Source organism: Lissotriton vulgaris, chromosome 6, assembly GCF_964263255.1.
Source record: "Lissotriton vulgaris chromosome 6, aLisVul1.2, whole genome shotgun sequence".
Lineage (NCBI taxonomy): Eukaryota > Metazoa > Chordata > Amphibia > Caudata > Salamandridae > Lissotriton > Lissotriton vulgaris.
Window position 1 is genome coordinate 1028034476 of NC_141694.1, and position 1153433 is coordinate 1029187908.

Genomic DNA, 1153433 nt, shown 5'->3' on the forward strand with positions numbered 1-1153433 from the left:
TAGAGGTTAGAACAGATACGGATTTGTACTTTAAGGAAAATGTGGGCTCTGTACCGTCCGCAGTAACATTTTAGGAGGCATATAAATCAGTCTTGCGAGACAGGGCACCGAACATAATTGCACACAAAAAGAGAAGAGAGAAAGAAGAGATGGAAGAAATAGAAACAAAACTCCTCCAAATTAAAAGTCAAATGTCAGCACCTGAAGATGCCTCACAACTGCAGACAATGCTAGTCCTCCGTAAGGAATATCAAGCGATAGGTCAACGAGAGGCGCAGGCGGCAATTCAGGCCATGTGCTGGCGTCTATATGACACCGGAGACAAAGCAGGCAGACTGTTGGTGTGGCTAAGCAAAGAGCAAACAAAAGCATGCTGTGTAACACAAATAGCTTCAGAGAGGGGACATCAGTATAACGTACCCACCGACATAGCCAATGATTTTGCCTGATATTATGAGACTTTCTATGCAGAGCGCCCACTAGCAAAGGCTCTACAAACAGAAAGCTATCTCGGAGATCAACACACGTACCTTAGATAAGACAGATGCCCAAACACTAGAACAGGAAATCACAATAGCGGAAATAAGTGAAGCAATAGGCTTTCTGAAACCTGGGACCTCAGGCCCCAATGGCATACCTGTGTAACTTTTTAAACAGAATGCCAATCTGCTGGGCCCCCACCTATCCAGCGTATTCCAGGAAGTCAGAGAAACTGGCACCCTCCCGCATGATTTCAGAAGTGCTACAATAGTAGTAATCCACAAGTTGGTTAGGACACCCACGATCTGTAGCTCATAATGGCCCATATCGCTATTAAACAGGGAAACAAAAATACTGGCTCTTACTTTAGCCTGTAGATTAACAAAGGTCATATCCAACCTAGTACACCATGACCAGTCCGGTTTTATGCCCAAAAGGTCAACCAGACTAAATCTACTCTGACTACATAACTGGCTAGAAGTGGCCAACAATAGGAGAGACCCGCACTTGATACTGTGTTGTTGGATGTTGAAAAAGCTTTCGACGTGGTACACTGGCCCTTCCTGAAGCTAACCCCACAGAAATTTGGTTTCGGACCTAAAATTTGGGAATGGATAGATTTCCTATATGAAAACCCAGTCGCCCGAGTGCGAGTGAATGGAACAGTGTCAAGAGAGTTCCCTATAGGTCGAGGTACCAGACCTATCCCTGCTGCTATTTGCACTATATTAGCCTCTGGCATGTGTAATATTGGCACACCCTGGGATAGCTGGCTTTCGAGAATACCTACATGGGGCAAAAGACGAACGTATATCATTCTATGTGGACAATGTCCTCCTTTACATTACCAACCCTAGTGACACTCTCCCATTCATTTTTGACATATTTAAGTGATACTGGGAGCATGCAGGATAAAAAATTAATTGGGAAAATCCTGTTTATACCTGGCAAATTTAAGTTTTAACCCAAGTGCCACTTTTGGGCAACTTAAGATGGAAAAGGACGGGATAAAATACTTGGGTATGTATGTATCTGCAAATAAAATAGAAAGCCTTGAGGCACTGGCAAGCCCGCGAGGGGCAGCAATATCCACACGCCTACGACAGGTACATTTCAAATACCTACATCGTGTATATTTCACTAGAGTGCGACTGTTGAGGGCAGGAATGATCGGCTCCCCTGAGTGTCTCCGCTGTGGGACAGACGAGGGAACACTTATACATACAGTCTGGGGTTGCCTTGCGCTGCATAGATTTTGGAGGGGGGTGTTCTCCTGTCTGTCAGAGGTGTTGGCATGGGAGCTTCCACGCACGCCACGATTGGCCTTGCTTCTTGGGATGGAGGGTATTGGGGACATAGCTAGGGCATGGAGGGCGCCCTGGGCTCTGCCATTGGCTGCTTGAAGGAATGGGATGAACTTTTGTATGGGGCTCGAGCTGACGATCTTTATTGCTAGGGGTTGCCCCCGTAAACATTTTAAGATTTGGAAAAGATGGGCGGATTACATTACCGGGGGCTGGAGCTTGACCCGCCGCCGGAGGGGGTCGCTCTCGTGCCAGTCTGATAGGGGGATGGAGTCGGGGATTTGCAGTGTGTTGGATGGACTCAGTGTGCTGTTTCGGAAATGCAATCATTTGTGTGTGGTGGCATAAACGCAATCGGGGTTGGCGGGAGGGGGTTTGTTTTGTTATATAAAAAGTCAACAGCATTATGGTTGATCCATTGATGTGTGCAGCAGTCTCCAGGTTGCGGAGCTATGCAATATATGTGACCTGTGACAAATAAAATCTTTTAAAAAAAATAAAATCGAAAGCCTTAACCATAACATATATAGAGTCATTTACGAATTTAATGAAGATGTCGAGAGATGGAAAGCTCTACCTCTAACACTCCTCAGGAAAGCAGCGATGTATAAAATGATAATATAGCTGTAGGTATTATATGTACTATAAAGTACATACTACCCTCTCCCTGAAGAAGTTTTCTCTAAGATGGACTGGACACTTAGAATGTTCCTATGGAACGGCAAAACTCCAAGAGTGGCACTCAATACCCTGCAGTGAAACCAATATAATGATGGCATATCCCTTCCAGACATTAGGGACGACTATTTGGCGGCACATTTAATTGTCACCAATGACTGGGAACACATGCCGGGAGATCACCCCACATATGCGCTAGAACTAACTCAATTCGATACACGTTCATACACCCACTACCTATATGGAGGTAAAGGCGTTAAACAATGGCTAGCGTCCACACAAGTGACGATAAATGCATGGAGGAAGGCAGAAAGACAGATGAGATGAAATGATCGTGTAATAAAAGAAACACCAATGTGGGAAGGGGCAAAAGTGTGAGAATTTGCCAAATTAAGTGGTGGAAGATGTTGGGCATCTCAAAAGTAGGGGTATTAGAGGGAAAGGAACTTATTACTTCCTCCACACTGCAGAAGGAATATGTGCTACACCAGGACCAATACTACAAATATCTACAGGTGGCCCATGCCTGGAGAACCCAAGGGGTTGACACAGAATACCCCGGAGTATCCTCCTCTAGAAGGGAGATTTCTCAAGGGAGAAATCAGTGAAAAGGCTGTCTCGTGGACTTACAAAACTCTCATAAATAATAAGCCGGACACTCTGATAATACCAAGGGCAAAGTGGGATTTGGAAATAGAACCCATGAATGACCTTGAATGGGAGGCTGCACAGGTATATACGCATGAGGTTGCCATCAAATCTGGCCTACACCTAATACAATTTAAAATACTACATAGGATAGATTGGGATAAGGCCCGTTTACACAAAATGGTGAAAGCAGACATTCCAGAATGCGGCTGATGTAAAAACGAGGGCAGAACATTTGTACATACACTATGGGAGTGCCCAGTGATACTGGACTACTGGACCACCATAACTAAAGAACCTAGCGCAATACTGGGTAAAACGGTACCTATGGACCCCAAATTCGTAGTACTGGAAGTAACCACGGAAATAGACTGTCAGTAATCCAACGATTTTCCACAGGAGCGAAGATGAAAGTTCCACACACTTCCAACAAACAGCACCAGGAGAACCAGAGTACGTGCTCACTAGTGTTTGTTCACTAAAAGTGTGGGGAATAAACCAAAGAGTGACCACCACTCTTCCCCAGATAATGTAGTCAGGTATTCAGTCGCAGCAGCTTGAAGGTGTAGGAAACTGTAAGAACGTAAAGAAGCGTGAGAATATACAATAGATTCACTAGATCAGAGACCACTATAAACATTGACACACGACAGTAGGTTTTCACTCACCCCAAAACTGTGTTGGAATCACTCTGTATATCTTCTTCCATTAAAGTTGATAATTGGCAGGAAGAAGCAAGAGAGTCAAAGTGCAAACAGGGCAACCATAAAGCTGACTAAAAATATCTATAGGAAGATATGGCGAAATGAAAGTAACACCTCACTTTGTTCGGCTCTAAAAGAAATGAGCGGAACACACAAGAGAGTGCGGGTAAACAAAACAAGTTCAAGACTCGCTGTCCGGCTCGGGGAGAGGAGCGGAACACCCGAGCACTGGAGGTAGAACAAAACAATGTCAAGACTTGTTGTCCATCTCTGGGGGAGGAGCGGAACACACGGGCACTTGCGGGAGAGACTCGTTGTCCGGCTCCTCCCCCGGAGCGGAACACACAAGCACTTGCGGGAGATACTCGTCCGGCTCTGGGGGAGGAGCGGAACACACGAGCACTTGCAGGGCAGGACAGGTACTTGAGACGGCAGAGCGCCTTGAAGAGGGAAGCTCCGAAGAAGGGAAACGCGGAGCTCCCTAAAAGCCACTTTGTAAGAAGGGAAGTCCAAAAACGGCTCGCCGCTCTACATAGAATGAAGGAGGAAACAGAGCGTACAACACGTACCGGGAAAGGGGCCACCAGAAGCGGAGAGGGGTAATCGTTCTGATAATATCGAGCAACCGATCGAACAGGAGCGAAGGTTCTCAAAGACAAACAGGAACTGGAGTTAGGGGTGAGGTCACGACTAGGAAGCAGTAAGCCAAGCAAGGCGTTACTGTAGAGTCGGGCTCTTAAGGGCTCCAGGGACCGTCTCACAATTCAGGGTTTTGTCAGAAAGGGAGTAACATACCGATGTACGTTTGTCAATGTGGGTCTCTGGCCTCTACCTAAATTCTTCTCCTAACAGTTCTCCCCCCTAAAGGCCTCCTCCTTGGCCTAGGTTTTGTAGGGTGTAAGGCATGAAATCTACGGACTAGTCTAGGAGCATGAATGTTGTCTGCTGGTTCCCATGATCTGTCTTCCGGGGAATAACCCACCCAGTCAATGAGATATTGAAGTTTACCTCGATGTCTGGGGGAATCAAGGATTTTATTCACTTCATATTCTTCTTCGCCTTCAATGATAATTGGAGGAGGATTTTCAGGTACTAAGGGAGGTGTATACTTCTTGAGCAGTGAACAGTGAAATACAGGGTGTATTTTCATATTCGCAGGTAATTGTAAGTGTAAGGTTACTGGAGAAAGTACTTTTTTCATTACATATTGACCAAGGAAACAAGGTTGTAGCTTTCTGGATCCTTCTAATCTCAGATTTCGTGTAGATAACCATACTTTCTCTCCTCACGGTACTCAGGCTCAGGTCTCCAATGTTTATCTGCTTGTTGTCTCATTAATTCTTTTGTTTTAGCTAACTCATTGGATGCTTCTTGCCATATGAGTCTAAGGTGTTGATGATGTTCCTGCAAAGCCGGTATTCTATTCATTTCTGTAGGGAGGGTAATAGGTAGAAACCTAGGATGGTGGGCAAAAGCAAAGAAAAGGGGAGAGACACCAGTAGAGGAGTGGACACGGTTATTGTAAGCGAATTCTGCCAGAGGAAGTGCTTGCACCCAAGTACCTGCAATCGTGGTTAACAAACATCGGAGGTATGTTTCTAAAGTTTGATTTGTGCATTCTGTTTGTCCATCAGTTTGCGGATGGTATGCAGTGGACAGTCTATGATCTATACCAAGTGTCTTACACATACCTTGCCAAAATCGGGAAACAAACTGGGCACCCCTATCTGAGATGATAATAGATGGTAAGCCATGTAACCGCACAATGTTTTCTATAAAGATCTGTACGAGTTCTTTAGAAGATGGTAATTTCTTTAAAGGGATGAAGTGGGCCATCTTTGTTAAAATGTCTACTATAACATATATGGTAGTGAACCCTTGACAATTAGGGAGATCAGTGATAAAATCCATACTGATACAATGCCATGGTGCAGGGGGTACTTCAGTGGGTTTTAATAGACCAGTGGGAGCGCAGTGAGAAGCTTTCTGTCTGGCACAAGTGGTACACGAATTTACAAACAAGGAGATTTCTTTAGACATATCTTTCCACCAGAACCATCGTTGGCATGCTTTCAGCATCTTGTGGCTTTCCGGATGCCCTGCCATGGTGTTATTGTGGCACCATTGTATAAGTTGTTGTTGTAGCTTTGCCGTAGGTATGTAAAGCTTTGCATCATGATAATATAGATCATCTTTGATGGTATTTAAAGGTTCATTAGTCCACTCAAGACTTGGAATGTTAGCGTATTGCATCTTAAGTTGGTCAATGAAATCAGAGGTTGTTTCATCACCATGTTCCTCCACCCCTATGATCCTGTGATCAGGAATGATGGAGGGGTAGGGCTCACAAGTGTCAACTGAATAAGGTCCTGAACTAAATAAAGCATCTGCTTTAACCTGTAATGATCCAGGACGGTATGTGATGATGAAATCATATTCACTAAAGAAATTAACCCATCTTATTTGTCTAGAGGTGAGAGCTTTTGCAGATTAAAAAAATTGGAGGTTTCTATGATCAGTAAGGATGGTTAGCACATGTGGCGACCCCAATAAGTAATTGAATTCCTGAAAGGCTAACTTTATAGCCAGTAGTTCTCTCTCCCCTACTGTGTAATTTTGCTCCACTGGTGCCATGGTCTTGGAAAAATACGCAACTGGATGCAAATGACCCGTATTTTTATCTCTCGGAGACAGTACTCCTCCTACTGCATATTGCGAGGCATCGACTTCCACGAAATAAGGTTGCGTATTGTCGGCATGTTTGATTATGGGCGCTGTAGTGAACTTGTTTTTTAGGGTCTCAAAGGCCATTTCGGCCTCTTTGGTCCACTTAAACTGAACCCCTTTTTTGGGAAGACGAGTAATAAGAGAAATCAATTCAGAAAAATGGTCAATGAATCGCCTATAAAAGTTGGCGAAACCTATAAAGGATTGTATCTCTTTAACAGAGGTAGGACTGGGCCAATCGACTATGGACTTGATTTTATGAGGGTCCATCTTTATCCCATCGGATGAGATTACAAAGCCCAAGAAATCTACTTGAGTCGTGTGGAACGTGCTTTTGTCTAATTTGGCATAGAGTTGATTTTCTTGCAATTTGTTCACGATTTTTCTAACATGGACAACATGTTCTTGTTCTGTCTGGGAATAGATCAATATATCATCTATGTAAATGATGACAAAAAGATTGAGATACTCTCTGAAAATATAATTGACAAAGTATTGAAACGCCGCAGGGGCATTACAAAGCCCAAAGGGCATTACACAATATTCGAATAGGCCAAATTTGGTATGGAAGGCCGTTTTCCATTTATCTCCAGCTTTGATGCGAATGAGATGATAAGCACCTCGCAAGTCAATCTTAGTGAATATCTTTTCTCCTTGTATTTGGTCTAATAATACGGAGATTAAAGGAAGAGGATATTTGTTCTTAATAGTGCTTTTATTCAAGGAACGATAGTCCAAGCATGCCCTTAAACCACCCTCACTCTTAGGTATAAAAAATGAGGAGATGACACAGGAGAGGTGGACGGACGTATGAAACCTTTCTCAAACATCTCATCCAAATACTGCTTAAGATATTCAGTCTCAGGAACGGTGAGGGCATACACCCGACTTATAGGTAACTGCGCCCCTGGGATCAGATCTATCCGGCAATCGTAGCTACGATGTGGAGGTAGTTTAGTGGCTTCTTTGGCATCATACATGGCTTGAAACTCTTTGTAAATTTCTGGTAACTGAGAAATGTTTTCTTCTCGTGATTGTATAGCACAACATAAAGGCGGGATATTGTCACTTGCCTCTTGGTAACATTGCAGAAGACAGTATGAGGATTTTAAAGTGACTGTCCTGGCCTTCTAATCAATATGCGGGTTGTGGACTTGTAACCACAGCACCCCTAAGATGGCACAAAAATGAGGTGCATCGATGAAGTCAAAAGTAAGAGACTCAGAGTGCCTGTTACCACAAACCATGACTATCATAGGCATTTGATAAGTAAGTAAGTAACCCAGAAGACAACTCGGTGCCATCCACAGCTCTTACAGGCTCTGGATGTGTCTTTGGCACAAGAACGATACCAAGATTCTTAGCGAGTTGTAGATCTAGAAAATTGCCGGTTGCCCCAGAGTCTAGGAGAATATCAAGGTTTTTTCATGGTTTGTGAAAACACTATAAGGGTAACAGACATTGTAAAGTGTTTTGGAATCATAGGCACATAGGTTTTAGTAGGTGGGACCTGAATGACGCTCATACTTGAAGAAGCGATCTCTTCCTTCTTCAAGTGTTTTAGTTTTCCTCTACGTAGGATGTAATATGACTGCTAGCCACATTCTTAACAGGAACTCGAGGACGCACAGGACATTCTTTGGCGAAATGACCTCCTTTTCCGCAATATAAACAAAGGTTATTTTTTCTTCTCTTGTCTTTTTCCTCAGCGGATAGGGGTCCTCTTACTCCTCCTATTTGCATAGGCTCCGGGGCATCTTTGGTTTCTTTCTTTTCGGTACGCATCATTACATAACGAGGAGAACTACTGTGAGTCTTTTCTCCTTTGCGTTCATGTATCCTGTGATCCAACTTCACAGTCAGGTCTATGAACTCTGAGCACTCTTCTGGGGGATTCACAATTTGAGCCAAGAGATCTTTTAATTCGTCATTCAATCCTCGATAAAACAAGGAGGTTCTCTTGTCCTCAGGCCAATGTGTTTCTGCTATCAACCCATTGAAGGTGGTAATATAAGAAAGAAGATCCTTTGATCCTTGTTTAAGACTGAGCAAAGCATTGTCACTGGCCTGCATGAACGAGTGCTTTGAGAAAAGACTCTTAATTTTTTTCTTGAAATTCAAGGAAGTTGTACAACAAGGGGTCATTGATTTCCACTAACGGCACTGCCCATTCTGCTGCATTACCCGCTAAATAGGAAATACCAAAAGCTACCTTAGCGGCGTCATCAGGGAATGCGGCTGCTTTACAAAGAAACTGCAGTTGGCATTGGTTCATAAAGACGCTAAATTTGGAGCTGTCACCATGAAACCTCTCGGGCATTGCTAAAGGGACAGGACTAGGGGTATGTACTGTAACCTGAACTGGAGGTAGGCCTTCTCCTCTAGAGGAGGTAGGGGTCTGTGGAGGGACCGTAAAGCGCGCTGGTTGGATATAATTTGATCTACTCTTCGGGATTGTATCATGGTTCCTAAGTTGCATAACTTCAGTCTGTAATCGGTTCTCAGACCTTAATCTCCCTACTTCTGATTGAAGGTCTACCAAGGCATTAGCTAATTCTTCTAATGAAGGACTCTGTAAAGTGTTATGTAGGACAGGATCTAAGGGAGCACTAGCTCCTTCAAGATCCATCTTCGCTTGGGTGGAATGAATTTGTGGGCTTGGCTTTCTGTCCAACAATTTCCACAGGAGCGAAGATGAAAGTTCCACACACTTACAACAAACAGCTCCAGGAGAACCAGAGTATGTGCTCACTAGTGTTTGTTCACTAAAAGTGTGGGGAATAAACCAAAGAGTGACCACCACTCTTCCCCAGATGATGTAGTCCGGTATTCAGTTGCAGCAGCTTGAAGGTGTAGGAAACTGTAAGAACATAAAGAAGCGTGACAATATACAATAGATACACTAGATCAGAGACCACTATAAACATTGACACACGACAGTAGGTTTTCACTCACCCCAAAACTGTGTTGGAATCACTCTGTATATCTTCTTCCATTAAAGTTGATAATTGGCAGGAAGAAGCAAGAGAGTCAAAGTGCAAACAGGGCAACCATAAAGTGACTAAAAATATCTATAGGAAGATATGGCGAAATGACAGTAACACCAATTCCCGCCTCGGCGGCTCTTGGACTCAATTTCCCCGGACCTGATAATTCTCGCCTCGGTGCCTAGTCTAATCATGGGTCCCACTCTGTGACTCTGGGCAATAGTTTGCTTAATCTCCACAACGGCCCCAGCAGCGCTGTGGATGCCTGGCTTCACCTTGGGGGTGCACAGGAGTGGACATTTCACAGAAAGCCAGGATGGGTTCCACAGCGGTATGAATACAGCGCTACGAGGCCTCCGGGTAGAAGTGCGCTATATAAATACTCTACATTTACATTTACATTTGTTCGGCTCTAAAATAATGAGCGGAACACACGAGAGAACGCGGGTAAACAAAAAAAGATCAAGACTCGTTGTCCGGCTCGGAAAGAGGAGCGGAACACACGAGCACTGGAGGAAGAACAAAACAATGTCAAGAATTGTTGTCCGTCTCTGGGGGAGGAGCGGAACACACAAGCACTTGTGGGAGATACTCGTTGACCGGCTCTGGGGGAGGAGCAGAACACGAGCACTTGCGGGGCAGGACAGGTACGTGAGACGTCAGAGCGCCTTGAAGAGGGAAGCTCCGAAAAAGGGAAATGCGGAGCTCCCTAAAAGCTGCTTTGTAAGAAGGGAAGTCCAAAAACAGCTCGGCGCTCAACACAGAATGAAGGGGGAAACAGAGCGTACAACACGTACCGGGAAAGGGGCCACCAGAAGCGGAGAGGGGTAATCGTTCTGATAATATCGAGCAACCGCTCGAACAGGAGCGAAGGTTCTCAAAGACAAACAGGAACTGGAGTTAGGGGGCGTGGTCACGACTAGGAAGCAGTAAGCCAAGCAAGGCGTTAAGGTAGAGGCGGGCTCTTAAGGGCTCCAGGGACCGTCGGAAAGGGAGTAAGATACTGATGTACGTTTGTCAATGTGGGTCTCTGACCTCTGCCTAAATTCTTCTCCTAACAGTGACCTTCCCAGAGCTAAGCTATTCTTAGCAAATATGGGATTGGTAGTGGCCAAACGAGAAGTAGCACAACATTGGGGGACACCTGAATCACCCACACTGCGTGATTAGAGAAGAGGGATGGACTTGTATATGACAGGGGTAAAAAACGACATATAAAGCCTGTGGATGCCCGAAGAAATAAAAGAAAATGGGGTCCTTGGACGCTATACTACGGACTCCCAGAGGGAGTGGAGCAGGGGACAACACAAGCGGAGGCATAAGATAATGCAGAGAGGGCAGGGGACCAAGACAGAGTAGGAGGAGGATGGGGTATTTACACTACCATGTTGGATATATGCAAAAAAATTTAATAATGCCATCTTTTGATTGCGCTATGAGATACTTCCAAATAAAATTCAATGTGTATGCTGTGACTGTAACTAAAAATAATAAAAACTGTTTAAAAAAAGCCTGAGTGTTATGAAGGTCTCTCTTTTACAGGTTGTTTAGTATTTCAGTGCTGTAGTGATATGTATGGTATTTACATTTCAGGCTGAACAATAAGCATACAACACAGTTTTCAGAGGGAAGTACTGGACATAATCTTGATGTGGTATACCACGGCAAGGATTAGGGTGATTTCCAGTAGCATGTAGTGCTAGTGTCCCGCTTATCTGTGGGGTACGTGATAGCTTGCTGTTGCAAAACACACTCTAATTGCCACTTTATTCTTGTTCAGCAGACCAGGATAGACGAGATTTCAGTTTCCACGTACATCCACATATAGACCTTATGTCTAACAGAGTAGTCTCCGTGCCACATTGGGATTGGACAGTGGTGGTTTGTGACAGTTTGAAAGTGGTGGGGCGTAAATGTTGGCAATGAGCCTGACCGCCATAAGGGGGGTATGGGAGTGTTCTTCCCTTATGATTTTTTTTTTTTTAAGATTGAGCAAATGGTGCATTTTAAAGCAAATATGAGAAAGCTAGAAGGTATATAAAGCAATTGAGAACGTATAGACTTGAAATATTTAAACACAGTAAAAAAGCTCTACATTTTACTGAATTAAAATTATTCAACAATTGCTATAGTGTTCAAATTGTACACTGGGACAAACAGGTTTTAAATTATCTTATTTGTACACAGGGTTGTCTCTGCACTGTGTCTTGTTGATAAAACTGAAAATCTTCATGCCATATTGATTATAACAAACTAGGGTATTCCAAAATTAAACTGTAAATTATGTTTTGATCAAAAATGGTAACGTACTTAATTGAGCAACTACATGTACATTACATGGTGGAAGCATCTGTTCTCTTAATGAAAACCTGTCTAGTTCGGACTTAAATAAAGACATTTGATATGATAATGACGTAGCTGCTCTGTTCTGTAAGCAGAGAACTTCATAAATGACTTTGAGACAACAATGCTTAGTACCGCACAGATTTCTGTATTTATTGAAATACCTTTACAAAGGAAATCTACTAAGGAAATATACGTTATTGTGATTTGTCAGATAGGACAAAATGGGACAGCAAGTCATAAACCTTAAAGGGCACCCTACAAGGCACTACGGGTCTTAGTCAGGTGATGAAGAAATATGATCACATCACCTCCTTTCTGATGGATCTTCATTTACTCTACTTGCTGGCCTAATACATCATCAAAACAAGCTTCATCTTTATACAACATTGTAAATGATACAGCTGGTTTGATGATGTAAAGGGCCCGTATTTGCTACAGGGGAAGGCAGAAGCCTACAACCCCAAGCCCTTCCTGCAGTTGCCTGCCGCCAGCGATACCACCACGTCACCTGCGCACTCAGAGGTTCTACTTCAGCTGCTCAGGGGTCCCGCAGTGCGAGACCCCGTCTTTGCTACATGGGGAGGCAGGAGCCTACAATCCCCAAACCTCTGCGATCTGGGGCCTCTCCTAAGGTACTGAGCATAGTTATTTTTACTGTTTGATTTTTCACTGTAATTTTGTTAGCTGTTAACGCCTACATGGTACAAGACCATGGGGAGGTCTCTCCAAGCCCCATAACCTATTTGACAAGTCAGGTCCCCTAAGCTAATTGAAACCTATGGATTGAAAACGTGCTGTAAAATTCCTTGAAGCTCGGTGGTTTAAAAGTAATGGGAAAGCGGAAGTACAGCATGGGCTTGCCAGGAGGGGGAGCACAGTAACTACTTTAGACTCTTTCTTAGCCAGGGCGGCAATGTCTTGTCAAGTGAAATTGCCCTGACTGAAATGAGACTTTTGCTGGAAATAATTAATCTTCCTCAGATTTCATTGCCCCCTGTTGACTCTTTGCAAATGGAAGACCAAGATGAGATGGTACCCACTACGATTACTGATACTGCTATCGATTTGCCTGACGGAGCGGATGGTTACCAAGATAAATATGAATTCACATCTCTGTCCGAGCCCCCAGTTAAAAGGAAGAGGGGAGGAGGAAAAAAAACTGTGCAGATACCTAAGAAGGCTGCTGGTTGTCGTCATAGACCAGGCCGACTCAAGTCAGATTGTGTCTAACTTGTTACCTAGAATTGAAGATATGGTAAAGTTTTTGGCACCCATTAATTTACAGCTGACTAAGATAGAAGCCTTGCTCCATCAGTCCACTGAGTTGCAGTCTCGTTACATATTAACAACCAGGAGCCTACGACTGAGAGGTGACTGGGGATGCTGGCCCAACACAGTGGGCTGGACTGGCACCCTCAGCCCTCTCAACAAGTGGTTGTAACCCCTTGAATGTCAGAGGTAGCTTGCAGTCAGCACAAGGAAGTATAAGTCCACCACAAAGGGGTACACGACCACACAGGAGCATGGAAATATGTAAATGTAAATGTAAATGTATAGCCATTTATATAGCGCACTACTTACCCGGAGGGTCCCAAGGCGCTTCGACCGCTGCGAAACCCTTCCTGGCTTCCCTGAGAGATGGTCCCTTAATGGGTATCTCCAGGGTGAGACCAGGCATCCCGGGCGGTCTGGTGGGGCCGTTAGTGAAGATGAGGCAAGCTAATGCCCAGAGTTGCCGAGTGTGATCGCTGATCAGAGTGGGCACCGAGGCGAGAGAATTATCGAGTCCGCTGACCCTGGTCCAGAAACCTGCCGCGCCGGGAATCGAACCCTGGTCCCGGGCCATCCTCTGCTCTCGGGTCTGCCGCCTCTAACCAGTGAGCCACACTACTATCACAAAATAGACAGGAGGAGGTGTGGACGTAGTTCCACAAAGACTGCCAGGCATCCACCAGATGTCCATAAGATTGATTCACAGAGCCCTAACCCCTCCTTAGTCCCTCAAAAGATAGAAGGGATATTTTACATCTGCCCCCAGATTCAACCCTATTGGTGGCCGTTTTGACCGATGTCCTACCGGTTAAGCAGGGTACCATGGAGTCTACGATAGATCTGCTGCATAAAGTAATCATGGATAGAAGAGTGGGATGGGTTGGTTCCACCATAAAGAAAGATGGGGGGGGCTGATTGTATTGTGGGTAATTTAACACACCCAATGTATACAAAAGCCATGATTCATAGTTATTGTAAACAAGTCTCCAAAACCAGAATTAATGTTGTCCCGCTTCACTCTTTCTATCCTACAGGGGTACCGCGTCAAAGGATCCAGAGTACAATCTTGGGTCCCCCATCGCCCAGGTTACTACAATGCCCAAATGTGAACATAGCTATTGCCCTAGATTTGTCTGATTGAGGGATTTAGACAGTATTGATTTACAACTGGCCCCAATGGAGGGTAGGGTAACATTATCTACAGAGATTATAAATACCCCCTTAAAACCTGTCCCCAACCAACCTGGTTAGTTGAACCTGAAATCCATATCCTGGAGTATCGCAGAACTAAGGGCTAAAAATGGTTAAATGCCGTGGCTTGCAACTATAAGGTACCGTCATATCGTTACTTTACAAGAAACATGGGATACATCTGATTCCTTTATTTTGGACCGTTATACCCCTTTTTATAAAGCTACTTCCCCATCAACTGTAGGACTTGCAAAGGGATGCTTGCTTACTCTGATATCACTTCAATTAGCTTGCATGATAAGGTTGTTGCTCTGTCCCTTCCCTCATTTGTTAGCAGTGGAACTAACCTTTTCTAAGCGACCTACTGGTAATTAACTTTTATAATTCTTTTTGCAGGGAAAACAATAGTTAGCACATTGACACACTTGAGGGCTTTTGGGAGCATTAGGGAGAAGAGAGTTGCTCCTACTCAGAGGTTATCATAATGGGAGATTTTAATGAACATCTTTGTCTTTCAAATTGCATTTTAGGTACAGGACCTTGGGATACCTTGGTTCCTTCTGTTCATTTGGAACATTCTGCCCTATGCTGTCGGTTGGAGAGCTTACTTGCTTTAAACAATCTACTTTGTCTTGAACATACATGTGAGATAGAGTCAGTTCAATCTTTTATTGGCAGGGGGTGTTCCTCAACTAAAGATTGTATTATCATATCTGCTCCTTTGTTCCCCAAAAAATTAAACTTAAACCCCATTTGGAGTTGTTATAGTGATCATAACCCGTTAATTTTAGAAATGATGGGGGAGCTGGTCTTTCATGGGGCTGAGAGAAGGAGCCTGTCAAACAGGGACTTCAAACCAACTGATCAGGCCCGTAAGATCAGGTGGGGAAGATAATGCCAGTGGCCTTTTTAGATATGTTATACTAGGAGGGTGCAGAAGATATTAAATTGTGTCTTGATAACCATGCTGAGGCCAGTGTGGTAATAATGGCTTTTGGTAACCTTGCAAAATGGATTGCATAAAATCTAACAATGAGAGGAAGGTTTGGGGATTCTAAGGGGGAAATGGTTTGACGCAGACTGCTCTAAATCGCATAAGGCTCTTTATGAGTTCCCTAAAGTACAAACCCAAGTATGAAGAAAAGATTAAGGCATGCAGGAAAGCCTATAAATTGACAAATAAACTATGGAAAGACAAGATACGGGAATAGGCATGGCACAATCTGAGTCAGGTTAGTGTACTGTCTAATAGCTCAAAATTCTGGAAAATTCTAAACAGTCCTTTTTTTCCTAGATCAACACTCTGTGAGAACAGTGTGTGTCATCCCTGCTGATATATGGGTTAGTGATTTTGAGCAGATCGCCGCCCTCATGGTCTACAGTGTTATGTTACCCATTTTTAAAAAGGGCGCTAGGAATGAGCCTGCATGTTACCGCCTGATCTCATTATTAGAATCGGCCGCAAAAATCATGGGGCAGGTGATCCTCGATCACTTAACAACATAGTTAGACGCAAGCAATGTAATCTCAGACTTACAATACGGTTTTAGAAAAGGTATGGGGACAGTGAACCAATGCATAAGTCTACTTATGATCATCGTCAAATATACACTCGCTAAAAAAAGGGACGTATGTACATGGCTTTCATGGACGTAACGTCTGCTTTTGACCAAGTGAATAGGTCAAAATTATGGCCTTTACTTCTAGAGATGGGATTGGATGCAGATCTGATGGCTTTTCTGCACTGGTCTCACTTAAACTTGACCTCCTTTGCCAGGTACAACGCTAACGGTGCCCTTACAGAATCCTGGGATTTTAAGCAAGGGATGAGACAGGGATGTATCTTGGCCCCTGTTTTGTTGACTTTATATATTAACAATCTGGAGGCTGCACTGCCTTCGGCTAGCAAAGACATCCCTAGAGCATTGTCTAAACTCATCCCTCCTCTTTTATAAGCAGACAATGCAGTTATACTTCCATTGGACACAATTGGGGTTGCAATAAACACTTTTATTTATTTTATGGTTTCACTTGATTTATCCATTAATTTCTCAAAGTCCCATATAATGTCATCTGGTAATATAAAGCGTGACAGGGGTACGCTTCTATGCAAAGGTGGAGAACTGACAAATGTTGCTACATTTTCATATTTGTGTATTTTGTTTAAAGAAAAAGGGTCTTGGTTTGCTCAACTAACACCTAAAGAAAACATTCTGTCTAGATGGGCAGGAGCAACCATTGATTTTGCCAGGAGATTAGGAAGTAAACCATTACAGCCACTAATGAAGGTTTATAATGACAAATGTATACCAATGGACATGTATGGTAGGGCGGTATGGGGCTATAAAGAGGTTGGCGATTTGCAGGTGGTCAAAAATACATACCTGCGGATACTTTTATCTGTACCCCTAATCACCCCATCTTTTATGGTGCACGAAGAACTAGGGCAGGGTTACATCTCAGATCGCTTAGCAGTGCAAAAAGAACAATTGATGGACAGAATGCAGAACAATGTCATACATTCACCCTGGTACAGAGATCTGGGCCTAAATCCATCGTTTTTTTACTCACCATGCAATTCCAGTTCAGACCCAGCCATATGCAAATCAGTCTTGACCCTGCGCCCAATGGGAACAGTCCAGCCGGAACTACCAGGCCAGGTCCTCCCTGGACTGGAAAGAAGCATCCTAGGACCGGTCTCGGACTTTCAGCCCTATAAGCCAGGATAGCTTGACTCCAGTGGCATGGAGAGCACTGGACCCACATCTGGGCATACCCGTCCCACTCGGGGTGACAAATGCAAAAAGAACAATAGATGGACAGAATGCAGAATAATGTCATACATTCACTCCAGTACACAGTTTTGGGCCTAAATCCATTGTTTTTTTGCTCACCATGCCTTCCACTTTGGAACAAGCCAAATACAAATCAGTCTTGACCCTGTGCCCAACGGGAACAGTCCAGCCTGAACTGCCAGGCCAGGTCCTCCCTGGACTGGAAACAAACATTCTAGGACCGGTTTCGGGCTTTTAGTCCTCATCAGCCAGGATAGCTTAACACTACTAGCATGGAGATCACGGAACCCACGTCTGGGCATTCTCGTCCTACTCGGGGTGACAAATACAGAAAGAACAATTAATGGAGAGAAAGCAGAACAATGTCATACATTCACCCCAGGAAAGGGATCTGGGCCTAAATCCATCGTATGTTTGCTCACCGTGCCATTGCAGTTTGGACCCAGCCATATGGAAATCAGTTTTGACTCTGCGCCCAATGGTAACAGTCCAGCCCGAACTGAAAGGCCAGGTCCTCCCTGGACTGGAAACAAGCATCCTAGGACCGGTTTCTTGCTTTCAGCCCTCATCAGCCTGGATAGCTTAACTCCATTGGCATGGAGAGCACGGTACCAACATCTAGGGATGCCCGTCCCACTCGGGGTGACAAATGCAAAAAGAACAATTGATGGACAGAATGCAGAACAATGTCATACATTCACCTAAGTACAGAGATCTGGGCCTAAATCCATAGTTTTTTTGCTCACCATGCCATTCCAGTTTGGATCCAGCCATATGCAAATCAGGCGTGCCCCTGTGCCCAATGGGAACAGTCCAGCCCGAACTGCCAGACCTGGTCTCCCTGAACTGGAAACAAGCATCCTAGGACCGATTTTGGGGTTTCAGCCCTCATCGGCCAGGATAGCTTGACTCCAGTGGCATGGAGAGCATGGAACCCACGTCCGGGCATACCCGTCCCACTCGGAGTGACAAATGCAAAAAGAACAATTGATGTACAGAATGCAGAACAATGTCATACATTCACCACAGTACAGATAGCTGGGCCTAATTCCATTGTTTTTTTGCTCACCAGCCATTCCAGTTTTTACCCAGCCGTATGCAAATCGGTCTGGACTCTGCGCCCAATGGGAACAGTCCAGCCGGAACTGAAATGCCAGGTCTTCCCTGGACTGGAAACAAGCATTCTAGGATTGGTTTCGGGCTTTCAACCCTCATCAGGGCAACTCGGGGTGACAAATGCAAAAAGAACAATTGATGGACAGAATGCAGAACAATGTCATACATTCACCCCAGTACAGAGATATGGGCCTAAATACATAGTTTTTATTTGCTCACCATGCCAGTCCAGTTTCACCCTAGTACAGAGATCTGGGCCTAAATCCATTGTTTTTTGCTCACCATGCCATTCCAGTTTGGACCAAGCCATATGCAAATCTGTCTTGACCCTGCGCCCAGTGGGAACAGTCCAGCCCGAAGTGACAGGCCAGGTCCTCCCTGAACTGGAAACAAGCATCCTAGGACTAGTTTTGGGCTTTCAGTTCTCATCAGCAAGAGTATCTTGACTCCAGTGGCATTGAGAGCATTGGACCCACGTCTGGGCATACCCTTCCCACTCGGGGTGACAAATGCAAAAAGAACAATAGATGGACAGAATGCAGAATAATGTCATACATTCACTCCAGTACACAGATGTGGGCCTAAATCCATTGTTTTTTGCTCACCATGCCATTCCACCTTGAAACAAGCCATATGCAAATCAGTCTTGACCCTGCCCTCAACGGGAACGGTCCAGCCTAAACTGCCAGGCCCGGTCCTCCCTGGAATGGAAACGAGCATTCTAGGACCGGTTTCGGGCTTTTAATACTCATCAGCCAGTATAGCTTAACACCACTGGCATGGAGATCACGGGACCCACGTCTGGGCATACCCGTCCTACTCGGGGTGACAAATACTGAAAGAACAATTAATGGAGAGAACGCAGAACAATGTCATACATTCACCCCAGGAAAGCGAACTGGACCTAAATCCATCGTATTTTTGCTCACCGTGCCATTCCAGTTTGGCCCCAGCCATATTCAAATCAGTCTTGACTCTGCGCCCAATGGGAACAGTCCAGCCCGAACTGAAAGGCCAGGTCCTCCCAGGACTGGAAACAAGCGTCCTAGGACTGGTTTCGGGCTTTCAGCCCTCATCAGTTTGGATAGCTTAACTCCATTGGCATGGAGAGCACGGTACCGACATCTAGGGATACATACACCACAGTACAGAGATCTGGGCCTAAATCCATAGTTTTTATTTGCTCACCATGCCAGTCCAGTTTCGCCCCAGTACAGAGATCTGGGCCTAAATCCATTGTTTTTTTCCTCACCATGCCATTCCAGTTTGGACCAAGCCATATGCAAATCAGTCTTCACCCTGCGCCCAGTGGGAACAGTCCAGCCCGAAGTGCCAGCCAAGGTCCTCCCTGAACTGGAAACAAGCATCCTAGGACTGGTTTCGGGCTTTCATCCCTCATCAGCCAGGATAGCTTGACTCCAGTGGCATGGAGAGTACGAGACCCACGTCTGGGCATACCCGTCCCACTCGGGGTGACAAATACAGAAAGAACAATTAATGGAGAGAACGCAGAACAATGTCAGACATTCACCCCAGTACAGAGATCTGGGCCTATATCCATCGTTTTTATTTGCTCACCATGCCAGTCCAGTTTGGACTCAGCCTTATGCAAATCAGTCTTGACCCTGCACCCAATAGGAACAGTCCAGCCTGAACTGAAAGACCAGGTCCTCCCTGGATTGGAAACAAGCATTCTAGGACCGGTGTCGGGCTTTCACAACTCATCAGCTAGGATAGCTTAACTGCAGTGGCATTGAGTGCAAGGGACCAACATCTGGGAATACCCGTCCCTCTCGGGGTGACACATGCAAAAAGAACAATTGATGGACAGAATGCAGGTCAATGTCATACATTCGACCAAGCACAGAGTCTGGGCCTAATTCTATTGTAATTTTTGCTAAGTATGCCATTCCAGTTTGGAGCCAGCCATAAGCAAATCAGTCTTAAACCTGCGCCCAATGGGAACAATCCAGCCTGAACTGCCAGGCCAATTCATCCCTGGAATGGAAACAAGCAACCTAGTACCGATTTTGGGTTTTTGCTCTCATCAGCCAGAATAGCTTGACTCCAGTGGCATGGAGAGCACGGACCCACATATGGGCATACCCATCCCACTCGGGGTGACAAATGTAAAAAGAACAATTGATGGACAGAATGCAGAACAATGTCCTACATTCACCCCAGTACAGAGATTCGGGACTAAATCCATCATTTATTTCCTCACCGTGCCATTCCAGTTTGGACCCAGCCGTATGCAAATCAGTCTTTACCCTGCACCCAATGGGAACAGTCCAGCCCGAACTGCCAGGCCAGGTCCTCCCTGGACTGGAAACAAGCATCCTAGGACCGGTTTCGGGCTTTCAGCCCTCATCAGCCAGGATAGCTTGCCTCCACTGGCATGGAGAGCACTGGACCCACCTATGGGCATACCCTTCCCACCCGGGGTGACAAATGCAAAAATAACAATTGATGAACAGAATGCAAAACAATGTCATACATTTGGCCCAACACAGAGATTTGGACCTAAAACCATCGTTTTTTTGCTCACCATGCCATTCCAGTTTGGACTCAGCCATATGCAAATCAGTCTTGACCCTGCACCCAAAGGGAACAGTCCAGCCCTAAGTGCCAGGCCAGTTACTCCCTAGGCTGCAAACAAGCATCCTAGGACCGGTTTCGGACTTTTAGGCCTCATCAGCCAAGATAGCTTAACACCACTGGCATGGAGAGCACGGGACCCACGTCTGGGCATACCCGTCCCACTCGGGGTGACAAATACAGAAAGAACAATTAATGGAGAGAACGCAGAACAATGTCATACATTCTCCCCAGGAAAGCGATCTGGGCCTAAATCCATCGTATTTTTGCTCCCGTGCCATTCCAGTTTGGACCCAGCCATATGCAAATCAGTCTTGAATCTGCACTCAATGGGAACAGTCCAGTCCGCCTGCCAGGCCTGGTCTCCCTGGACTGGAAACAAGCATCCTAGGACCGGTTTCGGGGTTTCAGCCCTCATCAGCCAGGATAGCTTGAATTCAGTGGCCTGGAGAGCACCAGACCCACGTCAGGGCATACCCGTACCACTCGGAGTGACAAATGCAAAAACATCAATTGATGTACAGAATGCAGAACAATGTCATACATTCACCACCGTACATAGAGCTGTGCCTAATTACATCGTTATTTTGCTCACAATGCCATTCCAGTTTGGACCCAGCCGTATGCAAATCAGTCTTGACCCTGCACCCAATGGGAACAGTCCAGCCCGAACTGCCAGGCCAGGTCTTCCCTAGACTGGAAACAAGCATCCTAAGACCGGTATCGGGCTTTCAGCCCTCATCAGCCAGGATAGCTTGCCTCCACTGGCATGGAGAGCACTGGACCCACGTATGGGCATACCCGTCTCACTCGGGGTGAAAAATGCAAAAAGAACAATTGATTGACAAAATACAGGACATTGTCATACATTCACCCCAGTATATTGATCTGGGCCCAAATCCATCGTTTTGTTGCTCACCATGCCCTTCCAGTTTGGACCCAGCCGTATGCAAATCACTCTTGACCCTGCGCCCAATGGGAACAGTCCAGCCCGAACTGCCAGGCCAGGTCCTGCCTGCACTCTAAACAAGCATTGTGTTACCAGTTACGGGCTTTCAGCCCTCATCAGCCAGGATACCTTGACTCCAGTGGCATGGAGAGCATGGGAACCACGACTGGCAATAATCGTGCCACTCGGGGTGACTAATGCAAAAAGAACAATTGATGGACAGAATGTAGAACAATGTCATACATTCACCACAGTACAGAGATCTGGGCATCCTAGGACCGGTTTCGGGCTTTCAGCACTCATCAGCCAGAATAGCTTGACGCCAGTGTTATGGGAAAAGTCCAGCCCGAAGTTCCAGGTCAGGTCCTCCCTGGACTGGAAACAAGCATCCTAGGACCGGTTTCGGGCTTTCAGCCCTCATCAGCCAGGATAGCTTGACTCCAGTGGCATGGAGAGCACAGGACCCACGTCTGGGCGTACCCGTCCCACTCAGAGTGACTGATGCAAAAAGAACAATTGATGGACAGAATGCAGAACAATGTCATACATTCACCCCTGTACAAAGATCTGGGCCTAAATCCATAGTTTTTTTGCGCACAATGCCATTCCAGTTTGGACCCAGCCATATGCAAATCAGCCTTGACCCTGCGCCCAATGGGAACAGTCCAGCCCAAACTGCTAGGCCAGGTCCTCCCTGGACTGGAAACAAGCATCCTAGGACCGGTTTCAGGCTTTCAGCCCTCATCAGCCAGGATAGCTTGCCTCCACTGGAATGGAGAGCACAGGACCCACGTATGGGCATACCCATCTCACTCGGGGTGACAAATGCAAAAAGAACAATTGATGGACAGAATGCAGAACAATGTCATACATTCACCCCAGTACAGAGATCTGGGTCTAAAGCCATTTTTTTTTTGCTCACCATGCCATTCCAGTTTGGACCAAGCCATATGCAAATCAGTCTTGACCCTGCGCCCATTGGGAACAGTCCAGCTCGAAGTGCCAGGCCAGGTCCTCCCTGAACTGGAAACAAGCATCCTAAGACTGGTTTCGGGCTTTCAGTCCTGATCAGCAAGGGTATCTTGACTCCTGTGGCATGGAGAGCATGGGACCCACGTCTGGGCATACCCGTCTCACTCGGGGTGACAAATGCAAACAGAACAATAGATGGACAGAATGCAGAATAATGTCATACATTCACCCCAGTACACAGATTTGGGCCTAAATCCATTGTTTTATTGCTCACCTTGCCATTCCACTTTGGAACAAGGCATATGCAAACAGTCTTGACCCTGCCCTCAATGGGAACAATCCAGCCCGAACTGCCAGGCCCGGTCCTCCCTAGACTGGAAACAAGCATTCTAGGACCGGTTTCGGGCTTTTAGTCCTCATCAGCCAGTATAGCTTAACACCACTGGCATGGGGATCACGGGACCCACGTCTGGGCATACCTGTTCTACTCGGGGTGACAAATACAGAAAGAACAATTAATGGCGAGAAAGCAGAACAATGTCATACATTCACCCCAGGAAAGCGATCTAGACCTAAAACCGTCATATTTTTGCTCACCGTGCCATTCCAGTTTGGACCCAGCCATATTCAAATCAGTCTTGACTCTGCGCCCAATGGGAACAGTCCAGCCCGAACTGAAAGGCCAAGTCCTCCCTGGACTGGAAACAAGCATCCCAGGATTGGTTTCGGGCTATCAGCCCTCATCAGCTCTGATAGCTTAACTCCATTGGCATGGAGAGCACAGTACCGACATCTAGGGATGCCCATCCCACTCGGGGTCACAAATGCAAAAAGAAAAATTGATGGACAGAATGCAGAACAATGTCATACATACACCACAGTACAGAGATCTGGGCCTAAATCCGTAGTTTTTATTTGCTCACCGTGCCAGTCCAATTTGGACCAAGCCATATGCAAATCAGTCTTCACCCTGCGCCCAGTGGGAACAGTCCAGCCCGAAGTGCCAGGCCAGGTCCTCACTGAACTGGAAACAAGCATCCTAGGACTGGGTTCGGGCTTTAAGCCCTCATCAGCCTGGATAGATTGACTCCAGTGGCATGGAGAGCACGGACCCACGTCTGGGCATACCCGTCCCACTCAGAGTGACTGATGCAAAAAGAACAATTGATGGACAGAATGCAGAACAATGTCAGACATTCACCCCAGTACAGAGATCTGGGCCTAAATCCATAGTTTTTATTTGCTCACCATGCCAGTCCAGTTTGGAATCAGCCTTATGCAAATCAGTGTTGACCCTGCACCCAATGGTAACAGTACAGCCCGATCTGGCAGGCCAGGTCCTCCCTGGACTGGAAACAAGCATCCTAGGACCGGTTTCAGGCTTTCAGCCCTCATCAGCAAGGATAGCTTGATTCCCTTGTCATGGAGAGCACGGGGCCCACGTCTGGGCATACCCGTCCCACTCAGAGTGACAAATGCTAAAAGAACAATTGATGGACAGAATGCAGAACAATGTCATACATTCACCAAGGTACAGAGAGCTGGGCCTAATTCCATCGTTGTTTTGCTCACTGTGCCATTCCAGTTTGGACCCAGCCGTATGCAAATCAGTCTTGACCCTGCGCCCAATGGGAACAGTCCAGCCTGAACTGAAAGGCCAGGTCCTCCCTGGATTGGAAAGAAGCATTCTAGGACAGGTGTCGGGCTTTCACAACTCATCAGCCAGGATAGCTTAACTCCAGTGGCATTGAGTGCACGGGACCGACATCTGGGAATACCCGTCCCACTCGGGGTGACAAATGCAAAAAGAACAATTGATGAACAGAATGCAGAACAATGTCATACATTCGACCAAGTACAGAGTCTGGGCCGAATTCCATTGTATTTTTTGCTAAGTATGCCATTCCAGTGTGGAGCCAGCCCTAAGCAAATCAGTCTTAAACCTGCGCCCAATGGGAACAGTCCAGCATGAACTGCCAGGCCAATTGATCCCTGGAATGGAAACAAGCATCCTAGTACCGATTTTGGGTTTTAGCTCTCATCTGCCAGAATGTCAAGTCAAGTCATAGAATTTATATAGCGCACTACATACCCAGAGGGTTTCAAGGCGCTTAGGAAGGGGAGGAGGATTACTTGTCAAATATCCATGTTTTAAGTTGCTTTCTGAATGCTAGGTGGTTCTGGGTAAGGCGAAGGTAAGCGGGGAGTGAGTTCCATGTTTTAGCGGCCAGGTATGAAAAGGATCTGCCTCCCATGGTGGTCTTGTTGATGCGAGGTACAGTGGCGAGGGCTTGGCTGGAAGAACGTAGTTGGCGGGAGGGGGTGTAAAAGGACAGTCGTGAGTTGAGGCATTCTGGTCCGATGTCGTAGAGTGATTTGTGTGCGTGGGTAAGCAGTCGGAAAGTGATCCTCTTATTGACGGGTAGCCAGTGGAGGTCTTTAAGGTGACCAGAGATGTGTTCGTTGCGTGGGATGTCTAATATGAGCCTGGCTGAGGCGTTTTGGATTCGTTGGAGTTTCTTCTGGAGTTTTGCGGTAGTACCGGCGCCGGGAAACCCATTGCGGGTAGCTGTGCGCAATACAAGTTCAATAAATAAAATACCTGCGTAGAGGGTGTTTCCGTAGTCCAGTCGGCTCGTGACCAGAGCGTGGGTGACTGTTTTCCTTGTTTCGGAGGGGATCCAGCGAAATGTTTTTCTGAGCATGCGAAGAATGTTGAAGCAGGAAGAGGATACGGCGCTGACTTGTCTGTTCATTGAGAGTGAAGAATCCAGGATGACGCCTAGGTTCCGTGCGTGGTCTGTCGGGATGGGTGCTTTTCCGAGGGCTTCCGGCCACCAGGAGTCGTCCCATGCAGAGGGGGATGTACCTAAGATGAGGACTTCTGTTTTGTCTGAGTTCAGTTTCAGACGGCTTTGTTTCATCCATTCGGCAACTTCTTTCATTCCTTCGTGTAGGTTAGTCTTGGCGGTGCTGGGGTCATTGGTGAGGGAAAGGATCAGTTGAGTGTCATCCGCGTAAGAGATGATGTTGAGGTTGTGTTGGCGTGCGATGGCCGCGAGGGGGCTCATGTATACGTTGAAGAGGGTGGGACTGAGTGAGGATCCTTGTGGTACGCCGCATATGACTTCAGAGGCCTCGGACTTGAAAGGTGGAAGGCGGACTCTCTGGGTTCTTCCGGTGAGGAACGAGGTGATCCATTCAAGTGCTTTTCCTTGGATTCCGATGTTATTGAGGCGTTGTAAAAGGGTGCTGTGGCAGACTGTGTCGAATGCTGCAGAGAGGTCAAGGAGGATGAGGGCGACTGTGTCTCCATTGTCCAGTAGAGTTCGGATGTCGTCTGTTGCTGCGATGAGGGCGGTCTCAGTGCTGTGTTTTGCTCGGAAGCCAGATTGTGAGGGGTCGAGGGATTTGTTGGCTTCAAGGAAGGCGGCGAGCTGGTTGTTGACAGCTTTCTCGATGACTTTGGCCGGGAAAGGAAGAAGCGAGATGGGGCGGTAATTTTTGAGTTCGGTGGGGTCCGCTGTGGGCTTTTTCAGAAGGGCGGTGAGTTCAGCGTGTTTCCAGTCTTCCGGGAAGGTGGCGGAGTTGAAGGAGCAGTTGATGACGTCTCGGAGGTGCGGTGCTATGACGGAGTCTGCTTTGTTGAAGATGTGGTGAGGACATGGGTCTGTGGGGGATCCTGAGTGGATGGAATTCATCAGGCGGATGGTGTCCTCAGTGGAGATTGGGTTCCAGTCGTTAAGGGTGTTCACGGGGGGAAGATGATCAGCAAATGGTAGGGTGGGTTGGTTTCCAGGTTGGTTGTCAAAGCTGTTGTGGATGTCTGCAATCTTGTTGTGGAAAAATGAGGCTAGGGAGTCGCAGAGGGTTTGAGAGGGGGTGATGTCGTTGGAGTTGGCCGAGGGATTGGAAAATTCCTTGACGATGTTGAAAAGTTCCTTGCTGTTGTGGGCGTTGTTGTCAAGTCGATCCTTGAAAGCTGTTTTCTTGGCTTTTCGGATTAGTTGGTGGTGAGTGCGGGTGGCGTTTTTGAAGGCGTCCTTGGTGCTAGTGGTTGGGTCTTTTTTCCAGGCCTTTTCAAGGGAGCGGCAGAGTTTCTTGGACTTCTTGAGATCATCGTTGAACCATGAGGCCTTCTTGCTGCCAGGTTTGCTTTGACGTTTTTTCAGTGGTGCTAAGGTGTCGGCGGTGCTGGATAACCAAAGGGTGAGGTTGGCGGCGGCTTCGTTGGCGTTAGAAGAGAGGGCTGGGGTGTTTCGAAGGAGCGATGTGGAGATTTGGTCCGTGGTGATTTTGTTCCAGTTTCTTTGCAGGGTAGGGTGGAGGTGGATGCTGGGTTTTGGTTTGTTGTAGTTGAAGTGAACGCAGCTGTGGTCAGTCCAGAGGAGGTCCGTGGTGTGGCTGAAGGAGACATGATTGCTGGATGTGAAGATGGGGTCGAGTGTGTGACCTGCGATGTGGGTGGGGGAAGTGACTAGTTGTTTAAGTCCGAGGTTGGCGAGGTTGTCCACGAGGGTGGTGGTGTTGCGGTCGTTGATCTTTTCAAGGTGAAAGTTGAGGTCTCCCAGAAGGATGTAGTCTTTGGAGGGGAGCGCGTGTGGGGTGATGAAGTCCGTGATATCTTCACTGAATTTTGCGCGGGGTCCTGGTGGTCTGTAGAGGAGGGTGCCTCTGAGAGTGGTTTTGGGGTCGATGTGGATCTGGAAGTGAAGGTGTTCGGAGTTAGCGAGGTTGGCGTCAGAGCTGGTTGAGATGCGGATTGATTTCTTATGGACGATAGCGATTCCTCCTCCTGTGTGGCTGGTTCGGTCTTTGCGAGTGATCTTATAGTCTTCAGGGATGGCAATGGTGATGTCTGGTGCGGAGGAAGCATTCATCCATGTTTCCGTAAGGAAGGCGATGTCCGGAGAAATGGTGTCTAGTAGATTCCATAGGTCAATGGCGTGTCTGTGGACTGATCGGGTGTTGAGAAGGATGCATTGTAGGTGGTTGGGGTCGGGAATCTGTGGTGTGGTCGTAGCGGAGATGTTGTCGGTGCCGCTGAATTTGCAGGAGAAGCAGGAGAAAGGTCCATGGGTTTGTCCAGGAGCGGCTTGGACGCAGTTGGGGGCGCGACCGGGGTTAAGGGCTAGGAGGGTGGCGGCATCGTAGGTAATGCGGGAGGGCTGGGCAGCGCGAGGGGCAGGGGGTCTGGCGCTGGGCGCGGGCCAGGCGCGGACGGGCGTAGACGGGCTTACCTTTGGCGCACCTTCGGCGCGGATTGGGCGCGGTCGCTGCGCGTGAACGCTGCACGCGGGAGGAACTGTCATATATGGATAGTGGAGGGGGAGGGGCGAGGGCGGCTGAGCTGGGAGGCGGGTCGGGCACACGAGGACGACAACAAACAAACAAAATGGAGGCGGGGGGAGGAGCAGAGCGGAGCGCTATTGGTAAATGCGCAAACAATGTAAAGAAATGACTAAATTGTAAGCTAGAGCGCTGATTACACAAAGCGCTAAACAAAGCACACAGCAGGTGAAATACTACAGCAACTTTGAAAGCTTGACTCCAGTGGCATGGAGAGCACGGACCCACATCTGGGCATAGCCGTCCCACTCGGGGTGACAAATGCAAATAGAACAATTGATGGGCAGAATGCAGAACAATGTCCTACATTCACCCCAGTACAGAGATTCAGGACTAAATCCATCATTTATTTCCTCACCGTGCCATTCCAGTTTGGACCCAGCCCTATGCAAATCAGTCTTGACCCTGCACCCAATGGGAACAGTCCAACCCGAACTGCCAGGCCTGGTCCACCCTGGACTGGAAACAAGCATCCTATGACCGGTTTCGGGCTTTCAGCCCTCATCAGCCAGGATAGCTTGCCTCCAGTGGCATGGAGAGCCCTGGACACACGTATGGGCATACCCATCCCACTGGGGGTGGCAAATGCAAAAAGAACAATTGATGGACAGAATGCAGAACAATGTCATACGTTCACCCCAGGAAAGCGATCTGAGCCTAAATCCATCGTATTTTTGCTCCCCGTGCCATTCCAGTTTGGACCCAGCCATATGCAAGTCAGTCTTGAATCTGCACCCAATGGGAACAGTCCAGCCCGAACTGAAAGGCCAAGTCCTCCCTGGACTGCAAACAAGCATCCTAGGACCGGTTTCTGGCTTTCAGCCCTCATCAGCCTGGATAGCCTAACTCCATTGGCATGGAGAGCACGGTACCAACATCCAGGGATGCCCGTCCCACTCGGGGTGACAAATGCAAAAAGAACAATTTATGGACAGAATGCAGAACAATGTTATACATTCACCCCAGTACAGAGATCTGGGCCTCAATCCATATTTTTTTTGCTCACCATGCCATTCCAGTTTGGATCCAGCCAGATGCAAATCAGGCTTGACCCTGCGCCCAATGGGAACAGTCCAGTCCGCCTGCCAGGCCTGGTCTCCCTGGACTGGAAACAAGCATCCTAGGACCGGTTTCGGGGTTTCAGCCCTCATCAGCCAGGATAGCTTGACTCCGGTGGCATGGAAAGCACGGGACCCACGTCTGGGCATACCCGTCCCACTCGGGGTGACAAATGCAAAAAGAACAATAGATGGACAGAATGCAGAATAATGTCATACATTCACCCCAGTACAGAGATCTGGGCCTAAATCCATTGTTTTTTTTGCTCATTATGCCATTCCAGTGTGGACCCAGCCATATGAAAATCGGTCTTGACCCTGCTCCCAATGGGAACAGTCCAGCCCGGACTGCCAGGCTAGGTCCTCCCTGGACTGGAAACAAGCGTCCTAGGACCGGTTTCGGGCTTTTAGCCCGCATCAGTCAGGATAGCTTTACTCCAGTGGCATGGAAAGCACGGGACCCACGTCCGGGCATACTCATCCAAATTGGAGTGACAAATGCAAAAAGAACAATTGATGAACAGAATGCAGAACAATGTCATATATTCACCCCAGTACAGAGAGCTGGGCCTAAATGCTTGCTTTTTTTGCTCACTGTGCTATTCCAGTTTGGACCCAGCTGTATGCAAATCAGTGTTGACCCTGCGCACAATGGGAACAGTACAGCCCGAACTGAAAGGCCAGGTCCTCCCTGGACTGGAAACAAGAATCCTAGGACCGGTTTCAGGCTTTCAGCCCTCGTCTGCCAGGATAGCTTGACTCCAGTGGCATGGAGAGCTCGGGACCCACGTCTGTGCATACCCGTCCCACTCAGGGTGACTAATTCAAAAAGAACAATCGATGGACAGAATGCAGAACAATGTCATACATTTACCCCAGGACAGAGATTTGGAGCCGAATCCATCTGTTCTTTGGTCAACATGCCATTCCAAATTGGAACCAGCCTTATGCAAATCAGTCTTGACCCTGCGCCCAATGGGAACAGTCCAGCCTGAACTGCCAGTCCAGGTCCTCCCTGGACTGGAAACAAGCATACTAGGACCGGTTTTAGGCTTTCGCCCTCATGAGCGAGGACAGCTTGCCTCGAGTGTCATGGAGAGCACCCGACCAATGTCTAGGCATACTATTCCCACTCGGAGTGACAAATGCAAAAAGAACAGTTGATGGACAGAATGCAGATCAATGTCATACATTCACCCCAGTACAGAGTGCTGGGCCTAAATCCTTCCTTTTTTTGCTCACTGTGCCATTCCAGTTTGGACCCAGCCGTATGCAAATCAGTCTTAACCCTGCACCCAATGGGAACAGTCCAGCCCGAACTGTAAGGCCAGGTCCTCCCTAGACTAGAAACAAGCATCCTAGGACCGGTTTTAGGCTTTCAGTCCTCATCAGCCAGGATAGCTTGGCACCAGTTGCATGAAGAGCACGGGAACCACTTCTGGGCCTACCCATCATACTCTGGGTGACTAATGCAAAAAGAACAATTGATGGACAGAATGCAGAACAATGTCATACATTCACCCCAGTACGGAGAACTGGGCCAAAATCTATTGTTCTTTTTTCTCACAATGCCATTCCTGTTAGGACCCAGCCATATGCAAATCTGTCTTAACCCTGCGCCCAATGGGAACAGTTTATCCTGAACTGTCAGGCCAGGTCCTCCCTAGACTAGAAACAAGCATCCTAGGACCGGTTTCAGGCTTTCAGTCCTCATCAAAAAACCACTACTGGGTCTGGGCTTTGAACAGCAAGGCTGAGCCACAAATCACAATTGAACAAGAAAGTGCCAGTACTGTCTCAATTTTTTGATACTAAATCCTGAGGACCATACGAGTTATACAATATGGTGCCATGACAGAATTATGTCTGAATCAATCTTTTATTTTATTTTTAGATTTTCTCTCGACAAAAATACGTTTGTTTGTTAATTCACCAATTCTTTGTACATATCAAGACCTCCTATATACAATATATCATTTTATACAATATTTACAAACAGATATTTATACAATTACAAAAATATACATTTCTTATATTCAAAAACAATCATACTCTCATACACGCACAGCCATTCATCATTCGATATACATACACACTGGAATTGAAATATTCACAGTAAGCCATATAAAACACATTCCTATCAATAAAGTTTTGTTGAAAAAAGTTTTTGTTTTACTCCTTTTACTTAGATGGCATAGATTGTCTACGCGTTTCGAACTCACACGACTGGGGGAGTTCTCATCAGGACAACAAAGCTGTAAAAAGACGAAAGAGCAAAAACCTTTCTTTTAGGCACATAACTATAAATATAGTCGCCTAGCTCCAACCAACATCACTCAAGCTTGCTTCTCTTACCTATGACAGCTTTAAAGCTAGTAGTGGGTTATGTAATAGCCCGACGGGACAATGAATGAATCACCAAAACAGCGGACCTGTGTGGAAAAAGACCCCAATCAGTGTCAGATGTAATGTATACATGTAAAGCTAGGATTTGGTCAGAAACTCAGGAACTTACTTGTGGTAACGGAGGACTATGTGGCATATATGCAGCCTGTCCTGAAAAAAGGTAAGGGGTTGTTGGTCACTGCCTGATTCAAAACAAAAATGCAGTGAAGTGAGTTTCGCTCTCTGTACTCACCTCTCCTTTACAATTTTCTCACGACTACACACCCGCTGTTTCAACCAATCCCAGCGCGGCTCTCAGTGACGTCAGTGCAGCACCCGCGACTGACTCCTCCTTTGCAAGGTAATACGACAACTTAATTTCTCTTCAATTTAAATGCACTTTTGAATTAATTAACAACATAAAAACATTCGCTACTGTGCCTGATTGACTAAATTCAAAGAAAAGTCAATTCTTTTACAGTGAGTAGAACTTTTCCGTTTACCCTTCACAAACTACGATTAAAACCTCTTCCGCTTCCTCTTCACGCAAGCAAAAAAAAAACCCTGCTACTCCTTCAGACTTACCCTTTCTATGTGATATAAGACCAAAGTTTCACCAGCGAAGTTCTTTGCTATCGGTCACTCTCACGTTTATACGAGAAAATAATCCCTAACTAGTGCTTCAAGTTTTACCTAACTTTCCACACTTCATCAGGCCAGTAACCTCACTGTAGTGTGGCTTCCATATACCACCCGCTATTCAATATCCCCGGGGAATTCCAGACAACAAATCACAATACAAACGGGTTTTAGTTAACACATAAAATCAATAAAAAATCAATACACAACTAACTACCTATCTTAACTAAACCCTAACCATCTATCTGCTACCAAAAAATACTGATGGCGCGGGATTACCAGTCCAGTTAATCTTACTCACCTGGGCCCATAAGCATTCACACTTTGAACCGGTAATCCATCTTAACTTATGCCTATCAGAATTTTATTTCACCTTAGGACTCACGCATGTACATCATGACTTACCAAATCCTTGTCACTTGTGCTTTAAGTCCTAAATCTAAGGATCAGGGAGTTAGAATAATAGGTAGCGATTTGACATTTACCTTCATAGAAAATGACCACAAACTCGGGAGAAGTTTTAAACACTTTATCTATGCAATATTTTATGAGTCAAGGGCCACAACAGTGTGATCAGGAACTTTGCAAGTAAGAAAACAACTATTAAAACATAAATCTTGCAGGACTTTAAGAAAATGCTTTTAAACATTGGTACCTGGGAAGGGTGAAAAAGGAAAACGGTACGAGGACATACCACACAGATTATGTTTACCTAGAATAGTGCGAGGACCAACCCTGGCCACAGGTTGGGACAAGAATAAAGCTCCCAACTAATCAGAAGCCAACAGGACAGGACAGGTGCAGGACAGGCAATCTCCGCTTAGTGCAACGCCAGCGTCATACCCCTCTCTACGGCTACTCTCGGACCCCGACTGGGTAGATCGATTCTTCTCCCTCAGCAAAACTCCCAATTCTTCTGTCAAAGTGCTCGACCAGCACTCTGCTCTCGATTCTCCTTCAGCATACGTTGAGTCAGTGACAGGTCTGTGACAAGTCGGACAATCTAACTGGCTAAGCCTACCTTAGTTATACCATTTCAGTGTGTGTACCATCCCCTAAATGTTGCAAATTCTATGTGTTTCCTCCATTTGATTGGTCAGAAAGACAAGGAGAGGTCATCACACCATACTAAGATGAGATCCTTTCAATTTGATATAGTTGATCAATGTTCCCGCCCATAATTTACTTTCCCATGATTTTATTCCACCTAACAATATTTTTTCATTTTAATATAAAATGTTTCACAATTTTGCAAGTTGTCTTCCTTTTCCCAGGTTATGGGGTGTGGTTCTCAGGCACATCGCGGGAAAGACAGTCTTTGGCAAGGTTTCAATGCCACTACTCGAGGTCTCTCAGTGCTCCCAGCACATGCGCAGAGGGATTTCAATATGGCGATTCAAGCCACCCTTCTGGCCCAAATACGAGCTATCAAAGAAGTCAAAGAGAGACACATTAGAATACAAATATAAATGAATGCACTGTATACCATGTATTTCTACTCTAACCCCATTACTTTATTTTAACTATAGCATTAATAGTTAAGCAGAACACACAAGTTTTAGTTCGAGCAGGAGCATGTGCATTAGTATGTAAAGCATGAAGCGGCCATCTTGGCACTAGTGCGCAGCTGCAAGAAATTCCCACCAAAAGCATAGATACGTCACATCACGTAGAAGTGGCAGACGCATGCGCAGAAATGTCCCCTCGTTTTCGACGGCCATATTAGGACACTGGGGTTACTGTTAGTAAAAGCACATATACAAGCTTCCCATACTTACTAGAAATGTCGTGTTGTGCGATTTTAGTAGTCACAAAACATGTTGGTTAGTTTGTTATGTGTTATTTCGAGAGGATTGAATACAAGCAAGTTTCTGTACTTATGAAACCTTGCTCCATCATTCCTTATTCGTGTTTTATCCATTACACAGGGGGTATCATCTTCTTACTGTTTATGGTCTGTTCACCCCCTGGGAAAGTCTCTGGACCATTATAAAACGGTAGGTGAAGAATGCATGTAGTATCTCATTCAAGAATAGAAAGTACTTCAGTTACCATATGTACTGTACTTAGTCTGTTCTGTTGTTTCTTCCAGCCGCAAAACGTCCAGGTCAAGCAGAGTAAATGTTGTCCAGGAGCCAAAACTAGATTATCCCTTGCTGTTATTTTTATTTACAGGTATTACATTGAGGAACCCAGTAGTAATACTATGCTGTGGTGTTCCCTCTAGACAAGAAGGTAATTGTTGTTCATTATATCTACAGATCTCCCTCCCTGCTGTACCCTTCCTTTCCTTCCATCACCTGATCCATTCATCAGTCTATGCTATCATAGCTGTCAGACTTTGAAGTTGTCGGGAGGTGGACCTACTATAGCATCACTCCGATTCCGAGGATAACCAACGCCTGACAACTACTCTGGAAGAATCTACCTTCATAATATGACCTGAGTGGAATAGGAAATTACGACTGATCGGACATTGGTGCAGATTTTATTTTTTACATAAAAACTGGTGAACTTTTTCGCATCAGTTGTTTGTTAAATTGCTATGAAACTGTCCCTCTGTACTGTAACTTGCTCTTTTGCGAGTTTGCTATGTAACTGTCTTCATTTAAACCTCTTGTTTGATACTGGTAATTGTTCACCCATTTAGGTCATGTTTGCATTATATAAAACTGCACAATATATAAATACGTGTTCCCAGTTGCCCTAAACTTTATGTACCAGTTGTGATGCTGTATGCATACACCAAAATCAAGTCATTTTGAATGTTGACTTTTGAGTGGAGGAATGGAAGCATGGCGGGCTAATACAATCTCATCCATGCGTGGTACCACGAATCAGAAGAACTAAGATTAGGGAAGAGGTGTTTGCTGAAATTTAAGTAAACTGTGAATAAAAAATAGGGGAGGGTAGAGTAAGATGTCATCAATGTACGAGATAGTGGATAAGGATCGTAGTTTCAAGTAGGAGTACCTAGAGGTTGGTCAGGATCGAAGGTGAGGTACAGACAGAGTGGAGAATCGAGATAAATAAATAGATAAATAGAAAGTCAGAAGAGAAGGTGAGGGTAACAGCACTCGGGCCATATAAGATGCAAGTCCAAAATGAAATTTATGAAGTCACACAAGGCCAACTTGTGTGGCTTTGAGTGGCTTCAGAAATCTGGAGTAATGCATTGCAGAGCAAATTGCTGTGTTGTGTTATTCTGCCCTGGGAAGGCATTCCATGGGCTTTTGATTTGGTGTTCCCATGCAACTCCCATGTTTTTGGATAAATTACCCCGTCTGCCTTGGAGACCCAGGTTGGGTCCTGCCTGCGTCGTGACGGACTGATGCACTGTGGGCGCCAAACCGTCCTGTTGCATTGGGGATCCCGATGTGCAGCCTCCATCTTGGCTGCTCAGGGCCCACTGTCCAGCCAGAGCTTCCTGCCAGGCCTGACTGATGTAGGGGCCCGTCAAAGTAATTTGGACCCTAGAGGTAAGACTTCCGTCTGCCGTTCATCATGCAGCAGCCCTCCATTGAGGTGAGGACCTGCCATGTTTGCGTGTACAGTGGCGGTGAATGGGCTGCAGGGCACTACACCTCCTACCAGCACTGTGTTCTCTAGCTCCCAACCCTCTGCACTCATCTGCTAGATCTAGTGAACTACAATAGTTGGCCCTGACACTGTTGTTGCTGGGGCCTGTGAAGAGGCTTGCCTTCCCATTGCTCTCTTACCTGCTTGGTAGGTTGAAATGTATTCCTGGCTAAACTGTGGGTGTGAGCTAGCTAAGGTGCCTGATTATGTGCCTGGTGATGTAGACTGACCCTGCGATTTTCTGCTCTATTGTATTCAGCTTTGTGGAGTGAGCCGTATTGTGCTATCTGCACCATCTTTCCACGCTAAATTTGGATACTCTGCTTGTTACTGAACTAGACACCAACCAGTGACATTGGTTAGAGCTCTTTTTCGTGCCAGCACTGCATCTGCCGCCTAGCTATTTTACTCTACATAATTGCGCCTGCTGCTAAGGCTGGTTCCGGCTTTCACTCATTGGCAGCAACATCGTACATATTACAATGACATGTGGTGACCCCAGGCAGAAGCAGCTTACTTTCGAACCAGCTAGGACCCCGCACCGTCAACACCTGATTCCACTAGTGCCTTGGAACATACAATGGCTGACCCTCGATGACACAGCCTCAATTATGGCTGAGCTTCGAGCCGATTTTAAGTCCATTGACCCTCGATATGACACCGTAACATGAGGTTTCGATGCAATGTCTGAACGACTCGATCAACATAATCTGAGGCTCGATGGTGCAGAGAGCAGGATATCAGAGATCGAGGACGGCAGTGCCGACACAATGAAGCGCCTTGAGCAAGTGGAGCAAATCCTCAAGAATACTGTAGCCAAGATCGAGGACATGGAGGTGAGATCTCCATGTAATAATATTTGTATAGCTGGCATATTGGAATCCACAAACATAGGGCGAATGGGTGTCTTTGCGAAACACCTTTCAGCAGAGCATTTTGACAGGAAGTCCTTCACGGATACTTTGGTGGTCATAAGAGTGCACCAAACACTAAGTCCCCGGCCAGTCCCAGGGGCACCATCCAGACACATTTTTGTCAGGCTCCTCAATTTTAGAGATCATGACACCATGCTGCAACTGGCTCAGGACAAGAGGTCGCTGCACTACCAGGGAGCTACAATTGCGCTATATCCAGACTATACTCCATTAGTTCAGGAGGCCAGTCACAAATTTACTGACTATAAACGCACTCTCCAAAAGATGGCACTTCAATATGGGATGCTCTATCCTGCATGTCTCTGAGTGGAACTGAATGGCCTACACCACATTTTCAACACCCCTGAGGATGTTGAAGGATTCTGCAAAAAGCACCCCACTGGCGAATCCCCACCTAGCACTACTGGTGCTGCGACTGCTGTGGAACTGACGCCTGCCTCCCCTTGGACACATTCATCGTAACCTGCTCTATGCATGCTGTTACTCTATGAATATGGTCAGCTTCCTGTTGGCATCTATTGTGTGGGGCTGCTGCTGGCCCATGCCGTTTGATTCTACAGAAAATTGTATTGTCCCATGTTATCCCTTCTCATATTGCTCACTTGTTCAATTAATTTTACCAATTTTCAATTATTGTCCCTTCAGGGCTCTGCTTATCTGGGCGTTGTCACCCCCTATGGTGTACACCAGTAGGTTTGCATTTTTTCTTTCTTTTTGGGCTATTTGAGTTCTCCAGCATTTATTTTGATTAGAATAAGAGGGGGGTTACAGTGTTTGTATTAGTTCTTGTTGAAGCCAGAGTAAGTACTAGGGCTACCCTTACAAGCTTTAATCATGTGTAATACTGTCTTTTTTACCAGTATGCCCACAGCCACTAGTGGAGACATGGTCTTCTCACTTTCCTGCATGACATGGAATATCAGAGGTTTAAACAATCCCCAAAAGGGGAAACAGGTCCTCGCTTATTTACGTCACCACAGGGTCCAGGTGGCCTTCCTTCAAGAGATGAATTTAGCTCCCAGACTAGACTGTGGGTTCGCCTCCTCCTGGAGTACGCATCACTATTTCTCTCACTATAGTTCCCACTCACATGGGGTGTGCATCTTAATACATAACAGTGTCCCCTTTCAGTTGATGTAGACTTCCTCAGATCCTGCTGGTCGATACTTTTTTGTAATGGGAAAGTTGGCTGGTTGAACAGTGTTACTAGTTAACCCAACACCAACTCCCCTGATTTCTTTGCCGGCCTATCCTCCCAAATCAGGCAATACAAGACTGACTATATTAGGCTAGGCTGCGACCTAATTTTTACTCGGCAACCAGAGCTTGATTCCACGGTCTCTAAAGATATTTCCAAACTAATTCTTTGCAGGGCTTCTCTGACCTTCTTGATACATTTTATCTGACAGACGCATAGTGTCATAAATTTCTGAGGCAGCGTGAGTATACTTTTTACTCTGCCCCACACAACGTGTGGACTCGCATTGACCATTTGTGCATGCCCTCAGGCTCTCTTCTATGATTACACACTGATGCACCCTTCACCCCCAACCTGTAGGATCATGCTCCTGTGTGACTCACAAAGTACATACCCGTACAGGTTCCTGTGGTCAGACAATGGCTTTTTTCTTCTAATGCTCTAAATGAAATGGTTTTTCGCTCGGAAGCTCAAGAAGCTACTGTTGAATTTTTTTTCATTAATATTGGCTCTGTCAAGAGCCCCTATATTTTGTGGGAGGCCTTTAATACCTATGCGAGAGCGGTGTGTATCTCAAAGCGTGTAGGGGTGCTTTGTAGTATTTAGAAGAGGCACAGTCCAAGTCTCCACCCTGTAGTCCAGCGTGGTATGTAATGAAGAAAAAAAGGGTCTCCAGGGAGGCCTATTTCTAAAACAGTGTTGTGATTATACTAAAGACAATCCAGATTTACAATGGGCAGAAATGGGATCATTTGACAAAGTGAAGTTGAATTATTTGAAACTATGTTTAATGGATAGGGAAGACAGGGAAAGATTTGATAATTGCAGTATGACAGCTTACATTGTTGGGATGAATATGCATGGCCCAGAAATTAGAGTCTCCTGAGAGAGAACAGAAAGGGGAAAAGCCCCAGCTTGCAAAAAGAAAAAGAATGAAGAAAAACTGTTAGAGATAGGATGAGAAGCAGAAATATGGGCTCATAAAGCTTTTGTTCATACACCCACAGATTATACATCAGTTGTCCCCTCAGCCCTCAGCGATGACGAGGACCCCCCTGATAGAACATATACTAACTAATAGCCCCCAGACTCCTCCTCTTACCCCTGCAGGATCAGTGCAGCAGCAAAAGCAACATCCTTCTCATACTGCCCGGCCCTAGAAACTGTACCCACTGATCACCGATTATTGGAGGTAGAAGGGGATGATGATGAAACAAGAAGATTTAGATCAGACGCTAAAATGACCAAAGAAAAACAGGAAAAGTTAGAACACATGTAACATACCATAATGAAAGAGCGTTAAAAGGCCTATGGTAATAGATTCCCCACCAATTTTAACTTTAGAATGAAGCACCACCTACTGCGAATGGTCTTGGACGAAATATATTGAATGTGTAAGTATTGGTTAACAACTTACCCCTCAAGTCAGGGCTATCAGCAATTATCCCCAGTCCAAGATGCTAAAGACACTAAAGTACGATAGAAAGATACTCATTTACCCCTCTCGGTCCAGACGGGCTATTTATCGACATTTACCAAATTGGTGAGATAAGATCAAATAGATTAATTTGAGCGCCATGCCCAGGCGTTGCAACAACAAAAGGATAAGGAATAATTGTCCTCCCAAGATAATGTTGAGCAGACACCAACACCCTCATGCATTATGCGTGGTAACGCCCTGCCACTGAGAGAAGTGCCAGGCTTGGAGGTAGCAAACCGAACTATGGGCCATATTATCAAACAAGCATTTACAATGCAATGGTCTCGGCATTATTAAAGGTAGAGCTATTGGCATTGCTCATGACATTTTTTTCTTTTTTTTTTAACACATAAATAAATGGTATTGTCATTTATAATGGCAATAGGTGAGCATTAGAGAGTAGTAAAGCGTATTCGCGGACACAGAGCCACACACACACAGACAGAGCCCCACACGCACACACAGAGCCCCACACACAGAGACACACACACACAGACACACACACACAGAGCCTCACACACACACACAGAGCCTCACACACACACACACAGAGCCTCACACACACACACACACACAGAGCCTCACACACACACAGAGCCCCACACACACACAGAGCGGTCGCGACTAGGACAACGCAGGCGCCTGTCACAAATCAGAACCAGATAACAGAAAGCAAATGGCATTGGTTGGTTAGAAGCACAAGTTCAAATTCAAAGGTCGGAGCCTAAAGGGTAAAAACATAGGTCAAAGATCAGGACAAATGAACATAAACTTATACCACAGATGAAATAGAACGTGGGAGGCCCAAACAGAAAGAATCAAAATCCAAAATTTTTCCCAAACAAAGGTGACTGCTGAAACATTGGTAAAGGCAGCGAGTGTGGTGGGAAAGACATGGGAGGGGCGAGTCTGGGAGCCCGGGAGCCCGGGAGGGGCTGGCATAGCGCTGATGCTGGCGCTCTGGAAACCCGAGGCTGGGCGGGAGCCCAGATGTGCGAGGGAGGGTCTGAGACCTGTGCGTGGGGTTGTGATGAGGAGAAGGGAGGGGGCAGGGGCCGAGCCGGGGGCCAGGATGCGGGAGGGTCACTCTGTGAGGGGAAAAAGAGACCACGATAGAGAGAGCGGAGGGCCACGGGGAATGACCAGGCACCCGGCCAAGACACCTGCTGCGAAGAGAGCCACCCATCAGGAAAGTGCGGCAAAGCGGGTTAGGTGCAAGGTGAATAGGGGCGAGGGGGGCAGAGGAAATTATATTACATTTATGAGAACATTACTTGTGCAGCTGTGGCACCGGGGCCCAGGGGCGTTGAGAGGGGCCCTCTTAACTCCAGCTGGGGGAGGCAGGCCCATTTCACGTCCTTGCGCCCTTGCTGGATGGGTAGGGGGCGGCTAATGGGTGAGCCCGGGTCAGAAATACATCTATACTGCGAGGGAGACGGGCCGACGGGGAGAGGCAAGGAAAGCAGCAACTTTTTGGGTTAAAGGGACGGGCTGTTCAAAGAGAGGGCAAGGCCGAAAGAGGGGAGACGGTGCTGGTGACGGGAAAAAGGGGGAGCCGGGCTAGCGAGACAGGAGTATAGAAAGGCGAGCAGAGACTAGTGAGAGGGGGCGCTGATATAGTGGAATGAGGGCAGGGATAGTAAGGGAGAGGGAGCAGGCGGCCGAAAAGATAAGCAGATCATAGTGAGGGGGATGGAGGCGAATGAATATGAGAGAGAAGGGACGAGTGCACGGAGGGAGGACAGGCTGCCGAAAGCAAAACGCGACCCAGTGAGAGGAGCAGGAGACAGATTGGCAGAAAAAGAGAGAGCGGGGACTAGGGAGAGGGGACCAGCGGAGGAGAAAGAGAGGAGGGACAAACGAGGGACAGAGATAATGGACTGGTGTGAAAGAGAGCAGTGTGCAGGCACTGGTGAGAGCGAGGGACAGACGGACAGATATTAACGAGGGAGAGAGGACAGAAGAGGACCAGTGAGTGGAGCGGGACGGCCTGCTGAAAGAAGTGCAGGAGGCAGTGTGGGAGCGGGGACAGAGGGATGAAATGGAGAGCGGATAGCAACGAGGGAGAGGCAGGACAGACGGATGCAGGGGAAAGCAGGGGGCCGGGGGGGGGGTCGAATGGTGAATGGATACAAAATACTAGCGTGGGGAGAGTGGCAGACGGGGGAATGGTTCACGGGAGCTAGTGCGCAGGAGAGGGCACGGTGAAGAAGAGGAGCGCGGGGAGAGTAGATATGCGGATGAAAGGAGGAGCGAGCAGTGGACTGATAAAAAGGACAGCAGGAAGAGATATGGAAGTGAGAATACAGGTGAAATGGGGAGCAGCTACCAATGAGGGAAAGGGGACGGGCGAAGAGGAACGGACAGGAGTAAAGGACAGCAGGGGCTGATGAGGAAAGACTGAGGACAGGGAGAGGGCGAACTCATGAGAAAAGAAAGGTGAAAGGTGTCTGGGAGTAGAAACGGTGGTCTTCCCTGACGTGCCCGCTTCTGTGCCGAGGTGTTTCTGCAGACCTGTGAAGGGCCGAGCCCCATGCGGACACTCGTCGACCGGACCTCGGCCAGATTTGCTCGGTGGCAGCGCTGTCCGCCCTCCCCATGGCCGGCGTGCGGGTGTTGCTGCCGATAGCAGTGCTGCTGAGGGCTGCTGCCGGGAGCCGGCTCATCTGCTGGTATTCGCTGCTGCAGTCCATCACACGCTGAAATGGCGGCGCTGCAGTGCTAGTGCTTCTCGCCATGCATGCTCTCGGGAGGGAGGGCACACTCGAGCCGCAGAGGTAAATGCAGAAGGGAACTTGGAAGGGGGATCGCGGGGGACTGACGTGAGCCAGGGGCGCAGAAATATGACCCCGAACTGCACCGGAGCCCAGACTGACAGGGGAGGGAAGGAAAGCAGAGATGCAGACTCCTCAACAGGGGAACCAAAATGGCGGCCGCAAAGCTCCGAACATTTTCGGATTCGGGGGTGTGTTTTGTCGTACCGAGTGACGTGTGACGTCACAGTCGAAAGAACGCAAAAAAACACGCCCCCGAATCCGAAAGAGACGGGGCTTTATTGGAGTGATGCCTGTCTCCTCCAATGGCTGGCCTCCGTTTAGGAAGCCACCCAATGGAGGAGAGAGGAGGAGAGAGGCGGGCTCAAGCCCCCATACTCCAAATCATTAAATCTCCTACCGGAGACTGCGCAAGCGCAGCCTTTGGTCCTCGACCTAAAAAGGGTGATACATTATGGCCGCTTTTATCGGTAGGAAACTGCCGCTAAAGCGGTGATAATGGGCTTGATAATATGCCCTTGTGAATTCCCATAGAAGCCCAGGTTAACACCAGGGTTTTTTTAATCTCTTTTGCTGCTTCCATCAGCAGGGTCAGTGCCGTGATGTTAGTTGTGGTCCCTTGACCCCTGCAGAACCCTGTTTGGTTGATCGGAATTACTGAGTTTTCAGATACCCATGACGTTAACTCCTCCAGTATGGTACCTGCGAAATACTTAGCCTCCACGTCTATGAGGGCAATAAGCCAATAATTGTTTGGATGTTTCTTGTTGCCATGTTTAAAAATTGGGCTGATAACTGACCCATGCCATGATTCAGGCAGAGTCTGGGTGTTCTTTATGCTGTTAAATATTGGCATTAGCGCTGCGCTCCAAAACTCTGCATCTGATTTATATAGCATTGGTGAAATGCCGTTTGGCCCGGGGGCTCCTGTCGATCTACCCCTCACTATTTGCCTTTTGACGTCGGCTGGCACAGTGGCCAGTTGTCCAAACTCGGTGTGGAAAGAAGAACTTGGTTCAGGCATTAATTTATCCGTTCGAGGTGGGAGCAGGAACCCATTCGAGCGTGTTTCTTCGGTCCTAGTCGCTGTATGGTTATTGTCTGGTTTTTCCCTCAGAGCTTCTTTACTGAGCTTTTTTGTCACCACCTCTTCAAAGCTGTCCTCATTCTTAAAGTGCTTGAATAGATATTTTGTCCATACTGCCTCCGATATGTTTGAGTTTAGGCCGAGTGATCTGGGTTCTTTATTCTTTTTATCATTTGCCAGAACCTTGAGCTATTTTTCCATTTTACTTCCTAAAGAAGTTTCGCCCATAGATCGTCATTTTTTTGTTTCTGTTTTTCCCATTTCTTCTGTTTTAACAGTTTTTTCGCTTTCCATAGGACTGTTTTCAAGTCACGATTTGTTGGATCCTTTCGCATCTGTCTCAGTGTTCGGTTTATTACCCGTTTTTGCGTTTTCATTTCTGGGGTAGATTGTAATTTGTTTGAAGTTCCCTTTCCTTGGCGTAACCTATTTGACGGACTTTTTAATAATTTCACACTGATGTTTTGAATGAAGTTTTGTGGGGATTACACCGGAGCCGCCTTAGATTTGAAGTCACTTCAATGTCAATACCTATGTGTGGGTCAATTTCCGGTAGTGAGTTGACTTTTATTGTGACTTCTTGGGGCATTTGATCACTAAGGTTGCTCATTCCTATTTTGAACACTGTTACCCAGCCAAACATATTTAGAGAAGTAAACGTGTAGTCCAGGCGGGAGGATTGTTTATTAGAATAAAAAGTTGCGACTGGTGGATCGTCTTCAGCATAGCGCCCGTTCAAGGCTCTTAAATTAAGATGTTCTAGTTGTCGAAGTAAATTCTTTGAACACTTCGTTGGTCTATTAATTTTTGCGGAGCCTTGTCTTGGCACTCCCCATGCAGCGCTAAGTTCTTGGTTAAGATCGTCATCTGGATCTGAACTGAAGAGAAACATGTTGAAGTCTCCTGCCAGGATGATTAAATCGGAGTCCTCTTCTTCCATTATTTTTACCAAGGATTTTATCAGTTCATTGGCCGCTTGTCGTTTCTGTTAAGGGTGGATGTAAGTATTGATTATTATCACACCTTGAGGCTGTTTATGTAACCGGAGTGAAATCTTTGCCACCTGTATTGCGCTAGGAGGAGCTATGTGAGATTCTATTATCATAATCTCACCTATTGTTGCTATTGAGGCAAAAATCATTAGGCCCCCCGATCTGCGACCAAAGGTGGAATTTTTATTTGCTGGAAGGCAACAAGATGTAAACCCTTGCAGCTCAAATGCCTTTTCCTCCCAGATTTCTTGGAGCAGTAGCAGGTCAAATGAGTTTAGATATTGTAGAAACTCTGGGTCGTTGCTTTTGCTGGCTAGGCCCTTATTATTCCAAGTGCATGCGCTGATTTCCCTTGTCTTTTCTAAGGGATTATCAAAGTTATTTCCCCTTTGTCAATTTGTATGGTTAGTTATGTTGATTGTTCGTTGAATTGCCTTCCGATTGAGGAGGGTGACTGGTGAAACATGACCACAATGCCTTGGTTCTTGTCCAGAAGAAAGTGTTTTTGTATCTTGAGAGTGCACCCTTGGAGAATTGCTCCTAGCTCCTTTTAGTACTGAGAAGGGTTTTTTTCGCGCCGGTGACCTGATAAGCTGTAAAAATGGTGTCGGATAGCGAGGTTGCTTTTCAAGTCTCAGATTAATCCCCCATTGTTGGAACGTTGCTTCTTCTTCCAAAATTTTCTTAGCTATCTTGTTGGAGTTCCAGGTTGCTTTTGTTGTTTCTGAGCGTTGTGAATCGTTGCTTATTAGAAACTCTATTTGAAGAAGGTCAAATGAGCTGATGTTTTCTAGGCTTGCAAACGAGTGTAAAAGTCTTAATATGTTTCCTCTGTTCAGTATATCGTCCCTACCTCTGGACGTGTATTCAGGAGTGAAGAGGATGATTGTCGGACTGTCCTGATGATGCACTGTTGTTGGCTTTGTTGGTGGTCCCTCACGGCCATGATGACCGGACTGGGTGGAATGGCTTGAGCTGCCAATGAGTAAGGAATTTGGTTGCTCACTTTGATGGTTATCTGTCCTCAGTTCTCTTATGTTGCTATTCGATCTTCGTATTGGTTGCTAGGATGGCTCTGTATTGTTAGTCTTAGCATTGCCCTGAATATCTATTGTTAGAATGTGTTCAGGCGTTGTTGGACCAATGTTATGTGCTGGTTGAGTTGTTTTTGCTTGGGAAGGTTGCTTGCTTTTGCTAGGTCGAGATTTCTGGATGGCGCTGTCAGTTGATTTTGTCAAAGCTGCTGGAGGGATGACAGTGGGCGATGGTGGAGGACTCTCTAAATCCTCGTGCAAGGGTAAGAGTAGAAGTTGTTCCATGTCTTTGGCTTTTCTGCTACCAGTTGTTACTGCTAAGGATGAATTTAGTAACATTTCTGTGCAGGACCTTGCGTCAGTTAGGAACCTATTTCTTCCTTTCCTTTTTTTCTTTCTACAAGTCTTGCGGGGGGCTTGAGCGTTGACTGGTACCGATTCAACTGGAGTTGTGGTGTGGTTCGTAAGTTCACTTTCCATGTCCCCTGACGAAGATGGTAAAGCTTCTCTACCCTCTAGGGGTGGATTGGTAGTTGCAGTCTGTTCGGATGGCGGCTCGATCACTAACGTTGCTTGTGTTGCTGGGTATTCTGTGCTAAGATCTGAAGTTTGTGGGACTGCTGATTTTAGGTCGCATATCAGGTCCCCTAACATAGATGGTAGAGTTGATAATTTATCTAAGATCGATTCACAGGGGCATGGTGGTGGTATCATTTGAACCATGTACGCCGCATCTTGGCCCCTCTTTATGAGACCATTTCATTCTGAAATCTTCCAGTCAATTCCTGAAATAGAATCAGCCATTGTCTGTAGGACGGAGAGCTGCAAGTCCATTTTATGTGATTGAAATTCTAGAGCTGTGGCTGAATCTTGCAAGGTATTTAGGATTGTAGTCCATACAGATTCAGGGAATGAATTTCCAATATTATTGCTTTTCTCCAATCTTGGGGGATTGTTTGCTTCGTTAGGTGAATTAACGTGGACTGGTTTAAAGTTGTAAGAAGCAACTAGTTTTTCCCATTTCTGTGTGGCTATAAAAGTTATATAATTGTTTATGGAATTGTTCATGGAATGGGAGTCAATGTATGGTAATAAGGTGTGGCACACTGAGGACTTGTGCGCTGCTGGTCTGCTATGTGTTGCTATTTGTTCCCAGGTGCCAGCTGGAATTGTTTGAGGTGTCTCAGTTTGGGTGGGTAGGCTATTGGTCGATTGGGAGAATTGCTTTTTTTCTTCCCTGCATTCCTGCTCTTTAGTCATTGTTGATTGTTCTGTCTGTATTACTAGGATTGTCTTAATTAAATTTGGGGAACTACTATACAGTCGGGGAAGAAGTGAATCTTGTCCTTTTCCGCCATCGTGAATCTGAGCCTCAATTTTGACTGATGAGTCTCGTTTTTCTGAGTGCGATATTCTTGCTTGGCTTGGGTGTGGCTCAACCTGACTGGCTGAATTTGAATGAATCACTATCTCGACAGACTCAACCGTCTTCGGTGGACTCCGTGAGCGGTCGCTAGCGATCTTTTTTCTGGAGCGTACCATATCCCAGTTATCCCTGCTTTGGCTGTTATGGTTATTAGCTCCTTGACCTGTTGAGTAGGTGGATTCAGCCACTCTTCTGGTTCCGGGTGATGTTAGTTTTACAGATGTTACCTCAGTGATGGGATGATTATGACTCCCGGCGAGCCATGTTGAATCAGCTAGATTGCTGTGGGTACAGCTGCAATCGGGTTTGGTTGATGGAAGCAGTGTTTGCGTTCCTTTTATGTTCCCTGTCTTGGAGTAAATGGCTGTTCCAGGGTCCTTTAAGAAGGAAAACTTTGTATATATCTTTGGTTGATGGGTGCATATCTTTTTCCTCACTTGCATTCCTTCAATAGTTATGAGGTCATTTGGGTCCTTTGATGGTGGCTTTGATGTAGAGAGTGATGAGAGCTGTGGGAATAGCTGTGATATCTTAGGTGCGGTCAATGGTCTCAACGGCTGCTGATGAGCCATAATTGGACTTGAAGTGGAGGGGTTGGCCGTCGGTGGTACAATGTCCTTTTTGTTTTCGTTTTCATTTAACGTTGAAAATGAAGTTAAAGTTAAAGTTGCAGTTGCAGTTGGAATTGAGGTTGCCATAATGGGTCCGTCTTGGTCTATGTTATTGACATTGGGATTTGCTTCTTGAAGGTTGGCTGGGTGTGATGACATTTTTGGCTCGAGTTTCCTTTTCCTCGAATTGGGCTTAGAGCTGGGTTTGAGTAGGGGTTGCCTAACTCTACCGGATCTCATAGCTCCTATGTATTGTTTTAGTTAACTTTTTTTTGTTTGTTTTAGTCAAGTTAATTGTGTTTAGTTTGGTTTGGCGCTTGAGATGCCTCCCCTTTGCTAGACCCCCCCTTGACAAGGTCTGGCTCGGGGCTTCTCACTTAACCCGGATCTTTGGGCCTTTAGTATTGGACCTTAAGTATCAGTAGTGTAACTGATTTTGGTGCTTGCAATGTATTTGTCGTTGGAGCCTCAATGCTTTAACTTGGTGCTTCGTTTGAAGTACGTTAAGGTCCTGAACTCATCCTGATCGGCTCTCGTGGAGAGGTTACTGAGGCGAAAGAAAATAATTTGAAGGGGTTAAAAGACCGAGGGTAGTATTTATAACTGACCTCCCCAGTCTGACTAGGCAAAAACAAAGTATCAGCCCCAATCTCAGTCCGGGGGCGCTAGAAGGCGCTAAGAGGCGCTGGCAGGCTCAGAAAGCTCCATGAGCGCTGGAGGGGAGTTGGGGGGCACTGGGAGGGCAGCAACAGTGGGCAATGTGGCAACTGAGCTGGTTTAAGAGGGCAAAGGCGGGAGGCTAAGCGCACAGCCGTGCTCAGCTGGCCCTAGCTATCGCACTCCCCCGCCCCTCTTACCTCCAGTTCCCGCTTCGACGTGTGCTGGTATTCAGTGCTCGCTCCAGTGCTTACTCCAATGCTCTGCAGTCCGTAGGCAACCCACACCACCTCAGTGCCACTCCAGCTCCCCAGCTGTCCACTACAGCAATGCCTTTGGTGGAGCTTTTTGGGGGTTGGGGGGTTGCTTTCACACGCTTTCACTATAGTCTTCTGTCTCTTTGGCCAGTCACACTCTGCTCTCTGCCTCTTGTGCGTTTCACACGGGACGCGCTTCCTCAATTGTTTCTCGCAGACATGCAGGCAGCTGGCAGGCAGGCGAGAGGAGGGGGGAGCGCCTGTCACCGCAGGGCCAAACCATAGGTAAGTATTACTCAGGCGAAAGAATGAGGAACAAGAGGGGGGCGGGGCACGAGTCTTGATAACCCCCAGCCCAGCTTACGGCAATGCTGGATGGCCCTGCAGGCGTTCTCCGCGCTCAGCCTCTGCCTGGTCCACTGGTGGGGATGGCCGAAGCTGTACAAGCTGAACAAGCTTCCCCAAAGACCAGGACCGGTGGAGGGCCAACAGAGTCCTGCAGACTCAGGCGGGTGGGGTGGGGTGAGCCTTGCTGCAGATCGCTGCAGGCCCCTGCTGCTCTGCAGACCCCTCCGCCAAATCCGCTGGAAAATCGAAGGGAGCCGAAGGGAGCTCCGAGAGCCACCGGACCCCCTGGCAGGCGCTACCCCCTCTCTCGGAGGTTGCTGGAGTTACCGGCGGGTCCTGGCATTTTCCAAAAACTCTGCGGCAAAAAACTCTGCGGCTCACCGCTGCGGCCGCCGCTCAGATAGCTTTCGTGGCACTGCTGCTGCTTTCTGCGGCTCTCTGCTGACCAAACCTTGAAGAAACTAGGAAACTAGGACAGACTGGACGTTCAGGTGGCGCTCCTGCATAAAACTCATCTTACGCAGCACTCGGAGAAAAATGTTAGTTCCCACTGGGTGGGGCTGAGAGTAGCTTCCTCATATTATTCTTATGCTCGGGGAGTGATGATATTGGTGAAGAAAGGGGTCCCATTCACTGTGCTTCATACAGAGACAGATACTCAGAGCAGGGTAGCGCTGGTTCATGGTCATCTTGGCAGCACGGTGTACTTCTGGTGAATGTCTACGGCCCAAATGTCGACGATCCTTCCTTCTTCGTGGATGTTTGGCACCGTATCTCGAAATTCCCTCCGGCTGAGTTGATCTGGATTGGGGACTTGAATGCCTGCATAGATGAGCACTTAGATAGACAGGGCAGCGGGACGACCCATCATAGTCAGGCCTCTGAGGCGTTATTGGGATATCTGGAGGCAGGAGCTGTAAGAAACGTTTGGCTAAAGCGACACCCCAGTACTCGTGAAAGTACATTAATTTCCATTGTGCATGGCACATGGTCCCGCTTGGACTATTGGCTTCTTTCGGAGCATGCATGCACTTGGGTTCTTGACGTACACCATCTTGCTAAAACATTGTCAGACACCTCCCCCGTGCTGCTAGAGATACAGGCTCCGGCATGCGAGCGCTCCCCATTTCAATGGAGATTGCAACCCTCCTCCCTCTCAGACCAGGTGTTAAGGTGCACAATAGGCGCGGCTATTAGTAACTTTTTAAAGAAACACTGGCTCAGTGGAGAGTGCAGCGATCTTGTGGGAGGCGCTTTAAGTAACCATCAGGGGCGTCTGCATGGGGGCGTAGGCCGGGGTTTTGAAGGACCTGCGCCAGCATATAACTAAACTGTCAGATAAAATCTCTGCGCTGGAGCACGAGTATGCCCAAAACCCAACTTCACACATTCTAGCTACTATCCAGGAGCGGGTCACGGAACATAATGATACCGTGGACCAGGAACTGGCACATAGGTCACGATGCCACACTGCTCTGTACTACGTGGAGGGGGGTCGCACTAGTCGCTCGCTCGCTCAGAAACTGGCTGCGCCTCATAGCCAAGACATTATTACAGAAATGCTAGACCCAGAGGGGCTGTAACACTACACTTCCCCTGAAATCAGCGAGGCGGTGCTAGGCTTCTACTCTAATCTCTATGGGGAACGAGCGCAGGTGCCAGCGGACAATGTACATACTTATTTAGATGATGTTGCATTGAGGTGGCTGTCCCTTAACCAATGTGAGTACCTCTCACAGCCCTTTGACGTGGAAGATGTAAAACTGGCTATTATGTCCCTGCCCACGTGTAAGGCCGCAGGCTTGGATGGACTCTCTAGGGTATGCTCAGACGTGAGTCCCTTGCTCACTTTGCCACTGGTTTCAAGCAAGCCTGGCTGAAGACGGCTGTAATGCCAGAAATCGGTCCTAGGATGCTGAATCCAGTCCAGGGAAGGCATGGCTTGGCAGTTCGGGCTGGACTGTTCCCATGAGGCACAGGGTCAGACTGATTTGCATATGGCCATGTCTGAACTGGGGTGGCAGAGTGGGCTAAAGAACGGTGATGGATTAAACCCAGATCTGCTGACTGGGTGTGAGTGTTTGATTGGTTCAAATGCTCCGTCCATCACCACCCCCTTTTGTACCGCTTTGTTCGCCATAAGTTGGCAGGGTATGCTCAGACGTGAGTCCCTTGCTCACTTTGCCACTGGATTCAAGGAAGCCTGGCTGAAGACGGCTGTAATGCCAGAAACCGGTCCTAGGAAGCTTGAATCCGGTCCAGGATTCTATGTCTGAACTGGGTTGGCAGAGTGGGCTAAAGAACGGTGATGGATTAAACCCAGATCTGCTGACTGGGTGTGAGTGTTTGATTGGTTCAGATGCTCCATCCATCACCACTCTCTTTTGTACCGCTTTGTTCGCCATAAGTTGCCAGGGTATGCTCAGACGTGAGTCCCTTGCTCACTTTGCCACTGGATTCAAGCAAGCCTGGCTGAAGACGACTGTAATGCCAGAAACCGGTCCTAAGAAGCTTGAATCCGGTCCAGGGAAGGCATGGCTTGGCAGTTCGGGCTGGACTGTTCCCATGAGGCACAGGGTCAGACTGATTTGCATTTGACCATGTCTGAACTGGGGTGGCAGAGTTGGCTAAAGAACGGTGATGGATTAAACCCAGATCTGCTGACTGGGTGTGAGTGTTTGATTGGTTCAGATGCTTCGTCCATCACCACCCCCTTTTGTATCGCTTTGTTCGCCATAAGTTGCAGGGTATGCTCAGACGTGAGTCCCTTGCTCACTTTGCCCCTGGATTCAAGCAAGCCTGGCTGAAGACGGCTGTAATGCCAGAAACCTGTCCCAGGAAGCTTGAATCCGGTCCAGGGAAGGCATGGCTTGGCAGTTCGGGCTGGAGTGCTCCCATGAGGCACAGGTTCAGACTGATTTGCATATGGCCATGTCTGAACTGGGGTGGCAGAGTGGGCTAAAGAACGGTGATGGATTAAACCCAGATCTGCTGACTGGGTGTGAGTGTTTGATTGGTTCAGATGCTCCGTCCATCACCACCCCCTTTTGTACCGCTTTGTTTGCCATAAATTGGCAGGGTATGCTCAGACGTGAGTCCCTGCTCACTTTGCCACTGGATTCAAGCAAGCCTGGTTGAAGACGGCTGTAATGGCTGAAGACGGCTGTAATGCCAGAAACCAGTCCTAGGAAGCTTGAATTCGGTCCAGGGAAGGCATGGCATGGCAGTTCGGGCTGGACTGTTCCCATGAGGCACAGCGTCAGACTGATTTGCATATGGCCATGTCTGAACTGGGGTGGCCACTGGGGTGGCAGAGTGGGCTAAAGAACGGTGATGGATTAAACCCAGATCTACTGACTGGGTATGAGTGTTTGATTGGTTCAGATGCTCCGTCCATCACCACCCCCTTTTGTACCGCTTTGTTTGCCATAGGTTGGTAGACGTGAGTCCCTTGCTCACTTTGCCACTGGATTCAAGCAAGCCTGGCTGAAGACGGCTGTAATGCCAGAAACCAGTCCTAGGAAGCTTGAATTCGGTCCAGGGAAGGCATGGCATGGCAGTTCGGGCTGGACTGTTCCCATGAGGCACAGGGTCAGACTGATTTGCATATGGCCATGTCTGAACTGGGGTGGCAGAGTGGGCTAAAGAACAGGGATGGATTAAACCCAGATCTGCAGACTGGGTGTGAGTGTTTGATTGGTTCAGATGCTCGGGTCCATCACCACCCACTTTTGAGGCATTTGATAGCGGCACTCTCCCCCTGACGTTCAAATAGGCCCTCCTGGTTATGCTTCTTAAGCCTGCTAATCAGTGTGATTCCTACCGTCCCTTCTCCATAATAAATATAGATGCCAAAATACTGGAGAAAATGATCGCCACTAAGCTCCAGCCCCTGATCCTCAACCTGGTCCTTCCGGACCAGTTGGAATTCGTCCCGCCCATTCTAGGGCGCACAATTTATGAACGGTTTTCTCCACTCTGCATTACTTTGAGGCTGACTTTCAAGCGGTTGCTGTGGTGCTTGATGCAGCAAAAGCATTTGATTCCCTGCAATGGCAGTTTATGTTCACAGTCGTACTCTGAAAAGGACTACCCCCTTTTTTCTGAAGTGGATACATCTGCTGTATGAGGTGCCTGCTGCGCGTGTTAGGGTCAATGGTTGGCTTTCGACTGCGTTTCCTATCAGGCGGGGTACGCAACAGGGCTGCCCTCTGTCGCCGATGCTCTTCGCGCTGGCGCTGGAGCCACTGGCCTGTAAACTTTGCCAATGTCAACCGTATGCAGTGTTAAGGTTTAGACCGCGTCCATTGATGGTCTCTATGTACGCAGATGATATGCTTCTATATGTCCAAGAACCTGAAACGTTTCTCCCAGGCTTGCTCCGTGAGTATATCAAATTCGAACGCTTTTCGGGGCTGGGCATGAACTGGGCAAAATCGACGGTATTCCCGCTCACTGCGGGTACGCAGCAAAAGGAGCTAGACTTCCCTTTAGCATGGTCATCTGACCCAGTCAAATATTTATGGGTATGGCTGCATAGAGACCCTGAGGTGGTTATCTCTGAGAATTATGACCGCGCCTTCACCCACATCATTGATCATGCAGTACGATGGGCCAGACTCCAGCTTTCTCTAGCAGACCGCATTGCGGTGGTTAAAGTGACATTCTTGCCCAAACTACTCTATTTGTTCATCCATATTCCCATTCACCTCAATCTTGTAGTGTTCCAATCACTTCAGTCAGCGCAGCTGTCCTTCGTGTGGGGAGGCAAGAAGCCCCGATGTAGCTGGTAGGTGCTGGTGTTGCCGTTTGAGCGGGGAGGTTTTGAGGCTCCCGATGTGCGCTTGTACTATCTCTGTGCACAGGCCCAGCTTGCTCATTATTGGTACTTCCCACAATGGTTCCAACCACACGTGGCTATTAAGGCTGATGCTGTGCTTCTGCTGGCCCTGGCTGCAACTGCCCTAACTGGCGGTGGTGGTGGACCCAGGTCTGAAAGTAATCCGGCACTTTGCACCACATGGCCGTGGAAGATGATCGCAGCGCACGCTCGATTGCATATCTCTATGCTCCAACTCCACTGCTTGCCGCGCACCCAGGTATTTCTGCTGCACAAGAGCCGGCTTCACTCACAGCCCTGGGTGCGGTGGGAATAACACACTTAGGTTACCTTTATAAACACGGCTGGTTCAGATCGCTCTCTGATATACAAGGTGGCAAAAACCGTGGGTTGATGCTTGGATTCACTTATGTGCATGTACAGCAGGCAATAAGATCCATCTATCCCGACTACCTGGAAGAGCCCAAGCCGGTGCTGGCGGTGCTGGGCGGGGTGGATCGCGCAGGCCTGATAACGAAATTGTATAATGCATCCCTTAGGGAAAGAGATCAGTGTGACTCCCCTTCATGTAACAAATGGGCGGCGTTACTGAGTACTTCGCTGTCGCTGGATGTGTGGAAGTCCTGCTGCGCCCTGAAAGGCAGACTAACGGCAAACTGTAACCTCTGCATTATCCATTTTAAAGACCTGCACCAGTTATACTATACCCTGTTACAACTGATGCGCTTTGGTCTGCGGGAGAGCGCCTGTTGTGTTTGTTGTGGTCAGGGGGATGCAGATTTCTTGCATCTTGCATGAAATTGTAAGGGTATATTCTGTTTCTGGGATAAGATAACGAATCTGCTCATGAAAGTGGTGTTGGAACCGGTGCCATGCTCACCGGAGGGTTGCTTATTGGGCTGGGTAAAATCTCTTAAGCCCTGTAACCGTAGACTTGTGGCTTTTTCTACCTTGCTAGCCAAGAGAGCGGTGGCACAGTGTTGGTGCTCTAAACTCATCCCAACACTGAAGAAGTGGGTCCGAGATTTGCTTTACTGCAAGGAGCAACTGGAGATCTATGCTGTGGAATTGCTGGAAACTTCACGACCTAAAGACTTTTGGGCACCGCTCTCTGTGTACCTTCTGGGTAACCCTGATTTATTATAATTGATGTATTCCGAGGCTCTTGATTTGGCTCTCTTGGGACTGCCAATTGTTGAAACACTGCTTAATGTGCTGGGATGGTTGTATGGGGGTCACTGTAGCTGTCTTTTAGTGCCATCGGGACCGGGGGTGAGGGTGGTGGTAATGTTCTGAGTGTTGTTCTTTGTCTTTTGGGGAACAAAAAACACTAAAGACTTGTGCTGTTGGTAATCCTTTTTGTTCGCTATGACCCCATATAGGGGACTTACTGTGTATTCTATCAGCTGTTCAATAAACAGATTTAAAAAAAAAAACTTTTGCTATAAGGCCAGACCACAGTGCCCGCGATACCCCGCTGGACTATCTGAACTGGGGTGGTGGAGAGATGATGGATTAAACCCAGATCATTTGACTAGGGGCGAGTGTTAGATTTGCTCAAGCGCTTCCTCCATCATCCCCTTTGGTATCGCTTTGTTTGCCCTAAGTTGGCAGGGTATGCCCAGATGTGGGTCCCTTGCTCACTTTGCCACTAGATTCAAGATAGCCTGGCTGATGAGGAGTATGAACCCGAAACCGGTCCCAGGATGCTTGTTTCCGGTCCAGGGAAGACACGGCTTGGCAGTTCGGGCTGGACTGTTCCCATGAGGCAAAGGGTCAGACTGATTTGCATATGGACATGTCTGAACTGGGGTGGTGGAGTGAGCTAAAGAATGATGATTGATTAAACCTAGATCACTTGACTGGGGGTGAGTGCTCTGTCCATCATCCCCTTTGGTATCGGACTATACAGCTCCGCTAGGCCATTCATGTGGATAGGCGACCAGGAAGTCCTAAACAGTCTTTGTGACGGAGTCACACAGCATAGCGTCCATGTAATTTACATAATCAATGAGTGTTCACCACCCCCACAAATCTCTGTACCTCTCATTGAACCAGGTGCTGCATCTATAGGTTTTGACGTCCAACACCCATCCACCCGCCAAGATCTTACTCGTAGTGTCCTCGGCGGCGTGTGTCCCACATCAGGAACCTTCCTCCATGAGCTTAACCCTCCTGGCACTGCATTATTCTGGGGTTTCATCTGCCTGCAATTGAGTTTCTTGCAGCAGACAGAGGGGGAAAATAAATTCTGGAGCTGTATGGTTGCCGATTCTGTCCGTAGGGTGCCATCTTTGTCGACCAGGATTCTACCCGACCGGGAGGCTCCTGGGAAGGGGTTCTCTGTTCTGCTCCCTCTTGACATGACAGCTGTCCCGCCAACCTTGGTTCTGGTCCGGCCTCTCCAGGTATATCGATTGCATCCAGTCTATCACGTCCCGTGGTGTCTCATAAAAAGAGACCTTGTCTCTGTACTGGATTCGGAGTTTTGCAGGGAATAGGAGGCTGTATTTGATGTTGTACTCCCGTAGGCGTCGTTTGATCCCCAGGTACTCATTGCGCAGTTCTTGGACTATGCTGGTGGAGTCAGGGAATATTTGGATCATCCTGACCTCATATTTTAGTGGTCCGTGAAGACGAATGTATTGAAGAATAACGTCCCTGTCTCTGTGGTTGAACAGGCGGGCTATCAATGCTCTAGGTGGAGACCCCGGGCTCGGCGGGGGCCCAAGGGCGCAATGGACTCTTTCTATGGCGAAGAATTTATAAAGTCTGATATTGACCAGGGCTGGGGTGAGCCAACCTTCCAAAAAGAGGTCCGCCGCCGGCAGGCCTTCTGCTTTTTCGTGAAAACCCATTAACTCATAGGTTATTCCTCTGCGAGCTTACATCTGCATCTTCTACTCTATCTTCTGTGCGGCTGCCCTGGTTCTGTAGCATGGGAACGGCTGTACGAAGTCGCTGGACCTCCGTCCGCAGTGATACCACCTCCTCCTCGGTGTTGGTGACTGTTTCTGCCACTTTTCGGAGATTCAGGCGTAGATAGTTAATGTCCATTGCCATTGTATCCATCTTCGTTTCTAGGGCCTATCGGGAGTCTTTGATGGCTGTTAATATATCCATTTTGTCTTGCGCCGCTGTAACGTGGCTAGTCGCATCTTCTGTGTCCCATCTGGGATTCTCCACCGGCCCCGGTCCAGTCACTGTATACTGCACAATTTTATTAGACTGCCCTTCCTAGTGTTGGCTTGTCTTTGCCCATATTGAGGCCACGTCTCGCTGTCATGGGGGGGTGAGGCACGCATAGCTAGTGAAGCCACTCCTTGAGCCAGGCTCCGTTGGCTCTGTCTCAGCCGATCGTTTCTTCCCCCCCCTTTACCTGTGGCTGCGAGGGCAGGAGTATGTTTTCCTGCCTCTGGTTCCCTTGCCCTTCGTCTCTGGGGCGCTGGGACGAGACCGCTGGATTAGGGCGATCCGCGGTCAGTTATGTACTTTGCGTATTCCACCTGGGTGTCGATGTTATGGTGAATCGCTGTTGGGGCCCGCCACAACTGCCATACCCAGAGCACACTCCTGGAGCAGGGGGGTACCCCTGCAGTCCTCACTTCAAAAAATGATGTCTTCTTCATTGGCCCAGGCTTGGCCCCACCACCTGTGGCCAAACCCAGGTCACCTTGGATCCTTCCCTTGGCAGGGTCCCACCAGCCCTCCTCAAAGTGGGCCCCTAGAACTGCTGCAACATTTAAAGACCGTCTCTGCGGGCCCCTCCAGAGTTGTAGGCATTGACCCAACAGTTGCCTTCTGTGGGCCCAGTCCCAGGCCGTTCTACGTTGTCGTCGGCAGGGGGGGTTTGGGGGTGAGGGGGAGGAGGCAAACTCAAGGGGAGTTCACAGCTACCTCCGGGGTCCCACACTATGCGTCCTCTGTCCCTCAGAGCCTCCTACTTCCAGCGCGATCACCCGCGGCCCCAGAGTCAGGCACACCACCATTACTGGGTCAGGCTCCCATGCAGTATCAGAGCCTCGCGGGTCCGGAGTTTGCGGTTCACCGGCAGCTCCTCGACATGGCACCAAGTTTCTTGTGGTCCCAGGGGGCAGTGGCAACTTTTCCCGTCGCCCGACCGAGGGCTCCGTCAGGCTTATGGCAGGGTTTCAGCTCGCAGGGGACAGAGCTCAGCTCAGGCGCAACTACTCCCCCACCTTGGCTGGCCCTGCCTCCCCTACATTTACGATTCTTATATAATATTATTATTACTAAAGCTACTCCAGCTACTGAAATGATTGGCATTATTTCTCCTAATAAGCTACATCCAAAGGTAGAACACCATTTACTTACAGAAGAGAAACTCTTACCAAGTCTCTCCCAGACACCGTCAACCTCCAGTTGGGTCAAATCTTCATGCCATTTTGTAATATTCTTATTATATCCCTCAATACCTTTACTGTTGTCAGAGATATAAGTGTAGCAGTGTTTAATTTTCAACATGCCACAGAATCCACCCGCTTTTGCCAATAAGATATCAAGAGCAAGTCGATTTTGCAAAACCATTGATCTGATTGCAACCATTTCAGTGTCAATCATCAAGAACCCACCAGCAGTATCTGGTGATAACCGATCAACCACTGTGGACAATGTTTTAATTTTGTGTGAATTCAGAGCGACTCCAACTGATGGTATCAGTGCATCAAAAATATCACCTATTATTTCTGTTTATTTATTACGTGTTAGCCCTTGTTTTATTTCATTGATTCCGTTGTTTTCTCGGTCTACATAATAGACATAATAGCCCGAACTACCAGGCCAGGTCCTCCCTGGACTGGAAACAAGCATCCTAGAACCGGTTTCGGGGTTTCACCCCTCTTCAGCCAGGATAGCTTGACTCTAGTGGCATGGAGAGCAGGGGACACACGTCTGGTCAATTGTTTCTTTTGCATATGTCGCCTTAAGTGGGAAGGGTATACCCAGACGTGGGCCCCATGCTCACTACATTACTGGTTTCAAGCTAGCCTGGCTGATGAAGGGTGATGCCCTGAAACCGGTCCCAGGATGCTTGTTACCGGTACAGGGAGGACCTGGCTTGGCAGTTCAGGCTGGACTGTTCCCATAAGGAACAGGGTCAAGACCGATTTGCATATGGCGGGTTCAAACTAGGGTGGTGTGGTGAGCAAAAGAATGATGGATTAAACCCAGATGCTTGTGACTGGAGGTGAATGTTTGCATAGTCCAGCATTCCGTCCCTCAATTGTTTCTTTTGCATTTGTCGCCCTAAGTGGAAAGGTTATGCCCAAAGGTGTGTCCCGTGCTCACTACACCACTGGATTCAAGCTAGCCTGGCTGATGTAGGGTGAAGTCCTGAAACCTGTCCCAGGATACTTGTTTCCGGTCCAGGGAGGAACCTGGCTTGGCAGTTCGGGTTGGACTGTTCCCATAAGGAACAGGATCAAGACTGATTTGCATATGGCTGGGTCCAAATTGTGGTGGTGAGCAAAAGAATGATGGATTAAACGCAGATCCTTGTAACTGGAGTTGAATATTTGCATTGTCCAGCATTCCATCCATCAATTGTTTCTTTTGCATATGTTGCCCTAAGTGGGAAAGGTATGCCCAGACGTGGGTCCCGTGCTCACTACACCACTGGATTCAAGCTAGCCTGGCTGACAAAGGGCGATGCCCTGAAAGCGGTCCCAGGATGCTTGTTTCCGGTCCAGGGAGGACCTGACTTGGCAGTTCGGGCTGAACTGTTCCCATAAGGAACAGGGTCAAGACTGATTTGCATATGGCTGGGTCCAAAATGGGGTGGTGTGGTCAGCAAAAGAATGATGAATTAAGCCCAGATCCTTGTGACTTGAGGTGAATGTTTGCATTGTCCAGCATTCCGTCCATCAATTGTTTCTTTTGCATTTGTCACCCTAAGTGGGAAGGTTATGCCCAGAGGTGGGTCGTGTGCTCACTACACTACTGGATTCAAGCTAGCCTGGCTGATGAAGGTAAATGCCCTGAAACCGGTCCCAGGATACTTGTTTCCAGTCCAGGGAGGATCTGGCTTGGCAGTTCGGGCTGGACTGTTCCCATAAGGAACAGGGTCAAGACTGATTTGCATATGGCTGGGTCCAAACTGGGGTGGTGTGGTGAGCAAAAGAATGATGGATTAAACCCAGATCCTTGCGACTGGAGGTGAATGTTTGCATTGTCCAGCATTCAGTCCATAAATTGTTTCTTTTGCTTTGGCCATTTTTGTATTCTGCTAAAAATTTAAAAATCTAAATGTAAAAACTCTAAACTTACTCAAAACATTTCTGAGAAATAGTGTAATACTACACTTCTAGGCTTTCTTCTTTACCCCTTTCTTTTACTTCTTTTCTTTAAGTCTTCTGAGTCATTCAATTTGTTTCGTCTAGCAAGGTTGCCCCATACATTTTTCACAGTTCTTTTAAGGTGGTTTCAATTTGGTTTCATCAATTTGCTCAGTGTCACTACCATCTTTTTCTTCACTTGGATCGGAGCTTTCAATTTCTTCCAAGATAATGTACGTTCATTCTGGTGCTGTGTATTTCTTGCTTGGAATCCTTACTCTCCTGAGTCTTCTCCTGACTCTTCTTGTTCTGTTTGACTTGTGACCTCATGAATTTGCTCTGGTCTTTTCTTTGCCTTTCTCCTTACAAGAGTGTATTTCAGTCTTTTCACTCCACTTGGCCAATTGTTAGCTGTTCTTGGTCTTTTTGTTTGTACTACTTGTTCACCTTCTATTTCTGTTTCACAGGTTCTTTTACTTGGCCTTTCTTATATTCGTTCTTCTTCTTGACTTTAAATAATTTCTCTTTCTTCTGATTCAACTGTAATCTCTTTCTTCTGGTTCAACAGCAGCCTCACTTTCTTCTTGTTCAACTGCAGACTCACGAGACCCAGTAGCTGGTGCCCACTCTACTTGACTTGTGCTTGGCTGTTCATCATCAGTTTGTTCTTCGGAATCTGTCACTCTAGATTCTTCAGCTTCACACACTTCAGCCTCTGGTCTTTGTCTTCGGTTTACCAGTTGCTGGTCTTCTTGTTTTTCAAGTGGACTTGGGACTCGTCTGGTATGGCTCGCATGAGGCAAACCACCACACTTCACTGCTATTGTCGTCACCAGAATTACCTGGTAAGGCCTGTTCCACCTGGGTTCTAAACATGATTTCCTCACATGTTTCTGACGAGAACCCACTCTCCAGGACTCAGATTATGAGCTTGATTTGGCAGTGTTGTTGTGGCATTTTCTCCAACCTGGTGAGACACAGAACTCACCAGATCAGCCAATCCTCTGCAATAAGCGAGCACTAGATCATCAGATATATTCATCAGTTTGTTCGCTGGTACAAATGCTTGTCTCATTGCTCTTCCCATCAGGATTTCCTATGGGCTCAATCATCTTGTCTTTTTGTCTGGAATTCTTCTAAGACTCATTAATACAAGGGGTAAAGCGTCAGCCCATCTCAGTGTGGTGGATGCACACACCTTTCCTAACCTAGATTTTATTGTGCCAATGATCTGCTGAACCACTTCAGATGCTTCGGTCGATAGGCACAATGCAGCTTCTGTTAAATTTGCAATGCTGCACAAATCAGCCAAATTATCTCATTATTGAATTGGTTCCCTCTATCTTGTTTCTAAAGTGACTGAAAATCTGAATCTCTGTACCAGTTCTCCTAGAAGCAGCTTTGCAACAGTTAGACTGTCATTCCTTCTAGTTGGATAGGCTTCCCCCCAGCGAGAGAGCAAACAAACGACAACCAAAACATATTTCAACCCATTGCACTGGGGAAGCTCAGTGAAATCCAATTGGAGTTGTGTGAATGGACCTGCTGCTTTTCCAATTCCTCCTGTACTAACAACTGTCTTCCTGCCTGGATTCTGCTGCTAAAAGCGGCGGCTTGCTTGAATCCAGTGGCAAAGTGAGCAAGGGACTCACGTCTGAGCATACCCTGCCACACTTATGGCGGCCAAAAGCGGGATTCTGCTGCTGGCAGGTGACGCACCTTTGGCAAAGACTCTCTGCAGTGTACCTGAACTTTGGGTTATACCATGACTGCTTGAAGAGCCGGATCATTACATCTCTTCCAACATGTGGAATTCCATAGTATACCCTTGCCATATGGTACAGTAAACTATCTGGCATGACTGGGCTGTCGTCTAAATAGACCCACACTTTGTCCTCTGCTCTCTTTCTGCAGCCTGAATTTTTCCAGGTTTCTTGCTTCCTCCTGTAACTGTCTAATCTCATCACAAGTTTCAAATGAAGAAAACATAAGATGGCAATTGGTATTTTCTCTGTCCCATCCCTTTGTTTGGAGCTACTTAATTTCGTGCACAGAAACGCGCTACTTGATCGCGTATCTGTTGCCCTTTGACAATTAATCATCTCCTGATTTGTGTGTGGAACATTTGACCACTGCAATCTTTTTGGGCAATTGTAAAGCATCCAATAAATCTTTTACAGTTTTGTTGTTCCTTATAGGGGAACCTGAATTCAGAAATCCATTTTGCATCCATAGCTGAACAAAATCGTGGACAACCCCAAAACCATATTGACTATCAGTAAATATGGTTACCCTAAGGCTTTTGGAAATTTTGCACGCTCTAATCAGAGCTATCAATTCAGCAATTTGGACAGAGTTTACCCCTTTGAGACAGGATGCTTCTAGAATTCCCGCTATGGTGCAAACAGCATAGGCAGTACACAGTTCACCTTTCTCATGGCTTAAACATGATCCATCAACCAACATCACACAGTCTGATTCATCTAAAGGGATGTCCTCAATATCAGGCCTAGGTTTTGTGCACAAATATGTTACATCCAAACAATCATGATCCGCCTCCTCTCTCACTTCCTCACAATATGGATTTGGAAATAGGGTGGCCAGATTTACAGTTGTGCACCTCACCAGTCACATTTTCAGCACCCAAAATCACTCTTTTGTACCTAGTCAGCTGACTATAGGTCATATATAATGCATGCTGGTGTGTGTCAAAATTATCTCAACTGAATGTAGCACATACACCTTGACTGGATGTCCCATCACAATCACTTCACTCTGTTCCAGACTCACACAAGTAGCAGCGAATGCTTTCAAACAGCCTGGCAATGCTGCGGCTACAGAATCCAAAGTAGCAGAAAAATATGCTACTGGACATCGTGCGATTCCATGTTTTTGAGTTAAAACTGAAAGTGCACACCCATCTCTTTCACAACAGTATAGTGCAAAATGCTTTGCATAATCTGGCATTCCCAACACAGGTGCTCGACAAAGACTGTTTCGCAGTTTAGTAAAAGCTTCCATGCTTTCATCATCCAACACAATCGGATCTTTCACATCTTTTCTTGTCAACCTCTGTAGAGTTTTTGTAATCAGTGAGAAACCACTGATCCACTGCCTACAGTATCCAACCATTCCCAAAACCATTTGGACTTCTTTCTGAGTGGTAGGTGGGCTCATTTGTTTAATCACACTAATTCTTTCTCGTGTCACCTTTCTGACTAATTTTTCTATTTTGTTTCCTAGTTACTGGACTTCCTGTTTACAAAACTGCAATTTTGCTGGTGACACCTTCTGCCAAATGGTTCAGTAAGGCAATAGTATCTGTTACACATGCCTCTCGTGTCTTTGATGCCACTAATAGGTCATCAATGTACTGAACCAAGATTGAGTTTTGTGGCATGACTTAAGTCTCAAGACACCTTTTCAGAATCTGTTTAAAAATTGAAGGACTCTCTGGGGCATATTACCAAGGCAGGCGAAATGAAATTATCGCTGCTTTTGCGGCGATAATTTAATTGCCCTATTAGCAAGCTGTCACTAACATCAGTTAGCGACAGCTTTCTGGGGATAGCGAGCGGTTTGGGGCCCGCTTTGCATGTCAGCGATATTTATCGCTAATGATATGCAAAGTGGGCGTACCCAACCTGTTAGCGACTGAAAGCAGTCGCTAACATCGCTATCGCCTATTATCAATGCAGGCGTAGCGATAGAATAATTTGCGCTAAGCGCGAATAACGCTGAAAACGAACGCCTGCTCAGACCAGTTCTTAACCTGTATATCCAATGGGAGGTGGATTTTCAGGTTAAGAACCTATTGGCGTTAATGCCTGAATATCGCTGGATTTCCAACGATATTCACACATTAAGCCGCTGTCGCCGGACATTTTATCGCATTTGAGATAAACGTTGCTAATAGCACGTTATCTCTGCGATAAAATCTAGCGATGCACGGGGATAGAAAACATTTCGCTAAGCTTATTTAGCGATAAATATCGCTAGTTGTTGATAATATGCCCCTCTGTGTATCCTTGAGGAACTCTGCACCATGCCAAAACACGGTCTACGAACCGGAAAGCAAAAAGGATACTGGCTTTCTGGATGTAAAGGAATCGAGAAACATGCTTGGCACCAATCAATCACTGTGTACCATTCGACATCACAGGGAATCTGATACACGATCACTTCTGGATTTGGCATTACTAGAAAACAGGGTACAACAATTTTATTTATTCTCCTTTACTAATCTGTATTTTCTACTATGCTTCTTAATACCTATAATATGCGAATTACAAGGACTGCTCAATATTTCTTTCAGAATTTCTTGTTCAATCATTAGGTCAATCACAGGAGTGCCTCCTGCAATTACTTCTGGACTCATTTTGTACTGAGGTGTGTTTGGATATATGAATGAATGAATGAATGACTACCCATTTGTATAGCGCATGGTTACCCGGAGGCATCCCAGCGCTTCAGTGGTCCATTCATCCCCGATGATTTATGCAAATAGGAAGGTTTTCAGCATATTTCTAAACCTAAGATGGTTCTCCTCCAGCCGAATAGAGTCGGGCAGGCTGTTCCAAAGTTTTGCCGACTGTACAGCAAAGCGCCTGCCTCCCATACGGCTTCTCCTTATCCCAGGAACTGCCAGTAAGTTCTTATTACTGGATCTAAGGGTCCTATTGGTTTGATAGGGGCAGAACAAAGGTTGAATGAGATCAGGTCCTGTCTTAGTTAGGGCTTTGTGGACGATGGTCATAGCCTTAAATTCAATCCTTTGTTGTACTGGCAGCCAATGTAGTTGCCGGAGCGCTGGTTTGGCTGAGGGTCTTCGTGTGATCTGTAAAAGCATCCGGGCTGCACAGTTCTGTACAGTCTGTAAGACCCTAAGTGTCCCCTGTGGGGCCCCTAGGTAGACTGCATTGGAGTAGTCAAGGCGAGTTAGAATCATGACAATCTCAAGGGGTAGAGGGGGAAGGGAATAGGTAAGGCAGCCCCCCACTCAAACAGTATTCAAACAATTGAGGCCTCACCTATATGCAACCGCATCCATATATAGGACCAAGAGACAGGGACTGCTTGTCAGTATCACTCCCCAGGATATGTCTAATAACATAAATCCTTAGGTCAAGATGCGTATTTCTTCAATATAAAATCACACATGACCACCTACAATTCACCCAGGAAAAGGTGTGAAGAATAGAGAGAGTACCTCACGGTAGAACAACCCGAGGGGGTTCACGGTTAACAATTGCCGGTATACCCACTTCTCATCATTGGCCACTCTCTCTATGTGAAAAGACAAAAGTGCACTAGATAAAGTAGTCGTGCAAACGTGAGAATAGTGGTGAAAAACACAAATAGTGACAAACGTATAAACACTGACACCAAATTGTTGAGTACATAAACAAACAAATAGACCCCTAACCAACCACAAAAAGATGTTTGTGTAGCAGGGCTTTGCTTGCTTTTCGTTTTTTATTCTGTCGCAGCAAACCCCACCAGTTAAAAATGGTTACTCGTATACCATGGTGATTTATATCCTCAAGCCGACATGTTTCATCGCTCCAAGTTTCAGCGATTTCATCAGGGCATATGAGGGGTTATCTATTCTCAGTCTTTTCAGAAGAGTCTGGACCTTGAGGGTGCTAAGTCAGCGTATACCGGCACCACTCTGTAAGACACCGTGTCAAATTTTCACGTGTCTCAAAAATGACTGGAAATTGTCACAGCCACTGTTTCCGAGTCCCTCCGGCGCTTCCGACGGTCCTATTGAAGAAATACGCATCTTGACCTAAGGATTTATGTTATTAGACATATCCTGGGGAGTGATACTGACAAGCAGTCCCTGTCTCTTGGTCCTATATATGGATGCGGTTGCATATAGGTGAGGCCTCAATTGTTTGAGTTAGAATCAGGGCCTGTACTAATATCCGCCTCGCTTCAAACGGAAGCAGCCCAATGATTTTCCTGAGTGATCTCATCAGGGCGTAGCAAATAGCTGCTACCTTCTGAGCTTGCACCAAAAAATTAAGCGATGGGTCCAGCCATACTCCCAAACTCTTAATTCTCTCCTTTGGGGAGGGGGGCTGGCCCAAAGTATTTGCCCACCATCCATCCACCGAGGAGGGTGCATTATGTCCCAGCATCATGATCTCAGTCTTTGCTCCATTGAGTTTCAGGAAAGAATCATCCATCCACTCACTGACTCTACTGAGGCAGGAGGAAAGCTTGTCATAGGTCGACATCTGCCCAGAAAGAGTGATGATAAGCTGAGTATTATCAGCATAAGTCACTAATTGCACCCCCCAAGGTAACACCACCTCAGCCAATGGTCTCATGTATATATTAAATAAGGTTGGGCTGAGGGATGAACCCTGGGGAACGCCACAGTGTAGATGCATAGGAGGGGAAGAGATGTCATCCTCAAATACCGAAAAAGTCCGCTCGGAGAGGAAGGATTGTAGCCATCTCAGTGCGGTCCCAGTGATACCAATATTACTCATCCTTTGGATCAAAATAGAATGGTTAACAGTATCAAAGGCCGCACTGAGGTCTAATAATAGTATGGCTGCGCAACTACCTCCATCAACAATCTTCCTTGCTTCCTCAGCTATTGCAATAAGGGCAGTCTCAGTGCCCTGTTTGCTCCTGAACCCGGTCTGAGTTGGGTGTAGTAGATTGTTAGTTTCTATAAAGCTGGATATCAGGGAGTTTACATATTTTTCGGCAAGCTTACTGATCGTAGGCAATAACGAGATAGGGCGATAGTTGGCCCATTCATCAGAATTGAGGTTGGGTTTCTTCAGTCGCGCCTTTACTCTTGCCTGTTTCCAAGAAAGAGGGACTACCCCTGCTGCCAAGGAGGTATTAATCACCTCCTGAATCACCGGGGCTACAGTATCGGAGACCAAATTCAGAACGGTTGGTGGAACTACATCAACCGGTGAGCCTGATTTCAAGTTGTCCAAAAGCAACTGAACCTTCAGACAGTCGAGAGGGGGGAAAGTCTCAAAGAGGGTCAAATCTGGGCCCGGAGAAAGAAGTGGAGACACAGGGGACCCCAAGAATGTTGAATAGATATCTACTATCTTCGAAGCAAAGAAATTTGCTAACTCCCTGCAACGTGTGTGGGCCAGAAGAGGGTCAATGGTGGGGGTCGGAGGGGTAACTAAGGACTTGAATATTTTGAAGATTTCCCTGGAAGAGCTAGAGGCAGAAGTAATCTTTTCCTGATAATAGATGGACTGGGTAGCTTTAATAGCCCGTTTGTAACTACGTAGCACAGTCCTGTAGCTATTTTTACTGGCTTCGAGGTAGTCTTTCCTCCACATCCTCTCTTTCTGCTTACAAAGCTGTTTAAGGGTTCTAAGCTCTGGAGTATACCAAGCTTTTTTGTTCGCCCCACTACGATGGGAAAGTTCAGTCTTTGGTAAGGCCAAGTCCAGTGATGCCTCCAGCCAATGATTATAGCAATCATTTGCTTCTGAGGGGTCATTACTAGATTCAGGAAGAGTTTCTATAAGGTTGATGGTCCATTTATCCTTTATATGGCACCCTCTTTTACTGTAATCTGAATCGGACCTATATTTGTCATTAGGCCAATTCCTTTCCTGTAAAATCCCATACATCCGACCTTACTGTGCTTTTTAATTCTTCGGGCAAATTCTCTTCTGTGAGAAGTGAATACAACTCATCCACTTCTGTCCCTTGCTTCGTAACATCATTTTAAATGCAACATCCTCATCAGGCGTCTGGTGTACAATAGAGGGTACAAATCATTTTGCACAATAATTCTCTTCCCAAGAGATTTACTGGACTTGAGTCACATACCACGAAACAATGCATGTCTCTGAAACTCCCAATATGAACTTCTATTGGATTTGTGACTGGTGTTCTAATATGCTTATTCAAGACTCCTACATAGTTACTCACAAGAGGAGTGGGTTCGGAATTTCTGCTGCTCTCACAGTAGAACGGGTAGCAGTGTCCACTAGCAATGTAATATCATTAACTTCCCCTTTTATGTCAACAAATGCACCTGACTGATCTACCGCTAAAGATGCGCCAAGTACGCACTCTTCCTCCCCCCTCAGGCACCATCATTAAGAGGAGTCTGAATCACTCTCATTGCACTACAACCAGTATTGCGGAACCATTTGCACATTTTGATTCTTACCAACTTGAATACCTCAGTGAAATTCAGTGTTCGCACTGTACCTCTGCACTTGAGCATTTACATTATTTGGAGTAAATTTTTATTTACCCCATTATTCTTTTGAGCGGATCTATACTTGTTCTTCCAATATCCGAACTTTCCGCACGCATGACAAGGACATTTCTTCCTAGCCTCCTCTTTACCCATTTTACCTCTACCTCTACCTCAACTGGGTACCTGACAATTTTGGTTCTGATCATTCATCTGATAACCTATTTGAGTACTACTGTTTCCTTCTTGCTGTTCTGCTACCTTCACTTGCGCCCACATCATTTTCTCTTTCAACGTGTTATGCCTCGATTCAATATTGTCACTACAATACTTTTGCATACCTCAAAATTTCATAGATTTGTTTGCCCTGCCAACAAATCAAATGCTGCTGAATGTTACTAATTTTTGGTTTCAATAAAAACACAAAACGATACACAAAATGTCCCACATCTTTGTCTCCAATATTCTCAAACATGCTGTACAGCTTAAATAGCTGCAACAACCTTTCATAGTAGGCATGTACTGACTCTTTTGGCTCTTGGGTGGTTCTGTCAATCTTAACTCAATTTGTTTCCTTAGGGGAAATTTCCCCTTTCAAAAAGGTGATTACCTGATTATACTTTTTCATTACCTCATCTGATCGTGCACCTGTTTTAGGATCTCTAGGATATTCCTCTTTAGGGTAATCAACAGTGATCTTACACTCTGTCCATAAATCAGCTGGGATGACAATCTCATAAAAACCATCTAAATATTTTAACAAAATCTTTGAAACTTTCACAAACCTCTCTACCTGTTTATACCACTCAAATGGTTTCTCTCTTAACCTGGGAAAATCATTCGTAAAGGATAATATATCCTGTCTCATCCAAGGAACGTGTACATGTCCTCCACCTGGAACTTCTCTCATTGGACACACCCTTTCAGCTTGCTCTGTCTCTCTCAACGGAAACATTGATGCTCCCTTCCCAGTTGCCTCTTCTTTCTTTTTTATCCATCTTCCTTTCGACCGTTCTACATCTCCCCATTTTTTCAAAATATTCATCAACTCCTTTATTTGTAATATTTTTCCAGAGGCCTTCAAACTCTCCAAATCTTTTTCAGTAAAAGCTAATCTGTATGATTTCTGAAACACCTTTGACTTCTCTATGTCTATTCCGTATTTACTAGCAGCCTCTGCTATTTTCTCATAAAGATTTCTCGCTCTCCAAGTAATACTTCTTCACAAAAACAACTGCTCTGCATCTCGGAAAGTCCCTCGTCTGTCTGGATTTATTGTACCAATAATCATCTCCTCCAAATCTACTTTCAATTGGCTCACATTTATATTCTATGGTTGCGGTTTTCGCTTTTCCATTCCCTTTATTCAATCATTTAATTCTTCTGGTGAAGTTATTGCTGAACTTCCTATAGCTGGAATGACATTCGGCCCTATTCTCCTTGGATCTATTAGTATACTTCTTCTAAGGGTTTCTGTTATCAACTCACAAACCGGAAGATCTAACAATGTAGTATTCATGTCAGCCTGTCTATCCTCATCCGCTACTGTCACGATTCCACTCCTAACACTACTCTTTGGAACTGCCAAAGTATGTACTTTTGATATATTCTGTTTTTCTCCATACAATGGAACTACGGGACCAATTGTTACCGGTACCGTCAACGCTTCCGCATTTAGACTTAACTAATTTAATTTCTGGATCTGCTCTACTCTTGCCTTATTTAATATGTCCATTTCCTTTTCTCTCACTACTCCAGCTATTTTCGTAACTTGTGGATTAAATAGAGTTCCCATTTGTGGTGCATTCGGAGTCATTTCACCTGAATTTTATTGATATAGAGGAGATCTTTTAGTTATAATGTCCCCTAACAACTCATCATCAGAATCGTTTAGATCATATTTTAAACTTGAAATCTTTATATTTTAATTTTTCTCATTACATTTGCCTTTTGTCTGATCTTTTAGTTATAATGTCCCCTAACAACTCATCATCAGAATCGTTTAGATCATATTTTAAACTTGAAATCTTTATATTTTTATTTTTCTCATTGTATTTGCCTTTTGTCTGATCTTCTATACAAGAAAAAATGGTATGAAGGAAAAAATACAAAACAGTTGATGAGTAGAGCACATTTAATTGCCCTCTCCAAAATTGTTATTCTTAATGAATGTATCACAATATATTTTAATAACACACATAAATAATGGCATCTGATCAATGAAGAAAACAGAAAGTAACATATATCACAACATTATCTACATCAACAAAAACCACAATAATACATTGCACAGTAACCCTAAAATATTATTTACACTAGTGTCCCCTCAAAAAATTCTGGCCGAACCACTCAGAGGTAGTCAAGGTGAAACACCTAAGGCTTATAGACTAATTATCCTAGCTCTAGTGTGACACCACATAATTCCAAAGATCACTATAGTTCCAATGACTCCTCCTTAGAAGTGACGACGTGACTAAGTTTCATCCTTTTCTTCTTAGGCCTCCTCAGGACAAGGGTTATACATTACTAAACAGAAATAAACACAACATTACTCCCACATTCTAATGCGTGTAGAGCAAGCTGTCTGATAATAGTGACTGCCCATTCTCCCAAACAAGAGAATCCACACCAGTGCTGCCAAAGTCAAGCATGCGCATGGACTACCACGTAATAGTGTGTGTAAAAAGGTGACACACAGGGAAAGAAATTTAATCAAAAACCACTGCACCAACAATAGTCTTGATATAGAAAAACTAGTGCCACAACCCACAGTAAAGGGTGACCAAGGCAAAGCACAAAAATATGCTAAGGAACCAAATCAATTACTTACATCTTCCAACGAACCGGGATACAAGGTTAGAGGCGCCGAAATAACATCTCAGCACTCGGGGTACAATTACCTTAAAGGGACAATATAAGCGCACTATGTATAAAAGTGCCAGAGCCATCGCCAAAATAAATTCAGTCAAAGACCAGCTAACCACCACCCTCGCCCGGATCCCACCCACAGACACGTCCGATTCTTACCAACTTGAACACCTCAGTGAAATCCAGTGTTCGCACTGTACCTCTGCACTTGAGCATTTACATTATTTGGGGTACATTTTTATTTACCCCATTATTCTTTTGAACGGATCTCCACTCGTTCTTCCAATATCCAAACTTTCCGCACGCATGACAAGGGAATTTCTTCTTAGCCTCCTCTTTACCCATTTTGTAATAGTAATAGTAATAGTAATAGGGGCATTTATATAGCGCTGGGTTTTTACGCGCACCGGCGTGTCCCCGCGCTTCGACCGCTGTGAAACCCTTCCTGGCTTCCCTGAGAGATGGTCCCTTAATGGGTATCTCCAGGGTGAGACCAGGCATCCCCCGCGGTCTGATGGGGCCGTTAGTGAAGATGAGGCAAGCTAGTGCCCAGAGTTGCCGAGTGTGATCGCTGATCAGAGTGGGCACCGAGGCGATAGAATTATCGAGTCCGCTGACCCTGGTCCAGAAACCTGCCGCGTCGGGAATCGAACCCTGGTCCCGGGCCGTCCTCTGCTCTCGGGTCTGCCGCCTCTAACCAGTGAGCCACACTACTTCACCATTTTGGTTCTGATCATTCCTCTGATAACCTATTTGAGTACTGCTGTTTCCTTGTTGCTGCTCTGCTACCTTCACTTGCGCCCACATAATTTTCTCTTTCAACTTTTTATGTCTCGATTCAATATCGTCACTACAATACTTTGCATACCGCAACATTTCGTAGATTTTTTTGCTCTGCCAACAAATCAAATGCTGCTGAATGTTACTAATTTCTGGTTTCAATCAAAACACAAAACCATACACAAAATGTCCCATATCTTTGTCTCCAAAATTCTCAAACATGCTATACTGCTTAAATAGCTGCAACAACCTTTCATAGTAGATATGTACTGACTCTTTTGGCTCTTGGGTGGTTCTGCCAATCTTTACTCAATCTGTTTCCTTAGGGGAAATTTTCTCTTTCAATAAGGGGATTACTTATTATACTTTTACATTACCCAGTCTGATCGTGCACCTGTTTTAGGATCTCTAGGATGTACCTCTTTTGGCTAATCAACAGTGATCTTACACTCTGTCCATAAATCAGCTGGGACGACAATCTCAAACAAACCATCTAAATATTTTAACAAAATCTTTGAAACTTTCACAAACCTCTCTACCTGTTTATACCACTCAACTGGTTTCTCTCTTAACCTGGGAAAATCATTCGTAAAGGATAATTTATCCTGTTTCGTCCAAGGAACGTGTACATGTCCTCCACCTGGAACTTCTCTCATCGGACACACCCTTTCAGCTTGCTCTGTCCCTCCCAACGGAAACATTGATGCTCCCTTTCGAGTTGTCTCTTCTTTCTTTTTCATCCATCTTCCTTTCCGCCGTTCTACAGCTCCCCATTTTTTCAAAATATTCATCAACTCCTTTATTTGTAATCTTTTTCCTGAGGCATTCAAACTCTCCAAATCTTTTTCAGTAAAAGCTAATCTGTATGATTTCTGCAACACCTTGGACTTCTCTATGTCTATTCCGTATTCAATAGCAGCCTCTGCTATTTTCTCATAAAGATTTCTCGCTCTCCAAGTAATACTTCTACATAAAAACAACTGCTCTTCATCTCGTAAAGTCCCTAGTCTGTCTGGATTTATTGTACCAATAATCATCTATTCCAAATCTACTTTCAATTGGCTCACATTTATATTCTATGGTTGCGGTTTTCGCTTTTCCATTCCCTTCATCCAATCATTTAATTCTTCTGGTGAAGTTACTGCTGAACTTCCTATTGCTGAAATGACATTCGGCCCTATTATCCTTGAATCTATTTGTATACTTCTTCTAGGGGTTTCTGTTATCATCTCACAAACCAGAAGATCTAACAATGTAGTATTCATGTCAGCCTGTCCATCCTCATCCGCTACTGTCACGATTCCACTCCTAACACTACTCTTTGGAACTGCCAAATTATGTACTTTTGATATATTCTGTTTTTCGCCATACAATGGAACTACGGGACCAATTGTTACCGGTACCGTCAATGCTTCCGCATTTATACTTAACTAATTTAATTTCTGGATCTGCTCTACTCTTGCCTCATTTAATATTTCCATTTCCTTTTCTCTTACTACTCTAGCTATTTTCATAACTTATGGAGTAAACAGAGTTCCCATTTGTGGTGCATTCGGAGTCATTTCACCTGAATTTTCTTGATATGGTGGAGGTCTTTTAGTTATAATGTCCTCTAACAACTCATCAACAGAATCGTTTGAATCATATTTTAAACTTGAAGTCTTTATATTTTTATTTTTCTCTTTACATTTGCCTTTTGTCTGATCTTCTCTACAAGAAAAAATGGTATGAAGGAACAAATCCAAACCAGTTGATGAGTAGAGCACATTTAATTGCCCTCTCCAAAATTGTTGTTATTCTTAATGAATGTATCACAATGTATTTTTACAACACACATAAACAATGGCATCTGATCAATGAAGAAAACAGAAAGTAACACATATCACAACATTATCTACATCAACAAAAAATACAATAATACATTGCACAGTAAGCCTAAAATATTATTTACACTAGTGTCCCCTCAAAAAATTCTGGGCGAACCACTCAGAGGTAGTCACGGTGAAACACCTAAGGCTTATAGACTAATTATCCTAGCTCTGGTGTGACACCACATAATTCCAAAGATCACTATAGTTCCAATGACTCCTCCTTAGAAGCGTCCACGTGACTACGTTTCAGCCTTTTCTTCTTAGGCCTCCTCAGGACAAGAGTTATACATTACTAAACAGAAATAAACACAACAAACACAACATTACTCCCACATTCTAATGCATGTAGAGCAAGCTGGCTGATAATAGTGACTGCCCATTCTCCCAAACAAGAGAATCCACACCAGTGCTGCCAAAGTCAAGCATGCGCATGGACTACCACGTAATAGTGTGTGTAAAAAGGTGATACCCAGGAAAAGAAATGTAATCAAAAAACACTGCACCAACAATAGTCTTGATATAGAAGAAGCATTTGCAATGCAATAGGTCTCGCATTAGGAAAGTGTGAGCTATTGGTATTGTAAATGACACATTTTTTAAATATGTGTTGGCTTTGAAAATATGTAAATTAATAGCATCGTTATTCACAAAGCCAATAGCTTACACTTTCCTAATGCGAGTCCTATTGGCTATGGCAATGCTTGTTGGTAGCAAGCAAGGACAGTGCTGTTGTGGTGGTGTCCCTGAGTGATGTGGTGGTGTCCCCGAGTGATGGAGGGTGGAGTTGGAGGGTGGAGTTGGAGGGTGTGAGGGTATGTGAGGGGGTGAGGGTGAGGGGAGGTGAGGGGGTGTGAGGTTGTGTGAAGGAGTGTGAGGGTGAGGGGGTGTGAGGGGGAGTGATGGTGAGAGGGTGTGTGAGGGGTGTGTGGGTGAGAGAGTATGTGAGGGGGTGTGATGGTGAGTGAGGGTGAGGGGGTGAGGGGTGTGAGGGTGAGTGAGGGTGTGTGAGGATGAGGGAGTGTGAGGGTGAGGGGGTGTGTGAGGGTGGGTGAGGGAGGGTGTGAGGGTGTGTGAGGGTGAGTGAGGGTGGGTGAGGGTTTGAGGGTGTGTGAGGGTGAGGTAGGGTGTGTGAGGGTGTGAGGGGGTGAGAGGGTGTGAGGGGGTGTGAGGGTGTGTGAGGGTGTGAGGGTGTGAGGGTGAGTGAGGGTGGGTGAGGGTGTGAGGGTGTGTGAGGATGTGTGAGGGTGTGTGAGGGTGAGTGAGGGTGTGTGAGGGTGTGTGAGGGTGAGTGAGGGTGTGTGAGGATGTGTGAGGGTGAGTGAGGGTGTGTGAGGGTGAGTGAGGGTGTGTGAGGGTGTGTGAGGGTGAGGGGGTGAGAGGGTGAGGGGGTGTGAGAGGTGAAGGTGAGTGAGGGTGAGAGGGGGTGAGGGTTGTGAGGGTGTGAGGGTGAGGGAGGGTGTGTGAGGGTGAAGATGTGAGGGTGAGTGAGGGTGTGTGAGGATGAAGGGGTGAGGGTGTGAGGGTGAGGGGGTGTGAAGGTGAGTGAGGGTGTGTGAGGGTGGGTGAGGGTGTGTGGGGTGAGGGGGTGTGAAGGTGAGTGAGGGTAAGGGTGTGATGATGTGAAGGTGTGTGATGGTGAGGAGGTGTAAGGGTGAGTGAGGATGGGTGATGGTGTGTGAGGGTGTGTGAGGGTGGGTGAGGGTGGGTGAGGATGAGAGGGTGTGAGGATGTGTGAGGGTGGATGAGGGTGAGAGAGGGTGAGAGAGGGTGGGTGAGGGTGAGTGAGGGTGAGTGAGGGTGGGTGAGGGTGAGTGAGGGTGTGTGAGGGTGTGTGAGGGTGAGTGAGGGTGTGTGAGGGTGAGGGGGTGAGGGTTTGAGGGTGTGTGGGGGTGAGTGAGGGTGTATGGGGATGAGAGGGTGTGTGAGGGTGAGAGGGTGGGTGAGAGGGTGTGCGAGGGGGTGTGATGGTGTGTGAGAGGGTGTGATGAGTGAGGGTGAGGGTGGTGAGGGTGTGTGTGGATGAGGGCGTTAGGGTGTGAGGGGGTGTGAAGGGGTGTGAGGGGGTGTGAAGGTGGGTGAGGAGGTGTGAAGGCGAGTGAGGGTGGGTATGAGGATGGGTGAGGGTGTGAGTGAGGATGTGAGGGTGTGTGATGGTGAGGAGGTGTGAGGGTGAGTGAGGGTGGGTGAGGGTGAGTGAGGGTGAGAGGGTGGGTGAGGGTGTGAGGATGAGTGAGGGTGTGTGAGGGTGTGTGAGGGTGAGTGAGGGTGCGTGAGGGTGAGGGTGGGTGAAGGTGTGAGGGTGATTCAAGGTGTGTGAGGGTGAGTGAATGTGTGTGAGGGTAAGGGGGTGGGTGTGTGAGGGGTGAAGGTGAGTGACGGTGTGAGGGTGAGTGAGGGTGTGTGAGGGGGTGAGAGGGTTTGAGGGTGTGTGAGGGTGAGGACGTGTGAGGATACGAAGTAAATAGTGGCAGGGCATACATCATTAGAGAGAGAAACACTAATGTTAAGATAACAGTGCTCAAAGGGGTTGTGAGAAGGTGCATGCTGAAGTCGGACAATGAATCCTATACATGGAACCCATTTCTAGAAACCACAGATGGGGCCTTTGCTGTGTTAGAGGGGGCAAGGGTTCCTGCTAAGCCTGACATCCTTGTGAAGACTTAACCCAACATGAAAAAATTGATAAAACGGTGCACCCGTAAACAAATTTATAGAGCGAGTCTAAATTAAGTTATTGTCAGATTGATGTGTGAGACTACTGCAAGAATGTCAAACACAATATAGTATGTAGAGAGATGGACTCAATTGGATTTAAAGATGCACCGGCCTACCCATTAAAATCTCGTTAAAAAAATGCTTGTGGCTAAAGTAAAATATTTTGTTTGCGCATTTATTTGCCGAATGCTTATTTCTGTATTTATGAGGTTCAAATCACTTTAAATTGCTTAGGCGAAGTCCTCAGTGACTCGGGTGTGTCGGTGGGTCCAGATTCTAATAACGACTCAATGGGGATTTCCAGTAATAATTAAGTGGGGGTCACGAGAAGTCAAACAGCAAGAACCGCTGCAATAAAGCGATCGCTCTTAGCCGTGCATTCACCGTGTGAGATATCGAAAAAGAACAATTTACTCAGTTTATTGTGTGCTCTCCTGCCATCTAGTGTTTCTCTAGCAATGCAACTTATTTCCTTGGGGTCTTTGTGGCTTTGAGCGTGCAGTAAGAAGACCTCTGAGCACATCACCCGACAACTACAAGAAAAGGGACGCAGACACCCCCCCAACATTATTTCCGTATTCCACTAACGCAGCGGCTGGTAGAAATGAATAGAAGGTGAAGCAAAGTCAGTCATTAAACCGTCTGAGGGGTTTCTCTGCTAGCTTGCACATCGGAGAAATGTCTTATGAATAATATGGCCAACAACAAGCTCTCGGCATTGCTGTGGGGGGGAGGGGTGGGCAGGGAGCAGCAGCCTTTGATGTGCGAGCGAGTGGGAGGGAACGACCATATGGGGTGTGAATGAGAAGTGAGGCCAAGCGCCCGCTGGGGAAGCGTCGCGCTTGAGTACCTCACATGCATTGGGGACAATCCTCGCTGGTTCAAGAGTTTGTTATGCCTACATAGATCTCGACATCTGCAATACGCAAGCGCATTGGCAGAGGTCGAGACCTAAAAACTAATGCCAGAACCCACAGTAAAGGGTGATCAAGGCAAGCACAAAAACATGCTAAGGAACCAAATCAATTACTTACATCTTCCAACGAACCGGGATACAAGGTTAGAGGCGCCGAAATAACAACTCAGCGCTCGGGGTACAATTACCTTAAAGGGACAATATAAGCGCACTAAGTATAAAAGTGCCTGAGCCATCGCCAAAATAAATTCAGTCGAAGACCAGCTAACCACCACCCTCGCCCAGAGCCAACCCACAGACACTTCCAATTCTTGCCAACTTGAACACCTCAGTGAAATCCAGTGTTTGCACTGTACCTCTGCACTTGAGCATTTACATTATTTGGGGTACATTTTTATTTACCCCATTATTCTTTTGAATGGATATATACTCGTTCTTCCAATATCCAAACTTTCCGCACGCATGACAAGGAAATTTCTTCTTAGCCTCCTCTTTACCCATTTTACTTCTACCTCCCCATTTTGGTTCTGATCATTCATCTGATAACCTATTTGAGTACTACTGTTTCCTTCTTGCTGCTCTGCTACCTTCACTTGCGCCCACATAATTTTCTCTTTCAACTTTTTATGCCTCGATTCAATATCGTCACTGCAATACTTTGAAAATTCGTAGATTTTTTTGCTCTGCCAACAAATCAAATGCTGCTGAATGTTACTTATTTCCGGTTTCAAAAAGAAAGACTCCACAGCGGACCAAGCAATAAGCACCTCAACTTCGACAGTCCCAAACAGTTCAATGTCATGTGCTGATAAACCTCCAAGACCTGCTGTGGATTGGTCTCACTGGAAATCCCAGATGAAAGCTTAGAAGAACGTAAAGGCAGCACCAAGTGTGAAGTAATTTGCAGAGGCAAAATATTCTGAGAAAATATTCTTCTTTTTATTGATCTTTTTTTGTTAAAAAGTGCACAGGACAGCCAACGCGTTTCGCTCCCCACCTTGGGAGCTTCGTCAGGGCTGAAAGCAACGTGAAACATATATATACATTAATACACAAATATATACAATAAACAACACAAACTAACAGTGAAAACATCATCAAGAGACACAGCTCAATTGTACAAAAGGATTCCAGGGGATGGCACTTTGGAAATTCAATAAAGACACAACAAGCACAATAACAAAGGGACACTAACAAAGGGATAAAAACTACAATTACACAAACAAATTGAACAGATTTGCGTAGGTGTGTAATCATTACAGATGTTCAATACATATATCCTTTTCAGGGGAGCATAATTGTTATATTCTATTTTCGGGACTTTGTAGTGGGCAAAGGCAGGGGGAACAGGTATAATAGGCATGTAGCTAAAGAGGAAGTCATTGGCTCTGGGGAACCACAAACTAAATCACAATAAGTTCCAGAGTGAGCAAGAAAATACAAAGCAGAATCTCACCAAAGTCAGGAACGTTTTTTTCACAAGTAGAAGTATACAGGTCCAAGTCTGGCAGGCAATGTAAAGCTCAGTTAGAGTCCAGATAAACAAATGATAAGTTTTCAATCTTAAGAAAAAAGAGAAAATGAAAAAGAAAAATGTATAGGTCTACATTCAGAGAGTATCATTTCTTAAAAGGTCAAGACACAAAAAGCGAGAAGATGTAAAATCTCACCAAAATAAAGAATTGCAAAGACTAATAATAAAGACAAGTGGGATGGTAGTCAGATGTAAACCAACAATAAGACGATCATAGCTAATCATAAGAAAGGAGCATTTGAATATTCAGTTACGTGGTCAGATACGACCCGATTGGAAAATAAGTGGTGTATAGATATTCCACCTAAGATAAAGTTAGTTGGGAGTAAGAATCGAGCACGCAAAAAAAAACCCCAAAAAAACATACGTAAATCTCATTTCACCCTATGAGGCATATGTGGTGTCATATATTCATCTAGGGCCATGCAATGAAACATCTAAGTCAAAGACAGCCATTAAAGAATTGAGGCAATATTGGTAAAGAAATATACGTTTCTATAGGAGGGCCACACCATGGTAAAAAAGTTATAACAAAAAGCGTATTGCTAGGACAATGTATATATATCTAATATCAATAAAAACAGGTAACACAGTATCTAAAGTATGTATAACGGTGACTCACATGAATATAATCTTCTGCGATAATATGTAAAGGTAAGGTCTTTCTTGGAGGTTAGGCAGGCCTTGATAAGCTGCCCGACCGGCTTGTTCTGAAATGAAATAGACCAGCGATTGGCTCCAACGGAGTAAAACATATGTAAAAATTCTTCAGGAACATCAGCATAAGAATAACCAACAGCATAAGCTCGGAATATGTCTGAACTGAACCTTTACTTGCGGGCGGGATACCAAGCATGCTGCGGTACAGTCACCCTTTCCCAAGGGTCACAAAAAGTAAAAACAAATTACGTTCATGAAACCGGGCAAATTGTAACTTGGCACGTTTTATAGATCAAACTGGTACAATCGCGTTGAGGGAGCAATTGACCCGATAGGTCCAAGGTTGGAAAAATAAGGCCACCCCCACATGGATGATACATGTATATCCCCATTGGTAAGGGAAAACATGTCGGGAAGAGGCACGAGACCCAGGTCTTCAAAGGGAAGCTATTAGTCTAAAGTTAAAGCATGCAGGGGCTGGGTGACCCAAGGCGTAATACATAGTCCCCATGGCGACTGGGGCGCTACCCTCTGCACCAATGCGGGTAAGTGATGGCCTAAGATACAATCACTGCTTTATACAAACAAACCAAGGTAGGCCAATTGCGTTACAAAGAACACGTGTCTATACATTGGGGAATGGCGTTGTTGGGCACGAAGGTATATCTGAATGCACCGCCACCCCCACACAACAAAAATATACGCTATCCCTTCCGGAAAAGAAAAACGATAATCGCCTCAATCGTGGAAAATAAGGTGATGGCAAAGTATACGGCTTACCTCAAAACCGTGTCTCGTGATCAGGAAGACCCCCGTGCAAGACGCCAACGCCATCTTGGACTAAGGCTGTATCTTTTCAACCGGAGGCACAGTCACGTGTCGGAGTCACCTGACAGCCACCTGGTTCCCGCCTCCTAATCGCAGAGGCAGTATACACGCGGAAATAGGGACGATCAGCAGGCGCCATGTTAGACTGCCCGAAATGCAAATCCCAACCCACAATAGCGGGGGCGCACAATAATAAGCCATATTTTAAGAAATGTAAAACCTCGAATATTATCACAAATTTATAGTGAGACACATAATTAAAATATCAATTATTAAATCACTCGTCGTGTGCGCCGAACATGAAAGACGCCCAATCCATTACCAGAAAACAAGGGCGCCATCTTAGACGTCCCACGTCAACCAGACATGACGAGGTGAAATCGTATGGATTTATCAAGTTTGAAAAGGCAGAATCTAGGACGAGCACCTTATTTGGTACTGGCACCATAATAGAGTTCACAGGGTGCATGGCCATTCTGCTAAGATGACAAGTAAGAGAGAATTATTGAACCTCAAGTGAGAAGTGGCTGAAACTTATAATTTAAAGAAGAGCCACAGTATATCCAAGTGGTAAACCCGAGTATCTCCAGTGAGAAGTGGCTAAGACTCGTAATATGAAAAAGAGCCACACTATATCCAAGTGGTAAACCCGAGTGGTTGTGTCTAACAACTACTTGCAGCATAATCCAACCGTATGTAAGTTACATAAAGGTGAGCAGGTAGGTTTCAACGAACGTATGAACCAAAAGGTCAATCCAAATTCCAAGGGGAGATAATGGGTAAGATAAGAGGAAGATAAGTAAGGCAGTAGAAACATTGGAAGACATTGTGCACAACTAGCTAATCTTCTCAAGGACATCCAAAAGAGTAATACTTATACATCAAGAAGGCATCTTAATCATGGGACGATAATACAGAATTATGTGCAGTAAACATCACAAGTCTATAGGGAACCATGAAACTGAGGGATAAGCTTGTTCAAAGGAAGTGGTGCATTTCATTGTCAGAGTTGTGTCCACAATCGATCGCCCGAAGGCGACAAATCCACCTCACTTCCTCCCTCCTTAAAGTTAGCTCCCTGTTGCCGCCTCTCTTATTGGTGGGTATATGCTGGATCGCATGAAACCAGAAGGTGTTATCATTTTGGTGTTAAGAGTTATAATGGTCAGTGAGTGGGTATCTCATATCTCTATTTATGATCGCCCTGCGATGCTCTTGTATACGTAATTTTAAAGGTCGTATACTACTTCCAACATATATACGGTCGCATGGGCAATAAAGACAATATTGGATGGATAAAGAGAAAGTTCTGATTTCCATTTGTTCTAATTCTAGAAAAGAATATCATGAGAAAGTTGCCATACAAATGATGAATGCCTATCACACAGAATTAAATGTATCATTATTTTGCTGAACGTACATTATGGGTTCACATTCCTTCACTGTTTGGTACATAGGGTTGTGCTTTACTGAAGATCATATTGATTATCGTCAATAAAATATTGATAGTCTGCCTGTGCATGAATATGCTTCCTGTTTGTGTACCACCACCCAAAGCAACATTCATGTTTCGAGTACTATGATTCAGTGAGACCAAGAGGTAATGGAATTAATGCATATAGATATTGATTGATTCTGATATCAGTGTTGAACATTTGTTCAGAGGGCGGATTGTGCATCCATTTTATAAGTTGTGCGCCATTTCGCAGTTCATGTTATTGCATGCCTCTTTGTCTGTGGAGAGGCTGAGACTGTGTACATGCTCTTGATGGTGAGCAAACCAGCTGCAGGATGTTTTCAGCTTGTGGGTTTTCTTGGAATGTGCTTGCAAGCAGTTTTGGTGCACCCTGGGTGTCCTTTCTGAATCACCCTCCTGAATATCGCCTTACCACAATGGTTTGTGTGTCAACTGTCTTCAGTGTAATGTTCTCCTATGTGGCTCGAAATGTAAAAAATGCTGCTGATTTGTAACCCCCAGCAGAAAACAGCAGTTTGTCACTGGCTGTTCTCGCTCGAGCTAAAGCAAGTGAACTTTGCTTCCTGACTGCTTACATCTGTGTTTGTCCATGCTTTATTTAGAATGGAAGCTTGCTTTCATAAAACCACAAAGCCAATAATAGGCAATGAGCGGAATGCACTCCTAGGTCAGCTTTCTGAATGTCTACAGTATGTCTTTAGCAAACCTAGGTTTCGACCTAAAAAAAGCGGGCAAAGCAGATGTTTGAAAAGTTAGAGAATAGAATTTTGCTCTGGACCATTCTATCATTTAGGTAATGCTTCAACGGAAATGCTTTTAGTTTTCTTCTGAAGATCATTATTCGGATTATTGCTGGCAAAAACATCCAGAGCAAAATTGTAGCACCACAAACATTGTGTACGGTGCTTTCAGGTTGTTGAGTTTAATACCTTTTGATATTGTATTTTGTGTCCCTCACGTACCAATAAAAAATACAAAAATGTGTGATTCATATCAGTTAAGGAGGATTAAAGTTAATAAGAAGGTAAATAAAATGTGTTTCCTATCAATTAAGGTACCGCAGCACTTTGCACATTTCTGGTGCAAACTCGAGTACAATCATTTAAATAATGTGAAGCACATTTAGCCCCACAAAGATGACAAAGAGCATTAGATTACAAAACCATGAAGGTTTATTAAAAGTGGCATAGTTACAAATTCTTATCATAGAATTAGTTGCAATTCAGCGGTCAATACATGAATGTAGTCATCAATATAAATCAAAGTAATTCAGAATCATAAATGCAAAGGCGAACTATTATAAAGTTGTCAAGTTCAAGAAGTCTTTATTCGATTAATTCATCATAAAAGACATAAATACACAATACACATAAAACATATAAAACCAGTATTAAATCATCGACATCGAATTGACTTCATACAGAACTATACAAAAGTTTAAAAAGGTGTCGAGCACAACCATACTACAACGGTGTATACAAGAGTTTAGACAATCTCCACTAGATTGTTTTTAATAAACCTACATCTGATCACCCAAGCCCACACAAGAAACTTAGCAACCCCCACAACAATAAGCGGATCCAGATTAGTTTTTAACAGTCTCAGGGCTTCAGCAGCCGATCTGGTGCCTAGTTGACTACATACTGGTTTGAGTCACTTGGTTCTGGGGGCTGAATATAGCGGGCACACATACAAGAAGTGAGTCAGACTTTCCCCTGTGCCGTGACAGTTAACGCAAAACCCCGATCTATCAGTTCCCCACTTTTTGGTAAAATCCCCTATGGGAAGTGAACCACATCTAAATTGGAAAAAGAGTTTGCGGTCCAAAGGTTTAGTAATTATTTCCCAGTACCCTTCTAACATGGGAGAATCTTTATGAACCATAAATAGTCCTGAAAGACTGCTCGTACTCGTTTTTAAGAAAATGTTGTGCGACACCCATTCCCAGTAACATTTTTTAAGCTCATTTTTTGATGGGAATTTGGCTGTCTCGGGCGAAGACCACAACTCACTAAGGCCCAGAGATAGTAAGGTGGCCCTAAGATCTCTAAGCCATCCGATTTTAGTGGCTCCAGGACTATTTTTTACCTCCAGACAAGCTTCTGCATAGTGGTGTAGTTCTGGCGTCGTCCACAGGCGTCGCCAGAATGATAAAGGTCGAAATTTAGCATGGTCGACCACTGAGTGGCACCCTAGATCATATAATAGGGGGATTAGTGGTGTTGACTGAGGCAGACCTGTTGCCATCCTTAAAAACTTGTTTTGGGCATGTTTCAAGGTCTCCAGATTACTTCCACCCCATAGCTCTGCACCATATAACACCGCAGACAAAACCTTTCCTCCATAGATCTTCATCAGCGGTGACATAGGCTTCGTAAATGACCCTTTGTGTTCCTTAATCAAGGCTCCGCCCAACTGTTGATGCTTCAGGGTCATGAGCTCAATCTGGTGGGTCCAGCTCAAGGTGTCACTGAAGGTAACTCCCAGGTAGGTGAAGTGCTTTGTCTGTTCCAGGGGAGTATCCCCCATGGTAACCCTAGCCTTAACCTGTTTATGCCCCCTCAAAACCATAAATTTAGTTTTGGCCACGTTCACCTCCAGCTCATGCTCGCTGCAGAAACACTCAAACCTCGACAGTGCAAGCTGTAGGCCCTGTCTAGTTCGTGAAATCAAGAGAGTGTCGTCAGCGAACATGAGCAGGGGGATTTTCATGCCAGCCAAACTTGGAGCATCAGTGGGAAATCCGTCAAAGTACTTGGTAACTCTATTAATATATAGAGAAAACAAGGTGGGTGCCAAAACACATCCCTGTATGACACCTTTCGACACAGGGAAGTTCTTAGTCACCTCTCCGGGTTTGCCCCATCTTACAAAGGCATAGGTCTCTGCGTGGAGGTTAACTATAAGGCGGACCAGAATGGGAGGCATACCCATTTCTAGTAGGCAATTCCAAAGCCCAGCCCTCGGGACAAGGTCAAACGCAGACCTAAGGTCTACGAATGCCGCAAATAGATTTCCTTTACCCAGGGTAACCGTCTTCCAGTGCAGGAGCATAAAACGAAAAGCCTGATCCAGGGTACTAACATGTGGTCTGAACCCTGCTTGGAGAGGGGTGAGAACGTTATATTCCTCGATCCAAGCCTGGACCCTAGAAAGAACAAGTCGAGATACTATCTTCTGTACCGCATCAATAAGACTGATCGGCCGGTAGTTGGATGGTACCGACCGATCGCCCTTTTTGAAGATGGGCAAGATCTCGGCACCAGCCCATGAATCAGGAACCTTGGCGCCCCTAGCCAGCGTGTTTGCCAGATGCAATAGATACGGTACCCATAAGTCTTGGTCCTGCTGGAAAATATCTGCTGGGATACAGTCCGGACCGGGCGCTTTGCCCCTGGGGATGGCATTCAAGACATTTTCAACCTCTTTGGCTGAAAACACAAGGGTATCAAAGGTTAATGGCCAACTAATGGGAGCTTCCCCATCCCTAAGACACCTAAACTGCTCCTCAAAGTGGGACACCCATTTTAATTGATCAACAGAAGTGGGGCTGGGACGATCATCCTGGGACTGTCCCCATCTGAGGAGATGCCAAAATTGCTGGAGGTTCCTGGAGCCGCAGGCTTCAGCTAGGAGAGCCCAGCGCTCATCATCCCATGCGGCTTTTGCCCGCCGTTTAACTTCATTATAAGCCTTCCTGCTGATTTTAATTAGGGCTGGGTTCTTAGATTTTAAAGCTTTGAACAGGATTGCATGGGACTTGCCGCACTCTTCATTGAACCAATTAGCAGGTTTCCTCGCCTTTCCTAAGCCCTTATTGGCAACATATTTAACAAATAGTGTCTTTAGGGATAGAAACAGGCTGGCATGAATGTCTGAAATGTTAGGGGTTTTCCGATTCAAGTTGTCACACTTATCAAGTTCCCTTAGAGAATTAGAAACCAGAGATCTTATTTTACTGCGTGCATTCACATCTACGGCTACCTTTGGCCAACGAACCATCCTCATATCATTAGTTAATACCATGGCCTCTTGAACAGGATTAGAATGTCGCACAATCGGCCCGGCAAAACTAAAGTCTTTCAGTTCTGCTATGAGTGGTTCGTGATCACTTTCCGGGCGTGGCCTAATTGTCATATCCGATACTATGGGCCATAGGGTTATGTCGACTAGGATATAATCAATGCGACTACTGTGCCTGCCATTGAAGAATGTTGGGTTGCCCAACCTATCCGATCTTGTACGGCCGTTTAGGGCACGCAGTCCCCAATTCAGACATATACCTTTGATGAAAGTGGCGCATTGGGACCACTTAGGGATCGGAGGAAGCTCGAGTTGTGGGATACCCCACATCATGTCCTCTGCCTCAGTTAACAACCCATCCTCCCTGCTTAGAGGTTCAAAACAAGTATTAAAATCACCATTACAACCACATGACCCACTGGTTGGGTAGAGCCAAGGAATTCATCTAAACATGTTAAGGTGGATGATACACGACCACCCGGAATACCTCTGGCATATACATTAAACAACGGAATGTCAAGCCCACTATTAGATTTCATGCTAACTATTAAGATATCAGGGCAGTCAATATAAATTTCCTTCACGGAGACCCCTACAGTTTGACGAACCCAAATGGTGAGGCCCCCCATAGCCCTGCCTCTTTGGCCTCTGACTGCGGGTTTATTAAAACTCAGGAAACCTGGAAGAAAAAAAACTGGAAGGGTTTACCATGTCTCCTGAAAAGACCAAACATCACCTTGACGGATGAAGTCGGCCCAGTCAGGTATACATATACAGGATTCTATACCAGCCACATTCCAACATCCCAAAGTAGTACCCTTAACACAAGCTTGAGCACACGGGACTATTATGTCTATAGGAGGGGGTTCACAGGGTTGAAAGGAAGATTCTTCAGTTGGAAGTGCCTCTATGAACAACCCTTCCCTTGTCAAGCTTATTGACCCAGCCTGAGCTGCTTGCACAGGAGATGTGCCTGTGGGAGAAACAACCTTAGATTGGAATGTGCCAAGAATCGGTGTTAATATGACTAACTCCCTTGGGTAAACTAGACTTCCCTCCTCACGGCACTGGTGTGAGTCTTTAGAACTTACGACATTACATGGAAGAATGCTCGTGTCGTCTCCCACACACTGTCGTCATCACTTTTCTCTAGTGCTTGTCAATCCAAGGACGACAGCCCTGAGAGTGGGTCATATAAGTTTCTCAGGGGAATGTTCCAAAGGTCTTTGGGGTGGATGGGCCTGTTGGTGTAAAGATTTGCTGGAAAAAAGCTGGAAGGCTGCTGTAACTGTGTAAAGGCTGGTGTTGAGGGAGCCATAGGATATAGGGGCTTGTTTGAGAATGGCAAATCCAATAGGGCTGGAGGCCCAGTGGGCTGGGTGTATGACTTAGCCCAGCCCGGCGTTTGTACTGGGCAGTTGTAAGTAGATTGGATATAGGAGCGATACAGCGCCTCTGGGTTGAAATGGGGTACATGGAAACTTGGCGTGAAATTGGACCATTTAAGGAGGCTTTTGGTGTTTTTGTTAATTCTACCAGGGGGTCGGTCGTTTGAATTGATCAAGGGCTCGGGGTAGAAATAACTTAGATTCCTTGTGGAAATCCCTCCCTCGCTGTGTCCCACATACCAATCTGTAAGGTGAGACACAACTCTGTGGTCCCTGAAGTTTATAATCACTATGTCCCCCTCTATGTCCTTAGGGCGCACCCCAACCCACTGACATCTTCTGACCGTAACAATGTCCCCATTAAGGTTGGGGGGAAGGGGTCTATTTGTTTTCAGCCAAAAGATGACTTTATTTTTTAAACTTTCGTCATTTTCTCTATCCCCTTCCTGAACTGGTGGCACACCTGTCATAACAATAACAAATTTTAGTGAGTCTGGGGGCAAGTCTACATTTCTCTTCAATGGTAAGGGTTTGTTGTTTTTACCATTTGCGCCGGCAGGTTTACCCATCCCTTTCTTTGTCTGAGGTGCTGCTCCCTTAGCCAGTGGTTTGTTGACTACCACACTGGGGTTTGCTTTCGCGGGGGGTAATTTTGAAGTGGGTTTCGCAACCACCGTCGGTGCTTTGTTTGAAATAGTGACTGCTTTAGTAGTATTGATAGTGAGTTGGCTGGTAGTGCTGGGTGGTTTGCCAGCAGCAAGAGATAATCCGGCTGGTTTATTGGATGGGCCCTTGTTCTTATCCGAGCCAGTGCTATGTGAAGACTCAATGGTTGCCACAAGGCGGTCCAGTTTTTCTCCCATAGTCCTCACACGTTCTAGCAGGGGAAGCATGTATGATTTAATAAGCTTCTCCAAAATACCAAGGGACACCTCATTTACCCCTACGGTAACTAGCTCTGGAGATACATGTTCACGTGTATCTGAGGGAAGTGGCTCTACTATGGGTGGGGGACCTGGCTCACTAAATGGGTTGGGTAGGGGTGGTGATGGAGTCTGGCCGCTACACCCTTTCCTTTTTACCCCTCCCTTTTTCCTTTTCTTCCTTGGTGGGGAGTGAACAACCCTTATAGTCTTGTCAGACGTGGTTCTTGACTTTGATCCACTCGTTTCAGGAATGATCTCGCCTGGGTCAATACAAACCAGAGACATGTTGGGCAGCATAGGGGATGGTACTAATTCCCTGAAAGAGGTCTCGGGGATGTTTGTTTCAATTATGCTTGAGTGATCGATAGGGAGGCAAACAAGCTGACCTCCGCAGGTGGCACTACTACAGGGCGGGGCAATAGCAGGAAACCTAAATATACTAGGGGTAAGGTTAAGATCAGTAGCATCGGCCTCAATAACGCTCAAACCTTGGGCGGCAAGTTCATGTGTGTTATTTGAAACTGGCAGTGGATTTTTTTTAACTGCTCAATTGAGCGTCGGCGCTCTGCTCTTCTTTCAGCAAGAAGTAGGTCCATATCTACCTCCTTTGCGGATTTATCAAGGGGACCCAGAACAGAGATACTAACACCGGGCGGAGCAGAGTGACTCATGTTAAAGGAGGATTGACTAGATTATGGGCGCTTGGTATAGTAACTATAAACCACTGCTATCTATACACAGTGCATAGATACTAAGACACAGCATACAACAAGCAAGATGTAAATGTAAATGACCTAGCCCAGCCCGGCCTCCTGCGGCCCCGGACGGCCACAGACGGTCCCGCCCTTGTCCCGGGCTTCTCCCGGCGCCCTTCCGCGCGCTCCCGCGCAGCGGGGATGATAGCTCCTCTTTGTAGCTTTGCAAAGGTCACCAAGGGGGCGGGGCCGGCAGGGAGAGGAGCCCAGCTGGAAACGGGCGCCCGGGGACTCCTGGTCCGTGGAGTCCACCCGCTCTACCCTCGCAGCCCTGCCGGTCAACAGGAGAAGTCCCTTGAGGATGATTGACAGCCGCTGTGAGACCGCGAAGCGGGACCCGCGGAGCAGGTCCGGCTCACAGCAGCGGCTCACAGCAGGCTGAGTCCAGAAAACACAGAGGTCAGCGTGGCGTGGCGTCAAAGTAAGGAATCCGCCGTAGATGGGTTAGGCAGCCCCTTAGTACTTGCTGTGATGGGGGCGGGGCCGGCAGGGAGAGGAGCCCAGCTGGAAACGGGCGCGCGGGGACTCCTGGTCCGTGGAGTCCACCCGCTCTACCCTCGCAGCCCTGCCGGTCAACAGGTGAAGTCCCTTGAGGATGATTGACAGCCGCTGTGAGACCGCGAAGCAGGACCCGCGGAGCGGGTCCGGCGAGCAGCAGCGGGTCACAGCAGGCTGAGTCCAGAAAACACAGAGGTCAGCGTGGCGTGGCGTCAAAGTAAGGAATCCGCCGTAGATGGGTTAGGCAGCCCCTTAGTACTTGCTGTGATGGGGGCGGGGCCGGCAGGGAGAGGAGCCCAGCTGGAAACGGGCGCGCAGGGACTCCTGGTCCGTGGAGTCCACCCGCTCTACCCTCGCAGCCCTGCCGGTCAACAGGTGAAGTCCCTTGAGGATGATTGACAGCCGCTGTGAGTTCGCGAAGCGGGACCCGCGGAGCGGGTCCGGCGAGCAGCAGCGGCTCACAGCAGGCTGAGTCCAGAAAACACAGAGGTCAGCGTGGCGTGGCGTCAAAGTAAGGAATCCGCCGTAGATGGGTTAGGCAGCCCCTTAGTACTTGCTGTGATGGGGGCGGGGCCGGCAGGGAGAGGAGCCCAGCTGGAAACGGGCGCGCGGGGACTCCTGGTCCGTGGAGTCCACCCGCTCTACCCTCGCAGCCCTGCCGGTCAACAGGTGAAGTCCCTTGAGGATGATTGACAGCCGCTGTGAGACCGCGAAGCGGGACCCGCGGAGCGGGTCCGGCTCACAGCAGCGGCTCACAGCAGGCTGAGTCCAGAAAACACAGAGGTCAGCGTGGCGTGGCGTCAAAGTAAGGAATCCGCCGTAGATGGGTTAGGCAGCCCCTTAGTACTTGCTGTGATGGGGGCGGGGCCACCAGGGAGAGGAGCCCAGCTGGAAACGGGCGCGCGGGGACTCCTGGTCCGTGGAGTCCACCCGCTCTACCCTCGCAGCCCTGCCGGTCAACAGGTGAAGTCCCTTGAGGATGATTGACAGCCGCTGTGAGACCGCGAAGCGGGACCCGCGGAGCGGGTATGGCGAGCAGCAGCGGCTCACAGCAGGCTGAGTCCAGAAAACACAGAGGTCAGCGTGGCGTGGCGTCAAAGTAAGGAATCCGCCGTAGATGGGTTAGGCAGCCCCTTAGTACTTGCTGTGATGGGGGCGGGCCGGCAGGGAGAGGAGCCCAGCTGGAAACGGGCGCGCGGGGACTCCTGGTCCGTGGAGTCCACCCGCTCTACCCTTGCAGCCCTGCCGGTCAACAGGTGAAGTCCCTTGAGGATGATTGACAGCCGCTGTGAGACCGCGAAGCGGGAACCGCGGAGCGGGTCCGGCTCACAGCAGCGGCTCACAGCAGGCTGAGTCCAGAAAACACAGAGGTCAGCGTGGCGTGGCGTCAAAGTAAGGAATCCGCCGTAGATGGGTTAGGCAGCCCCTTAGTACTTGCTGTGATGGGGGCGGGGCCGGCAGGGAGAGGAGCCCAGCTGGAAACGGGCGCGCGGGGACTCCTGGTCCGTGGAGTCCACCCGCTCTACCCTCGCAGCCCTGCCGGTCAACAGGTGAAGTCCCTTGAGGATGATTGACAGCCGCTGTGAGACCGCAAAGCGGGACCCGCGGAGCGGGTCCGGCGAGCAGCAGCGGCTCACAGCAGGCTGAGTCCAGAAAACACAGAGGTCAGCGTGGCGTGGCGTCAAAGTGAGGAATCCGCCGTAGATGGGTTAGGCAGCCCCTTAGTACTTGCTGTGATGGGGGCGGGGCCGGCAGGGAGAGGAGCCCAGCTGGAAACGGGCGCGCGGGGACTCCTGGTCCGTGGAGTCCACCCGCTCTACCCTCGCAGCCCTGCCGGTCAACAGGTGAAGTCCCTTGAGGATGATTGACAGCCGCTGTGAGACCGCGAAGCGGGACCCGCGGAGCGGGTCCGGCTCACAGCAGCGGCTCACAGCAGGCTGAGTCCAGAAAACACAGAGGTCAGCGTGGCGTGGCGTCAAAGTAAGGAATAAAGTTGTCTCAAAATAAATAAAAGCAGACTCAGTTTTAATGACTGACTGACTCAGCTCCCCATGAAGGGAAAACACTACTCAGCTTAACTAGGGAAAAGTTGTGAAAGGTGCCAGGAGTCCCAAGTCCTCCTAGTCCCATTCAAAATCATCGGGACACTCAGGTAAGAGGCATAAGAAACACAAGAAGTTGGGTGACACAATAAAGGAGCCTTAGCATTCCTGGCCTCATTCTAAAGAACGTGTGCCTGGGTCGGCTCCGCGCCTCCCCAATTTTCTAGGAGCTGCAGCGACCCTGTCTAACTAAAATAATTTTATAAGGCCAAGCGCCTCAATTTTAGGCGGCCCTACCTCTCCTGAGCACCTTCATGCCCCGTGGGTCAGAGGGGGCTCCATTGGGTTCTCTGCTGGTGACTCTGGCACCGGTGCTGATGCCCCTCCCCAAGGATCCAGACCAGCGTTGGTAGTGCCACTGCGACCTTTCCCAATGCAGATGCTCCTGATGCTGCCCATGCCCACCGACAATGTCTGCCCCATTCTGATCTCCAATGACCTAGTGCCAGTACGGTGTGGCCTGAAGTGGAATTCAGTGCCACAGGACCTATAGGTCCTAGGTTATTTCCTGAGCCCTTTTCTGAAGGGCTAGGAGCAAAAGAAGATTGGGAAGGCCAGCCTAATTAGAGATGGTGGTATGAGGAATTGGGTGAGGCCTGTTGACTGGATACTTCTCAAGATAGTGGCATGCTTTTTCCCTCTACCGTGGCTACGGAGGAGAGAGCGTCTTAGGCTATGTTGGAGCGAAGGGCAGCTGAGGTCCCTGGCCTTCAGCTGCCGTCAGTGGCAGTCAAGACAAAGATCTTCACAGAGGTGCTACAGCCGGGAGTTTCCTCTTATGAACCTTTACTCGCGAATAAGGAAGCCCTCAGGGACGTCCTACTAGGAACCTGATCCAAGCCCAGCATAGGGGCTCCTGTGAATAGGACAAATGGCCGTTGCCACCACCACCCTGCTCCAGGCGACCCCATTTTCCTCACTGCCCTACTCTACCCCAGAGAGCTTGGTAGTCTAGGAATCTACGTCCCAAGGCTTGTTCCCTTGTGCTCCTCTGGATGGGGAATCCAAGATAGGGGCAGTTGGGGCAAGACATTTTTTTTCTTCCGACAGCCTTGCATTGCATTGCAGTTGGTGAACACCACATGCTTGGGCTGTTATTCCCACACTTTGTGAGAAACTGTTGTGCAGGTGCTGCCACAGGTTCCAGTGGAGATTTGGGCCATCCTTTCCCTGGCAATATCAGATGGGAGGGATGCAGCAAAGTTCGCTGTTCGATGTAATCTAGACTCGACCGACTCGCTGGGCAGAACAATTTCATGAACGGTAACAGTCAGGTGCCATGCCTGGCTGAGAAGATTTGGCTTTTTGGGGGATTTCCAGGCCTCGCTCATGGACATACCTTTTAGTGGGACTCGTCTCTTTGGAGACAAGGCCGACATGGCACTGGAGGGCCTTAAGGACTAACAGGCTACGGCCAAACCCTTGGACCTCTCAGTGGCCGCACATCCCCAGTCTGTCTTTCACCCATTTTGTAGCTACGAAGGGGCTTACAGCCGTGCCAGCCATACCTCAGCCAATGAGCTGCGCAAGTTCAGCAACCCCTGGACAGCCAAGGTTCGGTCTGGCCATGTGGCTTGGGCAGCCAGTGGTCAGTTCAGTCCACCAACCCCCCAGCAGCTTCAGCCTCCAAACCCTCCTAGTCTTACAATCCAGACCATAGGCTTCCAGCTGGTGGCAAGATCAGCCATCACCTCCACCATGGTCAGACCATCCGTTGGACAGGTAAGTCCTCCAAATAGTCTGAAGGGGCTACTCCCTCCCCTCCAAGACCACCCCTCCCTCCATGTCCCCATCCTACGACCGGCTGATGGATGATCTTTTCATTTTGCTCTGGGAGAAAGTCATGACTCTCTTGGCCAAGGGAGCCCTGGAAGCAGGAGATTGGATTGTAGCATTGGACTTGCAGGATACCTATTTACATATTCCAGTCCTGCCTGCCCATTGGCGTTTCCTGCAATACATGATAGGCCACAAGCATTTTCACTTCACTGTGCTCCCAATTGGCCTTACCAGTGACCCTTGAGTGTTCGCCAAGGGGATGGCGGAAGTTGCAGCTCATCTGCACCTATCAAGAGTACGAGTCTCCCCCTATCTTGAAGACTGCCTGCTGAAGTCTGGCTTGCCCCATGCTGTTGTCTCCCACCTTCCAACTACGGTGAACCTTCTTTATTCGCTGGGGGGGGGGTCACTACCAATGTGACAAAGGCACACCTGACTCCCTCTCAGACGCTTCCTTCCATCAGAGCCGTTCTGGATACAGTGCAGTTTCTGGCTTGTCCTCCCGAACAGCGAGTTCAGGATATTCAGGCTATGATACCGATATTTCAGCACCTAACCTGGATTTCAGTGAGAATGACTCCTAGGCTGCTGGGCCTCATGGTTTCCTGCATTCTGCTTATGACAAATGCCAGATGGCATATGCAGGCTTTGCAGAGGAACCTGAAGTTCCAGTGGGTACAGCATTAGGGGAATCTCCGACATGGTGCAGATCTCGGAGGGAACAGCATGAGACCTGCAGGGGTGGTTGACGAACCGCAATTAGGTCAGTGGCAGACTCCTCTACCTTCTCCAACCAGATCTCATAGTAGTGACACATGTGTCACTTCTGGGATGGGGCGGCCATCTGGGAGAGTACTCTGGTCTCTGGCAGAAACAGGACTCCTTTTAGACATGCTGGATCTCCCTGTGATCCGTCTGGCATTGAAAGCATTTCTACCCTTAATCAAAGGAAGGCTAGTTTGAGTGTTCACAAACAACACAATCACCATGAGGTACTATAACAAAGTGGGCGGTGTGGGGTCGTTGACTCTTTGTCAAGAGGCTCTGCACTTCGGGACATGGCTGGAACAGCAGGGCTGATCACTGGTGGTTCAACACCTGGCAGGTTCCCTGAATGCCAGGGTGGACATACTCGCCGTCGATGCCTTGCAGATCACGAGTGGCATCTCCATCCAGAGGTGACGCAAGGTCTCTTTCAGCAGAGGGGGTTAGAGAAGTTTGGTTAGATCTCTGTGCCTCTGCAGAAAACGCACAATGTCAGCAGTTTTGCGCAAGGTAGTTTCCAGGGAGGCTCTTGCTGGGAGATGCTTTTCTTCCCAAGTATAGCTCAGGTCTTCTGTACGCTTTTGTCCCCATACCACTCCTGTCCAGAGTTCTCAAGATCAGGAACGACGGGGCCCAAGTCATCCTTATGGCTCTGGACTGGGCTAGAAGAGTATGGTATCTCAAGCTTCTACAGATGAGAATCAAACCTCCAATCAGGCTGCCCCTTCTGGAGGATCTTCTGTAGCAGCAGCAGGAGGGTGGGGGTCCTCAATCATAACCTGTCAAGTCTTCGCCTTCTTGCGTGGAGATTCAGTAGTGGCAGTTGATAGCTTTTGACCTTCCTCCCGAAGTCTTCAATGTTATTCTGACAGCCAAACATCCCTCCACTAAGATGGTATTTACCTGCGAGTGGAACAAATTTGTAATATATTTCACAGAAAAGTCGATTGGTCATCTTTCTGCTTCCCTTTCTGATATTTTGTTTTTAGGTCTCGCCTAGGCAGTGCGCTGCCTAGGAGGGCCTTTAGCCATCGGTCTTCACTTTTCAAGCACTCGTGCTTGTGGCGGCATCCACCTTGCGGTAGCGAGCAGCAGCGGGGCCACGTCAATCACAAACATATGGCTGCTGCTCGCTCCCGCAAGGTGGATGCCTCCACAAGCATGAGTGCGAGTGCTTGAAAAGTGAAGACAGTGAAGACCGCATGTTTACGTTGTGTAGCACTTCCACCCGTCACTGCCTCTCTTACGTCACTGCTTTTTCAGTCTTATTAAACCAGAGCAACAGCTGCACTTGCTAAGCCGAATAGTGAACAATGGCAGCCGTGCTCTTTTCTTTGCTTCAGCACTTGTTTGTTTCTAATATTTGGCCTCTTTCTGCTATCCCACCACCACCACGTCCACCACCACCACCACGTTCACCACCACGCCCCCACCACGCCCCCCACCACCACATCTACAACCGCCACTATCACTTCCACCACCACCACTACCCCCACCACCATCACCATGTCCAACACCATCACCATGTCCAACACCACCACCATGTCCAACACCACATCCACCACCACCACGTCCACCACAATGACGTCTACCAACACCACGTCCACTACCACCATGTCCACCACATCCACCACCATGTCCACCCCCACGTCACCACAACCACGTCCACCTCCACCACCACCACAACATCCACCACCACATCCACCACCACCACATCCACCACCACCACGTCAACCACCACCATGTCCTCCACCACCACGTCCACCACCACCACGTCCACCATCACCACGTCCACCATCACCACGTCCACCATCACCACATCCACCACCACCAAGTCCACCAACACCACATCCACCATGTCCACCACCACCAAGTTGACACCCCCATGTCCACCACCACCAAGTTGACCCCCATGTCCACCACCACCAAGTCCACCACCCCCACGTCCACCACGACTAGCACCACCACGCCCACCATCACGTCCACCACCACCAGGTCTACCATCACCACCACCATGTCTACCACCACCACCACATCCACCACGTCTACCACTACCACCACGTCCACCACTACCACATCCACCACCAACACCACCACGTCCACCACCACCATGTCCACCACCACTTCCACCACCACCACCACCACGTCCACCCTCACCACGTCCACCATTACCACCATGTCCACCACCACGTCCACCACCACCACGTCCGCCACCATGCCCACCACCACCACCACATCCAACACCACGTCCACCACCACCATGTCCACCACATCCACCACCACAACCACCACCACCATGTCCACCACCACGTCCACCACAACCACGTCCTCCACCACCACATCCCCCACCACCACTACCACCACCATGTCCACCACCACTACCACCACCATGTCCACCACAACCACGTCCTCCACCACCACATCCTCCACCACCACCACATCCACCATCACCACGTCCACTACCACCACCATGTCCACCACCACTACCACATCCACCATGTCCACCACGTCTACCACCACCACCACATCCACCACCACGTCCACCACCACTATGTCCACCACCAACACCACGCCCACCACCACAATGTCCCACACCACGTCCACCACCACGTCCACCAGGACATTATCTCAGAGTGTGCAGTAACCACCAACTGTGAATTTAATTTCAGAAAAGTACAGCAAGAATCATGCACTATGTTAGAATTACCATTTGGAAAATATTATAGAAACTGATGACTAAATCCAGATCATCCTAAGGCAATCTTTATAAATATCTGCACTCAGTAAAAAGAGGTAAGCACAAAGCAGTTCATTCTTACTCCATATCATTCTTATTTCTGAGTGAGCAACTTGAGATTGTTGGTTGTGTGAATGTCACAAAACAAACTCATAGGTGAATTTAGAGAATAACTATTCTATTTATTGAAGAACAAATATGAAAACATTTCACAGACACATATACATCAGGTTCCGACACACACTAATTTCAAGGGGTGTTGTGTGTATTGGCTTTCAAAACCACAACTGTAATCAAATACAAACAAAAACAAAACGCTAATAGGGAACTCAAGAGTTACAATGGGAATACTTAAATCAGAACATATTTCCCACAGACCCCACTATTCTTTGCTACTATATTGCCTACCTATGTGGTTCCTCAATGCTTTATTATTGAATTATATGCTACAAACTTGTCCTCACTGGCATGCATGTTCTCCTGGTTTCAAAGCAGACGGTTTAGCAGAGAGAGCAGTGCATCGCAATACCTGAAAGATGACGCCTGTGCACCTGTAGAATCCATGTCGCCAGCATAAATACATGACCTCTAAGTGGGTAATCCTTCACACACCTACTTTCTCTAATATTGTACACCATTCAATTGTGTGACAGTGCAACGCTTATATGCTTACTGAACAACCTGGACGGTACATGCATCTTTCACCACAGCACAATGAAGACCAGTGCAGTTACGCTGATCTTTTTACCTTAACATATAGTCGAATTCCTACTTATCCCAGTCCCTAGGATCATTGCTTTATGTACTCTCCTTACACCATTCCTAAAACATGATTCAGTAACATGCAGCACAACTCAGGCTCTTTGAGATCAGGCATTACCACTATGCACATCATCTTTGCTACAGTATTGTGGCCCAATGTGTGAGGGTATTCCATTTCATGATATGTGGATCCCTGCAGGATTGGAAAATTAACTTCACAGAAACATCCTTATTTCTGGTCTCTTCAGATTGACAGGCACCTTACCTGCCAACACGTAAGTACTGGAAGTCATGATGGGATCCCATTTAGTTTTAAGTAAAATTCAGATAAGCTACTTTCCAGGGGCATTAATTGCTCCTGAAAGCTGCAAAGCAGTATGGTGTTAAAAGGTGCTTCACTGCATAGGCAAAAGTATTCCACACACTCTATTTCCATGTTGTAGAACATGCTTGAAAGGAGACAACACTACAACACTGCAGAGAAGGACTGCATCAGGATCTTCTAACCATTATTGGTGATGACAGTAGTCTGGGAAGTAGGTTAATAGGAAAACGACTGCTGTGGAGAACCAGTCTCTGCCTCTCAGAATGCTAGAAAGGAATATAACTGTGCTCCCTGGATACACGTGTGTTGAGTTTTATCCAGGTTTTCTATCTTAAGTTGCACACTAACGGACAATCAATAGGTCTCTTATTGCTGAAGTGCAAAAGAGAAAACAAGCCCCAGAGATTCCTAGGAAGGGACGCGTGTCGAATCCTTCATTATCTTTGCCACCCAGGATTGCAGACGACATAGCGTCTCATTGAAATTGTGGTTAAAAAACATTTCTCAACACAAGATTCCTGAGCCACTATGCTTGATCCCTTGACATAAAATGCTTTCAGATAACATACCTTTATTTCTCTAGGTCTACCTCCACACTCACTCACTTAGCACAAAATTATTTTCAAGGAACGAAACGAGCTAGGAAAGAGATTGGTGGGAGATTATTCTCTATACTATACCATCTCCTGGGATTTAATGAGGATTTTCCAAAGTTACTGAGGGTTGTGTCCTTGGTGCCTAGTCTAGGAGGTCGCATGACTGGTTACAGAAAATGCCTCATCCACAAACCCAATGAATACAAAATATGGAGAAATCTTTGAAGACAGCGTATTTTTCTGCTATCTAACCCCCTCTCAGCCACCGCTCTGAAATGTTTAGGGTAAAGGGCGTACTCCAAGGCTGAAAACGATGCAGAAACAGCTACAACTAGTATTGGACACTGCATCTAGTGGCAGGGGTTGTCTAATGCAGCATTGGAGGTTGCTGCCAGGACACCACATTGGCAACACTTATGGGAAGGGGCTATGGCACATAATGTGGAGCTCTTAAACCTACAATGTCTGGGGCAAAAATTGTTGGGCAAAGTTTGGGGAAGCAGAGCAGCGAGAAGCAGGGACTATTCAGTTAACTTGGCATGTTTGTTGAAAGTTTCTAGCATCAGGATGCATAAGTCTGCTCCGGCAGTCGAAGGCCTGTCTCAGGTGCTTCTCTGCTCTGCCTACCAATTATCAGAAGAAGGGAGAGACCTAGAGGCTGACTGGAAGAGGAAGTGTCTCTACCACTCCAGTCAAATCACAATCAGGTCTATGCTCGATACTTTCTGCTGGACCCAGTCAGCTATCCAGATAAGTCATTCTTTCTTCACTTCATCCTCGCAAGTATAGAACTTAAGATACCACAAGGTCAGTTTGCTTGGCAGCTGGCATCTCCTAACAGGATATGGTTTGGCACCCTTTAAAGCCTCCTGCACATAAAGCCAATAATACCTTTTTGCTGAAATGTAAGTCCTTCAAAGTTTCTCTTTACCAACTCTAATAAGGCATCATGATCACAAGAGGACAAAGGGACAAACAATTTATTTTCGTGAGCATGTCAACTGATGTGAATTGAGCTGAGTCTCAGTCCCAAAGGTAAACCAACAGAGACTGCCTCCCTCACGGAGTAGGGAAATCAGGCCAAATCTATATATAGTATTGCCTTTTCACCTTACAAGTGGTATTTGCCGGGTCTAGGATAGGTAACAGAAGTTGTGAGTTTTTTTAAGTAGATACACAAGGGCAGTGTGCCACTAGGAAAGCAAGCAATTACATTGTGTTGTGATCAAGTGGATTGAGTGCATCATAGGAAATGTAGATGGAGTGCTTGATCGAAAATTATTACATGGGAGGATCTATCTATCCCACAGTCAGGGCCAGCTCCAGTGACATCAAAGCATGGGAAAGCAGAAGCAACTTTTCCCTAGCTCAACATTTCAACCGGGAAATCCTCTTCAACAAGTTTCTAATCAGTATTTTAGTCTGCAGTTTTGCAACCTAACTTGTCCCAACAGCTTTATTCCCCCCACACTGAAAAAACAGCAGCACAGATATATGTGCAACTGGGGTACAACCTTCCTTGCAAAATTCCAGAACAAGTCTTAATATTAGTAGCAAACTGGAGGAACAAATGCTCAGCAGCAATTACGTGCAGAATCAGGGGAAAAGTGGGGAAAAGGATGATAGGATGTATTTTCTTAGTTGTTTCCCTGTTGCAAATTGTGTGTACAACAGCATGACACCCTGGAATGATTAGCAGCGCTGGTGTGATTTAACCTTCCCTCAGCTTGTTGTTGATTTGGCGGGCACGGCAGCGTATTGCTGCACTTCATCACGGGGATAAACGCTGATCTTTAGACGCGAGTGAGTAACCCCACGTGACCTTCCACCCAATAATGGCAGGGCTTATTAACACTCCCTCGCCAGCTGTCGGTACCTCCCCAGATGGCCAGGACGCCGGCCAGGAGTACCGACGGTTAGGTAAGGCGAACCCTCGCGCTATTGCTAGCATATTCACAACAGGGCTATCTACTCACGCTGAGCTCGCCCTTTAAGAAATTCCATTTGATAATTTCTTAAAAAATTCTGTTAAAAATTCAATTACCCTGATAGGTCTAGATGACCATGTATTTTCTGTTATGGGTAGCCACAGGAGCTGTGTTTCTACCACGTGCAATTTATGTGTTAATGTGTGTCCTACATGTTTTCTAGAGCGGTGCTTCATTTTTCCCCATAGCCACTGCCAGGTGGGGTGAGGCCATCTGACCTTACATGTTAAGGTAAGAGTTTATTAGCATTTGGTATTTTAAACTTTTTAACCAAATGTATCTAAATCATGTCTGCATTCAGGTAGTGCTTTTTCTTAATAACACATGGTTGTGTTCCAGTCCAAAGCATATTTGTTGGTTGGACCATATGGCCCATTTATTATTTGAAAGCTTTTCTCCTCACCTTCTTCCCACAGTGTTTTGCACAGACTGTAAGGACACCCAGAACGTACAGGTGACTGTATGCACTTGTTGTGTGTTTCTAGGGTGTAACTTTGTTCACTTGGTGTAGTAGCTTTTATTTTTAGTTCTTGGTCCTGAAGAAAGCAATGACAAAATCAGTCCTTTAATTGCTGAAACTAGTCGACCATATTGTCCTGAGGCTGTCCACATAATTAGACAGTCAGCGGGCGCACTGTTTTTAACATTGGTATGGTAAGCACAGCTGTAATAAATCTCTGCCTGGTGCTTATTCCTAACCAATTTTAAACCCACTTACTTTGGTTTTCTTTTTTTCCTTCACACTTTCTTTTTGCACTGCACACCCCAGTCCCATCTTTTCTACCACTCACCTACATCGAGTGGTATACCACACTGTCGTCTCATTACTCTAGTGAGGATACCCCCTACCACCAGGTTGACCTACTAGGAGAGTACCAATAATCTCTGACGGGTGGTACGGATAAAATCCCAAATGATGAAGGGCGGATCCGAATGGTGACTGATGGGTATTTGTCCTCATCCACGGAGAGCTCTCTGTGACATAACCAGGTTGTAAGGGTGAGTTCTTGTCTGGTTTTCTTTTGTTTATGGGCACATTTACCTGAGACCCTCTGGTACCTTTGTTGTTTATTGACCCTGGAATGATCGACTTTTTACTGAGTGGCAGCAGATGAACTGCATTTGCGATGCCGACACAGTCTCCACGCACATTTCTTTAAGGTGCATTTGAAGCAAATACTTGCCACGTCCAATTATGGATATAATACAGTTGCAGAATTCCAAGAGTGCCACAAGTGGATGAGTGATCATCTAAAGCAGAGCTTCAGATGGTTCTGCGCTTCATGTACCAAAGGAGGAATAAGTAATGGCCACTGGAGGGACTGTGTCAAACTGAAATGAGTTTTGGGGTTGTAAACCTGAGGCCACCTGTTGTGCTCTTACAAGTTTAGGGGAACTGAAATGAGAGTTTCAAAAGGACCCTCTTCACTGTTGTGGATCACTGACTATTGCTGAAATGAATGACCTACTTGGCAGCTGCAATTTCATTTCAGTAAAGTGTCTCGGAAGATCAAGGGACATTCTAAAGTCAGAAGTTGTGTGAAAATGTTTCTTCTGCCTTAATAATGCATAGGATTACAAACATTTCCGCTGCTGAAGGTCCCTTGCTATTTTACCCAAGAACGTACCAAAATGTCACTGCTTCAAAAAGAGATTCAGAATTTTCTGATTTACAAACTGCCAAAATCATTGTGACCATCGCATTCCTAGAACAAGCCTTTTTTATATGTAAACATTCATAGTAATAGATATGGAAACAATCAAATTATATCAAATCTGTTATTTGGTTGTAATGCCATGGTGAGGGACTCTTCAAAGGCTCAACATAGGAAATACCCAAAAGTATATTCGATATAATTGCTGTCAAGTCCTGTCACTTAAAATTTCTTCGAGTAATTTTCGCCTACTTGTAGAGTATGGGTAGACAGGCTGATAAACTAATGTAAAGTCAACTCTTGTGAATACTGACAGACGTCACTCTACTTACATCATGATGGAATTACATTACGAAATGCATACATTCTGGATTTAAAATACATATTATTTATGAAATGAAAGGAAAAGGATTTATTAAGCACATGCTCCTGCCCGAGGGCGTTTTATCACTGTGAGAAGAGCTTGTAGCAAAACAATTGACGAATACACACATGCTTTTTAGTTACCATGTAGACATCTAAATAATATTAGGATTTTAAATAAATGCAAAAAATATTGTCAATGCAAAGATTTAAAAAAATGTGCAGTGAGAAATACCCCCAATAAAATATTATGTGTTTGTTGGGTTTATTAACGAAGTTCATTACTTGTGGTTTAATTTAAAAACTACAATATTATGGGTATGTTGTTTAAGCATTATATGTGAATACATATGGTATTATACAAATTAATACGTTTTGATAATTAACATATTGCTTTGTCGGTACAGCCACATGAGAGGCAACATTTGACATATAACAGAATTATATGTAGCACGTGCTTCATTTTGGTGATTATGCAACAATTTATAAATTATGTAAAATCAAGTGACTAAGTCCAGAAACTTATGCAAATCTTTATAAACGTTCTCGAAGGCTTGAACCCAAGAATGAATATCAGAGAAAATATTGCTGAAATGATGAACAGAGTCTTAGGGTTTGAACTGCTTAAAGAATTTGATCTGTTTAATACATTCAAGCTCTGGGGGTATTAGCTCCTCTGAAGCACTTCTATGAAAAGACTTCTGGAGATGTACAAGCACTGCTCTTTACAGAACTATAGTTGTAGACTCCGGTAGTAATGCCAGTATGTCAGTGGGAAGAACAGGCAGCAACCATCGAAGATCACTGAGTACCTCATGCTTTCAGCTAAACCTGAAGGCATTTAACGATGTGTGTAGGCTCAATTGTTAAGATTTTTAATGCAAGGTTTGATATTTGCTGCCACAGGGATGTATTTAATAATTTTCCCTAACATATTAACAGGATTTGCAATAACATGCTACTGGTTAGATTCACAAAGAAGTGGTAGTGTGTTTGGCTTACTGGTAAGATGTTATGCCCACTGTGGGGGCTCCAAAATCCCATATCAAGGTGGTTAAGTAAAAGTCCAGTGAGGACAAAAACGTGCGGTCAAATACAGTAGCAGACAACTACATCGCTGGACTAATGCATGCATGCTAATCGTGTCCTGTAGACTTCGTTTGGCTAAATTCTATTTAAAGAATGGTCAAATAATAATATTTCTACATTTTTGTTTTTATATATTTATGGGATTCTTATTGATTCGCTGTTTACGTTACATTTTTGCCTTTATTTACCCGACTCTGCTGATAACATCTGCTTTATAATGGACGCTGGCTAGGGGTTGATTTATCGAACTCTAAATGAACACGAGGTGTGAGTTGGGGCGTTTAACTAGGATGTTTTTTCTTCAGTACCCAATCTGTGCCAAGGATAGTCCCTCTCCATTGTTTTTAAGGCACACTTTCCGAAGGTAGTTTTCACAGGTAAGCAATTCAGTCCATCTTTCAGAAATGCTGCACATGAGCTGACAGAGTTATGTTCAAAAATTGATTTCCTTCTGACTACCTCGACACATAATTCAAAATAATCAACCAGACCTTTAATTATTATTATTATTGAACTACTGATTTTATGGAGATCAACATTTTCATAGGCTTCTCTTCCACTCCTGTACTCTGTTGCGGGAAACTATTTTTCTATTAGTGGTGTTTAGTCTATACCAAGCAATCCCAAATTGGCTGCTGTCTCCAAGTATGCTTTACTCGTGGTCAAATGTCTCTTTGGCATCAATTTAGTGCAGAGAAATGCCAGTGTTCAAGTTTTTGAATGCAGTTTTGCTATTTTATACTTCTGTTGCTTATTTCTGTATCTTCAGACATCCTTAGCAAAAACCTTTTCTACGTTTAATGGAAGATAGTTGAGTGTCTATCTTTTTGTTCTATTCTGTGCATATTAACATGTAACAATGGAGTATCCTTCTTCTTTGGCATGACAATGGATTTCATTGTGCCTAGGCAAAGTCATGATTCCGATAAAACCAAGATGACTTATAGCTGGTACTTTGTTCGAATCCTTTACAGAGTTTTTCGTACAGATTCTTACACCTCTCCTTGCATTTTGCTCTCTTATAAAGGTTTTGCTCTTATCTGTGTCTTGGACTTTGTAGCTTTAATCCTTTTCTAGTTTATGTGCACAGTACTGGGAGGATATTTGCAATAAGCTTCTCTGTCTTGGCAAATCGTACTTTCATACACTTTTAAAACCAAAAAAGTCAACGGTGAAGCAAAACTGGATTTTTTTTAAATCACGAGCTGTAAATTGAGATTGCCGACCGGTATCATAAACTGTTTGGATCTTTTCAAATAAACGAGATGAGATGGTCTCTCGATATCCACTTCTAAACTGAAAAATAATAGTTGGGGCAAATAATGGAATTCCTCTGATTACTACTGGGGGCCTTTTGATGTTCTGTGAAACCCCATTTGCCACCACTGTTTCATGTGTTATTTGAAAATACCGTATCCCAATTTAGAATGTGGAAGGTGTGTGGCAGCCTTTTTGAATATCTATTAATAACTTAATCTGGCAGACTTGCAACTTCGCTTGTGCTCCCCGAATGTAGCAGTTCAATAATATAATGTCTTTAATCTGAGACTGAGCTTTCTGTCAACTCGTTGTCGAATTTGAATCTGCTTAATTTGGTCCTTAGTTTCAACCCATTTATACAAATGAGAAAACCTTTCATCTTTTGCCGCCATATCTGACCTGTATAATCTCATAATCACGATCTGTAGGTAGTGGGTGGACAGAGGCGTTAGAGTGTCTGTATCAAAAAAAACTATCAGTGTTAGCAGACGGCTGTGTTGAGGGTTTATCATTTTTCAGGTATTTACGCAAGTGGCCAATTGTCTGGAGGCCTCTGGTGAGTTTATAGTTGTTCCCGAAGCAAACGCAGCTCCATAATCTCACCCAAAATTAATGCATCAGTTTTTAATATCTGTGGCTAAATCATATTTTGTTCTTTTGCCCATAATACGCACAGAACGTTCTTGGAATTTTTCTACCTAATCGGTTATTTCCTTTACCAGGGTCTTCATGTCTTTTTAACAGCTGCTGCAGAAATTGATGTGTTTTATTGGTGGCAATGAGAAAATGGTATTCTAGTAACCATGAGCTTGGATTGCTTAATGACCTCAATCTTTTCTACAAATTATGATATTTGTATTCACTCGTTGTGGTTTTGGAGTTTAACATTTTCCACCTTTAGGTTCATCATTGTATTTACAATGTTGCATTTCCAAGGAGAAGAGCTTTCATTCTTCCTTCTCTTTTTTTGAGTTTGACTATGTTAAAGAACCTTTCTCACAAAGCCATAGGATGACTAATTCCAGAACCTCTTTAATCATGGCTTGTTATAAAGGTGAGAACATGTTACTTACTGCCGTATTTCCAAATCTGATGGGTTTAAGAGCCACAATGTGTGAAAGAACAATCCCAAGATAAACAGAAGTGTACCCTAGCACTTCCGAAAGGACAATATTGATTTTACTATGAAAATTAAGATATTCTTACTCACTCACCCAGCCTCCGTTTATTTAAATGGATAGATAGCAAAGACCCAAGCATAAGAAGCGTGCAACAATTGGAGCGGTCCTCCGTAATGGTGCTTCCTACCGAAGGTTGGTGGAAGTGATCTCTTAAATCAGAGCATAATAAGTAATGCCCAGCCCAGCATTACATAGTAATTTATTACAGTTCTGTTTTTGAAATGCCGATAAAAATTACCAGGTTCAAGTGTCCATGAAAACTACCCACAATAGGGACCACAGATTAGCCTAGCATTCTTTTATGCGGCAAATCATTATTTCTCAACTGGGTTCTTGATCAACTGTTTCTAGGGTTAGGGTTGCCAGTGGTGTTCTGAACCCCAGTATAGGTGTGAAAGGCCTTTATGCAATTCAGATCAAATTTCAAAACTCTTCCAATATCTAGGTTCAGGAAGCATCCTTTTGCCCTCTTAAATAAGAACATAATAAGGCGCTTATGACTGAACAGCTTTGTCCTTGAAGAGAAACATACACCTTTGTAATATTTCTCTAAAGGGGTGGGTATGTGCTGAGGTCTTTGGAGGCCAATACCACAGGAATCTTCTTCCCCTAACTGTCAATGAGTGGAGAGCGAATTAGGAAAGGTTCTGACTGATGACACAAGACTGTAACTAGGAATGTACTTCGTGAAGGGGACCATAGTGCAACTGAAGTCATGTTAGCCTGCTAGGTCTGTAGCCTAGGAAAGAAACTGGACTACTTCCCCAAGCTTCTTCGAAGCTCTCGCTAATTAATCAAAAGATACTCTTTTCACAATGGCATTTTTGGGACCCTTTTACTAGAACTGACTGATTGCATGGCGAACTGAAGTATGAATATGGTGACAGTAAGGTACAGTCTCTTGTATTTTCTTTCAGAGAAGGAATCGGGCTGCAGAACATAAAGATTCCTCTGGGGAAGAAGACAAAGCGCTATTAAGTAAACCCACATTGCCTCATAAAAATGAGTTCCTAGTATTTTCTGTGTGCTGGGTCCGTGAACCAAGTCTTCTCAAGGTGAAGAGGTATGGTGACATAGGTGTGAAAGGGATACACAAAGCAGGTGTAGGTGAAGTGAGGGATGCCCAAACAGGGGAGGGGGTACTTTGACAAAAGTGACATACATCTCTGTCCCACAAGGCCTTCACATTTGTGCTATAAAATAGGGTGTTTGATGAGTACGGGAATTTGATCTACTGCGCATCGAAGAAAAGCCCATGAAAAGTATTACTCTGGGCACTTAGGGTGTGTTTTTGAAAACATAATGCCCTTTGAAAATGGCTGTACAAGCAGAGAAAACGGGTAGCAGGAAGTATATGGGTTTAGGGCTTACCAACAGAGGGTAAATCTAGCCCGACATTTGGGTTATTATTTTTTAAACACCACTTTACTGGGCTCTGTTTCCATCTACGTGGCGATGGACATCACACACTATGAAGAATAATGATGGGTAGGCCTAAGAGTACCTCCAGCAAGTAAACCATTTATTAATCTGTTACTAATTGGCATGGGTACTTCCGATTTTAACAGAAATTCGTACTCGGTGATCTACAAGAACCTTTCCACTTTAAGAGAATTATGTCCTCTGTGATATGTTCCTACTCAAAGATTTGATTTTTAATATAAAACGTATTTTTTCAGTTGGGAATCTGTATCCTACTGTCTATGCAAAATCAAAGGTCATATTTTTGATAGTACATAATTACTATGGAATGCCTGTTCAGCTAAATCTTTCTGCTGACAAGCTATACAGGAATGTAATACATATTTGTTTCTCTTTGTGATGGAATTATTTACACCTGCGGTAAACCAGGTATAAAATCAATTCAACTGGGCAAGCAAGCGGTTGACTGTGCTAATTCTAGGGTAATGTTATGCGATGTGCGTTAGTGCCACTTCCCTATGGTTGTTAGGTTTGTTCCCTGTTATAGTCTTGTTTGCTACTCAGTCAAAATTCAGAGATTGCAGTACGTCTTGTTAGTATTGTTTACAATTTTTTTCATGTATGATCCAGGTTTTCGTTGCAAGCATACATCCTCTCCGAGTTAGTGTCTTCTTTTCCGATGTTGATTCAGATCACTTTTTGAAGTGAAGTTTTTTTCACATTCCACACACGTGTACGGTTTTTCTCCAGTATGAATTCTTATGTGTCCATTAAGATTATCTTTCCGATTAAATCTTTTAGGGCAGAAAGGACATGGATATGGTTTTTCACCAGTATGTGTTCTATAGTGTGTGATCAAATGGCCCTTTCGAAAGAAGCTTTTATCACAAACAGTACATGCATAGGGTCTCGCTGCTGAACGTGCTCCCGCATGTCTACTGAAGTCCTTCTCCAGAATGTAACTTCTCTCAAACTGATCATCTGTGCACAATGCGTGATTTTGCTGAGCGTCTTGAATACCATTAAGAAAAGCTGAATTCCTTAAGTTATCTTCATATTCATTATATTTTTTTGATATCTTTATTCTCGATCGTCCCTGCTGTAAACCGTAATGCTCTGCGTTATTGAAACCATGTTCACTTTGAATAGGTTTCTTTCCACTCATTTCTTGATAGCGTTCCGGCCATTGTTGACTTCTAGAATTCGTCACCCTAAGAGAGCTATGGAACATCCTAGAATTTGGTTTTTCTGATGAGGTTTTATAGGGTGCTGTAGAGTTCCTGGTGCATTGTTTTGACTCTCCAGCTTTTTTTTGCCTGTTCGTGCTTCCATCACCTGTAGGATTGAAAGAAGAGTCAGTCATGCCCCCAAAAAATATGCTTACAAGAAAGAAACAGCACTTAATCCCGCAATATTACTTCAAGGTAAAAGACCTGAGCCTCTGAAAACTGTCAGTCAGTCAGTCAATCACTTTTATTCGATTAATAAAAATCAAAAAAAGACAAGATACAGAATACAATAATCACAATCAATACAATAAAATACAATAATTACAATCAATTAGAGATAAAAATATGAGCATATCAAGTTTAAAATGAACATATCTCATGTGTTCACTAAAACAATTAAAAAATATATATCTTTTCATTTAAAAAATTTCCATTTGACAATCAGCTTCAAGGTATTAAAAGGCACCAGCACTATTAAGAAGATTCAATTGTAATTGGTCTGAGCCGTAAGTTAAAATGCTTCTTATTAATGCGAACACCTGCCACTAGGAAACTTGCTACGTGAAATGCAACATGTGCACTAGGTAAAAGTTGTAAAAACAGGAGTGCTGGCCTGACCTGTAAAAAGCCTGCCTCCCGCAAAATGGATTACAGATATTTTTTCCTAATCTGGGCATAATGTTCACAAAACATAATAAAATGGAGTGTGTCCTGTGCAGAGAACTGGTCGCAATCGCACGGATTTGCGTTTAAAGGCGTATCCCAAGTAGGATAAGAACCCAACATAAAATATATCAGATTTAAACAAACTCTTGTTAAGAGGAAGCGATGAAACGGTCTAGTTACAAAACCAAGATAAGGTTCAGGACCTGGTACAGATATAAGTGCGTAGTTCCTTCTGACAAGCGGTTTTCTCATCTCTGTCTCCTCCCTCTCTGCCGTGAACAGGTTTACCAGAGTAGATTTAATCTCCATGAGATCCTCTTTTTTGATGCGTTCTGGGAAATGAAAAAGCTCAATGCGCCCCACGTTCTTGAGCATTCCTTTGACATATGCCAACCATGGGATTCTGTAAACTCTGTCCAGGGCAAGGCAATCTTTGAGTATCAAATGATTTGGAGATTTCATGGTTAAGCCAAGTTTTTAACCAGCAAATTACAGGTGCAGATTTTATTAAGTCTGTTATAAATACCCTGTGCCTAGCTCTGAGTGTAAAGGTGGGGGTGGACTGGGGAACAGAAAGCATGGATCTAAAAAATGTATTCTCGACCTTCTGGATGTTATCAGGATTTGTGTAACCCCAAATGGCAGAACCGTAGGTGGCTATAGCCAAACATTTGGCTTTATATACCTTGAGAATAGCCTCTATCGGTCGCGCCCCCATCCTTTTGGCAAAACTCAACAGGGCTGCAGTCGATCTTGCTACTGCGTTACCTTTTGACTTGTGTTGAGGACCCCAGGTTCCTCTGTCATCGAAGACGACCTCCAGATAAGTGAAAATTGGGACCCTCTTTACTTCTTTATCTGTGCAAGAAAATGTCATTGATTTCTTTTTCCTGCAGGTCCGTCCAACAATCATGACCTGGGATTTTTGGGTATTGATTTTCAGGTCTAGTGAGGTCATGAAGTCTCCGAAAGAGGCCAATAGTCTGTTGAGGGCCACACCTGTACGTGCCAGCAAAACAGCATCGTCCGCGTACAAGAGGACTGAAATCTTGGTCTCCCCTGCATGCGGGACGTCCACCGTTGAAGCAGCCAGAGCTGGCTTGAGGGCATTTATATATAATGTGAAGAGGAGGGGGGCAAGGATGCACCCTTGCCGCACCCCCCTCTCCGAGTTAAAATAGCTGGTACACCTTCCCTCGCGAGTGACTCTAACGGAAGCCTGTAATCCGCTGTGAAGGTCAGCCAAAAAACCAACCAGCGGGGGGGTCGATGCCCATGTCCAAAAGGACCCTCCACAGCCTCGACCTGTTGACCAAATCGAACGCTGAGGAGAGGTCCATAAAGGCCATGTACAAGGACCCCTCCTTCACGATTGTGTATTTGCTAATGAGCAATTGGAGGTTAAGGCATTGATCCAGTGTGCTCCTATTAGCCCTAAAGCCATACTGGGCGTTTGACAAGGTTCCTCTGCCTTCAAGCTATGATGTTAGTCTACCTAGAATGACTCTGCCCAAAATTTTAACGGCAGAGTCTATTAGGGAAATAGGCCTGTAACAGGCAGGATCACCCCTTTGGCCTTTTTTAAAGATTGGAATTATAATGGACCTTGCCCAGGACTCGGGAAAATTGTTTTCCCTTGAGGCATTAAAAACGTTGGTCAATATCTTGGCCCAAAATTTCGGTGCACACTTGTATAGGTCCGCCGGAACCCCGTCCGGGCCTGGGGCCTTATTTTTAAGTGTCTCATTTATAGCTTTTTCCACATCTTCCACCCCAAAGGCCAAAACTGACCCAACAAAATCAAGAGATGAAGACTCCTGTGTGGGTCAAGGGTTTGGCTGGCTATAAATGCTTCCAAAGTGGGCGAGCCACTGCTCATCTGGAATGATACAATCCACGCCCTGGTTTTCCACCCCCGAGAAATAGGGCTGATTAATGACCGACCAAAATTTAGAGCTATCCCGCAGAACTTCATCTGATTGCAGATCACTCCATGCCTGTTCCTTGATCTGGGTTTTACGAGCCCGAGTGGCCTGCTTATATTGCTTCCTAAGGGATACTATATGGGTTCTATTCCTAGGTGTTTCCTTGAGTGCTTTTAGGAGAGCGGAGTGTGCCTTGGTGCAGTTTGAATCGAACCATCTTTTTCCTCTTAGCCCCCCTGGTTTGGTTTTAACCGTTAGGTCTGTGTTCACTTGTTGACATATTGTGTTAAAAGCATTAATTATCCTAATATTAGGGCCAACATGATCTAGGCAAATGCCGACCTCCTCTTCAACCTTTGCCAAAAGATCTCGTAAAAAGGTGATCGGGGTCACCTTAAGCCATTTCAGCCTCCTGCCCTGATCTCTAGGTATCAGATCCGTAACACATGACACCTGAGTGGCCTTAAAATTCAATAACCCCCCAGGATCAACCTCTAGTGTCACAGAGTTATGGTCGCTAAAAATAGCGTCTACTACCCTATAGGTTAAAACCATAGACAAAACAATAGAAGATAGAAAAATATAATCAATAACTGAACCTGTGTCTTTTCCTTTAAAGGTGGGGGGTCTAGGCCCATCTGTGCAGCAGCCTGATTCATACAGATTGAAGGAGGCCAGGAGGCTCTCTAGAGCCTCCCCTTGTTTCGTGTGTTCGAAGTGCGTGGGCAATGAGTAAGGAGGCCCCCCATTATCTTCCATAGTGCACTCCAATCTACATGGATGGGTATTGAAGTCACCCATAAGGATGACCTCAAAACTATTGTGTGAGGCTCTGTACATATCTAAAAAATCTCCAAAAAATTCTAAGTGGTGATTTGGACTGACAGTATCTGCTGAGTTATAAAAATTAATAAGTAAAACAGTGGGGGAATTCGCGATCAACAGTTCTACTACTAGACAGTGTTGAGAGCCTAACTCTAACTGTTTTGCTGTACCTTTCATATTCAAAGAAATTAGTAGGGCTAGTCCTCCTTTCGCCCTCCCCGCCAAACTGGGTTCGGCGGGAATGCTAAAATGGACATACCCATCCAAAAAGAGGCTATTTGCTGTGCCCCAAGTTTCTTGGAGTGCTATTATGTCGTAGCGTGTCACGAAACCCACCCAATTCTCATCATGGCTTTTCTGTCTAATACCTGCGATATTCCAACGGAGGATTCTACAAGTGTTCCTGTCACATGAATTAAAAACAGTCAAGTTATTTGAGCCACATGGGTTATGTAGTCAATCAGAACTCTCTAACTGGAGCAGGGGTGAGAAGCGGTTTGACAAGGGCAAACCCCCACACTGTGTATCCTCTAGGGTCTGCGAGGCTATGGGAAGTGAGGGAGGATGCTGCGATGGATTGACAGTGACGCCACTCTCGGAGTACCTAGCGAAGTCACATGGTCCAACGGTGGGTGTATCTCTATTTAATGTTAATCTTTGGGTTGGGAAACGTATACTGTGACTACCCCGTGGAGGATAGAAATAACCAAGAGGTAATGGTCTGATTCCAGTGTTAGTGAGCCCAGACCCATCCCACAGCAATCTTTCAGCACCATTTGGCCCACTAAAATTAACAATACAGTCCCCTGTGATGTTCTTAGCTCCATGTCCTACCCACCCCACCCTTCTGGCCATGATGATGGAGGGGGATATGTCGCTCTCCCCGCTTGAGTATTGTCTGCACCATTCCCTGGATTTCCCTAAGAGGTCCTCAGTATTCTCTCTCCCATTCTGTTCTAAGGGAGGAACCTTCCTTAACACTGCCACAAAGGGGGCAGCGTCCGGCGGGAGGTGCAACCTGGGGCTACTAAAATTAGTTATATTGTTGATAATATTGGGATATAATGCTTGATTTTTGTGAGTAGTCATTTTGGCTGGAACAACTCTTGAATATGTCAAAGGGATTCCAGTGCCAGAGCTTGCAACATCCCGTTTATTAGGTGGTGACAAAGATTTGTGCGACACATGAGGGCGCGGGCTCCCTGGAAGGACACCTAACCCAGAGCATACCATAGGTTCTATATCTAAATTCTCAGCAGTATTCTGCTCAATAGCCGAGTGACGCTCTAGGGTGCGAAATTCTTTTATAAAAGTGTCAATTCTTTCACACCTCTTAAGTAGACCAGCTACACATGTGTTCATACAGTCAATAATGTCTTTACCTATGCCCACCAACAGAGGCTCTATTCGTGCGTTAAACAGTTCCTCCACCTTATCCCCCAGATTTGAAAGGATGACATGGTCCTGTTCGTGATGCAGATGATTACCTTTGCAAGAGCATTTTTTTTACTTTGATCTGTCCGAAGTTAGGGGTTCAGTGGAGCTGGGACCCTCTACAGATCCTAACAGGGAGGTGTGCAGCGCAGAATCCTGACTGTTCGGTGCCTCAACGCATATACGCTCAGACTAAACCTCTTTGGATACAAGTGGTGGACCTGGGGTAGTTGAGTCAGTCGCACTTTCAAGTTCAAGCTCTTTTTCAGCATTAGCGATTTTTTGATTTATAGCGCCAACTGCAGACGTTAGGTAGGAAATAATGGTATCGGCTTTACATGGAACTTTTGCATTTTTGGCCCATTGTCCCTCATTACCCAGATGTTTGCGCTTACCCATGACTGTGATTTAGGGGGGTGGCCCGGCCCGGCCTCCTCTGGCCCCTGATGGCCACAGATGGCCCGCCCTCTGCCCGGGCTCAGCCCGGCGCCGCCCGCGCACGTCTGCGACGTGGAGGGAGCCTCCTGTGCTTAAGCGCCTCCGGGCGCGAAACTGCCGGGAAGTGGGCGTGGACGCCGCCAAGCGTGCTGGGTGCTGTAGTTCTCCTTTAGCCCCTGAAGCACGGGCCGCGAGCTGGAAGTCCCGCTGCCCGCCGCCGTGGTCAGGTAGGGCCAGTAGCCGTTGCATGTTCACCCGCTCCACCGAGGGAGCCTCCTGCGCTTAAGCGCCTCCGGGCGCGAAACTGCCGGGAAGTGGGCGTGGACGCCGCCAAGCGTGCTGGGTGCTGTAGTTCTCCTTTAGCCCCTGAAGCACGGGCCGCGAGCTGGAAGTCCCGCTGCCCGCCGCCGTGGTCAGGTAGGGCCAGTAGCCGTTGCGTGTTCCCCCGCTCCACCGAGGGAGCCTCCTGTGCTTAAGCGCCTCCGGGCGTGAAACTGCCGGGAAGTGGGCGTGGACGCCGCCAAGCGTGCTGGGTGCTGTAGTTCTCCTTTAGCCCCTGAAGCACGGGCCGCGAGCTGGAAGTCCCGCTGCCCGCCGCCGTGGTCAGGTAGGGCCAGTAGCCGTTGCGTGTTCCCCCTCTGAAAACTGAAAGGCTTGCTGTGTCAATCTCCTCTGAAAATAAATTATTTTAGATTACACAATTTGAAATAGATGTCTTAGCTGACCGGACACAATCTATCCCCCCCACCATGGTTCACTGTTAGAGATTCTTAAGATATTCTGAACTTGATTCAGCCACAGGGATACACATTAGGCAAATTAAGTAGGCCTATTAAAGCACCACAGATTGCAATTGGTAATTGAGCAGATATCTGTGTGAATCTTATTGTTGTCCGAATGTGTTAGACCTGTCAGCCCTTTGGGTGGTCCCTCCCATTATTTATTTATTTTTGTCCCCTTTCTGCCTCACAATTCCTTTCATTTTTATGTCCACGGAATTTTTTTTAGGTGTTGTCCTGGGGGTTAGGTACTCCTTGACCCATTAGTTTTTTTAGGCCTAGGTGACTCTTAAAAATGGTGGAAACTCCGTCACACAAAATGGTGGCTAGTAACTGCCATAACTGTTTACCTCAGGGAATGGACCCATAGAACAATACAGGAAAACTCCAGAACCTTCTAGCAGGTTCCGGAAGCCTGGGGTTAACCTATAAAAGGGTCAGTACCAGGGCGGCCATTTTAGAGGTGCCATTCAGTAAGGGTCAGCTGGAGTGCAGGCTGTGGCGCTAGGTGGGGTAGGACAATCAGAGGGTGGACTTCTTTTTAAGGGTTGCCTCCTTACTGGATTCACCACCCCCCGCCCTTTCCCCGCAGACCTAACCCAGTTGGACTACAGACCTGTTGAGCTTGGACAGGAAGTCTGCTTGAGTAAAAAGGTCCGTCCCCAGGATTGGGGTGGGTTTGAGAGACTTAGAGGAGGGGAGTGGAAGTCAGCCCCGCGGACCAGCCTTGGAGAACTGGCCAAATTCCTGAGAGATACTGCAAGGCTATCGGAAGGATCGAGGGAGTTATCTGTCCCTTCTGCCCCCTCCCTTCCTCCTTGCGTCCACCTGCTGCCTGTGCCAGGCCCACCGGGAACCCTTACCAGCACACAGAAGCGTCGCGGGGAAATCCCTGCTCTGCTCGGGGGGATCCTGTTGGGGAGGTTCGCGACTGCTGGTGTGCGGCTCCCTTATCTCCATCCGGGTTTGGCTGTGGGAAAAGATGCCGTTGTGGGTGGCTGAGGTAGCGTGACGGAGCAGGAGCCAGCTTGAGGCTGAGGTGGCGCGACTCCGCGCAGGCTCAGTGCGGTGTTCCTTCGTCTGGAAGAAGGGGCCGAGTATTAGCTGGGATTGTCTGCCGGCGCGCAGGACTGGAGGTGTGTTGTTGATCGCCTGTGGAGAGGGTCGGCAACCGTTTGGGGCCACTGCTTCCCCGCGCCTGCCCAGTGGCGCGATCTGCTGGGGGGTTGAGGAAGACGACGTGAGTGAGAGCTCGACGGAGGAGAAACCGGCGGCGCCACTAATTCAGGGCGGCCTCCCCACAGTGCCGGCTTGGCTGACATTCGGCCTGGCCATTGAGGGAGGCGCCGCTGGGTGAGAGAGTCCTGTGGCGAGTACCGGGTAGCTGCAATTGCGCAGTGACGGTGAAAGTAACTGAAATCCTGTTGGTACAAGTAAGGAGGGAGTCTGGGATTGCTGTGGGTCCGGGGATTGACATCCGAGGGACCTGGAGGGGAGACCCTCCCCCTTTTTGTACTGGAAGCACGGAGTTGGTGGAACCGGGTAGATTGGGCCCAGGAAGTTATCAGGACTCGGGCTATAAGGGGTCAAGAAAAGCAAAAGGGGGTTGACAAAGCAAAAGAAGCCAATGGAACACTTTTAATGCCAATGTTGACTGGGTTTGTTGCTTAACCTTTTCTTTTACAGAGGTGGAAGGGGAAGAATACTCTGAGTTCTTAGTGTCAATAACTTGATGTACTTTGGCGAATCAGATTGTAGTATTTAACTTAACAACTGGATCCCTGTGGATAATCTTGTCATTACTTCCCGTTGTAGGTGACAGACTCTGCTTCATATCATACCAACACAGTTAACCAAAGGAAGGTTTTATAGAAACCTTAATGCTGTACTGAACCCCTTGAGTTGAGAAACAATGTATAGCTGAAAGTCAGTAGAAAAAGAAAAATGTTTAATGTGAAAAGTGTCAAAACAATCCGATGAGATAAGTAAGAGTAAACAGAATTATTTTTATAAAACAGCCCATATTTTCCTAAAACTGGTGTAGCGTTGTTTTTGAATGGACGGACGCTGAGTTACTGTAGGGTGTGATGCAAGTTTTACACTTTTACCTTTTGGTTTGACCTTCCTATTCTGTGCCAAGCTACCCTATGTGATCTGGAGACCCCAGGTCCAACATAATTGGTGTCCAGCGGTGGGATGAGAACTGTGCTTGCGTCCACTCAATAGTAACGTAGTGTACTCCAAAGACCTACACCTGGAGTTTTCTCCTAGCGGACTCCCTTATTATATTTTTGTTTTTCCAAATTTACTCCTGGTGGTGGGTGGAGGTAGCTTCTAATCACCCTCTAAACTAATTCCTTCCAAGTGGCTGTCCCGAACTCTCATTGGCAAAATGGAATTTGCTCTGGAAGAATTAGAGACCTATACTGTGGCTCAACTCCGAGAATTTTGTCAAAATATGGGAGTGTTCTTCAAGCGTGGTGCTAAAAAGGGGGAACTCCAAACCAGCTTGAGGGCGTGGGTGGCAGCTCACCCAGATGGGAAGGAGGAGGAGGAGGAGGCAGACCAGGACACGGTCATCGGGGTAGATGTGTTGTACCAACCTGAGAGGGAGAACCTACTGACAGGTCCCAGAACACTCTCAAGGGAGGGCAGCCGTGTTTCCGTGAGAAGTTTGACTGAAGCCAAAGTAGCGGACAGGAGGGAGGAGAGACAGTTAAAATGGGAGTTGGCGAAATTAGAGAAGGTAAGGGAGGAGAGTAGGCTAGCTCATGAGTTGAGTCTCAGAGAATTAAACTTTAAGGCCCTGCAAGTAGGGACTTCCAGTTCTCCAAATGGTGGCAGCGAATCTAAGGACTTGACCAGGGAACCCAGACCCTATTTACCAAAGGACGTAGTCGTCAGCTACAGCGCAGGGGATGACATCGCCAAGTGGCTGGCTGCCTATGAGGTCTCCTTAAGAGCCCATGGGATACTGGAGAAACACTGGTGGGGGTGGCTTGTATAAATACATGCCTCCTGCAGGAAGGGATACACTTTTGGCCCTAGAGCAGGGAGAACAGACCCACTACCCCACCATGAAAGTGGCGCTGATCAAGAAGTTTGGACTAACCCCAGAGAAGTATCGGCAGAAGTTTAGGGGTAGTCACAAACTAGGCACACAGAATTGGGTGGATTTCTTGGACTACGCAAACAAGGCATTAGAGGGTTGGGTACAAGGCAGGTAGGTGAGGGACTATGAGGGGTTGTATGACCTTACTCTCAAGGAGCACCTACTCGAGAAATGTTTTCCCGAGCTGCGACAACACCTGGTGGACAGCAAGCTGACCAGCCCCCAGAAGCTTGCTGAGGAGGCGGACATCTGGGCTAGTACCCAGGTGTCCTCAAAGGGGACTGGAGGGGATTCCCAAAGGACCGGACAGGGCGCCCCCCAGAAGAAAGAGGGGGGAGATAAAAAGAGGGAGTTCTCAAAAGGCCCCCAAAACAGTTTCCAGGGAAAGGGAACAGGATTCACCCCTAAGGTCAACCCGCCCAGAAACCTTCATCCTGGCCAAAGTCAGCAGCCAAGGGTTGTCCACTGCTTTGAGTGTGGTGGCGTTGGACACTATAAGGGAGTTATCAAGTGCTCAAAGAGACCACCCCCTCCCACTGGAGGAAAGGCCCCGGGAGTAGCTAGTGTAGTGCTCGGGAGGAGTTGCCCTTAGATAAGGGGGGGGGATGGGGCGGGTGTCACCTTAGTGTCCCTGGGAGATCGGGAGATGGTTCCTAAGATCCAGGTGCCCTCAAATACTACAAAGTATGGGCAGTGGGTCACCATCAATGCCCAAAGAGGGGAGGCTCTGAGAGACACAGGAGCCAGTATGACTATGGTAAGGAGGCAACTGGTGTCTCCAGAGCAGGTGATTCCACATGTACTCCACCCCGCCGCGGTGGCTGACAGCAGATTGGGCCACTACCCTGTGGCCGAGGTTCCATTTGAGTGGGAAGGGGTTGCAGGTTCACTTCGAGTTGCCGTAAGCCCTGCCGTGCAAGTCGATTGTCTGTTGGGGAATGATATGGAGCACAATGCTTGGAAGGAGGTGGAATACCGGACTCATTCTGAGATGCTGGGTACACCTGACTGGGCCTGTGCTAGCACAAGGTCCGCGACTACCCGGAGGGGGAGTTCGCTTGGGCTGGAGCCTGGAACAAGGGCCCAGCCAGCTGCCAAAAAGGGAAAGAACAGAGGACAGGAGAAGCCTGCCTCTGCTTCCACACCTCATGAGACAGATAGGCCACCTGCGGTGGAGGACCAGGAGTCCGTGGAGGGGGAAGTTGTCTCCCTGGAGAACTTACCTATCCCTGCTGAGTGGCATGTGGAAGGAGGGCTTACCAGGGAGGAGTTTTGTAAGGGCCAGAAGGAGTGCCCTACCCTTGAGGGACTGAGGCGACAGGCCGAAGCCCAGGTAGCAGGGAACGTTACTGGGAGTTACCATATTTACTGGGAGGATGGATTCCTCTACAGTGTACCTAAGGCACCCGTGCACTGTTCATCACGGGCCTTGGTTGTCCCTCAACGTTACAGAGCCTTTCTTTTAGAATTGGCTCATGAGATACCCTTGGCAGGACACTTAGGACAGGACAAGACCTTTGCCCGGCTTGTCCCCCACTTTTATTGGCCTCAGATGAGGGTGGCATCCGACACATACTGTCGGACATGTGTATCTTGCCAAGCCAGTGGGAAAACAGGGGTGAAGCTGAAAGCTCCCCTGGAACCACTTCCCGTCGTTAGCACCCCCTTTGAAAGGGTGGGCATCGACATTGTGGGGCCATTGGATCCACCAACTACAGCTCGTCACAGGTTTATCCTGGTTCTGGTGGATCACGCCACACGGTACCCAGAGGCAATTCCTCTGAGGACCATTACTGCACCTGCAGTGGCTAGGGCCCTGATGGGGATCTTTACCCGAGTGGGTTTCCCCAATGAGGTTGTGTCCGACAGGGGGACCAACTTCATGTCATCATACATGCGGGCTATGTGGAAGGAGAGTGGAGTTACCTACCGGTTTACCACTCCTTATCACCCACAGACGAATGGTCTGGTGGAAAGGTTCAACAAGACCTTGAAAGGCATGATAAGAAGTCTGCCTGAGAGCCTGCGGAGGAAATGGGACATCCTCCTACCCTGTCTGTTGTTTTCCTACAGGGAAGTTCCACAGAAGGGAGTGGGCTTCAGCCCCTTCGAGCTTCTGTATGGGCACCCTGTGCGTGGACCTCTCAGCCTGGTGAAAGACGGATGGGAAAAGTCTCCCAGGAAGCTTCCCCAGGATGTGGTGAGCTACATGCTGGCCTTCCGGAGCCAAATGGCTAAGTTGTGGAAGCAAGCTTCTGACAACTTGGAAGCCAGCCAAGCAGTGATGAAGGAGTGGTATGACTACAACGCTCAACCTGTGGAGTTGGAGCCTGGCCAGAAAGTGTGGGTGATGGAACCTGGAGAGCTTACTGCCCTCCAGGATCGCTGGACAGGCCCCTTTGAGGTGATGGAGAAGAAGGGTAAGGCTACTTACCTGGTGGATCTTAAGACCCCTCGACAGCCCCTACGGGTGCTGCATGCCAATCGTCTCAAACCCCACCATGAGAGGCCCGAGGTCATTTTAATGATGGTGACTGATGGAGCAGAGGAAGTGGAAAGCGAGCCTCTCCCTGATCTCTTTGCGTCTCAGGAAAAGGATGGGTCGGTGGAGGGAGTGATTCTCTCACCATCCCTAACTCCTGAGCAATGAGAAGACTGCCGCCAGGTCCTGGAGCAGTACTCCTCGTTGTTCTCCCTTGTCCCGGGAAGAACCCACCTGTGTACCCATGATGTGGACACAGGAGACAGCCCACCTGTGAAGTCTAAGATCTACCGGCTGTCAAGACAAGGTGAAGGCCAGCATCCACAGTGAGGTCACAAAGATGCTGGAGCTAGGAGTAATTGAACCTTCTAGTAGCCCCTGGTCCAGTCCGGTGGTTCTGGTACCAAAAGCTGCCCCACCGGGCACCACTCCAGAACTAAGGTTCTGTGTGGATTACCGGGGACTGAATTCGGTGACCAAGACTGATGCACATCCGATCCCTAGGGCGGATGAACTTATTGACCGGCTGGGAGCTGCCCAATACTTGAGTACCTTTGACCTCACTACAGGGTACTGGCAGATCTCCCTTACAGATGGAGCAAAGGAAAGGTCAGCCTTCTCCACGCCTGAGGGCCACTACCAGTTCTGTGTAATGCCCTTTGGGCTCAAGAACGCCCCTGCCACCTTTCAGCGACTGCTGAACCAGGTCCTCTCTGGGATGGAGGCTTTCTCCGCTGCTTATCTGGATGACAGTGCTGTCTTCAGTAGCAGTTGGGAGGATCATTTGTGTCATCTACAAGCTGTTCTCCAAGCCTGAAACAAGCTGGCTTGACGATCAAGGCCAGTAAATGTCAGATCGGGCAGGGGTCGGTTGTGTACCTAGGCAACTTGGTGGGCAGGGGAGCGGTGCAGCCCCTCCAGGCAAAGATTGAGGCAATCATGGCCTGGGAGCACCCCAAGACCCAAACAGAGGTCCGAGCTTTCCTGGGCCTCACAGGTTACTACTGTCGCTTTGTGAAGGGGTATGGCACTATTGTGGTCCCCCTAACTGAGCTCACATCCAAGAAGCAACCTCGAAGGGTAGTCTGGACAGAGGCTTGTCAGCAAGCCTTTGAAAAATTGAAACAAGCAATGTGTGCTGCTCCAGTTCTAAGGGCCCCAAATTTTTCCAAGGAATTCATTGTCCAGACAGACGCATCAGAGCATGGCATTGGGGCAGTGTTATCGCAACTCAATGAAGAGGGTCTGGATCAGCCTGTTGTCTTCCTGTCTAGGAGACTGCTTCCCCGGGAACAGAAGTGGAGTGCAATTGAGCGGGAAGCCTTTGCAGTGGTATGGGCTCTGAAGAAGGTGCGGCCATACCTGTTTGGCTCGCACTTCCTGGTTCAGACCGACCATCGACCCCTTCGTTGGCTGATGCAAATGAAGGGGGAGAATCCCAAGCTGTTGAGATGGTCCATCTCCCTACAGGGAATGGACTTCCGGGTGGAACATCGACCAGGAGTGGACCACGCCAATGCAGACGGTCTCTCCAGGTATTTCCGCCTCAGTGATGAGGACTCCCAAGGGGTTGGGTAGCTCTCCCCACTTTCAGCAGGGGGACGCGTGTTAGACCTGTCAGCCCTTTGGGTGGTCCCTCCCATTATTTATTTATTTTTGTCCCCTTTCTACCTCACAATTCCTTTCATTTTTATGTCCACTGAATTTCTTTAGGTGTTGTCCTGGGGGTTAGGTACTCCTTGACCCTATACTTTTTTTAGGCCTAGGCGACTCTTAAAAATGGTGGAAACTCCATCACACAAAATGGTGGCTAGTAACTGCCATAACTGTTTACCTCAGGGAATGGACTCATAGAACAATACAGGAAAACTCCAGAACCTTCTAGCAGGTTCCGGAAGCCTGGGGTTAACCTATAAAAGGGTCAGTACCAGGGCGGCCATTTTAGAGGTGCCATTCAGTAAGGGTCAGCAGAGTGCAGGCTGTGCGCTAGGTGGGGTAGGACAGTCAGAGGGTGGACTTCTTTTTAAGGGTTGCCTCCTTACTGGATTCACCACCCCCCCTTTCCCTGCAGACCTAACCCAGTTGGACTACAGACCTGTTGAGCTTGGACAGGAAGTCTGCTTGAGTAAAAAAGTCTGACCCCAAGATTGGGGTGGGTTTGAGAGACTTTGAGGAGGGGAGTGGAAGTCAGCCCCGCGGACCAGCCTTGGAGAACTGGCCAAATTCCTGAGAGATACTGCAAGGCTATCGGAAGGATCGAGGGAGGTATCTGTCCCTTCTACCCCCTCCCTTCCTCCTTGCGTCCACCTGCTGCCTGTGCCAGTCCCACCTGGAACCCTTACCGGCACACAGAAGCGTCGCAGGGAAATCCCTTCTCTGCTCGGGGGGATCCTGTTGGGGAGGTTCGCGGACTGCTGGTGTGCGGCTCCCTTATCTCCATCCGGGTTTGGCTGTGGGAGAAGGTGCCATTGGGGGCGGCTGAGGTAGCGTGACGGAGCAGGAGCCAGCTTGAGGCTGAGGTGGCGCGACTCCGCGCAGGCTCAGTGTGGTGTTCCTTCGTCTGGAAGAAGGGGCGGAGTATTGGCTGGGAGGTGTCTGCCGGTGCGCAGGACTGGAGGTGTGTTGCTGATCGCCTGTGGAGAGGGGGCGGCAACCGTTTGGGGCCACTGCTTCCCCACGCCTGCCCAGTGGCGCGATCTGCTGGGGGGTTGAGGAAGACGACGTGAGTGAGAGCTCGACGGAGGAGAAACCGGCGGCGCCACTAATCCAGGGCGGCCTCCCCTCAGTGCGGGCTTGGCTGACATTCGGCCTGGCCATCGAGGGAGGCGCCGCTGGGTGAGAGAGTCCTGTGGCGAGTGCCGGGTAGCTGCAATTGCGCAGTGACGGTGAAAGTAACTGAAACCCTGTTGGTACAAGTAAGGAGGGAGTCGGGGATTGCTGTGGGTCCGGGGATTGACATCCGAGGGACCTGGAGGGGAGACCCACCCCCCTTTTTGTACTGGAAGCACGGAGTTGGCGGAACCGGGTAGATTGGACCCAGGAAGTCACCAGGACTCGGGCTATAAGGGGTCAAGAAAAGCAAAAGGGGGTTGACAAAGCAAAAGAAGCCAATGGAACACTTTTAATGCCAATGTTGACTGGGTTTGTTGCTTAACCTTTTCTTTTACAGAGGTGGAAGGGGAAGAATACTCTGAGTTCTTAGTGTCAATAACTTGATGTACTTTGGTGAATCAGATTGTAGTATTTAACTTAACAACTGGATCCCTGTGGATAATCTTGTCATTACTTCCCTTTGTAGGTGACAGACTCTGCTTCATATCATACCAAGTCAGTTAACCAAAGGAAGGTTTTATAGAAACCTTAATGCTGTACTGAACCCCTTGAGTTGAGAAACAATGTATAGCTGAAAGTCATTAGAAAAAGAAAAATGTTTAATGTGAAAAGTGTCAAAGCAATCCGATGAGATAAGTAAGAGTAAACAGAATTATTTTTATAAAACAACCCATATTTTCCTAAAACTGGTGTAGCGTTGTTTTTGAATGGACGGACGCTGAGTTACTGTAGGGTGTGATGCAAGTTTTACACTTTTGCCTTTTGGTTTGACCTTCCTATTCTGTGCCAAGCTACCCTATGTGATCTGGAGACCCCAGGTTCAACTGAATGTCACTATCGGGGAGGTCTCAAGTCTCATCAAGGAAGCTCAAATAGTGGAAATAACCTAAAGATACTTGGATCTCTTCTCTTGCCTTCATCGGCTGCTTGAAGCACAGCCGCATGACTATTTAAGTGAACGGTAACTAATAATTCGGAATAACAATTTGATATTGGTATTTCAAACCAAATAAAATATTTTATGATGATGCTTCAAACTTACCAGGAGAAGGGACCAATAAATTTGAGCTTCTGTAGAAAATGTTGACTCCTGAGTATGTTGTATAACAAACATAATTTATATTGTGGTGGTTTTAATTAACTCATAAAACTAGTCTAGAACAATGCAGTAGGGAGAGCTGACCAGCAAGTTAAGCATGCAGACCAGATGAGAAGAGCAATGCACGGTTTGAGTTGCAACTTAAACACAAAAGGAGTCGTTTTAATTCAGTCTAACTCATTCCACCTCAAGCGCGCAGTGCTTGAGGTGCCCGGTATGGACACTTTGATTGGCAAGAGGTATTAATAAATTATTTATATAAAAAGTTTAACATTTCTTCGTTCTTGTCAGCCCAGTGTGAATAGATCTCTAGATACAACTGTGGGGCCACAACTAACAAGCTTCCTATTATAACAATACACCGCCTCAAACACACATCGAGCATTTAGATGCCTAGTCACAAAAGTAGTCTAAGATATGCTGATACTAATTTCCTATGGATTTCAGAGAAGGAGAGTTCTCCTCTTAACCCAGCAGATTTGAATGGCATTTCTTCTGCAGCTGGTCCAGACTGCGCAAATCAAATTCCAATTAGGAGCCTATTCAAAAACATATTTCTCCAAAATAAAGAAACATATGAAGTCCTCTTTAAGCATGTATGTGTGACTTTGCTCAATGACAGGTGAGGTTTGCATACCCAACTCAAAACTACTAAAGGCTTTCAAACAGTGAGGCATGCGCACGAGGAATGCCCATCAAACTGTGACCAGGGCACGTCCAAGCTGAGCATGCTTAGCATAGCATAGCAGGGCAAAGCAAAGTACTAGAGAGGGCAATTCTCAAAGGCTGGCACAGATGATGCAACAAGGAATACAGAGATAACTGCAGAGTGCCACTGATCTTGGATCTGGAAGAGGGTAAAAGGGACCAGAGAGACACAGATGCAGGATAATCACAAAGGAATGGCACGCTTTACGCTTCAGAAGGTGACCTAGTATCCAACAATACGCAATGCAGAATCTAATATTACACAATGCATTAAAAAGCAGAAGTGCAGATGGTCCTGATCGTGCATCCATAGCCTACAAAAGTAAGGCAGCACTCTGCCTTTCAATTATAACACAAAATAAATTCTAGTTTCTAAAAGTCATACTACGGGAAGCTTGACTTATTTGATATTTGTCACACACATGAATCTAAACAAAAGATACTTACTGCTTGTAGTAAAGTTTACCTCCCCGACCTGGGGGAAGAGCTCTGCATCTGGGATGACCTGTAGCACCCCCACAGTATGAACACCAGGATCCAGAGCCACAGAGCTTTCGTCTACTGTAACATCACTAGCTCCTGTGATCTGATTGGTTGGAGGTCCCCCTATGGAAGCCTCAAAATCTGAAGGGATGTCATCCAGGCAATCTGCATTTGGCGGAAATCCGAGTGTGTAAGTAAATGCTGAAGTGCCACTGTTACTGTGTTACTAGGTGTATTACTTGCTGTATAGTTTTTAAATATAGGTATGTGAGTGGTAGAAGAGTGGGTCTATAACTGGAGAGATGGGTCTGCAAGTGCACATCTAAGTGACTGAGACTTGAAACAACATCTGATCTTTAAACCACATCATTTCCCTTCCATGGCCTACCTGCAATGTAACCTCAGGGGTGAATTATATGTAGTAAAAGAGGAGTTTAAGGCTTTAGAACATGTTATGACAATAAACTCGGCCTTGCAGAAAAACTGCATCCACAAACTCTACTGTACCAGACCTGAAACATGTTTAGAGGCCCACTTGTCTGAATGAGTGACTTAAAAGTGCCAGTTCTTCAGTACATACCTAACTGACTGCCGAAGTGGCCGTGATTCCATATGTAAGTAAATATATTAATATAAGTGTTCATCTCTTAGTGACTCTATGGGACTCATAACGTCTTTCAAAAGAGCTGCATGGATTGCTTGTTGGCTGTAGTAGAGACTACTGGAATATTTAATTGTGTGTCCAAATGCCTACATACATGCAAGATACATAAAATATGTATGTGTTAAGTGGATGTTTAAGTGACTCTCTCACTTTGTGACTGGGTGCATTAGTGGATCTATCCTTTTACTCACAGACATTTGAGTTCTAGTAAAGATTGGATCTATAATTGCACATATGGCTCTGCTTGTGTGCATGTAATGCAATCAAACTTGGAAGAACTTGTCTTTTTTTTGGAAGCTCATAACTCCGTGCCCTATGGCCTACCTAGAGCCTAAGTCAGCAGTGGCTTATATGGAGTAGAAAAAGAGTCAACTTGGTTGACTCTGGAAACTGCTTACATTTACGTTACTTTTTTTCCTAAAAAAACATTAGGAGTCACACACCCTTCACGCTGGGTATGCGACTCAGGGGTAGTTTTGGTAGAATTAAACATATTTATTGAGGCTTTCAAGGTTTAGTTTAAGGTAAAAGATTTGCTAATATGATATGGAAAGAAGTATAACAAATAATGTAAACATTTTCATGGTCGTTTTAATAGTTTTTGGGGAGCTGCCACATCATTGTGCACTGTAGCACCATGTATTCCCGGAGTCGCGCTAGGGACACAACTCTGGCGCTTTTTAGCAGTAGTAAAACACAAATCTAGACAGTTTATGACAGATTCACTAATATTGTGAAGAAAATAGTATAATTAGAGAGAAAATTCATTTTAAATGCCATTTGAATACATTTTACGGAGTCGCGATGGAACCACACTAGAATCGCGCATCTCATGTGACACAGAAACAAATTGATTTGATAGGATAAACACCTTTCTATGACTAATACCAGAAGATCCCATCGCTTTCCTCCATCTTTTAGGAGTATGTGTGAGTTTTCACAGTTTCTATTGGCATTGACTATTTTGTATTTTGCCTTGGTGGTTTATTTAATTCTGTTCAACCACTTCAAGATGGCATCTCCTGCAGAAGATCTTGAGGAGCAACAAGACAATGCTTTACTGAAAAAAGAACAGGTTTCAAAGAGAAATAAAAGCATTGTTTGGCAGTTTTTTAGAATTCCAGAAGGAGAAAAAAAAGCGAACACTCCAAAAGTAACGTGAACTCTACAAGAAGGTTCTATCATTGAGTATGTACAAACCTCTCTGCAGTATGCATGAAATCCATCTGGCAAGAGCCGAAATGGAAAAGGTGAAGAGCCAGGAAAGAAATTCCGCTGGTGCAAAAGGAGCATCAAGTACATCATCTGGTGTTGAAGTAATTTGGGGTATTCCAAATACCAGTCTAAAATTTGGCCAAAGTGCAGTAAAATTCTTACTGTCCGCAAACAAGCTGTGTCTATTCTGATGCAGATTATAAACGGACACCGTCGTTAATTATTTGTGAAGTACTAGAACAGCTTCTGTTTTTCTGTACTTGTTGCAAAGGACGTTTTTTAGGAAGAAACAAAAAAAAACACAAAAAATACAATATTGTTTGAAAATCTGAAAAAAGTAAAAAATGTTTTTCAAATACGGTTCTGCTTAGAACCACCCATTCCAGTTTACGAAAGAAAATGTATATTAAATGTGTGTTTGTAACAGTACGAACGTGTCTTGGTATGCATATTAGTATGTTAGTGAGTGTTTAAATGAGTTTATGGTTGTGAAAGTAATTAAAGGTGTGAATGAGTGCATGTACGAGTGGCTGTATGCATGAGTGAGCACATCAGAAAATGATTATATACATGAGTGAATGGATGTGTGAATTACTGTATGGGTGAGTCACTGTTTATGTGAGAGGCTGTATAAATGAGTGTGTCTGTGCATAGCTGTATAGGTAAGTAAGTGAATATATGGGTGAGTGACTATGTATGAGTGAGTGTGTGTGTGTGTGTGCGTGTGTGTGTGTGTGTGTATCAGGTGCATGTACGGTTCAGAGAGTGGCTGTGTGAGTGGCTACGTGGGTGAGTGACAGGCTCCATGAGTGCTGTATGAGTGAGTGAATGGTTGTTGATTAGCTGTATGGGTGAGTGAGTGGGTGTGTGATTGTGTGGGTGAGTGAAAGGTTGCATTAGTGGCTGTATGGGTGAGTGACTGGGTATCTGAGTGCCTGTATGTCTGAGTGTCTGTGATAGAGACATTGTATAATTGTGAGTGTCAGTTCTTGTACAAGTGAGTGAAAGGGTGTACAAGTGCTTGTATGTCTCAGTGAGCGGGTGTGAGAGTGATTGTGTGGGTGAGTGTGAGGGTGCATTAGTGTCTGCACGGGTAATTGATTGGGATTTAAGTGCCTGTATTGTTGTGAATGTATCTAGGACCCTAATTAGATATTCCCGATTTATGCCCTTATGTGGTTATAACAAATCATATCCTTATAAAGGCATAAGAATCATATCCATATTAAGTCATAGCCAATGCAGTCCAAATACAGCAAGGCTACTCCCATAGACTCCTAGGAAGTACAACGCGTTCTTTAAACAAACCAAGCCTCCAGCAGCCCGGGAATTCCCCCTGCTTCTGTTTTGATTTGTCCTAGAACTCCTGAGAGTCCTGAAAGAACTGCCAGTTCTTAGGGACGTCTTATGTCCAACCTTACGTCAAACTCTGCACCTTCCAGGTATAGATATACCAACATCTGCCTTAAGCAACACAGGGTGGTTTGGAGCAGATCGGCTATCTATTTGCCCGACGCCCTGCTGATACGAGTGCCGAAGGAAGCCGACCCTCCCTGCTGACGCACTGAGAGAGACACTGTCTTTTCTCCTGCCGAGAAATCCAGCTCCAGTGTTTTCCGGTCACCCTTGCGGGTTTCTGGGAGATCGAGTCCTGAGAGAGAGATACAAGACCTTCTTCATTCCATACCTAAGGTACGGAGCTGATTAGACCCACAGAGAATTCTTGATTCAGATTCTTGGCAAAAAACGGTAACTCATCTACTCCTTCCCACGTACTAGGCTTAGGTTAGGTACACTGGGTTAGGCGTATCTTAGAAACACCAGTTGAGTACGTTTAGTCATTATTTTATCATTGTATGTATTTTATCCATTTTAAGTATCTTATGGCTCAGAAACCATAAAAATGCTTTTACAGTATTATTTCATAATACTACTTTTACTGTACGCATTTTACTTTATGACAAGTATTGCAATTGTGGCAATTCATTTCTCTTGCATGAGAAAGAAGACTGCTCAATAAATAACCCTTTTATTGAAAACGCCTGTCTCTCTATTTCGCTGCATTTCTGGTGAAACTAAGCATGCACGACTGACTGAGTAAAATAGCTATCTATTGTTTCGGCGACTCTGGAGATATTCCTTATTGCAGGGGGAACAAAGTTGTCATGTGATATGGTTGTCAGAAGCTAATCCCTTCTTGTCTATTCAGGAAAGTTAATACCTTCTTGTTTATTCAAGAACGTTTCTAGTGACCTCTGAGCTAGCTGGCACACACAATTAAGTCTAACATTCAATAGAGACCTAGTCGACCTCAATCCTACGTCTAAACTATCGTTTATGTTATTCCAATGCGCAGAGCCTATTGGGAATATAGGAACTACACTACATGGCGCCCAACGTTTGGTAAGGCGATAATTTAACGCTAGATACTAGAGTAACTCAGTCGTGCTTTTCACACAGACCCCTTTTCCCGTAAAAACTCCAATAGACGTCTGGAGTGGGTAAAAGGTTAATATCCGCCAAAACTTAGTAGGAAGAGATTCCTATGTATTAGTTTTTGGTTTAGTCAACGTTGAAGGATACAGTGTTCCAAAATATTGTGCACCTAATCTTTGTTTCCTTGAAACTTGATCTGCAAACTTTCTGTCAGCAAAAATGCCGGAAAGTGACGAAGAAAGAGATGCTTTGGCAGCTCAACTTTTAGCAGAAGACACAAGTCTCCAACAAAATGACCCGGATGCAATACTCATCCCGGTAAATGTAAGGAAAACCTTAAATATAAAACTTATAGAAAATGGAGTATCATCAAGAGGTGGTACAGTCATATTTGTTGTCGAGGCACATGAATATCGGCAGACAGAGGTATTCTATTCATGGATAACTTTTCCAGCAGCAAATGCTGTGACATGGGAGTTCCACTACTACAAAATAGAGGAACCTCCAGAGGAATACACTCCTTTCGAGGAAGTTGAAATTCCAATAACTTACCAGGAGCATGAGCTCTGGTTTAATGGCGCCCTAAAACATCAAAATCACATTACCAGAGAACTTTTAGTTCAACTAAAACAATTAATTAAAATACATAGACAATTGGTACAATATGTCATGCGGACTTTAACAGTCCAACCAGCAAAAAAATTCCACAGCACACCCCTCACCAGGGGAACACAACTAAAATCACACCACAGACTATTCAATCAGTCATTGGTAAAATACCCGCAAAACTGGAACAAATTCCGTTCTGGTTAGCTCAAAAAATTACTCAGATAGAGGCAGTATTTCCTGATACTACCCCTCACGAAAAACACAGAATTCTGACAATCTGCCTACCAATAGGGATTGCACCACATGTGGAGGACTGTGACACTTGGGGAACAGTCTATGCTTCAATCTACACAAAAACACATGGTGTTCCGTCTATGGCGGTTATACCAGATGTACTAAGAGAGATTCAAAATAAATATGGTTCAGAACCTGCTTTAACTCTAGGTATTAAATTACTTAAAGACTTTAAGCAAGTCTCGGCTATACTACTAGCCAACATAAAAGGATAAGCAGCATCCGTGGCGATCCGCCAAAAACTAAAAGAAACAGACATAGCAGACCAACCTTTTGAACTTGCCAGAATAATTGAAAAATCCTATGAAGAATTAGGTAGAGATAGTTTGGGTGGGAAACCACTAAAACCCCAACTAACTGAAAATCCTGAAAAGACTTTCATTAAAAATAATCTCAATTCTCAAAAGAAGAAGTGGGAGGGTAATAAACAAACTACTCCCAGAGAAAAACATTTCCAGTCCAGAGGAAAGTCGCCCCAACGGAGAGATAGATCTCCAGAAGGAGGGGGCAAGTCTCCATAACGGGAGCCCTCTGAAAAAAGATATAACCTTAGAAATAGGGATAATTTGAGAAAACCTGACAGATATCAAGATATTGATACACGTCCCTCTCGATCTTTTCAACCTTCCTCACAGAAATTGGAAAGAAGAGGACGGTCAGAACATAAAGAAGAGCGCATCAAGTCTAAAGACAAAGAACCTGCTCATCAAAGTAAAAAATTAAAATTTCCCAAAAAGAAGGTAGCCAGTATTAAAGTAAAACATGCCGAGGATCCTGAGGACACAACTCAAGAACGGAGAGTGGGCCCAAACAATGCTAGACAGCACAGCAGAAGTGACCATAGCTCGCAAGATCCTGATGAATCTTCTGGAGACAGTAGACACGAATGAATACATTCAGGTGGAAACTGCAGACACCAGAGTTAGCGTGCCCCATAAACTATATGAAATAACATTACGTATAGAGGGGGACAAAACTAGGAAAATAAAAGGTCTCTTTTGGGAGAAGCTATCTAAAGGCTATGATATCCTGCTAGCAGAGAAAGACTGGCCACCAGAGTTTGTTAGGGAGTGCCCACATGACGAAGAAATGATTATGCCTGCCTTCTCAAATCAAATTCCAATTCATAAAAAATACACATATGCAAGAAAATGGGCAGTGGCCCAAGCCCCTGCATTATATAAAAATCATGTAGGATGGGATGAGGATTCTCCTCACCATAAAATCCAGTTAAAAAAATCAACCTACTGCACAAAGGCAGTATCCTGTTAAGCAAGAAGCTAAAAAACAAGTCAGAGACATCTTAGATCAACTTGAATATCAGGGGGTGATTGAAACATGCACCTCACAAATGAACAATCCTTTGTTTCCTGTCTCCAAACCAGACAATTCATATCGTCTAGTATTGGACTACAGACACTTAAACACTTGTTGCAAAACATTTGCAGTACAAAACTCATACAGTGCAGCACTAATGAATAATATTGTGCGCAAAAAATATAAAACGACATTAGATATTTCAAATGGTTTTTTCTGTCAAAACATTGCACCAGAAAGCAGGTATTTAACCGCTTTCTCCAGCATGGGGGCCCAAAAGCAATTTTGTCATCTCCCACAGGGATTCAAGAACAGCCCAGGATTAGTTTCAGCCAGGGTAACAGAGGTACTACAAATATATGATGATGAGGCATTATCTTATGTCGATGACATCTATCTTACAGACAATGACCTGGAGACACACTTGAAAAGAGTGAACACCATCATACTTGGGTTCGCATCTGAAGGGTATAAATTTAACTTTAAAAAGCCACGAATTGCCCACCAGACTGTCCTATTTTTAGGATATGAATTATCACGTGAAGGCAAAAGCCTAGCAGACAACTTCTTAGAGAAGTGTGCAGTACTCCAAGCTCCAAAAACGCTGAAAAACTTACAATCAATACTAGGTTTCCTGAATTTCGGAAGAACTTACATTCTAAATTATGCAGAGAGGGTTAAACCACTCTACGAATTAATAAAACCGGATTTCAAACCAATTAATTGGACTCAAAAACACACAGAAATTTTAAGATCATTACAGACGGATATGTTAACTAAAACAAAACTGCAAACACGCGCAAACGAACGCAACCTTGTAATCAGTCATCCCAGGAAGATGCGGATTTACATACCTAACCTCTAATGAGGGAGAAACTGTACCAATAGCTAACAAATCACACTTGTACACACAAGCTCAAATGAAATTCAGTTCTACTGAAAAAATTCTAACTGCGGTTCAAACGGCTGTAGCAAAAGAAAAAGCCCTGGCTCATGGGAAGAGGATATCAGTTTTAACAGCAGTATCAGCCCTTGAAGCAGTAACAAGACCGAGCATTAGAAATGCTATGGCATTAGATCCAAAATGGATACAATGGGTTAATTCTCTTGATACAACTGACGTGATACACGCATTTGATCCCAAAATGAAAAAGCTAGAACATCTAGAATACGAAAAAGAATGTCCTCTGTCGATCGAAATTCTACCTCTGGAAAAGTACACCTGTGTAATCTACACAGACAGATTTGCCCAACACTACGTTGTGGATAGAAAAGTTTACAATGCTGCGTGTGCGATTGTTAAAGGTCACTGGCGCTTAGGTAAATTCAGACTGATGGTCACTAAAACTGAATCAATCAGAAAATGTACAGCTCAGCGAGCTGAACTACTAACTTTGAAGATGGAGCTTGAAAATGCCGATCGCGAATTCCCACTAATAGTGTGCGATTCGCATTACTGCGTCGAATCTTACAATATTTCCATGCAGACCTGGATTGAAAACGGTTAGAAAGATGAGACAGGTGGCACAATAAAATATAATAAACTATGGGAACAAGTAGTTCTTTTACAGAAAGAACTACGAAAGACTCACGTGATACATACGCAGAGTCTTCAACGTGATGGCGTTCACGTTGCAGGGAATTCATTGGCTAACAGAGCCACAGAGGCAGCTGGTCAACCGGCTTCCGTAGCTACAAAAAAGCGTTCTAAAAAACAAATAGATCGAAAAACGCTACTAGCAGTAAGAGCCTCAATGGAAGGCAATTATGCAGCGTTACCTTTAAACTATCCACTCGGAAATACATACATAATTAATGCGAACTCCGTTCCGTTTGCTCAAATCCCTGGAGTGGGGGATAGAGTAATTCCAAACACGAACCGGAGGGCTTACTTGATTCAAAAAGCACACATGGTAATGGGTCTAAGGCACCAAGAGATCCTGAAATCTCTAATAGAATTGCAATCAGAATACTGGTGGCCGGGAATGAGCGTGCAAGTTTATAACGTTGCAATGGATTGTCAGGACTGCAATAGAGATCGCAGTTATGAACCGGACCAGATATCTGACCATAGCACAGTAAAACCAGCCCAGACACCTCTTTTAGACCGCATTAGACTATCTACACGCAGGTGTCCGACCGGACAAATGCAATCCCATAAATATTAAGACGAGATACATTTGGATGTGGCCCCAGCGCTCGGCTGACGCCAGAACTGTTATAAAAGATTTGCGATTCTTTATCGGCACATACGCAATTGGCATGCTACATTCTGACCAGGGTCCTGCGTTTAGCTCTCAAGCTTACAAGGAGGCCATGGCCAGCATGGGCATTGCATTGTGGTACTCTAGTCCATTCCATCCTGAGGGAAAATGCGGTAGTGGAGAGAAAAAAATGTGACATAAAGCAATCTATAACAGCAAGGGTATTCGGTTCGGGTGATGGGTGGGTCAAACATCTAATAAGTGTCCAAGGTAGTCTTAACAATCTGCCAAGAAATTCTCTGGGGGAATCACTTCGTATGAACTTTTGTTTGGTACAAAAATGATAATCGAAGATCTCGATTGTCAGACTTCAGTGGTGAAACAAAAAGCTTTTGAAATCAAAGATCGTTTGGCTGTTTTACAGGACTTAAATGAAACAAGAAAAAGTCTAAGTAACACAAAGCTAAAGCCAACGGCCACTGAAGAAAAACAACCTGTCCCAGCAAGACCTGTCTGGATTCCAAAGATTGGGGATCTGGTCAGAGAAAAGATCGCGGTGAAGAAGGAATTTGGGCCTTCTTACAGAAAAGCAGTACCTGTCTTAGCTATCAGCGGAACAAGATCAGTCGTACTACCGCCCCTTGCTGGTAAAAAGGAGAACCAAGTTGTATCAATCGACCTGGTAAAACCACAACCATGTGGCCAATAATAAGTAGTAGGCCCAGTGGACTCCCAAGATGTAGCAGAAGACCAAACCTTGCTACAATCCAAAAGGTTCAAACTGAGAGACTAATCACATTTGATAAGCCTGCAGTGAATAAAAAAGGACTATGCAACAAAGCCATGAAACTTGTGCCTCTTGAAACCCAAATTGCAACAGTTCGTCCAGAAACACCTGTCTACAATGATGTAGCCTCTGACTATACTAATATGACAAAGGAAGAAGCAAACCCAAAGATTATTGCGAATCCGGAAGCAATTCCAACAATTGACAGAACTGCATCTGGCTATTTTATCAATTTCGATGACTTTTCTGATGATCCAAGTGAACATGGAGACAAGCCAGCAAACAAAACTTTCAAAGACCAAATTACAGAACTCTTTCATCAACTTGGAGGAACATATCTGATTTCACCTTGGATTGAACTGTGGATTGTGTTAGGTGTACTTTTCCTCCTGCTCTGGCTCATCTTAGTTTTAAGCTTGGTAAGAATGATTGAGGGAATATATAGTACAATGGACACAGCAAGTCAGAACATCAACTTGGTTCTAAAACCTCACAGATCCTCTCACATTTAAAAAAGAGAACTATCATCAGTGAACATCACAGCCATTCCTATACCTGGTGGTGTAGCTTGGGACAAAACTGATTACGAAATCTATGGCCCGGTTGAGCTCTTGAAATATCCACATCAGTTCAAGATTTCTTTAGGTGACTTTTTATCACCTAGTACTTTCTCTGATGATTGGGACTTTGAAAATATTAATAATATGATGTCAGATTTAGAAATGTCAGCAACATTTACAGAACATGATTATTTACAGGGTTCATCGAATTATGAAGAAATGTATTGCTTCAATCATTTTGTGCATCATTATTTGCATAAATCTGCTAATCCTAGAAATGCTTTCAGTTATAATCAGTGGGAATATTGTGCAACTCCGCCAAAAGGCAGTTCAAAAACATTTTATGAGAAATTCCCATACTTCTCAGGGTTTAATGTCACTGATCCAGAAACGTTTTATTTTAAAATTATGAATAAGACAGGAATGAAAAACCTGTTGACAAATACTAAACTGATTTATTCTGAAAAGTTTTATGAAAAAATGTCTACATTTGGTTTGGAATTTTGGAAAAACAACATTGAGACAAAAACTGTCTGGGGTACAAAAGAATGGCAGGTACAAGGTTTAGAATCATTATTCAGAGCCTGCATGATCCCAGAACAAATAATGTTCCTGAATGACACCATTCAACAAACAACCTGTCTTGGCCTAGCCAAGATAAAAGATTTAAACAACCCGTCTATACCAAAGCCTATGCCTGATAGAAATAACTCTACAGATGAGGGGTTAGATGTGTCCAATATTTTAAAACAAAACAGAACAAATCCTGATTGGAGAAAATGGTTGATCTGGCCCACAGACACTAATAACTGTCAAGATAGATTCCTGAACAAAATACAGGGGTTCAAACAGAATAGGCCAGACCCAAGATATTCCCAGAGACGACAACCAGGGATAATTACAACATACAGTGTAGGAAAACTATGCCTCGAATGGCTACAGAAATCCACACTACCCGAAATTAAGCAACACTTGACTTTACTTAAAGAAGGTGCTGACTTGCTAAGATTTCTTACTGGGACCTCGCAAACAGCGTCAAAAACGTTTCATATACGCCGGTATATACGCAGCTTACAACGAAATTTGGAAAGTAACACAAATTGAAACTACTGAAAAAATACGAGAAATTGATCGTATTAATTTGGAAAAATCAGTCTGTAGTGGACAATGGGTTAACGACTCTGTCCTCCAGAATTTATTCACTGGACAGCATTGTATCATCTGCTATTGATATAATAGAACAGGATATGCTAATGTTACAACATGGCCAGTCCCAATTACGTTCTATTGTACAGTTAGGCTGGACGTTACAAAATTTGCGTTTAGGCAACGTGCCATGGCGTCTAATCAACACAACGTCATTATTTTCAATCTTTAACCTTACTGATAAACAAATCTCTTTGGCACAAAGAGGAGCAGACTATACGGTGCTGAGCATTGAAAAACTAGAAAGATTAATATTGACAATGTCAGAAAGACCGGTCATTGAATGGATAATACATGGTACAATTACAATCCCGATAACAATTTTTCAGTTTCAATACTGCCAAAAGTATATACCAGCAGGCCTGTATGAAAGGTTGGGTAAAGGATACATCAAGTCAACCTGGAATTTGCCTTATACACATAGATGTTGGAGTGGGGGAAATAAAGATGCATTTCTTAGTGGTAACAACTGTAAAAAAATCACTAAGCAGTACACTTCTGTGTCAAGGAATTAACTTGCATGGAGCCTGCGAAGGTTCATCAAATAACCTTTCATGTCACCTGCACGGCACCCCTGCTACACAGATAGAGCCTTTTTTCAGACAGCTTTCCAACGGCAGCTACGTTCTAATGAGTGACCACAGCTGTTGTGGCATGGTGCCAGGAAAAGCCTATCTCGTGAGCGTTACTTCCATGGTCACTTGTATGCAAGCATTGTATCCAAACAGCAATCCAGACATGGAGGCGGCAATATGGCCTTCTTTGAATATCTGTTCTATTCGAATTGATACTTAAAGCAGAATGAAGTCTATTCTTTTACAACCAACTGTGCCTTTAACCTCGTCTAGAGAAACGTATGATCTGCAAGTTGCAAGGACAGCAGCAGAGATACATGCATTATTAACAAATTGCCCCGTACATTTCATAGAAATGTTAAGTCAAATCTTAAACATGTCAGATAACAGTGGCATTGCACATGTATTTAAGACAATTTTTTCGGAACTGTTAGCACCCTTCGAAGCAGTTCTTGGCATCTTTCCGAATTTTGTGCATTCTGTGTTCGGCGGCCTGCCTCTGATCTTGGGACTCGTAGCAGGAATCTTATTTTTGTTCCTTCTGCTCCGATATGGCAAGTCAAGTCACAGACAAAACTCAGGCTACAATGGAAGACACGATCCTAGCTATGCAGTACCGAGAGCGGATTACTATAGTCCTCGGCTTGGCTCGGCTAAGAGATCTGAATAAGACTTGGTTTCTTTCATTCAGACCAATCTGGCAAGATTGCATCTTACCTGTTCTACGATGCTTGCTTTGCGGAGAAGAATGCGTGTTAGACGTCTGTCTCACACTCCCATCAGCAGTACCTATGGATGTCGATACTTTGCTTGGTTCGGGAACGGCTCATGCAACGTGTTGTCCCCAGCGGCTACCCATTCTGATGACGGCATTCGTTGAGACCTCACCATTACGATTAGGTGGCGGTGAGGTACGAGATGAAAGCAGCACACAGGTACAACCTTCCGTGACCATTGCTGATCTAAACACCGATGATGGCAATGCTACGCACATATGCACTATTTCTACCTTTTCGGACCTGGTCCAACTTTCACCTACAGTTGTAGACGAATTTTTTACCAGCCTATCTGAGTTAATGTTCTCTCCTAACAATGAGAATAATTTTTGAAATAGCGAGCACACAGCGATCCTGAACTTTGAATTCGGCCTTCAGCTTTGATAAACAGAACTTCTAAAAAAACTATGGAACAATTTTTTTCCCCTGAAAGCGAAATTATTTTTTCTACAGTTCCCAAAATATTTACCCTTTTTTTTTTGGCACATGATACTCTGCTTAAAGTAGAACCGTTCTTAGAGAACAAGATTTCTATTTTTAAAAATATCTAGAGACAATATTTTGACTTAGCCTCTAGCACATGTACAGTCTTGTATAAATATGTGATGAAATGGTCTCGACCTTCTCTTCTGTATTAAGAGCCATTTCATAAATGTAAATTTCGTGATTCATTCAGTCAAACATTCTAAATGTACAAGATATGCATTATCTGAATGACACCACTGCTTACAAAAACGTACCGTATTATACTAATTTTTCGTGTATATACCATTTCAAATGCTTACATGTATTTTGGAGTGGGCTGAAAAACACGTGCATCGTTATATGTTTAGTAATGCTGAAGTCCAGTCAGCTATCAAAAGCATAACCCGTGGGAAGGCTGCAGGCCCAGATGGGCTGCCAGGCGATCTAATTCTTCATGACCCCATACTATGGGCCAACCTTATCCTTCATTTGATGAATTTATTGTTGAAGGGCTACCCAGTCCCAGATTCATGGAAGGGAGCAGAGGTGGTCGCAATTCATAAGAAGGGGACGAAAGAGGACCCTGCCAACTACAGACCAATAAGTCTAATTGATGTCATCCAAAAGGTGGTTGGCAGGGTTCTTATCTCCAGAATGGGGGTCTGGCTTGAAGAGGGGGACATTTTAACACACTTACAAGCGGGTTTTAGACAAAACATAGGTACAATGAACCAAGTATTTAGATTCACAGCGACCTATTGGAAGACCGTTTCTATTGGCAAAGGGTCGCTATACCTGGCCTTCATTGACCTCAAAACCACATTTGATTTGGTCCCCCGGGTCAAATTGTGGCAGGTACTGCACGAAATGGGCATTCCACGCTACCTCTTGGAACTAATCAAAAGATTGCATGAGGGTACATATGCGAGAATCAGATGGGGGAACGAAGGTCAGCTGACAGAGAGAATACCCGTGCAGAGGGGGGTCCGCCAGGGGTGTGTGATGGCTCCGACTTTGTTCTCCCTCTTCATAAATGGGGTGGCAGACCATTTGAGGGAGGACCCAGTGGATGCACCCACCCTGGCTGGGGAAAAACACCTACCCTCCTCTTTGCTGATGACACTCTCCTCATGTCTAAAACCCCCTCTGGTCTCCAGAAACTTCTAGACAGGTTCAGTGGCTTTTGCAAAGATCGTGGCCTTACAATTAACACCACCAAAACCAAGCTGATGGTTTTGTCTAGGAATAAAAAGCTGAAGAAAATCCACATTGCGTTGGATGGTACTTTACTGGAGGAGGTTGATGCATTTGATTACCTTGGGGTCAGAATAAATCGCAAGATGAACTGGGATGCTCACATTTCCAAGATGCTGCTTAACTTTAAAAGGGTGACAGGAGCTATTGCCAGAGACCATCGTTTGACATCCAGCAAACCCATTAGTCCTGTCCTAGCAGTGTACAAGGGCAAGGCGCTGTCTGCTGCAACCTATGGCTCCGAAATTTGGGGGTCTGAAAGAGTTACTGATTTAGCTACAGCTGAGCATAAATTTATGAGAGAGCTAGTGGGTCTCCCGGTCTCCACCCCTATTAAACCATTACTCCATGACTTAGGACGCCGCTCAATCAAAGACATTGTGGGTCTCCGACGTTTATTATTATGGGTCCGCCTAAGAAGGACGCCGGATCTCCGCCATTACGCTGCAGTCCTTGATGAACTTATTGAGTTGGATGGTTTTGGGGTGATCCCGTGGCTGAAAAATTTAAGGGACTTGGTGCTTAACATGGGTCTTAAAGAACAATGGCTATCACAGCAGCCCCCGCCGAAAGACATTGTTAAGAAGTTGTATTGGGAGAGGATCCAAGACAGGGACTTGGTAAAACCAAAGTGGGGTGCTCTAACCGACCAATTTCTATTACACAAACCTATGCCGAGGCTGGAGCCATTCCTTGATTTTATTACCTCACCCAGAGACAGATCTTTGTTCCTTAAAATGAGGCATGGCACTTTACCCCTCAATATCTTTACCAGCAGGTGGAAAAATGTTAAACATCACCAAATGGCATATCCGGGGTGCCCAAATGCCACTGAAACGCTTGGGCACTTTCTGTTTGCCTGTAGGGCATACAAGGGGGCAAGGAAAAGATGGCTAAGCCCAGTGTGTAGAGAACTGGGGACACGACAGTGCTCAGTGGCACTTCGCATCCTGCCAACGGACACTTCCTCCACGATGATAATTGCCGGGGTTGCAAAATTTCTGGGGAGTGCGTGGCAAATACGATCCAAGCTGGTGCGATTGAGTACGGGGTAGACGTTTAAATTCTGATAAACTGTTTGAATTAGCACTTTACTTACTAGCACCTTCTCTTGCTGTGACATACCCATTTGGTCTCTTGTCCTTTTTACTAACTATGAATTTTTAGAAAAACCTCTTTCTAAACAAGATTTTTATATGAATACTTTTTTAGCAACTTTTATTCTTTTTATGATGTAACTGTATTTTAAATTCCATTTATGATGTATTTACTTTTATGATACCTTGCTATCGAATAAAGTATTACAACAACTATTGCTTAGTATTTAGTAATGATGGACATTATACCTGGAGTGGGTGTTGTGAATGTATCTAGGACCCTAATTAGATATTCCCGATTTATGCCCTTATGTGGTTATAACAAATCATATCCTTATAAAGGCATAAGAATCATATCCATATTAAGTCATAGCCAATGCAGTCCAAATACGGCAAGACTACTCCCATAGACTCCTAGAAAGTACAACGTGTTCTTTAAACAAACCAAGCCTCCAGCAGCCCGGGAATTCTCCCTGCTTCTGTTTTGATTTGTCCTAGAACTCCTGAGAGTCCTGATAGAACTGCCAGTTCTTAGTGACGTCTAATGTCCAACCTTACGTCAAACTCGGCACCTTCCAGGTATAAATATACCAACATCTGCCTTAAGCAACACACGGTGGTTTGGAGCAGATCGGCTATCTACTTGCCCGACGCCCTCCTGATACGAGTGCCGAAGGAAGCCGACCCTCCCTGCTGACGCACTGAGAGAGACGCTGTCCTTTCTCCTGCCGAGAAATCCAGCTCCAGTGTTTTCCGGTCACCCTTGCGAGTTTCTGGGAGATCGAGTCCTGAGAGAGAGATACAAGACCTCCTTCATTCTATACCTAAGGTACGGAGCTGATTAGACCCACAGAGAATTCTTGATTCAGATTCTTGGCAAAAAACTGTAACTCATCTACTCCTTCCCACGTACTAGGCTTAGGTTAGGTACACTGGGGTAGGCGTATCTTAGAAACACCAGTTGAGTACGTTTAGTCATTATTTTATCATTGTATGTATTTTATCCATTTTAAGTATCTTATGGCTCAGAAACCATATAAATGCTTTTACAGTATTATTTCATAATACTACTTTTACTGTACGCATTTTACTTTATGACAAGTATTGCAATTGTGGCAATTCATTTCTTTTGCATGAGAAAGAAGACTGCTCAATAAATAACCCTTTTATTGAAAACGCCTGTCTCTCTATTTCTCTGCATTTCTGGTGAAACGAAGCATGCACGATTGACTGAGTAAAATAGCTATCTATTGTTTCCGCGACTCTGGAGATATTCCTTATTGCAGGGGGAACAAAGTTGTCATGTGATATGGTTGCCAGAAGCTAATCCCTTCTTGTCTATTCAGGAAAGTTAATACCTTCTTGTTTATTCGAGAACGTTTCTAGTGACCTCTGAGCTAGCTGGCACACACAATTAAGTCTAACATATTCAATAGAGACCTAGTCGACCTCAGTCCTACGTCTAAACTATTGTTGAGGTTATTCCAATGCGCAGAGCCTATTGGTAATATAGGAACTACACTACAGCATGGATGACTGAATGGGTGTCTTAGTGATTTATGAATCTGTGAGTATCTGTGTGAGTAACTATGAGTGAGGGTGTGGCTGTGTGAGTTGGCATATATGTGAGTTAGTGGCTGTGTGGCTGGTATATGGATGAGTGAGATGATGTATTAGTGTCTGTATGGGTGACTGACTGCATGTGTCAGTGGTTGTGTAGGTGAGTGACTGCCTGTGTGAGTGGTTGTATGGGTGAGTTAGTGGCTGTTTAAGTGGTTGTATGGGTCTGTAAATAGATATAGGTCTGGCACAATTGGTCAGTAAGTGACTGTCTGCATTGGCGAGTGAGTGGCTGTCAGTGTGTGTATGGCTTAGTGAGTGGGTGGGTGTGAGATTGACTGCATATGTGAGAGAGCCTGCATGATCCCAGTGCTCTCTCTGTGCTACTGATACAGTGCGTGAGGCACTGTATCAGTAACTATGAGTGTGTATGAGTACAATATGGGTCAGTGAATGGGTGTCAATAAGTGTTTGAGTGAAAGAGGGAGGGTATAATCCATTCTATGAATGAAATGGAGGGTATGTGAGTGGCTGTCTGAATCATTGAGTGATTTATGTGACTGAGTGTAATTCTGCTGTATTATACAGAAAGTTTCACTTACAAAAGAGGCAAAAGAAACTTATGAGAAGTTAAGGCAGGAGTACTTAATGTTTAAAAGCACTCTCCATTTGGATCTCTTAGCCATATGACTGTGGTAGAAAAAGTGTTTTAAGACATCTACTAACGGGGACGTGGCTTGAGGCGTCAAGATGGCGGTCGCACTCTAAGAGTGCTCTGGACCCCCTCCGTCATCCGCCTCGCATCCGCCCGCTTGCAGCTAACATCGGCTCCTATCTCATACCTGTTTTGACTTCCCGGCCCCAGGCTCACCCCCGGTTCCATTTGGGGGTGATCCGATGCTTCTCTCGCCCCGTTGGGCCTCCTCCCTCCTGAGGCCTTCCGACTTCTAAAATGGCGGCCTCCCTGCCGGTCCGTCTCCGGGCTTGATGTCCCTGCACTGACGGTCCGGCGATTTCCCCCCGCGGCGGCAGCCTCGAAGGTTGGCTGGCTGAGGCGTCTGGCGGCCCGGTGCCGAAGTGTGGAGCTCCCTCCCTGCGTGGACGAGCAATGCGGAGGGTGAGCGGTGGACGCGGCTGTTCACGCTGCTCGCATCGCTGGAGGTGTGGCGCTGCTGGAGGCCTTTGAGCGAGGAGGTGGGAGAGATCTGGCATTCCACGGCAGCGGCAACCCGGTGAGTGCGGCCCACCGGTTTAGAGCGCTGCGGCCAGACGAGAGCAAGTGAAATCGAGGCCCCCCCGGCCCTGTGTGTGGAGCTCCCCGACCCTCTGCTACGGAGGGAGAGACTGACTGGCGCGGGGTGCCAGCTCTGAGACGCTGCGGCTGCCGGCCCCTGGGGGTTGAAGCCTCCCCCCCGATTATCAAGGAGCCTTGTGGAGTAGGTCTGCCTGCCCCAGCCTGCTCCGGGCCTTCTGCCCCCCTTTCTCCATGGCGGGCACTAGACCCCGTTCCCCCCTCTATAGCTGCTGGTTTCCGGGGCGGCGAGAGATCTACCGGCTGCCCTCGCCATTGTGCATGGTGAGGGGTTGGATGCCGCCGGGTGCCCCATCCTCTGTTGCCTGACGTGCGGCCGGCTCGCCCCCGGGAGCGCTACTGGGGTGCCCTGCTTGATTCTCTGGACTGTTCTGTTGGAGGTGGCACCAGGGCCCGTGGGGGGAGCGCATCGGTTGCCATACCGGGTGGCGCGCACGGGTGCCCCGAACCCCCCCACCCTCCTGAGTGCCCAAAGATCTTGCCGCTGTTGCTGGGGCTGCCGGGGAGGCTCCTGGGTCTTGGGGCTCACTGCGGTTGCAGGAGGACTGCCACTGAGGCGAATTGTGTGTTCCACAGGGGATCGCCTCCGTGACTGCCCGAGGCCCATTGCTTGACCCTGCTACCAGCCTACTCCCCGGACACTCCTCCCCAGTGGACCAGGGGGAGGACCCGAACTCGCCCTGCTAGGGGTCCCTGTCTCCCTGGTTGCTGCCCTGGACGTCTCGAATGAGGTGTCCCCCCTCTACTGCTTGATCTGCCTCGGAGACCTCGCGGGCCGATGGCCCTGCGGACAGGAAAGTGCCCCCCGTTGGGGATGGCCTGTACGGGCTAAAGCTGCCCGTGGCCCTCCCGATGCCGTACCACCGATGCGACTTGGAGGAGAGGTGAGGGGACATGAGTGTGACCGAGGTGAGGAGGAAACTTGGCCTTCTTTGGACTGAGTCCTGGTGGAGGGCGGCTTCCATTCTTCAGAGTCGGTGAGTGGGGGTGAGGGTCGGCAACTACGTCGAGTGGCGGAGGTCTTGACGGCGGTCCTGGCCCATTTTTCTTCCCCCCCTCTAAGCACCTTGGCCCGTCTTCTCCAAGGGCATGGGCAGAACCCGCACCACCCAGACCCCCATTCCTCCTACCCAAACGAAGATGGACCAATTTACTACATCAGACCGAGACCCGGGTTGGGGGGGCCCGGCTGCATCTGGAATCATCGGGGGAGACCTCTCTCTACCATCCTGCAGGCGATAAGTGCATCACAAGCGTCTGTGGAGAGCAGGATAGGAGAGGTGTGGTGGATGTGGCCCTCATTCGCCAGGATCTGCGAAACGCAACGGCACGCATTACGGAGACGGAATCCCGGAACTCCATTGTGGAGGATGATGTGGGTACCCTCAAGTCCCAGGTGGCCCGTCTCCAGACTCAGACTGCCGAGTTACATCGTAGGGCCGAAGACGCCGAAAACCGGGTGCGAAGAAACAATCTGCGCCTCCTGGGATTTCCGGAGGGAGTGGAGGATGGGCATACTGACACTTTTATAGAAACCTGGGTCTGCTCCTGGATGCCCAAGGAGAAGCTCTCCCCTGGTTTGCAGTGGAGCGAGCTCACAGATCTCTTGCCCCCTGACCTCTTCCTGGCGCCCCTGCTCAGCCCATTATTCTCCGGATCTTCAACTTTCGAGACCGGGATGAGATTCTGGGGGCGGCTAGGGAGCTGGGGCCTCTGCAGTTCCAGAACTCCAGAATTATGGTCTTTCCGGACTACTCCAGGGAGGTGCAGACTCAGTGTCGATCCTATGACTAGGTGAAACAAAAACTCACGGCGCTGGGCCTTTGCTATGGCCTCCTCTTCCCTGCCCGGCTTAAGGTGATCTTCCAAAATAAGACATTCTTCTTTGATACCCCCCAGGCGGCATGGACCTGGCTTACGGAGGAGCGGCCCCTCCTGCCTGGGGCGACCCTCTCTTCTGTTCAGGGGGCCCAGACACAGCCGAAATAGGATGCGCCCAAGTCCCAGCGACGCCGCACTGGGTCCCGGAGGAGGGGAGGCCGACGGGGGAGGCATCCCGATCACCAGCTGAGCAGCCCCAGTGCTCTCTGGCATGCCTTCCACGTCAAGGATCCGCCTCCCCCAGCTTGGCTACTTCTTTGATTGATATGGGCAGCCTCCCTGGGCCCAGTGTAAATTTGCGACAGGCAATGTCGGACTCAGACCTGTCCGGCAGCCCTGTGATCCGGGGATCAGGTGAGGAGGACGGGGTGTGACTGTCACCATGCGATGAACACTCCACAGTACACCCCTTGGGATCCCTTGCAATGTGACTGTTTCTGACCCTGTGGGCTGGGGCAGATCCGGCGTGCCTGCATGGTTCCATAGGGATCCGGAGACTCATTGGAGTCCCAGGACTAATGCCCTTTAAGGATTATAAACCTATCATCTCATGTTGTGTGTTTTTTTTCTTTCAGCTGTAAGCAGGCCTTCCGAATACATGGAGGGGGGGTCCAGCTCAACCATGTCCTTAATTGATTGTTCGCTAACCGTTTTAGATTAGTGGTTCCCCTTAGTGTTGGGTAGTTGATGGTTGGGGTTTCTTCAGGGCGACAGATGCTTCCACTCCAGAAGTGTAGGGTGAGGGGAGTTGGGAGGCGAGGGGAGGGGAGACCTTTGTCTCCCATTAGTTTGTTGTGTTTCGCCGCCTACGGCCCGCTGTGTTCTGTTCTCATTGGTAGCCGGGCGTTCCTAGATGTACCCACTGACAAGCAGGTCACCATAACCCTTGCCTTTATCGCAGGGTCCCGGGCCTTGGTGGGTGAGTTCCCTTGGGTTGAGTACAGCCCAGCGCATTCCTGCGTCCTTCCACATATCCCTCCCCTAGATGTCCTATACCCTTCATAGACCTCCCACGTCCTCTCCTGGAATGTAAATGGCTTCCTCGACCGCATCAAGCACGCTGCTGTCCTCCGCACTGCCCATCGCCATTCACCCGACATTCTGTTTCTTCAAGAGACACACCTTCTGGGCTCACAATGCAATTTCCTGGCCCGCTACGGGTTCGACAGGGTCTGGCACTCTGGTTTTGCGCAGGGATCCCGAGGGGTGTCCATTTTACTCAGGAAGGTGCTCCCCTTTACCCGGACTAGAGCTGATACTGATACACAAGGCCTTTATGTGGCCCTGTCGGGAATGTTTGAAGGGCACCCCCTAAACCTCCTGTGCACTTATGTCCCACCGCGCTCCTGCCCTCCACCCTCCGCCGCCTCACGCTGGTGATCTCCTCCTTTCCACAGGGTCTGACTGTTGTTGGGGGGACTTCAATGCCGTCCTGCAGCCCTCACGTGACGCGACGGGCACTCCGTCTGCGCACCGTCCTACCTCCGCGCAGAGTCTCGCGGGTTGGTCGTCGGCCCTGGGCCTTTGTGATGTCTGGAGGGTGTGGAACCTCCACAAGGAACAATACACCCACACCTCAGCAGCTCATCATACCCACTCCCGCATATATCTAATCTTGATGCCCGCAACAGACTGTCAGCTGCTGTCTGGGGCTACTATATTGCCCAGTGTTGGCCCACGCACGACTTGGCGGTTAAACGTGTGGTTCCTGCATGACTCCGCGTTGGTGGAGTCCTTTGGACAGGAACTGCGTCACTACTTCTCAACCAATACGGGCTCTGTTCCCTCGCCAGGGACACTGTGGAAGGCCGGCAAGGCGGTCGTGAGGGGTGTGGCCAGAGGGCTGGTTCACACGAAACGTGCGGAGCAGTCCGCCCAGCTTGTGCAGCTGGAGGCACAGGCGGCGCAATTGGAAAGACTCCAAGGGTCCGACGGTAACGATGGTTCCGCATGCCTGCTTGCAGTGGTCCGCCAAGCGATTCGTCGGATCTCGGAGTCAGCTAAAATGCTCTGGCGCTCTTCAGTGGCGTGTATTTATGGATGGGGAGATAAAAACGGCAAGCTTCTCTATAACCTAGTGTCCTATCCCAAAGTCAACTGCATTATCCCCGAGATTTAGATGGACGAAGGGGCTCGCCAGGTGACATCCGCTGCCATTGCACAGACTTTAGCGGACTACTATGCGGCCCTGTATGGGGCTCGCCCTCCGGGTGCCTCCTTGTCGGACTTGCTGAGGGAGACCGGAACTCGGTTGCCGTGTCTCCCACAGGAGATTGCGGATCCCTTGGATCACCCCTTTAGCCCGGAAGAAATACACGGGCGATCTATCTCCATGTTACATTCGGGCAAGACGCCTGGACCGGATGGCTACCCCCAGGAGTACTACGCGGCCTTCCGCAATGATTTAGTTCCCCAGTTAGTGGAACTTTTTACTCATGTGGTGGAAGAAGGGTCCTTCCCGCCTAAAACCGATGTGTCCACCATCGTGGTCATCCCCAAAACGCAACCGCCCTCCCGATCTCATTGATCAATACGGAGGTAAAGATTTATGCCACCGCAATAGCCCAGTGGCTCCGCCTGCTCCTACAAGACTTAGTCCATCCTGATCAATGTGGGTTTATGCCCGCCTGGGGTACCTGTCACTGCGTTCATCGCCTCCATTTGGCTCTAGCTCACAGTCACCATCTGACCCCGTATCTGGCGCTCCTATTCATCGACTTTTGGAAAAGCCTTTGATACCTTGGATTGGAGCTACCTTGGAGATGTGCATGAGCTGATGGGATTTGGTCCTCCCTTCTGTAACCTGATCAAAGTCCTCTACAGCAAACCCAGGGCCCGGGTCCGCATCAACGGCGAGCTTTCTGAGGCATTCGCAATCCGGAGGGGTTCCCGCCAGGGGTGCCCACTCTCCCCGCTCTTGTTCGCGCTGGCGATGGAGCCCCTGGCGGCGCTCATCCACCAGGTCCCTCTCATCCGAGGCTGGGCCTGGGACCGGAGTTAGATTGATAAGATTGCCCTCTACGCGGACGATGTTCTGCTTTTTGCGGCTGACCCAGACCGCTCTGGACCCAGGTGCCTAGAGGCCCTTTCTGCCTTCGGACGGGTTTCCGGGCTGCGACTCAACCCTGGTCCCCTTGCACCCTACTCGCGCATGCTTTAGCTGGCAGGCAACTATTCCCCCCAGGAGGCAATCCTTCAGATACCTGGGTGTGCGGGTCACCCTACTGCCAGAGCTCGAGTGGGCCCTGAATATTGCACCTTTGGTCACTAGGATGAAGGCAGACCATAAGAAATGGCAGGCCCTACCCCTCAACCCCCTAGGCAGGAGTGCGCTCTTCAAAATGATGATCCTGCCCCGCTTTCTTTACATTCTACAAAATGTCACCATCCATCTCCGGGTAGCTGGTTTTGGGAACTAGATGGCGCTCTTACCCGGTTCTTGTGGGGAGGAAGAAGACCGCGAATGTCCCTGGCACACTGTCGTATTCCCCCCTTTGATGAGGGCATTGGGTGACCAATTTCCACCTCCATTACCTGGCCACGAAACTCATTGTGATCCACGACTGGTTTGTGGGCGGTTGGTCCGACCCTGCATACCAGGTGGAACTAAGGGCAATGTACTTTTCACAGATCCAGGCATTTCTTTATGGTAGCCCGATACCACAGGCGCTTACCCCTGTCACCAGGACGGTGTTCGTGGCCTGGCGTACAGCCCTTCGTCATGTGCAATGGGACCGGAAGCTTACTAGGAAAACGCAGCTGTGGAGTGGGGCTTGGTTGCGGGAGGTCTTGTCCTTGCAGGATTTCCATCGATGGGATTTGGTTGGGATCTCGCTACTGGGAGACGTGTGGGTGGGAGACTAAGTTCGGTCCTTTGAGGATTTACAGCAATGCCACGCCCTTCTTCCTTCCCAATTCTACAAGTACCTCCAACTCAGGCACGCCCTACACACTCGCATTCCATCCCCCGTCTCTCTCCCGGAATTCAGCCCCTTGGAGGCCCAGGTGATGATGGGGAACTTCGGGAGGGGTGGGGTCTCCCGCTTATACAGGGCGCTGGTGAACAATGGTCCTGCGTCCCTAGACCGGCTCCATGATCGCTGGGAGGGCTGGGTGGGTCCTTTGGAGGAGGTGGACTGGCGCAATGCCCTTATGGCACCCAAAACATTGACAACATCCTCCAAGTTACGCCTTGTCCAACTTTACTTCCTCCATGCAGCATACCTCTCTCCGGCACGCCTTTTCCGGGCCCAAATGCGACCCTCACCAGCCTGTACGCGCTGAGAGTCTGCCACAGCAGATTTCTGTCACATGGTATGGCAGTGCCCGGCCCTGGCGCTGTTCTGGAGGGGGTGGAACTCGAACTTACTCAGGCCCTAGGATAGGAGGTCCCCCACGACCCGAAGCGCTTGCTGCTGGGAGTGTTTGATGGCTCCAGTGCTGACAAGAGATTCCTGGCGACAGCAGTGGCGGTGGCAAAGAGGGATATAGCCGCGCTCTGGGCCCAGGCTAAGGCCCCAACTGTGTAGAGGTGGAGGAAGGGAGTGGACTGGTGTGGAGCGCAAGAAGAGACTCTCTTTAAGGCCCGGGGGTGTCCTGAATTATTTGAGAAGGTATGGGGTGAATGGTTCAATATGTTGCCTGTATGAAGATCAGACTGCACTCGTGCTCTTATAGAGCTATGGGATGGTCGCACTCAATTCAAATGGCCCGTCTGTGCTTGTTGTCAATTGTATTTGCTCAACTTTCCTTAATTGTAACGCCTGATCTGCTACCGATGAATGTATTTGTTTTTAAAAAAATCAATAAAGTTGATTACCAGAAAAAAGTCCTCTACCAACGTTCAACTGCATCCGCTATTGAAAAAGAACAAATATATGTTACTACTTAAGTTTCAGATTTACAGAAAGATAATTTCCGTTTTTTACTGCTCTCAGCTTTAATATTTCTCAACCATAAAAAATGTTATGTATGAAGCATCACCCTTGTGATGAACAATCAATCAAATGATTTGTTAAAAAAAACAATGATGCACAGTAGATTACAAATATGTGACACTATTTATTGTACTCATTATAATTCATTAACCAGTGGCTTTTTCTGAAGTTACTACAGTACTCTAAACAAAACTATGTAAGAAATATACCTTAAACTATTTTATCTGGTACAATATTACAAATGAATATAAAGCACTATTCCATTTTGGAAATCCTTGAAAAAATATTACTCCTCGTAGGCCAAATGATGTTTAGAAGCGATGATCCATATAGACAAGATCCCGTAGAGTAGTTATTTCCACAAATATAGTACCTTGGAAGTTCTTGAAACAAAATCTGTCTTTTTTTTTTTTTAAGTTTTGAATGCAGTTTTGCTCCCAACTTAAAGCTGCTGTAATGGAAGTATGTCCTGTTAGTATGGGTTTTAGATAGATATTGTAGTATTTAGATGTGGTATTTACTCCTTTGTATAGGATAAAAGTACAGTTGAATTTTGAAGACGTTTTTACAGACATTACTCCCAACGGGCCGAATGTCTAGAAGAAGAAGAAGAAATACCGTAGATCACTTTTTATCGAGAATTTTTATATAAGTAGTTAGAACTTTGGTTGAAGAAGGAAAAAATAAGAGTGTGGAAAGGAAGTTTTGTTTTGAATTTTAGGTTGATGTCATTACATTCCGTCCATCCAGTTTGACTCTTAATAGACAGTGTAATGTTCAAAGGTTGTATTACTTCGTTTGTAAAAGATGATAGCTGTAGTAGTAAAAGTTTTTCCCCAAATAGATATTTGTCCAGTTTTTAAATTTGTGATTTGAGTTTCCAATTTAGAACCATCTTCTCTACATCACTGTAGAAATACTATAAGATATTTCCCGGGTGTTCCTAGAATCAACGAAGACATAACATCAGATCCACTGTTTGGGTAGGTAATAATTTGGTTATCCTTCTTCAACAATTTCTTAAAAGGCACGGTTTTGGAATCTGGTAATGTTAAACAGAGAAAACGCTCAGAATTTATTTGAGTGGTAGATGAATAATGACAATCTTCACACTCATGGTTCCATGTGCAACTGAGTCTGAATAATTAATCAATAGTTACATCTTCTTCTAAAACGCCAAACAGAACCATAATAAATTGGTAACCTACAATATCTCCATCATTTTCTACTTTTCTCTTCTTAACAGCTTGTAGATTCTGATTGTGTTTTTTCTTTTCTTCAGCATGTATAACTCTTTTGTAATCTTCCACTTTGGACAGATTGTCTGATTCTCTAAACCGGGTATTAGCCTAAGTGAGGGGTGTACACACTTCTCAACAGATTGTACCATCTTACACAGCTTGCATCAGCATTCATTTTTTATCTTCAAAATCCATTCAAAACAAACCGGACAATGTTCTAGCTCGTGACAATGCTACATATGTCATTCCTTCTTTAAATACAATACTTCCCTTATTAACAAAAGTAGCATCTACATTTAAACCTCATGATTTATGAATGGTTACAGCATATGCAATTAAAAATGGGAACTGTTGGCACCGCACATATAAATAAAAATTTACAACACATTGCCCAATCTGCTTGACACCATCACTCTGATCAAATTTTATGGCCACGTATTCAACCTTATCTCCGTTTAAGAAATTAATTAAATTAATAACCTTATCCATTGCACTATTTACTAATTCTTCCTCAACATTTAAATTATGGTGCAAAATTACTCTGCAGTTTTTGCTGACACGTAAACACTTTTCTAATCTGGCAGTTTTCGAAACACACTTCTCGAAAGCATTCAATTTTGCTAGTAGTTTGTGAGTAGTATTGTGACCAGTGTTCCCTGTAACGTGTGCGCGCACCTTGCTGACCCCGAGCGCGCAGAGTCCAGAGGGAAGCGCGCACACATCCTGTGAGTGCTTTCGCGCCGCCGCTTTTAAAACGCGAGCGGCACGAAAACGGCAATTCCGTCTTTGGGGGAACATTGATTGAAGTGGCTCCTGCACTAATGAGCTGTGGCTGCGGGCTGTTTGTGGTCCTTTGTGAAAACCTTTGTTAATTGCAGCACCGTCATGCGCTGCAATTAAACATTTTCACAATGGCTCACAATCAGCCCCCAACCTCGTTCCCTTTAAGAGAAGACATTTAGCAAGTCCAAAAGCACATAACGTCGTGCTTTTGGACTTGTTAAATGTCTTTCTCCTAAGGGAGCGCGGTTGGGGGCTGATTGTGAGCCATTGTGAAAATGTTTGTTAATTGCATCGCATGACGTTGCTGCAATTAACAAATGTTTTCACAAAGGGCCACAAACAGACCGCAGCCACAGCCCATTATGAAACAAGTGCAGCAAAAGAAAAAATGTGATTAGGCGGTGTCTCCCGCCTCTATTTTGCTGCCACTTTAATCATGTCACCAGCCCCTCCTCACTGGCGGTACAGGTCTCGTTTGTAGCTGGCTCGGGCAGATGCATGTGCGCTCTGCTCAGCTGACAGCTGGGTGAGACAGAGCCATAGCTGCCAAGGTTTCAGATTGCTATGGGTGACATTTTTATCATTTCTATATAATCTTGAGTGACATTTCAATAAATGAGAGTGACACTTTCTTTAAAGAAAATCAAGCAATGAAGATGAGGGAAACATAAATATGAGACATTACACCCCTCAGATAGCTGTAATTTCTTTTATTTATAGGTTTTTCCTCTTTTACATAGCTGGATTTTTCTTGCCAGAAAGTGTCACTCATAGTTGCTGAAATGTCAATCATAATTACACTGTAATTATGAAAATGTCACACACAAGCAATCTGAAACCTTGGCAGCTATGTGTAAAGCACACATCATGCTTTAGGGCTTGCTGCAGCCAAGCCTCCTAAAAGTTATACACAGCAGTAGTTGGCTGCCAGATTGTGAGCTGTGCATGGAGATAGACGAAGGCCGTTGCCAGGCTTTGCTGCATGCAGCTGACTATACATATAATGAGGGTTTTGTCCTCGTGTGAAGAGTTGGATGTCGTGCATGTTCCTGGCCTCCAGCAATGTTCAGGCATCAATTAAAATGTCTAGATAACTCTGGTGATTAATCGTCTTGCTGGAAAGAGACAAGAGGTTTATCTAGTGGAAGTTTTGACTCATCCAAAGGTCGCACAGTGGGTTAAAATGCCTCTTGCTAAGAACATGTACCATGCAGATAACAAAGTGAATAAATGTAAATAGGTCAGTGGGTTACTGCTTCTGTAAGAGAGCTCATTTTGTTACTTGTGGTTTGTAAATCAAAATCCTAATATAGAGCATTGAGCTATTAACGGGTGGGGGAATCATATCGCCCGACGCCCGAACCATGTTGTTTTTATCATCGGGCAAGAATATTTAATCTCTATTTTGTCCGACGGACAAGTAGACATTAAATCACGGAAATAAAACAGGCTGTGGGCACTCTGGGGCTCACAGCCAGTCATAAAAGCTGAGAGCCTTTGGAGACTTTGGAGGCCTCTGATTGGCTAGAAGCCCATGACTTCACTGGGCTCTAGCCAGTGATTGGCTGGGGAGTGAAACGTCACTCAGTCTCAGCAAGCCTTTGAACTTCGGGACCGCCGCGAGCGAGGCAATTATAGATTCAGGTAAAATAAGCACTATGGTGCCCGCCATAGCACTGCTAGAGTGTAATTTTGCTGAGCTTGCGTGCAGATTGCTCTGAAATATTGAAATAGAACTTGTCTGCCTGCTGACGGACCGTGTCTAATGTGGCGTCAGTGTGGCTGCAGAAAGCGCAGACTTTTATCACTGCTAATTGCTAACTGCGCACGTTTCCATTGGTGTGCAGAGTGGATTAAAACTCCCTTTCACACCAGACGTGTGACACAGATTGGGCAATTTCCCTCACAAAAGGGCGATATCTTTCCCATTCGTGTGAGAAAATGCTCAATTGGCCAGTGCCTATTTGTAGGGCTTAATTTAGCCCAATGTGCGCATTTTCTTTTAAGCTGCAGCGGCGCCTCAGGAGAACTGTTCCCTTAAAGGTTCATTGCGGGCGGCATGGGCACGGCACATATCTTGCACCACATCAGTGCCAGGACTTCAGACTGATCTGAATGTGGGGTTAAAAATACATGTGTTTTTGAAAAGCAAATGTAAATGTAAATTGATACTTGTATAGCGCACTACTCACCCGCAAGGGTCTCAAGGCGCTTGTACGAATACCGCTGTGGAACCCGTCCTGGCTTTTCCCTGTGAGGCGTCCACTCCTGGGCACCCCCAGGATGAAGGCCAGGCATCCTTAGCATTGTTGGGGCCGTTGTGGAGATTAAGCAAGCTATTGCCCAGAGTTGCAGATGATGGTCAAAAAAGGTTCGCCAATTCCACCACCAAGGAGGCATCTCTAGGGGTGGTTGTGTTTTGGCAGCAATCAGCTTTGTATGTACCGGCGCAATAAAGTGAGGCAGCGCTGCACTGAAGGGAGAAGGAAGAGCGCATACAGTAGCTGTTTAAAAACCTCAGACATAGAAAGCGAAGGTGGAGGTGCAAGGTAAGGAAAGCGCATGTAGTGAAATCCTGTGATCGACATTGGCATAAAGTTAACTGCGGGCTTGTGCTTATGTGGTACGGAAGGGCGCTGCCTAACAGAGTACAAAGAGCACTGTCACAGTGAGCCACATATTGTGTTACTTTGCAACTTCAGCCGCGCCGCGCTCCGAGCATAACAGAGAATGCCTAAGGCGGGTGACGGGGTCACAGGGAGGCACCAGATTTACCTCTAGCAGAAACCTTGGTTTTCATTCTGAAAACTACAATGATCGCCTTATTATTGTATTGGCACCTGCCAGAATAATGTCCCCTTTGCAGGCTCTGCATAAGTTAACATATCATGTAATATGATTTCTCGTGCAGCTGCAAATAAGTGCAACAGTTAGAAATAAATAAACGTGTCCAAGTTGTGTAATGTAACTGGCGCTCATGCACAGCGCTCTAATACGTTCAGGTCGAGTTCGCGATATTAAACTGCAAACATTTTTTAATTCTTTGACTATGAATGCACTCTCAGTCTCAAGGTCATATGCAAGTGTAGTCAAGTGTTAAAATAACTCGGGCTAGGATATTTAGAAACAACTGTAATCGGGAGGTGGTGAGGAAGATTTGAAGGGTACTACCATTAAAAAAAAGAGACAATGCTGATTTCACTTGGCGCTATAGAAACACTGGTTAACCCAATAAGTCGCTGGGACCTGGGTGAGTTAATGATGCAAACAAAGTGGTCCCAGATACAGAAACAAATAAGCTAAGATTGAATAATATCTCAACTAAATACAAGGAAACTATGACAACATTGTTTTTAATCACAACGTGTACAAAATTTCAATAAAAACGCTGTTCATAAATTACATCAATATTTGATCATAAATGGTGCCCCTAACAGAAGGGAAAGGGAGGGGTAGTGATGTGGAAGGTGTGGGGAAACTAAACAAGTGACAAGACAGTGGTCGATTTGACCTCAATGTAAAATTACTAACAATGGATTAACAAAGGCTAATGATCAAAATTCATGAATTGATATAACAAACTCATGCCTAAAAAAACAAATCCACAAATGGTATATGGGGAAGAAGGCTGAGGATGGAGAAAGTGTCAACGTTTCGACCCAATTTGATGCAGGCGTAGGATAGGGCCTTGCTAGAGGGTCTTCATCAGGACAGGGATGCAGGAGGGGCAATGGATCTGCACGAAAAATTAATAATTTTAATTGTGGTCAGAATGATCCATTTCACTCATAAAATGTACACTATTGCTGGTCACCAAATTAGAAAGACTACAGAGTAAACAAAGGACATTACGTTAATCACTGCCTTATACTACATCCAATAATGTAAGTGACCATTGTAATATATCTGTCGGTTGTTTGGGATAACTTGGGAGATGGCTTTGTTCGAACGTAATGTCCTTTGTTTACTCTGCAGTCTTTCTAATTTGGTGATTTTTATCATACGAGTATCCTCACATTACCTTGGTCTCAACTCTTGTGTCTCCCTGGTAATGTTTTCCCTCTTCGACCAGCAATAGTGTACATTTTATGAGTGAAATGGATCATTCTGACCGCAATTAAAATTATTAATTTTTCGTGCAGATCCATTGCCCCTCCTGCATCCCTGTCCTGATGAAGGAACTCAGGGACCTGGAAGAAAATGCCCCTCGTACACACGCGATTGCCATACAGAGGAGGGTATACGACCAGTGCATTAAGGCAAACAAACTAATTGATTGGCTTGAGAGATGGGATAGAAGCCAAAACTGGCTTTCTGAAATTCGGGGGTGCAAAGTGTAACTGGGGCAGAGCTCGCAAAAGTATTCACAGAATATTATGAAAACATCTATCAGTCACAGCCCAAATGGAAAAAATAAGAGTGTGGAAAGGAAGTTTTGTTCTGAATTTTAGGTTGATGTCATTACATTCCGTCCATCCAGTTTGACTCTTAATAGACAGTGTAATGTTCAAAGGTTGTATTACTTCGTTTGTAAAAGATGATAGCTGTAGTAGTAAAAGTTTTTCCCCAAATAGATATTTGTCCAGTTTTTAAATTTGTGATTTGAGTTTCCAATTTAGAACCATCTTCTCTACATCACTGTAGAAATACTATAAGATATTTCCCGGGTGTTCCTAGAATCAACGAAGACATAACATCAGATCCACTGTTTGGGTAGGTAATAATTTGGTTATCCTTCTTCAACAATTTCTTAAAAGGCACAGTTTTGGAATCTGGTAATGTTAAACAGAGAAAACGCTCAGAATTTATTTGAGTGGTAGATGAATAATGACAATCTTCACACTCATGGTTCCATGTGCAACTGAGTCTGAATAATTAATCAATAGTTACATCTTCTTCTAAAACGCCAAACAGAACCATAATAAATTGGTAACCTACAATATCTCCATCATTTTCTACTTTTCTCTTCTTAACAGCTTGTAGATTCTGATTGTGTTTTTTCTTTTCTTCAGCATGTATAACTCTTTTGTAATCTTCCACTTTGGACAGATTGTCTGATTCTCTAAACCGGGTATTAGCCTAAGTGAGGGGTGTACACACTTCTCAACAGATTGTACCATCATACACAGCTTGCATCAGCATTCATTTTTTATCTTCAAAATCCATTCAAAACAAACCGGACAATGTTCTAGCTCGTGACAATGCTACATATGTCATTCCTTCTTTAAATACAATACTTCCCTTATTAACAAAAGTAGCATCTACATTTAAACCTCATGATTTATGAATGGTTACAGCATATGCAATTAAAAATGGGAACTGTTGGCACCGCACATATAAATAAAAATTTACAACACATTGCCCAATCTGCTTGACACCATCACTCTGATCAAATTTTATGGCCACGTATTCAACCTTATCTCCGTTTAAGAAATTAATTAAATTAATAACCTTATCCATTGCACTGTTTACTAATTCTTCCTCAACATTTAAATTATGGTGCAAAATTACTCTGCAGTTTTTGCTGACACGTAAACACTTTTCTAATCTGGCAGTTTTCGAAACACACTTCTCGAAAGCATTCAATTTTGCTAGTAATTTGTGAGTAGTATTGTGACCAGTGTTCCCTGTAACGTGTGCGCACACCTTGCTGACCCCGAGCGCGCAGAGTCCAGAGGGAAGCGCGCACACATCCTGTGAGTGCTTTCGCGCCGCCGCTTTTAAAACTCGAGCGGCGCGAAAACGGCAATTCCGTCTTTGGGGGAACATTGATTGAAGTGGCTCCTGCACTAATGAGCTGTGGCTGCGGGCTGTTTGTGGTCCTTTGTGAAAACATTTGTTAATTGCAGCACCGTCATGCGCTGCAATTAAACATTTTCACAATGGCTCACAATCAGCCCCCAACCTCGTTCCCTTTAAGAGAAGACATTTAGCAAGTCCAAAAGCACATAACGTCGTGCTTTTGGACTTGTTAAATGTCTTTCTCCTAAGGGAGCGTAGTTGGGGGCTGATTGTGAGCCATTGTGAAAATGTTTGTTAATTGCATCGCATGACGTTGCTGCAATTAACAAATGTTTTCACAAAGGGCCACAAACAGACCGCAGCCACAGCCCATTATGAAACAAGTGCAGCAAAAGAAAAGATGTGATTAGGCGGTGTCTCCCGCCTCTATTTTGCTGCCACTTTAATCATGTCACCAGCCCCTCCTCACTGGCGGTACAGGTCTCTGTTGTGGCTGGCTCGGGCAGATGCATGTGCGCTCTGCTCAGCTGACAGCTGGGTGAGACAGAGCCATAGCTGCCAAGGTTTCAGATTGCTATGGGTGACATTTTTATCATTTCTATATAATCTTGAGTGACATTTCAATAAATGAGAGTGACACTTTCTTTAAAGAAAATCAAGCAATCGGATCTTGCAATACTCCGAAGTAAAACTCACCGACTTGGTCGTCCAGTGTACAAGCGGCTCATGTTTCTGTAGCCAGGGGAGCCCTAGGATGACCCCGTAATGAGGAGCCTGGATGATGTTGAAGGACAGAGACTCGCTGTGTGTACCACCATGAGTTAGTTCATATTGAGGAGTGTGATACTTGATAGGACCGGCTTCGAGTTCTTTTCCGTCCACAGCATACACCGTTTCGGGGAATTCCTTAGTTAAGAGTTGTACTCCCAGACGTTTAGCGTCTGCGAAGTCCATAAAGCATCCGGTCGCGCCAGAATCTAACATAGCACGTATAGGTTTTTCTTCATGATCAATAACCAAAGACATGGTAAGAAACAAGTGGTTTCTTTCTTGCGTGCAGTCTGGCAGTATGGAAGGGATTATAAGGCTGCCTGATGGTTTCCCTTCACCCACCATCAAACTCTGGAGTTTTCCTGCCCCTGATCTGCGACACCCGCAGCAGTCTGGCCAGACCTAAACCTTCCCGGTTTGGGTTTGGGTTTCACAGGGCAATCACGTAAGTAATGTCCTTTTTTGCCGCAATAGAGACAAAGGCCTTGTTTCCGGCGATGGTCCTTTTCACTTAAAGTCAGCGATGCTTTTACTGCTCCGATGCTTACTGCTCCGATGTCCATGGGTTCTGGCGTGGTGGCGGGTTTTTCGCCCTGGCTGCCTCGGTCAAATGGTGTGACTCCCCTTTCTTTTTTCATGTGAACGCCTTTCCGTTCTTTCATCCGGTGATCCAGGCGTAGAGCGAGTTCTATAAGAGCTGAACAGGTGCGCGGTTGGGGATCGATCTGGGCTAGTACATCCTTTAATTCGTCGTTTAGCCCTTGGTAGCATACAGCCGATTGTTTTGCTTCAGGCCAATTGGTCTCGGCCACTAGACGACGGAAGATGTTTAGATAAGTTACCAGTTCCGTATTCCCTTGCTTGAGTTCGAATAGTTCCCTATTGGCAGTAAATGTCTCAGCCCGGCAGTCAAATGTCTTCTCGAACTCTGCTCGGAACTCATCCCAATCCTAGAGTAAAGGGTCATCACGTCTCACCACAGGAACAGACCACTGCGCTGCTTCACCCCCTAGATACGAAATCAAAAAGGCTACTCTGGCTTGATTGGTGGCAAACATATTTGGCTTACACATAAAGTGTAACAACACCTGAGTCATAAAGACTTGTTCTTTTTTATTGTCACCATAGAATCTCTCGGGGGGCGCTAGGGGAATTTGGGCAGGTATTTCTACTACTACTGAGGTGGACGGAGTTCCACCCCCCCAGCATCAAACGGGTTAGCCTGTATCCTATCCATTCTAGCCCTTAACTGCGCCGTTTCTGCTCTAGATACTGCTACCTCCCTATTTGAAGCAGCTAGTTCAGTTTGAACCAGCGCCAGTGCCGCTATTACGTCGTCCAAGGTAGCCATAATCTATGTGTTCAGCACTATCAAGAAGAACGAAAGTAATCGTGGGGCGATTATTCTGTCAGGCTCCGTCTTATCAAGCTCTTCAGGGCTGTGCTGAATGACCTATAACCTCCCCTACACGACTCTCCCAGAGCCTGAAGTTTAAACACAGGCGACTAGGATCGTCCCGCAGGGGAGGGAAAGGAAGGGGACAGCAGGGAGGGAGATCTGAAATGAGAACGACATCCAGTTAGAATGAGTCCCCCCCCACTCCCTCTTACATGCACATGAACCACCTTCTTTCTTCTTATTTATAGAACAGTATCACCCCTACCTGTAAAGGAAAATACGTTGGACCTGTAATCTAGGAGAAGAGACTCGGGCGATGCCAGGGTGTTGTAACCAACTGCTAAGGAAGACACAATTAATGGTTTAAACCTTCACAGTCGTAGCTGGGTGGAATTTACATGCACACACATTCCCAGTTTTTGCCGGGCAGTATTCACATACACACTATTTCTTATTGCATACCAAACACTGTATGTGTTCATTCCTGTAGGCTCAATACCCCGTCTGGCGTGAACCCCCTATCTCGTTTTCTCCTGTGTAAGGATGAAATAAGGCATAAAACAAGGTGAAGGCTTCTCGAACTCTTTCAGAAGCCAAAGGTTAATCGGTTCAAGTGAATCGTAAAGTTCCAGGGTCCCCGGAAGTCTAATACCACTTAGACATCCATGCAATAGTACATAATAGAAATGAGGCAAACGTACTCAGAGCCCCAACTTCTAGACCCTAAAGTTCGATGCTCCGAAGTCCTTGGTTCAGGTCACTCCCTGCAATGAGACGAAAATACTACGTCTCCTCCAACAGGGAGACAGCAAGAAAGAAGGTAAACTGGATTCTACCCCAAAGTTCGTTAGCACTTTTACCCCCCTGAGGCTAACACGGACAATAGTGACAAAAGTACCTAATCCAGAGCGGGGCTTTGTCGGTTTCCTGGAATTGCGCAGAGAAGTAGTCTTACCGGCACTGCTCCTTACCGACCCTCTGCGTCTCCTCCGCAAACGAATAATTGGCGAGGTCTGCTTCTCTCGGCCCGCTATTTACTTCTGTGTCGTGCGTGACAGCCGTCACACCGCCGTCACACACGCAACGTGCTCCCAAGCATGCCGGGAATTGTAGTCCGGTGAGACACTGCTGCCGTTTTCGGGTCTCAAAGTGTCAACGCGACTTGCGGTGATTCGCGGATGCCATAAACATGACACAGCCGTTGGTGGTTTTCCTTCTATCTAAAGATGACACGAAAGGGGGGACCCCAGGACTATGGGGCATTCTTTTTTCTGAGGAAGGTCATCACCGGACAGAACTGCTACCTCTTCTGGAGTGTTACGGCAGAGAGACCCTGGGATAGCTGCAATGTGTCTCTGGTCAGTCTCTGGCTTTGCATAGTATCAGTTCTTTTAAGGGAAAATCGTGTACACACGTCAAAATATCATTTGTGCAAGGGAGTTCCCAGCCACGGGAGACCCACCCTTTGGACTCTATCCAGAAGTATGTCCAAGGCCTTTGCGTCTCCTAAGTTTTGACTGAAGAGGGCCGTCCCTCAAAAAAAACCTGGGTCTCCTCCAGAGTGCCTGAGTCAACGAACAGTTGCCAGAGGGTGGTTGCTGAACTGTCAATAGGTTCTTGGACACAGCTCACTCAAGTCAGTCAACCCCGGGGGATTCCACCTTCTGCTCCCCCCTCAGCGGGAAAGAGCGAAGTCCTGCTTGTAAACTGCAAAGTAGGGCCAGTGTAAGTCATTATCAGAGTCCAACTCTAGAGTGTTGAAACTATAGATGGTGCAGCCCAGGGGGCCCCTCTAGGTCGCAGTCTAACTCCAGTTATCTATAGGTGCAGAAGGCACTACGGGGTCCATGGCCATGGTGACCTCCGGGTTCTCTTCCCACAGTAGGCTGCTTCAGGAGTGGCAGGCAAGGTAAAAAGTGCGCCTCGGCTTAAGCCAGCTTCTCCCAGCCAATTCCAAACTGTGCAGCTACTGTCGGATCTCAGGCCCCAGCACCACCCAGGAACCCTGCAGAATAAGATGTCCATTTAGCATTGGGGTACAGAAGTCCGCAAAGCACTGTAGGAGTCCCCGGAAGAGCAGCGGTGCCAACCACCACACGAGACCATCCAGCCAGTGCCCGACCCAGCCCCACGTGAGGCTCCCCATGGCCAGGCCCGGTCACACTGCCGCCTTGGCAGAGCACCACCACTCATCGCATTCCCAGGTCAGACAGCAGGCTTCACAGGCAGCTGGGGGATGGGGAAAAAAGGCTGCTGGGTGTGTTCAAGCGGCACTCACACAGTCCTGGGCAAATCTGAAGAGCTCATGGGCGTTCAAGGGGTGAGGATATCGAGGTTGTGGTTTGTTTTCACTAGCAGGGAATCTGCTGGCCATGTTTCTCCCTCCTCACCGTGAACTCGTTCGAAGACACTGCCATCATAGTTTCCAGCTCGGTCTGGCTTCACAGGGCTCCTCCGTGGGCCTGGGTAGTACTGACATCGCTTCTCAGCCCCGCCCAGACAGTATAGGTGGGATGCTCCAATAATTCACAGGTCTCTGGCCCCCGTGGAATTCGCTCCACTCACCATACAGTCTCTGCTCCCGCCCTGCAGCCAGCCTCAGCACTGGCGAAGGGGCAGGGACCAAGACCGTCCTGTGCCTTTCTTTCGGTGGAGTGGGGGGGCCCTTAACCCCAAGGAACCCGCCAGGGCTCCACCAGCAGGGAATGCTGGGGGTTAAAGTGGGTCTGCCTGAGGCAAGGCACGTTCTACTAGCTCGCGATCGTGGCCACACACCGCCTCTGTATGCATATTTAAGGAAGTATGTTAGTATATGGCTGCCTCTCTTACCGACTTAATGGCTCTGTAAACGTGTATGGAGAGAGCTGCATGGATTGGTTGTTGGATAAAAATATTCCCTTAACCACCAACAAAGTTTTCACTCGCCTAAATCCAAGTACACGATTCACTACATAACTATTTCTGTTACTGACTGTTTCATTATCCAAATGCCTCCATGTGACAATCTTTACATGTATATATCAGTTACTGTTTTCATAGCTTACTAGTTCCATATCGACGTCACTATCTCTATAATCAAATATTTAAAGCCCTTTACATGTATGTTATATAAAAAATTATGTAAATTTAGTACATTAAACTGACACTTAAAACTGATTATAATTACACATATATAAATCATCAGTGTCCTCATTAGTAACATACCTTCTAGTTACTTTGTTGATCCTCAAATATTATCACTCTTACACTTCAAATTTCTTCTCACAGAAAGTGAATAGTACCTCTCTCTCTGTAAGAAAGAACCAGTAAAGGCAAATGTTCCCTCTCTTTTTCCATTGATACTGATGTACTTAGCAAATCAAAATGTTCCCTTAATTTTTCCCTTTTCTTACTCCACTTTAAATTTGTCCTTTTTTTAACCCTTTATTATCCCCATGTGTAACTTTGCAACGGAATCGCGACTCCATATGGAAATTTGTTAAAGCATTTTCTATAGTACTCTTTGTTTTTTCAACTACGTTTAAAATACAATGACAATACTGAATTAGACTATCTAAAAACTACTATGCTTTGCAGATTTAAAGTACAGTACATTTGGAACCCTTCCCCCACACCGCTTTGGCACAGTTGCCATAGCAACTAGATTTCAAACACTCTACTATACCAGTAAGTCTAAAGTTCATACACTTTCTAACAGTAGCATACCAGCTTCAAGTTCAACTGTAGCAGGTATGGTTGACTGCTTGAAAATGTAAGCATATCCACAATAGTGTTATGTTTATAAGATTCATGCACAGCCAATCATAAATATACTTACTTTACTAATTAAATCACTACCTATTATTAAATATCATGTTATTTACAACACCCAATCACATGCGTTGTTTTGTTGAAGCAGGTTCACTCCTTCATTTTAACTGCCTTTCATTTCACCAACTGTCACATTCAGCTGCAGCCTTATCAAGTGTGCTAATGCTCCTGCCTTCAAAATGCCTAGAGTTTGGATTGTGGTTAGCAGATATATCTTCTGGGCTAGAGAGTCTGCTAGAAAGAGGCATTAACAGGGACTTGGGTTTGCCTAATATGGACATTAAATCGATTGACCAGAGAGAGTTATAGTGTCACCAATTGCTGCCTTTGATTAAAAGCATTGAAGACTCAAAAATCCCTGACCCCATATTTGTGCACTGTGGTGGCAATGAGCTAGGCACTCTTACTAGGATTGGCAATCCCAATGAAGGAAATCTTTGCACAATCAATTAATGACACTTTTCCCTCACACTATCTTGGTGTACTAATTCGGTCCACGGATTGAGAAAGCCAGAAAACATGTTAATAACGCTTTCTGCATTCCTCAGAGACCATAACATGGCTCTATCTACAACACCAAACTGCATTTCAACCTGCATATAATCTATGTGTATCATATAATCTATGTGTCTAGGGAGCACATGTATGTTTTGCCAAGAAGCTCACTCCTGGATGATCTAACCCCATTACTTGATGGGTAAGATTCCGTCTTGGTTACAAACTGGACACCCCTCACAGAGTCAGTCAGCTCCTGGGTGAAAGCTTCCACAGGCAGGGAACCCTCAAAGTCAGCAGAAGTATATCCTCTGAGTACGTCAGGAGACGAAAGGTTATATATATATATATATATATATATATATATTCAATGAAAAAACCATAGGTTATAGACCATATATAGTTAGGGATTAGCATTTAAAAAACCTTATTTTATTTGCACAAAACCATTGAACTTCCATATATAGTTAGTTGCACTAACTATATATCGCAGACCCGCAATCCACTGCTAATGATGTCACATATTACATCATTCATGACATGGTCAGTGACATCACTGATGACATCTCAAATGACATCACTGATGACATCACTGATGACATCTCAAATGACATCACTGATGACATCACTGATGACAACACCCAGTGACTGTATGTTTCTGTAAAGTTAAAATATGTCTTACATATTGAAGAATGAGTGGATGTATAAGTGTCTGGATGAAGGATTTAGTAGGTGCATGACTGACTGTATGAGAGAATGATTAAATGTGTCTCACTGAGTGCATGGGTTAGTGATTAAAGTGTCTTAATTTGGCAATCATTATTTATGTTGTTCTGTAAACTGCTGCATGTTTAAATCAGTAGCTATATCAGAAACTATATGGGTTATTGAATGGTTGCCCAAGTATTTGTATGGGAGACTGAGTATGTGTGTAGGTGGCTGGGAGGTGTATAACTCTGTGCAAGATGTGTGAGCAGTTGATTCCCTAGGTGTATGGGTTCAAAAGTGCATGTAGAAACAGCTGTATGGACAGTTGACTGTGTGCATGAGTATATTGGTGAGTGAATGGATATCTCAGTGCTACATGTCAAAGTAAGTACATATGTAAAACACACTCCATGTGAGAGTTGACATATATAAATAACTGAACATAAGAGCCAGTGAATGTGAGAGTGGCTGTATGAATCATTGTGAACTTGTATCAAGGATTGTATAAGAGAGTAAATATGTGTTAGTATATGTTTGAATAAGTAAGGTGTGTATAACTGTATAGTTGAGGAAATGGAGATGTGATTGATTCTTTGCATGACTGACTAGGTGTGTGAGTAACTCCATGGATGTGTGACAGTCTGTGAGTACCTGTTTACACTGAGTGTATCTATGGTTATATTAGAGTCTGAAGATGTATTATCACATAAATGATATCATCAGTGATGTAATCAGTAATGTCAAATGAGATGTCAGTGATGTCATCAGTGATGTCATTTGAGATATCATCAGTGATGTCATCAGTGATGTCATTTGAGATGTCATCAGTGATGTCATCAGTGATGTCACTGACCATGTCATGAATGATGTAATATGTGACATCATTAGCAGTGGATTGCGGGTCCGCGATATATAGTTAGTGCAACTAACTATATATGGAATTTCAATGGTTTTGTGCAAATAAAATAAGGTTTTTTAAATGCTAATCCCTAACTATATATGGTCTATAACCTATGGTTTTTTCATTGAATTTTCAAGGTTTTGTAAATGCAAATTCCTAACTATATATGGTCTATAACCTATGGTTTTTTCTGTGAATTTCATTGGTTTTTTAAAAGCTAATATCTATAGCTGTAAAATATATTCTTTATTAAGTGACGTATCACGTAGCCCGTGAGACGCCTCATGATGCATCGCATAACCGTGACGTATCGTCTCTGCAGCGCAAACCAAACCCAAAACGTAAGCGCGCCAGAACACGCTTAAAGATATATATATTTTTTTTTAACCTTAATTAGACAAAATCCACACGTGCACATATCACAAACGTTCAAAAAACACAATATGTCGGACTCCCGTTACGCTGCCGGTTAACTGCCCTGTTAACGTACCAGGAAGCACCTTTACCGCGAAAAATCGCAATTTTTTTTTCTTTTGCCCCGCAGGGAACTTTAATAGCCCCCTCATCAATCCTAGGGGTTCAGGAGGGGTCTGCCTTACCCCTTTCATTCATTTACACCTTTTTTTTTTCCACCTCTTGTCTCTCGATCCCACAGAGAGACAAGATGGCGGCCGCTCCAGACTGTTTACAATGATAACAGCCAATCAGCTTCTCCTCAGACTCCCGTTACACTGCCGGTTAGCTGCCCGGTTAGCTGCCCGGTTCGCGTACCAAGACGCGTCTCTACGGCGAAAAAATCGGATTTTTTTTTTTTTGGCCCGCGTGGCTTTATAATATCCCCCTCATCAATCCTAGGGGGTCAGAAGGGGTCTACCTTGCCCTCTTTCCTTTATTTCCCCCTTTGTTTTGGCCTCCTCTTGTCTCTCGATCCTACCGAGAGACAAGATGGCGGCCGCTCCGGACTGTTTACAATGTTGACAGCCAATCAGCTACTCCTCAGACTCCCGTTACACTGCCGATTAGCTTCCCGGTTAGCTGCCCGGTTCGCGTACCAAGACGCGTCTCTACGGCGAAAAAATCGGATTTTTTTTTTTTTTGGGCCCCGAATGGCTCTATAATATCCCCCTCATCAATCCTAGGGGGTCAGAAGGGGTCTACCTTGCCCCCTTTCCTTCATTTCCCCGTTTGTTATAGCCTCCTCTTGTCTCTCGATCCTACCGAGAGACAAGATGGCGGCCGCTCCGGACTGTTTAGAATGTTGACAGACACCGGAGAGCCAATCAGCTTCGCATCGCAAAGTTCCGTTACGCGAAAAGTACGCGAACCGGAGCGCTGCCCGGAGCGCTGTTACAGATATATATCTTATTTTAAACGTTAATTTCTCAAAATCCACTGAAGCACATATATTGAGACCTAGCAAAGGCACATCGGGCTAACAGTCCCTACAATTTTGCCATGTTTCGTGCAAATCCATTCAGCCGTTCGAGCTAAAAGTGAGGCCAACCGCCCTATGGAAAAATGAATGGGAAAAACGCGTTTTGGGACCCCCCTTTTTTCTCGGCCCCCCCTTGACGACCCCCCCCAAATTTTCAGGGGCTGCTCAGAAACAAAATGTGCCATTTTCCTGAAAATTTCAGCCAATTCCGTCCACAAAAGCCAAAGTTATTAGACATAGAATTTTCAAAAGTCCCATAGAGAAAAAATCCTAACTATATATACCTACTGGCGACCGCCAGTAGGTAATATATATATATATATATATATATATATATATATATATATATATTACCTACTGGCGGTCGCCAGTAGGTAGTTCTAGTTAGGACCTAGCTACCATAGGAAATCCGCAACATTCTATTGGGAATAACTTTGGCGCCGGTTGAGGAATTTGCGTGTAATTTTCTAAAATTTAGGCCAGCTCCGCTCCGCTCCTTCCAAGTTCCATAGAGAAAAAATCCTAACTATATATACCTACTGGCTATCGCCAGTAGGTAATATATATATATATATACATATATATATATATATATATATATATATATAACAGAGATTGTGATCAACCTGCCACTTTTTGTGTTTCACATGCATCGCCTCATGGACGTAATAATAAACACATTTGTGTCACACACCTGAGGGTCAGCTCCCTAATGTCAAGACAGTGTGACAGTGTGCTCACGAAATGTTAAGTGTCAGCATTTTGGATTGTACAGATCCTACTACCCAGACAAAGGTCAGGGCATTCCTTGGTCTGACTGGGTACTATACAAGATTTGTTCAGAATTATGGGACCATTGTGGCTCCCCTTACCGAACCTACTTCTAAGAAGAGAACAAAGAAAGTAATGTGACCCCAGAGTGCCAGAAGGACTTAAACACTCTGAAAGATGCTATGTGTTGAGCTGGAGTACTACTGGCCCTTGACTACACAAAGGAATTCTTTTTTCAGACAGATGCTTCAGAACAAGGGATTGGGGCAGGGTTGGCACAGGTAAAGGAAGAGGGCCGTGATCAGCCAGTTACCTTCATTAGCAAGTGATTTCTCCCCATAGAACAAAAATGGAGAGCCATTGAGAGGGAAGCCTTTTCTGTGCTGAGATCATACCCGTTTGGTACTCACCATCGCGTTCAAACTGACCACAGACTCTCAGATGGCTTTTTCAGATGAGGGGGAGAATCCAAAGCTACTGATGTGACCATTACTCTATAGGAACCAGACTTCACAGTGGACACAGACCTGCAGTTGCCCATCCCAATGCACATAGACTTTCCACGTTTTTAGGTCTCCTGGCGTTTAACAGCGCGTCAGCGCTGTGTCCGCCAGGAGATCTTTTGTCAGCGACTCTCATTCCCAGGAGACAGTCCTGGCCACGCGCATCCTTCCAGGCGATTTGTAACTGGAACGCGCGCTGTGGCCAGGCGCTGTCTCCTGGGAAGCGCAAGCACCACACACGCATGCGCATACACACACACACGCGCCCATGCACGCACGCACATACATACATACAGAGACACCACCCCTGACTCATACACACACGCGCGCACACACACAAGTGCAGACACCACCCCTGACTCATACACACACGCGCGCACACACACAAGTGCACCGAGGCCCCCCCTCCCCCTCCCCCGCCGTCACCGTCGCACACATACGTACACACACACACACGAGCATACACACACACAAGTGCACCAATCGCGCTCCAGAACTTACCTTACCTCAGCATGCGGCGCCCAACCTCCTGCTGGCGCGGCCCCGGGGCTCTACACCGCTCACAGGAGCCCCGGGCCGCGAGACGCTACGACTCCGCCTGCCTCCTCTTCCGGTGTGAACGTGGCCCCGCCCCCGTCACAGGCGACCGTGCCTGACTTCCGGGGCGGCCGCGAGTTCAAAGCTGCGCTGCTGATGTCCGGTCCCAGGGGCCTGTAGCAGGTCCTTATTTCGTGCCACCACTCGCCATGCCCAACCCACTCGCGGTAGCTTGCCTCGCTTTATGGCGGGCGGGGGGGCTTTATGTTTTGGGCGGGGGGGCGACAGATGCCTCTGACTTTGGGGTGATGGGCAGTTCAAAGCTCACAGCATTGGGCTGTAGGGTGGGGAGCGGGGAGGGCGATGGTAGCATGAGGTTGGTTGACCAGAGGCATGTGAGGAAAGAGGAAAGGAAGGCAGAAGGGGCAACCGGAAAAGATCGATCAAAACAGCGAAGATGGCCTCAGTATCCACTAATCTGACCCTTAGGATTTTATCGTGAGATGTCAATGCTCTAGGCCAGACAATTAATAGGGAAATCGCGCAGAAATACTTATACTGGCTGGATCCGGACTCAATACTTCTGCATGAAACACATCTGGGGGCATTAAATGGGACTTCATAGGTAGGGGTAGGTTGAAGCTTTTGGCACATCCTGTGTTTATATCCGGCTCACGGGCATGAATTATTTTGCTCATCGATCACTTTCACTCACTGTAACACAGACATTGACGGACTCTGTGGGTTGCTATTCGAGGTGAGTGGAACAGCGAGCAGGTGATGGTGCTATCCTGGTATATCCCCATCCCCAGGGTTGTAAACTAGGGCATTATCCAAGATAGGCAAATGGATGCTACAGTCTGCTGTCTGTGCTCGTCATAGGGAGAGACTTGATTCTGACGATGAGGCCCGAGATGGACAGATTCACATCAACAATGCACCTACGGCGAACCAACAGTAGACTGCATAATTTTACACAGTCGATGGGTCTGATGGACTTCTGTCAGGAGTCGCCTCGGAAGGAACAGCACTACTATCTGCTCAGTCGGATGAGGACAATGTCCCAACTAGATTACTTTCTGGTGCCAGAGGTCCAAGGGGGCAGATTTGGGGACACACACTCCATCTCACAGGGCATATTGAACACCTCTCTTTAATGTACTACACTTGGACTATAACCAGGATCTCCATGGTCGGGTGGCAGTTGGATCCCTGGGAAATCAGAGACTGGAACAGTAAACAACATCTCTGACAAGCGACAGATCAATCTCTTACAGAAAAGGTGCAGTGGGTGAGTGCAGAGTGGTGGGTGAGTGCAGAGTGGTGGGTGAGTGCAGAGTGGTGGTGAGTGCAGAGTGGTGGTGAGGGCAGAGTGGTGGTGAGGGCAGAGTGGTGGTGAGGGCAGAGTGGTGGTGAGGGCAGAGTGGTGGTGAGGGCAGAGTGGTGGTGAGGGCAGAGTGGTGGTGAGTGCAGAGTGGTGGTGAGTGCAGAGTGGTGGTGAGTGCAGAGTGGTGGTGATGGTGGTGAGTGCAGAGTGGTGGTGAGTGCAGAGTGGTGAGGGCAGAGTTTTATTTTTGATTTAAAGAAAAAAAATGTCATGAGCAATGCCAATAGCTCTACCTTTAATGATGCCGAGACCATTGCATTGCAAATGCTTGTGTTGCTGACTATGCTTCCCGGGAGACAGCACAGGCCGCGCGCAAAGGCGATCGGCGTAGGCCACGCGCGCGCGAACACGCTCAGCTGCCGTCTCCTGGGAAGCTCCAACACCCTACATGCATGCGCATACGCAGAGACACACACACACACACGAGCGCCCATGCACGCATGCACCCCCACATAAAGAGAACTCACCCCTGCTGTCGCATACACACACACACACACGTGCACCAAGCGCCCCCCCCCCACTTACCGCTACTCCGGTCTTCAGCTGCCACCGCGGGGCTCTCTCTAGGGCATGGGCTTCTCTCCGTGGGCGGGGCTTCTCTCCGTGGGCGCGGCTTCTCTCCGTGGGCGCGTGCGCCCGCGGTTCGATCCCCGGCCGCTCCTCCTCACACGTGGGTGTCCTCCCTGACGGTTGCATGCGTCAGCACCCGCGTAGCTAGGGGGGGCGAGGGCATGGTGAGGTGCCCTCGGGGGAGGAGGAGGCCGTTGTTTTGGGTTTGCGGACAGTCGCAGAATCGAAAGCAGACTTTCAGTGAGTGTTTTTTTCATTTATTTTTTAAATCGATTGTTATGACTATGCTTTTGTCCCTGCCTGTTCAGCTTCATTACAATAGCGATTGCGAAAGCTATAAATTTCAGTGCTGCTTTTTCTTGCAGCATTTACCATCTTTATACAACAATTCAGAGTTTGATAACAAATTAATGTAACACATTGTAATATACAATGCCAATAGCTCAAACTTTAAAGCTGGGAGACCTATTGCATTGTAAATGCTTGTTTCACTTAGCTGATGAGGACTACATGGATGCAGGTTAATGACCATTCACCTTTTCATTGGGGGAGGCATGTTAGGAAGTCACCCTTTTGGCCTATTCACCCCCAATTATTTGTGCTGGCTGTTACTGGTGGTAGCTGGCTGTGACTGTGTCCTGACTCTGCTAGTTAGGCCCAGGGCCAGTGCTATGTTAAACAGTCACATATATAGAATGTAGTACACCTATAAATGGCATGACCTACCCTATAAGCCCATAGTAGATAATAGGGCGAGGGGATGAAAACTACCTATAAGTCCCAAGTATATAATAGGGCCTGGCAGTTTAGAAGCCAGCAGCCTTTTGTACACTTGCATTCATGCATGCACTGCTGAAAGCCTGAGGTAATTTTAAAAGCAGCCCTGAGTTTCAGCACTGCTTTTAAAAATATATTTCACTCTGCGATCCTTCATGGCCTCTACCCTCCAGAAGACGATCGCGGATGTCACCGAAACTGCCCGATCGTGCGAGGACCCTGACCTGCCTGGTGCCCCTGAGCTGGCTGTTATGTCTACGCTATTCCCGGTACTTACCAAACGAGACTCCCTTCATGTCGAAACCTCGCAATTATCGCCTGGAACACCATGTACTAGTGGACCTGTTGTCTCAGAGAGACGCCCGCCATTATCGGCGCATCCGTCCACTGACGTGTTTGTAGTCTTCTCTTCTCCTGAGCCTACGGCTAATACGACCCGGCGGATGCTGCGAACATCACTCAATTGTTTTGACTTTGCCCTGAGTTTGAGATCGACATGGTCGTACTTTGGCTGGAAGACGGCAAGTGTCATGGCGGCAGCGGATCATGACGGACTGAGGTGCTTGATCGGACTCCTTATGCAGGTCCACACACTGGCGGGAACTTTGATTTTTCCTGGATATGTTCTGGTGCAGTTGGCTGAACTCATTGTGAACATTCAGAGGGGTCAAGGGTGAGACTGCTGTAGATCTCGACTTTGGGGGATGCGTGAAGTTCGGGGGATCCGCCATTTTGTTGCTTACGGGTGGTGGGGCGGTGTCGGACGCCTTCCCTGGGCTTTATTTTCAATAACCTGCTTATATAATTGCTAGACTTAGGACTGGGACTGTGCGCCGCAGCGGGGGTAAGGGGACCGAGGGCGAATGTGATTTTTCTCCTCCTCCGTCTTTTTTCCTTTTCTTATTTCTTCCTTTTTCCTCTTTATATATTTCCCTTTTCTCTCTATATTTTGGGTTTTTGGACGCTGGGCGATAGGCACGCTGCTGGGGGGTAGGCCGTAGCCACTTGCAGGGGTGCAGGGTGGGGGGGGGGATGGGGTATTATTGTTTTTTTCCGTTTCTTGTTTCTATGGCCTTCTTTTTCTTCATTAGTTTAACTGGACTCTCTGTTCCTTTTCCTTCTTTCTGGGTTCTGGGATCGGTGCAGTGCATTACCTGATTTCGAATTCTCGAAGTTGCCCGTGGGTTTCGCCCATAAATGTTTTTCATTAAGCTTCTCCATGCACGGGCGATGGCCGGGTGTGCTAGTGTTTGATTGCACGCGTATATTGACTGCCCCCCCTTAAAGATACTGGTAGATATACGATCTAGATTCTGTGACTGAACCCACCTTCTTTTCTTGTTTTCTGCTCTTTTTGTTACTATATTGTAATTCATTCTTTCTAACGGTAAATATCCTGTTGTAAAATTTAAAATTAACCTCACTCATCCTGTGTAAAATTGTGTGTGCTGCAACAGTTCTGGTCTCTAATCCTGCTGCCGTGCCTCCGGGATGTTCGGCTGAATAGCTGTGTGCACCTTGTTTACAAATAAAGGTTTTCAAAAATTAAAAAAAAAAAAATGTATTTCACTGAAAACTCTACTTTGGTGGCAGGGTCACTATATATGTAATAAGCTACATTATCTTTACATATCAGGTACCCCAAGGTCCACCGTAGGTGTTCCAAAGGTGAGGGTCGGGTAACTATAAGCAGGGTCCCTATAAAAGATATTTGTATAAACCAAGGTGAGGGAAAACTGCCCATTTTATTTTTCCCGGTGTAGGAAAGCCCCTGCAAAGTCGACTTTGGTGCTGTGGGCAATGTGAAGTATTTATTCGACATCATATTTTACATATTAGGCAACCCCCATGTACCCCCTAGGTGTCCCAGTAGTGGGGGTCCTGTAATTATGAGCAGGGTCCTTAGAAAATATGTTTTTTAAACTCTAAGGAGGGAAATTGGTTCATTTTATTTCTTTTCCCATTGTAGATTTTCAGCCCATGGGCTAACATTCCAATATTTTATGCACACATAATTATTGCTAGGAAATGAATGAAATATAAGACTTTACCGATTGGTATTGATAAATCCAACAGATTGCTCTTGTTGAATTTATCATAACGTGTACAGAAAATAAGTTATGACGCTTTCTTGTCTGCAAGCCAAAATCCAGCCTTCCTGCAGTCTTCCCTGAATGGTCAATGCTAAAAGGCTTAGCAAGACTGTCTTGACTAGGTGATAAGTTGCTATCCAGGGGGAAAGCTTTCTTCTGAAGAGAGTATTCGGGCTATACAGGAATGTCAGGGCAGGGGGAGGCAAGGGGCTTTAAAGGAGGACAGGACAGGCAGGGGATGCCAGACCTACCAAGTCCCAGTCTCCAGTTCCTTGTACCACAGCCGGATAGCAAGTTTAAGGAAAGAATTTGCTGATATTAGGGGGAAGACAGCGATGGAAATGAGGTACACAGAGCTGGTTTAATAAGCTCTTACTGCCCTGCTGAAATTTCAGCCGTCATGGATTTTGTAAGGACAGTGCTTTCTGGGACGAGAAGATGCAACACTTTGGAGGAAGTGGTCGTGCGCCTTGGTGGCACCCTGCCTCTCATAGGTCAGTGGTGTCACACTCTTGAGGCCCAGAAGCTGAGAATAAATATGTGAAATGTGCACAGTATCTCAGTTCTGCTGCCTGAAGCTACAAGATGATGAGTACTTTCCTGCTGGAATCCTGACGGGAACGCAAGGGTCTGCCTGGTGAAGACTGTGCATGATGCACTCTCTGGTACTACAGCTCTGATGACTTTGCCTTACTTAAGGAGTAAGGAGTCAAATATCTGCAGCTACAGGTTAAGAGAGATTACCTAACCGTTCTCCAGCCAGAGTACCCCTCCTGGAGTGTCTCTAGTGGAGTTTTATGGGGTTGATAGTGCATTGTGGGACATGTAGTCCAGGGCTGCCAAGAAACATTTAGTAGATTCTAAACCCGTGGATTTGTGTTTGGACACTCGAAACTTACAAGAGACCTTCTGTAAGGACCTCCAGAAGTTTGGAAAAGTTTTGAGAACTTTTGGGAAAAAGCTTCATAAGGTGACTGACCCAAACGTGAGGGCCAAGCCAACCCCCTTCAACCGCGACCCAAACCGGATTCCAGGTTTGTCCCGTTGAAGGACTTCGAAGGTCTGACTTCCAGGTTTTTTTTTGGGACCCAGTAAAGTGTTGGTAGCCTTGTTACTGGTGGTAGATGGTTACTTACTACCACCAATAAACCACCTTCTAGCTAGGAGGTCATAAGAAGTGCATAGCTAGGGTCGTAAGTTATAGTTGGCTCAAATAACTATAACTGCTGAATTTCTATGGTTTTGTTTGAGTGAAATGTCAGTGAATATATATATATACACACACACACACACACACACATATACACTAAACAAATCAAGTTTGCAGTGACGGTATAGTTAGAAAATGGAATTTAAAAAAAACCTTGGAAATTCACAGAAAAAAACAAAGGTTACATTTAGGCTCATATTGCACTCGTACAAAACCAGTGACATTTAGCAGTTATAGTTACATGAGCCAACTATAACTTACGCCACCGCAATACACTGCTTATGACCTCTTATATTACTTCACTCATCAGTGACATCACCCATACAGCCAAAAACTCACTCATACAACCACTCACATACTTATAGAGCCTCAGACACCTACTCACACACAGATACACACAGCCACTCACATAAGATTCTAAACACGTGGATTTGTGTTTGGACACTCGAAACTTATAAGAGACCTTCTGGAAGGACCTCCAGAAGTTTGGAAAAGTTTCGAGAACTTTTGGGAAAAAGCTTCATAAGGTGACTGACCCAAACATGAGGGCCAAACCAACCCCCCTTCAACCGAGACCCAAACCGGATTCCAGGTTTGTCCCGTCGAAGGACTTCAAAGGTCTGACTTCCAGGTTTTTTTTTGGGACCCAGTAAAGTATTAGTAGCCTTGTTACTGGTGGGAGATGGATTCTTACCACAACCAATAAACCACCTTCTAGCAAGGAGGTCATAAGCAGTGCATTGCTGGGGTTGTAGTTGGCTCAAGTAACTATAACTGTTGAATTTCTATGGTTTTGTTTGAGTGAAATGTCAGTGTATATATATATATATATATATATGTCTCGAAGGTATTGGGGAGAGGGAGCGAACAGTGTGTTTGCTTAAAGGATTTCCCGGCAGTGATGAAAGCCGACCTGTGTTTCCCGCAACTAAAGGACCCAGATAAAGCAACATAAGCATTATCGTGTGCAAGGTTGGGTCACTGTACCTCAATCTGACTGTTTGTTTGTTCGTTGGTTCCTCATTGCGGGATGTGGTGCACTGTGTCCGTGGTTTCCCCGCAGTGAGCACAGCGGTGTTTACCAACAAAGGAACTTTCCCTGTCCGCTGTTTGTGAGAACGACTCCCAGCCAATGAAAACACTTGGATTGTATTTTAAACAGCAGCTACTTGGTAAAACTCACCTTGGCACATGCAGCTATCTAACCGGCACTGATGAGGCACACGCCGAAACGCGTCTGCCGGACGCTGATAATTGTGGACATCACGAAGCTTGAAAAATGTGCACCGGTGGAATTAAATCACTTTTGGGAAACCTGAGCATGTGTCAGACCTGTCTTTGAATTAAGCAGGATTGGAGGAGTATGTTAAGGTGGAGGTCGGCTCCACCGCATCTGACACGCCCCTCGGTTTGGAGCTCCGCATAATAACCGACAAACTTTCCTGGCTTGGAGTGCTTAGAAGGCACAATGCGTCGCCCCCCCCAACCTGGAGTGTCTCGAAGGTATTGGGGAGAGGGAGCGAACAGTGTGTTTGCTTAAAGGATTCACCGGCAGTGATGAAAGCCGACCTGTGTTTCCCGCAACTAAAGGACCCAGAAAAAGCAACATAAGCATTATCGTGTGCAAGGTTGGGTCACTGTACCTCAATCTGACTGTTTGTTCTTTGGTTCCTCATTGCGGGATGTGGTGCACTGTGTCTGTGGTTTCCCGGCAGGGAGCACAGCGGTATTTACCAACGAAGGAACTTTCCCTGTCCGCTGCTTGTGAGAACGACTCACAGCCAATGAAAACACTTGGACTGTATTTTAAACAGCAGCTACGTGGTAAAACTCACCTTGGCACATTCAGCTATCTAACCGGCACGGATGAGGCACACTCCGAAACGCGTCTGCCGGACGCTGATAATTGTGGACATCACGAAGCTTGAAAAATGTGCACCGGTTGAATTAAATCACTTTTGGGAAACCTGAGCATGTGTCAGACCGGTCTTTGAATTAAGCAGGATTGGAGGAGTATATATATATATATATATATACACACACACACACACACACACACACATATATACACTAAACAAATTAAGTTTGCAGTGATGTTATAGTTAGGAAATGGAATTTTTAAAAAACCTTAGAAATTCACAGAAAAAAACAAAGGTTACATTTAGGCTCATATTGCACTCGTACAAAACCAGTGAAATTTAGCAGTTATAGTTACATGAGCCAACTATAACTTACGCCGCCGCAATACACTGCTTATGACCTCACATATTACTTCACTCATCAGTAACATCACCCATACAGCCACTCACTCACTCATACAACCACTCACATACCCATAAAGCCTCAGACACCTACTCACACATAAATACACACAGTCACTCACATAATATGTGTTACAAATAGTATTACTCTTTAGTACTACACCCAAATACTTATTTCAGAAACCTTTAGACAAACACTAACACTTACTGGATGTTGTAATCAGTGATGCCACTGACTATGTCATGAGTGATGTAATATGTGAGGTCTCAAGCAGTGATTGCGGGGAGGTAAGTTATAGTTAGCTCAGCTAACTATAACTGCTGAATTTCATTGGTTTCGTACAAGTGAAATGTGGGCCTAATTATAACTTCCCTGCAACCTTTATTATTTTTAGTGAATTTATAAAGTTATATTAATGCTATTTCCCAACTATAACTTCCCTGTTAATTTCGGCTTTTTTGGATATATATATATATATACACACACATATATATGTGAATAAGCCCAACGAGGTGGGGGGAACATCATCCTGCTATCCAAATCTCTTCAATAAACTATAACAATAGTAATAAGTGGAGTCCGTGTTCTTGGTGAGGGGGAGTATATATATATATATATATATATATATCGCAAAAACTCAAATCCAAATCTCCAGAAATTCCTAGTATTCAAGGACACCACCGGAGCAAGAGACGAGAGCTGACCCAAGAAATGCAGGTGAGAGTTATTATTTTATTTCAATTTTCAGCAGCCTGCCAGCATAACGTTTCGGCCTACCCAGAGGCCTTGATCACACAACGCCATTAGAGGAGCAGGCAATTTTTAAAGTGCAAAATGTAAACGAATCTGTAACTTGATTGGCCGACACAGTTGCCAGATGTATGGGAATGGAAAAGATACTACTAATGGGTAAAATGTAATATTACACACCAAATAGTAATAGAAACAATGCACATGAAAGTATGCTATTTAAAAAAAGAGCGCAATTAAGACAATCCTTTAAAATGTATTAGCGTATGAAAATGTCCCAGAATAAATTCATACTAAGATATGTTTCAAATACGTGCCACATAAATGCAATTGTGCAAAACATGAAGCAATGTGCAAAGATGATAAAACCCAAGTGGTTTAATTTTCTGTCAACAGTCCTAATCCGAAGAATTAGCGACATCCAAGTCCGTAAGGCAATTTTAGTGCAATCAAGATATACAATGTGTAAAAATGTGCAAACATGAATCAAAAAATGTGAAAAAGCGAACTCTAATATAAAAAAATCCATAAAAACAGATGTATAAAAACACAGTACTGTGCAAAGAGAGTGAGCTAACACCAGAGTTATCCCCCTAGTGAAGATGTTAGAACACTGGGGAAGTTTTCCAAGAATTAATTCAGTTCACAAAGGTGCTGATAACATAGGGGGTTCTATGTACTAGAGACAGGTATGAAAATCTTTGCTAGCGTTCAGGCCTAGAGGAGCCTTAAAATCCAATTCCACAATATACCTTGTTTCAAGAGCTCGTAGAATAGCCTCCCGATTTCCTCCCCTCCTAAGGGGTGGAACTACATCTATACCAAGTATTGTAACAGCTGGCTTTTGTTATCATGACGATCCTTAAAATGGCGTGCGACTGGGTAGGCAGTGTCACTGGTGTTGATGGCCCTGATGTGCTGGAGTATCCGTTTGTGCACCTGCAACTTGGTGCTCCAAACATATTGCAGGCCACATGGACACTCCAGCACATACACTGCGAACTCAGTCTTGCATGTTAGCTGTTTGTGGATAACACAGGGATATCAGAAAAAGGTATAGTGTAATCTGTCCTGCTCACCCCGTGTTTGCAAGCTTTGCATGAAGAACATTTTCTAAATCCCTTACTGCCCTGTAACCAAGTTGTATTTAATGCGACCTCCGGACTTGATTTGACCGGATCATCGCTCATAGAGCGTGCTTTTCTAAAGGCAATTTCAGGCTTAGCTGACATCAAGTCTCCTAAAACCGGATCATTACAAACCAAATTCCAGTTTTTTAAAAGAATTTTACGAAGAGCTTGGTGCTGTCTGTTATAAGTCAGGATAAGTCTGACAGGTTGTCTGGTCATCTCGGGGTCTGCTGCCTGGGTTTTTTTTTTATAAAGCAGAGCCTCCTTTCTAGGGATAGAGTTTGCTTTTCGAATAGCAGTGTCCACTGCTATCTTTGTGTATCCTCTGGCCAAAAATCGTGTTTTGCTGGCCTCCTGCGCTAGCTTACATTGCGTTTCAGTGCTGCAAATGCGTCTGATACGCAGCATCTCCCCATAGGGGATACTTCGTATCAGATGCGCCAGATGGTGACTCTTGGCGTGCAGCACTGTATTGCCCGCTGTGGGTTTTCTATAGAGAACCGTCTCTAGTTTGTTGTTGTTAACTACAGCCTCCACATCCAAAAAACAAATGTTATCCTGGCTAATGTTGGAAGTGAAAACAAGATTGAAAGCATGGTTGTTAATCATATCAATGAAGTCAATTGCCTGATCTTTGGTTCCACGCCATATTAAAAATATATCATCAATATAGCGGAACCAATGTACCACATGTTCAACAAAAATATCATGGTATGTACCATGGAGGACCTGCTCCTTCCAGTAGCCCATATGCAAACAGGCATAACTGGGAGAAAAGCAGGCCCCCACAGCAACACCCCTGATTTGCTGAAAATACTGTTTGTTGAACATGAAAAAGTTGTTGTGTAGGCAATAAGAAATCATAGCCATCAGCATCTTATTGTGTTCCACCATCTGGATAGGTCTATTTCCCAAAACAAATTGGATAGCCCTCAACCCATCTATGTGCTGGATACTAGTATATAGGGCTGATACATCCAGTGTGATTAACCAACATTGTGAATCCCATAATACATTTTCCAATTTCCTTAAAAAATCACCTGAATCCTGTACATAGGATGGCAAACCTTTAACAAATTCTTGGAGGAAAGAGTCAATGTACACAGTAGTATTTTCCAGCAGTCCACCACGAGCAGAGATAATCGGTCTCTTTTTGAGAAATCTGAACTCGTCCTGGCTCAACAAACCCGTGCTCCTCCAACCCATCAATAACGTGTGGTACTCTGCCTGAGCTTCTCTAACAGTACATATATCACCTCGTTTATAACAGAGTACATCATTCAATTGGAGGTAAGCCTCCTCCAGAAAGAGAGAACGAGGCCAAAGAACGACATTGCTCCCTTTGTCGGATTGGCGGATGATCATAGTATTATCCGCCTATAATTTCTTGACCAAATTAGTATAGCAGTTGTTGTGTGCCAAATATTTGCGTTTCCGCACCACCACAGCATCACTCAGGGGCACCACAACATCACTATGTGCTACCACAGCATCACTGAACGCCACAGCATCACTCGTTCGCCATCACAACATCACTCCGCGCCACTACAGCATCATTCTGTGCAACCATTCAACAACACCTGGTTAAAATATGTTCTCTCAATGTTTCAAGCTTTATTACAAATGTAACAAAAAGATGTTAATATTTCACTTCTGTTCTTGGATTTTGGTCACAATAAAATACATTGAACATAATCTTCACAAAAGTTATTTACAAAACTTTAAGCTATTGCCATTATAAATTACAATAACTTTTATTTAAGTATTAATTATTGAAAAAAAATTAAAAGCCATTGTTATTTGTAATATCAATACATGAAAGTCACGTAAATACCACACATATTGCATTACAAATGCTATAGGTGTCACACTTGCGAAAGTTATAACTATTGGCATTGTAAATGACAAAGCTATTAATTTCGCTATTTTCAAAAACAAAACATAAATAAAAAATGTGTCATTTACAATACCAATAGCTCAACGTTTCCTAATGTGAGACCTATTGCATTGCAAATGCTTGTTAAATAAGTATTATAAATATAGCAGTCTGCATTGAAGACTGAGTGGATATATAAATGTCTGGATGGAGGGTTTAGTAGCACTGTGATTGACTGTCTAAGTAACTAATTTAAAGTGTCTCTCTAAATATGGGATAGTGATCAAATTGTGTGGATATCTGTTTCACTGTCTCTTGTTGTGTAAACTACTACATAAGTTGGTTACTAGGTGATTGAAAGTTTATATTAGTATGAATTAGTTAAGTGAGTATTTGTATGGGATAGTGAATGTGTGTGTGTAGTTGGGTGGGAGGTTTGTGACTGTCCAAAGATGTGTAAATAGTTGATTTAGTAGGTATATGAGGTTAAGACTGCACTTGGAAACACTTGTTTGGCTCACTAAATCTCTTTATGGTTGTGGTGATGAGAAAATATATTTCTTAATGATACATATTCAACAAAGTAGAAATATAAAAGGCACTGTATGTGACAGTTGTTTATAAATAATTATATGTAAGACGCAGTGGTTGTACGAGCGACTGTATTGAAAACTGTATAGTTGTAATAGTGATTTTATAACCCAGTAAGTATGAGTTACTATCTATATCAGTAAATAAAGCGGTGTTTGTATAAGTGTGTAGCTGAGTAAATGTAAGTATGATCAATTGTTTGCATAAGTGAGTAGGATGACTGCATAAGTGAATAGGATGTGTGCTGGTGTGTAATGTCGATGTAGGTGTATAAGTATATTTAATAGTTTTATATTGATCTTTGTTAGCATGTATGAGTGAATATACAGGTAAGTGTTTACATTTGTGTGTAGATGTAGGAATCACTGAGTGGGTTTTTAGAAACTTGTATTGGTGTGTCAATGGTTTCAAATATGGTACTCCATATTTTATAATGAGTGTTGACAGGTTATACTAGTGTATGATGAGATGTATCTGATTGTCATGTGGATGATGTCATCAGTGATGTAATTTGAGATGTCATCAGTGATGTCACTGACCATGTCATGAATGATGTAATATGCGACATCATTAGCAGTGGATTGCGGGTGCACGAGTTATAGTTAGTACAAATAACTATAACAGAGGAATTTCAATGGTTTTGTACGAGTGAAATGTCCAGCTACCTATAAGACCCCTAAACTCTATGGTTTTTTTCAGTAAATTTCAAAGGTTTTTTAAATGCTAATTCCTAACTAAAACATGTTTGAAACCTATGTTTTTTTTCAGTGAATTTCAAAGGTTTTATAAATGCTAATTCCTAACTATAACATGTCTGAAACCTATGGTTTTTTCAGTGAATTTCAAAGGTTTTGTAAATGTCAATTTTTAAATGTATTGTTATATTTTTTTCAAAATTGTTTGACTATTTTTTTTAACTCATTTTTTTAGATATCTTATTTTTCAAAGTGCATTAGACATTTAATAAAAATGTATTTAAAAAATATATATATATCGACATTTTTTATGCTCTTAAATATATTTATATTATTTTCTTTATTATTTATTTATTTTTTCAAATTTGTTTGGAGTCACGCACCCAAAGCGCACCCTTCTCGTTCACTGCGCGGAACATATCCAACATTTTTGGACTCTTGTGTAGGATCCGCGTACGGTGTGCGAAGGGTATGACTTTCCCAACGCGGACACTATGCGACTGGTACACGACTCTTAGCGCATATGCGACATGTACGGATTACGCAGCGTCATACGCTAATTAGACGCGGTGGGTGCGCTACCCCTGCAAAAAAAAAATTATGTTCAAAAACATATATATATATATATATATATATATTTAATAGAAATATTAAGACAAGACATTATCTGAACTAATGAAAATAGTATTCTTTAACTTTCAATAAAGTTACATTACTTATAAATACAATACAAGAATAAAAGAGATTTGATTGGTTCATTACACTTCCTATTGTAAGTATTGAAGGACCCCACCCATTTCAATCACTCTTGTTAGACCTTCCTGAGGAGAAGACATCTACTGGCAAGATCTGCTCTTTTTCAATTTTGCACACCTGTTTCTCAGCAAAGTTTGAGAAATGGTAACTAATAAACCATCATCTGATTCAGAACACTCTAGAAATGAAGAATTTGGGCCTGAACCTCCCCCTCCAGAGAGGTATACTTCAAATGTGTGGAAGTTTTTCACTTTTCCTTTTTCACTTTTCCTCCAGGGCAGAAAAAGGTTAATGCCACGAAAGTCACTTGCAAAATCTGCAAGGCGGTCCTGTCCAGGGGAGACCCTACAAAGAAGTACTCATGTGGAACATTGAGTATGCGAAAACATCTTCAAACTCGACACCCAGTCAACTTCTCAAAGGAGGAAATGAGAAGACTGAGAGAAAATGCTTCTCAACCACCGGCTGTTGCAAGTACATCTGGGACAACACCATCAACTTCATCATCTTCTCCTGAAATTCATCCACAATTTGCAAGAGTCAGGATGCATTGTGTTCAATGCAACCGTCTTATTTCGTATGGGGAGCAGTCGGTGGACCTTGTTTGTCGTGCCATCGACAACCACTGTTGCTAGTTTCCTTTATTTTCCTCCTCCTAGTTTTTAGTTCTGTTTCTCCTGTTCACATTTTTTCCCTCTTTAAAAAAAAACACAAAATCGTTCAAAAAATCCCCCCAAAAATATAAAACAAAAAGAAAAAAAAAGTTCTTTTCAGAACTAACTACTCTGGTTAAAGAAAGAGCTAAACTTGTATGCTAGTGTGTGAAAGTTTACATGCATGTATGTCTAGTAGATAATTGACTGAAAGAAAGCATTTGTGGTGTATGGTTAATGCATAAGTGCAGAACTATAAGGAAGTGCTGCAGCATGACACTGTAAAGTGTTTAGCTACAGCGTGCTGTGGTTCTTCCGAAGCACAGGGATGTAACATATGTACATAAATATGTTGAAAGTCTGTGCTTCCCTCTGCACAGCTGCTTAAACTGCAGCCTTGTGGTGACACAGGCACCCTTGCACCATGGTGCAAGGATGTCTGTGTTGTGTGGACATTTTCTTTGTGCAGGAAGGCACACCTTCGAACACAAAAACACCAGTAAATGCATTTTTCTCCTTCAAATATGTTGAAAGACAAAAAATAAGGAGAAGTGAAAACAATTCTCCTTGTTGTGCCTTGCTGCACCAATTGGAGGATGGTGCAGCATTCACACATGTCCAGATTTATGATTTTTGATAAAACTGGAGATGTGTCTTGTTCTAGAAGTGATCTGTTCAAACACGCACAGCAACACCTGTAATACGCCTTTTCAATTGAGATTGTATTTACATGGAAAACAAAAGGTATACAGAGTGCCTCTTCCTCACCTTGTAAATAAGAAAGAGTTAATGGATAGGCCAATTCTTTTTATAGGAGTAAATGTCTGTACTGCTAACAGAGAACAAGATAAATTTATAAGTACTTATGTTTTAGGAAACTTATAGCACATATTTATATATGACTGAAGAGAAGGGATGGGGCCTACTGTGACATGTGCAAACACACTCAGTGATGTGCTTTAAGTTAAATAGTTTTATTTCTTATACTTCTGAAATTACCAGGTCGTACAAGACCACCATATGTCCCTATTGTGTACTATACCATGTATCTTGCAGATAGGTGCTCTGAAGTTGTCTCCTATTTCATACCTGTCTGCAATGGAATTCTCTGGCACCAATCTACTCCAGCCATCTTCCTTTTTTCAACTGTGTGCAAACACACGCCATTCTGCATTTTAGGACTTACTTAAACTTACCTCAGCAGTAATATATCTAAAAAACGCTACACATTTTATTCAGTTGTTTTTTATCATGTAAATTGTGGTAAACTGCTTATTTTAGAATTTGGATCTGTGAAATAAAATAATATAAAATATAACATGTAATTATATATTTTTAACAACACAGCATAAGTTAAAAAGTTCCCAATGACACAGAAAAGGGGTAACATGCCTAGCAAATCACGTGAAATTCTGGTATATGTAGGTAATTTTCTGTTACGAGAGGAAATAATGAGCAAGGCGAAACCACAATCCAAGCGTACATATAAGGATATATTTTTTTTGCCCGGCCTGACTTCTGCCCTGCCACTGTTGAGAGGAGGTGGCGTATGAGGCAGTTGATAACTCCTTTTCAGAATGTAGGCTGTGAGGTTTATTTAATGTTTCCTGCACGCCTCAAAGTAGCTCTTAATGGACATGTCAGAGTTTTTTACTCCGAAATTATGGCTCAAGAGTACCTCACCTCTCTTAGAGAGAATAGGGAGCAGAATAGGCAGGTGGTTGCGGTGAGGGAGGTACCTCGGAAGAGGTAGTAAGGTCTAACATTACGTATTGGAAACACATTGGGTATTGGATGTAAGATATGTAAAAAACTTGCAGAGTTCGTTAGTGTATAGTATTTTTATTTTTCTCACAATAGGTTTGGGGGTCAGAGATCGAAAAGGGGTTTAAAAAAAGAAAAAAAGATGAGGTTTAAGATGGGAGAGGGGGGAGGCGAGACAACCTAGGGGTCTCGGCTGTCAGACATAGGTCCGCTGGACTAGGTGTGGGCGGAAAATCCGTTACGCTCGCGGATTTTGCGGATTTTTGGGAAATTCGCAATCCGCGAGATTTGCGAATTTCCCGCAAAATCCGCAAATTCGCACGCAGCGGATTTTTTTGGCGGCGCGCGGCGTTGGTGATACAATTTTTGCGGCGCGCGGCGTTTATCATCGTTTGCCGAGTTGTTTTTTTCGATAGTTTGCGAGTGCTGCGCCATTTTGGATCTTGCTGTGTGATCCCGCGGGAATTGGCGAGCGCGATTACGTCATCGCGGCTTGCCAGCGATAGTTTGTCAACGCGAGTACGGCGAGATCACGTCTCGCGGTACTTCGCAATTGCGAGATTTGAGATGCGGCGAGCGAAAATATAAATTTGCAATTCTGCACAAGAAATCCACCAGCAAGCAGCATAAACCTTCTAGAAATGATGATTTTTATGTGAATAACTCCTTAGTTTGACATTTGCCTGCACTTTTTTAGCGAGGAGTCCATTTTGGGGAGGGGGGCAGGGGGGTGGGAGGAAGGAAGTGCTCCACAGTCTTCAACTTCCTGTTCCTGTTCAGCAGGCTCCTCCCAGTGCTTTGTCCATCTCCTGGTCACTTTTCATTAGGATCTGGAGCTGGAAGGATTACTTTTTGTGGATGCTGCTGGATCTTTGGATTTGAGGCCTTTTTGACTTTCTTTGGATCACTGTTGGATTAGAAATTTTACAAGTAAGTTTGTTTGGGGCATTACAGTTGCTGCAACTAAAATTTTGGAATTTTCGATTTTTGGGCTGTTTTGGGGCCTTTTGCCCAGGGGTACTCAGTGGTGGGTGGACTGAGTCTTTCTGTGGGTTGTCTTGAACTTAAACATCATGGAGGCCATAGATGAATTGGGATTGTGCTGATTTTTCTGTGTTTTCCGATTTTTGACCTGTTGTTGGGGCCTTGACCAGGGGTAGTGAGTGGTGCATGGGCCTAGTCTTTCTGTGGGCTGTCTTGAACTTAAACATCATGGAGGGCATAGATGGAATGGGATTGTGCTGATTTTTCTGTGTTTTTCGATTTTTGACCTGTTGTTGGGGCCTTGACCAGGGGTAGTGAGTGGTGCATGGGCCTAGTCTTTCTGTGGGGTGTCTTGAATTTAAACATCATGGAGGGCATGGATGGAATGGGATTGTGCTGATTTTGCAGTGTTTTTCGATTTTTGGGGGTGTTCATGGGGAGGGACATGCCATGTGGCTGGTGGCCATTTTGAGTGCAGCTACAGGCACTGGCCATGTGCTGGCAGGCAAGTGGCCATTTTGAATGCAGGCTTTGTTGTTAGGCCTCCAACCATTTTGCCTACTTTTCAACCTTTATTTATGCCCAGGGGTAGTGAGTCTTGCATGGGCCTAGTCTTTCCGTGGGTTGTCTTGAATTTAAACATCATGGAGGCCATGGATGGAATGGGATTGTGCAGATTTTTCAGTGATTTTCGTTTTTTGGGCCTGTACTTGTGGCCTTTTCACCAGGGGTATTTGAGTCTAGCATGGGCCTAGTCTTTCTGTGGGCTGTCTTGAATTTAAACATCATGGAGGCCATGGATGGAATGGGATTGTGCTGATTTTGCAGTGTTTTTCGATTTTTGGGGGTGTTCATGGGGAGGGACATGCCATGTGGCTGGTGGCCATTTTGAGTGCAGCTACAGGCACTGGCCATGTGCTGGCAGGCAAGTGGCCATTTTGAATGCAGGCTTTGTTGTTAGGCCTCCAACCATTTTGCCTACTTTTCAACCTTTATTTATGCCCAGGGGTAGTGAGTCTTGCATGGGCCTAGTCTTTCTGTGGGTTGTCTTGAATTTAAACATCATGGAGGCCATGGATGGAATGGGATTGTGCTGATTTTGCAGTGTTTTTCGATTTTTGGGGGTGTTCATGGGGAGGGACATGCCATGTGGCTGGTGGCCATTTTGAGTGCAGCTACAGGCACTGGCCATGTGCTGGCAGGCAAGTGGCCATTTTGAATGCAGGCTTTGTTGTTAGGCCTCCAACCATTTTGCCTACTTTTCAACCTTTATTTATGCCCAGGGGTAGTGAGTCTTGCATGGGCCTAGTCTTTCTGTGGGTTGTCTTGAATTTAAACATCATGGAGGCCATGGATGGAATGGGATTGTGCAGATTTTCAGTGATTTTCGTTTTTTGGGCCTGTACTTGTGGCCTTTTCACCAGGGGTATTTGAGTCTAGCATGGGCCTAGTCTTTCTGTGGGGTGTCTTGAATTTAAACATCATGGAGGGCATGGATGGAATGGGATTGTGCTGATTTTGCAGTGTTTTTCGATTTTTGGGGGTGTTCATGGGGAGGGACATGCCATGTGGCTGGTGGCCATTTTGAGTGCAGCTACAGGCACTGGCCATGTGCTGGCAGGCAAGTGGCCATTTTGAATGCAGGCTTTGTTGTTAGGCCTCCAACCATTTTGCCTACTTTTCAACCTTTATTTATGCCCAGGGGTAGTGAGTCTTGCATGGGCCTAGTCTTTCTGTGGGTTGTCTTGAATTTAAACATCATGGAGGCCATGGATGGAATGGGATTGTGCTGATTTTTCAGTGATTTTCGTTTTTTGGGCCTGTACTTGTGGCCTTTTCACCAGGGGTATTTGAGTCTAGCATGGGCCTAGTCTTTCTGTGGGCTGTCTTGAATTTAAACATCATGGAGGCCATGGATGGAATGGGATTGTGCTGATTTTGCAGTGTTTTTCGATTTTTGGGGGTGTTCATGGGGAGGGACATGCCATGTGGCTGGTGGCCATTTTGAGTGCAGCTACAGGCACTGGCCATGTGCTGGCAGGCAAGTGGCCATTTTGAATGCAGGCTTTGTTGTTAGGCCTCCAACCATTTTGCCTACTTTTCAACCTTTATTTATGCCCAGGGGTAGTGAGTCTTGCATGGGCCTAGTCTTTCTGTGGGTTGTCTTGAATTTAAACATCATGGAGGCCATGGATGGAATGGGATTGTGCTGATTTTGCAGTGATTTTCGTTTTTTGGGCCTGTACTTGTGGCCTTTTCACCAGGGGTATTTGAGTCTAGCATGGGCCTAGTCTTTCTGTGGGTTGTCTTGAATTTAAACATCATGGAGGCCATGGATGGAATGGGATTGTGCTGATTTTGCAGTGTTTTTCGATTTTTGGGGGTGTTCATGGGGAGGGACATGCCATGTGGCTGGTGGCCATTTTGAGTGCAGCTACAGGCACTGGCCATGTGCTGGCAGGCAAGTGGCCATTTTGAATGCAGGCTTTGTTGTTAGGCCTCCAACCATTTTGCCTACTTTTCAACCTTTATTTATGCCCAGGGGTAGTGAGTCTTGCATGGGCCTAGTCTTTCTGTGGGTTGTCTTGAATTTAAACATTATGGAGGGCATGGATGGATTGGGATTGTGCTGATTTTGCAGTGTTTTTCGATTTTTTTGTGCTCTATAACTGAACTGATGTTCCTCTGTCTTCCATTTTTTTTAGGTGCACAAGACTCAAGAGAACCACCAGTGCCAGGAAGAAGTCCTGCAGCGGTGTGTGTGTGCAGCATAACGTCACGCGACGTCACGTCTGGCCTCAGACAACTCTACAATTCGTGCAACTGCGGCCTGCTGTCTGACCTGCTCTGAAGAAGATGGCCCCGCCCCCAAAGAAAGTTCTCCGTAGCTCATCTAGCAAGAAAGTTGCTAGTAAGGAGCAGAAGAAGCAAGTTACCAAGGAGGCTGGTGTGCCACCCGCCACTTTTTTTGGGAGCAAAAAAAAAAGTACGCCTGCAGCAGCAGGATCTGCTGGGGACCAAGCTGGGAGCAGCACCCCTGCTCCATTGGGTTCAGTGCCTCCACCACCACGCCAACTTGAGTCAAAGCCCTTGAGTGCTTCAGAGGCAGTCAGTGTACTTCTCCAATCACCATCGACCAGTGATGTTGGCTCATCGCAAGAAAGTAGCAGCAATGTCCCTGAATCAACACAGGTTGTTGTAACTCATCTGACAAGTGTTGAACAACCACAGCCGCAACAACAACACCATGTGCAAGTACACGCCCAAGTACATGTGGAAGGAGAGGCAGCAAAAGGAGATGCGCAAGCAAAGGTGCATGGAGGTTCACAAGTGCCCACAATAGTTGTTCCTCCCGAAGTAGGGGCACATTTGGAAATCGACAATGAAGCCGAGGTATCATTGGAAGCCACTCCTCCTGATGATCATTCATTGTCTTCCACATCCCTAGCAAGGAAAAGATCAAGGGGGGTGTCTACATCTTCTTCAAGCCCACCTCGTTCTGATGCAAGTGATCTGTCTTGGGAACCACAACTGCGGTCTGACAGTGAGGCACACCATGATCTGACACCGGTACCTAAGCGTAAAAGGAAGGTCGTCCAAAAACTCAAACCTATGGAGTGTGATGAGGCTCAACAAGAAGTGACAGATACTGCTGGTGATGAAGCCTCTCACGATGACGACGAGCCAGTCATCACAAAGGTCACTGCAGCCCCACCGGGCATGCAGCAAAGAGACATTTTGACCCTATCCCGAGAAGCTGCTGAGCGTGATGATGATGTCGGCGAGGAGGCAATGGAAATGGAATCATTAGATTTGGAGTTAAGTAGTACACCAAAACCTACCGCTTCCATATTTCTTCCTCGCAAGAAGGTACCCACCTCGTCCTCGACCTCAATTCGTGGTGGTGAAAGTGCAAAACGTACTGAAGTTCGGCAATCCACATCCTCCACTTCATCTGGCATTAGCAGCAGGACCACCACCACCAGTATCGCCGCCTCCTCCGGCCCCCGAAGACATTTCAAGTCTCCAGTTTGGGACTTCTTTAGTGTTTTCCCAAAAAATGAAAACGTAGCCATTTGTAGCATTTGTAAGCTTCGAGTTAGTCGTGGTAAGTTGGGTTCCAACTATGGTACCGGAGGCCAGAGAGGTCATCTTAGGAGAACGCACGATGTCCAATGGTTTGCGCACCTACACACGATCAAGGAAGCCGCAATTGCACGCAATGAAAACGTTGTTTTTTCATCTGGTGATGACGAGGAGGTAGAAGACGATTCAAACACTTCACTTACACCCAGTTCCCCTGTCAGCAGCACACCCCATGGGAGCCACACTAAGAGTGTGGGAGAGAGTGAGACATCAATGCGGAAAAGTTCATCAGCGAGCGTAACTGGGTCGAAGAGATCATCATCATCCCGTAAATCCTTGGTCCAGGGCAACATTAAAAAGATGTTGTTTACAGAAGCGCAATATGAACGCAACCACCCAATGACCCGTCTGTATAACACTAAGCTGGCTAAAATGCTAGCTCTGGACCTTCTCCCTTTTTCTTTTGTAGAAGGGGTTGGTTTTCTAGAATTAGTGACAGCGCTCTGCCCTAAATGGAAGGTTCCTAGCCGGTTCTATTTTGCCCGAGTTGCGGTTCCAGCACTACATGAAGATGTTCTGAAGGTGATTGGGGCAGCTTTGCAGAAGAGTGCTGTTCACACTATACATCTGACAACAGACATGTGGACCAGTGGCGCAGGCGCTGATTACATGTGCATCACTGCACACTGGGTCTCTTTTTCAGGGGCTAAAGCAAAGCTAAACTCAGGTGTTGACACTAACATTGTTTTTAAAGGTGCTCGGAAACATGCAACACTAGCCATGTTTGGTTTGGAGAAACGTCACACAGCAGAAAACATTTTGGATGTCTTTAACACAAAGGTCCTTAACTGTCTGTCCCCACTAAAACGCAAGGTTGGTTATGTTTCCACGGACAATGGCGCCAATATAGTTAAGGCCATGAGGGACGGTTACTATTTCAGAGTGCCGTGTTTGGCGCACTGTATAAACCTGGTTGTCCAAAAATTCTTGGGTAATAAAGGCAGTGCAGCGTACAGTGTATTGGAGACCTGCCGAAAAATGTGCAAGCATTTCAGGCATTCTTTTAAGGCCCGGAAGCAGCTGAGGAGCCTGCTATATCAACGTCAAATGCCAGTGAAAGCACTCATCCAGGAGGTGGTAACACGTTGGAACTCAACCTTCTACATGCTTGAGCGTCTGTATGAGCAGTATACGGAACTCGATCAATATTTCTTGAAAGAGGGTATAGAGGAGCTGAGGATGGGTGGGCCGCAATGGAACATAGTTGAAAGCCTGACACGCATGCTTCGTCCTTTTGAGTTCTTCACGCGTGCAGTCAGCAAGGAGGACTCTAATTTGGGAAAAGCTATCCCATTGTTGTACATGCTGGAGGACCAACTGAAGGAGGTGTGTTCTGTGTTTGGAAAAGATGACAAAAACCAAGACTCTTTGCTTCTGGCTGAGCAATTATTAGAGCTCCTACAAGGTGATGAACGTCTTAAAAAGATCCACTCAGAACAGCATTACATTTGTGCTACTATTCTGGATCCACGCTACAAAAAGGCGCTGGCAGGCCAAGCATTCTTTCCTTTTGATGATGAACATGTTCCAAAGTACAAACGTTGGCTAGCCTTGTCAGCCAAGAAGTTTGAAACAGAACGGCTGGAAATTGAAGGAAATGGCAGTACATCAGCAGGCCATCCCCAGTCAAAACAATCCACTTCTGCACCTGTGGCTGTGGCACAAGTGACCTCTCAGCCGTTAAAGACACCGGCAACCGGATCATCTGCACGAAAGACAACAGAAACATTGGAGGCTGAAGAGGATTGGCTAGCTCTGCGTGGGTTTGGTTCTCAAAAGGTCAGAGGCACAGCAAGAGCTAAGCAAAGTGGAGGAACCTTGGATGAGGACCTTGAGTCGATGGTGAAGGACTATCTGAATGACTCAACAGAGGTCTATGTTAATTCTGACCCATTGGCGTATTGGCATGGGAAAAAAGAATTGTGGCCACAGCTCACCAACCTGGCTTTAAACTACTTGTCTTGCCCACTCGCAAGCGTGTCTTCTGAATGGGTTTTCAGTGCGGCTGGTGGGATTGTAACTCCCAAACGGAGCCGCCTCTCGCCCAAAAATGTGGAGAGGTTAACAATGATCAAGATGAATCAGCACCTCATACCACCAGATTTCAGAGTACGAGAGAGCGTGCCGGATGAAGAGGAGGTGGCCAGCAACACAGATGAGGGAATTTCTCCTCTGTCAGGTGACACTGAGCTCACCCTGCCTGAATTCGCAGAGTATGATGACGAAGCCTTATTCTTATTCCTGGACCGTGATTCCGACTTCGAGCCCTGAAAATGAGACAACGAATCAATAACTTTCTTTTTCATCCTTATTCACTTTTATTCCTGTGTGTCTGTCTTTCTTTGTTGTGCACAGTTAATATAATTCAAACTTTAATCAGATAATCACAAAAACAAGCCCATCAGCAGAACTGTCTTCACTTGTTTGCTAATTTATTTGAAGGTGCCGCAGTCTGCATTCCTCAGGGTCACAAGTTCAGAAGAACATGCTCCTCTATCCTCCTCCTCCAGACTCCTATTTCCATCAAAGCAGAGGGCTGGTTTACGCCCAATGAAGAAAGACTCAGCACTTGTGGGGGTGTTGTTCTACCTCTTTGCAGGTGAGTTGACGGGTCTGGGGCCATTGCTGGGAAGCACTAAAAGTGGTTTGGACCAAATCCGAGGCGGAAATTTTTTTGTGTTTTTGATGACTTGCTTGCCTTTGAGGTGCTCTTAGGGGGGGTTCCGTCTGTTTGTGGGTGAGTTTCGTGGTCTGGGAGCATTGCTGGGACACTCTAATCTTGATTGCATTTGCTTTTCAGGAAATCCGTCGTGCCAACCCCGACTTATGGCCTAGCTTCGCAGCGCGTTTGGACCGAAGGCCCAGAAATATTGCAAGTATGAGATTTTGCTTTTGGCCTGTTTGGGGGTGTTATGCTTCTTGGCGGGTGGGTTGCCGGGTCTTGGGGCATTCCTGGGAAGGTCTAATACCGGGTAGAAGTGGTTGGGACAAAATCCAGGCCGATTATTTTTTTGGCTATTTCTGACATTTTGCTCTATGTAGCGTTTTCGGGGGCCTGTTTGGGGGGCTTCCTGGTGTTTGTGGGTGAGTTTCGTGGTCTGGGAGCACTGCTGGCTATATATACTTTACTTTGCAAGAGGTTTGAAGCAAATCCATGGTGGCAGAGGGGACTTAGGGCCTAGCTGCAGAGCGCGCGCGGAGTGATTTGGGAAATTTGTGAAAAATTGACTAAGTCCCCATTTTTGTACTTTTGCTCTTTGGCTGTTTGGGGGTCTTCTACTCGTTTTCTCCTGGGTTGACGGCTCTGGGGCCATTGCTGGGAAGCTCTAATACCGGATAAAAGTGTTTTGGACCAAATCCCAGGCGGAATTTTTTGTGTGTTTTTGATGACTTGCTTGCCTTTGAGGTGCTCTTAGGGGGGGTTCCGTCTGTTTGTGGGTGAGTTTCGTGGTCTGGGAGCATTGCTGGGACACTCTAATCTTGATTGCATTTGCTTTTCAGGAAATCCGTCGTGCCAACCCCGACTTATGGCCTAGCTACGCAGCGCGTTTGGACCGAAGGCCCAGAAATATTGCAAGTATGAGATTTTGCTTTTGGCCTGTTTGGGGGTGTTATGCTTCTTGGCGGGTGGGTTGCCGGGTCTTGGGGCATTCCTGGGAAGGTCTAATACCGGGTAGAAGTGGTTGGGACAAAATCCAGGCCGATTATTTTTTTGGCTATTTCTGACATTTTGCTCTATGTAGCGTTTTCGGGGGCCTGTTTGGGGGGCTTCCTGGTGTTTGTGGGTGAGTTTCGTGGTCTGGGAGCACTGCTGGCTATATATACTTTACTTTGCAAGAGGTTTGAAGCAAATCCATGGTGGCAGAGGGGACTTAGGGCCTAGCTGCAGAGCGCGCGCGGAGTGATTTGGGAAATTTGTGAAAAATTGACTAAGTCCCCATTTTTGTACTTTTGCTCTTTGGCTGTTTGGGGGTCTTCTACTCGTTTTCTCCTGGGTTGACGGCTCTGGGGCCATTGCTGGGAAGCTCTAATACCGGATAAAAGTGTTTTGGACCAAATCCCAGGCGGAATTTTTTTTGTGTTTTTGATGACTTGCTTGCCTTTGAGGTGCTCTTAGGGGGGGTTCCGTCTGTTTGTGGGTGAGTTTCGTGGTCTGGGAGCATTGCTGGGACACTCTAATCTTGATTGCATTTGCTTTTCAGGAAATCCGTCGTGCCAACCCCGACTTATGGCCTAGCTACGCAGCGCGTTTGGACCGAAGGCCCAGAAATATTGCAAGTATGAGATTTTGCTTTTGGCCTGTTTGGGGGTGTTATGCTTCTTGGCGGGTGGGTTGCCGGGTCTTGGGGCATTCCTGGGAAGGTCTAATACCGGGTAGAAGTGGTTGGGACAAAATCCAGGCCGATTATTTTTTTGGCTATTTCTGACATTTTGCTCTATGTAGCGTTTTCGGGGGCCTGTTTGGGGGGCTTCCTGGTGTTTGTGTGTGAGTTTCGTGGTCTGGGAGCACTGCTGGCTATATATACTTTACTTTGCAAGAGGTTTGAAGCAAATCCATGGTGGCAGAGGGGACTTAGGGCCTAGCTGCAGAGCGCGCGCGGAGTGATTTGGGAAATTTGTGAAAAATTGACTAAGTCCCCATTTTTGTACTTTTGCTCTTTGGCTGTTTGGGGGTCTTCTACTCGTTTTCTCCTGGGTTGACGGCTCTGGGGCCATTGCTGGGAAGCTCTAATACCGGATAAAAGTGTTTTGGACCAAATCCCAGGCGGAATTTTTTTTGTGTTTTTGATGACTTGCTTGCCTTTGAGGTGCTCTTAGGGGGGGTTCCGTCTGTTTGTGGGTGAGTTTCGTGGTCTGGGAGCATTGCTGGGACACTCTAATCTTGATTGCATTTGCTTTTCAGGAAATCCGTCGTGCCAACCCCGACTTATGGCCTAGCTACGCAGCGCGTTTGGACCGAAGGCCCAGAAATATTGCAAGTATGAGATTTTGCTTTTGGCCTGTTTGGGGGTGTTATGCTTCTTGGCGGGTGGGTTGCCGGGTCTTGGGGCATTCCTGGGAAGGTCTAATACCGGGTAGAAGTGGTTGGGACAAAATCCGCGCGGAAAAGCCTTTAGTTTTGGCACTTTTTAGGTCTCGCCTGTCGATGCGCATGCGCATCGAGCAAGGCGAGAGTATTGGCACTTATCCGCTCTTTATCCACACTGCAAGGAATCGTGGCGATTCCTTGCAGTGCACGATAAATTTAAGCTCAATGCGCATGCGCATTGAGCTTAAATGCGCGTGCACATGCCCCCAGCCGCCTACTCTCTCTCTCAGCCTTCCCACAACTCCGCCCCCTCACTACTTGATTGCACGGCCGCTAGGCCGTGCCTCCCCTACTCTCCTCCCCCCTCCTCCTCTCCTCCCATGCCTGCCTGCCTGCCTCAACTCTCCGCCTCCTCGATCTTCTGTAAAGAATAATTGAAGTATACTCATTAAACCAAACAAGGAACTTACACGTCTATCAAAGCTAAATTAACCCGTAAGAATAAAACACAGCGTGTCATTCGTATATTACCAATCCTTACCGAATAATGGGACCGTCTGATTTAAAGCGTCCCGAGTCGATCACATTTTTTCAATGGGCTCTACACAGTCAGCGCAACTCAAGTCACTGCTGGGTAGAAGATTAAATCCAACGGGGAAGGATCACACGGTAAGAGGATTCCCTCCCGTCAACAATCCAGAGTAAAAGTTTGCGTTTAGGCGTTTGTCTCTCGCGCCATATCAGGGCTTAGAAATAGAGGGCGGACCAACTAGACTTAAACCGGGGCACACAATCCCAACTTTAGAGCGGAAACTAAAAAAGGACTAGCGCCGCGAATACCTCTAAACTCACTCATCATGGCAGTGCTCTAAGTAAAGTAATATATCCAAGTTTATAACACGCAAATACTCGAATATGCCTCAGTTTACCCAGAATGAATTTAAAAAATCTGAATTATACCAAATATAAACACATAAAAATAAAATGTTTGTCCTAGTATCTTATTTATATACTTTCAACACAGCGAAGTGTAAATAATAGTCACCCCTTATAACCCAGTGTGTTGCCTCAACCCCTTACATTCTGCAGATTTTGTAATACATTTGTCAATTGATCAATACATAAAACGATTGATTTCAAGTACAGCAGTAGTGCAAAATATACACACAAACAGGTATATCTATATTAATATTCAAGACCCTCAACCCCTCACCCTCACCCACCTTCACTCACCCTCACCCTCACTCACCCTCACTCACCCTCACTCACACTCACCCTCACCCACCCTCAACCCCTCATCCTCACTCACCCTCAACTCCTCACCCTCAACCCCTCACCCACCCCCACTCACCCTCAACCCCTCACCCTCAACCCCTCACCCTCAACCCCTCACCCTCAACCCCTCACCCTCACTCACCCTCAACCCCTCACCCACCCTCAACCCCTCACCCTCAACCCCTCACCCTCAATCCCTCACCCACACTCACCCACACTCACCCACATTCACCCTCACTCACCTTCACCCTCACTCACCCTCAACCCCTCACCCTCACTCACCCTCAACCCCTCACCCTCACTCACCCCCAACCCCTCACCCTCACTCACCCTCACTCACCCTCAACCCCTCACCCACCCTCAACCCCTCACCCTCAACCCCTCACCCTCAATCCCTCACCCACACTCACCCACACTCACCCACACTCACCCACACTCACCCTCACTCACCTTCACCCTCACTCACCTTCAACCCCTCACCCTCACTCACCCCCACTCACCCTCAACCCCTCAACCCCTCACCCTCATTCACCCTCAACCCCTCACCCTCACTCACCCTCAACCCCTCACCCTCACTCACCCTCAACCCCTCACCCTCAATCCCTCACCCTCACCCACACTCACCCACACTCACCCCCACTCACACTCACCCCCACTCACCCACACTCACACTCACCCACCCTCACTCACCCTCACCCTCACTCACCCTCACTCACCCTCACCCTCATGCTAAAGATTTACAAAAAAACCCATTAACAATTCTAAAAGCACTAACTCTAATGCTGCGAGACCTATTGCATTTCTAATGCTTGTTGTAACTTAGGGTTCGTTAGGGTTAGCCCTAGCAGCAGGATTGCATGTGTTTCGGGGTGTTCTACATTTTTCCAACTGAGTTCTGGGGTCTTAGAGCACTCGTGAGAATGTGTAATTTTGGTTGCAAGTCATTTGAAGAAAATCCATGGTGGGAAAGGGGGGATTTGGCATAGTTAAAGAAAGCCTTTGCCACTATTCTTAACTTAGGGTTCGTTAGGGTTAGCAGTATTTCTATTGCATGTGTTTGAGTGGGGGGGATTTCGAGTCTTGGAGCGACGCTGGCTATGGCTACTTTTGCTTGGTTGCTTGCAAGTGGTTTGAATGCAATCCACGGTGGGTAATGGGTAATTAGGAAGGGGGTACTTCGGCCTACTTTTACTTTCAAAGTAAGTTTTGTCACCAGTTTTCTGCTAGGCCTCGTTTTTTGAGATTTGATTGGGGGTCTTCTACATTTTTGCAACTGGCTTTAGTAAGGGTCTGGGTGGGAGCACTGCTAGGAAGATCTAATTTTGTTCTAAAACACAGTTTACAGTACACCTAGCTTGAGGGGCAAGATCCGCTACATTAATTTGCCCATACTTATTTATCCTTCAAAAGGTGACTCAGAGTACGCACTTTCAAAAATATTGTACTGTCTACTAGGAAAATCAAATTGTGACTTTTTGCACTCCACAGCCTACATACCTTATATTTATTTATCAGTGGTGTTGTAATATTATATCACTTCCTGTTTTTCGTTGAATAATTACAGGCCGGGTTTCAGTCTCTGCAATGGGGAAAAAAGGATGGAGTCAGGCTTCACAGTAGCGAGCCACAATTCAGCATCAGGCAGGCAGTGGACAGGATGTCTTCTGGTGACCAACATCGATGGACGAAGCGTCGGCTGCAATGGAGGAGTGCCGCTAATAGGAGGATTTTTTTTCTGCAGGCAACTTACTTACCACTTCCAACAGGACCACTACAACCACATAGATACAGTATCCCTTGCCTTTTTCTCTGACTGTGACTGCATTTCTTGGCTCTCTCTCGGCTTCTACATTGATCCCTTAACACATCACTTAGTCCACTCCACTATCACATCTGCACCACACATAGTCATTTGTAAGTGCTCCTACGTAATTCGCAAGTCGCAGCACGCCCCAGGCCGTAGAGGACTGGGATGGCCCCAATGATGAAGCATGTCACCAAGGGGCAACCCTGGTGAGTGAGGGGACACCTAGAAAAAAAGCAATTTCTCCTTTTCTATCTACTATACCTTCCAGACCAGCCCCATTGAGTGTTGTTGTGAATGGATTTATAGTGACCAGCAAGGCTCTCGGGTATCTGGCTACAGAGACCTTATGTTGAATATCGTTATCAATAATTCCACACAGGCCCTGTACTGTCGCATTCTTTCTTCCACAGTTGTCGAATGTACTACTTACTTTTCACTGACATGCATGCAGTAGTGCATGCACTTTCAAAGATTGATGGATAGGTTTGTACCCAAAGAATTGTTTATGTTCAATTGTTTGTCTATGCTGTGCTTTTTTTTACAGGGTGTCTTCTGGTGACCAACATCGATGGACGAAGCGTCGGCTGCAATGGAGGAGTGCCGCTAATAGGAGGATTTTTTTTCTGCAGGCAACTTACTTACCACTTCCAACAGGACCACTACAACCACATAGATACAGTATCCCTTGCCTTTTTCTCTGACTGTGACTGCATTTCTTGGCTCTCTCTAGGCTTCTAAATTGATCCCTTAACACATCACTTAGTCCACTCCACTATCACATCTGCACCACACATAGTCATTTGTAAGTGCTCCTACGTAATTCGCAAGTCGCAGCACGCCCCAGGCCGTAGAGGACTGGGATGGCCCCAATGATGAAGCATGTCACCAAGGGGCAACCCTGGTGAGTGAGGGGACACCTAGAAAAAAAGCAATTTCTCCTTTTCTATCTACTATACCTTCTGTCAGGTTACGCAGCCCCTAAGCGCCTACCGTACTATGAAACTACATTTCCCATGAGTAGGCGGGAGACTTGCAGGAAGTTTATCTGGGGAACAGACGCGCTTCCTGTTGCGCGTTATTCTGGTTTCTGTTCTGCACCGGCATGAGAGCGGACGCTCTGCATGCTTTTCTATCGTGTCTCCTGTGGACTATCACCTTCCCCCCCCCCCCCCTGAGGCTCAGTGGGGAGCGCTTCCGTGTTCTGTCCTTGGCGGTAGACGGACTTCACGCGTCTTCAGGTAAAGCCGCTCTAAACTCTTCGGCCGCCCGTGCGGTCAGCTGATTACTGCCTGAACGGATTGTTAAGGGAGGTTCTGTGACTGTTTTCTAACAGAATTCTACCTTTGCTGAATTCCTGTTTGGTTGAATTGTGTGTGGCGGAGCACAGTGGCGGTCTATACCACGTGTTAGCGTTCACATCGGGGATCGTTTTTGTACTATTAAAACGGAGCGCGGTAGTAAGGACAACTACGCGTCTCCGTTGTATAACTGTGTATTTCAAAGGACCTCCATAACTGGGCATGTAGTGAGGTAACTACAGGCTACCCCAGTTCTCTTTGTGTAGTGCACCGTGGGGTGTGTTGTTGGCAGAATTCAGTGGTGGTCGCAACTACGTTTTTCTGTTTGACCTTCACCAAAGATTCTCTACTGGGTCATTACTTAGAGAGCGCAGTGTTGTAGTTCTTGCTTCCTACACACTACCGTTTCCCTCTTCCTTTTTGTTGGACCATACATCTTTGCTTTGACTATTTGGAACCCCCTTTGTACATTGAGTCCTCTACCATGTTTGTGGTATGTTGTGAGTAGTGGGTTTGATGTCTTAGTATAACGCGAGTGTGTTTGGTGCGACAGGAGTGTGTTCGTTAACTATATGTTTATGTGTTTCTTAGGCCTTCCTCACAGATTGTGGCAGAAGGGCTATAGTATTTCCTATCCAAGGTCATGTTTTCTTGGTGCTCAGGTACTTGTCTACTTCCTTGGTTATTTAGTGAGACTATATGAGAGTAGCCTTGTATGTTAGGACAGCACTTCACTGATGCCTGTCTTGTCTTCTGTTACAGGTATCCTTTCCCTGCTGACCCTACCTTTACCCATCCCACATTTTTTATTTTAGTTTGTTATTTTTCTCCCCCGCCTAATGGCTCGAACACCCTGTGTTTACACTTCTGGGTGTTGGTGACATTTGGAGGTGGAACCATATTTGCATCGACTGGATCACGGGGAGTAAACCTGACACCTTCCAGACCAACCCCATTGAGTGTTGTTGTGAATGGATTTATAGTGACCAGCAAGGCTCTCGGGTATCTGGCTACAGAGACCTTATGTTGAATATCGTTATCAATAATTCCACACAGGCCCTGTACTGTCGCATTCTTTCTTTCCACAGTTGTCGAATGTACTACTTACTTTTCACTGACATGCATGCAGTAGTGCATGCACTTTCAAAGATTGATGGATAGGTTTGTACCCAAAGATTTGTTTATGTTCACAATTGTTTGTCTATGCTGTGCTATTTTTTCTTGTCTCCCAAAACCTTTCCCAAAAACCCCCGTACCCATCCATTTTTCAAACCCTAACCCTCTTCCCCCGGGCTGTGTGGTTTTGATTGATGTGTGACTAAATTATTATTACAGCAATAAATCCACACACTTGCTGGGGAGGATAAGGTGATAGCAACAGGCTGGTGAAGAAATCCGAGGATATATTCTTACTCTGCTTGACAAAGAACCATTGCTAATGTGAAAGAACTTCAACCGAATTAGTAGTTATACTTTACCATTTGTTAGGCTACAATGTGGCACTGCTCTACTGTACTTCTGTCACCTGCTATACTCTCAGTTGTACCGTTGAATTGCTCAAAAGGACAAACCAGATTTCATTTTCTTTTTTTTCATAGGCATGCAACTGCCACTGTGTCACACCACTAGTACCACCGCTATGAGGAAATTTTATCCGACCAAGATTGCCAACCTTATTCGGTGTTTCCCGTGGAGCCAGCCCTGGGTCTAGCCCTACTTTCAAACACAAATTACAGGTAAGATAAGCGTTTGGTGGTTTGGGGGTATAATGGAGTATTAGTACGAGAGACGAGAGACTGAAGGTAGTACTACTAAAGTCCTAGGACTCTTGGATTCACTTCACTTAGTCTGTGAGAGGCACTTAGTGTTGAAAACATTTGGGCATTTACACTTAAAGGAAGAAAATGGAACTAAACTTTCAGGAAAACAAAGTCACTGTTAAACCCCCACCCACCAGGCAAGCAGTAAGAAACGGGTATGCTCAGATAAAGTTTGAAAAAGTATATTTATATCCCTAACAAAATAATCTCCCGCAAGACCCTCCCTAACCCCAACGATTGTCCTTCAAAAGTCCCCAAAAACCCAACTCCCAATTCCCACCCCCCAAAAGTCTCTAAAAAAGGGGCAAGGGACACTATGGGTGGATGCTGTTAACTTTTTGGGCCAGGGCATCATGCTCCTCGCGGAGCAAGGCGAGCTCCTGCTGAAGGCGGGACACCATCAGGGTAGTGCGGCGCAGGCGTGCCTTCACTGCCTTGCAGGTGCAATGCCTGTGAGAGGCAGCTGTTGGCCCTGCTGCTCGGCGGTGGCGTTTGCCTTTGGCAGCCCGGCTCAGTCTGGGTGGACCACTGTGCTGGGTGGCAGCCCGTGGGGCCACGGAGGCCGATGCAGACGACGTTGTTGTTGTTGTCGACTGCACACTTTCCTCGTCCTCCAGGGCCACCAGCCGCCGATATTCCGCAACAGTGGCCTCGATCCTCCGTTGCCGGGCCGCTCTAGCCAGCTCCTTCCTCCTTGTTCGTTTGGAAGGAGCATCTATATGAAGAAAGAAAGACATAGTCTGTAACCAATGCTCTTTAAGATTAACTCAATCATTCAGCAGAAATTTGTGTTGCAGTACAACTAGCAACTTGCAAGCGCATTACATAACTATTGAGGCCAGTATCTATCTAACCTCACACTTCTTCATCCTTGCTCTAACATTAGTGGGAGTTTAAGGAACAAATTCTACGAGCACTGTGGACTTCCATTGGAGTCGACTATGAAAGTACACCAGTCTTATTCTTCTTCTTATCTCTTGTTTTGGAAAATTGGTACGTTATTTTCTGCAAGCCGGCATAATGCCAGCGCAGTAAACTTGCACCTGAGAAAAAGAGACGCACGCCATGAGGAGTGACCTAGACTTGCGTTGCGTTACTGTACCCGTCCAGTACATGCAGGTGGTGAAGCTCTTACTTTTCTATTACGGGTGGCACTGAGAATACTCTGTTACAACTCAAGGGCTACTGCTTAATTAATTTAACTTTCACCCTACAGTGGAAATGAGTACTAGAAATGGAAAATTGAAGAAGATAAATAATCTGATTATCTATCACTTCACATGGGATGTTTTTGCTTATATATGGGATGACTTTAGGTGCTTTGCTTTTTATTGAGTGACCAGTGATACATCCACACATGAATGACTGAGTACTACTAAACTTATTAAGAGAGGTAGGGAGTGGCCACCGTAATAACCGGATCTATGCAGTGCTTGCAATACAAACTACTGCTACTATTTATGGTAGTATTTGGACAAAATTAAAAGTTCTTTTCCTTGCCTTTCCTACACTGGAACGGACGTGCGGGTGCAGTGTTACATGCTCTTCAAAGTTACACTTAGTTCATCCACTGACCGTCTACTCTCTCTAGATCATGGGTACTCACAAACTTTCTCTCAGGGGCTACATTTACAGTGTAGTTTGGGGCCGAGGGCCGCACTGGTGGGGGCGGAGTCAGAGGGGGCGGGGCTAAAGCAAAACGATAACTTGTGACCATGAGGTTGCACACAGGTCCCTGCAGCAGATGCCCTCATCCACTGAGCCACCAGACCCAGCATTTACATACATCTCTCTCCCTCCTGCTCTCCCTCCTGCCCTCCCTCCATCTCTCTCTCCCTCCTGCCCTCCCTCTCCCTCCCCCTCTGTCATCTCACTGTGTGTGTGTCTATCTGTGTCAGCCTTCAGCCCGGGTTGAGACCGCTTCCTCAACGCGCACACACAGACAACAACACCAAAGTACTTAACAGGTCTTTAAAAGACCATTAACATATTATTGAGGCTTTGTTTGTTGTAGCGCCCCTGCTTCTCCACCCTGACAATCACTGCTTGCCCGGCCCCACAGAGCAGAGGCTTTGTTCTATTTCACCTCTTTGTGGCCTTGCATCTCCACTCTGCTCTGTGGGGGCCGGGGGAGCAGTGATTGTCAGAGTGGAGATGCAGGGGCGCTAACAGGTGAAATACAAAAAAGCCTCTGCTCTGTGGGGGCCGGGGGAGCAGTGATTGTCTGCAAGGTCTGCGCACCGCCAAGGAAGGCTTGCCGGGCCACCACCGGCCCGCGGGCCGTACTATGAGTACCCCTGCTCTAGATACACATATGCTATCTAAGAGTCAGATAGTAGCATGATCCAGGTATATGGACACATACAGTTTCTGTGTCACCCACCCAGGCTGTTGTCCTTCCACCCATCATTGCTTCATCATTCACCCAGCCATGCATCTCATATTCTTGCCTTCCCAGCTAGTCTTCAATCTCAATAAGTAAGGAATATATAAGAGCTTACCTCTGGCCGCCACCACCACCGTCTCAACTCTCACAGCCGTCGCCTCCTCCCCTGAAGAATCGCCCTCCGCCTCCGTGTCGAGCACCACCACCTCCACACTGGCCCCGCCACCAGATGTTCCACCTACAAAGTACATTTAAGAATGTTAGAATAAAGCACTCACTAGTCTTTGGTCTAGGAATGAAGACATGTGAAAACAATGTAATTTGTGACTGTCTACGGTAAAGTTAAAAAAAATGTCCCTTTTTCCAGGGAAGGTTGTCTTGCTGCACTTTTTGGCACAACTGATGAAGGCTGTTTTTTTAACACGCACCATTTTTCTCCACACAGACAGAAGATGGACTTCTAACAACAAGATCAAGTTGAAACCAGGTGAGAGCTCGGCTCGACCACAAGAAATGTCTTCAATTAATCGTCAGCACTAACCACTTTTCCATTATCAGTTAAACGTTTAGTTTTATTATGACTTCATTTTAATAAATGTGTTTACTTTTAATAAAGCTTTTAAACTTAAATACAATCTGTGTTTTTTGGTCCAGACTAGAGTGACTGAGCGAAAGGTTTTGCAATTTTTGCAAGCATGAGTCCAGATAGAACACTTCAAAAGACATTATGGACAATCCCAGAGGACTGCACTAAGTTGATAGAGCTATTGCTGACTAGAATCATGGGAGTTTCGCCAACCGTGCAATCTTAGTTAGCTACACAGACAGACTAATAAGAATAATCTAGTAATACCACAGGGAGTCATAGTAGAGGCAGGATAAGAATTTAGATACAGTCTACAAGAAGAGCAAAGACAATTTTGAAAAAAGTCAAATGAGGAACGCTAGGAAAAATAGGTACTAGTCTAAAATGAAAACTTACTGGGGCCAGCAGAGGAGCCCTCGCCTGCCCGATCCTGGCCCTGTTGAACAGCATCCGCCGCCTGCTGCTCCTGTGTCCTCCTCTCGCCCCTGGGGGGAGCTGACGTACAACATGAAAGAAAGAACAGAAAACATGGATGATTGTTGCTTGTCAATGTCAACCAAATCAAACATTTCAAAAGAACAATAACAAAATATTTCCGCGAAATTATATTGATTATGGTTACTTTTCATTTATTTGCGGACCTGTGACTTCGAAAGTCACGTAACTCACTAAACAAAGTACTGAAACGTTCACCTAGGACTGGCAGGCAGCAGTCCGCAGGCAAGACGCAAAGTGACAGACAAACTCCATTGTGATTTCAGTCAGATCAGTGACAACACTAACAGTTGCCTGCTACATTACCAGTCATTTAAATAGTCAAACTATCAATCCACCGCCACTATTTTTCTTATTGTCAGGGGTACAAAGGAAGGGGCAGATTTAAGCCCTTGCGGCTCTTTTGCGCCGTTCTTGCGTGACTTTTGTGACGCAGCAGCTAAACAAAAAAGGGCGCCATGGTGCGGCGTATAATATTATAACAACGTGACGCATTTGGGAGATGCATCCCGTTATAAAGCCCTGCGCCATCAGGGGGCGTTCCGGCGCAAGGGAGGGCATTCCTGCGCTGGAACACATCCTAATAGTGGCTGAGGGAAATCTACAAAATATCAATCAGTCACCTTTAGGACAATGATGCGTCACACAAACCCTGCACCTGCTTGAAGCAGACGTACGGCTTGACCCAGCATTGGGGAGATAGGGTACCCCAGAGCATTGATGGAGCTGCGCCATCGTTGCGACGCAACTCCAGCAGTAAAGCTTCGGTGACGTTTTGGGCCCATGGTGCGCCGCATTGCAAATACGCCGCACCATGTTTGGTGGTGGTAGCGGGCCGCACAATTAATGGCGCATCCCTGCTACTTTGCAGGGATGCGACGGTAATTGCAATTCTGCCCCTTAGGGGCATACTTACTTACGCGTTCTGGCGCATCTCCAGAGATGCGCCAGATCAAATGCGTCACGCAAAACTACCCTTGCGACACGGCAGATGTGCCTTATTTACAATGCGGCGCGCCCTGGCGCAAGGGTAGGCACTTGCGTGACGCATCTCGTCACGTAAGAGCGACGCATCGCTGGAGTCACGTCGCCAACGCAATGCAACTCCAGTAATGCTCAGGGCCACCCAATACTTAACATGCTGTGTCAGTCCTTTCGCCTGCTTCGAGCAGACATAAGGAATTGAATTGACGTAGCAGCGTCGCAGAAGTGCCTGCGTTAAATCTTGTAGATTTCACGCAGGCAATTTTGCGAGGCGCACAGCCACTGGACCGCCCACCCTGCGTACTAGGAACGCACCCATTGTGGTGCAGGCCCATGGCTTTATAACGTGACGCATCTCCCTAGATGCGTCATGCTGTAAATGACTCGCAGGGATGCGGCACGTTTACGCCGCTGTTGCGTCACGCAAGGCAACGTAAACGTGGCGCAAGGGGCTTGTAAATGTAATCTGCCCCCTAGTGTCTAGCATTACGCAGTTCTGTAAAGTACACTCATACATAATAGTTACTCAGGCCAATGAGACCACGAAATAGAAAACAAATAAGCATAGTAGCAACGCCACTGAGAAGGAGAGCAGTGCACCTGAAATGCACAGAAGATTTTGAAATATAATTTAACTACAATGTAATCGTCATCAGCGGCATTATTGGCTTGCTCCATGTAAAAAACAAATATTTGCAATACAACAACACAGAGCAGGAGAAAACATCATAGTAGTGAGTGATTAAATGGCTACTACTACTCACCAAGCCCGGGGATCTCCAAGCCGAGCTGGTCCAGCAGGTCGCGCTCGCGGTCCAGGAGGTCCGTCCAGCGATGGGTGACCTGGCTGTAGGTGCGCTGGACCCTGTAGAGGTGGGATATGGCCCAGCACACCTTCTCCCACCGCTTCCGGCGCTCCCGCATGTTGTAGCCGCCGGCCGCGATCCTGCCGCCTCCCGCGATGGTCCTGGGCAGGCGGCGCTGGACGAAGTAGACCAGCGCGCCCACTTCCTCCGGGCTGAATATCTCCCGTCGCGTCACCTGCTCCCCCCTCAATCTCCCGCATGCTGTCCTGCCACTGGGTCCAGCACTACTCCCCGCCGCCGCTGCGGCCCTCAAGTGCCTGGGCAGCTTCACGGCGCCTGGCTTGACCATGGTCTGGGCAGGTAAGGTAGGAAGAAGTAGAAAATTAAGAAAGAATAGGATAGGGAAGAAGAAAAGAAAAGAGTTTAAAAAAGTAGTTTAAAAGTAAAGAAAAATAGCAGAAAAGACAAAAATATACAGCTAGGAAAAGAGAGGGATAGATAAGAAGCAAAATCGTAAAAAAAAAAAACTGAAAACAAGCAAAGGATGACAAAGATACCAAGAGGATTAAACACCATGCCCAGACACAGGAAATGAATGAAAAACAAGATGGCCGGCGCCCGTTCACGAGCGCGAAAGTAAGTTCGCGCGAGATTTTCCTCGCGATCTCGTGCGAACCTCTAGATTTCCCGCGCGATCTCGTGCGAACCTCTACTCGCAATGCGCTTACTGCGCGAGATTATACATAGCGGGCGGAAACGGAAATACGTCACGCAAACAAAATGGCCGCGCCCGTACTCGACCTTGGGGTAAATTCGCGTGTTGCGCTGCAAGCGGCTCGCGAATACTGCAAAAAAACTCGCGAAACAACAAGCCGCAAAAAAATAAAATGCTCATTCGCACGAATTGGCGGCTTCCGCGGTCGGTTTCGCACGACGCCGCGCCCCGCGAATAGCGCGAAAAAAACCGAAAAACGATTTCAGCAAAAGCAAAAGCAATGAGCAGGTGCAAAAGGTCAACCTCATGATTTGTAACGATTCTTTGTAGTGCTTCCTGAGGGGGCCCTCCAGAATTCGGTTGCCTGCTTGCAACTATTGTGTGACCCTGCTCTGACCTTAACTGTATGCCACAAAGGTACTGATTTACAGCTAAAGGAGCAGACAAGCAGGTGCCAGGCTGGAACTTTAAATTCTTTCAGTGACACATTAATTAGCCCCTAATTCATTATTGTCAGTTGGGGCAGGGCAGGTGTTGTTAATAAACTAACCCCAAATTAATTCATGTCAGTTCAAGCAGGGCAGGTGGGCTTGCTTTCCCCCCCCATCTTCTACAGTGATGATGAACCAGAGGGTGGCATTGATGTAACAGAGGGTGGCATGGGTCAAAGAGAGGGTGCCAGTGGTAAAACAGAGGGTGCTGGGAGGCTGTGATGATGAACAGACGTAGAAACAACATAGTCGCGACCGTTGCGAGCCGACAAGTAAGTTCGCAATTGCGAACTAGTACCAAATCCTCGCGAACTGGCAGAAACAATTGCGAACACACAAAAAAAAAAAAAAATCCGCAAATTCGCGGGAATTCGCGGATTTTGCGGATTGCGAGTTCGCAAATCCGCAAAATTCGCGAACGCGAGATCCGCAAAATTCGCCCATGCTTACACTGGACCTATTTGCCAGTATGGGGGGTGGGTGCTCGGGGGTGGGGTGTCTGGGGAGGGGCGGGGAGGGGAGCCGTACAGGGCACAGTATAATGGAAAAACATAAGGGTCATATAGGAGACTGTGGTGAACAGGAGAACAAGTGCTGGTTAAGAGACAGCGGTAGTATGTATCAAATTAAAACAAAGGTGGAGAGTTCAGAATCAAAATGGTTTCTAAGTTTTTGTATGGATTTATTAGCAAGGGAAAAATAGTAAAGAAATTTATGGGCACTAGATTTGTAACTTGGAATGTTTGTGGGTTGAACGACTATCAGAAGAGACAAAGGGTTTCACTTGCATTAAGACAAATGAATGTAGATTTTATATTCTTACAAGAAACGCATATCATGTCTTCACAAGTGCACCTGCTGGAGCAGTTGGGCTTTCATGTATTAGTATATTCTAGGCAAGGTATCAAAACTAGAGGAGTAGCTATAATGTCAAGGAATAAGAATGTGGTAGTCAGAAAGAAATTGGAAGATCAGTGGGGGAGGTGGGCAATGGCTGAATGTTTGATTGAGGGGGAGTGGATAACCTTGGGAGTTGTATATGGATCAACAGAGGATGACCCAGAGATTCTAGAATTCCTGGAAACGGAACTTGCTGTTTGGGCCTCTCGTATTATTATGGCCGGGGATTTCAACATTAACGGGGCGGACGGGCTAGGGGTAGACTCTTTTGGTAGATATCAAGGTAGAAAAAAAAGAGTATATCAAGCACTATCTAATTTACTAGCGAACAATGTCTTGTCAGATGTGTGGTGGAAAACCAGATCAGATAAAAAAGGATTTACTTATTACTCGGCTCCACACCGAATTTGTGTAAGGCTGGATTACTTTTTTGTATCAAATGCACTGCTTTCTAGCCTAAAGATAGATAGACTCCCACGAATCCTCAGTGATCACAACCCCCTCATCTTAACATTAAAAGCGACAGTAGGAACTAGAACTGAGAGGGCATGGACCTTTGAAAGAGGGCTCTTACAGGATGACAAGTATATACACCATATGTCAAAGTGGGTGAAAGATTTCTTTGAGAGTAATAGAGGAAGTGCGGCTGCAGGGATGGTGTGGGATGCCTTTAAGGCAGGTGTCCGCGGAGAGACCCTTAGTTTCAGTGCATTTAAGCGTAAACAGGAGCAGCTCAGGAATAGCGAATTAGTTAGGGCAGCCCTAGATGCTGAGGAGGAGTTGCATCAATGTGCATTAACAGGTACATCAGTGGAACAAGCGCTTATTAAGGTGATGTAAGCAAAAAGTGATGCAGAAGAAGAAATTGCGAACAAGGCAGCTAAGAACTTTATGGTTAAAAGGGAGAGATGCCATGAATTTAGTGAAAAGGTAGGACGTACTTTAGCTATACGTACTAGACAAATAGCAGCATCAGGAATGATAAGGGAAATCAGGGATACAACTGGCGGATTGCACACGGATTCGGAGGAAATACGAGAAGTATTTAGGAAATTCTATGAGGTGCTATACGATGACAAGCAGTCTACTGACCCTAGGGAAATAACCGACTATTTACAGGAAATCCCAATGGAAAGTCTTACAGAGGAGGGGGCAGAGGGGTTAGAAGAACCTTTGGATTTAGTAGAGATTAAAACAGCTATAGCAAATCTCCCTTCAGGGAAAGCTGCCGGTCCTGACCAGCTCCCTATGGAATTTTATAAAACGTTTTGGGAAATACTTGGAGACGATTTAGTTACAACAATACAGACAGCCCAAACAGGGGAATCTATTCCAGGCTCAAGGGGGGGAGCTGATATTGTGTTAATTTTAAAAAAGAGGAAGCCTGCCACCGAGCCGGGATCTTACAGGCCGATTACATTAATGAATACTGACACTAAAATGTATTCTAAGGCACTGGCAACAAGATTTGCTAGAACAATAGGAAACCTTGTAAGTAATAATCAACACGGGTTTATCCCTGGAAGGGGCACCACACACCATACGCGCAAGGTTATCACTTTGTTTGATGCCACGGAGGTCACAGGAGACCCGATGGCGGTTATGTTATTAGATGCTGAAAAGGCTTTTGATCGGGTCTCCTTGGACTATTTGTGGCATGTTTTAATGAGGGCAGGGGTTAAAGAGGGATATATTAAAGCATTACGGACATTATACACTGATCCAGTCGCTTCTATAAGAGTAAACGCAGGTTCTACTCGGCACTTTCGGATTAAGCGGGGCACGAGGCAGGGATGCCCGTGCTCCCCGCTCCTATTCGCAATGTATATGGACCCATTAATCCGTAGGATAGAGATGTGCGAGAGAATTACCCCTTTGTCCACACATCTGGGGCAATGCAAGATTCTTGCATATGCCGATGATGTGGCAGTGATTACACCAAACCCCACGGAGGCTATTGGGCAGATAGAGATTGAGGCACGGAGGTTTGGACGTATTTCTGGATACGCTCTAAACACATCCAAGATGCAGATAATTAAAAACTCTCACACACACTGTAACGACATTCGAGTGGTTCAAACAGCGGTGTACCTTAGAGTAAATATTACTGCTGATCTCGATACTCTAGTGGAAAAGAACATTGCCCCAATAATCGCTAAAGTAAGGAAGGAACTAGACAGACTTGACAATTTACACCTCTCAATTGTTGGGCGAACAAATATTGCAAAAATGATGGTTCTGCCAAAATTTCCGTATATATTTAGAGCGATTCCACTATTTTTTAAAACAAGTGGTTTAAGACCTGTGAACATATGATAATCGGTTCATTTGGACAAAGGGGAAAACAAGGAGAGCGCTCAGATTTATGGCACTTTCACGTGAAAGGGGAGGATGGGCGCTACCAGATATAAAGTTATATTACTGGGCAGCAGCATTACAATATATGGTGGGCCTGTTGGGAGTTGCAGAGGCAGAAGGGCAGGATGAATTTGGTACATTAGCTATTTACGGATTAGTTATGGGGGCAGAGGCAGAAAATTTACTTTTGAAATTTACAGACGCAAGTTACTTCAAAAGGACAAGATTCAAGACTATCCTAGCAGCATATAATATTTGGAAAGCATTCGCTAAGAGGTTTGGTATAGGAAAGTATAATGCTTATACAAGAATGGATGGTAACTCTACTCTCCCTAGTGAGTTTTTTTCTGGTACAGCCTTTAATGAGTGGGGGAGGCAAGGAATTCGGAAGCTTGGTGACATTCTAGGTCCACAAGGCATGATACAATTCTCAGAGCTACAGGCAAGCTATGGCTTAGATACGAGACAATTCTTCAAATATCTCCAAGTGAGAAGCTTCATTAATAAAAAAAAAGGGGGGTGTTGCGGGCTTTGCGAAGAACCCAATAATGGAGGTTATACAAACAGGTATAGACTGTACGATTAAGAGGTTCTATTTAGAATTGTCAAACTCGAAGAAGGATGACGTGGAAAAATGGGCGGATAAATGGGCAACCGGTTTAGATATAGGCCGAGATCAGTTTTCTTTATCATTAGATATGGGGCAGAAACTGCTGTGCTCAGCTTCATTACAGTCCCAGCACTACAAAGTTTTGTATCACTTATACTATACACCAGCCAAAATTGCCCAATGGGGAGCCGTAACAGGTATCAGATGCTTTAGATGTGGCAGCTTAGAGGCTGATTTAGTACATGTTTTTGCATCATGCCCCCACCTGGCAACAACCAAGAAGGATATAGAGAATTTTTTAAATAATGCATTAGGAATTGAAATTGTATTAACTCCATCAATAATACTACTAGGAGTTGATGCGGAGGGGCAGATACGGGGCGGAAGCTTTATATTCTTGGCAATGGCAGTTCTGAGATTATGCACAGCTTCGGCATGGCTTGATCCCCTCCCCCCGACGTACCATCAGTGGTTAGCTAAATTACTGTCAATTTATAAGTTAGAATCTGCTATTTATGCTAGGAAGGGGAAAAAGGGAAGAAAGCTGGGCATACAAATTTGGGAACCGATTACTCGCTGGAAAGAAGGAAATATTAGTTAATAGACATTCTGTTGGTTTTTTTTCCCTATTGTTTTCTTTTCTGTGTATTATACTGTAGCTAGATGATTATGTTCTCCAGTTAGTAGGGCTTGATTTAAGAATGTAATGTCATGTAGATAATTGCATTTATGTAATGATTGGCTTCATATATGTATTTTATATAATTTTACTCTCAATGTGCCCTGTACATGCTATAAAAAGGGGAAAAATTCAATAAAAAAAATTGAAAACAAAAAACAAACAAACAAAAAAATAAAAAAAATAATAAGTTAAACATTTTACAAAGTAATTTCTTTGCCTTTTTTGCTGTTCTCAAAATATATTGAATTTCACTAGAAACTGATAACAGCGCCAATAAGATTGTTTAAAAAAAAAACAAGAATCCATTCTCAAAAAACTACTGTATAATACAAATCGCACATATATAAAATCCGTACTGCTAAGACAATTTTATAACTTAAATTTATAAACACTGCAAATGTTGTTGTTTAAAAGTATACACCGAGACAATGTGCAAGAAAAAGTCCATAATTCAAACATGTTCCTTTCCAAGAGGTCAAATGGTATTTTTGCACTCCTTTTTATGTAAATTGTCCAATGGCAATCCTATTAAATCATAATAATAAATTCTTCAGAGGCTGAATTATCTTCCTAAAACTTTGGCTTTAAAAATATTAGGTAGGGGGGCGTGGCCAAGATGGCGGGGTGAGCGGACGCTTCCTCCCGTAGCTCCCCCGGCCCAGCTCAGCTCGAGCCCCGATTCCTGCGCTTCTCTCCCCCCGCGGCTGCACTGCGGGCGAGAGAACTGTGCCGGAGTTCTTGGAGCACAGTTTGATGCCACTTTGACTTCTGCTGCCCCGGGGGAAGTCCCCGAAAAGTTTGCTCAACGATCGCTCCGGGGAGCAGAGCCTGGGTCGCCCTGAGGAGAAGGGCCTGGAGGCGGAGCATATCGCGGCGCTGTCCGCGCGCCTCGGCTGGGCCGAGTGCTGAAAAGCTGGAGACCCCGGGGAGCGGACTAGACGGACTCCGCGGAGTGTGGAAGCTTCCTGGCCGGCGCCCCTGTGGCGAGAACCATCGCTGGACGACAGACCCCAGCCCGGCGGCGGCGATCCACCCCCCTGCCATGGGTGTCGGTGTGTGACGCCTTGCGGACCCCGAGCTTGGAAGTGAAGGACGACAGAGTCGGAGCGGGGCCCGGCCCGGGCGTGCTGGCCGGTGTTCATGGGAGGCATTGGTTTCGCTTCTTCCCGACCCATTGCTGTCTGAGGGTCGCCCATAGACTTACTGGCCTAGGCTGCCCTCCCGGGTGCCGCCCTCCCGCCATCTTGTCTTTGCGGAGCTGAAACTGGTGGCCCTCGCCCGCGCCCTTATCATACGGGCGCCTTGGTTCCTCCTGGTGCCTATACATTTGCTGTCCTCCCTGGGAGCACATAGCTGAAAGCCTCCGTTTTGAACATTGCTGACCACCCTGACTGGCTCGATGGTCGTCTCGCCCTGGCCCGGGCCGCCATTTTGTCGCCTGTGACGCACCACCCTTGTCCCCGGTGAGGCCTCCACATCTGGTGCCCTCGAGCAGTGGGGCACATCCACAGCGGCTGGCTCTAGGCCTCATCCACCGCGGAGGCCAAGATGACTGGGAGACGAGGCGCGGCACGGGGAGATCGCACTCTGCCGGAAATGCTCGGCAGGTCCCAGCAACTACGCGACAGGACGCAGCCGTCCCCGGGGTCCTCCCGGGCCTCAACGGACGCCACCGGAGGCGAACTGCCAGTCACGAGGTCCTTTATGGAGGACTTATTCAGCTCCCTCAAGGAGGAATTCCAGACACTCAAGACCGAGGTGGCCGGAGAGGTTCGTGAAGTGCGTAGGGAGGTCGAAGGCCTGGGCGAGCGGGTCGACACTGTGGAAACGGCGGCCCAGCGTCGCGACGAGGAGATAGTCCACCTCCAGCAGGACGTCCTCCGCCTACGGGAGCAGTGTGTCGAGCTCCAGGCCCACTCGGAGGACCTCGAGAACAGGTCCAGGCGGAATAATATCCGGGTGCGAGGCGTTCCGTCCGCGGATGAGGGTGCGGACCTAGTGGCCTATCTGCAAGACCTGTTCCGCGACATCTTGGAAGAAGGAGCGGACTTCCAGATCCGCATCGACAGAGCACACAGGGTGGGCCGCCAGCGCCAGTCATCGGCGCCCCCGCCTGATATCCTGGCATTCCTGCCGGATTTCCCCTTGAAGGAGCGCATCATGACGGATGCCCGCAGGAAGCAACCGCTGTCCTTCCGAGAACGACCCGTGGCGCTCTATCAAGACCTGTCTGCCATCACACTGCAGAAGCGCAGGTCTTTCCGCATCGCCACGGACTTTCTACGGGAGCATGAGACGGCCTATTCCTGGGGTCACCCCTTCCGTCTTATCTTTCGATGGAATGGGGTGCTACATCAGCTGCGCTCCCTACAGGATGTCTGTGGGGTGCTGGGACTCACAGCAACGGAGGAAGAGGGAGCTACGCCCGCATGGAGGCGCCCCGAGCGGCGAGGCCGACGGAGATCGAGGAGGCGCCAATCGTCGGCGACAGTGAGTCGTCCTGACTCTCCTACCATCAGGGCGGATATGGCGGAGGCCCTGAGGACTGCGGCCAGGAACTTGCCTGAACCTGACGGCGTGGCCCTGACGGCCTAACTTTACTCCTGGGGGAGAGATTCTTAGCTTCTATGATGCTGGGCTGGGGCTGGGGGTTGGGGGGGAGCGGTTGGAGGTGTGTGGCTGGACGTCCACTTGTCTGTTTTCTGCAGACTCGCCCTCTTGGGCTGGACTGAGACAATGGGGTGTTTTTTCTTGTTTTTGGTTTTGGCTAGTTGCCAGGGGTTGGTTTTGGGGGGGTTTGAGAACTGGTTTGGTGCTGGGGGGGTCCCGTCCGATACTGTCCGAACACTTGCGAAGCCGATCCTGGCCTCCCCTGCTCCCCTGCCCCGAGTGCCCCTCCCGCTGATCCCTCGCCTGCTGCATAGCACTTTGCTTCCCCGTGAGCGATGCCGCCCCTGAAAGTAGTGACCCTGAATGTTAAGGGTCTGAATAACCCGGTAAAGCGTAGGGCGATCCTTTCCCTGCTAGAGGGGTCGCAGGCGGATATTTGCCTCCTCCAGGAAACCCATTTACTCTCTAGAGACTGCCATAGGTTGCGCTCTGCTAAGTTTCCCACGCAACTCTTTTCCTCGGCTGCGACTAAGACTGCGGGGGTGGCCATTCTTCTAGCTAGCTCCTTCAGGGGTGAAGTGTTATATAAACATGCCGAGCAGAAGGAGAGGCTTCTAGTGTATCGCATGCGTCTGGGTGGTGTTGCCTTTACGGTTGGTTCCGTTTATAGCCCGAATGACCACCAGGATCGCTTCCTGGACTCTGTGTTAGTGGACGTTACTGCCTCGCCCGACCGCCATATTATCTTGGGGGCAGACCTGAACATGGTCTTCGACTCCAACCTGGATAGGTCTGCCCAGCGCTTTCCACAGACGGGGGAGCTTTCTAGGGCGGTGCAAGACCAGATTGCTGAGATGGATCTACATGACCTCTGGCGCACCATGCATCCCACCGGCAGGGACTACTCCTATTTTTCCCACGCACACCGCACTTATTCGCGGTTAGATTATCTCTTGGTGAGCGGCCCGCTTCGCTCGGCCGCCACGGCGGCGGACATCGGGGTCTTGTCCTTGTCCGATCATGCGCCGGTTTCCGGAGTTTTTGCTTGGCCGGCGGCCCCCCCCCTCCAGAGGGATGTGGCGGCTTCGGGACACGCTTCTCCATAAGAAACTGGTGGTGAAGCGAATAGAGGAGGTCATCCGAGAGTACCTGACCCACAATGACAACTCCGATACGTCCCTGGCGACGCAGTGGGCGGCTTTGAAAGCAGTCATCAGGGGGGAGTTTATCTCCATTTCCTCGGCGGAGAATAAGGAGCGCCAACGCAAGAGGGAGGAACTGACGGCGCAGGTCAGGGAACTTGAACAGGTTCACCGCCGGACGGGGGCTCCTCGGGATTGGAGGCAGCTGAAGGCGGCGCGGAAACTCCTCTCTGCGTTGGACCTGGACCGGGCGGAGTATGCGGCGTTACGCTTGAAGCATGCCTATTACACCGGCGGAGATAGGTGCGGTAAGCTTCTGGCCCATCGGCTCAGAGCGGCGCAGCAACGCAACGTAGTAAAAGAGCTAGTGGGAGTAGATGGGGTCCCGGTTTCCGGTGACGCGGAGGTGGCGGATTCCTTTCGTGCCTTTTACGAGGCGCTGTACGCTGCAGAGCCCTCCCCACCGGGAGAGGCTGAAGCCTATCTGGACTCCGTGACCCTCCCGACCCTGGATTCCGCCCAGGCGGACCACCTGGAGAGGGATATTCACGTGGAGGAAGTCATCTCCGCTATTGCTCGGCTCAAGCACGGCAAGGCTCCGGGCCCGGATGGCTATACGGCCTTGTTCTACAAGACCTTCTGTCCCACTGTCGCGCCTCTCCTGGCTCGCTTATTCAATTCCTTCTCCGACCCAGGAGCTATCCCGCCGGACCTTCTCTCGGCGACTGTGTCGGTTATCCCGAAACCGGGAAAGGACCGGACTCTGTGCGGCTCGTACCGGCCCATCTCGCTTTTGAATGTGGACCTCAAGCTTTACACGGGGATCTTGGCGGCCAGGCTTGGTCTGCACCTGCCAGGTTTGGTGGAAGCGGACCAGGCCGGTTTTGTACCCGGTAGGCAGACGGTCGACAACACCAAGAGGGTGACGCACGTGCTAGAAAAGGCCTCACGCGTCCCGGGGGAGCGGATGCTGCTATCGGTCGACGCGGAGAAGGCCTTTGATAGGGTTCATTGGCCGTACCTCGAGCTGGTCCTTGGGAAACTGGGGATCGGCGAGAAGTTCCGCACTATGGTCTTCAATTGTTATAGGAGACCGTCAGCATCTGTGCGTGTCAACGGACACAGCTCCAGCAGCTTCGCCATTGAACGCGGCACGAAACAGGGTTGCCCCCTTTCACCGCTCCTGTTTGCCCTCTATATGGAGCCGTTTGCCCAGAGGATTCGCGATAACCCAGACGCTATTGGGGTGAAGATGGGGCAATACACGCATACTGTCAGCTTATATGCGGATGATGTCTTGCTGACCCTGGATGACCCCAGACAGTCGCTCCCTGCCTGCATCCAGGAGCTGGACTCCTTTGCCCGCGTGGCGGGCTTTAAAATGAATATGACTAAGTCGGCTGCCCTGGACGTGTCGCTCTCTGTCGACACCAGGCGGGACCTCCAGCGTCTTTTTCCTCTGCAGTGGTCCTCCTCCACGGTGCCTTACCTGGGTATTCTGCTTGCTCCCTCCCTGCCTGCAATGGTCGCCGCTAACTATTCCTCTCTGGGCAAAAAAGTCAAGGACGAACTCGGCCGATGGAACAAAGGCCTGCTCTCGTGGCTGGGCCGTATCGCAGCGGTGAAGATGACGATACTGCCTCAGATCCTGTATCTTTTTCGCGCTCTGCCTCTCCAGCCTCCTGTAGGTTGGATACGGCAGACGCAGGCAGACATCTCCCGCTTTGTGTGGCAGGGTCGTAAGCCGCGGATGAAGCGGGTCCTCTCCATGCTTGCCCCGGAGGCGGGGGGTCTCGGGGTCCCGGACCTCCGGAAGTACTTCCAGGCGGCGCAATTTCGATACCTGGTGGAATGGAGCCGGTGGGAATCGGACAAGCATTGGCTCTTTCAAGATCAGGCAGTTGCGGGCCGTACCCTCCAGGAAGTCCCGTTCCTGCGGCGCACTCACCGCCCGCCTAATCTCTACGCCTCTTTTATCACCCGGGTTCCGCTGCGAGTGTGGGACGTGGTGGGTGAGCTTCGTGAACTCACCACCTTTCCATCGCCATTCACTCCCATTGCTGGCAATCCAGACTTCACTCCGGGCCTGGAACCGGGAGCCTTTTCCCACTGGGTGAGCGCGGGTTGCAGGGCGCTTTTCCAGATTTACGGGCCGGAGGGTGTGCTCCCCTTCCAGCAGCTCCGACAGGAGTTTGGCCTGACGGAGGGGGACAGACTGCGTTATATGCAAGTCCGCCACTGGGCTCTTCAACCCTCAGTACGCGACGTCGCTGCCCGTTCGATTACGCCCTATGAGCGATGGCTGGTAACCCGGGCCTCGGATGCCAAGCTTATCACCGACTTGTACAAGTTTCTCCAACCCCCGCCGTTTCATTACCATAACCCAGGGAGGGAGCGTTGGCACAGGGAGTTGGGCAGGACCTTGAGCCACAAGGAGTGGGACAGGATCGCGTATCGGGCGAGGCACTCTGCGTACCACACTGGGCTGACGGAGATCTTTACTAAGGTATCCACCTATTGGTATTACACCCCGGAGAGGCTTTACGAGATGCGCAAAATCGGTGATAAAGGTTGCTGGCGCGGCTGCGGACAGGAGGGCACCCTCACGCATATTCTCTGGGAGTGCCCGGTGCTGTCGGCCTATTGGAAGGAGGTCCTGGATGAGGTAGATAAGCATTTTGAGATCGAGCTCCCGCGCTTCCCCGCGTATGTTTTGCTAGGCCTCCCCAATGACCTGATGTACCCGCTGAAGTCCCGTAGGGGTAGGCAGATTGTGATTGCGCTAGGTTCCGCGGTCCAAAACATCCTTATACTCTGGCGCACCCCTACTGCCCCCTCCATCACTGGTTGGCTACACAGGCTCTGGCAGGTACTAGGCATGGAGAAGATGTCGCTCACGGTGGCTGGGAATGTTGACCAGTTTGAAGAGCTCTGGCACCCCTTTTTGGCACTGCTGTCCACGGAGTTTCGCGAACTTACATGTCCACGGTACCTGCGACTCCTTAGGCTGACACCGCCGGCGGCTACAGCGGAGTGAATGTGCGGGTTCGGGGGACTGGGGCTGGGGGTGGGGCGTGGGGTTACATGCTTTTAATGCTGATTTTCGGACGGGGATGTTGGGGTATTGTTCTTCTTTTTCCTCCTTCGCTTCTCTTTTTTCTCCTTTTCTGGGGACGGGGGGTTGGGGGGATGGTGTGCTTTCTTCTTTACTGTAATGCGGGACGTTATTCCAGCTCTGCCTTGCTTGGGGAGTGGGGGTCTCCTGGGGGGTCATTCACAATACCTTATTGCTTTATGACTTATGCCTTGTTACCCTCTGGGGCTTCCTGCCTCCCTCCTTTTCTTCTGAACCGCTGCAACGTTCCGCTTCTTATACTGTGTATTCGCTTGACCTCCTATTCCCTTCCCCATGCTCTTTTTGTACTTTAATAAAATACTTTAAACCTAAAAATATTAGGTAGGAATTTGGTAATTCGCTAGGCAAACGTCGTTTGAAAACCAACTGAGCATCATTACAAAGTGTCCAGCCTTTCTCACATTTTATATAGGCAGTTTAATGTCCAGATGTTGTGGAAGGACCATCATGTAAAATTACTGCTACAAAATCCTTCCTGATATTAATAGTTGAGTTGCTACAAAATGTTTTATTAAAAAGTGTCCAATTTTTTCCAAACAGTTGTACAACGTTGCATCATTAAAATTATATATTGTCCATATCTTTGTAAAAATAATGTCGATAACATTTCTGATTTACATTGGCTACACTCCATGCTTTGATTTGCAGCTTTAACTAATTTATTGAAAGACACTGATTTACAGTCCGGTAATGTCAAATATAGAAATCTTTCAGTGTCTACATTAGTGCTACATGTATACATACACTTTTCACAATGATATTCCTATTTATAACAAAGGCCAAAAATATTTTCTATTTCTACACCTTCATTTTCCAATACGGTAAGAATATACATTAGAAATTCCTGAGCATCTTGTTGGATATTTTGCGTAAATTGTGTAGAACCAGAACATACATCCAAAAGATTACGAACATCAGAAACACTTGGTACTTTACTTGTATCAGTTCTCAATGTTTCATAAACAGAATGCAACAAGGAACAAAATTTTTTTTCCCCGATTCTCTATAATTTGCTGTTGCAAACCTTCAAGAAAAAAACCAACATTGACCACTACATTAGCATAGAGGTTGACACCTGAACTATTCTCAAACTGATAACCAACAATCTCTTTAACAGTGTCCTTTTTCTTTTTGCTTGCAATGACAACATTATCTTGGTTTTTTCCCTTCTCTACATCTTCAGTACAGATATGCTCATACCTGCTTTTTCGACCTACTATACGTTTTTCAAATACAGAATATTGACCTAAATTGGGAGCATATGTTCTTCTTAACCTATTATGGTCTTTTACGCAGTTTGCATCTGCAGTAACCTTTGTGTCATCAAAATCAATCAAAAACAAACCAGATAATGTTCGCGACAAAGCAACATATGCCATACCCTCTTTAAACACAGTTTTTCCAATGTTCACCAAAGCACTGCCAACACTTAAACCTTGAGATTTTTGAATAGTCACTGCATATGCCAGAGAAACTGGAAACTGTTTTCTACGGACATATAAATCTTTATCAAGCAAAAAACGAACTGAACAACGACCAATTTGTTTAACTTCTTCAATTTGATCAAATTTAATTTTTAAGAATTCAATACCATCTTTATTCTGATAATTAACAAAATCCACAACTTTGCCCATTGCTCCATTAACTAAACCTTTTTCTACGTCCAAATTACGCCTTAAAATGACTCAACAGTTTCTACATGTATATAGATTCTTTTCTAAACCAGAAGTTTTAGATATTGATTTTTCTAAAGAATCCAATTTTGACTTCCAATTTTTCTATCAAAATAATAGGGATTCCTTCATGCTCTATTTTATTGATAGCTTCCATTTGTATTATTTCTTCATTTTCCAGTTTCAAAAGTTGTTTGTTGAATATAGAACACTCGCGCAGTGTTGGCATTAAGCAGATTACAGATTTGTTTTCTGCAATATTTATGTACATTTTCTCAGAAACTACATTTTCATTTGGAAACAAATTGGAAAGTAATCGACTCTGCAAAGCGTGTTTGCCAGGTTCTGTCAGTAGTCCCATTCCTATATCTTGTAGAATAGTTCCATAATTAACATCATTTCCCTGTTGCATATTTGTAATGAGTTCTTTGTATTCAAAATATGACCAAATGTTCAAGTTTTCAACACTACTCAGAGACTTTCTAGTGTCTTCATGTGCAAGTGTTTTCAATACTGGTTGTCCGTTTACAGGAGTAAGTTGCAGTAGATCTCCAAAAACTATGACGTGTTTTCCTCCAAATAACACATCATACTCTGTTTTTAGAATTTGCTGTATTCTTAAATGCACAAAAGCAAGCATTAAGCTTGACACCATGCTTACCTCATCAATAACAAGAAGTTTAATTTTCTTCAGGACTCTTGAAACTTCACAACAAGCTTCTCCAGCTAGTTTGTGGTATTCCAATTTGTTTTCATGCTCTACTGGTAGCATTAGTAAACAATGTAAAGTAATTCCTTTAATGTTGTGTGCTGCCAACCCTGTTGGAGCAGTGACAACACAAGACAAATGAGACTCAGTTGTTTTCTGTAGATAACTTGTAATTACTTTAATTAAAAAACTTTTTCCTGTTCCAGTTTGTCCACTCACGTGCATTCGGATAGGTTTAAGTGATGTGCATGAGCCCTCTTTCTTTTCATGAAGTAATCCATGGTCAATCTGTTGTCTCACATGCTGATATGTTTGTTTCTGTTTAATATTTAGTTGTTCTTCCAAGTTTGCTAAGTTTGTTACATCTTCTTGAGCTTGATGCATTGCTGTTTCCACCTCATTCATGGTGATTGCTGCTTCATTTTCAACAATTGGTTGTCCTAGTGGATCTTGACTCAGCGCAGCAGAACTTTGAATGTCTTGAGAACTGTCTCTAGCAATCCCAGCTGCAATTGTAGCTTCTTGATCAATTTCATCGTTCAACATTTTCACATAATTTGCAAAAGCACTTATGCTATCTTTACAAGCATTAAAAGAATCTTCATAGCTCTGCAAATCTCCAAGTAATTCCACTTATGAATGCCATGGTTTGAACAGTTGCAAAAGGGCTAAAAAGTAAAATTCCCTTTTATCAGCAGTGTCGCAACTCAGCTTCCTGTGATTAATCAAATTTCCTTTCGTTTGTTTCACCAAATATCCTTCGGAACCAATGACTCCATATTTTCCATCATTGATGTTCTCTGTAGTATTCTGTTTAAAAGTGTAGTTTTGCAGCACTTCATAGAGACACATGTTCTCAAGATGATGACTTCTGTTTGGGTAATATGTGTCTAACATATTCGTTTTCAAAATATCTGTACTTTCTGGATCTTTTTCTGCTAAATATTAAATTTCTTGAACAGATTTCAGTACCTGATTTTGCATTGCTGCAAAACCTAGACTCACCCAAATTATTCTTCTAGATTTGGAGTATAGACTTGCAGATGATAACCGATCTGAGCATTCATATGCTCCGATTTCTCGATGCGATATCTTCAAACTGATTTCTTACTTAGAGTCTTCTCGTAGAGAAATCTCTTCCCACATTTCTTTCAATTCCGTCTTTCTGATTTTGTAATATAGGACGTTACATATCGAGCAACAGCAATGGAATTGTCCGCAACGTACTGAATATCCATGTTAGCATTCCACATGGACAGAATAACTGGGTTGTAGTCATTTAAGTATTTTGACTCTTCATTTCTTCTTAAGTTGTAGGTATTTTTTTGGAGACTTTTTTTGTGTATATCACCTAAAACTGTTCACTCTTCCTTTGGATATTGCAGGACGTGGAAATGCAAAACGACATTTGGTGTAGAACTTATCCTTAGATTTGTACTTTCGTCCACAGTATTTTCCACATCAGTGGCTTTGGAATCGTAAGACTTGTTGTCTTAACTTGTTTTCTTCTGTGCTTTTGGGTATAGCACATGTGGCATATTCTTCAATAAAAGACAAAACAGTATCATCCAAATCTGTTCCGAATTTGGGGGCATCTTTGATCCATAACAGCATATGTATATGAGGAGCACCTCTTACTTGATACTCCTTTCTCCAAAAGAAATCCACAACTTCTCCAAGAGGAGGATTTTTTTATTGCAGATAAAAGACATAGCTTCAAATCTATGATTGAAATACCTGCATACATTAACAGGATCCAAAGAGCACAATTCCCCAGGGGTCTTGTATTCAGTATTTGTTATATTGGAATTTGCCTCTCGAAGAATTCAAGTAAATCATCCCAAGCAAACTCAGCACAGCTTAGGGTAAGGAACCATGTAGGAGTTCTTAAGTTCCGTAGCATACATTTCATTTAATTTCATTTCATTTTTATTCTTTATTTCGGCTAACAACCTTAAAAGAAACAGTTTAAAATAATACATCACATTTCTTACATACTCTAGTACAATATTTAACAATATTTGACCGCCCGAAAAAAGTTATAATTAAGGAGGAATCACTATCAGCAACAGTACCTCATAGTAAGATTAATATCCATGAATCGAGGAACAGTTTAATAAATAAAGTTAAATAATTTGATGAGTTAATACATAACTCTAAAAAAACAAAGCACCAGGGTTAAAAAGAAGCACAACACTAATCACTACTATCAGACCAGTTCCCCTTGTCGCTATCCTAAATTAGGACAGTACACTCTAAACACACTAAGGCTTTAAGAAAACAAATTCCATTTCACGCCCCACTAATAATTATCAATCTAGTTGTATTTATCATTACAAATAACACACCTATTTCAGCATACATTGCAATTGTAATAAATGGTTCAAGTACAATATAAAGTGCAAATCAAAGTGCATTTCAGTAGCTGTTCTTCATAAATACCAGCTATCTATTTACATTTGGTAGCCATTCCTCTTTCTAACTATCGCTACCGATAGGAGGAAAAGGCTCAAGCTAAATACTATTGGTCGTGAAGTGTCTCCTTTAAAGACTCTTTCACCATCTTTGATATGGCGGAGGCCCAAAAGTTGACATATTGGTTTTAGCCATTTTTTTTTGCATGTAAGTAAGCAGGGCATATAAATAGCACATGAGCCTCATCTTCCCTCAAGCCCATTTCACATAGTTCGCATAGGTCAGAGACAAAACTGCCCCCTGGGCCTTTGTTACAGTGCCATTTCGAGGTCCTATATTTTATTTGAAGGACACTGTAACGAAATTTTAGATATAATGATTTGGCCATAGGCGGGTAGATTTCATGCATAAAGCTTTCTAATTTCATATCCATTTTTAGTTCAAAAAACTTAAGTGTCAGTGTCCCCAGTTTGGAATTTTCCAATAGGGAATCTCTTTTATATTCCCAATATCTATTTGTTCTTAAGCAGTTTTTTTGAACTATGTGTAATTGAATCCGGGTCTGACCAGAAGCTACTTAACCCCAGTTGTGTGAACCATTTTCAATGTAAGCCAGCCATGCTACATACGTGGAGTTTTTTATAGACATTATCTCCTTAACGCCTCTCTGTAGTCAATTAGCTCGTCAGTAGACCACAGACTAACCCAGTATAGCAGAGGACGTAAAAGGGCATGGTCATCAGAACGGCGAAAGTTAAGGTCCCATAAAAGAGGGATAAGGGGAGTAGAGCCAGGTACACCTAAGAGCTGTCTAATAAAATTATTTTCTGGAACTAAAAAGGTGCTTTTCGAAAGGTGTCCCCACAGTTCTGCCCCATAAAGAGAAGCCGATTGCGCTTTGTACTTGAACAAACTAATTGCTGGCGAGATTGACTTAAAATGACTAGTTCTGTGTTTCCTTAAAATAGGGCCTTGATTCTGAACTAGTCTGATCTTTGAAATTTCTAATTGTGGTTTCCAAGTTGTTTTGCTATCTAAGGTGATAAGCAGGTATTTAAAACTTTGGACTTCCTCAATTTTTTCATTATTTATGGTGAAAATTTTGTTTAAACCTTTATGTGGGTTGATTGTCATTATTTTAGTTTTCAAAGAATTGATTTCAAGTTTCTTATCCTGGCAATGCAACCTAAATTTGTTAAGAAGGTTCTGAAGTCCCTTAGGGGTTTGGGAGATTAAAATCGTATCATCCGCGAATAATAATGCCGGAACGGCTTGACCACACAGCTTGGGAGAGTCGGGATGTCATTAACATAAAGAGAAAATAGGGTTGGCGCCATAACGCATCCTTGCCTAACACCTTTCACTATATCTATTTTCTCACTTAGCTCCCCATTGGGCCCCCATCTCACTCTTGCATAATTATTTTCATGTAATCTAATCAGCTGTTGAAGAATGTTCCCAGGGGCACCCATATCATTTAGCGTTTGCCATAGTTTCCCCCTGGGGACAAGACCAAAAGCAGCTTTTAGATCAACGAAGGCCACATATATGTGGGAGTTCTTTATGTTAATGTATTTCCAAAGTATACATAAAAACCTAAAAACCTGGTCCACTGTACTGATTTTCGCTCTAAAACCAGCCTGGTACTTTGTAAGAATAAAATGGTCCTCGACCCAAGCATTTTTTGCAGAACATCGATCAAGCTAATTGGTCGATAGTGTGATGGATTAGACCTATCACCTTTCTTAAAAATTGTCACGATTTCTGCACCCTTCCAGGTCTCTGGGATTGGAGCCCCCCGAGCTATTTTATTTGTAAGCAAGTTAATATAGGGTGCCCAAATAAAATCTTGTGCTTCCAGAGGTCCCCGGGTATTCTATCTGGACCTGGATCTTTGCCTGATTTCACCGCTTTGATTGCTAAGATAGTATCATTCAAACTGAATGTTAAAGGGCTACCATAAGTGGCTAGCTTAATTTGTTTAATTGCCCAATCTTCCTCATCTACTTCACAAGAGTAAAGCAGGGAGAAATGTTTAACCCAGGTACTTTCCTCAAGGAATCTATCTTTTGACTCTGTAGGCCCTTTGGTGCCTCTTGCAATGAGGCTCCAAAAGGAAGTCTGGTCATTTGACTTACAAGCCTCAAGCAGATCTGACCATATTCTTTCATCCCACTCTTTCTTAGCTAATTAGACGTTTTTTTTGTAATGAGTCCTTTTAGCTCTGACAACATCTAGTTGATTCCCCTTCACTGCTTTAATAAGATCTGTTTTAGCACTTCGGCAAGCTTTGTTATACCAGAGATTTTCCTGTGGGGGAGGATGGCGACCAGGTTCTAACTTTTTTATAGCTTTTGTTAGGATTCCACCAAGTTGGGTAATTAATTCACCATGGGTTTCTATCATAGGGGAGTTATCAGTATCTGTATCAGCTAGTGGGGTCATGTGTTTGATAAAAAGTTGGTAAATCTGTTTAATGATTCCCCCGTTGCCCAAGACTACAGGCCACCTCAGAGACCTACGATTATTTGATTCTATAGGTTCAGGTGATGGTTTGGAATCTTTGCTATCCCTAATATTAGATGAGGCAAAGAGTAAATTCTGAGCAGTCAGGGAAAGTGGAAAGTGATCGCTTTCTATACGCTTATCCACCATTATGTCCACCAGCGCTGGCCAAAAGGCCAAAGAGACTAAAATATAGTCTAGGTGGCTTGAACAGCCCCCTCTAGTGAATGTTGGCTGACTAGGACAGTCAGAGGGCAAGCGTCCATTACATGCACGTAATCCATATTCCAGTGTCATACTCAGCATTTGTAGGGCACTAGTTGTGCAGGCTACTTTGTGATTTGCATCAACATAGGGGATGTTATTAGCGCTATCCTCATCCCTGTAAATCTTTTCCAAGCCCAATATGGGCTCAAAATTCCTATTAAAATCGCCACAGAACATCAACATAGGGTTGTGGCCTAGGTCCGAAATAATTTTACATAGCTGGATTATTACTTCTGATTCCCTACATGGGTTATGCGGCCTGTTGTATATGTTGATCACATAAAGTGACCCATTTTTTGGCTTTTTCAGTTCTATGATCAGAATATCGGGGCTATTTGAATCTATTTGTTTAAAAGTAGTCCCCATTGTGATTCTGGCCCATGTCATCAGGCCCCAGAGGGTCTACCCCCATGTGTGTTTACAGCTGGGATAAAAAAGGACCTATAGCCAACTTTATGAAAGTTTTCTACCCCCCCAGGTTTCTTGGAATAAAATAAGACCCCCATTATCAAGGTATTGATGCCAAGCTGGGTCGGATAAATTATTTTTTATTCCTGCGATGTTCCATGAAATTAATTCCGCCTCCCTTATTCTGCTACAATAAATCTGTCCTGAAGCCATAGTAGCATTTCCACTGATCCCTGATGTTACTATATCTGTATTTGAAGGACGAACCACTAGGCTGGTTGGATCAATCACTCCTAAAATACGTTTGGTACCACCCTTTATTCTAGGGATATATGTTACGTCAGTGGGCGGATTACCCAGTACCTTTGAAAATTCTAGTAGTTCTTTTCCATGATAATTAAATGGATCTGGAATGTTTAAATTAGAAGGTTGATCAAAGCCATTTGCCCTTCTCAGATACCATAGACTATTACAATCGTCCATCCTATTTTTCTCATGCATGGGATTATTGCTTGTAGGGTTCATTCTCTGAACTAAAAGGTCACACATTCTAGGGGCATTATGTGGTCTGTTATATGCCGAGATTTGATCCCTCTTGAGTCAATCGCAGTCATTTAACCCTGAAAGAACACAAAACCTATTTTCTAAACTAATCCCCCAATCTTTGACAGGAGCACCTATGCCCCATCTGTTTATCATTGCATTCCACCCTGGCCTTGTAGTGTTAGGGTATGTCTTGGGATATGTCATGCTTCGCTGTTTTCCACAAAAAAATTCTAAAGTATGTGGAACGATAGTACCACTCCTACGTTGAGGGGGGAATATATTTAACAAGATGGTGGATAGACCTCTGGATCTCCTTCCTTCCATTACGAAAGAGGAACTGTCCCTGCTCATTGGGAGAGTCAAGTCTGGATCCCAGGCAGACCCTTGTCCCCCTGACGTCTTCAAACTGGCTATGCCAGGAATAGAAGAGGAGGTGCTGAATCTTTTGAACTCATCTCTAGTATCAGGAAAGGTTCCCACTGCCTTTAAGGAAGCAAGGTTGATCCCTTTGCTAAAAAAGCCTGGGGCAGACGTGAAATGGCTAAAAAAATTTAGGCCTATTTCCCAGATCCCTTTCCTGGCCAAAGTGCTGGAACAGCATGTTCTGGCCGACCTTTCTGACCATCTAGAAAGGAACGGTCTGTTGGAACCAAACCAATCGGGGTTCCGTGCAAATCACAGCACGGAACTGGTCATGCTGTCCATCATAGATGAGCTCCGAAATAGGGCAGATAAGAAGATACCTGGCGCCCTGGTGCTGTTAGACCTCTCCGCGGCGTTTGACACCGTTAGTCATAAACAACTCCTGTCGCGGATGAGGGACTTCGGCATCCAGGGCACAGCCCACGCCTGGTTTGCTTCTTTTCTACAAGGGAGGACACAAAGAGTTCAGCTGGGAGAATTGCTCTCTACTGCAACACCAATCTCCTGTGGAGTGCCACAGGGGTCGGCTTTGTCGCCCCTGTTATTCAATATATATCTTCAACCATTGATTGCACTCCTGAATCAAATGGATTGTCAGGTATACAACTATGCGGACGACACCCAAATTATTATCCAAATGGATAATACGCCTGGGGCGCCAGCAAATCTGCAAACCATCTTGAAGCATACAGCTAATTGGATGTCGCTGAACTCCCTAAAAATTAATCCGGATAAGACGGAAGTTCTACCCATTACCATCGCTGGCAATCCATGGCATGATGGATTCTGGCCGAGGGAACTTGGACCGCCTCCGGAGCCGGCAGTGGCTGTAAAAAGCCTAGGCATCTATGTAGATGACAAGCTCTCCATGCGGAAACAAGTTACCACGGTGGTAGGAACTTGTGTTGGCCTGCTTCGTCAACTTAGAAAAATTGCGCCATTACTGTCCCATTCCACACTGAGACGGGCAGTTTCCGCTATGATCCTTGCGAGATTGGATTATGGCAACTCGCTCTATTTGGGTCTACCCCAAAAACTCCTAGACAAACTTCAGATGGTGATGAATGATGCCGCTAGGCTCATTCATAAGAAACCTAGGAGCACGCATGTGTCCCCACTTATGCGTGAGTTACATTGGCTCCCAGTAAGGCAGAGGGTGCTCTTCAAAGGGTTATGCATAGCACATAAATCCCTTTACGGTAAGGCACCAAGATACATTAAGACCCGCCTGATTCCATACAAACCTGCCAGGGTGTTAAGATCTGCTGAGGCAACTCTTCTCATGCAACCTCGTTTCAGATTGGCGACAGTGGGCGGTCGTGCCATCTCGAACACCCTCCCAGGGGCTTGGAATAGTCTACCGGCGGACTTACGCAAAGAACCTAATTTGCTGTCCTTTCGGAAGAGGTTGAAGACTGTTCTTTTCCAGAAGGCCTGGGGAGGGCTATAAATTTCTGGGAAGTATCTTTCTTTTGGTTTCCTGCGGTGCTTACTGGACAAGCGCTTAGAGACCCCTGGGTTATAGAGCGCTTTACAAATCGAAATAAATAAATAAATAAATAAATGTTGGGGAGTACAGCCAAGTTGGAAAAGTTCAATACTATACAGCCTCCTTTGAACTTTTTTGGGCTGTTCCCTATCCAGGCTACCCTTCTAGCCATCTTAATCTCCCCTGCTAACTGTTGTTTCCCCCAGGGAGCCATCTGCATATTACCTGACAGCCAGTGCAAAGACTTGCTTATCAGGGATGTTGGAGATTCTGATTGGCCAGGTGCCAAAGGAGGTACATTTGCCAGTACCAACACCAAGCGTGAGGCTTCTACTATGAATTGTAAGGAGTCTTTTTCTAAACCAGGTGTGGTCGTTACAGTTGGTCTTAGTAAGGAGTCTTCTCTTAACTTTGGCTGGCTATATTCTGTTACTGGTACCTGTCAAAGGGGGATAGTTGGAGCCACGTTTTCACCTCTCTCTGTCCCACTCACGGTATGCTCTTTATTTGTGTGGGCTAGATTTGAGACTAGGGTTGTTGTATTAGCCACCTCTTCCGCTATCTTGTTCTGGGCCCCACCCAATTTCTTTACTTCAGCGGTGAGTTTGTCTATTTTTGCCACCAGCGGTTTGATGATGGCCTTGATCTTACAGTCGATCATGTCCGCTATCCTATTGAATAACTCATCATCCATGATTTGTTTGTCACTATCTTCCCCATACCCCCTACTTTTATCCCTTGTTTTCACTGGTGATGCAACCCTTTTTCTCCCTGATCGTGACCCTCCGCGATTAGACTGGATTTTTCTACATGTTCTAACCGCCCTAGTTACAGGCACAGGGATGGGAGGTTCCTCTACTATTGCGTCCACCTGTGTGGGAGGGTCTTCTACTATAGCATCGACCTGTGACTCGGGGTCAGTTTCTTGATCAGTTTCTGTGTCAACCTCTAAAAGTACACTTTGATTAAAAGTTTTGCTGTCACGAAGATCAGTGTCAGGGACTTCGCTGCCTACAGCCTGGGATGGTATATCTATCCATGGAGAATTTGGAGGTGGGCTCAAGGAATGGAGAATGGGGGATTGGCTTAATCCTAGTGACTGCCTTCTTTCACTATTCATTTTTGTTACTACCTGAACCATGTAATTATCCATAGTGTTGGACACAGCGGCAGGAATCTTTTTTGGCATACTGTCAAATATTAATTGCAGTGCGGTTTCAATACCATACAATAATAATGTATAATGTGAAAAGGTAAGACTAGATAGTGATCCTCAATAAGGTAATGATCATACACAATATGTCTTACTTTAAGGAGGTATCTTTATATCAGCACGGGCAGTATATCGTGCCCAGTCCAGTCACGGCCTGTCTCGGACTGTCTAAGACTGTCCGCCCTTTGTCCGGGCTTCGTCCCGGCCTTCGTCCCGCACACGCGTCCCGCTCACGCGTGATACGGCCACTTATAATACAGGGGACAAGCTGAAGGGGAGGAGACACGGGAAGAGGCGGCAGGTTTGCGGGATGTTGAAACGCACAGCCTGGTGGGCCTCGCAGTCCCGGTCTCCAGCGGTGTCCAAGGGTCCAATTCAGAGGTCTCCTCCTGCACGAGTACACAGGGCAACAGAGTCAGCAAAGTTCCAAACCGACTGCGAGCGGCACCATTGAACCATCAGTTCTCCATGATGACGGTACCAATATTCATTAGTCCCACGCTGACATGCCATCAGATTAATGAGCTGCGATTCTAAATGATCATCTCTCTGGTGCACTTTATCCATAAAATCTTTTGCAGATACATTTTGCAGATGTATTCCAGTTTTTAAAATGTGATTGACTGCATATGAAAGTCCAGACAAGTCACTCTCAAACAAAAGATGAAATATATAAAGAATACATTGTCGAAGTCTTGGATCTTCTGCATATAATCTTGTCCGATATTCGGATGCAGGAATCTGCACAGGACATTCATCATATCGTCCTCCTTTTCGAATTGGGATCTGTGGAAAACAACGAGCTTTCAAGCTCTCATCCCAAACACTCATGGGACTTCCTTTTGCTGTTTTCATTTGGAACAACTCAATAGGTTTCGCCATCACTTCCTTTGAATGAAGTGGATGCACACTGTAATGTTCATAGATTTCTTCACATCTTAACATGTCCACTTTTTCAATTTGTCCACTTGAAGTTTCAGTATCTTCTGCTAAAAGTATTTCTTCTTCTCTCATATAAACATTTTTATAGTATGTATTGTTTTTTATCAAATACAAAGTAGCCTTCTGTACTTTCCTAACATCCACTAACTCCTGCCAGATTTTCTTATTCTTAGTCTGCACTACATTAACAAGAATAACTAGTGGTTCACTTTCTACATTCTCTACACCAATAGTTTCAATATTTTTCTTTAAATCTAACGGTAAATACATAACTCTTCCTTTTAATCCTCTTTGTAAATCTGAAGGAGGCAATTTACCTGTTTTAGGCCCCATACGAACAATAACCTGAAACGGGTGCATACATTGAATGAGAATAGACTCATAGGTATGTAAATCTATCAATTCTGGACGAATAGCACCTAACTCTAAATTCTTATGCACACCTCTAGCGGGCATTATATTCTCATCTAATTTGTTATAAAAATATTTACAAATACGTTGATCAGAACACAAATCAAAACAATTCTCTACCAACAAATAGGTTGCAAATTACTTCCACTTATCATTTTTTTCTTTTTCACTTTTTAAATACAGAACAACACTCCTAGTCTTTTTTTAAAGTGAGTTTGCCGACAAAAAATACATGAAAAGTGTGGCCTTTCAGCTGAAATCACCTTAATCTTTGTAATTTCACTTTCAACATTTTTTGTACAACTATATTCAACATTCTCTACAACATTTTCTTCTGTTAATGTCTGAGTTTCTTCACTCTCTTGTTCAGGACCAAAGTAACAAAACTCAATATCATCACAAACCTTTTTCACATCTGATACTGACCCACGCAAAAGAGCACTGTTCAACTCATTTAACTTTAGTGCTGGACTTTTTGCATAATACAATCTTCTTACTAACTTCCACATTTGAGTATGATGTACTGCCAACATCCTGAAATGGTGAAAAACACTTTGACATACTTTCCTAGAAAGACAAGCCAAAGAATGACCTTGCAAACCAGTATTTTTTCTCACTCTGCAAGGGTCTAGTACTTGCAACACCATAATATTTTGTTTAACACTTTTTTTAGTATATGCTTGCAAGAAATTGCATAATTTATCAATAGATTCCTGTCGTACACTACAAATACTACTGCAATCCCAAGTGTACACTGGGGCTTTAGGACGTCTGCCTAGAACTGCACCAGCTATTCCTTCTTCTGCATTTCTGGGAACCATTTTCTCTCTGTCAATTGGACAACCATTTCTAACCTCATAAGCTCGACTACTGGTGTCAACTGCATGCAACAAATCATTGGTCTGAAAATAACTCTCTTCATTAAAAAAAGGTTCAGAACTTGAACTGTTAACATTCCTCTAAAAAAAAGTACAAAGATTACTTCTGTTAATTACTCTTTTCCTCTTACTTTTGGCCTTCATTAAATGGATTGGTTTATCTAGTGATCAAATTCTGTTTAATACTAAAATGAATAGTTTCCTTTTTATTTCAAAAGCCTTTTCAACAATGGATTCGATATGCATCTTCTTTTTATAAAATAGTACTCTCTTTTTATATTTCTTCGTATCTTTCAATCAAATTATGTACTACTCAGTTGTAAAATAATTTTGAGCATTTCTTTATACTGATTTGCTCTTCTTTTACCATACATCGTGTCCTTTGACTGTCCATTTGCTTTTTTTCCTTTCCTGTAATTTTGACTATTTTTTCTAGGTGAAGCATTGTCAGTAGTTTCAGCATTTGGTACATTCTGCCTGGCCCTACAAACATTTTAAATAAATTGCTTTGTGGTCTTACCAGAAGATTTTATCTTTTTAGCCACATTATGTTGGACATCCAATACTTGTGGTTGATTTATCTTTAAGTAACTGTCCCTTTTCTGTTTTTTTCGCTGTCTTATTTTGTCCGACATGATAACTTTATTTTAATGATGATTAGCAGTATCTGTAAAAAATAAGCATAAATAAATGTATATTAATAACTTTATAAAATATACTTTTCTATTACTATACAAACACATTTGATATAAATTCTGACTAAGAAATTGAAGGCCTGACGCACAAGTGTGAAGGTGGTTAGACCACTACATGCATAGTGCATAGCAGTTTGAAGCACTCCATACCCTAAAGCCTGGCTCACTGCATGAGTACATGCTTACTGACTGAATGATGGCAGTACTATAAGGAGAGACACTGGGTGAATTCATAATTGTTTGAGTTTTACTTTAGTGAATGGTTTACTACATGGTACAGAAAGAGTCACCATAGCATTACAACAGCAGTCACAGTGTGTTTGCTGGAGTGTATGGATAGTGACTGGGGAATTGTAGGCCTGAAGCACAAGTGTGAAGGTGGTTAGACCACTACATGCTTAGTGCTTAGCAGTTTGAAGCACTCCATGCCCTAAAGCCTGCCTCACGGCAGGAGTACATGCTTACTGACTGAATGATTATAGTAGTATAAGGAGAGACACTGGGTGAATTCATAATTGGTTGAGTTTTACTTTAGTGAATGGATTACTACATGGTACTGAAAGAGACTATGGGATTGCAACAGCAGTCACAGCGTGTTTGCAGCAGTGTATGGATAGTGACTGGGGAATTGTAGGCTTGAAGCACAAGTGTTAAGGTGGTTAGACCACTACATGCATAGTGCATAGCAGTTTGAAGTACTCCATGCCCTAAAGCCTGGCTCACTGCATGAGTACATGCATACTGACTGAATGATTACAATGAGACACTGGGTTAATTCATAATTGGTTGATTTTTACTTTACTGAATGGATTACTACAAGGTACAGAAAGAGTCACTATGGGATAGCAACAGCGATCACAGTGTGTTTGCTGGAGTGTGTGGATATTGACTAGGTAATTGTAGGCCTAAAGCACAAGTGTGAAGGTGCTTAGACCACTACATGCTGAGTGCTTAGCAGTTTGAAACACTCCATGCCCTAAAGTCTGGCTCACTGCATGAGTACATGCTTACTAACTGAATGATTACAGTAGTATAAAGAAAGACCCTGGATGAGTTCATAATTGTTTCAGTTTTACTTTAGTGAATGGATTACTACATGGTCCAGAAAGAGTCACTATGGGATTGCAACAGCAGCCACCGTATCTTTGCTGAAGTGTATGGATAGTGACTGGGGAATTGTACTCCTGAAGCACAAGTGTGAAGGTGGTTAGATCACTACATGCATAGTGCATAGCCGTTTGAAGCACTCCATGCCCTAAAGCCTGGCTCAATACAGGAGTACATGCATACTGACTGATCACAGTACTATAAGGAGAGACATCGGGTGAATTCATAAATGGTTGAGTTTTACTTAAGTGAATGGATTACTACATGGTACTGAAAGAGTCGCTATGGGATTGCATTAGCAATTACAGTGTGTTTGCTGGAGTGTATGGATAGTGACTGTGGAATTGTAGGCCTGAAACACAAGGGTAAAGGTGGTTAGACCACAACATGCATAGTGCATAGCAGTTTGAAGCACTCCATGCCCTAAAGCTTGTCCCACTACATAAGGTCATGCATACTGACTGAATGATTACACTACTATAAGGAGAGCCACTGGGTGAATTCATAATCGGTTTAATTTTACTTTAGTAAATGGATTACTACATGGTACTGAAAGTATCACTATGGGATTGCAACAGCAGTCACAGTGTCTTTGCTGCAGTGTATGGATAGTGAGTGGGGAATTGTAGGCCTGCAGCACAAGTGTGAAGGTGGTTAGACCACTGCATGCATAGTGCATAGCAGTTTGAAGCACTCCATGCCCTAAAGCCTGGCTCACTACAGGAGTACGTGCATACTAACTGAATGATTACAGTACTATAAGGGGAGACTTTGGGTGAATTCATAATTGGTTGAGTTTTACTTTACTAAATGGATTACAACATGGTACTGAAAGAGTCACTATAGGATTGCAACAGCAGTCACAGTGTGTTTGCTGGAGTGTATGGATAGTGACTGGGGAATTGTAGGCCTGACGCACAAGTGTAAAGGTGGTTAGACCACTACATGCATAGTGTATAACAGTTTGAAGCACTCCGTGCCCTAAAGCCTGGCTCACTGAATGAGTACATGCTTACTGACTGAAAGATTACAGTACTATAAGGAGAGGCATGCAATGAATTCATAATTGGTTGAGTTTTACTTCAGTGAATGGGTTACTACATGGTACTGAAAGACTCACTATGGGATTGCAACAACAATCAAATACCAAAATGCTTCTCTCAGAATCATTTCTAAATACACACAGATTCACATTGTGATTCTAGACAACAAACACTATACCTTGGATAATACCAAAACACATTTACTAGTCTGGAAGGGGTACTCCATATTAGTGTAGGAGCCTGACTCATTTAGCAAATTATTATATAAACAATGACTGGTTTCTAATCCTACCAAAATATGAGAACAGAACAGGTTTTTAATCAGTTATATGTCTGCAAACACATGAAATACCAAAATGATTCTATCAGAATGATTCATAAATGCACACAGACTCACTGTGTGATTCTAGACAAGCTACACTATACCTTACATTTGACAAAAATACATTTACTAGTCTACAAGACGTAAGGTGACTGCACACATTCCACAGAATTTTCTACTACACATTAGTACTAAAATGCTTCTCTCAAAATGATTCCTAAATGCACACAGACTCACTGTGTGATTCTAGACAAGCAAAACTATCCCTTACATTTTACCAAAACACATTTACTAGTGTACAAGACGTAAGGTGACTGCACACATTCCACAAAATGTTCTACTACACATTAGTATAGAGTGCTTCTCTCAGAACAATTCCTAAATGAACACAGACTCACTGTGTAATTCTAGACAAACAACACTCTCCCTTGCATTTTACAAAAATACATTTACTAGTCTAAAACACATAAGGTGACTGCACACATTCTACAACATTTTCTACTACACAATAGTACCAAACTGTTTCTCTCAGAATGATTCCTAAATGCACACAGACCACTGTGTGATTCCAGACAAACAACACTATCCCTTGCATTTTACCAAAACACATTTCATAGTCTAGAAGGAGTACTGCATTTTAGTGTAGAAACGTGACTCATTTGGCAAATACATAAACAATGACTGGTTTCTAATTCTATCAAAGCATGAGAACAGCACAGATTTGTAAATAGTTATCTCTCTGCACTTTAGCAGGAGAAACACATTAGTCTGATTAAAATCAAAATGCACCACATAAATCTCCTCTCAAATGAATAACTCACCTTTCAAATTGTTTTGTAGAGTAAGAAGTATGTAAGTCACACACCAGATTTTCTTATACAGAATCTCTGTACTGTGCACCTGTCAGCAAAACCAAAGAATGGCAAAGTTTCCTTCTCATTTTGCACACGTATACATGTAAACATCAAATCCCATTGCTTCCCACATTAATTCAAAAGCAAACACACATTTCTATTGGTTACACATTTCAACCCTTTTCAAATTACATAAATGTCAACCCTACCCCCAATCTACCTTCTGCCTGTTGCCATAGAAACAGTTCATGGAACACTTAACTGAGCACACAGGTCAAAAGTTCACCACACAATGTTGCTAATCAAAACAGCAAGAGTGCTTGACTTTTCAACATATCAGCTTATCCTATGTAATGTTCCTTTCAATCAAATTTTGTTAACAAATAATCATGCTTTTAAAAAACAGAAACAGGCACCCTAGTTTGCAGTGCAGAATGTTGTCAAACCACCAATCATTTCTTTTCTTTTTTCAAAACTGCATCTTATCCACCTTTTTAGAAAAAATCTTACTTTTCAAAATGCTATTTCATTCACAGAGACCAACTGAGTGCATCCAGACCTCCCTTTAAGATGCTTAGAGTGTGGATTGTGGAACACAGCTACATTTTCTGGAGCCAAAGGTATGCAGAAAACAAAGGTATTCACAAAGACCTAGTTTTGCCAAATGTAGATATTAAATGGATTGGACAAAGAGGGTTAAAGTGGCACCAATTGATGCCATTGGTTACATCCTTTTTGCATCTCCAACACCCTAACCTCATAATTGTGCACTGTGGTGGCAATGACTTAGGCACTTTGACTGGGGTAGGTCTGGAAATGCTTATGAAATGCTTATGAAGGACACCTTTGGAGAATTTATGTCACTTTTCCCCCAAACTGCATTTGTCTATTCTAACATATGCCAAAGGCAGAAATGGAACTGGTCCAATCAATTTTGTACACAGATTGAGAAAGCTAGGAAACGTGAATAAATCCATTTCTGTTTTTCTCTGAGACTATAGAATGGGGTCCATTTACCACAACAATCTGCGTTTCAATATGCATGGCATCTATAGGAGAGATGGTGTCCCCTTAATAATTTTGCCCCCGGGATTTGGCCCCCCAGGGGCTAATTATAAAAAAAAGCTCTGTTTCTTTATTTATTTTTTACGGCAGGATCCGCGCACCCTGCGCGCACTTTGCTGTTTAAAACAAAAAAAATAATTGGGCCCTGGGACTCCTTCTGGGACCCCCTAAGCAGGTCTAGAGGGTCAGGATATTTCTACCGTGCCCCCTTTATACCTTTTGCACACTTATTCGACTGACTTCTTCAGCCTCGCTTCTACCGAGGCACAAAATGGCGGTCAACAGTTCCTGGTTTCGAATGTTGACAACCACTTGACAGCCAATTAGCATTCAGTGCGTGATCGGAAGGGTGCGCTCAGGGTGAGCGGATCCTGAGCGGCCATAGATAATATGTACTTTTAGCTGTAATTTTCTCAGGAACTACTGAACAGATTCACACCATTTAAGAAAAAGGCACGAGTCTGAACTGACAACTACCTCTTTGCAAAATTTAGCGTAATTCTGTTCAGCAGTTCGGGCTGTAGCCGCGGCTAAAGGTCCTATGGGACATTGCATGGGAAAAACACGTTTTGGGACCCTACTTTTTTCTCGGCCCCCACTACACGAATCATCCCGAGACTTTCAGGAAAGGAGCGGAACAGAGCGGACCATTAGTTTTGAAAATTTGGCAAAGATTCATCAACCGGCGCCAAAGTTATTCCAAATAGAATGTTGCGGATTTCCTATGGAAAATAGGTCCTAACTATAACTACCTACTAGGGACCACCAGTAGGTGACATATATATATCAAAAGACATTGAGGTGAGCAAATTTAGAGTGTCGCTGGTGTTGAGAGTGCTCAATATTGGAGCTGCTTTCCACCTAAACTTGGAAACTACCCAGAGTTCTCTGCTCTTTTTAGCATAATTTATGCATCACTCTATTCCTGAAAGGGTTTTCTTTTGACTTATACTAGGTGCTCCCTTGTGTCTGAACAAAGCTATACCTCTCTGAAGAGCACTAATGAGAGCAAAACACGTGTCGGGGTTGCTTTTATTCATTTCAGGTTGGGTTGGATGGTATTTTACAAATTCAAAGCTGTAATACTGTGCCTGGAGTGGTAAAAGGCTTTGGCCATTTTCACAGCTTGGCATGGATAGACTTGTGCTAATCCTATGCTTAAAGACTTTGCTGTGGAAATGGTAAAATACTTTGTCCCTTTCTATCTCAGTCTGGATGGCACTGTGCTAATCCTACGCTTGAAGACTTTGATAGAAAAGCAGACATTTGAGGTGAGCAAATTTAGAGTGTCGCTGGTGTTGAGAGTGCTCTATATTGGAGCTGATTTCCACCTAAACTTGAGAACTACCCAGAGTTCTCTGCTTCTTTTATATATATATATATATATATATATATATATATATATATATATATATATATATATATATATTCTCCATTGTTGGTTCCATTTGCCGCTCGTGCAGCGCTCAGAACGGGTGCGGCGCCCTGCAGCTGAACCACGCAGCTAATCCATTTACCACTATTCCTCCAGGAAGGAACAAAATTGGTCGCACTCCACAGGTCAATTTTGCAGTTTTTTTTATTTTTCCATTACATTCCACAAACTAAGGCAGATGTTTCGATCTACGCGTTTCGGTATTACAAATACCTTGCTCACGATCATCATAAAGCTACTGATCAGTGATGTCATTTGAGATGTCATCAGTGATGTCACTGATCATGTCATGAATGATGTAATATGTGACATGATCAGCAGTGGATTGCGGGTGCGCGATATATAGTTAGTGCAACTAACTATATATGAAATTTCAATGGTTTTGTGTGAGTAAAATAAGGTTTTGTAAATGCTAATTCCTAACTATATATGGTCTATAACCCATGTTTTTTTCAGTGAATTTTCAAGGTTTTGTAAATGCTAATTCCTAACTATATATGGTCTATAACCTATGGTTTTTTCAGTGAATTTCAATGGTTTTTTAATAGCAAATATCAAAAGCTTTAAAATGTCAAGTACGTGGTAGGTAAAAACATTTTCGTGTTTATGCACGCTGATGTGCTTTGAACGCTGCCCCTCCCCCTCCTCTTTTCTTTTAGGAGTATTCTCTCTTTGCAGATAGTGAAGGGTAGGTAACGAAGGCCTTTGCCCCCGTTGTAATCCGTCATGCCTGCTTCCCTCTCCATTTGATTGATTGTTATCCTAGCATTTATTGTTTTGGAATTGGTTCTCTTTGGTTCATTCTCTATTTACAAACAAGCACAGAGTCGCAATACTCTGTTTAGTCTTTGCAGATAGTGAAAAATCGTTAAAAAAACAAAAGGAATCAAGCAAAATCAATAGGCCACTAACGGGATCTCTTTTTGACCTCGCTAAAATAGAAACATTATGAACAACCCCTCATGAGAAATACGAAACTAGTGAGAGGAACTGAGCTCGACACCATGATGGCTGCAAGACAGCTCGGCTCCGCCGCCCACCCCACCCAAAATAACGACAAACCCTATGCAAATATTATAAATATATACAACACACCAGCAAAGTAACAGGGTAAAACGTTTTATTAAATAACTTTTTACATGGCAGCCTGCTGCAACATCGATCCAAACAAGCCTTTGTGTTTGTGGCTCAAAATCAACCATCAATAGTAAGATTTTCATAGGTGAGTGTAGGTTCATGGTTTTCCATCCACAGACTAAAAGCCTGGAGTGGGAGTGATAGAACAATAACTAGGTAAGAAGGAAGGCAGAGGCTGTGGGAAGGACTCTGGATATGGTATGTTGCTTGGTCCCTGAGATGCTTCGATGTCACTGCCTTGCACAAATGGCATAAGTCCTGGATGTTGGGTGCCATAGTTGAGGGTTCCGAGCAGCGCTTGTAACACTGTCTGAAGCTTATTTGCACCTGCTGCAGCTTCACTATTCTCAAAGTAAGTGGGGGCTGTTTGTGGACCTGACTGCATTGGAAAACAATGTGATGCGGTGCCTCCCTGAACCGCTTGACGGAGGCCCCCGAGATAATTGCGCCTGCTCCACACCTTGTCCCACATCCGTTTGACCTGAAGACACGTCCTGCGGTGCCCTGGTCCGACCATCACATATACCTGCGCCAGGAGATGGCGTGGGGTGCACTAGAAGGGAGAGGCGGCGCGAACGAGCCTCCCCACCTTCCCAGGTGGAGGTTTCTCAGCTACACTCCAGCGCTTCACTCGGCCAGCTGAATTGCGCCTGCTCTTGCTATTACAACGTCTCACCCGCCATCCAACGGAATTGCACCCAATCTTGCGGTACAGCGACAGGCGGCTGCTACGGAGCTCACAAAATGGCGGTCGGCTCCACAGACTTGGGCCTGGCTTGCAAGGATGGCTCTGGGCAACCGTGGAACTCGGACGCTTGACTGCTAGGGCATGGGCCCCATTCCCAAAAGAGTCCCCTCAGCCTTGAAGATTCTACAACAGTCACCGGGACCCCCGACTCCCGCAGAATTCCGGTGGGGAGCGACTGCCATGATTGCTCGCGGAATGGCCACGACGTAGCCACGAGATGGTGGTGCTCTCATGCTGACGCCAGCTTCAGTCTGAAACATCCAGAAACACTGTAGACTACCAATTCGATCAGTTCCGGTGGAGCCCCAACGTGACCCGGTAGAGAAGAACTTGCCCTCCCCTCTTTGACTGATGGTTCTTGTTACCTGTCCCTTCTGTTGTCATTTAACAGAACTTTTTGGACTGCTGAAAGGGGTTGTGTTCCGACCGCTGGTTGGTGGAGACATTTTGACTATATTGTGGACCTGCGTTGTCGCGTAATGCGTCATATGACGCGCCGCGTTAGCGCACCCGGAAGTGCTCCGGTGCACGAGGCGCAGCTTCCCGGAAGCGATCCAGGGCGCGCAGCGCGTAACGTAAGCACAACAGGTCATGTGACTTGTTAATAAAACTTTTCATTGGTTCATTTTACTTTTGTTTTTCTAATGATGGAAGGCTTGGTCATATGACCTAAAAATAACACTTTTCATTGGTTTAGAACATTTTTTTTTCCCAAATGATGAAAGCCCCACCTTTTTTTTTCTCACTCTGACTTGTAAAGCAAAGGACCCAGATGCATTTACAGTTTATCACTAACAATGTTCCAGGCTAATGTATTTTCCCGGGAAATTTACAACTGTCCTGCAAGTAAAATATTCCTATTTCGAGAAAAAGGGCGTTTCTTCGTCCCATGAGGGAGCCGTTGAACAAATGAGGCTCGACCTGCTGTCTTAGTCGCTGATAGGCATGAATATCGGATTCTTATCGATCACTTTATGTTGCAGGAGTGGAAAACACAACAGCCCTTGACCATTTATCTTTACTGCTTTCCTGCGTATTATACCTTTTAACCGTCATGTAATCGGGCTGCTTTATTTCACTTGCCTTTTACTGATTCGAAAACAGTGGCTATTATTCAAAACTTTACCAATCTAGGTACTACTACCATGTTTTGTTTTAAAAACCTTTATTGTGAAAATGTCAGTATACAAATACGGGCCTATAACCACGTGGGCCGGCCACAGAGCAAACTGTAATCGTATATGATGAGGGGACATTTACACTGTAGAAGAACGTAACGGGCGGGCCATTAGGTTGCAAGAACTAAGGTGTCTAACAGTTGCGGAATCGGTGGACGTACATTTTATAATTAAAGTACGACAGGGCCAGTTACAATAAAATTATCTAGATATACATTTGCGGGCAAGTACCATGGGTGACGTTAATTCGAACTTTCAATAGTACAGTAATCAATAACACATCAGAACTTAATATCAATAGGGATGTCCAAATGTTCAATCAGTACTCATCCCCGCCCGCGATGTGCTTCAAAACTGCATACGTATCTCGTGATATCAAGGTTGAGGCAACCAGTACACAACAAGGAGTTACGAGTCCGATTTATACCGGCGCCATTTTGGGCGAGGCCGGGCATGTCCAGGATATAGTCAAAATGTCTCCACCAACCAGCGGTCGGACCAGAACCCCTTTCGGCAGTCCAAAAAGGTTCCGTTAAATGACAACAGAAGAGATAGGCAACAAGAACCATCAGTCAAAAGAGGGGAAGCTTTCGGGAATGGGGCCCATGCCCTAGCAGGCAAGCGTCCGAGTTCCAAGGTGTCCCAGGGCCATTTTAGTGAACCAGGCCCAAATCCAAAGAGCCGGGCGCCATTTTGAGAGTCCTGTTGCAGCCGCCTATTGCTGCACCGCAAGAGTGGGCGCAATTCAGCTGGATGGTGGGCGAGACGCTGTAGCCGCAAGAGCGGGCGCAACTCAGCTGGATGGCGGGTGAGGCACTGTGCCGCAAGAGCGGGCGGAACTCAGCTGGATGGCGGGTGAGGCACTGTGCCGCAAGAGCGGGCGGAACTCAGCTGGATGGAGGGTGAGGCACTGTGCCGCAAGAGCGGGCGGAACTCAGCTGGATGGCGGGTGAGGCACTGTGCCGCAAGAGCGGGCGGAACTCAGCTGGATAGCGAGTGAAACGCCAAGGGGCGCCCCACTGCAGCTGAGGAGCCTCCACCTGGGGAGGCGGGAGAGGCCTGTTCGCGCCGCCTCCCCCCCACCCCCCGGGGCACCCCACGCCGTCTTTCGGCGCAGCATTGCAGGATGGCCACACCAGTGCGGCAACTTGCTGGACACCACCTCGGTGCTATCCGGATCTCGGCGCGTTGTGCTGCCTTCGGCCTACTGTAGCAGCAAGTGCGGGCGCAACTCAGCTGGACAGCGAGTGAAACGCTAAGGGGCGCCCCACTGCAGATGAGGTGCCTCCACCTGGGGAGGCGGGAGAGGCCCGTTCGCGCCGCCTCCCCCCCCCCGCCCCCCCCGGGCACCCCACGCCGTCTTTCGGCGCAGCATTGTAGGATGGCCACACCAGTGCAGCAACTTGCTGGACACCACCTCGGTGCCATCCGGATCTCGGCGCGTTGTGCTGCCTTCGGCCTATTCGCACATCAGTCGCTACTGACGCCGCCTCACAGGCCAACGGATTTTGTAGGCTTTTTATAGCCCAAAGCCGCATAACAGGTCATGTGACTTGTTTATAAAACTTTTCATTGGTTCATTTTACTTTTGGTTTCCTAATGATGGAAGGCTTGATCATATGACCTAAAAATAACACTTTTCATTGGATTGAAACATTTTTTTTTCCCAAATGATGAAAGCCCCACCTTTTTTTTTCTCACTCGGCAGTCCAAAAAGGTTCCGTTAGATGACAACAGAGGGGACAGGCAACAAGAACCATCAGTCAAAAGAGGGGAGGGCAAGTTCTTCCCTACCGGGTCACGTTGGGGCTCCACCGGAAGTCATCGAATTGGTAGTCTACAGTGTTTCTGGATGTTTCAGACTGAAGCTGGCGTCAGCATGAGAGCACCACCATCTCGTGGCTCCGTCGTGGCCATTCCGCAAGCAATCATGGCAGCCGCTCCCCACCGGAAGCCTGCGGGAGTCGGGGGCCCCGATGACTTTTGTAGAATCTTCAAGGCTGAGGGGACGCTTTCGGGAATGGGGCCCAAGCCCTAGCAGGCAAATGTCCGAGTTCAAATGTGTCCCAGGGCCATTTTAGTGGACCAGGCCCAAATCCGAAGAGCCGGCCGCCATTTTGAGAGTCCTGTGGCAGCCGCCTATCGCTGCACCGCAAGAGTGGGCGCAATTCAACTGGATGGTGGGCGAGACGCTGTAGCCGCAAGAGCGGGCGCAACTCAGCTGAATGGCGGATGAGGCACAGTGCCGCAAGAGCGGGCGCAATTCAGCTGAATGGCGACTGAAACGCCAAGGGGTGCCCCACTGCAGCAGAGGAGCCTCCCCCTGGGGAGGCGGGGGAGGCCCGTTCAACGCCTCCCCCCCCCCCCGGGGCGCCCCACGCCGTTTTTCAGCGCAGCATTGTAGGATGGCCAGACCAGTGCGGCAACTTGCTGGACACCACCTGGGTGCCGTCCGGATCTCGGCGCGTTGTGCTGCCTTCGGCCTATTCGCACAACGGTCCGCTACTGACGCCACCTCACAGGCCAACGGATTTTGTAGGCTTTTTATAACCCAAAGCCGACTAAAAGACAGACCAAAGCAGCCCATTGTTGCTACTCCGGGGAAGGAGGGGCAAGGACAGTATCAAGCGGACGGTGAATGCTTTGAGATGGATGTTGCAGCAGGCTGCCATGTAAATAGTTGTTTAAAATGTTTTTTTTTAACGTGTTTACTTTGTTGGAGCGTTGTATATATTTATAAGTTATTAAAGTGTTATAATCCTACTACTTTGTTGGAGTGCTATATATTTTTAATGTGACACATAATTGTGAAGACTTTGATGTACAAAAAGGCATCCCTGGAATCTTCCGCTTCAGGCTCGGTCCCAAACACCCTTACAGTGAGAATCCCCTCCCCAATCACAATACAGGATCGTTATCAGATAGTAGGAACGCGTGTGGTGTGACGGATCTCATGGGGTGGGGGCCTTGATCTACTGTAACTCCTTTGAAGAGGGGTGATTCTTTACAGTTGGGGCCATAAACTACTTCCGCAGGGCTAGGTGATAGCCTGGGACAGGCCTGGACAATCGGACACAGAGCAAGAGGAGTGTCAGAGGGTGCGGTAGTGAATAGGGTGAAAGGGAGGTGTCGGGCGGGCACAGGGTGTGATTCTCAGGGAAGAGCTGCGCAGATGGGGGGAGGTTTATGGCCCATGCATGAGAGAGAGAGCGGGGGTGACCAGTGCGTGGGGGAGATGCTTGCGAGGGTGGGGAGCCATGCTGAGGATCGGCGGCGTGCAGAGAGTGGGTCTGGTCAAGGCATCTAAAATGGCTGCCGTGCACGACAAAAGTGTGGCATTGGAAAAAAGGCAAGATGGCGCAGACAATGTTTATCAACACGGATTAATTTATAACAATTATTTTTAACAATATATTTACTCGCAGTGACAAAATGGCGGTCAACACTTCCTGATTTCCTTCGAATCGAACGTTAACAGACGTCACGCAGCAAAAACAAAAAAAATGCCGCTCACGCGCAGCCGCTGGAAGACATGTATCAACATATATGAGTATCCTCAGCCACCCTCAGAAAACATAGGGGGTCAGGATACGTCTCCCGTACCCCCTTATACCCATTTCCCACATTGTTTTTCCTCCATCTTGTAATTTAATTAAAACGAAACACAAAATGGCGAATTCCCGTTTCGCTACCGGTTCGCGACCCGATTCGCGAACCGGGAAGCGCTTCTACCGTGAAAAATCTAATTTTTTTTATTTGCCCCACGGGACCCTTTAATAACCCCAACATCATTCCTAGGGGGTCAAGAGGGGTCTACCTTGCCCCCTTTCATTAAATTCCCCCTTCGTTTTTCTCCTCCTCTTGTCTCTCGATCCTACCGAGAGACAAGATGGTGGCCGTTCCGGACTGTTTAGCTGTTTAGAATGTTGACAGACACCGGAGAGCCAATCAGCTTCGCTTCGCAAAGTTCCGTTACGCGAAAAGTACGCGAACCGGAGCGCTACCGGGGACGCTGTCACAGATATATCTGTTTTTTAAAACGTTAATTTCTCAAAATCCACTGGAGCACATATATTGAGACCTAGCAAAGGCACATCGGGCTAACAGTCCCTACAATTTTGCCAAGTTTCATGCAAATCCATTCAGCCGTTCGAGCTAAAAGTGAGGCCAACCGCCCTATGGAAAAATGAATGGGAAAAACGCGTTTTGGGACCCCCCTTTTTTCTCGGCCCCCCCTTGACGAAACCCCCCCCAAATTATCAGGGGCTGCTCAGAAACAAAATGTGCCATTTTCCTGAAAATTTCAGCCGATTCCGTCCACAAACGCCAAAGTTATTAGACATAGAATTTTCAAAAGTCCCATAGAGAAAAAATCCTAACTATATATACCTACTGGCGACCGCCAGTAGGTAATATATATATATATATATATATATATATATATATTACCTACTGGCGGTCGCCAGTAGGTAGTTCTAGTTAGGACCTAGCTACCATAGGAAATCCGCAACATTCTATTGGGAATAACTTTGGCGCCGGTTGAGGAATTTGCGTGTAATTTTCTAAAATTTAGGCCAGCTCCGCTCCGCTCCTTCCCTGGAAGTTTTGGGGGGATTCGTCATTCGGGGGCCGAGAAAAAAGGGGGTCCCAAAACGTGTTTTTCCCATGTTAATTTCCATAGGATGATTAGACACGGCTACAGCCCGAACGGCTGAACGGAATTACACCAAACTTGGCAGAATTGTAGGGACTGGTACGCAGAAGTGCCTTTTCTATATTTGGTGAAAATTGCTCAAGTGGTTTTTACAAAAATTAACTTCAAAAACACATATATCTATATGCGAGCTTCGAGCGCTTACAGGTATGCGTACCGGGGAGCGCACCCGGCGCGACACGGAAGTGCGCGAGCGGAAAGCTGATTGGCTCTCGGATGTCTGTCAACATTCGAAACAGTCCAGAGAGTCCGCCATCTTGTGTCTCGGTAGAATCGAGACACAAGAGGTAAAAAAAAAAAGGGGGAAATGATTAAAAGGGGGCAGGGTAGACACTCCCTGACCCCCTAGGTTTTCTGAGGGGGGCCTAGAAGGACCACGAAAGGCAAAAAAAACATTTTTTTTTAAATCGCGGGGTAAGCGCTGGGTGCGTTTCCATGTACGCGTACCCAGAGCGTACCACATGGTAAAACAGTGAAAGAAAATAGTGTAAAATAAGAACTTGGATTGCTTAGAGGTAGAGTAGCTCTAAAAAGAGCTGATGTGTTATGTGGGTGATTTAAGTACCTACAAGTAGGTACCGATGCAAAATCTAAAATTCAATTGAAAGACTCCGTTACCCTCATCTACGAAATGTACACCGTCTCCTCTGTAGATATTTTGCATTTTGTAATGCAAGTTATTGTGGTATATAGAACTCATACCATAGTCTCTCAGGAAAGCAGAAACAGATCCTTTTGGCACCCCCTGAGAAGGTCTAGGGGGTGAGGGGCACTCTACCCTGCCCCCTTTTCATGTTCTGAACTATTACGTTTCACTCTCTTCTGTAACTACACAAAATGGCGGCGATAGGGTGCATCAGAGACAGACAGTGAGAGAAAGGAGGCAGGTGATGAAGAAGAGATGTCAAATACACATTGGAGAAAATATAGTGGGAGAAGGGAAGTAAATATGAGTAAACTTACTATGTAACATAAAAATGTTGCACTCTATACTATAAGTCTAACATTATACTACAATCACTTCGCTACTACCTCATAAATTAGAAATAAAAATGAATAATATGTCAACCAATTTTTAATTTCTAAATATTAATTTATTGTTCAGAATTTTCATAATGTAAAAGAACTTGTAGCATGTCCTCATCAGGAATTTCCTCTTCAATCATATCATCAGGAATCTCCTCATGAAAAGTCAGCAATGATGATTGTTGGAATTCTATGGTATCCAAACATTCAATAAATTCTTCGTCAAGAGATTGATCAAAAAAATCATTTATGTCATCTCCTCCTTGTGAAAAAATGTCATTATTGGTGCTGTCAATATCCGTGACATTTAGAATTTCAATAAATGTAGTTGAAAATTCAAAAGAAATTTCATTGGTCTCCTCATTCTGATCCATTTTATTTTCTAATTTCTTGCTGTAAATTGCAGAAAAAAGTAATCACTTTCATTTATCGTTTTTAGTAATACATAATATAAAACTAGCTTAATCAAGTATTTAGTTCTTTCAAATTAATTGGGCAATGTATAGTATCAGGCAGGAACTAGAAATATAAAGCATTGCCTGTGATGAAGCCTATCCTAATCCATAATTATAACAGAATGACTGTAAATAACTAAGTGAAAACATTTTTCAAATTATCTTAAAGTGTATAACATAGCTCCTCTTACAAATTAACAACTCACCTTTTTGAAAGTAGAAGAGTTAGTACTGTCTAAATCAAACACCAGAAATTGAACTCCAAAAATTCCTCACAAATGTACCTCAGACAGTAGTATCACAAAATGGCCGTGTTTTCCTCTCATTTAAGATATATACATAACCAATCAAACTTCATCACACATAAATTCAAAACCAAAGTAACATTTTAATTGGTTCTAAATTTCAACACTTTCAAATGAGTTTTTCCCATTCAATTTTCCATAGGACATTTAAACATTGCTACAGCCTGAACGGCTGAACGGAATTATACCAAACTTGGCAAAATGGTAGGGACTCGTACGTAGTAGGGCCTTTTCCATATTTGTTTAAAATTGCTCGTGGTTTTTATGAAAAGCAACTTCAAAAACACATATATATCAATTTGCGCGCTTCGAGCGCTTACCGGTACGCGTACCGGGGAGCGCACCCGGCGTGCCACGGAGGTGCGCGAGCAGAAAGTTTATTGGCTCTCAGATGTCTGTCAACATTCCAAACAGTCCGGAGAGTCCGCCATCTTGTGTCTCGGTAGAATCGAGACACAAGTGGTGTAAAAAAAAAAAGGGGGAAATGATTAAAAGGGGGCAGGGTAGACAGTCCCTGACCCCCTAGGTTTTCTGAGGGGGGCCTAGTAGGACCCTGAAGGGCAAAAAAACTATATATATATATTTTTTAATTCGCGGGGTAAGCGCTGGGTGCGTTCCCATGTACGCTTCTCTGTACGCGTACCCTGAGCGCACCACGGGGAAAAACAGTGTAAAAAATTTGAGTAAGAAAATAATTTAGAGTGCTTAGAGGTAGGGTAGCTCTGAAAAGAGCTGTTGTGTTATGTGGGTGTCTTTTGTACCTACAAGTAGGTACCGATGCAGAGTCTAAAATTCAAGAGGAAAACTCTATTCCCCTCATCTGTAAAATGTACACCATCTCTCCTATAGATGCCTTGCATGTTGTATCACAAGTTGTTGTGGTATATGGAACCCATACCATAGTCTCTGAGGAAAGCAGAAACAGATTTATTCACATGTTTCCTTGCTTTCTCAATCTGTGGACAAAATTGGTTGGACCAGTTCCATGTTTGCCTTTGGCATATATTAGAAAATACCAAGGCAGTTTTTGGAAAAAGTGACATCAATTGCCCAAAGGTGTCCTTTAAAGGCATTTCCAGACCTACCCCAGTCAAAGTGCCCAGGTCATTGCCACCACATTGCACAATTATGAGGTCAGGGTGTGGTAGATGCATAAAGGATTTTCCCAATGGTATCAATTGGTGACTTCTCAATCCTCTGTGTCAATCCACATAATATCCACATTTTGTAAATTAAGGTTGTGAATACCTCTGTTAGCTGCATATTTTTCACTCCAGTGAAAAAAGCTATGACCCACAATCCAGACTTTTGGCATCTTCAAGGTAGATGTAGTTGTATTCAGATGAGTTGTGGAAATGAAATGGCAGTTTGAAAGTAGGAGTTATGAAAAAAAAGTGGTTGAGATTCAGTGCACTTGAAAAAGCAGAAATGATTGGTGATTTCTTAAAATTCTCCACTGTAAAATAGGGTGCATGCTTTTGTTTTTAGAAAGAAGTATTTCTAATGGTTGTGAAAAAGTAATTGAAAGAAACATTGCACATGATTAGCTAGTATATTGAGAGGTCAAACACCCTTGCTGAGTTCATTTGCAACAAAGAATGATGAACTTTTCACCTGTGTGCTGAGTTAGGTGGGAGTTACCATGGTAACAGGCTGAATGAGCACTGTGGGATGGGTGATTATTATGTGAGTTTGAAAGTGTTGAAATGTAGAACCAATTTAAATGTTAGTTTGGTTTTGAAATAATTGGTTAAGTCCAGGAATATGTGTGAAGAATTACAGGGAATCAGGGCTATTTGTGGTTGCAGTGTTTGAAGTGCATTTCAGAGATTCTGCTTAAGAAAATCTGGTGTGTGTGACTGACTCTGTTCTAAATCTTCAAAAGCATTTTTAAAGGTGAGTAATGATTCTTTTAATATAGACAGAGTGCTGTATGCACTATGGGGAAGATTAAGAAGCATATTGTTTTTCTTTATTCTTGCATTGTGTGTCATGTTTTTTGTAATGCTGGTAAAAAACTTTAATGGTGCATATTGGAAAGGTATTTTGGAAATGAGTTAGGTTTCTGCCTTGTAATGTAGTGGTCATTTAAGTGGGCTGTGCTCTGTGTCAAAAACAATTTACTATGGAAAATGACAGTTTGTGTGTGTGTGAAATAAGGAATTATATTTTCACATTTTTCAATAATCTCTCCTGTGTCTGCTGACAGTTTGCCTCTCTTTGCTTAAAAGGTACTCTGTGCCTGTGTCTCATGTCACTTTGTACCTGCCCCATCTCTCTCTTTGTGTGCGTCATTTCTCTCTTTGCGTGTGACGCATATCACTCAGGTAAATGTTTTTTGGTAAAATGTCAGGCTTTGAAATTTTGGTTAAGGATCACACTGAGTGTCTGTGTGAAATAAGGAATTATATTTTCACATTTTTCAATAAAATCTCATGTGTCTGCTGACAGTTTGCCTCTCTTTGCTTAAAGGGTACTCTGTGCCTGTGTCTCATGTCACTTTGTACCTGCCCCATCTCTCTCTTTGTGTGTGTCATTTCTCTCTTTGTGTGTGCCTCATGTCACTCTGGTATATGTTTTTGGGTATAATGTCAGGCTTTAAAATTTTGGTCAAAGATCACACTGAGTGTCTGTGTGAAATAAGGAATTATATTTTCACATTTTTCAATAATGTCAGCTGTGTCTGCTGACAGTTTGCTTCTCTTTGCTTAAAGGGTACTCTGTGCCTGTGTCTCATATCACTTTGTATCTGCCCCATCTATCTCTTTGTGTGTGTCATTTCTCTCTTTGCGTGTGTCTCATGTCACTCTGGTATATGTTTTTGGGTATAATGTCAGGCTTTAAAATTTTTGTCACAGATCACACTGAGTGTGTGAAATAAGGAATTATATTTTCACATTTTTCAATAATCTCTCCTGTGTCTGCTGACAGTTTGCCTCTCTTTGCTTAAAGGGTACTCCGTGCCTGTGTCTCATGTCACTTTGTACCTGCCCCAACTCTCTCTGTGTGTGTGTCATTTCTCTCTTTGCGTGTGCCTCATGTCACTCTGGTAAATGTTTTTTGGTATAATGTCAGGCTTTAAAATTTTGGTCAAGCATCACACTGAGTGTCTGTGTGAAATAAGGAATTATATTTTCACATTTTTTAATAATCTCTCCTGTGTCTGCTGACAGTTTGCCTCTCTTTGCTTAAAGGGTACTCTGTGCCTGTGTCTCATGTCACTTTGTACCTGCCCCATCTCTCTCTTTGTGTGTGTCATTTCTCTCTTTGCGTGTGACGCATATCACTCTGGTAAATGTTTTGTGGTAAAATGTCAGGCTTTGAAATTTTGGTTAAGGATCACACTGAGTGTCTGTGTGAAATAAGGAATTATATTTTCACGTTTCTCAATAATCTCTCCTGTGTCTGCTGACAGTTTGCCTCTCTTTGCTTAAAGGGTACTCTGTGCCTATGTCTCATGTCACTTTGTACCTGCCCCATCTCTCTCTTTGTGTGTGTCATTTGTCTCCTTGCGTGTGTCCTTCACTCCCCTTCCTCTCTCTCCCCTCCACCACTTACCAGCTCTCAGTCACTCGACTTCAGTCCCCTTCCCCTTCTTTCTATCTTTTGCTCCCTCAGTAATTCCCCTTCCCTTACTCACCTTACTCCACTTCACTCACTACTTCTCTCACTCTCTCTGTCCTTTCACTTCCTCACTCCCCTTCCCTCACTCCCTCTGTCTTACCCTCACTCTCTCCATCCCCTCACTCTTTCACTCCCCCTTCACTCACCCTCACTCACCTTGCATTCCTCTGTCATCAACTCACCTTTTCTCACTCCCCTTCTATCATTTGTTCCATGAGTCACTTTCTCCCCTTCATTTAGTCATTTCATCCAAACAATTATGCAGTACACATTCATTGAAAAAAAGAACGACACAATATGTAAGGAATATAGGTATTTTTGGCGAATTGGAGGTAGTTCTGAAAAGAACTCTTTTTTCTTCTTTTTTAGTTTTTAATTTTTTTGTAAATTTTCTGAACATTTTATATATTTTTTTGTTTTTTTTACAGAACAAAAACAAAACTAGGGAATGCAAAATTGCTCAACAGGTGCAATACAAAAAGGGAAAAATTAGGGATGAGGGGCGCAGCGGTGATCCTTTTTCTTCCTAATAATTAATTCTATGCTTTGCTCCCCATAACAAAGCAATTCATCTCAGTACTTGCACACAAATTTCAGGTCTGCAAAGTCCGGCTGCACAACCGGTATTTATCTTGCAGCTTGACTTCCAGAAGGTGTTGGTCCACCAGTCGAGGTACTGCCGCCATCTCTTGGGGGATTGCGTGCCAGGTCCCTGACACTCTCCCGGGCATAGTTCTGGGGGGGGTGCCTTCTTTGTACATGTCGAATCAGAGTAACGTTGCCAAAAATTTCTTTCTTGGGTCACCACGTGATAGAATTGTGTGACATATTTTGCATTCCACCTTTGCTGCATTGACTTTTTTTCACCTTCTGGAATGGTGAAAAAACGTCCAGATGAAGTGCTCCTTAATTTTTGGCTGAGGAGGGTCCTCATGTAGAAACTCATCAGAGTCACTGCTACTTGGTGCTCTTGCAGCCATTCTTTTCAAAGAATTCAAGAGGAGAAACAGGGAACAGGTCTTGCTCTCTCCAAAGTGAAAGAGGTAGTGAAGGATATGGGTGGGGTTTTCATTAGTTGTAAAAAAACTGTTAACCAATGAAAAGTGTTATTTTAAGGTCACATGACTTGACGCGCTTACGTTACACGCTCCGGAGCGCTTCCGGGGGCACTTACGCGGCACGTACGTAGGCGCTTCCGGGGGCGCTTACGCAGCGCGTCTGAATGACGTTTTGCTAGATTTTCGGAAATGCGTTTATAGTTAAAATACGGTTATTTAAAATCAAAAATACTACTTTTATAAGTATGCCACTGAATGCTCCGAGGTAAAATGATAAAAAAAAACACAGGAAAAATACATTGAAAAATTAATTTTATAAAAATATACATTATTTAAATAATTTTATAAAAATATAATAATTAATAGCTATAAAATGGACTCACTATAACTTGCGCGCCCGCAATCCACTGCTGATGATGTCACATATTACATCATTCATGACATGGTCAGTGACATCACTGATGACATCTCAAATGACATCACTGATGACATCTCAAATGACATCACTGATGACATCATCCATATGATAATACAATGCACCTCCTCACACTCTAACCTAACCTTTGATACATCCAGGGTTAAATACATCAGTGATGTCATTTGAGATGTCATCAGTGATGTCATTAGTGATGTCACTGACCATGTCATGAATGATGTAATATGTGACATCATCAGCAGTGGATTGCGGGCGCGCGAGTTATAGTGAGTCCAACTAACTATAACGTGGGAATTTCAATGGTTTTGTAGGAGTAAAATGTTCAGCTAACTATAACTGGTGTGAAACCTATGGTTTTTTCAGTGAATACATATATATATAGATAGATAGATAGATAGATAGATATTTACAAACACAATCATTGACATGTTGGCAGATAAAAATGGATTCATCCAATGAAGATCATTTTAAAAGTCGAACTGTATTTATTATTTTACAAGTTTCGAGGCACTCAGCACTTAACATGTTATTTTAAATTATTTATTGAACATGTATATATAAAAACCTAGCGTGTGTCAAATTAAGTTCAAAATGTATATGCCTTCATGTAACGCTTTGAAATAACAGAAGGAAACATATTAGGATGTTTTCAGTGTCTTTGCACATGTGACTAGTGATGTCAAGTGTGGGATGGGGCACTATTCACTTTAAATGTAGTTGATGGTGTTTTCAACTGTGACACGTGATCAAGGGCTTACGGGCTTGAAACGGGTTGTGTTGGGTCACTTATAATAAAATCACTGCCCACTTGAAATACCTCGGAGGTCTGTGTCTCTTTCCTCGCCTGTCTGCTGCTGCGGAGTATCAGGAAGTGGTTCGAGTGTCTCCAGGTGTCAATTACGAAGGGCGGTTACCTTCGTTTCCAGACCTCCTCCCTACGAGTCGGCGGCTGAGTTTAACCGGCGAGTACATGGATCCGTGGTGGATTGTTGTCAGCTGCCGCCTACCCCGTAAAAGTTTGTAAAAGACGGAGCTACTAGAGACTGCCTGACGAGTACGCGTGGACGGCTGTTCTGCGGAAAGCGGCAGAGAACCGGTGAGTCTTATAACATTCAAGAAAAACGGGAAAACGTAGAAGGGGAGCAGCGGTATTTCACGGCAGCGCGGTGGGAAAAAGAACTACCCCTTTTTTTTCTCTGCTAGCACGCCTGGGCGTTTAAAATCCATAGTGACCCAACAATGTCGACAGAAGAAATGAGGGAGAGAGAGCTCGCGGCGGAGGAAATGTTTAGCAAACAGATCAGAACTGCTAAAGACAACGTCCCGCCCGCCAGCGCAGAAATTAACAAGGACACTGATATTGTTGCTTTGTATAAAGAACTGGAGAAAAAACGTAAACTTGAAGTTACCAAGTGGTGGGAACAGCGATCTCTATCAAAGTATGCTGAAGTAGGAAGGGTGCCAAGGGGGTTACGCATTTTACTAGCACCCAGCTTTGATAGACCTAACCCCAATATGCTGCGAGAATGGGGGGAGAGTAACCTTGCTGCCTCGATGAATTTGGTCAAAATCCTGATCAAATATGCTCACATTGATCAGGAGGAAATATTAAAAGAAATTGACGTCATTTTGGAAAAAATCAGTAAACTGGAAACAACTGAGCATAGTATCAAACTGAAGGAAACCATGTTAGAACATCTGAAAAAACATGAGGAGAAAATTAAAATAAGAAAAGCAACCAAGTTTAATCGAGACTTGGAGGACTATGAAAATGGTCAAATATTCACATTTTCTCGAAAGTTTGATCCCATAAAGCGCCAACAGTATAATGAAAAAGACAACAACGAAGGGACAAGCAGCCCATATCAAAATGATGAAAATGAGAATGTTGATAGCCTTGACACCATTTCACTCACTAGTGCGTCCAGTACAGAATCAATACCGGTAGTGAGAAGGAAAACTATCCTTAATGTGGGACAAGGGATGGATTTTTTAGTCGAGGCGAGACTGCAAACCTTAAGACCTCGGCGGAATCAAATAGTGGTAAATGTTGGCGAACCAAAAGAAGACGTGACCAACGTAAAAGAAGCAAAGAAAAACACCAACAAAAAAACAAAAGCGAAATGGAGAAAGAACAAAAAACAGTAAAGGATAACACAGTCATCAATTTATCCAATGTTGCATTATCCAAGGCAGAAGAACAACTGTTGGCCTTGGGTCTCAATTTCTGTCCTGGTGACAATTTTAACTATGCGAGAACACGCATTGACGTGTACTGTTATATCAGGAAGTTGAAATTGAAAAAGTTCTTTGCTCTAAAAACAACAAAAGACGCTGGAGGCAGCAATGATTATGATGAAAATGACTCCATGGGCAATTTAGCTGCATCGGATATCCCTAACCTACTAATGGTACATGATTTAGCAGATGATTCGGACAATATGAGAGAACAAGAACAAGAGATTGACCAGGCCACCCAGGAACGACTACGCAGAATTAACCACAAACAAGAAGGTGCTGGGCTCAGCCCCTTCAAACCGAAATCAAGTTTTGTACCAATCATGCCTAAGGACAGTATTGATGTATTTCATGACCTTGTTGTCAATGACCTCAAAAAATTAAACCATACTGTCCATAAAAACAAATGTGAAAGGAATTTGTTTTATAGAAGAAAAGCATATTTTGATTTGGTCAAAAAATTGGAGAATAATCATGAAGTGGTGGTCAAAAAATCAGACAAGGGTGGGAACCTGGTATTGTGGCCTAGAAAAGATTATATAGCGGAGGCATCTCGCCAACTTCAGGATACACAATGCTATGCAAAGTCCAACATGAAAGAGTATGAAAAGGCCAAATCAGCTCTACATAAATTGTTAGCGTCATGGAAGAGACACGGCCTCATTTCAACAGAGGAATACAAGTTTATGGTGATTGAGTTTCCGGTTTTGCCGGTGTTGTACTTAATTCCAAAAATACATAAAAATGTGGTTCCTATTCCAGGCAGGCCAATAATATCGGCTATTAACAGCCTGGGGGAACATGTGGGCCAGTATATTGATTTGTTTCTTCAGAGCCTGGTGATGTCATTACCTAGCTATGTTAAGGACACTGGCGACTTTTTACAGAAAATTGACATGCTTTCCTGGTCTGAGAATTTGCTTCTTATCACCCTAGATATAGAAGCATTATATACATCTATAGACCACACACAAGGATTAGCTTCTGTGAAATATTTTTGGGAAAAGAGGTCCAGCACCTTGTATGAACACAACAAAATTCTATTGCAACTCATCAGTTGGTGTCTGAACAATAATTACTTTTTGTTCGACAAAGATCTACACAAACAGTTGAGAGGAGTGGCGATGGGGGCCTGCTTCTCCCCCAGCTACGCATGTTTACATGTGGGCTGGTGGGAGGAGCAGGTCCTTAAAACCGCCTTTCAAGATGAGTATAATACACATATAAGGTCTTATCTGAGGTACATAGACGACGTGTTCATTCTGTGGGAGGGAAGTGAGGAGGAAGCGACTTTGTTCGTTAATAAGATCAATAACAATATGTTCAACTTAAGATTCACTTCCCACATTGAGAAAAAGGAAATTGAATTCCTTGATGTTAAGGTCTTTGTCCATGACAACAAATTTGAAAGTACCCTTCATAGAAAAGCCACCTCAGGCAACATTACCTTACATGCGACCAGCTCCCATACTAAACACCTCATTGCTAGCATCCCATATGGAGAAATCCTACGGATAAAAAGAATCTGCAGCAATGAGGAGCAATTTGATATATGCCAACAACTGGTTGCTAGATTGAGAGACAGGGGATACTCTGAAAAAATTTTAAAAGAAGCAGGGGAAAAGGCTAAAGCTAGATCTAGGACAAGCCTTTTTTCTCCCGTTGAGGAAAGCCCTAACACATCCAATTCTGCCATTCCTTTGAACACAACCAATACACCTAGACTTATTACAACCTATAATAGAGAGGAACGTCAGATAAGGGCAATAATCAATAAACATTGGCCTGTAATATTAACAGACAGCATTCTTCAAAGTAGAATTGCAGCTAAACCTGTAATCACTTTTAGAAGAAGCAGTACCATGGGCACAAGATTAGACAGAGTGTCTCCTGAAATCAAAAAGTTCACTACCTGGTTAACACCGAAGAAGGGCTTTACTAAATGTACAACATGTAGAGCATGTAATTTTGGGTGTAATATGTCATCTTACTCGACACCTTTCAGGACTACTCCTAGTTTGATAATGGGCAATTACAACTGCAAAACCGAGTATGCTGTGTATGTCCTGACGTGCACCTGTGGGCTGCGCTACGTGGGTAGCACGAAGCTACAGGTGCACGTCAGGATATTGCAGCATATCAGGGCCATTCTGCACAGTGATGCAACATATCCTGTTGCCAGACATTTTAAGAAAGTGCATGCTAACAACATCAATTGCCTTTCTTATTATGTAATTGACGCTGTGGTTAGAAAAAGGAGAGGCGGTAACAGAGAACGCCAACTCCGGCAGCTAGAAACTAAATATATTTTGGATCTAGACTGCAAATGGCCCAACGGGTTAAACACGACGGAAGATATGCGCAGCTTTCTGTAAATCAAATATGGCTGCTATATCTATGGTCTGTTTACTCACTAGTTGAGTTACCTGTAAATAAAATCATGAAATCTGTCCTTGGAACATATATTGTAAATACTATGAATGTTTAGATCTGTACATGTTTTTCCTTTCCCTCATATCAATTTCTCAAAATGTATTTTTAAATTTTATACATATTCAAATGTTTTTAGGATCTAATTTGATCGTTTTATCTGTATAAATTGATGAATGATTTAGTTTTCTGGTGTACAGATGATAGGACCTATAACATACATTTGAAGATTTGAGAAATCCACACAAATCACATTTGCACTTTAAATATTATGGTATGCACTTTTTGCACTTTTTTTGCCTCTCCATTTTTCTTGACTACACATTGTGCCAAATAAGAAATAATGTAAATATACTGGTAATATGAAGACCATTCTTCATTGCACACCATAAGTTGTATCAGTTGTTCATAAACGGATTTAACCGGTTAGATATTTACAACTACAATCGTTGACATGTTGGCAGATAAAAATGTATTCATCCAATGAAGATCGTTTTAAAAGTCGAACTGTATTTATTATTTTACAAGTTTCGAGGCACTCAGCACTTTACATGTTATTTTAAATTATTTATTGAACATGTATATATAAAAACCTAGCGTGTGTCAAATTAAGTTCAAAATGTATATGCCTTCATGTAACGCTTTGAAATAACAGAAGGAAACATATTAGGATGTTTTCAGTGTCTTTGCACATGTGACTCGTGATGTCAAGTGTGGGAGGGGCACTATTCACTTTAAATGTAGTTGATGGTGTTTTCAACTGTGACACGTGATCAAGGGCTTACGGGCTTGAAACGCGTTGTGTTGGGTCACTTATAATAAAATCACTGCCCACTTGAAATACCTCGGAGGTCTGTGTCTCTTTCCTCGCCTGTCTGCTGCTGCGGAGTATCAGGAAGTGGTTCGAGTGTCTCCAGGTATATGTGTGTATATATATATATATATATATATATATATATATATATATATATATATATATATATATTACCTACTGGCGGTCGCCAGTAGGTATATATAGTTAGGATTTTTTCTCTATGGGATTTTTGAAAATTCTATGTCTAATAACTTTGGCGTTTGTGGACGGAATTGGCTGAAATTTTCAGGAAAATGGAACATTTTGTTTCTGAGCAGCCCCTGACAATTTGGGGGGGTTTCATCAAGGGGGGGCCGAGAAAAAAGGGGGGTCCCAAAACGCGTTTTTCCCATGTTAATTTCCATAGGGCGGTTGGCCTCACTTTTAGCTCGAACGGCTGAATGGATTTGCACGAAACTTGGCAAAATTGTAGGGACTGTTAGCCCGATGTGCCTTTGCTAGGTCTCAATATATGTGCTCCAGTGGATTTTGAGTAATTTAGGTTCAAAAAAAGATATATATCTGGGCGGAGCCTAACCACACATCTGATCTGATTGGCTGTCAGCACTTCATCCAAGAAGTGTTGGCAGCCATCTTGGGACCAATATACATGATAGCACCTCATTAAAAAGCATTGTAGTTAATAGAGGGTTTTAGGACTTTAGTTACATTATAAATCATTTGTTGATGGTACCATACTCGTTTTAGGAATTGTGGTGGGTTCTAAGGTGATTTTACCATGTGAAAAAACCTTCTGCTGTGATATCATGAATATTGTTTGAAAGAAAACTAATATCTCATGATTTTCCCACAGTGGTTTGGAAGGGGATCTATAAGCTAAACTGAAAGCATATTTTCTGTAAATTCACATTATCTTTCTCAGTCATGTGAAAATGAAGTCTGACATTCTCAGTAAAACATGTACATCCAACAAGGACAGAGACTGTCAGTTGATTCCTTTGTGTTCTACTGCAGCCTCCTAGAGTGTTCTAAAGAACAACTAGAGCGCTAACAGTCCTACTTATTACAAAGGTATGGCACACCTGAAGCCATCTTGATTGGAATAAAGTGGTAACTCTTAAAACATTGAATTTAAAAAGAAACAACATGAGGGGGTATATTTTGCCATAGAAAGTATGATTAGTGCTGCAGAATGAAAAATTAGGGCACATTTTGAGTGACTTCTCAAATCCTTTTCTATTTCATTAAAACATTCTGACATGCAGTCTCCCAAAATGGCCACCAGAGACAAAAGAGCCCAAATGTAGCCCAAATATCACCCAGATGTAGCCCAAGTATAGCCCAATGACAGAATGTCCCAGAGTGTTCTAAAGAACAACTAGAGCGCTAACAGTCCTACTTATTACAAAGGTATGGCACACCTGAAGCCATCTTGATTGGAATAAAGTGGTAACTCTTAAAACATTTAATTTAAAAAGAAACAACATGAGGGGGTATATTTTGCCATAGAAAGTATGATTAGTGCTGCAGAATGAAAAATTAGGGCACATTTTGAGTGACTTCTCAAATCCTTTTCTATTTCATTAAAACATTCTGACATGCAGTCTCCCAAAATGGCCACCAGAGACAAAAGAGCCCAAATGTAGCCCAAATATCACCCAGATGTAGCCCAAGTATAGCCCAATGACAGCATGTCCCAGAGTGTTCTAAAAAACAACTAGAGCGCTAACAGTCCTACTTATTACAAAGGTATAGCACACCTGGAGCCATCGTGATGGGAATAAAGTGGTAACTCTTAAGACATTTAATTTAAAAAGGAACAAAATGAGGGGGTATATTATGCAATAGAAGGTATTATTAGTGCCGCAGAAAGAAAAATTAGGGCACATTTTGAGTGACTTTTCAAATCCTCTTCTATTTCATTAAAAAATTCTGACATGCAGTCTCCCAAAATGGCCACCAGAGACAAAAGAGCCCAAATGTAGCCCAAATATCACCCAGATGTAGCCCAAGTATAGCCCAATGACAGAATGTCCCAGAGTGTTCTAAAGAACAACTAGAGCGCTAACAGTCCTACTTATTACAAAGGTATGGCACACCTGAAGCCATCTTGATTGGAATAAAGTGGTAACTCTTAAAACATTTAATTTAAAAAGGAACAAAATGAGGGTGTATATTTTGCCATATGAATTATGATTAGTGCTGCAGAAAGAAAAATTAGGGCACATTTTGAGTGACTTCTCAAACCCTCTTCAATTTCATTAAAAAATTCTGACATACAGTCTCCCAAGATGGCCACCAGAGACAAAAGAGCCTAAATGTAGCCCAAATATCACCCAGATGTACCCCAAGTATAGCCCAATGACAGAATGTCCCAGAGTGTTCTAAAGAACAACTAGAGCGCTAACAGTCTTACTTATGACAAAAGTATGGCACACCAGAAGCCATCTTGATTGGAATGAAGTGGTAAGTCTGAAAACACTCAATTTAAAAAGGAACAACATGAGGGGGTTAATTTTGCCATAGAAAGTATGATTAGTGCTTCAGAAAGAAAAATTAGGGATCATTTTGAGTGACTTCTCAAATCCTCTTCTATTTCATTAAAAAAATTCTGACATGCAGACTGAAACATGCACTTTGAATACCAGCAGCAGACGTCCCTGGTGAGCAGTAGCTTTACTACAGTGATCTAATGTGCAACTAGAGTGCTAACATTCAGAATGTATGTCAAATGTGTGACACATCTGAATGCCTTCTTGATGGAACCAAAGTAAACAAGCATTGAAAATGCAATAGATCTCGCCCTCGTTTAAGTTAAAGCCATTCTGTTTGTAATGAGGTGGCTTTTTAGCTTTGCTTTTATTCGTGTTTTTTCAACTTTCATGTAAATAACATGCATCTGTATGCATATAAGTATATGTATGCATGCATTTATGTTTGTATTTATATAGATATACAGATGATATATGTTTATATATGTATGTATCTATATATATATATATATATATATATATATATATATATATATTCACTGAAAAAACCATAGGCTATAGACCATATATAGTTAGAAATTAGCATTTACAAAACCTTGAAAATTCACTGAAAAAACCATAGGTTATAGACCATATATAGTTAGGAATTCAAATCAAATGACATCACTGATGACATCTCAAATGACATCACTGATGACATCACTGATGACATCTCATTTGACATTACTGATCACATCACTGATGATATCATTCATGTGATAATACGATGAACCTCTTCAGACTCTAATATAACCTTAGATACAATCAGTGTAAACAGACACTCACAGACTGTCACTCATCCATGGAGTTACTCACACACCTAGTCAGTCATGCAAAGAATCAATCACACCTCCATTTCCTCAACTATACAGTTATACAAACTTTACTTATTCAAACATATACTAACACATATTTACTCTCTTATATAATCCCTGATACAAGTTCACAATGATCCATACAGCCACTCACAAATTCACTGGCTCTTATGCACAGTTATTTATATATGTCAACTCTCACATGTACTGTGTTTTACATATGTACTTACTTTGACATGTAGCACTGAGATATCCATTCACTCACCAATACACTCATGCACACAGTCAACCGCCCATACAGCTGTTTCCACATGCACTTTTGAAACCATACATCTAGTGAATCAACTGCTCACACATCTATGCACAGAGTCATACACCTCCCAGCCACCCACACACACACTCAGTCTCCCATACAAATACTTGGGCAACCAATCAATAACCCATATAGTTACTCATATAGCTACTGATCAACATATGCAGCAGTTTGTAGAACAACAGATATAATGATGCACAAATTAAAACCCAGTCACTAACCCATGCACTTAGTGAGACACATTTAATCACTCACTCATACAGTCAGTCATGCACCTACTAAATCCTTCATCCAGACACTTATACATCCACTCATTCTTCAATATGTAAGACATATTTTAACTTTACAGAAACATACAGTCACTGGATGTTGTCATCAGTGATGTCATCAGTGATGTCATTTGAGATGTCATCAGTGATGTCATCAGTGATGTCACTGACCATGTCATGAATGATGTAATATGTGACATCATCCGCAGTGGATTGCGGGTGCGCGATATATAGTTAGTGCATCCAACTATATATGGAATTTCAATGGTTTTATGCGAGTAAAATAAGGTTTTGTAAATGCAAATTCCTAACTATATATGTTCTATAACCAATGGTTTTTTCATTGAATTTTCAAGGTTTTGTAAATGCTAATTCCTAACTATATATGGACTATAACCTATGGTTTTTTCTGTGAATTTCATTGGTTTTTTAAAAGCTAACATCTGTAGCTGTAAAATGTATTCTTCTTTAAAACCCAAAATATATTTTAGAGGTTTATTGATAATTTTTATTGAAATATTTTTTTTCTTCGCTTCCGGTAAGCGAACCGGGAAGCTTTCCATTAGCTCATCTTGATGCCGCGATCTAATACGCGAACCGGTAAACGTTTCGTTAGCGGAACTGTGACGCGTCTCAGAAGCGCAACGTATCATTGTCGCGTAATGCGTCTTATGACGCGCCGCTTTAGCGCTCCCGAAAGTGCTCCGGACCGCGAACAAGAAACGATGCGGGACGCCGCGTGCACCGCGTAACGTAAACGGAACAAGTCATGTGACTTGTTTATCAAACTTTTCATTGGTTCATTTCACTTTTGGTTTCCAAATGATGTATGACTAGGTCATGTGACCTAAAAATAACACTTTTCATTGGTTCGGAACTTTTGCTTTTCCCAAATCATGTAAACCCCTTCTTCTTTCCTCACTCTGACTTTCATCTTGGTGAGAGAAAGACCATTTTCCATTTTGATTGCAATGGCTTCTATCTTTGCTTCAGCTGGTGGACCCCCACCTCAACCACCTCATGACAAGAGAGGACCACCATCACAATTCATCTCCAACAGAGAGTAGGAAGAGGACGACTTAGAAGAAGAGGACACTGATGAACCTGAATTTATTCAGGAGTTGCCCCTTGTTTCCCGAAGGAAAACAAGTTTTATTTGGCAGTTTTTCTCAATTCCTCGAGGGGAGAAGAAGGTTAATGCCAAATATGCCACCTGCCTAATTTGCAAAAAAAGATTATCTCGAGGCACAGACAAAAAGTATAGTATGGGTAACTATACTATGCATCGCCATATGGTCAGGTGGCATCCATTAAATTACAGCCGGGCAGAGTTAAGGGACCTGCAAGATAATCCCCCGACAACTCCTGTGGCCAGATCAACTTCAAATATATCTTTGACTGCAAGAGAGGCACAGGAAACTGTGCCAAACATACAGCCAAACTTCAAGCACATGAAGTTTACGTGCATACATTGTGGTGCTATGCTCTCATGTGGCAACATGAGCGTAAACTTAATCAACTTGGTGTTTGATAACCATAACTGCCCTAACCCACCCAAGCAGTAATTTTTTCTTTGCTCCTGTTGAGCCCTTTTCAATGCCTGTTTTTTTGTTGTTTCCCCTCCATGAAAAACACAAAAAAAACATAAAACTGTTCTAAAAATACAACAAAAAAACAAAAAATGTTCAGAAAAAAAATAAATAAATAAAATAACAAAAACATAAAAAAAAGTTCTTTTCAGAACTACCTCCCCTTTCAAATAAAATTGCTAGAATGTTTAGCACTCTGGCAAGCTCTATTTCTTTTGGTTAGCTTTCAGTTCGCTGCCCGGTTCGCGAACTTGAAGCGAACCAAAAAAATATTTTTTTTAAAAAAAGAAGAGTTACTATAAGCGAAGTAAACAGAGAGTAATGTAAAAAGAAAGACAGCTATAGGGAGTAAACCAGAGATACTGTTTAATAGATCTATTTATTAATTCAGGATGACGATAAGGTGTGATGTCTCCTGAGGTTTGTTTAAGGTGAGACCTACTCAGGGTTACAGATCAATTTTACACTTGTTGAAGAATACAGAGCAGATAAAGCATGTCAAGGCCTACCAATGAAGTAAATCATGTCCTCTTATTACATCATTCATGACATGGTCAGTGACATCATCAGCAGTGCATTGCGGGTTAAAAGAGTGGAAAACATTTACCTTATAATTCTTGTTACCTTTTTTAAATATTTTTTCATACTTTCAATCTGTAAAAGAGAGAACAAACATTTCCAAAAATATTACAACATGTATTTAAAAATTAGAAAAGAAAAGGGAAAAGGTTCAAGAAGAAACACTTTTTCAACAACTTTGACATTTACAGAAGCCTCTGCTTCTCTACGTCCCCTACACAATCCTAAAGATATATATTTTAAACAAACAGTATCTTCATGCTGATGAACTGATACCTATTTTGGAACATGGTACTTCTTTTGCACTGCTGATGTCTCACAATAGTGATGCAATAGCAGCGCAAAAAAGATGTAAAGCCATCATAAAATTGTGTCTAATATTTTAAATGATAGTTTCAGGATGCAAATAAGATGTGTGCTTTCAAGAGCTTTCTTTGAGGTGAGGCCTATTCCTTTTTTTAAAAAAAACAGTACCCAAAAGTACAGCACTGTAAGCATTAAAATTGACACTTACAGAAGACTCAGTTTGTCCATATCTACCTCACATTTCTAAATGTATATCATAAGTACAAACAGAAGAACATTAATTATACATGTTAAATGGTTTATTTTTGCTGTTCTCAAAATGTATCAAATTTCACTTAAATCAGTGACTTGAAGGTATTCATCATGTAACAGCGGGGAAAAAAACACAATCAAAATGACTGTGTTTAAAAAACCCATACAACCTAAGAAATCTGATTTCAAAACTCCTTAAAATTAACTTACTTTCAATGACGTCGAAGGATCTCCTATGAACAGCATCCACTCTGTTGTGCTATAAATATTTTCAGCCCGCCACTTTCTGAAAGAAAACCTCCATCGATACGAAAAATATGTTACATAGAAGAAAATACTTCTCTCATTCTATCACATGTTTCCACTAGGCCAAATCATGTTGCCGCGATTCGCAAGTCTTGTAATTCTTCCAATCAAATCCCGACATTTTCAATTTTCGCAATTTTCAAAAAGAATACATTTAAGATTATTTTCACAATCCTGGGCTACTAATATCTTACCCTTCTTTGTCACTCATGTTCTCCTTTTCCTATGACACTGATACTGCTTACTATGAAGCAGACTTACTTGCATCAGGTTTATATAGTTGGATTTTTAAATTGACATTATAATTAAAAGTTTTGGACCAATAATCTAGACAGCATTGCAGACTTACATTCCCTCTACTTCATGAACCTTTTGCAATTCTTCACAGGAAATCCCGAGATTCTTTCATTAAAATTTTGGTTTTAAAAACACCAGGTAAGAATTTTTAAGGTCAAACGGCATTTTTTTTTTTAAAGTTACAACGGAATCATTGCAGAATGACCAGCCGTTTCGAGACTTTATATAAGCTGTATAATGTCCTGATGTTGTTGAAGGACCATCGTGATAGATAATTGCTACAGTTACAAAAGTCCTTCCTGATATTGAAAGCTGAGAAGCCACAATTTTTTTTATTAAAGTTAACAATTTTGATCCATCAGGCCTACATCGTTGGATCATTAAAATGACATACTGTCCATATCTACGTATAAATAATGTTGACATCATTTCAGATTTACATTGGCTACACTCCATGTTGTGATCCGCTGCATTTACTAGCTTATTAAAGGAGACAGATTTACTGTCTGGCAAAGTTAAATATATAAATCTTTCTGAGTCTACACTAGTAGTACTTGATACCCTACAATTCTCGCAGTCATGCTGCCATTGATAAGAAAGCCCAAACAGGTGATCTACATCTACACCCTCATCTTGCAATACATCAAGCATATACATTAGAAACTCCTGACAATCTTGCTGATTATTTTCAGAGAAGTCTGTTTGACCTGAACATTCATCTAACAGATAACGAACTTCAGACACACTTTCTACTTTTGTTCGATCAGTGCTACATTTCTCGAAAACAGAATTCAACAAACAGCATAAAATTTGTTCTGAATTCAACAGAATTTGTTCTTTTAAACTCTCTAGTGAAAAGAGAACATTAACCACTACATTTGCATAGCAGTTGACACCAGAACTGTTTTCAAATTGAAAACCGACAACATCTTCAACAGAATCCACTTTCTTTCTGCTAACAATTTTCGGTTCATTGACTTTTAGTCTTTTTGCAACAACCTCCCTACTATTACTGATATTTCTACGTTTCCGGCCTACCACACGTTTCACAAACAAAGGATATTGAGGCAAATGTGGCGCATACTCTCTTCTTAACCTATTGTATTCCTTAACACAATCTAGATCCGCACAAATGTTTGTGACATCACAGTCAATCAAGTACAATCCTGATAAAGTTCTAACTCGTGACAATGCCACATATGCCATACCCTCCTTGAACACAGAACTGCCAATATTCACCAATGCACTGTCTACACTTAAACCTTGCGATTTATGAATTGTTACCGCATATGCCAAGCAAACAGGAAACTGTTTACGGCGAACATATAAGTCTTTAACAAGCAAAAACCTAGCAGAACAACGACCAATTAGCTGTACTTCCTCAATGCCATCAAATTTAATTTTTAAAAATTCTATTCCATCTCTATTTCTGTACTTCTCAAAATCAACAACATTACCCATTGATCCATTTACCAGACCTCTTTCAACATGTAAATTTCTTCTCAAAATGATTCGGCAATTTAAACACACATTCAAAGTCTTTTCAAAACCCGCTGTTTTAGATATAGTCTTCTCTAATGAATCCAATTTTGATTTCAAATTTTCTGACAAAATAATTGTTGATCCCATGTGCTCTATTTTGTCAATAGCTTCAAGTTTCACAATCTCTTGCTTTTCTAAATTCAACATTTTGTTGTTGAAGATGGCACATTCTGCAAGAGTTGGCATCAAACATATTCCGGATTTCTTCTCAGTAATTTTCTGAAAAATATTCTCAGCCACAATCTCTTGTTCGGGATATAAATTTGAAAGTAATCGTGCATTTAAAGCTTCTTTTCCATGCTCGGTCACTTTTCCAATTCTAATATCTTGTAGAATATTCTTGTAATCTTCATCTTTTGCCTGACGCATATTTTCATGCAGTTCAGCATAATTGAAGTTTAACCATATATTGACGTTGCCAATGCTCCCTAGGCACTTCCTGGTATCTTCATGCGTGAGTATTTTGAACACAGGTTCTCCTTTTACTGGTGTCAGCTGCAGAAGATCTCCGAAAACAATGATGTGTTTGCCACCAAATAACACATCATATTCAGTTTTAAGTACTTCTTGCATTCTCAAATGCACAAAGGCAAGCATGACATTGGAAACCATGCTTACTTCGTCAATGATAAGTAGTTTCATTTTTCTCAAGACTCTTGAAACTTCACAGCAAGCATCCCCAGATAACTTGTGATATTGTAATTTGTTGTCATGCTCCACCGGCAGCATCAGTAGACGATGCAAAGTAATACCTTTAATGTTATGTGCTGCAAGTCCAGTAGGAGCGGTGACAACACAAGACAGCGATGACTCAGTCCTTTCCTGCAGATAGCATGAAATTGCTTTAATGAGGAAACTTTTTCCAGTTCCTGCTTCTCCACTCACATACAGTAGGACAGGCTTCAACGATGTACATGAGCACTCTTTCTTCTCATGACTTAATCCATGCTCAATTTGCTTGGTAACTTCATCATATATTTTCCTCTGCTCAACGTTGAGTTGTTTTTCCAAGTCTTCTAAGTTAACTGAATCCTCCTGAGCATGTGCCATGGCTCTTTCCACTTCATTCATAGCAGTGGCAGCTTCATTTTCGATAATAGGTCCTCCAAGTGGATCTTGACTCAATGAAACAGAACTCTGACTGTCCTGAGAACTGTCTCTGGCAATCTCGGCTGCAATCGTTGCTTCCTGCTCAATTTCCAAAGTTAGCATTTCTTGATATTTGGAAAAAGCCGGACATTCTATGCTATCCTTAGCAGCAGTGAAAGAGTCTTCGTAACAGAGGAAATCTCCAAGCAGTTCCTCTTCTACACGCCAAGGCTTGAAAAGTTGCAAAAGTGCTAAATAGAAAAACTCCTTTTTTTCTGAAGATTCGCCAGTCAATTTTCGATGGTTTACTAATTGACATTTTCTTTGCTTGACCAGGCATCCCTCACTTCCAATTACAGCATACACTCCTTTCTCAATATCTTCTTTGATGTTCCTCTTGAATATATAATTTTGTAGAACCTCATATAGACAAACATTCTCAAGGTGACTGCTTCGATTTGGATAATATGTATCCAACATGTTGGTCTTCAAAATGTCGGTACTGTTTGGTTCCTTTTCTGCCAAATATTCAATTTCCCGGACAGGTTTTAGAACCCGATTTCGCGTTGCAGCAAGACCAAGACTCGCCCAAACAATACTCCTGGATTTGGCATAGAGACTTGCTGAAGACAATCGATCTGAACATTCGTAAGCTCCGATTTCTCGATGCGACAACATCTTCAGACTGAAACTGTACAACTTCTTGCTGAGGCTCTTTTCATGGGAAATGTCCTCCCACATATCCTTCAGTTCTGTCTTTTCTTTTTTGGCGATGTAAGATGTCACATACCGAGCCACAGCCATACAGTTGTCACCCACAAACTGTATATCCATGTTAGCATTCCACATGGATAAAATCACTGGGTTGTAGTCGTTGATGTACTTGGACTCTTCGTTCCTTTTCAAATTGTATGTATTTTTGGGTGATTTCCTCGTCACATTATGTCGCAGTGAAGACATCAAACTGTTCACTTTTCCTTTAGAAATCACCGGTCGTGGAAAGTTGAAACGACATTTGGTGTAGAACTTGTCCTTGTTTCTGAATTTACGACGACAGTACTTTCCACAACGATGGCTTTGGAAACGTAGAACTTGTTCTCTTAGGCTTTTCTTCTCCGTTGCGTTTGGAACAGCACACGTAGAATACTGTTCTATGAAATTCATCACTAAGTCATCCGGATCTGTTCCAAATTTAGGTGCATCCTTGATCCACAACAACATATGTATATGAGGAGCACCTCTTGCTTGGTACTCCTTTCTCCAGAAGAAATCCAACACCTCTCCAAGAGGTGGATTCTTCTTATTTGTGATGAAAGACATCATAGCTTCAAATCTATGATTGAAGTACCTGCATACATTCACAGGATCCAAAGAACACAGTTCTCCAGGTGTCTTGAATTCAATGTTTTCAATATTTCCATTTGCCTCTCGTAGAAATTCAAGTAAGTCTTCCCAGCCATACTCGGCACAGCTCAGAGTGAGGAACCATGTCGGAGTTCCTAAGTTCCTCAGCATACATTTTAAATCACCATGACGACGGTACCAGTACTCATTAGTACCACGCTGACACGCCATGAGATTAATTAAGTGAGAATCCAAAATACTGTCTTGGACATTGACTTTATGCATAAAGTCCCTTGCCGAGATATTTCGCATCTGTATACCACTTTTTAAGATGTGGTTCACTGCATATGACAGTCCAGACAGATCGCTTTCAAACAGGAGATGAAACAAATAGGGAATGCATTGACGAAACCTAGGATCTTCTGCATACAATCGTAAAGTCCGGTATTCAGACGCAGGAATTTGATGAGGTCGCTCATCATATCTTCCTCCTCGACCTGTGGGAAATAGCTGTGGGAAACGCCGAGCTTCCAAACTTTCCTCCCAAACACTAATGGGACTCCCTTTGGCTTGTTTCATTTGAAACAACTCAATAGCATTCCCCATGACTTCCTTGGAATGCAAAGGATGAACACTATAATGTTCATATATTTCTTCACTTTTAGAGGCCTCTACTTTCTCAATTTGGCCAGCACACAAATCGCTATCCTCTTCATCACTTACTTCCTCTTCTGCAACATATACATTCTTATAGTACTTATTATTTTTCTTCAAATACACTGTTGCCTTTTTGACTTTCCTAACATCCACTAAATCTTGCCATATTTTCTTATTCTTTGTCGGAACCCCATTAACCAAGATAACCAGAGGTTCCTCTTCCACTTTTTCTTTTCCAATTGTGTTAATGTTTTTGTTCGAATCTAGAGGCAAATAAACAACTCTTCCCTTTAATCCTCTCTGTAAATCTGCTGGAGGCAACTTCCCTGTCTTTGGCTCCATTCTTACAATAGCCTGAAAGGGATGGATACTTTGAATCAAAATAGATTCATAAGTATTTAAATCCTTCAATTCAGAAGGAATCTCAACCAATTCCAGATTATTATGAACTGCCCTAGCAGGCATCTGGTTTTGGTTTAATTTATTACAACAATACGTACACACACGTTGATCCGATCCTAAATCAAAATAATTTTCTACCATCAAGTATGTGGCAAAATCCTTCCATTCACTATTATTTTCCCTTTCACTTTTTGCATATAAATCCACTACCTTAGTCTGATTCTTATAATAAGTGCGTCGACAACATACACAAATGAAATTAGGCCTCTCACTTGATTTCATCTGAAACGTGGCAATTTCCTTCTGAAAATTATCTGTACTGGAAACCTGTACATTATCTTCAACATTACCCTCTACTTCAGGGTCAATTTGAACATTCTCATCTTTACTACTAAAGTAACAAAACTCAATTTCTTCACAAATATTCTTCACATCTATTTCAGAACCATGCAAAAGAGCAGCACATAATTGTTTAAGCATAATTGCTGGACTCTTAGCATAATACAACATTCTCACAAATTTTCTCACTTTATTATGATGCACTGCTACCATCCTGAAATGATGAAAAACACTCTGGCATACTCTCCTGGAAAGACAAGCCAGTGAATGACCACGCAAACCTGTCATTTGTCTCACTCTGCAAGGATCTAAATCTTGCAACAACTTTATTTTCTGCTTCAAACTTTTCTTATTAAATGTCAGTATAAAATCACAAAGCAAATTGATGGAAACCTGTCGCACACTGCAAATAGAACTACACTTCCAAATGTACACAGGACCCTTAGGACGTCTTCCTAAAACCTCATCACTTAGCACCTCTTCTGTCTCTGTTGTCACAAGTTTTTCTTTTTCAACTGGACAACCATCCTTCACTTCATAAGCTCGACCACTGGTGTCAACTGCAAACATCAAATCATTATCCTGAAAATAATATCCTCATTAAAAAATGCCTCAGAACTTGAACTATGCATCCATTCTCCGGAAAAAACTTCACAAAAGTTACTACGATTTACTACTCTCTTCCATCTACTGTTTGTTTTGAAATCAGAAATTACCTTGCTTAGTTTCCTAATTCTATTGATTACCAAAATAAACAACTTTCGCTTAATTTCAAAAGCATGATCAATAATTTTCTCTACATTTTTCTTCTTCTTATAAAATGCCGCTTTCTGTTGGCCTTTTTTAATATTTTTTAATAAATTAACTATTATCCTGTTACGGAACATTCGTTTTCGAATGTCCCTAAACTGTTGTTTCCTTCTACTATCATGCACAGAGTTATCTCTTCCTCTACCAGTAACATTTTTGATGGGTCTTTCCTTTCCATTTAAATTACTCTTCTTTTTCTGAACTGAAACATTTTTGCGAAAAATACTTTTTTTACTAAAAATATTTTTTAAGAATGATTTTGTGCTCTTACCCGGAGCTTTCTTGGTGTTTTCATAAGTATTTGGGGAAGAGGACTGCTGCAATAAAACATCATCCTGCTGTCTTTGACGTTTTCTAGCCTTTCTAATACGATTTTTCGTTGGCATTTTTCAAATTAAAAAAGATCTGCAGTTGAATCTGTGGAAAAATATAATAAAAATGTTATTAACCACTATTACCAAACAGTAAATGAATAACAGTCATCAAAAACTTAACGCCCTACTTATTATTTAACATAGCAAATCTTTTGCACCAGCACTGCATCACAAAAATGACACACAGTGGTACAAAACAGGCATACAACAATCATAAATCTCTCCCTAATATTTTAAATGATTAATTCAGGATGACGATAGAAGCGCTTTCCGAACACCGAACTGGGCCGCAAACTGCTGGCGAAACGGGAATACGCCATTTTGTGCTTCATTTTAATTAAATTACTAAGTATAAGGGGGTGCGGGAGACGTATCCTAATCCCTTATATTTTCTGAGGGTGGCTGAGAAGGCTCATATATGTTGATACATGTGTTCCAGCGGCTGTGCGTGAGCTTCTTTTTTTTTTTTGCTGCGTGACGTCTGTTAACGTTCGAATCGAAGGAAATCAGGAAGTGTTGACCACCAATTTGTCAGTGCGATAAAATATTTCGTTATAAATGAATCCTTATTGATAAACATTGTCTGCGCCATCTTGTCTTTTTTACAGTGCCACAATTTTGTCGTGCACGGCAGCCATTTTACATGCCAGGCCGGTCCCAGGCTATCACCTAGCCCCAGCTGTAGAGAATCCAGACATGCCAACCCTCCCGATTCAGGCGTCAGACTACTGATTTCAGTGCTACTCTCCCGCCTCCCGATTCCTGCAAACAAAAACCCGGGGGCATATTACCAACAACTAGCGATAACTTGTTTAGAGACAAAAATTATCGCCGCACATCGGCGATTTTTATCGCAGATAAACCTTGCTATTAGCAAGGTTTATCGCAAATGCGATAAAAAACGGCCGCAATGCATGAATATCGCTGAAAAGTCACCAATATTCATGCATTATCCAGCAAATGCTCTTAGCCATGGTATCCACCTCTCATTGGATAACATGGCTAAGAACTGCTCGCAAATGCGATAAGAAGCGGCCGCAATGCATGAATATCGCTGAAAAGTCAGCAATATTCATGCATTATCCAGCAAATGCTTTTAGCCATGTTATCCACCTCCCATTGGATAACATGGCTAAGAACTGCTCATGGCCCCATGAGGAACGCTTTCCATTTAAAAAGGAAAAAGTAACATCATAGAAAAGAATCGTTTTTAAACACAGCATATAAATCAATTGTATACCTGCATTCAAGAGGAAATGACTGAAAATGTCCTTGAGACACATGAAAGCGTTTTCTGGAATGCCCTAGCACCATTTTTTCGACATTATTAACATGGCAAAGTAACTCCCATAATCAAAATCTAAATTTGCCAAGCGCAGGTGGGAGCGTATTTACAAGACACTTGCCCCATGAGGAATGCTTTCCATTTGAAAAGGAAAAAATAACATCAAATACACTCAAATGCCTTATAAATATGACCCAAAACAACCTATGAAGCTCTAGCAGTACATATCCAGAAATGTGATTGATTTCAAAAATGGTTTTTAAAAACAACATATCTGTTTCAGCTTACATAAGAGACCATGGAATAGGCTTCATATACAACAATAACGTGTGTTACTGCATGCCAGAATGCTACACCGAATATGCAATTAAAATTTCTCAAAGTAACAAAATCTATTTCTATATCACTACAGACAAAGCCACAGTTTAAAAACACAGCTTTCTTTATCATTTTCTCCTTAGCAAGGTTTATCGCAAATGCGATAAAAAACGGCCGCAATGCATGAATATCGCTGAAAAGTCAGCGATATTCATGCATTATCCAGCAAATGCTCTTAGCCATGTTATCCACCTCCCATTGGATAACATGGCTAAGAACTGCTCGCAAATGCGAAAAAAAACGGCCGCAATGCATGAATATCGCTGAAAAGTCAGCGATATTCATGCATTTTCCAGCAAATGCTCTTAGCCATGTTATCCACTTCCCATTAAATAACATGGCTAAGAACTGCTCAGGGCCCCATGAGGAACGCTTTCCATTTAAAAAGGAAAAAGTAACATCATAGAAAAGAATAGTTTTTAAACACAGCATATAAATCAATTGTATACCTGCATTCAAGAGGAAATGACTGAAAATGTCCTTGAGACACATGAAAGCGTTTTCTGGAATGCCCTAGCACCATTTTTTCGACATTATTAACATGGCTATGTAACTCCCATAATCAAAATCTAAATTTGCCAAGCGCAGGTGGGAGCGTATTTACAAGACACTTGCCCCATGAGGAATGCTTTCCATTTAAAAAGGAAAAATAACATCAAAGACACTCAAATGCCTTATAAATATGACCCAAAACAACCTATGAAGCTCTAGCAGTACATATCCAGAAATGTAATTGATTTCAAAAATTATTTTTATAAACAACATATCTGTTTCAGCTTACATAAGAGACCATGGAATGGGCTTCATATACAACAATAACTTGTATAACTGCATTCCAGAATACTACACCGAATATGCAATTACAATTTGTCAAAGTAACAAAATCTATTTCTATATCACTACAAACAAAGCCACAGTTTAAAAACACAGCTTTCTTCATCATTTTCTCCTTAATTCATACTATTCTCTATCTAAAATAAATAAATCTTTTCTCACCTTAGCAAATACTTTTTGAGTTTTGAAAACAGTCTCAGAAATACACCAAATTGTCTTCAGCAGAAGAAAAAGGATGCACTCCAGAGTCTGCAGCTATTGAAAGCACAGAAATACAGATATTCATTTCACATATCTCTCATATTAGCCAATCATAACTCTTCCCTCACTTTTTTCAAATCAAAACCCTTCCCCCCACTGCCCTCTCTGCCTTTTTTCCATAGCAACGACCTCCTGGAAGACCTCTCATGTTTGCAAATTCACACAACAATGTTTCAATTGAACTCTGAACTCTCAGTGCACCTGCGTATCCAGTGCAATCTTTCATTAAAAGTTTCTTCCTTGACCATTCAAATTACATCTTTCAAAGAACACATCCATGCACCCTAACTTTCTGTTTTCAGAAATGGAAATACACCAATCACTGCTAATGAATCATTAGCTTTGGAAATCCACAGTTTTTTTTCTTTACAAACTCCTACTGTTTCAACTGCCCTTTCATTACCACACTTCATCTGACTGCAGCACAACCTTCTCCCACCATGTTTAACGTCTGGATTGTTGGACATAGTTACATCCACTGGGCTCAAAGGTATGCTGAGAACAGAAATTTACACAACCTCAATTTACAAGATGTGGAAATTAAGTGGTTGGGCCAAAGAGGATTGAGATGTCACCAATTGATACCATTGGTGAAAACCTTTATGCATTTGCAAAAACCTGACCTGTTAATAGTGCACTGTGGAGGTAATGATTTGGGCACTTTGACAGGGGTAGGTCTGGAAATGCTTTTAAAGGACACCTTTGAGCAATTAATGGCACTTTTTCCTCAAACTGCCTTGGTATATTCCAATATATGCCAAAGACAGAAATGGAGGTGGTCCAACCAATTTTGTCCACAAATTGAGAAGTCGAGGAAGCATGTAAACAAATCTGTTTCAGCTTTCATGAGAGACCATGGAATGGGCTCCCTGTACAACAATAACTTGCGTTACTACATGCAAGATATCTACAGAGGAGATGGAGTTCACTTCTCAGATGAGGGCAACAGAATTTTCATTCTGAATTTAAGACTGTGCATTGGTACCTACTTATAAGTACCTAAATGTACCATAAACCCAAAAGCTCTTCTCAGAGCTACCCTTCATCTAATCACTCACAATTATTATTTTTTTCTAACTTTTTTCACTAATTTTCCACAAATTACGCTCCCAGAGGCGCTACCCGGTTCGCTAACCGAAAGCTAACCTCGCGGAATTTTTTAAAAAAATGTTTTTTTTCCGCACATATAAGCCTCCTCAGCCACCCTCAGAAAACCTAGGGGTTCAAGATAAGTCTACCGTGCCCCCTTCTACCCATTCTGAACATTATTTGCCCTCCATCTTGTATCTTAAAGCGACCGAAACACAAAATGGTGGACTCCCGTGACGCTTAAGGTTCGCTAACCGGGCCGCTTTCCAGAAAGCGGTCCTAAAAAAAGGTGGGAAAGTAATTTACAAAAAAACGACTAGAGACACTCTCACCAAATATAGATTAGCTCATACTACATAACAATCCCTTTCATTCTCACAAATTTGATTGAAATTTCATTTAGCCATTTAGCCTGTAGACCTATCTAAATACCCTGAGGTAAATTACTTCACAAAACATCTAAAATATTGGAATTGACAACCAATGAAAACTTTACTTTCATTTACAATTTTTATTACCTGACATTTCATTGGTTATATACCTGAATATATATAAAGGAAGAGATGGAAACACAGCCATTTTCACTGCTACTTCCTGAACTACATTTCAAGAGCCTTTTCACCTCCCTGTAAAGTAAATTGATAATTTGTAAGTGGCACTTTAAATTAATTTGTAAAAACGTTTATTGATAATTATTTACTGTCCCCCTGCTATAGTTATAGATAGAGATAAGCTCCTCTCTTATATTTATTGATTGACTTACACTTCTCTGCTATAATTAAGAATTTACTTACTTTAAGTTCACTGTTAAAAAAACAGAACTACATGTCTGAACTTAAACCCAACAGTGCCCTAACTCTTCTAATATAATTATTTTTTTATGCAATTTACAGCAAAAAAATGGAAGGGGAGCACGAAAAAACCAATGTTTCCTTCGACATTACAACAGAAGACATTTTAACTGAAGAAAATGTGGATGAAGATTTTATGGATGAATCTTTTGATGAACAATTTATTGAAAGCTTACAAGACACAGAAACATCCATGTTTGACGAGATTCCAGATGATGTAATGCTGGAAGTTTTAATGAACTATGAAAATAATAAATAAATTTTTTTAAAATCAAAATAAATAAATAAATAAAAAAAAACGAACAAAAACAACAAATAATTAACATACAGTATTATAAAAGTCTATCATTCTTTTATCCTTATAGTACGCTGCCCAGAACGCTTTCCGGTTCGCGAACTTGGCGCTTATCACGCAAAAAATAAATAATTTTTTATTTTTTTGGGACCCTCCTAGGCCCTTTTAAAACCTCCACATAAAACCTAGGGGGTCAACGAGGATCTACTATGCCCCCTTATGGTAATTTCCCCCTTTGTTTTGGCCTCCTCTTGTCTCTCGATCCTACCGAGAGACAAGATGGCGGCCGCTCCGGACTGTTTAGAATGTTGACAGACACCGGAGGGCCAATCAACTTCGCATCGCAAAGTTCCGATACGCGAAAAGTTCGCTAACCGGATAGCTGCCCGGAGCGCTGTTACAGATATATATCTTGATTTAAACGTTAATTTCTCAAAATCCACTGAAGCACATATATTGAGACCTAGCAAAGGCACATCGGGCTAACAGTCCCTACAATTTTGCCAAGTTTCGTGCAAATCCATTCAGCCGTTCGAGCTAAAAGTGAGTCCAACCGCCCTATGGAAATTAACATGGGAAAAACGCGTTTTGGGACCCCCCTTTTTTCTCGGCCCCCCCTTGACGGAACCCCCCAAATTTCCAGGAGCTGCTCAGAAACAAAATGTGCCATTTTCCAGAAAATTTCAGCCAATTCCGTCCACAAACGCCAAAGTTATTAGACATAGAATTTTCAGAAATCCCATAGGGAAAAAATCCTAACTATATATACCTACTGGCGACCGCCAGTAGGTAATATATATATATATATATATATATATATATATATATATATATATATATATATATATATATATATATATATATTAATTACCTACTGGCGGTCGCCAGTAGGTATATATAGTTAGGATTTTTTTCCTATGGGATTTCTGAAAATTCTATGTCGAATAACTTTGGCGTTTGTGGACGGAATTGGCTGAAATTTTCAGGAAAATGGCACATTTTGTTTCTGAGCAGTCCCTGAAAATTTTGGGGGGGTTTCTTCAAGGGGGGGGGGCGAGAAAAAAGGGGGGTCCCAAAACTGGTTTTTCCCATTCATTTTTCCATAGGGCGGTTGGAATCACTTTTAGCTCGAACGGCTGAATGGATTTACATGAAACTTGGCAAAATTGTAGATTTGGTTTGCCCGACGTGCCTTTGCTATGTCGCAATATATGTGCTCCAGTGGATTTTGAGAAATTAACATTTTAAAAAACAGATATATCTGTGACAGCGTCCCGGTTAGCGCCCCGGTTCGCGTACCTGACGCGTAATGGAACTTCGCGAGGAGAAGCGGATTGGCTCCCCGGTGACTGTCAACATTCTAAACAGTCCGGAGCGGCCGCCATCTTGTGTCTCGGTAGGATCGAGATACAAGAGGTGGAAAAAACAAAGGTGGAAATGAGCATAAGGGGGCAGAGTACATCCTCCCTGACCCCCTAGGTTTGATGAGGGGGCTTTAAAAGGGCCCCGCGGGTCAAAAAAAAAAAATATATAATTGTTTTTTTTACGGGGGGAGCGCTCGGTACGCGCACCGGGAAGCGTAATATTGGGAAAATGGGATGAAAGAATGTTTAAATATTGTATGTTTATTGATTGTTCTTTTTTTTTTTATTTAAGTACCAAGATGTAGGTACCAATGCAGATCTAAAAATAAAAATACACAGTTTTCTTTGTAAATATCTTGCATGTTGTTTCAGAAGTTATTGTGGTATATGGAATTCATAGCGTAGTCTGTCAGGAAAGCAGAAACACCATGGAGGCAGGAGATGATAAAGAGATGTTAAATACACTTTGGAGATAATATAGTGGAAGAAAGGAAGTAAATATGAGCAAACTTACTATGTAACACAAAAAAGTTGCACAGTATATTTTAAGTCTGATTTTACATTATAATCAATTTGTTACTAGTTTACAAAATACATATAAAAATGAATAATGTCTCAAACAATTTTTGAATTATTAAATAAAAATGTATTTTTCTGATTCGTTTTCAAAATTAAAAAGAACTTCTAATAATTCATTGTCAGATTTTTTTTCATTTTCAATTAGGAAATCTACTGATTCCACGCATTGCAGAAGTTCAAAGTCCTGTGATTCATCATAGAATTCAGAGTCAATTTCTGTATCTGTGATGCTTCTTGCAACAATTTCCAAGTTAGATTTGTTCTCTCCTTCCATTTTTGTGCTGTAAAACGAATTTTTTAACAATATATCAGTATAGATAGGGCACTGTTGGGTTTAAGTACAGACAGGTAGTTTGTTTTTTTAAACAGTGATTTTATCTTTGGGCAGTGTATGGTATCAGACTGGAAGTAGAAATATAAAAAAATGTATGTGATAAAGCCTAAGCTAATTCTTAATTATACAAGACAAGCCTAACTCCATCCATAACTAAAACAGAGAAGTCTATCTTATTCTATAACTATTACAGAGGGATAGTATATAACTATCAGAAAATGTTTTCCTAATTAACTTAAAGTGCAGAACATACTTCAGTTTTTAAAATATCATCTTACCAATCAAAAAGAAGTTTAAGTTCTCAGTTGAAATGCACTTGATATGTACTTCAGGAAGTAGTAGTCAAAATGGCTGTGTTTCTCTCTCTTTCTTTATATATATTCAGGTACATAACCAATCAAATGTCATAAAATAATAGAAGATATTGAAAGTAGCATTTTGATTGGTGGTCAATTGTAACACTTCATAAGTGTTTTTGTTAGGTAATTTACCTCAGGATATTTAGTCAGGCTTACAGCATAATTTTCTCAATGGAATTCCATCAAATTTGGGTAAATGGTAGGGACTGCTATGTAGTAGGCCCTATTCTATATTTGATGAAAGTGTCTGTAGTAGTGTTTCTGTAAATTACTTTCCCACCTTTTTTTATCGAGCGCTTACCGGTGCGCTCCCCGGTACGCGAACCAGCAGCGTTACGGGAGTCCTCCATTTTGTGTATTGGTAGAATTGAGACATAAGATGGAGGAAAAACAATGTACGGAATGGGTAGAAGGGGGCACGGTAGACACTTTGTGACCCTCTAGGTTTTCTGAGGGGGGATTAGGACGCTGATATATGCAAAAATAAAAAAATTAAATTTTTGAAAATTTCGCGGGGGGACGCCCGGTACGCGCACCGGTAAGAGAACTGGGGAGCGTACTTTGGTGAAGAAATAAAATTAGAAAAAGATAAACGTTTTGAATGATCAGAGGTAGGGTAGCTCTGAAAAGAGCTATTGTGTTCTGTGGCTAATTTAGGTACCTACAAGTAGGTTCCAATGCACACTTTTAAATAAAGGACGAATATTCTATTCCCTTCATCGGAGAAGTGCACACCATCTCTTCTGTAGATGTGTTGAATGTTGGAACGCAAGTTATTGTTGTATATTAAACCCATTCCATAGTCTCTCATGTAAGCAGAAACAGATTTATTCACATGTTTCTGTGCTTTCTCAAATTGTGGAAAAAATTGATTGGACCACTTACATTTTTGTCTTTGACATATATTGGAATATACCAAAGCAGTTTGGGGAAAAAGTGTCATTTAAAAGAAGAATACATTTTACAGCTTTTGATATTTGCTATTAAAAAACCATTGAAATTCACTGAAAAAACCATAGGTTATAGACCATATATAGTTAGGAATTAGCATTTACAAAACCTTGAAAATTCACAGAAAAAACCATAGGTTATAGACCATATATAGTTAGGGATTAGCATTTACAAAACCTTATTTTACTCACACAAAACCATTGAAATTCGCTTATATAGTTAGTTGCACTAACTATATATCGCGCACCCGCAATCCACTGCTGATGATGTCACATATTACATCATTCATGACATGGTCAGTGACATCACTGATGACATCTCAAATGACATCACTGATGACATCACTGATGACATCACTGATGACATCTCAAATGACATCACTGATGACATTTCATTTGACATTACTGATCACATCACTGATGATATCATTTATGTGATAATACAATGAACCTCTTCAGACTCTAATATAACCTTAGATACAATCAGTGTAAACAGACACTTACAGACTGTCACTCATCCATGGAGTTACTCACACACCTAGTCAGTCATGCCAAGAATCAATCACACCTCCATTTCCTCAACTATACAGTTATACACACCTTACTTATTCAAACATATACTAACACATATTTACTCTCTTATACAATCCCTGATACAAGTTCACAATGATCCATACAGTCACTCACACATTTACTGGCTCTTATGCACAGTTATTAATATATGTCAACTCTCACATGTACTGTGTTTTACATATGTACTTACTTTGACATGTAGCACTGAGATATCCATTCAATCACCAATACACTCATGCACACAGTCAACCGCCCATACAGCTGTTTCCACATGCACTTTTGAACCCATACATCTAGTAAATCAACTGCTCACACATCTATGCACAGAGTCATACACCTCCCAGCCACCCATACACACACACTCAGTCTCCCATACAAATACTTGGGCAACCAATCAATAACCCATATAGTTACTCTATAGCTACTGATCAACACATGCAGCAGTTTACAGAACAACAGACATAATGATGTACAAATTAAGACAGTTTAGTCACTAACCCATGCACTCAGTGAGACACATCTAATCACTCACTCATACAATCAGTCATGCACCTACTAAATCCTTCATCCAGACACTTATACATCCACTCATTCTTCAATATGTAAGACATATTTTAACTCTACAGAAAGATACAGTCACTGGATGTTGTCATCAGTGATGTCATCAGTGATGTCACTGACCATGTCATGAATGATGTAATATGTGACATCATCAGCAGTGGATTGCGGGTGCGCGATATATAGTTAGTGCAACTAACTATATATGCGAATTTCAATGGTTTTGTGTGAGTAAAATAAGGTTTTGTAAATGCTAATCCCTAACTATATATGGTCTATAACCTATGGTTTTTTCAGTGAATTTTCAAGGTTTTGTAAATGCTAATTCCTAACTATATATGGTCTATAACCTATGTTTTTTTCAGTGAATATATATATATATATATATATATATATATATATATATATACATATATACATACATATATACATATATATATATATATATATATATACACACACACACACACACACACACATACATATACAAAAGGTTTTCAGATGCTCAACCTAGAAAAAGGAGCCCCACTCTTTGAATCCTCCCAACAAAAAGTAGCTAGTAACAGATTATGATCGCTAGAGACGTCACAAACCGTCTCGAATTTGACGAGGGAGGGGAAAAAAGACTTGCTGACAATATAAAATCAAAAGTTGTACTGTAACCTGCTACCTCTGCCCTTGAAGCTCGGTACTAAGTCAACAGAGTTAAACTTGGTCCCGGTCAATTCATTGACCAGACTGAAATGAGAAAACAGGTAGTTTAGCAACTCCCCCTGCCGTGTGTAAAGAAAGTACACCTGATCAGAGATACAGTAAAGAACATCCGTGCCCTCATCATAATTACAAATCGTGCATGGATGTGGAAGTCGAGCCAAAAGGATCAGAGCCATTTACATGCGCCTCCAGTTGCATCACAGATGGACACATTTGTTTTTTTGCCATGCACTGGGAGATTGTGATTTGACAAGAATCAAAGGATGTTTGAGCCTCCCGTCAGACTCGAACCTGGTTCCGAGCTTCAAAGTTGGCCACTCTAGCCAATAAGCCACATCAACTCATTGTAACAGAATTATATACATTTAACGTTAACAACCTTAAATTATTAGGAAAGATCAAAAGAACCCATATTATGTTAAAAGAGATGAAAGGAAACCTCTTCACGAAGATCACAAGACCCCTTCTTCGGTCTACCATGTGTCGAGGGTGTTGCATTAACAAAATAATTAGCGAAGCTGTCTAAATGTAAACTCCACTTAACATCCCAGGTCTCATATAGACAGGGAATATCATTACTTCTTAACTTCCTCACCCAATGCTCATCTAAAACGAAGTACTGTGGCCCACTACATTCCAGCTGACCACCTTCACAAACATATGAGGGAGGGAAGAATAAACTTCAACAACAATATTGGCTGGGGCAGTGAGTCAGTCCTGTTCATCAAGCAGGGCCAAGGGAGCAAATCTATTATTAAGCTGAATGCTGTGGCTAAAGTCCATAAAAAAGGATATGAGACCCCCCCCCAGCTCAAACAAGTTTAGTGACCCCCCCCCAACTGGGACCTAGCACGAGGTGGAAGATAGAAGGAACCCAGGGGGATGGACTGAGATGCTGCTTCTTGCTAACATGTTTAACTCACTATTAAGTAGATTATGCTCCAATTTTTGGGAATTCCGAAAATTAGTAACTACAATTGTCCAACTCTTGTCTACATGTGTTCACTATCCAGCTGACCCTTCGTGTCATGATAATCTCTTCAGATAATGATGATGTTAAATCAATCTGGGTCTCAAACCAGTGAATAACCATATTTTTAAGGTGAACATAGCTCACAGAGTCACCCCCAGTTAGTGGTGGAACATTATACATAATAAGAACATAGGTTGTCGAAATGGGGGCAGCTGAATGACCACCTTAGAAGGGTTATTACAGGGTAAGTGTTTCTGAGTAGCATTATGAGAATATATATAGGGAGCAGTATGAGACGAAACTTGTGGAGCAATCCCCCTCAGCAAGTCCGGAGCGTTAAGCTCTATGGGGTCTTGAACAAGAACACTAGAGGGCGGAAGGTGTTTTCTCCGCGAGAAGTTAACTGACAATTTGATCTCACATAGGCATTACAAGAAGCGATCACCGGTACTCTCTCCAGTGGGTCACCATTATGCCCTACCCTTTCACCAGGAACTGTGGGGCTCCAAGAGCCCGGTCAGTGAGTGTCTCCAGTTAATAAGTGTTGGAGGCATCAAAGGGAGCATTAGGATTCAAAACTGTGTCAAACGTCTCACTCTCAACTTTCTCTATAATTCGAAGTATATAACCCAGCGCCCCCTCCAACTTCCCCACCATTTCCTCCAAACTACTCAGCCGTACATTAAGGACCGTTACAGCTCCCAAGAGTTTTACATCCTTACCCTGTGAGCTTTCATGGCAATTACAAGATGCCAAGGATACAGTGTCCATTGAATTAGGTTTTTTGCCCTTTTCCCCTGATTTGTTTTCCAAGAGAGTCCGATTAGGGGGTCCACAGAGTCTATTCCTTAATCTACCACTTGCTTTCATGGATCTGGCCTGAGTGCTTCTGAGGAAACTGCTTGTACGTGTATAAGTCCCCTCAGAAACCACTTCTTCCACCTCTACTGAGGGCCCAATGATGCTGATTGTAGGGGCCAAACAGACGTGGCCTCTGCTGGACCAGGAGTATGATGGGGGATCAAATGGTTAAGAGACAGTTATCTTCAACAAGAGTAAGTCCCTCAGATATACCCCTCACCGCGTAGTTAAGGAAAGTCAAAATAGAGTTTTAAGCTCTTGTTATCTTGTTGACCACATTCCCAGTCATCTCTTTCCTTTTCCCCATACTAGTGAATATGGGGTAAATTAACTTTTGAAGATCAGTTACGAGTTGAGGCTAATGGGTGGGACAATACATACAATATCAAGTCACTCACCCCACAGCAGCAGGCGGCAGGGGGTTATCCTAGCCTCCAGCTGGCTCTGACAGGCGCAGAACAGGCGGGCAGTCAGGCATTGGCCGATGGGCCGGTGCCTAAGGATCACCAGTGGTCCGGTTTTGTCAACTGGCCCACAGAGCCTTAATGTCTTCCCCACCAGGCCACTGTAATGGGGGCCAACATCATAGGCAGGGAGGCTCTGAGGGAATACCTTTCAGCAGGGTCGTTAGGCCAATATTGTTCTGTCAGCTGCATACTTTATCTTGGCCTCACGTGGGACCAGCGCAGACGGCAAGAAGCAATGTCCCACTCCCCTGCTGTGGGCCATTATCCACCTCGGCTCCCATGGAGCAGCAGCAACTCTGTGCTTTTCTTCACCCCTCCCCTGCCAGGCAATCACCCTGAAGCAGGATTAAAAGTATACAAAGTCCCAAGTCGTTGGACAAAAGGGGATGCGTCCTATTTTAGTGTTGGTGATATGGGTGCAATGCTTATGAAATAATATTTGTCAAAATGGGCAAATCATGAACTCCGCGGGAAAGGCAAAAACACAATATTATGCAATTATACACAGCAGTTACGCACTATAGTATCAGGGATGATTACGGGTAATGACTTTCTATACAGTTACTTAAAACATTTTCCACAAAAATTACAAATTTCATTGAGACTTATCACCACAACTGTTTGGTAACATTTTTAAATTTTATTACACTTTATCAATACACAATTTATATTAAAAACATCATTTAAAACATTTAGCCATAGACATGTTAATCATAAAAGTTTTTTTTATAAAAAATACATGTAAAAGAAAAGAATCAAAGGTCGACGCGGCGTTTCGGCTTTCTTATGTACACCTTCCTCAGGACTGATTCTAGACAATTAAAAACACAAAGTTACCAAACAATTTTGATTGGATGCAATTTTTTCATCTGTATGTTAACACATTACATTTACCCGATTTAGTTACTCTGCTGTTTTACATCTTAGGTATACACAATTGCTCATTTTTTATCACCATAGGCAATTTCGGTGCATGATTCAAGTCATGTCTGTGTATCATATTAGCATTCCTATAATATTTACAATTATCACTTGCACATTATTAAACCCTTTATTTGCCTTTCCCTGGGGGATATATGTACTGTAAAAGGAGTCCCCATAGTACCACCACTAAAAGAAGCATGATGTCTCATACCATGCATGCGTACCTTATTGTTCCAGATGGATTTATTGCCCACGTGGAAAGAAACCGTTGCTTAAACACAGAGTCCTTTTTCAATATGGACATCTGGCAAATTACAAATTGCAGGTAGTTATGTGCAAAGTGTGTTGTCTCTAAATGAAGACATGAAAAATGTAAGTGACTTGTAGTTACTAACAGTCACATTCAATACACTAGGTGGAAGAGAATCTCAATATTACATACCTAGTATCAGAGGAGTGCCTTCAATTTCCTCTAGGGTTTGGTTGCTTTTATTTATGTATCTCTCATTGGGGACTTAATTTCCACTCTTCGTGTCTGTTGATATGAATAAATCAATCTCAGGGTTATTTTTAAATTATTGTCCAACTATTTTAGTACTCTCAGTTAAAACTCTGTGGTCAGCATTGTACCTGTATAGAGGATATGATCCTGATGTATTAAGCTGCCAGAAGGAGCCACCGTTTTATGAAGGTTTGTTGGCAATATTCTCTCTGCAGGGTTATAATTAATAATCTTGTTATTCTCTTGTGTTCTTGTATAGCGGTCTGCTTTCATTTAAAAATTGCACCACAATGTCACTCACCATGAGAGCTGGGTGAACGATTGCTGAGATCCAAAGCCTCTTTCAATTAGGTCAGCATATTCTGGACGAACGATCGACACTTTAAGGGTTGGCCTCACCGGGTTGTTGTTCCCTGTAGGGGTATTAGTCCCATTAGTTTATCTCATGTTCCTTAACAGACCGCCTCTTCCTACTGTGTGCTATTCACTCTTTCTACCATGTTACGTTAAGCTATTGGTACTAGTCATTTGTATATTTATAAGCTTCGCTCTCATTCTCTCTCTATTGATCGTTCATTGGGGACATAATTAGAGTGCATCAATATTCTAATTATAGTCCCTGACTGCCTGGCATGATGTTATCTACATATGTAGATGCTGTTTGCTCATGTTATTCCCCCGTGGGCTTTTGCTGATGGACCTAGTTGTTTATATAGTGCGCTCTACCAAGGGTACATTAAAACCATGGTAAAGGTGTCTCAATTATGTCTATACTCCTCGTTGCTCGACCTGGTCTTCTAGTTCTAATTACTGAGGAGATTTGTCTACATACTAATAACTGGCTTGCCCCTTACTACCGACCAAGTGTCTACCTAGTCTTTTACTCACCGTTTTTCTTGATTACGGCCTCCCTGCTCCTTTCTTTCTGGCAGCCTATCCACGTCTACTCTGCACGGCGTTCAGGAGAAATGCTTCTGCTACGGTACTTCCTGTTTAAATAGAAGCCGTCAGTTGATTGGGCACCTCGTTCCCGGGATTTAATTGGTCGAATTACGTGGATGCCGTTTTGGTTGCTATGGCTACCCCCGTGTTTAGAAGTCCGATCCTATTTGGTGGATTTGTCGTCCATAAATACACCTATTGGCTTAGAGCAGGGGTCTTCAAACTGTGGGGCGCGACCCCCAGGGGGGCCGTGGAGTGATGTGAAGGGGGTCGCGCATTCCCTTCACACTTCTGCCGAGGCCCATAGCTTCAGCCCCCCTCCTTCCCCGTAGTGTCTCTCAGCCCGGGCTGCTGCAGTGCAGCTCGCGCTCCTGGGGCCTCGGCTGGGAGGTGTCTGGAGTCTTATCTCCAGCCGCCTGAGCTTTTCACAGGTCTTTAAAGACCATTTGCATATTGACATGCCTATGTTAACTGGTTACCTAGGCTTTGTTTTTTTAATGGTTCCAGTACCCCCTGGGCCCCCCACTCTGCCTAATCCTTACATTTGTATTTTCACACTTACTGCTGTAGTGGGAGAATGCATTTAATGAAAAGAAATATAAAGTTAGGTAGCCATAAGAAAAATGCCTGCCATGTGTTGTTTAGAGAGCCCGCGGAGACCTGCTCTTGACACTAAATAGAGTTGTAAATAAAAAAAGTATGTATTAGATAGCTATGTGACTTTTCTGTCTTTGTTCTCTTTAATTATCAGTCATGGATCATTGAGGTAGCCCTAGAACACAATTAAAAGTGCTTTCTATTTATATTTGCTGTTCTAAGTATTCACAGATAAGTGCTAAAAATACAGCTTTAGGTGACTGCTTATTTCTGGGCCATCAAAATAATGAGCTGTATCAGCACATTATTTATTTCCTCCACCCTTGTTCCCTGATTAATGCCATTATAGCAATAGTTTAACTTGTATCTGAAACCCTACGCTTCAAGTTTCTGGGAATGCACCCTGCATTCACAGTGATCACAATGCACTCACAGTGATCACAATGCACTCACACTGATCACCATGCACTCACAACATTCACCCGCTCATCCTGCACTCAGTGATCACTCTGCACTTACAATGCGCTTGTACTGTTCACCCTTTACCTCACCCTGCAGTCACATGAGCACACTACTCACCCTGCACTCATGCGACACTTCACTCACCTGCCCCCCCATCACTGCTCAATCTGTAGCTCACTCAAACAAGGCCATCACTAACCATGCATTAATTCGTCCCACTCTGCACTTACAGCTGAACCCAAATTCATATGGTCACCTCACTCACCCTGCAGTCACTCCTTTTACCCTACTCTCACACTGTTGCATCGCTCACCGTGCAGTCACTTGGTTACTCTTGTCACCCACACAGCGTTTAGAAATTTTTGTCAGGAGGGGGTCCTTACGCCTGAAAATGTTGACAGGGGGGTCTTGGCATCCAAAAGTTTGAAGACCTCTGGCTTAGAGGATCAATGCGTTGTCATAGGGACATTTTTATGTTGTAATCTTAGAAGAATTGCATAATATTGTGTTTTTGCCTTTCCCGCGGAGTTCATGATTTGCCCATTTTGACAAATATTATTTCATAAGCATTGCACCCATATCACCAACACTAAAATAGGACGCATCCCCTTTTGTCCAACGACTTGGGACTTTGTTTACTTTTAATCCTGGTTTTCCCCACGGTCCTGTATAACTCTGTGTGGGGTCCTCCTTATTTTTCCCAAATCACCCTGAAGCTACAGTTGGTTGGGGAGAGTAAGTGAATGGCTCTGCTGAGGGCCTGTTATTGGCACCTCAGCCCCAGTGTCTTTCAGGCCTTGGTGGGTGGGAGGGGGTGGGGTGTATGTTTGCATAAACCTTGTTGTGAAGCACCTTTCCCAGAGATGTAAATTTAAGATAATGTAATGTTAGGGTCAAAGCTCCCGAATGTGCAACTATGGAAATAAGTTTGAGTCCCAGCCTTACCGCCGCATCCTGTGATTCTGGGCAAATGACAATTCCCCAAGGCCTAAATTAAAAATTAATTTGATTTTCTGTAATGTAACAGGTACACATATGATTGCTGCCCTTTGGCTGAGTTTACGCTATATCAAACTACAATAAAAAAGCAGAACCTTCTGTTTGCTCATGATTTAAGAATCTGAAAAGGATGGAACTTAATAATGAGAGAGGATTCTTTATTCAATAATAAAAAAGTATTTATTCCTTCTTAGCATGGTTTTTCTTCCTCTGTTTAGTTTGAACTATCATTAAAGAAGCTTTGAACCACATTTTAAACTGCTTTCTAATTACGTTGACTGTTTAAACTTTAAAGTACATATCGATCAAGGGAGAAAATACCACCTTTAGGTGATTTTCTTAATGTTTGTACTGGCAAGGGCATTGCAATACTGACAAAGCTGGTTAAAAAAACAGTCAGGTGGCAAACATAGCCATTTCAACAAAGCCATATCAGTAGTTGTTGCCTTTGGGCTACTTTATTTAACTTCGCCCACCAGCCAAAATTTTGTGCTTTTAGTTCTCACCAATGTTTCTGGGTCAATGAGCTTTAAAATACACAATTAATCAAACATTTCTCTAAAAATGAGCCTCATGAGACTAGCCAAATGCCGTTTAGTGAACGGGTGTGATCCGGGAATGTGGGCAACTTTTTTGCAGGTGCCCGGCAGAATTGTGATCACAATCCGATCCGGGATACCTCCCCCGTTTCTCAGGTGCGAGCACCTGATAATGGTGCAATGAATTCTGGGGCCAGGAGTCCCCTAACATACAGTAAGTCATGTCTCTGGTAGACCAACGGCGTGTTATAAAACAAGGGGGCACTTACCCCTCTCCTCAGATGTAAGCGCCTCCTGGCACTGTGGATTCTGGGGCCAGGAGTCCCCCAACAGACAGCAGGGCGAGTCTAAATTAACACTCACTCTAAAGAGAAATGATTGAGTACATATTATTAAAGTCGGGTAAAATGACCCTTTTGACACTCCTTGGTAAGTGGATTATGAAACTGCAGGTAACTTCACCGCTTCTGCCTCCTGCAGATTGAAAAAAGGGAGGAACGCAGGAGAAATGTCCTGCAAAATAAGAATTCCTCGTTTAGGACATTGAGGAATTAAAGACGCAAGAAATGTATATGCCACCGGCACTGACGGGCTAGCTACTGTAATTAAATTATTGACAGTGCTCCTCAAACGAACTTCCCCGGCAGGGGGGCTTGTGGGTGACAGCTGTCTGCAAGGAGAACCCTGAAGGCAGGTGCTGCACACAGACTTCCCTTCTGGGGAAATGTATTTGAAGTGCACCCTGAGGGGCTCAGTAATGTATTTACCTTAATGTCATTATCAGCATTCAAGTAAATACATTTCAGCCCATCAGTGCTTCAGAAACAGCTGCTTTTTGCCTGTTATCCCACCCACGGACCAGCCCTTCAGGTCTAATTCCACTATGCAGTAGGAAAAACAGACCAGACAAAATTCAAACATTTTAGATATTCAATGATAATTAATTAGCAAAGTACCCCAAACTGCCTTAGTTACAGTGAGCGATTTTAATTGATTAAAGCATACGAAAACTGATGAATCCATATAAACATGTACTGCCAATGCTACCGTATCTTTGGTGTGGCAAAAAATATTAAAATAAGGGATATTTGGATGCGGCAATGGATGTGTGTTGACGAGACCTGCCTTGTGCCTTTTCCTTATCACCCCGTATTATAGAAAACATTTTCGTTCAAATAAGCTATCTTCTCTGCAATAAAAGGCCAGCAGAGAGACAACAATGTAAATATCATGACCTCACAGATATTAACAATGATTTGTAAACAAACTACAACGCCGTCAGTAAACATTTGCTAAGTACATAATTCTAGAGGAACAATAACATCCATTAAGTTACAGGAAAACGATATTTTGGTAATCTTTGACATCGAATACTTTATTGTATGATTAAATAAAAATTTCGCAATGAAAAAAAAGTACGAAGTAATACATACCCTAAAACTGCGAGGTAATTAAAAAATGGAGAGGTAGCACAATTATTCGCATAAGTTGATGTTGTGTTCGTTGCTTCAACCAAACGTGTGCGACCACGTGTACTTTTGAGTACATAAGTACACGTTACCCACGTTGCAAGATGGAAAGTGAAAGATGTAATCTCAAATGCACGAGTGTGATCAACACCATGAATTGATTCCATCGCACGGTGGTACAAGCAAGGACAGGATAAGTGCGGGATTTGAACAGGGTTACAAATTAAAGACCGCATTACGGTCTCATGCAATGGTGCAGTGTGCATTAATGTGCTGCTGGGCCTACCCCCCCCTCCCCCTCCCACCGTGCTAACCCTTTTTTGGGATATTTGGGGTAGTAAGCGCTTAGGCCCCTGTAACTTTTTGTCCACATAAGATACCCACACCAAATTTGCGTCCTTTTCTTCCAACATCCAGAGGATTATAAAAGAACCCGGGGTTCGCGGATTACCCTGGAGGAGAGTGAGGAATTAGGCAAAAAAATTGCAAAATGTTGGTTTTGGGGGGGAAATGGGTAAAAAGTGTAGAAGTGGAGAAGTGTGGCTCAGGGGTTAGAGGCGGCAGACCCGGAAGCTGAGATCGGCCCTGGACCAGGGTTCAATTCCCCGCCTCGGCGGGTCTTGGGCTAAAAATTCCACGGACTCGATAATTCTCGCTCCGGTGCCTTCTCGACTCACGGGGTCACACACTGCGACTCTGGGCAATAGCTTGCTTAATCTCCACAACGGCCCCTCGCGGCGGGATGCCTGGCTTTCACCTTGTGGATACCCTGCCGGGGTTATCTCACAGGGGAATACCAGGACGGGTTCCCTAAGCAAGCGCCGGGACACCCACTGCGGGTAGCTGTGCGCTATATAAGCTCAAATACATTTACATTTACATTTACAAAAAGCGTTACAGAAGAAAGCGTCTGTTTTTTTACCAGGATATGGTATCAAGGTTTTGCCGGTGCTAAAATCCCCATGTTCTCTATTTTCAGGAACAGTCAGACTTTTGTCAGAAAACCAACATTTTCTACTCAGTTTGAGCCTTTTACTGTGACAGCCTATTTTTCGTGCTTTCAACCTCCTTCGAGGTAGTGGGAGAAATGAGTGTGAAATTAATATTGGATCCCGCAAAGCCATACATTTCTGAAAAGTAGACAAAATTCTGGATGCAGCAAGGGGTCATTTGTACAGATCGTTTCCTACAGAAACTAACAGTTGAAATAAAAACATAATGAAACAGAGTTGAAAAAAAACCCAGCCATTTGTGCTTACATTTTCACCTGTTACTTCTTTAAGTATGGCAGATTTTTGAAAGCAATACACTGTTATGTGTGCTGGACCCTTCTGGTTGCGGTGAGATATACGATTTGTAAGTTCACCAAGAACCCGAGGTACTCAGAGCCAATAACTGAGCTGTGCCGTGAAATGGTTTTTCATTGTGTACAGGGTATACAGCAATTCATTTGATAAAATATAGAGTGAAAAATAGGTATCAAGGAAACCTATGCATTTCCATAATGGGAACAAAATATGTAGTTTAGAAGCAGTGGTATTTACACATGTCCGAATTTGTGGGTACCCATTCTAGCATGTGAATTAGGGGACATTTTTCAAAATGACTCCTTTTTTACAAATTGTCTTACATTTGGAAGGCAGAAATGCATAGACAGTCAGTTAGCAATAGTCTCCCAATAAAAATGGCAGCTCACTTGTGTGGGTAGGCATGGTGCCCGCGACAGAAAATGGCCCAAAAAGCAACATAGACTTATCACATTTTTCCAATGAAAACAGACCCTTTTTTCGCAATGTGCCTAGTTGTGGATTTTGGAACATAGCTCAGCTTGTACCTAGGAAAACCTAGCAAACCTGTACATTTTTGGAAACTAGACAACTGGAGGAATCCAGAATGGGGTGATGTGTGTGGCTATCACCAGGTTTCATTACCAAGAATCCATTGCAAACCTCAAACTCTGTAAAAGAAAAAACTAGTTTTCTTCACATTTCTGTGATGTAAAGTTCTGGAAACTGTGGGGAGCCACAAACCTCCACCACCCAGCATTTTCCCAAGTCTCCCGATAAAAATGGTAACAACCGGACGGGCAGAGGCGCTGAGCCAATTTTTTGAGGGGAGAATGGGAGCATCGGCATGCCCATTCTGGGCAGCCCACCCCTAAACAAAGTAAAAATAGTCCCTGGTGTCTAGTGGGCTTACTGAATCCCAGGAGGGAAGATTAGTCACTGTTGCCCACATCTGCCCCTCCAGGAGTACAGAAAGACTGTGCCCATTTTCATGGAGGGGTGGGGGCAATAAGAATGCCCATTTTGGGTGAACCCCACCCCTACACTAAGAAAAGAAAATAGTCCCTGGTGCCTAGTGGGATTCTGCCCGCCGGGGGCAGATCGAGGGCTATTGCCTCCATATGTCCCTAGAGGGATAAAGACTGTGTCCATTATTTTTTTTTGGGGGGGGGGGCATTGGCATGCCCATACTGGGCAGCCCCCACTCCTCTTCTATTAAAAAAAAATCCCTGGTGTCTAGTGGGATTTCTGCCCCACCTCGGGGGGCATATCGGAAGTAATAACCCCCATCTGCCCCTCAAGGGGGCAGAAAGACTATCCTTTCTGTGTTTGGGGGGGTGGGGAGTTTTTACGCATAAAAAAATCCATAGTTCCCAGTGGGCTTTCTGCCCACCTCTTCTCCCCCGGGGAAGGGCGTAAAGACTACATTTCCCCCAAAATGTTGGGGGGGGGGGGGGGCAAAAGCCCTTGCCTAAGGGGCCACTCCCCCCTCCCTGGTGTCTAGTGGTGGATCCCTGCTTGGGAATCGCCTTCCTGCGTCAATCACCAAGCAGGGATTCACTAGGGAAGGGTACCACTGAAAAGAAGAGATTGTCCTCTTGCCAATGATACCTATCCTGTTTGCCTAGGTGCTCGAGGGGCTTAGATACCCACTCAAGCACATAGGCACATAGGCAGTGAAAGTGAAATGAGCCGATCAGCTCAATTCACTTTCACTGTAACAACAACAGCGAATCGTGTGTGCCGATCGTTATTACATTGGAAAAAAATGCCTCCAGAGGTTGGAGAAGCTCTTCCCCAGCTCCCAAGGTTCAAAAACAAAAAAGAAAATCCCTCTGCTGTAAACAGCAGAGGGATTTGGTGGTCGTGTGCAGATGACAGAATGCTTCCAGCCTTGGTACACGGGCAACTTGGCACAGGATGGAACCATTCCATCCAACACACTCAATCGGTTAAGCAGCATAAATGGGAAGACATTAACAAACAGATAGTGCCTTTCTAAAGAACTATTGAACAATGTGTGGCTGTTGGTTTGGTGAACACCTTTTCTACAACCACCTGTTCCGTATCGCTTAGTGCAAATATGAAAAAGGGAGAAAGTGCAAGGTTAGTTCTGAAATGCAGGTGTTAGGGCAGCATATCAACTTCAAAAACGAATTCTGTATCACCTAGTGCAAAATAGGAAAATAATAAAATGCACGGTTAGATCTAAAATACAAATGGAATGGTGGCATTTCAAACCAAAGTGCAGAAAGTATTCATTAAAGTAGTTCCTATCAAAATGTTCTGGCAGCAGATATAGTAGTAGCTAGCAGGTTATGTTACATTTCCTTAGCTGGTCCCCTACTATAGAATAGCTATTGCCATTCATGCTAATTCCATTTGGACATCACTTGTATAGGAATAGATGACCGCTTCCCTGTAGGTTCTTAACTCATGCTTTAGGAACAATGGTCTCAGCAAAAGTCGTCCGTCAGTTATCAACGTGGGGCAACAGATTAATAGGTAGTGCAGGGATTCAGTTACATAAATGCACAGACAACACTGCTGCAGTCCCCACTTTCAGACTTCCAATGTGCTCTGAATTCCCATAATGGTAGAGGTAGGAGACCAAGTAAAGTATATTTGTTTAGTGTAGTTCTGCCCAAGGGGGCCTTCAGGTAAGGCTGAAAAGCTACTGCCTTGTCCGAATGTGCGGTGGAGCACTTTGGGCATTTGCCTTCCATGAGTTTTTAAGATGCACTTCAACTGTTGATAAGTTGCCACAGTGTAAGCTGTAAGTCTGGAGTTCACGTTCAAGGTGTTGAGAACCTTTTGCAGGTAATTTTACCAGGGGCTTGATTCTACTTTAAAGATGGCCTGCAGTGCACTTTTTATTGAACCTTCTATGGCAGACGCGATCTGATAGTAATATTTTACACTAGCCGGTTTGCACTTGATTTTTTCGCGTTCCAGGGCAAACTCCAATTTCAGTAGGGTACGTTGTATGTATTTCGGCAGACCAAACATGTTCCTATAAGTTGCAAATTGGAACTGCTCAAGGACATTCGATAACATCCAGAGAAAGGCAAGATGCCCCTAGTTTATAGCCAGTAGAAATTATGCCCGAATCACTATGCGAATTCCTTCTGAGGTAGGACTGTGCAGATTTCGATGAAGTTTTGCCAGTGCAAATGCAGTTAGTTATATTTACTTGTTGTTATTATATTAAGCGGCCCCAGGTTCCATCTTTGTTGATGTTTTTTTTATGGTGTCCAAAGATCAGAACCTTGCTTTTGCAGCATTAGCTGTTAGACAGTTCTTGATGTTATAGGAAACAATATATTTAAAGCCCACTGCATCCCAATCCGGGTGTGGCTCAGGATGATAAGATTATCTGCTTACTGTATAATCAATAGTTTTAATGACCCAATATTTGGAGGGAACTATTGTGTAGTTCCGGAAATACATAGGATCTGCACATTTAGACAACATAAACTAAGGGAATGGTGTCCAGACTCATTCCAGACACCCCCAAAGGACAATTTAGTCTTTAGACCAGCTAGCTCACAGTGCCACCATAAGCCCCCTAACCTTACCAAGGAGCTAATAGTTTCTAGCAACTATCGAACATGACAACCCTTGATCCTTCAGGGCTCATGGAAACAGCACAGATAATCTCACAGAGTTCTTTAAAACTTCAATTACTTCGAATGGACCCAAATATTGACTCTCACCTTTTTTAACCTTCCTTGGTTTTTTAACTTTGACTAACATCCCAATCTCAACATATAGATCAAATTTTGAACCTTTCCTTTGATCAAATTTCTCTTTATTCACCGCATAAGTTTCCGTCAATTTCCTCTTCACATCATTCAAATCCAATGCAGAAGAAGTCGACGGAATTAACCATGAAGGATTAGATTTTGTCCTAAGTAGTCTCCCTCTCATGATTTCAAAAGGAGAACAGCCTGTCATTGAATTCATAGTGGTTCTGTACATCCAAACAGTGTTGTGGACCTGTAGTTCCCATTTGTCATTATCTATCCCTGCAGATTGTATGGCACCTTTATGTACCCTGTTAAACCTCTCAATGACACAGTTTCCACTTGGATTATATAAAGAAGTAGTGGCATGAGTAATGCCAACATTTTTAAAATAAGATTTAGCTTTGTTTGAAAGAAATTGTACCCCATTGTCAGTGATGAGTCTTAATGGTAAACCTTCTTCTGTGAAAATTTCATCCAAAAATAATAAAACTGAATCAGTATCAATACTCTCTACAATTTTGATAATAGGCCATTTAGAAAAAATGTCTATAGCTGCTAAAATGTACTTGGAATTGAGACCAATAGGATCCATAATGTCTATTTCAATGGTATCCCACGGATTTTCAGGAATAACATGCGTGCCCATATTAGGTCTGAGAGTAACCAGTGACTTATCAGAATTAGCACAAATAGTACAATTCCTTACAATACGTTCAATGAACATATCCATTCCAGGCCACCAGCAAAAATTCTTCACAGACTGTTTAGTTCTTACAATTCCACTGTGCCCTTCATGACTATGCAACACAATAAAGCGTCTCAAATATTTTGGAGGAATAGGTCGGTCACCTCTCCTGATAATGTTGTTATCACACAATAACTCACTCCTGATTTCCCAATAACTTCTCAGATCAGCACACATGTTCTTTTTATTTGGCCAGTTATTAGAAATGTGAAAAGCAACCTGCTTTAAAACCTCATCATTGTTGAATTCCTGACACCACAAATTATGATCAATTGACATTGCCCCTTCATCATGTACCATCGCAATGTGCAAATCATCCCATTCACTATGAAGATCCTCTTTAAAAGGTAAAGGCATTCTGGAAAGAAAATCCGCTGTTACATTTTCTTTACCAGGGACATACTCAATAGAGTAAATAAAATCCTGTAAACGCATCGACAAACGTGCAATGCGTGCTGAAGCTTTCAACATACCTTCATTGGTAAGTAAATGCACTAAGGGTTTATGGTCACTTCTAATGATACACTTTTTTCCCCACACAAAAACTCTAAAATGCTCTAAAGCCCATACGCACGCCAAAGTCTCTCTCTCTATTGTAGAGTATTTCTCTTCCGCTGGAGTAAGTGCTGTAGAAGAGTGTGCAATAATACACTCCTTTCCAGACTCATCTTTCTGAGCCAGAACAGCGCCCAAACCTTTGGAGCTGGCATCAGTGGTAATTATAGACATGAGAGAGGAATCAAAAGAAGAAAGAGCAGTTGCAGCACAAATGGCTTCTTTAACATCCTTAAATTCCTTCTCACAATCATTTGACCATGCAAATTTATTAACATTTTTAACCAGTTTTCTAATGTTGAAGGTACGACAAGAAAAATTAGGGACATATTTAGCATAGAATTCAGTCAACCCTAAAAAAGATCTGACATCATCCTTTGACAAAGGATGGGGAGGCGCTTTAATGGCTTCAACCAAATCAGATTTTGGCTTGACACCCTCTTTACACAACTCATGACCAAGATAAGTCACAGAATTTACCCCAAACGTACATTTTTCATGTTTAATCGTCAAGCCATTTTCACTAAGAGCAGACAAAAAACCCTCAAGAGCGGACAGATGCTCATCTTCACTGTTACCAAACACTAGAATGTCGTCTTGGAAACAAACTGCGTTCTTACAATTCATCAAAATATCCTGCATAACTCGCTGAAAAATTGCAGCAGCAGACGCGAGTCCAAATGGCATTCTATTATATCTGAAACAGCCAAAAGGAGTAATAAATGCTGTGAGATCTTTACTCTTATCATGTAGTTCAATTTGATAAGCCTGAGAGAGATCCACAGTAGAAAAAAATTCAGATCCGCCTACAGATGCCAACATCTCTGAAATGCGTGGTAGAGGAAATTGATCAATGATGATATTATTATTAAGATGGCGAAGATCAATGTAAAGCCTAACCTTGCTATTGGCACGTCTGGCAAATACAACGGGAGAAACCCATTCTGAAGAATCAATTCTTTCAATGATACCCTGCTTAACCAAATTTTCCAATTCAATCTTTACCTCATCACGCACAGCAAAAGGAATGTTACGTGCTTTATGTATTTTGGGACACGCATTCTCTTTCAAACGAATCTCATGCTTAAAATTGGCTAACTTCCCAATTACTGATTTAAAAACATTAGGATATTTTTTAAGCATCAAATGACCAATGCCATTCTGTTCATCAACCAACATTACTGGCTCCGGACTATTGGGATTAAGAATAATGTCCAATTTCCCTTGGTCAAACCAACTCAACATCGAAGGACCCTTCTTTGACATGTACAGTTTGGCAATGCACTTTCGATTTTTTAATCTAAATACTAAAGTTCTGTAAACAAGGATGTCAATCCTCTCCCCAGAATACCCTTCTGGATTTATATCTTTCTCTTCCAAGTGGTTCCCAATCCTGTCTACAAACTGAGATTTCCAAACTGACTCATTAATAATAGAATAAGGAGAACCAGAGTCAGCATACATATCTATTTTCACTCCCCCAATAGTCATCTTGCACAAGGGCTTTTTTTTATAATAGCATCATCAATGTTTAAAACGAGAGCATTAGACTCCCTCATATTAAGCACAAAAGAATTAAAGTTATGCTCATTAGAATCTTCATCTCCATCACTCGCATCGTTAAACTCAATACACTTGACTTTGTTACTACTTTTGTTCCTTCTATACAAAGAAGTAAAATGTCCAATTAAACCACAGTTAGAACATTTCTGATTTAAAGCAGGGCATGACTTAGAATTGGCTAAATGAGTTCTACTACTGCACCTAAAACATCTCAAATAATCTTTGTTTTCATCACTCTTACCTTTAGAATTAAAGATTTGTCTCCTTTTTGAAAAGTCATTCCCTTTACTTGCTGATTTGGAATTTATTTTGGAAACCGTATCCTTACTGACATTTAGATCATTACCTTTACAGTCATGCACTTTGACTTGTTGCGCGCTCCTACATGACAGTTCTGATTTTCTCACAAGAGCTAGAATAGTGTCTAAATTTTCATCACCATTCACCTATAACCTCTCCTTAATAGTAGAATTATTACTGTGCATCACAACCTGATCTCTAATCAATTCCTCTTGAAGATCACCAAACCTACAATCCAAAGATAAAGTTTTCAGGACAGATACTTAATTGTCAACAGTTTTATTGCTACGTTGTTTTCTTTTGAAAAACGTATACTTTGAAATACCAAAGCACACTTTAGGTAAACAAAATTTGTTAAAATCAAAAATAGCTTTGTCAAAAACATTCATGTCTCCACCACCTTCCGTCTTGGGTAATTGATTGAAAGCTTTTAGACCCTCAGGACCTAAAGAATGTAAAAAAATACCTTTCTTCTCAGCTGGCTTCATTTTTCCATTGGCATCTAATGTCTCAATGTAATTCAAAAAATAAGCTTTCCATTCAATCCAAGGCATACAAGGTGAACTACCCGCTGACCAAAAACATTGTGGAGGAGCTAAAGTATAACCCTGAGCACACATGTCTACAACTTCAACTAAATATAGACAATTTAAAAAAAATGAAAATAATTAAATAAGCCTCTGAAGATCATACAACAGAATAATAAGGAATAGCGAAGTAAAAATCCATTAATACATCACCCATGAACAAAACATCTTGACCAGTAATCATAAATCCTGAAGATAAACACACACAAAAAAATATATATAATCCACTGAAATGGAAATGTTAAACAGAATAAAAACAAATATGATGAATCTGCAAATATTAATTGAAACTGCTTCTCTGGACTTCGATAAGTTTATGTTGAAAACGCTTCTGATGAATCTGCCACACACGATGGAAACCTCTCTATTGTCCGACACAAGTTTATGTTGAAAGTGCCACTGTCAATGCCAAAGTAATCCGGAAAGTTTGTGTTGAAACTGCCAACTCCGTTGAAAAATAGATGCACCAAAATCCTCGACGAATCAGCAATTAAAGGATCGACATCGACAGCATCAAAAACGCATGTGCGTGTATTTCAAAGGAGACACGGCACAGCAAAGACGTGAATCCCAAAAAAATGCCGGTGAGTAACTGTTACACCATGCTCTTTTGAATAATCATACGATCATCGTCCCTCATGAAAGCGTGGCTCTAGGGTAGATGTAATCTGGAACAAGTCCTCATTCGACTCAAAAACCAAGGTAAATCCACTCCGTCAGAACACCACCAGTAAAGAGAGACCTTTGCGACCTTTTGTAATTTTGTAAGGAAATCCAGGAATCCGTAGTATTCGATGATAAAACAAAAAAAAATATTTATTTCCCTTCAAAAATCCGCATGCTTCTTTCAGAAGGCCCAGTCCTCGTCGCCAAATTGTTAAATACGAAAGAGGCAGGAATTGATAAATAAAGAAGATTTATTATGGAAAATAGAAGCACCGGGGAAGCAGGTCAAGCTACATAGAAAGCTTAAGTCAACTGCCCCAAGAAACAGCTACACCTCAACAGCCCGACCCGAGTGAGAATAGAACACACGGGTCGTGCCCCAAGGAGTAAATTCAAAGGACAACAAGTGTACCTTCGTGCGATGCACGCAGAGTACATTCAAGGAATAACAACAGTACAATAATGTGAGGCACGCGATAACCAAACAGTAACGCGTGCAACAAGCACGCGGAAAACATATTTGTTGCATGCGATAAACATAACATGGATGTGTATGGTATTGATCTGTGAATGGAATGAGGACGAATATCGCTTTGTAAGTCCTCGGTACCGTATGCCCTGTTGTGGCTGACTGATGTCAATTGATTATTACTGGAATTCTGGTTCAAGATAATTGTACCATTAATGGCAGTTGTCAGTTTGTTTCAAGTGCCTACTCTTTATGTATCTGTCTCACCTTCTGGTCATTTTGAGTTTTACACTTCTACATTCACTGCCTATTTGAAGTCATGATATGTATATTTCATTTATTCGACCTAAACTCAATTAGAACATTATTTGATGCTGCATTATTAATGTGTATTAAAGCTCAATAAAGTTTTTTTTTTTTAAACGTTATTGTTAGGCTTGGCATCTTTTGCCATGTTTCCCCTGAGTTTTTGCTTTCGGACCTCCACGTTTTGACAAACAAGTTACTTACCTTCATAACGATATATGTGTAAGAAACATAGGTTAGTTATAGATTCCTTACCTTAGAATTACCCCAGGCGTCAGACTGGATCCGGAGAATTTTCGTCAGCAGTACCCCAGCGCGTCGGAAGGTGGCATTGGTCGACTCCGAGTTCGTCGATGGCGTCATGGTCGCCGGGATGACGTCGCGGTAGCTACATAGACATCGCCTTGCACACCGATGTCAGTTATGCACACGACTTTCCACGCCAGCAGCGCAGAGCCATCCAAGACACTGGCCACTGGTGCACAAAACTAAGGCCCTGAAAGGAAGTCCTTTACCCTAAAAGTCAGTTCTCAGAACGGGGAGGATGGGTGGGGCAGTAAGGAATCTATAACTAACTTATGTTTCTTACAGATATATTGTTAAAGAAGGTAAATACCTTGTTCATCTGAAAGAAACAGTTAGTTATAGAGCCCTTAGATTAGAATAGATACCCCAGCACTGGGTCTGCGAACTAAGTTCACACCAGAAAGTCCTGGAGAACAGGATTGCCAAAGAAGATGTCTCTCTGGACTTGGCTGTCCAGGCAGTAGTCTTTGGTGAACTGAGGCTCCTTCTTTGCCAAAGAATAATACTAATAATAATAATATCGACATTTGTAGAGCGCGAACAGCAACCCAAAACAGAGGTTTTCCGGCGCTACAGCAATACAGTGGCAAGCAAGGAAAATGCAAGCTTTGATGCACAGAACTACCCACCTGGAGATGGTCCGTTTGTGCATGGCCCGACCTTTCTTAACTAACAAAGAAATGGTCGTCCACCTGGAATTGTTTGGTGCGATCCAAGTAGAAGGAAAGCGCACGTTTTGGATCCAGACAGTGGAGCCTCTCTTCCTCTTTTGAAGGATGCGGAGGCGGAAAGAAGGTGGGCAAAGTGATGGTTTGGCCAATGTGGAAAGAATTAACCACCTTGGGAAGGAAGGAAGGAAGGTCTAGTTCTCAGGACGACCTTGTTCGGATGGATAGCCAGAAAGGGAGGCTTGGAAGAAAGAGCTTGTAGCTCACTCAACCTGCGTGCAGAGGCGATGGCCGCCAGATCGCAGTTTTCAAAGTTCAAAGCCTGAGAGGACAGTTATGTAGAGGCTCAAAGGGAGCGCACATAAGATTTGTAAGAACCAAGTTCAAGTCCCACTGGAGCATTACAAAGGGAACAGGAGGAAAAAGAGGAGTAATGCCCTCAAGGAATCTATTGACAACAGGGGACTTGAAGGAGAAGGCTGATCAGGAAGCCTAAGGAAGGCTGAAATGGATGAGAGGTAGCCTCTTAGAGTGCCCAGAGCAGAGCCCTGCTGTGCCAAAGACAGAAGGAACAAGGGAACCTCAGAAAGAGGGGCGGAAAGGGGATCCACAGTCTTTGCTGTGCACCATGCCACAAATTTATTCCATCTGCAGGCGTATACCGTCTTAGTGGAGGGACGCCTGGCTGCCATGATAACATCGCAGACTTCAAGAGGCAGGTCAAACAACGTCAACTGCCGCCGCTCAATCTCCATGCAAGGAGGTGGAGGCTGGACAGGTTCGGGTGGAGGACAGTCCCCTGCTGCTGCAACAGAAGATTCTCCCGAAGAGGCAGTCTGATCAGAGGATCGATGGTCATGTTGAGCAGCTCGGGATACCAGACTCTTCGTGCCCAGTCTGGAGCCACAAGAATGACTTGGGCTCGGTCTCGCATGATCTTCTGCAGCACTCTGGGCAGAAGTGGTATAGGCGGAAAGGCGTTTAGAAGACTGCAACTTCACTTGCGATGAAAAGCGTTGCCTAGCGAGTGCTGCCTTGGAAATTCCAATGCGCAGAACTGCTGACATTGCACATTCTTTTCGGTGGCGAATAGATCTAACCAAGGCTCTCCCCACTGCTGAAAGAGGCCTTGCATCACCTCCGAGTGAAGAAGCCATTTGTGATTTATCATGCACCTGCGGCTGAGTTCGTCGGCCCTGGAGTTCAGGGAACCTGCCAGGTGCTGACCCACCGGGGATATGCCCTGATGTTCCAGCCATGTCTAGAGGCGGCAGGGCCTCCTGACAGAGGGTCCGCGACCCCATCCAGCCTTGTATGTTGCAGTACCACAAGGCAGCACTACTCTTCCCCGGTCAGAGGGAAGGAATGCTTTGAGTGCAAGACGAATTGCCCGAGGCACCAGAAGGTTGATGTGGAGCCCGGCTCCACCAGAGACCCGAGGCCTCTGATCTCCGCCATCCCCATGTGGCTGCCCCATCCCAGAAGTGATGCATCTGTCACCACTGTGACATCTGGTTGAGGAAGGGAGAGGGATCTGCAGTTGACCCAATACTGGTTTGTTAGCCACCACTGCAATTGATGTGCAGTGCCCTCCGAGATCTGGACACAATCGAACAGGTTCCCCTGATGTTGTGCCCACTGGAACTTAAAGTTCCACTGCAGAGCCAGCATATGCCATCTAGCAAGGTCCACCAGCAGGATGCAGGAGGCCATCAGGCTCAGTAGCCGGAAGGTCATCCTGACCGAAACCCGGGAAAGAGGCTGAAAAATCTGAATCACAGCCCGAATATCCCGGACTCGCTGTTCGGGAGGATAGACCCGAAACTGCATCGCTTACAGAACCGCTCCGATGAAGAGGAGGTCCTGAGAGGGAGTCAGGTGCGACTTTGATGGAAAACCCCCGCGAATGCAGGAGGTCGGCCGTTGTCTGGAGGTGGGAGAGGAAAGCCTGGGGCGAGCCTGCCTTCAACAGCCAGTTGTCGAGATAGGGCGAAGACTGGGACCCCTGATCTGCACAGATGAGCAGCGACCACCGCCATCACTTTGTGAACACCCGATGGGAGCTTGTGAGGCCAAAGGGAGCACGGTAAACTGAAAGTGCTAGTGGCCTACAGTGAACCGCAGGTAATGCCGTTGGGCCGGCAGGACGGGAATGTGAAAATAACCATCCTGCAAGTCCAACGCTACCATCAAGTCTCCAGGGTCTAGGGCAGACAGGACCTGAGTCAGTGTCAACATCTTGAACACCAGAAAGTAGTGGGAATAGCAACCACTACCTACTTCTTGGACAGGAACTCACTGTAGCTCAAGAGTTCTTAAAGCGCTCTAGCGCGTTGTTTGCATTGTCGCCGAATAGGTGACGGCCATCAAAGGGCATGTCCACAGGAGTGGATTGGACATCCCCTAAAAAACCAGTTGACCTCGACCAGGCGTAGCTTCGAAGGGCTACCAACGTGGATATCGTCCTGCCTAGTGAGTCGGCGGTAACCAGCCCACAGCGGATGGTAAACTTCACTTCGTCTCTTCCTTCTGCGACTGCCCGGGAGAGTACAGCCCGGGCCTCCTCCGGGTACTGAGGCAGCACTTGCACAACCATATCCCACACAGAGTGGGTGTAACGGCCCAACAGACATGCGGTGTTTACTGACCGAAGCCCCAAGATGGTTCAGCTTTTTGGATTCCCTATCTGGTGGAGAGTTAGGGAATGCACCTTTAGAGGTGGAGACTTGTACCACCAAGCTCTTAGGGGTGGGGTGTTGGGAGAGGAAAGTGGAGTTGCCCGGGGCCTGGCGGTAGAGTCGGGCAATCAACCTATCCACAGGAGCCCCTGTGTTGAGTCTGGACCAGGTGCCCAGTAGGATGTCTGTCAGGGGTTCAAAACGGCAGCAGGAGCTACGAAGCGCTTGCTGCCAGTTGAAGCACCTCGGTCAGGAGGTTAGTCCTGACCAGCACCATAGGTAGCTCAAGGCTGAGAGTCTCAGCTGCCGTACGCAACACCACTGCGTACGACACTCCCTCCTCCATAGCCACGGTAGGAGGAGACAACATGCCAAGGTCTGGTGAGGTATCCAAACCACTGGCTTCCCCCAGTTCCTCTCTCCAGTCCGGTTCATAACCTAACTGGTCTGTTAAAGGGTCTCCAGAACACTCCCAGCCCTCCTCACTCTCCTCTGGCTGCCAATCTGGTCTCAGAGAGCCAGGCTAAAACAGGGGCACAAAAGTACCAGTCGGTGCCGGATTCGGCATCAGCCGACGCCAGTCCAGCTCCGGGTCTACCTCGAGGTGGAGGCCGGGGTCGACGTCAGCTAGGGACATAGGCGACGCCGGTTGCAGATGTGGTGCTGGTGGAATTGGCGCTGGGGGAGGCGTAACAAGGTCGACCAGCACCGATCCTGATCCAGGCCTGGATCCAAGGGGACCCTGCAGTGCCCGGGTCGGAGACAACGGCGTCGAATGCCCAGGGCCCCCAGCCCAGTCCGCGGGGCCCGAAGGCACGCATACAGTGTTGGGCTGACCAAAAATGGCATACAACGCTTCGTAAAACTGACAAAGCTGGGTAGGGGTCGCTCCAGGTCCGAGTCGCGGAAAGGGCACCACCCCATCCCTCGTCGCACGGACGGGGAGAAGTCGAAGAGCGACGATGCTTCTTTGACTTCTTCTTGTGCTTTGACTCACCTGACCCAGAGTGCGAAGACTTGGATGAAGAGTAATGATGGCTCCGCGACCGGTCCCTCAACCTCCTACATGACCGGGACCTCGAACGGTGCAGATCCGACTGACGGGCCTCAAGAAGATTTCGGGACCACTCCCGCAAACACTTTGGATTCATGGTCCGGCAGTTGGAGCACAACTTGGGGCCATGGTCACGCTCCAAGCAGAAGAGACACGCGGCACGGATCCGTCACTGACATCAGTTGGCTACAGGAACCGCAAGCCTTTAAGCTGGGCATCCCTCATGCACCAGGAGATGATGGACTCGAAAAACAATGTCGACAAAAGTCAAGAAAAAGTTAGTCAAAAAGTGACTGGAGGTACCGCTCTCTTCAAATCTGCACTTGCTGGCGCGGAAAAAGAAAGAACGGACGTCAGCGCGCGAGGGCTGCGTCTATGTAGCTACCGTAACATCTTCCCGGCGACCATGATGCCAACGATGAATGCAGTGTTGACCGACACCAGCTTTCGAAACACAGGGGTACTGCTGACGAAAATTCTCTAGATCCAGTCTGACGCCTGGGGGTAATTCTAAGGTAAGGAATCTATAACTAGCTGGTTCTTTCAGATTCTGTTTTTGCTGGCTTAGTTTCTCACTGCGGATCAGTGTTAAAGTGCAAGTGCTCCTGTTGTAAATTGCGTTATGGATTAGTGTTTCCATGATTGGCATATTTGATTTATGTGTCAGTCCCTAGTAAAGTGCACTGAGTGTGCCAGGGCCTGTAAATCAAATGCTGTTAGTGGGCTGCAGCACTGGATTGTGCCATCCACACAAACAGCCTGTAAATGTAACCCTGGCCTGCCATTGCAGAGCCTGTGTGCAGTCTCGTACTGCAATGTCGACTTGGCAAGTGCACCCACTTGACAGGCCCTAACCGTACCTTTTCTTACATGTGCGTGACCCCTACGGTATGTCAAAGGCACCCCTGTGGGCAGGGTGTAGTGTATGTGAAAGGTAAGACATGCCCTGGTGTATGTGGCATGTCCTGATAGTGAATTACTGCTACATGTGTTGTTCACTATTGCAAGGCTACCTGTTCTAATAGGACTGAATGGGGAGTTTTTTTATAACATCTTGTAAACATAACTGGTCCTGGGAACTAGGAAGAGGAATGAATTTTATTATGCTTGAACTCAGAATCTAAAAATTCATCTTTTAGTGAGGTTGATTTTTACATTCTGTGTTTGAAAATACCACTTTTAGAAAGTAGGTATTTTCTTGCTCAGCCATCCAGTAGGTCTCTGCTGGGTTTGTGGATTGACTAGCTAGGTTTTGGATGACCAGGCCTGGAGAGGAGCAGTGGCTCCAGATAGTCTAGGTGGGTCAGGAAAGGGCTGAATAGACCTGGGCTGCATTTAGAGTAGGGGGAGGAGATTTCCTTTCACATGAATGGGCCTGGTCTGCCTCCGACAATGCCGTCTCCACCTCCTTCCAGATAGCCACACCAGAGAGGGCAGAACTGGTTTGGCTGGGCACAGACACTCTATGCCTTAGAGGAGAATGGATTTTGAGATATAAAAAGTGAGGCCCAACCCCCTAAACTTTAGAACTAGCTGGAATCAAGGAACCTGCCAAGAAGAAGAGCTGGAAGAGCTGCTAGGAGGAGTACTACCCCTTTGCTGTGTTGTTGCTTTAGTGGGTTGGCCTGCAGTTGCTGCTTCTGCCTTGGGAAGTGAAAGGACTGGACTGAACTTTCTTTACTTGTGCTGAGTATCTCCAAGGGTCTGAAATCGAGCTGGCCTCCTGTTCTGAAGTCTCAAGGACAGCAACAACTTCACCAACCTCTGGGTACCGCTTCTGGAACCGCTGTTTCAGTTGCCACAAAGAAGGGAACCACAACTGACTCAGTCACCGACTCCGCCGCTTGCTCTGTGTCTTGACGGCACCGTCCGCATCTCGCACCGCAACCCTGGTCTCACCGACGACGACCGACGCTGCCTCCACCCAGCCGCTGCTTGCCCTGCGACCTGTGGGCACCGCAGCCCAAACCGCCTCACTTCACCATCCTGGTCCCACCGATGCTGTCACTGCTGCTGACTCGACACCCCTGACCACATCGTTGGTGGGGGCACCGCTCAAATGTTTCAAGACACAAACACAACGGCTCGCCCCACACAGCCTTCTGGGCTGACCAACGCCAGCTCCAGCAAACCAGCTCTGTCGCCTGCACCGCAAACTGCCAGCATCCCATCAAGCACCGTCTCTCCCTGCACCGTAAGCCTTGGTCTCACCAAAGGCATCTGGACGATCAACACTGAGCCGCTGCCTGCACCACATCGAGAGGACACCGTGCCCTGCACCGCTTCCATTTTGCAGCCGCAACGGTTGCCACGACCGGCTCGCACCCCGTATAAGCCGCAACGAGAAAGGTACTGATAACCGAGTCTGTTCATGCTTTTGCTGACCCGTATTGACGCGGTCGGCTGGAACTGTTAGTCTCTGTTGTTTTCAGCATTGCAGTAGCCCCGGATGGAGCTACCGACTCGTACAAACTGCGTTTTTTAGGTATTTCTGCAGTTTAGAAGACCTCTTGGAAAGTATCCATTTTTTTCCCAAGTACTGTATTGTGGATTATTAATCATTTTTGGTCTTGCTTGGATTATATAAAAAAGTGGATACTTTTTTAAACTGGTGTGGTGTCCTTTTGTAGTGCTTTCACTGTGTTACTGTTGGTTATGTGCAAATGCTTTACACACTGCCTTTTAAGATTAGCCTGACTATTCGTGCCAAGCTACCAAGGGGGTGAGCTAGAAGGAAGTGTCCCTGTTGGACGAAGGTGCAAAACCTTGCCAACTAGAGACCCCCATTTCTAACAAATATGAACTGCATCTTCCAGAAAGCAATAAGAGATGTGTTGATTGGTGAGCAGTGTGCTCCCACCACCTCCTTGTGGTGTTCCTCTAGGATTTATGTGGATGATTGGGCACTGGGGTATGCACGTTAACCCCTTCCATGCTCATGACGGAACGGTTCCGTCATGAGCATAAGGTGGCCTGTGCTTATGACGGAACCGTTCCGTCATGGTTCCATAGGCCCAATGAAACGTTCAGCACCGGGGGAAAATTTGCGCAGCACAGAAGGGGTTAATGTCTTGAAGAGGTACTTCAGCTGCTATATTCGAAAAAGCACTTCAAACACCCACAACCTACTTTTTCCCAAAAACGAGCAAGAACTCAGGAAATACATGAACAGAAATGCAAGCATTTGCTATATAAATGCTGGTGGTAAACACACTTATACTTGTGTGCAATTCAAAAACACTGTGTACTTACACGTTGCGGGTGGGTACGACCTTATTTGGGTCCCCTTAAAGTAGTATTATGATTGGGGGATTGATGTAGTGGCAATTATTTTTCTGTCTGTTCAACACTATAAAACTAATAAAAAGATTGATAACAAAAAAGAAACACTGTGAGCTGCATCTATCAGAATGCTACTGGGGAACTGATGCAGACTTGCTGAGAATTTGCTTCTTGTCTGCTGCCCCATCCCTTATCACTTGAAGATGCACAGTAAAACTGTATAGACAGCAAAAGTAGTACTGGTCAAGTATGCATGTCACTGCTGATTGCAAGTAACTGAGCACTGGTAACTCACTTGAAATGCTGCTTTCAATTTTCCTACTTTCCTGAGAGTCAATACAATAGGTCTCTTCTTCGTCTTTTATGTTGAATGAAACAAACTCGTGCCCTGTTAGAAATAAAGAAAAACATTTAGGTATAGTATTGTTATGTGTTGCCCTCATAGAGACGCTCTATTGTTTATTTCAGTTTCTGAAAGTCATAACTCATTGCTATGACATCACAACAGTAGATAACAAAACTGGTTATCATCTGTTGTGTTGCCATGAAGGCCTTCGAGGCCAGGTGACAGGGCTCTCTGGCAGCCTGTCAGCGCAGCACCTCTTGTCTGCTTATACTGAAAGCAAAAAGCACAGCTTCAAGAGGGGGGAAGAAAGGCAGGGAAGGTAGTGAGTTTTTGTTAAGGGTAGCAGATGAGCTGGATTATGTTACTTACCCAGTAAGCGTCTGTTCTTGGCATGTAGAGCTATAGATTCACATGCTTTACATACTCCTGCCAAACTAGTGTGGGGCCCGGATGTTTGCAAGTTGTTTTTCTTCGAAGAAGCCTTTCCAGTCCACAGCAAGGTGACTCCTCCTTTCGGTGATAGTGCACATGGGCATCAACTCCATTGTTAGATTGTTTTCCCACTACAGGGTGAGAATGGAGTAAGTGAGTGTAGTAAAGAGATGTCCAAAGCAAAAAGAACAATTGATGTACAGAATGCAGAACAATGTCATACATTCACCCCAGTACAGAGATCTGGGCCTAAGTCCATCGTCTCTTTTGCTGACCTTGTTCACTGTGCCACTGGATTCAAGCTAGTCTGGCTGATGCTGGTGACATACCCTGAAACCTGTCCCAGAATGCTTGTTTCTGGTCCAGAGAGGACATGGCCTGGCAGTTTGGTCTGGACTGTTCCTATGAGGCACAGGGTCAGGACTGATTTGCAAATGGCTGGGACCAAACTAGGGTGGTGTAGTGGGCATAAAAACGATGGATTTAACCCAGATCTTTTGACTGGGGGAGAAGGTTTGCCTTGCCAGCATTCCGTCCATCATTTGTTTGCTGTAACACTTTTTGCCCTAAGTGGAATGGGTATGCCCAGACGTGGGTCCCTTGCGCATTGTGCCACTGGATTCAAGCTAGCCTGGCTGAAAGAAGAGTGACATACCCTGAAACCAGTCCCAGTATGCTTGTTTTGCAGTCCTTGGGTCTGAGGAAGTGGTTTTGTTCCATGCTCTGTAAAATTAACGGCGAAAAGAGCCTCTAATGGATGGAGACTGGAGCGCTCCCATGGATTTTGCTGCTTCTGTGTCCATGTTCATTTTCTCTAAGGACTGGTCGACTACAGGATGAAACAGGTGTTCCTTTTCAAAGGGGGTGTTCAAAAGGAGTGTTGAACTTCCGGCTTAAACTCTGAGATTCTAAGCTGCATCTAAAGCACATCTTATTGAGGAGTTAGAGATGAGTTTTCCTTCTTCAACTAACTGTTGTGCTTCAGTTTTATGTTCATCTGGGAGATATTGGAGCAGTTGTTCCATCTCATCACAGTGTGGCCCTGGTTAGCAGCTTGAACAGCTACTCTTTTTCCTGAGGCATCTAGAAGTTTAGATTCCTTGTCTGGGTGAGGTGTATCCCCAGAAGTTTTTGTTTTAGCTCTTTTACGAGCAGTGGACACTACTAAGGAGTCGAGAGGTAATTGTCCTTTAATAAATACCAGATCTGATGGTGAAGGTTTATATTTTTTATCTACTTTGAGTTAAAATGCTGGCTCGAACGGGGGCTTTAAAGATATCATCTACATGCCTCATCATGCCTTTAAGCATAGGTAGTGTATGACTTGACCTGTGTGTAGACTCGAGTGTTTCAGATAAAAATTCCCCCTCTAAAATCTCTTTCTGTAAGGTTACCTGTGATACTCTGCTGCTCTAGCAATGAGGTATTGGTAAGCCAGACGCTCGTCTGGCGGTGATGGCTTTGCTGGGCAAAGGTCTGGGTCATTGTCTACTGGAGGGTCAATGGTGTAGTCATTAACTGGGTCTACAGGCAAACGAGTATCATAATCATCATGATCTCTATCTGGATCTGTATGTGGGGGATCCCTGAGGTGTAATATGCAAGGGTCCTTCAATTACTTGCTGAGAAGATGGTGGAGGAGGAGAGGGTTGTGGTACAGGATAAACAGGGCTGGTACCATGCCCTTCTTCTTTCGAGGGATTTTGGGAGTGTCCTATAAAGGAAGCTCTTGGTTTGCTGGTGTCTTAGCAGAAATGTGTCCAGTATCAGGATTAATATGAATCTTTTTCGCTTAGGATCCAATTTGGCCTTCAGAACGTCTAACATTGGCTCCGGAGGCTTGGAGACAATGTCTTTAGATTTCAGCGTCGAAATGAACTTGTCTATAAGTTTCGGCTCGGAAGCTTGTCTTTGTTTTGGAGCTAAGGTGTTTGGCTCCGAAGCATGCTTTTGTTTCGGAGCAGAGGATTTCGGCTCCAAACTAGATTTGTCCTTGGAGTCAGATGGTTTGCAGATCTGAAGGAAGTTTCGTCGACTCGGTCCCGAGCCGGAAGGCTAGGCGGTTTGTTTTGGTGCCAAGCCGAGGGGCGGGGCATCGGAAACATTGTCTCAGTGCCGACCTTAGCCAAAAGGCAGAGGTGGTGCCGTAGCCTTATGTGTTTGGGAAGAGGATTTATGGGGAAGGGGTCTCTGGTACTCACAACACTTTGCCCCGGAGGCAGATCTTCGGCCTCAAGATCGATCTCGAGCTCGGAATCAGATTCTAGAACAGATAAGGCCTCTTCTTCCTCCACAGCGAACCATTCGATCTCCTCTTGCTCTGATTCTTACCAGAAGATATCCAGAGTGTGTTTGATGCTTTGACTTTGCATTTCCCATTGTCGAGCCCGACGATCGTGTAGATTCTTCTTGGATCGAAACGATTTACAAGTGTCGCATTCTTCCTCCTTGTGCTCCGGAGAGTGGCACGTTACAAATTTGATGTAGGTCAGTGTGAGGGTACTTGGCGTGGCACCCAGGACAGAATTGGAATGGAGTCTGTTCCATCATCAGAAGGCTGGCCTGACTTGGCTAGGCCCGACGGGCACTCACAAAGTTTTCGATCGAAAATTGGAGAGTTTGTCAAGCGATTCGATACGCGGCGAACAAGGAACGTGTATGGAAACAATACCGTTGGAGGTAGAGTGGATTGCGCACTGAGGGGAATCCGAAGAGTGGTTTCAAACCGGAGTTCAGCAATACACGTCCGAACCAGATAGCGGAAAAAACAATCCAACAATGGAGTTGATGCCCATGCGCACTATCACTGGAAGGAGGAGTCACCTTGCCTTGTGACTGGAAACACTTCTTAAAAAAAACTTGCAAACAGCCGGACCCAACACTAGATGGCAGGAGTATACAAAGCATGTGTATCTACAGCACACATACCTTAAACAATTATTTACACATTTGCATCAAGGTGGAAAGGGCATGTTATAAATAGCTCTCCCATTTTCCTCTGCCCCTACGCAGTAATTAAAGGCAGGGGTAGATGATTTTAGGGGCCATACATAACATAAAATTATAGATGGGTAAAAAGTGAATTAATGGGATGTTTTGCACCTCAAGGTTCTAAATGACATCATAGATAACTTAAGCTTTGCTCTCGGTGTTGGCACCCTTTTCCGAGCCCACAGAACACGCAAAATATCTAGGCATCACTCGCAACTGCAATCTACCAATAAAAAACAGGTGAACGCCGTCTCCTCTGCATGCATCCACATCCTCTGCATGCTGAAGAAAACAGCATAGACACCAGCAGCACAATCGCCCAGGCGCTCATCACCAGCCGCCTGGACCAAGGCAAGGCCCTTTATGTAGGGAACACCACCCAACTCTCAAAGAGGCTCCTGAGAATCCAGAACGCGGCCGCTAGGCTAGTCCTCTGCCTCCTCAGACGGACCCCCCACCTCATAGCACTGCCATTTCAATCTCCTCACCAACACTTACAAAGCCCTCCACCACGAAGGTTCAGCCTACCTCAACCAGAAAATGAACCTCCACCAGCCCGGGAGACAGCTTCGCTTCTCCTCCCTCCACCTGGCACACTACCCTTGAATCCTCAGAAGATGCGGCCCATTCTTCTACCACCTTGCCCCCAAACTCTGGAACAAATTCCCCCAACTTCTTCAATTATCACAAACACTACTGGAGCACAGAAAGAGAATGAAAACCTGGCTCTTCAACAAATAGTTCAGAGCAGAAGATCGTCCCTCCCCCTCTAGCGCCTGGAGACCCTCATGGGTGAGAAGTAGCGCTCAATAAATCCAGTTTGATTAATTGATGGTTGTTCATTTGATGTCACTCAGAACCCTACGGTGAAAAACATCCCTGTAATTCACTGTTACCAATCTATAATTCTATATGTAACATACAAAAATATACATTCTAACTTGCAAAATATAAGTGTTAATACAATCCCACAAATCTGTATTATGTAAAATACACACACCACTGGCTTACCCTGATGTAGTGCTCTGAACCAAGTCTGAATAGGGTCCATAAGAGACTCTATTCAAAGATCACATAGTGCTGGGCAGCTGCATACTTTAAAAGTATGTTGCATTGAAAGCGTGAAACGGTCAGCCAAAATGCAAGGGTATAATTCAGACCACTCAAAAAGATACAGGCGTGATTGCCCAGACTAAGGTGAGTGCAGTCCCAAATTGCAACCACTCATAAGAGTAACTTTAACATTCACACAGACAGTAGCATACATTGTATATACACAGCTCTAATACTAAAAAACAAATTTGCAGAGGGTCAAGGGGAAATAATTTACCGACCTGTCTACTCGCGCCCCTACTGTCAAGGTACAAACAACAAAATAGAGAAGACCAGGTCCATGGTGGTGTGCTGCCATAGGCAGTAACTGGGATTATACAGGTATGTGTGTGGAAGGGTGTATTGAGTCACACTGGGCTATGAAATTCCCATCAGACCACCCTTGTGGCGGAATTACATCATATGGGAGTAAGTAGTCGCTCCATTCATCCCCCTGACCATCATGTGATGGTGCGGAAGAGGATAGCGACATATTGGCCACAGTGTTGCTCAAAGAGTAGTACTAGATGGGTGCAGTGCTCTAATAGTGGTGCTAACTAAAATTGACTACCTAAACTCAAGAGTAGTTAATAAAGGGTGGTGTAGGTGTCAAGATTAAAATCACGCCTAGTAGTTAAGGAGTAAAACTACACTGTGGCGCTGTGCAGAGTGGTCAACTAGTTTCAGCTTGATGGAAAGATACCCCAGCTTTCTTCAGGACCTTATAAGTAATAAGCTACTGCAACAACCAGTGATAAGTGCAAAAGTGACAAAGTATAATTTAAATTAAGTAGATAATGTGCAGTGTACTTGAAAGGGTCATCTCTCTGCCCGGAACCTGGAGCCCCAAGTATCCACTGGAGACAGAAAGATAATCTTCTTCCTGCTTTGAAATAGCTGGATGGCGTCAGATGTTGTTGTGTGCGCCCCCGAAGCTTCTTGCCGTTTGTTTGGACATATATATATGTCCAAAACCTCCTCACAACGAAGAAGCAGAGGAATCCGAGGAAGGCCCCAGAAGCCGAAATGCATTATGCCAGATTGTCTTGAAGAAAAGTATTTCCAAACAGTCCCCCGTTGTGGCCTCTGCTTCTTCGTTGTGAGGAGGTTTTGGACATATATATATGCCCAAACAAACGGCAAGAAGCTTCGGGGGCGCACACAACAACATCTGACGCCATCCAGCTATTTCAAAGCAGGAAGAAGATTATCTTTCTGTCTCCAGTGGATACTTGGGGCTCCAGGTTCCGGGCAGAGAGATGACCCTTTCAAGTACACTGCACATTATCTACTTAATTTAAATTATACTTTGTCACTTTTGCACTTATCACTGGTTGTTGCAGTAGCTTATTACTTATAAGGTCCTGAAGAAAGCTGGGGTATCTTTCCATCAAGCTGAAACTAGTTGACCACTCTGCACAGCGCCACAGTGTAGTTTTACTCCTTAACTACTAGGCGTGATTTTAATCTTGACACCTACACCACCCTTTATTAACTACTCTTGAGTTTAGGTAGTCAATTTTAGTTAGCAGCACTATTAGAGCACTGCACCCATCTAGTACTACTCTTTGAGCAACACTGTGGCCAATATGTCGCTATCCTCTTCCGCACCATCACATGATGGTCAGGGCGATGAATGGAGCGACTACTTACTCCCATATGATGTAATTCCGCCACGAGGGTGGTCTGATGGGAATTTCATAGCCCAGTATGACTCAATACACCCTTCCAGACACATACCTGTATAATCCCAGTTACCGCCTATGGCAGCACACCACCATGGACCTGGCCTTCTCTATTTTGTTGTTTGTACCTATACACAGCTCTAGCCAGATTTGCATATGGGCTGAACAGGCCATAAACTAAAAGGTCGCTATGAGCACCTAAATTGAGTGAGTGAGAGGATGGTGGGATACCCCTCTCATAGAACAAGTAGGGTATCACCAGGGGGTCTTGATTGTTCAAGTATCTAAAATGCAAGTAAGCAAATGCCAAAAGAGAAGTCCCTCATTCACATGACACAGCACAAGTATGCATGGCACCCTCAGTAAATACATGTTTTGCGCAGGCAGAATTCTCTATACCATTTCTGCAATATGGTCCAATGGACCTAGCGAAGAATTACATAAGATTTTCACCTATTGAAGTTATTTGATCAGGGAAGAGATCACGCATTCTAAAAAATGCACCAATTAAGAAGAGGTTTAATTTGTTGAGACAGGTGAATTGCTGGACTATACCCTCAAGGTCAATATTAAAGAATAGTTTTTGCCAGCTGTAAATGGGTTTTTCACCATCGGATTCCAGAAAGGTATGGACTGAGGAAAATATGTAACATACCTACATTCGGGTCTCTGCTGCTTTCTCTCACTTCAATTCCAAGATGGTCAATGAAAATTGGACCTGCTGCCTCTTCTTTTCTCAAACCAACGTCAGTTTTGACAAACGGAAATGCTGTAAATCCAGTGTAATATTGTTATATATTTTAGATGAAAGATTTAACTATTGCAAAATAAACATCAATTTAAATGATCCTTCAAGAGGACCCACTTATAGTATAATAAATGTTCGTAGCCTAGTGATTTACAGACTTTGTGCGTACAAAGGTGAGTGGCTACAGAATCTTTGCCAAGAGTGATAATCTATTTGGAAACATGTTGCTTGAGTAATGTGAAACAGACCAACAATTTTTGCCTTGTCATATTACCTCCAGTCCCTCCCTCGCCTTCCTTCTTTACAAATAAGGCCTGCCTCCTTCTAGACCTACCCCATCCCATAAAAAACTTCACCCACCCCAACCGCCACCTGTTCTTTTTGTCTCTCTAGGTGAGACTTACCTTTGGCTTTCTCTCTGATGCAGTGTCAGGAAGTTTTCGGTTTGGTCTCTCCATCGGGGGTGCCCTCAGTAGCGTTCTCCCAGTGTGCTGTGTCTCCTCGTGGTCGAGGGGCAGAGCACTTACACAGGAAGCTGCAATGGAGTCCGGCCGTCCTCCTGCAGCTGGAGCTGTGTTTCTGGGTTGAGACTGCAGGCGGCATTTACGGTGCACATAGATTGAGACCTGGCAGGCCGGGTTTTTGACCTGTTATTTATCTATTTTGGGCATATTGGCATTTTTTACTAATCGGGGGCATTTTTTGTGGCAATTTTTTATTGGTTGCCGGCATGGTCTTTATTCAGCCATATAGTGGGGTTACTGAGGAGTGACTCCTCCAGTTTGTTGCAGTCATGGGTCGCACGAGCTTGAAGCGGAGCTTGTTTAAAAGGAACAATCTGGTGTCTTCTTCTTCGTCATCTACTGATGGGTCTCCGGGCCCCTGAAGCACCCTAGCCTAATAATCGCAGCTCATGCTACAAGAATGTAATCTTTTCAATACACATTTGAAAATGTATTCTTGTATCTTTTCTTTGTGACACCCTGGGCAGGCAAAAGTGATGAACAAAAGGGTTAGATCGGTTTCCACGAATTCCTTGGGAATCGAAGTGGTCATATGTGCGGTTACCAACCACATCTATAACACTGGAAGGTTAGGAGTTCAGATGTGGTCCCGTGAACTAGCCAAAACCAGCATTTACTGATGATATAAGTAGACTCAGTCTCTATACGGTGATCATTTTTTGGCCGAATACAGTCCTACTAAATTTGAAGGAACCGTATAAGAGTTACTATTACATCTCTAATAATATTAGTAACTCAGGAGAATTTTATGGAACATAAGTAGCTCTAATTTCAGAAATGTTTGGAGACCTCCGCCATAGCTATTACAATAAGTCCAGTTCCTAGTAAGGGTGTGGGAGTGCGAGGGGTAGAGGTGACGGGTGAGGAGGCAGAGCGGGGAAAGGAGGAGGATTAGATGAGGGGAGGGAGAGATAGGTGGGAGGAGATGGCGGCAAATAAAACATTGACAAATGGACTTCGTAAGACTAAATTACTGTTTAGTATAAGTTTTCTATGAATGAAGGAAAAGTTCCTATCCATGCATCAATAACTTAGGTGCCTGGAGTACAGAAACGCTGTTGGTTGAGGGGAAAGAACAGGTTGAATTTGTTTGGGAACTTGGTGGAGGGAATTACTCAGCTCTACGGTGAACACAGATTGTGGTGAGACAGGCGGGCTACTACACGAGACACTTTACAAAACACATCTTTCAAAAGTACTATCCCTAAACATTAAGGGAGTTAATGTTGCAGATAAAAGGCACACAATAGGTCTATACATAGTTCAACAGGACCCAGAATCTTATATCTGCAGGAGACTTATCTCCTGCAGATATAATTAGAATCCAATTACAATGCGGATATGAACAAGCCTTGCATAGGGGTTTTTATTTTCTTTCTAGAGTCCCAGCAACACAAATCCTGGTAAATAAAGGGTTAGCTTTGGACAGCCAACAATAAATAACTGCGTGTAGCTAAACTATCTTGCACAACATTTCTATTAAGACATGAGGAACCAGGAAAATAATTTACTTACATCCAGACGTGGGTCCAATAACACAGGTGGGTCATGATACATCCTGAGGACGGGCTAATCCTCGCCTCTGTGTTCTTAAGAGAATTAAAACTTTGTTACGAAAGCTAGGAAATGTTTCATTCTATGTCAGGACACCTAGGCGAGGATTAGGTTAGTTCAAAGCTTATCCACCACTAGGGCCGCAATTAAGGAGACTGATTTAAAATCAAACCTGTTGAAAGTTGAATATGAAGACTCATCTGCTGCATTTAGGATATCCGCCAAGGGAGCTCCCAGCACGAAGGCCATCAAAGACATTGCACCTCTTGTTGAGTGTGCTACAAAGATCTTCGCATCGATGTCGGCCTCCAGCATCATCCATCGGACCCATCTCACATTAGTTGGGTACGAGACAGCCCTAAAGGGTCTCCTCAAGGCAATTAGCAACTGTCTCTCACCATGGGTGCGCACATCTGTAGGCTTTGATGCATCGTACCACACAGAGTTTGGGTAGCTCTGTAAAGGCCGGATACGAAATCACCCACGACTGGCAGTTGGTACAGCGAGACACATGGAAGGTGACTCCATCAGGAGTGAAAGACTGTCCCGAGATATCGAGGGCTCTGACATCCGAGTATTGTTGGCAGGACACAAAGCACAACAACATTGCCAGCTTAGATGATAGCTATTTACGGGACAGATTTTTATTGCTTGGCTATCCTGACAGCAGATTTAAGACCTTGTTGACATCCGGGAGAACATGGGGCCACATGCATCAAACTCCCGTTTTGCGATTCCTAATTTGCGATTTTTAGGGAATCGCAAATAAGGAATCGCAAAACGGGATGCATGATTGAAAGTGCATAAAATGTGCAATTCGGTAAAAATCGCATTTTTTACCGACTCGCAAATATTATGCGAATTCCAATTTGCGATTTCGCAATTCCCATTGATTCCTATGGGCCAAAAGGCCCATAGGAATCAATGGGAATTGCGAATTCGCAAATTGGAATTCGCAAAATGTTAATGCATTCCATGGGTGCAGGGGGGGGTCCAAAGGACCCCCCCTGCACCCCTGAAATATATTTTTAAATGGATGTTTCACACACACATGTCCTAAGGACATGTGTGTCTGTAACATGACAGTGTTTAAAATGCTAATTTGAGCATTTTAAACCTTTTTCGCAAATTACCACGAGGTTCACCCTCGTGGTAATTTGCCCCCCCCTAATTGCGAATTCGCAATTTTAAAATTAATCATGCATTGCTTTTAAGGAATCACAAATTTGCGATTCCTTAAGAGCAATTGCATTTTTAGAATTCGCTAAAAATAGCGATTTTTCCAGAAATGCTTGATGCATACTAAAAACGTATTTAGGAAGTGCAAACGGCCAAATTTACCGATTCGCACCGTTTGCACTTCCTAAATAGGTTGATGCATGTGCCCCATAATGCCTCGGTTCTGGGGGAAGAGATAGCAAGATGCCATGCAACAACTTCTTCACTAATGGATGCTCTCCAACCGGTTGGTTTGCCACAATTGCAAGGCCAGCCGAAATTGCAGACCGGAAGGTACTGATTTGTCCTACAAGCCAAGCCTTCTAAAGCCAGATGGGCTAGAAAGTTTAGGATGTGGACAATGCCTGCCCCCACAGGATCCAGATTCCGTCGCAGACACCAAACCATCCAACGAGACCAGGCCGATCGGTATCGCTTGACCGTGCCATCTGCCCAGGCTCGGAAGAGGAGTTCCGCAGTGCTTCTCGAAAGGTCTGGGGCCTTCCAATAAGACCTTTAATCCTCCTCACCATGAGCGGGAGGGAGTCGTTCACTAAAAGAGGGTGAGAACTGCCTGCTGGATCGCTCAGGAGATGAGGCAGTGGGAGTAGACGGATTGGAGAAGCCCAAGAAAGTCCCATGAGAACTGAAAACCATACCTGCCATCCCCAAACCATGGTGATTACCACCAGCTCCGCCTTCTGCTAGTGCACTTGGATCGTGGTGAAGGGGGACAGGCATAACCCCGTTCCAATGCCCAATACTGTAGGAACGCATCCGTAGCTACAGCTGGTGGTCGAGGCGAGACGCAAACAGGCCGGTCGAGAACGGACCCCAAGTTTCGTGCAATGCTTGGAATACCTGGGGAAACAACACAGTGGGAGGCAGGAGTTCCACTGCCGCGAGCACCGTTGCGTAGACCCCTGTGTCGGGCACGACCTTTGTGGTGTAGAATCCTGCCACTGTCCCCTCTGCTACTGTTGGCCTCTGCCGGATGCTGTTGGGGAGGAACGGCCAGATGAGCCCCCCCAGCGCAGCCGGCCCCACTGCAAACTCGGGCATTGACAATGCTTTTCACTGTTGACTGAGCCTTGTCGAGGGAGTTGAAGATGGAGACAAATTTGCTGTTGCTCTTTCACAAGCGGGTCGCCAAAAAGCCAGCCCTGTGCCACCTGGCCTACTTTCAGTGTGGCTAGCTCACCTAGCTTGGGGTCCAGCTTGATGAGCAGCGACCTGCGTCTTTCAATGGAAATGGCACAGTTAGCTTTACCCAAGAAAATAATTGATTTTTGCATCTAACTCAAGAGGACATCTAGTATAATGGGGTGACCCAGTGCCCCGAAGAACCTGGGTGTACAAGAATGTGGAAAAAGTTAGTTTTGCCGGGTACAGAATTGATTTTGGTTTACTGAATAATAACCAATAGAAACAAACAACCATTGACCCACCAGGCAGGTTGCTCCCCCTCCGCACAGCTCCGCCTGTGTGTCCCTGCCCCAGCTATCGCTGCTGAGGAATCGTAAGTCTGTTCATCTTCCGCCTTACTGTTTTACTGTACTGCCTGTATTTCTTTGTTGTGTCTGACTGCTGTTGTCTGTCTTCCCCCGATGCCTGCACGTGGTCCTTGTCCGTTTTCTTTCCTTCTGTACCCCTCGCTGCCCCCGTGTCCCAGCCCGGTTTTCCTTTCTGTATCCCTCGCTGCCACTGTGCCTCTCTGCCCGTTTTTGCCTTCTGTTTCCCAGCTGCCCCGTATTTCTGTGTCCTCTTTGCCTTCTGTGCCACTCGTTTTTTATTGATTTCTGTGCCCTTTGCTTTCTGTGCCACTCGTTCCCCCCTCGTTTTTGTGCCCCTTTTGCCATCTGTGACCCTCGTTTTTTATTGATTTCTGTGCCCTTTGGTTTCTGTGCCACTTGTTCCCCCCTCGTTTTTGTGCCCCTTTGCCTTCTGTGACACTCGTTTTTTATTGCTTTCTGTGCCCTTTTGCCCTATTCTGTGCCCATTTTCCTTCTGTTCCCTCCGTCGTCCCTCACTGCCCACGCCGCTGTGTCCCCTGCGACCCCGCCCCCCTGACTGCCCACTGCCCATTCGCTGCCCCCGCCTTCCGCCTCCCAGCTGCTCCTCTCTCCCACCTCCCCATATATGCCAGCCGCGCCGCTGGCACGCCTAAGGCAAGCCTGTCTGCGCCTGGACCGCGCCCAGCGCCAGAACCCTGGCCCCCGCTCCCGCCACGACGACCGCCACCGCTACGATACCAGCATACTCCACGCCCTCAACCCCGGCGGGACCCACACCTGCTTCAAGGCAGCCCCAAAATGCACACACAGCCCCATCACCTGCCAGCCCCGCTCCGCCGACCTCTCACTCACCATCGTCCCGCGCATCCGAAGAACAAGCACCGGCGGGAGATCCTTCCCCTACCTAGCCGCCAAGACATGGAACACCCTCCCACTGAGCCTACGACAGACCCAAGACCTGCTGACCTTCAGGAGGATGCTCAAGACCTGGCTGTTCGATTAGTAGCCCCCCCCCCAGCTTCTTGCGGGTATGTAGTGCGCTTTACAAATGATTGATTGATTGATTGAAACAACAATAAACGACAATGCTCCCACCTTTTCAGTAATAATCAATGAAAATCGAAGAAAGGCAAACACCATGAATCAAATACACACCACAATTAAATCAATCAAAGTCTGTCTTTAAGGATAAATCCATATCTTCTTTTACATTTTATGGTGTTGAGATGACATAAGGGAGGGATTTCCTTTGAATGACCAGTTTCAGCAATTCGTTCAGCACAGTATATATTTTATTCACATTCAGCACTTTTTTCGCACTTTTTTCACTATATCACCTGCGCTGTTGGAACAAACTGTATGTTAATGTGCTTTGACAGCCCTTTTATGTCATCTCAACACCATAAAATGTAAAAGAACAAATGGATTTATCCTTAAATACAGACTTAGATTGATTTAATTTTGGAGTGTTACTTCTTTTTTCCTAATTTAGTGTATTCTTGATTCTGTCCCCAATGCCATACCAGCCTCCTTGTAGCAAATGTGGATTGTTTAAACTATCCATCTTGTGATGGTGCCCTTTGTGACTGGTGTTTCCTTGTTAGCAGGTGCAAATGATACAAAGAAGTGGTTCCCTTTCCTAAACAGTTTTTTTTCCTGCATGTTACAAATTATTTTCCACCTGACACCTAGTTTAGTGCTCTTTCTGTCGAGCTCTTTGGTTGCTGGAAGAAGGCTTGTAAAGATGTATTGTCTGGTTAACATAGACTGTTGCAGAGATTTTGTTTGGAAACAGTACTATGCTTGCGAAAATGGGATGTCAGAATGTAGGGACTGAGTCTCTCTACCACGTCAGTACCTGCAGGCCCAACTCGGACTAGTTCACAGTGCCTCATCTGCACTCCTAACCTTTCCAGAGTAGCAGGTGATTGCATAAAACCTGGAACATGAACCTCTAGTACCTAAAGGAACTGTGGCAACAGATTGTCACCTTTCGTTCTTACTTATGCATGTCCATAGTAAACAAAGAAAGACACAAAGGAAGTGTACAGTGTATTAACTGAAACAATCGTAGTCTATTTTGAAGCAAGTTTGTGGCAACTGGTCAACTAAGAAAATAAATCAACATTACTAACAGGCTGCAAACAATGAACAACCGACCATGGCAATTAATATATTTATCTAGGCCTATTCACACTCTGTGAGCACAGAGATATATTGGTGATCTCTAGGATTAGCGCCGAACCCCATACTTGGTAGGTGTGGTTACGTGACCCGCATCATAGGAGAAAAGTCAATTTACACAAGACTGCTGCCGCCGTTTCAAGACAGGTCTCTCTGTAGGAACTCTCCCCTTGACCTCGATGGGGCTGAGACAGTTTATATAATAATAACTGTTGTATTAGAAAACCGCAACTGTGCTACTGTATTATGTTTAAAGATGTTAGGGGGGCGTTGCTAACCACTGATGATAGCGTTAGCTTGAACACAGAGCTACCAGACTGGGACCTGGCAATCCCACTCTACTGCCGGTACAGGAGCTCCATCGGGGCATAAAACAATATATATTTGCCAGCTGTTGCTGAGGGGGGCAGCTACCGGCTGCTGTGGCTGACAATTTTGACAGCAAAGACATGGTGCGTCCCTGTGGATGTGTTATGGGCTGCTGCGTGGTGGGTCTGACTGTTGGTGAGACGGCCAGAGACACTACAACACCCAGCGAAGTGTGCAGCTGTCTGGGCCCGTGCCCGGGGAGAGCTATCAAATGCCTGTGCTGGTCGAGCCCGGCCTACACAGACTCTCGGGCGGGAACAACAGGGGACGATCGAGGGCCCCGGTTGCCGCCCAGAGTCGATGGTGGGCGATATTGTAGTGACGCGGCAACCACGATCTAGTGAGGTGTGGAGCATTCCGGTGCATGGGCCACCGGCTGATATCGGCGATGGCCCCATGAGGCTGTGACCAGGCGAGTGCGACCCGGTAGGAGATCCGGCATAGGCGGTGTAAGGCCCTTGGTGGCAGTGAGCAGGGGCATATCACAGCTGCACAGTTGTTGATTTACGAGAGGAGGCAAGGGCCGCACAACGCTCGAGACTGCACAAGTATAAGGCTAGAAAATTGAGCCTTATTGCCCGGGACTATACCCGTCCATTACTCAGTAACATGGTATGTTCATTAACTGATATACTAAGCTGTAACAAGACCTGAATGCACAGGCTTCACCAGTCACTTTTACCCATATCTGATATTACTTACCCATATTGAATATTACTTATTCATTCTTTTAAATGAACTTTTAAACGTATTTTAAATGACACCTTTTGATACCTTCTAAATCTTGTACTTGCAATGGTTTTTTAAATCACGCAATAAAGTTATTTGAACACTTAATGTCAAATCGGGGGCTGGGGGGAGGGGGATTGTTAACATTCAATACTGATTACCATCACATGTTTCAGGAAATACGCTGCTTATAGCTTTGTCCTATACTTGCAATATATGTATGGACGGGATGAATATGTAAAAGACATCTAGCACTAATATATGTTTCGGTCCGACATAATGTCAATGTCAATAATTTCAATGCAATCGATCTTGAAATGTGTAAAAAATAAAAAATAGTCTAAAGACTATGTTGCTGACCAGGCATAGACAAGCATTGGCATAGCCAATAGGTCTCGCCTTTGGGACCTTATAAGTATTTAGTTATGCAGCACAATATCCTTACTGCAACATCATTAACTGTTGCATGGCTAAACACATATAAGGTTCCAAAGGCGAGCCCTATTGGCTATGCCAATGCTTGTTGATACTTTAGTGTCTAATTGAAACTCAGGGACACGTGCTGTTTGGAAATATACTGGGACGTTTCACTACTATCCCCCACGATGCAAGACATAACTGACTATTCTGTGGCCTCCATTCACAGGCCAAGGTGCGTGTGATGTCACAATTAACTTCCTCAGCTGTTGACATTATGGCAGAAAACATACAAACAGCACAGACACTGTGTGATGTTAGACAAAAACAGTTTCCACTGCGAGATCTAAGGTGACTGTAAAGAAATACTGCAGCCCTGTAATATTGAAGTGAAATACCAAGCCGACCAACTGATGTTTTCAAATGAAGCACCTTCAAATAAATGTAACTGATAGTGGGAATGAAAACTCATGGATATGCGTACAATCCAATCACACCACTTAATACACATTCTTGCAACCCGCACACCACATGTACTCCGCACATCAATCACACACAGTGCAACTATCGGCAATATATGAAACGCACCAATCACACGTTAATAGCACACTCAGTAGACATACCAGACAATTAGACATGTAATGTACATATAAAAAAACTTGACAAATACACACTACACCCGCTAGGCATGTACCCAGCAAACTCACACCAACCACCACACACACAGTACAGATCACGCAAACACAAACAACTCACACGCAACACCCAACACGCATACCCATCAGTCACACAACGCGAAAACACATCATGAACATATAACAGGCTCGACGCACCCACTCTACACCCACCAGGCATGTATTGCACACACACCAACCGCACGCATCCACATAAACTACGCCACACATACACTTCAGTCACGCGGCAAACACACCATTCCCATTAAGATGCTTATCTACTGTCTGGTGACGTATACTTCTCTGCTATTTATGGCACTTGGAGTTGTTGGAGACAGCTGAGAGTGAGCGGAAATCACGAGAGACAGGATTCCAGTATGAGAGATGTGATCTAGAGGCAAATGGGAAAGATGACTTAGAACAAGAGAAAGGGATAGACGGGAGTGACAACAGGTATAGAGTGATAGAGAATGGAGAAGCAGGAAGAGGGAGGTGAGGGCGTGTTGGAAAGGCACCAGTCAGAGCTGGACAGGTAAGACCAGTGATGGAGGCGGTTGAGAGAGTGGGCAGACAGGCGGGAGAGGCGAGAATATAGTGATAGTCTGTTCAGAAAGAAGGCGAGGCAGAGGAGACCGTTGAGAGACGCGATAGATACAATAATGAGTGGGAGACAGCTCAGAGATAAGGGAAGGTTTGTATGAGACAAGCGTGATTAGGAGACAGGTTACAAAGACATATCGGAGAGTCGGGTAGGCGAGAACGCGGTCGTGAGAGAAGGGAGGCAGTTGACATAGCGGTGAGAAAGTGCCACAGTTGAGTATGATGATGGAGAGTGGTTACACGGTTTGGAGAGTAAGACACACAAACAGGTTAGAAACGACAGCTATGGGAGGCATGGAGGAGGAAAGGTGAGCGATATGTAGAGCATATTCGGACAGCTGGGAAAGGTAAGGGAGTAATACAAGTGGGAGAAAGGTGATTAAGTAAAAAAGAGACGGAATAGGTGAGAAAGCCAGATGAGGGGAGATGCGTATTATCAGGAGATCAGTTTGAAAGACGTTAAAGATAGACAGCATGGATGAGAAAGAAAGAGACAGCAACAGGTGAGAATGACAGGTCACAGAGATAATAAAAGGTTAAGACCGCTCACAAATAGCCGAGTAGGGACATTTTGGTGAATCGGCGCCATTGCACACACACTCGGGTGATGGGTGTGGCGGCATTGCCAGAACGAAAGCTTTCTCGCTACAGAGGATTTCTTTAGGGTAACTTTTCTCACGAAACCACTAGATGGCAGGATTTGCAAACTGTTCGAGTCTATAATGCTTTGATATGAAAAAACCCCGAAAAAAACGCTGTTTTCTTGAGTTGCTGATTTGAGTAGCGGTTTTATTTGAGTGCCCGTGTTGGCCGCACGGCCGTAAAAGTAACGCCGCGCGGCAATAAAAAAAACAAGCATTGGCCACGAAAGTGATCGCGATCACGATCGCTGTAAAAGCGAAAGTGATCGCGATGACGCGCTAAACCACGCAAGGAATGCGCGCGCAAGCGTGCGTACTTGTGCACTTTCTAGCAAGCTGGTCGCCGCTTTGGGAGCACTTCCCAAACCCAACGCCGCTACTAAATGTCTCTACGAGCAGTGCATGCGCGCTGACTCAGCGAGACCTAAAAAACAGTACACCATGTTGTTCGACCTAAATATTCAGACTAAATCCTAAGAAGAGTCACTGAATAACAAACAATATACACAGTGTATTTTTGTGAAATAAATAATACGTCACAAAAACAAATGTATGATGTGTGGCTGTGCGAAGCAAAGGCAGCGTAAAGCTGCTAATATGTGCAACCAATGGAGTACCAAATTAGGCCCAGAATGGGGAATTACAAGATAAGCAAAATGATCTTGGGTAGGAATTGCAAGTTAGACCTCATCACCAACCTGTCCTTGTGTATATGTAAGTATGACACCTGCATCCTGACCGCTTGAAGCTCACTTACTCTTCGGTGTGATGTGGTAGAAACTAGAAAGGCAGTTTTCACGGTCAAGGAATTTTTGTCCTGTCTGTGCAAAAAGAGTCTTCAGTACCAGTTTAAGGTTCCACACTTGGGGAGGGCAGGGTGCAGACTAGGGTTGTGCAACTCTCTTTACCCTTTGTAGGAATGTCTTGAATACTCGAAAGGTGGAGATGCTTTTGCACACAATACTCCTTGTGTATACTCCTATAGCCACCAGGTGTTCCTTAATAGATTTGCAGGTCAGTTTTTAGGTCTCGCGCCTAGCATTGCACTGCGCAGCAGTGCATCGTGCAGCGAGAGTCCTTTTGTCCGGGGTTCAGAAATGGACCCTGGAATTGTACACGCTCGTGCATGTGTTTTTTGTTCTGTCTTCCGTAATTGGGCTTTGAGTGTGAGTTTATTTTTAACAGAGCACGCAATAGGTCAAAGGCGTGCGCATTGCTCCACCCACGGCCTATTGGTGTCTGTTATGCATACCAAAGCCCATGCGGTTTCAATTATCGTGCCCAGACACAGGCGCGATAATTGAAAAAACACATGTTCGCTGTGGCGCGCGCACAACTCGCGGATGTAAAGAAAAATATATTTTTTTCTATTTCTTTACTTTTGCTATAGTAGCGGCACCCGCGCTTGACTTTTAAAATTAAAAGTCAAACGCGGGTGCCGCGATTATAGCAAAAGTAAAGAAATAGATGTTTTTTTCTATTTCTTTACTTTTGGTATCATCGCGGCACCGGCGCTTTACTTTTAACATTAAAAGTAAAGCGTCTGTGCCGTGATGCTGGTAGTGCTTTGCGGGGGAAAATAGCCCCTGCAGTTCCTGCCTGCTGTTATCCAGCACTCCTACCGGCCCGAAGAGAATAGTGAGCTGAGAAAAGGGTTTAAGCACACCAGGACAAGGTGCCCTCTCCACCTGAAGCACAACACCAGCAAAGCTAAGGTGAGCGAGGACAATGCAATGTCAATTTATGAAGCGCCAAGACTGCACTCAGCATGCTGCTGCAGCTCTGGCATAGCTAAGCTCCCCAGAAGGATCTTAAGTGACCCGGTCCTCCAACAGAAAAGCAACCCACCCCACCTCCCGCCACTATCCATCCTGGCGAAAGGAGGGGGCCCTCCCAGTGAGGCACATGCAACACCCCAGCATACCCAGCATGTAAGCCTCCTAGCAAAGCAGCTGCCACCCACCTGATATGCACCACGTGGTGCACAAGAAGATGAGTGGTGGCTGGTGAAAAGCATCCCGCTGCACAACCATGCCAACAGTCCATGTTAGGACCGCGCCATCAGGGGAGAAAGCTGAGGCAGCACCAGTTCTTCCATGCCTGTATCTGCAGCACCTGCAGAACCAGACAAGGTGCTGTGGCTGAGAGAGTGGCTACAGTGCATCCTAGCTTCGCCCGCCACACTGCTCAGAGGCCCAGAAGGTTGCAGCCAGAGCTTGTGGCCTGTGAAGGACCCGTGTAAGAAACAAACAGCCTGATGATGCCAGGAGCATGCCAGGGCGATGCAGGCTCCGATGAGATAATAGAGGATGCCCCTGATCCTGTCGGCATCTGTGTCCTGCCATGCTGATACCAAGGGTTGCCAGGACGCGACCATCCTTCAGCATGTGATGGTGAGTGCCACCTAGTGGGTTGTTTGCTTCACCAAACTTTGGCCTGACGAAGCTGACAGTTGAAGGTCAATCAAAGGTACCGGGATCTGAGATCCACGGATTGAGAAAGGAGCGGGCGCTCCACTAAACCCTAAACCCTGCGCCCTATAAGATAAACGGGGTGAGGATTAGGCGAGGCCGCACTACAAAGTGCTCCAGGTGGCTCCCTTTCTGGGGGCGAGATGCGGGGGCAGATTATGAAGCTGTAACACTGAAGGCTGCCGCCCCCCCCCCGGGGCCTGTCCGTGTGAAGGGCGCCAAAGCGAGGCTCAAGCTTGGGGTAGTTTGCACCATCTCCAGCATCTCATGGGGGGAGAACGAAACTGGATTAGCAATGGAAGCCACGAACACCTGTCTTTTAAGGAGATATAGCGATGGCGGAGGGGGGTGGAGAGGAATACCGGACATAACTGTACCCCACAGACTTTGTTTTTGTTACTAAGCTGAGTGACCTCGGTGTACAGCGCTGGGTGGGGTCAGCAATATCTCCCAAACAGCCTTGGTCCAGCCCGGGAGAGGCAACAGTGAATGTCCACTCCCGTCTCCCAAAATGCAAGGCAAGGTTATTGTGTTTTGTGGCATCTCAGTTTGGGCAAAGGATTCTGGGGAGACAGATTCGTGGATGTATGGATAGGTGAGGGACAAGTACCAGAAATTTAATTTTTGTAATTTTTTTTTACCTGAAATCTTTTCTACCCCATATATTTGTCCCCTCAATACCAGTTTCTTGTGGCGGATTCTTCAATGTAATGTGTTGTTGTGTATACCACTTGTGGCTCTTGAAGAAAGCTAATACGCAGAGCTTTAAGTGGGCCGGGTCTCACTGGGTTTGCGCACCGCCAGTTTTTTTTTAAGGGGGCCTCGAAACGGGTCTCTATCAGGCTCTGTTTTGTGCCCTGGCACAGGTAGTCCGTGTTTTTTCCGGACTGCAGAGACAGCCGGCACATTGATGTGTGCTGCTCACACTGCTCACTTCTCACTAGTGGAGAAGTTACGGCATGACGTCATGCCAGGTGAGCATTGTAGGGGAAGGGAAATCCTTTAAAGAGAGTCATTGTTTCCCTGGATTTCCCTTCTCTTTTTGAAACGCAGGTGCAGCAACATCGTCGTGTTGTCACCAGGGCTTTAAGTGGAAGCTTTTTCAATATTACATACAAGCCATAGTTGCTGCTTATTTATCTTATGCAATTAGCAACGGATTGATAAAGCCAATAATCCTGACTTGTTGTAGGTAGGATGCTACTTGTTGTATCATATATCTGGATGCAGTGACAGAAACAGTAAAATACAGCTCGGGGCACACAATGCTAAGCGCTGATTTTTTAGCTTAGGTGTTTTTAAGTCACGCCCCCAGTTACATTGGCCATGCCCCTTTGAGAGACCCCCCAGTTTTTTCATCCCACTTAAAGCCCTGCTAATACGTCAGGTGGACAGATCATGACATATCGATATGACTCACCCCTAAACAATATGTAATGCACCCAAAATCAATATCCACGGACCGCTTTGACTTGATCAATGCAAATCCAAGAAATGTAAAGATTGGAAAGTGCTTCCATACACATTATAGGAATGCACACTACACATGTTCTTTAACAGACAAGCACTATGTTGCATGTGGGTTATTTCTGGGAGTACAAGGTGAGGCAGGGTAAGGCTAGCAGCACAATGTGCTACGATCAGCTTGTGGCGTCCACGTTCGCAGTCTTCAAAACGAACAAGCATTTGCAATGCAATAGTTCTTGCATTTGCGAGAGTTTGAGCTATTGGCATTGAAAATGACAATGCTTTTTTTTCATGTGCTTCTCATAAGCAGAGACTCTAAGTACAAAGTGGTTGTTTACGCACCGCTTGCAGGTGTTCAAAACACATAAATAAAAAGCATTGTCATTTATAATGCCAATAGCTCAAACTCTTGCAAATGCGAGACCTATTGCGTTGTAAATGCTTGTTCATTTAGTGCGATAGGTATCTCGCAACAGTAGAGTCCCTTGAGCATTCTTGGGTGTTCTTCCTCATACCCCCAATGGATGTATCTCTTACATTTTGCTATATAGCATTTAGACATTGTCACCCTCCTACTCTCTTTAAATACCTCTATTAATCTTGGGGATAGGCCCATATGTCAAAATTCTAGGTACTTAGACGTCATACAGCTACGCGGAGGCAGGCTGGTTTTGAGTGGCAAACCAGCCACTCATGCATAGTTAGGAGAATCTGTTGCACAGATATTCTTAATATTCTGCCCTTCAGCAGCTACGCCAAGCCCAAAAAAAAGGTTTGTCTGGCCAACTGTGGAGCAATTAGTATCACTGTCATAGTGGCCTGCACATTTTTAACACTAGAGATAGCTGGGAAATTGGTAGAAAGGCATATGCAAATATTCTTGACCAATTTATCAACAGGGTTTTCCCATCAGACTGCTGGTGAGGGTAACCGTGACATGAACTCTGAGGCATTTTGAGTTTTCATACTGCGCATAAGTGTATGAGTGGTGTTGCCCACTATTGGAAGATTGTCTAGACTATACCTTGGTTGAGCTCCCATTCATGTGAACCTCATTCCGGTCTGCTTACCTTGCATGCCTCTACTGTGTACTGTCATCAGTGTTGTCTTTCTTTGTATCACCCACCTCCAAATCTCTTCTGCTAGTTTGGAATATATAAAGGATTTTGTTGCCCTCGCTTGTTCAGGTAATACATTATTGTCATGTTGTCTTTCTGTATTTGTACTCCTGAGATGTGTTTGTAGAAGGCTTGCAGAGCTAGAAACACGGTCTTACATTCCAGGATATTTATGTGCTTTACTGCCTCTTGAGGGTTACTGTGACTCCTTACATCCCATGTGCACACCTCATCCTGTGTGGGATACGTCTGTTGTGGGAGGAGGGGGGAATCAGCTTTCTGAAAGGTCTGCCTCCATTCGCCATTGTTATCTTCATGTGGTTCTTTGAAGGCCTCGCCTTCTTGGTATCGAATGATTGGCTGCATAACCAGATGCAGGATCCTTTTCTGTGTAGGAAGTATGGTTTCTAGGAGGAAGCATTACTTTTTCCACTATTTGTACCTTGTAGGAGTCCTCAATTCTTTAATATAAAGTCATTGTACACAGATATGTCACCCACTGGTGAGGGCTGTGTTCGGGAAGAATCTATGCTCTCATCTGGTGAGCATGTTTCTATATCTTCCTGGAACCCTTCTGCAGTGCCTTTCAACTTTACCATTTGCTTCTACTACTATAATTCTTCATAGAACTGTTATTGTTCCTCCTCTGAAAGCTACATATTGGTGGGTGGTTCCAGGTGACTTCCTTCCTCTTTCACTGTTGTGCTGGCTTGTAACTTTTTGGGAAATCTAAACTTCCTTCGGGAGTCGTCAAATTCCTACTAAGATTGTCAGTGGCATAGCTGATTTACCCTGCGGATCAATCAATCAATCATGGCATTTGTAAAGCGCACTACATACATGTGAGGGTCTCAAGGCCAATTGGGGGGGACGCTGCTACTGTTCGAAAAGCCAGGTCTTGAGGAGTCTCCTGAAGGTTAAGAAGTCTTCGGTCTGCTGTTGGCGGATGGGGAGGGTGTTCCACGTTTTGGAGGCGAGGTGGGAGAATGATCTGCCGCCGGCGGTCACTCTTCGGATGCGGGTGACGGTGGCAACGGCGCGGTCTGCAGAGCGGAGCTGGCGGGTTGGGATGTAGAGGCTGAGTCGGCTGTTGAGGTACGCTGGTTCGGTGTCGTGGAGTGCCTTGTGTGCGTGGGTGAGGAGCTTGAAGGTTATCCTCTTGTTGATGGGGAGACAGTGCAGATCTTTTAGGTGGGGTGTGATGTGGCTGCGGTGCGGCGCAGGATGTCGAGGATCAGGTGTGCGGAGGCGTTCTGGATGCGTTGGAGCCGTTTCAGGAGTTTGGCCGAGGCTCCTGCATATAGAGCGTTGCCGTAGTCCAGTCTACTGCTGACGAGGGCCTGGGTGACCGTCCTTCTAGTTGTGGTGGGGATCCACTTGAAGATCCTGCATAGCATGCGGAGGGTGTTGAAGCAGGAGGAGGAGACGGCGTTGACCTGCTTTGTCATGGAGAGTGTGGAGTAGAGGATGATCCCAGGTTTCGTGTGTGGTCGGTGGGTGTAGGGGGTGCTACTAGTGCGGTCGGCCACCCGGAGTCGTCCCAAGCTGAGGGGGTGGAACCGAGGATGAGGACCTCCGTCTTGTCCGAGTTCAGCTCTAGAAGGCTGTTCCTCATCCAGTCGGCGACGGCCTTCATTCCTTCGTGGAGGTTGGTTTTGGCAGTGTGGGGGTTCTTGGTGAGCGAGAGGATCAGCTGGGTGTCGTCAGTCTAGGAGATGATGTTTAGTTCGTGTTTTCGGGCGACGTGGGCGAGCGGTGCCATGTATACGTTGAACAACATTGGGCTGAGGGATTATCCTTGGGGTACGCTGCAGATGATCTTGGTGGTTTTTGAGCGGAAGGAGGGGGAGGCGGACGCTTTGGGTTTTCCCAGTGAGGAAGGAGGTGGTCCAGTCCAGGGCCTTTTCTTAGATTCCGGCGTCGTGTAGGCGTGTTTTTAGCGTGCAGTGGCAGACTGTGTCGAAAGCAGCTGACAGGTCCAGGAGGATGAGGACTGCGGTTTCTCCGTTGTCGAGCAGGATCCTGATGTCGTCGGTGGCGGTGGCGGTGACGAGGGCAGCTTCGGTGCTGTGGTTGCTACGGAATCTGGATTGGGATGGGTCCAGGATACTGTTCTCTTCGAGGAAGCTGGACAGTTGTTTGTGGACGGCCTTTCCGATTACCTTCGCTGGGAACGGGAGCAGGGAGATGGGTCAAAAGTTCTTTAGGTCCTTGGGATCCCCCTTGGGTTTCTTGAGTAAGGTGTCGATTTCTGGGTGTTTCCAGCTCTCCGGGAAGGTCGCTGTCTTGAAGGAGATGTTGATGGTTTTCCGGAGATTGGGTGCGATGGTGCTGCTGGCTTTATTGAAGATGTGGTGTGGGCAGGGCTCTTCTGGGGATCCAGAGTGGACGGTGTTCATGATCTTGATGGTGTCGTCGTCGTTGATGTTGGTCCATGCGAGCAGGCGGTTGGTGCAGGTGGTGGCTGTGGGGGCCGGGGTGCCAGTGGTTGCCGGGGAGATGACGGTGTCAAAGATGTCGTGGATGTCTGCGATCTTGCGATAGAAGAAGGTGGATAGTGAGTTACACAGGTCTTGTGACGGTGGGATGTCGTTGTTGTTGGAGCTGGGGTTGGAGAGTTCCTTCACGATGCCGAAGAGCTCTTTGCTGTTGTGTGCGTTGTTGTCTATGCGGTCTCAGAAAGTGGTCCTTTTGGCGGATCTGATGAGTTGGTGGTGTCGGCGGGTGGCGTTCCTGTGGGCTGTGTAGCTTTCTGGTGTTCTTTCGCAGGTCCAGTTATTTTCCAGTTTTCGGCAGGTTCGCTTGGAGGCCTGGAGGTCTTCGGTGAACCAGTTGGCTCTCTTGCTGGTCTGGGTGTTGGGGGGTTTCTTGAGCTGGGCGAGGGTGTTGGCGCAGTCATTGATCCACCGTCTGAGGTTGCAGGCGGGGGTGTCGGGGTCGGTGGGGTCTGAGGGTGGGCACTGGGTGAGGGCGGTGGTTAGCTGGTCCTTGGTGATCTTGCCCCAGCTACGGCGAGGTATTAGCTGGGTGCGGTGGTAGGTTTCCGGAAGGTGAAGTGGATGCAGAGGTGGCCGGTCCAGTGGAGTTCGGTGGTGCGGTCCAAGGAGACATGGGTGCTTGCTGAGAAGATGGGGTCCAGCGTGTGGCCGGCGGAGTGAGTGGGTGTTGTGACGAGTTGTCTGAGTCCGAGTGTTAGACTCGGCACCATTGGCGTGGGTCTCCCTTCCATTTTTGCTGTTGCCTCATGTGTTTTTTCTAGTGTTAGATGCTTTGGGCACTGTGCCACTGCTGTCCAGTGCCACAGTGCAAGTGCTCCCTATTGTAAATTGATGTATGGATTAGTGATTCCATGATTGGATGTTTGGCTTACCTGTCAGACCCTAGTACAGTGCACTGAGTGTGCCCAGGCCGTGTAATCCAAATGCTGCTGGTGGGCTTGCAGCACTGATTGTGCCACCCACATAAGCTGCCTTGTAAAGTGTGTCTAAGGTCTGCCATTGCAGAGCCTGCATGCAGTCTGGTACTGTCATGCTGACTGGGCAAGTGCACCCACTTGCCTGTCCCTAAACCTTCCCTTTTCTTCATATCAGTCACCCCTATGGTAGGTCGAAAGGCAGGGTGCATTGTAAGTATAAGGTAGGACAAGCCCTGATGTGTGTGACATGTCCTAATAGTGAATTACAGCCATTTTCGTTTTTCACTATTGCAAGGCTACCTGTTCTCCATAGGCCAGAATGGGCGGTTAGATTATTACATGTTTATAATCCTAACAGACTCAAGGAACATGGTAGAAATTCGAGTTTAGAATGCCTGGACTCAGAATAATAAAATACATATTTTAGTGAAGTTTATTTTAATATTCTGTGTTTGCAAATACCACTTTTAGAAAGTAGGTATTTGATTGTCTAACCATTCAAACCTGCCTCTGCTAGGTTGTGTATTCCTTTGTCTGGTTTTGTGAGCGACAGGGCTGGGGGATTCCAAGAGACAGGCTGAGTCACCCAGTGCTGAATAGAGAGATCTGCATCTAGATGAGAGGGAGGAGTTGCACCTGAACCTTGAATAGGGCTGTGCCTGCCTTCCACAATGCTGGCTACACCCCCTGGGGAGCGGCTGATGTCTCTGCCCTGCACACTGAAAGAAGAGAAGGAGTCCTGTAAACAAAGTGCTCCAGGACTGTACTTGCCTTCCACAATGCTGGCTACACTTCCTGTGGGGTGTCTGATGTGCCTGCCCTGTACTGTGAAAGGAAAGGAGAAGTCTGGTAAACAGTGCTTCAGAACTGGTTTGGACTGGGCAAAGGCCCCTCTCCCCTGAGAGAACAAAGGATTTTGAGGTATAAATATTGGGACCCTGATCCCATGAAATTAGATCACTTTTGGACTATAAGAAGAATCCTTTACTGAGGAGAGGAACCTGAAGAAACTGAGGAGAGACTATTCCCAAGCTGAAGTGCTGCTTGGGGGATTGGCCTGCAGTGGTTACCTTACTGCCAAAGGAAGCAGAAAGTAACTTTGTGTACTTTGCTTTCAACTTGTGAAGAATCTCCAAGGGTTTGGAAAAGAGCTTGCCTCCTGCTGAAGTCTCAGGGACAACAGACTTCACCTCCCCAGCTCCCCAGAGTTCTTGTGGAAGTGCCTGCTGCTGTTTTGGGACTTCTGAGGAACTGTATGTCGCTGGAAGCGCGACTCAAACAGAAGAAGCGTGTCGCCGTCGCTGTGCCTGCAACTCGGAAGGAGGGTGTCGCCGCTGGAACTGTCGCACTGCACCGCATCGGAGAGAAGCGTGCCGCAACGAAGAGGAAGCGTGTCACCGTCGCTGCTACTGCTGTCGCAACTCCGAAGGAGGGTGTCACCACTGTAGCTGTCGCACTGCACCGCATCAGGAGAAGAATCTTGCAACAAGGTCGGAGTGTGTTGCCATCGCTGTGCCTGCCGTCACAACTCCGAAGGAGGGTGTCGCCGCTGGAACTGTCACATTGCACCGCATCGACCAAGAGCACCTCACATCCCCGAGAAGCGCGCCGCTGACGGAGCTGCTGCCGTCTCATCTTGGATATCGCCGCTGTAGTTGTCGCATCGAGCGGAAGCTTCACGCATCGTGGGAGAAGGGCGTCGCCACTGGAGCTGTTGCCGTCGCATCATAAGGGTGTTGCCGCTGCAGTCCACGCATCGACCCGAGACCTTCTTGCATCCCCAAGAAGTGTGCCGCATCTGGAAGATCTTCACGTCTTTATTTCTTTGTATCTGAACTTTGCCGCATTTCCCATCGCTGCGACATTGCTTGTCGTGGAAGCGCAACGCAACTTAAGGTACATTGACGCAAAGTGTCGCATCTAAGAACTGAACTGAACTAAGCTTAAAACTTCCATCTTAAAGTAATCATAGTGTGTATTTTTGTCATTTATGGTCTTGTGGTAACTCTATATAAAGTCTACTTATTTTTTATATAAACCCTGTGTGGTGTCCATTTGTAGTGTTGTCAATGGGTTACTGTATGTGGTCACAACTGCTTAACTTACAACGCCTCTGAAGTAAAGCCCTTCTGCTCGTGCCAAGCTACCAAGAGGGTGAGCGGGGTTATTTTGGGTGTGTAATCTCCTTATTCTGACTAGAGGAGAGGGTCCCTATTTGTCACAAGTACCTACCTGTGCCAACTAGAGATCCCCAAATCTAACATTGGTGGTCAGCGGTGAGGATTCTGGATTTGCATTTGTGACTCATGTACAGTGACTGGTGAACACTACTTAGTGAGTGCAGACCATAACGATACAACATACTTTTTGGTAATACCTTTTTGGATTTTTTCTATTTTTGAAAGATGCCTGATTCAGTTGTAGTAGAGAGAGCAGAATCCGTAGCCCCTGTTGATCTTGAATGGGAAGAAGAGAAATTGAAAAGCTACAAAGTCTCACAGCTTAAGAACTTCTGCAAAAAGTTCAATGTTTCCACCTCTGGGTTCAGAGTGAAGGAGGAATTCTACAAGGCGCTGAGGGCCTGGGTAGTAGCAAGGAAAACTCCTGAGGTTGAGGAGGACGACATGGCAGTTGTGCAACAGGAAGGGCCAGTGGGCTCAGGAGGAAGGAGAGTACCGTCCCCCGCATGTAGCAGTGCTTCTAACAAAAGTCTGTCTCCAGAGGAGTTGGAGGACAGAGAGAGACCAAGAAGGCATGAAATGGAGATGACCAAGTTCAAGGTGAATAGGCAACTGGAATTAGAAAAATAGAAGATTAGATATTGAGGAAAAGAAAATGCAGTTTGAGCATGAAAAAGTTTTGAGGGAGTTGGAGTTTAAAACCAAAAGTTTAGAAGTTATTCCCTCTGGTGGTAGCATACCATTGGTACATACAGAAAGTAGAGCGTATATTCCCAAGGATGTGGTGAAAAAGTTTTACAACACGCATTTGAAATGCAATAGGTCTCGCATTAGGAAAGTTTGAGCTGTTGGTATTGTAAATTACCATTTTTTTATTTATGTGTTGGTTTAGAAAATAGCGAAATTAATAGCTTTGTCATTTACAATGCCAATACTTTTAACTTTTGCAAATGTGACACCTAGAGCATTTGTAATGCAACATGTTTTGTATTTACGTGACTTAGATGTATTGATATTACAAATAACAATGACTTTTAATATTTTTTAATAATGAATACTTAAATAAAAGTTATTTTAATTTATAATGGCAATAGCTTAAACTTTTGTAAATAACTTTTGTGAAGATTATGTTCATTGTATTTTATTGTGACCAAAATCCAAGAACAGAAGTGAAATATTAACATCTTTTTGTGACATTTGTAATAAAGCTTGAAACAATAAGAGAATATATTTGAAGCAGTTGTTGTTGAATGGTAGCACAGATTGATGCTGTGGTGGCGCTGAGTGATGCTGTGGCATTCAGTGATCCTGTGGTAGCGCATAGTGATGCTGTGGTGATGCTGAGTGATGCTGTGGTGATGCAATAGATAGATAGAGTGAGTGCGATAGATAGATAGAGTGAGTGCGATAGACAGAGGGAGGGCGATAGACAGAGGGATGGAGGGCGAGCGATAGATAGAGGGAGGGCGAGCGATAGATAGAGTGAGGTAGGGCGATAGATAGAGTGAGGGCGATAGATAGAGTGAGGGCGATAGATAGAGTGAGGGCGATAGAGTGAAGGCGATAGATAGATAGAGTGATGGCGAAAGATAGAATAAGATGAAGAGATAAAGAAGAAAATGCAATGACACGGCGAACAAAGGAGAGAGGGGAGCCTGTAAATGGGTGTAAAGGGACGTTAGTGAGAGAGACAGAGAACAACAGAAATGAGTGGAAGGCAGAATGTTGAGAGGAGGAGAGAAAATAGAGAAATATGATGTGTTAGTGGGAGAAGAAGGGAGGGGACAGCAAGGCAGAAAGAAGGAAAGAGGAATAAAAATGGAGCACGAGGGGGCTGAAGAGAAATCGTAAAAGGGAATGAAAAGACATAAAAATAAAAATGGGGACAGAGCATGAAAGAGGAGAGAGATAGGAGGAGGGGAAGAAAGGGGAGGGAGAAGAAAGGCGGGAGGGAGACGGTGTAAAACATGGCTCTGAGTATAACATCTGTGGATGGCGTGAAGGTCAGTAGTCTGAATAACACTATGGCCAGAACAGGCTTTTATCAAGATCAACACCCTAAAAGGATAGCAGTCAACAGTGAGAAAAAATCCTAACACAGATTAATGACTAAGTGGTAGGTCAGAAAGTACTGGCTGGAGATTGTAATGGGCAGACAGAGAAGCATAGAAAGCACAGCAAAAGTGGGCTTTGCACAGTGTAAATTAGACCGTGAGCTGTAAAGCGGCGACAAAGCATTATTAAACTGACCCGAAAGTGTGGGAGAGAAGGGATGTGAGAAGCAGGGGCACAGAACAAAGATCTCGGGAGAGAAGAGGAGGAGGAACAGAAGAGCAGAGAAGTGACAGTAGGTACAGCCTGCAGGCTGACACCAGATGTTATTGTTAGCATTTAAAAAAAATTTTTTTTAAAAGAGCGCTTACTTTACCCGGAGGTATCAGAGCACTTTACATGAGCACCAGTTACGTTAAAGACGGTCACATTCTTTTTTTTTAGGCAGAGAGTAAGTGATTTGCCCAGAATCACAGAATGTTGAGCGCCCCTGCAGAGACTCAAACCCGGTTCCTCAGCTCTGAGTTCGACAGCCCTATCCGTTAGGCCACATTCTTAGCATTAGGTTTATTAATATTTGAACATTCGATCCATAGGCGGCTCAAATGATGTTTACCAAAGTGAAGGCGAAGGCTCACAGGCACAAACCCCTTCTGTAATGAAGATAAATAAAAGATTACTGAGATGCCAATTTTAGCTTCCAAACATTTTATTTATTACCCGTCCCAGGTGGATATTCAAGGGGGAGATCAAGCCATTTTTAATATAACGCTGAGGCAGGCAGAACGAGTTTTGATATGCCAGTCTGACAGTGGGGATGTCAGCATAGGGAAAGGGTTGCATGGCAGGAATACACCCAGTGCTTCGAATAATATCAATTAACTCCGAACCACAACCTCAGTCACCCCCATGCCTCTAACTCCCCAGAACAACCTCACTGGATTACACCAACGCCTCTCCTGGCATCCATAGCCAATCCCAAACAAATGGTTACCTCAGTTTGTATGTGCCACAGGGTGTCCGCAGTCACATGGGGGGGCAGCAGCAGTGGATTTCACGAGAATGCAGTCCCGTGTGATCATGATGGGAGCTGCCATAGTCAAATGCATCATGGGGAAGCTGCGTCTAGTGGGCAGCCTCTGGTGCTCCGTCGACTGCAGCGACTAAAACAGCCCGTCTTCCCCCACCCTCCCACAACTGCGGCAATCTCAGCAATATTCCTGAGTACCAAGCCTCACCTCTGGTTGTCTGGGTGGGGCAGGGTTGGCATGTGTGCTGATGGGGGCAGCTGCTCCCGTTTTTGCATGCGGCGTGGCCCTGGTACTTCCTAAGTAGAAAGGCTAATCTCCTTGCAAAGCTAAACGCAGTTAAACTTTTTACTGCCTGTGTTTGTATGTCGGAGTTTTGAACATTATCTGTATTCATGCATCTTACTTAATGTGGAACCACAGGCCGCTCGTAAGACAATAGACATTACAATTGCTCGACAACTTGAAACTCCATCTTGTGGGTCTGAGTAGTCTAAGCCGCTGCACAAACGAGTTTAAGTACGGTTGGTTGTCACACAATAGCACTGGTAATCTCAATAGAAACAAGTGCCGGACCTTATAGAGATTCTTCACTTTACCATCTTGTAACTTGCGGCCATCAGGGTAGCACGAAGCTTTGGAGAGAAAACCATTTTTTTTGCTCCGGGAGTTAAATGCTCACTTCTCGCGGGACATGCCAACAACTTTGAACAGCTGCGAGGAGAATGTAGATGACGCAGGTATGCGTGTCCCTCTGAGCCAGGGAAGTGGCTGCTTGCCAGTGCCCTTGGAATCAGGTTGGACAGCAATGTAAGGCGTGCGCAAGCTAGAAAAACAAGCACAAAATCACTGTTGCGGGCGGGGGCGATACCAGGAAGTTAGGCATCCTTGCCCGTGACATGGGCGGGGCCTGTGACGCGGCCGGAAGAGGCAGGTGTTCCTTGTTCATGCAGGGCTCCCATTGAGGGAGGAAGAGCCCAGGGGTAGCAGTGGAAATCAAGAGAAGTCCCGGGTCCCAGGAGGGGGCCCGGGTGAAAGTAGAGAGGCGGAATGTCTTTTGGTGGTGTCGCATTGCCCAGCAGCCCGGTGAGTGGGGCGCGCCAGTGCATGGAAAGTGAAAGTGCTTTCAAGGGCTTAAAGGGAGACAGGAGATGCGCATGGCACGCGCGTCCACATATCCAGTCCGATCTGGTCTGCAGCCTGCGCGTGCCCCAGTCCGGCCTGCAGCGTGCGCGTGCCCATCTCCTGTCCCCCTTTAAGCCCTTGAAAGCAGACTCACCGACTATAGGTCTCGCTGCGACAGGGCTTCGCCCTGTGTCGCAGGTGCGAGACCTAAATATGATGATATTGGTCAGTGGTTCAGAGCCTATGAGGTAGCCATGCCTTCCCACCGGGTCCCTGAGAGAGATTGGGGAGCGGGGTTGTGGGAAGGTTCCTTAGTGAGGGGCGGGACACATTGTTAGACTTGCCTTCTGAAGTCCACAATTCATACAGCCACATGAAAGATGTATTGATGTCTAGATATGGTTTGACACCTGAGCTCTATAGGCAGAGGTTCAGGAAATGCAAAAAGTTAGAAAACAGTACTTGGGTTGAATATGTCACTTTCTTTTTCAGAGCATTAGATGGTTGGGTAAAGGGCAGCAAGGTTAATGATTTTCAAGGTCTCTGATTTGATTGCATGGGAGCACTTGTCTGATAATTGTTTTCCAGAGCTGCACCAGCATCTGATAGATAGCAAGCAGACTAACCCTAGGAAGCTTGCTGAGGAGGCGGACAGCTGGGTGAGCACCCGGGTCCACAAGGGTCACATGGGCGACTCAGCCAAAGGTGGGCAGGGTCCCCAGCAGAAGAGTGGGGGGGACAAGGGTAAACAGAAGGAGTTGCGCAAGGGGCCCCAAATTAGTCCCCAAGGGAAAGTCTCCCAGACTCCCCCTGAGAGAAAGCAAGGGGCCCGACAGGTAGCCCTGTTCCTCAGGGGCCCCTAAAGTGTTACAAGTGTGGTGACCTGGGTTATAAGGCGAATGATACCTGGTGCTGCCTGTTTGGTAAACAAGCACCCACTGGTGCTCCGCCCAGGCAGATGGCTAGTGTAGCCTTGGGGGAGGAGATTGGTGTCTTAAGTGGGTGGGGTCCCGCACAGATGACCCTAGTCTCGTTAGGAGACAGTGAGATGGTCTCAGAAGCTTAGCTGCCCAGGAACACTAAGAAATATGAGCAGCGAGTGACCATCAATGGCCAAAAGGTGGAGGCTCTTAGAGATACAAGAGCCAGTGTGACAGCTGTCAAGTGTCACCTGGTGTCTCAAGAGCAGATCATTCCACATGCATTCTGCCGAGTTGTTGCCGCTGACAACACAGAGAGTCATTGTCCAATGACTCAGGTTCACTTTGAGTGGGGTGGGGTCTCTGGTACTCTTCAGGTAGCTGTGAGGCCTGCCATGCCTGTTGACTGTTTGTTGGGGAACGATTTGGAGAGCTCCCCTTGGGAAAAGGTGAAGAAAACAACTCACTTGAAGATGGTTGGACTGCCTGACTGGGCGTGCGTGACCACCCGGTCAATGTCAGCCAGTAGGGGTTCTCAGGAGGACCAGGAGCCTGAAAGGGAGGCCCAGGAACCTGACGAACAGAGAAGTGGCGGGGGCGCGGGAAACCGGCCCGAAGTTCTCACGGCCCAGGAGGAGGTAGACCCTGAGGGGGGTGCCCTGGAGTCTACTGGTGAGCAAGAAGTTGAACTGGGGGACCTGCCTGAGCTGACCCATTGGCAGGAAGAAGGAGGCCCCTCCAGGGAAGAATTCTGCAAGGAGCAGAGAGAATTCCCTTTTCTTGTGGGCTTGCGGTAACAGTCTGCAAGCCAGGCAGCAGGTGATCAGTCAGGATCACACTTGATTTACTGGGAGAATGGTCTCCTGTATAGTGAGCCTAAGGTTGCTGAACCTGGGTCAGCCCATTTGCTGGTGGTACCTCAGAAGTTCAGAGCCTTCCTACTGGGGCTGGCTCATGATGTGCCATTAGCAGGACATTTGGGGCAGGACAAGACCTTTGAAAGGCTTGTTGCCCACTTTCATTGGCCCCAAATGTGCAAGAGTTCAGATACTCATTGCAGAACTTGTCAGACTTGCCAGGCAAGTGGAAAGAGTGGGAGGAAGCACACGGCTCCCCTTCAGCCATTCCCTGTGGTCAGTACCCCCTTTGAGCGGGTGGGGATTGACATTGTGGGGCCACTGGACCGCAAGACAGCCATGGGCAACAGGTTCATCCTGGTCTTGGTGGACCATGCCACCCGGTACCCGGAAGCCTTACCTCTGAGGACAGTGACGGCCCCCGTGGTGGGACGAGCACTGATGGGAATTTTCTCCAGAGTGGGATTACCTCGCGAGGTAGTGTCTGACCAGGGAACCAACTTCATTTCCAAGTATATGAAGTCCCTGTGGCAGGAGTGTGGTGTGACTTACAAGTTCACCTCTCCTTACCACCCCCAAGGATATGGGTTGGTTGAAAGGTTCAACCGAACCCTAAAAGGCATGATTACGGGTCTTGAGGAACCTATGAGGCATAAGTGGGACGTCCTCTTACCATGCCTGTTGTTTACATACCGTGAGGTGCCACAGAAATCTCTAGGGTTCAGTCCCTTTGAGCTTCTCTATGGACACCCAGTCAGAGGACCTCTGAGTTTGGTTAAAGAAGGATGGGAGCAATCTCCCAGGAAACCTTAAGCTACATGCTGGCCTTCAGGAACCAGACTAGGCGTTTCAGGCAACTCGCTGAGGTGAATCTGGAAGCCAGCCAGGAGGAGATGAAGCACTGGTATGACCAGAATGCCACTCTGGTAGAGCTTCAACCTGGCCAGAAAGTGTGGGTCATGGCCCCAGTGGAGCCTTGCGTGCTCCAGGATAAGTAGACCGGTCCATTTGAGGTTGTGGAGCACAAGAGTTCAGTTACTTACTTGGTGGACTTGCGGTCTCCTCGGAACCCCTTGAGGGTCCTACATGTCAACCGCCTTAAGCCCCACTTAGAGAGGTCTGAAGTGGGCATGCTCTTGGCAACAGATGCTGGGATGGAGGAGGAGACTGAGCCTCTTCCTGACCTCCTGTCAGCCTCAGAGCAAGATAAGTCAATGGATGGTGTTAACCTCTCTTCCACCCTGACCCATGAGCAACAGAATGACTGTTTTCTGATCTGTTCTCACTGGTTCCTGGTGTCACAGAGTGGTGCGTCCATGATGTGGACACAGTAGACAGCTTACCTTTGAAGCATAAAACTTACAGGGTAACTGACAGGGTGAGGACTTGCATCAAAGAGGAGGTCTCAAAGATGCAGGCGCTAGGAGTGATTGAGTCATCTAGCAGTCCTTGGGCCAGCCCAGTGGTCTTGGTCCCGAAGGCTGCAGAGCCGCCAAACACAAACTCCGGTTCTGTGTGGACTACAAAGGGCTCAATTCAGTCAAGAAGACTGACACGCACCCCATCCCCAGAGCTGATGAGCTCATTGATCGGCTAGGGGCTGCACAGTACCTCAGCACGTTTGACTTAGCGTCTGGGTACTGACAGATCGCCTTGACTGATGGGGCAAAGGAGAGTTCAGCATTCTCCACACCAGATGGGCATTTCCAGTTCCGTGTTATGCCCTTTGGGATGAAGAATGCCCCTGCCAACTTTCAGAGGTTGGTCAACCAGGTGTTGGTTGGACTGAAGGAATTCAGTGCCTCCTACCTGGATGACATTGCAGTGTTCAGTGCCAGTTGGGAGGAACATCTGCGCCACCTCTGGGAAGTGTTGATGGCGCTGCGGAAGGCAGGCCTCACGATCAAGGCGAGTAAGTGCCAGATTCCATGGTGTACTTGGGAGACGAAGTTGGGAGCGGCCAGGTGGCGCCCCTACAACCCGAGATTGAAACCATCCTGGCTTGGGAACGGCCCAAAACACAGACAGAGGTGAGAGCCTTCTTAGGTCTCACAGGGTACTACAGGAGGTTTGTCAAGGGGTGTGGCAACATTGTTGCACCATTGACAGAGCTGACTTCCAGGAAGCAGCCCAAGAAGGTGATCTGGACTGACACCTGTCAGAAAGCTTTTGATGCCCTGAAAGCTGCCATGTACACAGCGCCTGTGCTCCGGGCACCCGACTTTTCAAGTGAGTTTATTGTTCAGACAGACGCTTCAGAGCATTGTGTGGGGGCTGTTCTATCACAGGTGAATGAGGAGGGCCTAGATCAACCTGTAGCCTTTATCAGTAGAAGGTTAATTCCACAGGAACAGAGGTGGAGTGCTATTGAGCATGAAGCATTTGCTGTGGTCTGGGCACTGAAGAAGTTGAGACCATACCTGTTTGGGACTCACTTCGGGGTTCAAACAGACCACTGATCCCTCAGATGGTTGATGCAGTTGAGGGGTGAGAATCCAAAGCTGTTGAGGTGGTCTATTTCAACTACAGGGTATGGACTTTACGGTGGAACACCGCCCTGGTACAGAACACGCCATTGCTGATGGTCTGTCCAGATTTTTCCGCCTTAGTGATGAGAACTCCCAGGAGTTAGGGTAGTTCTCCCCACATTTCAGTTGGAGGGGACACGTGTTAGACCTGGCACCATTGGCGTGGGTCTCTCTTCCATTTTTGCTGTTGCCTCATGTGTTTTTGCTGGTGTTAGATGCTTTGGGCACTGTGCCACTGCTGTCCAGTGCCACAGTGCAAGCGCTCCCTATTGTAAATTGATGTATGGATTAGTGATTCCATGATTTGATGTTTGGTTTACCTGTCAGGCCCTAGTACAGTGCACTGAGTGTGCCCAGGGCGTGTAATCCAAATCGAGCTGGTGGGCTTGCAGCACTGGTTGTGCCACCCACATAAGCAGCCTTGTAAAGTGTGTCTAAGATCTGCCATTGCAGAGCCTGCGAGCAGTCTAGTACTGTCATGCTGACTGGGCAAGTGCACCCACTTGCCAGTCCCTAAACCTTCCCATTTTCTTCATATCAGTCATCCCTATGGTAGGACCAAGAGCAGGGTGCATTGTAAGGATAAGGTAGGACAAGCCCTGATGTGTGTGGCATTTCCTACTAGTGAATTACAGCCATTTTCGTTTTTCACTATTGCAAGGCTACCTGTTCTCCTTAGGCCAGAATGGGCTTTTAGATTATTACATGTTTATAATCCTAACAGACTCAGGGAACATGGTAGAAATTCGAGTTTAGTATGCCTGGATTTAGAATAATAAAATACATTTTTAGTGAAGTTTATTTTAATATTCTATGTTTGCAAATACCACTTTTAGAAAGTAGGTATTTGCTTGTCTAACCATTCAAACCGGCCTCTGCTAGGTTGTGTATTCCTTTGTCCGGTTTTGTGAGTGACAAGGCTGGGGGATTCCCAGAGATAGGCTGAGTCACCCAGTGGTGAATAGAGAGATCTGCATCTAGATGGGAGGGAGGAGTTGCACTTGAATAGGGCTGTGCCTGCCTTCCACAATGCTGGCTCCACCCCCTGGGAGCGGCTGATGTCTCTGCCCTGCACACTGAAAGAAGAGAAGGAGTCCTGTAAACAAATTGCTCCAGGACTGTACTTACTTTCCACAATGCTGGCTCCGCCTCCTGTGGGGCGTCTGATGTGCCTGCCCTGCACTGTGAAAAGAAAGGAGAAGTCTGGTAAACAGAGTGCTTCTGAACTGGTTTGGACAGGGCGGGGTCCAGGCGCGGACGGGCGCAGACGGGCTTGCCTTAGGCGCGCCCGCTTCGCGGCCTCCATATGAGGGGGAGTGGGAGGGAGGAGCAGCTGGGAGGCGGGAGCGGGAGCAGAGGGGAGCTGGGCTGCAGGGGACGCAGCGGCGGGAAAGAGCATGGGCGGGGGCGAGCGGGTCCATAGCGGGATACAGAAGGAAAAAGTAGGCACAGAGGGGTACAAAACAACAATTCTAACTACAAGTACAGAAAAAAGAACAAGCAGGCACAAACCAGTATAAGCGGCAGCAGTGGCTCAGGGCACACAGGATTGCTGTGTGGTGGCGTAGGGTGGGCAACCTGCCTGGTGACAGGGTCAAAGGTCGCTCTCCTCACCACCGCACGGCCTCCATATGAGGGGGAGTGGGAGGAAGGAGCAGCTGGGAGGCAGGAGCGGGGTGGCGAATGGGAGCAGAGGGGGGCAGGCCGCAGGGGACGCATCGGCAGGAAAGAGTGTGGGGCGAGCGGGCACACAGCGGGATACAGAAGGAAAAAGTGGGCACTGAGGGGTACAAAATGACAATTCTAACTACAAGTACAGAGAGCACAGAAAATAGAACAAGCAGACACAAACCAGTATAAGCAGCAGCAGTGGCTCAGGGCACACGGAGGGCTGTGTGGTGGCATGGGGGAACAACCTGCCTGGTGACAGGGTCGAAGGTCGCTCTCCTCACCACCGCACGGTCTTCATATGAGTGGGAGGCGGGAGCGGGGCGGCGAATGGGAGCAGAGGGGGGCGGGGCCGCAGGGGACGAAGTGGCAGTAAAGAGCGTGGGCGGGGGGCGAGCGGGCACACAGCGAGATACAGAAGGAAAAAGTGTTGATCGATCAACAGGCACTTCTTTGCATGTTCAGCCTCTTTTGATGCTTTTTTTCAGCGTCACCGCTAACTCAAATGAGATGTTGGGTCACCATCAGCATCTACATGCATAGAGTTGTCACTGGACACTGCTTCTCTCTGCCCTTAAGTGTTCTTGGGAGGAATGATTTTGCAGGGATTGCACCCTTTGAACTAGTGGTCATAGGGGAGGCAATGAATGTCCTTTTGGACATATCTGTGGTGACAGTTCAGGCAAAATCGGAAGGGGGTGTTTTTCATTTCTCGGGGCAGCAACCAACCCCAGAGTGTGCATTCTCACACAAACACGGTTGAGGGTACCTTGAGAATGCTTACGTTTTGATTTTCTCTGTGCCCTTTGGTATTTTCCTGTGGCTATTGACACTTGTCTTCAGTTCCGAAAGTGAAAAAGCCTTTTTTGATGTTTTCACATGTCCTCTCGATGTCTTTGTTGTCTTCTCTAGAGCATTGTGTCCTGCTTCTAAACCCAGCTGTGAAAAAAATATTCTGAAGATGGTGACCACATATGAGAACCTCATGGGGGTGCATTATGAGGGTGTGAATCATGAGGGCTTAAAGCACCAAATTGTTGCCGACACTCAAAAGAAAAAAAAAAAGGGATAAAAGAGAAAATTTCAGACCCAAACACTAAGTGGTGGAATAGTGCACAGCATGTGAATCCAGGAAAGATTCACACTGCAAAATTTGATGTTATGGACCTACATGGCTACATATAACCCTTCTTAAACATTTTCTGAGTCTGGACAAATAATCGTTCTTTGTGATATTCTAAAGCTTGACCCATTTTGACATTTAAGATGGTGTACATTACTTATTCTATTAGACATTTTGAGCCTTGGCAGATGAAGAGCCTGTTCTTTCTTTAAATTATAACAGTGAAGATGCACCGTACCTTCTCCTTCATCTGCACTGAGATCATCATGGCTTTCTTCTTCATCTTTATCCTGGAGGGTGCGCAGATATCGGCTTTCTTCTGTATTTATCACAAACATAGCATCAGGGTTGCTAGTTCTATTACCTGTATCATAAAAAAATAAGTAAATCATTTATTCTCAATGAGGATTAATTATTTTGCTTTTTGAACCACTATACATATTAAGCTTAACAATAAGTGGGCGAGCAATGCTGTCAAGGTATTGCCACCATTAGCAGCTGCCTCTCTGGCAGAAAAGGTCATGGCAACCCCCGCCTATCCTCTGTCAGAATCTCCAGCCTCAGCAAGTATGAGCCACTTCCTCAACATCTGTCGTTTATCACGCCTGCTCTCTAGGACTGAAAGTAGACCTGGGAGGAGCCCAAGAAGTTTCACTCCGCCGAATTCCGAACTCCGCCAAATTCCGAAGAGTTCGGCGGGCCGGCGAGTATTGCTACACATTGTGTACACATTGCCATTAAGCACAGATATTAATTTCAGTTGATACATGATGAGTAGAAACATGTACAGTGAAGATGCCACTAGACAGAGGTATAAGCTCAAATAAATTATGCTAAAATTAAAGTGAAGCATTGAAAATAAGCGGATTTTCATGCTGCTTCTAGGCCTGGGAAAATGTGAACAGAAGTAATGGATCACAGGTGAAGCTCACGCATCCTATGGTGTGGCACAAGGTCCCTAGAATGAAAATGCAGCCAACCCCATATCAGACTAGTGCCAAAGTACGACCAGAAACTTGCTGCCAGAAACTTTCAGAAGAAAGGGCCATCCCGGAACTAGAAATAAACAAGCATTTACAATGAAACGGTCTCGCCTTTGCAAAAGTTAGAGCTATTGGCATTGTAAATGACAACATTTTTATTTATGTGCTACCATCCTTGTGGGGACCTAGTCCGTAACACTATTTGTGATTGAATACAGTCGAAGGCACATGGCTAAATGTTTATTTTAGCAACAATATACACAAACAGCATTGTGTTATATTCATATATGAATTGCTGCATATATAACAAGGGTATACATTAAAGGCAGATTATCTTAATGTGCCCGAAAATATCATATGCTTAACGAAAGACACTTAAAACTGCATTTAACCTATTTATTAGTGCTTAAAATCTTAGAAGATAAGGGAACTAACACAAAGAAATTAACATGTGGAACAAAGGAATATAGTCAAGTGGAATCCAGAGCTTGAGTAGTTGCTTACATTTTTACCAAAATAGATGTTTAAGTCCCCACAGAGATACCTAAATAGTGAAGTAGTGTGTTCATTCAAAGCGTGAATCCCATTATAAAGGGTGTGAAGCTAATGATGTTCAAGTCCACTCAGAGGTTGTGTGTAATTATAGAAATGCTCAAGTCCCCACAGAGATAGTGTGTTATCATAGAGATGTTCAAGTCCCCACAGAGATGGTGTGTTATTATAGTGATGTTCAAGTCCCCACAAAGACAGTGTGTTATTATAGTGATGTTCAAGTCCCCACAAAGATAGTGTGTTATTATAGCAATGTTTAAGTCCCCACAAAGATAGTGTGTTATTATAGTGATGTTCAAGTCCCCACAGAGATAGTGCATGAAGGTGATTGTGTTTAAGTCCTCCTTAAAATAGGGCCCGATTCACAAAGGTAAACTTAGACAAAAAGTCTAACTTTACTACTTTTCAAAATTCTCAAAAACCCCATAAAGAGAATGTGAAGCTGATTATGTTCAAGTTGGAGCAAACAAAAGGAGATGATGGGCGGAGTGGTGAAACCTTTCAGTCACACAGCCCCAGTCACAGATCTGGGTTGAATCCATCATCGTTCTTTAGCTAACTTTGGCAACCCCAGTTCAGCCCCAGCTATATGCAAATCAGTCTTGGCCCTGTGCCTCATGGGAACAGTCCAGCCCCAACTGCCAAGCCAGGTCTTACCTGAATCGAAAACCTGCATCCTGGGACCGGTTCTGGGATAACACCCCCTCATCAGCCAGGCTAGCTTGAACCCAGTGACAAAATGAGCAAGGAACCCACGTCTGGGTCCCAACTTAGGGCGAACAAAACAAACACAAAGAGATGATGGACTGGGTACTGAAACATTTCAGTCACTCACCCCCAGTCACAGATCTGGATTCAATCCATAATCGGTCTTTAGCTCACTTTTGCCACGCCAGTTGAGACCCAGTTATATGTAAATACGTCTTGACCCTGTGCCTCATGGCACCCCCCTGGTGCTTCAAGTCGAAAAAGAGCTTGTGTTTAGTTACTTGAATGATCAAGTCCCCACAGAGATACTATGTTTTTATAGTGATGTTCAAGTATTATAGTTTTTTTTAAGCCCTTACAAATTCAGAGTGTTATTATAGTGATGTTTAAGTCCCCACAGAGATAGTGCACAAAGATATTTGTGTTTAAGTCCTCATTAAAATAGGGCCCGATTCACAATGGTTAACTTAGACAAAAAATCTAACTTTTGTACTTTTCAGTTTCAACAATGTAAACTTAGACCAAAAGTTTAACTTTACTACTTTTCAGTATTCACAAAGCCCCATACAGAGAATGCAAAGCTAGTGATGCTCAAGCCAAAACAGAGCTTTTGTGTAATTAAATGAATGTTCAAGTCCCCACAGAGATGGTGTGTGATTATAGACATGCCCACGTCCCCACAGAGATAGTGTGTGATTATAGACATGCCCAGGTCCCCACAGAGATAGTGTGTGATAATAGACATGCCCAGGTCCCCACAGAGATAGTGTGTGATTATAGACATGCCCAGGTCCCCACAGTGATAGTGTGTGAATTTAGAGATGTCGGGGTCCCCACAGAGATCGTGTGTGACTATAGTATTACCACGGTTGACAAAGAGAATGTGTGTGATTACAGACATGCCCAGGTCCCCACAGAAATAGAGTATGATTAAAGACATGCTCAGTTCCTCGCAGAGATAGTGTGTGTTTATAGACATGCCCAAGTCCCCACAGTGATAGTGTGTGAATTTAGAGATGTTGAGGTCCCCACAGAGATAGTGTGTGATTATAGACATGCCCAGGTCCCCACAGAAATAGTGTGTGATTATAGACATGCCCAGGTCCCCACAGAGATAGCGTGCGATTAAAGGGATGCACAGGAATAGCACACAGAGATAGTGCATGATTGTACTCATGAACAAGTCCTCCCAAATATATTTTGTGATTACAGTGACATTTCAGTCCCCACAGTGATAATGTGTGATTACCGTCATATTCAAGTCTCCACAGTGATGTGTGTGTATGTTGAAAAAGTAATGTTAGCATTGACCACACACTTCAAAAAAAAAAGGATTTTACATTTGTAAGAAATACCAAGTGTTACACCACTTTACAACCTTTTGATTTGAAATCTAGCCAGAGAGAGAACATGATCACCTATTTAAAAAAAGACCTATAGAACTTCCCTGTGACCCTATTCCATTAACTCTGCAACTTAGGTTGTCAATAGCCTTTTATTTTGCAATAAACACTCCCATCATTGATAATAAAACCCAACTTAGATCGAAAAGTCCCCAGTAATTATCGGCTCATACCATGTAATCCCAAACTGAGCTAGATCATTGAGAACCCAGTAGGATCACCACTGCAAGTGTTCTGCAACCAATACCAGTTATAAAATAATACCTCTCACTGTGGATTCCACCCAACGACTGGACAGTACTTCTGACTATTAGTGAATTTTCAGATTGATAACTGACAGAGGGGCATATGTACAAGTCCCTATTGCCACCACAATATCACTTTTTCTGACGTTGTGGTGGCGTTAGGGGCTTAGCCTTATTTACCAGGCAGGGTTAAGCCACTTTACGTGGCTTAACGCTGCCTGGTAAATAAGGGCCCATTTTATGCTATTTTTAGTGTGAAAGGTTTGGGCAGTGGATTTTGGGGCGTTCCACAGCAACACCCATTGATTTTGATGCTGCCCCCTATGTACAAGGGCAGCGTACATAGGAGGCAGCACCAAAATAATACTAGGGAAAACCTGGTCTTAACTTGGCAAAACGAGGAGAAATGCATTATTTTTCCCTCGTTTTTGCATTTTCCATGTGTGCTGCCTTGTGTAGGTCCCCCTTCCTGTACTTGAACAATCTGTAAAATAATGTCAAATATGAGGTGCTGAACAAAATAAAATGTGTGCAGCACCAGTAGTGACTATTACAGAAACAAGGATGTGATAGGAACTTGCAGAACATAAGGACAGTCACTCACGGAGATAAAGAGACTTCCTCAGATCAGCAAAATGTTTTTGTCTGGCACCGAAGGCACTGTTAAAAGCAATTGGGGCACATTTATGATAGGCTTGCATTGCGTTTGCACCACACAACATGGTACATGCAAGACACAAACTTCTAAGTCAGATTGTTGAAGCCATGGAAAGCCACATTGCATGGCCCTGAGTGGCTCCAAAAACCTGGAGTAACGCAAATTGCGAATTGCTGCATTGCGTTACTCTGTCCTGGGAAGGCGTTGCATGGATGTTCCCATGCAACTCCCATGGTGTTTGATGCATCACAAGATTTACCAAAACTGGTAAACCTGGGAATGCACCAAAACATTATGCCTTTCCAGGGGCGGCATGACAAGGGGAAATATCTCTATTAAATAGGGGAGGGGAGGGAAGCGCAGCTGGGAGGCGGGACCTGGAAAACTGGCAGGGGCCGCAGGAGCAGCAGCAGCAGGCGGGAAAACTGGGCAAGCAACCGGTATTAGTGCAACCAGCAAGCAAGGAGTGAGGCACAAAAAGTTGAAGGCACAGTTGAATAGCATTGAGTAAGTGGCATACAATCGAATAGCTTAGAGTGGAGTGGAGTGGCATAAAGCTGTGGCTTGTAAAGTGAGGTGACAGAGCACAGTGGCACAGAGTGGAGTGGAATACTGTAGAGTTGAGTGAGGTAGAGAGGAATACCAAAGAGTGCAGTGGCGTACAGTGGAGTGGTGTTGAGTGAGGTAGCGTAAAGTGGAATACTGTAGAGTGGAGTGGTGGAGGTTGGAATACAGTGAAGTGGCATACAGTGGAGTGGTGTACATTACAGGCTCAAGGAGGCAGATGCCAGGGGGGGGGGGGGCTTTAGTGTGGAGCCTGCGGGTTGGCTTTATGCATGGTAATAAAATATTACTTCGCATTGTTTTCAAACATCGAAATTCCTTGAAAAATGAAAGGTTAAAGCAACATTATAGTTAGGTGTGGGAAAAATATCTGTTTGTTTTTTTTAAACTTAGAAATTCACTGGACTAACGTTATAGTTAGGTGAATATATCAGTCACAACATTAACATTTTGAACTCAGAAAAACATAGAAACTCACCAGCTATATTTAGCAGGGCTAACTATAACTTGCGCCCCCCACCTCCCCCCCCCCACCAAGCACTGCTATGGCCTCACATATTGCATCATTCATGATATGTTCTACGTCATCATTTATGTTCCCCTATAGATTACATACTTTTAGCCCTAGTTTGTGGCACCCTGTGTCCAAAATATTTATTTAGATCCCCATTAATAGCTGAGCATGCTCACTGGCAAGAACTATCAGTCACTTCCTACAATCTGGTCTATTTATGAATGACTAATAACTGCACATATATAACGAAGCACTGATCCAATGGTCTTTTCTATAATCCAATACGCTATATACTATTCATATGCAAACTGATAAAAAGTGTTTACATTTTATTATCAGCCTTAACAAAAGACAATAGCTTTGTTTGGCATCCAAACATCAATACATTGTTGCCCACTCATGGTGTCAGGTCTGATTGCATCATCACTACCTCAAGACTACCATCGGCGTAGGATACAATGCTGAGCCCATGCAGTCCTACGATGGTGGCAAGGGGGCTATGTAGATGTGGAAGAGCTTGGGGCTGAGTGGGCTACTCCGCAGTTGATATCGATGGGTTCGGAGAGGAAGGGAGGGAGTCTGATCCGCTGGGTTCGGCCCGAAGAGAAAGGATTGGATCCAGTCGAGGGCGGCTCCTTGTATCCCTGTGTCGTGAAGTCTGGCTGCGAGGTGTGTGGTCTGAAATGGTTTCGAAGGCTGTGGAGAGGTCCAGAAGGACAAGGGCTGCATTGTGTCCCTGGTCGAGTAGTGTGAGGATGTTATCAGTGGTGGTGAGGAGGGCGGTCTCAGTACTGTGGTTGTGGCGGTATCCAGGCTGGGAGGCATCCAGGGTGGAGTTCTCTTCGATGAAGGCGGTCAGTTGGGCATTTACATGTCTCTCTGTGACTTTGGCCGAGAAGGTGAGGAGAGAGATGGGACGGTAGTTTTTCAGGTCAGTTGGGTCTGCCATCGGTTTCTTGAGGAGGGGTTTAACCTCCCCCCGCTTCCAGTCATCTGGGTAGATGCCGGACAAGAAGGAGGCGTTTACGGTCCATCCTACTTCAGGTCAGACGGCGGCGGCGGACATTTGGTATATATGCGGTGGACAGGGGTCCGTAGTGTCTCCTGAGTGGGTTTTCTTCATGGTCGTGGTGATGTGTTGAACGGTGGTGGGGTTCGAAGTCATGATGGATGGCTTATCAACGGAGTTGAGGGGGTGGTGTTCAGCATTTGTTCGCTGAAGTAGTCGTAAAGGACCTTGATCTTCAGGTGCATGTAGGCGCTGAGCTCGTCGCAGAGTTCCTGGGAAGGTGTGATGTCCGTGGCTTCGCTGGGGGGTTATGTAAACTGCTGTATGACGTTGAACAGTTCCTTGGAGTTGGTCATATTGGTCTGGATCTTGTCTCTTATGAAGGTCCGTTTGGTGTCTCTTATGCGCTGGTGATATTCCTTTAGGGCACTCCTGTGGTTGTTCTGTGCTTCCGTGGTATTCTGGTTTCGCCAAGTTTTCCCTAGGTGTCTGCAGGAGCGTCTGGCTTCTTGTAGTTCTGTGGTGAATCAGGCGGCCTTCAGAGGGCGTTGTTTGGCGGGGAGGGGTGCAAGCTTGCCAGCGCAGTGGGAGATCCAGTGGTGAAGTTCTATGGCTGCGACATTGGAGTCGATAGTGGTGATGGGCGGATCTTGGAGGAGGGTGGTGTTGAGGTGTTCCTCTGTGACCTTGCTCCAGTTTCTTTGTGGTGGGTGCGGTGCGGGCTTGGGTGCATTGGTGGTGCTGAAGGTGAAGTGGATGCAATGATGGTCCGTCCAAGGGGGCTGGGTGGTGTGGCTGAAGCGGATGTTTGTCCCTCACCCGTTGGGTCGAGGGTGTTTCTGGCTTTGTGAGTGGGCGTGTTGACCAGCTGCTTCAGACTTAGGTTGGGGAAGTTATCGAGGAGAGTGGTGGAGTCGGGTTGTCACTGTTGTCGAGTTGGAAATTCAGGTCCCCGAGTAGGATGTAGCCCATGGAGGTGATGGCGTGGGGTGCGGCGAGCTCAACTATGGTAGTTGCGGAGTGGGTGTGAGGTCCCGGCGGTCTGTAGATGAGGGTGCCACATCATGTAGTCCTGGGGAATGTTTGGATCTGGAAGTGGAGGTGTTCTGCGTTGGAGTGGGGGTCACTCGTGCTGGATGTGGAGAGTTGGAGGGCAGTCTTGCGTGCGATGGCGAGTCCTCCTCCTGGGCGGTCCTTTCTCTGGATCTTGTAGCCGTCTGGGTTGGGCGTGGCAATGTCAGGCCTGGTAGTGGCGTTTGTCCAGGTTTCCGTGAAGAAGGGGACGTTGGGCGAGAGGATGTGTATCCGGTCCCAGATCTCTATGGAGTGTCAGTGCAGGGAGCACACGTTGAGAAGAATGCATGTGAGAGTTTCGACGGTGTGTGCATTATGCAGGTCGTCGGCGTGTCTTCCGGGGTTGAGTGCATGGAGTGTGGCGGAGTTGTAACGGTGGGGTCCCGGAGATCCATTGTTCCTGGCACTGGCCTTGGTCGGGTCATGGAAAGGAGCAGACAGGCTTGCCTTAGGCGCGCCTTCGGCACCCCAGAGGCGCGCCTGCTGCTCGTGTCCTCTGCGCTTCCGCGCAGCATCCGCCATTAAGGGGAGATGGTGGGACGATCAGATGGGACGCCGGATGGGCAAAGGAGGGGGGTGGGACGTAGGTGCACAGCGGCGGGAGAAATGAAGCGGGGAGACACCTCAGCAATAAAGACACAACAATAAGCAAGCAGAAGCGAGACACAACAATAATCACAGCAGTCAAGACACAATAATAATGAAACAGCCCAGTTCGAATTAAATAATATACTTAGCGGCGGTGACGGGCATGCAGGGGTCTCGAACCCCTCTCAGGAGGATGAGAGGAGGCTTCGGTGGCAGGGAAATTGGCGCGGAGCTGCTGGGGAGAGAGTGTGTCCTCAACCAGAGTAGTCAAAATCTACCTAAACCCACAGCAAGGCTCACACCAATATTGCTCCAGCACATATTCCAGCCCACCACCATAGATGCATCTTCCATCCCTACAAATGAAAGTTCCATGATTCACGAAAACTCCACTTGGAGGCATTATCTATCCAAGCCAACAAGCTTTGAAACTTGACTCCAAATAATAATGTTTCAAAAACATATCACCTTCAAGGCTCTTAACGTTGTCTGCTCTAACGTCAGACCCTTAAGTGATAATGCACTGTCATAAAAGACATACCTACATGTATACCAGCATCTACACATTCAAAATAATATGGCCTGGGCATACCACATTGCAACTAAATTATACTATCCTAACTATTATCTTTTCCTATAGTCAGTCTGTATGGCTTGAATGCTACAATGGCTCTTCAGTGACAGTTGCATGGTTACCGTACTAGAAAACATAAAATATCTACCACAGTTAAGCTCCTCCTTTGACCTCAACTGCAGCAACTGTTTATGCTGGTCGCATTAAAAAAAATCTAAAGCTTGCAATCCCATCAGATTTTAATTCCAGTGCCAGCAGCCAATGCCTACTAGCTGTTGACTATGGGTTGCTAACAATGTGAAACTAAATATGTCAGAATCTGAGATGCTTGCCTTTGGTAAATGGCCTACCTATTACGGGTCCATCTTCTACCCAGATGAGTTTGGTGTGCCTCCTAACAAGTCACACTTAGAAAAGATAAAACGTTTAGGGGGTTTATAAAATTCAAGCAAATTAAATGCGGTTCATTGTACACAAATAGATGCTGACATAGAGGTTTCGCATAACTAGACCACCATACATTTCAATCTACTTTAGGTTATTAAAATAGTATCTCTAATTAAGCATATTGAATTATGTTCCCTTATTAATGGAAACTACTGCTGCATGTGTGTGCTCAGCAAACATTCAAGTAGCAACACAACTTTTTTCCCAAAGCTATTTTGCACCAATTGGCAGACACACAGCGATAAAATAGCTTTGCTCCAAAAGCCCTGTATAATAAGTGAAAGGGACATTACAAATATGTGACCGTGCAAACACAGCTAGGATCTAGGGAAAGTTAAAGCTTGTAAAATAGCCTAACTCGACTTTGCATCAAATCATCTGACGAAAGTAAGCCCAAACAAAAGGCCATGTGGAATATTGTGTCATATTCCAATGTGTAAAACGTATACTATTCACAAAATTATCTGACTTCAATTTGTGCAGTTGCAATTCAGTTAATATTTATGCTGGGGGGAATCTTGCATTCCAGACACAGCTGGCTGTCCTTTGAGTTGTACCATAATGATTACACTCACAATAACCAGTCTTTCTTCAGTGAGCACCCCTGATTACATCAATGGGGCATGGCTCTCTGTAGACCTGGTGCTTTAATTCTTTACCATTTAGCACAGTTCAGGATCGTGATTATTTTATACACCACTGTGCCATGCAGTAGCGGCCCATATAGGGCGTGCTGCTGGGCGCTGACATAGGGCAGGAGAGGGGCAGGGTGGGGAGTAGTAAAATTTAGAATACGGTCGATTTCAGGTTTAGCACATTTAAGTGTTTGTAATGAAAATGTTGTTACATGTGGCTCTGACATAGCATAAGCAAAGAGCATTTGGGAGCAACAATGTGGGTAATATTTGCACATGCTAGAGTGAATTAAATCAGCACTGAGAAATCATTAAAAAAAATGAGTTGATGAAGTTTCCCTATTAAGAGCGTACTTGAAGACACTAACTGTTAAAATTAAGACGATAAACTCACATGGAAAATGTAAAGAGGCACATAGGTTTCGAGGAAATGGGAGACCACAGACTGTCACGAGGTCTCAAAACACTGAGATACTCTGAGCCTTTTGAACATGGCTAAAAACGATTGGCAAAGCCAAATTACCCCCTTTAGGCCAGACCAATGCTTGTTTATAAATAGCTGATGCTTTTTGCAATTAGGGGGTTGATTAATTTTCAGAAGCGCATCCACCTCAATAAGACCCAGAGAGAAGATGGTGATGACTGAAATGTTCAAGGGAAAACTTATGATTAGCAGCCAAAATATGAATTTAAAGGGGTTTTCCTTATAAAACAAAACAAGAATTAAACTTTCCGTGCTTGTGCCGGTGAAGTCACTCTGCTGTTCTGTTTAATACATGCATTGGTACAGGGTGCTTAGCTCTCATCAACTCGTAGGTTGCCTTGACTATAATGCAAACCTGACCAAAGGGTATTACATTGATGCGCTGTTTTTTTCTTTCTACAGCCGAGTGAGAGAAAGAGATTTCCCCAGATTTTATCTAAGGTATAACTTCCAAAATCAGCTGCTCTTGCCTGCATAGGATTAATGCTGCTCTGCATTTTGCTGCACTTAAAAACGATACTTTTTTAAAGTTTAAGCTGTGAGCACAGTCCCAAACACACTTTGTGAGATCTTCATCCTTCAGCCTTTCCGGCGAGTCACACCTGCTGCTGTTTACTCCTGGCTTCCTGCTTCCTTCACCAAGGTGTGTGCATTAGGATGCAGGAGAGCCCATCCCCCTGTCTCTAACAGTGACGGCCTGGAGCTGTCATCACCAAAGCTGGCTACTTGAGCCTTGTTATGCAGATATCTGCATTTGCACTTTTTTGGCTGGCAGTGGAAATGTCCGGGCGCGCTTTTTTTTGCTTTGCACAGGATAGGAACACTAGCTAGTGCCTCAGGAATGAATCAAAAGAATCACGTAGTTTTAAACTAAATGTTAGCACAGATGAAATAACATAATATATTTAGAGGCATAGGTCAGTCGTTTGCACGAGTAATAAATGAGCTGCACAATAAGGGCCTGTTAGTTTTAAATCTTTCACAGTCTAAATTACAGTTGCTCGATAAGTGGTTTGTTTTTTCTATTGGTCTTTTACTTTTAACTATGCTTTTATTTTAAACGTGGACTGCTAGTTACATTTCTTTGTTAACAATTCAATTAATATAATTTCTGTTATTTTAACTTGTTAGAGGTCATTGTATGATAGATTTTTTATTTTGTTGTCTGCTGTAAACAGGTTGTTTGTTCATGTTTTGTGCTGGGTTTTCTTATGAAGGGGATAAGCATAGGGGGTAAAAGCTGTTGAGTGCAGAAAAGACATATGCAATGATCTCTTTTGACCCAGTTCATATGCACCTTGGAAATTGGCTGCCAGCAGAGAATCTGTAAGTGGAATTAAGTCCATCTTTGAAACCAAATCTTGGTAATTCTGCTGCTGCTTCCACAATCAGCTAGTTTTCTATAACTGTTAATTTGTCAGAGGATGTATATCTCCAAAACTGCTGAATGGAATTCCACCGGCACAACTCTTAAGAACCTCATTCAGAATGTTCAGTCATTTGACTGTGAACCTGAGTTTGCTCCCAGCTTTTAATTTTACCCTGGGTGCTACATTTCCACCAGTCCTGAGTTATATAATTGCACATGTTTTGCCAGTTGAATTCTGGCAATACTTGTGCTGGAAGAATGCAATATTCTGAATCTTGCAGATGGCAATGGGGGCAAATATGCAAAATTGCTGTGTTTTCTCCCGCTTAACTTTAGGATCGCATTCTGTTTTTAAGATATTTTCCCCGCCCCCACTGAAAACGAAGTCAATAGATATTTAGAAGCAAGTCAGCTGTTATGTGCACTCGGTAAACAATATCACAGTTTAGTAAATCAAACTCAGGAGTAGGTTTTGTAATATGTAGATCCTAAAGTGATATATTTCAAGGCCTTTTCATATGTCATAATGAAAAGAAGAGGGAAAGTGAAATAAAACAATTGATTAGAATCAGACAGTTTGGTATTGTTTGGAAGCCGGAATTAATCCCAGGTGTTCCAATTTCACATTGTTCAATTCAGCAATTAGATGTATATGACTTGTTTCCCCTACACCCACTTGGCATTAATGCAGCCCTTGGTCACATCACAGACCAAACGTTTTAGCCCCTTAAAAAACTGTTTGAGAGTACCGATACTCCAGACAACTGGAAGCATCACACATCGCCAAGGAAAACACCAGCATAGAGGCATGCAAGCCTTTCAACAAAGCAACAACTCAAAAGTAGCTGTGTGTGGTGGAGTATTATTTCCACTGTGAAGCTAAGTTTTTTATTTTTATTTATTTATTTTTTACACTTATAGAGCGCACCGATACCAGTCGGCGTCCTGGCGCTGAAGTGATAATTCCAGAGAAGCGGAAAATCTAGGTACTTATTGGGAGAAGAGCAATGTCTTTAGATCTTTCCTGAATGCCAGGAGATTTTTATTGAGTTTGAGGGAGAGAGGGAGGGAATTCCACGCCGTCGCAGCTCCCCTGACAAAACTCCTTCCACCCCAGCGTGCCCTCTTGATCCGAGTGGTTTTGACCAGCCCAAGACTGGCAGACCTCAGTTGTCTACCTGGTCTGTACCACTGAAAAAGATCTTGAAGGAACACTGGGCCAAGACCATGTAGTGCCTTAAAGACAATACAGAGGGCCTTGAACCTAATTCGCTTCCGTACCGGAAGCCAGTGCAGTTTATCCAACTCCTTGGAGACTGAGGAAAACTTGGGCAATCCCCCAATCAGGCGGGCGGCCGCATTTTGTAAAACTTGAAGCTTGTTGAGCACCCCCTGTTGTGCCTTGAGAAAAAGGCTATTACAATAGTCGATGCGTGAGAGAACGAGGGCTGTCACCACCGTCTTTCTACTGCCCTCAGGAAGGTAGGGTAGAACCTTTCTGATAATTCTCAGGGTGCAATGTACTGAGGAACTCAGCGCATTGACTTGGGGTTTGAAGGTGAGAAGGTTGTCAATAACGACCCCCAAATTCTTCACCTTTGAAACGGGGATAGGAGGAGACCCCATATCAGTGGGCCACCAGTTAGGGCTCCAAAGATTAGTACTTGGGCCAAAGATGATCACCTCAGTTTTTGATGAATTCAATTTTAAACAGCTTTTTGCCATCCAGGAGCTGACTGCAGACATGCAATCCTGAAACCTGCCTGCCACCTCCCTCTCAGTCCCCGGGAGCACCGAGACCACAATCTGGGTGTCATCGGCGTATGATGTTAACTCGAACCCGAAGGATCTGATTACTGGGGCGAGAGCGGCTACGTAGATGTTGAATAAAGTGGGGCTTACGGAGGATCCCTGCGGGACCCCCTCCGGGAGCTCGAAAGGTCTTGATTCGTACTCCCCCATGGCCACCACTTGTACCCGCTCAGTTAAAAAGGCCTCCAAGAGCTTGAGTGCTTGGCCTCGGACCCCGCAGCCCTCCAGCCGATCTAGCAACAGTGCATGGTGGACAGTATCGAAGGCCGCTGACAGGTCGAAAAGGATCAGCACTGCCTGGCCCCCTTCGTCAAGCACCTTCCGGATCTCCTCTGTGGATTTAATCAGAGCTGTCTCAGTGCTGTGACCCTCTCTGAAACCATGTTGGGCTGAGTCGAGACCTTTTGAATTACGCAAGAAGGAACAGAGTTGGGAGTTCATAATTTTCTCAACCAATTTCGCCGGCAGTGGCAGCCTGGATATTGGTCTATAGCTGTTAGGGTCCGCAATATCAAGGGAGGGTTTTTTGAGGAGCGGGCTGATTGAGGCCCGTTTCCAAATCTTAGGGAAGTTCCCTTTCTCAAACATTAAATTGAAAATCCCGGCCAGCTGGTTCGCGATAGGAACAGCCGCCAGTTTTGCAATAGAAGTGGGGCAAGGATCGTAAGGTGATCCTGATTTGGTGGCCAGCAACAGTTTTGCTACTTCCTCTGCCTCTACAGGGTTGAAGGTCGAGAGAGAAGCCCCCGTGGATCCCGCATGAGTGTTCCTATGGGGAGTTTCAAGGAGGCTCTGGGCCACCTGGGGTTCAAGAGAGGTAACTATCACCTGAACTTTATTCTGAAAGAACTTTGCTAAGGACTCACAGAGTTCTGGATTAGGCGGGACCATCACCGCCTTAGGAGAGGCCAGACTGGTGACTGTATCGAAAAGTTCTTTTGTTGAGTTTTTAGCCTTCTCAATACGGTCCGTAAAATAGACCCTCTTAGCTGGCCTGATCTCATCTTTATAGGCCCTTTGGCCGGCCTTAAGTCTCTCCTTGTCAGGCTCAGAATAGCTGGTCCTCCAAATCCGTTCTAGTTTTTTGCATGCTATTTTGGCACCTCTGAGGACGTCCGAGTACCAGGGGGCTGATGGCGCCGACCTAGTGGGCCGACATCGTTTGGGGGGTGCCAGCTTGAGGCAAGCATGATCAATCCAGTCTGTGTACTCGGAAGTAGCTGTGCTTACATCTGTCGGTCGGGCCGGGCCAGAGGCCAGAAGCAACTCCTCCAAGTCAGTTCCATTGATGTTTTTCCAAGGCCTACACATCCTGCTAGTTTGCCCCTCACCTGTCACTGTTTTAGCCTGAGAACTGAGGATGGCGAACCGCACCACCCCATGGTCTGTCCAGGGTAGTGGTTCGGCTTTTTGGAATATTAGATCTGAACTGTTAGTGAAGATTCCATCTAAAGTGTGGCCAGCCTGATGGGTTGGCCCTGCTACCGACTGGATCAAACCCACTACAGACATTACGTCTAATAAGGCCAAGGTGTCTGAGTCAGCGGGATCTTCCAAATGGAAGTTAAAATCCCCCAGAACAGTAAAGGAGTCAGCCCCAACCGCCTCCTCTAAAATACTGCCAACTGTTTCGAGAAAGCGGGACTTCGCCCCAGGGGGTCTGTAAAGCAGGCATCCCTTAAAGGAGTAATGGTTGGAGAGATCCAGCTTAAACCCCAGGGCCTCACACGCCCCGGAGGAAGCTGGAAAGAGCCAAGGACAACATCCATCTACATCTAGATCAATCACAGACATAATTTTGAAATCAACCACCTCTCAAGCATCACAACAACGAGAGCACGTCAAGGTATCTCAACTGTTTCTATTAGTAGTGTCCTGGCAAAAGAACCACAATGATAAGGGTATTACTATAGACAATCAAGAGCCCTCAGCGAAGAGTAAACTATGCGTAAGAGCTCCAACTAATGTTCAAGCTTGGGCCCTTCATCGGTCGGGGGCAATAGCGCAGAGAGAAAAAGCACAGAATGCAACAGAAATGTTCACAAAGTGAATCAGGTAGATGACCGAGAGAATGCAAAAGGCTACATAAAATAAGGAATGGTCAGCCTAGAACAGCTGCCCAACTACTTGGGCCATCAAAAAACAGCTATTCACAATATCCACTAAGAACCAGGTGTGGCAAGATAGGACAGGCATGCTCGGAACAATTTCTCTCCAAATAAATCCGGAGAAAGGCTGGACGTAGTGGGTTACTAAGGCTTACCAGACCACTTAGTTGTTGGTGACAGTCCCCCAACACCGTCAAACAGCTCACTCACCCATGGACTGCAAAAGTGGTAAAGATAGAGCTTTTCTGAACTGCAAAATGGGTTTAAGGTCTCGCAAAAAAGAGTGGGTACAAAATTAGCGTTACTACATATTTTCTATTTGCTTTGTTGTTAAGGCATTAATGGCTTGCAATTACAATGTACAGCCACTTTATGGCATTTTATTATTCTCATTCTCCTGGCCTTGTAGACATAGTGTATGATTATATTGATGTTCAAGTACCTGCAGAGATAGTGTGTGATTATTGTAATATTACAGTTATTGCATACATTGTGTGTGATGATAGTTACATTGGATCCATATGTGATAGTATGTCTTGAGAATGATGCTCAGTTTGCCCCCCATTTTAGTGTGTTATTATAGTCATGTTCAACGTCTCTAAGAGATAGTGACTTAAAGTCATGCAAAGGTCCCCACAGATAAATTGTTTGATATTAGTCATGTCCAAATCCCCTATGAAATAGAGTATTATGATAGTCATGTTAAATTCCAGGTAGAAATAGTGTGTTAGTACACTAAGTCCACACAAATATGCCATTAAGTAAAGTTACTCTCAGGTCCCACTAGAGATCGTGTGGGGTTATATTCATGATCAAGTACCCCGAGAGGTAGTATGTGATTATAATTATGTTCAAATGCCCACAGAGATGGTGTGTGATTATAGGCTGGTTCAAGTCCTCACATAGAGAGTGTTGTGCTAGTCTTATTCAAGTCCTCGTAGAGACACTGTATTAAAATAGTTAAACTCAAGTCCCTGCAGAGATACTACGTTTTTATAATGATGGCCAGATCTCAGCACAGATAGTGTGTCATTATGTTCATGCTTAGGTCCTGTAGAAATATTGTGTGATTATAGTGAAACTCAGGTTCCCATAGTGATAGTGAGGATTAGAAGGATGTCACATCCTCATAGAATTAATTATTATAGACCTCTGGAGAATTAGTGTGATGACTGTCAAATTCAAGCCTGTGTTTGGATAATCTTTTTTGAAAGACATGTTGAAGACCTTGTAGAGATGGTGCATGATGATAGCCATGCTTAAGTCCCCACAAAGATAGTGTGTGATTATATTGATGCCAAGGTCCCACAGAGATAGTGTGGGATTATAGGGATGCCCATTTCCCCACAGAGAGAGTGTGTGATTATAGGGATGCCAGGCCCCCACAGAGACAGCGATCTGATTATAGGGATATCCAGGTCCCACAAAGATGGTAGATGCAAGTTCAAACTTGCTGAACAATCTTTGGCCATCATACGGCAAATCAAACAATTGCTAATGAACATCTTCTGAAAAACATGCCATCAGAGGATGTCTAGGCAAACTTACAGCAGATCTAGTCTTATCTTGTCACATTTGCGCTGCATTCAAAGACAGAGGTCACATTTTATGTTCTGTCTTACGAGGGAGCTTGGTGTTTACTTTTCTTTTTCTGACATAAAAGTCGTAGGATTTATGTGCCAATCATGCTGGATACTAGATGTAAGAAAGTTTTGTTTAGCACACAACAACATTTAAATTAAAGTTGCAAGTATTACTGACTATTGCAGAAATAACTACATACAAATGAAGGACTTTTTATGTTAATTCTAAAGTGTTTTGGAAACAAATACTTTAATATGACCAAAACAAATCAATACACTAGGTGATGGCATTGCCACACAACATTGTTTGTGCACTGCCTAGCTCTATTTGTAAAATGTCTGTGAAAATGTAATGGAGATTTCAATTGAACTTTTGTTGTTTGTAATGGCAGGGCACTACCATACCATGCAGTCTCCATTCTGTTCTTCACCACTCCATGTCAATGCACTTTACTGTGCACCACTCCACTTCACACAACTCCATGCCTCTGCACTCTGTGCCACTGCACTCTACTCCACTTTGCACCCCTTGACTTTATGCCACTGCACTCAATGCCACTTCACTCTACGCCTCTCTACACTATTATGCACAACTGTACTCTATACAGATGCACTCAACGCCACTCTGCTCAACACCACTGCAGTCTTCACCACTGCCCTCTACACCACTCCAAGCTAGCTCACTCCAATCTACTCTTCACAGCTCCACTCTATGCCACTCCACTCTACACCACTCTGCTATAATGCACTGTGACACTGCACATAATGCTAATATACTTCATGCCAATGCACTTTACTCTGTAACACTCAACTCAACACCCTATGCACTCTACACCAGTCCACTACACTTTACGCTGCTGCACTTTACCCTGCACCACTTCACTCTATGCAACTTTACTCTGAAATAATCTATTCTATGCCACTGCACTCTAGTACTCTACTCCAGGCCACTACGCTCTATGCCACTCTACTCAAAGCCATTGCACTCTACACCACTGCACTCTTTGCCAATGCACTCCATGCTGCACCACTGTACTCTATGCCAATGCACTGTACGCCACTCTACACCACTGCACTCGGACACTACTCTGCACTACTGCACTCTATGCCAATGAACTCTATGACACTTTACTTTGCATGTCAGGAATTTACATCACTCTACTCTACGCCACTGCACTCTACGCCGCTGCACTCTGCACCACTCTATGCAACTGCACTCTCTGCCACTCTACTCTACTCTTCACCACTACATTACACTCTGCTCTGCACCACTGCACTCTACTATGCACCACTCTAATGTACGCAACTGCATTGTATGATGTTGCATTGCACTCCAGTAAATTCTATGCTGCACTCTATGCCACTGCACCGTACCCTACACAACTCCACTCTATATATCTTCAATCTGCTCTACTCGGCTGCACAATATGCCACAGCACTATACGCCACTCAACTTCACTCTGTGCCTCTACACTCTATGGCACTTCACTTTATTCTGAAACAATCTAGTCAACATCACTTTACTCTATCCCACTGCACTTTACGTCACCCTACTCCACTCTTTCCCACTGCACTCTATGCCAATGTACTCTATGTCACTGCAGTCTAAACCACTGCACTATATTCTACCTCATTGTACTCTATGCCACTCTACTCTATGCCACTCTACACCACTGCACTCTGCGACTTTCGACCCTGCACCACTCCACTCAATGTCACTTCACTCTATTCTGAAACAATCTACTCTATGCCACTGCAATCTATGCCACTTAACTCTACTCTGCACCACTATACTCTATGCCACTTCACTTTACTAAATACATCTACTCTATGCCACTGAACTCTATACCACTGCAATCTATGCCTCTTTACTCCACTCAGTGCCACTCTGCCACTGCACCACTTCACACAATGTCACTTCACTCTATTCTGAAACAAACTACTCTACGCCACTGGACTATATGCCACTGCAATCTATGCCACTTTACTCCACTCTGCACCACTATACTCTATGCCACTTAACTATACTCAAAAAACTACTCTATGCCACTGAACTCTATACCACTGCAATCTATGCCTCTTTACTCCACTCAGTGCCACTCTGCCACTGCACCACTTCACTCAATGTCACTTCACTCTATTCTGAAACAAACTACTCTACGCCACTGGACTATATGCCACTGCAAGCTATGCCACTTTACTCCACTCAGTGCCACTCTGCCACTGCACATTATGCCATTCTACTCTAAACCATTGAACTCTATGCTACTACATTCTATGCCAATGCATTCTACATCACTGTAGACTAAACCACTACACTCTACTCTGCCCCACTGTACTCTATGCCACTCTACTCTATGTCACTGCACTCTATGCAAATGCACTCAGACACTCTACACCATTGCACTCTACGGCAGTCTACTCTGCAACACTGCACTCTCTGCCACTAAACTCAACTACAATCTACTCTGCACTACTGCACAACTGCCAATGCACTCTACATTTCTCTTCTCTGCATCCCTGCATTCTGCACCACTGAACTCTGCATCACTACACTGCACAGCACTCTCTGCCACTCTACTCTGTCACTCTAATCTACACCACTGCACTCTATGCCATTGCACTCCATACCACATTGGTCCACTCCTCCATGCACCAATACATGCTTCTATGCATCAGTCTAATCTATGCCACTGCATTGCATGACACTGTATTGTATACGACTAAATTATAAACTGGTGAAGTCTACACCACTGCACGATATGTCACTGCATTCGAGGCCCCTCCACACTCCTCTGCACCACTCGGCTATGCACCACTGTGCTCTACGCCACTGCACTCTACACCACTCTACTGAACATTCTTTGCCATTGCATTCACCGCCATTCTACACCACCGCACTCTACTCCACTGAACTCTATGCCTCTCTATTCTACACTACTGCATTTTAGGCCAATGCACTATACACCACTCAATTCTAACATAACTTAATGTATATTTGTAAAGCATGTATCAAGAGGGAGAGAGAGGACCAGATAGCTAGTCCGTATCCCCAATTTATATATAGTTTAATCAAAAGGAGACTAGCTGGAGTTGGGGGGGGGGAAGATTAACAAGATTCAGTATTGAAATCTAAGTGACTCACTCTTGTTTTGTCAAGGGTGGTGAAACCTGGTAGGTGTGCTCATGAAGCCCTCACCCACCAACCTAGTTGGTGGCATGCTTCATCATCGGGCCCACCCAGTGACACCTTGCGTGTCCCGGGTGTGCTTCGACGCCTGATTACAGCGGAGCAGGTATGTCGCTGAGTGTGCGGTGAAGGGTGCTATGAATGTGGATTTAAAACGGCTTGGCGGTGGTCCCAGTACCCGAAGGTAAATTAAATTTTAATACCTGGGCCACCGTCAGCGGTTAAAAATAAGGCAGACGGACGTTAGAGGCGAGTTACGACCTCCCACGTCCTTTGATGGGTCAACATGTTTCAGCCAGTGCCTTATGAATATGCTGGCTTTCTTCAGGACAGATAAAAAGTGTGTGCAGTTAAAACTAGTGGGTGTGAAGTGGCAAGGGATTGGCCAGCATTTCTGGCCAGAGCCTGCTTTGGACCTGTAGTGCCTCCTTCGGAGAACCGGTTCTGCGAAGGAGGCACTACAGGTCCAAAGCAGGCTCTGGCCAGAAATGCTGGCCAATCCCTTGCCACTTCAAAACCTTGAAGCCAAAATTCCTAAAAACTAGCGTGTTTCTTGAGAAGGGAATCCCCCTCTCACACATAGATACACTTTAGGGCGTGTAGACACATAGTCTTAATCACACACCCACTAGTTTTAACTGCACACACTTTTTATCTGTCCTGAAGAAAGCCAGCATATTCATAAGGCACTGGCTGAAACATGTTGACCCATCAAAGGACGTGGGAGGTCGTAACTCGCCTCTAACGTCCGTCTGCCTTATTTTTAACCGCTGACGGTGGCCCAGGTATTAAAATTTAATTTACCTTCGGGTACTGGGACCACCGCCAAGCCGTTTTAAATCCACATTCATAGCACCCTTCACCGCACACTCAGCGACATACCTGCTCCGCTGTAATCAGGCGTCGAAGCACACCCGGGACACGCTAGGTGTCACTGGGTGGGCCCGATGATGAAGCATGCCACCAACTAGGTTGGTGGGTGAGGGCTTCATGAGCACACCTACCAGGTGTCACCACCCCTTGACAAAACAAGAGTGAGTCACTTAGATTTCAATACTGAATTTTGTTAATCTTCCCCCCCCCTAACTCCAGCTAGTCTCCTTTTGATTAAACTACACTATTTGTAAAGCGCACATTCACCCAGAAGGGCCTCTTGGTGCTGAATAACAGATGTTTATTGTTACCCAACTCAATGGTACTCATTTTATCGACCTAAGGATGAAAGTCTGAGAAGACCTGCAAGGATTTGAACCTGTGACCATGTGGTCAAACACAAGCCCCTACAGTAGACGCATCAGTCAGACACGGTCACTCCATTTTACTCCACTCTATGCCCCTGCACTCTGCAACACTCGACTCTACGCTACTGCACTCTATGCCACTGCACTCTACAGCCCTATATTCTACTCTGCAACACTCCACCCTGCACCACTCCACCCTGCACCACTCCGCCCTGCCCCACTCCGCCCTGCCCCACTCCGCCCTGCACCACTCCGCCCTGCACCACTCCGCCCTGCACCACTCCGCCCTGCACCACTCCAACCTGCACCACTCCAACCTGCACCACTCCAACCTGCACCACTCCAACCTGCACCACTCCAACCTGCACCACTGCATTATACTGTTCAACACTCTACTGAAAACCATGCCTCTGTACTCTACGCCACTGCACTCTATGCCACTATACCCTGCAACATTCTATACCTATGCATTCCACACCACCTCACTCTACGCTACGCCTCTAGTGTACACCACTCTATGTGACTCCACTCTGCTGCTCCGAATCATGACACTATGCCACAACCCTCTACTCCACTGTTCACCATTCCCCTCTACGACCCTTCAGTCCACTCTTTCTATATCACTAACTTTTGGCCATGATAAACATCAGCCACGCTTGTGTACAACATGGTTAAAATACATATTCAAATCCAATCACTCTTGCATAGGTAAGACCTATTGGCTTTGCTAATGCTTGGTTTGTGTTGTCTTACTTTTCCCACATATGTCTTTCCATGTCATCATTCCCTTATCTCCTCCTCATGACTCCTCATGTTTTTTCCAGGGTTTGAATGCAACTAATCAGAAAAAAGTTCTGTTGCTTTTTAGGTCGAGCGTAGCGATGGACCTCGTGTATACTTTAGTATACTTGAATATGGGGACACGAGTCGGAGGCGCGCATTTTCCGTCTCGGATTTGGCCTCGTGAGCGCGCTTTTGCTGCTGGCTGTTTGCGTGCGAGCGCGACTCTGCCATGCGCCTTGGAAAACGAAACCTAAGAGCCGCGCGACGTGAGCTGTCTACGGTAAAAGCTCACGCGCGCGGCTCTTAGGTTTCGTTTTGACTTGTTCTTTTTTGGATCCATTTCACATGGGTGCAAATAAAGGAATGGAAGAAAGAGAGGGTAAAACCAGTTTCTTGGGGTCTCGGTTTTTAGGCCTGACCCAGCGCATATGGCGATCCTCGTCATTCTCATTAAGCACATCGCGCACCTACTTGAGCGAGATCACTTTCACTTTTGCGGCCGCATTGTTTGATGGCTGTGCGGCCAATGCTTGCTTTTATCCCAGGCACGCACTTCTGTCTCCACGCTTCCGACCCACTTTTTCGCTCTATTCTTCTCCCTTTTCCCTCTCCCGCATTGCTCTCTCTCTCTCTCTCTCTCTCTCTGTCTTTTCTCTCTCTCTCTCTGCGCTCTCACTGTTAGTTTCTTCTCTTTGCTTGTCCAAGGCGGTCATCTCTTTCTTCAACAACCCCCCTCCCCTGGCAGACTCTCCCAACGCTAACTGGCGTCTTCCGATGGTTTACGGCCAAAGGTAGTTAATGCACCTGCTGCTACTGAAGTTGCGTGTAAAGCCTCTTTGACGGAATTGACTTCTTTCAGCCTTTATCATTTCGAGGTCGATACAACATCCGTAAATGTTATAATTCATCTCGATAAATATTCATCCATGTTTCATCTCTTTTTTTATTTCAACTATCATAGTCTCGCATCAGCTGGAGCTGGGCGAGCTAAGTGGTTGCAGGCTGGATGGAGAAGCGCTGTGGGAGCAGCGAGGAAATGAAGCCGCTTCACAATTAGAGCCCGTGATTGAGTGGGGGGCGCAGAGTGTCTGAGTGTGTGGGTGCGTGTGAGGAGTGGGCCACACGGGGGCTACGAGACGAAAATAAGTCCTGATGGGAGCTCTTCGATTTCTGCAAACCAGGCCCCTACTGTCACAGCTTCGTATCAAAGCAGCTAAAAACAGTATTTTGTCTGGATTTCAGGCGCTGTACTTCTTTGCAGGCTGGCAACATTTCACACGACGTTGTATCACTCATATTTTAAGTTACATGTCTGCCCGAGGAGGAAAACTTGTCAGCAAATCCCAATAGCCGACCTTTGTTTATATGCCACATAATACATTTTCAATACATTTGAGTGGCAGTTCATGACCCACAATAGAATGCTCGTGACCACCAGATATATTTATTGACCAACCACATACCACACGAGCCTACCAATTATGCGTGCAGAACCGAACATATTTGTTTGTTGTGCATATATGCTCATATATATCCCTTTGTTCCTCTTTGTACTCCAATATCTTGCCAATCACTGTTGTTTCTACGGACCTACTGGCCTACCTCTTTTGGTCCGGGAACATCTGTAGCTCTCAGATACCCGCCTGGGTCTTGTCCGCGCTACATAAAATTTTATATAAATAAAGCATCCTCGAAGAAAGTAACAAGGGAACTATTACTTGCCTCTCTGCATGTCCAACCAACTTCTAGTGTGAAAAAATAGTGCTTTGGTTTAAAGTGAGGCGATTAATCATCACCTTTGATTACAGCACCTCCTCATATTGCACACTACACAACACTCATTCAGAGTCCAAGTAAAGAATTTGGCACTCTCATGAACAGGTTGGAGCCAAGATCAACTGTGATTACCCTGAGGGCATCTGAATAAGCAAAATAAAAACTTTTAACAATTAGTTACAATACCAGAAATTTATTGATTATTCCTCTCTAATGATTTGGAGTACACAACAGACTGACACTGCCTCCTTTTAGATGCCTTACCCCATCAGTCAGTCCATGACCAATCCGCTGGCGGAGATATTGTTTTTGTGGAATCTCAAGTAAAAAAAAAAATATTTTTTTTCCTTATTTATACCCCTCTCTCTTCTTTAAACAGTGTGGAATGACACCTGCCACTCTCTTACATGCAAGAACAGCTTACCTTGTTGTTTAGGAATAACTTGGCCATAGTCCTAACCAATGTTCCCTCTAACTTGTTTCCTCTATGTGCGGCAGGGGAAGGTCTCTGTGCGCTGCAGCCAATGCTATGTGCACCAAGAACCAGACCGCGCATGTGGGTGCAGCGACAAATATCAGTGCAAAAATCCCTTTAAACGTTTTGCTTAAAAAGTGAAAATACGCTGCATTTCCAGACATAAAGCGCCACATGATGGGTTTTAAGACCGGTTTGCAATTTACATACACACACTATGACATGAATTGGTTACACAAGCAAGCTCACTTCGGCTTTAGTAAAAGCACAAGGCTCCAACGGTGGTACAAAGATAAGATTTACTAAAGATTCTCAACTAGAGCTCTGTTCATAGGGTGGGGAAATGTTGGGAGCCTATACATGATGGCATAACTGGGGATACATGCAGGGGGGCACATGTTATTCCCCCCAGTGTGCATGCACCCCTAGTTCCTGCAGGGCATGAACTGTTGACACAGCGACCTCAAATCCATTCTTTAAATGCTCTGAGAACCCTTTTGAATTCAATTTGGAAAATTCTCTTTCCAATAGAGGAAGACTAGGCGGCTCTCCCTCCTCCAGGTCACCAAATGATACATGGACATTTAAGAAACTGACACGTATGAATATATTCTACCTGTACTGAGTGAGTTGTGTTTGCCTACATACCCAGCCACCTTCCCTTTCTCTGTGTGTGTATGTATGTATGTTTATATATATATATATATACACACAAACACACCCACGCATATAATATACTTGTTTGTGCACAGACAAGAAATATTCAAGTGTATAGTAAAGAATGTTGGTATAAGTCCCAGCAGGATTGTCCAGAGGATGTCTGCAAATCAGTATTGGCTGAAACATGTCAAAACTACTAAGAGAGACTGAGAGAAACTGGGTTATTAGTTGGGAAGGATGAAAGTAATAAGTCTGCAATTGTCTTTTGACTCGGAGCCAAGTACCCTATTGTAGCACTTGGCTAGGGTAGCAAAGTTGATTAGTCCTAGGCCTATTTAGAAGAGATGGTGTGGACTAGCAATACCAATTTTCTGGCACGCAACAACAATACTCCCAAAAATATTCCAGTTAGTGCCTTTTCTTTTAAAAGGGAAAAGTACACTTATTTCACAACCATACGCAACTATTAACTGATGAATAGATACATCCGGTAGATAAAAATAACTTCGGTGGCATTCTCATATCACATTTCACCCTTAGTGGGTACTGAACCACATAATCAGAATCACCTCCACTTGTATCAGTTATAATATCACATTATAAGGTAGTATCATTATTTATAAAGCAGGATGACTGGTCTGGTCAGGTTATTACCTTTACCAAATTAATAACTGAAACCATGTAATAATGTGTAAATGCTATACATTAAAAGTAGCAAGGGATGTCAATAGGTAAGAGTCAGGCCTAAAGGTTTGTCACGATTTCACCATGTTTATAAAATAGCATTATATTGTGATTTACCCCTGTATCATAAATTAAACCAATGGAATTAATAAACATTTTGAAATGTGTTCATAAAATGTATAGGCATTTCACTGTTCATTATTAATGCTGTCAATAAAGAAATGCAATTCAGAGCAACCATTTTGTGTGGAGGGGACTTTGTTCCTTTGGCTGGGTAGCAGGGTAAATTACTTACCCCAGTTGGTTGGGGGGGTACAAATGCTTGGAATCTGATGAGGAGCAGAGTATGGTAAATAAAACAATTCATGTAGTGCCATAAGATGTGGATGTATTATGTTGAAGCCCTGTATGTTCAAACTCACTGTATGAGTTTTACAAATTTGAGATCTTGCAGGACTGTGGAAGCTTGTTTGGAGTGAAACTCACTGCAGATTTGGCCTAGATGAATACACAATGAAAACACCACAGATTTTCCAATAAGACTTACTGACCTCAGTAAGAATGCCCACTAATAATATAGGGCCTACTCCAGGTCAGCACCTATTAGTGCAGAGTACCTTCTGTGCCAGAATGGCTATGTGCAATTACAAGGCTGTGTATGACTGTAGTTTCATACGTGAAGCCCACACACATGTGTTTACATGTGTTCACATGTGTTCACGTTTAGCCAGCTTGGTGCCTCTTACACTAAAAAAGGCAGACACTCGCAGTAAACCTGCTCACTCCACTTACTATGAATTTACCATGTGTCAGACTCCAGTAGTGCGAGTCACCCGTAAAGGGTAAATAACCATGAAGTTAATTGCAATAAAAAAATTAGCGTTTAACTAAATGGCCAGAACACATGAAATACAAACAATTTAACTACGTGACCATAGCTGCCAAGGTTTCAGATTGCCATGCGTGACATATTCATAATTCTGTGAAATTATTAGTGACATTTCGAAGACTATGAGTGACACTTCTCGCGAGCAAAAAATCAAGCAATGAAGACGTGTCCAGTCGGTCGCGGCCCCACACTGGCACAGCACAGCTGCAGGCAGCTCTTCCCTTAGCTGAGCGCCCAACAGGCCTCTCAGGCGCAGCCATGATGCTGTGAGATAGTCCGTGTTGGTTCATGATGCTGCGGTCCGGGGTCCAAGGCCGGGTAATGTGCAGGCAGCACTCTCTCAAAGTTTATGCGGCGGACATCACAACTCAGTCCCGAGTCCACCACGCTGCTTTTGACTGACCTCCCTTCCTTCCTGCAGGATTTGCCTTCTGCCAGTCACGCTGGAATGGAATAGTGTCACTGCTGTGCTCTAAAAAAATATATTTTCCGAGACAGATTATGAGCCTAACTCTGCAGCAGGAAGACTTCATAAAACATTCCTAGACAACTATTCAGGGAAAGGTACTTAGGCCAGCAATAGCAGTTTAAGCAGCAAATAAAGTAATAAACAAAGACACGGTTTAACGCACTCAGTCCTTTTATTCTCTGCTACTTTTCCAAGCAATTTTTTCTTTTGTTCCTGCGACGAACCACAACAGAGTTCACTCTGTCTAAAATAGTCAGTGCAACAGCTTCGTCTGAAAAGTTGAATACTGAGTTTCCCACCTGCTTGCAAGAAAAATCTCCCAGGGCCATCTGTAGTGACTACGTTTTCTGCACATTGCGGGGATGATCGAGTTAAAACACGAATTCCTACTTTTATTGATGACCTCGTTACACACGAAGACACTGGCGGCGGGTCAAGAAGGCACAAATGATATTGCTAGCAATTACCAGCACTTCTCTATTAACAAATGAAAGGCAGCAAATCTACAAGCACGACGTGTGATGCACACGTCATGCTTGTAGACTTGCTGGCTTTCATTTGTTGATAGGACACAGCTACAGGGCAGTTGAGCGCCTTTGTTAAAGTAATTATCTTAATTGCAGCGCATGGCGGGCGCAGTGATTAACATGATTACTTTAACAAAAGGCACTCAATACGACCGTTTTCGCGCCACACGCATTTTAAAAGCGGCGGCGCACTGTCCACGGTTTCCTGTGCGCGCGTTGTATTTTAAGGTGCGCGCTCCAGGAGATATAGGTGCGCGCCAGCGCACGCGCGCACGTTAGTGGGAACAGTGGTCCTAACCCATGAAGGATGGGAGGTTTTTGTTCTAGAAAGATTTATTGCCTTGGCCTTTAAACACTAATCCAAAAGCGTTGTTGTCCCATGAACAGCACCTTACATGTGCAGTTCTTCTGGGCTTTCAGTCTCTATGCCCCAGTGTAGTAACAAGCCCCAGCCACCACAGTTGATGCTCTCAAACAAAAAGTCACACATAAATGTAGCCTGTATTTTAATAAAGACTAGAGACTCTGGGAGACCATGGTATTGAAAGACCTGGGGCGTACAGAAGGGTGGCGGTTTTGGGATCAGCTGAGTATCTACAAACTAGAACTCCGCCCTCCAACTCAAACTCCACCCTCCAACTCCAACTCCATCCTCCTACTCAAACTCCACCCTCCAACTCAAACTCCACCCTCCAACTCAAACTCCACCCTCCAACTCAAACTCCACCCTCCAAGTCCACCCTCCAACTCAAACCACCCTCCAACTCCACCCTCCAACTCCACCCACAAACTCCACCCTCCAACTCAAACTCCACCCTCCAACTCAAACTCCACCCTCCAACTCAAACTCCACCCTCCAACTCAAACTCCACCCTCCAAATCCATCTCCACCCTCCAAATCTAACTCCACCCTCCAAATCCACCCTCCAACTCCACCTCCAACTCAAACTCCACCCTTCAACTCACACTCCACCCTCCAACTCAAACTCCACCAACTCAAACTCCACCCTCCAACTCAAACTCCACCCTTCAACTCAAACTCTACCCTCCAACTCAAACTCCACCAACTCCACCAACTCAAACCCCACCCTCCAACTCAAACTCCACCCTCCAACTCAAACTCCACCCTCCAACTCCACCCTCCAACTCCACCCTCCAACTCAAACTCCACCCTCCAACTCATACTCCACTCTCCAACTCAAACTCCACCCTCCAACTCAAACTCCACCCTCCAACCTCAAATTCCAACCTCAAACTCCACCCTCCAACTCCACCCTCCAACTCAAACTCCACCCTCCAACTCCACCCAACTTTACCCTCCAACTCCACCCACCAACTCAACCCACCAACTCCACCCTCACCCTACCCCCCACCCTCTACTACTCTACTCTACTACTCTACTCTACTACTCTCTTCTACTCTCTCTACTACTCACTCTCTACTACCCACACTCTACTACTCTCTACTACTCACTATTTACTACTCACTCTCTACTACTCTCTCTACTACTCTCTACTACCCTCTACTACTCTCTACTACTCACTCTCTACTACTCAACTCTACTACTCTCTACTACTCACTCTTTACTACTCACTCTCTAATACTCACACTACTCACTCTAATACTCTACTACTTACTCTACAACTCTCTAATACTCCCTACTCACCCTACTACTCAATCTCGACTACTCTCTAATACTCACTCTACTACTCTCTACTCACTCTTTACTACTCACAATACTCACTACTACTCACTGTAGTACTCACTCAACTCTCTACTACTCACTCTATTAATAACTCTATTACTATCTAGTACTCACTCTAATACTCTACTACGCACTCTCTACTACTCACTACTACTCACTCTCTACTACTAACTCTCTACTACTCACTCTCTACTACTCACTCTTACTCACTCTACTACTCTACTACTTACTCTACAACTCTCTAATACTCCCTACTCACTCTACTACTCAATCTCGACTACTCTCTAGTACTCACTCTAATACTCTACTACGCACTCTCTACTACGCACTCTCTACTACTCACTATTACTCACTCTACTACTTCCTCTTTACTACTCACTCTTTACTACTCACTCTTTACTACTCACTTTCTACTACTCACTTTCTACTACTCTCTGCTCTACTCACACTCTACTAATCACTCTCTACTATCTACTACTCACTATCTGCAACTCTACTAACTCTATATTACTTGTTTAAATTTCTTATTGGACAGTCGGACAGTGTCCTGGTTGCGGTTGTGCCGAGCACCACCAGAGATGAACTTGTCTATAGCATATGCAGTGGTGCAGGTAGTGACGGCTTTGTAAATGATGCAGCTGGTTTTAAAGATGGTGCTGCAGACTGGCAAACGGCACCATTAGAGTTACATTAGGATAGGAGTGACGTGATGCTATTTCTTCTGGCCCTCGATGAGATGTGCTGTGGTGTTTATGATGCTCGTAAGGGCACCAATGTGGAGTTACAGGGGGCATTGATAGAGTAGGGCATTACCACCACTGAGATGCGGGGGTTTGTGGGCATGACCACCAGTTCTCAAGATGTTTTCTGGAAGAAACAGTTCGATTTTTCTTTTGATGAGAGAGCTGGTACTAGGCCTCTTGTTTTTAGGTCGAGCTCGACGTGTAATCAATGCGAAGCATTGATTGCTGTCTGCTCGACAACTATTGTCACCCGTTTCTGGAAATGTAGACACGAGTCAGACGCGCGCTTTTCCATTCTCAAGTTTTGACCGCGGGAGCGCGGTTCTGAGACGCGCTAGCGCAGACGCACACACAGCCCCTGCTTTCGCTTGGCTCGCATGCACTAACGGCGCACTCACACACAGCCAGCCCCCACCCCCCTGCACACACACACACACACAGGCGCACGCACACATACACACGCTGCCACCCCCCACCCCCCTGCACACACACACATACAGACACGCACACACACACACAGACACGCACGCATACACACGCCGCCGCCCCCTACCCCCCTGCACACACACACCCCCGCCCCCCCTTACAACTAAGCCCCACTCACCGCATCGCCGCCACTCCGGACTTCTGCAGCCACCGCGGGGCTCTCCATCAGGCATGGGAGCCCCGCGTCACCAATGCTGCTCTCTGGCACTCCGTGGATGCGGGCTTCACGCCGAAGGCGGAAGTCCCGCCCCACGACCGGCTTCACGCTGCCGAACTTCCGGTTGCTAGTTTGCCTATGCTGTAGAAGTTCGATGCATTGGGGTTCGTGCATATTGGGTTGTCTTTTGAAACCTGGTAATTTGGGATGTTGGGGTACAGGGATGCCTTGCGCTGTGGTTCGGAGTAAACAGGTGGGTGTTTTAGGATGTGTCCTGAGCTCGTGCAGGTCAGGCTGCTGGGGAACAGGTGAGCAGTGAATCGTGTGCTTGAGGCTTTAAATCAGCGCAGCATTAGCAAGAAACGCCACCACTGCGGGCCCTGGAAGCTTCCGGAATGGCGCCTCTCAATATAACCAGCACCAAGCCGCGCTTTAAGTGCAGCCTTGAAGGCGCTCCACTCACGCGTGTCCCCGCCCCCCTTCGCCAGGTGCCGCTGCCCAGGGTCGCGCCTGACATGCCTCTCACACCTATTCACCGCGTCCAATGAAAAGACCACTGCTTCCTTCGTCGCAGGCAATTATTTCCCCCCTTATTTTCAGGAACCATAGAATTGCAATCATTCCGTTACTTTTATAGCGCTGCGCTGGTACAAGCCGCATAGGGTTTTATGAATGCAGCTAAATTATATATTCCCTCCTCCCCCTCGCTCTCTCTAGCTCTCCGTCTCTCCCACGCACCCCTGCCTCCCCAGCTCTCTCTGACTCCCACTCACCCTCTCCTCTCCTCCCTGACTCTCTCTTGCTCATTCCACCGCCCACACGCGCTCACCGCCTCTCTGCCCCCAACCTGTCCACCTCCTCCAGCCCCCACTCCCACTCTTTCTCTATCATTGCGGTTTGCTCTAAACATGGCAGGAACTCAAAGCCACAAATCTTTAAACACAAATTCACCGACACACACAGACAAGTAAAATGCATGCACACACAACGACTTGTCACACACAGGCAATTATAAATACATACAGTCATACAGATGCTAACATGCAACCCACACCATGCACAGTTACCCCAATACGCACACACAAGCACAAACCCACATGTTCATGCAGTTACATTCATTACTGTTACATATATGACCGCACAAGCACTCACGCACATATGAGCTAATTCAGACATGTACAGATATAAAAAAAATAAAGCAAAGACAGGCAGATACATGTAACAATTGACATAACGTGCACACAAGCACAAAAGCACTCACGCACAGGCAACAAACGGAGCCCCAAACAGAGAAAACACAAAATACTGACATATGATTAAATAGATAAACCGCAACGGTTGCTGTTTATCTATGCTGCAACACACACATGCAACCGCAAGCAGACACGCAGCACACCTACACTACAGCACATCACAAAGTGTGTTATATTATGGCATGCTCTGAGCGTGTTTTTATAGTACATTTCCACCCCAGCATCAATCTGCGCAACCATTCAACAACAACTGGTTCGAATATGTTCTCTCAATGTTTCAAACTTTATTACAAATGTCACAAAAAGATGTTAATATTTCACTTCTGTTCTTGGATTTTCGTCATAATAAAATACACTGAACATAATCTTCACAAAAGTTATTTACAAACGTTTAAGCTATTGCCATTATAAATTAAAATCCCTTTTATTTCAGTATTCATTATTTAAAAAAATTAAAAGCCATTGTAATTTGTAATATCAATACAGCTAAGTCACGTAAATACAAAACATGTTGCATTACAAATGCTATAGGTGTCACATTTGCGAAAGTTATAACTATTGGCATTGTAAATGACAAAGCTATTAATTTAGCTATTTTCAAAACCAACACATAAATAAAAAAAATTGTCATTTACAAGACCAATAGCTCAAACTTTCCTAATGCGAGACCTATTGCATTGCAAATGCTTGTTTAAATTTGTAGTTGCATATAGCGCAAACTCTACCCGATAGCATTTAAATGCTTTGTTTGAGCACCAATTACATTACACAAAGTCACGTTCGCACAGGGAGGTTAGGTTATTTGCCCAGAATCATAAGAAGCTGAGCCGATACCAAGAGACCTCTAACATGGTTTCCCAGCTCCAAAGTCGGTAGATTTAGTCATAATAACACCACCGCCAATCTCCTTATACTTTCCTCTCCCCTTATCATGTTGCCACGTAATTATTTTGCATTTGAAGCTCGGACATATAATTCCAGAAATAGTATTAAGGTGTTTAAAGAATGATTTTATGTGATAGGGACTTGGAGAGTAGAACAGTTAAGAAGGGAGATAAAGAGACTGCGCAAAATATTGTTGTCTTGTGCTGAATGCACGAATAGAACCCATGTTTTCAGGAGCAAAAGTGTTAGCAATCTAAACGTTCCTGTCACAATTTATTAGGGCCCCCAAGTATTTTTCAATTTTAAATTAGCTAGTGTAAAATAAAAATGATGCTAGCAGCATTTTACAAGTAGCCAAAAAGGTCCTAAGCTGAGAAAGATATTTTTTGTCATGAGACAGTCTTGCCATAGTCTTTTATAAAAAGATGCACTTGATATCCTTACGTTGGTCTCCGATGTATACTTCCACATAATGAAAGATTGAGAAGTTAAAGTGATGCGTTTCAAATGTTCGTTTTTCAGAGTCAGCTTTTATGTTTTGCCCATTGAATCCACTCCTCCAGACTACAGTCTGGGAGTCAGGGTTGCCCCGGGATGTCTTGCTGCTGCTGTGCACGCCCTGGCTCAGGGTGTGAACTAGCCAGGTCGGAATGAAGCTGAGAGCGTCCCGCTCTCAGCCCTTTGTTATGCTGAACCTGGGAGCGCGCCCATTCACACCTGATCCACGGCCGTAGTCAGGACAAAGGCAGACAGAGGAGGCTCTGGCCTCTGCATCAACCTGACTGTGGGGGAGGGCTACCACGAAGGATGGGGCCCTTCAGAAGAAGGACGCGCCTCTCGTCCTCAGTCATGAATGATTCACACATTCTCTGCATGTTCTCTAGTTGGCAGAAATGACAGGGACAGAGGCACAGGAACTTTCATTCCCCGGTTCTTGAAAGCGTGCATTTGAGCCTTGATATTTTTACTTTGCAATCTATGTGTATTTTATTTTTCACATTCTGAAACTTGTAGTTTTATTTTTACCCTGACAGATATAGTATTACGACATCACAGTGACAAAAGCAGATGAGATGAGCGTTGAATGTAGAATTACTTGATAACTATATGCACGTATGTTTGTTTATGTGGATGGATGAATGTATGCATTTGTTAGTATGCATATTTCTAGCATTAATAAGGCAATACTGTACATTCTATAAGTTTCGCGCACATTTAGTTTTACACTCACAATTGGTAGAGAAATGGTGAGAGTTTGGAATCCCTTGATTTTTTTAGGGAGATTATAAGGTTTTCATGTATGTATACTTGTATGTATGTATGTATGTTTGTATATATGTAGCACAAATCGTGCCAGAGGCAACAGGGTAAAATATGAAAGGTCACATACACAGTAATGGCCGAAATGTTAGTATGATTTTAGGGCGGGCTGCTTTGCATAGGGAGTGAAAGGGGACTTTCCAAAAGCATTTTGTTGAAGTATAATCGAGTGCTGTCAAATATTTACACCTTTCTCAGTGAAGAAGAGGAAGATAGCATTGCACTTGTCTATTGAATGTGGTATTTATCTGCCTGGTATGGGTTTGGTGAAATGGTTAATTGTCTTGAAGAGCATTCTACTTTTGTTTGCTGCATATTTATTACTATTGATGCGAATGTGTGGATTTTAGCAGAGTGAGTTAATTGATAGGCCAGATTTTCAACCATTGTTTCTTGTTAATAAATGCTGATTGATGTCGATCTACGTGGAGTACCAGGGTGTTTATGATTTGGTTACATACTTATGTGCATTCATTCGTCCATGGATGTCTGCGTAGTTTTGTAGTGAAGTTTTCAAGAAGGGTCTTATTCTGGTAAGCTGAGGGCTTAGGTTTTAATGGCCCAAGAGATATGTTCAAACTGTAGCTTGACAAGAGGCACCATTACCCTGCAGGTGCTTGGTGCTGTTCAGGTAGAAGAGGAGGATTTGGACCTAGTGCCTACCATGATCCCCGGTAGAGAACAAACCAGGGAGCGATTTAAAGCAATGCCTTGCTCTGTCCAATTTACTGGAACCAGGTCAAAAGATGCAGTTTGCTGGGAATGGTGGCTGTAAGCCTAATGGAGAGCTATGGCTTTGTTAGCAGACTTTTGCAGAGTCTGATTGGTGGGAAACAATTTAAATAATGCAGGGTTTGTAGAATTTGTGGTCTTGAGCCAGAGTTGGACCGGAACGAAAAATTGGTCTGGGTAAAAAAATACAAGTGTCCCCATCAGTGAACCAGATAACCCCCACACTTGCAAATCAGGCCAGTCTGCACTTGCAAAGACATGCTGTTTGTGTATTTGGCGAAATATGGGAGACTGCATGCATTTGTGTTTGCTGCAGCCAATGCTTGCTGTGATATCAGGGAAATCAACAGTAAAAACTAGCCCAGCTGACCATAAAACAGGCTCACATACCAAATTGTCAGGCAAGTCCATAGGGCGGCATTGCCTGATTGCCATCCATAATTGAGAAGGCTATTCCACAGGAGGGGCATTACAACTGAGAAGCATCTGTCTCCTGTGAACTGCAATTGGATTTGGGAGTGTGGAGGAGGTTGAAGTTGATGAAATGCAAGGGTCTGGCTGGGGCATACTTTTGCATTATGAGCTGCTGATGAAAGGCAGCCGAACCATTTTTTCATTTGAAGGTAAGGAAACTTTCCTAAACATTTTAACGACATCTCAGGGACAGATGACTGTCGAGAGACTTTTCTCCAGAATGTATTTGAATCAATATGACTTTCTTTCTTTCTTGGAGCAGAAATAGGAGGTGGGGTGTTTATTAGTGATTGTGCTGGGTACATGGAGGACTATATTGAAGAACATAGTTGTCAAAGATAGTGCGATGGTCATACCAAGTGGCTGGGGTGATATTATGAACATGGTGAACTATGATGTCAAACAATGGCCTTTGGTTTAAAGGAATGCAGTGATTGCTATTTCTAGGCTATTGAGATAGCATTTGCCATATCACTCTTTGAAGGATGGGATAGTTTGGTCTGTGGCCTGAAGTTGAATCCTCTATGGATAGCAGGTGACTGGAAGTGAGGAATAAGTTGATTACGAAAGAAGTCTTCAAATAAGTATTGTGCAGGACCAGGTGGGTAAGAGCAAGTTCGTATTTTGATGGAAACGTTGGGAAGGTCTTTCCAAGGGTTCAAAAGAGTTTCTGTCACAGATAGTAAGCTTGAGAATTTGAATATTACTCTTATGGATAACGAGTGAGACATGCACTCTACCTTTAGTTCTGTTGGTGAGTTTGAGGGAGTCATTCTGTGGGCTAATGTGGGAAAATGTTGGAAGGGAGAAGGTAGTGACTAAGGTTTGAGTGGCAATGGGATAGTCTAAAGCCAGGCTGATAATCAAGTTGGGTTGGTGAGGTTCTAGGAATGTCTGGTGATATTTCTAGCATTAATAAGGCAATACTGTACATTCTATAAGTTCCGCGCACATTTAGTTTTACACTCACAATTGGTAGAGAAATGGTGAGAGTTTGGAATCCCTTGATTTTTTTAGGAAGATTATAAGGATTTCAGGGCTGGTGAAGCTGTAATAATAAACTGGTGCAGCTGTTCTGGCGAGTATTTCATAATCAAAGATATAGTATTCAGATATGGTAGTTGTACATATAAGTAATCAATGGACTCTATATGTCTATGGCACTGGAGAAGGGTGCTGGTTGCAGACCTTTCTAGGCCAAAACACTTAGTGGCAGGAGAAGGTAGTCATGTGACCAGCTAGGATTTGCTCTTTCCATCAGTCTGCTTAGAAACTGCTATACTTCCTTCCACCAAGCGCAGGAAAAACCCTGATTATCACCCTTGTTATGTCCAAAATTGATTATTGCAATGGCCTGCTCCTGAATGTACAGAAAAAGATCACTAACTAACTAACTACAGATGGTACAGAATGCCGCTGCGAGGTTAATTACAGGTACCCCAAGTACAAATCCATCTCCTTGGTGGTGCAAAACTTGCACTGGCTTCCAATCACAAGTCGCATAAAATTCAAGGCCCTATGCATGGTCTTCAAGGCCATTCTTAACACAGGTCCGGACTTTCTAAAGAAAGCCTTTTGCGCTCACTTACCTAGCAGAAACCTACCATCCTCAACCGCCAATCTCATCATGATCCCATGCACTAACAAGGTCTCCTGGGGAGACAAACGATTGACTGTTGCCACAGCCAGACTGTGGAACACCCTCCCTCAGCAAATTAAATCCTGTCCATCACTGCCGGCTTTCAGGAAGCTAATAAATACCTGTCCGCTTTCAGGAAGCTAATAAATACCAATGAGCAGCACACCACTTCACTACTACCTCTCCCGTCTACAGCGCCAAGACACCCACGGGTATTTGAGCGCTCTACACATTGCTTAAATAAATAAATATAAAACTTTATAAATAAATAAATGGTGAAGCAACAGAAGCCACTTCTCACATACTTCTGCTAATGCCTCATTCCCACTAGTGCTGTGCTTGTGTTACTCTACTTTGAAGCACTTTACATGAGCACCAGTTAAGTCATGTACTATTTCTTTAGGCACAGGGAAATTAAGTGATTTGACTAGAATCACAGGATGTCAAGCTAACGTCAAGAAATGAGTATGAAGTTTGCAGCTCTAGCTTTACGCCACAGCCTCTCCACCCTTCCGACTTGAAGACCTTCTCACTCATAAGGCAGGTGGTTGAGCACAGCCTATGCTACAGCAGTATGTTGTAGTTAAACTAGTATGATCTTGGAAGGTAAACTATATTTAAATGCATAGGAAGGGCAAATTGAAGTGGACATCAACATGAAGGTGCCCATTTTACTCCCCTTTTTGGCTTTTAAAACATACCCACTAATTAGGGTGAACTAGGACTCTGTGCCTCTGCACCTACTTCACTACGGTTAATATATATCAGAGTCTGCATTTTATAATTGAATAAGGCCAAGGAGGCTCTGACAACTTCTTTATATACTGTGATCACTAGTGGCAGCGTAAATGATTTTTCTTTTCCCCACCCCTCCGTTGTTAGTGTTGACCCCTCACACGCCCCCACCCTACTGGCAGCAATAAAAATAAATGTCATTATGTGGTCTGTTTTGGTTGCATCATAGTGCTTTAAAAAATGTTTTTATTTAAATGTCATCCATGAGGCAGAGCAGGCATGCTGCTGTACAACAGGGCAAAAAAACTCGGTCAGAGCCAGTAGCTGTCTCGTAGGTGATACCTGTTGGCTTTGCCAATGCTTGTTATATGACTGTTCTTCACCCCTCTATGGGAATGAAGCTGATTTAATTTGTAAAGCATTAGGAACAGTTCGAAAATTAAGCAATTCAATTAAATGTAATTTCAACTTATGGCAATATTTGAATATATTTTTTAGGAATGTCACTAATGTTCTAAGAACATGCTTTTTCTGTTAAAATTCAACTTCCCATTGCTGTGGGCATGACATTACTGCAGTTCGGCATCTGAGAGAGCATAGCTGTTAGCACAATGCAACTCTAGGCACTCACTCATCTAGCCATCATCTTAAGAACGTATTCCAAAGTGCATATTAATATGTAATCAAATTTGTAATAAACGATCAGATCAGTTTAATGCACCATCATTCTTTAATTGCAGATGAGGATCATACCACAATAGTGATGTAATCTGGGATTCAAATCGTATCCAAATTGCTTGTAACAATATTTAACAATTTTTAAACTCAAATAGTCTGAATGCAAAACTTTCATGTAAATAAAGTTTTACTTTATTAAATGGGGAAAATGTTACTTTGCATGAAAAATATGTTTTAACCCCGGGTTTTGCAGCTTTTCCTTTGAAATATCTGTGTGCTTTCTGCTGCTAACTTGTGTTCCTGGTGAACAAAGTGTGTTTAAGACTGCAGTACCGCGTCCTGTCTATGGGGGCAGAGGGAGCAAAAATATAAACACACTTTCTGAAACACAGGTCCCCACAAGACAATTTTTTTAAAAGTTGTAAAAATTGACACAGATGTTCCTGAAGCCATTTTTTATCATTTAAAGGACATTACCTTGTGGGGACCTGGGTTCAGGTCCCCACAGTGCAATCAAGTCCCCACAGCGTGAGTGTGTTATCACACCCAAGTCCCCACAAGGATAGTAACACAAACCCACAGAGCCACACACATAGCCACACACACACACACACACACACACAGAGTCACACACACACACACTGAGCCACACACACACACACACAAGAGCCACACACACACACACGAGCCACACACACACACACACGAGCCACACACACACACACGAGCCACACACACATACAAGAGCCACACACAAGAGCTACACACACACACAAGAGCCACACACACACACACACAAGAGCCACACACACACACACACACACAAGAGCCACACACACACACAAGAGCCACACCCACACACAAGAGCCACACCCACACACACAAGAGCCACACCCACAAGAGCCACACACACACACACACACACACACAAGAGCCACACACACACACACACAAGAGCCACACACACACAGCCACACACACACACACACACACACAGGCTCTGCGACGGTCACTCAGTCGGAGGAGAGGTTGGGGGTTCCGGGTGAGTGCAGGATACCCCTCTAGCTCACTCTGGTGTGAATGCTGCCGGGGTGTGTCCAGACTGTTCCTCTGGATTGGGCGCGCTCACGTGACCCCCTCAAAGGCTGATAATCTCCTCAGGTCTCTTATCTCAGCCTCTTTCATAAGTCGAGAAATATCCCATTGGTAAACCGAGGAGGGAGGCGCCCAGCCTCCTCTTAAAGGGACAGGCCGGTGAAATGCGGAGCCTTTGACAATCATCTACCTATCTAAAAACATCAGGGAGCTGCTGAAATGGGCGCTGCAGTGAGAGCGGACAATTAAACAAACAAAACTAATGAATAACTACACAAAATAAAGAAAGGCACGGACTGCCGACTGCCCAGAAACCTTGGGGTTAACAAAGAGACCACAATGGGCGTGAGATTGTCTCTGACTCCAACAGCCCCACCCCCAACCACGGGTCCCGGACGGCTTCACCACAGCCCCACCGCCCCTGTATAAAGTGGTCTAGCATGTCACTGATCCCTTCCCTGACTCTCTCTGCCCCAGCCCTGCTGGCCTTTCACAAACAAGGTAGCATATATGACTCCCCATAGCCCTACTGACCTCGCCTGTATACAGTAGCCTGGAGTGTAACTGCTCCTAATTCTCGCACTGAGTCAGCCCCAGCCCTGCAGCCCTTTCATTGAGAACTCACTGACGTGGGACAGACTCCTGCCCAGCCCTACTGGCCTTGGCGAAAAGAGACAGAAAAAACGCCTGTCTCTTCCCCCGCCCGACTCCCTTTAAGAGGCAAGCTCACAGTGCGAGCTGTCTGTGTCTACTCTGGATTGTAAACATCCAGTCACATTCCAACAGCGAGTGGACTCGTCGTGTTTTTCGGAGCCTATTGAAGTCTGTTGTGGGCTGCTGCAGAAACTTTTGCTGCCCTACCCCAGTTGTCCAGGAAACTTTAAATAATAATGCTTGTTAATGACTTGCAAAACGGCTCTAATTTTGGCAACCTAAAGAAAATCGCGCAATAACAACAATCCACACCTTATTATACTTAGCAGAAAAGGTCACTTTATTAGGACAGGCAAACAGAATAATCCTTCTTAAGGCAAAATTTGTCACGAGAGAGAAACACATACATTAGCAAAATTTCAACCACCCCAGAGGGAAAGGATAAGCCCGCTCTAGATTATCCAGACCTCCCAACAAGCGCCTAAAAACTAGAAAAACAATGAAAGGAAAAAACTGTTACCCGTCCTGAGGTGACGTGATTTTTTTTTTTTTACAAAATAAATGCAGCAAAACCATAAGGGTTGGGTGGGTGGGACAAACAAAACGCTGGCTGACGAATCTCCTCGAAGTGAGGCGTTCCCTCCCAAGAACCACCCCACATAGCCCTCACTAAATCCTGCCAGCCTGACTGCCCTCCTAGTCTATCGCGCTAGATGGATTGTTCCATCGCGCGAATCATCCCAGGGGGACACCGGCTCGCGCCAGGTTCCCCCTGGGTCCCCATCGTTAGAATTAGTCAACAAAGCTCTGATCTTGTCAGGGAAAACTGATGTGTACTGTTTGGCTTTTTAGCTCAACTGGAAAACCTTGCAGTGGAATGTATTTTATTAATGACTTTGACTATTTGCAAGAGGAGAGTTTTAAAGAAACCAACCTCAATCAAAAATCCTATACTCCATTTATCAGCACAGTACGTCACCCTGTAAACTAAAGATGGTTCATTTATTGTAGACATAGACTGCATAGCAGCAGCCTTGGGGGAAGTCTGTGGATTATATCTTGTATTAAAGAATGCTTTGCAGTCCCTGAAAGCTCGGATGTGTTAAGAGCTTGAAAAGCCTCAACCCGTTCTTCCTGAAATGGTGTCTAAGAAGACTATCCTCTACTGGCCGCGTTGAACCTTGGTGGGGACTTTTGCCAAGTTGAGGACGCTTTGTCCTTCGCATGCTCGTTGGATGAGGGCATGCGAGACGCTGGGGGAAGCCGAGAAGCGAGCGGGACTCTTATTGTGAAGCAGTGTGTGCCTGGCTCTTGGCTTTTGTTGGGGCTTCTGTTGCCGCAGACATTTTCCTACTGGGAGGGTAAAGGATTCCTCTGCCAATCATGGAACGACTCTCTCGGGCCTGAGCGAGAAGGGAGGTTTGCTTGGACAATTTAGGGGGACAAAATGGAGGTACAGATAAGTGCATAAGGTTGCTTCATGCTGCCAGCTGTGGCGTGACTGGGCTGGCTTGCCTTGCTGGGAGAGGTTAGCAGATGTCTGGGCTCAAAACCTTGAGTGTTCGTCTGCATGTGCTTCTCTGTCTGCAGTCTTAACTGATCTCTTTTCCAGCTGGATTCTCGTGACATGAGCGCATAGGAATTTTCAGTGCATAGGAGTTTATTTTATTTTGATTTACCAACCGGACCTGAAATGACTTTTGTGAATGTATCACTATAACAGCTCTTGGTCATTTTTTTTCCTCTCATTTGCTGCATTTTCTTTGTCATCAGGCCCAAAGACACGATGGTGCATGTTCTCTTTAGCATTATGATCCAGTTAAAAAGAGGTTTTGGAGGCAGGCTGCGCTGGCAAATCCTAACAAGCGCTCACATGACAGCCTTTTGTCGCTAATCCCCGTCCTTTTCAGACTGGGTGCGCCAACTTCCTGCTGGGGTAAAAGGTTCCTTATCTTCTTTATGGGGCCATCAGGACCCATAAAGAAGATAAGAAATCTTTTACCACAAACGTACGGCAAGGATCCCAGTCTGAAAGGGACGGGGCTTAGCGAGAAAGGAGAACGTCACTAGGACCTCTTCTCCAATGGCTGGCCACCGTTTAGGAGGCCAGCCAATGGAGAAGAGGGGCGGGGCTTAACCCTCGTTAGTGAAGTACTCCTAAAAACATAAAATCTCGCGAGCTCGACTGGGCATGTGCGCAGTACGCCACGCGAGACCTAAAAATATACACACACCCAGCACCAACATCAACTTGTGATAGCATACTAGGTATTTTACACCAATCAGCCAGTGACCTTGCACCACAAACTCGCACACATGTATCACCTAAACATATGCAGGCACGCATATACAATGGATCACGTTCCCTAAGACAGCTGGTACAGAAACTGTGGGGTTATTAATAACACATAATACGACGATTCAGTTATTTCGAAGCTTCCGAAGGCCAAGTATTTTTTTCATTTAGGTCCTTTCAAAGTGCCACAAAATCAAACCCTTATGGGTTGAGATTCACCACATTTATTTATTTGAAGAGTTTTATAAAGCGCGGACATGGGCCCAACGGGTATCAGAGCGCTGTACAAAGAGGTGAAAGCACGAGTAAAACCAACATAATGGCACAAATGATGTAGTTAAGTCACCACACCATCAAACAAAGGCGGGAAAACAATCAAGGTCTGGGGAGTCGGCCTGCTCAGTACATTTTCAGAAGACCATAACATGAGATCACCATTGAACAGACAGCATAAAATAAATCAAAACAACCTTGTAAAATAAGAATCAAATCTGCAGACATTGGGCTTGAGAAGGAGTACAGGTTGATGCTGTTAATGATCACATTGTAACTATCTAGCTACTACCTAATTATTATCAATATTGCTACATAAGTACATATGCGCTCATCTGATGTCATGTGCTGGTGTCCCCTGCACCTTGGCGGCACTCAACTCACGCTCTTCAGCAGCAGCCAGCGAGGCAAAGGTCTGTGCACAGTTTGGGTCCACTAGAGCACGCAGCACTTACTTCTTCAGCCACCTTTTTCCTACCCATGTAGGTTCATGTTGTCAGCATCGCTGTCTCAGGCAGAGTGCACGCCTAGACCATCATGCCGAGGTTCCCTCTCCTGGGCTGGCACGTGAAGAATGCCATGCCTTTTGTTGTGCTCCAGTTCTTCTTGATCATTCCGACGCTTTGGGGGAGCTGACTGAGGGCTCTCACCGCTTTTGCTCTCACGGAAACCCAGCCGGTACACAACAACACAGACCTTTAGAGAACCACGTGATGAAGCTTCACGCTTGATGCCACTGGTGGGCAGACAGGAGGGTGAGTAAAAAGCATTTCCTCGCCCGCTACAGTAAGAGACAGGACAAAATATTCATGGCAGGCCATGGGTGTGGGGAGGGCAGATTTTTACGCATGTGCATGCATTTGCCTCCAAGGCGAGAATCAGGTTATCTATGGGTAGAAAGGCTGTGCGATGTCACATCTTACACGCAGTCTCGCTGACTGACAAGAGAAAACAGTAGAAGCGGGAAAAATAAATTTGAGACTGCGTCACCGCTGCACAAATGTGAGCAGCTCAGCTTCTGCAGTGAGTTGGAGCTCAGTTTCATTCCTGTTTTACCAGAGTTTGAGTCATATAATTAGGTAGATGGAGAGCAATATAGTCTATCTAGGGTTGAGCGCCACTGCGCACGCCGGGTAAACTCCGCTCCGTCGGCGAATAGTTTGCAGAAGTCTATGCTGTAAACGGATTTGCAGAGTGCCAAAACTCCACAAACGTGGATTTTGCCGCCCACCCCTAACTGAAACAGTTATTGTGCCATGAACAGAATACTGAAATGCCACATTGACATCCATCTCATTATCCACGATGTAGAGGCAAAGCTTCATGAATTGACCACAAGGCAATATGTTAGACACAGGGCACAAGTCCTAAAAAAAGAAGTGGGGGGACGCGCAAAGTTAGGTGGTGTCACCGGAAGTGACGTCACAACAAGAAGTGACGTTACGAAAGGTAGTCACCTATCATTACAGGACGCGCTACACATCAATTACTAGGCATTGACATGGAAGACGGACACCCAGTCATGGCCCAGGTGTCTCTGTTGCAGCCGTGCTGCAGCCTGGTCCTCCGAACATGGCTTCTGTTCTCCTGCTGCGTTGTGCATCTGCTGTGCCTGGACTTCATGAAGGCCAAGAAGGAAGACCCTATCTTGGGAGAGCTGAGCTCCAAGAAGATCGAGTGCAGCTGCTAAGGGGAGCACTTGCAGAAGCAGGATGACTGTAAGACTGCAGTCATGCCCACGGCCCAGGATCGGCTGGTTATAATTAGCATGGTATAGCCTAAGCAATCACATTTCCTATTGCACCATAATTGAAAGTGCAGCTTTTGGGCAGGGGGGGACAGCATCCACCCAGTAAAATAAGTGGGGGGACGTCGTCCACCCGTGTGGTACCCCGACTCGAGCCCTGGTTAGATGACACTGAAAGCATCAAACATCCCTCTCAGTTTTGTGCTCCTCTATAGGCTTCCTTGGGATATTTCTCTGTCTATCTCCAATGGATACACAAAATCACCAGGTTTGTGACAAAACAATATCTTTTATGTACATTTTAAATGCATACCGAATTGCACTAGGGAAAGGGTGTACCCTCTTAATTGCACTTCTGTTTTTCACATATCAATGGCATGTAGCATTCTGCCTAGCTCATATTAATTAGGCAGGTCATTATGCACTAGCAATTCTAAGATGTACCCATGTTCTTTCCCACAACTGTACATTTGTTTCCACAACTGGCACACCTCTAGGCCACATGTAAGTTTTTTGTGAAATGCACTCCTGGTACTAAGGACTTTGTGACTGGAAAAGGGCCTCTAAAGGCTGCAGCATGTATTATTCCATCCTCAGAGAACACAAACCTTAACACCCACATACTGAGTGACTTTGCTTGAGAACTCACTGCTATCACAAGTTGATGACTCAGTCATCAACATGCTGGACCCGCAGGGGTAGAGACAGACGCAGAAATGGACATGAGCTTGGGCGTGGTCATGGGCGAAGATAGGGTGTCGTCGTGGACAAAGACATGACTTGATAAAATGTTTTCAAAGATGGAGTCATTTTAGATTTTACGGTTGACGTTTTTTTATCCCAGGCTTGTCCTTAATCCTTGTCCTTAATCGCTTTTGTTTTTACTGGGGTTGCAAGACCGCTCATGTTTCCCCCTGGTTTGCGTTGTTTACTTATTGTTCTAACTTCAGTAATAGGAGGGGAAACTCGTGGAGGTAAGACAGAATGGGTAATTACTGTATTAGATGAAAAATGGGCTGCTCTTGCTCTCAGAGAATAACTGCTTAATTTAGGGGGGGGGGGGGAGTACCCTCTTGAGTACCCTCGAGCCCCCTCAGTTCTCTCCATACAATTAAAAAGAGCTTCACCGCCCCCAACTAATGGCACACCCCCCTGAAAAAATGCCAAAAAGCTATCGCTCAAGGACCTCTCTCTGCCAGACAGGGATTCCAAACCCAATTTACCAGCCCGTAAGTCATTGATAGAAAAACTGGTGCCCTTAGGATCTTCAACAGGAGCTAGTCGCAGAGACTGAAGCCCCCCTACCTGTACACCGTCCTTGGTGATCCATTCAAACTTGCTGCCTGGATAAGCCCCCAGATTGGTGCTGACCCTTCCGCTAGAGAACCGGAGCAGCAAAGAAGCGAAGTTCTGACGCCTCCGCTCATGCACGGCTTCTACCCACCTCCAGCGCTGAGTACCGGTCTCTGCTCCACCTTCGCTGCCGCCAACACTGCGCCGAATGCCGAGAACTGCCCGAAACACCGGGTCGTCTCGCGTATGAAAAGACAAACCCCCTTGCATGTCCTGAAAAGCGAAACAGGGCGCACAGGAGGAAAACTAGGGTAAGGAAAATGGTAATACATGGTTATAAGCTCATGAGAGCTTTGGTTCTTCCCCCTACGCGGAGCCCGAGGGAGTGTGACCGCGGCCGTTAGAATGCGGTCGCCATGTTCCTCCAAAATTACCTCACTCAGCCAAATCTGGTGGGAAAGGAACTCCAAGCTCCTGTTCCCGTCAGTAAAACTGGTACAGAGTTGGTGGTCCACCCGATGATTAATCTTACTAATAGATACTAGCTCTGGGATCACAGGAAGAACCAGAGCAAGAGCAGGGTAAGAGTAGAGCGGAGCAAGAGCCTGAGCAAAAACTGGAGCCGGACTAGGGGCAGGAGTAAGTACCGGTACAAAAGGAGGACCTAGGCCATACGGGTCTCCAAAACCGCAGCAAAAGCTTAAATATTTTTACTCCCCAAAAACATATGATCTTAACGTCAAGTACACTCTCACTAGCTGATTTACTCTTGGCTATGAAAGATTAGATGGCTTGCAGATTTACTGTTTCGGAGACGAATCAAGCAGAGCTGGCTAACAGGTTCTCCGTCTCAGAAGCAAATCAGGCTGCTATCCGGTCATCATGTGAGGTATTGCCCAGAAACTGGAGGAAGTCACCCTGAGGACTGAGGCTATTGAAGGAACTAAGGGATGACCTCGAACGATTGGAAAATCATTGAAGGAAAAATAATTTGAAGTTCCTAAACATCCTGGAAGCTCTGGAGGGGGATGATATTAAGGGATTTCTGATCTCCCTACTGAAGGGCACTGTCTTAAAGAATCATCCAAACATAGATCTTAGTGGAATGGCAATATCTGTTTGCTGTCCTGTCCCGTATGGGTCTCGGCCCCAAATTCAGAGCTTGGATATGGCTACTGTACGCGAGCCCGGTGGCCCAAGTCACTGCTAACGGCCACACATCTCGTGAAATACAACTGGCAAGGGGGACACGCCAGGGGTGTCCCCTGTCACCGTTGCTATTTGCAATGGTATTAGAACCATTGGCAACGTTAATTAGGGCAACCCCGCTGTTTAAAGGAATCAGCTGGAAGGAGGGGTGGGAAGACCGTCTCTCGCTTTATGCGGATGACATGTTAATATACCGGACGGATCCAGAAAGCAGTATACCAGAACTCCTCAAAATTTGCGATACAATCGGAAGGGTCTCGGGGTACACAACAAATTGGTCGAAGTCAGTACTCTACACTTTGAAAGGCCCAGAGCCCTCATTACATGATGAATGCCCACTTGTGCGAGCAGGGGATTCCTTCAAATATTTAGGAATTCACATTACCAGGAAAGCAACGGACTTCTTTGCGAAGAATCTGGCTCCACCTCTGGAGCGGTTGAGGCGGGATGTAACGCACTGGGCATCTCTGCCCCTGACACTTCTGGGTAGGGCAGAATTGTATAAAATGATGGCATTGCCAAGATTTCTTTACGTTCTTGACAATACGCCCTACCCAGTTCCACCCAGGTATTTCAAACAAGTAGCAGCACAAGTCTCGACCCTTTTATGGGGCAACTGCCCAGCACGTATAGCGCAAATCAAGTTACATAGAGATTGGTATGACGGCGGGATAGCGCTGCCAAACCTTCAACTCTATTATTGGGCAACTTAACTTAAAACCCTCAATCACTGGATCCACGCACCTCAAAATGACCCAGCGTATAGGGCGGACAGGGCACAGTTGGATGCAGACAACATGCTAGCTGCACTCTATAACAGGACGCTAGCCTCGAAACTGGAAGGGCCCACAAAACAAACGGTCGCTTTATGGTACACAGCGCAAACGAAACTGGGTTGGAAAGGGGTTATAACGAAACTTACCCCACTCTGGGACACCAGGGCTTTGGGACTCTTGAGGTGCAGCAAGGGGTTTACGCAGTGGGATAGTATTGGCATTTCTACAGTGGGGGACTTATGGGATAAGGGGACGGTGATCCCGTTCATTCAGCTCAACAACAATATGAACTGGGCTCAACCGAACCCTACAGGTACATACAAAGCAGACATGCATTGTTAGCAGCACTCCCACCAGACAATGATGTCCCGGAGGCATCCCCACTAGAAGACCGTCTCCTTTCTGACTATATGCAAAAGCGCGCTACATCACTCACGTATCGCAAGCTAATCAACAACTTACCGGACCCTACATCCATACTAAGGGCGAAGTGGGCGGCGGACATAGGGGACATGGACGACACAGAGTGGATAGAGGCGCTGGCGTCACCCAAGGAAGTAGGAATCTCAGCCAGGCTCAGATTGGTGCAGCTTAAAATCCTACATCTTATATACTACACCAGAACCATGCTACACAAGTTGCAAAGGACACAACATCCATTTTGTCTTCGAGGGTGTGGGGAGGAAGGTACCTTCTTCCACACTATGAAGATAATGCCCGGTTATAATAGAATATTGGAGACAGGTGTTGCGTACTATATCACAGACGTTGGAAGTATCCCTTCTGCCTGAGCTGAGAAAATGTCTCTTAAATATATGGGACCCCAATGATCTTACGCGTCTAGGGCAGATGTGGGTAACGGTAGGCCTCATTATTGCTAAAAGAGATATAGCGCAGAAATGGGGTACGGCAGACCCGCCCACATTAGCAACATGGTGTAAACACATGGATCTGGCAATGATTACAGAGCGCGCAGTGTACGAAGCCAGGGGTAACCAGCGTAAATGGAACAAAATCTGGTCAGCCTGGAATGTATTTTGAGGTGAAATTTGTGAGCCGTTGTCGGAATCTAGTGCAGATAGCTCAGATGACGAAGTAGAAGAGGAAGGGGAGTCAGAATAAGTACGAGAAGTCGTGTGAAAGGAACTCAGAACATAATGTACTATTGTGGAGAATAGAAATGTATAATCAAATGTGTTTAAGTGTATGACTGCCAAATTTTTGTCTAATAATTGTCATGATTGTCAAGGCGAAGTTTGATTTAATAAAAACAATGTTCAAACATAGATCTTACTTATGAAATTCAAAGAGTCCACAGGGACCCCTTTAAGAGGAACCCAGGAAGACAGAAACCTCGGAAAATCTTGGTAATTTTTTTGTCCTACTCAGTTAAGGAGTTGATTTCGACTGCCGCTCTAAAAGAAGGGGTGATATCTTCTCCATTCTCGGATATGTCCCCTTTTTCTTTCTCCATCAGATCCGATATCGCATATAACGGCCACAAGACAGTGGGAGTTGATGGGAAGAGGTTAGCAGAGTTGAATAGTCTTGGGGCAAAGTCCCAACTGAGGTTTCCTGCCACATTACGCGTGATGTGGAACAACCACATGCACATGATTTGCACTATTTACCTATTAGTAATGGATTTAAGTATCTGGGCATAGAAATTGTTAAGGACCTCAATAAAATACCCTTTATCAACCTGGAGATGATCGAAAAGGAAATTGATTACCTCTTCGCCAGATAGTGGAATCTCCCCTGACGATCTATGGGAGGGTCAATTTGGTGAAAATGAGTATTCTACCCAAGCTGATATACCTATTCAATGCAGTCCCCTTAACCTTCCCCAATAAGAGCATTAGTAAGATCCAGGGGAAAATTGGGGGCTTTATTTGGGGACATAAAAGTGCTAGGATGTCCTGGAAAAAACTGAGAAGAAAACTCTTAAAAGGGGGGTAGGCTCTTCCGCACATCAGTTGGTATTTAACGGCCTTTCAATTTAAGGGTATCAGGATATTGCTTTCAATCCCAGACGATACAACGTGGGGCAGGCTCCTGGGTGAGATGGCAATGGGTGAGGGTGGAAGTGGAGGAAGAGGGTTTCTATACAAGTTTGGGGCCCCAAGATTTTTTGAACGTGTCCGTCTCAAGGTTCTTAAAGCCGCCTTGACGACATGGTATAAAGTGAGACGCAGATGGGGTATAGGATATTTTCCCGATTTTGCTCCCATTTGGGACTCCCCCGGGACCCCACTCTGCCTGGGAGATAGCTTGGCGGTCCCGATTAAAAGAGCTGGTGTGGTTAAATAGTCGGATCTGGTGGACATAAATGGGATTCTTCCATGGGAGGTCTTAAGAGCTAAAATAGGCCCCACATTCTTTAAGTTTAAGTATCTCCAACTTTAATCGTGGTGCGAGAGAGAAGTGGGGGAAATCTCTTGGAACTGGGAACTTGAGCAGCTACTGCAAAACATCCAGCCAAAAAAGAAAAATATCTATGTGGTACATAAGGTTCCTTGAAGCAGATGATTCGGATATGCCCCCTCAAACATAGGTCTGGAATCAATCACCCATCGCCATGATATCGAAGACTTTTTTGAGCCATCCCTTAAATTGCTTTATTAATATATCAAACCAGCTAGTTTAAAAAAGAATAATTTCTTTGTGCTGAATAGACTTTACTACACCCCGGCTAAGATAACGAAGTTTGCTCTGCTGCCTCACCCAAAATGCCCTAGATGTAAACTACCCAATGTGGACGATATTCACATCTTTTTTGAATGTCCGGAGTTAAGATCTTATTGGAAGATTGTGGGGGACTCTTTATCGCTCATTTTTTTAAATTAATGTCAAGATCAATCTTCATTTGGTGTTTTTCGGGGGAAAAGATTTTATCAACGGGGCACTACCACAGATTCTTAAGGGGCTGATGTTATACCTTATACTGCTAGCTCAGAGTGAGATCTGTATAAAATGGAAAGACCCGCTTCCCCCGAACAGAGAGGGCTGGCTCAAAGCTGCGTTTACCACGGCACGCCTGGAACAAGAAGGTAGTAAGGAAACCTCGCAAATATCTGGCACCCGCTGTTAAGCTGGGGACGGCGCCTGCGATTGATAACTTTTTAAGCGATGATCTCCTTCTTGGGTCCTATGATTACACCATGCCTCTACAACGCGAGGCAGGTCAGGACGACCTAGGCAAATGCAGTTAGCCGAGAGGCGCCCAGGTGTAAAGTAAGACGGCTTGTTAAATCTGCTAATGTCTCTTGGTGAGATGAGGACTAAAAAAAAACACCCACATACTGCCATTGTAGGCTGCGTCTTTTGGTGCAGTGCAAACTGAAGAGTCGACATGCCACACATCCCGGTGTGCTATGCCCATTAACACTTCCTGTGGCATGGCTAAGTCACCCAACTAACAGCCCTAAGGTAGGGTGCACCATGCCACAGGTAAGGGCATAGCTGCATAAGCAATATACCCCTATAGTGTCTGTGCCATACACAGACATTGCAAGTGCAGAGAAGCAATTTTGAGTACTTGGGCTGGGAGGTTGTCATTACAAACTCCATAGCTCCATGATGGCCTTACTGAAACCTGAAAAGTTTGGTACTAAACCTCTCCGCATAATGAACCCACACTGATACCAGCGTTGGATTTATTATAAATTGCACTCAGAGGGTATCTTAGAGAAGCCCCCTTAAAAACGAACAACATTTAGTGTATTGGCTGACTGGTCCCTGCCAGCCAAACCGCATCCAACAGGTTTCCGGCTTCATGGAGTGAGAGCCTTTGTACTCTTGGAGGTCAGAAACAAAGCCCGCTCTGGGTGGAGGTGCTTCACACCTCCCCCTGGTGGGAACAGCCACACTTGGCAGTGAGCCTCAAAGTCTCTCACCTTGTGATGTGCTGATCTGGGCAGCTCCAACTAGGAGAGATGCTCACTTCCCTGTCCAGGCCCCTCTTTTGGAGGCAGAACGGGCAGGAAAATTAGTAAGCAGAGTAGGAGTGTCCCCCTAAGACTGGCACACCCCTAGGGTCGCCTGGAGTTCTTAGAAATTCTCCATCTTGAATTGGTTCATTAGGCCCAATAGGGACAGAGATGTGCCCCTCTCCCCAAAGGAAGGGGGCACCCAAAGGGTGTAGTCAACCTACGGGTCAGTAGCCATTGGCTCCCGAGTTTGACCTTAGTAACACCCTTAAATTTAGTATTTAAGTGCTTCCTCATTCCTCAGATACAACGGATCAAAGAAGAAGAGGGACCAGGACTGCTGCTGGATCGGGAACTGGACCGCTGCAGACCGTAAACGACAAGAACCCAGCCGCCCGCACCTGGTTTAACCACTGCTGGTTTAACCACTGCTGGATGTCATTCCAGAATCTCTGCTTGGCCTCCAAGAAACCCCGGAGACACCGCAACCTTCGCCAAAGTGCTAAGAACCTCCCTCCGGACTAGAGGCTCTAGTCCGCTTGTACAAGGCCTACAAGAACCCCCACAGGGAGGACCGACACTTGTGTCAACGCGACTCTCTGCTACAAGAGAACTCCAAGAACTTCCAGCGGGAGCTTAGAAAGACAATACCTACCACTACACTCAATCGCTAAAACTGTCACAGTCTACCTGTACATGAAATTCAAGTGTGAAAATGTTATGCTTCACTGTATCTAAAATGTTAAAATCTAATAAAGAAATGTACACAAAAAAAATCCAAGAACTGCTGTAGTTGAGGACCGACACTCTTGTCAACATGACTGATTGCTACCCGAGACCTCCAAAGGCCACAGTGGTAGAGAACCGGCACTTGAGCTGATGTGACTGCTCTGTCAGAAACAAGCACAGCAGCCTGATGGCACCACAACTTCGAGGGATCATCCGAGACCCACAACAGTAGCTGTATATAGCCCAGTGCCCAAGAGCCTGTGCCCTCCTGCAAGTGGCCCTATTAGCCTCCTCCTGCAGCACCTACCTGACCCCCAACTGCCCCAGGACGGTCTGACGACAGAGAAAACCCATCAGATCTACAGCAACTGACCAACAGTAACTGCAAAGGTACTTATGGTGGCCGCCTGCTAAAACTTATCTGCTCATTGCCCCAGCTGATGGGGTGGGTAAATATCCTTACTGGCGCCGACTGCCTCAGTGCTGATACTGAATTCCGCATCTTTCGAGTGGTCAGAGCCCCCCACTAATGACACTACATTCAGTGGTGGCCTGTTTACAAAGTATTTTCTACTAGACTAAAATGTGTTTCATGTACATGAAAAGTATTGGTTGATGCTATACAAACCTATTGCCAAGAATATTAAAAATATTGTATAATTGGATAGTCTACTTGTCTGAAACTGGCTTCACCTGGCTCCTAAAACAAAAGTAACTAAAGTTATGTTTTTACAACCATTGGCCTGGAGTTATGTCACTGAGTGTGCGTTCCTGCCTTGTATGAGTATGTACAACAAATACATTCACACCGCCCTCTGATAAGCCCCACAGCTCAGCCCAGCTACCACTAACTTGAGAGTAAGGTATTTTCTACTTTAACCTCTGCCATACCTTTGGGGACTCACTGGACCCTGTGCACAGACTACCTCTTTTTGGTAAAGTACATACAAAGCCAGCTTCATACACAGACCAAAATGAAAAAGATCCACCGGAGGGTTCCGAAGGTACACATTTTACAAGGTATAGTAAATTAAAATGTATAACTTAGACACAGACAAGCATTGGCAAGTTCAGGAAGAGATGTATCAATGGGGATGCTTAGAGTTACTTTAGGCGGTCAACTCCGGCAGGGAGCCAGTCTGGGGAAACAGCAAGGTCCACAGAAACAGTTACCTCCTCACAACAAGCAGTCTTCAGTTCAGTTCCAATGTCAGTGGTCCCTTGCCACTGACTTCTATCTGAGTGGTCCTGGTGACAGTGATACAGGATGCTCAAGGATGCTGAAGATGCTATGCGGTTGACCAGGTTTTCCTGATGCTACTCCTCGGTCCACCGGCTTGGTGAGTATATTTTGGCCACCGCAAGCAATGTCCCTCAAATTCCTCACGAGATTGGCAGAAGTCCAGTTGCTACTGGGCTATAAGTCACCCAGAACAACGGTTTCCTTCTTTTGGTGGTAACTTGCTTTACTCTGCTTCACTCTGACTCTCCCTTGACCAGCAGACTTGGGTGCAACTGTGGAGCACTGGGTATTGGTTATTTAGGCTGCACAGTGGCAAGGAGTGACGATCCAGAGATTTTGACTACCAATACACTGGGCGGCTATCTCAGCTTTTGTGGCCATGTGCTGCGAATCGGTGCTCAGCCAAATGACCTTTGGAGTCTCTTCTTCGGCTGGATCTCGAACGACTTCTCCATGAGCAAGACACAACATGCACATCCTTTCCTTCATTAGGCCAAGGTGCAGCAGGTGGAGTCCAACTTCAGTGCAGACTTTTCTTCACAAGGTTCTTGGTGCAGCAGGGCAGTTCTTCAGTGTTATTCTCCAGTCCAACGAGATCTGAGTTCTGGGTGCCAGGGGTGTTGTTCTTATGCTCAGAAAATGCCCGCAGGTGAGGTCGCAGTCAATAGCCAATGGGCTACCAGGTTCCCTTCCTTTTGATGAATGACTACTTCATGTGAAGTGTAGCATCCAAGAAGGCTCCAATCTACCCACATCAAACATGGCAGAAGCCCTCTCTTGACATACAGAGCTCAATATTCTAACACAGAGCTGTGGTAACCGGGGCGGGGGGAAATACACAATCCTGAAAAACTAGTTTGACTATGGTTTGCTCCCCTCAGTCCCAACCAACGGTCTGTCTACCTAAAGAACAAGTTACTTACATACAGTATTGCCTGGTAGAGCCTCTAGTCAAAGATTCCTTACCTTAAAGTTATTGGCAGACATCAGACTGCATCCAGAAAGTTTTTGTGAGCAGAACTCCTGCACACTGGTGCTCTGCATGGCATCACCAGCCACGCCGAAAGTGAAGTGTGCAATGCCTATATAGGCACCACCCCAGGGCACTGACTTCAGTTTCTTTTCGTGACTTTCTATTCCAGGAGCACAGAGCAACAAAGAACACTGACCACTGGTGTGGAAAAATGAGGGCCCTGAAAGGGGACAGCCTTGACCCTAGGAATCTGGTTGGAGAGCAGGGAGGATGGGTGTGTCAGTAAAGGATCTTCAGCTAGAAAGAGTCACAACAAGATAAGTGGTATCAAAAGTAAGTAACTTGTTCATCTGAAAAAGACTTCTAGCCACAGATTCCTCACCTTAGAATAGATACCCAAGCAATATGTTCCTGGAGGTAGGTCTGCGAACATTATTTAAGCCACCAAGTCCTGCAGGACTGAACAGGAAAAGTGCCCATCCTGATGGACCTAACTGTTGAGGCAGTAGTGTTTGGTGAACATGTGCAATGAGGCCCATGTTGCTGCCAGGCAGATGTCCAGGACTGGAACTCCGCACAAAGTGGTCGCAGTCTTTGCTCTGGGAGAATGAGCACACAAACCCTCTGGGGGTTGCTTCTTGGCCAATGTGTAGCAAATTTTAATGCAGAGCACGATCTTTTGGGAGATGCTCCGTTTCTGCCTGGCTTTCCCTTTCTTGGTCTGACAAATCCCACGAAGACTTGATCATCCGTGGTCAAGGTAGAATGACAACGCTGTTTTTGGGTCTAGCCGATGGAGTCTCTCCTCTTCCTTAGACAGATGAGGTGGAGCATAAAAAACATGCAAAGGCAGGTAATGAGTTACTTCTGGTGGTACTTTGGTCCCCTCCGACCCAAATTCATAAAGGAGACCCCCCCAGAAATAGACCATAAAAACTGTAGGCAACATATGCCTTTTCTCCCATACGGAAGCAATGCTGCGTAAAGATGTATTTAAGTGAACATTTTACTAACCTGTAAAAATCAATATTTAAAAAGGTACTTACTACTCTCACGCCCGTAAATATCTCTCCCGGCTGTACACATTCTACTACAAACTTTTGAGCGGGCCTCAGGCCTCAAAATCAACCATGGTAAATCTTGGGTCCTGAACCTCACAATTCCTAAGGAGGAGATATTTACCTTGGAGAGGCTCGCACCATATCAGTGGGCTGTCGACCATATCCAATATCTAGGGCTTAAGCTAACCCCCACCCTAGATATGTGGACCCAAATCAACTGGCGGGAATGTAGGAGGGTTGAGCCGGAAGACTTACGAAGGTGGAAATTTCTGACAATGTCATGGCTGGGCAGACTCAACGCAATCAAAATGTCGGTCCTCCCTAAAACATTGTACTTATTCCAATGCCTACCCACCCCGATCCCGCATCATCAGATACAGGGTCTCCAACGCAACCTTACTACGTTCATATGGGGTGGCCGTAGACCGAGGTTCTCCCAGAAGATGCTTATGCTGCTGCACGATAGAGGAGGGTTAGCCTGTCCCAACCTTTTAGATTATTATTGGGCCTCCCTTCTCCGCATTGCGTCGGAGTGGACAACCACGGAAAGTGAAAAGGTCTGGCTCCACATGGACAGGATGTACACTGGGCTCACCATCTGGGACCTCACGTGGCTCCACCGTACAGCGCGCTCCAGAAGCGCCTATATGGCGGTACCCACTAAAACGTTATTGAACATCTGGGATAAGGTGGCGGTGCGCAGGGGTCTCACAACCTTTCCCTCTCCCCACACTCCCATAGTGGGCAACCCGCTATTTCCCCCGGCCTACTGCTCCCAGGCATTTGATAGATGGGTGCAGGGGGGATGCAGAGTGGTCTGTGACCTCTACGAGGAGGGAGGGCTTAAAACTTTGGCGCAGTGCAAAGAAGAATTTAACCTCCAATCAGGAACTGAACTACAGTACGCGCAGCTACGCACTGGGTCACCTCGGAGGAGATGCGCCACTTCCCACTTATTCTTTACTAGGGACTCACTTTGACTGCTGCATGGTAATTGTTACGTAACACCTCTGGTCTTCTGTTCCTTACAATATTGACTTGCACATGTGGGACAAGTGAGGAAAATTCATGTAAATAAAGGAAGGGAACTTGCTCTCAGGCTTAAGTGTTCCTGCCGGCATAGGAGTATTCTGATAAGCATGTTATTTTGTCATTTTCCTGTCATGCCAGATTGTACTGGTAAAACACCTCAATAAAAAAATAATTTGCAAATAAAAAAATTAAAAAACGAAGTGAAGCAAGCCGGGAAAGGTGGCAAGGAAGGGTAACAGTACTGAAAGAGGGAACGGATGAGATAAGAGTAATGTGACAAAAAGTGATAGAAAGGAGAAGACAGCACTGGCCTAGTGCAGAGGGAATCAAAACAGGAAAAGAAAAGATAGGATGAAAGGAGGCGGCTTTGGAATTGGAAATGAAGGTTCACAGGGTGTTTGCGTTTAATTGTGAGCAAATCAGCTCACAAAAGTGGGGAGTGAGCACTGGGGAGTGGGCACCGAAAAGCAGGAACATTAGTAAATGCGAGGGTGCTTACACGCTTTTGCTGGTACTCGCCAAACTTATGCAGGTTTCACCCCAGAAACTGGTGTAAATATACACCTAAAGGGCAGGAGTAAATCCGAACTCAAGGGAATGTAGAATAACCCCCACAAAGAAGCGGCGCGAGGGGGGGCAGTATATCTCCACAGATGAAAATATCCATTAGGGGGGCGTAAATTGTTACAACAACCAACCAGGCAGGTGCAATGAAGGCTGGCCGCACTTCTGAATGCACAAAGGCTGGTGCCCTTGAATACGCCTGGAAATAGCCTTTTTCGGGAATGTTTGCAGAAATTCCCGAGGGCAGTAAATGTTTACAAAACACAGCCATGGCATACGGGTGTCCATTTTTATGCAAAAAAACGAAGTTTGTGATTCGGGATATGGACATCGTCACGTATACAGGCTGAACTGAAATTACACGAACCACGGGTGGGGGGCTCCGGGGGGAGAGACTTGTCCCCCAGAGTATCGTCCTCCACAGCACAAGAAACGTCGAGAGTTTCAACAACTGACGCCAGGCGCCACTAGGAAACCCAAGTACACCCGCTCCTGGGTAGATAACCTGCTGCGTGACCCCCGACCCTGGCGAGAGAGGCCTCCATCAAAGGAGCTCCAAGCCTAGAATGTCTCTCACGACTGAACCCCCCCCCAAAGGAAAACACGACGTGAAATCATACACCGAGGTCCTCTCAGATAAAGCAGCTCGTTTTCAACCAACTTCGTGAGACTGTCAACCCAGGATTCTTCAGCGGAGGAGGAGTGGGTGGGGGCGACACCCCCTCCCTGCCACATCCTTCTCATAGGAACAGACTGCCACAGAAACCTGCCTTTGCACAATCCCAGCATCCAACAGTGGCGCGCACGGCCTCCTCCAGACACCAGAGGCGCACGGCCTCCTCCAGACACCAGAGGCGCACGGCCACCTCCAGGCACCAGGGCCGCACGGCCACGCTCCAGGCACCAGGGCAGCACGGCCACGCTCCAGGCACTAGGGCCGCACGGCCACGCTCCAGGCACTAGGGCCGCACAGCCAGCTCCAAGCACCAGGGCCGCACGGCCACGCTCCAGGCACCAGGGCCGCACGGCCACGCTCCAGGCACTAGGGCCGCACGGCCACGCTTCAGGCACCAGGGCCGCACGGCCACGCTTCAGGCACCAGGGCCGAACGGCCACGCTCCAGGGCCGCACGGCCACCCACAGGCACCAGGTCGGCAAGGCCACCTCCAGAAACCAGAGGCGCACGGCGACCTGCAGAAACCAGAGGCGCACGGCCACTTCCAGACACCAGAGGCGTACGGCCACCTCCAGACACCAGAGCGGCACAGCCACGCTTCAGGCACCAGGGCCGCACGGCCACGCTCCAGGGCCGCACGGCCACCCACAGGCACCAGGTCGGCAAGGCCACCTCCAGAAACCAGAGGCGCACGGCGACCTCCAGAAACCAGAGGCGCAGGGCGACCTCCAGACACCAGAGGCGCATGGCCACCTCCAGACACCAGAGGCGCATGGCCACCTCCAGACACCAGAGGCGCACGGCCTCCTCCAGACACTAGAGGTGCACGGCCACCTCCAGACACTAGAGCCGCACGGCCACCTCCCACACGCTGGGAGTGGGCACCAGTGCGGCATTCCCCCGCACCCCCAACAAGCACCATTGCTACATTCCCCAATAAAGCTCCACTCCACAAATGTACCCAAACACTCACTCTAGTAGACAACAGCGTTGCATCCCCCGCATTCCCAGCAGCCACCAGCTCCATTCCCACTAGGCTCTCCGCAGCCCCCACACAATGCCAGATACGAAAGACACCAACCCCACTAATGCATTCACCAGATAACTCCACGCAGACTCCGCTGCCCACTCCTAACAGAGCTGCATTCCCACTAGGAACCCAGCAGCCACCAGCTCCAATCCCACAAGGCTCCAGGACAGCCACCAGCTCCATTTCCACAAGGAACCCTCACACTTCCAGATACCAGAGCAACCAGTCCCACCAGTCACCAGATAACTCCATGCAGACTCCACTGCCCACTCCTAGCAGCCACCAGCGCTGGATTCCCACTAGGCTCCCAGCAGCCACCAGCTCCATTCCCAAAAGGCTCCCGGCAGCCACTAGAGCTGCTGCCCTCACACACTTCCAGATACCAGAGAAACCAGCTCCACTAATGCATTCATCACATAACCCCATGCAGGCATCGCTGCTCACTGCACTTCCCACTCCCAGCAGCCTCCAGCGCTGCATTCTCCACCCACTTCTAGATACCAGAGCAACCATCCCCAGCCCCACGAATGCATTCACCAGATAAACCCACCACACTCCCAGCATCTCAGCAGGCACAAGTGCAGTGCTGCCCCATGCACTCCCAGCAGCCATCAGGGCTACATTTCCCACCAGACTCCCAGCAGCCATCAGAGCTACATTTCCCACCAGACTCCTAGCAGCCATCAGAGCTACATTTCCCACCGGACTCCTAGCAGCCATCAGAGCTACATTTCTCACACATTCCAGATAGCAGTGCAACCATTCCCACAGCCCCAGGACTGCTGATGTATTCACCACATAGGCCATGTGTTCACTCCGCTGATGTATCCCCAGCACACTCCCAGCAGCCACCAGACTCTCATTCCCACACACTTCCAGATACCAGTGCAACCATGCACATACTTACTTCACTCCCCACATACTCCAGGCAGGCACAGATGCTAAGCTACCAGCAGACGCTGCATCCCCCAATACACTCCCAGCAGCCACCAGAGCTGCACCCCCGCACACACTTCCAGGAACAAATACAGCCATCCCCGCACACGTTACTATTAATGCATTCCACATACTCCTACAAGAGCCCGCATGTCAACCCCAGTAGTTCCCTTCAAACTCGTGGGCCCTGCCATGTTGCTCAGGGTCGCCCACATTTCTTACAAAAGAACATTTTAGCGGCGCCTCAACGGATTATGGCAGCCCACCTGTGGGCTTGTCCAGCGTTACAAGAAATACACATTTTGTAACGGTCCCATTGGCCCTTAACAATATTTTTTGAAGGGGGTGCTCAGTTATACACTATCCTACCCCCCTCATATATACCTTTAATCCCTCAAACACTCCTAACCCCTAAATGCTGCATTCATCACCGCCTCACTTGGGTTCTACCCCTCAAAGGCCTCACTTAACACATCTTTCATCAGAACCAGTCACCAGCGTCCTACCTGCGTCTATCATCTCATGACAAGCTCTGATGCCCGCCTTCCCCCCTCCAGGGTGCTTTTAATTAATAAACGCCATGTGTACATCTTCCTCACTTTCACTTGGACCCTTCTGTACCCCTCTCCCTCACTTAGACCCTTCTGTACCCCTCTGTCCCTCACTTACCCTTCTGTACCCCTCTCTCTCACTGCCCACAAATCTCACATCAATGCTCGCTCCCACAGTGCCCCAAATCTCTCAATCTGTCACCCGTCGTTTACCAGCACCCCTCCGTATCCAGTATGTATCCTTTCTGAAGTGCACCCCTCCGCCCCTCCCCCGCGACCATGACACCACGGTGCACTCACCTGTAGGCGGGTAGGTGCTCCCAATCTCCTCCAGGTCCTCGGGGGGGCCCTCAGAGTAGTAGTTGTTGCACAGGCCCTGGTCCAGCCGGGCCTCCAGCGCCGAGCAGAAGTAGCGCAGACCGCAGGTCCCGCAGCAGAAGGAGGTCCCGCAGCAGAAGGAGGGCTCGGGTGCGTCGTACCTCTAGGGGGAACTGGAAGCCCCTGCACCGCTCCCCCTGCGGGCCCCCGTCCGCCCAGGGGGTGGCAGTACTCCCCGGCGACGAGCCGGAGCAGGGGGAGCAGCAGCAGGAGGGTTTCCTTCATGAAGCACCCCGGAACAAAGCTCCGGGCAAAACTAAAACTTGCTAAAATCTCCCCGCTCCTCAAGTGATGGGACTAAAATAAATACTGAAAATACAGCCGGGAAACAAAAACTGTGCTAGGGGGGCACTACCAATTTAAAACTAACATAGCGCTAGGGAACAGTTTAAAAGGATAGGTGGTAACCCTAGAAGTAACTTCAACAAAAACAAAGTGTAACAAAATTCAAAGTGACTATAGAACTAACCAAAATTGACACCTACTAAAAGATTGGTTAAAAGTAAATTAGAAAAATATAAAATTAAGAAAGGTTAAATCAGAGGGCCATGCTGAAAAAATATACTAGAGCTTACTAAAAAATGCATAAGATAAGAAAACGAGTGGTGGGCGCGCGCCCATATGCTTTCAATTATTGCGCCCATGTCTGGGCACGATAATTGAAAGCATATGGCAGGAAATGCGCGTAATAGACACCAATAGGCCAGGGGCGGAGCTATGCGCCCGCCTCTGGCCTATTGTGTGCTATTCTACAAAACAACATGCAGGGAAAGGCCGATAGCAGCCCGCAACGGTAACATCACACGAACGAGCGCGTGCATTTCCCAGGTCCATTTTCAAAACCCGGACAAAAGGACTCTCTCTGCGTGAACACTGCTGCACAGTGTATCGCTAGGAACTGGACCTAAAAAGTAGGCCCTGGTTCACACTCAGAAGGGGGATTTCTGGGTGGAGCCAGAGTCATCGAAGGGCGATGCCGATCCGGCTCCATATCAGAGTCAAGTATGACAATCTGGTTGGCGCTACCATGGGATGTCGGCAGCACTGGAAACGAGGATAGTTGCGGCCTTGAAACCAGAGTTGAGCTGAGTACTTATTCAAAGGGCCCGACTTGATCTGAGGGCGAATCTGCTGGCAGAAATCCAGTAGGGCACCTGCTAAATCTGTAGGGTCCAAATGCACTCCAGAGGGGTCAGCATGTCCAGATATGAAGTGCATGGACTCATAGAACTCCTTTAACTGGGCAGGAGTTGCTCCAGCCCTGGGAAATTCTGGAGGAACGGAGCGGACGACACATGGGAGCGGGGCCTAAACCTGCGGCCTCATTACCGGACCTCGTGGGAAAATGTAGATTGGCCCTGCAAAGTCAAAGACTTCTTCAACTTCTTAGATTTCTTATCATACTTACACCACTACTTCAAGCGAGATCATTTGTGCTGGCAAATGTTCTGTTATCTAGCCTGCAACCTTTCAAGCACCCACAACCTGGACCATCACTAATCGACTGACATTGGTTAACCAACAGCGCAGGAAACGCTCCCAAACTGCCTTGGGATTCGTAGTGTGGAAAATTGGCAGCGATCAGTGTTAGCATTTAGCTGAAGCCATCTTGTTTTTGGCAGCCATTTTGTCTGCCATGTGCTCACCATGTGCTCTTTCCTTTTTCACTGTCGTTTACCCTTGTGCTCTGCTTAGAGGTCTAGCTATACTTATACTCTGCCACTCTGCACATGCGCAGAGGAATCTAACTGTTCATGCATGTTTTAGTTTGTAACTGTCAGGTTGTTTCTACCACAGTCAGCAACTGCTAGCTCCTCCTTTACTGTTGACTGTGCGTTTCTGTATGACCATCTATGTATGTAACTCTCATATGTGTGCTTGTACTGCCCTCTTTTAAACTCCTGTGTGGGTATAAAATACCCATGGTTCTTCTACTCCTTGTGCTACTTCATACACTATAGAAGGGTGCTGTGTGAATGTAGTTCCACCTTATGAGGTTTAATAAACATTTCTGTTAACCTTTCCGTTTCCGTGTCAACTTCTATTTATTGGCCTGAGGACTTGGGTGCAGAGAAGGGCGAATTACTAGCACTGGTAGGCCTGGCTGAGGCCCACTTATACAGATTGGCGCCCAACCAAAGTGGGGCTCATCAGCGACTCGGATGCCCGAAGGAGTGGTCGAAACAAAGGATTGGAATCTCGCTGCGGACGATCAATGCCCGAGGAAACCCGCGCCTTGGCACCCACAGCGTTTTTCCTCTCTTTCTGATCTGACCCTCCAGGTGGTGCCGGTCCTCGACTGAGATCTCTTCTGGTGTTCGCCATGCAGAGACCATTTGGTTGATTCAGAACTTGGCAGTTGGAATCTGGAGACTTATGTATGGTACGGTCGTTTTTTGCGACAATATGTATATGGAATATGGAAGTTGGCCAACATATGGAATGTGTGTAAATATATAAATTGCAATTTATAAAGACAGGTAATGAGGAGATTTTTCTCTAATCTATGAAGTATATGTAACTACACACTTTGCGTTAAGTGCCCCTGCTGTATAATATTGTATATTTTACAATATTCTTGGGCATGCCTGTTTTAAGCACACTTCGTAGAATGTGTTGCTTCTGTAGAGGTACCGATGTAAGTATTGAGAGGACACAGTTGGCTCCCCCCGAGGGGACGCCTAATAGGGATATGTATATTAAAAATGGTATTTCTTCTATATTGTACAGCACGTTATGGAATAAATATACTAGCAAGGATCCTGAGTTGCGCTGGCCTATGCATGGGTCATTTGATCTTAAGAAGATTCAGTATGTGGAACAATGTACGTTTAAGAGTAAGAGTCGACAAGACATGTTTGACTGTGAACGAATGTTGGAGAAAGAAGCCCGTGAACGAATGAGAAGAGAGCAAGCTTTACTAGATGATGAACACCGGAAAAGTATCCATGCGAAAACACAGGAATTGAAAGAGAAAGAAATGAAGGAGACAAAAGAAAGAGGATAGGGAGCGTTGTTTACAGGTAAATGGCCAATAACTTATCCGGTGCCCCCTCTATCCTCTCCTTAATAAACCACAGAATGATTCCATTTTGCTAGATAGTTCTCCGCCTCCATATACATTTCCCTCTGCTCCTACTCAAGATTCTGATGATGATGAGTCTCCTTCAGATCAGGATAAGTTGCGAGAGACTCACTCTATGCTGACAGCTGAACGTGCGGCTGACCTTAGATCTGCTGCCCGTAGAGCTGTTCCTAATAATATTTCTGCTTCTGATCTTTTGGTTGACGTACAACAATGGCAGGAAAGGGAGCAGTTGTATTTTGCAGAAATGTTTGCCACAGAAGTAATTGAACGGTTTAGGAAACATTCCACAGAGTTGGAGCCCGATGATATAGCAAGGGATTATAAGCAGTTGCGTGATGGTCTTTTTCTCCTCCCTCAGGTGGCTGATTTTGTTAAGACGCATAGTTAAATTGCAAGCTGATGTATTCCGTTTGCGAGAGGAGAAAAAGGTGGCTGCTGATGCAGGCCAATGCTTCAGAGACAGATAGGAATGTTGTAGTTCATGGGAAACCCATGCCGGAAGCCGCTCCTTTGTATGTCCATCCTAAGGGTACGGGAACAGATGACGATAAAAGTTCTGTGGATGCGAAGGGTTATTTTATTTATAATTGGGTTTATACTCCATGGAGTCAAGCAGATGTCATGGCTCTTAAAGTTGCTTTGCCTGAGCAGCGCAAAATTCCGGCTGCTTTTTATAAGGAAGTTGAAGGAGCTATTAGTTCTTGTACCATGACCTCATCTGATATTGACATGTTTTTTGGGCTTATTTTACCCCCTGATATGTGGAGAACTATTCGTAGAGTCGATGACCATACAACTTTTGGGGATGTTTGGAAGGAGCTGGAAAGGATTGATGAGGAAAGGGAACCTGTGCAGAAACTGCACCAAGTGATTTTAGATCTTCCAAAAGCCATTGTAGTTAAATTAAAAATACTCATTCCTCCTAAAAATATAGATTGGACTATATTAGCATCCTTCAAGCAAAAGGCAGATAAATCTGTCTCTGATTTCTTTACACGTTTTGAGGAAGCATTTCACGACTTTTGTGGCCAGTCATTGACAGATAACACAGGCAGGCATCTGTTTGTCGATAAATTTGTCGCAAACATGTTGCCAGGAATAGCTAGTCGCCTAAAGGCCAGCGAGAGTTCATGGACTAAGTCTTCCCCTGTCTCTCTTTTGACTATGGCTCAGTATTATGAACAACAGTAATTAGAAGCTAAGGGACACTAGGATAAGAAGAATAAGGAGTTGAAGAATAAGGAGTTGAAAACTAAGTTTATGATAGCTCAGGTTTGTGGCCCCTTTACGGAAATAGTGGGCGAAGCGGACGTGCAATGTATCGTTCTGGTGCACCCTCTTTTTCCCGAGCTACTTTGTCTATTGATCAGTGCGCGTACTGCAGGGAGATCGGACATTGGGCTTTTGAATGTCCTCGTTCACGCCCTCCGCAGTACCAGCATGGTCGGGGACAAATGAGGTCGCCCAGGGACCCCAGGGCATAGTGGAGGTATGGATGATCGTGCTAGAATTGAATTGAGAGTGTGGGGCGTCCTTCAAATACTTTGAATACGTTTGATAGGCGTAATCAATATCAAATATCTGACTATGTGACTTCGGATTTGACGGACTCTGCTTATGCATAGGAATGCCTAGGATGGGGTAAGGAATCAGTTGAAGTTTCAGTCGATCAGAAGGGTCCCTATGTCCAAGCACGTGTTTTGGGTTCTACTGATCGGTTTCTGGTTGATACAGGAGCTACTCGTAGCGCCTTGTCTAAACAATTGGTTCCAAGGGCTCCCCTGTCTGGCTTAACCATTACATTGATAGGTTTCGATGGGACACCTTCCCTTAGCCCACTGTCACATCTACTTGCATTCAATGTTGATAAATTCACTGCTCCGTGTCCATTTCTGCTTTCCCCTAACACACCGGACAACATTGTGGATCTTGATATGCTCAAGTATTTCAGGGCTACGATACGTTGTTCCCCAGAAGGTGTACATGTTATTTTGAATGATAACTATCCGGTGGTTGAGCAGTCCTGTCTCCTTAGGGAAGATATTGCATTGGCTTCACTCCCTAGTACTTTGTGGGCCACTTCGGACACTGATGTAGGGCAAATGGTTATTCCTCATCCTGGGCTCCTCTCCCTCCGCCTGGGACGACTCCTGGTGGCCTCCCGCCCTGGGCACTGCACCCAAACCGACAGACCATGCACGCAACCTGGGCTTCATCCTGGACTCCTCCCTCTCCATGACCAGGCAAGTCAACAACGTCTCCTCTGCGTGCTTCAACATCCTACGCATGCTACGGAAGATCTTCTGGTGGATCCCCACCGAGACCAGGAAGACCGTCACCCAGGCCCTCGTCACCAGCCGACTGGACTACGGCAACGCCCTCTACGCCGGTACCACCGCCAAGCTCCAGAAGAGACTCCAGCGGATCCAGAACGCCTCTGCCAGACTCATCCTCGACATCCCACGAACCAGCCACATCTCCGGACATCTGAGAGACCTACACTGGCTCCCCGTCAACAAAAGAATCACCTTCCGCCTCCTCACCCACGCACACAAAGCCCTACACGACCAAGGCCCGAGCTACCTCAACAACCGAATCAACTTCTACGCTCCCAAACGCCACCTCCGATCAGCCAACCACGCCCTCGCCGCCGTCCCCCGCATCCGAAGAGCAACGACAGGAGGAAGGTCCTTCTCCTACCTAGCCGCCAAGACCTGGAACTCCCTCCCGACCGACCTGCGCCTGACCCAAGACCACCTCTCCTTCAGGAAGAAGCTGAAGACCTGGCTGTTCGAGCAGTAGCGGCACCCCCCTACCCCCAGCGCCTTGAGACCCTACGGGTATGTAGTGCGCTCTATAAATGTCTTTGATTGATTGATTGATTCCACCACTGCATATTAGTGTTAAGGAGGGAGCTTCATTGCCACGATGGCCTCAATACAAAGGTTCTCGAGAAGGTGAAGAGGCACTTGTACGTATTGTTCATGATCTGGTTGAAGTGAGGGTTGTGGAAGAAGTCCCTTATAATGTTTGCAATAGCCCTGTTCTGCATATTTTAAAGAAAGACACTGATACTAAAATCTACAGGTTTATCATTGATTTACGAGAGGTTAACAAGATTGTAGTACCACACTACCCAGTGGTTTCTGATATTACGACACTTCGTACTTTGGTTCCTCAGACGGCTACTACCTTCCCCGTGATTGATTTGAAGAACGCTTTCTTTTCAATTCCTATTCATCCTGACAGCCGATATTTGTTCGGTTTCACTTTGAATAATCGATCCTATAGATTCTGTAGAGTTCCTCAGGGGTATACAGAGAGTCCTAGTATTTACAGCCAAGCATTGAAAAGACAGCTTCATTCTTTCCCTTTACCCACGGGGTGGCTCTCATACAATATGTCAATGACATTTTGTTGGCATCTGATACGCCCGAACAGTGTGAATAAGGAACACTGTCTTTGCTTTCATTCCTTGCATCACACCATCACAAAGTTTCACAGAAGAAATTGCAGTACTGTAGACCGAAGGTGACTTATTTGGGTCACCTTCTGTCTAAGGAGGGATGTGCACTTACACCAGATCGCATTCAAGCTATTTTAGACACACCCGTGCCCCATACTCAGAAAGATGTCTGTGCATTCACTGGGCTTACCTCTTTTTGTAGGCAATGGATTTTAGGCTTTTCACACATTGTTAAACCCTTGTTGGCTCTTCTGACTAAAGACACTCCAATGTCGCTTCCATGGACGACTGAATGCCAGAATGCTTTCCATCAGTTGCGTCAAGCTCTTTGTTCTGCACACGTATTAGGCACCCCAGATTACACTAAGACTTTTACACTCTATGTACACGAGAGAGATGGGTGTGCATTGTCAGTTTTAGTACAGACACACAGTGACAAGCAAAGTCCTTGTGCATATTTTTTAGCTGTTCTTGATCCAGTTGCCCGTGCATTGCCTGGGTGCTTCCGCTCTGTTGCAGAGGCAGCTGTGTCTATACATCAGAGTGAAGGGATAGTTTTGTCACACAGATTATTGGTGTTAGTACCCCATGCAGTTGATGCCCTCCTGAACCAAACCAAAAAGAAGCACTAACTAGTGCTCGTTTGACAGGATATGAATTGACACGTTTGGCTCCTCATATCACCTTGAAAAGATGTTCCACACTGAATCCAGCTACTTTGTTGCCATACCCAGCGACTCAGTCTCAGTCACAGGAGTCTCAAGATTGTATATTCCTTACTGAGGAACAGAAAAAAGGTTGTGCCGATTTGCAAGACACGCCCCTCTCAAATGTTGATGGGGAATTGTAGGTTGATGGGTCTTGTTTGAATTTACCAGATGACACGACATTAGCTGCATATGCGATTACAACACTTCAGACGGTAGTTGAGACAGCTCGTATCCCACAGAAGTCAGCTCAGGCAGCTGAGTTAATAGCTTTGACACAAGCATGTGAACGTAGTACTGACTTGTTTGTGAACATTTATACAGATAGCCGCTATGCTTTTGGAGTGGCTCATGATTCTGGAAGGAGAAGAGGCTTTCTTACATCCCACGGGATGAAAATAATGCATGGAGAGTTGGTGCATAATCTTTTGAATGCCTTGACATACCCAAAGAAAATAGCAATTGTTAAATGTAGTGCACACAAGAAAGTGACTGATAAAATAGGACAAGGCAATGCCTTTGCGGATCACACAGCTCGTGAGACTGCAATGCAGCGAAGTACTACATCTATGTATATAGTGAAGTCACAGGCCGAACGATGGCATAATGTTAGGCAGGAAGTGCTAGACATGCAGAGATCTGCTTTCGCTGAAGAACTAGAGCAATGGTCTAAGGAAGGAACATTGGATGATGAGGGCTGCTGGAGCAATAAAGAGATGACCAAGTGGAAACTGCCCACAGCCTATTTACAACTTATGATTCATAAGGAACATGTTGGAGCTTCCTCAATAACGAAATTACTCATGCAAGTTTGGGAGCATACAGAGATTGCCGGCACGGCTAAAAAGACAGCACAGTCCTGCTTGATTTGTCTCCAGTATAATCCTGGTAAAGGGACACAAACTCCTACAGGAGGGTTTGCTATACCAACTGCACCTTTTAAAGTTTTGCAAATGGATTATATTCAGCTTGAACGCTGCAATAATCTAAAATATGTCTTTGTAGTGGTATGTGCCTTCAGTAAGTGGATAGAGGCGTACCCTATGAAAGATAATACAGATCTGACCACAGCAAAGGTGCTTCTGAAAGAATTCTTCCCCAGATTCGGACCTCATTTTGATGGGCAAGTTGTTGAATATGTTTTTATATATTGTACTGTATGATGCACTTTTTATGATTATTACAAGTTAATCGAATAAAAGTATTTGAACTGAATATGTCCTGAAAGGATTAGGGATCAAGCAGAAGTTTCATGCAGTTTTTCATCCACAATCAGCAGTGCTAGTGGAGAGATATAATGCTACTTTAAAATTGAAGCTAGCGAAAATACAGGCTTCTACATCCTTGAAATGGCCAGATGCACTACCTTTGGCACTGTTGTCCATCAGATCAGTGCCACACTCACAATCTGGTCTTACGCCATATGAGGTGGTATTTGGAAGGCCTATGAATTTTTGGGGAATTCCTAAGCCACGCCCCATACATGATGTACCATGTGTATTGATGAGTGACTATCTATCACAGCTGACTGATAGTTTGATTTCTATTCATCAACAGGTTCGAGAAGCTCTTCCTGACAGGTCCACATGTGAGGCCCATGGACTCCGGCCCGGGGACCACGTGATGGTTAGATCCTTCCAGAGGTCGAGCAGCTTGGAGCCCAGGTGGCGAGGACCGGAGCAGGTGCTCCTTGCGACGAGAACTGCACTTCGAGTGACGAACAGGAAGAACTGGATACACTCAACGCATTGTAAGCTTGTGCCGTCTAGCCTGGTTAAACCTGCTGCCCTGATTGACCATCGAGAGATTTTGGATACGGAGAAAGGCCAAGTTGTATCACTTGGAGAACCTGCGGAATTCTTCCCGGACCACACAATCTCTGGGGTATCCCGATATCAACTGAGACCCCGGAAAGAAACATCATTGTTGAAAAAGACTGGTTGAGCTACCGTCCTGGGTTATTGAAAAGGATCTGATGTGGCAAGGGGGGGTTATCGGTTCTGCATAGTGGTACCCGTCTTGACCCTCAGCGAAGAAACCAGCGGCTGCCCAGGACGTTAGAGCTCTAACGATTTTTGTTATTTCAACCAGCGGGATGGATATGCCGAAGGAGAAAATGTCAACTGCTGCGAGACTTCGTGATAGAAAAACCATGTGCATTACTAGATTTGTTGTCACTGTGGTTGCTATGGCAGTGATAACTTGGGTTGTAGAGGAAGTGGCTCCTGCTCGACAATTGCTGACTGCCACTACTCCAGTACCAATTGAGCACCACTATTTTACTCTCCCATATCATGAGCAGAAGCATAGACAATCTTACTTGAACAACACGTTTATCTAGATGTTAGACCATACTCACAATGCTACGAACACTACTGAATGTTGGGTGTGTGGGATGATACCTGCTCACCAGAAGAAGGGAGGAACACCTTTCATTCCTCTTCCCTTCTCCCATAATGGTTCTTGTCAAGCCTGGTTTGCACTTCTAATCGCTTCTGAAAGAGCTAACATTACTAGTATGGCTGTAGGGGGAATAAACTATCATCTCAATAAAATGTGTTACCCAGATGAAGATGGCAATCCACAGGCGGAAGGAACTAAGTGGGAGTGGGAGGAGTACCGACCCGGAAATATTTCGACGCCTTATGTTTTCCCAAATATGCAAACTAACAAGGGTAATGGACCATTTGTAATATCTGTTACTAGAACCCGAGCAGACTTGTGTATAAGCAGTGTTGGGAGAATACCAGTAGGAAGAAGCAAATGTACTCTAGTTTTGACCAATGAAGGTGTCATTAATAGTAGTTTCATGTCTTTGGGAAACACCTACTTTGTCTGCGGTAACAAGGGATACTACCATCTACCTGTTGGATGGTCCGGAGTCTGCTACGTGTCCTTTTTGTTACCATCTGTGTTGCTGGCACCTGCATCATATCATAAGGACTATTGATTATTTAATTATATGACTAAGAACAGATACAAGAGGACGATATGTAATGATGAGGTGGACCAGACTCATCTGCACTACAGCCATAAGTTGATTTCAATCTGGAACTGTTCTTCTTTGTTGGTGCTGCCTTAAACAGTAGAAAGATCAGACATTTGACTTGTGTAGTGGAAGCTGTGACTGACCAGACAACTATGGCACTTGGGAACATTATAGAGGAACTGCAAATTGCAAGTATTGTGGCGCTCCAAAACCGTATGGTCCTAGATTATGTCTTGGCTGACCGAGGTGGTGCATGCCGTATCATCGGAAGTAGCTGCTGCGTCTATACACCCGACAATACCCCCTCAGTTTTTGATGCAAACTCTAAATTACATAAGATTGCTGCTGAAATCCACCCAGATACTGGCACATGGACTTTTGCCAGCTGGTTTTGGGGGCTAATTGTAACTTGGGGTTGGAAAGTAGTTACTATCTTATGTACATTATTCTCTGTTCTAATGACATGTTGCTTATGTATACAATGTGGTCCAATGCTTTGCTCTGCTTGTATTACTGCCTGCACTCCTGCTAAACGAAATGTTGCACAAATGAATGCCCAGAAAATATTAGATAAAGAAATTAATAATATGATGCGAATTGATATACAAGATGTATACAAGGACTATCCTAGATCATAAATGTCTTCAGCTAGTGCTAAAAGGGTCATCTGTGGAAAATTGGCAGCGATCAGTGTTAGCATTTAGCCATCTTGTTTTCGGCAGCCATTTTGTCTGCCATGTGCTCTTTCCTTCTTCACTGTCGTTTACCCTTGTGCTCTGCTTAGAGGACTAGCTATACTTAAACTCTGCCACTCTGCACATGCGCAGAGGAATCTGTAACTGTTCATACATATGTTTTAGTCTGTAACTGTCAGATTGTTTCTACCGGAGACAGCAACTGTTAGCTCCTCCTTTACTGTTGACTGTGCGTTTCTGTACGACCATCTATGTATGTAACTCTCCCATGTGTGCTTGTACCGCCCTCTTTTAAACTCCTGTGTGAGTATAAAAGACCCATGTTTCTTCTACTCCTTGTGCTACTTCATACACTACCGAAGGGTGCTATGTGAATGTAGTTCCACCTCATGAGGTTTAATAAACATTTCTTTTAACCTTTCAGTTTCCGTGCCAACTTCTATTTATTGGTCTGAGGACTTGCGTGGAGAAAAGGGCGAACCCCTAGCACTGGTAGGCCTGGCTGAGGTCCACCTCTTCAATAGCACGACAGTTGGTGCAGGCCTTGGAGACTGGCCCGGCTCCAGGCGCCAGAAGCAAACTAGGTGGAGGATCTGTCACAGACATCTGCCAGTGACAGGAGCCACAGGGTTCAAGCCACACAAGGTTTATTTGCACACTGGGAGCAAAAGCTCAAAAAGTTCAACAGATTGTCGTAAGTACAGTCCACAAATTGGATCGAGGAAGCTCGCTCTGGATCTGTGCTGACGGCACGGAAAGAAAAGAACTGGGGTCGGTGTGCTGGGGTGGCACTTATATAGGCACATCATGCGTGGTCAACGCAGACGCAGATCTGATCAACGCCACCTACCAGCCTGCAGAGGTACAGCTTAAAAATTTCCTCAGTCTGATGCCAGGAGAATTTTCCAAGGTTAGGAATCTGCAGCTGGAAGTCTCTATCAGATATAATGTGTTGGAGTAGTCAAGTTGAGAGTCAACAACTGCTTGAAGGATGCTAACATGAGCCTTCTTACAAAGAAAATAAAGAATTTTCCTTAAAAACTTCAGATAAAAAAAGTACAGTGATTAAACTTTCCTACTTGTTCTGTGAAGGAGAGTTCATCACCAAATACAACCCATATGTTTTTTATAGTCTATGTAGGGGAGGGCCAGCAACCAACTGCATCTGTCCACCACCCAGAGGACCAGGTGGAGGAAGAATCCTCGAAGAACTGCTCTTGTAACATCCTTTTTTTCCTTCCTTGCCCTCTGTTCACTTTGTTTTTACCTCCTCACATCATTGATCTACTTTCACTCACACCCCACCTGATTTATTTATGTTGGGTTTTAAATGGAGTGTACTAGATTTAAGGAATGGCAGAGTGCTTTAAAGAATTTCAAGGTAGAAAATTATGTTTGAAGTGTATCTGTGCCCTGAGCAGGGATTAGAATATGATAAAGTATGTACAGTTATCAGCAGTACATAATCTAGTGCAGTAGCAGAAGGAAAGATGAATTATTCTCTGCATAAATCCAGGGTATAGAGAACATTTATAGCACAAATACTGTGAATATGTTAGGACCTACACCAAAATATTGCAGAGAAATTTAGACTACAGAGATAAGCTCATAGTAAATGTAATTTTTTCATTGCTGTTTTAAAGGGTTAGAAGGAGAGGTTCACACTGCCGGAGGAGGTGACTGAGTTCCATAACTTGGGTGTATATCCTGAAAAGCACTGCTAAGGGGTCCTTTCTTTTTCCAGATAAGACATTTCTGGCAGAAAGGTATCCGTGATGCGAAGAAGGTGTTGTGGCCCATAGATAACACATTTGTAAGAGGTAGTTCAGAGTTTTCAGGTAAAGAGATTTGGGAATAATGCAGCCCAAATTCAGGGTACTTTCTGCTTAAGTTTAAGGAGTTTAAGACGGAGGTGATATGGCCATATTCCTGGTTCCTTTGACCAGTCTTGTTAGTAAACTGGAGGGAGGGAAATTTCAAGCGCATTACATGGAGATTAGAGATCCCAGTTAGTAAGTAGTTTCTATAGTACAATCTAGTTAGGATTAAAGACTGGACAATTTGTTTGAAATCAGGCAGGGAGAAATGGGTGAGTCAATGCAGAAGTTTAACTTGTAGTTGTGCTCCTTTTTCTAAAGTGTTTATGTGGGATTTAAGATTTAGGTTTTTGTTCATTTGGAAGTCTAGAGAATTTGCTAAGTTTAGGCTTGTGGCTGGCACAGGATGTACAGGGCATTTAGCCAAGATTGCATTGGCATGATATTGGAGAGTGTGTATTAGAATGTGGAATGTGTTATGATGCATTGGAAGATGCTGCTGGAACAGGTAGTTGTGTAATGTCCTAGGGAAAAGCTGTTCTCTTGGCATTCAGATTGAGGTTACTGACTTCTCTACTATCGTAGAGGAATAAAGAAAAGTGGAAAGCGACTTCGCATCTTATTTAATTACTACAAAATCTGGCGATAATCCGCACCCACACATGCATAGCACAATGGATTAGAATGGAAATATGAGTTGGATAAGATGGTTTGGGCTAATAGGGTAACACCTCATTCTATGACCAGCGACAAACTATTCTCCCATGTGGTAGCAAGCAAAAGATAACACATGGGTGGATCGTGAGAGCATGAGGTTGAGCGTGGCGCATTTACAGAAGAATAACAGAATTATGATAACTGGAAAGGCGTAAAGTGTGGAGATTGGGTGGCAGTAAACAAAACAGGTCAAGTGAGAAAAGGTGAGAGCAAGTATTTCCAACCAGAGAAGGTGGTAAAGGTGAACACATTAGTTGTGAGGTTAGATGATAGAAGAGGGTGGAGTCTTGGAAGCTTATATAAATTCAAACATCCAGGGGCTGTGGAATGATCATTTAATTCCTGCTCTGGGATGATTAATATCTATGTTTTCATTGCACTAAATGTTATTTCCTGTATTGATCATACTATTTATAATGTTTAATGCTTTGTAATGTTTAATGCTCAGGGGTGATTTTTTCTGTTTTTCCATTGCATTAAATGGTTTTTATTCCTATATTGAACATGGTATCATTTGTAATGTTTAATGCTTATAGTAATGCTAATATGTTTAATTAATTTTGTTGTGTATTTGAGTATATGAAAAGGGGGGAGATGTGTGGAGGTGTATTATAATGCAGAATGTGTTATGATGCATTGGATGATGCTGTTAGAATAGGGAGTTGTGTCATGTTCTAGGGAAAAAATGTCATCTTGGCATTCAGCTGGAGGTTACTGACTGGTCTACTATCTTAGCGGAATAAAGAGTTAATAGTTTATTAATCAATTAAAACCATAAACACGATTCATACATACAACTTAAACGGTTTTAAATGAATGCATGAAAAGACAAAAAATCGGTCATACATCTACTTCAGCCATTGGGCATCTTGTCATTAGACCTGCACATTTTTTAACTTCCCTTCCTAGATATAAAAGTAAAGTTGAGGAATACAGATATTAGATGGATCGAAATGACTGATCAGGGACTGGCCTATTCCGTAATGGATAAAGTGCAAATTTGCAATACGGACAGTTGTAATTCACATAAGAAAATTGTTATAGATAGTTAAAGTGCGTGTATGCAGGACCAAAGTGGGTATATGTACCATGCTAAATGGTCCATGGTTTTCCTCCTGTGAAGGTGCGGAAGTGCACAACTATGCATCATTAGAATGATAATGTGCAAAGTAAAAAGGTGCCAAGTTAAACAAGATTATTAACTAATCATAGAGGGATAGGGAACAGCTATTATAGTGGTCCCTAGCAGCCAGTCCTTGTGGTTTACCTACTCATGTCAGTTTTACCTTAAAACTGCAGTTTTATCACATCCTAAAGTTGGTTTCAAGGACCCCCTCAGGATTACACGACACTCAAATTAAATGCTAATTGATTATTTTGAAAATGATCAAAAACTGAACTAGTCTAATGTTCAGCACTGTGTTACTTGGGTCCATGGACTACCCCAGTGCAGACCTACAAGACCGAATTCCTCGGTCAAGGAACTCTTGTCTTAATAGAGTTCTTCGTTGGTTGATAAGTACTGGACAAACGCATATAATGTGGAGCAAAGCCTTGTTCTCCTGATGGCATTAACGACGGGTCCGCTATTCACTTGATCCAAAAATCCTCCATTTTGGCAAGAGGTCTAATGTGGGTTCCTTGCTAAATCTTAGGGCCAAAAATGACTGTTTAATCTTCTGGTGGAAAGGTGCTGCAAGAAGGGATGATTCTCTTAAGGTAGAATATAATTTCAGCACCAGCCATTCATGACAAAGTCTAGACAGACTTCCCTTATCTGTCATCCAGCTTTGCAAACAGGTTGATTTATTTACCTATTTCCTAAAAGTTTGCCCAGAGATATTAGAGTTCCAGAGGTCACCCAGTTCAAGCATCCTAATGCTATTCTCAAGAATCAAGTTTCTGTTTTGTAAGAAGGAAATCTAGCTGGAGCTGTGAAGGGGAGGCTAACCTGGGGAGCCTAAAGGTTTGTTTATAGGCTCTTATCAACAGTTTATCAAGCAGAGGAGCCTCGTCACCTAGCATTATCTCAGATCTGTACGTGAGAGGTTACATCAATTTGGCTTTCATAACTGATACCATAGGTTTCAGGGACCAAGCAAGGGGAGGGGGGATCTGGGAATGTTGTTGGGTACGGTTATACGAGGCACTACTTTACTATTGATGCAGGATACACCCACTGTTTGATATGAGAATGCATGTATACGTGGAGCACAATTTATCTAATCTCTCTAATGCTATAGTGTTGTTAATCAATGTTACAGTAAATATACAGGAATAATTGTGCTATGGGTGTTGATATACATGTTTTAAAATCAATAAACTTTGTTTAAAAAAACATGGGTTTCAGGTCGTGGCCTCGAATGGATCTGGCCAGTGACGAGAATCCATAATTGAGAGCCTGTGCTTTCTCCCTTATCGCCTTATTCTGGGAAGCAACGGTGCCGTTTGCATGTATTTTTACTCCTAAATACATGCAGATGTTAACCTCATCAATTCTACTTCCCTTAAGAAGCCATTTTTTTACTTTTCTTCGGGGCACGATTGCATGACATCACACTTGTTTTTGTGAAATTTACTTCAAGGGCATTCTTTTCCGTGTAAGTCCCAAGGGAATTAAGCAGCCTTTGAACGCCTATTCGAGTGTTACTAAACAGTACTAGATCATCAGCATATAGGATTTGCGACATTTGCTGTGCTCCGACGCTCGGTGCGTGAGCAATCTGACCATCAAGTTCTGTAGAGAGATCAGCCAGATATAAATTAAAAAGAAAGGGGGGGGGCTAGGACACAGCCCTGTTTTACACCAGTTTTTGTTTGCACTTTCTTTGATATGCACGTGCCATCTCCAATTTTTATCTTGACCCATGTATCAGAGTATACCAGCCTAATTGCTCGTAAGATGTTGGGTGGAATACCCCATCGCTGAAGTTTGACCTATAGCTTGTTCCGTGGGACACAGTCAAAAGCCGCCTTAAAATCAACAAAACACTTGTAAAGAGGTGTCCCAGTTGCTTTTGTTCTATTTGTAATTAGGGTCAGGGTCATGAGATTAGTTAAAGTGCCTTGGCCCCTTAGAAAGACAGTATGATTTCAGGTAAGTCTTCCATTGTCATGTGACCAAGATTCCAAATCATGCAATAACAATGTTGAAAAACATTTTAGCTCAACATCCATCAATGCTATTAGCCTGTAGTTGCTGGTTGAGGAGGACGAGCCTTTTTTGAAAATGGGGTGAAGTATTTTTTTTTTTTATATATATTTCTTTTTATTAACAATTCGACAAAAGCTTATCAAGCAATTACAAGCAGGTTACCACCTTTCAAACGGTTACATCTTATAATATTCAAATAACATTACAGACATTATTTTCAGCAAATCAAGGGGATCCAGCCGCATCTACATGAGGCTGACGACTAGGCGGGTGACAAATGTCTCCTCTGTATTGGTTCCAGGCCCCCCATACCTTCTCCCACTTCCCGGGACACCCCCAAGCTATAAAGACTGACTTCTCCCTAAACATGCACCAGTCTAAATCCTCCTTCCACTTGCACACTAGGGGCGGATGAGCAGCCCCCCACTTCTGCGCAGTGTTGCGTTTCGCTATCATATACGACAATGTGGCCCATTGTGTATTAAAGGTGTTTAGATCTGTAGGTTCCCAAACGTTCAAAATACACCTTCGAGCCTCCGGCTGCAAGTCCACCCCCAACACCGATGTCGGTGTGTGGTGTATGTCCCTCCAATAGTGTTGTATCCGCTAACAGTGCCATAGTGTGTGGATGAATATTCCCAGTTCCCCACATCCTCTTCTACACTCCCAGCTCTCCGCCCTTCCCATCCGAACCAAACCAGTACCCGTTATATAAATCCTATGTAATATTTTAAGCTGTAATAATCTCAGCCTAGCCTGGATTGCCACTATGCGTGGGGAGGAGACTGCCTCTCGCCAGTCTTCATCTTCCAGTTTTAGACCGTCCCGGTCCAGTGTCGCCTGAGGGCCTGCAACGGGTCTTCCATGTTGTTTATCAGTTTCCTATACACTAGGGATATGGTCTTTTCTGGGAGGTGCCCATCTAGTACTCAATCCTCTAGGGCAGGGGTCTCCAAACCGGTCCTGGAGGGCCGGATCCATGCCAGATTTTGTGCATATCCCCATTTAGATACATGTAGTTATTTTAAAAATCTGGCATGGATCCGGCCCTCCAAGACCGGTTTGGATAACCCTGCTCTAGGGGGAGGCCTCCGAGAGCTCCTCATCGCTGGGGACATGAGTGAGTAGGGCATGTCGGATCTGTAGATAGCGGAAGTGCTCCGCGTCCGATAAGTTATACTGACTCTTAAGTGACGCAAATGATTGTGCTGTTCCACCTCCCCAAATGTCTTTAATACAGGTAATCCCTATGAGGTCCCACTTATCAAAACCCTTAGATTTCCAGAGGTTACCCAGTTTCTCCGAGCTCCACAGTGGTGTGGCTAGGGTGAGCTTACCCTCCCAATTGAGGTGTTTAGTGACTACATGCCAAACGTGAACGGAATGTGCAGTAGGGCCAGTTAGGTGGTATCTACAGGGTTTAGCATATAACGCTCTAGTATAGTCCCCCCCCCAGGAAGTTGCCATCTGTCCATTCCATACCCGGGGTCACTTGGATGCCCGTAGATCCCGTGATTAATAGCAGCCAGTTGAGACGTCCAGTAGTACTTCTTAAGGTCTGGTAAGCTAATTCATCCGTCATACCAGTTAAGGGTCAATTTGGAGAACGCTATTTGTGGCCTCCCCATCCAGAGTAACTGTCTCTGAAGGCCCTCTATCTCTTTAAAATAGGCCGCCGGGACTGGATCCATTGTGTTTTGGAGCGCATACAAAAAACGCGGGAGGGACATCATTTTGAAAAGTGCTGCCCTGCCCAGCATGGACAGCGGGAGAGCCCTCCAGTGCACAAGGTCCCTCCTAAGTCTCTGTATAGGAGGGTTCAGATTCCAAGCGTAACGGGGCTTCGGGTCTAGTGTACCAAAAATTCCAAGATACCGGAACCCGTCAGATGCGACCTGGATCGGGCAACCTCGAGGTATAGCTGGCGGGTCCCCCGTAAGGACGTAGACGACTGATTTGAGGCAATTCACTGTGAATCCAGGGTACTTGCCAAATATGTCCAGCAAGTCAAGGAGGCAGCTCAGTGAGCCTCTGGGGTTAGTAAGGTATAGGAGAACGTCATCTGCGTATAATGATACCTTGTCCTCCCAGTCCATGGACCACCTCATCCCGCGAATAGACCGATCCTACCTAACCCAGGCCTCCAGTGGTTCCATAGCCAACGTAAATAGGAGCAGAGACAGTGAGCACACCTGACTATTGCCCCTGCCAAGTTTGAAATCAGAGGACTTACGGTTGTTCACCACAACTCGAGCCATCGGGTCGGAGTATAGGAGGCGGATCCAGCCTATGTATTCCTGTCCGAAGCCCAACTTGTCCAACACTGCAAACAGATAAGGCCACTCCACCACATCTAACGCCATGGTGGCATCTAACGATACTAACACTGCCGGCTCCTGTATAGTAGACGCGCGACTCGATACTTTGTGCAGCCGCCGTAAGTGGAGGGCAGTGTTCCGGTGCAGCATGAAGCCGGACTGATCCGGGTGGACCAGAGTGGTGATCACTTTAATCAGTTGAGTCGCTAATAATTTGGCCTGGACCTTAGGTTCCACATTCAAAAGTGAAATGGGTCGATAGGAGGTGCAATTCGACCTGCGCTTGCCTTCTTTGTGTATTACTACTATATTGGTCCCTCGTTGGCCATATGGAAGCATACCCTTCTCCCTACTCTCCATCAGCATAGCACGAAAATGAGGGGCTACCTTATTGGAGCTCAGTTTATATAGTTCGACTGGAATACTGTTGGGACCCATCGCTTTCCTCGAATTCACGCCCGAATAGCCTGCGCCACTTCATCATCAGTCAGAGGGGAGTCCAAGTATTCCCTATTTTCATCTGAGAGCTTGGGAAGTATTATATCTCTTATCATATCAGCATTTTCTTTTTCTGTATATCTGCTGGCTGTACTATATATCTTACGGTAGTGATCAGAAAAAGTGTCAGCTATAGCCTGTGGTTCAGTTATAGGACTGGAATCCTGTCCCAACACCTCGGGCACCAGTCTCGAAGTCCACTCTCGCCTATCTAGCCACGCTATCAACTTCCCAGCTTTATCCCCGAGTTCATAAACCCTACCTTGAACCTCTCTACTTGGTGCCTTGGCTCTGTCCCTGGCGATGCTCTGAAACTCATCCAGTCTCAACCGGAGAAGATGAAGGCCCTCAGGAGAGACAGCATGCGCCAGCTCCTCTTCTGACTTTATTATTTATTTTTCCGCTCTATCAAGGTCAGTCTGCTTCTCCTTCTTTTTCCGGCTATCAGGGAGAGCGTTTCACCTCGGATCACTGTTTTATACGCCTCCCAGACAATTTGTGCGGAATCTACCGAAGCTGTGTTTTCCTGGAAGTAATGATCTGCTACTTTAACAATACTACTCCGGGCGTGTGGATCTTTTAGGTGCCACGGATTAATGGGAGCCACTCTGCCCGCACTCAGACCCTCCCAATCCAGTCGCAAACACACAGGGGAGTGATCTGAAATACCCCGTCCCAAGTGACGTATTTCTCAGATGATATGAACTTGGGATGCCAGGATAAACACACAGTCTATTCTTGACAAACTGTGGTGAGCTCCTGATACATGCGTAAAGTGCTTCCTCTCTGGGTTGAATGCCCTCCAGCCATCTACAAGTCCCACCGTGTCTGCGAACTCCGGGAGCCATTTCTGAGCTGGGCTAATTATGCAAGGGGGATGTCGGTCTAAGTCCCGGACATCACTGCGTTAAAGTCCCCTCCCAACGCCATGACACCGATTGGGAAAGTGAGAAAGATTGCACCTAGGTCTTTGAATGTTTCAGACTGCAGGCCAGGATGGATATAGATTGAGACAAACGTGGCTGTCTTCCCTTCCCACTGGCCCGATACCCCTGCATATCTACCCCGTTTATCTGTCCATGTGGCCCGCAGAGTGAAAGGGAACGAATTCTTAATCAGTATACCTACCCCCCGCGACCCCGAGGTGAATCCTGCATGCGCCATCAGTTTATACCCCCACCGTGCAAGGCCATGCATTTGTTTCCTATCAAATCGTTTCTTGTAAAAGGATCACGTCCGGTGCATGCCTCCTAATGAACTGGTTGACCATCCCCTGCTTTAGTTTGTCCCCTAGCCCATTGACATTCCAGCTAATCACTTTGATCCCCAATCTGCATCCATCACCCAACATCTAGCTTTCATCGTAGACGTGGTTGGGGTGAAGTATTGAGCCACTCTAGCTGTCAGGCATAACATCATTTCCATAATGTAATTGAACATTGACACCAGAAAGCCATCCCATTGTGGTGTAAAGTGCTTAAACAATGCCTGGGGTAGCCCATTAGAGCCGGGGGGACAGTCTACCCGAGACTTTTTGATAACTTTCTCTACCTCCGTCACTGTGATTATCTGCTGTGCCACAGTGTCTTTATTGGGGCAGAGAGGGCTAGTTATGAGCGTCAAACTCGTCTTAAAATGTGACTTCAAATAATGAGCCCATTCCATCTCACTGACGTTAGCGTTATTTGCCGCTGTGTGGCCTTTCTCGCTCCTATTGATTATCCGTCAGAATCTTTTAAAATCATGTGCTTTAAAGGCATGTAGTAACTGGGCCCATAATGTTTCTCGTTTAGCTTGTTTATAGGTCCAGATCTCTTTTTTTATGCACAGTCTCTCACTGCGGAATGGTTGTAATAATTCTGGATCTCCTAGATTTTTACGCGATTGTTGGAAAAGTTTGCCTGTTTCCTTTTTATTTTCTGAATGTAGGAGGGGCATATTTGATGATTTACAGTAGTCAAGTCGAGATCCTATTGTGTGGCTATTCTTGCTATGGCTTTTGGTCATGTTATTGGCAAGAATTTCCCATGCCACTATTAGATTGAGACTCATTTAGGCTAGGTCCTCTAAGCTTGAAACTGCATCCTCTGCCATGGAGTTGACAGAACAAGAGGGCCACTTCAAGCGTTTCAGATTTTCTGAGCAAATTTCCCCAGACAATGTATGAACTGCCTAGAGTTTACACAGGGTTGCGTTCACCTTGATGACCTGAGGATTGTGGTAACTCTCAACACAATGTGATATACTGTAACTGCAAAGCTGGTTGTAATGGGGCATTGAAACAAAGGTATAATCATTGACTAAGACCGCATTGCCCCAAACTCTTGACCAGGCAAGTGAAATATCAGATAGTTTCTGACCATTCAATGCCAGCAGACCCAATAGTTTACAGACCTCTATAAGCTCTTCTCCAGATTTATTCCTCTGTATTTTCAATGGCATTGCTTGCTCAGGGTGGGGTTCAACTGTGTCAGTATGTTCCTCCAAAGGGCAGTGAAATAAGTTGAGGTTGAAGTCTCCAGTAACTAGCCAATGTGAATTATTATGACTTCAGTTGGGACAGATGGGCGACCATTCTTCTAGACAATAGCGCTTTTTGCTTTGGATTGATGTATAGGTTGATAAAGATGATCGATTCTTTGGAATTATTAGCCCAACCTCCATTTCCAATACCAGCATATTTGGGTCATCCACGTACACTTCTACTGTTTTACACGCTAGATTAGTTTTTATATAGATTGCCAGGCTGCCTTTCGCTCTTCCATAGGCGCTTCTTCTTTCTGTTGGTTTTGTATATTCTTTATAGCCAATGAGAGGGATACTGTTCTGGGCCCAGGTTTCCTGAAACATTAGAATGTTAAAGGATCCCAAAAATCTTGTGAACACTGGATCAATACATTTTGTCTGTAGACCGCTGATGTTCCAAGAACAGACTGACAGGCCACCCTGAACCATTGCTGGTGCCCCCCCTCCACTCAATCTTGATTACTCCTAGTTCGAGACGGAGCTCTAGGTAGCCAGCCCCAGGTGTTTTGATGCACATTCTTGGTTACCAGTCTTCACTGCTGGCCAAGGTATGTTTCATTGGTTACTTTAATTGTCACCTTTGTGAGGTCCGGGTTATTTTTGTGATCAGCCAGGAGTGAAGACTCCTCCTAATACTGACAGGTTGCAGGCCACTTGCTCATCTATTGGTGGCCTTGGTAGGAGCACGTGAGGGTATCTATCCCCATGATAGATGTTTACCTCAGTCTTTTAGATGCTTTCTCTTTTCCCAAATCTGCGCCAGAAGCACCAGAGATGAGAAGGTGACTAGAGTGGGATCAGTGTGCTGTCGCTCTCTTGCCGGAAGGAACTTGATTGATAGAATGTCATCAGACTTGACATAGCCCATACCCGGTAGGGCTTTGGTCAACTTTAAAACACTTGAACAGTATAAGACATCTGTGGAGCCCCTTGATTTAAATTCCGGGATCCATAACAGCTTCTGCCCAATGCTGTTTAAACCACTAAGACGATCGCCAATGCCGAAATGATCTCTTGATGTCAATAGATTGTGGCCAATTACTGCCTGCGACTGAGGTTCCGGGAGACCCTGCTCCTCTATAGGCTGAGTCGGGGTTTCTTCCTCCTTACCCTCTTTGACTTGCGGTTTCTCGGTACACAGTGTCTGGACCTGTCGGCTAGTTTCTTGCACTTCAGATATTCCTCCTGTCTGTGAGCTACACATCGCCAGGGGCATGCTGAGTGTGGTATAAGATGCCCTCAGATTTACAGGAGATGCTGATTTATTGTGCGCTATATCACATGCTGGAGCCAAGGCAGTACTGGATGGGTTCAGGTCCGTGGGAACCTTCCCAGGGCAGTTCAGATCTTCCTGTTGAGCAGTTAAAGAGGGATAAACGATCTCTAAGTTACCAGGGAGAGTTTTGATCCCTCTTTTCCTTGCTGGTTTCCTTTCCCTTTTAGTTTGTCGAGATAGCACAAGGGCGTTAGTCTTTATGCTCCCATCAACAGGAGATTCATAGTGGTGCCTGGGTTGGGTTTCAAGGTTTTGGTCATCTTATTTCCACAGAGTCTTCATAGGCCAGCCTTTTATTGGGATTTGCTTGAGCCCGTAGGGTTGCCATCTTTGGACTACATATTTCCTCTTTTAATGTTGTTCTGTGCCAAGACTCAGGCTGAGGTTATTTTTAACTTCTCCCAAGATCGCTTGCATGATTGCCGGAAGTTGCACTAATTTATCTACTAACTCCTTGCAAGAACAGATTTTAAAAGCATTAAGATAGTTTGATTGGGCCCTGGTGACTAATGTATTTAACTTTTCGAGTTTCTCGTTGATTCCCAACACAAAGATTGCCATGGTGTTAAGTAAATCCACATGGATATCCATTTTGTTAGAATGGTGAGTTAGGGCCAGTACTGTTGCTTGCATTGAGTTTAGTATGGCAGACTGTAGTATTCTCCTATTACTGTTTATCTCTTATGATAATTTGCTCCTAGCTGCTCAGCCTGTGTGAGTGTTCTGAGTGGAATGTTTGGTGTGTGGGCTGTGTGTTGAATGCTGGGTGACTGGAGCAGAACAACAGTTGGATATATGGGGCTGAGCAGCTAGCAGGCTTCTCCCGGTGGGACTGTTGAGGGACTATTGATGGAGCTTACAGAGACCTTCTTACCTGCTTTATCTACTCTTCAATAAAGCTATGTTGAATTCATCATACCTGTGTTGTCCTGATTACTACAAAGACCACAAACTAGGGAACTAGGGGGGATGTCACCAGGTACAACCATCTGCACTCTTTTTGTTAACTCATCCTCTATAGTTGCTCCCTGGATGTCCATATGGGCCCACTCCTACGGGACTGGCAGTGTAAGGTCCTCAATCAGTGTTTGGTTTAAATTCAGGAAATGCCAAAAGCTTAGGGACTCCTTCCAGTGGCTGTCCCTCTGGGACTTCTATTACTGTACTGCTGGACACCTCTTCTTCGGGGACATGACAGAATGACCAGCTAAGTAATTGAATATATGGTAGAGAAGATAAATGAGGACATGGAGAATTACAAGCTTAGATTTCCCTCTCCGGGCTAGTACCATCCGTTAACTTTTCCAGTCAAAATTTATCGTTCATACTCGGTTGTGGAGTACCGTCTTGTTTGCATATTGGCCGAACGTAAGCTGTTATTTTTAATGGGTTGAGCTGATCCAGTGATTTTTTTTATCTTCTTTATCTTGAGCTTGCAATACAGGCAGGAGTGGTTAATGCCTTGGGGCTCGCCTCTGGGTCTAGCTCTGGCTCCAAGTCATATATAGCACTACTATTCCTCAGAACAGAGAGATGACTGATATCAGCCCTGCTTTGTTTATTTTGTGGTTTCCTTTTTGTATTAGGTTTCCCTGTGTGGTCTCTCTTTCTCGCTTCCTTTTAGTAGGAGCTTGGGCCTTGCCTCACACTTTACCTTGTTATTGTCAGTTCATGTTAAGGGTCTTTCAAAGAATTGTGGCAGTCACCTAGCTATGTTAGCTCCCCAAAATAAATGCTCCAGGAGATTTACTCCACTGCCCTTTCCAGCGGATTGGCTCCAGGAGGATCGTGCCCTTTTCTCATGATAGAATTTGTCTCAAGAAATTATGTAATTATATCATGGCAGTTGCAGAATGATCCCTTTAGTCTGCATTGCCACCCGCTTTTTTTTCTCCTTCTAACTTGATTTGCATAAGTTGATATAGGTTGGGATAATAGGTGGCAGGCAGGTGAAATGACTGAAGAGTAGACCAATAAGCACCCCAATGTGATCCAATATATTGTGTTATCGCAGGGACGACCTGTAGATTCCCCACTGTAAACGAGGCGGTCCTAAGAGCAGCTGAGTGATGGACCGAGAAGCACACCCTATTCCTTTAACGTTGGCTTTAGTATTGGGCTAAGCTTGGAGCAAAACATGGACTACAACAAGGCTGTGGAAGGAGGAGTTTATTAATCCAGCGCCGATAGCAGTCGGAGGACACCAGGCACACTGGCACTAGAGGCAGCAAACGGGGAGCTAAAAGACTACCCGGCAAAACATGGCTAGGTAGTCTGGGGGTAGCTAGCGAGAGCCGGCACCATCAACAAGGTACCTTGTGACCATTCCTACTCCCAGCAGTCACGGTCACTGCTACCAGGTTTTTCTCGAGGCCAGGTGTGAAGTTGTGAAAATGCCTTATGGCGCGGGGTTGGGCTGTTTTACTACCAGAGTGGGAGCTCACCAGGGCAGTGGCGGCTGGTGACATTTGAAGGTCCTAGGGCGTAAAATGTGTGGTGGAGCGAATTGCAGCACACAAGCGTAGCGATCTAGCCAGAACGACCTAAAGAGGCTCAGGGGGGTTCCCCCTCCGAGAAAAGTTTGAAAAAATAGTGGGCAAATGGTGCATTTTCAAGCAATTTTGTGAAAGCAATGTAATGTATAAATCCTGCCAGTTCCACCAGTACTAGACACATTGTCAATTTGTTTTATCACCACACAGAGGTTGAGATGATGTGCATGTCTCATCCATGTACTAACCACACCTCACCCCATCCGCTTTTTCTCCAACTGCTGCTTATTCAAATCTATACATCTTATGTACTACGGTATTGTACTGTTGTTCTTCAAAGTTGTTTATTCACATCTCTTGGATCCGGGATCTCCAAGTCACATAGGGTAGCTTGACACTAAGCAGGAAGGCCTAACTCCAAAGTACATGTGTTAAGTTTGCGTCTCACCCACTCAGTAACTCAGTGCCCATCCATCCAAAAATGACACTACACCTTACTTTTTATAAAAGTAGAAAAGCTTTATGATCTCTTTTGTTGTTAGTTTCTTATTTTGTGTTCAGATGCTAAATCAGTACCACAGTTACAATGAATTCAGTGCATTTACGCTTTTTGTTTCTGTAAACTTCCTCACTCCCTCTATTCAGAGTTACTTCTGCATTTCTGGCTTTACATTAATACAGTTTCTAACCATTAATTCACAATACACCCTGGCTTAACACCCTGGGAACATCCAGGCAATATGAAACTGGATGGGTACCTTGGTACCCAGAGAGTGACACTTTCCCTTCAATCAGGTGAGTAACCCCAGGGTTTCAGATGACAGATTCAATGCTACAATCAGCTCATTTATAGCTAACTTAGGTGTTTAAGTAAGGCAAGGTCAGAGTTTTCTTCCCCTTCCACCTCTGAAAGAGAATACCAGATTAGACCACAATCCCCATCTTTATCAGCCACAGGGGTTCAGTTTTCTTCTTCAGCACAGTTGCTCTCCCTTGCTTCACTTATTCTTCTTTACTCTTCTAGTCTCAGTCTTCCCCAAACCTGCCAGAACTGGCCTTTCAGTTATCAAAGAAATTAGGCGGAAAGAAAGATCTCCCTTCCGGTATCACGGTTGTTTCTCAGTCATACAACAGCCCCCCTGACTCCACCTTACTTGGGGGCCAGTCGAGTACTGTGCCGTTACAGCCAACCAGCCCTTTGTCACCAGACCTCCTCTCCCGGCAGCTCCTCCCTCGTGGGCCGGGTCAAATGCTCTCCAGACCGGCACCGAGGGGAGGCCTGCCTGGGGCTAGCGGTGATATGGCCGTTCACGTCGTCTCCTCAGTTTCCCCGATGATCGCGCCACTGAGCAGGCGCGTGGAGCAGTGTCTCAGCAAGGCGCCGCCTCCCTTCCTCTTCTCCGGCAGACGGGCACTCCGCTTCTGGGCCTGCGCGCTGATCGGCGCTACCTGGCTCTCCACCAGCAGTCGGCCACGTTACCCCTGGGCCTGCGCACTGATCGGCGCTACCTCCGCAGACACTATTCCCTCCACCAGTGACTCTCCGGGCAGCACAGGACGCCTAACTCACTCCTGACTCACTCTCCTAGAAGCCTGTAAGGCGGACTAGCAGGACTTGCCACAGTCAGCAGGCAGTGTCCTTGAAGGCAGGAGAAAAAGGGGGACCCGAGGGGGCCAGCAGAAATTACAAAGCCGCTTCCCTCAGGTATCATGAACCGACGTCAGGGCTCGGTCAAGGGCTAGGGGGGGAACGTCCTCAAGAAGAGGCTGTCTACCTCACAAATAAACTAACTACTTCTTGCGCGCCCACCTCCCCACGCCACTGCCTCACTCCTCAAGCTCTCTGGACATCACAAAATGGCTACCCTGTCCCTGGCCTTATATAGGCTGACCACAAAGGGTCCAGCAGGGTCCAGAAGGTTCTGGAAAGTCCCTATTCTCACCTATGGGTCTTTCTCCTAAGGTGGCAGTTATGGCAGTTAATGTCCACCATTTTGTGGTTCTTGTAGGTTTTCAGTCAGAAAAGGCACCTAGGCCTCAGGAAAAAGGTACTATGAGGGCAAAAGAGCATCTAACCCCCAGGTCAATACCACAAAAATCCAGTGGACATAAAAAGATAACCATGTTTGAGGGGCAAAAAGGGGACAAAATAAATAATTAAATAGGAGGGACTACCCAAAAGCAGACAGGTCTAACAACATCCAACTGCAAATGTATATATCCCTAAATGTGCTAGAGTTAAACTGATGCCAAACCACAAATGTCTAAGCTCTCACTTGCTTTACTAATGTATTTAATATAGCATTTCTCTTCCACATGCATTTCTCTTCAACATGCAGATGTTGTGCAACTTCTCATTCTATGACCCTGATTGTGAACAATTCTTCCATCTTCATGTCTTGGAGCACTATATTATAACTTTAAAATAAAAAATAAAATAAAAAACAAATCCTCTGTAAATGGGCCCTGATGTACCAGTACAGAAGACATAAATCGCAATCGAACTGTTGATGGGTTTTTAGATTGCGGGGAGCTAAGGTATGATGAGGGATGACATAGTCACTCTGCCTTACCATAGCATGCTTGGATGTCTATACACAAGCTGTTTTAGAAATTGCAAGTGCAGTTGGTAATCTTTAGTACTATATCAGACACACGGGTTCTCATTACAAGTCTTATGTTCTGTCTTCTGGTAAACGCAGTCCATACACAGAGGTAGGAAGGTATGAGCTTGCAGCACTACATAACAGTCCAGTTGCCCAAGAGGGGTCTCAAATGGGTAGAAGGGCTTGGGGGCTGAGTGACAGCATTTGCATGAGAGCGATTAAGTCCCCCTTTCTGTGATCGTCCAAAAATGCAGCCACAAAGCAAGATGGCACACTACAATACTGAAATGCTTGTAAATGCTGCGCAGCTGCGCTTGTATTGCTGACGGAAAGGTTATTTCTTTAGTACTCGAGAAGGCAGGGCCTAGCATCAGAAATATTTACGAATGTCTGCAACTCTGCGTTTCCGCTATATAAACATTAACACTCTTGGAAGTGCAGAATCACTCTGCACTTCAAAGACTGTTAATGTTTATATAGCAGAAACGTGACCCGAACCGAACATATTAAGAGCTGTAGCAGCTGGCTGCCTTACATCCTGGCATGTGGATTTCGCAAAGTCGATGATCAAACATCGAAGTACGAAAATACTTTTTAATCACTTCAAAAAATCAAAATCTTAATCTCCTTACCTAACGGCCGGATCACAGGATGTTGAGCCAATGACGCCGGTAGGGCCTGATACCAACTCAAACCTGGCTGCTTTTGTTAAGGTGAACCAGGTTTTTCGAGTCTCGGCATTGATGGCTCAATATTTTATTATGCGATGTATTCTGCAGCAGGGTTTATGGCCAATGAACTCTGCTGCACGATAAAATGTGTGTTGATCCATCGGATCATGGCCGCAATGCTGGCCAGAGCAAGCACAGCTGTGTGCGAGTCCGACGTGTGCACTGTAGTAATGGCGGCGTTAGGTGCAGAGTAGACCTGACGACTTTGGAAGCACCAAAGTCGGCAGCTCTTCCCATTATATACACACACAAACAAAATAATACATACTCATTCAGAGCAAGTAGGCAGGTCAGACAATCATCCGACATTTAAGTTGCAGGCTGCCGATAAAGAAGTAGTGACGCAGACACTATAGTAGTGTGCTCGAGGCGGCTCACATGCGGTAACACTCACACCTAGTTGTCAGGTTTTCCCCATCCAAAACCAACAATATAAACCACCCACTTTATCCCGGAGTCCGGACCCGTACATCACGGCGTGTCCTCAATCATCCAGCCATCTGCTGTATGGTCTCACGTCTCGGATAGCACCTCACGCTCGCTCCTGGCTGGCAGGCAAGTACCGCCGGCGTCTCAGCCAATCCAGACGCTGCTCCAGCAGCAGCGCCAGGATTGGCTTGAGCAATAGTGTGCATGTTCTGTTTAAGGCTTAAAGATTTTTGCGACCAATCCGAACATGCGCACTAGGCTGCTCATTAGAAGAGGGCATGGAAAAACCCTCGCTCTTCTAATGAGCAGCCTAGTGCGCATGTTCGGGCTGATCGCAACATTTTTAAGCCCTAAACAGAACATGTGCACTCTTGCTGTGCGCTCCGCCGGCCACCAGATACATTCTGCACTTGCACTGAACTCTGTCATGCTGCGGCTGCCCCGCCCTCTTCTGAGCCGACTGCCTCCGGTGAGTGAGTGAGAGAGTGATGGCAGCAACGGCACGCTTGAAACTCGACTCGTGCCTCAAATGAATTAGTGGGGCAACCCCCAAGCGTCCTAATGTATGCACCGCTGCTGCAACCAGGGCCCCTGCAAGCTGCGCCCATACCTAGCTGGACCACTTCCGCAGGGACCTTCGCTCACACAGACTGCTAAATGCTGCTGTGCTTAGGATGCACTCATGCTCACTCTCCCCCACCTGCAAGTCGGCCCGACCTTGAGGTTTCCACTGCAAACGATGATAAAGGAATGAGGGCGGGTGGGAGGAGGGGGTGAGGCCTTTCTGGAGGGTAGATGCAAAGCCCCTTACTCCTCCTCATTCCAGAACCTACAGCTCGGCTCACCTCACCTCAGTTGATGGTGTCCTCAAATCCACCTGGGAGCATTAGAGCCCGACCGGGGGGGAAGGCAACTGTAGCAGCGTGACATTTTCCAAGGCTCCCGGCTCCATGCATTTTTTCCTGCTTGCTCACCGCCGCCGCTTCTCACTCCTCGCTACACGAAGCTAGTGCGATGTCACGATGTGCTTCTCAGGCTTGATCAATCCCTCGACTTATAAAGCAGACCATGTAGCGGTACAGAGAGACTTGTCAGAATTCTGTTTATAACAGTTTAGTTTGATGTGGTGGGTGGATCATGCTTTTAGCCAAAATAACAATGAGCAAAATAAGACCCATCGCTCTTCTCTGCCAACATACTTGCCCCTTTTCTCTCACATGCCCCCCTCACCTCTGTCTTTTTCTTTTCCCACCTTTGCTGTTTGACTAATTTCACAATTCTTCAATTCTCTTGTACTCCAGTTTTCCTTCCATTCTCCCTATACTTCTCCGTCTTTCTTTTATCAACATGGGTCTACATCTAAAACACATTTTTGGATCTCGTCTTTTCCCCGTTCCAATGGTCACTCACAAATTTCCCTCTTCAGTTCGGTCTCGCTTTTTAGTGATTCTCTTTTTACTTCTTAGGATGCCTCTTTTTGCCTAGTCTCTTCTTTTGGTCAGAACTTATTAGCTAACCTTTACTTATTACTAAAATCTCAAACACATTTGCCATCAGGATGTCAGTTTCCAACAGGCCTATGTGGAAGATTGATCAATGCCGGAAAAGAGTATGAGGTGGATCAATGCAGAGGATGGCTCAAGTTATGGCAACATTAACAATGTGGTGTGTGAACACAGAATATGTTTGTGACATATGGAGATTGTGTAAATGTGTACAGAAACATCTGGAAACTACAACCACGTTGGCAACTGAATGAAACCTCTGTGAAGGTTCACACCTATGACAGTACTCCACAAAATTGTACCAGTTTCAACACATATGGCCATTTGACTGATACAGAGAGTGGTTGATGTCCCAGCAAAGCATTGCACAACTCCAAGAAGCAGAAGGCTATTTAGGGAAGCACAGCCAAAGGTTGAGTGAGTCAGTGGTTGTAGGGCGGTGAATATGCACACAAAGTGTTGTAGGTTTTGGTATAACGTTTCAGGTGTATTTTCACTGTAACAGGTAGCTAAAATAATAATGCATAAAGGAAAAGTGAGCCATGACTGCACCCCGACAGGTAAGCTGGTAAAGTATTTGGTGGTAAAACTGGGAGATGTTGCGAAAAACAGCCACAGGCCTGTCCAAGATACCAGTATAGATTTTTTGTAGGGCTAGAAATTTGGGGAGAGGGATATGATTAGGGTTCCCCTTTCTCCCTCTTTTTCTCATGTGTAAACTGCTAGTTAACTAGTAGATTAGTTCTGAACATCAGCTGCCCAGGCACATAGTAGATTTTTATTAGGTCACACTCCAAACTGGACATTAGCAGACTGCTAATTCAAGAATTTGAACAATAATTTATTCGTATGTGTAGGAAGGTGGATATCTGACTATTTGGTTACCCCCACTTTTTGCCTGGTGTTTTGCTGGTTTTCGACTTAGTTGGACTGGGACCCTGCTGTTCAGGGCCCCAGTCTACCTGCTTTCTTTATAAAATTGACTCCATGTACTTTAGGTACATACCAGATTGGTTACTGGGTCACCCTTGTGAGCCCATGTATATGGTACCTTAGGTACCCAGGACATAGGTGCACCCTAGACCTATCAGGGGTTGCAGCATGTATTGTGCCACCCCTGGTTAGCCTTCCAAACTGAAACCACAGGTCTGCACTTACAGCCTGGGTAAGGTGGTGTAATCACCCCTTACTTAGATATAGTATACCTATATCTACCATATATATAGACACATAGTAACCTATAAGTCACTCCTATGGCGGGCCTTGACAATCCTGGAGGCAGAGTGCTTGGTTTTATGTGAGAGGGTGCCATAGCATGAGCTGAGCCCTTCTGCAGCTTTCGGTACCATCTCCTTATAGCTGTTCTATGATATAGCCAGACCATAAACTTTTAAGTGCATTATAAATGTAAGTGTAAATGTAGTATACTTTTAAAGCGCACAGCTGCCCCAGCAACGGGGCGTCCCGGCGCTGTACAACGCTGTGGAACCCTTCCTGGCTCTCCCTGTGAGATGCCCCTCCTGGGCACACCAAGATGAAGCCAGGCATCCCAGTGTTGTTGGGGCCGTTGTGGAGATTAAGCAAGCTATTGCCCAGAGTTGCAGCGTGAGACCCATGATTAGAGTAGGCGCCGAGGCGAGAATTATCGAGTCCACGGACATTGAGCCCAAGACCCTGCCGCGTTGGGACTTGAACCCTGGTCCCGGGCCTGATCTCTGCTTCAGAGTCTGCCGCTCTAACCAGTGAGCTACACTTCTCCTTCGTGGGACAGCTCGACTCCAGCTCCTGGTCGTCGTCGACGCCTCCTGGACCTCGTGGCTGAAGAGACAAACTTTACCTTTTCACCTGAAATCACCCAACATTGGCTGGCATCTTCCTGTTACCACCCTGGTCACTGGCTAGTGACCCAGACTCTGTCCTTTCTGCTTTCAGGTTCTTTCACATCTCCGATACACCCTTGGATCCACACGGACACTTTTCCTCTGGTCGCCTGCAGCACTTCTTCGCAGCTCTCTATTGGAATAGATGACTAAACCAGACACGAAAAGACACCTATGCACCCGGCTTCCCTGGGTGAGATAACACAAGTACTCCGGTGCTCTCTTGGGTATTGACTCTCCAAGTGTCCTAGTCTAAAAAGGTTCCATCGCAGTTCACCTCGTTGGGCTCTTAATCTTTAACCCCTTCGATGCTGATGACGGAGCGGTTCCGTCATCAGCATCGGTTGGGCTGTGCTGATGACGGAACCGCTCCGTCATCGGCACAGCCCTCGGGGGGAGTGCTGGCGCTCCACCCCCGTGGCATGGATTTTTGTTTCAGATGTAGGGGTGGCAGCGGAAGACTTTCCGCTGCCACCCCCGGGCCGCCCCACGCTTCCTGGTGACGTCAGGGCGCTCCGACGTCATCAGGAAGTGCTGGACGCGCTGGAAGCCATTTCTTTCCAGTGCGTCCAGCGAGCAGGTGAGGTTTCTGCTCTCCGGTGGGGCGGAGAGGAGGGGGCGTTTCTCGGTGCCTTGAGGCATCGGGGGGGAGGAAACTCTGTTTCCTCTCCCCTGATGTCCCAATGCAGGGCATTCCTGGTTCAGGATCGCGCACAGCGTCGCGATCCTGTACCAGGAATGCCCCCACTAGACATCAGGGATGTTTGTTTGTGAAAAAGGAAGCGACCCCTTGGGCAAGGGTCGCTTCCAGGGGCATGAAATTATTATTCAGACTTTTCTGCGTGTTTTTCCGCCGAATCTGGCCCCAGGGGGGGAGGGGGGGGGGGGGCAGAAAAGCCCACTAGACACCAGGGCTTATTGTTTTTGTGAGAAGGAAGCGACCTCTTGGGCAAGGGGCGTTTCCAGGGGGCCAAAATATTTCTTTAGACTTTTCTGGCCGAATCTGGACCCAGGGGGGTAGAAAAGCCCACTAGACACCAGGGATTGTCTTTTCTGTTGGAAAGGAAGCGACCCCTTGGGCAAGGGTCGCCTCCTGGGGCTAAACAATTTTTTTTAGACTTTTCTGCCCCCCCTGGGGGCAGATTGGGCGTTTTGTTTACCGAATCTGGACCCAGGGGGGGCATAAAAGCCTCCCCTTCAGCAAACTCATAGTCAGAAATAACTGGAACAGAGATAGGCTCTGTGCCACGTGTGGGCAGATTCCTCATAGAACTATCCCCCTGGTATAGAGTGTGGAAATGGTCTTTCCAGACCTCTGCAGCAATGTTGTGTGCTACTGCCAGCTCAGGTTCGGCCGAACCTGTAGTTATAATTTGCCAGAACTTGCGGGCATCCTTCACTGCAAGGGCTGATACTAGATTTGCCCAGTTCTCATTCCCCCCACTCAATCTTAGCATGGTAAATTAATTGGTGGTATGCTGTCCTCCTGAGCTTTATAAGTGCCCAGTCATTGTTTTGTTTCAATGCCTCAAGGAGTTCTCTTTTCGCCAGTCTACAGGCACTATTATACCAGGTAGGCTTATTACCTGCCCTGCTCCTTCTGAGATCCGGAGGGTTTAGAATTTCAGCCAGGCTAGTAAATAATGCCTTGTTAAGTTCTGCAAGCCTGTGATAACTTTCATGTGCAGATTGTTGTCCCTTTAATACACCTGCAAATTCTAGTACTGGGATAAGCCGAGCATAAAGCTCAGCCACCTGATCTGGGTGGGTGACCAGCTTGTCCCATCTTACCCTGCGTCTGTTGTTTACGAGAATGGCCCTATTAGCCGAGCCAGACTCGATTGTAGAACTGCCCTTAGTATCACTGGGAAGGGCAAAGTCAAGGATCAGTGGATTATGACCACTCTCTCCCCTGGGTGCCACTCTGAAATCTAGTACCTTATCCCAGGCACTACATTCTACTAAAATATAATCAAGGCGTGCCTCCCTCCCTGGTTTGTTGAAGGTGTTTATTGGAGGGATATCCGATTTCACCCTACCATTGCGGGACCTGATTGAGTGGTTCAGCGTCAGGGTAGTTATTTGAACTGCCAGGGGGGCCCAAGACCTTACCGATGGCCCAGCCACTTGGGGGATTTTCCAAACATCATCCTCCTTATGGTTTACACCATCCAACAGACCTGCAAGTGGCTCAAAGTGGGAGTTAAAATCTCCCCTATCACAAGGATCACTCTCTCAGGAATGTCACATAAGAAGGAGGCAAGTTCCTCGATGGCTCTGGACTCAGATGTAGCACTCACAGGTCTGGAATAAATGTTAACCAGGGCGAGTCTGGTACCATTCCGCCACTCCAAGATCACACATTGTACATCATCTGATGCAGTGTTCATGACCTTAGCAGTATAGCCCAAGTCGGCTCTTATCCAGATTGTTAACCCTCCCGATGGTCTGCCACCCCCCCCCCCCCCCCACCTCGCGGGGATTGAATATGAAGCATAGCCTATTCGAAATAGATCTTCTCGTGCCCACGTTTCCTGGAAGAGGCAAACGTCGGTCGTGTCTATGAAAGAACCCCAGTCCACACAGGCCAGTTTGTTACCGAGACCTGCCACATTCCAGGATACTATTTTTATTGTGGTCAGACCACGGGAGCTGCCTTGAGCTGGGGTGGAGAGATCATTTACACTAAAACCTATCGGGTCGTGATTAGTACATGCTTGCTGCATGACCCGAGTATCTATAGTGTCCACCCTTGACCCCTGCTGGTCTACACTGTCTAAGTCTATTTCCCAAGTGTTAGCCCGAATTGTGGGTTCAGACCCCTGATCTCTGCCCTGAGGACGTCCTTCCCAATGTAGTCAGTCTACCTGGTCGAGGCTGCTGTACCTGTTCATATGGAAATAGTCCATAGGCCTAGAAGTTTCATAGAAATTATATATACTGAACCATCACTCGCCCTCGTGCCAAATCCAACCAGTATGTGTGTGTGTTTGAGGAAATGATGGCTGTGCAGGGAACTTTTTTTTTTTAGTCTCTCTGCCAAGGTGTACATTCCGCCTATGAATAACCTGCCAAATGTAGATATTGTTAAACCCATGGGACTACATGGTGATGTCTCTCTGGTGAAATCTAACAATTAATTTTATCCACAATATCCTGCAAAACTCACAATGTCCGTCATATTTTCCTTGCAATATTGCGCCCAAATTGACACGCTGCACAAGTAAACAACTAATTTTGTCAAAACTAATTGGTTTAGCTAGGGGGGGTCACATGGGTTTTTCACTCCTTCCTCGTTTGCCATCTAGGGACACCTAGCAAACCCACACATTTTTGGGGCTTTCAAAGGGTTATGGCTTGCGTGGATCCTCCAACGTTCCTTTTCTCAGAAACCCTAGCAAACTTTAAATGTAGCTGAATTTTTTTTTTTTTTAAACATTTTTGTGTGTAAAAGTGTGGCATCACTGGGCTCCCACAAATTTCCACCCACCCAGCGTTCCCCCAGGTCTCCCGAAAAAAAATGGTACCTCACTTGCCTGAGTCTGCCTAGTGCCTGCCACAGGAAACAGCGCAAAACACAACGTGGTCGCACCTCAATTTCGCAGTGAAAACGGGCCCTTTTTTGGCAAAGAGCCTACCTTTCGTTTTTGAACCCTAGCTCTGCCGGCACCTAGGAAAACCTAGCAAACCTATACATTTTTGAAAACTAGACACCCAAGGAATTCAGGATGGGGTGACTCGACTGCCTCCCACCAGGTTCTGTTACCCAGAATCCCTTGCAAAGCTAAAAAATTCACACAAAAAATACATTTTCATCACATTTCTGTGGTGTAAAGTTCTGGAATCTGCGTGGATCAACAAATTTCCACCCACCCAGCGTTTCCCCAGGTCTCCCGAAAAAAATGGTACCTCACTTGTGTGGGTAGGCATAGGTGCTGCAACAGGAAAAGGCCCAAATCGTAAGGTGGAGACTTAAAAATAACCTATTGCAAAAGTACCTTATTTTTTGGGGAGGGGGGGGGGGGGGGGGGGGGGCGGGGGCACCTGAGTTTTTGGCCCGGGGCTCGGCGGCAAACTTTGGAAACTACCAAACCCAAACAGTTCTGACAACTAGACACCCGGGGGAGTCCAGGGAGGTATGGCATGCGTGGGTCCCCCGTCGTTTTCCAACCCAGAATTCCCTAGTTTTTATAAGAGATCACACTGTGGCGGGTCACCCGCCACAGTGTGCTCTCTTATAAAAACTAGTGATATTAATTTGTATAGGTGTACTTTGTATAATAATGTATGAAATATATGTTTTTTAATTGTTATGTTTATATCAGACGGTGATGGTTATGCCATTTACATGTATGATTTTTATCTGTTTCTATTAAAATTATGATCAATTTTAATTTACCTCTTTATGTATGAAGTTTTTGCTGTCATTTTATATTACTTGTTTGCCATTTTGTTGACTGCCTAGGGTTTTTGTTCACACATTTATGTCCCTGCCCTAGAGTTCACTGACATCAGTGTCCAGGGGGTCCTTGTTTTTCTCAATCCAAAATTACAAGAAGTTACAGGTGAAAACGTTGAGACAAAAGGCAGTTTTTTTCAACTAATTTTCAATTATTCCAATATTTAACTGATAGTTTCTATAAAGAAACCTTCATGGATTTAGACAAATGACCCAATTCTGAATTCAGACTTTTTTGTCTACTTTTCGAAAATGTATAGCTTTCCAGGATCCATTATTGCTTTCAAACACATTTCTACCATTACCTGGAAGGAGGTTGAAAGCTCTAAAAATAGCAAAAAAAGGCTATGTCCCAGAAAAATGCCAAAACTGTGTGAAAAATGTTTGTTCTCTGACAAAAGACTGTAATTTCCTAAAAGCTGAGAAAATGGAGATTTCAGCCCCACAAACCCTTTTTTGATAACATTTGCAGGGAAAAACCCAGAGGCTTTCATTTGCAGCCCGTTTTCCCATTTTTCTGAAAAAAACTAAAATTTCACTGTACTTTGCTTAATTTCTGGGACCCCTCCAAGGGAATCCACAAACCCTGGGCACCTTTAGAATCCACATGATGTTGGAAGAAAAGGACGCAAATTTGGCATGGATACCTTATGTGGTCAAAAAGGTACAGGGGCCTAAGCGCGCACTACCCCAAATCGCCCAAAAAAGGCTTAGCACAGGAGGGGAAAAGGCCTAGCAGCGAAGGGGTTAAAACTGTAACTTGCTCGTTCTCCTTAGAAAGTCAATGGAAACCCGCGGCTGTGTTTAGACACTGCACGTGTCTCCCGTGGGCCTCCTACATCCCAACCTTTGGTGGTTCTAGGCAGCCCCAGCGATTCCACAGGCCCTAGGCCAGCTTTCTATTCCTCATGTGGTTTCTTATACCACTATTTTTGTATATGGTTTATGAGGCTCCTAGGGCATAACGTATACTGTGCAACTTATCGTATGCTAATTAAGTTCCTTGTATTGTACTTTTACCTCTGACCTCAAAGAGTACAGAGGGGTTGTGTTTAGAATAAATACATATATATTTGATATATACCTTGTGTGGTGTGCTTTCATTTGGTACTCAAGAGATTATAAATGGTAAAACAACTTGCTTAACTTGTCTCCAAGTTTTAGCCTGAAGGCTGCTCTCCACGGCTACCACTAGGATAGCTTTCTATGAGGTTGACTTTATAACCTACCATCAATAAGGGTCGTTTGGACTGGTGCAAGGTGCCCACTAGAATAGTGGACATCATATACCAGGCCAACTTCTCACATTGGTGTGCAGCGGATGGGATAAGTGCTTGCACTTGTTTTACCAAATAATCTTGAGAATATCATTTAAAAATCACATTAAGGTACCAGTAGGTAGATATAAAACAAGACTTATAATACATAAGTTCTACCCTGACTACAACTCCTAGAGAGAATCTAGTAGGAAACCAAGTAGTGTAGGTAGGTGCACACACCACACCTCACTAGTCATGGCTTTAAGGGCAGGAGCTAGTGCCTCTCTGCCAGATGTCAGCCAAGTGCAGACATCTACATATGACACATTCACTTTCCAAGAATTGAGAGGATTGTGTGCCATAAGAAAAATAAAGCAAGGACAGAGTCCCACCACCCAACACCTGATAGATATCTTAGTGGCAGATGACTTAGCGAAATCATCAGATTCAGATACTCAAGAGTAAATGGGATAGGGCCATCCATCATCAGAAGAGGATCCTAGTGGGGCTCCCCGCCAGGACTCTGAGGATGATGAGGATGCAGACCAGGAAGTGGTTGATGAACCCAACCGGAAGACATAGGGCTACCTGGAGGTGGAGATGGCCACAGTGGGCCTTCCTTCATCCCCTCAAGTAGGCCTACTGGTGTACCTAGAAGACAGAGCTCTCTCTCAGGGGAATCTCACCATGCTGGTTTATCAATAGGGTCCTCTGCCTCATCTCACAGGAGGATAACTTCCCCTGAGAGAAGAGAGCATGAAGCTAGAATGAGAGAAGTCAAGCTTAGAATCAAGAGGCAAGAAGTTGCCCTTCAGAAAAAGACCCTAGCTCTTGCAAGAGAGAGAAAATTAACAGGGCTAGAGCCCTCGGGTGTCAGCAAGATCCCTAGTGGTAGGGATGTCTTGCTCTGGAAAGGGCCTGCAAAGTACAGCAGGTGCCCCCTAAGCAGTGGGCAGCAATCTTGTAGCTCTCCTTTGCAGACAAAGGTAGAGATAAGCTCCTCACTGTCAGAGAAGAGGATGCTGACAATTACAAAGTCCTGAAGAGTGCTCTAATAGATGGGTTTGGCTTAACCACTGAACAGTATAGGTTGCAGTTCAGAGACACCCAGAACACACAGACTCAGGACTGGACTGATTTTGTAGATTGTGCTACTAAGGCTCTGGAGGGCTGGTTACTGGACAGCAAAGTACACGACTTTACAGGATTGTATAATTTGATTATGAGGGAGAAGATCCTTAATCATTGTCAAAACTAGCTTTTACACCAGCACCTGGTGGACTCTGATCTGACCTCTCCCCAAGAATTGGGAAAGAAGGCAGACAAATGGGTCAGAACCAGGGTGAGGCCTAGAAATCAGTGTGGTGACCAGAAGAAAGATTCTACCAAACCACAAGAGAAAGGTGGGGATAAATCTAAAGATAAATCCACAGCAGGGCCCCAAAAATCTTCTGAGGCGGGTGGGTCCCAAACTCCTTCCTCTACGGTCAAGAAACCGTATTGCCATTTGTGTAAGACACCTGGCCACTGGAAAACTGACTGCAGTTGCCCAAAAGCAAGCAATAAGGAAAATATTCCTCCAAGTACTACTCCAATACCTCCTGTTACTACTAGTACTAATCCCCCAGATGGTGGGAGTCCCCCAAAAAATGTGGTTGGGTTTTCTTGGGGAACTCAGGTGGACTGGCCTAACCAGGTCCCCTACAACAGCAACTCTAGTCTGTGATGGTGGCATGGGGTTTGCCAACTTCACTGCTTGTCCTAATACCATGGGCAAGTACAGACAGGAGCCCCACATCAATGGTCAGACAGCTGTGGCCTATAGGGACACAGGGGCTAGTATCACCATGGTGACACAGATATTAGTCCCCTCAGAACAGCTTTTACCTGGGTTTACATACCAGGTGACCAATATTGATGAAGTCAAGTCAGATCATGCCATGGCAGTAATACATCGCTGCTGGGGAGGTGTCACTGGCACAAAGACAGTGGCAGTGTCTACAAACTTGCCTGTTGATTGTTTACTAGGCAATGATCTTGAAATCTCAATCTGGGCTGAGATAGAAAAATAAACCCATTCCAAAATGGTAGGCCTTCCTGAAAAGGTTGTTAGGGCTGTGATAGCCACAGTCCAAATCCAGACAGATTTAGTGTTGTGAAGCCTGAAACTATGGATCACTCCACTCAGACAGAGAGCATTGGGGAGGAAGAAAAGTCTCCCTCCCACCAGACTTTAGGTGAGGGTCAGCCTCCTCAGGGAACTGACCCTACCCCTTGTGAAGGAACTGCCCCAGAGGTAGTCAGGCCTGGCAGAGCACCTGAGGTCAGTGGACCCTTCCAAGGTGGCCAGTCTGGAGCAGGTAACCTGCCCCTCTCTACCCTGCCTCAGCTAGCCCAGGGCTGCAGAGGTCAGGGAGGTCAGTAGACCCCAAAGGGCCCCCTGTCCAGAAGAACCCCCCCAATAGCAGATTAGGGGCACCAGTCTAGTAAACCTAGCCAGGTGCAAATTCCTCAACACTGAGGGATCCCCCTTACCCTTGTCTAGGGACTTCCCCCGGTGGACTCTGTTGGATCAAGGCAAACCTGGGACCCAGTGGTTCCAAACCTGCCCTGTCCCTCCAGTGGTCCAACCCAAGGGATCCAACCCCCAGCTGTAGGCAGCCAGAGGTTGACCCTGAGAGCACAGTGCAACTCAGTCATGGAAAGAAAGGCATGTATGGTGGATGTATGGTGGATAGTGATTGGAGGAAGCTGAGCCCAACCTCAGTGGAGCCTCACTTCAGTACTCCATCCCAGCATCAGCCTTTTACTTTGCCAAAGCACCCGACAGGTAGTAATTCCCAATGGTGGAGACCCTCTGATACCCTTAGGGTGAGGGATTGCTTAGTGGACCATAAGACAGGGGGTAACCATGCTAGTGCAGGCACTTCCTTATATGGCCACGTAGTCAATATAGGCTCACCTGGACAAGGTTACCCTGATCTCCATAGTGCTAACCCATTTACCAAGACGGCAATTGTCCGTCACTTTCAGTATGCGGTCATCTGGCGGTAAACCTACTTGGTTACTGCGCTCAAAGCCCCGGTGATTCACCGGGGCTTCGAGCGCAGTAACCAAGTAGGTTTACCGCCAGATGACTGCATACTGAAAGTGACGGACAATTGCCGTCTTGGTAAATCTGGAGCCCATGAAGCGACATTCACCGCCCTGAGTGTTTTTTCCTGAATCCAGGATTGAACACACTCTTTTACATTTAGACCCTTTTTTGTGGTCTTCAAATTGCACGTGGGCTGGGCGCACCTTAGCGTGTGCGTACCACCCCGTGTAACTTCCATGGTCCTGACGAAAACCAGAGAATTTTTGTAATGGTTGAAACATGTAGACCTAGTTTACTTTATAATTTTGCACATAGTACACTTTGCTATTTTTAATAATTTTAAAGTATCACACTTCTCGAGACACCAAAGCCTTCCTAACTAGGCATAGGTGCCACCTTGGTTTTATAAGGGTTCAGATGCTCAAGAATAAAGTCTTGAACGGAGTAGTACTGGCCCTTTTTAATATACCCTCTCACAGTAATTGTAAGCACATATAAAAAAAGAAACAATATCCCGCTCCACTGTAGTCAGGTGTCGCAGCACACCCTATAGGCACTCGGCCTATGGGGTGGGACCCCAATGATGAAGCATGTCACCAACCAGGTTGGTGAGTGAGGGGTCTTCTCAAAGGACAAGCACTGTCCGGTAAACGGGTTGGGGCACATAGTGCTAACCCAGAAATACACGGTAGGAAATAGCTAATTGCTGTTTTCCTCTCTCTTAGGGGGTACTCCTTCTTTGTTGTTACTACTACCCCCACTTTTTGCCTGGTGTTTTGCTGGTTTTCAACTTAGTTGGACTACGACCCTGCTATTCAGGGCCCCAGTCTATCTGCTTTCTCTCTATAAAATGGACTCCATGTACTTTAGGTACTTACCAGATTGGTTACTGGGTCACCCTTGTGAGCCCCTGTATATGGTACCTTAGGTACCCAGGGCATAGGTGCACCATAGGCCTACCAGGGGCTGCAGCATGTATTGTGCCACCCCTGGTTAGCCTTCCAAACTGACACCACAGGTCTGTACTTACAGCCTGGGTAAGGTGGTGTAATCACCCCTTACTTAGATATAGCATACCTATATCTACCTTATATATAGACACATAGTAACCTATTAGTCACTCCTATGGCAGGCCTTGACAATCCTGGAGGCAGAGTGCTTGGTTTTATGTGAGAGAGTGCCCTAGCATGAGTTGAGCCCCTCTGCAGCTTTCGGAACCATCTCCTTATAGCTGTTCTATGATATAGCCATACCATATACTCTTAATGCACTATAATCCTCGCGGTTAATGCTAACTTTGGTTTGGCTTTATCAACACATGTTGTGTAAGGTGTCAAACACTTTGGAATACTACCCTCCCCGCGCCAGTCCTGGCAGCGGGGGTAGCATTCCATCTTTCTAGAGGGAGAAGACATGTAGTTACTGGTAAACTCAGTTAAGGTTAAACAGAGCCCCAGCATCACAAAATGATGCTGCTGCCACAGACACGAGTCTGCCCTCCTGCTGCTGGACGAAACTCTGGCAGGGGAGCCCTGGACAATAGGTTTCCTGTCCAGGGAGGTGCTAGCACCTCCCCAGACAGGCTTCAGTGTATTGGGGCAGTGACGGGTTGCATTCAGTGAATGCTTTTCAGACACTGCCTGGGGCACACCAGGTGCTCCATGCTTTTCCCAGTTCAAACCGGTTGCTGGCGCACTCAGCCCCAGCTCCGGCGTGAAACTGGACAAAGGGGAAGGGGTGTAACCACACCCTAGAACAAGAACAAATCCTCTCCTAGGTAACACAATGGTACATAGGTAAAATATCCTTCATTTAATGTACATCAACATTGTCCCAAAGCAAGAATTATTTGATAAACATTATCTTTTATTATAAAACAGAAAATATATATTCATTACACAATGGTATCATCCAATTGTTCATTCTATATATACACAATTCATTAATATACATATTTAATATATACAATGAGCCCAAAAACAAAAATTATCCATAGATTTCATTCATCCATCTGAGAGCACCACACATCCTCGCAAGCGTTAAGCATACTATACACAACCAAACCACAATAAAGCAAATTTGACAAGACCTCACAATGATAATGTTACAAAAAATTACACAAACAACATTACAACAGAAAAAGGCGCCGACTCGCGTTTCGGAGTAGGACCCGTGTCCACAGTTCCTTCGTCAGGGCGCAGTGGATACAATTCTATATAGGCAGAACTTTCCTTAATGGTTATGAATCAATCAAAATGGTACAGCAAAACAGGGGACTCAATCGCGATTTTCAATCAAAATGAGTATATCATCAAGTACTTCGTATTTATTTCAGAGATACAGGGCAAGTTGCCTTACAGGAATAAAGTCTCTGGCAGGCCGTGCATGGTGCACTGAGGTCACTTACATCAATAGATAGCCTGATCCTTAATAAATCATTACAGTGACGGATGTCTAATCAACAATCCCGGAATTTCTTGTGACGTTCAAACCGGCCCGGCAATGCGTAGTGCAGCAAAGTCCTAGTATATAGGAGACGACCGGCGGTGACGCGGATGTACAGTACACCGCGTTCGACTCCTGGCGGTCAACTCAGTGGAACTCCGTATGACTTCATAATGGCTGAAAACAGGTGGGACGTGTCCGCGACCTTCAGAATGTCCGCAGGTATCACAAATCACACTCCACGTCGACCCATAGGAGGGACCTTAGAGTTAGTCCAACCCCTAAACTTACTATAAGTATAGAACCCCAGTCCCTAGGACTTTAGATTACCCCGGACGAAACTCTGCAACATATATCTTGGACCTTCGACATTCCATATCGACTGGAAGACGGAAGAAATCTCCCTTGTGGTCAAGGAGTGACCACCCTGTTCAAACAGGCACCAACTGCATCTTTGCCGGTCTGCATTTTCGAGGCTCCCGCCAGATCTCGAAGAATCTGCGACTCAGAACACAGACTTCCAGACATCTCGGACGGTGACCTGCGCTCCCAGCAAAGCGGAGACCTGTGGCGGACACGAGAGACGTGGGACTGGAACTCCTGGACATCCTGCATTTTGCAAGCTGCACCTACTTCCCGAGGTATCCCGAAGTTGTGCATTGGGATGCTTGAAGCCCCAGCCCCAAGCACCCTTTGAGCCGAAGCTCAGAGGCCTACACTCCACAAGTGTATTTATACTGTGCACATGATAAGTCAACAGTTTGTTCCAGTTCAACTTTAGTAATATAGGACAGCCATGTTCGAAAATCTTCAAATAGCACCTTTATCATGAGGGATGTGTGGGTTCCGTGGCAGAATCGGTTAGATGTAGCGTGGTGGCATCTGAAGCAAAGGGCCATGAAACCAACCACTCACAGAGAGGCGGCACTTCTCTTTGGATAGGACTTCAGACACCTGATGATATAAAACTGGAGAAACTTCAAAGAACGCGAAGTTTGTGACTGGAGTCAATGACTACTCAATCTTCACAGGCTGGAAATTTTCATTTGTACTGTACAGGTCCAGGGTGCCACCATCGGCCTCTTCCCACAGAGGAACCAGATACAGAATGAAGGTTATACTAACAGTGTCTTGAATACGCAGTGTTTTTGTTGACCTTCGTGGTGCCTCCGCGATTGTGTCTTTTTTTCGCGCACGGCGCATCGAAAACTGCAGCTGCTACCGGGAAGAACGGTGCACACCTGTCACACTCCACAAGTGTCCCGTGGGCCCGCTTTGTGCATTTCAGCTCCACGCGTCTTCGCGGTTCCTAGTCCGTTGGCTAGTGAGCCCCCACGAAGACCAATCCTTGAATTACTTTGCTTTCCTGGTTGCTCCAGGCTTGCTCCAACTTCTCCCCAAAAGAGAAGTTTCTCAGACCTTGCTGGTCTGCACCGAAGCCAATCTCGACATCTTGCGTGGATTGCGTTTGCCAAGGCTTGCTGGGTCCAATCCGGATACCGACAGCGCAGTCAACTAGATCCTTCGTGGGACAGCTCGAATCCAGCTCCTGGCCATCGTCGACGCCTTCTGGACCTCGTGGCTGAAGAGACAAACTTCACCTTTTCACCTGAAATCACCCGACATCAGCTGGCATTTTCCTGTCGCCACCCTGGTCACTGGCTAGTGACACTGATTCTGTCCCTTCTGCTTTCAGGTTCTTCACATCTCCGATCCACCCTGGGATCCACCCGGACACTTTTCCTCTGGTCGCCTGCAGCACTTCGTCGCGGCTCTCCATTGGAATCGACGACGAAACCAGACACGAAAAGACACCTATGCACCCGGCTTCCCTGGGTGAGGTAACACGAGTAACTCCGGTGCTCCCGTGGGTATTGACTCTCCAAGTGTCCTAGTCTAAAAGGGTTCCATCATAGTTCACCTCCTTGTACCCTTAATCTTTAAAGTTGTAACTTGTTTGTTCTCCATAGAAAGTCAATGGTAACCTGCGGCTGTGTTTAGACACTGCACGCGTCTCCCGTGGGCCTCCTACATCCCAACCTTTGGTGGTTCTAGGCAGCCCCAGCGATTCCACTGGCCCTAGGCCTGCTTTCTATTTCTCACGTGGTTCTTATACCACTATTTTAGTATATAGTTTGTGAGGCCCCTAGGGCATAACATATACTGTGCAACTTATTGTATGCTTATTAAAGTTCTTTGTATTGTACTTCCTCAAAGAGTGCAGAGGGGTTGTGTTTAGAATAAATACATATAATATTTGATATATACCTTGTGTGGTGTGCTTTCATTTTGTACTCAAGAGATTATAAATGGTAAAACAACGTGCTTAACTCGTCTCCAAGTCTTAGCCTGAAGGCTGCTCTCCACAGCTACCACTAGGATAGCTTTCTATAAGGTTGACTTTATAACCTACCATCAATAAGGGTCCTTTGGAATGGTGCAAGGTACCCACTATAATAGTGGACATCATACACCAGGCCAACTTCTCACAGTAAATGTAAATGTAAATGTGTTTCGATTTATATAGCGCACTTTAACCCAGGGGCCTCAAGGCGCTTGCTTAGGGAACCCGTCCTGGTATTCCCCTGTGAGATACCCCGGCCGGGTATCCACAAGGTGAAAGCCAGGCATCCCGCCGCGACGGGCCGTAGTGGAGATTAAGCAAGCTATTGCCCAGAGTCGCAGAGTGTGACCCCGTGAGTTGAGTAGGCACCAGAGCGAGAATTGTCGACTCCGTGGAATATTTTGAGCCCGAGACCCGCCGAGGCGGGGAATCGAACCCTGGTCCACGGCCGATCTCAGCTTCTGGGTCTGCCACCTCTAACCACTGAGCCACTCAGAGCGTAAAACATAAGAGTACACCTAATATAGCCTTGGTGTTTATTACTGGTAGACTGTGCTTGATGATCAATTGATCACTTCAAGAAGGAAGTGGACACTAGGCCACCACATCAATATATGTCAATTAAAAGTTATGTCTATGATGAGCATGCACAAGTGGCTATGGCTGTCATGCTACTAAAATTCCAAGTGGGAGAATTCACCATAGATCTATGCTTAAAGATTTTGACTTAGTTATGCACATATAAGTGCCTGTTCCCAGAGATGAATGGTGCGCAGGCTGCAGACAGTAGGGCAATTACTGGCACATACAGTTGTAAAATCTTCACTAGAGTGCTTGGCTGTAGGTTAACCAAAATATTAATTTTAATGCTCTTCTAACTTACTTCGGGAAAGATTAATGCTGTGTTTAATTTCAGCCTCCTGGTCGTCCAAGGGGCACAGCTCCTCCTTTTCCTTAGCCCTTAATGAAAAGACTGTGGTGGCAATAAGAGGACCTAAAGCAAAGGAAAAAAAAAAGGATGAACAAACAGGCTACCAGTTTTTACAGAATGACAATGGTTATATGGCAATGAATATTCCGCACAGTCTAACGTGCATTAAGATGCGTTGGAAAGTGTCCTGGTTTTTGTGGAATCACTGCTAAGATATGTTTAGTAATAGGAATTACGAGCAAACGGATATTTAAATAGTGGTTTAGATTGCCTAAGTGACTGTTCATTTAGAACTATTAGGATTTCATATTCTGTGCAACTACCCTATGTGAAACCAGATTTAAACCAACAGCACACGCGCCAAGATTCTAAAGTGATGGTTTGGGTAAAAAATTTACTTTCCCGAGTTAACTTCAGCAACTGCCCTTTGTAGCATGCAACATTATCTAAGAGGGTAGATTATATGGTGCAATTTAACAATGTAATATTTATTAAAACAGCACTTTTACAAAGAGGGTGATGGAGCAAGGTGGAGAAACACAATTTTGTGCACCCCTTGTAAAGTCACACTTCCATAACCATAACCATAACTTGAACTAATTGAGTGATGTGTGTAATTAATCAACTTAGAATAAGAAATGCACCTACACAGACATACGTGGGAAACTAATTATGCTTATGTTGCAAATATAATTAAGTAATTATGTGATCCTGCTTTGAGATAATGGAATGCAACATAAATGTGCTTTTGTTTACGTATTTTGTGGGTGAAATATGGTTAAATGTGGCTATTTCGCTAGGTAACTACTAATAGGGAAAACCTTAGAAAGGGGGGGTAGTAAACAGAAGGGTTAAAATTCCTAACGTAACGTTCATTTGTGTTTGTTTCTATGATAGTTCCCAATTTTTGACTCGTGAGGCCTAGCAGAAAATGGAGTCACTCGATTACTGTGGCCATAAGAGAAATACACATGCGCGAATAAAGCTGAGAATGAATGCGAGCTGAATGTGCCTGAACAGTGAGGTTCAAGGCCACCATGTCCCGAGAATACAGATGACTGCCAACAAATGTGGATGTCACTATTGTATAACGTGGGAATATGTTTGGATATATCAATTTGAGAACGTGACTAGGCCGGATATTTTCTTAAACAAAGGACCTATTAGATTTTGCTGACACAACGGAAGACGAATATTAAAAAGATGAGGTTATGCTCATCCACCCCTAAATTTTTCAATCAGAACTTGAATTTGAGCTGAAAGTTACTTTTTTAGATAGATAGAGCGAATGAAAAAGGTATAAAAAAAATGCTGATTTTACTGAAGAAATATCCTTCTTTTCGATTTCCTCGAGAGATGCTGTCAGAATGCCGGTTTTTCTGTGACGTAAGACTTTGAATAATTTTCTATTTCTTCTGAATGAGATTTGAACCATAGGTTAGGTTATTAGTCAGGGAAGTTAGGGAAATAGGAGAAAATGAATTTGGGAACTATTTGTCTTTTGCTAATACTTGTATTTCTGAAATTTAAATAAAATGTCTATTTCTGAATTTTCCTAATTAAATGGAATAGGTGGAGGAGCCAGGCCGGCGACCGCGATGGCCGCTTAGGCGCCCGGCTCTGTAGACCTCTCCGCCCCGCGATAATATCCTGACCGAGATCCTGTGCCTGCATCACAGTTCTGGGACGATGAATGGTTGTGCTCACCGACCGTGTGCCTCCGGGATTTCTACCTGCCACTATGCCGGAGATATGCCCCTTCTTGACCGCGGCCTGGGATGGCGTCGGAGCCGGGGCTTTGAGTGAGGCGCTGAGCCGACCGCCGATGCAAAATGGAGGCCACCAGCTGCGAAGCCAGATCGGTCACCTGGAGCGGGAGAATAACTTGCCTTGCTCCATCGGCGGCGCCTCATCCCCGCTAGTGAAGCCGCAGAGAGGGTCTGGACCATCGCCTTATCAACTGCAGCTTATCGGACCGGATTGCTTGCTGGTGAGATAATCGGATGTCGAGTTTGCCTCTCCTGACAACTACGGGAGTCTCCCGAATTGTGTACGGGATTTTCCTTTCGTTAACGGTGAGGTACACCTGGGGGTGTCGGTGGTTCCGATTGCTGTACCCGATCTCACAGCCTCATACGTGGCGCCATGCAATCTACCTCTCCTTTGTTTGGAACCCGCTCCCGATCCTGCATGGGGCTGGATGCACCTCTGGACGGCAATACCCTGCGTCAGGTCTCCCAAGGCGATCGTGGTCTCGGAGCAGGGAGATATGCCGGAATTGGGGTGTATTGCGACGGGATGATGCTTGGTGATCTTGTTATGGCCCTCGGCGCCCTCCGCAGTGCCCTGGATTGTGACGCACGGAATCTGGGGGACAAGTTGGACGCCATTACTGCCACCCTGAGGAAGGAGACGCCAGTCGGATCTTGGGTGATTGAAACCCTGCCTGCTTTCGCATCAGTGGGCTATGCCTCTGATACCCTGCCAACAAGCGAGGCTCTGAGGGACCCAATCATTATAACTCCTGGTCGGCCGACGAGAGGTTCACATGAAGCGGGAGACATTGGACTTGTAACACCGGGGGGGGGGCGGTTGACCACACCGCGCCCTCGAATGAGCTGGCACGGCTCCGACAGTGGAATGGAACAGTGACTCTTCCCCACTTGCTAAGGGCCCCATGCTCAGTCCTATCACGTTATTTGGTGCACGTATTGGGGTGGATTGATCCCCGCAATGACTCTCCTTTAAATGGCCAATTGTTCTCGCCACTCAGGGTGCCTGAGTCCTCCGAAACGATCTTCTTTGAGGCTGACTGGCTTCTATGTGTGGGTGAGCTCGATAGGGTGGGCCAAGGTTAGGTATTGTGCCATTGCGCAGGGACTGCTAACGGGCTAATGGAGGGGGAGAGACTCGGAAACGTTCTGTGACTATGTAGCTTTGCGGGCTAACAAAGTATCTTATTCCCTTTTGCTAACTGGTTGTATCCGATCTCGCATTGTTTATTGTATTGAGGGTTTGGCGCGGGGCGGGGAAGGGCCGGGGGCTGGCCTGGAGGTCCTCCTCCGCTTTACTAGTATCTATTTCTTTTCATTTCTTATGGATTAGTTCTTTTGGTGGGGTTCTTAAAGGGCGACAGGCACACTGCTAGGGGGGGTAGGCCGTAGCCATCTACAGGAGTGCAGGGTGGGGGGTTGGGGGGATGGGTTCTTTTTAATTTTGTCCTTCTATTATTTCTATGGCCCCTTTTTTCTTTCTTTCTTTTCTCTTTTTCTTTTCTGGGATCTGGGTAGGGTATTTCTATATTTCCTGCTAGTCTATTCGACTGGGGAGGATGTTTCTACGATGTTCATGGGCGTGACGTAGGGAAGTTTTAACGGTGCTATGTGTATTGTTTTTATTGATTATCCTGTTTAAATGTGCACCGACGCCGAAATTTCGACTACAGTGATCCTATTTGTAAATATCCTGTACTATTGCGATTCCTTACTTTGTTACTGATTGAATATACTGAACCGGATCCTGTTTTCCTTTATACCTTTTAAAAGAAACCTTCCTTAATCCTGATATACATGTGTTATGCCTAGTGCTAATGTTATCTAGCTTTGACACCGGACCTGCGGCTGGCGGACTATTGTTCTTCACGAGATGCGTTATTGATTTGACTTAACCGTACTAGCGGCCGGCCATGCGGGTTGTAGGCCCATACCTGTATCTGATTAATGCAACAATAAAGGTTTACCAAAAATTAATAAAAATAAATGGAATTAACTGTTTGAAAATAAAATCCTTACTTTTTTTTTTTAAATGTCGTCTTGAATAAAGAAATAAATAAATTGAACAAACTTTAGACATGTTAAATTTGCCTTTAATAAAAATTAGATAAATGGAGAATTAAGCTGGTCTTGATTTTTCCTTCGCCTAATTTTTTACTAGCAGATCCGTCAACTTTAGTGGTGGCGTGTCTAATTAAATGTTTTATTAAATGAAAACTATGGTAAGCTCATTTAAACTGCAGGTGTAAATAGTATAAATATCTAGTTTTTAGTTTAGACACTCCAATATGATACAGCGGCTCTCCTTTGAATTTCACCGATCCATGAAGTAGGATGGAAGTGTTTTGTGAGTGACTCACAGTGTCATGGGCCCCACTGTCGAGTATATGCATGATTTTGCACTTCAGGGAAAGGTGTTAAGGTTTTAAGGTTTTAGAAATCGTTTCCAGAGTACCGCTGCATCAGTTATTAGCTTGGTAGCAGAGCATTAGTTGCTATAGAATTAGCTAAGATTATGTATAAAGTGATATAGGGTTTTATGTATGACTAACATCGTATTACGTTATATGTAGTCCTGGTAAGGCTTCCGAAGGTTGTGGTAAGCTGGTTACTCTGTCTGCAGGCAGAGGAAGTGTGGCAAGTGAAGTCGCACAGTGCCTTAGTCTGTTTCAAAGGGTAGTATTGTCGTATACTACGGTGGTATTTGCGCATATCACAAGTGGTGTCGTCGCACATCACAAGTTTAGGGATCTTAGGTGTGAAAGGATAAATGTATAGCAGAGGGCAGTCTATGAAATTTTAGCTTTCAAGTATAGGGATCATTGCGTATTCTGTTTTAAAACTTATCGCTGGGAGAGTAGTAGGACTTAACCCGAGCTTGAAAGAAGGAAAAAGTGGGTGTGCTACTTTACTAACAATAGAGAAATTCTGTGGTAGGGTAGAGGTAAGTGCTGCCAACTGGAAATACAGAATTATTGTATGAATGAATAGGGATTTCCGTATGAATGTGTGTAAAATGAAATAGCAATATGCGTTCTTGTGAAACTCTGGATTAGACTCTAAGGAGCATTGAGGTCTCTGTATGTGTCTTACTCCTAGAGAAACAGGTTCGTTATTGTTTGACAGAAGGGTAAGGTAGAGGGTTGTGCTACTTTATCGGCGAGTCTAAAATTCTGTTGTAGTTATACAGAATACCTGAACAATTGAAAATCTATCACTTTGTTTTAGCCAAACAGACAAATGGCGTTGTTTTGTGTAAGTTACTAACTGATTCAGTTGTATATCTTGTAAATACGGCTTCTTGAAAAAACCTTGTAAAGGAGGGGTCAGTAGGCGCTGCAGAAGCCGGAGCGCTGGTGACGTCAAAAGTGTCGCGCAGGGATTTGTCCACGTGACCAAGACAGAGTAAGGGCTGATTGGTGCATCATGGAAAGCAGCCAAGCTATTGGTTAAGCACTAAGGAGACGTATCTTGTTCTAATTGGTACGCTAGTGTAAACCGCACTGTGATAGGTTGGTGTTACGGAACAGCAATAAGGAAGTGCGCGATCTTTTGAAAGACATGGAATTCACAGAAAAAATGGATTACTATTACGAAGAGGAAAAGAAGAAACCTTCCTGGTTTAAGAAATTGAAAAATGTGTTTGTGAAGGATAAGGCGATAGTAACAAGAGAGGGAAATTTACTTCCTCCACCCAAAACGCCTGCTTCCTATATGTTGTCAAAATATGGTTACCATACTTGTGTTTGGCTAGAGAATTGGGTAAGGTATACCAGAAATGATGGTGTGTTAGCTTTTCCGGAAGGAGGATCTTTTGATGTAGCAGTTTTGAGAAACTTGAGAGAAAAGATGATGAATCTTGACCCAAGACCTAGACCGACTCAGTTTGAGGCTTTGGTTGAATGGGAAGATGAGATGCATGAGTTAGAGAGCGAAAGATTGAAAGGACATATCAGACCAAGAGGTAGATTTCAAAATCTATGGGGAGAGACACATGAGAGTAGAATGCGCAGATGGAGAAATGCAGACATGTGTGTTGGCATGTATCCAGTTAGACTAGTGGATGAATATGAAGGGCGGAAATGTACAGAGAAAAAGAAAAAGGTGGGAACAGGTTATGGTGATAGTGAATCAGAGGATGCTGTACTGGAAGAGATATTAAATAGGAGACCACCTCCATATCAACCAGGTTCTTTATGGACTACACCAAACGCTCCAACCGTAGATGAAAGGATTAGTGAAACCCCAAGACAATTTTCTAATTTTAGAGATGTACCAGAAAGAGTAGAAGTAAGATATAATCTGAGTACTTCAATGACAGAACCAAGACTTACCGGTACCCCCAAGCAAATTAACGAACGAGAAAGCGTAAATAGGGTAGAAAAAAAGAGTTGAAGAACAAGTCAGTACTGCTGAATATATACGGACTACAAATGCATTGACAGAAAAGATCCAAGAACTTACGAAAAATATGGAAGCAGTAACAGTTCCAGTAACGATAGGACCTGTAATTCCAGTGTTTGAGCACCAAAGAATAAAAGATCCAAGTTTAACAATCCCTTTACAGCAAAGTTTGCAAAAAGTAAAAGAAAGTATTTATCCACACCTGTCGGAAATCAGACGAGCAAGTAATGTAAATCCGCCTGACTTGACTTTTAATCAAAGTTCACCCTATAAATATGCAACTGGAGCAGAATCTGATTCTGCTACACCTGAAAAGAGTACTGAGAAAATAGACTTAACACAAACCCCGATAGGTCCGTCGGAACAAGAATTAAGTGATTGGCTTAAAACTCTGAAATTAAAAGAGAATGAACCCAAAGTATTAGATGTCGCAAGATTAAAAGTCGATATGGAAGAATTATTGATTGGAACAATTGGAACAGACAGATTAAAAGTCTACCAAGATGACAAACTGATGTTCATTTGTAAAAGTATTACTTGGAAAACAAAATCTGTACATGATCAGCTGGAAGGATGTGCCAGTTAATTAAATGTAGATTTCACAAAATGTAAAACATTGCAGAAGACGTATAGAGTAGACTTTTCAGAAAAAGACATTGAAAATATGAATACAGCTGGAAGAATAACTCAAATAAAGGAATTAATTGTGCTGCTAAGAAAATGGGGAGATGTAAATAAGTGGAGAGTGAAATGGGCAAAGAAGAAAGAAGAGACTAGTGATAAATCTACATTAGCATTCCCAGTCAGAGAAAAGGAAACAGTAAATGAATTTCCTGTGAGGGAAATACCAGGAGGAGGATATGTGCATGTTCCTTGGAGTAGACAGGATATACTATCATTTACGAATGATTTCCCCAGATTGAGAGAGAAAACAGTAGAATGGTATCAACAGGTAGACAGATTTGTAAAAGTTTCAAAAGTATTATGGGTTGATCTGGATGGATTGTTTGATATAGTTGTGCCAGCAGACTTATGGACTGAATGCAAAATATCTGTAAATTGGCAGAGGGTAGAATATCCTCGTGATAAAGTAACAGGTGCTCCATCACCTGAAGTAATGAGAAAGTACGAACAAGTGATAGTGTTTTTGAAGAATAAAATTCCGCCAAAGGAAACAGATTGGGTTAAAATAGACAGAACTACACAGGAACCGAAAGAATATGTACATTCATTTCATGAAAGACTGTTGTTAGTATTTAAGCAATACAGTGGATACGAGGAACTGAGTGAAAAAGACACGAGTCATTTTGCATACAGATTTGGGATGGGTTGAGACCAGAAGTTGGAGACATGATCAGGAACAGTATGATAGGATGGCTATCAAGTACTGTAGATGATGTTTTAAGAAAAGCCAAATATTGTAGTGAAAAAATCGATGACAAACAAAAGAAGTTAAAAGAGAAAGCTATGTGGGCACGAGTGAAAGTAGCTGAACACCAAGTAGCACAATTGGAGAATAAAAATGCAGAGAGTCAAGGAAAATGTAAAGGAAATTTCAACAAAACGAAATTGGTAGGGAATATAGAAGAGCTTAAGAAGAAACTCCCTTGTCATAATTGCGGCAGAATAAGGCATTGGAGAAAAGAGTGTAAGTATCCACCAAGAGTTAATACCGAAAATACATCATTGAATCCACAGGTGCAGCATGAGGTAATTCAACAGCAACCGCAACAGCAGCAGATAGTTACTCAGCATAGTCAGGTGCCACAACCGCCACTTCCATACAGTGTAAATCAACAGAGATACAGTGCAGAGACAGAATTCAGCGGAGGCGAGCAGGTAAATAGATCGCCTAGAGTGAATGTGAGTCCCCAGTATTGGTTACAAGAGGAAGTTGGGAGTGAGTCGGATGAAAGTTTCTGACGGTGCCTGAGAGAGGGAGAAGAGTGTGTGCTTGGAGCCACTCTTGAGGTAGATCAGTCTGGTCCATTTGTAAACGGAAAGGTGAATGATGTAGAAATAACTTTCCTAGTGGACACTGGTGCTACCTGTTCTACTGTTAGGTCAGTGGAAGTCCAAAATCTTCCTCTCTCGGGAGACCACATCCAAGTTGTAGGTGTAGCTAGTAGACAGATTAAAACATCTTTAACACAACCAGTTGAAGTAGAAATTGGAAATTTCAAAGACATGCACCGATTTGTGGTTTGTGATAGTAGCCCCGTAAATCTGTTAGGACGAGACATTTTGTGTAAAATGAACGGTGCCATATACTGTTCACCAGACGGCATAGAACTGCAAACTCCAGATGAAGATAGCTTGTATAAAATGACCCTGCTCATGATTGAGGCAGAACAAAATAAATTGTTTCCTGTGTTTGATCGAGAGAAAATACCGGATGAATTGAAAAAGGTAGTGACAGAAAAGGTGTGGGATTTCACAGGAGAAGATATTGGATTGATGAGAGATGTAGATCCTGTAAAAGTCACTATAAAAGAAGGTGCGAGTTACCCGAACATTCCCCAATACAAAATGACAGCAGAAATAATTGAAGGAATAACTCCAGTAATAAACAAAATGATTGAGCAAGGAATATTGAGAGAGATAGAGAGTAGTCCTTGTAATTCACCGATAATGGGATTGTAAAAGCCAAACGGAACATTTAGGATTGTACAAGACCTTAGAAAGGTAAATAAAATAGTTGTCCCATGTTGTCCGATTGTACCAAATCCAGCAGTGATCTTATATCAAATTCCACATGATGCAGAAAGGTACACTGTAATCGATCTGTGTAATGCGTACAGTTCCATTGCACCCAGAAAGCCAGCCAATGTTTGCGTTCAGATTCGGAGATCGTATTTTGGCATGGTGCCGAATTCCTCAAGGGTATACTGAAAGTCCATCAATCTTTAATCATTTGCTAAAGAAATCATTAGAAAGTTTGAGAATGCCTGGAGAGTCTGTATTGGTTCAATATATCAATGATCTAGTGGCATCGAAGACAAAAGATGCATGTGTAACAGATACCATTGCATTGTTGAATCATTTGGCTGAAGAGGGACATAAAGTATCTCCGTCAAAAATTACAATTTTGTCAGAAGGACGTACAGTACTTAGGTCATAAGATTGCCAAAGGAATCAGACAAGTCACTGCAGAAAGGATTAAAATGATACAAGGAATGCAGCCACCGAAAACCAAAAGACAAGTGAGGATGTTTCTAGGAATGGTGGGTTAATGTTGACAGTGGATTAGTGGATTCTCACTGATTGCCAAGCCATTGCAGAAATTAACCAGAGCAGATATTAGAGACCCTATAGTTCTGACTAAAACTGAAATGGAAGCATTTGAACAATTGAAAACGAGCTTATGTGAAGCACCAGCTTTAGGGATGCCTGACTATGAAAAAGAGTTCAAATTGTACTGCAGTGAACGAGAAGGATGTGCATTGTCAGTATTGATTCAGAGACATGGAAAACTGAGAAAACCTATTGCGTATTTCTCAGCGGTTTTGGACCCTGTTGCAAAGGCATTGCCAGGTTATCTGAAAGCAGTAGCAGCTACAAGCGTCAGTCTAGAACAAAGTGAAGGAACAGTGATGGGATTTCCTGTGAGGGTGTATGTACCTCATTCTGTGGAGATTATCCTTACTAGGAAGAAAACACAGTACCTGACTAACAATTGGATGACGAAATACAAAAAGACAATTTTGGGAGTAGAAAATGTGACAATCTCTAGATGCGTAAATGTGAATCCTTCTACATTATTGCCTGATGCAATGGAAACCGAAGTGAGAAATGAGGTTGATCACAAATGCCTAGATGTTGTTGAATACTGTACCACACCAAGACCAGACATCAGAGATGAGCCATTGCCTGATTCTGACTATGTGATGTTTGTTGATGGTTCGTGTCTGAAAACAGATGAGGGTGTTTTAAGTACAGCATACGCTGTCTGTACTGTGACAGATGTATTGGAAGCATCTTATCTGAAAGGAATTCGTTCTGCTCAAATAGCGGACTTGATTGCACCATAGTGACCGATAGTCAGTATGGTTTTGGAGTTGTCCATGATTACGGACAACTGTGGTCCCAAAGAGGTTACATGACTTCCGCAGGATCGCCAATACAGAATGCAGAGTTTGTGAGAATGTTGATAGATGCGATTCAGTTGCCTGTTGTGAAATGTGCAGCTCACAAAAAGGGGGATGATTACATCACCCGAGGTAGCAGGTATGTAGACTCAATTGCCAGATACTGTGCTAAAAATCTTGCATCTATTAATCGGGACAGGGAGAAAGAGCATGCTTCAAGTCCTTTAATGCTAACAACTGTAGTTGAAACTTGGCAGGAAGTGAGGCAAATGCAGGAAGAAGCTGATGAGGAGAAAAATGTTTGGTTAAAAGCAGGATGCAGACAAAGAGAGGAAGATGAAATTTGGGTTTACAAAGGTGAAAGACCAGTAATGCCCAATAGCATGATCTCAAATATGGCCCGAATGTACCATGGTCAAGCTCATATTGGGAGAGATGTCATGCTTCGTTTATTCAGACAGACGTGGTACAATCCCAAGTTCAGGATGATAGCTGAGAGTTTGTGCCAGAGGTGCCTGGTGTGCCAACAGTTTAATCCGAACAGAAGAACAATAGTTAGTTTGGGAACCATAGGATGGGAGGGAGGTCCATTTACACGAATGCAATTGGATTTTATTGAGCTTCCGCCATGTAACAGACTCAGATATGTTTTGTGATCATCTGTTTATTCTCCCGATGGGTAGAGGCTTTCCCCACAAGGAGAAATGATGGGCTAACTGTTGCAAAGTTACTTCTACGTGAGATCATTCCTAGATTCGGTTTCCCAGTGATGATCAAAACTGATCGTGGCCCAAATTTTCAAAATGAACTTATGCAAATGGTATGTGAAGCACTGGATATTCGTCAGAGACTGCATTGTGCTTATAGACCTGAGGCTTCAGGAGTGGTTGAGCAAGTAAATGGAACAATTAAGAACAGGATTGCAAAAATGTGCTTAGCAACAGGACTAAAGTGGCCCGATGCCTTGCCACTTGTTTTGATGACCTTAAGAAGCATACCTGACAGGAAAATTGTACTGAGTCCCCATGTGATCTTAATGGGCAGGGTGATGAGACAAGCATTTGTACCAGTTGATACATGCTTAACAATTAATGATGACATCATACTGGATTACTGCAAAAACCTGTCTGACGTGGTGACTTCGGTGTTCCATCAGGTGGGAACTGAATCAAACACGAAAGAAAAAGTCCAGCTCATGATCTAGTTCCTGGAGACTGGGTTCGCATAAAAGTACACCGCAGAAGAAACCGCTTGGTACCTCGTAGGCAGAGACCAAGACAAGTCATTTTGGTTAGCACCACTGCAGTTAAATGTGCTGGAGTAAAAAGATGGGTGCATGCAAGCCATACAATCCGTGTGCCAGAACCTGAAATTCTAAACGAAGAAGGTGAAAGCATAACTGATTCTGACTCGGCGGGTGAACCAGAGAGAAGTCCAGATACTGAAGATCGACAGGAACATTGATATCTGGAAGTATCAGATACTATCTCTGCATCTGAAGGAGAAGGAGAAATTCTTGAAGTACCGAATTCTGAAGATCAATCTGAAGATTGAGAATTGGTAAAGACTGACACCATAAAGACACTGAGCAAAGTGAAAATGAAACTGGTGAGCAAGAAAATTCTGAAGGACAGTCTGAAAACTCTGGAAGCAGGAACGAAGATCCTGAAACTGGAAAAGAAGGAAAAACTCACAATAAGGATGAGATTCCAAGTACCAGCTATGGAGATGTTTCTAACAGAGTGAACAAACTGATAAAAGAGAAAAGTGACTCTGAGAAAGAGAAAGACGTTGTAAAGTTCATCATAAATGAAAACGTCGAAGACACTTAAAGTGAGACTGACAACAGTGCAGATGAAACTCCATTGAGAAAGAGTCCGAGAAAAAGGGCTTGGAGAGTGGAACATAACACCACGGAGCCTAAAACAAAAATATTTTGTAAAGGAGATAATTGGCCTAAAAGAAATGATGGACTGAGATTCAAACTGGTTAACAAAGAAAGAAAACAAGAGGAGCAGGTTAATGAAATAACCAGTCAAAGAGAGACATTGGGAAAGAAAATAGAAGTGGTCCAAAGGCCAAAAAGAGTGAGAAGACCAAATCGGAAGTACAAATCACCTGAAGGGACATATATTGTTTTTTGTTTTTTTTGAAAACACATTTTTATTGATAGACCACATAGGAGGAAAAAGAAGTCGCAGACCCCTGTACCCCAGAGGTATCTGCAGGAAACCATAACGTAATCCATCATTTCGTTCATAATCAAGGCATCGGGATCAATGTTCACAACTCAACTTTCCCCTTCCCAACTCCCATCCCCCCCCCCCACCATCGCAGACTTCAACCCACCCGGATCCCTCCCCCCCTGCACGGTACTCAACCTGTCCTGTCCTATACACACACATAGTCCAGACCAGAGCGGACTCAAGCCTCAAGATGTAATGTAATGTAATGTAATGTAAAATGTAAAATGTAATGTAAAATGGCTTTTGTATAGCACATTCTATCACTCCAGGGAGCATCTTGGCGCTGTGAGCCACCCCAGAATAGAAAAGGGTGAGTAGGCTGGAACAACTCTCAGAGATCGATCATTACACCAAAGCCTTACAGGCCGCGTCGGTGAGCGTAAAAACCCAGGTCTTTAGGGCTTTCCTAAACAGAGATTCTGTTGAGATATGACGAAGTGCGGGAGGAAGTTTATTCCAGGCTCTGGAGCCTAACACTACGATGGATTTTCCACCTTTGGTCGCTAGTTTGAATTTTGGAACCACTAGTAGATTGAGGTGGGAAGATCTCAGATTTCGAGTTGGCAGATGTCGTTTAAAGTTGTTGGAAAGATATCTAGGTCCTTGTGCATGATAGGCTCTGAAGGTGATGATCAAGATTTTAAACAATAAGCGCTTATGGATGGGAAGCCAGTGGAGGGCACGGAGTGCGGCAGAAGCCGATGATTTCCTGGACCAGCACAGGACAAGGCGGGCGGCGGCATGCTGGACCATCTGCAACCTGTGGAGCACGGTCTTATTAGCTCCAGCATATAAACTGTTGCAGTAGTCCAGTCTTGATGTGATAAGTGCCACCGCCACTGTCTTTCTCGTGGACAAATGAAGGAGATCGAAAAACTTCCTTAGCATTCTGATGATGTGAAAGCAGGAACTTGCTACCCCAATGGCTTGTTGCTTGAATTTTTGTCGAACTTAACACCTAGATTACGGGCAGAGGAAATGGTGTTTGGGGGAGCTTCAGCGCCTTCAGGCCACCACTGCTCAGGGGAGAATAGATTTTGCGAGCCGAATGGAAGTATTTCTGTTTTTCCAGAATTACACTTCAAGTGGTTGGTCTTCATCCATTCGAATGTCGCTGTTAAGCACGTTTTGAGGTTTTCTTCAGCTTGCGGTGACTCCCTGTCGAGTACCAGAATGAGCTGCGTATCGTCAGCGTAGGAAATGGTGCTGATCTGATACGAAGAGATTAGATCAATCAGGGGTACCATATAGAGATTGAAAAGTAACAGGCTCAAAGTAGAGTCCTGTGGTTCCCCTGTTTTAATCGGTTTTTCCTCAGATCTGTATTGGCCCAGCACTGTGATTTGTCGTCTAAGGCTCAGGAAATTTTGGAACCACTCTAGCACTACTCCGCCTATCCCTGCGCTCCGGAGACGGTCAATCAGAATGGTGTGGGAGACCGTGTCGAAGGCCGCCGATAGATCGAGTAATATCAAGACGGCCTTCTTTCCTGAGTCCATAGCGGAGCGCAGGGATTCAGTGGAGAATAGGAGTGCAGATTCGGTCGAGTGTTTAGACCTGAAACCCGACTGATTCGGATGCAGGACGTTGTTATCTTCGAGATAAGTGGTGAGTTGGCTGTTGACAAATGACTCAGTCAGTTTAGATAACAGCGGCAACAGTGAGATGGGCCTTAAGTTGGAAAGAGTGGTAGGGTCGGGTAGCGGTTTCTTTTGGAGGGGTTTAACCGCGGCTAATTTCCATTCTGATGGAATCTCTGCCGTTGCCAATGATGAATTGATGATTCCATTCACTATGGGATTTACCTCATTGACCAGAGCTCTTAAGAACATGGGAGGACATGGATCAAATGGTGATCCAGACTTGCTAGACAGAATGGCCTGACGTGATTCCTCCAAAGAAATGGGAACACAAACATTAAAATGGGGTTTTGGTAGATTGTTTATTCCATTTGCTTCTATAAGTATGTTTTCAAGAGAGGTTGAAGTTAAGGTTGGAGGTGGAAAATCTTTGACGATAGCTTGAATTTTATTGTCAAAGTAATCTGCTATAGAATTGCACAGTGGTAGCGAGGGCGGAATATCTTGGGCAAGCGCCCTAGGATCAGTAAAGCTATTTATGATCTTGAATATTTCTTTCTGATCATTTCCCGAAAATGCAATGGCCTCTGAGAAGTGGCCTTTTTTTGCTGATTTAATGGCAGCATGATACTGTCTACGCGCTGCTTTGTAAATTCTATGGTCTTCTTCTGCGTATTTTCTGCGCCATCTGCGCTCTAATGATCTCACTTTGCCTAGTTCACTCTTCAGAGTGGAGGTGAACCAGGGGGCACTTCCTTTGATTTTATTGTTCATAGGGGTTATTTCCTTCAACAGATCTTGTTGGTTACTAAGAGATGTAATCCAATCACAGAAATGTTGATTGTCTATTGTGGTGTGGCCGGATAGTATCAGTTTAGTCTCTATTGCATTTAGTGTGTCTGTGAGTGTTTAGAGGTGAATTAAAAGTCACCTCAAAAGGGATAAGTTTGTGATCAGACCAATTTTGGACTACTGGGGATGTACAGGTCAGCAGGTTAAGATTTGAACAAATACAGTCCAATATGTGGACCGCGCTATGCGTGGATTCTTTGTTTAACAGGGTAAGACCAAGAACCTTAATAATATCCATGATACACATTACTCCTGGGTCGCTAGGGGAGTCGAGGTGGAAATTTAAATCCCCTAATAAAGTGAAGTGGGCAGCTCTGAGCGTGAGATTGCTCAGTACATCTCCTATGCTCTCTAGGAATTCTTGGGGTTGCCCCGGGGGGCGATATACCAAGGCTCCAGAAAATGACAGGGAATCATGAATATTTAAACAAATTCCATGGCTTCTGCTCCCTTTATACCAGATAGTTCATAAGTAGTGCAGGTCATGGTGTCGCGATGAATAATCGCCAGACCCCCTCCCCTTTGTTCTGGTCTATCAAGACGCTGGATTTGAAATCCTTCAGGGAGGGCTACCACTATGTCTGTGGTGCACCAGGATTTTAACCATGTTTCGGTTATGAAGAGCCAATCCAAATTCATCTCTGTAATCAAATCATAGATGTGCTGTGCATTTTTACACATAGATCTGGCGTTGATGAGCCCCCCTTGTAGAGTGGTGGATCGTGTTTTATTTTTGTGTGTTGACTCTGGCCAGAAAGTTTTCTTACAGTGTTGGCAATGAATAGGACCATACCATGTGTCAGGTTTAACAATTTCATGGCAATGTGGCGAGGGTTTATTCAAGGATAGAAGAAACGTTCGAGACATACCGGGATCTGTATTAATTTGGATATTCCCCGTGGCCCTAGGCGCTTCCTTAGCGCTGACGGGCGCAGACGGGCAGGACTCTGGCATGACTCCGGCGTGAGTCCGGCGTGTCCGCTACGCGGAGAGTGGATGTCCCTTTTTATAATAAACTAGAGCGCGTCACAGCGCGTCTCACCCCCAAGATGGCCACCGCGTTTCCCTTTGCCTACTCGGGACCAACTCTCAGCGTCAATGCTCAGCTGAGAGCGGCCCGAGTAGCGGAGGAGGTAGGAGAAGCTTCCAAATGAAAATACAAGTGCTCCCAATGCAAGTTAAAATACACTGCCTAGTAGATCAAGCAGGGTACAAGGTAGTAGTACTACGCTAAAAGCAAGGCAAGTAAGGTATAGTGTGAAGAACCTCCCGGCTTCCGCCTCAGGAGGGAGAAAAGTGCTCAGGCTTACAACACACGCCGAGCCCAGGACAGCCCTTTTATAATAAACTAGAGCGCGTCACAGCGCGTCTCACCCCCAAGATGGCAGCCGCGTTTCCCTTTGCCTACTCGGGACCAACTCTCAGCGTCAATGCTCAGCTGAGAAAGGTAGGAGAAGCTTCCAAATGAAAATACAAGTGCTCCCAATGCAAGTTAAAATACACTGCCTAGTAGATCAAGCAGGGTACAAGGTAGTAGTACTACGCTAAAAGCAAGGCAAGTAAGGTATAGTGTGAAGAACCTCCCGGCTTCCGCCTCAGGAGGGAGAAAAGTGCTCAGGTTTACAACACACGCCGAGCCCAGGACAGCCCTTTTATAATAAACTAGAGCGCGTCACAGCGCATCTCACCCCCAAGATGGCCGCCGCGTTTCCCTTTGCCTACTCGGGACCAACTCTCAGCGTCAATGCTCAGCTGAGAGCGGCCTGAGTAGCGGAGGAGGTAGGAGAAGCTTCCAAATGAAAATACAAGTGCTCCCAATGCAAGTTAAAATACACTGCCTAGTAGATCAAGCAGGGTACAAGGTAGTAGTACTACGCTAAAAGCAAGGCAAGTAAGGTATAGTGTGAAGAACCTCCCGGCTTGCGCCTCAGGAGGGAGAAAAGTGCTCAGGCTTACAACCTGATCAGTGTCTGGTTCCGCTGGTGGCTCCAACCAAATACCCCTATAGTCTGCCCATCTTTTCCAAATCTTGAAATGCTTGCTAGGGCAGCCTCGAGCCAGGAATATGGGTTTCTCCATCCCCATACAGAAATTTAGGCCTCTCTTCCATGCTACTAGCGATGGGGCCTGCGGGTTCTTCCAGGCCCTTGCAATCTCTCTCTTGGCCACTGTGAGGCCTAGTAAGAGCAGGTGTCTTTTGTATATGTTGCCTCCCACCCCCTCTAGCACATGCAGCAACCCCAACCGCGGTGTGCGCGGGAGCACCCAACTCAGCGCTTCGTCCTCAATGGACATATATTGTTCTACCTCCGATTGAAGAGGTAAACAGTAGTCAAGAAAAATTTGAATTGTCCATAGACAAATGGGAAAAGTGAGTAAAGGACAGAATCACAAAGATAAGTGGTAATTGATCAAAGAAATGAGGTAAAGGTAAAACTTGAAATCCTGATAAAAGGAGAAGGCATTGTAAGTGAAAAATAAAATAGATGACACAAGGTTGAAGAAAACTTGTTAGAAAAACTAAAAGCTTGAGGTGACATAAGGTCGAAGAAAACATGCTAGAAAAACTTGCTGTGTAAAAAAAAAAAAAAGGTTACTAATGAGCATAAAACGAAATGTTCTATTTTTAGAAAATGGTGTTGATCCGGTTTAATTTGTACCGGATTACTAATATTGATATGGATAATTTTAGCTATTGTCATTCCTTGCAGCTTGTATATAGGCCAGAATTACATCAAGATAGCTCTATAAGTGATTTTTCGAAAAATACATTTTCAAAATTATTGTCCGAATATGTTAGGACAATGGATGCTAGCGACTGTTATGTGTGTGTAAAGTTACCTGCATCTGTTTCTGAGGGGGTGACATATCATCTCCCACTTACATATGGAGTTACATGTAGTGTGATTGCAAGCCTGTTTTATCAAACAGGTAAACTGGAATATCATTATTCTAATTCAGATGAAGTTTTTGCAAGATTGAAGCTAGATAATGCACTGAATAAGAAAAAGCCTGCCACATTTATGGGAGAATATTTTTTTTATAAATAGACGAATTGAGCCATGATTATGCGTTTGAAAATGATCTGACATGTACAAGAGAGTGGAAGAAAAGAAATTTTTAGATATGGTTGAGGAAAGGCGAATTGCTTATAAGCGAAAAGAAAAAGTAAAGCATGAGAAATCAAAATATTGGACATTCAATGACGAGAATCTTGATAAAAGAAATGTGAATGTAGCAATAAATATAGACACTCCATTGTTAGGGAAATTTTGTATTAGGAGAGACAACACTGTATGACAATTATTTTGTGGGAGCAAGTCAATTTAAAGACACTTATAGAATTCTAGGGGGTTGGGGATTTAAAGGGGGAAATGATCCATTTTTTCCTGGTATATACTTCATTTGTGGAAACAAGGCTTATTATAGATTACCTGACCACTGGTATGGGACTTGCTACGAGGGCTTGGTCTTTCCTAAAATCTTTCATGTAGATAGAGGTACTAATGGCATCCATGAAATAGGTAAACCTTTAAGTCGTAGAAAAAGAGAGAGTGTTATAGAAATAATAGGTGATGTCTTTGGAGCACTGATACCAGCAGTGGGAATATCTTTCAATGCAAATCGAATTCGAAGATTGTCAACGATAGTAGATGGTTTGTCAACAGACACAGCAGGTGGATTCTTAATGGTAAACACTGAAATGATTGCTATGAGGACTATGGTAATGCAAATTCGTCTTGCTCTTGATATAATATTAGCAAAAGAAGGAGGAGTTTGTGGAATTTTGAAGGTACAGCATTGCTGTACCTACATTCCAGATAAAAGTCAAAACATAGAAAAGTGCATTACAAATATAACAGAGTTGCATAAATAAATTGAACCACTGGAGGTTGATTCTTGAACGACTTGGAAGAAGTTTTACAGCAGTTAAACATTGGTTTCAAGAAATAGGTAGTTCGATTATAGGTAAAATACTAATTCCAGTAACAGTAATAGAATTAGAAGTCTTAATGATAAGATTATGTTGCATATACAGAAAGAGAAGAAATGTTAGAAAGTCATTAAAGAAGATGATCCAAGAGAAACGAGAAAGAGAAAGAGAAAAAGGTGATATAGAAATGGAGGAATTTCGAGAAAAAGTGTTTAAAGAGACTAGAGAAAATGATACTAAAGTATAAATCTATACAAATCAAAATAATTTGAAACATATTCTGATAAAAATTTGCAAAATTATGGTAGATATTTGGTGATAAATCACCAAAGGGGGGAGTTGATGGAGCAAGGTGGAAAAACAAAATGTTGTGCACCCCTTGTAAAGTCACACTTCCATAACCATAACTTGAACTAATTGAGCGATGTGTGTAATTAATCAACTTAGAATAAGAAATGCACCTAAACAGACATACGTGGGAAACTAATTATGCTTATGTTGCAAATATAATTAACTAATTATGTGATCCTGTCATGTCCTAAACTAATAAGCAGCTTTGAGATAATGGAATGCAGCATAAATGTGCTTTTGTTTACGTATTTTGTGGCAAAACATGAGGATAAGTGAGTATAATATGCTTAAATGTGGCTATTTCGCTAGGTAACTACTAATAAGGAAAACCTTAGAAGGGGGGGGGAGGTAAACAGAAGGGTTAAAATTCCTAAATTAACGTTCATTTGTGTTTGTTTCTATGATAGTTCCCTATTTTTGACTCGTGAGGCCTAGCAGAAAATTGAGCCACTCGATTACTGTGGCCATAAGAGAAATACACATGTGTGAATAAAGTCGAGAATGAATGCGAGCTGAATGTGCCTGAACAGCGAGGTTCAAGGCCACCATGTCCCGAGAATACAGATGACTGCCAACAACTGTGGATGTCACTATTGTATAACGTGGAAATATGTTTGGATATATCAATTTGAGAACGTGACTAGGCCAGATATTTTCTTAAACAAAGGACCTATTAGATTTTGCTGACACAATGGAAGACGAATATTAAAAAGATGAGGTTATGCACATCCACCCCTAAATTGTCCAATCAGAACTTGAATTTAATCTGAAAGTTACTTTTTTAGATAGTTAGAGCGAGTGAAAAAGGTATAAAAAGTGCTGATTTTACTGAAGAAATATCCTTCTTTTCGATTTCCTTGAGAGATGCTGTCGGAATGCTGATTTTCCTGGGATGTAAGACTTTGAATAATTTTCTATTTCTTCTGAATGAGATTTGAACCTTAGGTTAGGTTATTAGTCAGGGAAGTTAGGGAAATAGGAGAAAATGTATTCGGGAACTATTTGTCTTTTGCTAATACTTGTATTTCTGAAATTTAAATAAAATTTCTGTTTCTGAATTTTCCTAAATAACTGTAATTAACTGTTTGAAAATAAAATCCTTATTTTCCTTTTTAAAATGTCATCTTGAATAAAGAAATAAATAAAGTGAACAAACTTTAGACATGTTAAATTTGCTTTTAATAAAAATTAGATAAATGGAGAATTAAGCTGGTCTTGAGTTTTCCTACGCCTAATTTTTTACTAGCAGATCAGTCAACCTTAGTGGTGGCGTGTCTAATTAAATGTTTTATTAAATGAAAACCATGGTAAGCTCATTTAAACTGCAGGTGTAAATAGTATAAATATCCAGTTTTTAGTTTAGACACTCCACTATGATACATCGGCTCTCCTTTGAATTTCACCGATCCATGAAGTAGGATGGAAGTGTTTTGTGAGTGACTCGCAGTGTCATGGGCCCCACTGTCGAGTATATGCATTATTTTGTACTTCAGGGAAAGGTGTTAAGGTTTTAGAAATCATTTCCAGAGTACTGCTGCATGAAGGGCAGAAAGCTCAGCGAATATAGGAAAAAGGGAATTGGTATTTCAAGTTGTTCTCTTCTGCTTGAGAAACAAACTGATGCTATTTTCCAAAACATCTGGAAAAAGTCTTAAAGAATTGAAGAACTTCCTTGAAGACAAGCAGAAATAAAAGTAAATATGTCCAGTGAGAGACAAAAAACTCATTCAAAGTGATCTTTCATCGGCTGGGAATCTGCAAATGGGAGTGTGGCTCAGACTCATTCAGAGTAAGGCTGAACTCTTCTTTTCAAGAGGGACTCTACAAAGATGGAGGTTATTGTCTGTTTAGTAGGTAGAAAAACCAATTTTTCCAAGGCTTCCCTTCTAAGGGAGGTTAGAGAGGGAAGTTTTTAGGTTGAGCCTGAGCCAGGGCACAAGCGCTGCTCTGCGAAGATCTGTGGTAGTTCACTATGGAGAGAAGCTACAACCACTCCCCCGCCCTTATATTTTAATGGCTCGTGTGTTCGTCCTTTGTAAATGCTGTCTTCGGATTCATTATGAGGCTTGTTAGTCCCGCCTTACTACAGCCATGTCGTCATTTGTATCCTCCCATGGCTACTGGCCACTTTACTTGGATGTTACACGGTTTGTGTACTTTTTGTTTATTGAGCTTGTTTGAACGTCTAGTCGCCACTCGATCTTCTCACTGACAGGGATCCTTGATATGTCCTTCTAGCAATGCCTTCAGTCCTCTGAATGGGGTTGGCCGAGTGGTTAGTGGCCGTGTCCTCGGTGCTTATGTGCAGCAGATGGGCTTGGCAGCTGTGTCTGGGTTTGTAGTGCCACGGGCGGTGGTGTTGCTGGTGCCGCGCCTAATGCAATTCGTTTAATTTCCCACCTGTTGCACTGTGGAGGAAAGCTTAGCAGTTTCTCATAAGGGATCAAAATGTTATTTCACACTATTAAAGGCTTATTTGAACACCTTGGCTATGGTGCCACGGAAGTGTGGCTGGCCGCATTACTTTCTAGCCAGAAGTCTTTCTCATAGCACAATGTACGCACGCAACGCCTCACAAAAAACTGTATTCCGGAGGGGTGTGAAGTGAAGACAGGCTTAACAACGTGACCCCAAAGCAAACCATAAAAATATCTTCAGGTAAATAGTGTGAGCAATTCATATTTTATGTATGTCAATGACGAATTTGCAAATTGAATGCACTTTTTCATCGATGTAACTTTCTGTGACGTCAGTGCACATTTTTGATATTAAATCTCCCACCCCCATTTTTTGTTTCTTACGCTACGTAGCGTTATAAAATTACAATATATTGTTACGTACAGTGTCAGTTGTTGTATTGAACGTTACTGTTACCAGTTTAATTTTTCAGCACATCGTGCCACATTTTTACTCCTTACACTGACGGAACCGCGAGGGAAAGCAGGCGGTTACACGAGACCACTTGTATTTTTAAGAAGCACAGCTTTCATATGTGACTCCAGGGCTAGTAATGCCGTGGGAGGGTGGATGGCAGCACAAGAAGTCCCTGGGGAGGGCGGTGAAGCTCGTTCACTGCTGGCATGCCATGGCGCGTGTATTTAGAGCTCTAGCACTGTATGCTCACACTTCTGTTATCTGGTCAGCCGTGAGGGTATTTCAGCCTGGTTGAAAAGACTGCAGCTTCAGGTGTCTGTCTAAGCTGGTGGAAGAGCTCGTGGGTAGAGCACAGTTCCGCGTGTAGCCTGCAGGCAGGGTTAAAAGCCTGGTGTGTCCGGTCTGCTTTTTATTCCTCCGTGTAATTTAATTACTGTGGTAGTCTGCATATAAACAGCCCTTATTTTACAGGCTAATTTTCGTTTGGTGTTCCCTAAGCACTGCCCTTTGAGATACTGTTCAGAGGTCAGTTTTTCATGCAGTGCTTCGATTGCAAGCTATATAATAATCATGCTATGTTTTTTTTTTTTTTTAGAAATGAACAGTTATTGAATGACTGTGGATACCAACCAGAGTCACTCAAAAGGAGTTTGATTTAATTACTCAATGCGTGACTAGTTGTCCCATTTTCCTGCAGTATTATATACTCATTCTATTTGTTTTGGCAAAGTTTATGGGCATTTTAAAGATAATAGTTTGTGAAGAGCAGAGATCTGTGATGAAGAGCCCCCCACCCACACCAAACTCCTCCACCCCAGAGATCAACTGGCATTTAGGTGTAAATGTGGCTAGCAGGAGTCTGACCAAACTAGCGGTCAAGGCCCAGTGGGATAGGTCTGGCCCCTCACTGGCACCTCCCTGACACCAGGCAGGCCCAGCAGCATATAGGGACTGGAGTGCGGATGGCAGGCGACCATATGTTCTGTTTGACCCCATTTATCACCATCCCAGCTCTCTGTCTCCTGTGCTTACAATACATGTTTACCCTCGCTGCATGTGATTTTAGAGTTTCCTTGCCAACTCTTGCCAGTTTCCTCTTCGCACTGGGTGTTTTCATACCATCTGTCATAAGTGTGCTTAGAACTGTAATGCTTAACCGACAAGCACAATTATGCATGCCGACCATTGTATAAATTGAAGCACAACTTGTGTAATTTTTCTCTTAGGGCATTTTATTAATATTGTGGGATTGGAATAGACTATGTGCAGCCTTGTCCCCACAGTTGCTTGCCGGGGTTTGTCCACAACTCCTTTGCAGCAGTTCCTCCTGGTCGGCCATCACAATGCGCTATCAAGGAAGTGCAGTTTTCTTTAACAATTACATTGGTGCACAATCAATGTGTGCATTTATATTCCAATGTGCATTGCTTACTAAAGGAAGCACATTTGTTATATTTTCTTGCCACGGAGGCACAGATGATATATGTTTTGAGCAGATCCGTTTATTGTTGTCAATTATGTATACATTTCCTTAATTGTGTGTTGTTTCTACAGTCATGAATCCCTGCAATGAGTTACATTATTGCTCCGGTCGCCAAAGGAACCTTGGACTTAAGTGACAGCTTATTAACCATTTTAATACTTAACTTCTTTACAACACAGCTTAAAAACATTGGCAAAGCCAATAGATCTGTCTAAACACTTCTAAGGTCCCAAAGACGAGACCTATTGGCTATGCCAATGCTTGTTTTTAGTATGCATCCAAAATATCACTTACAACAATGGAATGCAGCGCTGGAAAAAATAAACAAGTTACTTACCTGCAGTAATGCTCTTTCTAGTATAGACTATCTAGCTGCAGATACCTCACCTTTTGCCTAATCAGTGGATGTCAGACTGGATCACAAAACATTTCCGTAGTCCCTCTAAAGCCGGAAGGTGGCATGTGGCTCCACATGGATGTTGTTCTGCTCTGGAAGTGACGAGTGGAGCCAATATTGGGGAAAATGCAGTGCACTGACATCCGCTGCTTTTGAGACTATCTACACCTCTAGATGTGAAGCCTCAAAAGCAAACTGATAGACTAGTGTGCAGATTCCTAGACTATCCTATGTATGGATAGAATCCAATCACAGAACAGGAAGGATGGGAGTGCCAATGAGAAATCTGAGGTTAGATAGAGTCTTTACCAGAAAGAGAGTTACAGAAGAGAAGAAACTTCTTTTTCTGCTAGAGACTTGTAGCTGCAGATTCGTCACCTTTTGAATAGATACCAAAGCAGTACCCAAGTGGAGGTAGGTTGCAAATAGACTCAAACCAGAAATTCCTACACGACTGAGCAGGCAAAATGCCCTTATTGGCGGACCTGATCGTCCACAAAATAATGCTTCGTGAACGTATGGAGGGATGCCCACGTAGCGGCCTGGCAGCTTTCTCGGACAGGGACTGCGTATGCTAGCAGCTTTGACCTCTGGTGGAATGAGCTAGGTGTCTTTCTGGGGGATGCTTCTTCACCAGTGCATAGCAGATAATGGCGAGCATGATCCAAAGTGAGATGGTACGCTTCTGCACAGCCTTGCCTTTTTTCACTCCGTCAAATCCCACAAAGAGCTGATCGTCCACCCTGTGCTCTTTGGTTCGATCGATGTTGAAACTGAGCTCTCTTTTGGAGCTCAAGCGATGAAATCTCCCCTCTTCCTTGGGGAGGTGAGGGGGAGCATAGCATGCTGGCAGGGTGATGGTTTGACCAGCATGGAATGGCGTCACAACTTTCTGTAGAAAGGATGCCCTAGATCAGAGAACCAGCTTATCAGGGAAGATGGTGGTTGAACACACAGAGCCTGAAGCTTACTCACATGCCATGCTGATGTGATGGAAGCCAAGAGACAGTTTTGATAGTGAGAAGCCTTAAGAACAGCTGTGGAGCAGCTCGAATGCAGTACACAAAGTAAAAAAGGACATAATTGAGCTCCCATTGGGGCATCTCAAGCGGAGAAGAGGGAAACGTGTTGCAGCCCTTTCAAAAAGAGCATCACAACTGGGGATTGAAACAAAAAAGACTGATCAGCCAACCATTAGAAGGGTTAGAGGGTCGAAATATAACCCTTAACTTTCAGAGTAGAGTAAGAGACAGTACAACTTACAAATCATCAGTCAGTTTGGCCTGGAGGGGTCAATCTGGCCGACCAGTGCTGCAACAAACCACAAATTAGTCCTGACAGGAGTGTGACATTTTAAGTGAGGGACGCCTGGCTGCCAAGATGGCATTAACTACCTCTATTGGAAGGTGAATGCATTCAGCTGTCGCTGCTCAATCTCCATGCATGAAGGTGGAGGTTGTGGAGCCCGGGGTAGAGAACCCAATCTTTCTGCTGCAAAACAAGATCCACCGGAGGGTCAGCCTGATTGGAGGGAAAGCACAAGCCCAGGAGCTCTGGATACCATACTTTCCGTGCCCACTCTGAAGCCACTGGGATGACTTGGGCTCGGTCTTTCCTGATCTTCTTGAGAACTAGGGGCATGAGTGGCATCATTGGAAAAGCAGACGTGAGTCTTGAGTTCCACTCGAGGCGGAACACAACTCGGAGAGAGAGAGGCCTATTAAACTCAAAAAGCAAAAGTGCTGACATTGTGGGTTCTCGGCTGTGATCAAGCCAAGGTTCTCCCTATTCAGGGAAGAGACCTTGTGCTACCTCTGGGTGTAAATCCCACTCGTATTCCGCTAGGTGTGGACGGCTGACTTTGCCAACCGTGGTGTTTAATAGGCTGTAGTGCTAGAGGCACTCTTATGGTCTGACACAACGTGATGACTTTTGACTTATATCATTTTAATTGTCTTTTGGTATTTTACTTTACCCTAGCATTAATGTACAACATCCTGCTTATGCCTTTTTCCATTGAAGATTTAAACTTGTAGTCTTAAAATGGGACCGGTCACAGCGTAAAACAGCCTTGCCAAGAACAGAACATGTGGGATGTGCATTTGAAAGCATGAGAGAGAGGTGTGGAATTACTTTTTGGTCTCGAAGTGCACTGTTATGAGCAGTGTTGCACAAACGTGCATTTTGTTGTACATTGAGAGATGAATTACGGTCAGAAGACTACCCGCAGTGAGCATAACGCTACTAGCAAAACGCTCATTTTTCTTTTAAAGCATTTTCATTTTAGACTTTTTAACAAAATATTGCTGCTATTTGGGAATTGGGAATTGTGTATCTGACTTACTTGCTGGGAATAACCTCTCTTGCACTCACACTTTACTGACCAAGATGTGCTGGTGTACTTCCGCCTGTTAGAGCGGGTAACCGTGACGCCATCTTGGTCAGCGCTCTAGCTCTCTCCCTGATCAGCACACTCCTCCCTATTTAGGAAGGGTGATGCAAGCGCGCAGCACGCGTGCACCAGGCGCACCGTTGGCGCGCCAGAGGCAAGCCCGCCTGTGCCTGTCCGCCCACCGGACGCGCTCAGCGCCAGCCGTGCTGCCAGTTTTTCCCCCAGACACGCCAGATTCCTCTACTCAAGGGAACAACTTATACACATATGTGAGAGGGATACTAGGAGGATACATGAAGAAGATATGGTAATCAGAGGCAACACCTTCACAGTTGACCATACTTTCGACACACTGAAATGTGGCCTGATCAACACTAGATCTTTAGCTAAACACTTCCAAGAGGTATGTACTATGTTGGAGTGTCTTGATTTCGATGCGTTATTTATGACTGAAACATGGACCCGAGCCAACTCTGCAGTAAAATTAGGGTTAGCATGCCCAGTAGGCTATGATATTTAATGAAAAGTGGGATTTCACCCCCTTACACATTGATGATGTCGAGGGCATAGAATTATTAGGCTTCATACTGAAAGAGGCAAGAGGACAAGTGTTGTCAGGAATAGTGTGTTATAGGCCTCCCGGCGACAAACCCCCCAATATCAAGCTTTAATTGATACCTTTGTTAATATGTCCCTAACATACTCAAGGATGATTATAGTGGGCGACTTCTACCTTTGGGATAATGGGAATTCTGGCCCACCACTCAAGCGATTTGGTGTAAGCATGTGAGAGGCTCAATCTGCACCAATTGGTACTCCAACCGACTCATCAAGGAGGTCAAATCCTAGACCTAATATTCGCCAACCCTATGGAGGCAAAGATGTTCGAAGTATTACCTCAATGCTGGACTTACCATTTCCAAATTCATTTTGTGATCACTTTGCCCAGTTTCAATAACAATGCGAATAAGTCAGCAACCTTCCGCATAGGAAGAGAATGGGCTAAGCTACTAAAAAGTAGAAAGTCGCCGTTACTCCCAGAACAGAATATATTTGTACCCAGTAAGTCGGTGGAAGAAAACTACCAGATCCTCTGTGATCAAATAAACTATACTCTAGATCAGATTATTCCAGTAAAAAGGCTAACGAATAGAAAGAAACCCTCAGCCCCCTGGTATAGTGAAGAACTGAAAGTGATGCGAAAGAAATGCAAAGAGGCTGAAAGAAAATGGAGAAGTTCCTACGATGAATCAAATACATAAGTGCTGAAACTACAGGCCTCACATTAGGAAGCAAAAGCCGAATATTATGCCAAAACTATCTTGCAGGCACCTAATAGTACAAGAACTCTCTTTACTATTATAAAGGGCATATCTAACCCAGTGTGCGTGAGCAATAAGGTTAGAGCGACGCAAAAGCTTTGCAATGATATCGCAGTCTACTTTGATGAAAAGATCAATAAGATTGTTGGTGGTTTCAATTCAAATAATAAAAGCAGCCTGGATGCGGAAAAGGATTTATCAACAATAATAGTGACAGAGCACCAGGAATAGGCAAATAACAGTAATCAAATACCAGTCTTAGAGCGCTTTCAAATTCCCACTGAGGAAATATTTAATAAATAGGGCTCCCTCTTTTCTGGTATATATTTTTGGGCCGTTTCCGTCTGTATTTATCCATATTTATTCTTGGCCATTTTATCTGTATTTATCCATATTTATTTTGTGTTTGCGTATGAATGAAGTTGTAAAACTGTACATTTCCATATCTATTTAACTGACAGACACGCACTCAAATCAAATCAAATCATCTTTATTCGGTTTCCATTTGTGAAAGCCATAAAAGTACATAAAAAGCACAATAAATATTAAAACTGTTATTCATTCTGTACCAAGACAGTGTTTTAAAAACATTTTGTTAAAATCCATTTTAGACTCAGTCTTATTTTTATAAATTCATACGGTGCCTAATGCATAATTTTAGATACTGTGCCACAGATTTTGTCATTAAGTTATTTTCCAGAAATTGCAACGCCAGATAGGCAGGGCGACATCTACGAATGTTCATAACTTTTAGTAGTGGTAATATCCACCTCCTGCGTAGTGGCGTGTAAAATTTGCAAAAGAAAAGGAGATGAATTGTGGACTGTGGCGACATTAGGTCGCAGGGACACGCTGAAATGTTGTGAGTCCAAACGTTCTGGATGGGAAATGAAACCATGTAATGATATAAATTAAACCTGAAACGAGTGAGAAGAAGTTTTTCAAATTGTGATAAGTCATACTGCAAATACGGTTGGATGGTTGGAACCAACTGTGTTAATAGGCATTGTTGAACTGATGGCTTTCCTATTTCGCTCAGCATCCGTAGTTGAGATAGATGCGACAGACAGAGTGATTTTAGTTCTTTTTTTGATATGTCTGTTACTGACAGTGGATCTTCAAAAAATCTCGGGAAACCGATATCTGTAAGAAAAGATTTTACATAAACCAACCATTTTATCTTTGTCATGTTCTCTAATTTCATGCAGTCCTGTATTATTGTTCTTGTGAGCTGGCACTCGTCCGTTGCCCATATTCTGCGCCATAACATGATAGGCTGGGTCTTGATGATGTCAGATATATGATCTACCCCAAGTTCGAGGTGACATCCGAATGTGGTTGTGCTTTTTGGAACAGCCAGTAGGAATTTCAAAAAGGAGTTTTCAACTTTTTGTAGTTGTTCAACATTTATTGTTCCCCAGACTCCTGCTCCGAAGGTGGCTGTACTAATGCATTTTGCATTATATATCTTAATCATCTCATTCGGAGATCTTTTTCCCAGACGAAGAGAAAAGGCTTTTAAAGCGCCAACTGTTCTTATGAGGGCTAGCTTTCGGGAATTAATTGCTTCTTTCCAATTAAACGCCTCGTCAATAGTGATGCCAAGATAAGGGTACGTGTTGGTTCTTTCAAGGGGCAGGTTATCCACGTAGATTTTCTTCACTTTTTTCCCTTTGGTACCGGCGTGCATTACGTAAGTTTTCCTTATATTGACTTTTAAATTTAAACTGGTCATAAAAGTGCAGTAGTTGTTTAGAGCCCGCTGAAGCTGGACTGGTGTTCGAGCGAGAATTACCGCGTCGTCGGTGTATAATAATGCTGGAATCTGCCGACGACCGGCTTCTGGGAGATCTTTAACATTGCATCCTCAAGACCATTAGTATAGAGCGTAAATAGGACACACACTCATACTTTGATGTCTGTCATGGTTTAGCTATTTAAGCTGCCAAATATTACACAATACATACACTGGTAGATATTAGCACTATGCCATGAATATATGTTAACATATTTCATTATTCAAAGACATTTCATCCTGTTAATTTCCCATGCTGTCCATCTGCTCAGAAAAGGGGGTGGTGATGAACAGAGTGTCTGAATTAAGCAGACCACTCTTACCCAGTCCAAAGATCAGGGCTTGATCCATCACCGTTTTTTAGCTCACTGCACCATCCCAGCTCAGAACTTGGCTATATGCAAATTAGTCTGACCCTGGCCCAGTGCATCATGGGAACAGGGCAGACCAAACTACCAAGCCAATTCTTATACTGGGAAGGAAACAAGCTACCGGGGACCATCTGCTCAGCTGCTGGCCTATAATTCATGAAAGAAAGCACTCAGAGTCACTTAAAAGAAGCACACTTTTCTGTATTTATCCACTTTTAAAGATAAATGCAGACGGAAAACACATTGTTTTCTGTTTGTATTTATCTGTAAAAATCTGTAAAAACTGAAAACAGGGAGCCTTATTAATAAACCAGCTCTGAGTGTGTCCTCTGGCTCACCGCTGGATCCCCTTCCGCAGAGGATATGGAAAGAATTTCATTCAGAATTATTCCCTCGGTTGTGGCAGATCTGCCACTCAATGGAAAAAGGAACTGTTCCTGAAGGCTATAAGCAGGCAATGGTGACTCCGTTGCTCAAGAAACCCTCACTCGACCCTCATTGCGCATCAAGCTTCAGACCTATCTCCCTGCTGCTGTACCCAGTAAAAATTCTGGAGCGGGCAGTTAGCAAATCCCTGTCCCTCTATTTTGAAGAAAATCATTTGTTAGATGAGGCTCAATTTGGTTTTCGGCGAGGACACGGACCGGAAACGGCGCTAGTGACAGTACTTGAGAACCTAAGAATGCGGTCTGACAATGGCAATCCAACTGTATTAGTATTATTGGATAGGTCAGCCGCATTTGATACAGTGAATCACAGTATTCTGTTGGAAAGACTCGAGAACATTGGAGTGAAAGGACTGGCTCTGAAATTACTGCAGTCGTATTTGACGGGCAGGCAACAGGCGGTGATGATTACTCCTTTTACATCCCCTAAGACCCCTGTGCTCCACGGGGTACCACAGGGATCAGCAATAAGCCCAATTCTATTTAATATTTATCTGCGTCCTCTCATCCCTATTATCAAGTCCTTTAACATTGATTTAGTGAACTATGGAGATGACACGCAACTGGTATTCTCTCTAGAAGGAAACCAGGCAGTTTTGCTGGATAAGTTCCAGGAGTGCATGCAAAATACCACAAAATGGCTTAGAAGTAATTCCCTACAATTCAATGGAGATAAAACGGAAATAGTATACTGTTCCACAACTAAAATTGCTCGACCCTTCCCATCCGGATTCAGACTCACCCCCAAGGATAAGCCGCTGACTCCAGCTAAAACAGTGCGCAATTTGGGGGTTTTGTTGAATGACAACCTTCAGTAGGAGTCACAAGTCAATAAAATAGTTGGTATTTGTTTCTCCCTGATAAGAGCACTACGACAGATCCTCCTGATGCTGCCTGCTACTACCAGATCACAAGTAGTGAGGAACATAATACTGAGTAAGCTAGACTTTTGTAACTCACTGTATCTGGGAGCACCCAACTCAGTGTTACTGAAGCTGCAAAAGATTCAGTCAATAGAAGCCAAATTAGCTTTAAATAGGCAGCGCAGATCCTCTACTACTCTAGCTTTGAAGGACCTTCACTGGCTACCAATCAGTCAGAAAATACAATTCAAATCCCTCTGTATTGTGTTTAGAGCAGTACATGGATTGGGTCCAACATCCTTGCAGGAAAAATTCATTTGGTATACCCCCAGGAGAAACCTCCGCTCTTCAAGTGCAAATCTGGTAACCACCACGAGATTCAAGAGTAGGACGGGAGGCCGAGCATTTGGTGTAGCAGCCTCACGACTCTGGAATGATCTCCCCTTAAATATTAGACAAATCGAAACTCTGCTCCTGTTGAAGAGTTTAAAGAGTCATTCAATATTTGTGGGCAGGTCATCTAAATGCACACTGACCACAGGGTAAGTCTGAGCACCAGGATACCCGTGGGGTGACAGTTTGCGCTTTATAAGTTCAAGTTACATTACATTATATTACATACAATTATGTGATGCTACAGGCAGTGGTGCACACATGTGCATTATGTTGTACATATAGAGATGAAGTATGTGATGCAATAGGCAGTGGTGCACAAATGTGCATTGTGTTGTACATTGGGAAGTATTATGAAGTTCTTATTATTGGCTTTGACATGTCCTCATGGCATCCTGAATGCGGACTCTGCCTTGCTTGAACTTTTTTGCACGCACAGACAGGCCCACAAAGTGTTTGTAAGTGGTTGGGTTCATCACGTTCAAGGTTGTTTTGTTTTTGGAGAAGAGATTGTCTAATGTACCAAAGGCTTTCATAAGGCTTAGTTAAGATAAAGACTGGAACATGTGAGAATGTAGAGGGAATGTGGGAACTCCTTTTACCCTGGAATGCTTGCATGGAAGGTGGCCAATTCCAGTAAGTTTCCTTAGCGCATAGGGAAGGACTCTCAAGCCTTCTAGTGTGTTTTAAGACTATAAAGCTGAGGGTTGTTGACTTAGAAACTGGGATTGTTTGAGCCTGAATGATGGATGCATCTTCAGTGCAGGCATCTGGTTGCTGAGACTTATCCCCGGCTGTGAGTTCCCCAGTCTGGAGTGGGCTAAGATACAGTGTTTGTGCCAGATGAAGTGATTTGTTTCTGACTTGTGCCATTATGATGTGTGGCCAGTGGCTGTGGTCATTTGAGGTGTTTTCTTTGTGATGTGTGAGTGAGTCAGAGTCCACATCCAAAGTAATCATTTGATGTATTTAGTGTATATATCTTTCTGATTTCTTGCAGGACGTCCATTATTATCTGCTTATGCATTTTATTATTATTATTCACGAATTTAACTGTTACATTTGCCAAGTGTGTTATTATTGCTTGCATATAGATTTATATCTCTATATACATTTGAATGTTATTAATTTGACATCTGGGAAATACTTTCTGTTAGATTGCATAAATAAAACCCTAAGCCTTATTCTAAAAAGAAGAGTCTTTGATGTGTTTGGTTTTTATAAAGTAAAACCCCTTTCTACGTGCTGTTGTGATATACGACTCCTGATTCATCGTGCTTGGGCCATTGTGTGGGAGTGGAATTTTTGAGGGTGAAGCAAGACTTAGGCCCACCAGTTGGTTTGCCACCTGGCAGTCCAGCCAGCTCCAGAAGTGCAAGGTCTTGAGGTACAGGGTCTGTGACCCCACCTTGTCCTATTTGTTGCTGGACCACATGGCAGTGGTGTTGGTGTGAGCACCTGTACCAGCCTCCTCTTGATAGATGGCATGAAGACTTTCAGCGCAAAGCAAATTGCCCTGAGCTCCAGACGGCTGTTATGGAGCCAGAACTCTGCCGGAGACCTGAGGCCTCTGATCTCCACCGCGCTCAGGTGACTGCCCCAGTCCAGAAGTGACGCATCGATCACTACGGTCAACTCGGGGTGGGGAAGGGAGAAGGGTGTGCTGCAGTCCCAATTGCGGTCCACCAACTACCACAGCAGGCCTTTTGCAGTCCTTCTGAAATCTGAAAGTTGTCAGAAAGGTCCCCTTGATGTTGGAACCAATGGGACTTCAGATCCCACTGCAGAGCCTGCATATGCGGTTATGTTTCATATAGGTACCCCAATATAGGCTCAGGGAACCACCTAACCTTTCACCTATATTCTCCCCTACCATTACACGAGACCAAAGGGGAGCACAGAGAACATAAAATGCTCCTGCACCAACACAAACCTAAGGTAATGGCAATGGGCTGTCAAAATGGGCTTATGGAAATAGGCGTCCTGCAGGTCCAACGCAACCTATTCTGGAGGATGGTGTTGAAAGGAAGCAGGTCTATAATAGGCCGAAGGCCTCCATCTTTCCTGGGACCAGAAACTAGTGAGAATACCAACCACATCCTTTCTCTGACATAGGCACCCTCTTCACAGCCCCTTTGGTAAAAGGGTTTACTCTTCCTACAGAATAATGGATAGATGGTCCTCATTCAGTCGCTGCGGGGGCAATGGAAGATGCAGTGTGGAAGAGAGGAAAGGCAAATGATTTATTTGTAGAACCCACCTGACATTATTACCTGCCAATAAAGGAAGAATCTGTGGATTCTGCCTTCCACCGCATGTCTGTACTCCTGTAACGGCAAGCACAAGATGTTTGGCAGTTCAGTCTGCAGGGTTGATTGAGTGGCCCAATGACTTGGTCCTGGGGGCCACAACAGCTTTGGCTGCAAAACTGCTGAATTCCTTGTTGAGGCTGGACAGGCTGTGGTAAGGGGCACCTCTACCAAATCTGAAAACGTAGCGGTGGAACTGTTACGATTGGCAAGGTGGGTCGGACAGGCCCAGAAAGCATGCAGTAGCTCTACTATCTTTAAAACCATCTAGAGTCTGATCCTCTGTTAGACCTGGCCTTTTGTGTCGTGTTTCCCCTGTCTTTTTGCTTTCTGACCTGGTTCTGACTCTGTCTTTGCTGGTTTAGTGTCTCTGATCACTTTCTCAATGCTGTCCATTGTTAAAGTGCAAGTGTTCACACTATAAATTATGTTATGGATGGGTGGGTGTTTCCAAGATTTGCATGTTTGATTTAGTGGTAAGTCCCTAGTAAAGTGCACTGAGAGTGCCAGGGCCTGTAAATGAAATGCTACTAGTGGGCCTGCAACACTGATAGTGCCACCCACAGAAGTAGCCCTATAAAGGTACATCAGACCTGCCAATGCAGTGTCTGCATGCAGTTTTTACTGCCATGTCGACTTGGCAAGTGCACCCACTTGCCAAGCCCTAACCTTCCCTTTTATTACAAGCAAGTCACTACTAAGGTAGACACAAAGTACCCTTATGGGCAGGGTGCAGTGTAGCTGAAAGGTAGGACATACACTGATGTGTGTGACATGTCCTGATAGTGAAAAACAGCGTATTTTGTTTTTCACTACTGAAAGGCTATCTGTCCTATAGGATAGAATGGGAGATACTTTGTAACATCTTACAAGTATAACTTCCCATTGGGACAAGATAGAGAAATGGAGTTTAGTATGCCTGAACTCAAAATGTCAAAATGCATCTTTTAGTAAAGATGAGTTTTATATTGTGTAGTTGAAAATGCCACTTTTAGAAAGTATTTAAATCACAAGAGAGAACGAAGAGCTCAATATTTATAGAGGTCCTACTCCAATGCTCCGCCTAGACATAGGCTCAGTAGTAATTATTGACAGGAGTAGTTCCTCGTTGGCCAGATGGTCACCAGGGGTGGGACCACGTAGCTAGTGCTTCTGTCGCTGGGAGATCTGAAACTCAGATCTAAGTGCCCTTGCACACCTGTTAAGGTGTTATGCTTTATCATTGGGTGTTTCTCGTCTGGCTGGTGCTGCAATGCCTGATGGGCCTGGGGCTCTTTAACGGAGTTCTTTTGATCTGGTAACGCCGCAAATGTGAATGCATGAAGGGGGGGGGCTACATAAACAAAGTATTAGATGTAAAGTGAAGGATATCTAAAATAGCCTTTATTGATCCTAGAACAAGTTTAATAGTGGAGGGTAATAGGGCTAAGTAAAAACAGTGATGCTATTGTGAGGTTACAATGTATCAAGATAGCAGTTAACAGGGTGAGCTCAACATCTTTCATGCCTAAAGAGCCTGGGGATTGGGAAGCATTTCATCAGGCCCACAAAACAGTGACTAAACGCCACCTTAAGGGCAAGGGACCTCCTTCCTAATAAGGGATAGTCACTAATGTTTAATGATGCTGCACCAGAATGGTTGCAGCACAATAAAACCACCTAAAGGAGAAGGAGACAAAACATGGACAAACAGAAGCAACAGAGTGCTAACACTGTGCACCAAAAGCCACTGTGGACACATATGGTCCTGAAGAACATATGCTCTAAAGTGACAGGGTGTGCATGCATAATTCAACGTTAAGTAACACTAGTCAGAAAAAAAAATAAACAGACAAGGTCAGTAAAGCGCCCAGATACAGAACCACGTAATGAGCGCATGGGCGTACCAACCAACATTGTCAGGGACTCAGTCAGCAGACTAGATAAACATAGTTAACGTGGTATGCTCCCCAGCAAGCATACTCATCTGGTATACTGAATAGCACATTCTTGTGCAATCTTAACTTATCCTAAGGTGGGTGGAACAATGCTCCTTAGGCACAGTGGAGGTCCCTGTGCAGTTGAAGGGATACCTTAATAGGAAAGGGGAAAACATATAGGCCCAGGCCAATGGTCAAAGATCGTAAATGGGGTTTGGAATTAAGTTAGCCGTAAAGCCAGTGAAGTTCAATGACTACTACCAAATATGTCCCCTTATGTTCTCCGGTGTTGATGTGATTAAAAGAAGTAGGTATGGATTTTCTGCGGGAGGGAATCTATCTATGCGCCCTACGTAGGGCGCCCACTTCCTCTAGCAACGTACAATCGTTGGTGGGCCAGTTCCTATTGATGATGCCCCTCGCTGTATGGGAGCGAGCACAGACTGAAAAATCCTTGTGAAGAAATTTAAACAAGCATTTACAATGCAATGGTCTCGGCATCATTAAAGGTAGAGCTATTGGCATTGCTCATGACATTTCTTTTTCTTAAAAAATCATAAATAAATGGCATTGTCATTTACAATGGGCAACTGCAAGACTTTGTTTGTAATGTAAGCCATGCTTTCGCAGTACTGTTGAATTTCATTATCCTCTACTTGTGCTATTTTTTAGCCGTATATAGCGTGAGTTTGTGGAATTAAGCATGGTGTAACCTACCTTTGTGTTTTGGAACCTTTTGTAAAAACAGTTGTTAGAATGTACTTAGCCTGCTCCCTTACACCTCACTCAGACGGACAGTCTACTCCCTTACACCTCACCCTGACAACTGACAGCCTGTTCCCTTACACCTCACCCTGAGACTTACAGCCTGCTCCCTTGCACCTCACCCTGAGAACTGACAGCCGGCTCCCTTCCACCTCTCAGAAGGACTGACAGCGCAATGCCCGCCACCCCGAAACAGCACAGCGGATGACGAGCGCCCGTGCACGGCAGGTGACACGAGCGCCCCGTGCACAGCACGGCAGGTGACACGAGCGCCCGTGCACTGCACAGCAGATGACACGAGCGCCCCGTGCACAGCACGGCAGGTGACACTAGCGCCCCGTGCACAGCACAGCAGGTGACACGAGCGCCCTGTGCACAGCACGGCAGGTGACACGAGCGCCCTGTGCACTGCACAGCAGGTGACACGAGCGCCCCATACATAGCACAGCAGGTTACACAGGCGCCCCGGGCATAGCCCACAGGTGACACGAGCGCCCCATACATAGCACTGCAGGTGACACGGGCGCCCCGTGCACAGCACAGCAGATGACAAGAGAGCCCTGTGCACTGCACAGCAAGTGAGACGAGCGCCCCATACATAGCACGGCAGGTGACACGAGCGCCCCGTGCACTGCACAGCAGGTGACACGAGCGCCCCATACATAGCACAGCAGGTGACACGAGCGCCCCGTGCACTGCACAGCAGGTGACACGAGTGCCCCATACATAGCACAGCAGGTGACACAGGCGCCCTGGGCATAGTCCACAGGTGACACGAGCGCCCCGTGCACAGCACAGCAGGATGTCATGAGGACCCGGTGCACAGCACGGCAGGTGACACGAGCACTGACAAAAGAGCTGGACGCGCGGTGCCAGGCCCCGGTCCCTGCAGCAGCTGCCTCACAGCACGGCAAATGACAAGAGAGCCCTGTGCACTACTCAGCAAGTGAGAATGGGCGCCCCATACATAGCACGGCAGGTGACACGAGCGCCCCGTGCACTGCACAGTAGGTGACACGAGCGCCCCATACATAGCACAGCAGGTGACACGAGCGCCCGGTGCACTGCACAGCAGGTGACACGAGCGCCCCATACATAGCACAGCAGGTGACGCAGGCGCCCTGGGCATAGTCCACAGGTGACACGAGCACCCCGTGCACAGCACAGCAGGATGTCACGAGCACACGGTGCACAGCACGGCAGGTGACACGAGCACTGACAAAAGAGCTGGACGCGTGGTACCAGGCCCCGGTCCCTGCAGCAGCTGCCTCCGGACTCCCATCGCCCAGTGACACTGCCGAAGCTAGGGGGCCCTAGGCCCGGTGGAAGCACGGGAAAGGATCCCATGTTACAAGTTAAGCAGTGAATTACAATCACATGGAGGGTGCAGAAGCCCCCTCACACCATGGGACCCGGGGCCACTGCACCTGCTGTACTCTTGACAGCACTGGCAGACAGGTGCTTAGGCAACTCACAGGTCACTCTCAGGGGCGAGTGTGCACGCAGGGCCGTCAGTCAGTGAGTGACCAGAAGGCGCTCGCATCACCTCAGTGCCAGCCCCGGAGCAGGGAACCCCTCGCCATGCCAACCTCAGGGGCACCCGCTGTGAAGTACCAACTCGGGCTGGAGGCGAAAGTTTTGAGGACCTCGCATTGAGGAGCATCGGCCTCGGGTCTGGGGGGAGGGCGGCCTTTCTATCCATATTGAGGAGTTGTACATTAAGTAGCATTCCCGGCGAGGTTGGGGGGAGAGGCAGATATGTCACAAGCCTCAATACGGACACCCTATTGTACTAGAGGTGAGACAGGAAAACAGAGGGGGGGGGCGCTGCGGGAATAATGAAACACTTGCCTAAACCCCGACAATACTGGGGCACACTTGTTAAGCCGCCACCTACCACCACTACAGTAGAGAGCAGGAGCCCCGGGGAAGGGGTGGACATCCCCTTCTTAGCCACCCCGAAGAGAAGCAAACTCTAGGACCTGCCTGTGTACAGTGGCCATGCTGCCATTCCCCGGGCTGCCTCTCCTGCTGGTGTGCGTGTATTGGGGGGGGGGGGGCGCATCTTGCAAGGTCCCTGTATTGGGGCGGGTTGATGGAATTATCTGCCAGCCGACTACTGAAGATTAGTGGTCGTGTCCCCAAATATATAGAGTTTGAGGCAGTAACACCCCCCTCGAATTAATGTGCCGGAGTGAAGTTAAGGAATGCACCAGCCACAAACCACTTCTTAGGATCTTAAAGGAGAGCAGGCGCAGACTTCGCCTCCCCTAGAGGGAGCAGCCAGGTGCATGCCGATAATCTATAAAAAGCCGCACTGAAACAGTAACATATTGTTCACGCTCACGAGCCCCGTCCCACCCACCAGGACGCAGCCCACAAGGGGGCAGTCTGGACTCACCGAAGGCAGGTGCAGGGTGGGGGCCGCAGGGCCGGGCCGGGGGCAGCTGCAGGAGACTGACAGCTGCGGGTCAAATCCAAAATCCAGCGGTGAGGGGGCCCAGGCAGAGACCCCACCGGCAGCACACCGGGCGATCCCGGCAGCGCTCAGGGTGCAGATCCGGGGGGCGAGAAGGCAGGTCCCGGGGTAAAATGGCAGATTCTGGTTTAGCACGTGTGCTGGAACAAACGGACAGTTCAAAGGGCCGGGGCAGATGATGGGGCAGGGGTAAGAGCGCTGAGGTAAAAGGGCAGAGGAGCAGCCCTGGGTGTCTTCAGACGGAATGAAGCGGTTTCAATAAATCCACGAGTGAAAAGTCGGAGAGGAGGGAAAACAAGACCGAACCTCGGAGGGAGCTAATACGCCAAACAATGGAGGTGGAGCTATGCTTAAAAAAAAAAATGGCTGCCGCAAACGGCCGAAATTTTTTGAATCAGGGGCGTGTTTTTGGCGTTCTGAGTGATGGATGACGTCACAGAGCGAAAGTACGCCAGAAACACGCCCCCGAATCCGAAAGAGACAGGGCTTGATTGGAGTGACGCCCCTCTCCTCCAATGGCTGGCCTCCGTTTAGGAAGCCAGCCAAGGGAGGAGAGAGGCGGGTTCAAGCCCCCATACTAGAAATTTTTAAATCTCCTCCCGGAGACTGCGCAAGCGCAGCCTTCGTTTCTCGACCTAAAAAGGGCTTTAAGTTCCCCGGTTGCTCAGGAGGATTTAGGCACACAGCCCAATGCTCAATGCAATGGCTAGAGTGGTGCGCTTCCCCGGAGGAGCGGTACACCCAGCCATAGAATACGTCAGTTTGAGTAGATCCCTTAGGCGGAATATGACATTGCAATGTGGGTAGTGAATTAAGGATATTGAGACGGGAGTGACAGGGTTCATGCCTGCTTATAAGTCAAGCCCATAGACATGAGTATCAAAACTCTGTCATGACAGGTAGGGAAGAGGGGGGCAGGTAAGGGAGGTAAGAGACACTGAGGGAAACACATACTTAAAGAGTTGGGGGGACACAGCCGGCAACCTACTCACCTCTACAGACCTGGAATGCTGAACCGGTGTTGTGGACGAATCTAGGACTCTAGTTTAATATTCCTGATTTATGCCCTCATGTGGTTATATCAAATAATGTCCTTATATAGGCATAAGAATCATACCCATATTAAGACATTGCCAATGCAGTCCAAATACGGCAAGGCTACTCCCATAGACTCCTAGAAAGCACAACGTGTTCTTAGAGAAACCAAGCCTCCAGCATTCCGGGACTTATCCCTGCTTCTGTATTGATTTGTCCTATAACTCCTGGAGTCCTGAAAGAACTGCGAGTTCTTAGTGACGTCTTATGTCCAACCTTACGTCAAACTCTGCACCTTCCAAGTATAAATATACCAGCATCTGCCGTAGCAAAACACACAGTGGTTTGGAGCAGATCGACTATCTACTTGCCAGACGCCCTGCTGTAGCACGTGCCGAAGGAAGCCGATCCTCCCGCTGACGCACTGAGAGAGACACTGTCTTTTCTCTTGCCGAGAAATCCAGCTCCAGTGTTTCCCTGCTACCCTTGCGGGTTGCCGGGAGATCGAGTCCTGAGAGAGAGATACAAGACCTCCTACATTCTAAACCAGGTACGGAGCTGATTAGAGCCTTAGAGAATTCTTGGCAGAAACTATTTAACTTTAAAAAGCTTCTCCCGTACTTCTTTCCATGTACTAGGCTTAGGTTAGGTACACCGGGATAGGCGTATCTTAGAAGCACCAGTTGAGTACGTTTAGTCATTATTTTATCATTGTATGCATTTTATCCATTTTAAGTACCGTATGGCTTAGAAACCATACCATGATTTTACAGTATTATTTTATAATACTCTTTTTATTGTACGCACTTTACTTTATGACAAGTATTGCGATTGTAGCAATTCACTTCTCTTGCATGAGAAAGAAGACTGCTCAATAAATAACCTCTTTTATTGAAAACGCCCATCTCTCTGTTTCTCTGCACTTCTGGTGAAATTAAGCATGCACAAGTGACTGAGTAAAATAGCTATCTATTGTTTCCGCGACTCTGGAGATATACTCCTTATTCTTGAGGGAGCAAAGTTGTCATGTTTATGCGGTTGTCGGAAACTAATCCCTTCTTGTGAATTCTAGAAAGTTTCAAGTGACTTCTGAGCTAGCTGGCATTCATAATTAAGTCTAACATATTCAATAGAGACCTAGTCGACGCAAGTCCTACGTCTACACTGCTGTTTATGTTATTCCAATGAGCAGAGCCTATTGGGAATATAGGAACTACACTACATGGCGCCCAACGTTTGGTAAGGCGATAATTTAACGCTAAATACTAGAGTAACTCAGTCGTGCTTTTCACACAGACCCTTTCCCCGTAAAAACTCCAATATACGTATGGAGTGGGTGAAAGGTTAATATCCGCCAAAACTTAGGAGGAGGAGAATCCTATGTATTCGTGTTTGGTTTAGTCAACGTTGAAGGATACAGTGTTCCAAAATATTGTGCACCTAATCTTTGTTTCCTTGAAACTTGATCTGCAACAAAAAACTTTCTGTCAGTAAAATGCCGGAAGGTGATGAAGAAAGATGCTTTAGCGTCTCAACTGTTGTTAGATGACACAACTCTACGACAGAATGACCCAAATGCTATAATCATTCCGGTCAATGTAAGAAGAACCATAACTATTAAACTTATAGAAAATGGACTATCATCGAGAGGTGGTACAGTCATATTTGTGGTAGAGGCCCATGAATATCGGCAGACAGAGGTATTCTATTCATGGATACATTTTCCAGCAGCAAACGCTGTGACACAAGATTTCCACTATTACAAAATAGAGGAACCTCCAGAGGAATACGCTCCTTTCGAGGACGTTGAAATTCCACTAACATACCAAGAGCACCTGCTCTGGTTTAATGGCGCCCTAAAACATCAAAATCACATTACCAGGCTCGGTCCACTAGGTAGACCAGGAGCCATGTGGCCGGTTCTAGCCAGCTGCACACCACATCCCGACATTGAAAAAATGTCAGACCAGGAACTTTTAGCTCAGCTAAAACAACTAATTAAAATACATAGACAATTGGTCCAGTAGGTCATGCGGACTTCAACAGTCCAACCAGCAATAAAAATTCCACAACACACCCCTCACCAGGGGAACACAAATAAAATCACACAACAGAATATACAATCAGCAATTGGCAAAATACCCGCAAAACGGGAACAAATTCCATTCTGGTTAGCACAAAAAATCAAATAGAGGCAGTATTTCCTGATACTACACCTCATGAGAAACACAGAATCCTGACTATCCGTCTTCCAATGGGGATTGCACCACATGTGGAGGATTGTGACAGTTGGGGCACAGTCTTTGCTTCTATCTACACAAAAACACATGGTGTTCCGTCTATGGCGGTTATACCAGATGTACTAAGACAAATTCAAAATGAATACGGTCCAGAACCTGCCTTAACTCTAGGTATGAAATTATTGTAAGACTTCAAGCAGGTCTCGGCTATATTAAATGTAAATGTAAATGTAAATGTAAATTGTTACTTGTATAGCGCACTACTCACCCGCAAGGGTCTCAAGGCGCTTGTACGAATACCGCTGTGGAACCCGTCCTGGCTTTCCCTGTGAGGCGTCCACTCCTGGGCACCCCCAAGGCGGAGGCCAGGCATCCTTAGCGTTGTGGGGGCCGTTGTGGAGATTAAGCAAGCTATTGCCCAGAGTTGCAGAGTGGGGCTCCATGATTGGAATAGGCACCGAGGCGAGAATTATCAGGTCCGTGGAATTTTGAGCCCAAGACCCGCCGAGGCGGGGAATTGAACCCTGGTCCCGGGCTAGACCTCTGCATCAGGGTCTGCAGCTCTAACCATTGAGCCACACTTCTCCACATAGCCAACATAAAAGGAGAAGCAGCATCTGTGGCGATACGCCAAAAATTGAAAGAAACAGACATAGCAGAACAACCTTTTAAACTTGCCAGAATCATAGAAAAATCCTATGAAGAACTAGGTAGAAATAGTTTGGGTGGGAAACCACTAAAACCCCAATTAACTGAAAATCCTGAAAAAACCTTTATTAAAAATAATTTCAACACTCCAAAAAAAGAGTTGGGAGGGTAATAAACAATCCACTCACAGAGAAAAATGGTTTCAGTCCAGAGGAAGGTCTCCTCAACGGAGAAATAGATCTCCAGACAAAGGAAGCAAGTCTCCCCAAAGGGAACCCTCCGAAAAAAGATACAACCTTAGAGATAGGGATAAATTGAGAAAACCTGACAGATATCAAGATATTGATACACGTCCCTCTCGATCTTTTCAGACTTCCTCACAGAAATCGGAAAGACGAGGACGGTCAGAACACAAAGAAGAGCACGTCAAGTCCAAAGACAAGGAACCTGCTCATCAAAGTAAAAAATTACAATATCCAAAAAAGAAGGTAGCAAGTATTAAAATAAAACATGCCGAGGATACAGAGGACACAACTGAAAAACGGAGAGTGGGCCCAGACAATGCTAGACAGTGCAGCAGAAGTGACCATAGCTCGCAAGATCCTGATGAATCTTCTGGACACAGTAGACACGAATGAATACATTCAAGTGGAAACTGCGGACATCAGAGTTAGCAAACCCCATAAATTATATGAAATAACATTGCGTATAGAGGGGGACAAAAGTAGGAAAATAAGGGGTCTCTTTTGGGACAACCTTTCGAAAGGCTATGACCTTCTGTTAGCTGAGAAAGACTGGCCACCAGAGTTTGTCAGGGAGTGTCCGTTGGGCGAAGAAATGATTATGCCTGCCTTCTCAAATCATATTCCAATTCATAAAAAATACACATTTGCAAGAAAATGGGCAGTGGCACAAGCCCCTGCTTTATATAAAAATCATGTAGGATGGGATGAGGATTCTCCTCCCCACAAAATCCAGTTAAAAAGTCAACCTACTGCACAAAGGCAGTACCCAGTTAAACAAGAAGCTAAAAAGCAAGTCAGAGAGATCTTAGATCAACTTGAATATCAAGGGGTAATTGAAACATGGACCTCACAAATGAACAATCCTTTGTTTCCTGTCTCCAAGCCAGACGATTCATATCGTCTAGTTTTGGACTACAGACACCTAAACTCCTGCTGCAAGACATTTGCAGTACAAAACTTACACAGTGCAGCACTAATGAATAACATTGTGCGCCAAAAATATAAAACGACATTAGATATCTCTAATGGATTCTTTTGTCAAAACATTGCACCTGAAAGCAGGTATTTGACAGCTTTCTCAACAATGGGGTTGTAAAAACAATGTTGTCGACTCCCACAGGGATTCAAGAATAACCCAGGATTATTCTCAGCAAGAGTAACAGAGTTACTACAAATATATGATGATGAGGCATTATCTTATGTCGATGATATCTATCTAACAGATGACGACCTGGAGACACACTTGATAAGAGTGAACACCATAATACTTGGGTTTGCAGCTGAAGGGTATAAATTCAACTTTAAAAAGTCACGAATTGCTCACCTAACTGTCCTATTTTTAGGATATGAATTATCAAGTGAAGGCAAAAGCCTAGTAGACAACTTCTTAGAGAAGTGTGCAGTACTCCAAGCTCCAAGAACGCTGAAAAACTTACAATCAATACTAGGTTTCCTGAATTTCGGAAGAACTTACATTCTAAATTATGCAGAGAGGGTTAAACGACTCTACGAATTAATAAAACCTGATTTCAAACCAATTAATTGGACTCAGAAACACACAGAAATTTTAAGATCATTACAAACAGACATGTTAACTAAAACAAAATTACAAACACGTGCAAACGAATGCAACCTTGTAATCCGAGTCATCCCAGGAAGATGCGGATTCACATACCGGACCTCTAATGAGGGAGAAACCGTACCAATAGCATATAAATCACACTTGTACACACAAGCTGAAATGAAATTCAGTTCTACTGAAAAAATTCTGACTGCGGTTCAAACTGCTGTAGCAAAAGAAAGAGCCCTAGCACAAGGTAAACGAATAATAATCGTTACACCAATACCTGCCCTAGAAGCAGTAACAAGAGCAAGCATTCCAAATGCTAAAGCACTACATCCGAGATGAATACAGTGGGTTAATTCTCTTGATGTATCAGACGTAGTATACGAATTTGATCCTAATTTAAAAACACAAGAATTTCTCCAATATGAATATGAATGTCCTCTGCTGACCGAAATCCTGCCTCTGGAACATTACGGCTGTATAATATATACAGACGGAGCAGCACAACCTGCAGTTGGGGGTAAACAAGCATATAGTGCTGCGTACGCAATTGTTAAAGGTCGCTGGCACAAAGGAAAATTTAGACCACTGGTAACTAAAACTCAATCTCTAGGAGATTGTACAGCTCAGCGAGCTGAACTACTGGCTTTTAAGATGGCTCTTGAAAATACCGATCGCGAATTCCCCACACTAATAGTGTGCGATTCATATTTCCGCGTTCAGTCTTACAATGAATACTTGCAGAACTGGGTTCAAAACGGCTTCAAAGATGCAAAAGGTGGCACAATCAAGCATAAAACGCTTTGGGAACAAGTAGTTCTTTTACAGAAAGAAATACAAAAGACTCACGTGATACATACACCGAGTCATCAACGTGATGGCGTTCACGTTGCAGGGAATTCATTGGCTGATGAAGCAGCGAAGGCAGCTGTGCAAACGGCTTCCGTAGCTGCTATCACACGGTCAAAAACAAAAATAGACAGCGATATAATGCAAGCTGTCAGTGCTTCAGTAAAAGATGATAGAAAAACATTCCCGAAAGGCTTTCCAGTAAAGTACTCATACATTACTGATGCGAATAATGTTCCTTTTGCTCGAATCCCTGGAGTGGGGGATAGTGCAATTCCAAACATGGAACACAGGTTAGGACTAATTTTAGCGGCACACGAATGGCTCGCTTCTGCACACGCTGGTGTTTCTGCCACAGTATCATTATTGAAACAGAGATATTGGTGGCCACGCATGAGAAAACAAACTAGGAACTATGTTCTAGAATGTGAAATATGCCAAAGAATGAAAGTATCAACGGTGAAACGACCAGCACAGACGCCCCTTCTAATCTCAGATCAACCATTAGCGTGTGTTTACCTGGACCACTGTGGTCCCTACAAAGGGATGGCAACTATAAATATATCATGGTCGCAGTGGATTCCTGCACGAGATTCATTTGGATGTGGCCCCAGCGCTCGGCTGGTGCCAGAACTGTTATCAAAGATTTGCGAGTCTTTATCGGCACATACGCAATTGGCATGCTACATTTTGACCAGGGTCCTGCGTTTAGCTCTCGAGCTTACAAAGAGGCCATGACCAGCATGGGCATTGCATTGCGGTACTCTTCTCCCTTCCATCCTGAGGGAAATGCGGTAGTGGAAAGAAAAAACTGTGACATAAAGCAATCTATAACGGCGAGGGTATTAGGTTTGGGTGATGGGTGGGTCAAACATCTAACAAGTGTCCAACGTAGTCTTAACAATCTGCCAAGAAATTCTCTAAAAGGTTTCACTCCTTACAAACTATTGTTCGGTACTAGAATGAAAATCCAGGACTTAGAGTGTCAAACTTCAGTGATGAAACAAAAATATTTTGATATCAAAGATCGTTTGGCTGTTTTACAGGACTTGAATGAAACAAGGAGAAGTCTAAGTAACAAAGTTAAAGCCAACTACCACTGAAGAAAAACCACCTGCCCCAGCAAGACCTGTCTGGATTCCAAAGATTGGGGATCTCGTCAGAGAAAAGATCGCGGTGAAGAAGGAATTTGGGCCTTCTTACAGAAAAGCAGTACCTGTCTTAGCTGTCAGAGGAACAAGATCAGTAGTACTACCGCCCCTTGCTGGTAAAAAGGAGAACTGAGTTGTATCCATCGACCTGGTAAAACCACAATTATGTGGCCAATAATAAGTAGTAGGCCCAGTGGATTCCCAAGAAATAGCAGAAGACCAAATCTTGCTACAATCCAAGAGGTTCAAACTGAAAGACTAATCACTTTTGATAAACCTGCAGTGAATAAAAAAAGGACTATGCAACAAAGCCATGGAACTTGTGCCTCTTGAAACCAAAATTGCAACACTTCGTCAAGAAACACCAGTCTACAATGATGTAGCATCAGACTATGCTATTGAAACAAAGAAATATCCAAAGACTAATGAAAATCCGGAAGCAATTCCAACAATTGACAGAACTGCCGCTGGCTACTTCATCAATTTCAATGACTTTTCCGATGATCCATGTGAACATGGAGACAAGCCAGCAACTAAAACTATCAAAAAGAAAATTACAGAGCTCTTTCATCTACTCAGAGAAACATACCTAATTTCCCCTTGGATTGAACTATGGATTGTGTTAGGTGTACTTTTCCTCCTCCTCTGGCTCATCTTAGTTTTAATTTTGGGTAGATTTATTGATGGAAAACATAGTACAATGGACACAGCAAGTCAGAACATCAACTTGGTCCTGAAACCACACAGATCCTCTCACATCGAGAAAAGAGAACTATCATCAGTGAACATCACAGCAAAGCCTATACCTGGAGGTATAGCATGGGACAGAACTGACTATGAAATCTATGGCCCGGTAGAGCTCTTGAAATATCCACACCAATTCAAGATTTCTTTAAGTGACTTTGTATCACCTAGTACTTTCTCTGATGATTGGGACTTTGAAAATATTAATAATATGATGTCAGATTTAGAAATGTCAGCAAAATTTGCAGAACATGATTATTTACAGGGATCATCTAATTATGAAGAGTTATATTGCTATAATCATTTTGGTCATCACGATTTGCATAAATCTGCTCAACCTAGAAATGTTTTTACTTATAATCAATGGGAACATTGTCCAACTCCGCCAAAATGTAGCTCGAAAACATTTTATGAGAAATTCCAATACTTCTCAGGGTTTAACAACAGTGATCCAGAAACGTTTTATTTTAAAATGTTAAATAAGACAGGAATAAAAACAATGTTGACAAATACTAAATTGATTTATTCAGAAAAATTTTATGATAAAATGTCTACATTTGGTTTTGAATTTTGGAAAAACAACATTGAAACAAAAAACATCTGAGGTACAAAAGACTGGCAGGTACAAGGTTTAGAATCATTGTTTCGAGCCTGCATGATCCCAGAACAAATAATGTTCCTGAATGAACCATTCAACAAACAACCTGTCTTGGTTTGGCCAAGATAAAAGACTTAAATAAACCGTCCATTCCAAAGCCCATACCTGATAGTAATAGCACTACGGATGTGGAGATAGACGTATCCCATATTTTACACCAAAACAGAACAAATCCTGATTGGAAAAAATGGTTGATCTGGCCCAAAGACACAAATAACTGTCAAGATAGATTCCTGAACAAAATACAGGGGTTCAAACAGACCAGGCCACACCCAAGATATTCCCAGAGACAACATCCAGGGATAGTTACAACATACAGTGTAGGAAAACTATGCCTTGAGTGGCTACAAAAATCCACACTGGCTGAAATTAAGCAACACTTGACTTTACTTAAAGACGGTGCTGACTTGCGAGATTTAATACTGGGACCTCGCAAACAGCGTCAAAAAAGTTTCATATACGCCGGTATTTACGCTGCTTACAACGAAGCTTGGAAAGTAACGCAAATTGAAACTGCAGAAAAAATACGAGAAATTGATCGTATTAATTAGGAAAAATCACGTTCTGTAGTGGACAATGGGTTAACGACTGTCCTCCAGAATATATTCACTGGACAGCATTGTATCATCTGCTATTGATATAATAGAGCAGGACTTGCTAATGTTACAATATGGTCAGTCCCAATTACGTTCTATTGTACAGCTAGGCTAGACGTTACAAAACTTGCGTTCAGGCTACGTGCCATGGCGTCTAATCAACATAACGTCATTATTTTCTATCTTTAACCTTACTGATAAACAAATCAGTTTGGCACAAAAAAGAGCAGACTATACGATTCTGAGCATTGAAAAACTTGAGAGATTACCATTGACAATGTCAGAGAGACCTGTCATTGAATGGATAATACACGGAACAATTACAATTACAATAACATCTTTCCAGTTTAAGTATTGCCAAAAATATATACCAGCAGGACTGTATGAAAGGTTGGGTAAAGGATACATCAAGTCGACCTGGAATTTACCTTATACACACAAATGTTATAGTGAAGGGAAAAAAGAGGTATTTCTTAGTGGTAACAATTGTAAAAAAATCACTAAGCGGTACACTTCTGTTTCAAGGTATGCATGGAGCCTGCGAGGGTTCATCACATAACCTTTCATGTCACCTGCACGGCACTCCTGCAACACAGAGCCCTTTTTCAGACAGCTATCCAACGGCAGTTATGTTCTAATAAGTGACCACAGCTGTTGTGGCATGGTGCCAGGAAAAGCCTATCTCGTAACCGTTACTTCCAGGGTCATTTGCTGTATGCAAGTATTGTATCCAAACAGCAATCCAGACATGGAGGCGGCAATATGGCCTTATGTGAATATCTCTTCTATTCGAATTGATACTTTAAGCAGAACGAAGTCTATTCTTTTACAGGCAACTGTGCCTTTAACCTCGTCCAAAGAAACGTATGATCTGCAAGTTGCAAGGACAGCGGCAGAGATACATACCCTATTATCGACAAATTGCCCCGTGCATTTCGTAGAAATGTTAAGTCAAATCTTAAACATGTCTGATACCAGTGGCATCGCACATTTATTTAAGACAATTTTTTCGGGACTGCTAACACCCTTCGAAGCAGTTCTTGGCATCTTCCCGAATTTTGTGCATTCTCTTTTCGGTGGCCTGCCTCTTATTTTGGGACTCGTAGCAGGAATTTTATTTTTGTTCCTTCTGCTCCGATATGGCAAGCCAAGTCACAAACAAAACTCTGGCTACGATGGAAGAAACGATCCTAGCAATACGATCTAAAGAAGGTATCACTAAAGTCCTCGGATTGGCCCGGCTAAGAGATCTGAATACTACCTGGTTTCTTTCATTCAGACCAATTTGGCAAAATTGCATCTTACCTGTGCTTCGATGTCTGCTATGCGGAGAAGAAAGCGTGTTGGACGTCTGTCTTACACCACCATCAGCAGTGCCAATGGATATCGATGCTTTGCTTTGTCCGATAACGACTCATGCAACGTGTTGTCCCCAGCGGCTACCTATTCGGATGACGGCATTCGTTGAGACTTCACCATTACGATTAGGTGGCGGTGAAGTACGAGATGAAAGCGGCACCACACAGGTACAACCTTCCGTGAACATTGCTAATCCTGACATCGATGATGGCAATGCATCGCATATATGCACTATTTCCACCTTTTCGGGGTTGGCCCAACTTTCACCTACTGTTGTAGACGCATTTTTTGCCGGCCCATCTGAAGTAATGTTCTCTCCTAACAACGAGAATAATATTTAAAACAACGAGCTCACAGCGTTCCCTGAACTCTGAATTCGGCCTTCAGTTTTGATAAACACTACTGAAAACATTTGGAACTATTTTTTCCCCTGAAAGCGAAATAATTTTTTCCACTTCCAAAATATTTACCTTTTTTTTGGCACATGGTACTCTGCTTAAAGTAGAACTATTCTTAGAGAACAGAGCTTCTATTTTTAGAAACACTAGAGACAATATTTTACCTCAGCCTCTAGCACATGTACAGTATTGTATAAATATGTGATGAAATGGTCTCGACCTTTTTTTCTGTAATCAGAGCCATTTCATAAATGCAATTTTCACAATTCATTCAGCCAATATTTATATATGCATTTCCTGAATGATAACACTGCTTAAAGCGTACAGTATAATACTCATTTTCGTGTATCTATACCATTTCAAATGCATTTTTGTGTTTTGAGGTGGGCTGGAAAACACATGCATACCTATATGTTTATATATTGCTTCGTATTTAGTAATGATGGACATTATACATGGAGTGGGTGTTGTGAATGTATCTAGGACCCTATTTAAATATTCCAAATTCCTGCCCTTATGCGGTTATAACAATTCATATCCTTATAAAGGCATAAGAATCATATCCATATTAGTCATAGCCAATGCGGTCCAAATACGGCAAGGCTACTTCCCTGGACTCCTAGAAAGTACAACGCGTTCACTAAACAAACCAAACCTCCAGCGGCCCGGGAATTCCCCCTGCTTTTGTTTTGATTTGTCCTAGAACTCCTGAGAGTCCTGAAAGAACTGCCAGTTCTTAGTGACAGTTCTTAGTGACGTCTTGTGTCCAACCTTACGTCAAAACCTGGCACCTTTCAGGTATAAATATACCAACGTTGCCTTAAGCAAACACACGGTGGTTGGGAGCAGAGCGGCTATCTACTTGCCCGAAGCCCAGCTGATGCGAGAGCTGAAGGAAGCCGTCCCTCCCATTTGACGCACTGGGAAAGAAGCTGCCTTTTCTCCTGCCGAGAAATTCCAGCTCCAGTGTTTCCAGTCACCCTTGCGGGTTGCTGGGAGATCGAGTTCTGAGAGAGAGATACAAGACCTCCTTCCTTCTATAACCAAGGTACGGAGCAGATTAAAACCTTTAGAGAATTCTTGATTCAGATTCTTGGCAAAAACCAACTTAACTTAAAACTGCAACTTACTTACTCCTTCCCACGTATTAGGCTTAGGTCAGGTACACCGGGGTAGGCGTATCTTAGAAGCACCAGTTGAGTACGTTAGTCAATGTTTTATGTATGTATATGTTTTATCCATTTTAAAGTATCATATGGCTAAGAAACCATATCAATGCTTTTACAGTATTATTTCATAATACTCCTTTTACTGTACGCACTTTACTTAATGAGAAGTATTGCTATTGTGGCAACTCATTTCTCTTGCATGAGAAAGAAGACTGCTCAATAAATAACTTTTATTGAAAACGCCCGTCTCTCTATTTCTCTGCACTCTGGTGAAATTAAGCATGCACGATTGACTGAGTGAAATAGCTGTCAATTGTTTTCACACGACTATAGAGATATACTCTTTATTCTGAGGGAGCAAAGTTGTCATGTTTATGCGGTTGTCAGAAACTAATCCCTTCTTGTCTAATCAGGGAAGTTAACCCCTCCCTGTTCATTCGAGAAAGTTTCTAGTGACCTCTGAGCTAGCTGGCAAACCTAATTAAGTCTAACATAGTCAGTAGAGACCTAGATGACCTCAGTCCTACGTCTACACTGCTGTTTATGTTATTCCAATGCGCAGAGCCTATTGGGAATATAGGAACTACACTACAACACAAATAGAGCCTTTTTTCAGACAACTTTCCAACGGCAGTTATGTTATGTTAACCCCTTCCCTGCTCATGACGAGCTCAGCTCGTCATGAGGCACAGTGGAGCTGTGCTTATGACGAGCTGAGCTCGTCATGAACAATGGTAAATCTTACTCTGCAGCACAGGAGGGGAAAACCTCTAGCAGCCAAGGTGTTAAGTAACCACAGCTGTTGTGGCATGTTGCCAGGAACGGCCTATCTCGTTAGTGTTACATCCAGGGTCACTTGCTGTATGCAAGTATTGTATCCAAACAGCAAACCAGACATGGAGGCAACAATATGGCCTTCATTGAATATCTCTTCTATTCGAATTGATACTTTAAGCAGAATGAAGTCCATTCTTTTACAAAAAACTGTGCCTATGACCTCGTCTAGAGAAACGTACGATCTGCAAGTCGCAAGGACGGCAGCAGAGATACATGCATTATTATCAACAAGTTGCCCCGTGCAATTCGTAGAAATGTTAAATCAAATCTTAAACATGTTCGATACCAGTGGCATTGCATATGTATTTAAGACAATTTTTTCGGGACTGTTAGCACCCTTTGAAGCAGTCCTGAGCATCTTCCCGAATTTCGTGCACTCTGTGTTCGGCGGCCTGCCTCTCATCTTGGGACTCGTAGCAGGAATCTTATTTTTGCTCCTTCTGCTCCGATATGGCAAGTCCAGTCACAGGCAAAACTCAGGTTACAATGGAAGAAACGCTCCTTGCGATGCGGTACCGAGATAGGATTACCAAAGTCCTCGGCTTGGCTTGGCTAAGAGATCTGAATACTACCTGGTTTCTTTCATTCAGACCAATCTGGCAGGATTGCACCCTACCTGTTCTACGATGCCTGCTCTGCGGAGAAGAATGCGTGTTTGACGTCTGTCTCACACTCCCATCAGCAGTACCGAAGGATGTCGATACTTTGCTTGGTTCGGTAACGGCTCATGCAACGTGTTGTCCCCAGCGGCTACCAATTCTGCTGACGGCATTCGTTGAGACCTCACAGCTACAGGCTGGCAGTGAGGTACAAGATGAAAGCGTCACACAGGTACAACCTTCTGGGACCATTGCTGATCTAGACAACGATGACGGCAATGCATCTCACATATGTACTATTTCTACTTTTTCGGACATGGTCCAACTTTCACCTACTGTTGTAGACTAATTCTTTGCCAGCCTATCTGAGCTAATGTTCTCTCCTAACAACGAGAATAACTTTTGAAAACAGGAGCACACAGCGTTCCCGGAACTTTGAATTTGGCCTTCAGTTTTGATAAACAGAACTTCTAAAACTTTGGAAATATTTTTTCCTCAAAAGAAATTATTTTTTCCCAGTTTCCAAAACATTTATCTTTTTTTGGTACATGATGAAGTAGAACTATTCTTAGAGAACAAGATTTCTATTTCTGAAACTCTAGAGACGATATTTTCACTTAGTCTCTAGCACATGTACAGTCTTGTATAAATATGTGATGAAATGGTCTCGACCTTCTCTTCTGTATTTAGAGCATTTCATAAATGTAAATTTCGTGATTCATTCAGTCAACATTTCAATGTACAATATATGCATTATCTGAATGATACCACTGCTTACAAATACGTACAGTATAATACTCATTTTTCGTGTACATACCTTTTCAAATGCATTTAATGTATTTTGGGGTGGGATGGAAAACACATGCATAGATAGGTTTTAAATTGCTTAGTATTTAGTAATGATGGACATTATACGTGGAGTGGGTGTTGTGGACGAATCTAGGACTCTAGTTTAATATTCCTGATTTATACCCTTATGTGGTTATATCAAATCATGTCCTTATATAGGCATAAGAATCATACCCATATTAAGACATAGCCAATGCATTCCAAATACGGCAAGGCTACTCCCATAGACTCCTAGAAAGCACAACGTGTTCTTGGAGAAACCAAGCCTCCAGCAGTCCGGGACTTCCCCCTGCTTTTGTATTGATTTGTCCTAGAACTCCTGGAGTACTGAAAGAACTGCGAGTTCTTAGTGACGTCTTATGTTCAACCTTACATCAAACTCGGCACCTTCCAGGTATAAATATACCAGCATCTGCCCTAGCAAACACATGGTGTTTTGGAGCAGATAGACTATCTACTTGCCTGACGCCCTGCTGTAGCACGTGCCGAAGGAAGCCGACCCTCCCGCTGACGCACTGAGAGAGACGCTGTCTTTTCTCTTGCCAAGAAATCCAGCTCCAGTGTTTCCCTGCTACCCTTGAAGGTTGCCGGGAGATCGAGTCCTGAGAGAGAGATACAAGACCTCCTACATTCTAAACCAGGTACGGAGCTGATTAGACCCTTAGAGAATTCTTGGTTTAGATTCTTGGCAGGAACTATTTAACTTTAAACTGCTTCTCCCGTACTTCTTACCATGTACTAGGCCTAGGTTAGGTACACCGGGGTAGGCGTATCTTAGAAGCACCAGTTGAGTACGTTTAGTCATTATTTTATCATTGTATGCATTTTATCCATTCTAAGTACTGTATGGCTTAGAAACCATACCATGCTTTTACAGTATTATTTTATAATACTCTTTTTACTGTACGCACTTTACTTTATGACAAGTATTGCGATTGTAGCAATTCACTTCTCTTGCATGAGAAAGAAGACTGCTCAATAAATAACCTCTTTTATTGAAAACGCCTGTCTCTCTGTTTCTCTGCACTTCTGGTGAAACTAAGCATGCACAAGTGACTGAGTAAAATAGCTATCTATTGTTTCCGCGACTCTGGAGATATACTCCTTATTCTTGAAGAAGCAAAGTTGTCATGTTTATGCGGTTGTCAGAAACTAATCCCTTCTTGTGAATTCGAGAAAGTTTCAAGTGACCTCTGAGCTTGCTGGCATTCATAATTAAGTAACATATTCAATAGAGACCTAGTCGACCTAAGTCCTACGTCTAAACTATCGTTTGTCATTCCAATGCGCAGAGCCTATTGGGAATATAGAAACTACACTACACCGGCATGGCGCGCCCATGAAGTAGAGCTCATCACGTGATCGCAACTCGGATGCAGAGTCCGCGTCTCAATGGGTGCCGCAGCCTTATTAGACGGTCAATCGAAACCATCAAAACCCAGGGTATCGGGATAAGTAGCAAGGGACAACAACTTTGCGCAGTGATTAACTTTAGAAGTAGAGATTGTATTGATGCTTTGGGCAACATGGGTCTTGGGAATTGAGCTCTATCAAAGTCAAGTTTGGTTCAGTAAATTACTGGTCAGATCGGTAGCCATCTTGGAGGAGGTAATAAATCCAAGTCAGGACTAGGTGGGAATGGAAAGCAAAATTGTGCTAAGATTAGTCTCAAAGTGGAGACTGTATTGACAAATCAGAAAAATGGATATAGAGGATGGTGCTTTATAAAAGGTAAGGCAGGTTCATAAAATTGCTGGTCAGATTGGCGGCCATCTGGGTGAAAGTAATTGTCGAAGGCACTCATGCAGTGGCATTCAATCAATGCCAAGTGACAGAATGCTTTGGAGAAAGAGGAATGGGTACTACAAACAATAGGTGGAAGATGTCCTGGGTCTCTATACCATAGGTTTTTGAGCATAAAGATGTCCCGGTTACGGACCACCGAAGGGGTTGTGGGTGTTCTACCTAAAAATGGACTCAGTGTAATACAAGATAAATAGATTAAAGATGGAGTAATATTAATCTATATCAACAGATCAAGGGTTCTAAAGTTTGAAACCTCATGGGTGCAAGACATGGAGGAGATTTGGTGATATGGAGTAACACAGTAGGATAGTTACGTATTCAGTTTGTGCCACAGGATCTCTTGAATTAACCCTGCTCTTTGTATTGAAAGGCGGAAAATCCATTGTTGTTCCATCCCAAAGAATTTCTTCTTATGCCATGAAGGGTTAGTTCCTAGCACTGTCCAGAGTATGTCATTGGGTGTGTGGTGAAGGTCAATGAAGTGCGCAGTAATTTTGGTTGTATTTCTTTTAGACCGGATGTTGCTCCTGTGTTCAAATTATCTAGGTTTTACCAGCTCTTGTAGTCATACGGATGTATCTGAGGGAGCATGGGCATTCAAAGAGGTATATGCAATTTTTGGTGTTATAGTATGTGTGCACGTGTTAGGTCCAGGTCTGGTTCCCATTCAGCGATACTTCTCTAGATGGTTTTGTCAAAGGACACACTCCACATTAGCCACAGGGATAGTGTCCTGTCACGGTTGCCATATTCAATAGTGTTCTTTTTGGTGGTGTGCGCTTGTTTGGATGGCGTGTGTGGACCAACATATCATGGAAGTTACTTGGTTTTTTTTTTCACCATCAGTATTCCATCAGTTTTTGTACTGAAGATAAACAAAAAATAATTAACCCCTTAAGTGCTGCCTCGGTGCATTGGCCGACGGCAGCACTACCTCCCCAGTGCTGCGCACGACCATTGGACGTCCATTCAGCACTAGTTCCAATGGACAGTGCAGCACTGGGGAGGAATGTTTAATAGCATCTATGAGGTTAAGCCTCAAAATATATATACAATATAAACAAAAAATCCCAAAGTAAGACAAAAATAAGAGATATCAGAAAGAAGCAATGGCATAATACACAAGAAAAAATCCCACAAAATATTACATATCATAATTAATTTTGCCCAGCTTCCTAGCTTTCCACCTTTTCTTCTCATAAAGACCTTTTTCCAAATTATACATGGCCAAAAGTCTAGAGACCCATTGTTGGAATGTGTGTGGGGGGGGGGGGTTAGAATCTTTCCAGGCTGCGGCAACACAAATCCTAGCAATCGCCGTGACAACAAATAGAAACTCTCTGTGCAGTATTACAGCTCCCTCCCTACAAGTGCCTAAGATCATTAATTCATTAGTTAGATTTACTTTCATTTTTAGTGATTGATCTAAAAAGGACTCTATAGCTTTTTTCCATAGTTCAAGTTTTGGACAGGTTGCGAACATGTGCAGAACATCAGTCTCCAAGCTACCACAGCGTGGACAGTTGATTCCCGTTTGCCCTCCCCACTGGGCTATTTTTGCCGGAGTATAGTAAAGATTGAAAATTGTTTTAAAATGTTGGGCTTGTAGGTTTGCTACCTTCAAAACCACGCAGCCCATTTTGAGCGAGCTTACCAGTTCGCTACCATCAATACCCAGTTTCTCCCCCATTTCTCAGTAGGTTTATGTAATGGCAGGGTTTTTGGCTCTATTTAGCAGTGATATAGACTTTAATCTTGCTCACATCTAGGATAGGTATTCTTAGCTTGTGTTGGCCCTTTTAAGCCCTTTCTTCCAGACCTAGAAGAGGATAGCTGCTTAATATGATGATAGATCCCTTATTCTTGACTTTAACCTGTTTATTGCCTATTGGCTTTGACATAGTAGACACATTGGTATGGTTTATGTAGGTATTCTGGCAGAGCTAAGGGGCATTTCATCCCTTTCAGGCCTACAGGCCTAGAACTAGAGGGACTCCATCTTGATGGAGCTGAGAGGCTTCAAGGGCTGAAGGAAGCAGTCAGAAGCAGTTACTTATCAGGAGGAGGTGTGAATAGCTGGAGTCTGAAGTAATGCCTTTTAGAAGAGACGGAGGAGAGATCGTGGACTAACCTGTGGGAGCAGCTGGAGTTGATTGGACATTGGCGCATAGACAGTCAAAACAGAGTGAACAAGCTAGTGGAATGAAAAGCATCAGAGCGGCAGAAACCATTAGATTGAATCTGGAAGGTGGAGACAGTTCGTGGGGGAGAGGAGTCCAGTGCAAAGTGATCAGCGCAGAGGTGTATCCAAGAGTGCAGGAGAGAGAGAGAGTCTGAGATGAGCCAAGGCACAGACGAGAGAGGAACTCAGATGACAGCTAGAACAAGACTTCACACTAATCAGGTGATATTGATCCTGTCATATTAGTTTACTTCACACTTGCATCTTAATCTTGTCTTTATTCCCTAGGCTATTGTATTGCTAATCCTTTTCCTTGCAGCGGTGTGTTCTATCTATAGTCTTTGTCAGTTACAGATCTGTGTAGGTGTTTATATTGTTCTAATAAAGAAACCCCCAGTTTGTAGTAAACTGAAATGTGCCTTGTATTCTTGTTCAATCCAGGTAAATGTATCTCCTAGTGGTTGTTGTTTATATGAATGGATGAGTAACCCCAATCAGGTAAGTGGTGATCACATAAATAGGGAGCGAGTGGACCTTTGATGCCAAGAATAAGAGGTACATTATATTAATTGGCTAACTCCTAATATTGTAGTAGCAAGCCCTTAGTGAACAAAGAGAGAGAGACTTCCCAACATATAACTGAAGGTGTTCATAGTAATGTGGTCGTCGTTGATATACGGCGTTAGTGAGAACGCTGGGGTGGATTACCAGCGTGTATACCCACAGGATTGTGGCTTGTGTAAGTGAGAGCGCTGGGGTGGATTACCAGCGTGGAGGTTTGCCGGATTGTAAACCGTTTGGAAATAAGGGAGAGCACTGGGGCTGCAGACCCACGTGTGTAGACACGCCAGATTGTGTGTCATATCTGCCCCAGGGTAGATTAGTCTGGGTCTGAGTGGCCGCGAGACTATAAGGTATGAGTGTAGTGTAGGGCATGGATATCCTTAGTAATCAGTGAGTATTCTTAGTATCCCTATAGATTTAGTGGTGTTTCTGATAATATGAGCTTGTATATTGCGAGTTCCCCATCCTCAGGTAGGTACCCAGGTGCCTGGATAGATGGTCCTGAGGAGGGATGTGATTACGTTCTGGCTGGGTTGGAGGGGCCCCTAGGGGCTGATCCCATCTAATCAGAAAATCCAGCCATAACAGTTTAGTAAGAGCATCATTTTGGTTTTGATTTAGCTCGCCATATAGTTGGGATATGGAACAGCCTTCAGGGTTTTGGAACCTGTCCATAACTGTTTCTTTACACAAACCTGTTACACCCCCCCTCTTTTTACTTAAAGCTGAGCGTATCTGTAAGAATTTAAAAAACTCCCTTCGGTCGAGGTTGAACCGACTTTGTGCCAATTCGAACGTTATTATACCATCAGAGTCCATTATATCACCGATAGTTTTTACTCCCAGCCCATCCCACCGCTTCATTATGTTATCGTGGAATTCTCTGGGAAGGCTGGATTTCCGAATAGGGGCGTATATAAGTTCTTTCTGCCTATTCCTAATATTTTTCTGACAGAGGACCAGACTGAGATTGCTGCTCCTAGAGTCTTGAATTTCACCTTCTTGTGGTAACTGGCCTCGTGAAATTTTAAAAGCCATTTGTGTGCCTCCCCTTTTAACAGGAGCCCAAATACTTCTGGCACGGTTTCATCCTCCCTCCAGTCATCAATCACATATCCCCCCAGTAACCCTCGCGTATATTGCAGTACGGTTGCTCAATAGTAAAGTTTTAGATTGGGAACTGCCCACCCACCTCTCTCCCTCGGGAGCGTCATGAACTTATATGCTCTTCTCGTCCTTCCATGGGCCCAGATAAATCTATTAATCATTCTCTCCATCGCTAAGAACCAGCTGTTATCAAATTTTAAAGGTATTGTTCTAAAAAGATATAAAACCTTTGGGAGAAACAGCATTTTAATAATGTTGCATCTATCCACGATTGTAAGATGCAGGTTGTTCATCTTATCTAAATCCCTCCTCGAGTTCTTAATTATGGGGGAGATATTTTTTTCAACGACTTTAGTTAGATTAGATGAGATTACCACCCCTAGATATATGGCTGATTCAGTGACACGTGAGTCTACCAAACTAATATGCTCATTGATAACTATCTGATTTTTCCCCCTGTTAAGTTTGTACCCAGAGACTGACCCAAATAGATCTGCCTCTTGTTCAATTTCAATCAGAGCCTCTGCAGGATGAGGGGACATAATTGCCAGATCATCAGCATTGCCCAATATTTTTGTTTCAAATCCATTAAACTGTATTGGGGCGATGCGTCTGTTTGATACTATTCTCCTTATAAATGGATCGATGTAAAAAGCGAATAGGAGGGGTGAGCACGGACACCCCTGCCTAGTTCCTCGCTTGATATCAATAACATCACTTTGTCCTCCCATCACCCGAACCCGAATCCTAGGGTTTTTATATAGAACTTGTAATGCCCTTAAACATCCCCTACCGATGTTAGCTCTCTTCAGTACTGACCAGAGAAAACCCCACGAGACCCTATCTAACGCTTTTTCTGCGTCGAGCAGGATAAGCGCCATAGGGTCCCGCGTGAATGATGTACCATCCAGAAGGGTGAAAACTCTCCTCACATGCTCAGCAGTTCCTCTACCTGGTATAAAACCATGTTGTTGGACAGACATTACTTTTCCTATAATCAGGCTGAAGCGATTGGCCAGGATCTTCGAGTAGATTTTACAGTCGCTATTCATTAGACTTATTGGACTATAAGACCCAAGTTCGAGGGAGGGTTTACCCTTTTTTTTTAAAAACAATCATACTTGCCTCGCCCCATGATTGTGGAGGTTTGATGCCGCTCTGTACCTTTTGCAGTATACTAAATAAGAATTTATTTAACGAAGAGAAAAAGGTTTTATAAAATTCCAAGGGAATGAGATCCAGGCCAACCGCCTTCCCTGATGGTAAATCAAAAATAGCTTTCCTAATTTCCTCATCTGTAAAGTTTATTTCCGGTGCGTTTGAATCCTCTGGAGAAAAAACATCAGCCGAAATTGACTCTAAGTAACTTCTGTGATCTCCCCCTTAGAAGCTAACTGACTTGTCCTTACTGCCAACAAATGCCCTACTTGCTCACTAAATTCGTACTGTGTTTGCTTCCATGCTAGGAATTTCCCTGCTGCCTTTACTGCGATAGCTTCCCCTGCGGTCGCTTTTGCCTGCGTCAATTTACACAAGATTCCATCTATATTCGAGCCCTGTGCAATTACCTTGACCAAATCCTCCTCAAGATCCCCAATTAACCTCTGCGAAGCCTCCCGTTGACATTTTTCCAACCGGCTCCTTCTCAAGGAGTAGCTCATGGTTTCCCCCCGTATTCCTGCCTTAAGAGAGTCCCAGACAATACCAGGTTCAGCACTCCCCCAATTAATCTCCAAGAAATCCTTGAGCCAATTATTCATATGGGATACATATTCAGAATCATGTAATAAAGCTCGTTCAAATGTCCAATTAGCTATTTTTTTGACCCCCCCCCCCATTGATCTGGATATCTAAAATCAAAGGACTATGATCAGATATTAGACGCAGTAATTTCTTAATTTTGCAGGCTGAAATAATTGAAAGGGAAACTAAAAAGTAATCTAGACGTGCCACTATCCTATGAGGCGCAGAGTAATATGTACTACCAGTACCTAAGGAATTATAATGCTCCCATACATCAACAAGGCCATTATCCTCCATCGTTTGGGTTACCACCGTATGGCCCTTCTTTTTCCGACCTGTAAATTTAGTAGGATCCCCCTTCCATAGTCCATCCTTACCGTTTATATTAAGATCTCCACAGTAGATAATCGGGAGTGGCCAATTCGCCAGTTGTTGGTTAACTGAGTCAAACATCTCTGCATCATCAACCGTGGGGCCATAAACCGAGCACAGTGTGAATTTGAATCCTGACATTTGACCCTCTACAACTACCCATCGGACGTATTTATCTGAGAGACACTTTTTAAAGGTTAACCCACCACCTTTGGCCAATATCGCCACCCCCCTAGTCCTCGTTCCCTGTGAGGTACAAGCTATTAGTTGAAAGCCTAGTTGTTCCAAAAGGAACTTGCGTGACCCCTCGACATGTGTCTCTTGCAGGCATATAATATCTGCCCGTAGTGTTTTTAGATATTCGCTCACCGCTCACAGCTCTCTTTTTGACTGGGTCATTCAGGCCACAGATGTTAAGTGTAATTACTCGCATAAACGTAAAGGTTTTGTATAGTACCAGTCATAATAATCTTGGCTTTTTTGCGAATCAACTTTATCTTCTTTATTAAACTGACCATATTTCAAAACTAGATGGTGAATTCCCCCCCCCCCCTTTTCCCCCCCACACCCTCCCAGCAGAGCCCCCCACCCCACCTACATTGTGAAGCAAGCAGACCTAAGGTCTCTGTGATGAAGCCTGAGAAGCGACCCTCCTTGCTGCAGTCAAGCCTCTGTATTTCTGTGCAGACCCAACGGCCATCCCTTCATAGCTGACCCTGTTAATAACCTATATGTGCATCTAGCCTATCATTCCCTCATCATCCTACCCCTGTGTCAGGTTCCAAGCCGCCGAACGCTCATGGGCCGCCAAAAGGATCAGAAACTACAATTCCCGGCATGCCGCGCTGACGTCGCGTACCAAACGTGAGCTGCGCACGCATGCCCGGAAATAAAGGTCATTTTCAAACGGCGGTGAGACGCCGATAATTCCGTTTTGCGGTGGCGTTTCCAGAGTCCTTGTTTGGAGGCGGTAAGAGGTGTCTGGTGATTCCTAGTCCTCCAGAATCGTGAGTAATCCGAATTCGTTGGGGTGCGTGGCGTTGGTAGTTTCGATCCCAACGACGCACCCACAACCTGGTCTGTTGTTTAGAGTGGCACTCGGAGCAGTGTTACTCGGAGGCTCCGTATCTTCGTGTGCAGTTACAGACTTTAGTGGCTGCACGTTTGTTCTCAGGGAAATAGACCTGTTAATTGAGCAGAACCAAACTGAGCCTTCCATGGTATACAAAATATGTATATAGTGTAAATACGTGTAAGCCTGCACTGTGGCGATAGGACTCACCTGGAGCTTTTTCTGAGCCTCGCCTTCTCAAGCCCTCGCAGAGTGCTATCTAGCAGAACTTCCTAGGGCGCAGGCTATTGAAGACCCATTACAGAGTGAGCTTAACTCTGAGAACCACATGGGAAGTGGTTAACATACTGTTTCTTATGGAGGTGATTCTGAAGAGTGCAGTGTCCATTATTGTTTGCTTATCTCATTCTAACAGGAGACAGGAGGGGTATTGGAAAAGTCAAAAGGGAACTGTGAGGCCGCCCATTGATAGAGACTAACGCATTATTTGGGGTATGTGTAGTGATCTCTGTTTTGAACAACAACCGACAATCCAGTACTTGGAGCAGAGGGAGTTGAATCGTGTTTGTTTTGTTTTCACAGTTGGGCCCAGTTCTTCAAACCACAACAATCCCCTGTCTCCATTGGATTTGATCATTGTGTATTTTTCTTTACAGGTATTGACTGGTGAAACGTGGGGAGGTGTTGGGTTAAGAGATTATAGAGTACATTGTTGTAGTATAGGGAAATAGGGTGCTTTAATATCTTGTTCTTTGTTGTTGCAGATCTCCCTCCCCGCTGTCCCCTTCCTTTCCCGCGCCCTGCTGCACTCTCTTAGTTGTTCAGTGTTTAACTATTGGACTCTGAGGTCGTTTGGTAGGGCCGGGATCGGACTCTCATCACAGCCCCGAGGAAGTTGGAGCCGAGCCTGATAGAATTATCGGCCCAAGGATTTTGCCTCCTCTTGGCTGTGTTGAGAGTTCGCCATGACCACCTTAGAGGACGTCATGGCTGCTTTGGCCTTAGTTCAGGTGGAGCTGACAGCTGCCAATAGGGAGGTAGCGGCTTCTAGGGCTGAGAACTCACAGTTGCGAGCCAGATTGGATAGAATGCCCACCCCTACTACAACAACCGGGGCATCCAGTAGCACTTCTCCTACCACTTCTGTGGTGGTGGAAATGCCGGCACAAATCCCACTAGCACCACCAGAACGATACTATGGAGACATAAAAAAGATTCAAGTATTCATGACACAGGTACAGATGCACTTTATGTGCAAACCCAAGATGTTTTCCACACACCAAGCGAGGGTAGCTTTCCTGATTTCATACTTAGGGGGGGAAGCTGCACAGTGGGCGGTTCCAATAGTCAAAAGGGATGACCCACTCCTATACCACTGGGACAATTTCAGGGAGGAGTTTGAAAAAACATTTGATAGGAGGGCAGAGACCCTCACGGCAGACAGAGAGTTGTTGAAATTGAAACAGGGGGAGGCTGATCTGGTCACTTATCTCAACAATTTCAGGAGACTCGTGGCCGAAACAGATTGGCCTGAAGCAAAAAGAACAGCCTTGTTCTATCAAGGCCTCAACGAAGACATGAAGGACGTCTTAGCCCAGATAGACCCTCAGCCCCGTACTTGTTCTGCTTTAATAGACCTTACATTGCGCTTAGACCATCGCATGAAGGAAAGAAAAGGAGAGCATAAGAAGGATAGAGCCGTGATGCCTTATGAACAAGCCGGTAACAGTGACAAACCGGCTCCTTCTCCTGAGGCAATGGAGATAGGGGCGGTGCGAGCCTCCTTGACCGCCAGCGAAAGAGAACACAGACGCAAACAAGGATTGTGTCTCTATTGTGGGAAGAAAGGCCATTTCCTACGGGAGTGCCCAGTTAAGCCAAAAAGTAACCGGGTGCGGGGAGGACAGAGTGTAGCAGGAGTTTCCGCAAAGGAGTCGGAAAACTACACGGCTTGATGGTGAACGAAGGGAAACCCTCAAGCATACACATCATCCCTTCACTCACCCCGAATTCCGTGGACGTGAGAAACCACCTCTTTGTGAACATGACCATAACCATCAACAACAAACAACATGAGGTGCAAGTGATGGTTGATTCTGGGGCTACAGGGTGTTTTATGGATTGTTCCATGGCTCGTCGATTGGGAGTGACTCTAGTCCCCAAAGAAAGACCCAAAACAGTCTACGCTGTTGATGGACATGAACTCCAAGCAGGTCCGATTACCTATCATACGAGGGAGTACGAAATCGTTTGTGCTGATTCCCACCATGAACTTCTGATCTTCAACATTATTGAAGCCCCGCAATATGGGATCATCCTGGGTCTCCCATGGCTACAAACACACGATCCTGATATACGGTGGACTACCAAAACGATTCAGTTCCTTTCCCCCTATTGCCGCTAACACTGTTTCTCCACGAATAGGAAGCCGGCACAAACCATAGAGCCTATGCATTCAATAGCCACAGCAGCGGAAAAAGACGTAACCCTGCCTTCATGTTACGCTGAGTTTGGAACAGTTTTCAGCGATAAAGAGGCCGAGGTGCTTCCACCTCACCGCACGTATGATTGCCGCATTGACCTCATCCCTGGCTCAGAGATCCCCAATGGAAGGATTTACGCTCTTACTCTCCCCGAAACAGAGACGCTGCGAGAATATCTGGATAAATACCTGGCTTTAGGATATATCCAACCATCTAGATCTCCTGCAGCATCCCCCTTGTTCTTTATACCAAAGGCTAATGGCGAAAAAAGATGCTGCATAGACTATAGAGCTTTAAACGCCATCACCGTGAAGAATCAATACCCGCTACCTTTGATCCCGGTGCTGCTGGAACAGGTCCGGGCGGCACACATCTATACGAAACTGGATTTGCGTGGGGCCTATCACCTTGTTCGCATAAGACGGGGTGACGAGTGGAAAACGGCCTTTAAAACGCGGTACGGACTTTATGAGTATTTAGTGATGCCCTTTGGGCTCTGCAATGCCCCAGCCGCATTTCAATTTTTTCTAAACGAGGTCCTCCGCGAATACCTGGATCATTATGCGGTCGTTTATATAGACGATATTCTCATATATTCAAACTCAACAGAAGAACACATCGCACATGTAAAATCAGTGCTGCGAGCGCTCCAGAAACATCACCTCTTCTGCAAAATCACCAAGTGTGAATTCCACATCACAACGGTGGAGTTTCTGGGTGTAATGCTTACTCCATCAGGGCAAGTGATGGCAGAGAGAAAAGTCCAAGCGATTGTGGATTGGCCACGTCCCAACAACGTCAAAGACATCCAGAGCCTGTTGGGGTTCGCCAACTTCTACAGGCGATTCATAGCTGGCTTCTCAGGAATGGTGTCACCCCTCACGCAGCTTACGAAGAAAAACATCCCGTTTGTGTGGACCGACAAAGCCCAACACGCATTTGATGAGCTCAAGGCAGCGTTCTCCTCAGCACCGGTGTTGACACATGCCAATCCGGACTTCCCGTTCATAGTCGAGGCAGATGCCTCAGAAATAGCCCTAGGGGCAGTGTTGTCTCAAAAAGAAGAATCAACAGGCACCCTTCACCCGATTGCCTACATGTCCAGAAAGCTCAGTTCCGCAGAAGTAAACTACACCATCGCCGAAAAGGAGCTGCTCGCTATACGAGATGCCTTTATGGAATGGCGACACTGGTTAATGGGGGCTCGTCACCAGATCACAGTCTATACAGATCATCGAAATCTACAGTTCCTACGGGCCGCGAGACACCTGTCCCCCAGGCAATTAAGGTGGATGATGTTCTTCGAAGAGTTCCGTTTTGTGGTTGCCTTTAGGCCTGGTACCAACAACAGGAAGGCGGATGCGCTTACAAGGAGAGAGAATCTCTTAATACCAGCGGAGAAACCAGTTCGGTCAATCATTGAACCTGCAAAAGTCATAGGGGTAACTCATACCGACGACTTTTTGTCTCGTGTCAGGAGGGGAGTACAAACCTGTGTGTGGCGCACATGGCTCAGACATCATCCGGAATGGAAACCAAAACACGGCGTTCCAATGAGAGGAAAACAGGTCCTGGTGCCCACAGAAGTTTTACGCAGAACAGTGTTCTCTTGGTGCCACGAGGTTCCGTGTGCTGGTCACATGGGTTTTGTCAAGACCTTGGAGAAAACCCAGAGGCAGTTCTGGTGGCCTTCCATCAGACCTGATGTGCGCCGTTTGGTGGCAGAGTGTGTCACATGCAGTCAAATGAAAACGAACAGACAAAGACCTCAAGGAATGTTACTACCTCTGCCCACTCCGGAGAATCCGTGGGAGAGGTTCTCAGTCGACTTCATTGTGGGGCTTCCGAAAGACCAAGGCAAAACCGCCATAATCGTGGTAGTGGACTTTTTGACCAAAATGGGCCACTTCATTCCTTGTGCCCAAGTACCCACAGCAGGACAATTGGCTCAGCTACTCCTGGTGAACATAGTAAGACTGCATGGCCTTCCCCGTGACATCGTGTCCGATCGAGGGGCACAGTTCACTGCGAGATTTTGGAAAACCTGGTGTAAGGCATTACACATCACTTCGTCTGTGTCCACCAGTTTCCATCCGCAGACGGACGGACAGACGGAGAGACTGAACCAATCCTTAAAACAGTATCTACGATGCTATGTGCAAGAAAGCAGCGATTCATGGGTTGATTGGTTGTGGGTGGCAGAAATAGCCTATAACAGCACTCAACATGCATCCACTCAACACACGCCTTTCTTTTGCTCCTATGGGCACCATCCCAGGTTCACACCTATGCTGTTGCCGTCTGATAATGTGAAGCTGCCAGAGGTGAGGGAAAGGTTGTTGAGGGTGCGCAAAACTCTTTTGAGCACACGCAAGAACCTTGAGAAGGCCAAAGCCAGTTATAAACGCCAAGCCGACAAGCACCGGAGACCCAATCCAGTGTATAGAAAGGGTGATTTGGTATGGTTGTCCACCAAGCACATTAAGTTCAAGAAGCACAGCGTGTTTAACCCTCGGTTCATAGGTCCTTACCGGGTGGTGGGGCATGTGAATCCGGTAGCTGTGCGTCTGCGTTTGCCTGCGCAGCTTCGCATACATCCTGTGTTCCACGTTTCCCTCTTGAAACCCTCCAGAAGTCCAATTCGTAAGTCCCCGTTGCCTATCTGGGTGATGCAGGATAAGGAATATGAGGTGAGGTGCATCCGGGACTCTAGATGGGTGAAGGGTCGCTTGCAATACCTACTCTCCTGGAAGGGGTTTGGTCCGGAGGAGGATTCCTGGGAACCGGCGAACGCTGTTCGAGCTCCCCGGTTGGTGGCCCGGTTTCACCGTTTGTTTCCTGGAAAACCGGGGGGTGGTGGGGCCCCTTTGTGAAGGGGGGTGTACTGTCAGGTTCCAAGCCGCCGAACGCTCATGGGCCGCCAAAAGGATCAGAAACTACAATTCCTGGCATGCCGCTCTGACGTCGCGTACCAAACGTGAGCTGCGCACGCATGCCCGGAAATAAAGGTCATTTTCAAACGGCGGTGAGACGCCGATAATTCCGTTTTGCGGTGGCGTTTCCAGAGTCCTTGTTTGGAGGCGGTAAGAGGTGTCTGGTGATTCCTAGTCCTCCAGAATCGTGAGTAATCCGAATTCGTTGGGGTGCGTGGCGTTGGTAGTTTCGATCCCAACGACGCACCCACAACCTGGTCTGTTGTTTAGAGTGGCACTCGGAGCAGTGTTACTCGGAGGCTCCGTATCTTCGTGTGCAGTTACAGACTTTAGTGGCTGCACGTTTGTTCTCAGGGAAATAATCCTGTTAATTGAGCAGAACCAAACTGAGCCTTCCATGGTATACAAAATATGTATATAGTGTAAATACGTGTAAGCCTGCACTGTGGCGATAGGACTCACCTGGAGCTTTTTCTGAGCCTCGCCTTCTCAAGCCCTCGCAGAGTGCTATCTAGCAGAACTTCCTAGGGCGCAGGCTATTGAAGACCCATTACAGAGTGAGCTTAACTCTGAGAACCACATGGGAAGTGGTTAACATACTGTTTCTTACGGAGGTGATTCTGAAGAGTGCAGTGTCCATTATTGTTTGCTTATCTCATTCTAACAGGAGACAGGAGGGGTATTGGAAAAGTCAAAAGGGAACTGTGAGGCCGCCCATTGATAGAGACTAACGCATTATTTGGGGTATGTGTAGTGATCTCTGTTTTGAACAACAACCGACAATCCAGTACTTGGAGCAGAGGGAGTTGAATCGTGTTTGTTTTGTTTTCACAGTTGGGCCCAGTTCTTCAAACCACAACAATCCCGTCTCCATTGGATTTGATCATTGTGTATTTTTCTTTACAGGTATTGACTGGTGAAACGTGGGGAGGTGTTGGGTTAAGAGATTATAGAGTACATTGTTGTAGTATAGGGAAATAGGGTGCTTTAATATCTTGTTCTTTGTTGTTGCAGATCTCCCTCCCCGCTGTCCCCTTCCTTTCCCGCGCCCTGCTGCACTCTCTTAGTTGTTCAGTGTTTAACTATTGGACTCTGAGGTCGTTCGGTAGGGCCGGGATCGGACTCTCATCACAGCCCCGAGGAAGTTGGAGCCGAGCCTGATACCCTGATCCTTTCAGATTTCCCCTCCCTTGTTAAAGTAATCTACCCCATGTTTCAGCTGCCCCTAGCTTATTGACCCAATATTTATTTAAGCTCGAAGTATACAACAGGTTTTCAATCCCCCTGTACTTTCGACAATGAATCCATATAAGCCTTTGCTTGGATCTCTGAAGTAAAAAATTTAGAAGTGTTTTTATATATAATTTTTAGTTTGGCAGGATTCATCAGGAAGGCCTGCGCGCCCAGTGTTTGACAGGGTTGAATCAGTTCTCTTAACCTCCAGCGTCTTTTGACAGTTGCGTGGCAGTAGTCTGGCCTGGTGAAGAAAGATTGGTTCCTGAATGAGCGTTTAGCGTTGGGGCGTGCCTTTGCGTAGATCTCTTCTCGTAACAAAAAATTTCCAAAGTATATTAGGATTGCTCTAGGTAAAGTGGATCCCTGTTTGGTCGCATACGATGATTTCTTCAGCATCAAAGGAAAGCGATGGACACGTTGAATCTCCGCCTCCCAATTCCAATGTTGTAGCTCAGGGAAGGCACCTTTCATCAACTTCAAGATATAGGCACGGATGTCATCGCCCTCTGCGCCTTCCTCAATCCCGAGAACTCGGAGGTTATTGCGCCGTTGCCTGTTCTCAAAGTCCTCCATCTTCCATTGAAGATCAATCAGTTGTTTGTCATATGAGTCAACCTGAGTTTGGGCTTTCGCTGCGTTGTATTCTAAGGTACTTGTACGCTCTTCAATGTGTGTTATCCTTGTATTAACATCCGTGCAAGCCTTGGCCATTTTCCTCACTGCCCCTTACAGTTTTTTGGTAGCAAGTCTATTTTTCTTACCATCCATGCGCGTCTCTTCCTGCAGTTGTTTGATAGAATCGAATATCATTTTCAAGGATGGTGAGGTCTCATCTCCACCTCCTTCCGATCCCGTTTGATCTGGGTAGGTGCTCCTGGTGGCCGAGTAATCCCATCTCAAAGCTGGGTCCAGGCTGGCCCTTTTTTCTCTCTGATGAGCCTCCAGTACCGAGCCTTCTCTCTGTTTCTTTAGTAATTTCTTTCTCCTAATGACCGTGTCTCTCTGAGGTGTACCAGGGCTTGTCGTAGCGCTGAAAATTTGAGACTCACTCTCTTCCGCCTCCAAGGGGCTATATTAGATGCATCAGAGCCATCCGTCACGGAGTAAAACTTATCTCCTAAATCGAGATCAGCCAGTTCTCCCAAGACATCGGTAACTTCAACCCCATCTATTAATGCGCAAGTGTCCATTTGCGCCTCAATTGGAGGCGGTCCCCCTGAGGCCCCAAGTGCCGCAGCTGCCTCCGGGGAGCCCCCTTCCCCTGCTGGGGGGTGCGTTATATCCTGGCTTCCCAGAGGGGTTTGTAAGCTTGCTACAGGATCAGTTTGTGGGGTACGCTCATATATGTGATCAGCATGCACATTGGTGTGTATGAGAATACTAGAGCCAAGTTGAGAGGGCAGTGTTAGTATCTGCTCGGAGTGATCAAGTTCTAAAACCACCATCTGCTCCTCTCCATCGCCCCGTATTGGAGCCTGTAAGCCCTTTTTATTTTTTTTAAGGCTGATGCCGTTCCAGAGAAAACGTTTTAGATGGTATTCCCCTTCCCTGGATCCTTAAAGCCCGTTTTTGCCCCCTTGACAACTGCAGCTGCACCTACAGTGCCCTTCTCCGTGTCCTTCTCTCCCTTTTTCCTGCTTACCTCGGTGCTCTCGCCCTTAAAAGCAGTATTTGGGTAATCTTGGGGTGTTTTCATGCTGATCAGGCCTTTCCCTCCCTTAGCAGCACTTATCTTGTTTTTTTCCTGGGGTGATGGACACATCTGTATGTCTGGAACCTTCCCCCGAGTTCCACCGACCGTCTTCGGAGCCATTCTCACCGCTTGTGTTAGTTGGGAGCAATGTCCTGCCGTGAGCCACCCAGACCCTGTAGCTGGGTCCGCCCAGGCTCCTCTGCACACCGTGCACTTTCTGGCTGGATTCAAGCTGCTCCGGAGCTCCGCTAAAATCAACCGCAACGCCGCCGGGGCCGCCATCAGCAGCCCCTCAACTACGGCGAGAACGCAAAACATGACATGGGGTTGTTTAGATCGCCTGATTGTACAAATTGTTTCCGTATCATGTTCTGTATCCTGTTTGAGTTAGGGGTGAACATAGTCACACAGATGATTAGGTCTTCCTCTTCCTTGGTCTTAGGTCCCAGTAGCGCCTCTCTATTGTGGTTTCTAGCCCTATTGCAAGATTTTTGATTACAGGTGTTGGCTAGGTGCGGGCTACTTGATACTTACTCAGAAGTTCGGCTTCTTTGTCAAAGGTGGAAATCGAGTTGCAGTTCATGCGTAAACGTAGAAATTGGCCATATGAAGATTGTCCTGCGCCTTAGGGTGATGACTGTCGTAGCACAGTAAATTGTTGCAATCTGTTTTTTTAAATGTATTTTTTGAGAGACGAAAATTCATAAATCGGTGGTAAGGTCCAAGAAGTTAATCTTTTTTTTTTAACACGCTTTTATTAACATTTTCATATTTTTCATATACATATTCTCCTCATATTTTTTGCATCACGTTGGTTACGTGCATATTATATATGTCTACATCAGTTATTTACGTGTCCAATAGTTTGGTTGGAGCATTTTGTGCCTAATGCAAGGATCGTGTCTGCATGCACTACTGTTCATGTTACTGCATGTTTTGTTTTGACTTACCGTGCATGTCTTTCCTGTATAGTTTGTCACGTGTTGTCTGTGGTTTCAACTGGTGTAGGAGTTGAGTCCATTCCTGATGTTTACGTGTCCCTCTCATTCCCTCAATCAATCAATAATTCAATCAATCAGGGAATTGTAAGCACGCTACTCACCCGTGAGGGTCTTAGGACGCGGGGGGGGGGGGGGGTTAGCAAATCTGTTTAGCCGAAGAGCCAGGTCTTGAGGGTCTTTCTGAAGGTGTTCAGGGAGGGGGCCCATCTGATGTCTGCCCGTAATTCATTCCAGGTCTTAGCAGCAATGTGAGAGAAGGATCTTCCGCCTGCTCTGACTCAGTGGATGCATGAGGTTTCGGCCAGGGTGAGGTTGAAAGATCAGAGGATTCTTTTGGGTACGTGGAAGTTGATTCTGTCGTTGAGGTATTGGTGTCCTGCTGGCTGATTTCTTTTCGTTTGGGCTGCTCTTCCCTACCGGCGCACCTACAGACCTTTTCCCGAGGCCGGGCTTGGCTCCGCCCCCCCCGCACAGTGGACGACCGGCCGAGCTTGGCTACGCCGGTCCAGCTGGACACTACATGCCCCAGCATCCTTAGGGGCGCGACGACATGAGCAGGAACGCGCCAGGGGGCGCATAAAGACTGGACTGGGGCCGAGTCCCGCGAGGATGTGCGCGGGACGCGCCGGACGGAGCCCGGACCAAGGGCGGGCCTGTCTGAGCCCGTCAGAGACCGGCTGAGACTGGACTGGGCCACTCCCTTTAGGTTTCTGTATACAGTAAGACTTTGCACCATTGAATGATTTTGAGGCACACTCATAGGACCAATAGCTATGGCGTTAACAACCTCTAAAGGGAACAAAACAGTTAGTGGGGTAATTGGAGGAGGAGTCATCGGTACTATAGATGCCTTCTTCACACCAAAGCTGTCATTGTACTGGAAAAGGAAATAGCTTTAACTGAACAACGGCTATCTCTCGATCCTGTATTCTTGAAAAGATCGTCATTAGGGAGTATTGCTACTGTTCTGTCACCTGAACAACCTCATATACAAAGTACACAGAGTAGTCAAATAGCTAGCAACCAACGAGACCTTTCAACTACCCTTGACATAATTGGGATCGACGCGAGCATAGATTCCTATTTGGCCTATCCAAGTGAAGATCTGGGCAGACGCCAAAGTCAATTATCACTCAGGGAACAGCCAATTGATAGTAGCCACGTAGCACAACCTCAGGTTGCTGCTTTAAAACGTAAGCGTGGCGGAAATCAACAGAAAGGCTCCAGCATTAAAAAGATTAAAACAGTTACTTCCAAGAAAAGGGATACTGGGGTTACGTATAGGAACAAGATACCTACCCAGCTGGATAAGCTCAGCTCAGACACTACCAACCCTATTGTTGCGAAAATTGAAAGTCCGCTAATACACCCCAATAGTACTAAGTGTACGTTGGAAAATATAGAGCACCGGGTTAGGAGCCTAATTCTTCCATTGGTGGAACGGACCAGGAAGATAGGCGAACACCTAGAAACACTCAAAGGAATTGTACGTGCTAATTCGGAGATGTTAAAGAAATTAGGGGATCTAACATCGACCAGTATAAGCACCCCCGTATCACCCAAAAACAAACCGAAACCTCCTCCTAGAAAGAAGCAGGGATTAGATACAAAAGAACCATCAGAGCAAACAAGTGGGAAGTCAAAAGCTAATGATCACAAAATGGTGCCCAGGGCAGAGAGTGATAGCAACGTAGTCTCCCATAAAACAGGCTTAACTAGAGGCACTGACAAAACGACACCAGAAACAGTCAACACAGAGGCTACCTTAATTAAAAAACATAAGATGAAAGTTTGATCTTCCCCCGGATTGTCACCCCTATGTAACTGTGTTGGCGGGGGTGCCAGAATGGAAAAATAATAAGGTTGAATCTGTACACGAACTAAAAAACAAAGTTATGTACTTGCTGGGAATAAATAGACCCCTTAGACCTGATTTTGGGGGGGAAATTATCACTGTTAGGAGAGTACCCTGGTTTTTAATTTTAATGTTAATTTTATGGACCCAATAACGGTTCAGTTCATTAGTGGTTTCCCAAATTACAACAACACAGGAGGAATCCTCTCATTAGATTTGAGCTATTTTTACCCTGTGGCCTTTACTGTTCCTGGTAATTTAAATATATACAAACCATTCAATGAAGTGAGGTCCGCATATAATGGAAGTCGCTTTAATGCTCAAAGGGCACATACGATGCGTGGAGGTTTTGTGCCGACTAGCCATTATAATTATCACCATCATTTCACTGTCCCAACCTATAACAGATTTGATTGCCTGTCAGGGCTGGGAGGGGTGGATTGACCTTCATGGGACCAGGTAACTGTCACACGTGCTAAAAATTCTTATGACACGCAAGCTAAGTCACTATCGGTAATTGAAGAAAATCAAAAATTAGGATGGTGGCCGATACTTAATCCAGATGATCTCCAATTAGTAAGAAATGTTGCTCCATCTGGGGGGGACCCGTTTAGAAGTAAGGGTTCTTCAGATAGTAGTATAGGTATAGTCATCGACCCAAATCATGTCGTAACCATTAAATCAAAGGATAAATGGTCTTTCATTTCTTGGAATATAGCTGGACTTAGATCCAAACTGGATAATCCGCTCTGGTCCGATCTTGTTAAAGATCACGATGTGATTTGTCTTCAAGAAACTTGGGCTAAGGAAGCCTGCCATAATAATGGTTTTAAGACTGTTTTTACCCGAGCCAATGGCTCATTACATGGCAGATAACAATCAAAGTATAGGAGGCCCCCTTGTAAAAAGGTCCGGGACCAGGGGAATAGGATTAAAAAGTAAGGGTGTCCCTAAAGTCGAATACTCCCGTAAGAGTGGTCAATAAAGAACTTTAATGCCCACTGCACTGTTGGCCGGCACAACCACCAAAAAAACCTCTAGAGTGTTGTATCAATAAACAACATTTCATGTATCTAAGGAACCTGGACTAAGTATCAGCATACAATCCCAACATTCACTAGATGATAGTGTTATTTAGATTTTTGACAGCTTATTAAAATACTACGAGACCTACATTTTACATTAAAATTAGACATGAATTTATTACATTTCACAGGTAAAAAAGTTTTTTCACAATTATTAAGCAGTTCACACGAAATAATTACATAAAAATATACAGTATGTTGTACAATAAATTAAAAAGTGTTCTTGAGAACAAAAGTCGACGCGGCGTTTCGGTTAAAAACCTTCTTCAGGACAGTTTCTATAAAGAAACACAGAATTACTCAATGGTACTATAACAGTGCATACAATACCTATGAACATGTATGTAGTTTGTCTGACTGTCACAAATTTACATAAAAATGAATCAACATTTCATACAGAGACAATTTCTAAGCATTGCTGTTATTGTAAATCTTGTCACATCTAACAAATCATATTATGTAAACATCATACAGTAAGATGATTTTGGGGTTCCTACAGCTTAGGTGGGGTCTATTTTGTACAGGCTAATGGAATATAACAATTTAATCTTTACTCTATAAAGATGGTTGTGCCAGTAATCAAGTGGGGTTTCACACTATGAGATAAATAAATGAAGTGAAGTGAATATAGCATCTAGGAGTTAGGGAGCTCATTCGCGATTACATGAGGAATAATGCAATCAATAGGGTAAGTCTCTTACCTCAAACGAATGTTATGGATCTCTCTCAGATTTAATTTCTGAGATTGAATGTTAAAAAGGGTCCTGATGTGGGTACACCCTTAAGACAACAGCTATCCCACTTGATAAGCCTGGGTCTAGTTGTATTTGATAATGTCTATAAAATCAAGAAATAAAGAAGTATTTTAAATCAAGTCATAAACCATTTCCCTCCTATCTTGGCAATTAGTCATGGTTGGGTGGGAATATACCTTGTTATAGGGTCTGTTCATTCCGTGCTGTGTCGGCGGGGCCACCGATTATTATTAATATTGCTTTGTTCATACTAAAAAATAAGAGGAGGCTCACATGACTTTTTTTTATATCATTACTTATAGTCCTAGAGAGATTTCCTCGTTCTAGAGAACTCACCCAGGAAAGGAACCTTGTCAATCAATGTAGCCGCGTGCTAGGTGTGCCTCGTCAGCTATTTCTAGGTATCGGGAGATCCTTGCGATATCTAGAACATATATAAAAATTGTAGATGATCAATGTTTCCCTGTTGTCTCTTATTCTTTATTTAGTTTTTGTGCATTCATGGATACCGATATGTGGTGACAGATCACCTAAATATAGTTGTACACATCGTGTTGCTTTAACACCTTAGCTGCTTCGAACGTTCAGCACCCAGTGCTGAACGTTCGAAGAACGCATGCTCTCCCGTCGGCCAACGGTCGTGCGCAGCACTGGGGAGGTAGCGCTCGAGACAACCGTTGGCCGACGGCAGCGCTTAAGGTGTTAAATGAAAGAATGCTGCTAGTATCGTGTATCAGATACAAACTTGTTTTATAATCTAGATCATTTCCTAAATCCGTTTAAACTATTCCATTTGTCCGTTTACACTTAGTACTATGAGTTCTGAAGATGAACTCAGTGCCAAAGACTTCCCATTGGTTTGCCTAAAATAAAGGAAGCAGCATATTCTACGTGATTCAGTGACAAAGAAACTTCCCATTTGCTTGGCTAGAGTAAAGGACTCCATGACTACGATACCACCACCTTTATCAGCTGGTTTGATTGTTAAGTCAACATTATTCTGTAATCCTAGTGCAGCTGTCTCTTCCTTTGTGAGGCTGTGTTTAGTCCATTGTTTTTGTTTCAGCAGGTCATCTACACTCTTATCCACACTGCACTCAAAAGCTTCAATGTCCTTTGGAACCATATTGATAGTTGGAGTCCAGGATGATTTAATTTTCAGTCCAGATTTATTTGCCCTAATCTGTCTTTCTTTACCTTAGAAAAAGATTGCCAGACGGATCTTTCTAAAGAAACTCTGAAGATCTCTTTCCAGGGAGTATCTATCTATGGTAGTGGAGGCAGCAAAGCCTAGACCTTTCTCTAAGAGGGTGATTTCACTGTATGACAGAACATAGTTTGAGAGATTTATGATGGGAGCTTTATTTGAGCTTTATTTGAGATGGCTAATCCCAATTTTTCTGGCTACTCGTGTGAGGACGTCGAAGGAACTGGGGAGTTTGGTTGTAATTGCCCCTTCCCCTTCCTTTCCCCCGCTGTTGGCCAAAGTTCTGTTGGCGTGAGTCTAAAAAAGAAAACCCTTCTTTATTGGGACCTGTGGGTATCTCCTTTGTGTTTCTACCATCATCTTGACACTCTGCTTCTGAATCTGAGCTAGTGTACGAAGTATCAAAAAACCTAACCCTCTTTCGGGGATGGTTACGGGGTTGGTAACGAGGTTGGTTTTGCCACTGTCTGCGTGGTTGGTATGTATCCCTAGGTCTATCATAGAAATCTGGTTGAAGATATGGGTAAACATACTCTAATTTATAATTTTGGATGTCTTTACGTAATTTATTGGTCTTTTTATTAGTTAAATAATCGGTATAGCCAGTTACATCTTTTTGAATTTCTTCTAATTTTTGTTTGGCATCTAATAATGCCGTGTTGTCATTAAATCTGGCTTCCATATCCTCAATGTCTTTACTTTCTATGACTAAAATCTCAAATGCTGTCTCAATTATTAGACGATTCAGAAAAGGGGGTGGTGATGAACAGAGTGTCTGAATTAAGCAGACCACTCTTACCCAGTCCAAAGATCAGGGCTTAATCCATCACCGTTATTTAGCTCACTGCACCATCCCAGCTCAGAACCTGGCTATATGCAAATTAGTCTGTCCCTGGCCCAGTGCATCATGGGAACAGGGCAGACCAAACTACCAAGACAATTCTTCACCAGAAAGGAGACAAGCTTCTGGGGACCGGTTTCTGGCATTTCAGCCGTCGTCGGCCTGGCTTGCTTGAATCCTGATGGTGCAGTGAGCAAGGGACTCATGTCTGAGTATACCCTGCCACACCTATAGTGGCCAAAAACGATTCAGAAAAGGGGGTGGTGATAAACAGAGTGTCTGAATTAAGCAGACCACTCTTACCCAGTCCAAAGATCAGGGCTTGATCCATCACCGTTATTTAGCTCACTGCACCATCCCAGCTCAGAACCTGGCTATATGCAAATTAGTCTGTCCCTGGCCCAGTGCATCATGGGAACAGGGCAGACCAAACTACCAAGCCAATTCTTCACCAGAAAGGAGACAAGCTTCCGGGGACCGGTTTCTGGCATTTCAGCCATCGTCGGCCCGGCTTGTTTGAATCCTGATGGTGCAGTGAGCAAGGGACTCATGTCTGAGTATACCCTGCCACACCTATAGTGGCCAAAAATGATTCAGAAAAGGGGGTGGTGATGAACAGAGTGTCTGAATTAAGCAGACCACTCTTACCCAGTCCAAAGATCAGGGCTTGATCCATCACCGTTATTTAGCTCACTGCACCATCCCAGCTCAGAACCTGGCTATATGCAAATTAGTCTGTCCCTGGCCCAGTGCATCATGGGAACAGGGCAGACCAAACTACCAAGCCAATTCTTCACCAGAAAGGAGACAAGCTTCCGGGGACCGGTTTCTGGCATTTCAGCCGTTGTCGGCCCGGCTTGCTTGAATCCTGATGGTGCAGTGAGCAAGGGACTCATGTCTGAGTATACCCTGCCACACCTATAGTGGCCAAAAACGATTCAGAAAAGGGTGCAGTGAGCTAAAAAACGGTGATGGATCAAGCCCTGATCTGTTGACTGGGTAGGAGTATTCTGCTTAATTCAGAAACTCTGTCCATCACCACCCCCTTTTCTGAATCGTTTTGTCCACCATAAGCGTGGAAGGGTATACTCAGATGTGAGTCCCTTGCTCATTGCACCATCAGGATTCAAGCAAGCCGGGCCGATGACGGCTGTAATGCCAGAAACCGTTTTTTTTCCCGGAAGCTTGTTTCCTTCCCAGTGAAAGAATTGGCTTGGTAGTTTGGTTTGCCCTGTTCCCATGATGCACTGGGACTGGAATAGACTAATTTGCATGTAGCCAGGTTCTGAGCTGGGATGGTGCAGTGAGCTAAAAAACGGTGATGGATCAAGCCCTGATCTTTGGACTGGGTAAGAGTGGTCTGCTTAATTCAGACACTCTGTTTATCACCACCCCCTTTTCTGTCTCAATTATTAGAAGCATCCAGTCACGGCTACAGCGATTAGCAATAAGAGTCCAATTCTCAATGAATTTCCTATTTTCTATAAAGACACCTGGTTCATTTACCACTTGCAGACCCTTTGGTATTATACCTTGCTTGCAATATTGCACTAGAAAATCAGCGTGTAGTTCTGCTCGCACTACCTTCTTTTTAAGATTCCACAATGCACGCCACTGTTCTTCATCAGTTCATCAGTTGGTTGAATTTAGGAGACGATAACCTTAAGTTTACTTCCCACTATGATAGACACCAATGTGAATTTCTTGATTTAATTATTAAACAGGTCGATGGAAGTATCAACGTAGAGCTCTTTACAAAACCGACTGATAAAAATACCATGCTCCATTTCACCAGTAATCATCCCCCCTGTCAAACTAATAATATCCCTTTCGGTCAGTTTCGGAGATTAAAACATAACTGCACCACGATCCAAGATTTTGATAAACATTCGATGATTCTTAAACAAAAGTTCAGTGATAGAGGATATCCTAAACGCATGGTGAGGCACGCACACAAACGGGCAAAATACTATGACAGAGATAGCCTGCTTAAAACCAAACAGAAAACGGATACCTATCCCCAACCACTCATTTTTGTCACCAACTATAGCTCAGCAAGTAATAAAATAAAAAATATCATCAATAGAAACTGGCACCTTATTAACGACAAACAACAAAAGAATCTCCCTAAACCTATGGTTTCCTTTCGCAGAAACTGCACCATTCGTAACAGCATAGTGCACACATATAGAGACACCAGAAACTCCACACAACAGAGTATAGACAAAGCGCCTCTACCGACTGGTACCTTCCCTTGCTCGGGGTGTGCCAACTGTAAGGATATAATCAAAGGCAATACCATTAAAAACAAGAATAACTCTGTAGTAATTAAAAGCTTCAAGAATTGTCGCTCTAAAAACGTCATCTACATGATACGCGGCCCCTGTGACCTAATTTATATTGGTGAGACGTCACGTGAGGTACGCATTCGCATGAATGAGCACAAATCAGCGATAAGGACCCAAAAAAAAGGTGCTCCTCTAACTGACCATTGGCAAACAATGAGCCATAACATTAAAGAGTTCGTAACCATAAATGCCAGAGGAGGAGACTTAAATCAAAAGCGTAAAAAACTTGAGCAGTATTACATGTCTAGGTTCAACAGTGTCAGATCAGGACTCAATAGCCGAGAAGATTGGGAACGCATAATTAGTTGAATAAATATTGTCTATTGTTTATCAACAAACCCTGATGGATAATATACCAACAGTTGGTTTATTCCTTTAAAATTATGGAATGAGCAAATAGTCCCCCAAAACTGAGTATCTATGTCTCAACAGTTACAACTAATAAAGTTTTAATCTCTTAATCCTTGGGTTTTCTTTTTTGGAAAAACACTGGTTCACTAAGTAATAACTATATCCCACCAAGTAGATCTAATAAAGTTTTGTCTGCTGACATGACATAATATAGTTCTCCCATAGTTCTACTTGCCGCCATCGAGGAGCATAACTTTAGGAAGGGACAGTAATTAGAATCTGTACAGATAAGTTATACCAACGCTAAAAAAGATAACATCAACTTGGAAACCTAATAAAGATAAATGACGTTTCCCCTGTCTAATCCTCGACATACCGACACTGACGAAGATGAGGTATGGCAGAGGCAAGGTAATCAGGTGACAAACAGATCAAGATTAATCTAGCGAGTATATTTTGCAATGTGATATAAAAAACATATAAAATTAAGAATAAACCAGTAAAACCAAACAGACAAATTATGCCATAAAGCTATGCAGTTTATTACGTCTTTTAGGCACACCCTCCCACTTTTACGACTAATCTTTTCCAATAACAAAAGTTTGTCAAGACATCGCGATCACATGATCACGTATTAGCCAATAGGATGACATCTTATATTGACCAATAGGAAGGCACCTTGTATGTAAACATGAACTTGCCTAGCCACAGCGTTTTTATTGAACACAACAGAACCCCAGACGCTGTGATCGGAGGAGCAGGGAGGCCGTTCCTTTTAATTCGGGTAAGCACACGGGTTGCGGCGCGTTAGTAAGATCAACTCGAAACTTTAGAGCGCTAATGTTGTTTGGGTTACCGGAATGGATTAAATAGTTTAATGGAATGGGTTATACCTTCAAGTTTAATACCGATAGAACTCAAGATTTAAGAATGTGAAAAAGAGTAGCAGTATCCTCTGATTGGAAACAAGAAGTAGTTAACATACCGCGAAGCACGAACAATAGACTGTTTCCTTTACTCTAGCCAAGCAAATGGGAAGTTTCTTTGTCACTGAATCACGTAGAATATGCTGCTTCCTTTATTTTAGGAAAACAAATGGGAAGTCTTTGGCACTGAGTTCATCTTCAGAACTCATAGTACTAAGTGTAAACGGACAAATGGAATAGTTTAAACGGATTTAGGAAATGATCTAGATTATAAAACAAGTTTGTATCCGATACACGATACTAGCAGCATTCTTTCATTTAAAGCAACACGATGTGTACAACTATATTTAGGTGATCTGTCACCACATATCGGTATCCATAAATGCACGAACACTAAATAAAGAATAAGAGACAACAGGGAAACATTGATCATCTACAATTTTTATATAGGTTCTAGATATCGCAAGGATCTCCCGATACCTAGAAATAGCTGACGAGGCACACCTAGCACGCGGCTACAGTGATTGACAAGGTTCCTTTTCTGGGTGAGTCCTCTAGAACGAGGAAATCTCTCTAGGACTATAAGTAATGATATAAAAAAAGTCATGTGAGCCTCCTCTTATTTTTCAGTATGAACAAAGCAATATTAATAATAATCGGTGGCCCCTCTGATACAGCACGGAATGAACAGACCCTATAACAAGGTATATTCCCACCCAACCATGACTCATTAGCAAGATGGGAGGGAAATGGTTTATGACTTGATTTAAAATACTTCTTTATTTCTTGATTTTATAGACATTATCAAATACAACTAGACCCAGGCTTATCAAGTGGGATAGCTGTTGTCTTAAGGGTGTACCCACATCAGGACCCTTTTTAACATTCGATCTCAGAAATTAAATCTGAGCGAGATCCATAAAATTCGTTTGAGGTAAGAGACTCTTACCCTATTGATTGCATTATTCCTCATGTAATCGCGAATGAGCTCCCCAACTCCTGGATGCTATATTCACTTCACTTCATTTATTTATCTCATAGTGTGAAACCCCACTTGATTACTGGCACAACCATCATATATAGTAAAGATTAAATTGTTATATTCCATTAGCCTGTACAAAATAGACCCCACCTAAGCTGTAGGAACCCCAAAATCATCTTACTGTATGATGTTTACATAATATGATTCGTTACATTTGACAAGATTTACAATAATAGCAATGCTTAAAAATTGTCTCTGTATGGAATGTTGATTCATTTTTATGTAAATTTGTGACAGACAAACTACATACATGTTCATAGGTATTGTATGCACTGTTATAGTACCATTGAGTAATTCTGTGTTTCTTTATAGACACTGTCCTGAAGAAGGTTTTTAACCGAAACGCCGCGTCGACTTTTGTTCTCAAGAACACTTTTTAATTTATTGTACAACATACTGTATATTTTTATGTAATTATTTCGTGTGAACTGCTTAATAATTGTGAAAAAACTTTTTTATCTATGAAATGTAATAAATTCATGTCTAATTTTAATGTAAAATGTATGTCTCGTAGTATTTTAATAAGCTGTACAAAATAGACCCCACCTAAGCTGTAGGAACCCCAAAATCATCTTACTGTATGATGTTTACATAATATGATTCGTTACATTTGACAAGATTTACAATAATAGCAATGCTTAAAAATTGTCTCTGTATGGAATGTTGATTCATTTTTATGTAAATTTGTGACAGACAAACTACATACATGTTCATAGGTATTGTATGCACTGTTATAGTACCATTGAGTAATTCTGTGTTTCTTTATAGACACTGTCCTGAAGAAGGTTTTTAACCGAAACGCCGCGTCGACTTTTGTTCTCAAGAACACTTTTTAATTTATTGTACAACATACTGTATATTTTTATGTAATTATTTCGTGTGAACTGCTTAATAATTGTGAAAAAACTTTTTTATCTATGAAATGTAATAAATTCATGTCTAATTTTAATGTAAAATGTATGTCTCGTAGTATTTTAATAAGCTGTCAAAAATCTAAATAACACTATCATCTAGCGAATGTTGGGATTGCATGCTGATACTTAGTCCAGGTTCCTTAGATACATGAAATGTTGTTTATTGATACAACACTCTAGAGGTTTTTTTTGGTGGTTGTTCCGACCAACAGTGCAGTGGGCATTAAAGTTCTTTATTGGCCACTCTTACCGGAGTATTCGACTTTAGGGACACCCTTACTTTTTAATCATTACATGGCAGAGCCAAGGGTGGGCTCTGCACATATGTCTCGAATTATCTTAAACATAAAAACATGGAGGTTTTCCATAATATTCGCTATTTTCATATTGTTGGTTTGCACTTGAATAATGCCCTTTGCATTTTGATTGTTAATATGTACAACAATGTTCCCTCTGTTTATTTGGGTGCAGTGTTCAAAACTTTAGGCTCCGAACTTAATGCGATAATATGCAACAAACGTAAGGAGTTCATCGTCATATGCGGGGGAGATTTTAATTGCACCCTCTGTAATAGAGCTGGCAAAGGAAATTGTGGTTTAACGGTGGACAAGGAGTCCTCTCAAACACATTTTGAACATACTGGTAAGGGGGATGCTTTGAAGGAGATCCTCTTCACCAATGACCTAGATTTTGCTAATCAACTGTGTCACCCAGAAGTCCCGTTTTCAGCAACCTTTAATGGTAGAGGGTTAACTTCTCTAATTGATTATGTTCTTATCTATTCTTGTTTTAAGGATAGTGTAGTGAACTACAGTGTACTGGACGTCACCTTAAGCGATCATTTTCCAATCAGGGTTGAAATTATAGATCCTTCTACCCCTGCAGATAATATCCCTAAGATACTCTCTGAGAATATCGAAATTTCAAGGCAGAATGGCTATGCCCTAAAATGGTCCAAGGTTATACCTAAAGAGTTTATTGGTAACCTGATTAAGGAGAGAAAAAATTGTTTTTAAATATGCTTGGACATGCGGTACGATGACACTGTAGTTTTCGATACGTTTAAACTCATCATAACAAGTATTAAGGAAGGCCTTTGGGTCAACCTAAGGAATCATGGTAACAGAAAGAAAGGTTGGTTTGACCCGGCGTGCACTAAAGCACATACTAAACTTAAACGGGCCTTGAATAAACGTGATAGAGACTTGAAACAGATTAGGGAGCTTCGTAAAAATTACAAATCAGCTATTAAACAGAGAAGGGCCAAGATGAAAAATGAAGCATGGGTGGCACTTTTAGACGCCTCTGACTCAAAGGACATGACTGCATTCTGGAGGGCAGTCAACGCGCCATTTTTTAAAGATGACTCTGAGGCGCGGTTAGAGATTGCCATCTCAGAGGATGATTGGGTGAAACACTTTGAGGCACTTTATAGCCCTGTGGAACCTCTAGGAGAACCGTCGATACAGGAGGTACCTTCACTGCCAAATAATAAAAAGGGGATGAACCTCTCTTTTACGCTGGATGAGGTAATCAAAGGTATTAACTCAAGTAAGGGAGGCAAGGCACCGGGCCCAGACGGTGTCCCGGTAGATATCTTTAAGAATAATGTAATGTTACGGGCACCTCTGCTTACTAGATTTTTTAATGCTGCTTGCACAGTGGGCCTTGATAGTACCTGGTACGAATCTATTATAGTACCCATTTTTAAAAAGGGAGACAGGGCTAGTTGTACTTATTACCGCCCAATATCTCTGCTTGATTCTACAGTTAAAATTATTGGTAGGATCATTTTAGATAGGTTGCAGTCATGGGCCAATGAGCACAAGATTATTAGTGATTTGCAATATGGTTTTAGAGAGGGAGTTGGGACTATAGATCAGGGACTTAATTTATTCATACTTGTGGAAAAATATACCAAGGTTAAGGGAGGACGGTTGTTTTTAACTTTTGTGGACTTGACCTCCGCCTTTGACTGTGTTAATCACAATAAACTATGGTTAATTTTAACTCGTTTGGGTGTTGAGGATAATATTATTTGTTTTTAAGAGAGCTTTATAATGGAGCTAGGGCTATGGTTAGATATAGAACAAAAGGAGAGTGCACTAGAATGTTTAATATCACAAGGGGGTGAGACAAGGATGCATCCTTGCCCCTTTTTTATTCTCTATTTATATTAACGGACTGGAAAATATTTTACTGAGGGACTGTATTGATATGCCCACAGCATCGCAACGCCGTATCCCGGCACTTATTTATGCAGATGATGCTGTTTTGATGGCAAGAACCCCCATGTCGATGCAAACTATGATAACATTGTTTTCCACTTTCATGACTGATCTAGATTTGAAGGTGAACTGCACTAAAACCTTTTCTATGAACTGCGGCACTAATGTTAAACAGAGGAAAAGAACAATGTTCATTGACAAAAAAAATCACTGGATTATGTCTCTAATTTCCCTTACTTAGGCATACTGTTTGATTGTACAGGGAAATGGAATAGTGCTATAAAAAGTAGAAATTTATTATTTGTTAAATCTGTTACCGCCCTTAAATTGTTTAGCAAAAAGATGGGTAAGAGACCTGTAAACGAGCTTTTACGTATTTATATAGCCAGTTGTGTTGCAGTGGCAACTTATGGTGCGGGAATTTGGGGTAATTTTAATGTTTCCAACCTCCAGCTGACCGAGAACAGTTTTTTGCGATATCTTCTTACTGTTCCGGAGGGTACATCGACCCATAATTGCCACACAGAACTCGGTATGCCTTATTTGGAAGATCTTATCAGGGTGCAACCGGTTCTTTTGTGGCACAGGGTGTGGACCACAGATGAGTGTCACCTAAATCGTCTTATACTGGGGGACGCCCTGAAATTGGAGGGAGTTAACCGAGTGAAATGGTTGAGATACATTAAAACTTTTTGTGACCACGTTAATCACCCCAAATTCTACGATGATCCCAAATCAATGGCAAAAATCCCTAGGAAAGAGCTAAAGAGGTTATGTATTGCCTATCTAGCGAATTTAAGAGATCAAAATGAAATGACTAAAAAAACTGTGATTGCTCAGCAGTTGACCTTAACTTCGCAGGCAATACAACCCTATTTGATCTTAAGGATGACAACTCATGAAAGGTTTTTGCTGATAAGATTCAGATTTGGGATTGTATTTAGGTTACTAAGTTTTCCCGCTACTAATGATTGGTCTGTTGATATATGTAAATGCCCATGTGATAATGCCTCCACTCAATCAGATATCCATATTCAATTTTTTTGCAAATTTTATACCGTACTAAGGCAAAGGTGGATCATGCCCGTTTTAAAATACCTAAATTTTAGACAATGTCGACCAGCCTTCCTAGCTATACAGAAACTTGAAGATATATTTTCAGTGGCATCTGTTTCTGTATTTCTTAGAAATGTTTTTCACTCAAGACAAACGATATCTGTTTGAATACAACTCCTTTTAGCTATCAGTCTCTGTATTTTTAACTATTTTATTTATTGATTGACATATGTGAATTGATTTTGAACTGTGATTTTATGTACTTTTATGGTTGTCAAAGTTTTATAACCGAATAAAGTCTTTTTTTAATTAAATTGGGTCCGTTGTTGTGTAGGCATTTGTAGGCATCAGTGAGGATTTTGAAAGTGACTCTTTTCTCAACCGGGAGCTAGTGGAGACTTCGTAGGTGTGGGCTGATGTGTTCGTGTCGGGGGATGCCGAGGACGAGTCTGTCGGTGGTGTTCTTTATTGTCTGTAGTTGGCGGAGTAGGGACTTGTTGATGCCAGCGTCGAGTGCGATTCCATAGTCCAGTCTGCTGTTGAGGAGTGCGTGGGTGATCGTCTTCCTTGACTCAGGGGGGATCCACTTGAAGGTCTTGTGGAGGATGCAGAGGGTGTTGAAGCAGCTGGAGATGACGGTGTTGACCTGTCGGTTCATGGTGAGTGATGAGTCTAGTACGATGTCAAGGTTCTTGGCGTAGTCTGAGGGGGTAGGTGGGCTTCCAAGGGTCGTCAGCCACCAGGTGCTGTCCCATGCAGAAGGGGTGGTACCAAGGACGAGGACTTCTGTCTTCTCTGTGTTGAGCTTCATGCAGCCGTTGGTCATCCAGACTGCGACACCTTGCATTCCTTTCTGGAAGTTGAGTTTGGCAGTGGTGGGGTTTTTGGTGAAGGAGAGGATGAGCTGGGTGTTGTCAGCATAGGATACAATGTTGAGGCTGCGTTGTCGAACGAAGGCTGCGAGGGGGGCCATGTAGAGGTTGAAGAGGGTGGGGCTCAGTGATGAACCCTGTGGGACTCTGCAGGTGATTTTCGTGGGGTCGGAGGTGAAGGGTGGGAGTCTGACCCTTAGGCTTCTTCCGGTGAGGAATGATCGGATCCAGTCCAGGGCTGTTCCTTGTATGCCTACGTCATGTAGTCTGGTGGCTAGTGTGCGTTGGGAGACGGTGTCGAAGGCAGCTGACAGGTCGCTTAGGATGAGGGCTTCGGAGTGGCCTTGGTCCAGGAGGGTGCGGATGTCATCTGTGGCGGCGAGTAGAGCAGTCTCTGGGCTGTGGTTGTTTCGGAATCCGGATTGCAACGGGTCGCGAAAGGCGTTCTCTTCAATGAATCATGTAAGTTTCCTGTTGACTGTTTTCTCTGCAATTTTGGCTGCGAAGGGGAGCAGCAAGATGGGCCAATAGTTCTTGAGGTCGGTGGGGTCAGCTGTGGGCTTCTTGAGCAGGGGTCCGTCTTCTGCGCGCTTCCAGTCATCTGGGAAGGTGCCTGCTTTGAAGGTGGTGTTGATGGTGCATTGTAGTTCAGGTGAGCTGGCTGGCTGGTAGATGTGAGGGGGGCAGGGGTCGGTGGGGGCCCCCGAGTGGATGCTTTTCATGGCCGAGGAGGTGTCTTCGGCCGTGATTGGTGTCCAGTTGGAGATGGTGGGCTGGCTGGTGTTTCGAGGGGTAGGGGGCTGTCTGTGGTACCTAGTGGATGGTCGATGAAGCAGTCATAGATGTTTTTGATCTTGAGGTGGAAATAGGTTCCAAGCTTCTCGCAGAGGTCTTGGCATGGGGTGATGTCTGTGGCTTTGCTGCGTGGGTTGGTAAATTCTTGAATGACACTGTAAAGTTCCTTGGAGTTGGCCAGGATTTTGTTGTGGATGAAGTTCCTCTTGGTGGCTCTGATCTGGTTGTGGTAGTCTGTCATGGCGTCCTTGTAGGAGGTGAGGTTTTCGGTTGTCTTGGTGTTTCTCCAGTTCTTCTCCTGGCATCTGCAGGTGCGCCTGGTTTCTTGGAGAGTGGTGGTGAACCAGGAGACTTTCCTGGGGCGTTGTCTGTCCGGGTTGCGTAGCGGCCGAGCTCGTCTGTGCAGTTGGAGATCCAGGTGTGGAGTTCTCAGGCTGCGTTGTTTGCGTAGGGTGCCCAGGTGTGGTGGTCTCGGGTGAGGGTGGAGTTAAGTTGCTAATCGGTAACCTTGCTCCAGTTTCTTCCTGGTGGGCGTGGGGCTGGTTTGGGTGCCTTGGGTTTGTTGATGGCTAAGTGTACGCAATGGTGGTCGGTCCATGGAAGCTGCGTTGTGTGGCTGAATTGGATGCTGTTTTTTAAGTCCGATGCTGCCAAAGTGGTCACAAAGGATAGTGGAGTTGGGGTCGCTGGGGTTGTCGAGGTGGAAGTTCAGGACTCCAATGAGTGAGTAGTTTGTTGAGGCAATGGCGCGAGGTTCGATGAAGTCAGTGATGGTGGTGGCGAAGGGTGTTCAGGGGCCGGGGGGTCTCTAGAAGAGGAAGTGCAGGTGCTCCGCAGAGAGGAAGGTTTCGCTGGAGGTGGTGAGACAGAGGGTGCTCTTGTGGGCGATGGCGAGGCCCCCTCCTGGGTGGTTAGGGAGTCTTTCCTCTGGATCTTGTATTCTTATGGGATAGCGATGTTGATGTTGGGGGCGGAGGATGAAGGTGATGTCGGGCGAGAGAGAGCCAAGTAGGTTCCAGATTTCCATGGCGTGTTTGTGTACGAAGGGTACGTTGAGCAGGATGCATTTTAGGGTATCGCCGGTACTGGCTTCGGCGGTGTTGGAGGCCGGGGTGGGGGTGATGGTCTGGCGGCAGTGGAGGCAGGAGAACTGGCCGTGGGTCGTGTTCCGCTGTAGTGTAGTTCCTAGTTTCCCACTAGGCCCTGCGCATTGGAATAACATAAACAGTAGTATCGACGTGGAACTGCGGATATTCCAGGCCTCCACTGACTATGCTAAACTTAATTGGGTTGTGTTACCAACTAGCTTAGAGGTCACTGGAAACTTTCTTCTCTGCATAGGAAGTGATCAGCTTCCTTGGCACAGACAAGAAGGGATTCAGTTTTCCAACAACCGTGCAACATGACAACTTTGCTCCTCAGATCAAGAGTCGATCTCTAGGGTCGTGTGAAACAATAGACATGTATTTCACTCAGTCAGTCTAGTGCAGTTTACTTTCACAGTATGTAGAGAATAGAGAGACGGGCGTTTGTCAATAAAGGGTTAACATTTATTGAACAGTCTTTCTTCTCGTACAAGAGAAATGTATTGCCACAATTGCAATAATTGTTATTATAAAAAGTACGTACAGTAAGATAAGTATTGCGAAATAGAACTGTAAAAGCATTGATATGGTTTCTTAGCCATACAATGGTTTAAAAGTAATAAAACATATATACAGTCATATATACATTAGGCTAACATACTCAACTGGTGCTTCTAACTAAGCCTACCCCAGTGTGCCTGACCTAAGCCTAACACGTGAAAGGGGGAGTAAGTAAGTAGCTTAAGTTAAGTTGGTTTTGCCAAGGTTTGTTTCAAGAATTCTCGTCTAAGGGTTTAGTCAACACCATACCTCTGAATAGAATGATGGAGGATTGGTATCTCCTTCAGGGGTCTCTCTCGATATCCCAGTCACCTGCGAGGGTAAACCGGAAGCGCCGGGACTGGATTTCTCTGCACGAGAAAGGCAGCGGCTTCTCTCAGCGCGTCGAGGAAGGAGGGGTGACAGCGTCCGCGGGCAGCTGGAATCGGCTGGATGTCTTCGCAGAGGACGGCTGCTCGGCTCCTCAAGCGTACTGCACCATAGTTCGCGCTGTAGCGGCGATAATGGTAATCAGCAGCTTCACCACCACAGGATAGCAGGCTGCAGCGACAGAGTGCTAGATTTACCAACACAGGGTCATGCAGGCAGCTGGCATCAGCAACAGGCAACGAACTCACAGCTCGTATCTCTCTCATTGCTTAAGGCAACGTTGGTAATATTTATACCTGACAGGTGCCGGGTTTGACGCAAGTTTGCTGGACATAAGACGTCAATTAAAGATGTCACTAGGAAGTGACAGTTATCAGTTGCTCATTAGAGTTCCATTACTAATCAAAACATAGCAAGCGGGGATTTCCAGGTTTGCTAAGTTTTTATCTTGTTGAAGAACTCGGAGTGTTATCTAGGAATATCAGATAGTGACTGCTGCTCTGTCATTGCACTAATTGGTCGCAAAGGAAGTAGCAGAGAGTCTTGTTGGAATGTGGCTCTGTTCGTGTGAGGCCAGAGATGACTTTTCAGAAAATCGCACTTGAACGGCTATGCCAATATAGGGAATAAATGGATTTATAGCCGAATAGGGGCATAAGGTCACAGTATCGATCAGGAACCTAGATAAGCACGCAACACCCACTCCACGTTTTCATGTCCATCAAAATTACTAAAACTAAAGCAATTAGATGTATGTGTAACATTGCCCACCCCAAAATACATAAATGCATTCGAAATAGGCGTACTTGTAATACATGGAATTTAGGTACTGTACGTTTTTTAAAGCATAGTAATCATTCAAAAAATTATTGCATATGAAATCAATGAACGATTATGCAAAAGGAATTACACATGAAGTATCTCTGACAGAAGAAATGCGAGATAAATCATCACAAAAAAATGCATTGTAATAACATGTGTGCTAGAGGCTGGTGTTATGTTGTTATGTCTCTAGATGTGTTTAGAAATAGAAGTGTGAAGCTTCTGTTCTCTAAGAATAGTTTTTACGTTAAGCAAAGAATTGTTCGTGCCAAAAAGAGAGGGTCAATATTTTTTAAAAAAAATTGTCCAATTCAAAGAAAATAGATTTCCAAAGCTCCTGGCAGTTTTTGTTGATCAAAACTGAAGGCCGAATTCAGAGTTCATGGGAACGCTGTGTGTCGGAAAGCTTCTCAAAAGTTATTGTTTCTCTATGGGTGAGAACATCGTATCAGACAGGCTCGCAAAGAATTGGTCTACAAAATCAGGTGATAGTTCAACCAAATTAGATAGCGCTGTAACTTGGCAGGTGTGAGAATGATTGCTGTCATCGAAGGCAGGACCAGCAATGCTCACAGAACGTTGTACCTGGATGATGTTGCTTTTGTCACTCGCTCCACTGTTACCACTTGGCTGTAGTACAGGAGTCTCCACGAATGCCGTCATCAGGATTGGTAGCCGCTGGGGACAACACAATGCGTGAGCCGTTATTGGACTGAGCAAAGTATCGACGTCCATTGGTACTGCTGATGGAAGTGAAAGACAGATGTCCAACACGCATTCATCGCCGCAAAGCATACACCGTAGCACAGGTAAAATGCAATTTTGCCATATCGGTCTGAATGAAAGGAACCAGGTCATGTTTAGATCTCTCAGCCTGGCCAATCCGAGGACGTTAGTTATCCTGTCCCTGTAGCGCATTGCTAGGATTGTCTCTTCCATTCCCATGGGAGCTATGTCTGAGCCGAGGCTTGCCATAACGTAGCAGAAGGGTCAAAAATAGAATCCCTGCAACGAGTCCCAAAAATAGTGGAATGCCGCAAAAAATGGAGTGCACAAAATTAGGAAAGATTCCCAAAATTGCCTGGAAGGGTGTTAGCAGTCCTGTAAAGACTGTCTTAAATATGCCTGGGATGCTTGTTGCACTAGACATGTTAAGGAGTTGGCTGAACATTTCTACGAAATGCACGGGGCAATTTGTTGATAAAAGGTCATGAACTTCAGTAGCCGTCCTTGCGACTAGAAGATCACACGTCTCTTTAGATGACGTTATAGGCACGGTTGTCTGTAAAAGTACAGATTTCATTTTGCTTAATGTATCAATTCGTATAGAATAGAGATTCAGACGAGGCCAGATGGGAGTCACTATGTCTGGAGGCCCGCTCGGGAACAATGCTTGCATACAACATTTGACCATGGACGTTACTTCTATTAGATAACTTTTCCCTGGCGTGAGGCCACAACATCTGTGATCCGTTCTAAGGATGTAACTCCCGTTTGCGAGTTGCATAAAGAAGGGCTCTATCTGAGTTGCAGGTGTGACTAGCTGGTGGCATGAAAGGTTGTTTGAATTTCCATCACATGCTCCGTGTAAATTAATACCCTGACACAAAAGTATACCGCTTAGTGAGTGTTTACAGTTGTTACCACTAAGAAATACATTTTTGTCGCTGTCACTATAGCAAGAATGAGTGTATGGTAATTTCCATTCGGATTTTACATATCCTTTACCCAATTGTTCATATTGGCCAGCAGGTATGTACTCAAGGCATTTATGAAATCGGAAAGTTGTTATCGGAATTGTGATAATTCCGTGTATTATCCATTCAATGACAGGACTCTCTGACATTGTCAATGGTAATCTCTCGAGTTTCTCGATGCTCAGGATTGTATAGTCTGCTCCTTTCTGTGCCAAACTGATCTGTTTATCAGTAAGGTTTAAACTGGAAAACAATGACGTTGTGTTGATTAAACGCCAAGGGACATAGCCTGAACGAAGATTTTGCAGCGTCCAGCCTAATTCTATAATAGAGCGCAATTGAGATTGGCCATGTTGTAACATTAGCAAATCTCGGTCTATCACATCAAAGGCAGAGGATACAATATTGTCCAAAGAATATATTCTGGAAGACAGAGTCATTAACCCATTGTCTACCACAGAAAGTGATTTCTCCAAATTAATACGATCAATTTCTCGTATTTTTTCAGCAGTTTCAATTTGCTTTACTTTCCAAGCCTCGTTGTAAGCAGCATAGATACTGGTCGCTATGAAACGCTTTTGACGCTGTTTGCGTGGTCCAAGAATGAAGTCGCGCAAATCAGCACCATCTTTTAACAAAGACAAGTGTTGCTTAATTTCAGCCAGTGTGGACGAGGTTAGCCATTCAAGGCAGAGTTTCCCTACACTGTATGTTGTTATAATCCCTGGATGTTGTCTCTGGGAGTATCTAGGGTCTAATCTGGTCATTTTTAAACCCTGTGTTTTATTCAGGAACCTATCTTGACAGCTATTTGTGTCTGTAGGCCAAATTAACCACTTTTTCCAATCAGGATTTGTTCTGTTGAAATGTAAAATTTGTGATACGTCTAACTCAATATCAGCGGTTGCATTTTCAGGTATTGGCTTTGGTATAGACGGTGTTTTCATTTCTTTGATCTTAGCTAGGCCAAGACAAGATGTTTGGTGTACAGTGTCATTTAAAAATAACATTTGTTCTGGTATCATGCAGGTTCTAAATAGTGCTTCTATGCCTTGCACCTGCCAATCTTTTGTACCCCAAATTGTTTTCGTTTCAATATTATTTTTCCAATTATCAAAACCAAATGTCATCATTTTGTCATAAAATGCTTCTGAATATATCAATTTAGAATTTGTCAGCATTGTTTTCATTCCTGTTTTATCTAACAGTTTGTAATAAAACGTTTCTGCATCACTGGTGTTAAACCCTGAGAAGTATTTGAATTTCTCAAAAAATGCTTTAGAACTGCTTTTAGGTGGTGTAGCACAATGTTCCCATTGATTATACATAAAAACATTTCTAGGCTGTGCAGATTTATGCAAGTAATGATCCCCATAGTGGGTATAACAGAATAACTGCTCATAACTAGATGAACCTTGTAAATAATCATGATCTGTGAATCTAGCTGACATTACTAAATCAGACATCATGTCATTAATACTGTTAAAGTCCCAATCATCAGAGAATGTACTAGGTGTCACAAAGTCACTTAAGGAAACCTTTAGTTGATGAGGATACTTCAGGATTTCGACCGGACCATAGATCTCATAGTCTGTTTTCTCCCATACTACCCCACCAGGTATTGGAATTGCTGTGACATTTACTGTTGACAGTTCTCTTTTCTTCACGTGGGATGATCTGTGTGGTTTCAGGACTAGGTTGATGTTCTGACTTGCTGTGTCCATTGTAATATATTTTCCTTCAATGAATTTTCCCAAACAAAGTACCATGATGAGCCAAAGCAGGAGGAAAAATACACCTAGACCGAACCAGAACTCTAGCCAAGGGGAAATGAGGTAGATTTCATTCAATTGATGAAAGAGTTCCGTTGCTTTTTCTTTAAAAGACTTTTTTGTTTCTGGCATCATTTCGGGGTCGTTTAAATCTTCAGAGAAGTTGTCGAAGTTGATGAAATAACCAGAGGCAGTTCTGTCAATTGATGGGATTGTTTTTTCAATCTGTCTCTCGGTAGCACTTTCTGATGCCACATTAGTGTAGACTGGTGCTGTTTCTTGACGAACTGTTTCAATCTGTGTTTCAAGAGGCACGAGTTCCATGGCTGTATTGCATAGTCCTTCATTGTGCACTGCAGGCTGATCGAATGTGATGAGTCTTTCAGTTTGAACCTCTTGGATTGTTGCAAGTTTGGGTATTCTGTTGTTTCTTGGGAGTCCACTGGGCCTACTGTTGATTATAGGCCACATGCTTGTGGTTTTACCAGATCGATGGACACGATTCTGTTCTCCTTTTTACCAGCAAGGGGCGGTAGCACAACTGATCTTGTTCCGGTGACTGCTAAGACAGGTACTGCTTTTCTGTAAGAAGGCCCAAATTCCTTCTTAACCGCGATCTTTTCTCTGACTAGATCCCCAATCTTTGGAATCCAGACAGGCCTTGCTGGGGCTGTTGCGGGTGGTGCCTCGTCAGTGGTACTTGGCTGTTGCTTTAACTTTATGTTGCTTAATGATTTTCTTGTTTCATTCAGTTCCTGTAAAACAGCCAAACGGTCTTTTACATCAAACTGCGTTTTTTCTTCTTGTACCACTGACATCTGACTATCGAGGTCCTGAACGTTCATTCTAATTCCGAACAATAGTTCGTATGGGCTGAAACCTTTTAGAGAATTTCTTGGCATGTTGTTAAGACTAGTCTGGACACTTATTAAATGTTTGACCCACCCAGCGCCTGAACCTAATACCTTCGCTGTTATAGATTGCTTTATGTCCCGGTTTTTTCTTTCTACCACACTATTCCCTTCGGGGTGCGACGGACAAGAATACCGCAACCCAATTCCCATGCTGGCCATGGCCTCCTTATAGGCTCGAGAGCTGAAAGCAGGACCCTGGTCAGAATGGAACGTGGTAATTGCGTATGTGCCGATAAAGACTCGCAAATCTTTTATAACCGTTCTAGCGTCAGCCGAGCGCTGGGGCCACATCCATATGAACCTCGTACAGGAATCCACTGCTACCATGATATATCTATAGTTGCCGTCCCTTTGTAGGGGACCACAGTGGTCCAGGTAAACGCATGCAAATGGTTTATCCGAGATGAGAAGGGGTGTCTGCGCTGGTCGTTTCACTGTTGATACTTTTATCCTTTGGCATATGTCGCATTCTAATACATACTTTTTAGTTTGTATTCTCAAGCGAGGCCACCAATATCTCTGTTTTAATAGTGATATTGTTGCAGAAACGCCAGCGTGTGCAGAGGCAAGCCCTTCGTGTGCCGCTTTAATTAGTCCTAGTCTGTGTTCCTTGTTTGGAATTACTCTATCCCCCACTCCAGGGATTCGAGCAAAAGGAACATTATTTGTATCCGTTAAGTACAAGTACTTTTCAGGAAAGCCTTTCGGGAGTGTTTTCTTATCATTTTTTACTGACGCACTGACAGCTTGTAGAATATCGCTGTCTATTTTTGTTTGTGACCGAGTTATCGCAGCTACGGAAGCCGTTTGCACAGCTGCCTTCGCGGCTTCATCAGCCAATGAATTCCCTGCAACGTGAACGCCATCACGTTGATGACTCAGTGTATGTATCACGTGAGTCTTTTGTAGTTCTTTCTGTAAAAGAACTACCTGTTCCCAAAGCATTTTATGCTTTATTGTGCCACCTTTTGCATCTTTGAAACCATTTTCCACCCAATTCTGCAAGTATTCATTATAAGATTGTACGCAATAAAAAGAATCGCACACTATTAGTGTGGGGAATTCGCGATCGGTATTTTCTAGCGCCATCTTAAATGCTACTAATTCAGCTCGTTGAGCCGAGCAATCTCCTAGAGATTGTGTTTTAGTGACCAATGGTCTAAATTTTCCTTTGTGCCAGCGACCTTTAACAATCGCGCACGCAGCACTGTAAGCTTGCTTACCCCCAACTGCGGGTTGTGCTGATCCGTCAGTATATATAATACTTCCGTATTCTTCGAGAGGCAGGATTTCAATTGGCAGAGGACATTCATATTCATATTGTAAAAATTCCTGTGTTTTTAAGTTAGGATCAAATTCGTAAACTACGTCTGTTGCGGCAAGAGAATTAACCCACTGAATCCATCTCGGATGCAAAGCTTTAGCATTAGGAATGCTTGCTTTAGTTACCGCTTCTAAAGCCGGTATGGGTGTTACGATTATTATTCGTTTACCTTGTGCTAGGGGCCTTTCTTTCGCTACAGCAGTCTGAACCGCAGTTAGAATTTTCTCCGTTGAACTGAATTTTATTTCAGCCTTTGTGTACAAATGTGATTTGTAAGCTATTGGTACCTTTTCTCCCTCATTAGAGGTTAGGTATGTGAATCCGCATCTTCCTGGGATGACTCGGATTACAAGATCACGTGTGTTGTCACGTGTATCTAATTTTGTTTTTGCTAACATGTCTGTTTGCAGTGATCTCAAAATTTCTGTGTGTTTTTGAGTCCAATTGATTTGTTTTAAATCAGGTTTTATTAGTTCGTAGAGAGGTTTAACCCTCTCTGCGTAATTTAGTATGTAAGTTCTTCCGAAATTCAGAAAACCTAGTATTGATTGTAAATTCTTCAGCGTTTTTGGAGCTTGGAGTACAGCGCACTTCTCTAAGAAGTTGTCCGCTAGGCTTTTCCCTTCACTTGATAATTCGTACCCTAAAAACAGTACTGTCAGATGGGCAATTCGGGACTTTTTAAAGTTGAATTTGTAACCCTCTGCTGCGAACCCAAGTATAATGGTGTTCACTCTTTTCAAGTGAGTATCCAAGTCGTCGTCTGTGAGATAAATATCATCTACGTAAGACAATGCTTCATCATCATAGATTTGTAGTAACTCTGTTACCCTAGCTGAGAATAATCCTGGGCTGTTCTTGAACCCCTGTGGGAGTCGACAGAATTTTTTCTGTGACCCAAATGCGGAGAAAGCGGTCAAATATCTGCTTTCTGGTGCAATGTTTTGACAAAAGAAACCATTAGATATGTCTAATGTCGTTTTGTATTTTTTCCTAACTATGTTATTCATTAGGGCTGCACTATGCGAGTTTTGTACTGCAAAGGTTTTGCAACATGTATTAAGATGTCTGTAGTCCAAAACTAGACGATATGAATTGTCTGGCTTGGAGACAGGAAACAAAGGATTGTTCATTTGAGAGGTGCATGTTTCAATCACCCCCTGGTACTCAAGTTGATCTAAGATCTCCCTGACCTGTTTTTTAGCTTCTTGCTTTATGGGATACTGCCGTTGGGCAGTTGGTTCACTTTTTAGTTGGATTTTGTGAGGAGGAGAATCCTCATCCCATCCTACATGATTTTTATATAATGCAGGTGCCTGGGCTACTGCCCATTTTCTTGCATATGTGTATTTTTTGTGAATCGGTATGTGATTCGAGAAGGCAGGCATAATCACTTCTTCGCCACGAGGGCACTCCCTGACAAACTCCGGGGGCCAATCTTTTTCAGCTAACAGAATATCATAGCCTTTTGAGAGCTTATCCCAAAATAGACCCTTAATTTTCCTAGTCTTATCACCCTCCATACGCAATGTTATTTTGTATATTTTATGGGGCTCGCTAAGTCTGGTGTCGGCAGTTTCAACCTGAATGTACTCATTCGTGTCCACTGTCTCCAGATGACTCATCAAGATCTTGCGCGCTATACTGATCTCTGCTGCACTGTCCAACATTGTCAATGCCCACTCCCCGTTTTTCAACTGTGTCCTCAGTATTCTCGGCATGGTTGATTACTCTAATACTGGCTACCTTCTTTTTCTGAAATTGAGATTTCTTATTTTGAGCAGGTTCCTTGTCTTTGGACTTGGTGTGCTCTCCTGGGTCTGACCGTCCTCTTCTTTCCGAATTCTGTGGAAAAGATCGAGAGGGACGTGTATCAATACTTTGATATCTATCAGGTTTTTTTAGATTATCCCTATTTCTAAGGTTATATCTTTTCTCAGAGGGCTCCCGTTGGGGAGACTGGCGTTCCCGAGTCGGAGTTCTTTCCCTCCGTCGAGGAGACCTTCCTCTGGACTGGAAAACTTTTTCCTTGGGAGTGGATTGTTTATTTCCATCCCAGCTCTTTTTAGGAGTGTTTGAATTATTTTTAATAAATAATTTTTCTGGATTTTCGAGCAGTTGGGGCTTAACTGGTTTCCCACCCAAGCTGTCTCTACCTAATTCTTCATAGCATTTTTCTATGATTTTTGCAAGCTCAACAGGATCTTTTATATCGGTTTCCCTCAACTTCTGGCGAATCGCCACAGATGCTGCTTCTCCCTTTATGTTGGCTAATAATATAGCCGTGACCTGCTTGAAATCTTTCAGTAATTTCATACCTAGATTTAAAGCAGGCTCTGGACCGAATTCATTTTGAATCTGTTTTAGCACTTCTGGTATTACCGCCATAGACGGAACACCGTGTGTTTTTGTGTAAATGGAAGCAAAGACTGTACCCCAAGTGTCACAGTCCTCCACGTGTGGTGCGATTCCCATAGGAAGGCAGATGGTCAAGATTCTGTGTTTCTCAATAGGGGTAGTATCAGGAAATACTGCCTCTATTTGAGTGATTTTCTGGGCTAACCAGAAAGGAATTTGTTCCCGTTTTACGGGTGTTTTACCAAGACATGACTGTATGTTCTGTGGTGTGATTTTATTTGTGTTCCCCTGATGAGGGGTCAGCTGTGGTGTATTAACAGCTGGCTGGACTGTTGCAGTCCGCATTACATATTGGACTAATTGCCTATGTATTTTTATTAATGTGTTTAGCTGTGCTAACAGCTCTTCTCTAGACATTCTTGCAATGTCAGGATGTGGTGTGTAGCTGGCTAGAACCGGCCACGTTGCTCCTGGTCTACCTAGTGGACCGAGTCTAGTTATGTGATCATTGTGTTTTAGGGCGCCATTAAACCAGAGCAGGTGCTCTTGAAATTTAAGTGGGATTTCAATCTCCTCGAAAGGAGCGTACTCTCCCGGAGGTTCCTCTATTTTGTAATAGTGAAACTCCTGTGTTATAGCGTTTACCGCTGGAAAGTTTATCCATGAATAGAATACCTCTGTCTGCCGATACTCGTGAGCCTCTATCACGAAAATTACTGTACCACCTTGAGGTGTCAGTCCGTTTTCTATAAGTTTTAAAGTTATAGATCTTCTTAAGTGGATCGGGATGATAATAGCATCCGGGTCTGTGTATTCGGGACCTTGCTGAGTCGCATCTGCTGCGGCCCCAGTGGTTCCGTTATTTTCTACTGACATTGTATAAATGCAGGTTTTGCAGAGTAGGTCTCCAAGGAGACAAAGATTAGATGCACAATATTTTGGAACACTGTATCCTTCAACGTTGAATAAACCAGAGCTTTACATAGGAATCTCTTCCTACTAGGGTCGGGCGGATTTTAACCTTTCACCCACTCCAGACGTCTATTGGAGTATTTACGGGAGAAAGGGGTGTGAAATATGCACGACTGAGTTACTCTATAAGTCTTGCGTTAGTTTATCGCCTTACCAAACGTTTGGGCGCCATGTAGTGTAGTTCCTAGTTTCCCACTAGGCCCTGCGCATTGGAATAACATAAACAGTAGTATCGACGTGGAACTGCGGATATTCCAGGCCTCCACTGACTATGCTAAACTTAATTGGGTTGTGTTACCAACTAGCTCAGAGGTCACTGGAAACTTTCTTCTCTGCATAGGAAGTGATCAGCTTCCTTGGCACAGACAAGAAGGGATTCAGTTTTCCAACAACCGTGCAACATGACAACTTTGCTCCTCAGATCAAGAGTCGATCTCTAGGGTCGTGTGAAACAATAGACATGTATTTCACTCAGTCAGTCTAGTGCAGTTTACTTTCACAGTATGTAGAGAATAGAGAGACGGGCGTTTGTCAATAAAGGGTTAACATTTATTGAACAGTCTTTCTTCTCGTACAAGAGAAATGTATTGCCACAATTGCAATAATTGTTATTATAAAAAGTACGTACAGTAAGATAAGTATTGCGAAATAGAACTGTAAAAGCATTGATATGGTTTCTTAGCCATACAATGGTTTAAAAGTAATAAAACATATATACAGTCATATATACATTAGGCTAACATACTGAACTGGTGCTTCTAACTAAGCCTACCCCAGTGTGCCTGACCTAAGCCTAACACGTGAAAGGGGGAGTAAGTAAGTAGCTTAAGTTAAGTTGGTTTTGCCAAGGTTTGTTTCAAGAATTCTCGTCTAAGGGTTTAGTCAACACCATACCTCTGAATAGAATGATGGAGGATTGGTATCTCCTTCAGGGGTCTCTCTCGATATCCCAGTCACCTGCGAGGGTAAACCGGAAGCGCCGGGACTGGATTTCTCTGCACGAGAAAGGCAGCGGCTTCTCTCAGCGCGTCGAGGAAGGAGGGGTGACAGCGTCCGCGGGCAGCTGGAATCGGCTGGATGTCTTCGCAGAGGACGGCTGCTCGGCTCCTCAAGCGTACTGCACCATAGTTCGCGCTGTAGCGGCGATAATGGTAATCAGCAGCTTCACCACCACAGGATAGCAGGCTGCAGCGACAGAGTGCTAGATTTACCAACACAGGGTCATGCAGGCAGCTGGCATCAGCAACAGGCAACGAACTCACAGCTCGTATCTCTCTCATTGCTTAAGGCAACGTTGGTAATATTTATACCTGACAGGTGCCGGGTTTGACGCAAGTTTGCTGGACATAAGACGTCAATTAAAGATGTCACTAGGAAGTGACAGTTATCAGTTGCTCATTAGAGTTCCATTACTAATCAAAACATAGCAAGCGGGGATTTCCAGGTTTGCTAAGTTTTTATCTTGTTGAAGAACTCGGAGTGTTATCTAGGAATATCAGATAGTGACTGCTGCTCTGTCATTGCACTAATTGGTCGCAAAGGAAGTAGCAGAGAGTCATGCTGGAATGTGGCTCTGTTCGTGTGAGGCCAGAGATGACTTTTCAGAAAATCGCACTTGAACGGTTATGCCAATATAGGGAATAGATGGATTTATAGCCGAATAGGGGCATAAGGTCACAGTATCGATCAGGAACCTAGATAAGCACGCAACACCGCGAGGCCTGTTGGCATTCTCCAAGTCTTCCAGGGTCGAGTGCGTGGAGGGTGGCGGTATTGTAGCGATGGGTAATGGTAGGTCCAGGGTTCCAGGCACTGGGCGCGTCACAGACGGGCGCAGATGGGCTTGCCTTTGGCGTGCCAGTGGCCGCCATTAAGTAGAGGAGGTGGGAGGGAGGAGAGGCTAGGAGGCGGGAGCGGGGGAATTCCGGGGGGAGGGGCCGCAGGGGCAGCAGCGGCAAAAGGATCAGGCAGGTACGAGAAAATAAAAACAGTGGTGGAATTAGAGCAAGACACAGATGGGCACAATAACAGTGGCACAACGAGGAAAAATTAAGAAAAAAACGGCTGAGAAAGGTTACAGTGGTTGCAGGCAGTCTGGTCCCAGTTGGAGCGAGCAGCACTTCTAATCGCTTCCTAATCTGCAGTGCCCCATTTTTTCACTGCCCCTACCAAGGCCGCTATAGGGGTTCCTGATCGAGGTCCTCCAGTACATAGCTATTCTCTTTATGCCAACAGTAATGATAGAGATATGATGCACGTTTGTACCTTGTGTGTCTTCTGCCGTCGGAAAACTCCCAGTGCACAAGCTTCCCATATGTTTATGTATGGTAGGCCTGTGGTTTCCTGTAATGGTTCGTGTACAGAACTCCAGTATGATTGCAGTGTGGGGCAACTCCAAAACATATGTTAAAATATTAGCCTAGGGGCGCGAGAGCGAGGGCACAGGAATTGTGTGTCTGGGTAATATAGTTTGAGACGTTCTGGTGTTAAATATGCCCTATGAAGGATGTAAAACTGTATGTTTTTGAAGCAAGCATTTCTGGCTACCTTTTTGGGGTATTCTATTGCTTGTTCCCACTCTTTGTCGTGTAGAGGCCGACCTATCTCCTCTTTCCATGTATGTCTCAGTGGGTCCAGTGATTTGACTGAGTTCATGGACGGCTTTGTAGAGCCAAGTGACTAAATGACTGCCAGCACCCATGTGCAAAATAGTGTGCATTACTGGATGTGTCTTGGGTTCCCCTTCAGTTAAATTCCAAAATGGGCTATAGCTAGCAATAATTTGTCTATGTAGTAGGAATTGCCCTGGGGGGCGTTCATAGTCTTCCATTAGCTGGTTGTAGGGTTGTAATTGCCCATCCTGGAATAAGGATTCCATCTCAGTTAGAGCTTGATCTGTCCATACCTGTAAGGTTCGGGCTGAATAATATTTCTCACTCCTACGCAGTCCTATCAATGGGAGCAGTGGAGAGTAGAGGGGCTTCCCTGTGGAGATGCGATGCATCCTCTGCATACATGTACGGGATATCGTTACCTTTAGTGGGTAAGTTCGTCGTTGGTTTAGTGCCAGGTAGCAAAAGGCGGCGGATTGCTGGTAACGGTATTTGCCCTGTCTCTGAAGTGGTCTCTCCAAAGTAGCGCTCCGCCGTCCAGTATGAAAGCCACTGCAACTGTATGTATCCCTCAAAGGATGGGACCCCCAAACCTCCGAAATCAGAGGATAATTGTAATTTGGACAATGCCACCCTGTGATGGCCTGTACCACAGATCAGAGAGATAAGTAATGAGTCCAATTCCTGAAAAAAGGAGCGAGGGGGAATGACCAGAAGGTTTACAAAACGATATAGTAATCTGAGTACTATAATCATTTTAGTCAGGGCCACTCGTCCGATTGGAGCCAAGGGGAGCGTTTTCCAAAAACTCACCGCCGCTCTTATTCCTGCCAGCGCCTTACAGTAGTTTCAAACATATATATTGCTAGGGAAGTGATCTAGTCGAATACCCAAGTATCGGGGGCCAGTCTCACTCCAGGTAATGCTTAAGTTCCCTACTATAATGGTCTGGGGGGGGGGCTAGGCCCAGGATCAAGGGATAGATCGTAGATTTATCCCAGTTTACTTAAAAGATCCGACGCTTCTGCAAATTCCGTTAGTGTTGACCAGACTGAGGTCAGGTCTGCGGTGAGGTCTCCAACATACAGTAATAGATTGTCTGCATATAGCGAAACACTGTGGACCATGCCCGCTATTAGAATACCCCAGTTTACTCCTTCCAGACGTAAATGAATCGCTAGGGGCTCCAATGCAAGAGTTAACAGTATTGGGGATAGGGGACCCCCCTGCTGTGTGCCCCGCTCCACTCGAAATGTGGCTGAAATGTACCTCCCTAATCACACTTTCGCAGTGAGGTTTGTATATAATATTAGTGTGTATGCTATTAGAGTAGGGCCCAGACTTGCTCTTTGGAAAGTTGCAAACCTATACGGCCATGTGAGGGTATCAAAGGCCTGTTTCAGCTCCAGAACCATACACATGGCGCTTTGGATATTTGGTGCCCGCTATATCCTGGACATTGAACAGCCTACGTATATTCTGTGATGTATTACTTCCTGGAACAAATCAATTTTAATCCAGGTGGATCAGTTGTGGAAGTATTTGAGTACATCGGTCTGCTAGTATCTGCCCCAGAATTTTACAGTCCACTGTCAGTAGAGTAATAGGTCTGTATGAGGCCAGGAGTTTTGGGTCCCAATTCAGTTTTGGGAATGTCACCAGGATGGATTCTCTCAGTGATCCTGAGAGTTCACCTCTCTCTAATGCGTCATTGTACATCTCCGCCAGGCAGGGTACCAGTAGGGTTGAGAAGGTACTTTAATACTCCAGTGGAAAGCCGTCCATTCCACGGGCCTTGTTACGTGCCAATGCCTGGATTGCCTGGGTTACCTCTACAGGCACGACTTTGCGTCCCAGGCTTGGGGCAAAAGTGCTCCCCATGGCAGTCCCCTGGATCTGAGGGTACATGGTATTCTGGAATAGTAAGAAATTCTCTTCGCATGGATGTGGTGGCACACTCCATGATCAAGCTGACAGTAGTTTGTGAGGTTCAGTTCTCCGCTAGCAGGCTGTCTCTACAAGAACCAGAGTGCCCTTCTGAGTGTTGTTGGTGTATAGCGTCCCATGTCTAAGGTCATCAGATGCGTGATCTCAGAGCTCATGTGGCTCTCAGTGATCAAATTAAGAACGTGACTTGTGTCTTGAAGATAGGAAGGAATTTTCTTCAAGATAGGCTGCAGAAAGTAATCACAACATTTACTGAGGGGTTCCAGAAGTGATCCTGTGCCCAATAGAATAGGGTAGCCAGGTGGTAGGAGTGTCCCTTTTTGAATTTTGGGTAAGATGTAGAAATAGGGGATCCTTGGGTCTGTGTTGATAAGGAAACTTGCTTTGTTGTGGGATATCCAGCACTGAGATTCGGCCGAATCCACTAGAGACTTAATCTTAGTTGAGACTGCATCTGTAGAATCAACTGTGAGGCTATTGTAGCATCTGGTTTCAGAAAATTGGCATAGGCATTCGTTATGTAATCAGTGGCCTGGAGAATCACTACCGCTCCCCCCTTGCCAGCTGGTTTTATAATGATGGAGTCCTCATCGGTCAAAAGCTTAATGGCTTTTCTTACCTGAGAAGAGATATTCTGGTATTTATTTCTGTTATCCAGAGAATGCACGTCTTGGAGGACGGCTTTCTCGAAGGTAAAGATTTTGTGGGGTGTCATCTCCTTGTGAGGAGTAAAGGTAGAGGTGGCCCTCAGGTCTGTGTCCTCTTCCATGATCTGTTCCTTGTCTTGGAAGAATGCTCTCAGTCTCAGGGCCAGATGTATCAAGATACACTTTTGCGATTTTCAAATAGCGATTTTTAAGGAATCGCTATTTGAGAATTGCAAAATGGTATGTATGTAGAAATTCGCTATTTTTTTGCGATTTCTTAAAATTCCTTAATTGCGATTAGCAAATTGCTAATCGCAATTAAGGAATAATTTCCCATTAATTTCTATTGGCCAGGAGGCCCATAGGAATGAATGTTAAATTATTCTCAATTTGCGAATCGCAATTTGCTAATCGCAAATTGAGAATAATTTCAAGGGTTCAGGGGTGTCCAAAGGACACCCCGTTGCACCCCTGAAATAAGCATGGGTGCACATACATGCCCTAAGGGCATGTATGTGCATCACATGGCACTTTGAAAAATGCAAAAATGGGCATTTTTAAGAAATTCGCAAAAATACCATTCCTTAAGGACAATTAGCAAATTTTTTTTGCTTCATACATTGCATTTAAGAAATTGCTAATTTTGAGATTCCTTAAATGCAATCGCAAAATAAGGAATCGCAAATTTGCGATTCCTTATTTTGCACTGAAATTTGCTACATACATACCATTTTGCTCAAATGAGTTCGCAAACGCCGAAATTCGGCGAATTTCGGCGTTTGCGAACCCATTTAAGCTTCATACATCTGGCCCCCAGTTTCCTACAGAAACCGTGTAGGTCCCTTGTAAGGCAAAAGGGGTCTTTTTGGGGGGTCAGTACAAATCCAAGACCTCTTTCCAGCATTTTCATCTCAATAGGGGTCAGTAGTTTAGAGGAAAGGTTGACGACTAGCTTTGTGGGTTGTTCTTGCTCCTGAGCTCCATTTGTGGTAGCGATTGGGGATCCAGTTGGTCCTGCCACTGGACATGTTTGCTCCCTTCTCTTCTTCTGCCTCTGCCTCTGCCCCTGCCCCGGCCTCTTCCTAAAAAAGGTTGTGGGTTGTGTTGGTAAAGGGGAGTTAGGTGTGTTTGAGGCATCTGAAACATCTGGTTCTATGGTTGTTGGCGTCCAAAGAAGTGGCCCATAGGGTACCCAAACATGGGGTGTGGTGGATATCCTCTATTGTTTCTTCTGTTATTCCAGTTGTCACTGCTTGAGGAACTGCTGAATAATCCATGACGTGAGCGGCTGGTAGTCAAGGTTTCATCAGAGGAGTTGCCACCTGTTGAGCTTGGAAGTCTTCTATAATGTATGGATAGACTTTCTCTCTCTCAAACCTTTTTATATCCTTTTGTAATTTGCTGATCTTCTGTCTCATAAGGTGGTCTTTATGTTCCTCCATTTCTGAGTTGATTTCGGCACGTCTCTTCCTAAAGGTGGAAATGATACCCGCTTTCAAATTATTTTCTGAAACGGAGATCTGTATCAATAGGTTATCAGAGAGGCGTTTGGCTGTGTTGATGAGTATTAACCAGTAGTGCATAATTTCGCATGCGATCTGCAACCATTCCCATCTGAAGGCGGTATCTTACAGGAAAATGTGTGGTGCAGTCGTAGATTCACTCCCCCAGAAAATCCACACCTACTTCTTTTAATCACGAAAAACACCAGAGAACACAAGGCGGATGTATTTGGGAGTAGTCATTGAATCTGACTGGCTTTACCTCTAAATTAATTCAGAGCCCTGTTTACAATCTTTGACCAATGGGCTGGGCCTATGTGTTTTCTCTTTCCCTAAAAAGGTGTCCCTTCAACTGCACAGGACCCTCCACTGTGCCTTAGAAGCACTGTTCCTCCACCCTACTGGGGGTAGGCTAAACTTGCACAAGAACGTGCTATACGGTATACCATGTGAGTATGCTTGCTGGAGAGCATACCACATTAAATATGTTTATCTCGTTTGCTGACTGAGTCCCTGATACTTTTGGTTGATACGCCCATGCATTCATTACGTGTTTCTGTATCTGAGTGCTTTTCCGACTTTGCCTGTTTGTTTGTTTTTCTAACTAGTGTTACCTAACATTTAATTATCCAAGCGCACCCTGTCACTTTAGAACATATGTTCTTCATGACCTTATGTGTCCACAGTGGATTTTGGTGCACATTGTTAACACTCTGTTGCTTCTGTTTGTCCACCTTTTGTCTCTTCTCCTTTATGTGGGTTTATTGTGCTGCAACTGTTCTAGTGCAGCTTCATTAAACATTAGTGACTATCCCTTATTAGAAGGGAGGCCCCTTGCCCCTAAGGGGGCGTTTAGTCACTATTTTTTGGTCCTGATGAAGTGCCACTCGATCCCAGGGCACTTTAGGCACGAAACATGCTGACCTCACTTTGTTAACTGCTATCTTGGTATATTGTGACTTCACAATAGCATCACTGTTTTTACTTATCCCTATTACCCTTCCACTATTAAACCTGTTCTAAGATAAAAAGAGGCTATTTTAGATACCCTTCACTTTACACCTAATACTTTGTTTATATAGCCCCACCTTCATGCATTCACCTTCACAGCGTTACCAGATCTAAAGATCTCTGATAAAGAGCCCCCAGGCCCGTCAGGCATTGCAGTGCCAGCCAGACGAGGCGTGCCCAGTGATGAAGCATGACACTCTAACAGGTGTGTGAGGGCACTTAGATCTGAGTTTCAGATGTCCCAGCAATAGAAGCACAAGCTACATGATCCCACCCATGGTGACCATCTGGCCAACGAGGATCCTACCAATGATTACTTTTAGAAAGTAGGCATTTTCTTGCTTAACCATCCTGTGAGCCTTTGCAGGGCTGTGGATTAACTGGCTGGCTTTGGAGTGATAGGGGCTAGGGATGTGCATACACTGTAGACAGCCACGAGGGGTTGAGGGGTGTCCTGCCTTTCCTGGATGAGTCAGGGCTGGGCTGAATAGAACAGGGCTGCTTTTAGAGTAGTGGGAGATTTCCCTACACCTGCATAGGCCTGGTCTACCTTACACAATGCTGTCTCTACCTCCTGCCTGGAAGCTGGACCAGAGAGGACAGAACTGGTTTGGACTAAGCACAGAGACTCTCTGCCAAGAGAAACAAGCATTGGCATAGCCAATAGATCTTGCCTTTGGGGCCTTATAAGTGTTTAACCATGCAACAGTTAATGTTGTTGCACCAAGGATATTGTGTTGCATAACTAAATACTTATAAGGTCTCAAAAGCAAGACCTATTGGCTCTGCCAATGCTCGTTTTGTGTAGGTACTCTGCAGTGAAGCAGCTTGTTTTCCTAAGAACACCCTCAACTCAATTTCACATTGAAAGAACAGCAACACAAAGTCCAGGCCTGACCTCTCTCCTAGGTTTTACTATGGATAATTGTTAAGGTTTTAAGTGAATTCAGTGTGTATTCTTCACTGTGGCACATATTTCTCCAGTGAGTTCCTTATGCTGATCTGTCTTGCTTCTCTGCCTGCTGGGTTGTGTAGATGCTGAACTCTCCTAAAATTTCTCAGTTCACAGTGAACACTTCCAACATCTTCAAGTACCAGCACTGGCTTTCCCTGCAGTAGGTGGAGTCGTCAGTAACGTGACCGATGGAGCCATTGATAATAGAATGTGTGATGTCATTTGTGAAAGCACAAGCTTGCCTGGAGGTCAGGATTAGGGTCATGTAGTCTTCAAGAGAGGGATCCTGTTGGTCCTGTGTACTCTCAGCAGCTCTAGACAGAGGTGTAACAAGGCTGTGATAAAATAAATCAATGGAAAACTTAGACTCAGGGTTCGTGAAGGCTGTGTGTGTTCTTGCTCCAACTTCTATGGAGTTTTCTAGATGATTCTACAGAGAGACACACTTTCGTTGAGGAGATGTATTAAAAAAGCATGAACCACGGGTGTGGAAACTAGAACGACCCAACAAAAATGATAAATGGGAAAGAAAGCAGGGACAGACCCCTGAAATGAAGTGTATGAGATGCAGGTTACTATTGATATTTAAAAAGCACAAACCTATCTGTGAGTAGTCGGGAGAGTGATCTAAGTGGTGGAGTATATCAAGTGGAGATAACGCAAACACATTTTACGCATATTTAGGCGCAGGGAGATGGAGTGATTTGTCCATAATTAACGATGAGAAGTCTAGCACTGAGGGAGAGTTTCAAACCTGGGTCTCCAGGTCACATGGGTGCTAGCTCGAGCCACTTGGCCACACCTCCTCTCCTAACGTGAGAGGAAAGGGAGTGATAGCAAGGATCAGAGGAGACACGTGACACGAGCCAGATATGAGCTAAAGTGTGCAGGAGTTTGAAAGCCGAAAGATGAATCAGACACAGAGAAAATAAACAGGAGCAAGGAGTTGGGGAGAGGCGACAGAGAGCAACAGAAAGAGAAAGGTGGAGGAAAACAACGGTGCCATACAGGAGGCAGCAGGCAAGACAGACATTGAAACAAGCATTGGCCGCGGGAAGCTTGTAGTATTGTACATTTTTTTTAAAAAACACGCTAGTGATGCGCGCGCGCAGCAGCACAAAAAAGTGAACGTGATCGCGCTGGAAGGGAGGCAGATGGTGGCTGCGCGCGTGCACGTTTGCGTGAACGCAAGCGCTAGGCCACCAAAAGCTTGTGGCAGCACTTTGAAAACCCCGATACTAAATGTCTCACAGGTCAGCGCATGCGCTGGCTCGGCGAGACCTAAAAAGGAAAAGGCTGTATAAATATTGGTTCACAAACCCCAGAACTTGGGTAGAGAAAGGACTGGACAGAACTTTCTGCAACTTCTTTGTTTGAGTTTCTCCAAAGGCTTGAGGTGGAGCTTGCCCCTGTTCAAGAAGTCTCAGGAACAACAAAGATTTCCCTTTCCTCTGGGTATCGCCTCTTGACGGCGGGTCTCAGTTGCCACAGAGGATAACCGCAACCGCCACCAAGACTGCAAGTGGTTCCATGACCTGAAGGCACCGTAGATGGCACCGCCACACTTCGCACCGCAACTCTGGTCTCACCGACACTGGCGACGATGACCGCCTCTGCCACCAAGCTGCTGATTGCACCACAACCTGTGGGCACCGCACCCCGCACTGCAACGACTTGTTTCACTCCGCCTCCCTGGTCTCAACGATGAAGCATGGCCAGCTGCCATCCCCACAGTGGTCTGGGGACACCGCCATTAAGCTGCAGGAAGCACAATCCCATCCCACACTGCAGCTGCGGCCCCTGACGCGAGTCCCATTGACCGTCGATCTTCGACGGGTGACGCAGCTTGCACCGGAATGTCAACATCATCACGACCACCGCCCCTCTTCGCACCGCAGCGAAGCTGCTGTACGACCACAACTGACCGCTGCCAGCAATGAGACCCGAGGGCACCGCACCGCTTCACTTCACACTGCAACCTCGATGACCGCCGCCAGCCCACAGCGACACAGGCGGCTGGAACAAAAGGTACTTTTAACAAGTCTTCCGACACCTACGCCAATCCGCAGTGAAGCGGTCGAACCAAACTATTGGATTTGGTTGTTTTCAGCACCGCTGTAGCAAAGGCCGGAGCTACTGACTTCAAGGAACTGCATTTTTGAGGTTATTCTTGAAAAGTGCTTATTTTTAAATCAATTCAATATTTATTAAAGATTTGGAGCTCAAATGAGGTCCACATAAAAGGATACATACAAATTACTACATTAAATATAATAAAACTTACGGAAGCACATTAATGGCAGCAACGCATAGCAGCTTTGACAAATACAGTTTGGGATTAGCAGCAATAGGATTGATAACCCTAATTGTGCAAAGAGCATTTAAGTAGCAGCCAGTTTATGTGCAAAATACGATTAAAAGTCTAGCTTCAGCAGAAAGTTGAGTTTAAAATTAGCGGCCAGTTAATGTGCAAAATACAATTAAAAGTCCAAGTTCAACAGAAAGTTGAGTTTTAAAATTAGCAGCAAGAGAATGCAAATGCTACTTACCAGTATGCATCTGTTCTTGGCATGTAGGGCTGCTGACATTCATATCTGTGCATAGTCCGCCACCTAGTGTTGGGTCCGGATGATTGCACATTGTTGTCCTGGAAGAGTCTTCGAAGTATCACGAGATAGGTGGCTCCTCCCCTGGACTACAGTGCGCATGGGCATCGCCTCCATCCCCAGATTGTTTTTAGCCACTGGCAGAGATGGAGTGAAGAAAGTGAGTGATGACCATGCTATGAGCATATGTGTAAATGAATAAATACTGCAGCTGCTACAGGCGCCGGGGAGGAGGGTGGGCGATATGAATGTCAGCAGCCCTACATGCCAAGAACAGATGCATACTGGTAAGTAGCATTTGCAGTTCGAGGCATGTGGGCTGCTGAATTCATATCTGTGCATAGAATACATAGCAGTCCCTCCATTAGCGGCGGCCGCCCGTGCCAGCTGCAGCAGTTTGAAAAAGCGTTTTTAGAACAGCCTGACCAACAGCTGCCTGCTGTTTGGAATGCACGTCTACACAGTAGTGCTTAGTGAAAGTATGTGTGGTAGACCATGTGGCTGCTCTACAGATGTCTTCTAAGGGAATGTTACCTAGGAAGGCCATAGAGGCCCCCAACTTCCTAGTGGAGTGGGCCCTTGGTGGGATAGTGAGAGTGCGCTTAGCTTTAGCATAACAGATCTGAATGCACTTTACTATCCATCTAGCAATCCCCGCTTTGGAGATTGCATTTCCCTTGTGTTGTGTGGCAAAAGCAACAAAGAGTTGTTTGGTTTTGCGGAAATCTTTTGTCCTGTCCACATAGTACATCAAGGCCCTTTTCACATCAAGAGTGTGGAGCATACGCTCCGCCAGCGTCTCTGGGTTTTGGAAAAACACCGGCAATTCAATTGTTTGGTTCATGTGGAACTGTGAGACCACTTTGGGTAAGAATTTAGGGTTAGTGCGGAGCACCACCCTGTTAGCATGTACTTGGAAGAAAGGTTCTTGGATGGTGAGCGCCTGCAGCTCGCTTACCCTCCGTAGCGATGTAATTGCTACTAAGAACGCAACCTTCCAAGTCAAAAACTGGAGTTCACAAGAGTGCAGTGGCTCAAAGGGAGGACCCATCAGCCTTGTAAGAACCACATTGAGGTTCCATTCTGGAGCTGGTGGAGTCCTTGGTGGAATGACCCTTTTGAGTCCTTCCAGAAAAGCCTTGATAGCAGGGACCTTAAAGAGAGACAGGTGCTGCCTATTCTGGAGGTATGCTGCCATAGCAGACAGGTGAATGCGGATGGAAGAGTACGCTAGATTACATCGATACAGGTGAAAGAGGTAACATATGATGTTCTGAATGGAAGCATCTAGCGGGTCAATGCTGTGGTCCGCACAGTAGATGACAAACCTCTTCCATTTAGCCGCATAACAAGCTCTAGTAGTGGGCTTCCTTGCCTCCCGAATGATGTCCATGCAATCGGGAGGAAGATTGAGGTAGCCAAACTCTAGGACTTCAGGAGCCAGATCGCCAGGTTGAGCTGTTGCGGATCTGGGTGCTGAATGTCGCCATGGCTCTGCGTCAGAAGGCTGGGAGTGAGATGAAGCCTTTGATGCGGTACCACGGAGAGTTCCAGAAACGTGGTGTACCATGGTTGGCGAGCCCACGTTGGAGCAACCAGGATGAGCGTCATCGAGTGTTGCCTGAGCTTGCGTGCCACCAGCGGTATCAGAGGTGCTGGGGGAAAAGCGAACGCAAATCTGCCTGACCAGTTCATCCACATCGCATTGCCCTGTGATTGGGGGTGTGGGAACCTGGCGGCGAAGCTTTGGCATTTTGCGTTCTCCTTTGTGGCGAACAGGTCTATCTCTGGATGACCCCACTTTTGGAAGTACGGTTGGAGTACTGATGGATGTATCTCCCACTCGTGCATCTGATGGCTGTGTCTGCTGAGCAGATCCGCCATTTGATTGTCCTTGCCCGGGAGATGCTCTGCCATGAGGAAGATGTTCCTCTGAATGGCCCACTTCCACATGCTCTGAGCCAGATGAGACAGCTGTGGAGAGTGTGTACCTCCCTGCTTCTGGATGTAGTACATTGCCGTCATGTTGTCCGTCCGGATCAACACGACCTTGTTGCACAGATGTACTTTGAACGCCTTTAAGGCCATGAAGATTGCCATCAGTTCCAACACATTGATGTGCATCTTCCTTTGCTGAAGTGTCCATAGTCCCTGCACAGTGTAGTGGAGTACATGCGCTCCCCATCCCTGGAGAGAGGCGTCCGTCGTCAGGATGATCTGTGGGACAGGCTCTTGGAATGGTCGGCCCTTGCAAAGGTTTTGTGGATTCCACCAATGCAGAGAGTTGTACGCCCGACCGCTCACCAACACTAGGTCTGTCAGTTGCCCATGAGCCTGAGTCCACTGACGTGCCAGGCACTCCTGAAGCGGACGCATATGTAGTCTCGCGTGCGGGACAATGGAGATGCAGGAGGCCATCATGCCTATCAACTGCATGAACACCCTCGCTGGAAGCGAGTGTTGGGGTCTGAATCGTAGGATCAGCGCCTGGATACTGGCGATTCTCACTGAATTCGGCTGCGCGGTGGCTGCCAGAGTGTCGATCGTCGCGCCCAGATACTGTCGCACGTGGGCGGGCTGGAGATGGGACTTCGGGTAGTTCAGAGAGAATCCCAGATCGTGCAGGAGGTGAATGGTGCGTGACACGTGGTCTACGCACTGCTGTTCCGTCTTTGCCTGAATAAGCCAGTCGTCTAGGTATGGAAAGACATGGACGTGCTGGCGACGGAGATGCGCCGCCACAGTCGCTAGGCACTTTGTACATACTCTCGGTGCCGTGGTGACCCCGAACGGCAGGACTCTGAACTGGTAATGCTGGTCTAAGATCTTGAATCTGAGATACTTTCTGTGGGAAGGATGCAGGGGAATATGAAAATAGGCATCCTTCAGATCCAGCGTTGCTAGGAAGTCCCCCTGTTGAAGCAGGGGAAGCACCTGCTGCAATGTGAGCATATGGAAGTGCTCCGAGTTGATGTACCAGTTCAGGGGCCTGAGGTCCAGGATCGGTCTGAGTGATCCGTCCTTTTTGGGGATCAGAAAATACAGGGAGTAAACCCCCGTTCCCCGTTCTTGCAATGGAACGAGCTCTATTGCCCCTTTTTGCAGCATGACCAGAACTTCTTGCTGCAACAAGGTCAAGTGCTCGTCGGACATAGCACGGCTTCTTGGCGGTATGTCCGGTGGAATGGACGTAAGTGCTAGACAGTACCCGTACTGGATAAGAGACCTCACCCACCTGTCCGTGGTGATGGACCTCCACGCCGGCAGGAACTGCTGGAGTCTCCTCCCGACAGGTGTCGTGTGATCGGGGGGAAGTGACAAGGCGTCACTGCTTGTTGGTGGTGGTGGACCTGGATGCATTGTTTCCACGTCCCCTGCCTTTGATATTGTTGCCTCTGTAGCCACCCCTGCCCTTGTTGTTGTTATACGAGGAATGGGTGTTACCCTTGTAGTATTGTGTGGATTGGGATGCCTGTCCCCTCGAGGTGCCTCTTGAATTGGAGCGGCGAAAGGAACTACCCCGAAACTGCTGACTTTGTAAAGCCCCCATAGATTTGGCAGTTTAAGTATCTTTTTTCATCTTTTCTAGGGAGGCATCCACCTCAGGGCCGAACAGATGGTCAGGGTTCACTGTTTGACCCAATACTGTGGTTTGTATGTCGGGTTTGAACCCCGAAATTCGAAGCCAGGCATGACGTCTAAGTAACACACTTGTATTGATAGCCCTGGAGGCAGTGTCTGCCACATCTAGGGCACATTTGATGGATGCATTTGTAATGAGTTTACCCTCCTGAATGAGCATCTCCCCCGCCTCCTTATATTGGTCAGGCAAGTGTTGTAGGATGGCCTCTAATGTGTCATAATGGGCCCTATCATAACGTGCAAGCAGGGCTTGAGTGTTAGAGATCCTCCAGATGTTCGCTGCCTGTGCAGCAATGCGTTTGCCTGATGCCTCAAAGATCTTGGACTCTTTGTCCGGGGGAGGAGCGTCACCAGTAGTCTGCGAATTCGCCCTTTTTCGAGCGTTGGAAACCACCAGGGAGTCCAATGGCAAGTGTCCCTTAATGTACGTGGGATCCGTGGGCGCCGCTTTATATTTCCTGTCGATGCGAGGATTGACCACCCGCGCCCGGGTGGGCTCCTTGAATACCTCCTGTGCATGCTTCAGCACCCCTTTCAGCATCGGTAGTGTCTTGACTTGTTTTTCGGCTACTGAGAAGGTGTCGACCAAGAAGTCTGCATCCACGGGGTCTGAGTGCAGTTCGACGTCATGGTTCGCTGCAGCTCTCTCTATTAATGCATTGAATGCCGCCGAGTCCTCTGTCGGGGATGTCTTTGCGGCGAAAAGTTGTGTCCTGCCCCGACTGCGGGTCGTCTGTGTCGCCTCCTGCTGTCCAGGGCACCTGCTCCTCCTCCGGATCGAGTACGCAGGATAGTTGTACTCGGCCTCTTCCTCGTCCACATCAGGCACAGGGGAATGGGCCGGCGAGTGTTCCAGGGCTTGTGGAGACAGAGGTTCCATCAGAGCCGAAGAGTCCGCAGAGTACCTTTTGTTCTTGAGTGGAATCCTAAAAGGTTCCAAGGCCGGCTCCGACGTAATCTTTCGTTTGAGGAGCGACAATTTTCCGGTGTTGGCGTCGATGATCACCTCACGACGTTCCTCCACCGCAAGCGGCTGGAGCCGAAGCTTCGACACCACCAAGGCAGCCTTCGGCGTCAATACTTCCTGAGAGTGTCCGCTCTGCTTAGGCACGAAGGCCTTCGGCGCCGACTTGGGAGGAAGGGTAAAACGAATGGGCGTTTGTTCCTTGGCAGGCTTCGGCGTGGGCCTAGGCACTACAGTGTCCTGGCTGGGAACCACAGTGGACTGTTGGATCCGCTTTAAGGATTCTCCCACCTTCTTTGTAAGGGATGCCGAGGGCTGAACTGTCTCGAGCGACTCTTCGTCTCCGAGAGCCCGGTCGCCGGTAGGCCTCTTCTTCGGTGCCGACGCCCCATGGCCTGGCGCACCGTCGGCGTGACGCTTCTTCGAAGCCGTCTTCGGGTCCGCGACCCCTTTCGGTGCCGACGCAGCCGCGTCGGATGCCTTCACCTTCGGCGCCGACCCAGAGGGCTTCGGGTCGGCCATTTTGGCGCGGCTCTTCTGGTCGGCCATTTTGGCGTGGCTCTTCAAGTCGGCCATTTTGGGTTTCGTAGAAGTTGACGCCTCCAGAACCTTCTTCACCAACGCCACTTTCGGTTTCGGTTTCGCATCCGAGGGTGCGAGACCAGTTGGCTTCACTTTCGGTTTCTTCTTAGAAATGTCCGTGACCGGGCCCGGAGGCGGGGACGTAGGACTCATAGTTAGATCTTGGGTAAGGCCCGAAGGCGATCCCTCGACCTGGGCCGTATGATGGGGAGTAACCCCAGAGTATGGTTGGGGATGCTCTTCCTCCGAGCTATCACCCATCGTGGCACAAGCCAGATCGTCGTCCCCTACCTCGTCGGAGGCTTCGTCGCAGGCCTCCTCATCCGCGTCGTAGGTCTCTTCCTCGGACGCGGGGCCAGGGTCCGACCCTTGTACGTCGTCTTCTCCCTCGACCGATTCCTGGAAGATGTCATCGGGTGGGGGTGCCGAAGCCGACAATTGAGCCTGGAGCCGATTAGCCCGGCGAATCTTTAAAGTCTTCTTACTTCTAAATTTCGAACACGCCATGCAGGTGTCTTCACGGTGATCCGGTGACAAGCATGTATTGCACACGGGGTGCACGTCGAGGTGCGAATATTTAGAATGACACAGCGGACACTTCTTGAATGGAGTCCGCTCCATAGCAAAGGGTGTAGTGTAGGCCCGTCCGCGTCGAAAGCACGTGGAAGGGCAGCAAGAGATAGGAGCTGAGAGTCAGTAAGAAACCCGAACGCAACTATACCGACGCCCAGCCTAAAGACCTTTTGGTCTCAAGTAAAAAGTAGAACAACTATCGGTTCCGACAGAGGGAACCGAAACACATCCGAACCCAATGGCGGAAAAAAACAATCTGGGGATGGAGGCGATGCCCATGCGCACTGTAGTCCAGGGGAGGAGCCACCTATCTCGTGATACTTCGAAGACTCTTCCAGGACAACAATGTGCAATCATCCGGACCCAACACTAGGTGGCGGACTATGCACAGATATGAATTCAGCAGCCCACATGCCTCGAACTAGGAGTACCAACGCACACCCTAACATGTATAAAAAAAGGAATTGAGTTACAGAAGATTCATATGCATAATATAGTCCAAAAGCAAGCATCAATAGAGAATTGGGTTTTAAAATTAGCAACAAGAAACTGGACGGAAAGCAAAACATATCCCAGTTGTGCAAAGAGCAATTAAGTAGTAGCCAAAGCATGTGCAAAATACAATCAGAAGAAGGAGAGACTATTAATACTCCATAATAGGGCGAAAGGCACAGGAATAACAGCCCATTTAGAGGAATATATAAAAGATTAACAGCCTGATTCATGAAGCAAAATTGCGCTCGCAATAGCTGCGAAAATGCTATTGCGGGCGCAATTTCCCTAATCGGCATTCACCATGAAAATAGCGAAATCGCAAACACAAAATAGCGAAATCGCAAATAGATTCGCAGAATCCCGGCAGGAGAGCATTAGCGAATCGGCAAATGCGATAAACCACGTATTCTGTGAAAAAAATTGCGAAATCGCAATACAATCGCAATCGGTAATCATGAAAAATCGCAAATCGCGAAAAACCCCAAAATCGTTGTTTGCGAGGCGCAAATTAAGGACAACCCAAAGCAGGTGGTAACCATAAAAGCCACTGAAATTTTTTTTTGAAAAACCGTTGGCCAATCAGTAACAGGTGCAGGCCTGACCAAACACACATAAGGAGTATCAGCAGCAGCAGTAGGAGTCTCGCAATTCCAGGAATGTACATGGTGGTCAGGCGGCGAAGGCTACAGCGAGCAGCACAGAGGAGACGCAGAATCCAGGACAGGTTATTCCGCCAGCGGGTCACCCTGCTGGGCCAAACCCGAGAGCAAATACATGCAAAGTACCGCTTGAATGGGGAAATGATAATCCAGCTAATACAGGACCTTGATCCCCTGATGCAGCACCCAACAAGGCGGACCAATGCCGTGCCTACACATGTCCAGGTATTGTGTAGCCTGCACCTCCTAGCCTCTGGGAGCTTCCAGGGGATAGTAGCGGCTGCTGGGGGGATATCCCAGCCCACCATGTCACGCTGCCTCAGGAGTTTCGTTGACGCAATGCTGACCCAGCTACACCGACACATCAATTTTCCCACCAGCCAACAGGATTTGGACTTGACCAAGCTACAATTCTACAATGTAGCCCATTTCCCACATGTCATAGGATGCATAGACTGTACCCACATCCACATCTGCCCACCAGCTGCAACGGAGTACATGTACCGCAATCGCAAGTCCTACCACTCCCTCAACATACAGATGGTCTGCAATGCTAAGACATACATCACGGACATAGTGGCCCAGTACCCAGGGAGTACCCATGAATCATTCATATTCCGGCACAGCGGCCTCCACACACGACTGGCCAGGGGAGACTTTGGGGAAGGACACCTACTTGGTAAGTACACTTTGTCAACAATGTCACATTGCAATGAAGTAGCTGCGCAGCACAGGCACTCACCCTCTGCTCCTCTCATTCAGGTGACAGTGGCTACGCCCTCCGTGAATACCTCCTCACCCCTTACCTCAACCCTGCTACACCACAGCAACGGCGTTACAACGTAGCACACATACGCACAAGGAATTGCATTGAGAGAACTTTTGGGCTACTGAAGAGCAGATTCCGCATACTTCACAAGACAGGTGGGGCCATGTACTACAGTCCTGAAGTGTGCTGCCGCATTGTGGCTGTGTGTGCTATACTACACAACATTGCTACCAAGCGCCGGATACATGTCGACATCTCTGGCAGTGAATCGGAAGGGGACACCGGCCACCTGCACATGCGTGCCATGCACGCGGGGAGAACCCAGCTGAAGGGCACAGACGTCGCAACCACATCACAATGAACAGTTTCTAGTGCACTCTCTCCCCTCACCCAACAAATCACAATTGCATGCAAAATTTAATAATGACACAACGCCAATGTGTGATGCTAAATTAAATATTATTGTTTGAATCACAAAAAAGGTTCCAGTTGCCATCCTTCAAATGCAAACAGTATTTCAGAATACTGCTGCGTCCAATACACAGGGCAGGCTTATGTTCAGCCTGTGCCTGTACAAGTACTATTCAGTCAGGTGCGCCTCCGGCGCGAAGCACCCGCGCGCCTCTCTGGCTCCACCTCAGCCTCCGCACGTGTCCCTGCAGTGGGCCTGGTGCTGCGTCTCAGCGCCCCTACGTGTGAGGCAGAGTGGCTGCTCACACTTGATGTCCCCTCACTGGCATCATCACCCCGACAGTGGCAGGTAGAGCAGGGTGAAGTGCGGTCACGGCAGTGGTCAGGTGCTCAAGTACCCTGGCCACATCCTCGCAGCACTGAATGAGCTGCTGCTGCTGCGCCAGGGACCGGCGCGATAGCTGCGAGGTGGCATTGCCAACAACATAGTTTGACCGGGTGTAAGCCGTCAGCCGGGTCAGTAGCTGACGGTGGCGGCGGCGGGCTGTGTTGCGCTGCGAAATCATTGCAGCTGTGTTGGCCTCCATGGCTGCAGTCATGCGGGCCATCCCCTCCCCCAAACCTGCCATGGCTGCCGTCATGCGGTCCATCCGGTCCCCCACACCTGCCACATTGCGGCCAATGTTATAAAGCTGAAGCTGTATGGCCCCTTGCCGGCGTGCCTGCAGCTGGTGATTCCTGAGCATGCGACGTTCAACACTCATGCTCGGCAGCCGCTGTCCATTCCCCCTCCTGGTGCTGGGAGCATTGGTCTGCAGGCGAGACCTGCCACGCCTGCTCTGCTGGCCTGACACAGTGGGTGGCCGCTGTGTCGCCGCTGTCGCGGGACCTGATGTTGATGCGCCAGCTGATGGTGGAGTCAAGCTAGGCATTGCTGGTGCGGCAGGGGCTGGAGGCACACTGGTAGTGGACCTGGCTGCATGGGTTGTTGCTGCGGCAGGGGCTGGAGGCACACTGGTAGTGGACCTGGCTGCAGGGGTTGTTGCTGCGGCAGGGGCTGGAGGCACACTGGTAGTGGACCTGGCTGCAGGGGTTGTTGCTGCGGCAGGGGCTGGAGGCACACTGGTAGTGGACCTGGCTGCAGGGGTTGTTGCTGCGGCAGACGCAGGAGGCTGTGCATGTAACGGCACCTCCTCGTCATCCTGTGCTTCCTCATCTATGTGCAGCCTCTCGCTGTCGCTGCTGTCTGCGCCACCTGTGAGGGGAAGTGGACGTTCATTAGTTGCATGTATCTGTCACACGTGCAGTTGCTACATGCATGCTGGCTGACATTCCCTGACTGCCTATGGCTTTGCGTACTTTTGAACCTGTCTGGCTGTATTGGGGTACTTCTACATTGTGGCCACACTACATGTCCCACAATGCATTAGGGCATTACCTGATGTGCACCGATGGCATGACTATGGAACATTATGGGAGGCTATATGGTCATGGCCATACATAGGGGACAGGGTCGCAGTCGCATGCCACTTACCTTGGTTCTCTTGGGTGGGGCGGGATGAGTCCAGACGGGTGACTCCGATGCACGCCTCAGCCTCCAGCGTGTCTTCTACTCGATCCTCCATGGCGGTGTTTGGAGGGACTGTAGGTCCTCCCCCTCCAGTGCCCAGGGACTCTCCAAGCCTCTCGGCTACCTTCTCTTTGGCACGACCTCGGAGGTCGTACCACCGTTTCTTAAGTTAATCGAGTGACCTGTCGGCCACACCCACAGAGTTCACAGCGGCCGCTATCCCCACCCAGATCCTGCGCTTCTACTGCTCGGGCACCCTCCTTGAGTCCTTCCCGAACAGTTTGGAGTGGTTCTCCACCACCCCTTCAATTAAGTGCTCCAACTCCTGCTCGGAGAACTTTAGCTTTCTCTTGCGCCCGGTGGTGTTGCTGGGGCCAGGTACTGCCTCCTCAGACATAGCTGCAGTGTAGTTGGAAAGTGGTAATCAAAGGTGAATTGCAGGAGCTGTCTCTGTGGCTGCCTCGAGGTCTGCCTCACTGTGGTGAATGGGGGTAGGAACTGGCTGCTTCCTGGTTGTGATGTCATCACTGTGCTCGAAATGCGACTTCCCGTTTTCCCGATCTCGCGATTTTGCGATCTCGCAATTAGCGATATCGCTATTTGCGATATCGCAAATGCGACACGGATGTAGCCGGAAATAGCGATTTTTCTGCAATTTTCGATAATCGCAAACGGTTTTTGCGGCCGCGTGCGAATCGCTTTTTTTATCGCAAAACATCATGAATACCGTTCTGCGATTTCTCAATTGCGATTCGCAGTTAATCGCTAATTGAGAATCGCAGAATCCGGTTTTCATGAATCAGGCTGTAAAATAGATACACAAACTCCTTAAAAAAGTTGAATAATTTTACACAGACAGCTTCGTTTTTCGGATTAAAGAGAAAGTCGTGGACTGAAGCTACATCTTTAACACCATTTCATAAAAACATCGTCCGAAGTCAGTGGCGAAGACTCAAAACCAATGCTGGACAGACAAACTAGGCATGATCCAGGTTCCGAATGCTCAACTCACAAAATTAACATATTTTTCAATTTTTCATGTTCTGGGACCAGCTTACTGTCAAATTGTTTAAAGGTAAAAGATTCATGCGACTTAGGGTGAGCCAACGTCGAATTTCCTGTTCTAAATTCCAAGATAAATATTTCTGGGAGATTCTCGGGGAGCTCGTCCTAGTTATTATCTTTAATCTCTCATTTGTATTACAGAATTTGATATCTCTATTGAAGCTGAGCTTACCACTTAGGGTTTTTAAAAGGGATTTAAATTCTAATGGCGGGAGGGTAATCACTGATTCTTCTTGTACACAAAAGAGATTTAGTGCCAGAGAGAAATCACGATATAAGGAATATTTCCCCCCAAAACCGCCAAAGATTTCTTGACGCATGAGCCCTCTTAATGAGAAAGGCTCACTATTTTTTGACTGGTATCCCTAATTTAAAACCCTGAATATACCTTGGATGTAGGAGTTTATCAGGCCGAAATCCAGTCTAATAGCAGCTGGTGGGACTAGCGTGTTAAAATTGCCAATTTACATAAAATCTGGCTTCAATCCTATCTAAAAAGCTCCAGTCCTTTACAGGGATTGATTCGATAGCATAAAGCAGAGTTGGAGGGACTTTTGCTTTGAAAACCGCCAGCAGATGTAAAAAATGCCTTCTGCCCATTGCACTATAAAAGATGCACAGATCATTAGCGTAGGTTACAGCTTTACAGGAACTGTGTTCGATGTGAAGTTTATTCTTCATATTACCCGCTATTAGTTTCCCTAAGTAAAGGTATGAATCTACCACCTCCAGCTTTTCAAAACCAATTTGCCACTTAAAATTAATTGATTTTCTACTTCTGTTGCTATTCATGAATTTTGCTTTTTGATACATACATTTATCTTCAAAAAATGAGCCATGGTGTAATTCTGTAATGATATCAGCTTTTTATTCAGCCCAATAAGGGTTAGGTCCTTCACTACTATATCGTCTGCATAAACGAGACATGCAAAAGGATAGCTGCCTATCTTTGGTGCATCTCACTCTAACTGGGAAAAACAATCAGGTAAATCTGCTATATACAAAGAAAATAGTAGCAGTGCTAGTAAGCAACCTTGTTTCAGAGCATTTTCTATGGGTATTACAGAAGATAAGCCTTGGTTTCCTCCCATTAATACCTGGCACCAAGTTTGAGAATGCAATTCAATAATTAAGGATAGCAGGGGAGTTGGCAGTCCCATATTATGTCATTTTCTCCATAGTAATGGTCGGTCTACCTTATTGAAGGCCGTTGAAAAATCTATGAAGGCCGTATAAACGTTTGACCTATGAGAGACCGTGTGTTTCTCCTAAATTAGTTTTAACATGGAGATGTTATCCAGGGTGGAGTGATTTTCCCTAAAACCTGCTTGTTCTATAGGGAGTACCTTCTGCTCTATCACCCATTCCGTGAGGTGATCGGGAATACTACATGCAAATATTTTCCCTGCTGCATCTAATAAGGCTATTTGCCGATAGTTACCTGCATGGGTTCTAGGGCCCTGTTTGTGTAGAGGGATTAAAATACTACCGGACCAAGATTGCGGTGTCTTCCCCTGAGAGTAACAAAAATTAAACAATGGGGCTAGGTACGCGGCCAACAAGAATGGCTCCTTTTTTATTACCGTCATGGGGTTTCATCCGGACCCAATGCTCCTGAAGATCTCATTTTTAAAATAGATTCAACAACGTCATTCACTCATTGTGCATGAATGAATATAGGAGTTTCAAAAAAGTCAGGTGCAGCGGGGACAAAGCTAGTAGAATTAAAATTCGCAAAGTAGAGTTCTACCAGGTGGAGTTTCCAATCCTCTTCTTTAATAGGAACGGAAAGAGATTTCATTCTTGTGCCGCAGCAGTCAGCAATTATTTTCCAATACTTTTTAGGGTTATTTTTTGAGGCCGCCTCTTAACTGCACACAAACGCCATCTTCTTTTATTTGTTTTAAGGAGCTTTTTTTTCTCTGCCTTTTCCTCTTTAATAGGTTTATTAGATTACTTTGTCCGATAGAAATAGTCAAGAACTGGGCCCTTACTAATTGATTTATTTCCCTATTGAAGGTGAGCATTTGATCAAAATATGATATGACCGGCGAGTGAAATTGGCAGCATACGCAGATGACATCCTTGTGGTCACTGAACAGCCAGACTCCTCCATTGAGGGCCTCATGTCCACCATAGAATCCTATTCCCTACATTCCGGCTATAAACTAAACCGGGATAAATCTGAGGTTAAAGAGCTGAACATACTTGGTACAAGAGACATGTTGGGTAACTCGGGCCTGTACTGCAACCAGGCTTCATTAAATACCTTGGGGTTGAATTTGGAAGCACTCTTGCTGAAACCCTCCAACGTAACGAAAAAATAACCTTAAATAAAATCAAAACGCAACTAGATGGGTGGTCCCCCCGCTTCATTACTTGGTGGGGAAGAATTGAGACCATCAAAATGATGATTTCCCCTCTAGTCAACTATCTAATCAGGATGCTGCCCCTTACGCTATCCCTGGAATTCCATCACAAATTAGACGCCGTACTCACAAACTTTATGGAGAGGGAAAAATTCAAGAATTAGTTTAAAGAAACTTCGACTAGACAAGTCTGCAGGTGGAGTCAACCTAGTGGACTTCAAAAGATACCAAACTGCGTTTCTTGCCAAACAGGGCTCCTACTGGCTAGCTCCACCAGAGGGCTACTCCCCAGTGTGGCTTGAGATAGAGAAGGCCCTCCTTTGGAATGTTGCCCCAGCGACTGCCCTGTTCACTAAATTAAATTCAATCACCTGTTCGAGACCTATTTTTAGAAATACAAGAATAGCCCTTCTTAAAGTGGATAAGCTACTGGATGACTCCATCAGACGTTCACAATGGGAATCAATATGGCATAACCCCACAGTGCTCTACAAAGGCAAACTACTATCCAATCGTCTCTGGGTGGAAAAAGGCATTTATTTTCCACACCAACTTTATGAAGAGGCATACCCCCCTATCATTCAAAGACCTTCAATCCAAATTTAACCTTAGCTCAATTGAGTTCTATTCCTTCCTACACATAAAAATAGCAATCACCAAGGCGAATCTCTCTTCTAACCCTCCCTCCCTTCCGTCCTATTTTACCCGATTAAACAGGCTAGGTCACCAGGTGTCATGGATATATAAACTCCTACGGCCCCAGCATTCCAATTCCATTGCTCATATCAAACAGTTTTGGACATCATGCTCCCCTTTCCCTATCTCAGGCACGGATTGGGCCAAAACCTGGGATTCCTGCATGCGACACAAAATCAGCCCCACAATATCCCAAACTAAATTCTGGCTTCTCCATAAAGCCTTTTGGACTCTGGCGCGTCTTTTTTCCCACAACATCAGGTCTGACGCTTTCTGCTGGAACTGGAACTGTGCGGAGGGTGACCTGGATTACGTTATCCTCCAATGTGAATGTGTTGCCCCATTCTGGGATAAAGTCTTTGAATTTACTGATAAAGTCTTTACTTTCTCCCCACCCAGGGAACTACCATACCTAGTCTTTGGGTTTCTCAAAGCCAAGTCCCTCAGCGACGATGATAGGGCCTTGCTTGACCTTCTACTCACCGCTGCTATAAAGGTGGTCCTCAATAACTGGAAGGATACCCGGAAAGCTAATTATGCCTGCTGGTTAAACTGGGTACTTAGTCTCAGTGGCGCCGACAATAAGGCTCTTTTGCAATCCCCTTGGCGCCCCCCGCGCAGACGCTTATGGATCACCCTTGACAACTATTTTAGTGCCCACAAGCCTCCCTGAACCAATCCCTCGCTCCCTTGACCAACTAGTTGCCACCTTGTCCTAACATGCCACATTTCTTCCGTGGCTGGACTCGCTTACCTGCATCACTGAACATATTGCTGTTCAATTTTTTCATGACAACAAATTGTGGACCATCCATGGGTTACTGCGGCTGACTCCGTTATCCTATGTGCTGTTTCATGTAAAATCTGCTTCCTTTATTTTAGTGTTTTGTGCTGTATTATTTAGTGGTATGTTTACTTATTGGTACCTATCATCTTCCATTTCGGCTATTATCCAATTTTTACACCTCAACGGTATGTTTTAGAACCAATTGCTAACTATTGTATGTACCACATTTGTACGATTGTCATCATTCATTTTATTTTGCTGTTCTGTTTTATGTCTGAAACTACCAATAAAATTATTTTGAAATTAAAAAATATGATCTCGGTTTAGCCGGACCTGCGAAGATTTACGTAATGTAGACAAAGAAACTAACCTATATTATGGGAAAAGGCTTCAAGTATATCAAATTGAGAAGGGTCACTTGTGGCCATTACTAAATGCTACTGAACTTTTACCAAAGCTGTTAAGTTCACTTTTAAATTAGCAGTTGCTTGAGTATTCCAATCCTGGAAGCCCACGTCACCACCTGTCTCTCACAGTTTATCGAGAGCTCCAACTTTCTCGAGGCTAACCAGGCCGGCTTCAGACCCGGCCACTCTACGGAGACAGTGATCTTGGCCGTGCTGGATGCCCTGAGAGACGGTGTCGACAAGGGTACCCCCTAGGCCTTGGTATTATTAGATCTGTCAGCCGCCTTCGACACGGTGGATCATAACATCCTCCTCCACCGTGTCGAGCAGGCTGGCATCCAAGGCCTGGCGTTGGCCTGGGTCAAATCCTTTCTGACCGGCAGGTCTCAGACCCTCAGCCTGGGCACTTTTAGGGTTCCTAGGGAGCACTCGCCCTGCGGGGTCCCCCAGGGTTCTTCCTTATCCCCTCTTCTTTTCAATCTTTATCTTCGACCCCTTCTTTTTTCTCTGAGGCAGTGGGACGTCACCGTTTTTAACTACGCGGACGACCTGCAACTCATCTTTTCTCTCAACTCCCCTTCTGCTATTCCCAACTTTCAGGCAGTTATGTCCCACATTCTCCAGTGGATGGGCCAAAATCAGCTAAAATTGAACCCCGGTAAGACGGAGCTCCTCCTTCCCGGTAGGAGTGCCACCTTCTGGGGGCCACAATTCTGGCCGGCGGAACTTGGTCCCTCTCCCACTCCCGTGGCCTCGGTGAAGAGTCTGGGGGTCACAATTGACTCCGGTCTATCCCTTGGGCCGTAGGTGGGGACGGTGGTCTCGTCCTGTATCTACCAGCTGCGCAGGATCAGGAAAGTGGCATACCTCCTTACACCTGATGCCCTCCTGCAGGTCATCATGGCCCTCGTCCTCTCCCGCTTAGATTTTTCAAACGCGATCTATCACGGTCTGCCTAAAACATCGGTGGCTAGACTGCAAGCGGTTCAAAATCAAGCGGCGAGACTGGCCCTAGGGATCCCGAAGTGGCAATCCGCCAGGCCCCTCCTTGCCAAACTTCACTGGCTCCCTGTCACCTCAAGGGCGGCCTTCAAGATCGGCTGCCTCATCTTCAAGTCGTTAGCTGGGCCCTGTCCCGCCTTTGTGAAATCTCTCATCAGACCCTACTGCCCATCCGGGAACCTGAGATCCTCTCATCTTCACTTCTTGACTGTTCCCTCTTACAAGCTCTGCAGATCTGGAGGCCGGAGATTTGCATACCTGGCCCCCAAGCTTTGGAACTCTTTTCCTTTTCCTCTTAAAACCTCTAATTCTTTGACTCTCTTTCGTAAGTCCTTAAAAACCTGGCTCTTCCCCCAATCTGGTTAGTCCCTCTGTCCCCTCTACTTCCAACCAGCGCCAGGAAACCCATGGTGTCAGCGCGCTCTACAAGCACCCCTTACAATACAATACAATACAATACAATGAATTCTACCATTTGTTGCATTGAACCCTACTGTGCGGTCTTTAAAGTTCCAGGGACCTATCTTAGCACAAGTAAAATTTAATTTGGAGCAGATCAACACATGGAATACCCTTATACTGTGAAAAGAGACTATAGAATTAAAGTCTACATTTAACATTAGCAACCTGCAATCTTCCCTTTCCAAGGTAGAGGAGATTGAAACAAATAGATCTTATAGTAGGTGAAAGTTAGATGCATCAGGAGGTAAATATACATTTAGGATCAGCAGGGAATTTAAATGATCCTGGGCATCCTTGAGATCTATCTTAATCGCCTGAATTAAGTTGGAGGCGTGAAAAAATTATTTACATGACCAACTAGTTTCAGTTTAAAATTCTTTATTCGGTTTATAGTACATAACCATATAAGCAAAGCAAATACATAAACATTTTCAATCAATTAAAATATATTAAAATCACCAATTAGCCTAAGATAGATGTTTCCTTTATGTATCCTTTTGATACTACAATTCATGTGCAAAATTTCTCACAAAGTAACAAGTACAAAGATCACATTAAAGCCCTGAAGTATGTAAAACGTTGTCATTACAAATGTAATGCTTCTTCTTATAGTAAGGCATAGATATTACTGGGGACTATTCCCTAAATCTAAAGTATACATTCCGTTGGATAAAGCTTGGCCTATATAAGACTACAGATATTTGCCTAAAATAAAAACAAAAAATAAAGTTAACGGTTTATAGTTTGAATGTACAGACAGGTCAAATTTACTATGACACAGTCAGATGATATCAAATGGCTATGGATTTCTTGGCAGCTGTACATTTCAATATATATGTCGCAACAAAAAAGCAAATATCTGGGCTTTCCAAAGAACATATTAGGTTCATTGCTATTTTTGTGGAACAAACATGATTTTTTAAAAAGATAGGTTTTAGATAAAATTTCCAATATGAATAGTAAAATTTACAAAATAATAAAAAGTGGCAGCAACTCTGTCTTGGAGTATTATCACATGGGCATGCAGAGTCTGAACTAGATTTCATTTTGGGAAAAGCTACTAGATGGTGTACAATACCCAGTCTTAAACGTGTTAAAACAAACCGGTGGGAATTTCGAGTAACAATGTAAATGTAAATGTGAATGTGGGTGTACTTGTAAAGCGCACTGTGACTCCAAGGAGTATCCTGGCGCTGAAGACCGCTGGGGAACCCGTCCTGGTTTTCCCTGTGAGATGGTCCCTTTCTGGGTATCTCCAAGGTGAAACCAGGCATCCCCGGCGTCTGTGGGGGGCCGTTGTAGAGATGAGGCAAGCTTAATGCCCAGAGTTGCCAAGTGTGTTCCCTGGTTAGAGTAGGCACCGAGGCAAGAATTATCGAGTCCGTTTGACCCTGGTCCACGACCCTGCCGCGTCGGGAATTGAACCCTGCTCCCGGGCCGTTCTCTGCTTACGGGTCTGCCGCCTCTAACCAGTGAGCCACACCACTCCAGAAAGGTAGGACTGAAAGCCAGTATTTAATTGTAGATCCCGGTAAAAAGCCCCAGTCAGTAACTTTCCGGACATCTTTTCACGGTTCTCCTTTTTGTGTGTAAGAAACCTTATTTTTATTTCTTTTTTGGGGATTAAAGCTACATTCTCAGGTTCAAGAAAAATATTGCAATCAAACAAGAGATTGTACCAGTATTGGATATACTTTAGCCAAGAAATACGGGATACATGATCAAGCCTCAGGCAGTCACGGATAATCTCTTTTGTAAACTGTGTTTCAGTTTTAGCCCAAATGGAGCGCCATAGCAGCAAAGGGCGTAGTGCAGCTATGTCAGAGATATATTCGATTCCTACATCCTTATGTACTAGTTCCGTAGATGCCGAGGTAGGTACACAAAGTAACTTTTTAAGGAATTTATTTTCGTCTCCCTGGAGTGTTGAATTATGTTGGTGCCCCCATACCCCAGCACTGTACAACGCCGATGAGGTGCATCTTACTTTGTAGATGGCCATCATGTCTTTTATACTTCTGACCCCTAGTTTTGAGGAAAATCTAAAAATACTATTGGTGTTTCTGCTCATCTTTAAACTGATGTTATCAAACTCTTGTTGCCAATTTGCCATCCCCTGAGAATGTAATCCCAAGGTAACAAAAAGTTTTAACTTGTTGCATTTTGACCTTGTCAATAAAAAAACTAGAGCTTGCTGACTTAGCCTTTCTCCCACATGTCATCACAAAGGTCTTGGTTTTGTTTATCTTGAGTCTCCTGCCTTCGATAAATATCCTAAAATTGTCAATAAGTCGCTGTAGGCCAATTTGAGTACGTGATAATAAGACAGCGTCGTCCGCATATAATAATATAGGGACCGCCTTCCCTCCTATAAGTGGTGCATCCGCAGGGATCTGACTCAAAATTGAGTCAATCTGGTTAATAAATAAATAAAATAAAAAGGGTGCTAAAACACAACCCTGACGGATGCCTCTTGAAACTTTAAGAGAGGGGGTACATTCACCGCAGGATCCATAGCGTACTTTACATGACAGTTTCTCATAGAGCCTAGCTAGGAAATGTATAATTTCCTTAGGTGCACCTAGATCAATTAAAATATGCCATAAAATAGAATGATCTACAAGATCAAAGGCGCTACTCAAATACGCAAAGCAAAGAAACAATGTACCATCCTTAGCAGTGGTATATTTATTGATAAGGAGATCCAAATTAACACACTGCTCTAGAGTCCCCAAACCTTTTCTAAAGCCATATTGTACTTTAGTTAAAATTACATTTTCAGCGGCCCAGGTTTCTAACCTTTTCAACATTATCCTACTCATTGTTTTAATTGATGCATCTAGTAGGGAAATCGGACGGTAATTACACGCTTCAGATTTGACATGACCAACTAAAACTTGTACATAGCATACTAGCAATACCTCCTTTAGCATGTACTCTAGTCACAGGGAACTCAGGCCGGCCCAGCACTATATAATCTTCAGTGGACCAATCTTTTGTGATCCAAGTCTCTTGTAGACATATTATATCTGTACTCTGTTTTTTCAAAAATAAGAGTTTATTTTTAGAGGACTGTCTATATGAATCGGAAATGCCCCCGAAAATGGACCAAAATATGGACTGCATGGAATACTTACAGGGGAGACATATGCGACCCCATTCCTGAATCTGACTTTGATAGCTCAGAGGATGACTCTGGGGACGATTAAAAGGGCGGGATGGGTGGAGTATTTTTTGGATCACATTTTGATTACTGTGGGAGGGACAGGGGGCGATGAAAATCAGTGTGTCAAATACTTAATAATTAATGTGACCTTGAAACTTTTACATGCGAATTGTCTTACCGATGATTGTTATATAACCAATAAAAACATTTTTTTTAAAATAAATATGAGTTTATTTTTGTTAGTACTTAGGCCGGCTGTGTTCCAAGATATCACAGTAATATCCTGGCTAGGAAGAATTCCCGCATTTTAGGCATGAGGATCTATTTTTATTAAGAGCGCCTGTTACCTAACCCCATTTCTTATCTTCCTCATCTGCGGAAAATTCATACTGGGTCTTTTTCTCTGTGAGTAGCGAGACCCTCCTGCCTTCTTTACCAAGGGAGACCTGCAGTATACTCTCTCTCCGAGTGGGGTATGCCCCTTGTGGCAATTTCTGAATAAGTGGTAGATGCTGAATATGGACCACTTTTTTTAAGGCTAACTCCTCTTCAGGTATAAAAACGTCAATACCACAACAATGTCATTTATCACTGTGTAACTTTATCAGATGGGGGATAGCTTTAGATACAAACGTTACTCTTGCTCCCCTCGGTTTATTATATTTTTGGACCTGAACCAGAGCGAGGTCATTGCTTTGAATCATTTGAAGGCCAGTGATTTCAGAAAAGCAAACTAACAGGAAGGGCCTATTCATAAATGGTTCAAGGTAAAAAAAAAAAATAAATCCAAAGTGTAAGGGGCAAAAAACGAATGATTAATTTGAGAGGTTACCTCAGGAACATTTTCAATAGGATTATAAATTACATTATTGCCTAAGGAGGAAGCAAATAGTGAGGAATTAGGATTCGAGCGGATCTGACCAGTAGAGGGAACACTTATATCCAATATAAATGACTCTTGGGAGGATCGAGTTGGAACACTTGGGTTTGAAAAAGAACAACAAGAACCCAATAGGTTGGATTCTGATTGACCATCTTCCTTCTTCAAAACATATGAGTCGGGGACTGATGGTATATTATGGTCTAATCGTAGTCGTTTTGTCCTTTGAAGTTTTTCCCTTTTTACCTTCTTCTTACAGACGCTGTTACTTTTATTCTTGGTATCTTATCCTTTGGTGGATGAGCAACCAGCTTTTAATCCCTCCACAATGGGATGTTCAGGAGTTTTTACACCTGTTTTAGGAAAATGGAGAAAAAGTTTCGAATTGTACATACATTTTTCTTCTTTGCTTGTGGGCAAGACGTAGATACAACCCCTGGAGCTAGAGTCCCAGAATTGAAAAGCTGTTGAAGAGTGGAAGAATATAATTTATAAAGTATATCTTCATTTTCTTTCAATTTGAGTTTGTTTTTCCTACTGGTAAAAGGCTTACCAGCCTGAACACCAAAATCCCGTCCTTTAGCGTGGGGAAGAGAGCCTATTTGAATAGGATGGAGCTGGTTGATGTTATCCTCCAAAAATAAAGGAGGAGAGGACCCCTTCCCTAGGTTAGGCTTACGAGAAGGAGGTAGGCCGGCTTTACTAGGCGAATATCTTTGCTCAGAGGCTATAAACTTAGTCAGGGCCAAAAGAGAATCCAGAATATTGCCAGAGTTACTTACTGATTTCTCCATTAAGGTCAGAATAGAAGACAGCACTCTTTCCAGGCAAAGTAATCATTCCGACTTCAGCATTTTTAACTCTGGATTATGAATTGAAGGGTGAAAGTTCGGGGATAGATCAGGTGTAATCGTGCCCTGTGAATCTATTATACTTGTTCCGCTGGGTGTACTACTGAACAGGTGCATTTTAACGGGACGATTCTGAGAGGTGAAGGAAAGTGCGGTGGCAGGGATATGATTCCTGGATGACTCTAGATTAGGTGCGTGGGGCATCTTAGAAGACTGATTTAAATGAATGTTGAGGTCAGGTAGGTCAGGGAGCATCAAATCTTCCATTATGGGTTCTCCGGCTTTTGGTACTAGATGAGATACCCCTTCAAGTTGGGATATTCCATTAGAAAAGGAGTGGATGGTTAAGTTTGCCAGCAAAGAGTCAGCCTCCCTAGGTTCCAAGTGTTGGGTGTCCCTAGACCAAGTTCCTCCAGTTTCGGGAGATAGTTTAATAGAAGCTATAGGAGACGATTTCCCAGGGACTACTTTAGCCTCTCCATGAACTTCTTGAGTACATCCCTGCTGAATTTAAGCCGGTTTCTTTTTTTGGAAAAAAGGAAGGGATGGCATTGAAACTTTTCAAGTAGTTTATTTGTAGTAAAGTGTTCCTTAAAGGATTAGCTTTAGTTTTTTTGCACGCTCTAATATATAGCAATCTATTTGTGGCACAATTTATTTGTGGTCACATCTTAGTCCTTATGCAGAGAGCCCTAAGCCGGTCGGCCGGCACTACCGGAGAGGTATAGCTCCAATGCGCTGATGCACTGATGCGCCGCTCATGCAACACCGAGCGCCGAGCTTCCACACTCCAACGCACAGATTCGCTCGCAGACTCAAAGGCTTGGGCAACTACAAGAGAGTTAGTTCTGGTAATCATAGGCTATAAATTGTTGGGCAGCAGAGTTAAAACTAAAGTAGGTCCATGACAGTGGCAGTATGATAATGCAGCTGGGCAAATGATGGATAGTGATGTTTTATTGTAAGATGGTGAGGGGTGGGAGATGAGGGGCTGTAGCAGGAGCTGGAGCGAGGACTTGGGCGAGTGGGGCTCCCAATGCTCACAAAGCTCACAAGACTGTATAACAGGCCACCTCCACGCGACTCCAAGGACGTAGTCGTGCTTGTCTTCAAAAGTCTCTACAAGCACCCTCTGACTCCAGCAGACCTCCAATAGGTCCAACAGGTCATTCTCTCTTCAGGCTAGCCGGAATGAGGCTGTGGTGTAGATTCTGGAGAGCTTTTTGCGGGGGTTTTGGCGGGGTTAGGCAGGATCTTAATGGCGTGAAGCATGGAGCCAGGCACAGCTGAGCTGTGGGAAGGGGGAGAGGGGCTGCTAGCAGGTCTACTTCACTTGCGCCCGCCCGGACATGTCAGCCTCTCTCCGCTCTCTAACCTCCCCTCTGCCTCTCACCGCACAGTCTCTGCTCCGCTCACTCACCGCTCAGCCTGTCCAGCCCCCTCCGCTTGCTCTTCAGCATCAGCTTACTCAGCCGTCAGCTTACTTGCACTGCCTGAGCTCTCAGAACCACGTGACTGGATACGACGACAGGCTGTAATCTTGCACCAAGCTTATTTGATTATTGTATGTTGGATTTTTATCGTTCTGGTCTTGTTTTACCCAGATAAATATTGTATATTTTTCTAAACTGGTGTGGTGTCCTTTTGTAGTGTTTTCACTATATTATTATGTGTTATGTGCAAATGCTGTACACACTGCCTCAGAGATAAGCCTGGCTACTCGTGCCAAGCTACCAGGGGGGCGGGGGGGGCAGGGGTTATTTCAGTAGTGTAACCCCCTTATCCTGACAAGGAAGAATGATCCCTACTTGGGCAGTGTACCAACCGGCAAACTAGAGACCCCATTTCTAAAATCCCAAAGCAGGAGAGTGGGGTAGAAGGGATTGTCCATCAGGGAGGTCTGGACATTATCCGAGAACCCAGTGGAATGCAGCAATGCATGGCATTTTGGTTAGCCCAATGGAATCCGTTGTGTTTAAGCCACAACAAATTGTGAACTTGGCTGCAACACAACCAGCTTGAATTACCTGAGCCAGAACAGGTCAGAGGTATTCCGTTACATCAGGGAGGACTTGTGCCACAGAGTGCCTAAAGACATGGGAATAGCATCCCAACAAGCAGCTGGTGTTAACTGATCAAAGTGCCACACTGGAAAGGAAAAAAAAAAAAGACTTATTTACCTGTAACTTCCGTTCTCCAAAATTGGTATCTTTTATATGCTCACTTGCTTGAATCATTCACCGTTGTCAGGCTGGGAATCTCTGGAACATTAAAATAGCAGTATACAGTGTAAAAAGACTTTTAGACCGGTAAGCCAGACATTTGGCTTCCTTCTCATTTTTGCTGATCTTGTTTTTCTTTTACTTTAGGACTCTGCGCACTTTACCACAGTTAACTAGTGTTAAAGTTCTTGAGCTCTTGCCTTTAAACATGGTAAAATTGGCTTACACCCAATTGGCACATTCAATTGACTTATAAGTTCCTAGTAAAGTGGTACCACATGTACCTAGGGCCTGTAAATTAAATGCTACTAGTGGGCCTTGAACACTTATTGTGCCCCCCACTTAAGTAGCACTTTTAAACATGTCTCTTGCCTGCCACTACAGTCTGTGTGTGCAGTTTTAAAAATAAACCTTTTACCAGCCCTAAACTTTTTCTTTTTAATGGGTATAAGTCACCCCTAGGGTAGCGCCCTACATAGCCCAGAGGGCAGGGTGTGGTCTAATTAAAAGATTGGACATGTACTAAGAGATAACTTTCAATTGAGAACAGATAAACATGTCATGTGTTTGAGAAATTTTAATTAAAAATTATCTTTAAAGGTAAAGTCGGACTTTAAGTCACAATTTTGAAAATGCGACTTTTAGGAAGTAGGCATTTTTCGGCCCTAACTATTTGGCGCCTGAAACCTGTTCATTTGTCACATGACTGGGTGTAGTTGACAGTTGGACTTTGTTTATTCCTTGCAGACAGGAACACAATAGAGAGAATAGCTGTGCCTGAATGGGCCATCAACTAGCAGGATGGTGGGGTGGCCAAGCTGGGCAAGCCTGACTTGCAACTGAATAGGCTGTGCCCTACCTTCACAAAAAGGACGTGTCACCACTGCATTGTTGATGCAATCAGCTTGGAGCCCGAGGGGGCGGGGAACTTTAAAGAGTTCAAAGGAAATTCTCCAGGTATAATACAGGACCATCAGAACCAACTCTTCAGTACGCTCCTGGAACTTTGGATACTATAGAAAAATAACTGCTCTGATGCAGTGCTGCCAGAAGACTGCCACACTACTCTGCTGCCTTCTGCCCTGCTTGCTGAGAAGGACGACTGAACCTGCACCTTTCATACCAGGCAGAAGTTATCCAAAGGTCACACGGATGACCTTCTGTTGTTTTGAGATTTGGGGACATAACAAGATCCAGAGGCTCCCTGCAACTGCTTAGCTGACCTGCAAGCGGACCTTCCGAGAGCCCTGAGGGCTTCTGCTAAAGTGAGTTACTGACCCCCTAGAGGTGCTACATAGGTCCTAGACCCTTGATTGACCTCAGTTGAGCTCTGCTGGAGCTATGGGCTCATTGCGAACGGGCCTGTTCACATCAAGATCTTGCCACCCGCACCGCCTACCAACAGAATGCTCCAGAGAACCCCACTTTTTGCACCAAAGCAACCGCCAACGGTGCCTGGCAGCGAGGGATCTGCACTTTGCACTACAGCATCAACAGCTAGCGGTGAATGCCAACGTTCACCGCTAGCAGTACTAACCCGGCCCCTGTATCTGGCCACACTCAATCCCCGTCAGCCTGAACTTCTGACTTTCTGCCTGTCTCGCAGGACCAAATAACCACAAGTGACGCTTGGTGCTTTTACACACTTACCTGAATTTGTTTTTGTTGAATATCTCAGGGTCTACCGATTTTATCTTTGTAATTTTTATGTCAAATTATTTTTTACGTTTAACTTCTTTTTTTTTATTGGTGTGGGATTTTTTTGTGTGTAGTGTTTTAACTTTATTACTGTTTTAAGTACTGCATACATGCATAGGTTGCAGTTTCTGCTTGAGTCAGGTTTCACTCCTCTCAACCAGTAACCCAATTTTCAACAACGGCCATAGGCCTGAAACAACAAACATCCAAACTTCAGCCGGTGAGGTGTGAGCTTTAGCTCTACTTCTCCCCCTAGAGGCCATCATAGCTCATCTTTCAAAGCAGAAGTGTGAGAATCATATTGGATGAGGCTCTGACTGGGGAGGAGAGAGGACTGCATGGTGATATAATACCAATGTTGGAAATCAGGAGTTACAGGTGAGTAACTATTCTTTTCTCCAACATTGGATCTTTTGAATATTCACATACTTGAATCAAAATAGAAAGCAGTATACATTATAATATACAACAAAAGCGGAAAGCACGCTCACCTTTACCATAACCATAAGAGGTTTCTCAGGATTGCCTGTCGCGCTGCAGCATCAGCTTCTACGTCCATGTCTAGGCAGTAGTGATTTGTGAGCATGTGCTGACTCTTACAGGTGGCTGCATGGCAGATGTCTTTCAAGGACACCCCAGCACAGAGTGCTGCATTTTATGCCATGCTCCTAGGGGATGTGCTCTCACTCTTCCCTGTAGTGGGCAGTTGACCTTGGCATGAAAGAAGTAAATACATTCTGAGAGACAACGAGCAATCCCTTGCTTGCACAAGGGAAGACTTGCCCATGGCTGCTCAAAAGACACAAACAGCAGGTTTGATGTGCGTATGTCCTTTTGTTTTGTCTATGTAAAACCTGAGACATCTATGCAGGTCTAATAAATGTAACAATCTTTCTGCCGACGTAGATGTATTTCAGAAGAAAGATCGAAGAATGACAGATTAATTTAACTGGAAGTCAGTAGGAACCTTGGGCATACATTTGAGATTGGTTCTCAGGATTACGTTGCTATATGAAAACCTCAGGAAATGTTCCTTGATGGTGAACATTTAAATCTCTCCCACTCTCCTTGTAGATGCCAAAACCAAAAGAAGCAGCATTTTCCATGAGACAAATTTTAAGTGTGCCTTATTTATTATGTTGAAAGGAGGCAGCAACAACTGAGTGAGGACAGTATTAAGTTTCCATAAAATTGGTGGATGTCGAAGTGGTGGAAGCGCTGAGAAGAGTTCTTTTATGAATGGTTTATTCTCAAATGGATGAGGGCCATTAGTCCTGCGCCCTATACAGAAACACTTCCACTTGGCGTTGTAGGTCTTTGTGGTTGCTGGAGCTCAAGCCTGTGCCAAAATAATTCTGTATTCTTGTGACAGTTTTAAATGGCCAAACCCTAGGTAGTAAGGTACCATGCTGTCAAGTTCAGTGAATTAGGATCGTGATGTAGAATCTCTCAGTGACGCCTAGAAAGAATCCTAGGTTGCACTTTCAGATGAATGGCTAGACGGGTTGATAACTGCAGCAGTTCTCTGTAACAATATGGACGTGCCCACAACAGAGCAATGAGGATCAGTGCACAATAGTCTATTTTCAAATTCCTCAATCTGGGAAAAGGAGGAAAGGTGTAGGCAAATATCTTGGACCAACTGATCGAAAAAGGATGTCAAAATCTGCTTGCGCTTCGAGCATTACCCGTTGTTCAGAGGGGCAAATAGATCGATTGTGAGTTGACCCCATTGATCAAAAATGTAATCCACTTGCTTCTGTTTTAGTTCCCACTCTTCACAATCTAACTTTTGCCGATTCAGTACATCTGCTGATCATTCTGGCAACCTGGCAAGAGTTCCACAGTGATGTAATTCTTGAGAGAAATGGCTCAATTCCAGAGCCACTAAGCCTCTTCTGAGAGGGATTGAGATCGTATTCCTCCTTGATTGCCTATATAGAACATGGATGTTGTGTTGTCTGTTATGACTAGGAGTGACTGCCCTATTATCCCAGGAAGGAATGCTTGCAGGCCTAGATGTATGGTGCAGAATTCCAATACACTAATGTGAAATATCATTCCCACATCAGAACATAGGCCTGTTATTGAGAGTTCCAGTAGATGAGCTCTTCATTCATCCATCCATGGATACATCGGTTGTATCATCCTGTTTGACACAGGTTGTAAAGACAGTACTGCGTTCAAATCTGTTGGAAGCATCCACCACAGCAATGCCTATTTCAGCCTCTTTGTGACTTGTACTGTATCTTCCCTACACTCTTCAATTTGCTTTAATTGCAAGTCTAGCTCCTGCTGAACAGACCTCATGTGGAGTCTTCAAAAAGAAACTATGCCTATGCATGTACCATTAAGCCTAGTAGGACTTTGTACTGCCTCACTGCAGGAAGCTGGGTTTCTGTTGCAGTAATCCCCCCACTTTTTGCAAGACTACTGATGCACTTTGACTTGACGTGCCGTGGGTCCCTGCCAATCAGGTTACCAGGGCCTGTGTCCTTCCCCAAAAACTGTACCTTGTACTCCCAATTGGCACCTCTAAAGCCACATGTCAGTCCCTTGTGAAAGGTACCATGGGTACCAAGAGCGCTGTGACCAGGGAAGGACTCTAAGGGCTGCAGCACTTATTGTTCCACCCTTAGAGGCACTGTACCTTTACACACACAAACTGCCATTGCTGGCTGCGTGTTTTGGTGCAGAACAAAGTGAAAAGTCGACAGGGCACATATCACTGTGTGCCATGCCTAAACCCACTGCCCTGGCATAGGTCATCTCCTCCCCTAGCTGGGTGCACTATACCAGTGGTGAGGATACAGGGGCATGAGCCCTGTACCCTTAACGTGTCTAAGCCAATTCTTAGACATCGTAAGTGGAGTAATGCCATTAAGAGTATATGGTGCTGGGAGTTGTCATTACGAACTCCACAGCAACATAATGCCTTTACTGAAAACTGGGAAGTTTGGTATCAAACCTCTCAGCACATTAAACCCACACTGATGCCAGTGTGGGATTTAATGAAAAATGCACTTAGAGGGCATCTTAGAGATGCCCCCTGAAAAACTATAAGCCTCTGATGGGTTCCCTGACTGGTATACACCAGCCTGCCACCACAATACATGTTTCTGGACCCCTTGGTGGGAGCATTCGCTCCCTGAGCCCAGAAACAAAGTTTTTCCTGGGGGAGGTGTTCACACTTCCTCCCAGGCCAGGAAGAGCCATCTGTGGCAGGGGAGCTTTAAAGGCGTTACAGCCTTTGTAATGCGACCCCCAGCCTCTCCTGCTATCAGGAGCAGGCCCCTTCCTGTCTCCCCTCCTTTTCAGTGGCCCTGAACCAAGAAGTCAGACAAGCAATGACCAGGAAGAAAAGAAGGACCAAACAGTTGTGCCGAAGCTAAGAAGAGGAGTACGCCCACTGACTTGGCCCCAGCCCTCCCGCCCTGTCCCCATCTCGAACCTGCAGAAGTGGAACTCCAGTGTGTCCTGCAGCCAGCAACCTGAAGAACCCAGAGGACATGCCCTGCCTTCCAAAGTAAAGACATTTTCTCCTGTGAACACCGGATGTATTCACCAACAGACTCAAGCACTTGCAAAATCAGCACCACTCTGCACCCGTTGACCACGGCCCGAGTTAGAGTGGCTACCACCAGAAGGAGGTCTCCCCGGCGACCATGACCAGAGATCCAGTGATCCCGGAGCTGCCTCAAGCCACCAGCAGACACCTACAGCCTCAATCCGGAGGGTCCACCCCAACCACGACCTGGAGATGGGAAGAAGATCCGACCATAAAAGACACCCCTGCACTCGATGCACCACGGCCTTGGGTGGCCCAAACCGAGGGTGTCTAGCCAACCCCCAGCATCCCAACTTACCTCTCCAAGTGGTGGTCGCTCCCAGAAGACCTTCGGCCGGAGCCTGCAGTGTGTTTGCAAACCGGAGAATCCCATTGAAAGTAACATGGCACCCAATGCCAAAACAGTACCGTGCACCCGGCTGCCATAGTGCCGCTGAGGGTGTACCTTTGGTCCTAACTTGAACCCCCATTTTCCCTGAGCTAAAGTCCAGGAGCTTTGCTCCCACAACCTTGTGAGCTGCTCTTGAGCAGCCACCAACTGGAGGCCCCTACTCTGCACCTGGCCGCCCTAGTGCCACTGAGGGTGTTTTGAGAGTGCATCCTCGACCCTGGGAGACCCCTGAGTCAAACTACAGAAAACCAACTCCCAGAACAAAGTACTTACCTGTTAACCAATAACTCTATTTACTCCCATAGGATAACATTGACTGTTATCTATGAAAACGTTTCTACGTGTGGAGTTGGAAAATCGATAAAAGTTTATACAACTGTGTACAAATAACCAAAACGCATTTACTTGCCTTTTTACAGGAAATGTCCAAGTGCAGTATCCAGGTATACTATACTGTGTAAAAAAGTAATCTGCTAAGTACAATACATGACCTGCTATTGAAAACTCATTATAAAGTATATGTACAATATTTTAAGGTATTGCCTTTCCAGTAATTCTACTGTAACCAAACCGAAGTATATATACACAACTGCAATTCGAACTATATTGTTACTGCTAAGTATAAATCACTTACCTGTGTCAGGCTTGCTTGGTTCTAAGAAATAAATATAATTAAATAATATTTTTATACAAAGCAATTTGGTCCGAGTTCAGTCTTTGACCGTGTGCAATCATTTGCTGATTGAGTGTGTACAACAAATGCTTAACACTACCCTCTGATAAAGCATTACTGCTTACCCACACAACCACAAATCGAGAGTAAGGTGCTATCTACTTTTACCTCTGCCTACCTTTGGGGTACCACTGGACTCTGTGCACACTATACCTCATTTTGGTATAGTATATACAGAGCCAGCTTCCTACACTCACTGCTATCAACTGTTTTGTAGAGACGTTCCTTGCCACAATTTGCAACATCTTCGCCCTTTCCTATTTTGGAAAAACCTCTCCCAGTTCTAATCTAGTAATGCACCCAGAAACTGTATTTTTGTTTGTAGCTCCAATGAAGATTTTTCTCAGTTCTATGCAAGACCCAGTTTCTTGAACAGATCGCTACAGGCCATCGCAGACCTTCCTGCATCGTTCTCTGATGGTGCCTTGACAAGCCAGTAGACGAGGTATTGGAACACCTGCTTACCTTGTCTGAAAAATGCAGCTGGATCACAGCATTTGGTACAAATTGGAGTTCAAAATTAGAGGGACTGGTTTGAGTCCAAAAGGAAGCACCTTGAATCGATAATGCTGGCCCAATACCAGGAATCGTAGATATTTTGTGTCTTTGATGAATGGGTCTGTGGCAATACGCAACCTGCAGATTTAGGGATATCATGAAATCTCTTCCCTGCATTATCAAGAGGACTTCCTGTGGCTAACCATCTGGAATGATTGTTTCTTCAGAAACGTGTCTGAGATCCAGGCTTGGTCTCCACTGACTCATTTTCTTTGTGATCAGGAAAAATCTGGAGTAAAACCCCTGGTTTCTCTGTGATTTGGGGACAATCTATATAACTCCTTTGAGGAGGAGTAAGATAATTTCCTGCTGAAGATTCTTGAGATGTAGATCACGCTCTTTCTTGGGTGGTTTCACAGGGGATCTCTGAATAAACACCAATGTATGGCCTGAAAGAATAATTTGCCTCACCCATTTGTCCAATCTAATAGTCTCCTAAGCAGGATCAAACAGAGAAATTCTACACCCCCCCCCCCCCCTCCACAGCAGATGGCAAAGAGGACAAAGACAGAGAGTCAAACTATTTTCTGGCTGTCATTGGCACGTATTAGAGGAGCATGTATCTTTCTTCCTGATAAACTTCCATAGAGCTACCTTTGACTATGGTTATAGGAATATCACTGATCATATAAAGACTCCCTTTGAGGATGGTGTGACAGTTGACTTCCATATTTGTTGAATCCTCCCATAAAACGTAGTGATCTGCGAGAGGCACGAAGATGAGAAAATCCAACTCTGCGATACTGTAGGAAACTCAAAGCCTTGGCAGTATCTGTATCGTTTTAAGACCCTGAAAAGTCTCATCCACATGTCTTCTGAAAAGAGTAAGGTTTTCCATCAAAGGGCATGTCCAAAATCTTTGACTGCACCTCAGGACTGAAGGATGTGGATTTTAGCCAACCAGGCCTTCTTAACATTGTTCCTCCTCCAAGATGCCAAAAACATGTATTAGAGACATCCACCTCTGCATCAATAATGAAAGAAGAAGTGAGTTCTCAGTTCTTAAAGGTAGCTCTCACTATTTCCTTCTTATCCTCCGGGCAATGGTGTAATATCATATAACATCTAGCAACCATAACGCCCTAAAATTGCAAAAGCGTTGGTTTATTTGATAGAGGTCACTGCCAAAGATGAGATTCTTTTGCCTAAATTGTCTATACATCTACTATCTCTATCTGGAGTGCCAGAGGATGGTGTATGTGGATTCTTAGATCTTCTTTGAGCCGCTGAGGAGCTAACTGAACCCTGCTTAGTATGCCGGGTGAGGCAAGCAGTAGCATTCTCTGGAGCTATAGATTTCTTCTCCAGGCGACGTATCACCGCTGGAACCAAAGTCTTCATTAAGTGGAGACCTTCTGACCAAATGAAATCTAAATTGGTATAGGTCTTACAGGCTTCAGAGGTTGCTCTTTAAAGTGGTAAAGGAAACATTGTTGATCTGTGGACTACATTGGAAGATGAAACTTCTTTGCAGCTTTTTCCAAAAGAGAATGAAATCTGGAAGTATCATCCATTGGATTTTGAGGAACAGGCGTGTCATCCCCAGCCCTTGGGGCTCATAATATCATCTGTCATATCATCTGGTGGAAGTTCACCTTTTTTCTCACCCACATCAGAATATATAGATTGGAGTCATCGTCACCCATATCTTCAGGAGTTGGTCGGACCAGTGGTCTTTGAACAACTCTGGAAAATTCTCTTGGTGGTGGTGAAGCGGGTAGAGGCAACTGCTGTGGAGGAGGATTAACTGGTAAAGGATTAGTCTGTTGTGGATTGTTTGTTGTTGAGGCAATAACTTTTTAAAAAGTTTCTATAATTTGCTGCAATGTAGATATAAAACACATTGGTAGCTGAACTACTTCAGAAAATCCTGTTGAAAATCATAGTCTGAAAAATAGTTGTTTTCGTCTATGTTTTCGTCTAATTCTGAGACATATTTCACATTCAGTTGTATTGGGCTACAGGCAGTTTGCAAAATATAGTCCCTTGCCTCCTCTTCCTGATCAGATTGTAAAATATAACTGGTGCAATGTTGATACCTTCAATGGTGAAAGTAGAGGTCCCAAAACGATATTTGATGGTGTCATTGTCAACGTTATGGTTGATGATATTATAGTAGTTGTCATTGTCTCTAGCGTTGACTGTATTGAAATTAATGGTGCCTCATTGACAGTGTAGTGTTCGCCATCAACAGCGATGGCAAAGTCGCTGTCAACTGAGAAGTTTCCATCATTAACGGAATCCGTGTCAATATCGCTTGGTTCCCGCACTTGGCAACCGATACTGAAGCCGGAGGAGGCTTTATCACAGGCTGTACACGGCCTGAATTCGGACAATTTGAATATTTTCCGCCGTGAACCTGAATAAGATTCTGTTTACTACGGCAACCGGACAAACCGACTGGTGCCGCTAATTCTGCAAAATTAATAAACCACCCGATTAGGACCGGGTCGGAAGTATCACCGGTTCCCCTACCACCCGCCTTGATCAATCAGATCAGCCCTGAAGAGTCACAGCCACATGCTGTGATGAAACACGTGTAGGCTAAAGTGATAAACACAGTGATTCCCAAGGGGTGAACACTGTTGACAATAAAACCATTTGAAAAACTTGCGATTGGTGGATCTTTCCCTGAAGAATGAATACTTGAATACAAAAACACCATTTTGATATGTTTAGTGTGCTCTGGATCGTTGTCCAATTATAATAAAAGGGAGGTTTTGATACTTCTTCTTTTCACAGAGGTTAAGGTTTTCCTCTGTCCAAGAAGCACCTATTGTGACTACATTAAGCAAATACCATACCGTAAGCAGTTGTGCGCCATAATTTCTGAACATTCCAAAAACCTATACATAGAGCAACCATCGCTGGGTTCTGCGTCCTTGAGATTGCCGTGAGATAGTTCTTGCCGGCGATGCTAATGTCTCTTCATCAACAGTCTTGTAGACAACATAATCAATGGGAACGTCATTGATAATCAGAATTGAAATTTTGTAAATTTTTTCGTCATCATCTTCTTCAGAGGTTGACCCTCAATGTATTCTGACGTCTGTTTGTATACTGATTCCTTAGATGAACGTTTTCCTTGTTTAGTGACAGAAGATGTCGCTGCAAGCACTTTTCTGAACAAATCTATATATAGAAACTAGAATAAGTTTCCTCACACACAACGTGCAGTAGAAATTTGAACTATGATGGTCTCAGTGGTGGTGGGGTAGGAGAGCTTAAACTACCACCTCAATGGCTGAAATATGGGTGTTTTCAAATCTGGAGAATGTGCAACTAAATGCGCAAGTTGTTTCAGGCCTATAGCCTTTTTACACTGTATTCTGCTGTTTTAATGTACCATGGATTCCAAACCCGACGATGGGGAATGATCGAAGCATGTGAATATATCTAAGATCTAATGTTGGAGAACACCTGTTTCCTAAACGTTTCCACCGGTTTAGATTCCCTATCAGGAGGAATGGTAGGGAAGGTGTTGGGGTTAATCCTGCTTTTGGAGGCTTGAACCAGTAGACTCTTGGGGTAAAGGTGCAGCAATAGAAAAGCAGGGTTGCCTTCAGCAGGGTGATGGCTCCTGGCAATTTGTCTTTTTTTTTGGTCAAAACTGTGTTTTTTGGTCTTAAGGCAAGTATTCAAACAGTCCAAGTACAGTGTAACAGGCTGTCTAGTGATTACATCTTTAATACAGTTTGCTGAATGTAAGCGCCTTATTGTACATTAGTATGTCTCAGTACCTTCCCTAAATACACCATTTTACACCCCCTACCTCCCCCGCCAACCGCGTTCAACATAACTGGGGTACATGGGAACGATCTTTGACATGAATTCTAGAGTGTCCTGTGGAGATTTCTGGAACGGCGCCTAGACAGGAGGCTGTATTGCTTCTCCCCTTTCCCTTGTGTTGTTCCTTAGGTTGTTAGGAGGTAGGATTGAAACAGGTGTAATGCTCTGGTGCGTGTGGGGCCTGCAAAAAGAGGCAATACCGTGGATAGGTATCCCTCCAGGAGACCCCATATATATTCAAAATTTGTGTATGAATCTGTGGCAATATCTGCCATTCGTTCCACTGTGTCCGCCCGCCATAGTCTGGCTTGTCATTGCGTGGTGCAAGGGTGCTAAAGGGCGCTTCCACGCAGCTGACACCGCCATCTTCGCTGCCCCCAAGTACAACCACATCACTGCTCGTTTGGTAGTGAAGATTGTCGTTACGTAGCCCCAACAGAGTTCTCTTGGGGTCATTTGGTATCGGGTATCCTAATATGGTTTTCATCTGGGCGAGAATCTCTGTCATGAAGGGGAGGATGTTCAGGCAATCCCACCAGGTATGTTTAAAGTCCCCTAACAGGCCACAGCCTCTCCAGCACAGATCTGATGAGTGGGGAAAAGTTTTCTTGAGCTTAGTGGGGTATAGGTACCAGTTGTACATGAGATTATAATGTGCCTTCCTTACTACCAAGGAATGGTTATACCAAGGGATGTCTCGCCAAAGCCATGACCAATCCAGATCTGAAATAGCCCCCCCCCCACCCTCAGTGTATGGTCCAAATTGATTACAAGTTGTGATCTTGCTGTTGTTTGTGTGGAATTAACTGCGCGTATAGAAAGGAGATGCAGCCCTTGGTTCCACTGCCCCTTCTGGCAAATTGTTCCAGGGGAGCCAGATTTCTGGTGGCTGCCTCCCTTGTGTTCATCTGCGTCCCCCAGTATTTAAGCTGGGTGTATCTAAATAGTTCCCTGTCCAGAAGTTTAAAGTCGCGTTTGTATTGATCAAATGTTTTAATATCCCCATATTTAAACAAGTCTAAAATCGTCAAGCAGTCACCTGGTATGCCTCGTATGGACCCAGTCTTTGTGCCGGAGAGAACACCGGGTTGAGATGGATGGGTGTATAAAGGGAGGGAAAAGAAGTCCAACCCTTCTGTCTGTTTATGTTGTCCCAGACTCATAGTCCACCTCCCTGTCCATGTGTAACCAGTGCTTATCGATTCCCTCACAGACCTATCTGGTATCAACCAGAGCTGGGCTGCCTTATAGTAAAGGAGGAAGTCTGGTAGTGCGAGGCCCCCTGCCACCTTGAACGCTTGCAGGGCTTTAGCAGGGAGTCGGGCTCCTTGTCCCTGCCATATAAACCTCGTCACCATTGAGCGGAGGTCAGGGTAGAGTCCCCTGTCCAGTGTGAGGGGCAGACCCTGAAACAAATAGAGAAGCCTAGGTAATACTGTCCTTTGCACAGCCTGTATACGCCCTAGCCATGACAGGTATATTGGTGCCCATCTATTTAAGTCTGTTTTCAGCTGTTGTATCAGTGGGGGATAGTTAGCTTTATATAACCCCTCCGGGCGAAGAGCTATCTTTAAGCCCAAGTACGTTATGTCTTTCTTGGCCCATTGGAAAGGTGTAGTAGCCTCCAGGGCTTCCTTGTCAGCTTCGGGAAGATTTAGATTTAGTATAGAAGATTGCGTTAGGTTGATTTCAAAACCTGCCAACCTTTTATTTATTTATTTAGTGTATTTTGGTATTGTGCGCAGCTACCCCAACGGGGTGTCCCGGCGCTCCTGTGTGACTACATGCCTTTCAAATATTCGCAATTCTTCCAGCAGCGGGGCAGCGATGTTTGAGGAGAAGTCAGGGCAAGCGGGACGTCTTCCGCAAATAGAGATATTTAATGTTCCGTGGTTCCAAAGTATCTCCTGTGTGGAGTGTATCTTAGAGGTCAATTGTTCAATACGCAATGCGAGGAGAAGAGGTGATAGCAGGCATCCCTATCTGGTTCCCCTCCCCAGGGAAAAGAGATTGGAGCTCACCCATTGATAACTACTCTTGCCGTTGGTGCAACGTAGTTTGCCCAAACCATTTTTATGAATTAGTCACTGAAGCCAAACCTTTGGAGGGTGGTGAAAAGAAAGGCCCAGTCCGCCCGGTCAAAGGCTTTTTCTGTGTCTAGACCTACAAAGGTAGCTGGAACCCCTTTTTTTGTTGTTTCTCTATTAAGTGTAAGACCATCCAAATATTGTGATGGGTTTGTCGGCCTTTGATAAACCCCGTTTGGTCTGAATGTATGAGTTCGGGAAGTATGGTGTCTAGTCACGTAACCAACATTTTTGAATAAAGTTTGGCATCAAGACTTAAAAGGGCGATGGGTCTGTACGAGCTGCACTGTTTGGGTTTTTTGAATGGTTTGGGGATTACTGAGATTATTGCTTCAGTCATCGTAGGTGTCACCGCTCCTGTGGTTGCCATGTGGTTTAACAGGGCCACCAAATGGGGGATGAGCTCTGGTCCATATGCCATATAAAAGTGGTTTGTCAACCCATCTGGCCCTGAGGCATTGTGAAGTGTCAGGGCTCTCAATGCTGCCCGGACCTCTTCCTCCGTGATTGGGCTCCCTATCCGCTCATTTTGCGCTTTCGTAATTTGGGGTAGATTGATGTTTTCCAAGTACGCCAGCTGAGCTTGCGTTGTTGGATGTTCTGCAGTGTATAATGTTTCGTAAAAGTTACCAAAGATTTGCGCCTTATCCGTGTCTGAGTCTGTGGTTCCTCCTGCACTGTTCTCAATGTCCCCAATGAATTATTTTTCTCTTTTGACTCGTAGTTGTCGTGCTTAGTGTGAGCCTACTTTGTTGCCCTGGACATAGCCTATCCGCGGTCGTCTCAGGAGAGTAAGGGCTGATCGATTAGTATAGATGGCATTTAGTTTCCCCTTTAATGCTGTCACCTTACGCTTGTGGGCTAGTGTCAGGGTCTCTTTGTGTAGCTTTTCGGCCGTGGCGAGCTCAGCCTCAAGGGTCTGACTCTGAGCGGTTCTCTGTTTGTTCAGGGTAGATGCAAGGTAATGCACTGCCCTCTTATCACCGCTTTAAATACATCCTAAGTAATTGCGGGAGCTGTGTCCCCTGTGTTGTTTTGAAGGAAGTAATCTTTTATTCAATGTGTAGGTTGTCCCATAATAGTCTTGAGTCAGCAAGTTGGGGAAGAACCACTGTCTATATTTTGGAGGCGGGGGCTGCTGCCCAGTCTAGATTCAGGTCTGAGAGTGTAATGTGCCGTATGGAGGTAGTGCGTATGGCCTGTACCAGGGTGTTACAAAGGTATAGTCCATTCGTGAGTAGCTTCTGTGGGAGTACGAGAAAAAGGTATAGACCCTATCCTGTGGGTGCAGTATGCACCAGGAGTCATCCAATCCTAGCTCTTCAAACTTCTCTTTCAGTGTCTTGGAGAAGCTGCCTGTGTCGTGTCTGGTGGGGTGTGTGCTATCTAAAGTGGTTAAGGTCTCCCAAGAGGATGATTTCCCTTTTGCGTAGCCCTCCAACGTGTCTAAAAAGGACAGTGTAAAAGGGATTTGATTGGTGTTCGGACATAGACTGTGGCGAAGGTGCATAGCGTCCCTGGAGGTGGCCTTTAACTATTACCGTCCGTTCTTCCCTGTCTGCTTTATATCCAGTCGGGGAGAACTGTAATGATTTGTGAAACATTAGCGTACCCCATTATGTTTGGAGGTTGTGGATGATTTGTATATCAGAAGTAGTCTCTATGGCGCTATCTATGTTCTTCCGATTTCTTTAGGTGCGTTTTTACACAATTGAACTTCTATCCCTAGTCGGCAAATGATAAAATGATTCTGTTGACTCGGACAAGATGCGGCATAAGTTTGTTGTCCGTTAGATAAAAGTCATCAATGTACAAGAAAGCTTCTGGGTCTATGTTGTGTAACAAAGACAAAACCCGTGCCACAAATGCCCCGGGGCTATTCTTATATCCCATAGGCAAATGCAAATTTTATTTCCGATTTCCGACGGCAGTAAATGCGGTCAAGTCGCGGCTCTAAAGAGCGAGATTATGACTGTAGAAACCATTGGAAATGTCTAGTGTAGTTTTGTATTTTTCATGAACAAGATTGTTCTGCACTGCAAAAGGGCAACAGTGACTATTCAAATATTGGTCACCCAAAATATGAACCACCAGGGTTTGATACCGTAAAGAGAGGATTTTTCATCGGTGATGTACAGGATTCAAGACTCCTTGATACTCTAACTGTGTTAGAATGTCACAAACGTGAGCCTTAGCTTCACGTTTGATTGGATATTGCGGTTATGGCTGTGGCATAGATAGTAAAGGTATTTCATGAGCCGGTGAATCAACATCCCAACCCACCTGATTACGGTACACCAGCGGGGTAGGGGCCAAAGCCCCCTCAGCTACGAAAGCCTTTGCATGATCCTCAGGGTCGTAACGCGAAAAACTCGGAAGTATCACGTCCTCCCCTCTAGAAGCGGCTAACACAAAGGGTGGAGGCCAATCTGCCTCAGCTAACAAAATGTCATACGAAGAGGTTAGATTCTCCCAGAAAACCACCTTGATTAGACGCAGTATATCACCTTCAATTTGGAAAATAATCTCATAGACCCTATCAGGGGGGCAAGCCGGGTATCTGCTGTCTCCACTGTAATGAATATATTAGTTTCTGTCGCATCCAGACAGGGACGCAGACCCTTCCGCACTATGGTAACCTCCGCTGCTCTGTAGAGCAGAGTCACTTCCCATGTCCAGTCCAGGAGTCACGTTCTCACGGAGGCATATCTTGCAGTTAAAGCAGCAACTTTCTTCTTCTGAAATAGAGGTCGAAAACTAGGCAGGTCCTCTTGTTTGGCTTTAACGTCAAACTGTTAAGGTAGATCTCGTCCCTGTGGTGCAGGCTGACTTGTTGCAGGGATTCTGCTCCTACACAGAACTGTGCACAGAGACCCAGGACCTCAGTGAATTGTGGTGGACCAAAAAACTCACCTCAGTACCTAGAAACCCTAACCGACTAGCATCAGTGTCACATTAGCTCTTCGTCCTATAGCAAAGGAACCAATGATTAGACAACCCAGAACATGCGACTTAGGTTACACTCAGGAATGGTGGGAAGCAAGAACACTCTTTTGTTATACTCTCATACCAGTCCACAACAGGAGTAAAAAAGAGACACGGGAAAGGTTACAATATTTATTTTGTGTGTGAGTCTAACTTTGGAAGAGGACTTCCAAATTGATCGTTGTGTCCTTATAATCTTGATCCAAATGTCGCTCATTTGAATCAAGATTATAAGGACACAACCATCAATTTCAGTCTTTTGAATGTTACATCTTTTTGAGGGACAATGGTCCTATCTTGGTCCTCTTTGGAAATTGTGATGTTCTAAATATCTTTTTGAATTAAATAATCACTCTTTTGTGAACCTAAATCTGTGTGTTGCCAGTGATATTCTGATAGTATACAATATAGTATGTTCTGACTAATTATGAATATGAGATGTTACTTTTGAGTGCTGGGATATTTGTATGATTCCAAAACAGTGTTTCTCAGCATCGCTGGACAAGAGACCGCTGGTGTCATACTAAGAAGAATCGGCCATTCTGTGTAGTTTGACATTGTCAATGGCGATGTACCCGTTTTCCTTTCGACCAGGAAGTGGAGGTAAAATGACTGTTCTTGTACCCTGCACGCCAAGCCCAGGAACTGGAGCATGATACGAGGGGCCGAATTCCTTCTTGTTCTCGACCTTCTCGCTGACCAGTTAACCAACTCGGGGTAGCGAGCCAACTACCGGAATCTGCAATGCAGCATCAGATGTGGAGGGCAAGTGTTCCTTTGCAGGACTGTCACGGGTCTTTTGTAGATTCAGGAAAACAGCACAATGTTCATCTACGTCAAAGGGAGCGGCAGACGCCGCCTGGTCTAGACCCTCAAGGTCTGGAACAAACATTTTGATGCCAAAGAGCATTTCATATGGGGTCCGCCCACCCAGAGACCTTCGAGAGAGATTATTAAGTGCACACTGAACGTTATTGAGGTGGGCTAGCCAGTTCCGGCCTTTGCCTAAAACCCTAGCTGTCAAGGATTGCTTTAAGTCACGGTTCATCCGCTCCACAACACTATTGCCCTCAGGCCGGTATGGAGACGAAAATTTGACTTGGACCCCAAATGAACGCATGGCATCCTTGTACGCCTTAGAGGCGAACGCTGGACCCTGGTCCGAGTGGAAGGTACCACATGCAAAAATTCCCACAAAGACACGCAAATCCCTTACGACAGTTCGAGAATCAACACTCCTTTGGGGCCACACCTACACAAAGTGCGTGCAAGTATCTACTGCAACTAAGATGTACTTATACGCAGTATCTGAGGAGAAATGAACGCAGTGATCTAAATAAACACAGCCAAGTGGTTTATTAGATATATACAACTGTGTCTGGGGCGGGGGTGCAGCAGTAGAAGGTTTAATCTGCTGGCAAATATCACAATGGACATAATCACGCGTCTTTGTACAATCCGCATCACCAGTAACGCGGTTGTAAAAGTGATACCGTCGCAGAGATGCCGGCATGAGCGGATGCCATACCCTCGTGAGCATCTGTAATCAGCGTGGACCTGCGGTCCGCGTTGGGAAACAATCCGTTACCAATGTTGTTAATTCTCACATAAGGAACTTTATCAAGACCTAAATGATAAGAGAATCTGGAAGGGAAACCTCTAGGGTTATTACTTCCCTTCTCTGTTGCAGCAATAGCTGGCAAGATGTCATCACCAATCTTACTTTTGGAACGTGTAACTGCTGCAACGACATATGTCGCTACTGCTGCCTTCGCCGCTTCATCAGCGAGACTATTGCCAACAGCGTGAACTCCAACACGCTGGTGACCAAAAGTATGAATCACAAACACGAGTGGCAGCCGTTCTTTAAGCTCAGCTACTCGAACCCAGATCATTTTGTGTTTTAGTGTGCTAGTTAGAATCACGATAGTCATTTTGAGTCCAAAAGAACAAATTGTCATTGTAAGACTATACACAGTAGTAAGAGTCACTTACGATGGGAGTAGTCACACTAGGATCACCGTACTCCAATGCAAGCATTAGAGCACGGAGCTCTGCCAATTGGGCGGTACAGTCCCCTAATGTGTATGCACGACATCGGACTTGAACTCTCGAGTCACTATAGTACCAACCACTATTGCGCAGGCCGAAGAATAAGCATGCTTTGAACCATTGTATCCACCTTGGGTGCAAAGCTTTTGAATTTGGTACACTACCTTTCGTCACTGCCTCCAGGGCAGGATATGGAGCAATAACCAAAATGCGTTTTCCCTGCCATAGTGTACGTTCTTTCAGAATCGCCATTTGCACTGCTGTCAAAACTTTTTCCACAGTGGAAAACCGCAGCTCAGCCGAAGTGTACATTGTGACTTGTAAGAGATAGGGACTGTGTCACCCTCATTAAAAGTCAGATACGGGAAACCCACCGCTCCTGGTACTATTCTTATCACCAGGTTGGTGTGGTTATCACAAGTCAATAAGAATTTAGATTCTAGAAGATCAGCCTGCAAAGATTGCAAAATGGCTGTTTGAGCAGGTAGCCAGCAAGATTTGGAGAAAGTCGATTGTACCAAAGAGTAAAGAGGCTTGATACGCTGGGCATATTCGGGTAAGTATGTACGCCCGAAATTCAAAAAGCCCAGTAAAGACTGTAGTTTCTTCAGCGTTGTAGGAGAGCGCAGCTGTGCGTACTTCTTAAAGAAATGAGGTGCTAAACCTCAACCTTCATTGTTGAGCTCATAGCCCAGGAACAACACTGTGTACTCTGCAATGTGAGATTTTGCAAAGTTGAATTTATAGCCAAAATCCGCAAAACAGCAAATTATGCGGTCAACGCGACACAGATGCGGCCATAATTCATCGTCTGTGAGATAAATGTCATCCACATACGAACATGCATCTGGGTCGAGTCCCTCCAAAAGAGAGACTATGTGGGTGGCAAAGACGCCTGGACTGTTCTTATAGCCCATAGCCAATCGTCTGAACTGGTGTTGTTTGCCACCACTGGTAAAATCTGTCCATTGACTACTAATAGAGGACAGGTTATGGCCGAAAAAGCCATTGGATTTGTCAAGTGTGGTCTTAAACCTTTTACGCACGAGACTATCCACAAGGGCAGAACTGTGCGTGTTCTGTACAGCGCACGTACGACAATGGGAGTTTAAGTGCCGGTAATCCAATACAAAAAGGTACGACCCATCAGGTTTAGTCACAGTAAAAAGAGGGTTATTCATCTGAGATACACATGTTTCAATCACACCTTGATATTCCAATTGTTCAAGGATCTCTGCCACGGGACCTTTTGCTTCACGCCGCATGGGGTATTGGGGTTGGGGTTGAGGCTGTGGCATAGATAGCAATGGTATCTCATGCAGAGGGGAAAATTTGTCCTAGCCACAGTGAGTACGGTACAATGCCGGTGCAAGCACCTTAGCCCAATCTTCTGCAAAATGTAGAGCCTGCTCCTTCGGTACAGTGTGCGCGAAACTAGGGAGGATTACCTCCTCCCCTTGTGGAGCGGCTAAAACAAAAGGTGGGGGCCAGTCGGCCTCCGCCAACAAAATATCATAGGTAGTAGTTAGATTCTCCCAAAATACCCCTTTTATTGTACGTTGTAGATCACCTTCAATTAAAAGGACAATTTCAAAAAGTCTTTCAGGGGGAGCCACTCTAGTGTCAGCTGTCTCAACAACAATGAACGTGTCAGTTGCTGTTACCATCAGAAGTGGACGCAATGCTTTCAGCACTATGGTAATTTCCACCACGCTGTCTAGCACCGTCAGCGCCCACGTCAGGTTCCGAAGCGGTGTTCTTACTATCTGTGGCATATCTCAATGTTAAAGCAGTCACTTTCTTTTTCTGAAACTGGGATTGTTGACGTATAGAGTCATCCTGCTTGCCTTTACCGTCTGTCTTGCTCTTGTTTTTCACCCCGTCCTCTGCCGCCGTCTCCTCCACCGGTGGGTGAGACCGATGTTTCCTGCAAAGAGCGAGGAGAACGTTGATCAGGAACCTGAAAACGATCAGGTGACTTAACAGTAGCGCGGTTGCGCAATTCATATGTGAAGCGCAGTAGATGCAGGTACTGGTGAAGCGGGACGGGACCCCTGTTTCTGTTTCCCCTGTTTTTTATTCTTATTCCAATTCTGCTTTGGAACAAAGGGGCGATCATCTTTGTCAGACTTCGCCGCCCGAGTTTGCTTTTGTGTTGTTTTAGCAAAAGGCCTAACCCCTAAACTATTTCGGCCAATGGTCTTAGAAGCCGCCATAATAATTTTCGGTAACTGACGGGGTTTCTCTGCATCGGGGACATCGCGCAAAGCATCAGACACCTGAAAGTTTACTGCATCTCCCTTAACATTGGAAAGGATGAGATCGGAAACTATGTCAAACACTCCAACGAGTCTCATTCCCAATTCAACCGCTGCCTCCGGCCCGTGCTCATCCTGAACACGTTTAATGACGGAGGGTAGGACAGCCATGGACGGAGTGCCGAAGCACTTAGCATAGACTGCCGCAAAAATCATACCCCATGTGTTACAATCAGTCACTTACGGCAATAAGTCTTCCTACAAACTAATAGTAAGAATCCTGTGCTTCTCCACAGGAGTCGTATTAGGAAATAATGCCTCCAGTTGGTCAAATTTTTCGGCAAGCCAAAAAGGCACTTGCCCATAACCGCATTAACCATGACGGGACTAAGCTTCATCCCGCCCGGTCCAACTGGATGCGCCGCAACACCAGGTGCTCCGCCCTCGATGTTGCGGGCTATGTATAGAACCAAGGTCCTTATAACCCCTACAGCAGAGGTATAAAGTGGCATCAATTCAGCAACGGGAACCACCGCGGTACGGAGGTGCAGGGTAAATCCAGCCATAACAGGCCAAGAAGCACCTGGGATGGACAAAGGGCCTAATCGAACTGTGGTTAAAGAGTGGGGAAGGGCGCCATTAAACCAAACGCGGTGCTGCCAAGCCGAAATCGGAATCTCTAGTGTCCTATATGGAGTGTACTCCATAGGCAGCACAGTGTGAGTGTAAACATGAAACAAATTGGTATCTGCATTTACCACGGGAAAGGTAACCCATGAGTAGAAAAGCTCAAACGGGTACACCGCGTCAGCACTCACCACAAAAACAACTGCCATGCCCTCCAAGTGGACGGTATAAGTCTGCAAATGGTTGCGGACCGCCATCCGGCTGTGCTGGGGTATGTCAACATCACCCAAAATGACACAGTAGACTAAAAGACAATACAAAAGAATGTAGCATAACTGGGTAGTAATTCAATAGAAACCGTTTTAAATTATCAAGCTTGAAAAGACCTATATAACTAAAGGTAGGTTTATCCGACACCACTGTTAACCAGAAACAATAGTGAGGGGGTCGTGGACTGATATAAGCACTACTTGAGAGTCTCAAAATAAGACCTCTAAGTTGGGTGTGCCATGTTGCAGGGATTCTGCTCCTACACAGAACTGTGCACTGAGACCCAGGACTTCAGTAAACTGTGGTGGACCAAAAAACTGACCTCAGTACCTAGAAACCCTAACCGACTAGCATCATTGTCACATTAGCTCTTCGTCCTATAGCAAAGGAACCAATGATTAGACAACCCAGAACATGCGACTTAGGTTATACTCAGGTATCGTGGGAAGCAAGAACACTCTTTCGTTATACTCTCATACCAGTCCACAACAGGAGTAAAAAAGAGACACGGGAAAGGTTTAAAATATGTATTTTAACGACGTGCTCTAAGATGCAGTATCTTTGCTAACATAAGCAGACATATGATTAGAAATAATATGTTCAGCATTGTTACAATTCCATAAAACACAAAAGGAGAAATCATATTACAATGATGGTGAAAATAGGTCTTATAGCGCCTAGTCCATCACCCTCCCTAGCTAGGAACTATGTTTTATAAAATCTAGAAGGTCTCTTAGGCTTGTGTGGGAGACCCCATACCTCTAAGATCAGCAGTAATGAATCACATCAGGATCTTCAAAAGCTCTCTGTTTCTCTGGAAAACTGAATTCTTCCAAGTGTCTGAAATCATGCCTTCAGTGCAATATTAAAGGCGCCAGAATCACTGTTGGCTTACAGCTGCATGTATGCTATGTCTAAAACATGAGCCGATCAGCCCGAAAAAAAGCTACCTTATTATGAAAACCTTGGAGGCTTTATCACTCACTGTGCAGACTAGGGCCACGATCTAAGTCTAGGAATGCTGAAAGCAAGCCTTTCTCATGTGAAGTAATTCATGCAGCCTAACTTACAACCAACAGTTATATGCAGTGTTGTGTGCAAAAGCAGCAAAAGGAAAATTGGTGTTTAAACTTCTAATAAGCCTATGCTAACATAGCAATGTGCGCAACAAGGCCCAGCCCTCACTACAGACTTTTACCACAATCCTGGCGATCTCTTCCACTGACTTGAGAACCTGATGTGTCCTGTAAAGAACGAGGAGAGCCTGATCAGGGACCTGAAATCTATCAGGAGACTTAATTTTCACGCAGTCGTGCAAGTCATAAGTACACTCAGAAGACTCAGGTGTCAGTGAACCAGCATGCAAACCTTTCTTCTGCTGTCTCTGCGCCTGTTTTTTGTTCTTCCAGTTCTTTTTAGGAAAGAACGGGCGCCTGTCTTTATCAGTCTGGGCTTTTTGTTGAGGGTGTGTTTGCGTTTGAGTAAAAGGCTTAAGTTCCAGACTACTGCGTCTTATGGTCTTATAAGCCTTTGCTTTAATCTTTGGTAATTCGCGTGGCTTGTCTGCATCTGGGATAGCTTCCAAGCAGTTTGCCACTTGAAAGCTCACAGCCTTATCCTTGACATTAGCAAGGATCATGTCAGCAACCACGTGGAACACCCCCACCAGTCTCATCCCCAACTGTACAGCCGCCTCTGCTCTGTGTTCATCTTGAACACGCTTTATAACGGAGGCGATTACGGCCAATGAGAGAGTGCCGAAACACTTCGAACATACCGCTGCAAACACATTGCCCTAGGTGTTACAATCAGCTAACCCGGGAAGTAAGTCTTTAGGCAAACTTATAGTTAAGGTCCTGTGTTTCTCCACAGGAGAAGTATTTGGAAAGACAGCTTCTAGTTGTCCACATTTTTCAGCAAGCCAATAAGAGAACTCATCCTTATTCTGTGGACGCTTGCCCATCACTGAATTAACCATAAGGGGACTGATGGTCGCGCCACCAGGTGCAGCAGGATGCGCAGCAACGTCAGTTGGACCCACCTAGAAATTGCGCGACATGAACTTTATAACAACTCTATGCACGCGTATTAAAGATGTATGTAATACGCGGAGTTCTGCAAGCATCGCCGTTATCAGACGACACGGATGCAGGGTATACCCAGCCAAAATGGGCCACGTGGCCCCATCTATCGATAAAGGGCCAAAACAGACCGGTGTTATTGGGTGAGGAAGAGCACCATTAAACCAAATTTAAATGCCACGCTATGAGCAGAACCTCAAGAGTTCTATACGGTCTATAGTCCCGCTGAATCACACTGGCAGTATACTCGTGAAACAAATTGTTTGTCCCATCCATTGCCAGGAAGGTGACCCAAGAATAAAACACCTCGAAGCGGAAAGCTGGATCTGCTTCCACTACAAATATAAGCGCGGCACCCGCATCAGGTACACCATATTGAGTCAAATATGCCCTGAGCGGCGCACGAATATGAGGCGTAATATCAACCGCCATTATGAAAACGACAACCTAAAGCACGGCAGCGCAATAATGGGTCAGAAAGAGAAGGAACCTTTTAAAACTTCAAGCTTGAAAGAACCTATAAAACATCAATATAGGAGGTTACACCGTCACAGCTGTCTCAGGAAACAGAAGTGAGGGTTATGTGGACAAGCACAAGCACTACTCAAGACAGATAAGCACCAGACCAAACTTTGGCAGCGCCATTTTGCGGGTATTCTGCACCTACACAGAACTATGCGAAGGAAAACAGGACCTCAATGTATAGGGGTCTACCAACCTATCACCTTAGTACCCAAAGTCCCCAAACCGACAAGCTGTAGTGTCTCATTCGTTCTTCTCCAAAAATCATGAAGGTACAAATGATTAGACAACGCAGAACACAACACTCCCGACTCTCTCAGGAGTCGCGGGAGCAAGACATACTCTTTCGCTCACTCCCTCGTACTTGTCCACAATAAGATTTGGCAGAGTCACTGTAATAGTTTAAAATGTTTATTTTAACTGTCATGCTCTACAATACAGTATACGAGCCACTACCAGGAGCAAAATGCATAAACTCAAGACAATTAGCATTGTTACAATTCCATAGAGTACAAAGGGGGAAGTCATTATATGAAGACAGTGAAAAAAGGTTTATAACGCCTAACCACCTCAACCTTGACTGGAAGAAGTTTATTTATTTTAAGGAATATCTCTGGGCTTTGACAGCGGACCCCATACCTTAAAACCTGGATGTAAGGTTTAAATCATAGGCTGAGGAAGGGTGACATTCCTCTCTTTTCTCCTCTCCCAACCCCGGATCCCTCTCTCACATTGCAGGCAGATGGTTATTAGCCCCAGGACACCTTTTGGTAACAGTAGCGCACTACAAATGTAAATAATAATAGACAGAAGCAGGTGATCCAAAAGACCCGAACTTGGGGGGGGGGGGGGGGGGGGGGTTAACACTCCCAGCTAGGGCTGGCCCTAGCACTGGTCGCACACGGTGCAACAGTCTTTCCACCTTCTCCATGAATTCCCTCACTACCACTCACCAACAATACACCTTATCTCTCTATAGCACCTGTCTGACAAACATTTCATTTTTTTATAGCGCTACTCATAGTTTACTCACACTCAGTTCTGTGATGTGCATGGTACATCTTCTTTGTACCAGGCACTTCACCCTTCTGCACTGTGTGGGTGACAAGAGTGCCCATGTGACTGCACGGTGAGCAATGCAACAGTGTGAGAGTAGGGTAAAAGGAGTGACTACAGGGTGAGTGAGTTGACCATATGAATTTGGGTTCGGCTGCAAGTGCAGAGTGAGACGAATTAGTGCATGGTTAGTGATGGCCTTGTTTGAGTGAGCTACAGATTGAGCAGTGAGGGGGGACAGGTGAGTGAAGTGTCACATGAGTGCAGGGTGAGAAGTGTGCTCGTGTGACTGCAGGGTGAGGTACAGAATGAACAATGCAAGCACATTTTTTATGCAGAGTGATCAGTGTGAGAGCAGTGCACTAAAAATGCACTTGCATTGTTCACTCTGTACCTCACCCTGCAGTCACACGAGCACACTTCTCACCCTGCACTCATGTGACACTTCACTCACCTGTCCCCCCCTCACTGCTCAATCTGTAGCTCACTCAAACAAGGCCATCACTAACCATGCACTAATTCGTCCCACTCTGCACTTACAGCCGAACCCAAATTCATATGGTCACCTCACTCACCCTGTAGTCACTCCTTTTACCCTACTCTCACACTGTTGCATTGCTCACCGTGCAGTCACATGGGCACTTTTGTCACCCACACAGTGCAGAAGGTTAAAGTGCCTGGTACAAAGAAGATGTACCATGCACATCACAGAACTGAGTGTGAGTAAACTATGAGTAGCGCTATAAAAAAATGAAATGTTTGTCAGACAGGTGCTATAGAGAGATAAGGTGTATTGTTGGTGAGTGGTAGTGAGGGAATTCATGGAGAAGGTAGAAAGACTTTTGCACCGTGTGCGACCAGTGCTAGGGCCAGCCCTAGCTGGGAGTGTTAACCCCCCCCGCCCCCGAAGGTCAGGTCTAGTGGATCCCCTTCTTCTGCCTATTATTATTTACATTTGTAGTGCGCTACTGTTACCAAAAGGTGTCCTGGGGCTAATAACCATCTGCCTGCAATGTGAGAGAGGGATCCGGGGTTGGGAGAGGAGAAAAGAGAGGGATGGAAGGAAGGGGCTGAGAGGAAAGGGGCATGGGTAAACTGCTTAACTCTGCACAAGACCGCTAGGGTTTGAAGGGACCCCTGCACCTCCCGGCCATGGCCAGGTGAGCTTCTAATGTGGCAGCGCGTATTCCTGCGGAGTGGGAGGCCCTTCACAAACGTTAACCTGACATCTTTCTGATGTTAATTGCTGTATTTAGGTTATAAACTGGTACTGATGGGGTGAAATCTTTCCTCAGTGGTACTGTGTTTAAAACATTTCAAAATAATAAAGCAATGCTACCCCAAAATACGCAGCAAAACAGAACATTATTTACATTTTCTACTCACACAATTTAGTCAAGCCTGTCGCATAATTTGGTCCTCACCTGCCTCATAATTCCAGTAGCCCTGCCTAGAGGTTTAGAAATGTTTGTCAGGAGGGGGTCCTTACGCCTGAAAATGTTGACAGGGGGGTCTCGGCATCCAAAAGTTTGAAGACCTCTGGATTAGAGCATTATGAATTTCCCCTTCAGGCTTTCATTATCCTAATGCTGCAAAAAGGTTTAACTTGGGTACAAATCAATTCTTATTGCTTCTGTAATACAGATAGCGCTTGCGCACATGTTTGGATTGGTTACCGTTTGGATTATGCGCCCCCTTTTTGCCCTCTTTTTTCTCCTCACTACCGCTCTCCCAGCAATACCCCTCTCATCTCTCCCCCACCCTCCTTCGCCTCAGCTTCCCAACATGGCCACCTCTCGAGTTAAGACTGGAGCCAATTGCTACAAAATCATTTATCCTCCCGACCAGACTAAAGCTACAATAAAAAGACTTAAGCATAACACTATGAAACGTTTCCCGGACTCCCTTTTTGTGGATCAATTCTACAATGGTCGTCCGGGGAGGCTTAAAAACGATTTCATCTTCTTCACTCGCGACATCCCCTCTTGGTCCAACAGTTTTTACAATTCCCTTAACGTCACCTCCTCCTCCTCTATCCCTTATGGGAAACAACTAAAAATTTCCCCCTCTGGGTGCTTCAATGGCTACCTCACTATCTCACTCTATAACAACGGTACTGTCATGATCCAAGGCAAAGACTCCTGCCTCTCGCTCTTTGACCACCTTACTCCCCGTCTCTGCAACCGGGTTCCCCCTTGACTCTCCTTCCAGCTCCACCCATTACTCCCTTTCTCCTCCGCCGACCCCACCCCACTCAAATTGGCTGCACTCTCGAGAAGCGCAGGTCGGCCCTCTTCCCTTTCCCCCCCAACTTACCTCATCTCCTATTCCTCCCCCCCCACAGTATGTCCCCTCCCGCATTACTTCAGCCTTACCACTAGCTAACACACTCCTCGTCCCATCTGCACCATCACAATACTCCAATCTATTCTCCTCCCCCATACTTCTTCCCATCACCCCCTTCTTTAGTCCACCTCTCCTCCAACACTCTTCCCCAATTAACTGTCTCTATGCTCCCCTTAGCCCTCCTTCCGTCCCTCCTCTCCACTCCTTCATTCCCTCGTCATTCACCCCGTGTTTGCCACATTCCCACTGCATCTCTCTCCTCCCTCCTACTCCTCCAGTACTGCCGCACTACCCCCTTTCCCCTCCTATCAACACCTTCCTTCTCCCTCCCTCGGGCCCAGCAGAACCACTTCCCCTCCTCAACTTCCCTTTCTCTCAACCCCCCTCATTCTGCCAGATGAACGTTCCCTCACTGCTACCTCTCCTAACTGACAGGACCTCCGCAACCAATGCACCTCTTTTCCGCCCAAACCTCCTACACTCCCATGACGCCACACAGGCCTCCCCCCTCCTACTTCCCGACCGACGTGTTCCGCGCATTTCTCCCTCTAAATTTGTCCCTAATTCCTCTCTCTCTTGCAACACCAACAATGACAACTCTCCCTTAACCCCCAATTCATTTACTCCCGCTCCCAATCTCCACATTTCCCCACCTGTGAACCCCACCCCCCAACACACCCCCTGTCCCCCCACCTCTCCCTGCCGTCCACCACCAATTCCACCCCCCCTTATTTCAATCGAGCCACCCAACCTTCCGTGCTCTGCCTCTTTCTCACTGGAAAATACGCTAGGCTCTCTGATCACCTCCATCTCTCAGCTTACAGCTGCCATTTCACTTCTATGCTCTAAGATCCCCACCCCTCCATGCACCTCTACCCCCTCCCAACTTCCCCAGAGATGCACCTCGCCCCCTCACCCCAATACAGCCAAGCTCAACCCTTCGTCTGCAAGCGTTGTTAACTCACACAAGCCCTTGAACGCCACCCTTCTTCAACAGGCATACCCTAGCAACCCCACTGTCTACACTATTCCGACAATCACCTCTCTCAGAATAAAGCGTCCACCTAAACCCTCCCGAGCACCTCCGCAAATGTACAATATCCCGATCACCCTTCAGAGCCCAAGTGCCCCCGTCACCAAAACAGTCTTGACAGAGCTGCGCTGTATGCTTCACAACTGCAGATCTGCAGTAAAACACAAACTTGAAATCTCCGACACCATCACCCTTCACAAACTTGACATGCTCTTCCTCACAGAGACCTGGTTCAAAGATACCTCTCACTCTATGTTTGATCTCCTATTACCCACAGGTTATTCCATATTTAGGAATGACAGAACTGAAAACACGGGGGGAGGTGTTGCAGTCATCTTCAGAAACGCCCTCCAACTTAAGGCGTCTCCTAGCAGCTCCTCCCACACCTTTGAATGCCTTTCTCTTGAGCTTCAATTGCAACACCGTTCACCGCTCAGATTCCATATCATTTACCGCCCGCCTCGTAGTAGTTGCTCTTCGTTTATAGAAGATCTCAAAGACTTCATCAGCGACCAATACTCTCAAAGTGACAATCAGACCATCGTGGGTGACTTCAATCTCCACTGGGGCGCACCGCAAGACTCCTCTGCGAACTCACTGGCCACCTTCCTCTCGGCAAATGATCTTATCCAACACTGCACTGAACCAACCCACTCTAAGGGCGCAATCCTGGACCTTGTTATTTCTAAAGCAGGCATGCTTTCTACTACTACCCCTATTCATGTAGATTGGTCTGACCACCACCTCATCCCATTCTCTCTTCAACTTTCACACACTATAACTCTTGGCCAACCCAAGAGGGCCATCTCCTGGTTCCGTGATGCCAAAAACATTGATGTCGGTCCCCTCTGTGAATCAGCTTTGCTTTCACTTCCAAGGCTAGACCCGAACATAGCTGTTGACGATCTCACCTCCCAATGCCTCACAGTTCTTGCAGCTGAAATTAATAACGTCGCTCCACTCAAAAGCAAAAGGATAAGGCCCACTCCCTCAGCACCTTGGTTCAACAAATCCCTTTATGAGGAAAGGAAGCAGCTAAGATTCCTGGAGAAGCAATGGAGGCAATTGCCTTCCACTGACAATTTAGCCTTGCTTCGCACAGCAAGATCCAAATACCACAAGCACATCTTCCTTGAGAAAGCGACGCACTTCAAAACCCTCCTTGATTCCGCCAAAAATAGACCCAAAAAACTATTCGATCTCATCAAGACTCCGAGCTGCTCTCCCCCAACCTCCAAGGTGGAGGATTCTACAAAGAGAGCAGCGGATTTCGCTACTTTCTTCGATGGAAAGGTGAAATCACTTGTGGATCAGGTTGCTCATCCTACACCTCCAGAGGAGCGCAAATCCTTAGCCATTTGGCAGTGCTTTGACCCCATATCTGAAGATGCCCTTCTCAAGTGCATACGCGAAACAAAGCCCTCCAACCATTCTCTTGACCCTATCCCCAGTGCCATTGCCTTTGACTTCTATACCCATTCCCTCTCCTATTGGACCACTCTGATCAACCTCTCCCTCTGGCAAGGCTCCCTTCCTGTCTCCTTCAAAACTGGGCAGGTTACCCCTCTGCTGAAAAAGCCCACTGCTGATGCGAATGACCTCAACAACTTCCGCCCCATCACTAACTTTCCCTTTCTTGCAAAGATCACGGAAAGATGTGTAGCCAAACAACTCTCTCGTCATATCAAGGACAATGATCTTCTTGACAATTGTCAGTCCGGCTTCATCCAAAACTGCAGCACTGAAACAGCCCTACTGCAAGTGGTTGATGATGCGCTGGGGATACTCGACTCAGGGGGGTCCTGTCTGCTAATTCTCCTTGACCTCTCCGCAGCCTTCGACACTGTTAATCACAACACCCTCCTCAATATTCTTCAACAGAGAATGGGCATGGAGGGCACTGTGCTTAAATGGTTTGCATCCTTCCTCTCTGACAGATCTCAAATGATCAAAATAGCGAACAGTCTTTCTTCTCCTGTGGCGGTGGGTCAAGGTGTTCCCCAAGGCTCTATACTTGCACCCACACTGTTCAATCTCTACTTAGAACCACTGGGAAACCTCCTAAGCAAATCCGGGATTCACTATCATCTCTATGCTGATGACACTCAACTCTACCTCAAGGTTGCCTCCACTCATGATCTCTCCATCCTAAGATCTACTCTTGACTCCATTCAAAACTGGATGTCATCTCATCAATTGATTCTGAATCCCTCCAAAACTGAATTCCTCCTCTTCTCCTCCTCACTCTCTCCTCCCCCGGTTCAATCATGGATGGATCAGATGAATCTACTAAACAACAAACCCATCATTGTCGACAGCGCACAATCTCTTGGTGTCATTCTAGACAAAAAACTCAATCTAACTCCCCACATCAATTCTATTGCAAAATCTGCTCGCTACCAACTGCGCCTTCTTTGGGGAATCCGTCGCTTCTTCCCGGAGCAGGACCTTATAACCCTGGTGCAATCGCTGGTCCTCTCCAGACTAGACTACTGCAATTCTCTTCTTACTGGCCTCCCCAAATCTCACCTGTCTCCACTTAAGTCTGTCTTCCATTCAGCAGCTCGTTTCATCTATGGGGCCAAAAGAAGCGATCACATCACACCGATGTTATCCACCCTCCGCTGGCTTCCCTTCGAGGCTAGAGCTATCTACAAGACCGCTTGTATCACCCACAAAGCCTTGCACTCCTCCTCTCCCCGCTACCTGGCGAATAAACTGAAACTCTCTGGAGGCTCTAGACCTTCACGCAATGCCGAGAATCTACTGCTTGAACCTCCCACTTTCAAGAAGGAAAGAACAATGGCCCAATCCTTTTCAGGCAACGCAGTGAGAATCTGGAACTCGTTTCCGCCTGAGCTCCGGACCACCGCCTCCTCCCAGGCCTTCAAAAGGGACCTCAAAGTTCTCCTCCTCCAGAGACACCTCCAAAAGTAATTCACGTCCTCTTGCTATTTGGAGGAAGACTCCCCACTACTGATATTTTCTACTTTCCATGACCATGGGAGTGCCTTCCCAGTGTTTTCCTGTGGTGGGAGTGTCTGCCTTTTTGCAGTATTCTCCATGTACTTGTGTTCGGTGCCCTTTTGTAACATGCACACTACACTTTGCCCATGTAACACACGGTTGCTACCTCTCACATGTTTTTACCTTTGATACTTGCACAAGGGCCACCTTGCCTACGTAACGCCTGTTCTTGTGCCAGCACTTATTGCAGTATTATATCTCAAATTATACTCTGTTTTCTCTTATAACTGCACACTTGTCACTTTTCCTCTTGCGCACTTTTGACTACCTCATGTATTTTTGGTTGTTCACAATTTTTACTACCTCAAGTATTTTGTTTGCTCACAATTGTCATTATTACCTTTATTACCTCATGTATTTTTGGTTGCTCACAATTGTCACTATTACCTTTACTACCTCATGTATTTTTGGTTGCTCACAATTTTTACTACCTCAAGTATTTTGTTTGCTCACAATTGTCATTATTACCTTTATTACCTCATGTATTTTTGGTTGCTCACAATTTTTACTACCTCATGTTTTTTTTGTTTGCTCACAATTGTCACTATTACCTTATGTAAGTAACGTATGTTTTAGTAATCTGCTCTTTTGTAATGTTTCTCATTATGTTTCATTTCTGTTCCTAATGTGAAGCGCTCTGACGCCTTCGGGTAAAGTCCGCGCTATATAAAAATGCATAATAAATAAATAAATACATGTAGTGCCAGCTCTGTCTCAAGAGGGCATTCCCTCATTTTCATGAAGGCAAGACCCAGTGCAAATGAGGGAATCTCTTAGCCTCTTTGTCGCGCTGTATTATGGACGCAGGCGCAGCAAAGCTAAAGAAGTTGTCAGGAGGCAGACTAAAGTGAAACACAAAAAACTATCAGTATCCCCCCTGATGGCAGCTGTCTGGAGGGGGGAAAGAGGGTCCCCCGGACTCCCCAGACATCTCCTTGCAGGGGGGTGCAGTCAGTCACTACACTCTCCTGCAAAGGTATCTCGAATCCTTCTTTAAAGTGCAGGTGGGCGCCGCCGCCACAGTAAATCACAGAGTAACTTTGGAAGAGCCCTGAGAGCACTGCAGTACTGTAATAGGGTGCACTTTCTCTGTGTGCTCATGGCGCACCTATTTAAAGGTGCGCCATGGTGCAATCAGGAAATTTGCATCTTGTGCGTAATAAGGCCCAAGGGAGTTCTCAAAAGCATCAGGTGGATTTATAAATATGAATCATAGAATGGCTGTTTCTGTGTTGTACGTCCCTGGTTGTCAGATTAGAGTAATTGTCTAATTAAGACCACTTCCAAATGGTGTACTTTTGACTTTAAGAATGGGAATACTGGAGTAAAGCATCTGATGTGTTATTTATGCTGCAGTATGTTACATTATTTTAGAAGGGTAACACAATAGCTGCTGTATCATGGAGGGTACAGCGCACTGGGGCGTGCTGCACAATTTTTCAACAACCAAACTGTGACACCCACGCTAACTCGCTCACTATAATATACCCAATGCCATTCTGAAACTAGCAGTAGAAGCCAGAGACACTGGAGCAAGTGAGGTGGACTAGGAGAGGGCCTGTGTAGGTTGTGGTGGTCATATAAAATACACTTATTTTATCTATTCAGAGGTGACAATGTAGTCACCTTGCTATGCAGTGTTAGGTAATGATATTGAAAGTGTTTTCAATGAATGATGACAAAATGTATGATGCATTTTATTAACAAAAGCAAATCTGGAAAAAATATTGTACCAAATATCTTTGCTTAGTCCGTGCACGTGGTATGGATGGAAACGGGTTTCTGCCTTGTGATCTATCTGTGTATTTTTTGATGGTCTGCATAAGGGCCATATCTGTGCTCCTATCATGTGAAGCAAAAGGAGTCCATAGAGGTTAGTGTTTCACTGTGATGTGGCCTATGTTGGGTGTTCTGGTGTCCAATATGGCAGAGACTTCCAAAACTGTGTCGAAGAAAGCAAGTAGCTGCATCCGTACATGTGTGTGTAGGGGAAAACTTGAGAAAGCACGCATTTGTGCGGGCATACACTTATCTACTAGATTTGGGTTGCTCTCAATCATACCTTTATGTTTAAATACCTTTTTATTTGGTTTTAACCATACCAAATACAACATCCTGGCTCCCCAACCTCCATGACCACCTCAGATACACATTATGCACTTGGGCTACCAATCCCCATGTTGATGTACAGGGTGAGTGTCTGGAAGCCTTTCTCTAATCTGGCAGTATAGCCTGAGAGCCCCGTGAAGCCCAATACTTTGACCACAGACTCAGATTCAGGAGTCTTTTAATATATACAGCACCCATAATCTTTTAGGGCATCTAAATTCCAAGATATCTTTGGCTAGCTAATCATCAGTCTGCTCCATTGCTTCCCTAAGTAATTTTCTTTCCCATGGACTGTGTTGATTATTTTGCCACAGCCACACCATTTTTCTACCAATCTATATAATGTATATAAGTATTATGTTGAACCCCCAGGTGGAAAGTGTTGACTGTTTTTCAGCTAACATCCATGTTAATCGCAGCCCCTTCAAGAGCTGCGATTAACATGGATACTTTAACAAACGCACTCAATCTGCCCGCAGCCTCGCTTTACTACCACAACAATACAGCAAGTCTGCAAACAGGGCAGATTACCCTAAAAAGCAAATGCCATGTTTTTAAACTTGCTATATTGTTTTGTTAGTAAAGCGAGGATGCGGGCAGATTGAGTGCTTTTGTTAAAGTATCCATGTTAATCGCAGCTCGTGAAGGAGCTGCGATTAATATGGATACTTAAATAAAAAAACACAATCTCCCCCGCAGCCTTGCTTTACTAATAAAAGAATATAGCAAACAAACAGTGTGTGCACGTCAGGGCGGCAATGCAAAAGCGCATGCAGCAGAAACAAAAGGACAGCAAGTAGCCACATTAGAACACTTACCTCCGCTCCAGAGTGTTCAGTCACTTCAAAGTGGTCACTTCCGCTGCCATCCTCCGCAGTCAGGAAATGCCAGTTTTTTCGCGCCGCACGCCTTTTAAAGGAGGCGGCGTGAATACTCTCACGGGATGTGCCATCTGTGCTTGCTTCACACATGGCAATGCGCGCTCGGGGGTAGAAAATTGCACGCGGGCGCGCGCATTACTGGGAACAGTGGTCAAGACTGATTTGCATATGGGTGGGTCCAAACTAGGCATGCCGTCCATCATTTGTTTGCTGTAACACTTTTCGCCCTAAGTGGGATGGGTAGGCCCAGAAGTGGGTCCCTTGCTCACTGTGCCACTGGATTCAAGCTAGCCTGGATGAAGAAGGGTGACATACGCTGAAACCGGTCCTAGGATGCTTGTTTCAGGTCCAGGGAGGACATGGCCTGTAAGTTTGGTCTGGACTGTTCCCATGGGGCACAAGGTCAAGACTGATTTGCATATGGCTGGGTCCAAACTGGGGTGGCGTAGAGGGCAAAAGAATAATGGATTTAGGTCAGATCTTTTGACTGGGGGAGAATGTTTGCATTGTCAATATTCCGTCCATCATTTGTTTGCTGTAACACTTTTCGCCCTAAGTGGGTTGGGTATGCCCAGACGTGGGTTCCTTGCTCACTGTGCCACTGAATTAAAACTAGCCTGGCTGAAGAAGGGTGACATACCCTGAAACCGCTCCCATGATGCTTCTTTCCGGTCCAGGGAGGACCTGGCCTGGCAGTTCGGTCTGGACTGTTCCCATGGGGTACAGGGTCAAGACTGATTTGCATATGGCTGGGTCCAAACTGGGGTGGCGTAGTGGGCAAAAGAACGATGGATTTAACCCAGATTTTTTGACTTGGGGAGAATGTTTGCATTGTCAGCATTCCATCCATCATTTGTTTGCTGTTGCACCCCGTAATATCAAAGCACAAGTCTCCAGCATCGCAGCTGTATTTAGCATGTTATGTATAGGTGCTCGGGACTGACCAGAACAGAATAACAAGGGGAATTGTTTATCAACCTTGCACATCCTGTTCAGACTAAACTCCAGGAATTAGCAGAGAACGGAAAAAAGCAGACCGTTCTCACTCATGTGAAAGGCACAAACAGAGTCTTGCGAAAACAAAATCATGTAGTAACATGAGCAAAAGCAGCATCATGGCAGCAAAGCCCATGCTAACTTAGCAATTTCAACAATGTCCCTTAGGGCCATATAACAGTAGTACCCCTCTCTTTGGGTTCTCCACTCCTACCGCTCAGTGTCACTCACTTCTTCCCCTTAAGTAATTGGACACTTCAAGACCCATATGAGTCTTTCCTTTGGCGGGGGTGAGGGTCTTCCGCATCATTTCCTTCTCTGCAGGGACAGAAAAGCTCAGTGTCCCTATTGCTTCTTCGCACCCCAGACCACAGTAGCCGGCGACCTCGTTCCTTGGGCACAATGCCAGCGGGACTGGGGTCAAATCCTGCTGCACATTTGCCCCCCCCCCCCGCTTCTCACCGCTCTAGGAGTCCTGACCCGGTGCAATCTTGAAGTCAGGCACAGGCAGACTCGCACAGAGGGCCGACTCCCAGAGGACCTCTGTTCCGCTCCTGCAGCCTCTTCCTGGGTCTTGCTGCCATCCCCGCCGTTGGACCCACCTTCAGGTATGTGCACCGGAGGTCTGTGGTCCATCTTCCTCTCTGGGTTGCCTACAGGAAGAGGTGGTTCCGCTCCTTGCTGGTTTGTGGCGAGGAGCGTAGGCCTCCCCGCTAGTGCTCCGATGAACTTCGTCTGTGTAGGGGGGGGAAGAGCGAGTGTCAACCCCCGCTACTTATACCCGCTCGTACCACTTATCCCCTTCTGTTGATATAAGGCTTTGTTTGCTTTGTGGTGCAGCTCAATGCTTTATTCCAGTAATGGCTGCGGTCTTCCGAGCCTGCGCTGATCACTGCATGCCTCATTACCCTCTGGCGGTATCTTGCGATTGTGGCAGGGATTCCTAGCTCCAGCTGGGGGCTGCTATGTTTGTTTAGCCCTCTGGTTTTGTTGCGTGTCATTGGGGTCGCTCACAGTCCATTTTTCCAGTGGTTTTTATTCCGGTTTTAGCGTAGCTCTTGTGGATGACATCCACTGGTCCATCGTGGTTGGCCACACCCCAAATCGTCTTTTGACTAGGGGGAGGCAAATCAAGGTTTGGCCAATGTCCTCATTAAGGTACTCATCAGTGCCTCATTAAATAGAAGAAGGGGTGTAAAGAAATGCCTCTTTTTGCGTGGTCACCACCAAAGTTTGGACTGATGCTGCTGGTTTTTCGACTCTGAGATTGCAATGAGGCCTACTAATAAGACCTCAGTGCCTGTGCCCTGACCTGAAATTGTGTATGTGAAATTGGCGGTTACCTAATAGGCATACGCTAACTTATTTGTAAGTTCCTAGTATAAGTTGGCGGTTCACCCCAAGGATTGCAGCACTGGCTGTGCCACCCTTGATATATAATAGGTAAATATGCCTATAATGGATTGTGTTCAATGTACTCAGTTGAGTTATTCTAGTCTATTACTTGTTGGTCGATCCCCAAATGGTGACTGACTATTAGATAATCTGGGCATCTAAGCATTTATTTGGAATATGAAAAATCTATAGTAAACAGTTTCACAACATGGGAATGTATTTTTCAAACTATAAGCAAATATAATGTGAACAAATCAGGAGGGGGTACATAAGGTTATAACAAAACACCATGATGGAGGGTATTGAATATTATACAAAAGAATAAACCTTCAAACCATAAGTGTGAACATCTATTCCAAATAATACAACAAATAGGAAGTTAATCTGAAAAGAGCAGAAAACAATTCCTAAATGCAAAAGTTGCTAGGGAATTAGATGAGCGTGTCGACGTTTCGGTCTTTCTTGGTACATTTTTCAGTTAGACCATCTTCAGGACGAAGAGTAGGATGCTTACAATAGTCCCCTGCATAAACATAATTCAAAATTACGAACATGGTTTTAAATGGTGGAATTTTAAGAAAAAAGAAACCTGTGTGAAAAAGTAAGAATAATGGCCTCATTTTGAATAGGACCATTTAGTGCAACTAAAACCTTAACCCCAAAAGGTAGTTAAAGGGAGAGAGAAATAGATCACATACCACCACCACAACAACAAATTGAGGTAAAAGGTGTCTGAATAGATACTTATGTCTGGTTAAATATACAGTTTATACCAAAGAAGTCTCAACCTTAAAGCAGTTCCAGGTCAAGGACACTGGAATCCGGCTCGAGCCCAACCCCCCCCCCCCTCTGTCCCGGGGACCACCACCTCCCCATGCCACACAAAATATGGGAGTGGGCCCCCTTCCTGGAGCCCCCCAGGGCCGGCTCCAGCAATGTCCCGGTGCCCATTCCAGGGACATTGCAGTTATCTATGGCTTGGTGGGAGCACTGCTCCCTGCAAAGCCATAGCAAACTCTGCTTCGCTTCATGGAAGGGAGAGCATGAAAACTGCTATAGTTTCCATGAAGCAAAGCAGACTTGATTTTGGGCAAAGGGAGCTGCATGTTAGCAGCTCTCTTTGTCCAAAAGCAATGCCGTCTCGCACATGCGGCAGGGAACCGGCAAGGATCGTGGGGGCTTTGGGGCTCCTCCTGCAGTCTCCAACAATGTGGCCATGCCCCAGGGAGCCGAACGAGGCTGACACCGTATTCCTGCCTGCAACTTGCTTCGCTGCTTGCCGTTAAGCCACCTCTTGCGTTTCCCGCTCCGCGGGAAACGCTCACAGCGGAGGACTAGTGGCCAAGAGGGGGGTCTAACTACAAGGCCCAGGAACCAACGGGCCCAGGAGGCACCTACCCGACACGCCCTCCACAGGTGGTGTAAATTGGGCTCCAGCACCGCGGGAGTCATTTGTTTGAGGACTGGAAACTGCGGATTGCCATTAGTAAAGCGGGGCAGCGAGAAGGAGACGAACCAGGCTGACACCATATTCCTGCCTGCAACTTGCTTCGCTGCTTGCCGTTAAGCCACCTTTTGCGTTTCCCGCTCGGGAAACGCTCTCGGCGGAGGACTAGTGGCCAAGAGGGGGGTCTAACTACAAGGCCCAGGAACCAACGGGGCCAAGAGGCACCTCCCCGACACGCCCTCCACAGGTGGTGTAAATTGGGCTCCAGCACCGCGCAACGCGGGACGAGCCGGGCGAAGCCCGGGCAAAGGGCGGGCCCTCTGTGGCCCTCAGAGGCCAGAGGAGGCTGGGCTGGGCCACCCCCCTTGTCTCTGTTTAAGGACCTGGACACTATCTGGACACATCTAAGTAGGCCTAAATTAGGTGTTTTGTCTATCGTATCTTATGGTATTTGTTATTACGATTTTATAACGTAGCAGGGGTTGTGTTTTCGCTTGCTTCTGTGTCTGATATCATCTTGACACGTTTATTAATACTACCATCATTATGACCACAAAAGGCGTACCTAAAAATGTTATCTCCCAGGGTGGGTCTCTTAAGGGGACAATTGATCATTATTTAACGCGGGCAACATCTGCCATTGAATGGGAAATTGTGAGGGCTGAACAACGGCTATCCTTAGAAACACTACCCAATAAACAATTTTCCTTAGGGCCATCTGAACTTCCACAAACGCCTCCAATACTAGGGGGTGTAAATGAGCCCATTAACACCACTAATGTCTCTGGGATCTCTGTGGAGCATGATCAAGGTCCAAATAGGGTAGACAGCCCTGATTTAAAGAAGGGGAATACAAGTGCCGCACCAGACGTGCAAATCTTATCAGAGGAAAGTATTCATGGAACTCCACCCACTACACCAAATAAAAATAAAAATAAACTTACTGCATCTGAACAGGTCCCTCCCACAAAAAGGAAGCGTAAGGGTGCCAAGCACAGGGGGAGGTCGCTAAACAAGCCAAATTGTATCTAAGTCCCCCTAAGGTTATTAACACCTTGGCTGCTGATTGAATTCCCCCCCTGTGCTGGACAATGCAGAACAGGGTGTGGTCATGATGGAACCATTCCGTCATCAGCACAGCTCAGCCGTGACTGATGACGGAATGGTTCCGTCACAAGCATCGAAGGGGTTAATAATACCCCAAGATCTGTGAAGACTAATCTGGGACCACAAGTGCCCCCATTAACCCCTCCACCAGATCTTCTGGCGCAAATTGAAGACCTAGTGAGATCACTAATTCTGCCGTTGGTAGAAAGACTTAAGAGATTAGGAGAAATGGTGGGGAATATTGAGGAAGTAACAAATGCCAACAACGTAGAAATTAAGAAACTGGCTGAAAACAATCATACTGTGAACCCAGCAGTAATTACAGTGGCTAAAATAAATGGGGCATCAAAAACAAATATAAGTCAATCTGTAGTTCATAAATACACACCTCCTAACATACAGGACCTAAAACTTAATAAAGGTCTTACCCCTTCAAAGAATGCCGCCCATATAGTGAGGCAGACTAATACTTGCAATAACATAGATGGGGTAAGCACTAATCATGGCAGAAGTAACAGAAGCAACACTCGTATTGACTTACCGCCAGAGGCTGCACCTTTTGTGTGTGTTCTCTCTGGGGTTCCAGAGCTTCCAAACGTGAAAATAGAGGGACACCAAGAATTAAAAAATAAAGTTGCATTTTTTTTTTCAAAACCGTTTTTATTAAGAGTTCAAGCAAGATTCGGTACAGCCCTCCACAGTCAGGAAGAGACTGTCAATGACACATATGTAAAGGCACAGCAGTGAACCCAGAGTTTTAGAATGACATACCCCAAAACCCCCCCCATCCCACCCATCCCCAAAAACACACTCCAACCCCGTTCCCAACTACCCACCCCTTATCCCACCCTAACCCAGTGCACATGATCATAGCTTAGCAACATGAGATGAAAAGCAAAGGCGGCGTCGGCCAGCAGCCTAGGGTACAGGATCCACACCAGGAGGCAGTACATCATCAATGTCTATCGGGGGGTCAAGGGCCAGGCCCCTGTAATCCGCCCACCGTTTCCAGATTTTGTAATGTTTGCGGGGACATCCCCGGGCTTCAAATACAGGCTGCTCCAGGCCCATGAGAAAGTCCAATCCTGCCTTCCATGCACCAAGCGGGGGGGCACGCTCACTCTTCCAGGCCTGGGCCAGATCCCGCTTGGCCACCACCAGTCCTAGCAGCAACAGGTGACGTTTGTAAATGGCACCCCCAACGTTTTCCAGGACATGAAGGAGACCCAGCCTAGGGGTACGGGGCAGGTCCCACCCCAACACCTCCGACAGGCAGTCATAAACCCCAGCCCAGAATCTAGTCAGTCTCTCACAGGACCACACGGTATGGAAAAGTGTCCCCCTTTCAGTACCGCACCTCAGACATTCCGGAGCGGCTATAAGGCCCGCTCGCCACAGACGGTCCCTAGTAGAATACGCCCTGTGAAGGTATTTGAATTGGATAAAGCGAAGGCGGATGGCTATAGCAGCACCACGGGGAGATTCAAGGGCCTCACGCCAATCATCTTCATCCAAGGGGCCAACATCATTCTCCCAGGAGGCCTTCAAAGTCGAGAGGGAAGGGGAGCAGTGCGTAACCAGGGAGCGGTATATCTGAGAGATCTTCTTGTCGCCCAGATCTCCCATAAAAAGTTTTGCCTCAATGGGACTAAAGTCGGGGAGTTGCTCTAAGCCCACCAGGCTAGGGGTGAGGGCGTGGCGGAACTGGAGGTACCGGAAGAATTGGGACCTGGGCATGTTAAATTCAGAACTAAGGTCCTGAAAGGACTTAAGCGTAGTGCCAGTGAGGACGTGGCCGAGGGACGAAATCCCGATCGCGTCCCAGCCGCCAAACCCGGACAGAGACGCCAGCGCCGGGAGCAAGCCATTACGCCATAACGGAGTCTCGGCCGTCAGTCTACCCCACCAACCCATACGGTGCAGGGCTTGTCGCCAGACCGCGAAGACCACCTGGGTGACCTTCGGCAGCAGTCTCCTCTGCCTGGCAGAGTACAATAAGGTGTGTAGGGAGGCACCACCCATCAGAGAGTGCTCCAGAGCATAGGCCGGATCACTATGGTCCCCATACCACCACTCGTTAAGCACTAGGAGGTGGGAGGCCTGATAATAAGACAACAGATCCGCGGACGCCAAACCGCCGCAGTATGTAGAAAGAAAGCACGTGCGCAGCGCAATCCTGGAGGCAGCCCCGGCCCACAGAAACCGGCCCAGCACAGAATTAACACTTCGGAACCACTGCGGGTCGATCTTAAATGGATGGTTGTGCAGCTGGTAGAGAAGCCGAGGCAGGGCCACCATCTTGAAGATGGCCGACCGGCCATAAATATTAAGGGGCATACGCGTCCATGTCTTGACGTCCATCTGGACCCGATCCCACACCGGCTGAACGTTCCGATCCCACACCACCGAGGCCGAGGCCGAGAGGAAAACGCCCAAGTACTTCACGCCATCGACAGCTACCTGAAGGGACGCAGCCCATGGGCAGCACACTGAGTCACCCCCCAACACCCATAGGGTCGACTTGCGCGGATTAAGAAAGAGCCCCGACGCCTGACCAAACTCTTGCATTAACTCAAGGATACGAGGACCCGTACGCTGCAAATCAGTCATGAAGAAAAGCACGTCATCGGCATACAAAGCTATGCGGTCTGAGTGATCTGCCCCCCACACAAAGCCTTGATAAAGTGCGTCCCGGCGCACCCGGGCGGCCAGTGGCTCCATAGCTAGCGCGAATAGGTACGGGGAGAGGGGACACCCCTGACGAGTGCCCCTGGTCACAGGAAACCGAGCGGAGATCGCCCCAGAAACATGCACCGAGGCGGTGACATCCATATAAAGCAACTTTACATAGGAGACAAAGACCGGGCCCAAGTTCAGTAGTGGCAGAAGAGCAAAGAGATAGGTCCAGCTGACCGAATTAAAGGCACTATCAATATCTGCCAGCAGAAGCGCCGCCCGATCCCCGGAAGACCCGATCGCGTCGATCGCGGCCTGCGCCCGCCGAATGTTGTGTCTCGTCGCCCGGCTCGGCATAAAGCCCGCCTGATCCGGGTGGACGAGGGCCGAGATGTGTGGAAGCAGGCGGTTCGCGAGCGCTTTGGCCAGGAGCTTGGCTTCAAAATTAATGAGGGATATGGGACGATAAGACTCGTGGCGATCAGGGGGTCTGCCTGGCTTCTGGAATACCAAGATTTCGGCATGACGCCAGTCTGGGGGGAGGCAGCCACGCTCCCGCGCCTGCTCTAATGCCCGCTTGTAATGGGGCCCGAGCTGCAGATGAAATTTCCTATAGAATTCGCTTTGGAACCCGCTCGGTCCCGGAGCCTTACCCACATTGAGTTGACCCAGCGCGTCGCCCAACTCCTCAGCCGTCAGGGGGAGATCTAAAGCACCACGCACCTCATCAGAGACAGCAAGCGGAGGGACTGCCGCAAGGTATCCCTCGATGCTGTTGGGGGAAAGGCTCTCCCGAGAGGCATACTGACGCCCATAATAGCCCACAAAGCTTGCCGCAAGGATCACAGGGTCCGTTATCGCCACCCCGGCGTCGTCTACAAGCCCCGGCAGAGTAATCGGCTGCAAAGTCTGCTGACAAAGCCTGTGGAGCATGGTGCAAGACTTGTCACCCCACTGGTACACCCTACTACGCGTAGCCAACCACGCCTGGCGAGCCTCATCTAATAAGACCGAGGAGTAAGACTGCTGCGCCTGTAGAAGCAGCCGTAGCGTTATATCATCAGCCACTTCCCTGTGTTGCGCCTCCCGCTCCTCCACCCGCGCCGCAGCGGTAACAATACTTTCTTGTCGAGTCCGGCGAGCAGAAGCGCACCAGGCGATATCAATACTCCTCAAGGCGGGCTTCATAGCCTCCCAGATCGTCACCGCGTCCACCCCCCCGTAAGGTTGTCCTGCCAATAGCGGGCAATCGCACCGCGCAGATGCTGGGAGTAATCTGGACGCTGCAGGTGCCATGTAGACATCCGCCACCGGAACGGTTGGGCGCCTTACAAAGATCAATTTGGACCGCCACGGGGGAGTGGTCAGACAGCCCGCGAGGCCGGATCGCCTCCCCTTTCATCCGGTCGAGGAAGGCCCCCGGTACAAACACACAATCAAGGCGCGAGAGGGAGCCATGCACAGCCGAGACGTACGTGTATTCCCGCCTCTCCGCATGCAGGTGCCGCCAAACATCCACCCATCCAAGACCATTAATCATGGCACTCAACCGTGTAGGGGAGGCCACAGTCGCAACCCCCTGTCCCCTCTGCCTGTCCAACGCCATGTCCACCACATCATTCCAGTCGCCACCAATCACAGCCAGGGAACGGGGGAGCTCAGTCCATAGGGCAAACAATCGCTCCGCAAGGGTCCACTGCAGCGGGGGAGGGGCATACACACTACCAAATACCACAGGCTCTACACCAATCTTCCCTTGTACAAACACAAATCGGCCCTGAGGATCGAGCCACTGACGCTCATGAGTGTAAGCCAACCGCCTGTGGATAAGAATGGCCACCCCCCTCGAGCCCCTAGTAAACCTGGCATGGAAAACCTGGTGAAAGCCAAACCGCTGTAGACTCAATGCTTTAGTGCCCAGCATGTGTGTTTCTTGAAGAAGGAGCACATCCGCCAGATCCCTCTTCGCCCAGCGAAGCACAGCCCCCCGCTTAATCTTGTCCAGGAGCCCCCGAACATTCCAGCTCAGAATACGCATGGAAGCGCCAGGAGACGCTAGCCGTGGAAAATAAGCCATGGTAATGATGAGCCAAGTCCCGCAATCCCCAGCTCCCGACCCAGGCCTCCAACACCCCTGTTGCAAATATCACAAAAAGCACGTGCACCCCACTGAACACAACCCCGAACCCCACAACCCCTCGTAACAAGACCCACCCCACAAGCAACCCAACATCCCGAGTCCCCCCTCCCCCACCCCTATACCTCAAGAAACAATGAAGTATCTGTCGCGGCATACGGTACTTCAGGCCTAGAACATAGCGCCAAAAGCCAGCCATGCCAATGGATCCCAACTAGCCCCCCTGCAACCAACCAGATACACTCCCAAAACCACCCCCCAGTCCCAACAGGAGAAGGCAGCCCATAGAACGTGCCCCAAACCCCCCTCAAGCATACATCAAGGTCAGAAGCAATGCATCACAAAAAAAACATTAGTCCGCAAGGGTCCCATGCATTCGCCAGAGAACAAGGTAATACTGCACCAATCAATGTTTGTTCCACCGGCCAGAGTGCAGCCGCCGCAGTGCGCGGCCACAGATGAAAGGCAATGAGTAGGCAGTCAGCGGACGTTGATCAGGGGTCCTTGCCAGAGTGATCGGTATCAGGCTGCGTGTCCCCCAGGAGGGGGTCTCGGGACAAGGACCTCCGTCTTGAGCGAGACTTGCGATGCCGTTTCCCTTTGCTCGGCTGATCGCTCCGGTCCTGAGAAGAGCTGCGCGATGACCCGGAGTGCAACCCCGGTTGGACGTGCGGTCGAAGTCTGACCGCCTCGTCGGTCCATCTGAAGACGGCCTCTGGAGTATCGAAAAAATGGGTCTTAGAGTTGAAGATCACCCGGAGGCGGGCCGGGTAGAGCAGCGAGTATTGAATTTTCAGGCCTCGCAGCTGGGCCTTGGCTGCCAGGAAGGAATGCCTCTGCTGCTGGACCAGTCTGGTATAGTCCGGGAAAATCATGATCTTGTGATTATCATAGAGCAGAGTGTCCTTAAGCCGCGCCTCACGGAGAATGACGTCCCTGTCATGGAAGTTGAGGATCCGGGCGAGGCCGCTCCCCGGCCGGCGGCTTCTGCATCAAGGCGCGGTGTGCGCGCTCCACCACGAAGCAGCGCGACAGGGCGTCCGGGGGTAGCCAGCTCTCCAGCCACCGGGATAGGAAAGCGTCCATAGGCCCCTTCTCACAGTCCTCCGGAAAGCCAACAAAGCGCAGGTTGTTCCGCCGCGCCCGCCCCTCAGCGTCTTCCACACGAAGCGCTAGGCCCCGCTGAGTCTGCTCCAAGTCGGCAACTTTCTTCTTGAGGGCGCCAACGTCTCCCTCCACCGCCGTGACCCTGGTCTCCGCTTTAGTGATGCGGGCGACCGCATTGCGAAGGTCCTGACGCAGCAGCATCACATCGGCACCCACCGCGCCGATCTTCGCATCCAGCATGTCACGGGACTGCGTAGTGGCCGTCAGCAGCGCCGCGTTGTCCGGTCCAGCATTCTGGCCCCCTCCGGCCGCCCCGGCACCTCCTCCAGAGCCAGTGAATTTATCAATAGGTCCCGTCTTAGTGGCGGTCGTGCCACCCCCGCCTCTAGTCATGGCGGCAGCAGAGACAGCCAGGCAACACGCACCTGTAGCAGGGTCGCCCTGCGCGAACGTCTACCACCCAGGCCCCGGCCGGGCGTCCGGAGCACACCAAGCCACTCGGTATCCACACGCCACCAGCCTGCCAGAACACAGGCCGGGACCCAGGCAATGCCGCCTGTTAGACGGACCGGGAGGGTCGGCCGAGGACAAGAGGAGAGGTCTCCGGGGAGAGCCGTCTCCAGCGATCGTACAGATGAATAACTTCCCCCCCACAGACGTACACCACACAAGGATAAGGTTTAACGTTCTTTATAAGCAATCTTTAAGTACGGTAGAATGGTACAAGGAGGTCTGGACTCAGGGGTCCCCTCGATTCTAGTCTCTTAGGGGAAAAGGGGGTAGCGGGACAGTCTTGTTACCAATCTGGCAGATACGATGATAAGATGGATAGCTCACAATCCTCGAGCTCGGCGTTCTAGATGATCGGGCCGCGGCGGATCCAGCAGGTCCCGAGAAGGTGGTAGTTACAAACGTCCGCGGCCACGCCAGCAGGTCCCGGTGAGGATGAAGGTTTCAGAAGGTTGCGGCAGCGCCAGCAGGCAAGACGGTAGTTCGCAAGGCAGGGCTACGGCAGCGCCAGTAGTCCGTCAAGGATGAGTTCTTCACTGCGTCTCTCGACTCCAGGATACAACTGCCTTCCTGCTCTGGAGCTGCCCCAGTTATAGGTCTGGCGCCCTTTGATGTCCGGACCCTCGCACTTGGAGGTCGGGAGGTCCGGGATGAGGGAGTCCAGACACCCAGCAGGGGGGTGGAGCCAGCGCCTGGGGGAGCTGGGGGCGATCGGCACCTGGCGGGGGAGAGCCATCGACACTTCTTTCTCCCATTGACCTGCCAAGTGGTCCGTTCACCTCCTGGGTGGATGGTGGTGCCGGGATGTCGGGGCCTGGCCAAGCCCAGGGTTAGGGTCGATCGGAGGCCACGCGGCCTCGTGGTGCAATGTTCAAGATGGCGCCCAGGCCGGGCGAGGGGGCCGGTAGTGATTCGTGCCCATGATGCAGGGATGTCCGGGGGCAGAGGTCCCGTATGAGACGGGGAGCGGGTGGTTACTGGGGGTTACATCTGGAGGGCCGGGCTCGGGCCTTGTCATGCGGGGAGGGAGCAAGCCCTTTATGTGGCCTGTCCAACACCGCCCCACCAAGGCGCAGCAGCCGCCAATCACAAGTCCAGAGCGGGGCCGCCGAAATGGCGCCGCCAGTCCATCCTCTCCAGTCGGCTCAGCAAGCCCCTCGACTCCGTATGAACGGGGCGATTGTCGGATCCGCACTGTCGCCTCGTCGGGACACCACTCCGCAGGATGCAGCAGCAGGGTACGTCGTCCCTCCATCTCCGGCGACTCCGCTCCAACCCCGCGGGCCCAGATGCTCGCCGTCTGCCCGGCGTCCAAGGCCAGCCGGCGGGCGGGACAAAAATTGAGGTCCCGGCTCACCACGCGGCAGTAGGCCAAGCAGGCTCACCCTCCAACTGATGCGCCAATGGCGGTCCGGAGCTCCAACGACCACACCACCGTGGTCCACCGGTCACCAGCAAGCACCTCCACAGCAGTAGATGAAGGAAGAGGGTTCAGGGCAAGGATAAATTAGCGGATAAAGATCGGGCCGGCAGGAGCTCTACAGAGCCGCGTCCGCCATCTTCGCCCTCGAAGCCACGCCCCCCATAAAGTTGCATTTTGGTAAAGCAAAAATAGACCGCTCCCCCCTAATATTGATGGGAAAATCTTAAATGTTAGAAGGGTCGGGTGGTTAGGTCATATGACCAAGGATCTACCAGGAGACTTGGTCATAGTAAATTTTAAGAATAACCGCGTGATTCCTTTCCTACGAAGCTGGCAACCACAAATAGGAGATGGTTGCATAGTAACATGGGAACTATCTGATTTTTACCCCAAAGTTCCTTATATGCCATCCGTCAGATCTAGATTAGAAAATGCTCCTTTTATGGGGAATGATGGATCTGTTCCAATACAGTCCCTGCTGACTCACAACAGATATGCACCACTGTCAACCCTTGAAGAAAACAACTGACTGAGGGTTGGTAACGCTCTTCCTTTGCCAGGGGTAGTCTATGTTACTGTGTTAGTTGAGAAATGTTTATTGGACTCACCAGTCCCACCATGTCTAGGGTTTAATGACGATCCAGTATTGTACCCCACCTCAGTAAACGCGAGTCCTACTACACTAGTGAAATCAAACATCTCCACTATGACTGAAAATGAGCACTTGCCAGCCACCCACTACACCAAGATCTCTGGCTGGAATATAGCCGGGTTGGAGTCTAGATTTTGTGTGCCTGATTGGGTGGAATTCATAGAACAAGGGGATGTTTGGTCGTTTCAGGAAACTTGGGCGGTTGCTCCTTTATTTCGCACTGGTTTCCTTAACTTCTTTAAACCGGCAGTTAAAGGCCATAGAGGGAGACCAGTAGGCGGTTTGACAACCTGGGTTCGCCAGCATGAAGGAGTCACAGTGGAAGAAATTACAATTGATAGTCCGGATATACTGATTATTAGGATCCGCTCGACCAAGGGTCTTAACATTCTGCTTGTGAACGTTTATGTAAGGGGTCTTCAGGGCGGGAAAGGCTCTCCAACTATTACACTCTTGGATGACTTCCTTACTAACACACTGAGTGAGGGGAACAGGGTGGTGGTGGGAGATTTGAATACCTGTTTTGAGCCGCTGGATGGAGAGGACGGGAAGCTCACTGAGGCTGAGGACATGATGTGGGGAATTCCACAGCTGGAACTGGTACCCATAAGGATGTGGACACAATCCGCTATGTATATCAAAGAGCTGTGTCTTAACCTAGGATTGAGGGCGGTTAATGGAAGGGTAAAATCAGATAGGATGGGCAAAAATACTTTCAGCAATGGCAGACATGGTAGCCGAATTGATTATATTTTGATCGATGTGAAGCTATGGTCTGCTGTTGTTGATATGGAAGTTATGTCCAGATTAGAAAGTGACCATAACCCTTTAGTGCTGGCCCGAACAGATTATAGCTTTTTGAGGCTCCCTCACGAGGATTCTAACGTCGTCCAAGCTCAGGTCACTTTAAAAAATGATCTGAGAAGGGTTCGGTGGCCTAAGATAGCCACAGGTGAAGTAGCTAGAGCCGAGATAAGATCACTAGTCACTCAAACCATGGAAACCCTGGGGAGTTGTGACACCCAGGCTTCGATTAACGCTACAATTCCTAGTGCCCATAGAGAGTTATTTCAGGGGCTGAAAAAGTTATTTATTAAGAGTACCTCTAACCAGGGTAGGAAGGGAACTCAGAGGAATGTTACCTGGTACGATCAAAAGTGTAGCCAGGCCCACCGTGAATTGATTGGCGCAATTAAATCTAGAGTAGAGGATTTAATACAGACCTGCAGAGCTACCTATAAATTAGCACAGAAAAATGCCCAAAAGAATTGGGATGAGGAACAATGGAGGGTCCTTACAGAGGTTTGTGATGGCAGGAATCTGTCGCAGTTTTGGTATCATCTTAAATGGGGCAAAGGTCCGGACGAACGGCCAAGGTCTGCTTATGTGGACCAACAACAGTGGGTCCGTTTCTTTGAAAATCAGTTTAGGACTAATAATGGGGCTGTGGTGGTTCTTCCCCCCCAAACTTTGATGAACCCCTAATATTTACACACTCAGAGGTAAAGTCTGTTATGAAATCTATCCCAAGTGGAAAAGCCCCAGGCGCTGACTGCATCCCGGCGGACCTGTTCTTACAAGAACAGGATCTCTGGGTTCCTTATACCAACATCCTGGCCAACGCCTTAGCTAATGGTGCGCAGGTCCCCGATTCCTGGTTCCGGGCTGAAATTTTACCGATATATAAGAAGGGTGATCGCTCAGTCCCGTCCAATTATCGTCCGATCAGCTTAATAGACGCGGTACAAAAAATCACGGCCCGCTTAGTCCAGGGACGTATTCATTCCTGGATGAATGAGTTTGATATTCTAACACCCTTACAGGCGGGTTTTCGGACCCATGTAGGTACCCTTGACCAGGCATTTAGGTTTGTGTTACTTTACTGGAAGGTAGTCTTCATTGGGGAAGGTAAACTATATGCGGCCTTTGTGGATCTAAGGTCTGCATTTGACCTTGTACCAAGGGCAAAGTTATGGGAATATTTATTAAAACTGGGCATGCCAGTAGAATTGGTGAGGCTTTTGGTGAATCTACATGCTCACACGTATGCACAGGTTCGCTGGGGTAAGCCTGGCGAGGTTACTGATAGATTTGATGTCGCCAAGGGTGTTAGACAAGGGTGTGTATTGGCCCCTACCCTATTTTCTTTATTCATTAACGGGGTCCTAAACTATTTTACAAACCACCCTACAGATGCTCCATCCCTGGCCGGTATGAAAATTCCTCTGCTCATGTTCGCGGCCGACACGCTTTTAATATCTACAACGAGGCAGGGACTACAGCTAGCCCTGTCTAGGTTTGAACTGTGTTGCGGCGAACATGAGTTAGAGGTTAATGTGGCCAAGACCAAGTTTATGGTTCTACGGGGGAAGAGCCCAACTACAGCTAGGGTAACAATGGGTGGGGCTACCCTTGAACAGACATCGGTCTTTACATACCTTGGTGTCACATTTAGTGATAATCTTAGCTGGAACCCCCAGATAGACCTCCTTGCTTTAAAGCATGCTCAATTAGGAGGAGTTCTCCTCAAAGAATATAGATGTTCCCAAACAAAACCCATGTCCCCACTTATGAAGATCTACGGCTCAAAAATCTTGCCATCGGTGCTGTACGGAGCAGAGCTTTGGGGTTAAAGTAACTTGGATCCCCTTAAAGTGTCCCAAAACAAATTCCTTAGGGCAGCTACAGGCCTTCCGCAGTCCACACCCCGTATTCCCTTTTTATATGATTTAGGGTGCCAACCAGTTGAGGATGTTGCGCGATACAGACCACTGGCATTTTGGCAGCGTCTACGGATTACGCCTGAACTATCCCTATATGCGAAAGCCCTGTTAGAAGAACAATTGTTACTTACCTGTAAACAGGTGGTTCTCCATGTAGGAAGGTAGATACCTGACTATGGTTACCCCCAACTTTTTGCCTGGTGTTTTGCTGGTTTTCCGACTTAGTTGGCCTGGGACCCTGCCAATCAGGACCCCAGGCCTACTGCTCTCTCTCTAAAATGGATTCCCTGTACCTTAGGTACATTTTCAATTGGTACTGGGCCACCTTATCAGACCCTGTAACTCAGGGCATAGGTGTACCCAGGGCCTACCAGGGGCTGAAGCATGTATTATGCCACCCCTGGATGGCCATCTAAATCTGACACAACTGGCTGCACGACAGCTGGGGCAAGGTGGTGTAATCACCCTTTGCTTTAGATATAGTATACCTATATCTAACCCTAAAAATGGACACACAGATTCCTATCAGTCACTCCTATGGCAGGCCTTGACAATCCTGAAGGCAGAGTGCTTGGAATCGTGTGAGATGGTGCTCTGGCATGAGCTGAGCCCGTTTGCAGCTTGCGGAACCAAGTCCTAATAGCTGTTCCATGATAACGCATACCATATACTCTTAAGTGCATTATAATCCTCGCGGTTAAATGCTATCTTTGGTATTGCTTTATCAAAACATGTCGAGTAAGGTGTCATACGAATTGGAATACGAACCCCTCGCCAATTCTGGCGACGGGGTTAGCATTCCACCCTTCTAGAGGGACACGACATGTATGTAACTGTGAACCCCGGTTAAAGTTAACTGAAGCCTCAGCTCCACAAAATGGATGCTGCCACCACAGACACGAGTCTGACCTCCTGCTGCTGGGAGTCCTTCCAGCGAGGAGAGCTTGGACAAAGGGTTTCCTGTCAGGGGCGGTGCTAGCACCATCCCAGACAGGGTTTTGTGTATCCTGGGTAGGCAGGGCTTTACAGGAAGGTGACTGCAAGTGGCACCCCGGTGCTCACTACGCATCTGCCGGCTAGAACCAGTTCCAGGGGCACACCAGCCCCTGGCCTGGGGAAAGTCCGGCATGGGAGAGGGGTGTAACCACCCCCCTTCCTGGTCCCACCCCTAGGGCAGGACCTAGTCGCGTACCCACCCCTTTCTTTAGGATAAAGGCAGGAGCGGGGACCCTTCCAGATTAGATCATCTTTGAATCAAGAAACTACTTTCTACGAAAGGAACTCTCGACTTCTTCTCAAGATTTCTCCCTTGTGGCTAAGGAGTAGTCACCCTGCATCCGCAGGCACCATCTGAGAACTCTGCGGTTTGCTGCACGTCCTTCCTCAGGAATCCGACCGACCAGCACGACGAGACCCGGCTTCCCTGGCACCTCTGACCTCTACCTACCTCTACAGCTAAGCTGAGAACCGTAGGTGCGACGAGACCGAGGGACCAGCCATCATCAGAACTGCACGACTTCTATCCAGCACGACCGCCGAGGGATCCTCTGGTGAGTGCTTTGGGGTCCGAGAAGCCCCGACCCTGAGCAGCTCCAGCACCGAAGTCCAGCCTCCCAGCATCTCCACGATCTGCGTGGGGCCCTTCTGCTTTTTGCTGCTCACCGCGTTGTTTGGCTACTAGCCCGCTGGCTTGTGGCCTTCTGAACAATGCCCGACGACATCTCTGCTGCTGGTCTGGTTGCTCCAGACTGGCCCTTGCTCTCTTCCAAAAGAGGAGCACCCCGGACCCTCCTGGTCCACTCCAGACGCCATTTTGAGTCCACCGCGTGGGCTTGAATTTGCCAAGACTTGTTGCCCCAATCCTGGGTCCAGCGACGTCGACAGCTTCATCCATCGTGGGACAGCTCGCACCTCCATCCTGGTCGCCGACAACGCCTCCTGGTCCGTGAGATCTGCAGAGCACAGCGTCGCCCACTCATCTAGTCGAGGTGACTACCATCCGGTGCCCTCCTGGTGCCACCTGACTACTGGCTAGTAGTCACGAACTTGGTCCCCTCTGCTTTCAGGTGTCATCCATCTTCGATCCAGGCTTGGCTCAACTCGAACTATCTTCACTGGACGCCTGCCAGCATCTTCTTTCTTCAGGCTCCTGGTTCGTCTACGAGGATTCCCGACGTCTTTTGAGACATATGCAGCTGCAGCCCCTGGGCTAGGTAACTTCGGCATTTCGGTGCCCCAGCATAGCCTCACTATCCAAGGGTCAGGATCCACTGTCGTTTTCGATCTAACTAGTCGGGTTCGCCCGAGAACACTAACTTTGTGAAATCTAGCTACCATAGACTTTGTCCCGCATCCCGCGTGAGAGTGCACACTCTGCACCCGAGTCCCCTAGGCCTCCTACTAGTAATCTGAAGGTTCAGTAACGTAGTCCTAGCGATTCCCAAGCCTATTAGTATAGTACTTACCTGCTAGTAATTTCGCATTCCACTTCCATAGTATATGGTTTGTCGTGCCCCTCGGGCATTTGTGTAAATTGTGCAACTTGAAGTATTTTCATAAGAGTTTTGTTGTGTGCTTAGTACCCTGTCCTCATAAAGAGTACAGGGCTGTTGTGATTTTAATAAATACACTGTTTATTTTCATAACACTTGTGTGGTGTCCTTTCACTTGGTGTTCAAGGGGTATATGTGATGGTATAACAGCTGGCTTAACACGCCCTCTAGAGTTTAGCCCGAAGACTGCTCGTATCCACGCTACTAGGATAGCTGGTCTATAAGGTTGACTTACAACCAATCACCATAAGGGTTGTTTGGACTGATACAAAGTGCTCACTAGAATAGTGAACATTATATATCAGGCCAACTTCTCACACTCCAGTATTGGTGTCTTTCATAGATTCACATGCTTGAATATTCCCCGTCGTCGAAGTGGGAGTCCCACGGTAAATAAAATAGCAATAATGCTAAATATATATAAATATATATAGATATATATGTACACATAATATATAATAAAGAAGAGGAAAACATAATAGAAACCTCAAAAAACGATTCCTACATAGGAATGCATGGTAAAGAGAAAAACTATTTGCAACACATCAGTGTCATTATGTTAGTCCAAATTACAGCCAATCAGGCGTCAGCACCCTCTAGAACCTTCTCCTCAGAAGCTCAAGCCCTCATATTTTCGTAGCACAAGTAACCAAGAGTGTATGAGGAGAAGAGAGCCTCTGAGGGGAGGAGGGTGGATCGCATGTGAATCTATGAAAGACACCAATACTGGAGAACCACCTGTTTACAGGTAAGTAACAATTGTTCTTCTCCAGTATTAGGGGTGTCTTTCATAGATTCACATGCTTGAATAGAATAGAAAGCAGTAACCTCCGAGAACTGAGATTGCTAGGCATATACATGGAAAACACCAAGACAGTACTAGAAATAATACAGTCATGTAAGACATCATAGCAATCACAGTAAATCATCAAGGAGGGGGGAACAGAGGCTCACCTTATTGAAAAAGATGGCGAAGCACTGCCTGTCCCACTGCGGTATCCGCTTCATTGATGGCATCCAAACAGTAATGCTTGGTGAAAGTGTGCCTGCTGCACCATGTCGCTGCACGGCAAATCTGATGAAGAGGCACACCAGCAAACAAGGCGGTGGATGAAGACATCGCCCTCGTAGAATGAGCCCTGACTGAAGACTGCAATGGTTTACCAGCTTGTTGGTGGCAGAATGCAATGGCTGAGGAAAGCCACTGAGCAATTGTTGGCTTTGAAACTGGATGTCCCTTACGCAGTCGTCCATAGGCAATGAACAGCTGGTTGGACTTTCGGAAGGAGGCAGTTCTGGCAATGTAAAATTTAAGGCATCGTTTGGTGTCCAAAGAATGCAAGCGCTGCTCCGCCGGAGACTTTGGGTCCGGAAAGAAAGTTTTCAGGAACACAGGCTCATTCAAATGAAAGTCCGTAGGTACTTTAGGTAGGAAAGAGGGGTTGGTGCGGAGCACCACTCCATTAGGCCTGAACTGAAGATAAGGCGGCTTGATAGTGAAAGCGTGAAGGTCGCTCACGCGACGAGATGAGGTCAAAGCCAAAAGTAGCGCAATCTTCCAGGTGAGGAATTTGATATCCGTTTTATGGATAGGTTCAAATGGTGACGTCATAAGTTGGGATAGTACAACATTGAGGTGCAAAGATGGAGGAGGGCGCCGAACAGGTGGGAACTTGCAGAAGAGCCCTTTGAAGAATTGACGTATGATTCTTGACTAACAGAGGGAAGAAGAGCCATTGTGTCGGAAACAAGATATTGCAGCTAAGAAAACTCTCAGGGTAGAATGAGAGAGTCCAGACTGAGCGAGGCTTAAGAAGAATGGAAGAAGTTGCTCTGGAGTGGAATGGATGGGATGGACATTGGCTGCAACACACCAATGGCAGAATCTCTTCCACCTGAGTTTATAAGTTTTGATGGTAGACGGAGCCCTAGCCTGAGCCAGGATGTCTCTGCATTCCTGAGAAGTTCAAATCTGCGAATTCAAGGTGCTCAGGTTCCATGCCCACAATTGCAGCGTGGACGGGTCCGGATGGCACACTAGGCCCCTGTCCATTGATAGGAGGTCTGGATGAGGACGCAGAGGAATGGGCTCGCACTGGGACAACAGAAGCAGTTCCGAAAACCATGCCTGTCTGGGCCAACGAGGTGCAATCAACAGGATGTGGCAGGGCTGTCTCCGCATCTTCCACAGCACCCGCGGTACTAGTGGAATCGGCGGAAAAGCGTAAGCGAATAGATCGCACCAGTCTATCAAAAGGGCATTCCCGCACGACCCGGGGTGGGGATGCCAACTTGCATAAGACGGGCATTTCCGATTCTCCGGTGTTGCAAAGAGGTCTAGATCTGGATGACCCCACTGTCGAAAAACAAGATCCAGGGTCGGCTGGTGCAGTTCCCATTCGTGTGTTGTGGATTTGGACCTGCTCAGAGAGTCCGCCAAGATGTTGGACACGCCCGGAAGGTGGACGGCTGTCAAGGTGATTTGGTGGCGGAGAGCCCAATCCCAGATCGACTGGGCCAAGTGAGACAGATGAGAAGACTTGGTGCCTCCCTGTTTGTTCATGTAGTGCATACTGGTGGTATTGTCCGTTTGGATTAGCACTGACTCTCCATGAACTACAGGTAGGAATGACTTGAGCGCTAGGAAGATCGCCATCAACTCCAGCCTGTCGATATGCCACTTGCGTTGGGGCGGAGTCCACTTGCCCTTGATGGATAGGCCCTGGAGATGAGCGCCCCACTCCTCCAGGGAGGCGTCCGTCGTCATCGTAAGATCTGGTGCGTGAACGAGAAAGGACGTTCCCATTTCCAGGTTTGTAGGTTGTGCCCACCAAAGCAAGCTCTTTCTCATGCGGGTTGTGACTGCAACAAGGTCGTTGAAGGACCCGGAGACCTGACGCCACTAAGTCCAGTTCTTCCTGAATGGGACGGGCGCGCAACCTGCAATTTGGGATCAGTGCGATACAAGATGAAGCCATTCCCAAGAATGATTTTAACGTTCGAACGGAAACGGACTGTTTTCTTCGAATGAGGGAGACCAGACGGAGGATTTTCTGACGTCACTCGTTCGAGACGAACGCTTTTGAGAGCTTCGTGTCTAGGATCGCTCCCAAGAAAGATCTGGTTTGCAGAGGCGCAAACTGCGACTTTTCGATGTTGATGGTCAACCCCAGAGACTGAAACATCTGCTGGCAAAGGCGATTGTCCTGACATAGCTGATGGTGGGATTGAGACTTGAGAAGGCAATCGTCCAAATATGGGAAGATTTGAACGCCTTGTAGACGCAGGTGAGCCACCACAGGGGCCAGTACCTTCGTGAACACACGAGGAGCTGATCGCAGCCCTAAGGGCAGAACTTTGAACTGAAAATGCATGGGCCCCACCTTGAAACGCAAGTACTGGCGATGTTGATGAATAATTGGGGCCTGAAAGTATGCGTCTTGAAGGTCTATGGTGGTCATGAAATCCTCGCTGGATAGAAGACGCAGGATTTCCAGTAACGTCAGCATGCGGAATGATTGGGACTTTAGGAACTGGTTGAGAGCCCTCAAATCCAGAATGGGTTGCCAATCTCCGGTCTTCTTGAGTATGAGGAAGAATCGAGAGTAAATACCCTCTCCTCTTTGATGTTTCGGGACCACTTCGACTGCACCTTTTAACACAAGAAGACGGACCTGATGGTAAAGCTCCTCGAGATGTGGAGGAGGCGGGCCACGAGGTGGAGTGCAAGGAGGAAACTCTAGGGCATGACCCCGTCGTACAATGTCCAAAACCCAGCGGTCCGAGGTGATTGAGGACCACTGAGAATAAAACAGAGAGATTCGACCTCCAACACCTTGAGGGTGAGAACAGTCATTGGCGCTTAGAGTTGGATCCACGGTAAGAGGACTTTCCTCTGTAGGGCCTGGAGGGCTGCTGACGAGATTGTTGATTGGGTGTGAAACGTTGGCCGCTCTGATTGTATGAGCGGTATTGCTGCCCACCTCGAACGTTGGAAGAGGTGCCGCGCCCGCGCACACCTCGAAAGGACTGCTTCCAGAATTGTAACGTGCCCAAAGACTTTGCCGTATCGGTGTCTTTCTTAATTGATTCCAGGGCGTCATCGATATGGGATCCGAATAGCGACTCCCCATCATAGGGCATATCCAGTATTTTGGATTGGACTTCCTGCCGGAAGGATGTGGATTTTAACCAACCCTGTCGTCGGAGTGCAGCCGCACTTGCAAGCAGACGGAAACCTGTGTTAGCAATATCGACTGCGCAGTCGATCATTTCTTCTGACGTTCTCTGACCATCGCTAAGAATCTGTTGAGCGTCAGCCTTGGAAGCATCAGGTATGAGTTCCATCAAATCTGAAATGTCTGACCACATTTGTCGGTCATAACGTCCCAAAATGGCTAAGGCATTGGCTGCCCGTACAGATGTGGAAGCCATCGTTGAAAACCTGCGGCCAATAGCATCCAGGCGTCGACCCTCTCTATCTGGAGGGGCTGTGATTGGAGCCGCTGGGTTCCGGGCTCGACGCTGTGCAGCCTGATTCACTACCGAGTCCGGCTTGGGGTGAGAAAGCAGACAAGCCGGAGAGCCAGTTGGGGCCTTGTATTTTTTCTCAAGGCGCGGTATCTGAGCAGGTAAGGAGTTTGGAGCAGTCATGAGTTTGATTCCTTCCTTCCACACAAAATCGATGATAGGAATTGTGTGGGTCTGCTTATAAGGTTTATCTTTAAAATCCTAAAGGAAACAGTCCTCCTCACGTTGTGATCTTGCTAATTTGAAACGCAGAGCTGCTTTATCCATTAAAAGATGGAAACCGGCGATATTTACCGGAGGTGAATCTCCAGAGTTCCCTGGCTGAGGCGAGGGCGTCTGTGCCCGATAATCGTCCCATTCCGCCATATCCTGGTCGCCTGCGTCATTATCTGAATTTTCTGGGACCTCTCCGTCCTCACGCTCTGGGACTGCCTCATCATCCGCATCCTGCGGATAAACCGTTGTCTGGATTCTAATAGACGTCTGAACCTGAGACGAAGTTGTAGGTGGTAACACAGGCGGCAGAGATGGTGGAGGCAGTGCTACGGGAGCCGGAGATGGTGCCGGTGTACTCTGTGGCGTGCTGGAAAACGGCGGTTGTACTCATCCAGCATATGCTGGAGATTTGAGATTAAAGTTAAAGGAATGGTAGCCATAGGGACTTGGACCAGCTGTTCCTCCGATTGAGACTGTTGATCACCGTCACCTTCGTCAGAATCCGAGTCCTGACATTTAATTATTAAGTCAGAGGGACTTTGTGCCGCTCCAAACGTATCCCCTTCTTGTTCTGAGTCAGTATCATGCTCAGAGGTAGTGGCAAACATTGGAGAAGGTGGTTGCAGCTCTGGATCAGAGATCTGGTGGCATGGAGCCTTATTGCGACGATGAGAAGATCCTGAAGTCTTCAAAGGCACCAACGGCAGCGAGGCAAAGGAAAGTGGTGCCATCGTCGACAGTGCCGTCGTCGTTAACGTCGACGATACTGACTTGGTCGTCGATGAAGATAGTTTTGGAGAAGTCATCGTCGACGGTATAGCCGTCAACGGAGTCGTCATCAGGTTCACCGTCGACGGGCGATCAGCTGGAGACGAGGTCGTCGACGAAGCAACCGTCGACGGAACGGTCGTCGACGCCGGTAGAACCTCTGTAGACGGAGTCTTTGTTGACGAGGCTTTGGTCGACGAAGTCTTCGTCGACGAGTCCTTGGTCGACGGTATCTTCGTCGACGAGATCTTGGTCGACGGAGTGGCCGTAGACGACGATGATTTCTTCGAGACTTTCGTCGACGAGGATTCTTTCTTCTTTGTCGACGAGGAGATGGGAATTGTTGACGGAACAGGCTTAGAAGGCAATGAAACTCTCGTCGACGTAGATGCTGTCGACGAGACCGTCGTCGACGAGGAAAAAGCTGATGTTGTAGTCAGCGTCGTCGTCGAGGATGCAACAAATGCCGTTCTCGTCGTTGGAGCGCTCGTCGACGCTCCCGTCGACAGCGAAACTTTAAGAGGCGTGGAAACACCTCGAGTGGCAGCAGAAGACGCCTGAGAGCCTGGTCTCGTGGGCGTAAAGGTGGTAGGGGTGGCTGAAGACGCCCCAGGAGCCTGAGGCATGGCCAACTTCATCTTTTTTAGGAAAGGAGATGGAACATCCTGTAAACTGCCACGCTTGGATGCTGCAGAAGAAAGTCCAGAATGATAACTTTCTGCGTCCGACAGGACTGAATCCATGTCCTTTAGTCGTTGAAGCCAAAGGAGAAGGCGGCCTTCTCTGTCCTTCAGAGTCTTAGTAGAAAAGGTTCTACAGAACTTGCAGCTGCCAGCCTCATGATCAGGATATAAACAGTATATACACTTCTGGTGGGGGTCCTTTTCAAAAAGGCACAGCTTCCCACAAGAAGAGCAAGGTCTAAATAAAGACTTCTTACTTGACATGTTGAGAAAAACACTGGAACTAGAAGAGTAGAGGTGAAAACTGAGCAGAGCTCAGGGAGACTCCCTTCACACGACGTGCGGTAGAAAATCTGAGGGCTTGAGCTTCTGAGGAGAAAGTTCTAGAGGGTGCTGGCGCCTGATTGGCTGTAATTTGGACTAACATAATGACACTGATGTGTTGCAAATAGTTTTTCTCTTTACCATGCATTCCTATGTAGGAATCGTTTTTTGAGGTTTCTATTATGTTTTCCTCTTCTTTATTATATATTATGTGTACATATATATCTATCTTTGGTACGGATGCTCCCTATCTGCAGTACGGTGTAAGGAAGTCGGTGTTCCAGTGCGATACAGTCCCGGGCTGGGTCGGCTGACTCTGCCTTCCGGATTGGTGCACGAAAACTGACTCTAACCACACGGCATTTGATAGGTGGAGAGGTGCTTCGGTAAACTCAGCTGCACTGTTCAAACGCGAACCAACAGCCGCGTCTGCAGTAATCTCGGCAAGCGGCGTGTTTTAGTGCGGACCGGAGGATTATACTATTCTGTATAAAGTAACCAGGATCTCAGCGGAGGCTTTCCGTGCCAGAGAAGCAGAAGCGGCACAATTATTTGAAAACATATCCATCACGAGTGTTACCACTAGCAAGGTCCCGGCTGGGGCGGAAAATAGTGGCGAAGGTAACATTAAGACGCTGTACAGAAATTTGGAAAAAGAACGACACTTGGAGATCACTAAGTGGTGGGAACATTATTCATTGACCAAATATGCGGATGCTGGTCGTGTTCCGAGGGGGCTCCGCATCATGCTGGCTCCGAGTTTCGATCGCCCTAACCCCATGATGCTCAAGGAGTGGGGGCAGAGTAATTTGGCAGCCTCAATGAACTTAGTGCATATTCTAATTAAATATGCTGCCATCGACAGTGACCAAATACTGTTGAACATAAACAGAATTACTGAGGAGATCAGCAAATGTAAGGAGTCCGAGGAAATTGTAAAAAGCCTGGAAACTTCCATGACTGACCGACTCAAAAAACATGAGGACAAGATCAAGGCTAGAAAGGTCAGCAAGTTTGCCCGCGATCAAGCAGACTATGCTAATGGTCAGATTTTTACTTTTGCCCGGAAATATAGCGCCGCTAAACGCCAGCAATATAGTGGCAATGTTAAACAACAACCGGTTCCCACTGCTGCCTGCAACTATCCTGAACATGAGGAGGGGCTGCCGAATGATGAAACCAGCAGTAACATCTCATCAAGCGTCTCCAGCGAAGATCTTAGTAGGGATCAACGACAAGCGCCTATTTTGGATCTGGGTGAAGAACTTGATTTTTTAGTGGCAGAGAGACTGAGAACATTGCGCCCTCGCTTGGACAGTCAAGGGCAAGTCATAAAACAAAGAACCAAAAAAGACGAGAACGAAGGAAACACGCCAGAAAACAAAGGACTGCAACAAAAAAAGAAAGCCAAGGGGCCATGGCTGCGAAAGAAGTGAGTAGCAGCAACGCAGTCATCAATCTCTCTAATGTCGTTCTGGAGAAAGCAGAAGAACAACTTCTATCTTTAGGACTCAACTTCTGCCCGGCCCAGCCTTTTGACTATGCAGCGACGCGTATAGATGTGTATCGCTTTATACGCAAAATGAAATTGCGCAAATATTTTGCCACACAAACTTTGAAGTCTAATACCGTGATCCCGGTCCCAACTGATGTCAACACCCCGGACGGGGGGTTGGAGGTAAGAGCCGCTGATGTATCCACCTACTTAGATCTTAATGACCTTTGTCAAGCCACTGATTCTCAACCGTTTATCTCTGAGTCAGAAAGTAACACTCAAACTAGACTGGCCACTATCAACATCCACCAGAAGGGTGCAGGCATCACGCCCTTTAAAAACAAATCTAAGTTTGTACCTTTAATGGCCAAAGATGGTATTGACACGTTCCATGAATGTATAACCAACGATATCAAGTCATTATACATAAAGTCTTGCAAAAGGAATAAAGATAGATATTACCAACAACAGGCTAAGTACATAGCACTTATGAAAAAATTATCCAGTAACCCAAATATCGTTGTGAAAACAGCGGATAAAGGAGGCAATTTGGTAATCTGGGATAAAAAGGACTATGTAACTGAAGCGTTGCGGCAATTGAATACTATCACTTGCTATTGCAAAGCAACTAAGAAAGATTATTTCAACGCCAAAACTATGTTGGAAAAAATGCTCAACAGATTTCGGCGAGAGGGATTGATTTCAGGTGAGGAGTACAAATTTATGCACAAAGAGTTCCCCGTCCTCCCTGTTTTCTATCTAATCCCGAAAATACATAAAAACGTCTCGCCGACCCCTGGAAGACCTATCATCTCGGCGATTAACAGTGCAGGGGAAAATGTTAGCCGCTATGTTGATCACTTTTTGCAGGACCTAGTCAAAAAATTACCCAGCTATGTGCGTGACACTGGCGATTTCTTGATGAAAATTAAAGACTTGGAATGGCAGGAGGACATGCTGCTTATCACTTTGGATGTGGAATCCCTCTACACGAGCATTGGCCATGTAGAGGGACTTAGAGCTGCTAAACACTTCTTAGACACTCGTTCTGCGGACTTCTATGAACATAATAAAGTCATTATGGAACTTATGCACTGGTGTCTCAATAACAACTTTTTCACCTTTGGGAAAGATATATGGAGGCAACTGCGAGGCGTGGCCATGGGTTCCTGTTTCTCCCCCAGCTACGCGTGCTTGCACGTGGGCTGGTGGGAGGAACAGGTCCTGGGCACTACACACGCAATTTGGGTGAGAGAGAAGATCATCAAATATTTGAGATACATAGATGATATCTTCATTCTTTGGCAAGGAAGTGAACAGGAAGCTTTGTTGTTTATTACTGAGATCAATGACAATGTGTTAAACCTCCACTTTACTTCACACATTAGTGCTTGCCAAAAAGAATTCCTTGATGTTCAGGTCTATGTGGAACAAAACAAACTCTTTTCCACATTGCATCGCAAACCGACATCAGGTAACACCTTGCTACACGCCTCTAGTCTCCATCCGAACCACACTATTTACAGTATCCCTCTTGGCGAAATCTTGAGAGTTAAAAGAATCTGCAGCTCCACACTAGAATTTGATAAGTGTATCACTGATCTCAGAGGTAGATTTTTGGAACGTGGTTATTCCAATCACATTTTCAACCAAGCTTTGGCTAAAGCAAGGCTGAGAAGTAGAGAGAGTCTATTCTCAACATCTAATTCTGATAATGCTAATATTTCCGTGATGTCTGACTCCACTACCCACACTTGTCCCAGGTTTATCACCGCGTACAGTAGTGATCAACAGGCCATTAAAAAAATAATTCAAAAAAATTGGCCTGTTATCCTGACTGACCATATTCTAAGCCCTACTTTACCTGTTAGACCTGTGGTGACTTTCCGTAGAGCAAGGAACATGGGTAGTTGTCTTGACATCTCCAGTCCTGAATTAAAACAGAAGGAAATATGGTTGAAGGCCACACCAGGATTTCGGAAATGTTCACACTGTAGAGCATGTAAATTTGGGGAGAACAAAACTCACTATCGTATTCCATTTTGCTCTAATGACATCCCTATCAAAGGCAGGTATGACTGCAAAACAGATTTTGCAGTCTATGTTCTGACGTGCACCTGTGGACTACATTACATCGGTAGTACTACTGCCCAGGTGCACGTCAGGATTCTCCAGCATTTAAGGGCCATACTACATACAGATACAGCATATCCTGTAGCACGCCATTTCGCGGCTAAGCACAACAAAGATCTCAATTGTTTGAGATACTTTGTAATAGGATCTGTATTGCCCTTACGCAGGGGAGGGAACAGAGAGCTGTTATTACGACAGCTCGAAACTCGCTTTATACTCGAGTTCGATAGTAAGTGGCCTAATGGCCTTAATAACACTGAGGATTTTTACAACTTTCTCTAGAAGTATTACGAACTCTAGCTACATGTTTTGTTTCCCGTGCCCATCCCTGTGATACCTGTTGATTGGAAATGAGCTGTTCGGTTCTCTCCAGTACGGATTATCTGCCCTGTGTCCACGAGTAGTCAGGTTCCCTGTTGCTCAGTATAACTCCATATATAACGCAGGACGGATGTTTTGAGTAGGAGTCTCTCTTCGATCCTGGTTAGTGTTGAAAGACAGTCAGGTTCCCTGTTGTCTTTCATGGTTTATATGACACTCATCTGTTCATAGCACTTTATATGTATAATAGGATTATTTATTCGCATATTTATGTGTTGTGTATTTTGAATTTTCTTATATTGTGCCATCCCCAATTTTATATCTGGGGTTGATATATCTTCTCTTCACGTTTTTTACACTTTTATCACTATTTAATGTTTGTATTATAGTCTGTTATGTTCTTTTTGGATGTGGTTTTTATGAATTTCATGGTTTTAAGATTGCACTTTTTAGACAGAAAAACATAATATAGTTCCTGATTTTATCATGGGTAATAATAATGTTTTTTCATATTTTAGTGCTTTATGTACATAATACCATGAACTTGATATGCTTAATCTAGTTGAACAGACAGTATGCACTTTATTCTTAGCCTCCTTTGCACACTAGGCATGGTTTGTCCTAGCATGTTTGTGGTTGTTAGTTATATGGCTCTGCCACGCCAATACTTCTTTGTCAAAGGTTGATTCCTTTGTAATGATTAGGTATATATTGGCCACCCTATGATTATTTACTATCTCTTTACGATTAATTTGACTGCTCTATTTTGTAGCTGTGAATACTTGCTATCTGGATTCATCCAGTTATAACTCCTTCCTTTGGACAAATGTCCTCAGAATATGTATTTTTTGTGTGTATAATAATTTTAAAAGGATTCTAAATATTGTTTTTAGATCTTTGTTACACATTGCGCATTTATGCAGGAATTGTAAATATTCACAGTGACAGTTCAACATACTTGTAGATATATATGTTTTTGAGATAGTCTGTTTTCCATTGTGATGCGAGTCACGTGACTCACTGGGAAACAGAATGGGGGGCGGAGCACTTTAAGCACTTTATAAGCACTATCATTGCACTTTTGCCTTGCATGTGAACAAGGGCTGTTTAGCTCGAAACGCGTCATGTCTGGTTACTCACAGAATAATCTGGAACAATAAATCTTTCTCCTGAATGCTGTGGTCGGTCTCCTGCTTCGCCGTTCCTGCTGGTTCGGAGGTGGTTCTTCTGGAGTGACTGTCGATATATCTATATATATTTAGCATTATTGATATTTTATTTACCGTGGGACTACCACTTCGACGACGGGGAATATTCAAGCATGTGAATATATGAAAGGCACCCCTAATACTGGAGAAGTTAGGGATCTCCAGCGTTCTTATAGGATAGGCTGGTTGAGAGACCTTAGAACCACACTGTCTGATATGGGATTGGGGGAACTCTGGTGTAATCCGGACACAGTTACTTTTCCCCCCCGAAAAAGCTGTTGAGAGATCTGTACTGGGGATGCGCCGTCTCTAAAAGACATGCTTCACTGACAGACGGCTCATTGACGGCATCCTTTGTGTTGGTGAAGGATGTCTGTCGCCTTGAAGACTACTGGAATGTCATTACTAGGCCTCTGGATCGCAAGCTATTCCATCAGCTTAGGGTAGGGACACTACCGCTCAGGGGTCTAACGAAGTCTTGGGCCAATAGTGGTAATGGATACTGCCCATTGTGTACAGAGTCGGAAGAAACAGTTGACCACTTTCTCTTCGTCTGCCCTGTGTACCATGCTCCTAGACATAAGTGGTTACGCCCAGTCTGTAGGATATTGGGAACACGTTCGGCGAAGACAGCTAGCAGAATTCTAAAGGCCGACACCTCATTATTGGTGGTAATTGGGGTTGCTAAATTTACTAGTTGGGCCTGGATCCTGCGGTTAAGGTTGATTAATTCTTTATTAAATGCTCCCTAATGTGCCAGATTGGGCACAGGTTTGACGTACTAAGGAACGATATGTTGTATTATAAATGTCTTTTTATACAGGTTTTTATTGTAAATGAAGGCTTGTATATTGTGATTTAATGCTATTTTTATCTTGTTCTTAATGCATATTCATTTATTGTTTTTTTTTTCACAACAAATTTTATTGAGTAATTTAGGCAGAATAATAGATGTGGCTCCCCACAGTCAGGAGATCACCACCAAGAGTCTTGATACAGTTTATATCGCAAGTACAATGTCCAATCAATAATAGGAGAAAAAACCAAGAAGAGTAACCCTCTCTCCCACCCCTACCCCCACCAACTCCCACTATCCAACTACCCTACTACCCCCCCCTTATCGCACCCTAACCCCATGCACGTGTGTATAGAAAACATTCAATACGTGGTTGTAGTGTGATAGGTATGACACAGGTCTCAGGCCCGTGCGGAGTCTACCATCTATATGTCCTCCTCTTGTTCCACCGGGGGATCCAATGTCAACCCCCTATAATCTGCCCACCGCTTCCAGATCTTAAAATGTTTACGGGGGCATCCTCTCGCTTCAAACACCGGTCTTTCTAGCCCCATATAGTAGTCCAGGCCAGCCTTCCATGCACACGGGGGGGCTCGTTCTCCCTTCCACGCTCGGGCCAGGTCTCTCTTGGCAACAACAAGCCCCAGCAACAATAAATGACGCTTATATATGTTCCCACCCACACCCTCTAGTATATGGAGCAACCCCAACCGATGAGTGCGGGGGAGATCCCATCCCAGGACCTCAGACAGGCAGCCCCACACACCCCTCCAGAAACCAGTCAGTCTAGGACACGACCATACTGTATGCAGCAGCGTACCCGTTGCGCCCCACAGCGCAGACACTCCGGAGACCCAATCAGTCCCGCCTTTCACAGCCGCTCTCGGGTGTAATAGGCCCTATGGAGATACTTGAATTGGATTAACCTAAGCCGCATTGCAATAGCAGTCCCTCGTGGGGATTCCAGGGCCTCCCTCCAATCATCTTCGTCTAGGGGACCAACATCCGCCTCCCAGGCCGCCCTAAGGGGAAGCAAGGTGGAGGAGCAGTGAGTGACCAGTGTTTGATAAATACGGGAGACTTTCTTATCCCGAGGTCTCCCATGAAAACCTTCGCTTCAACTGGGCTGAACTCAGGGAGCAACTCCAAATTAGCAATACTGGGCGCTAGCGCGTGACGAAACTGTAAATAGCTAAAGAATTGGGACTGGGGCATGTGGAACTCAGCACTGAGCTCCTGAAACGACTTGAGGGAGCCCCGGACATCACATGACCCAACAACGAGATCCCAATGGCATCCCAGCCATCGAACCCCGCCAGTGTAGCAAGCTCCTGGAGCTGCCCGTTGTTCCACAGCGGCGTTTCCGCCGTTAACCTACCCCACCAGCCCATACGACGCAATGCCTGTCGCCATACTACGAAGACTATTTTCGTGACACATGGCAATGACCGCCGCAACCGGGCTGAGTAGAGGATCGTGTGCAGTGTATTATCCCCCATCAGCGAGCGCTCCAGAGCATATGCTGGGTCCCCTCTGTCGCCATACCACCATTCATTAAGAATGAGCAGTTGGGAGGCCTGGTAATAGGACAACAGATCGGAAGTGGCCAAACCACCACAAAATGTGGATAGGAAGCATGTCCGCAGCGCCACCCTGGCAGCCCCCCCAGCCCACAGGAAACGGCCCAAAACAGAGTTGACCTGTCGAAACCACTGGGGGCTGATGGGGTGGGGGTAGTTCTGCAGCTGATATAAAAGGCGCGGAAGCGCAACCATTTTGAAGATCGCAGACCTACCAAAGATAGTTAAAGGCATCCGGGACCACGTTTTGACATCTGCCTGAACTCTCTCCCAGACAGGCACTATATTGCGTTCCCAAACAACATTCGCCGAGTCCGACAGGAACACCCCCAGATACTTCAATCCTCCGGACGCCACCCGCAATCCTGACGCCCAGGGGTCCGTCACAGCGCCGCCCCCCAGCACCCACAGGGTGGACTTGCGTGGGTTTAGACAAAGGCCGGAAACTTCCCCGAAAATACGCATAATTTCTAAGACTCGGGGCCCGAGCGACGCAAATCAGTAAGGAAGAAGAGGACGTCGTCCGCATATAATGCGATTCCGTCTACTAGATTCCTGTTCCACACAAAGCCCCGCATCTGTGCATCTATGCACACCCAAGAGGCCAGGGGCTCCATAGCTAGGGCGAATAAGTACGGGGACAATGGGCACCACTGCCGGGTTCCCCGCCCAATGTGAAACTTTTCTGAGATCGCCCTGGTGACCCGCATCGAAGCTGTGATATCCGTGTATAGCAGTTTAATATACGACAGAAACACCGGGCCCAGATTGAGACGAGGCAGGAGCGCAAATAGGTACGTCCAGCTAACTGAGTCGAAGGCTTTATCAATGTCCGCTAGCAGCAAAGCCGCCTGTTCCCCCGTGGCCCCCATGGCATCGACCGCCGCCTGTGCCCGTCGAATGTTGTGACGCGTTGCCCTATGAGGCATGAAGCCGGCCTGATCAGGGTGGACCAGGTCCGTTACGTATGGAAGTAGGCGGTTTGCCAGCGCCTTTGCTAGAATTTTGGCCTCAATATCGAGTAGGGATATGGGGCGATATGAGTCATGTCTGTCAGGAGGTCTACCTGGCTTTTGAAAGACCACAATTTCTGCATGGCGCCAATCAGAGGGTAGTCTGCCCTGTGTCCGTGCCGTCTCAAGTGCACATCGGTAATGGGACCCTAGTTGGAGGTGAAATTTCTTATAGAATTCACACGGGTAGCCACTTGGCCCGGGCGCCTTCCCGGTGTTAAGCTGTCCCAGTGCCTCCCCCAGTTCTTCAGCTGTAAGGGGAACGTCGAGTGCCTTCCTGGTCTCATCCGAGACCGCCTTTGGCGGCAGGTCATCGATGAATTTAGCTACCTCATCAACTGATAGACAATCTCGTGGAGCATATTGTGCCTTGATATAGCGGGCAAAACTCGCCGCCAGCTCGGCAGGGTCCGTAATCGCCACTCCGTCCCCACCAGTGAGGCCTGGCAGCGTAATCGGTTGAAGACTGCGTTGACATAGCCTATGGAGCATCGTACAGGACTTATCTCCCCACTGATATATTCTACTCCGCGTGGCCAGCCACGCCTGTTTAGCCTCATCGAGCAATATAGATGCATAGGACTGCTGCGCCTGCAGGAGCAACCGTATCGCAACCTCATCTCCCCCTCCCCGGCTTCGCCGTTCCAAGGCTTCCACCAGTGTAGCTGCTTCAGTAATTGCCTCCCGGTGTTTTCGACGGGCAGCCGCACACCATGCGATGTCCACTCCCCATATAGTGGGCTTCAATGCCTCCCAAACCACTACTGCGTTAACATCATCCACTAGGTTTTCCCGCCAGTAATGGTCAATCGCGTCCCGTAGGTGTTGGACATATCCGGGCTGCTGTAGGTGCCACGAGGACATCCTCCATCTGAATGGTTGTCGTTTCCGATGGAGCTCTATCCTGATTGTCACTGGGGAATGATCAGACAGCCCTCTCGATAATATCCTGGCCTCCCGCACCCTACTCAGGCATACACTAGGCACAAACACATAATCTAGCCTTGAGAAGGAGCCATGCACCGCAGATACATACGTGAACTCGCGTACTGTGGGGTGCATATGTCGCCACACATCCACCCAGCCCATACCCTCCACCATAGCATGCAACCGGGTAGGGGAGAGGGGGGGGTCTCCCGCTGGCATCCCCTGCCGACTCGGACGGTCCATACAGACATCCATCACCTTATTCCAATCGCCCCCAACCACCGCCAAGGACTCTGGGATATCCTCCCACACTGTAAACAGCTTCTCGGACACGGCCCACTGCAGAGGAGGGGGGGCGTAGACACTTCCAAAAACCACCGGCTCAGCACCCACCATCCCTTTAACAAAGATATACCGACCCTGTGGGTCCGCCCACTGCTTCTCGTGAACGTAGGCCACCCTGCGATGTACCAAGATAGCAACACCTCTGGACCCTCTAGAAAATCCGGCATGAAAGACCTGTTGAAAACCAAACCTCTGCAAGATAAGCACAATCGATCCCATCATGTGCGTTTCTTGAAGCAAGAGCACGTCTGCAGTCTCCCTCTTCCCCCAGCGCAAGACTGCCCCTCGTTTAATTTTGTCAAGCATCCCCCTGACATTCCAGGTTACCACACGGAGGGACTCGCTGGGGAGTCCATGTGACAGTTCAGCCATAGTCAAGTGGGACCCACCAAGCAGGCCCTCTGCGCCAATCCCACACACCCCACACCCTCCTCAGTATATCTGAAAACAACATGTGCGGGCCCCCCCACCTACCCCAGAATCCCCCAACAACAATAGTAGCCACCCCTACTCGAACCCTAACCCAAACCACCCTCAACAATTCTACTCCCACCCCCCCTGTCCCCCACGCCCTATACCTCATAGAACTCTGAAGTACCTGTCGCGGCATGGACAACCCCAGGCCCAAAACAGAGGGCCCAAGACCAACCAAACCAATGGATCCCAACACCCCTTGGAAACTGAAGATCAACCCCCCCCCCCCAGTCAACTCCCACTGCATGTGGAGGTTGGTAGCCCCTATCTAGTTGCCTCCCGAACCCCAACCGCAATACCACACATGGTCAAGGCACCACTCAGAACAAGCAAAGTAGGCAGTGGAACGCTGCCAATGATGAAGTCTGACCGTGGGACCCCCGGCAGTCCGAGTCCACAGCCTCCGTAGAGAAATGTAAATCACCCCAGGTCTTCAATGACTGTTCTCAGAGTGATCAGACTCTACTGTTCCATTATCTCGTGTCGCACTGGCGGAGGCGGATCTCTTCCGTGATCAGGGCCTCCGATGTCGTCCACCCCGGGCCGGCTGGCCCTTCCGCTCCTGTGACGAGCCCCTCGAGCCACCCGGGTCCAGTCCCGGCTGGGCATGCGGCCTGATCCGCACAGTTTTGACAGTCCATTTGAAGACGTCTTCCGGGGAATCGAAAAAGTGGGTCCGGGACTGGTAAACCACCCGCAGGCGGGCCGGGTACAGTAGAGAATATTGAATTTTCAAACCCAGCAACTTGGCCTTGGCAGCAATGAAGGAATGGCGTTGCTGCTGCACAAGCTTGGTGTAGTCGGGAAAAATCATTATCTTCTGATTCTCGTATGAGATAGAGCCCCTGGTCCTCGCTTCCCGCAAGATAACGTCCCGGTCATGATAATTCAAAAGTCTGGCAATCACTGGTCTGGGACGTTCGCCCTCCGGCGGCCTCTGCGTCAGGGCCCGATGTGCACGTTCAATCACAAAGCAATTGGAGAGAACTCCAGGGGGGAGCCAGCTCTCTAACCACTGGGATAGGAACAGTTCCATATTGTCCTTCTCACATCTCTCTGGAAACCCTACGAAGCGGAGGTTGTTTCTGCGTGCGCGTCCTTCAGCATCTTCCACCCGGGACGCGAGGGTCTTTTGGACGTGTTCCATTTCTGCCATTTTGCGTTTCAGGGTCCCAACGTCGTCCTCCACCACCGAAATCCTGGATTCCGTCTCCGTGATCCGTGCTACTGCATTCCGTAGGTCTTGGCGCAACAGAGTCACATCCGCGCCCACTGCCCCAATCTTGGCGTCCAGCATGTCCCTGGACTGGGTGATCGCCGCCATGAGCGCCGCGTTGTCTGTCCCAGCTCCATTGCCTCCACCGGATGCTCCGGACCCTCCACTGGGCCCCGTAAATTTATCAATGGGTCCTTGTTTGGACGGACCGCCACCTCCCCTGGTCATGGCTACGTTCAGTCCCGGATCCACTATATTATGAGTGTCCGCACAAGCGTAGGCTCCACAGACCGCCAAGAGCGTCCAACCCAGGCCAGCTCAGCGAACCCTCAGCCCCTGGGTGAACGCGGCCGGGGCACCACGGCCACCAGTATGAGGCTGGCTCCCTCGCCGACCCAGAATAAGTGCCACAGATCAGTTCCGAGCCGGCCCTCGGTCTGCACTCACCGCGCCGGCTGCCTCGTGGTTCCGCAGTCCCGTGGCCCACGGCCCATCTGCGCTCGATCCACTCTGCGCCAATGCACCGGGTACCGCGAGTCCACCCACTCCAGCAAAAGTCCTCCTCAGTTCCACAGCCGACCCCTACAACCCGATGGTCCTAGGGGGGTCACCTAATGCATGTAGATCGCCTCGGGGCAATGCCCGGCTCACCAGCCTCTCAATGGCCCACGAGTCCGCCCCCAGGGGGGGCACTGCAGCCTCACTTACAGTCTGATATGGCCCCACACCAGGGTCGCAGCTGCCCAGGCCCCGCCACTGGTCCGCCTCAGCTCGATTCAGGGGCCGGTCCCAGGATCGCGAAACTCGAGGCCCCGGCCTCACGAAATCCGTGCAGGCCTCTGCGTCCCCCGGGGGGTCTTCCGTGCACTGGGCGCATTCCCCGTGGTTAGAGTGGCAACCCGGGGCTCATCCACGGTATCTCCAACTCCCGCTGTCCCCAAGCTCCAGCAGGCTTGCCACTCGGCCGGTCCACACACCAGTCCTCAACTCGGCTGCTCCAAAATCGAGGCCCCGGCTTCGCCGATAAGCACTAGGCCGCACGCCTCCGCCAGCGACACAGCCGCACCGGACAGCTCAGGAGCGCCGCCTGTTACACCGGAGAGCTCCCGGTACCGCCAGACACACTTGCCCCACAGGTAGTTTGCGGCGTGGGCTCTGGGGCCAGGATAAATGAGCGGATGGTGTCAGGGCCGGCAGGAGCTCTACAAAGCTGCGACCGCCATCTTCGCCCGCTAAGCCACGCCTAATTTATTGTTTTAACCATAGTACACAATCATTATCATATTTGCGAATTTGAACTGTAGGGTAATGTACCCACTCCAACTGGTTGTTTTTATGGGCTGAATTGTTTTTATGGTTGAATTGTGTAGTATGTCTTTTATGATGAAATATCGACTTTTTTGACCTTGACCTTGACCCTAGTAAACAGTTTCACAACAATAGAATGTATTTTTCAAACTATAAGCAAATATAATGTGAACAAATCAGGAGGGGGTACATAAGGTTATAACAAAACACCATGATGGAGGGTATTGAATATTATACAAAAGAATAAACCTTCAAACCATAAGTGTGAGCATCTATTCCAAATAATACAACAAATAGGAAGTGAATCTGAAAACAGCAGAAAACAATTCATAAATGCATAAGTTGCTAGGGAATTAGATGAGCGTGTCGACGTTTCGGTCTTTCTTGGTACATTTTTCAGTTAGACCATCTTCAGGACGAAGACGGGGATTAGTCCCCTGCATAAACATAATTCAAAATTACGAACATGGTTTTAAATGGTGGAATTTTAAGAAAAAAGAAACCTGTGTGAAAAATTAAGAATAATGGCCTCATTTTGATAGGTTAACCCCAAAAGGTAGTTAAAGGGAGAGAGAAATAGATCACATACCACCACCACAACAACGAATTGAGGTAAAAGGTGTCAGAATAGATACTTACTTATGTCTGGTTAAATATACAGTTTATACCAAAGAAGTCTCAACCTTAAAGCAGTTCCAGGTCAAGGACACTGGAATCCGGCTCGTCGGGGGCTTTGGGGCTTGGTGTGCTCTTGTTTGGGGGATGAAGTCCCCGTCGCTACTAAGGGTCCTTAGGGACCAACTAGCTCACCTGTTACCTCCAGCAAGCCCCACACAGTTCGACTGCTGAGAGGGGGTAGGAGGCCAAGCTCCTTTTTTCACCACTCTGCAAACGCGCTTCTTGGCGCACTGGTGGCGTGGTGATGAGGTCCTCTTACGTCCTGAGGACCCCAGGACTAAAGTGGACTCTATCCCCAAGCAGCAGTGCACCGGGAGTTGCGTTTGCAGAATGGGGTAAAAAGGGGGTGTTGCCTGTGACTATCTCTCAGCAATCCAGCTGTGTGGGGCTTACTGGAAGTAACAGGAGGGCTAGTTTGCACCCAGAGACCCTCAAGAGGCAAGGGCACTTCATGCCCCTACCAAGGGTGTGCCTGGAGGCACGTTTGTAGAGTGGTGGAGAAAGAGGATGGGGCCTGTGACCACCTCTCAGCAATCCCACTGTGTGGGGCTTACTGTAGGTAACAGGTAGGCTAGTTGGCCCCTAAGGATCCCCAGCAGCAAAGGGGACTTCATCCCACGGAAGGGACTTCATCCCCCAACCAAGATCGTGCCAGGAGACGAGTTTGCAGAGTGGTGGAGAAAGGGGGCGTGGCCTGGTATCAGAACTCAGCCATCCTGCTGTGTAGGACTTATTGGAGGTAGGAGGGGTAGTTGGCCCCTCAAGGATGTCCTTGGGGGCCAACCACCCCTCCCCTTACCTCCAGTAAGTCCCACAAAGTGGGATTGCTAAAAGGTTTTCAGAGGCCACGCCCGCCTTTCTCAACTAGTCTGAAAACATACGTCCTGGTGTACTAGTGGTTGGAGGATTAAGTCCACTTTATTCCTGAGGGATCATGAGGGCCAAGATGCCTCCTGGAACCTCCTGTAAGTCTTATGCAGCAGAATTCCTGAGCGCTGTTTTGAGGCCGAGCTCCCTTTCTACACCACTCTGCAAACACGAATGATAATTAAACAAGCATTGTCAATGCAGTAGGTCTCCTCGTATTTGAGAGAGTTAGAGCTATTGGCATTTTAAATGTTGTGTGTAGTGGAATTATGTGGTATGTTGTGCAGTGAAATTATGTGGATAGAAAGTATGTGGTATTTAGTCTATAGGAATTATGTGGAATGGGGTTATGTGTTATGGAAAGTAATTATGTGGTCTGGTAGTCTGTGTTGTGGAGTGGTAACCTCAGGTTTAGTCTTCCTCGTTTCCATAGAGGCTAAACTATAAACTCAATAAGACACAAAAAAGAAGCAACCACAGATGAGCACTTCTGGACTAGTCAGCGGTATGAGCAGGACCACTGGAATTATGAGACTGTATGGCTGCGCCGATTTTTGCATAGTTATAGATTTTCCGTATTTGCCACATAATCCATCATATCCGCATAATCTGCAGATTTGAACAAAAAAAACTTGTTTCTAGCTCAAATTACTCAAAAGTTACCAAAAAACAGCGACACAAGTTAGAGCAGGGTGGAAGGCCTTTTACAAAGCTGGAATGGTCACCTGTTACTTATTGCTAAATGTGGGTGTTAAATTGGTACTAATGGTGCGCAACCATTTGCAAACCAATAGGTCTTGCATTAGTTCAATGTTGAGCAATAGCTTTGCAAATGAAAAAGAAATGCGGCATCCGCCTGCCTTTGTTTTACTATTTAGTGACTTTTGTAGCAATGGCAGCACTCCACGTTTTAGATGTTTAAAGCTAAAGTGTGGAGTGGCACCATAGCCACAAAAGTCAATACAGTGTCATGCAGGGGGGAGGGCATGCCGCAGGAAGGATGTCAGTATTGATGGGAGGGAGGGGGTGCGAGCAGAGGAGGTAACAGATGGCCAGTCAAATAATACAGTTGGTGATGTCTGCTAGGAGGGAACCAGTTACACAAAGGCAGGACGGATGGACAGTATTGACCAACCAGATTGAAGGAATATAGAAAGGCAAGCCAACAAACCAACTAGAAGCCCTGGTAATGTTGAATGCTCATATCCTGAATACAGCATGTCTCGAAGAGATAGCACATGCACTGCTTAGGCAAGACCCAAAAAGGGCCGGGTGTCACCTGTACTCTGCTACCTGTCACACAAGAGGATGTAACCTTACAGCTAGAGCGGTCGACCTCAAAGCAAGGGAACCAGACTCGAGTCTCAGCAGTGACGCTCAACATCCTGTGATTCTGGGCAAAGCACTTGATCAATCGTACCTAACAAAAATGAATATGTCCATTTGTAACAAAACTGGTACTCATGTAAAGCGCTCCGATACCAGATTTCTCAGGTCTAGTTCGCGCTATATAAAACTCTTTAAAAAAGAAAACTGAGGGGTACCTGCGGACTGCTGTCCGATAAGGCTAGGTGAACCCAGGGTGTGGGATCATACACATTAGAAACAGGCTTTACCTGTGTGATGATTCCGGGATGTACACAGTAATCTGAGCTTTGGCAGGAATTATATATTTAGAAATGTCAATAAAGCATTACCTCACATGAATAGATGTTGCAAACAGTAAGGATGTCATGTAAACATGAGCAGGAGTCCAAGTTACATAGAAGGTAGGGCTACAAAGAACTGAAATGGAAAAAAAAAAAAAAGAATCCCTGAGCTTGTTCAAATAACCTGCTGGCACTGTATGGAGCTAAAAGCAAGACAGGTTTTAATTGATTACAGAGCTGGTACACAGACTACCCAAAAACCTACAGTGAGACTCCACAAACAATAACAAATAATGAAAAAGTGCAGTGTGTGAAACAGAAATGAGCACACCAGGTGCTCCCGAACACAGATAATGAAAAGTGTAAGAAAAGGGTGACCGATGTAGGATGGGATAGCCGCAGCGGAGAAAGAAGCAAGTGAGGCCCAGAAAGCGGCAAGAGTAGTGCAGAAAGAAGCAAGAGAGGAGCAGATAGAGGAAGAAAGGTGCAAAAAGAGGAAGAAAGGTGCAGAAAGAAGCAAGAAAAGTGCAGAAAGAAGCAAGAGAGGTTCAGAAAGAAGCAAGAGAGGTGCAGAAAGAAGCAAGGGAGGTACAAAAAGAGATAAGAAGCACTGAAAAAGGCACTTCTCTTGCTTCTTTCTGTACCTCTCTTGCTTCTTTCTGCACCTCACTCTTCTTTCCGTACTTCCCATGCTTCTTTCTGCACCTCTCTTGTATTTTTCTGTGTCTTTCTTCCTCTTTCTGCACCATTCTTCATCTTTCAGCACCTTTCTTCATCTTTCTATGTTTCTCTTGCCTCTTTCTGCACTGCTCTTGCTTCTTTCTGCACCTCTTACCTTTCTGCACCTCTCTTGCCTCATTCTGAGCCTCAGTCTCTTTTTTCAGCACTTCCCTTGCTTCTTTCAGCACTTTTCTTGCTTCTTTCTACACAGCTCTTGCTTCTTTCTGTACCTTTCTTCCTCTTTTTCCACTTCTCTTGCCTTTCTCCATTTCTGTTGCTTCTTTCTGCACCTTTCTTCCTCTTTCTGAATTTCTATTGCCTCTTTCTGTACTTCTCTTGCTTCTTTCTGCACCATTCTTCCTCTTTCTGCGCTTCTCTTGCCTCTTTCTGCACCTCTTCTTCTTCCTGTACCTCTTGCTTCTTTCTGCACCTTTCTTGCTTCTTTCTGCACCTCTCTTGCCTCTTTCTGCACTTCTTTTGCCTCTTTCTACACATTTCTTCCTCTTTCTGCACCTCTATTGCTTCTTTTTACACCTCTCTTACTTCTTTCTGAACTACTCTTGCTCATTGATGTGCCCTTTATCTTTTCTGTGCCTTTTGTCCTCTTTCTTCACCTCTCTTGCTTCTTTCTACACGTCTCTTGCCTCTTTCTGCACCTCTCGTGCCTCTTTCTGTACATTTCTTCCTCCTTCGGTACCTCTCTTGCCTCTTTCTGTGCCTCACTCTTCTTTCAGCACCTTTCTTGCTTCCTTCTTTACTTCTCTTGCTTATTTCCGCACCTTTCTTCACCTTTCAGTACTTTCTTCCTCTTTATGTGCCATTATTCGTCTTTCCACACTTCACTTGCTTCTTTCTGCACCGCTTTTTCTTCTTTCTGCACCTTTCTTCCTCTTTCTGCACTTCTCTTGCTTCTTACTGCAATTATGTTGCCTTTTCCGCAGCTTTCTTCCTGAACTTCTTTTACTTCTTTTTGCACATTCCTCTTCTTTCTGTACCTCCCTTGCCTCTTTCTGAACATCTCTTCCTCCTTCTGCACCTTCCTTCTTTCTACACCTCTCTACCTTCTTTCTGTACCTCACTTGTCTCTTTCTGTGCTTCTTTTGCCTCCTTCTACACCTTTCTTCATCTTTCTGCGCTTCTCTTCTTTCTGCACCATTCTTCCTCTTTCTGCACTTCTCTTGCCTCTAATTTTTTGTTTAAAGATAGTTTTTATTAGCATTTCATATTATAGTACAGTTCATAAGCATCAGTTTTGCCGTCAACAGACACCATGCTAAATTTACATCATGGCGTTATTCAGAGCCATTGGCTGTTTGTGCCCCCTCCATCATTTCATTGGATGGGATCGCTGATATGGGGAGGCATCTGTGCAGAAAGCATGTGTCCATGAGAGATGGTCTGTGGCCTGTACTGAAGTTCGGGCATGAGCTTGTAACACCAGCCCTATAGGTGTTGTGTTGCTATTCTGAATAAACAATCTAAACTCTTCAAACCAGGGGATGAACAGGGGTACACTGTGTCTATAATGACCTTGCTTGTTAGGGGCCAGCAGGTTAATACATCTTGACTACGCATCTGATAGCTCGGTGCTGAGAAGGCGGGATATGGGCAACAGTCTTGGGGCAGCACATGGGCCATACGCCCTGGTTTACTGTACCCGGCCTATTAGGGGTCTATTCTCCGGAGGACCCGCCATGGTCAACTGCAGTGTGTGCATGTGCTGTGGGGGAGTGGGTGCTCTTGGACAATGGCTCATCTGTCGCTTCTTGTTTAAAGGAGTGTAATAGGATGGCCCAGACCAAGGATATGGGGTGCTTACAGATACCCTTCAGCTCTTCAGAACAAAGCACCTCTTCTTCTGCGGCCTCCCATTTGTTGACTGCCCGCCAGTGGAGGTCTCCCTGGTGCCCTCCAATGCATTGCTATGCATCGTTTAGCTAGAAGCAGCGCCAAGGATGCGAAACGGGCCTCTACTTTAAGGGATTTGCAGTGCTTGTGTATACCCAGTAAACAGGCCTCCCAGGGGTGTATGTCAGTAAGTCCAGTGACTGTGAGAAGGTAGGCATGGACTACAGCACAATAGGCGCGAAGCGCTGGGCACTCTCAGAATATGTGGAGAAAGGATGCGGTGGGCATTGGGCATCTGGGGCATGTAAAGGACATGTCTGGGAAATACTGTTGGAGCTTCTCGGTCATGAGGTAGGTGCGGTGTAGTATGTGCAGTTGTATGCTTTTATACAGATAGTTGCAGGACACTTTTTTGGGGAACTCTAGTGCGCCTGTCATGCAGTGGCCTTTGAAACGCAGCTTCCCATTTCTCCCACAGGGGGGCGAGGGAGATTGGTTTTAGTGCCCGCACCGCTTTGTATAGCCAGGTGATCAAATGCCGCCCCGGGCCCATCCGTAGTACTGCGTGAATCACCGGATATGTGGGGGGCTCGGTGTCTATTGTATACCACATTCTACGACAGTCTCTTAGCAGTTGTTGATTTAAAAGAAATTGGCCCCTGGGGATCGCCATACTCACCATCAACTCTGTGAATGTCTGCAGTTGCCCAATCTCATATAGATTGCCTGCCTCTGTGACCCTGTGTGCCGTCCATTCACGAAGCCCCTTCTCAGTGTAGTGTGCCTGGCCTCTTGGGAACCCCACTAGCAGCAGGACGGGGATTACAAGGGTGCGTCGCAGTCCAGCCGGTGTATGTGCTTCAGACATGTTCGTGCCACCGTCATCTGAAGGGGCCGGTCATGTAGTGGCTCTGCCCTAGGAAGCAGCATGCAAAGTATGGTTGGGGTGGGAGTGGGCCCAGTATCTGTGGCTGTCTCTCCCTGCGCGCAGCCTGCTGTCCACCTCAAGACCCACTGGGGCTGGGTTGCGAGGAAATAAGCCTCAAACGAGGGGGCACCCAGTCCACCCCGAGTGATGGGCAGCTGGAGTTTAGCAAGGGCAATTCTCCTACGACCAGAGCCCCATATACGAGTACCAATGAGGGTGTCAAGCTCGCAGAAGAAGGAACGCGGAGGGATCACTGGAAGGTTGGCAAAATAGTAGAGCAATCGCGGAACCACTATCATTTTGGCCACTGTGACTTTGCCGCTGACCGCAAGGGGGAGATCTTTCCAAAAATGTATGGAAGATCTGATACCAGCCATTACCCTACCATAATTCCCTTCATATAGGTCTTGTGGTGTGTGATATAAGCAAATCCCTAGGTACCGCACTGCTTGGGGGCTTCAGGAGACTTCGATGCCTCCTAACTGCAGCGGCCAAGGAGGAAGAGCGTTAACGAGAGGATATACAGTTGACTTAGACCAATTCACTTTGAGACCTGCCACTGCCTCGAATTCCTGCAGTTGGTTAAGAATGGGGTGAGATCGGATGTGACATTGTAGAGATATATGAGCAGGTCGTCCACATACAGCAAAACTGCATGAGTGGTGTCCGCGATAGGAATACCCCAGCTCTCGCTCCCCTAACTGAGATGACTGCCAGCGGCTCCATCGCCATGGCGAAGAGCAATGGAGGAGGGGCCAGCCCTGGCGTGTGCCCCGGAGTATTGGGAACGACGGCGATATGAGGGGCCCGAGCCTCACCCTAGAGAGCGTGTGAACTAGATAAGCTTAGTGTAGGCGAGGCCCCACTCCCATTCGCCGCAGAACCTGAAAGAGGTAGGGCCATAATAGAGTATCAAAGGCCTTTTCCAGGTCCAGGACCAGGCACGCCGCCCAAGGAATGCGGTCCAGAATCTGGTCCTGAACGTGAAAGAGGCGCCGAATGTTGTAGGAGGTATTCCGGCCCGGGACGAACCCACATTGATCCGGATGGATCAATTTCGGGAGGGCTGTGGCATACCTGTCCGCTAGTATCTTTCCGTAGTTTTTGTAATCAGCCGGTAGAAAAGCAATGGAACGATACGAGCCCATTTGCAGCTGGTTTCTGTCCGGCTTGAGGAGGGAGACTATTACCTATTTACGCATGGATTGTGACAGCTGGCCCTCGTCCAGTGCTGCTTGGAACTGCAGCACCAATTGTGGGACCAACTGTGTTGCAAAAGTGTGGTAAAATTCCAGCGGGAGGCCATCTAGCCCAGGGGGCTTACAGGTAACCAACGCCTGAAGCGCCTGCTAGACCTCAACTGCGGATATGGGCTTGTCTAGGTCGGGTCTGTCATTCCGCGTGATGCGGGTCAGCGGGTACTTGGTCAGGTACCCGGCAAGTCGCTCCCCGTCCACTGAGGCTGGAGCTGTGTATAACCCTGCGTAATGCTGTTGGAATGAGTCTAGGATGGAGGCCTGCGTGTGTATGAGGGTGCCTCCCTCGACGCGGATCGGCGTAAGGGTGGTGTCCTGTTTCACCAACCATGCCAGCAGTGCACCCACTCTATCCCCTTCCTTAAGTACCCGTGCTGCATACGCCCTAAAATTATAGCGACATAGCTCAGCTCGTGCCTCTGCATATGCAATTTTGGCTTCCGGCACTTGGGCAGGTGTGGCTGCATTTTTGTCAGCCGCGTGTTTAAGGGTGGCCAATGCCTGTTCTGTTTCCTGGGTACGACGCTCTAGGACGTGGCGTACCCCTGTGATGTGTTGGATGCAGGTGCTCCTGATGACCACTTTGAACGCGTCCCATTCTGCGGCTCGAGTGGAAGCTGTGTGTGTGTTCTCCTGAAAATAGTGCTGTATATGTTCTACTTGCATTTGCCGGAAGACCGGGTCCTCCAGGCAGTCCCTGGGTAACCGCCAAGTAGGCACCGGTGGAAGTGGCGGGCGCCAAGCAAGAGTTGCAACATAGGTGTCATGATCGGACAGGACCCTCCCGAGATAATCGGCCTTTAGAATGAAAGGGAGGATAGAGGGGGAGCACAGGAAGCTATTGAGCCTGACTTTAAGATTGTGTGGTATGGAGTGAATGAATAGAGCTGTGCGTTGGGGTATTTAGAGTGCCAGGCATCCGTCAGCAACCAGTGGGTTGCCCATGCCGTAAAACGTTGGCTTGCCCTACTATTGGGGAAGCTGGATGGGGGGTAAGACATATCTAGTGATGTGTTTTGCACACAGTTATAGTACCCTCCCAGGATCCATGGCGCTTGGGTGTATGCACAGAGCGGCAGTGAGAGAGCGTCCCTGAATTTTCTCTGGTCCACATTAGGTGCATAGATGCTCCGCAAGACTACCAGTTCACCATCCAGGAGCCCCTGCAGAAGGGCATAGCGTCCATCGGGGTTGATCTTTCTGGACTGCTCCTGGAATAGGACCCCCGGGCGGACCCATATAAGAGTCCCTCGAGCATAAGCTGAGTATGTGGTAGAGCAGAGTATACCGCGCCAGCGCTTGTGCAGTTTCACCAATTCCCCCGTGGTCAGATGGGTCTCCTGCAGGAGCGCGATCTGTGCCTTCTGTCGTATTATGTAGGCATATGTTGAGTATTGCTTGCGTGCAGTGTGCATGCCTCCCACATTAAGCATGAGTATGGTGATGGTGCCCTGATGTGCCATTGGGAGATAGACGGATTTGGGGGAAGGAGAGGGGCTGTGGCATCCTGCACCAATTCTTGGCCCACCCCATCCTCCTCAAGCGCCGACGCCAGCTAAGTGGTGACGCAGCTCCCTGTGTGAGCAAGGTTAGTGACACAGTATAGGGTGATGCAATAACGTGAAGGGGAATAACAGGGGTATGGGGACAGCCCCAATACTCGGGACCTGTTGCTAAACTAACTCCCATATAAGAAGAGAGCGTGAACATTTTTTGATGGGGGGTGGCGCTACATGTCTACAAGGTGGTTCTCCGTAGGGGCATTTGTATGATCATTGTGCGCCAGTTGGTTTGTGAGATATCCGTGTAGGTGCTATGTTGGTAGCGCATGAAAACTCCTACCGTGAGGGGTACCCTGGTACTACTGGTGAGGAGGCCTTGCTTCCATGTTCCGCTAGTGCCCAGATCAAATCATGGTCTCAGCGGTCTGAGAGGTGACCAGGGAGAGGGAGGGGGGGGGGGGGGGGAGTGATCGAGTCCACCCTGGAGCATGTCTCTTCACTGTCCTCTTTTCCATCCGATGAGAAGATGTGTGGAGCTTGGTCCATGTCCTCTACGGGGGAGGAAGACTGAAGCTCCGCTACGGCTTGTAGGGCCCTCCGTCGTTCCTGTATGATGTGCTCCAGGTCGGGTGACTCCAGGGAGTGGGATAATGCTATTGTGCCTCTCCAGCTGCTTTTCCATTGCGTGCGGTGTCTCTTGGAGCGTGGCGCCTACCACCTGCAATCATGTGTGGCCCCCCCGCCAGTACGCCCCGTGCAGTGCTGATCCGCCCAGACATGGGCCTCATCAGCGTCTGTGAAGAAGATGGTAGAGCCATCGCGGATAATCTGAGCTGTGCTGGGAACAGCAGGGAATAATGAATGTTTTGTGGCCGAGGCAGCGCTTCACCTCCAGGAATGATGATCTTTGCTGTTGTACAGCCCGGGAGTAATCTGGGAATATCATGATCTGCCTGTTCTCGACACGGATGGGGCCAGATTGGCGGGCTGCTTGGAGTACTGCGCATGGTCCCGAAAATGTAAGAATTTCACCAGCATTTGCCGGGGCGGGGCACCGGGCTGGGGCCTGCACGCTGGGACCCGGTGGACTCTTTCAATGGAGAAAAATGCAGTGCAATCCATGCTCAGAGTGAAGGATGTTGTCCATGTATCCATATTTTCCACCGGGTTAGTGCCTTCCATAGTTTCCGGGAGTCCCAGCACGCGAATGTTGCAGCACCTTGAGTGCCCTTCCAAATCATCAACGCACTTGTCCATCGTGGTCATGCGGCCCATTTGGGTTTGATGCGTGCTGACTAAGGGCTTCACAGTGGCCATGACCGTCTCTCCATCCGCAACCTTGTCAGCCAGTTTGCGATGATCATCCCGAAGTATACTGATGTCAGTCGTCAGGGTGCCCAACCGTTCCTCCATTGACAGCCGGGAGTGCTCAATGGCTGCCAGTACTTGATCTAGTTTGTCCGATAAGGAGTGGTCTGGCACTGCTGCTGCTGCATTAGTCAAGGAACAGGTATTTGTGAGGTTTTCGGGTGCTGTCTCCGGCACTGTCGTACACTGAATGCCCCGTGGTTTCCCCATTATGCTATATGCAAGGTTGCTTACCCAAGCAGGTATCGCGTGTGACCAGGCTGAGCGGTCCCCCTACAGTGGGGGGGGGGGGGGGTGCGCTGGAGGAGAGGGTATGGAAATATTGCCAGTAGGTTGCAGCAGATGCTCACATCAACCGCCCCAGCGTCGACTCATCTACCCACTGCTCAGCCTCTTCCCAGGTATGAATTGGCCTTGAAGGCAAGGAGGAGGTACAATATATGTTGTGCTGGGTACTTTCAGGAGGCAAAGTCCGCAAATATGGACATGGGGCGGCAGGCGCCTTCTCCCCTCAGATCCTCACTGTGCTGGCTGCTATCCGCACCGATTGCTTCTAGGAGAGGGAGGCTTCAAGCGTGCGGGTCCATCACTGGCACGCGGCCGTCGCGGCCACCATCTTAAGGCCAGGCATGTGCTGGAGTTAATGCAACACCTGGGAGCATGTAGGGATACGGCGACCCCTCATTGGGAGCAGCGGTCGCCTCAGGGTATGGTGGCCTACCTCCTCATGAAGTTTGTAGCGCTCCGGTGGTGGGTTGCAGCATTCCTTGCCCCTAGAGTCAGCCGCAGAGTCCAACAGGGTGCCATTTTGGGGTCAGGCGTCTCCGAGGGATCATTGTCTCCAGAATCCAGGCTGGGGCTGTATCACTGATGCTCCTTGCCTGCTGATCTCGGGCGAAAAGATGGCGAGTTGTTTCTCACTGTCACGTCGTCAGCCTGTGCGGATTAGGTTCCTCAAAGGAACCAACGTCTCATCCGTAGGCTATGCGGGCAGCGCGCGGGCGCCAGTCTAGCCCCGGTCTTTCCCGCAGGTAGTGCGGTTTGCTCCGTGGGTGCCAACAGTTGGTCCACTGCCGCACTGCCCTTCAGAGGAGGGCTCCGCCGATTGTAACCATGCTCCGGTGGTGGATGGCCGCCATCTTGTTTCTAGGGCCGCCGTCAAATGGAGGCACTTTTCTTTGTGAGTCCGCACCTGGACAGGGCTCAGCTTTTATCTCCGGACTCTCTCCATATTTATGCACCGAATCTCCCATTTTCGCCGTTTATCAGCGTGTTGCGGCATGATGTGGCGTGCGAGTATCATGCCCGTGTGCGGAGCCTCAGCAGATCAAGTCCGCTATTGCAGCCTGCTTGGCCACGCCCCCTTGCCTCTCATCACATCTCTTCCTCTTTCTGCACCTCCCTTCTCTCTGCACCTATCTTGCTTCTTTCTGCACCTCTCTTGCCTCTTTCTATGCTTCTTTTGACTCTTTCTATACCTCTCTTGCTTTTTTTCTGCACCTCTCTTGCTTCTTTCTGCACTTCCCTTGCCTCATTCTGTACCTCTCTTGCTTCTTAATGCACTTCTCTACCTTCATTCTGCACCTCACTTGCCTCTTTCTACACCTTACTCTCTTCACCTCACGCTTCTTTATGCATCTCTCTTGCTTCTTACTGCACTTCTCTTGCTTCTTTCTGTGCCTTGCTTCCTCTTTCTGTGCCTTTCCTCCTCTTGTTTTTTTGTATATATTCTTCAGTGAATTTTTAAAATTTTACATTTCACATGTCCGTGTCTGGGCACTGGAACAGTTCTTTACAACACGTAGCGACAACCTCAAAGTCTTACATAATCATGACATCAAGCTCTCCGTACGTTCCTGCCATGGGCGTGATGTTACATAGATATGCACACTTTACATTTGTCCGGCCATTATATGCCCAGCACATTATAACATGCTTACTGTACACAGTTTTATCATTATGATTGTCTTGTCGGATCAAGTGCAGTTTGAGTTCCACATTAGTACAAGAACTAAGATCAGAATATAAATCTAACCTAAAACTCAGGAAGAGGGAACTCCAACAGGAGGCATGGGATAACCTTGTGCTGGTGGCAGATTCATCTAATAATAAGTTGTTCTGGGAAACTGTGAACTCGACATTCCTTAAAAACAAATCTTTCCCAGAACTCCTGTGCCATGTCAGCTGCGAGGAATGGGTGGCGCACTTCACTAGCATATTTAACCCATGCCAAACAGTTATAAGTCATCCTGCTAACCTAAGCTAATGGTCCGTCATCCCTTTAAATATCACTCTTGATGAGGTTGAGCTAGGTATTGGAAGTAGTAAAAGGGGAAAAGCAGCAGGATGGTATACCAATTGATGTATATAAAACTGTCCCTGAATTATGGGGCCCAATATTAACACCTTGGCTGCCTAAGGTATTTATCTCCTGTGCTGGGCCATAATGATAATGGGTGTGGTCATGACAAGCTCAGCTCGTCATGAGCACAGGAGCACTGTGCCTCATGACGAGCTGAGCTCATCATGAGCACCGAAGGGGTTAACAAGAGTTTTTTACGCTGCAGTAACAGAGGGATCTCTGGGGTGAATCCGTTATTATCCCCATTTATAAAAAGGGTAATAAATCGGAGGCCAAGAACTATCGGCCAATTTCCCTACTTGACTCATCAGTAAAGATTACGAGTAGGGTTATACTGATAAGACTGGAAGAGCGGGTTGTGGATAATGGTATATTGTCCCAGGCTCAATAAGGTTTTAGAAAGGGGCTGGTCACGATAGAACAGTGTATTAATTTAGAGCTTTTAATTGGAAAATACACATGTGCTAAAAAGGGACGGCTCTTGTTATGTTTTGCTGATCTTAGCAGCGCTTTTGACTTAGTGGACCACGCTATTTTATGGCCAGTTTTACTTAATCTTGGTGCCCCGGAGCCCATCATTTACTTCTTAGCCAGGCTGTACGAGAGGATATCGACTAAAGTACGGTATGGCCAAATGGGCGAATGCACCCCAAATTTCAATGTAAAACGTGGTATCCGCCAATAAAGAAGTTGAGACAGTTCTAAGAATGATACAGGCGGATTCTCCTCAAGCTGAGGGCAAGGATGTTCCAGTCCTGCTTTATGTGGACAATGCTGTGCTCCTATCCAGAACACCGGTAGACATTCAGAGGTTAATTGATGGGTTCGCTGATTTTATTAGTAGGTGAAAGCTGTTTATCAACAATGCCAAAACATACACAATGGTCTGTGGCTCGAAACACAGGAATGTGAAATCCTTTTTCATTGATGGCAATAAAGTGCAAAATGTAGATCATTTTTGCTATCTAGGGTTATCTTTTTCCTGTGATGGGAAATGGAATCGTGAAATGTCTAATGTCCGGGCTAAAATGACCAAAAGTGTGTACGGGGTCTTCAAGTTTGCATCCATATTGGGGGATTGCCGCATTCAAGACATGGCCCATATTTATAAAGCTAGATGCACTTCTGTAGCATTATATGGGGCCGGACTGTGGGGATACCACCCAAGTCAAGAATTGCAAATCGAGGAAAACTCTTTTTAAAAAAAGCTTTTATGTCTGCCGGCCTCTGCTTCCTCTGAGCTAGTCCATTGCGAAGTGGGGCTCAATTATTTGTCAGACCTGATTGCCCTGAGACCCCTACTGTTGTGGAGATCAATATGGTCAAAAGAGGAGACCATATTTCATATTCACTAAATCTATCATTAATGATTGTCTGCGATTGGATAACCGTTTTAAGATTCCCTGGCTCAAATGTTTAGTTCATACCTATAGATTTATTCAATCAGATGATCCTGGAAAATCCAAATGATGCAACAGGATTGTCTAAACAGGAGATAAAGAATACGTTCCTGTATACAAGAAAGAATGCAGGCTGAGAACAGTAGGGAAGCAAACCACGTACCAGCTCTACCATCTGCATATAGATACAGTTGGCTTTCAAAGCTATCTAACACTTGTCACAAGACCCTCCCACCGTTATGTTCTAACAAGAATGAGTCTAGGACTTGTCCACCATTTAGTAGCGTTCCCTACAATGAAACAACAACCAGTCTCCCAGTGCCCATGTGATGGACATACCAAGCAGAGCACCTTGCACTTTCTACTTTTATGCGACCTGTACTTACATTTTAGAATCTTTTATCTTAAACCATTGTTCATGAAATATAACGCCAAAACCACTAATTCTGCTATGAGCTTACTGTTTACGCTAAGAGAACCTGAGATTTGTTTTTATTCCGCAACATTTATTTTAAGCTCAATCAATGCTAGGAAAAGTATGATGTTCTAATGAAATTTTGAATTGTAAATTAATTTTCTGCTGCTTTTGATGAATTTAGATGGATTTAACAAATTTGGTACTGCGACCAGTCCCCCCCAAAAACAGGGGTTGGGCATACTAAAAGAGCACTTTGCACTTTCTATTTCCATGTGACTTGTCTTTGACCTTTAGAATTGCTTATGTTAAACAATTATTTATGAAATGCAGCTATGAGCCTATTGTTTACATTAAGAGAGTGAGATTAGTTTTTATGTTGCAACATCTATTTTAAGCTTAATTGTACGATGTTTTATTGAAATGTTGAAATTCTAATCGATTGCTGGCTGTTCTTAATGAATTTGGTCATTGAATCTGTATATGTACATCTGCTTTTATGTTTGCCACATTTTAACCAAATACATCTTAATGAATTGAATTGAGTTCCACAGACATTTTTTACATGCGATGAAGAAAGAAAACAAGGGAAATGAGGTACTGAACTTGGAAGATAGCTGAAACAACCCTACGTGCTCGCTGACGTTTGTGTATGAACGTTCAGTTTTGTGCGCCCCCATGAATAGCCGGAGAAGATGGTACCTGGTGTGCGTGTGCTCTAGTCCGCCATAGCATAGAAGAGTGACAGCAGTTCTGGTGTCCACAAGTGGTTTAGGGTTATTGGACTCATGTGCGGTGTTGCCCCACCGATTCAGGTGTTTGAGAGGGTTGATCCAATTGATCCACACAGTAGTGTTGCTTGGATCTCCTCCCAGCTTGCAGAGATAGATATTTTCCTGAGGCCCATGGTTTCCTCTCATCGGATCGCTATTCCCCCAGCCCTGGCAAGGGTAGAGTGCCTCCATGCCTGTATGTGTGGGGGATCGGGTGCCTTCTACCTTTTTGTGATGAGCCACTTGGCTGTCGCCATACCCAGGTCTAGAAATCTAGAGGTGGTTCTAGTGTTTCGTGTCCTACGGAATATGTGCATGAGGTAGGTTGGCCAATCAAAGGGTATCTATTGGTGCAGGGGCAGAGTGTGGAAGCTACCGCCTCCCAGTATTCACTCAGCCTGACACAGCCCTAGAGCATGTGCACCAAGTCTGCATCTACAGCAGCACACCTGGAGCAGGCTGAGTCCACATGGTGAAAATATCTGTTGATGTTTGCTGGTGTGAGGTACGCCCTTTTTAGGGCTCGCTGCGAAAAGCGCGCAAAAGCCGCTCTCGCAGAGAGAACTATAGCTGTCGGCTCAGCCGACAATGAGTGGAATGTGGATACAAGACCTGGCCGCGCGCAGCGTTGTCCCGTAGGATAACGTTGGGCGCGTGCGCTTTTGCATGGCAGACAAAGCCGGATCGCGACGCGCACCTCGTGGAATGCAGGGGGAGTCTGCAGAGGGGCGCGCGGCGCTCATGTATTTTTCACCGCGCTTATTCCTTCCGCTCTCAACCCAGCCGCCATGTATTTTTAATTAGCGCATTCACGTTGGCTTCTCGTCACTCTGGGACAATGTGGTATGGGCACTTGCGCATTTGCCCTTGTTTATTGTTGCATCCTGCTTGTGTGTTCGTGGCTTAATCCAGCGCGATGCGATCTAATTTACTCCTCTAAAGTTCAGTAGGTTTCACTTCCCCGGTTGCTCTTTTTTTTTGTGGCATGCCGGTGTGTCTGTCTCCAGGCTGCGCCCCAGCGCTCCCCCAGCCCCGTCTCAGCTTCAGGGGACGTACTGCGGTTGACTGACGCCTTGCATGCAGCTCGTCTGTCTGCTGGGCCGGTGTCAGCTTGGTTTGTATCCTCGTCTCTCCTCGTTGTAGTCCGTGATGTGGCAGTAACTTGTACAGATAGTGCATTGGTGACTGAGTCAGTATTGGAAAGCAGAAAGAGGGTTGGGGGTCCCACTGGCCCGTGCACACATGCTCCCAGGCTGTCTGCACTTTCCCTGACAGTGAATACACGTAAGGAGGGCGCATGGGTACGCACGCATGTTTATATTGATGACAGATGTCTCTGGCGCGTAGTGCTGTGTACCACAAAAGTGACACTTCTGAGTCGATTTTGTGAGGATTGAACAGAAATCGTGATATGAAGTGCCAGTGAATGTTCAAAAACGCATTTCCTAGAGATCGGTTGAAGGGACGTTGGTTGTTGTAAGTACCATAAACATGAATAGGCAATGATAATATTTATTTAGGAGGTTTGCAGAGAAAATTCTGGCTTTGTGCTTTAATTGTTGTAAATAGCACGCTGCACGTAATTTTTTTCCCCTCCCTTATGTAATTATCTCCCGTGTTGCTCTCTGTCGCCTGGCCCCCTTCCTGTAGTGCTTCTCCTTGTGCTTCGCTCCACCGCCTACACCCACCCTCCCCATGTTGCTTTCACGTTAATCTCCACACCCTCCCTCGTATTACTTCTATGTGAACTCCGCCCCCTACACCCAGTTATTCCCCTCCACCATCACCCATCTCTATTCCCCATCGCTTCAGGATGTTGGTCTAAACTCTAAAGTAAACGTTCGGCTGCAAGTCATAGCATTATTTAATCTTTTCTTTTTATTTACCGATCCATCTCGGATAGGTAAATAACAAGAAATAAACACCTACGTCATTTCGTAGGCATGCGCATTCATGCTGAAGACATGTGCCTACCTACAAAATGACACAGCAGCTGTGTCATGCTTTTTTTCTTTTTAAATAGCCAATGCTGCACAGCATACGCGAAGCGGTACAGCATGGCTAAAAAGGCTTGGCAAAGCCAATAGGATTATTAGTAAGGACCTAGTGTTTTTTTCAGTCTTCAATTTCATACATGCTAGTAACTTTTTAAAAACGTTTTATTTATTTGAATTTCTGTGCATCATTTAAAATGTGTGCACGGCATGATTAGTTTTTTTTTTTTAAATTACACTAGCATTGTATTCTCGTGTTCAACGCTGATACAATGTAAGTTTATGTATATAAAGCTTAATTAACGTATGATCACTATGAAGATAATTTTGTGGCTTGAATTGTATATAAATTGTTGTTAAGCATGATTATTCACTTTAGACTTTAAGTAGGATTTAATAAACCAAATAAGCTACACTTCTAATTCAGTATATAGCATCTAATTTTTCTACGTTTAACTAGAGAAACTGGTTCGTCCCCACTACAAAAGCGGACAATGACACTGGTACTCAAATCATTCAACATGGTAGCTGCAGGAACCAACTGGCTCTGTGTAATTTTCCTCATCTATTGTTGACGTTTACACCCTTAGACCCCTGTGCCCTCACCTCTATGTGCAAGAATCTGCCCCTCCTGCTGCACCTCTTAGCGTCGCTTGTGTGCACTCCTCTGCCTCCCGCTCTGTGCACCTCTGCGCCTTCCTATGCATTCCTCTGTGAACCTGTACACTCCCTGTCTCTTTCGTGCTGTGCGCATCCATGTGCCTCCCCATCCCCGCTTGCACCTCTCAGCTTCTCTTGTGTGCATCCCTCTGCCTCCCCGAGCCCAGCGTTTATGCTTACCTCTGCGCTTCCATTGTTTCATGTGTGCACGTCCCTGCTTCCTTGTGTGTGCACACCTCTACACCTTCTCTCTTTGTGCATGCTTCTGTCATAAAAACGGACGTGGTACAGGTAGGCTGTTTTTTACTTATTTATTCGTTTTCACTTTTAGATAGCGCAAACTTTACCCGCAGGTATCAGAGCGCTTTAAATCAGCATGCTTATAACAAGCAAGACTAGCACTCTATATTACTGCCAACTTAGCTTAGCGTAAGCAACAGCTAACTACTCACAAACAATGTTTATATACCAATTGCAAATTTTTAAACAATTAATGCAAAGCATTGTCATTTACAATGCCAGTAACTCAAACTTTAATGCTGCGAGACCTATTGCATTGCAAATGCTTGTTGTTATAAAGTACTGGATTTGTAGAAATCTAGCGTTGCTGGGAATCTGCACCGGGCTGACCAGCACCCACTCTCATTCTTTATCCGTGAATTGTCGGCCCAGATCGTGCTCCCATTTATGACGGAGGGGGTCTAGACTTACAGCTGCATGTTGCTGCTGTGAGGCAGCGAACCACCACATCAAATGCCTACCGTGCCCCATGACATGTATATATTGCACAGTGAGGTGTATTTGCAGTTCAGTTGTGAGATCTCCCCATTTCTCAGAGAGCATAGCTATCAGTGAACGTTGCAGGAGGAATTGCCCTGCAGGGAGCCCTTTGTCGGTCACTAGTGTGGTGTAGGGAACAAGCTTGCCCTCATGGTAGAGATCACCCAGAGTGTGCACACCCACGGCATGCCAGTGCTGAAGTTTTATGGCCGTGATTGTTGCCTGGCCGGCAGGGGCACCCTCCAGGGGAAGTGCAGGGGCATAAGGTATTGTGTCCCGGGTGAGGTAAAGGCTTCTCCGGTAGTACCTGTACACTACATTCAGAAATTGAGGCTCGGGGGCGTACCCGTGTGCCGGGGTAAAAGAGCGCAAGAACCTCGGAGAGCGTGTCGTCGCGCTGATGGTCTGCCATCCATCTGGCGATCCACAGTAGTTGGGCTGCCAGGTAGTAGTGCTCGAAGCTGGGAGCTGCCAGGCCTCCCTGATCAACAGGTAGGTGTCATTTTTAATCGCTACCCTGTGCCGGTTGGGGCCCCAGATAAAGTCCCTGTCCATCTTCTCCAGTGAAACAAAAAAGGAAGCTGGAACATAGATGAGAAGGTTGGCAAAATAGTTCAAGAATCGTAGCAGGGCCACCATTTTGAGCAGTGCCACTCAACCAATCGCTGCGAGAGGGAGCGTGCTCCAGAATTGCATCAGAGATCTAATCGCCGCCAATGCCCTGCCTAAGTTTCAGTCAAACAGGTCCAATGGTTGGCAATCTACGTGTATGCCTTGGTATCAGAATGTATCAGCACTCCATTGTACTATCACACCATTGAGTATAAGACCTGGATCACGGCTATTCTCATTAAAGGCATATAATTTAGATTTAGCAACGTTTACTTGCAGCCCAGAGATATAAGCGCAAGTTCCGAAGGATTTGGGCTAGACGTTATGGTATCCGAGTAATATCTCTTAGGTAGATCAACAGATCGTCTGCATACAGTGACACCACATATGTGCTGTCGCCTAGCGGTATACCATCTTGTAACTGTGTTCTTAGTGATTCCGCCAGGGGCTTCATTGAGAGCGCGAAAAGGAGAGGGGACTACGGCCAGCCATGCTTGTTTCCCACCGGACCGGGATGGCAGCCGAAATGTATGGTCCCAGCTTCACTCTTACCACAGGGTTTGCATAGAGTAGGCAGGTTAACTGTAAGAAACTGGGCCCAGTTTGTATTTCTCAAGCGTTGCAAACATGTAGTTCCACTCAAGGGAATCAAACACTTTTTCGAGATCGAGAATAAGGCAGCCCGCTCTCAAGCAGTCACTCACAGAATAGGTTGTGACGCGGAAAAAAACTACGCAGATTGAGTGAGGTGTTTGGGATGGCACAAAGCAGTTATGATCCCCGTATACCAAATCAGGGACTGCCTGCGCTAACCGATCCGCCAGGAGTTTTGCCAAGATTTTATAAGGAGTAGTTTCTGTCCTGTAACTCCAGTTCTGTAGTAGGGGTATCTCGGTTATAGTCATAATCTAGTGAATAGTCCCGCCCATGTGCGCGGACCCCGGAGCAATCAAAAATAATCTCTTAAGCTGTCAAAACATGCAGACCTGCATAGACACTTAAGAGAGAATTTAAAGACAGATAATGCAGCCTATATCCACAGGCTACACTGTCCAATACTTCAACTAGAAATTCCACCAAAAACCACAACAGCACAGCCTGTCCAGGGTTTTCCACAGAGAAAACCTTGCCTTTAACAGCAAAACCCTCTGGAATGATAGAGAGGAAGGAGTGGACAGACAAGCCCCATAGGCTGCCATTATGTGGCTCAAAACAGGATACTGTGCCTTTAAGAGAACTTTCCAGAAGCCTCACAGTATCCCAGAATGCAGTGCAGGTCCCTTTCACCTTCAGTTCTTTTTGAAGGCGTAACACGCCATACCTGTAGCATTTCTTACATGAATATCTCTCTCCACCGGGGACGAGGGCGGGCGCTTATGACTATAACAGAGATACCCCTACTACAAAACTGGAGTTACAGGACAGAAACTACTCCTTCTGTAGTAGGGGATCTCTGTGTATAGTCATAATCTAGTGAATAGAATGGCAAGCCCATCCCCACACCAAAGCGGCGGTGGAGAACCGAGAAATAACACCACTACTGTGCGAACCGATTTCGCAGCGAAGCCTGCCCAACCTGAGCATCTGCCCTGGCATCAGTGTCCAGACAGCAATGCTTAGCAAAGGTATGGACCAACTTCCAAGTGGCGGCCTTGCAGATTTCTGCAATCGTAACATTAAGTAGCAAAGCAGTCGTGGCAGCTTTGCCCCTGGTGGAATGAGCCTTAGGTTTACCTCCTAAGGTCGTATTAGCCTTTTGGTAACACAATTGTATACAGGACACAATCCACCTAGAGATGGACTGTTTTGAGGTAGCAAGACAGGTCCTGACTGATCCATAATTGACAAACAATTGATCTGAACCACGAATATCTCTGGTTTTATCCAGATAAAATTCCAACACCCTCCTAACATCCAGGGAATGTAGGGACCTTTCCGCTGGAGATGCAGGATTCTGAACAAACGTAGGCAAAGTTATTGTCTGGTTGACATGAAAATCAGAAATAACCTTTGGAAGAAATTTAGGGTGAGTATGCGTAACAACCTTGTAAAATAGGAACCAACAAATTGTAGATGAAAGTAGTAGTGGTTTATTGGAAGAAAGATCCCAGCCACAGGTGAGCATCCAGCCAGCATCAAGGTATGACAGCAACTGCTTCAAGGTTAAAGCATAACATTCTATATGAGGTTCCAGTGCTCCATGACATCAGCGCAGCTATGTCATGAAGGACACAGAGAACCACGATGCCACACATCTCCCTTCTTAACAACAGTAACAAAATTACAAAAAGAAAATGAGTTAAGGTTAAGGCATAAATCATAAACGAAACTGGAGGAGAAAAAAGGTTAACATAAAAGCATAAATCACACAGTCACATAGTCTCTTAAATACTCAGGAGAATGAGACACCCTTGCAGACTTGCGAAGAAGTGAAGAGGGTTGGCCACTAGGAGTTTGGCAATGAGAGCTGCAAGAAGCCTCCACAAGATCATTACTAACCACCACCACCCTGTTCAAATTCCAAACACGATGGTCTGCAGTCTTGATGGCATTCTTAAAAACTTTAATGACCCGAATGGGCTTCTTAAAGGTAGCCTTATTGCTCTTACAGGGATTTTTAATGAGTACCCAATCTCCCACTTTAACTGGCGTGACCTTTACAGAATTCCTTGCATCAAAAATCCTTTTTCTATTCTCAACTCTAGAAGATTCACGCTGCACCCAGTCATCCTGAACATCAAGAGTAGAAGGTTGTAGGTCATTGACCCATGCAGGTACCACAAGAGTGTTGGGAATGCGTGACCTAAAAAGTTCAAACGGAGTTTTCCCAGTAACAGCATGGGGGGATATCCTGTAAACCTTGACCTTTTTAAAGACATCAGTTCTCCAATCGGTACCAGCAGACTTGGACATTCTGATAGTTTCTTTAAGAACACGGTTGAATCTCTCAACCATACCGTTTGTTTCTGGGTGGTACAAAGAGGACTTTTTGTGTTTTACACCTTGTTCTAACAGAAAATGCTCCATCTCTTTAGATACTAATTGGGGACCATTATCTGTGAGAATGATGTTAGGAATGCCCTCCCTTGCAAAAAGTTTAGTTAAAAAGGCCACCACATGTTTAGTCTCGATGCCACGAGTAATGGCAATCTCAGGCCATCTGGAAAAGAAGTCAACAAGGACAAGAACATACCACTCACAACCAGCAGATACAATAGGCCCCAAAATATCCAAACCAACTTCTTTCCAGGGTGCACTCGGTCTGTCTCTGATCACCATAGGTTGAACTTTGGGTTTCGCTACTTTCTCACTAAGGGCACAGTCAATACAATCTCTGACCCTACGTTCCACTTCTAAATCCATATTAGGCCACCAATACGACCTCCTCAATATCTCTTTGGTTTTAGAGACTCCTAAATGACCAATATGTGCTAAAGACATAAGCTCATCCCGAAGAGCCAGAGGTGGAACCAATCTAGTTCCCCTAAAAAGTAAGCCATCCTGTTCTGAAAGTTGATCTTTGACATGCCAAAACTTTTCGAGGCCATCATTAGATTTGGGTTTGACCCTCCATCCTGTCGTCAACAGTTTAAGAACCTCCACGAGAACCAAATCCTCCTGAACCATCTTCAACCACCTTTCCTTATCAATGACAGCCTCCTCCACAACACAAACCATCTCATCGTCTTCATCACCATCTTCCTCATCCTTAGCCTCAGAAGTGGGAACAAGGCGAGACAAGGCATCTGCTACCTTGTTTTCCACTCCAGGTAGATATTTTACGTCAAAATCATAATCTTGTAAACCAACAACCCATTTAGTGATCCTTCCAGACACAGCATCGATTCCTTTCTTTTTCAGAATTTCACAAAGCGGCTTGTGATCCGTCCTAACCTCAAAAGTGGTTCCCCATAATAGATTTTTAAGCTTCTTGATTGACCAGTAAACAGCGAGAGCTTCACGCTCAACAACTGAGTATCGAGTTTCAGGTCCTTTTAAACTTCTTGACAAGAAAAGAATGACCCTCTCGGTGCCCTCAAACTTCTGTACCAGTACCGCACCTAAACCCTTCAAACTAGCATCGGTAATCAAAATAGATCTCTCAGAGGGGTCAAAACTACTCAGTTTAGGGGCAGAAGCTAACTTTTCCTTGATAGTTTCAAATTCATGTTGACACTTTTCTTCCCAAACAAAGTCCACTCCCTTCTTCAACAAATACCTCATGTTGACGCACAAAGAGGCAAAGTCTTTCACAAACTTACTATAATATTCAGCAAGTCCTAAAAAACTCATCAATTCTTCCTTATTTTGAGGGGAAGACAACTTGGAAATGGTAGAGATCAAGTTTTCCTTAGGTAAAATTCCTCCTTGAGTAATTGTGTGACCTAAATAATCAATGGAAGTCTTCCTAAACTTGCACTTTTCAATTTTAACAGTTAAACCTGCAGTACATAGTCTTTCTAAGACTGCAAAAAGCCTCAAATCATGCTGTGAATTATCCACGCCAAACACAAGAATATCATCTTGGTATACTCTGACACCTTGTAGACCCTTTAAGACCTTTTCCAATGCCCTTTGGAAAACCGATGCGGCTGACACTAAACCGAATGGTAGTCTGACAAACCTAAAAGTGCCATAAGGTGTCACAAAAGAGGTTAAGTCTTTCGAATCTTCCTCCAACCTAATCTGGTGGTATGCGGACCGTAGATCAATGGTGCTAAAGACCTTAGCACCCTTGAGTAACATAAGCATGTCAGCAATCTTGGGTAAAGGGTAATGATCAGTGACTACACACTTGTTGAGTTCTCTTAAATCAACACAGAGACGAAGAGAGTTGTCCGATTTTTTAGCGGCAACAATCGGGGCAACCCATTCCGTCCCCTCTACTGTTTCAATAATACCTCCTTTGACAAGCTTCTCAAGTTCGGCTTTAACTTGCTCCCTGACAGCCACAGGTACATTACGTACTTTGCAGCAAACAGGTACGGTACCTTTTTTCAAAATGATGCGATGACAATAATCATTCAGGCACCCCAAATCTTCAGAAAATACTTTTGGAAACCTCGTTTTCAACTCAGAGGTGAAATCTTGAGAAACTAGAGATATAGTAAGAGAGGTAGAGGGAAAAGGTTCTTTTAACACAATAGGAGGAGTTGAATTTGGATCAAGCATAACTCCCAAATCCTTGAGAGCAAACCAACTTATTATGCTATCTCCCTTTTGAGAAACGTAAATTTTTGCTCTGATCAACCTATTCTTATAATTGATCACTCCTTCACACACCCCAAGTAGCTTAATGGGTTGTCCCGCATAGCCAAAAGGTCTTATGTCAGGGCGAGACAACTCAAGTTTATGGCTTAACTTATTCAAGAAAAAATCTTTTGCAACAATAGTAATTTTCGCTCCAGAATCGAACAAAACCTTTGTGGGGAAACCTTCTATTAAAATTTCGTCAGAAGGTGAATTCTTTGCTTCTTCAGCACTTACAGTCTGTATACAAATTTGACCACAATCTAGATTTTCATCAGAATTACATTCATTTTCATAGTCATAGAATATCTCACTCACTCTACTTTTGTAGTTTCCTCCTCTACAGCATGAAGTAACATGTCCCTTCCTTTTACATTTACCACAATATGCTCTCCAACCTTGACATTGTCTATCCGTAGCAAAATGTCCCATTTTACCACATCTATAACATCTTACTTGGGAGAGGTCAAAGCTGTTCTCCTTCTTTTTATAGGGAATTTTGCTTGTAGCATTTCCATCTGTAGACTCTTTCTGGTGATTTCCGCCTACTCTAGGAGTAGATTTTACAACACTTACTGTGTCTTTAGTAATTTTGTTCTCCCCATTTTTTTTAATAACTTCTACACACTTGATAGAATGTTCTATCCTCTTAGCAATAGTAAGAACCTCCTCTAAAGAGGGTTCGTCCTTTTGCCACAATTCCTCCCTCACCTTCTCAATATAGCATCCGAGCATGAACTGATCTCTTATGTGTTCATCAAGACTTGCACCAAATTTACAAGACGAAGCTAGCTTTCTCAAAGCTGTAATATAATTCTCAATTGTCTCTTCTTCCAATTGTGTCCTCCGACCAAAATGATATCTTTCTAAAATCGTACTGACTCTAGGAAGATAATGCTCATCTAATTTAGCAATACAAATTTCATATTCATTTAAAGTACCATCATCAAGGTCAGGCAAATGATCGAATACTTCTTGCCCTTCTGCCCCCAAACAGTGTAAGAGTAAAGCAGTCTTTCTTTCAGCACTCAAACTAGACCCACACACTCTGGCATACCTTTCAAACACTTTACGCCATTTTTTCCATCTGATAGGTGGATCTCCAGGTGAGGATAAGAAGAAGGGGGGGGCAGTTACATTTTGCATGTTGTTGTTACTAACAAGCAGATACCAAGAGATAAGATAACAATAAGTAAGAAAAATAATACAGGAAAAGAAGATTGAATGTCAAATGTGTGTGTGTCACAGTGGGTGCACACAAAACAAACACCAAAAAAAAAAATCGTAGGTGCAAAGTCTAGTGTGTGTGTCACAGAAGCTGGACACACAAAACAGATCCAAGTGAGAGTCTCCAAAAAGTAAAAAAAATTGATTAAACACAGTACCTTTGTATTGTTCGTCGAAAATGTGGCAAGGCTTACAAAAAGAAGAAACCTCAGGGTGATAAAGAAGAATTTCCGATGAATAGCGGTAATCGGAGTAGTTAGACGCAATGAAAACGGACTCCGAGCTGAAAACAAGGAAGTTGACCTATTCAAAATGGCGCCTACGTCAGCGTGACTCCCAGCGTACCTTGCGGCACGTTTGCGTGTTTCCCAGCAAGCTTTGCGAAGCAGTGAAGACGTCCGAAGCGGTGTGATTCCAGGCTTCGAGGTTCCAAAACGCTGCTAGGCAATGGCGTCAGCGCTGTTTAAAGGATGCAGCTCGCGAAGAGTCGGCAGGTAGGGCTCTTTTTTAAAAGATGCCGATCGCTTGGTAGATCGAGTGCATTTACTCCAATGGTGAAATAAACGCACAACGTTTGACACAGCGATGGTAAAAGGTGCAACAAGAACAGCATTAAACCGCTAAAATTGCAAACGAAAGTTCTGTTCCCTTTTTATAAATTGAAAAAAAAATTGTTTCTTCTTACCCTGGAAAGACGAAAACGAAGTCTTTTGAAGTTTAGAACCAGAGAAGTATTTCCATATCTTCAAAGTTGAATGCCACGTAGTATCTCCTTTAATCTCATTTAAAATGTTTAGTCCACAAATTTCCAAGGAAATAATAGTTTTTAGCAGAGAGGAAAAAAAAAAATTTTGAGATACTTGTTGAGATCTTATCTTCTTCCCATCCTGCGTCGCCAAATGTAAAATAGGAACCAACAAATTGTAGATGAAAGTAGTAGTGGTTTATTGGAAGAAAGATCCCAGCCACAGGTGAGCATCCAGCCAGCATCAAGGTATGACAGCAACTGCTTCAAGGTTAAAGCATAACATTCTATATGAGGTTCCAGTGCTCCATGACATCAGCGCAGCTATGTCATGAAGGACACAGAGAACCACGATGCCACAAACCTTAGCAGCATGAAATACAGTATAAGGTTCTTTGGCAACACAACGCCTGAATATCACTCCCCCTGCAGGCCGATGTGATGGCCACGAGGAACGCTGCCTTCCAGGACAGGTGCTGCAACGAAGCCTTATGAATAGGTTCAAAAGGCTCCTTCATCAATCTGGACAGCACCACATTCAATTCCCATGAAGGCGAAGGAAGCCAGACAGGAGGAAATGCTTTCTTCCAGCCTTCCAAAAAGTCTTTTATCACAGGGATCTGGAAGAAGGAAGTCTGAAGGGCATGTCCCGTAGGCAGTCAGCGCAGCAAGATGAACCGTAATGGATTGGACATTAAGGCCCGACTGCGCCAGGTGTAGAAGATACGGAAGGATGACATCTTCCTTACACGTCGTCAGGTCATGGTCCTTGGACTTGCACCGGATGCAAAACCTCTTCCACTTGTAAGCATAAGAAGTCCTAGTGGAAGGATGCTTAGCCTCCTTCAGTATGTCCATACAAACTTCTGGTAGATTCAAATGGCCATATTACACTATCTCAGGAGCCATGCAGCCAAACTCAAAGACGGGAGGTTGGGGTGCAACATCTGCCCCCTGAACTTTGTGAGAAGGTCCGGCCTCCAAGGCCGCCGTATGTGAGGACGGAGAGACCGGTGAAGCAGGTCCGTGAACCACCACTGTCGGGCCATTCCGGGGCAATCAGGATCATCCGCGCCCTGGACTGGGACAGCTTGATGAACACCGCCGGAATCAAGGGAAAGGGTGGAAAAGCGTACGGAAAGCTGTTCGACCAGTTAATCCAGAACGCATTCCCCAGCTTTCCCGCAGGCAGTACCTGGAGGCGAAGTCTCGGCATTTGCCGAAGACTACTCCTAGTACTTCGTCGTTTATGACCCATTCGTGGTTTTCCTGAATCAGTCTGCTCAGCACGTCTGCCTGAACATTCTGCACACCTGGCAGATGGGTAGCCGTTAGAGTCAGTCCTCTGGATAAAAACCAGCGCCAGATCGCCCGCGCCTCCTGCGACAGAGTGCGCGATCTCGAACCCCCCTGCTTGTTGAGGTAATACATTGTGGTCGTATTGTCCGTCTGTACAAGCAGAGAGTTGGTCTGGAAGGACGGAAGAAACGCCTTCAGTGCCAAGTGAACAGCTCTGAGTTCCCGGAAAATGATGTGATACGTGGACTCCATCGGGGACCACGTTCCTTGTATCTGCAAGTCTCCGGAAAGCGCCCCCCAGCCGTGGGGAGACGCATCCGCCACGACCGTTTGTGTGGAAATGTCCTTGTGAAAGGGAACCCCTCTTAGGAGATTCTCCGCTGAACACTACCACTTCAGAGACTGAAGAGCACGCAGAGACAGTCGTATCTTGTCGCCCAAAGATCCTTTCCTCTAATCCCACTGATCCTCCAAGCACTCCTGCAAAGGTCTCATGAGCAGCCGTGCGTGTGGCGTGAGGAATATACAAGAGGTCATCGACCCCAGTAGAGAAGACACCGTCTTCACTGTTGTAGATGGGGCGGTCACAAGAGCCTGAGCCTTTCTAAGGAGAGAAAATCGTCTCTCCTCCGAAGGAGACACGCTTGCTGACAGCGTATTGACGGAGGCTCCCAAGTACTGTATGCACTGGACCCGAATCGGGACAGACTTGGACATGTTGATGTGCAACCCCAGCTCGTTCAAGAGAACGCACGTCCTCTGGAAGTGTGCCTGAGCTTCCGAGAAGGAGGAGGCCTTGATCAACCAATCGTCCAGGTACGGTTAGAGAAACCACCTCGTTTTTCCTCAGGCGTGCAGCTACCCCTGCCATGCATTTCGAGAATGGTCTGGGCGCAGACTTCAGCCCGACTGGCAGTACTGTGTACTGATAATGATGGGCGCCGACTTGGAATCGCAGGAACTTCCTGTGTTTGTGTGCAATGAGCACATGGGAGTTTGCATCCTGTAGATCTAAGGCACCGAGCCAATCTCCCTGTTGCAGCCGAGTATAAACCTGATGCAACGACAGCATGCGAATTGCAAATGCTATTTACCAGTATGCATCTGTTCTTGGCATGTAGGGCTGCTGACATTCATATCTGTGCATAGATCGCCGCCTAGTGTTGGGTCCGGATGATTGCACATTGTTGTCCTGGAAGAGTCTTCGAAGTATCACGAGATAGGTGGCTCCTCCCCTGGACTACAGTGCGCATGGGCATCGACTCCATCCCCAGATTGTTTTTAGCCATTGTGGCCAAGATGGAGTGAAACTCAGTGAAAGATGACCATGCCATGAAATGTTATGTGAACACTGCAGCTGCTACAGGCGCCGGGGAGGAGGGCGGGCGATATGAATGTCAGCAGCCCTACATGCCAAGAACAGATGCATCCTGGTAAGTAGCATTTGCAGTTCGAGGCATGTGGGCTGCTGAATTCATATCTGTGCATAGAATACATAGCAGTCCCTCCCTTAGCGGCAGCCGCCCGTGCCAGCTGCAGCAGTTTGGAAAAGTGTTTTGAGAAAAGCCTGCCCTACAGCTGCCTGCTGTTTGGAGTGCACGTATACACAGTAATGTTTAGTAAATGTATGTGTGGTAGACCATGTGGCTGCTCTAGATATGTCCTCTAAGGGAATGTTTCCAAGGAAAGCCATAGAGGCCCCCAACTTTCTGGTGGAGTGGGCTCTTGGTGGAATGCTAAGAGTGCGCTTTGCCTTTGCATAGCAGATTTGAATACATTTCACGATCCACCTAGCAATACCAGCCTTGGAAATAGGGTTACCTTTGTGATGTGGCGCAAAGGCAACAAAAAGCTGTTTAGTTTTCCTAAAATCCTTGGTCCTATCAATGTAATACATTAGGGCCCGTTTAACGTCAAGGGTGTGGAGCATCCGCTCCGCCAGTGACTCTGGATTCTGAAAGAAAACCGGCAACTCAATGGTTTGGTTGATGTGGAACTGAGACACAACCTTGGGTAAAAATTTAGGGTTTGTGCGGAGCACCACCCTATTAGCATGAACTTGGAAGAAAGGCTCTTGGATTGTGAGAGCTTGCAGTTCACTAACCCTCCGTATCGATGTAATTGCTACAAGGAAAGCCACTTTCCATGTCAAGAATTGAACCTCGCAGGAATGTAGAGGCTCAAAGGGAGGACCCATCAGTCTTGTAAGAACCACATTGAGGTTCCATTCAGGAGCTGGTGGAGTCCGTGGCGGAATGACTCTTTTGAGGCCTTCCAGAAATGCTTTGATGGCAGGCACCTTGAAAAGGGAAAGGTGCTGTCTATTTTGGAGGTATGCGGCCATCGCAGACAGGTGAATGCGAATGGAAGTATATGCCAGATTACACTTTTATAGATGGAACAGGTAACAGATGATGTTCTGGATAGAAGCATCTAGTGGATTAATGTTGTGGTTTGTGCAATAGATGACAAACCGCTTCCATTTCGCCGCATAAGAGGCTCTAGTAGTGGGCTTCCTAGCCTCCCGAATGATGTCCATGCAATTGGGAGGAAGGTTGAGGTAGCCAAACTCTAGGACTTCAGGAGCCAGATCGCCAGGTTGAGCTGTTGCGGATCTGGGTGCTGAATGTCGCCATGGCTCTGCGTTAGAAGGCTGGGTGTGAGACGCAGCCTTTGATGCGGTACCACGGAGAGTTCCAGAAACGTGGTGTACCATGGTTGGCGAGCCCACGTTGGAGCAACTAGGATGAGAGTCATCGAGTGCTGCCTGAGCTTGCGCGCCACCTGCGGTATTAGGGGTGCTGGGGGAAAAGCGTACGCAAATCTGCCTGACCAGTTCATCCACATCGCATTGCCCTGTGATTGCGGGTGTGGGAACCTGGCGGCAAAGCTTTGGCATTTTGCGTTCTCCCTTGTGGCGAACAGGTCGATCTCTGGATGACCCCACCTTTGGAAGTACGGTTGGAGTACTGATGGATGTATCTCCCACTCGTGCATTTGATGGCTGTGCCTGCTGAGCAGGTCCGCCATCTGATTGTCCTTGCCTGGGAGATGTTCTGCCATGAGGAAAATGTTCCTCTGAATGGCCCACTTCCACATGCTCTGAGCCAGATGAGACAGCTGCGGAGAGTGTGTGCCCCCCTGTTTCTGAATGTAGTACATGGCTGTCATGTTGTCCGTCCGGATCAACACGACCTTGTTGCACAGATGTACTTTGAACGCCTTTAAGGCCATGAAGATTGCCATCAGTTCCAGTACATTGATGTGCATATTCCTTTGCTGTAGTGTCCAGAGTCCCTGCACCGTGTATTGGAGTACATGCGCTCCCCAACCCTGGAGAGAAGCGTCCGTTGTCAGGATGATCTGCGGCACAGGCTCTTAAAACGGTCGGCCCTTGCAAAGGTTTCGTGGATCCCACCAATGCAGAGAGGTGTATGCCCGACCGCTCACCAACACTAGGTCTTTTAATTGCCCGTGAGCCTGAGTCCACTGACGTGCTAAGCACTCCTGAAGCGGACGCATATGTAGTCTCGCGTGCGGGACTATGGAGATGCAGGAGGCCATCATGCCTATCAACTGCATGAACACTCTGGCTGGAAGTGAGTGTTGAGGTCTGAATCTTTGGATCAGCGACTGAATGCTGTTGACTCTCACTGAATTCGGCTGCGCAGTGGCCGCCAGAGTGTTTATAGTCGCACCCAGATACTGCTGTATGTGGGCGGGCTGGAGATGTGATTTTGGATAATTCAGTGAGAAACCCAGATCGTGCAGAAGGTGAATGGTGTGGGACACGTGGTCGGCGCACTGCTGGGCCGACTTCGTTTGAATGAGCCAGTCGTCCAGATAGGGGTAGACGTGGATGTTTTGACGTCTCAGATGCGCCGCCACCGTCACCAGGCACTTTGTGAAGACCCTCGGCACTGTGGTGACCCCAAAAGGCAAAACCTTGAACTGGTAGTGCTGGTTTTGAATGGTGAATCTGAGGTACTTTCTGTGTGAAGGATGCAGTGGAATGTGAAAGTACGCATCCTTGAGGTCTAGAGTTGCCAGGAAGTCCCCTTGCCGAAGCAGGGGGAGAACCTGCTGCAGCGTGAGCATATGGAAATGTTCCGACAGAATGTAAAAGTTTAGAGGTCTGAGGTCTAAGATGGGCCTGAGGGATCCGTCTTTTTTTGGAATTAGAAAGTACAGGGAGTAGACTCTCGTACCTTGTTCTTGCAGGGGCACGAGCTCTATTGCTCCTTTTTGCAGCATGACGTTGACTTCCTGCTGCAACAAGTGCAAGTGCTCGCCGGACATAGGACAGCTTTTTGGGGGTATGTTGGGTGGAGTGGATGTGAGCTCCAGACAATAACCATATTGGATAAGAGATCTGACCCACCTGTCCGTGGTGATGGACTTCCACACGGGCAGGAACTGCTGGAGTCTCCCCCCGACCGGTGTCGCGTGGTCGGGGGGCAGTGACAAGGCGTCACTGTTTGTTGGCGGCGGAGGACCTGGAGCTGTTATTACCACGTCCTCTGCCCTTGACATTGTTGCCACGGTATCCACCCCGACCTTTGTTGGTATAGGAGGGTTGGGTGGTACTCTTATAGAACTGCGTTGATTGAGACGCTTGACCCCTTGAGGTGCCTCTGTTATTGGAGCGGCGAAAGGAACCACCCCGAAACTGCTGTGACTGCAAGGCACCCATAGACTTAGCAGTGTCGGTGTCCTTCTTAATTTTTTGAGGGTGGTATCGACTTCCGGGCCAAACAGGTGGTCTGGGTTGACAGTTTGGTTGAGGATGGTAGTCTGAATGTCTGGCTTGAACCCTGATATTCTGAGCCATGCATGCCTACGCAGTAGAACGCTAGTGTTTATTGCTCTTGAGGCGGTGTCAGCCACATCCAGAGCGCACTTAATTGAAGCATTGGTGATAAGCTTCCCCTCCTGTATCAGCATCTCAGCTGCTTCCTTATACTGCTCTGGCAGGTGCTGTAGAAGGGTCTCTAGAGTGTCGTAGTGAGCCCTGTCGTAACGCGCAAGCAGCGCCTGTGTGTTGGATATGCGCCATATGTTTGCAGCCTGCGCAGCAACACGCTTCCCCGAAGCCTCAAAGACTTTTGATTCCTTGTCTGGGGGAGGAGCATCACCCGTAGTCTGTGAGTTGGCTCTTTTGCGAGCATTGGAGACGACCAAGGAATCCAGAGGCAACTGTCCTTTGATGTACGTTGGATCAGTGGGCGCTGCCTTGTACTTTTTGTCAATACGTGGGTTGACAACTCTCGCTCGGGTGGGCTCCTTGAAGACCTCCGGCGCATGTTTCAACACCCCTTTTAGCATTGGCAAAGTCTTTACAGTTTTTTCAGCGACTGAAAAGGTGTCAAAAAGAAAATCGACGTCTACTGGGTCAGCATGGAGATCGACGTCATGGTTGGCTGCCGCCCTTTCAATAAGAGCATTGAAAGCTGCAGAGTCCTCAGTTGGAGAAGTTTTTGCTGAAAAGAGCTGAGGCTCCTGTCCGGAATGCGAGTCCCCAGGGTCGCCCCCAGCAGACCAAGGCTCAGTCACATCCTTTGGGTCTGAGTAGACCGGGTAGGCATACTCATCCTCGTCGTCACCATCACCCTCCTCAACATTAGAATGAGTGGGTGAAAGTTCATGGCCTTGAGGTGACGCTGGCTCTAAAGGGGCAGAGGCACCAGCAGGGTTTGTCTTTTTTTTCAGTGGGATTTGGAAATGCTCCAAAGCTGGTTCAGGGGTGATCTTCCTTTTAAGGAGAGAGAGCTTGCCTGTGTTGGCGTCGATGATTACTTCTCGACGCTCTTCTTCTGCCAGAGGTTGGTGGCGCGGGCCTGGAACCACCAACGATGCCTTCGGCGTCGAGGACAACTTCGGCGTAGAGGATAACTTTGAGGGCCCCCCGGCCCCAGGCTTCGTTGCGAAAGCCTTCGGCGCAGTTTTCGGCGGTAACGTGAAGAGAATCGGCGTTGGCACCTTCGCCGGTTTCTGGAGAGGCTTGGGCACAGTGTCCTGCGGCTCGACTGCCGCGGTCCCCTCCCTAATACGCTGAAGGGACTCGTTGACCTTTTTAGTGAACGAGGCGGAGGGACGGACCGACTCGAGAGAGTCTTCTGAAGCAGGTTTTGGCCCGGCGACCGAGGCTGCAGTCTTCGGAGCCGACGCAGCAGCTCCCTTGGCCTTCTCGAGTGGAAGCGGGTCAGCGATAGACTTGGGGTCATCCTGCCGCTTCTTTGTGGTCTTCTTATGGTCGTCGACCTTCTTGGCATCGATGCGACTTTTAAGTGCGTCGACCAACTTCGGCGTCGACGCCCCCGCGTCGCCCGTCTTCACCTTCGGCTTCGACACTGTAGTCTTCGGGTCGGCCATTTTGGCGTGCCCCTTGAGCTCGACGGCCATCTTGGGTTTCTTCGGCGCCGAGGCCTCCGAAGCCTTTGATCCGACCAGTGCGATTTGCGCTTTCGGTTTCGAGACGTCTGGCGTCGAGACCGATGGTTTCACTTTCGGTTTCGGTACCGTAAGTGGCGCCGCATCAATGTCCGTGGCCGGGCCGGAAGGCGGAGCCGTGGGACGGGAATCAAGACTTTGGGTAAGGCCCGAAGGCGATCCCTCAGCCTGGGCCTTATAATGTTGGCCGGCCCCGGAGTCAGAGTGAGGAAGCTCCTCCTCCGAGCTATCCTCTACGGTGGCAATGGCCCCGTCGTCGTCCCCTACCTCCTCGACGACTTCATCGAAATCCTCGTCTTCCGCGTCGTAGTCTTCCTCGACCTCCGACGCCGGGTTAGATTCCGTGATATCTTGGATAGTGTCGTCGCCGACATCCTCCGCGTCAAAGATGTCCTTCGGAGGGGTTGCCGATCGCTGGGCCTGCAGTTTTGCAGCTCAGCGGAGCTTGAGCGTCTTCTTTGACCGGAACTTGGAGCAGGCCATACACTTGGCCTCGTCGTGGTCCGGCGACAAGCACTTATTGCACACCGGGTGCACATCGATATGTGGGTACTTCGAGGCACACACCAGGCACCTCTTAAATGGACTTCGTTCCTTTGTGGAGCGTCGTGTAGGCCCGTCCGCGCCGAAAGCACGCGGAAGGGCGGAGTTGGCTCGGAGTCGATGAAAACAAACGAACCCGAACGATAGACAATACCGACGCGAGTCCTAAAGACCTTTTGGTCTCGAGTAAAAGAAATTAAACAACTATCGATTCCGACAGAGGGAACCGAAACACATCCGAACCCAATGGCGGAAAAAAACAATCTGGGGATGGAGTCGATGCCCATGCGCACTGTAGTCCAGGGGAGGAGCCACCTATCTCGTGATACTTCGAAGACTCTTCCAGGACAACAATGTGCAATCATCCGGACCCAACACTAGGCGGCGATCTATGCACAGATATGAATTCAGCAGCCCACATGCCTCGAACTTCCTCTTCTGCGAATCCACTTGTTTGCTTGTCGCAAATCCAGAATGGGCCTGAACTCGTTCTTGTTCTTGTTCTTCTTGCGAACCAGAAAGAACCGGGAGTACAGACCACTTCCCCTTTGAGACAGAGGTACGTCCTCTATCGCCCTTTTCCTAAACAGGATATCGGCCTCTGCTTAGAGCTCGCGCAGCTGAAACCGCGAGCCGACCGGAGGAATTGCTGGAGGAGGGCCGATGAACCGAAGACTGACTTAGACCCAGCCGGCCTTTGTTCGCCGAGGAGCAACAAGCTCTCCCGCGTATGCGCACAATATACTTGTAAAGCATTAAACGGCGGCCCGGGACCACCGGCAAATCCTGGGAGGAAAAAACACCGCTAGAAAAGGCAGAAGGCCTCAAGCCGTTCTCCATGCCCCAATCCTACAGCCGTCCAAAAGTCTCTGATTCAGACTTCATGCGAGCCACTCACTACTCTCATGGCAGCCCAAGGGTTGCCCAAGGAACGGGAGAGTAGAAGCGCACTGCTGAGCCGCAGGCTGCAGAGACGTCAGGCGAATAAAAGTATGGCAACGTAGGACAAACCCACAATACCTGGGGGTCGGCAGGAGAGAAAACTCAGCTCCGACATCGATGCCTAGATCCAAAACTATCAGTTCCATTAGACCACCTCTTGTAAGGCTTCCCTCCTGTCTCTCGGCAGAGGAACCACAAATCGGTGAAGAAAACACCCCCACAGAGGGATCTCACAACAACGGTCCAACAACAGCGGGCCACAGCACGAGGTCTACATGCCGCCACCCCTGCGACCAAGTCAGGAGCACGGTCGGAGCCAGAACCTCCTGTCAGGTGGTAGTGGACGAAAGTTAAGTCCCGCCAACCAGTAAAGAGTCGGAGAGAGACTCCCTGTACTCATGGAAGACGCATCCCTGGCATCAAGGCACGGAGGTTCACAGACTGAGGGGCCAAAGGCCCCTGGGGTGGTGGGCGGGAGAGGGAACCGAGAGGATTCTGAAACATCCCCGGTGGTCTCACCAGTAGTGGTTGAGCAGGAGGCGACCTAGCAGACGTGCAGGTATGCAAGTACTCAAAACTAAGCAAAAGTACCAACGTCCCTCGCTTACACGTGGTGAGTAACCGCAAACTCCCCATCAGAAGGGTTCCTCGACGCTGATCAACTGCTCTGCGTCGTGAGTGGAAGGTGCCGGGAACACAAAGTCCCCTCCTACGAAGAGAGGCTCACCAAGGAGCGAGGCCTTGAACAAGACCCAGGCGTCAAGAGCCGGCAGTATTCTGCGGCTGTAACCCATGACGTCGACCTCACTACGACGTCACCATCACTAAGACAGTGACTGTCTCTACGACAACCAACACTCAGACGTCAAAATGTCACTACGGTGTCAAACACGGAGACGCCGAGCCATCCCTAACGGTGACTTCCTGACCCAACGGAAGAGAGCAGAGCCCAAGCGACCAATGCCCCAAAAGGAGCATCACTGCTCCATGACGTCGAGCCTCACCGCTACATGACGTCGAGCCTCCCTGTCCCATGACGTCGAGCATCACTGCCCCATGACGTCGAGCATCACTGCTCCATGACGTCGAGCATCACTGCTCCATGACGTCGAGCATCACTGCTCCATGACGTCGAGGCACTCCATGACGTCGAGGCACCCCATGACGTCGAGGCACTCCATGACGTCGACGTAGAGGCACTCCATGACGTCGACGTAGAGGCACTCCATGACGTCGACGTCGAGGCACTCCATGACGTCGACGTCGAGGCACTCCATGACGTCGACGTCGAGGCACTCCATGACGTCGACGTCGAGGCACTCCAGGACGTCGAGACACTCCATGACGTCGACGTCGAGGCACTCCAGGACGTCGACGTCGAGGCACTCCATGACGTAGACGTCGAGGCACTCCATGACGTAGACGTCGAGGCACTCCATGACGTAGACGTCGAGGCACTCCATGACGTAGACGTCGAGGCACTCCATGACGTAGACGTCGAGGCAATCCATGACGTCGACGTCGAGGCACTCCATGACGTCGACGTCGAGGCACTCCATGACGTCGACGTCGAGGCACTCCATGACGTCGACGTCGAGGCACTCCATGACGTCGACGTCGAGGCACTCCATGACGTCGACGTCGAGGCACTCCATGACGTCGAGGTCGAGGCACCCCATGACGTCGAGGCACCCCATGACGTCGAGGCACCCCATGACGTCGAGGCACCCCATGGCGTCGAGGCACTCCATGACGTCGCCATGACGGCCCCGACGCAGACTGGAACCGCGTCATAGCTCAGACGTGCCCTTACTGGGGATAACCCCAGAGATTACAGCATGGGACTCGGTAGAGGACCTACCCTCTCCTCACCCAGAGGCTGAAGATGCCTTCAAACTCCTCTGTTTGAAACCTGGAAGCCGAAGCCCCCCTAGAAAAAAAGGTACAGAGAAGACAGGTGTCAAAAGACACAGGCAAGCACAGAGTACAAACCCTGTGAGCTTCAGCTTTGGCCTTCAGTTCAGCTGCAGACAAAGCACTTGTCAGACTAGAAATAGTCTAAAGACAAGAAGACTGCAGAAATTCTGCCAAAAAAACACAGCAGAATGCAGATAAAGGCCAAAGACGTCGAGTGAAGCTACAAAAATTCAAAAATATCACAAAAATTGTATAGAAAAAACTCAAAAAAGAAGAGCTAATGCTCCAGGGTCCTGCTAGCAGGAGCCGGAAAAAAGAACTGAAGGTGAAAGGGACCTGCACTGCATTCTGGGATACTGTGAGGCTTCTGGAAAGTTCTCTTAAAGGCACAGTATCCTGTTTTGAGCCACATAATGGCAGCCTATGGGGCTTGTCTGTCCACTCCTTCCTCTATATCATTCCAGAGGGTTTTGCTGTTAAAGGCAAGGTTTTCTCTGGGGAAAACCCTGGACAGGCTGTGCTGTTGTGGTTTTTGGTGGAATTTCTAGTTGAAGTATTGGACAGTGTAGCCTGTGGATATAGGCTGCATTATCTGTCTTTAAATTCTCTCTTAAGTGTCTATGCAGGTCTGCATGTTTTGACAGCTTAAGAGATTATTTTTGATTGCTCCGGGGTCCGCGCACATGGGCGGGACTATTCACTAGATTATGACTATACACAGAGATCCCCTACTACAGAAGTACTATTGAGCATGGTTAGGGGTCGATATGAGCCCAAGTCGTTGGATCTCTTTCAGGCTTGAGCAATGAAATCAGATGCGACTCACAGAGAGTGTGGGGCAGTCGATCTAAGTCTACTGCCGCCGCATAAAGAGCGCACAACCGCGGGACCAGCGATATTTGATATGCCTTGTAGTATTCTGCCGGGAACCCGTCAGGTCCCGGGGTCTTCCCCATGGCCAGGGACATAATTGCTTCTCTGTTCTCCTCTTCCGCGATATGGGCGTCCAATATCTCATTGTGCATCCGCGACACCTCAGGTCGTAGCACCTGTTCTAAATAGGACAGGAGAGTTTGTGGAGCCTGGTGACTATGGGATTGGTACAACTGCTGGTAGTGCTGCGTTAGGGCCTTGTGTATGTCCTGCTGCATGTGCACAAGCAGCCATGTGTCATCTCGCAGCACAGCTATCGGCGTTCGGCCATGCTCCTGGTGGATTAGCCAGGCTAGAAGGTGGCCTGCATGATCAACAGTAGCATGTGTGCGGGCCGTGTGTGCAGCATAGTTATGGCAACTGAGGCGTTCCATCAACTCCACATGTTGTATGCGCAGGTCCTTCAGGCGATGACTATGTCTACCTTCACCCTCCCCTTCGGATTAGTGGCGCTGCAGCTCTATTTTGTTGAGACTGGAGGGGTGAGTTGTACATATGCTCCATGTTGCACCCATGCAGTGTCCCTGCATCGTGACTTTGTGTGCCTCCCAGTCTATCAGCGCGTCGCCTACTGTATCCTCATTAAGTTCAAAATATGCAAGGATCGCCATGCCCAGGGAGAAGCGGAAAGATGGATCTTCGAGTGCAGCTGTTTGGAGTCTCCACGTGGGAGCAGGGAGGCACTCAGGTTCACAGGCGAGCGTCAGTATCTGGGGGTTGTGATGAGAGTGCATACAGCCTAAGTAGTCTGTGATGGACGTAAGGAAGCAGCGTGGGGATCCTACTATCCTATCTAGATGTACTTGTAGGGGGTGTACCGCTGAGAGTGCGAGTAGAGCTGGGCCTCAGGATTGTTGGTGCGCCATATGTCTAATAACGCCCAGTGTGCAAACCAGTCCGTGAGAGCCTGCGCGTTGGACGTTGCTGTTGTCCTAGATAGTGGTGGGAACGATCTATCCAGGTCCACATGGAGTACAGAGTTGAGGTCTCCCCCTAGGAGCCAGGAGACTCCGCTCCACCCTGATAGGACTTTTGTGACTTCTGCAAGGAATGTGGGCTGGCTGACATTCGGGGCATAAATGGATCCAATAAGGATCGGTGGACCATTAAGTCTCCCGCTTGCAAGCGCATACCTGCCTTCAGGGTCGATTAGCGACTTTTAATATGCGAACAGTACCCCTGCTTGTACCCAAATGAGGGCACCTCACGCCTGCGCCGAGTAGCTAGTGCCATGTATTTGGCCCCTCCATCGATGACGGAGGTGCCCCAATTCTGCATGAGACATAGCGTTTCTTGGAGCAGCGCTAGATCGGTGGCTCTGCGACATAGGTAGGCGGAAATCGAGTATCTACGTGATGGGGTGTGTATACCACGCACATTCCATATAACTACTTTGACTTGTATCATATCTCTGTTTTGCACTGATTAGGTCGTCATTGGGGGGCGTAGTGTCACAGATCCTGTCCTGCAGGGACGTGTTCCTGCTTAGCTCTATGAAAAACCAGAAGGGACATGGTGAATTAAACTGTGTAAAACCATGAGGGCGAGCTCCAAGTGGAGGTTTGTCCAAACTGTGTTGCCCAACCCTGGGCTACAAACTTTTTGTCAGACTGACGTGTGGCATGGGTATGTGTAGTGTGTAGGCAGCAAAGAGTGATGCGCCCCTTGTGGGCATGTTTCGGTCAAAAGGGGCCTGCATTTAATCAGCAAGGATGCTCCGATGCAGTAACCATCGGGGAGCTACGGCGGGTCTGTATCCTAGGCGCAACAGCCAGTGACTGACTATACGCAATTATGTAATTGAGCCAGCCCCAAGACTCCGACTCCCATGAGTCACGAAAAGCTGAGTTTTTAAATTTTTCCTTTCGACTAATCAGATGAAAGGACACCTGACTGTACTTACAGTCAGGTGTCCTTTCATCTGATTAGTACGATTAGGTACTTATGATTAAGGATAGGGAACACCTTAGCGTGTGTATACCGCCCGGGTCACGCACCTTTTAGTCCAGACAAAAACCTAGTACTATCCACTACAGGTTGAAACATGTAGACCTTTTTAGGCACTTTTTTGCACATTTTCTCACTTTAAAGATACCAGAGGCCAATTTAACCAAAAAGGTATCTTACCAACATTTTTTAATATTGTCCAGTTGCTCTAAAAAAATAATCGGGGAGTTAAATCTGGCCAATTTTTAAATCACTTTTTCACTCACTTATACAAAAAACAACCCTCTCCACTGTAATCAGGTGTCGAAGCACACCCGGATGGCATTCGGCTATTCGGGTGGGACCCCAATGATAAAGCATGTCACAAGCCAGGTTGGTGATTGAGGGGTCTTCTTAAGAAAGGATAATCTCCCTTCTTGTGCACTTCTCCCAACATTTCGGAGACATTGAGTTGTCTCCTGGTTGTACTCCTCCTATTGTTTGTTTAAGAGTCATATAATGTCAACGGTCGATAGTGGTGTAATCTCTGGCATTGGAAACTCTTCAGGGTCCTCTAATCTGGACGGCGTAGAGTCCCCGGTAGTCGAGGACCTGGTTGGGCTTAAGTGGCTTTTCGACTGGGGTGTCACGGTTCCCAAGGTCACGACCATTTGTAGTGCCCTTTGTCTATCCGCCTCTCTCTATGCTGGGTCTGGGGACTTGGTGGTGGCAGCAGTCTCTTGGCGCCTGCCGTGTCTGTTCCGCCGGATTCGGTTCCTGTTGGACTTTCTAGGTTACTCTTCTGCAGGCGGCCTGGGACTCGTCAAAGTCCCCGATTCTTCTAGCCAGTCCCAAACCTCTGCGGGCGAATCAAAGAAGCGTAGCCTTTTGCGTTGACACGGAGCCTGGCCGGAAATAGCAGTGAGTAACATAGACCACGGTTGCGGAGCTGCTTTTTAACCAACACATATGTGCCTCTGCGACTCTGAACCTGCGCCGTGTGATCTGTAAAGACCATGACTTGGCTGCTTCCTACCTGTATGTTTGCCAGGTTGTGTGGTTTCGCTGAGGATCGAGTCTCTATCCTTGTAGTTGAGGACTTTAAACAGGAATGGGTGCAGGCGCACTCCTGGTGGTGGCTTTTGCGCCGGGACGGGTGTGTTCTCTCGATTACAAAGTGAGGGGACAAGGTGCCAGCTGGGAGCAAGTCTCTGATCCAGCGTTCAGCATAGATCTCCGGCTGTCGTCCTTCCCCCTCTGGAAGACCCACGACGTGAATGTTGTTGCGACGTGAGTGCCCCTTTGCATCTTCCATTTTGTCTTCAAGCTCGTGCAGCGGTCTATCAAATCTTGGAGGGCTGCAGTGTGATTACGTGCGACTAGCATGAGTTCCGCAAGTGTTTGGTCCTGAAGATGTACTCTGTCTCCAAGTTTGTGCTGGTCAGTTCTCAGGAGGGTGAAATCAGAGGTGACTTTGTCTATTTTGGACTCCAACGAGGAGCGGGTTTGGTCCAGCGCCGATCCTATCCTCTCCACAGCTCCCAGAATAGAGTCCAGTTTGGCAGCAAGCGTTGCTCGGGGCATTTCCGTGTTTGTGTCACTGTCCGCTGCTGTCTGCTCGGAACCCCCAGCTCGCGTACCCAGATGCTGGGTGGTGGTATGTAGGCGGCCCATTACTAGCTGTTGCGCTGTCTGCATTCATCTCAGGGCTGTGATGGTGTCGCCAGAGCAGATTAGGGACCCCGCCGGCGCAGCAGGCCCAGCAGCGCAGAGAAACCTCCCGTGTAGCATAAGAGGTTGGCAGCTGCCGGGGCACGTGTGGATAACTCGCACCCCTGCCTGTTATCACCGAGTCACCACTACCACCAGAATGGGCGCAGGGAAGTTTGATCAGCACCACTTTGCGTGTAGGGTCTTGGCGGCAGGTTTCTCCGGCACGTGGCGCTGCAGGAATCTGCGTGGCACGGGCGCTTAACACCTCCTCACGTTTGTGCTTGGGCACCGCAAGGCAAGTGCGCCTATTAACTTTGCAAGCAGATAGCCAAGGCCCGATCGGACCTCCAGGCAAATCCGCATCTTGTCAGGTTCTGCGCTGGTAGGGCCCCCGCTCCGTCCACACAAGTAAGGCTCAATGCAGCCCAGGCGGCAGCAGTTCGCCCCCGAGCAGTGTGCATCATCTTCTAGGAGCTGTTCTGGATATTTGGGGGATTGGACACCCCAGTACTGCTGCAATCTGGGAAAGGGGAGTTTGAAGGCAGGTCACCTGCTTCAATGTCCGCAATCTCTCCCTTTGAGGGTTTATTGTGTGTCTCCGGAGCCAATCGGGCCGCCCATGGTGTCTCTCACACCACCTCAATGGTGCACTGGCAGTCTGCCTCCTCCCCACTGCAACACAGGGGAGCGCCACCGTGGCAAAGCCGGGGGGGGGGGGGGGCTCACATTGATACGATCACAGTCGCAGGAGGTGCAGGCCCACACCGGACAACACTGCAGCTCGCGCGCGCCTCACTGCTGGGCTTCCGCGGGGCACATTTTCCCTTCAGTGTTCCGCAAGTCTCGCCGGGGGCCGCACAGGCAGCAGGCTTCCGCTGTCCCTTTCTCAGTACAACCGTCAACCGGGGGAAGGCGAGTACCTCGCAACCGCCAGTCGCGGCCCAGACGTGATCAGCGACTTGCTCCCCAACGCAAGGTCTCCTCAGGTCCCAATCGTGCCTTCTCCACTCTCAAATCTGCGCGGTCACTACACAGGTGCTGCTGTGTGGGCTGGATACACCCGGATGGAGGGGGATATAAATGTTATACAGGATAAATAGGGGCAGAAGGACAGAGCGCTAGTGAAGCATGTCTGCCATGCTTGGCTAGCTGGCTATGTCCCCGTGCCTTTCTTCCTCTTTCTGCGCCTTTATTCCTCTTTTAGCACCTTTCTTCCTCTTTATGCACTTCTCTTGCCTCTTTCTGCACATTTCTTGTCGTATCTTTTTGCACCTCTCTAGCTTCTTTCTGCACCTCTCTTGCTTCTTTTTGCACCTTTATTCCTCTTTGTGCACTTCTGTGACCTCTCTCTGCCCTTCTATTGCCTCTTGCTACAGTTCTCTTCATTCTTCTGCACTTCCCTTGCCTCTTTGCGCACCTCTCTTGCCTCTTTGTGCACCTCTCTTACCTCTTTCTGCACTTCTCTTACCTCTTTCTGCACTTCTCTTACCTCTTTCTGCACTTCTCTTGCATCTTTCTGCACCATTCTTCCTCTTTCTGCACTTCTCTTGCTTTTTTATGCACCTCTCGTCTCTTTCTGAACCTCAATTAACTCTTTCTGTACCTCACTCACTTCGTTCTGCAACTCACTCCCTTCGGTCTGTACCTTGCTTGGGTCTTTCTGCATCTCTATTGCTTCTTTCTGCACTTCTCTTGCCTCTTTCTGCACATTTCTTCCTCCTTCAGCATCTCTCTTGCTTCTTTCTGCACTGCTCTTGCTTCTTTCTGTACCTCTGTTTCTTCTTTCTGCACATTTCCTGCTCTTTCTGCTCTTCTCTTGCCTTTTTCCTTTTTCTTTCTGTACCTTTCTATCTCTTTCAGCACCTCTCACTTCTTTCTGCACCTCACTTGCCTTTCATCACTTCTCTTGCTTCAATCTACACCTCTCTTACTTATTTCTGCACCTTTATTCTTCTTTCTGCAACTCCACTTTCTGTACTTCTCTTGCCTCTCTCTGCACATTTATGGCCTCTTTCTGCACTTCTATTGCCTCTGTCTACACTTCTCTTGCTTCTTTCTGCACCATTTGTATTCGTTCTACACCTCTCTTGCTTCTTTCTGCACCTCACTAGCTTCTTTCCGCACCTCACTTGCTTCTTTCTGCTCTTCTCTTGCCTCTTTCTGCATCTCTTTTGCCTCTTTCTGCAATTGCATTGCCTCTTAGTGAAATTCTGTTGTTTCTTTCTTCACCTTCAATCAATCAATCAATCAATCAATCAATCAATCAGGGAATCAATCAGGGAAATGAAAGCGCACTACTCACCTCTGAGGGTCTCAAGGTGGGGGGGGGGGGAATTCTGCTGATCTGTTTAAGCGAAGGCGTCTGTTGCAGGGGCCTGTGTTCAACCTCATGGTGAGTTTTTGTTTGGTGCTCTAGCCCTGTCCCCTCCCCCACTGACCCCGGCCCCACCAGTGCGGCCCTCGGCCACAAGCCACACTGTAAATTTGGCCCCCGAGAGAAAGTTTGTGAGTACCCATGGTATAGATCAATAACAGAAATTGAAAATCTATGGAAAAACAAGCTGGCTTACTGAGATAGCTTACACAGTGAAGTTGCTTCATTGAAATAGGACATTTACTTTACCCAGGGAGATCAAGGCTTGGTGAATTTCCTTCATCACATTCCTGTAAAGTTCCTTCTGCCATTCATGTAAAAGCTTCCACTCATCTTCGGAGAAATAGGCAGATGCTTCCTGGAAAGCAACCTGTGCCTTAAAAATAAAGTTTTATAGCAATTACTTAGCAACTCTCTTTACTTAACGATATTTTTGCTCAACAATTACAGTATTCATTTACAGCAGAACTCTTCTGTGTGTGTGAGGAGGATTTATTGCTGTTTGTGAAACAAGAACTGAGTGCAAGAAGTTACCAAACAACTTCCTCTGACACTCCGAACTCACTGTACACAGGGTCGAAGTGCAGGACATTCATTGCTGAAGGACACATACTACTTTAGGTGCACCTGTTCAAGCGTTTTAACCACAAGGAGCCGCTGCTTTTTGGACATTAAACAGGTTACAAGCTATGGCTAAAGGTTGCAATGAGTGATCACTGTGAATGGCCAAACGGGAAAAGTACCTACTATCGACAGTGAGAAATTAAAATCCTGAGATCCTCCACAAAAAAGAAAAACACTAATAAAAAACGAAAATTTACAAAATATTCTTACTGTTTTGTGCATGTGATTGTTGACAGTGAAAAAAGTAACTTGTGCCAATTTATGATTATATGTCAGCTAAGGCGATTGCACCTTTGTATTTATGGCTGAGTCAGAGTTCCCAATAAAAAATAATTTTTTTGTTTCATATTCTTAGCCTCTATGCTGTTTGATAAACCTGCATAAAACTATACAATAAAAAGTAAATCACCTTTGAGGCCTTCATGGCACATTTCATGCAGGTCCACTAAGCAGGAGGCCAGAAAAAGAAGGTGTAAAAATGGCAATTCCCATTTCAACTCCAGCCATTTTTTCTGAATCGAGGTGCAAAGAATCCTATTGAACAGGATTACAACAAATTTAACATGAAAGCAGAACTTTACTCGAGGTAGTGCCTTTCTTTGGCTTGGTGTAAATTTGTTCAGTAGTTTCAGAAATTAGCATTTAAAAAACCGCTCAAGATGAACTTAAAGAGGGCGAATTTAGAGGTATGCGGACAATTAATTTGCTGAGTTCTGAGCTGTGGAGCTTCATAGATACAAAAATTCCCAAAACAATTAAATCCTAGTGGCTGAGGGAGCTTTTTCTTTCATTGACCACTTCAGGTTATCAAATCCAGAGTCTGAGCGACATCAATAAACAAGCATTGGAAATGCAATAGGTCTCGGATTTATTTGAGTTAGAGCAAATGGCATTGTAAATGGCAATGTCTTTTCGCCATGTGTTATGGAGTGTATGCATGTGGTGTGTAGTGGAATTATGTGGGTTGTGTGAGAAGTTGGCCTGATACATAATGTTCACTATTCTAGTGAGCACTTTGTATCAGTCCAAACAACCCTTATGGTGATTGGTTGTAAGTCAACCTTATAGACCAGCTATCCTAGTAGCGTGGATACGAGCAGTCTTCGGGCTAAACTCTAGAGGGCGTGTTAAGCCAGCTGTTATACCATCACATATACCCCTTGAACACCAAGTGAAAGGACACCACACAAGTGTTATGAAAATAAACAGTGTATTTATTTAGATCACAACAGCCCTGTACTCTTTATGAGGACAGGGTACTAAGCACACAACAAAACTCTTACGAAAATACTTCAAGTTGCACAATTTACACAAGTGCCCGAGGGGCACGACAAACCATATACTATGGAAGTGGAATGCGAAATTACTAGCAGGTAAGTACTGGACTAATAGGCTTTGGAATCGCTAGGACTACGTTACTGAACCTTCAGATTACTAGTAGGAGGCCTAGGGGACTCGGGTGCAGAGTGTGCACTCTCACGCGGGATGCGGGACAAAGTCTATGGTAGCTAGATTTCACAAAGTTAGTGTTCTCGGGCGAACCCGACTAGTTAGATCGAAAACGACAGTGGATCCTGACCCTTGGATAGTGAGGCTATGCTGGGGCACCGAAATGCCGAAGTTACCTAGCCCAGGGGCTGCAGCTGCATATGTCTCAAAAGACGTCGGGAATCCTCGTAGACGAACCAGGAGCCTGAAGAAAGAAGTTGCTGGCAGGCGACCAGTGAAGATAGTTCGAGTTGATCCAAGCCTGGATCGAAGATGGATGACACCTGAAAGCAGAGGGAACCAAGTTTGTGACTACTAGCCAGTAGTCAGGTGGCACCAGGAGAGCACCGGATGGTAGTCACCTCGACTAGGTGAGTGGGCGACGCTGTGCTCTGCAGATCTCACGGACCAGGAGGCGTTGTCGGCGACCAGGATGGAGGTGCGAGCTGTCCCACGATGGATGATGCTGTCGACGTCGCTGGACCCGGGATTGGGGCAACAAGTCTTGGCAAATTCAAGCCCACGCGGTGGACCTAAAATGGCGTCTGGAGTGGACCAGGAGGGTCCGGGGTGCTCCTCTTTTGGAAGGGAGCAAGGGCCAGTCTGGAGCAACCAGACCAGCAGCAGTGATGTCGTCGGGCGTCGTTCAGAAGGCCACAAGCCAGCGGGCTAGTAGCCAAACAACGCGGTGAGCAGCAAAAAGCAGAAGGGCCCCACGCAGATCGTGGAGATGCTGGAAGGCTGGACTTCGGTGCTGGAGCTGCTCAGGGTCGGGGCTTCTCGGACCCCAAAGCACTCACCAGAGGATCCCTCGGCGGTCGTGCTGGATAGAAGTCGTGCAGTTCTGATGATGGCCGGTCCCTCGAGGTCTCGTCGCACCTACGGTTCTCAGCTTAGCTGTAGAGGTAGGTAGAGGTCAGAGGTGCCAGGGAAGCCGGCTCTCGTCGAGCTGGGCAGTCGGATTCCGGAGGAAGGACGTGCAGCAAACCGCAGAGTTCTTAGATGGTGCCTGCGGATGCAGGGTGACTACTCCTTAGTCACAAGGGAGAATCTTGAGAAGAGTCGAGAGTTCCTTTCGTGGAAAGTAGTTTCTTGATTCAAAGATGATCTAATCTGGAAGGGTCCCCGCTCCTGCCTTTATCCTAAAGAAAGGGGTGGGTACGCGACTAGGTCCTGCCCTAGGGGTGGGACCAGGAAGGGGGGTGGTTACACCCCTCTCCCATGCCGGACTTTCCCCAGGCCAGGGGCTGGTGTGCCCCTGGAACTGGTTCTAGCCGGCAGATGCGTAGTGAGCACCGGGGTGCCACTTGCAGTCACCTTCCTGTAAAGCCCTGCCTACCCAGGATACACAAAACCCTGTCTGGGATGGTGCTAGCACCGCCCCTGACAGGAAACCCTTTGTCCAAGCTCTCCTCGCTGGAAGGACTCCCAGCAGCAGGAGGTCAGACTCGTGTCTGTGGTGGCAGCATCCATTTTGTGGAGCTGAGGCTTCAGTTAACTTTAACCGGGGTTCACAGTTACATACATGTCGTGTCCCTCTAGAAGGGTGGAATGCTAACCCCATCGCCAGAATTGGCGAGGGGTTAGTATTCCAATTCGTATGACACCTTACTCGACATGTTTTGATAAAGCGATACCAAAGATAGCATTTAACCGCGAGGATTATAATGCACTTAAGAGTATATGGTATGCGTTATCATGGAACAGCTATTAGGACTTGGTTGCGCAAGCTGCAAACGGGCTCAGCTCATGCCAGAGCACCATCTCACACGATTCCAAGCACTCTGCCTTCAGGATTGTCAAGGACTGCCATAGGAGTGACTGATAGGAATCTGTGTGTCCATTTTTAGGGTTAGATATAGGTATACTATATCTAAAGCAAAGGGTGATCACACCACCTTGCCCCAGCTGTCGTGCAGCCAGTTGTGTCAGATTTAGATGGCCATCCAGGGGTGGCATAATACATGCTTCAGCCCCTGGTAGGCCCTGGGTACACCTATGCCCTGAGTTACAGGGTCTGATAAGGTGGCCCAGTACCAATTGGAAATGTACCTAGGGTACAGGGAATCCATTTTAGATAGAGAGCAGTAGGCCTGGAGTCCTGATTGGTAGGGTCCCAGGCCAACTAAGTCGGAAAACCAGCAAAACACCAGGCAAAAAGTTGGGGGTAACCATAGTCCGGTATCCACCTTCCCACAGTTTGGATTGGAATTGTAGCAATGGTGGCATGCTGAGCTTTAGATGATTATGTTTAAAAGTAAAGTTTGCAATACTGCGATTGCTACAATAGTTAATTGTGGATGCGTTAACAATTGATGTGTGTACTGATGGCTGGTGGTGTGTGTGCCTGGTGAAAGCGTACACTGACGGCTGGTGGTGTGTGTATGCCTGGTGAAAGCGTGCACTGATGGTTGGTGGCGAGTGTGTGCCTGGTGAAAGGTGCAGTGACGGCTGGTGGTGTGTGTGAGTCTGGTGAAAAGCGTGCATTGACATTTGGTGGTGTGTGCCTGGTGGAAGCGTGCACTGACGGATGGTGGTGTTTGTGCCCAGTGAAAGCGTGCACTGACAGCTGGTGGTGTTTGTGCCCGGAGAAAGCGTGCACACTCGCACACTGCTGGCCCTGGACACCCACTTACTGATTACCCTGCATACTCACATACTGATCACCCTGCATACTCACACACTGCTCACCCTGCACACTCACACACTGCTGGCCCTGGACATCCACGTACTACTCACCCTGCATACTCACACACTGCTCACCCTGCACACTCACACTCTGCTCACCCTGCTCAATCACACACTGCTGTCCCTGGACATCCACATACTGATCACCCTGCATACTCACACACTGCTCACCCTGCACACTCGCACACTGCTGGCCCTGGACATCCACATACTGCTCACCCTGCATACTCACACTCTGCTCACCATGCATACTCACATACTGATCACCCTGCATACTCACACACTGCTCACCCTGCACACACACACACACACACACACTGCATACTCCCACACTGCTCCCCCTGCACACTCACACGATTCTGCTGGCCCTGGACACCCACATACTGATCACCCTGCATACTCACACACTGCTCACCCTACACACTCTCACACTGCTCACCCTGCACACACTTACACTCTGCTCACCCTGCACACACTTACACTCTGCTCACCCTGCACACACTTACACTCTGCTCACCCTGCACACTCACACTCTGCTCACCCTGCACACTCACACTCTGCTCACCCTGCACACTCACACTCTGCTCACCCTGCACACTCACACACTGCTCACCCTGCACACTCACACACTGCTCACCCTGCACACTCACACACTGCTCACCCTGCACACTCACACACTGCTCACCCTGCACACTCACACACTGCTCACCCTGCACACTCACACACTGCTCACCCTGCACACTCACCTCACCCTGCACACTCACACTCTGCTCACCCTGCACACTCACACTCTGCTCACTCACACTCTGCTCACCCTGCATACTCACACACTGCTCACCCTGCATACTCACACACTGCTCACCCTGCACACTCACACTCTGCTCACCCTGCATACTCACACTCTGCTCACCGTGCATACTCACATACTGATCACCCTGCATACTCACACACTGCTCACCCTGCACACACACACACACACTGCATACTCACACACTGCTCCCCCTGCACACTCACACAATTCTGCTGGCCCTGGACACCCACATACTGATCACCCTGCATACTCACACACTGCTCACCCTACACACTCTCACACTGCTCACCCTACACACTCTCACACTGCTCCCCCTGCATTTTGTATTCCCGGTCTACTCCCAACGGGTTCCCTCCCCCAGAAGACGTTATGTTAATCTGAAAAAAAAATAGTTTGGAGACCCCCTCCTCCGTTTCCTGTGAACACCCTGTGCCGCGCATGCTGTTCGTTGATGTGGACGGGGGCCCCAGGGAGAGCCGTGCGCGAGCCCGTCTCTCCCTGGGCAGGTTCGCGCAGACGAGGTGGCCACAGGTGGAATGATTAGTGAGGCACAGAGGCTACATATAGGGCTAGCGCAGGGACTCGGAAGGGAGTTTACCGGCGGGCGGAGGCGTTTGTTTTGCGGTGTCGGCGGAGGTTCGGAGGGCTCGCCAAGTCCTTCGGGAAGGGGGCCGGGAGGACCCCCCTTGCGGCTGGAGCTTCTGGTGTGGCGCTGGTTGGGCGTGCGCGCCCTTGCAGGAAGGCGGCTGGAGGCATGGCCTAGGGCGGTCTCTGCCTGCCTGTCTCCGCCGTCGACTCGAGGACGGCGCTGCTGCCATGCCCATTGAGCCGGTGAGTGAGGGGTCGAGTGCCAGCTGGTTGGTGCTGCCCCCGTGTCGCTGGGCACTACTCCGGAGGTCTGTTCTGCCCCCCCCCTGGGGCAGGGGGGCCGCTGGGGGGTGTCTAGTGAGAGGCGGGGGCGGTCCTTTGGGCGGGCTGCTCTGCCCGGGGGTGGGGCTCTTGGTGGTGTGCCCTTTGCTTTTCCGGAGCTCGGGGGAGGTGGGGGTGGAGCCATGCCAGTGTGAGCAGCTTTCAGTTAACTGTTTCCCCACCTCCCAATGTCCCTGCTTCACCAGTATGTGTTGGTGCTGGCCAGGTTTTTGCTCAGGCCATTCAGTGTCATGTCAGGCCTTCTGTATGTCTCCATCACCACAGCAGGCTCAGTCCTTGGATTTTGGTCATTATTATCTGCAGGAAGACCCTTTAGTATAGAACATTTCTATTCTCCATGACTATGGAAGTGCCTTCCCAGTGTGTTAGTGTGGTTTGAGAGACTGCCATTTATTGCAGTAATGCCCCTTTTACCTGTGTTTGGTACTCTTTTGTAACATGCACTCGTCTCTGTTCTCTTGTGACACACTGTTTGCTACCTCTTATATTTTGTTTGCTTTAGATACTTGCACAAGTGCCACCATTGCATACGTAACGTTTGTTCTTGTGTTTGAGTGTCTTCCATTTAATGCAGTATTATACCTCTACTTGTACTTTGTACGCTTTTCGTAACCTGCACACGTCATTTTTTCTTCCTGTAATGCACCGTTTGCTATTTCTTGTATTTTGTTTGCCCACGATGCATGAGGGGTGGGGTTTTTTGCCGCTTCAGGGTGAGCCTATTCCTTTGGTAGGGGTGGTAGGGGCTGCCTTTTTTACCGCCTGCGGTGACGTTGTCAGTTGGTTCTTTGCATAATTCTGAGCCCCCAGCTGTGCTCACTCCATCCGCCTGAGTCATACCCAGGTGCCACAGTTTTTGGAGGGTGTTGGGACTCCTGTAGAAGTGCAGCTGTTGTCCCCCGGCGTTTTTCCTTTTGTTCTCCTGGTGCGGGCCTGGACATGGCTGTTGGGCGAGTGGTGCGCAGGAGGGTGGTACATGGGTGGGGGCACGGGTCCAGTGCAGTTTCAGCGGCTGTTTCTGGCGCAGCGGGGATTGCGGGTCTCTATTTCAGGTGCGGTCTGGCTCGTGCGGCCCTACAGGAAAGGTCTTCAGCTATGATGAGCCTGTCCTCGGCTGCCAAGAAGAAATTGCGGACTGCACTTGAGGCGGTTCAGTCTGGGGAGGGGGGCACGAGAGGGGGATCTGGAGCGGATTTCTCTTCTGGGGTGCGAGGCGCAGTGCGCAATGACGATATTTTCTGGCACTTTTACGATGTTGGAATTGATGGAAAATGGCCCAGTGGCAGTGGGGTTTATGCTGGGCATGCAGATGAACTGCTTATGAATGTTTATGATGATGATTTGGAGGAGGGTGCATTACGAGATGTGGAAGTTCCACTTTCTGACAGTCATGACTCGGAGGGGAGTTTTGGGGCAATCTGGTTAGCTTAGTCTTTTGCGGGAGTCAAGTGCGGACCACGCATAAGCTCGTGTTTCATCGTTCTCTTCGACCAGCAAGCCGCGACAAGGGGACCCTGCGGTGTTTCGACAGAAATTGTTCGACAGGGGGAGAGTCTCCCAGTTAAGTGTACTTGATCTATTGGTATTGGGGATGGGAATGTTGGGGAGCAAGTTGCTATTAAACCGCTGCCTGTGCGTCAAGCTGATGTGAATGATAAGTCTTGAGGGGACAATGCCGCCGTTTCAAATGGGCGGACAGGGGACTCTGATCAACACAAGGCCCAGGAGGAAGAGGATACGAGCATAAATAAGAAATTGCCTTATTCAGGTATTGGTATGCCTCTGGGTTCTCAATTGTCAGTCAAAACAAAATCCAGGATTTGGAATAATGAAGTTGTTGATGTGTCACCAGACAGTTCTGTAAGTATAAACATGAGTGTTCACAATGTGGGGGCAGGCACCCTCTCACACGCTGCTTCCTGGGACACCGTTTTGGAGGTCAAGGGGGCAGAGGCCAGTCCATTCAGTTTGTCCCAAAGGGCTCCTACTCCTTTTAAGGTGACCGTCTTGGAATAGTGGTTGCAGGATTATCCGGACTCTGATGCAGGAAAGCGCTTGTTATGGGGCTTCAAGGTGGGTTTCACGATTGGTTACTGGGGACCCGGCAGGGTAGGTGGTCGGATAACTTGCAGTCCGCGAAAGAGTCCCCATGTTCTGGGGAATAAATTGGAAGCTGAACTTGCTGCGGGCAGGATTTGTTGGTCCTTTTGTGCACTGTCCGTTGCCTGATTTGATTGTTTCACCTCTGGGCGTGGTACCTTGTTTCACCTCTGGGCGTGGTACCTCAAAGGCAGTTGGTGATTTCCGACTTATTGCGAATGAGGACACGATTTGGCAGGTACGAATCTACACGGATGCGTCTGGTGCTCTGGGATTTGGCATCTTCTGGGTGGGGCGCTGGTGCGCTGCAAGCTGGCCTGTTCACTGCAGTGTCAGGGTCGCAGTATTGCATTTTTGGAGTCGTTTCATTTGCTGGTGGCCCTGTACATCTGGGGCAAGGAATTCAAGAACAGGACTGTGTTATTCAAGGTTGATGATTTGGCAGTTGTGGAATTGGTTAACAGGCAAAGAGCATGGGATTTGCGTGTGCTGAAGCGGTTGTGTGCTTTCCTGTTGAGGTGCCTGCAGCTGCATATTGTTTTCAAAGCAAGACATATTCCGGGGACCTCTAATTGTATAGCAGACGCTTTTTCTTGATTTCTGTGGATGGAATTCCGCAGACTGGCTCCTGGGACAGAATTCGAGCAGACACAGATCCCACAGCACGTATGGGCATGGGGGTTTGTGGATCGCCCAGTTGGTCGAGAATTCAGTGGCTACTTTTACTCGGCAGAGTTACTTTCAAGCATGGCAGGAATTTTCGAAATTTGGTGATGAGTTCCTTTTTCCAAGGGGGGGGAGGGGTTGTCTGAGGAGCAGTTTTTGTTTTACACTAAAACTGGACGGGATCTCTTTTTATGGGCAGCTCAGGTGGGGGAAGGATCCGGTGGGGGGTGTTTTTGGTCAAAAATGTTTTGATAGGTTTGGGTGGGCTACAGGCTGGTTCTAAGAGGCTGCGGCAACCTGTCACTTTTGATTTACTTCAGCAAATGTGGTCACAGTTGCCTTCTTGCTGTTAAGATGATTTTGAGTGCGTCAAATTTAGGTTGTGTTTTGTATGGTTATTTTTGGGGTAATTTGGGCATCGGAACCCTTGGGTCTGCAACATAGGTCTGGCATGTCTAATACTGAGGTTTTTGTGGAAGGGGATAGATTGCGCCTTTGGCTACGAGTCTCTAACACGGATTCATCTGGGTAGGGGTACGTGGGTTTTCCTGGGGAGGAGTGGTTTGGTTCTTGTTGCCCGGTTCGGGAATGGGAGGTTTTCATGGATTCTTCTGCTTTTAGGCCGGTAGTTATTTTTGCCATGCGGATGGCAGCCCGATTTCTGTTGCCCAGTTATTGGCCGTTTTAAAGTAGGTACTTTTGAGGTTGGGGCAGAATTCTTTACACTTTGGCACCCATTCTTTTAGGATTGGGGCGGCGACTGAGGCTGCCAGATTGGGGTGGGATTAGTCTCAGATACGCAGAATTGGGAGATGGAAGTCGAGATGCCGCGACTAATATGTTAGAAAGTAGTGCATCTTCTTTTTGTTAATATGTGTTCTTTCCCCTAGGTCCTTTGCACTGGATGGTCAGAGTTACAGAAGGGTTTGGATTGTTTGTCACTCCTTCTTGAAATGGGCCGCAGTCTCTGCAGAACGCCATTATTTGTGGGAGGTCTCTTGGTCTCAGCAGTTAACGCATGAAGTGTATTGGCATGGTAAAGGGGGAATGTGTTGGGGGGGATTGTTTCATTTTTGTCTACACTCTGTGAGGGAGGGGGGGGGGGGTCCACCAGTCTTGCTAGTAATTCACCTGGGTGAAAATGATCTGGTTTCTCTATCTGGTCTGACTTTGATAAGAAGGATGAAGATGGATTTGGAAGTCATCAAGGACGCCTGGGCGAGCACCATGGTGATCTGGACGGAATTTGTGCCACGTCTACGCTGGAATGGAGCTCTGAATCGCACAGCTATGGACAGAGCGAGGAGGAAACTGAACCAATCTATGCAACTGTTTTGTAAGGGCATGATATTTTCAGTTTGGCTCATCCTCGTTACAAGTTTCTGAGCGTCATTTGTTTCGTGAGGATGGGGGGGTTCACCTTTCCCAGTTGGATCAGTCCTTTTATTTATTAGAATTACGTGCTTTGATTGCCAAATTTCTGGGATGTTCAGTTGCGGTGTTCTCAGAGTTATGTTTAATTTGCTTTCTAGGTGGGGCAGGAAAACTCTAAAGGTTTTCCTGGATGGTGGGTTTTTAGTGGGGGGTGGGCAGCCTGGAGCGGGTTGGTCCATCCTCAAAGGGCAGGTAAAGGACAGGAGGGGGTAGTACAGGAGTTAGTTGCCTTTGGTTTGTGAGATTTTACTTGGTGGGGGTTTACTTATAATTAAGGTTGCTCAGTGAGCTGAAAATTGTGGGTTTAATAAATAAATAAATAAATTAAATATGTTGCAAGATGTTTTGGTTTCACACCTGTCTTCATAAAGTGTCCTTTCCTGCTTACTAAGAAGTTGTGGACAGTGAATTCTTGCGCTAGAGGGGACCCAGGGAGAGCTGTGCGCGAGCCGGTCTCTCCCTGGGCAGATTTGTGCAGACTAGGTGGCCACAGGTGGAATGATTAGTGAGTGACAGAGGCTACATATAGGGCTAGCGCAGGGATTCGGAAGGAAGTTTACCGGCGGGAGGCGGGCGGCGGCGTTTGTTTTGCCCCACCCACCCTTCCCTCTTTTTCACTTTAGGCCTTTTTTCCTTATCAGTGCTTTAGGTACTGCTTTTGTAGGTTTGCCATGCTAAGACAGGTTGTAATTTTTTCCTTTTTGTAGGCGGGTTTTTAGTCGGGGGTGGGCAGCCTGGAGCGGGTAAAGGACAGGAGGGGGTAGTACAGGAGTTAGTTGCCTTTGGTTTGTGAGGTTTTACTTGGTGGGGGTTTACTTCTTATTAAGGTTGCTCAGTGAGCTGAAAGATTTGGGTTTAATAAATAAATAAATAAATGAAATATGTTGAAAGATGTTTTGGTTTCACACCTCTCTTAATAAAGTGGCCTTTCTTGCTTACTAAGAAGTTGTGGACAGTGAATTTTTGCGCGATCGTCCCTTGTGTGTGGGAAGCCGAAGCTCGCCCAGGGATGGCGCTGAATAGGTGCCAGAGCCGCTCGTCGCTCAGTCCTTCCGGGACCCCTTTAGCCGCCTCGTGCCGGGTTTAAATGGGCCAAGTTAGGAGAAGCGACATGAGAGGCGGCAAAGCCTGCGAATGTGACTCGTGATGGTCTGAGCTCCAACGCCAAGGGAACCCAACCTCACACATAACCAATCCCCCCCCCCGACCCCCCCCCCCCGCCCCCAATGGCAACACTCCTCCACAGGAATCATTAACACCTGGGTCCAAGGCACGGGAGGAGATCTGGCCAGAAGGGGCGGGCAGGTGAATCCCAGCGAGAGAAAGTGAAGGAGGGAGAGAAAGTGAGGGCCAGGAAACGCAGAAGAGAGAAAAGAGCGCAACAAAGTACGGCAAGAAGACGCCGGGCAGAGAGCATGTGCAAAAGTTCTCAGATGAGAGAGTAAAGAGGACAGTGGAGGAGTGAGGGGGCAGGGGACGGGTGGAATACAAGGGGGAGGTGTGTTCAAGTCAAGACCCGGGGCCGGAGGGCACTGCAGCCCGCATAGCAGGGCAGGGGCGGAGGGAGGGGGCACGGGCTGGCAGAGCCGGACCTGAAGGCAGCGAGAGGTCGATACTCCGGGATCAATAGCACCCTGTGCGGCAGGATCTCTGCTCTAAGGGCGGCGGGGAGCGCCTGCTCTTCCTGCCGGGGGTGGCGAGGCTCAGCCGGCAGAGACTGGGCGACAGCAGCACCGGCCAGAGTTAAAAATTATGCAGATTTTGTAGATTAGATTAAAACCTTTGCAAACTTGATAATACCGGTTTTTAGACAGCACTCTCTGACATGGCTTTTGCCGTTTGTATTTGCTGCAGACACCACAAGGGGCGATCTACTTATCTAATTTAGAGTTGCTACATTTCCAGCGTCGGAAGGATAGAAAGCTGAGCAGCTTGCTGGGATTTTTACTTGTGACCAGCAGGCCACATCAGATGTCAGCGGCGAGCTATGATCTGTGCATTAACCATGCAACCATGAACGTGTTCATTTAAATGTTTTTTTTGCAATATTAACACAAATATAAATCAAAACGACTCCGCAGAACAAGACGAAAGGTCTTGCTGTCAATGCTGGCTTAGAGTGGGAACCGTCGGAACCCCGGTTCCATTAGCTTTTCTTATGCGGGAGCTGGGTTCTGGGCTGGGCCTGTTGAAGCATCACAACTGAATACTGGTACCTGCACCAATATGATTAACTTTTAAATAACAACTTACTTGTTTAAAACATTCAGTGACTGAAAGCTAGGGCTATTTGCAGGCCCCGCTTAAATCCATGAATTATTTTACCAACCTGAAACTTGTGATCTGCGCTTAACGCAAGGGTCTCTGCAAGTAACGCACTAACCCACTGATCGATCTTGCATGTTGTTGGACAGGCCTCGTGGAAGGCCCGCTCCCTCCCCGCATGATAGGGCCCGGACACCGGCTCTCCCTGTATCCCCAGAAAGAACCATCCCGGCAACCCACCGAGGCAACCCACAACCCGTCCCCAACGGGACTCCAGCTCCCGAACACCCCAGTATCGGCTGGCCCGGGCCCCCGTCAGCACCATTGCCCCGGCCCAGCCGCCATCTTTGGACACTGCATCACGAGGCCGCGTGGCCTCGGCTCGACCCCAACCCTGGGCCTGGCCAGGCCCCGACATCGAGGCACCACCATCCACCCAGGAGGTGAAGAGACCACTTGGCAGGTCAATGGGAGAAGGAGTGTCGATGGCTCTCCCCCGCCAGGTATCGATCGCCCCCGGCCTCCCCGGGCGCTGGCTCCACCCCCCTGCTGGGTGTCTGGACTCCCTCATCCCGGACCTCCCGACCTCCAAGCGCGAGGGTCCGGACATCAAAGGAGACCAGACCTATAACTGGGGCAGCTCCAGAGCAGGAAGGCAGTTGTATCCTGGAGTCGAGAGACACCTAGAAGAACTCATCCTTGACGGACTGCTGGCGCTGCCGCAGCCCTGCCTTGTGAACCCATCTCTGAAGCCTGCTGGCGCTGCCGCGGCCCTCTGCAACGTGCACCTTAGTCTTGGCCTGCTGGCGCTGCCGCGGCCCATCCTTGTGAACCATCGCCTTGGCCTGCTGGCGCTGCCGCGGCCCCTCTGCAACGTGAGCCCTCATCCTAGCCTGCTGGCGCTGCCGCGGCCCTCCTCGTTGTAAAGCATTCATCCTGGCCTGCTGGCACTGCCAGGGCCCTCCTTGCCGAGAACTATCATCCTAGCCTGCTGGCGCTGCCGCGGCCCTCCTTGCCGAGAACTATCATCCTAGCCTGCTGGCGCTGCCGCGGCCCGACCTTGCAGACCCCTAAGCTCGAGGATTGTGAGCTCCTTCTTGCCGCCCCTGTACCAGACCGGTACCAAGACTGTCCCGCTACCCCTTTCCCTACAGAGACTAGAATTGGGAGGATCCTCGTGTCCTGACCCCCACTGTATCGTTGAGGGGGGGGGGGGGGGGGGGGAGTTACTTGTCTGTACGATCGCCGGAGACGGCCCTCACCGGAGGCCTCTCCCCCTGTACTCGGCCGACCCTCCGGGTCCCCGTCTAACATTGGTGGCCAGCGGCGCGATCCGAACCAACGCATAATCGTACAGAGAGTAACTCACCCCACGACACAACCACAATGTCAACAAAAGAGAGCGGAACCATGGAAAAATTCCAGATGGAAAAACTAGAAGAATACAACCACAGAGAACAAAACAATTCTGCATAGAACTAGGCATTGCTACCACAGGACTGAGCACGAAAGAGGACTTCAAAAACGCCCTGGAATCTTGGGCGGAGACGGGTACGGCCGTACCCCAAAACCAAAGCCTCGAGGCACCCGAAACAAGCACCACACCGACGGAAGAAAGAAGAAGATCGGGTCTCTCCAAAGAGGAGGTCCGAGAACGGGAAAAAAGCAGGCTCCATGAATTGGAACTGGCTCGACTTCGTTTAGATGGAGAACTCAAATTGGCGGAACAAAAAATAACGTTGGAACACTTGCGGCTCCGAGAGGAGCGAGAAGAGAAACAAAGACAGAGAGAGTTAGAAGAGAAAAAGCTAGCCTACGAATATGAGCGCAACCTAAAAGAACTAGAGATTCGGAAACAGAACAAAGATCTCAGGGTCCCCGAGCGCCCGAACACTCCTGCCACTACAGACCCCAAGGTCCACATCCCCAAGGATTTCGTCAGAGAGTATTACCGGAACAATGATATCCAGCAATGGTTCAAAGCCTACGAGGTAGCCATGACCTCCCACCGGATTCCCCGGAGCGACTGGGGAGCCGGGTTATGGGGGAGGTTTGTCAACGAAGGGCGAGACGCCCTGCTGCAACTCCCGGACCATCAGATGACATCCTACGACCACATGAAAGCCGCCCTCCTCACTCGATACGGACTCACGCCCGAGATGTACCGCCAGAGGTTCCGCGACTGCAAGCGGATCCCGGGTACAACCTGGGTGGAGTACGTGAACTTCTTTAGCCGAGCCTTCGAGGGGTGGATCAAAGGCAGCAAAGTGACCACTTACGAGCAACTCTTCGACCTTATTGTGTGGGAGCACCTTTCTAACAACTGCTTCGTCGAGCTCAGGCAGCACCTCCTCGACAGTAAACTGACTGAACCTCGGCAACTCGCCGCCGAAGCTGACCGATGGGAAAGCACCCGAGTTGCCCGAAACGGGCCCAGCGAACAGAACAGAGCCGCCCAAGGACCCCATCGCCCCCGAGGGGGAGGAGGAGGCCAGGGTCGGGGCAGAGACACCGTCACGGTGGCTCCCGCCAGCAACGCCCCGCCCCCGGCCGGCAGGGGAAACCTCCCGATGCGTCCAGGTTTCCGGGCCAACGTTACTTGCCACCGATGCCAGCGACCCGGCCACTACGCCAATGATCCCAACTGCCCGAAGAACCAGAACCCTATGCCCCGCCAGGTCGCTGCCGCCGCCCTGGGGGAAGAGCAAACCCCAGAAGACCCTGAGGAGTACGAGCCCGACCAGCCCGAGTGGGAACCAGCCGCCATGTCCCTGGTCTGCCTAGGGGAAAGCGACATGATCCCACGGGCCCCCCTGCCCGCCAACACGCAGAAATACAGCCAGTGGGTCAACATTAATGGGCGCCGGGCTGAAGCCCTCCGCGACACCGGGGCCAGTGTGACCGCAGTCCGCTATCATCTGGTGACCCCGGACCAGATCTTGCCAAACATCCTTTGCCCCGTACGGTCGGCCGACAACTCAGAAAGCCTGTGTCGGATGGCCTGCGTCCCCTTCGAGTGGGGAGGAGTGTCCGGAATGCTGAAAGTAACTGTCCGCGATGATGCACCCGTGGACTGCCTCCTGGGGAACGACCTCGAAAGTTCCCCCTGGGCAGCCGTCGAAAGAAGAGAGCACCTGGGGATGTTGGGCCTCCCTGAATGGGCCTGCGTAACGACCCGGTCCATGGCCGCCCGCGCCATCCCCAGTCCCAAAGAACCCGAATGTCCAGAGCCTCCTCCCCCGATCGTCCCAGAGGGAGCCACCCTAGAAGCCAGTCCTCCAGAACAAAACGAAGAAGGGCTCGATCGGCTCCGGGACCTTCCCGAACTGGCCCAGTGGCGTCAAGAGGGTGGCCCCACCCAGGAACAATTCCGACAAGAGCAGAGGACATGTCCCTCCCTCGAGGGACTCCGGCAGCAAGCCCTCGCCCAGAGCGCAGGAGACACCTCGGGGGCCCACTGGATTTATTGGGACAATGACCTGCGCTACAGTGAGCAAAGGATTGCTGAGCTGGGGGCCAGTCGGGTGCTGGTGGTACCCCTCCGCTTCAGAGACTTCCTCTTGAACTTGGCACACGATGTGCCTCTCGCCGGACACCTGGGGCAAGACAAAACGTACAGCCGCCTGGTGACCCACTTCTACTGGCCCAAAATGCGAAATGATGTCTCCAACCGCTGCCGAACCTGCCCCACCTGCCAGGTCAGCGGGAAGAGCGGCCGAAAGACCAAAGCATCCTTGCAACCCTTTCCCGTCGTCACCACCCCGTTCGACCGAGTGGGAATAGACATTGTGGGGCCCCTGGACCCCCGAACGGCACAAGGGCACCGGTTCATCCTGGTCCTGGTGGACCACGCCACCCGCTATCCCGAGGCCATCCCTCTTCGGACCGTGACAGCGCCCGTGGTAGGCTGAGCCCTGATGGGGATCTTCTCTCGGGTGGGCTTCCCCCGGGAAGTCGTCAGCGACAGGGGCACGAACTTTATCTCGAAGTACATGAGGTCTCTCTGGCAACAGTGCGGGGTCACCTACAAATTCACGACCCCCTATCACCCACAAGGAAATGGACTGGTCGAGCGGTTTAACCGCACTCTCAAGGGAATGATCATGGGCCTAGAAGAACCCCTACGTCGCCAATGGGACGTGCTGCTCCCGTGCCTCCTGTTCGCCTATCGAGAAGTCCCCCAGAAATCCCTAGGCTTCAGCCCATTTGAGCTCCTGTACGGACACCCCGTCCGGGGTCCCCTCAGCCTGGTCAAGGAAGGATGGGAGATGGCCCCCCAGAAGACTCCTCCAGATGTATATAAGTATCTCCTGACCCTTCGCAACCAGACCCGGCGATTCAGGGAGCTCGCCAAAGCCAACCTTGAAGCCAGCCAGGAGGACATGAAGAAATGGTATGATCAGCATGCCTCCTCCATCGAGTTCGAGCCGGGACAACAAGTCTGGGTGATGTCCCCGGTCGAACCCTGTGCCCTACAGGACAAATGGACAGGACCCTTCAAGGTGATAGAGCGCAAGGGTCCCGTCACCTACCTAATCGACATGGAGTCCTACCGGAACCCCCTACGGGTCCTCCACTTCAACAGACTCAAACCCCACTTCGTACGCTCGGAACTCAGCCTCCTGATGGCTACCGATAGTGGGACGGAGGAAGACTCCGAGCCCCTCCCTGACCTACTGAGGACCCGTGAACAGGATGGCTCAGTGGAAGGGGTCAGACTCTCCGATGCTTTGTCCCCGGAGCAACGCCAAGACTGTCGAGCGCTCCTGCTACAATTCGCAAACCTGTTCTCCCTCACCCCCGGGGTCACCCCCTGGTGCCTTCACGACGTGGACACCGGGGATAGTCCACCTATTCAACACAGGGCGTACCGGGTGCCAGATCAGGTGCGCGCCTGCATCCAGAACGAAGTCACCAAAATGCTGGCTCTGGGAGTGATCGAGCCATCTGACAGCCCCTGGGCCAGCCCAGTCGTACTGGTCCCCAAGGCTGCCGCCCCGGGCGTTGCCCCCGAGCTCCGGTTCTGTGTGGACTATCGGGGCCTGAACACCGTTACCAGAACCGACGCTCACCCCATCCCCCGGGCGGATGAGCTAGTTGACCGCATGGGGGCCGCCCGCTACCTGAGCATCTTCGATCTAACAGCGGGCTACTGGCAAATCGGCCTCACCCCCGGGGCCCAAGAACGATCCGCCTTCTCTACCCCAGATGGCCACTACCACTTCAAGGTGATGCCATTCGGCATGAAAAACGCTCCAGCTACCTTCCAACGACTCGTGAACCAGGTACTGGCGGGCCTCGAAGAATTCAGCGCCGCCTACCTGGACGATATTGCTGTGTACAGTCGCCACTGGGCAGACCACCTCCACCACCTCCGAGAAGTCCTGCACGCCCTCCAGCAGGCCGGCCTCACCATCAAAGCCAGCAAATGCCAGATTGGCCAGGGGTCCGTGACCTACCTCGGACACCAAGAGGGGAGCGGTCTGGTGGCCCCCCTTCAGCTCAAGATCGCTGCCATCCAGGCCTGGCAACCCCCTACTACCCAAACCGAAGTCCGGGACTTCCTGGGGCTCACTGGGTACTACCGGCGGTTTGTGAAGGACTATGGCAGCATTGTGGGGCCCCTCACAGAACTCACATCCAAGAAAAACCCCAAAACAATCCACTGGACTCCAGACTGTCAAGCGGCCTTCGAGAAGTTGAAGACCGCCATGTGCACCGCCCCCGTGCTCCAGGCCCCCGACTACAGCCGGGAGTTCATAGTACAGACGGACGCCTCAGATCATGGCGTTGGGGCAGTCCTCTCTCAACTCAACGCTGAGGGAGTCGATCAGCCAGTGGCCTTCATCAGCCGACGCCTGCTGGCCCGAGAACAGCGCTGGAGCACCATCGAGCGGGAGGCCTTCGCCGTGGTATGGGCCCTCAAGAAACTCCGGCCCTACCTCTGCGGTACCCATTTCCGGGTACAGACAGACCACCGACCCCTGCAATGGCTAATGCAAATGCGGGGGGAGAACCCAAAACTGTTGCGATGGTCCATCTAATTGCAGGGGATGGACTTCACTGTGGAGCATCGTCCTGGCCAGGACCACGCCAACGCGGACGGCCTGTCACGCTTCTTCCGCCTCGGCGAGGAGAGTACCCAAGAGGATGGGTGACTCTCCCTGCCTTCAGCTGGGGGGGACGCATGTTGGACAGGCCTCGTGGAAGGCCTGCTCCCTCCCCGCATGATAGGGCCCGGACACCGGCTCTCCCTGTATCCCCAGAAAGAACCATCCCGGCAACCCACCGAGGCAACCCACAACCCGTCCCCAACGGGACTCCAGCTCCCGAACACCCCAGTATCGGCTGGCCCGGGCCCCCGTCAGCACCATTGCCCCGGCCCAGCCGCCATCTTTGGACACTGCATCACGAGGCCGCGTGGCCTCGGCTCGACCCCAACCCTGGGCCTGGCCAGGCCCCGACATCGAGGCACCACCATCCACCCAGGAGGTGAAGAGACCACTTGGCAGGTCAATGGGAGAAGGAGTGTCGATGGCTCTCCCCCGCCAGGTGTCGATCGCCCCCGGCCTCCCCGGGCGCTGGCTCCACCCCCCTGCTGGGTGTCTGGACTCCCTCATCCCGGACCTCCCGACCTCCAAGCGCGAGGGTCCGGACATCAAAGGAGACCAGACCTATAACTGGGGCAGCTCCAGAGCAGGAAGGCAGTTGTATCCTGGAGTCGAGAGACACCTAGAAGAACTCATCCTTGACGGACTGCTGGCGCTGCCGCAGCCCTGCCTTGTGAACCCATCTCTGAAGCCTGCTGGCGCTGCCGCGGCCCTCTGCAACGTGCACCTTCGTCTTGGCCTGCTGGCGCTGCCGCGGCCCATCCTTGTGAACCATCGCCTTGGCCTGCTGGCGCTGCTGCGGCCCCTCTGCAACGTGAACCCTCATCCTAGCCTGCTGGCGCTGCCGCGGCCCTCCTCGTTGTAAAGCATTCATCCTGGCCTGCTGGCGCTGCCGCGGCCCTCCTTGCCGAGAACTATCATCCTAGCCTGCTGGCGCTGCCGCGGCCCTCCTTGCCGAGAACTATCATCCTAGCCTGCTGGCGCTGCCGCGGCCCGACCTTGCAGACCCCTAAGCTCGAGGATTGTGAGCTCCTTCTTGCCGCCCCTGTACCAGACCGGTACCAAGACTGTCCCGCTACCCCTTTCCCTACAGAGACTAGAATTGGGAGGATCCTTGTGTCCTGACCCCCACTGTATCGTTGATAACCTTGCCTCAAGAACCTTATATAAAGTGTGTAGATCTCACCCTTGTGTGGTGTCCATTTGTGGGGGGGGAAGTTACTTGTCTGTACGATCGCCGGAGACGGCCCTCACCGGAGGCCTCTCCCCCTGTACTCGGCCGACCCTCCGGGTCCCCGTCTAACACATGTACTACAACGATTTACATGCAGTGTCCTGGTGCATTGACACTTAAGTTATTTTATGATGATTCAGAACTGCGACCACTCACATATCTCTGTAGCACGTGCAATACCCAGCTGAACTACTCCACTTGTATTAAACTATGAGACGAGCTGTATACACGTAGATGTTTCCAGCAGGCACCTCAACCCCCAAGCTACCTGAAAATGCCATCTGTTAATGACCCATAAAGTAAACCGAAATTGCATTACTTTTAGAGTTTTCGTTGGCGCCAATTTCCTGAGGGAGGGGTACTAACAGCCATTGTACTGATATACCATAGACTGGCTGTTATTGACTCTCCTCGTGAGCCTGGCCCATGAATCTGAGGGTTAGCTGCCACTAGTGCAGTAGGTGCAGTTACAGCGAGGTCTTCTTAAGTCACGTTGAAGGTCATGTGTTATTCCGCATTGCAAAGAATGAACTCGAGTTTTACGTTCTAAGTAAGTGGAGATGTCTGTGAAAAAATTCAGAGGTTGTCAAATAAATCCAGTTCAGATCCGAGCATTTTCTATATAGTCTGCCTTGAAATTTAATATAAAATACTCTCCTTGGAAATATTACGTAGAATGGCTAAGAATGCACATTGTTGCATGTGCACGCAGATTACGTTTTATGTGAGGAGCAACCGATATTCCACATCCAGCCTGTGGCGTAACTCAGACGATTTGCCACACATCCGTGGTGTGAAGACAAGCACCTATTTAACTCAATCCGCCTGCCTGTTGTTCACACCTGCAGACCTGCAGGCTCATTCGTAAGGTTAGAAATCTTGCTCATTCCCCAAAGTGCTCCCTCCCCAAGAAGTAAACCCCTTATAAAAGAGAGGCCGAAGAAGAGCTCGCTGCGTTGGACGTCAGGCGGAAGTTCCGCTTGAGGGAGAATGAGTCGCGTGCCTGCACAATGATTAGTGTTTGACGGGATCCAGGCCTGATTCTCTAGTTCAACACAGACATTTTTAAAGTGCCTGATGTAATGGGGCTGAATCAGCAAACTGCTCCCTGCTGTACCATTACAGGCCACGCAAACCATTAACCCTTGCCGAAGATGTGCTTCTATTTAACATCAGTTAATTAAATTCCTTTCTTTGGAGGTCGCTAGACTTGTTTGCCGATCCGATTAGCATGTAACAAGAGTTGTTCCCTTCTGACAAACATGCTCAGTAATTAAAAAGCTAAAAGTACATTAGTATAACTTAACAAGCGGCACGAATTGTAAACAAAAAAGCCCGCTCGAGGCGCGCCCGCGCCACTGTGAGCATATGTCTTTAATTACCGCGGCTTGACAGCCGCGGTAAAGACATACGGGCCTTCTGGTACGCGTAACAGACACCAATAGGCCATATCCGGAGCAACGCGACCGCCTATGGCCTATTGCATGTTCTGTTTAAAAACAGCACGCACGCGAAGGCCAATGAAATTGGACCTTGCATTTCACAACGGACGAGCGTTGTGGAATGTTGTGAAATGAAAGGTCCAATTTTAAAACTCTAGGAAAAGGACTCTGGGCCACGCCCACACTGCTTACGCAGAGTGTGGCTAGGTCCCGAGACCTAAAAAGCATTTGCAATGCCGCCAGGTCTGGCTTTTAAGGAATGTTGCATAGTAATGTGAAGTATTACAAGTAAATAGTATGGCAATGAATATGTATGTGTGTGCAAGTGAAGAACTGTAGAATAATATTGATGAAGGTTAAAAGAGCAGGTGGCAGTTGCATTGTCAAGCCAAATCTAAAAATACATGTAGGTTAATGACTGCTGTCCTCTGATCTGTGCTGCTGCTAGAGAAAGACAAATATTCTAAATTATTTTGTTAACCAAGATACTTTTTACAGCACTGCAATGTTATGTGTGTACCCCTGAAACTTTAAGCACAGCCAGTTGGATAAATAAGCAAAATTATTTTTTGTGGAAGCACACAATTTCATCCCAATCAAAACATGGACTCCTGGCTACCAACATTTAGGCAGAGCCAAAGACCCTCTCTAGTGATGCTCACATAATTGCCTTGCAACAGCTACGTGGTCTAGCCTGACCATAAAAATGTTGCAGCTTCCATTAAAACGAGATAGGGCTCACATGGTATATGAGTGGGTGAGGACAAGCTGAACCCTAGGCCCATGGTGTTTAATTTATATAAACAAAAATAGGTTTGCTCCTCGGTTTTATAGATCTCCCTCTCACCCCACCCCCCACCAACCTAGTTATCACGAACACCAGCTGGGAAAGGCAAATCCAGGGGAAAATTCACAAAATGATACCACAGACCCAGGGCAAGCATCACAGAACATAGTTGGCCTGCTGTTGGATTCACGGTCACGGTTATGGAACCGCAGATTTAGCATGGATCAGTTAGGCTTGTCCTGGGTTCATGGTATCAGTCTGTGAAGCTTACGCACTTCGAACTGCAAATCTAATTTTGGATCCACAACCCACCCCCGCCCGCCCCCCCAAAAAAAGCATGGTTTGGCCACTGAGGGGCAGATGAGTGCAGATACACCCCTGCTCATGTTTGGGCCCAGAGAACTCAAAAGGTTAAAGTGAAGTTACGGTTGCTTTGGTTATAACACTTCAACATATGTTTAAAAACAAAGCCTCAAAAATACAATATTTATGCTAAACATAACACCTAAAAGCATGCAATGTGTTTCTGTCAAAGTGGTATGGATAATGTGGTAACCAATCTAATGAGTAAGAAGAATTCAAACATTTGTAACTGCATCTGTTTAAATAATGGTGATGAAATTAGCATTGTATTTCATGTGCAAGCTATGATTTGCAAGGCTGTTGTATGGATTGTGAGCCCAACCGTAACGTGTGACCTTCAGTGGGTTTTTATTAGTAGCTATAACTGCACTGCACTGCACTTTAACTGTGGTCTGTAATGTGAAATAAATATATTATCTACTGGCGGTAGCCAGTAGGTAGTTATTGTTAGGACCAAAGTTTTCATAGGAAAATATTTTTTTGCGAATAACTTTGGCACCGCTTGACGAATCTTTAGAAATCTTTGCTGTATTGTAAAAGGTGATCCATTAAGCGGGAGCCGAGATAGCAGGGGAGGGGACCCAAAACATGTTTACCCCCATGTTCAGTCTATGGGAATTTTTCATTTTGTGACCACAACTACAGTCCGAACCACTACACAATATTGCACCAAATTTGGCAGAACGCTAGATGTTGGTCCAGCTAGCGTGCTTTGTGTAATTTGGTGTAAATCTGTTCAGTAGTATCAGAGATATTGAAAAAATATAGATAACGGGTAGCACAAAAGCCCACGGAAATGCAACTGAAATTTAATTGGCTGCCAACACTCCAACCAGGAAGTGCTGGTGGCCATCTTGAGACCAATATACATGTTAGAACCCCATTGAAGTGCATTGTAGTGGCAGGTTTTGAGGCTCATAAAAAGGAAAACGTGAAAAACTGTGATAGTAGATTTTAGTCACAAAATATTATCATTTGTTTATAGTACCATACTCATTTTAAGAATAGTGGTGTGTTCGAAGTTGATTTTACATTTTGAAAAAGCATTCTGATTTGTTTGAGAGAAAACTGTTTTCTCATGATTTTCCCATAGAGGTTATGGAAGGTGCTTCAGAAGCTAAAATGCAGAGCATATTTTCTGTAAATTCACACTATCTTTCTCAGCCATATGAAAATGAAGTCCGACATTCTCAGTAAATCAGGTACTTCCAACAGGAGCAGCTAGTCAGTTGAATCCATTGTGTTCTACTGCAGCCTTCCAGAGTGTTATAAAGAACAACTAAAGCGCTAACAGCGTTACTGATGAAAAAACTATGACACACTTGAAGCCATGTAGATTGAATCAAACTGGTAGAACTTAAAACTTGTAAGTAAGTAAGAAACAAAATGACGGGGTTCAGTTTGCCATATAAATTATGGTTAGTGATGTAGAAAGAAAAATGAGGACACACTTTAAATGAGTTCTCAAATATCTACCTCTTCTATTTCATTAAACCATTCTGACATGCAGACTGAAACATGCACTTTAAACATCAGCAGTAGACTGCAAGTTAACTCCCTGTTGATCAGTAGCTTTACTACAGTGTTCCAATGAGCACCTAGAGTGCTAAGATTCTGAAATTATGCCAAATGTGTGGCACATTCGAACGCCATCTTGATAGAATGGAAGTAGAAAACTGAAAACATTTTCTATTGAGGACACTGCAGTAATTGAGGAAATGAGGGAGATTCATAACAAATATGTTGTCCATGATGGCCATCAGAGAAAAAAAGAGCCCAAATATAACACAAATATCACCCAAAGGTAGCCCACATATAGCCCGATGTCAGAAGTGTGCAAAACACTTTGCACAGACTTGACACTGAGGTATTGGAGTGCATTACATGAGCATAACTACTCAAGGACACATTTATTTTGTTTTTAGGCATGGAGAGATTGAGTGACTTGTTCAGAATCACAAGATGTTGAGCTGATGCAGAAACTCAAACCTGGTTCCCCAGTTACAAAGTCTGCAGCTCTGGCCGTAAATTCAAATCCTCTCCCTTAATTGTAACAAATAATCAAGTGATCAACTGGATAAAAAAAAAACAAATCTAGCAAATTATTTAAAAGTACTTTGTTGGTATTTTAGAACTCAAAAAATATGTCCTAATTTGAGCTGTTTAGAGAACAAACAATAATTTCTCTGGGAATAAGACTCTCTCATGGAGGTGGGTGCAGAAGTAATAAGTTGACCATGCATTGCAGGCGGGAGGGGCAGTGGCAGCACAACAGACCATGGAGGGCAGAGGAAAGGGGGACAAGGGCAGCAAACCAACCATGCAGTAGAGGCAAAGGAGGCTGTGGAAACATGAAGGCAGTGGCAGTACAACCATACATGCCAAAAGGCCAGATTTGGGCAGGAGACTCCCAGTGTTTTAAGCCAAAAAGGAAATTTATTTTATCTGTCTCCTGCATAAAAGCTCCTCTTTTTCAATGTAAGTCAATGTTGAAAATCAATTTCCCAGGTTTTCCTTTTCAAAATCTCCCTCTTACCAAGTTCAAAATGTTGGCAAATAAGGTACATTGGATCACGTAGGGCAGGAGGAATGGGGTAGGGACTTGGACGGGAGGAAGATGGACAGGGGCACCAAACTGACCTTACTGGGCAGGCATCTGGAAGAGGTGTGGCGCCACGGCTAGGGCGACTGACTCCGGAATCTGGGGATCACGGTTCGATCCCTGGCACCGGCGGCGGGTTAGCCCAGCACCATGTGACTGAGAAATAGCTTGCTTAATCTTCCCGATGGCCCCCCAGACGGCCCCCAGCGCCTAGAGACCCTTACGGGTGATTGTGCGCTTTACAAATGTGGATTATTATTATCTGGGGTTGTAGAAGCACAATGTACCACACAGGACAAGCGGGATGGTAGTTCAGTACAATTGACCATGGAAAGCAATAGGGATGGGACAGGTCCATGTACATTGACAACATGGAGCAGAAGGGAAAGAGGCAAGGGCAGCAGGCTGATCATATGGGACAGACAGGAAGGACAGTTGCAGCATAACGGACCATGAAGGGCAGGAGGGATGGGGCGGGTGGCAAACATGGTACCAGATAAGGCAGGAGGGAGGGATTAGGGGTCTGCACATGGAAAACGGAGGTTGGGGGCAAGAGGGCAGGAGCATCAAGCGGGCCATGGACGGCAAGAGGGGTGGGCACTGGAAGTACAACACACCATGGAGGGCAACAGTGAGACTATAATGGTTTACACACAGACATTGGAGGGAAGGTGGGAGGGGGTCAGGGCAGCAAGCAGACTTCACAGGGAAGGTAGGAGGGGATATGGCTGCACAGAAGCCCATGCATGGCAAGTAGGAGGGTTAATGGCAGCACAATGGCCATGGAGGACAAGTGAGAGGGGACAGGGGCATGCACAAAGGACCATAGAGGACAGAAGGGAGGGTTAGAGGCTGGACACAGACATAATAGGGCAGGGGAAGGGGCTTCACAACAGACCATGCAGGGCAGGTAGGAAGACCAATTGCAGCAAAACAGAGCATGGAGGGCAGAAGGGAGTGGTAGCAAAATGGATCATGGAGGATAGGAGAGAGGGGATGGGGCATGGAACTTGGACAGGCAAGATGAGGTGGCAGGGATAGGCGGCAGCCATCTGACCATACTAGGCAACTGAGAGGGACAGTGGCAACTCAACAGAACATTCAGAGTAGATAGGAGTGTGGCAGATCCATAGAATATGGTGGGCACAATGGAGAGAGCAAGGGCATGCACACAGGCATCAGAGGGCATGTGGAAGGAGAGTAGGGCCAGCAAGCTAAGCACAGAGGCTAAAGAGTAGGACAATAATGGGGCACAGAATTGGGCAATGAGGGGGCATGAGGAGTGGGCAGGGACCTCAAGCTAAATAGAGGGCAGTGGCAGCACATCCGACCATGCAGAGCAGGAGGGAGGGGGCTTGTGCATGGACTTGGACAATAGAGGGTAGGGAGAAGGTGGATAGGGCAGCAAGCTAACTGTTTAGGGCAGGCAGGAAGGGTAGTGGCAGAACAATTGCCATGAACAGCTGCAATGAGGGTGAAGGGTCATGGACTTGGATGGCAAGGAAGAGCTAAGGTAGGGCAGCAAAATGCCAGGCCAGGCGTTAAACCCCTCCCCCTCCACTGACCACTGCGATGGGCATCTTACTTAATGTTTAAAAAAAATTAGAATTCAATGGAAAAAACAGAGGTTACAGGGACATTATAGTGAGGAAATTGAATTTAAAAACCTTAGAAATTCACTGAAAAAACCCAAAGGTTACATGAACGTTCTAGTTAGGCTCAGATTTCACGTGTACAAAATTAGTGAAATTCAGCACTTACGGTTACCTGAGCCAACTATAATTTATGTCCCCACAATGCACTGCTTATGACCTCACATATTAGCTCACTCATTACATGGTGAGTGACATTACTCATGACATCACTCATGGCAGCATCCAGTGTTGTTTCCAGGTATCTATATTTGTTGAAAAAAAACAGAGGTTACAAGGACGTTATAGTTGGGAAATGGAATTTAAAAATCTTAGAAATCCACTGAGAAAAACTAAGGTTACAGGGACGTTATAGCTAGGATCAGGTTTCACTAGTACAAAACCAGTGAAATTCAGCAGTTATTGTTAGGTAAGCTAACTATAACTGCTTATGACTTCACTTATTACATCACTCGTGACATAGTCAGTGGCATTACTGATGACATCATTCAGTGACTATGAGTGTTTAAAAAAGTTTATGAGTGTTAACTATATATACCAAGGTGTATTGGTGAATCAGTGGGTATATGAGTGCCTCATTGGATGATTCAGTGGGTGCGTGACTAAATGCATAAGTGAGTGATTAGGGATCTCAGTGAATGTATGAGTGAGTGACTTGTGTGAATTTCGGTAGCTGTCTATCAGTTGTGTCTAAGTGGTTGTAGGGGTGTAGGAGTGGGCGAGTTTCTGTATGGGTGAGGGATTGGTTGTCTGGGTACCTCTATGGGTGTCTCCGTGTCTGTGAGTGGGTGTGTAACTGCATGTATGGATAAGTGAGTGGGTGAATCAGTGGCTCTATGGGTTTGTGTGTGTGTGTAAGTGTGTGTGTATCATGTCATCTGTGATGTCACGGACATGTCGTGAGTGTTGTAATATGCGAGGTCACAAGCAGTGCATTGCAAGGGCGTGAGTTATAGTTAGCTCAGCTAACTATAACTGCTGAATTTCACTGGTTTTCTACGAGTGAAACCTGAGCCTAACTGAAACGACCCTGTAACCTTTGATTTTTTTCAGTGAATATATACATAAATAAAATCTATAAAATATATTAATAAAAGTTAAGGATGCGGCACAGCAGGGGCGCTAGGTGGCGCGCGACCAAGATGGCTGCACACCGTTGAAGCTCCGGCCCTGCTGAGCGGGGAATTATCCTGCATCCCATCCTGCTGCAATTTTCTACACCATGAAGCGCCCTGCGGGACGCCTAAGTCTGCGCTGCTGCCGCTGGGACCCTTCGCGCACATCTGGCCCCGGGCGCTGGAGCGTCAGAAGCCTTTGAAGTGAGGAGCGGCTGATCCGGGAGACGCCTGGAGTGCTGTGCCGGCCGCTGACCCTGGGAAAATCCGCGGCGCACTGGGCCTGCCGCCACTTGCTGACGACCTGGGCCTCGCCTGTTTTTGCCGCACCAACGCGTTTAATATGCCCCCAACACGATAGAACATTATGCTGGAGCCCCTGGAGCTGAGCCTGAGGTACAGAGGGGATAGCACACGTTGCTGGCTGGCGGAGGCTCTGAAGCCGGAGCCGACCACGCGACTGTTGTTGTCTGAGCCCTGCTGGCTGATACAATTGACAACGCGGGGAGGGGAGGAGCCGCGGCGGACCGTGCAACGGCCGGTACTACCGCCTGCATGAGGGAAGCTGCTACGGAACATATTGGGGGTCCTGTCTACCCCCCGCGCGAAGACACCGCTGCTCCTACACTTTGGCTGATATGAATACGGAGCATAGCGACGGACCGCGCTGAGGCGAAGGACTCGCACCCGGTGGGGAGCACCCGTGGGGTGGCGGTGGGGCCCGCTGCGACCCCTGGGGAATACGGGGAAGCAGGGAAACGCCATTTTAAGTAGCAGACCAGCGCGATCTGTGAAACGTGGTGGTTGAATGGGCACATTTCTTTGGTATTCCTGATCGGACTGGCCCATATACCTCCTACCTGGCAGAGGGAGTAACTGCCCTGGACTGCGATCCTAGTATCAGGAACTCTAGTAAACGGCTCCTGTGGAGGGATCAACCGCCTCAGTGTTCATCGGCACATTTGCCTTGGAGCCCCCCTTGCCATATCTAGGACAGTAGCTGCACGATCCGGATATCATATAAACAAATAGAAAATTATCCCCTTTGGCTAACAAAAAGGCTCAGGCAGAAATAGTCAAACTTTAACTGATTATTTAAATGAGAATCTCGCAAACAAGTTGACTTATGAGAGTAGGATGAAGGTTCTGTTATAGGGATAAATGACTGCGCGGAGACAGCAAAACAATGTGACTCGTTTTCCCCACAGATCCATTACAGTACCCACTATCCACAATCCGTTATCAAGAAGGGATTGATAGCCAAATAACAGAAGGAAACCTACGGGAACGGGAACACCGTATATAACTGAAGGTATGTACATTACGGACTAAACAGCAGGGGCCGATAAAAGCTTTAAATAGTTACAACATTCAAAAATTTTCGCCCGTATCGCTTCTCTATAGGGGTTCCATCAATATAATAGAGCGAGGACACACCCAGAAGCTTCTTAATCGGCGTTTAATTAACGACATAAAGGGCGAACGAATAACCAAAGAAATAACCTCTATAAGCCAGAAACAACGGTAATGTAAAACCCCTGAAATCCTTAAAAAAAAACCTTAAAAGACGAGTATATATATATATGAAAATCAGGCAATACTAGGCTACACATCTAGTTATGTATATATTTGTATACTTGATCACTAGATCGAACAGAGCAAGTATCTAACCGACTAAGTCAAGTGTCAGGTTATGCGAGGAAACTGTCCAAAACGAATACGGGAAATTCAGAACCCTGTATAAAGGTCAGTATATCTGAGTGAATGGTACGACTGTGATAGTAGATCTGGTCACTAACTACATTATAACGGAGGGATCAGTAATCGAATCTGTATAATAGAATATATGAATCCCAGAAAATATGAGATGTTTAGTCTAATGAAAAGAAATGTGATGAAATCATTTGAATAAGTAATGTGACACTGTAAGCAAAATGTATATTCGAATGCTCATATGCATCAAATAAAGGGCTATAAATCAGTTTTTAGATTTCCGGTAGCTCAAGTAAGAGATGATGTCCATATATAAAAGTTATAATATATTAATTGATACTTTTCTAATACACAGAAAGGATACCGGTTATAACCCCAAACAAATTTGATCTGTCCTGATGAAGGTGTGACCACATCTATGGGCCAATACACCGAAACGCGTAAACGCTTTTTTTTTTAAATAGAATTCAAGCCTAGGAGATTCCTGATATTTTGCAAATTGTAATACTGGAAATCCGAATGAATTAATGCATAGGCTGTTGAATCTGACAATCTGTAACAACAAGAGGTGTTTGATTTCGAGTAGGGGTGTCTTTGTAGAAAAATGTGTTTTCTTTCTTAATTAATTTTCCTTGTGAACAATGGTAGGACTATGTTGATAATTTAGAAACTGTATTCTCTTTTTCTCCTTGAAACACTGTATAAATGTGATTATGTTTTAAATTTCTTTTTAATGTATTGTACAATATGAAATGTTTTTTATTTCACATGTTTTCAGTATAATCTTATTGAGTTCATACTGAAATTTTAACCTATATGTTTTTTAATAAAAAGACTGTGAAAGGTATAAACTAGTTTGTGACCAGTGATTTGAATAGCAATTGGAGTATATATTATGAGTGAGTGAGATAGTTTTCCATCATACTACCTCTTCCAGGGATAGCCCTTTGACTTCTCATTGTCTGCAGTACCCTGTTCCCTGGAACACGTGGGGCTTCTCTCTTTTTGTTGACTTGAACTGAGACCCAACTACGGACCCAATCACAATAAGCTCTGCACCACAAGATTACTCAGATGTAGCCGCTGCTGGGGGCCCCGCTTTGGATGCTACCAATGATGCCTATGTTACCAGTGGAGGTACAGAGCAAGCAGAGAATGGTCCGTCACCGAACCTTTCGAACTTAGACGCAGCCACTTCCGAAGAAGACTTCATGGCTAAAGAGACTATGAGCCTGAATGATAACCAACAAGGGAACTCAGCTGAATCAGCACATCAGCAGGCAAAGACACCCGCTAAAAAGGGCAACATCCACTCTGCAACTGATGAGTCTGAAATGTATGAGACTGGGCTATCCACATCAAGCGATGGTGACATGATTGGGGCAGTAGCACGGACTCAAAAGTGCTACCCCAGCACAAAAGAAAAAGTTGTGGGGAAAGAAGAAAAGGCAAAAGAGAGTGGGGGGGGTATCAGAACAAGAAAGCAACTTCGAACTCAGGTGGGACTATTCATCTTCCCAGCTGACATCTTCTGCATAATATACTGTATGCTCAGGTGGCAATTATGTACCCAAATATGATCAAGGGGGTAGCAACGCCAGGAGCAAAGATGACCCCACCCTTGCAGAAGTATTATACTCTATCAAGAGCTTCCAAGAAGAAGTTAAGTCGGATAATTAGAAGAATCGACAAGCCACACAAAAGATGCATGGCGCAATAAGGAAAGTGGGTCGCGCCTGTGCAGAGATTGCTGACAATGTAGTCAGTGGAGGTACGCACAGAGAATTTCTAGAAGATGTCTCTTCTCTGAAAACGCAGGGAGATGAGCACAAAGGCATAATGAAGGACTTAATGCAGAAGCTCGAGGAACAAGAGAACAGATTGCGATGCAATAACCTTCGCTTTCTTGGTATCTCAGAAGGGGTGGAAGGGAGCGACCCCAGGGCCTATATGATTACACTTCTGAAAGGGGCATTTCCTGAGCTACAGGCTTGGGATTGGGAGAAGGAGATAGAGCGGGCCCACCTCCTTCCATTAACACATTCGAATCGACCCCAGTCTTCTACGCAGTATCCACGTACTATGCTAGTGTACTTTGGTAACTTTCTTCTACGCCAGACACTCTATGACCTAGCAAGGCCAACAAGCAAGAGAGAGTTCAATGGAGTTACTTTTTTCACTAGGCCTGACAGCCCATGCCACAGTGGAACGCAGGTGGAGGCTAAGACAGCTTTTCACGCAAAAATACAACAGAGGGACCCTGAGAACCTAAGACCATAGGCACGGGGAGCATCCCACCAGGGAAGAAATACTTGTATAAACATGAAAGGGAGCTTCCCCAAGGAGAAGGAATAAATCACTAAAAGTTTGCCAGAAACACCCACAGAGCAGCTAAGTTTTTTTAGAAAATTTATTTTCAATAGATCATTTTTAATAAAATCATTTAGTCCATCATTGAAAAAGGTCAGCTTCTTAATGTATAAAAGTACATTGGATTATAGAATCATAAAGAGACTTCAGCCCAAGTGCAAATACGACAGTAAAATCATTACACACCGTTCATTCATTCCTTCTATCCTTCATATACATTCTCTCTATCAAACAAACCATATGAACACTCGAAAACACATCAAAAACAGCGTACAGTGGAAAAAAGCACTGACGCCCGTTTCGGAAACTAAAAATTATTTAAGAGAATCCTTCATCAGGGCGCATGTATTTTCTCGATGGATCTGGACGGTCTACTGCAATCCAAATTTAATTGCACACCATTAGTGTAAGGATCAATTAATAATTTCAATCTTGGGCTGACAAAGCAAATCTTTAGGTCAATTGAGACTGACCAAGTTTTGGAAATCACTTCTGGTCAAGAAATAGCTCCAGTTGGAGGTAGTCAGTAAAGAGAGATGCTAATGTCTGTAGGGAATGAGGTTTGTAGCTTCCAGTACTATCCCAGCGTAGTCCTAATCAAACAAATATTGATGCACCAAACTGGGGGGGGTCCCAGTATTCTGTTCCTGTGAAATGTGAGGGTATGGATTCAAAAAGATCGGGTCCCGCAGTCTAATGAACGAAATCGGGAGGGAAAGCCGTCTGGTAAGGTAAATGTAGTAACCTCCTGATCGCGTGAGACAAGGAACGCTATATGAACAAAAACGATGCTTCGTCAGCGGTTCCTCGATGCCATTCATGCAATGTCCTTATCTGTCAGTGACCGCCCGGTTTACATCGATCTCGCAGCCTCAACGTACGTCCATGCTTGAAGACAGCTTTTCACCCCTCTACAACAAATAGGAGCAACGGTATATTTACAGAACCCGGCGCAGCTAAAAGTCATCTACAAGGGGGTCACGTGCAGCTTCACCTCTGAAGTTCAGGCACAATCCTATCTCCAGGAGATTGCAGAGTCTACTAAGGACACAAATAAAAAAGCATAAGATTCAAGGGTCAATGCTATCAAAAGAATGGTGGTCACCAAAAGGAGGGAAAATAGATTTACATGCATTTTAAGCATGGGAAAATGAACATAGAAGAATTTCAGCACAGGGTGTGTATTGGTTAGGATGGGGTCGGATCGGGGGGGGGGGGGGGTGTCACGGGGTCCTGAATGCTCAGATGCCCTCATCCCGGCTCTCACAGAGCCAGGCAGTCTCAGTGTTAGGTGGTGAGCGGGGGGGGGGGGGGGGGAGGTCTTGGGGGGAGGGCGGGGCAATGAGGGGGAAAGGTTTGGCACCAAGGATAATGGTTCGAACCTGTTCTGTATTATCCCCATTTGGATTAAGGGTATCTGAACTGGAAAATCGCTACGGCTTAAAATGTGTAGCTTACGTATAGCAACTGTTAATGTGTGCGCCCTAAACGATCACATAAAGTGCCGTAATACTGCTATGGCACTTCGATTACTCAGAGCTGATATCTTATGCCTCCAGGAAACTCACATTGATAGAACACAAATTCACCTTTTAGACTCACTTGGATTTACAGTAGTAGGAGCTACAACACAACGCGCTAGGACAAGAGGGGTTGCAATAGTTACAGCCAGCCGCTCACTTCAAGTCACACGCACATCAACAGATCAAAATGGGAGGTGGGTTATTTCGGAATGCCATAGGGAAAATGGGGATTCATTCACCTTATGTACGGTATATGGCAGTATCATTGATGACCCACAATATTTGAGTATCTGAATAATGAATTGGCTGAGTGGCCCCTACCTATTATTATCTGCGGCGATTTTAACAGAAACTTGCCCGCCAATCAAAGTATATGGTCAGATAAAAATTGGAGATATGGCGGTAGCAAACCTAAGGTTTTTAAGGCTTTCGGCACTAAGTCAAGAACAGGCGCTTACGGATATTTGGCATTCACAAAATCCCACAGATCCCGGCTACACTTACTACTCCTTTCCACATAATAAGCTTGTGAGATTAGAATACATCTTTGTATCTCATTCTATTCTACATACATGTACAATAGAAAAGGCATCAAGTATCATTTCGGATCACAATCCCTTAGTTTTGGAAATAAGAGGGGAAACAGTGGTTTACCATGATATGGCTTGCTGGACGTTTGAACGATCTTTATTGCTAAATGAAGAGTACTGTAACTATATGAGGCAATGGATCCGCCAATTTATCAGGGAAAATCTAGGTAGTGCGGGGATAGAAGTAGTCTGGGATGCACTGAAAGCTGCTATAAGGGGAGAGACGCTGAGCTTTTCGCTTGCTTTAAATTGGAAAAAACGCCAGTTATTGGATTCTTTGCAAGTTCAACTAGCTTCTGCAGAACAAAACTTAATCACAGCGCACAGAGAAGGAGACGACCATGCAGAGGCATTGGTCAAAATAATGGCAGCTAAATCAGGAGTCATGGAAGTAATAGCAAAAAAGGGCTGCAGATAGATTGGAGATTTGGAGAAAGGAGGCGTATGAGTGTAGCGAGCAGGTCAAACATCATCTCGCAGTTAGGGCCAGACAAAAAAACACTAGGAATAGTATTACCACAATAAAAGATGCTTATCAGGCCAAAGTCTCCGATCCAGAAGGCATTCGCAAAGAGTGTCTTATTTATTATCAAGATCTAGATCACGAAACCTCCAAACCTTACTTAGATTATATCACAACTTATTTGAACCAAGTCTCAAGGGAGCAGATATCTCAAAATGACCAGGCTGTGTATCAATAGCCTCTCTAATGGTAAAGCCACAGGTTTAGATAATATCCCTGCGGAATATTATATGAAATTCTGTACAGAGCTGAAAGAGGTCATATATCCTTTACTCACACGTTTTTAAGGGGGGGGACCACCAGAATCACGGTCACAAGCCAAAATCATCATCTTTCTGAAAAAACACAAATCAGATTTGGATCCATCTTCTTACCGCCCCATAATATCAATAAAGGAGGACAGTAAAATCTACTCTAAAATACTAGCGGTTCGATTAGCTGGGGTAATACACAAAGTCATATCACCAAGGGTGCATGGATTCATCCCTGGACGTAGTACCGTAGATCATATTAGGAGAACTATCTCACTATTTGATGCAGCACATATTACTAGAGACCCCAAAGCACTTATCCTAATTGACGCTGAAAAAGCCTGTGACAGTCACCTGGCCCTTTTATGGGAGTCTCCGTCAAGGGTTGTGGTAAATTTTAATTACCTATACGGAATTTATGCGGTAAAGTTCAATAAGAATAACTCAGTCAAAATAAGAACGCAGAGTCCGTGGCATCTGAGGTTTTAAAAGGGGTTTTATTCCTTAAAAAGGAATTGGTTTGAACCAGGTAGCATGACCCGTCGCCACGAGGGTTCAGGGTGGGAATTGCAACGGACATGTACAATGATTTATTAACAGGAAATCATATATATAGTCATTTCATACAGTAATATTGAATGCAGAAGGCGTAACAGCTGAGAGAAACGAGATAAGAACAGAAATACGTAACAAAAAGGCGTGCACTAGGGCGTACACGGAGGTGTGTGCTGGAAACGTCACATAAAGGTGTCATAAGTGGGTGGATCCCTAGAAGGATCTTGCAGAGTCAGCAAAAACATGTGGCAGAGATGCGCGCGCAGCAGCATGACGTATGATTGACGTGCAACTGGAGGGTGAAGGGGACTTGACATCTAGCCCTACATGTGGAGACAGAAGTCTGGAGTGTCAGAACAACCTAATCCCAAATCATATCTAATATCTTGTGTTTGAGGAACTGTATTATCTAGAAGGAAAGGTCTCTCGGGCAGGGGCTATTCTATACTGACTGCTAATGCGTGCATATGCGACTGCGTGTCTACGTGTAAGGCAAGGGGGCCATGGGCCTACCATGGTAACGGAGGCTATGAATTACTTGCATGGAGATAGAAAGGCCGGGCCCTTTGCTCTGCAGCTGGGAAGGATGTTTACCTAAACTACTAGACAGGAATGTATTTTTCGAGGAGCGGAGCAGATAACTTTGAAGGCTGAATACAGTCTTGGCAGGCCGGCAGGCTGAGCCAGGCACCGCTAGCCGCGCAGGAAGTGAGTGGAAGGTCATGGATACAGATGCAGGTTCAGGCTGCAGCTTCCAGAGGCAGAAGGCAGAAGAAAGCTTGAATGGCAGAAAACAAGGCCCAACTCGCCAGGGCCAGAAAAACATGAAAGTGCACCATGTAAAGACGTTGGCAAAGCACACTTGGGAACTGAATATCGGACCCATCCATGGTGGATCTGAAAGAGGACATGTTAACGTTGGACGCAAACGTATTTGCGTCTTCATAGCTGGTTGTGGAGGGAACTTACATGTACTAGAAGCACGCACATGGAGCCGTTGGGGTCTACGATAGGGGACACAATTGACCATAAAAATTCATATTACTTCATTCCCTCCTTGTCCCCTACGGACCCTTCATGATATATCAATCCTCATTAATCTATCAATCTGTTCATGTAACATCATTTGCTCTTCTTTCTTCTTATGGCGTTTTGAATGGGGACTTGAATGAGGGATACATGATGTGGCGCACAAGCCGCAAATCACTGGCCCACATTGCAGACATAGGCAACAACTGAATACTATGAGAAGGGCTATACCTAGGAAGGATAGGACTTTCCATCCCCAGGCTGACAACGTGGTCCAGAACCAACCAGACCAAGTCCAGGTGCCTGGATTCTGGTGTATCAGACTTGCAATCTTATGAAGACGGGTAATAGCTTTATATACTGAAGGCGCGTTTTCTGGAATGAAAACACAGCAGCTCGATCCGATGACTTTACAGGCTCCGCCCCTATCGGCCAGGATGACGTCAAGGACGAGACGATTTTGAAGAACAACAATCCGCATAGCAGACTGCTCTTCTGTTAAGTTGCCCAGGGCGGAAGTAGTTTCATTCACTACAGCTTCAAGGGTTCTAGTTAATTTTCGTATCAGTTTACTATTGAAGACAGCACCCAAGTAGGGAAAGAAACCTTTATTGAAATCTGTGTATTGCTCCCATGCCGTTTCAGTATAGTCGACAATCGGGAGATCTCTCTGCGGTCTATTGTGTACTAGATGAGTGTCTCTATGATAGTCAGGAGGGGCTAGAAAAACCGGTGGCAGAAGGAATGCAATGTAACAGGTGCCATCCCAATCTAGAGGTAAGCGTATATATGCAGTATGACCACAAATGAAGTAGGAATGCCGTGAAGCTTTGAAAGTAGACTTGCCCTTATCACTGAATTCGATCACAGTAGTACATCTACTATGACCCAGGTGTACTGAACCATTCTTTCTGACACATAATTCACCTTTGACTGGAAGTACGGACATGGCGGGCAAGACTGGTTCGGTTTCGGATTCAACACTGAGAATCATGAGGTTAAGTGTAAAGTTACCTAATCCATATACTTCATTTTCTAGATCAGTTCCTGTCCTTTTGGGGAGACCCTCCTTGTCAGGGAAACATACTTTATGCAAAACAGTGTTCAGGTTTCCCCATACCCAGTTACCCTGGTAAACTACGGAATCTGAATTCAAGGAATTAATCAAACTAAACCATGCACCACAGGACCCATTATGTGTGAACGGGTACGGAAAAAGAGGCAGAACTCCTTTGTATTTCTGATAGGGAGGGAGTCGGCCACATATCCAACAATTAGTAGCATTGCTGGTCTGATGGGAATGATGTAACATACTAATGAATGTATTGTTGCGCAGCGCAAGTCTGTAAGATAGTTCATGCGGGGGCAGTTCACTAAAAGAATGCTCGGCAGTGACGTTGTAGGAAGAATTTGCACGTTTGAATATAGGATAGTATATATGTAGAAGCACACTTGCAGCAATAATCAGAAGACTTAGAAAAAACATAATCAATAAAGTCACAATGCAGTGGCTGCGAAGAGATTTGCAATATTCACGTTTCTTGAGCTGTTTCTGTCTATCTCTCTCTCTATTGGGGTCTAGGGGATACATGTCAGAAAACACGTCTAACCGATTCACCTAGGGGAGGACTTAAACAATTAAACTGTCTGACTTGCTAGACCTCAGTTTTTCTTTATACTCCTGCTGTGGAGTTTTCTCTATCAGGGGAAGTTTAGAGTCACTAGAATCTGGACAGTCCTTAGAGGGGGAGGGTGAGTCAGTCTCTGGCAGCGATGCATGAAATTTCTTCACATGACTTGAGTGGAGCCACCCTTTGCGGCCCTCGACCTGGATTGCAGTCCTCGTTGTAAGAAGTACCAACTTCGGCGCTTGCCAGCGGGGCTCCAGCGGACTTTTCCTGTCGAAATTTCTCACAAGAACGATGTCGCCTGGAACAACGTCATGCGGTTTCACCTCGGTGTTGTCGGGAAAGGCTGCAGCTACCTGTGAACGACATGATTGTAGTGCAGACATCAAGGAAGCAAGGTAATCTGTCAACATATTACAATCGACATCAGTAATTTTTCTAGGCAAAGGCGTCCCCCACATATTCGGTGGCCTCCCGAAGACCACCTCGTACGGGGATAGCCCTGTTCTGGAGTGTGCGATCATTCTCATATAAAAAAGGGCGACTGGCAAAGCTACGATCCAGTCGACACCCTTCTCCCTACAGATTTTTGCAAGACGAATTTTCAGAGTCTGATTGTGTCTCTCTACGAGACCTGCTGCTTCAGGATGTCGGACACAGTGGAATTTCCATTGGTAGCCTAGCAGGAGTGATACCTGCTTCATAAGCTCGGACGAGAATGGCTGACCGTTGTCTGAGTATACGATACGGGGCAAACCATATCGAGGGAAGAATTCAAGAACCAGCTGCTTGGCAGTGGTCGGAGCAGTGTAATCTGGGACTGGATATGCTTCTGTCCAACGGGAGAGTGCACATACAACTACGAGGACATATTTGAAACCTCGACATCGTTCCATCTGAATATAATCCATCTGGAGGACTTCAAAAGGGTGATCGGGAGGATGAAAACCACCTTGTTCTACGGGAACGCCTTTACCTGGGTTGAACTGACAACAAATCATGCAAGTACGCACTTTCTGTTTGGCTGCTGCTCGTAAGTGTTTATTGAACCAGAGATGTTGAATACTGTCTAACATGGCTTTTTCTCCTAAATGTGCTGGACTGTGTACTGTATTAATGATAACTTGAACCATAGAGTCGGGGAGAAACCATGTAGATTTTCCCTTCGTCATCCATCCTTGATCTGTCTGGATCCCTCCTAATTCAGTCCATTTCTTGATTTCATCTGGTGTAGCATGTGTCTGTATGTCAATTACATCTAGGGCGGGATCCTTAACTGTCATGCAATGTGTCGGTGTCGAGACTATTGTCTTTGTCAGGTCAGTAGCATGAATCTGATTCTGAGCTGTATGTTTTGCGGTTCGGTCTGCCAGGTCATTACCCTGGGAAATAGTATCTGTAACCTTTGTATGTGCCTTGCACTTCATGATGGATATTGCTGTAGGCAGATGTATTGCATCTAATAAAGTTTGAATGAGGGGACCGTGTTGAATTTTGGCACCGTGGGAAGTCAAAAAACCTCTCTCTCGCCAGAGGACACCGAAGTCGTGTACAACTCCGAATGCATAACGAGAATCTGTGTATATGTTAACTCTCTTGTCTTTGGCTTGAATACAGGCTTGTGTCAGAGCGATGAGCTCTGCTGCTTGGGCTGACAGGATGTCAATACAATTTGTTTCTATGACTTCAGTTTCTGTTGTGACTGCGTAGGCGGCCACTAATTCTCCTGTACTTGTTCTCATGCATGAACCATCCACATAAAGTGTCAGGTCTGGATCTGGTAATGGAGTGTCTGTCAAGTCTTGTCTGGGTTTCGTCGTGATAGTAATAACTTCAATGCAATCATGTGCCAATGGGTCTGTTTCAGTTAATGGCAAAAGTGTAGCCGGATTCAATGTATTACAACGTCTAATTTCTATGTGTGGCTGAAATAATGTCAATTCATAACCTGTCAATCTTGCTATAGTCAGATGTTGAGTCTGTGTTCGATTTAAAAGAACTTCCACGGAATGTGGAACTTGTACTGTCAATGGATGTCCTAACACTATTGAGTCACTTTGTCTGATTGCTAGAGCTGTTGCTGCAACTGATTTCAAGCACGCAGGCAGAGCCTGGGCTACTGGATCCAATGTACTAGAAAAGTAAGCACACGGTTTGTGTGAACCTGCTTGATCCTGCGTGAGTACCGACAATGCAGTACCTTCACGTTCTGTGACAAAAAGTGTAAAAGGTTTACTGTAGCATGGTGTCGCTAAAACTGGTGCTTGACATAAGGCTTTCTTTAAGTCATCAAAAGCTTGTGTATGTTCCTGAGTCCAAGGGAGGACAGTCAAAGACGCTGCCTCCTGAGTTGTTAACTGAATGAGTGGCTTTGCTAGAAATGCATACTGAGGGATCCATTGTCTGCAGTAAGAAGTGAGGCCTATAAAAGCCCGCACCTCCTTTTGTGTCCTGGGTGGTAACATGCCTGCAATTAACTGGATGCGATCAGGCGTTAGCTGTCTCCCCCATTTGGACAGCAAGTGCCCAAGGTACACAACTTGCTGAACACAGAATTGCAGCTTCGAAGGGGACACCTTGTGCCCCTTGTCAGCCAGGAAATGCAAAACCGTTAGTGACGCTTGCTCATATTCAGGTTCGCTGCGGGCGGTGATCAGCAGATCATCGACATACTGGAGTAGGGCAGTGTTTTCAGGCATGTGAATACTGTCGAGCTGTCTTTTCAATGCTTGGCTATAGATGCTGGGGCTTTCTGTGAATCCTTGAGGTGCGCGTGCAAATTTGAAGCTTCGTCCATTTAAACAGAATCCGAAAAGGTATTGGCTTTCCGGATCAATAGGGACACTAAAGAAGGCGTTCTTCAGATCAATAACAGTAAAGAACGTTGCCTCAGAATCAATAGCTGTCAATAGAGATGAGATATCTGGGACCACAGGGTACTGCGGTACAATGCATTTATTCAATTCGCGCAAATCAATAACTAATAGGTAAACTGGTGGTGCATTGGGATCTGTACGTTTAATAATCGGAATGATGGGGGAATTACATAAATTTGAGTTGGTTTCTACAACCACTCCTTGTGCAATGAGCTCTTCAATGATTTTCAGTAAAGCCACTACAGCATCTGGGGGTAACTTGTATTGTCGAATTTGTGGTAAAACAACACCTGGCTTGAGTGTGACTCGATACGGTGTAATGTGCATACAACCTACATCAGTGGGGCCTTGCGCCCATAAATGCGCAGGTACATTCTGTAATCGGGGATCAATATCTCTCAATACATAGTGACCTTTAAAGTCACGTAGAAACAACCGTACTCCTTCCGGAGAACAGCAAATAACAGCTCCTAGAGCTTTCAGAGTCTTGATACCTAACAAGTTTTCTGGACATGACTTTGTAAGCAATAAATCTGTAGTACGTGTTAATGGACCAACTGCAAGGGGAAGTGGTTGCGATACTTCATTAATAATAGGCTTGCCTGAAAAACCAAGGGAAACATTCTGTGAGCCTGAGAGGGGTGCCCCTGGGACCTCGTCATGACTTATCGTTGTTCGGCTTGCCCCTGTATCAATTAGAAACTTTCTGTCTTTCCCTAATACTTGACTGTGTACATAAGGACCCTCTTGATCTACAGGAACCTCAATAAGAGGCAAGCCAACTTCCCTCTCTAGGCTATTTCATGTGTATCGCTGATAATCTGGATAATCAGTCTGGGCATACTGGTACATCTGTTGTGATGCGTGTTGAGTTGCAGCAATCGGTTGGGGTTGTGGTACCGCTACTGTCTGTACTGTCTGTTGTGAGGCTTGCATAGGCTGGATATTCTGTGGTACTTGTTGTTGGACCTGGTCCTGTCTAGGAGGACGCGGTCTCTCTTTAGTTTTTCCAGTAAGTATATTATGTTTCAAAACTGCACAATCGTTTATATAGTGACCTGGCTGTTTACAATAGTTGCATGTCCCTTTAACAGGAGCTGCTGAATTATTAGACTGTGTCGTGCCCTTTTTCTGACCGTCAGCTGGAACTGACTGAGCAACTAACATTTTCATTTTCGTGTCTTTCATGCGTCTCTGTTCGTGTTCATGTTCTTCTCTAATTCTATTCTGGTGGTACTGTAACATTTGTAACATTTGTGAAGGCGTATTCGCTTGCCATGTGCTCTCGACTTTCTGTACACGATTCTTGACTTGGGGCAGGGAATTCTCGACTAGCTTTGTTACGAAAAGATGTGGATATGACTCGCTACTTGCTTTCAGGCCACTATTAATACCAAAACATTTCTCGAATCGAGAATAAAAATCGCTAGTGTCTTCATCGGGTTTCTGTTTACAGGCTGAAATTGCATCCCAGTCCTCCTTTTTAGTTGCTAATAAACGTGGCAATACTTGCACTAACAATCCTGGTAATGCTTTAGATTTGTCCCCAAGCCCTGTTCCTGGGGTACGAGTCTTTTCTTCGTCTTCTAATGCAGCTCAATCAATCTTTTGTTCCCCCACCTCCCAATCTTTTTCTTTGAGTTTCTCGTAAATACCGGCAGGCATTAACACTTTCAATATTTTCATAATGTCGGGATAGGTATAATCCCCCATGAGTAACATGTCTTTGATTTCGCGGTGGAAACCTGCTGGGTCTTTATCGTGACTGGGCACTAATTTCTTCATTTCTAACAGTTCCATTTTAGTTATGGGCGTGTACACGAACACGCGTCTAAAGGTATTATCAGCATTCTGGACTGGATGCACTTCTCGCAAGGGGTTCTGTCTGTCTATGTAATACATTTTTCTTTCTACGGGTGGAGCTGGAACAAACCGTGTATTCAGAAAAGTATTATACCTGTGTCGATGTTCTAGAATTACTTTAATCAAGTCGGTACCTAGACCTCTCCATTGTGGCGAGAGTAGTTCTATTAAAATATCCGGTAAGGGACCTGGATCAGAATGTTGGCCTTTGAATAATGTAATGAGATGCTGAACCATATATATACCAGCTAATTTCTGTTCATCAGGGGAAAGGTTTAAAAAGGTCTGCGCTAAACCATCATCACTATATTTATCAGGATCGTCAGTCCATTGTACGGCTGACCTGGCCAATTCTTGTTCATCCATGGAATTGAGTACATGGTACCCCATGCGTTCTTGAAGTATTCTATCAGCAGCCTGGAATAGATGTTCGGGGGTCTTTGGATTTGACATGGCAGCTTGAAAAATTATTTTACTTTCCGGACGAACCGGACGCATTGAGTTATTATAGGGTCTTCCCTTACCTACATATGCTATCATTTCTCTAGCTGGTAATTGTAATTGTCCTGTTGCCGTTTCTGGCTGTTCCTCCTCCTCCGAAAATTCATTCTTATCTGAATCTATTTCTGGTGCAGACTGTCTTCTTTCGTGTATCTGTTCTACTACCTTCCGGATCCTTCGATACATATTTTCTATGCAATTCTGTTTATCATGTTTTTCATCGGCTATATTCTGACCCCATCTATTAAGTGCTTTCATTTCTTCCTGGTCTACCCCAGGCCTATCTTGTTCTCTTATTAGGCAGTTTATGAAAAACCGTAATATCTTGCCTTGAGTGTCAACTTTCTGGTAAGCCATGGCCTCGCCAATACTTTCAGGGCCTTCCCCCGTTTGGACAAAATGATATATTCTGTCTAGATGATCAACCATTCCTGGTAGTAACAATAAAAAGTTTGTAACTCGTCGTAATCGTACTGATGCGAGCATCATTCTGTCGTCTTTACCGGGTACTGGATCATATCTACAGTCTGTTAGACGTTCTTTAAGTATGTCATAATCGGCTGATTGAGGTGTACGTTGTTGCGCTAAATCCCTATAAGTCAGTCTATGTGTTTGTGGTGGCGTTTGAAAACCTGTCGCACCTCCCGAGGTGCCAGGACCAAAAGGATTTAATGGGTGAATGATCGGAAGAAGAGGTGCAGGAAGGGTTGGGAGAACAGGTGCAGGATGTGGAACGGGAGGAGGAGTTCGTTGCGGAGGTGGGAGTACATGATTTCGGGGTGGAGTACCATCAGCGGGTGGTGTTTGAACACGTCTATTTACATATGTGGGAGCTACGTCGTCTAAATAGGAAGAAAGGAATATGTCTTTTGTGGTCTTGTGATGTACTTTAGTCGGCAGCAGGGGAGGGGGCAGATCCTTCGGTATTTCCGGAGTGGCCTTAGGTAAACCCTCGGTCAGTAGAGGATACATACCATTCATAAGAGTGTTTCGTTGTCGGTCTACTTGTTCTGTTTTTACTCGTATCCCCTCCTCAACTAATACGTTTTCTTGGGCTTTGTCTGAGTCCTCTTTATGTTTTTCTGCTTTTCTGAGTGCTTTCTCTGTGCGCCTGTGCGATTCTTTACGCCATAGTTCAATGGCGTCCTTCTGTGACTGTCTGGCTTTCTTTTTCCATAATGCTTCTTCTACTCTCATGATGCACTCGGCATCCCATGTCCCAGTAGCGGGCCATCTTTGATTCTCTGCTAAATCTTTAGTATAGTCGACCCACAAATCGAGATATAATACAGCATCTAGGCCGTGTTTGTGGTACATAAAGTGCCCTGGAGTGTCCCGAGGTGGAACAGGCACTGCTTCTTCTAGAATCCCTTTTCTAGTTCCTATCTGTCTTAGTTTGGAGAACAGTGGCATGTTTCAGCCGTGCTACTCTGGGCTTGATACTTACTCGAACTTGGACACAACTAATACAGTAAACACAATAATGCAGATCGAACAATCACTCATACCACGACATTAAAACATACTAAAACATTTCAGAGCGAACAATAATGATTAGAATAAAACTAGCTAATTTCATACTGGATACACCGCTAAACAGTGCAGACCGGGTCTGCGTACCCAAACCCGTCTTGACCGGCACAAATTAATGCGCTCGTCTAGATGCGTCCCCAGCAACGGTACTCACCGGGAAGCACGGAACAGAAGGCCTCGGAAACTCGACACTGGACTGGACTCGACTGGACTCGACTCGTGACGTAAGCACTTCGGAACTTCGGAACTGGTGGGCCTCCGGATACCTCGGACTTTGCTCTCTCAGCTAGGCTCTGGTCGGGATCCTCCGCACTCCTCACCGCCTCGTCTGGGTGTCGATCGCAGCCTCAGTCACCTCCGTTGGCCTGAGGGAGATACAGGAAATCCTGCGGGTACGCGTAATTGTCCGTCAGCGCTGTGGCAGGGGACCGGGCCTGCAACGCACCGCCGGCGCGTGGGGTGGGGGAGGGGTCCCTATTCGGGCGCCAATTATGTGGTAAATTTTAATTACCTATACGGAATTTATGCGGTAAAGTTCAATAAGAATAACTCAGTCAAAATAAGAACGCAGAGTCCGTGGCATCTGAGGTTTTAAAAGGGGTTTTATTCCTTAAAAAGGAATTGGTTCGAACCAGGTAGCATGACCCGTCGCCACGAGGGTTCAGGGTGGGAATTGCAACGGACATGTACAGTGATTTATTAACAGGAAATCATATATATAGTCATTTCATACAGTAATATTGAATGCAGAAGGCGTAACAGCTGAGAGAAACGAGATAAGAACAGAAATACGTAACAAAAAGGCGTGCACTAGGGCGTACACGGAGGTGTGTGCTGGAAACGTCACATAAAGGTGTCATAAGTGGGTGGATCCCTAGAAGGATCTTGCAGAGTCAGCAAAAACATGTGGCAGAGATGCGCGCGCAGCAGCATGACGTATGATTGACGTGCAACTGGAGGGTGAAGGGGACTTGACATCTAGCCCTACATGTGGAGACAGAAGTCTGGAGTGTCAGAACAACCTAATCCCAAATCATATCTAATATCTTGTGTTTGAGGAACTGTATTATCTAGAAGGAAAGGTCTCTCGGGCAGAGGCTATTCTATACTGACTGCTAATGCGTGCATATGCGACTGCGTGTCTACGTGTAAGGCAAGGGGGCCATGGGCCTACCATGGTAACGGAGGCTATGAATTACTTGCATGGAGACAGAAAGGCCGGGCCCTTTGCTCTGCAGCTGGGAAGGATGTTTACCTAAACTACTAGACAGGAATGTATTTTTCGAGGAGCGGAGCAGATAACTTTGAAGGCTGAATACAGTCTTGGCAGGCCGGCAGGCTGAGCCAGGCACCGCTAGCCGCGCAGGAAGTGAGTGAAAGGTCATGGATACAGATGCAGGTTCAGGCTGCAGCTTCCAGAGGCAGAAGAAAGCTTGAATGGCAGAAAACAAGGCCCAACTCGCCAGGGCCAGAAAAACATGAAAGTGCACCATGTAAAGACGTTGGCAAGGCACACTTGGGAACTGAATATCGGACCCATCCATGGTGGATCTGAAAGAGGACATGTTAACGTTGGACGCAAACGTATTTGCGTCTTCATAGCTGGTTGTGGAGGGAACTTACATGTACTAGAAGCACGCACATGGAGCCGTTGGGGTCTACGATAGGGGACACAATTGACCATAAAAATTCATATTACCTCAGGTAGGTATTGGCCAGCGATGTATACAGGCATTTAAGATGATATACTTCCAACCCACTGCCAAATTATTTTTAAATGGCGCACTTACAGACACCTTTAAAATAACATGTGGTGCACGCCAGGGATGCCCCAGTTCACCCCTTCTATTTGCCGTATATATCGACCCCTTTATACGGGTTCTGGAAGGTAATCAAAGGATTAGCCATATCACTACTCAAGGTTGGGAAACGAAGTATTGGCATATGCCGACAACATCGCGCTGGTGACTTCTAACCCCGAAACATCTATGGTAAAGGTTTAACTAAAGGCGACAAGATTTTGACTATTATCCGGGTATTCTCTTAATAGATTCAAAACTCAGATCATATGCAAAAATGTCAATATGGGCGACGACCCTAGGCTGGTGGAAAGTGCCACATATCTGGGAGTAAATATTATGGCCAGTGATGAGAAAATAGTAGATGGCAACATTGACCCGTTGGTAGACAAAATCAAACCTGAATTAAGGAGACTACACAATTTGCATCTATCGATAATTGGAAGATGCAATATAATTAAAATGCTTTTTTTCCATAAGATTTTGTATTTTATGAGGGCCATTCCGTTAGAATTTAGTAATAATGGTTTAAAAAAAAATCGCAGACCTGTTTTCGTGATTTATTTGGTCCTATGGTAAACCCAGAAGAGCATATAAGTTCCTCTCCCTACCAAGGAATAGGGGCGGACTGGCTCTTCCAAACATCAGACTATACTACTGGGCAACCACTCTTTTGAATTATCACACTTTGTTTGCAGACAGACCGCTAGATTATCAGACGTATGTATATAACTTTATTCGATATACAATATCATAAAAGTATAAAAGCAATTTAAAACAAGTTTAAAAAGAGGATAGAGGTGAGAGACAGCCCTTTGTTATTACATTCGCACAATATGTAAAAAAATATATATCACAATCAATCCTCAATATTTGATATATACAATTGATCATAATAAAAAATACTAGACATGAATTTAAAAAGTGGTTCATCATAAAAAACAGAGTACAGCCCGATGGAAGGTGACAATCTACGGATCCACGGCCTGGACCTGGGTCACCCTAGAAAGCTTCACTCAAACATCAGACTATACTACTGGGCAACCACTCTTTTGCATTATCACACTTTGTTTGCAGACAGACCGCTAGATTATCTCCTAAGGAACATACCCACACCCATTGAACTTATTATGGGCAAAAATGCTTGGGGATGGGCTTGGAGGTTTTTGAATGACTTGCACTATAAAAAGCTACGCTTCAAGACGCTAGTCATAAAGTAATATAAGGGGTTCGTAAAATGCTAGGACTAGGCCGTCTGAATTATTACTCACCAATTTATAACAACCCTAATTTGCCCAAAATCTTTAACAATTGAATACGTAAAGGATGGCATGCTAAAGGCCTGTCTAAACTTGGCGATTTCTATTCCCTCACCGACATAGCCTCCTTCGAAACCCTGAAAGAACAATACGAATTAGACTGGAGAAATGTTTATAAGTACCTGCAAATACGCAATTTCCTAAACAAAAAATGTGGCGGCCCACTAGGCTTTATCAATAACCTCAATATGGATAATCTGAGGCAGAATCATCCATCTATAGGAACTGTGTATAACTCTCTCAATTCTCTAATGCCAGATGACTTAGGACTGTGGGCTAGTAAGTGGAAAGAGGAAATAGATATTTCAGAGGATCTATTTCTTCACTCAACTGAACTAGCACAGAACTTCTTAATACCAGCACACCTTCAAGCGCAATATTATAAAACCTGTTTTCCGCTTTACTATACGCCAAAAAAGATTTCTATATGGGGAACAGGGAAGGGGACCTCTTGACCCAGATGTTCTCTGCATCAGGCTGACATGCGGTTCACATGCGGTTCGCTGAATAGCCTAAAACTGGAAATAATTTTTTTTTTTTAAAGAGGTGCTAGTGAGGGATATAAGTCTTTCATCAGCCTTAATCTGCCTTGGGGTCGATCAGGGGAACCAAGGGAAGCCGGGAGAGCAGCTGATCTTCATAGGTATGGCTGTATATCGACTTTCCCTGGCCTCAGCCCGGCTAGACCCATTCCCCCCTTGGTATTATCAGTGGTTAACATGACTAGTGGAGAACTATAACTTTGAAAGAGCTATATATGGAAAAAGAGGGCTTCGGGCCCGCTCAAAATGTGCAAAGATATGGGAACCGTTGACCAGGTGGCTCGAGAGATAAGAGCAGGTGCTTAAGTCATTTTCGGGTTGGCACTCTTTAGGGGCCCGACATAAAATTAAGACACTATATCTAAACAGATGGCCAACCCTGGGGTGGGAGGGGAGCTAAAAAATAAAACACAAAATCGTGCATGCAGGAATGTTACGGAAATGGTATTGGCTTAATTGCACGTGGCACTATGAATTATGAATTATCACTTGTGAATTAATTGCGAAGTTATAAGTGAATTACTTAATAAGTGTAGAGCCTCTTCTGTTTTCATTGTTGTTTTTGTCAATAACTGAAATTACAAATAAAAATTTGCTATTTGTAACATTGTAATCATGCATCAATAAAAATATTTTTTTAAAGAAAAAGAAAATCTAGATTTGACTAAGCTCATGAGGGATACGGAATTGGCTTGGTAGATAACGGAATTAAAATGTACAAGAAGTATGATATGATTGAGTTTACAAGAAAGTTGATAGGATTCATTTTATGTTATAGGGAAATTTACGTGACGTTTAAGGGTAGGCTCGATACACTGCCAAGAGTAACATCTAGAATAGGATTGTTTAGATTCTTGCAGAATTATAGCGATGTGAGTATATTTATTGCATGATGAAATATGTTTTAATTAATTTGTTACTGTTCGAATGTATGATCTCTTTTATGCCGGTATCACTGCCGAATGAAGCTTGTTATTATTATCATGATCATTGATAGGTATAGACGAAATATGCACATGCTTCCGGTCTGACCGCAGTTATGTCAGCACAATATTATGGGCTAGAGCACTTTACTTATGTGACCTCATACAACAAATAGCATTAGCCTTTTAAATAAAGCTCTCAGGGCACGGAGAGCGCAAGATCAATCACCCTTGTGCAAAAGTGCATTAAATGTGAGATTTATGTTTCAAAATATAAAATCGAAAAACACATCATATATGTAATAATACATTCCTCAAATTTCATAGAAAATGTAAATAATTAATTAGGTAATGGACCACCTTCAGTGGGTGCTTGACTGACTTTATAAGTGAGTGATCAGGTGTCTCAGTGAATGTATGGGCCACTGACTAGGTTGTCTGAATGTTTGTATCAGTCTGTCAAATGGAGTCGAAGTGGCTGTAGGGGTTAGTAAATGGGTATGGGAGTGGCTCTATGGGCGACTGATTGGTTGGCTGAGTACCTGTACCTGTGTATGAGTGTCTGTGTGGGTGGACGATGTGGTGAGTGACGGCCTGTGTGGATTAGTGACTGTATTAGTGAGTGAGTGGGTAGGTAGGTGAGTGTATGAGTGACTATATGGGTAACTGAGTGGATGTGTGTTTAGACCTATGAATCTGTGAGTGGGTATGTAAGTATTGGTATGGGTGTGTCAATGGTTTTGAGAATGTTAGTGTGGAAGTTGGAGTTGGTGTATGAAAGGTTATATTGGTGTATGAGTAGGTGCCTCAGATATTTTGTGGATGTTGTCATCAGTGAGGTCATTTGAGATGTCTCATCAGTGATGTCACTGACCAGGTCATGAGTGATGTAATATGTGAGGTCATAAGCAGTGCATTACATGGGCACGAGTTTAAGTTAGCTAGGTAACTATAACTGCTGAATTTCTTTGGTTTTGTATTAGTGAAATGTCAGCCTAACTACAACGTCCCTGTTTTTTATTTCTATTTCCTAACTAGATCGCCCCAGTAACCTTTGTTTTTTTCAGTGAATTTCTACCTTAAAAAAAATTCTATTTCTTAATTGTAACATCAATTTTTTTTTTAAGTGAGCCTCGAAGATTTTTTAATTTTCTTTCTATAATTGTATATTTATTTTCTTTCTATAATTGTATATTTATATTATATGTCACTCAGTTTTTGATTTGGTATGTGTTTATCAGAAAGTACATTAACAATATTTTGAGTCGGCACATCATTGTTGCATTTACTGTGGATAATCTGTGATCAGCAAATGTATTTCACATACTGAAAAACACACAAAGACATTTTTTAAATAAAGTTTAGGTCTAAATATTTAGTAAGATATTGTTTTTACATTTATTTCTATGATCAAATTAGGAGAAAACCACCTTTACAAAAAACATTTTTTTTTGCTACTACTGACGTCATTGTGGTGCAGTCGGTAGTGGCGAAGAGTGCGTGGTTTGTACAAAGTGTAAAACATATATATATGTGTTGCAGGCAGTCCACGTAACCCACTTCAACCACTAAGCCGATGGTGGGCTCAGGAAGAGGGGTGCAAGCACACTGGCAGCAGCATCTAGAGACACCCCAGTGATGGCCATGTGGGGAAAACCGGGAGGGGTGGGGCCAGCTGAGCCCTCCTCTCACACTAATGGGAATTCACCGCCGGTGACCCAGGCTTTTATGGCCTCCTTTATGTCGGAGCTCAAAACAGAAATTGGCTCGCTGCGCTCAGAGGTACATACCTGTGTTAAGGAGCTGCGCAAGGAGGTCACTGATCTGGGCGAGAGGGTCGATGGCCTCGAGAAAATTGTCGACACGCGCACGGAAGAGCAGGAACAAATCTGACAACGGCTGTCGGTGCTGGAGGAACAGAATATCGAGCTTCAGGTCAAACAGGAGGACCTCGAAAACAGGAGCCGCCGGAACAATCTCCGCATACGGGGTGTTCCACTCGAAGCAGAGGGCAAGGACATCATGGCCTATGTGGCGCAGCTCCTACACAAGGTCTGGGGAGATGAGGAGGCCTCCCCGCCGACCTTGGACCGGGCCCATCGAGTCTTCGGGCCTGCAGGACGCGCTGGCCTTCTTCCGGACATTCTGGCGAGAGTGCACTACTTCACTGAGAAGGAGGCCATCCTGAGAGCAGCAAGGGACAAACCGGACCTCTCGTATGGAGGACACAAGATCCAAATCTTTCAGGATTTGGCGCCCAACACCCTGCGCCAACGGAGGGCCTTCCAACCAGTGACTGAGAAGCTGCGGTCCCTCGGCATATCCTACCAGTGGGGTTATCCCTTCGCCCTTCTATTCCCCTGGGAAGGCAAACGGAGGGTCCTGCGGTCCTATCGTGACGCGGCTCGACTGCTTAAACTGCCGGAGTCCCAGGCGAGCAGCCCTTCACGGCAGTGACCCCCAGAGAGGGAGCCGGCCCGCCCGGACTGGACCACGGTCCCGCGTCAGCGCCGCTCCCCGCCTCTGGATGGGAGGTCCTCCTCACAGGCCAAGCAGGACATCATAGCCCATATTCACTCTCTGGAGGGCGATCGTGAGGGCCTGGGTTCGCACCCATCAACCCAGTGATCCTGTGCTCCCTTCGAAATACTGTTTGTCTGGCATCTGTGGTGTTAGAGGTGGTCCCAGACTCCACCTGGGTTGGAGATGGCTGGTGCTTTCGCATCATCCGGCCGACTCACCTCATCTACTCGGCGGGTGGGGCTGCTGTCTTCTTGACCCACAAATGGTGCGCCCCGCATCCGCGAGTTGTGCCCTTGCTGACCTCCCCGGGTGCCCATGCACTGCTCCGTGATGCCTATTGCTTAATCCTCCACGCACTGTGATACCGCTGCCGGATGCAGAGGATAGCCCCCCTCTGCGCCACCTGTGAGGGGGGTACGGAGGTGTCTGCGGCCTGCAGGGACCATCTAGTTGGCATCATCCCGGAGGGCCGTATGAGGAACGATTCTACGTCCCCCCATCATGAGTGACTGTGCGCTTCCCCTGACTCCGCTCTGGGCGGTGGGGCACCGGGGGCATCGGCTTCTCTACCTCCCGAACGTCTCACCCCTGCTGTCCCATTGGAAGTGACATTCCTGAGTGTATCCAAACCCTGGGTAGAGGATGCCCGGTAACTGGGACAGTCCAGTGTGGCCCGGTTGGCCTTTGTTGCTCTTGATGTTTGCAAGGCCTACTAGGCCGTTTTCAGAATTTACCCTTTTTCCTTCTCCTTTTTCTCTCTTCTCTTCCTTTGCTTTCTTTCCGATAGTCATATTCTCTCTTCTCTCCGTCCCAGGGTGTGGTGGGGAGGTGACGGGGTCGGTCTGGCGCCTGGGGAGTAAATGTTGGGGCGCGAGCTACACATCTGCTTTCCCCCTGACAGTGGCGGGAGTGGGGTTCGCGGGCAATGGCTATGCGTCATGGCTGCGACTACCCCTAGACCGTTAAAAGTCTTGATGTTCAATTTCAAGGGCTTGAACTACCCTAATAAGTGCAAGCAAGTATGGCGTTATCTCCTCCAACAACAGCCGGATATTATATTCCTTCAGGAGACACACCTGCTACAGAGTGACACTACGCGCATGGCGCACCCTAAGTACCCTCTCCAGTTCTGGGCGGCTGCTGACACTAAAACGGCGGGGGTAGCTATATTGTGCAGGGCTGGCCTCCGGCGGGGAGACACGGAGCCATACCGGAGTGAGGATGGACGTTTCCTTAGAGTCACAGTGCGCATGGGAAGGCGTCAGTTTACCCTCTGTAACGTCTATGCGCCCAACCAGTCGCAGGACAGATATCTCCAGGCGCTTCTGCAGGACCGGATCACGTGCGCGGACCAGAGTATGATTTTGAGTACGGACCAGAGTATGATTTTGGGGGGGGACCTTTAACCTCGTTTGGGATCCAAGCTGGGATCGCAGCGATGCCGCCTTTAATGGCACTGGGGCAATGTCTTCCGCACTGCGTAAACAGATTGAGGACTTGGGGCTCATTGACGCCTGGCGCTACCACAATCCGGACCTGCGAGACTACTCATACTATTCACACGCCCATAGATCTTACTCTCGTATAGATTTTTTATTTGCATCCCTGGATCTGGTACGGGACTCGTTGGGAGCCTGTATCTCGGACATTTCCTTGTCGGATCATTCTCATGTCGAACTGCTTCTCCAGGATCCAGCCACTGGCCCCCCTCGGGAGGCCCGTTGGTCTTTACCGCCAAGCATCCTTAGGGACACGGCGGATGTAGAAAATATTCGAGAGGCCATAGACTCCTACTTCGTCACTAACGACACCCCGGAGGTGTCCTTCTCGGTGGTGTGGGACGCCTTCAAGGCCACGATACGGGGTCACATCACTTCATTGGTGATTGCCCGAAGGCGTGCGGCTGGCAAGTTGGAGGCTGAGCTGGCGGGGGACATCAAGAGGGCTGAGAAGCGCGATCGGGAACGCTCTTCCAAGGAAACTAGGAGACGGTTGGCCAACCTCAGGGGGCAGCTAAGGCTTATAAGAACAAACAAAGCAGAACACTCCTTGCTCGCGCTGAAGCAAAAATACTTTGAAGGGGGTGATAAGGTGGGGCGACTATTGGCGGGGAGACAGAGCGCTGGCGGCCAAGGCCCACATCGCACGTATCCAATTGCCGGATGGATCGCAAGCGGTCTCGGAGACGGCTAAGAAGGAGGCCTTTGTGGCCTACTACACCACCCTGTGTGGGGGGGGGGAAGACTGCCGGGGCAGATGCACACGCGGCCGTCCTGGACGGCTATGAGGGGACGCAGCTGGCCCCGGGGAGCACGGCGGCGCTGGAAAGCTCCATCACTGACGACGAGGTCACGGCGGCCATCAAAGACCTTCCCCTAGGGAAAACGCCGGGGCCGGATGGACTGCCCCTATCCTTCTATCGCACATTCCAGGCTCAGCTTCGGCCTCACCTCCTGAGACTATTTAACTCCTTTACGGATGATATAGGACCGTCCCCAGACATGGGCATGGCGGAAATTGCACTGATTCCGAAACCCGGAAAAGACCCCACGCTCTGTGCGTCCTATTGCCCTCTTAAATACCGACCTTAAAATATATACCAAATTACTGGCTAAGCGACTGGATCCGCACATGCCGGGGTTGGTGGACCCTGACCAAACCAGGTTCATACGAGACAGACAGGGGGCGGATAATGTCCGTAAGCTGGCCCACCTCGTGGGGAAGGTGCGACACTGGAAAATTCCGGCCTGCCTTCTTTCCTTGGACGCAGAGAAGGCGTTTGACCGGGTGGACTTTGACTTTCTTCGGGCGGTCCTCCACAAATCTGGTCTTGGTCCGAAAATGATTGCGCGGATTATGGCTACGTATATAGGACCGCAGGCCAGAATACGGGTCACTGTCGTCGCCGCTTACAATACACAGGGGAATTAGGCAGGGATGCCAGTTATCACCCCTGTTGTTTGCCCTAGCGGTGGAACCCCTGGCGGAGTTGATACGCCGCGCTCCAGACATACGTGGCATAGCTCATGGGGGACGGGACAACAAAGTGGCGTTGTTCGCTGACGACCTGCTGCTCACTGTCACACACCCGCGGGAGTCCTTACCGGCCATTTATAGAGTGCTCTCCCTATATGAGAAAGCCTCTGGTCTTAAGATCAACCACGATAAGTCGTGGGTCCTCAATCTTACCATCCCGGCTGATGAGATCCCCTTCTGGCGACGGCCGTGCCTTATAAGTGGGCAGAGCGTCACATTCGATATTTGGGCCTCACCCTGACTCCCTCCCTGGACGATTGGTCTTCCGTGAACTGGCGGGACTGTCGCAAAGCGGTATTAGAGGATCTGCGAAGGTGGAAACCCCTGATGTTATCATGGTTAGGCCGTCTCAATGCCGTTAAAATGTCGATACTGCCCAAGATTCTATACATGTTTCAATGCCTTCCAACCACCATTCCGCTTCATTGCATCCGAGGCCTGCAGCGCGAGCTTACGTCCTTTATATGGGGCGGTCGACAGTCTCGTTTCTCACAGAAGGTCCTTTTGGCACCGCGGGACAGAGGGGGCCTAGCTTGCCCTAACCTAGTGCAATACTACAGGGCTGCGCACCTCCGTTTTGTGTTAGAGAGGGGGTGAGGGAAAGTGAAAAAGGATGGCTACACATGGATCGGGTAGTTACAGGACTCACTATTTGGGATCTCCCGTGGCTCCATCGGGCGGCTCGCTCTAAGAGCGCGTATGTAGCGGTGCCCACGAAGGCGGTACTTGACATCTGGGACCGTGTCGCGGTGTCTAGAGGGCTCACTACGTTCCCGTCCCCTCACACTCCTATACCTGCGAATCCGCATTTTCCACCGGCGCATCGCTCTCGAGCATTTGAGAGATGGACGACAGGTGATTGCAGGGTGGTATGCGACCTCTTCGAGGGTGGAATGCTCAAAACATTTGACCAATGCCGGAAGGAATTCCGCCTGCCATTGGAAACGCGGCTGCAATATGCTCAGTTGCGCCATTGGGTTTCTACCGGAGAAATGAGCCGGCCAGCCACGCGTGCTTTTTCGCCCTTCGAAAAGATGGCACGCTCCCTGGGAGGACAGAAAAGGCTGGTTGCCCAGATCTATCACATACTGCAACATCCACCGCTTGTACCCGTCCACCCATATCAGCGTCAATGGCAGGCGACACTTGATATTGACGTCGAACCTTCACAGTGGGCAGGAGTGTGGCGCGACATACCTAAGATCTTTCGGAGCATCCCGCAGAGGGAAAATGCCTACAAGCTTTTAACACAATGGTACTACACTCCCCTGAGGCTAAGTAGGATGTTCCCCTCAACCGCCCCACTATGCTGGAGATGTCAAACTGCGACAGGGGACTTTGTGCATATTTGGTGGGCATGCCCGCTCTTAACTGTTTTTTGGAAGGAGGTCCTCAGTCACATTAAAGGGGTGTTGGGGTTTCCTCTGCCTGAGGCGATCAGCACAATACTTTTAGGTATACGGCCTTCTGATCTTAAAGCTCTTACCCGCAGCGACTGGATTCTGACGCTCCAAATGTTGGGAGCGGCCAAGCAGCTTATAGCCCTGTATTGGAAAAGGAGGGATGCGCCCCTGGTTTGTGCGTCTCTGGCACACTGTAGCACTGGAACTCCTCACAGCGCGAATATAAGGCTGAGACACGCGATACGAGAAGGTCTGGCAGCCCCTAGTGCGATACCTTTGCTCCATAGACCATGCGCGACTCATGCCCCCTAGACTCCGGACCCTCCATCTTTTTGAGGACACTGTCACACCCACAGATCCCAGCAGCTTGCTAACATAAACGGCCCGCAGGCTGCACAGGCAGCCGAGACTCCCTCCCACCTGACTGCCACCCTCCCCCCCCCCCTGTTCAATGCCAGCTACACTCTAGTCCTGCGACACTCTCTCTGTCTCTCTCTCTTTTCTCTCTTCTCATGCTTCGCTTGTCTTGTTTCCTATCTCTGGACCTTTCCTGTCCTTGTTGGCCCCGGTTGGGCCGAACCATAGTAATGGGATGGGTGCCTGGTCACCCCCTTCTTTTGGCCTGAGGCTTAGGCCTTGTACACCTTGGTTAGGCAGGAGTGCCATTGTTTAGTCACGCGGCCGGCCCTTTGAGGATTGTAGGCAGAGCGCTGTGTTAACCTATTCACATACTTGTGGCTTCCGCCTCTATTGCTATTTCCTACGCAGCCGGCCTCGGCGAGAGGTTGTAGGCTTACCGCTGTGTTTAAGCGCCCTGCTATGGGTATTGTGTTAAAATAAAACAGACTTGAAACAAAAAGCAATTTTACTCGAATGCAGTTGTTTAAGTTGATTTCGAAAATCGTTTCCAAGGAGAATTGTCAATTGCTATAATGTTAAATTACCACTGAAATCATGAGTCAATGAAGAAGAAAATGTGCATAAATAATGTGCATAGTGTTTCAAAACCTAAAACACTACATTGTGGTGTGCGCTGTAAATCCCCTCTTGTACCGCTGCACATCTCTAACACAGTAACACTGCTGATGCAATGCTCTCGAGTTTCCTGAGGTCTATGTGCGAGTTGGTCATCCAGTCTCGCTTTTCCCATTGCATTGTGCAAGTTGCAGCCTTGGTTTTATACCGTGATAAAAACGAGGGTATTTGGAATGCAAACTAAAAACTTGGACTGGACGAGCTACCCCAATAAGGCCCGGAGAGGCTTGAGTGCACTGCGTATTTTTAGACCACATGTGGAGGTGTGCCGGGTAAAAAAACAAAAACAACAAAAACACTCACTTCTTGTTTATGCCAAAAAGATGCAGGACTGGAAGTAAACAGAGACTTAACAAAAATGGACCATAGAGTGAATACAGCATGTCGAGAGGCAGCGCATGCACTGCCGAGGCTCGCGCTAAAAAGCAACCGCAAGCGGGTAATGCAGTATTCCATATGGGATCCAAAGAAGCCATGGACTTTAAATCAACTCATCCACTTGGTAACCAAATACATCCCCTCACCGAGGCAAACCTGCAGTTAAGAAGCACTTTTAAAGTCAGCTTGTAAAATAGACAGGTTCAATGAAGGCGGTGTGGCTCCCACGTGTGAAAGCACAAAAAATAAAAGAGGATCACCGCAGACAGGCCAAGTTTTGATCAGCTTCACAAAAAACAACGCTCCACATGGAAGTGTCCTCCAATCCTGGTAGACAGAGTCCGTTTTGGAGAGAGACAGCTGGGTGATGAGTAGAGGAAGGCAGGAAAGTGACAGGCACTTAAAAGAAATAAGGCTGAAGGCCAGAGGCTAACTGAGGATGACTGGGGTGGTGGAAGGAGGAGGGTGCCTCTTCACCTCTTGCAATAGCAGGCAAGCAAGGATGCTTGCCGCTGCCCTAGGCACTGTGTGACTGGCACCATATGTTACATTACACAGCATTATCGGCTTTCAGTCACCCAGCATCATGATAAATCGAGGGGTTGCAGTCTGTTAAATATACATGCTGCGCTCCTGTTTATTAATGTAGCAAACATCAAATGCTTGTTGATGTTCTTACCTGAATTTTCTTTGATAAGAATTGCTCAGTGATGTCTCTTAACCCCTTCGATGCTGATGACGAGCTCAGCTCGTCATCAGCCACGGTGGTCGTGTGCTGATGACGAGCTGAGCTCGTCATGTAACATTGGTGTTTGCATTTTTCAGCACAGCGGAAAATTAACCACCGCAGCGATGCGGTTAAATACAAACAGCGCTGTGAGCAGCTATAGAACACTTAAAGGTCTGTTGAAATCATTATTTTCAAGAACGCCTTTCCGGTACTCAGTGTTTTTGAATTTTATATGCACTGCTGATGGAAAGTGTGCTGTCAGCTTTTCACTATGCGTACAAACAATGCACCAATGCTGCAAAGTCCTTGAGACATTAGAACCTTGCAGCAGTACTGGGGTGACAGCGTACGTGTTTGGGTGCGTGAAGTAAACATTCAATTAAAAGTGAATAAGAGAGGTATGCAGAACACAGAGGTACAAGAGAAAGGAAGTTGAGGGCAGGCAGCAAGACAGAGGTGAGGCAGGGTAAGAGGGCTGGGGTGGGGAGAGAGTGATATTAAGGAGAAAGTAAGCAGGAGGGAAAGAAAGAGAATCTAGCAGGGGAATCCAACAGGGGGGATGCGATGACGAGGGAAACCGAAGTGATCTAAGGCCGAGTAGTGAGTCACGCAGAGGCGTGAGGCAGGAAAAGAGGTGGGCAGAGAGAGAGAATTGTTTAGGAGAAAGCGAACAGGCTCGAAGAGCGATCGTTAAGAAAGGCAGTCACGGTCCCTGGCAAGAAAGAAAAGTTGGGGGGCACAGAAGGCCGAACACAATATGTAAGGGGCGTAGGTGAACAGGCTCGAAGAGCGGTCGTTAAGAAAGGCAGTCACGGTCCCTGGCAAGAAAGAAAAGTTGGGGGGCAGAGAAGGCCGAACACAATATGTAAGGGGCGAAGGTGAGGCGAGAGCAACAACAAACGATATTAAATATGCGCGCGCCTCGGGCTAAAAGTAAAACAAGCATTTGTAATGTAAATAAACAAGGAGGCATGTCTGGCGAGTGGTGTGCGATGTGCTCGCACTTTAAAAGTGCCCACGAGCGATGCGCATAATGAGCCATTAAAGAGAGAAAAGACAGATTGCCCCTGTGCATATAACTGTGCGCGTAACCGCAATCTTTAGGCCACATGCAAAAGCGTGTGGCGAGCTTTTTAAAGACCCCTTACTAAAAGTCTCAACAGAGCAGCGCATGCGCTGGCTAAGGCGACACCTAACAAGAGGGTCGAGCAATGCACCCTGCTTCTTATCTGTCAACATGTTTAGACGCTCAAATATTGCAATAAGGGTGATGGTTCCTCACAACTATTGGTCTCAGTATCTCACATGAAATGCGGTGACAGTCCTTAGTTCATGAGGCCCATTACACAAGTACACTCAGTATAGTTTTGTTTTATATAGGATGGGACAACATCAATAGTATACACCTTCGTTGTATAGCAGAACAGTTCAAGCTTTCCTCCGCCAGAGAACAGGTACAGCTTGGACAGTAGCTGTGCAAACCTTTGCTCCCTCATAGGATCAGTACAGCATGGCAGTAGAAAAACAAGCTTCCTTTCTCACAGAATGCATTAAGTGCAATCTTCCACTCCAGGCACAATAGATTCAGCAAGGCAGAATAGTACAACCATTCATTACTCACAGAACATATACAATAAATGGCTTAAGTGACATATAAGTTGCATACAGATCTCTGGAGCAGGTGCTTTAGTTATCAAGAGGAACATGCAGGTGGATAAGCGAGTGGAAAAGAACAGTGTGAGCATTAACTCCCTCGCTACTAGGCTGGGGTAATAGAAGATAACATACATGTATATTATGCAGAAGGGTGCTGGTCGGCCGCCAGCAGGTTAGGAGGGCTTTTTTGTCACAAGGCAGCCCCCACCCCTTTTCCTCTGCCTTTGTCTCAATGGCGCGAGGGCCACAATGGCAGAGACTTGTATGATGTAAGATAGTAGGAGCCATTTCCAACGGGATGGGTGACAACATAGACCAGGTCAGTGGGCACGGTAGGATGTGCGGAACCAATGTAGGAAGCCAATAGCTTGCATAATATTAGAGTAATATGTTTTGGTGCTTTCTTTATTTGGTAGCACAGTTGCGCATGTGGGCCTTTTTGTCCAGTGTACTGTGCTTCTTGTTGCTGGTTTGAAATGAAGAGTAAAATGTATGTTGTATGTTTGTGCGACCACTGTGCTGCTCTCACTTTGAATGAACATAACTTCCAACAGATAGTTTCGATTGTTTTCAACTGCGCCATAAGCTCATTACATGCTCTAGGCTTTCTCTGGAAGGTAGTTGATGATTATCATACAGTTTTCATTCAATTATTTCGGTTTTGTGACGCATTGGGTAGTCTGATAATCGGCTGCGTGCCCCAACACTTATAAGGTCCCAAAGGCGAGACCTATTGGTTATGTGTTGCAAAGTCATTCCGGGCCCTGGGCATTCCCCAACATTTTGCTGACTTGTACTGGTGCTAACTGACTGAATGACTGACTAACTAACTAACTAACTAACCCTGGGCTCTGCCTAACCAGGCCCAGGGTCAGTGCTATGCTAAAAACGCTTAGAATACAGTGAAAACACCTATATACACTAGGGTACACTAAGGGTTCGGGTACCTCTGTGATTGGCATGACCTACCCAATAGGGCCCTAGTACATAATAGGGCAGGGGGCTTGAAACTACCTATCAGTCACTAGTATATAATAGAGCATGATAGTTTCGAGGCCAGCAGCTCTTTTCTGCCCTTGCATGTGTGCAGTGCTAAGACCCAGGTGTGAGAAGTTGGCCCGATATGCAGTGTTCACTATTCTAGTGACCACTATGCATCGGTCCAAACGACCCTTATGGTGATTGGTTGTAAGTCAACCTTAGACCAGCTATCCTAGTAGCGTGGATACGAGCAGTCTTCGGGCTAAACTCTAGAGGGCGTGTTAAGCCAGCTGTTATACCATCACATACCCCTTGAACACCAAGTGAAAGGACACCACACAAGTGTTATGAAAATAAACAGTATATTTATTAGAATCACAACAGCCCTGTACTCTTTATGAGGACAGGGTACTAAGCACAGAACAAAACTCTTAGGAAAATACTTCAAGTGCACAATTAATACAAGTGCCCGAGGGCACGGAAAGTTTAGTGGTCTCGGGCGGACCCGATAAGGCAAGTCGGAAGCGAGGGACTCAGGACCCTTAAGTAAGGAGGCTATGCGGGCACCGAAATGCCGGAGTTACCTAGCCACAAGGGCTGCGGCTGCACAAGTCTTACAGGCGTCGGGGGTCTTCGCTGACGAGCCAGGAGCCGGAAGGAAGGAGTTGCGGCCGGCGACCAGTGAAGAATAGTTCGTAGAGATCCAAGCCTGGATCAGAGATCGATGATACCTGAAAGCAGAGGAGACCAAGTTCGTACTACTAGCCAGTAGTCAGAGGGTACCAGGAAGGCACCGGATGGCCGTCACCTCGACTAGGTGAGTGGGCGACGCTAGGCTCTGCAGTCTCACGGACCAGGAGGCGTTGTCGGCGACCAGGATGGAGGTGCGAGCTGTCCCACGAAGGTTGATGCTGTCGGCGTCGCTGGGCCCAGGGTTGGGGCAACAAGCCTTGGCAGATTTCAGGGCCACGTGGTGGGCCTAAAATGGCATCTTGAGTGGACCAGGAGGGTCCGGGGTACTCCTCTCGTAAAAAGGAGCAGAAGGCTAGTCTGGAGCAACCAGACCAGCAACGTTGGTTGTTGTTCGTCGTCAAAGGGTCACAAGCCAGCGGCTAACAAACCCTTGTATTCTAAGCGGCGTAATTGGAAAAATTACACCCCCGAACGTCTGATTGACGAATTAAAAACCCACCCCCCTCCCCAAGGACAGTCCTTACAAGATACCTGGAACTATTATGAACTATGGTTGAGTAAGGCACTGGACAAAATTGCTCCATGGACGTGCAAGCCCCCAGCCAGGAGAACAAAATCTGAACCGAGGTTTTCAGAAAAATTAAAAATAGCTAAAGCCCGATGTAAAGCGACTGAAAGAAAATGGAGAAAGAACTATTCTACGGAACTTAAGGAGACCTACAAACAAGAACTGAAGTCTTATCAGAGACTTATAATAGAGGAAAAAAGTCTCTTTTACCAAAACAGAATTGAAGAGGCTATAAATCCATCTAAAGAACTATTTCGGATTTATAAGGAACTTACAGACACGTCGAGCCTGGATACGCAGGATACATACTCTAACGAGTTATGCGAACAAATTGCGGACTTCTTTGTCAATAAAGTAGAGAAAATTCACGCTACTTTCCCCACTCCCCCTACATCTGGTAAGAAAACTCCCCCACCTCAAAAAATCACTCTCACCCAATTTCACACTCCCGACAAAGAAAAACTGTCCAGCATAATTAACAGTATCCATTCTGGCTCCCCTAATGATGTGTGTCCGTTAGATAAGTGCAAAGACATCATGGACCATACTCTTATGGATCAAATAAGCCAATTAATTACCCTCTCTTTCAAAGAATGTTATGTCCCGGAGGCTTGGAAAAACGCTCAGGTCATCCCTCTGAAAAAAAAAACCAACATTCCGGTCACCCAATTTCAAAATCTCAGGCCGATATCTCTATTGCCTCAGTGCGCCAAGATAATTGAAAAAATAGTCAATACTCAACTCATGGCGTTTTTAGAATCAGAAAACATTCTCCACCCTACTCAATCTGGCTTTAGACCTAACTATTCCACGGAAACAGCTGTTTTGTATTCCACGGAATGTATCCGCAAGATGGTGGATGAGGGTGAGACAGCAGCGTTGGTCATGCTCGACTTAAGCGCAGCTTTTGATACTGTGCTACATGCCACGCTGCTGTCCCGTCTTTCAGACATCGGAGTTAAAGACCATGCACTGGCGTGGATTAAATCTTTTCTCACTAAAAGATCTTTCCAGATACATTGCCCGCCCTTTAAATCATCTTCTCGTGTCGTGAGCTATGGGGTTCCACAGGGCTCTAGTTTGAGCCCCACATTGTTCAACATCTATATGGAACCCCTGGCTCAGGTCATAGAGAACTTCGGGGTGGGCATTGTCAGCTACGTCGATGACACTCAGCTTATGTTTAAGCTTACTCCTGACACCGAGAAGTATGCCTCCAACTTCTCGGAGTGCATGGCTGCTGTCGCCATGTGGATGGACAGCAACTGCCTCCGGCTGAATGGAGACAAAACTAGTCTAGTGATAGGGAATAAAACCTCACTATGGTCTCAAGCGTGGTGGCCCACAACTTTGGGCGATTGCCCTCGCCCTGTTGAGAAGGTCAAAAACCTAGGGATCATGATCAACTCTGATCTATCAGGAAAATCCCATGTCAACAAGATCATAGGCAAATGCATCGGCACATTAAGAATTCTCAGAAAAATCATCGACCTTATCCCTACTGAAGCCAGGAAAACTATCGTTCATGCACTTATTACACCTCATCTGGACTATGGGAATGTTCTCCTTTTAGGTCTGAACCAAAAACATCTTCACCAGCTTCAATGCTTACAAAATGCGGCCGCCCGCTTGGTACTAGGTCTTCCCAAAAGAACATCAGCCAAGGCGGCATTGTCCAAATTGCACTGGCTCCCCGTTAGGGAGAGAATAAAATTCAAGAGCCTCTGCTATGCCCACAAGATAGCCCACAACAAGGGTCCCACCTATCTAAGAGGCCTCATGACCATCCACCGCCCTACCAGAGACCTTAGGTCCTCAGCAATGTCTCTATTCAAACTCCCTCGCGTCCACAGAGCGAAAATTGGTGGCCGCTCCTTTCGCTACCTTGGAGTGAAACATTGGAATGCCCTACCGGTTCACTTAAGAATGGAACCTTCAGAAACTCTTTTCAGAGCCAAACTGAAAACCCATCTCTTTCCTCAATAAACCTGTGATGTTCTCCATCCGTTCCCTTCTTGATTCTCTGTGAGTTTTTTTTTCAGCAATCAGCGCGGGGATACACAGCTGTGCAGCCATGCGCTTTATAAATGTTTTATTATTATTATTATTATTATTAGTGATCGGACAACGTGCTGAGCGGCGAGCAGAAGGGCCCCACGCAGATCGTGGAGATGCTGGGAGGCTGCACTTCGGTGCTGGAGCTGCTCAGGATCGGGGCTTCTCGGACCCCAGAGCACTCACCAGAGGATTCCTTCGGTGGTCGTGCTGGATTAAGAAAGCGTGCAGGTTTTGATGATGGCCGGTCCCTCGAGGTCTCGTCGCACCCACGGATCTCAGCTGAGCTGACGATGTGGGTAGAGGTCAGAGCGGCCAGGGAAGCCGGTTCTCGTCGAGCTGGGTCGTCGGATTCCTGAGGAAGGACTTGCAGCAAACCGCAGAGTTCTTAGATGGTGCCTGCGGATGCAGGGTGACTACTCCTTAGCCACAAGGGAGAAATCTTGAGAAGAGTCTCGAATGTCCTTTCGTAGAAAGTAGTTCTTGATTCAAAGATGATCTAATTTGGAAGGGTCCCCGCTCCGGCCTTTATCCTAAAGAAAGGGGTGAGTACATGACTAGGTCCTGCCCTAGGGGTGGGACCAGGAAGAGGGGTAGTTACACCCCTCTCCCCTGCCGGACTTTCCCCAGGTCAGGGGCTGCGCGCCCCTGGAACTGGTTCTAGCCGGCAGATGCGTAGTGAGCACCGGGGTGCCACTCCGCAGTCACCTTCTTGCAAAGCCCTACCTACCCAGAATACACAAACCCAGTCTGGGATGGTGCGAACACCGCCCCTGACAGGAAACCCTTTGTCCAAGCTCCCCTCGCTGGAAGGACTCCCAGCAGCAGGAGGTCAGACTCGTGTCTGTGGTGGCAGCGTCCATTTTGTGGAGCTGAGGCTTCAGTTAACTTTAACCGGGGTTCACAGTTACGTACATGTCGTGTCCCTCTAGAAGGGCGGAATGCTAACCTCGTCGCCAGAATTGGTGAGGGGGCAGCATCCCGATTCGTATGACACCTTACTCGACATGTCTTGATAACGCGATACCGAAGTTACCGATATGATACGCGTTATCCTGGAACAGCCATTGGGTCTTGGTTCCGCAAGCTGCAACCGGGCTCGGCTCGTGCCAGAGCCCAATTCACACGGTTCCATGCACTCTGCCTTCAGGATTGTCAAGGCCTGCCATAGGAGTGACTGATAGGAACTCGGGTGTCCACTTTAAGGTTAGGCATAGGGATACTATACCTACAGCAACGGGCGAATACGCCACATTGCCCCAGCTGTCGTGCAGCCAGTTGTGTCAGATTTAGGTGGCCAGCCAGGGGTGGCATAATACATGCTTCAGCCCCTGGTAGGCCCTGGGTACACCGATGCCCTGAGTTACAGGGTCTGACAGGGTGGCCCAGTTCCAATTGGGTAATGCACCTAGGGTACACACATCAATTTAGCGAGAGAACAGCTAGGCTGTGGGTCTGATTGGCAGGCCCACAGCCCGAGAAAGTCGTAAACCAGTGAAACAAAAGCAAAAAGTCCGGGTGATCATAGGATTGCAGACCCTACTCTCCTACATGACCCCCCCCCCCCCCCAAACGTTGGGACAATAAACTAACCTTGACCAGGTGAGTCTTCTTGTTCTAAGTGGAAATACCTGGAGAGCCCATCTGCATTGCCATGATCAGTGCCAGGTCTATGCTCCACTGTGAAGTCCATCCCCTGTAGGGAAATGGACCACCTAAGCAGTTTGGGGTTTTCACCCTTCATCTGATTTAGCCATAGGAGGGGCTTATGGTCGGTCTGAATCTTGAAATGAGTGCCAAACAAGTATGGCCTCAGTTTCTTCAGGGCCCACACCACAGCGAAGGCCTCCCTCTCTATAGCTGACCAATTTTTCTCTCTGGGGGTCAGCCGTCTGCTTATAAAAGCAATGGGCTGGTCATTACCATCAAAATTCAGTTGAGATAGAACAGCTCCCACACCCAACTCAGAAGCATCTGTTTGGACAATGAATGGTTTGGAGTAGTCTGGACTCTTGAGGATAGGTGCCGTGCACATGGCCTGTTTTAGGTCATCGAATGCTTTTTGACAGCTCGCTGTCCACTGAACCTTTTTTGGCATTTTCTTACTCGTCAGCTCATTGAGCGGAGTCACAATCGATCCGTAATTTCTGACGAACTTCCGGTAGTAACCAGTCAGGCCCAAGAAAGCTCGAACCCGAGTCTGGGTGGTTGGAGGAGCCCAGTCCCTGATTGACTGTATCTTGCTCTCCAGTGGTTGAACTTGGCCTCCACCGACAAGGTGGCCCAAGTATACAACCTGTGTCTGCCCTATCTGGCACTTGGTAGCCTTGATAGTGAGTCCTGCTGCTTGCAGAGCCTCTAACACTTTCCGCAGGTGGACCAGGTGATCCTCCCAGGTGGAGCTAAAGACAGCGATATCGTCAAGATACGCCGCACAGAAGTCATCCAGCCCAGTGAGAACGTGATTCACCAACCGTTGGAAGGTGGCAGGTGCATTTTTCAAACCAAAGGGCATCACCACGAACTGATAATGCCCACCAGGGGTAGAAAATGCTGTCTTAGGCTTGGCGTCCTCAGCTAACCTGATTTGCCAATACCCAGCTGTTAGGTCAAACGTACTTAAGTAGTTGGCCGAAGCCAATCTATCGATAAGCTTTTCTGCCCTTGGTATTGGGTGGGCATCAGTCTTAGTGACTGCATTGAGACCCCTGTAGTCTACGCAGAACCTCATCTCTTTCTTACCGCCCGGGGTGTGAGGTTTCGGCACTAGAACTACGGGACTAGCCCAAGGGCTATCCGAGGGTTCAATGATTCCCAGCTCCAACATTTTCTGCACTTCACTTTTGATGCAGTCTCTAACGTGATCGGGCTGCCTGTAGATTTTACTCTTGACGGGCAAGCTGTCACCAGTGTCAACCTCATGGGTGCACCAATTGGTCTGACTGGGTGTTAGAGAGAACATATGCCGGAAGGATTTAAGAACCTGTTTACAACCCTCCTGTTGATGTTCGGAGAGGCTGCCACAAAAGACAACACCGTCTACCGATCCATCGTCAGGATTCTGAGTGAGCAGGTCGGGGTAGATTACTGTACGAGTAAAAAACTAGTGGTAAATATGGATAAAACCAAAATAGTATGTTTTGGGAGAAGGAAAGTGAAGTTCTCGTGGTATCTTGGCACAACCTTGCTTGAGAGGGTGACCAACTATAGATATTTGGGAATGTGGTTCTCAGGTAACCTGAAATGGCATACACACCTGCAAGCATTAAAAATAAGGGCACTGGCGTCGGTCAAAGGCCTAAAAAGCTTTAATAACACCTATGGTGAAAGGTCAGATAGACCGGTCTTAAAAGCTTATCAAGCAATGGTTCCCCCACAATTTCTGTATGGAGCCGAGGTTATTTATCTCAGTGGTAAGACCTCCTGGGATAGTGAAGAGGGAAATATATTAAAAAGCTTATTCGCTCTGCCAAAATCCTCTATGGTGCAGGCAGCACGACTGGAGCTGGGAATAACCTCCTGGGCTATTACAGTTTGTATGAGCCTTGTACGCTTCTGGCAGCGGTTGGGAGTAGGGGAAATTGCTAAAATCTCCCAATGGGCTAAGGAGGAAATTATCAATAGTGAGCTCCCCTGGGCAAAAGAGGTAAGAGCCTCAATAAGCAAGGCTTATGGGGTGCTAGATTTGAAGGTATGTTTGCCGCAAGACCCCATAATATTCGGGGAAAAAGAATTAAAGACTCAGGGGGTCAATATGTCCCGTAGTTATGACCGGGAATACCTTGCTCAAAAGACCTCGGTAGCACACATGAAAGTGGCTTGGGAGAGAAGTCAACACTTCCCTTACGTGGACCGGTTACCTAGTCATAGTCTGAGGCGAGAAGTCCTGAAAATGCGAATTGGCATAAACCCATGCTATGCAAATAACGGGGTTCGAAATTTAATGATAGGAAGTAATGGGAAATGCACTTGCACTTTAGGAACCACCTGTGATATGTTACATATTTTATTAGATTGTACGAGATTTTTAGACTCTCGAAAGGAGTTTTTATGTCCGATTTTTAAAAAATATAAGATTACGCACAGAATGCAAGCTGCCACTCTTTTGGTGGAAATGGAGACTTTAGATATAGCCTGCGCGTTGGGGAAATATTTGAATAAAGTTAGGTGGTTCCTCAAATGCGCAGAAGAACATGTATAGTGTAGCCCTTATCCCTGAATAAAGGTAGAGATACTAAGGGATAATAGTAGTAAAAACTGCATTTTGAAGAAGGTATATATAGGAAATTTTAGCGATTTTAACAAATAAATGTTATAATACTCCGTTTTAAAAGGAACAAGAGAAGTTAATTTTTAAGTATCTTGAGGTGTAATTGTGGTTTTAATATTATTATCTTGTTATGCTGCTGCTCTTTTTCCTGCTGAATATTACCATGTTTTGCTGTTGTCCTTTCTCTTATCACGGAATGTGGAATGTACTTTTAAGGTTTTAACAAATCAAATAAAGTTTTGTTTGACTGACTGAGGTCGGGGAGAGGGTCACTCTCCTCCTCCTGTCCCTCATCTATGGCCATGAGCAAACTCATGTCCTTCCTGTCGACATATGCTTTGAGCCTGTTGACATGGAGCACCCTGTGGGGGCTCCGGGGAGTTCCAAGGTCCACCAGGTAGGTGACCTCTCCCTTTTTCTCCAGGATGGTGTAGGGCCCGGACCATTTGTCCTTGAGTGCTGCTGGGGCCACTGGCTCCAACACCCACACCTTCTGTCCGGGCTGGTAAACAGTCAAGACAGCCTTTTGGTCATGCCAAGCTTTTTGGAGTTCTTGGCTGGCCTTAAGGTTTTCGGATGCCTTCTCCATGTGCTCAGCCATCCACGAGCGGAGACCAAGCACATAGTCCACTATGCTGGTTGCAGGCTTTTTGAGAGGTCTCTCCCATCCTTCCTTCACCAAACAGAGGGGTCCTCTTACAGGATGCCCATACAAAAGTTCAAAAGGGCTGTAGCCAACCCCCTTCTGTGGGACCTCTCTGTAAGCGAATAAAAGGCAGGGAATCAGGACGTCCCATCTACGCCGAAGCTTTTCAGGTAGTCCATGAATCATCCCTTTCAGGGTCCTGTTGAATCGCTCAACAAGCCCATTGCATTGTGGATGATAGGGTGTAGTGAACTTGTAGTTAACACCACATTCCTTCCACATAGCAGTTAAGTAGCTCGACATGAAGTTTGCACCTCTGTCGGAGACGACCTCCTTGGGGAAGCCCACTCTGGAGAATACTCCAACTAGGGCTCTTGCCACCACAGGGGCTGTAGTGGTCCTAAGGGGAATAGCTTCAGGATACCTGGTGGCATGATCCACTACCACCAGTATAAACTTGTGCCCTGATGCTGTTGGTGGTTCCATGGGACCGACGATGTCAATCCCCACCCGTTCAAAGGGCACCCCCACCACAGGCATTGGTATAAGGGGGGCCTTTGTCGTGCCACCTGACTTACCACTGGCTTGGCAAGTGACACAGGAGCGACAAAACTCCTTGGTATCTTCGTTCATGTGAGGCCAGTGAAAGTGTGAGACAAGCCTGTCCCACGTCTTCGTCTGGCCTAAGTGTCCTGCTAAGGGAATCTCGTGGGCCAAGGTAAGGAGGAAACCACGCTGAAACAAGGGGATAACAAGCCTCCTGGTCATGCCAGGCTTGGGGTCTCTTGCCTCAGTCTACAGGAGTCCATCTTCCCAGTATACCTTGTGGGTACCTGTGGCGTTCCCAGCAGCCTCAGCAGCAGCCTGCTGTCTGAGGGGTTCAAGGGAAGGGCAGTCTAACTGATCCTTCCCCAGGTCTTCTCGTGTGGGTCCCCCTGAGCCCAGAAACTCAACTTGATCAAGTTCGAATTCTTTAGGTTCAGTTTCCCGCAATTCCTGGAGGTCAGCCTCCTCTGAGACTTGATCCTCGACCTGGGGCAAGGGGGAAGGCGAGGCCTTAACCCGACTGCTCTTCTTCTTGGGAGGTGTCTGGTCCGTTGTTCCAGGATCCAGCACCTGTTCAGTGGGGCATCGTCTGACCTGTGACCTGGTCACAGCAAACACATGTGCTGGCAAGCCTAACATCTCCATGTGAGTCCGGTGCTCCACTTCTGACCATTGCGATGACTCCAAATCATTGCCCAACAAACAATCCACTGGGAGGTCTGAACTAACAACAACCTTTTTCTGGCCATTTACCCCTCCCCAGGAGAAAGCAACAATCGCCAAACTATGACTGGTAGTGACGTTGCTGGCATTGGTCACCAGGAAATCTGTACCTGGCATGATCTGTCCAGGGTCCACAAAGTTAGGCGTCACCATGGTGACGCTGGCACCCGTGTCCCTATAGGCCTGAGCCATTCTTCCATTAATTAAAGGCGTCTGTCGGTATTTGCCCAAAGTATTGGGACTGACATCAGGGGATATGTCCACATCCCCCGTACAGACAAGGACAGCCTGAGTGAGCGTACCAACTAAGTTGTCACACCCCTCAGAACCCAAGGTTAACCCAACTAGTCCCTTGGGAGGCGCACTACTACTGCTGGCTGTACTAGGGGGCACAGGTGCCTTAGGGGCTGCAGTAGCAGGAGTCTGCCCTCCTTTCTTGGTGCACTCACTAAACCAGTGAGTTTTACTTTTACAGTATTGGCACCACCTTTTCGATTGGCCTTCTTGATTCTTCTTTTTCTGGGAAGCCTGACCCCCCCCCTTTGGGTTGTTGGGGACCTGTCGAAGACATCTGGTCAGTTTGTTCCCCTTTCGAATCTTTACCCTTCTGGTCTGCTTTCTTCTGACCACCCTGGTTCTGGCCCTGGTTTTGCTTAACCCTTGTCCTGACCCATCGGTCTGCCTTCTTTCCCAATTCTTGGGGAGAGGTCAGATCTGAGTCGACAAGGTGCTGATGCAACAAATGGTTCTGACAATTGTTTAAAATCTGTTCTCGCATGATCAAATTATACAATCCTGTGTAATCAGTAACCTTACTGCCCAGCAACCAGCCCTCCAAAGCCTTAGTGGCACAATCAACGAAGTCAGACCAGTCCTGAGACTGAGTTTTCTGGGTATCCCTGAACAGCAACCTGTACTGCTCAGTGGTTAGGCCGAACCCATCAATCAGTGTGTTCTTCAGGACCTGGTAATTGTTAGCGTCCTCGACTCTAGTAGTGAGGAGCTTATCTCTACCTTTACCTTCAAAGGAGAGCCACAAGATAGCTGCCCACTGACTCTGGGGGACGCACTGTACAGTGCAGGCCCGCTCCAAAGCAGTAATCCATTTGTGGATGTCGTCCCCTTGCTTAAAGGGGGGCACTATCTTATTCAGGTGCTTAGTGTCTAAACTCCTGGGTTCCCGTGGGGGAATGCTGCCACCAGTGGGAATTGTCCCACTCAATTCTTGCTCTCTAGCAAAGGCGAGTCTTTCTTTGGCTAGGGCAAGTTCTTCCCTCTCGATCCGCAGATTGACTTCCCGCTCCTTCGCTTCGTACACTCTCCTCTGAGGGGATGTCATCCTTCTTCGAGCAGAGCCTCGAGAGCCATTGGTTTGAATGGATCTGTTAGAGCCTCTCGATAGAGACCTAACTCGTCCACTCCCAATGTTAAGCTGGCCTGAGAGGGGCCCCAGGGGTCTCCTAGTACCATTCTCGTGCCGGCTTAAGTTGTCCCTAGTTAGCTGACTAACTACCTCTGGACCTTTGTCTGCCTCGTCCCCAGATGTCTCTGGCTCCTCGTCCTCCTCTCCACCTTCTGCGGAGAGATGGATAAGGTCAGGGTCACCTCGGGTTCCCTCGAGGGGGGGCATACTCTCTTCTGGATGAGAAGGGTCGGTGTTACCCGCCCTCCTGGCATCATAAGTCTCCAAGAGACCAATCAGAAATGGAGTTGTAGGGTTGGAACCCTGTTTTAGCTTCCGAGATGTACAGAGCTGTCGCATCTCTTGGAAGCTAAGCGCAGCATATCTGGACGTGACCTGTGGAAGGTCGACTGACACAAGGGGAGACTCAGAGTTTCCTCCTTTGTCGGACATGCTGCTTCTAGTGTGGTGTAAGTGATGCACCTACCTACACTATATGTTTACCTACTGATCCCTTGCTAAGAGTTGTAGCCAAGGTGTGCTAAGCCTTGAGGAGCTACAACAGCTGGTTCAGTAGAACTCAGAGTATTCTAAGCTTAGTTATATGTACCTGGAGTACTTATGCGATCTTTCACAAGATATTCTTAGGATACGCGTGGTAAAACAACAGCAAGCTCAAATCCCACCGCTGATGTGTGCAGTGCTAAGACCCAGGTCAGTTTAAAAGTAGTCCTGCGCTGCAGGACTGCTTTAAAAAAGTAAATTGTGCCCAAACTCGACTTTTAGGTTTGGGGCACTTAAACATGGATATCCTACAATGTTTGGGCATATTACGTAACCCCAGGGTCTCCCCTAGGTGTCCAAGGGGTGGGGGGTGGGGGGGGGTCAAGTATCTATAAGGTGGACCCTTATAAAATGAGTTTTATATGCCCTGGGTTAAGTGAAATTACACATTTCACCCCCCACATTGTGATAGATAAAGTGCTGCCCAAAAACGACTTTGGTGGTAGGAGCACAGTGGAGTAAGGATCTGTAATATTTCTGCATATTCAGAAAACCTAAAGTCTCCCTTAGGTATACCAGGGGTGGGGGTCCCGTAGAAATAGGCAGAGTACTTATAAAATATTTTTTTTATAAGCCCTTGTGCTGGAAAAATGGCACAAGCCATATTTCCCATTGCAAACCCCCTGCCACATAGGTTAACATGGGAGAAAGTTATTACGTAATAACTCTTGATAGGAGAAGACTGAAAGTAAGACTTCCCAGAATGGTATTAATAAATCCAACAATATGATATTATTGAATTTCTCCTAAAATGTACATACAAGCAGTTTTAAGACTTTCTTGTTTGTAAGTCCAAATTCAGCCGTCCAGTGGTCTGTCCTGATTCGTCTCAGTTAAGGGGATTAGACAGGCTTCTTTGAAGAGGTGATAAAGAGCCCATGGGGTTGAACAGCTGTGCTGGGAGGGCAGGGTCCTGTTCTACAAGAATGCTAGAGCAGGGGGAGGACTCGTAAACAATGGACTTTAATGGAAAGGGAGGACCCAAGCGGCATTTACAACTTTACCCTTGTGAACCCCAGCCAGATGTTAGAATAAAGGAAGGATTGAGCAGATGCAAGGGGGAGATACTATGGAGATTAGCCATCCTAGGGGTGTGTTTGGCCATCTCTTCTCTCCCTGCTGGAAAATCAGCAAATATGAAGTTGGAAGAATTGCTATACTCTGGGACAAAATAGTACCACACTCTGCAGGAAGTGGTCAGACCTTTGAGTGGAACCCTGCAGCCCATTGGACAGGAGTGACCTCCTGCTTGTCCCAGAGAAGTTGGAATAAGTATGTGAGAGAGCAGGGCCCCTCAGATCTGCTGCTTGAAATCTAAGAATGCAAGACGGCCATGTGTGGAAGTTTGATGTGCATTTCTAAAGGCCTACATTCTGAAGATTGCACCTTGTGCGCCATCTGCAACTACAGCCTGTGGATTACTTTGCTGTAAAAGGACTAAAGAGTGGACTCCCTGGAAGTTAAAGGTTAACAGAGCTCACCTGGAACATCACCACCAAGAATCCTCAACCTGGAGAACTACCAGTGAATTTGTAAGGGTTTTGTCCAAGTGGATTGTGGGAAGTGAAGTCCTCAACTTTCAAGGACCATCTTGGAGCTTCCAGACTCTTGGAGTGAGTTTGAGACCATTTGGGGAGCTTCAGGAAGAAGTTCCAGAAGTTTGGAGAATTTAAGCAACTTTAGAAAAAAAGCTCCATAAGCGGACCGACTCAACTTGGCCAACCAAGCCGCCTGCCTTCAACCGCGAGCCGGCTTGCCGTCCAGATTTGTCCTGCTGAAAAACTCCATAGGTCCTACTTCCAGAGTTTGACCGGGGAGTAGAAGAAATGAGAGAATGGCAAACCCCCACCAGATCCAGCCTGGTGAAGAGCATCGAGGGACCCAGCGAGAAAAAGCTCTGTAAAAGTGTCTAAGTCCGAACGAAAAAAGGGTGACCAGGAGCAACCGCGAGAGTCAAGCCACCTGCCTTCAACCGCTTGTCGGCCTGGATCCTTGGTTGGCCCCACTGGAACGGAGGTCAGACTTCCATAAGTTTGACTGGGAGATCCTTGCAAAGCAATCCGGCGAACCCTCACCGAATCCAGACTGGCTGAGAGCTTTGAGAGACCCCAGGAAGCAAAGCTCCAGAAAAGTTTTTAAGTCAGAAGGTAAAACTTTGACCCAGACCTACCGCGAGGGGTAGCCGCCAGGGCTCCATCGCGGTCGGCCTGAAACTGACTTTAACCTGGTCGATCAGGACCAGAAGTCCCAATAAGAAGCTAAAGGTTTCTATGTACTAGAGAGGGCAAAATCTTTGAAAATTCATATCTCCAGTTCCATACATTGGATTTTTGTTGTTTTGGTGTCGTTTTAAAGATAAAAATATTTCCTATTTTTATAAACTGTTGTTGGATTATTATTTTGTATTGTGTCTTGATTATTTACTGAAATTGTGTAAATGCTTTCCATACCGGTCTTTGGCGTTAAGCATGCCTGCTTGCAGCCAAGCAACCAAGGGTTGAGCATAGAAATAATTTTCTAAGACCTATTCTGAGCCCTATACAGTGTTAGTGCCCTTTTTGCCGGTGGCAGATATATATTTGCCCATACTAATTCACTTTCCAACGTTTGGTGCTCAGCAGTTTGGATAGGGGCTTGTGTTTAAAAAGTACACCTTTCAGTAAAGTGAATTAATATTGTAAAAATCCTCTAAATTGCCTTATACCAAAACTTTTGAGTTTGATATTTGGAATTTGTACAACACTGTTTTTAATCCATGGTTTAGATTTTTCCAAATTGTTCTAAGTCTATTGTGCCTAGTTACTGTGACCCAAAAGTAGGGAACGATGGAGCTGGACCTGGCTAAACTGTCCCAGTTCAGGGTGGCTGATCCAAGGGTACAGTGTAGGCTTAGGGGCTGCCTGCTTCCAAAAAGATTAAGAAGGCAGAGTTGCTTAAGTCCTTAAAGGCCTGGGCTGGGGCCGCTGAGGAGATTTTAGGGGGATGGAGGGTGATACCCCCAGCCTCACCCCAGAGGGGGGTGAGGATGATGCCTCTTCTATTTTCTCTAGTGTTAGCCATATGATTCCAGATGGTGGGAGGTGGGAAGAGTCCCTTACTCAGGAACCACCAATGCCCCTTGCAGAGAGACAGCTTGAGACCCAATTTGCTTTGATAGCCTTGGAAAAAGAGAAATTGGAATTGGCGAAGAAGAAATGGGAGATGGAGGAGGAGGAGGAGGAGGAGAAGAAAAGAAAAGAAATGGTGGCAATGAAAATGATGAAGATGTTGAGACATCCGGGGGTGGTTGTTTTGATTACAAACTTCCCAAGGGTATACTACCCAAGTACACGGAGGATGACATTGACAAGTGGCTAGCAGCCTTTGAGACGGCCCCTAGAATGAGTAGGGTCCACTATTAGGGTGCACTCCTGTGGGAGTTGATTCCAGTAGCTGGGAGGGATAGGCTCCTGAAGGGGGGAGGATGCAGAATCATACCAGCAGATGAAGGCATGCTTAGTCAAGAGATTTCGGAAAAGGGGGTGGTGATGGACAGAGTATCTGAATTAAGCAGAACACTCCTACCCAGTCAACAGATCAGGGCTTGATCCATCACTGTTTCCCTTGCTCATTGCACCATCAGGATTCAAGCAAGCCGGGCCGATGACGGCTGTAATGCCAGAAACCGGTCCCCGGAAGCTTGTTTCCTTCCCAGTATAAGAATTGGCTTGGTAGTTTGGTTTGCCCTGTTCCCATGATGCACTGAGACATGGACAGACTAATTTGCATGTAGCCAGGTTCTGAGCTGGGATGGTGCAGTGAGCTAAAAAACGGTGATGGATCAAGCCCTGATCTGTTGACTGGGTAGGAGTATTCTGCTTAATTCAGAAACTCTGTCCATTACCACCCCCTTTTCTGAATCGTTTTGTCCACCATAAGCGTGGAAGGGTATACTCAGATGTGAGTCCCTTGCTCATTGCACCATCAGGACTCAAGCAAGCCGGGCCGATGACGGCTGTAATGCCAGAAACCGGTCCCCGGAAGCTTGTTTCCTTCCCAGTATAAGAATTGGCTTGGTAGTTTGGTTTGCCCTGTTCCCATGATGCACTGGGACAGGGACAGACTAATTTGCATGTAGCCAGGTTCTGAGCTGGGATGGTGCAGTGAGCTAAAAAACGGTGATGGATCAAGCCCTGATCTGTTGACTGGGTAAGAGTATTCTGCTTAATTCAGAAATTCTGTCCATTACCACCCCCTTTTCTGAATAGTCAAGAGATTTGGTCTGACTCCAGAGCAGTACAGGGTGAAGTTTAGAGGCACCCAGAAATTGAGTTCAAAGTCTTGGGTAGACTTTGTGAACCTTTCAGTGAAGGCACTGGAAGGCTGGATTGTTGGTAACACTGTTGACACATGAGGGATTGTATACTTTGTTTTTGAAAGAACACATTTTGACTCACTGTGCAGAAGTTATGGACTCTAAGCTGACAGACCCCAAAGAGCTGGGAGAAGCAGCTGATGAGTGGGTGAGAACACGGTTTTCCATTCAGCACAAGGGGTTAGAAGAAAGGAGGACAGGCCCCTCCCCAGGGCAAAGCCCAGGGAAAAGGTCAAAACCAGTAGAATTCCTCCAAAGAGCCACAAAAACCTGCACAACGACGCGGGGCCCGAGCCAACCCAAATTCAAAGGGAGGGGGTATCAGAGAAAGAATGGTAGGTTATTTGATCCCTCAAAGGTGGGTAAGTGCTTTGACTGTAACCAGCCAGGGCACAAGCAGTGAGATGCTGTCTGCGCCATGAAGCTCCCCCCCTAAGGGGCCATCCCCTGGGATTGCCAGTGTAAATGTAGGGGTTGAGAGTGGTGTCACAGAGAGGGGTAGTCAGGTGGTGAAAGAAACTTTAGTGTTTCTGGGTGGGGTGAATATTGCAACCCTTGTTGCCTTACCTCCAAACATGGACAAGTAAAGGCATAGGCTCAACCTCAGTCCCATTCACTTTAGGCCTATCAGAGACACATGGGCTAGTGTAATTATGGTCCTGGATGAGCTGGTGCCTCCAGGGAGGTTGCTACCTGGTGAGTTTCACCAGGTGACTTATGCAGACAGCACTATCAAACTCCATCCTATGGCTGTGGTCGATTTGGAATGGGAGGTGTGACAGGCCCTATGAAGGTAGCTGTGTCAAAGGTGCTCCCAATCCAGGATTTACTGGGCAATGATCTTGAAGCCTCTACGTGGTCAGAGGCGGAGAGAGGACTCCATATGAAAATATTGGAGCTCCCCGAGTGGTTGTGTGCTGTGACTAGGTCACAGACTAGCCGGAAGGAAGGGGATGGACACTTGGACCCGGAACAAAGGACGAAGCATCCGAGGACAAGGTTACTGGGCCTGGTGAGCCAGCCCAGGGAATTCCAGAGGTGCAGGAAGTATAACCCTGATGGGGAGGATTTGGCCTCTGAGGGAGGGACTCCATCCCTGCCAGACCTGTCAGATTTGGCAGAACTGACAGGATCAGGTGAACCCTCAAGAGAAGAGATCAGTCAGGGACAGAGAGACTCTCCCACTCTTGAGAGCTTGAGGCGGATTGCCTCTAGGCAAGAGGAGGGGAATGACAGTGGGTTTCACACTATCTACTGAGAGGATAGACTGCTTTATACTGAGGCCAGAAATCTCAAGGTGGGGGCCACCAGGGGTTTGGTGGTGCCCCAGAAGTACAGAGAGTGCACCCTGGCTTTGGGTCATGATATCCCTTGGCAGGACATTTGGGACAGACAAAGAAATGGAACAGATTGGTGAACCATTTCTACTGGCCCTATATGTCTGAAAAGGTAAAGGAGTTGTGCAGCTCATGTGTCACCGGTCAGGCCAGTGGCAAGGTAGGCGGCAAGACCAAGGCTCCCGTAATACCACTGCCAGTGGTTGGGGTTCCATTTGAAAGGGTGGGGGTAGATATTGTTGGTCCCCAGGATCCACCTACTGCATCAGGGAATAGGTATATCTTAGTGGTAGTGTACGGTGCCACTAGATACCCTGAAGCAATACCTCTCATTGATGCTTCTGCAGTGACTAGAGCACTACTTGGTGTATTCACCAGAGTGGGTTTTCCAAAAGAGGTGGTGTCAGATAGGGGCACAATCTTTCTGTCCAGCTTTTTGACTGCTATGTGGGATGAGTGTGGTGTCAGCTACAAGTTCACCACCCCCAATTACGCACAAGGAAACGGTCTTGTTATTAGTTTTAACAAAACCCTGAAGGGCATGATATATGGGTTGTCAGAGAAACTCAGGAGATGGGATGTTCTCCTCCCATGCCTATTGTTTGACAACAGGGAGGTGTCACAGAAAGGGTTTGGTTGGAGTCCCTTTGAGGAGTTGTTTGGACACCCTGTGAGGGGGCCATTGAGCCTGCTGAGAGAGTCTTTAAAGAAACCTCTTAAAGAAGCAAAGGACAATGTGCTGGATTATGTGCTAGGCCTGAGATCTAGAATGGCAGAGTACATGTACAAGGCAAACAGGAAACTGGAAGTCAACCAGGAGCTCATGAAGCACTAGTATGGTCAGAAGGCTACTATGCCCGAGTAAACTCCAGGACAATTGGTGTGGGTGTTGAAGCCTGTGGCTCCCAGGGCCCTCCATGACAAGTGGAGTTGGCCCTATCCAATCTTATAAAAGAAGGGTGGGGTTACCTATTTGGTTGACCTTGGCACCCCGATTGAACCCTCATAGGGTCCTGCATGTGAATAGATTGAAACCCCACCATGACAGGGCAGATATGACCATGTTACTGTTCACCGATGAGGTAGTGGAGGAGGGAACTGAGCCTGTGCCCGACCTCATCTCTACTAATGTGCAAGAAGTGTCAATGGAAGGAGTTGTATTCTCTCCCACGTTGACAGACCAGCAGCACAGAGATTGTAAGCAAATGCTGGAGCAGTTTGCTGGCCTGTTCTCTTTGATCCCAGGCATCACCGAGTGGTGTGTGCACCACATTGACACTGGTTACAGCCTACCCGTCAAAAATAAACTACAGGTTTTCTGACCATATCAGAGCCAGCATTAAAGCGGAGGTTGCCAAGATACTGGAATTGGGGCAATTGAACCGTTTGAGAGTCCAATGGTCAGTCCAGTGGTGCTGGTACCTAAACCTAATCATCAGATGGGACCCAAGGAGTTAGGTTTCTGTGTGGACTACAGAGGATTGAATGCAGTCACAAAAAACTGACGCTTACCCTATACCTAGAGCTGATAAGCTCATTGACAGGTTAGGGTCTGCTAAGTACCAGAGTACTTTTGATTTGACTTACTGGCAGATTGCCCTCATTGATGAAGCAAAGGAGGGTTCAGCATTCTCCACACCAGAGAGACATTATCAGTTCAAGGTAATGCCTGTTGGCTTAAAGAATGCACCTTCCACCCTCCAAAGGTTGGTGTACGGGGTTTTGTCTGACCTGGTAGGTGGGGGCCATGTACAGCCTCTCCAAGCTAAAATCTAAACTATTTTGGATGGGACAGCTCCTGTTACCCAGACTCCGGTCAGAGCATTCCTTGGACTGACAGGGTATTGTAGAAGGTTTTTCAAAATTATGGGGCCATTGTGGGACCCCTAACAGAACTCGCTTCTAAGAAGAGGCCCAAAAAGGTGTGTTGAAGCCCAGAGTGTCAAAAGGCTTTTGACACTCTAAAAGCTGCTATGTGTTCAGCTCCAGTGTTGCTGGCCCCAGACAACACAAATGAATTTGTGGTTCAGACTGATGCTTCAGTGTAGGAGAGTAGGATCTGCTTACTATGGTTACCCCCACTTTTTGCTGGTGTTTAACTGTTGTTCGACTTTAGTCTGGCTGGGGCCCTGCTATTCAGGACCTCAGCCTAGCTGCTTCCTCTCTAAAATGATTGCATGTACTTTAGGTACACTCCAGTTTGGTTACTGGGTTACCCTTGTGAGTCCCCAGTATATGGTACCTTAGGTACCAAGGGCATAGGTACCCCAGAAGCCTACCAGTGGCTGAAGCATGTACTATGCCACCCCTGGGAAGCCTTTCAAAATGACACCACAGGTCTGCTACTACAGCCTGGGTAAGGTGGTGCATGCACCCCTTACTAAGATATAGGTTACTTATATCTACCTTTAATCACTGACATATAAATCTATAAGTCACTCCTATGGCAGGCCTAATCAATCCTGAAGGCAGAGTGCTTGGTATTGTGCGAGAGGGTGCCCATGCATGAGCAGGACCCCTCTGCAGCTTTCGGAATCCATTCTCTGAGGCTGTTCTGTCATGCAGCCAGACCATATACTCTTTATGCATTACAACCTTGCGGTAAATGCTAACTTTGGAATGGCTGCACCGAAACATGTTGGGTTTGGTGTAAAACACTTTGGAATCCTGCCCCCCCCCCAGCCAGTCCTGGCGGCGGGGGTAGAATTCCACCCTTCTAGAGGGAGAAGACATGTACACACTTATCTGACTGGTAATAGTTTAAAAGAGCCCCAGCATCACAAAATGGATGTTGCAGCCACAGACACGAGTCTGACCTCCTGCTGCTGGATGAAACTCCGCAGGAGAGGCCTGGATAATAGGTTTCCTGTCACTGACAGACTTTAGTGTATTGGGGCTGGATGGGTGCATTCATAGAATGCTTTTCAGACAGTGCTGGGGGCACACTTGGTGTCCCTGTGCATATCCCAGTTCCAACCGGTTACAGGGGCACTCAGCCCTTGCTCTGGCACGAAACTGGACAAAGGGAAAGGGGTGTGACCACCCCCTCCCTGGATCTTCCCATAGGTGGGTCCCCAGAGTATGTCCAATCCCCTAACTTAGTACAAGTATGGGACCCCAGTAATTAGGACTGCAGGTTACACCTGGACGAAACTCTGCAACATATATCCTGGAACTTCGACATTCTACACGATTAGAAGACAAAAGAATCTCCCTTGGGGCCAAGGAGTGACTCCCCTGCTCAAACAGGCACCAAAAAGCATCTTGCCGGTCTGCATTTCCGAGGCTCCCGCCGGACCCCGAAGTATTTGCGACTCAGGACACGGACTTCCAGACTTCTCAGAGGCTGACAGGAGATCCCAGCAAAGCTGAGACCCGCAGCCCTCACGAGTGACCGGAACTCCTGGACACCTTGCACATTTGCTAGTGCATCGACTCCCCGAGCTTTCCCGAAGTTGTGCATTGGGCTACTTGTAGTCCAAGCCCCGCGCACCATCTGCACCGAAGATTGTGGGCCTACACTCGACCGGTGGGTCCCCACGAAGGTAACTCTTCTTTCCTTTGGGCTTCCCTGGTTGCCCCAGACGTGCCCTGACTCCCTACCAAGAGTTGAGTCCCTAAGACCTTGCTGGTCCGCACTGAAGCCAACCTTTGCTTTCTGCGTTGGTTTCTATTGCCAAGGCTTGTTGGGTCCAATCCAGAAACCTACACCGCAGCACTCAATATCCTTCTTGGGACAGCTCGAATTCAGATCCTGGTCGTCCTCGACGCCCCCTGGTCCTCGTGGCTGAAGAGTCAAGCTTCACCTTCTTCACCTGAAATCACCCAACATCGGTGGGCATCTTCTCATCGCCTTCCTGGTCAATAACATAACATAACATGTGTATTTGTAAAGCGCACGTTCACCACTACGGGTATCTTGGCGCTGAATAACAGATGTTTGTTGTTATCCAACTCAATGGTACTCATTTTATCGACCTCAAGTGGATGAAAGGCTGAGTGGACCCGCCGGGATTTGAACCTGTGACCATGAGGTCGAACACAGGCCCCTGCAGTAGATGCATTAGTCCACTGTGCCACCAGACCCGGCTATGATTACTGAGACAAGTGACCCAGACTCTGTCCCCTCTGCTTTCAGGTTCATCACATCTCCGATCCACCCTTGGATCCACCCGGACACTTCGCACTTGGTCGCCTGCAGCATCTTTCAGCAGCTCGCCATAGAAAACGACGATGAAACCCGACACGAAAAGACACCTATGCACCCGGCTTCCCTGGGTGAGGTAACTCGACTACTCCGGTGTTCTCATGGGTGTTGACTCTAGAACCTCCTAGTACTGAAGAGGTTTGCTCCAAGTCCTCTTCTAAGTGTCCCTAATCTAAAATTCCAACCGCGACTTTCCCCATAGAAGTCAATGGTGATTCGCGGCTGTGTTTAGAAACTGCACACGTCCCCCGTTGGTCCCCTGTTTCACTACCTTGGGTGGTTCCTGGTGGCCCCAGCGGTTCTAAAGGCTATAGGCCTTGTATCTATGTCAGTCGTGGTTCTTATACCACTTTCTAAATATATGGTTTGGTACGCCCCTAGGGCTCAACGTAGATTGTGCTAATTTACTGTGTGCTAAATAAGTTTACTGAATGTACTTTTGCCTCTAGCCTCATAAAGAGACTAGAGGAATGTGTTTAGAATAAATACATATATATATATATATATATATATATATATATATATATATATATATATATATATATATATATATATATATATATATATACACACATACACCTGGTGTGGTTCTCCTTTCTTTTGGTCATTCATGAGATTATAGACTGGTAAAACAAGCTGCTTTACATTCTTCAAGACTTAGCCTGAAGGCTGCTCTCCACAACTACCACTAGGATAGCTTCAGGGCTTTAAGTGGAGAAAAACTGGGGATGCTCTAAATGGGGGGTGGCAAATGTCTTAAAGGGGTGTGCCCTACCCGAGTAGGGGCGTGGTCTAAATCAAGATAACTAGCATTGTGTGCTTAAGAAAATCATGTTCAAAGAGACGGGAAATCCTGAGAGAAAGTGTTTCTCTTCAAAGGATTTCCCTTCCTGCTACAATGACGTGACGCCTTAAGCAGTGCGGGCGCATGCTCACCCAAAACACCAACAAAAACCGGGACGTCTGGCCACCCTACCTTTTACCTTTGAGGCCGGAAAATAGAGCCCACTAGAGACCCGTTTCAAGGCCCCCAAACAAAACTGGGGGTGCTCAGACCCCCACAGACCCCCCCACCCCACTTAAAGCCCTGGATAGCTCTCTATATAGATTGTCTTTAAAACTACCATCAATAAGGGTCGTTTGGACTGGTGCAAGGTGCCCACTAGAATATTGGATAGCATATGCCAGGCCAACTTCTCACATTTGGAACAAGGGATTGGGACAGTGTTGTAGCAGCTACATGAAGAGGGCCTTGATCAGTCAGTTGCCTTTATTAGCAGGTGACTTCTTCCCAGAGAGCAGAGGTGGAGTGCCATTGAGAGAGAGGCTTTTGCTGTGGTTTGGTCCCTTAAAATGTTGAGACCATATTTGTTTGGTACTCACTTTTGTGTTCAAACTGACCACAGGCCTCTCAGATGGCTCATGCAGATGAGAGGGGAGAATCCCAAGCTGTTAAGGTGGTCCATTTCCCTAGAGGGAATGTTATGTTATGTTAAGGTATTTGTAGAGCGCATGGCTGCCCCAGCAACGGGGCCTCCCAGCGCTAAGTTGAACACCAAGTGAGACGACAGAACAGAGGAGAGATTAGCATTGGGTGAATAGCCATGTCTTCACCAGCCTTCTGAAGGTAAGGTGGTCAGGGGTGCTGCGGATGTGGATGGGGAGGAAGTTCAAAAGGGCGGGAGACGACACCCTAAAAGAAAGTTCGCCTGCTCTGGCCCTTTGTATCTGAGGAACTCTGGCTAGGAACAAATCTGCCGAGCGCAGCTTGCATGTGGGAGCATTGTAGGAGCATAAATCACTCAAGATTCTAGGGCCGGGGAGGAGCTACGCTAGCAAACAAGATGGCTGCTTAGGCTCCCGGCTCCGCCGACCTCCGTATCCTGCCAGATGATCCTGTCGATAATCCTGTTTTTACGCCCGACCTCAGTGTAGATGAACCGATGCACACGCCGATGGTGCAATCCCGAAAACATAATCGGCTTGGTTGACGGAGTTGTGTCGAGTTGAAGTTTGCGGCCTAGTCCAGCAGGAGAGCCAGGGCCTCGAGTTTTGACCCAGCCGGGTAGCAGTTGAACAACATCGGCCGTGAGAATCAAGCAGGGTCCGGTCTACCACAGTGGAGGTCTTTTTTGCCCGATTTTGACGGCGGTCAGTCTGATTGACTAACATCGAGGAAGGAGTGACGTGGCACGACAGTGGCTGTGGGTGGAGGTCCCTGTCCTGCGGACCCGGTTTGCCGCCGCCGGGGTTCAGTGAGTCGGGGTCATCGCTCGCGGCAGCGGAGTGCAGATTGCTGCTGCAGAAACCGATCAGTCACCCTCCGACGCCGTCCGTTCCGCTCCTGTCTGTTCCCCCAGAGTAACCAGGCTCTCTGGAGGAAGTGAATACGATCTGTACCGTGTTAGACGGGGACCCGGAGGGTCGGCCGAGTCCAGGGGGGAGAGGCCTCCGGTGAGGGCCCTCTCCGGTAATCGTACAGACAAGTAACTTCCCCCCACAGATAGACACCACACAGAGATGAGTTCTGCACACTTTTATATATATCTTTAGGCGAGGTGACGGGCGATACAGCAGGACCAGGATACGAGGATCCCGTCAATTCTAGTCTCTTTGGGGAAAAGGGTAGCGGGACAGTCTGAGTACCGGTCCGGTACAGAAGCAGCAGGGGTGGAGCTCACAATCCTCGAGCTGGAGGGTTCTCAATGAGGGGCCGCGGCAGCGCCAGCAGGCCTTGTAGATGGTTCACGTCGAGGAGGGCCGCGGCAGCGCCAGCAGGCCTTGAAGATGGTTCACGACGAGGAGGGCCGCGGTAGCGCCAGCAGGCCTTGAAGATGGTTCACGACGAGGCGGGCCGCGGCAGCGCCAGCAGACCTTGAAGATGGTTCACGACGAGGAGGGCCGCGGCAGCGCCAGCAGGCCTTGAAGATGGTTCACGACGAGGATGAGCCGCGGCAGCGCCAGCAGGCCTTCAAAGGTGGTTCACGAAGAGGAGCCGCGGCAGCGCCAGCAGGCCTCCAAGGATGAGTTTGTCTCGGTGTCTCTCGACTCCAGGATACAACTGCCTTCCTGCTCTGGAGCTGCCCCAGTTATAGGTCTGGCGCCCTTTGATGTCCGGACCCTCGCACTTGGAGGTCGGGAGGTCCGGGATGAGGGAGTCCAGACACCCAGCAGGGGGGTGGAGCCAGCGCCCAGGGAGGCTGGGGGCGATCGACACCTGGCGGAGGGGAGCCATCGACACTCCTTCTCCCATTGACCTGCCAAGTGGTCTCTTCACCCCCTGGGTGGATGGTGGTGTCTCGATGTCGGGGCCTGGCTGGGCCCGAGGCCAAGGTCGACCAGAGGCCACGAGGCCTGGTCGTGTAGTGTCCAAAAGGGCGGCTGGGCCGGAGACAGGGGTTCTGGAAGGGACCCGGGCCAGCCGATACAGTGGTGTTCAGGAGCCGGTGTTCCGTCGGGGAAGGGCCGGGGGTTGCCCCGGCGGGTTGCAGGGGTGGTTCTTGTCCGGGAAACAGGAGGAGCAGGGGTCCGGGACCCGCCATACGGGGAGGGGACGGGCCGGCCACGAGGCCTGTCCAACATGCGTCCCCCCCAGCTGAAGGCAGGGAGAGTCACCCATCCTCTTGGGTACTCTCCTCGCCGAGGCGGAAGAAGCGGGACAGGCCGTCTGCGTTGGCGTGGTCTTGGCCGGGGCGATGCTCCACAGTGAAATCCATCCCCTGCAGGGAGATGGACCAACGCAACAGCTTCGGGTTTTCTCCCCGCATCTGCATCAGCCATTGCAGGGGTCGGTGATCTGTTTGCACCCGGAAGTGGGTACCGAAGAGATAGGGCCGGAGCTTCTTGAGGGCCCACACTACGGCGAAGGCCTCCCGCTCGATGGTGCTCCAGCGCTGTTCTCGGGCCAGCAGGCGTCGGCTGATGAAGGCCACTGGCTGATCGACTCCCTCGGTGTTGAGTTGGGAGAGGACGGCCCCCACGCCATGATCTGAGGCGTCCGTCTGTACAATGAATTCCCGGCTGTAGTCGGGGGCCTGGAGCACGGGGGCGGTGCACATGGCGGACTTGAGGTTCTCAAAGGCCGCCTGACATTCAGGAGTCCAGTTGACTTTCTTGGGGTTCTTTTTGGACGTGAGTTCTGTGAGGGGCCCCACAATGCAGCCATAGTCTTTTACGAAGCGCCGGTAGTACCCGGTGAGCCCCAGGAAGGCTCGGACCTCTGTCTGGGTGACCGGGGGCTCCCAGGCCTGGATGGCGGCAATCTTGAGCTGGAGGGGGGCTACCAGGCCACTTCCCACCTGGTGTCCCAGGTAGGTCACAGACCCTTGGCCGATCTGGCACTTGCTGGCTTTGATGGTTAGCCCGGCCTGCCGGAGGGCGTTCAGGACCTCCCGGAGGTGGTGGAGGTGTTCCGCCCAATGGCGGCTGTACACAGCAATATCGTCCAGATAGGCGGCGCTGAACTCCTCGAGCCCCGCCAGCACCTTGTTCACGAGTCTCTGGAAGGTGGCGGGTGCGTTTTTCATTCCGAATGGCATCACCTTGAAGTGGTAGTGGCCATCCGGGGTAGAGAAGGCGGATCGCTCCTGGGCACCTGGGGTGAGGCCGATCTGCCAATAGCCCGCTGTCAAATCGAAGATGCTCAGGTAGCGGGCGGCCCCCATGCGGTCAATCAGTTCATCTGCTTGGGGAATGGGATGAGCGTCGGTCCTGGTGACGGCGTTCAGACCCCGATAGTCTACACAGAATCTGAGCTCAGGGCGACGCCCGGAGCGGCGGCCTTGGGGACCAGCACGACCGGGCTGGCCCAGGGGCTGTCGGACAGCTCGATCACTCCCAGAGCTAGCATCTTGGAGACTTCCGACTGGATGCAGGCGCGTACTCGATCAGGCACCCTGTACGCCCTGTGTCGGATAGGGGGGCTATCCCCGGTGTCAACGTCGTGGAGGCACCAGGGGGTGACCCCAGGGATGAGGGAGAACAGGTCGGCAAATTGTATTAGCAGTTCTTGGCAGTCTTGGCGTTGCGCTGGGGACAGGGCATCGGAGAGGTGGACTCCCTCCACGGAGCTGTCTTTCTCGAGCGTTTTCAGGAGATCGGGGAGGGGCTCGGAGTCTTCTTCAGCCCCACTGTCGGTAGCCAATAGGAGGCTAAGTTCAGAGCGCACAAAGTGGGGCTTGAGTCTATTGGCGTGGAGGACACGTAGGGGGTTTCGGGGTGACTCCATGTCTACCAGGTAGGTGACTGGGCCCTTGCGCTCCACCACTTTGAAGGGTCCCGTCCATTTGTCCTGGAGGGCGCCAGGTTCAACCGGGGACATCACCCAGACCTGTTGTCCCGGCTCGAACTCGATGGATGAGGCATTCTGATCATACCAGCGCTTCATGTCTTCTTGGCTGGCTTCGAGGTTGGCCTTGGCAAGCTCCCTGAACCGCCGGGTCTGGTTACGAAGGGTCAAGAGGTACTTGTATACATCAGGGGGAGTCTTCTGAGGGGCCACCTCCCACCCTTCTTTGACCAGGCTGAGGGGGCCCCGGACGGGGTGTCCATACAAGAGTTCGAACGGACTGAAGCCCAGGGATTTCTGGGGGACCTCCCTGTAAGCGAACAGGAGGCACTGGAGCAGCACGTCCCATTGGCGACGTAGGGGTTCTTCCAGGCCCATGATCATCCCCTTGAGGGTGCGGTTAAATCGTTCTACTAGTCCGTTCCCTTGCGGGTGATAGGGGGTCGTGAATTTGTAGGTGACCCCGCACTGTTGCCATAGGGACTTCATGTACCTGGAGATAAAGTTCGTGCCCCTGTCACTGACGAGTTCTCGGGGGAAGCCCACCCGCGAGAAGATCCCCATCAGGGCTCGGCCCACCACGGGCGCCGTCACGGTCCGGAGAGGTATGGCCTCGGGATAGCGGGTGGCATGGTCCACCAGGACAAGGATGAACCGGTGTCCCTGTGCTGTCCGGGGCTCCAGGGGCCCCACAATGTCTATTCCCACCCGCTCAAAGGGAGCGGTGACGATGGGAAAGGGTTGCAGGGGGATTTTCAGTTTTCAGCCGCTTTTCCCGCTGGCCTGGCAGGTGGGGCAGGCCCGGCAGTGGTTTGCTACATCGTTCCGCATCTTCGGCCAATAGAAGTGGGTCACCAGGCGGCTGTACGTCTTGTCCTGCCCCAGGTGCCCGGCAAGAGGCACATCATGTGCCAAGTTCAATAGGAAGTCTCTGAATCGGAGGGGGACCACCAGCACCCGGCCGGCTCCCAGCTCGGCAATCTTTTGCTCACTGTAGAGCAGCTCGTTGTCCCAGTAGATCCAGTGGGCCCCCGAGGCATCCCCTGCGCTCTGGGCTATGGCTTGTTGTCGGAGTCCCTCGAGGGAGGGACACGCTCTTTGTTCCTGGCGGAACTGTTCCTGAGTGGGGACACCTTCTTGGCGCCACTGGGTCAGCTCCGGGAGATCTTGGAGTTGATTCGGTTCTTCGTTGCCGGACCCCGGAGGACCAGGCTCAGGGGTGGCTTCTTCTGTGACGATCGGCGGAGGAGGTTCGGGCCACTCCTGTTCCTCTGGGCTGGAGATGGCGCGGGCGGCCATGGATCGGGTCGTTACACAGACCCATTCAGGGAGACCAAGCATCCCCAGGTGCTCCCTCCGCTCAACGGCTGACCAGGGGGAGCTCTCGAGGTCGTTCCCCAGAAGGCAGTCCACCGGGGCATCGTCACGGACAGTTACTTTTAGCATGCCGGACACCCCTCCCCACTCGAAGGGGACGCGGGCCATCTGGCACAGGCTTTCGGAGTTGTCTGCCGACTGCACTGGACAAAGTACATTGGGTAGGATCTGGTCAGGGGTCACCAGATGGCAGCGGACTGCGGTCACACTGGCCCCTGTGTCACGGAGGGCTTCAGCCCGGCGTCCATTGATGGTGACCCACTGGCTGTATTTCTGCGTGTTGGCGGGGATGGGCGCCCGCGGGACCATGTCCCTCTCCCCTAGACAGACCAGGGACATGGCGGCTGGTTCCCACTCGGGCTGGTACTGCTCGTACTCTTTGGCGTCTTCTTGGCCCGGCTCTTCTCCCAGGGCGGCGGCGGTGATCAGGCGGTTCATGGGGCTCTGATTTTTCGGGCAGTTGGGATCATTGGCGTAGTGGCCGGGTCGCTGGCATTTGTGGCAGGTAACGTTGGAGCGGAACCCTGGTCGCGTTGGAGGGCTTCCTCGTCCGGCCGGGGGCGGGGGGTTGCTAGTGGAGGGCACCGTGACGGTGTCCCGGCCCCGACCCTGGCCTCCTCCTCCCCCTCGTGGGCGGTGGGGCCCTTGGGAGGCTCTGTTCTGTTCGCTGGGCCAGCTCCGAGGGACTCGGGTGCTCTCCCATCGGTCTGCTTCGATGGCGAGTTTCCGAGGGTCGGTCAGCTTACTATCAAGGAGGTGCTGTCTTAGTTCAACAAAGCAATTATTGGAGAGGTGCTCCCATACAATGAGGTCGAATAATTGCTCGTAGGTGGTGACCTGGCTGCCCTTGATCCACCCCTCGAAGGCTCGGCTAAAAAAGTTCACGTACTCCACCCAGGTTGTACCAGGGATTCGTTTTCAGTCTCGAAATCTCTGCTGGTACATCTCGGGCGTGAGCCCATAGCGAGTGAGGAGGGCGGCCTTCATGTGGTCGTAGGATGTCATCTGGTGGTCGGGGAGTTGCAGCAGGGCGTCTCTTCCTTCGTTGACGAATTTTCCCCATAACCCGGCTCCCCAGTCGCTCCGCGGGATTCGGTGGGAGGTCATTGCTACCTCGTAGGCTTTAAACCATTGCTGGATATCATCGTTCCGGTAGTATTCCCTGACAACGTCCTTGGGGATGTGGACCTTAGGGTCCGTAGGGGCAGTGGGGCTCTGGTGCCCGGAGACGCCGAGGTCTTTGTTCTGCCGTCGAATTTCTAGCTCCTTCAAGTTGCGCTCAAGCTCGTATGCTAGTCTTTTTTCTTCCAGCTCCCTCTGGCTCTTTTTCTCTTCTCGTTCTTCCCTGAGCCGTCAGTGTTCGAGGGTTATTTTTTGTTCTGCCAATTTGAGTTCTCCATCTAAGCGGAGTCGAGCCAGCTCCAATTCGTGGAGCCGGCTTTTCTCCCGTTCTCGGGCCTCTTCGGACGAGAGGCCCTATCTTCTTTCGTCCACAGGGGTGGTACTTGCTCCGGTGGTCTCGAGGCTTTGATTTTGGGGTGGGGATGTTTCCGTCTCCACCCAAGATTCTAAGGCGTGCTTGAGGTCATCTTTCGTGCTCAGTCCCGTGGTAGCAATGCCCAGCTCTATGCAGAATTGCTTTAGTTCTTTGTGGCTGTACTCTTCCAGGTTTTCCATCTGAAATTTTTCTGTTGTTCCACTCTCCTTTGTCGTCATGGTGGCTGTGTGTCGTGGGGTGAGTTACTCTCTGTACGATTACGCGTCGGCTCGGATCGCGCCGCTGGCCACCAATGTTAGACGGGGACCCGGAGGGTCGGCCGAGTCCAGGGGGGAGAGGCCTCCGGTGAGGGTCCTCTCCGGTAATCGTACAGACAAGTAACTTCCCCCTCCACAGATAGACACCACACAGAGATGAGTTCTGCACACTTTTATATATATCTTTAGGCGAGGTGACGGGCGATACAGCTGGACCAGGATACGAGGATCCCGTCAATTCTAGTCTCTTTGGGGAAAAGGGTAGCGGGACAGTCTGAGTACTGGTCCGGTACAGAAGCAGCAGGGGTGGTGCTCACAATCCTCGAGCTGGAGGGTTCGCAATGAGGGGCCGCGGCAGCGCCAGCAGGCCTTGTAGATGGTTCATGACGAGGAGGGCCGCGGCAGCGCCAGCAGGCCTTGAAGATGGTTCACGACGAGGAGGGCCGCGGTAGCGCCAGCAGGCCTTGAAGATGGTTCACAACGAGGCGGGCCGCGGCAGCGTCAGCAGGCCTTGAAGATGGTTCACGACGAGGAGGGCCGCGGCAGCGCCAGCAGGCTTTGAAGATGGTTCACGACGAGGAGGGCCGCGGCAGCGCCAGCAGGCCTTGAAGATGGTTCACGACGAGGATGAGCCGCGGCAGCGCCAGCAGGCCTTCAAAGGTGGTTCACGAAGAGGAGCCGCGGCAGCGCCAGCAGGCCTCCGAGGATGAGTTTGTCTCGGTGTCTCTCGACTCCAGGATACAACTGCCTTCCTGCTCTGGAGCTGCCCCAGTTATAGGTCTGGCACCCTTTGATGTCCGGACCCTCGCACTTGGAGGTCGGGAGGTCCGGGATGAGGGAGTCCAGACACCCAGCAGGGGGGTGGAGCCAGCGCCCAGGGAGGCTGGGGGCGATCGACACCTGGCGGAGGGGAGCCATCGACACTCCTTCTCCCATTGCCTGCCAAGTGGTCTCTCCACCCCCTGGGTGGATGGTGGTGCCTCGATGTCGGGGCCTGGCTGGGCCCGAGGCCGACCCGAGGCCACGAGGCCTGGTCGTGTAGTGTCCAAAATGGCGGCTGGGCCGGAGACAGGGGTTCTGGAAGGGACCCGGGCCAGCCGATACGGTGGTGTTCAGGAGCCGGTGTTCCGTCGGGGAAGGGCCGGGGGTTGCCCCGGCGGGTTGCAGGGGTGGTTCTTGTCCGGGAAACAGGAGGAGCAGGGGTCCGCGACCCGCCATGCGGGGAGGGGACGGGCCGGCCACGAGGCCTGTCCAACAGGAATGTTATGTTATGTTAAGGTATTTGTAGAGCGCATAGCTGCCCCAGCAACGGGGCCTCCTAGCGCTAAGTTGAACACCAAGTGAGACGACAGAACAAAGGAGAGATTAGCATTGGGTGAATAGCCATGTCTTCACCAGCCTTCTGAAGGTAAGGTGGTCAGGGGTGCTGCGGATGGGGAGGAAGTTCAAAAGGGCGGGAGCCGACACCCTAAAAGAAAGCTCGCCTGCTCTGGCCCTTTGTATCGGAGGAACTCTGGCTAGGAACAAATCTGCCGAGCGCAGCTTGCATGTTGGAGCATTGTAGGAGCATAAATCACTCAAGATTCTAGGGCCGGGGAGGAGCTACGCTAGCAAACAAGATGGCTGCTTAGGCTCCCGGCTCCGCCGACCTCCGTATCCTGCCAGATGATCCTGTCGATAATCCTGTTTTTACGCCCGACCTCAGTGTAGATGAACCGATGCACACGCCGATGGTGCAATCCCGAAAACATAATCGGCTTGGTTGACGGAGTTGTGTCGAGTTGAAGTTTGCGGCCTAGTCCAGCAGGAGAGCCAGGGCCTCGAAATTTGACCCAGCCGGGTTGCAGTTGAACAACATCGGCCGTGAGAATCAAGCAGGGTCCGGTCTACCACAGTGGAGGTCTTTTTTGCCCGATTTTGACGGCGGTCCGTCTGATTGACTAACATCGAGGAAGGAGTGACGTGGCACGACAGTGGCTGTGGGTGGAGGTCGGTCCCTGTCCTGCGGACCCGGTTTGCCGCCGCCGGGGTTCGGTGGGTCGGGGTCATCGCTCGCGGCAGCGGAGTGCAGATTGCTGCTGCAGAAACCGATCAGTCACCCTCCGACGCCGTCCGTTCCGCTCCGCTCCTGTCTGTTCCCCCGGAGTAACCAGGCTCTCTGGAGGAAGTGAATACGATCTGTACCGAGCGAGGAGAAATGGCCCGGACGGAGCGTGAGCCGCCGCTGAAGGCAGTATTGGCAGCCATCGGGGCATTTCATTCACATATGGATGCCCCGATTCACAAAACGATTACGGGCCTATCTGAGAAGGAGTGTGTGGAACCGGACCCTGCTCCACTGCAGAACTGCTGCCAGCTACGATTTACATGACGACCATTTTGATTCTGGACGAGGACCCCGTGCGACAAGAGGCGCCGAAGTCCTCGGTCGGTACTCTGGAGAATCATGAACCTGGTGTTTCGAACGTATTACTACGCCTACCATCATTGCTGAGTTTGGGAGAATCGATTGGCGTTCCCGTCCCGGAGACTCCTGTTGGTGATTGTTCTTGGACTTCTGTTTCATCCTTTCCCTCTTTGGTGACAGTGCGATCGTGGAGAAAAGAACATTGGGACTATCCGTCCATGAGGGAGCGTTTCTGTGCTAATGGAGTTCTTGGGGAATTACTGACTTTGATTTGTTTTGGACTGAATTTTTTCAGAATCTTTTTGCACTTTGATTCTCCTGTAGAAGTAGTGGTCCTACCGGGAGGGGTTCGCATGATGGTTCGGAAGGGCCAAGGCGGAGATCGATTGACCGGGGTTGGTACTATGGCCTTAATGGATGTGGGATTCGTAACTGTTGGTCTCACGGGAGGCTGGGCGGTGTATCACGGATCCCCCTAATTAATTTTTTTTGTGATCTCAGATAAAATTGTATTTTCATCATAGGGGTGCTTGTCTCTGGCGGGGGGGGGGACCGGGAGCCCATACGGAAATGCCCTCCCCCATGTTTTCTATTTTCTATTTTTAGAACCTAGTTAGTTGGGGCGACAGCACACTGCTAGTTGGGGTTAGGCGATAGCCATATGCAGGGGTGCAGGGTGGGGGTATGGGTTTATTGTTTTATTCATGTTCTCGTTCTTATGGTGTTCTTTTCTTCAATCTTCTCTTTAGGCTCTCCCTTATTAGTAATATTGGCGAAATATCCTGATTTTGTTTAAATTCCAGTGTCTGGTGGCCATGCTTTTTCTACTATTCTGATTTATGGGTGGGCGGGCTCTCAGGGCCTGCGCTTAAATTGTTTGTCGATTGTAATGCTACAAATCCTGCTTCGTACTCACTAGCGCAGGCGTCTCAGGGATTCTTCTGTTGCTCCACGTCTATCCTGTCATTGTACCTGTACACCCTATTATTATGTATGGCACCGGATAGGTCTATTCCTTTCTCCTTGTTTTAAAATAATAAAAAGATTTATAAAAAATAAAATAAAAAGATTCTAGGGCCGATACCCCCCAAGATTCTGTGGGTGATGCACAGCGTTTTAAAGTGGACTCTATGTTCAAGAGGGAGCCAGTGAAGGCGACAGAGGAGGCTGGAGATATGACAGTGTTTAGGGAGGGCAAAGATTGGACAAGCAGCAGCATTCTGAACACACTGCAGCCTTTTAACAATGGATTTGTTGGCTCCCAAGAGAAGCACATTACAGTAATCTAGTATGGCAAGAACAGAACATTTGACGATCAGTTGAGGAGTCTTGGAGTCAAAGAGACCAAGTATAGGTTTGAGGCCCAGCAACAGTCCAAAACATTTCCCTGCCACTGATTTGGCATGGGTCTCAAAAGTGAGATCACTGTCCATCATTATGCTGAGGTTTTTCACCACCGGTTTGGGTATGGGGGAGCTCCAAGAGCAGGAGGCCACCATTCATTGCCACCAAGATGGTAATCTCTGCCTACCAGAAGGATCTCGGATTTGGACGAATTGAGCTGCAAGTAGTTAGCAGCCATCCATTCCGAGATTGCTGTCAGATCCTGTCAAAATTTCACCATATATTTTTAACACATAAAGTATCTAGGAGTCAGACAAAAATTTAACTCGACTGTGGACACAGACCTCAACACAATAGGCAGATACAGTGGAGACCCAAAAGTGCAACCAAGTGTGACATATGTGCTCCAAGCTAATCCATATCCTGGCTGGACTTTACAGTGGAACACAGACCTGGGGTTGCCCAAGCAAATGGGGTTGCCCAAGCAAATGTGGATGGACTTTCAACGTTTTTCCACTTAGCTGATGAGGACTACCAGGGTGTAGGATAGTAACCCATCACCTTTCGTTGGTGGGGCTATGTTGCAAAGTCATCCTGTGCCCTCGACACCCACCAACTTTTTGCTGATTGGTACTGGTGATAACTGACTCTGACTGACCCTGGGCTCTGCTTAACCAGGCTCAGGGCCAGTGCTACGCTGAAAACACTTAGAATACAGTGAAAACACCTACATACACTAGGGTAAACTAAGGGTTGGGGTACCACTGATTGCCATGACCTACCCCATAAGGCTCTAGTTTATAATAGGGCATGGTAGTTTAGAGGCCAGCAGCCCATTTCTGCACTTGTATGTGTGCACTGCTGAGCCTGAGGTCAGTTTAAAAGTAGTACTGTGCAGCAGTACCGCTTTTAAAAAGTAAATAGTGCCCAAACTCACTGTTAAGTTTGGGGCACTTAAACATGGATATCCTACAATGTTTGGGCATATTGTGTGCCCTCAGGGTCTCACCTGGGTGTCCCAGGGGTAGGGGTTCAAGTATTTATAAAGTTGATCCTTATACAATGAGTTGAATATGCCCTGGGTTAAGTGAAATTACACATTTCACTCCCCACATGGTGATAAAGTACTGCCCAAAATCGACTTTGGAAGTAGGAGCACTGTGGAAGGACGATCTGGAATATTTCTGCATATTCAGAACCCCTAAAGTCTCTCCTAGGTATACCAGGGGTTCTGTACATATAGGCAGAGTACTTATAAAATTATTTTTATACGCCCTGGTGCTGGAAAAATGGCCCAGGCCATTTTCCCATGGCAAACTCCCTTCCACATAGGTTAACATGGGAGAAAGTTATAAACTAATAACTTGATAGGAGAAGACTAAAAGTAACATTCAAAGACTTCCCAGGATTGTATTAATAAATCCAACAATATGATATTGTTGAATTTCTCCTACAATGATACACAATAAGTTATAAGACGTTCTTGCTTGTAAGTCCAAATTCAGCCTTCCAGTGGTCTGTCCTGATTGGTCAGAGTTAAGGGGATTAGCCGGGCTTCTTTGAAGAGGTGATAAAGGGAAGGGTCCTGTTGCACAGGAATGCCAGAGCAGGAGGAGGAGTCATAAACAATGGACTTCAAGGAAAAGGGAGGACCCCAGTGTCATTTACGACTTTACCCTTGTGAACCCCAGCCAGATGTTAGGATTAAGGAAGGAATGAGCAGATGCAAGGGGGAGAGACTATGGAGATTAGCCATTTTAGGGGAGTATTTAGCCAGCTCTTCTCTCCCTGCTGGTAAATCAGCCATTATGAATTTGGAAGAATTGGTGCACTCTGGGACAAAATAGTGCCACGCTCTGCAGGAAGTGGTCAGGCCTTTGGGTGGTACCCTGCAGCCCATTGGACAGGAGTGACATCCTGCTTGACCCAGAGAAGTTGGGATTAGTATCTGAGAAGTGCAGAGCCCCTCAGATCTTCTGCTTGAAACCTAAGAAAGCAAGACGGCCATACTGGAAGTTTGCTGTGCATTTGTAAAGTCCTGCACACTGAAGATTGCACCTTCTGCACCATCGGCAACTACAGCCTGTGGATGACTGGGTTGTAAAAGGACTAAAGAGTGGACTCCCTGCAAGCTACAGGTTAACAGAGCTCACCTGGAACATTACCACCAAGAATTCTCAACCTGGAGAACTGCCAGTGGATTTGTAGGGGTTTTGTCCGAGTGGATTGTGGGAACTCAACTTTCAAGGACCCTCTTGGAGCTACCAGACCCTTGGAATGAGTTTGAGACACCCTGGGACCATTGGGGAACTTCAGAAAGAAGTTCAACAAGTTTGGATAACTTTGGAGCAACTTTGGAAAAAAAGCTCCAAAAGGGAACAGACAACCTTGCCATCCAAGCTGCCTGCCTTTAAATGCAAGCCGGTCTGCCGTCCAGGTTTATCCCTCTGAAAATCTCCGTAGGTAATACTTCCAGAGTTTGACTGGGAGTAGAAGAAATGTGAGGCCGGCAAACCCTCACCTAATCCTGCCTGGTGAAGCTCATCGAGGGACCAAGCTAGAAAAAGCTCCGTAAAAGTTTTTAAGTCCGAACAAAGAAAAGGTGACCGGGAGCAACCGCGAAAGCCTTTAACTGTGTGTCAGCCTGGATCCTTGGTTTGCCCCGCTGGAACGCTCCGGAGGTCAGACTTCCATAAGTTTTTTTGTTTTTTTTAAAATAGATTTTATTCATCAAATGACACATATAAATCAGGGCTCTGTAACCCAGAGACACCTGCACAATAAATGCAATGCATCCTGACTTTGATTTTTCAATGATAAGATCCAAAAGAAATAGAGAGAAATACAGATGAAAAAAAACCATAGGCAAATCCCCGCCCAACACCCCTCCACCCCCCTGGTCGCACTAACGGCCTCCCACATAACACCTAGCTGTGCCCTTGCACCACCACCATACGTTCCAATAAACGAAAATGAAAGAAACTACAGCTTGCACCAGCAGGATAATATTAAACTGGATGGATGGGCCCCGCTGTATCATCCAGCTCCAGTAACAAGCCCAGTAGTCAGTCCACCGCTTCCAAACCTTATAGTGTTTCTGTGGGCAACCGCTTGCGGTGAAAATAGGGAGTTCCAAGCCCATACAGAAGTCCAGTCCCTTCTTCCAGACCAACACCGAGGGTGGCACCAGTGCCTTCCATGCCCTAGCAATGTCCCTCTTCGCCAGAGTAAACCCCAGCAGCATAAGATGGCGTTTATAAATATTACCCCAAATCCCTTCCATGACATGCAATAGCACCAATTTCGGCAAATGAGGCAGGTCTCAGCCCAACACCTCCGACAGGCAGGTTAGTACCCCCCTCCAGAACCGTGTCAAGGAGAGACAATGCCAAATTGTGTGCATCAGGGTACCCCTTTCCCGCTCACATCTAAGACATATAGGGGAGGCCACCAGACCCGCCCTCCATAACTGGACCCGCGTGAAATAGACCCTATAAAGATATTTGAACTGGACAAGGTCACTATGGCCGCCCCACTTGGGGAGGCCAGGGCCTCCGTCCAGTCTTCCTCTTCCAATGAGCCAATATCACTCTCCCAGGCCCCTCTAAGTTTCTGCAGTGTAGGGGAGCTATGAGTTACTAGGGACTGGTAGATCTTAGAAATGTTATGATCCTGAAGGTCCCCCATAAATACCTTCGCTTTTATTGGGCTGAACTCCGCCAGGGACTCCAATCCCTCCAGACTTGGGGAGAGGGCGTGCCGAAACTGGAGATATTTGAAGAATTGTGTTCTCGGCATTTGAAAATTGTTCAGCAAATCATGAAAGGACTTCAGGATCGGCCCCATCATGACATCCCCCAGGGTAGAGATACCAATATTGTCCCAACCACGAAACCCTGCCAGAGTAGCTAATTGTGGGAGGTGGCCATTATTCCATAGGGGGGTTTCCCATATCAGCTTACTCCACCACCCCATTCTCCGCATAGCCTGTCGCCATATTTGGAAAACCACTTGAGTCGCGGATGGCAGGTATCTATGTACCAGTGCGTAGTACAGTATCACGTGTAAGGAGAGGTCGCCCATAAGACGCCGTTCCACAGCGTGTGGAGAGGGTCATCTCTGCCCCCATACCACCACTCATTCAAGACCAATAAATGTGAGGCCACGTAATATGACAGTATATCGGAGGTCGCCAGCCCTCCACAGTATGCAGAGAGAAAGCATGTCTGTAGGGCGACTCATCGCTCCCCCCGCCCATAGAAATTGACCCAACGCTGCATTGACCTGCCTAAACTATCTAGGGGGGGGGGGATCTGCTTTGGGCGATTCTGCAGTTGATACAACAAACGGGGAAGAGAGACCATCTTAAAAATGGCCGACAAACCATAGATAGACAGCGGCATATGGGACCATGTCTTAAGATCCTCCCGGACGCGTTCCCAGACCAGAACCAAATTCCTTTCCCACGCCACAGTGAGTGAGTCCGATAAAAACACCCCAAGATACTTCAACAAGCAGGTAACAACCCGAACCGATGAGGCCCAGGCGCCAAGACCCGATGCATCCCCAAGAGGCCACAAGGTAGGCTTACAGGGGTTCATGTAAAGACCCGAAGATTCCCCAAAGATCTGGATTATCCGAAGCAGCTGCGGCCCAGTCCAGTCAACGTCGGTGAGAAAGAATAAAACGTTGTCAGCGTATATCGCTTTACGGTCGGACAATCTGTGTGCCCATTCAAAGCCAGACACCTGCGCGTCCACGACTTCCATAAGTTTGACCGGTAGCTCATTGCAAGGCAAGCTGGCGAGTTCTCACCAATCAGGACTGGCTGAGAGCTTCGAGACCCCCCGGGACGAAAAGCTACCAAAAAGTTTCTAAGTCAGAAGGTAAAAACTTTTACCCAGACCCACCGCGAGGAGTAGTTGCCCAGGGCTCCATCGCGGTCTGTCTGAAACTTTGACTTTGATCAGGTCTATCACGACCAGATGTCCCAATAAGGCACTATAGGTTTCTATGTGCTAGAAAGTGCATAATCTTTGAAAATTCATATCTCCGGTTACCTACATTGGATGTTGTCGTCTTGGTGTCATTTTTTTTTTTCAAAACTGTTTTTATTAAGATCGCTGAGATAAACATACACAGTGCTCCGAACCCCGGAGGGGCTGTGACAACAATCAAGCTTCATATTGTGCGATGCATTTAATTGGCATACCCTCCACTCTCCGCCCCCCCCCCCCCCCCAACTACCCGACCCTCCCCCCCCCCCCCTCCTGCAACACTCCGTCTCTTCAACACTGTTTTAGGGTAAGCATACAATTGTCCGTATAAATAACCTCGTCTCAACATGCCCATTACAACTGCCCATCCTCGCCCCTCGGCGGTGGTGGAGGCTCCAGCCACAATCCCCTGTAGTCTGCCCATCTTTTCCATATTTTATAGTGTTTTGTGGGGCAGCCTCTGGCCTCAAACACCGGCCGCTCCAGTCCCATGCAAAAGTCCAGGCCTTTCTTCCACCCGACCACATTGGGAGCCCTGGGATCCTTCCAGGCCTGCGCTACATCACGTTTGGCCAGTGTTAGTCCTAGCAGCAGCAAGTGCCGCTTGTAGACGTTACCGCCCACCCCTTTCTAGCACATGGAGCAGGCCCAATTTCGCCGTACGGGGGAGCTCCCAACCCAGCACCTCCGACAGACAGTCCCACACACCCGTCCAAAATCTCATCAGGCCACTACATTCCCACACTGTATGTAAAAGGGTGCCCAATTCATGACCACATCGCAAACACACCGGGGACTCAATCAGACCAGCCCTCCACAATCTCTCTCTGGTATAATAAGCACGGTGCAGGTATTTGAATTGTATTAGGCGTAAGCGGGCAGCTATTGCTGCCCCCCTGGGGGACTCGAGAGCCTCCCGCCAGTCCTCCTCCTCCAACTCTCCCACATCCCGCACCCAGCGGTCTCTCAGGGGCTGTAGATCTGAGGAACAGTGTGTCACTAATGTTTGGTATATTTTGAATATCTTTTGGTCTTCTAGATCCCCCATAAATACCTTCGCCTCTATCGGGCTGAATTCAGGTAGCGTATCCAAGCCCACAAGCGCAGGTGCCAGAGCGTGCCTAAGTTGTAAGTATCGAAAGAACTGCGTGCGGGGCATGTCGAATTCTGCGCTAAGGTCTTGAAAGGATTTAAGTGTGGTACCCCTTAGGACCTGGCCCAATGTGGAGATCCCTATCAAATCCCAGCCCCTAAATCCCGAAAGGGACATCAGGGCCGGTAGTTGCCCGTTATGCCAGAGTGGGGTCTCCCCCGTCAGCTTTCCCCACCACCCCATACAACGCAATGATTGTCGCCATACCTGAAATACAACTTGCGTTGCCCTAGGCAATCTCTTTCGCAGCTGCGCCGAGTATAACACCGTGTGTAGGGAGTCTGGTTCCATTAGGTACCGTTCTAGGGCATATGCCGGGTCCTCTCTGCCACAGTACCACCCATCATTCAGGACTACCAGGTGTGATGCTTGGTAATATGACAGAAGATCCGAGGTCGCTAGTCCCCCACAGTACGTGGACAGAAAGCAGGTCCGCAGAGCTACCCGCGCAGCGCCACCGGCCCACAAAAATCGACCGAGTGCCGAGTTGACCAGTCGGAACCATTGCGGCGGAATTGGGTGGTTTTGTAGCTGGTACAGCAAACGGGGAAGGGCAACCATCTTAAAACTGGCGGATCTACCATATATATTGAGGGGCATGCAAGACCAGCACTTCATTTCCTGCTGCACTTTGTCCCATACGGGGACTACGTTGCGCTCCCAGGCGATCGTCGGTGTGGGGTCAGGAACACTCCCAGATATTTAAGACCCCCGACCGCTCTCTGTAGTGGCGAGGCCCACGGCCCGACCTCAAAGTGGTCTCCCAAAGTCCAGAGGGTGGATTTCTGCGGTTTCATGCAGAGTCCCGAGACCTCACCAAAGATTTTCATGATGTCTAGGACCCGCGGCCCGAACCGATTCACATCCATAAGGAACAATAGGACGTCATCCGCATATAGTGCGATTCTGTCTCAGTCCCGCCTGCCACTCAAAGCCCTTCAGCTGTGCATCTATCCGGACCCATGCAGCCAGCGGCTCCATGACTAGAGCGAATAGGTAAGACGAGAGGGGGCACCCCTGCTGAGTGCCTCGTCCTATCGGGAAGGCCACCGATACCTCCCCCGCCACCCTCACCGAGGCCGTCAGACCGGTATATAGAAGTCGGACATAGGACATAAAGTGGGGCCCTAGATTGAGGCGCGGAAGGAGGGCAAATAAATAAGTCCAACTCAAGGAATCAAAGACCCTGTCAATATCTGCTAGTAACCGTGCCGCTCGATCTCCGGTTTTACTCAACGCCTCTACCTCCACGTGGGCGCGACGAATATTATGCCGCGTCGCCCGGCGGGGCATGAATCCGGCTTGATCCGGGTGGACCAAATCTGATATGTATGGGAGAAGGCGATTCGCAAGAGCCTTAGCAAGTATTTTGGCCTCGGTGTTTAGAAGAGAGATTGGCCTATAGGACTCGTGGCGATCCGGTGGTCGACCGGGTTTACAAAACACTACTATTTCTGCATGTCTCCAGTCCGCCGGCAGAAGGCCCTCCTCCCTCGCTGCCTCCAGGGCGGCCTTATAATGCGGCCCAAATTGGAGGTGGTAGCGCTTGAAAAATTCACTAGGGAAACCGTTGGGCCCAGGGGCCTTACCAGTATTGAGCTCCCCCAGTGCTGTGCCCAGTTCCTCGGCCGATAGTGGGGCCTCAAGGCGCTCACGCACATCATCTGGAAGCGCGCGGGGCAGAAGATCAGTTATGAATTTGTCAATGTCAAGTGCCGAGAGGGAGTACCGCGGGGCGCACTGTACTGCAAAGTAGCCGGCGAAGCTGTTCGCCAGCTCCCTTGGAGCTGAAATGGAGGCCCCGGTATCATCTCTGAGGCCCGGCAGTTCCTGTGTCTGGAACACCTTTTGGCAGAGTCTATGGAGCATCGTTCTGGATTTGTCGCCCCATTGATAAATTCTACTTCTGGTCGCCAGCCAGATCTGCCGGGCCTCGTCCAACTGAAGGAAGGCGTACGTCTGCTGCGCCAGTAAAAGCTGCCCCACATCCTCCAGGCGACCCGCCACCCCACATTGAGTCTCCAGCTGTTCCACCTCCGCCGCGGCCCGCACCAGCTCTTCCAGTCGCCTGCGACGCGCTGCCGCGCACCACGCTATATCTACCCCGCGCAGCGTGGGTTTCAGAGCCTCCCAAGCTGTCCGTATGTCGGACACCGTGCCTAGATTTTCACCCCAGTAGTGGGCGATGGCCACCTCCATGTGTTGCTGATACGCTTCCTGCTGCAGGTGCCAAGTGGAGAGGCGCCACCTAAATGGCCGTCTCTCTCTATCTAGGGCAACCTCCACCACTACGGGGGAGTGGTCCGAAAGTCCTCGCGGCAGGATAGTCGCCGAGACTACTCTGGTAATGACTGCACTGGGAACAAAAATGTAGTCTAGTCTCGAGAACGATCAAGTGTCCACTCAATTCAGGCCACTCACCATACCATTCAATTTAGTGGGAGTATCTACAATGGGGTCACCCCTGAATCTGAGGCGGTCAATCCGACACTGCATGACGTCATTCCAGTCCCCCCCTATTACCGCTAGGCCCTCTGGGATCTCAGCCCACACCGTGAAGACTTTTTCAATCAGAGCCCATTGCAATGGGGGCGGAGCATACACGCTCCCAAGAATTACCGACTCTGAGCCCACCGTCCCTTGCACAAAGACATATCGGCCTTGGGGGTCTATCCAATGTTTAGTGTGTGTGTAAGCCAGTCTGCGGTGTAACAGTAGTGCCACCCCCCCGACATCCCCTCCCAAAGCCCTTGTGGTAGACCTGGTCGTAGCCATATCTCTGTAAGCTCAGGGCTTTGTTACCCATTAGGTGTGTTTCTTGTAGCATCAACACATCCACTTTCTCCCTCTTCCCCTGTCTCAGCACTGCACCTCTTTTGATCTTGTCGAGCATACCCCGCACATTCCAACTCATCACCTTCATTAGGGCGCCCACATGCGCCCGCCCAGGGTTTTCAGCCCCCATCTAAGCGTAGGTGGATTCGTACAGCAAGTAGCGGGCACAACAGGCGTGGAAGGCACAACAGGCGTGGAAAACACAACAGCATCTTTCGACACAATCGTGTGCAGGACAACCCCCCCCTCCCCCCCTCCCTCAGGCCCCAACCACCCCTCCTTGCAATCCCCCCTCAAACCAACAGCAACTTCCCAAAACTCCCCCGCCACCCCCACCCCATACCTCAATGAACAATGAAGTATCTGTCGCGGTGTAGCGTGACTTCTGCCCCCAACATGAGACAGACCGCCCACACCACCAATGGACCCCCATAGCTATCTTAAACCCACTAACAAACTAGACCTAACAGAGGGGTCGAGTCCGCCCTCCCTATGCCGTCCCCCCACCCGGATCCCAAAACCACAAAGTTACTTGTATAGATGAAGTCTTATGTTGCAGTCCGCCAAGGGTGTCCATATCTGGGAGGAGCGAATCATCCTCTCTTTATCCTGAGTGATCAATCATCTTTCGCTGCTATGCCTAAGACGCCGGATCTTGAGGATCTGGGGCCCCAGTAGCTCCCGCTGCCCCGTTCTCCGTGGAAGAGTTCTTCTTAGGACGGGACCTCCAGTTGCTTCTGCTGCGCGACCGCCGTGGGGTCCGAGGGGCCCCAGTAGTGGAGGAGTCCGAATCTCGACCCGGGGGAGTATGCACCCTAATACGGACCGTCTCGTCCATCCAGGCAAACACTTCCTCTGGGGTGTTAAAGAACAAGGTCTTGGACTGGAACACCACCCGGAGGCGGGCCGGGTAGAGCAGTGCATACTGAATTTTCAAGCCCCGCAATCTCGCCTTGGCCTCAGTGAAGGATTGGCGCTGCTTCTGCACCAACTTAGTGTAGTCTGGAAAAATCAGGATTTTATGATTGTCAAACAGCAGAGGTTCCTTCATACGGGCCTGCCGCAGGATCGTGTTGCGATCGTGATAGTTGAGCAGTTTGGCTATCACAGGTCTAGGGCGTTCCCCAACCGGTGGCTTCTGGGTCAGTGCTCGGTGCGCCCGTTCGATTATAAAGCATCGCAATAGGGACTCCGGAGGAATCCAACTTTCCAGCCAAGTGGTCAGGAAGGCCTCCATGTCACCCTTCTCACAATCCTCCGGATATCCCACAAATCGTAGATTTTTCCTCCGGGCTCGCCCTTCCGCATCTTCTGCCCTCAGGGCAAGGCCCCTCTGGATGCCCTCCATATTGGCCACCTTCTTCTTAAGAGTCGCGACGTCATCCTCCACTCCAGTAATCCTTGTTTCGGCTTCCGTTATGCGAGCCACAGCGTTGCGTAGGTCCTGGCGCAGTAATGTAACATCTGCTCCGACCGCCCCAATTTCTGCGTCCAACATGTCCCGGGACTGTGTTATTGCCGCAATGAGGGCGGCATTATCAGGGACGGATGCAGGTGGTCCCCCGGTCGCACCGGCATCCCCTGGCGGCCCCGTAAATTTATCAATTGTGCCCTGCTTTGAGGTGTGTCCGCTGTTGCCGCCCCTCGTCATAGCTGCCAGTATATATAGAAACCAGGTCCAGGGCGCCACCAGAACAACGATCGGGGTGTAGGTGACCTTCCCCCAGGTCAATACGCGCCTCCGCCTAAGGCGCCGCACCTCTGCGCTCCAGCTGTACCTCCACGGGGTCGCTCCTCACTCCGGAGACCAGTAGATGGGCCACTGCCAGAGCCAGGGCCATGTGAATCACTCCGCAGGGCGCACTCCAGGGGGCCCACCACCACGGACCCACGAGCCGTCACTGTCGGGCCAGGCCACAGGATACAGACCCCTACGGGATCGATTTGCGGCAATTGTTGTGTGTCCGGCCGCCGCTACCTGCGGCCACTTCTGCTCATGCGGGCCTGCCCTGTGGCTCACCAGTGTCCCCAAGCCAGACGAGGAGAAGTCCCAGCGCACAGTGGGAGAGGCGCCGGATGTATTGCCTCCAGTCCAAATAACTCTCCCCCCCTCAGGCAGCACTAGGAACCGCCGCCCGGGTGTAGCAGAAGGCGGGGGGGGGGGGGGGGGGAATAAAATCGCCAGGAGGGGGGGGGGGGGTCTCTGCACAGATCGGCCGCTGCCGCCAGTCCGCCGCGAACTCTTAGCGGCCCGCCCAGCTGCCGATCCAGCCCCTCACTCAGCCGGCGCTGCGGAGCGGGGTGCCCCGCAGCCGACCCGCCGGCCTCCTCACCAGTCTCCCTCAGGGCACCTCTGCTCCCACGGCCTCCGGAGTCCCGACAGTCAGGGACCAGCCACTGCTCCAGCGTCACGCCGGCTACGCCTCACTTCCGGTCCGCCACTGCAAACCGGGGGTCCCGGCTTCACTCGTGGCAGCAGGCCGCACAGCTCCGGGGCCCGAGTCGCCGCCCGGCAGTCCGCCACAACCCCCAGACGATCGCTGAGGCACCGCAGCGAGGTCCGACAGCCAGATTTGTCGGTTTTGGACTTCTCGGGGTGAAGGAGATGAGGGATAGATTCAGGATAATGGATCGGCGGGACGGAGCTCACCTAAGCTGCGTCCGCCATGATCGCCGCCTTGGCCACGCCCCCTTGGTGTCATTTTAAAAATACAAATATTTCCTATTTTTATCATTTGGAGTTGGATTTTTATTTTGTATTGTGTCTTAATTATTTACTGAAATTGTGTTTTTTTTTATGTTCAGAATGATTTTATTGAAACAAAATGCAAACAGAATAAATGAGACACATACAATACAAAAGAATAACTCTTATATGCGTAAATGATGAAATAGCGTACATAAAATGCAATAATCCAAGGAATAGAAAAAGGGGGAGAAAGGGGGTGGGAAGGGGCGGGGAAGGGGATATATCATGGAATCGAAGAATACAAGAAAATAGAGTCATAATTGAAATAAATCTTAAAGACCTGTAACCTAGGGGAGAGTAAGTAACAAAATACAGCATAGAACTAGAGGTCATCGCATTACATAACCCTTAAATCATTGCAAAACATACAAATCAATAGGTGACCAAATAGATTGAAATGACTGTGAATTATGAACAACGCCTTTAAGAGACAGCTGTGCTCCTTTTCTAGTAAAGATAATCCATGACCACCAGGCATGAACTGAAAGAGAAGCAGCATCTTTCCAACAAAAAGCAATAGATTTTAACGCAGCTGTGATTAAGAAATTAAATAACTTAGCTTCTGACTAACTAAGAGGATGGGAAAGGGCAACTGATTTACATATTAACATAGCATAAGAAATATCATCTTGTACAGGTAAAATTTTTGAAATTACAATCCAAATATCCGACCAAAATTTTAAAATAATTGGGCAATCAAATAACATATGACGAAGTGATCCAGAGCTAGAAGTGCAATGCCAACAAACATCAGATGCTAACAATTTTGCATGGTGTAAGCGAAATGGAGTCCATAGGGCATTAAATAAAATAAAAGCATTAGTTTGATACAAAGACACTGGAAGCCAACCAGAAATAATGTTAAGCCATATTGATGACCATATGTCATCGGAGAGGGAGATGGACAATTCAGTATTCCAAAAAGATGATATCGTACCAACATTGGAGCCCTGGAAAGAAGTACATTTTTTATAAAATACAAAGAGAGCTTTGGGGGATGACGTAACAGCTGCAAGGTAAGTCAATAGGTCGTTAGTGGTGGAAGAGGGAATACTATTGGGAAAAGAGTCCAAAATTGAATTACATAAAGCTTGGTATTTAAGAAAATCAGATGCTGGGATATCAAATTTTAACCGTAGTTGCTCAAAAGGAATAAAAGCAGTACCACAAAAGACATCTTTGAGATAAAAAATTCCTTTTGAAATCCATGAGGACCAAAAGTAATGGTTCTATTTAGTTTAAGTAAAGCACTGTGCCATAAAGACAAGTGGACTGTGGATAGTAAGGTCAATTCAAAATTAGAATCCAAATCATTAATTATTAATCTAGAGGATTTGATGATAGAGGACTTATGAACAACCTTGGATGTAGAAGACATTGACAGCACAGAGGGCAATGAAAAAGGACGAACAATTGAAGATTCAATATCAAGCCAAATTGGAGGTTTGGCCATAGGAGAGGCTGTAAACCATAAGGAGCTTTGCTTTAAAATAAAAGCTTTATGATAGAGGTAAAAGTCCGGAATAGCAAAGCCAGCCTGGGACTTAGGGAGTTTTAGTTTCTTATATGCAATACGAGGAACCTTATTAGACCAAAGGAATTTAGATAACAATCTGTCAATATCTTTATAAAATTTAAGAGGGAACTGAGTGGGAATCATGGCCAATGAGTAGAAAAGTTTTAGTGCAACATTCATTTTTATAGCTTCCATTCTACCCCACCAGGTAAGGAAAAGGGGAGACCATTTGGACGTTTTGTTCTTAATATATTCAAGTATAAAGTCACCATTAAGTTTCAAAGTAGCAGGTAACGAGGAGGCAAATAGAATACCTAAGTATTTCAGCTTACAGTTCTGCCAAATAATATCTGTGTTCGGTAGCATATCTGGGGTACAAAAAGCATTCAGGGGAAAAAAATTCAGTTTTACTTTCATTTAATTTATAACCAGAAACCACCGAATATTTTCTAATAATGTCTAATAGGGAAGGAACAGAAGAAAGTGGATTATTAATAAACAATAAAACATCATCAGCATAGGCCAAAGTTTTAATCATGACATCATTTATCGTAATCCCCTGAATATTGTCATTGCATCAGATATAATTAAGAAAAGGCTCAATTCCTATTAAAAACAATAGTGGAGAAAGGGGACAACCCTGCCTAGTACCTCTAAAGAGGGAAAATTGAGTGGAAATTTGGCCATTAATAAACAAACGAGCAGTAGGGGCAAAATATATGGCAGAGATCATACGAATAAAATGGGTACCAAAATTAAAGGACAATAAAGTTTTAAATAAAAACTGCCAATGAATTTTATCAAAAGCTTTTTCTGCGTCCAAAGCCATCACTCCCGCAGGGGAAGCAAGACAAGGACTCTGCTCAATAACGTGTAAAGGGATCTAGTATTGTTAGCCGAATACCTATTTTTCATAAAACCAGATTGATCTGGATGAATGATGGAGTGAAGGATGGGAGCTAATCTAGTGGCAAGAATTTTGGCATAAAGTTTACAATCCTGGTTTATTAAAGAAATAGGACGATAATTAGCAACCAGGGCAGGGTCCTTATCAGGCTTGGGCAAAACAATGATTAAAGCGTCCGTAAAGGAGCCTGAAATAGTGCCAGAGGAACCAAAATGGGAAAAAAGTGAACTTAAATAAGGTAAAAGGCAGGATTGAAATTCTTTATAAAATTCAGCAGGGATACCATCTGGGCCTGGGGATTTGTTCTTGGGAAGTGATTTGATAGCAAGTAGAATTTCATCAGAGGTAATCGGAGAATCTAAACGTAATCTATCTGAAGGGGAGACTTGAGGTAATTTGTACTGATTTAAAAAGGAATCAATTAAAGAGTCATCACAAGGCACTGGTTTACTATATAAATGAGAATAAAAATTTAGAAATTCTTGTACAATATCATTATGGGAAATAGCAACTCGACCATTAGGATTACGAATCGATGTTATTTGAGTTATGTCCCTCTTAATACGTAAATAGTTTGCAAGAAGCTTCCCAGATCTATTGGTGTTAAAGCGAAATTTAGCATTAGATTTCGTAAGTTGGATTCCAGCTCTAGTACTAAGTATAGCATTAAATTCATAACGAAGCTTCTGCAGTTTAGATTTGTACTGAAGGTCATTAGAGGAAATAAATAAACGTTCATATTTAGCAATTTGCGTTTCCAACTGTTTAATATTAGAGTTAAATTGTTTATTTTCATGTGCCATAATAGAAATAGTAAACAAAACAGGTGATGGACAGAATGTGGATCAATGTCACACATTCACCCCAGTCCAAAGATCTGGGCCCAAATCCATCGTTTTTTTGCACTCCACACCACCCTGGGTTAGACAATGGCGATATGCAAATCAGCTCTGACCCTGTGCCCCATGGGAACAGTCCAGTCCGAACTACAAAAGCCATGTCCTTCCCAGAACGGAATCAAGCATCCGAGGACCGGACCGGTTTCGAGGTAACACCTCTCATCAGCCCGGCTACCTTGACTCCAGTGGTGTGGAGTGCCTGGGACCCACGTCTGAGCATCCCCAGCGCACTTATGGCGGCAATTGCAAACAAAACAGGTGATGGACAGAATGTGGATCAATGTCACACATTCACCCCAGTCCAAAGATCTGGGCCCAAATCCATTGTTTTTTTGCACTCCACACCACCCTGGGTTAGACAATGGCGATATGCAAATCAGCTCTGACCCTGTGCCCCATGGGAACAGTCCAGTCCGAACTACAAAAGCCATGTCCTTCCCAGAACGGAATCAAGCATCCGAGGACCGGACCGGTTTCGAGGTAACACCTCTCATCAGCCCGGCTAGCTTGACTCCAGTGGTGTGGAGTGCCTGGGACCCACGTCTGAGCATCCCCAGCGCACTTATGGCGGCAATTGCAAACAAAACAGGTGATGGACAGAATGTGGATCAATGTCACACATTCACCCCAGTCCAAAGATCTGGGCCCAAATCCATCGTTTTTTTGCACTCCACACCACCCTGGGTTAGACAATGGCGATATGCAAATCAGCTCTGACCATGTGCCCCATGGGAACAGTCCAGTCCGAACTACAAAAGCCATGTCCTTCCCAGAACGGAATCAAGCATCCGAGGGACAGGGTCAGAGCTGAGGGTCAGAGCTGATTTGCATATAGCCAGTGTCTAACCCAGGGTGGTGTGGAGTGCAAAAAACGATGGATTTAGGCCCAGATCCTTGTACTGGGGTGAATGTATGACATTGTTCTACATTCTGTCCATCAACTGTGTTTTTTGCAACGTTCACCCAGAGTGTGCTGGGTATACTCAGACGTGAGTCCCAGGCTCTCCACACCACTGGAGTCAAGCTATCCAGGCTGAAGAAGGCTGATAGCCAGAAACCGGTCCTTGGATGCTTGATTCCGGTCTGGGAAAGACATTGCTTGGTAGTTCGGACTGGACTGTTCCCATGAGGCACAGGGTCAGAGCTGATTTGCATATAGCCAGTGTCTAACCCAGGGTGGTGTGGAGTGCAAAAAACGATGGATTTAGGCCCAGATCCTTGTACTGGGGTGAATGTATGACATTGTTCTACATTCTGTCCATCAACTGTGTTTTTTGCAACGTTCACCCCGAGTGTGCTGGGTATACTCAGACGTGAGTCCCAGGCTCTCCACACCACTGGAGTCCAGCTATCCAGGCTGAAGAAGGCTGATAGCCAGAAACCGGTCCTTGGATGCTTGATTCCGGTCTGGGAAAGACATGGCTTGGTAGTTCGGACTGGACTGTTCCCATGAGGCACAGGGTCAGAGCTGATTTGCATATAGCCAGTGTCTAACCCAGGGTGGTGTGGAGTGCAGAAAAACGATGGATTTAGGCCCAGATTCTTGTACTGGGGTGAATGTATGACATTGTTTTACATTCTGTCCATCAACTGTGTTTTTTGCAACGTTCACCCCGAGTGTGCTGGGTATACTCAGACGTGAGTCCCAGGCTCTCCACACCACTGGAGTCAAGCTATCCAGGCTGAAGAAGGCTGATAGCCAGAAACCGGTCCTTGGATGCTTGATTCCGGTCTGGGAAAGACATGGCTTGGTAGTTCGGACTGGACTGTTCCCATGAGGCACAGGGTCAGAGCTGATTTGCATATAGCCAGTGTCTAACCCAGGGTGGTGTGGAGTGCAAAAAAACGATGGATTTAGGCCCAGATCCTTGTACTGGGGTGAATGTATGACATTGTTCTACATTCTGTCCATCAAATTGTTTTTTGCATAATAGAAATAGTGGCACCTCTAATGTAGGCCCTAAAAGCATCCCACCTATTCACAACAGAAGTTGAACCTTCTGGGTTGAATACAAAATAGTCTTGAATAGTTTGTAAAAGTTTGGGCTTATGTTTATCATTTAGAACTATACTTGTGTTCATACACCAACGATTTTGTTTAGTAAAAGTAGAGGAAATATTTAACACAAAAGAAATCAATGCATGGTCCGAAACATCAATATTACCTATAACAGGGTTGGTGGCTGACTGAATTAACGAAGGTGAAAGCAAAAAATAATCAATTCTGGAATGAGAATTATGGGGATTAGAGAAAAAGGAAAACCATTTCTCCGTAGGAAAGTGTAACCTCCATATATCAGCTAATTTGGTTGTGTGAAGAAAAGATTTAAAGGCATGAAACACTTTAGGAGGACGGAATTTTGTAGTGGAAAGCCTATCTAGTAATGGATCAATAATTACGTTAAAATCCCCCCCCAACAATCAAAGGGACCTGCCCCAACTTCAGTACCTCAGAAGTTAATGCAGACCAGAAAGAAGGGTCGTCAGCTGTAGGACCATAAACATTATGCAAAAAATAAATTGAGTCGTGAATTTTAACCTTAACCACTATAAATCTACCTTCCAAGTCAGTAAACTTACTAAGAATCTGACAATGCAACCGTTTTGCAAAAAGAATTGCAACCCCATTTTTCCTTCCCTGTGCATATAATGGAGAATTTTATCATCAACATGCGTTTCTTGAATAAAGCAAATGTCAGCTTTACATGCACCCAGGTAATCTAAGATCTTAGTGCGTTTTACCGGATGCCTCAAACCCTTAACATTAAGAGAAACAATTTTAACATTATGAATATTAGCCATTGTGCATTAAGAGAAAAGGATAAAAGAATGACACAGAAAAAGAAGAATGGAGAAATAGCCATGGAAAAGGAGCGACTCTATGCAGAGAGTAAGTTAAGGAAAGACACAATAGGAAGAAAGCAAAAAAGGAAAGGAGACAAACAAGGAACATAAATAAGGACAAAGAAACGCACACCCGTTCCACAAGAATGGCCAGAAACCGTTGGAGCCCATAAGCATAAGAATATGCAAAGATGTGACAAGAAAAGTCAGGCTATTGGAAATCAAGAATTAGGATCCTGAGTATCCATAGATGGAGGAGCTTGCTGCTCAAGAAACAAACGAAGATCTTCAGGACGTTGGAAAGATTTGGAGACATTGTCTTTCCAGACACACATCGTTGAAGGATCAAAAAGACCATATTTAAATCCCAGGTGTCGCAGCTGTGGACGATAGGCAGAAAACTCTTTGCGAATAGCAACAGTTTCTTTGGCAAAGTCCTGGTGAATAAAAATTTTGGTCCCATTCACTAATAAGGAAGGAATTTCTCTTGCAGCCTTGCGAATGAGGACCAAAATGATGATGACGCAGAACCTTGAAAATCATTTGCCTGGGTATGTCTAGGATTTCGATGGGAAGGGACTCTGTGGGCCTTGTCAATCTCAAATTTTTCAGCAAATTTTATATTCAAAAGGCCTGGCAGAAGAGATTCAAGATATAGACGACAGCTTGTCCCCTCAACTGCTTCAGGCAAATTAAAAATACGCAAATTGTATTGCCTATTACGATTTTCCATGTCCAACAGTTGATTATGCATTGGAACAATTTTGGCCATCAACGGAGTAAAAGTGTCAATTTTGTTTTTATTATCCTGAATTTTAATGGCATTGTCAGAAATTTTCATTGACATAGAGGCCATATCTTTGCGGATATTTTTGACGTCTGAAGCAATTGTATCTGTATTCAAGCGTAGTGCTTTAATTTCCTCCAAAATTAGAGCAAAAGCAGGGTCTGAAGACTCTACCATCTTAGACTTTGCTGGAGGAGGAGAAACCTGCTGCTTGCGTTTATTAGCATTGGAATTCTTAGAATCCATTTTGAGGTGATGTAAAGGCTCCACAATACGTGTAAATTGGCAAAAAGATGAAAAACAACCTCAAAATGCAAGAGAAATGAGGTATTTGCCACAAAAAAGACCAACAAAGTCTTAAATGCAGCAGGTGCAGCAGCTAAAGTAGACAGGAGGCGTTGCTAGGCCCAAGCCAGGCTCTGTCACAGACGTTGCTCCGCCCCCAAGCACTCAAACTCGGCAGTACCTGAAGGAGAGACCGGGGTCCAGAACCATGGAACCAGAAATCGACGTTCCGCCACAGGAAATTGCCCCAAAATCACTCCACAAGTCAGCAAGCACTTAAGAAGTTAAGTGCCATCAAATCCGCCGACTTTCTGACACAAAAATCGGCGTTTGCAGAGAGGTCGGGCTGAGGAAGTTACGGAGCTCCGGTAATGGCGGCCATCTAGTTTGACGCGCTCGCGCGTCTCCGCTTAAATTGTGTTTTTAAATGCTTTACATACCTGTCTTTAAAGTTAAGCCTGCCTGCTCGCGGACAAGCTACCAAGGGTTGAGCATAGGAATAATTGACCCATTCTGAGCCCTATACAGTGTTTGTGGCCTTATTGCCAGTGGCAGAAATATATTTGCCCCTACTAATCATCCACTTTCCAACACTATGCCAATACTTGTTTTGTCAGGGTCGACGCAGACTCCCAGCCTAGCCCAGACTGTTGGCCGACCAGTGTCAGGCACAGTATGTGGTACGCCTCATCCCATGCCATCTTTAGGGAACAACAGTGACTCCTCTGCCACAAGGAAATACTTCTTCTGGCCACCCCCACATTCAAGGTGGTGAGGAGAGGCATCCTTTCTATGCAACCGACTCAAATACAGAAATAAAGGGGACATAAAAGCTATGCCTTACCTGTTAATTGCAGACTTGACACCTAATGGAGGTGCATTGCCAGCAGGTGCCCTGGGCAACGTGTTTGCTGTGCCTTAAGGATACAGCAGTCTAGCCTTTTAATTACTTCAGTCTAACAAGTAATCCACATAAAGAGTTTAGGATTTATCAAACAGATCAAATATTTGATAATGCACTCCTTTTTGGAAAAAAAAAGCCATTTCAAACACAACAAATGAAACAGATAGTGTTTATGGCCTGAAGTTTAATAGATAAGAAAGCACCACGATTTAAGTGCTCTCTGCTGTGTTGTGTTGGCAGAGTAGGACTGGCCTATAGGGGATTCTGGTAGCACAACAAGTACTGGCAATACAGGTCCGTTTATTGGCTGTTTGTGGAATGTTTTATGGTGTGGTGGGCTGGTGTTTAATGTTTATATCCCTGAAATTACCATTAACAGTGCCTGCAGCAAGGACAAATGCATACAGCCTCCCAACTTTCCAAACCACCTATGCAGCTTGTCTTAACAAGTTCAGTCTCGATTTGCAAATATGGCCGACTTTTATTTAGCTATCTAATTCTCTAATGGGGAAAAATGTTATGTTGGTGCCCATGCCTATATTCTGTTCAAGTAAGACGCAGACAAGAGTACTTATGACCACCTTGAGTGTCACGCAAGAGGCGGCTGTCACAAAACCCCACAGGGACAGCCATACGCTTTTGGGCATACAAACACTTTGGGAACTGTGATCCGGAGTAGAATTGAGGCAGGGGTCAGAGATTTAACTACAAAAGGCTCCCCCTCCCCTACTATTTTTGCAGCACCAGAGAAAGCCAGACACTTTCTACCTTACACCTTCCCTGTGTATGCCATTGCACTTAGAAGCCCCATAAAGACAACGGCATTTTCTACCGACAAAACCCCTAGCCTGGTTGCTCTTCAGCGCCTTTAAAAGGAACAAGCAGATGGACCCAAACTACCTCATTCTTTCCCAACACAAACTAACGTGACATGAAACGCTGCCCCCTCTTTTCCTGACTGTTCCACTTCATGGTTCGCAGACCTGACTGCCCACTACATTTGTAGCAGACTTTTGAGCGCCATGAGGCGCTGCCTTCCCCCACTGTCACGAGGTGTGAGAGAAAAGACCATAGAAATGAGAAGATATATCGGTTTTAAGGCTCCCACCCCAGCTCTAGCAGATATATGGAGAGTGCCCATTAAAAATGTGTCAGGACACATTTTTAAAGGGCACTCTCCCTATATGGGCCGGCTGCTGCTCTGCTTTCAGATGTATGTAGTACATGTTTTGTTTAGGATCCAACAAGTATTTTTAACAAAGTCAGAGGACTTTGACACAATACATGTGGATTATCAGCATACACTCAGGCGAGTAAATGTATTCTTCAGACCATAAAAACAGTTAGGAGAGCCACCTGCCTCCCGGAATACATTTCTTTGGTCGCTGCTTACCTTCGTAAACAAAACGCTTCACGGACTCATAGAACAGAACATTACAGGGGTTAATATTATAGAAACTCAGTAGCACTCGTAATGAACCTTCAAAGGATGTAAATTCAAACCTGTGACCTCTATGTTGCGTTTAGCCTTAGACGGCAGATGCCTTGACATCCAGAGCTATGGTACATTGTGTTTAACCGTATCGGAACTTTGAGGAAACAAATCGTATTTTAACATCACTATTTCACTTCATAACTCGGAGAGTGCATATTTATTTAAGAGCCTGTGCTCGAAGATCACTCGCAATTTGTATTGAGTCAATGAAAAATTCCTGGGGCTGACCCTATCCCCTCAAAAATGTTTTGTATCCTACAACCCTGCGGGAGAAACCTAATAAAAAGGGCATTTTTAGCCGACAAAAAGTTGGCACGTTGACACAAAAGGGCGACATAGATATTTTTTAAACCAGAGAAGGACGAACGTTACCATTTTTTTATAGGAGGCATCAGATCAGGCTAGCTGTGAACCAATGATCGTAGAGCAGTAGAAAGATCAACGAGGCAAACCAAGATATAATCGCCCATCTTCTCGATTGTGGTGAGCTACCTAGAAGCTGCATGAAACGGACGCAATACTTTGCAATAATCATGCCTTACCTCTTCTGAACCCTGCCGGCGGGGCATTGCTCTGGAACGACTTTGAATGGATTGCCTCTTGATCTACGCTGCAATAACGACGATAGGTCCTGGCTTAAACTAACGGGAGGGGGGTGATGGTAACATTAAACACCAGAAACACCTTTCTTTCAATTAAAGAAGACTGTGTAATATTGTTTATTATGCACATGCTCAAAGCCAAAACACCGTCTCTCGCGCATGCGCGCTGACAAGAGAGTGCGCACTAGGGAGACACTAATAACAAGTCAGCTCACAGCAGAACTGCACGTTCTCCTTTTTAGGTCGAGAATAGCGACAGCGCGCATGCGCTACTCGTTCTGCGAGATTGCTTGTTGTAAATAGAGGTGCAACTAGAGCTAATTTTCGGGGAGACCAAGAAACAATTCGGGAGGGTGGCTAATTCTTCCAGCAATGGTAGAGTGGAGATGCAGGGGCTCTAAGAAGGGATGAAAAAAAACAAAGCCTCATTAACGAGCAAATGGTCTTTTAAAGACTTGTGAAGTACTCGGCTGTGGCTGTGTGTGCGCCCAGGAAGCTGTCTCAGCCGGGCTGCCACACACAACGGGCGTTGAGCGCCTGGTTGTACATGTATAGTGTTACATTTTCTATGCTTGTTTTCTGTCACGCTTCATTTATGCTCCGTTTTCCATATGCTCTACTTTATTGGTTGTACCTTCTATTATGATGTAATAGTTGGAATGTTGTACTACTATTTAAATGACATGTTGGAATGTTAGTGGCATTTTGACGATCCTCTTCATGCTTGTTACGGCGTGTCCTGCAACCACCTGCGTGTGGGCCTTAAGATGTTATCTTGAAAATGAACATCATCTTCTCACCTCGTGACTCCTGTCATAACAATTTGGCGACAATCTATCTAAGGGAAGGAGTCTTGGCCCACCGCAGAGAGTGTATTTACTTCAAAGAACGCTGCTGAAAGCTATATAAGAAGACTGGTAACACAACTGCTGAACAATCAAAAAAAAAATAAAACGGTACTGTCAATAAGTGTATTACTTTTGTTGAAAATGGAAACAAAGAAGCTTCATTAACGGTTACCTCAAATTTATGACCACTGCTGTCACACGAGGGCAGTTTGAAGGAGTTCGTACGGCAAGACAGTTGCTGTATAAACCATGCGTTTCTCGCGCTTTTAAATTGCACCTCTAAGGAGACCGTTGGAACCTAGCACGTTCGTGACGTAACAACGTGGCACCATTTTTTATGTAAAAAGAAAGCTGAGGCAGTAATTGTGACGTGCGTTATGAGAACTGTATATTTTATCCGTTTAACCCCTTCACTGCGGCGGCTATTCCGCCGCAGTGCTAAGGGGGCGGGCGGGGTGGCCGCGCGGCGGCCGCATGCTGGTGACGGAACCGCTCCGTCATCAGCCGCGGTTGGGCTGTGCTCATGACGGAGCGGTTTGTCATGGCCCCGCCCGCTCAATAGAACGCCCAGCGCAGGCGCAGAATCCGCGCAGGCGCGGTGGCAGGGCCATGACGGAACCGCTCTGTCATCAGCACAGCGCCACCCCAGCTGATGACGGAGCGGTTCCGTCATCAGCATACAAAGGGTTAAAGCTCAACTATTTATTTATTTATTTATTTAAGTAGCTTATACAGCGCGCAGCTACCACCGGAGGGGTGTCCCGGCGCTAAAACAGAAACTCAGGGAAGGAGGAATGGGACAAGCTTATTACAAGACAGGAGTCATAATCTGGAGAACAGCCAGGTTTTTAATTTAGCACGGAAGATGGATTCAGACGGGCAGAACCTGAGGTCGAGTGGGAGGCAGTTCCATAGTTTAGCAGTGATTACGCTGAACCCTCTGCCGCCCATTCTGGAACGTCGAAAGCGAGGTGCAATCAGGAGGCGTAAGTTGTTAGATCTCAGTGCTCTGACAGATTGAGATATTGACACTCGCTTTTTCAGGTATCTAGGTCCGAGGCCGTTGATAGCTCGAAAGGCGAGGGTGAGGATCTTAAATTGAATGCGGCTTGCCAGTGAAGCTCTTTGCGATAGGCGGCAACCGACTGACGGTAGGAGATATTTCCGATCAGTCTGGCTGCCGCATTCTGAACGATCTGAAGACGATCGATCAGATATTGGGGAGCGCCGGCATATAAGCTGTTGGCGTAGTCTAGGTGAGATGTGATGAGGGCCTGAGTGATTGTTCGGCGGGCGTCCAAGGGAAGGTAAGGAAAGATCTTCTTAATCATGCGTAGCTTCACGAAGCAGGCAGAGGTGACCTTGTTGACTTGCGCTTTGCAAGAGAGTGAGTCATCGAACTGATAGCCCAGGTTACGTGCTGATTGGACAGGGGTGGGCGCAGGGTTAAGTGCTGTGGGCCACCACAGGCTGGGGGAAATAGGAGTTTTCTGGTTAAAAAACAGGACTTCTGTCTTGTCAGCATTAAGTCTTAGGTGATTGTTGGTCATCCAGTCACAGATGTTGTCCAAACATTGGCGGAAGTTGGCAAAGGTGGAGTCTGAGTGGTCTCTAAAGGAAAATATCAGCTGAGTATCATCAGCGTAAGAGACCACTCTGACTCCACAAGACTCCAACACTGCGGCCAAGGGTGCGAGATAAACGTTAAAAAACAGGGGGCTCAGGGCAGTGCCCTGCGGAACACCACACAGCAGGGGTTTACCCTCTGATTTGAAAGGCTTGAGCACCACCTTCTGAGTTCTGCCAGTGAGGAAGGATTAAATCCAGGCGAGAGCAGGGCCACCGATTCCGACCTGCTTTAGACGGTTTAGTAGGATTTTGTGTGAGACCGTATCAAAAGCGGCGGATAGGTCGAGGAGGACCAGCATGGCCTCCTCGCCCCTATCCACACACTCACGGATAGTCTCAGCCACTTCCAGAAGAGCAGTCTCAGTGCTGAAACCTGCTCTGAATCCGGATTGGGAGTCGTGTAGTAGGGAGTTATTTTCTAGATATTCTGTTAGTTGCAGCTGCACGGCCTTTTCCTAAATTTTTGCGGGTTTGGGGAGGAGGGAGATGGGGCGATAATTGGAAAATTTAGTAGGATCGGCATCGGGCTTTTTCAGAATGGGGACCAGCAGCGCTTCCTTCCACGTAGTTGGAAAGATGCCATGACGGAGGGAGGCATTCCAGATAGAAAGAAAAGGGTTGGCCAGTGAGGGGGCTAGGTCACCCATGGTCTTGGCAGGGATTGAGTCGGAAGGAGAACCAGATCTGCATTGGGTGAATTGCCTGAGTGCGGTCTAAAGAGTCAGCTCGTTATAGGACTGCAAGGAGGCGGATTCCGGGGCCCTCACAGGGGGGACCAGGGCGGATACCTCAGTAGGGAATGAGGTACATATTTTATCAATTTTTTCAAGGAAATAGTCCGAGAGTCCATCGCATAGTGCCTGGCTGGAGGGGTTCTGCGTGGCCCTGGCGGGGGGATTTACAAATTCTTTGACAATATTAAAGAGGGTTTTAGAGGAGTTCTTAGCGTTGGAGATTTGTAATAAGAAGTAGTCTCTCATGGTGGCTTTTTTTTGTTTAAGAAATTGCTTCAGAGCGGTTTTGTAAATAGCTTTGGATTCAGGGTCGTAGTTCTGCCGCCACTTGCGTTCAAGTAGTTTGCATCGGCTTTTTTCCTCACGGAGGGTTGGAGAGAACCAAGGGGCAGAGGGGCGGGTTCTAGCAGAGGTGATGGGTTTGAGGGGGGCGATGGAGTCGATGGCAAGGAGCAATGCAGAATTGAGTCTAGACACATTTCCATCAATGTCACTAGATAGAGGGTCCGGCTGATAGTTGAATAAGGGGTCTAAGGTAGCACAGGTGACTTTATGCCACTTTCTTCCCAGCTCTTTCCTGAGGACAGTAGGGGCGGGTCTCGAACTTAGCTCTAGGTTGAAAGGGATAAGATGATGATCAGACCAGGTGAGAGGGAGGGAAGGAAAGCCTGTGATATTTGAGAAATTAGCAAAGATTAGATCAAGGGTATGCCCAGCTGTGTGTGTAGGGCCCTTGACTAACTGAAGTAAGTTCAGGCTCTGCATTGTTTCTAGCAGGTTGTTAGCTTTCGAGCAGAGAGAGTTGTCCATGTGGAGGTTGAAATCTCCTAGCACCAGAAAATGTTGGTGTTTGAGGGAGAGATCAGCCAACAGGTGGGTGAGTGCCGTTAGAGAGAGAGTTGAGGCAGTAGGAGGGTTATAAACTAGTGTACCCGCCAATACTACTGCCGCGGTATCCGAGATAGTGAAGTACATTGCTTCAGTCATCCCGATGTTCGTCAGTTTGGTGATAGACAGATTGAGGTGGGATTGTTGGATAATGGCAAGACCACCTCCTGATTTGCCCCCTTCACGATTGATGCCCTTTAAGAGGTAACCCGGAGGGGTAGCAAGATGGATATCGGGGGTAGAAGTATCTGTGAGCCAGGACTCGGTAAGGAACAGGATATCCCAGGCGTCGGAGATTATTGACGTCCATATCTCGTTGGAATGGTGGGGCAATGAACGGCAGTTAATCAGACCTGCTTTCAGCGTCAGGGGGTGGGACAGGCGTTTCGGCAGGCTGAGGCAGGGAGAGGGACGAAGGCTCCAAGGCGGGAGCGTAAAATTACATTGAAGGCAGTGGAAAGAGGCGTCCTCCAAGTGACCGGGACTACAGCGTGTAGTGGAAGGGCAAGTTGTGGGCTTTAGAAGGAGGAGCAGGGATCTGGTCCTGCACGTGCGACCAGAGACAGCCGGACAGGCAGGGGGACTGGCCCTAGGCGTGGGCCAGGCGCGGACGGGCGCAGACGGGCTTGCCTTAGGCGCGCCTTCGGCGCGCAAACGGCGCTCCCGCTGCGCTCGTCCGCTGCGCTTGCGTGGGAAGCACATTTAGGGAGAGAGGGGGTGGGCGTGGCCTGACGGGTGGGCGTGGCCTCGCGCTTAGCAGCGATGGCGGCAGTGTGATCTTTCCCACTGAGCAGCGCTAGATCCGCTGTTTGTGGGGTGCCTGGTTGGCGGTGATGACAGAGAAAAGCTCTGGGTAAGATGCAGAAGTTTTAAAATAGTATTCAACACAAATCAAAAACAGTTTTAAAAATGCGAGTCACAACACCTCCGGCTTCCGCCTCAGAGGTCTAGAGTTTCCAATGAGAGCGCTATCAGTCAGCGCTTTTCATAGGCTAGGGGGTGGGCGTGGCCTGACGGGTGGGCTTGGCCTCGCGTTTAGCAGCGATGGCGGCCGTGTGATCTTTCCCACTGAGCAGCGCTAGATCTGCTGTTTGTGGGGTGCCTGGTTGGCGGTGATGACAGAGAAAAGCTCTGGGTAAGATGCAGAAGTTTTAAAATAGCATTCAACACAAATCAAAAACAGTTTTAAAAATGCGAGTCACAACACCTCCGGCTTCCGCCTCAGAGGTCTAGAGTTTCCAATGAGAGCGCTATCAGTCAGCGCTTTTCATAGGCTAGGGGGTGGGCGTGGCCTGACGGGTGGGCGTGGCCTCGCGTTTAGCAGCGATGGCGGCCGTGAGATCTTTCCCACTGAGCAGCGCTAGATCCGCTGTTTGTGGGGTGCCTGGTTGGCGGTGATGACAGAGAAAAGCTCTGGGTAAGATGCAGAAGTTTTAAAATAGTATTCAACACAAATCAAAAACAGTTTTAAAAATGCGAGTCACAACACCTCCGGCTTCCACCTCAGAGGTCTAGAGTTTCCAATGAGAGCGCTATCAGTCAGCGCTTTTCATAGGCTAGGGGGTGGGCGTGGCCTGATGGGTGGGCGTGGCCTCGCGTTTAGCAGCGATGGCGGCCGTGAGATCTATCTACATCGGATGAATTGACGGAGTTAATATTTACTCCAACGTATTTCTCCATGCCTCAATAATATTAATAAGGAAGTGAATGCTGGTAAGAAAACTTTTACGTGAAGTTCCATTCAATTCAATAAACTTTATTCGGTTCACATAATATGAAACCATAAAAGTTGCAAATTACAATTAAATTAAGAGCTCATATTAAAAATACATAATACGTATCCCAATAAATATATATTTTCAGACAAACAGTACAGTAATTCCGATATGTGTTCAGTAGTAAATATAAGGAAGGCAGTATAAAAAAAATCCATTGTGTAAATAAAAACAATTAGTTAATATCAATGCATCAACTAGTTCTTTTATGGTTCCAAACATTTTCTGTACCTTAGTGAACATTTTAGAAAACCAGCCACAAATGGGATACATTCGGGTTTTAACAATTGTAAGTAGTGGAGAGCGTGGCGTACCTGTGTAAAATTTAACTTTTTTAAAAGAGATATTAAAAATAGCCTCCTGGGTGTTTCATAGAATTTACAAAAGAACATAAAGTGCGACAGGTCCTGTGGAGACATGTTGTCGCAGCCACAGGGTGCTAGCACTTTACCTTTATAGCACCCCCTCGGAACAGCTAATAGAAAGTGAAAAGAATTCATTCTAAATCTGATTAATAAAAATCGCTCATAGGCAGATAACGGCAACAGAAGGTATGGCTCTAGGTCTAAGGATGCCTTGAGCAACAAGTGCTCGCGGACGCTAGTCTTTAAAATATCTTTCTCCTCTCTGTCCATTTTTTTACGTAGAAGAAAAGAGTGTTTTACAAAAGCCACATCTCCCCTAGTGATGCAATCAGGTTTAAGAAACAGATTAGGACGCCCCAGCTCACTAAAGCACCCCTGTAAGTATTTCAACCATGGAATGTAGTTCATGTGGTCCAAGCTCAAGGACTCTTTTAGAAGTTTATGAGTCAGTAGAAGATGTTCATTTAACCAACATTTGAGCCAGAAGAGTAAGGGGCGCAAAGCCAAGGTATCACAAAGATATGGAAGGCCAGTTTCTTCATGAACCGTTAGATTCGCTGTCCCTTTGGGAACACACAACAACTGTCTTAAAAAATTATTTGCCGTCACCTGTAGACCCACTAGGCCAGTGTTACCCCCATAAATCGCTCCCATAGCTAGCTATAGATACACCTCTTAGCGCTGTAGATTTTTAACATTGCAGCCATCGGGCGATTGCCCATTTTAGCTGCAAATCCGAATATTGCTGCATTGGCCCTGGTAACCTCTCCGTTTTTTTTTATTTAGCAGTGCAGGCCAGTTCAGGCGATCGTCCAGTAGAACGTCCAGGTAGGAACAGGTTGTTGATGGCACGCTCACACCATTTACCTTAAAGGGGAACTGCTTTTTGGGACGCTGCCCTACTTGCATGACGTATGATTTTGAATTGTTTATGGCCAGATCTTTATCTTCCATAAACCCACGAAAAGTGTCAAGCAGGGTTTGTAAACCTTTTGGGGTATGTGCCAGGAGTACTGCGTCGTCTGCATATAGCAAGACGGGCAGTCCCTGGCGTTCCACATACGGGTAATCAGCCCCTGTCTCCAACAGGATCCGCTCTAGATCATTAATGTAGAGGTTGAATAAAAAAGGGGCTAAAATACACCCCTGACGAACCCCCCTTTCAATATTAAAATCCCTGGTTACCTTAAGGTCAGAAGCTTATCTAATATTTGCCCTTGTGTCTCTATGTAGTTCCAACAGGAAGTCCACCAGGTTTGACTCCACCCCCATGGCCCTCATGGATTGCCACAACTTTCCCCGGTTGACAGAGTCAAAAGCGGATGAAAGATCCATGAAGGCCATGTAGATTGTCCCTTGGCGGGCAATGGTGTACTTTCCCAGGATCAAGTAGAGATTAAGGCATTGTGCCATGGTCGAGTGGCCTGGTCGGAACCCATACTGGATATCTGAAATAATCTTGTTCTCTTCCGCCCAGGCGGTCAATCTCTTTAAGATCACTCCACCTATAACCTTTACTACAGAATCAATGAGGGAAATCGGTCTATAATTCATAGTGCAGTTACGGTCTCCCTTCTTGTACACCAGCACAATTGTAGAAACTCTCCAGGATTTTGGGCACCCTTCCTTTACTGCGGCGTTGGCCACCGCCACCAAGATTGCTGCCTAAAAAGAAGGGTTAGATTTAAAAAGGTCCGGTGGGACTCCATCCGGGCCTGGGGCCTTTTTGTTTGTAAGATTATTAATGCCTCCCTCCACTTCTCCTAGGGTGAACACAACTGGATTCTCAATCAATATCTTTGTTGGCAACTGCAGCAAGGTAGATGTACTTTTAAAAGTGGAAACAAAGTGGGACACCCATTCTTCCTCCGTTATGTTTGTGCCCACTTCCTCTGCTCTTTCCGTTGGGAGTAGGGGTCTGTTGATAATGCTCCAAAATCGGGAGCTGCTGGAAAGGGTCAAAAGATCTAGGAGTTCCCACCATGTAGCCTCCCTCAATTCCGTTTAACGAGTTGCCAGCATTTTTTTATAATTGGTACGAAGAGTACGGATCTGTATTCTGTCCCTAGGGAGTACCTTCAATGCCGCCTTGAGGTCTCTGGCGGCTTTAGAGCAAAAGGGGCAAAAACATTTAGGATAACCGGTCGCTCTATTTTTTCCCAGGGCAGATAACAGACACCCCACCTTTGCAACGATTCCATCAAAAGCATGGAGTGTACCCACGGCAGTTGATTCAAAGTCCAGGCAACAAGAGAATTCTTCTACACACATTTCTGGCAGCTTTTCATAGAAAAGGGACGGAATTACTCGGGTCCATTTCAGCCGGTGCCTATCATCTGTAGGCTTTAACATGGCTGGGCCTATCCTTATGTCTTTTTTCTTCAGAAGACTCCCTCCTAAGTTAACACACACTGGGTTGTGATCACTGTGAGCACTTGCTCTGATTGAAAAGCCCTGCAAAAAGGTAAAGATGGTTCTAGAGATCAAAACATGGTCTATGAAAGATCCGCTACCACGGCCTTTAAAGGTCGGTTCCCTTTGTTTGCTGGAAGATGGAGCAAAACTCATAGCAGAGGATAAGTCGTACTTATTGAGTATATCATTAAGAACGTTGCCCTATAAAGAGTGCTCAAAGTGAAGTCCCTCTATCAGTGGACATCCCAAGGAGTCCATGGCGGTGAGTTTAGGGGCACCACATGGGTGGGCATTGAAGTCGCCTACAATCATAAGCTTATTTCTGAAGGTGCCACAACGCTGTTGTACAAAATTATTCAACTCGGATATCTTACATCCCGTGCGGCTGTATACTGCATTATAAAAGTTTATCACACAGAGACTGTCGTTCTTTTGCCTCAACACAATTGCCTGTAAGTCTCTATGGTCAGATGAAATAACCTTGATATTACATCTCAGGGCCAAGGAAGGAAAGATGACCAGACCTCCCATCCCTCTTCCACTATTTGCTGGAATTGCAGTAACAAAAAAGGATTTGTACCCTACCAGCGAGACATTGCATTTAACCAGCTATGTCTCTTGAAGGCAAATCACCGAAAACAGGCTGACAAACTGCACCCATAAAGGATCTGCCACCTTTCCAGCCAACCCTGCGATATTCCATGATAAAACGTTATAATCAAGCGTCTTAGCATGGTTGTTGTGGGGATCGCTGATTAACTCTCTGTGACAGTCAACATGTTTTTTTCCGGGGGGTTCAGTTTCCCAAGGGACTACTCTTGTAGCAATATCTAATACTTCCGGATTTGATTCAACAAGCGATATTTCTAAGAGATGCTATTCATCCAAAACAGGGATATCAGCTCGTGCACAGCTACTGGCAGTGTAGACTCGGCTGACCAAGTTATCACTTAGTCAGTCACAGTCGTTCAAGCCTGAAAGGGCTGCATATCAATTTTGGCCCTGCATAAGTGGAAAGCGATTGCAATCACCCCAGGCATTGGCCTTTTCTGGCCCAACGGACAGGATACCAGGCCTAGGGTGCTCCCCGTGTGTATTAGACCAGTCAAAGTGCCCCGAGTTCGGGTTGTTTTGCCCATGATTTTCCTCCCTGTAGAAGAAGCCCAATGGCCATATCTCAATATCTTGACCCCTGAAAGCTGCTCCAGAGCCAACCTCCCAAAATATCCTCTCTACTGGCACGGGGTTATTAAAGTTTACCACTATACAATCCCCCCTTCTTGATTTACAGGAGCTACCCAACCAGGAAACGCGGCGAACCATAGTAACATTGTGCATGGCAATGTGTCCTTCTTTAGTATTACGGGACAGGCAGTGTGTTACCTTATTTTTAAGTTGTCCAAAATCCTCTTTTACTCCTTCAGGTAGAGGAGGTACATTGCCCAAGATAATAACCAGCGGCGTTGATTGAGGAGGGAGATCAATGACTGGTAAATTATCCACGTTATACATTCTGTTTTCTATCTTTGGTTGTTCCACAGCCCGGTCTATGGCTGGGGAATTTTTCCCGACTGTCCCCTTACGGTTTCCTACTTCTACTGTACTTGTTGGCTTTTCCCTTTCAGACTCTTTCCTGGTCTCAGTATTAGATGGTTTTTGTAGCCCCTTCGTTGTTAGAGATGGTATTGGAGGGATTAATTGTGATAAACTAGTATTGAACTTTTTAATTATTTTATGTTGTGTAACTGGGCCGTAATTTTCTGAGCTGCTTGCTACAAGAGTTGCTAGTATCTGCGAATTAGTTGTGGTGGCCCGCTCCAGCTTCCCCAAGCTCTCGTTTATCGCTTTCATTCTTTCTATTAGAGGAAGCATGAAGGACCTCATTATTTGTTCCACTTGTTCTGCCAGACCTTCAGGGATTTGTGAGGCTATGAGAGGCTGCTTGGATGACTGTGTCTGAGAGATAACATGAGTTGCAGAGAGCGGTGTCTGGGGAGGGTTATTTATTCCCGGTATGGTAGCTATCAATGAGTTCCCTCGTTTATTAGTTGTTTTTGTTATTTTCGGGCATCTACCCTTGTGACGTTCTCCCCCGCTTCCTTTTACCAATTTGCACAGGGCCTAATACTTGTTTAGTAGGCAGGGAATCGATAGAAGCCTTTGGTGGACATGTTATAGACGGCCCGCTTTCATCAGATAAAGTACTTACTGTGGTGTTCACAGTGGTGCCAATAGTTTGCCCGGCAGACCCTATACTTTCTTCTAACAGACTGTCACCATTTTTCTGAGTCCGAGGCTGTTCGGGTGTTTTAGCAGACATAATGGTGCCCAGGGAGGATCGCTTCGAATATAAGGATTCCAGTGATAGGTGCTTTTCTGTGAGTGCTATTTCGTGCTCTAAAACCACCGCAGCTCTTTTGCTATAAAGTTATCTAGAGTCCCAGTGATACTCCCCCCAATCGAGCTTGTCCCAGACTTCCTTCCCTTCCCTGTTCATAGTGCCATGATCCTAAACCCTGATGGGCCTTGGGTTATCGGGGGTTACCTGGGGCAGGTGGCAAAAACAGGAAACCTATAATCAATCGAGCACACACCAAAACGTACAGCAAACAGTATGCGGTAAATAAAAGGTCTCACTTAGATGGGTGGCCCAGCCCAGCCTCCTCCGGCCAACGACAGTCACAGACCCCGCCCTTGTCCCGGGCTTCTCCCGGCGCGTCCCGCGGGACGAGGTTCCAAGCAGGCCTTTATGCGCCTCCTGGCGCCTGATGATCGCGTCTGCGGCGTCCTCGCCGCGAGCGGGATTGCTGGGGGATGTAGTCCTGGCAGCAGCGTGTAGCGGAGCTAAGCCCGGCCAAAGGTTGTGTCCCAAGCAGATTTTCTTGGCAGCAGCGTGTAGCGTGAAGTTAAAGTGAAGAGAAATATTCAAGTACTTTAAATAGTGAATAGTGAAATTAAAACCAGTTTGGTAATAACACTTAACACCTATTTTGAGAAAATCATTTACTGTTTAAAGGGCAAGAGGAGAAAAAAACTCAAATTGACAAAAAAAGAATATGGCACACAGTAGTAATATATGTGTTCCAGCACATTTTTTGAGTGAACCTGGTAAGCCACCAATGCGTTGGAAAAATTGGCATAGAGCCTTTGAGAACCACTTAGTTGCCATAGATGGAAAGGCATACGATGGAGAAAGAAGGCGCTTATGTTTGTTTTACTTGGAAATGCTGGGCAGGAGATTTTCAACAGTCTACCAGAGTACGAGAAGGAACCAGGGCAATTCATACCTCTAGATGAATATCAAGAAGCTGTAAAACGTGTGCAAAAACAATTTTCTGAGGAGCCTAACATTATGGTTGGCAGGCACAAGTTTGCAATGCGTAGGCAAACAGTGAATGAAACTGTTGAGGAGTACATTGCAGCTTTAAAGGTTCTTGCAACAAACTGCACATTTAAAGAAATGTTAGACCCTTGCATTAGAGACCAATTTGTATTTCATTGTTTTATTAAAAAAAAGAAATCAAGAAAGACTTTTAGGATGCCGTAACACAAGTCTACAGGAAGTTATAGACATTGCCAAGGAATAGAACGTACAATGTTAGCTTCCAAAGTATTGCCTAATGAGTGTACAAATACAACTAATGTTTTTGCTTTACAGGAAAAGAAAAGCTATGAGCAAAGGAGTGATGAGAGAAGTAAAAGGAGAGTGAATGAAGGTAAAACTTGTGCATGTTATAGATGTGGTTCGAAAAATCCTTTGGCAGAATATCAAGGTTGTCCACCTATTGGTAAAAGGTGCATTAAATGTAAGAAGATGGGTTATTTTGCAACATCTTGCAAAAATACAAAAAGTAATGTGAATATTCAAGAAGTCTTTATTCGATTACATAATCATAAAATACATTTACATTTAAAACAATATCAGTAATATCATTAGAGTTCATTCCTTATCATGTGCAAACTTACAAAATTCCCCTGAAGAATAATCCAAAGTTACTCCTTCTGTACATACAAAAATACAATAATTTAGAATAAAATACATTTAAAATGGGCAGTAAGTGCCAAAAAAGGCGTCAGCAGTACTATGAACCAGAATTTAAATAAAACCAATTAGCACAATCGCATCTTTCACCGTGTTAACTGCTCAGTCTGTGAGCACGGGTCATCCACATGCCATGTAAAAATTTGGCGATCGCGATTATAGTTACATCATTTCCGTCTGTTTTTAAAATCCTTAACGCTTCAGAGTCAGAAGTAATCCCCATCATCTGACAAATGGGCTTTAGCCATTGATGCCTCAGGTTCTTATAGACTGGGCAAAGGAAGAAAACATGGGAAATGGTTTCTGTTTGTGATGGGCAAAACGGACATTCCATACAGGAACCTTTACCCCATTTATCTGTGAATGATTTAATAGGAACTGTGCCTATCCTAAATTGGTGGTACCATTTCCTATCAAATTCAAATTCAAAAAGCTTTATTCGACAGATTGTCATAAAAGCAACACACAAGACATGCTATACATTACACTATAAATAATACATAGACAACACATACTAAAAAATTATTAAATTCATTAAATCTGTCAATTTACAATGCAATCAATTTCTTAAAAACAAGTCATCTATCATCAATTAAACAATTCTACATGTTAAGACAAAGTTTCATATAAAGCACAAGTGATTTACTAACTATCATCATTAGGAAGGAAAGTGCGAGTGCGTATAATCCATGGCCACTTTAAACATTTTGCAATTGCTACCGCTATACAGGGTGAGCAGTCAGACTCTAGTATTCTTAAGGCTTCTATGTGCTTCCGTGTACCCAGATTTAAACAGATGGGTTTTAGCCATTTACGACGCGGAGCACAATAGAGGGGGCATTCAAAAAATATATGTGCCATGGACTTGACCTTGTTTTTACAGTTATGACATTTGTCACCTCTTGATGATGTCCATTTAGAGCTAAAAGCTTTTACAGGAAGTGTCCCGATTCTAAATTGAAAATACAATTTACGATCTTGTGGGCTTTCTATGATATCCCAATATGCCTCACAATGGGGACATAGTTTAAAATCAAGGAAGCGACCTGTTAGGTTGGTGCTAGTGCTACACATGTGGACTCTCTCCCAGACCATTTCCCAATATTTGTCTTTCTATTGCTTTTTTTGATGGGAATGTTGTCGGGTCAGGGTCTTCCCATAGTTGAGTGAGATCTAAATCTTTTAGAAGTGATCTTAATTCATTGAGCCACTGAATTACATGGAATCTGTCTGCCTTCATTACATCTCTCTAAGCTATAGCATAATGAGCCAATTCTGGGGTGGTGCAAATACGCCTCCAGTACAATAGTGGCCTCAGTCTTGCTATGTCAACCACGTTTTTCCTGCCTAGATCAAATAGCAGCGGGACTGTAGGGGTGCTTTGTGGAGTGCTAACCAGCCCTCGTAGAAATTTTCTCTCTGATATTGCTAGTTGGGTTAGGTTAGAAAATCCCCAGAGCTCTGATCCATACAAAGTGGCCCTTAATACTTTTGTTTGATTAATCTTCAAAGCAGGTGTAATGGGCTTTGTGAAGGAAGATTTGTGTTTGGAGGCTAGGGCTCCTGCAAGTTGATGACATTTCAAGGTGGCCATGTCTGTGTGGCATTTCCAACCTATGTTACTCTGCAGTGAGATTCCCAAGTAGGTAAAAGCCTCCACTTCCTCAAGGGGGATATTGTTGAGGATAATTTTACCTTTGAATTTTTTCCGCTGGTTCAAGGACATGAACTTGGTTTTTGAGGTGTTAATCTCAAGTCCACGTAATTCACAGAATACCCCGAATGCATTAACAGCCTTCTGCAACCCACTTGGAGTGCGCGAGAGGATCAGCATGTCGTCCACGAACATGAGGACTGGAACCCGGATCCCGCTAGGACAGGCGCATCTGTAGGAGAACTACAAAGGTGGTCCACTATACCATTAATGTATAGTGAGAATAATGTAGGAGCCAAGACGCATCCCTGTCGAACACCTCGCTTGACAGGGAATGCGTCTGTGACCTCACCCTGAGCTCCCCATCTAATTCTAGCAAAGTTGTTCTCGTGCAACCGGACAACAAGGGTCAACAGCTCGGGGGGCATCCCTTGATCAGCGAGGACCTTCCACAACATAGGACAAGGGACTAAATCAAAAGCTGATTTAAGGTCAACAAAAACTGCGTAAAGTGACCCCTTAGATAAAACAATGTTCCTCCAATACAATGCAATAAAGTAAAAGACCTGGTCTACAGAGCTGGTGCTGGGACGAAAACCCGCTTGGAAAGGGGATAAAACATTGTGTTCCTCTACCCATATTTGTATTTTATTTTGAACTAGTCGACCAATCAGTTTTTGAGCTGAGTCTATTAGACTAATTGGTCTATAGTTACTTGGGAGGGATTTATCACCCTTCTTATAGACTGGTATAATTTCGGCTCCTTTCCATGAGAAAGGAATCGGATCACCCTTTGCCACAGCTTTGGCTAGCAATAAAAAGTATTGGCACCAAGTCCTCCTGTCGCTTAAAAAAACATCGGCAGGAATGCCGTCCATGCCCGGGGCTCTACCATTAGTTACACAATCTAATGCTGTGCTCACATCCTTAAGGGTGAAGGGCTGGGATTGGTAAACAACGGATGGTACTGGTGGGGGTTCTCCCCCTTTTCACTACAGGCATATTGGGGTTTAAAAAAGTCCACCCACTCGGATTTAGCAACATTGTTTTGCGGGGGTTCTGCCACTCCTCCCCTATCCCATTTCATAATATCCCAAAAACGCTTGGAATCTTTTGCAGAGCATGCTGACTTCAGATCCCACCATCTGTCTTCGTCCCATTGTCTTTTCGCTGCGCTTTGTGCACGTCTGTATAGATCCCTTGCCTCTCTCACTTTGCAGGGGTTTTTTGACCCAAGTTCACTGGGAACCGTTATAAGGTCCCAGTAAGTTTCGTAAATGGGTACAAGTCTTGACAGAGTACCATTTATTGGATTTTGCCACAACATATTAAGCCCCAAATCACTCAGTGTTGACTTTACCTGCCTCAGCCATAAAATTTTCCCGCACTGTCTGCATCCCTAACCTCCGGCAGGGCGTGCGCATACTGGGTTAGCTCGGGGGTATTGTGAATAGCAAAGTGAAGGTAAATAGTGTTAGACCTGGCAGCATTGGCGTGAGTCTCCCTTCCATTTTTTAGCTTTTGTCTTCTCTGTTTTTGCTGGTGTTAGATGCTCTGGGCGCTGTGCCACTGCCTTTCAGTGCCACAGCGCGAATGCTCCCTGTGTAAATATGTCTATGGGAATTGGTATGTCCATGATTGGCTCATTTGGTTTGTCCGTTAGTCCCTAGTAGTGTAGCCTGTGTGTGCCCAGGGCTGGTAAACCAAATACTGCTTGTGGGCCTGCAGCGCTGTTTTGTGCCACCCACAGAAGCAGCTGTAAAGCATGTCTCAGACCTACTACTGCAGAGTCTGCGTGCAGTCCAGAACTCCCATCTTGGCTGTGAAATGCACACACTTACCAGCCCCTGAACCTTCCCTTGGCATCATGTAAGTCACCCCATATGGTAGGGTGCAGTGTATGTATAAGGTAGGACATGCCTTGGTGTGTGTAGCATGTCCTGGTAGGGAATTACACCCAATTTTGTTTTTCACTACTGTAAGGTTACCTGTTCTACATAGGCCAGAATGGACAGTTTGACTATTACATTCTATAATCCTAACTGACTCAAGGAACATGATAGAAAAACAAATTTAGTATGCCTGAGCTCAGAATATTAAAATACATCTTTTAGTAAAGTTTATTTTTCTATTCTGTGTTTGAAAATACCACTGTTAGAAAGCGCCTAAGCATTTTCTTGCCTAAGCGTTCCAGTGTTCCCTGCTGTTATTTGTATCGACTGTCTGGTTTTGAAGGGACAGGGCAGGCCGAGTCAGACCTGGGTTGAATAGAAAGATCTGCATTTGGAGTATGAGGAGGGATAGCTCCTTGAACTGAATAGGGCTGCGCCTGTGTAGGAAGGTGGATACCTGACTATGGTTACCCTAGATTTTTGCCTTGTGTTTAGCTGGTTTTCGACTTAGTTGGCCTGGGATCCTGCTAATCAGGGCCCCAGGCTATCTGCTCTCTCTTTAAAATGAATTCCATGCACCCTAGGTGCATAACTAAATTGGCTTGGTTCACCTTATCAGCCCCTGTACAGTGCACTAAAGGTGCCCAGGGCATAGGTGCATCCAAGGCCTACTAGGGGCTGCAGCATATCTTTTGCCACCCCTGGCTGGCTATCCAAACTGACACAACTGGCTGATCACTCAGCTGGGGCAAGGTCATGTAATCACCCCTTGCTTAGATATAGTATACCTATATCTAAACCTATATCTGGACATATATATACCTATAAGTCACTCCTATGGCAGGCCTTAACAATCCAGGAGGCAGAGTGCTTGGTTTTAAATGATATGGTGCTCTGGCATGAGCTGAGCCTGTCTGCAGCTGTCGGGGCCAATTCCCTTAGCTGTTTCGGGATATTGCCATACCATATACTCTTAAGTGCATTATAATCCTCGCCGTTACTTGCTAACTTTGGCTTGGCTTTATCAAAACATGTCGTGTAAGGTGTCATACGCTTTGGAATACTACCCCCTCGCCAGTCCTGGCGACGGGGGTAGCATTCCACCCTTCTAGAGGGAGAAGACATGTTACTTTGCTTAAACGCGGTTAAATCTAACCAAAGCCCCAGCATCACAAAATGGATGCTGCTGCCACAGACACGAGTCTGGCCTCCTGCTGCTGACTGAAACTCCGGCAGGGGAGGCCTGGACAATAGATATCCTGTCACAGGGAGGTGTCACACCACCCCAGACAGGAGATAGTGGATTGTAGCAGGGAGGGTTGAATGAAACTAGACACTGCCTGGGGAGCACAAGGCTTCCCATGCATAGTCCAGTTCAAACCGGTGCTGGGACCCTCCAGTCCCAGCTCTGGCGCGAAACTGGACAAAGGGAAAGGGGTTTAACCACCCCCTTCCTGGGTCCCACCCAATGGAGGGACCTAGCAGGTAATCCAGCCCCTTGATTTGGAATAAAGGTAGGAGCTGTGCAGATGCACATCAGATTATCCTAACTGAAACTTATGAAACGAAACTCTGGACCCTTCGACATCCCACTCGACGTGGAAGACTGAAGAATCTCCCTTGTGGTCAAGGAGTGACCACCCTGTGCAAACAGGTACCATCCAGCGCCTCACCGTTTGCTTTGTTGCAGTTCCTGCTGGAACTCGAGCGACAGAGATAGACAAAACCCAGCGTTCCTGCCTTCCAACAGCCCGATTCACAGTCCCAGCAAGTCTGAGACCCATGGAGGCGACCTGAAGCGTGGGGCCGGCCATCTTGGAAAAACTACGAAGTGCTGACTGTGCAGCTCCCGAGGCTCCCTCGACGCTGTGCATTGGGGTTTGAGAAGCCCCAGCCCCGAGCAGCTTTTGCACCAAAGCTCCCCCCTCCACACTCACCAAATGCTGCGTGGGGCCCTTCTGCATCTTTCTGCTCGACGCATTGGTCCGGTCGCTTGCCCGTTGGCTAGCGGCCCCAGTACCGACGAACCTTTGAATTTGCTCTGCCAGTCTGGTTGCTCTAGACTGGCCATCGCTCCCCTGAAAAGGAGCACCCGCTCCGACCTTGCTGGTCCGAGTAAGAAGCGATCTCCGAATCCTGCATGGGTTGCGCTTGCCAAGGTTTGTTTGCTCCAATCCGGAAGCCGACACCGCCGAAAGCGAGAGCCTTTGTGGGACAGCTCGTGATCCACTCCTGGACATCCTCTGTGCCCCAGAGTCCACGTGGCAGGGGAGACAAGCTTCTCGACAACCACCTGATTGCGTCCGACATTGCCTGGTTCCTTCCTGATTCCACCCTGGTCACTGCTGAGTGACCCAGACTCTGTCCCCTCTGCTTTCAGGTACTCTACATCTTCGATCCACCCTTGGATCGCACCGGACACTTCTCTTCTGGTCGCCTGCAGCATCTTCATCTCCAGGCTCTATAGATCTACACAACGAAAGCCGACACGACTTTGCACCTGTGCACCCGCTTCCTGTGGGTGAGGTAACTGTTGAACGCCGGTGCTCCTGTAGTGGCATACACCTCTAGTGTCTAAGTCTAAAGTTTTGTACTTCTAGTCCAGTTGGAAGACTCTTAAAACAGTAACTCGATAACTTTTACGCACCATTGACTTTGCATTGGTGCATGTGTGTGCTTCCAGCGCTGCACCCGAATCCCGCGGGCTTTCCCGACTTCATCATTGCTAGTCCAGATTAGTCCCAGCGATTCCCCAGGCCCTAGGCCTGACCACTGTTTGATTAGTGATACTTATACCACTTATTTAGTATATGGTTTGAGTGGCCCCTGGCCTCATCCATAATTGTGCAACTTTCATATGTTTTACTGTGCTTTTGTTTAAATGCTTGTGCTTCTATATTCATAAAGAGTATAGAGGATTATTCTGAGAATAAATACATATATTTTTATAATATATAACTTGTGTGGTGTCCTTTCATTTGATATTACAGGATTGCATTTGGTAAAACAGCTGGCTTCACATGCCCTCTTGAGTTTAGCCTGAAGGCTGCTTAGTCCATGTGTGAGAAGTTGGCCTGATATATGATGTTTCCAATTCTGGAACCACCTTGTATCAGTCCAAACAACCCTTATGGTGTCTGGTTGTAAGTCAACCTTATAGACAAGCTATCCTAGGGGTAGCATGGACTAAGCAGCCTGAAAGGCTAAACTCAAGAGGTCGTGTTAAGCGAGCTGTTTTACCAATCACAATCCTGTAATATCAAATGAAAGGACACCACACAAGTATATATTATAAAAATATATGTATTTATTACTCAAGATAATCCCCAGTACTCTTTATGAGCAAAGGGGCGCAAGCGTTTAAACAAAAGCACAGTATAACATGAAAGTTGCACGAGTATGGATGAGGGCGGGTGGCCACTCAAACCATATATTAAGAAAGTGGTATAAGAGATATCAATCGAACAGTGGTTAGGCCTAGGGCCTAGGGAATCGCTGGGAGCAGTCGGGACAAGCAATGCTGAAGTCGGGAAAAGCCCGCGGGATTCGGGTGCAGCGCTTAAAGCACACGCATGCACCAATGCAAAGTCAATGGTGCGTAAAAGTTACAAAGTTAGAGTTTAAGGATACTTCCGCTCAACCTAGAAGGACAAAACTTTAGACACAGACCCTAGAGGTGTGTACCAGTGTGGGAACACTGGCGTTGCTGAGTTACCTCACCCACAGGAAGCGGGTGCATAGGGTCGAAGTGGCGTCGGGTTTCGTCACTCAGGTTGATGGTGCTTGAAGCTGTAGAGGCTGCAGGCGCTGTGAAGGAGAACTGTCCGGTGTGATCCAAGAGTGGATCAGAGTTGTAAAGTACCTGAAAGCAGAGGGGACAGAGTCTGGGTCACTCAGCAGTGACCAGGGTGGAACCAGGACGGAACAAGGCAATGTCGGGCGCAATCAGGTGGTTGTCGAGGAGCTTCTCTCCGCTGCCACGTGGGCTCTGGGGCATCTGCGACGTCCAGGAGCGGGTCACGAGCTGTCCCACGCAGGCTCTCACCGTCGGCGATGTCGGCTTCAAGATCGGAGCAAACAACACTTGGCAACACTTGGCAAGAGCAATCCACGTAGGACTGGAAGATTGCTTCTCACTCGGACCAGGAGGGTCAGAGCGGGTGCTCCTTTTCAGAGGAGCGGGTGCAAGTCTGGAGCAACCAGAATCACAAGTCGTATTTCAAGTTTCGTCGGCACAGGGGCCACAAGCCAGCTGGCAAGTGACCGGACCAACGTGTTGAGCCAAAGAAAGCAGAAGGGCCCCACGCAGCACTCGTCGAGTGTAGAGGGGTGAGCTTCGGTGCAAAAGTGGCTCAGGGCTGGGGCTTCTCAAACCCCGGTGTACAGCTTTGAGGGTCACTTGTGGGCTGCACGGTCAGCGTCTCGTGGTCTTTTCAAGATGGCGTGCCCCACGCTTCCGGTCGCCTCCACGGGTCTCAGCTCTGCAGGGACTGTGGATCGGGCTGTAAGAAGGCAGGCAAGCTTGATCTCGTCGATTTCTGTCGCTCGAGTTCCGGCTCGATTAGGATGTCGAAGGGTCCAGAGTTTCGTTTCTTATGTTTCATCAGGATAATCTGAGTGCTTTGGCACTGCTCCCATTCTTATACCAATCTTGGGGGCTGGATTACCTGCTAGGTCCCCTCCTATGGGTGGGACCCAGGAAGGGGGTGGATACACCCCTTTCCCTTTGTCCAGGTCGCACTGGAGCTGGGGCTGGTGTGCCCCAGAACCGGTTTGACCGGATTATGCAAGGGGAAGCCTTGTGCTCCCCAGGCACTGTCTGGTTTCTTTTAAAGCTCCCTGCTACAATCCACTATCTCCTGTCTGGGGTGGTGTGACACCTCCCTGCGACAGGAAAGCCTTTGTCCAGGCCTCCTCTGCTGAGTTTCGGTCAGCAGCAGGAGGTCAGACTCGTGTCTGTGGCAGAAGCATCCATTTTGTGGATCTGAGGCTCTTTTAAAAATCAACCTCATTTTAGCAAAGTAGCATGTCATCTCCCTCTAGAGGGGTGGAATGCTCTCCCCGTCGACAGGACTGTCGAGGGGATAGTATTCCAAATTGTATGACACCTTACACGACATGTTTTGATAAAGCCAAACCAAAGTTAACATATAACCGCGAGGATTATAATGCACTTAATAGTATATGGTTTGGCATTATCCCGGAACAGCTAAGGGAATTGGTCCCGACAGCCGCAGACAGGCTCAGCTCATGCTAGAGCACCATCTCACTTAAAACCACGCACTCTGCCTTCAGGATTGTTAAGGCCTGCCATAGGAGTGGCTGATAGGTTTATATGTGTCCAGATAGGTTTAGATATAGGCATACTATATCTAAGCAAGGGGTGATTACACCACCTTGCCCCAGCTGAGTGATCAGCCAGTTGTGTCAATTTTAGATAGCCAGCCAGGGGTGGCAAAAGATATGCTGCAGCCCCTGGTAGGCCTTGGATGCACCTATGCCCTGGGCACCTATAGTGCTCTGTACAGGGGCTGATAAGGTGACCTAAGCCAATCTAGCTATGCACCTAGGGTACATGGAATCCATTTTACAGAGAGAGCAGGTAGCCTGGGGCCCTGATTAGCAGGGAACCAGGCCAACTAAGTCGAAAACCAGCTAAACACAAGGCAGAAAAATCTGGGGCAACCATAGTCAGGTAGCCACCTTCCTACACAACCCCCCCAAAACGAAAGGAGATAAGGCTATCCTTGGCCAGGCATGGGTACCCCCTGTCTCATGGTCCACCAAGCAGTCCCTCACCCTTGGGGTATTAGAGGGTCTCCACCATAGGGAATCATGTGGTACTGAAAAATTCTGGACCTGACCATGGTGTGATACCACAGCTCTACCCTCGTGCAGAAAATATCATCATACCATGACGCATTTGGTATTGGCAGACCGGTAATGATTAGGACATTATTACTGTGCATTTGCGTCACGATTGAGTGACGGGAACACCCCTAAATCGTGCTTCCTGTCTTGAAGCCTTGGGTCCCATGTTGTGAGTGGCATCCATCTTGTGATTGCCCTTACATAGTCAATTGACCAAGGCTGAATTCGAGCTGAAAGGACACGTACACCTTTCCTGACTCCTCTGTGACCTGGGCAAAGCTGACTCCAGTGCCTCAAGCCACACCTGTTCAGGCAGTCCCCAACCCACTGGCCGAGTGAGATTTGTATCAAGGCACAACATACCACAAGCCTTTCATCGCACACAAACCATGTCTAATCTTACACACACCTGTCTCTGTTTCTGTCTTTATGATCTGCTTTACGATGGGGAGGTGCCCGTCTTTATTAGGGGTCCGTCAATATCTGATGGAAACACTGGACCTTGCCAGATAGTTAATTATATACTGGACAAACTGAAGTATAGACTTGTCATCATAACTCTGCTCCTTCTTTGTGTTGGAAATATGTGAATTATTTACTGTGAAACAAAGAATGTTTGCCTAGGGCATAATAATTTGTATAAAAGGTCTTTGCGAAGGCCATGCAGGCAGACTACCTCATTCAGTTGCATTTAAATGTGGCTGGGCGACGTAGCCTCACAATTAATAAAGATGTCTTTCCATATTTCAGATTCTCTGTTGATTCCTTTGCTGCTTATGAATGAAGTACCGATTGGTAAGATCCCTGAGAAGAAGTATGATGGTTTTCAGTATGATGAATTTTAGGTACTTCAGTTGTCGCCCAACGAGGGGGCCTCATCAAGAAGTGACAATCTGGAGGAGTAATCTTGTCAGAAATCTACTGGGGAAGGCAAGACAGAAATCTACTAAAAGAGGTACTCTGTGCACGGAGGTTCTGGGGGATTCTCTGTCTTTGCGGCCTAGTATATTTTGATTTAAATCTCTCCAAAAGATGTCACTCCTGACTGAGGAACCCACTTTTTGGCGTAAGTGTTTTTTAACAAAAAGTCTGTTAGTGCAGTTTGAACTTGGCAGTTAGAATTTGGATAACTATTTGTTTGGTATAGCTTTGATGAGTTTGTATAGGTTTGTATATGCGAATTGCAATTTGTGTAGGTGTATATGCGAATTGCAATTTATGTAGGCAGGTAATGCCATTTGTTTTACTTGAAGTATAAGTGGGTCGCTCCCAGTCCTTTGCTTTTGCTTGGTCTGTATTTGAGGATTGCAATTTTCAATAACCGAGGGCTTGTAAATTTACAAGTGTATCGATAGAGATAGCCCCTTGAAGTTTGAAGCTAGATTAGTGAGCTATAAGATGCCTGATCTTAGCAAATTTGGAGATTTGTGTTGGCCAACTTTGTATATGTTTGAATTAGCCGGTTTATCTAAATTGGTTAGATATACAAACATATTTCTTCCTTGGTGATTTTGTATCCCCAGGGAATTAAAATATGACATAATACATAACAAGGATCCTTTGCTCTGTGCACTTTTATATGCAGAACGATTCTTGGTGTTCTGCCAGCTACAGCTAGTGAGTTGAGTGTATTTTCGTTTTTCTGCACTTACAGCTAGCACTGTTCGGCTGCTTCTGTAGTATTTTGGAACTCTATGAGAAGTGTTTCTTGTAAATATGACTTACAGCTACGTACAGTCTGGACTGTCCTGTTTTTGTCCTGAGTGTTGATTTGTGGGTTTAAATATGTGTTTAAATGTGTGTTTAAAATGTGTGTTTAAATGTCTATTTTGTTTGTGGGTTTTGTTGTAAATTGCGACAGCGCTATTTACAAGAAATGGTTAGAGCGCGCTGTATTGTGTGTCCTAAATGTTTTCAACACTTTCTGTTTATGTCTGAAATGAGCTCAATGTGTGTGGGTCACAGTTAATGGATATAAATAAGGCCCCAGACAAAAACGAAATTACATGTTTTTGCAATAATAAATACATTGGCAGCATTTTCCCTTAAATGCACTGTGTTATATGTTCATAGGCAAAACGTTTTTCAGCTGCAGTATATTTAATAAGAAGGTTCATTCAGCCAGCTCCTCTCTAGTTAAACACGGGTGGAGTTTTGCATAACAGTTCCTTTAAGAAATCAGGCGCAGAAATGTGACGCAGGAATGTGACGCGTTTTAAGTTAGGCATGTGCGCTTAGGTTTGTGAGTTAATGCATCTAAAATGAGAGGCAAGGCATGTAGCGGGCTCTTATATGTAGAACAATCACAAAAAAAGGAATAATTGGTTTTATTAGAAAAAAAAAATAATAATTATTAATTATCAAAAATAATTATTAAAACTAAGTGCTACAAAAATCGTTTTCTAATATTTATAAAGCTTAACACTCATACTATGACTTCCTAGCATTAAAATTTGATTTAAGTTATGTTGCATCACTAAAATGACAAGTATTCGTGTGTACAATTTGCCCTTGACATAGGCGCAAGCAAGCTCATTTTTACAAAGTATAAATTATTATTTTCAACTACCTGACTCATGGGTTATGTAATAGATATTCTAGTAATCCATATTATGCAAGACAACTGTAGGATATTCGTTTTTTAATGCCCAAAATGTAAAAGTCGATTTTGAGTAAATTCACTGTTTAAAAAGCATTTTGCTTTCATTCAGAGTACTATTTAAAGTGTCTCAGCCTTAAGCAAATGCATGCATTTAGGGTTTTGATATAAGGTTGTGCCTTCTTATGATTCAGTGGGTTAATGTGCCACTACAAAGGCTTGTTTTATTATCAGAGTTAAGATTCTGGCTCCAGCTAGGCCTACAAAAAAGTTTGCTCATTTAAGGTTGATGAAAATGTGTACCATCGCATAGAATTGTAACAAGCTTTTATTCTAAACAAACTGGTATGTGTGTTGTGAATTATTGACAGTTAATATAGGTTAATAATATGGGAACAGAAAGTACATTTTTTAGCGCCTAAAAAGGGAAATTATTTTAGAGTGAATTATTGAATTAAACCTTCTGGCTTTGTCAGCTTCAGTGTGACAGAGGTTGAGAAACTTGAAAGGCTGGTTTCATGCGCGGCCGAGATGTTATCTTTTAGTTTTCTGTAAATAATGGAAGTCATGTCGACATTTGCGACCTTTTAATTAGGACTTTGCTCCCAAGGAATGACGAATGACCTCTCTGAACGGGCTGCTAAGAGTGAGGTTTCTGGTTTCTTCGTGAAAACATCAATAGAATGAAAGAACTTAATATAAAAAAAATAGGGGTTTCTCTGAAGGTCCCAAACATGTGCTAAATAATATGCAGAACTAATACACTTGTCTTTCCACACTAAGGAAAATAATGTTTGAAAGCTGCGTTTATTTTACAGAAAATGGAGTGTTGCATTAAGTCTTAGATAGAAAATAACGTGCAGCCCTTTTCCAAATTTTGAAGGTTATAGGTTACAGGCCTACGTACAGAAAAGATTTGCTCATTAGGTATTATTTTTTTCAGTGCACATTATAGGTACCAAATTAATATGGAGTGTCAAGGTGAACTGACAGGAGAAGTAACAATTATTTTTTGTGTATGTTACAATGTTTTTTTGTGTTGTGTATTTTTCTGCTTTTTGCCAACAGATTATTAATGGATTGTTCTAAGGCAGACAAGACACGTGAGTTTAGTTAATTGAAAGAAAATTTGTTTTTGCGTAATTTGGCCCTGTCATGAAATATTTTAGTTGGTCATGTATGTTACAAGAAGAGACAGTATGTTTGACAGTAGACTCAAAACTGCGTTATGTTCTACTGTCAAAAGGAGGGTACAGGCCCAAATATTGGGTTTTTGGCTGCAGGTTTACAGCGCATATAAGTACATGACATGGTGTTGTGTGTTACCGCTTATTCACATATGTTATTGTTCTGCTTTGTGCATAAAGTATACAGCGAGTATATCTGATAGCTTGACATGTGCATTGTGCATTTCTTATTATGTGTATGTTTTGTTCCATGTTGTTACTATTACAAGTTCTCCTGTGTTGTGAAGCGATCATATGACGATATGTATCGTTGCACAATAATTGGATGGCTTTAGTATAATGATAAATTTCACAGATATGGTTTTCATACTGTGAGGAAGATAGGCAGCATTTTTACCAGTGCATGCCTAAATCTGGCTATAATGATATTGAAGAGAACTAAAAAGACATACAGGTACAAAAGTGTATCACCTGATGTTAGTCACCTACTGCACATCCCCTTAAAGGAATAGGCAGCCCTAAATTGTTATATATCCTTGATTGGACCTAAGGATAAAATTATAGATCTGTGACTCAAGGTGACCTAATTTCTATATTGCATTACTTAATCATGTTTTGTTTCCCAAATAGCATATGGCTTATGGCTTTGTCCCTTGAAAGGAAACTAGGTTTCATTTCTCTCTCCCTGAAGAAGGAACTGGAACATTAGCTAAGATTACTGTATATGGTGGTATTAGAATGTGTGTACCTTTGGTCTTGTGTGTATCCCCGTACTCTTGGTGCTGTGTCACATGCCTGAGGCACCCAAGCAAACTCTTGTTCTTCCTATTTCTATTTGTTGCCCCCCCCTGACCAATGTCGCATTATGCTTAGTTACTAGGGATTTTAATTGTGTCCTACTTCCATTTCACCTTCCCATGTTCCTTTCACCAGTCAGCCCATTTATTATGGGTGTATTGTTTATGTGCACACTTCTAGACTATAGTGATGTGTTAGGGACCCCCCATGTTATGTAAAATGTTTTTCCAGACTGACTGTCAGGGTAGTAATAGCCTGGTTAACTGACCCAATATTACAGTGAGACATATTTTCCATCTCAATAGGAGATATCTTAAGTTTACCCTTTTAAACATAACACATTTTCAGATGTGTTCTAATCATGCAAATACCAGGACTTTCTAGTGCTTGTCCTTTGTCTGCACATTTGATCATTAGCCTTTGTATTGCATAGTGCACCTGATGCACATTTTTAAAGGGACCTTTCTTCATGTCCTTGATAATCTGAATCATGTTATTTCTCTATTTGAGATGTTCTAGATAAGGGATTTAGGAACATCTAGGCTTAGTCATTGAGGGAACACATGTATTTGCCCCATTAGACAATGCCACTGTGTGAAGAAATCCATTTGGATAGATGACAGAGAATAATGAAAAGAACATCTTGATTTGGAGGAAACTAATAATTGTGTTACATTCCCTATATCGCTAGGTCCTGCTGGATCTTCCAGAGTCAAAGGAAAAATGATTCCCTGCAGACCTGTGATCAACACTAAGCCCACTCCCCATCAGTGACCGCTACAGATTGCTCTACAAATCCTGCAACAAGGAAGTCGCGAAGCTGGACAGCGATCATCAGCGCAACATCAGTGGTACCTCCAAAAGCAAGGCATCTGTTTGAAAGGCGTTGCAGAAAAAAGGAGGAGCCGGTTCCTTGTTTTCCACAGAATTAGAGTTTATTCATTTGGGCTCTGTACCTGTTATGTGCTGGAAACCTCTGTCAGTGTACATTCCCTTGAGCCCTTGGCCTGAGTTTTGGCCTCACACACACCTCTTTTGCTTTGCACCAGCGGAATGGCAGTGCACCCAAGGATCCACGTTTGGAAAAAGGCACTACCTTCTGGTGCCCATGAGAGAGCAGCTTGAGCGTCCTCTGACACTAAATGATGAGTGTTGGAGTCTGAAAGTGCTGCTGATTTTGCTGGGTTGGTTTCTCAGTAGTGCTTGGATCTGCACAAGATGCTTTGTGCCCTCGATTAATGAAGAGCGCATCATTTGTAGTGTCTGCCACAAAGAAGAGACACTGGTGTATTGTTTTGAGACATTGAGACTTTCGAGTGAGCTGTGAGTGTTTTGCCCGGAGGGCACTCCAACTAAACAGTATTGTCTTCTCATGAAAAAGCCTGAATTGAAGAGGCCCAACGCGAAGAAGACACTGGAAGCGGATTTGATGGACAATAGAAGCCTGCAAGGAGAGGCTTTGGCGGACTCTGGGTATTTTCTGTGAACTTGCATAGAATTGGAGTTTGGAAACTAATTTTTGCTGCTTTGCTGGCATTTGTTTTAAAGTACTATTCTGTTTAGTAAAAGCAGAATGAAGTCTCTCTGTGGAAGAGTATCCCTTTTTCATCTGAGAGCATTGATCAGGAACGCCACTGTTTCACTTGAACATATAATAGATTACTGAAATGCATAGGAAGCTATATAGAATGTTATTAGATAATTCTAGGATTTGCCTTCTGCTTAGGATTGTGGAAAATTATGATTTCATTCGTAATAGTGGTCACTACTTCCTCCCGTGGTCTATATGTTCTCAACAACGTGTTTTCTAGTGTTATTCTAAAATGACATTGTCTTTTATGGGTGGGATTGTTTTGTTGCTACCCAATTGACATCTGTACCCACCTCCCAACCTATGACTCTTCCTACTATTACCTCTTTGCATTTGACCTTTGTTTCTCCTTTTCTCTCTTGCTTTTCCTGAAATTGTATTATGGTTTTCTGTTAGATTTTTGATTGGTTTTTGTCAAAAAGAGGGAGGAGAGGTGATCATTTGATCAATGGACACTAATTACCACTCAGGTTGGTGGAAGGTCCAGTCACAGCGTGTGCCCGTATCTGAGAATACAACAAAAAGGAGTTGCCGGACTGTTCCTAAGGGAAAAACTAACTGGCGTGACCAAAGGTGTAAGAGTAACACCCTGGGGCATCCATTTTGTTGGATGGATTTGCCTCACACACCCAGAAGGGTGTCATGCTTCATCATCGGCGGTTGCTCCTCGTCGGGGAGGCGGTGCAATCCCCGACGGGCTCACCTCAAAGAGGGGCTCTTTGGCGGAGATCTTTTTTCCAACAGCCTTATGGTGAGGTGTGGGTGTGTGGGCAGGATGGTGTGTGGTAGTGAAAAGGGATGTTAAAATGTAGCTAAGGGTACCGGAATTAACTTTATTCTGGGGGTCCCCTGGCTGCAATTAAAAATAGGGGGCTAGCTCACTAGGTGTCAACGAGTAAAGTCAGGTGACCCTAGATGGGGCTAGGGGTGAAGATGGTCGACATGTTTCTCGCAATGGGTAAAAGTTACCCGCGATTCATCAGGACCTATAAAAAGGTGAATAACAACATGCTGGTGTCATGTGTGAAGTGGTGTGTGTATTACCTCTGTGGGGTTTGTCCTATGCCTAAACATAGGGAAGAGATAAACAACAAGGGTTAAAAACAGTTTGCAATCTGCAGACAGGTCACGTCATGGAAAAGAACTGTGAACAGTGTGGCATGCTGTTGGTGTACATGTGCTAAAAGCACCAGTCATAGCATGCCTTAAAGGTTGTATGTGCATATTGAGTAAGGTGGGGCACACACAACAATCACTGAGCTGGGGAGGTGAATTGTTGTGGGATTGTGAAGGTAAAAGGTTAAAAATGTATTATTGAAATAAAGTATACAACAGCTATCCAGACTCCAGTGTGCACCTGGGTTCATACCTTGTGCAGGCATTGTCAAGATGTAAAGTGAGAGACACCATTGGTAAAATCAGGTGGTAAAGTGAACACTAACTCACACACAATAATTCTAAAGTAACCACAGGTATGGCAGGCGCATATCACCAACTCACCTCTAGGTTAAGAACTAACAGCCACCAGAGGGGTCGGCGGGATTAGACATCAAGGATGAGTCCCTTGGTTAAAACTAAGGCAGAAGATAAACAGACCACCAACTGGTTAACAGCAGGTAGGTAGGTAATGTCTAAAACAACAAGGGACTCCTATCCTTAGCTCCATGGTAGGTCGCTACAGCACTCACCTCCAATCTCTTGTGTCCTGGCTTCTTGACCTACCCTTCTCCGCCGAGCTCGAGTAGATATGTGAGCTCGGCGGTCAGGGTTATTTAAACCGGCAACAACGAATCGGCATGAACCGCGCGTCTCCGCCTATTAGGCGTGTCACGTGACTTCAGTCGATCGCGGAGCGGCCATCTTGGACTAGTGTTTTGGCCATTCCAGGGATGCTTGGTTATTTCTGATGTGCTTCGTGGAACTCAGAACAAGTGTCTTGAATATCTGATAATCAGATGCTTTTGGTCTCAGCGAATTCTGGTTTGACCCATTTCAAAAAACCGGCAACAATTCGGCATGAATCGCGCGCCTCCGCCTCTTAGGCGTGTCACGTGACTTCAGTCGATCGCGGAGCGGCCATCTTGGACTAGTGTTTTGGCAATGCCCGGGATGCTTGGTTATTTAAAATGCGCTCCTTGAATATCTGATAATCAGATGATTTGGTCTCATCGAATTCTGGTTTGGCCCATTTTAAAACCGCTGTAGCGGTATTTGCAGTGGGACATTAGCCATCTATTTAGCGCGATATCGACTAGTATGGCGGCGGCCATGTTGGACTAGTGCAACTGTGTCCAAAACCATGCGTATAATCAAAGCTAAGCATGATTTGAATGACCCGGTGTACAGTCATGGAATGTGTAGGCAGTGTAGTCGCTTTAGTGGTTAGGCGCTTATGGCTCATATGCTGTCCTGAGAAAAGAAAAGGGCGGGCTGCATCGCCTGTTACATGTATGACTAAAAAACAGCGGCCCATGTTCCAATGTCATAAGGGTTGCACATAGTTGCGGAGTGGCTGAATGACTGGTGATAAGTGTGGCAGTGGTATCACAATGGTAGGTGCACCACGTGGAGTGTGTGTGTAGTTCACTAAGGGATGTATTACCAGCGGGGGGAGATTTTTATTATTGAGTCAGTATATAGCCTCATGGTTGTTAGAAGGCTGCATAGAAGTGGTGGCAACAGTATCTTAATTAGGAATGGATGGCTCAGAGAGAGTGCCACGGGATGTCTTCATTGAGACCTTGTTTATCAGAAGATAAACGATGGACCCATCTCTGTTCTTTCTGAAAGAGAGCATTTTTCGGGCAGTTGGGGCTGGACTCAAGTACTACCCACTTAACAGAATCTTCGTCATGGCCGTGGTCTACATAATGTTTGCACATTTTTGTGTGAGTCTTCTTGCAGCGAAAGTTGCTGCGATGTTCAATAATTCGGGTTTTGATGGGACGGGTTGTCATCCCGATATATTGTAAGCCACAAGGGCACGTGAGAAGGTATATACAATGTGAGGTGTTACAGTTGGTGTGGTGCCTGATCTCCCATGTGAAGGTCTCAGAGAGCTGTATTGTTTTAACTGTCATGGTGTATCGGCAGACTCCACACATGCCACAGGGATAGTGGCCCGTGACCGGAGGTAGATGCCACAGTGTTAGTTGGGTTTCCTTTCTGGCTTTTTTAGGTCGGGTACTAATTAGGATATCCTTTAAATTCTGTGACCTCTTGAAGGCGAACCTGGGTTCTTCCAGGGTCATGTCACCTGTGTTCAATATTCCCCAGTGGTGTCTGATCGTGTTCCTGATCTGGTTAGATAGGGGGGTAAATGTGGTCACACACGTGATGGGTTGGTTCTCTGCAGGAACTCTTTCCTGGCGCTCAAGTAGTGCCTCACGGTTGTTATTCCTTGCCCGTTTCTTGGCTTTCAGGACCTCGCTTCTCGGATATCCCCTGTCGAGAAGGTTCCTAGACAGGATCGTGGATTCCTTTTTGTAATCATATACATCGCTACAATTGCGTCTTATCCGCAAAAATTGCCCAAAAGGCAAGTTGGTGCGTAAGGCTTTGGGATGGTGGCTTTTGTAGTGTAGAAGACTGTTGCGGTCGGTGGGTTTACGATACATGGTCGTACTTATTGACCCCTCGTCTAGTCTTATCGTTAGATCCAGAAAGGCGATCTCCTTGGGTGAGGAGGTCATGGTGAAGTTTAGATGGGGGTTTAGTGTATTGATCCACTCTAGGAAAGCTTCATGTGAGGTTGTGGGGCCTTTCCACAGGATCAGGATGTCATCAATGAAGCGTTTCCACATTTTGATGTTGTTACGGAAAGGATTAGCCTCATGATGTATGTGCGAGCTTTCAAACTGGGCCATATACAGACAAGCTACCGAAGGAGCAAATGTACTGCCCATAGAGGTTCCTTGGGTCTGATGGTAGTCTTTGCCCTTAAATTCAAAGTAGTTTTCTGTCAGCGATAGGGTGGCACATTCCATGATGAAAGTCTGTGGAGTATTGGAATTCCACCTTTCCAGGCCTAGTCTCTCCTCAATTACCTCTAGAGTGGCCCTCTGAGGAATGTTCGTGTAGAGGGCCTCAACATCTAGGGTAATCAAGAGATCAATCTCCTCTGTGTTCTGGATGGTGTCCAGAATGCGTAATACATCTGTGGTGTCCTGGATGTAAGAAGGGATGCTTTTCACCAGGGGTTGCAGGAAGTGATCACAAAATTGTGAGAGGGGCTCCAAGACGGAGTCTATCCCTGAAACAATTGGTCTCCCTGGTACCGGTCTGGTTGCTTTGTGGATCTTGGGCAAGATGTAAAAGTAAGGGACCCTTGGGTCCTTTTTGATCAAGAAGTCTGCCTCTTTCCTAGTGATCCATTGGTCACACTCGGCACTTGTAACCAGGCTCGTGATGGTAGTGTGCAAGCGCTGGGTTGGATCGTTGGTGATGGGGGTGTAGTATTTACGGTTACCCAGTTGTCTGTTGCATTCTAACTCATAGTCCTTTGTATTCATTAGAACCGTAGCTCCACCTTTGTCTGCTTGTTTTATCGTGATCAGTGGATCGTCCGCCAATGATCTCAGAACTGCCATTTCATCCCTAGAGATGTTGCAATGAGGTGTGTGTCGGTTCAATTTAGAAATGTCTTTCAATACCGCTTGTTCAAATGTGAGGACCTCATGGGGGACCATTCCATTGTGCGGTGTAAATGTAGATGGATTATGTAGTCCAGAATCATCTGAGGGTTCACAGGGCTTCCCTTCAAAGAAGGTTTTCAACCTGATTTTTCTGAAAAATGATTTCAGTTCCCTAGTTTCTTGGAATTGGTCAGTTTTAGGTGTCGGTACAAAGCCTAAACCTTTTTGTAGGACATCCTCCTCTTTCTGTGTGAGGAGACGGTCAGAGAGATTGACCACCAGGCTCATTGTGGTCCTGACCGGCTCGTGCTCCTCGTGTCCATCCCTTGTGGGCGGGCTTCCTCCCACTGTACCCTCTTGTCCGGTGCGTTCCCTCTTTTTCGCCCTCGCCCTCTGCCCCAACCTCTGCCTAAAAAAGGAGGGTGTGTCGGGTTCTGAGGGGGGTAAAATGGAGGATATTGGGGGGCAAACTGGGGTTGAAAGTGGGGGAATTGTGGGTATTGCCAGAAGGGAGGGGGCCCTGTGAGTGGTCCTTGGTTTGGATAGTTAGGGTAGTTTTGCTGTCCACGTCCCCTTCCTCTTCTGGCCCTTGGTGGCATCTGTGCTGCACTATTATCTCCACAGCTATCAGAGCCACTATTGGAGCCCCTTCTGGAAGAATTAGTACTGGAGTCTGAATTATAGTTTGTCCCTGGGGGCACATAGTCATCCCTTAGGTATGGGTAGACTTTCTCCTTTGAGAATTTCTTAATGTCCTTTTGCAGTTTAGCAACCTTCTGGTTCATCAGATATTCCTTGTGTTCCGCCATTTCCTTGTTAATTTCAGCCAGTTTTGTTTTAAAGCCTGGATTTTGTACCGCTGTTTTCAGGGCAGCCTCAGCTGCTTGTATTTTAACCAGAAGTGCATCCGCTAGTCGTTTGGCTGTATTTACTATTAGAATGAGGAGGTCGTGTGTACACTTCCACGACACCTGTGACCATTCAACTTTAAATTGTCCATCCTCCCAGAAAATCCTTGGGAAATTTTTCACGATCAACCCATTAGGTGCTATTTTGGCTTTAAAATATTGAGCCATCATCGTTCCATGGATTGTTATCCTTATCCATTCTCGTTTTAAGTCTGATAAGGATTGCCACTCCGTTGTATTGCTCCCCGTGGCTGGTTCAACATCGATCCCAAACAAAGATGGTGTCCTCATAATAGCTGCTGCATCCTCCTCGCCAAAACTCAGACCTTGACCCTCCATGGTGGAATGGTCAAGGGTGGCTGGTCCCAGTGGAGTGGGGTCCTTCACAGAAGGTGGGGAAAGGGGGAAGTAGAGGGAAAGAAGGAAGTGGTTCCAATGCCAAAGTGGGCTCTGGACCAAGTATGACCCACCTAATTGGTGTAGGGTCAACTACTATTGGGGGATATGAACAATCTAACCCACCTAGGGGAAACTCCCACGGTGTGAACCGTGCTCAAGTTTTTGTCAAAAAGAGGGAGGAGAGGTGATCATTTGATCAATGGACACTAATTACCACTCAGGTTGGTGGAAGGTCCAGTCACAGCGTGTGCCCGTATCTGAGAATACAACAAAAAGGAGTTGCCGGACTGTTCCTAAGGGAAAAACTAACTGGCGTGACCAAAGGTGTAAGAGTAACACCCTGGGGCATCCATTTTGTTGGATGGATTTGCCTCACACACCCAGAAGGGTGTCATGCTTCATCATCGGCGGTTGCTCCTCGTCGGGGAGGCGGTGCAATCCCCGACGGGCTCACCTCAAAGAGGGGCTCTTTGGCGGAGATCTTTTTTCCAACAGCCTTATGGTGAGGTGTGGGTGTGTGGGCAGGATGGTGTGTGGTAGTGAAAAGGGATGTTAAAATGTAGCTAAGGGTACCAGAATTAACTTTATTCTGGGGGTCCCCTGGCTGCAATTAAAAATAGGGGGCTAGCTCACTAGGTGTCAACGAGTAAAGTCAGGTGACCCTAGATGGGGCTAGGGGTGAAGATGGTCGACATGTTTCTCGCAATGGGTAAAAGTTACCCGCGATTCATCAGGACCTATAAAAAGGTGAATAACAACATGCTGGTGTCATGTGTGAAGTGGTGTGTGTATTACCTCTGTGGGGTTTGTCCTATGCCTAAACATAGGGAAGAGATAAACAACAAGGGTTAAAAACAGTTTGCAATCTGCAGACAGGTCACGTCATGGAAAAGAACTGTGAACAGTGTGGCATGCTGTTGGTGTACATGTGCTAAAAGCACCAGTCATAGCATGCCTTAAAGGTTGTATGTGCATATTGAGTAAGGTGGGGCACACACAACAATCACTGAGCTGGGGAGGTGAATTGTTGTGGGATTGTGAAGGTAAAAGGTTAAAAATGTATTATTGAAATAAAGTATACAACAGCTATCCAGACTCCAGTGTGCACCTGGGTTCATACCTTGTGCAGGCATTGTCAAGATGTAAAGTGAGAGACACCATTGGTAAAATCAGGTGGTAAAGTGAACACTAACTCACACACAATAATTCTAAAGTAACCACAGGTATGGCAGGCGCATATCACCAACTCACCTCTAGGTTAAGAACTAACAGCCACCAGAGGGGTCGGCGGGATTAGACATCAAGGATGAGTCCCTTGGTTAAAACTAAGGCAGAAGATAAACAGACCACCAACTGGTTAACAGCAGGTAGGTAGGTAATGTCTAAAACAACAAGGGACTCCTATCCTTAGCTCCATGGTAGGTCGCTACAGCACTCACCTCCAATCTCTTGTGTCCTGGCTTCTTGACCTACCCTTCTCCGCCGAGCTCGAGTAGATATGTGAGCTCGGCGGTCAGGGTTATTTAAACCGGCAACAACGAATCGGCATGAACCGCGCGTCTCCGCCTATTAGGCGTGTCACGTGACTTCAGTCGATCGCGGAGCGGCCATCTTGGACTAGTGTTTTGGCCATTCCAGGGATGCTTGGTTATTTCTGATGTGCTTCGTGGAACTCAGAACAAGTGTCTTGAATATCTGATAATCAGATGCTTTTGGTCTCAGCGAATTCTGGTTTGACCCATTTCAAAAAACCGGCAACAATTCGGCATGAATCGCGCGCCTCCGCCTCTTAGGCGTGTCACGTGACTTCAGTCGATCGCGGAGCGGCCATCTTGGACTAGTGTTTTGGCAATGCCCGGGATGCTTGGTTATTTAAAATGCGCTCCTTGAATATCTGATAATCAGATGATTTGGTCTCATCGAATTCTGGTTTGGCCCATTTTAAAACCGCTGTAGCGGTATTTGCAGTGGGACATTAGCCATCTATTTAGCGCGATATCGACTAGTATGGCGGCGGCCATGTTGGACTAGTGCAACTGTGTCCAAAACCATGCGTATAATCAAAGCTAAGCATGATTTGAATGACCCGGTGTACAGTCATGGAATGTGTAGGCAGTGTAGTCGCTTTAGTGGTTAGGCGCTTATGGCTCATATGCTGTCCTGAGAAAAGAAAAGGGCGGGCTGCATCGCCTGTTACATGTATGACTAAAAAACAGCGGCCCATGTTCCAATGTCATAAGGGTTGCACATAGTTGCGGAGTGGCTGAATGACTGGTGATAAGTGTGGCAGTGGTATCACAATGGTAGGTGCACCACGTGGAGTGTGTGTGTAGTTCACTAAGGGATGTATTACCAGCGGGGGGAGATTTTTATTATTGAGTCAGTATATAGCCTCATGGTTGTTAGAAGGCTGCATAGAAGTGGTGGCAACAGTATCTTAATTAGGAATGGATGGCTCAGAGAGAGTGCCACGGGATGTCTTCATTGAGACCTTGTTTATCAGAAGATAAACGATGGACCCATCTCTGTTCTTTCTGAAAGAGAGCATTTTTCGGGCAGTTGGGGCTGGACTCAAGTACTACCCACTTAACAGAATCTTCGTCATGGCCGTGGTCTACATAATGTTTGCACATTTTTGTGTGAGTCTTCTTGCAGCGAAAGTTGCTGCGATGTTCAATAATTCGGGTTTTGATGGGACGGGTTGTCATCCCGATATATTGTAAGCCACAAGGGCACGTGAGAAGGTATATACAATGTGAGGTGTTACAGTTGGTGTGGTGCCTGATCTCCCATGTGAAGGTCTCAGAGAGCTGTATTGTTTTAACTGTCATGGTGTATCGGCAGACTCCACACATGCCACAGGGATAGTGGCCCGTGACCGGAGGTAGATGCCACAGTGTTAGTTGGGTTTCCTTTCTGGCTTTTTTAGGTCGGGTACTAATTAGGATATCCTTTAAATTCTGTGACCTCTTGAAGGCGAACCTGGGTTCTTCCAGGGTCATGTCACCTGTGTTCAATATTCCCCAGTGGTGTCTGATCGTGTTCCTGATCTGGTTAGATAGGGGGGTAAATGTGGTCACACACGTGATGGGTTGGTTCTCTGCAGGAACTCTTTCCTGGCGCTCAAGTAGTGCCTCACGGTTGTTATTCCTTGCCCGTTTCTTGGCTTTCAGGACCTCGCTTCTCGGATATCCCCTGTCGAGAAGGTTCCTAGACAGGATCGTGGATTCCTTTTTGTAATCATATACATCGCTACAATTGCGTCTTATCCGCAAAAATTGCCCAAAAGGCAAGTTGGTGCGTAAGGCTTTGGGATGGTGGCTTTTGTAGTGTAGAAGACTGTTGCGGTCGGTGGGTTTACGATACATGGTCGTACTTATTGACCCCTCGTCTAGTCTTATCGTTAGATCCAGAAAGGCGATCTCCTTGGGTGAGGAGGTCATGGTGAAGTTTAGATGGGGGTTTAGTGTATTGATCCACTCTAGGAAAGCTTCATGTGAGGTTGTGGGGCCTTTCCACAGGATCAGGATGTCATCAATGAAGCGTTTCCACATTTTGATGTTGTTACGGAAAGGATTAGCCTCATGATGTATGTGCGAGCTTTCAAACTGGGCCATATACAGACAAGCTACCGAAGGAGCAAATGTACTGCCCATAGAGGTTCCTTGGGTCTGATGGTAGTCTTTGCCCTTAAATTCAAAGTAGTTTTCTGTCAGCGATAGGGTGGCACATTCCATGATGAAAGTCTGTGGAGTATTGGAATTCCACCTTTCCAGGCCTAGTCTCTCCTCAATTACCTCTAGAGTGGCCCTCTGAGGAATGTTCGTGTAGAGGGCCTCAACATCTAGGGTAATCAAGAGATCAATCTCCTCTGTGTTCTGGATGGTGTCCAGAATGCGTAATACATCTGTGGTGTCCTGGATGTAAGAAGGGATGCTTTTCACCAGGGGTTGCAGGAAGTGATCACAAAATTGTGAGAGGGGCTCCAAGACGGAGTCTATCCCTGAAACAATTGGTCTCCCTGGTACCGGTCTGGTTGCTTTGTGGATCTTGGGCAAGATGTAAAAGTAAGGGACCCTTGGGTCCTTTTTGATCAAGAAGTCTGCCTATTTCCTAGTGATCCATTGGTCACACTCGGCACTTGTAACCAGGCTCGTGATGGTAGTGTGCAAGCGCTGGGTTGGATCGTTGGTGATGGGGGTGTAGTATTTACGGTTACCCAGTTGTCTGTTGCATTCTAACTCATAGTCCTTTGTATTCATTAGAACCGTAGCTCCACCTTTGTCTGCTTGTTTTATCGTGATCAGTGGATCGTCCGCCAATGATCTCAGAACTGCCATTTCATCCCTAGAGATGTTGCAATGAGGTGTGTGTCGGTTCAATTTAGAAATGTCTTTCAATACCGCTTGTTCAAATGTGAGGACCTCATGGGGGACCATTCCATTGTGCGGTGTAAATGTAGATGGATTATGTAGTCCAGAATCATCTGAGGGTTCACAGGGCTTCCCTTCAAAGAAGGTTTTCAACCTGATTTTTCTGAAAAATGATTTCAGTTCCCTAGTTTCTTGGAATTGGTCAGTTTTAGGTGTCGGTACAAAGCCTAAAGCTTTTTGTAGGACATCCTCCTCTTTCTGTGTGAGGAGACGGTCAGAGAGATTGACCACCAGGCTCATTGTGGTCCTGACCGGCTCGTGCTCCTCGTGTCCATCCCTTGTGGGCGGGCTTCCTCCCACTGTACCCTCTTGTCCGGTGCGTTCCCTCTTTTTCGCCCTCGCCCTCTGCCCCAACTTCTGCCTAAAAAAGGAGGGTGTGTCGGGTTCTGAGGGGGGTAAAATGGAGGATATTGGGGGGCAAACTGGGGTTGAAAGTGGGGGAATTGTGGGTATTGCCAGAAGGGAGGGGGCCCTGTGAGTGGTCCTTGGTTTGGATAGTTAGGGTAGTTTTGCTGTCCACGTCCCCTTCCTCTTCTGGCCCTTGGTGGCATCTGTGCTGCACTATTATCTCCACAGCTATCAGAGCCACTATTGGAGCCCCTTCTGGAAGAATTAGTACTGGAGTCTGAATTATAGTTTGTCCCTGGGGGCACATAGTCATCCCTTAGGTATGGGTAGACTTTCTCCTTTGAGAATTTCTTAATGTCCTTTTGCAGTTTAGCAACCTTCTGGTTCATCAGATATTCCTTGTGTTCCGCCATTTCCTTGTTAATTTCAGCCAGTTTTGTTTTAAAGCCTGGATTTTGTACCGCTGTTTTCAGGGCAGCCTCAGCTGCTTGTATTTTAACCAGAAGTGCATCCGCTAGTCGTTTGGCTGTATTTACTATTAGAATGAGGAGGTCGTGTGTACACTTCCACGACACCTGTGACCATTCGACTTTAAATTGTCCATCCTCCCAGAAAATCCTTGGGAAATTTTTCACGATCAACCCATTAGGTGCTATTTTGGCTTTAAAATATTGAGCCATCATCGTTCCATGGATTGTTATCCTTATCCATTCTCGTTTTAAGTCTGATAAGGATTGCCACTCCGTTGTATTGCTCCCCGTGGCTGGTTCAACATCGATCCCAAACAAAGATGGTGTCCTCATAATAGCTGCTGCATCCTCCTCGCCAAAACTCAGACCTTGACCCTCCATGGTGGAATGGTCAAGGGTGGCTGGTCCCAGTGGAGTGGGGTCCTTCACAGAAGGTGGGGAAAGGGGGAAGTAGAGGGAAAGAAGGAAGTGGTTCCAATGCCAAAGTGGGCTCTGGACCAAGTATGACCCACCTAATTGGTGTAGGGTCAACTACTATTGGGGGATATGAACAATCTAACCCACCTAGGGGAAACTCCCACGGTGTGAACCGTGCTCAAGTTTTTGTCAAAAAGAGGGAGGAGAGGTGATCATTTGATCAATGGACACTAATTACCACTCAGGTTGGTGGAAGGTCCAGTCACAGCGTGTGCCCGTATCTGAGAATACAACAAAAAGGAGTTGCCGGACTGTTCCTAAGGGAAAAACTAACTGGCGTGACCAAAGGTGTAAGAGTAACACCCTGGGGCATCCATTTTGTTGGATGGATTTGCCTCACACACCCAGAAGGGTGTCATGCTTCATCATCGGCGGTTGCTCCTCGTCGGGGAGGCGGTGCAATCCCCGACGGGCTCACCTCAAAGAGGGGCTCTTTGGCGGAGATCTTTTTTCCAACAGCCTTATGGTGAGGTGTGGGTGTGTGGGCAGGATGGTGTGTGGTAGTGAAAAGGGATGTTAAAATGTAGCTAAGGGTACCAGAATTAACTTTATTCTGGGGGTCCCCTGGCTGCAATTAAAAATAGGGGGCTAGCTCACTAGGTGTCAACGAGTAAAGTCAGGTGACCCTAGATGGGGCTAGGGGTGAAGATGGTCGACATGTTTCTCGCAATGGGTAAAAGTTACCCGCGATTCATCAGGACCTATAAAAAGGTGAATAACAACATGCTGGTGTCATGTGTGAAGTGGTGTGTGTATTACCTCTGTGGGGTTTGTCCTATGCCTAAACATAGGGAAGAGATAAACAACAAGGGTTAAAAACAGTTTGCAATCTGCAGACAGGTCACGTCATGGAAAAGAACTGTGAACAGTGTGGCATGCTGTTGGTGTACATGTGCTAAAAGCACCAGTCATAGCATGCCTTAAAGGTTGTATGTGCATATTGAGTAAGGTGGGGCACACACAACAATCACTGAGCTGGGGAGGTGAATTGTTGTGGGATTGTGAAGGTAAAAGGTTAAAAATGTATTATTGAAATAAAGTATACAACAGCTATCCAGACTCCAGTGTGCACCTGGGTTCATACCTTGTGCAGGCATTGTCAAGATGTAAAGTGAGAGACACCATTGGTAAAATCAGGTGGTAAAGTGAACACTAACTCACACACAATAATTCTAAAGTAACCACAGGTATGGCAGGCGCATATCACCAACTCACCTCTAGGTTAAGAACTAACAGCCACCAGAGGGGTCGGCGGGATTAGACATCAAGGATGAGTCCCTTGGTTAAAACTAAGGCAGAAGATAAACAGACCACCAACTGGTTAACAGCAGGTAGGTAGGTAATGTCTAAAACAACAAGGGACTCCTATCCTTAGCTCCATGGTAGGTCGCTACAGCACTCACCTCCAATCTCTTGTGTCCTGGCTTCTTGACCTACCCTTCTCCGCCGAGCTCGAGTAGATATGTGAGCTCGGCGGTCAGGGTTATTTAAACCGGCAACAACGAATCGGCATGAACCGCGCGTCTCCGCCTATTAGGCGTGTCACGTGACTTCAGTCGATCGCGGAGCGGCCATCTTGGACTAGTGTTTTGGCCATTCCAGGGATGCTTGGTTATTTCTGATGTGCTTCGTGGAACTCAGAACAAGTGTCTTGAATATCTGATAATCAGATGCTTTTGGTCTCAGCGAATTCTGGTTTGACCCATTTCAAAAAACCGGCAACAATTCGGCATGAATCGCGCGCCTCCGCCTCTTAGGCGTGTCACGTGACTTCAGTCGATCGCGGAGCGGCCATCTTGGACTAGTGTTTTGGCAATGCCCGGGATGATTGGTTATTTAAAATGCGCTCCTTGAATATCTGATAATCAGATGATTTGGTCTCATCGAATTCTGGTTTGGCCCATTTTAAAACCGCTGTAGCGGTATTTGCAGTGGGACATTAGCCATCTATTTAGCGCGATATCGACTAGTATGGCGGCGGCCATGTTGGACTAGTGCAACTGTGTCCAAAACCATGCGTATAATCAAAGCTAAGCATGATTTGAATGACCCGGTGTACAGTCATGGAATGTGTAGGCAGTGTAGTCGCTTTAGTGGTTAGGCGCTTATGGCTCATATGCTGTCCTAAGAAAAGAAAAGGGCGGGCTGCATTGCCTGTTACATGTATGACTAAAAAACAGCGGCCCATGTTCCAATGTCATAAGGGTTGCACATAGTTGCGGAGTGGCTGAATGACTGGTGATAAGTGTGGCAGTGGTATCACAATGGTAGGTGCACCACGTGGAGTGTGTGTGTAGTTCACTAAGGGATGTATTACCAGCGGGGGGAGATTTTTATTATTGAGTCAGTATATAGCCTCATGGTTGTTAGAAGGCTGCATAGAAGTGGTGGCAACAGTATCTTAATTAGGAATGGATGGCTCAGAGAGAGTGCCACGGGATGTCTTCATTGAGACCTTGTTTATCAGAAGATAAACGATGGACCCATCTCTGTTCTTTCTGAAAGAGAGCATTTTTCGGGCAGTTGGGGCTGGACTCAAGTACTACCCACTTAACAGAATCTTCGTCATGGCCGTGGTCTACATAATGTTTGCACATTTTTGTGTGAGTCTTCTTGCAGCGAAAGTTGCTGCTCATCCCGGGCATTGCCAAAACACTAGTCCAAGATGGCCGCTCCGCGATCGACTGAAGTCACGTGACACGCCTAAGAGGCGGAGGCGCGCCATTCATGCCGAATTGTTGCCGGTTTTTTGAAATGGGTCAAACCAGAATTCGCTGAGACCAAAAGCATCTGATTATCAGATATTCAAGACACTTGTTCTGAGTTCCACGAAGCACATCAGAAATAACCAAGCATCCCTGGAATGGCCAAAACACTAGTCCAAGATGGCCGCTCCGCGATCGACTGAAGTCACGTGACACGCCTAATAGGCGGAGACGCGCGGTTCATGCCGATTCGTTGTTGCCGGTTTAAATAACCCTGACCGCCGAGCTCACATATCTACTCGAGCTCGGCGGAGAAGGGTAGGTCAAGAAGCCAGGACACAAGAGATTGGAGGTGAGTGCTGTAGCGACCTACCATGGAGCTAAGGATAGGAGTCCCTTGTTGTTTTAGACATTACCTACCTACCTGCTGTTAACCAGTTGGTGGTCTGTTTATCTTCTGCCTTAGTTTTAACCAAGGGACTCATCCTTGATGTCTAATCCCGCCGACCCCTCTGGTGGCTGTTAGTTCTTAACCTAGAGGTGAGTTGGTGATATGCGCCTGCCATACCTGTGGTTACTTTAGAATTATTGTGTGTGAGTTAGTGTTCACTTTACCACCTGATTTTACCAATGGTGTCTCTCACTTTACATCTTGACAATGCCTGCACAAGGTATGAACCCAGGTGCACACTGGAGTCTGGATAGCTGTTGTATACTTTATTTCAATAATACATTTTTAACCTTTTACCTTCACAATCCCACAACAATTCACCTCCCCAGCTCAGTGATTGTTGTGTGTGCCCCACCTTACTCAATATGCACATACAACCTTTAAGGCATGCTATGACTGGTGCTTTTAGCACATGTACACCAACAGCATGCCACACTGTTCACAGTTCTTTTCCATGACGTGACATGTCTGCAGATTGCAAACTGTTTTTAACCCTTGTTGTTTATCTCTTCCCTATGTTTAGGCATAGGACAAACCCCACAGAGGTAATACACACACCACTTCACACATGACACCAGCATGTTGTTATTCACCTTTTTATAGGTCCTGATGAATCGCGGGTAACTTTTACCCATTGCGAGAAACATGTCGACCATCTTCACCCCTAGCCCCATCTAGGGTCACCTGACTTTACTCGTTGACACCTAGTGAGCTAGCCCCCTATTTTTAATTGCAGCCAGGGGACCCCCAGAATAAAGTTAATTCCGGTACCCTTAGCTACATTTTAACATCCCTTTTCACTACCACACACCATCCTGCCCACACACCCACACCTCACCATAAGGCTGTTGGAAAAAAGATCTCCGCCAAAGAGCCCCTCTTTGAGGTGAGCCCGTCGGGGATTGCACCGCCTCCCCGACGAGGAGCAACCGCCGATGATGAAGCATGACACCCTTCTGGGTGTGTGAGGCAAATCCATCCAACAAAATGGATGCCCCAGGGTGTTACTCTTACACCTTTGGTCACGCCAGTTAGTTTTTCCCTTAGGAACAGTCCGGCAACTCCTTTTTGTTGTATTTTTGATTGGTTACCATTTGCCAGTTGCAGGGTCACGTAGGAGTACCAACGGTTCAGTTTGTGACCTGAGTAGTGGCAGTAGGTCTGCAGGACTTGCAGTGTCCCTATGACCTGCTAATAATCACAGCTGGAGTACTCTATCAAGATTGCGTGAGCGACATTAGAAAATGGAGATTGTATTGAGGAATGACGATAAAAAGCATGAGATGAAAAACCGAAATTATAGAATGTTGTTCTCTAAGTGTGGTATAACTTTATCTATTTTAATACTTTTACTATATTCTGGTTTGTTTCTCCTACACAATTGACGTCTGCGCGAACTTCTCAACCTACCCTTTCTTTACTGTTTCTTCACATGACTTTCATATTTTACCTGAACATAAATTGGTTAGGCCAGAGTTTACTGATAAACCCTTCTGTACAGCTTTTACATCAACACCAGTTAGTAGTGAACATCATTAATTGTTGGGTGGGTGATCTTATACCACATACTACAGATAGAGGTATTCCCTATTTGGTCCTGCCATATATGGCCTTTGTACCACTATGTGTGTAAGAAGACCTGTCCCGAGAGAGTTGCTAAGTAGTAAGATGATACTACAGCAACCCCTTGATGACCTGATAAGTATAGACCTAGATTCAGACTGACATGGGTTTAGGTCATTGCCTATATAAGGGCAAAAGGAGCGTCTGTGGTACTGAAAAATTCTGGACCCGACCATGGTGTGATACCACAGCTCTACCCTCGTGCAGAAAATATCATCATACCATGACGCATTTGGTATTGGCAGACCGGTAATGATTAGGACATTATTACTGTGCATTTGCGTCATGATTGAGTGACGGGAACACCCCTAAATCGTGCTTCCTGTCTTGAAGCCTTGGGTCCCATGTTGTGAGCGGCATCCATCTTGTGATTGCCCTTACATAGTCAATTGACCAAGGCTGAATTCGAGCTGAAAGGACAAGTACACCTTTCCTGACTCCTCTGTGACCTGGGCAAAGCTGACTCCAGTGCCTCAAGCCAAACCTGTTCAGGCAGTCCCCAACCCACTGGCCGAGTGAGATTTGTATCAAGGCACAACATACCACAAGCCTTTCATCGCACACAAACCATGTCTAATCTTACACACACCTGTCTCTGTTTCTGTCTTTATGATCTGCTTTACGATGGGGAGGTGCCCGTCTTTATTAGGGGTCCGTCAATATCTGATGGAAACACTGGACCTTGCCGGATAGTTAATTATATACTGGACAAACTGAAGTATAGACTTGTCATCATAACTCTGCTCCTTCTTTGTGTTGGAAATATGTGAATTATTTACTGTGAAACAAAGAATGTTTGCCTAGGGCATAATAATTTGTATAAAAGGTCTGTGCGAAGGCCATGCAGGCAGACTACCTCATTCAGTTGCATTTAAATGTGGCTGGGCGACTTAGCCTCACAATTAATAAAGATGTCTTTCCATATTTCAGATTCTCTGTTGATTCCTTTGCTGCTTATGAATGAAGTACCGATTGGTAAGATCCCTGAGAAGAAGTATGATGGTTTTCAGTATGATGAATTTTAGGTACTTCAATCACTACCTTGGGTGTGTTTATGCAAAGTCAAAGGCTGGTTTGGATATGGAGTATTGAAGTGAGGTTCCACTAATTTAGGGCTCTGCTTCCTCCAATTATCTTCCACCATGTGTGCCTTTCTTTCTTCAACTGAGTTGCACTGTGCTCTCAGGGTCGGCCTCTGGTTACCTAAAGCTGGAGGCTGGGTCCCTCTGTTTGGCTTGCTGGAGGGACAGTTCAGGTTTGGGCCCTTTGGGTCCCAGGTGTGGCTGTGCCCAACAGAATCCATCTGTGGGAGGTCCCTAGCTGTTTCTAAGGGGGCTCCCTCATGAGTTTTTAAAGTTTTCACCTTACTAGGGCTACTAGTTTTGGTGCCCCTAATCTGTTGATGGGGGTGCTTTATTTGACAGGGGGCCCTCTGGGTCTCACTGTCCTTCTTGTCCTCTGCAGTCCTGGGCTGCCTAAGGCAAGGTAGAGAGGGGCAGGTTACCTGCTCCAGACTGGGTCCCACCTGAGAAGGGTCCACTGCCATCAGAGGCTCTGTCAGGCCAGGCCTAACAACCTCTGGGACAGCTCCTTCATCAGGGGTAAGATCAGTCCCTGAGGAGGCTGATCCTGTCCTAGTGTCTGGTGAGGGGAAGATTTCTCTTCCTCCTCCATGCTCTCAGTTTGGGTGGAGTGATCCATCATTTCAGGCTTCACAACAACCGTATCTGTTTGAGTTTGGGCTGTAGCCATCACAGCCCAACCAACCTTTTCAGGAGGAGACTCAGTTTGGGTATCTGCTGTTATCATAACAGCTTTGCTATTCTGTTCAGGAAGAACTTCTGCTAAAGATGGGGCTGAGTCTTGCACAGCCCTACCAACCTTTTCAGGAAGGACATATTGGATTGGCGCTGTAGCCATTACAGCCCCACTAACCTTTCCATTGGCATTTACCATTCTAGAATGGATTTCCTGTTCAACCTCAGCCCAGGCTGAGATTTCTAAATCATTACCAAGTAGGCAGTCTACAGGCAAGTTTGATGACACTGCCACTCTCTTTGGGCCAGTGACACCTCCCCAGCTGAGACTTACTACTGCCATGGGATGATTTGTTTGGATTCCATCAATGTTTGTTACCCGGTATGTGGCACCAGGTAAAAGTTGCTTAGAGGGGACTATACAGTCAGCCACCATGGTGATGCTAGCCCCTGTGTCTCTAAAGGCTTCAACTTTCAGACCATTGATGATGGGTTCTTGTCTATATTTGCTCAAGGTATTTGGGCAATCAGAGAAGTTGGCAAACCCCATGCCAGTCTCATAAACAAGATCATTTGGGGATGGGGACCTGGATAGGCCAGGGTCCACCTGTGTTCCAAAAGTAAACCCACTCAGATTCCTGGGTGTGCTCCCACTTCCTGGGGGATTACTGCCGACAGTAACAGGATGTGTTGGAGCTGGCTTTGGAGGTATATTTTCTTTATTGTCATTCTTTGGACAACAGCTGTCTGATTTCCAATGGCCAGTCTGTTTGCAGACATTACAGTATGGCTTTTTCTGGGTAGATGAAGTGTCTTGGGACCCACCCCCATTCTTGGAGTTTTGGGGCCCTGGGGAAGTCTTTTCTTTACTTTTATCCCCACCCTTATCTTGAGACTTGGTAGACTCCTTCTTCTGGTTATTGTTCTGATTCTTAGGCCTAATCCTGGTTCTGACCCATTTATCTGCCCTCTTTCCCAATTCTTGGGGAGAGGTCAAATCTGAGTCCACCAGGTGCTGGTGTAAGAGCTGGTTCTGACAATTACTTAGGATCTGCTCCCTCATAATCAAATTATACAATCCTGTAAAGTCATGTACTTTGCTGCCATGTAGCCAACCCTCCAGAGCCTTAGTAGCACAATCTACAAAATCAGTCCCGTCCTGTGTCTGTGTCTTCTGGGTATCTCTGAACTTCAACCTGTACTGTTCATTGGTTAAGCCAAACCCATCTATTAGAGCACTCTTCAGGACATTGTAATTTTTAGCATCCTTATGTCTGACAGTGAGGAGCTTATCTCTCCCTTTCTCTGAAAAGGAGTACCATAAGATTGCTGCCCACTGTTCCTCAGGAACCTGCTGCACCATGCAGGCTCTCTCAAGAGCAGTTATCCACTTGTGGATGTCATCCCCTTCTGTGTAGGGGGGCACAATCTTTGTCAGGTTTCAATGTATTATAGGACCTGTCTTTCTCTCTAGGAGTTATGTTGCTGCCACCAGTGGCATCTAAGCCACACATTTTCTGTTCCCTTGCTAAAGCAAGTTTAGCTTGGGCCAAGGCCAACTCTTCCCTCTCTATCTGGAGTTCTACAGCTCTCATCCTGGCCTTATGCTCTCTTCTCTGGGGGGAAGTCATTCCCCTTTGAGAGTCTCTGGAGACACTAGAAAGGTGAGAATCCCCTGAGGGAGTTCTTACCCTTCTACTGCCTGGAACAGTTCTGCTTTGTACTCTGGGGAGGTGCTGGCCCTCTCCATTTCCAAGTAGGTCCAAGTTGGCTTGGCTAAGCCTCCCCACATGTACCTGGTTACCCCTCTGATTCTGAACTGGCTCATCTACTTCTGAGCCTTCTTCTTCCTCCTCTTCTTCCTCCTCATCCACCTCTGGGGTGGGCTCAGTCTCAGGGGTGTTCACTCCATCTCCTGCATCTAAGGGGACTGCTTTTTCCTTATCTAAGTCATCCTTTTCCAGGATGGCTATCAGGGAAGGAATGGTGGGGTTGTGACCCCTTTTTAGCCCCCTTACAGTACACAAGGTACTCAGGTCTCTATGGCTAAGTTTTTCATAGCTGGAAGTTGCCTTGGTAAGGTCAACTGTCACAGGGGCAGAGCCTGAAGCTCCTCCTGTGCCAAACATGATTGCTAGTGAGGTGCAAGTGGTACACTTACCTACACTAAGGGTTTTCCTACTGTACCTTGCTAGTGAGTTGTAGGCAGGGTGTGCTAATCCCTTTGATCTACAACTACTAAGTTCAGTAGAACTTAAATATGCCAAGCTTTTATTTATATGTACCTAAGGTACTTGATGTGATCTTTCAATTTGATAAAAAGATTGCAATGGTAAAACAACAGCAAGCTCAAATCCCACCGCTGCACACCAATGTGAGAAGTTGGCCTGATATATGATGTTTCCAATTCTGGAACCACCTTGTATCAGTCCAAACAACCCTTATGTTGTCTGGTTGTAAGTCAACCTTATAGACAAGCTATCCTAGGGGTAGCATGGACTAAGCAGCCTGAAAGGCTAAACTCAAGAGGTCGTGTTAAGCGAGCTGTTTTACCAATCACAATCCTGTAATATCAAATGAAAGGACACCACACAAGTATATATTATAAAAAAATATATGTATTTATTACTCAAGATAATCCCCAGTATTCTTTATGAGCAAAGGGGCACAAGCGTTTAAACAAAAGCACAGTATAACATATGAAAGTTGCACAAGTATGGATGAGGGCGGGTGGCCACTCAAACTATATTAAGAAAGTTTTATAAGAGATACCAATCAAACAGTGGTTAGGCCTAGGGCCTAGGGAATCGCTGGGAGCAGTCGGGACAAGCAATGCTGAAGTCGGGAAAAGCCAGCGGGATTCGGGTGCAGCGCTTAAAGCACACGCATGCACCAATGCAAAGTCAATGGTGCGTAAAGGTTACTGTTGGACCCGGCCTCGTGGCGTGGTCCTCTCTGATCCCCCGCAACCCAATGACTACCGGTGGGCCTGGCCCCAACCCGCCTGGAACTGTACACGACCCCCTACCCCGGACCTGAGCCGATCTCCGGACTGCGTGCCTGCCCCAGTGCACGTGATCATCAAACTCCATGTTTGGCCACACCGGCCGGCCGGCCGCCTTCTGCCCTTTCGGCAGCCGTGGCCGACCCGGGCCGCCGACAGGCGTGCGCATCTGGCGCGCCCGGACCCGCCCGGTGGGGGGCGAAGGACCCGCCAAGTACCCGAAACCAAGACTTCAATCACAGCTCCGGCCTCCTCCCGAGGAACTGGTTCCCCTCACACCTCTGATCTATCCCTGGGGGCTGGTTTCGTTCACACCTTTGGCCTCCTAGCGAGCTGGCTCCAAGCCTTGATGGGCGTCTGGGATCCCCAGGACGCACGGTCCAAAGCATCAAAGAACCAGCCGCCCAGACAATCGGCCGCCTAGCCCTCGGACCACCGGTCCCCTGCCTCTGAGGGTCCGGACATCAAAGCGCCCCTGAACTATAAAGCAGCCGGCCTCCCACCCAGCCGCAGTTGTATCCTGGACAAGAAAGCCCTGCTGATCTGATCGCGGCTGACCTTGAGAAGAATAGACTCTGACCCGCCGAGCCCTGCTGACGCTGTTGCGACTCATCCTCGAACCTACGGAACTGAACCACCGAGCCCTGCTGACGCTGTCGCGGCTCATCCTCGAAGCTAGAGAAGGACTGAAACCCTCGGAGCCCTGCTGACCTCGTCGCGGCCCACTCTTGTGAACAAGAGACTCTTGCTACCACCCCGGGCCCTGCTGACGCTGTTGCGGCTCTCCCTGAACGACGAAACTACGGTGCACTCCGGATCAAGCCCTGCTGACGTCGTCACGGCTGGAGGAGTCCCCTGGTCCAGCTGGACCATCAACGCTACCCTCACGATAAACCTCAAACCGAAGTGAGTAGGACAGCAAGTAACATCGCCAGCCTCCGTACCCCCCCCCCCCCCCCCCCAGTTCGAGGATTGAGAACTGTGCACAGGGTAGGCTACGGACCGGCCGGCCCTTTGAGACTGTCCCGCTTCCCCGTTCCCTTGTGTTACGAGACTTTTCACGATCCCTCGATCGCTGTATATTGCTACCCTTCTTTTTGTGCCTTGATGAAGTTCATACTTGATAAAGATTCACGGTGTGGTGTCCGTTCGTAAGTGTGGTGTGCCGACAGTGTGTACGACCAGTCCTCCCCGGCGGGGACCATCCTCGATAAGACTCGGCAAGAATTGTGGGAGAGGAGGGTCTCGGGTGGCTAGGAGAGCAGTCTTGGTCCTTGAGGTCACCCCCCTTTCCAACATTGGTGGCAGCGACGCGATACGAACCTACGTCTGAAGATCGTACCACTGACACACTACCTGAACCCACACGCAGCAGCGAACTAAAAAGGAAGAACAACAATGTCGTCCACAGAATCGAGGGAGAAAACGCCTTTTGATAAAAACCTGTTGGAAGACTACACCCATAGAGAGCTCAAGCAGTTCTGCAAGGAACTGAGCATCGCCAGTACCGGACTAAGTACCAAGGAGGATTTCCAGAAAGCACTAACGGCTTGGGTGGAGTCCGAGTCAGTCCTTCGACCGCCTGAAGACAACGGAGAAGGGAGGCCACAGACCGAACCCTGTACACCGACCGGTGAGAGAACCCACCAACCAACCCGGAGTCCAGCAACCGGGAGGGATTGGTCCTCAGACGAGATGGCCGACCGAGAGCGCGACCGAAGCCATGAACTCGAACTAGCACGCCTCAAGTTGGAGGGAGAACTCAAACTGGCAGAAAAAAAATTGGCAGTCGAGCAGTTGCGGCTCCAGGAGGAGCTGGAAGAGAAGAAGCTCCAGAGGGAGCATGAGGGCCGGAAACTACAGCTCGAGCACGAGCACGAGCGCAGCCTCAAAGAACTAGAGTTAAAGGCAAGAGCAGATACACCCGGACCACCGGGACTCGGAGAGCCGGTGATCCCTCGGGAAACGAAGGTCCACATCCCCAAAGACGTTGTGAAGGAGTTTTATAAAGGAGACGACATCCAGCAGTGGTTCAAGGCCTACGAGGTCGCCATGTCCGCCCACCGGGTCCCCGAGAAGGACTGGGGGGCCGGCCTGTGGAGCCCCTTCCTCAGCGAGGGAAGAGACACCCTGCTAGACCTACCGACCGAGCATATGAACGCCTACACCCACATAAAAGGTGCCCTCCTATTCCGCTACGGGCTCACGCCCGAGATGTATCGCCAGCGGTTTAGGGAGTGCAAGAAGATCCCTGGCACCACATGGGTGGACTATGTGAACTACTACACCCGGGCCTTAGATGGGTGGATCAAGGGCAGCAACGTGACCACCTTCGAAGGCCTGGTGGACCTCATCGCTTACGAGCACCTGTCCGCGAATTGCTTTGTGGAACTGAGGCAGCATCTCCTAGACAGCAAGCTCGCCAATCCACGAAAACTGCTGTCGAAGCCGATCGCTGGATGGCCACCCGAGTCCAGAAGGGGCCAGGGGGAGACTACCCACGGAACGACCAAGGATCTTCCCGCCAGAGGGGTGGGGGAGGTCGAGGTAAACAGAAAGGATCTCAGTCAGGGCCCCAGCGTAGCCCCCCCAGAAACCAGATCCCCCGTACTCCGCCCTCGACGAGAGCGACCCCGAGCGTAGGTACACCGGGGCCCCGCCCCACCACAGCGTGTTTTAAGTGCCAGCAACCCGGGCACTATGCCGGTGATCCCAGATGCCCCATGTTCCAGAAATCCACTCCCACTGGCTCCTCCACCAGACAGATATCCTCGGCAGCCTTAGAAGAGGAAGAGATAGAAGAGCAGGGGGAGTGGGAGTCCGCAGCCATGGTCTTAGCCTCCCTGGGGAATAGCGAGATGGTCCCGGGGGACTACCTGCCCGACAACACAGAAAAGTATCGCCAGACCGTTAAGGTTAACGGGCGCAGCATAGGAGCCCTTAGAGACACAGGAGCCAGCATCACGTCAGTCAGGTACACGCTAGTCCCCGAGTCCCTGATCATCCCTCACGCCTCCTGCAGAGTGATAGCCGCTGACAACTCCGTCCGCACCTGCAAAATAGCCAAGGTTCCATTTGAGTGGGAGGGAGTCTCGGGCGACCTACGGGTAGCGGTCCGCACGGACATGCCCGTAGACTGCCTCCTGGGGAATGACCTAGAAAGCTCGAAGTGGAAAGATGTAGAAAGGAGGACCCATCTAGAGATGTTGGGTCTGCCCCACTGGGCCTGTGTGAGCACCCGAGCCATGACAGCCAGAATGACCAACCCCGGGGACGAAGAGTCCGAGGTCCCCAGTACAGCCCCTGACGCCCCGGAGGTAGGCGAGCGCCCCGCGGTGCCCGACCGGCCCTCCAGCGAAGAAAGCGAATCCGACGACGGTCCCCACGGACCCTCCGTCGAAACGATCCCCACCCTGACCAAAGTTCCCTGAACTGGCCCAGTGGCGCCAGGAGGGAGGACCATCCCGAGAAGAGTTCAGCCCGGAGCAGACCACCTGCCCTGCCCTGGAGGGGCCCCTGCAACAGGCCGCGGCCCAGGCCGCCGGAGACCAGTCCGGCTCCCACTACCTGTACTGGGAAAACGGCCTACTCTACAGCGAACAGAAGACCGCCGAACTAGGGTCAGCCCGGGTGCTGGTGGTACCCCTACTTTTCCGCGGCCTCCTCCTCAACCTGGCCCATGATGTGCCCCTGGTGGGACACTTGGGCCAGGATAAAACCTACCAACGATTAGTGACCCATTTCTACTGGCCCCGTATGCGTGCCGACGTAGAGACCCACTGTAAGTCCTGCCCCACGTGCCAGGCTAGCGGCAAAAGCGGAGGAAAGCGCAAGGCTCCCCTCCAGCCTTTTCCAGTTGTCAGTACCCCCTTTGAGAGGGTGGGAATCGACATTGTCGGACCCCCGGACCTCCTTAGGTCACCGGTTCATCCTTGTCTTGGTAGATCACGCCACCCGATACCCCAAAGCCATTCCCCTCCGGACGGTGACGGCCCCTGTCGTGGGCCGGGCCCTCATGGGGATCTTCTCCCGGGTGGGATTACCGAGGGAAGTGGTGAGCGACCGAGGCACCAACTTTATTTCCCGGTACATGAAGTCCCTTTGGCAACAGTGTGGGGTGACGTAGAGGTTCACCACCCCATACCACCCTCAAGGTAACGGCCTGGTTGAGCGGTTCAACCGCACCCTGAAAGGGATGATCATGGGTCTCGAGGAGCCCCTGCGACGCAAGTGGGATGTCCTCTTGCCCTGCCTCCTGTTCGCATACCGAGAAGTTCCCCAGAAGTCCTTGGGGTTTAGCCCTTTCGAGCTGCTCTACGGGCACCCTGTCCGGGGTCCCCTCAGCCTGGTCAAGGAAGGCTGGGAGACAGCCCCCCCGAGCACACCCCCTGATGTGTTCTCCTACGTCCTGGCCCTCCGGAACCAGACGCGACGGTTTCGCGAACTGGCCGAGGCCAACCTGGAGGCCAGCCAAGAAGAGATGAAACGCTGGTACGACCAGAATGCCACTCTGGTCGAGTTTCAGCCCGGCCAACAGGTTTGGGTCATGTCCCCGGTGGAACCTTGTGCCCTTCAGGACAAGTGGAACGGACCCTTTAAGGTGATAGAGCGCAAGAGCCAGGTCACCTACCTCGTCGACACGAAATCGGCCAGAAATGCCTTGAAGGTTCTCCACGTGAACCGGCTCAAACCCCACTTTGTGCGTACCAGATCTCCTGTGTGCGACGGACCAAGATGGCTCCGTAGAGGGAGTGAGTCTCTCCTCCTCCCTCACCCCCGTGCAGCGTGAAGACTGTCGCCAGTTGTTGGGACAGTTCTCAGACCTCTTCTCCCTCACCCCCGGTGTCACCAGTTGGTGCGTCCACGACGTGGACACCGGGGACAGCCCTCCGGTACGGCACAGAGCCTATCGGGTCCCTGACCGAGTTCGAGACTGCATCAAGGCCGAAGTTGACAAGATGTTGGCCCTGGGAGTAGTGGAAGCCTCCGACAGTCCATGGGCTAGCCCTGTGGTCCTGGTTCCGAAGGCCGCCGCCCCCGGCACTGTTCCTGAGCTGAGGTTCTGCGTAGACTACCGCAGACTCAACGCAGTCACCCGAACCGACGCACACCCCATCCCCCGAGCCGACGAACTCATCGACCGACTAGGGTCGGCTCAGTACCTCAGTACCTTCGATCTCACCAGTGGCTACTGGCAGATCGGCCTCACGGAACGGGCCCAAGAAAGGTCTGCTTTCTCCACTCCGGATGGCCACTTCCACTTCCGAGTAATGCCCTTCGGCATGAAAAACGCCCCCGCCACCTTCCAGAGACTAGTCAACCAGGTCCTGGCAGGGTTGGAAAGTTTCAGCGCTGTGTACCTCGACGACATTGCCGTGTTCAGTGCCCACTGGCCCGAGCACCTGCAACACCTATGGGAGGTATTAGAAGCCCTGCGCCGCGCAGGCCCCACCATTAAAGCTAGCAAGTGCCAGATAGGACAGAGCTCCGTGGTATACCTCGGGCACCAGGTCGGAAGCGGCCTCGTAGCCCCCCTCCAACCCAAAATAGACGCTATCAATGCCTGGGAGACCCCCACGACCCAGACCGAGGTGCGGGCTTTCCTAAGTCTCACAGGGTACTATCGTAGATTCATCAAGGACTATGGGAGTATTGTAGGCCCCCTCACAGAGTTGACAGCCAAAGCTAACCCCAAGAAGGTTAGTTGGACCCCCGTTTGTCAGAAGGCGTTTGAGGAACTGAAAATGGCCATGTGCACCGCCCCAGTACTGCAGGCCCCTGATTACTCCCGAGAGTTTGTGGTCCAGACAGATGCCTCCGAACACGGCATTGGAGCCGTACTCTCCCAGGTGGATGACAAAGGAGTTGATCACCCAGTAGCCTTTATCAGCCGGAGGCTACTACCCCGAGAACAAAGATGAAGCACCATCGAGCGAGAGGCCTTCGCAGTAGTTTGGGCCTTGAAGAAACTGAGGCCCTGCCTGTTCGGTACCCACTTCCTGGTCCAGACCGACCACCGTCCTCTCCGGTGGCTCATGCAGATGAGAGGAGAGAACCCCAAACTGCTACGCTGGTCTATCTCCCTCCAGGGGATGGATTTCACTGTTGAACACAGGCCTGGTGCTGACCACGCAAACGCCGACGGCCTGTCCTGCTTCTTCTGCCTCAGCGAAGAGAACCCCCAAGAGGATGGGTAGTTCTCCTCGCCTTTCAGCTGGAGGGGATGCATGTTGGACCCGGCCTCATGGCGTGGTCCTCTCTGATCCCCCGCAACCCAATGACTACCGGTGGGCCTGGCCCCAACCCGCCTGGAACTGTACACGACCCTGTACCCCGGACCTGAGCCGATCTCCGGACCGCGTGCCTGCCCCAGTGCACGTGATCATCAAACTCCATGTTTGGCCACACCGGCCGGCCGGCCGCCTTCTTCCCTTTCGGCAGCCGTGGCCGACCCGGGCCACAGACAGGCGTGCGCATCCGGCGCGCCCGGACCCACCCGGTGGGGGGTGAAGGACCCACCAAGTACCCGAAACGAAGACTTCAATCACACCTCCGGCCTCCTCCAGAGGAACTGGTTCCCCTCACACCTCTGAACTATCCCTGGGGGCTGGTTTGGTTCACACCTTTGGCCTCCTAGCGATCTGGCTCCAAGCCTTGATGGGCTTCTGGGATCCCCGGGACGCACGGTCCAAAGCATCAAAGAACCAGCCACCCAGACAATTGGCCGCCTAGCCCTCGGACCACCGGTCCCCTGCCTCTGAGGGTCCGGACATCAAAGGGCCCCTGAACTATAAGACAGCCGGCCTCCCACCCAGCCGCAGTTGTATCCTGGACAAGAAAGCCCTGCTGATCTGATCGCGGCTGACCTTGAGGAGAATAGACTCTGACCCACCGAGCCCTACTGACGCTGTCGCGGCTCATCCTCGAACCTCCGGAACTGAACCACCGAGCCCTGCTGACGCTGTTGCGGCTCATCCTCGAAGCTAGAGAAGGACTGAAACCCTCGGAGCGCTGCCGACCTCGTCGCGGCCCACTCTTGTGAACAAGTGACTCTTGCTACCACCCCGGGCCCTGCTGACGCTGTGGCGGCTCTCCCTGAACGATGAAACTACGGTGCACTCCGGATCAAGCCCTGCTGACGTCGTCGCGGCTGGAGGAGTCCCCTGGTCCAGCAGGACCATCAACGCTACCCTCACGGCAAACCTCGAACCGAAGTGAGTAGGACAGCAAGTAACATCGCCAGCCTCCGTACCCCCCCCAGTTCGAGGATTGAGAACTGTGCGCAGGGTAGGCTACGGACCGGCCGGCCTTTTGAGACTGTCCCGCTTCCCCGTTCCCTTGTGTTACGAGACTTTTCACGATCCCTCGATCGCTGTATATTGCTACCCTTCTTTTTGTGCCTTGATAAAGTTCATACTTGATAAAGATTCACGGTGTGGTGTCCGTTCGTAAGTGTGGTGTGCCGACAGTGTGTACGATCAGTCCTCCCCGGCGGGGACCATCCTCGATAAGACTCGGCAAGAATTGTGGGAGAGGAGGGTCTCGGGTGGCTAGGAGAGTAGTCTTGGTCCTTGAGGTCACCCCCCTTTCCAACATTGGTGGCAGCGACGCGATACGAACCTACGTCTGAAGATCGTACCACTGACACACTACCTGAACCCACACGCAGCAGCGAACTAAAAAGGAAGAACAACTATGTCGTCCACAGAATCGAGTGAGAAAACGCCTTTCGATAAAAGCCTGTTGGAAGACTACACCCACAGAGAGCTCAAGCAGTTCTGCAAGGAACTGAGCATCGCCAGTACTGGACTAAGTACCAAGGAGGATTTCCAGAAAGCACTAACGGCTTGGGGGGAGTCCGGGTCAGTCCTTCCCCCTCCTAAAGACAACGGAGAAGGGAGGCCACAGACCGAACCCAGTACACCGACCGGTGAGAGAACCCAGCAACCAACCCGGAGTCCAACAACCGGGAGGGATCGGTCGTCAGACGAGATGGCCGACCGAGAGCGCGACCGAAGCCATGAACTCGAACTGGCACGCCTCAAGTTGGAGGGAGAACTCAAACTGGCAGAAAAAAATTTGCACTCGAGCAGTTGCGGCTGCAGGGGGAGCTGGAAGAGAAGAAGCTCCAGAGGGAGCATGAGGGCCGGAAACTACAGCTCGAGCACGAGCACGAGCGCAGCCTCAAAGAACTAGAGTTAATGGCAAGAGCAGATACTCCCGGACCACCGGGACTCGGAGAGCCGGTGATCCCTCTGGAAACGAAGGTCCACATCCCCAAAGACGTCGTGAAGGAGTTTTATAAAGGAGACGACATCCAGCAGTGGTTCAAGGCCTACGAGGTCGCCATATCCGCACACCGGGTCCCCGAGAAGGACTGGGGGGCCGGCCTGTGGAGCCGCTTCCTCAGCGAAGGAAGAGACACCCTGCTAGACCTACCGACCGAGCATATGAATGCCTACACCCACATGAAAGGCGCCCTCCTATTCCGCTACGGGCTCACGCCCGAGATGTATCGCCAGCGGTTTAGGGAGTGCAAGAAGATCCCTGGCACCACATGGGTGGACTATGTGAACTACTACACCCGGGCCTTAGATGGGTGGATCAAGGGCAGCAAAGTGACCACCTTCGAAGGCCTGGTGGACCTCATTGCTTGCGAGCACCTGTCCGCGAATTGCTTTGTGGAACTGAGGCAGCATCTCCTGGACAGCAAGCTCGCCAATCCACGAAAACTGGCTGTCGAAGCCGATCGCTGGGTGGCCACCCGAGTCCAGAAGGGGCCCGGGGGAGACTACCCACGGAACGACCAAGGATCTTCCCGCCAGAGGGGTGGGGGAGCTCGAGGTAAACAGCAAGGATCTCAGTCAGGGCCCCAGCGTAGCCCCCCCAGAAACCAGATCCCCCGTTTTCCGCCCTCGATGAGAGCGACCCCGAGCGTAGGTACACCGGGGCCCCGCCCCAGCACAGCGTGTTTTAAGTGCCAGCAACCCGGGCACTATGCCGGTGATCCCAGATGCCCCATGTTCCAGAAATCCACTCCCACTGGCTCCTCCACCAGACAGATATCCTCGGCAGCCTTAGAAGAGGAAGAGATAGAAGAGCAGGGGGAGTGGGAGCCCGCAGCCATGGTCTTAGCCTCCCTGGGGAATAGCGAGATGGTCCCGGGGGACTACCTGCCCGACAACACAGAAAAGTATCGCCAGACCGTTAAGGTTAACGGGCACAGCATAGGAGCCCTTAGAGACACAGGAGCCAGCATCACGTCAGTCAGGTACACGCTAGTCCCCGAGTCCCTGATCATCCCTCACGCCTCCTGCAGAGTGATAGCCGCCATCAACTCCGTCCGCACCTGCAAAATAGCCCAGGTTCCATTTGAGTGGGAGGGAGTCTCGGGCGACCTACGGGTAGCGGTCCGCACGGACATGCCCGTAGACTGCCTCCTGGGGAATGACCTAGAAAGCTCGAAGTGGAAAGATGTAGAAAGGAGGACCCATCTAGAGATGTTGGGTCTGGCCCACTGGGCCTGTGTGAGCACCCAAGCCATGACAGCCAGAATGACCAACCCCGGGGACGAAGAGTCCGAGGTCCCCAGTACAGCCCCTGACGCCCCGGAGGTAGGCGAGCGCCCCGCGGTGCCCGACCGGCCCTCCAGCGAAGAAAGCGAATCCGACGACGGTCCCCACGGACCCTCCGTCGAAACGATCCCCACCCTGACCGATCTCCCCGAGCTGGCCCAGTGGCGCCAGGAGGGAGGACCATCCCGAGAAGAGTTTTGCCAGGAGCAGACCACCTGCCCTGCCCTGGAGGGGCCTCGGCAACAGGCCGCGGCCCAGGCCGCCGGAGACCAGTCCGGCTCCCACTACCTGTACTGGGAAAACGGCCTACTCTACAGCGAACTGAAGACCGCCGAACTAGGGTCAGCCCGGGTGCTGGTGGTACCCCTATGTTTCCGCTGCCTCCTCCTCAACCTGGCCCATGATGTGCCCCTGGCGGGACACTTGGGCCAGGATAAAACCTACCAACGATTAGTGACCCATTTCTACTGGCCCCGTATGCGTGCCACCGTAGAGACCCACTGTAAGTCCTGCCCCACGTGCCAGGCTAGCGGCAAAAGCGGAGGAAAGCGCAAGGCTCCCCTCCAGCCTTTTCCAGTTGTCAGTACCCCCTTTGAGAGGGTGGGAATCGACATTGTCGGACCCCTGGACCCCCGGACCTCCTTAGGTCACCGGTTCATCCTTGTCTTGGTAGATCACGCCACCCGATACCCCGAAGCCATTCCCCTCCGGACGGTGACGGCCCCTGTCATGGGCCGGGCCCTCATGGGGATCTTCTCCCGGGTGGGATTCCAGAGGGAAGTGGTGAGCGACCGAGGCACCAATTTTATTTCCTGGTACATGAAGTCCCTTTGGCAACAGTGTGGGGTGATGTACAGGTTCACCACCCCATACCACCCTCAAGGTAACGGCCTGGTTGAGCGGTTCAACCGCACCCTGAAAGGAATGATCATGGGTCTCGAGGAGCCCCTGCGATGCAAGTGGGACGTCCTCTTGCCCTGCCTCATGTTCGCATACCGAGAAGTTCCCTAGAAGTCCTTGGGGTTCAGCCCTTTCGAGCTGCTCTACGGGCACCCCGTCCGGGGTCCCCTCAGCCTGGTCAAGGAAGGCTGGGAGACAGCCCCCCGAGCACACCCCCTGATGTGTTCTCCTACGTCCTGGCCCTCCGGAACCAGACGCGACGGTTTCGTGAACTGGCCGAGGCCAGCCAAGAAGAGATGAAACGCTGGTACGACCAGAATGCCACTCTGGTCGAGTTTCAGCCCGGCCAACAGGTTTGGGTCATGTCCCCAGTGGAACCTTGTGCCCTTCAGGACAAGTGGACCGGACCCTTTAAGGTGATAGAGCGCAAGAGCCAGGTCACCTACCTCGTCGACACAAAATCGGCCAGAAATGCCTTGAAGGTTCTCCATGTGAACCAGCTCAAACCCCACTTTGTGCGTACCGAGTTGGGATTTCTCCTTGCCACTGACGACGGAGAGGAGGAGGAAACTGACCCTCTACCAGATCTCCTGTGTGCGAAGGACCAAGATGGCTCCGTAGAGGGAGTGAGTCTCTCCTCCTCCCTCACCCCCGTGCAGCACGAAGACTGTCGCCGGTTGTTGGGACAGTTCTCAGACCTCTTCTCCCTCACCCCCGGTGTCACCAGTTGGTGCGTCCACGACGTGGACACCGGGGACAGCCCTCCGGTACGGCACAGAGCCTACCGGGTCCCTGACCGAGTTCGAGCCTGCATCAAGGCCAAAGTTGACAAGATGTTGGCCCTGGGAGTAGTGGAAGCCTCTGACAGTCCATGGGCTAGCCCCGTGGTCCTGGTTCCGAAGGCCGCCGCCCCCGGCACTGTTCCTGAGCTGAGGTTCTGCATAGACTACCGCGGGCTCAACGCAGTCACCCGAACCGACGCACACCCCATCCCCCGAGCCGACGAACTCATCGACCGCCTAGGGTCGGCTCAGTACCTCAGTACATTCGATCTCAACAGTGGCTACTGGCAGATCGGCCTCACGGAGCGGGCCCAAGAAAGGTCTGCTTTCTCCACTCCGGATGGCCACTTCCACTTCCGAGTAATGCCCTTCGGCATGAAAAACGCCCCCGCCACCTTCCAGAGACTAGTCAACCAGGTCCTGGCAGGGTTGGAAAGTTTCAGCGCAGAGTACCTCAACGACATTGCCGTGTTCAGTGCCCACTGGCCCGAGCACCTGCAACACCTATGGGAGGTATTAGAAGCCCTGCGCCGCGCAGGCCTCACCATTAAAACTAGCAAGTGCCAGATAGGACAGAGCTCCGTGGTATACCTCGGGCACCCGGTCGGAAGCGGCCCCGTAGCCCCCCTTCCAACCCAAAAATAGACGCTATCAATGCCTGGGAGACCCCCACGACCCAGACCGAGGTGCGGGCTTTCCTAGGTCTCACAGGGTACTATCGTAGATTCATCAAGGACTATGGGAGTATTGTAGGCCCCCTCACAGAGTTGACAGCCAAAGCAAACCCCAAGAAGGTTAGTTGGACCCCGCCTGTCAGAAGGCGTTTGAGGAACTGAAAATGGCCATGTGCACCGCCCCAGTACTGCAGGCCCCTGATTACTCCCGAGAGTTTGTGGTCCAGACAGACGCCTCCGAACACGGCATTGGAGCCGTACTCCTCCAGATGGATGACAAAGGAGTTGATCACCCAGTAGCCTTTATCAGCCGGAGGCTCCTACCCCGAGAGCAAAGATGGAGCACCATCGAGCGAGAGGCCTTCGCAGTAGTTTGGGCCTTGAAGAAACAGAGGCCCTACCTGTTTGATACCCACTTCCTGGTCCAGACTGACCACCGTCCTCTCCAGTGGCTCATACAGATGAGAGGAGAGAACCCCAAACTGCTACGCTGGTCTATCTCCCTCCAGGGGATGGATTTCACTGTTGAACACAGGCCTGGTGCTGACCACGCCAACGCCGACGGTCTGTCCCGCTTCTGCCGCCTCAGCGAAGAGAACCCCCAAGAGGATGGGTAGTTCTCATCGCCTTTCAGCTGGAGGGGACGCATGTTGGACCCGGCCTCGTGGTGTGGTCCTCTCTGATCCCCCGCAACCCAATGACTACCGGTGGGCCTGGCCCCAACCCGCCTGGAACTGTACACGACCCCCTACCCCGGACCTGAGCCAATCTCCGGACCGAGTGCCTGCCCCAGTGCACGTGATCATCAAACTCCATGTTTGGCCACACCGGCCGGCCGGCCGCCTTCTTCCCTTTCGGCAGCCGTGGCCGACCCGGGCCGCAGACAGGCGTGCGCATCCGGCGCGCCCGGACCCGCCCGGTGGGGGGCGAAGGACCCACCAAGTACCCGAAACCAAGACTTCAATCACACTTCCGGCCTCCTCCCGAGGAACTGGTTCCCCTCACACCTCTGAACTATCCCTGGGGGCTGGTTTCGTTCACACCTTTGGCCTCCTAGCGAGCTGTCTCCAAGCCTTGATGGGCGTCTGGGATCCCCGGGACGCACGGTCCAAAGCATCAAAGAACCAGCCGCCCAGACAATCGGCCGCCTAGCCCTCGGACCACCGGTCCCCTGCCTCTGAGGGTCCGGACATCAAAGGGCCCCTGAACTATAAGACAGCCGGCCTCCCACCCAGCCGCAGTTATATCCTGGACAAGAAAGCCCTGCTGATCTGATCGCGGCTGACCTTGAGGAGAATAGACTCTGACCCGCCGAGCCCTGCTGACGCTGTCGCGGCTCATCCTCGAACCTACGGAACTGAACCACCGAGCCCTGCTGACGCTGTCGCGGCCCACTCTTGTGAACAAGAGACTCTTGCTACCACCCCGGGCCCTGCTGACGCTGTCGCGGCTCTCCCTGAACGACGAAACTACGGTGCACTCCGGATCAAGCCCTGCTGACGTCGTCGCGGCTGGAGGAGTCCCCTGGTCCAGCTGGACCATCAACGCTACCCTCACGACAAACCTCGAACCGAAGTGAGTAGGACAGCAAGTAACATCGCCAGCCTCCGTACCCCCCCCCCCCCAGTTCGAGGATTGAGAACTGTGCGCTGGCTAGGCTACGGACCGGCCGGCCCTTTGAGACTGTCCCGCTTCTCCTTTCTCTTGTGTTACGAGACTTTTCACGATCCCTCGATCGCTGTATATTGCTACCCTTCTTTTTGTGCCTTGATAAAGTTCATACTTGATAAAGATTCATGGTGTGGTGTCCGTTCATAAGTGTGGTGTGCCGACAGTGTGTACGATCAGTCCTCCCCGGCGGGGACCATCCTCGATAAGACTCGGCAAGAATTGTGGGAGAGGAGGGTCTCGGGTGGCTAGGAGAGCAGTCTTGGTCCTTGAGGTCACCCCCCTTTCCAACAGTTACAAAGTTAGAGTTTAAGGATACTTCCGCTCAACCTAGAAGGACAAACCCTTAGACACAGACCCTAGAGGTGTGTACCAGTGTGGGAACACCGGCGTTGCTGAGTTACCTCACCCCCAGGAAGTGGGTGCATAGGGTCGAAGTGGCGTTGGGTTTCGTCACGCAGGTTGATGGTGCTTGAAGCTGTAGAGGCTGCAGGCGCTGTGAAGGAGAAGTGTCCGGTGTGTTCCAAGAGTGGATCAGAGTCGTAAAGTACCTGAAAGCAGAGGGGACAGAGTCTGGGTCACTCAGCAGTGACCAGGGTGGAACCAGGACGGAACAAGGCAATGTTGGGCGCAATCAGGTGGTTGTTGAGGAGCTTCTCTCCGCTGCCACGTGGGCTCTGGGGCATCTGAGACGTCCAGGAGCGGGTCACGAGCTGTCCCACGCAGGCTCTCACTGTCGGCGCTGTCGGCGTCAAGATTGGAGCAAACAACACTTGGCAAGAGCAATCCACGCAGGACTGGAAGATTGCTTCTCACTCGGACCAGGAGGGTCAGAGCGGGTGCTCCTTTTCAGAGGAGCGGGTGCAAGTCTGGAGCAACCAGAATCACAAGTCGTATTTCAAGTTTCGTCGGCACAGGGGCCACAAGCCAGCTGGCAAGTGACCGGGCCAACGCATTGAGCCATAGAAAGCAGAAGGGCCCCACGCAGCACTCGTCGAGTGTAGAGGGGTGAGCTTCGGTGCAAAAGTGGCTCAGGGCTGGGGATTCTCAAACCCCGGTGTAAAGCTTCGAGGGTCACTCGTGGGCTGCACGGTCAGCGTCTCGTGGTCTTTTCAAGATGGCGTGCCCCGCGCTTCCGGTTGCCTCCACAGGTCTCAGCTCTGCAGGGACTGTGGATCGGGCTGTAAGAAGGCAGGCAAGCTTGATCTCGTCGATCTCTGTTGCTTGAGTTCCAGCGGGAACTGCAACAAAGCAGATGTCGAGGTGCTGGATGGTGCCTGTTTGCACAGGGTGGTCACTCCTTGACCACAAGGGAAATTCTTCAGTCTTCTACGTCGAGTAGGATGTCGAAGGGTCCAGAATTTTGTTTCTTATGTTTCATCAGGATAATCTGAGTGCTTTGGCACTGCTCCCATTCTTATACCAATCGTGGGTCCTGGATTACCTGCTAGGTCCCCTCCTATGGGTGGGACCCAGGAAGGGGGTGGATACACCCCTTTCCCTTTGTCCAGGTCGCACTGAAGCTGGGGCTGGTGTGCCCCAGAACCGGTTTGACTGGATTATGCAAGGGGAAGCCTTGTGCTCCCCAGGCACTGTCTGGTTTCTTTTAAACCTCCCTGCTACAATCCACTATCTCCTGTCTGGGGTGGTATGACACCTCCCTGCGACAGGAAAGCCTTTGTCCAGGCCTCCTCTGCTGAGTTTCGGTCAGCAGCAGGAGGTCAGACTCGTGTCTGTGGCAGAAGCATCCATTTTGTGGATCTGAGGCTCTTTTAAAAATCAACCGCGTTTTAGCAAAGTAGCATGTCGTCCCCCTCTAGAGGGGTGGAATGCTATCCCCGTCGACAGGACTGTCGAGGGGATAGTATTCCAAATCGTATGACACCTTACACGACATGTTTTGATAAAGCCAAACCAAAGTTAACATATAACCACGAGGATTATAATGCACTTAATAGTATATGGTTTGGCATTATCCCGGAACAGCTAAGGGAATTGGTCCTGACAGCCGCAGACAGGCTCAGCTCATGCTAGAGCACCATCTCACATAAAACCACGCACTCTGCCTTCAGGATTGTTAAGGCCTGCCATAGGAGTGGCTGATAGGTTTATATGTGTCCAGATAGGTTTAGATATAGGCATACTATATCTAAGCAAGCGGTGATTACACCACCTTGCCCCAGATGAGTGATCAGCCAGTTGTGTCAATTTTAGATAGCCAGCCAGGGGTGGCAAAAGATATGCTGCCGCCCCTGGTAGGCCTTGGATGCACCTATGCCCTGGGCACCTATAGTGCTCTGTACAGGGGCTGATAAGGTGACCCAAGCCAATCTAGTTATGCACCTAGGGTACATGGAATCCTTTTCACAGAGAGAGCAGATAGCCTGGGGCCCTGATTAGCAGGGAACCAGGCCAACTAAGTTGAAAACCCGCTAAACACAAGGCAGAAAAATCTGGGGTAACCATAGTCAGGTAGCCACCTTCCTACACAATGCTACCCATAGGATAGCTTGTCTATAAGGTTGACTTACAACCACCACCATAAGGGATTGTTTGGACTGATACAAGGTGCCCCCAGAATTGGAGACATCATATATCAGGCCAACTTCTCACATTGGTGTGCAGTGGTTGGGATTTGAGCTTGCTGTTGTTTTACCATTGAAATCTTCTTATCAAATTGAAAGATCACATTAAGTACCTTAGGTACATATAAACAAAGCTTACATATTTAAGTTCTACTGAACTTAGTAGCTGTAGATCAAAGGGCTTAGCACACCCTGCCTACAACTCACTAGCAAGGTAGAGTAGGAAAACACTTAGTGTAGGTAAGTGCACAACTTACACCTCACTAGAGTCGTGTCTGGCACAGGTGAAGCTTTCAGCTCTCTACCTGTGGTGGTTGACCTTACCAAGGCACCTTCCAGCTATGACAAACTCAGCCATAAGGACTTGAGTACCTTGTGTACTTCAAGGGGGCTGAAAAGGGTCATAACCCTACCATTCCCATCCTGATAGCCATCCTGGAGAAGGATGATCTTGAGAAAGCTAGAGTAGCTCCCTTAGGGTCAGGAGATGGAGTGAACCCCCTAAGAGACTGAGAACACCACCCCAGAGGTAGAAGATGAGGAGGTGGACCCTGAATCAGAAGGTGTAGAGTCAGATCAGGATCAAGGGGACAACCAGGTACCAGTGGGGAGGCTTAGCCAAGCCAACTTGGACCTACATGGAAATGGAGAGGGCCAGCACCTCCCCAGAATCCATAACAGAATATTTCCAGGCAATAGAAGGGATAGATCTCCTTCCAGGGAATCTCACCTTTCTAGTGCCTCAAGGGAATCTCAAAGGGGAATGACTTCCCCCCAGAGAAAAGAGCATAGGGCCAGAATGAGGGCTGTCCAACTCCAGATAGAGAGGGAAGAGGTAGCCTTGGCCCAAGCTAAACTTGCTTTAGCAAGGGAACAAAAATTGTGTGGATTAGATTCCACTGGTGGCAGCAACATTATTCCTAGAGAGAAAGACAGGTCCTATGATAATAGAAACCTGACAAAGATTGTGCCCCCCTACAAGGAAGGGGATGACATCCACAAATGGATGACTGCTCTGGGGAGAGCCTGCATGGTACAGCAGGTTCCTCAAGATCAGTGGGCTGCAATTTTATGGTACTCCTTTTCTGAGAAAGGGAGAGATAAGCTCCTCACAGTTAGACCTGAGGATGCTAAAAATTACACTGTCCTGAAGAGTGCTCTAATTGATGGGTTTGGCTTAACCACTGAACAGTACAGGTTAAGGTTCAGAGATACCCAGAAGACACAGACTCAGGACTGGACTGATTTTGTAGATTGTGCTACTAAGGCTCTGGAAGGTTGGCTACATGGCAGCAAAGTACATGACTATACAGGATTGTATAATTTGATTATGAGGGAACAGATCCTAAGTAATTGTCAGAACCAGCTTTTGCACCAGCACCAGAATTGGGTAAGAGGGCAGACAAATGGGTCAGAACCAGGATTAGGCCTAAGAATCAGGGTAATGACCAAGAGAAGGATACTTCCAAGGCTCAAGAGAAGGGTGGGGATAAATCTAATGACAATTCTTCCACAGGGCCCCAAAACTCCAAGGATGGGGGTGGGTCCCAGGAACAACTCCTCTAACCAGAAGAAACCTTACTGCCATGCCTGTAAACAGACTGGCCACTGGAAAACAGACAGCTGTTGTCCAAAGAATAGCAATAAAGAAAATATACCTCCAAGTAAAGCTCCAACACCTCCTGTTACTGTTAGCAGTAATCCCCCATGTGGTGGGAGCACCCGCAAGAATTTGGGTGGGTTTACCTTTGGAACACAGGTGGACTCTGGTCTACCCAGGTCTCCAACTTCTCTTGTCTGTGAGAATGGCATGGGGATTACCAACTTCACTGATTGCCCCAACACTTTAAGCAAGTATAGACAGGAGCCCCTCATCAATGGTCAAAAAGTTGAGGCCTATAGAGACACAGGGGCTAGTATCACTATGGTGACTGATAATCTAGTACCCTCAAGGCAACTTTTACCTGGTGCCACATACCAGGTGACCAATATTGATGGAATTCAAACCAATCATCCCATGGCAGTAGTAAATCTCAGCTGGAGAATGTCACTGGCCCAAGGAGAGTGGCAGTGTCAGCAAACTTGCCTGTAGATTGTCTACTTGGAAATGATTTGGAAATCTCAGCCTGGGCTGAGGTTGAACAAGAAACCCATTCTAGAATGGTAAATCTCCATGGAAAGGTTAGTGGGGCTGTGAAGGCTACAGCCCCAATCCAAGATGTCCTTCCTGAAAAGGTTGGTAGGGCTGTGCATGTCTAAGCCCCATCTTTAGCAGACTCCCTTCCTAGACAGATTAGCAGGGCTGTGATGGTAACAGCCCATACCCAAACTGAGTCCCCTCCTGAAAAGATTGGTGGGGCTGTGATGGCCACAGCCCAAACTCAAACTGATTCATGTGTTGTGAAGCCTGAAACTATGGATCACTCCACACAAACAGAGAGCATTGAGGAGGAAGAGAAATCTCCCTCCCTCCAGACATTAAGAAAGGATCAGCCTCCTCAGGGAACTTATCTTACCCCTTGTGAAGGAACTGCCCCAGAGGTAGTCAGGCCTAGCCTGGCAGAGCCCCTGATGTCAGTGGACCCTTCCAAGGTGGGACCCAGTCTGGAGCAGGTAACCTGCCCCTCTCTACCCAGCCTCAGTCAGCCCAGGGCTACAGATGTCAAGGAAGTCAGTGAGGCCCAAAGGGCCCCCTGTCAAATAGAGAACCCCCATCAGCAGATTAGGGGCACCAAAGCTAGCAGCCCTAGCAAGGTGAAAACTTTAAAAATTCCTGAGGGATCCCCCTTACCACTAGTTAGGGACCTCCCCCAAATGGACACTGTTGGGCACAGCCAAACTTGGGACCTCAAGGCCCCAAACCTGACCTGTCCCTCCAGTAAGCCAACCAAAGGGACCCAGCCTCCAGCTGTAGGCAGCCAGAGGTTAACCCTGAGAGCACAGTGCAACTCAGTCAAGGAAAGAAAGGCACACATGGTGGAAGATGATTGGAGGAAGCTGAGCCCTACATTAGTGGAGCCTCACTTCAGTACTCCATCTCAACACCAGCCTTTTACTTTGCCAAAACACACCACAGGTAGTAACTCCCTATGGTGGAGACCCTCTAATAGCCCTAGGGTGAGGGATTGCTTAGTGGACCGTGAGACAGGGGGTAACCATGCTAGTGCAGGTACTTCCTTATATGGCCACTCAGGCAATATAGGCTTACCTGGTCAAGGATAGCCTTATCTCCTTTCGTTTGGGGGGGGGGGCTGGGTAGGAAGGTGGATACCTGACTATGGTTACCCCAGATTTTTGCCTTGTGTTTAGCTGGTTTCCGACTTAGTTGGCCTGGGATCCTGCTAATCAGGGCCCCAGGCTATCTGCTCTCTCTTTAAAATGGATTCCATGTACCCTAGGTGCATAACTAAATTGGCTTGGGTCACCTTATCAGACCCTGTACAGTGCACTATAGGTGCCCAGGGCATAGGTGCATCCAAGGCCTACCAGGGGCTGCAGCATATCTTTTGCCACCCATGGCTGGCTATCCAAACTGACACAACTGGCTGATCACTCAGCTGGGGCAAGGTCGTGTAATCACCCCTTGCTTAGATATAGTATACCTATATCTAAACCTATATCTGGACATATATATACCTATAAGGCACTCCTATGGCAGGCCTTAACAATCCTGGAGGCAGAGTGCTTGGTTTTATGTGAGATGGTGCTCTGGCATGAGCTGAGCCTGTCTGCAGCTGTCGGGACCAATTCCCTTAGCTGTTCCGGGATATTGCCATACCATATACTCTTAAGTGCATTATAATCCTCGCGGTTACTTGCTAACCTTGGTTTGGCTTTATCAAAACATGTCGTGTAAGGTGTCATACGCTTTGGAATACTACCCCCTCGCCAGTCCTGGTGACTGGGGTAGCATTCCACCCTTCTAGAGGGAGAAGACATGTTACTTTGCTTAAACGCGGTTAAATCTAACCAAAGCCCCAGCATCACAAAATGGATGCTGCTGCCACAGGCACGAGTCTGGCCTCCTGCTGCTGACCGAAACTCCGGCAGGGGATGCCTGGACAATAGATATCCTGTCACAGGGAGGTGTCACACCACCCCAGACAGGAGATAGTGGATTGTAGCAGGGAGGGTTGAATGAAACTAGACACTGCCTGGGGAGCACAAGGCTTCCAATGCATAGTCCAGTTCAAACCAGTGCTGGGACCCTCCAGTCCCAGCTCTGGCCTTAAACTGGACAAAGGGAAAGGGGTGTAACCACCCCCTTCCTGGGTTCCACCCATAGGAGGGACCTAGCATGTAATCCAGCCCCTTGATTTGGAATAAAGGTAGGAGCTGTGCAGATGCACATCAGATTATCCTGACTGAAACTTACGAAACAAAACTCTGGACCCTTCGACATCCCACTCGACGTGGAAGACTGAAGAATCTCCCTTGTGGTCAAGGAGTGACCACCCTGTGCAAACAGGCACCATCCAGCGCCTCACCGTTTGCTTTGTTGCAGTTCCCGCCGGAACTCGAGCAACAGAGATCAACAAGACCCAGCGTTCCTGCTTTCCAACAGCCCGATCCACAGTCCCAGCAAGTCTGAGACCCGTGGAGGCGACCTGAAGCGTGGGGCCGGCCATCTTGGAAAAGCTACAAAGTGCTGACTGTGCAGCTCCTGAGGCTCCCTCGACGCTGTGCATTGGGGTTTGAGAAGCCCCAGCCCGAGCAGCTTTTGCACCAAAGCTCCCCCCTCCACACTCACCGAGTGCTGCGTGGGGCCCTTCTGCATCTTTCTGCTTGACGCGTTGGTCCGGTCGCTTGCCCGTTGGCTAGCGGCCCCAGTACCGACGAAACTTTGAATTTGCTCTGCCAGTCTGGTTGCTCTAGACTGGCCCTCGCTCCCCTGAAAAGGAGCACCCGCTCTGACCTTGCTGGTCCGAGTAAGAAGAGATCTTCAAATCCTGCGTGGGTTGCGCTTGCCAAGGTTTGTTTGCTCCAATACGGAAGCCGACACAACCGACAGCGAGAGCCTTCGTGGGACAGCTCGTGATCCACTCCTGGACATTCTCGTGCCCCAGCGTCCACGTGGCAGCGGAGACAAGCTTTTCGACAAACACCTGATTGCGCCCGACATTGCCTGGTTCCTTCCTGGTTCCACCCTGGTCACTGCTGAGTGACCCAGACTCTGTCCCCTCTGCTTTCAGGTACTCTACATCTTCGATCCACCCTTGGATCGCACCGGACACTTCTCTTCTGGCCGCCTGCAGCATCTTCATCTCCAGGCTCCATAGATCTACACGACGAAAGCTGACACGACTTTGCACCTGTGCACCCGCTTCCTGTGGGTGAGGTAACTGTTGAACGCCGGTGCTCCTGTAGTGGCATACACCTCTAGTGTCTAAGTCTAAAGTTTTGTACTTCTAGTCCAGTCGGAAGACTCTTAAAACAGTAACTGGATAACTTTTACGCACCTTTGACTTTGCATTGGTGCATGTGTGTGCTTCCAGCGCTGCACCCGAATCCCGCGGGCTTTTCCCGACTTCATCATTGCTAGTCCCGATTAGTCCCAGCGATTCCCCAGGCCCTAGTCCTGACCACTGTTCGATTAGTGATACTTATACCACTTATTTAATATATGGTTTGAGTGGCCCCTGGCCTCATCCATAATTGTGCAACTTTCATATGTTTTACTGTGCTTTTGTTTAAACGCTTGTGCTTGTATATTCATAAAGAGTATAGAGTATTATTCTGAGAATAAATACATATATTTTTATAATATATAACTTGTGTGGTGTCCTTTCATTTGATATTACAGGATTGCATTTGGTAAAACAGCTGGCTTCACATGCCCTCTTGAGTTTAGCCTGAAGGCTGCTTAGTCCATGCTACCCCTATGATAGCTTGTCTATAAGGTTGACTTACAACCACCACCATAAGGGATTGTTTGGACTGATACAAGGTGCCCCCAGAATTGGAGACATCATATATCAGGCCAATTTCTCACAGCCTGGGAAGGTGAATGCTGGCTCCACCTCCTACTGTGCGTCTGACGGCAGACCCCCTCTCACTGAAAGGAAGAATGCAGCCTGGTAAGCAAAGTGCTCCAGGACTGAGCAGAACTGGTTCTGGCTGGGTTCAGTGACTTGTGACTCTTTAGAACAAATACTTTTGGGGTATAAATACCTGTGCCCAAAACCCTACAATTTGTATTGCTCCTGGAAGTCAAGACGAACCTCTGTCCTTGTAACTAAGGAATCTGCAGGGGTTGGACTGCCCTTGTGCTTGTGTGCTGTTTCTTGGATTGGCCTGCAGTGGTTACCAGTGGACTTGGAAGAAGAGGAGAAAGGACTTTGCAGAAAACTTTCACAGATCTTGCAAAGCAATCACCCAAGGGCTAGAAGCGAGCTAGCCTCCTGCTGAAGTCTAAGGTCCATCAGACTTCGCCAGCAGCCTCCTGATTCCTCCCAGCGAGGATTTCTATCTGCAGGTGAGGCTCCTGTGAGTTCCAGGACCTCTAGTTCTACTACAGAGGAAGAGAGTGCTGTAATCGTCGCTAACGCACCTTTGCGAGCCCCTGGCAGCCGAGAGCGCCGTTTTGGGAATCGCGCTGCTGCCGCTGAGTGCTCGCAACATTGAGATCATCGCTAACGCATGTTTACGGGCCGCTGTAGCTGAGAGGGCCACCAAGAATAATTGCACTGCTGCCGCTGAGTGCTCGCAACATCAGTTCCATCGCATCGCACCAGGATCGTCGCTCCCAAGTGGAGCGCCATTTCTTTGTATCGCAACCTACTCGCACACTCAACAGGATCGTCGCCTCGTCTCCTCCCTCGCGGCAAGGATTAATCGCATCAACGTCCTAGCATGAAGAAGTTGTCGCCTAGTCTCCGCACGCATCAGCAGATTGGCGCATCGTCTCCTCCTTTCATTGCAGCAAGGATTCATCGCATCACCGGCCTCGCGTGCAGAAAATCCTCGCTTCCACTTCATTGCGACAGTTTGTTTGTTTTGCTCCGAAATCCAGGTACTTTGTAAGTAAAAGGGTTGCAGAGATCACTGCTTTGAACTGAACTCCTTTTTGCACACCTTGAACAATTTTTGCAGCATTTCAAGAATAATCCTATTTTACAGTATTGTGGCTTTTTACCGTAATTGGTCTTGTGTTAAGTCTATATATAAAGATACTTATTTCTTATAACTTCTTGTGTGGTGTCCCTTTGTAGTGTTCTTCACTGTGTTTCTGTGTATGGTCATAAATGCTTCACACACTGCCTCTGAGATAAGCCTAGCTGCTCGTGCTACGTTACCACAGGGATGAGCAGGGATTATCAAAGGGTGTAGCCCCCTTACTCTGACTTAGGAAGAAGGGTCCCTACTTGGACAGTTGCCAGTCATAGCCAACTAGAGACCCCCATTTCTAACATTGGTGGTCAGTGGTGAGGATCTGGACTTGCATTTGTGATCCGCATACAGTCATTATAGTGTACACTACTAGTGAGTGCAGACCATAATGCAACCACATACGTTTTTTGAGGTTTCCTCTATTTTTGATTGATATCGCCAGTTATTGCTACAATGGGCAAGCCCAGATCCAATGCCTCGGAGGATCTCTCCTGGGAAGAAGAGAAATTAGAAAAATACAATGCAAAGCAGCTCAAATATTTCTGCAAGCAATTCACAGTCCCTATTACAGGTCTCTCTTAAAAGGAGGAGTATCAAAAGGCACTGAAGGCATGGCTAGAAGCCAGGGATGCCCCTAAGAATATGGGAGAGTCTGCGGAGAAGGAAGGGGATGCAGGAGAGCAGCAGGTGGAAGTAGTAGATTTGGTGGGAGGTAAAGCGCTTTCCAGCCCGGGCACAAGTGTGTCCTCAAAGGGCCTGTCTCCAGAGGAGCTGGAGGACAGGGAGAGAGATAGGCGGCATAACATGGAGATGACAGCTTAAAATGGATGGTCAAAGGGACCTAGAGAACAAGAAGTTAGAGTTTGACATAAAGAAAAAGAAACTTGAGAATGAGAGAATATTGAGATTAAAGCAAAGAGTGTAAAGATCTCCCCCTCTGGTGGCAGCATACCTATAGTGCATACTGAGAGTAGAGTGTAAATACCCAAGGAGGTCATTAAAGATTTGCACAATAGTGAAGATATTGGGCAATGGTTTGCAGCCTATGAATTAGCCATGGTGTTCCACCGGGTCCCTGAGAAGGATTGGGGAGCGGGGTCGTGGGGACGCTTTTTGAGTAAGGGGAGGGATACCTTGTTGGACCAGCCCCAGGAAACTCGGATGGTTTACGCCCACATGAAGGAAGCTTTGATGACCCGTTATGGTTAGACCCCTGGGATGTGTAGGCAGAGGTTTAGGACCTGCAAGAAGTTAGAGGGTGCCACTTGTGTTGAATATGTGTCTTTTTTTGCAAAGCAATGGAACGCTGGGTAAAAGGTAGCAAAGTAGAAACTTTTGAGCAGCTTTATGATTTGATTCCATGGGAGCATTTATCTAGTAACTGTTTTCCTGAGCCACGCCAGCACCTGATTGATTGCAAGCTGACTAACCCTAGGAAGCTTGCTGAGGAGGCGGACCGCTGGGTGAGTACCCGGGTTCGCAAGGGTCCAGTGGGAGACTCCACCAAAGGTGGGCAGGGTCCCCAGCAGAGAAGTGGGGGGACAGGGGTAAACCGAGGGAGTTCCAAAGAGGGCCCTAAAGTAATTCCCAAGGGAACCAAGCAGTGGTGTCCCAGCCTCCTCCAGAGAAGAAACCAGTGCCCCCGACAGGTAGGTCTGTTCAGTGGGGGCCCCTTACTTGTTTTAAGTGTGGTCAAGTGGGCCACAGATACTTTGATCCCAGTGTCCTCAAAGGGATGCTAATGCACCACCCCGTGCACCACCCCAACACCTTGCTAGTGTAACCCTGGGAGGGGAGGAGATGGGTGCCCCAGGTGGGTGGGATCCCGTAGAGTTGACCCTTGACTCATTAGGAGACTTTGAGATGGTCCCTAAGCCTACACTGCTTGATTACACTAAAAAGCACAAGCAGTGGGTGACCGTCAATGGCCATAAAATGGAGGCTCTAAGAGACACAGGAGCCAGTATAACTGCTGTCAGCTCCCGGTTGGTGTCCAAAGAGCAGGTTGTCCCCCATGCATTCTACCCAGTGGTGTCTGCAGGCAACTCAGAGAGCCAATGTGAGGTGGCTCAGGTTCCCTTTGAGTGGGGGGGTCTCAGGAACTCCCCAGGTGGCTGTTAGGCCCTCCATGCCTGTAAACTGTCTGTTGGGTAATGATTTGGAGAACTCCCCGTCGGCTACAGTGGAGAGGAGATCTCACTTAGAGATGGGTCTGCCTGAGTGGGCGTGTGCTACCACTCGGTCCATGGCAGCAAAGGAGGGTGTTGATAAGGACCTGGAGCCTTGGAGTATAGCCCAGATCCCTGTCAGAGAGAAGGGGCAGGGGGCGCGGGAAGCCAGCCCCCTTGGTTCCCACGGCCAAGGAGGGAGTGGACCCTGAGGGGGATGCCCTGGAGCCTACCAGGGACCAGATCGCCAAACTGGGGTACCTGCCTGAGCTGACCCATTAGCAGCAGGAAGGGGGGCCCACCAGGGAGGAGTTTTGTAAGCAGCAAAGAGTTTGCCCTTCTCTTGAGCGTATGCGGCGACAGGCTGCAGCCCAGGCAGCAGGTGACACGTCTGGTTCACATCTGATTTATTGGGAGACCAGTCTCCTGTATAGCGAGCCTAAGGCTGCTGAGCCGGGGTCAGCCATGTGCTGGTGGTACCCGAGGGCTTCAGAGCCTTCCTACAGGGGTTGGCTCATGACATTCCATTGGCAGGACATCTGGGGCAGACAAAGACCTTTGAGAGGCTTGCCACCCACTTTTATTGGCCCCAGATGCGCAAGAGCTCAGACGCTCATTGCAGGACATGTGAGACTTGCCAGGCAAGTGGGAAGAGTGGGGGGAAGATCAAGGCCCCACTCCAGCCCTTTCTGGTTGTCAGTACCCTATTCGAGCTGGTGGGCATTGACATTGTGGGGCCTCTGGACCCCAAGACAGCCATGGGCAACATATTCATCTTGGTCTTGGTGGAGCATGCCACCCAGTACCCTGAAGCCATCTCTCTCAGGACAGTGACGGCCCCCGTGGTGGGACGTGCACTGATGGGAATTTTCTCCTGTGTGGGGTTCCCCAGAAGGTGGTATCTGACAGGGGAACCAACTTCAGCCCCCAGTATATGAAGTCTCTGTAGAGTCTCTGTAGAAGGAGTGTAGGGTGACTTATAAGTTCCCCACTCCTTACCACCCCCAAGGTAATGGTCTGGTTGAAAGGTTCAACCAGACCTTGAAGGGCATGATTATGGGCCTAGAAGAACCCATAAGGCGTAAGTGGGATGTCCTCTTGCCATGCCTATTGTTTGCCTACCGTGTGGTGCCACAGAAGTCCTTAGGGTTCAGTCCCTTTGAACTGCTCTATGGCCATCCGGTAAGAGGAACAACAAAAAGGGAACTACCAGTCTATGAACATCAAGACAAAGAAAGATAAAGAAACAGAGAAAGCAGGGTTAATGCACACCTCCATTCATTGAGACAAAATATATCCCATCAGCCCACCACTGTGGCGGAGCATCGTCACTTGGGAATGGTTGTATATTATATGACTGTTGTAGCCCACACCTATCCAAGTGGACAGCTACATTGCAGTCATTACCAGTTATTGATCCAAACACTCTTATATTCTGCTCAGTGGTGCTGATGATTTGCAGTGCAAAATAGTGTAAAGAAAAAGTGCAGAAAAGTAAAAATTGACTACTAAGACACAAATGACTTTAATAAACGCTATCTTAGTGTCAAGATTAAAACCAGATGCAGATAGTTTAAAAGAATAACTATCTTGAACAATAGAGAAAAATTGGCCTACATGTTTCAGCCATATAGGTGTCTTTCACCAGGCTTTCTTCAGGACCAGATGTAAATTGCGCTACTGCAAATATTGTGAAAAAATGTGCACAAAATATATATTAAATACTTAGTAATTGGTACGATACATCCTACCAGAGCCTGTGATTCGAAGTTGAATATTGCTTTTGGTTATCACAGGAGGTGTAATTTCTTTCCTACAAAGTAATATAGCAGTGCTTAGCATTAAACCCAATTCTCACATTTCAAATCAATCATAGTCTTGACAAAAAATACTGTCACAATATAGACAATATACTACCCAAATAAGTGGCAAAACTGGAGATACTCCATTAATGATTAATTAAGAATAATCCTGAGTACTCACCCAGCTTTAGTTGGGAGTACACCTCACCTCACCTGGCACCTGCTCAGTTGATGAGGCCCCGCTCTGTAACGTGGGTAGACATAACAGTCACACAGAGGCAATATCCCCCTATGTCCATCTCCCAACCTATATACACATAAAAATAACCTTGTGACTGAAAACGCCAAATGACCATAGCAGTACTTCCAGACCCCACACATAGTGGATTAATGTAGACGAAACCGGGAACAATAAAGTTTTCAAATGTGTTCCGCTTCTTTTACTCACAGAAAACCATGTTTACATGGTCACTGTCCTTCTTCATTATAAAAAGTGGGAACAGTATACCGAATTTGTTTAAACTCTCAGCCACCAGGAACATCCCACATGGTCTAGTTATCTATATCGCCCCCTCCCAACTTTTCCAAGCGACGGCAACCGTTACTATTTATAATAATGGAACCATACTCATGCAATCAACAGATCATAATCTAAGCCTACTAGACAACATCTTCCCAATCATCAAGGAGCAAGTGTCTAAACCCCATAAGACCACTCAAGCCACCCCTTCCGCTAAAACTCAAAGTACCACACGTTCTATCCGTACCAACAACAACAACATCACCCACCGTCCTCTACCCGCCAACACATGTCAATCCACCTCATCGAACCCCCAACTCAACATAGCAGAAGCTACCTACGCATCCCCAGCAAACACTGTTCACCCACTGTTACCCATAACTCTACCCATACCTTCAGACCAGCCATACTCTCCCACAGCCCACTTAACACACACACTCGCGTCTACAACACCTCTACCTTACCCGCAAACACCCTTTCCTTCACCGCACACTTCAGCCCCATACCACACACCAAGCCAGTCCCCAGTGCCTACATCTCTACCATCAACACAGACGCAAACACCCTCTCCTTTCCCGCACACTTTAGCCCCATATCACACACCAAGCCAGTCCCCAGTGCCTACATCTATACCATCAACACAGACGCACTCACCACTCATAGCTACCCCCACAGCCCACCCATCACATACTCTCGTACCTGCAGCATCCCTCCTATCGACACACACACACACAACTACTCACACACCAGACCAGACCCCACCTGTACCCACCCATACAGTCACCCTTACAACCCACCTTACACACACACTCCCACCCTCAGTACTCCTCTCACCCACACTCACATACGTAACAATCTCTACACCAGGCCAGACCCCAATGCAGGCAGCCAAACTCGTATCCAAACCCACACACATAACACAACCGCATACCACATGCCCACCTGCACATAACCCCAGACTCGACGAGATCATATCTTCATTGAACCAAATCAAAGAAGAACTCCAAGCTCTCAATGATCATTTAGTGAAACAACCATGGGGTGACAACTAGACATCCCAAATCTGCCAACCTAGAAGCCAAACTACCACTAACACGACTCCCCATCGTCCCACCTGGCCATCAGTCCCCTCCTCCAACAATTCATCCCGACCAATTAGAAGCACCAACTTGCTCTCTGAGAGTGATTTACTATCCCTGGTGAGTTCATACGATCTCGCTTCTATGAAGAGTATCACACCTCCACCATCACCAACTCCCGTTCCATTAAAGCCTAACACACCCACAGCATCATTAATTCCTACTATCCCCTTAAATCCCCGTAGGACCACTAAACCAAACAACAGAGGCATCACAAACAACAACCTTAGAAGAATCCTTATCACTCAGGAACCCTCTTCATCCACGAGCAGGCCCACACTCAAATGTATTCTCCTAAATTGCAGATCGGTCATTCGACATGCAGCGGACATAGCTGACCTCATCCTCACACATAAGCCAGACTTGATAATGCTAACTAAAACGTGGTTAAAAAAATCCTCCACACCAATCATTGACATTCTAGTTCCACCCTACTACAACATCATCAGACTAGACAGAGCTAGAGCCGACAAGTCCGGGGGTGGCATAGCCTGCATACATCGCAGCAATATCTCGGTAAGCAGAGCCATCTCCCCTTCATTCCAGTCTTGTGAGTACTTGTGCCTTAATATCTCTAGCAAGGGTACACCGGTCTGCTCTCAGCATATCATCTATCACCAACCAGGTGAGAACCTCACCTTCACCGAACACTTCATGGACATGGTGTCATCATACATGGGTCGACAAAATACCCAAATATTCCTCGGAGATTTCAATCTCCATTGGAATGATCCTAATGATTCAACAGTGAACAGTCTTAAGCATTTCCTGGCTGACCTAGACCTAACACAGTTCTGTAACATCCCTACACACGACAAAGGATCGATCCTGGACTTACTAATCTCTAAAATAGTCCATATTCAGCTAGAGTCAATCATACCCTGCGACTGGTCAGACCATCACATCATCACCTTCACCATTAAGGAAAAGGTGAAAATGAGCTCAGCCCAACCTACGAGACCAAAAGTGTGGAAAAGAGACCTAAAAAAACTGAAGCCCAACACCTTACCGTCCTCCTGTACCAACCTATTGTTGCCTCCCGCAGGATTTACTACAGTACACGAGCTCACCAACCACTACCTCTCGACCATGACATCAATAATAGACGAGGTAGCAACTAAAAAGAGTCTCTCTGAAAGACTCTAAACCTTGGTATAACAGTATACTCAACGAGGATAGGCACTCCCTCAGAACAGCAGAACGGGTCTGGAGGTCAACACCATCTACCAACCACCTTATGATCCTCAGGTCAAAGAGAAACGCATATTTTCGCAAGATCAAGCGCACCAAAGCCGATTATTTCAGCCTCCAACTTGACCAGGCAAGAAACCGTCCCAAAAAACTCTTTGAGCTGATCAAAACTCAATCTAAGGAGGCAACTCATCACCCACAAGATACTGAATGCTCGCAGCCAAACTGTGAAGAATTCTCCACCTTCTTCTCCCTGAAGACCGACACCATCAAGAAAGACCTCCTAAAGGACCTAACTTCATATGCGAGACCGAATACACTAACCTCTCCAATTCGCAGTTCCACGCCATGCCAATCCCCATCAAAGTCTATTCCTAAAAATAAAGCAAGCTGGTCATCATTTTCTTCCTACTCCGAAGCTGCCCTAGGCAAAATTCTCAGTGCATTGAACCCAGCCAACCACTCCGCTGACCCACTTCCGGCAAATGCAGTCAAAGACCTTACTCCTCTGCTTCTTTCTCTCTGGTCTAAGATCATAAACAGTTCCCTCCAACAAGGATGCATCCCAGACACCCTCAAAGTAGGCCAGGTTTCACCCATTCTAAAGAAGCCCACGGCAGATCCCACAGACCTAAACAACTTTAGCCCAATCTCAATTATCCCCACCCTAGCCAAGTTGCTGGAAAAATGTGTACATTTACAGCTAACGAATATTGATCATTTTGACCTACTCAACCAACACCAATCAGGTTTCAGTGCTGGCCACGGCACAGAATCAGCCATGACACACATCATTGATGATGCGCTGCAAATACTTGACCAAAATGGATCCTGCTTACTCATCCTACTTGACCTATCTTCAGCCTTTGATACGGTTAAACACGAGAACCTGTTAGACCTCCTGAAACACAGAATGGTCTTATCTGGGGCAGTCCTAAGTTGGTTTACCTCATTTCTCCAAAATCGGACACAACAATTCAAAATCAAGAACACCCTGCCCAAGCCCGTCCCAGTGACCCTGGGGGTACCGCAAGGATCAGTACTATCTCCAACACTGTTTAATCTCTTCCTGGAACCTCTAACGGAAATTCTACAAACCTCTAACGTACAATACCACATGTACACAGCTATACCTCAAGATACACTCCTTAGAGGATATCAAACTACTCAACACAGCTCTTAGGAACACCCAAACTTGGCTAGCAGAAAATCATCTTAAATTGAATGCCCTAAAGACTGAATTTCTTCTCATAGCCCCACCGGCTCAAATCCCGAAATTGCAAGATTGGATCAAACATATTACGGCGTTCAACGTACAACCGACCATTGTGGATTCGGCGTAGTCACTTGGAATAATTTTAGACAGTAACCTCAACATGCAAAAACATATTAGCAATGCTACAAAGGGAGCTAGCCTTCAGATAAACACATTGAGGAAACCAAAACCCTTCCTACCACACAATGACTTTAAGCAGGCAGTACAAGCTCTGGTTATACCCAGAGTGGAATACGATTGCGTCACCCTTTGTGGCCTGTCCAAAGCATCAACGGCACCCCTTAGAGCTTCAATCAACGCTGCAGCAAGACTCATAACTGGTTCTAAACGTAGCTCCCACATCTCCCCGGACCCCCAATCCCTGAACTGGCAACCCCTTGATGCGAGAATTCAACTGAAAATTGCGTGCATGACGCACAGAGCCTTACATCAAAAGACCCCCAGCTACCTGGCACAGAAACTGACGATCTCTGGTGGTACCAGATCCTCAAGAAATGCAGAAAAATTACTACTGAAACCACAAAAATTCCATAAGAAAGAAATAGACCGGTAGTTCCCTTTTTGTTGTTTCAGTTGTGGATTGGGGATAGGACACTGCCTGGTCTCTAAATATCGTTTCCCTAGGACCCTCTTTTTGAAAAACCTTTTTATGTATGCATCCGGTAAGAGGGCCTCTGAGTCTGGTCAAGGAAGGCTGGGAGCAATCTCCCAGGAAACCTCCCCAAGATGTATTTAGCTACATGTTGGCCTTCAGGATCCAGATTCGGCGTTTCAGAAAACTTGCTGAGGCAAATCTGGAAGCCAGCCAGGAGGAAATGAAATATTGGCAAGACCAGAATGCCACTCTGGTCGAATTTTACCCTAGTCAGAAGGTTTGGGTATTGGCCCAAGTGGAGCCCTGTGTGCTCCAAGATAAGTGGACCGGTCCATTTGAGGTGGTGAAGCGCAAAAGTCCAGTTACCTACTTGGTGGACTTTCGGTCTCCCAGGAACCCCTTGCGGGTCCTGCATGTGAACCGCCTGAAGCCCCACTTTGAGAGGTCTGAAGTGGGCATGCTTCTTGCCACGGATGCTGGGATGGAGGAGAAGAGTGAGCCTCTTCCTGACCTCCTGTGTGCAGGAGAGAAGGATGGGTCAGTGGAGGGTGTGGTGCTCTCCACCACACTGATCCCTGAGCAACAGAGAGATTGTTACCAGCTGTTGGGCAATTTTCTGATTTATTTTCCCTGGTGCCTGGAGTCAATGATTGGTGCGTCCATGAGGTAGACACCGGGGACAGTCCTCCTGTCAAACACAAGGCTTACAGAGTGACTGACAGGGTCAGGGCTTACATTAAGGAGGAGGTCTCCAAAATGTTTTCCCTAGGGGTGATTGAGTCCTCTAGCAGCCCTTGGGCCAGCCCTGTGGTCTTGGTACCAAAAGCTGCAGTGCCTGGTGCCACCCCAGAACATAGGTTCTGTGTGATCTACCGCGGTCTCAATTTGGTCATGAAGACTGACGGGCACCCCATCCCCAGAGCTGATGAGCTCATAGATCGGCTAGGCGCTGCATGGTACCTCAGCACGTTTGATCTAACGTCGGGGTACTGGCAGATCGCCTTGACTGATGGGGCAAAGGAGAGGTCAGCATTCTACACACCGGATGGGCACTACCAGTTTGGTGTGATGCCCTTTGGGATGAAGAATGCCCAAGCCACCTTTCAGAGGTTGGTCAACCAGGTGTTGGTTGGGCTGGAGGATTTCAGTGTCGCCTACCTGGATGACATTACAGTGTTCAGTTCCTCAGTTCCTCCTGGGAGGACCACCTGCACCACCAAGCAGGCCTCACAATCAAGGCCTGTAAGTTCCAGATTGGGCAGGGGTCTGTGGTGTACTTGAGACACCAGGAGGGGAGCGGCCAGGTGGCGTCCCTACAGCCCAAGATTGAAACCATCCTGGCTTGGGAGCCCTCCAATACCCAGACCCAGGTGAGGGTCTTCTTAGGACTCACAAATTATTACAAGAGGTTTGTCAAGGGGTATGGCAACATTGTTGCACCCTTGACTGAGCTGACTTCCAAGAAGCAGCCAAAGATTGTGAACTGGACTGACACCTGTTAGAAAGCTTTTGATGCCCTCAAGACTGCCATGTGTACAGCACCCGTACTCCAGGCGCCCAAATTTGATAAGGAATTTATTGTCTAGACAGATGCTTCAGAGCATGGTTTGGAGGCTTTTCTGTCACAGATAAATGAGGAGGGACTAGACCAACCGGTAGCCTTCATCAGTAGGAGATTACTTCCACGGGAACAGAGTTGGAGCGCAATTGAGCGTGAGGCATTTGCTGTGGTCTGGGCACTAAAGAAGCTGAGACCATACCTGTTTGGGACTCACTTCTGGGTTCAGACAGATCACAGGCCCGTCAGATGGCTGATGCAGATGAGGGGTGAGAATCCCAAGTTGTTGAGGTGGTCCATTTCCCTACAGGTTATGGACTTCACAGTGGAACACCGCCCTGGTACATAGCACGCCAATGCTGATGGTCTGTCCAAATTTTTCCGCCTTAGTGATGAGAGCTCCCAAGGGGATGGGTAGTTCTCCCCACATTTCAGCTGGAGGGGACACGTGTTAGACCTGGCACCATTGGCGTGGGTCTCCCTTCCATTTTTCGCTTTTGTCTCCTCTGTTTTTGCTGGTGATGCTCTGGGCGCTGTGTCACTGCCATTCAGTGCCACAGCGTGAATGCTCCCTGTGTAAATATGTCTATGGGAATAGGTATGTCCATGATTGGCTCATTTGGTTTGCCCGTTAGTCCCTAGTAGTGTAGCCTGTGTGTGCCCAGGGCTGGTAAACCAAATACTGCTTGTGAGCCTGCAGCGCTGTTTTGCACCACACACAGAAGCAGCTGTAAAGCATGTCTCAGACCTGCCACTGCAGAGTCTGCGTGCAGTACAGAACTGCCATCTTGGCTGTGAAGTGCACACACTTCCCAGCCCCTGAACCTTCCCTTGGCATCTTGTAAGTCACTCCTATGGTAGGGTGCAGTGTATGTGTAAGGTAGGACATGCCTTGGTGTGTGTACATGTCCTGGTAGTGAATTACACCCAATTTCGTTTTTCACTACTGTAAGGCTACCTGTTTTCCATAGGCCAGAAGGGGCAGTTTGACTATTACATTCTACAATCCTAACTGACCCAAGGAACATGGTAGAAAAACGAATTTAGTATGCCTGAGCTCAGAATATTAAAATACATCTTTTAGTAATGTTTATTTTTCTATTCTGTGTTTGAAAATACCACTTTTAGAAAGTAGGTATTTTCTTGCCTAAGCCTTTCAGTGTGCTCTGCTGTTATGTGTATTGGCTGTCTGGTTTTGAAGGGACAGGGTAGGCGGAGTTAGACCTGGGTTGAATAGAGAGATCTGCATGTGGAGTATGGGGAGGGGTAGCTCCTTGACCTGAATAGGGCTGTGCCTGGCAAGGTGAATGCTGGCTCCACCTCCTACTGTGCGTCTGATGGCAGACCCCCTCTCTCTGAAAGGAAGGATGCAGTCTGGTAAACAAAGTGCTCCAGGACTGAGCAGAACTGGTTCTGGCTGGGTTCAGTGACTTGTGACTCTTTAGAACAAAGACTTTGCCAACAGTCTCCTAATTCCTCACAGCGAGGATTTCTATCTGCAGGTGAGGCTCCTGTGAGTTCCAGGACCTCTAGTTCTACTACAGAGAAGAGAGTGCTGAAATCGTCGCTAACGCACGTTTGCGAGCCGCAGCAGCCGAGAGCACCGTTTTGGGAATTGCGCTGCTACCGCAGAGTGCTCGCAACATTGAGATCATCGCTGACGCACATTTGCGGGCCACTGCAGCTGAGAGCGCCACCAAGAATCATCGCCCTGCTGCCGCTGAGTGCTTGCAACATCAGCTCCATCGCATCGCACCAGGATCGTCGCTCCCAAGCGGAGCGCCATTTCTTCGCATCGCAACCTACTCACACACGCAACAGAATTGTCGCCTTGTCTCCTCCCTTGCGGCAAGGATTCATCGCATCAACGGCCTAGCGTGAAGAAGTTGTCGGTTAGTCTCGGCACGCATCAGCAGATTGGTGCATCGTCTCCTCCCTCGCGGCAAGGATTCATCACATCACCGGCCTCGCATGCAGGAAAATCATCGCTACCTCTTCATTTCGACAGTTTGTTTATTTTGCTCTGAAATCCATGTACTTAGTAAGTAAAAGGGTTGCAGAGACCACTGCTTCAAACTGAACTCCTTTTTGCACACCTTGAACTATTTTTGCAGCATTTCAAGAATGATCCTATTTTACAGTTGTTGGGCTTGGGCCTTTTTATCAGGTTCACCCCTAAACTTTTTGCCTTAAGCTCTGACATGGTGGTAGTGATTTTAGGCCTTTGGGCACTTTAGCACTGTGGCCCAGTGTAAAGTGCGTGCACACACTGAGTGCGTATGGTGAGATTGGCCTGCCCTCTAATATGAATGCATAGGGGATATGTGTTTCCATGGTAATTCCTGATCTGAGAGAAGTGCAGGGGCGAGTTTAGTATGTGCAAACTCGTGAGAATAAATGCTGCGCAATAGTTTGCGCAGATTAATGTGGTTATTTTAGAAATGCCACTTTCAGAAGTTGGGATTTCTGTGTGCTGTGTGTCTGCCTACATGATGTGAATTGCATGTCTGGCTTGTGAGTGACAGATGCTGGATGATGTGGAGGGCTCCAGGAGCCAGGATGAGTCTGCCCAGTGGTGAATAGGGAGATCTACATGTAGATGGGAGGGAGGAGTTACACCTGGGACCTGAATAGCGCTGTGCCTTCCCTTTACAATGCTGGCTCCACCTCCTGCGTCTGATGTCCCTGACCTGTTCTGTGAAAAGAAGAGAGGAGCTGAGCAAAACAAACTGCTCCAAAGCTCCCCCAAACCAGTTGCATCTGAGTTTTCCCCCAAGCCCTGTGCTGTGTCACAAAGGATTTAGTAGTATAAATATAGGGGCTGTGACCCCATGAAGTTGTTCAGTCTGTCCTGCCAGGGCGTGCTGCTCCTGGGTACTTGCCTCCCTGGGCCCTGCATTGCCCTTTGTTTCTTTGAAGATCTTTTGTTTGGGACCCTCTTTGCTTTTCTTGATGCCAGAGGACTCACTCTTCTTGTGCTTCTAGCGCCCTGTGATCGCTATGCTTATTATTTTTATTTTCCCCAAAGAAGGAGGAATGCGTGGGTTCTTGCAGCGCTGAGCTGCTCGTCCTGCGGAGGGAATCCCGGCGTGAGGGATTCCCTTGTGATGCCTCTGGTACCCACCCCGCTTTGTATCTTGCATTCAGAGGGAGCCTACCCCTCATTGTGCCCAAAGAGAACGGAGACTGCCGGGCCGCGTCTCAGCGCGACCCAGAAGACAGGCGCAATTGCCTGTTTGTGGGGGGGCGTCACTTCCGCCTTTCCCCGGCCCAGACGACCAGCCATTGCCCCTACGGGGCTCCCGTTGTGGAGAGGGAGCCCGTTGAGGGGTACTGCGAGGGGGGCCTGAGTCACATTGCCGGTGCCTTCCCCCGCCACATGTGAAGAGAACAGGAGACCGGGAGAAGGATTGCCGATCCTGCCGTGAGGAAGAGCCCGGTGAGTGAGGGCTGATCTCGGGCGGGCGGCCATCATTTGTGTAAGTCCCCGCGGGGAGCTTAGGGGCCTTATTTGTTCTCTCCCTGTGTAGTGCACAGTGTCTGACCGGCCCCACATGGCAGAGGGCCGCTCCAACGACATGTCAAGTTGTTCATAGAGCCTAGATGGCTCCAACGTTGGGGGCAAGTTCTTTTTTTGGTTGTTGTTGTTGGCGCATGATTACTTAGAGCGCCAGTGCGCTCCACGTTCTTGGGGGCATTATTCGTTGCAGAGCCCTGTGTGGCTCCAACACTGGCATAATAATGTTTCAGAGCCCTCGTGTGGCTCCAACGTTTTGCACATTGTTCCAGAGCCCCGTGTGGCTCCAACGAAGGGGGCTTATTTACCTTAAGGGCCACTGAGAGCCCATGCCTCATTTTTAGGTCTCATGCCTAGCGGTGCACTGCACAGCAGTGCTCGTGCAGCGCGAGACATTTTGTATGGAAAAAACGGGGAATCTGAGCTTACCTAGGAACCGAACACGCTTGTGCGTATGCGTTTCCTTTTCAGCTCCCTCATTGGCCTTTGCATGCGTCTTTTTCTAAAAGACTGCACGCAATTGGCCCGAGGCGGGAGCATTGCTCCTCCCATGGCCTATTGGTGTCTATTACGTGCTTGGTGCTCGTAATGGATACCAATAGGCCATGGCTCGCAGTAGCGCGCAGGTGCGCACCACTCGCGAGCTTCTTTGTTGTTCAAGCGGAAGTGAAAGCGAACGCTTTCCCTGCCGCTTGTTTTTTGGCTTTCGCTAACCTGTTCCCCTTTTCTCACTGCCTCTGCCACTCTTCTCCCTGCCCGTGCATCTTGTCCCCTTCCCCACTCTGTGTTCACACTTCCTGTCCCCTTCCACCTACCTGTCCTTGGTCTCTTCCAGGCTTCACCTCTTTCTGCTAGTCTCTCCTTTAACTACATGTCTTTGCCCTGAACAGTGCCAGTGCCTCTCTCCACAGTCTCCCAATATCTGAACTCGTCTCCTTCTTTCATAGCGCCTACAATGTAGCTGCCTCTGCCCTTCACACTCTCTGTTCCCCTCCTCTCGCCATGCTCTGCCTGCTCTCTGCCTGTTCCTCTCCGCAGCTTGACCTGCTTGGTGGATCGTCGTCTTCCATCTCTGCCTTTTCCCCTCCTGTTTCTCACCACATGATCTATGGCTGCCAAGGTTTCAGATTTGTATGAGTGACATTTTTATAATTTTTATGATTTCTGTGTAATTATGAGTGACATTTCAACGACTATGAGGGACACCTGGTCCAGAGGAAAATCAAGCAACAAAGTTGAAGGAAACATAAATATCACAAATTATTCCCATTTTAGCAAGGAGAAAGCAGATCAAACTGCTGCAAAGCCAGAGAAATGGAAGGGCACTAAAATGAAGAGTGTTAACACAAGTCAGCTGACTCATGGACGCCACCGCAGTCAGTCAGGGACTGAGCAGGCCTCAGGCTGACAGGCACACACACAGTCAGTCACAGCCAAGTGCCAGGGTACTGTAGTGCATTATTTTTGAAAACTACCTTCAACCCATGAATATCCTAATTCAGCAACCCCGGCCAGCACACAACTACCTACCCCGCAGCACAGATGAGCTGCCTGAATTCAAATTAACAGTCTCAGTCAACATAGCTGATAAGCGAACGACGCAGATCGGCACCAGACATCATTGATTGCAAGCCTCAGGCTGACATGCAGGTTACAGATGGGAGCTAGGGCGCTAGGGCGCTAGGGCGCTATAATTATTTTAAAACTGAGTAGTACTCGGCTGACACGCCATAAAAATAAATGATTATACCCTGAGCGGGCCGCCGCGACGTTACCTGCCCGGCCCTCAGATCACACCACTAGCAGGCTGGTACAGAGAGCTACACAAGGCTCTGCTGACTTAAGTGACGCCGTAGATCTGACAGTAATGTTTAATTTGAATCGGACGGCCCACCACCAGAGAGAGTCAAACACCTGACCGGCTCAAAACGGCTTTGTCACGCAGTGCATCGTACTTGTAAACTAAAGTTCAGCTATGGGAAGGCAACTGATTGACCGCGTGCAAAACTATTTAATATTAGTAAATTATAAACCAAATTTAGCAGCAGAGTGAGAGTCGGATTATGCATATTGTTATTGAAGACTCCACTAACCACTAACTAAATGTAGTAACAATGACCTACCTCATACTAAGTCACTCTCAGCTGACACTGGTTCTATTTCCAGCTGCCCAGCAAGTAGTGGGCAGCTGCACCGTTTAGGTTGCCGCTCGGACGCAGGAGAGTTGAAAGGAGAGACTTTGGGCCATAAGGACTCAGATACCGGCGGGACTGCGAGGACCAGCAGCCCGTGCGGCGACGTTGCACCCTCTTCCTGCCCCCCCCACCTGGGAGCATAAAGCAGCGCCTCGTGGCCCCCGCTCCACGGATGCCCTTCGGATGCAGGAGAGTTGAAAGGAGAGACTTTGGGGCATAAGGACTCGGATACCGGCGGGACTGCGAGGACCGGCAGCCCGTGCGGCGACGTTGCGCACTCTTCCCCCCCCCCCCACCTGGGAGCATAAAGCAGCGCCCCGCGGCCCCCGCTCCGCGGGAGCCGCTCGGAGGCAGGAGAGTTGAAAGGAGAGACTTTGGGGTATAAGGACTCAGATACCGGCAGGACTGCGAGGATCAGCAGCCCGTGCGGCGACATTGCGCCCTCTTCCCGCCCTCCCCCCCACTAGCCTATATCCTTGGGGCTGATTCCCGCTACGCGGAATGCGCGCAGGGCGAAGCCCGGGCCAAGGGCGGGCCGTCTGCGGCCGTACGAGGCAGGACGAGGCAGGGCCGGGCCACCCCCCTTACATCGGAGAACAGATTTGGAAAGTAAAACTGTGCTACTTCCCAAGACTTTTATCTACCTAGGTTTAAACTGTCTTCCCTTGCGAAATACTTAATGTTATAACGCACTAACTGTTACAGCTTTTTACACCGAGCGCATTGGTCTTTCCCGCTGTTGTCCTGCCTGTTGGGTACATCTAGAATAAACCGACAGGACAATGAGCACGCGGATTAATACAGACAAGAAATCCCTGGGGGGATGGTCGATTAGAGGGACGCTGGACCATTTTATTACGAGGGTAACATCGAGGCTGGAACGTGAAATAGCCATCACGGAACGGCGTCTGTCATCAGAATTATTACACAATAGACGTTCGTCCCTGGGTCCCATTCAGCATGCATCAACTCCGCCATTAGGGAATTCGTAAAATGATATTAAAGGGGATTCTAGTATTCCGCTGTTATTACAAGATATAACTCCCCCTATAGAACTAATCAGGGATACTCCTACAAAAGCTGCCACCATTAATTCATTATCAGAAACAAAATCTGAGGAAGGTTCACCCACAATTCCCCTAACGCAGGCCCCAAGAAAGAAAGCACCCAATCTACTAAGTGGACTAGGACAGCCATTGAAGAAAAGAAAGCGCGGGGGAAACACCCAAAATGGTAGACGTGCAAAAAAACAGAAAACACTTTTGAGTGCCACACATAATGCAGGACCACCTATAGAGAAAACGAGGCAGGACGATATTCCCCAAAATTCTATCGAGACTCAAATACTTCTAGGGGGCATAGAACAACTACTTAAATTTCTTCTCTTACCCCTAGTGGAGAGAGTTAAAAGAATGTCAGATCACTTGGGGTCGATACAAAACGCAATCTCAGTTAATACCGACCTATTGAAGGAATTATCAACCCTTAGACAGACTCAGCCCATACATCCCCCAATATCATCAGGGGTGACAACCATAAATCCCCCGAATAACATGAATCCCCCTACTTTCTGTGTAGAGAATAGACCGTCCTCACGGCCCACTAATAAGGCAATCGTCACAGACAGGGGACCAGGATTGGGTGGTGCCTGTAATAAACTAGATTGTCCTAAAGCTATTCCCGCCAGGAAAATTCCATCCCTGAAGAAAGCAAGAGCTGCCCTTCTTAAAATCGATTTGCCTCAGGAAGCGGCACCCTATGTCACGGTATTAACAGGGGTTCCAAAACTTGAGGCTGGAAAAACCGAAGGTTATCACGATTTAAAAAACAAAGTGGTATACTGGTTGAGGAAAAATAGACCACTTCCACCTAACATCAACGGCGAAATCCTTGATGTTAGAAGACTGGAGTGGGTGGGGCACAGGCCAAAGGATATAATGGGGGATGTAATCATTATTAATTTCAGAGACTATAGGGCTGCCAGACATATTGGGGATTGGTATACGGAGAGAGGCAGGGAGGAAATCACAACACACGACCGTAGCTATTTCTACCCCCAGTCCCTAATATCGAATATGACAAGAGAACAGGTTTCCCATGGATCAGATCTGTATTTTATTATTCCCATTTTCAATCGCTTCTCCACACTTTCCGGTTTGGATGGAGTAGATTGACTCTCAAACCAGCCACCCAGAATGTAGCATATACCCAAAACATTAGAGTATATCCCAGTCATACAGCATGACCCCCAAGGTGACTTGGTCAATATATGGGAAACTGAGCAAATATCTAAGGGACCCAAACCAAAAGATTTTAGGAGTGAAGATCCCGATTCTGGGAATAAGCAGAGTGGGTTAATAGAAACACTGTTCTCTCCTACTCATAAGGAACAGGTCGTGAAAATGTGCCCTGGAGGGGTTCCCCGATCGAGAGTAGTAACTTTGTCTTCGGGTTCCAGCCAAGCATCAGATAACCTGGTAATCAGGATAATATCCTGGATCTCTGCCGGAATTCGACACAAGGTGGAAAACAGCATCTGGTTGGACTTTGTCCAGAATTTTGGTATAATCTGTCTCCAGGAGACCTGGACCACTACTGAAATTCACCTGGTAGGCTTTAAAACCTATTTTTCCCCTGCCTTAGCAGCGTCCTCCGGCAGAGCCAAAGGAGGCCTAATTACCTATATTTCTAATAGGCTAGGGGGTTTGGAAGTTTCTCCCGTAAAATTAGAAGTGAACTTCCAGATACTTACCCTCTGTTTTAATAAGGCAGAAATAGTTTTTCTTGTAAATTTCTACAATAACCTTCCAGAGGGAGAGCTACTGACAACACTGCTTCGGCTGCATGATGACTTGTCTGCCCTGATAAGGGGTTCCATAAGAGCAGCTACAATCATCTGAGGGGTGACTTTAACCAATATCCATGTCAATCTATTAGCTCCATTCTTTGTGGGATAATGGATGAAAAGGATGACCGGATTGCCCATTTCTCACATTCCAAAATTGGAAAATTCCTAAATGATATCATATTTGATCTGGGCCTTGTCATTGCAAATGCAAGGGATCCTTCTTCCCTTCTGTACGCACCGACATTTCTCGGTGGTGGTAGGCAAAGCACCATAGACTTCATTCTTATATCCAGCACACTCGAAGCGCGGGTAGCAAAGTTTGAGCTTCATACAACCGCACAGAGTGATCATTCTGCCCTGAGTATTTCATTCCGTCCGCTTCATAACTATAGGACGCAAAGTATAATCAGCGCCTTGAAGCAAAACACCTTAACCCTGGATAAAACTAACAGGTTCTCATTAAAATGGGAGAAAATTGATCCCCCGGAAATTACTAAGAGAGTTTTTAATTCAGCTTCCTCTGCAATTTTTAAGTGCTTAGACCTCTCCACTTCAGATGAGGAGGTACTAACTAATTTTAGGGCGATCCTAGATGCAATAAATAAGGAGCTTTTTGTAAAGTTGAAAAACATCCAACAGAAAAAACAGGGATGGTTCAACCATAGATGCACAGTAGCCCACTCTACATTGAAAAAAGCCCTTAACAAAACAAACAGAGTGCCCCAGGAAATAGCAAAGCTCAGGAGGGAATATAACCTGGCAATTAAGGACAGGAAAACAGAATTAAAATAGGCTCTATGGGACCAATTACACAATAGCTGCAGACAAAAAGATAGTTCTGCTTTTTGGGCAGTGGTTAAGTCCCCATACCTAATTGATAATAAAGTTGCACCAAGTATTGATGTCGCCATTGATGAAATCACTTGGGTGGGGCATTTCGCAAAGATTTTTGCGAAAGGGCCAGCGAATCCGGGTGAACAAGTAGATAGAAGTCAAGAACAATCGGTATCCCCTTATCCGATTCCTCTACACATTACAATTGAAGAGGTTGCCTTGGCCCTAACATCCAGTAAAAATAGGAAGGCCCCGGGACCGGATGGGGTCCCAATAGACTTATTCAAGTCTAATCTAGATCTATGGACCCCTTTGGTGACAAGAGTACTTAAGACAGCCTGTGAGGTGGGACTACTGGAGTCCTGTTCCAAGTCAATCATGGTCCCCATTTTTAAAAAGGGGGACCGTCAGGAGGTATCCTGCTATCGCCCAATCTCATTGCTGGATTCCCTGGGAAAGGTGGCGGGCAGAGTCTTTCTTGAACGCCTCCAGCAGTGGGACGGAAGATGGCGCGATCCTCTCGGACCTCCAATTTGGGTTCCGGGAAGGCTTGGGAACGACCGAACAAGCTCTAAATTTGTCATTGCTCTTAGGCAAATACGTTAGCGCAAAGGGAGGCTCCATCTACATGGTATACGTAGACTTATCAGCAGCCTTCGACTGCGTTTGCCATACTAAACTCTGGTCCGTCCTATCGGAAATTGGCGTCGAAGAACCATTGCTGAACTTTTTGCATGAACTGTATTCTAACTCATCAGCAAGAGTGAGGTTCGGGGCACAGGGCGAACTAACGGCACCGTTCGGAATAGAGAGAGGAGTCAGACAAGGATGTGTCCTGGCCCCATTCCTCTTAACGCTTTATACCAACGGGCTGGAGAGGGATATGATCAATGGGAGTCGGGACCTTCCTTCAATAAACAACCGACCGATTCCTGCTCTCCTCTATGTCGACTATGCGTTGATACTCGCCAGAACGCCCCTTGAACTGCAGAAGGCAATAGATATGCACAATTTATGGGTAATCTGGACCTAAGTATAAACATTAAAAAAACCTTCGTTATGACGGCAGGTCCGGGGAAAAAAAGGCTAACTAAAATCCATTTAGAAAAGGAGAAACTAGCCATCACAGATCAGTACTCATACCTGGGCATTATCATAGATAACAGACTCAATTGGAAACCCGCTGTAGAGTCCAGAAAACTCCTCCTAATGAGAGCAACCATGGCTCTGGTAAACTTCTTGAAAAAATTAGGTAAAAAACCCCTGTTAGAACTCCTGCAGATATATAAGGCGAAATGTCAATCAGTTGCACTGTATGGGGCAGGCGTCTGGGGGTACGCAAACAACAATGCCTTGCAACCAGTGGAAAACACTTTCTTGAGGTTCCTTTTGGCTGTCTCTAAGAGTACCTCTACTTATGCATGTCACATTGAGCTGGGTATTCCCTACCTTACCGACCTAGCAAAAATAGAACCACTTCTCCTGTGGCATCGCATTTGGTCCACGGATAAAAATGTTTTTACACAGGGGATTGTTCTAGACTGTATGTCCCTCGACCACTATTACAAAATTGGCTGGTTGATATATATATAAAACGTTTTTTAAGTGAGCTGGGTCTGGAAAAATATTATCTTGTGCCATTCTCTATTAGCTCTTTACCAAGGAAGACATTGAAGGTATTGTGCTTAGCACACTTAGATGAAATGAGATTGGCTAAAGAGATTACTAAACCATCTGTACAACAGTCCATAGCCATCTAAACCACCTTTTCCATTCAGCCATATTTAACCTACAACTTTTCTGTGTTTGAAAGATTCTTTCTGGTTAGATTCAGGCTCAATGTCTTCCATCGTTTGGTCGCCTTCCCGCAGAGCAATAACTGGGCCGTAGATTTACCTTTATGCCCATGTGATGACATGTCGGTTCAGGCAACAATCCACACTCTATTTTTCTGTAAATTTTATATTGAACACAGAAAGACCTGGCTGATTCCTATATTACAATCCATGGGTATTAGAAAATGTCGCCCGGCATTGCTCTACTTGCAGTTCTTGGAAGAGGAGGGGATATCGAGGCACATTGTTAATTTTTTTAAATGTATTTTTCGACATCGACCTCATTTGTAAGAAAGTTTGAATTTTCTACGATTTTAATACTGTATTTGCGTTACTAATTTTCTGAAAATATGATTGCTTTATTGCTGTATCCAGTCATATTGTATATTGAATATTTCTTGGGACATGCGGTATGGATCAGTTTGGTATTAGATTCCCTGTCTCTTAAGGATTTTTTAATAGTTTGTATACCTAGTACTTGTTTTAGATGTATTATTACACTGTACTTGTGTTAACGCTTTTATGGTTTTTTTCTTGTGATAAAAAACGAATAAAGATGAAATTGAAATTGAAATTGTTCTTTATTTGGGGACCTGCCTTCTACGCTAGGAGTGAGACGCACTCCCCTGCCCCAGTTCTTTCCTTTCACAGCTGCGCAGCACTTAGTGCCAGCTGCTACGTTTAGGCCTGCGCAAAGTGCGCACCATTGACTGTCGCTGTATTGGCAGCGCGCCCTGACTCTTTTGGACAGAGGGCAATTGAGCCCCTTAGAGATGGCCAGTTGGCCAGGGGGACTATTAGGTTTGTAGGGCGCCAGGCCCTAATGTGATTTATATAGGTGCTAGGAAATGTAATTGATTTGATATGTTTTATGCACCCTGATTTATGTTCTAGATGTGTTTTCATGATTATGAGGTTTTGCATACTGTGTTATGTTTTATTTTTATCTTCTACTGTGGTTTAGGTTTGATTTATTCCCTACAGCAGTTTATGTTAATAAGTTATTTCCTAATGCGAGTTATGTTTAGGAGATTATGGTCTAGTACTTTTCGATTAACTTCCTCCCTTCAGAATGCTTCTCAGGCCTTTTGTTTTATAGGCAGGCCTAGATCCTCTTTCAGTCAGGATATTAGCACATTGATAGAGCTGTTCCTTGAGAGATCTAACATCACTCTCCTGGGGGACTTTAACTTTCACCTGGAGAATTTGGCATGCAAGGATACTCATGTTTTTCTGGAAACACTGGGTTGCTGCGGACTGGCTCAGCTGGTGGAAGGCCCTACCCATCTGGCAGGTCACACCCTTGATGGGGTTTTCCCTAATGATCCCAGGCTGAAGGTGGGGCAGCCCGTCCCCTAGCCTGGTCTGATCCTTTTGTCGTGCCGTTTGACCTGTACGTTCAGGCAGCAGTAGTCCCTACTTCTGCTCCTAGGAAGCAGGAGATGAGAAGGAATTTCAACCCAATAAATAATGAAGTACTCTCTCCCTTCCTGAATAAGCTGGAGTTCGCTGATCAGCCGGACGCTAATTTGGCTGCCCAGGAGCTCTCTCGCACCTTAATCGGAGCAATGGACATCCTTGCCCCTCCTAAGAGGCATTATTCAGCGAGGAAAAGTCTATTGGCTCCCTGGTTCTCAGACAGACTTAGAATGCTGAGACAAGGATGTCGAAAACAGGAGAGGTTGTGGCGGGTCTACCTAGAGCCTAGCGAGAAAGAGCGTCATAAGCAATGTTTAAAAGAATATAAATGATCCATTATGGAGGAAAAATAGCTTATTTTTCTAAGGTCACTGTTTCCCTCAATTCCTCTAGAGATCTTTTTAAGATCATTGATTCCTTAACATCTCCTCAGGTAGTAGACCCGATAGAGGGATCCCAGGATCTGTGTGATAAAATATCCGCCTTTTTTCATTCCAAAATTTCGGATATTTATGCCGCCTTGGAATCTGCAAACTCTCGCACTAGTTCTATCACCCTTTCCTCTACTATGATAGGAGAGAGTCTGCCTGGTGAGCAGATTCCGAGTCTTCTTACCTTTCCTCTGTTGTCACCTGAGATTTTGGACCGGCTTCTAGACAACGTCAACTCGGGTTCCCCACTGGACCCGTGTCCGCTTAAGGTGCTGAAAACCTGTTAGGAAGTTGTCATTCCTCCTCTCATGTAGGTTATGAATTGTGCCATCTCGGAGGGAGTTTAACCTTCCATATGGAAGACTGCAGTCGTTAAACCGCTTCTGAAGAAACCTGCTTTGGACCCAGGCGTTCTGAAAAACTTTCGGCCCATTTCCCTGCTACCCGCCCCTGCAAAGATGTTGGAGGCCTATCTCAACCTCCACCTCAGCACCTATCTTAAGGACCATCTCCTTTTGGATAGATCGCAGCATGGTTTCAGGAGATACCATAGTACGGAGACTGCCCTTAGGGCAGTCACTAATAACATTCGTACTCAGGTTGATAATGGCTATACTACTCTCCTGGTCCTGTTGGATCTTACAGCGGCCTTCGACACTCTGTCTCCCCTCATACTGGTGTCTCGCTTTAGAGAAATAGGTGTCGGGAACCCTGCTTTGAGTCTTCTTGCCTCCTTCCTTTATGAAAGAGAACAGAGAGTGAAGTTGGGACAGTTCCTCTCTGCTCCTAAACCCTTGCATTGTGGGGTTCCTCAGGGCTCCTTATTGAGCCCTACACTTTTTAACATCTATGTGGCCCCCCTTGCAAGGGTGGTGAGATCATTTGGGTTGGAGGTGTTGTCTTATGCAGACGAAACCCAAATAATGGCCTCTCTTACACATTCAGTAAAGGATTGGGCAAAAAACTTTAGGAGCTGTATGGAGGCTGTTTCTCAATGGATGGTGGAGAACTTCCTAAATTGAATGGTGACAAAACCGAGACTGATTTTTGGGAGTAACCAGGAAATTTGGTCTTGTGAGTGGTGGCCGCCCTCGCTTAGGGAATGCCCCTGTCCAGTCCTTCATGAGAAGAACCTGGGGGTGATAATGGACATTGCTCTCTCCTTTGATCTTCAGGTAAACAGGACTGTCTCCACCTGTTTCAGGATCATTAGGACCCTCATAAAGATCTCCCACTACCTCTCCCCAGACAAGAGACTCATCCATCGACTCCAAATGGTCCAGAATGCCGCGGCGAGGATGGTGTTGAATCTTTCCAGATACAGCTCAGCCTTGGCCGCACTCAAAAGCTTTCATTGGCTTTCAATGGACCGTAGGATCTCGTTTAAGATCCTGTGTCTGACTCATGAAGCCTTCTATGATGCTGGTCCGGAGGGCATCAAGTCACTTGTTCATCATTATACTCCCAGCAGATCTCTTCGATCCTCAAACAAAAATCTCCTTGCTGTCCCTAGGTTTTTGAAGGCTAAATGGGGTGGCAGAGCCTTTTCCACTGTGGCGCCTAAGTTGTGGAATTCCCTCCCTTTGGAGCTCTCAGGGCAGCCTTCTCTTCTTCTGTTTCGCAAGGCCTTAAAAACCTGGCTTTTCTCTGAGACATATCTATAAGTTTGCCCCTACTGTCCCTGTGTTGGCTGTACCGTTCTTGCGCCTTTATGCCCTTTGGCTAAGTTCGCTCTATATAAGACCACATTCATTCATTCATTCATACTATGTTTAGGCCTATGAGGTTGGCGCAGAATATTTCTCGCCTGATGTGATAACTGTGCATAATATGATTTATGTTACAAGATGATGCTGAGTATAGTGTCTGCCAGTAGTTACTGGTTGTGGTCTATGCATATGATATATTCTTACTTTTACTATTTTTTTTTTTAAAATACTTTATTGTCAGTGGGGCATAAAAGTTATTTACAGTAACATTCACGATTATTAGGTTCATATCTGTACTTAGTCGTATCAACGCCACGCATAGAAAATACCACAGTTTAACGTTTGTGATTAAGTCTACATTGCGGAAATGCAAGAAGTAAGACCAGCTATTTTGCATAGAGTCTCATTCATCAGTACATCACATCCTATTCCTATTCACAATTTGCCCAGTTATGATACTGCATTCTGTTCTTACCAATTTTGACTAACAGTAAGAAGAAAAATTCTGTAACTTGAAAGCTCAACTAATGTCATCGTCTTAGTATTGTGTTCCACCCTTTCACAGTTGGTTGTCACACATTGCACAATGTCAGTACAGTTTAAGGCATTAGCAATTTCTCACTCCACCCCAACATCAAACCCGGGTTCAACATACAAGTCCGCCCCTCTTAGTCTTCGTCTTTACTTTTACTATTTTTAACAAGTGGTAATTCTGACAGTGGCCCACATGGCCCTGTCATGTGTAAATAATCCCCTGTAAATATTGCCCAGTGCCAATTGGCACAGTGTATATTACCATCTAATGTGTTTTATGATAATACAAAGGCTATTTTTATATATAACCTTGTGTGGAGCTCCTTTTGTGGTGTGCCTAGTATGTTGTTGCTGTGTGTGTTGCGCACATGCTTTACACATCGCCACCGGGATAAGCCTGACTGCTCGTGCCAAGCTACCAAGGGGGTGAGCAGGGGTTATCTTTGGCATGTAACTCCCAAGCCCTGACTAGAGTGGTGGTCTCTGCCTGGCTTTGGCCCAAGCCTTAGCCAACCAGAGATCCCCATTTCTAACAACAGTATTGTGGCTTTTTACCGTATTGGTCTTGTGTTAAGTCTATATATAAAGATACTTATTTCTTAGAACTACTTGTGTGGTGTCCCTTTGTAGTGTTCTTCACTGTGTTACTGTGTATGGTCATAAATGCTTCACACACTGCCTCTGAGATATGCCTAGCTGCTCTTGCTATGCTACCACAGGGTTGAGCAGGGGTTATCAAAGGGTGTAGCCCCCTTACTCTGACTTAGGAAGAGGGGTCCCTACTTGGACAGTGGCCAGCCATTGCCAACTAGAGACCCCCATTTCTAACAAATAGTATAGAAGAATTCGATGAGAAAATATACTCTAACATTGTTTTAACTGTTGATGTGCCAGATGGAAAGATTGTTGCACCATTCGGTAATGTACATATAGGAGAAATACAGCTACAAGTTATGGCTGACTCTGGATCACCAATAACTATAATATCTGCTATAACATTTAACACACTCTGGGGAGATTTTAAATTGCAAGAAACTGATGTAAATCATAGGAATTTGAAGACTTTGAAATAGAGATGGTTGGATTTTTTTAAGAATATTTGGAATTTAAGAAGAGGGTGAATAAAACTAGCATTTTTGTTGCGGAAAAAGGACATAACATAGTTGGTAGGAAGGATCTGGCCAATCCAGGAGTCATTTCAAAACCTGTAGCAACTGAACCAATTGTCTTTGATGAAAATCTTACAGGTAACATGCTTATATCAAATGAAAGTGTGGATTTAGAATCTGTACTTAAAAATAATAGCAAAGTATTTGCAGATCATATTGGATGTGTTAAGGGATTCAAACATAAAATAAAACTAAAAAAGGGAGCCATACCTGTTACAGAAAATGTTAGACCAGTTCCACTCTCAGTGAGAAGTTAATTGAAAGATTTGTTAAGTAAACTCTGTGAGGATAATGTCATAGAGCGAACAGATTAATCAGAGTGGGTTTTGGCTATTGTAGTAGCTAAAAATAAAAATGGCAAGATCAGACTCTGTGCTGACTTTAGATCTGTTAATAAGAACATCGTAGTGGATTGCCATCCACTACATAAGATACAAGACATTTTAGCATCTACTACCAGATGTAAATATTTTTTGTTGAGAGATCTCAAATCAGCATACAACCACATCAAGTTAACAGAGGAATCTAAAGATCTTACTACTTTTATAACAACCTATGGCGCATACAGATATGGGAGGTTACCTTTTGGGATAGCTTCTTCTACTAGAGTTTTCCAAAAAATTATGGATATTTTGTTTAAGAATGTTGAGGGAGTAGAGAAATTGCAGGATGATATACTAATACATGCAAAGAATGAAAATAAACATAATGAGAAATTAAATACAGTGTTTTCAACCTTAAAATAAAGAGGTATGATGGTATCTAGGGATAAATGCATATTTTTACAAACAAGTATAGAATATTTAGGGCATCTACGTACTGAGATGAAAATTAAACCTAAGAATGATTTGATGAAAGCCACAAGAGAAGCAACCAGACCTTGCGGCAAAAAAACTCTTAAGTAATTCATGGGTCTCAGTTATGTTATGTTATGTTATCCGGATTTATAGAGCGCATGGCTGGCCCAGCACCAGGGCATCCCAGTGCTAAAGCTCTGCAGAGGCAGAAAGAGCAGGGCATTAGTAACTGGAGAATAGCCACGTCTTGAACATTTTCCTAAAGATCCAGTGGTCCTGCGTGCTATGAACAGCCAGAGGGATGGAGTTTGAGAGGGCTGGTGCCAGTGCCTGTAATGAATGCCCCTCTGCTCTTGTCCTGCGCACCTTTGGTACACGAGCCAGGTGCAGATCCGAAGGGCGCAAGGCTCGAGTGGGAACATACAGCGAGCACAGTTCGCTCAAGATTTGGGGACCGAGGCCATAGAGGATTTTGTGAGTGATGCATAGGACTTTGAAGTAGACTCTGTAAGAGAGTAGGATCTGCTATTTATAGTTACCCCCACTTTTTGCTGATGTTTCACTGCTTTCCGACTTTAGTCTGGCTGGGGCCCTGCTATCCAGGACCCCAGCCTAGCTGCTTCCTCTCTAAAATGATTCCCTGTACTTAGGTACACTCCAGATTGGATTCTGGGGTGCCCTTATGAGTCCCAAGTATATAGTACCCTAGTTACCCAGGGCATAGGTACCCCAGAGGCCTACCAGGGCTGCAGCAGGTATTATGTCACACCTTGGCAGCCTTCCAAAATGATACCACAGGTCTGCTACAGAAGCCTGTGTAAGATGGTGTAGGGACCCCTTCCTTAGATATAGGTTCCCTATATCTACCTTCTGTCACTACACATATAAACCTACCAGTCACCACTATGGCAGGCCTTATCAATCCTGAAGGCGGGGTGCTGGATTGTGTGTGAGAGGGTGCCCATGCATGAGCAGGGCCCCTCTGCAGCCTTCGGAATCTATTCTCTGGGGTTGTTGTTCTGTGATGCAGCCAGACCATATACTCTTAAGTGCATTATAACCTCGCGGTGAATGCTAACTTTGGAATGGCTGCAAGGAAACATGTCGTGTTTGGTGTCAAACATCTTGGAATCATACCTCCCCACCAGTACTGTTGCGGACGTATGATTTCACCATTCTAGAGGTAGAAACATGGCCACACCGTTACACCCGGTACCAGCTTAACAGAACCCTGGGATCACAAAATGGATGCTGCAGCCACAGACACAAGTCTGGCCTCCTGCTGCTGGACGAAACTCCAGCAGGGGAGACCTGGAAAATAGGTTTCCTGTCACAGGGAGTTGTCACCACCTCTCAGACAGGCATTAGTGTATTGGGGCTGGGTGGGTGCACTCCAAGAGTGCTTTGAAGTCAGCACTGGGGCAGATTTGGTGTCCCTGTGCATAGCCCAGTTCAAACCAGTTGCAGGGGCTACCAGCCTCTGCTATAGCGTGAAACTGGACAAAGGAAATGGGAGTAGCCACCCCTCTTTCCAAACCCTCCCATAGGTGGGTCCCCCAGAGTTTTTCCCACCCCTTCCCTGGGTATAAAGTAGGAACCCCTGACTACAGGACTTGAGATTTACCTGGACGAAACTCGGATACTGAATCATGGAACTTAGACAATCAACAAGGCGCTAGATGACTGAAGGATCTCCCTTGGAGTAAAGGAGTTACTCCCCTGCGTGGCAGGCACCAAAGACGCATCTGACTGGTTTGCATCTCTGAAGCTCCCACCGGGTTCCTAAGAATTTGCAACACAGGAGGTGGGTTCTCAGACTTCCCTGAGGCCGAACCGAGTCCCCATCAAAGCTGAGGCCCGTAGCCCTCGGGAGAACCGTGGAACCTGAACCCCTGGACACGTGCACATTTGCAAGTGCATATGCTTCTTGACGATTCTTGAGGCTGTGCATTGGGTTACTTGTAGCCCAGACCCTGAGCAGCATTTCCACCGAAGATTGCCAGCCTACACTCCATAAGTGTTCCATGAGCCGGCCCTTTGTGTTTCCTCTCGAGGTACCCTCGTGATCCATGGTCTGTCGGCCTGTGGGTCCCTGAGAAGGCAACTTTAACTTTCCTTGGGCTTTCCTGGTTGCTCCAGACGTGACCTGACTCTCCATCGCTTGAGATGTCCCTGGTCCACACCAAAGCCCCTTTTGTCTTCCAGTGTGGGCTGCTGTTGCCAAGGCTTGTTGTGTGCAATACGAGCACCGACGCCGCAGCACTCAACATCCTTTGTGGGGCAGCTCGAATCCAGCTCCTGGTTATCATCAATGCCTCCTGGTCTTCGTGGTTGCAGAGTCAAGCTTCACCTCTTCGCACCTGAAACACCTGACATCGGTGGGCATTCGTCTACCGTGCCCCTGGTCACTGGCAAGTGACCCAGACTCTCTCCCCTCTGCTTTCAGGTTCTTCACATCTTTGATCCAGGCTTGGATCACACTGGACACTTTCCTTCTTCACGGCAGCAGCACTTTTCGGCAGATCGCCATTGAAATCAATGACGATTCTCGACACCATTTGACTCCTATGCACCCGGCTTCCCTGGGTGAGGTAACTCGAGTACTCCGGTGCTCCCGTGGGTGTTGGCCCTAGAACCCCTTAAGTCTAAAGGGGTTTGTTGAAAGTCCTCTCTTAAGTATCCTGAAACTTTAAAATTCCAACAACGGCTTTCCCCATAGAAGCTAACAGCGCTCGCGGCTGTGTTCCCTCACTGCACGCTTCCCCTGTGGTTCCCCTGTCTCACTACCTTGGGTGGTTCCTTGGGGTCCTAGCGATTCTACGTGCTCTAGGCACTGTGTCTAGTCAAGTCGTGGTTCTTATACCACTTTCATAATATATGGTTTGGCCTCCCCTTGGGGCCCAGTATATATTGTGCTATTTACTGAAGTTCTATTGTGTTTGAATTATGTACCTTGCTCTGTAATATCATAAAGAGATTACTAGAGAGTGTTTAGTAATAAATTGTTGGACTTGGCCCTTCTGGCAGGTTCACCCCTGAACTTTTTGCCTGGTATTATTAAATAATTATGGTGATTCTTGGTTTCTGCGCACTTTCACTGTGTCTCAGTGGAAAGTGCGTGCGCACTCTGAGTGCATGTGGTGAGATAGGCCTGCCCTCCCATAGGAATGCATGGGGAATGTATGTGTCCCTGGTAGTTCCTGATGCGTGGGGTGTGCAGGCTCGAGTATGGTATGTGCGGACTCGTGTGATTGAATGCTGCGAAATGATGTATGCGGCGTGTATGTGTCTAGTGTGGAAGTGCCACTTCTAGACATGGCTGTGCGTGTGCTGTAAAGGTGCTGGCGTGTGATTGGCTGGAGCTGGCTGGGGTGCCAGGCTCCATGAGTCATGATGGGTCTGCCCGGTGGTGAGTGTTGAGATTAGCATGAGTGATGTGAGGGAGTGGTACACTTGGGTCCTGAATAGGGCTGGGCTTTCCCCACACAATGCTGGCTCCGCCCCTGTGGTGCGTCTAATGACCCTAGCGTCCCTAGTGAATAGAAAGGGTGGTTGAGCACATCAAGGGTGCTTCAAAACCAGCTGCGACTGGTTTCTCCCCCACCCTGCACCTCAGACAAAGGGTTTCTCTGTATAAAAAGAAGCTGTGACCTCTTGTCAAATGTTCTTGTTTCTGACTGGAATCTACCAGGGGCATGCTGCTGCTGGGGCCCAGGAGAAGGCTTGCCTCCCTGGGCCCTGCCCAGCCCCTGGATATCCTGGATGCCTGGAGGACTTTTTGTTGCTGAGAAGCTGATTGCTCCATTTCCTTGCCCCAGGACCTTTCTGCATCTGCATTAGCACTCTAAAAGTGCTTTCCTCTGTATTCCAGGACCTCTGGTTCCCTTTAGCGCCCTGGGAGTGCTGTGGGCATCATGCCGGCTTATTTTTGATTCCCTCCGGCAGGTGCCTACCCTGCATTGTGCCAGTTTATTTAATTAATATAACTTACGGGTGCCACCCCGTTTATTTGCCCCCTTAGCGATTGCCCACCTCGCTTCTACGTTTATTCTGCCTACCGAGGGTGCCCACCCCTCATTTGCCGATATCGAGATCACCGCCGCAGCCTTAGGGCTTGTGTACACGTTGCCGGGCCGCTGCCTGCCGCGATCCGGAAGTAGTGGTAGTGGGCGGGGCCTGGTGATCCTTTTTACTACTTCCCCCTGCCTGGGGGAAGCCTTGGGTGTGCTTTTTCCGGCTTTTCCGGTCTCCTGTATGGAGAGGGAGACCGGAGATGCTGCGTGCTCACCCGCGCCACAGGAACAGCAGCCGCCTCCAGTGGGGCTCTCAGAAGGGAGAGAGAGCCTCGCCCGCCGCCTCCATGATGCCGCCGGGGCTCCCGTGTGCGAGGGAGAACCCCGGCCGACTACAAAGGAAGAGAGCCGCCCAGAGGAGACGCCGCAGGAGAGGGGACGCCGCCCCCGAGCCTGTGAGTGCGGGTTGTCCCTGTTGGTTCTCCCCGGCGGCCCCTGCATTATTGTTGTAAAGCCCACGAAGGGCTCCGGGCACCATTACCCTTTGTAGGCCCAGTGGGGGCCCGGGCGTATTCCTGGAGCGGCCCCGGAAGGCAGCGGGCCACTCCCCCTTTAACCCCCGCAGCGTCAGCGGCATTTTTGTTTACTTCCGAGCCCATGATGGCTCCAACGTGCCGCATATGTATTGTGAGGGTGGCCCCGGATGGCAGTGGGCCGCCCCACCATTTTACCGAGCCAGATAAGGCTCCAACGATGGGGCATATGATAAGATTTAAAGGGCCAGAGGGGCCCGTGCTGAGCCCCGTGGCCCCACCGATGGGGGGCATGTTTCATTTCAGGAGCCAGATGGCTCCACATATGGCCCAGTTATACCAGAGCCTAGAGGGCTCCAGCAGTTAGCGCAGTTTTGGTTCAAAGGGCCAGTGAGGGCCCTGTCACAGTTCTTGATTCTCAGCTGCCCAGCAAGTAGTGGGCAGCTGCACCGTTTAGGTTTCTTTCTTTTAGGGACACATGTACTTTGGACTCAGGAGTGAGACGCACTCCTTCATCCCGACCCTGGCCTTCCCCAGCTGCGCAGCACTTAGTGCCAGCTGCAGCGTTTAAGCCCTGTCTTGTCCCTCTGTGGTAAATATTTTACCGTATATGAGTTTGCCAGATAATTTCGGATAATTAAAGAAAATAGCTCAATCAAATGAGAGGCAGAGTCCGTGGTGTCTGAGTCATAAGGGCTTTAATCATAAATGATGACTCGAGCCATGGAAATCTATTCCATCAATACAAGGGTTCGGGTATGCAATGATGGCAGGAAAGATGTCCACGATTTATTCACAGTACATGACATATATAGTAAAATGGCACAATGGCATTGAATACAGTAGGCGTGACAAGTGAAATGTATATGATAAGAACACATGTGCGTAGCAAAAAGGCGTGTACAAGGGTGTGCACAGAGGCGTACACTGGAAACGTCACAGAAAAAGTGTCACAAGTGGGTGGGTGCTTAGGGAATTCTTGCAGAGTCAGCTGAAACCTGTGGCTGAATGCGCGCGCAGCTATTATGACGTGTGATTGACGTGCATCTGGAGGAAGCTAAGAGTCTGACATTTAGCACTAGTAGAGGAGACAGAAGTCTGGCATGTCAGATCGACCTGTCCCTATAACATATCTGATATCTAATATTTAGAGGATGTTTAATCTAGAGTAAAAGGTCACTTGGGCAGAAGCTACTCTATACTGAATGTTAGTGCGTGTATAGGTGTCTGCGTGTCTACGTGCGGGGCCATGGGCCTATTCTGGCAACGGGAACTGTAAATTACTTGCACGGAGGCAGGAAGACTTGCTCTTTGCTCTGCAGCCGGGGATATGTTTACCTAAATCACTAGACAGGAATGTGTTTTCGAGGAGCTGAGCTGGCTACGCTGATAACTTGAAGGTAAAATACTGTTTCTTGGCAGGCAGACCAGGCCGAGCCGGGCACCGCTCGCTTGGCAAGAAGTAAGGCAGAGGTCAGGGATGCGTCTCCATGCTGCAGCTTTCAGAGGCAGAGACAGACGTGGCTTGAAGACAGAATTCAGGGCCTAGCTCGGCAGAGCCAGGAAAAACGTGAAAGCACACCATATAAAGACGGTGGCACGGCATACTTAGGAACTGAATTTTCAATCCATTCATGGTGGATCTGATAGAGGACATGTTAACGTTGGACGCAAATGTATTTGCGTCTTCATATTCGGTTGTGGAGGGAAATTACATGTACTTGAAACTCGTACATGGAGCCGTTGGGGTACACGTTAGGGGACACATTTGACCATAAAAATTTCAATTACCTCATTCCCTCCTTGTCCCCTACGGACCCTTCATGATATGTCGATGTTCATGAGACCATCAATCTGTTCATATAACATCATTTGCTATTCTTTCATTCTTCGGAATGGGAACGTGAACTTGGATGGGGAACACAAGCTGTGGCGCACAAGCCGCAAATTGCTGGCCCACATTGCAGACATAGGCAACTACTGAATACTATGGCCAATATGATTCCTAGGAATGACAGTAGCTTCCATCCCCAGGCTGTGATTACACTCCAGAGCCAACCGGACCAAGTCCAGGAGCCTGGATTCTGGTGTATCAGATGGGCAATTTCATGAAGTCTGGTAATGGCCTTATAGACTGATGGCGCGTTATTTGGAATAAACACGCAGCAACTGGATCCGATGACTCTACAAGCCCCGCCCCTATCGGCCAGGATGACGTCAAGGACAAGGCGGTTCTGAAGAACGACAAGTCTCATAGCAGACTGCTCCTCTGTTAAGTTGCCCAAGGCAGAAGTAGTCTCATTCACTACGGCTTCAAGTATTCTGGTCAATTTGCGTATCAGTTTACTATTGGAGACAGTGCCTAGATAGGGAAAGAATCCTTTATTGAAATCTGTATATTGTTCCCATGTAGTTTCAGTCTGATCAACTATTGGGAGGTCTCTCTTGTGCCTGACAATATTAAGGCGGGAATTCCTGTGATAGTCAGATGGGGCTAGGAATACTGGTGGCAATAAGAATGCAATAAAACAAGTACCATCCCAGTCTGGAGGTAAACGTACATAGGCTGTCTGACCACAAATGAAATAGGAATGTCGGGAAGCTTTGAATGTAGACTTGCCTTTATCACTGAATTCGACCACAGTAGTACAGTCACTATGACCTAGATGTATTGAACCTTTCTTTCTGACACATAATACATCTTTCGCTGGTAGAACTGATATGGATGGCAAGTCTGGACTGGTTTCTGACTGAACATTTAGAATCATGAGGTTAAGTGTAAAATTGCCTAATCCATACACTTCGTTTTCTAGATCTGTCCCTGTCATTTGTGGAAAACCCTCCTTGTCTGGGAAACATGCCTTGTTCATGACTGTGTTCAGATTACCCCATATCCAATTGCTTTGGGAAACTCTAGACTCGGTGTTTATAGAGGATATTAAACTACACCATGCACCACAGGAACCATTATGTGTAAACGGATAGGGAAAGAGGGGCAGAGCTCCCTTGTAGTTCTGATAGGGAGGGAGTAGGCCACATATCCAACAATTAGTAGCATTGTTGGTCTGGTGAGAATGGTGTAACACACGAATAAATGTATTGTTGCGCAGCGCAAGTCGATAAGACAATTCGTGTGGAGGAAGAGCACTAAACGTGTGCTCGACAGTGTCATTAGAAAAAGAATGTGCAAGAGGAAAATATATGCATAACATCCAACTTATTGCAATAATCGCAAGACTCAGAAAAAACATAATAAGTAATGTGCAGACGCATCTGCTCCGGAGACTTTTACAATAATTTCGTTTCTTGGTCTCCTGTCTATCTCTCTCTCTATTTGGGTCTAACTTGTACATTGTCAGAAACTGCCTAACCGCTTCACCCAGGAGGGGACTTAAACAATTAAACTGTCTGACTTACTAGACCTCAATTTCTGTCTGTACTCCTCTTGGGGAGTTTTCTCTAGAAGGGTGAGTTTGGTATCAGTCACTGGTATGTGGGAGTTCTGGGATTCAGTTTTTGGCGGAAGTCCAAAGAATCTCTTAACGTGACTGGAGTGCACCCAACCCTTGCGCCCCTCCAGTTTCACGGCAGTCCTGGTTGTTAACAAAACGATCTTCGGCTCCTTCCAGCGGGGCTCCAAAGGGCTCGATCTGTCAAAATTCCGAACGACTACAACATCACCCGGGACCAGTTCATGTGGCTTCACCTCGGTGTTGTCTGGGAAGGCTGCTGCGACCTGTGAACGACATGATTGTAGCGCAGACATCAAGGAAGCAAGGTAATCTGTCAACATAGTACTATCAACATCGGTAATTTTTCGAGGCAGAGGCGTCCCCCACATATTAGGAGGTCTACCGAAGACCACCTCATACGGGGATAGCCCTGTCCTAGAGTGTGCTACCATTCTCATATAAAAAAGAGCAACGGGCAGAGCTACTATCCAATCTACTCCCTTCTCTTTACACACTTTTGCAAGGCGAGTTTTCAGAGTCTGATTGTGCCGCTCCACGAGACCTGCTGCCTCAGGATGCCGGACACAGTGAAACTTCCACTGGTACCCCAATAGAAGCGAGACCTGCTTCATAAGTTCGGATGAGAATGGCTGACCGTTATCTGAATACACGACACGGGGCAAACCGTATCGAGGGAAGAATTCACGAACCAACTGCTTGGCAGTGGTCGGGGCAGTGTAATCTGGGACGGGATATGCTTCTGTCCATCGGGATAGGGCACATACAACTACGAGGACATACTTGAATCCTCGGCATCTTTCCATCTGAATATAATCCATCTGGAGGACTTCAAAAGGATAGTCGGGAGGATGAAATCCACCTTGCTCTACGGGAACACCTTTTCCTGGATTGAACTGACAACAGATCATGCAGGTACACACTTTCTGTTTCGCTGCTGCTCGTAAATGCTTGTTGAACCAGAGGTTCTGTATACTGTCTAACATGGCTTTTTCTCCTAAATGTGCTGGACTATGTGCTGTGTTGATGATAACCTGAACCATAGAGTCGGGGAGAAACCATGTGGTCTTTCCCTTCGTCATCCATCCTTGATCTGTCTGGACCCCTCCTTGTTCAGTCCATTTCTTTATTTCTTCTGGAGTGGCATGTGTCTGTATGTCTATGACATCTTGTGTGGGGTCCCTGACTGTCATACAATGTGTCAGTGACGTTACATCAGTCTTTGTCATGTCCGTTGTTTGAGTATGAGTCAGTGCTGTATGTTTCGCTATTCGATCTGCAAAATCGTTGCCCTGAGAAATCTTGTCGGTGACTTTCGTATGTGCCTTGCACTTCATGATAGCTATAGCTGTAGGAAAATGTATTGCTTCTAACAGAGCTTGAATGAGGGGGCCATGCTGTATCTTGGCTCCGTGAGAGGTCAAGAAACCTCTTTCTTGCCAGAGGACACCGAAGTCGTGAACGACTCCGAATGCATAACGGGAATCTGTGTATATGTTTACTTTCAAGTTCTTGGCTCGTATACAAGCTTGAGTCAGAGCAATGAGCTCTGCTGCTTGGGCTGACAGAGTGTCAATGCGATGGGTTTCTATAACTTCAGTTTCAGTGGTCACTGCATATGCGGCCACTAATTCTCCTGTGCTTGTTCTTAAACATGAACCATCCACATAAAGTGTCAGGTCTGGATCGGATAATGCGACATCTGTCAAGTCTTGTCTGGGTTTCGTAACTGTGTCAACTACTTCCACGCAATCATGTGGAGTAGGGTCTATTGTGCTCGATGGTAAAAGTGTAGCAGGATTCAGTGTATTACAACGTCTGATTTCTATGTGTGGTTGGAATAATGTCAATTCATAACCTGTCAGTCGTGCTACAGTCAAGTGTTGAGTCTGGGTTCTGTTTAGGAGAACCTCTACAGAATGTGGAACTTGTACTGTCAATTGATGTCCTAATACAATGGAATCGCTTTGTCGGATTGCTAGAGCTGTTGCTGCAACTGACTTTAAGCACGCAGGCAGGGCCTGGGCTACTGGATCCAATGTACTCGAAAAATAAGCACATGGTTTGTGTTTGTCTGCTTGTACCTGAGTGAGAACCGACAACGCTGTGCCATCGCGTTCTGTGACAAAAAGTGTAAAAGGTTTGCTGTAACATGGTGTCGCTAAAACTGGTGCTTGACATAAAGCTTTCTTTAATTCATCAAAAGCTTGTGTATGTTCCTGAGTCCAAGGGAGGACAGTCGAAGACGCTGCCTCCTGTGTTGTCAACTGTATAAGTGGTTTAGCTAGAAATGCATATTGTGGAATCCATTGTCTGCAATAGGAAGTGAGTCCAATAAAGGCTCGTACTTCTTTCTGTGTCTTGGGTTGCGGAAGATGTGCAATTAACTGAATTCGTTCAGGTGTCAGCTGCCTACCCCACTTGGACAGCAAGTGCCCAAGGTACACCACTTGCTGGGCACAGAATTGTAGCTTCGAAGGAGACACCTTGTGTCCCTTGTCTGCCAAGAAATGCAAAACAGTCAGTGAGGCTTGTTCACATTCTGGTTCACTACGGGCGGAGATCAATAGATCATCGACGTATTGGAGTAGGGCAGTGTTGGCAGGCATGAGAATACTGTCAAGTTGTCGTTTTAATGCTTGGCTGTAGATGCTGGGGCTCTCTGTAAATCCTTGAGGTGCACGTGCAAATTTGAAGCTTCGGCCATTTAAACAGAATCCGAAAAGATATTGGCTTTCCGGATCAATGGGACACTAAAGAAGGCGTTCTTGAGGCCGATTACAGTAAAGAACGTCGCCTCAGAATCAATAGCAGTCAATAGGGATGAAATGTCTGGGACCACAGGATACTGTGGTATAATACATTTATTCAATTCTCGTAAATCGATGACTAATCGATAAACAGGAGGTGCATTAGGATCTGTACGTTTAAGAATTGGAATGATAGGGGAATTACAAACATTTGAGTCGGTTTCTACAACCACTCCTTGTGCAATGAGCTCGTCAATGATTTTCAGTAAAGCCACTACAGCATCTGGGGGTAACTTGTATTGTCGAATACGGGGTAGTACTACTCCTGACTTGAGTGTGACACGATATGGAGTAATGTGCATACAACCTACATCAGTGGGGCCTTGTGCCCATAAATGTGCAGGAACATTCTGTAACCTGGGGTCAAAATCTCTCAATACATAATGTCCCTTGAAGTCACGAAGGAACAACCTTACTCCTTCCGGAGAACAACAAATTACAGCTCCTAGAGCTTTCAGGGTCTTTATACCAAGCAAGTTTTCTGGACATGATTTCGTGAGCAATAAGTCTGTAGTACGAGATAATGGACCAACTGCTAGGGGAACAGGTTTCGATACTTCATTGACTATAGGCTTTCCTGAAAATCCAAGGGAAACATTCTGTGAGCCTGAGAGGGGTGCCCCTGGAACCTCGTCATGACTGATGGTCGTCCTGCTTGCCCCTGTGTCAATCAAAAATGTTCTATCCTTCCCTAATACCTGACTGTGTACATAAGGACCTTCTTGATCTACAGGAACTTCGATAAGGGGCAAGCCAACCTCCCTCTCTAGGCTGTTTCATGTGTACTGCTGATAATCAGGATAGTCAGATTGTGCATACTGGTACATCTGCTGTGTAACATGCTGTGTTGCGGCAATGGGTTGTGGCTGTGGTACTGCTACGGTCTGTTGTGGAACCTGTATAGGCTGGACATTCTGTGGAACGTGTTGTTGGACCTGGTCCTGTCTAGGAGGACGCGGTCTCTCTTTAGTTTTACCTGTGGCTATGTTGTGTTTCAAAACTGCACAATCGTTTACATAGTGACCTGGCTGTTTACAATAGTTGCATATCCCTTTAACAGGAGCTGCTGAATTTGAATTATTGGATTGTGTCATACCCCTTTTATGACCATCAGGTGGAACTGACTGAGCAACTAGTACTTTCATTTTCGTGTCTTTCATACGTCTCTGTTCGTGATCATGTTCCTCTCTGATTCTGTTCTGGTGGTACTGTAACATTTGTAACATTTGGGAAGGCGTATTAGCTTGCCATGTTCTCTCGACTTTCAGTACACGGTTCTTAACCTGGGGCAGGGAGTTCTCGACTAACTTTGACACAAAAAGGTGTGGGTATGACTCGCTACTTGTTTTCAGGCCACTATTAATAATAAAACATTTCTCGAATCGGGAATAAAAATCACTAGTGTCTTCGTCGTGTTTCTGTTTGCAGGCTGAGATTGCATCCCAATCCTCCTTTTTAGTTGCCAATAATCTTGGTAAGACCTGCACTAACAATCCTGGTAATGCTTTAGTTTTCTCCCCAAGACCTAAACCTGGGGTTCGACCAGTTTCTTCGGTTTCTAATTCAGCCCAATTAATCTTTTTGTCTCCCACCTCCCATTCTTTTTCCTTGAGTTTCTCGTAAATACCGGCAGGCAATAACACTTTCAGTATCTTCATAATGTCTGGATAGGTATAATCTCCCATGAGTAACATGTCCTTTATTTCACGGTGGAAACCTGCAGGGTCTTAATCATGACTGGGCACTATTTTCTTCATTTCTAACAATTCCATTTTAGTTATAGGCGTGTATACAAACACGCGTTCAAGGGTATCATCGGCTTTCCTGACTGGATGTACTTCTCGTTAAGGATTCTGTTTGTCTAGGTGATATGGTTGCCTGACTGGGGGTGGAACGGAGACAAGATGTGGAGTTAAGAATGTTCTATACTTGTGACGTTGTTCTAAGATTATTTCTATTAAATCGGTACCTAGACCTCTCCATCTTCTCATGAGTAAGTCTTGCAATAAATTATATAATGGACCTGGGTCAGATGCTTGGTTTTCATACTGTATAATGAGGTGTTGGGTCATGTATATACCAGCTAGTCGCTGTTCTTCTGGAGTAAGACTTAAAAATGTTTGCACTACTGAATCATCTTTATATATGCTGTCATCCCCGGCCCACTGTACCGCGGACCGGGCTAGTTCCTGATCACGTAAGGTATTGAGTTTGTGATAACCTACTCTTTCTTTCAGTACTTTATCAGTAATTTGGAATATATGCTCAAGGGAACATCGTTCTGGTATTGGACAAAGGTAACGTTTCTTGTTTTCTAAACGAATGGGTCTGTCGAAGGGCCTATCAAGAGGGTACTGTCTAGGGAGTTTCTCTCTACCTACATACGCCACCAAGTCTCCCCTCGCCTGTTGCGAGGTTTCTGCTGGATTCTCTGGTTCTTCCTCATCTGAGGTCTCTTTATCGTCTGACCCAGAATGCCTTTCAGATTCTGACTCCATCTTGACAATCGCCCCATCTCTTCTTGTGGAAAGCTAGGCTGATCTTGTTCCCTTATCAGACAATTAACCAAAAATCGCATTATTAAACCTTGTGTCTCGACTTTCTGACGTGACATGGCTTCACCAACACACTCGGGTCTTTCTCCTGTTCTAATAAAATGATATATATTGTCTAGATGGTCTGGCATTTCTGGTAATAACACCAAGTAATCTGTAACACGTCTTAAACGTAGGGATGCTAACATCATGGGTCCTGTTTTACCAGGCACTGTGTCATATCTGCAATCTGTAAGCTGTTCTTTAAGCTTTTCGGCTGGGGCTGCTTTAGGCGTACGCTGCATTGCTAAATCTCTCATTGTCATACGCTGTAACTGTGGCGGAGTGCGATAACCTCCTGTAGCACCTCCTGAGGCGGAGGCTTGAGCATAACCTGTCTGTAGGGTCGGTATTTGTAACGGAGTTGGAACCTGAGCAGCGCCAGCCCCAAAGGGATTAAGCGGATGAATACCAGGGGGGACAATAGGGGAAGTGACAACAGGTGCGGGAAGTGGTGCGGGAGGGGTCTGCTGTTGCGGACCTGGGGGCAGATGATCAACAGGGGGTACAGGTACAGGTGGTACGGTTACATTAGTATATGCGGGAGCTACGTCATCTAAATAGGAAGAGAGGAAAATATCTGCTGCGGTTTTGTGACGTAATTTAGTCGGAACCAATGGAGGGGGCAGATCTTTCGGTATTTCCGGGGTCGCCTTGGGCAGGCCCTCGGCCAGGACTGGATACAATCCTGTCATAATGGCATTACTCTGTCTTTCATGTTGTTCTATTCTGACTCGCTGTCCTTCTTCTAGTAGGTCTTTTTCTTTGGCTTTTTCGGAATCCTCTCTGCTTTTCTCTATTTTTCTGAGTGCTTTCTCTGTCCGTCTATGTGATTCTTTACGCCATAATTCAATGGCATCTTTCTGTGATTGTCTGGCTTTCTTTTTCCATAACGCTTCCTCTACTCTCATGATGCACTCGGCATCCCATGTCCCTGTCACGGGCCATCTCTGATTCTCTGCTAAGTCTTTCGTATAATCCACCCACAAGTCTAGATATAATATGGCATCTAAGCCGTGCTTGTGGTACATAAAATGTCCAGGAGTGTCCCTGGGTGGGATGGAAACTGCCTCTTCGAGTATCCCTTTCCTAGTTCCTATCTGTCGCAACTTCGAAAATAAAGGCATAGCTACCTCGATCTAGACACAATACACACAGTAAGAAAATGCAAACAATCACTCATACCACGACATTAAAACACATTGAAACATTTCGAAACAAACAATAATAACTGGATATCTGGATACTAGATGCACTGCTAAACAGTACAGATACACTGCTAAAACAGTGCAGACCGGATTTGTGTACCCAAACCAGTCTTGACCGGACACAAATCAATGCACCCGTCTTGATGCGTCCCCAGCAACGGTACTCACCGGGAAGCACAGAACAGAAGGCCTCGGAAACTCGACTGGACTGGACCGCTACGACGTCACTGCTGCTGCTGCGCACTACGCATGCGCCTCGACACTACTGGTGGGCCTCTCGATACCTCGGACACTGCTCTCTCGGCTGGGCTCTGGTCGGGATCCTCCGCACTCCTCACCGCCTCGTCTGGATGTCGACCGCAGTCTCCGTCACCTCCGTAGGCCTGAGGGAGATACAGGAAAACCTGCAGATGCGCATGGGGTCCGTCACAGCTGTAGTCGGGGGCAAAGCCTGCGACGCATCACCGGCGCGTGGGGTGGGGGAGGGGTCCCTGTTCGGGCGCCAAATTATGTGGTAAATATTTTACCGTATACGAGTTTGCCAGATAATTTCGGATAATTAAAAAAAATAGCTCAATCAAATGAGAGGCAGAGTCCGTGGTTTCTGAGTCATAAGGGCTTTAATCATAAATGATGACTCGAGCCATGGAAATCTATTCCATCAATACAAGGGTTCGGGTATGCAATGATGGCAGGAAAGATGTCCACAATTTATTCACAGTACATGACATATATAGTAAAATGGCACAATGGCATTGAATACAGTAGGCGTGACAAGTGAAATGTATATGATAAGAACACATGTGCGTAGCAAAAAGGCGTGTACAAGGGTGTGCACAGAGGCGTACACTGGAAACGTCACAGAAAAGTGTCACAAGTGGGTGGGTGCTTAGGGAATTCTTGCAGAGTCAGCTGAAACCTGTGGCCTGAATGCGCGTGCAGCTATTATGACGTGTGATTGACGTGCATCTGGAGGAAGCTAAGAGTCTGACATTTAGCACTAGTAGAGGAGACAGAAGTCTGGCATGTCAGATCGACCTGTCCCTATAACATATCTGATATCTAATATTTAGAGGATGTTTAATCTAGAGTAAAAGGTCACTTGGGCAGAAGCTACTCTATACTGAATGTTAGTGCGTGTATAGGTGTCTGCGTGTCTACGTGCGGGGCCATGGGCCTATTCTGGCAACGGGAACTGTAAATTACTTGCACGGAGGCAGGAAGACTTGCTCTTTGCTCTGCAGCCGGGGATATGTTTACCTAAATCACTAGACAGGAATGTGTTTTCGAGGAGCTGAGCTGGCTACGCTGATAACTTGAAGGTAAAATACTGTTTCTTGGCAGGCAGACCAGGCCGAGCCGGGCACCGCTCGCTTGGCAAGAAGTAAGGCAGAGGTCAGGGATGCGTCTCCATGCTGCAGCTTTCAGAGGCAGAGACAGACGTGGCTTGAAGACAGAATTCAGGGCCTAGCTCGGCAGAGCCAGGAAAAACGTGAAAGCACACCATATAAAGACGGTGGCACGGCATACTTAGGAACTGAATTTTCAATCCATTTATGGTGGATCTGATAGAGGACATGTTAACGTTGGACGCAAATGTATTTGCGTCTTCATATTCGGTTGTGGAGGGAAATTACATGTACTTGAAACTCGTACATGGAGCCGTTGGGGTACACGTTAGGGGACACATTTGACCATAAAAATTTCAATTACCTCACCTCAGCTGCCCAGCAAGTAGTGGGCAGCTGCTACGTTTAAGTTTTGGCGCAGTGGCGCAACCTGGATTTTGATGTAAGTTCTGTGCTAATGTGATTTCTGCTAATTGTTCTTTGCTGCACCTCTGAATGTGTTTTTGATGCGTCATGTACCTTGTTCTTACACCTCTGAATGTGTTGTTTATGCATCATGTGTTCTCCTGTGCTGCACCTCTGAATGTGCTTTGATGCGTCATGTGCCTTGTTCTTACACCGCTGAATGTATAGTTATGCATCAAGTGTTTTCCTTCCCTACACCTCTGAATGTTGTGATGCATCATGTGTAATATGTTCATGCTTATACCCCTAAATGTATGGTGATACTTAGGTAGTTCTTCTTCCTAGTGCAGGTGTGGCTAGTGAGGTTCTGATTCCCTGCGTGGCATTCTCCTAAGGTGGTTAGGGTTGCATAGGTGGTAATTACCGCTTACCCGTGATTACTGGTTGTGTGCTACATGATTATTTGGTGCTTAACTATCTCCAAGGGCTTGATACTGAGCTTGCCCCCTGACCAGAGTCCCAGAACCAGTGGACTCTATTGTGCCTTCCCTGACAAATTGCTGGGACTTGTCTGATCTCCTTGGGCCGCTGGGGCCTCACCTGAAGTGTGCCTCGCTCACTCCCCTGCAGCTCGTGCCTAGCCGCCCCCGCCAAGAGCCGCACCGCTCCTTGTGAAGCTGTGCTCTGCTCCGCCTGGGCCGCCCGCATCCTGCACCTCGGCAGCTTGTGCCTGGGCCGCCCTCATGCCTCAAGCCGCGCCGCTCTCCTCTGAGCCGCGTCCGCTTCGCTGGGCCGCCCGCACCCTGCCCCACTCCTCCTCTGAGCCCATACCTTGGTCGCCCCAACCAAATGCTTGTAGCGTGCGGGTCGCCAGCCACCCTCTCAGGCCTACTGAGGAGATCACTCGCATTATCCCGCGCAACCAGAACGGAAGGTACGGTCCGTATCCGTCGCCAGTTATTATAGGTTCTATGTCCTAAAAGTGTTACTTCTAAAAGTGCTTATTCCTGACAGTGATCCAGGTGGCCCTGTCCTGTACATATATCCACTGTAAATTCTGCCCTTGCCTCTGGCACATTGTAAAGTGTGTGTTTACTATCTAATGTGTTTTGTAATACAAAGGCTATTTTTACATATACCTTGTGTGGAGTTCCTTTTGTGGGGGGCCTGGGATGTTGTTACTGGTGGGTGCGTGCGCAAATACTTAACTTACATTGCCTCCGGGGTAAGCCTTACTGCTCGTGTCACGCTACCAAGGGGGTGAGCAGGGGTTATCTTGGCGTGTAACTTCCTTGCCCTGACTTGGGAATTGTGGTCTCTGACTGACTTTGGCGCAAGCCCTGGCCAGCCAGGGATCCCATTTCTAACACCGGAAGGTAAGCGGAAGGATAAGGATTTGTGTTTGCGCAGTACCACAGCGACAACTGGCTCCACTACAAAACTCTGCATTTTAGATAGTCACATTGATGGGGATTATTGTTCTAAGTTTGTTTTAAATGTCATTTCTTTGGAAATGTGTTTCTAGTGCAGTGTGAAGTTTCTGGATTCACCAGTGGGTGGGATCCAGTGGAAGCAGCATAAGTGTGTCCAGTGCATGTGTTCCCCGTCCTGTTCCCAGGGTAATGGTACCTGTGTCACGTGGTGGTCAAGTTGAGAAATCAGGGGCGGTAGAAACTGTCTTACCAGTCTGGGGGGGGGGGGGGGGTGTGGATGAATGGTGTGTTGCACTGGACGTGGGTGTAAGTTCTCTGAGATGGGGAGCTTGCTGAATAATTGGATATGTGTTAGATTTCATGGGTGGGCCTGAAGCTCAAGGGAGTTTCCCCTGCCCCTGTGCCATTGTGTTATTTTTTTTATTAAATTTGTACTTTATTGCATATTCAACAAACGCACACAGCACTCTTCGCCCACAACCCGGAGGCCGGCAGCAACAGTAAATAGTATCCGGTACAGTGTTCAATAGCATCATACACAGCCGTAATGCCAGCATCCCGGAGGCCTGGTGGCGCAGACAGAGAAATCCTCATGCATGAATAGTGCTGCCATGTAGCAAGAATGGAATGGACAATCTGTATGTCGGAACCCAGAGCCATTGTGTTATTTGTTGGGGACTGACCCTAAGGAAAGTTCTGGTCTTCCAGCCCGGTGGTGGAAGTGGCTCAGAGGAGCACAAGCCCGGTCTTCGTAGTCAAGGTGTTTTTTTTAGGAACACCAGGTGAGGGAGCCTAGCATGTCTGTATGGAGCGTCCTTGGAGGGGGATCTCCCAGTGTGGAGAGAACGTGGAGCGCCTGTAAGCAGGGCTCTAGTAGTTCTATTATCTGGCAGTACCGCTCCAGTTGGGAGGGTGCAGAAGTCCAGATAGAGGGGTGCGAGGGGGATAGGTGTGGAACCGAAAATTCTGGACCCTGCTATCGTATGATACCGAAGCTCTACACTCGTGTCACAAAATATCATCATACCATGACGAATTTGGTATCGGCAGACCGGTAATGATTTGGACATTATCCCTATGCATTTGCGTCATAATCGAGTGATGCAATCACCCTTAAATCGTAGTTCTCGTCTTGAACCCTCGGGTTCCATTTTGTGAGCGGCATCCATCTTGTGGTTGCCCTTACATAGTCAATTGATCAAGGCCGAATTCGATCTGAAAGGACACGTACACCTTTGCTGACTCCTCTATGACCTGGGCGAGCTGCCTTCACTGCCTCCAGCCAAACCTGTTCGGACAGTCCTCAACCCAATGGCCGAGCGAGATTAGCATCAAGGCACAACATGTCATAAACCATTCACTGCATACAAACCACGCTTTATCATCCACACACCTGTCCCTGTTTCTTCTTTATGGCTAGTTTTACAAGGAGGAGGTGCCCGATTTTATTGGGGTTTCATCGATATCTGATGGAAGTTCTGAGCCTTGCTGGGTAATCCATCACAAACTGGACAAACGAAAATATGGGCTGGCCATCGTGACTTTGCTTTTCCTTTGTTGTGAAAATATGTATATGACCAAACTGTAAACCTAGGAATTTTTGCCTGAAGTGTAATATTGTGTATATAAAGAAAAGGCTGGCTCTGTAAAAACGAACAGTCTCCTGAGAATATACAAACCGTGTTGTTGTACTTCTAGGACGCTTGTTACTTGGTTGCAGCCAATAAAACTCGATCCTTGACATCACCTAGAAGACTCCGTGTTTCTGTGGTCCAAAACAGGAAGAACCAAGAGATCTATGGGTGTTGTTCCCCTGGCACCGCCGGGTCCCTAAAAACCAGGTACCTCAGTTTGGCGCCCAACTCGGGGCGGTATCAAGCGGTATCGGTCCAAGCCAGATGTTCGTGAGGAGCTTCGTGTGAAAATTCCAGAGGACGGCCAGCCACTTCAGCGACCCCTGTATGTCGACGTGGTTCCGAAGGTCTTTGCTGCGAGGTTCCCCGCGTCCTGACGGCTACGAAGGACTGCTGCCCTGACTATCGCCCTGCTTTGGACCCATTGATGCTTGGTAGAGCGAAACGATAGACGAGTCTTCTAGTGACGTCATCGATCATCGATACTTCAGTTAAGTATAAGTGGAGCGTCTCCCAGTCCTTAGTTTGATTCATAGTTTTGGTATCCTTGAGATACGCTTAGATTTGGTACTTGCAAGCGCCAAAGCCGAAGGACTCGTGTATTCACGAGAATATCGTAATTGATAATCCTTTGAAGTTTGAAGCTAGACTAGTGAGCAAAGATGCCTGTTTTTAGCAGACTTGGAAACTTGTTTTGTCTTGGTTGTAGTAGGGACTCCCGATTGGAGGACTCGTGTTCGGTTCCTCCGATTGGAACTCCAACATATGAGCTTTACGTGAAGCACGGCGTAGGCCCTATCACGTATAATGAAGTGTGGGTAAAATACACCAGGAAAGATGGTGTTTTAAAATGGCCATAATATGGTAGCTTTGATACAGAGATTTTAGATAATCTTGAGGTGAAACTGTTCAAGAAGAAAGCCCGGCCGGGGATGTTTGACTCCTTTCGCCTATGGCGCAAAGAAGCCAAACAGAAAGAAATGAAATTAGCAAAAAAGAATAAAAGAGGTATGTCAATGGTACAAGCTGCCATAGCATTCAGGGATAACGAGGAAGAGCAAGAGAGTGAACAAACGCTTAGAAGCAGGAAGTTAGCGGTAGACAAATGCTATCCAGTTCTGCCACGTAGAGGACAAGGATCAACAGAAAAACTTGATAGCGATCCTCTAATGTCCCACTTATTGAGTTCACCACCCCCCTATGCACAAGATGCTACTGCACCTCCGCAGCGCTTTGTCATTCCACGCCCCGCAGCACGAACTCCAGTTCTTCCACAAGCACCAGCTCCTCTTCAGCTGGTTTCTACTCCTCCGGCGCAGCCCTCTCAGGGGCCACCGCCTTTGCTACATACTCCATCTACCTTTTCTACGACTTCACCTACTGCTCCAACTGCTTATCCTAATACTCTTTCTGCTACTGCCTCGACTTCTGCTTTACATCAGCCTGTCTTTTCTGACGTTTCTACTCTTCCGTCAGTTTCTCCTTCTGTTCGACAGAGAGTAGCAAACACTGTCACTGGTCTTTTCTCACCTTTCTTTGGGTCACCTAATACGACCCCTAAAACAGAACGTAGACAGTTGCGGAGTCGACTGCCTGACTATCAAGAGAGAGAAGTACTGAATGAGTTAGCACGTAATTGGGTTACCAATACTGTAAAGTATGACGTTCAGTCCGTTATGGAAGTTTTCAGTCAGTGGGAAGCATCTACACACGATATGTCTTCGAACAAATGTGTGTCTTCCTCTGTGAAGATCTGAAGGGAAATGATCCGGAGTGCAATATGCAAAAATTATTCCGTGTGCGATTCAAGTTTGGGGAAGGCATGATTGTAGGTGCCGATGTTGAACCAGCAATTGAAATGCTATTGTCTTATAGGAGTAAGGGAAGCAATTCCAGATTACTGTCTGAATATGACATGCCAGATAGGAAAAAGGCGTGACAGTATCCCATGAGAGAGGTTTCTCCAGTTTAGAGGGAAGGTGATCCTAACGCGAATCCAGCAATTCCGCCGCATTTTCAGCGTGTATGGGTACATGTCCCTTGGAAAAGATCTGAGGTTTTAGCTCTAAAGCAGACATTGCCTGATCCCCGTAAAAATCCTGCAGGGTACTACAAGGAGTTATCACAGACTGCCAGCTCCTGTATCATGAATTTAGCCGATGTAGACATGTTGTTTGGAAATGTTGTTCCACAGCCCTTATGGGGAAAGATTCGTCATGCGGATCATGACCAAGAGTTAGGTGATACCTTGGTTAATATTGCTGCTGCTGATGCTAGACAAGTTGGTGGCTCTAAGCCCGAGCCTTTGGTAGCAGAGCTTCCTGGTAGAATTATAACGTACATGAAGACTTTAATGCCCGAATTGCGTGTGAATTGGGACAAGTTGTCTGCATGCAAGCAGAAGAAAGATGAGAATGTGTCTGTCTTTTTCACGAGGTTTGAAGAGACTTTCGTCGATCATAGTGGTCTGGATATGGCTACCGAGGGTGGCCAAAGATTGTTTGTAGATAAATTTGTACATAATTTGCTTCCTGAACTGTGTAATAAGTTGAAAGATTCAGAGAGTGCTTGGGCTGTTTCCACGTCAGCGCAGATACTAGCCACAGCCCAGTACTATGAGAATAGACGCAAAGACGAGCTAGAGAAGGCAGACAAAAAGACGAAAGAATTGAAAACTAAAGTTCTTCTCCAGCAAGCTTATCCGCCTCGTACTGCTAGTCAGCACGATTATCAGCAACCTCAGCAGTATCTGAGAAACTCGCAAAGAAATGAGTCCTCTCAACAGCGTTTACCGTATGGTCCGAACCAGTGTGCGTATTGCAAGGAAGAGGGTCACTTCAAGAATAATTGTCCGGCTTTGTTGCGACGTTTGAATTGTGTTTCCGGTGCAAGAGGTAGAGGTACTCCACAGGCTCCTAGAGGTAGGGGCCGTGGAAATTTTCCCCAGAACGCTCGTCTTTTTCCGCCTCAGAATTCTATGAACAGCTTTGACCAACAGAATAGTGCGTCTTCTAGGACAGCTCAGTACTATGCTGATGATTACTATGCAGAAAACGAGAATGAGGGTAATGATTGCTAGGACAGCCATGGACAAAGAGAGGGAGTTGTTTCAGTTCCAGTAGATCAGAATGGACCTTATGTCGAGGAGACAACATCAGGTGTGTAAGAGCCTTTTCTGTTGGATACTGGTGCTACGAAGAGTTCTATTATGCACTCAAAACTTCCTGGCGCACCTTTGTCTGGCGAAATGAATGTTTCAGTAGGTTTTTCTGGCGCCCCGGTTAGGAACCCGATTTCTACTCCTATGTCCCTTTCTGTTGGGCCATGTGAATTAGAAGCACCCCTCATTCTTAAGACAGGTTGTGGTGAAAATTTGTTGGGATTGGATCTGTTAAAGAGACTATATGCGACTTTGTACTGTTCCCCTTCGGGAGTATAACTTACCCTAGGTAAGAAAGTAACTTCTCCAATGTATTTGTCAAGGGAAAATATTCCAACAGAATTGTCTTCTCTTCCGGATATACTTTGGGCTACTGGATCCAATGATGTGGGTCTTTTGGAAATAGCGCCATATGTTATAACATTGAAAGCCAATGTTAGGTAGCCACGTATTCCCCAATACAAGATCTCTAGTGAAGGTGAAAAAGCGTTGTTAGCAATCATTTACGACCTGATTGAGAAAGATGTCATTGAAGAAACAACAGGTAACATTTGTAATAGTCCTGTTCTGCCAGTTTTGAAGCGTACTGATCCTTCTCAGCCACCTGTGTATAGATTTGTGATCGATCTTAGAGAAGTGAACAAGATTGTTGTGCCACAGTTTCCAGTTGTACCTGATATCACTGCCCTATTGACTATGGTTCCAGCGTCAGCCACTTGGTTCTCGGTGATTGATTTGAAGAATGCTTTCTTCAGCATCCCGATTGCTGAGGAGAGCAGAGACATTTTTGGCTTCAATTTAGGAGGACGAAGCTTCCGCTTCAAACGCGCTCCTCAGGGCTACTGTGAAAGTCCATCGATATTCAGTCAAGCCCTGAAATTACAGCTTGACACGATTGTTCTACCTGATGGTGCGACCCTTATTCAGTATGTCGATGATTTGCTGGTCGCTGCAGATACTGAGGAAATTTGCAAGCAAGCCACTCTGTCATTATTGCGTCATTTATGCGATATGAAGCACAAAATCTCTAACTCGAAATTACAGTATTGCCGACAAGAAGTGACCTACTTAGGTCACATCTTATCGAAGGAGGGAAGGAAGTTGACCCCAGAGAGAATACAGGCAATTGTAAAATTGAGTGTCCCAAGGACACAGAGAGAAGTGCGTGCTTTCTTGGCTATCACATCGTACTGTAGACAGTGGATTCCAAATTTCTCCTTGTTGGCCAAACCATTGGTGGCATTAACATGTAAAGATACACCCAATCCTATGCCTTGGTCTGAAGAGTGTCAGAAAAGGTTTCACGAATTGCGTGATGCATTATGTTGGGCTCCTGTGTTGGGTACCCCCGACTACAGTAAGCCTTTTACATTGTATGTCCACCAGAAGGAAGGTTGTGCATTATCAGTCCTGACACAGTCCTTTGGGGACAAACAGCGTCCATGCGCGTACTTTTCAGCGACTTTAGACCCGGTAGCTAAGGCATTGTCAAGTTGTTTGAGGGCCACTGCGGCAGCAGCTGTCTGTATTCGACGGTCTGCTGGGTTAGTAATGAATAATACACTAGTCGTTATGGTCCCACATGCAGTAGACATTTTGCTAAACAGAACAAGGACACAGCACTTAACTAGTGCTTGATTGTCAAGTTATGAGCTGACACTGCTAGCGAGTCATGTACACATAAAGAGGTGTGATACACTCAACCCAGCCACGTTATTGCCCATTCCAGCAGAGACAGATGATATCGACAAACATGACTGTTGTTTTAGGACAGAAGAAGAGACAAAAGGGAGAGTAGACTTGCAGGACACTCCTCTTCCTGAATGTAATGATGCTTTATGGGTTGATGGTTCGTGTTTCAAGTTGCCGAATGGTGATACGACTGCAGCATATGCTGTGACAACATTGCACACGATTGTTAAAACTGCACATATCCCACACAATTCTGCGCAAGCAGCAGAGTTGATTGCACTCACAAGAGCGTGTGTGTTGGCAAAAGGAAAATGAGTGAATGTGTACACGGACAGCCAATACGCCTTTGGCGTGGCTCACAGTTTTGGACGATTGTGGCGTGAACGTGGGTTCCTGACGTCACACGGTACAAAAATTCAACATGGTCAGTTAGTAAATGAGCTTCTCGAGTCACTGACCTTGCCACTACAAGTTGCGATTGTGAAATGCAGTGCACACAGAAAGGTGACGGATGATGTTGGTCGTGGGAATGCATTTGCAGATGAAGTTGCAAAAGAAACTGCAAGGAATGTGATGAGTCGAATGTATGTTGCAGGCCCTGCTAGATGGATTGGTGATGTTGGCATGTGTGAAGACACCATTGAGAGTGTGAAATCAATACAATCCGACGCCACAGAGAAAGAGGTGAATGAATGGAGAGGGTAAGGGTAAATTGGACGCGAATGGTTGTTGGGTCGAATTATCAGAGCATCAGAGATGGTTGTTACCCGATGCGTATGTGCTTGCAGTGGTGACAATGGCTCATGGAATGGCTCACGTTAGTGTGAAAGGGATCTGTAAGTTGTTGGCTCCAGTATGGCAGAATAGTGGAATCCCTAAATGTGCAGAGAATGTGGTCAAGAACTGTATGGTGTGTTTGAAGTACAATCCTGGTAAGGGAACTCCAACTCCAGCTGGTCATTTTGCACCTCCTACGTATCCGTTTGAGGTTTTGCAGCTAGACTTCATCCACATGGAAAGGTGCAACAATCTGAAATATGTACTCGTTGTTGTTTGCGCCTTTTCCAGGTGGGTCGAAGCCTATCCCCCTAAAGACAATACTGCCTTGTCCACAGCCAAAGCCCTTGTGAAAGAATTCTTCCCTAGGTTCGGAATGCCGAGAATGGTCTGGAGTGATAATGGGAGTGAATTCGTGGGATGAGTGATGAAGAGAGTGTGTGAGAGTCTAGGCATACACCATAAGTTCCACGCTGCAAATCACCCCCAATCAGCTGGACTAGTAGAGTGCTACAACGGCACGTTGAAGTTGAAATTGGCCAAGATACAAGCAAGCACGGGTCTTAAATGGCCTGACGCTCTGCCTTTGGCACTCCTCTCCACGAGAATGACTGTCCACTCTAGATTGGGACTTAGTCCACACGAGATCGTGTTCGGTCGCCCAGCTAACATATGGGGAGTGCCGAGGCCCAGAAAGCTCAGTGAGATAGAGCATCCTGTACTGCTTGACTATTTGCATGAATTGACAACTAAATTGCGTGTTTTACACCAACAGGTCCATAACTCTCTGCCTCTGGTCTCTGAAGCTCCAGGACATCAAATCGATCCTGGATCCTGGGTATTGGTGAAAAACTTCCAGCGAACAAAGAACGAACAGCCCAGGTGGACCGGCCCACACCTCGTCCTTCTTTCCACAAGATCAGCCGTTCGGGTGGAGGGAAAGAGGAACTGGATCCACGGGACCCATTGCAAACGGGTCCCTCTGCCTCTGCCCTATGACCGGTGGGTCCCGGAGGGTGTCGCCGACTCAGAGACTGAATCCGTGCCACGATTTGTGCCCTTCAGTGATGCACGTTTAAAAGGACCTACTACAGACAAGGAGAGCGATAACCTTCTGCAAGGATCTGTGCCACCTTCTATGCAATTGGACACTACTGAGCCTGAACTCCTATTTCAAGACAACACAGTACCTGGCCGAAACCGCTATAACTTGAGGCCAAGACTCATAACTAAGGACAAATAAAAAAATGTTTTTTTTCTTTTTGTGCAGCTCTCTCATCCAGGAAACTTGCTCATTTTTGTTTTTCGAACGGCCATCCGGTTCTGCTGCTAGGGTCGCGGTTGCCACAGTCTTTGGAGTGCAGCTGGAGACGGTTAGGTCGACAGTTCTGTTGGTTCAAGGGAGTTACCCTGGATTGACAGAAGCACTACTTAGCAGAATCAATCTCCCACCGCGGGCAGCAACTTAGAGGATGGAGTTTCCAAAGATGGACAGACCTGTCAGATCAGCGAGCTTTGAAACGAGAATATGCACTGTGATGGCAAAAACACGATTCTTAATAATATGCATTTTCATGTTGTGTAGCATAATGATGTTTTTAGTGGGTTATGCTTTATTCACTTTTCGAGTTTCATTCGCATACACTACGCAGCCCACACCTCCTCCTACTGTTTCCCCGCACTCTTTTCACCCTCTGCCTGAACACGAGCCTGCCAGAAGATTAGAATTTGTAAATAACTAATTTGTTCAGCTCCAACACCAGCACCAGTCTGTAATGAACACGACAAATTGTTGGGTATGTGGACTCATGCCACACACGACAGATAAGGATATCCCGTATTTTGTCCTGCCATTTGGCTACCATGGTTCTCTGTGGGCATTTCGAGCAATGTTCCTGTTTGCCCTCAAACCATATGTCCCAGGAAAAAACTCAAGCAACAAGGCACTTGTGGCGGGAATAAGAAATATGAGTAGGGATATCGACAATTCCCAGAGATGAATTGATGCCTTACAGCAGATGGAATATAACTCAATATGGAATTTCCCTGACTGAGAGTCAGAAATCAAAGAAATCCTCCCCAATCTGGATAGTACCCCACCAAGGTCACCTATGTCTGCAGGGAAATGGCAAAAACCCCTGAGCCCAGCTAGGGAAGAGTGTCTGCACTGAAACCTATGTCTTTTCGTCTCAGACATCTCCTTCGTTCTTAGCAGCTAAGGGTACCTACTTCGTCTGCCATGATAGAGCATACACATGGTATACACATGGTTGCCCCCTGACTTTTCGGGCACATGTTTCATCTTGTTTCTGCTGCAACCCACCTACACAGCTGAGGCAGAATACCATCGGACAAGGACAGTTAGGGGTGCCGTGAGTAAAGACGACAACGCGGAACAGGAGTTTGGAGATTTCGCAAAAGGTTTTCTGCCGTTTTGGGGGCCTATGGTGAACAGCAGGAACATTCGCCAATTGACGAGGGTAGTTGAATCCGCCGTGATCGAAACGGCTGGTGCCCTTAGTAACTTGACTGCGGAGCTCCAGTCGGACCGTCTTATGACACTTCAGAACAGGGTTGCCCTAGATGTCATACTTGCAGACCGTGGTGGGGTATGTAAAGTGATCCAATCCAGTTGCTGCATTTTTATCCCTGATAACGCTCCAACAGTATACCAGGCCATCTCCAAATTGCACAAGATTTCTGAATCCATTCACGTGGATAAAGGGGACTGGTCCTTACTGGGGTGGTTCTGGGAACTGATATCTGCCTGGGGATGGAAAGTTCTAATAGTCATTGGGATGGTCTTAGCCATTCTGTTCATGTTCTGCCTATGTGTGCAGTGCGCTCCTGCAATATGTAGCCTTTGCGCTACATCATGTGTAAGGAAGCCTGTGTCGAGGGACGAACTAAGCAACAGGATGATGCTACAGCAGCATTTAAATGACTTCATGAATACAGATTTGGACTCAGATTAGCATGAGTTATTGCCTATATAAGGGCAAAAGGAGGGTCTGTGGAACCGAAAATTCTGGACCCTGCTATCGTATGATACCGAAGCTCTACACTCGTGTCACAAAATATCATCATACCATGACGAATTTGGTATCGGCAGACCGGTAATGATTTGGACATTATCCCTATGCATTTGCGTCATAATCGAGTGATGCAATCACCCTTAAATCGTAGTTCTTGTCTTGAACCCTCAGGTTCCATTTTGTGAGCGGCATCCATCTTGTGGTTGCCCTTACATAGTCAATTGATCAAGGTCGAATTCGATCTGAAAGGACACGTACACCTTTGCTGACTCCTCTATGACCTGGGCGAGCTGCCTTCACTGCCTCCAGCCAAACCTGTTCGGGCAGTCCTCAACCCAATGGCCGAGCGAGATTAGCATCAAGGCACAACATGTCATAAACCATTCACTGCATACAAACCACGCTTTATCATACACACACCTGTCCCTGTTTCTTCTTTATGGCTAGTTTTACAAGGAGGAGGTGCCCGATTTTATTGGGGTTTCATCAATATCTGATGGAAGTTCTGGGCCTTGCTGGGTAATCCATCACAAACTGGACAAACGAAAATATGGGCTGGCCATCGTGACTTTGCTTTTCCTTTGTTGTGAAAATATGTATATGATCAAACTGTAAACCTAGGAATTCTTGCCTGAAGTGTAATATTGTGTATAAAAAGAAAAGGCTGGCTCTGTAAAAACGAACAGTCTCCTGAGAATAAACAAACCGTGTTGTTGTACTTCTAGGACGCTTGTTACTTGGTTGCAGCCAATAAAACTCGATCCTTGACATCACCTAGAAGACTCCGTGTTTCTGTGGTCCAAAACAGGAAGAATCAAGTGGTCTATGGGTGTTGTTCCCCTGGCACCGCCGGGTCCCTAAAAACCCGGTACCTCATAGGTTCCCCAGTGGAAGAACCAGTGGGTCAGGGGCCAGCCAGAAGGGTTGTGTCGCCAAGCAGTGACCATGGTGATTCCACTTCTGTCCTGAGTGTCAGGCAGACTTGTACATGACACATTAGTTATGTGTCACCCTCAAGGAAGTCCTGGTGCGCCACGCATCTGACCAAAGGGTACGTCCCTCGGTTGGGGAGCTAGTAGTCGGTGTTTCCGGATCTGGACGTCAGGGCAACTGTACGTAGTGTCCTGAAGTTACAAGAAGGAACTTCTGCCTGATGAGGAGGAACCGGGTAAGCTGTATGGGGGATTGACCTGCAATGGTTGCCTTACTGCTGAAGGAGGAGAGAAAGTCTTAGATTTTTGTTTTCATCTTGTAGAAGTCCTGGTGCGCCAGGCATCTGACCAAAGGGTACGTCCCTCGGTTGGGGAGCCAGTAGCCGGTGTTTCCGGATCTGAACGGCAGGGCGACTGTAGCCAGTGTCCTGGCCGGTTTGTCTTCTAGGGGTACCCCTGTGAACACAGGTGGGGCTCATCTTAAGTGAAGAGACCCTGTGTTTCCCAGAAGGGGTGGTACAGGCCTAGCAGGGATCTTTAGGGTTCTTGGCTGAGTGTTGAGGTACTACCTTGAGAGCAGGTGGGGCCCACCTTAAGTGGAGGGACCCTGTTCTACAGTGGGAGGGTGCAGAACTCTGGAAGGGGGTCAGAGGAAGTCTGACCCCTGTTCATCCGGTGAATTTGGATCCCAGGTGGTAGACCAGAGGAGGGAGAGGGTTCCTGAACTGGTGGGAGAGTTGTGTTCTGGAGGGTGCTTCTCCTGGGAGAGTGCGCAACCCCAGAAGTAGAGGTAGGGCGGGGCATTCATGCCCGTGACCTCTGGTCAGCCTGAGGGTGCGGACCCTAGGTTAAAGGATCAGCGGTAGTTTGGAACTACACTGAGAAGAAGGGTGGAGAATGGCTATTGTATGCCAGGGGTTACCACCCCCCACTCTGTGGATTGGCAAAGACCAGTGGTATCTGGGTGGCCTAGGGCCTTGTCCTAGCTGTGGACAACTAAGGAGTACCAGTGGGGTAGCCTAGTTGGTCCTGTTTTTTTTTTTTTTAGTATGTGCTTGTCTTGGATCAACGTGGCGTAGAACCAGAGGGTGTCTCTGCAGTGCGGGCCCGCGTCCGTGTTCTATCGCAAAAGCAGGGAAGTCCATCACAGTGGTGATGGGTATGCCCTGCGTTTTGGCTGGAAGGGGGTTGTGTTGGACTTGACCCTTCTGGCAGGTTCACCCCTGAACTTTTTGCCTGGTATTATTAAATAATTATGGTGCTTCTTGGTTTCTGCACACTTTCACTGTGTCTCAGTGGAAAGTGCGTGCGCACTCTGAGTGCATGTGGTGAGATAGGCCTGCCCTCCCATAGGAATGCATGGGGAATGTATGTGTCCCTGGTAGTTCCTGATGCGTGGGGTGTGCAGGCTCGAGTCTGGTATGTGCGGACTCGTGTGATTGAATGCTGCGAAATGATGTATGCGGCGTGTATGTGTCTAGTGTGGAAGTGCCACTTCTAGACATGGCTGTGTGTGTGCTGTAAAGGTGCTGGCGTGTGATTGGCTGGAGCTGGCTGGGGTGCCAGGCTCCATGAGTCATGATGGGTCTGCCCGGTGGTGAGTGTTGAGATTAGCATGTGTGATGTGAGGGAGTGGTGCACCTGGATCCTGAATAGGGCTGGGCTTTCCCCACACAATGCTGGCTCTGCCCCCTGTGGTGGGTCTAATGACCCTAGCCTCCCTAGTGAATAGAAAGGGTGGTTGAGCACATCAAGGGTGCTTCAAAACCAGCTGAGACTGGTTTCTCCCCCACCCTGCACCTCAGACAAAGGGTTTCTCTGTATAAAAGGAAGCTGTGACCTCTTGTCAAATGTTCTTGTTTCTGACTGGAATCTACCAGGGGCCTGCTGCTGCTGGGGCCCAGGGGAAGGCTTGCCTCCCTGGGCCCTGCCCAGCCCCTGGATATCCTGGATGCCTGGAGGACTTTTCGTTGCCCCAGGACCTTGCTGCATCTGCATAAGCACCCTGAAAGTGCCTTCCTCTGTATTCCAGGACCTCTGGTTCCCTACAGTGCCCTGGGAGCGCTGTGGGCATCATGCCTGCTTATTTTTGATCCCCCCCCCGGCAGGTGCCTATCCTGCATTCTGCCCGTTTATTTAATTATTATAACTTACAGGTGCCACCCTGTTTATTTGCCCCTTTAGCGAGTGCCCACCTCGCTTCTACGTTTATTCTGCCTACCGTGGGGTGCCCAACCCTCATTTGCCGATATCGAGATCACCGCCGCTGCCCTAGGGCTTGTGTACACATTGCCGGGCCGCTGCCTGCCGTGCCCCGGAGGTAGTGGAAGTGGACGTGGCCTGGTGATCCTTTTTACTACTTCCCCCTGCCTGGGAGAAGCCTTGGGTGTGCTTTTTCCGGCTTTTCTGGTCTCCTGTATAGAGAGGGAGACCGGAGATGCTGCGTGCTCACCCGCGCCACAGGAACAGCATCCGCATTCAGCGGGGCTCTCAGAAGGGAGAGAGAGCCCCGCCCGCCGCCTCCATGATGCCACCGGGGCTCCCGTGTGCAAGGGAGAGCCCCGGCCGACTACAAAGGAAGAGAGCCGCCCAGAGGAGACGCCGCAGGAGAGGGGACGCCGACCCCCAGCCGGTGAGTACGGGTTGTCCCTGTTGGTTCTCCCCGGCGGCCCCTGCATTATTGTTGTAAAGCCCACGAAGGGCTCCGGGCACCATTACCCTTTGTAGGCCCCGTGGGGGCCCGGGCGTATTCCAGGAGCAGCCCCGGAAGGCAGCGGGCCGCTCCCCCTTTAACCCCCACAGCGTCAGGGGCATTTTTGTTTACTTCAGAGCCCATGATGGCTCCAACGTGCTGCATATGTATTGTGAGGGTGGCCCCGGATGGCAGTGGGACGCCCCACCATTTTACCGAGCCAGGTAAGGCTCCAACGATGGGGCATATGATAAGATTTAAAGGGCCAGAGGAGCCCATGCTGAGCCCCGTGGCCCCACCGATGGGGGGCATGTTTCATTTCAGGAGCCAGATGGCTCCACATATGGCCCAGTTATACCAGAGCCTAGAGGGCTCCAGCAGTTAGCGCAGTTTTGGTTCAAAGGACCAGTGAGGGCCCTGTCGCAGTTCTTGATTCTCAGCTGCTCAGCAAGTAGTGGGCAGCTGCACCGTTTAGGTTTCTTTCTTTTAGGGACACATGTACTTTGGACTCAGGAGTGAGTCGCACTCCTTCATCCCTACCCTGGCTTCCCCAGCTGCGCAGCACTTAGTGCCAGCTGCAGCGTTTAGGCCCTGTCTTGTCCCTCAGCTACCCAGCAAGTAGTGGGCAGCTGCTACGTTTAGGTTTTGGCGCAGTGGCGCAACCTGGATTTTGATGTAAGTTCTGTGCTAATGTGATTTCTGCTAATTGTTCTTTGCTGCACCTCTGAATGTGTTTTTGATGCGTCATGTGCCTTGTTCTTACACCTCTGAATGTGTTGTTTATGCATCATGTGTTCTCCTGTGCTGCACCTCTGAATGTGTTTTGATGCGTCATGTGCCTTGTTCTTACACAGCTGAATGTATAGTTATGCATCATGTGTTTTCCTTCCCTACATCTCTGAATGTTGTGATGCATCATGTGTAATATGTTCATGCTTATACCCCTAAATGTATGGTGATACTTAGGTGGCTCTTCTTCCTAGTGCAGGTGTGGATAGTGAGGTCCTGGTTCCCTGCGTGACATTCTCCTAAGGTGGTTAGGGTTGCGTAGGTGGTACTTACCTCTTACCCGTGATTACTGGTTGTGTGCTACATGATTATTTGGTGCTTAACTATCTCCAAGGGCTTGATACTGAGCTTGCCCCCTGACCAGAGTCCCAGGACCAGTGGACTCTTTTGTGCCTTCCCTGACAAATTGCTGGGACTTATCTGATCTCCTTGGGCCGCTGGGGCCTCGCCTGAAATGTGCCTCGCTCACTCCCCTGCAGCTCGTGCCTAGCTGCCCCCACCAAGAGCCGCACCGCTCCTCGTGAAGCCGTGCTCTGCTCCACCTGGGCCGCCCGCATCCTGCACCTCGGCAGCTTGTGCCTGGGCCGCCCTCATGCCTCGAGCCGTGCCGCTCTCTTCTGAGCCGCGTCCGCTTCTCTGGGCCACCCGCACCCTGCCCCACTCCTCCTCTGAGCCCAACCTAATGCTTGTAGCGCGCGGGTCGCCACCGCCCTCTCAGGCCTACTGAGGAGATCACTCGCATTATCCTGCGCAACCAGAACGGAAGGTACGGTCCGTATCCGTCGCCAGTTATTATAGGTTCTATGTCCTAAAAGTGTTACTTCGAAAAGTGCTTATTCCTGACAGTGGTCCAGGTGGCCCTGTCCTGTACATATATCCCCTGTAAATTCTGCCCGTGCCTCTGGCACATTGTAAAGGGTGTGGTTACTATCTAATGTGTTTTGTAATACAAAGGCTATATTTACATATACCTTGTGTGGAGTTCCTTTTGTGGGGGGCCTGGGATGTTGTTGCTGGTGGGTGCGTGCGCAAATACTTAACTTACATTGCCTCCCGGGGTAAGCCTTACTGCTCGTGTCACGCTACCAAGGGGGTGAGCAGGGGTTATCTTGGCGTGTAACTTCCTTGCCCTGACTTGGGAATAGTGGTCTCTGACTGACTTTGGCGCAAGCCCTGGCCAGCCAGGGATCCGGTTTCTAACATAAATACATATATTTTATATATACCTGGTGTGGTTCTCCTTTCATTTAGACATTCAAGAGGTTATAATCAGGTAAACCAAGCTGCTTTACACTCCTTCAAGACTTAGCCTGAAGGCTGCTCTCCATAGCTGCCACTAGGATAGTTTTCAATAAAGGTTGTCTTAAAACCTACCATCAATAAGGGTTGTTTGGGCTTGTGCAAGGTGCCCACTATAACTAGTGGACAGCATATGCCAGGCCAACTTCTCACAGACTCTCTTTTCTATAGGTAGCCGGTGAAGCCGGCGAAGAAGGTCTGAAGCATGGCAATACTTAGGTAGTGCAAAAAGCAGGCGGGCGGCCGCATTCTGTGCCTGTTGAAGTCTTTTGGTCATATATTTATTAACGCCCAATAACAGCCTATTACAATAATCTAACCTTGACACCATGGTTGTTGGACAATCATCTGTCGAATAGGTGCGTCAAAAAGTCCTAGAATGTGCTTCAGGCCACGCAGATGGCCAAAACAGGTACCAGCATTCCCTTAGCATGCCCCTCAAACAAGAGGACATCGTCCACCAGCACTCCCAGGTTCTTGACCATAGACTTTGAGTGTCAGGGGGTTCCAAGGGCCACAGATGGATGTCTCGACCTACCAAAAACACCTTTGACTTGGTGGAATTCAGTTGTAAATAGTTGTTTGACATCCATTCCGGGATAGCAGTGAGGTCTTCCTGAAATTTCACCTTGTCCTGGTTGGAATTGCTGGAGAAGGTGATCACCAGTTGGGTATCATCAGCATATGATACCAGGGTAATGTTTTAAGTTTTGGCCATAAGGGCCAGAGGGCGTATGTAAATGTTAAATAAAGTGTGGCACAGGGCCTATCCCTGAGGCACACCACACCGGAGAGAGTGAGTGCAAGAAGTAAACTGGGGGCAGAAACCTGGAAAGACCGATCGGACAAAAAAGACGAGAGCCAGGTGAGGGCCTTGTCATTTACACCTATCTCCTCCAGCCAGCGCAGCAGGATCTTATGGTAAACTGTGTCAAAGGCTGGGCTTAGATCTAGCAGGATCAGAGCCGAGGTTCTGCCCTCATCCAAGGCGGACCGTAATTGCTCCGTCACTGCAAGTAGTGCGTATTCTGTGCTGTGTCTGTGACGAAAACCGTTTTGTGGCATATCTAGGATTGCATTTACTTCCAGATATAGAGTCAAGATATTGTTGACATAGTACTCCATGATTTTTGCAAAATATGGAAGCAGATATATTGGGCGAAAGTTTTCCTGCTGAGATACATCTAACGTCATTTTTTTTTAGCAAGGGAAATACTTTAGCATGTTTCCAGAACTTGGGGATCAATGTCGATGATAGTGACTTATTGATCAGCTCCCATCCCTCCAATAGGAGGCAGTGATGGAATTCTCTGAAGAGGTTAGGTTTCAAAGGATCGTCGGGGAAACCTGATTTTAACTTCACTGACAGGGAAGACATGGGAGGGAAGACATGAAGGGAGTGGATTGCTGTGTTCTGGAGGAATCTTTCCTGCATGCCAGGGGGACCCTTCTTCAGACTTAAAGTTCCAATTATAAAGAATTTAGCCAGTGTCTCACATTATGAGTTAGAAGATATACTGCTATTGGCAGCTGATGCAATTATTTTGCATTCCTTTCATAAGTGCATAAATGGTTTTGGTTGGGTTGCTGCTGGTCGAGATCATATTGTCATAGAACATCGTTTTGGTCTTCCGGAGCAATTTATAGTATGTTTTAACAGCGCTCCTATAGGCTGTCTTAGCCTTGGAATTGTAGGATCTACGCAAGGCTCTTTCTAGGACCTTACATTTGTTCTTTTCCACAATCAAATATTCATCAAATCATGTATTGGTTTGTATACGTTTGGCATGAGTCATTTTTGTCGGAATGCAGCTATCTAATGATTTATTAACCCAAGCCCGAAAGGCCGCATCAGCTGCTTCTATATCAGTTGGCCATTCTGGGTGATGGGAATTTAATGAAGCTATAAACATGGCTGAGTCTAATTTGTGTCATGGGCGCTTCCACGAAGGCGGGTAGAAGGATTTAAACGGGGGGCCTTCTGAGCAAAGTTGCAGGGAGATGAGGAAATAATCTGCCCAGAGCATAGGAAGGGATGGTTTGGCCTCCAAGATATGAAGATTAGAAAATATGGGGTCTAGGAGGTGACCAGCCACGTGTGTAGGTCCTTCGACCAACTGCTTAAGCTGACAGGCTGCCATGTCTCCACGGAAGTTGACAATATCATGGGACTCTTGGAGTTCTAAATGTAGGTTAAGGTCCCCTAAGATGCTAACATTCGCTGCCTCTAAAACTAATGTGGACGCCATGTTACCAACAGCTTCTTGAAAGGCTTTCGAAGGGCCTGGTGGGCAATAGATCAGTATCCCAGAAAATGTAAAATTGTGTGTCAGTGCAATTTTGAACAGAGCTCTTTCACAGTCGGGTACGTCAGGGTAAGGCTACAGGAGTATGCTAATTTATATATGATAGCTAGGCCCCCCTCCTGACTGTTCTATTCCTGCAGGTAGAGCCAGGGCCTGAATGGTCACAGAGTCAGCGGTGAGCCATGTCTCCATAAGAAATAGACTGTCCAGAGCGTTCTCTTGCAGAAGGTCTAATATATCTGCGTAATGTTTGACTATGGACCTGCAGTTAAGGCTGCAGATATTGAATTTCCCCCACCCCGAAGTTGGCTGCACCATGCTGGGGCATGGGCTCACTCTGAAGCCGCAGATATTACAGTGCGTGGGACAAGAGTCAGGGTGCCAGCTGTGTTGTCCGCATGCTGCTAGAGGTTGCAGTGCGAGCAGGGATTCCTGTGTAAAAACTTAACTGCAGGGCCTTCCAGGCTTCTGGCGACATTCAGGCGCAGGCAGGCACAGACGGGCATGCCTTTGGTACACCAGCTGCACACCTGCTGTGTGCGTCCGGTGTGTGTCCGCTCCTGCATGCGTCTAATAAAGGTGTAGGCCACCAAACACTAGCCTGCCAACTTCCGTGTCTAACTAGCACACCGGAAGTGAGTGTGAAACAAAGTCCCGTCCTCCGCTCAAACGGCACTGTAGCCGCAGCAGAACGGGGGCCAGGACATACACAGGGACGGAAAGGAGAATCCCGCTGCAAGCGGTGAGCCAAGATTAAACTGGAAAATGCACAATATTCAATATTTTAATGTTAAAAGCAATTCTAAGATGCAGTAATGCTATTGTTATTTAAAAAAATGCAATCTCTTACAGTAACAAGACGTACTCTATGCAGACCCTACCACTGTCTGCTAACTCAGTGAGTAGTACTCACAATTTATTTCTGCAAGCATTGACGGGATTGGAGACCTTGCCCGCGATAAGGCAGCAAACCACAGCGGAGAGACCCAGAGTTGGGGAGCCAGAGACTTCTATGGACTGCCCTGAGAATAGACAGTGGGGAAATCACCGTCCCGGAGATCGACAAACAACGTAAGGAGGCTTGGGGGCTATGCGGGTGCTCACAGCGGTGTCCCCGGCAAAGTGCTGGATCGCGTCAGGGGGGAAGTGTACTGTCACTTGCTAGCCCAAGAGGAGGAATAGAATAGAGCTGACCAGGCCCAGAAGGGGCCAGAATCCGAGTTCAATTCAGGACAAAGCTAGGATTTGTGGCACAGGGGACCTCAGAACTGTAAGAGACTGATTGCCTGATCTGCTGGAGGTCTGAAAAGGGCCTACTCATCTCATCATACAGTACCTGGAGGGCATGTAAAAATTTTTTACGGAGCACCAACACGGAACACTGGGGCGCGTGTGAATAGTGGTTGAGAGTCTCCAATAGACCTTGCCCTGTTTGCGCTGGGGTCATACAGCCATTACAAAGGCCTCAAGCTGAGCCATAACCCTGTGGCGAAGCTGTGGACAAAGTTACGATACCGGGGGTGAACTGCGCCCTGTGGGAGAAGAGGCTCATGAATGGGGCAGATGAGATACGACTGAGTAGCACAGCCGAAGCGGATGAGCTGACTAACGCAGATATTAAAACATGGGGCTGAGTAGAGGGTGGCGCAGCTTGGCCTAAACGCAGGAAGCAGACTACAGAAGGCCTCTGAGTGGGGTTATAAGAAAGAGAGAGTCAGTGTTCGCCCAACTGTACTGGGAAGGAAAGTTAAAGCCCTGCCTTGGGGATACTACGCGGGAAGGTACAGGAAGTGCTTCGCATTTAGGGCCCATAAAACGGATTAGATCTACGATCAGTGGAGTGGACAGAGAAAGTGGTTGATAACATGGTGAAAGAAAAGACGTCAAAGGCGCAGACAAACAAAATCTCAAATTAAGCCCAGCCCCTAGTACATGGTCTGGCGGGCAGGGAGGAAGATGCCAATGGTGGGAAGGCACCCCCTGAACGGGGCTCGGAGGACCCCCCCATGTTGGCGGACATGATGCAGACCATCCAAATGACCAGAGATATTATGGTCCACAGGTTCGATGCAGTGGCCATAGGTGTCAGCCTGCTGAGATGTGACGTAAGGAAGGTCTCGGACCGGGTGTCCACTCCTGAAAAGGACGTAGATATACAACAAAAGGAAATGAAAAGCCTCAGTATCACAGTAGTTGAATTAAAGAAGCAGGTGATTAAATTGGACGAGAGGGCAGAGGACTCTGAAGGGAGATCAAGAATGAGCAATTTGAGATTTGTTGGGTTTCCTGAAAAAGCAGAAGGCCCCTCAACAGAACTATTCCCGGAAGACTGGAAAACCAAGGAAATTGCCGTCAAGAAACTATCAAAGTTTTTTAGCATTGAAAGAGCACACAAGACATTGGTACCACCCTCCAAGCCTGAAGTACCCCCCCAGGCCATCATTGCAAAACTTTTAAATTATAGGGACAGAGACCTTCTCCTTCGAATGTCCGCAGCAGGGGGCAGTTCTTCTTCGAGGGCCGCCCTATCTTTGTCTATCCGGACTACATCCAAAGAGTATAGGAACAGAGGAAATCCTTCATCGCGGTCAAGTGGGGGCTGCGTGATCTAAACCTGAAATACAGCCTCATGTTCCCCGCAAAGCTCTGAGTTAAAGAACGAAGGTCGCTTGCTATTCTCATTTAATGATGACATGGGCAATGTATAAGTAAGAACGCTAAACTAAATAATGTCTGGAATAGGGGGAAGAATGGGAAGCCGTGAGGTAGCGACCCCCCACCAGAGTTCGGGCCCGCCTGGGAAGTTTGAGAGCAGTCTCACACCTTGGTGGAATCAGTTCTCTAGCACATTACTAGACAACGAACAGTTATAAAGGGATCAATGGGAGGCCGGAGCAGTGCCCGATCTTTGACATTTATGTTATGGACTAACAAGTTGCATAAGGGGTGGTGTATGTCGTAGTTATATTATTTATGGGCAGCAATATCTCCTCATCATGGTTATGATCTTTATAAAATGTGACACATAAGTGGAATTTTTGTTGTTGTCTTTTACAAGATGCCTTGGTTACGTATTAACGTTATTAATAACATATATGTCTGCAATGTTGACTCTGCCTTCACAGCCAAACACTCTCACTAACGCGGCCAGCCCTACGGGGTTGTAGGCGGCTTGCTGTGTACTCCCCTACCCCCGTAACACATCCGTCTTTTATATTTGCAATGTCGCTATGCCGGCCGAGATACAGTTGTAGGCAGTAAGCGGAAATGTACGTCTACTGTTGGTCTTTAATAGAACCAAGTCCTGGGCACACGTTTTCAAATTTAAGGTTTCAGTGTAAAAAACAGACATCAAACAACTTCACGTTCAGAAATCAAGTAGGTCGACATCAGGAATATTTTGAGGAAGTTTCTTTTATATATAATCATGTGGGTCAATACAGAAAGAGAGCCAGACGACACGTGTTTCGTCACTCAGGAAAAATCCTGTGACTCCTAAGGGCTGGGAAGGACACAAGGAAAGACACAATATAATATGCAAGGTACATGAAAACCAAAATATGGGTGACGATGACAACAAAGGCACCCCGTTAAGGTGAAGACCCTAAGAGAGTGATGCGAAAAAGACATGCACAGTGACTTCACTGTAAAAACAAAGCAAGGATCCGTGACAGGTAATTAAGGCAGTCATGGTAATTGAAGAGAACATTCATGATTTATGGCCAAACGGATCTTATCAGAAAAAAACATGAGCAGTGACAAATTGTAAAATAAAGGAAGAAAGTAACGTGACAAGTGATATGGGCAGTCATAATTATTGGTAAAAGCGTTCATAATTATTGGCCTAAATGATAGTGATGGAAAAAAACACAAAAATGTTCTCAATAGATAAAGAACTGGCTACACAAGTGTAGCGTGACAAGTAATTCAGGCAGTCATAACTATTGGTAAGAACACTCATAATTATTGGCCAAAATTATCGTGTGCGAAGTAAAAAACATATGAGTTCTCAAGACATCAATGACTAACTACATAAGTATACCGATTCCGAAAAGATTAAATAATTATGTATTCCAGGTAAGTCACTTAGAGTGCCTACAGAAAATTTTGCCAGCGTATCCTATTCTCAAAAGGTAAGAAACGTTATACAGACATATTTGTCCCAAATGCTAGCATCGGTAGGTACAAGTGTACAGTGAACTGGACCGCTAATGGAGCACACCAGAACTATGGAATTATTTGATCAAACCAGATCTAGTTCAAAAAAAATTCTAACGATATTATGCGAAATAAAAGTACCTCACAACGGGGTCAGTGGCGTATAAATGACACGAGCAAAAACACATAATGACAATAGAGTGAGTGACAGTGGGTGCAGCATAAGTGACACAGTAAGCAAACGGTCGCATCAAGAGCAAAAGAGGCATTTTGTGGAAATAGGACAGGTTAGAGAGACAAGAGAGTCGAGAAACGCCTAGCGCTAACCATAATCCTACTGGGAGCCTGTCTGTCACAATCGTGCAGTGAGATACGGGGAAAACTGTCCCTACCAGTCTTGCGAAACACCGCTGAGAAACCGTAACAAAAAAAGACTGTGAGATGGTATCTACCTGTACGAGTGAACCACAGGGCAGCGCGATAGTCTGCGAAGAAATGTAATCCGGTTTGAGTACGAAATGCGTCGGCATAAATTAAGTGTCAAAACTGCATGAAGAAAGTTGCACGCAAAATGCAACAAAAACACTCACCGCTTCACCAGTGATTTTTCCGACCCGGTTGGTAACGGGCTACAATTAAAATAAGCGAAGACGTGGAAATGCCACGAGGTTGTCAGGGAAGGACAAATCTATCGCTTCTCCCCAAGTGTTCGGTAATGATTTAAATGTAGGAGGACGTGTTGGTCTGTCCCACGGGTGGACCTAAAAACGGGAAATTCAAGAGTTTAATTGTACAAACTAGGGGTCTCAGGGTGTGACATGGAAGTGCAAGATGTGAGAGGTCATGCTTACCGTTGCTGCAGGTCCCTGTAGAGATCGCTCCGTCTCGTGTTCCAAAGGTGGAAAGAGACAGGAAGTTCTGAAATAGTCAGGCCTGAACTACTAGAAGGCTAACCCACGAAACTGACTATGGCCAAAAGGAAGTGAGGTCTGGGATAGCCCAGAATTGTGATGGATGTATCACAAGCCGTGAAGTGTATGGAAGGATTGTTACCAAATAATAGAACAAAAGGAATGAAACGTAAAGGAGACGAAGTAGAGCAGAAACATGTAATGTAACTGCGCACTAAGTATCATGTCAATGCCAAAATTCTGGAATAGCTCTATTCAAATATTTAAACACGAGCGACATTCAAAACTGTACATGGTTACTTGTTGTGGACCACAATAATAGGACCAAAGACAAACATTTGAAACTCACAAAATCAGTGGAAAAATAAAATCTGGTGTGGGTAGATAGAGTAAATTGAACACATTGATGTTTTACCACAAGGGTGTGTTTCGCAACATGAAGAGTGTAAATAGAAACAACATATCTCTTAGCTATATTTTAAATGATAACCTGTAATATTAAATCCTGTTGAACACAATGTCTAATCATCCTTGAAAAGACCAATATCGCTCTAAACTCTGCTGCATTCTGGTTGTATGGAGTATACTGTGAGAAATTAGAGAGTAGGTGAAGTCTAAGCAAAAGCTAACTGGAAACCTGACAGCTAATAATGTTAATGTTCGCAGATCATCCGATGTCCAACGTGTTAGGAGCCCAGGAAGTACTGGAGTTCATGGTCGATGTTCAGACCATGTTTCACCAAGTGTAGGTGCATAATCCAGGTTGCTTCAAGCTGTCTCAATCTCAGTTCACAATTGCCACCCCTGATGCTGGGTTCTGTAACGTTGATTCCAAAGAAAGTCAGTCTTTTGTGTGGACCTTGCGTAGCACATGATGCAACGTTCAAAGCCATAGGGATCTGGCATCTCCATTGTGCATAACCCTGACATGTTCGATGATCCCTTCTTTCAAGGGCCTTATAGTACTCCCAACGTATTGTTTCTTACATGTGCATTCCAGAACACATACAGCATATTTGGTGTTGCAGTTGATGTTACAGTAGATGTTGTATTTGCGCTTGTTACATCCTGTGAATTCCTTAGTGCCATTCAGAGCCCATTTGCAGACTCCACAGCAACCACACTTGAAAAAACCCTTTGTGTGTGGGGTGAGCCAGGTGGAGATGGCAGTTGTGTGCGGAACAGTAGGACTGAGTCTATTTCTTAATGATCTTCCGCGCCTGAAAGTGATCTGTGGTCTAGTGGTTATGAATTCTCCTAAAGTTTTGTCAGCACTAAGGGTTCCCCAGTGTTTGTTGAAGCTGTCTCTCATTACCACACTAACTTTGTTATAGTCAGTGATGAGCCTCAGAGGTTGTTGTTTAGGCAATGTGATTCTCTCCTTAGCCCTAAGTGTTGTGTTCCTATCGGTTCTCCCAATCCTTCTTGCCGCTTTGTTGATGGTCACCCCTTTTGATAAATCTGCTTTTCATGTCTGTCAGACATTTCTCAAATTCAGTGTCCTCACTGCAGTTCCTCCTGGCTCTAGTGGATTCCCCATAGGGTATGGCCTAAATCTGATGTAGTGGATGCAAACTATCAGCATGTAGTATAGAGTTGCAAGAGTTCTCTTTACTGTATAGTCTGCTCTGTAGAGTGTTGTCTTTTACATATAATTCGACATCCAGGAAGGTTACACTGGACGGGCTAGACTGGCAAGTGAACCTCATGTCCAAATCCTTTTAGTTCAGGTGTTCGCAAAATGTCTCCAGTTTCTCTTGTGATCCTGACCAGAGGGGAAGACAGTCATCAATGTATCGTCCTCAGTATATGATGCAGTCCGTCCATGGGGCCCCCTTCTTACCCCAGATCCATTTGGATTCAAGTGACCTCATGTATAGGTTGGCAAAGGAGGATGAGAACCTAGAGCCCATGGCTACATCAGCCAGGACACCTAGGATGTGTTTCGTGTCTTGAATGTACGAAGGCAGATTCTTGACCATTGGGTTGAGGAACTCTACATATTGTGCTAGCTTCTCTGTGGGACCCCCTATACCAGAAACTATAGGTCTCTCTGGTGGAAAAGGGGCTTGTTTGTGGATCTTTGAAAGTGTAATCATGTCTGCACAAGTACTGAAAATACTTAATTGGATTGTTTGTGGTATGGTGGGCCTAGAAAAACATTGCAGAGTACATGTATTTCTGAAACTATACAAATAGCAGTAGCTGCACTACAGGAGACGCATGTGGGGGGGAAACCATCTCTAGTATACATAGAAGATGGAGAGGACAGCTATATGCCACCTCCTACTCGGACTTTGCACGAGGAGCCATTGTGTGGGTGGCACCCGGGTCCCTTTCAATGTTCCCTCTATTTCTTTTGCTCTGTGTCGGCAGTGGAGGGTCTCTGTGCGCTGCAACCATGGCTTTGTGTGCCAGGAACCAAACCGCGCGTGTCTGCGGCACCAAATGGCACTCAAAACGTTTACTTTAAAAAGTGAAAAGATGGTGCATTTTCACACATACAGCGCCACAATAAGGGTCTTAAGGGCAGTTTGCAAATTGGATAAGCACGCCATGACATGAATTGGTTACACTGGCAAGTACACATCAAGTTTAGAAAAGCACAAGACTTCAATGGTGGTACCATCATAAGATTTTAATAAATATTCTTAACTGGAGCACTGTTCATTGGGTGGGGAAATGTTGCGAGCCTATACAATATCACATATACACAAGAAGGGAGAGGGCTGTTCAGATACGTCAAGTGGTGGCACTAGATGGGTGACAGGGTTGCTTCTACGGCGATCCTTGCCATTTTTCCAGTGCTGATAAACTCGGTCTAGGTCAACTTTCCCATTCAGGAGGTAGACCTTTGTCCTCATCAGCATATCCAAATGCTTCTGCTCCAGTCTATTCCTCAATTTACTCTTGATAGTATTCATGAGGCTGAATCCTTGTTCACAATCTGCACTAGATGCATGAAATGTTGCGCAGGCATCAACAAGCTGAGACACCACACTATACTGAGCAGCATTGCGTACAGTGAAATTCACCATATCTTGAAAGGTAGTAAATAACCCACCCTTTACATGTTCTGCCACCACATATTTATAGCCTTTGTACTGTCAAACAACATCTTCTGGTGTTTCACAGTCACCCAGGGCCAAGACATTTTGATACTTTTCAACAAGTCTTTGAATATTCTCAGTCCCAAAATCAAAATGTGATTGTGTGGCTATTGCCTGGATATCAAACTTGCCCGTTCTTTTAGCTCATCTTCAGGGAACCTTTTTTGCATGTGCTCACAAAGAAGGGAAACAAAAGACAAAATAGGCCCACTGCCAAACTCTTGCCTTTCCTTGTACAACACCATCAGATCTCTTACATTGCTGCTCCAAAAGACAGTGTCCCCCAAATACTGTTGCCTAATTTAGCCAATGTTTGCTCTTGCATACTGTACAGCTTCAACAGTAGTCAAAGAACTTTTTGGGAATAGTTTGCACAAAGATGCAAATTCCCCCAGAATGTCATTAAGTACTGCAAGGGAAATATGGTAGTTGGAGTCCGATAGCTTTTTATAACAATATTTAGCAATTGGATCATTCTCCTCAACTTTCTCATGCTCAAAGTACTTAAGAACAGTCTCGTAATTACGAATTAGTGCACCAACAGCAAAATGCCTTGAAAGCCACCGGACTTCATTCAGTGGTCGAAAAGAGACAACTTCACATTCAGTGACCGATGCAATTTCATCCAGCTTGGACTTCCTTGCAGGAGATCTGGAGAACACAGTGTAGACAGTCCTCAATAATGTCTCCATCTCTTTAATCATTGGAACCCTCTTCCAGGCACCATCAACTCCCAAATCTTCTCGATGGGCGACACAATGCTGCTCAACTAGATGAGGAATGGATTGTTTAAGGCAAGTAGTAACACCATTATTCTTACCCAGCAGCACAGACGCACCATCGGATGTGAACATGACCATTTTCATGAGGTCCAGTTCATTGGCAGTGTAGAATTCTTTCACGGCCGTAGTGATAGCCTCAGCATCACAGCTAGTCAGTTTCACTATGCCCCCAAACTGCGTTTTGTGCTCAGTTGATGTTACAGGTAGGAACTTGAAGTACAGGATGAGCATTTTTGTAACAGAAATATCTGTGCTCTCATCAATTATCAAGGTGTGATACAAAGCTTGCCGAAGTTCTGTCATAGCTTCACAGTGTATCACGCTATTGATGGCCTCAAGGAACTCAAAGGCATAGTTCTTGCTCCTCCAGCTGTCTGGTATCTTCACATACAAAGCTAGGTGGTCATGGATGTCTTGTACAAATAACATTGAAGTATTCATCTTGACTGCCAGCAACACGTTGTTGATGAGAATCTTTATCTCCTCAGGCATAGATCTTTGGCGTTCAACTACTTCCATTCTATTTGCTTTGTCAGTGGCAGTTTCTGTCAGCATTGCCCGCACTCCAAAACCAAACCTGGCAGCAGCACTTCTGTTTCTCAATATCCCCATGGCAGACTCGTGTACTTTGCTAAGTAGATGGCGTTTCATGTAGTCCAGTTTCCAGCCATCACTCCATTTCTTCCCTGTGGCAAAGTCCCCAACAATCTTGGCTTCGGCACATGCTTTGCAAATCAAGCCCACGTCTGGACTGTATTGAAATAGTTCCCCGAGTTGCATGCAAACCTTGCTTCGTGACTTCTGTGTCTCAGCCTCCACAATTTCCTTCATCCACTCTTCCTTGAATACAAGACAACATTTCTTCCTTTGTGGTGAAGCACTGCACTCTTCCGAAGTTACAGCTTTGCGCTTGAACATTTCCGTACCTGCCGGTTTGAACCTGCTGTGCCACAAAGCCTGCAAAATAAGGAAACATGGCTTACGTTGACGCCTAGCTCATGAATGCAGTCTGTTATACTACAATTTACAAGATGCACCACAGTTTAACTCAACCAAACAATTACCTCTTCTGCTTGCACTCACGTGCTCCTGTTTAAATGTATGGGGTTCTGGCTGCGAAACCTGCAACAGAAGAAAACATGGGTAGGTATGTAATCAAATCAAATCAAAACAAGCTTTATTCGATTTTCAGAGTAAAATCATAAAAGCACAATAATACAATAAATACATTTTGTATGTTTTTTTTAAAAAAAAAGGCAAAATATTATCCATAATAATCAGAATAAGCTTGATCAATCGAATTTTGAAACAACATCACAGGTTGACTTATAAAAATTTGTACTTAAAAAGAGGCAATTTAAAACTTAATCCATGAATACATGGTACTTTAACCGACACAGGTTAAACACGAGGGCTGTGCATGGTATTCCTAAATTTAATAACAAGTTTTAAAAAGCTTGAGACTGCATAAATAACATTATCATCTTCTGTTGTAGTTTTACATATGCTAATCTACAAATATGAATCCCCCATGCTTTAAGGACGGGTACCAGAAAGGCCTTGCGCGGTCTCTTATAAAATGTACAGAACATCACGCAATGTATGTTAGATTGTGTTGAGGTATCATCGCACGGGCAAGATTGAATTTCCGGGGACCAGTCGTTACAGGTGGAAAAGGTGACCAGGCAGAAGAAGGTACCTAGTCTCAGGCGAGTCATCCGCGTGCGGGCATATGGACTTAGGTCCAGAGTAAGATAGTGTTGAAGGCCCTTGTGTTGAGTAATTTTCTGATATCTGAGAACTGTGTATTTCTTTTTCTCAAGGTTCCATCTGTCAGTTACTAGATGGTCGAGGGCTATCTTTTTCAGCGCACCTCTTGATATCCCCTCCATACTGGATGGTTTGTCAAAAAATTCTGGATGGCATATCTTCGTGAGAATATTTTTCACATAAGATAGCCATCTAATGGTAGCTGCCCCGTCCGTTGCGAGACAATCAATTATTACCTCTCTGTTTAAAGTGGTCTCCTCAGTCACCCAGACCTTGTGCCACAGCAGTAAAGGCGAGATCCTAACCGTGTCACAAATATAAGGGAGTCCTACTTCTATGTGGGTCATATAAGTTGATGTGAATTTAGAAACGCCAAGTAGATGGCAGATAAACTGGTTCTCACAACCTTGTAGCATCTGGGCGTTTTCTACCCCCGATTGCCCGGCCCCATATGTGGCTGTAGATACAGATTTGGCCTTATAAATATGTATCAATTCCTTCAAGGGTTTCTCCCCTATTTTAGCAGAGAAGTTACTCAGAGCGCCGATGGACCGTGTAAAGGCTAATTTCCTGGCAGCTACTACTGGGTGCGATCTCCCCCTCCTATCGAAGGTTACACCTAGGTAACAGAACCTGTCTGTTGTTTCGATTCTTTGGCCTTCTAAAAATATAGGGCAAGATGCCCTTCTCGGCCCTCGGCCACAAGACATTGTGTAAGTTTTAGGGATGTTTACTTTTAAGCCTCTGTCCCTCATAAAACTAGTAAATTGGACCACAGCCCGCTGTAGTCCGATCCTGGTCTGCAACATTATTGCCGCGTCGTCGGCATACAGTAGTATTGGCACCGGTGACCCATTAATAGAGGGGTAGTCATGTTGGAAATCACTTAGGTATTGACCAATAGAGTTAACATAAATGGTAAACAACAGGGGTGCTAATATGCACCCCTGTCTAACACCCCTCAGGATGGGGAATTTATCCGAACATTCCCCCTGATGTCCGAATCTCACTCTTGCTCCTGCGTCCTTGTATAATTCTTTAATAAAGGTGATGATTTGACCGTTAATGCCCAGATCGGACAGTGTTTTCCATAGAAGGTCGTGATCCACACAGTCGAAGGCGGAGCTTAGATCTACGAAGGTGATATATAATTTTCCACTCCTCGACTGTGTGTATTTGGCGATGATTAAGGCAAAGTTCAAACACTGTTCCACCGTCCCTTTCCCTGATCTGAAGCCGTACTGTAACTTGGAAATGGCCTGATTTTCCTCCTCCCAGCTTCGAATCTTGTTTAGGATTATTCTGCCCGCCACCTTCATCAATGCGTCTAGGAGCGAGATTGGCCTATAACAGGTAGGGTCATTTCTGTTTCCCTTCTTGAATATTGGCACGACGATGGCGTCAGGCCAAGATGGAATGAATCCGAGTTGGTTGGACTTATTTAGTACATTCGTAAGTAGAGGAGCCCAAAGATCCATCTCTGCCTTATATACGTCGATCGGAACGCCATCGGGCCGGGAGCCTTACCAGATAAGCTTTCTGTGATAGGTTTGATGACCTCTTGGCAGCTAAAGGTTATATCTAGGGGGGATGTGCTTAGATCATCAGGTTTGCTAGAGCCTGGAATGCTATCATTAGAAGTAATCGAACAGTGCCCACCAATCGGTCCGTCATAAAGCTGTTTAAAGTGGGTCACCCATATGTCCCCTGGTATAGCTACGTCTATGAAGTCCTCCGCTCTACTTTGCAGGTGTGGGGCGTTTATCACTTTCCAGAAGGCCATATTATCTCACCGTTGCGAGGCCTCTCGTAGGGACGCCCAGGCTTCCTTCTTTAAGGTGGCCTTCCTGGTTTTAATGGTCAATTTATAAGCTCTTCTGGCTTGACGAATTAGATCTTGGTTTTTGGGTTTGTTCTGTAATGCATTTTTTAAAGATGTTAGAGCTTTAGTGCATTTGGTATCAAACCACCCCTGTGCTTGGTTTGTGACGCGTCTATGTTCTCTGAATAGAAGATTCTTCACCGCTAGTTGAATGTTTGAGAAAGAGGCCATGACTTTATCGGGCTCTTCGTCATCTGTCAGGCATGTCAAAATATCTTTGAGAGACGTCGAGATTAGATTTTGTAAGAACCCGGCGGGCTCAACCTTCTCCCATTTGATGACATAACCATTAGTAGCGCTTAGTTTGATCTCTGGTGTGTAATTGGAATCCTTCTTTGTTAATCTTAACTCCCTCCTTCTTTTTACTGTAAAAGATATGGGGTAATGGTCGCCAAAAAGAGCCTTGCCTGTTTTCCAAGTGATCACGCATCCCGCGTGGACTGAGAACATTAAAGTAAAATCAATGATGGAGTTGCACCCTCGTCCATTGAAGGTCGGTTGGAATGGAACAATCGGGCTGCATAACTCATTCACAAAGGCCAAATTTAGGTGGAAGGTGATGTTGTTAAAGATGATACCTAGTTTTGTATGGGCAAAATGGGTGTGACAGTCTTCCCTATAATCAGCCAGGCCGCCCAAACCAGTTGCAGAACAAGGGCAGATGGTGCAATTAAAATCACTGACCCAAATTATCACCTTTTCTCCTACTAATTGGTCTCTTAAAAATATTAGGCTATTCAAGAGACTATGAAATATAGACTCTATCATGTTGGGAGGTACATTATTGTGAAAGTTTATTAAGATTACATTAAGTGAGTGACTCCCTCTAAGTACCAGAATCGGATAGAACGCTGTGCTTAGAAACTTACTAACTTTTATGTCCACTGTCCTCCTTTATTCCGACCCTGTTAGCTAGCAAGTGCTGGTGAATGAAAGGTTTGAAAACCTGTAATAAGGGTTTCCTCGGTCCTCCAGGTTTCCTGTAAGCAAACTATGCTATGCTTCATAACTACATCCAGCCATGGTTGCTGGGAGACCTTAGTTGACAGATCCGCTATGTTCCAGCTGAGCAGGCTATAAAAGGAATTGCTCAACTTGGGCCCTATAGTTTTTGTTAAGGGACTTGCTCTTGTCCTACTTTCCTTTGGTGGGAGATGGTCCGTGGGAGTCTGGGGGACAGTTAAGAGGTTGCTAATCTCCCTATTTGATGTGCTCGGATGGTAAATGTCCCCTGCTTCTTCTACTGCTTCCACCACTATTTCGCTGCTTATGGCAGTTTCATTTAGTTCGTGTAGATCCTCTATGCTACCAGTAAGTGTCGTACCTTATGAACTGGGGTGGCATTATGGTTGGGTGAGTTGCTAGACTCATTAAATATTTCCCCGGAGGTTTCATCGCCTGTCAGTCTAGATCATCCAATCCCGAAAATGCGTTAAATCTATTCCTTAAGGGGATAGACCAGTGTAAGGTATGTGGGGTGAGTGGTGCGCGCTGTAAGCTTCCGCCCCATAGGCTGTCTGTTCTTTCTGTGCACCTACGGCCATTGTATATCATTTCCCAATGATTCGTATGTGTATTCCTTGGGAAAGGGGCATGATCAGTTTTAAATTTGTTATGAATGTCTCGTCTTCCACAGGGTGTCACTAGAGGCTGTGGGTAAAAATAGCTTGGATCCCTTGTCGATATGCCGCTACCTCCCCGCTCTAAGTACCAATCAGTTATATAAGTGGCAACTCTTGGATCTCTAAAATTGATGATTATGACATCTCCTGGTAAGTCCTTGGGGCTCTGTCCCACCCAGGCCAGTCTTCTCACGTGTGTTATCATCCCATCTAAGTTGGGAGGCAGTGGCCTGTTGTTGCTAAGCCAATGAACTGCTTTGTTCTTTAGTTCAGGGTAGCTTTCCCTCTTCCCTTCCATGAGTTCGGGCACCCCTGTGAGAACGATAACGTACTGGGCCGCCTCCGGAGGCAGGTCTATGTGGCGGTTTGTTCTTTTTAAATCTCTCTCTATGGGGTGGGCCTTTTCAGTGTTTGCAGCATTATCAATCTCTTTGGGGGCTGGATGTAATTTGGTAGTGATGTCGTCTAGTCCTCTGCTCTTAGTCAACATAACCCCTGATTTCTCAGTTATGACCTTCTTTGCTCCAGTTGTTGTTTTTGTGGCCCCTATAGTTGCATTATTGGGGACTTTGGGGGCTCTTGTTCCTTCAATTGGTGCTTTCTCGACCGTGTTACTAAGTAGAATGGGGCATGGAAGTGTGGACGTGTCCCCATTAGAAATACCGTTAATATTGCTATGGGTATGACCGCTATTCGTGTGAGCAATTATAAGTGTTGATAGTTCTTTTAAAACCTTGGTGTTTGAGGCGGTAGTTTTCACTAGGCTGCTTAGATCGCTACCCACTCTTTTTACCCTCTCTATTAGTGGAAGAAGTAGGGACCTAACTAGATGCTCAATCTTATCCAGGCTATAATCTTGTTGAGCTTTCTCTGGGGAGTTGGGTTTAAGCGGATGTGTAATGTCCTGTGGGTTTTGCTTTTTCCTTGATTGATTCTTTTATACTGATATATTCCCCCCACATTTGGATCTGGGGAGATTCTGGGTACTTTGGGCCTCCTACCCCGATGAACAGTTCCCCCTCTCTTCCTTTTTTGTGAAGTTCCCATGGGTGACTTTGTGAGTGGTTATTTTACTCTTAATGCTCTTAGGAGTGGGTTTGGGGAGCTGTAGCAAGGAGGGTTCTTCCAGGGAAAAATCTAGGGAGGGGTCTAGATTAACCACTTCAGCCAGGGCCCCACTAGATAATATCTGTGAGGGCGGGTAATCTTGGAGTAAAATGGGGATACCAATGTCTGAGGTGGAAATACTATCATTATTTTGTGTACTGTGTGTAGATGGAGACTTTGATAGCCTTATTGAGCCCAATGAGGATCTTTTGTTTTTCTGTAATTCAAGTGATAAGCGATTCTCAGCAACTGAAATTTCGCGATCCAGTGTCGAGACAGCTTTTGTTAAGTAAGCGTCTAAGGTCCCTCTAAACCCCCCTCCCGCCTGAGCTTTTAATCCTTTGCTTGCTCTAGTAGACATTTCTATCTTGTGACCACAAGCTACACTGAGCCTAACCAGAAAATGTAAAATTGACAGGTAGCCTCTACAAGGTTAAGCATAACATGCAAATTTTGACCACAAGTGATGGCAGAGAGTCTTATAGTATGTAGACAATACACATAAAATACCAGAAGAGTGCTTACAGTTCTTTAGTCTTTGGGGAGCTGAAACGAAGGGGGGGTGGCCCAGCCCAGCCTTGTCCTGTCTTGGACGGGCTTAGACGGGCCCGCCCTTGGCCCGGGCTTGTCCCACGGCGCGGAGGAAGCCGCAATGATTTGTGCGCCTCCGTGCAGGTTAAAGTGCGTAAGTGGGCGGAGCTAGCCCAGCCAGGGATTGTGGGGCCTGTAGTCCCCCCGCTCGTCAGCCGCGTCAGGTGTAATGAGCGGCGGCGGGGGGGACCAGTAAATCAAATCAGCAGCGCTCTCAGTGGCGCGGACCCCAGCAAAGATGCTCCCTCTGTCCCAGCAAGCAGGCGGCAGTTGCGGTGAAAACGAAAAGGGTTGCGCCAGGTAGGCGATACAATCTCCCACACCTATGTGGAAGCTGCGATGATTTGTGCGCCTCCGGGCGGGAAAAAAGTGCGTAAGTGGGCGGAGCTAGCCCAGCCAGGGATTGTGGGGCCTGTAGTCCCCCGTTCGGCCGCCGCGTCAGGTGTAATGAGCGGCGGCGGGGGGACCAGCAAATCAAATCAGCAGCGCTATCAGTGGCGCGGACCCCAGCAAAGATGCTCCCTCTGTCCCAGCAAGCAGGCAGCAGTTGCGGTGAAAACGAAAAGGGTTGCGCCAGGTAGGCGATACAGTCTCAGGTATGTATGGTACTAAAATGTTCAAGATGCACCACAGTTTAACTAAACCCAACAATTACCTCTTCTGCTTGCACTCACGCACGCCTGTTTAAATGTATGGGGTTCTGGCTGCAAAACCTGCAACAGAAGAAAACATGGGTAAGTATATATGGTACTACAATGTTCAAGATGCACCACAGTTTAACTCAACCCAACAATTACCTCTTCTGCTTGCACTCACGTATGCCTGTTTAAATGTATGGGGTTCTGGCTGCGAAACCTGCAACAGAAGAAAACATGGGTAAGTATATATGGTACTACAATGTTCAAGATGCACCACAGTTTAACTAAACCCAGCAATTACCTCTTCTGCTTGCACTCACGTACGCCTGTTTAAATGTATGGGGTTCTGGCTGCGAAACCTGCAACAGAAGAAAACATGGGTAAGTATATATGATACTCCAATGTTCAAGATGCACCACAGTTTAACGCAACCAACAATTACCTCTTCTGTGTGTACTCAGGTACGCCTGCTTAAATGTGTGGGGTACTGTCTGTGAAACCTGCAACTGAAAATGCACTAGTTTAACTCTACCAAACAATTACCTGTTTGTTCTGCCTGTACTCACGTCTGCCTGTGCAATTGTCTTTGTAGTACGGTCTCACAAACCTGCAAAAGAAAAAGGGGTGTAGATTGTGAATCTTTTTACCCAGCAACCCTCAACCCAACGAGGAACGTAAACAGAATTACCTTGTCTTTGTGGTACTCGCACCTGACCACTCAAATCCAAATACCTTACAGACTGGAAACCTACAACTGAAGACAAGTACGTCAGCAAACGCCCGAAGAATTACAAACTCTGCATGGTACCGGTCTAGAGGCCCAATAGGAAAAATGAACAAATAATTACCTGGGATTCCAGCCTAGGACAAACAGGGGTGTGCCCATGTGTTCCATTATTAGCATCCATTATCTTAAACTGGTCTATAAATCTGAATCCCAGGGGAAAGCGGCATCACAGAAGGTGTAACACAAAATACAAACTGTGCAAATGGTTGAGGTGGGTGAACAAGGTAACCGACAGGATGGCTGAGAAGCATACAATCCATCAAAAGATCCCACCTGAAGATGCTGCAGTGGCGCGCAAAAAATATGATAACTACGTTCAAACAATTTTCAGGCAACCATAAATATGTCAAGATAACTGAAGAATGATGGACCTGCTGCAGAGAGATCTAAGTTTTGACCACTGGAAGTTGACTCATTAAGTAGCCGAGGAGGTTAACATGCCTGATGAAAAGCAGATCAAAAATCACATGCAATGTAACTAGGTCAGTGCATTACTGCTTCTGTCAGAAAGCTCATTTTGTTACTTGCAGTTTACAACTTTAAATCCTAATATAGAACAGTAACCTATTAACTATCAAACAGTTGCATTTCCATTCATTGCAATGGCAGAAAACCTGCGACAGACCACCCAAGCGGAAGAGTGACAGCTTTCGATTGTAATAACTTAATGGTGTTTTTGAACAGTAAATAAAACATTTTTTAAAACGCAGCCTTACATTTAAAAACCTGCATCAAGAGGAATGCCCTTTAATCTTATTTTACTTGCAGAGATTTTTACATATTTCCCACATCTTCATTGCTTTGATTTTGTTCACAAGAAAATGTTACCCTTAGCCATCGAATGCTAATCATAAGTACATTGACATTATGAAAATGTCACATAAGCAATCTGAAACCTTGGTCCAGCCTGAGGCGCATGATATTGGCATGTAATTCATGCAACAAACATCATGTCAAAAAAATGGCAGACCCACAATTCCAAAAATGGATACCCTAAGGAGTGAAATGCTTTTGTTCTGTACACATACTGAAATTGTGGATTCAAAGCTGCTGTCAAATGAAGGAAAAAGGAAGCACTGTGAAATAAAATAACTGCCTAAGATCACACAGTTTGGTCAGGTGGGGAAGCCGGCAGTCTGTTTTACATCAAAGAGTATGCTTTATATTTAACTATTTGATGGGCTACATCAGTATTGCACATTAAATAAATACACTAATAACGTGTCAAATCAAGTTGTGCAGGAAGCCATTCCGGAAAAAAGAACAAAGTTAAAGCAAAGTAGGTTGCTTTATTTTAATGTTTTCCCCTCGTTTTTTTGTGCCCTTCTGCCCTCTGTTCCACTCGTTTTTTGTGCCTTTCGGCCCTCTGTACCACTCGTTTTTTGTGCCTTTCTGCCCTCTGTTCCACTCGTTTTTTGTGCCTTTCTGTCCTGTGTTCCACTCGTTTTTCCTTTGTTTTTTGTGCCCTTCTGCCCTCTGTCCCACTCGTTTTTTGTGCCTTTCTGCCCTCTGTCCCACTCGTTTTTTGTGCCTTTCTGCCCTCTGTCCCACTCGTATTTTGTGCCTTTCTGCCCTCTGTTCTACTTCGTTTTTTGTTGTTTTTGTGCCCCTTTTTGCCTTCTGTTCCACTCGTTTCCTCAGCCGCTGTGGCCTTTTGTTTAAGTATTGCTGTTAATCAGAGCCCCTTCACGGGCTCCGATTAACAGCAATACTTAAACAAAAGGCCACAGTCTGCCCCGCGCTTTACTAATAAAAGCGTAGTCAGTTTCCAAACACAGCGCGTACTTTAGCACACGTGAAGGGGCTCTGATTAACAGCAATACTTAAACAAAAGGCCACAGTATGCCCAGCGCTCCCACATAACCACAAGAACGACAAGCCCCACCAGCCCCCGCCTCCTTACCTACACTCCTTACACCCGCTCCGCCGCCATCTCATTTAAAAGTGCCTGGTGTTCTCGTCGCTCGCTTCTTTAAAGCGGCCGGCAGCACGACTCTCTCGCATGACGTCCTGTGTGCGTGCTCCACGTGAGGCGGTGTACGCTGACGTCAGGGGAGGTGCGCGCGCGCCCTTTCAGCATCTGCACCATGTCCTGGGCCCTAAAGGGAGGTATGTAATCCTGCATGAGAAACAGGATGGCAATGAGCTATGTATCGTCAATGTTTATGCTCCTAATACGGACTATCTTGATTTCTTCCTATTTATCCTAAAAGCAGCAACACCATATATGGGGGTGGAGATTATGTTCTTGGGGGATTTTAACTATGTATTTGATGCAGTGCTGGATAGGGAACCCCCCAGGGATAACACTAAACCTCGCATGTCAAGATCACTGAACACACTAATGCAATGTATGCAACTAAGAGATGAGTGGAGGGCCAGAAACCCTCTGAAAAGAGTGTTCTCCTGTTATACACTGGCTGCCAACACATTAAGCTGTACTGATCACTGCTGTCTTACACCTCGGCTCTCCGCTGCCACGGAGGGAATCTCCTACCTTCCTCGATATCTATCTAACCATGAACCACTGCTGCTCACCATAAAAAGCAAACTGGGTCGCCCGGCCATCTCGCTATTGCGGCTAAGAGTTGAGGCACTCACCGACCCACCTAATGTGAAAAAAAAGTACAAATATTTTATTGTATATGGTTAATTAAAACCTTTACAAAATTGCAAAGAGAATATAACATAAAATCATTAAAATGAAAAATGAATGAAAACCTGCATTTACTCTCTGTTTTAAAAGGGAAAACAGAAGAAAAAAAAAATAAAACAATTTGACATATGCTGAAATCGGCGTCTTTTGTAGTCCTTAATCCTTTGATTTGATACCATTGTTCGCCATTTTTTCAGTTTGCATTATTAGGAGACTCGCCTTCTGAAGAAATCTGCTGGCCCTACAGGCTGTCTGCAGCTGCTGGCTGTTCAGTGATTGAGGATCACACAATGATAGACATATACTAAATAGTATACATGACCTCTGTCCAGCCGGACAGGTGTTTATTTTTCAATTATTGTACTGATTTTTTATATATATAAAACATTTATACAAAAGTGGGCACAACCTGTGACCCACAAACAACAAGACAAAACAAGTGACAAAAACAGATATGCGAAAACGCACAAAAGCGGTCTGTACTTGTTATCTGATTTTACAGACTGAATTTCATTCATAGCAACCCATTGTTGAAAAAATTCAAAAGGTCAAACCAACATATGGAGCATTAAGTCGACGACGTTTCGATGCAATTGAACAATATATGCATCATCATCAGGACAAGAAAATAATTTGTCATTTTTGTCTACAGAGCCTGTTTCAATCACAATGCCTCTATAGCAATTCATATACAACCACATTTGAAAGAAAAATTAAAGAGAGGAAAAGGGAAATAAAATTGGACAAGGTTAGACATGACTAGGCATGGGTGCTCATTACATCAATGACAGACTTTGAATTTATGTATCCAAGCTGAGTTGGTGCCATTGTGTACATGCAAGTGATCAAGGAAAGTCGGCGAGCATTTATTTAAAGGACGGCGCGGTGAGTGGAACTCGTGCTAATGACCATATTCGACTTCTATGCGAGTGGAATGGTGAATCTATGCACATGCTCAAGATCAGGAAATTTGACGATTTGTATTACTGTTAAAAACTGGCGCAAGGAGTGACAAGTGGAGGATGTGAAAGTGATTAAACGGCGCTGTGTAGGATAGAGGTAAAAAACGGTGCAGCTGAAATCTCGGATGCCCGGAGCCCGGTTATCGTAGTTACCTTGGTATGAATTAATCGGAAGTTCTTTGCCATGAATTAATCGGAAGTTCTTTGCCATGTTTAGGGAATCAGGCGTGGCAACGCATCTATTAAAACCGGAGGGCGAGAGTGCTATTAAATTAACTGATCCAGGAGTGACAGCAAAAAGAAGTGCTAGCGCGAGCGAGATAATACTCACAACTGCTCCGTGGTTGGGAGGAGGAAACTAAGGAAAAAGGAATAAGTCAATGGGGCGTATACACGGGGTGAGATAAAAACCATGCAACCAAAACCGGACTTACATAGTGCTGGTTATTAAAGCGTTTGCTCGTGGCCGTTCCGGAATTGCACGAGCAAACGCTTTAATAACCAGCACTATGTAAGTCCGGTTTTGGTTGCATGGTTTTTATCTCACCCCGTGTATACGCCCCATTGACTTATTCCTTTTTCCTTAGTTTCCTCCTCCCAACCACGGAGCAGTTGTGAGTATTATCTCGCTCGCGCTAGCACTTCTTTTTGCTGTCACTCCTGGATCAGTTAATTTAATAGCGCTCTCTCGCCCTCCGGTTTTAATAGATGCGTTGCCACGCCTGATTCCCTAAACATGGCAAAGAACTTCCGATTAATTCATGGCAAAGAACTTCCGATTAATTCATACCAAGGTAACTACGATAACCGGGCTCCGGGCATCCGAGATTTCAGCTGCACCGTTTTTTACCTCTATCCTACACAGCGCCGTTTAATCACTTTCACATCCTCCACTTGTCACTCCTTGCGCCAGTTTTTAACAGTAATACAAATCGTCAAATTTCCTGATCTTGAGCATGTGCATAGATTCACCATTCCACTCGCATAGAAGTCGAATATGGTCATTAGCACGAGTTCCACTCACCGCGCCGTCCTTTAAATAAATGCTCGCCGACTTTCCTTGATCACTCGCATGTACACAATGGCACCAACTCAGCTTGGATACATAAATTCAAAGTCTGTCATTGATGTAATGAGCACCCATGCCTAGTCATGTCTAACCTTGTCCAATTTTATTTCCCTTTTCCTCTCTTTAATTTTTCTTTCAAATGTGGTTGTATATGAATTGCTATAGAGGCATTGTGATTGAAACAGGCTCTGTAGACAAAAATGACAAATTATTTTCTTGTCCTGATGATGATGCATATATTGTTCAATTGCATCGAAACGTCGTCGACTTAATGCTCCATATGTTGGTTTGACCTTTTGAATTTTTTCAACAATGGGTTGCTATGAATGAAATTCAGTCTGTAAAATCAGATAACAAGTACAGACCGCTTTTGTGCGTTTTCGCATATCTGTTTTTGTCACTTGTTTTGTCTTGTTGTTTGTGGGTCACAGGTTGTGCCCACTTTTGTATAAATGTTTTATATATATAAAAAATCAGTACAATAATTGAAAAATAAACACCTGTCCGGCTGGACAGAGGTCATGTATACTATTTAGTATATGTCTATCATTGTGTGATCCTCAATTACTAGGGTCCCCTGTTCTGTACAATAGATAACTACCCAAGGACCCTAGCCTTATTCCTTTTGGGTTTCCCTTGTCTTGTGAAACAGAGCTGTTCAGTGATAGCATAACTGCCGGCCGACATGTTCTGACTTGAAATGAGCGGAATATATGCAAGAGATAGTAACGTCTCAGGGTTTTGAGGGTTGGGCAAATGCACAGAAGATGAATCAAAGTTTCTTCTGCATGACCACAGAGTCTGCAGAGTGGTGTTGGCCACGTTTGCTTCCATGCAGGGATCTGGTCTTTTGAGATGTAAGTTCCCAGCCGTACTCGTAGGAGCATCTGTTGTGTAGATGGTGTAATATGGTTAACTAAGTATGGTTGCGGAGCACACCTCTCATATGTTGCAAGTACCATCCAGCCGTGTTTTTTCTTTGCTAGTACAGCTTTGTCAGTGATCCAGGATTCTAGTTTTGCCGCACCATTGGCTGCTTTTTTGAAGGTCGCAAAGGTGTGACTGATGTTCCAGGCCTCTTGCATATTAAGTTTTGACAGACCTTCTTCAAGTTTTGTTATCCATGCGTCTTTTCCTTTTGTTTGTTTATTTATTTCAGTCCAGCAGAGACCCATCAGCGTGTCCTCTTGAGCTGCTCTTAATTTCCAGCACATTTTTACTATTGCCGCTTGTCTGGCTTGGTGCTGATTTAATAATCCAAATTCAAGGCTTACTTGCGCTTGTGAGGCGAACTTCGGAATTTGGAAGATGTGTTTGAACAGCACTGACTGTTGGAGATTCAGGAAGTTTGCGTCTTTGCCTCTGAATAGTTCTGAGCCGTACGTGATCGATGGCAAAGATTTTGCTGCGATCACCTTCAACAGATGTAAATTGGAAGGACAATTCAGTTTTGTTTTTAGTAGATTTAAAGCAAAGCGTATTTTATTGGCCTGAGCTTTTCTGTGCAGTAGTTGATCTTTTAAAGTCCATCTTGCGTCGACCAGTACTCCCAGGTACTTGTAAGAGGGGCTTTGTTCTATCATATTTCCCTCAATGTGCAATTTGAATTTTTGCCGCCCTAGCCGTGATGCAAAGCAGACGATTTTTGTTTTTTTGTAATTAAGTTGCAGCCCGTGCGTACGGGTAAATTCATACAGCCTTGTGATGGAGCGTTGTAATCCCAAGGGGGTCTGGCTGCACAGAACGATATCATCGGCGTACTGCATACTCCTTATTTTGTGCTGAGCTAGCTTGGGGGGGTCGCTTTCAATCTCCGCAATGCTATTGTCCAGATCCGCGGTGAAGATATTAAAGAGGGTAGGGGCCAAGACACATCCCTGCTTGAGGCCATTTCGGGTGGGGATTTTTTCTGTTGTTCTGTCACCATTGCCTATTTTTATCTTGACCCAGGTCGATGTGTATAAGTCAATGATGGCCTGTAAAAGCTTCGATGGTATGCCCCAGCTATCCATCTTTTTCCACAAGGTCTCCCTTGGGACTGTGTCAAACGCCGCTTTTAAGTCGACAAAGCAGGTATAAAGTTTCGTTGATTTGGCCTTTGCACTGTCGACAAGGAGGTTTAGCGCTAACAGGTTGCATGATGTGTTAGTTCCTGGCCTAAACCCCGTCTGGGTAATTGGCAGAATGTTGTTGGAGCTGACCCAGTCCTCCAGTGCTTGCAGGAGATTGGATGCGTATACTTTGGCCTCTACGTCGATAAGCGCTATCAGCCTATAATTCGCTGGGTCTGTTCGCGCGCCTGTTTTGTAAATTGGATGCTCCCTCTCCATGAGGGGGGAATGCTTCCTGTTTGAAAAGCGTTGTTGTACAAAGGGGTAAGGTATTCAGCCCAAAACGCTTGGTCATGTTTAAAGAGTCCGTTTGGCAAGCCATTTGGGCCTGGTGCACCTTGTGATCTCAATTTTTTTAGGATCAGATGCACTTGTCGTGACGTGATCCAATTTTCACCAAAGTTTTGGTCCACTTCTTGCTTCTCATTTTTCTTGTGTGTTGGATGGTCTACTTGGGAATTGGTCATTTGTGTTTGCTCTAAATGGTGGATCCAATCTTCCTGTAGTATGGTTGCATTAAAGACATGGGCAGCTCCATTTGCTATTTTATTGATTTCTGCCCAGAATTTCCGATTGTTGTTTGTTTTGCTGGCTTCTAGTAGTTTTAGCCAAATTTCAGTTTGATGTTTTGTCTTTGCCGACCATATGTCTTTTTTGTATTTTTGCCTTAAATTATGAATTTGTCGTTTGATGTCTACAGCCTTTGTTGGATTTTTTCCTTGTAGTTTTCTGATTTCCTGATTTAGGATCCTTTTTTTGCGCCCTATTGGGCCCAGGAACCCCTGATGTGTTTCATTAGTTTTTCTTATGTGAATCTGGGGTTGCTGGCCAAATCTGTTGGTTAGACTTACAGTCATGTTTTCCCAATTATCCTGGTGTGACAATGAGTTTTGCACGCCCTCTTCTGCCTGCACACTTTTCACAAATGTCATAATTTCTTTGACGTTCTTCCCATTCCAAACTAGTCGCTTAAGATTGTAGGGTCTCGGGATTTGGAGCAAATCTTTGCATGCTGGAGTCCTGGTATGTTGGAAGCTCAGCTCAATTGATTGTAGACTATGGTCACTCTCCAATTTGTGGATTATTCTGTAGGTGACAATTATTTGGAGTACCTCGAGGTCCACTATGGTGTAGTCTAATACGGCTTGCGCCTGTTTGGCAATTCTGGTCGAAGATGCGGGCTGATCTTGCGAAAAGAGGCCGTTCAAATTAAGCATTCCCAGTTCCGCGAACATTAGGGCACATTGTTGACCGTATTTATCCTTTTTTAGATGGTTAGTTATTGTAGGGGGAATTGGTTTCCCATTCCTTTTGTTTCGTTGGATATTCTGTGCGTGATCGCTCTGTAAAAGGAACATGTTCAAATCCCCAGAAACTATCAGCCCCGACTGTGGAAAGGTGGATTGCAAAGATTTGACTATTGCCTTCAGGGTCAAGATTTTTTCTAATTTCCTCCTCGATTCTGGGTGTATATAGGTGTTGCAGATAACCAATGACCGAAAGTCTTGTGTGACCTGTGCTCCTGGCGTGGGGACAGGCTGAGGTTCAATTTTGATGCACTGGATCCATGTTTGTCCCGTGTCGATTACGTCATAAGACCAAGGGATGCTGGTATTCAGATACATCGATAGACCTCCGGAAGCTCTGCCTACTAAGCCCTTTTTGATGGCCTGTTGTTGAATTTCTTTAAAGCCATTTATATGTTCGGGTGTGATTGACCAGGTCTCTTGGAGTAATATAATATCGAGTTGTTGTAGACATACTAGTAGTTCTGCGTTGTTTGTTTTGCCCCCCAGCCCATTGATGTTCCATGAGCATACCTTCAAGTTCGATTTTCATGCCTCATCAGTCATGCCATCCGCGGGGCTTGGGGTTGGGGGGAGAACTTTCCGGGCCCGGCTTGCATCTCCTGACCAGCCTTGTCGGATAATGCGTAAGTTGGACCAGCCTCCCTTGATGCTTTCCGAGCTACCAACAGCCCCCCGTAGTGTTCCTCTGTCGGGCGGTGATCTTGACTCAGCCAGCAATGCTAGCGGGCCCGGGTATCTTTCCATTTCAACTGGTCTGATTTTGATTCCCCATTTTGCGAACTCTTCTCTGTGGAGCCAAAATTCTTTGGCTTTCTGAGGGTCCTTCAATGTTGCCACTGTCATCTCTCTTCCATTTGTATTTGGGATTGGTTTGAATTCAATACTTTCGATGTGATTCGTGTTCAAGTGGCGTAGTGTTTCAATTGAGTTGGTAAGTTTTAGGATGGCGCTCCGATTGAGGATGTCATGGTTTCCCCTGGAGCAGTAGTGGGGAATGATTTCATGTACTAAGGCTCCTGCAGGGTAAGGGGAATCCATCTCTTCTCTCGGGGCCGCATGCCTGGTTTGGATATTATTTTTTTCGGAAGTTGCCTGGTTGCCTTGATATAAGATGTTAGCCTGAGCTGCTGGCGCGGTGCCAAAACCCGGCTGTGGGGGTCTGGGGCGCTCTGGGCCTTCTGGACGGGCTTTTTGCTGCTGCGCCTTGGCCAAGGGATTTTCTTTTGGTCCCGTGCCCAACTTTGTGAAGTAGTGCGAAATGCTTTTTTGTTCTACTAGTATCTTCTGCGCGGGTAAGGTGTCTGCCTGTTGTGTTTTTTTGATTACTTGTGGTGACTTGTGATCGCTTTGGCTGCTAAGGTGCATGTCTGATATGGCCGGTTGGGGCGGAGTTGGGGGTGGGGGATCCTGCAAAATTACCCCTTTGTCTTCTTGATCCTTTTTGCTTGGCTCTTTGCCATTCAGTCCGTTTGAGGTTTTTACAGGAATCAGAGTTTGTATTATATGGCACGCCGTTGGAAGCTCTTGATCCTGGTCTTGATGCCTATTGGGCTCTTGGGCCTGGACCCTATTTGGCAATGCAATTACTTTCTTTCCTTGGTACTTCTTTTGTCTGGCTTTCCTCAAACGTTTGCGTTCTCGTTTTGTTAAGGCGTTGGTTTGTTTTATTTGCCCGTTTGCGGGTGACCCGTGCTCTCTTCTCCCTTGCTTTACTGGGTCAATGGTGTCTGTGTGTTGGAATTGCATGTTTGTGGAAGTTGTTAGCTGAGCATTTACTGTGGTTTCTGTTGGGTTACCTTCCGTAGGGTCCGTGAGTGAGCTCTCACTGAGCGTTGTGTCACTACTAGTTGTGCATGACCAGCGGTCAGGAGCCTTTTCTACTGCGGTGGTTTCAGTAAAAGTTTGCTGCGCTTTGGTTTTATTTTTGACTTCTGACAAAATGTCTGTGAGGATGGTCGGAAGAGCTTTAAGTTGATTCAGTGTGTCAGTGCAGTGGCATTCATGGTACTTTGTCTGAGGATCTTTTTGGACCCGTTCAATGAAGGAATTTAGGTCTAATATCTTTCTGTCTATTCCCACTACATGAGAGGCCAGAATTTGGAGAAGGTCAATCTGAAGCTCTAATTTTTCAGAGTGTTGGAGCAAGGCCTCTGATATAGTTTCCATGGTGCTTATGAACTGAGGCCATAGGGGAGCATGTGCTGGGAGAAAAAGATCTGTTTGGTTACTGCCAGCTTGGGGACTAACCCAGGCTTGGTCTCCTGGTTTGCTCCAAAGGAAGTCTCGGGCATCTCGTGGATCTTCTCCCCGACCTATATCTGATGTCGCTATTTGTATATGACCTTTTTTCTGGGGATCAAGGCCTTTTGGTGGTGTTTCTTCCATTGAAGAGGGAATATTGTGTTGTGGGAGAGATTCTCCTAACGGGCTGATTGTGGATTTTATAGAGGCCTCATTGCGGATAGTTGGGCTGGTTGCGCTTGCGCCGACCGGTACTTCCTGTGTTTCCCATCCGGCAGTCTTTTTTGTTGTTTTGTCATCCTGTAATGGGACCTTGGGGGTTGGCGGGTTTTCCTGTGCCTCAAGACTTTCTTGAATTGTGGGTGTCCGGGCATTCGTCAATTCCCCCTGTTGCCGTTCTAAGGTTTCTTTATCTGTTTTGCCTCTGTGCCACATATCCGTAATGTTCGTTCTCGCCGCTGGTGGACTGTCGGTCCCTGAGTCGGGCCCCTTTGTTCCAAAGAATGAACCCAGACTTAATGAGCGCCACCTCACTGGCGCGTTAAGAGCTTTGTCCTCTAATGCCACTGATGGATCAGTACACTGCTCCTTTTGGGCGTTGACGTTGGTTGCTGCTTCACTTGTATTTATTTGTGCTTTCACTGTTAATATGTTGGACGTGATATTGGAAGATTCCCTGGGGCTTTGGATTTGAGTTATCTCCGGTAGGATGTAATTCTGTGGGTACAAAGCTTTCGGTAGCGAGCCCACTGACTGGGACATTCTTTTGTTGCTTGTAACTGTTTCGATGTTCTGTGCTTGAGACACCGAAAGCACCGAACGCACCGAGGGAGCCAGTGATAAAGATGGTGTGGTTGGAATCAAAAAGTCTGATCTTGTAGTTTTCAAGCCCTGGTATGATCTTCTGCTTCTTGGAGGTGGGAGTACTGGCCTTTTTGTCTTCCACCTCTCCTTTTTCTTCATCGGAGGAATCAAATTCTCCTTCGCTCATATTTCTGCGATGTTTTAAGTCCCTTTTTTTTTTGTTTGTTTGTGAGGTCTGCTCTGACTCTTTCTGACCTCATGATGGGGAAGTAGTGCCAGGAGTGCAATTGCAAGAGCGACCGGTTAGTGGGCCTGACACCCCCTTCTCTCCTTGGCTGCCGTCAAGTTAGTTGGCTCGATGGTGGGACGCAGAATCTGAGGGGCAATTTTACAGCCCGAGTCCGTGCCCCCGCCGGGCAGTAGGCGTGGCTCCCGGTCTCCTTGCCCAACAGCGGCTAAGCGATTGGCGGGCTGTGGGGGTCAGTGAAGGAGCTGCGGAGGGGTTGCTTGTTTGTTCGTGAGGTGGCGATCTGGCTCCCCGGCTCTCCGGCTCTCCGACTCTCAGGCGATTCAGTTCCCTGCTGCTCTCTGCTGCTCTCTATCGACAACTCCGTGGGAAGAGAGAGATTTTGAAAAAGAAACAAGTTGTTGGCCTTTATTTCTAAATTGCTGCCCAGCTGAGGCTGCAGCGGTACTAGTCAAGCTACTGGCCTTAATGTTAACTGCTACTTCTGTATCTCTAATATCTGCCGTTGTCAGCTACTCCCAATTACAACACGTCGCCTCATTCTAAATATTACCTTCTGATAACTGCGCCTGCTGATAGCAATTGCGGTTGCACTGTCGGTTTCCGCTATAGTTGCTGCTGGGAGTGTTGTATTAATCCTGGTAGGCTCATCTGGTTTCTGGTCCCCCTTGTGTCCGTAGAGCTCCACAAATGGCAACACTGCAGCCGGCCATGGGAGTAAAAGGCGGCAGGCGGCGTGCTCAGATGGTGATGTAGCAGAGTTCTCACCACACAGCTCCGCTCAGCTACCCGCCTGCTACTCGCGACACTGGCATCCGCTGTTGATGCAAAAACACGGACCGGAGTGGTCGGAAGAGGATCACAGGGGTCGCGAGTGCAGGGGCTCACTGGCTCACGGAGTGACTGCACGCGCCTTCTTCTCGCGGCTCGCGGGTCTTGGGTGCACAGTCCTGCGGCTCACGGAGCAGCCTTCATCCACTCCGTCTCTCTCCTCCGCACACGCCTTCCTTCACCGCGGCTCTCGGGGGTCACGAGCGCACAGGCCCACGGCTCATGAAGCAGCCTTCCTTCCCTGCGTCTCTCTCCTTGCGGCTCGGTACTCAGGCTCAGGCTCAGGATTACGGGCTCGCAGAGCTCACGGAGCCGTTACCCACGCTGCCGCCGTCTCACACGCCTTCACCTCTCTCCTCTCTCGTCGCGTCTCCAACCGGAAATCACCTAAGCTCTGCTGAAAACAGTATTAGAAGCCTTACAACATAAAAAAAAAAAAAAAAAAATTAGAAGCCTTACAACATTATTTTGAAGAAAAATAGGGGTCGACGGATACTAAATCAATAGTAGAATGGGAAGCCATGAAGGTGGGTATCAGAGGGGTATGTATGAAGACCACTTACGGGGTGGAACATCAACTGAGCAGGGACATTACAATGCTAGAAAACCAACTGCAGAGATTAGAGGGTACCATGCACACATCACCTAGACACATGGCTGAAAAGACCTGGGTCCGTTGAGAACTGCTCGAAGCCTGGGATAGACTAGAAACACACACATAAACTGCCTACAGACAAAATCTGTATATGGAGGGTGACAGGTCGGGGGCACTTCTTGCACGACTGATCATAACTGAGAGGGAACATATACCTATTCTCCAACTTAAAAATAGCAATGGGGTCATACTGCAGATGCAAGAAGCGATCCTGGAAGAATTTGCAACTCACTTAGAGACCATATGTGCGACTGACCTTTGGGCTCAGTTGCACATATTACAGGAATCCCTGGAAGTCATGGTACTCCCCACCCTAGAAGATGCCGACACAGAGGCTTTGGGGGTGCCAATCTCTAAAGAGGAAATTCTCACATCTATCAAAATATTGAAACCGGAGAAATGTCCCGGGGGGGTGGTGGGGGGGTCGGGGGTGGGTGAGGGGGGATACAGACCTCCAGTGGAGTTTTATAAAAAATTAGCACCACTACTGGCTAATCGCCTACTGGACGTGTTTAATGAAGCCCTAGTTCACAAAGTGTTGCCAAAAAATATGCTGGAGGCGGTAGTGTCCATGATCCCTAAACCAGACAAAGACCCCGTCTCCCGAGCTCTTATAGACCGATTTCTCTAATAAAGATTGACAGACAAATATTAAGTGGAATCCTGGCAGCCTGATTGTTGCCTTACATGCCCCAGCTGATCCACCTGTACCAGGCTGTGTTTATTCCTAGATAAAAAAAACACTCACAATCTACGTAGGCTGGCACATGTGTCTCATGCGCCAATTTTAGAAACAGAGAGCTGGGCGCTGGGTCTGCAGGATATACAGCAGGCTTTTGATTCAGTAGAATGGAACTATATATGGGCAGTACTTGAGAGGATGGGATTGGGAAGACAGTACATAAAATGGATGGGAATACTATACACAAAGCCGGCAGTGAGGGTACGTCTACAAAACCAGGTGTCGGAAACCATCACATTATGGAGAGGTACCCTACAGTGGTGTCCCTTATCTCTGCTCCTGATTTCCTTTGCAATAAGCCATTGGCGACTACCCTGAGGAACAAAATGGAGGGCTAGGAAATTTGATTAGGGGACATGAATCATGTGGTGTCTATGTATGCCAACGACACGTTGGTGTAACTACGCTGCCCCGAAATAGCATTACCAGCACCTATCACAGAGCTGGAGAGATTTGGGTACGTGTCCGGTCTGCGCCTTAACTCTGAGAAATCAAACTAGTCCCCATGGGCAATCTGGTGGGAAAAAGTGAGGCTGAGTTACCGAGAGTGGGGATGTATTGGGTACGCAGCAAGGTGAGGTATTTGGGGATCAGACGGGTGCAAACACACACATACACACACGTTTTACCTGGAATGTAATATAGGAAGAATTGTGTAGGGCATTAAAAGGTCAGTTGCCTTTTGGAAAGAACTCCCACTGTCACTGATGGGCAGAGTGACACTAACAGAAATGGTCATCTTACCGCAATGGCTTTACACCCTTCAGAATTCTTTATATAGAATCCCACACAGGTATTTTTTACAACTAGAACACCTGATAGTGGAACTTCTGTGGGAATCCAAACTAAAAATGGATAAAGCTGGGCACCTTACAGAGGAGGTGGGAGCAGGGGGCCCTGGAAGTCCCTAGATTAGAACTATATTACATGGCAACACAACTCAAACATGCGGTGCACTGGTTAGATGAAGGGGACAACTCAGAGAAACAGCTGTTAGCAGGTTCACACGAGGGAGCCCCTCTGCCGGAGCTCCTCAAGGTGGGTTCTCAAGTGCCCGAATCCTTCCCATACATTACCAGGCATGTTGCTGCAATCTGGGAAACTGCTGTACAGAAGGTAGTTAAACGAGTACCCTATCCCCCAGATGTTGCACTGTTGATAGTAGAGCCCATCAAAAAGATAGGACACGCATTGACAATTAATAAATGAATAGAGGTAGGCTGCCACATGATGGGAGACTTATATACCTCTGAGTGGTTTATAACGAGGGAGGATGCAGAGAACACATTTGAGCTTGGAAGAGGGCAATTCCTGCAATATGCGAACATTTCCGTAGTGGCCCGGGAACTATGGCCGGTATTTTGCACGAGCCACCCGTTATGACAGTCCTGCAGACAATATTCAACCTGGCGGGAGGACGTAGACTGGTCTCACATATATACAGAGCGTTTGGGGAGGCTTTTTCCACCGGTCCCCTTCTAATTCATACAAAATAGGACATCCGCAATGGAAGAACTGCTAACAGCAACAGAAAGGAAGAAAGTGCGTGAGGGGATCAAACAGATAAGCTCTAACACAAGTTTCAAACTTATACAATACAATATCATCAGGCATATTTGACCCCGCGAGCGATACATAAAGTATACGCAGTGCGGAAAACGCTGTCCTAGGTGCAAACACATGGACGCTCCTTTTGTACACATGGTGTGGGACTGCCTGGAACTAACATACTACTGGATGGAAAAATAGACAGTCTACAAACCGCCACTTGATGGAAACTGCCATTCACTATCAAGGTGGTGATGCTGGGGCTTCTCCCTACGCCAAAAAATAAGAAACTTTGTAGAAAATGTGTTCAATTAGGGTACGTACTATCAAAAAGGAGGACAGCAATTAAGTGGCTGAGTTCGGATCCCCCACAGTCGAGAGATGGGTTAAGGACGTACACAACTGAACCACAGCGGAGTTAATCCGAATGAAAAAAGTCAGAAGAGATGATAAGCTAGATGAAGATGAGAGGGCCTGGTACCTCATGACAACAGATATACTTAAGAAAGAAGACCCCCGACGGGGGAAGCAGACTTGACGCAGTCAGGACAGGAAGAGATGGTCGCAGTGGCGGGGCCTGGAGGTTCTCCAGCAATTGAGAATGGCATAGAGGGTGGAGATACATAAAAAGTGGGATATCTTCTTTCCTGGTGACGAAATGATACTAAAACAGCCTTGGGAGGGAGGGGGGATGAGTTAGACGTTATTGTTCTATATAGGTGGAAAATGGTATATGTACCAGTTATGCTGTAAACGTCTCATAGGAGGATCTGAGAACAAAAGCTTATGATTTGCGAAATGTATATCTCCGCATTGCGGAGATAAGGATTGAGTATGTTGATATGCCACATCTGATTGTACATGTACTGTTATTATGGAAAATGAAAATTAAAAAATAAACAAAAATAAAAAATTATGCTTCTAGAAGTAATATTGTAACTGTAGATGCAAGTGGCTTAGCATTTGTTGCTGTTTTTAGTAAAAAAAAGGCAATGATGAGTACACTATCGCATATATTTCAAGAAGTTTAAAGAATGTAAAACATTTTTATAGCACTATTGAACCGAAACCATAGCATGTGTCTGGGTAGTTGAAAAGTTGAAAATGAATTTATGGGGAAAGGAATTTGAAATACTAACAGATCACAAACCTGCAATATACATGATGAAAGGATGTGGTAGAGGCAATGGAAAAACTTAATCTAGATTGCTCAGACTTCTTGCAAAGTTACAAGAATATAATTTTAGTATCAGATACTTACCTGGAGGGTTGAATAGCAGAGCAGACTTTCTGTCTAGGCAACCTAATGCGGATGAGGATGAATGTATGGAGGATACTGAGTGCATTGTAGCACATATTGACACCGTTGAGATGTATGAGGGGGCAACAACAAATTCTGAATGGAGAGATTGTCTCAATAAAGACCTTACCTTACTTAAGGTGAAAGATTATGTAACAGGTAAATGGCCGCAACAAAGGAATCTTACTCAGGAATTGAAATGTTATCTTCAAGTGGCAGATGAGCTAACTGTGGAAAATTATTTGTTATTGAGGCATGACTTATTTATTCCACCATTTTGCTTAAGAAGAAGATTAATTACTTTAGCACACAAGGGACATCCTGGTTCAAGTGCAACCAAGAAACTTTTGAAACAGTATTACTGGTGGCCTGGAATGAATGACAAAGTAAATATGCATGTTGATGTTTGCAAGGAATGTTTAAGTGCGGATAAACATTGGAAGGTCAGAAAAATTAAGTGCATTTTTTAGAAATACCTGATGGACCATGGGTTAAGGTAGCTATTGATTTTTCAGGCCCATTTTCTATTCTTGACACAAGTTGTAGATTTTTGGTCTTTTTGACAGATTGTTATTCCAAATGGGTACACTACGCTTTCTTACCAAACATTACGACTGATGTTATAATTTCTCCAAAAGGTGTTCGCAATTGAAGGGCAACCTAAAGTAATTGTATCAGACAATGGAATGCAACTTGTATTTGAGAAAATTACAGGGTTTTTAAAAAAGTTTAGGAGTAAAACAGAAGTCTTTATATAGTCCCTCTTCTAATGGGCAGGTTGAGAGTACTAACAGATTCTTAAAAGAGGGTGTGCAATTAGCTGTGGCATCTCATTTACCTGTTAGAGAATATTTACGTGAGAAGGTAAATTGTTATAACACTGTTAATGAGATAACTAAACAAACTCAACTTTTTCTTATGCGTGGCAGAGTGTAACACCATACTTACTCTAAAATGTGAATACTTGTACAGGGAAAGCACAAAGTGTAACATAATTGATGCTAAACAAGTAAAGGTAAACGAAAAGATAATTACACTACAACAGTTAACTAAAAAATGCAGTGATATAAGCAATAAGTCTACTGTCAAAGTGATCGAAAAGGATGATTGGGTCATTGTAAAAAAAACTACAAAAGTACTTAAAGATTAATCTAAGTACACAAAACCATACAAGGTCTTGATTTTCCTCTAAGAATTCTGTGCTTTTAGGAGAAAAAGGTTGGTGGAGTAAAAGTGATGTGATCAAACTAAAACCTGGACAAGAAGAAATAATAATGTCAAATAAAAAACACGACTTAGGTAATATTGATCATGATGTTTGGGAAATATATGGAGAGAAGTGTGTAGAAGATATAAGTGAATCTAACATAGACGAGAATGAAGAAAATTATACCAGTATTGACACCACAAAATAGAGCGTTTCTTAATCCCAACAACAGACTTTGGTGTTAGCAGTGACTCCAACAATTCTGGCTTGTCTTTTGCTAATAGGCTCAGTGTATCAGACGAAGATACATCGTTTATATATGGATTCTGCATACACCTGCGTGTGGGCCTTAAAGTGTAATCTTAAAAATAAACATCTTCTCACCTCATGACTCCGCTCATAACACTGCTGTAGTAGAGTATGGGAGAGAAGCCGCGCCCACTCTCCGCCCATATTTTTCATTGGCTTGTGGAGCTGCCTGGTTCACTTTTTTTTGTCGAGCCTAGCAGTAGCCCGCATGCGCTACTCGCTCTGTGAGACTGCTGAAGTAGAGTATGGGAGAAATGCTGCTCCCACTCTCCACCCATATTTTTCATTGGCTTGTGTAATTGTTTTTCATAAATTCTGCCTTCGGATTCGTTAATAGGCTTGTTAGTTCCTCCTTAGTACAGCCTTGTTTTCATTTGTAACCTCCCAAGGCTACTGGACCCTTTACTTTGATTGTTACACTGGGCCTGTTATTTAACCTGTAAGCACTAATTACTTTATTGAGATTCTCTTCCTGCAAGCCGGACAGGCCCTGCTTCAGCTGAAACCCTTGCGTTTTTTTAAGCAGCATAGCCTCCCCTGTAACAGGGGCGCCTACTTTCAATCACTTTAGCCCAGCATTATTTTGTGTCTGTTTCAGCTCCCCAAGTAAAATGGTTTTAGAAATGATTAGCGCATTAAGTCATGTGAATTTCAGGTAGCACATAATCCTGTGCTAATGGGCTGAAGCTCACAACAGCACATCTGTGTTCCCTCTCATCTGTACTAAAGCCACCTGACAGGTTCTTTTCAAAAGCCTTTCTTATTAACAACACCACCACCAACACCAATACCACCCCCAACACCAACACCACTGCCACCAATACCAACACCACCAACACCACCTCCACCACCACCAATGCCATCACCACCAATACCACCACCACCAATACCACTAATACCACCACCACCAATACCAATATCACCACTAATACCACCGCCAATACCAATACCACCAACAATACCAACACCACCACCACCAATACCACCACCAATACTGTCACCACCAATACCACCACCACCAATACCACCACCACCAATACCAATACCACCTCCTCAGCGCCTCGCACTCACTAGTAATAGCAGGGGCACTGTCCAAGGCCAGAGCTGCACCCGAGATTATTCCTCCCTCCTTCCATGCCTGCCATAAAGCACAGCCCGCCTTGGACCAGGAGGTGAAGCCAGGGCCCTACTACAGCTGGAGTGTTTTTTATTAGGCAAAAGATAGCAATAACATTACGCAATACCATACTGCACACTCAAATCACTGAGAGGGCAGGAAATAACCTCCCTCCCGCTCTTCCTCTAGAGCTGTGACAGTGTAATCACAGAGCAAAAGGTGTTGGAGCGCTTTGTTAGTGTTTACAGCTCAGATCATATGTAGCTCTCACTGCACACTTTGTGTCTGTGTAATTTACAACACTTATACATCTTCTTCACTGGACTATTTATCACTACTTTGAAGACCTCGTAGGCCGGTCCCTTCCTCTGATATTTCCAATCTAACAAGCAGTCGAGAAGTCCCTTGATTGCAATGCAATAGGTCTCACATTTACAAGAGTTTAAGCTATCAGTATTGTAAATGATTATGCCTTCTATTTATGTTTTAAAATCTAAAACATAAGTAAAAGGCATTGTCATTAAAATGCCAAGAGCTCAAACTTGCATGATTGCGAGACCTATTGCATTACAAATGCTTGTTTCCATCTGATTCCACTTTAAGGGCAGTGCAGGCTCTGATTGGCCCACATTTGATTTGCTCCTATGGGATGCAGGTCTGGCAGGCTTTAACTTTGAAAGCAGGCCTGATTGGCTGCGATTCTGGCAGTTGGCAGGTCTGGCATGGGGCACGGAAGAGTAAAGCATTTGCTAGAATTCGCTCCAACACTTTTCAATTCTATTAAGGACACAGAGGCAAGGATTATGCTTTCTCTTTCTTTACTGAAAAATTTCTGCAGCCAATGAAAAACGTTCAACGTATTATAAAAACTATATTTTACATGATCCCACAGTGTACATCCACCAATAACAGTCTCTCTCTCCCTATAACCAGGGCTCTTTACAAACACCAGCCTCTTTCCTTGCCTCAAAACCAGTAATGCTATTAATATCTGTAACAGTCAGCGTTGACAGCTCTGCAGGTGGCCATTTCCGACTTCAACAAGAGTTCAAACGTGAACTGGGACACCAAGTGTCAACTTTGCCCAGTAATTTGGAGAAGGATCACTCCCCTTTTTTCCAACACATGAAACAAAAGAGGACACATTAGTAATAACTGTGGAAGATACCCATTACATAAAGGTGGGTAACGAATCCTAACTGTTATGACAATCACAGAATAGGCAGGATAATCCTCACCTCCGTGTCTGTAATAGAATTGAAAATTATTGCGCGAATGCTAGCACATTTTTTATTCTATCACAGGACTGGAGGCTTCAGATTACGTTAGTTTAACCCTTATCAAGAACCACAGGCGAAATATCGCCCACAGGTTTGTAATAACACTGTTTAAATGTAGAAACAGAAGACCAATAAGCTGATTTCATTATATCTTGCACATTTGTACCCAACATATACGATTTTGACACCATCGCACCTCTAACTCAATGAGCACCACTTACCTGTGTTTCAATACCAGCGTCTGCCATGACCGATCTCAGCCATCTTGCAATAGTGACAGATGTAACAGGTTTAAAAGGCTTTTGTAACATAATTAATACTCTTGTACAACCTTCTGGACGTACCGGTCGAGTGGATTCATCACACGCCTTTAGACATAGAACCATACATAGTTTGTCATTAGACAACAAAGCATTATACTCAATGGAGCGTGAAAATATTTTAGTTCTAGCAGAAATAGTAAATGAAATCCCTTCCTGGGAGAATACTCTATCTGTCAAGTCAAGAACTCTTACATCAGAAACGTATTGACAAGCAGATAAGCACAAGAGCATAGCCAATTTGGCCGACAATTGTTTTCTAGACAACTGTGAATTGTCTGGCTATCGTTCAAACAAGGTGAACACCTAAAAAACATCCCATAAAAAATACTTAGCCTTAAGCAAGTTCGCTACCTGAATCTCTCCAAGCAGCTTGTATATTGGTGAATGCATACCTACTGGTCTGCCGTCAACCCAGGCGTGTCCCACCGAGATGCCAGATCGAACATTGTTTACTGACCTTTATGTTCAACCTTCTGAGGCTTTGTGCAAAAGAAAATGCATCACCTGAGAAAACTCTGCCTCCATGGGATCCACATGCCTCTCCAAGTACCAACCCATCCAGCCTCCCCATGCTGACGATTACCGCTTCCTGGTGGAAGGAGCTTATACCTGTAGGAAGAAATTTGAAGTTGATTCTGAAATTCATGGCAACGTCCTCTGTTGCCTGAAAGCCTCCAGGCCATCAGTGATAGCTGCCCCAACAAAAATAATGGATGCAACTCCCCCTGAGGGCCAGGAGCATCATCAGAGACCACAAAAGAAGGAGAGGACAATCGCAAGCCTACTCCAACAACACAGGGAACCAAGGTTGAGACTTGCATAGGGGATGCCCATGAGAATCTCTGCCATTTGGCGAGAGATCTGATTTGCCACCCTGGGGATAAGGACAAAAGGAGGGAACGTGTAGTTCAATGTAGCAGACCATTCCTGTGAGAAGGCATCCGTTACCCTCGCTAGAGGACACGATCTCGCGGTGAAGGAGATGTTCAGCAATTCGGCTTGCATTTTTCCCAGTTACTATTGGGATAGTCACTCTGCAAAACCTGAAAATTAACATCTTTTGCCCACGCACTTCTTCAACCATGAAATCTTTGTTTTCCAGCACATAATCTTCTGCGGGGCATGTTGTTCTGCGCAAACTAGATCAATACAAAAAAAACACTTAGAAACCGGTTGCATACAGTTAAGAAAATAATGAGAAAGACAACATTTTCATTGTCTACATGATTTCACCAAACTTGTTTAACGTCCTTTGCCAAATATAAGTTCCACATCTGAATGTGTTTTTATTTGACAATCTGCAAACAGCAAGATAAATTAACAAAGATAAAGGATGCATGACTGCCGGCAGTGTGAAGTACCAGGAAGGACTCAAGAGACCATGAGAAATCCTGCCTAATGTACTCTGTCTTGATGTGAACGTGGGTGTGTCGCGGGCCGGAAAATCAGGCAAGGAGGCCAGATGTAGTGGGCTATGCTGGGGTTTATTTAAGTACAAGAGTCAAATGATATGAAAATACAAGAATCTCCAAGATCGTTCTGGTCTGTCTTCGGGTCGGGTTAGGCTCCACTCTTGGTGTTCTTCGGGTGGAGTCTGTCGCTGTCGCTGGGGAGACACCTCGGAGGGCAACAAGAGAAACAAAGGGATCGTTAGTCCAAACGAGGACTCTGCTCGTATGCTTTCACCGACACCGGGCAGTGAGGGAAGTAGAGAGGAGAGAGTCGTGAGGGAGGGAGGTACCGGGAAGGGGAGGAAGGAAGTTTAAAGAACAGGGAATCAGCAAGGGTGTCAGAGTGTGCGCGAGGGGAAGAAGGGCTCAATACCGTGAGGGTGCTTTACAATATTCACAGTGCCTTAACTACGTGATACGTGACTAGAGAGAGAGGACTATACAGGGTATATACACTGAGCACCTAGCGTGCTCTAGGGTAGGTTTACTGGTACTCACGCGGTCCGCCCTAGCTCTCCAGTGAGCCACGGCCGCTCTTCAGCCACCTCCTTAGGGACTCCACCAATCCTCCGACCACGCGTCTTCTTCGGGTTTCTCCTCTTCTCCGTCTCCTACGCCAGTCCGAGTGTCCTGCCACGATGCTCCGACGGCGTTCTCGATGTTGTGTTCGGTTTTCACTGGTTCTGCCGCTGCCTCAGGGGTGGAACTTCCGGAGTCGAGACGAAGTGCTTCCTGTCGACAGTGACCGCTGATTGGCTCCTGTAATAGAGAGAGGGGCGGGGAACTTCGGGTCATGGTTACCGCACCGGCAATGTTGCGGGTCATAGGAGGTCGGCTGAAAGGGCTTGTATGTAACACCCCAGATAGCGGTAAGTTTCTAGGGAGGTCCAGTCCTGGCGGGGGTGGCAGCGGAACCGTATCACACTTACTCAAAAGAAACTTTAAATTAAATGGAATAAGGGCCATAGCCCTCCTGAGATGGCACGTTTCATCGTAGGGTCTTCAACTAGAGCATGGGTACTCACAAACTTTCTGTCGGGGGCCAAAATTACAGTGTGGTTTGTGGCCGAGGGCCGCACAGCTAGGGGTGGGGTCAGTAGGGGACGCAGTAAAATCAAACCTGTTTCAAAACATTAGACAATGCAACAATGCTGTATTTCAAACGCATTATACATAATAGACTCTGGAAAATCCTTTCGGATCTAAACTTTGACCCACTATTAGTGCAATTTTTGAGACAGATGTATACTGTGGCATCTGCTAAGGTGAGGCATGGATTGAAGGGTGAATGCACTGCGCCGTTCCCCGTGGAGAGGGGAGTGAGGCAGGGCTGCATCCTGGCCCCATTTTTGTTCTCCTTATATACTAATACCTTAGAGGAGAAACTGGTGGCCAGGACAAGAGATCCCCCACAGTATTAAAGCAAGCCGATTGTGTCCCTGCTCTACGCGGACGACGCAGTGCTTATGACCAGGACCCAGATGGGCCTACAGAGTGCTCTTGCGGCATATATTGGTTTCATGGATGGGCGTGGGTTAAAACTTAAGATTAAGAAAACCTTCGTAATGACATGTGGGAAGGGGAGAAACTAATGTCAAAGTTTGGTACTGGGGAATGACAGGATAGATCCAACTGATACATTCTCCTATTTAGGCTTTTTATTAGAACACACTGGCTTCTAGGCACCTGGCGGTCAAAAGTAGGACCCTCCTTTTAATAGGTCAATTGGGGCCGTGGTTAACTTTGCAAAAAAATTGGTCAGAAGACCCCCAGGGATCCTACTTAAAATTTACCAGGCTAAAAGTATGAGTATCGCAATGTATGGGGCAGGAGTCTGGGGTTACCACGATGTATCCCCCAATACAAATTGTGGAAAATATATTTTTAAGGTTTATCTTAGCTGTTTTGCAGAGTTCTTAAGTTTTTAATTGCCACAATGAATTGGGGATCCCCTATATTTCTGACATGATTAAAATACAACCTCTGCTATTATGGCATAGAGTCTGGGCGTCCACGAATACAGGGTTGAATAAAGATTTTTAACAGATTTGGATAGACTTGATTTGTATATTCATCCTGATACTATGAGCTTCATTTCCAGGAAGGACTTTAAATTGTTATGCCTGTCGCACTTAGAATCCTTAAGATCTGTAATGGAAATTAAGAAAAGCACTGTGATTCAGCAACATCTAACCCTGGCAACTTCTAGCATACAACCATATTTGGTTTCGTGCACAGGAGGGTACGACAGGTATGTCCTTACCAGATTTAGGTTTGATAGTTTTCACCGGTTATTTAGTTTCCCCACTGTAAATGATTGGACTAGAGATTTATGTCAATGCCCATGCGATGAGATGTCTAGCGACTCAACAATACATGTGAATTTATTTGGTAAATTTTACCACCTTGAAAGAGTAAGATGGATTTTACCAGTGTTGAAGAGAGGAGGGTGGAAGCAATGTCGTCCCGCTTTTTTATACTTACAAATGTTGGAAAATGTTCACTGTGTGGGAGTTATAGCTGGATTTCTGAAAAGCATATTGAGAAAAAGGAAAAGTATAACAGCTTAAGCAGGAAGTTGGTTAATACACATTCTTTTTTCTATTTCCTTTAGACGGATAGGATCAAGATTTCTGTATAGATGGAACTATTTGTATGTACATGTCTGAAGGTATTTTTTAAACATGCTACTTTTAAGATTTTTAATGTAAAAAGTCAAATAAAGTATATTTGACTTGACAAAAGCATATGTAACTACAAAGAGCACATTTTGATAATACATTTTCATTAGCAGACAATAGCAATCTTAAGAGGCATTGCATAGCTTCATACACACTTTGACCCCAATTCCAACACAGTCTCTCGCTCTCTCTCTCTCTCTCTCTCTCTCTCTCTCTCTCTCAGTCAGTCAGTCTCTGTCAGACAGTCAGTCTCTCTCTCTCTCTGTCAGTCTCTCTCTCTGTCATTCTCTATCAGAGTCAGTCTCTCTCTCACTAGTCAGTCAGTTTGTCTCTCTCTCTCTCTCTCTCTCTCTCTCTCTCTCTCTCTCTCTCTCTCTCTCTCTCTCTCTCTCTCTCTCTCAGTCAGTCTCTGTCAGTCAGTCTCTCAGTCAGTCTCTCTGTCAGTCAGTCAGTCTCTCTCTCTCTCAGTCAGTCAATTAACAAACAAAGGGATATTGGTAAGCAATCGAACATACGCAAGATCATGCCTCAAAACCCTTTGTGTCAATAGGTCAGTATTACAGTCAACAACCAAGAACATTGGAAGCGTATGTGGCAGCTTCATACACACAAGACTTTTGTGGATGAGTGAGGAGGGAAAGATGAGAGTGTGAAGCAATTGTAGTCTGGCAAAACCAGTAGGGAACTGCAATGTAAATGGTTACCCTGGGCGTAAAGACTGCACACACAGGGCTCATTCCGTGCACTGGCAATTCGATGTAAACAGTAGGTCTGCCTGTTGCAGAAACACGTATGAATCGTTAGGACCGTAGTTTATAAAAATGAACATAACATTTTCTTGGTTATAATCGGCAATTACCAAAAGTGGAAAGCATTACGTCATCTGAGCAAAACTATTAACATCCACAATATTAATTTCAATAAAGATGATAAACCTACATTTTATGTTACAAAAACAATGGTTTAACAAGCAACAAACCTATTTAACCGTTTAATATATAAGGAGTGTGAAGTTTCATCTTCTGTACAATTAGCAGGAGTAAGTGTAGAATCCCACACTCAAAGTAGACCACTCGACCAATAAATTACATACATTTTTTGCTGTTGTACATTAACCACCTGGGATTTATTAGTGTGATTTTAGTATGTGACCTACAGGGATACAGCCTAATCTCTGCAGTTGCATATACCCACGGTTTTCTAAATGGGATGAGAGTCTTGGACCAGCAGGCTAAATGTGCGCTTTTGCAGTCAGTTATCAACCCAATGAACTATCATAAGGATTTAAAACTGTGAACTGCAGATTCCAAATTGAACTTTGCATTAAGCATTTCAAGCACATTTAAAAAAACAAGCAAGAAACTTGAGCGTGCTGCCTCTTTCCCCGGTGCCCACCCCCGTTGCCCAATCCTTTATTGATTTCCTCTCTACTGAAAAATTAGCTTGGGTGAGCTGGACCCCCATTAGCGCCCTTCCAGCTACAGCAACAATGTATGGCAGTGCTTGAATGCCCTTTGCAGGGGCTCTAAGAAGGGTTAAAAGAACATCAAAGCCTTGTTAAGTTAATGATCTTTTTAAAGACCTGTGAATGAATCGGGTGCGGCCCGCAGTAAGACAATGGCAGACCACAACAGCTCCTCTCCCCCCACGTGAGACAGTCAGGGGGCCTGGTGTTGCTCTGGCCCTTGGGTCATTCACACCTCGGCTCCCCATGTGCCCGAACAGCCCAGAAGTAGTGTTTTCCCCTGACACCTCTGCGCCAGGCCAACACAGGCAGGAAAAAAAATGGGGGGGGGGTGGATACAAGAGAAACCGGGCCTACAATCCACCTCATACCTCTAATTGAGAGTGCTATTCCCATGTATTGAAATAGGGGAGCATGTGTAGTGAGAGATGTTCTTATCACCCTCATAAATAATTAATTTGCTTCAACAGAAGTATTGCAGATGCAATAAGAGTGAAACGTCTACTGCACGCACATCAAAGGCCTAACTGCCTTTGCTGGTGTTACTTAAGGGGATGAGCGTAAGTCTCTCTACAAAACAAGTGAGGATCCTGGTGAACATGGAGGGGAGCAGAGCGGACAGAACTTACCTGCTGGGCCTTGGAGCACTGGCGGTCGTCGTCTGGTTGTCATCTCGTCGTCATGGTTGCCTGAAGTGTGGTGAGGTGTGTGGGGCCAGACAAAGTCCGGACAGTATTTTCAATGGGACCTTGTCCCACTCGCCAACCAATGTGTCTCCCCAAATTTAATGGGGGTGTCTCAAGTTCCGAGCTGCTTCGTTCTAGGCCTAAATTGCAGTTTGGTCTGCAATGCTTTGGCTCCATCAAGTGTCCAAGTGGTGCAACAACTATAAAAATCAGTGACACTCGGTTTAAACCGGGTCAGCTGATTTTCATCCTGTAGGGTACTGTCGGGCACAGTCGGTTTTAACCGATTTCCGGACAGTCTATCCACAATCAGTGTAGTGGATGTGCCTAAGGAATCTATTGACTGAGATGATAAGATGTATATGTTCTGAGAGACCTTCCCAGAACTTATGAGAATGGGTGTCTGAATTACAAAAGGACCTAACAATTGCATTGTTAGTGCTTTTGCCTCCAACAGATTTGACTCCCCCAAAAATGATGGGCCCACGACGTAAGAGATGATGTTCTGGGTGAATCTGACACTATGTGTCTAGGATACACAGCACTGCATCCCCCTAATTTTCTGTAACATAACAGACAACCGAAATTATGCTCTTTGGAGAAGCGCCCCTACTCTGGTCCCCAGAGTGGTGGCCAACTAACCTAGGTCCTACACCTTGCCTGAAAGCTGTGGTGAAAAACTTAGGAGTACATCTAGACCAGAAACTCACTATGAAAGAGCAAGTCACTACCACTCTGAGCTCCTGTTTCCACACATTAAGTGAGGAACCGGAATTGATTTTCGGTTCCCTGAACCATATAGTCGCTGTTTGTAATTAGCGTGATGCATCTAGAATAATAACTAAGAAAACGCAAATACTAATATACACACAAAAAGCAGTAATTTAGGAAGTAACATACACCGCGTTGCACGTTTTTGTATTTGCTTGACTCGACCGACGCCATTTTGTGGCCTCGCTCGATCCCTGCGCTAGCAAGCCCTATCCTTGTATTTTTACTAGAGCCGTTCCCCTGTGAAATAGTCCAACTGTTGCAAACTGCTGTTTCTGCTCGTTAGGCCTGTCAAGGTTATAGGTAGAAGGAGGAGGCTGGATAAGCACATTCCGAGGGGTGCTGTACGAACTCTCTCGGAGTTAGCAGAAGGGAGTCACCCTCACAACCTTGCTATAATGAGATGAGCTAAACCAAGAGCGCTTTGTCTCCCATATATGGTCTTTCCCTCTGCACCAACCTGTAGCAACTTGTATTTTTCCATCTTGGGTAACGGTTTCGAAATGTAACAGTATATATGTGATGTTCTGACAATGTGCCAGCAGTCTTCTTGGTGGACTTCGTGGGGTTAGGTTGCAAGGAGCTCCTCTGGCAGAGTTTGTTTGTTATAATAAACGATTGGACCTTCTACACTGCCAACCGACTGATTATTGGTAATGGGTATTGGGCTAGTTGTAAGTATGGCTCTAATTGGGTTGTAATAATAATTTTCGGTACTTCAGTTGGCGACTCCGCCGGGACTCCGCGTTGGGGTCGTCCCTCTGTACTCAGAAAAGAAACGGGACATTGGAAGAGGCGATTTTGATCGGCGGGGTTGAAGAAGAGACCAAAGAATTTGGGGTCTGCTCCGCTCTCCCAATCGCGAAAACCTCAGCTGCTACTGACCCCACGCCGGAGTCCTTCGGGTGTAACCCGAGAACCAGCCACGTTGGCATTAACGGGAATTGGCAGTGAAGAACGTACAATCAGACCTGCGTGCACCAGGTGAGTGTCTTGTCTTGTCTTGTGTTGGATATCTTTCAGATTTTGGATTTGAGACTTGGCATTTAGTGACCTTTGGTCACGGAGAACTTTGGAAAAGGGGGTCTGACGGGGCAGCACTGACACTGCACGTGCAGACTCCCCTGTTTTGGATTGTGAAAGTCACTAGCGATAGAGACCAGACGCCTGGGCGTGAATTGCGGTTTGCACCAGGCCGGACTGCTCTTGGGAACGCCGATGGCTGAGATTGGGTAGCACTCGGACAGATCTGGAGCAGCGCTTGAAAAAGCGGGCTTAGCCAGAATAGTTCGGGAGGTGAACCATGAATGCTGCCGGATGGCCCGTAGGTCAGTCTGTGGTTTAGAAACCTGTGTGGCTATCTCTAGGCAGTCTAAGGACAAGAGTGTTGGACTTGGTCAATTGTGAGCTTTGAAGTTTTGGAAAGGGTTCTCCATAGGTGGGAGTCGACAGGCTCCACCTCTTGTTTGCAAATATCTGTGTTTTCGTTTCGTTTTTTATGTTGATGTAAATTGAAGAATCGTTTTTGCGCTGTGGTTGCTTAATTTGTGTAAGAGTGAATTCGAATGAAGACATGGCCATGTGTATGAGAGTGCTTTAGTAAGCTATGCTTTGGCTGTGTTCACCGAGGGAGCACGAGGTTGGACGAAAGCCAGCCAGCCCCTCCGGAGGGAACTCCCAGCCATGATATGTATTGCAAGCATGGAATAGGACCCCTCCTCTTTAATACCTTGTGGAATAAGTACACCAAGGATAATGTAGAACTGCAATGGCCGAAAACCGGGTCTTTTGATGAGAAAAAGATCCAGTATTTGCAAGAACGCCTATTTGCTAAACGTAGTAGACAGGCCATGTTTGATACCCTTAATAAATGGCAGAAAGAGGCAAAGCGGAGATGCATCCGGTCTGGAAAACTCCTGAAAATACAGCAAGGGCAGACTGTAACTCAGAAAGCCATTGCTCATGACAAAAATAAGACCGAGCAGACTATTGAGTATGTAGACAGACAGTTCAAGTTGCAGGTAGATAAGAGTTATGTAGAAAGAGAGAGTTCTCCCAGTTAATTTTAGGTCCAGAGGGGGGAGATAAAGACAAGCAAAAAATACGAAATACCTCTATAGGGACCTATATTGCTTTAACATTGAATACATCCAAGCTATTTTTATAACAAGATGCCAAAGAGGAAAATGGAAACTTCAAAGTATTATCAAAACATATACATTTTATTTTTATTTTTTCCTTTTTTTCAGATAAATATATTTTGAGACATTTGTGCAGATGTACATATCATTTCATCATATATCATGCTCACAAGTTCATGACTGTTACACAAATATTTTCAAAAAAATCTATAAAGTGCAAATGCAAAACAGTAAAGCATAAGAACAAATGTGCCCTCTAATAACATGTAATCCTAACATTCATACATACATGCTCGCATACCATTCATACCTTTTCTTTTCTTAAAAAACATACCTAACAACATAAACACATAGACTAGATCTCACAAGACATAGAAAAATGACAACCCAAAGGTGTACTTGATGGAATACAGTAAGAACTAAGATGGAACAGTTCTGCCAATTAACTTTTTGGTCTAGATGGAATTGACCAGTTCATATCCAAACAGTAGATGTTGGGCCGACGTACGTTTCGGTGAATGTCACCTTCCTCAGGGCCAAGGACAACATGTAAGAAGATATATATATAACATAAATACAAATTCTCTACTTATTCTTAAAAGAGCGAGGGCATGGCACAGTTTTCTATTGGGTAGATGATCAGTGCATAGAAGGCACTGAAGAGCAGACTCTGGCTGTTATTTTAGGCGTATACTTAATTGCATAGGGTTTTTTTCAAAAATGGAGAGTCCGTTAGAAATGAAGGGCGGAGGGCCTCTGTGTGTCATGCATTCCTTCTGATCGCTTTAACTTTGTAGTATTCGAATATTTGGGTGGTGCAGTTCAGCCAATTGGGCTCAGTCCCAGGAACCCCCGGTCGCGGCACCAGCCCTCTCATAATCAGATATAGAGGCTGGCTGAACTGCACCACCCAAATATTCGAATACTACAAAGTTAAAGCGATCAGAAGGAATGCATGACACACAGAGGCCCTCCGCCCTTCATTTCTAACGGACTCTCCATTTTTGAAAAAAACCCTATGCAATTAAGTATACGCCTAAAATAACAGCCAGAGTCTGCTCTTCAGTGCCTTCTATGCACTGATCATCTACCCAATAGAAAACTGTGCCATGCCCTCGCTCTTTTAAGAATAAGTAGAGAATTTGTATTTATGTTATATATATATCTTCTTACATGTTGTCCTTGGCCCTGAGGAAGGTGACATTCACCGAAACGTACGTCGGCCCAACATCTACTGTTTGGATATGAACTGGTCAATTCCATCTAGACCAAAAAGTTAATTGGCAGAACTGTTCCATCTTAGTTCTTACTGTATTCCATCAAGTACACCTTCGGGTTGTCATTTTTCTATGTCTTGTGAGATCTAGTCTATGTGTTTATGTTGTTAGGTATGTTTTTTAAGAAAAGAAAAGGTATGAATGGTATGCGAGCATGTATGTATGAATGTTAGGATTACATGTTATTAGAGGGCACATTTGTTCTTATGCTTTACTGTTTTGCATTTGCTCTTTATAGATTTTTTTGAAAATATTTGTGTAACAGTCATGAACTTGTTGAGCATGATATATGATGAAATGATATGTACATCTGCACAAATGTCTCAAAATATATTTATCTGAAAAAAAGGAAAAAAAAAAAATAAAATGTATATGTTTTGATAACACTTTGAAGTTTCCATTTTCCTCTTTGGCATCTTGTTATAAAAATAGCTTGGATTTATTCAATTTTAAAGCAATATAGGTCCCTATAGAGGTATTTCGTACTTTTATAATTTTAGATAAGAGTTATGTGACACGAAATGAGGCAGAAGATGAAATAGAGGATTTGTTAGACAAAAGACCTCCCCCACCGTATGCACCGCAACGCATATATCCCGCGGTACCCCTTCAGATGGTGGCTGCGCCCCAAGCCTCCTCACCGGAGGAACATGTGCCTCTCACCTCTTTTGGGACTACCCGTGCCCCACCTACCTCAGTGAGAGACCTGGCTACCCTCATCCCTGATCCCAGACAACCCCCGGGAACGTCTCATATGGTATTAGCCGCTCCAAGCCCCATATGGACTTCCCAATCAGCCAGCACAACACCAGGAGATCTGGGACAAACACCCAGGGGGGAAGCAGGAGGCCTGAGCAGTAAACGATTATTCACGAGAGCCTCTGTAGGGTACGGTGAAAAAGAAGCAGTAGCAGATCAGGCAGCTAAATGGATGCGGACCAATATATACACAGTAGCTGATGTATGGAGCACTATTAAAGATTTGGAGCTGGTAATGCAGCAGCATGCCCTATATCAGATGTCTTGTTACCTTATCGAGGCCTGGGAACTATGTTTACGGGATGGGATGGCCCCTCAGGTACTGTATACCATCCGAGACTGGACTCATAAGTTTAACATGGATCCACAGGAGGTATACAAGAATGTCGACACATTGGTGAAATATCGAGGTAGAATGTTTATAAAAAGCCCCAATTGGACTTCCCAGCATCCTATGCGGGAAGTGCATCCTATTTTTCATCCCGAAATTCCTGAAACACGTGATAATGCTGACCAAGTTGTAAGAGCTCGAGTAGAGGCCCGGTTCCAGGAGCAATGGGTGTACACTCCGTGGAAGCGAAGTGAGGTTCTTACCCTTAAATATCAACTGCCGATCCCCGCAAGAATCCCACCACCTACTAAAAGGAACTGACTGAAGCCGCAGCCTCAGCTGTAATGACACTGGCAGATGTCGAGCTATTCTTTGGGTTACTAGTTCCGGTTGATATATGGTGGCAGGTGCATGACGCCGATCACGCTGCGGAACTAGGGGGAACTTGGGACGAATTGAAGGATTGGGACCGAGATCGAAAACCTGGGGATAAGCCTAGAAATGAAATTACCTCTTTGCCAGCAAAAATAATAGCGTACATGCATACTCTGATTCCTCCACGAAAAGTTGACTGGGACAAATTGACAGCTTGTAGGCAGAAAAAGGATGAAAGTGTGTCCGATTTCTTTACCAGGTTTGAAGGGGTTTTTATTGACTTTAGTGGGCATGATCTGGCCACGGAAGGTGGAATTAGGTTGTTCGTGAATAGATTTGTTACCAATTTGGCACCGGAAATTTCTGCACGATTGCAGGCCGCAGAAAGCACCTGGACTACCTCCACTCCCTCCGTGATTTTGAGCATGGCCCAATAATACGAGCATAGGGAGAACGAAAGCAAGGATAAAGTGGAGAAAAAGGCCAAGGATCTTAAAACACGGGTGCCACTTCAGCAAGTTGTCCGAGGACAAGGAGGGGGGAGAGGAGTCAGAGGGCCCGTGTCCAGAGGGGCGGGAACAGGCAGAGGTGCAGGCGGGGCTCTGACTGTAGGGATAAACCAGTGCTCATATTGTAAACAGGAGGGACACTGGAAAGCGCAGTGTCCGTTGTTACTTGCCCAGAACGGCGCAGTCCGAGGGCGAGGACGAGGACGAGGTGGCCCGGACCGGAGTGATATGCACAGAGAGGAAGCATCAGGCAAGTCCGAACGGAATCATTTTGACGGTCACCAAGGTCAACAATATTATCAAGATGATTACTCATTCGAGGAGCAGGATGGGTATGTCCACCCATAGGATAGCCAGGGACAGAGTAGGGGCCAAGTGTCGATCCCAGTCAATCAACAAGGACCTTATGTGAGAGGGGAATTGATGGGGACTTCTGAGAATTTCCTGATTGACACAGGGGCAATGAATAGTTCAGTTGCTCGATCATTGGTTCCAGGGGCGGCTCTGTCCAGGCAAAATAATGTATCCGTGGGATTCCCGGTAGTCAGTCCCATCCCTAAGCCAATCCCCTTCACCCTCGGTCCTGCTACTGTTGAATACTTGAATCACCTTTTCTGCTAACTTTGCATTGTGGGGAGAATTTGTTGGGCTTGGATATGCTGAAAAGATTGAATGCAAAAATATACCGCTCCCCTGATGGGGTTTATTTGACGATACAACCCCACACTGACTGCATGAAACAATGTTTTGCTAAAAATGAACCACTTCCCCCCGAGTTTAACAGCATTCCGGCTGCATTATGGGCAACAGGGGATGCGGACGTGGGAAAGTTAAACATCCCACCAGTCCATATCACGTTGAAACCTGGCGCAAAATTACTGCGCATACCGCAGTATAAAATATCACCAGCCGGTGAACGGGCTTTACTTTCAATTATTCAGGATCTCATTGATAAAGGGGTGGTGGAGGAGACGGCTGCCAATATTTGTAATAGCCCGATTCTTCCAGTCTTGAAGAAAAGTTCAGATTCTGATCCACAATGGAACTTTGATGCTTATCGTTTTGTGATTGACCTCAGGGCCGTTAATAAGATCGTTGTACCGCAGTACCCTGTGGTAACAGACATCACCACTATCCTTACAATGATTCCGCCCACTGCTCAGTATTTTTCGGTCATTGATCTGAAGAATGCTTTCTTCAGTATCCCAATCCACCCTGATAGCAGACAGATTTTCAGATTCTCGTTATCTGGCCGAAGCTTCCGATTCTGTCGTGCACCTCAAGGCTATACTGAAAGTCCGAGTATATATAGTCAGGCCCTTAAGGCTCTGTTGGACGATCTAGCCTTGCCCGAGGGCAACGTGCTTTTGCAATACATGGATGACCTGTTGATTGCCTCAGACACAGAAGAAGGCTGCAAGGCTGCCACTGTTAAATTATTACACCATTTGGCAGCAAAGGGGGTAGGCGACTGACTCCTGAACACATTACTACCATCTCTAACATGTCTGTCCCTTGCACTCAGCGTGAAGTCCGTGCCTTTCTTGGCATCACCTCTTACTGTCGCCAATGGATACCTAATTTTTCTCTTCTCGCTAAACCTTTGTTGCATCTAACCACTAAAGATGTGCATGAACCCCTCCCCTGGACGGATGAATGTCAGCATTCCTTTGACTCTTTGAAAACTGCTCTCTGTTCTGCACCCGTCTTGGGTACTCCTGACTACCGTAAACCTTTTGTACTATATGTGCATGAGGTCGACGGTTGCTCGCTTTCAGTGTTAGCGCAAGAATTTGGTGGTAAGCAAAGACCTTGCGCTTATTTGTCGGCCACATTGGATAATGTCGCAAGAGCACTTCCTAGCTGCCTGAGGGCCACCACAGCTGTCGCGGTGGCCATCCGGCAGTCGGAAGGACTCGTTCTAAATTCCAACTTAACAGTGATGGTGCCGCACGCTGTGTACACATTACTAAACAAAGTGGCGTTGTTACGAGCCTGTGAATTGAGTGAAGGACTCGAAGTTAATATCTACACAGACAGCCAATACGCCTTCAGCGTGGCCCATAGTTTTGGGCGGCTGTGGAGGGAACGGGGCTTCCTTACTTCACATAGTCAGAAAATACAAAATGGCCCCCTGGTATTGCGGTTATTGGATGCCCTCACTCTACCCAAGAAATTAGCCATAATAAAATGCAGTGCACATAAGGCAGTGGTGGATGAAGTAGGGGAAGGGAATGCTTTCGCAGATCAGGTGGCCAAACAGACAGCCCAATCTCCAATGTCGGCTATGTTTGTAATGTCCTCTGCAAGGTGGGTGGAGGAATCTGAATTGTTCGATAGTGCCATAGAGAGTGTGAGAGAATTGCAGAAGGAGGCCTCCCCGGCTGAATTATATAGATGGGAAAAGGAAGTGGGAAGACTGGACGAGAATAACTGTTGGGTTGATTTGACAGAAAAACAGAGATGGTTGCTACCCAATGCATTGGTGCAGGCCGTTGTAACTATGGCTCATGGTCCTGCCCATGTAGGAGCTAAAGGTATTTGTGGCCTGTTAGACCCAGTATGGAATAACCCTAACATACAAAGGACTGCTGTCCGTTTGGTCCAATACTGTATGGTCTGTTTACAACACAATCCGGGGAAGGGAGAAAATGTTCTGAGTGGGAACTTTGCACCTCCAACGTTACCCTTTGAAGTGCTCCAGATGGATTACATCCACATGGAACGCGTCAACAATTTGAAATATGTGTTAGTAGTGGTTTGTGCTTTTAGCAAATGAGTTTATACCACGCTATGGTTTGCCCCGCTTGATTTGGTCGGACAATGGGGGGCATTTCCATGGGGCCCTTGTTAAGCATATTTGTGATGGATTACAGATAAAACAAAAATTCCACGCAGCCTGACACCCTCAGTCAGCAGGGCTAGTGGAGAAGTACAATGGGATTCTGAAACAAAAAATGGCTAAGATTCAGGAAAGCCCTCATGTCATTGCGAGTTACCCCTCATTCTCGCTCTGGTCTTTCTCCTTATGAGATAACATTCGGGCGACCAGCTAATATATGAGGGGTACCCAGACCACGGTCTTTCTCTGATATCGAATATCCTATGTTGATCGATTACATGTATGCCCTGACTAAAGATCTCCGTTCTATTAATCAGCAGGTAGCATCTGTACTGCAGCCTCTGCCAGAGGGCCCCGGACATCGATTGGAACCCGGCCAGTGGGTACTGGTCAGGAAGTTCGAACGAGACTTCAGCCTGGCTCCAAGGTGGTCCGAGCCGCATCAGATTTTGCTTGCAACCCGGACGGCTGTCAAGGTGGATGGGAGAAAGCACTGGATACATGTCTCCCATCTGGAAAAAACTGCCGCTCCCGCTTCCTTATGATCAGCGACGGTCTGGGGGAATTCTGACCCTGGAAACCGAGAGAGCCACTGCATTTGTACCCTTTTCCGACGCCTGTGAGGTAGAACAAAGGCAAGAAGAGGGAGTGACGAGATCGGGTGAACCGGTCTCTGCTGAATCTGCAATTGCTCTGAATCCTGTTATTGATACCCCAGCAAGCGAAAGCTCTAATGAAGGAGAGATACCTTCTGTGCTGTTTCCTGATCAGGAAATTCCGGGTCATGTGCGGTACAACCTACGGCCAAGAAAGCATTTTTTTGCACAAATGTGGAGAGGCAAAGTGTATCAATGCATATTTATAGCTTCAAATGCCATACATTTAAACATAACTAGATAACAGGAGTGTCTCGACACACACTTTCCGGAACGAAGGCTGAAGGAGAAGGGCTCCGACGGAGGAGACAGCTCACTGTGCCTTAATCGGCACGTGATAGCGACACGGCTATGTCTAAAGTTTTTCCCTCATCCTAAGAAATTACGAGACAGTACCTAATCACTTAATGAATGCGTGATCTTACGAAGTGGGATATACTCGCTCATGTGTTGACTACACCAATGAAGACACCCCAATTTGGAGACGTTTCAGTACCAAGATATAAAGATAAGCCCTGAAGAAGCCCGTGTTGGGCGAAACGAGTAGGCTGTGGATTTTGGCTGTGGATTTTATGAAATACAATAAAAGCATTTGAAAATCACGTCACCGTTTGGAAGATTCATCACTCCTGTCATCTATTTATGTTTAAATGTATGGCATTTGAAGCTATAAATATGTATTGATACACTTTGCCTCTCCACATTTGTGCAACAAAAAGTTTATATGTAAAGACCAACATTGGTGGCTGGTCTTAGGAGGTGGGCAATAGTGGAAACCTTAGCAGGAACCAAGGAACGGTTTTAACAACTGTCTGTTAGTGCAGCAATAGTACCTGCCACCTTCTCTGTGTTGTAGGCCAAGAAAGCATCACGGCACCTCAGATTTCACTGCTAGGAGATAAGGAAAGACTTGATTGAGTAGACAGGGTTTGCTAGATTACAGGTCTGAGATGCTGAGCGAGACACTGGACTGAACTCGTTGAGAGCTGGAACTTTGGTTACTGTGCTCTGTTCAGAAAGAAAGACTATCACTTGTCAATGGCCAGGTTGTACACCAGGATCCCTTTGACCACGACGTTTTTGTTTTCTTGAGATGAACGATAGGAGTCTACCTGTGAGACTCTGACGGACACAGGGAGAAGAACCCTCTGGCAGGACGGACTGCTAGGCCCGAGTTTAGTTTTGGACTTTTAGCTAGGAATGTACCCTTTTGGTCGTATTGTACTTGAAGAGGAGCTTCCCATTGCACCACGATATCTGCCATTTTATGAACCAATGTTTTCTACATGGACTACGAGGGTCAAAATCGCTTTCGTGTTGGTGATAACAATTATATTAGCCATTTTTATGAGCCTATTCCTATATTTAGAATATAAATACCCCTTGCAGACTCTTCTACCTTCTACTGTTGCCCCACCTGAGCATTTCATGTTCACCTTAGCACCCCACAAAGAACGACATCGACAGACTTATGCGAAAAATGTATTTGTAGAAATGCCCCATCAAACACACAGCGCTACCAACATCACCGATTGCTGGTTTTGTGGGCTCTTGCCATCTGTTATGCATAAACATGACTTTTTTCTTTCATTGCCCTCGTCATATTTAGGAAGTTGTGAAGCATGGTTTAAAATGTTTTCTGCTATGTACAATCATTATGTAGAAAATCCCAAACAATATACCGAGAAGGATTATAGTATGATCTTAGCATATATTGAAAAACATCAGGGATTTGACCCAGAGGGAAATGGGGGACAGAGATCGTTGGATCCAGGAGCCTGTATGAATCTATATACCGAGAACGAGAATAGTACCTGGTTAAAAGATGAACTCTATGATTTTGCTAACTTTAATGATTCGCAGTATTTCCAACACTTCGTTGTCAGAAATGTTACCAGTGAACGCACTGTACCCATTCCCATTTTGAATACCTCCTCTGATTTCTGTGTACAGGGGTTGGGGCATGTACAGGTTGGTGACAGTAACTATATTTATCGCATGAAAATATTTAGTAGCCCGCCACTGTTGACACCACCAAATGTGTATTTTGTTTGTGGGGAAAATGCTTACACTTGGTTGCCCCGGGGTTGGGCCGGCCTATGTTATCTGTCTTTCTTGTACCCACCTGTATACATTGTACCATCTTACTATCATAGAACACACCAACTCCATCCCGCTAGAACAGCACCCAATAGGCAGCGCAGACAGCTTGTAGCGACAGAAGTCGATCAAACTGACACCTCCCTACAACAGTTTACGGACTTTAGTAAAGAATTGGTCCCTTTCTGGGGACCCATATTCAATAGCAGAGAAATAAGGCGATTGTCCAGGATAGTAGAGAATGTCATTAATATCACCACCGATATTATGACCAATATAACCGTAGAGCTTCAGGCGACAAGACTCGTTTCGCTCCAAAATCGGATGGTTTTGGACTTTATCTTGGCTGATCGTGGTGGAGCATGCCGGGTGATCGTCTTAAGCTAGGCTAGTGGTACTTGACTAGGTTCTGGCACCACAAGGGAATGTTCACCTTTCCTAATTCTAGGTCACTGATTTACTTAAATAAATACGGTGCTACAAGGAGAAGAGAACCACATTTTCTCTTCTAGTTCGGCTAGAGCCACAAAATGCTTAATATTCCTTAGCACACATTTTGTATTACAGTTTCATCAATATACATGTGTTTCCACCATACACCAGTCATACAGTTCCTTTTTATTCAGGGTTGTCGTTGGTGTTTTATTTCTGGAGACGTCACAGCCGACACGTGTTTCGTCGTTAAGGGAATGTAACCCACGCTTTCTCAAGGCTGTTAGGTAAAGAAATTTGATGTTGTGACATACTGTTTGTAATTATTACATTATATACATTACATTAAAAAACATTTTGTGCGTATTGATCATGTTAGTGTGATCAGGTGGTGATCAAAGTTAAACATCTTGTGCATAGTTGCATTGATAGTTATATGTGCATAGTTAGATGATATTTTGACCATTTGGTGTACATAGAGTGCTTCTGAAAATTCAGAAGTGTTGGACTTGGCCCTTATGGCAGGTTCACCCTTAGACTTTTTGCTTGTAATGGTGACCTGGTGATGGTGATTTTTGGGTTCTGCGCACTTTCACTGTGTCCCAGTGGAAAGTGCGTGCGCACTCTGAGTGCATGTGATGAGATAGGCCTGCCCTCCCATAGGAATGCATGGGGAATGTATGTGTCCCTGGTAGTTCCTGATGCGTGGGGTGTACAGGTTCGAATCTGATATGTGCGAACTCGTGAGAGTGAATGCTTCGCAATGGTGTGTGTTGTATGAGTGTGTCATATGTAGAAGTGCCACTTCTAGGACTTGGCATATTAATGTAAAATATGCCTGGCGTGCGATTGGCTGGAGCTGGCTGGTGAGCCTGGCTCCAGGAAGGCTGGATGGGTCTGCCCGGTGGTGAGTGGGAGATTAGCATGAGTGATGTGTGGGAGGAGTGTACCTGTGTCCTGGATGGGCTGGGTTTTCCCCACACAATGCTGGCTCCGCCCCCCTGTGGTGTGTCTAACGACCCTAGCCTCCCCAGTGAAAGAAATGGGTGGTTGGGCCATCAAGAGTGCTCCAAAGCCAGCTGGAACTGGTTTTCCCCCCACCCTGCACCTTGAAACAAAGGATTTTACAGTATAAAGAAGGGGCTGTGTCCCCTTAGAAAATGTTCTTGTTCCAGGATCCAGAGGGGGCTGTTGCTGCTGCTGGGCCAGAGGACCGCCACTTGGGGTGTCTCCCTGCCTGAAGACCCAGTGTGCTGGCTCTGGGCCCAGCCTTGCCCCCTGCCCCTTGAAAGGACTTTTGCTGGGCTTGTTGGCCCCTAGCGCCTGGGAGCGCTTTTGATTGCCTTTTAGCGCTTAAGAGCGCTTTATTTTGCTTGCAGCGCTTGGGAGCGCTGTGGTCACCCCTCTAGCGCTGGGAGCGCTTTGTCTGCAGAGGCCGGTGCCCACCCGGCATTGCCTGCCCCGAGCGAGTGTCCACCTCGCTGATTTGCTGATTTTGAAGCCCCTGGCGAGTGCCCACCTCGCCAGGGACCGTGCCGCTATATTCGTGGCCATAGCGAGAGCCCACCTCGCCTTATTTAAATTATCGGGAGCTCACCCCGTGTGGAAATCACCGCCGCAGCCCAGGAACCCGGCCGGGCCGCCGCGCTGCCTACGGCGACCCGGAAGTCCCGCCTCCACACCCCCAGGGCCGCGCTGCCATTGGCGGCCCCGAACCGGAAGTCAGGCGGAACAGGTGGGACAACCGGAAGTCGACAGGAGCCCACCCTGCGCTCCGGTACCAGGACGTGCAGCGAGAAGAAGTGAGACTGGGCGCGAGGTTCTCCAGGGCAGGAGAGCCCAAGAGAGCGAGAGGAGCCCCGCCCGCGGCCCCAGAGCGACCGCGGGAGAAGTGCTGCAGGGAGCGAGGCTCCCGTGTGAGGAGGAGCGCCCCGCCCGCCAGGAGGAAGCCGGTGAGTGGGGCCCCGGGGGCATTTCTTCTTTAGAGCCTGAGAGGCTCCATCCGGGGGCAGTGTTCAGAGCCCAGCGAGGCTCCAACGACGGGGCATTTCTTTAATTAGAGCCCAGTGGGGCTCAGGTGGCAAAGTGGTGACGAGCCCTGGGAGGGCCGCGAGGGCATTTTGTTTCCTGCCCACAAGAGGCTCAAGGCGCCCGATCTGTTGGCAGAACCACGGAGGCTCGAAGGGGCACCTTTATTTACAAGCCCTGAGAGGTTCCTGAGTGCCCCCATTGCTAATTCAGAGCCCTGAGAGGTTCCTGAGTGCCCCCATTGCTAATTCAGAGCCCAGAGAGGCTCCTGGCCCCCATTGCTGTGTTAGAACCCCTGAGAGGCTCAGGGGGCAATTTGTGTGCTTGAGCCTAGAGAGGCTCCCACGTTGGCCACAGTATTGTCTGCACAGTTGCCCAGCACTTTGTGGGCAACTGCTCCGTTTAGGACCCTGACTTTGGACACAGGGCGTCCTGAGCCCCAACAAGGCCAGAGGGCCTAGGGACAGTCACAGGTGGTGACTAGTGTGAGTTATGCGCTATTGTGTTGCCCTGCACCTCTGAATGTGTTTTTATACGTCATGTGCCTTGTTCTACACCTCTGAATGTATTGTTGATGCATCAGGTGTTTTCCTCCTTACACCTCTGAATGAATGTTATGCATTGCATCATGTGTTATGTTCTTACACCCCTACAGGTATAGTGATACTTAGGTGGTTGTTTTCTCCCTAGTACAGGTGGTGCTAGTGAGGTCCTGGTTACCAGTGATTACTGGTTGTATGTTATTTTTGTGCTACAGTGATTTTACATTCTAAAAGTGCTATTTTTTAAAGTGTTACTTCTGAAAGTGCTGATTCCTGACAGTGGTCCAGGTGGCCCTGTCTTGTAAATATCCCCTGTAAATTCTGCCCGTGCCCCTGGCACATTGTAAAGTGTGTGTTTTTATCTAATGTGTTTATTGTAATACAAAGGCTATTTTTTTATAACCTTGTGTGGAGTTTCCTTTGTGGTGGGCCTTGGGTGTTGTTGCTGGGGTGCGTGCGCAAATACTTAACTCATATCGCCTCCAAGTTTAGCCTTGCTGCTCGCGCCACGTTACCTAGAGGGCGAGTAGGGGTTATCTTGGCGTGTAACTCCCTTGCCCTGACCTTAGGAATGGTGATCCCTGACTGACCTCGACGCGAGTCTTGGCCAGCCAGGGTCCCGTTTCTAACTTTGGCGGCAAGCGGTGAGGATGAGGATTTGTGTTTGCGATGTACCACAGTGGCAACAGGCCACACTACAAAACTCTGCATTTTAGATGACCACATTTTAGGGGATTATTGTTCTTGAAGTTCCATTATTTTCTTCTCCTGAAGGTATCATTGTTTAATTGTGTCCAGTACATTTGTTCCCCTGCCCCGCGCCCAGAGTTTGGTACCTGTGTCACGTGTGGTCAGGTTGAGGTATCAGGGGTGGTAGAAACTGCCTTACCAGTCCGAGGGGGGGGTGTGGGTGAATGAATGGTGTGTGGCACTAGGCAAGTGAGTGTGAGTTCTCTGGGAGAGGGAACTTGCTGAACCTTTGTGAATTTTGTACTCCTGTCTTAAGCTCAGACCCCTAGGTTCCCTGTGTAATCTTTTCACCAGAACGTCTGCCAGAATGGAGCTTGTTTTTGATTTCAATGATCTAGCCACATACGGTGTATGGGAGCTGAGAAAGTTCTGTGAAGAGAGAGGCATAGGGGCGGATCAGTCAGGCTGGTATGCACTTAGGAGATGCATGGTCAAATGGCAAGAGGATCAATGGGATCTTGAGCGCAGTGAGGAAAGGGCCTGGGCCTCACACCATGAGGGTGGTGGGTCTGTGGGGAGCCCTGAAGATTCAGAAGAGGAGGAAGAAAATGATAGCACAGGGACGCCAGCAGATAGTGAGGACCCCATAGATAGGGAGTCCCTTGCTGGGTCCAGCGTAGGAGGCAGCGCCTCATCCCTTTCCCTGTCCCCAGAGGAGCTGGAAGATAGGAGGAGAGAAAGGGAACACCAGCTGGCCTTAGAGAAGCTCAGGTTAGAGCATGCCCAGGCTATGGCGCAGCTGGAGGTTAAGAAGCAACAGCTAGAGACTGAGAGGGTCTTAGCGCAGGAAAGGATAGAGGAGGCTGAGAGGGCCTCCACCAGAGGCAAAGTAGCTCTGGAGGGTAGACTATCCCCTGCGCGCAGTGTTGCTTGTCTGGATTCTCCAGGGAGGGTTGAGTCCAGTGGTGGCAGCTACATAGATTTCAGTGTAGGAAATCCCACTCCCAGTTCCCCGAGTATGGTTCCTGTTTCCCCAGAGGAGGAGAATAGGTTGAGGTTTAGGAACCTTAGGAAACCGTCTCAGCAGTCTTGGGAAGATTTTGTGGATGACTGTTGTGGAGCCCTGTGTGATTGGGTACGGGAGCCCACGAAATGTGATTGGGACATATTGTTTGATATGTTTCTCAGAGAGCAGTTGCTCAGTGTGGTTTATCCAGGATTGCGCCAACACCTAGTAGGGTGTGGATTGTCTGAACCATATGAGCTTGCAGAGGAAGCAGACCGCTGGGAGAGTGCCAGAGGTTCTCTAGAGTCATTAGGGAGTGACTCCAAAAGTAGTGGTTCAGGTATCCTCCAGCCCAGCGTGGTGGAGGCGGCTCAGTGTAGCCCAGCTAGGTCCCAGGATAGCGAGGAGAGTGTAGGGGCTCACTGCCTGGCTCAGTGGAGCAGGAGTGAGGGGGAGACCGAGGTTCCCCAGACGCCCGAAGCCCTGCCTCAGGACTTGGATGGTTTCTGTAGGGAACACCAGGTTGGGGACCTAGGCTGTCCTGTTAGTCCATTTGAGGAAGATCTCCTAGTGAGTAGAGGACCTGGAGCGTCTGTAACCAGAGCTCCTGTGGTTCTAGAGTCTGGCAGTACCGCTCCGGTAGGGAGGGTACAGGAGTCCAGCGTGAGGAGTGATTGGGGGAGTTCCCCAGTGGAAGAACCAGTGGGTCAGGGACTACCCAGTTGGGCTAGGATCCCGTGTAGTGACCATGGTGACACCACTTCTGTGCTGGGGGATCTTTGCGCACTGTCAGATGGACAGGAGGCGGGAGATCTGCGCCAGGCAGACAGTCACACAACATATGTGTCATTTGTTAGCCTCAGGGGGATGGTGTGTGAATCCCCAGAAGTCCTGGAGTGCCAGGCAATTGTTCCACCGAAGGTTTTAGACCAGAGGTTGGAAGGCCAGGTTCAGGATCAGCCTGACCTGAAGGGTAGGACGACTGTAACCAGTGTCCTGACCGGTTCTTCTTCCAGAGGAACTTCTCCAGTTGGGAGAGGGCAGACCTCTGGAAGGGGGTGCAGAGGGTGGGAGAGCCCACCTCTGACCCCGGTGCAACATGAGGGGTTAAACCCTGTGTTGGAGTGGCGTTGTAAGGGTACCCCTCGCAGGAGGAGGAGGAACCCTAGAAGAAGAGGTAGGGGGAGGGAAGCCTTCCCCGAGACTCCTGGTACACCTGAGGTTGTAGACCCTAGGCTGGAGAACCAGTGGCAGTCTAGTCCTGTCTTGCAGGCAGGAAGAGTGGAGAATGGCTACTATGTACCAGGGGTTACTACCCCCCACTCTGTGAATAGGCAAGGACCGGTGGCACCTGGGTGGCCCAGGGCCTGGTCCTGGCCGCGGACAGCTCGGGAGTACCAGTGGGGTAGCCCAGTTGGTCCAGACAGTGTGTTGAGAAGGAATCCCATGGGTTCACCGTGGCGTAGAACAGGAGGGTGTCCCTGCAGTTGCGGGCCCGCGTCCGTGTTCTATCGCCCCAAGCAGGGAAGTCCATCACGGTGGTGATTGTTCTACCCTGCGTTTTGGCTGGAAGGGGGTTGTGTTGGACTTGGCCCTTATGGCAGGTTCACCCTTAGACTTTTTGCTTGTAATGGTGACCTGGTGATGGTGATTTTTGGGTTCTGCGCACTTTCACTGTGTCCCAGTGGAAAGTGCGTGCGCACTCTGAGTGCATGTGATGAGATAGGCCTGCCCTCCCATAGGAATGCATGGGGAATGTATGTGTCCCTGGTAGTTCCTGATGCGTGGGGTGTACAGGTTCGAATCTGATATGTGCGAACTCGTGAGAGTGAATGCTTCGCAATGGTGTGTGTTGCATGAGTGTGTCATATGTAGAAGTGCCACTTCTAGGACTTGGCATATTAATGTAAAATATGCCTGGCGTGCGATTGGCTGGAGCTGGCTGGTGAGCCTGGCTCCAGGAAGGCTGGATGGGTCTGCCCGGTGGTGAGTGGGAGATTAGCATGAGTGATGTGTGGGAGGAGTGTACCTGTGTCCTGGATGGGCTGGGTTTTCCCTAACACAATGCTGGCTCCGCCCCCCTGTGGTGTGTCTAACGACCCTAGCCTCCCCAGTGAAAGAAATGGGTGGTTGGGCCATCAAGAGTGCTCCAAAGCCAGCTGGAACTGGTTTTCCCCCCACCCTGCACCTTGAAACAAAGGATTTTACAGTATAAAGAAGGGGCTGTGTCCCCTTAGAAAATGTTCTTGTTCCAGGATCCAGAGGGGGCTGTTGCTGCTGCTGGGCCAGAGGACCGCCACTTGGGGTGTCTCCCTGCCTGAAGACCCAGTGTGCTGGCTCTGGGCCCAGCCTTGCCCCCTGCCCCTTGAAAGGACTTTTGCTGGGCTTGTTGGCCCCTAGCGCCTGGGAGCGCTTTTGATTGCCTTTTAGCGCTTAAGAGCGCTTTATTTTGCTTGCAGCGCTTGGGAGCGCTGTGGTCACCCCTCTAGCGCTGGGAGCGCTTTGTCTGCAGAGGCCGGTGCCCACCCGGCATTGCCTGCCCCGAGCGAGTGTCCACCTCGCTGATTTGCTGATTTTGAAGCCCCTGGCGAGTGCCCACCTCGCCAGGGACCGTGCCGCTATATTCGTGGCCATAGCGAGAGCCCACCTCGCCTTATTTAAATTATCGGGAGCTCACCCCGTGTGGAAATCACCACCGCAGCCCAGGAACCCGGCCGGGCCGCCGCGCTGCCTACGGCGACCCGGAAGTCCCGCCTCCACACCCCCAGGGCCGCGCTGCCATTGGCGGCCCCGAACCGGAAGTCAGGCGGAACAGGTGGGACAACCGGAAGTCGACAGGAGCCCACCCTGCGCTCCGGTACCAGGACGTGCAGCGAGAAGAAGTGAGACTGGGCGCGAGGTTCTCCAGGGCAGGAGAGCCCAGGAGAGCGAGAGGAGCCCCGCCCGCGGCCCCAGAGCGACCGCGGGAGAAGTGCTGCAGGGAGCGAGGCTCCCGTGTGAGGAGGAGCGCCCCGCCCGCCAGGAGGAAGCCGGTGAGTGGGGCCCCGGGGGCATTTCTTCTTTAGAGCCTGAGAGGCTCCATCCGGGGGCAGTGTTCAGAGCCCAGCGAGGCTCCAACGACGGGGCATTTCTTTAATTAGAGCCCAGTGGGGCTCAGGTGGCAAAGTGGTGACGAGCCCTGGGAGGGCCGCGAGGGCATTTTGTTTCCTGCCCACAAGAGGCTCAAGGCGCCCGATCTGTTGGCAGAACCACGGAGGCTCGAAGGGGCACCTTTATTTACAAGCCCTGAGAGGTTCCTGAGTGCCCCCATTGCTAATTCAGAGCCCAGAGAGGCTCCTGGCCCCCATTGCTGTGTTAGAACCCCTGAGAGGCTCAGGGGGCAATTTGTGTGCTTGAGCCTAGAGAGGCTCCCACGTTGGCCACAGTATTGTCTGCACAGTTGCCCAGCACTTTGTGGGCAACTGCTCCGTTTAGGACCCTGACTTTGGACACAGGGCGTCCTGAGCCCCAACAAGGCCAGAGGGCCTAGGGACAGTCACAGGTGGTGACTAGTGTGAGTTATGTGCTATTGTGTTGCCCTGCACCTCTGAATGTGTTTTTATACGTCATGTGCCTTGTTCTACACCTCTGAATGTATTGTTGATGCATCAGGTGTTTTCCTCCTTACACCTCTGAATGAATGTTATGCATTGCATCATGTGTTATGTTCTTACACCCCTACAGGTATAGTGATACTTAGGTGGTTGTTTTCTCCCTAGTACAGGTGGTGCTAGTGAGGTCCTGGTTACCAGTGATTACTGGTTGTATGTAATTTTTGTGCTACAGTGATTTTACCTTCTAAAAGTGCTATTTTTTAAAGTGTTACTTCTGAAAGTGCTGATTCCTGACAGTGGTCCAGGTGGCCCTGTCTTGTAAATATCCCCTGTAAATTCTGCCCGTGCCCCTGGCACATTGTAAAGTGTGTGTTTTTATCTAATGTGTTTATTGTAATACAAAGGCTATTTTTTTTATAACCTTGTGTGGAGTTTCCTTTGTGGTGGGCCTTGGGTGTTGTTGCTGGGGTGCGTGCGCAAATACTTAACTCATATCGCCTCCAAGTTTAGCCTTGCTGCTCGCGCCACGTTACCTAGAGGGCGAGTAGGGGTTATCTTGGCGTGTAACTCCCTTGCCCTGACCTTAGGAATGGTGATCCCTGACTGACCTCGACGCGAGTCTTGGCCAGCCAGGGTCCCGTTTCTAACAAGAAGGTATATGAACCCATTAAGAGAAAATGGAGAGACCAGTGGTTTCATTTATCACCGTGCATCTGGTAATTAATGTGCAAAGTGATCTTTTGTTTGAGAATTTATCGTAGTGGTCTACTGAGATCGGTGATAGCATGCATAACCATAAATCATGCAATGGGTACCTATTCTCCGAAATGCCGTTCTCTCTGTGAGGAAGAAACACGGAGAGGGACTTTAGATCAAATCTCAGCCACAGTGAGTAACAGGTGTATTCACTTTTTAGGTTCTTTATTGTTTAACTGACGTTTACTCACATTTGTTGAGGTGATAATTCCGACCCTCAAAGGGGTTCTGTATGGGGATTTTGCTCGTATTTGGTCCGTTCATCAGTGTTGTAACCGGAGTATCGGTTATCAGTAAAACAGCTGCAAATTAATTTGAACCCTTGTTATAACTCTGTTACTTTGAGAATATCAAAGCAAAAAAACGGTTACCGTACCTAGTGCAAGAGTTGGTGGTTACTTATATAAAGGTCTTATCTCTTATCCATCGAATTAAAATATATCATGTTTTAAATTAAATTACGGATACCCATTAATCATAATATGGTTGTAGGTTCCCGTATTCTCAACCTTTACTATGCCGTTATTAAGCGTATTCTAATTATCTGTGTTAACAATGAGTATATTTAAAAGGAGCAGCTACTATTATTCGGCTTGTGACCCCTATAGCGCTCCCCACGTATTAAGCCAATTAACTGAAACACGTCACTATAGTTAGTTTTTGGAAATGAGAAAAACATAATGGTCGCGTTCGTGATTAGGGCGACGAGTACATACAGATTCTAGGTTGCGGTAACGCTTTAAAATACGAGCCAATCGCTTTTCTACGATTCCTGTATTAAATGCATATTTTTACCTTTTCGCTGCAGTATTCGAGTTAAAGCTTCCGTTCCCGCTGCCGCTTCTATGGTGCAGTGTTTACTTCCCCGCTTTAGCGCCATATATTCAAATTGGGAAAAGTTCCTGGTCCCGTGTCCTCGTTCACTTCCGATTTGTTGGTATTTGCGTGAACACAGTATTTGATGAGTTTCTTATTGTAATCATGGTGGCCATCTTAGCCTCCCTATGGTATTTTAGTATTACATAGGCCCTGTGCGTTAGCCTTCACATACGGGATATTATTAGGTGCAATATTCGTTGTTTTGAGTTTATTCAAGTTTACAGATAACTTTGTCATATTATCCTTTTTAGTCGTACCATATTGTCAATTTTTATTGTTATCCTTATATTTAATAATTTTATATCCTATATGGCATTAGAATATCTCATGTTTTCGGAGCGTATATTTTAAGGGTTTTTTAGCAAATAAGTCCCTATATTTTGTTGATTATAGTTCCCCAAATATATTTTGTGAAGGTGGAGTGCTTTCGTGTTCGTGATTTTAACCAATAACATAAACGTGTCTATGTGGTTTGTGAGGAGATATACTCTTGGTGATTGTGATGTGTGTGACTGTGTGATATACATACTGCGGACTTGTTTCATTGCTCCGCTTGGTTGGTGATGCGTTACTATGTGGGCCAATGTTTCAGTAATTGTGTGATTTCTCCATTCAAAATGGGTCCAGAACAGGTACATGTGCCATTATGTGGCCAAAAACATGTTGTATCATAACAGTACAGGCATTTATACATTTTGGCAGTAATCACTTTGCATTTATAAGTTTCGGCGATACATGTTAGTCCTATTAATTGACCAAACTTGGTTTATTCAAATCCTGTGTTTGTCAGTTGTTTACTTTTAGTCTGTTCATGTGCCTAGAAAGTAGTGTAACTCATGGTCAATGTTTAGGCCTAGTTCTACACTTCTAAGTGTCATTATCCAGGTTGCCTCCCTCCTTCGTAGTGCAAGTTCTCTATTTTCCCCTCTTGGGTGGGTAGGTATATGTTCAAATCCAAAGAATTGAAAAGAGTGGTTAGATGTCTGTGCTGGACAGATGGACATATGTGCTGCCACTGGGTAACGCATGTCGCCTTATTTCACTGCCCTGATGTGTTCATTAATCCTATCCCTAAGTGGTCTCTTAGTACTTCCTATGTATCTTTTACCGCATTTGCAGTCTAAGGCGTATACTACAAATTTGCTTAGACAGTTAATAGTAGTGTATATGCGATGTTTCTTATTGTTTGGTCCTTCGAATTCTTTTTTCTTTTTGTATGCCCATTTACAGGCTGCACACATCCCACAACTATAAAAACCTGGTTCCGTTAGCCAAGTGGTCTTGGTTGCAGTTTGAGGGTAGCTCGGACTCAGTATATTCCTTAGTGTTGTTCCTTTCCTGAATGTTAGTGTAGGTCTTTCTGTTATATATTTGTTTAGTGTTGTGTCTGTACTGAGTAGATGGCAGTGTCTGTTAAGACTTTTCCGTAGAATAGTGGCCCAGTTATTATAACCTGTTACTAGTCTGATCTTTTCTTCCTTATTTTTATGTTTTGGTTTCTCTTTTAAAGTGTCTGCTCTAGCAACTTTATCTATTCTACTTTCTGCTTTTTGTAATTGTTTATACTTGTACCCTCTGTTTGCTAATCTTTTGACCACCCCCCTTTTTTTGGGTTTCAAATTCAACATCATTGCTGCAATTACGGCGTGTTCTGACTAGTTCCCCATAGGGGATTGCTCTTTTTTTGGTGTTCTGGGTGGGCACTAGTCGCGTGCAATAAAGAATTGCACGCTGTGCTCTTTCTGTATAGTCTACTTTGGATTATTATTATTATTATTATTATTATATTTATTTTTGTAGAGCGCACAGCTACCCTAAGGTTTCCCGGCGCTAGGAATGAAACTGAACAAAGTAACAGAGAGGAGAATAGTGAGCTAATGAAAATAGAGTTATTGGTTAAACAACCATGTTTTCAGTCAATGTAGAACTCAACATCCAAGAACGGGAGTTTAATATTACTGTATTCCATAGTATATCTAATGTTCGGATCATTGTTGTTCAAGTATTCATGGAATTCGTGTAGTTTTTCTGGTGTTCCTGTCCAAATCATGATACAATCATCTATGTATCTACCCCAAAATAGTATCTCATTATTCCATTCTGAGGCTAGTGGGCCCCAGACTCTCATTTCCTCAAACCTTCCCATTACTAGGTTGGCATAAGAGGGCGAAAATCTGGAACCCATAGCCACGCCTTGTTTTTGCCTGTACCATTGTTCTTTGTAAAGGATACATTATTGTCCAAAATAGTTTCAACCATTTCTAGAATCATTTCTGTGTGCGACCATGCACTAGCAGGTTGTCTGCTTAGCATTTTCTTGATGGCAGTAAGTCCAATGTCTCTTTTAATACATGTATATAAAGAGACTACGTCAAGTGTGACCATTAACATATTATCTTCCCATGGTAGGTCTGCCATGGTCCCTAGAATGTGTTTGGTATCTCTGATAAACGATGGGAGATTTAATACCAGAGGTTTCAGAAATATGTCAACATACTCGGACAGTCTCTCAGTTGGCCCCCCAATGCCTGATATAACAGGTCTACCTGGTGGGAAAGTGTGAGGTTTGTGTACCTTAGGTACTGTGTAATACATGGGTATCTGGGTCTGTCTACTCTCAAGTATGTGTGTTCATTGTCATCAATTAAACCCATCCCATGCCATTGTTTTAAGAGTGTGTTGATATACTCTGTCAGTCTCCATATAGGGTTGGCTCCGATTTTTTCATAGCATTCAGTGTTCTGTAATTGGGTGAGGATCTCATGGTCATAATCGTTGCTTTGCATTATCACCATGTTTCCTCTTTTATCGGCCTCTCTGATTGTGAGTTCTTTGTTTCTGCTCAGTTCTATGAGTGCTTTTCTCTCTCCCCTAGTTAGGTTATCTCTGTGTATATGTGTTGCAGTGTCTTTTAGGTTGTGTTTATCAAGATCAGCTGCCACTGATTTAAAGAACTGATCAATATTGTTGCCTGCTGTGAGTGTTGGTGTCCATTTGGAGTTTTCTTTTAACCTGCTTGTGATATTGTAGTCTATATTAATATCTAGATCTCTCATAATTCTATCTGTGAGTATAACTCCATCTTCACATTCAGTTATTGACAATAACAGTCTAGTATCTGCAATATCTTGAATACAATAATCACCGCTTGCCATCATTCCCAAATTTTGCCGGTTTATTCAGTTCAAAGTATTTTTTCAATTGCAAGCGTTGTGTAAATTTAAACAGATCAGGAGGAGGCTGGATAAGCACATTCCGAGGGGTGATGTACGGACTCTCTCGGAGTTAGCAGAAGGGAGTTACCCTCACGACCTTGCTATAATGAGATGAGCTAAACCAAGAGTGCTTTGTCTCCCATATATGGTCTTTCCCTCTGCACCAACCTGTACCAACTTGTATTTTTCCATCTTGGGTAACGGTTTCGAAATGTAACAGTATATATGTGATGTTCTGACAATGTGCCAGCAGTCTTCTTGGCGGACCTCGTGGGGTTAGGTCGCAAGGAGCTCCTGTGGCAGACTCTGTTTGTTATAATAAACGATTGGACCTTCTACACTGCCAACCGACTGATTATTGGTAATGGGTATTGGGCTAGTTGTAAGTATGGCTCTAATTGGGTTGTAATAATAATTTTCGGTACTTCATAAGCCTACTGAGGAAGGTTTTTCCTTTCCTCCCTATGACCGTTCGGAAAACTCTACTTCAGGCACTTGTAATGAGTCACCTTGACTGTTGCAATGTCCTCTTGATCTCAGCCAATGAATTCTCTATTAACAGACTCCAAGTGTCAAAGCACCACTGCTCAACTAGTTTCTAACTCACCTGCCAGGACCGCCTCCTTGCCCTTACTCATGTGACTACATTGGCTGTCTACTTGCAAGCGGGTTTGTTTTAAAATCTGCTGCATAGTACACAAGACACTACACGGCAACTCCCCAAGCTATCTTGCAGACAGACTCATACGATACTAACCTACCAGAACCCTCTGATCTGGATCTAAATCACTCCTCTCTGTTCCCCGTGTAAAGTAATCCCGCATAGGGGAAAGCCTTTTTCCATTTGGCTCCCTTCTTCTGGAATCAACTCCCATTACACCTCCGCGAATGCACCAACTATCATCAATTCTGCAGGTTCTTGAAAACCGAGCTCTTCTGAAACCCTCCGCTGACTCTGTAGCACGCTCTGTAGTGTGGAGATACCCCTTCGGGGTGATTCGGGGGCTTAATAAGACAAATAAATAAATAAAGACAACTCTTGTGTTGAGCACCACATATGGACTACATGTACCATAATGCAAAGGAGGAGAAAACTAAACGAGAGTGTGATGTTGTACCAGCCCCCACCCTTGTCCCAGCAAAGATCTCATTAAATGGTCTTTTCTAGCTTTTGTTTCATGTCTATGATTTTCTCTTACACTGTCATTTCAGGTTTCCATGCTACAGAACAACAGGATGGCAGAGGATTTGATCTGTGATGATGGATGAATCAGACTGAACACAAAATGGATGTCAACTACTTCCTGTGATGTATTTCCTGTCTTCAACCTCCTTGAGAAGGGAACATCGTTTATTCCGACTACTTCTACCAACTTGCTTGAGCTTGAAGTCAGCACGTTTAAACTCACCAGAAAACTTAAATTGCGCCATTTTTTTGATAATGTCTTACCGCCTAAACTTGAAGATAAACCGGATCTACTGAAAGGACTACGCCCACCTAGTAACTATCAAGCGCCATCTAGTCACAAGTGCATTGATCTATATGAAAACTTAGTCAGAAGCGACTTGACCAAACTCAACTTCAAAAAGAAAATCCATCACAACATGACTCAGAAAGATAAAGATACATTGAAAAACATTGCCAACAACAAGGACATTAAATGTATCAAGGCTGACAAGGGCGGCGCTCTTGTAATTTTGAACAATGAATGTATTCTAGAAAAATCACTGAACACATAAATGATGGAAACATCTACATGAGATTGGATCGCAATCCAACTAGTGGATTCCAAGAAATACTCTTCACAATCGTCAGCAGAGCTAAAGACCGCGGCACCATTGATGAACGCACAAAACATTTCCTTCTTCAAACACATCCAAGAGTCCGTCAATCCATATGACACCTAAGATCCATAAAAATCTAACCGACCCTCCTTTCATACCAATTGTCTCCACTAAAGGATCCCTACACGAACCTGTAGGCAAATATTTAGACCGTTATCTCCAGCCACTTGTGACCAACATGAAGAGTTACGTAAAGGACACCACGCCGGTGGGATTGAAGCAATCAAACAAGCCATCCTTAATAGTGACATTGAACCTCCTATGCAAGAGTTCCTTATGGAGCTCATGATTTACACTCTTTACCACAGCTACTTCAAACATGAAAATTCTTGGTGTTTACAACTGTCCGGAATGTCTATGGGCAACTGTGCTGCTCCAACATATGCTAATATCTATATGAAGGAGTTTGAAGACAGATATATTTATGGCAACGAACACTTAAACAACCATATCAAACTATACATCTGATACATTGACGACCTGTTCATCATTTGGAATGACACTAAAACCACATTACTCCAAGCACTCAATTCGCTCAACACCAAAGATGAAAGGATACGACTGACTTGGCAATTAAGCGAACATTCCATCAATTTCCTCGACGTTACCATCACTAAAACCACCAAGGGATTCAGTACAGATTTATACCGCAAGCCCACAGACCGCAACAATACTCTCCACTACACCAGCTTCCATCAGGGAGCATTGAAACAACACCTTCCATTCTCGCAAATGTTGCGAGCTAAACGCATTGTTTCAGATGAAAACATTACAAAAATACGCATTTCAGAAATGTGTCAGCGTTTCATGACAAGGGGATATCCTAAATCATTAATGGATGATACCATCACCCGTGTGGAGGCAATTAACCGAGCTGATGCTCAAAAAAACGGTCCTTTCTAATGAAAATAGGATGGTACTCGTGTCTAAATTTTCTGCATCAAGTACGATGTATAAGAAAATCATATTGAAAAATTGGTCCATTTTACAATTGGAACCCGACTTCAGAAACATATTTAAGGATCCCCCTATTTTTGCCTATACACGTAACAAGAACCTCAAAGAAATCCTTACCCAAACACCTAAGGACATCGTTGTAAGCAAAGGCACCCGCCCTTGCATGAACTGTAACAACTTTCATTGTATCATTAAAAGCAACACCATATCTCATCCTATGAAAGGCAACACCATCAAACTCAATGTTAACGCAACGTGCGATTCTACAAATCTCATTTATCTACTGAAATGTCCCTTCGGGAAAATCTACATCGGCAAAACCGAGAGAAAAATCAAAGTGCGCATTAATGAACATAAATCTAACATCCGCACCAGAAATGAAAAATCTACTGTTGCTGCACACTTTATAGAACAAAAACACAATGTGGCCCAATTGATGTTCATGGTCCTAGAAACCATCACCAAACAGGAGGGGAGAGACAATTGCAAATTTCTCCTACAGAGAGAGATGCCCTGGATATACCGCCTTCAGTCCATGAAGCCTTTTGGCCTCAACGACCGTACAGAATTTAGTTGCTACCTGTGATTTGCTCTTGATTGTTTTATATTTCGATTTAACTTCGCTTTCTTGACTTTCAAAATTTATTGTTTACATCGCTGTTTTTTGAATGCCGCTCTTGACGTTTACCCTGTCTCCTTGGCACCCCCTTTATATGTATACCATCCATGTAGTATTCATGCTTGACTGTCTTTCACATCTGTCCTGTCATCTATCCCCTACAGCATTTATTCTGTGCTCTTAATTTTGGCTTTACCCTCTCCTTATCTTCGTGTAACTTTATTTACACAGAACACTCTCCACTCTAACATGGCCCCCGACACAGTCCGTCGTTTATTTTTAGTTCGTAGCTGTAGCCTATCACATACGTCTATATTACGTTGTCACATTCCTCATTCACCGTCTCTTGAATCAAACGCGGCACCGATAGTTCACGAACCTGGTCCATTACCACGATGCGGCTTTACACTCTAACAAGTAAGCTCCTAACACTTTCAAGTGCACATGCCGTACGGAGCGAAACTCCGCTTGTAATAATTTCGAACAGTTGTCCCCACGTTACTTTTGCAGAATGCGATTAACCTCGATGTCCTGCTACTTGGTAGTAAGTTGTGGCTTTTGAATGTTTTATCGCTTTATCCACGCTCCATTGCAGGCGCGTTTAATGCATTGCACCACCTCTTATAACCCTCACTTTGATCCTAGATACCGGCTCACGAGCACTCTTTTTTTTCGATTTAAAAGCCCATCATATTCTGCCTGTTCACTCTCAGCCCCCAAAGTCCAGCCGTCTATTTGAACACAAGTACGTATAAAGTGGTCAGGTTCTATGGATTCTAGTCAAGAATTAATCATGAATTACTTATTCCAAAAAGGAGTTATTTAACATGAAGTCCCAAGGTGTAGTACACAAAAAACATTTATTTCAACATTGTTGTAGCGTTATGATTAACACAAAAGCATTAGAAAACATAAAAGCTAAAGAAGGACCAATTACTTCATTGGATCAGAAGAGGACTGAGGGACATAAGTCTCAAATATTTTCTTATATAGCAACGTTATATGAGGACAATTGTTAAACATACAGTATATATAATGAGTATTTACATAGTGCGCTCAAAGTGACAAGGAAAGAGAGACAGTTAGGTGGGTTGGGGGTGAATGGGTAGAAGTGAGGACTAGGTAAACTGTCTCTCTTTCCTTGTCACTTTGAGCGCACTATGTAAATACTCATTATATATACTGTATGTTTAACAATTGTCCTCATATAACGTTGCTATATAAGAAAATATTTGAGACTTATGTCCCTCAGTCCTCTTCTGATCCAATGAAGTAATTGGTCCTTCTTTAGCTTTTATGTTTTCTAATGCTTTTGTGTTAATCATAACGCTACAACAATGTTGAAATAAATGTTTTTTGTGTACTACACCTTGGGACTTCATGTTAAATAACTCCTTTTTGGAATAAGTAATTCATGATTAATTCTTGACTAGAATCCATAGAACCTGACCACTTTATACGTACTTATGTTCACTGACCCAGGTCAGAGAGTTCTTAGGGTATACCCCATTGTTAACTCACTAGTCTATTTGAACACTTTTGCTCTGATTATAAGCACTATTTAGTTGGGCACACCTCCCACTACGGTTTACTGACAGTATTCACCACCGGCACTACCACCGAACACCACCCTTAACCCAAGCATGAACTACCCCATCACCCTATTGCCTAAACCTTATTTCTATTATATCTTCTTCGTTTTGTAGATACTCCTTAACAAAGGGCCATTTCGCCGTAAATGCATTGGAGTGGAACCCATGAATCTGCTAATGTACAAATACGCATAAAAATGAAGCATCTTTGAACCGATTGATATGCTTTGAATATCAACTAACCGACAAGAGGAATAAAACAAAAAGTTTGAAAATTTTCTCAAGAACCCTGTTGAAGTTTTTTTTTTAACCTCATGGTGTGCCTCAACACAGGGATGCACTCACCTCGACGTGTGCACTTTTTTCTAATATATTCATAGCGTCACTGGACGGAAACGCCACCTGGGAGAGCACCCAACCTTTTTGAAACATCAGCCCTGATCTTGATTAACCATTTAACCTCCACCTGTCGCTGTGCACCTTCTGTATTCTAGTTGTTTCAGCCTCCTGTATGTCATTTCCTGTATGAAAGAATGGGTTGCTGTCCGTTTTCGCAACTTCCTGCACAACTGTGTGCATTCTGGTTGCAGAGCGTGCTCCTCGTATTCAGACCCTATGCTCCGCAACCGGAGATTACGTGTTTGGGCCAGAAGCTCTGAAAACAAACCAGAACCTATTCTTACACACAGGAAATAATATCCAGGGAGTGGTAGACAGGAAATACATCACAGGAAGTTGTTAACAGCCATTGTGCAGTTCTGGTAAGACGTACATCCAATGTAGGAGTTGGCAGGAGAGAGACCATGGCGAGGAGGAGCAGAGCATTCCAGAGACGCCACAGTAGAGGTAAGTGTGTTTTTAACTTCTTTAATTCTTTTTCAAATTGTTTTGTTGGGGGCGAGGCAGGAAGTGGAGCGGAGCAGAGTTCCACTGAGTTTTTTCCCAACTCCGTGGAACTCCGCGTAGTGGCACTATGCCAGCTCCGGGTGTTAGAGATGACAGTTAACATACACATAATTTAAGCTCCTAATCGCTGACAACTGTATAGTGTGATCAGAGGAGAACAAAGTCTGCCCTTGTCTGATATAGGTATGTGTCTTGTTCTGACGTGTACAACCACCACATCATGATTTGTCTTACATTTCAGTGCATTCAGCTGGCCAAAAGGACTAACAGCACAACCAGGTTCATAGCAGGACATCTTTGGTGCACCAGCAGCCACGACCTCTATCCACAAGTGAGAAAGTAGAGGATGAGGCAGGAACTTCTACATCAGGAGGCAGGGGGATAGCGCCCACCCGGACTGAGCAGGATGACACCTCTTGTGCTATGGACTGGGTGGAGGCTGAGGAAATTGAAGGGGCGGGGAAGAACTGGACACATCTGGCCTTTGGGGGAGGAGATCGACTCTCCCCTGTACCATTTTCTCTAATCTATCCTCCTTACATTGCCCAGCAGCCATTCCTTTGTGCTGGACTGACCACTTCCTGGTAGGCTTTAGCTTTGAGTATCCTTGTCTCTCTCTTGTTTTGCGTGACTGCTTCGTTAAACCGTCCAGAAACTGGAAAAATCTTGATATTGTTAATTTCAATCAGTTTCTCTCCACTAACGCCCCTATTTTTTAAAATAATTTTGTTTTGGACCTTGTGGCTTTCCATGACTGGATTCAGCCGGCACTGGACACCTGCCTCCCCATCACAGTTAGGAAGTTAAACAGTCATCGCCCCCCCGGCACCTTGGTTCTACGAAGAACTAAAAAAGGAGAAAACCAAATGTAAAATTGTGGAGTGCCGGTGGCGAAAGATTTATGCGACCAAAGCCAAAACCGCCTATCTTATCTCCAAAAGGGCCTACCATTCCCACTGCAGGTCTGCACAAGCAAATTGTGTCTCATCAACCATCACCCAGGCTAAAAACTGCCCTAAAACTTTATTCAAGATGGTTAAAGAACTATCCGGTTCAGCAACCACAACAAGCATCCCCCAGTTTGAATATAACTCAATGTAAGGATCTTGCCCAATTTTTTTTAACTAAACTGGAAACAATATACTCTGCATTGGCTAGTTCTATCCCTCCTTCCACTCTCTCGCCTATTGCGACCTTTGACCGACCTGGCTCTATATCTGAATGTTGTACTACCTCTGCTCTTGACCACACATGTAAGAATTCACTTGATGCCAGGCCACTTCTGGACATGGTGACACTTACACAACACCTTAGTAAAATCAAATCAGGATCCCCCTGCGATTTACTTCCCATCACGGTACTACAGCAGATTGAACAACCATCACTTTGTTTCATCCTAGATCTTCTTAATGCATCCCTTATGGAGTCCCTTGTCCCCCCAGATTGGAAACATGCAATGGCCATCCCATTATTTAAAAAAAACAATTCTGACCCCGCGCTTCCCTCAAATTACCATCCGATTTCGGTACTCCCTGCTCTCTCAAAAAATTTGGAGAGACACATAAATGGACATCTATCCAGTTTCATTGAAACCAACGAGCTTTTACATCCTTCCAATCAGACTTTAGGACCGGTTATTCCACGGAGTCTACACTTTTAGGTGTTACTGAAATGCTCCGACAGAACCTGGATGCAGGTGGAACAATGGCCCTGGTATTACTTGATCTTAGCGCGGCCTTTGATATGGTCTCTCATACCGTACTTATAAAGGCCCTTCAAACTTCTGGGGTCACTGGGCCAGCCCTGGACTGGCTTTTGTCCTTTCTTTCCAATCGCACCTTCCAGGTTTTTTCATCCACCGCTAAATTCAAGCCATATTCTTCACCTTACGGGTCCCACAGGGGTCAATTCTTAGTCCCCTGCTTCTCAACATTTATGTTAGACCCCTGGCAGTGTTGGTAGAGGATTCTGGGCTGTTGCTATTCTCATACGCCGACGACACCCAGATCATTTTCTCTCTTTCAGCGGGCAAGACCTCCGAGCCGTTTGCTCTCAGGACAGGCCTCAGCAAAGTTATGACCTGGATGAACGCCAAACTCTTAAAACTTAATTGCGAAAAAACAGAGGTCCTGGTTCTGGGCAAAGATAAAGATCTCTGGGGCCCCCAACATTGGCCCTCAGAAATGGGTTTTCCCCCACAACCCTCTACCCAGGTACGCAACCTTGGTTTTATCATCGACGATTAACTATTTATCCGTCAGCAAGCTACCAAGGTTGCCGCCACCTGCTTAACCATCTTGAAATGGTTGAGGAAGATTGTGTGAATGTTACCAGCTCATACCCAGTGTTCCGTAGTCCAGGCCCTCGTTACATCTAGGTTGGACTACGGGAACATCCTCTATCTGGGAGTCAATAAAGATGTAACGCGTAAGCTGCAGCGAGTTCAAAACTCTGCTGCCAGATTACTTTGTCGGGTTTCCAGAACCGCATCGGCCTCCAGGCTGCTGGGGAACCTCCACTGGCTTTCGGTGGAGAAACGGGCTGTGTTTAAGGCCCTTACTTACATGTTCCGCATTAAGCATGCAATGCCTCCCCGCTACCTAGAACATCTAGCCTGCCTCTATGTCCCCTCGCGCAGTCTCTGGTCTTCCACAGAAGTGAAATTCCAAGTCCCTAAGGTTAGACTTTCCCTTATGGGAGGGCGCTCCTTCACATACTTGGGTCCTGTCTTATAGAATGCACTCACTGCCTTTATCTCTCCATACGCCATCCAACCTCCTTTTGTTCCGCAAGTCTCTGAAGACTTGGCTATTTAGCCAGTAGTTCTCTCCCGTCTCTTTGCTGTCCACTCACGGCGCCGGGAAACCCTTTTTGGGTAGCTGTTGCCCTGACATATCCATAAAAATAAATAAATAATTAAATACAATTCACCACTTACTTTTGGCTAGGTGTCCTGAGGCAGGCCACTACACAACCTGGGCCTTCAATCAGCCCCTCCCTAACTCTAGAGGCCCCCATTTCATGGGGGCCTCCGGCTGCATCCCCTGCAACCAGTCCCCCTCATCGCAGCTGCCAGGCAGACACCAACATTTGCTCCGAACCCAAGGCACCACACCCCTCATGTTTCACCCAAATACCTCCCTGTGTTGTTACATCTGTGGCTGTACCACCAGACTTGATGCCAGCCAGACATGGCCCTCACTTCATGCTACAGATGTGTACTGAGCTGCGCATGATGAAAGAAGAAAATTCAAAAGCTCTGGCCACCATCAGTGTCAATTCCCTAACTGCAGCCATGTTGCATGTCCTACCCCAATCCCCCTCCCACACCACCATCAATGTCTCCCCCTGTCCATTGCACCTCACTGTTGTTATTGTTATTATTATTGTTAATATATATTTATAAAGCGCCAAATCATCAACGGTCTCTAAGCGCTGACACATTGACCCAGAACCCAAACGCCCCCTACTGCCAGCTGATCAAACACAGGTGAGGAAGCTTATCCAAATGCCTCAATAAACAGGATGGTCTTCAGATTCCTCCTAAAAGGAAGCTGGTGAATTACTACGAAAAAAGATCGCCCTCCCAGCGTAGTTCCATTAAAGCGCAGACAAGTCAGCAAATTTCTCCCGATGAGCGGAGACACTGACTAGGAGTGTACGGCTTCAGCCGATCTTTTATATAGCTTGGAGCTGCTCTGTACAGAGCTTTGTGTGCAATACACAGGCCCTTAAACCTGACCCTCTGCTTAATCGGGAGCCAATGTAGTTGTAGAAGGTTGTGAGGCGCTAGTTCTTCTTGGCAGCTTAAAAATCAGTCTTGCCGCATCATTTAGTGTCACCTGGAGTTTCCCCAAGAGTTTCGCGGAGGGCCCAATGTAGACTGCGTTGCCATAATTCAGACATGATAGAATTAATGCGGACACAATGGTACGCTTGGTGGAAAATGACAGCAGGGGAACCAATTCCCTAAGTTGCCTCAGCAGATTCGCGCAGCTCCCTACAAATACCGCTACCTAATTGTTAATTGTTAGCTTGGTATCTAACCTGACGCCCTGGCTCTTTACAACTGGCACCGGTATCGGAGTGGTGTCAAGCTCTTGTGGCCAGAAAAGGCTGGACCGTGGGTTAGCCCCTGTGCCAAGGGCCAGCACCTCTGTCTTGTCTGGATTTACCCTGACTGAGTTATGGGTCATCCAGTTCATGGTGAATCGGAGGATATTCTGAACATTTAGCTGCGCCTGGGCAGAGTTGTCAATGCACACAATTAACTGGGTGTCGTCAGCGTAATTAAACACCTGACAGTCCAGTTTTGCCAGTGCTTCTACCAATGGCTGAAGGTAGATATTAAAAAGCAACGGTGGCAGGGTCGAGCCCTGCGGCACCCCACACGGCAGAGCGCCATACCTGTATATAAAACCACCCAATTGGACTTTTTGGGACCGATCGTCCAGGAAGGAAATAATCCACTTGAGGACTATCCCAGTCACTCCCAGCCGTCGAACATGGGTTACCAGTAGTGCATGGTTCACTGTGTTGAATGCGGCTGAGAGATCCTATAAGATCAATGCAGAGGGGATTTTCTTGTCAGTAGTGAGCCTTAGCTCATCTAACATCGAAAGCATCACCAGCTAAGTGCTATTGTGAGCCCTAAACCCGGCCTGCTGGGCATTTAGCAGCTGGTGATCTTCCAGGAAGGATGAGAACACTCGGAGCATGTGTTGTTCGAGAACCTTTGCCAGGAAAGGAAGCCTCAAAATAGGTCTAAAGTACTTTAAATTCTTAGTGTCTGCCCCATGTTTTTTTAATAGAGGAATTACAATTGCTTCTTTGAACTTGTGTGGGACTTTCCCTGTAGTCAAAGACAGGTTTAATAGGGCCAGCACCTCTGGCCCAATTACTGGAAGGCCCATTTTAAACACTCCTGGAGGGTAGGGATTCTCTGGAGACCCCGATTCAACTTTAGCTGTTATATAGGCTAGGTCATTGGGATCAAGGGCAAAGAAGACCGAGAGTGTGCCATCCTGAAAGTCTGGTGGGTCTAGAACTGGAAAGGGACAAGGGCTTAGGCGGGTGCTACCTATTTCCCTGATGATGTCTTGGACCTTAACTAGGAAGAAATCTTGAATTTCTCACAGTTATCCTGATTGATGACTGCCCTATGTTCTTTCTTATGGCTCAGCTCTTTCAATACTCTGAAAGTCTCTTTTTGGATGTTTTTAGCCTCCTTAATCTTTAATTCATAGTATACAGATTTAGTTGTAATAATTAGATCTTTATAGGAGACTAGTTTTAATTTATATTTCCCATAGTTTCCTGCATCGTATCGTTTCCGCCACTGCCTTTCACATTGGCGCAAGGGCCTGTTTTCCCTTCCTTAATTCTTCTGAGTACCATGGAGCACCCTTAGTTCTATCCATTAATCTTTCCCTCTGAACAGGGGCCACAATATCAATAGCAGCCCTCAGCCAGTGAGTGAGCTTCTGGTACTCCTGGTCTGGGTTGCTGAACTGAGTCCCTGAATGGGCTGTCTCACATAGTGCAGCCCTTAGTCCGGTGTCCTCTATCTTACGCCAGTTCCGTACTGTTCTCCACACTGGAGGTGGGTGAGCTGGTTTACTTTGTACCGAAATTTCAAAACTGATCTGGTAGTGGTCTGACCAGCTGCAAGGTCTACACTCAATGACGCAGCTGAGGACTTAGTCCATATGAGGTCTAAAGTGTGGCCCTACTCATGGGTAGGGATCTCCATAATGTGATTCAGCCTAATATAGTCATGGCCTCATCAAACCCCCTGGCTACATAATCTCTAGGCATCACATCCCAATGGTAGTTAAAATCCCCTACCACAAGGATCTGCTGATACCTTGAGCAGAGATCGCTCATCACTTCATGAAACAGACCATTAAACAGTGGGGTTTACTGCGGTGGGTGGTATACCACCATCAATTTAAACAGGATGAGTTAAGCCCCAGTTTGATCCCTAGGACTTCAGCCCCATCAAGGCTTTCATCGGTTATCTTCTCGGCAGTCATAGCCCTGCGGTAGAACACTGCAACCCCTACCCCTTTCTGCTCCCCTGTCCATTATAGGTCAGGATGTCGTAATCAGGGGGAAGGGAGGCCACTGTGACAGGCCCCAAGTTGTCAACAAGCCATGTCTCTGTTAGGGTGAGGATATCGGACATCCCTCCTCGAGCAGTGAGAAAATGTCTAAATTATGTTTGTGGAGGGACCGAGTGTTTAGCAGAGTGGCTGTTAGGCTAGGGAGGTCATCCGACCCTAGATCGCTAATCCTATGGCCCTGTATAGCACCCCTTTGTACCTCCCCCTCCCCCGGTGGGAGATTATCAGCTAGCAAATTGTATGAGAGGAGCTTCCTTGCTAACGCTTCGGAGAGGGAAGTTAAGTGGGCTGGGTGATTCAGTTCAAGGAGCTTTCCTATAGAATACACCCATTTTTGGCCAGGGTCCATGGCCCCTGGTCCCGTTCGGGCGTGGACGGGCACAGACGGGCTTGCCTTAGGCGCGCCTTCAGTGCCCCAGCGGCACGTCAGCGCAGCGCCCTGCTTTATGCTCATGTGAGTGCCTCCCTAGGGCACGTCAGAGGGAAGCGATGACTTCGTGTGTCCCAATCCCGTGTGGTGCCTGGTCCTGCACCGGCCAGCCAGGAGCCCGCATCAGACTCAGAGGATCTGGACAATTATTTACTTTGCCCCTTGTACATAGACTGGTCATCCTGACACTCCCTGGCATGTTATATTTATGATGCCCCACCCTAATACAAATTTCCTTCTCCTTCTGTAGTAAGATCATCATTTGTTTTCCTTTATCCCTTCCAAGCGGACTGTTGATGTTTTTCTAATCCCACACTTTTTTTTACATAAATCTTTATTTTGAATCATACTGTCTCTATCTTGTTTAACTTCATTGTGAATGTCTTGTACAAAATATGGACATATATTTTGGGAGTCATATGCTCTGCACATGAGAGCTTGTTGCAATGATGGGGTTACACTTGTACATGTGTCACGCACACACATACATTCTCACATCTCTAGGCCACCACAATTGGAAAACAATTACCTATCAATTGCCTATCAGAACATAATACGCAACATAGTCTTGATGAGATTTTCATTTTATTTACACAAATTCACACTAGTCAAAAATGCTCGGAGGTGATCAATGGGGATCATGCTTGTGGCTTCACAAATTTGGAGGTGAGGATAGATGTGTGGGATTATGTCTGGAGTGTCGCTGAGGTGCATTTTGGTGTGGTGCATATGTCTGTACAGGGTGAAGGTCATGTGCAGGGGCAGATGGTGTCTGTACAGTTGGGATTTGTGCATGGACCGGGGCTAGTTGTGCAGGTGGTGGTAATGCCTGTTCAGGGGGTGGCAGTGGATGTGCAGGTTGGGGGAGTGCCTGTTCAGGGTGTGGTGGTGGATGTGCAGGTTGGGGGAGTGCCTGTTCAGGGTGTGGTGGTGGATGTGCAGGTTGGGGGAGTGTCTGTTCAGGAAGTGGTGGTGGATGTGCAGGTGGGGGAATGTCTGGATAGGGAGCGGTGGTGGGTGTGTCCCCTTGCTGTGGTCCTGTGCAGTTTGTGGTACAGGTGTATGGGTGTGATATTCTGCAGGCAGTTGTGATAGCTCCCCTCCCTGCGTTGACCGTGAAGGAAGGCTTTGGATCACTTTCAGCATGCCTTCATCTTCATGCCAAAGCATGGTGTCTTGCACTCTCTTCCCTTTGGATGGATATGATGATTCTGATATTCTTGGACATGTCTTGCCAAGATCTATCCATCCTGTCCAAAACATGGGTCAGTCTGTTCACCACCTGAGGGATTTGGCGCATGTTCTGCAGGGCCTGAGACATGTCTGACAGGGTAGCTCATATGGCACGAATGTCCTGCCTCACATCTGCCTGCTGTTGGAAGAAGTCCTGCTCCCACTGGCCACCATGGCCAGGTGCAGGCCGTCTCTGCAGTGTTCAGCCATGGAAGAGACCGCCAGGTCCAACAGCAGGGTGGCAGATGGAAGCCTGTGAACAGGAGGTTGGTGCCCAGGGGATACCTGCACCACAACAGGATTTAGTACTTCCCTCAGATGGTGGAAAGAATGCCTGGGATGCACTGTATTGGGAGGAGTTTGTAGGGGAACCACTGCGTCTGTACTGGATGTGAGGACTGTGAAGGAGTGATGGATGTGTTGGGGTGCGTGTGAACTGTGGCTGGTTACCTCTATGTTGAGGAAAGGCAATCTTTACTTGTTGAAGCTGAGGCACTTTGCTTGGTGGAGAGTGTGAGGCCTTGCCAAATTTGGCAGATGTGGGGAATTTTCTTCCCATGGAATCTAAATCTTCATCCTTCGAGAGGATAGACCGATAGTCTTCATCATCCTCAAATTCTTCAGCCTCCTCAGGTACTTCATCCTCTTCCGCAATATTTGCCGCCAATATTACTGCCTGCAGGAGCAGTGGATTTTCCCCTTTGATTGCCCGTCACCCAACACTCATCATCATCTGGAACACAGAGGTTGCAACAGGATAAGTAATTGACTTAGTATAAGATGTGGTGCAACACAAGGGTTGGTTATACTGTACTTTGCATCAACAGAAGAAGCATATGTGACCTGGTTTGGGTACCCCTAGATGTGACAGCTCACACCATAGCACTGAGGTGTTGAACGGAGAAGTACAATGCACAAGCAAAGTCACCAGCTCCAGCCACAGCTCTGTTTCCCTTTGCGATCCCCCACCTGATGTCAGCTGATGAACCCGGCTCCTCATAAGTGTAGTTGATGAAGCGGTCTGAGATCCAGCAGCTGGAGAAGGAAGTGAAACCATACTGAATGATCTGTATTACTAATTTACAAACAGGCACATGCGACACTTATAAAAATGAAATGGTATGTATGTAACTTTGTAAACACCCTTTGCAGATTCTATGCAGAAGGCAATTTGGATCTTTGTAATGGTTTTGGAATCTATAATAGGGAAACACTTCACGCCATACTTACCTGATGGACAGGTGCAAGGGGTCTCACTGCTGCAGCCAGGATGTCTTGCATTCCCTGGGATGGTGTTGTAGGCTGCACTGGTGTCATCCTGTCATCAGCTATGATGAGACATATATATCTATATTTCAGTACACTAGATGGTAGCTATGAGCTAACATGTATGTATCATTCTCAATGATCATTGATATGATATTCCTGGCCAATATGCAGCCTGTTTATCCCATGGACTACAAAACAAAAACTGAAAAATGGTGCTGTTCCGAAACAAACCAGTAAAAATGATGCAGGTCACAGTAGGTTCTACACCCAAATAGATGGGAATCCATTTATTTGAAATGTAATGCCCTCACACACCACATAGGGTGTCATGCTTCATAATCAGGCTGCTCCTCGTCTGGCCGGTGCTGCAATGCCTGACGGGCTCACGATGCAGGGCACTTTGGCGGAGATATTTTTTCCATGTAGCCATTTGATGCCATGGGGGTGAGGGGTCTAATGAGTGTAGATGTAAGAGTGTGTGATATAAAGTGTGAATTAAAACAGGATTGGGAGTAGGATTGGGAGTACCAACAAAGACCACTTTAATTGTGGGGTCTCCTACCCTGATTAAAAATGAATGTAAGGCTCAATGCGAAGGTAATGTCTTAGGTGTGGCGCTCTTCCATGTGATCGGTCAACATGTTTCTTCACTTTTCTATAGTTTAGAAGTGATTCATCAGGACCTACGAAAAGAAAGGACTATCTACACTATGTACATTATGGTGGACCACAACTAATATTGATTCAATTGTAAAATCATGACCACAGTACCTTACTCTGTCTAGTGGCTGGCAGTGCAGGTTCTACCCTGTTTGAAATGAGTTTTTACTTCATCAATCCCCGGCAGATCAGAACATGAGGAACTTCCCACATCGGTTGCGAAGTCTGCAACGGATCCATAGACCTACCGGCAGTTGCCGGGTTTGAACCACGGCTGTACAGGTGGAAGCAGTGGGGCATTGGGGATGTAATGGCGGGACAGGGTTGGAAACAGACAACGGTATAGTGGAAAGAAATGTCTCAGAATAAGGATTGTCTCACCTTGTGCTCGGTGATGCAGCAAGCACAAGTTGAGTTATTTTTTGAATGATTGTTTTTTAATTTCCCTATTACGTTGTCTGTAGAATTTCCTCTGCATGGCACCACCCTCCCTGACGTTCTTGACTGATCCGGCCGCGTCTGGATCAGTGGACTGGGCACTTTGTCTATTGCTATCTAACAGTGTTAGGTATATACGGCAGCAGTACTGGGCTCCTGTTTTCAATAGTGGGAATGGGATTTGCCATTTCTAATACAAAGGATTCTGGGACTTGTGGTACAACATAGAGAAGGAAAAGCATGAGCCTCTGCATGACTATATATTTTTATGAACTGTGGATAACTTCATTAGTCACAATGGGGGTGCAATACAGACAGTCATTTTATATACTTGTTCTTGTCATCACATTTAGCTGGTACAACATTTGCGTCTCATAGAGTAGGTATTACGTAGCAAATTCAGAGGGAAGAGGCACGTCGTGAGACAGACACTTTTTAGTACCCACATCTGGGCCCATCGTCATATAATCACCTGCCGGGGAGCAATAGATGGTAGCATGCAATTTCTTCAACAAATCCAAACCCATCAAATTTTCACCACGAGTAGACATCAACAAAAATGGTGAATCCTCTGTAAATAGGACCAACAGTCAATGCAAGGGGTCGTGAAATGAGGCTTACAACCAGTACACCTGAAAAACCTACTGAAACATTATCATGGCCAGACAGAGGCGCCCCAGGGACCAAATTGTGAAAAACTGAACTCTTTGCCGCACCTGTATCCACTAAAAATTCTTTACTCAAACCTTGCAAATCCACAGTGACATAGAGACCATGCTGATCTACAAGTATCAGACCTGGTACCTCACTCTGTCCTTGGCTATCATAGCTATAAGACATCCCCGTCACCTCATCCATATCATAATCATCAAGATAATATTGCCCATTGTGAGGGTCATCAAATTAATTGTTATCAGACATGCGTGTGAGTGCCCGGCATTCTGGGCCCTATCGGTCCCACAAACTCTTCCACAAGAACCTCGCCCTCTGGGAGCCGCAACCTTCTTTAAATGCACAGGACACTTGCTACGCCAATGACCCTCCTCCTTACAACATACACACTGATTCAGCCCCACAGGTGTTGTGGTCGGCTGCCTTCTAGTGCTTGAAAGCTAACTATAAGGACCATCACATCCTCTACCATTTCCCCTAAACGCTTGCTGCAACAGCACCTTCGTCTTCAACTCCTTATGTGTTTTATCTGTTTTCTCTTTCTCTTCCTGGTCACGATGCTCATAGTATTGAGCCATATTCAATAGAAAAGATGGGGAAGAGATAGACCAGGTACTCTCAAACGCCTGTAAACGAGTCACAATTTCAGGAAGCAGGTTAGAAACAAATCTGTCAACAAACAACCAAACTCCTCCCTCGTTAGACATATCCTGCCCACTATAATCCAAAAATGTATCCTCAAACTGAGTAAAGAAATCAGAAACACTTTCATCATTCTTTCGTCGAAAAGCTCTCAATTTATCCCAACTCACCTTCTTGGTTGGAATACGAGAGGGCACATATATTTAATAATGTGACCTGGCAAAACAAGTGTCTCAGCTCAGGGCTTATCACAGGCTTCATTTTCTGATCCCATCCCTTAATCTGCTCCCATGTGCCACCCAACTCTGCAACATGATCTTGAGTATGAACCTGTCTCAAAATATCAACCGGAACAAGAAGGTCAAAGAACATTTCAATACCAGCCAGAGTCATTACAGTAGAAGAGGCAGTTTCATTCCACTCTTTATTATAAGCAGTAGGATTTTTTCTAGAATCAGGCAAATGAGCTTTAAGGGATAGAATCTCACTTCTTTTCCACAGATAATAAACCCATTGCTTTTGGAATGGGGCCGATACAGCCCGTCTAGTTACATTACTGAGCTGGTCCATTATCTCTGGTATTTCTGGGTGATATATAGGATAGACCTCCTGCATTGGAAACTGAGATACCGACTTAGGTCTATTCTCATACAACCTGCCCCTATAAGCAATTATAGTTGTAAGATTCCCGAAGACTTGGCATGGCTCCAAGTCACTATCATACACACAATCTCTAACATCAAATAACATTTGAGGCGCTTCGGACCCAATGTGGTGTTGCCAAAGACCAATCAATGTAGCAGACATATGCTTAAGGGCAAGTTGTTGGGTAAAAAGCTCACAATCTTGCATAGCTTCCTTGACATCCTCCAGCCTGGTCAGCTATTACCCTTTTTTCTTATTCCCCCACCCCAGATTGCACTAACGGGCCCATGCGCTCCTTAAATTTTGTCCAGTCTCTATCCTCAAGTTCATGTGCTGGCGTCTCAACACTTGGAGATGTTGAGGATGAAAAACCAGGAAAAGAGAGGCAGCGAAAGTGACAGGTACACTCATCACTGGTGGAGAAGTGTGGCTCAGGGGTTAGAGGCAGCAGACCTGGAAGCTGAGATCGGTCCTGGACCAGGGTTCAATTCCCCGCCTCAGCGGGTCTTGGGCTCAAAAATTCCACTGACTCCATAATTCTCGTTCCGGTGCCTACTCGACTCACGGGTTCACACTCTGCGACTCTGGGCAATAGCTTGCTTAATCTCCACTACGGCCCCTCGCGGCGGGATGCCTGGCTTTCACCTTGTGGATACCCTGCTGGGGTTATCTCACAGGGGAATACCAGGACGGGTTCCCAAGGCAAGCGCGTTGATGCCTGCGGGTGATACGTGCGCTATATAAATCGCAATACATTTACATTTACATTTGCTTGCACTTGAGGAGAGAGAACAGAGGATGCAGGAGTCGAGACCGTAGGTGGGCAATTAGTCACAGTTGACGAAGATGGCGAAGACCAAGACTGTGCAGGGGGTGCCATGGCTAAAGTCATCGAAACAACAGTTGTACATACACGAACAATTGGAGCAGATGAAACAGGCTGCTGCGACTGTAAAGGAACAGTGAGGTATATCCTCTGTCAGGCATATGGGGATGGGGGTCAAGTATCTCGCAATTCCTCCACAAAAGTATCATTCTCTTCTTGGGCCAAATTTTTGTTATCAATATGCAACCACAACCTCCTTCACATTCAACTCCTACCTCCTGTTTTTCTCTATCATATGGTACAGCTTTCTGGGTCAATGTTTGCATTTTCCCCTTTGGTGCATCCTTTTCCATTTTCAACCTTCTCTGCCTAGCCACCTTCTGCCACGTTCAAGAGAATCAAACATTGACTGCCTGCTTCGTCTTTTAAACAACTGTTACTGTAAAAACTCTATCTTTTGTTCATCAAAAGTGCCCATCAACGGCCACTGTAGCTCAGCATTGTCCCTCATATGTTTGTGCCAAAATGTACTAAACATAATAGGGCCAAGACCATGCTTCACATACATATCAAAATTGGGGGTGCCTTCTGGAGGCACCGGCTGAGCTTCTTCAAATTGAGCATCTGCAGAACAACAACAACAATAAAAAGACAAAATCTTACTAAAGCCAGGCATTTTTCAAAAAGAAAACAAGTTCGTCATTTTTGCCTGGCAAAGCAATTGCAAGTGTTTTTATCAAAAACAGCCCTCAGACCATACCAAACTCAAACCACACTGGTAGCATATCCATAAAGAAACAAAAACAAACTCACCTGATATGAGTAGCACAAACAAACCAATTCTCCACTTCAGAATCTTCAGACCAAATGGTCAGATGCAAGGGTTTCGCCGTTCAGGACTCCAGCCGGTATGACCACTGGGCGAGGCACCGTCTGGCAGGATGGAAGGGGCAGCTGCGAGCAATTGGTACTCCTTCTGCAGGGATCCCTGAACCGTCAGTCCGACCCAACGATGGCCTCAACCTCCCAACCTGTACGCAGAAGGGGGTGGATGAGTCACCTGAAGGAGTCCCTGTTCAGGAGCCTACTCAAGGAAGTGGCCCATTTTAGGTCACCCGGGTCACTAACAGCTACCGCTCAGCCTTTCATACAAAATGAAGAGTCGGTCAGACAGTAGAGATACAAACCAATAACTATTTTTTTTGTATACACTCAGAGCGGAGCCCAGTCTGCCAAGTCGCTAGGAGTTCTGCAGTGGGACTGACATCAGCAAGCATAAAGGAACATTATGTACATTTCAGAACCAAATGAGGGCACAGGTGGGATTTTCTAAGCAAATGCAGCTGAACAGTAAAATACAAAAAAATAAGTTTAGATTCTCATATCTCACACTACCTAGTACATCCAAGATCGTTTTACCCTGCGCCCGCCACCAGATGAGTGGGAGAAGGCTTCTATCTAGTGGGAAAGGTATGCGCTAATATGAACAGTCTATTCATTAGTGAAGCAGAACCCAACCTTGGAGAAACAAAACCTAACAGAGGCTTTCTCTCAGAAATAGCAAAGGATTGGTTTTGATAGTGATTCAAAATGGAGTCTGAATAGAAAATGGTGCCGCAAATGCTAACTTACATAGGATAATTAGCAAGCATAAACATTTCTATTCTAACAGTACCAAGACCGTTCACCAGAGAAGGGCCCCTGAGGGTTGCAGCATGTATTATGCCACCCTCAGAGACCCCTCAGAGACCCCTCAGCTTAACACCCACACACTGCCCTTGTAGACTGTGTGCTTTGGTTCAGTCCAAACTGAAGAGTCGATATGTGTTATGACCACCAACCCTGCCTGTGGCATGGGTAAGTCACCCCTCTAGCAGGCCTTATACCCCCAAGGCAGGGTGCACCATACCACACTATTTTGTGAGTCAGTTACCTATTATCGACTCGCAAAATAGGGTTTGCGACTTGCTATTAGGAAGGGGCATGCAAGGGCGTCCCTTTCAAAGAGCGAGTCGCACTTCAATGTGCAATTGTTTTGCGACCACAATTCAAGTAGGTGGTAAGCCACTTGTAAAAAGGAAGGGGTCCCCAGGGAACCCCTTCCCCTTTGTGAATGGATGCAAAAATACTTTTTAAGAGCAGGGAGTGGCTCCACGGACCACTGCCTACTCTTAAAAATTTAACAGAAACGTTTCATTTTTCTTTTTTAAATGCATCTTGTTTTCATTTAAGTAAAATGAGCTGCATTTAAAAAAAACTGCTTTATTTAAAAAGCAGTCACAGACATGGTGGTTGCGGACCCCAGGAGGCCACTATCCCTGTGAGTGCTAGCCATTTCTAATGGGGTTGTGATTTGCACCTACCTCATGTATATGAATGAGGCAGGAACTTTGCTGCCCCATCAGGAACTGCAAACAGTGTCTGAGACACTGTTGTACATTTCTATTTGCGAAGAGCAAATTGCGAGCCGCAAAATGACACAATTTGATACTCGCAAATTGGTAGAGTCATATGTGTACTTACATGTTGTTCTACCAACTTTGATGCCCACATAATGTAGAAGGTCAGACTCCCTGTCAACAACAACTGCCCAGAGATGTTTTAACTACTGGGTGTTGCGGTCCACTCCATAGAGTGATGGCATATGCTTACCTATCGCTGCTTCCTTATCTTAACAGGGTAGCCCTGGATTACACAGCCCATTGGCTATCATGTTTGGGAGGTAGTGGCAGACCAGTCACAGGAATGACTATATCTCCTGCTGGTTCATGTTGCATGCCCCGACATGAGACCACCCACAATAAACTAACCCAAACACTATAACCCCCCCAAAAACACTCTAATTCCACAGTAACAAATATACCCCATAGGACAAATACCGGACAGCACACTGGGCAATAAACAACAATATACTACAAAAACACACAAAAAGGTCTTAAGGGGCACAAGAGGGACAGCAGAAATGGTGCACTAATTCCCAAAACACCAACACCACTCTCCAGCACAAACACAATGGGCCCAATTCACAAAACTAATCTGAGACAAAATTTCAAATTTACGACTTTTAGTATTCACAGAAGGCACTTACAAGTTTTTTGTATTCACAGAAATCACTTACGACTCCTATCTTTACCTCCGCACTCAGGCCGGAATTTCCGCACCCAGGCTGGAAATCCCACACTTGGGCCGGAATTTCCGCACCCGGGCCGGATGATCATTTTCATCAATGCTAAACACCTGTCCAAGTGCTTACCATTCCCCCACATGCGTCAGATGAAGTCAATTAACAACAACTGCAAGACCAGCACCACAAACCACATAAAAACGCTGCTCCTGAGGCGGAAAGCCGGGAGAGCGCACCGTTCCTTTTAAAATTGATTTTGTGTGTATTCTTGTGCTTTTAATTGAATTACTCGCTCACCCAAGCCTCTCTTAAACTCAAGCGGCCCCTACGCTGCACAGAAATCGGCGTGTAAAACGCTCGACAGCGCCTCGGCAGATCGATAGGCCACGCCCCCATCAGAGGCCACGCCCACCGCCCCCAGCTCAAAAGAGACGCTGCTCACCAGCCTCTCCACCTGACAAACGCTGCTCCTGAGGCGGAAAGCCGGGAGAGCGCACCTTTCCTTTTAAAATTGATTTTGTGTGTATTCTTGTGCTTTTAATTGAATTACTCGCTCACCCAAGCCTCTCTTAAACTCAAGCGGCCCCTACGCTGCACAGAAATCGGCGTGTAAAACGCTCGACAGCGCCTCGGCAGATCGATAGGCCACGCCCCCATCAGAGGCCACGCCCACCGCCCCCAGCTCAAAAGAGACGCTGCTCACCAGCCTCTCCACCTGACAAACGCTGCTCCTGAGGCGGAAAGCCGGGAGAGCGCACCGTTCCTTTTAAAATTGATTTTGTGTGTATTCTTGTGCTTTTAATTGAATTACTCGCTCACCCAAGCCTCTCTTAAACTCAAGCGGCCCCTACGCTGCACAGAAATCGGCGTGTAAAACGCTCGACAGCGCCTCGGCAGATCGATAGGCCACGCCCCCATCAGAGGCCACGCCCACCGCCCCCAGCTCAAAAGAGACGCTGCTCACCAGCCTCTCCACCTGACAAACGCTGCTCCTGAGGCGGAAAGCCGGGAGAGCGCACCGTTCCTTTTAAAATTGATTTTGTGTGTATTCTTGTGCTTTTAATTGAATTACTCGCTCACCCAAGCCTCTCTTAAACTCAAGCGGCCCCTACGCTGCACAGAAATCGGCGTGTAAAACGCTCGACAGCGCCTCGGCAGATCGATAGGCCACGCCCCCATCAGAGGCCACGCCCACCGCCCCCAGCTCAAAAGAGACGCTGCTCACCAGCCTCTTCACCTGACAAACGCTGCTCCTGAGGCGGAAAGCCGGGAGAGCGCACCGTTCCTTTTAAAATTGATTTTGTGTGTATTCTTGTGCTTTTAATTGAATTACTCGCTCACCCAAGCCTCTCTTAAACTCAAGCGGCCCCTACGCTGCACAGAAATCGGCGTGTAAAACGCTCGACAGCGCCTCGGCAGATCGATAGGCCACGCCCCCATCAGAGGCCACGCCCACCGCCCCCAGCTCAAAAGAGACGCTGCTCACCAGCCTCTCCACCTGAAAAACGCTGCTCCTGAGGCGGAAAGCCGGGAGAGCGCACCGTTCCTTTTAAAATTGATTTTGTGTGTATTCTTGTGCTTTTAATTGAATTACTCGCTCACCCAAGCCTCTCTTAAACTCAAGCGGCCCCTACGCTGCACAGAAATCGGCGTGTAAAACGCTCGACAGCGCCTCGGCAGATCGATAGGCCACGCCCCCATCAGAGGCCACGCCAACCGCCCCCAGCGCCACTAACCCATAAATATGTGCCACCCTAGGAAGCGCAGCGGACGAGCGCAGCGGACGAGCGCAGCGGGAGCGCCGTTTGCGCGCCGAAGGCGCGCCTAAGGAAAGCCCGTCTGCGCCCGTCCGTGACCGACCGAGACCAGAGGCCATACACCTTGCCTCTTGCACTCAATATTCCCGCTCGCAACTCACCAGCCTCCAGGGCAAGTGGACCCCACCGGCTGCTACCTTAGCTCGCATCTCCAACCTAGGGCTACTAACCTCACAGAATTCCGTCCATATTAACACCTTGCCTACATCTCTGAACACCAGTCCCTCTATTCGGCACCCAGATGTCCTTCCCCCCACAGCAATATCTGCTATATACTTAAACACAAGATCGGCAGTAAAACATCAGCTTGATCTCTTCACTCTACTCGATGTCCATAAACCTGACTTACTGTTTCTCACCGAGACTTGGTTCTCGGATAGTTCCCTTCCTTCCCTGTTAGCAATACTCCCCCCGGCCTACTATGCCATTCGAGCTGATCGCTCCTCTGGCAGTCCCGGCGGAGGGGTCGCCTTGATTGCCCGCAAAGAACTCACTTTCCAGTCTCTGGTTGCCCCTTCCATGGGAATCTCAGACTGCCTAGTGGTTCGCTCCCTTTCCTTCACCCCTCCGTTAACTTGTGTCCTGGTGTACAGACCCCCGTCCTCCCCTCAAACTTTCCTCCTCTGTTTTCAAGATTTAATGGCAACCCTGGTGGTTAACCACGCCTCCATCTTAGTCTTGGGAGATTTCAACTTCTGGCCCTCCGACCCTGCGGAATGCGCCACGTCCAAGGAGTTCTCGGACTCTCTTGGGTCGCTCAATTTCTCATCAGTTGTTAATGCTCCCACACACAGGCTGGGACACATCCTGGACCAAATTTGGCAACGTGATTGCCCGGTCAACTCCCTTTCAATTTCCCCATGTTCCTGGTCAGATCATTCACTAATCACCTTTTCCCTATCCCCTGTTCCACCACCCAAACCTACCTCTGCGAAAAATGTTTGGGTCCGCTCATGGAACCGAGTTGACATCGCAGCCCTATCGTCTCTCCTTTCTTCCTCCAGCCCTGAGCTGACTGCGTTGCCCACCTCAGGCCAGGCAGAAGCAATTACTAACTGGCTGCGGGTTGGGTGCGACGCCCTCGCCCCGCTTAAACGCATCGCAACCAAACGCCCCAAAGACGCTAACCGTTGGTTCTCAGAGGATCTAAAAAACAAAAAACTCACTCTCCGCCAAGCCGAACGAAAATGGAGATGGAATTACTGCCCTACTGCCAAAAATCATTATACTGAACTTCTTACCCAGTACAAGGCAGCTATACTTGACGCGAAGAAAAACTATTTCTCCTCTAAAATCCAGCTTGCGGAAAACCGGCCTAGAGAAGTCTTTTCTATCATCCAGGATCTTGCCTTTTCCGACAGAACATCGCTCAAACCATTACCCTCTCAAACATTATGTGACTCGCTTAACTTCTTTTTCTTGGACAAAATTAACAAAATCAAAAGTAAAATTCCCTCCCCATCCCAGACCTTCACTGACCCCCGCTGCCCTCCAGTCACCGCATATTTGGACTCACTTCCTCCTCTTTCGACCGACTCATTTCTCTCTATTCTCCCGTTGGTCAAGTCCGGCTCCCCGCTGGACCCCTGCCCCGCTTATATCTTAAAGCAGATTTACACTCACTGTCCCTCACCACCCTTAGTGCTCTTAAACAGCTCGCTGGCTCAGGGCATTGTTACTCCCGCACTCAAATCGGCTGTGATTGTCCCGATCCTAAAAAAACCTGGCGCGGACCCTTCCGATCCAGTCAACTTCCGTCCAATTTCCCTCTTGCCTTACCTGGCGAAGGTATTGGAACGGCATGTGGTTAAAACCTTGAGCGAGTTCGTGGAAAGTCACGGCGTGTTAGCCTCTAGACAGGCCGGCTTCCGCCCAGCCCACTCAACTGAGTCCGTTATAACATCGGTTCTGGACAATCTCCGACAAGGAATGGATACCAACCAACATCAGGCCCTGATCCTCTTAGATCTCTCCGCCGCATTCGACACGGTGGATCACACCATCTTACTTTCACGTGTCGAAGCGGCGGGAATCAGAGGAACAGCGCTACTATGGTTATCCTCCTTTCTGAACGGTCGGACTCAAGCGGTTCGTCTGGGAGAGTTCTCTGCGGATTTTCAACCAATTCAGTGTGGTGTTCCCCAGGGCTCCTCTCTGTCCCCCCTCCTGTTTAACCTCTACATTGCCCCTCTTATTTTTGCTTTACAGCGTCTGGAGGTCTCTGTGTTCAATTACGCAGACGACCTCCAGCTCATTTGTTCCCTTTCCTCCACCCCTGAGTCTAAGTCCAATGTCCAGTCCATTATGACTTTTATCCAGGACTGGATGAACTTCAACCACTTGAAGCTCAACCCCGACAAAACGGAGTTGGTGCTAACGGGTGGTTGCCCCAGTCCCTGGACATCTTCTTTTTGGCCCCCTTCACTTGGCCCCCCTCCCACCCCTGTTCCCTCTGTCAAAACCCTTGGATTTAAAATCAATAATCAACTCTCCTTACACTCTCAAGTTTCTGCTGTGGTTTCCTCAGCCTTCCTTTCACTTAGGACTATCCGCAGAGTCTCTCGTTTTTTCGCCCCAGAAGCGCTCAAACTAATTCTGTTAGCCATGGTAACATCTCGCCTAGATTATGGTAATATCCTTTACCATGGCATGCCCAACTACCTCTTGAGACGCCTTCAGCTTGTCCAAAACCAGGCTGCTCGGCTGGTTTTCAACCTTTCTAAGTCACATCACGCAACCCCTCTCCTCTTTACCCTGCACTGGCTTCCTGTCCGACAACGAATCTTATTCAAGCTTGGTTGCACCATCTTTAAAGCCCGGACAGGATCTGCCCCCTCTTTCATCAACTCAACCATTCAATCCTACACGCCTGCACGAGACCTTCGATCCGCCTCTCACCATCTTCTCCTGGTACCCCGTTTTAAACGGAAGAAGTGGGGTGGCTCTAAATTTTCTACCACGGGTCCAGTCTTCTGGAACTCTCTTCCATTGCACCTCAGAACCTGCACCCAATACCCCCTCCTCCGTAGAGGCTTGAAGACTTTCCTCTTCACCCAAGCCTTTCCATCTTAAACGCTCACCTCACCCCCTCTCCGACCTGCCTAGTAGCAATTGTCAGTGAGCGCCAAGAAACCGCCAGGTGTACGAGCGCTATACAAATCCCTTCAAATTCAAATTCAAAAGCAGCACACATTCAAGGAACAGGTTTGGCCACAGAGAGATCCTGTTTTCATTTGCTGACGCATTGCTACTGAAAAATGTACCAATTGAGGAGTAAGAAACACTTCACAAATGAGAAGACCACCATGATTGTGGAGTTCATTGTGACGCACCACCAATGACTATATGGTCTCCCCCCTTAACGCACCAGTCGCACACAGAAGGCAGCTCTATAACAGCATTTAGCCACTGCTGTCACAGCTTTGGAAGAAGATGAGAGCACAGTCTCTGACATCAATGAGAGAAGCTGGCCTGGTATATGCTGACCACTAGTTAAACTGGGCACCTTGCACCAGTCTAAACGACCCTTATGATGTATGATGTCAAAGATAACCTTTAGAAATCTATCCTAATGGCAGCTGTGGAGAGCAGCCTTCAGGCAAAATCTTGAAGGAATTTAAAGCAGCTTGTTTTACCAGAATATCACCTCCTATATTGACGAAATAAAAGGAGAACCACACAGTAGTTATATAAAAATCTGTATTTATTAATATAACACTCTCTAGTATCCTATACATGAGATTAGAACACAAAGCACACAATACGAGATCAATATAACAGTTGTAAGTAGCACAATACACAGTAGGGAGCCAAACCATATACTAAAATAGTGGTATAACAATCACGACTTGTGTTACAACAAGGTCTAGAACATGTAGAATTGCTGGGATCCCAAGGAACCACCCAAGGTAAGTAGATAGATAGCCTCGCGGAGGACTGGTGTAGTGTCCTAACATGACCGCAGGCTCCGTACAATTCTATGGGGAAGTCTCGGTTACAGTTTTAAAAGTTTAAGGACCCTTCTAGGAGGACTTCAAGCAAACCCTTTGGTACTTAAGAGGTTGCAGAGCCACCCTTCCTGTTGATACCGTAGTACCGGAGTTACCTATCCCAGAGGAGCCAGGTGCATAGGTCTGGAGTGATGTCGAAACTGCAGTCGTTCTCAATGGAGGGCTGTGAAGCAGCACTGCTGCAGTGAAGGTGAAAAGGTTCTGGTGGAATCAAAGCCTTAATTCTGGAAGGAAGGAATCTGAAAGCAGAGGGGACAGAGACTGGCAGCCCGATTCATGAAACGAAATTGCGCTCGCAAAGGGACAGATTCTGAGAATCTGGCCCTTTGCGAGTGCGATTTTTGCGTTGGGGATTCATCATCCCAAATGCAAAAATCGCTATTTGCGAAGTCGCATATTTGCGAGGAATTGGATTTAAGGAATCTCTAATAGAGATTCCTTAAATGCAATTCATCAACCAATTTGAATTTGCGAATTCGCAATATTTGGTCGCAATTTACCATGATGTCTGACTTCGTGGTAAATTGCGAAAAAAGAGTAAAAAGCACTTTAGTGCATTTTTTTCTTTTGCATGTTACACACACACACACATGTCCTTTGGACATGTGTGTGCGCAACACCTGTTTGATTTTGCATTTAAGGGGTGCTACAGGGTGTCCTTTGGACACCCCTGGCACCCTTTAAATCGCTATCTTATTTGCGATTAGCAAATTGCTAATCGCAAATAAGGAATACTCCCTATTCATTCCTATGGGCCTTTTGGCCCATAGGAATGAATGGGGAGTTATTCCTTATTTGCGATTAGCAATTTGCTAATCGCAAATAAGGAATGTGTAGGAATCGCATTTAATTTTGCGATTCCTACATGAATCCCGTTTTGCGAGTCCTTAATAGCGATTCCTTATGAATTGCTATTAAAGACTCGCAAAACGGGTCTTTGATGAATCTAGCTGTGGGTCAATTCAGAGTGACCAGGGGCTCGGTAGATGAATGCCCACTGATGTCGGGTGCTTCAGGTGCGAAGAAGGGAGCTTGAGTCTGCAGCCACGAAGACCAGGAGATGTCGAGGACAACCAGGAGTCCGAAGTGAGGTGTCCCACAAAGGATGTCAAGTGCTGAGGGGTCAGTGTTCAACTGGAGCCCCAACAAGCCTTGGCAAGAGCAACCCACGCAGGAAGGTCAAGCAGGTTACGGTGTGGACCAGAAAGGTCCAGGGGACTCACCAAGCAATGGAGATTAAGGCCACATCTGGAGCAACCAGGAAAGCCCAACAGAAATCAAGATGACCCTCAGGAGGACCCAGAGGCCGAATGACCAGGAGTCGCGAGGGGACCTCGAGCAAGATTGCAAAGTACCAGCCCACAGAGCACTTGTTGCAAGGAGGCTGGAATTCTTCAGTACAAAAACTGCTCAGGGTCAGGACTACAAGGAGTCTAATGCTCAAGCTCGGGAATCACCAACAAGCATATGCAACTACATGTGGACGGGGTGCACAGGCGTTCAGGTTATGCAGTTCCCATGAGGGATACTGGCCTCATACTTGCTGAGAGGGCATATAAACCACAGGGACCATCGAAAACCTACCTCCTGTGTTGCTGAATTCTTCAGAGTCCGCAGGAGCTCAGGACCAACAGACAGTAGGTTGCGTTAAGGTGCCTGCTAGGGCAGAGGAGTGACTCCTTCACTCCAAGGGAAATTCTTCAGTTGTCCTTAGTGCACCACGGGTCCTGCACGGAGCCTGTATGGAGCAAGGGCACAGACAAAGCTTTGGACAGAGAGGGAGACGGAGTCGGGCCCAGTCAAAGTCCAGCGAAGTCCAGAGTGCCCAGACGGTCCACGGTCAGTGGTTTCTTGTTGTAGAATCTTGTCCATGTAAAATCTAAAGTCTTACAGCCAAGTAAGCCCTTTTGTACCCACTGGAAGGAGTTGGACAGATTCGGGGAACCCTCCTAAGAGAGGGTCAGGACAGAGGGGTGGTTACACCCATGTCCTTTGTCCAGTTTTGCGCCGGAGCAGGAGCCAATGGCCCCCAGATCTGGTTTGAGCTGGACAATACACAGGGACACCAAATGTGCCCCCAGTGCAGACTTTCAGGAACTCTCAGAGTGCACCCACCCAGTCCCAATACACTAAATCCTGTCTGGGAGGTGGTCACACCTCCTTGTGACAGTATGCCTATTGTGCTGCTTTCCTCTGCTCGAGCTTGGCTCAGCAGCTGGAGGGCAGAAATGTGTCTCTGGTTGGCAGCATCCATTTTATGCTGTCCGGGTCGAGAAGGCTGGCACCAGATAGACCAGTGACCCCATGAAGCTCACTTCTGAATGGTGGAATCATACCTCCCACACCGGTTACCGGTGTGGAGTTATGATTCCAAGGTGTTTGATACCAAACTCAATCTGTTTCTATGCAGCCGTTTTTGAGATAGCATTTACCGCAGGGTTATAATGCACCCCCACCTATTTCCATAAACTGTCGGGACTTTGCCGGTTCGTCTTCCTAACTAACAGTTCCAAGCTTATCAGGGCTTTGGAAAGGGCCGATATTTTTGTGGCATGACGCCAAAGGACTAAAATGACAGCTCTGTTGGGGGTACACGTAGGAATAGACAGGGCGGATACTGGTTCGTGCGTTCTCCAGTTACAAGCTTTTCTGGGCTCTGGAGCAGGTTGGCTTCCATGGTACTTTACGTTCTAACTAACAGCGTTGTGTTCTGTTGTTTGAGAAAAAACACATTAGGTATCAAATTTCCAACACAGTCATAGGAGCGCGCCAACATTAGAGGGTGAGATAGGTGTCGCGAGCACTTGTGAATTCTTTGCAGATACGAACATAACTTTGGAGCAAGCTTTTATAGACCACTGGGACTTGGAATCTTCAGGCTGTGATGTTTACCTACACAACAGGTACAGGAACTCGCATAAATGAAGGTGGGTTGCAGAAATCCCTATCCATATCATAGGACCTGGGTAATGTGCACATCTATTCAGGAACCACTGAACACCCAGAAGATGAACCTTTCTAAAACTGACCTTAGCTTCCTAGACTATCAGACATCGTGCGTCCTTTCGTACATCTGATACACTGTTCTACGGGGTGCCGGGAGCATACACCCTTGGATCCTAACCTTGAAAAAGTCCTGCTGGATGAAACACGTGTCGGCTGCCAGTGTGTTTTTGTATTTGGATCTTTGAGAATAAGAAGAAAATAAAATAAAAGAAATATCTAATGGCCTCGTTCTGATTACTATCTGGGCTACTACTTACTTAACTTTTTGGACTGATTCTGTGTGCCTCGGCATCTGTGCATGTCACCTCCACCTATATGTCCGGCTGAGTCACAGAAAACCCGGGAGAATGGTCACCAAAGGTGCAAGCACCAGCTTATACAGGTTGCAGTAGCAGACCTGTAGTTACATTTTGCATGGCCTCTCATGGGTGGCATAATACATGTTTCAGCCCATGGGAGGCCTCTGGGGTACCTATGGCCTGGGTACATGTATACCATATACTAGGGACTTATAAGGGAACCCCAGTATCCAATCTGGAGTGTACCAAAGTACATGCATATCAATTTAAAGGAGAAAGCAGATAGACTAGGGTCCTGATTAGCAGGATCCCAGACACTATAGTCAAAAGCAGTGCAACATCAAGCAAAAAATGGGGGAACCATAAGAAACAGATCCTACTTTCCTACACAACCCTCCCAAACGAAAGTACATGAGACTTACCTTGACCAGTTGAATCTTAATTTTCTAAATGGAAATATCTGGAGAGTCCATCTGCATTGGCATTGTTACTCCTAGGTCTATGTTCCACTGTATAGTCCATCCCCTGTAGGGAAATGGACCACCTTAAAAGTTTGGGGGTTTTACTCTTCATATGTTTTAGCCATAAGAGGATCTTATGGTCTGTCTAAACAATGAAGTGAGTGCCAAACAAGTATGGCCTCAGCTTCTTCAGAGCCCAAACCACAACAAAGGCTTCCCTCTCAATAGCTGACCAACGTTTCTCTCTGGGGTTCAGCCTTCTGCATATAAAAGCTACTGGGTGATCCTGACCTTCTTCATTCAGTTGAGATAACACAGCCCCTACCCCAACTCAGATGCATCAGTTTGAACAATGAAATGTTTGGAATAGTCAGGACTTTGCAGAATGGGAGCAGTTCACATGGCCTGCTTCAGGTCATCGAATGCCTTTTGACAGCTAACTCTCCACTGAACTCTCCTAGGCATTTTCTTAGAGGTCAGATCATTCAAGGGGGTCACTATAGATCCATATCCCTTGACAAACGTCCTGTAACACCCCGTCAGGCCCAAGAAAGCTCTGACCTGAGTCCATGATGGTCTGCATTTTACTCTGCAATGGTTGAACCTGGCATCCGCCCACAAGGTGGCCAAGGTACACAACCTCACTCTGCCCTATCTGGCACTTGGTGGCCTTGATAGTGAGGCCTGCTTTTTGTAGGGCCTCCAGATCATTTCTTAGGTAGACCGATGGATCCTCCCAGGTGGAACTAAAAACAGCAATATCATCAAGATAAGCTGCACTATAGTCTTCCAGGCCTGTGAGAACTTTATTCACCAACCTTTGAAATGTGACAGGTGCATTCAAGCCAAAGGGCTTCAGAATAAATTGATAATGCCCTCTAGGGGTTGGAAATGCTGTTTTGGGTTGGGCATCCTCAGCTAGTCTGATTTGCCAATATCCAGCAGTGAGGTCAAATGTACTCAAGAACTTGGCTGAGTCCAAGGTATCAATGAGTTTATCTGCTCTAGAAATAGGGTGAGCATCAGTCCTAGTGACTGCATTGAGCCCCCTGTAGTCTACACAAAACCTCATTCTTTTTTACCATCCTGGGTATGAGGCTTGGGTACCAGGACTACTGGACTAGCCCAAGGGCTATCTGAGGTTTCAATTACTCCCAATTCCAGCATCTTTTGGACCTCAGTCCTGATGTAGTCACTGGCATGGTCAGGTTGCCTGTGAATCTTATTTTTAACAGGCAGAATTTCACCTGTGTCCTCTTCATGTGTACACCAAGTGGTCTGACTAGAAGCCAGGGAAAAAATATGTCTGTACTGATTGAGGACCTTCCTGCAATCAGTCCGTTGCTGCTCTGTGAGGCTGCCCACCAAGGCTACATAATCAACTTAGCCATCATCAGGGTTCAGTTAGAGGAGGTCAGGGGGTGGGTCATTCTCTTCCTCCTGTCCCTCATCAGTAGCCATGAGCAAACCCTGTCTGCCCTTTCAACATATGGTTTTATCCTGTTCACATGGAGCACCCAGTGGGGGCTCCTGGGAGTTCCAAGGTCCACCAGATGTGTGACCTCTCTCTTTTGCTCAATGATGGTATGGGGTCCACTCCATTTGTCCTGGGGAGCTGCTGGGTCCAGAGGCCCCAACATCCATACCTTGGTGGAGAAGTGCTGCTCAATGGTTAGAGCGGCAGACCCTGATGCAGAGGTCTGGCCCAGGACCAGGGTTCAATTCCCCGCCTCGGCGGGTCTTGGGCTCAAAAATTCCACGGACCTGATAATTCTCGCCTTGGTGCCTATTCCAATCATGGAGTCCCACTCTGCAACTCTGGGCAATAGCTTGCTTAATATCCACAACGGCCCCCACAATGCTAAAAGGATGCCTGGCCTCCACCTTGGGGGTACCCAGGAGTGGACGCCTCACAGGGAAAGCCAGGATGAGTTGCACAGAGGTATTCGTACAAGCGAGTTGAGACCCTTGCAGAAGAGTAGTGCGCTATACAAGTATCAATTTACAATTTTTTATTTACAATTTACCTTCTGTCCTGGCTGGTAGACAGCCAGTACAGCCTTTTGGTCATGCCAAGCTTTTTATAATTCTTGGCTAGCCTCAAGGGTTTTACTTGCCTTCTTCATATACTCAAAACAAAGAGAATGCCAATACTGTTCACCTTATTTATGCTAAATATCTGACCACATATGACTTAAACTTTATGTGTTGTGACACTTTGTTTCATGAATGAATCTTTTTATTTTCTCATTTTATTTCATATTCACTAATTTTGGTTGAATTTACTGCAATTTTACATTTTAGAAAACACACCTAAACAATACATTCATTATCATCTTCAACATTCTAAAAGTGCTATACATTCATATACATTGAAACCAACAATTTCATACCTCATTCATTCCGTCTTCCACATCAGCACACAGCAAAGACTTAATATGTACATCACAGTAACATTATTGAAAAAACATAGATCAAATTATTTATCTCTTTTATGACAAATCAAGGGATTTTATTGACAAATCTTATGGTTCATGAATCGGTCTACGCGTTTCGAACTCAACACTGTTTATGGAGTTCCCATCAGGACCATGCTGTAAAATAAAGAAAGAGAAAAGCCTTTCTTTAATATATTAATCTTATGTCAGCATATTTTTAGTTAGCTCCTCCACTTAAGCCAAGTGCTCCTTACCTCGCTAATAATGAAAAAAAAGGCTTGCAACTCGCTCACGACGCTGAACAGTCTATAACAAGAGAAAAGGACACAGGACCTGATTAAGCCTCACATGGTTTTGCATTCAAAAAGTGCTTGTTTTTAAACTCAATCTCGCCACTTACATGTAACTCAAGCACTCCTCTGTGTTGCAGTTGTTTTGTGGGAAGTAACCCTGCGGTCCAAAGCCTAATGGGAGACGTGAAACAATGGAATAAATTAATCCTAGTTTGTGTTGGGATTAGTTCTTTCAAGGATTACAAACAAAATAGTGCGCATTTCTCTTACTTGGCGTGAGTGCTTCCCTTGATGTGTTCCGCGATGAAAGTTAAATAGCCATCTGCGGAGGAAAAAGGGGAGTTTCTGGTTAGACCACTACGCTATGCGGTGTACGGGTGGAGGGTTCTCTTGAGGGACCTTAGCTTACCTCAATGTTGACGGCAGTCTTCGGAGAAATCGTTTCTGGTTTGTCGGTCCGGATGTGATCAGTAACTGTTTGTGCCAAGATGTCCGTTTTAGTAGGCGGAAGCGACTTCCTTGTTTCAAACAAGGGGGGCTCTTGGGTAATGTAGTTTATGCCTGGGTGTTTGATTGTTTTTCCAACCAGGTTCCATCTTTAAATGTCCGATTTTGCCCTGCACATACCTACATGTCCCGAAAAAAGACACTGAATGCCAATTTAACACCCGTCAAAAGTTCAAAGTGGTTGCCGGTTCTGTACGATTATGTTCACATCATCGAAACACTCCTAAGTTGTTTTGCCCTATATAAACGGGGAATTAAGTTCTTTATTCACGGGTGCTATCTTTAAATGTCTTATCATATGCATAATGACTGCATGTTTATAATGTGAAGGTGCCGGGAGTCTGATATTTAAGCCTGGCAGGGAGCACAGAGAGGAGCGGACGTAGACTGCCCTTAATCCTCGGCGAAACTATTATGTTCTCCCGCTGAGATAACCTTCCCTCTACCCCCAGGAAGCATGTCAGACCCGCGATAGGAGTCTTGCTTTTTCCTCGCCTATTCTAGGTTTGAGCTTACGCCAATTGCCGATTTTTGCAATTAGGCACAAGGAATCTAGGAGTGGCTGCTCGTTAGTGTGAGCAGACCACCCATTTTCCTCACTTTTGGTCCTGACGAAAACCTGTGATTTACCTTCATGGTTGAAACATGTAGACCATTCACATAGATACTAATGGTCATAATCACCTACTAGTATCTTTTCACCCTTTTTTAATATTGTCCAGTAGCCCTTGAATAAAGTTTTTTTCAGTTGGTCATACCAGTACAATTTTTAACATCACTTTTTACACTTTACACTCAAAAAAACCAGCTCCACTGTAGTTCAGGTGTCGCAGCACACCCTGATGGCACTCGGCCTTCAGGGTGGACCCCAATTTCTTTTTGTAAAACAATTTTTATTGCAGAGTTTGATGTAAATATTACAACATAATTGTAGAATTGCGTTGCAGGGCCTTAGATCCTTAGACACCATCCGATCATCATGTACACAGCCGTACAACCCACATCCCGGAGGTCGGGCGGCGTTTCACGTAGTAGCAGTACTTTGCTAGTCCCATTGGGTAGCACAGTCAACTTAGTTGGCCTCCCGCTCTCTGCTTTTAGTTTTTCACCCCTCTCCCCCCCAAGAGCCATGAGTTCCTTAACATGTCCTTCGTGGCTACTGAGAGTCCTCTCCCCCTCCCCCTCCCCTGCTCCCCCCCCCGGTGTCTGTACCCGTGTCTGGTGTCGGAAGATCTCGTAGTGATGGAAGTGCTAGGAGTCTTAAATCGAAAAGAAAGAAGTGGGCATGTGTCTGGTGCAGGTGTTGGGCCCAGGATCGCCTCCCCTAGGGTCCCTGATTCTATGCCTCCCCCTCCTCTTCGCTCTCCACTGCGCTATCCCTGAGAGCCTGAACCAGGATTTCCCACGCCATGGCCGCGTCTTGAGCTATCTCATCTGAACTACGACGGGCCAGTTGGTACCTAATCGTGCTCTCCGCCGCTGCCCATTTCAGGAATTCGTTCAGCCACCGTGTGTGTGTTGGCGCTGCCCTTGCTTTCCACCCCCTGGTCAGCTCTCTCTTTGCAATAATTAATCCCATGTCTATGAATTTGCTTGACAGTTTATTCTTGCGTGTGTGCGGAAACCAGTGTAGAATCGCCACTGCACCGTCATATTGTAGTTCTCTGTCCGCTACCTCGTTCAGGGTGTCACCCACCTCCCTCCAGTAGGTTTGCAAGTGAGGACAGTCTCTCAGCATATGTAGGAGACCCACACGTAGTTGCGCGCATCTAGGGCACGCTGCGTCTTCTGCGCCAAAATACGTTGCTATTTTGAGCGGGGTGAGGTAGGCCCTGTGGATAATGTAGAGATGTATTAATTGGAAGCGGGCGTTTCTGGTGCTGTTCTTGGCCCTCCGAACCAGTTGGGACCATGTTGTGTCAGGGATTTCTTTCTGCAGTTCTGCCTCCCAATGAGTTTTAAGGCGCGTGAGGGGTTGTACATTTTCGGTATGCATTCTGGAGTAAAGGCACGTAACCGCCTTGAACGTCCCCGCCGCCATCATCGTATATTGACATGCTAAGGTGGTCTTGAGTTCCATCAGTCCCTCCCCCCAGTGTGCCTGGATAGCTCTCACTACGGCTGCGTGCAATAAATAGTCCCCTCTGTGGAGGTCGTACCGCTCCTGCAAAGCCTGGTAGGGTATTAGTACCCCGTCATCGAAGAGGTCTCCCACCATTTGTAGGCCAGCCTCCTCCCAAAGTTGGATTCTCGACCAGTCTCCACCATGCGGTAGTGCTGTGATCATGCCTATCGGGATCTCGGGCGCATAGGGATGCTCCGGGCCGGTTCGCTTTTGCATGCGGTTCCAGCATAACCGCAACGTCCGTTCCTCCTGGGATAGGCCTCCCAGCACCAACTTTTGTTGTAGGGTTATATATGCTAGTACATGGCGGGGGGTGCCAATGTCTCTCTCCTGTTCCGGGCCCCGGTACACTCTCGCTACTTCCTGCGTGAAGAACTGCAGTTGTGCGGCCAGGTAATATAGCTCGAAGTCTGGAACTGCTAGTCCCCCCTCGACTTTGGGCGGGTCAAAGTCGCCAACGCTATTCTTCGCCTGCCCGTTCCCTATAGGAATGACACCAGTTGGGATTTCAGGCGTTTAAAGATCGTTCCCGGTATCCATATGGGAAGGGTCCTAAAGAAGTACAACAATCGTGGTAGGGCTATCATTTTGAGCAGTGACACCCGGCCTGTCATGGACAGGGGGAGGGTGGACAAGAAAGACATGTTGCCCTGCAGCGCTCGGACGCAGCGGCCTATATTACCATCCAATAGGTCTGCGGGCTCGTGGTAGATGTACACCCCGAGGTAGTGTAGGCAGTCGGGCTCCCAGCGCAATCTGGGATGGGCCAGGGAGCATTCTTCCGATTTTCGGATGGGGAAGAGGAAAGATTTTGCCCAGTTCACTCTTAATCCAGAGACCTCTCTGAATCGCGCTAGGAGCTCTTCAGCACCCTCCACTGCCTCTTCAGCGTTGTCCAAAAACAACAGGAGGTCATCTGCGTATAATGATATATAGTGTCGGGTCCCTCCAACCTCCAAACCGCGATAGTATTCGCCGCTTCTAGCCAGTGCCGCTAAAGGCTCTACTGCTAGAGCGAACAGTAGGGGAGAAAGTGCACACCCCTGCCTAGTTCCCCTATGAACTTCATAGCGCTCCGATATCAAATCTCCCACCTTCACTCTGGCTCCCGCCGACGCATAAAGTACCCTCGTCCACCGTATGTAACCTTCGCCCAGGCCAAATCTTTGCATCACCTTGTATAAGTAACTCCACTACAGGCTGTCGAAGGCTTTCTCTATATCGATCGCCAATACCATGGGGGCTCTCGCGTTTGGTGGAGGATCCGCTAACAACCGAAGTAGTCTACGGATATTGTGCGACGTGTTCCTGGTTGGAATGAATCCCGACTGGTCCCCGTGGATTAGGCCCTGCATGTGGGATACCAGCCTGGCGGCCAGTATTGTACTTAAGATTTTATAATCCGCCGTCAACATTGACAACGGCCGGTACGAGGCCGGGTCAGTGCTTTCTCTACGCGGTTTTAAAAGGGGTATCATTATCGCCTCGCGCATCGATTGCGGTAACGTGCCCCTCGCTTTGGCTTCGGTATAGATTATTTGGAGTCTTGGGGCTAGTAGATCTATATATTTCCCATAGAACTCAATGGGCAAACCGTCCATTCCCGGTGTCTTATTGCGCGCCATTCTTTTTATTGCACCCCTGATGTCTGTCAGGGTGATCGGGCCTCCGATGGCATCAGCTTGGTCTTGGTCTAGGTGGGGTAGTTGTACTTCGGACAAAAAGGCGTCTATTGCCTTGGACTGGTTCTCCAGCTCCCGTCTGTAGAGCCGTTCATAAAATACCCTAAAACAATTCAATATGCTCGGTTGAGTGTTGTAGACCACGCCATCCGACCCTTTCAGGGACAGAATCGGGGAATTGCCTCTGCCAGGGTTGGCCAGCCAGGCTAGGAGCGTTCCCGCTTTATCCCCCTTGGCCAGAGTCTTAGTCAGGTATGTCTTGTAATCGAAGCTGCGGAGGCGCTCCACCTCCACCGCCACTGCCTCTCGCGCTGTGCATACCCTTTCTTGGAGTTCGGGGCGGTTAGGCCGTTCCTTTTCCGCCGTTCTCAGTTTCCTCTCAGCCTTATCCAAATCGTCCATTAAAGTCCTCCTCGCGCCCGCAAACTTCCCTATACAATGTCCTCTTACCATTACCTTGAGCGCATCCCATTCTATGGCTCTGGAGGAAGCAGTGCCTTCGTTCTCTGCAAAGTATTGGGAGATCCTGTCCTCTAACGCGGCTCGGAATGGCGGGTCATCCAAAGTATCAGGCCGGAGCCGCCACGTCGGGATCCGCGCAATCTCGGTCATCCAATCAAGCGTTAAGAGCAAGGGATTGTGATCTGATATCGTGCGTGTTAAATATTCAGTCCGGACTACCACTGGTAGTACCGGTGGGGAGCCTAGGAAGGCATCTAGGCGGACATGGAGGTCGTGTAAGCTGGAATAGAAGGAATAATCCCTCTCCGTTGGATGTTGTAAGCGCCATACATCTGTCAGGCCCCACTGCGCTTGCCAGTTCGTTCTATGCTTCGCCAGTCGGTGTATCGGGGATGTCTGCAGTGGCGGGTGCGACCTATCCAATGAGGTGTCCTCTATAGAGTTGAAGTCCCCTCCCATCAGCACTGGCCCGGTGAAATAGGTAGCCAATACCCCAGATAGTCTAGTGAAGTATGATGCCTGCTCTACGTTTGGCGCGTAAATGCTGCAGAGTGCTATATGGCGGCCTCTAAGTAAGCCCTCGACTGCTACAAATCTCCCATCGGGATCTACCGTGTGCCTAGTGACCTGGAAGGGAACCCCCGCTCGAATCCAAATTAGGGCTCCCCTAGCAAATGCTGAGTATGATGTGTAGAACAGGTGACCCCTCCATCTCCTTTGCAGTGCAGCACCCTCTTTTTTAGTTAGATGGGTTTCTTGTAGGAAGGCTATTTGGACCCCTCTGCGGACTAAGTAGGAATGTATTTTGCACCTCCTTGCCATTGAGTTCAGACCCCGCACATTCCAGGATATACATTTCAATGACCCCACATTATCCATTGTCTGGTTGCATTCGGCCCAGGTCCATTCCCTTTCGTGACCAGATTACGGGTTCGACACCAATCTCGCCAGCCCCCAACAAAACTTCAGAACTTTCAGAACACCTTCTCTGAGCTCTGTCCCCCCTCAGCTCAGTCCCCCCCCTCCCCCCCAACTATGCCCTGAGTCACCCCAACCTCTCCGGGCTCCCCCCCCCCCAGAACAGGACCTAACTGCAAAAGAGCTATCCCCATCCAAACTAGAGAGCAACGCGCTCTCAAATCTTCCTACTCCGTAGTCTGTACTACGGCGGCCTTATGGGCCTCTGGGTGCGTGTACTAGTTTCTGTTACGTTCAGTTGCCCACTCCGTTCCCCCCGCCCTGTAATGTGCATCAAGACTCACGTAATCCAGTCTCACAACTGCCTGCTCAAGAGTTCATGCTCGCCGTACTAGCCATTTCCGTCCTTGCCAGAACTTTATGTTCCATAGTCAGCTGCCGAAGATTTCTTCCGACGTTTGCGGCGTGACCTTCGGGTCCTTTGTGCTTTCCCCCTCCGATAATTCAGTCTCTGATCCTGTTCGCAGCTCCTCCGAGTTCGATTCTCTCGCCAGTGGTGCTGACGCTCTGCCAGAAACCTCTTTCACTGCTTGTAGTGCTGCTTTTCGCTCCTCTCCCGTCTGGGATTCCGTCGGCTTTTTCGATTCTTGTCTATGCTTCCGGAGCCGCTTGGATTGCCTTGTCGGGCGCTGCTGGAGCCGTTGGAGCTCGCTTTCGGCTCTGTAGCGGGCCCCGTCCGTTCCAGCCTTGTAAGTGTCCCACCAGGCCCACGCCTCCGCTGATGTCGTGAAGAACAAAGCCTTCTCATCCACTATTATTCGGAGCTTGGCCGGGAATAAGAGCGAGTATTGAAGTCCCTCCGTGCGCAATTCCTTCTTAAGGGACAGGAACGAAGCACGCAGTTTTTGGGTTTCAAAGGTGTAGTCCGGGAATAATGTGACGTTCTTATTATCGACTTGGAAGGGACCTATTTCCCTCGCACGCTGCAGTAACCAGTCCCTGTCCCTGTAGTGGAGTAGTTTGATCACCACCGGTCGAGGGGGCAGTCCCGGTTTTGGGGGCCTAGCCGGAACTCGGTGTGCTCGTTCTATGGTGAAGAAGGGGGACAGGCCCTCCGGGGCCACCACCGTTCTCAGCCAGTCGTCTAAGTATCCCACCATGTCCGCCCCTTCTTTTTTCTCTGGAAGGCCTACTAAGCGCACATTGTTCCGCCGACTGCGATTTTCGGCGTCCTCCGATCGTCTTTCCAGTGCTTGTATGCGATCTAGTGCTTCGGCAAGCATCCCTTTCGTGGCTTTGTGTTCCGGCACGATGTCCTTCAGGGTGATTTCAGCCTCTTTGACCCTGTCAGCCAATTTTCCATGGTCAGCTCTCAGGAGCCCCAGCCCTGTCGACACTTGGGCAATATCCCGGTGTAGGGCGTCCTTTGTGGCAGCGATAGCGTCAAGGATCTTGTCCTGCATCAGTTGCAGCTCCGATGGGGGCTGTTGAGCGTTCTCCGGGGTGTCCGTGGTCGGGCCCCCGTCCCCCTTTGGTCCCCGTGGTTTACCCATTTCGTCCCTATAGGATCAGCCGGCTCCGCCGAGGCAGCCGTTGGCAGTTGGCTCTCCCAGCAGTCGGCCGACGTGCAGGGTGGTGGCGGTTCTTGAGCCGCAGGTGCTAGCGCCTTCCCCTCGGTCGCGTCTGTCGGGTTCCAGGGAACTTATCGCTATGGAGGTGCGTTTGCTACTCAGGGGAGCAGTAGGGGCATCAGCGGTCGTCCCTCCCCGTACTGGGGCCCAACTGCATTCGGATCCCTCTCCCTGCTCGGGGACCTCGGCTACTTCCTTTGGGCTCTTCACCTCTAGGCTGCTCTTCGTCGCGGTCGTGTGTTGTAATGGCCGCCGCTCTGGTCCCCCCGGTCGCACTCCCGTCCACTTGGGGGGGGGGGGGGGAGAATAGGGCCCAATGCCAGGGTGTTGAGTCCTTCTCTGCTGTCGCTGGTCCTCCGGGGCTCACACTGGGGAGTGCGGGGGCTTCACACCGGTGTTGTCATAGGCAGCCCAGAACCCTCGTGTAGCCCCCTACAATGTAATTCCGCTGTTCCGCCGGGCTTCGGAGCCAGGGAGCGGGCACGATCTTCATGGGGAGGCGGGGGTGCCCTCGCAGCAGTGCTCTCTGCGCCCAGTGCGCCGCCGTCCGGATTTTGCACTAGTGCGGCTATGGGGGCCAATGCCGGGGCCCACAGCGCAGGTCCCAGTGAAGCAGGGCCCCGCCGATGATGTCCAGGCACCCCACCGGTTGCTCTCAAGCGGGCCGGGCGGTCTGCCCACCACTCCTAACGCATTGTCCCCGCTACCGCCTCACCTCCTATGCACAGGGCCTCCGGGCCGGAACCATCGGCAGTTGCTGGCCGTCGCAGTGCCCCAGCCCAGCTTCTAATTATTGCTGGTACCGCGGGATCCGCCGCCTGAGACACCCGCGTTCGCGGCTCCGTTCTCGCCGCTTGAGCGGGTTTCCACTTCCCGGGCTGCAGGCCCGTGAGCCGGGGTGTAGAGTTTGTCGCCCCCGGTCCGGGACTCCACCAGGCCTCCCGAGCTCCGCACCGCTGCTCACGAGGGCCGGATCCACTGGGGCGCCAAGTCAGGGTGAAATCGCCACTCGCTCGGTTATAGGTCCGCAATCTCCGCTCCGCAGGGCACTAGGAGAGACCTGTTGTTTGCCAGCAGCCGCCGGCGATTTCTCACGCCGCCATTTTGCACCTCTCCATGTCGGGCACTCCGCAGTCCGTTCCGCCCGTTGTAGTCATCCAGCCGGCTCGCTACTCAACCAGAGCAGGCACAGATGGTAGCCGTGGGATCGACCCGAGTTTCACGGGGATCCCACGCCTGGTCACGGATGAATTCAGGATAACCGGGCTGAGGGTCGGGAGCCTCACTAGGCTGTGTCCGTCCTCATCGGCTGCTAGCCACGCCCCCCCAGGGTGGACCCCAATGATGAAGCATGTCACCAACCAGGTTGGTGAGTGAGGGTTTTTTTTATAACAGGAACATTTTCCTTTTTTCAATTGACATCCCATTCAGAACCTCTCCTTGAGGTAACGGTGGTGATACTCCTCCCTTTGTTTTTCTATAATCAGTCCAGGGGACTGGGAGTATTTTTTCCTTCCACTCTTGTGTGGAAAAATCCCTTGCTCTCTCCTTTTGTTTACTTCTAACCAGAAACTCCCCTTTTTCCTCCGCAGATGGCTATTTAACTTTCATTGCGGAACGCACCAAGGGAAGCACTCACGCCAAGTAAGAGAAATGCGTACTATTTCGTTTGCAATCCTTGAAAGAACTAATCCCAACACAAACTAGGATTAATTTATTCCATTGTTTTACGTCTCCCATTAGGCTTTGGACCGCAGGGTTACTTCCCACAAAACAACTGCAACACAGAGGAGTACTTGAGTTACATGTAAGTGGCGAGATTGAGTTTAAAAACAAGCACTTTTTGAATGCAAAACCATGTGAGGCTAAATCAGGTCCTGTGTCCTTTTCTCTTGTTATAGACTGTTCAGCGTCGTGGGCGAGTTACAAGCCTTTTTTTTCATTATTAGCGCAGTACGGAGCACTTGGCTTAAGTGGAGGAGCTAACTAAAAATATGCTGACATAAGATTAATATATTAAAGAAAGGCTTTTCTCTTTCTTTATTTTACAGCATGGTCCTGATGAGAACTCCATAAACAGTGTTGAGTTTGAAACGCGTAGACCGATTCATGAACCATAAGATTTGTCAATAAAATCCCTTGATTTGTCATAAAAGAGATAAATAATTTGATCTATGTTTTTTTCAATAATGTTACTGTGATGTACATAATAAGTCTTTGCTGTTTGTGAATGTGGAAGACGGAATGAATGAGGTATGAAATTGTTGGTTTCAATGTATATGAATGTATAGCACTTTTAGAATGTTGAAGATGATAATGAATGTATTGTTTAGGTGTGTTTTCTAACACGTAAAATTGGTGTAAATTCAACCAAAATTAGTGAATATGAAATAAAATGAGAAAATAATAAGATTCATTCATGAAACAAAGTGTCACGACACATAAAGTTTAAGTCATAAGTGGTCGGATATTTAGCATAAATAAGGTGAACAGTATTGGCATTCTCTTTGTTTCGATGTTAGCCAGTGGCTTGGCCTTACTGTTGGGAGCCTAGACCCAGTGGTGTTTTTCGTTTTTCATATACTCAGTAATCCTGGAGCGGAGACCAAGTTCATAGTCCACTATGTCTTGTTTAGGTGGTTTGAGAGGTAATTCCCATCCCTCCTTCACTAAACATAAGGGACCCCTCACTGGATGTCCAAACAGAAGTTCAAAAGGGCTGTAGCCAACCCCCTACTGAGGAACCTCTCTGTAGGCAAAGAGAATGCAGGGCAACAGGACATCCCATTTTCACCTAAGCTTCTCTGTGACGCCCATGATCATGCCCTTCAGGTTTTTGTTGAACCTCTCAACTAACCCATTGCATTGTGGGTGATAGGGTGTGGTAAATATGTAATTTACTCTACACTCCTTCTACATAGCAGTGATACAACTAGACATGCACCTCTGTCAGTTAAGACCTCCTTAGGGAACCCCACTCTGGAAAAAAATTCCAGGAGGACCCTGGCCACCACAGGAGCTGTGGTGGGTCTAAGGAGTATTGCTTCTGAGTACCTAGTGACATGGTTCACCACCACTAGAATATATCTGTGCCCTGATGCAGCTGGAGGATCCATGGGACCAATTATGTCAATCCCAACCCTCTCAAAGGGAACCCCCACCACAGGTAGTGGTATCATGGGGGCCTTTGTGGTACCACCTGCCTTACCACTGGCTTGACAGGAGGTACAGGAGTGACAAAACTCCTTTGTGTCCTCTGACATGTGAGGCCAGTGAAAGTGAGGGACAAGCCTGTCCCAAGTCTTGCTTTGGCCAAGGTGTCCTGCTAAAAGGATATCATGTGCAAGTGTCAGTAAGAAACCCCTAAACTTCAGAGGTATGACCAACCTCCTGGTGGCACCAGGCTTGGGGTATCTACCCTCTGAGTAAAGGAGTCCTTCATCCAAGTAGATACTGTGGAAGCCACTGGCACTCCCAGCAGTCTCCGCAGCAGCTTGCTGTCTGAGGGGTTCAAGAGAGAGGCAGCTGAGCTGCTCCTGACTCGGATCTGCCCTGGAGGGGCCCCCTGTCCCCAAGAACTCAACCTGGTCAGGTTCCAGTACCTCTGAGACAGTTCCTTCACAGGAAATGGGATCATCTTCCTCAGGAGTCTGATCCTCACTCTGAGTCTGGGGGGAAGACCCTGCCTTACCCTTGCTGCTGCTTTTCTTGGAAGGCACGCGGTCCTGTTTTCCAGGATTCGGGGCCTGTTCAGTGAAACATAGTTTGGCCTAGTCACAGCAAATACATCAGCAGAGATGCCCAACATTGCTGCATGTGTCCTGAGTTCCACTTCAGCCCAAGCTGAAGTCTCCAAATCATTGCCCAACAAGCATTCCACAGGCAGGTCTTAGCTAACCACAACATTCTTAGGGCCAGTTAACCCTCTCCAGCTGAAATTAACAACTGTCAAGGAATGGTCTGTCCTGACATTGTTAGCATTAGCCCCTTGGTACATTTCACCAAGCATGATCTGGTTAGGGTGCTCAAGATCTTTTGTCACCATTGTGACACTTGCTCCTGTGTCCCTATATGCCGTGGCCTCCTTACCATTGATCAAAGGCTGTTATCTGTATTTGCCCAGATTACTGAGGTTCACAAATAAGGAGGAAATGTCTATGCCTCCATCACAGACAAGTACAGCCTGAGTCTGAATTCTGACTAGGTCAGATCCCATCTCAGAACCCAGGGTTAACCCTACTATACACTTGTTCCCTGTACCACTACTTTGAGTTGAACTAGGGGGAACCGTTGCCTTAGGGGCCAGTGGTGGTGGTAGTAGGATCTTGCCCTTGAACAATTGGCATCTCTTGTTCAATCGGTTTTCTCCTTACACAGGAAGCACCAAGGTTTCTTTCTGCCTTTACCTTTGTTAGACTGTGACTCCCCCCCAGATGCAGGTTTTTGGGGCCCCGATCAAGACTTCTGATTGTTACACTTTTCCCCACACTTATCTGAATGTTTAGCATCTTGCTTCTTCTGGTCACCACCTGTGGTCTGGTTTTTCTGCTTCACCCTGGTTCTGACCCACCTATCTGCCTTCTTTCCCAATTCTTGGGGAGAAGTCAGATCAGAGTCAACCAGGTACTGATGCATCAACTGATTTTGGCAATTATTAAAGATCTGCTCCCTCATAATCAAATTGTACAATCCCTTGAAATCCTTCACTTTGCTGCCAAGTAACCAGCCTTCCAGAGTCTTAGGAGCACAATCTACAAAGTTCTACCCAGTCCTGAGTCTGTGTCTTCTGGGTGTCTCTGAACTTAATCCCATACTGTTCAGTGGTTAAGCCAAACACATCAATGAGAACAGTCTTCCAAACTGAATAGTTGTCAGCATCCTCTTCTCTACCAGTGAGAAGCTTATCTCTACCTTTGTCAGCAAAGGAGAGCCACAAGATAGCTTCCCACTGCTCTTGAGGGACCCTCTGTACCTTACAGGCCCTCTCTAAAGCAGTTATCCAGTTGTGGATGTCATCCCCACCATGGTATGGAGGGACTATCTTGCTCAGCTTCCTATGGTCATAAGGATACTCCTTAACCCTAGGGACACTGTTGCTGCCAACATGGGACTCTAGTACCAGTTTCTTTCAAGCCTTCTGGAGTTCTAAGGATTCGTTATCTAGGGCCAATTGCTCTTGCCTGCACCTAAGCTTGACTTTCTCAAGCTCTAGAAATTGACATTGTCTTTCATAAGAGTTATCTCTCTTATGAGATATGGAGTTCCCTATAGAATGTCCTGAATGGTCCGATTCTGCAAAGGGAGATCAAGATCTACTGGGTGAACTCTGCACTCTTCCAGGAGTAAAGAGAGGGCCACTGGGGCCTTTCCACCCTCTTCCTGAAGATCTAAGTTGTCCAGGTTGGAATCATTTTTATCTTCCTGGCCAGGGTTTGGGTCTAGGTCATAAAAGATGGCACCTCCTGACCTGTCTTCATTCCCTGCCCCACCCACTTTTTCTACCTCATCTGACCCGGGGTCTTTCTAAGGTCATCTATGAGTAACACCTCAATGAGATGTTGGGTGTTGGCATTTCTCCCTGTCTTCAGCTTCCTAGAAACACACATGGCTTTCAGTTCCTGAAATGTGAGACCATTGTACCTAGAAGGCAGAGAGCCACTGCCTTCGCCTTTAGAAGACATAACTAGTGTGGTGTGGTGTATGCACCTACCTAACCTAGTGGGAACTAAACTCTCTTAGTTTGGAGAAAGGGTGTGCTAGACTCTTAACTACCCAACCCTAAGTTCAGTAGAACTTAGTTATTCTAATCTTTCAGTATTATATGTGCCTGAATAATTTAGTGGTTTTCAGTTAATCAATACAAAGAGATTTATCTGGTGACTGCATTGAGCCCCCTGTAGTCTACACAAAACCTCATTCTTTTTTACCACCCTGGGTATGAGGCTTGGGTACCAGTACTACTGGACTAGCCCAAGGGCTATCTGAGGTTTCAATTACTCCCAATTCCAGCATCTTTTGGACCTCAGTCCTGATGTAGTCACTGGCATGGTCAGGTTGCCTGTGAATCTTATTTTTAACAGGCAGAATTTCACCTGTGTCCTCTTCATGTGTACACCAAGTGGTTTGACTAGAAGCCAGGGAAAAAATATGTCTGTACTGATTGAGGACCTTCCTGCAATCAGTCCGTTGCTGCTCTGTGAGGCTGTCCACCAAGGCTACACAATCAACTTAGCCATCATCAGGGTTCAGTTAGAGGAGGTCAGGGGGTGGGTCATTCTCTTCCTCCTGTCCCTCATCAGTAGCCATGAGCAAACCCTGTCTGCCCTTTCAACATATGGTTTTATCCTGTTCACATGGAGCACCCAGTGGGGGCTCCTGGGAGTTCCAAGGTCCACCAGATATGTGACCTCTCTCTTTTTCTCAATGATGGTATGGGGTCCACTCCATTTGTCCTGGGGAGCTGCTGGGTCCACAGGCCCCAACATCCATACCTTGGTGGAGAAGTGTGGCTCAATGGTTAGAGCGGCAGACCCTGATGCAGAGGTCAGGCCCAGGACCAGGGTTCAATTCCCCGCCTCGGCGGGTCTTGGGCTCAAAAATTCCACAGACCTGATAATTCTCGCCTCGGTGCCTATTCCAATCATGGAGTCCCACTCTGCAACTCTGGGCAATAGCTTGCTTAATCTCCACAACAGCCCCCACAACGCTAAAAGGAAGCCTGGCCTCCACCTTGGGGGTACCCAGGAGTGGACGCCTCACAGGGAAAGCCAGGATGAGTTGCACAGAGGTATTCGTACAAGCGAGTTGAGACCCTTGCAGAAGAGTAGTGCGCTATACAAGTATCAATTTACAATTTTTTATTTACAATTTACCTTCTGTCCTGGCTGGTAGACAGCCAGTACAGCCTTTTGGTCATGCCAAGCTTTTTATAATTCTTGGCTAGCCTCAAGGGTTTTACTTGCCTTCTTCATATACTCAAAACAAAGAGAATGCCAATACTGTTCTCCTTATTTATGCTAAATATCTGACCACATATGACTTAAACTTTATGTGTTGTGACACTTTGTTTCATGAATGAATCTTTTTATTTTCTCATTTTATTTCATATTCACTAATTTTGGTTGAATTTACAGCAATTTTACATTTTAGAAAACACACCTAAACAATACATTCATTATCATCTTCAACATTCTAAAAGTGCTATACATTCATATACATTGAAACCAACAATTTCCTACCTCATTCATTCCGTCTTCCACATCAACACACAGCAAAGACTTAATATGTACATCACAGTAACATTATTGAAAAAACATAGATCAAATTATTTATCTCTTTTATGACAAATCAAGGGATTTTATTGACAAATCTTATGGTTCATGAATCGGTCTACGCGTTTCGAACTCAACACTGTTTATGGAGTTCTCATCAGGACCATGCTGTAAAATAAAGAAAGAGAAAAGCCTTTCTTTAATATATTAATCTTATGTCAGCATATTTTTAGTTAGCTCCTCCACTTAAGCCAAGTGCTCCTTACCTCGCTAATAATGAAAAAAAAGGCTTGCAACTCGCTCACGACGCTGAACAGTCTATAACAAGAGAAAAGGACACAGGACCTGATTAAGCCTCACATGGTTTTGCATTCAAAAAGTGCTTGTTTTTAAACTCAATCTCGCCACTTACATGTAACTCAAGCACTCCTCTGTGTTGCAGTTGTTTTGTGGGAAGTAACCCTGCGGTCCAAAGCCTAATGGGAGACGTGAAACAATGGAATAAATTAATCCTAGTTTGTGTTGGGATTAGTTCTTTCAAGGATTACAAACAAAATAGTGCGCATTTCTCTTACTTGGCGTGAGTGCTTCCCTTGATGTGTTCCGCGATGAAAGTTAAATAGCCATCTGCGGAGGAAAAAGGGGAGTTTCTGGTTAGACCACTACGCTATGCGGTGTACGGGTGGAGGGTTCTCTTGAGGAACCTTAGCTTACCTCAATGTTGACGGCAGTCTTCGGAGAAATCGATTCTGGTTTGTCGGTCCGGATGTGATCAGTAACTGTTTGTGCCACGATGTCCGTTTTAGTAGGCGGAAGCGACTTCCTCGTTTCAAACAAGGGGGGCTCTTGGGTAATGTAGTTTATGCCTGGGTGTTTGATTGTTTTTCCAACCAGGTTCCATCTTTAAATGTCCGATTTTGCCCTGCACATACCTACATGTCCCGAAAAAAGACACTGAATGCCAATTTAACACCCGTCAAAAGTTCAAAGTGGTTGCCGGTTATGTACGATTATGTTCACATCATCGAAACACTCCTAAGTTGTTTTGCCCTATATAAACGGGGAATTAAGTTCTTTATTCACGGGTGCTATCTTTAAATGTCTTATCATATGCATAATGACTGCATGTTTATAATGTGAAGGTGCCGGGAGTCTGATATTTAAGCCTGGCAGGGAGCACAGAGAGGAGCGGACGTAGACTGCCCTTAATCCTCGGCGAAACTATTATGTTCTCCCGCTGAGATAACCTTCCCTCTGCCCCCACGAAGCATGTCAGACCCGCAATAGGAGTCTTGCTTTTTCCTCGCCTATTCTAGGTTTGAGCTTACGCCAATTGCCGATTTTTGCAATTAGGCACAAGGAATCTAGGAGTGGCTGCTCGTTAGTGTGAGCAGACCACCCATTTTCCTCACTTTTGGTCCTGACGAAAACCCGTGATTTACCTTCATGGTTGAAACATGTAGACCATTCACATAGATACTAATGGTCATAATCACCTACTAGTATCTTTTCACCCTTTTTTAATATTGTCCAGTAGCCCTTGAATAAAGTTTTTTTCAGTTGGTCATACCAGGACAATTTTTAACATCACTTTTTACACTTTACACTCAAAAAAACCAGCTCCACTGTAGTTGAGGTGTCGCAGCACACCCTGATGGCACTCGGCCTTCAGGGTGGACCCCAATTTTTTTTTGTAAAACAATTTTTATTGCAGAGTTTGATGTAAATATTACAACATAATTGTAGAATTGCGTTGCGGGGCCTTAGATCCTTAGACACCATCCGATCATCATGTACACAGCCGTACAACCCACATCCCGGAGGTCGGGCGGCGTTTCACGTAGTAGCAGTACTTTGCTAGTCCCATTGGGTAGCGCAGTCAACTTAGTTGGCCTCCCGCTCTCTGCTTTTAGTTTTTCACCCCTCTCCCCCCCAAGAGCCATGAGTTCCTTAACATGTCCTTCGTGGCTACTGAGAGTCCTCTCCCCCTCCCCCTCCCCTGCTCCCCCCCCCCGGTGTCTGTACCCGTGTCTGGTGTCGGAAGATCTCGTAGTGATGGAAGTGCTAGGAGTCTTAAATCGAAAAGAAAGAAGTGGGCATGTGTCTGGTGCAGGTGTTGGGCCCAGGATCGCCTCCCCTAGGGTCCCTGATTCTATGCCTCCCCCTCCTCTTCGCTCTCCACTGCGCTATCCCTGAGAGCCTGAACCAGGATTTCCCACGCCATGGCCGCGTCTTGAGCTTTCTCATCTGAACTACGACGGGCCAGTTGGTACCTAATCGTGCTCTCCGCTGCTGCCCATTTCAGGAATTCGTTCAGCCACCGTGTGTGTGTTGGCGCTGCCCTTGCTTTCCACCCCCTGGTCAGCTCTCTCTTTGCAATAATTAATCCCATGTCTATGAATTTGCTTGACAGTTTATTCTTGCGTGTGTGCGGAAACCAGTGTAGAATCGCCACTGCACCGTCATATTGTAGTTCTCTGTCCGCTACCTCGTTCAGGGTGTCACCCACCTCCCTCCAGTAGGTTTGCAAGTGAGGACAGTCTCTCAGCATATGTAGGAGACCCACGCGTAGTTGCGCGCATCTAGGGCACGCTGCGTCTTCTGCGCCAAAATACATTGCTATTTTGAGCGGGTGAGGTAGGCCCTGTGAATAATGTAGAGATGTATTAATTGGAAGCGGGCGTTTCTGGTGCTGTTCTTGGCCCTCCGAACCAGTTGGGACCATGTTGTGTCAGGGATTTCTTTCTGCAGTTCTGCCTCCCAATGAGTTTTAAGGCGCGTGAGGGGTTGTATATTTTCGGTATGCATTCTGGAGTAAAGGCACGTAACCGCCTTGAACGTCCCCGCCGCCATCATCGTATATTGACATGCTAAGGTGGTCTTGGGTTCCATCAGTCCCTCCCCCCAGTGTGCCCGGATAGCTCTCACTACGGCTGTGTGCAATAAATAGTCCCCTCTGTGGAGGTCGTACCGCTCCTGCAAAGCCTGGTAGGGTATTAGTACCCCGTCATCGAAGAGGTCTCCCACCATTTGTAGGCCAGCCTCCTCCCAAAGTTGGATTCTCGACCAGTCTCCACCATGCGGTAGTGCTGTTATCATGCCTATCGGGATCTCGGGCGCATAGGGATGCTCCGGGCCGGTTCGCTTTTGCATGCGGTTCCAGCATAACCGCAACGTCCGTTCCTCCTGGGATAGGCCTCCCAGCACCAACTTTTGTTGTAGGGTTATATATGCTAGTACATGGCGGGGGGTGCCAATGTCTCTCTCCTGTTCCGGGCCCCGGTACACTCTCGCTACTTCCTGCGTGAAGAACTGCAGTTGTGCGTCCAGGTAATATAGCTCGAAGTCTGGAACTGCTAGTCCCCCCTCGACTTTGGGCAGGTCAAAGTCGCCAACGCTATTCTTCGCCTGCCCGTTCCCCATAGGAATGACACCAGTTGGGATTTCAGGCGTTTAAAGATCGTTCCCGGTATCCATATGGGAAGGGTCCTAAAGAAGTACAACAATCGTGGTAGGGCTATCATTTTGAGCAGTGACACCCGGCCTGTCATGGACAGGGGGAGGGTGGACAAGAAAGACATGTTGCCCTGCAGCGCTCGGACGCAGCGGCCTATATTATCATCCAATAGGTCTGCGGGCTCGTGGTAGATGTACACCCCGAGGTAGTGTAGGCAGTCGGGCTCCCAGCGCAATCTGGGATGGGCCAGGGAGCATTCTTCCGATTTTTGGATGGGGAAGAAGCAAGATTTTGCCCAGTTCACTCTTAAACCAGAGACCTCTCTGAATCGCGCTAGGAGCTCTTCAGCACCCTCCACTGCCTCTTCAGCGTTGTCCAAAAACAACAGGAGGTCATCTGCGTATAATGATATATAGTGTCGGGTCCCTCCAACCTCCAAACCGCGATAGTATTCGCCGCTTCTAGCCAGTGCCGCTAAAGGCTCTACTGCTAGAGCGAACAGTAGGGGAGAAAGTGCACACCCCTGCCTAGTTCCCCTATGAACTTCATAGCGCTCCGATATCAAATCTCCCACCTTCACTCTGGCTCCCGCCGACGCATAAAGTACCCTCGGCCACCGTATGTAACCTTTGCCCAGGCCAAATCTTTGCATCACCTTGTATAAGTAACTCCACTCCAGTCTGTCGAAGGCTTTCTCTATATCGATCGCCAATACCATGGGGGCTCTCGCGTTTGGTGGAGGATCCGCTAACAACCGAAGTAGTCTACGGATATTGTGCGACGTGTTCCTGGTTGGAATGAATCCCGACTGGTCCCCGTGGATTAGGCCCTGCATGTGGGATGCCAGCCTGGCGGCCAGTATTGTACTTAAGATTTTATAATCCGCCGTCAACATTGACAACGACCGGTACGAGGCCGGGTCAGTGCTTTCTCTACGCGGTTTTAAAAGGGGTATCATTATCGCCTCGCGCATCGATTGCGGTAACGTGCCCCTCGCTTTGGCTTCGGTATAGATTATTTGGAGTCTTGGGGCTAGTAGATCTATATATTTCCCATAGAACTCAATGGGCAAACCGTCCATTCCCGGTGTCTTATTGCGCGCCATTCTTTTTATTGCACCCCTGATGTCTGTCAGGGTGATCGGGCCTCCGATGGCATCAGCTTGGTCTTGGTCTAGGTGGGGTAGTTGTACCTCGGACAACAAGGCGTCTATTGCCTCAGACTGGTTCTCCAGCTCCCGTCTGTAGAGCCGTTCATAAAATACCCTAAAACAATTCAATATGCTCGGTTGAGTGTTGTAGACCACGCCATCCGACCCTTTCAGGGACAGAATCGGGGAATTGCCTCTGCCAGGGTTGGCCAGCCAGGCTAGGAGCATTCCCGCTTTATCCCCCTTGGCCAGAGTCTTAGTCAGGTATGTCTTGTAATCGAAGCTGCGGAGGCGCTCCACCTCCACCGCCACTGCCTCTCGCGCTGTGCATACCCTTTCTTGGAGTTCGGGGCGGTTAGGCCGTTCCTTTTCCGCCGTTCTCAGTTTCCTCTCGGCCTTATCCAAATCGTCCATTAAAGTCCTCCTCGCGCCCGCAAACTTCCCTATACAATGTCCTCTTACCCTACCTTGAGCGTGTCCCATTCTATGGCTCTGGAGGAAGCAGTGCCTTCGTTCTCTGCGAAGTATTGGGAGATCCTGTCCTCTAACGCGGCTCGGAATGGCGGGTCATCCAACGTATCAGGCCGGAGCCGCCACGTCGGGATCCGCGCAATCTCGGTCATCCAATCAAGCGTTAAGAGCAAGGGATTGTGATCTGATATCGTGCGTGTTAAATATTCAGTCCGGACTACCACTGGTAGTACCGGTGGGGAGCCTAGGAAGGCATCTAGGCGGACATGGAGGTCGTGTAAGCTGGAATAGAAGGAATAATCCCTCTCCGTTGGATGTTGTAAGCGCCATACATCTGTCAGGCCCCACTGCGCTTGCCAGTTCGTTCTATGCTTCGCCAGTCGGTGTATCGGGGATGTCTGCAGTGGCGGGTGCGACCTATCTAATGAGGTGTCCTCTATAGAGTTGAAGTCCCCTCCCATCAGCACTGGCCCGGTGAAATAGGTAGCCAATACCCCAGATAGTCTAGTGAAGTATGATGCCTGCTCTACGTTTGGCGCGTAAATGCTGCAGAGTGCTATATGGCGGCCTCTAAGTAAGCCCTCGACTGCTACAAATCTCCCATCGGGATCTACCGAGTGCCTAGTGACCTGGAAGGGAACCCCCGCTCGAATCCAAATTAGGGCTCCCCTAGCAAATGCGGAGTATGATGTGTAGAACATGTGACCCCTCCATCTCCTTTGCAGTGCAACACCCTCTTTTTTAGTTAGATGGGTTTCTTGTAGGAAGGCTATTTGGACCCCTCTGCGGACTAAGTAGGAATGTATTTTGCACCTACTTGCCATTGAGTTCAGACCCCGCACATTCCAGGATATACATTTCAATGACCCCACATTATCCATTGTCCGGTTGCATTCGGCCCAGGTCCATTCCCTTTCGTGACCAGATTACGGGTTCGACACCGATCCCGCCAGCCCCCAACAAAACTTCAGAACTTTCAGAACACCTTCTCTGAGCTCTGTCCCCCCTCAGCTCAGTCCCCCCCCTTCCCCCCAACTATGCCCTGAGTCACCCCAACCTATCCGGGCTCCCCCCCCCCCAGAACAGGACCTAACTGCAAAAGAGCTATCCCCATCCAAATTAGAGAGCAACGCGCTCTCAAATCTTCCTACTCCGTAGTCTGTACTACGGCGGCCTTATGGGCCTCTGGGTGCGTGTACTAGTTTCTGTTACGTTCAGTTGCCCACTCCGTTCCCCCCGCCCTGTAATGTGCATCAAGACTCACGTAATCCAGTCTCACAACTGCCTGCTCAAGAGTTCATGCTCGCCGTACTAGCCATTTCCGTCCTTGCCAGAACTTTATGTTCCATAGTCAGCTGCCGAAGATTTCTTCCGACGTTTGCGGCGTGACCTTCGGGTCCTTTGTGCTTTCCCCCTCCGATAATTCAGTCTCTGATCCTGTTCGCAGCTCCTCCGAGTTCGATTCTCTCTCCAGTGGTGCTGACGCTGTGCCAGAAACCTCTTTCACTGCTTGTACTGCTGCTTTTCGCTCCTCTCCCATCTGGGATTCCGTCGGCTTTTTCGATTCTTGTCTATGCTTCCGGAGTCGCTTGGATTGCCTTGCCGGGCGCTGCTGGAGCCGTTGGAGCTCGCTTTCGGCTCTGTAGCGGGCCCCGTCCGTTCCAGCCTTGTAAGTGTCCCACCAGGCCCACGCCTCCGCTGATGTTGTGAAGAACAAAGCCTTCTCATCCACTATTATTCGGAGCTTGGCCGGGAATAAGAGCGAGTATTGAAGTCCCTCCGTGCGCAATTCCTTCTTAAGGGACAGGAACGAAGCACGCAGTTTTTGGGTTTCAAAGGTGTAGTCCGGGAATAATGTGACGTTCTTATTATCGACTTGGAAGGGACCCATTTCCCTCGCACGCTGCAGTAACCAGTCCCTGTCCCTGTAGTGGAGTAGTTTGATCACCACCGGTCGAGGGGGCAGTCCCGGCTTTGGGGGCCTAGCCGGAACTCGGTGTGCTCGTTCTATGGTGAAGAAGGGGGACAGGCCCTCCGGGGCCACCACCGTTCTCAGCCAGTCGTCTAAGTATCCCACCATGTCCGCCCCTTCTTTTTTCTCTGGAAGGCCTACTAAGCGCACATTGTTCCGCCGACTGCGATTTTAGGCGTCCTCCGCTCGTCTTTCCAGTGCTTGTATGCGATCTAGTGCTTCGGCAAGCATCCCTTTCGTGGCTTTGTGTTCCGGCACGATGTCCTTCAGGGTGATTTCAGCCTCTTTGACCCTGTCAGCCAATTTTCCATGGTCAGCTCTCAGGAGCCCCAGCCCTGTCGACACTTGGGCAATATCCTGGTGTAGGGCGTCCTTTGTGGCAGCGATAGCGTCAAGGATCTTGTCCTGCATCAGTTGCAGCTCCGATGGGGGCTGTTGAGCGTTCTCCGGGGTGTCCGTGGTCGGGCCCCCGTCCCCCTTTGGTCCCCGTGGTTTACCCATTTCGTCCCTATAGGATCAGCCGGCTCCGCCGAGGCAGCCGTTGGCAGTTGGCTCTCCCAGCAGTCGGCCGACGTGCAGGGTGGTGGCGGTTCTTGAGCCGCAGGTGCTAGCGCCTTCCCCTCGGTCGCGTCTGTCGGGTTCCAGGGAACTTATCGCTATGGAGGTGCGTTTGCTACTCAGGGGAGCAGTAGGGGCATCAGCGGTCGTCCCTCCCCGTACTGGGGCCCAGCTGCATTCGGATCCCTCTCCCTGCTCGGGGACCTCGGCTACTTCCTTTGGGCTCTTCACCTCTAGGCTGCTCTTCGTCGCGGTCGTGTGTTGTAATGGCCGCCGCTCTGGTCCCCCCGGTCGCACTCCCGTCCACTTGGGGGGGGGGGGGGGAGAATAGGGCCCAATGCCAGGGTGTCGAGTCCTTCTCTGCTGTCGCTGGTCCTCCGGGGCTCACACTGGGGAGTGCGGGGGCTTCACACCGGTGTTGTCATAGGCAGCCCAGAACCCTCGTGTAGCCCCCTACAATGTAATTCCGCTGTTCCGCCGGGCTTCGGAGCCAGGGAGCGGGCACGATCTTCATGGGGAGGCGGGGGTGCCCTCGCAGCAGTGCTCTCTGCGCCCAGTGCGCCGCCGTCCGGATTTTGCACTAGTGCGGCTATGGGGGCCAATGCCGGGGCCCACAGCGCAGGTCCCAGTGAAGCAGGGCCCCGCCGATGATGTCCAGGCACCCCACCGGTTGCTCTCAAGCGGGCCGGGCGGTCTGCCCACCACTCCTAACGCGTTGTCCCCGCTACCGCCTCACCTCCTATGCACAGGGCCTCCGGGCCGGAGCCATCGGCAGTTGCTGGCCGTGGCAGTGCCTCAGCCCAGCTTCTAATTATTGCTGGTGCCGCGGGATCCGCCGCCTGAGACACCCGCGTTCGCGGCTCCGTTCGCGCCGCTTGAGCGGGTTTCCACTTCCCGGGCTGCAGGCCCGTGAGCCGGGGTGTAGAGTTTGTCACCCCCGGTCCGGGACTCCACCAGGCCTCCCGAGCTCCGCACCGCTGCTCACGAGGGCCGGATCCACTGGGGCGCCAAGTCAGGGTGAAATCTCCACTCGCTCGGTTATAGGTCCGCAATCTCCGCTCCGCAGGGCACTAGGAGAGACCTGTCGTTTGCCAGCAGCCGCCGGCGATTTCTCACGCCGCGATTTTGCACCTCTCCATGTCGGGCACTCCGCAGTCCGTTCCGCCCGTTGTAGTCGTCCAGCCGGCTCGCTACTCAACCAGAGCAGGCACAGATGGTAGCCGTGGGATCGACCCGAGTTTCATGGGGATCCCACGCCTGGTCACGGCTGAATTCAGGATAACCGGGCTGAGGGTCGGGAGCCTCACTAGGCTGTGTCCGTCCTCATCGGCTGCTAGCCACGCCCCCCCAGGGTGGACCCCAATGATGAAGCATGTCACCAACCAGGTTGGTGAGTGAGGGTTTTTTTATAACAGGAACATTTTCCTTTTTTCAATTGACATCCCATTCAGAACCTCTCCTTGAGGTAACGGTGGTGATACTCCTCCCTTTGTTTTTCTATAATTCAGTCCAGGGGACTGGGAGTATTTTTTCCTTCCACTCTTGTGTGGAAAAATCCCTTGCTCTCTCCTTTTGTTTACTTCTAACCAGAAACTCCCCTTTTTCCTCCGCAGATGGCTATTTAACTTTCATTGCGGAACACACCAAGGTAAGCACTCACGCCAAGTAAGAGAAATGCGTACTATTTCGTTTGCAATCCTTGAAAGAACTAATCCCAACACAAACTAGGATTAATTTATTCCATTGTTTTACGTCTCCCATTAGGCTTTGGACCGCAGGGTTACTTCCCACAAAACAACTGCAACACAGAGGAGTACTTGAGTTACATGTAAGTGGCGAGATTGAGTTTAAAAACAAGCACTTTTTGAATGCAAAACCATGTGAGGCTAAATCAGGTCCTGTGTCCTTTTCTCTTGTTATAGACTGTTCAGCGAAGTGGGCGAGTTACAAGCCTTTTTTTTCATTATTAGCGCAGTACGGAGCACTTGGCTTAAGTGGAGGAGCTAACTAAAAATATGCTGACATAAGATTAATATATTAAAGAAAGGCTTTTCTCTTTCTTTATTTTACAGCATGGTCCTGATGAGAACTCCATAAACAATGTTGAGTTTGAAACGCGTAGACCGATTCATGAACCATAAGATTTGTCAATAAAATCCCTTGATTTGTCATAAAAGAGATAAATAATTTGATCTATGTTTTTTTCAATAATGTTACTGTGATGTACATAATAAGTCTTTGCTGTTTGTGAATGTGGAAGACGGAATGAATGAGGTATGAAATTGTTGGTTTCAATGTATATGAATGTATAGCACTTTTAGAATGTTGAAGATGATAATGAATGTATTGTTTAGGTGTGTTTTCTAACACGTAAAATTGGTGTAAATTCAACCAAAATTAGTGAATATGAAATAAAATGAGAAAATAAAAAGATTCATTCATGAAACAAAGTGTCACGACACATAAAGTTTAAGTCATAAGTGGTCGGATATTTAGCATAAATAAGGTGAACAGTATTGGCATTCTCTTTGTTTCGATGTTAGCCAGTGGCTTGGCCTTACTGTTGGGAGCCCAGACCCAGTGGTGTTTTTTGTTTTTCATATACTCAGTAATCCTGGAGCGGAGACCAAGTTCATAGTCCACTATGTCTTGTTTAGGTGGTTTGAGAGGTAATTCCCATCCCTCCTTCACTAAACATAAGGGACCCCTCACTGGATGTCCAAACAGAAGTTCAAAAGGGCTGTAGCCAACCCCCTACTGAGGAACCTCTCTGTAGGCAAAGAGAATGCAGGGGAACAGGACATCCCATTTTCACCTAAGCTTCTCTGTGACGCCCATGATCATGCCCTTCAGGTTTTTGTTGAACCTCTCAACTAACCCATTGCATTGTGGGTGATAGGGTGTGGTAAATATGTAATTTACTCTACACTCCTTCTACATAGCAGTGATACAACTAGACATGCACCTCTGTCAGTTAAGACCTCCTTAGGGAACCCCACTCTGGAAAAAAATTCCAGGAGGACCCTGGCCACCACAGGAGCTGTGGTGGGTCTAAGGAGTATTGCTTCTGAGTACCTAGTGACATGGTTCACCACCACTAGAATATATCTGTGCCCTGATGCAGCTGGAGGATCCATGGGACCAATTATGTCAATCCCAACCCTCTCAAAGGGAACCCCCACCACAGGTAGTGGTATCATGGGGGCCTTTGTGGTACCACCTGCCTTACCACTGGCTTTACAGGTGGTACAGGAGTGACAAAACTCCTTTGTGTCCTCTGACATGTGAGGCCAGTGAAAGTGAGGGACAAGCCTGTCCCAAGTCTTGCTTTGGCCAAGGTGTCCTGCTAAAGGGATATCATGTGCAAGTGTCAGTAGGAAACCCCCAAACTTCAGAGGTATGACCAACCTCCTGGTGGCACCAGGCTTGGGGTCTCTACCCTCTGAGTAAAGGAGTCCTTCATCCAAGTAGATACTGTGGAAGCCACTGGCACTCCCAGCAGTCTCCGCAGCAGCTTGCTGTTTGAGGGGTTCAAGAGAGAGGCAGCTGAGCTGCTCCTGACTCGGATCTGCCCTGGAGGGGCCCCCTGTCCCCAAGAACTCAACCTGGTCAGGTTCCAGTACCTCTGAGACAGTTCCTTCACAGGAAATTGGATCATCTTCCTCAGGAGTCTGATCCTCACTCTGAGTCTGGGGGGAAGACCCTGCCTTACCCTTGCTGCTGCTTTTCTTGGAAGGCACGTGGTCCTGTTTTCCAGGATTCGGGGCCTGTTCAGTGAAACATAGTTTGGCCTAGTCACAGCAAATACATCAGCAGAGATGCCCAATATTGCTGCATGTGTCCTGAGTTCCACTTCAGCCCAAGCTGAAGTCTCCAAATCATTGCCCAACAAGCATTCCACAGGCAGGTCTTAGCTAACCACAACATTCTTAGGGCCAGTTAACCCTCTCCAGCTGAAATTAACAACTGTCAAGGAATGGTCTGTCCTGACATTGTTAGCATTAGCCCCTTGGTACATTTCACCAAGCATGATCTGGTTAGGGTGCTCAAGATCTTTTGTCACCATTGTGACACTTGCTCCTGTGTCCCTATATGCCGTGGCCTCCTTACCATTGATCAAAGGCTGTTATCTGTATTTGCCCAGATTACTGAGGTTCACAAATAAGGAGGAAATGTCTATGCCTCCATCACAGACAAGTACAGCCTGAGTCTGAATTCTGACTAGGTCAGATCCCATCTCAGAACCCAGGGTTAACCCTACTATACACTTGTTCCCTGTACCACTACTTTGAGTTGAACTAGGGGGAACCGTTGCCTTAGGGGCCAGTGGTGGTGGTAGTAGGATCCTTGGCCCTTGAACAATTGGCATCTCTTGTTCAATCGGTTTTCTCCTTACACAGGAAGCACCAAGGTTTCTTTCTGCCTTTACCTTTGTTAGACTGTGACTCCCCCTCAGATGCAGGTTTTTGGGGCCCCGATCAAGACTTCTGATCGTTACACTTTTCCCCACCCTTATCTGAATGTTTAGCATCTTGCTTCTTCTGGTCACCACCTGTGGTCTGGTTTTTCTGCTTCACCCTGGTTCTGACCCACCTATCTGCCTTCTTTCCCAATTCTTGGGGAGAAGTCAGATCAGAGTCAACCAGGTACTGATGCATCAACTGATTTTGGCAATTATTAAAGATCTGCTCCCTCATAATCAAATTGTACAATCCCTTGAAATCCTTCACTTTGCTGCCAAGTAACCAGCCTTCCAGAGTCTTAGGAGCAGAATCTACAAAGTTCTACCCAGTCCTGAGTCTGTGTCTTCTGGGTGTCTCTGAACTTAATCCTATACTGTTCAGTGGTTAAGCCAAACACATCAATGAGAACAGTCTTCCAAACTGAATAGTTGTCAGCATCCTCTTCTCTACCAGTGAGAAGCTTATCTCTACCTTTGTCAGCAAAGGAGAGCCACAAGATAGCTGCCCACTGCTCTTGAGGGACCCTCTGTACCTTACAGGCCCTCTCTAAAGCAGTTATCCAGTTGTGGATGTCATCCCCACCATGGTATGGAGGGACTATCTTGCTCAGCTTCCTATGGTCATAAGGATACTCCTTAACCCTAGGGACACTGTTGCTGCCAACATGGGACTCTAGTACCAGTTTCTTTCAAGCCTTCTGGAGTTCTAAGGATTCGTTATCTAGGGCCAATTGCTCTTGCCTGCACCTAAGCTTGACTTTCTCAAGCTCTAGAAATTGACATTGTCTTTCATAAGAGTTATCTCTCTTATGAGATATGGAGTTCCCTATAGAATGTCCTGAATGGTCCGATTCTGCAAAGGGAGATCAAGATCTACTGGGTGAACTCTGCACTCTTCCAGGAGTAAAGAGAGGGCCACTGGGGCCTTTCTACCCTCTTCCTGAAGATCTAAGTTGTCCAGGTTGGAATCATTTTTATCTTCCTGGCCAGGGTTTGGGTCTAGGTCATAAAAGATGGCACCTCCTGACCTGTCTTCATTCCCTGCCCCACCCACTTTTTCTACCTCATCTGACCCGGGGTCTTTCTAAGGTCATCTATGAGTAACACCTCAATGAGATGTTGGGTGTTGGCATTTCTCCCTGTCTTCAGCTTCCTAGAAACACACATGGCTTTCAGTTCCTGAAATGTGAGACCATTGTACCTAGAAGGCAGAGAGCCACTGCCTTCGCCTTTAGAAGACATAACTAGTGTGGTGTGGTGTATGCACCTACCTAACCTAGTGGGAACTAAACTCTCTTAGTTTGGAGAAAGGGTGTGCTAGACTCTTAACTACCCAACCCTAAGTTCAGTAGAACTTAGTTATTCTAATCTTTCAGTATTATATGTGCCTGAATAATTTAGTGGTTTTCAGTTAATCAATACAAAGAGATTTATCTGGTGACTGCATTGAGCCCCCTGTAGTCTACACAAAACCTCATTCTTTTTTACCACCCTGGGTATGAGGCTTGGGTACCAGTACTACTGGACTAGCCCAAGGGCTATCTGAGGTTTCAATTACTCCCAATTCCAGCATCTTTTGGACCTCAGTCCTGATGTAGTCACTGGCATGGTCAGGTTGCCTGTGAATCTTATTTTTAACAGGCAGAATTTCACCTGTGTCCTCTTCATGTGTACACCAAGTGGTCGGACTAGAAGCCAGGGAAAAAATATGTCTGTACTGATTGAGGACCTTCCTGCAATCAGTCCGTTGCTGCTCTGTGAGGCTGTCCACCAAGGCTACACAATCAACTTAGCCATCATCAGGGTTCAGTTAGAGGAGGTCAGGGGGTGGGTCATTCTCTTCCTCCTGTCCCTCATCAGTAGCCATGAGCAAACCCTGTCTGCCCTTTCAACATATGGTTTTATCCTGTTCACATGGAGCACCCAGTGGGGGCTCCTGGGAGTTCCAAGGTCCACCAGATATGTGACCTCTCTCTTTTGCTCAATGATGGTATGGGGTCGACTCCATTTGTCCTGGGGAGCTGCTGGGTCCACAGGCCCCAACATCCATACCTTGGTGGAGAAGTGTGGCTCAATGGTTAGAGCGGCAGACCCTGATGCAGAGGTCAGGCCCAGGACCAGGGTTCAATTCCCCGCCTCGGCGGGTCTTGGGCTCAAAAATTCCACGGACCTGATAATTCTCGCCTCGGTGCCTATTCCAATCATGGAGTCCCACTCTGCAACTCTGGGCAATAGCTTGCTTAATCTCCACAACGGCCCCCACAACGCTAAAAGGAAGCCTGGCCTCCACCTTGGGGGTACCCAGGAGTGGACGCCTCACAGGGAAAGCCAGGATGAGTTGCACAGAGGTATTCGTACAAGCGAGTTGAGACCCTTGCAGAAGAGTAGTGCGCTATACAAGTATCAATTTACAATTTTTTATTTACAATTTACCTTCTGTCCTGGCTGGTAGACAGCCAGTACAGCCTTTTGGTCATGCCAAGCTTTTTATAATTCTTGGCTAGCCTCAAGGGTTTTACTTGCCTTCTTCATATACTCAAAACAAAGAGAATGCCAATACTGTTCACCTTATTTATGCTAAATATCTGACCACATATGACTTAAACTTTATGTGTTGTGACACTTTGTTTTATGAATGAATCTTTATATTTTCTCATTTTATTTCATACTCACTAATTTTGGTTGAATTTACAGCAATTTTACATTTTAGAAAACACACCTAAACAATACATTCATTATCATCTTCAACATTCTAAAAGTGCTATACATTCATATACATTGAAACCAACAATTTCATACCTCATTCATTCCGTCTTCCACATCAACACACAGCAAAGACTTAATATGTACATCACAGTAACATTATTGAAAAAAAATTGATCAAATTATTTATCTCTTTTATGACAAATCAAGGGATTTTATTGACAAATCTTATGGTTCATGAATCGGTCTACGCGTTTCGAACTCAACACTGTTTATGGAGTTCTCATCAGGACCATGCTGTAAAATAAAGAAAGAGAAAAGCCTTTCTTTAATATATTAATCTTATGTCAGCATATTTTTAGTTAGCTCCTCCACTTAAGCCAAGTGCTCCTTACCTCGCTAATAATGAAAAAAAAGGCTTGCAACTCGCTCACGACGCTGAACAGTCTATAACAAGAGAAAAGGACACAGGACCTGATTAAGCCTCACATGGTTTTGCATTCAAAAAGTGCTTGTTTTAAACTCAATCTCGCCACTTACATGTAACTCAAGCACTCCTCTGTGTTGCAGTTGTTTTGTGGGAAGTAACCCTGCGGTCCAAAGCCTAATGGGAGACGTGAAACAATGGAATAAATTAATCCTAGTTTGTGTTGGGATTAGTTCTTTCAAGGATTACAAACGAAATAGTGCGCATTTCTCTTACTTGGCGTGAGTGCTTCCCTTGATGTGTTCCGCGATGAAAGTTAAATAGCCATCTGCGGAGGAAAAAGGGGAGTTTCTGGTTAGACCACTACGTTATGCGGTGTACGGGTGGAGGGTTCTCTTGAGGAACCTTAGCTTACCTCAATGTTGATGGCAGTCTTCGGAGAAATCGATTCTGGTTTGTCGGTCCGGATGTGATCAGTAACTGTTTGTGCCAAGATGTCCGTTTTAGTAGGCGGAAGCGACTTCCTCGTTTCAAACAAGGGGGGCTCTTGGGTAATGTAGTTTATGCCTGGGTGTTTGATTGTTTTTCCAACCAGGTTCCATCTTTAAATGTCCGAATTTGCCCTGCACATACCTACATGTCCCGAAAAAAGACACTGAATGCCAATTTAACACCCGTCAAAAGTTCAAAGTGGTTGCCGGTTCTGTACGATTATGTTCACATCATCGAAACACTCCTAAGTTGTTTTGCCCTATATAAATGGGGAATTAAGTTCTTTATTCACGGGTGCTATCTTTAAATGTCTTATCATATGCATAATGACTGCATGTTTATAATGTGAAGGTGCCGGGAGTCTGATATTTAAGCCTGGCAGGGAGCACAGAGAGGAGCGTACGTAGACTGCCCTTAATCCTCGGCGAAACTATTATGTTCTCCCGCTGAGATAACCTTCCCTCTGCCCCCACGAAGCATGTCAGACCCGCAATAGGAGTCTTGCTTTTTCCTCGCCTATTCTAGGTTTGAGCTTACGCCAATTGCCGATTTTTGCAATTAGGCACAAGGAATCTAGGAGTGGCTGCTTGTTAGTGTGTGCAGACCACCCATTTTCCTCACTTTTGGTCCTGACGAAAACCTGTGATTTACCTTCATGGTTGAAACATGTAGACCATTCACATAGATACTAATGGTCATAATCACCTACTAGTATCTTTTCACCCTTTTTTAATATTGTCCAGTAGCCCTTGAATAAAGTTTCTTTCAGTTGGTCATACCAGGACAATTTTTAACATCACTTTTTACACTTTACACTCAAAAAAACCAGCTCCACTGTAGTTCAGGTGTCGCAGCACACCCTGATGGCACTCGGCCGTCAGGGTGGACCCCAATGATGAAGCATGTCACCAACCAGGTTGGTGAGTGAGGGTTTTTTTATAAAAGGAACATTTTCCTTTTTTCAATTGACATCCCATTCAGAACCTCTCCTTGAGGTAACGGTGGTGATACTCCTCCCTTTGTTTTTCTATAATTCAGTCCAGGGGACTGGGAGTATTTTTTCCTTCCACTCTTGTGTGGAAAAATCCCTTTCTCTCTCCTTTTGTTTACTTCTAACTAGAAACTCCCCTTTTTCCTCCGCAGATGGCTATTTAACTTTCATTGCGGAACACACCAAGGGAAGCACTCACGCCAAGTAAGAGAAATGCGTACTATTTCGTTTGCAATCCTTGAAAGAACTAATCCCAACACAAACTAGGATTAATTTATTCCATTGTTTTACGTCTCCCATTAGGCTTTGGACCGCAGGGTTACTTCCCACAAAACAACTGCAACACAGAGGAGTACTTGAGTTACATGTAAGTGGCGAGATTGAGTTTAAAAACAAGCACTTTTTGAATGCAAAACCATGTGAGACTTAATCAGGTCCTGTGTCCTTTTCTCTTGTTATAGACTGTTCAGCGTTGTGGGCGAGTTACAAGCCTTTTTTTTCATTATTAGCGCAGTACGGAGCACTTGGCTTAAGTGGAGGAGCTAACTAAAAATATGCTGACATAAGATTAATATATTAAAGAAAGGCTTTTCTCTTTCTTTATTTTACAGCATGGTCCTGATGAGAACTCCATAAACAGTGTTGAGTTTGAAACGCGTAGACCGATTCATGAACCTTAAGATTTGTCAATAAAATCCCTTGATTTGTCATAAAAGAGATAAATAATTTGATCTATTTTTTTTCAATAATGTTACTGTTATGTACATAATAAGTCTTTGCTGTTTGTGAATGTGGAAGACGGAATGAATGAGGTATGAAATTGTTGGTTTCAATGTATATGAATGTATAGCACTTTTAGAATGTTGAAGATGATGATGAATGTATTGTTTAGGTGTGTTTTCTAACACGTAAAATTGGTGTAAATTCAACCAAAATTAGTGAATATGAAATAAAATGAGAAAATAAAAAGATTCATTCATGAAACAAAGTGTCACAACACAAAAAGTTTAAGTCATAAGTGGTCGGATATTTAGCATAAATAAGGTGAACAGTATTGGCATTCTCTTTGTTTCGATGTTAGCCAGTGGCTTGGCCTTACTGTTGGGAGCCCAGACCCAGTGGTGTTTTTTGTTTTTCATATACTCAGTAATCCTGGAGCGGAGACCAAGTTCATAGTCCACTATGTCTTGTTTAGGTGGTTTGAGAGGTAATTCCCATCCCTCCTTCACTAAACATAAGGGACCCCTCACTGGATGTCCAAACAGAAGTTCAAAAGGGCTGTAGCCAACCCCCTACTGAGGAACCTCTCTGTAGGCAAAGAGAATGCAGGGCAACAGGACATCCCATTTTCACCTAAGCTTCTCTGGGACGCCCATGATCATGCCCTTCAGGTTTTTGTTGAACCTCTCAACTAACCCATTGCATTGTGGGTGATAGGGTGTGGTAAATATGTAATTTACTCTACACTCCTTCTACATAGCAGTGATACAACTAGACATGCACCTCTGTCAGTTAAGACCTCCTTAGGGAACCCCACTCTGGAAAAAAATCCCAGGAGGACCCTGGCCACCACAGCAGCTGTGGTGGGTCTAAGGAGTATTGCTTTTGAGTACCTAGTGACATGGTTCACCACCACTAGAATATATCTGTGCCCTGATGCAGCTGGAGGATCCATGGGACCAATTATGTCAATCCCAACCCTCTCAAAGGGAACCCCCATCACAGGTAGTGGTATCATGGGGGCCTTTGTGGTACCACCTGCCTTACCACTGGCTTGACAGGTGGTACAGGAGTGACAAAACTCCTTTGTGTCCTCTGACATGTGAGGCCAGTGAAAGTGAGGGACAAGCCTGTCCTAAGTCTTGCTTTGGCCAAGGTGTCCTGCTAAAGGGATATCATGTGCAAGTGTCAGTAGGAAACCCCTAAACTTCAGAGGTATGACCAACCTCCTGGTGGCACCAGGCTTGGGGTATCTACCCTCTGAGTAAAGGAGTCCTTCATCCAAGTAGATACTGTGGAAGCCACTGGCACTCCCAGCAGTCTCCGCAGCAGATTGCTGTCTGAGGGGTTCAAGAGAGAGGCAGCTGTGCTGCTCCTGACTCGGATCTGCCCTGGAGGGGCCCCCTGTCCCCAAGAACTCAACCTGGTCAGGTTCCAGTACCTCTGAGACAGTTCCTTCACAGGAATTGGGATCATCTTCCTCAGGAGTCTGATCCTCACTCTGAGTCTGGGGGGAAGACCCTGCCTTACCCTTGCTGCTGCTTTTCTTGGAAGGCACGTGGTCCTGTTTTCCAGGATTCGGGGCCTGTTCAGTGAAACATAGTTTGGCCTAGTCACAGAAAATACATCAGCAGAGATGCCCAACATTGCTGCATGTGTCCTGAGTTCCACTTCAGCCCAAGCTGAAGTCTCCAAATCATTGCCCAACAAGCATTCCACAGGCAGGTCTTAGCTAACCACAACATTCTTAGGGCCAGTTATCCCTCTCCAGCTGAAATTAACAACTGTCAAGGAATGGTCTGTCCTGACATTGTTAGCATTAGCCCCTTGGTACATTTCACCAAGCATGATCTGGTTAGGGTGCTCAAGATCTTTTGTCACCATTGTGACACTTGCTCCTGTGTCCCTATATGCCGTGGCCTCCTTACCATTGATCAAAGGCTGTTATCTGTATTTGCCCAGATTACTGAGGTTCACAAATAAGGAGGAAATGTCTATGCCTCCATCACAGACAAGTACAGCCTGAGTCTGAATTCTGACTAGGTCAGATCCCATCTCAGAACCCAGGGTTAACCCTACTATACACTTGTTCCCTGTACCACTATTTTGAGTTGAACTAGGGGGAACCGTTGCCTTAGGGGCAGTGGTGGTGGTAGTAGGATCCTTGGCCCTTGAACAATTGGCATCTCTTGTTCAATCGGTTTTCTCCTTACACAGGAAGCACCAAGGTTTCTTTCTGCCTTTACCTTTGTTAGACTGTGACTCCCCCCCAGATGCAGGTTTTTGGGGCCCGATCAAGACTTCTGATCGTTACACTTTTCCCCACCCTTATCTGAATGTTTAGCATCTTGCTTCTTCTGGCCACCACCTGTGGTCTGGTTTTTCTGCTTCACCCTGGTTCTGACCCACCTATCTTCCTTCTTTCCCAATTCTTGGGGAGAAGTCAGATCAGAGTCAACCAGGTACTGATGCATCAACTGATTTTGGCAATTATTAAAGATCTGCTCCCTCATAATCAAATTGTACAATCCCTTGAAATCCTTCACTTTGCTGCCAAGTAACCAGCCTTCCAGAGTCTTAGGAGCACAATCTACAAAGTTCTACCCAGTCCTGAGTCTGTGTCTTCTGGGTGTCTCTGAACTTAATCCTATACTGTTCAGTGGTTAAGCCAAACATATCAATGAGAACAGTCTTCCAAACTGAATAGTTGTCAGCATCCTCTTCTCTTTGTCAGCAAAGGAGAGCCACAAGATAGCTGCCCACTGCTCTTGAGGGACCCTCTGTACCTTACAGGCCCTCTCTAAAGCAGTTATCCAGTTGTGGATGTCATCCCCACCATTGTATGGAGGGACTATCTTGCTCAGCTTCCTATGGTCATAAGGATACTCCTTAACCCTAGGGACACTGTTGCTGTCAACATGGGACTCTAGTACCAGTTTCTTTCAAGCCTTCTGGAGTTCTAAGGATTCGTTATCTAGGGCCAATTGCTCTTGCCTGCACCTAAGCTTGACTTTCTCAAGCTCTAGAAATTGACATTGTCTTTCATAAGAGTTATCTCTCTTATGAGATATGGAGTTCCCTATAGAATGTCCTGAATGGTCCGATTCTGCAAAGGGAGATCAAGATCTACTGGGTGAACTCTGCACTCTTCCAGGAGTAAAGATAGGGCCACTGGGGCCTTTCCACCCTCTTCCTGAAGATCTAAGTTGTCCAGGTTGGAGTCATTTTTATCTTCCTGGCCAGGGTTTGGGTCTAGGTCATAAAAGATGGCACCTCCTGACCTGTCTTCATTCCCTGCCCCACCCACTTTTTCTACCTCATCTGACCCGGGGTCTTTCTAAGGTCATCTATGAGTAACACCTCAATGAGATGTTGGGTGTTGGCATTTCTCCCTGTCTTCAGCTTCCTAGAAACACACATGGCTTTCAGTTCCTGAAATGTGAGACCATTGTACCTAGAAGGCAGAGAGCCACTGCCTTCGCCTTTAGAAGACATAACTAGTGTGGTGTGGTGTATGCACCTACCTAACCTAGTGGGAACTAAACTCTCTTAGTTTGGAGAAAGGGTGTGCTAGACTCTTAACTACCCAACCCTAAGTTCAGTAGAACTTAGTTATTCTAATCTTTCAGTATTATATGTGCCTGAATAATTTAGTGGTTTTCAGTTAATCAATACAAAGAGATTTATCTGGTAAAACAATGCAGGCTTGAATCCCAACCACTGCACAACAATGTGAGCAGGTGGCCTGGTATATGTTGTTCACTTATTAAAGTGGGCACCTTGCACCAGTCCAAATGACCCTCATGATGTATGAGGAAAAGATAAGCTTTAGAAAGCTATCCTAGTGGTAGCTGTGGGGAGCAGCCTTCAGACTTAATCTTGAAGGAATGTAAAGCAGCTTGTTTTACCAGAATATCACCTCCTATATTGACTAAAAGAGAGGAGAACTACACAGTAGTTATATGAAAATGTGTATTTATTAATATAACACTCTCTAGTATCGTCTACACGAGGTTAGAACACAAAGCACACATTACGAGATCAATAGAACAGTTGTAAGTAGCACAATACACAGTGGGCTCCCGGGGAGTCCAAACCATATACTAAAATAGTGGTATAACAATCACGACTTGAGTCAAGACAAGGTCTAGAACATGTAGAATCACTTGGACCCCAAGGAACGATCCAAGGTGAATTGATAGGGACCCCACGGAGGACGGGTGCAGTGTGCTAGCACGACAGCGTGTTCCATACAATTGTATGGGGAAGTCCCAGTTACAGTTTTAAAGTTTAGGGACCCTTCTAGGAGGACTTCGAGCAAACCCTTTGGAACTTGAGAGGTTGGAGAGCCACCCCACCCATGGATACCATAGTACCCGAGTTACCTATCCCAGAGGAGCCGGGTGCATAGGTCTGGAGTGGTATTGGAAACCGCTGCCGTTCTCAATGGAGAGCTGTGAAGAAGTACTGCTGTCGTAAAGGTGAAAAGGGTCCCGTCGAATCCAAGCCTGGATTCTGGAAGGAAGGAACCTGAAAGCAGAGGGGACAGAGTCTGGGTCACTTCTGTGTGACCGGGGACTCGGTAGACGAATGCCCATCGATGTCGGATGCTTCAGGTGCGAAGAAGGAATGCTTAAAACTGCAGCCACGATGACCACGAGACGTCGAGGATGACCAGGAGCAGGAGGAATCGCCAACAAGCATATGCAACTGCAAGTGGATGCGGTGCACAGGGGTTTGGGTCATGCAGTCCCTACGAGGGATACTGGCCTCAAACTTGCTGAGAATGCAGATCGACCTCATGGACCATTGAAAACCCACCTCCTGTGTTGCTGAATTCTGCAGAGTCCACAGGAGCTCACGAGCAGCAGACCTGCCAGTTGCGTTAAGGTGCCTGCTAGGGCAGGGGAGTGACTCATTCAGTCCAAGGGAAATTTTCAGTTCTCCTTAGTGCACCATAGGTTCTGCACAGAGCCTATATGGACCAAGGGCACAGACAAAGCTTTGGATGGAGAGGGAGACGAAGTCTGGCCCAGTCGAAGTCCAGTGAAGTCCAGAGTGCCCAGACAGTCGAACGTGAGTAGTTTCTTCTTGTAGAATTTTGTCCACGTAAAATCTAAAGTCTTATAGCCATGTAAGTCCTTTTTCACCCACTGAAAAAGGGATTGGACAGATTCAAGGGACTCTCCTAGGGGGGGGGGTTAGGACAAAGGGGTGGTTACACCCATGTCCTTTGTCCAGTTTAGCGCTAGAGCAAGAGCCACTAGTTTGAGCTGGACTATGCACAGGAACACCAAATTTGCCCTCATTGCAGACTTTCAGGCACTCTCAGAGTCCACCCACCCAGTCCCAATACACAAAATACTGTCTGGGTGGTGGTCACACCTCCCTGTGACAGGATGCTAATTGTGCTGCCTTCCTCTGCTTGAGCATGGTTCAGCAGCAGGAAGGCAGAAATGTGTCTCTGGTTCGCAGCATCCATTTTGTGCTGTCCGGGTCGAGAAGCTTGGCACTGGATAGACCAGTGACCCCACGAAGTTTGCTTCTGAAGGGTGGAATCATACCTCCCACACTGGTTACCGGTGTGGAGGTATGATTCCAAGCTGTTTGATACCAAACACAATATGTTTCTATGCAGCCGTTTTAAAGATAGCATTTACCATGAGGTTATAATGCATCTCTACCTATATGTCCGGCTGAGTCACAGACAACCCAGGAGAATGGTCTCCAAAGGTTGCAGAGGGGCTCTGCTCATGCAGGGGCACCCTCTCACACAAAACTCAGCACCCTGCCTTCAGGATTGATAAGGCTTGCTATATGGGTGACTTATAAGTTTAAAGTGTAGAGACCAATAGATATAGTAAACCTATAGCTAAGTAAATGGTGCAAGCACCAGCTTACAAAGGTTTCTGTAGCAGACCTGTAGTTCCATTTTACATGGCCTCTCATGGGTGGCATTGCAACATAAAGCAAAAATGGGAGGAACAATAAGAAACAGATCCTACTTTCCTACAATTAAGAAGAAGTGGCAGGGAGAAAAGGCGCGGGTGAAGGCGAAGTACTCCAGGATTGAGTTGGCCAGAATTCTCCCTTGCCCTCAATCGGAACCCGCGTCCGTCTCACTACACTTGAGAAGGATGTCCTCACTACAATCCACCTCCACATGCTCCATTGGCTGCCTGTGATTGATGTCTGTAACGTGATACAGATGTGGGATTAATGCATATACCACTGGTTTCGATATAGGTTAAAGACAATGCCATTTTGCCTTGTATTCCTCAGTATAAAATACCTCAGGCGGGAGAACGGCCCCTTCTACAGACTATTCAGGATTTGATACAAAAGGGAGTAGTTGAGGAGACGTCTGCCAACATTTGTAATAGTCCCATTCTTCCAATTCTTAAATGGACAACCTCAGGTTCCTCTGATGATCATGAGGATGTTTACTGTTTTGTGCTTCATTTGCATGCGGTTAATAAAAGTGTGGTTCCTCAGTTTCCGTTGGTTCTCAATAACACCACTCTTTTGAAAATGATTCCTTCGACTGCTAAATTCTTTTCTGTTATTGATTTGAAAAATGCATTCTTTAGTATTCCTATTTATCCAGATAGTAGATATATGTTTGGGTTCACCCTAGCTGGTAGGAACTTTAGATTCTGTCGAGCTCCACAGGTCTCTAAGGGAGTCCGAGTATTTTTAGCCAAGCATTGAAAGGTCAATTGGATTCTCTTTTGTTCCCCTCAGGTAATGTATTGGTGTAGTATGTTGATGATCTCCTCATAGCTTCTGATACTGAACAGGGTTGCAGAGACAGTCCTGTTAAGTTGTTGTTGCATTTAGCTCATCATGGACATAAAGTTTCTCTTTCCAAATGTCAGTATTGTCGACAGGAGGTCACCTATTTCGGTAAACTACTGTCAAAGGAGGGTAGGAGGTTGACCCATTAGTGTATTAGTACCATTTTGTGAAAAGGCCATTCAACAAACTCAAAAAGATGTGCACGCTTTTATAGGTATCACTTCCTACTGTCGCCAGTGGATACCTAATTACTCCCTTCTAATCAACCTGTGCTTGCATTAACAACGAAAGAAGTGTAGGAGCCTTTTTCTTGGATGCCCGATTGTCAGCAGTCTCTTGAGCAATTGAAAACTGCGCTTTGTTCAGCTCCTGTGCTTGGTACTCCTAATTATGGCCAGCCGTTTGTGCTTTACATCCACGAGATGGTTGGTTGTGTGGTATCTGTCCTAACACAAAAATGTGGTGCTAAGCAACGGCTGTGTGCTTATTTCTCTGCTGTGCTTGATCCAGTTACGAGAGCCCTCCCGAGTTGATTAAGAGTGGTCGCGGCTGTGGTCACTTCAATCAGACAATCGGCTGGACTCGTACTTGCCCCCATGCTGTGGACACGCTTTTGAATAAGACAAAGACACAGTACCTCACCAGTGCATGTCTTACTGGCTATGAATTGACGTTGTTTGCTAAACACATTGCAATCAAAAGATGTGCTACTCTGAATCCAGCCGGGTCTGGCCCACAAGGGGAACAATATGTTGAGGGCTCTTGTTTTAAACTACCAGATGGCACCAGCACTGCAGCCTATGCTATTACCATGCTGTGCATGGTAGTAGAAACATCTTAGGTCCCTTATCAGTCGTCTCAAGCTGCTGAGTTAGCTGCCCTTATTTGAGCCTGTGAATTGAGCAAGGGACTGGTTGTCAATATCTATACTGATAGCCAGAATGCCTCCTGGGTTGGGCATCATTTTTGGGTGACTCTGGGCTGAGAGAGGGTTCCTTACTTCTCATGGCACAAAAATCCAACATGGATACCTCATTGAGGCTTTTGTCTGCCTTGACGCTAACGAAGAAATTGGGCATAATTAAGTGTAGTGCCCACAGGAAGGTTACTGATGATGTGGGTTGGGGAAATGCTTCTGCTGATCAGACAGCTAAGGAAACGGCCCGGACGAAGATGAAAAGAATGTTTGTAGCAGGTCCAGTTAGGTGGGTTCCTGAGGTTGTCATGTTTAAAGATACTCTTGAAAGTGTAAAGGAGATACAAAGTGAAGGAACCGTAGAAGAATTAGCGGTGTGGCAGGAAAGTACAGCACAGTTGAATGACGAGGGATGTTGGATTGATAAATTAGGAAAGCATAGATGGGTGTTGCAAGATGCATATGTTCTTCCTGTGGTTACTATGTCCACTGCTCAGCTCATATCAGTGCTAAGGGCATTTATAAAATGCTAGACACTGTATGGCTGAATGATAACATCTCTAAGACAGCAGCACACTTCGTAAAGTACTGTATGGTATGCATGATGCATAATCCTGGGAATGGTATCCCTACACCATCATGCAATTTTGCACCACCCATTATTAAATAGGAGGGATGTAATAAACTGAAATATCTGCTGGTGGTTGTATGTTCATTCAGTAAATGGATTGAGGCCTAGCACACTAAAGATAATACAGCCATTATGACTGCATAGGTACTCTTGAAGGAGTTCCTTCCTCGTTACGGCTTGCCCCGAGTCATCTGGAGTGACAACGGATGTCATTTTAATGCAAAAGTGATTCAATTGATTTGAGAAGGGTCTTCATGTGAAGCAGAAATTCCATTTTGCCAATCAATCACAGTCAGCGGGTTTAGTTGAGAAGTACAATGGTACTCTCAAACTGAAATTGGCAAAAATACAGGCGACAGCAGGGTTAAAGTGGTCAGATGTTTTACCGTTAGCCCTTTTGTCAACAAGAACAACAGCGAGGTCATGTTTGGACGACCAGAAAATGTCTAGGGCGTCCCCTGCAGGTTTTCGGATATTGAGAACCCTGTGTTGCTTGAGTATCTCAGCCAGTTAACGGAGAATTTACGTTCTATTTACCACCGGGTACGGGAGTCCCTACCTTCTACATCAGAGGGACTCGGCCATGACATTTCAGCCTGGAGATTATGTGCTCCTCAGGAACTTCCCGTGGAAGAAAAGTTTGGAGCTGCGCTGGAAGGGGCCTGAACAAGTCCTGTTGGTGACGCGTACCGCTGTGAAGGTTGCTGGTTGTAAGAACTGGATGCATGCCACCCACTGTCAGAGGGTTCTTCTACCCCTACCCTATGACCAGTGGGTCATGAACGGCATGGGGGACTCTGAGTGCGATCAGGTGCCTCAGTTTGTCCCGTTCGGTGATGCCCAACTAACGTGGACGCAGTAGGATTAGGAAAATTATGACATGTTGAAAATACAAGCTATCCAAGAGCCTTTATTCACTGGCCATTCAGTGCCTGGAACTACAAGGTACAATTTGCACCCTCGGCTGAAGAAATGTGCATCTAAGGATAAGAAAGATTAGTTAGGGATGTACTTGTAAGATAGGTTGTACTAAAGGATAGTACCAACAAACTTAGTTCAGATTGGTGAGCGATTTTTGCATTGTATGAACATTGGACAGAGAGGATTGAAGTATACCTTGAAGGTATACCACCCTGATCGAATTGGGATACAAGCTTAGGACTGAGCAAGCTCCACCGCCGGTGCTCAAGAGCACCAATATACTGATGAACAATAGGAGCCTGTACCAATGAGGCTCTGACAGACACTGGGACTTTGTATACTTCTCTTTCATTTTGCCCCCTTTTCATTATTCATTAAGCATCCCTTTGGTAGGATGGTTGCTGAGGAAGAGCAGCCAGTGCACCCCTTTGCCCACCATACTATGCTATGGACCTGCAAGAAGAAAATAGTATGTGTCTTGTGGTTCTGTTGCTCGTAATCTTGTGTGGGGTGTCATGGGTTATGAAAAATGTCCAGAATGTACCTATACGCACTAAGGGTAAGGTTATTCCTCTGACACGACAGAAAAGGACAGCCCGAGTAATGTGTTTTAGACACACACAAGAGGTTCTTTGGAGAAGGGACAGCTTGTTACCCCACTGAATCTGTTGCTATTTTATGGACTCTATATCCATTATCACTTGTCAACTATACTTATACCAGTCCATCAAAATTTACCAAAGTAAAAGGAGTTTTGGTTTTGGTTAGCCAGGTCCCTGTTTATATTACAGAAAGCTACAAGGGATGGGCTATCCAGGGTGTGATACCAATATTGCGATAACTTTCACATGGAAGAACAGAATTTTACATTGATGGGTTGGCATTATCAGGAAGTGACAGTCACTTGGGAGGCTGGTTATTATCCTACTTGTTGTCCTATCTTTAATAGCACTGACACTTCATTGTATATCAATTGTTCTGGAATAGTATTGTACAAATATACCATGCTCCTGGTGAACAACAAAGATCCACGTACATTTGGAATGAACACCAGATGTGCTGCAGTATATTATGAAGGACTGCTTTATGCACACCCAGGGTTTTATTTCTTGTCTAATGGTACTTATTCCAATGTTCATAATGGTACAAATGAAGTTGCTCTTGGGATGGTGTTGTCTTTGGGCGTACCTTGTAAGTATGGCAGCTTATTATAAGATGGGTGAAAAGAACTTTGACAGAAGAGTTCTGTGAAGGAGTGACTGATTTAGACATCAACAATTTTAGCAATGGGGCCACTTTTGGATATATCCTTTCCTCTATTATTAGATTGGGTGGTACCTCAATGGCCAGGGGTGAAAAAGCTAGAGAGCATTTTGCATGTACATTACACATTCTATCCAATACTACCATAACAGCTTTGAGCGACCTCACCACTCAGTTAGAAAGTTAGCTAATATATTCCAAGCAGACTAGATATAAAGTTGATTTTATCTCAGCTAAGAGTGGTAGTGTGTGCGCTATAGTCGGAGACCAGTGTGTAGTCAGGATCAAAAATACGGAAAATATTACCAAACACATCTTAGACATCCTAAAGAAAGTCAAGGGAGCGGAAAGTGGAAATCGACATTGGTCTCTATTTGGTAACGGGCTGAATTTTTGAAAAAGTGATTTATATGATTGTCGTGCTGGTAATTTGCTGTGTTCTTATTCAGTGCCTCCCCTTTTGATGAATGTGGATTCATGACAGGAATGCTGCGATTATGGTGCAGAAGGAAATAGATGACCTCATGCATATCGACAAGGGCGTTTGAGACTTCTTTCCTCCTTACAGTGTCCCTCCCCGATGCTGAGAATATGGAATGCTTATAAGGGGTATATTCATGGTCTCCTGTTATTTCAAATTTTTTATATTTCCCTTGTTGACATTAGAAAATGTTTTAGCTCATGCTAAAGGGACGGACTGTTAGAATAGAAATGTTTATGCTTGCGCATCATCCTATGAAAGGTTGCATTCGCTGCACCATTTTCTATTCAGACGCCATTCTAAATCATGACCAAAACCAACCCTTTGCTATTTCTGAGAAAAGGCCTCTGTTAGGTTTAGTTTCTCCAAGGTTGGGTTTCTGCTTCACTAATGAATAGACTGTTCATATTAGCCCAAACCTTTCCCACTAGATAGAAGCCTTGTCCCACTCGTCTGATTGCGGGCGCGGGAAACATCATTAACAACGCGGACGGTACATTACACTTTTCTAATGTTAGCACGCCACCTAGCGCAAGTCGATGTAAAGACTTGCGTTGTAAAGGCATAGCATGGTAACATCGCAGTCGTTGTAACAACTGCGATGTAACAGCACACGTTGTAATAACACGCGTTGTAACATCATACATTCGGCGGGCGCAGGGTAAAATGACCTTAGGTGACTAGGTAGTGTGAGATATGAGAATCATAACTTATTTTTGGTATTTTACTGTTCAGCTGCATCTGCTTGGAAAATTCCACTGTGGGGGTGCCCACATTTGGTTCTGAAATGTACATAATCTATCTTTATGCTTGCTGATATCAGTCCCTTTGCAGCACTTCTAGCGACTGGGCAGACTGGGGTCCACTCTGAGTGTATACAATAAACAGTTATTGGTTTGTATTCTCTACTGTCTGACCGACTCTTCATTTTGTATGGAGGCTGAGTAGTGGTCGTTAGTGACCCTGGTGACCCGAATCGAACAAATTACTTCAGTACTAGGGGTATTTTTTAGATGAGACTTACATGTTGCCTAAAGGTGTGTTCATTGTAGAAACAAAGGTAAAGTTTTAAGAAAGAACATTGGTGCTGGGGCCTAGTTAGCAGGGTCCCAGCACGCACTCGGTCAAGTTGGCATCAGGTATCTGGCAAAAAGATAAGGGGTAACCATGAAAAAAGCTGCACCTTTCTACAAACCCTCCCAACCCCAAAAAAAGAGGATGAGAATATCGTTTCCCAAGAGAGTCTTCATTGTCAATCTGCATTGGCATGGGCAGTCCCAGGTCTATGTTCCACTGATAAGTCCATTCCCTGTAGAGAGATTGACCACGTCAACAGGTAGGGAGAATTTCAATTTTCATTTGCATTAGCCATCTGAGATGTCCGTGGTCAGTTTGGATTAGGAAGTGAGTCACAAACAGGCAGGATCTCAGCTTCTTTAGGGACCAAACCACAGCAAAGGCCACCCTCTTAATGGCCTTCCAACGCTGTTCCCCAGAGAGTAGCCTCCTGCTTATAAAAGCAATAGTTTGGACATGGCCATCATCATTGGTCTGGAATAGGACTGCTCCTATTCCTAGTTTAGAGAGGCATCATTCTGCACAATGAATTGCTTGGAGTAGTCTAGAACTTTGAGAATAGGTGCTGATCACATTGCCTCTTTCAGGGTGTCAAAAGCCTTTGGACAACTAATGTTGTCCAGTTCGCTTTCTTTGTCATTTTCTAGGAGGTAAATTCTATGAGGGGTGTCCCAAGAGATCCATACCCTTCACAAACCTCCTCTAATACCAAGTCAAGCCAAGGAATGTCCTGAAGTGGGTCTGGGTTGTTGGAGCTTTCCAGTCCAGTCCAGAATTGTCTGGGTCTTGGGTTGTAAAGGTTGCACTTGGCCTCCATCTGCAAGGTGGCCCAAGTATACAACAGTGCCCTGCCCTATCTGACACTTTGATATCTTGATAGTCAGGTCTGCAGATTGCAGAACATGTAAAAACCAACCCCAGGTGGACAAGGTGATCCTGCCAAGAGGAGCTAAAAAGAGCAATATCATTCAGATAGGCTGCACTAAAGTCTCCAACCCAGCAAGGACTTGATTTACCAACTTTTGGAAGGAGACAGGGGCATTCTTTAAACCAAAGGGCATAACAGTAAACTGATATTGTCCATCAGGTAAGTAGAATGCTGTTTCTCTTTGGCTCCTGAGGCCATGCAATATGCCAGTACCCTGCAGTTAAGTCAAAGGTGCTAAGAAATGTTGTGACCCCTAGCTTATCTATCAGCTCGTCAGTCCTGGGTATGAGGTGAGCATCTGGTTTAGTGACAGCATTAAGACCTCTATAGTCCACACAGAACCTAATTTCCCTTTTTCTACCCTGGGGGTGAGGTTTGGGGACTAAGACCACTGGGCTGGCCCATGGACTTTGAGAGTGCTCAATAACCCCTAATTCCAGCATCTTCCTTACTTCATCTCTTTTAATTGGTCAGACTAGCTATAGATCTTTGTTTTGACAGGCAAACATTTGTCAGTGTCCATATCATGGGTACACCAGTGTGTCTGTCCAGGCATGGAGGAGAAGAGCCGAGCAAACTGCTGCAGGACATGCCTAGAGCCAGGCTGCTGCTGGGCAGTGAGGGTTTTTGAGTAGATGACTTCATCAACATTTCGGGGCAGATTTACAAGCCACTTGCGCCACTTTTGCGTCTCTTTTCCCATGTTAAAAATGACGCAAAAGTGGCGCAAGGGGCTTGTAAATAAGCCCCTTCATCTTTTGGACTGTAAGAGAAGAGGTCATGGAGAGGTTCCCTGTCTGTCTCCTGATCCTCATCAGTGACCAACAGCATGTACACATTAGCCCTGTCACAGAACTTTTTCAGGCGATTCACACGGATCACCATCTTGGAGCGCCTGCTAGTTGAATCTTTCAACAAGACCATTGGTTTGTGGGTGTAAGGTGTAGTGAATTTGCAGTTTACTCAACACTCATCCCACATGTGCTTCAGATATGCAGACATGAAGTTGGTACCTCTGTCTGACACCACCTTCTTAGGAAACCCTACCCTGGTAAAGATAACAATGAGGGCTTTTGCTACTACAGGGCTGTAGTAGTCCTAAGGGGAATTGCCTCAGGATACCTGGTAGCATGATCCACTACTACCAGCATGAATTTGTTTCCTGATGCTGTGGGTGGCTCAAGTGGACCCACTATGTCCACACAAACCCTCCCAAAGGGAACCCCAAACAATGGTTTATTATGGGGCCTTTGGGTGCCTACCTGTTTTGCCACTGCCACAGGAGCTGACAAATTCCTTTACTGTCTAGGACATCTGGGGGCAGTAGAAATGGCTGACAAGCCTTTTCCAAGTTTTAGTCTAACCCAAGTGCCGAGCTAAGGGGATGTCATGAGCCAAAGTGAGTAAAAACTTCCTATACAGCTGAGACACTACCCCTCTTCTAGTAGCTCTAGGTTTGGGGTCTCTGACCTCCTCCCAATAGGTCTTGTGGGAGCCACTCACATCTCCCTTTTCCGGTGCAGCAGCTTGCTGTCTCAGGCTCTCAAGAGTGGGACCGACTTGCTATCCAAGGCACAGCTGTTCCCTAGAGGGTCCCCATGGACCCAGGAGCTCTACCTGGTAAGGTCCAAGGGCCATATTATCAAGAAAGAGTGATACATTATCGCCGCTTTTATCGGCAGGAAACTGCCGCTATAGTGGCGATAATGGGCTTGATAATATGCCCTTGTGAATTCCCATAGAAGCCCAGGTTCTGGTGTGAACCAGGGCTTCTATGGGAATTCACAAGGGCATATTATCAAGCCCATTATCGCCACTTTAGCGGCAGTTTCCTGCAGATAAAAGCGGCGTTAATGTATCACCGTTTCTTGATAATATGGCCTCAAGTTCCATGGGCTCAGTTTCCTCTTTGACTGACAAGTCCTCTCCCTCGGGAGTGTGGTCCTGAGTTTGATGCTGTTTAGAAGCTGGACCTCCACCTTCTTGCCTTTCCCCTTGGAAGGTTGGACCATCCTTTCATTATCCAACACTTCTTTTTCACCCTTTGCTCAATTTTGGTCTCTTGTCTGTTCACACACTATCTCTGGGATTTGCAGCAGGGCCGCATGAGTGTATAGCTCTACCTCATCCCATGCCTGGGTCTCCATGTCATTTCAAAGCAGACAGGCAGTTTGAAGTTTTGGAGAGATCACTACCTGCTTTAGGCCAGTAACCCCACTACTCGAATATTACCATAGCCATGGAATGGTCTATTGAGACACTGTCGGCGATGGTTACTAGGCAGGTTTTTCCAGTCAGGTAATGTCCTGTGCAAACCAGTGTATATCTCACCATAATGACACTGGCACCTGTATACCTCAGGGCTTCTATTTAAGTCCCATTAACTAAGGTGTAGTGCAAGTACTTCTTTACATTAGGGGCCAGACAGCTTAGATGACCAATTCTCCCTCCCCTTCAGAAACAGCGTCAGTGTGAACCCTGATTTGCTTTGGGTACACTGCTGATCCAATCTGGAGATTTGTCATTCCAGTATTAACTGGAGGATGAGTAGGGGCATTTTTGTTAGCACAGGCGGAATCTCCAGTTTTGTGTCCAACCTTCCTACAGGCTAAAAAGACACCAGGCCTTTAGGGGATCAAAATATTTACCCTTATTCCCACCAGTGGGCTGGGATGACTTCTGGGCTCACCTTCCTGGTTTTTCGGGCCCTTATAAGACTCTCTTTGTGGGATCCCGCCCCCTTTCCCCTGGGGAGGTTGTGTACCCCCTTTCTTTTGGTTACCCCAGTGGAAGTTTTAGTCACCCTAGTCTTGACCCAATGGTCTGCCTTGTTTCCCAATTCTTGGGTAGAAATCAGACTTAGTTATACCAGATACTGATGCACCTTTTCATTTGTGCAGTTACTTAGCATGTGTTCTTTCATCAACAGATTATAAAGACCAACATAGTCATGCACTTCAGTCCCAGTTAACCAACCATCTAGTGTTTTTATTGAGTAGTGTAGGAAGTCAACTTAGGACTGAGAATTTTGCAGGCCCCCGCAAATCTAATCCTATACTCCTTAGCTGTGAGTCCAAAGCCCTCAATCAGGTGCCGTTCATGAGGTCATAGGACACAGCATCTGCCCCAGTGAGGGTCGGACGTCTGTCTCTGCAGTTACCAGAGAACAGTTCCCTAAGTAAGGCTCCCCAGTGTGACTGCTTCACTTTCCTCATTCCACAAGCCCTCTCAAAGGCTGTGAACCATTAGGTGATGTCATCACCTTCCTCATATTTGGGGACAAACACTTTGGGGATTTTAGGGTCATTAGATTTCTCTATTCCCCTATTTGGTTTGCTGCCCCCATTGATGGGAGGTAAGCCCATCTCTGTTTGCTTTTTTTCCCCGGATCTAGGAGTCTGGACTCTAGATCTATTATTTTGATCAACCTGAGAAGAAGGATTATCTCATCAGGATCTGTTTCCGTGTGTTTGGGGCCTAGGTGCTGTGAGTACTACTCTTGGAGTCAGTGGTACAGGGACCCTGTCCTCCCTATTATGTGTGGGAGTTTGGGGTTGTCCTCCATGTCACTAACCCTCCTGAGTAGGGATCTCCCCCTTAGAAGGGTGGTCCCTTGTGTACTCGGCCAAGAGCTCCTGTGAGGTTCCGTGACGATTGTAAGTGATGTTTTCGACTCGCACGAATATGGTCGAGTCTGGTATCTACGAACCGCAAATGACGAGTTTAGTGGGTGTGCGCAGTTTCGCTGTGCTAACTCAAACCGTTTGTTTGTTACGTGGGTTTTTCATCTGTACCCACGGGTTCCATCTTAGATATAGCATCCATTTTGTTTCTTGCCCTCAAGTATCCAGCGAACGGACGTTGTCCGCTTCGCGACCCTGGGATTCCCAAGACATCCGCGGAAGACACATGTTCTTTGAAATTGTCTTTATGACGAGGGGGATGATACTGTAAGGCAGATGGCCGCGCTCGAGGCTCATCTTGCCGTGCCGGACTATTGTCTCAGCCGTGCATTTCATTAGGCACGTCCCTTTGATGCCTGTAGCTCGTGTATCCTGATACCTCCCCTTTTACACCCTTTCCGATCTCCCCACTGTATCTGCCTTCCTCTACACCTGTTCTGGTTCCTTCTTCGATCTGTTTACTGCCGATTGGAATGTACTAATGGTGGGAAGATGGGTTTTTACAGTTGGGAACCGCCAAATGTTTCTGTGCTTATGCTCCGGACCTTGAATGCATCAAAGCGACCCCTCTCGGGGATAATTATGGGAACCGAGTTGTAAACCTTTGTGTACCATGATAGCTTATGGGAGAAATCTGTATAAAAGGAGCGATCCACAGTAGCAAATTGAAGCAGTCTCCTCGAACTTACACTCGTTGTACTTCCTGTGACTTCTGTGTTCCCTGCAGTAAATAAACCTTGAATCTTTGACGCCGAAGGAAGTGTCCCGTGTCTCTGTCATTTGTACGCCGGAACAGGTAACCCACGAAGGTTTCAGGTGTTGTCCCCTGGCACCGCTGGGTCTTAAATAACCCAGTCCTTCAGTTGGCGCCCAACGTGGGGCTGCATCAGTGGTACCGGTCCAAGCCCGACGATCGTGAGGAACTTTGTGTGAAATCTCCGAGGGAAGGTGCACTCCGCTTCATCGATCCTGTTGTCGAAATAAGTGGCCCGACGACTTTTCCCGCGAAGATTCCCGCCTCCTGACGGCTGCGACGGACTGCTGCCCTGACTGTAGACCTGTTTTGGCGCCTGGCGTAGACCTTGGTACAGCGAGACGATTGACGGGCCTTCCTGGTGACGCCATCGATCTTTGAGTTAAGTATTTGTGGGTCGCTCCCAGAGTCCTTAGTTGTGGTTCTTCGTTGTTGCATGGTTCCATTGCATTTGTGGTTCTTAGTACTTGGTTCTTTGTTGTATTATTTGACATCTGCAGTTGCCAAAAACCGAGGGTTTTCGCTCTTTGCTGGGACTTAGTAAATCCCGTAACCCTTGACGTTTGTGAAACTCGGCTAGTGTGCAAGATGCCTGGTCGTAGTACTTTATTCAGTTGTTTCAGACGTTGTGGTGCGGATTCCCGACTGGAGGACTCGTGTCCGATACCTCCGGTTGGAACTCCAACTTATGAGCTCTACAGTAAGCACGGGTTAGGCCCGATTACTTTTAATGAATATTGGATTCGTTACACTAAGAAAGATGGTGCCCTTAGTTGGCCACCTCACGGTAGTTTTGAGACCCCCATTTTAGATAACCTCGAGGCTAAATTGTTTAAGAAAAAGTCAAGGCCGGCCATGTTTGATGCCTTTCAGTTGTGGCGTAAAGAAGCCCGACAGAAAGAGATCAGACAGACTAAACGTAATCAGAGAGATGGTGTTGCTACCATCGTAAAGAAAGCAGAGCAGTTTCAGCGTGATAAGGAGGAAAAGGAAAAGGAAGTTTTTGATAGGCTTCAGCGTATGTCTATAGATAAATGTTATCCTGTTTTGCCAACGGAGTCGGATAAAAAGGAAGAATTAGTTGAGGATCCCTTAATGTCCTATCTTATGAAATCACCTCCTCCGTACGTACAGGGTACCGCAGCTCCTGTGGTTCCCCCTGTCCCTGCTCCTGTACCTGCTCCTCTACCTGTTCTTCCGGCTGTTCCTGCTCCCTTGCCTGCTGCTGTTCCTACTGCTCCTCCGCTTGTGCTTCCACATACTCCTGCTCCCGCTACTGCTCCTGTTCTACTTACTCCTACTGCTTCTTCTGTTCCTACTCCTTCTCTTGTTTTTACTCTATCGTATACTTCTCCAACTACTAGACGTCGTACTCCCTCTGTTGCTGCTAGCTTCTTTAATTCTCTTGGACCTATTCTCGAGTCCGCTGGTTCGGACGGTCCTCAAAGACGTAGCCAACTTCCCGGTAATAGGGAACGTGCTGCGTTGTATAACATGGCGATGGGGTGGATGACGCACCCTTTTAGAAATCCTCCACGTACTGTGCTTGATACGTTTTGTCAATTCAATATACCGACACAAAGATATGTCTTTGAAGAAATGTGTAAAGTTCTGCGTGACCAAATATCGGCAGATGCATCGGCAGATGTATTAACTGCTTTGACTAACCTACAGCTTCAGTTCTCAAGCGGAATGATAGTGGATACTAATGTTCGACGCGCTGTTGAGCAATTGTTATCTCTTCGTCCCTCTCCGATACCCCAAGCGTTGTTCGTTGAGGATGTTGAGAGACAGTTAGATCCGTCTGGTCAGTTTCCTATGCGTGAAGTTCCACCAGTGTGGATGCCGGGTGATGCTACTGCCGTTCCTGTTGTCCTGCCGCATTTCCAGAGAGTATGGATACATCTCCCATGGAAACGATCGGAAGTGTTACAGGTGAAGCAATCTTTGCCTGACCCTCGTAAAAATCCTGCAGGGTACTATAAAGAATTGTCGCAGCTCGTAGATGCTACGATAATGAATCTTGCCGATATCGATATGTTGTTTGGCAATGTCGTACCGCAACCGGTATGGGCTAAGATTCGTCAGGAAAACCATTCGAACGAATTAGGTGGTGATTGGGCTGCTCTTATTGCGGCAGACGCACGACAAACTGGCGGGGCTAAGCCTGAACAGCTCATTACTGCTCTCCCTCAGAGAATCATTACCTTAATGAAAACGCTTATGCCAGCTATGAGGGTAAACTGGGACAAGTTGTCAGCTTGTAGACAGAAGAAAGACGAGAGTGTCTCCGATTTCTTTACGAGATTTGAGGAGGCATTTATTGACCACAGTGGTCAGGATATGAGTACTGAGGGTGGTCAGCGGTTGTTTGTGGATAAATTTGTTTCAAACTTATTGCCCGACTTGAGCAACAAATTAAAAAATTCTGAGAGTGCGTGGGCTGTCTCTACATCTGCTCAAATATTGGCTACGGCACAATATTATGAGAATAGGGAGAAAGAAGAGAACGATCGTGCTGATAAAAAGACGAAAGAACTTAAAACTAAAGTGTTGTTGCAGCAAGCGTATCCTCCGCGTTCGAATCAGAATGATTCGCAACAACGTAATCGATCGCAGCCGCAATCTAATAGGTCACAATCGCGAAATGACTCCTCTTCGCAGAGATCATCGTTAGGGTACAATCAGTGTGCCTATTGTAGACAAGAGGGTCATTTAAAATTCCATTGTCCTGCTTTAAATGAGCGTAATAGTGGTAACACATCTAGAGGAGGTCGTGGTGGTTCTCAGCAGACATCACGTGGTAGAGGTCGTGGTGCTCCCAATGATCGTTCAGACAATTCGTCAAATTCCAATAATTGTTTTGATCAACGTGGATCATCGCAAGGACGATCTGCGCAGTACAATGTAGATGATTATTACGTCGATCAGGGAACTGACGACAGTAATTACTAGGTTAGCCATAGACAAGGAGAGGGAGTGGTATCAGTTCCGGTTGATCAGAGAGGGCCTTACGTCGCAGTTGCTACATCGGGCGTCGTTGAGCCTTTTCTGTTGGACACTGGTGCAGCGAAAAGTTCCATGATGCATTCGAAACTCCCTGGCGCACCTTTGTCTGGCTTAACAAATGTTTCCGTTGGATTCTCTGGCGCCCCCGTTAGCAATCCAGTTTCGCGCCCTTTGCCCCTTACAATTGGGCCTCGTGAGCTTGAAGCTCCGCTGATTTTAACTACTGGTTGTGGTGAAAATCTTTTGGGCCTGGATTTGTTAAAACGTTTGTATGCAACTTTGTATTGTTCTCCTGCGGGTGTAAAGCTTACATTAGGTGAGAGGGTTGTCTCTCCTATGTACTTGTCTCTCGATAAGCTTCCACCGGAATTGAGTTCTCTTCCTGCATCTTTGTGGGCAACAGGTCCCAATGACGTGGGCCTGCTCGACATCTCCCCTTATGTTGTTCACGTGAAAGCTAATGTGCGATTGCCACGTATTCCCCAGTATCGTATCTCCCTTGATGGTGAACGAGCGCTGTTAGCGATCATCTATGATTTGATCGAGAAAGATGTTATTGAAGAGACTCGGGGAAACGTGTGCAACAGCCCTGTACTGCCCATTTTGAAACGTACTGATCCTTCTAAACCACCTGTTTATCGTTTTGTTATCGATTTACGGGAGGTCAATAAAATTGTGATTCCTCAGTTCCCTGTTGTGCCTGACATCACGGCGCTACTGACTCTGATTCCAGCTTCTGCATCATGGTTCTCGGTGATCGATCTGAAGAATGCTTTCTTTAGCATTCCGATTGCCGAAGAAAGCAGAGACCTCTTCGGTTTCTCTCTTGGTGGTCGCAGCTTCCGGTTTAAACGCGCTCCTCAGGGCTACTGTGAAAGTCCATCTATTTACAGTCAAGCCTTGAAGGGTCAACTAGATGCGTTTGTGTTGCCGGCTGGCGCAGCCTTAATCCAATACGTCGATGACTTATTGGTGGCTGCCGATGCTCAGGACATTTGCAAAATTGCCACTATATCGTTGTTGCAGCATCTCGGTGACTTGCATCACAAGGTGTCTCCTTCTAAGCTTCAATATTGTTGTCAAGAAGTAACCTACCTAGGTCACTTATTGTCAAAGGAGGGAAGAAGGTTGACCCCAGAAAGAATTGCAGCAATTGCGCGCATATCTGTGCCAAAAACCCAAAGAGATGTGCGTGCCTTTCTAGATATCACGTCATACTGCAGACAGTGGATTCCGAATTTTTCATTGTTAGCGAAACCATTGGTGGCTCTTACGTGCAAGGATGTTTCTACTCCTTTACCATGGACGGACGAATGTCAGAAAAGTTTTTCTGAATTGCGTGACGCATTGTGTTCGGCTCCTGTGTTAGGTACTCCTGACTATAGCAAGCCATTTACACTATACGTTCACGAGAGGGAAGGTTGTGCGTTGAGTGTTTTAACGCAACCTTTCGGTGATAAGCAGCGTCCATGCGCATATTTTTCCTCGACCTTGGACCCGGTAGCTAGAGCATTGCCGAGTTGTTTAAGAGCAACAGCGGCAGCCGCGGTCTCCATCCGACAATCAGCAGGACTGGTCATGGATAATATGCTTACGGTGATGGTTCCGCACGCAGTTGAAACTCTCTTAAATCGTACGAAAACTCAGCACTTGACGAGTGCGAGGTTGTCAGGGTATGAGTTGACGCTTTTGGCAAGTCATATTCAGATAAAACGATGTAATGTCCTGAACCCGGCGACTTTGTTGCCAGTTAGAACAGAGTCAGATGAAGTAGCAGCCCATGAATGTTACTTAAGAACAGAAGAGGAAACAAAAGGTTGAGTGGACCTTAAAAACACTCCTTTGGAAGATCCCGATGGGACTTTGTATGTGGATGGTTCATGTTTTAAATTGCCAAATGGTGATGTGACTACTGCGTATGCTGTTGTAACTTTGAATACTGTCGTGGAAACTGCGAGATTGAATCAGAACTCTGCCCAGGCTGCAGAACTGATTGCTCTCACTAGAGCGTGTGTGTTAGCGAAAGGGAAACGTGTGAATGTGTTCACCGACAGCCAATATGCGTTTGGCGTCGCCCATAGCTTTGGACGGTTGTGGAGAGAGAGAGGTTTTATGACGTCGCATGGTACGAAGATTCAGCATGGACAGCTTGTGAATGATCTTTTGGATGCACTTACGTTGCCTAAGCAGGTAGCGATTGTTAAATGTAGTGCACATCGTAAGGTCACGGATGATGTTGGTCGTGGTAATGCATTTGCGGATGAGATTGCTAAGGAGACTGCCCGGAACCTTAGCACTAGAATGTATGTAACGAGTTTGGTTAGGTGGCCTACAGAGACTAGCATGTGTGAGGACACTATCGAGAGCGTGAAAGCAATTCAGAATGAGGCCACTGAGACTGAAAAGACGAAGTGGAAAGAATGTACGGGAAAGTTGGATGCGAATGGTTGTTGGGTTGATTTGTCGGAACATAAGAGATGGATGTTGCCGGATGCGTATGTGCTAGCTGTTGTGACAATGGCGCATGGGCTAGCACATATTAGTGTGAAAGGTATTTGTAAGTTGCTGTCCCATGTGTGGAAGAATGATGGTATCACGAAATGTGCTGAACGGTTGGTTAAGAATTGTATGGTATGTATGTTGTACAATCCTGGTAAGGGAACCCCAACACCTCCTGGCCATTTTGCTCCCCCTTCATGTCCTTTCGAGGTGATTCAATTAGACTTCATCCATATGGAGAGATGCAATAACCTGAAATACGTTTTAGTTGTGGTTTGCGCATTCTCCCGATGGATCGAAGCCTACCCTCTCAAAGACAATACTGCCCTGTCGACTGCGAAAATCCTACTGAAGGAATACTTTCCTCGGTATGGAATGCCTCGGATTGTATGGTCTGATAACGGAAGTGAGTTTGTGGGGAGTGTGATGAAGAGTGTGTGTAAGGGCCTTGGAATTAATCAAAAATTCCATAGCGCCAATCATCCCCAGTCAGCTGGTTTGGTTGAAGGGTATAATGGTACCCTTAAACTAAAGCTAGCGAAGATTCAGGCTACGACTGGTCTTTCGTGGCCTGACGCTTTACCCTTAGCTTTACTGTCAACTAGGGCAACCGTACACTCCCGAGTAGGGCTCAGTCCCTATGAAATAGTGTTCGGTCGTCCTGCGAATGTCTGTGGGGTCCCTAGACCGGGTGTGTTCTCTAGTCTTGAGTATCCAATGTTGATTGACTATCTTCATGATCTGACTGCTAAACTGAGGTTAATTCACCAACAGGTTTACGAAGCATTGCCGACGCAGACGGAGGGTCCAGGCCACCAGCTCCAGCCCGGAGACTGGGTGGTAACCCGCAACTTTGCCCGTAAGAAGAATTTGGAACCCCGTTTCACTGGACCCTACCAGGTCCTCCTTGCCACGAGGACTGCCGTCCGTTTAGAAGGCCGAAAAAATTGGGTGCATGCCACCCATACGAAGAAAGTTCCTATACCCTTACCGGCAGACTCGTGGGTGAGGAGGGGCATTGCTTCAGCTGAATCCAAAGGATTGCCGGTTTTTGTACCTTTTAGCGACGCACAACCTGTCGGAGAATCCTCAGTGCAGCAGAAAGACATTGTTGAACATTCGCCACCAAAAGACTCAAGACCGGAACATTCGACTGATCAGCAGGACTCTGTTCCCTCATCGGATCCTTTGTTTGATGAACATACCCGTCCTGGGAAAACTCGATACTTTTTGCGTTCCAGCACTAAGGACAAATAAAAAAAATTCGTTTTGTCCCTTGACAATTGCATTTCCCGTTTTCCACGATCAGTCTGAACACCCGAATCATTGTAATTATTTTTGTATATATTGAGTTTTGTTCCATATGTATTTTTGCTTCCACAGCTGAGAGACATTTTTGCATACATTGTGAATAAAGGCCGTAGGGCTGCGCGTGTACTTCCTTCTGGTTAGTAGGTCTTGACGCTAGGTTAAAGACTGTCGGTTCCTGGGAACTCCTGGGGGTTGACTACTGCTACACAGAACGAAGTGTGTCAAGAAACGTTGCGGACGGTCATAGGGGATGGCGTTTTCAAAGCTGATGGACTTGGAAGAAGCTCAGGCGCAAAGATTCAAACTGCAACAACTTATTCGTACCAAATGTTTTATGTTTCAAATGTTCGTATTGCTTTTGACTGTTTCTGCACTATTGGCGGGTGGGGTGTATTACATGATGTCGTACTTCTTACCTTCTGCCATACCTACTCCTACTTCTGACCCTAAACTTACCTCCACTGCATCCCCTCATTCTTTCCATATCCTACCCGAACACGAGCAGGCTAGACGTGCAGAATTCCGAAATAATTCCTTTATTCAGCTTCTTCATCAGCACCAGTTAGTGGTTAATACTACTAATTGTTGGGTATGTGGGCTGATGCCACATACCACGGATAAGGGAATTCCATATCTGGTCTTACCGTATAGTTCCCAGGGTTCAGCTCGAGCATTCCAGACAATGTTTCGAAGCGCACTAGATTCTTACCCCAGTCGAGAGCCACGTTCTCCCTACTTTGGCCCTGGCTCGTATCATAAGCCTTTGTCTATAGCGATAGAAGACTTAGATAGAGATATCTATGAGCCGTCGCTCATCCCAGAGGAAGAGGTACAAGCCTATAGGGTCCTGAGTAAGGTCGAGTATAGTGCGCTCACGAGTGAAAAACAGCTTAAAAGCTCGCCTCCGATATGGGTCGTACCCCACATTGGTAATTTTTGTTTAATGGGTCGTGGCCGAAGATCGAAAGCTCGACTTGGAGAGAGTGCTTGCACCGAGAATTACATTCTGCCGATGGTCTCGTCCCCTGTGTTTCTGGCTGCCAAGGGTACATACTTTGTCTGCCATGATCGTGCGTATGCAGGGTTGCCCTCCGACTTTGTGGGCTCATGTTTTATCGCAAACTTGTTGCCTCCGACGTTCACTGTAGATGCAGACTATCACAAAACTAGAGTTGTGAGAGGCGTAATTAGCGAAGAGGACACTGCCGGTCAAGAGGCAGGAGACTTTTTCAAGGGTTTCCTCCCGTTTTGGGGGCCTATGGTTAATAGTAGGAACCTGAGACAGTTGACTCGAGTGGTGGAATCGACAGCTAATATTACTGCCAGTGCCCTTGGTAATATCACCACAGAACTTCAGGCGGATAGGCTTATGACGTTACAAAACCGTATGGTTTTAGACGTGATCTTAGCAGATCGAGGTGGGGTATGTAAGGTGATCCATTCGAGCTGCTGTATTTTCATTCCAGATAACGCTCCGACCGTCTATCAAGCCATCTCAAAGTTGCATAAGATCTCTGAATCCATACACGTGGATGTAGGGGATTGGACGCTACTTGGGTGGTTTTGGGGCCTGATGTCGACTTGGGGTTGGAAGATTCTGATGATTATCGGAGTTGTTGTGGCATTCCTGTTCACGTGTTGCCTTTGTGTGCAGTGTGGTCCTGCCTTATGTGGCCTCTGTGCTACAACGTGTATAAGACAGCCACCTGTTACCAAGGGGACTCGGTTGGACAGAGCTATGTTGCAGCAACATCTAGATGGTCTGATGAATATCGAGTATGATTCCGACTAGTGCTTGCCTACATGAGGGCAAAAGGAGCGTCTGAGGTTCCGGGACGATTGTAAGTGATGTTTTCGACTCGCACGAATATGGTCGAGTCTGGTATCTACGAACCGCAAATGACGAGTTTAGTGGGTGTGCGCAGTTTCGCTGTGCTAACTCAAACCGTTCGTTTGTTACGTGGGTTTTTCATCTGTACCCACGGGTTCCATCTTAGATATAGCATCCATTTTGTTTCTTGCCCTCAAGTAGCCAGCGAACGGACGTTGTCCGCTTCGCGACCCTGGGATTCCCAAGACATCCGCGGAAGACACATGTTCTTTGAAATTGTCTTTATGACGAGGGGGATGATACTGTAAGGCAGATGGCCCCGCTCGAGGCTCATCTTGCCGTGCCGGACTATTGTCTCAGCCGTGCATTTCATTAGGCACGTCCCTTTGATGCCTGTAGCTCGTGTTTCCTGATACCTCCCCTTTTACACCCTTTCCGATCTCCCCACTGTATCTGCCTTCCTCTACACCTGTTCTGGTTCCTTCTTCGATCTGTTTACTGCCGATTGGAATGTACTAATGGTGGGAAGATGGGTTTTTACAGTTGGGAACCGCCAAATGTTTCTGTGCTTATGCTCCGGACCTTGAATGCATCAAAGCGACCCCTCTCGGGGATAATTATGGGAACCGAGTTGTAAACCTTTGTGTACCATGATAGCTTATGGGAGAAATCTGTATAAAAGGAGCGATCCACAGTAGCAAATTGAAGCAGTCTCCTCGAACTTACACTCGTTGTACTTCCTGTGACTTCTGTGTTCCCTGCAGTAAATAAACCTCGAATCTTTGACGCCGAAGGAAGTGTCCTGTGTCTCTGTCATTTGTACGCCGGAACTGGTAACCCACAAAGGTTTCAGGTGTTGTCCCCTGGCACCGCTGGGTCTTAAATAACCCAGTCCTTCACCTGAGACCTTGAAAGCACGGATGTAGGAGAGTGGGTTCTGCTTCGATAGTTACCCCCACTTTTTGCTGAAGTTTCACTGTTTTCGACTTTAGTTTGGCTGGGGCCCTGCTATCCAGGACCCCAGCCTAGCTGCTTCCTCTCTAAAATGATTCCATGTACTTTAGGAACACTCCAGATTGGATACTGGGGTACCCTTATGAGTCCCTAGTATATGGTACACTAGGTACCCAGGGCATAGGTACCCCAGAGGCCTACTAGGGGCTGCAGCATGTATTATGCCACCCCTGGGCAGCCTTCCAAAATGACACAACAGGTCTGCTACAGCAGCCTTTGTAAGGTGGTGTATGCACCCCTTACTTAGATATAGGATCCCTATATCACTGCACATATTACTTAGATATAGGTTCCCTATATCTACCTTATATCCCTGCACATATAAACCTATCAGTCAGCCCAATGGCAGGGCTTATCAATCCTGAAAGCAGGGTGCTGGGTTTTGTGTGAGAGGGTACCCATGCATGAGCAGGGCCCCTCTGCAGCCTTTAGAATCTATTCTCCGGGGTTGTTCTGTGATGCAGCCAGGCCATATACTCTTAAGTGCATTATAACCTCGCAGTAAATGCTAACTTTGGAATGGCTGCAAGGAAACATGTTGTGTTTGGTGTCAAACACCTTGGAATCATACCTCCACACGAGTACTGGTGGCGGAGGTATGATTCCACCCTCCTAGAGGGAGAAACATGGCCACACCGGTACACCCGGTACCAGCTTAACAGAACCCTGGCAACACAAAATGGATGCTGCAGCCACAGACACAAGTCTGGCCTCCTGCTGCTGGACGAAACTCCAGCAGGGGAGGCCTGGACAATAGGTTTCCTGTCACAGGGAGGTGTAACCACCTCCCAGACAGGCTTTAGTGTATTGGGGCTGGGTGGGTCCACTCCAAGAGTGCGTTGAAGTTTGCACTGGGGGCACATTGGTGCCCCTGTGCATAGCCCAGTTCACACTGGTTGCAGGGGCTACCAGCCCCTGCTCTGGTGCGAAACTGGACAAAGGAAATGGGTGTAGCCACCCTTCTTTCCAAACCCTCCCATAGGTGGGTCTCCAGAGTTTGTCCCACCCCTTCCTTGGGTATAAAGTAGGAACCCCTGACTACAGGACTTTAGATTTACCTGGATGAAACTCTGATACTGAATCCTGGAACTTCGACAATCTACAAGGTGCTAGATGACTGAAGGATCTCCCTTGGAGTAAAGGAGTTACCCCCCTGCGTGGCAGGCACCAAAGACGCATCTGACCGGTTTGCATCTCTGAAGCTCCAGTCCGACTCAGAAGAATTTGCAACACAGGAGGTGGGTTCCCAGACTTCTCAGAGGCCGACCCGAGCTCCCAGCAAAGCTGAGACCCATAGCCCTCGTGGGGACCAAGGAACCGGAACCCCTGGACACCGTGCACATTTGAAAGTGCACATGCTTCTTGACGACCAATGAGGCTGTGCATTAGGTTACCTGTAGCGAAGATCCCGAGAAGCTATTCCACTGAAGATTGCTGGCCTACACTCCTCAAGTGTTCAGTGAGTCGGCCCTTTGTGTTTTCTCTTGAGGTACCTTTGCGATCCCTGGTCTGTCGACCTGTAAATTGATACTGGTATAGCGCACTACTCACCCGCAAGGGTCTCAAGGCGCTTGTACGAATACCGCTGTGGAACCCATCCTGGCTTTCCCTGTGAGGCGTCCACTCCTGGGCATCCCCAAGGTGGAGGCCAGGCATCCTTAGCGTTGTGGGGGTCGTTGTGGAGATTAAGCAAGCTATTGCCCAGAGTTGCAGAGTGGGACTCCATGATTGGAATAGGCACCGAGGCGAGAATTATCAGGTCTGTGGAATTTTGAGCCCAAGACCCGCCGATGTGGGGAATTGAACCCTGGTCCCGGACTAGACCTCTGCATCAGGGTCTGCCGCTCTAATCATTGAGCCACACTTCTCCACCCTGTGGGTCCCGGAGAAGGCATCTTGAACTTTCCTGGGGCTTCCCTGATTGCTCCAGATGTGTCCTGACTCTCCATCGCTTGGGTAGTTCCCTGGACTGTGCTGGTCCACACCGAATCATCTTTTCTCTTCCTGCGTGGGTTGCTGGTGCCAAGGCTTGTTGTGTTCAATCCAAGCACTGATACCGCAGCACTCAACATCCTTTGTGGGACAGCTTGAATCCAGCTCCTGCTCATCATCGACACCTCCTGGTCCTCGTGGCTGCAGAGTCAAGCTTCACCTCTTCGCACCTGAAGCACCAGACATCGGTGGGCATTTGTCTATCGTGCCCTTGGTCATGGCAAGTGACCCAGACTCTGTCCCCTATGCTTTCAGGTTCTTCACATATTCGATCCAGGCTTGGATCACACCGAACACTTTCCGTCTTCACGGCAGCAGCACTTTTCAGCAGATCGCCATTGAAATCAACGACGATTCCCGACACCATTTGACACCTATGCAACCGGCTTCCCTGTGTGAGGTAACTTGTGTACTCTGGTGCTCCTGTGGGTGTTGGCCCTAGAACCCCCTAAGTCTAAAGGGGTTTGCTCAAAGTCTTCTCCTAAGTGTCCTTTAACTTTCCGCATGGAAGCTAACGGCACTCGCGACTGTGTTCTCACTCTGCACGCGTTCTTGGAGGGTCCCCTGTGTCACTACCTTGCGGGGTCCCAGTGATTCTATGTGCTCTAGGCACTGTGTCTAGTCAAGTCGTGGTTCTTATACCACTTTCTTAATATATGGTTTGGTCTCCTCTTGGGGCCCAGTGTATATTGTGCTATTTGCTGAAGTTCTGTTGTGTTTAAATTGTGTATCTTGCTCGGCAATGTCATAAAGAGATTACGAGAGAGTGTTTAGTAATAAATACATATATTTTACATATACCATGTGTGGTTCTCCTTTCATTTAGACATTCAAGAGGTTATAATGTGGAAAAACCAAGCTGCTTTACACTCCTTCAAGACTTAGCCTGAAGGCTGCTCTCCATAGCTACCACTAGGATAGCTTTCAATAAAGGTTGTCTTCAAACCTATCATTGATAAGGGTTGTTTGGACTGGTGCAAGGTGTCCACTATAACTAGTGGACAGCATATGCAAGGCCAACTTCTCATTACCGAATCCATGGATATTTTGTTGTCTGCACAGAGACGTTAACCCACTCATCTCTAGACCGAGGTGGGGGTGAGGTCAAGCTTCTCAACCCTGTGCTGTGTATCAGTCATTATTTCACTAATAATGGGGATCTCTTTCCAAGAGGTCTAAAAAAATCTTCTTTAAATACTTTTGTCCCTAACTACAGTAGGTTGTTTTTGTAAAGGAAATGCTAAAGGGATTAACCAAGACCTTAACAGACTTTAAAAATAATTAGAAAAAGTTGTCAATTCAAAAATCAGAATCTAAAGATAATGTTTGGAGTTTTTGTGGTGTGATCAGGTTTTGGCTGAGTAGTCCAACAAATGCAAAGTCGTAGACCCCACCCCTAATCCACCAATGAAGGAAGCTGTCTCTATATATAGTATCCCAAAAAGAGGTATAGTGTGCACATAGTCCAGTATGTCCCCAAAGGTTTGGCAGAGGTTTATGTAGATAATACCTTACTCTCAAGTTAGGGGTAGCTGGGCTGAGCAGTTTGGCTTATTAGAGGGTAGTGTGAATGCATTTGTTGTGTATACTCATATAAGGTAGGACCACACACTCAATGACTTAACTCCAGGCCAATGGTTGTAAACATTTTACTTTCCTTACTTTTATTTTAGGAACCAAGTAAACTCAGTTACATACATGTAAATTTTCCAATTATGCAATATTTTCCAATATTCTTGGTAATAGGTTTGTATAGCAGCAACCAATACTTTTCACATACATGAAACGCGTTTTAGTCTATTAGAAGATAATTTGTATACATGCCACCACTGAGCGCAGTGTCGGTCGTAGGGGCTGTGACCACTCATAAGGTGTGGAATTCAGTATCTTCGCAGTTAGTGGGGGCAATGAGTGGGAAAGGTTTCAGCAGCCAACACTAGTACTGCCGCAGTTGCTGGCTGTGGATCGAATGAGTTTCTACCAGCATCGGACTGTCCTTTGAGCTGTCACAGCCTAGCAGGTGGTGCAGGAGGAGGCCGAAAGGGCACCTTGCAGGAGGGCAAAGGATCTCGAGCACGGGGATGTGTACAGCTGCGGTCTTGGGGCTAGGAAGAACCCTCAAGGTAGAGGAGGCCTTCTGGCTGAGGTGCTGTCTTCTGGCAGGGCAGAGTTGTGTCGGCACAAGTGCCGGTCCTCCACCACATCTCGGGTAGTAGCAAATCATGTCAACAGGAGTGTTGGTCCTCAACTGCGGCTGTTCTTAGAGTTCTCTTGTAGCAGGGTTTTGTGTCGACACAGTTGTCAATCCTCCCTTTTGTGGTTCTTGTAGGCTTTGTACAGGAGGATGTCGTGGACTAGAGTCTCTAGTCTGGAGGGAGGTTCTTGACACTTTGGTGAATGTTGCAGGGTCTCCAGGGTTTCTTGGAGGCTGGGCAGGGTTTCTGGAAGGACAGCAGTTCCAGTGGTTGAACCAGATGCAGGTGGTGGGGTTCTTACCTGGTTCGGTCTGCAGTGGTTCAGTTCCTGGTCCAGCAGCAGTCCTGGTCCATCTTCTTCTTTGGTCCATCGAATCTGAGGAACAAGGCCCTTGGGAACCCTTAAATACTAAATTTAAGGGCCTTACTGAGATCGGGGGCAGTAGCCAAGGGCTACTGTCCAATGGCTACTGTCCCGTAGGGTGACTATACCCTTTGGGTGCCTCCCCCTTTCGGGAGAGGGCCACACCTGAGTTCCTATTGGGCCTAAATCTCCAATTCAAGATGGAGAATTTGCAAGAGAGGGATTTATCTCAGCTCCTGGTGACCCTAGGGGTGTGGCAGGCTGTAGAGACCCTCCTACTCTGCTGACTAATTTTCCTGCCTGTCCTGCTGCCAAAAGCGGGCTTGGACAGGAGGGTGGGCTTTTCCACTAGTTGGAGCTGCACACCACAAGCTGAGAGCCTTTGAGGCTCATCACCAAGTGTGGCTGTTCCTGCCAGGGGTAAGGTGTGAAGCACCTCCATCCAGAGCAGGCTTTGATCCTGACCCGGGAGCAGACAGGCTGTCACCCCATGAGGTCTGATACCTGTCTGATGGTGGCTGGCTGACAGGGACAAGCCAGCCAATACACTAAAAGTTGGTAATTTTTCAGGGAGCGTCTCTGAGATGTCCTCTGAGTGCATTTTATAATGAATCCAATGCTGGCATCAATGTGGGTTTATTGTGCTGAGACGTTGGTACCAAACTTCCCAGTTTTTAGTAAAGCCATTATGGAGCATTGGAGTTTGTAATGACAACCTTCCAGCTCATGTATTCAAAATGGCTTCACTGCACTTACAATGTCTGTGAATGGCAGACATTGCAGAGGCATATAGCTAATGCAGACATGCCCTAACCTGTGGTATGGTGCACCCTTCCTTAGGGCTGTAAGGCCTGCTAGAGGGGTGACTTACCCATGCCACAGTTATTGTTGGTAGGCACACACAGGGATGTGCGGTATGACAACTCTTCAGTTTGGACTGCACCAACGTACGCAGTCTGCAATGGAAGTGTGTAGGTGTTATGCCAAGGGGTTTCTGAGGAAGGTATAATAAATGCTGCAGCCCTCAGAGGCCCTTCTCAGGTCACAAGGTCCCTGGTACCAGGGGTACCTTTTACAAGGGACTTACTTGTGGCCAGATGTGTGCCAATTGTGGAAACAAAGGTACAGTTTTGGGAAAGAACACTGGTGCTGGGCCTGGTTAGCAGGGTCCCAGCACACACTTGGTCAGGTTGACATTAGGTATCTACAAAAAAACGTTAGGGAGTAACGATGCAAAAAGGAAAACTTTCTTTTAAGAGTCATTCTGTTTCTCTGCCAAAATCTCTCCTTGCCACAGACACAGACCACTCATCATTTACTTGCTTACTCAATTTCAGAACTCTTAGATGTATTACCCATAGTAAAGACCAGCAAAAACTGTTGGTCCAAGTATATTGACTTATTATCCATTTGTTCTTGTTAGGTTAACAGTATTGTTTCCTTTTTGGAGTATTTGGCAAGAAAAATTCAATAAATGGATGGTGTTGGAATTGACACTTTCTAGTTGGCTGAGGCGATGCCCTAGCCAGGCAGAATCTACCACTCCCGTCAAGGGTGGGAGTTTACTGATTACACTTCCTGTAAAACCTGCGCTCACCCTTGGGTAGCTTAGCATCGAGCAGTCAGACTTATCACAGAGGCAATGTGTAATGCATTGGCACAGCACTCACTCACAATAAATATATTTTGCGTCACAAAATAGACTTCACACATGACCTATGTAAATAACTTTTGTATTCAATGAATCAAATAATCAATCAGTGGTTTGTAAAGCATGGCTACTCACCCGTGAGGGTCTCAAGGCACTGGGGGAGGGCTGCAGATCTGTTTGAGCACTGGGTTAATTTGACGAGCCAGGCCTTGAGGTCCTTCCTGAATTGGGACAGTGATGGGGTTTGCCCGAGGCAGCGTCATGGTGTTCCAGGTCTTGGCAGTGAGGTAGACGAAGGATCTTCCTCCAGTTCTGCTCTTGCAGATCTGTAGGATGTCGGCCAGGGACAGTTGGGCAGAGTGGAGGGGTCTGTTGGGTGAATGGAATGAGAGGCAGTGATTCAGGTATGCTTGTCCGGTGTTGAGGCAGGCCCTGTATGCGTCAGTGAGGAGGTTGATGGTTATTCTTCTGTTAACTGGGTGCCAGTGGAGTTTATGCAGGAGTTTGTTCATGCGGCGGGGGATGTTTAGGATCAGTCTGGCTGTGCATTTTTGATGTTCTGGAGCTTCCAGAGGAGTTCTGGGTGACACCGGCGTAGAGTGAGTTGCCATAGTCAAGTCTGCTGCTGATGAGGGCATGGTGACCGTCTTCCTGGATTCGGTGGGGATCCACCTGAAGGTCTTCGGAGCAGGCAGAGCATGTTGAGCATGTTGAGCATAACGAGGAGACAGCATTGATCGGGTGGTTCATTGTGACCAAGGGGTCCAGAATGATGTTGAGGTTTTGTGCATGGTCCATGGGTGCCGGAGGTGTTCCCAGTGCGGTGGGCCACCAGGAGTCGTTCCAAGCGGGGGGTGGCGGATCCCAGGATGAGGACTTCTGTCTTGTCTGAGCTGAGCATGAGGCAGCTGTCTCTCATCCATGTGGCGACAGCTTTCATCCCTTCGTGGAAGTTGTTCTTGGCTACTGGGGGTTTATTGGGGAGGGAGAAGATAAGTTGGGTGTTGTTGGCGTAGGAGATGATGTTGAGTATGTGGTGCCTGATGATGACTGTGAGTGGGACCATGTAGACTTTGAAGAGGGTGGGGTTCAGGGAGGAGCCCTGGGACACTCCACATATGCTCTCTGTAGGTTCTGAGAGTTATGGTTGTAGTCTGACCCGCTGTGTTTGGCCGGTGAGGAGGAAGTGGATCCAGTCCAGGGCTTTGTTATGGATGGGGATGTTGTGGAGTCGTGTGATTAGGGGGTACAGTGGCGTAGCTAGGGCTTGTGGCAGCCGGGGCTATCCTTCAGATTGCTGCCCCCCCCTGGGGGGTGCTGGGAAAAAAGGACGGCGAGCACCTGAAAGAGGTCAGAGAGACACGTAGTATCGCCGCTAATAGTTACCTTGATCATGCAAATTACATGCACATACATGACACAGTCTAGGGCTAGACAGCCCCCGTCCCCAAAATAGTGCCACCTGGGGCGGACCGCCCCCACCTAGCTACGCCGCTGAAGGAAAAGCAGAAGGAAACCCAAAACTTACATCAGTTCTACCTACCCTGTTTATGACATCTCACTCATAACATCACAGCTTGTGCAGGACTCTTGTCCCCTGTACCCTATCTGCCCCGTACAAGACCTCAGCAATGTCTGCAGACGAGTCCATCACACTGGGTTTGACCACAATTCCCCTGGCAGCACCTTCAGGATACTACAGGTGTGTCCAATGCACCTGATCACTAGTCTAACTTGAGTTCTGCAGTTGGGGCAGTTCCAGTCAGTGGAAGCCTACTCGCTCCACCCAAGCCCCCCATGAGAGCTCTGTAAAAACCATCCCACGTGCCTCTACCACTACCCACCACCCCACCTGCGGCACAGTAGGACACTTCAAGGGAACGGGTCCTATCCGGGGGTGTCAGGCACCATAGCTGATTCACCCACCGTCATCGGGGAGTGGTGGTAGGGGTGCCAACAATCATTGCATTTTCATCACATTCTGCAGCATGCCACATGCGTGCAGAGACAGAAACATAACTACATACCTTACAGCTGGCTATCACATTTATTTATTTATTTATTTCGACTTATATAGCGCATTATCACCCCGGGGTCTCTAAGCGCTGTTAGGGGAATCCATGCTGCTCTAGGTTAGTGTGTTTATTCCCTAGCTTAATCTGTTTGTCTGAACCTGTGTAACAACTAATTTATGTGCATAGACTTTGCTGATTGTTGTTAGCAATGCTTGTTTGCTTTGCAATGCTTGTTTGTTTCTTTGCTGTTTGCAGGGACCTATGCTTGTTGCAGACTTGGTGCATAACCCCCTGCTCAAATGTGTTGTTCACGTGTATCTGAGTATCCTGGGTTTCTCGTGCTGCGCATGCAAATGAGGACACTGAACACTATAAATAGGAGCGCTCGACAACGTGCTGATGCTTCGCTTCTTTGCATCGTAGCACAACGAGGGCTCCGAAGCTGATCCAGCCACGAGGATTCTGCGACCCCAACCTTCTCCCTCCTTCTTTTCCTTCCCTCTTGCTCCCGTACGTACCTGCTCCTGTTCCCCTCAGTTCCTATTTCCCCACAACAGTCGAGCCCCTGGACCTCGCCGGAAACAGTCCCTGCCTTCGGACCTTGCCGGTGTTCTAACTATATTTCCACCCCCGTCGTTTTGTACACCCCCTACGTCAGAGGGGTGTCGATTCATGCAGGTTCTGCCTGTGTATTCGTGCTTCCTCGTCTGGCTGCACACCCTGCGAGTGTCACTCACTCTGCGCATGCGTGCTTCGGTTTATTGATTTTATTTATGCGTTTTTCTCTCGTGACATTACCAATCTGGCAACACTGGTTGCGGCGGCATTCATAATTTATTTGGGGACAGTGACACTACTGTCACTAAATAAATGATAAATGCCGCCGCAGCGGACCTCGAGTGCAGCGCGGCCGCCCCCCTCCCCCCCTCGAGTGCAGCGCGGCCGCCCCCTCCCCCCGTCGAGTGCAGCGCGGCCCCCGCCCCCTCCCCCCCCTGGGGTGCAGCGCGCCCCCCCCCCCTCGCTCCGCCGCTGAGAGGATTGTTGTTGTAGCCGCGGGTGCGGTGAGGCAGGGCTCCTTGTAATGTCTTCATGTTTGATGGGGCCACAGAGGGTAACACAGGCAGAAGTCACCTGCACCAGGTGTTCACTACAATCCAATGAGTCTCAGTAACTGAGTGTTTACAAGACTGATGCAACAAGAGGAGGCATGAAGTATGTTCACACAGAGATGTCAGGCGGTGAATGCAGCCGAGAGCCGCAGTCCTGCGCCCTGAGACCCCCGAGACCCCTCTATGCCTCCTGCAGACCTGGGGTGCAGGGCTCACTTCACCAACACTTCACAACAGGAACAGAACTGAAGCTTACACGCCAGCATGTTACAGAAGCAAACATTAGATTACATGAGACAAAAGTGACAATCGTGAGCAAACAAAATACATGAGGAGCAAACGGGGAGGAAAAGGAAAAGGAAGTTTTTGATAGGCTTCAGCGTATGTCTATAGATAAATGTTATCCTGTTTTGCCAACGGAGTCGGATAAAAAGGAAGAATTAGTTGAGGATCCCTTAATGTCCTATCTTATGAAATCACCTCCTCCGTACGTACAGGGTACCGCAGCTCCTGTGGTTCCCCCTGTCCCTGCTCCTGTACCTGCTCCTCTACCTGTTCTTCCGGCTGTTCCTGCTCCCTTGCCTGCTGCTGTTCCTACTGCTCCTCCGCTTGTGCTTCCACATACTCCTGCTCCCGCTACTGCTCCTGTTCTACTTACTCCTACTGCTTCTTCTGTTCCTACTCCTTCTCTTGTTTCTACTCTATCGTATACTTCTCCAACTACTAGACGTCGTACTCCCTCTGTTGCTGCTAGCTTCTTTAATTCTCTTGGACCTATTCTCGAGTCCGCTGGTTCGGACGGTCCTCAAAGACGTAGCCAACTTCCCGGTAATAGGGAACGTGCTGCGTTGTATAACATGGCGATGGGGTGGATGACGCACCCTTTTAGAAATCCTCCACGTACTGTGCTTGATACGTTTTGTCAATTCAATATACCGACACAAAGATATGTCTTTGAAGAAATGTGTAAAGTTCTGCGTGACCAAATATCGGCAGATGCATCGGCAGATGTATTAACTGCTTTGACTAACCTACAGCTTCAGTTCTCAAGCGGAATGATAGTGGATACTAATGTTCGACGCGCTGTTGAGCAATTGTTATCTCTTCGTCCCTCTCCGATACCCCAAGCGTTGTTCGTTGAGGATGTTGAGAGACAGTTAGATCCGTCTGGTCAGTTTCCTATGCGTGAAGTTCCACCAGTGTGGATGCCGGGTGATGCTACTGCCGTTCCTGTTGTCCTGCCGCATTTCCAGAGAGTATGGATACATCTCCCATGGAAACGATCGGAAGTGTTACAGGTGAAGCAATCTTTGCCTGACCCTCGTAAAAATCCTGCAGGGTACTATAAAGAATTGTCGCAGCTCGTAGATGCTACGATAATGAATCTTGCCGATATCGATATGTTGTTTGGCAATGTCGTACCGCAACCGGTATGGGCTAAGATTCGTCAGGAAAACCATGCGAACGAATTAGGTGGTGATTGGGCTGCTCTTATTGCGGCAGACGCACGACAAACTGGCGGGGCTAAGCCTGAACAGCTCATTACTGCTCTCCCTCAGAGAATCATTACCTTAATGAAAACGCTTATGCCAGCTATGAGGGTAAACTGGGACAAGTTGTCAGCTTGTAGACAGAAGAAAGACGAGAGTGTCTCCGATTTCTTTACGAGATTTGAGGAGGCATTTATTGACCACAGTGGTCAGGATATGAGTACTGAGGGTGGTCAGCGGTTGTTTGTGGATAAATTTGTTTCAAACTTATTGCCCGACTTGAGCAATAAATTAAAAAATTCTGAGAGTGCGTGGGCTGTCTCTACATCTGCTCAAATATTGGCTACGGCACAATATTATGAGAATAGGGAGAAAGAAGAGAACGATTGTGCTGATAAAAAGACGAAAGAACTTAAAACTAAAGTGTTGTTGCAGCAAGCGTATCCTCCGCGTTCGAATCAGAATGATTCGCAACAACGTAATCGATCGCAGCCGCAATCTAATAGGTCACAATCGCGAAATGACTCCTCTTCGCAGAGATCATCGTTAGGGTACAATCAGTGTGCCTATTGTAGACAAGAGGGTCATTTAAAATTCCATTGTCCTGCTTTAAATGAGCGTAATAGTGGTAACACATCTAGAGGAGGTCGTGGTGGTTCTCAGCAGACATCACGTGGTAGAGGTCGTGGTGCTCCCAATGATCGTTCAGACAATTCGTCAAATTCCAATAATTGTTTTGATCAACGTGGATCATCGCAAGGACGATCTGCGCAGTACAATGTAGATGATTATTACGTCGATCAGGGAACTGACGACAGTAATTACTAGGTTAGCCATAGACAAGGAGAGGGAGTGGTATCAGTTCCGGTTGATCAGAGAGGGCCTTACGTCGCAGTTGCTACATCGGGCGTCGTTGAGCCTTTTCTGTTGGACACTGGTGCAGCGAAAAGTTCCATGATGCATTCGAAACTCCCTGGCGCACCTTTGTCTGGCTTAACAAATGTTTCCGTTGGATTCTCTGGCGCCCCCGTTAGCAATCCAGTTTCGCGCCCTTTGCCCCTTACAATTGGGCCTCGTGAGCTTGAAGCTCCGCTGATTTTAACTACTGGTTGTGGTGAAAATCTTTTGGGCCTGGATTTGTTAAAACGTTTGTATGCAACTTTGTATTGTTCTCCTGCGGGTGTAAAGCTTACATTAGGTGAGAGGGTTGTCTCTCCTATGTACTTGTCTCTCGATAAGCTTCCACCGGAATTGAGTTCTCTTCCTGCATCTTTGTGGGCAACAGGTCCCAATGACGTGGGCCTGCTCGACATCTCCCCTTATGTTGTTCACGTGAAAGCTAATGTGCGATTGCCACGTATTCCCCAGTATCGTATCTCCCTTGATGGTGAACGAGCGCTGTTAGCGATCATCTATGATTTGATCGAGAAAGATGTTATTGAAGAGACTCGGGGAAACGTGTGCAACAGCCCTGTACTGCCCATTTTGAAACGTACTGATCCTTCTAAACCACCTGTTTATCGTTTTGTTATCGATTTACGGGAGGTCAATAAAATTGTGATTCCTCAGTTCCCTGTTGTGCCTGACATCACGGCGCTACTGACTCTGATTCCAGCTTCTGCATCATGGTTCTCGGTGATCGATCTGAAGAATGCTTTCTTTAGCATTCCGATTGCCGAAGAAAGCAGAGACCTCTTCGGTTTCTCTCTTGGTGGTCGCAGCTTCCGGTTTAAACGCGCTCCTCAGGGCTACTGTGAAAGTCCATCTATTTACAGTCAAGCCTTGAAGGGTCAACTAGATGCGTTTGTGTTGCCGGCTGGCGCAGCCTTAATCCAATACGTCGATGACTTATTGGTGGCTGCCGATACTCAGGACATTTGCAAAATTGCCACTATATCGTTGTTGCAGCATCTCGGTGACTTGCATCACAAGGTGTCTCTTTCTAAGCTTCAATATTGTTGTCAAGAAGTAACCTACCTAGGTCACTTATTGTCAAAGGAGGGAAGAAGGTTGACCCCAGAAAGAATTGCAGCAATTGCGCGCATATCTGTGCCAAAAACCCAAAGAGATGTGCGTGCCTTTCTAGATATCACGTCATACTGCAGACAGTGGATTCCGAATTTTTCATTGTTAGCGAAACCATTGGTGGCTCTTACGTGCAAGGATGTTTCTACTCCTTTACCATGGACGGACGAATGTCAGAAAAGTTTTTCTGAATTGCGTGACGCATTGTGTTCGGCTCCTGTGTTAGGTACTCCTGACTATAGCAAGCCATTTACACTATACGTTCACGAGAGGGAAGGTTGTGCGTTGAGTGTTTTAACGCAACCTTTCGGTGATAAGCAGCGTCCATGCGCATATTTTTCCTCGACCTTGGACCCGGTAGCTAGAGCATTGCCGAGTTGTTTAAGAGCAACAGCGGCAGCCGCGGTCTCCATCCGACAATCAGCAGGACTGGTCATGGATAATATGCTTACGGTGATGGTTCCGCACGCAGTTGAAACTCTCTTAAATCGTACGAAAACTCAGCACTTGACGAGTGCGAGGTTGTCAGGGTATGAGTTGACGCTTTTGGCAAGTCATATTCAGATAAAACGATGTAATGTCCTGAACCCGGCGACTTTGTTGCCAGTTAGAACAGAGTCAGATGAAGTAGCAGCCCATGAATGTTACTTAAGAACAGAAGAGGAAACAAAAGGTTGAGTGGACCTTAAAAACACTCCTTTGGAAGATCCCGATGGGACTTTGTATGTGGATGGTTCATGTTTTAAATTGCCAAATGGTGATGTGACTACTGCGTATGCTGTTGTAACTTTGAATACTGTCGTGGAAACTGCGAGATTGAATCAGAACTCTGCCCAGGCTGCAGAACTGATTGCTCTCACTAGAGCGTGTGTGTTAGCGAAAGGGAAACGTGTGAATGTGTTCACCGACAGCCAATATGCGTTTGGCGTCGCCCATAGCTTTGGACGGTTGTGGAGAGAGAGAGGTTTTATGACGTCGCATGGTACGAAGATTCAGCATGGACAGCTTGTGAATGATCTTTTGGATGCACTTACGTTGCCTAAGCAGGTAGCGATTGTTAAATGTAGTGCACATCGTAAGGTCACGGATGATGTTGGTCGTGGTAATGCATTTGCGGATGAGATTGCTAAGGAGACTGCCCGGAACCTTAGCACTAGAATGTATGTGACGAGTTTGGTTAGGTGGCCTACAGAGACTAGCATGTGTGAGGACACTATCGAGAGCGTGAAAGCAATTCAGAATGAGGTCACTGAGACTGAAAAGACGAAGTGGAAAGAATGTACGGGAAAGTTGGATGCGAATGGTTGTTGGGTTGATTTGTCGGAACATAAGAGATGGATGTTGCCGGATGCGTATGTGCTAGCTGTTGTGACAATGGCGCATGGGCTAGCACATATTAGTGTGAAAGGTATTTGTAAGTTGCTGTCCCATGTGTGGAAGAATGATGGTATCACGAAATGTGCTGAACGGTTGGTTAAGAATTGTATGGTATGTATGTTGTACAATCCTGGTAAGGGAACCCCAACACCTCCTGGCCATTTTGCTCCCCCTTCATGTCCTTTCGAGGTGATTCAATTAGACTTCACCCATATGGAGAGATGCAATAACCTGAAATACGTTTTAGTTGTGGTTTGCGCATTCTCCCGATGGATCGAAGCCTACCCTCTCAAAGACAATACTGCCCTGTCGACTGCGAAAATCCTACTGAAGGAATACTTTCCTCGGTATGGAATGCCTCGGATTGTATGGTCTGATAACGGAAGTGAGTTTGTGGGGAGTGTGATGAAGAGTGTGTGTAAGGGCCTTGGAATTAATCAAAAATTCCATAGCGCCAATCATCCCCAGTCAGCTGGTTTGGTTGAAGGGTATAATGGTACCCTTAAACTAAAGCTAGCGAAGATTCAGGCTACGACTGGTCTTTCGTGGCCTGACGCTTTACCCTTAGCTTTACTGTCAACTAGGGCAACCGTACACTCCCGAGTAGGGCTCAGTCCCTATGAAATAGTGTTCGGTCGTCCTGCGAATGTCTGGGGGGTCCCTAGACCGGGTGTGTTCTCTAGTCTTGAGTATCCAATGTTGATTGACTATCTTCATGATCTGACTGCTAAACTGAGGTTAATTCACCAACAGGTTTACGAAGCATTGCCGACGCAGACGGAGGGTCCAGGCCACCAGCTCCAGCCCGGAGACTGGGTGGTAACCCGCAACTTTGCCCGTAAGAAGAATTTGGAACCCCGTTTCACTGGACCCTACCAGGTCCTCCTTGCCACGAGGACTGCCGTTCGTTTAGAAGGCCGAAAAAATTGGGTGCATGCCACCCATACGAAGAAAGTTCCTATACCCTTACCGGCAGACTCGTGGGTGAGGAGGGGCATTGCTTCAGCTGAATCCGAAGGATTGCCGGTTTTTGTACCTTTTAGCGACGCACAACCTGTCGGAGAATCCTCAGTGCAGCAGAAAGACATTGTTGAACATTCGCCACCAAAAGACTCAAGACCGGAACATTCGACTGATCAGCAGGACTCTGTTCCCTCATCGGATCCTTTGTTTGATGAACATACCCGTCCTGGGAAAACTCGATACTTTTTGCGTTCCAGCACTAAGGACAAATAAAAAAATTTCGTTTTGTCCCTTGACAAATGCATTTCCCGTTTTCCACGATCAGTCTGAACACCCGAATCATTGTAATTATTTTTGTATATATTGAGTTTTGTTCCATATGTATTTTTGCTTCCACAGCTGAGAGACATTTTTGCATACATTGTGAATAAAGGCCGTAGGGCTGCGCGTGTACTTCCTTCTGGTTAGTAGGTCTTGACGCTAGGTTAAAGACTGTCGGTTCCTGGGAACTCCTGGGGGTTGACTACTGCTACACAGAACGAAGTGCGTCAAGAAACGTTGCGGACGGTCATAGGGGATGGCGTTTTCAAAGCTGATGGACTTGGAAGAAGCTCAGGCGCAAAGATTCAAACTGCAACAACTTATTCGTACCAAATGTTTTATGTTTCAAATGTTCGTATTGCTTTTGACTGTTTCTGCACTATTGGCGGGTGGGGTGTATTACATGATGTCGTACTTCTTACCTTCTGCCATACCTACTCCTACTTCTGACCCTAAACTTACCTCCACTGCATCCCCTCATTCTTTCCATATCCTACCCGAACACGAGCAGGCTAGACGTGCAGAATTCCGAAATAATTCCTTTATTCAGCTTCTTCATCAGCACCAGTTAGTGGTTAATACTACTAATTGTTGGGTATGTGGGCTGATGCCACATACCACGGATAAGGGAATTCCATATCTGGTCTTACCGTATAGTTCCCAGGGTTCAGCTCGAGCATTCCAGACAATGTTTCGAAGCGCACTAGATTCTTACCCCAGTCGAGAGCCACGTTCTCCCTACTTTGGCCCTGGCTCGTATCATAAGCCTTTGTCTATAGCGATAGAAGACTTAGATAGAGATATCTATGAGCCGTCGCTCATCCCAGAGGAAGAGGTACAAGCCTATAGGGTCCTGAGTAAGGTCGAGTATAGTGCGCTCACGAGTGAAAAACAGCTTAAAAGCTCGCCTCCGATATGGGTCGTACCCCACATTGGTAATTTTTGTTTAATGGGTCGTGGCCGAAGATCGAAAGCTCGACTTGGAGAGAGTGCTTGCACCGAGAATTACATTCTGCCGATGGTCTCGTCCCCTGTGTTTCTGGCTGCCAAGGGTACATACTTTGTCTGCCATGATCGTGCGTATGCAGGGTTGCCCTCCGACTTTGTGGGCTCATGTTTTATCGCAAACTTGTTGCCTCCGACGTTCACTGTAGATGCAGACTATCACAAAACTAGAGTTGTGAGAGGCGTAATTAGCGAAGAGGACACTGCCGGTCAAGAGGCAGGAGACTTTTTCAAGGGTTTCCTCCCGTTTTGGGGGCCTATGGTTAATAGTAGGAACCTGAGACAGTTGACTCGAGTGGTGGAATCGACAGCTAATATTACTGCCAGTGCCCTTGGTAATATCACCACAGAACTTCAGGCGGATAGGCTTATGACGTTACAAAACCGTATGGTTTTAGACGTGATCTTAGCAGATCGAGGTGGGGTATGTAAGGTGATCCATTCGAGCTGCTGTATTTTCATTCCAGATAACGCTCCGACCGTCTATCAAGCCATCTCAAAGTTGCATAAGATCTCTGAATCCATACACGTGGATGTAGGGGATTGGACGCTACTTGGGTGGTTTTGGGGCCTGATGTCGACTTGGGGTTGGAAGATTCTGATGATTATCGGAGTTGTTGTGGCATTCCTGTTCACGTGTTGCCTTTGTGTGCAGTGTGGTCCTGCCTTATGTGGCCTCTGTGCTACAACGTGTATAAGACAGCCACCTGTTACCAAGGGGACTCGGTTGGACAGAGCTATGTTGCAGCAACATCTAGATGGTCTGATGAATATCGAGTATGATTCCGACTAGTGCTTGCCTACATGAGGGCAAAAGGAGCGTCTGAGGTTCCGGGACGATTGTAAGTGATGTTTTCGACTCGCACGAATATGGTCGAGTCTGGTATCTACGAACCGCAAATGACGAGTTTAGTGGGTGTGCGCAGTTTCGCTGTGCTAACTCAAACCGTTCGTTTGTTACGTGGGTTTTTCATCTGTACCCACGGGTTCCATCTTAGATATAGCATCCATTTTGTTTCTTGCCCTCAAGTAGCCAGCGAACGGACGTTGTCCGCTTCGCGACCCTGGGATTCCCAAGACATCCGCGGAAGACACATGTTCTTTGAAATTGTCTTTATGACGAGGGGGATGATACTGTAAGGCAGATGGCCCCGCTCGAGGCTCATCTTGCCGTGCCGGACTATTGTCTCAGCCGTGCATTTCATTAGGCACGTCCCTTTGATGCCTGTAGCTCGTGTTTCCTGATACCTCCCCTTTTACACCCTTTCCGATCTCCCCACTGTATCTGCCTTCCTCTACACCTGTTCTGGTTCCTTCTTCGATCTGTTTACTGCCGATTGGAATGTACTAATGGTGGGAAGATGGGTTTTTACAGTTGGGAACCGCCAAATGTTTCTGTGCTTATGCTCCGGACCTTGAATGCATCAAAGCGACCCCTCTCGGGGATAATTATGGGAACCGAGTTGTAAACCTTTGTGTACCATGATAGCTTATGGGAGAAATCTGTATAAAAGGAGCGATCCACAGTAGCAAATTGAAGCAGTCTCCTCGAACTTACACTCGTTGTACTTCCTGTGACTTCTGTGTTCCCTGCAGTAAATAAACCTCGAATCTTTGACGCCGAAGGAAGTGTCCTGTGTCTCTGTCATTTGTACGCCGGAACAGGTAACCCACAAAGGTTTCAGGTGTTGTCCCCTGGCACCGCTGGGTCTTAAATAACCCAGTCCTTCACCTGAGACCTTGAAAGCACGGATGTAGGAGAGTGGGTTCTGCTTCGATAGTTACCCCCACTTTTTGCTGAAGTTTCACTGTTTTCGACTTTAGTTTGGCTGGGGCCCTGCTATCCAGGACCCCAGCCTAGCTGCTTCCTCTCTAAAATGATTCCATGTACTTTAGGAACACTCCAGATTGGATACTGGGGTACCCTTATGAGTCCCTAGTATATGGTACACTAGGTACCCAGGGCATAGGTACCCCAGAGGCCTACTAGGGGCTGCAGCATGTATTATGCCACCCCTGGGCAGCCTTCCAAAATGACACAACAGGTCTGCTACAGCAGCCTTTGTAAGGTGGTGTATGCACCCCTTACTTAGATATAGGATCCCTATATCACTGCACATATTACTTAGATATAGGTTCCCTATATCTACCTTATATCCCTGCACATATAAACCTATCAGTCAGCCCAATGGCAGGGCTTATCAATCCTGAAAGCAGGGTGCTGGGTTTTGTGTGAGAGGGTACCCATGCATGAGCAGGGCCCCTCTGCAGCCTTTAGAATCTATTCTCCGGGGTTGTTCTGTGATGCAGCCAGGCCATATACTCTTAAGTGCATTATAACCTCGCAGTAAATGCTAACTTTGGAATGGCTGCAAGGAAACATGTTGTGTTTGGTGTCAAACACCTTGGAATCATACCTCCACACGAGTACTGGTGGCGGAGGTATGATTCCACCCTCCTAGAGGGAGAAACATGGCCACACCGGTACACCCGGTACCAGCTTAACAGAACCCTGGCAACACAAAATGGATGCTGCAGCCACAGACACAAGTCTGGCCTCCTGCTGCTGGACGAAACTCCAGCAGGGGAGGCCTGGACAATAGGTTTCCTGTCACAGGGAGGTGTAACCACCTCCCAGACAGGCTTTAGTGTATTGGGGCTGGGTGGGTCCACTCCAAGAGTGCGTTGAAGTTTGCACTGGGGGCACATTGGTGCCCCTGTGCATAGCCCAGTTCACACTGGTTGCAGGGGCTACCAGCCCCTGCTCTGGTGCGAAACTGGACAAAGGAAATGGGTGTAGCCACCCTTCTTTCCAAACCCTCCCATAGGTGGGTCTCCAGAGTTTGTCCCACCCCTTCCTTGGGTATAAAGTAGGAACCCCTGACTACAGGACTTTAGATTTACCTGGATGAAACTCTGATACTGAATCCTGGAACTTCGACAATCTACAAGGTGCTAGATGACTGAAGGATCTCCCTTGGAGTAAAGGAGTTACCCCCCTGCGTGGCAGGCACCAAAGACGCATCTGACCGGTTTGCATCTCTGAAGCTCCAGTCCGACTCAGAAGAATTTGCAACACAGGAGGTGGGTTCCCAGACTTCTCAGAGGCCGACCCGAGCTCCCAGCAAAGCTGAGACCCATAGCCCTCGTGGGGACCAAGGAACCGGAACCCCTGGACACCGTGCACATTTGAAAGTGCACATGCTTCTTGACGACCAATGAGGCTGTGCATTAGGTTACCTGTAGCGAAGATCCCGAGAAGCTATTCCACTGAAGATTGCTGGCCTACACTCCTCAAGTGTTCAGTGAGTCGGCCCTTTGTGTTTTCTCTTGAGGTACCTTTGCGATCCCTGGTCTGTCGACCTGTAAATTGATACTGGTATAGCGCACTACTCACCCGCAAGGGTCTCAAGGCGCTTGTACGAATACCGCTGTGGAACCCATCCTGGCTTTCCCTGTGAGGCGTCCACTCCTGGGCATCCCCAAGGTGGAGGCCAGGCATCCTTAGCGTTGTGGGGGTCGTTGTGGAGATTAAGCAAGCTATTGCCCAGAGTTGCAGAGTGGGACTCCATGATTGGAATAGGCACCGAGGCGAGAATTATCAGGTCTGTGGAATTTTGAGCCCAAGACCCGCCGATGTGGGGAATTGAACCCTGGTCCCGGACTAGACCTCTGCATCAGGGTCTGCCGCTCTAATCATTGAGCCACACTTCTCCACCCTGTGGGTCCCGGAGAAGGCATCTTGAACTTTCCTGGGGCTTCCCTGATTGCTCCAGATGTGTCCTGACTCTCCATCGCTTGGGTAGTTCCCTGGACTGTGCTGGTCCACACCGAATCATCTTTTCTCTTCCTGCGTGGGTTGCTGGTGCCAAGGCTTGTTGTGTTCAATCCAAGCACTGATACCGCAGCACTCAACATCCTTTGTGGGACAGCTTGAATCCAGCTCCTGCTCATCATCGACACCTCCTGGTCCTCGTGGCTGCAGAGTCAAGCTTCACCTCTTCGCACCTGAAGCACCAGACATCGGTGGGCATTTGTCTATCGTGCCCTTGGTCATGGCAAGTGACCCAGACTCTGTCCCCTATGCTTTCAGGTTCTTCACATATTCGATCCAGGCTTGGATCACACCGAACACTTTCCGTCTTCACGGCAGCAGCACTTTTCAGCAGATCGCCATTGAAATCAACGACGATTCCCGACACCATTTGACACCTATGCAACCGGCTTCCCTGTGTGAGGTAACTTGTGTACTCTGGTGCTCCTTTGGGTGTTGGCCCTAGAACCCCCTAAGTCTAAAGGGGTTTGCTCAAAGTCTTCTCCTAAGTGTCCTTTAACTTTCCGCATGGAAGCTAACGGCACTCGCGACTGTGTTCTCACTCTGCACGCGTTCTTGGAGGGTCCCCTGTGTCACTACCTTGCGGGGTCCCAGTGATTCTATGTGCTCTAGGCACTGTGTCTAGTCAAGTCGTGGTTCTTATACCACTTTCTTAATATATGGTTTGGTCTCCTCTTGGGGCCCAGTGTATATTGTGCTATTTGCTGAAGTTCTGTTGTGTTTAAATTGTGTATCTTGCTCGGCAATGTCATAAAGAGATTACGAGAGAGTGTTTAGTAATAAATACATATATTTTACATATACCATGTGTGGTTCTCCTTTCATTTAGACATTCAAGAGGTTATAATGTGGAAAAACCAAGCTGCTTTACACTCCTTCAAGACTTAGCCTGAAGGCTGCTCTCCATAGCTACCACTAGGATAGCTTTCAATAAAGGTTGTCTTCAAACCTATCATTAATAAGGGTTGTTTGGACTGGTGCAAGGTGTCCACTATAACTAGTGGACAGCATATGCAAGGCCAACTTCTCATTACCGAATCCATGGATATTTTGTTGTCTGCACAGAGACGTTAACCCACTCATCTCTAGACCGAGGTGGGGGTGAGGTCAAGCTTCTCAACCCTGTGCTGTGTATCAGTCATTATTTCACTAATAATGGGGATCTCTTTCCAAGAGGTCTAAAAAAATCTTCTTTAAATACTTTTGTCCCTAACTACAGTAGGTTGTTTTTGTAAAGGAAATGCTAAAGGGATTAACCAAGACCTTAACAGACTTTAAAAATAATTAGAAAAAGTTGTCAATTCAAAAATCAGAATCTAAAGATAATGTTTGGAGTTTTTGTGGTGTGATCAGGTTTTGGCTGAGTAGTCCAACAAATGCAAAGTCGTAGACCCCACCCCTAATCCACCAATGAAGGAAGCTGTCTCTATATATAGTATCCCAAAAAGAGGTATAGTGTGCACATAGTCCAGTATGTCCCCAAAGGTTTGGCAGAGGTTTATGTAGATAATACCTTACTCTCAAGTTAGGGGTAGCTGGGCTGAGCAGTTTGGCTTATTAGAGGGTAGTGTGAATGCATTTGTTGTGTATACTCATATAAGGTAGGACCACACACTCAATGACTTAACTCCAGGCCAATGGTTGTAAACATTTTACTTTCCTTACTTTTATTTTAGGAACCAAGTAAACTCAGTTACATACATGTAAATTTTCCAATTATGCAATATTTTCCAATATTCTTGGTAATAGGTTTGTATAGCAGCAACCAATACTTTTCACATACATGAAACGCGTTTTAGTCTATTAGAAGATAATTTGTATACATGCCACCACTGAGCGCAGTGTCGGTCGTAGGGGCTGTGACCACTCATAAGGTGTGGAATTCAGTATCTTCGCAGTTAGTGGGGGCAATGAGTGGGAAAGGTTTCAGCAGCCAACACTAGTACTGCCGCAGTTGCTGGCTGTGGATCGAATGAGTTTCTACCAGCATCGGACTGTCCTTTGAGCTGTCACAGCCTAGCAGGTGGTGCAGGAGGAGGCCGAAAGGGCACCTTGCAGGAGGGCAAAGGATCTCGAGCACGGGGATGTGTACAGCTGCGGTCTTGGGGCTAGGAAGAACCCTCAAGGTAGAGGAGGCCTTCTGGCTGAGGTGCTGTCTTCTGGCAGGGCAGAGTTGTGTCGGCACAAGTGCCGGTCCTCCACCACATCTCGGGTAGTAGCAAATCATGTCAACAGGAGTGTTGGTCCTCAACTGCGGCTGTTCTTAGAGTTCTCTTGTAGCAGGGTTTTGTGTCGACACAGTTGTCAATCCTCCCTTTTGTGGTTCTTGTAGGCTTTGTACAGGAGGATGTCGTGGAATAGAGTCTCTAGTCTGGAGGGAGGTTCTTGACACTTTGGTGAATGTTGCAGGGTCTCCAGGGTTTCTTGGAGGCTGGGCAGGGTTTCTGGAAGGACAGCAGTTCCAGTGGTTGAACCAGATGCAGGTGGTGGGGTTCTTACCTGGTTCGGTCTGCAGTGGTTCAGTTCCTGGTCCAGCAGCAGTCCTGGTCCATCTTCTTCTTTGGTCCATCGAATCTGAGGAACAAGGCCCTTGGGAACCCTTAAATACTAAATTTAAGGGCCTTACTGAGATCGGGGGCAGTAGCCAAGGGCTACTGTCCAATGGCTACTGTCCCGTAGGGTGACTATACCCTTTGGGTGCCTCCCCCTTTCGGGAGAGGGCCACACCTGAGTTCCTATTGGGCCTAAATCTCCAATTCAAGATGGAGAATTTGCAAGAGAGGGATTTATCTCGGCTCCTGGTGACCCTAGGGGTGTGGCAGGCTGTAGAGACCCTCCTACTCTGCTGACTAATTTTCCTGCCTGTCCTGCTGCCAAAAGCGGGCTTGGACAGGAGGGTGGGCTTTTCCACTAGTTGGAGCTGCACACCACAAGCTGAGAGCCTTTGAGGCTCATCACCAAGTGTGGCTGTTCCTGCCAGGGGTAAGGTGTGAAGCACCTCCATCCAGAGCAGGCTTTGATCCTGACCCAGGAGCAGACAGGCTGTCACCCCATGAGGTCTGATACCTGTCTGATGGTGGCTGGCTGACAGGGACAAGCCAGCCAATACACTAAAAGTTGGTAATTTTTCAGGGAGCGTCTCTGAGATGTCCTCTGAGTGCATTTTATAATGAATCCAATGCTGGCATCAATGTGGGTTTATTGTGCTGAGACGTTGGTACCAAACTTCCCAGTTTTTAGTAAAGCCATTATGGAGCATTGGAGTTTGTAATGACAACCTTCCAGCTCATGTATTCAAAATGGCTTCACTGCACTTACAATGTCTGTGAATGGCAGACATTGCAGAGGCATATAGCTAATGCAGACATGCCCTAACCTGTGGTATGGTGCACCCTTCCTTAGGGCTGTAAGGCCTGCTAGAGGGGTGACTTACCCATGCCACAGTTATTGTTGGTAGGCACACACAGGGATGTGCGGTATGACAACTCTTCAGTTTGGACTGCACCAACATACGCAGTCTGCAATGGAAGTGTGTAGGTGTTATGCCAAGGGGTTTCTGAGGAAGGTATAATAAATGCTGCAGCCCTCAGAGGCCCTTCTCAGGTCACAAGGTCCCTGGTACCAGGGGTACCTTTTACAAGGGACTTACTTGTGGCCAGATGTGTGCCAATTGTGGAAACAAAGGTACAGTTTTGGGAAAGAACACTGGTGCTGGGCCTGGTTAGCAGGGTCCCAGCACACACTTGGTCAGGTTGACATTAGGTATCTACAAAAAAACGTTAGGGAGTAACGATGCAAAAAGGAAAACTTTCTTTTAAGAGTCATTCTGTTTCTCTGCCAAAATCTCTCCTTGCCACAGACACAGACCACTCATCATTTACTTGCTGTTCTTGTTAGGTTAACAGTATTGTTTCCTTTTTGGAGTATTTGGCAAGAAAAATTCAATAAATGGATGGTGTTGGAATTGACACTTTCTAGTTGGCTGAGGCGATGCCCTAGCCAGGCAGAATCTACCACTCCCGTCAAGGGTGGGAGTTTACTGATTACACTTCCTGTAAAACCTGCGCTCACCCTTGGGTAGCTTAGCATCGAGCAGTCAGACTTAT

At 46.5% G+C, this 1153433-nt stretch overlaps 1 protein-coding gene across 1 annotated transcript; it reads right to left on the reverse strand.

Moving 5' to 3' along the window:
* Positions 1-102251: 102251 nt before the first annotated feature.
* Positions 102252-829983, reverse strand: LOC147708370 (uncharacterized). The gene is made up of 7 exons (XM_086927094.1): positions 829790-829983; positions 713000-713126; positions 460267-460377; positions 351868-351993; positions 319161-319274; positions 312255-312347; positions 102252-108513 (listed from the first exon to the last, which is right to left on the reverse strand). The coding sequence occupies exons 1-7, from the start codon at positions 829814-829816 to the stop codon at positions 107840-107842; spliced, it is 1272 nt and encodes a 423-aa protein (XP_086783220.1). The 5' UTR covers positions 829817-829983; the 3' UTR covers positions 102252-107839.
* Between the last annotated feature and the right edge of the window lie 323450 nt (positions 829984-1153433).

Bases quoted from the DNA above. Each gene is read 5' to 3' on its own strand.
- LOC147708370 (XM_086927094.1), bottom strand. From the start codon at position 829,816: ATGCCCCGCCGGCAGGGTTCAGAAGAG. The intron at 351,994-460,266 runs GTAAGTTAGAAG...TTTATGATACAG, and splicing joins CAGCATTAATCTTTCCCGAA to GTAATAGAACTAGCAACCCT. The intron at 108,514-312,254 runs GTGAGTTACCAG...TCAATCCTACAG, and splicing joins AATTGAAAGCAGCATTTCAA to GTGATGGAAGCACGAACAGG.